We start from the raw sequence: 1,153,433 nt of genomic DNA on the forward strand, positions 1-1,153,433 counted from the left end.
AACTTACACGGTAACAATGACTGAAATCCTTATAGCTTCCAAATAATGCTACTGGGTCTAAACATTTCTACTAAGGAAATAACCATAGTAAAATTGTACTGAGAAAATTAAATTTATGCCCTCCTTTTTTACCTACCTCCAACACTATGTATTTACCACAGTTACACATTTTTGTTAATGCATATATAAGCTTATTATATATGCATTAACAAAAAATTGCAGTACAAATTTTGATATCATTAGTTTTAAACATTAATAGTTAAAAGTTACTAGTTTTATGAGAGACATTTAATTGATGCATATGAAAACATATGTTTTATTACATGAATTGAGCTTTATATTTTGTATTCTTTTCTTAAATTGACTCACTTGAAAGTTATTCTTCTGCAAGTTTCAATAATACATCTCCTGCTAGTACTTCAGTAAGAAACACAGGAGATGGTATGAACTCTGAAGACACACTGAGAATATGAAATGCAATATCACCCAAAAGAAAAACACAAATTCTTCTGCACGCTTTACATCCTTTTAACTTATAATAGTAACACAACTTAATGTATTTCCTGGGGTCTCCCACGGCACAGCCAAAGGCAATCAGCTCCTCCCAGCTAGTCATAAATGTCCTGTGTTTCTTTTGTTGCTTTAATATTACCCTCAGCCTTTTCCTTTTATTTTATGCCTTTGAAATGGAATGAACCTTTTCCCAAAAGACACTTATCAAGAAATTTGACATTTGCAACAATAAGAAGCAGCATGCACTGTGTGTTAATCTGAGGGCCTGAAAGACTTGACAGGTGCCCCTTTCACGATTTGTGAGTCCACTTCTCTGGCAGTGTGTTCATTCATTATTAATGTAAATGAAAATCTTTTAAATGACAGCACTCTTCACACTGCAGAAGTATGGGAAATAAGTTAACACGGAGGACAGGCTATTCGTTATTTTCCTGAGAGGTAGAGATAAACATTATCTTTAAACTTACTTTTTTTCTCAATTGACACATGTACCAATCATGATAAACCACATGCTTTCTACAGAAAATGAACAGAGAAAAAAAATGAAAGGTCAAAAAAAGTAATGAAAAACAAAGACCAACAAAATTAATTTAATCATTCCAAAACATACAACTGGCATGTACAAATATCCATCAACAATCTTAAGTACTTCCAATGATGGCAGAATTAAAAACCTTTGCTTGACCCTCAGATTTGCTGCAAGTTTACATTCACCTACTCCTTTTAATCTACCTACCACTTTCCCAAATAACATTCAGGTTGGCCTTTACTAGTAAATAAAATGGAAAAAACATGTAGATTCTGAGATGCAGGAAGGAAGCACACAATTCTGAAAAGTTTATGTCTTGATAGGCTAAATTTGAACTTTATCTAAGTAAGTTTGTATATTGAGGATCTGGTAACATTTCGATTACCTGAAATGAGGGCTGAAAAATATTCAGAAGTGTGAGAGGAATGTGGACCTGAAAGCAAAATGGCCCATACATAGTAAAGAAGATATTGTATCATAGCACTATTTCACAGCTAAAGAATGTAGCCTTCCTTGGGCCTCAACATACAATGAAACAAATTATATCTATGCCCTCTCATTTGTAAGATCAGTACTAGTTGACCAGCCACTGAAAAAGTTTATAAAACCAGGAATATTAAAAAATGTATTTCCATATGTTAAACATTTTATTTTAACCTAAAACACATGGAGGTCCATTCATTCATCCATATTTTAACAAAGACCATGGCCTTTGGAGTGAAAGTCTTCTATACGTCACTCTCCTTCCTTTTTTTTTTTTTTTTTTTTTTTTTTTGGTTTGTTTTGTTAATCCTCACCTGAGGGTATTTTTCCATTGATTTTTTACACTTGATCTTAGCCAAAAGGCCGAGAAGCGATTCCATTGATTTTTAGAGAGTGGAAGGAATGGGGAGGGACAGAGATAGACACATTGATTGATTGCCTCCCTCACGTGCCTACCAGGGCCAGGGATTGGGCCTGCAACCCGTATGTGCCCTTGACCAGAATCTTACCTGTGACACTTGAGTCTGCAGGGCAAAGCTCTCTTCATTGAACTAAACTAGCTAGGGCTCCTTTCTCTTTCTTTCGAAGTCACACAGTAATGTATCTTCTTCATATTCCAGATTAAGTTACTTTTAAAGTGGCTTTATAGCTTACAGTCCATTGCAAAGCAATCTAAATGTTGATTCTCTATGAACTTGCTCATTCCTCCCTTTTTATTTTTCAGTAAGACTTTCTAAAACATTCTATTTGGTTTTGTTCATTGTTTTCACTTGCATGTTTTATCTGTTATCTAATATTTTACTAATTCACCTAATAATGATATTTACATTATAATAATAATTACATTACAACCAAATTATTATAATAATAATTACAACCAAAATAAACATATTTAGGGGCAAATGACTCATGAAAAAGAAGTGAGCAGACTAATGGGAGAGATGCTTGTCACCAGCATCACAGCTTTCCAGAGGGAATGAGGCCCCTGAGTTAATTTAGTGAGTATGTTAAGTGGGATCCTCCTATGATCCCCAGATGATCAAATAAATATTGAATTAAGTTCAGTAACCATGTTTTAAAGATAGGCAGAAAGTTTGATATGAGTATATACTATCAATAAAATTAATTTCATGACATGGTAATCTTCAGTTATCTGGAAAATTCCCTAACTCACTGTACTTCTGACCCTTGTGAGGGATATATATATATCTTGGTTACATAAACCATTATTTATTCAATTACTTTTCAATTTAATTGTTTGTATATTCAATAACATATTTACTAAATTATTATTTATTTTTACTGAAAAAGCTCTGAGTTAATCACAGTTCCAAAGAATGATTTTAAAGACCACTACCAGATTTTAGAATTTGGTTAATGAACATAGTTATAGGCAAAAGGTAAAAGTCAGTAGCTACTGAAAATTCTACTGAAATCTCTAAGGAAATGTCATTAAGCTATAACAACATTTCCTTCTTATGGTTTCATATGACTAAAATCAGGAAATAAGAGTTCAGATACTATTACCAGTAACTTTGTCTGAAGTCATTTTAGCCAAACTCAGAAAGAAAAATAAATGTAGAGAAAATATTAGAAAAACATAGATTAGCATACATGTGTTCAGATAAATATATTTTCTTTGTAATATTTCATGCTCCTACTGAGGATTGAGCCCACAACCTGGGCATGTGACCAATAATTGAATTGGCAACCTCTTGGTGCATGGGACAATGCTCAAACACTGAGCAACACCAGCCAGGGCTATAAATGCTTTTTATACATAATCCTATATAATAAAAGGCTAATATGCAAATCAACTAAACAGCGGAACTACCAGTCACTATGACTTGCACTGACGACCAGGGGCAGATGCTCAATGCAGAAGTTGCCCCCTGGTGGTCAGTGTGCTCCCACAGGGGGCACACCGCTCAGCCAAAAGCCTGGTGGCAGGGAGCGGGCCTAAGCTGGCAGTTGGACATCCCCCGAGGGCTCCCAGACTGTGAGAGGGTGCAGGCCGGGGTGAGGGACCACCCCCCTGAGTGTATGAATTTCGTGCACTGGGCCTCTAGTATTTTATAATCACTTGAGATCTTCACAATCTTCAAAATAATCCTCCAAGGCAAATACCATTCATCATTTACAATTCCGGAAAATGAAGTTTGTGGAAGAGGTTAAACAGCTGCCTAAAGTCATCCTTGTCTGCCCTCCTCTCAAATCTACTCAGCAGAGTGGCATTCATTCACCTTAGCACTACATTACTCAGGAGTAGGTTCAGTGTATCTTTAGAGCACCAGTAAAATAAAGGTACAAAGAAACATGCTATATACGTAACAAATTGTATACTTGCTGCTTAGTAATTTAAAAAAATCAACATACTTATGAATGGAGGGAAATATTACAATTTAATATTAATATGGTTTCCTTTCTTCTAATTGTGTGGTTTAGTGTTGTTTTGATTTGAATTATAGTATATACGCAGGGGTGAAGTGGTCCATGATAAGACACTACAATTTTCATTGCTCAGAGCTTTGAACAGTCTGACTCTGACTCTGTACATTGTTCTATATTCATAAAAGTTACATGAAGTAGCATTATTTGTGGCTGAGAAAATTCAATTACTTGTTCAAGTTCACAAGACTAGTAAGCAGCAGATAGGTAATGTAAACTAAAAGCATTCTGACTGCAACATCCAAGTTCCTTCTAAGATATCGTACTGACAACTAGTCTGTTTGAAAGAAAGCTATAAGAGAAGAAGTTAAAAGAAATAAATGGGTTATCCTGGAGAAAAGAAAAGTCAAGGGATTACAAAACTGACTTCTGAAGCATTTCCATCTGTAAAACAGATTTAAAACGGTATTATCCCCATGAGACAGGACTAACACCAAAAGATGGAAGGAAGAGTGGAAGATTTTGAATTAATGTAAGAACCGTGTTGACAGTCAAAACTATTATCAGGGATATTTGGATGGAGACCCAGTAACTATATTGGTGTGAATGAAAAGACTGTACAAGCATTAATGGTAGAGAGAAAGGTAGCTAGAATACTTACTCTCAAGCATGACTATATTTTGGAATCATCTGTAAAATTTGATTTAATGTTTAGCAAAAATTTCCCCAGTCCCTATCACTCTTGAGAATCTCTAAGGACAATGCCATAAGATGGCTCAAACCAGGAATCATGAAGTAGGACGTGAAAAACAACAGATTTGAAATTTGGATTTTAGCAAGGAAACTCCTTCCATAGCATAATAATGTGAGCACATATTAGGAATCACAGTAGAGTCTTGCCTCTGCCGACTAACCACTCTAAAGTTCAGTTGCCTCATCTACACAGTAAGATACTATACAGTATATTATAGAGTTAATGTAAGATCTAGCACAAAATCTATACAAATAGTAGTTATTACTTGTATGATTAATTTCAGTGAAGTAGAAAGTACTGTAGAGAACTTTATTTTTCTTTCCTCAGGCTCATGTGTGGGGGAGTGATGGGTAGGGGGACAGTATGTTACGCTGCTGCATAATTATTAACCTCTTTTCATCCACATATTTCTTTTGCATATATTTCATATCCTTGAAGCTTATTCAATGTGCTATTATTTTTAAGGTGAGAGAATAAGCTCAACAAGGTTATTAAAAGAAATAGCTATAGGAACCGAGGTCAGCTGTATATCCACAGCAATTCTAGAAGTTAATCCTGCTGTAAATTCATTTAATTTTGAAGTTTGTACCCACGTGAAACTGAAAAAAAATATACATGAAAGCATAAACATATCTGAACACTCAACTAACCATGCCATTTATTTTATTCATTTTGTGACTGCTTCCTTTCCCTAATGCTTCTACATTGAACAATTTCTCTTTTGTAAGATTACCAAGATCTTGCTCATGTTTGTATGAGGTCATATCCTTTCATGAATATCACAGCCTCTTTGAGGACTAAAAGGAAAATACATGTCAGAAACCTGGATCACATAAATGCTTTGAGAACAAATATATATCCCATTTTATTCCAATACAAAATATTCAATTAAAACAAAACCATAAAACTAATATTTTTGTTTTTAGAGAAAGAAATACAGCAATGAATTTGCCAAATCTCTTGAATATGTATCTTTAAGGTAACATTCACCCAGAGTATTTATTTTCCACTACACTGGTTTTGAATCCTGTTCCCATCTACAGTATTATTTTTATTTGTTTGTTTGTTTAACTTTTCTTTTCCATTTATTTCTAGAGAGTGTGGAAGGGATGGAGAGAGGGGGAGATAAAAAGAGAGAGAAACATCAATGTGAGAGAGACACATCGATTGCGCCCTGACCAGGGCCAGGGATCAAAGCTGCCACCCTTTGGTCTGCAGGCTGATGCTCTAACCACTAAGCAAAATCAACCAGGGCTAGAGTATTCTTAATAATGCTGTTTTATTTATCAATTGTCCTCATTTTAATTTTTTAAAATTTCATTAAAATTTTCCCCAAAAAACCCCAAACCTGATGTAAAATGCATAATTGTTTTTGTTGCAAGCTTAATTTAGATTTGAATTGCATCCTATTATCATAATTTAAAACCATTTGGGAAATAGTTCTCAGGTTCCTATTCTATAGACACATGAAATGGAAGAAACGTCTATATATATAAAAGCCTAAGCAACCGGTTGACTGGTCGCTAAGACGCAGATGCTCAATGCAGGAGCTGCCCCCTGGTGGTCAGTGTGCTCCCACAGCCAACTTCCCATGGCCAGCCAACCTCCCATGGTCCCTCTCCCTGGCCAGCTGGCCCCGATGAGCCCTGATCACCCGTGCACAAATCCGTGTACCAGGCCTCTAGTAATATTATAATTAAAGGCACATGGATTTTCATCCTGGCGCCATCTCTCAATATATTGGTATCCCTAGACAATTTGTCCTCCCTGCCTCATTTTCTCACCTAAAGTTAACTAAAAGAGTTATATTTGTAAAGCACTTAGAATATTTTCTGATATTTAGTAAGGGTATGTAAATAAGTGCCATGAATTTATTTTTTGCATACTAGCATAGGGTCTGATATAATAAGTACTCAATGAGTAAATTTGAGGTCATTTATATCCACAATTAATTGTTTGTGGGATATTAAACACAATATCCTCAAGCTTCAATAGCCTCACCTTAAACACAGAATTGTAGTACCTATTTTTTTAATATATTTTTTAAATATTTTATTGATTTTTTACAGAGAGGAAGGGAAAAGGATAGAGAGTTAGAAACATCGATGAGAGAGAAACATTGATCAGCTGCCTCCTGCACACTCCCTGCTGGGGATGTGCCCGCAACCAAGGTACACGCCCTTGACCGGAATCGAACCTGGGACCCTTCAGTCCACAGGCCAACGTTCTATCCACTGAGCCAAACTGGTCAGGACATGTAGTACCTATTTTTATTTATTGATTGATTTTAGAGAAAGATAGGATCAAAGAGAAAGAGAGAGAGAGAGAGAGAGAGAGACCTATTTGGTGATCCACTGATTCGTGCATTCATTGGTTGTTTTTGTATATGCCCTGACTGGGGATTGAACCCACAACCTTAGCATCTCAGGACAATCCTTTAACCAACTGAACTACCTGGACAGGGCCTGTGATACCTATTTGGTGTCACACATTGCTATGACAATTATTCAAATGCTATAATGTGAGAGATTAGTTAAAAGAAAACTAAAGTGCTTTAGAAATGCAAGTTATTACTAAATATTGATATTAACTCAATTTTCCTGTAATGTATTTTCATGTGTCAGGCAGAGGGAGTTTGTTTAACCCAGGAAGCACAATATTGGGAGACTAAGGGCTTCTCAAAGAGAAGACATTCTGTCCCAAGGATACTGCCTGGAAATATGCCTCACAAAGAAAAACATCCTACTTAATAATAGAGTAATATGCAAATTGACCATACCTTCACTATGCCCACGATTGGCCAGGAGGCGCGGGGGGGGGCGGGACTCGGGGTGGCCGGGGTGGCTGATTGGGCCTGCGGGATGCTGAGCTCACGTCATCAGCGGCTGCGCGAGCTCAGTGTCTGTGCCATGGCTGTGCTGCGGCACAGAAGGGGCCTCTGGGGCAGCGAGCTCACGTCCTGCTGCGGACCATCAAAAGCGGGGAGCTGTGTGTCCACTCCGGCACCAGCGGACCCCCTACCATCAAAAGCAGGGAGCAGGCTGCCAGCAGCGTCCGCGGAGCGTGCTAGGCTTTGCGGGGCAGTGGATATGGCCTGGATGGCAGGTTAGGCCTAGGGGACCCTACACGTGCATGATTTAATCATGCACTGGGCCTCTAGAATTTTAAATAACATTCTATTTCATTTTATTGCACAAAAAGTATTAGTTATCCAAAGATTTTTATGTTAAATTAAGTAGTTCTTAGTGCATTACAATTTTCTGTATCTTACCTCTTTGCCTCTCACATTGTGAGAAATTATATTTGTACTCAACTGACTCTAAATGAACACAAATTCTAAATTACTGACATCTACAGTAGTAAAATTATTGAACAGCCATAGCATTTGTCCAGCATAAAATAGGGTTATAATTGACATTTATATACTTTAAAATAGTAGCTATCATATCTCACTTCACACTGATAATCTTATATATTTATTTCCCCTTTTTATTTTGGAAAATATATTTCTAAAGCAAAATTGTTAATCATAAACAGCCTCCAGTTAAATGCAGAAGTATTAAATCTTTTCTTACCAGAAATATTTCTTAGAGTAAAGTTATAGCTCAATAAGGAAGACATATTTCCATCTTAAACTTAGTATTAAATATTTTGCTCATGGTCTCCTAGCACATTTGCTGCTTATAGGGAAGAAACATTCACATTTTCTGCAGTGGGCATTTCATACTAAGATGAATTATTCTATTCAGAACAAGTTGAGTGTTTTCTTCACAAGTATAGAAACCTATATTTAAGCATGCTGTGAGGTTACAACACACAAAACATTTTTCTTTATTGTGTGTCCTTAGTCTTTTTTTAAATTTTAATATTTTGTGATAAAAACACTTAACCTGAGATTTACTTTAAAAAAAAAAAGTAAGTGTACAATATACCGTTGTTTACCAGAGGTACAGTATTTTACAGCAGATCTCCAGAGGAAAAGTCTTTATTCATTATAAGATACTTTTGGACAAAACATTTGGTGTGTATGTTTATTTTCAGAGACCATTTAACTACTTGGAATAAATAAATACATTAGCTGCCTGCTTTCCATTAGAATATGGTGTTAGATTTGCAGAAATGTGTGTATTTGTGTGAGTGCATGCGTTTTTGTATTCAAGCCTTCTTGAATCCACATAATTCAAACAGACTAGGCAAGCTGAATCATGAATATTAAAATGCATCTTTCATATTGAGCTCAGCTCGATGTTAAAATAGTCTAAGATTAATTACTGCAAGAGTTTTCTTCTTGAAAAATGAAATATTTGGTTATCTTTTCAAACTCCACTGCATCAGTAGGCTACTTTGAGACATGTCAAAATTTATTAGGATAAAACAAAAGCTAACAAGAAGTATTCTCAAACATAATAATCATAAGTATATACCAATACCTCTCTTTTTTTGTTTTATGTTTTTAGTAATAATACTATTCATGGCTTTATCCATAGTATATGGTGTTAGTTTTTGGAGGCTACAATGATAGTTTTATCCATATGAAAACTTAAAATGAAACAAGATTTCTGTCTTAAAATGTATAGACAGACTGAAATATTGAAAAGTCTCCAGAAAGTGACAAAACATTTGTAAGACTTTAGGAGTATATTGTGAGTGACTTATTAACATGCCTAATGAAAAAACAGTGTCACCCAAGAAGAGGTTTGTTTAGCCCAGGAAGCTCAGGCCGGGAGAAGATATGAGGTCCTCCCAGCAAGGGGATGTTTAGTTACAAGAATACTGCCTGGCAGGCTTATTTTTTTCTTAAATCATAAAGTGACTTAGCAAAACAATCAAACAACTTTAATTCCTTCTTTAATTAACATGCTCAGTTAGCTGATTTGATTATATTTTGGCTGCCTCTGTGCCACCCACATGGAGACAAAACTGAATAATTTATCTGCTTCCTTAGTGTAGTTAGCGTTCTTACCGTACAAGGATAAATTAGAATCCTGAGTTTGTACATCAGTCTCATAAACTCATTTTTTTGTGAGTCTGCCTATGAGTGATGGATGCTTTGGGAGTGCTAAAAGGAATTTATCATTCTGTAGGCTGACAATTAGACACTAGAACTTTGAAAAATCACCATCAATGGTGACATTTCCTCAGTAATGATAACAAAGTAAGCAGACATACAGGTCTATGATGTGAGACACTACTGTAATTTCGTCACATATACTAACACATTCTATGTCCATAAGAGGCCTTTGAGTTTTTTATTTTTTATTTTTGTTATATGTCTTTTTTTTTTTAACGAAGAAGCTGAGTCAGAAAAGCAAACTGTAGAGGAAGGTGTCAAACCCAGACCTCTGGTTCCAGAAACTGTTTCCTGACTTGTATGTGCCAGAGTACTTCTAGAATATTTATTAATATGCTCATTAATAGAAGGCTTACTAATGCCAACATTAAATCACTGTCTATTTTATATTTCTTCCTTGAGTTTTTAAAAATATTCCATAAAGCTAAAGTTTTGTAACAAAGTAAATAGGAATAAAAATATTAGTTTTGTATTAATTGGTAATGTATCTAGGTTCTAGAGATCTTATAATATGCTACTTCTAGTGGAATATTAAAATTATTAGAAATTAGAAATACATTTTAAGTATTTTTGGAATAATTGACCTATAACATTTTAAAACCAATGTACAAAATTCAAGAAAGTAAACTATGGTACTTTTAAAAGAGTTTTTAAAATAGAGCGCTCACTTACTCTTACTTTTATAGATTATAATAAGAAACTTGGAGTTTATGAAACTCAAATCACACATCTATTTATTAATCACTGCCATTGCATGAGAGTAGCTATATGTTAACTGGTATTTTCCTTCATATTTAAAATTAGTGACTAAAATGAATGCCTGAAAGGACAAGTCGGTAAATCTCTAATACTGCATAATCTTAAAACAATTCTTTATCACAAATATTTGCTTGTGAAATGTTTATTTAGGAAACACATATGAAAATTCTTACTGTGGGCCTGCTAAATACAATGCACCACGAGAGATACAGAATAAGTTATGAAAATCTTCATTTTTAAACTAGTATAAAAATACTGACAAAAATAACAATAATATAGTTAGGATATGCTAAGTACTATAAAAAAGATTATTTCTGATTGGACTTTTATTTACTGAATGCATATTTACTGTGCTACTTACTCTATTCCAGACTCAGTGTGGAAGAATCAGGGCTACAGCAGCAAATAGATACAAGTCTCATGGATCTTACTGTAGATTCTAGTTTCAGGAGAAAGACTAGAAGATATCAAATATGTAATGAAGAAGGAAGTGATGAGTTTGCTTATTAGGCAGGATGGTCAAGAGAGAGAAATGAACTCAATGACATGAGAAACTTATTCTTGCAGGTACTGGTTGAAGATTAGTTTATTTGGCTGAAGGATGGATAACAGATTAAGAACAGCTATCCTAAATAATAATTCTATATAATAAAAGGGTAATATGCAAATAGACTGAATGGCAGAACAACTGAACAACCAATCAAAGCATAATATGCTAATGATATGCTAAGGCTGCTCAACAGCTCACTACGATGTGCACCGACCACCAGGGGGCAGATGTTCCAATTGGTAGGTTACCTTGCTGCTGGGGTCCTGCTGATTAGGACTGAGTGAGATGGGCCGGACATGCTCTAGAGCAGTGATGGGCAACCTTTTGAGCTTGGTGTGTCAAACTTCGCCAAAAAACTGAGCATAACTCGGGTAGTGTGTCACTTTGAGGAAAAAACATTATTTCGCGATATTTATAGTTTAAATAACATAAATGTTTCATCCTCGGCATGCGGCCGCCTCAGCGGCCGTGTGTCATCAGAAATGGCATTGACACGCGTGTCAGAGGTTCGCCATCACTGCCCTAGAGCCTTCCCTCGGTCCCTCCTCGGCCTGTTCATGCACTGGTAGGGTCCCTCAGCCTGGCCTGTGCCCTCTCACAATCCAGGGGGATGTTGGAGAATTGGTTTCAGCCTGATCCTGCAGGTCACTCCCCTTGGGAGGGCGCCAGACACAGGAATAGCTGGCGAGCACTGCTATAGCAGCGCGAACCTCTCCCGATCGACTGATTGGACATGAGCCTGGGGCAGGCACAGTGGGGCCAGGATGAGCAGGAGCAGCAGGTAGGAACTGCAGGCGGTGTTGGACTGTGGGTTTTGGCCCGAACCCTGCAGGCCACCCAGAGGGACCCCAACCATGCACAAATTCGTGCACCGGGCCTCTAGTAGTTTGTATAAAGCAAAATTCTATTTTTGCATTTTATAAAATGTAATTTAAACAAAATCTTAAAATATAAATACGATTTGAGCAACTAATGATAAGAAAATAAAATTACAAAGAGAAGGTTTGGCATGAACAAATGCAAGATATTGAGAAACAAGGGAATATTTGGGGAATTCGATATCATTCTGTGAAAGTGTAAGGTATTCATGGAAGGAAAGGAAGGGTGAGGCTGAGAAGGAAAGTTGAAATTAGTTGTATATAAGGATATGGAATTTAGTGAAGTAGATTATAATTGCTTCTACGGACAGGTTAGCTAAAATTTGATCTTAAAAACACATTTAGCAGTGCCCATGCTGAAATTTTCTTAGAAAATGGGTCAGTGTAAAGGCGGCGATGTTGTGCCAGTTTAAAACTACATTTATCTTTGACAATGGTCTGGCATTTTACATATTTTCCCCTCTGGCTCTGAAATGTGCCATATTTGAAAAATGACCAAATTAAAAATCACGAGATTTGGAATTAATGCCAAATCTGATAACTGTGTCATTTACACTCAAATCACCCAATTCCCTCACCTATAAGAAACACATTTTGAACTCAATGGTTTATCAGATTAGTCCCCAAATTTTAAAACTTAATGATTTAATGATATTAATGCAGTTCCAGTGTGAGGATGAAACACTACCCTATGTTCAAGTAGGAGATGAGCTATTTGATTGACAAGGGTTTTTTACTTGTCTAGGACAAAAGTAATCACATAGTTTGTTTAAACTTTGAAGCTCTGGCTTCCTTTAAGCCATTCTTATCCGTGCGTAAATGTCATTTAAAAAATTTACTAGCAAGACATCCTTTAGAGGGATATTGACAAATCTCAGACTTCAAGTTGTAAAATCACATATTGTGGATGAAATTAATTATCTACAGAATTTCTTAGGGCAGTATTTTAAAAAAATAATTATACTTAAGTATAGTTGATATAAAATCTTATATTGGTTATATTAGTTTAAGGTGGTCAATATAATGATTCAACATTGTTATACCTTACAATTTCATCACACTACTAATTCTAGTAATCACCTGTCACCATGTAAACTTATCACAATATTATTGAATAAATTCCTCTTTCCCTTTTCCCCACCCATTTGGTCCCTGTTCCTATGAGTCTATTTTTGTTTTATTTGTTTGTTTAGTTTGCTTTCAGATTCCACATAAAGTGAAATAATACAGTATTTGTCTTTCTCTTTCTAACTTATTTCACTTAGCATAATACTCTTTAGATGCATCTAGGTTGTCATAAAGGGAAATATTTCATTTTTTATTACTGCATAATATGCCATTGTATATACATAGCACATCTTCTTTATCCATTCACCTAGTGATGGACACAAAGGCTGTTTCTCTTTCTTGCCTGTTGTAAATAATGCTGCAATAAACATAGGGGTGCATATATCTTTTTGAATTAGTGTTCTCATTTTCTTTGGATAAATACCCAGAAGTGGAATTGCTGGGCCATACGGTATATCTATTTTTAGTGTTTTGATAAGTCTCAGTACTATTTTGCACAGTTGTTGCATCAGTTTGCAGTCCAACCAGTAGTGCAAGAGAATTTCCTTTTCTCCATATTCTCGCCAACACATGTTATTTGTTGACTTTTTGATAATAGTCATTATGACTGGTGTGAGGTGGTATCTCTTAGATTTGCATTTACCTGATGATTAGAGATGTTGAGCATTTTTTATAAGTATATGCATAAGAAAACCCGAGAGAATCCATTACAAATTATAGAATTAATAAAATAATTCAGTAAAGTAGCAGGATACAAAATTAATATACAGAAATCTGTTGTGTTCCTGTACATAAATCACAAACAATCAAAATGAGAAATGAAAACAATCAAATTGGCAATTGCATCAATAAAATAAAGTACCTAGGAATAAACGTAACCACGGAAGTAAAAGACCTGTAGTTTGGAAACTATAAGACATTGAATAAAGACACTAAAGAGGACACAAATAAATTAAATGATATAATGTGTTCATAGTTTAGAAAGATTAATATTGCAAAATAACCATACTACCCAAAACAATTTACAGATTCAATGTAATTCCCATTAAAATACCAATGTCATTCTTACCAAAAGCAGAACAAATATTTACAAAGTTATAATAATCAAAACAGAATGGTACTGGAACACATACACACACACACACACACACACACACACACACACACAGAAAAATAGAGAGAGAGATTGGATATAAACCCTCACTTATATGGTTGACTAACCTATGACAAAGAAGATAAAAGTACACACTGGACTACTGAAGTCTCTTCAGCAAGTTGTGCTGTGAAAACTGGATGGACACATGAAAAAAAATGAAACTGGGACACTCTCTCTTTTTTTAAAAAAAAAATATATTTTTTATTAATTTTTTACAGAGAGGAAGGGAAAGGGATAGAGAGTTAGAAACATCAATGAGAGAGAAACATCGATCAGCTGCCTCCTGCACAAACCCTATTGGGGATGTGCCCCCAGTAGAAGGTACATGCCCCTGACCAGAATCGAACCCAGGACCTTTCAGTCCGCAGGCCAATGCTCTACCCACTGAGCCAAACCGGTTAGGGCTGGGCCACTCTCTTACACCATATATAAGAATAAACTCAAAATTGGTTAAAGACTTAAATATAAGGCCTAAAACCATTAAACTCCTATTAAAAAAGCAGGAAGTAAACTGTCTGACATCAGTCTGAGTAATATCTTTTTGGATACATCCCTTCGAGCAAGGAAAATAAAAGCAAAAAAAAAAAAAAATTAAAAATGGGACTACATCAAACTAACAAGCTTCCGCACAGTGAAGGAAACCTTCGACAAAACAAATAGACAAGCTACTGAATGGGGAAAATATTTGCAAATAATATATCCAATAAGATATTGATATACAAAATATAAGATATTCATTCAAATCAGTAACAAAAAATAAACAATCCTATTGAAAGATGGGCAGAGAACATGAAAAGACATTTCACCAAAGAAGATCCAATTACTTCTTATTGTGACTGAGTTATCACAAAATACACTTTCAGACTTTCCTACAGAGAAGAATGTGCTAACAGAACATGTGAGTACTGTTTTCCTAGCAATTAAATTTTTCTAAGTCAGTCTCTCTTATTTTAGAGTTGCTAGAACTTTTTATTATCATGAATTAATCATCAAAAAAAGCTCTCTGACAATTCTCACAAATTGGAGGATTTCAACTGGGACAATGAGACTCCATTAAGGCAATTTCTCCAAGTGAAACCTTGCTTTTCCTCTGTAATATTAAGGTATGGTGATGATTCAAAGAAAAAGATATATGTCAAATTTAAATCTTCACCAGAGGATATGTTTTCTACTGATTTTGAGAGAGAAAGGAAGGGAGAGAGAAACAAAAATATCAATGTGAGAAATATCGATCAGTTGCCTTCCATGCATGCCCCAACTGGGGATCAAACCCCTACACTTTTGGTGTATGGGATGATGCCCCAACCAACTATACCACCTGGCCAAGGCTGATATATATATATTTTAATATACAGATTTACTCAATCTCTCCAAATTTATTGAAGAACTTCCATATTTCCTCTTACTATTGCCCCACTAAGAGAAAAGCATATGTTTCAGCATTGTTCTTTTATTCCGCAAAAACCTGTAATTATTTCCTCCCATATACATGTAGGGTCAGTTTGTGCACATCTGGTTACTAGTCCTTAAAGTTTGTAAGAAATACAAAGAACTTTTTGGACAAGTTATGTGTCACAGGTTCACATCAGTATTATAATTGCTGGATTTACAACAACTCTCTGACCTTTTAAACACTTGATTTTAGGTCCAGACTTTATTATGATATGCTTATTATTGCCTTTTAAAATACTAGATAAATATAGCCTTAGCACTTTCTTCACTGATGTCCTCTTACCTTCAGCTTATGAGCTCTTTCCTAATTCTCATTCTCAGATGGAAGCATCTTCAGATTCAATCAATATTTCTCAACAAAGAATCCAATGAAAGAATTTGATTACAGGCTGAATTACAAATATTTTAGATTCATTATTGGTTCACCATCAACGGTGATTCATGTCAGCCTCCTAAAAGGCACATTTTAATATGGCCTCTATTGCTTGACTATTCAGGGAAAAGTGTATCTTGAACATGGTTGTGCCAGGAAATGCACTAAGAAACTCGATTAGTGAAAATATTTGGGACTTCACTAGACTCCTCAAGTGGATTTTGCTCTTCAGAAGCTTCATTTTTATATTGTGTATCAAGCCTATTATTATGGGTAAACACTTATGTAATAGTAAGGACAAAAACTTGCATGACCTTATCCCCTTAGATAAGATATAGCTCAGCACTTCCTATGTACAAACAGACTAAGAGTCTATGAGATACGTAGAGTAATTTCTGAGGTTGCAATTACCTCAATATTTCAACTTTCTGACTCAACTGATAAATATTTCTCATCAATAAAGATCCAAGAGTTTAAAGAATTAGAGAGGCACTGCCATCATGCCCAAAAGCCCTGCTCTAGCATAGTCGGTCACCATATTTCCCTCGATGCCATTCTACATGACAGCCAGTGCATCAAGGCAGAGGGGACTAAAGGGCCTGGTTTTCTTAGATCACTTTTCTTTATAGAGGTCCATACTAGCTGTACCGGTTAATAATGCGGATTTTTTTCAATAGATGGAGTAGCACATATGTTGATATATATGCGATTTGATATGTATGCTATTTTGTTGTATTGACAACAAGCTTCGAAACTTCATATGTCAAATTTGCTGAAGGTGTTAACATCATAGATATTTTTACACTTAAAATGTCAAATTTCGTGCCAAAAAAAAGAGCATTTGGGGGAAGTTTTAATTCATTACTTTATTTTGAATAAAAGTGCTGTTGAATACTTCGGGAAGCTTATGGTGAACATGCTCCATCTCAAGATACTTGTGAATGCTGGTTTAAATGCTTTAAAAGTGATGATTTTGATGTGAAAGACAAAGACGTCCAGGTCAACCAAAAAAGTTTGAAGACCAACCACTACAAGCATTATTGGATGAAGATGCGAGTCAAACTCAACAACAACTTGCAGAAAGATTAAACGCTGCTCAGCAAACAATTTCTGATCATTTACAAGCAATGGGAAAGATTTCAAAGGAAGGAAAATGGGTGCCACCTCAACTGAACGAAAGACAAATTGAAAACCAAAAAGTCATCAGTAAAATGTTGCTGCAACGGTACGAAAGAAAGTCTTTTTGCATCAATTGTGACTGGCAATGAAAAGTGGATTTATTTTGAGAATACCAAATGCACAAAATCATGGGTTGATCCAGGTCAACCATCAACATCAACTGCAAGGCCAAATCGCTTCAGAAAGAAGACAATGCTCTGCATTTGGTGGGATCAGGAAGGAGTGGTGTATTATGAGCTTCTAAAATCAGGTGAAACCGTTAATACTGATCACTACTGACAACAAATAATCAATTTGAACCATTCTTTGATCGTGAAACGATTAGAATGTGCCAGATGACACCGCAAAGTAATTTTGCTTCATGATGACGCACCATCACACACTTCAAAACCAGTTAAAGACACGTTAAAAGATCTTGCCTGGGAAGTATTAACCCACCCGCCTATTCACCAGACCTTGCTCCTTCAGATTACCACTTGTTCCGATCCATGGCACAAGCACTTTCTGAGCAGCACTTCAAAATGTACGAAGAAGTGGAAAATTGGGTCTCTGAATGGTTTGTCTCAAAACAGGAAAAGTTCTATTGGGATGGTATCCACAAATTACCTGAGAGATGGGGAAATGTGTAACTAGCGATGGACATTAATTTGAATAAAGCACTTTTGATGTTTCTCTTGAAATTATCTTGCTTTATTTGATTATAAAATTCGCTATTATTAACCGGTACAACTAGTAGATGCCTTTAATAACAATAACTTACAAATCTCATTTAAAATAAAGATGCCAAATCCTCTTAAATTAGTAGAAGCAAATTCACAGGGTAGAATCCATTGTGTCTGCATTATAACCTGCACTCAAAGTGATTTTTATGTACACCACACTGTTTAAAATAAGTCTGGTACTGAATGCCAGCGGCTGACATTTCCATCTTAGATAATTATTTCTCTTTAACTTCCTTGCTGAGAATAATCCATATGTTTATACCATGGTCTACTTCAAGATTTGACAAAGAAAAAGTTTTTCTCTTGAGCAGATTTTATCTTCACATATAAAATACATTTTCTGAAGCAGATTTGATGAAACCATAAATGATAAAATAGGAGAGCAAAAAAGATAGTAAAATAAGTGATAATGGTTAAAGATAGAAATAAATTATAGAGAGTGACATAGGTTAACATTTACCCCAAAGTTACTACATGTGAGTTATATTTTATATGCAGGATGAGGCTGGGATTGATGATGGTAAGCCACTCAGTCAAAGGGAAAATTAGGTGAAATTTGTTAATTTTAAATGTGAGAGATTGTATGCTACCTTGGGAGTACCTGCATCAATTCTCATCACCTTTACTATTACTTAGAGAAAACGCTCAGCCCACTTTAATAATTTTGATTCATGATTTAATATGTCATGCACAATGTGTTTAACTCAAAGATAGTTATTGCCCTGGAAACTAAGAAACCATTCTATTCATAACAATTGTGTTTCACCCATTATAAAACACAATTATATTTTGATCCAACAGCACCTGAACCAATCTCTTTCTGTATTTCTGATCATTCTATTTTTAAAGAAAACATAGTTATGATTATTTCCTATAGTTCAATATTATCATATCACAAATGAGCAAACATGCATGCTGAATTCAAAAGAATGCCTCCTAATATTTGACCTGATTACTCCCAAATAACCTCAGTACAGCTTCTTAAACAGGCCTGTCCTCTATTAAGGAAAAGAATTAGGCTGTCCTACTTAGGAGAAGTCCAGGACATGAACTTTTGATTTAAACTATAAAAAGATAAGTTGATTTTGTTCCAATTTCAATCTAATCCATCTCAAAGCTAGAATGAAAATAGACAAATACAATCAAATAAAGTAAAACTTAGTCTATTCTATAGTTTCCCTAAATTTAAACAATTGATTTATCTGAACAAAAACCCAAACAACACAAAAACTCTGAGAGAATATAGATGGTAAGTTTTTCATTTCTTCGGAGTGCAACAAGAATTGCACACAATTTCCGTGTGTTTTTAAGAACTATTGCATGCATTTGAAGAATAGAATTCACAGATTTTTAATAATTCATGTAAAATATGCTAAGAGTTTTAGATTATTTATTACAAGTCTATCATGTGTCAATATTAATGAGTGCATACCTCTCTTCCAATAGGGGAAAACAATTAGTGTTATTATTTTAGAATAGACTTTAGAGATAAAATAGCTAGGGTAAAATATAATAATATAGGCTTAAGCAGTGGTTGCTATATAGTAGATACCTTCTAAGGACTTAATTTATGTTAACTGATTCTTCAGATTACCCTTATGAGGGAGATACTATTTTTTTGTGTGTGTTTTTCCATTTTGCAAATTAAGAAAACACAGCTAGAACATAATGGAACTGTAAGTCAAAGCCTGTCAGTTTGACTCAAGAGTTTGTGCTCCTAGCCACTCAAAAGGGTTGATTAATTCCATAAAGTTTTGGGCTAATAATACCATAGATGATTATTAAATTTAGTATGAACATTGATTACATGGTAATTTCTAGAGATGCAGAATGACAAATCTGGAAATCATGCCTACAGAGCACCAGATAAACTGGGAACATTATTTTTTTTTTTTTTTTTTTTTTTTTTTTTTTTTAAATTTTATCTTTATTATTGAAAATATTACAGATGTCCCCTATTTTCCTCTCATTGACTCCTTCAACCCCACTCTCATCCCCTCTTCATGCCTTCACCACACTAATTTCTGTGTTAATGGGTTATGCATATACACATAGAAGTCCTTTTCCTGTCCCCCTTTCCTCTGAAATATGTCAGTCTGCTGTATGCTTCAATGTCTCTGGATCTATTTTGTTTTTTTTTTTTTGTTTTTTTTTTAATTTCTTTATTGATTAAGGTGTCATATATTTGTCCTCATCCCCCCATTCCCATCCCACCCCCCTCCCCATGGATGCCCCAACCCTCTGTTGAACTTAAGCATTGGTTAGGCTCATATGCATGCACACAAGACCTTTGGTTGATCTCTCCCCCCTCCCCCCACCCTCCCCTATCCTCCCTCTGAGGCCCGATAGTCCTATCGATGCCTCCTTGTTTCTGGTTCTGTTCTTGTTCATCAGTCTATGTTGTTCATCATTTCCCCTAGATGAGCGAAATCATGTGTCACTAGAGATATACTTATAAGAATTGAATGTGCGACGAGCAATAATAGTTATGCTGACAGGCAAACGAATCAGTCTGTAGTGAGTTTCTTTCTGGTCCAACAGTTCTTTTGAGACCCAATATCAATGTCCACCAGTTCCTTATGAGTACATGTCGGCACTGACCCCTCAGCTCTGGATGGTGGACAAATGGTGGTAATGCAGGTCCGACTCCCTCTGGTTTGGTCTCGGCCGGATCCAGGGGCACGGCTTCACCCGGATCCAGGGGCCCACGGCCTCACCCGGACCCGGGATCCAGTCTCACTCGGATCTAGGGGCACACAGCCTCGCCCAGACCCAGGATTCAGCTTCATCCGGACCCAGGGGCGCATGGCCTCACCCGGACCCAGGGGCGCGTGGCCTCTCCCAGACCCAGGGTCGCGTGGCCTCACCCGGATCCAGGGGCCCACGGCCTCACCCGGACCAGGGACCCAGTCTCACCCGGATCCAGGGGCCCACGGCCTCACCCGGACCCGGGGCCAGGCTCACCCGGATCCAGGGGCCCACGGCCTCACCCGGACCCGGGGCCCAGGCTCACCCGGATCCAGGGGCCCAGGGCCTCACCCGGACCCGGGGCCCAGGCTCACCCGGATCCAGGGGCCCAGGGCCTCGCCTGGACCCGGGACCCAGGCTCACCCGGATCCAGGGGCCCAGGGCCTCGCCCGGACCCAGGGCCAGGCTCACCCGGATCCAGGGGCCCAGGGCCTCGCCCGGACCCGGGACCCAGGCTCACCCGGATCCAGGGGCCCAGGGCCTCGATTAGATTTTAAAAGGAAAGATACCAAGAAAAAAATTTTAAAGTTTTCACATATTTTAAGGAAAAGATAAAAGAGAGATTAGATATACCTTATAGAATAAAAGCCTAATATGTTAAGTGTCTGGTCATCCAGTTGGCCATTCAACCAATCAAAGCGTAATATGCTAATGATATGCTAAGGCCACTCAATCGCTTGCTATGACATGCACTTACCACCAGGGGGCAGACGCTCCAACCGGTAGTTTAACTGGCTGCTGGGGTCTGGCTGATTAGACTGAGAGACTTGGGCCAGACATGCCCTGGAGCCCTCCCAGGATCCCTCCTTGGCTGGCTAATGTCCCGCATCTCCCTCTAGCCCCGATCATGCACCAGTGGGGTCCCTCAGCCAAGCCTGCGCTGTCTTGCAATCTGGGCTGAGGGGATCCCTCCCCGCTGAGTGCACAAATTTCGTACACCGGGCCTCTAGTTCAAAATATAATATATGTTTTCATAATATATGTTTTCAATATAAAATAAATGTTTTCATTTTCTTTCAATAAATTCTCAAATTCCATCTGAACTTATAAATGGCAAAAAGTACAAGTTATGCATACATATCCCGCAACTTATTTTATGGTGTTCAAATTTAGTATATGCTTTCTAATTAGATAAAAGTTCATCATACATACTACAAAATATAACTATTTATGGCTCTTAGGACTTTCCATAATCTTTGTTCTGGTTTTAAGAGTGTTGGTTTTTGTTAGTTAAGCTCTAATTGAGCTATCTGCTCAGACCCCAGGATTCATTTTTAATTGAAACATCTATTAGAGCATTGAAAAAATAAGAAGAAAAAAACACAAATTGATGAGTATCTTCAAAGAATTAAATTAGAATCAGAGTAAATGTTGAATGGTGAGATTGAATTTCAAAGGTTTACAATTCTTGTTTATCAAAGCTAATGGAAGAAGAAGGATGAGGCTGGGTGAACAAAAAGGCCTGACTGGAAAACTAATGTGAAGCTGAAACTCTCCAGGTACCTCTGACAGGTGGATTTTATATAATTGACAATTAAAGGGATTTCCCATTTTCTTCTGAATTTCCATTCTGCTTATTGCCTTCTTATATAATGCCTCAAATGTTTGTACTTTTTGCTTACTGTTGGAAAATATATTTTAGGAATATAAAATGAGAAAATATGTTTGCATTTCTAGAAAAGTTCATTGAATCTTGAGAGAGGAAAATGATATACTAAAAACATAAGTAATTGAAAAGTTTATTCTGAATGTAATTAGTAATACTTTCACTAAAGTTAAAAATTTTTTCAATATGTATGTCTTTTTTTTTTCATTTATAGAGGTCACATACTACATCTATAGAAGAAGGCAAAAAATAACACATTAAAATGTACTTTAAATGATGCATGTTGGCCATTAAAATAAATTTAGAAACTAAAAGACTATTTGTTGACACCAGAAGATATATTTACATTTTCTTTTTCTTAGCTTATGTGCTGGACTTTTATTTTAGTACTTGAGTACACTGATGGGCTTCAAATTATCAACCTTTCTGTAAGACAATATTGTTCAAATTAGTAAAAGGGAAAGTTAGCAAAGAGAAAAACCTTAATAGCATTTTAATGGTATATTCTGATAATGGCCTAATCAGCATTTTACACAAACCTATCCTGTAAAGTGGGCATTAGGTTTTATGCTTGAGAGACTTGAGGAATGCATCCCATTCAGTAATGTAAATACAATCCCTACTCAGAGACTCTTCTTGAATTCCAACAAGATGTTCTTTAGTGAGGACCCTGATCTGGAAGTTATGATGTCATTATGTCTTTCAGTTCACCTTCCAAAGATGTTATCTCTAAGACACTTTCTAATAAAATAAAAATATGTTGTTTTCTTTAATAAAAACAGCTGAGTGACTTTGACCAGCAAGTAAGTACAAATTAGTCACTTCCAAAAGTTTGGTCTCTTGTAAAAGTATACTTTCTCATTGTTTTAGAATAGGATAATTCAGTCTCCCTCCCTCTAATCCTCCCTTTCTCCCATAAAAATAAGACATGCCTTGTATTTTAAAAATATCAAGCAGAATAGGATATAAAGTAAACAACAAATATATTGATCCAATCCCTCAACCCTAAGTAGCTAAGAGTTCCACTCCTCAGAGACTGCCATTATCAATATTTTCTAGAGAACCCTTCATGGAATTTTTGTGCATATATGTCCATGTGTGTGTGTATATATATATACAGCCTTACACAGGATGAAACTATATATACCCTCTGTGTCTTTATTTTTTTACTAGAGGCCCAGTGCACAAAATTCATTCATGGGTGAGGTCCCTACACCTGGCTGGGGATTGAAGTGCAAGCATCTGGCATGGAAGGGCAGGTCCCAGCGGACCTCCATGCCTAGGCAGCACCTGGGCCCCTGGGCCCCCACAGCATCCCCCTCCACTTGAGTCATGGCACCCGAGTCCCCACGTAGAGATGTGGTGAGCGCAGCCAGATGCCGCGGGCCAGGGCACAGCATGGGCCTCTGGGCCGCCCAGCAGTACCTCATAGAAGTCGGGCGGGCAGCACGCTCTCTCCCAGTTGGCCTTGCAGACTGGCTCCTGTGTGAACTCCTGGGGAGCCAGATCGGTCCTTGTGGTCCTGGCAGCTGCGGCCTGGCTCACCCAGAAGATGCCACGCGAGTGTGGGGTGGACTCCTCGTGGGCGCCTGGCACCTGAGTGCAAGGGCTTCCCTGGTGTGTGAGCCCTGGTGTCCCAGGGCAAGGTAGCAGGGGGAGTGAGAGCGAGCTCAGGGGACAGCCCGCATTCTCACTGCACCTCAGTCCCTATCCCCCCACCCCCAGGTAGCCTGCGAGAGGTTCCAGCATGTCGCCGATGCCCGCCATGTTCCACGCTTCCCCCTGGTGGTCAGCGTACATCATAGCGAGTGGTCGAACTCCGGTTAAATGACCGACCGAGGGGACAATTTGCATGTTATGCTTTTATTATATAGAATATCAGGTAATAGAGGTTTGCGTCAATTTTCTAAGAGTTGCATTAAAGTCCACTGTAAAAACAACCCTTTCTTAAAAGGTTCCATTTAGAGAAACACTCAAATATCAAGATACATATAGAGATACATTTTTTAAAATCTTAACAATAAAATTGTCTATTTAAAAATTAAGTTACCTTAGTTATGTTCTGAATAACTTAGTATATGTTCATGACAAAAATACAATAGTTTTAAGATGTAAACTGTGAAAAACAGGTTTCTTTCCTATTCCCATTTCCTAATCACACAGTTTCCCTACCCAGAGAAACTGGCAACAAGCATATTTGTTTTTTTATATATTTGATTTCTGTCAAAATAATAGTATATTAGACACACGATCCTGCACCTTTTCCACTTAGTAGATATCAAGGATAGTTCTTATCAGCACATATGATCCACTAGATCTGGTCCAAGAATGCAGAGCATTCTACAGTATAAGTGTTAACATAATTTATTGAAACATTCATGTCAATGGACATTGAGATAGTTTCCAAACGTTTATTACTGCAGATAAACACCAGACTACACAGTATTATATACACATTATTTCACAGGTGTGAAACTGTTCCTGGAGTATAAATTCCCTGAAGTAAAATCACTGAGTCAATATATAGTACATTTTTAATTTTAAAAGATATTATAAAATGATCCTCTATAGAAGTTATAAAAATTACACTTCTGTTAGTATTTCCCATAATCTTGCCAACAAAATAAATTACCAAATGTTTTTAGCGTACCGTAATTTAGTTAAATGATATTTCTTTCTACATTTGTCATTTATGTTTAATTTAAAATGAGGTTGGCAACTTTTCACATATTTGAGATCCATTCTTAAGATCCCAAGAGCTGTGGGTTTTCTAAATTCAAGGATGTCTGATGGTGAAAAAGAAACCACTGGTTTTTGTTTCTTTCTTTGTCATCATGACTTTTACTATCCACGTAGTGTTATGATTTTAATATTTAAGTGGCAATATAACTACACATATAAACTATATATAATTTCATAAATTGAACTGTATCATGTAAAATGTCCTTGAGAGTCAGTATTTACAATTTTTCCTTCATTGATTTCATGATGTCATCTCTCCTTCTCCCACAACTTTCATCAACAATTCCTTCTCCACCCCTCACCAAGTAACCCTGTGCACCATTTAGATGTATCCTGCATTTTCTTCCATGTTTCTCAAGCATATTCATTCCTTTCCTATTCTCTCTCTACCTTTTCTTTCTCTCATTTTATATCTATCTATCTACACTAATAAAAGAGAAATATGTAAATCGACCATTCCTCCACGACACCCACCAGCCAATCAGGAGGGGATATTCAAATTAGCAGGACAAAGATGGTGGCAGCCCTGCCCCCCAGCCGCTCCAGGCGCAGAACGGCTGAGCGGGACAGGACACCTGCTATGAGGGGGAAGGTGGGGGGCAGAGGGAGCTACAGGAGCAGCACTCCAGCTGGTGCGAAGACTGAAGGCTCCAGCTGAAGCGAAGACAGAAGACGGCAGCCAGAATGAAGGCCTGGGTCCTGGGTGTCAGAGGAAAACCAGTGCCAGCAGCCACGGGAAGGAAGGCCTATTGTACGAATCTTTGTGCAACAGGCCTCTTGTATATATATAAAAGTCTAAACGACCATTTGGCAGGTAGCTATGACATGCACTGACCACCAGGGGACAGACACTCAATGCACAAGCCTTTGGGGATTGGGCTGAAACCGGCAGTCCAACATTCCACGAGGGTTCCTGAATTGCGAGAAGGTGCAGGCTAGGCCGAGGGACCCCACAGGTGCACGAATCCATGCACCGGACCTCTAACACACACACACACACACAAAATAAAATTCAAATATAAATAATAAATATGATTTAAAGAAATGTGGCCACTGTTATGGAGTCATCCTATACTCACAGTTTTCACACCATATCTTATGGAAAACATTGAGTCAACTGACATACCTGTAAATTAAATTTTAAAATATTGTTAAATAATACTCCAATTTGCAGATAAACCATCTTTATTTAGCCATATCCCATTTAATGTCCATTCACTACATTTTTTATCTTTGCCAATATAATGAATTCCACAATAAATATCCTTGCACATAAATCCTTTTAATTCTATGATAAAGATTTCTAGGAACAGAATTGCTAGATCAAATCTTTTATTTTATTAGATGTTGACAGAATTTTTCCAAAATGGCTAAAGCAATTTACATTTTTACTAAAAATATATGAATGTATCACCTTCTGTGCACCCAAGCAATAGATATTTAAGATGCTACTGAATTTTTGCAAACCTGATGGATATTATGAAAAATTTTACTATTTATTTCATTTGTTTTCTCTGAGCACCAGAGTCGGAGCATAATTTTTGTGTCTCACAAACAGTTTATAATTATACTAGAGACCTGATGCACGAAATTCATGCAAGGGCCTCGGTCCTCGCAGCTGCGGTGGCTTGCCTCAGCACTTGCAGCCCCGGCTTCATCTGGAAGGTCGTCCAGAAGGACATCTGAAAGGATGTTCGGAAGGTCGTTTGGCTGTCCGGTCTAATTAGCATATTACCCTTTTATTATTATAGATTTTAATTTGTGCCCCAATAACAATCATCTTCCTTTTATTAATGGTTTTATTCATATATATACATATAAATATACATATATATATACATATATATGTGTGTGTGTGTGTGTGTGTGTGTGTGTGTATATATATATATATATATTTGAAATTTGTTTGATCATAAATTTGTATTAATATTTTATGTTTGTAATGATTGTTAAAATATTTATTATATTTCACCTTATGGGCTATTCTTGCTTTGCCTTGTTTTGTTGGATTTTCTTTTGGCCCCTCAACAACATACAAAAATAGACAGATAAATAGAGTTCATACATCATGTACTAGTATATAATATAATTAATTTGCAACTTCTCAAGAAATAATATTCTAAGCCCTACCTACAATGAGCTATTAGAATATGTCCAATTAGGCTTAGAGTAGTTTCAATTATTTTACCCTGTTTTACCCCATCATCCATTTGGTTTAGCTGAGCATATATTTTTTCTGAGTGTTTACTTTATATCTGTAAACATAGTTATAATTCTAACATTTTATTTACTCAGGCAATTTTTATTGAAAAAAATTAACTATCTCACACTTTCCTTATCCCCTCCTCTCTATTATATAATGTTTTCACTAAAACTCCATATATTTATGAGTATTCTGTAATCAAATATGTATTGTAATTCTTGCACTGCAATTAAATGATTCAATCATTGTATCATTTATTTGGTGTAGTTCTTCGTCAATCACTTATTTGCTGAAATTTATTCTCTAGAAACTTCTTATCAATTCACAGCAAATATTTATGTAAGGTTTTGAATATTTTTATTATTTTGTCGCAATCATTTGCAACAGCATGGATGGACGTGGAGAGTATTATGCTAAGCTAAATAGGCCAGTCAGAGAAAGGTAAGTATCACATGATCTCACGCATATGTGGAATTTAATGAAGAAAAGTAACTGATGACCAAAATAGATCCAGAGACATAGGACCATGCAACAGACTAATGAATTTCAGAGAGAAGGTGGGGGTGGGGGGTTAGATTAACTGGGGAATTTATATGCATACTAGAAGCCTGGTGCATGAATTCATGCATGGGTGGGGTCCCTGGCCTGGCCAGCGATCAGGGCTGATTGGAGCAGCCGGCCAGGGGGAGGGACCACGGGAGGTTGGCTGGCCGCAGAAGGTTGTCTTTGGGAGCTCACTGACCACCAGGGGGCAGCTCCTGCATTGAGTGTCTGCCCCCTGGTGGTCAGTGTGCATCATAGCTACCAGCAGGTCATCCAGTCGTCTGGTAGTCAGGTCATAATGGTCGCTTAGGCTCAGATAGATAGATAGATAGATAGATAGATAGATAGATAGATAGATAGATAGATATGCATAGCTCATGGACACAGACAATGCTGTTGTGAAGTTTTGGGAAGGGTGGGTACAGGGAGGAGGGGGTCAATGGGAGAAAAATAACAAAAAAAACAAAGGAGACATCTGTAATACATTCAACAATAAAGAGAAATTTTTAAAAATTTGTAAGAATCCTCAAAATTCTAACATTGAATGTCATTAGGAAGAAATTGGAAACTAATGGGATTTTTGTCCTCTCAAATAACTGGATAACCATTTATAGATGTCTGAAAGAGTTTTCTACCTGGCCGGGCCTCTATGTTATTTTTGTTCGTTTGTTTTAAATTCTGAAACTTAACCTGTAAATCTAGAAATAATATATTTATATTTATCATTTATGTTCTCTTTTGCAGGTTTTTGTTTTGTTTTGTTTTGTTTTTGATATAGTGCTGGGGTCATTTTGCTCACTAGCAGTAATTCTTCCTATTTTATTTTGAAGTTGCATGCAACACAGGTTTTGGGTGTGACTGGGTTATTTTAGCCTTTACTTATTCTCCGCCATCTGAGACTGGCAGCCACATGCTACTCACAGGGCAGATATCTTATGTTTGCCACACCAATGGTGATTCAACATGATTTATACTATTCTACCAAGCTTCTCTTGCCAAAGCAGTTATAGGAAGCTCCCAGAGCTAGCCTGTTCAGCTTCCTGAGGTTCCAAATAAAGGATTGTTGTCTTTCCTGCTCAAACTTTGTAACAAACTTGAAAGAATTATGCTGGCTGGTTTCACTGAGATCAGCATCCCAGGGCCAGTTTATAGCTGTCCTCAGAAACCCTGTGGTCTTACAGGTATTTCTCAGCTCCTTCTCATTTGTTTCAGTTCATTGATACAGGTGGACCTTGTTTTATAGATAAGATATACTAGTATATATTTTTTCTTGTTATTTTTTGGCAGGCAGGTGAGGAGATAGATTCCATCTTTATTCCATTCCAACCATTTTAACAATGAAAAGGTTTTTATAAGCCATATTGCTAGTTAATAAAATATATCAGTAAGGATGAAAACACTTCTTGTAACAAAAATGTAAAAATTGATCTTATTCTTCCTGCTATGTAATGGATTATATATTTGGTTTATAGTGGGAATATAGCTCCAATAGGATATATTTTTTAAAGAAATTTATTTTTTGAATTATTTTGTCTGTTTTCAGATTATGTTTAATCATCTTATATTATGCTGATATCAGCTGCCTCCTGCACACTCCCCACTGAGTATGTGCCCACAACCAAGGTACATGCCCTTGACCGGAATTGAACCTGGGACCTTTCAGTCCGAAGGCCGACGCTCTATCCACTGAGCCAAACCGGTTAGGGCCTGATATAAAATTTAATGGTATGATTTATGTAAGAAGCTGAAAATAATTTACGTTTTCAGTGTAGATATATGTGTGTGCATGTTTGTGTATGTGTCTATGCATTGTGTTTCATTTGTAAAAATTTTTGAACATATATATTTTTTCCCAAAGAAACGTGTTTTGCTTTTAAAAAATAAAAATGAAAACTTACTCCTTTAGAAAAGAAAAACATGTTTTTTAGTTTTCAAGAATAATGGATTCTATTGAAAATTACATCTGACTTTAAGAAACCAGTAGCAGGATTCTCCAACATGTTTACTCAAATTATGACAATTTTCAAATATTCTTAAAATACTTTTTGTTCCTTTCTCTGTGCAATCTAAGGTATTGTTGTTTTGTTTTAATGGCTGGAGAAGGATCAGAGAAGATCCCTGGGCTGATGAGCAAATTTGGTTGGGGACAGACATGTTTAAAAAATTCATAGAACTGCCTGCACAGAAGAAGTTGCTGACTGGCTAAAATTTATATCCTAAAAATAGAAACCAAATAATTGATAAATCTACATATTATCTTTTTTCCTCTTTGCTCATGGACACAGCCTGCCTATTCACACTGATCCCACTATCAAGTGCATAAACCTTAACTATCAGAGTTAGAGATTTAGAGATTCTTTTTCTCAAATTTGACTAAATATACTGTATGTTTTAAAGAAGTAAACAAACAAGCATAGACATGATTTTTAGAAGTTGCAGTTTAACTAAATATTTTCCATTGTAAAGCAGAAATTTTGTCTTCATACACATTCACAATAGAACTTATTAAAATCAAGATTCCATCTTAAAAATAAATCCTCTCAAGTTCTTTCTGAATTGCTAAGTAGACTCCAATTAAGAGAAACTACTGACAATTTTTACTCTATTTTCTATTTAGTGGTTCCTTTATTTGTTGGTTTTCTTTATTGCTTATTAAATAGTGTCTATTTTTAAAAATGTAGTTATCTTCAACTACTATAAGGTACAAAAAGTGTTTGTGAACTAGTATATAAACCTTAACTATCAGAATCAGAGATTTGGAGATTACATGTTTTAGAAAACTAAAAATAAATTGTAGAAAACTTTCATTAATAATTGTAGAGGTTCCCTATGTAATACCATTCATATTTTCAATGATAAAATATTGGGTAGTTACATAATTTATCACTTACAATATATTAAGTTATAGGGAGTAACTTTGGAACATGCAGGTATTCAGGACATTGCAAAAAGGTTTATATGGGTCATTTCATTTAATACTCATATTTGTGTGCTTGTGTTATGATAATTATGGCCATTTTACAGATGATGCAATTGTGCCTGAAATACATTTGTTCAATTTCCAATGACTAATAACTGTTGAAGCAATATACAGTCTTGACCTACCCTGGGTAATGTTCTAAAATAAACCACTGGGCCACACAATTTGTTGTATTTAAACAGCAAGCCCCAATGTGTAATTCATATGGACCTAGATTATCTAACAGCCTCACATCAAGACAAGAAGGAAGAAAAGCATACAGTGAACTTTGTTCAAATACACCAACAGTAAAGTGTTGAAGTCATATTTGCACAGTCTTCCTGCAAAAGTGCATCCATGCCCTTAATCCCAACACTGCAAAATGACTTATCTCTGATGCCCCAGGTAGGAGCACCCTCTCCATAGTCCAGCCCAGCTGTGCTTAGATCTATTCATTCACATCAGCACCACCAAATAAATAAATAAAAGAAAAAGTAAACCATGTTGAATTAGAATTATGACCTACTTGTGTTTAGGAGTATAATCTTTAATTTAAATCACTGGCACAAAAATTTCTTTAATTTAGAGTCAGATTTTCAAAAGTTTTATAATTTCCTCTTTTGAAAATGTAAAGGGTTTACCATAGCTGTGTCATACAAACAACTGCATCATAAATTAAAACTTGTACATATATATTCTTCCAAATTAACTGATCCATCCCTTGATCCATTTCTGAGTCACCATAACTTCCTCCCTTGTTATTTTTCCTTGACCACTTCTTTTGTGTATCTCTCATTGTTTTCTTTCATTTACTCCTTTTCTCTCTTTATCTATTCATTTTAGGGATTTTGTCCATATTTTTAATCAGTCAATTTACGCATTACTTCCATTTTCCTTATCCAGACCATTCATTATCTTTCTTTTGCTCTGTGCTTACAGTATCAATATCTGAGCTCAGAGGTTAAGTACTCAGATTCTACGCAAAGAATGACCTATATTTCTGGCCCCTCCAATCTCACTCCAAAATATTCACTGAGTATACAATGTAAAACTATTTACCAGCCACACAGATTAAAGGTTGCAGAATTGGGATTTAAACTAAACTCTGACTACAAAACCTGCACGCAGATACACAAGAGATTCAAAACTAATTCTTAGGAGGTGATAGACTCAAAACACACTTGTCAATGGGAAGGATAAATAGAGCATAGATCTGTCTTCTCTGGTCGGCTCTTACCACTTTTTAAAAAGTTATCCATGTCAGAAACTAATTTAAAAAAAGAGTATTTCATCTGCCATTGTGACATCTAGGAATATTTACCTTTCTTTTGTATTCCTAACGAAAATAAAATTATGCAGGTGTATATTGATCATGATTACACCTGAAATTTAACCTGATAGTGTTGAATATTCATATTTCTTTAAGTTAAAATCCCATCACAATACCATTTTACTTCAAGAATTCTATTTTATGGTGACACAAATAATGTCACCAAACTTGTAAAAACATTTTTCAAATAAAATTAAGAAATGTTATGTGTTTTGTAAAATTCTGATTTGACATAATAAATTATTTTCAAGAACGAAGCCATGCAGGGGTACCTAAACAGGAACTCAAGGGATAACTGCAGATAATTGAGGCTGCCTCTTCTAAAATTTATCTATTACACATATTTTCCATCCTTAATCCCTGTGAATCAACATCAAGTCTATTGTCAAATTTGCTTTGATGTTATAGTCTCTTCTTATAGTCTGAAGGAATTAATTTATTGTTAATAAAACATCACAAAGAGAAGTGGATATAGGAGTTTGGAAAGAAAATATGCTCTATATGTAACATCCACATTATTTCAGCATAGATGGAACACATTTAAAAGGGAAGATAGTACTTTACACAGAGAATATGATGCTACCAATTTCAAGGCTTACACTTGACCCTTCTGGTTTCCTAATTATTGATATTTTTGTCCCATGTGATATAAATTGGCTATATACATAAAAAAATTACATAACCTATGTTATTTATATTTAAAGTTAAATAAAATAAAAAATTTAGTCACAGTAGTCACCTTTCAAATGTTCAATAATTACATGTGACTAGTGGCTACTGATGGCCAGTACAGATAGAAAATCTTTCATTATCATGCATAGTTCTGCTGGGCAAGTCTGAGAAGTAGAGAAAATCTGTCCTTTTGCTATTTAATCAGACTTATTCAATAATAAATATTAAAATATGGGCCTTATCTGTCTGCCTCCTACAGTATAGTTACAATTTTATTTTCTCTTCTTTTTGGATTTCTATATGCTTTCGTACAAAATTGCTATTTAATTAAATGTGTGTAAGCAGCATGATAGATAAATGTAGATTGTTGAGAGTGAATTTGAAGCAATGTTAACTCACAATGTTTTTGCTAATTTGTTTTCTGAGGCAGGTAAGTGTTTTGTCTGCTTTTTCTCTCATCTTTGGCGCAAAAATTATTTTTAGTAACAGCTCATTCAAAGCACTGTAACTGACAAAAAGATACAACAAAACTTTGGCCAATTCTAAAGTGGCTGCATTTCAGGATTCCTTCCAGATATAAAAATTGTTTGGAAAGCATTTAAGATAAGTAGCTCACCATTAATTTTTTATACTTGATGAATATTTTATTTTGGAAAGCATCAATTTTGTTATTATTTATAAAACATGATAATTTTGGCTGAGTTGCAGCGAAAATCCTTAGGAAACCTATAAACGTACCAGTCATGGCTGCATCGGTTAAATGGGAAACTATAAATATACTGGTCAATTCTAACACTCTCTGGGACTCACATTGTGTATGCAACAAAGTGTAACTTCCTCAGCGCTCCTCAATAAATCCAGTACGTGTCTACCATATACCTTGTCTAACCTTTTCACCATTGGTACCTACCTATATAGCCCTAAAGATCTTTTCACTATCCATCCTCTACTATGTTTTCTCTTCAAAACAATTTTATTTTTTGCACTTGGCCAATTATCTACGTCCTAGCCAATTATCTAGGTCAGTGGTCGGCAAACTCATTAGTCAACAGAGCCAAATATCAACAGTACAACGATTAAAATTTCTTTTGAGAGCCAAATTTTTTAAACTTAAACTATATAGGTAGGTACATTGTTATTAACTTAATTAGGGTACTCCTAAGCTGGCCTAAGAGCCACACTCAAGGGGCCAAAGAGCCTCATGTGGCTCGCGAGCCGCAGTTTGCCGACCACGGATCTAGGTCATTTAGGATTTTCTTGCACCTTGCAGTGCAGGATCATGTGCTTTTCCACTCACAGGATCTAAACAAGCAGCCTAAAATAGCTGCTATGCTTTCCCTCCCCGCCACTTTCTCTCTCTCCCTTTTTATATATATCTGTATAACTTATATCATATAAAATTGTTTTTCCTACTTCCCTTCCTAACACCTTTACTGTGTGCATTTTCTTCACAATACACTATTAGAATACATCACATTTGATACACCTAGAATATTTATAGTAAAAGGCAATAGTTATTTATTATTTATTTATTTGACAATTTCCCACTGGACAATATATTTTATTCCAAATTTGCATTTATAAATAATGATCTGTAGTGTACTCTAGCACACAGTACTCTGGTTATATATTGATAATTAGTTTCTAGTATTATAGCATATATACAATGAGTTCAAGGACTATATAACTTGCTCATATCTATATCCACATGCTTGGCAGTGAATCTAAACATCTTTTAAACCAAATTTTAAATTTATGCCTGAAATACCTGATAAAAAAGACAGTAACTACTTTAGAGATCCGTTCAAACTAGATGTATTTGACTTAAGGGAAAATTATGGTAATAAGAAAAAATAAAGGTATTATAATTTATAACCTGACAAACATATAACTGAGTTTTCTTTTCCCATTCATGCCTACAGATCTTTCATTTTATTGGCAATACACAAGTATTAATTGAATGAAAAAAAATGTCATAACTTTTCATTTGGAACTCTTAATATTATGTCGGTTCAATAAACATGTGTGGTTTAATTAATACTGTTTGTGTAATCTAGGAATGGAGAAAGGAGAAATTCTGAGTTACAGACTGTAATCAGCCAAACACAGCACTTGCACTTCAATATTTAGACAGTTTTTGGCAAAGAAAAACTCATGAACATTTACTTAAAGGAATTATGTATTTGTACTAAAATAGCAGAAGCTTACTTTTCATAAATAATAAAATGAATTTACTTTATATTAACAATTACTGAGATGTTGGAAAGAATCAATTGTATTACAATATGAAACATTTAAAAAATAGAAATAAAACTTCTGGTAATTATTAAAAGGTTGAGATAAATTTGACAGATTATTTAAGATACTATATAAAATAATGGTATCATTACATACCTTTATTTATTTTTATCTCATAATATTTTAGGAAAATATTTTGATTTATCATAGGGGTAGCTTAATCTATTAGAGATGTTAAATTACTTATCTAATTGCATTTGTTTGAATTGAATATGTCAGTTAATTTTTGGCCACACTGAATTTCTCCTACATGGCTTGTATACTAATTGACCAAGACTGACCACCTGTTTCAGCAGGAGAAGTTTATCCATAAGTACTACCTATTCAATAGTTGTAATTAGGTAACTACATAGATAAATATTTTCTGTAAATATAACTGTCAATGTAAACCAAGATCACCCTTTAAGACCCCGCTTTTGGATACATGTTTGAAGAACAATTCATCGTCAATATTAATTTTACTATCTCTGTGTGTGTATGTGTGTGTGTGTGTTACATTGGTGTGAGGAAAGAGAAGCTTTGTGCTATACTGAGATCTGAACAATAGAGAAATACTGGAAGTTATTTGAGTGACAAAAGTGAGAAATAGAAAGAGTCCCAGAATTAGAAGGTTGAGGACTTTGAAGGGAGAACTGTAGTAACTAGTGAGAAAGTGTGACTAAGTTTTGCTGTGTGGAGTGGAATATGACCCTCTGCATAGTTATCTACATTGCATGCTGATCATTTTAGAGATGGATTGATTTTCAAGTTGATGCCTCGTGGGTGAGAGCAAAAGCCACCTAACCATCCTAGTGATCTTAGAGTATACTTGAATGGATAAAACATATCTGGTCAGGGCTAGAGTGAATAACATGTCAAAACCATTTGAAAGCAAAAAGGCTCACATATTGGACAAGTAAAGGAAGGCAGTCCTTACAGTGGACAATGGATCAGACACACACACACAGAAGTAGAGGCCAAAAGAAAGATGAATCTTTAGAAAGAGCAATATACCTAGCTCTCTTGTGTTTTTTTGTTTTGTTTGTTTGTTTTGTTTTGTTTTGTTTTGTTTTGTTTTCTTTTAAATTTCCCTTTCTGGGTCCTGGTTCCTTGAAGCCTGCCTCATTTTCTGTCCCTAATAGTCCCTGATATATACTAAGGGATCTTTACTGTAAATATTTAAGTTGTGTCAGAGAGAGGGGTTTTGTGATTTTTGCCACTTAAGAGATTTGACAAAACAGCAGCTTCTCCCCCAGTATGGCTCAGTGATTGAGTGTCCACTCATGAACCAGGAGGTCACAGTTAGATTCCTGGTCAGGGCACATGACCGGATTGTGGGCTCAATCCCCAGTAGGGGACATGCAGGAGGCAGCCGATCAATCATCCTCTCTCATCATTGATGTTTCTATCTCTCCCTCTCCCTTCCTCCTGTCTTTTTCTCTCTGAAATCAATAAAAGAAATACCAAAAAAAACACAAACACCTCAGTCAGCAGGGAAATACCTGAGAAAAGAACCTGCGTTTCACACTCTCAGTTTGGCCTCTGTCCATTATACTATGCTCCTGGCTACCTCTTTTTCCCTCTATGACACAAAACAAAGAGTGGTCTATGAAAGATCCATAACTTTGGGATGTCTTACAATCAGTCAGTATCATAAGCTTTATAAAATGTATCCATGAAGAGACTAGCAAAAAATAATCCACATGCATGTATGAAATATGTATACTACTTTAGATAATATATATATATATATATATATATATATATATCCTATCTAATAAAACAGTAATATGCAAATTGACCGCACCTTCGCTACACCTATAAGCCACGCCCACCAGCCACGCCCACCAGCCACGCCCACCAGCCAACCAGGAGCAAATATACACGTTAAACCAGCAAAGATGGCCGGGGAAAGGGCAGCACCCATGCCAGTGAGATCCAAGCCATGATGGTGGACTGGGGCAGGCGGTTAGCTCCGGCTGCCCAGGTCCGCCATCACCTATCCCGGACCCGGGCAGGCGGCTGCAGGGGTTAAGGCCCGCAGCCGGCTGCCCGGGTCGCCATCACCGATCGGGGACGCGGACCCGGGTTAAGGCCCTGCAGGGGTTAAGGCCCTGCAGCCGCCTGCCCGGGTCCGCCATCACCGATCGCGGACGCGGACCCGGGTTAAGGCCCTGCAGGGGGTTAACCCCTGCAGCCGCCTGCCCGGGTCCGCCATCACCGATCGCGGACGCGGACCCGGGTTAAGGCCCTGCAGGGGGTTAACCCCTGCAGCCGCCTGCCCGGGTCCGCCATCACTGATGGGGGACGCGGACCCGGGCAGGCGGCTGCAGGGCCTTAACCCCTGCAGCCGCCTGCCCGGGTCCGCCATCACCGATCGCGGACCTGGGCAGGCGCCATCACCGATCACGGACCTGGGCAGGCGGCGTGGGTTAAGGCCCGCTGCTGGCTGCCCAGGTCCACGATCATAGATCACGGACCAAGACAGCTGCCTGCCCAGGTCCATCACTGATCTCAGAGCTGGGCAGGCGGCGTGGGTTAAGGCCTGCAGCCGCCTGCCCAGGTCCACGATCAGGGATCACGGACCAGGGCAGGCGGCGTGGGTTAACGCCTGCAGCCGGCTGCCCAGGTCCACGATCTCAGATCACGGACCAGGACAGCTGCCTGCCCAGGTCCATCACTGATCTCAGAGATGGGCAGGCTGCGTGGGTTAAGGCCCGCTGCCGGCTGCCCAGGTCCACGATCACCGATCATGGACCAGGGCAGGCGGTGTGGGTTAAGGCCTGCAGCCGCCTGCCCAGGTCCGCCATCACCGATCATGGACCAGCGCTGGCGGTGTGGGTTAAGGCCTGCAGCCACCTGCCCAGGTCCACGATCAGGGATCACGGACCAGGGCAGGCAGCGTGGGTTAACGCCCGCAGCCGGCTGCCCAGGTCCGCCATCACCGATCACGGACCAGGACAGCTGCCTGCCCAGGTCCATCACTGATCTCAGAGCTGGGCGGGCAGTGTGGGTTAACGCCCGCAGCCGGCTGCCCAGGTCCACCATCACCGATCATGGACCAGGGCAGGCGGCGTGGGTTAAGGCCCGCAGCCGGCTGCCCAGGTCCACGATCACCGATCATGGACCAGGGCAGGCGGTGTGGGTTAAGGCCTGCAGCCGGCTGCCCAGGTCCGCCATCACCAATTATGGACCAGGGCAGGCAGTGTGGGTTAAGGCCTGCAGCCGCCTGCCCAGGTCCACGATCAGGGATCACGGACCAGGGAAGGCGGCGTGGGTTAGCGCCCGTAGCTGCCTGCCCAGGTCTACCATCACCGATCTCGGACGAGGGCAGGCAGCATGGGTTAGCGCCCACAGCCGCCTGACCAGGTCCTGGATAAGGGCTTCGAGTCAGCCATTGCCAGTGGCAGCTGACTCAAAGCCCCTATCAGGGATCATGGACCAGGTCAGGCAGCGTGGGTTAAAGCCCACAGCCGGCTGCCCAGGTCCGTGATCATCGATCTCAGAGCAGGGCAGGCGGCGTGGGTTAATGCCTGCAGCAGGCTGCCCAGGTCCACGATCATGGATCACAGACCATGGCAGGCGGCATGGGTTAGCACCCGCAGACGCCTGCCCAGGTCCCGGATCACGGATCCAGGTGGCGTGGGTTAGCACCCACAGCCGCCTGACCAAGTCCCCGATAGGGACTTGGAGTCTAGCATAAGGAAAAGAATAGTCAGCAAAAGCAGGAGACAAGGTTTCATAAGTTCTCCCCCAGGTCACCACTGTTCTCTTATACATTTTAATTATCCCAGACTTTGCCTGATGAGATTTGATTTGAATTATGCCTGATAGAGATTACATGACATGAATTGTAGGCTCATTCTTTCTTTTTGTGGTTGCCTGACTGAGAAAGGCCTTGGAATGAGAGAAGGCACTTTTATTTTCCTTTTTCATTCTTTAGAGGCTGAGGAATTACAGTTATATGAAGAACTTAGTGAGAGAATGAAAGTCTCATGCTGTATTATTCTGTAAGTTTTATCATGTGGACTATCAAAAACTTGGTGGGATCCTTTTCAAGAGGTGTTACAAAAATTATGTTGAAATTAACATTCAAGAGTAAAAGGAGAGAAGTGAGTGGTGGGTAAAGGAAAGAACTTTGTCCTAGAAACCAAATAGAAGCCACATAAACCTTCAGATTCTTACTCATTGTGCTTTGGAGGTATCCTATCTAATAAAAGAGTAATATACAGATTGATCATCACTGCAACACACAATATAGCTGTCCCCATGTGGTCAAAGATCCTGCCCCCATGTGGACACAGATGGCCACCACAAGATGGCCAGCAGGAGAGGGCAGTTGGGAGGCACCCAGCCTGCAAGGGAGGGCAGTTGAGAAGGACTAGGCCTGCAAGGGAGGGCAGTTGGAAGTGATCAACCCTGCAGGAGAGGGCAGTTAGGGGTGACCAGGCCGGCAGAGGAGGGAAGTTGGGGGCAAACAGGCTGGCAGCAGAGTGGTTAGGGGCAATCAGGAAGGCAGGCAGGCAAGCAGTTGGGAGCCAGCAGTCCTGGATTGTGAGAGGGATGTTCGACTTCCCATCGGGCCTAAACGGGCAGTCGGACATCCCTTGAGGGGTCCCATATTGGAGAGGGTACAGGCTGGGCTGAGGGACAACCCCCCTCCGTGCACGAATTTCGTGCACCGGGCCTCTAGTATATATATAATTCAAATTGCCATGCTCTTGCTAGGCTACTAAAAATTCAACTTTGTTTAGAGGTTTTCAGAGTATTATACCAGAGATTAAAATGTGATTCTTATTTGAAAAAGTATTTCATGCTGCTTTAATAAATGAATATTGCTGATAGTTTTTCATTTTACAACAGAGTAGTCCTTATGAAGGAAACACATTAATATGAAGAAACACAAAGGAAAGAGTCAGCATGGCGTGTGAGCACAGGTCACACTGGTGACCTTTGACTGCAGAACTATGGTCACCTGAACCATCTCCTCCCAGACACATGTGTATGCGGAATACATGAATTGTCCATAGAGTGTTTGAGCAAAAGAAGATTTTACAAGGATATATAGTATGCAGGTTATGAGTACTTTAGAAAAGGAACTATTCCTCATACCAATTAAAAAAATATTTTAAACAGTTAAGTCCAAAAAATAATAAGTAAATAAATACCACCCTTAAAAAATAAGTTGAAACAGCAAATATTTATATTTTGTCATTGCTTTTTCAATTTTTTTATGAGGAACTAGAACATCTTATATAATAAAAGCCTAATATGCTAAGTGTCTGGTCATCTGGTTGGCCATTCAACCAGTCAAAGTGTAATATGCTAGTGATATGCTAAGGCTGCTCAACCACTCGCTATGACATGCACTGACCACCTGAGGGCAGACAGTCGACCAGTTGACCAGTAGCTATAATGTGCACTGACCACAATGGGGCAGATGCTCCAACCGGTAGGTTAGCTTGCTGCTGGGGTCTGACCAATCGGGACTGAGTGGGATGTGCTGGACACACCCTGAAGGCCTCCCACAGTCCCTCCACAGCTGGCCAACCTCCCGCGTCCCTCCCCGGCCCCGATCGTGCACCGGTGGGGTCCTTCAGCCTGGCCTGTGCCCTCTTGCAATCCAGGACCCCTCGGGGGATGCTAGAGAGCCAGTTTTGGTCCAATGGCGGAATGTCTGGTCGTTATGATGTGCACTGACCACCAGGGGGCAGACGCTCAATGCAGAAGCTGATCCCTGGTGTTCAGTGAGCTCCCACAATGGGAGTGCCACTCAGCCAGAAGCCAGGCTCATGGCTGGGGAGCGCAGCGGCGGTGCCAGGAGCCTCTCCTGCCTCCAAGACAGCACTAAGGATGTCCATCAGTTGGACATCCCCCGAGGGCTCCCGGACTGCAGGCTAGGATGAAGGACCCCTCCTAGTGCACAAATTTGGTTCACCAGGCCTCTAGTAATTGATAAAGTTGAATTTCCCTTTTATTTGCCTTCCCAGGGTCCGCAATCCCCTCCCCTCCTCAGATAAAAAATCACTATCAAAACTTTAATCTGTATCCTCCTTGTCTCTATATATTTTTAATTCAGTAGTTCTCAAAGCTTTACTCACTTAAAATTATTAAGACACCTTTACTCACTTAAAATTATTAAGGAGTCAAGCATTTTAGTTTATGTTGGTTATTTCTACTTATCATATTAGATGTTAAAATTGAGAAAATATATCTATTTATTGAATTAAAATACATAAAGCAATAAACGCATATGTTACTATAAATAGCATTTTGTTAAAAAACAACAACTAAATTTCCAAAAGAAAAATAAGTAGTGTTAAAAGTCGATTTTTTAAAATACATTTTTAAAGTCTGCGTAAAAAGCAAAAGCAAAACTCTTTCTTTTGTTTCTGCCTTAAATCTATTCTGATGTGAAGTTTTATTTTAAGTATATGAAGAAAATCTGGTCTGGCACAGATAGGTGATAGGTAAAACAAGGATTTCTTAGACCTCCTAAAATATGTTGAGGGTCCCATCGGTTCTCAAACCATACTTTGAGAAACACTGCTTTAATTATTTGTTTGTAAATAATGTGTAATGTTTCTTTGTATCAATTTAAATGTACTTAAGTGGTACTCTGAGATATATATACTAATATATACATGGAGTGGCCAGATTATTATGATCTCTGAACGCATAATAATCTGGCCACTCAGTGTATATCCTATATAATAAAAGGCTAATATGCAAATTGTCCCCTCGACCAGGAGTTCGACCAGCAGGCAGGCCGGCCAACCGCCCATGTCACCTCCCCCTGGCCAGGCTGGCTGGACCCCACCCATGCACAAATTCATGCACTGGGCCTCTAACATAAATATATATTTATACTGAGTGGCCAGATTATTATGCATTCAGAGATCATAATAATCTGGCCACTCAGTGTGTGTGTGTGTGTGTGTGTGTGTGTATATATATATATATATATATATATATATATACCATTGTGCAACTTTTTTAGGTCTTTCAGATTAATACATATTCATATAATTTATTTTAATGGTCTATAATAACTCAAACACTAAGGTATTGTTGGAGGGAGAGACAGAGGGATCGATGGAATAAAACAAGAGAGCCCAGAAAGAAACCTGAGCTTATGTGGGAACTTGGTTTATGATGGGCAAGTGATGGATTATCTAATTAGTAGTTATAATATTAGCGCCCAGGTGCTTAATAAATGTAGGTGCTGATCTTTAAGAAAAATTAGATTATGTAGACCAGTAGAGAAACAAAACTGGATTTGGTGTTAAACAGAAGAATGGAGTAAAGGCGGGCAGACAATGAATCTTCTTGCCAGATTAGCACCTCTTCTGTCACGATCAGGGCCAGGGGAGGACAGATAGCTTCCCATCAGGGAATAGTCTTACCTAAAGTGTAACTTCTTCAATGTCTTTTTATTCCCAGAATAATCTTTAGGAGAATGCTTGTGGGATTAAGTAGGCCAAAAAGAAAAAAGAGAGTTGCTGCTACAGTGGCAGAACTAGTCAATTGCTTACTGAACAGTAGACTACATACCAAAAGGAAATTTCATATGCCAATTCCCATTAATCCGCTTCACTTATTTTAGATGTTTCTGAATTATTACTGTTTTGACACATAAGGCATCTCTTTTAAACTGTCATTGTATTCTAGCTGTCAGCAAACAGTATTTTCCAACATATTGTTCTCGTTAATCACCTAATCATAAGAATCAATTTTTTAATGTTCCATTAACTATGTGATCGCTCAGGCAAAACAAATTCCTTGTCATATCTGTCAAGTCGTTGCCACCTTGTCAGTGAGCAGGAAAGCATGCAAGGAACTAGCATACATTTCCAGAGGCAGTTGTTACTAGAGAAACAAACAGAATAGAACAAACACTTGCTTCTCAATTTGTGACAATGCAGAAGACAATATCTAACAAATTATGTGACTATGATAAAAATATACTACCTAGGTTCTATTCTAACCTACCTATCACCCTTTCACTTTGGTCCACATTTGAAAAAAATCCCAGTGGATTTCCAAGAGCTTCATTCAGCCCTATGTTCTTCCCAAACACAACACAGGAGGGAAGTGATCAGAAAGGTCAAACTGTGGATCTTCCACTTTCACTCTCATCTCAACCAGAACAATTCCAGGCTTACCTGAGATAATAATTGATATTAATAACTCTATGAATAATTTATGAACTTTGGTGTAAGCTTACATGTTACAAAAGGTTATTTTAGATAAAAAAATTAAATTAATACAAAATGAAAATCACTGGTCAAACTATTGCTCTGCATATGAATTTCTACCTATATGAGTTTCTTCCTATAAGACAGATATGAATGACAGATACGCTGGCAAGCATAGGCTTGCTACTAAAATTAATACATTCAGGTTGGTAAAAATGTATATTCTCCATGACTTTTCTAAATATATTATACTATTTTAGGAGAAGCAATCTTCATAAAAATATCATTCTACCAATAGGGATCTCTTGCCCTAAACTGAAATAACTAAGGAAAAATTCCCACAGATCATTTCTTTCTCTCCCTTCTATAAAAGTTTAAAGAAATAAATATTACTATTTGAAGATAACATGTAAACATTTACCATTTACTTTCACCTCCCCCAATTGGCCAGTGTAGAGATCCTCTGTGAAGTAGGATGCATACTAGCTTTGATAACAATTATATTTGAAAGTAGATTTTGAAAGGTGTTTTAAGCAATCATTGAAATACATTTATGAAAATTTATATTGTATATATAACTCAAATTAACTTAAGTCAATGAGATTAATTCATATATGAAAAGGCTAGGAGTATGTAGACTTTATCAGATCCAAAAGTCAGAAGGAGGATACTGGGGCAGTTTTCTCCTTTGCATTCAATATTTTCGCCATCTACATTTGCTAAATTTTTAACAGATTTTTTCCTCCTGGGGGCATAATGGTCATAGTAACTCTAGGCTTACAGGTATTTGTGGTGATATTATGTCAATCACAAAAAAAGTATTCTAATTGACTTTATGTCAATCACTAAGAAAATGAAACACATTCTTGGTGTACCTGTCACTCCTGGCTCACAGTTCCCAAGTATATTTGATAATCTGATGGGCCAGCCTAGGCCATTTATGTTAACACTAGAGGCCCGGTGCACAAAATTTGTGCACGGGGGAGGAGGTGCCCTCAGCCCAGACTGCACCCTCTTCAATCTGGGACCCCTTGGCAGATATTCAACCGGCAGTCAGGCAACCCTCTCATTGTCCGGGACTGCTGGCTCCTAACTGCTCACCTGCCTGCCTGCCTGATTGCCGCTAACTGCCCACCCTGCCAGCCTGATCACCCCTAACTGCCTCTGTCTGCTGGCCTGATCACCTCTAACTGCCCCCCGCCCCTGCCATCCTGGTCACCCCCAACTGCCCCCCCTGCTAGCATGTTTGCCACAAACTGCCCCACCCCCGCTGGCCTGGTCACCCTTAACTGTTCCCCCTGCTGGCCTGGTCACCCCTTATTGCCCCCCCCCCACCAGCCACTTTGTGGCATCTACCTGGAAATAGGAAGCTGCTAAGCGAGACAGCATAACAAGCATGGTGGTAAACAGATAAGGGTTTCTGTGGAGGAATCTGGAGAACCTGTAACAATGTGTCTGGTCCAGAGGACGGAGATGGCATGATATACCAACCTGATGGCAACAAAATGAATTAGTGTAAAGCCCAACATAAGGTTTACAAACTTGAGTTCCTGGCTTCCTTAAAGGACCATATGCTCCCATTGCTGCAATGACGTTGGTATCAAATAAACTGAAGTTGCGAACCCAAGTTGTACATCAGACTGCAAGTTTTCACACTGCCTTGCTTGTGCAGGTTGACTCGTGGATTACATTTACTCACAGGGTCCTCCTCCTTTTCAAAAAGTTTGTGAATCTCTGGAAGCCTGGCTGGAATGCAGTGTTCACTTTTTATAGGGGACCAGCATCCTTCACTTTATATTTGTAATACCTGAAAATGGTTAAGTAATTTACAAAGGTTATATAGGTAGCAAGAATTTCAGCCAGTTTCAACATGGATGTATGAAACCCTAACTCTTTTTAATACACCACAATACAACAACTTGGTATCTTTGAAGCTGGTAGACTTAATATAGTAAAATTGTAGCTGTATTGTATACTTTAGGCTCTATGAGAGTGAGACTGGATGTACAGTATCCCCACCACCCAAACAAATGCATGGCACAAAGGAGGCATTCACAAATAGTGAATAAATGTACAAATATACATATAAAAAGTTGAAATATCAAAAAAAAAACAGTCAAAATATTTAAAATCTCTTTGTGGGTTACCTATAAAGTTCATATCATGTCCACTGTTGTTTTCTTTTTACAGAAAAAGTTGGTGCAGAGTGAAGTATCAGAAGTTGATGATCAGAATTGGAATGTTTCTTTCTACTTAATGCTACATTTTCCCTCTTGCTTCAGTAAAATATTCTATCCTCTTGGTCCCAAATGCTCAGACACAGGTGACATTGCTGCTGCCATATCCATAGTGAGAATACTACTTCAGTCGTTAGAAAATTATATCAGACATATGCTAGAACCACTTAGCAGCTGAAACAATGAAGGGACAGCTTTCTTGGGAAAAGATAAAAAGATTCAGCAGAGGGAGAATGTGGATGCATCCCCATATTCCAAACCGCCAAGGGTCTCAAAAAGCAGCCAGGCAACAGCTTAATGGAGTGCAGTTCCATTTTACAATTATGAGCAACTGTTTTTCATACAGCTTTAGCATAATGATGAGGCACAGTGTATAGAGAATGCAAAATGGAAAGGAAGACACTGAAAGAAGTATGTTCTATTCTAAGCAACAAGGACGTTCATTCACTTGTCTGGAGAGAATATTGTACCAAATTATTATACCTAAGATATTAGAAACACTGATATAATTTAAGGCCATTTTCCTGGACCAATGCAGTAATAAAATCTTTAAATAAATTCCTCATCCTTCAAATATAAGAAATGTGCATAATTTAAGAGATTTGAAAACACAACTATTGTCACAAAATCCAAAGATAATCCTTTATAGCAATTCCTATGTCTTCTATTTTTCTTCCATACATTTTTAAAAAGTAATAATTTCTTCATACCAAAAATAAATGCTATTAAAAGTCTTTGCAGAAAATGTGCAATGCTACTTCTACCACTACTATTACTACTACGAATAGTGACTATAAAAATATTTAGTTTAATGCTAACAACCACTTTACATTATCAATTAATCATTATACTAGTCAGTAGTTATTATTCATCATTTTATACACGAGGATACTGAGTTTCTAGACTTTAGAAATGTGTCCCAAATTATAATTTGCTGAGCTAGACCCTGAAACAATTTCTGTCTAATACCCTAGTATTTATTTACTCCAATCATCCTATATAATAAAGAGGGAATATGCAAATTGACCCTCACAACCTCACAAGATGGCTGCCTATGACCAGGCTGGCAGGGGGGTTAGTGAGGGATGACAAAACAATGGAACAAGCAGGCTGTGTGGGGCAACCAGGCCGGCAGGGGGGGCAGTTGGGGGTGACCAGGCTGGCAGGGGGGCAGTTAGGGGCAACTAGGCTGGCAGAGGTTGGCAGTTGGGAGCAATTCAGCTGGCAGGAGGGGACAGTGAGGGGCGACAAGGCTGGAGGGGGGGCAGTTGGGGGCAACCAGGTTGGTGGGGGAAGGGGGGGCATTTTGGGGCAACCAGGCCAGCAGGGGGGCAGTAAGGGGTGACCAGTCAGGCAGGCAGGTGAACGATTAGGAGCCAGCGGTCCAGGATTGTGAGAGGGATGTCCGACTGCTGGTTTAGGGGATCGGGCCTAATCTGGCAGTCGGACATCCCATAAGGGGTCCCAGATTGGAGAGGGTGCAGGCTGGGCTGAGGAGACCTCCCCATACATGAATTTTGTGCACTGGGTCTCTAGTTATACTATATTGCTCCACACACCCTTGTTGATGGAATATGACAGTAATATCTTTGTTAAGGCTTTTGTAGATGACATAGTTCTATAACTCATGACTAATTTATTTCTTAATATCTGGCTCCCAACTGCTCGCCTGCCTGCCTTCCTGATTGCCCTAACTGCTTCTGCCTGCCAGCCTGATCACCCCCTAACCACTCCCATGCTAGCCTGATTGATGTCTAACTGCTCCCCTGCCAGCCTGTTTGCCCCAACTTCCCTCCTCTGCCTGCTTGGTCACCCCTAACTGCCCTCCCATGCAGGGTTGATCGCCCCCAACTGCCCTCCCTTGCAGGCCTGATCCCTCTCAACTGCCCTCCCTTGCAGGCCTGGTGCCTCCCAACTGCCCTCCCCTTCTGGCCATCTTGTGGTGGCCATCTTGTGTCCACTTGGGGGCAGGATCTTTGACCACATGGGGGCAGCCATCTTGTGTGTTGGAGTGATGGTCAATCTGCATATTACTCTTTTATTAGATAGGATAGAGGCCTGGTGCAGGGGTGGGGGCCAGCTGATTTGTTCTGAAGGGTGTCCCAGATCAGGGTGGGGGTTCCCTTGGGGCATGGGGCAGCCTGGGCGAGGGGCCTGTGGTGGTTTGCAGGCCAGCCACGCCCCCCGGTGACCCAAGTGGAGGCCCTGGTCTCTGAAATTTATTTATCTTCTACAATTGAAACTTTGTAGCCTGGAGTGAAGGCCTGAGCCGGCCAGGGCTGCAGAAGCTTGGCTTCCTCCATCACCCAGTGCAACCCTAGCCTCCTGCTCTTCCAGCTCAGTGACTACTGCCATTTCTGTTGGAATTTATTTACCTTCTATAATTGAAACTTTGTACCCTCGATTGGAGGCCTCGGCCGGCCAGGGTGTGTGGAAAGCTTGGCTTCCTCCATTGCCAGGGAAACCCAAGCCTCCCTCCTGCTCTCTGTGGCTGCAGCCATCTTGGTTGGGGTTAATTTGCATACTCACTCTGATTGGCTGGTGGGCATGGCTGGTGGGCATGGCTCGTGTGTGGTGGAGTGATGGTTAATTTGCATATTACTCTTTTATTAGATAGGATGTTCAATACTAAGAATAATGGTTTTCCTAAATCATTTAAAATAAGTTTCCAACCTGAATACTTTCCACACGAAAAGGCACTCTCCTGTATAACCAGAGTACAATTATCAGTATCAGGAACTTAATTGACATTGGCATTACTACAATCTCCTCAGTCTTCATTTGGTGTCACTAATTGTCCAAATAATGTAAACAATCCAGATCAGAATACCACCCTGCATTTGTCACATCTCTTTTTACCTTCCTGAGATTTTTCCTTGACTGTCATGTCCTCAACACTTTAAAGATTTTGAAGTTATTTTTTAAAATGTCCATTTGGGATGAAATTATGTTTTCTTAGTCAGATTATACTTATTTGCAAGGGATATTGGTTTTAAAAAGTGACAATGTGGTGTCACTGCATCCAACTAGGTGACATACAACTTTGATTTGTTCCATTACCAATAATGTCCCTTTGATGAACTAATTAACTTATTTAAGGAAATTATATATATATAAAACTATTTTATGGAGAGACACATTGAAACTTTAAATATGTCATCACTCATCAAACTTTCAATTTCTTCCTTTGTCCATAGCCATATGGATTGTTTCCTATTTATTCAATGGGTTATGATGTATAAATAGCATTTATTTGGGTACTAAATTTGGCAAGTGGAAGTCCTTTCAAGCATGGTTCTGTACCATTTTGATATGTCACTACCATCCTATGAGCAATTTCTTAGCTTTTTGGCATAAGAAGTTCTGGACTTATTATACTTTCCCTGACCAGCTCTAGGATCAACCATTTCTCCAATGAGTCCTGATTTCTTTTAGTGGAGAATGGTATTTAGAAGCTAAGATCTAGGTGCTAAATATCATTGTTGCTATTGAGGTATTGTTGCTCCCAGGCATTCTGAGTTGACAGAAACAAAAAAATTATGCATAAATATTTTATGTACATATAGTTGTATATATTATACATATATTTATTTATATTTATTAAAACCTTAAAGTCACACCATTATCTCTGATTCCTGTAGACAGAAATCTGATTCTCATTGTTCTTAATATATTTACTTATTTTATCATTCCCCTTCTTTATAAGAAATAACAGGGCTCTCACAGTCCAGGAGCCCTCAAGGGTGGGAGGCGACCTGGCGATCAGGGGAAGGTGAAACCCCATCACATCTCTGCTGCTGCCACTGCTGGCAGCACAAGCCTTGACTGGCCCTGGTTACCTGAGCCTTGGACAGCCCTGGGAGTCTGGGCAGCCTCCATCCAAGGCTTGCCTGTGCCTCGGGCTGTCCCTGGGTGGCTGGGAGGCTGAGGGAACTGGGGGACTCTGGAGGGAGGCGCACGGAGCATCTGGGCCTGCCTGGGGGCAGGCCCGGCCTTGCCACTTGCTTGCAGACCCGGCGGGGCTGAGGGGACTGGGTGCCGCCATCATGTGGCTATGGGTGCTGCAATCTTTGAGGGCAGGGCAGTCAATTAGCATATTCCCTCCTTATTGGCTGTGGGTGCCGCCACCTTTGTGACCACATGAGGGTCAATTAGCATATTCCCTCTTTATTAGATAGGATTATATTATATTAATTATTGGATTTGTTTATTGTCTATTCCCTTGATCTTGTGAACTGGAATGTAAGCTCTATAAGAACAGGAATTTTGTTTTATTTAGTGCCATATTCTCAGTAGGTAGAAGAGATTTGGTACAAAATGTGAGTTCTTCAATACATTGTTTAAATAAATAATAGATGGGACATCTGCTCCTGGCTCGGCCTGTCTTTTCATCTTTGAATTGTGCCTATGTTTATCCATCTCATGTTCTATTAATTTATAGCTGCTAGTTATTTTTGTTCTTCTGCTCAGGCTTGCTTGGCCGATCTTGGTTCCTAGATTTAATACTCCAGATTCTGGAAGCACCTGTATGGTCTACCCTTGAACAGTCTAATCTCATTTTCCTTCCCATGGAGCTAATGAGTTCAGCTACTATAGTTGGCCTAGAACAGATATTGCCAAATCATTTCCATGAATGTATTCTTTCGTTTTCTGTTCAATATTTCATTCATTTATCCCAATGTTTTGTTCAGAAATTTTTCATTTCCTCATTTATGCACACCAATCAAGTATTTGTCAGAAACAGAAAAAAATATCATGTTAAAAATCTTATAATCTACTCAGATTAAGCATGACTTTATTCTCCTCACAGATGGTCACTTTGGGCTCAAATTAACGCCAAAACAATCATTTAACAATTGCTAACGCCTCATTGCTGTCATGAGGAAATGCTTCTTCCCCAATGTCTTCCGATGACTCTTTATAGAAGAGCATTTACTAGTGTGCAGCTCCCAGCCTCCTTCTACCCTTTGCTCTTTCTTCTCAAGAGAAAATGACTGATGTCAAGCGTGGTAAATCTGTGAAAAAGTAAACCAGTTATGCTTGGCTCACCCCTATGCTGCTGCTTCTGTTAGGGGATTTGTTGATTTTCCTGTGAAGGGGAAGTTTTCCCTGCCTCAGGTTTAGGTAAGTTTGGCTAATACTAAGGGCCTGTGTTAGGAAGCCATTTTTTACAAATTAATAAAGGTGATATTCTGGCCCTTTTACATTCTTCCTTCATATATTTCATATCATTTAGATCCAGAGCTGAGAAATTTTGCAACCATAACCCTTTCAAAACTTTTCTTGTTCTAGTAGTATTTTCCTCACCATCGGATCCTTAATAAAAAATGCGAGCTAGGTGAGATGCTCAGATTATAAATTGATTCAAGACTTCTATTACATATGGTAAGTCATTAAAAATAATTAGTTATTTCTTGACACATGCATTTTGAATGTATGTCTCAGGACTTTATTATTTTGGAAGAATTTTTTTTTTGGCATATTAGTTTGGGTTTTGATCTTGCTATGAGGGGTTTGAAAGACTGAGAGGTATTTTTCCTTTCTCAACACTAAAAAGTTGGATAAACCTTGATTTGATGGGAGTGGAAGCCCCAACTTAAAATTATTATTAATAGTGTTTTTTCCTTTTCAGATTAAAGATGGGAGTTACCAGGTACTTCATGATGAGGGGCAAAGAGCTGACACTGTAAAAGGCAACAGCATAAGTGGACACTCTTAGGAGGGAGGAATTAAATTTTACTGCTACCAGGAAGAGGATGAAGGTGCAGAATTTCCATCAAATGGTACATATCTTCCCCCCTCTCCACCTTGAAAACAGAATCAGGGAGGCATGGCTACATGGCATCTTTGATGGCTAATCACTATGATCACTCCTGGCAACAGTGCCCAAAAGAAGATGGAGGACCAGACTTAACAGCAATATACTAATGACATTAAATATTATAAGCCACTCGGTTGTTGGAACAAGGACCCTCTCTCGTTTTATGAATACCTTGTCAATTCCTTGAATACTGATAATCTGCAGGAGCTTCACCAAAAGAACTAAGATGGAGGTTCTGGTTATATTGATTTTTTAAAAAGCCTCAAATTGAATTTGATTTAAAACACAGTACAGTAGCATTTTTTTCACCAAAATATTATATAGCAATTTCACACCATTACTTTAAGTCATTCCTTTTTATATTTATAACTCATTTTTTTTCCCTTTAAGGTAAAATTCACATATAATGAAATACTTAAGTTTCTGGAACCCATACTGCTATCAGAGAACATTAGCTAACAGAACATTATCATCCTAGAAAGTTCCCCCATGCTTCTTCCCTTAGCCCCACCCCCAGAGGCCACTACTATGCTTTTTGTTTTTGCTCACAGTATATTAATTCTACTTGTTCTAGAACCTAATGTAAAGGAAATAATACAGTATGTTAACCTTTTATGTAAAGCTTCCTTCACTCAATAACGTTTTGCAATTCATTTGTGTTGCTGCGTGTATCAAGGATTCACTATTTTTGGTTACTGAGTTGTATTTTATATGAATATGACATAGTTCATTTTCCATGTTCCTATTGATGGATACTCAGTTAGTGTCAAGTGTTTTCTTTTAACTAATATAAATAAACCACTGTAAATATTCTAGGACAGGTTCTTTTTCTTTTAGTGGTAAATATCTAAAAAACACATTTTTTAGTCATCAAGGATGTGTATGCTTTGTTTTACAAAAAAAACTATTCAGACATTTCTCCAAAGAAACTGCCATTTTCACTCCCACCAACAATGCATGAGGGTTCTGTTTCTGGTTGGCCCATATCTCAGCCTCATTGTTGATGTCAGTCTTATTTTTACTAATGTGGTGAATGTTTTAATTCATTTTTGTGTTTCAAATACTTTTAAAATTTGAATTTAATATAAACTAAATTATAAAATAAAAAAATTATAATAAAGTTAAATGAATTTATATGAGATAAGGGAACATATCTGTTTTGCTTATTATTAACAGTAGTGTCTAGAGAATTGCCTGACATAGTGAATGTACCATTATTTGTTGAGTAAAGCAATTATGTAAATATTATCTAAAATGTTTTTATCAATTCTTCTTCTTTGCTCTAAATTTGTTGACAAAATTACCTCCTTTAATTCCTAGCCTCTACATATTTATTGCATTAATTTTTAATTACCAAATATCATTGTGTTAATTTAAATATATATTCAATTCCCAGGGTATTATCAATTTTTGCTTATTGAACTCCATCTAGATTTCCCCCCTTCAGTCATGCTTGAATTCTCAAGATCTCTCTCTCCCCTAATTAGCAGAGTATCTCCAGTTTCAACTCCTTCCATCCAACTATGTATCTATGGTCCTAATACTCCTCATGTCTCCATTAATTTATGTATTTTTTTTCCTTTATGTAAAATGCCCTTTATCACAGTCGTTTTTGTGGATGGCCCTGTAAGTATCTATGCACATATCTAATTTTCCTTTCTGGATAGAAAGAGCTGAAGGAAGAAAATACTACACCTACAAGTCTGGTTGTTTGGAACTTAAAGATGAGTACCAAAAGGTTTAAGAGGAAGTGCAAACCACATTCAAATAGAAAATTCCAGAAGCCCATGTACAGAAGGTACATCAAATTGAGAATGATTCAACAATCAACCAAGGTACATGCAGAGCAAAGTAGAGGTCCTTGAATGCCCACAACCAAACAGGTCAGAGCCCATCTGTCTGCTATCGCCATTGCCAGCATGCATCTTGCCGCATCACTTGTTGCTATTGACTGCTGGAGGTCTACTGTCTGCCATATATGCATGTCTGCATAGGTGGCCCTATTCCTTCAACAGGAGATTAGCTTCTGCAGGGTACTTCTCATTTAATCTGCCATAGTTACTCCTCTTTCTCTCCAGTCCTTGTGGTCCCTTGTATTGTTTTTCCATTAGAATTTCAGTTCCAAGGGAGTAAGGCCTGTATCTATATTGTTGTGACTGCATCAGAGAAATATTTGTTGAAAATAAACAACTCTCTCTATACTGGTTGAGGTCCTAGGAGTGAGTTTTGACCGACCTCAAACTGAAGTTTCTTTGACTCTGCAAGAACGCATCTCTGAGGAACATTTTATTTTCTTCTTTTCATTACCTTTCAGGCATAGGAGACCAACTGCATCTTTCAAATACAAAGACAAATGCATTCACTAAAGGTAGGGGTGTTTTTAAACATACAACACTAATTACTGAACCTAGAAGGTGGATGCAGTTGTAAATATATGAGTATTTTCTTCTCTTGATAAACACGAAAATGTAACATTTAACCTTAAGGGAACATTCTGTTACAAAGCCATAGCACAATTCTTTATTGTTTTCAATGGAAAATGCATTCTCCCTCTTCCATGCTTTCATATATATTCCTTTCTCTAGAACATTCCAGATCCATCTCGCTAAAACTTCAGATTTCAGTTTAAGCATAAATTCTGCAAGGTGTTTTATTTGGATACTTAGAATATACTGGGTATCTTTGCTCTACTTACCCTTAGCTCTCTGTACATTTCAATTATGAGATATTATATTTCTTTATTAAAATACTGTCTTTCTTCATACCATGTTCATGCATTGGTAGAATTAACATCATTAAAATGTCCATACTATCCAAAGCAATCTACAGATTCAGTGCAATCCCCATTAAAATACCAACAGCATATTCCAAAGATCTAGAACAAACACTCCAAAAATTCTTCTGAAATATAAAAAGACCCCGAATAGCAATCCTGAGAAAGAAGAACATATGACATAGTTCATATGCCATAGCAATCCTGAGAAAGAAGAACAAAGTTGTAGGGATCACAATACCAGATATCAAGCTATATTACCAAGCCATGGTTCTCAAAACTGCCTGGTACTGGGCGCTGATTGGCCCCCGCAACGTCCCACATCCCCTCCCCCTCACCAGCCTGGTTCAATCAGCCACCTCGGGGCAGACTAGCCGGATCCCACCCGTGCACAAATTCGGGCACCGGGCCTCTAGTAGAGAAATAAAGATAATCTAGGAGAAATTGTTTGAAAAAAAAAAGAAGAAGAGGGAGGAAGGAAGAAAGAGGGGGAAGAAAGAAGGAAGAAAAAATGTTGGTAAAAAAAGAGTGTCAGTTAAAATGTAGGAGTAAAATTAGATTACCCTCTATTCCCACCATCAATTTATATGGAAATGATGAGAATTCTAGCCACTAGTTGTTTTTAACATCACTAATATAAAATGTACTTGATTTTTGCTTAGCCCAGGTTAAAGAGGCATAAAATATCTATAATTAAAGATAATATTTAAATATTTCTAGCAATATTTAAAATCTATCAAATAAAGAAAGCAATATTAGTAATAATTGAGGTCATGTATATCTTCCTGAAATTATCTGTGTGTACATTCTATAGACAGTAAGCAGCCTAAGTGCTTTTTAATGAGCAAAGCTTCAGCTAAGGATTTTAATTTGAATTTTAATTTAATATTGAAGGGAAATTTAATTACCAAATCATCTTGAGTATATTCAGAATATTTCAATAACTTAAGAGTGCCTTCAAATTTCATTATTAGTAAATATTTCACTGCACATTTAATTTCAAAACCAATGGTCCTATAAATCACAGATAATTTAAAACTATTTTTATATACAATAATGAGTATTGTTTTGACTTATCTGTGTGGAAAACTTAATGGATTAAGAATATTATATTAAGAAATATAAAGAAACATTATGTCTCTATGTAGGAGTTTTAAGGTTCTGCCTTCATTTTTATTTAAAGATCATAAAAATGTTTCACTATATTTGCCAAAAAAGTTATTTTCAAATAAATATTAGTAACTGCCATTTCAATATCTATTTTTGATTTATATAAAAAGCATACTCCATATTAACCTTTTTTATTAAAGAAAATATTTCCAGCAATTAATAATGATGGACGTTTTAGGAGAATGCACATTGTTTATGATGCTTGTGTGTTGAAATAGAAGTACAATCTATAGAAAACATAATGCCTTAATTTTATGAGAACTAACAAAGCAGTATTTATTTTCTTTTTTTAAAACTGATTTTTAGAAAAGGAAAGGAGAGAGGAGAAATATCAATGTAAGAGAGAAACATCAATCTGCTGCCTCCTGCACACCCCTCTCAGGGATCAAGCCCACAACCTAGGCATGTGGCTCTGACCAGGAATTGAACCAGCAACATTTTGGTGGATGGGATGATACTCAACCAACTTAGCCACACTAGCCAGGGCTAAAATAGCAGAATTTTTCAATGAATTTATTTGTAGAAAATCCCCACAAAATTGCAAGAAGTTTTAAGGGTTGTAGACCTTTTATATAGCAACTGAAAAATAAAGACAGTTAAAAGGACATATGTATGGAGGGAGCGGGGAAAGATTTCCTAAAATAATACATCTAAATGAAACCCCGGGATGTTTACAACAAAGCAAGCTGAAGTTAAAGTCTTTATAGTTTTCTATGGTTTAAATCAATCTTATTTGCCATGTATGCAAGCTGGTTACTGAGCTCAGAAGTCAGTTTGAAGGTCTATGATCACTTCCCCCCAGAAAGAATTACATTCTCCACTGTTTGCATCTACACTCTACACTGCACAATGCTTTCTGCACTTATGTTTTTAAGTCACCCCCTTGAGATCAGAGACCATTTTATAAAGGACTAATGATTAAATTATGTCACTTTATAAATGGTGGCAATAATAAACTGGCCTTGACAACCATATTATTTCCTATTTAAATATTTAGTTATTTATTCATAATTATAAAAATTACTAGTAGCCCTGTGCACGAATCCATGCACCAGTAGCTCTCTGTGGGGCCTGGCCGCTCCACGCCCGCTGCCCAGAGGCTCTCCGCAGCCCAGAGGCCCATCCGTGCCCTGGCCTGGCCAGAGGCCCACCCACAGCTGGGAAATGCAAACGACTTCCCTCCTTGTTCTCAGGAACTCCAATAAAGGGCTTCCTTCCTCTTTCTCACCAGCTTTCACCCTGTGCCTCTGCCACCAGCCCCTCCTGTCACACTATCCTCCACCCTCTCCACCCTCTGACTGCCAGGATTTGACCTTGCCCGGGAGTCAGGGGCAACTCAACTCTGCTCAGCTCGCCAGTTCCTTCTCTTCTTATGCAAGCGTTCCACACCTCGGCCTGGCCGGAGGCCCATCCCTAGCCTGGCGCTGAACGCTTGCTTCATTGCCACGGTGACAAGGCAAGCATTCCGCCAGGCTGTGCCGGCTCTCAGCGACCACCCACCCCCAGGACTGGGGGACTCTGGCGGGGCTGAGAGGACTGGGTGCCAACATATTGTGGCTATGGGCGCCGCCATCTTTGTGACGGAGTGATGGTTAATTTCCATATTACTCTTTTATTAGATAGGATGTTTCAGCCCTGGCCGGTGTAGCTCAGTTGGTTGGGCAGAATCCAATGCACCAAAAAGGTTGCTGGTTCAAATCCTAGTCAAGGGAACATGCCTGGGTTGTGGGGTCAGTCCCTGGTGGGGTTTGTGCAGGATGCAGCTGATGGATGTTGCATTCTCACATCAATGTTTCTCTCAAAAATCAATAAATTGTTCTTTAAAAATAATTATATTTCAGTCAATAATTTGACATCTGGAGGCACTCACCATACATTTAAATTATTTTAAATGTTCATAACATTTTCTACCTAGTTTAGAGTTACCAAATTATGTAACTCAAAAATTATTTTTATAATTAGTAATCTTTTACTACAACTCTCAGATCTAATGCACTTTAGATTCAACAGACAGTAATCATCGAGGTCATAAAGTTATAGACTTCATAGAAATAACCAAGGATCAATCTTTCAAAATCTGATCAAATCTACTTGATTCAGAGTTTTTATATTTTCATCAAGTCTCTTCTCAAAAACATCACTTTCCATACAACACAGTTGTTATTCTCCTACATAAGCACTTGGTTTTCTGCTAATCCTGTTTTTCTAACAGAAAACATGCATGTGTTTTAACATAGCATACATATGTATTCACATGTATATGCATAAATAAACATATCTGCAGATATACACATGCATATACAGATATATTTTATCAATATAAATGTTTTATATACACATAAATGTGTGTATGTTTATAGGTGTATGTCTGTATGTGTGTGTGCGCGCATATGCTTATTGACTATCGTAACTTCACAGGGACATTTAATTCATTGCTTTAGCTCCAACGCTGGAATAAAAGAACAGTACTAAGCAATCAGTGTATATTTGTTGAATTAATAAATATCAATAATATTTCTTTTCAAATCAGGGCTTTGTTTCAGAAACACTAAAACACTTATTTGATAAAAATTATCTTCTAGATAAAAGTGAGTAGTCTGTAGTTATAGCAAAGTGTAGCAAATAGAAAGATAAGTATACAAATTTATACTGCTTAATGTATACATCTTTGCTAGTTATCGCTAGGATCAAAAGCTGAAACTATTTCATTTTTAAATTTTTTTACCCTATTATATTTTTTTCATTACCATTCATCCTCCACCCTCCCCGCCCTCACCATATCCTCTTCTTCTAATTAAAACATCAGGTATTTCAGTCAACCCAATTTAAAAGATTATAGAATTGTACACTTGAAATCCACATAATTTTATTAACTATCACTTCAATAAATTCAATAAAATATGAAAAAATGTAAGATGTCTTTAAAAACTAGAATACTAAGAACATCTTCCTTTTAAAAAATATCACTTTATAATTTGCAAAGCATTTGTATTGTCATTATCTTGCTTTTTTACACAGTATACAGTTAAAGCAAGTCCTCTACTTTGTCATTTGCTTTAATTAGCAAAGTCTTCGTTTATAAACCTCCATTGATTTAACTCCTGTGATGTGAAATTCTATATTAGGGATGTCACAGCCATATAAAAACATTGTGTAATAAAAATTGTATAGACAAGAGTGTGGGGGAGATATTTAAACTTAAGAAAAAAATTGTTTTCAAGTACTTCATATGTGGTAACCTGATGACAAACCTGAGAAATGACTTAAAAAAAAAAAACTTATTACAAATTATTATTTAACACAAAATTCCAAAACCTTTACTTTGAAAGGTATTAGTTATCTTTACTTTAGTTGGTAGGAGTCAATCTTCATTAAAAACTCAGTACCATCAAAATAAAATAAAATAAAATAAAATAAAATAAAATAAAATAAAATAAAATAAAATAAAATAAAATATTCTTTAAATGCTAAGATTTGTGATGTATTCATTTGTAAAATACGTGAATGATTATATTCAAGAAGACTTTTAAAACAAAGAATATATTCATAAAAAGAATGTGTTTTTAAAGAAACAAATCTAATTTATGATCCTTAGCTTTTTACCATTGAAACATTGTTGTTTTTTTCATTCTTTCATGTTGAACAAATCAGACTATAATTAAAAATAATATTTCTAAGTTTTTAGTAAATTAACAAATTTAGTGAATTTAGAAATTTGATAGATTCATCTTGCAGCTGCACTAACCATGTTGAGCTAGAAACAAAGGATAAGAGAAATGCCAAATCTTTGGAGGTTCATTTAAAGAACTTGAGGCTCTGTCTCAAGGCAAAAGGAAGCCATTGCAGAGTTGTGAGAGGGATGGTATTAATCACTTCTGAGTGGACAATGACTGCAATAGGAAAGCAGTGAAGTCTGAAGACTGGAAGGCTGTAGCTCCCAGTAATCACACAGATAGATCCAAGAGAGAGACAAAGGGAGAGACAGACAGATAGACTTTGAACATTTTTTTTTCATATCAAATATAAAAATTAATAGTATTATTGTTTTTTATGCCAGTAAAGAATAATGAGAATAAGTAAATGGATGCATTACAAATAATCTTGAGCAGCAGAGCAAATGGGTAAGTCATAGCACATACAAGAATCTGAGGCATCTTCTAATTTCTGAATATAGCTTCTCATGAAATCAATCTCTCCCATCTATTTCTAGTGGAATATATTAATGTTCTCAAGTAGGCCATGAAGAAGATTCTATACTATCACTTGTAACACTGTCCCCAAAAGTTTCCCATGAAATTAATAAAGGTTGATTAGCCTACTAATCCTAGAAGGTCTCTAAAATAGCACTTTGCCTGCTAAAATACCAGTATGTTATGTATTTGACGTCTATGCAAGGTGGAGTTTGAACTGTAACCAAGAGGAGATTTCAAACATTAAATCTAATAATAATATTGGCCATACTGGCTTTGACAGAGTGCATCCAATGATAGACACTTCCCCACAAACTTAAAGAAGAATATGTTTGATCTCTATTTTCACTAATTGGCATGGCAATGTTCTTAATTGCTGAAATATTTGCATCAGGGTCAAGTGTTAATAGCTTCCTCAGCATAGCTAACCTATATATCTATTATTGAAAACTAGAGGCCCAGAGACAAAATTTGTGCACTCGGGGGCGGGGGGTGTTTCTCAGCCCAGCCTGCACCCTCTTCAATCTGGGACCCCTCGGACATCCCTCTCACAATCCGGAACTGCTGGCTCCCAACTACTCACCTGCCTGCCTGATTGCCCCAAACTGCTTCTGCCTGCCAGCCTGATCACCCCCTAACCAAAACCCTGCCAGCCTGATCGACATTTAACTGCTCCCCTACCAGCCTGATTGCCCCAAACTGCCTTCCCCTGCCAGCCTGGTCACCCCTAACTGCCCTCCCCTACAGGCCGAGTCACCCCCAACTGCCCTCCCCTGAAGGCCTGGCCCCCCAACCACCCTCCCCTGCCACCTGGTCACCCCTAACTGCCCTCCCCTGCCGGCCTGGTCACCCCCAACAGCCCTCCCCTGCAGGCCTGTTTTCCTCCAACTGCCCTCCCCTGCAGGCCTGGTTGCCCCCAGCTGCCCTCCCCTGCTGGCCTGGTCACCCCTAACTGCCCTCCTCTGCTGGCCTGGTCACCCTTAACTGCCCCCCCTTGCAGGCCTGCCCCCCCCCAACTTCCCTCTCTCCCCTGCAAGTCCAGTAGCCCCTAACTGCCCTTCCCTGCCAACCTGGCCACCCTCAACTGCCCTCCCCTGCTGGCCTGATCGACCACAACTACCCTCCCCTCCAGGCCATCTTGTGGTGGCCATCTTTGACCACATGGGGGCGGCCCTCCTGTGGGAGGGTATGAGGGTGAATTTGCATATTACCTCTTTATTATATAGGATCACTATATCTACTCACCATTTACTAAGGCTCAAAAATATTAATTTCAACACCTAACAATTTATTTTAAAACATTTCAAGTTTTATGATAAGGAAAATGAAGAAATAAATATCGCAGCTTCACTATCACTTTCTTCCTTTATTTAATGACTAGATGCCCAGTGCACAAAATTCGTGTACAGGTAGGTTCCTTAGGGCTGGCCAGCAATCAGGGCCGATCTGTGGTGTGACCAGCAGGGTGATCGGGGGCCCCTGTTGGCACCCGCCTTGACCAGCCTGGAGCCTCCTGCTCACTGGCCCCACCACCTCTGGTCACCTCCCTCTGCGGGGCAACTGGTGGGGCAATAGGGGGCTGGGGGCAGCTCCTACATTGAGTGTCTGCCCCCTGGTGGTCAGTGAACATGATAGCAACTGGTTGTTCCACCAGTGTTTTCACTGTTTGATTGATTTGCATATTAAGTTTTTATTATATAGGATATTCCAGTGTAAGTTCTCAAATAACTCAATCATTTTTTTTTTTTAAGATGGGGCATGCAAGCAATTTTTTAAGGCATTGAAAGCACTTAGAGATTTTCCTGTGGTAAAGAATCCAATGACTTTCATGGATATGAGTAGGCCATGGCCTACAGTGGATGTGAGTTGCACATTCTGAAAAATATAATGAAACCTCATATTAAGATGCATCATAAATCACTCTGAAACACAGTCCACTTGCAGACAACAATTGTAATAGTTGTCTACAAGTGGACTGTGTGTATTTGTGTGTGTGTGTGTGTGTGTGTGTGTGTGTGTGTGTATGTTTTCCACTACATGCATTTGTTACAATAAAATAAAGGAAACTTGGGATGGTAAAAAGTACTTCTTTTTCATATTTATGCGATGTTATTTGCTGTGCTAAGAATGCTTATGAAAATCAGTAAAATTTATCCAATTTTTGAGATCCATCCCAAAGGTCAGCAAAGACTTTTTAAAAAATATATTTTATTGATTTCAGAGAAGGGAGAGGGAGAGATGAGATTGAAACATCAACGATGAAAGAGAATAATTGATCAGCTGTCTCCTTCATGTCCCCTATTGGGGATGGAGCCTGCAACCCAAGCATGTGCTCCAATGGGGAATCGAACCGTGACCTCCTTGTTCCTAGGTTGATGCTCAACCACTGACCCACACTGGCCAGGTGCAGACTATTTTGACTATTACTATTACCTCAGATTCAATCTCCTTTTATTCTGAATTCTTATAGCATTTTATTTTTACTTCTTATAGGCATTTACTAAATTTTTCTTTGTACTGCAATTATATTTTGGCTTGACTTATCCTTTATTCCTATAAGGAATTATCATCCACTATGCCTTATTAGGATATTTCACATTGTTTATTTTAATATAAATTGGTTTAAATTATTTAGAATTGACATTCATTTAAAATCAGAATAAGAGGGTTGGGGGTGGGGTGGGCGTAAGAGATCAACCAAAAGACTTGTATGCATGCATATAAGAATAACCAGTGGACACAGACACTGGGGGGTGGGAGGGAGGTGAGGGCGTGTGCCGGGGGGTGGGAGAGGCCGGGGGGGGGTCAATGGGGGAAAAAGGTGACATATGTAACTACTATTTGTAATACTTTAAACAATAAAAAAATTAAATTAAAAAAAAGAATCATATATTTTGGATTCTTATCGAATCAATCAAGAATTGCCTCAAACTAAAACAATTATAAAACCTCTATTACCAAAAAGATAGTGACCATAAGGGGCATCAGGCAAGAAATCTCTGAAAAGCACACACAGTAAAATAAGCAGGAAGATAATTCTAAAATGTAAGTGAAAATGTAAAAGCAGTGGGACGTTGTTCCCTTACAGGGGTCAGGATACCCTAGAAGTGGCACTGAGTCAAAATATGGACTTACACAAGAGCACATCAGGAAGCTTTGATTGGGGGCAGTGGCAACAATAATGATCACACTACAGTATTTCATATTCATATAATATTTTTACAGCTTTCCAAGTGCTTTGGCTTACAGTATCTTTTTGGACACTTACAGTAATTCTGTTACATTTGCCCCTATAAATTTATGCTTTATCTGAGGTTAAAACTGAGTGCAGAGACAGAACTATTCTGGGGTTCTTTCCAAGAGAGAGGACCTCTTTTTGGATGGTTTTCCTTTATTAGTTCTTATGATATTCAAAATATTAAACATAGAAATAAAATTAAATTTAATTTCCTATGGATAATGGAACATAAATCTTGCTTCCATTATTTTAAGGAAAATTCAGTTATCTGGAACTAGATAATTGCAGGAGATGTTTGCCATGAACTAAATTTTTTACAGACAGGGCGCTCAGAGAAAAGATATGCTTCTCTAAGAGAGAAATTTACTTACATTCAAATAACCAAATGACACTGACATAAAAGGAAGTATATACTTATTATAGGAAAGATAAGGATAAAATGCAATAGGCTTAAAAAATATACATATTGATGCAAATATGTTCCATGAGAATATAAGAAATAGAAATGGGAATTCTATATAAGGTGTGGAGGTCGCCTAGACACAGTTGGAAGTCAACTAAGGTTATCACTCTAATTAACTCATTTAATTAGACACGTAAAAGGCTCTGAGAGGTTCATATGAGGGAAATGATATTTCAGTTAAAAAAAAAAAAACTACCTTAATCAAAAGATGTTCACTAGAAAGTTCATTTTTAGAGCTATACATTTGACAATATACCAGGGATACTGCCCATAGTAGACACCATTAAAAATATTAAGTTCAGAAATTTAAGAATAAATAATTTAGACATCATTTTATAAAAACTAGATTTTTTTTAACTAGGAAAAAAACATCACCACAGCTGTATTTTAGAAAACAATGCTGCAAAAAAAAAAAAAAAAAAAAAAAAGTGAGAGGCTATTAAAATATAAGGAGAGCCAAACCAAGGTTCTGCCAAGGGGATGGGCATTAAAAAAGTGATGTAACAGATTTCAAGGACAGAAACAAGTTGTGTTGGTAATGAGAAGTAGGGGCCAAAGGAAAGGGGAAGGGAGCATTTGACAACTTTCATTAATTGAGAACAAGACATTAACTAAAAGAGTGAATTTTCTCGGTGGACCAGGTTTAGTGAGATGTTCAAGTTGGGATATATTGAGTCAGAGATGTATATGGGGTAGACAGTTACCCAGCAAATATTGAAATCTAAGCATGATATTACGCATGATATCCAATAAAATAAAAAACAAACAAACAAACAAACAAAACATGACTTGTAATTTGAAGTTGGAAATCTCAAAGAGAAATTGAACCCTTGGAGGTTGAAAATTATCTTAGAGAAATTTTTAGGAATATGGTGAGGAAAGAGCCACATCAGGGACCACAAGCATAATTAAAATGGAATTCCATTCTTAGAAGACAAGGTATAATACTAGAAGGGAGGAGTCAGGGGTAGGAAAGGAATCTGGAGAGGAAGATAATGGCTCACAGAAGAGGAAGAACAAAGTTGTCCTGCACTCCACTGAGTCTCAGCAGGGTTAGGAGTGAGGCTTTTTAATTTGGCAATAGTTAGGTCACTTTGCCCTAAAGGAGATGAAGCAGAACATAAGGAAAGGAGATGAAGCAGCAAAAAATAGGCTACTCTTATTTCCATCAGGGTTCTTGGTTGCAAGCAATCGAAACCAACTCTGGCTGAGTGAAGCAGAAAGGGAATTTATTAAAAGGATACTGAGTAGTTATCAGAAATGGAAGAAGGGCTGATTAACCAAGTTCAGGGCCATGCACACCACACTCAGTATTCAACAAGGACACCGTGCCATCATATATCAGTACCAGATAGTAAAATTCACACTTTCAAAGCAGCTAGCTCTGGACAAAGGACAGTACCATTAACCCCACTGTCACTACTGCCATAGGCCCCCAGTCTCCCTGAAACTGTGAAAACTCCCTTGAAAGTGACTGTCTATGACTGTATCTATCTTTGCAATATGAACATCAGGTTAATGAAACCTGGGTCATATGTTCCCACCCTAGTATGGGAATGAAGCTGGGGAAGTGAGACCCTACTTCTCCAATGAGAGATGCTCTATCTCTCATCAAGAAAGAATCTGATAATAACCAGGCAGGCATTGTTATTGACATTTCAGGTGAAAAAACTGAGGTCTACACATTCATAAGATTGGAATTCAAAGTAAGTTTTATTTAACTCTTTTAAGGATAAATAATAATGCAATACACATTGAGAGAGGATAATCTTCTGAAACCATGAAAAATATAATTTTTACTCTGTAAATCATATTGGCCTATAACTCCCTACCCTGTAACTCAATGATATTCATTTCTGTAGGAAATAAATATGAATACATTCTCAACTAGAAAAGTCATTGCTCAGCTCTGAGTTTCCAATTTAGGTTTTTTTAAGTCCTTAAAAGACATAGTCTTAAAAGTCAGGCTTTGGGGTAATTCCAAAAATTCCCTTTACACATTAAAAGCAAAGCTTAGATATCTGCATTAACAGTTTTGCTATAAAAGAGTATAGAAAGGATAGATGATATCCTATATAATAAAGGCCTAATATGCTAAGTGTCTAGTTGTCTGGTCGTCCATTCAACCAATCAAAGTGTAATATGCTAATGATATGCTAAGGACGCTCAACTGCTTGATATGAGTGCACTGACCACCAGGGAGCAGACAATAAACAGGTCGACCAGTCGCTATGATGTGCACTGACCACCAGGGGGCAGACGCTCTGACTGGTAAGTTAGTTTGCTGCAGAGGTCTGGCCAATCAGACTGAGCAAGACAGGCTGACACACCCTGGGGTCCTCTCAAAGTCCCTCCCCAGCTGGCCAAACTCCTGCATCCCTCCCTGGCCCTGATTGTGCACTGGTGGGGTCCCTTGGCCTGGCCTGCACCCTCTCACAATCCAGGACCCCTCAGGGGGAGTCGGAGAGCTGATTTTGGCTCAATCCCACAGGCCAGGCCGAGGGACCCCACTGGTGCACGAATTCATGCACCAGGCCTCTAGTGATATATAAGAGGACAAGTTCTTGCCACATGGGAAGAGAAAAGGCTACTTTGGTGTTTGAAGAAGTTTGCAGAGATTTGAAAGGGATCAGGGTAGCTAGCAATAAGGTGATACTAAATCTCTCAAAAGAAACTGTACCTAAACACACTTTTTGAAATAGGACATACAGAAGGTTAAGAGGCATATGAAAACATGCTCAAAGTCACTAAGCATCTGAGAGATGCAAATCAGAACAACAATGAGATACCATCTCACACCTGTCAGAATGGCTATCATCAACAAATCAACAAACAACAAGTGCTGGCAAGGATGCGGAGTAAAAGGAACCCTCGTGCACTGCTGGTGGGAATGCAGACTGGTGTAGCCACTGTGGAGAACAGTATGGAGTTTCCTCAAAAAATTAAAAGTAGAACTTCCATTTGACCCAGTAATCCCACTTCTAGGAATATATCCCAAGAAAACAGAAACACCAGTCAGAAAGGATATATGCACCCTTATGTTCCTAGCAGCACAATTTACAATAGCTAAGATTTGGGAACAGCCTAAGTGCCCATCAGCAGATGAGTGGATCAGAAAACTGTGGTACATCTACACAGTAGAATACTGTGTGTCTGCTGTAAAAAAGAAGACACTCTTACCATTTGCAACAACATGGATGGAACTGGAGAACACTATGCTAAGCGAAATAAGTCAGTCAGAGAAAGATAAATATCACATGATCTCACTCATTTGAGGAATATAATAAACAACATAAACTGATGAACAAAAATAGAATCAGAGATATAGAAGCATTGAGCAGACTGTTCAACCTATGGGGGAAGGTGGGGGGTGAAGGGGTAAGAGATCAACCAAAGGGCTTGTATGTATGCATATGAGCATAACCAATGGACACAGATAGTGGGGGGGTGAGGGCATATGCTGGGGGGTGGGAGAGGCCAGGGAGAGGTCAATGGGGGAAAAAGGAGACTCATATAATACTTTAAACAATAAAGAATTTAAATTTAAAAATAGAAACTGAAAATTGAAGGTAAAAACTCAATAAATATATCTAGTATTGCATATGAATAAGTTTCCCTGAGATTGTGACTCTTGTTCACCCTTGCTATCTAGGAGATTTAGTGAAGGAAAGAGATGCCTCACATGAACCAATGGGTTATGGAGAGGTCTTGACTTAGGATAAGGAAACCATGAAGTATAGGTATCCTAATAAAAACCAGATGTCAGGGGCCACAGATTCCAATAGTGGGCACCAAGGAGATGGCCACAAGACTTGACAGGTACTGCATTTCCCAGTGGATATCTGCATGGTCTACCCAGTGACCAGCCACAGGTCAGAAGAGTACTATACTTGCACTTGTTCTTCTGAAGCTATGAGGAGCACTCCCAGAAAATATCTTAAGATAAAGAGAAGGGAGCAGAGGAAAGGAGTTTCAATGTGGGGGTGAGTAATAACAGAAAAACATAATAGCAAAAATTGAGATAATTTATGTTGTATACCCTTAGTTTTCATTTGGTAGTTAACAGCAGGCAGAGAGCTGTGATTGATATGCCAGGATGAGGGAAATAGATATTTAAAATAACCGATAAGTGAATTATTTGGTCATTTATCCCTGAACCAGAAAAAAGAAACTGCTTCTAAAAGGTATTTAAAACCTACAAAACCATCCATCACATAACTAAATGAATTCAATCCTTACAGTTAATTTGAACACGCAACAGATGTTAAATAGTTACATGAAGTTCTCCAAATAATGTCTTCTTGTTCTTAGAAACAAACTATATGGAACACAAATTACTAGCATTTATCACTTTAAACTGAACTTTTATAATTTCAGGTATTTTACATCTAGAATATAACTGCATATAATGACTAAATTATTCCATTTTAATAACCTGTTATTTCTAAATATTGAAAATATTTTAATAATTAAATATTAATTATTTAAAATAAAACATAAACTCATTTAAATCCAAATGTTAATTAACAAAAATTTTAAAAGATCAAATACATGCTCAATTTATGTTCACTTTTTTAAAAAAATCTATAGATCTAAAAAATCATAACATTGCATATATATAATCTTTTGGGAAAGAACAAAGTATAAGTGAAATTAAAAAATAAAACAGAACTAACCAAATGGCATTTATTTCATTTGGAGTCATAGAAATATTTGGCCAAGGACACCAGCATATTTAGACAATTTCCAGAGGAATTTAAAGAGAACTACTATATCAATGACTATAATTTAAATGAGGTCATGTAAAATAACTTTCTCGACTGTTCTCAAATTCAGGTTAAACAATGACTCCAGGCCACAAGAGACCAGATGCTGCAGGAGGACAATTATTAACTTTATCGCTAAGTAAATTTTCGGCATCTCCTGTCCTAATTAAGAATGAATACAGTGACATCAAAATAAGTACATCTACGTGCTCTAAACCTGATTTTAAATCCAGGGCATAATACCTCTTGGAATACATAGATTCTACCTATATTAAATTAAAAATTGGAAACACTTTTAACCATAAATCATTTTTGTTGATAAAGGTAATATTGTAATGACCTGACTATAAAGATAAAGCTATGAAAAGTTTTAGGAGCTACCATTTACAAACTAGTCACCATCATCTACTTTTTAAAAATTATTTGATATTTAAATTACTTTAGATCTAATGTATTCCACGTATATCTAAAATCATCATGTGCACAATTTGGGGTGCTTGCAGAGACCGTCTAGAAAAGCAGAATTCTAACAATTATATTCCTAGATATTCGAACTATAACTCTTTTACACTATTAATCTGGTAACTCCTAGAATTTTTTTGGTCACAGATGATCTCCCTTTCTGGAGCATATATAGATAGGCATATTAGTTCTAACTAGCACAATGTTAAAAACTGTAGGGATATTATGGCTGTTGTGGTAGGCAGTCACACAACCCAGTTAATATTTTGTTGGTTCTAGATTTTCTCACTATGAGTACAATGCTTGAACCACAAACAATTAAGTGTACAATTTATCATTCATTCATCCAAGTGATATTTAGTAGATATATATAGACTACCTAATCAATATTAGGTAATGTTCTAGGATAAATCAGTAAGTAACAAGATTAAGTTTCTGCCCCCATACTTATGCATTTAAAAATATTTATCAGCAATTATAAAATGCATCATAATAGCATTAGCTATTCCTGTAACTATGTAATACTTGAAACAGGTCAACCTCATCATATTTATCCTCAAAACCTCTAATTCTTTCAGTTATCAGAATATTTAGCAAACAAAAATAATTAAAGTGGTAGAAAGGTTTGGACTACTTAGTTTAAAATATAGTCAAGCCCAGCTGGTGTAGCTCAGTGATTGATTGTCGACACATGAACCAGGATGTCTAGGTTCAATTCTCAGTCAGGGCACATGCCCAGGTTGCAGGCTCAATCCCCAGTAGGGGGCATGCAGGAGGCAGCAGATGAATGATTTTCTCATATCTTTTATGTTTCTATCTCTCTCTCCCTCTCCTTTCCTCTCTCTATAATCAATAAAAATATATTTAAAAAAATAAAATACAGTCAAGATACAACTATCTAAGAAAATCAAAACACCATAGTATCAACACTGACAAATGACTACTACTAGGAAACTTGATATAGTATTGTTAGATACAATGTTTTCTAAAAACTGAGAAAAAAAATAAACATTGGCAAGTACTATAATGGTAGTATTAAAATAAGAACGTTCTCAAGCTTTACATAGCCAAGTGGTGAGTTTTTGTTTGTTTGTTTTTGTTGTAGCTTTTTTTGCATTTATACAGGTATAGAAGGGCATATATAATAGCTCTTCTAAAATGACTGTTTCAATAGACTTCTATGGTAAGGGATTATATTTTATGGGTAGTGTTTTGATCTGAGGTTTATCTGATCCACATAATAAACACATGTTTTAAAGTGAGACAGTCATGCTAAATGTCCCCCGGAGTAGAGAGAGCATGACATTTCCAATCAAGAGATCTAAGGGTCACACAATATAAAGTACTAAAGGTACTAAAGTTCTCTAAGACTCAGTTTCTTCATCCTGAAGATGGGACTGTGTGAGACTCCAACAGGACAGTCCATATGCTGAAGTGCTTTGTAAACTGTTCAGTCCTGTACAAACATGTCCACTTTGGTTCCTTCTACCACTTCTGAGGTTCCATAGTCACTGATATATGTAGCACATCAGTATTTTTTTTTATTTTGTCTTAAGGTCACTTTCCTCCAGCTTCTCATAATGTTGTGTTGCTTCTTAGTTCCAATAGTAGAATTTGCTAAATAACCAATGCTACCTCCTCTGAGCACATCACACGTGTCATCTGACTTTCACAACTCTCTGAGAAAGAGGCTTAGAGAGGTCATTCAGCTAATACATGACAGAGCCTGGATTCGAACTCAGACAAGCCCCCTGTGTGCTCCTTATATCATGCCAGTGTACCAACTGGTCACAAGACTCTTCTGAGTACAGGAATGGTGTCTTGTTCACCTGCATGTTCTCAAAGTATCGTGCTCTGTTTTTCAATATGCTTAAGTGAATAACCCATCCATATGTCCAACTGACCTTCCTCTTCCTGCAATCTATGACAATGTCCTATGGTTTTAATATCAAAAGGGATAAAATACTTGGTTAGTTAACAGTTCTATATTAGTCCTCAATGATATCCGTGTAGTAGTATATGCATTTTTACTTTTAACTATTATTTTCTTTGAATTTTATAAGTAGGGTACAAACATATGTCTTCACCTTCTACACTTCAATTGTAACTGTTGCTAATGGAGAAAAATATTAGAGCCCTACAAACTTTCCAGATCCCTATTCCTCCACCCAAAAAAAGAAAAGAAAAATGAAAGAAACAAAAAAATAAACCCAAAATATATTTCACTTATTCATACCCTCCTTGTCTAAAATAAGTTTTAGGTAGCTTCCAAAATAAAATATAGCAAGATAGAAATATTTTTTTTAAATGAAGCACTTAAAGTAAGGATAGGAAAATAAGATGTGGCAGGAATTAAATTAGCATACCCCCTAAAGTTCCTATGCTTGGTTTAAAGTAGGGTCACAGAATATTCTAGAAGATGAAAAAGAGGTCTATTGCAGTGTTCATGAGATAAAACAAACCAGTTGCCCAAATCTAACTATTCCTTACATCAATAGCAGGAAAAGGTTTTTCTGTGGGTCCTCCAAGAAATTACTATTTATTGCAATGAACCCTTTAAACCATCTTACAGTAAACATCGTGATGGATTTTATGGGGCTGCTTCTTGTAATGCACCTCAATAAAGGTTGATGGCTTCTTACCAGAACATAATGTTATAACAGGAATTTCACAGAGCACAGGTAGATGCAGTCCAATGCCCACTATATGGTGGTCTGCCCTAATCCAAGAGGATCTTAGAGTATCTAGGGTAGGAGTTGGGTTATCAGAAAAATCTGTGAACCTTGGTGTGTGGGGTGGGGGCTATGTATGCTGAGGTGTGTCTTTCTGAAGGGAGCAGAGAGCACCATTAGCTTTCATGAGCTTCTGAGAGTGGATCAAGAAATGGAAGAACTGAGCATGTTCCCTCAGGCAAGCTCTGTGAAAGTCTTTGAGCAACAGAGAGTTCAAGATTATGGTTACTGAGAGGAAAAGGATCTGCCAAACCAGTAGAGATGGATTGTCTTTTCTGAAAACTATGCTCTATAAGGACTTCCAATAAGAAGTCCATTTGGCAGGGCAAAACCTTCTTCCAAAAAAAATTAGATGTTCCTTCTAACTTAGAGACAAAATGGGCAATAATACTGGTATAAATTGTATATATTTTTTCTAAAACATATCATAAAGGAATGCCACATTTAAAAATCATAGAGCTGGACTGTGGCGGTCCTATCTTCCAACTGGGAAGCAGCCGCTGCCTCCGGGCGCTCTCAAGATAGCGACTTCTCTGGGTTCCAACACCTACAACAGGCAGAACGGGGAGGACGCGGACTTCCCCATTCTGTGCCAGACGTGTCTTGGAGAAAACCCATATATCCGAATGACCAAAGAAAAGTACGGGGAAGGAATGCAAAATCTGTGCCAGGCCATTCACAGTGTTTCGCTGGTGCCCCAGAGTCCGCATGCGTTTCAAGAAGACTGAAGTGTGCCAGACCTGTAGTAAATTGAAAAATTGAAGAATGTCTGTCAGACCTGCCTCTTGGATCTCGAGTATGGCCTGCCCATCCAGGTTCGTGATGCAGGGCTGTCTTTTAAGGATGACATGCCAAAGTCAGATGTCAACAAAGAGTACTTCACACAGACTATGGAGAGGGAGATGCCTAACTCGGATGGAACACGGCCAGTTGGCATGCTGGGGCAAGCCACAGCCACCAGGGACAGGCTGCTCAAACTGGCCCGGACCACACCCTACTACAACAGGAATCCACCCCACATTTGCTCCTTCTGGGGGAAAGGAGAATGTAAGAGAGGAGAGGAATGGCCATACAGACATGAGAAGCCTACAGATTCAGATGACCCCCTTGTTGATCAGAACATTAAAGACCGATATTGTGGAATCAGGGACCCTGTGGCAGACAAGCTTCTAAAGCGGGCTTCAACGATGCCTCGTTTGGACCCGCCAGAGGACGAGACTCTCACCACACTGTATGTTGGTGGTGTGGGCGATACCATTACGGAGACAGACCTAAGAGATCACATCTATCAGGTTGGAGATATTCGGGCGATCGCCGTGGTGCAGAGACAGCAGTGTGCTTTCATCCAGTGTGCCACAAGGCAGGCTGCCGCGGTGGCTGCGGAGAAGTCCTTTAATAAGCTGATTGTCAATGGCCGTCGACTTAACGTGAAATGGGGAAGGTCCCAAGCCGCCCGAGGAAAAGGAAAAGAGAAAGAAGGAACCACAGACTCCGGCATTCAGCTGGAGCCCGTTCCAGGCCTGCCAGGAGCTCTTCCTCCCCCTCCTGCAGCAGAGGAAGAAGCCTCTGCCAACTACTTCAGCCTGCCCCGCAGTGGCCCTCCAGCTGTGGTGAACATCGCCCTGCCGCCACCGCCTGGAATTGCCCCACCCTCACCTCCAGGTTTGGGGCCACATATGTTCCACCCAATGGGACCACCTCCTCCTTTCCTGAGGGCTCCGGGACCAATCCACTATCCTTCTCAGGACCCTCAGAGAATGGGAGCTCATGCTGGGGAACACAGCAGCCCCTAGCACATTATCACCGTTCTGGGGCTCTACAGAAGACAGGGCGCTTAAAAATCCCAGTAAATGAATCTTGGAATAAATATGTTTTTCCTTCCTTTGTAGTTTCCATAGTAGCTGAAGGTGTTCAGATGTGGGCAGTCAGAAAACAATAGCCATGCTTTGATTGATGGACCTCAAATAAGCTGCCATTGACACATCTGGTTACTACTATAAGGTTACTAATAAAACGTAATGCCTGTTCCCCTTCTATGGGGAGCAAGCAATGGGGTGAATTGGAATATCCAATGGAGTTGCCATCCCAATTATATGTTCATTTTGTATTAATTTTTTGGAGGGGGGGGTGCATTAACCTGCGGAAAGAATCTTTTGACCATTTTTATGTCCATTAGGTATTTTCCTTTTTACCATCTAAAAAAGATTACTAGTACTAATCATTGTAGTGGCATAAGTGTGATTTAACACTTCTGAAGTCACACCCTCAGAAAGACAAGTGGAATCCAGTAGGCAGTTCTGCCCAGGTCTCTTCTTAACCTCTCCTTCCCTCATTGGTTACTAAAGGAATCTGGCTGATAGTTTTACTTCTCTACACTACCAAAAGAGACAAAAATAAAAATTACTTTGCATTCCTTTTGGATGGAAACAAATGTCATGAAGCTGTGTATCATTGAAGAAACCTGGTGTCTGGGATGAAATTATTTTAAAGAACTTCCTGTAAAACACTTTAACAGACTGAAGCGAATAGCTTTGGAGTGTGTTTGAATGGAAGACTTGTGACCTCGGCTGGAACTTTGATCTTCAGCATTCACCTTCGTGTGTCTCATTTTAATTCCCCGCTCTGGGCAGGGAATTCTGTTTGGTCTTAGAATGTTTGGAAATAACTGAATTGTAGATGGTAAAACATAATTTGATGTTGTGTTGTGTTTTTTTGTTTTTAAAAAATTAAAACGGGTCAATTTTCCAGAAAAAAAAATCATAGAGCTTTTGTTTATTTGTTCATTTCTTGCTTTCAGTTTTATATCCCACATATGAGTGAAATCATATGGTTCTTAGCTTTTTCTGTCTGACTTATTTGGCTGAGCTAAATATTCTCAAGATCCATCAATGTTATCACAAATGGCAATATTTCATCTTTACTTGTGGTTGAGTAACATACCATTGTATATATGTACCACAACTTCTTTACCTAATTATCTATCAAAGGATACCTGGGTTGTTTCCATGTCTTGAACCTAACAAGAGATGCTGCAATAAACACAGGGGTGCGTATATCTTTATGGCTAAAAGTTTTCAAGTTTTCTGGGTAGATACTCAGAAGACAGGTTCCTGGGTCATATACTAACTCTATTCTTAATTTTATGAGGAGCCTCCATACCATTTTCCATAGTAATAGACACAGACAACTTTGTGGTGGTTACCAGAAAGAAGGGGGTTAGGGTAGTAAAGGGTAAATGGGGTCAAATAAATGATGATAGAAGAAGATTTGACTTTGGGTGGAGGGCACATAATGCAATATACAGATAATATATCATAGAATTGTATACTTGAAACCTACATAATTTTATTAACCAATGTCATTCCAATAAATTTAATTTTAAAAACCTACATATTTCATAAAATGCTCCTTATCAATTTACCTCTAAATGAAACATAATCAGAAACTAAATATACAACCTAAACGATAGAAGAGATTTGGCTGAATTATGCTCGGTTTTATGCTGCTAGTCTTTCTAGACAATTCTATGTATTCACTGTACATATTGTCTTCTCATTATTCAATTACTAAATAAATATTGTACATTATTTGAACAACAACAAAGTGATAGAGCAAAATTTGAAGACATAAGCATTTGATAACATTGTCCCTAATCCTTATTATTTGCAATTTCAACTAACCTTAAATTTATTTCCAGACCTATGTAGACTTTTATTTTTTTTTACATACACATGTGTTATGTATTATTTTTTAATTATTAATTTTTATTTCTTGGTTAATTCTCACCTGAGGAAATTTTTTCCATTGATTTATAGAGAGAGTGAAAGGGAAGGATGGAAGAAAGAGAGAGAGATTGATTGCCTCCCACACTTTCCCCCATTGGGGGCTGAGGGTCGGACCTACAACCTAGGCACATGCCCTTTACTGGGAATCAAACCTGAGACCATTCAGTGAGCAGGTCCATGCTCTAACCACTGAGAACTCTGGCCAGTACTATTTTTTTTAATGTATCCAACATTTTTAAATCAACCAATCAATCAATAAATAAATCCAAAACAATTTACCCTAGTGATGAGTTTTATGCAAAGCCAACAATAATGAAAGCTACAGATGAATAATTCTTATGGAGTTCTTTATGCATTTTTATAAGTATAATTTGTATTTGTTCTGTTCCTAAGCGTGACTGGACTTATTAAAATATTTTACTCTCTGGAACTAAAATTAAATACTAAATACCTTTCTATTTTTAACTTTACTGTTATTGATATCTATTTTGGATAGCAATATGTTTTATCCACTTGCATAGATAATCAAAATTTGTTATAACAATAAATAAATCTCTAATATTCTGGATTCATTTTACTATTTAAATCACTAAACAGTGAAATCAAATAATAGAATCTAGAGTTCCTATTTCTAAACTCAAATCCATTAATAATATGTGACATGACATTGTGAAGGTCATGATTTTCTTATATTGTTACTACATTTCTTATGACATTTAAAACATATCAATTTATATCATTGAAGCATTATAAAAGTTAGGTAAAAAATGTAAGGTGCTTTGCCATGTAAAATATCTGAGAAAATAGAAATTTTATTTCATTGACTACAAAAAAAAGGTAAGAATATCTTTAGGGGGAAATGTACCAAATGGCAAATGTTCACCCTGAATTTGTCAAGAAAGAGAATACCATAAAAACTTAAATGGATTAAAATGATAAAAAATAATATTAAAATGCATTAAAACTATTCTATCCAAAATTATTATTTTTCATGGTGACAGTTTTATGATTCATAGGTTAACAAAATAATTATGTATATTAGATTACTTTATTACATCCAATTGTCAGGTGAATATCACATTCAAATTTTGCCTAGATATTTTACTCTTTTTTATGAGATGAATAATTTAGGTAATATACAGTACAAAGAAGTGTCATATTCCTTGGAATGAAAAATTGAGCTCAATAGAATTAAATTATTTGAGGCCTGGGGTACTACAACAGTTTAAACAAAACTAAAACAGAAATTCAAGAATACTATACATATATCTATAAGTTGAGTAGGTGGAAAATAAGTTAAGCTGACAATTTGTTAAAAGTCCATTTCAAAAACATTTCCATGACTTTTAATATTTCTGTGCCTTTTAAGTACAATATTTTGCTTATTTGTGACTCAGCCAACTCTCAGCATTAATTCATTAACTTAGACTATTCAAGGGAAACCTCACTAAAATTAAGGAAACAGATGCCTGCTGATATCATCTGCTAAGTATTTATTTATATCAAACAATTAGATGAACTTGTGTAAATAATAACTTAGACTTGTAGATACCTAGGCATAATTTTGTAGCTTAAATATGCAACTATATTTTCTATTAGATGAAAGGGCAAATATATTTAGGAATAAAATGTGTTTACTACATTGTAACTCAATATTCAGTATCTTTTCAGGTGTAAACTTCAGATTCCTCCTTTTGGATTTTGTAATAAGCTATTATACTGATTACTTTGCAAATATGTTTCTATTCTGTCTATTTTGGAGGGGGAAAAAGTCCTAGATTTAGGTAGATTTGAGTCTACTGTTGCAAAGACTACATCGTGTGTGTTTTATATGGCAACTAGAAGGCCAGTGCGCAAAATCATGTGGCCCCGCCCACCCACCTGCAGCCAGCCTTGCTGCGATTGGAGCCTGTGGGCCGTGGGGGAGGGACTGAGAGGTGTTCCATGCACTTCATGGTGACCGGTTGTTTGGTCGTTACGGAATTATGACCACTGGGTTTTTATTATATAGTCTATTAACAGGCATAATATAATTTTATTTTTAATACCAGAGCTTACCTAATTTTGGAAGTTATTTACTATCAAGGTATATAATGACAGCAATCTAGAAGGGGGTAATACAAGGGTCAATATAACACAGAATGAATTAATAAGGTTTCCCATTTTCCTTGGTCAAAAGCTGTTGGCATGGCACTAATTTACTATAGGCATTAAAGAATGTTTGAGATTTTGACAGACTGAGTTATAAGAGGGCATATTCTAATCAGAGAAAATATTATCTCCCAAAGTGGAAAAGTGCGAGTTGCTGAAGCCCAGGAATCCTATGAGACCAAAGACAATTCCAAAGCTAGTCGGGGCAGATTAGTAGCACCTTAACTGCTAAAAACAAGGTAAGTCCTTCACTTAACAGGCGTTGGGAAATCATTGAGAATCTTGAGGAGGGGAGACATATGATCTGCGTTGTACTGTAGGAAGCTGCAATTGCATGAAAGACTAGCTTGAGAGAAGGACAAGGCGATGGCAAAGTTAAAAGCTCTAGTCCTGGCAAGAAGTTTAAAGGAAGAGATATTTTCAAGATAGTGAACCAATGTGTTTTTCCTCCCAGTAATTCCTAGGTCCTAATTGTCTTCTGAGTCTCCCATTAATTGTGTCAGTGGTATTTATTACTTAGTGGGAATTACAGCATCAAGTCAGAAATAGGGGAGTCACTAGAATAAGGTAGTCACTCAAGTCTTAAAAAGTCATGTGTGTGAGAGAGAGATTGATTTCCTAAATTCCCAAATTCTCTCTCTCTCTCTCTCATATCATATATGTATCTATAAGTAGTGTGTGTGTGTGTATGTGTATATATATATATATATATATATATATATATATATATATATATATATTAAAAGGGTAATATGCTAATTAGACTGGATGTCCTTCCAGACAAAGCCGGGGCCAGAGGGAAGCCCCGGACCCGGGTATCTGACGGCAGCCGGAGCAAAACCCAGGTCCCAGGTGCCTAAGGGAGGCTGGAGGGAAGCAAGCCTGGGTCCTGGGTGTCTCCTGGCGGTTCTAGGTGCCAGAGGGAAGTTGGTGCTGGCAGCTGGGGGAAGGAAGGCCTAGTCTTGCACAAATTTTGTGCATCAGGCTTCTAGTATATATATAATACTAGAGGCCTCGGTGCACAAAATTTGTGAATGCGGGGGTCCCTCAGCCCGGCCTGCACCCTCTCGCAATCTGGTACCCCTCAGGAGATGTCCGACTGCCAGTTTAGGCCTGATCCTGCAGTCAGATATCCCTCTCACAATCCAGGACCGCTGACTCCTAACTGCTCTCCTGCCTGCCTGCCTGATCACCCCTAACCACTTGCCTGTCTGTCTAATCACCCCTAACCCCTCTGCCTCAGCCCCTGCCACCACGGCTTTGTCCGGGAGGATGTCCAGAAGGACGTCCGGAAGGTCGTTTGGTTGTCTGGTCTAATTAGCATATGACACTTTTATTATTATAGATATGTATATCAGTATACTGGTATAAAATCTGAGTATGTGCCAGATGGTAGAGATGATGTAGTGTATATATTATAATATTAGAGCAGAATTTTCTCTAATGGTAAAAGGGTGAAAATTTTATGGAGTAGGGAGGAAGTGAGTAAATTTGAAGGTAATAGTTCTAGGGCTAAGATGACTGTTGATTTTGGTGAGGGACTCACCAACACAATCTCTTTCCCTTGAGCTGCAAAAGGTGCTCTGTGCCAACAGTTACCACCATAGAGTAAAAATATTTTCAGGTTAAGGGAGGGTATAAGATGGTGCTCGGTATATTTTAAGTTTCAAATAACATAGTTAATATTAACTAATGGATATTCAAATATCCACTTAGAGGTGCAGAATACTGCTCCTTTGCTGCTTTGAGTGAAAAGCATTCAATAGTGTTGCCCCTGAATTGAACATTGAGATTTCATCTGCTCTAGTACAAATCCTTCTTCTTTTATTTCACAAACACAATAGAGTCAGTGGAATCATGATTACATCTTACCAAATCCAGTTTTCTGAGAAGTGAATTATATTATTTTCAACCCTGTTCTGTAACTTAGTCCACATTTAAGTATAAGTTGAAAATAAGATCCTTCTATTGCCTAAAAGAAATGCTTCTATCTAATAACTTTTGGAGATCTCCTTCACCTTATTCTGTACTAAATATAAGAAGACTTTGAAAAAAAGAACATGGGCAATCAAAAAGATATTGACTGCTTATTATACTATCTGTAAAGAACATCCAGATGCCAGGGAGATAGTGGACCCAGATTTGGGACTCTATCTAGGACATCAGGTTTGACATTTCATTTGCAATGAAAGAGCTGTCCCTAACCGATTTGGCTCAGTGGATAGAGGGTCAGCCTGCAGACTGAAGGATCCCAGGTTTGATACTGGTCAAGGGCATGTACCTTGGTTGTGGACTCGATCCCCAGTAGGGGGTGTGCAGCAGGCAGCTGATCTATGTTTCTTTCTTATTGATGTTTCTAACTCTCTATCCCTCTCCCTTCCTCTCTGTAAAATCAAAAAATATATATTTAAAAAAGTTAAAAATAATGGAGAGACAACACCCAGCCAAGTGAGAATAGGTTCTCTAAGTACTGTCCCTTACATTAACATATAGATGGAGATATAAATATAAATGAAGCATGTTATCACCTGTTGAATCAAAATGTATTTGATGTTCAGAAGGTTTAAGATTTCTGCATATTGGATATTAAAGTGCAAAAAAAGTATCTATTATCATTATACACCAGATAACACATTTAAATCCTAAGAGAAAATCAAAGAAAATCACTGCTGGAAAGATGATAACACTAATAAATATAATACAATAATACATAACTAGAAAAAGAAAAATGCCTTAAAACACAAAGTAACTAGACTCATCTGAAGAGTAAAGTCCAAAGTATTTTATTACTCATTAATTTCAACTTATAATATTACTAGTAAGCATTTTCCTTTTTAATATTTCTTAAAATAACTCTTTATACAAAATAAGTCTGATTATGAACAATGACAAACAAAACTATTGCTGCTCAAGAATATTAAGGAGGATAGATATGAGGCCATTTTGTCTAAAGTAGTTTATTTTTCCATAACGCTAAGTTATATAAGAATTAGAGTGGTGAGGCTGGAAATGAGTGAGGTTTAGGCTGGTGGTAGATGAACTGGGTAACACTCTCCAGCAGAGACTGAACTCTTTATGTAACAGATAAAAACCCTTCAGACAAAGGACCAAGTACATGCTCTCTCTCTTAAACATGCATACTCCTTTTGCCACTCCCTTCTTCACTCAGGCATGCCCTCTCTCTCTTCCTCCCTTTCATTCTTTTTTTAAATGTTATTTTATTGTTTAAAGTATTACAAATAGTAGTACATATGTCTCCTTTTTTCCCCATTGACCGCCCCCTGGCCTCCCCTACCCCCCGGCATATGCCCTCTCTTTCTCTTTTATGCCTGAGCCTATCCTTCCCTTTTTCTTCACTCAAGGCATGTACCCTTGCTTTCTTTCTCCTAAGTTCCAAAGGCTCTGCTTTTGCCTCTGTACCTTGTTTTATTGAGTCCACACAGCTTAGCTGACTCACTTATTCTACCTCTGTGACATTCTAAATACATTTTCTCTTCAGTTAGAGTTCTTGGTTCTGAATTATTTCTCAGCTAAACTCAAGTACCAAGGTGTAACTTTGTCAGTTACACCTGTGTCCATTTAACTTAACAATAACAAAAGTATCATAAGGTATAGCTTCTAAATATTATCATTCTAAATCTGAAAATAAAAGCATATATAGTAATTTTATTATTGAAGCTCTAACAGACCATTATTGAGTAATATCACTTTGTTAAATATTTTAGGTCAAATATATTTGATATTTAAAATACTGCTTTAAAGTTACAAAAATCACTCCATTGTGAATTAATATATTAATTTCCTGCTTCTCTATTGTATTTTCCTAATCATTTATACTATACCAGAGGCCCGGTGCATGAAAATTCATGCACTGGAGTGGGGGGTCCCTCAGCCCAGCCTGTCCCCTCTCACAGTCCAGGAGCCCTCAGGGGCAGGAGGCAACCGGCGATCAGGGGAAGGCAATGCCCCATCACACCTCTGCTGCTGCCACTGTTGGCAGCATAAGCCTCAGCTGGCCCTGGTTACCTGAGCCTCAGGGAGCCCTGGGCGTCTGGGCAGCTGCTATTTGAGGCTTCCCTGTGCCTCGGGCTGGCCCTGGCCAGCTGGACAGCCACTATCCGAGGCTTGACTGCACCTCGGGCCAGCCCTGGGTGGCTGGGGGGCTGAGAGGACTGGGGGACTCCAGAGGCAGGCATGTGGCAAGGCTGGGCCCGCCTGGGGGCAGGCCGGCCTTGCCGCACGCCTGCCACCCTAGTGGGGCTGAGGAGACTGGGTGCCGCCATCTTGTGGCTGTGGGTGTCGCCATCTTTGAGGGCAGGGCAGTCAATTAGTATATTCCCTCCTTATTGGCTGTGGGCACCACTATGTTTGTGACAGTGTGAGGGTCAATTAGCATATTCCTTCTTTATTAGATAGGATATTCAAATATCAAATGGTGTGGTTTAAGGAGTATGATATTGTGATTTATAAGAGATATATATATATGTATATTTGGTCATTCAGATGATCAATATATATTTATTATATATATTTGGTCTTTACTCACAGTTACTGGATCACAGTTCATAAACACTTGGAATTTCCTAAGTAGTAAGATGAGTGGGAATACCTTTTTAAAAAATAATATTTGGACTTTTGACCTCAGGCCCCCAGTTCCTGAAAATGCCAAAGAGCCATAACGGTGAAGTGGATACATTATTACTCATCACAAACCATTTTCATCACAACTGGGTTTATGTTATAAAAGTGACTTTTGCAAAACACCTAAGAATGGGGACTTATGACCAGGGAAACCAACCATGAATAGAGGGTTGAAGCTTTCATTCCCACCCGTGAATCCTAGAGAAGGGGGGGGAGGTTAAAGGTTGAGTCAGTTACTAATGGTCAATGAATTATTCAATGTAATGAAGTTTCCATGAACCCAAAAGAAGGGGGTTTGAGGAGCTTCCACACTGAGGAACTAGAATGCTCCCATGTGCCACCTTGCAGGCCCCCAAGCTCCATGGCAAAGGTTCCTTGGGTCAAGACCTTGCCCTGTATATCTCTCCACTTGGCTGTTGATCTGTATCCTTCAATATTCTTGGTAATATTGATAATCTAGTTAATATATAGGTTTCCTGAGTTTCATGAGCTGCTTTAACAAATTAATTGAATCCTTTGAGAGGGTTGTGGGAACCTCTGATTTATAGCCAGTGGTCAGAAGTATAGGTAACAACCTGGACTAGCAACTAATATCTGTGGTGGAAGGCAGTCTTGTGGGCCTGTCTTTTTTCCTGTGGAATACCATTCTAGCTCCAGGTAGCTAATGTCAAAATTCTTACTGGTTATCCTATATAATAAAGAGGCAATATGCAAATTGACCATCACTCCAACATGCAAGATGGCCGCCCCCATGTGGTCAAAGATGGCCGCCCCCATGTGGACACAAGATGGCCAGCAGGGGAGGGCAGTTGTGGGCGATCAGGCCAGCAGGGGAGGGCAGTTAGGGGTGACCGGGCCAGCAGGGAAGGGCAGTTGGGGGCGTCCAGGCCTGCAGGGGAGGACTGTTTGGCGAGACCAGGCTGGCAGGGGAGGGCAGTTAGGGGCAATCGGGCCAGCATGGGAGCAGTTAGTCGTCAATCAGGCTGGCAGGGGAGTGGTTAGGAGGTGATCAGGCTGGCAGGCAGAAGCAGTTAGGGGCAACCAGGCAGGCAGGCAAGTAGTTGGGAGCCAGCAGTTCTGGATTGTGAGAGGGATGTCCAACTGCCCGTTTAGGCCTGATCCCAAAAGGCGTCCCAGATTGGAGAGGGTGCAGGCTGGGCTGAGGGATACACCCCGCCCCCCATCCATGAATTTCATGCATCGGGCCTTTAATTAAAAATAAAGTACTAGTTTTCATTATTTCTTTGTATCTATAAAGGAACTATTTAATTAAAGAGTGATTCATTTCACAACTTTCAATAATAAGATTTTACTTATTCCCAGGACACATATAATTTCTCCATAACTAACTTTTCCCATGAATACAAACTTTCTTCTTTTTCACAAGAAGGTGTAAAAGCAAACTAGTCTCAGTGGACCAGTTGAAAAACAGAAGCTCACAAATTTATACAAAAGGGTTTCAGGGAATCAATTGTATGGCCCTTAGTTTTAATCACTGTTCTTCTTGCTTACCACAAATCTATATTAAATATTAGATAAGTGTCTAGTTTAACAGCATTTCCTAAATTTAATTGTCTAGGTTGCAATTATAAACTCTGCTCTTAAATGTTACCTCATTGTTTGTGGTATTTTCTATGCATTGTGCTGGAGGTGTTGAAAGATATAATCAGAACCCTCCAGACTTCAATACTCTTCTAAGACCCCCAATATACTAGATACATTTATACCCCATCTCTGAATTCTGCTACCTCTTGTCCTTTTGTTTCTTTCTCTTCAATATATATGCTGAAAGAAATATGCAAATCTTAGAGCACTTAGATATATGGCTTATGTCTTCCATTCTAATTGGCTCCCCCACAAATTGATCAAAATAAATCCTCCTCAAATGGTTGTTCTGAGGAAAGTATGAAGCGCAATACTTAGCATAAATAGACAATAAATAGTGCTTGAATCACTTTTCCTATGTGCTTGTATTTAATCCCAAGGATTAGCATTTTTATTTGCATTTCTGGCCATTTTCCCTAAGGTCTTTTGCACATAACAGGTAGATTTATAAGAGGCCTATAAAGACATTTTTTTACAGTATTTTTTACATCTCCCAATGACTGTCTTTTCCCAAACTACTGCTTTATGGAATATTGCTTTAACATTTTTAATGTAAAAAATAAAAATAGGATCACTTTGGATTTAACATACAGATTTTTAGCGTGAATGAAATTTTATATTTCTATAGTAGAAAGTGTTTCAAATAGTTAACTTAGAATTAATGAGAATACATTTACATTAAAACACATTTGAATAGATTCATAGTACAAGGTAAAAGTACCTATCACCACACCATGACAATTTTTATTTATTTTAACTTATTTAATAAAGTAAAGATTTTTATAACAGATTATTGTAAATTACATAGGAAAAACAAGAAAACATGTAATCAGATATCTGCAACTGAACCTTGGACATGGTGAGTGTTCCTGTGTATCACTTCCATTAATTGAAAATTTATTTTATTATTTTTTTAAATCTTTATTTTTGTAAGTATTATATATGTCCCCTTCCCCCCCTCCTTTAATCCTTTCTAGCCTGCACCTGCACCCAGCCCCAGGCCTTCACCACACTATTTTCTGTTTCCATGGGTTATGCATATATGCATATTAGTTATTTGGTTAATGGGGAAAAAATTTATGAACACATAGAATGCTAATGAGCTTTGCTCTGAAATTTTAAAGGCCTCTTTGAAATCTGGCCTCATGACTACTATAGGGATTATTGAATATTTGGCACTTGTAATTTTCAATATTTTGCTTTCCCAATCTTATTCATTTGTAAAGAACTAATGATTGTTATGTACAATCAAAACAGATGATATTTTATAAATTTAAAGTCATAAATGTAATAAGTAAGAGAACTTTTTGAGAAAGAAGAATTATATTTATTATTTATATTCTAAATTTAGAAACTAAGGTATGGAGAAAATAAGTAACCTCAGTTTCTGTGCATCCCAGGATAGTGATCATATAAGAACATGAACAAACACACACATACATACACACACTTAAGGAAGAAATTAAAAATTGCCAACAACAACAAAAAATGTATTTTAAAGATGGAATTTTAATGTCCTGCCATATGATGCCTACATATTATTACCTCAGCATTTAAGTTAACTTAATTATTTGGACCAATATACTCATGATGTCAAAGGCCATGAAATATAGATTAATTTAGTTAGGGTGTGTGGTGTATTTTTTAATGAACTTACAGAAAATTTGCAAAAATAATTTAAATAACTCCTTTTATCCAGCACCCAGGGTGCCTATTTGTGAATATCTTACCACTTTTGCTTCTCCTTGCCTTCCCTCTCTCTCTTCTCTTTCCCTTCCTGGTTCTTTCTCTTTCTCTGTCTATCTGTCTCTCCCTTGTGTGAATAGGTTTGAGTAATATTTCTTAGTGAATCACTTGAACATAAGTTGCCGATAGTACATCCCATCACCCCTGAACGTTTTAGAGTGAATGTCCTAAGTTAAAAGAATTCTTGCCCCAGCCAGTTTGGCTCAGTGGATAGAGTGTTGGCCTGACAGCTGAAGGATCATGGGTTCAATTCCTGATCAAGGGCACATACCTCCATCCAGGCCCTGGTTGGTGCCTGTAGGAAGCAGCCAATCAATGTGTCTCTCTCACATCATGTTTCTCTCTCTCTGTCTCTCCTCCTCCATTCCACTCTCTAAAAAATCAATGGAAAAAATATCCTCCAGTGAGGATCAACAACAACAAAAAGAATTCTCTATGTAACCCTGGTACAACCATCTAAATCAGAAAATTAAAAACAATACCACCATCTAGACTGCCATTTAATACACAGATCCCATTCAAATTTTAAGAATTCACTTATTAGATCCCATTCAAATTTTAAGAATTCACTTATTAGATATTTTTTAACTTCTGATCTGGAATCCAACCCAAGAATTCATGTTGTCTTTTTTTTTTTTTTTGTCATATCTCTTTAGTCTCCTTCAATCTTGGAACTGTTTCCAAATATTACCTATACTTCTGTGACCTTAATTCATTTTAAGAATGTGGTCAGTTTTTAGAATGCCTTTCAGTTTTAGTTTATTTCATATTTGTTTATAATTAGTTTCTGATTCTTCACTTCTATTAGGTATATTACAAAATGATGTTGATTTTTCCCATTACTAGTGATCATTTGGTTAAGATGATGGCCTTAAGTTAATTGCAAAATTATTATTTTCATCCTTGTAATGAATAAGTATATGTGGGGAGCTATTTTGAGACTGAAAAGATTCTGTTCTCAACATGCTTTCACTGTCTATTAGCACCCATTGATAATCCTATTACATAATTATGATTGAATCCAAATAGTCACTTTCTATTGCATCTTCTCCCCATTTGTTTAATTATTTATTTCTATATGTCAATAGGGTCTCAAGGATTTCTATTTTATTCAGTAGGTAATCTGTTATTATTAATATTTATTTTGATGCTCACATTTTCTAGGTGTGCTCAGTAAAGACTATTCAAGCTGGCTCCTACTTCTTTTCTTTTCTTTTCTTTCCTTTCCTTTTCTTTTCTTTCCTTTCCTTTCCTTTCCTTTCCTTTCCTTTCCTTTCCTTTCCTTTCCTTTCCTTTTCTTTTCTTTTCTTTTCTTTTCTTTTCTTTTCTTTTCGCTAAAAAAAACAAAAGCAAACAAACCAAAAAACAAAGCAACAATAACAAAAAACTACACATATTTTGAGTACTGCCTTGTAAAACAGGAAAGTGCAGACTCATCTCAAACTTCTGCTGCCCTACCACTGTAACCAGTCATGATTGTTATTCAAGAATGCTGGCATCTTGGAGTAGAGACTGGTATTTAAGATCTGAGTGCTTGGTATAATCATTGTTTCTAAATATCCAAAAAAAACAAAGTTAGGAAATATACTATGTTTGCATAAGCACACACATATTGACATTTGTCTGTATCTATGTTTTTTCTTTCTATTAAAAATCAAGAGTTCACAACAATGCCTCCAAGTTTAACTCTATACCACAGATGTCAGTCTGCCTATAATCCTATATAATAAAAGCCTACCATGCTAAGTGTCCAGTCATCCAGTCATCCGTTCAACCAATCAAGGAGTAATCTACTAATGACTAGAGGCCCGGTTCACAAAATCCGTGCAAGGGTGGGGTGTCCCTCAGCCCAGCCTGCACCCTCTCCAATGTGGGACCCCTTGAGGGATGTCCGACCACTCGTTTAGGCCCGATCCCACGGGCGGTCAGACATCCCTTTCACAGTCCAGTACTGCTGGCTCCCAAACGCTTGCCTGCCTGCCTTCCTGATTGCCCCTAACTGCTTCTGCCTGCCAGCATTATCACCCCCTAACCACGCCCCTGCCAGCCTGATAGATGCCTAACTGCTCCCTGGCTGGCCCGATTGCCCCTAACTGCCCTCCCCTGCTTGCATGGTCACCTCTAACTGCCCTCCCCTGCCATTCTGGTTGCCCCTAACTGTCCTCCCTTGCAGGCCTGGTCCCCCCAACTGACCTCCCCTGCAGGCCTGGTCCCCCCCAACTGCCCTCCCCTGCAGGCACGGGTCCTCCCTTGTTGGCCTGGTCTCCCGCAACTGCCCTCCTCTGCTGGCCTGGTCACTCCTAACTGCCCACAACTGCCCTCCCCTGCAGGCCATCTTGTAACGGCCATCTTGTGTTCACATGGGGGCAGCCATCTTTGACCACATGCGGGCAGCCATCTTGTGTCTTGAAGTGGCGGTCAATTTGCATATTACTCTTTTATTAGATAGGTTATGCTAAGGCCACTCAACCACTCACTATGACGTGTACTGACCACCAGGGGGCAGACAGAAGACCAGTTGACCAGTCGCTATGATGTGCACTGACCACTGGGGGACAGACGCTCAACACAGGAGCTGCCCTCTGGTGGTTAGTGTGCTCCCACAGGGGAGCGCTGCTCAGCCAGAAGCCCTGAGACAGGCTCATGGCTGGCGAGCACAGCGGCGGTGGTGGGAGCCTCTCCTGCCTCCACAGCAGCCCTAAGGATGTCCGACTGATGGCTTAGGGCCTAAGCCGTCAGTCAGACATCTCCTGAGGGCTCCTGGACTGCGGGAGGGCACAGGCCAGACTGAGGGACAACCCCCCCACAGAGTGCATGAATTTCGTGCACCAGGCCTCTAGTATTTCTATATTTGTAAATATTTTCTCTAATAGTGAAAAATTGATGTCCATTATCATCATATACTATTTACTTGCTCACTCATTCCCTGTGTAACCAATCTCTGTCTGACTTTGCGAGGGGCTTTCTCACTCCAGTGACTGGCCCACTGATGATCATGGCACCTCCTGAACCCTGAATCCTCTTTATCCTGGTTTATCACACCTTACCACAAAAGAATGGAATGGAGAAGGAAAAAGAAAAAGGAAAAGGAAAAGGGAAGGAATGAGAAAGGAAAGAGAAAAAAACCACAATATTTTTTTAAAAGAAAAGAATAGAAGACAAGGAAGTAGAACAACAACAAAAGGTTTTACTTGAATAACAACATCTAGGACTCTTCAATCTATTAAATAATATTTGAAAATTTGTAGTTATCTTCAATATGCTGGTGGATTTGTTTCATGTACACATAAAGCCCCCAACCATATCAGGCATTCTATCCCCAATAAATACAGACCTAAAGTTTATTACAAAAAAAAATTATTTCACTGTATATTTTCTTATTATTTGTTAACCTAAAACTTATAAAAACTAAGGGTAAAGGAGTCTTAAGTCTCTAATAGGTATATATTTTAAAATCAGAACTAGTTTTTCCCCTTTTATATTTCAGATTATTTGTTCTAGAGTAAAAGTTATATCTCAACTAAATGTTACAACTTTCATAAAACTGTCCCGATACTCCAGGAAATATTTAGATGCTGCTTTGAAATAAGCATCCAAATTCAGTAGTCATTCCAAGGGAGGAAATAATTGTAATTGCCTAAACATATCCATTTCACTTGACTCTGAAGTCCTTTAATATTCATATTATTTGTTTTCATATTGCATCACCAACACAGTTTAAAATTTAAAAGGTGCTCTATTAAGATCTACCCACAGAGTGAATGAATCAATTCTTCAGATCTCATTTAAGTTTCAAGGCAATTGTGAAATCAATCTGAAATTAGAGGGAGTTCTCTAGTGCTATAATACTAGCATTTACCATATATATTGTAGTGTCAACTTCCTAATTTGTATTCAGCACTTCATTATTCACATGTTTACATCATGCCCTCTATAACCTTTTGTGCACTATAAATTCCTTATTCATCTTATATCTTTTTTATTAATTTCCTATATTAATTAACTCTACACTAGTCACCCTTAACCTTCATTTTATTTACAGTCACCAAGGTCATTTGAAGTAAAAAATTCATTTTCTTAATAGACAAAACACTTAAACTCCTGTCATTTTCCAAAATAATGAATATATTCTTTATTCATGTTCCAGGTTTTTCTGTAAGATATTAGAGTACACGGACTGTTTCCAGTTTGAGAAGAATTTGGTTGTTTTGGTATTCTATATCTAGCTATACTGTGTGAAGAGCTCTGGTGTGTTATCTTTTTTAATCTTCAAAACAACATATAAACTAGTATTTTCATCTTCATTTTAAAGTTGAGAAATGTGAGCTCAGATATTTTTAATGATTTATCCAAAAATCATACAGCCAGCAAGCGGCTGAATGACTACTCTACCTCAGTGTATCAATTCCACCCCATGGCTTCCCAACTTTTTATTTTGAAATGTTTCAAACTACTGAAAAGTTGAAAGACTCGTTTCATGATCATCGGTATACTCTTTGCCTATATTCACCAATTGTTAGCACTTACTTTATACAGAGAAAATGCTCTATATCTTATTCTCTCTTTTACTCAGGCTGTCTTTAGATATAGAGGTGTGTGTGTGTGTGTGTGTGTGTGTGTGTGTGTGTGTGTGTGTGTTTTCTTGTAAACCACCTGAAAGCAGCTGCATACATTATGATACTTATCTCTCAAATAACTCAGCATGTATCCCTTATATACAAGGACATTATATGCTGCTTATACACACATTACCTATGTAGTATTCTTACCACAAATATTTAACCTGAATCAAACAATGAGGAAAATATCAGACAAAGCCAGATTGAGAAGTGGTCTATAAAACAAAAGAATTGGAATTTTTAAAAAATATCCATATAAGATGATAAAAAATAGGAGATTACCATTTATTCTACATGAGACTAAACTACCATGAAAACTAAATACAATATATGGATTCTATATTGATAAAATAAATAAAACAGCTATGAATAGCATTTTGAAGACAGTCCAGAAAATGTGAATAGGGTTGGCATATTAGATAATGTTATACCACATTCACACCAGTATTTTTCAGAGTCAAAGTAATAAGTGCCTCCACAAGACTATTTTCTGTAAAATGTATGCATACATATTTAAAGGCACAAGAATTCTGTGTATCCTTTCTCTAATATACATACACATATAGATCTATAATAATTATGTATTTATTATTTTTGTAAATACAGTATGTGAATGTTGATAGTTCTTTTCATGATGCACCAAAGTTTTCTATAGAGATATGAAATGAAAGGCATATAAAATATTTTAACCTAAACAGTATGCCTAATAAAAAATAATTGAGAGCAATTTAATATCCCAAACTTTTTCTTGTGTTCTGATCCTTAGTTATTAACATTAGTAACTTATTAAGAAAATTGACTATTTACTTCCCAATAGTAGGACAATAGAAAACTGCTTCCCATATAATCAACAGAGCTTTTTTGGTCAGTTATTCAGTCATATAACAAGCACCTTTCAAAGGATCAGAGAGGTATGGGTTAACTAAGACTATTAAGCATATCAAATTAATTTAGTGACACCATTTTCAATACATATGAATTAATTATATAAAAGATTTTATGATATAAAGATAAAAGGCTATATGATAGAGATGGCCATGAGGACCAAGAAGGAGACAAACCATAAAAACCAGGGGTGAAAAAAGCAAATCACCATAATAAATCTGTAGGGTTGACAAGGACCTGTTCAAATATAAAGCAGTTTCCTTTATTATCTAGTCACAGGGAGAATACAATGAAATTTGGGTATAAATTGGAGAGTTTATAAGTTCAAGTTGGACGATACCATGAATGTTGGTTAATTATTACACTTATAAATGCTCAGCTGAAACAGTGATTCTTTGTTGCTGATATTAATCTATGTACTTAAAACAATAAACAGAAACAAGCCACTGGGAGTTTGTTCTTTACAAAAACATTTTCTCCAGATCTGCTGGCAGAGGGTCTGATAATTTTTTTTAATCAACTGAAATTGAATTTAAGTATTATGAATATAACTACATCACCTTTTTTTTGGTACTGCTAGCCTACTTGCTTGGTTTTTCTTAAATAATATGAATTCAAAAGTATATGTGAAATAAGCTAGTCAGAGAAAGACAAGTATCATATGATTTCACTCATCTGTGGAATTTAATGAACAAACTGAACTACCAAGCAAAATAGAGACAGACTCATAGAGCGCAGGCAGACAGCTCAAGGGTGAGGGGGGGTGCAGAGGATGGAGGGATTGAACAAAAAATTTAAAAAAGAGAGAGAGAGAACTCATGGACATGGACACCAGTGCAGTGATTGTGTGGGGAGTCGAGGTGGAAGAGGGCATAGAGGGGATAAATGGTGATAAAAAAATTTAAGGAGGTATATGTTAATTATGTAATTGAGAAAATCACAGTTCTGTTTATATGGTCAGTAACCTTTATTAAAATAACTGTTCAAAAACATTTCTTGAACTGAATCTGAAGAGATACTTAAAAGTACAACATATAAATCAAGAATATATTAACTTTGAAGGGAAAACTTCATGTCCAGACTTAAGCATTTTTAATCAGTAGAGTTTTCTAGTTAAATTTCTCCATATAGATGAAATAGAATGGACTCATCATTTATCTTCTCAAGGTAAAGGTCAACACATTACTATGCAAATAGTAACCATTTCTTCCTATTCTACTCTTGTCTTTATCAGCTCAGATAACGGTATTGCTAAGTTTCCCTTTCCAAAACTGGGGATATCTCTGTCTTTTCCCTCACTCTTTATGCCCAAGAGACTACTGGTGATGCCTGTGATTTATTTGAAAATCCTTGTGCTATGCCTCAGTTTACATTTCTCTTACATCATCATGCATTAAAAAATCATGATCACTTTGCTTCTTTCTTTTACATCTTCTAATTTATCCCAATCTCTACTTCCATATTTAAGTGTCTAAAATGCAGACTCATCTTGTTATTTCTTTGTCAGACTTAGGTTCTCTATCTTTTCCCTGACTTCTTCCTTGATAATTCAACCCTCATATTGTTCAGCTATAGACAGGTAGCCACATATGTCAGGGGGATCTTAGAATCACAAAATAATCTAAGATTAGGTAATTCCATTGCCATATCAGTGACCATTTTCCCAATAGGCTTATGGAAGAATTTTGGCCATTGATACAGGGGGAGGAATGTACTGCATAAATTTCTAGGCAAGAAGATGAAGAAAAGAAAAGCTTTATCCCCTACCTTTGGACACTATTGACTGAGACTGTTATGCTTGAAATTAAATACATTTATATATGTATATATATATATATATATATATATATATATATATATATATATATATAAAACCCTGATTTGCAAATAGCCTGAACGGCGGAACAACCAAACAACTGAACAACTGAACAACTGGTTGCTATGACTTGCGCTGACCACCAGGGGGCATGTGTGGAACATAGTGGGCATCAGCAGCAGGTGGCAGAGCACGGAACATGGCGGGCATTGGCCACGGCAGGATGGTGGAGCAAGTGACCGGGGGCCCAAGGCGGGGCACTGGTCGCTGTCTTTGGGGTGATCCTCTGGTGGTTAGTGAAAATTCTTTGCTCCAGTGTGCTGTGGTCCCACCAGGCACTCGCACCTGCTGCCGGCACCTGCACCTGCTGCCGGCACCACCCCCACTCACACCCACTGCTGGCGCCTGGCACTGGCCCTGATCACTGGGTGCTGTCAGCAGGTGCAAGTGGTGGCTGCCAGCCCCAGTCACCCCTGAGGGCTTCTCCACCTCCCCTTGCTCCTGAGGGGAGATCAGGGCAGCAGCCGCCACTGGGCCCCAAACGCTCTGTGCTGTCAGTGGGTACAAGCGGGGCCGCACCATCAGCATGTGGGAGCAGCAGTGGCAGGGGCTGCCAGTGGAGAGGCCGGGCAGGGGTGTGGCAGATGGGCCGAGATCCCCCCTGTGCCCACCACAGCCTCACGGCCCACAGTTCCTTTCAAGGTGCACGAATTCCTTCACTGGGCCCCTAGTATAAACATAATGAGGGGAAAGAATTGCAGAGAAGTGGGGTTAAGCCATGCTTTCACTGCATGACTAGATTCACTCACTTTCCCTGTACCCACCTTATCTCTATACCTTGTTATGTGTGACAATACATGCCCTACTTTTTCTTTCAGCAAGGCCTTCCTCCATTACTTGAAATAAAAAACCTATTATTCTATTCAGAATTCCTGATGATGTTCCTAATTACCCACCAGAGAAAATTCTCAATGTTTGGTATAGAATTCAAAGCATCTTAAATCATCACAGCCTAGCCCTGGTTCTAGTCTAACTCTGTTTTCCCATAACCACTTTGCAGAGAACATTGAGAAATTAGAATTGCATTCCCTTTCATTTCTGTGTCTTTTTTACTATAACCTGAGTGAACAATGCTTGCCACCCCTTTCCCCCCACTTAAAAGAATGTGAAATCTGACTCATTCTTCCATCCTCCATTTAAATACAATGCTAAACCTTATTTGACCCTTAAGATTAGAACCAAACATTTCCTATTAAATTTTAATCTCCAAAACAAGTCACTTATGTTATAACTTAGTAATCATATCATGCTTGCATCTAGTAACCCAATGAGGAGGATCAATTATTTTTGTTAAGTGGGAGGGCCTTCAGTTGAGCCTGAAGAAAATTCAGGAAGTGACTGATGAGGATTAAAATTTACATATTTTTAATCTTTGTTAAATGTGCAAAGTAACTCTATTAAAGTTGAAGGAAAGAATAGAATTAGATATAATAGTCTCACAAAATAAAGAGACCACTACGGATTATAAAAGAATGCAATGCCATTTTTGTTGGTTTGTTTTTGTTTTTGTTGACCCTGCAGAGGGAAGGGGAAGAGTCAAAAGAATGCAATGCCATTTTGTTGGTTTGTTTTTGTTTTTGTTGACCCTGCAGAGGGAAGGGGAAGAGTCAAAAATTAAAGGGACTGATTCGAGAGGAAATATGTAGGACTGGGTCAAAGAAGATTTCAGTAGAAGATGACCTCAAGCAGTATTTTCACAGCAGAGCCCAGATGACATACGTGACAAAGGGCCATGGTTTCATGTGAGAGAGCAGGAACAGGACTTGGACTCATGGTTGAACACTCTGAGGCCCTCTGAGGCCTGCCGGAAATATTTTATGGGGGCCCTCTGCAAAAGCGCTGATGGTTTGGGAATGTGGTTACTGCAATAGGAATTTGAACATTTATGCTAATGTGACTTTTTATGTTCCCAAAAGCAATATGATTTTTGATATCTGAAGTGCATCTATAGTCCATTGCAGCTATAACAATACCTTATACCTAGTAGGCCTGCGATAACTATTATCATGATGGAACCAAACAAATTGGTAATTCTTTGTTTAACCACAGCCAGTCAGTACATCCTTGGTCATCACCCAGGAAACAGAACTACACTGAGGCGGGAAATATTTTACTAACTTCAAAGCAAATTTAAAAACAAATGCAACTGTGAGTAATTCCTAATTAAATAAATGAGGAGAGTCTCCCCCGACCTTTTTTTTTTTCTTCTGGAGCAAAATATATAAAGGTAGTTAAGGTAGTAAAAAACATAGCAAGGGCATTCAAAATCTCCTATTTGTAGAATTTTTAAAAATTACCATACTGCAAATGCAAATTTGTGCCTGCAATGCTTTGCTGTCAAAAGCAATTGATCTCTGTGTGAATGATAATGCTTAAGCTCATGGCCTTTCTGAGGAAAAGCACCTGCAGCAGAATGACAAACGAGAGGAGGCCGAGTAGCTGGCACATGGTCAGTGCGGTTACAGGAACCTCTTTTTGAAATAGAAGGAGCACAGTCTTCTGAGCAGTAGGACTGATTAAATTCATATCTTTCAGGATCTCTCAATTCTATCTCATATATTGGCTGGACTTGTTTATCCCTTGGTAATTTCATAGAGGAATCATGGGCATTTCTAGATTATTTGCAGAATCTAATTTGAAAACATCATAGCTTCTTAGCCAATCATCCCTCTGACTGTACTTTTAATATATATATATATATATATATATATATATATATATATATGTATGTATATGTACATATACATATATATACATATATATGTATACACACATACACACACACACATATACATATATATACATATATATGTATACACACACACACACACACACACACACACACACACACATATATATATATTGATTTCAGAGAGGAGAGAGAGAGAGAGAGAGAGAGAGAGAGAGAGAGAGAGGGAAACATCAATGATGGGAGAGAATCATTGATTGGCTGCCTCCTGTAAGCCCCACATTGGAGATTGAGCCCGCAACCTGGGCATGTGCCCTGACCTGGAATCAAACCATGACCTCTTGGTTCATAGGTCGATGCTCAACCACCTAGCCACACAGGCCAGGATGATTGTACTTTTTATGAGATGACACATGATTCAGCTTATTGTTATCCAGAGGATAATGACAGAAGCAAGGACTGAGTCAATTACAAAGAGCTCTTTCCAAACAGGATAAACGCTTTATGTCATAAGGCATCTTCCTAGACATTCTGGCTTTCATGACTGTATTTTCCTCCTGACTGACAACAAAAATATATCCTGAAAAATCTACCTTGTCCACTTCAAGTTTTTGCACACCATATCTTCAGAAACTATATCTTCAATCTCAGATTTATTTTTAATTTATTACCATCCATATTTGTGTTGAGTACTTTTCTGTGAAGTGCACGGAACTAGTAAATGAGTTAGTACGTAAGTAAAGCATATTTGATAATCCGAACTTGTGACATGATGCTTATTCTTATCTCAATTATTCAGCTATTCTTCAATAAAAGTCAATGTAAATATTCATTCTCATTGCATCTATTCTATAACTGAATATTTGAAACAACTTTTAAAGTACTACCTCATTCTACTTATGACTGCCTCCTAATATATTTCATCTTATTTTATGGACAATATAATTTCATGCTTGCAACCTTCCTAATTTTTTTTATTACTTAAGTTATTTTATGGTAACACACCACAAAAATATTTTTTAAATTTAATTTGGAAACGAAAAAATTTTGGAAATTCTTAACATTTATAAAAATATAAATATCATGAGCCTAGGCTATGCACACACATAGACAAGTGGAGAAATAAAAACATAGGTAGAAGGAAAACCACTGAAAGATGGGCAGTAATTAAATCAGTCTTGGGTGTTGGAGCTAGGGTATGTTTCTTCTAGTATAATTCCTTCTCTAAATTTCTGTGTCAGGAAAATAGAAAATAGCCTCCTACTTGGTGGAGGGCTAAAGGAGGTATCTTTGGATGCTGATTTTGACAAATGTATTTGCTTCATTCATTTTGTTTATACTTATTTCCTAAATTTGTAACAATGAACTTTTTTGGGAAAAAGTAGTTTTAAAACACTATACATGGAAAATTTATATTTAGATAGAAAAATATGCATAGATATTTATCTTTTTGCAAATTTAGCTTTTTTCTCCTAATCAAAATTTAGCATTTTCCTCCTACAATCAAAATAAATGATGGATATCAAGTGCCATTTGAAATATACCTTCAGTTTATTCAATATCTAAAATATCCATAAAAGCAATATTTTTTTAAAGGAAAAGATACATTTAATATATTCTGGGCTTAAACTCAGACTTTCCTTAGGCCTCTTGTGATTTACTGGGTCTCTAAAATGGAAATAAGTTTTTAAAAGAGCTAATTCTCATCCCAGGATTAACTATACTTAAAACACACACACACACACAACAAAACCTATGTACATAGTTTCTTAATTTACAATTATGTACAGTTTTTTTATCTATATTAAAATTAAAATATATAGGCTTTTTATAATTTAAATTTATTAGCAAACTATAAAATAGATTCATTCTGGATGAATTTCCTGGGCTATGTTTAATGATACATATGTGTGATGTAACAGATGCATATCTGAAAATTTTGTGTAAGGCATTCTTCTTAAATCTATGATTTGTAAAGGCACTAGGGAAACCAGATAAAGAAAAAATAAATTCTAAAGTGAAAAAAGAAAACTTCCTTCTTAATTAATCTGCTTTACAAACACAAATGTTCACATACTATGTTTTATTTTCAACACAGGGTATGTATGGAGAGATGCTGCATAAATTATAGGAATTTTTGATATGTAAAGTCTATAACACTAGTAACAATAAAATTGTGAGATATGTTTTTTTAGTAGAAATGTTATTTTTACTGCAAAACAAGCTTCTCTATATACATTACTTTTAATGAGATTTTTCCCAGATATACATTATTACATATGATGTTCCATGCAAATAATATGCAATTAAAATATAGTATATCATATACCACTTACATAAAATTAGTAATTATTTCATAACTCCTGATGCAATGCATTTTTAAACATACTAATTTAAATAATTTAAATGTATGATAAAAATTCTACATTAAAAATATGTCCTAATTTTGTTTAATGATTGAAGAAGTAGAAGCAAGGTTTAATCCCATATAATAGTTGTAAAGTATAGAAGAAAATTATAACTTTAATATAGAGAGAATTTAGTTTAAATTCAATTATTTCTATCTGCATTTGGGATCCAAACAGGACTTCCTTTCCATGAAGTTTTAAAAAAATTGTTAGCCCTGCTTTTTCTTAAAAAGAAGTAGCATGTAGAGAAAAGAAAATGATCAGGGGAGCATAATAGAATTAGGTTAAAGCATAAAAGAAGACTGTTCTTTTGTTCAAGGTAAGTCAGTGAAAAAGTTTAAAGTGGATCAAACTTTTATATCATACAATTTCAATCCACCTAGAAAAAAAGACTTTGACTCTCAGCTCAGGATGCTTAACTTCATGCAACACTGCTCAACTTGGGTTATAGAGACTTAATATACCAACCATGAAAACTCTCTGTTTGCTTATTTGTTTATCCTTTCACACAGATTAAATGAATGTCTACCTCTATGGCAGAGATTGCTCCGGGTGCTGGAATACAAAACTGAGTAAGCCATGGTCCCTGTATTCAAAGAGTTTATTATACTGTTAAAAGATAGTGAGCTAAATCAGCTATTTTAACACATTGTATTATGTACCCTGGTTGAAACAAGGATATAGTAGAGGGGAGTACAGATGAGCAGCAGCAAAGTCCATCTAAATGGAATGAGGAAAGTGTTGATGCTTGAGTCCAAAGTATGCCTAGAAGTTAGCCTGATGGAAAATGTCAATGTGGTGAAGTGGACAAATGGATTACATTTATGTGTAATGGCATATAGGTATTAGAAATTCTATTCAGGTCAATAGCTGAATCTGAGGAAAAAAATGCATTATTGAATTTTTAATCGAGGTTTAGTTTTAAAAATAAACAATGCAGGGCTTCATATGCTGTTATATTTATATTTTGTTTTACAGATGCATCTCCATTATGAATAGAATTAATGACATTATCTGAATTTTTAAGATAGTAATATTCTACTACAGTTTAATAACACTTAGAATTTAAAAATGCATTAACAATTAGTATACTATGTGTGCCTCAGGAAAAGATGCATTAATTTTGCTTTAGGGTAATATAAATATTATATTTTATATTTATATATTTTATAATAATACATTTTAAAATATTATAGCAATGAAATCCATAGGAGTCCTGAAAAGGCAAATGACAGAAATATAAAGCAATTCTATCATTGCAATTAATCTGTATGTGTGTCCTGCTCACAGAGAATAAATAGGAACTCTTTAAAATGGCATATAATTAGATAAACAAAAGAATAGACAGAAGAAAATATTGAGGCAATGCCAACACACTAATTCTGGGTTTAATTAAATTAGGTTGACACTATATCAATGTTAGCTACAAAACCCTGACTTTAATTTCATAAATACATAAATCTGTGTTAGTGGTATACAGCACATTCTAAGGTATTCTACTTTTGTAAATTGTTAAAGTGACAAATTTAAACACCTTCCTTTTTACTCCCTTCAACTAATATGACAATAACTGTAAGAGAAGGTAATTAGGGATATTGTATAATCATTCTAGAAAAAAAGTCTCTATCCTACAAATGCATTTATTGATAAGAAAACTAAGTCACTGAGAGATTAAGCAACTTGTCCAGAGCCAAAGTCAGGATTTACAAAATTAAAAAATATTTAGGGGGTGCCTAGTCTGTGAAACTGCATCAGACTCTAGGCTTCCTGATTCCATGCTATACATGGGACATTTAAATGTCTTATCACTTCATTAAAATATTTAATAAAAACTGCTATTTGAAAGAAAATCAATCCTATATAATAAAAGCTTAATATGCCAAGTTTCCGGTCGTCCACTCGGCCATTCAACCATTCAAAGCGTAATATGCTAATGATATGCTAAGGCTGCTTAACTGCTCGTTATGACATGCACTGACCACCAGGGGGCAGACGCTCTGACCGGTAGGTTAGCTTACTGCTGAGGTCCGGCCAATCGGGACTGGGAGAGATGGGCCGGACATGCCCTGGAGTCCCTCCCTGGCTGGCAAACTCCTGTGTCCCTTCCCAGCCCTGATTGGGCACCGGTGGGGTAACTTGGCCTGGCCTGTGCCCTCTCGCAATCCAGGCTGAGGGACCTCCCCCCAAGTGCACAAATTTCGTGCACTGGGCTTCTACTTTGTTTATAAAATTCATGGGTATATTCACTGGCACAGATGTAGTAAAAGAGGTGAAATAAAATAGACTTGGTTTTAATAAAATGATATAATTCAACAAGCATGACGGCAGCATAATAAAGATCCAACTATCATTTCATCCTATTGTCCTCTGATATTTATTCAATGGAGTAGAAGTCTTCTGGTATGAGAATTTCGCCAGATCCCATGAATTTTCTGCTCACATTTAGATAAGTCATTTAAAGTAATAAAACATCCTTCCTTAATAAAGTAAAATGGTCCATTCTATTATGTCAATCCACATCACAGACTTCAAGGTGAGATCTGTTTTCTCACATGTCCAGACCCGGCCTGTATTTGGTAGCTATTGTGCCTATTGGAGAGGAGGATAGTGTGGTGTGGTCAGATCCTCATCCCTTTTATATATGCTATCTTTCCTAACATGGTAAGTCAGGGACAGGCACACAGAAACAAATTATTATTTGTCTGTGTCGTTCTAGGTAATCCGTTAAATGTACTGTTATCTCTTTGGAATAAGAAGACCAAAAACTCTCCCAAAAGACTATGAGCCATATTTATAGTGATTGGTTGTGGTTATCACTTGCCATAGATTATATTTGATAGGTTTTCTCATTCTCCTTGTTTTGTTTGGTTGTGTAATAAAAAAAAATAGGAATCTTTTAGAATAATTTCTAACTAAGAGAAAAGAGGCTTGCTATTTGCATATTGTTTTCCAAGTTGTACATTACTGAGGCATCAAGATATGTGGAAGAGTAAGAAAAAAACTGTCAGGTCGCTGAAACAGTATGTTATACATCAATAATAAATTACATACCTTTAAAGAAATGTTTCCATTAAGCTCAACAAATAAGTAGCAAGAATCAATTATCTTAAGTTTGGTTAATAATTAGTTTTGTATCTACAAGTCAGCAAAGTTAAGACAGATTAGGTTAAGATTCAGTGAAATTGTCAAGGGACCCATTAGTACTCACTACTGACTTTTGGATCTAAATTTTAACCAATCATGACTCATGTGTTATTACTGTACTTTTAAAAACACACATATATTCCTGAATCAAAATTAGTCCCTCAGAATCCAAATTCAATTCCACATTTCAAAGTGGAATGTGGTTTTAATATGTTACAAAATAACTTCAGAATTTTTCACTAATTTTGGGGGATAACCAAATCACATAAGTGATACCTTCTTCACTATCTCAGAAATAAGATAGAATCTTCTGCCCAAAATGATCTTTTACATGTAAAATGCACTGGAATGATGAATATTATATACATGCTAGGGGCCCAGCGTGCAAAATCACACAAGACCTGGGACTTGCCGGCGCCGCTCGGGACTCCCCTGACTCCCAGAGTCCCACCCTGCAGGGCCAGCGCTGCATGGAACTCCCCTGAGTCCTGCCCCGTGGCACTCCCCCGATGCACCTCCTGGTCAAGACCCTGCTGGTGCTGTGGGAGGCAAGACCCAGAAAGAGTCCTGCCACCACCGCCGCTGCCTCCTCAGCCACCACTGCCACGGAAGGCAGGACCCAGAAACCCGTCCGCCACCCCGGCGGGACCCAGAAACCACCCACACCTCCAGTCAAGTCCTCCAGAGTCAAGTCCCCGCCCACCCGTGCACGTCTTGCTGCGCGCACGCTGCCTCCTGCTGATTGGTCATTACGGCGTGAGGGTGTCACGACCACAGGCTTTTCATATATATAGATACTATATATACTATATATAGTGAATCATAGTAGAACTAGAAATTATTTATTTGTGGATATAAAAACAAAACAAATAGAAATGAATGTAGGTAAGGTAATCTTAATTACTTTCCAAAATGGCTTTCCAATCACTTTGAATAGAAAAGGTAATCCATATTTATATGAGTGACCAAAAAAAAAAAAAAAAAGGAAACAGAAATCCAATTTAAAAGCCAAGAAGAAAAGAGTATTTTTATAATAACTTTAATTAAATATTAAACACAAACAATTATACATATACTTTTGCATTAACTAAAAGTAAGTTTGGGAACATTTTTACATTTCAAATATATCTGCTTTTATCATGTTAAATATAAATAAAATGTATGTTTTAAGTCTGCATTCTATGCAAAAACCAGCTTAAAAAAAAAAAAAGAAAGAAAGAAAGAAACACCTGTGGGTTGTGCTACAATATAAAGTGCAAAAAAATAAAAATAAAAACATGTTTGCTTATTTACTTCATAACTTTTGAAACTCCTGGATGCTACTCTAATGACTACCAATGAACTACACACATAGTTTCTTTTTTGAAAGAACTTACTTTTGCCCGGAAAGAAAGTTAAATAATTTCTTAAGCCCAGCTGACCCATTGGCAGGTGTGGCTCAGTGGTTGAGTGTTGACCTATGAATTTGGAAGTCACGGTTCAATTCCTGGACAGGGCATATGACTGGATTGCAGGCTAGATCCCCAATGCAGGAGGCAGCTGATCAATAATTCTCTCTCTTTATGGATGTTTCTCTCTCTCCCTTCCTCTTTGAAATCAATAAAAACACATTTTTAAAAATATTTTTAAAACATATCTAATTCAAGTGATTGTTTTGTAGAAGAAGGCAGTTAACCTATCTATGAAAAAGTAAATAGGTATAATAACCAAAATTTTCTTAATAATTGAAAGCAATTATATTGCTAGCATAAAGTGACTAGTTTTTAAAGTACTTTCTTTTTTAAAGGATTGTATAAAAATATTTCTTGGTATAAATTCATCTAAAAGTTAGAAAATAAGCATATATATTTTAGCTCATAATCCATATTTATGATTAGATAATAATATTAATATATATAATGAAAACCAAGAAAGATTTCATTTAATTAATGGAGACATAGTACTTAATCCAAGTGAAATATTTTCACTTTATTCATATGCTATGTCACCTGTCTCTAAAATGATAAAACTAATTAATACCCATACTCTTCTATTATAAAAGGGAGAAAATATGGAACATTTCCCTCTTAGCTAACAACTTATTCAGCTGACACAGCAAGTAGAGTCTTAATGGTCGACTCTGTCTACCATTGGAGGTGTCAGAACTTTGACAAACTGTTTGATCTATAGTAGAAGTACTATTAATATTCAGGAATGCAGACTAGGAACAAAAGTCATTTTTCATTATTATTTTGCCATCAAGAAACCAATCATCAAATTGGTGATAGTAAGAAAAAGGTTACAAGAACAATTTGCATTACTTAGTTTGATGATAATATAAATCTCCAATGGAAACCATGGGTAAAAGGGACACTTACAGTCCCCACAGGAGGACAAAAGTGGTTATAAACACTTTCTATAATACTAGTAGCCCATCGCGTGATATCGCGTGCAGTAGGCCGCCTGCCGCTTCCACGGGAGCCGGCGGGAACCGCAGTGCGCCACAGGGAGCCGCGCTGCTTCCATGGGAGGCGGGCCCGCCGTCTCCTCTCCGGGCCTGCGCTCGGCCGCAGAGGCTGTGGGCCAGCTCCCTGTCCCCCAGAGGCCCTCTGCAGCCGGGGCATCCCTCCCCAGCTGCTCTGTGCCCGCTGACCAGAGGCCCTCCATTGCTGCGGCGATGAAGCAAGCATTCTGCCAGGCCCCTCACATTGCCCCCTCTCAGCTGCAGCCCCCAACCCCCCAGGACTGGGGGACTCCAGCGAGGCTGAGGGGACTGGGCACCGCCATCTTGTGGCTATGGGCACCTCCATCTTTGTGACGAGTGATGGTTAATTTGCATATTACCTTTTTATTAGATAGGATAGGATACATGTCAGGGTAGTTAAGAAAGTTCAACTATTAAAACCTCAAAGCACTTTTATTAAATATCCAGTTCTGCATGGCAAAGTAAGAGGATGAGGGAGAGAGAGAAAGAGAGAGAGAGAGAGAGAGAGAGAGAGAGAGAGAGAGACATAGAAAGATTTTTCTATTTAAATGGAAAACAGTATGGAGTTTCCTCAATAAAATAAAAAATGGAATTGTCATTTGACCCAGTGATCCCACTTCTAGGAATATATCTTTAAGAATTCCAAAACACCAATTAGAAAGAATACATGCACCCCTATATTCATAACAGGAATATTTACAATAGCTAAGATTTGGAAATAGCCCAAGTGCCCATCAGAAGATGAGTGGCTAAAAAGCTGTGGTATATTATATAATGACATACTATGCAGCTGTTAAAAAGAAGGATCTCTTACCCTTTTGAGACAGCATGGAAGAACCTGAAAAATATTATGCTAAGTGAAATAAGACAGTCAGAAAAAGACAAGTATCACATAGTCTCACTCATATGTAGACTCTAATGAAAAAAATAATTGGCAAACAAGATAGGTCGGAGACATGGAAGCATGGAACAGACTGACGAATCTTGGAGTGAAGGGGGCAGAGGTAGAAAGAGATTAACCAAAGAATTTATTATATGCTTACTAGAGGCCTGAGGCACAAAGATTCGTGCTAGAATAGGCCTTACTTCCCCTGGCTGCCGGCACTGGCTTCCCTCTAACACCCGGGACCCAGGCCTTCACTCTGGCCACCACTTTCACTCAGGCCAGAGTCTCCTTCTGCCTTTGCTCCAGCCCTGCTGCCCTCTTGTAGCTCCCTCCACCCCCTGGCCACCCTCCTCATAGCAGGCATCTTGTCCCACCCTGGGCACTCAGCGCCTGTGTGCGCACACTGCCCAGAGGCCCAGAGTGGCTGGGGCAGGATGAAATGCCTGCGTTGTCACCATGGTGATGACACAATCGCCTCGGTCCGGCCACCACCATCTTTGTCATGTCAATTTGCATATTCCCTCCTTATTGGCTGTGGATGCCGCCATCTTTGTCATGGAGTGATGGTCAATTTGCATATTCTATCTTTATTAGATAAGATATGTATGCATAATCTATGGATACAGACAATAGTGCAGTAGGCCTGGGAGCGGATGCAGGGGTGAAGGGGGCTAACAGGGGAATAAAAGGGGACATCTATAATACTTAAAACAATAAAGATAAATTTAAAAAAATACAAAAGGGAGAACAGACGTTTGTGAGGTACTCTCTATTTCCTCTTGAAACCTTTCTCCTATTTGCTATACCTTTCTGGTTTTATTTTGTTTGTTTCTGGTTATTTTCCTATTGCCATCTCAGATTTCTCTTCCTGATCATCCCACACATTTAAATATAGTCAAGGCATCATCCATAGTGATCTGGTATTTTTCGCTACACCCTGATGATCTCAATTTCCCTCCTGGATTAAACTACCCCCTGTCTGATGATGACTTTCCTCAAGTTGTTCTGTCTCCTGAAAGATTCCTACCATCAATTAACCAGTGAGAATTTCACAGGTATTCCTTCATCTGGAAGAAAAGTTTAAGACTAAACTATCATCCTACAGTTAAGTTTTCCTCTGAGCTTCCTTTTATTTGTCACACAGTTAGTTCAATCAGACCTAAAACCTTGCATTCATCCTTGTTTCTTTCTTTCAAGTAACAACGGACTAGTCTCTAAGATGGGTCAAATCATCCTTCATGTTAACTCCACCCCCACTGTCTTAATATTTTCATCATCACCATGTTGATATATGATGAAATAGAAAATTACGTAGTGAAACTGTCTCTTTCTGAAGCCTGCCTCATGTAATTACCTCCATGAACAAAATTTTGTTGCAACTATACTTTGTTGTGGTCAACTGTCATGTTCAAAAGTTTATTTAATTCTAACACAGTTCTTTGATTATAGGAAAATTTTAATAATACTGAATTAGTGGATGAAAACTGATAATTGATCCTTCAATATAATATCAAAATGATTTTGCAAATTATTAAATAATGCAAATAACATCCCCTGATTTCAACATATCCTATCTAATAAAAGGGTAATATGCAAATTATCTGTCACTCCGTCACAAAGATGGTGGTGCCCATAGCCACAAGATGGCAGCGCCCAGTCTCCTCAGTCCCGCTGGAGTCCCCCATTCCTGGGGGGCAGCCACTGAGAGCGGGCAGTGTGAGCGGCGTGGAAGAATGTTTGTCTTGTCGCCATGGTTACGAGGCAAGCATTCCACCCAGGCTGCAGAGGGCCTCTAGGCAGTGGAGGGCCTCTGGGTAGCGCGCGCATGAGCAGAGCAGCCGGGGCGGGACACTTGTGTCATCAGAGCAGCCGGGTGGGATGCTTGCATTGTTGCCACAGTGACGAGGCAAGCATCTTGCCCCGGCCGTGGAGGGTCTCTGGGCCGTGAAGAGCCTCTGGGCAGCGGGTGCGGAGCAGCCAGGACCTGCAGAGAGCTACTGGTGCACAGATTTGTGCGCAGGGCTACTAGTAGCTTATAATATCACTTATATTGAAATAAGTTTAAACTATTTTAGTCATCATGTAAATTCAGTTGTGTAGGTCTGTTTTATTATTTCTGAAATTATTTGTGAAACTAGATAATTTACAGAATTCCATGAAGTATGGACATTCTAAACTTTTCTAAATTTCCTCTGTCCCTAGTATATTCTTCTAATATTTTCATTGTATACTAACTAGGAATTCTATTTTAAAACATGCTCTACACACAAATTTATAAATGTAAATTACACAATGGACACATCTATTCATCTACCTACCATATATCAATTAATTTATTTATCTATGTGTCTTTATAAACTTTGAAGCAGTCCTATTAATCTACTGTATACTAGTACACATTTACAAATTTGTTAATTTTCTTATATTTCTACACAGATAATCAATATAAATGACTTATTCGCCAGTATCTAGAGTTACCACCAGGTTGAAAGACTGACATAAACAACCTTTTATTTCATTTTATTTATTTTTAAATAGTTATACTACTTTTATTGATTTTTAGAGAGAGAAAGAAAGAGAGAAAGAGAGAGATCAATGTGAGAGAGAAACATCAATAGGTTGCCTCCTGCATGCGCCTCAACTGGGATTGAACCAGAAACCTGGGTATGTATCCTGACCAGGAATCGAACCCACCACCCTTTGGTGTACTGGTCAACACTCCAACCAACTGAGCCACATCCGCCAGGGCTAAACTTTTATTTTGATTATAGAAAGTATATTTTGAATATGTTAATAAACAATTATTTTATCCTCTTTTATCACATCAAAAATATATGTAGGTGCTATATAAATTCTATAAATATGAATAAAAATGAATGTTAAAAGGTGATCTAGGGGTATTCTCAGGGATGTGATACTGGCCATATATGTTATATTTGTGAGGGTAAATTTGACTGTCTGAAAATACATTAAAATGATAGTTCATTTTAGGCTTGATACTATAAATCAAAGAAAGGTTTTAAGAGGGGAGAGGCTAAGAAAAGGTCGAAAGAACAACAATACATTTTAAATGGCTAATCCTCTCCTTTGTGCACCAATGGAGCTTAAGCAATGTTTTCCTGAGACCTTCTGCCAAGACTTGAAAGTAAGCATATTCATCTCTGAATACAGGGTAAATGTATTATGGAAATGAGTTAGCAGAAAAGAACATCTGCCCCCTTTTATACATGCATATCAAAACTGCAGATTACAACTTCACTAACTCACTTCTCATATCTTTAAATAAGGAAATTTAAGTTATCTTTTAAACACTGGCTGGCGCCTTCACTGAGAACCCTAAAGCATGTTTTCCTTACCTAGACTGCCTGTGGAGGAAATGAGGCTATAGTATCAAGGTTTCTAAATTTGAACAATTTACCTAAATTTCGCTACAGAAAACATCTTCTATAAAAAAACAAGCTATTGGAAAGAGTTGATCCAAGTACTCATCTTCAAAATGATAGTCTATACTTATAGCAACAAGAAAGTTGCAAGTTAGATATTATGCAAAACAGACAAAAAGAACACTGGAGAATAATTGCGAATGAAGCTGTTGTTCGTATAAACAGAAGGCATTCTTTGGGGATGTATGGAAAGGTGTTTATCCATAAAAGTTTATTTTCCATTCAGTGCGTTAGTTTCCTATGAAGTAATCCAGTCTAAAAGGAACTAAGATTAGCACCTATAACTCCAGTTGTTACTACTTCCCTAAACAGATTACTACAAAGGAGAAGAAAAACAGATATCTCACTAATTAGCATTTTCTAAAATGTGAACTTTTATTTTTAGAGTATCGATACATGAAATTGCAAGCATCTCTACCTAGCAGAATATTAATGATTCAAAGAAAATATTGAATCTTGGAGATATCAATAAAAAATCAAATATTTATTAGATATACATAATGCTAATGTTTTGTTATATAATACATAATAAAATTATTTAATATATAAATATATAATACATATAACTATACAACTTTTATAATAGATTTGTGGCTTACATTTTGAAATATCAAAGATGGCAATATTTAATCACTTGGGTCATACAGAAGTTTTTGAATTTTGTTAGAAAGTAAATATGGAGGAAACTAATTACAAATAATCTTTTTCTGTTCTTACTATTGAACTAAAACAAGAAAATAGGTTTAAAATAAAATAAGTAAGTTTACTAAGGCCATATAATTGATGAGTAGCAAAGCCAGGATTTTTTTAAGTGTGGTTAACATCACAAAACTGATCCTTCTATTCTGCCTTATAGTGTTGGTTGACTGGGACTACAAAAAATTCCTCCTTACAAAGTTACCATAGTGAGGTACCTTTCAGAGCTTTGACTTTGCAACACTATATGAAACACCTGATGTCCCACTAATAAATCTTCAAAAGATGGTTTTGGTCTCATTTTATCAACTCCACTGAAATGAATATGCAATGAAGCACTTCTATGTATTTACTTAAGCACTTACATCGCACTTACTCTGCATCAGGTACTATTCTAAGGATCTTATTAATATAAGCTATGTAATCTGCAGTAACCCTGCGGTGGGAACTAGACAAGGAGTCTGACCCAACGAGATATTTACTGGCTTAAGGCCAATTCAACAGCTAAGAAGAGGTTAAGTACGGATTTGAACCCAGGCTAACTGGTTTAGGCGTCACACTATGAAGCCTCTGAAAGCTTTCACATTCAATGATCATATTCACAATTTCCAATTGCTTTTCTAGTGCTGCTAAGGGTCATTTATATGGAACCAAAATTTATATAAATAAATGTATGGTGCAGTAATGAATGCTACCTTATTGTATCAATCTGTCCGCTTAGTACTAAAAGCTTTTTACACGCAATTAGAACATTCTGCCTTCAAGTAGTGCCTTTTTATGGCTCATGATCTGAATGCAGAAGGTTTCTTTTTCTTTTTAATATTCTTACTGAATTTATTTGGGTTACATTGGTTAATAAAATTATATAGGTCTCAAGTGTATAATTCTATAATACATCATCTGTATATTGTATTATGTGTTCACCATTCAAAATCTATTCTCCTTCTGTCACCATTTTTTTTAGGTAGGATTCATTGACAAACTCACAAACAGACTTTGTATTCATATTTTTCTTTAAAACAAATATAAAAAGTTGATTATATTAAAATAGTTAATTATACATAATGAACTATTAAAAATTGCTAATCTAATTCTCATTTATGTTTAGGTAAAATCACTTTCAACTCTTTTTTTTCCCTTTAGAATTATTAAGACAAAACAAACAAATGAATAAACAAAAATGTCTTCTCAAAATTCCCACTGAGTAAATCTAATTTTTTATGCAAATTGAAATAAAATGGAACCCCGTGTTTTGATTATCACTTGAGGAGAAAACCAGGAAACCTATTGGATAGTTTGTTTCTAACTTTAAAACGTTCAATTTTCTTCAACAATAACAAAACATCAGCAGCAATAGCAACAACAGAAACCTCTAAAGCATTTATAAGAAGCTATATATTGTTTTAATGGCCTTACACATTCAAGATCATTTACTCTTCACAATAACCCTAGGAGGTAGATGCCATTATCCTCCATTTTCAAGATGAGAAAACTTAAGCAGTTTCTTAGGCTTTGTTGTTGTTGTTAAAAGAGCTAGTAAGTGACTTAGCTGGGCTTTGTTCCTGGGTCCATAGGCCATGTTCTCTTGTTGCCAAGCTGCCCTGTCCATCTTATACTCAATCAGCGTGTGCGACCTAGCACTATGGGTTCCTGGAGCTTCCACTGTGTTTTCTCAGGGCAAAATGCCAGGGATGCGCAGGGGAGCCGAAGGAAACTGCTAAGTGATCATCAAATCTTCCTCTAATTTTCTTGATTCATGCATTCAACATCCCAATAAATAATTATTTGAGTGGGTACCCTGTGCCAGGCAAAAGTAAAAAGTTAAAGAGGAAAGGCATATATACACAGAGCATTTCTCTAGGGTTTATCCGTGTTTTTAAAGTATAAATTGATGCTGTTTTCTTACTAAGAAAGGAGTAAAAACTGGGGACATTTTTATTTAAGAAACATGTTGTTAATGACTTCAGATAATTTAAAACTCTCTTAATTTAATGCAAATATTGACGAAGGTTGAGGGGCATTTTTGCTTATTTCTAAAGAGATACATCCCTTTGCAGAAATAATAATTTATTGTTAACTTTACATTAAGCTTTTCTTTATGCATTTTAATAGAGGGGGTTGAAATTATCTCTAATTTAGGAAACAAATTGAGTATATATAATCTCTTTATATTTCTAACTTTTAAATCAATAATTAAATTTTACATACCACATATGAAATATTAAGAGAGGCAGATAGTCTGATTCCATTACTACATTCATTCCTTATCTTTAAAAAGTTGTAGAGAACATTATCATGTTGTACGTAAATGTACTATTTTAAATTAGTTGATGGGGTTTAACTCCTTTACATTACTAACAGTAGCAAAAGCAAAATACTAACAACCACCACTGAGTTTGGAAGAAAGTTTAAGTAGTCTGATATGGTATTGAAATCGACTAACACCAAGAGAAGCTATAAACTTTATAGAGATACCTGAGCCCCCTCCCTCCCTTTCATCTTTCTGTCACTTGTATAATGGATGTGCTTTGGAGTCAAGTTCTGCACAGGGTGGGCATGACCATGGATCCCTCAAGTGCATGCATTCAGATGTAAGCATCTCAGCGTGCTTCCTTAGAACTGTTCTCTGACTGGAACTCCCACAAAAATGGGAGTGGGCACAAGTAGATTTACCGTGCCATTGTGACATTCCTGTGAGTTAGTAAAGCTATTCTAATAGTCATAACCTGCATGTCTTTTTCCATATGGAAAACTGTGAACATACTTTGCCCACCCCTGTGCATATTTCATCAAGCTCTGGATCTTACTTGAGACTCTAAAGGCAGAGTTGTATCTAAAAATATAAGGTGCCCTGGCTGGTTTGGCTCAATGGATAGAGCATCAGCCTACGGACTAAAGGGTCCCGGGTTCGATTCCGGTCAAGGACGCATACCTGGGTTGCAGGATCGATCCCCAGAAGGGGGCATGCAGGAAGCAGCCAATCAATGATTCTCTTTCATCATTGATGTTTCTATCTCTCTCTCCCTCTCCCTTTCTCTCTGAAATAAATAATATATATATATTAACGTCTAGAGTAAGCAGTCAGGAAATAGTGAACTTTCAGCTACTTAGAGACGTACTTCTAAGTACCTAAGATCCAAGAATAGATGAAGTCACATTATCAAAGTGATTCGTATCTCTAGGTTCTCATATTAAATACACCCCACGGTAAGAATATAATGATGTTCCTGACTTTGAATCAAGGATACATTATAGGTTTATAAGCTCTTTGAAGGTAGGGACTATATTTTATTCATGTGTGCAGTCCAAATTATTAAATGTATCACCATAAACAGTAGACATAAATTTCCAAATGTCAACTGAAATAAATACTAGTACTTTAGTATAAATCAAACTACTACTGTTCAAAACCCATATTCTTATGCTTAATTAAAAAGATTTTACTGAATGGTAGTTTGTTTTATATTCAGGAAAAGTGTAATAGAGAAACAAAGTCACTGACTTTTAACTCCAAAGGTCTTAAAGAGTGTCTCTGCCAATAATAGCACATTTTGTCAATAAATATTTAATTTGTTTTAAAAAGGTAGCATTTAGCACTTATAATTTAGATTCCAGAGGTTCATCATAAGAAAAGAAATAGAATGTAGCTGCCACTGCAGGAAAACTACAGGTTTGATGGCAAGCACATGTAGATTTAAATCTCACCTCTATATTATACTAGCTGTATGACCTATTCATCAGTCTAAGCATATGTCTTCAAGGTAGACTTGTGGTAATAATACCTATTTTTCAGAATTATTAAAAAGGTACTGGCACACAGTAGGTACTTAGTAAAGATTAGTTTTTGACTCCTAAACTGCTGTTGGAAATGTGGTAGTGACATCTAGTGGTGAATCCTTCAAACCTCAAGAAGGCCACCTTTTTAACACAGAACCTCCCAAAACATCCTGCATTCATTCTATCAGCAAATGTTTTTTAAGTAGCTCCTGTGTTCTAGACACTTGAATCAAGTTCTGAAGGTTGCAAAGCTGTAAAAGGCAAAATCTATGCTAGAGAAGCTCTGGATTTAGCAGACCTGACTCATATTGGCCAATTACTATAAAAATATAATTATTTCTACAATAGTTGTAAGAAAAATTCCAAATATGGGACAAAAAAAGAGAGCATTCACTCCATTGAAGAAAATGCCTTTTGTACTGGGTCTTAAAAAATAAATAAAGTTCCCTCATTATAGTTTCACTGGAGAAAAAAAATGAGGAAATTTGGATATTTCTAAAACGGTAATTTAAGACCTATTTGCTAAAGTCTTGGTTGATGTGCTAAGAAGGTTAGCCCCTATCTTTGTGCGACAGGAAGATAGCAGCATGCTTTATAGAGGGATTCTCATAATTATATTCAGTCAACGGTGTGGAGGACAGAACGGAGAAGCTGGAGAACCAGTTAAGAGGTCATTACAATATTTCTCTTGAGAGGTGATGAACATCCAAATGTACTCATTGGAAATAGGATAGACAGGAGAAATGTAACGGAGAGATAAATCTGAAGTAGAGTGGAGACTGTGGAATGACCTTGAGGGTGTGGAACGTGAGGGAGAAAGAAGAAATGTTGATTCTATGTTTTCTGGAATGAATGACTCATAAGAAGTCATGTCATTAAATGAAATTAAAAAAAAAAAAAACACAAAAACACAGAGCAGAAGGAACTGGTTGATGGGGGAGGAGAAAACAAAGATAATGATAATAAATTCATTGTCTTTGAACATATTTTTAAAAGTTAAAGAATATTTAAGGAGCTGTGTGTGATAAGTGAATAGACACAATGGCCTAGGAGAGACCTGGACTAGAGAGAGAGAGACTCGGGAACCATCAGCATGTAGTCAGTTACAGCCACCGGAGGATGAGAGTACCTAGGAAAAAGAGGAAGGGCTAACGTCCAGGATCAGGTCTTAGGAAACACTGAATAAGGAGACCCCAATTAAGAACTGTACTCACCCTTAATTTGTTCAGAACTGCCCCTTAGTAAATTATAGGCACATGCTTAACCACAAAATGGCTTTGAAAAATAGGTGGATGATAGGAATACCTCAGATATACCCAAGAACATAACTTTTAAAACTACATTTAGGATGAAAAAACAAAGGTATAAAATTATTTCCATGCAGTTTCATGAAATAAGTTATACTTCAATTTCCCTCTTATAACCAAAAACTGTGGTTTATGCTTTATGTGTAGTCCTTCCCAAGTTGGAAGGGCAATTTTATGTGACTGCCTATAAAACACCCAGCTTTTCTACTTATCCCATTAAATTTGGCCATCTAGTTTTCTTCCCTTTTTAAAAAAAATTTTATTTTAGTGTCTTCTTTTTTTTCTCACTTTCTCTTTTCTTTTCTCCTGATGCATGAATTTCTTGCTTCAGTGATTTTCTGGGAAAAGGGCCCAGTTGGTTTAATGGTTTTTATTACAGACTACCTCACGAAGTTAGGACATTAACTCACACTGGCAGCACTGGCAGGTTGAAAAAGAAGAGTTATTCCTGCTATTTTGTCAGTTAAAAATCTACAAATTATGGCCTCCTAAAATATATATAATCTTCATTTTATTATTAAAATTAAAATTCTCCCCTTATTTTTCAGCTTGTATCTTATTAGTGGGAATTAAAAAAAAATACCTGTTTTGTCCATAATTTTATTGCTTCATGACCACTTCCTATATGCTAATTCTAATGAACTTTATGTGTCATTTTAATCTATGCCTAATCATCACAGATTAGTTTAAACATCATTTAACTATGTCATTTCAAAATCTATATGCTACATTTACATGCCCAGGTTAACTATGGGCGATCAGTTAATCTACTCTGCACCTGAATCAGCATTATTTGTTCATAAGAAAATTGCAGTTCAGGAGGGTCATTTTAGATGCCAATGAGTCCTGAAGACCTTGCATAATTTAAACTTGATGAAGGATAATGGGCAATTTAACCAGTGAATAAGCTCCATCATAAAAGTCCATAAACACACTTTAAAATTCACTTGGATCACCAGCTTTGAAATTATAAAACTTGGCAAATTAAAAAAAAATCAACTACATTATATTTTTTCCATAATCGAAGCTTTATAAATATTTATATTTCTCACTATTTCAAATTTTTATCCCTCAAATTCAACTAAAATGTGATTAACCATTATGAGCATCTATCTCTTTAAGTAAGATATACTGGAAATAAATACAATTAATATACTTATTCACTTTACTTCAATATTTAATTATAAACAAAACCAAAATATATTCATTAAATACAAAAAAGACAAAAGGAATGAATTATCAATATAGAAAAAAATTTAGCCTGGCTGGTGTGGCTCAGGGGTTGAGCATCGACCTATGCACCAAGTGGTCACTGGTTCAATTCCAGGTCAGGGCATATGCCTGGGTTGTGGGCTCCATCCCCAACAGGGAACATGCAGGAGGCAGCCAATCCAGGTTGATGTCTCTCTCCCTTGATGTTTCTGTCTCACCCTCCCTATCCCTTCCTCTCTCTCTAAAATCAATAGAAATATATCTTTTTAAAAGAAAAGAACTAGCACAGATGTTCTAACCCTAATTCTACTGATCCTAAAAGGCACAAGATTTTACTCAACAGACATTTATTATTTACTTGGTGCTTACTAGACAGGAATTGTACAAGGTTTTACGGGTGCTTACTGAATAAGACTGTGTTCTCTAGGAACTCAGTCTATATGACAGATGAGTGGAGAAACACACAAAAGGACTCACAGTACAACGTGATAAACAAAATAACATAGTAGAACTATGCATCAAGCACTATTTTTGCAAGAAGGATTCCCCAGGAATTTTTTCCTTGAACTGGCAACATTTAGTCTGAGATATGGTGCTGAGCAAGTGGATTTATACTCAGAGGAGATAGTCCACTGTCTTTTATTAATGTAAGGTCATAGTAACTATAATAAACTAGAGGCCTGGTGCACAAAATTCATTCATGGGCAGGGTTCCTCAGCCTGGCCGGTTGTCAGGGCCGATTGGGGCCTTCCGGCTGCTGGCTGGGGCCTTCCTTCATTTCACACCACCCCCTGGTGGTCAGCACACATCATAGCAAGCAATTGAACTTCGGGTCTCCTGGTTGAACTCCTGAGGGGACACTTTGCATATTAGGCTTTTATATATATGGATAATGACACAATTAAAAACGTCCATATTGGCCCAGCCAGTGTTACTCAGTGGTTGAGTATCGACCTATGAACAAGGAAGTCACAGTTTGATTCCTGGTCAGGGTACATGCCCAGGTTAAGGGCTTGACCTCTAGTGGGGGCATGCAGGAGGCAGCCAATAAGTGATTTTCTCTCATCATTGATGTTTCTATCTCTTCTCTCCCTTTCCCTTCCTCTCTGAAATCAATAAAAATATGTTAAAAATCAAACAAAATAAAAACATCAATATTGGGCAATAAACAACAAATGTTAGCAAGTATGTGGAAAAAAGGGAATCCTTATGCACTACTGGTAGGATTGTAAATTGGTATAGCCACTCTGGAAAACAATATGCAGGTTCATAAAAAAATTGAAAGTGGAACTATACTATATGAACCAACAATTCTATTTTTGGGTAATTTTCTGAAAAAAAAAAACAACCCAAAACACTAATTTGAAAAGACATATGCACCACTATGTTTATTGTAGCATTATTTACAATAGCCAAAATATGAAAGCAATCTAAGTATCCATTGATAGATAATCGATCAGATAAAGAAGAGGTTGTACATATATACAATGGTATATTACTTGGCCATTAAAATTATTGAAATCTTGCTATCTGCAACAACATAAATGGATTTAGAAGGTATTATGCTAAGTGAAATAAGCCAGACAAAGACAAACACCATATGACTTCAATTATATGTGGAATCTAAAAAAAAATTAACAAATAAAACAGAAACAAACTTATACAGAGAACATGTTGATGGGAGGGTCATTGGAAAGATGGGTGAAAAAAAGAGGAAAGATTAAGGTATACAAATTTCCATTTATAAAAACATTTTTAAAAATGGAGATATACCATATTTTTCCGGTGTATAAGATGACTTTTTAACCCAGGCAAATCTTCTCAAAAGTTGGGGGTCATCTTATACGCCGGGTGTCATCTTTTAGGGCGGGTGCTGAAACTTCCGAGCCGGACTGGAGCATCTGCGGTCCCCGCATATGGTGGGGGAGCTCAAAAACGGCCGCACTCCATTCATTTCAATGGAGCCGGACGAGACCGCAAGCGTCTCCCCTCAGCTCCTTTTTGTGCCACATATGGTCTCTGTCCGGCTCCAATGAAATGAATGGAGTGCAGCCGGGTGCTCGCCACATATGGCGGGGATGCGGCCACGCCCGTTTTTTGAGCTCCCCACAACCGTATGCGGCAACCGTATGAAAGCAGCAAGGGCGGCGCTGTACAAGTACGGTAGAAGAAAATCCACTCACCAGGATTCGTGGAAAGAAGTGACTTAATGTGGTCCCCATGACAAGGTGAGGGGGCGCCTCACCGGGAAGGTGTAAGTGAAGGGCAGAGCAAGCTGCAGGCGTCCGGGATGCCCGGGGTATGGAAAAAAGAGATAGAGCGGGGCTGTGCCCAGAAAAACACATTTAAAGTTCGCAATCGAGAACAGTGGAATGAATGGATGGTTAGCGACGAAAAGTCATTCACAAAAGGGGGTAACATGCGTGCTCCACAGTTGGATGTTTTGTGCAAGTTTGTCATAAAAGCCTGGAATTATATTGATGCAGAAACAATAATCAAGTCTTTCAAGAAGTGTGGCATATCAAATTCATTACATGGTATGGAGGACGACTACTTGTGGCAAGATGAAGAGGAAGCCGAAGCTGAGAACACACCATCTGATACGGAATTCGATCCATACGATGACTGCCTTACACATGTATCACAAGATGTCATTGATGTATTTATGATATCAGAATATGAACAGGAGGATTTTGAAGGCTTTTAAAGGGAAACTGTCACGCCAGCAAAACCTGTAAAAATACCGTAGCTTGCAGTTATGATGGGCGTTGCTAACTCGCCAGGGATTTGCCAGGCACTTGCTCTCTCTCTATTGTTTGTTATCTTCCTCCTATCATCATCAGTTCCAGTTTGGTTGACAGCTTAGAAAACAAACAGCATGGCAGCTCCCATGGGTTTATTGTCTTATCCCTCCTTTCAGCTTTAAAGTGAATTAGAAAAAGTTTAATCCACTTGCACTGTTTTATGTTTACATGTTTGATGACAAACAGCCTTATGTTTATAAGTGACAGTTTTCCTGCTAAGTACCTGCATGTCATAAGCATTTGAATTAAAATTACCATATTGAAATAAAATCTGATGTTTTTTTTAATTTTTATTCAGTGTGCATTGGGAGAGGGGTAGTCTTATACGGCAAGTATATCCCAAACTCTATAATTTAACTGGAAAAGTTGGGGGTTGTCTTATACGCCCAGTCATCTTATACGCCAGAAAATACGGTACTAGTAAAGTACAGCATAGGGAATATAGTAAAAAATATACTATATCCCAATAACTATATATGGTGTCAGATGGGTACTAGACTTATCAGGATGATTACTTTTAAGTTACATAAATGTCTAATCACTATGTTGTACACCTAAATATCATATAGCAATTCTAATTGAAAATTAAATAAAACATTATCAAGAAACTGAAAAGACAACTGATGGAATGGGAAAAATACTTATAAATCATATATTCTCTATATATATATGAAGAACTCTTACAACTCAATAACACCACTACAAACAATGCGGTTAAAAATGGCAAAAGGGTAAAAGGAGGTGGTAAAAGGAGTTAATTATATGGTAACAGAAGGAAACTACTTTGGATGGTAAGCACACAATGTTACATTATTTAAATTTCTATGTATAATAGTGTACACCTGAAAATTTAAATAATGTTATTAACCAATGTCGCCTAGTAAATTTAATAAAAAAATAAATTAAGGTATTTTTTAAAAACTTCCATATTGGTTATTTTTATTGGCATCAGACATTGAGATGATTTTCACATATAAAATCTCATTTTCTCTATTGCTAAAAAGCCCATGAAGTAAGGTACCCCTATAAATTTAAATTTTAAAATGAAGAATCTGAGCTACAGATAGGTTATAAAGCTTGCTCAATATCACACTGATGAGCAAAGGGCAGAATTTGTATTAAGAGCTTCAAAATACATGCCATCTAACAAGCTTACTATCTTACACTACTTCTTAATTTAAAGTCATTTCTCATTTAGGAAAAACATAATGAATTGTTATGCCACAGAAGTCTTTGTCTGCAACACATATATAAAATTCTTACAACTAATTTTATGGTCCTATTGAAGCCATTGGCTCTCTTAATACCTACATCATTTACAGTTTTCTCCTATCTCACATCGCATGAATTCTATAAGAATGAATACTGAAGTTACTATGTTTCTCCAGCTTCCTTTTAAATTCCTTTCACTTACCAGCTTCTTAAATATGCTTCTCACAGTCATTTCCTTGTTGCCAGCTCTTGAACTATTTTCAACATGGCTATCACCTCTTTTATTCCGTCAAAAGTCATTCACTAAGATTAGTAATACATTTTTCAAGACAAAACTAGAAGATTATTTGTTTTCCCTGATGCTGTTGACCTCTGTCTACTTTTGACATTTTTGTATTTGGCACTACTTATTTTCAATATTCGTTGTGACCTTTACTTCCAGAAGTAAACTAGAGCTAATGCATTATTAAATGTAACTTGTTAGAGGAGAAATCAACAACATTTTTATAGGCTACAACTGGAAGCAAGAAAGAGACGAACTATTTCTCCATTTTTTGTAAAAGGTGACCAACAAGTTATATACAATGTGCACAAATTTTTCAAATTGATTTCACATTTTTTAACAAATGTGTTTAATTTCTAAAATTCTAGACTTCTAGAATATTAAGTAAATCTACAGTTTAATTAATTTTTATCTAACAACACTCGTGATTTGGTTTGACAATGGTATCAGTTTTAACTAGGCAGATGAGTTAAAATTGCTAAATATCATTAATTTACTCATTTTAAATCTATCATTTTTAAAGTACTTACAAATTATAATACAAATTCAAAGAGGCCTGATATTTTATCTCAACTGTTTTAGAGGATATTCCTCTGGGCCCTATTTGTGATTGTCTACCCCTGATGCTATGTAGAAATGGGAAAACAAGAAGTGTATTGTGAATTTTCCTATGCAGAATATTGTCTGCTTCCTTTTCTCTTAGTTTACAAAATAAGAAATAAAGGCCATGCTAATGTAAGGATTCACATATTGACACTGATTGGGTTTAAGAAATATAGTGGATCAGATAGACATCAAATCAGTGATATCTGCATAGAGAACTATTTTAATTTTCTGTATTGCTGACATTGTCTCCCTTGATAGTATGCTATCTCAATGGGAGAAAGACCCTCTCGACACCCCTACAGATGTAATAGATTAGATGAGAGGCACGGTTGAGAAGTTAACTATGCAATGGTGACCAGGACCTAATTAAGAGGACTAACTCATAGATACAAAGAACAGACTGACAGCTGTCAGAGGGGAGGGAGTTGGGAGGCTGTGAGAAAGATGAAGGGATTAAGCAAAAAACAACTAGTAGACCAACAACAGTATTATGATTGCCAGAGGGAAAAAGTATTGGGGCGAGAGAGAAGAGGTTAAAGAGAGGATAAATGAAGACTTGACTTGGGTGGTGAACAAATAGTATAAGTCACAAGTTTGTTGTGAGAATTAAATGAGTGAATATGAATACAGTGCTTACAATAATAAGCACTCACCAAGTGTTAATTCAAATTTTTTATGGTAAAGAGACAGGATCTTTTTTTTTTCCTTTAAAGCCACTCAACCGCTCACTATGATGTGCACTGACCACCAGGGGCAGACGCTCCAACCAGTAGGTTAGCTTGCTGCTGAGGTCCTGCTGATTGGGACTGAGTGAGACAGGCCAGACATACCCTGAGCCCTCCCATGTCCCCTCCCCAGCTGGCCAACCTCCTGTGTCCCCCCCCCCCCCGCCCTGATCGTGCACCAGTGGGATCCCTCAGCCTGGCCTGCACCTTCTCACAAATCCAGGGCCCCTCAGGGGATATCAGTGAGTTGGTTTTGGCCTGATCTCGCAAACCAGGCCGAGGGACCCCACTGGTGCATGAATTCGTGCACTGGGCTTCTAGTATATAACATATCTTTTGAATATACCAAGAATATGGAGCAGGAGACTGTACAAACACAGTGATATTTCCATAGCAGATCTTATAAATTTTCATGCTAAGTAGGGAAAAAAATGACTATAATTACATTTATATTAGTTCAACTCAGGTATGGGCTACCAAATGAGCCTGTACCTCCCTTTGAGAAGGAAAAAAAATCTGTTTTCAGAGCATTTGAGATATTAAAATTGCAGATAAGGAAATATTTACATGTGTTATTTTAATATTTTATTTACTATCGATTATTGGAATGTAAATGTAACCAAATTTCAAGGTTATTGAAGAGAACAAGATGCAACTGAGTAAATATTTAAGAGCAAAGAGAAAGCTTCTTTTTTGAGGAAAAAGGATGGTGAAATTATATTATTTCTAACTAAAAGCCCAGTGCACAAAATCGCATGGCCTTGCCCACCCACACATGCCTCACCGTGCTCATAGCTCCACACTCCCGCGCGCCACACTGCACCTGCATCACTGTGCCCACCTGCCCGCTGCCCTGCCCGCCCACTGGCCACCAGCCTTGCTGCAATCAGAGCCTGTGGGCTGCGCCACGTGAGCTAAAATCACGCGAGACCCCAGACCCTCCACGTGAGGCGGGACCCCAGACCTCAGACCCATCAATGCACCTCCTGGTGACTGGTTGTTTGGTTGTTACGGAATTACAGCCACGGGCTTTCTATATATATAGATGTTTGTGATGGACAGAATTGTGTCTCCCCAAAATTCATATGTTGAAACCCTAAACTCCAGTACTTCACAATTGGCTGTATTTGGAGATAGGGCCTTTAAAGAGATGATTAAGGTAAAATGAGACCATTGGGGTGGGCCCAAATCAATCTGACTGGTCTCCTTATAAAAGGAAATCTGACAGACAGACACTAGCATATGAGTAACCAAAGGAGAGACCATGTGAGTTCACAGCAAGAAGGCGGCTGTTTGCAAGTCAAGGAGAGAAGCCTCAGAAGAAACCAAACTTGCTGATACCTTTATTGTGAACTTCTAGCTTCAGAAGAGGGAGAAAATAAATTTCTATGGTTAAAGCACCCCAGTCGATGATATTTTCTTATGGCATATACTAGTATAGCAAACAAATATGTATAGTGTGTAACAGCACTATTACATAAAGCTATTATTTTGAGTATAACTATTATTTGTTTGAGTCTGAAATTCTCTTACCTTTACATTGTTAATCAAATTACAATTGTTTACATAATTTTTTTATTGATTTCAGAGAGGAAGGGAGAGGGAAAGAGAGATAGAAACATCAATGATGAGAGAGAATCATTGATCAGCTGCCTCCTGCACACCCCACTACAGGGTTTTGAGCCTGAAACCCAGGCATATGCCCTTGACCGTAATTGAACCCAGGACCCTTCAGTCCACAGGGTGACACTATCCACTGAACCAAACTGGTTAGAATGTGTTTACCTAATATTTTGACAGCACAATAATTCTTAGGAGCTAAGGATAATAAATACATCATTTTTTTCTGTTAATAGGAAATTTGTTTGAAGGTTTTAGATTACATTCTAGGTAGCAATGTGGTGATCACTGATAAAGGACTGAGTAGGTCCTTGATGTAACTGAATGACAGCAATGAAATTAGTCTGGGTTGCTCCTATTTCATTGCATTGACTAAGCATTGATGTCCAGAGAACCATCTCAAAGTAAGTTTGAGGACAGTATGCAAAGAGAAAAAAGACAAAATGTCAAGTAATTGTCCTCAACCGAGGGATGACCAAAGGATGAAAAGAGATTTGAGGATCTATTTCCAACAAAGAGAAGGAGGCCAGTAAGTTCACCAGAAAAGAGAAGCATTGCATTGCTGCTGCTACCTACACGTTTTACAGGATTTTAATGTTAGTGAGAAAAGCCAATATTTGAGCATTTACATGGTGATTTTTATACCACATGAAAATATAAATCCAAACAAAAAGGAAAGTATCTTACTAAATTATGAGTATCAACATAATAAAATGTTTATTTTTGTTTGTACTTTATATTTTTTGATGTGGAAATTGGCTTCTATATGTAATTAACAAAGGAGTCATTAGTGGTCTTCTCACTGATATATGAATAAATACTTCTCTGATGAAAGCAGGCTGAATCAATTCAACCAACTGAAGTAGTATTTTTTAATATTCATTGTCATAGGTTAAGGACAAGAAATAATTGCATACTCAGTTGCATACACAAATAAACAACAATGCAAAAAAATAAAATAAAACACCCTGTAAGCTTTCATATAAAGATATAAGACCATGGAATAAAAATCATAATTGTTCCCTTTTCAAAAAAAAATCACCTTTGAAGGTTAACTGATTATAAAAACAATATATGTTCCTTATGAAAACCAATGTCTATATGTTGATTAGAAAGTCAAAATTCTTCTACTTTAATCTTTTTTAGTCCTCATCGCTTTGTAAAATACACTTTAAAATTAAACATCTTATTTTATATAAAAAATTTTTAGAAAAAAATCATAAACCAGGAAAATGTTGTGTTTCATAACTCAAAATTCAGAATCTTCATTCATTTTACTACTTGTGCATATCAATGCAAAACTATAGTGTTATAAACTCTGCCTAATCTCTACCTATTACCTACCTTACAAGACTTGCCTTTAATTCATCCTGCCTGGACCTTAGCATCCTTTAAATATTTTCCCAATTTAGAGATCTACTAAAACTTTGTCAATGTAGTGTTTGTTTGTTGTTTTTCATTTGTTTGTCTGTTTATATTCTAGTAGGTCTAACAAACTTAGTTTTGCTTGATCAATAGGTTTTCTTCTTTGTGATGTTTTGTGAGGTCAATAGTAAAAAATTATGGAGATATATTAGATTCCATCAAAACCCCTATGCAAAGTGACTTAAGCTATTCTCATTGAAATAAGTCCTTCTTAGGGTATGGAAGTCTCCCATTCAGGAGTCTCTCACACAGCAACACGTAAGCCCTGCATTGGGTCTAAACTTGAAGTTCTTTTTGTTAATCTACCAAATGCAGAGTTTCTGCCTCCTGGGAATGAGAATGCTTTTTTATTAATTCTAATCAAATTTGAAAACACTTACCCTAGGTGAAAAAACACCTGTTCTTTTCTTTGCAACATTACTGTTGGTCTGTTTTCATGACTCCCCCTTGTGAGTCAATAAGAAGAGGTCTAACTTCAAGCACTCATGAGTTCAGATGTTTTTGTCAGCCTGATTCCTTTAGACAATTTTTACCTGAAATCATCTTTAAAAACCTTTATAGGGGCTCTCTGCAATCTTGTTTTTGTTGATTCTACTTAGTTTCATTTTGCTTGGAGTTGGGGGGTTGTAAGACCCCCCCCCCCACCTGGTCTTAGACTAGGTTCTTTTTTAATTAAATTTTTTAATGTTGATGTAATTGCAGGTGACCCCCTTCTTCCCCACCCCCACCCGCTGTCCCCATGCCCTTTCCCACTTCTACCTACCCCTATTTCCCCCTCCCTTATCCTTCACCAGGCTATTGTCAAGGCTCTTAAGATAGGAGGTCACCCAAACAAAATTTTATCATGGTCTTCTTGATCTATTTTATCCTCTAGGAGGTCCACATTACTTTATATTCTTTGTTTGTTTGTTTGTTTTTATTAAATATATTGGAGTGACATTGGTTATTAAGATCATATAGGCTTCAAGCATACATTTTTATGATACATGATCTGTATATTGCATTTTGTGCCCACCATCCAAAGTCTACTCATCTTCCGTCACCATATATTTGTTCACCTGTACCCTTAACTATCCCTGCACTCCTCCTTTCTCCCTGGTAAGCACCATACTGTTGTCTGGGTCTATGAGCTTCAGTTTTATGTCACACATGTGACTAAAATCATATGGTGCTTATTTTTCTGAATGACATATTTTGTTTAGTATAATATTCTCAAGGTCCATCCATGCTTTTGAAAATGGCAGAATTTCATCTTTTCTAATGGCTAAGTAGTATTCCATAGTAATATGTACCACATCTTCTTTATCCAATTTATATTTTAACTCCTGTGTCTATGTCTCTAACAGGCATAATTCCACCCAGTACAATCTAAAACTGCTGAGTTCATTTTGGGGAACTTTGTCATGAACATGACTGTTGAATTGTTGGTTGATGGATTCACTAGGTTTAAAATTATTTTTTAAACTTATTGTAAACATTATTTTGTGTGGCTCTGTGTATGTGTGTGTGTATGGGTGTAATGTATTTCCTATATCTAACACTTCTTTTATCCTCCACAGTGATGATTTCATACATGCTGTAAGCTAGATCCCTGTGACTTCTTTTCTTTCCTCTCTCTTTTTTCTGCTTCTCTTTGGAAATATTGTTCTGTCCCTATGTACATACTCTATAAATATCTAATTTTCATAATCAATCAAACATTTCCAAAAGAAAGAGAAAAAAAATTAACTGGTGTGCACTTCTATTCAAATTTCCCCCTCATTTGAGATACTACTAAGAATGTATTCTTTCTTACTGAAGCAGGTCTAATACACTTAGTTCTGCTTAATCAATTGGTTTCTTTTGGATAGTCGCTTGAAATGCTAATGGTCTAAAAGCATAGAAGAGATATTCAAAATCTAATTTGAAGATCTCCCAGAACATGTGAAAAATAGCTTTAACACCTACAGGCCTTAGGCACAGCTCTCTGTAAACAAAACTTTAAGTAAAAGAAGTAATTTTTTAAATCTCATCTGTAACATAAAATTTGAAATTAAGGAATTTCAAGATTCAATGATGGATTTTAAATAGAATTTTATTGTCCTATTTGAAATTTGTCACCTCAGAACCAATTTAGAATCAGGCTAGGTCTTAAAGAATCAGGATAGGTCTTAGATTCCTAGTCTGTGTAGATAGTAAAATCTCCCAACAACATGACACTCAAACTGTCTCTAAGAGAAGAAAAGACAAAAAGAAGAGCAGATGATATGAAAAACAGAACAGTAATTGCTGCCATTTACTGGGTATTTATTATGTGGCAGGCACCGCTCAAAGAGTTTTATTAATTTTATCCTCTCAACAATCTTATGAAACAGGAATAATTATTATGGTCATGTAATGTGTAATTCTTTCAATTAAATACTGATTCATAAACACAAAAGTCTTTTGCTTTCTTTATTGCCTGTCAATCCTGAGAAGGGGGAAATATAGATATGTTATTTTTTACTGAGCCCTTAAAAGGTCTCTTGATCTCAAAATCAAACTATAAATCAAATGTGTCTTAGTGGAAAACTGTAGGCACTGAACCATTGAATTATTCTAGTGCAAATAGAAGAATTTCAAAAAAGAATATAATGTTAGCCAATACATATTTCCCTAAAAAAACTGTGTTAGCACTGGGGTTATAAAGTATCTTTATCCTACAAAACTTCACAGCAAACAAAAATGGGATAGCTAAATTTGAACAGAAGTAGAAACATTCAGTCTATTCTGAATATTGAACAATAAGTAAAACAAGCAAACGGAAGTAAGTTTGCAGAAAAATTATTAAAGACAAATGAAAATCATATGTTTCCTGGTGAAAATTTTATATTTGATGCAAAAAGCTATAAAAGAAATATAATTATCGTCTATCGTTTCAAAATTATGCAAAATATTAGATTTTAAGAGAACAATGGCAGACCAACACTCTTTGCTAACTCCTATTTCCAAGAACAAGACACTTCCTTCAATTTTCACTCTATTCTTAGAACTCACAAAGTTTTTTTTTTCCAAAAGTAATTCTTTCCAGTAGTTTGTTGGACATAGAAGAAGTAATAAAGAGTTTCTTAGCTTAAGCAATAATCTGGACCTAAAATAATCTGTTAAATAATTCTAATTAAGTTATAAATACAGAAATCAATGGCAATATTTTGTTCCACTAGAAATATGCTTTATGCGAATATTCTAGGAAGACAAATTATTCTGAGACAAAAAATATAATTTAGCATTTTTTGCATTTTCTCTCTTTTGGAGATCAAATTAAAAAATGACTTTTCAACTTAAAAAATATAGATAAATAATTTGTCAAGGAATAAACAATTAAAAATTCTAACTAGACATAACAAAGACATAAAATCCACTATTTATCAGAATAAAAGACATAAAATCCACTATTTATTAGAATAAAATAAATATTCACTTTATGGATATTATATGCTCAAGTGATACTTTACATAAATAAAAATCTTGAATTATTATTTAAATTATTAATGCATTTAATTATAAAGTAGGGTTGGGAAAATAGCATTAAAGTAAACATTTGTTTTTCAGTCTACTTTTGTCAAATGCCTAATTATGTTTCTTTGAGCATTAGAAGTCCATATTATTTATAACTTCCTATTTATTGTATTTGCCAAAGAAAATGGAGGATTGGGGACATTGCAATGCAACAGAGAGGGTTAGTGAAGCATTCTGGACTACAAAACAGACAGATTGCAGGATATTCTCATGATTTTCTTGAGAATGACACATTCATAAATCAGCTATTTTAATAATTTGAAATGCCCACTTTTTAAACTGTGTCTATTAGAATTTATCTATTTGTACTTGCAATCCCCTAATTAAAAGTTGAATTTTTTAAATATCATTGGCATATTAAAAAACAAAACAAAAAACAAAACAAAATTTCCAAACCACAAGGAATTTTTCTAGTAATTGGATGAAGGTATCTATAGTATTTGTTGATCAACTTTCTAAAAAATGCTTCTAGAAATTATCTAAAGTGTTCATTTTCTTCTAGATGTTTGAGAAGCACATCCATAGTGTTCTATAACAGTATAAAACTATTTATTTAAATTGTTCAAATGTACTAATATTAATCCTGCCTTCAGAATTCTAGGTGAAGAATGGCAACATGATTTCTATTTACTTTGCTCATAACTGTGGAAGATCCAAGCTTTATAATTATATAAAAGTGATTCTTGATCATTACACACTTACAATATTTCCACTGCATTTATCATTCTGGCATCTATGTAATTTCCAATGACACAGCCATAATCCAAAAGTTCCATTAACCATTGTCTCTCACATTAACTTAGCACAATCAGTACAATTTCTGAAATTAAATTTTAACACTGATTTATATACCCAACAATACCAATTAGTCTTCTTCACCCATGATGTAAAGTCACACATCATTTGTACTTAGACTGATATAAAATGTCCAGAATATGGGTGGTTGAGTATTATTGAGGCAGGGTGAAAGTAAAGATAATTTTCCATTCAAAATCAGTGTGTATATACACACACACATGTACATATGTACCCATACACACACAGATGAATCTTATTAAATTACCAAAAACTGTGCTTTGGAAAATATAATATTATTTAAAATAAACTATAAAATATTTTCATAAAACTGATAGTAATTTTGGTTTTAATAAAATTAATTATAAAAACACTATGTGGAAAAACAGAAATTCCTTGAGAACAAAATAAAAATTTATCTATGTCTCAGACCCAATGGATTTTCACTGAGGTTTTTCTATGTGCTACAAGATCCCACTATAGGGAGAAAGTTTGCTTATAACCAGATAGTAATATCAGTTAATCATATTTTACACAGCATTCCACTAATTTCCCATTTTAAACAACCTTATTATTAACCACTATGATAGACCCCATCAATTTATACATATATAAATATACAAAAGTATGAATGTAGCTTTTTAAAAATACAATATCTGTTTTTAAATATTTCACAATAATAAAATCAATTTAGGTGTTACCCTTCAGAAAAGTAACATATTTTAATCACGTCTTAATTTATACTTTTATACAGCATACAGTGTTCAAATCTGGCCTTCCTATCCAGCAATTAGCTTTTGAATAGTATTTAAGACCTAGCTAAATAGCATATAATGGCCTGCTTCAATTTTCCATGCATATTCTAGCTGTTGTCATTATCTCAAATAGGTAAATAAAACACTTTAAATAACACTTCTTAAACCTTCTTATAAATATTTGGCAATAGGCCTTTAGTTTTACATTCATCAACACCTGTTGGGAATATCTGTCATTTGCACTAAGACAAATTAATTCATCTTAAGATGTAATGATTGTCATTAAATTGTCATCAATCATAGTAGCAGTAGGATGAGAAATTCTAAGAGAATGTTTTATGTGAGAATTTCTAAATCTGCACATTTCAATTTAACATAATCATAGATATATTATTCATACTTTTAATGCACACATGTAATGCAACACAGCAAATAGCAATCATCAAGATACATGTCACATCTTGTAAGTAAGAGAGATCAGGAGGCTCTTAAGATAGTAATTGGGCTATTTGTTTCCCGATCACGTACCACTAAGATTTGGCAGAACAGTTTTCACAACATATTTCACCCAATTGTCTGATACATCCCTAAATTTCCTACCATAGACCAGATTAGGCTTTATAATCATGAGAAAAAACTAAGGTGAGTGTCAGGTAGAAAAGAAATATGTCCAAGTAACCCAATGTTGCCCAGAGAGGAGGCAAAGTGTCTTTTTTAAATTCTAATAGTTGACATTTACTGTTTATTCCTGAATTTAGGGTATCAAGTGGAAAAGACATTTCTGGGCTATCAGTGATTTGATGATCTTACCTTCGTCACAATTACTTCACTAACCTCAGAGAGAAGGCCCGAATCAAGGTTCTCCTTTCAACGTAGATGAAAACATTAAATTGTAGGTTTATTAAAAATGTGACCTTCATACAAACCATAAAATAGTTTCAAGAAAAAAATATTTTTTAAAAATTAAAATACATTATCAGCATGTCCCTTACCCACAAGCGCAATCAAAATTAAATAAGAGGAAATGAAAAAATAAGCAATAAAATTTAACACTCTTTTCAAATAAAACCAGTCAGTCATTAGGTTTTTAAAAATAACATGAAACATTGAAAAAAATCATCATAAAACAAATAAAGAATATTTCTGTTATTACATAGATACGTGGATGTAAGTTTTCCTTCTTGGGACACACAGTTGCTGCTGGACCAGAATGCAGCAGCCAGAAGCTGGATATCTCTAAATGTGTGTCCTGAAAGGCATTGAATCGGCAGAGATAAATAGTGGCAGGACTGCTGGGCTGTGAACTTTCACTTAGGAGGTGATGAATTAAGTTCTCTAAGTGGATCCATTTTGGTCATGTCTGAGCAAAAGCAGTCACCCTCACAAAACCGTAAGTGGCTCTGAGGTCTTCCTTACAGAGTACATTTCCGCCCCCCCCCCACCCCCCATCCTGCTGCACTGATGACCGCATTCTTATTACCTTGCTCTCCTACAACCTGAAAAGCATCTAAAGATTTATCTTCCTTAGCTCTTCTGCCAACATGAGCCAACTACTATATGTTCCTCAAAAGGAACAGATTCATCTGGATGGAAAATAGCAAATAAATGGGAAGAGGCCCAAAACGACAAGTTTACTAGGAACTAAAATGCCAAATATTAAAATGCACACAACTGCAAGTTATAACAGCAAGGAAAGAAGAGGAAAACACTACATATTTCATACAGAAGAAAACTGTTTTCTACAAAAAGAGAGAGAGGGAGGTAAGACATATTTTCTCATTTTGAAAGACAAAACATCTTCACATTTGCCTTCCCACAAAAAAACAACAACAACCAGTTATATAAATATCACCAAAAAATAAAATTACCTTTTGCACAATAAGAAAATATTGATTTACTGAATTAAATATTCCACCACCACCCCACTTCGAACAACCAAAATCTCAGAGTAAAGTAAATGTATGCACTGACCAAGGAAAGAACTTTTATCGTGATTGTCTGCATATTAGAATTAGAAAATAATGATATATGTCATGATTACAATATGGTCTTATGTTTGGTATTATTAAAAGTTACCCTTCTGTTCAAAGCACCTGGGATAGACAATAATTAAAGTTTTAAAATCACTAGTCTTATCAAAGCAACTTCACACTATCAATAACATATAACAGCCTAGTACCATATACCAATGGCCTTGGGTAGGAGAGTAAAGAATCCAATATGTCATAAAATGTTTGCATTGTTAGAATTTCGCTAACTTCTCTGTAAATTATTTTAAATATTGCATGTAACGTTTTCTTCTGCCCTCGCCCGCGGGCCTGACTGCTGTGAAAGTCCATTTTAACAGAAGAGCCTGCCTAACCAGAGAAAAGGTATTTTTTTCAGTTGCAGAGAAACAAGCACAAATAACACAGCTACATAAGTATGTGTAAAGCGTGGTTTGGCCAGAGCAAATGGAATATATGCACGCTAAATTCTTCTCACCACATCCCCATCTCCATCGTCGTCGTCATCATCATCATCATCATCATCATCATCATCATCATCATCATCCTCATGTCACCTTCACCAACCACATCACTGCAACATTGGAACCATTTTCTCTTCCTCCCTCTCCCTCTCTCTTAGACTTTCTTACCTCTCTCCCTCCTGGTACTGCCTCCAGTCTTTTCAGGTTCAAACCCTGAAAGAAAACAAAATAAAACAGAATATATTATTGTTGGCAAAGAAGTTATATAATAATTAGTACTAGTGCAAAACTTTTGAAGTAAAAAAAATAATTCATTTAACAAAGAAGATCTGAGTATAGACGAGTATCTCACACACATGCCAATATCTGTATCTGCATAAGTCTTCAAAGGTCGTACCAATGTATTTCCTGCTAAATCTTAAGACTATTAGTAAAAACACAATATACTAGTAAGCATTTGTTTTATTAATGATTGCTTGTGCCTTGCGGAAATGACAATCTAAAAGCTGCTGTTTAAACTGAAGTGGTGCGTGTAGGGCATGCTATGATAGTAAGCTCGTACTCTATGCACTGGGTCTGGCATATTTGGCACACAAGTAAGGAAGATAAAAGCAGCAGCATCCCTGGCAGCACTGGTCATCACCTAGGAAACATTCAGGATATTATCTCCTGACGAAGGACCTTTGTCCCTCTTCTGTTATCATAACCATTTCTATGATAAGAGTTCTCAGTGAACATGATGCTTCATTTAAATGGAAGGAGAGTTCATCTTTTTATCAGCAAGCCTATTGTAAACAGTGCTTATGGCACAATAAAGAGTCTCTCTCCCTCTCTCTCTCTCTCTCTCTGAAAATTGCTATTCAAACAAAACTCGCAGGGAAACACCTATACAGATTTCTAGAGCTGCTTCTCTGTGTATTTCCTGCTACGTATTTCTGTGATCTCACCCACAAATTCTAGCTGCCTTGGTCTCTCTAAACTCAGAACTTTGTCTTCTCAACCTCAAATTGAAAGACTCAGATGTTCTGTTTGGACTGTTCCTCTGTGCACCGTGACCCAAAAACTGTCTCCAGGTAGAAACCTAGGTACTGTAAGGCTCTCTTTCTCTTTTCTCAGGTGTTATGTACTTTCTTGTGTGCTTTTTAATGTGTGATAATTGTTTTAGATGTTTTGTCCAGTTTTCTAATCATTACAGCAGATGACAAGTCTTATAGATAGTACTCCTTCATCAATAGAAGCAGAAGTCAAAGTAAGTACTTTACATGTACTTTTTTGAAAAGGAGAAAATTAAAGCTTATAAAATTTAAATTATGTCAGCTGAGTACCAGAACTAGTAAGTACAAATGCAAAATTTAAACAATATCTTAAAAGCCTGGACACCAAGCTCATTCACTCCTCCTTAGCCAGGGTTCTTTAAATTTATAGTAATGGAGATGTTTCATGTGTTTTATACTTATGGACACAAATTAATGATAACATGAAACTTATGAATGAGTCATGATGTTTCTTCAAGGAAACAGTGATCAAGAAGAGCTAGGTGTCAGGACTTTGAGAATAAAAAAAAGCATACCCACTTGGATGAAGAGGGTCTGAAAGGTACGCTTGCCAGGGTAGATATAATATATTGTATGAATTATATAAAGAGCTTGGTCATAATTTGGGCACTAAATTATTGAAAAACCAATCTTTAAGTTGAAGAGCTGAATAAGAGAATCTGATGGAAGGAATTTGGGAGCCATATGCACAAAGAATAATGACCTAAGGGGATTCTCCATATGCTAACAGGGACTCAGGCAAGAATTTATCTCAATGGAGAAGTCAAATGATCTAGGATGTAATGAGATTCACTAAGAAGTATTGAGGTATGACCTGGAAGATGTGAAGCCCTAACCGATGGCAGAAATTACTCTGAGCACTAGAGTAAGACTAAGCCTTCTAGTTGGAAGGTCAGATGGCTTGAGTGGGGAAAGCTGCTGGGGGAAGTACAATCTGTGACTTAGAGCTTCTACTAGGAAAACAAGAGCTCTCATGATTTTTGCTGGCTCTTACAGGTAGTAACTTGGTTAACTTGCTTTGAAAAATGAGACCATCACATCAGCCCAATTAACTAAGCAATAACAGTTAAGACAAGGAGTATTTTCAAAAGAAATATTAATCTCAAAACCCAGTCCTTTCTTTGTGTTAATTTATATATATGCCACACAATTTTCACATTTTTGAAATGAAAAAAAATTAGTGTTTTAACATTTTGTGTAATGTCCACTAAAATAAATATTGCAATAACTCTGAAGAAAATAATTGTATAATTCTATTCAGTGAGACAATCTGATCCTCAGAAAGACTTGATGTCAACAAGAACAGTAAAATTACTTATCCTATATAATAAAAACCAAATATGTAAATCAACCAAACAGGAGAACGACTGGTCACTATGATGCTCAATGACCACCAGGGGGCAGACACTCAGGCAGGAGCTGCCCCCTGGTGGTCAGTGCGCTCCCACAGGGGGAGTGCCACTCAGCCAGAAGCTGGGCTCATGGCTGGCTAGCGCAGCGGCGGTGGCGGGAGCCTCTCCTGCCTCCATGGAAGCACTAAGGATGTCAGACTGCCCCGGGGAGTGGGCCTAAGCCATCAGTCAGACATCCCCTGAGGGCTCCCAGACTGCGGGAGGGCACAGGCCAGGCTTAGGGTCCCCCCTCCCAAGTGCACAAATTTTGTGCACCGGGCCTCTAGTGGATATATAAATATGTATGTATACTGGTTGACTAATAAAATTAATATAAGGTTTACAAAATTTTAACTGATATAAAATCCCACTTCATTGTTCTTGAATATTTAAGAGTACAATATTTATCTAGAAAGTCTTGAGAAAATCATGTTTAAAAATACTCTGGAGGATATGGTTGAGGAAAATGTATTTCCCTTGCTATACATATTTTCTCACTAGAGAATATAAATGGTTTGTGTAGATTGAAATTAAGCACATAGGACCAAACAAAATTGCTATAAATTGTAGGTGAAAAAAAATTACACCAAAGCAAATGTTCTACAGTGTGCTAAATTAAAATAGTTTAGTAAGGCATAAGGGGGAAAAGCTATCAACTGGGGAAAAAAAATTGAATGTTCTGCCATGACTCTCTTGCAGTACAGCATTCAGGCATCCGTGTGAACACCCCTGGTAACTAGGCCAGGGTATGAGATCATGTCTGTGTAAAGTATGTATAGATGTAAAATATTCTCTTTTGTAATGACTACAATCTCATCATGACAAATTGCTATCTATCATACCATAAAGATTTCCCCCGCTTCCTTGTAAACCAAAAATCAGAAACTCAGTATCCAATGTCCCTAGATTTGGTTGATTTACTTGTCCAATATGGAAAACTATAGAATGAATAGCTGGAATAGATATTTCATTTCCAGTTCTGTGGAGATTTCATTGTGATAATTTTTCTCAACTGTAGAAGGTAGTCAAGATTTAACTGGATAAAATCAAAATTTCACTGTGAGATGTTTTACATTCAGCCTTAGCTATGGACGCATAAGAAAGAACTAGAAGGAACTTTAAATAATTTGTAGTTCAACCTCTTACACTGACAGATGTGGGACTTATAGCAGGAATTTAACTTACAAATGGTAGATTTGGGGCTCGAACTCTGATCAGTGGGTCTGCAATCCAAGACTTTTTTTTACCAAATTGTTTTAGTTGTTCTCTTATAAACCATTGTCTTACAAGCTACATAACGTTTGGCATATTCCTTAACCATTTTATGCCCCAGGTTTCTTACCTGTAGAATTGAGATAATCCATTAAGTGAGAGAATCTATATAAAACACAGCTCAGAGCCTAGTTCAAAGTTAATCCAAACATGCACCAAATTTTATTAGTAGCTTAAGATGTTGTTGCTTTTGTGATATTATTCCAAAGAAAGACTAATTATTACAACAGTTATAAAAATAACTAGTATTTTGGGGGTGTTCTCTATGTGTTAAGTACATTCCAAGTGTTTTACCTGGATTAATTCAATTCTTACAATAATCTCATTACATATTAAAATCAAATAGTTCTTCCCACACAAAGCTGAAATGGAAATTATCTTTTAATTGTTCTGCTCTGTTTTTGAACCTACTTCTTTAGGCAAATTAAGACATGCCACCTTATTCTTGCTGTTGTGAGATCATTGTGTAGCTCCGGTATAGGGCCCAAAAGAATGATGAGAGTGTAAAACACTTCTGCTTCTTACTACTACATTTCGTCTTAAACAGGGGCATCGTTTGGAGGAGAAATGATGAGAGCAATGTCCAACACTGGACTTTGGTTTACCTATCAGGAAAATGATGTGTAGGTGGGAGGATATAGAGATAAATATTTAAAATTTAATATCTGTGGTATGTTTTAATTTTAAAACAGACAGACTGGTTCTCTTACTGGTTCTTTCTATCTCAGATGGCATCTCAGGGAGACTGATGAAACTACTCAAGAAGTTCAAAAATTCCAACAAGTTTAAACACAGTTTGATACACCCATTGTCAACCTTAACTCAGTTCCTAAATTCTGATTTATTTAACTGGGATATCTACTTTTACATCTACCATCTTGCTGCATAGACTTTATATTCAGTGTCAAGTTTCAATTACATTTTGCTGATAAAAAAAATGTTTAGCTGTATATATGTATTTCTAACCTCAGCCCTATCAGGATTTTTTTGAGTTAGTATGAGATTTTTGACCAGACACAGGTTTAGAAAATAGACTTAGAAATTCAGAAACTCCACAACTGCTAAACCTACTTTAAAAATGTAAGAATTCACTATTACATATAATTTCTAGTTTTCCTTTAAAGTTAAACATAGTTTAAATATTTTTGAGGGTCCTTTATCTCTTTTGTAGTCACTATATTGGAAAATATTGTATTTTCTTATACTTTGTTGAAATAATGTCACAGAGAGCTCTGTAGTGTACCTGTTGGAAAGTTTTATAGTTCATCAGGATCTAGGCTAAAATCTATCAAAGACAAAAACAAACAAACAAAAAACAGCCAAATGACAAAATTTATTAAACTTTGTTTTCAAAGTTAGTTATTCTAATCATCTTTGAACCTCTATACCATGATATCTGTAATCTATTCACTGGGAGCTTTGAAATGCTCTTCATCTCCCTTTTCAAAAACCAAAATATGTTATTATTTTTAGATACTTCACCATTTTTCATGGTGAAATTTCTAAAAGTTCTTGCATTTTAAAAACGAAAAATCATACCACATGTCCTAAGTAATATCATAACTACACCATAGGATACTTTTTTATCTCTGAACATTGCTTTTATTTGTTTTTTAATTAAATCTTTATTGTTGAAAGTATTGCATATGTCCCCTTTTTTTTCCATTGACCTCTTCTAGCCCACCCCCGTCTCCTACCCCAATCCTTTACCACCCTATTGTCCATGTCCAAGGGTTATGCATATAGCATACAAGTTCTTTGGTTGATCTCTTCCCACCACCCCCCACCCTCCTCCACTTAAATGTACACATATGCATATAATAAAAATAGTGTACAGTTTTTGATTTGTTACTAGATGATAGGCACTATGCTAAGACCTTTACATGGCTAATTTTTTTATCCCTCACAATTATACAATGTTGCAGGTGTTGTATTGATTCCTATTTTTGTCACAGTAATTGAGGCAAAGAGAGGTTAATTAACTTGCTCAAAGAGACACAGCTAGAAGGAGGTAGAGTTGAGTATTGAATCCAGAATATCTGATTACAGAGCTTCTTTTGCAGCTGCTACAAATACTACCTCCAATAGTAACTATTAATTTGTTTCATTTGTATCGAGATGACTATCTAATATGAACTGGATTAATATGTGTCTAATAAATTAATGATTGAGTAACCTATTAGATGAGAAAGCCTAATTCCAGAATTCTATTAAAGTTCACCTAAACCATATCATTTTTACTGAAGAAGTAAATGTGAATTAAATTATTGCTTTTGAATTCAAGATTTGGAAATAAATGTGGGGAAAAATAAATAGGATTGGATTCCAGAGTTCCTGATTTCTTGGGAAAAATATATAATTCAATTGAAATATTTCCTGTGGCATACAAAGATTAAAAGAAAATTAATGTAAGTTTATGGGCGCAAATACATTTCATAGGGTTTGTCTGTGATTATTGTCACTCTAGGCTAAGTAAAGTATTAATCAAGTAGAACACTTCCATGCCTCCAGTTTTCTAGCCGTTCTCATCGTGGTGTACTGTGTAAATTAAACTCCTGTTCCAGGGACTCAGGTTCTCATATTTTATGAGCTTCGATACGATGTAGTTCACCTTAAAACTGGAGTATTTCCCATGTTTCTAAAGTTCATAGCTGGGAGGTCATTTGTGACGATGGTGTCGATCCATTTCAGACGTGAGGAATAATCAATAACACAGCACTTCTATTAAGACTTTATGTAATATTATTTCTGACACCTATACTTGTTAACTTAATTCTTAAATAGAAAGTTATAGACCCAGTTTCAAAAGACAAGTAACCTTAACTATGTCAATAAAAGGTGTATTGCTTTAGAATTCTCTCACGGTGGCAAACATCAGTTCAATGATGAATTTAAACAGACATGACAGGCACAGTACCCACTGTATGGATTGTGGCATCGTGAAATATTTGAAAAAAAAATATTCCTTAGTTATACTAGGCTAATTAAATCATGAATCTGTCTAGTACTGCAGTCTTTTATAGTCTTACCATGAAATCTCAAAATAAAAAAATACACTAGACTAGTTAAAGAGAGAAGATTAATAGCTAGAATATGGTTATCTATCAATCAATCTGTTTGTCTGTCTATAACTTCAACCCCATATCTTTCCATAAACTCCATCCTCAACACTCCGTTACAAAAACCTGGCTCTCTTGCGAGTCCATGGACATGTTAGGCATTCTTCTACCAGAGGCTTTGGATGAGGTGCTAACCCCAGCTACAGCTCTCGTCACCTAGATATACATGACCAACTGCAACAGCTGCTCAAGTTTTTGCCGACTTATCTACTCAGTGAGGTCTACTTCTGTCACCTCTTTAATGTTATAGTCTACCTCACCTCTAGGGATACTTAAGACCTTTTAACATCCTGTAAAAATGTACTATTATTGTGTATTATCTATCTTTCCACATTTGGACTTACATGCCACAAAGACAGGGATCTCTGCTGAATTAGCCCAATTGCCCAAGTACTGCCTGGAGCATGGTAAATGTTAAATCAGTATTTAAATGTTTCTTTGATGAATGGAATATTTCTTTTTCTTTTTTTTTGTATTAATTTTACTCTATTTTCTGTATACCTTTAAGTATATAAAGGTTTATTCCCACAGGCTTCAGGAAATAGTAGTCAAAGGAGAAGCTCTCTTCCCGCCAAAAGAAAATTGCACATTTTGGTATGTGTTTGTCCTAGAGGGAAAACTGAAATTTCCATTAGCAATGCTGTGCAAGATTCTTACATAAGACCTAACACCAGCCTGCAGTGGAGGTTTTAGACCTTTCTTTATGGGTCCAAACAGAAGCCAAAAGCTGTTGAGTAAAACGGGGCAAAGGAGACAGTGAGGATGGGTAACAGGCACCCAGCATGGCGAAGGAATACCAGATTCCTTGGAATGGTGTGGTGGGTGTTTTTCTTCGTTTGTTTTCCTTTTTGAGTCATCTTTGTGGGAAGGTTCTGGACAGGGATCCCAGAGAAAGAAAGTGTCCAAGATTCCCTTAGCTGGCCTGGGTGCAAGGCACTGCTTGAGCAGCTGGTACAGGAGAATCTACTCTGTCAGGTTCAAGTGGAGCCAGGATGGAATGCAGGATTAAAGGAGTACTTAGAGGAAACAGTTTGGCTTGGAATGCTAGATGGCCAAGCGTCAGCCTTTGGTCCAGTGCAACCCTGGCCTCACTTGTCAACAGTGAAAAATTAGTCTGTTTAGAAGAACCAGCTGGAATCACACCAGCTTCTGCTACCTTCATGCATATTTCTTGGAAAAGATTAATTTGTATGAACTTTCTGAGATGTTAATTCCTGGGAGTGCTTTATTCTTCCCAGAAGGCTTTTATTGGTGGAATAATCCCCACAGGATGAAAGCTAGAACACACCAGTCCTGGTCTGCAGATTCTTAGGAATGGGTTGGCATGTGGTTGAGCTCAGAGGAAAAAGCTGCATCTTCCTGTAGATCAGGGGTTCTCAACCTTCCTAATGCCGCGACCCTTTAATACAGTTCCTCATGTTGTGGTGACCCCCAACCACAAAATTATTTTCTTTGCTACTTCATAACTGTAATTTTGCTACTGTTATGAATCGTAATGTAAATATCTGTGTTTTCTGATGGTCTTAGCAACCCTGCTAGCAGTTTGCAACCTGTGGGTAGGTTGAGAAACGCTGCTGTAGAGCCTAAGACCATCAGAAAACACAGATATTTACATTACGATTCATTAACAGTAGCAAAATTACAGTTATGAAGTAGCAAAGAAAATAATTTTGTGGTTGGGGGTCACCACAACATGAGGAACTGTATTGAAGGGTCGCGGCATTAGAAAGGTTGAGAACCACTGCTGTAGATGATGAACTGACCTGCTATCCTACACCAACCCTCAGCCTGAGGTATGCTTCAGCGAAGGCAGGTAGCTGTGTTTCTCAAAGCAGAAAAGCAGTTTTAAGAGCAGAAAGGTAGAGGGAATCTAGAAAAGATCTGCCCAGATAAAGAGTCATCCCTCAGGTGTGAGGGAGAGGGCAAGGAACCCAGTGACACTTCCCTTATCCAGCAATTCTGTCACTGCTGTGACCAGCTTCTTCCCATTCAGTAGGCTCTCGTGCTGCTCAGAGATGCAGGGCTCATTCAAGTCACTGCCTCTGTAGGAATTTGGACATTCATCTCAAGATTTGGCACTGACTATCTCACAAGCTAGGGAATTCATGCTCAGGTAAACGTGACAGCCATCTGTTTTGTTGATGGAAATCGCTGGCACTTTTCCCATTCCCTGAACTCTGTCATCCCTATTATTGATTATCTCCATGATGCCCATCACATCATAGGACACCAGACAGAGTTTCTTACAGTTATATAATTATAATGGAGTTAATTTTCTCTTAATTTGCAATGTCATATTAACACACTTGTATTAGTCCATGTAAGCCACCTGGTTCAGCTCTGTGCCAACAATTACCAGGTTGGAAACGTTCTCCTGATTTTCCACTCTCTGCTTCTTGCCCTCCAGTTCAAGGCAGAGCCGGCTCCTTCTTTGTGGCTGTTTCAGGGGATGGGCTGACTCCTGGTTTGGGTACAGAGAATAGCTTGGGGCCACTTCGTACTGGACCACTCAGAGCCTCCGGGGCAGGGTTCCTATGAATCTCCATGTCATCAGGTATATGTTTCAGCGCATGTGTGCTGCTCCCCCTGATTAATCTGCCCAAACAGTGCTGAGCATGAGGTGGAGACATCTGACCTTGAACTGGTAGGGTAGGCTTTGGTGGGGGAGGTGGGCTTGGCGGGAAGGGGGCTGGGATTTGATCCAGCAGAGGGTCCAGATAGCAAGCCACTCAGTTCTTTCGTCATGGGCCCCATTTTGCTCCAGGCCAGAACCGCCGTATGGAACTCTTTATCTTAAGCCTGCAGCTCTATCCACATACTCAAGTACGTTTTGACCAGTCCACATGCTCTAATCCATATCTTTGTACTCCTTGAGGACTTGGTTTGTAAAAAACATGGCAGCATTGTTCATTTCTTTCACTTAAGGAACAGGCTTGGGAGCCATACCACCCAGCCCAGGGCTTGGATACTTTTGCTGACAGCTTGGCAGGTAATTGAACAACTTGCTGCCTTGGTTCTTCTCCGTAAAAGTTATCACTTCTTGATCTGCTCTGAGATGGGAGCCAACAAATCAGAAAGCTGATTACCTGTTGGCTGCTGACAGTGAGAGACTATAACCAAGAGAACTCACTCCAACTTCAGCCCTGTACGGACCCTCTCCACCTGTTTCTGCACATCTCCTCCAATCTTTCCTGATCTTCAGGTACTCGGCCACAGGACTAGCTGGCAGTGAGTCAAATGTTTCCGCGTAGGGAACATATCCTGCTTTTGGAGCTCGGTCTCCAGACCCACAGTGCATTCCAGAGGCACGAGATAGATACACTGACTCCAGGCAGCGCACAGCCCTCTCCAATCTTTCTACCAGATTTTGCATGTCAGCCATAATGTACCACCTGCTTGGGCCTGCAGAAAGCCACTCTCTTCCATGTATCTAAAGAGTTTTTCCCAATCTGTGCTGCATTAATTTATATTTGTAAACTGTACACGTGGTTCTGGCTTTAGCAATTATCAGATAAAATAAATTCATTTATTCGCATTAAACAAATCATTGAAAATCTAAAATTTCATTTATAACTTTAGGAGTTTCAGCATTTTCTTATCACACTGCTTTTGGACAACTCCAAAGAAAGTGTGCCACGCTTTTTATTAAATGCCTAAGCAATAATCACTCACAAAGCCTTTATAAGGAAAAGATTGTTGATTTCAGAATATCCCTTAGAATATGTTCTCAACTGGGCAGTGTCCTCTTTCTATTAAGATGACAGTAATTATTTCAGGATAAAAAGCAAACTAACATATGCAAGTTTAGAAATAAAAACTGAGTTTAATTAATATAAATAACATGGATTACAGGAATCTAGCACAATACCTAATTATTCAGTTTTATCATAACTTTAACATTTTAAAGAGGTTTGGTTCCAAAAGACTGAATGATAAAGTTACATATGATTATATACCTACAATGGATTCTAAGTGCTATTCAATGGGTTTCTGATACTGACACTGAGCCTTTGATTCCTTCTTGTTAAGTAGGATCTCAATGAAAATTCAAGAGAAGCTAAGCAATGCTTCTATTTAACCTTTCCTTCCTCCCTGAGTGGATCACACTCTGTTTATCCTCTTTCCTGTGTTGCAAACACTTCTCCACTCAAGGTAATCTCCATGTAGATGTATTCTCATTGATCAGGTTTGCTATTGTTTGCAGAAATCTCAACATCTCATTTCCTCAAAGTTCCCTTTAAGTAATGATCCTTTATGAATTATACTAGTGGCCCGGTACATGGATTCGTGCACATTGAAAGGAAATTACTTAGAAGAGATATTTTAATGTTGCTATTTGCCCTTTCTCTATAATAGAAGTGTCAACCAAATTCATGATTGTCAATGAAAGACCAAAACACATGCGTGAGATTGGCACCAGCAAGAGCAATATATGTATGGCGCATGTGCAAGTCAACTTAGCCTTTTATAGCTATAGAATAAACTTGCTTAATTAGACCTGCTTTCTGATGTAGCTAAACTTTTTCCAGACCAGTGAAGCACCCCAACTTCTCTTTCAGGTCATTGTCAGCAACACAGCAGTAAATATAAACACGAAGCAGATTATTATTGTACATCATGCAGGGAGAACAGAGGGTAAAATATTTAACTGTAGCAGTGTTTGACTATATTTTGTGCAGTGAGAAAACCTGAAGTCATTTTCAAGGTCCACCATATCTTACTTTTTTTCAATTGGTTCAAGTTTCTAAGCTTTGTAAATCTCCATTTTCTGGCTAATGAAAATAGGATTCCACCGAGTCTCCTATCTACCTACTCCAGGACTTCTGTGAGGATCAAATGAGATGAGGCATGGGAAAACGCTTCACAAACATTTGGTTAAAGTGTGAAATGTTTGCACCTGGCTATAAAGCAAGAAGGGTTCCTGGGCTGAAGAAACTGCAAGGAGGCTAGTTGTTGCTAGGGAGAGGAAGCTGGGCGTTGCTACATGATGTCATTACCCAGCACCCACAGCCACCATTTCCATTTCCTGGCTGGGCTGAGCTGTGGGCCTGCATTTTGTGCCAGGGGGTCTCAGCAGTGTTGGCTATGATTTGGTGGGCTGTCACTCTGGGGTGGTGGTGGGGCCTGTGTCCCACTTGGGGGAAGCTGAGTGTTGCTTTGCGGGTGCCAGGTCCGTGGTACCATTTCTCTGTAAATGGCTAGTGTGCATCACAGCAACTCCTGCGTTGAGCATCTGCCCCCTAGTGGTCAGTGCATGTCATAGCGACCCGTCGGACGAACACTTAGCATATTAGCCTTTTATATATACAGACTAGAGGCCTGGTGCACGAAATTCATGCATGGGGAGGACGGTCCCCTCAGCCTAGCCTGTACCCTCTCCAATCCGGGACCCCTTGGGGGATATCCAAATGCTGGTTTAGGCCTGATCCTTCTCACAATCCTGGACTACTGGCTCCTAATTGCTCACCTGCCTGCCTGCCTGTTTGCCCCTAACTGTCCCCCACTGCCAGCTTGGTCACCTCTAACTGCATCCCCCCTGCTTGCCTGGTTGCCCTAACTGCCCCCCCCCACTGGCCTGGTCACCTCTTATTGCCCCCCCTGCTGGCCTGGTCACCCCTAACTGCCCCCCCTGCTGGCCTGGTCACCCTTCATAGCTCCCCTAACTGCCCCCCCTGTTCACCCCTAACTGCCCCCCCTTCCAGCCTGGTCACCCTTCATAGCACCCCTGCAAGCCTGGATGCCCCACGCAACCTCCTGTTCAGTTGTTTGGTCATCCCTCACTAACTCCCCTGCCGGCCTGGTTGCCCCATGCAGCCTGCTTGTTCAGTTGTTTGGTCGTCCCTCACTAACCCTCCTGCCAACCTGGTTGTAAGCAGCCATCTTGTGAGTTAATTTGCATATTACCTCTTTATTATATAGGATTGCTAAATGGGCTTAGCACAATACTTACAGTTAGTTACTTATTACCAAGAATGGGTGTCTCACTCTACTTATTAGGTGTATCTCTTAATGCTGCCTTTTTGTGTGTGTCTGCAGGTTCTCTGGCCAAGAGTCTCTGTAAACTGCCTCTGTGTTCTTTGCTTCACTGGAGTGATCAGAAGAATTTATGTGCTTCTTGCTTCTGTAAAATGAAGTTTACTTTTTCGAAAGAAAAGTAAAAAGAAACTGCCAATTTTATCCAATGTTTACCACAATTAAACGTCATTGAGTGTTGCTACAGCTCAAGGGCTTTAACTATTTGTACATTTCACAGTGACTATGTGGGTGACATGTCCATGAACATCATCCTGTGCCAGACTCTCTTTGAGGCTCTGGTGCTAACATATTTGATCACACATATTTGTACACAAGGAGCTTTGGGTAGCTTCTGGTAGTTTAGCTAGTGAAGTTTAAGGAAATCTTAATACATTAAATTTGGGTGATTAGAAGGACTATCATTCTTATAATGAGAAACATTAGTCCATATAGTTAAATGAAACTGCTGAAAGATACAGAATTAAATACTTTGAATGTTTTCCATGTTAAGAGGTGCCTCAAGCACATAACTGATAATATTTTCTAATACAGCGTATTATCTCCCCCAAAGCTTTTATTGAGTCTGTATTGCTAATAATGCCTCTCAGGTGTCACTGAGAGTTGATGCTTATAAAAACTAAGAAAAGTGCTCAAATGCTTGTGGAGCTTCTCGCTACTAATCTAAATTTTATTCAAACTAGTCAGACTCATGGAGATCTTCAATCACTTGAGCCTACTGCTTTCTTATGCAGTTTTCCCAAAATTTCCTTCTGTTTCACCTTAGAGTCCAAGGCTCATGATAATCATCAGGATGATACACAAACCATTCCATTTTCTTCCTCTGTTGTTCTTCCCCAGCAGATCCTAGATTCTGGATATCAAATGCATGAGGCATAGCTGTATCTAGTAACTTACAATTTGTTGCTGCAGAAAAATGAAGAGTTGTGTTTAAACGTATAAATATGAAAGCACTTTTAGAGACAGGACAGGCAGTTTTAGGGAAAAGGGAGGTCCACAGGAGAGGAATGCATATGTGATGTGAAGGAGATAGCTCCAAGGCACCAGAATGCCTATCTTACTTTCACGGAGGATAGAGGTATTTTATAAGAGGAAGGCATACATTCACAGAAGATAGAGAAATGTTGCAAGATGAGGGGGAGAGAAAAATGGGGACACCAGGTGGGCTTTGACCTTTGAAAATGATACTGTGCAGAAGAATGACCAATTAGGAAAGCATGTGGGGTCATAAATTAAGGAAGGGTCCAATCAGAAAGGGTCATGAAGAGAGAAAGAGCTACAGCCTTTATAAACCTGGAGACAAAGAGACTCAACAAGATTTAGGTTTTTCCCATTTTAGAGAGAGAGAACAAGCTTTTCCCATTTGGGGACCCCTGCCCAAGGGATTCCCCTTTGAGGACCATTTCCCAGGAGGAGTTTGTATACGCTTCCAATAAACTACACATTTTTATTTAAAATATTTTAGTCTTCTGACCAGGAGTCTGGCACTGGGACATTCCCCATCCTCCGGACCTAAGCAGCCATTTTTCTCCTGAAGAGCCAGCCCCTTTCAGCAGTCTACAGGCAATTGATACAGCCACACCCAGACTACACCCTGAGCAGTAGAAAGAACACAAAAAATCTGAATAGCCCCAAAGAGCCTTCAATTGGGTTGAAGAGATGCCATTCAGTCCCAGAAAGTGATATAGCACCTCTCCCATCTAATTCCCTGTCAGAAACAGCCACTTGAGAGATTAAGACTGACAGCAGGCAGACAGGCTAAGTGGGCAGATTGGTCCAACCTGCTTGCAGTCAAGGCTGAGGAGATAGACAGAAACAGAGGAGTGGTGGACCGCTTGGAACTTCAATAGAGTGATGACTATCTAATAGAAAACTAAGAAGTGGCAGACAGAACAGAAGAGTAAGTTCTTAAACCAGTCCCCATGTGGCATTAAAACTCAGCTGAAACAAATGACACTTCACTTATTTTATTTTTATCTTTTATTTAAAAAACATTTTTTCTTTATTTTGCTTTATATTTTTTTTCTTTCATTTCTTCTTATCTACTCATTCCCTTTCTATCTCCTTTCTACTGAACCAAGGTCCTCCCCTTATTCATTCAATTCCTTAACCTTACTATCTGTATATAAGTTCTGCCTCTACAGATTTTGTCTCCCCCGCCCCCCTTTTTTTTCTGGGTGTTTGCATTTTTTGGTTTATCTGTTTGTTCTGTGGTGTTTTCTCACCATATATATATATTTTTTCTCTTTCTTTCCTCACTTACCTTTTTTTTCTTTTCTCAATATCATTTTTGCTCTCTTTTTTCTCTCCTAATTTTCTTTTCTCATGTGGCCACTTACATTGGGTTTATCGGTATCATGAGTTCATTTGTGTTTTGTTCTCTTTGTGTCATGTCTTGCCAAATTGTATTTTGTGCTGTTTGGTCAGTGTGAGCCACATAATTAGACACCCTGAAAAGAGACTCTATCCACAAGTCTCAAAATTGAAGATGAAATCAGGAGCTCCACAGATAATAACACTCAAGACCCAACTACCCCTAGAGAACATGGATATACCAAGTAGGGGGCATCCCTAGATTACCCAGCCCAGAAGACCGGAGAGATTGCAACATTGGGTCCCATAAAACATCTTCTATGTAAGACAAACTCAAAAAATGAGGGTGGCATAGCAGTTTGATCTAATACATAGAAACAATCTCAAAGGAACAGCAAAACTGGGGAAACAAAAAACAAACCCCATTTGAAAGAAAAGGAGGATTCACCAGAAAAGCAAATACCTGAAATGGAGGCAAGCAACTTGTCAGAGAAAGAATTCAGAACAATGGTTATAAGGTCACTGAAAAGGATGGAAGATAAATTCAACATGGGTAAGAATAAAAAAGAAATGAAGAAGAATCAAGAGGAAATGAAGAATGACATTGCTGCAATAAAGAACACACGGAAAGTTTCAACAGCAGACTAGAAGAGGCTTGGAATGCATCAGTGAGTTAGAAGACAAGGTAGAAAAACACCTAAGCATAGCAGCAACTGGAAAGAAAATTAAAAACCAGGAGGAGAGCCTAAGGGAGCTTTAGAACAACACGAAACAAAACAACATCTACATAATAGGGGTGCCAGAAGGAGAGGAATTGGAGCAAGGGATTTGAAGAAATAATAACAGAAAACTTCCCTGATGTTGGGAAGAAAAAAGCCACACAAGTACAAAAAGCACACAGAGTCCCAAACAAGATGAACTCAAAAAAACTGACACCAAGACACATCATAATTAAATTGGCAAATATCAACAACAAAGTAAGAATCTTAACCCTTTGCACTCGCTTGCTTTTTTCTCAATTCCTTTATTCTAATGCTAACCGTGTTGAGTCACACTCGACATCCGAGTGCAAAAGGTTAAAGGCTGCTAGAGAGAGACAGAAAGTTACCTACAAGGGATCTCCCATTAGACTATCAACTAATTTCTCTACAGAAACACATCAGGCCAGAAGGGAATTAAATGAAATATACAAAGTGATGCAAAGCAAGGGACTGAATCCAAGAATACTATACCCAGCAAGGCTATCATTTAAAATTGAAGATGAAATCAGGAGCTTCACAGACAAAATAGGGCTGAGGTAGTTTATTACCATCAATCCAGCAATGCAAGAAATGCTAACGGGAATGCTATAAAAAGAATAAATGGAAAGGAAAAAAGGAACACAGGCATAAAGAATAAAAATGGTGACAAACAAGTACCTATCCTAATATATAAAAAGCCAGGGGCCATCACGACTGAAACAAATGAACAGATGACCAAACAGCGGGCTGTGTGGGGCAACCAGGCCGGCAGGGGATTTAGTGAGGGATGACCAAACGACTGAACAGCAGGCTGTGTGGGGTGACCAGGCTGACAGGGGGGAAGTTAGGGGTGACCAGGCTGGCATGGGGGGAAGTTAGGGGTGATCAGGCAGGCAGGAAGGTGAGCAGTTAGGAGCCAGCTGTCCAGATTGGAAAGGGTACAGGCTGGGCTGAGGTGACTGCCTCCCCCCCATGCACAAGTTTTGTGCACTGGGCCTCTAGTCAATAATAACCTTAAACATAAATGGATTAAATGCTCCAATCAAAAGACATAGGGTTGCTGAATGGATAAGAAAACATGACCCTATATTTGCTGTCTACAAGAGACCCACTTCAGAAAAAGGACTCACACAGATTGATAGTGAAGGGATGGAAAAAAAATTTTCAGGCAGAAAGGATATATGCACCCCTATGTTCATAGCAGCACAATTTTCAATAGCTAAGATTTGGAAACAGCCTAAGTGCTCATCAGTAGATGAGTGGATTGAAAACTGTGGTACATTTACACAATGGAATATTATGCTGCTGTAAAAAAGAAAGAACTCTTACCATCTGCAACATCATGGATGGACCTGGAGAGCATCATGCTAAGCGAAATAAGCCAGTTGGAGAAAGATAAATATCACATAGTCTTACTCATTTGTGGAATATAATGAACAACTTAAACTGATGAACAGAAATAGAGCCAGAGTCATAGAAGCATCAAACACACTGTCCAACCTAAGAGGAAAGACAGGGAGGAGGAAGGGAGATTAGAGATCAACCAAAGGACTTGTATGCATGCGTATTAGCATAACCAATGTACATAGACAGTAGGGGGTGAATGCATGTGCTGGGGTGTGGGAGCGGCTGGGGAGAGATAAATGGGGGAAAAGGAAGAAAGTATTTACGTAATACTTTAAACAATAAATAATTTAAATAAAAAATAAAAATATATAAAATATTTTAGTCCGCAAATTTATTCTTCAAACTTTGTAGCACATGAACCCACAAGGGAAAGTCAGCTCAACAAACCCCAAGTCTCAATTCCAATATTGAAAACTGCTCTCATCATGCCCTCAAAGTCTTAATTCTTCCTACTTTAAAAAGTGTATACAGCTGCCTGCTTCTTGTAATTATCTTCCCACCATCTTCATAAGATCAACTTGCTTACTCTTATTTCACCCAATTCTAATGTTCTCCTTAAGACTTACCAGTTAAAACTATTTTTCTCATTTATTTATGATTTTATGTACTGACTATTTCATCTCACTAGAATGTGAAGTCCATGACAACAAATGACATTTCTGTTTTGTAAAATTGTATTTATCCAGTATTTAGAACAGGGTATGGCACTTAGTAGGTGCCAAACAAATATTTGTTGAGTGAATAGAATGAATAAACCTCTATAACTACTATTTGACTGCTTTTTATAAACATGGTATTAATATGATATTTGCAATTCAAATTCATTCAGAAGAAAAATGAATTGAACTAATTGATGCCTTTCTTTCACTGACCTTAGGCAAATAACCTAAACCTCTGAGATCACATTTTATTTTCAGGAAAATCAGAAAATTGAACTAGATAGTGTTTTAGTTTTAAGTTACTGAAATTTTCTTTTCTTTGAGAAAACTATATTTTATCCTTCTCAATTTTAATATTTGAGCTTTGTTTTCTAATCAATTTCAACTCAGGAGTTGTGGCCTTTCCCTAGATTAAATCTGTGTCTCGGTACTTTTCTTTAAAAATTTCCCTCAACTATTTTAAGACCTTTCCAAAAATATTAAGCAAGTATTTTTAATGATTTTTACCTTGTAAATTGGCATAACTTTCAGCATATCTATGCAAAGTGTGTACTTTTAAATATGGTACTCATAATGTACAACTAAATATTGTCTGAACAACTCTATTGAAGGCTCCATTTTAAGCAAATAAATCAGATTGTGTCAAAATCCACTGCTGGAGATCTTACCTTATTAAATACTAGAAGCCCGCTGCACGAAATTCGTGCACGGCAGGGGGTTGTCCCTCAGCCCAGCCTGTACCCTCTCCAATCTGGGACTCATGGAGGGATGTCCAACTGCCCGTTTAGGCCTCATCCTGGTGGGATCGGGCCTAAATGGTCAGTCGGACATCCCTCTCACAATCCAGGACTGCTGGCTCCCAACTGCTTGCCTGCCTGCCTTCCTGATTGCCCCTAACCGCTTCTGCCTGCCAGCCTGATCACCCCCTAACCACTCCGCTGCCAGCCTGTTTTCCCCCAACTTCCCTCCTCTGCCAGCCTGGTCACCCCTAACTGCCCTCTCCTGCAGGGTTGATCACCTCCAAGTGCCCTCCCTTGCAAGCCTAGTCCCTCTCAACTGCCCTCCCTTGCAGGCCGGGTGCCTCCCAACTGCCCTCCCCTGCTGGCCATCTTGTAGTGGCCATCTTGTGTCCACATGGGGGCAGGATCTTTGACCACATGGGGGCAGCTATGTTGTGTGTTGCAGTGATGATCAATCTGTATATTACTCTTTTATTAGATAGGATAGAGGCCTGGTGCATGGGTGGGGGCCAGCTGGTTTACCCTGAAAGGTGTCCCGGATCAGGGTGGGGCGTGGGGCGGCCTGAACGAGGGGCCTGTGGTGGTTTGCAGGCCAGCCACGCCCCCTGGCAACCCAAGGGGAGGCCCTGGTATCTGGAATTTATTTTCCTTCTACAATTGAAACTTTGTAGCCTGGAGCGGAGCCAAGCCTGCTGCTCCCTCTGGGGCGGCAGCCATTTCTGTGGCAGTAAATTCACCTTCTACAATTGAAACTTTGTAGCCTTAAGTGGGTGAGCCCAGCCAGGGTGTGAGGAAAGCTTTGCTTCCCCTGTTGCCGCTGGCAACCCTGGCCTGCTCTCTCAAGCTCCATTCTGCCACCATTTGTTTGAATTTGTTTACCTTCTATAATTGAAACTTTGTAGCTTGAGTGGAGGCTTAGGCCTGCAACGGCTATGGGAAAGCTTGGCTTGCTGTTACCTGGAAAACCTTGCTCTCTGTGGCTGTAGCCATCTTGGATGGGGGTTAATTTGCATACTTGCCCTGATTGGCTGGTGTTCGTGGCTTGGCTGGTGGGTGTGGCTTGTGTAGCGGAGTGATGGTTAATTTGCATATTACCATTTTATTAGAGAGGATGTTTATTTCTGTCATTATTAATTTCTAGTAACAGCAAAACAGAACAGAAAATAAATGTGTAGTCTCAGACTACAAGCCAGAAAACACACCATAGCTTACATTTTCATCTGAGAGATCAATGTTCCATAATGTAGTTTAATGTCCTCTCAAACTCAAAGACCTACCTGAGAATAAAATGACAATTTCCATTTCCCTTTAGTGTCTACTCTAATTTAACTGAATTTTCATCATGAATTTTTGGAAATTGGATCTCTCCTGGAAATGTATGAACATTAGGAAGAGAATGTTACAACTATTTGGATATATTTTTATCTTCCCAATCTGATAATAACATCTTTGAAAAGTCAGGTGATACAGATTTCCATTCAAACTAGTCCAGTGATTTGACATAGTGAGAAGAAATGAATTAAATAAGTTATAAGGCTACATTTGGCAAGGATTAGCCAGGCAGGATGTACCATTTGGGAAAATATATTTTGAAATTAAATACGTGTGTGTTAGTTAACTCTAATGATATTGTCCCCTGATTTATTCAACTTGAATGTGTAGCCATGGAAACGGTAGGCACTGTTCCTCATGAAATAAGCAATCTGACCACAGCTTGAAGGTCTAGGGATATTTGTATGGCAGAGAACCTGTCAGAAATGGTATTCTTTAGTCTTAAAGATTTAAAACCACTTTGTAGCTTTGCTAACCAGGGGCTTGCAAACTGTGAGAAACTTTGAAATTCCCTAGGGACTCTCTTCTTACCCCTCCTGCCTCACCATCATGGAGGGTACAGTTTAAAGTAAAGAGGAAGTAGAGGTGAAGTCTTAATGCAGCAGTGTTTGTGTTAGCACATGTGATTCTTCTGCTGATAGTCATTTAATCAACCCTCCAACCCCTCCCTTTTATTGTCTGGCTTATTCAGTCTTTCAACAAATTTTGCATGCCTACTATGTGCTGGGACAAGACATACAAGGTATAGTTCTTACGGTGGATACAATTTTTTAAAATATGTAATCTACACTAATAAAAGAGAAAGATGCAAACTGACTGTATCTTCGTGACACCCACCAGCCAATCAGGAGTGAGTATGTAAATTAACCTAACAAAGATGGTGGGTTAATTTGCATACATAGGCGCTGAATGGCCGAGGGTGGGGTGGGATGCTTGCATCGTCGACATGGCGATGACGCAGGTGTTTCGCACCACCGCATCCGCTCAGGGCCTCTGGGCAGCGTGGGAAGGCGGGGATGGAGCAGAAAGAGGCAGCTCCAGGGCTGGAGCAGAAAGGTGGTGCCAGAAGCCACGGAAAGGAAGGCCCATTCTTTCATGAATCTTCATGCATCAGGATTCTAGTGTTACATAAATATTTGTAGAATATGACATTAAAAACAGCTTAATAAATCATTTTCCCCATCTTCTTTATTTTAGTTGTGAGGAAATTGAGGTCCAGAGATAGGAAATATTACTTCTCAAGATTACAGTTAGTGAAGATCCATAGTATATAGGGGTAAGCAAATGTAGTTTACAGCTGTGGGTTTATGCTTGTATTACTTATTAATTATTATAGTACTTATTTGTATTATTTCCATACAAATGACTGTAAACCCACTTTTGCAGACCCCTGTATATGAAGCCAGTATTTGTTCTACTTCTTCATATATCCATAAGGATAATTATCTATTCACTTCTGCTTTTTAAATTGTCTCTTTCCTCTTATTCTTTCACTATGTTCTAGTTATTCTTTTTCTGCAATGTGGATGACCTGGTTGAGAGAGTTACACTTTTCAGTTTGCCCTTTTCTGAATCACCTTCAACTTCAGGTTCTTTAATTGTTGTCTGACACCATAGGAACAATCTTGGCTGCAAAGGAGGCCAGGTGAATCCCCAGGGTTTACTGCTCTGTGCTTCATTTCTCTTCTGTTGCTAACTGTGAGACCATTTGGCAATAGTAGACTTAGCGCCTTAAGATAATTAGTTCTTCCTCAGAATGGCATGGTTTTTAAGGAGGAAAGTATGCAACATTTGTTTCAAAACCCAAATCTATCATTTGTAGAACATGACCCATTTTAGTGGCTCTCTGATATTTTTTGAAAATAGATAACATGAATAATATTCTCAATAAAGTTGTCTCCTTATGTTTTACTTCTGAATCATTTTTAATATCGCCCCAAACACATCTTGCCCTAATTGAAGAGAAACTAAAGAAAAACCTCAATGGAAAAACATAACTTACTGCAACTTAAGTATAGAATAAAAAACTTAGTTAAAGTGAATGAAGAATGATTAACACTTTAATTTTATACTTTATATAGAGTAATTTCATTTTTATAGACATGAGTACACTTTGTACCTAGCACTGAGAATAAATTACTACATATTGAACCTCTCGGTATTTTGCTAACATTTTATCTCAATGATACTAATTTAGGAAGCTATATTCAAATATTAATTCTAAGAAGATGAGTAAGAAAATTCATTATGATTGGGTATAAGATCATTTATAATTTCTATACATTTTTGTGCATCAGGTAATTATCTAAGTCCAATAGGTAAAAATATTTGTTAATATATGTGATATAATTCCTCAAGGAAATTTGTTTAAACATACCAGAACAATCAGACCAGGTCTTGCTAAATTTTCTATATTCTTCTTTTTGTAAAGATAGTGAGACAAAAATCAAATCCATAGAGATTATAAAAAAAATAAACAAGATGTAATACTGTGACTATTTTGTCTTCATCCACAGTTCCTGGCACAGAGCAGCTAAAATCCTTCTAATTTCCTAAGTGATAAATATTAACATAGTGTCATCACATGATTTTTTTTCAATTTTGTGAGAAATAATGTGCTACTTAATAGCCAATGGGAGAGTTCTCCTTTCTTTTTTGACATAAAATAAGTAAACCAATTCCTTTGGTATGGAATTCAAAATCCTTGCAAGCTTGGTCCAGTTCACACTCCTGACCTCATTTATAATTAATATAATGATAATGTAAATATAATAATTTCTTACATTATTATATTAATTATATAATAATGTATATTTCTATATAACATTTTAGCACATCTAAGTATATAATGTTGTGCATTCACAGCTCTGTGTTTGTTCCCTATAATGAGAATGTCACTGTACTATCTTTGCCATAGAAATATTTAAGGACAATAGAGCTCAAGTATCACTATCTCCTGGAGGTTTAAAAATTTTTTTCAAAGGGAATTCATATTCCCTTTCCTTACTCTTCCTTAATCCTTTAAACACTTATTAAAGCACTAGAGGCCCGGTGCACAAAATTCATGCACAGGAGTGTGTGACCCTCAGCCTAGCCTGCACTCTCTCCAATCTGCGACCCCTCGAGAGATATCCGACTGCCTGTTTGGGCTCGATCCCAACAGGAAACCCAAGCCTCCTCTGCGCTCTGTGGCTGCAGCCATTTTTGTTGCGATTTATTTATCTTCTATAATTGAAATTTTGTAGCTTGAGCAAAGGCCAGGGCGGGCGGAAAGCTTGGCTTCCTCCATCGCCGGGGAAACCCAAGCCTCCTGCTCGCTCCATGGCCGCAGCCATTTTTGTTGGGATTTATTTATCTTCTATAATTAAAACTTTGTAGCTTTGAGTGAAGTCCAGGGCCTGCCAGAGTGTCCAGTGAAACTTGGCTTCCTCCATTGCGGGGGAAACCCAAGCCTCCTGCTCACTCTATGGCTGCAGCTATCTTGGTTGGGTTAATTTGCATACTCGTTCCTGATTGGCTGGTGGGTGTGGCTTGTGTGTAGCAGAGGTATGGTCAATTTGCATATTACTCTTTTATTAGATAGGATTTGCCATGTCCTACTCTCTATGTGAAATACCTATGTGCATCCCTCTCAACGACTATGGCCTTGGGTTTACCAAAGCACTATACTTTATTTTTTAACAGTGCAGTAGAGAACAGGCAAACAAGCTTTAATAAATGTGTTTTCTTAGTTATATCTAACCATCTTGATTTGTCTTTACAATGAGGGATGAAATTCCGAAGAAAATTTTGAAAAACCAGGCTTAGATCATTAGGATTCTTCCTCTATTGATAACACCATTATTTGGTGTTCTTTCTGACATTAAATTGTGTATTTTTATTCCAAGTTCTGCCACGTTCCACTGTCCTCACATATTGGCACTGTAAACTCTATAGGAGAGAGTTTACATGTAGGTCTAATACTGCTCTTTAGACAAATCTGTGCAGGACTGGACCATGGCCAGTGCCTGAAAACTTGACTTTTGAAGTTTTCTGCACTGATAAGGCTGTTTTGAGTGCCTGGAGCACTGAATTCACTACACCAGCCTGATTTGTGGTGAACATCTGTTTTCCTTCCGGGAATCAGGAACTTCTATGATTGTGGCTGATCACACAGGCAGAGAGGTGCCTGTACGACCAGTTCCCAACAGAGACCTTGAACTGAGAGTCTAGCAGGCTTTTCTGGGCAGAAACACTGCATACATGTTCCTGTATTTAGCTGCTGGAGCCAGGAGCAGGTTCTGTGTGGCATCCTCTGAGAGGGAGGACTTTCCATCCTGAGCCTGGATTCCTCCTCTCACTGCCACTGTGGCTTTCCCCTTGCTGGTCCTGTTGGGCATCCTTTCACTGTAATAAACCATAACTGTGAGGACAACTGCCTCTGAGTTCAGTGAGTCCCTCCAGCAAATTACCAAAATTTCTTGGGAATCATGACAAAGGGAAGAACTAATTATATATTGACTTGTTACTTCTCTTAGTATCCTTCTTCCAGTCACTAGGATATTCTCATTTACGAAAGATGAATAACTCAGTGTTATACAAAAAAATTAATTGTCCCCTATGCCTCCTAATATTTCATTCTTCTATCAGCAATTCCTACTTGTTCATAACACTGGCATTGTTTAAGCATGACTTTGCCTAGTTAAAAGATGAGAGAGTGAAAGAAAACATAATTAAAATGTGTCTTTCTAAAGATGAAGTATTGTCAAAGATACTGGGGAGATAATACAGGAGAAAGAAAACATTACTGGGTTTTATAATCCAGTTACCATCCTGCTATTTCCCAGGCATGAGACCTTAGGGAAATGTAACCTCATTGGAAACCAATTCTGAATATGTAACATGGGATAATAAGACTTCTCTGCCACTCTTATAGAGATGCTGGGAAGATGAAATAAGTTAAAGTGTGTTAAATACAGCTAAACATTATTATACTTCATTAGGATGTATTTTCTCTATAATTCATTATTTTAGGCCTAAACCTGGAAAAAGAATCAGGAAGATGAGGTTCCATTCCATTCTGACCTCCATATACAGAGCTAGAACTACACAGGCCTGTGCCTTCATTTTGAGGAAAGCAAGAAAGACTTAAGAGATTTGAAAAGGAGTTAAGATAAATAGCAGCTGTTCAAGGGTAAAAAAATAAATTCTGAATTTTTCTTAAATGCACCAGCAAGCCTCCAGAACACATCTAGTTAAACAACAAAAAAGTTTGATAAGTACCATGCAAATATCTCTTTAATACACTTTCAAATATTCATTGTGAACCAGGCACTAAACTGTCCATTGCATCACATGTCTGATCTCATGTAATCCTATATTGTGCCTTAGAGATTAGGTATTATTATTATCACAAATTTGCAGATGAAGCATTCAAAACTATGAGCTATTATGACATGTCCATATGGCTGGTGAGAACACAGCAGAGTAGGTGTAGCACACCTACTACGTGTAGGTGTATTGTGTTGTAGCATAATGCCTCTTGAATAATACCATAGCATTTTCCTATTCCTCTGCATTGGCTAGAAACAAAAAACTTCATGAGTTTCTGTTTCATTTGAATGTAACTATTCATGATATAGCTAGATATCAGTTTTTCATTTAAAATAACATATTTTTCATAATATAAATGTTAGTATTATTTGATATATCATTATAGTCTAATAGAGTATTGAACTAGGCCTAATGAAATCATTGGTTATTCCTGGGACTTTGCCTTGCAAGTTTGCCTGGCTAATTTACATAAATCAGGGTGTACCAAAAAACAAAGTCCAACATGAGAGGTACATAATATTGTGGTAAATCCTACCAGAGATTATATTTGTAGATTTTTCTTTTCCTCTTCTTGTGTGAGAGAGATAACAAAAGAATCATCTCAAAGTTACCGAAGATAAAATGTCTTCAAGCGACGAGTCCAGTTTGCACTTGTATGAAATCTTGGAACACAGCTAAACATAGGTTATTTATGTTTTGAGGACTAAAATGATAATAATAACCTGCTTGGCTTTTAGATATGCGGTAGCTCAAGAGAAGGACCAAAGTGCTTTGATGATGTACACTTATGTGTGATCCAAATCAGTACTCCAGGGACCTCCTGGTGCCAGAGAGATGACTGTGTAGGTACTGATATAGTTCAGCACAAAGAGTTGCAACATTAGAGGACAAAGTCTGAGAACCCATTGTCTGAGATGATCCCTGAAGTTGGGTATCCCCTGGAGGGATGGAATAAGCCTGAACAATGAGCCAAATCTCTAAGGCAACATCAAAGATACCCTGGCCTACACGTACCTGGGCGCCACAATTAACACCACACGAAAGCAGGACTCAGTGGAGGAAGTCTAATGATCCTTCTGCCTGGGTAAAGAAATAAAATTTGATCCCTTTGGGGATGTAAATTCTAGGGTAGCCAGAACAAAAAATTATTAGACTTAATAAATGAATTCGGCAATGTAGCAGGATACAAAATTAATGCCAAGAAGTCTATGGCATTTCTATACAACAATAGTGAACTTACAGAAAGAGAGACTAAAAAAGCAATCCCATTTACCACTGCACCAAAAAAATTAAGATACCTAGGAATAAACTTAACTAAGGAGGTAAAAGACCTATACTCAGAAAAGTACAGGACACTGAAAAAAGAGATAGAAGAAGACATAAACAGATGGAAGAACATACCGTGTTCATGGATTGGTACAATCAACATCATTAAAATGTCCATACTACCCAAAGCAATCTATAGATTCAATGCACTCCCCATTAAAATACCATCGGCATATTTCACAGACCTAGAACGAACTCTCCAAAAATTCATCTGGAGTAAAAAAAAGACCCGAATAGCTGTAGCAATCCTTAGAAAGAAGAACAAAGTAGGAGGGATCTCAATACCAGATATCAAGCTGTATTACAAAGCCATTGTTCTCAAAACTGTCTGGTACTGGCACAAGAACAGACACATAGACCAATGGAATAGAATAGAGAACCCAGATATCGACCCAAACCGCTGTTCTCAATTAATATTTGACAAAGGAGGCAAGAACATACAATGGAGTCAAGACAGTCTCTTCAATAAATGGTGCTGGGAAATTTGGTCAGACACATGCAAAAAAAAAAAATGAAACTAGACCACCAACTAATACCATACACAAAAATAAACTCAAAATGGATAAAGGACTTAAACATAAAAATATTAGAGGAATCCACAGGCAGCAAAATCTCAGACATTTGTTGAAGCAATATCTTCACCAATACAGTTCCTAGGGAAATGGAATCTAAAGAGAAAATAAACAAATGGGACTACATTTGTTTATTGATACAAAGCTTCTGCACAGCAATGGAAACCATCAACAAAACAGTAAGAAAGCCCACTGCATGGGAGAACATATTTGCTAATGTTATCACCAATAAGGGTTTAATCTCCAACATTTACAGGGAACTCATACAACTTAACAAAAGGAAGATAAACAACCCAATCAAAAAATGGACAATGGACCTAAATAGATACTTTTTGAAAGAAGACATAAGGAAGGCCAAGAGACATAAGAAAACATTCTCAAAGTCACTAATCATCTGAGAGATGCAAATCAAAACAACAATGAGGTACCATCTCACACCTGTCAGAATGGCTATCATCAACAAATCAACAAATGACAAGTGCTGGTGAGGATTCTGAGAAGAAGGAACCCTCGTGCACTGCTGGTGGGAATGCAGACTGGTGCAGCCACTGTGGAGAACAGTATGGAGTGTCCTCAAAAAACTAAAAATGAAACTTCCATTTGACCCAGTGATCCCACTTCTAGGAATATATCCCAAAAAACTAGAAACACCAATCAGAAAGGATATATGCATCCCTATGTTCATAACAGCACAATTTATCAGAGCTAAGATTTGGAAACAGCCTAAATGCCCATCAGCAGATGAGTGGATTAAAAACTATGTTACATCTAACACAATGGAATACTATGCTGCGATAAAAAAGAAGGAACTTTCTAGGTTGCAACAACATGGATGGAACTGGAGAGCATTATGCTAAACGAAATAAGCCAGTCAGAGAAAGATAAATATCACATGATCTCACTCCTTTATGGAATATAATGAACAACATAAACTGATGAACAAAAACAAATCCAGAGACAGAGAAGCATCAATCAGACCATCAAACCTCAGAGGGAAGGTAGAGGAGGGGGGGGGGAAGGGAGAGATATCAACCAAAGAACTTGTATGCATGCATATAAGCGTAGCCAATGGACACAGACATGAGGGGGGTGAGGGCATGAGTAGGGGGTGGGGGGCAATGCGGGGATAAGGACACATATGTAATACTTTAATTAATAAAGAAAAAAGAAAAAATAATAAATAAATAAATAAATAGAAGGCAAAATTTAACCCAGAGTCATTGACCTTCTGCTATCTGCAGTTAATTTAAGAAAGAGATGTGTGATCATTTTTTTGCAACCTAGTTTTGCTAATGAGTAAATACGGTGTTTGAGATTTGTTATATTTACAGTGAAAGACTAGAAAGAGAGGAAGTATATAAATGTACTAAGATCCTATACAACAAGAATAATAGCTTAAATATTTCCTGTAGTGTATTTTGGCCTGAGAAAGAGTTGATGGACCCCAGTCTCCACTCAACCTAAATAAAATACTAAGTGCCACACAAAAGTAATCACAAAAACTTCCCTCATCTTGTATTAACTTAATAACAACTATTTATCAAATATATACTATATTCAAGGGAGTTGGCTATGTTGTGCTGCAATTAGGAGACACAAACACTCTGCTAAGGAGCTTAAATTCTACCGCAGATGAGAGAAATTAAACAGTTAATTGCACACACAAATATGTTTGCTTACTCTTCTAATTATAATCATTGCTATGAGGGAGAAATAATAAAAACATTACCAGTGAATGACATACCTCTGTCAACATAAATTAGATCATAAGGGAGGATAAAACCAAATTTGGGCCATAGGGTGAAATACAGCTTGTTATACCTTCTGAGAAATTTGAATTTAATTTTAACTTAGCCACAGAAAGAGATTGTCTCTCTCCTTGCTGGACTTCTACTCAGAGAAACATGAGAACAGTATTTCCTCTAGCTATTTCTTTCCCAGCCTAATTATGATACACAAAAAATAGATAAAAGGCAAAAAATAAAAAGTAGATCCTTAGCTGTATCTAGGGGATTGAGTCAGCCTTGAAACTTGCCTCTGTCCTACAATCAATTTCTTTATCATTTATGTGAGTTTGAATTGGGTTTTTGTTATCTGCAGTTGAAAGTGTCTGCACTGATATAGCCTCGCACAATTCATTTAACCTCATAATTTTTTTCATTTACAAGATGAGCCCCAAGGATATGAAGCTTATTATAAATATCTAATGAGATGATGTTTGTCACTGTGTATTTGCAATCTATAAACTCAAATACATTTTAAAATCATTATTATGAGCAAAAAAATAGACTAATCAGATTTATGTTCATTCTCACTAAGAATCATTCCTATACAAACTAAAATAGTAAAAATATTCCTGGATACTGTTCTTCATATAGAAGTTTTCAGGAAAGAACCGATTTTTATTTCTTAATGGCAACTAACAACAATATAACTGAACATTTTATGGAAATTTAGTATTTAAAATCATTTCCACATTTATTTTACAAAAGAAAGAGGAAGTCCCTAAGGGAGAATATGTGAAAAATATTTAAATATGCTCCGTAAATAAAGGTGAACAATTTCCCATTATAATGCATGAGCTGTGAGCAGATATAACTATTTATACCATCATCAACCCCATCTAAATTATTGAACTGGGAAACACGGTGTATTGGGAGAACACAGGGTCTAGCATTGAGGTTGGGTACAGAAAAGCAGACTTGAGAGCAGAGAGCAACTAGCCAGCCTGAAGAGGCACAAGCATAGATGTGAAATGAGAGGCAGGAATAAATGAAGTAGAACAATGGGTTGTGGAAAAAGCTCGAGAGGTTAAGAACTTTATCAATGACATTTTTAAAGAACTTACTTCAGAGAATGTTCCAGTAGATACATAAATTCTAATGTCAAGTTTACATTTTATCTTCATAGCTTTGAAAATGGACACTTCTACTTTTAATGTACATTCTATTTATATTGCTCATTAAATTATCCCAATTTGGCCATGGGTGAAAAATAGAATTAGGTTTTCATAAACAAATAGCCAATTGCTTTTTTATTTATTTATTAAGGTTTATTTATTATAATAAGGTTAACCTTATAAAGAATGTTATTATTTATAAATTAAAATTCTGAATATTTCCCAATAAATACTTTTTGTTTACTTTTACTTATCAATAGTTGATAATGCCCAATGCTCCTCAACCACATTACAGGAAAGAATATTGTTTTTAACATCATAATTTGGGGAGAGGGGAGTAGGATTATTGCTGCTCATATGAAAAATAATACAATCCTCTCTAATAAAATGGTAATATGCAAATTAACCATCACTCCGCTACATAACCCACGCCCACCGGCCAAGCCACGCCCACCAGCCAATCAGGGCAAGTATGCAAATTAACCCAACCCAAGATGGCTACAGCCACAGAGAGCAAGGTTTCCCAGGTAACAGAGCAAGCCAAGCTTTCCATAGCGGTTGCAGGCCTAAGCCTCCACTCAAGCTACAAAGTTTCAATTATAGAAGGTAAACAAATTTAAACAAATGGCGGCAGAAAGGAGCTTGAGAGAGCAGGCCAGGGTTGCCGGCGGCAACAGGGGAAGCAAAGCTTTCCGCACACCCTGGCTGGGCTCACCTGCTTAAGGCTACAAAGTTTCAATTGTAGAAGGTGAATTAACTGCCACAGAAATGGCTGCCACCCTGGAGGGATCAGCAGGAGGCTTGGCTCCGCTCCAGGCTACAAAGTTTCAATTGTAGAAGGAAAATAAATTCCAGATACCAGTGCCTCCGCTTGGGTTGCCAGGGGGCGTGGCCGGCCTGCAAACCACCACAGGCCCCTTGCTCAGGCCACCCCACGCCCCAAGGGAACCCCACCCTGATCCGGGACACCCTTCAGGGCAAACCAGCTGGCCCCCACCCGTGCACCAGGACTCTATCTTATCTAATAAAAGAGTAATATACAGATTGATCATCACTGCAACCCACAATATAGATGCCCCCCTGTGGTCAAAGATCCTGCCCCCATGTGGACACAAGATGGCCACTACAAGATGGCCAGCAGGGGAGGGCAGTTGGGAGGCACCCGGCCTGCAAGGGAGGGCAGTTGAGAGGGACCAGGATTGCAAGGGAGGGCAGTTGGAGGTGATCAACCCTGCAGGAGAGGGCAGTTAGGGGTGACCAGGCCGGCGGAGGAGGGCAGTTGGAGGTGATCAACCCTGCAGGAGAGGGCAGTTAGGGGTGACCAGGCTGGCAGAGGAGGGAAGTTGGGGGCAAACAGGCTGGCAGGGGAGCAGTTAAGCATCAACCAGGCTGGCAGCGGAGTGGTTAGGGGGTGATCAGGCTGGCAGGCAGAAGCGGTTAGGGGCAATCAGGAAGGCAGGCAGGCAGGCAAGCAGTTGGGAGCCAGCAGTCCTGGATTGCGAGAGGGATGTCCTACTGCCCGTTTAGGCCCGATCCTGGTGGGATCGGGCCTAAACGGGCAGTCGGACATCCCTCCATGAGTCCCAGATTGGAGAGGGTACAGGCTGGGCTGAGGGACAACCCCCCGCCGTGCACGAATTTCGTGCACCGGGCTTCTAGTAATTAATAATTAATACTACAAGAATAAGCTCTGTGCTTCATGTACTCACAACTGTAAACATACTTTTGCCCCACCCTGTATAGCTGGCTGAATATTTTCCATTACTATCATAATGGTTCATGAAGAATTTTAAAGATATTAGGTAAAAGGATGAAAAAATAAGAGCTACCAAAATGTTAGTAAATCTTCCTGAATCAAATACTGACCTAAGCCTGGGGGGAAAAGGAGTTTTTTAAAAGACCACAACTAAAAGACTGATTGAATGATTGTTCAGCAGCCTGAACTATGGCAAGGAAATTGATCCCACAGAAAAAAGCAATTACTATTGTTGGGATTTCAGCACCGATAGTGGTGTGTGTGAACCTGTCACTACTCAGGGGAATGAGGAGGTTTTTAGAGGTTTTGTAACACAGGCTTTTTTTTTTTTTTTTTCAAACTCTAATTATCCAAAAGCATATGTTTTAATGTAGGACTTATCAGATTCTTATATAAATGTCTTAAAGAAAAAAATAATTGCCAAATATAGATTGGATTCGTTTTTCTAAAAACCGAAAAGTAGCCTCCTAAAATGACACAATGACTGATGGGCCTCTAGTAAAATTTTGAATTCTTATCTGTTTGTTTCATTATAACTTCTGAGTTTATTTTTCTCTCTTGCTAATAAAATTCCTGTTATGTTGCTTTCATTTTAATAACAAAGAACATGCATCTGATCAATCATATTTTGTACTCAAACATTTTTATTCAAACTACTGAGTTATTATCAAATTATTGCCATAATAGAAAGAGATTCAGTATTCAAAATTAGGATTGCTACTTTGGAGATATATACATATTAGGTAAATAAATGAACACAAATCAAATCATTTATTAAACACATACACACACTCTAACATAAATGTCTTGGTTCAAAAAAAAAAGAACTTTTTTCATTACATACAAGCAAATTCAAGAACTGGTGAGAGTTAGGGAATTTCTATGAATAATGTAGAGAGAAAATAAACCATACTAGGATGTGACAAAAAATACAACTGTTCCCAATGGTGGTTCTTTGGAAATCTTAAAATACTACCCAAGTAATATAGTATTCTTTCAAATTCAACCACATTTTTCTTTCAAAAACCATACATCACTTTGTACCACTAGTAAACATTTCTTATTATTGTATAGGGAATGTATTTGGTATCCTGTATTTGGAGGAAAAATGACTGTGGGAATTATTATAGAGCAGGATGCAGAGTATAATAAATCAATCTGTTAAATTCCTCATTTTGGGGAGGGAATATTGCACATTGCTTAAATAGAAACCTAGTTCAATTCCCAGATCCCCCACTTAAGCTATGTAAGCCTGAGCAAGTTACTTACATTTTATAAGCTTCAGTTTTCTCATCTACAAGATGGAAAAAAATCATACTTAATAGTGTTCCATAAACTAATACATTCAATTTAGGGCTTCTAAGACTTCTCTAAGGCCTCCTAAGGCAAAGCTGACTTCTTGAAAGGAAGAAAAATATGCTTTCTGTACTTGCAGGCAAAAGAAGAGAATAATATGAGGAGTGTAAGACTTCTGGGTAGAAAAGGGGTGATGTAATATTTGAGTAAATAAGAATGAGCACACAAGATTGGAAGGCTGACCTGAAACAAATATCATTATGATTTTTTTTAAAGTAAAAAACTCATCTGGAAATGAGAGATACTTGTCTGAACAACAGACCATGTTAGCTGTATAATAGAAAATAATCCAAGATAGAAGATCCTGGGCTTATAAAGAGAAATAATTTTAAGTTTTCTTTAACATGAAACAGGAAGGGATGGAGATGTTATAATCAGAGAGATTTGGTGTGAATGCTCCTTATATAGGCTGCATGCCACTCAGCTTACCTGCTAAATCATCCACATGAAGTTGTTTTGAAGAGCCAGAAATATATACATTTACACCCATAAATAATTGTGGTCTTATATTGATTGAATGAAACAACAGTCATTGTATAGTCGTTCTCATACTGACAGTCACTCTCAGCCTGATCTATTTCCCCTTGGCATAGCCCTGGGAGATCTCAATCCGGAGAAGAGGTAAATTTGTTCTTCAAGCAGGAGCAAGATTCAAGAATTACATATGCAAACATTAAAGAAGGTGCATAGGAAGAGCAGCCTTTAGACTTTCAATTTCCAATTGCCTTTCAAGGAAGACCAGAAACAACTTTTCCTGCAAGTGTTCGTTGTTGTTAGAACTCTGTAACGGCCCAATTATGTCAGCCTCCTTTCTGTTCTCCTAATATAAAGCAATAAAAGCTCTCTGTTTAAAAAGAGCAGAGGGAAGTTAGGAATACTGTATCCTCTGGAGTATTGTTAGCACAGGATTGCAGCTTGAAAATAGTTGGTGTTTTCCATGAATAGAAAGGCGAAAGACCAAATACTGGGAACATAGGGAAGGAAAGAAAAATATCAATAAGAAGTCAGCCTAGGAACAGCCAGGAATCCCTAGGTTTGGAGAATATCTGTGAATCTGATGTCATTCCCTATTATTATATGTCAAAAATATAAAATCTAACTTTGTGGAATTCTCATTTCAAAGTGGGATAACAAGGCTTAAGAAGATAACTTTTGTAATTGCTTCCCTCTTCCATATGTCTAAACTGACTGACAAAGCAAAATTGGAGAAAGTTGCCCTGTGGCTGATAGTGACAGGAGGTGTGTGGAGAAATCATGCCCACTATAACTTACTAGGGGCCCCATGCATGAAATTTGTGCCTGGGTAGGGTCCATATGCCTGGCCTGCGATCAGGGCCAATCTGTGGGGTGACCGGTGGGGCTGTCAGGGCCCCAGCTCGCACCCACCTTGGCTGGCCTGGCGCTGGCCAGCTCGCCGGCCCTGCCCCCCGCTGGTTGCCAGCCTCTGGGGGGAGACCAGTGGGGCAGTCTGGGGCCCCCCACTAGCACCCACCCTGGCTGGCCTGGTGCCGCCTGCTTGCCAGCTCCACTCCCCCCACCACCAATAGTCGGGGCCTGCATGCTGGGGGCAGCTCCTGTGTTGAGCACCTACCCCCTGGTGGTCAGTGCACATAATAGTGACTGGTCATTCCGCCATTTGGTCGATTTGCATATCAGGGTTTTATTATATAGGATGAGACTTCATAATGCTTAGTCAGATACACATGAAGGGAAAACTTTTTCCAAAGGTTTATGGTTGCTTCAAGGGCATTTTTCTTCCTAAATTTATTCTCAAACTACTTTTAAAACTATTTTAAGTAGTCATTTCCTATTCCATTTGAGCTTGGGCTATTTTCCATTATTTTAATGTTTTTTATATATACTAAACAACCTTGCCAGAGGAGAACACCAACAGAGCTCAACCACCAATTTAATATGTGTTAAATACTTTAAGCTTTATGTAGGGTGTCTCAAAAAATGTATACACACTTTAACAGCTGATAGCTCAATTTTGAAAATAAAATGTACTTTTATAAACACTGCCTTTATAACTATTCAAAGTGTGTGTATACATTTTGGGGGACAACCTATATATAAACAAGCTATTGACATCTTATAAGTTTCATAGATTTTTTAAATCATACGTATTATAGTAAAGATACAATCTCAGGCATTTACAGGAGCTGTGAAGCCTTGACAGTCAAAATTGTTTTTATTTTTATTTATTGATGAGAAAGAGAGAGAGATGGATTTTTTTGTTCCATTTATTTATACACGCATTGATTGATTCTTATATGGACTCTAAGGTAGATTTTTAAATGTGATTATCCAACTGTAATATTAATTTAGAAGATAGCATTTCTACTAAAATATTACAAATGTTAACTGTGTTTTAAATTTATAAAAACTGATCTAATATTTTCACAGAATGAAGCAAAATGTATGACAATGCACAAATCAAAATATTTAATCAAAAGTTATGGCATGCAATCAGTCAAGCAATATTAGCTTGGAACTTTATACAATCCCATTGAAAAAGTCTATTTTTCATAAAACTACCTTCCTTCTTCAATTCTTTCTTCCGTACATTCTCCTTTCTTTCCTTTCCTGCTTTCCTTCCAAGACTGCATTATATCCCACTGTGTGAATGCCCTACAATTTATCCACCTATTTTCATATTGGACCATGAATCCATTTTTAGTATTTTCCCACTGTAAACAGTGCTTCAAATAAATAATTATACATATATTATTAAGTACTTGTCACTCTATGTCTGTGCAATGGATTTCAAGAAGCAGGTTGCTAGGTCAAAAAATACATAAATTATCATTTTAACTGATATTGCCAGAATGTTTTGAAAATGATAGTTGTTCTCACCAAAGTCTTAACTAGTCTCACACACAAAAAATAAAAAAAATAAATACACGTGGTAATGGATGAGTAAGGATGTCCTTTCACAATGCATGCTTATCAAATTACTATGATGTACACTTTAAAGATCTTAGAATTTTATATGGCAATTTCATTTCAATAAAGCTAAAAAAAAGGTTTGGAAAATTCACATTTCCACCAGTATTGCATTTTCCCATTATTGCAAAATTTCACCAGATACATTTTTTCTGCACTCAAGCAAACAATTGCAGTTACAGGTTTTCATTTTTTAATAAGTCTAAGGGATATAAATTGATAACTCACTATAAGTTGCCTTCTGACAACTATTAAGTTTAAATATCTTGTCATATTTATTTTCCATTTGAAAACATTCCCTTTGATTTTTTAAAAATATTATTTGCTTTGGTTGCTTTGTCTTCATTTTGGTATTTGTTAAGAGCTCTTTGCATATTATAGATATTAACCTACCTTCTATCCTTCATGTTTCAAATATTCTTCCAAGTACTTCTATTCTCAGAACAGATAGAAATGTGTAAAATAGCATCTCTAAGTCTTGAGCATTCAACAGTACCCTAAACAGAACACCCCTGTCTGGCATGAAATTCCAAAAACAGGAGACATATAATATCAATTAAGAAAAAGCTCATGCTTTTTATTTCCTTATATTTGAAAATATTATTAAAAGAAAGGAATGAAATGATAACAATGCAGTGGGTATTTCAAATCTCTTATTTGTTTTCAGGAGATTCTGTTAGCCTCCCAAATGGGAGACATAGAACCTTGAATAAAGATGCTAACAATCATCTGTGCTAGGAAACCAAGTGGAAATCAGACAGAAATGCAGAGATTCAGAAGATAAATACAAGCTGTAGTGGTATCTAGCCAACCTTGGCAAGCACTGCAGAATTTCCTGAAATCTCTCAAAGGTCTACAAACCCCAAACAAGCAGTGACTGGCCGCAGAATGCCCATACCTCTTACTAATTGGCCCAATTCTGGCACTAGTAGCATCTGGACTGCTAACTGCATAACCACTACTAGGCATCTATAAGCACAGACAACAACTAACTGCAGATCACCTTGTAACTCATGCCATGTGGCTCCAGACCAGACATAGACAACAGTTGGCCCTGGCCTGCACAGGAGCCCTTCCCAAAAGGCCCCAGAACCAATGTAACTGGTGGCCTACTTCAGACCACCCAATTTGTGCCACAAATGGCATACCCAAAGGGTGGAATCAGCAGACACACAGAGCCCTGATAAAGCAAATTCTACTCTGTAGGGCCAGCCCCTGAACTATATATACAGCTCATCTGCTATGTCATGGCCAATCCTCACAGCCAGTCAGTCTGAGGGCCAATCCCACCCACTGATGTGTCAACAGTAATCATGGCTCAATAAAAACAGAAGGGCACATACAACACACACAAGGGACTCAATTGGAACACCTAGGTCACTGTGCAACTGGGCCCACAGGACAGCTATTACATAAGGCCACTCTGCCAAGACAGGGAGATGTAGCAAATCTACTTAATACATGAAACAAACACAGAGAGGCAATCAAAATGAGGAGACACAGAAATATGTCCCAAATGAAAGAACAGGACAAGACACCATTAAAAAAAAAAAAAAAACTAAACAAAATTGAGGCAAACAATCTATCAGATACAGAGTTCAAAACACTGGTTTTAAGAATGCTTAATGAACTTAGTGGACAATAGATGAACTCAGGGAGTACTTCAACAAAAAGATAGGAAACATAAAAAAAGGAGATAAAAAACATAAAGGAAGAATCAGTCAGAAATGAAGAATACAATAATTGAAATAAAGAATATATCCGATGACATAAACAGCATTTAGATTAAGCAGAGAATTGAATCAGCAATTTGGAAGGCAAGGTAGTGGAAAACACCCAGTAGGAACAAAAAACAGAAAAAAATAATTTAAAAACCGAGGATAGTTTGAGGGACCTCTAGGACAACATCAAGCATAACAATATTCATATCACAGCAATACCAGAAGGAGAAGAAAGAGAGCAGAGGACTGGAAATATATTTCAAAAATTCCCTAACGTAGTAAAGACATCTTAGACCAGGAAGTGCAAAGAGTCCTAATAGGAAGAATCCAAAAAGTTCCACACCAAGACACATCATAATTAAAATGCCAAAAGTTGAAGACAAAGACAATCTTGAAAGCAGCAAGAGAAAAGCAGTTCCCACAAGGAAGCTTCCATAAGACTGTCAGCTAGCTGATTTTACAACAGAAAGTTTATAGGCCAACAGGTAATGGCACAAAATATTCAAAGTGGTGAAAAACAAGGACCTACAACCAAGATCACTCTACTCAGCCTTACTATTATTTAGAATCAAAGGACAATAAAGAGAGTCCCAGACAAGAAAAATATGACTAAGGTCATCAACACCAAACCAGTATTACTAGAAATGTTAAAGGGACTTCTTTAAGAAGAAAAGATAAAAAATATAAATAAGAAGATATAGGAAAGAAAATATTTCTCACTGAAAAAGGTAAACCACATAATTAAAACAGTGGATCAACCAATATTAAAGCTACTTACAAAGGTTAAAAGGCAAAAGTAGGAAAATCATGTGTCATAATAACAGTAAATTAAGGGATACTCACAAGCACTCACCAAAGAAGTAATAAATAATGACAAAAACATAAATATGGAGGGGGACAGTAAAAATGGTAGTGATTTTACAATGTGTTCCATCCTAAATGGCCATCAAATTAAATAGATTTTAGCTGGTATCCATGAGCACATGGTAACCACAAATCAAAAATATACAATAGATGTACAACAAATAAAGAGAAAGGAATAAAAAACAACACTACAGCCCTGACTGGTTTGGCTCAGTGGATAGAGTGTTGGCCTGTGGACTGAAGGGTCCCAGGTTTGATTCCAGTCAAGGGCATGTACCTTGGTTGCAGGCACATCTCCGGGGGGGGGGGGTGCAGGAGGCAGCTGATCGATGTTTCTCTCTCATCGATGTTTCTAACTCTCTATCCCTCTCCCTTTCTCTCTGTAAAGAATCAATAAAATATATTAATAAAAAACAATACAAAAAGTCATTACATAAAGTCATCCTATATAATAAAAACGTAGTATGCAAATTGTCCCCTCTACTGGAGTTCTTCTAAGAGTTCTACCAGGGGGCTGGGTGGCCGGGGAAGGGAGGGAGGCCCCAGCCAGCAGCCTTTAGGGACCCTACCAGTGCAAGAATTTCGTGCACTGGACCTCTAGTCAATATATAAGAGAAGAGAACAAGAGAGTAAGAAAGGAACAGAGAACTACAAACACAATCAGAAAACAATTTATAAAAGAACAATAACTACAAATCCTATCTAATAAAAAGGGAATAGGCAAATTGACCGTCACACTGTCACAAAGATGGCAGCGCCCATAGCCACAAGATGGCGGTGCCCATTCTCCTCAGTCCCGCTAGAGATCCCCAGTCCTTTCAGCCCTGCTGCTGAGAGCAGACAGCAGGGCGTGGGGGCTGTGTTGCCATTGTGGTGGCAAAGCCCCCAGGCTCAGGAGACAGAGAGCAGACAGTGGGGCATGGCGGCTTTGTTTGTGTGGCAGCAGCGAAGCCCCCAGGCCCTGAAGACAGAGAGCAGACAGTGGGGCCTGGCGGCTTTGTCACCGCAGTGGCAGCGAAGCAGCCAGGCACCGCAGAGTGCGGAGAACCTCATGGAGTGGACCTAAGCCATCAGTAGGACATCCCCTGATGGCTCCTGGATTGGAGAGGGTGCAGGTCGGGCTGAGGGACCCCTGCCCCCCCCTGCATGAATTTTGTGCACTGGGCCTCTAGTCTATTAATAATCACTTTAAATGTAAATGAGTTAAATGTTCTAATCAAAAGATGAATGGATAAAGAAGTGGCACATACATACAATGAAATATTACTTGGCCACAAAAAAAGAATGGAATCTTACCATTTTTAACAACATAGATGAAACTAGAGGGAATTATGTTAGTTGAAATACATCAGACAGAAGAATACAAATACTTTATGATTTCACTTATATGTGAAATATAAAAAGCAAAATAAATGAACAAACAAAAAACACTCATAGATACAGAGAGAAAAAAACCTGATGGTTGAGAGGGAGTTTGGGGGGATGGGTAAAAAGGTGAAGGGATAAAAGTACAAATTGGCAATTGCAAAATCATCATGGAGATGTAAAGTACAGCTTAGGGAATATAGTCAATAATATTGTAATAACTTATTATAATAACTTATAGATATTTTTCCATGTATAAGACACTATTTTTTTCTAAAATCATTAGACTGAAAATTGAGGGGCATCTTATACACAGAAGTCAGCCAAGGGTGCATAGCTGCCCATACCTTGTCAAACAGGCTTCCTATAATCATGAGCCTTATTGTTACTAACATCAGCTGATGCAATAATTGGAGGTGGAGGTGGAGAGTGTGTAGATGCAACCGGGATCAGAGCATTCTGAGGCGATAAAGTTTGTGGTGGTGGGGGAGGGGAGATCAACCGTAGGACTTGTATGCATGCATATAAACATAATCAATGGACGCAAGACACTTGGGGGGAGGTGAGGGCATTGAGGGCATGTGCCTGGGGGTAGGGAAGGCTGGGGGAATGTCAATGGGGAAAAAAAGGAGACATATGTACTACTATTAATACTTTAAACAATAAAATAAAAAAAGTGTTAGCCCTAAAATTCCTATCTAATAAAAGAGTAATATGCAAATTAACTGTCACTCCACGACAAAATGCCAGCGCCCATAGACACAAGATGGTGGTGCCCAGTCCTCTCAGGCCCACAGGAGTCCCCCAGTCCCAGGGAAGGCTGCCACTGAGAACAGGCAGTGAGCAGCCCAGCCTGTTGGCCTGGGAGGCGGCTTTGCCCCCCGGCGCGATCCTCTCCTAGCCATGACCCGGGCTGTGGGTCTGGGAGGTGCCCGTGCACAGCCGCCGAGATCAGCTGCCCGCTGCGACCCGGGACCTGGGTCTGGGAGGCGCCCGCGCATGGCCTACTCTATCAGCTGCCTGCCGTGACCCCAGCCATGGGTCTGGGAGGCGCCCGTACTGGGCCGGCGCGATCACCTGCCCGCCGAGGCCCGTGCCGTGGGTCTGGAAGGTGCCCGTGCAGGGCTGCCACGATCAGCTGCCCACCGCGACCCAGGCTGTGGTTCTGGGAGGCGCCCGCGCATGGCCGGCGCGATCAGCTGCCCGCCGTGACCCTAGACATGGGTCTGGGAGGCACCCACGCATGGCCGGCGCAATCTGCTGTCCGCGGAGGCCCGGGCCGTGGGTCTGGGAGGCACCCACACAGGGCCGACGCTATCAGCTGCCCGCCGCAACATTGGACGTGGGTCTGGGAGGCACCTGCGCATGGCTGGCAAGATCAGCTGCCCACAGCGGCCCAGGCCTTGGGCCTATGAGGTGCCCGTGCATGGCTGGTGCCATCTGCTGCCTGTCCCCGCCTGGGCTGTGGTCCTGAGAGACCCAGGAGCTTCCTATACACCTCCCTCCCCCCGCCTCAGAGATCAGCTCCCATCTGCAGCTGGGGGGTGTAGGCCTGGGAGGCAGCCGTGCCCCTCAGAGCTATTCCCTCCCAAAGGCAGCCTGGGGTGTCAGGCTGCACCCCCATGGAGTGATCCCCCCCACACACTATAGCCTTGGAACTTCCCTTGCCGCCAGTGGAGTGATTCGAGATGGGCGGTGATATCTGGGCGATGCTGCCTCGCAAACCTCTCCCATTGGGGAGAAACTTCTGACCAGGTTAGGGAGGTAAATGGGTTTTGTTTAAAATCTTTAGAAACCACAATGGAAATGTCTGAGGTAGGGTTTCACATCAGAAGTAACTTACAACTAATTTCTGAAGGCAAACCTGGACATTGCAGTTACATTACTGGAGAGTACCCCGAGGTCCAGAGGTTGGCTCTTGCAGCGGCGGTGCAGAGTGCTCCCCACCCTGGTTCCTCAGCACCTTGGGCAGGGCTTGAGCCCACCCAGGAAGGCCTTTTCCCCTACAGTTTTCACCAAGGTAGGGAGGTTTTGTAGACATGAATAAGAAGTGCCCACACACAATTCCTGAAGATGCCGGGGTTGGCAGAAATGACAATCAAACCGGGAAAAGAGCAAAATCAGAAACACCACCGATCCCATCATAGATCATCTTTTTCTTCAGATGACTGTGTTTCCCTCTTCTTTGTCTTCTGGAAGCAAGACATATTCAAGTACTGACAATTCTACCAACAGAAAAGTTAAGAGAAAGAGAGGACAGAAAAGGAATAAAAGGAAAAAAGAAAGAAAGGACCAAAGTTGAAACATCAAGAAAAAGAAAGAAGGAAAAAAGGAAGCAACTACCACATCATATCACCTAAGGTTTCATGAAATTCCTGTTTAAGTTTATTTTATGACACTTTTAGTTTGGGTTTACATTTTTACTGGTTTGTGAAGACCACGGCAGGTACACTGTCCAATATGTTAAATAAAAAAAAAACCTATCTACTAAAGAGGGAATATGGAGGGGAGAGCATTTGGGGTGACCGGGCTGTCAGGGGAAGGCAGTTGGGGACAACTGGGCCGGCAGGGGAACAGTTAGGCATTGATCAAGCTGGCAGGAGAGTGGTGAGGGGGTGATCAGGCTGGCAGGCAGAAGTGGTTAGGGGCAATCAGGAAGGCAGGCAGGCGAGCAGTTCGGAGCCAGCAGTCCTGGATTGTGAGAGGGATGTCCGACTGCCCGTTTAGGCCCGATCCTACTATTAGGCAGTCGGACATCCCTTGAGGGGTCCCAGATTGGGGAGGGTGCAGGCTGGGCTGAGCGACACCCCACCCCCATGCATGAATTTCGTGCACCGGGCCTCTAGTAAATAAATAAATAAATAAATAAATAAATAAATAAATAAATAAATAAATAAGTAAAAACGATAAATACTGATAAGTGATTTTCTTACTCTGAAAAATTCAAACGGAATGTAATCAGCTATGCAAAAGAGCATGGAAATAGAGCTGCAGGGAGACAATTTGGACCTCTTCCCACTGAGTGTATGATCAGACAGTGAGAAAATGGAAGAACAACTCCTTAAGATGCCAAAAAAGAAGAAGGCCTTACAGGGAAAACCAGCAAAATGGGCAATCTGGGAGCAGAGGCTGAAGACTTGGGTTATGGAGCAGCACCAGAGTGGCTTGTGTGTGTCAACCAAGCTTATTCAAAGTCAGGCAAGAATGTTTGCAAGGGAAATGAACATAGTTGATTTTACAGAAAAGGCAAAATGGTGCTTCAATTTCATGAGGAGAGAAGGTTTGGCCATGAGAACATGAACAAAGTTAGCTCAGAAAATGCTACCAGTTTATGAGGATGATCTCACATATATAGACAGTGACTCAGAGGACAGCAGTGATACAACAGAAGTTGAAGAAATTGATATATCTGGAACTAATAGTATTGAAGAAGACAGCAGTGATACAACAGAGCCTGAATAAAGTGATATGCTGCGTAATATCATAGTACTGGTATGTAAACATTACCTGCGGTAATTACTAAATAAAAATGTGTTCCATTTTATGTTTAAAATATTGATTTCTTAATTTTGGATTGGAAAAGTGGGGGGTGTCTTATACATGGGGGCATCTTATACATGGAAAAATACAGTATATATGGAGTGAGGTGGGTGATAGACTTATTGGGAGAGATCACTTTGTAAAAAAAAGAGAGAAGAAATACCAGCAAGAAGTTACCATGTCTTTCAAAATAGGAAACCACTTTTCTTTTTGTGTTTCCTCTATTTCCACTAGTCTCAACTAAATTCAGGCTCTGGAATTTGATGGCCAAGACTAAATTCCTGACTTCATCATTTGATTATTATGTGACATTGGGTAAATTATTTAATCCCTCTAATTTTTTGTTTCAGCATTGGCACAAATTCATAAAATATATAAAGGAATCAAATTGGTGCACTGGATATTAGTTGCATTATTAGGTGTATTGGTTAATAATGCGGATTTTGAAATCAAAGAAAACATGATAATTTCAAGAGAAACATCAAAAGTGCTTTACTCAAAGTAATGTCCATCGCTAGCTACATTTCCCCATCTTTCAGGTAATTTGTGGATATTGTCCCAATAGAATTTTTCTTGTTTTGAGGCAAACCATTCAGAGACCCAATTTTCCACTTCTTCATTTGTTTTGAAGTGCTGCTCAGAAAGTGCATGTGCCATCGATCGGAACCAAGTGGTAATCTGAAGGAGCAAGGTCTGGTGAATACGGCGGGTGGGTTAATACTTCCCAGGCAAGATCTTTTAACGTGTCTTTAACTGGTTTTGAAGTGTGTGATGGTGTGTTATCATGAAGCAAAATTACTTTGCCGTGTCTTCTGGCCCATTCTGGTCGCTTTATGATCAAAGCGTGGTTCAAATTGACCTTGACGTTCTTTGTCTTTCACATTGAAGTCATCACTTTTAAAGCGTTTAAACCAGCATTCACAAGTATCTTGAGATGGAGCATGTTCACCATAAGCTTCCTGAAGTATACGATAACTTTCAGCAACACTTTTCTTCAAAATAAAGTAATGAATTAACACTTCCCTCAAATGCTCTTTTTGGCATGAAATTCGACATTTTTAAGCGTAAAAATATCTATGATGTTAACACCTTCAGAAAATTTGACATATGAAGTTTTGAAGCTTGTTGTCAACACAACAAAATAGCATACATATCAAATAGCATAGATATCAACATATGTGTAACTCCATCTATTGAAAAAAATCTGCATTATTAAATGGTACACCTAATATTCTCAGATCCACTTACTGTGACTACCTTTAAATATCATTATTGTTTGTAGAATTTATCATGCTTTCTTCTTGGTTTAACTCTGGAAAGTGGTTAGTTTTATGATGAACAAAATATATCTTCATTCCTTATTGTGATGACCTTCTCTCTCATTTAAAAATTCAATTAAATGAACCAATATGAGTGAGTCACTTTTAAGAAAAGCTATTAAGATGACCATGTCTTTAATCTGGTTGCCATGAGGTCAATTATTAGTCATTAAAAATTATTTTTAAGTATGTTAGGAGACTTAAATATTCTCAACTTTAGAGTTTTATCACCAATAGTTTTTGTTTAAGTTCTTATTATATCAATAACAAATCATTAAACATGGGATAAACCAATGGAGAATTATAAGTAATCCCCTTATTTGATCTTCCTATGAGCATAGTGCAATGCATACTTGAAACTCATTTTAGAAAATTTTGGAATGCATGATTACTATAAAGAATTGCTGCTCCACCAATATAAGCTCATTTCACAGATGATTCTATTTTGAACTGCCAGTAAATTTTAGTAATGCAGAAAGATTTAATCATGAATAGGATTTCTGGAAATCATTTGCTCTTCACAAAAGTGAAGGAGAGTGTATAATCATGCTCTTCAGGGGGCTATTAGATTATTAACTAATTATATACAATTGTACACATGAAGTCATTATAATCTTTCATTCTTACTGTAGTCTACCCATGAGAATAAATATTCACAAGCATCAAATATTAGAAACTATATTTTAATTCCAATTATTACATCCAAGTCCTCGCTTTTGACTCTTTTTAAATGAAAACACATTATTTGGTGGTTTAATATTATATTTTTTTTTCTAAATTAGAAGTTTTTTTTTTTTTGCAAATTATAGCAAATTGAGTAACAAAAAGAAAAAAATACAAATATACTTTTAAATGTCTAAGGAAAAGAAATGGAGGGGGAGGAAGTTCAATGTTTAGTGGTTAGAGATATATACTTTAAAATCTTATATGATGCATATTTAATAACCATAAAATGGTTTAATTATGGTCATCAACCTTTCTAAGTCATTCTGGTAGTTATATTAATTAATTAATAGGAGGTTAAAATTATTGGAAATATAATAATACAACCTCTTTAATAGCTATACAGTAAATATTTGTCATATCATTAGTAAAGTATTATATGAATTCTTTTTCAATCAGAGGTCAATAAACAATAGAATTTTAAATAAATAATATTTTGGATAGGAGCTTGTAAAATAATAAATTTACCCTCAAAGTGCAAAAATGGGGGCTTACTGTTTACTCATTAGTAGAAACTAACACATACATTTTGCTTGCTAAAAGTTGCACTTAGATAAATTGAAGATAAAATATTTGCTATGAATATTACTTTAATATTCATAAGGACTTGAAGTTATTTTGTAGACAACATTCAAGGATGGCTTAAATAAACCTCAGTTACCTACACAGCAGATGCCTAAATACCTCTTTTACTGAGTACCAACATGTGGTCAAAAATGGCCTTTGAAGGATTAGAATTTATAAGTGATTTTACATCCAAAACTGTGGTCTCACATATAATCTCAGTAGTGAACCAACTTCTAGGTCATAGGAGGAATCTGAAGTCTGAATATCAATACTAATTATGGAGGAGCAGGCAGAGGATCATATAAGGAAAACAAAAGGCAAACATTAGAAGCAATCAGAAATGAGCTCTAATTTGGTAGGTTGTCAGAATAAGTGGGACAGGAAATAGGCCATTTGACACAAAGTGGGCCTGTGACTGGGTTTTGTGGGCAAGCTGAGGCAAGATATGTGCCTTGGTTATTCTGGTTTACAGAGCTAAAATATTAGTTTTCAGGGTTCACCTTATTTTTTTTCTTTCTACATATCTAATTAAACAAATAGGTATTAAAATGGGGGAGTTAGCAGCTATATAAAAATAATTTTGAGATGAATATCGATAATATCAAACTGGGAACTTCAACCTAAAAGCTAAACATCAGCTCAATGCAACTCTCACTTTACAGCTCAAATGGACCCCCGATCATTAAGGCTCTGCTTTCCCACTGATCCGATATCCCTTGCAGTTTTCTGGGCCATGTGACTAAGTTCTGGTCACTAGGATTAGGAGAGAAATGATATAAACAAGTTTACCCTTAAAAACATATTTATTCCTCTTCTGTTACTACACCACTTTGAAAGCTAATATCCCACCATCATTGTTACAAAATGGAGGGGAACTGGCTTAAACATCTTGGGTTTAGTGTGAATGAGAAATAGGCTCTTTTAAAAAAAATTAAAGAAACTTTTTATTTTGAGGTAATTAGAGACTCACTTGTGGTTGTTAAGAAGTAATACAGAGATGGCATGTATCCTCTACTCAGTTTCCGCCAATAGTAACATCTTACAAAACGACAGTGTAATATCACACAGCCAGACTATTGACCTGACACAACACAATGCTCTTAGAATTCCTGTTTTACTTATACTCATGAAACATAAAGGCCTTTCCTGTATGACCTCAGGAACATGATTTTTAGATTTGAATGCCACTATCTGGGCAAAGAAACAATAAAAAATAAAATAAAAGGTGCTTCAAAAATATCAATGAAAAGACAAAAAGCAGCTCTGATTAAATACTTAAAGCTGAACATTTAAAATTTTAATTTCTGATAATTATTAAAAAGAAACACTGTTAGTAATAAGAACTTACAAAAATGGAAATAATTCTGTAAAATCAGAAAAATATACATACACAAGAACATTTAATTTTTACTTACAAGAGACTATATCTTACTTATAGCCAATAGAATTTAAATACTTAAAGGGTGAAAAAATTAATTTGGGGCTATAATTAAAAATAAAAGAGTAGATAAACAGAAACGAAAATATATGAGAGTAGTCATTTCCCCACACGTATCTTTTTTATGGTACCCCAAAACTGTATGTTATTTTCTTTAATAACTATAATGGAAACAGCATTTTAAAAGAAAATATATCAAAGAATCCCATTATAACTTCAGATACTCTGTAAGATTCTAAAATAGGAATATTGCCATACTAATGGATTTTTGATTTCACAATGTGTATGAATAAAAATAAGTTAGATATGGTGTTAGAAAGAATTTTGAAAATGTTTTGTATGTAACATCTATACTTTAAAAAGAGGAACTGATAGCCCTAACTTATTTGGCTCAGTGGATAGAGTGTCAGCCTGTGGACTGAAGAGTCCTAGATTCTATTGCGGTCAAGGGCACATGCCTGGGTTGCAGGCTCAATCCCCAGTAGGGGGTGTGCAGGAGGAAGCCAATCAATGATTCTCTCTCATCATTGATGTTTCATTCTCTCTCTCCCTCTTCCTTCTTTTCTGAAATCAATAAAAATATATTTAAAAAAAAGAAGAACTGATACTTAAAATGTATGAAATCTATAAAGGGTGTTAAATCTGTTTTTAAATACCTGAGGCTATAGAAACAGAAAGCATTTTTAATTAGTTTATAAATTATGTAATATATAATTAAGAGCATAAGAACTCTTTACAACTAAATTTTAAATATGTATTTATTTATTTTAATTCAGGGCTTCTGGTGGACAGATTTAGAAGTTCAAAAAGGTTGTCTCAATGACTGCAGAATTTACAAGTTTGTAAAATAATGTCAAGCCTGGCCGGCATGGCTCAGTGATTGAGCATTGACCTATGAACCAGGAGGTCAATGGTTTGAATCCCGGTCAGGGCAAATGCCTGGGTTTTGGCTGGATCCTGAGTGTGGGGTGTGCAGGAGGCAGCCAATCAATGATTCTCTCTCATCATTGATGTTTCCATCTCTCTCCCTCTCCCTTCCTCTCTGAAATCAATAAACATATATTAAAAAAATAAAAAATAAATAAAATAATGTCAAGATGAGTGTGAGTGCCCTTCCTTATAGGCATATTACCAAACTACACTGGGTTTTCTTCTAACTATATGGCACTGCTTTAAGTTTATATACATAAGATCTAGCCCTCTGTTTCCCTGATCACAATTTAGGTATGTCCAGTAGAGAATAATATAGGGTAGCACATGCTTCTAATCCACAGTAGAGTTAGTAAGTTATTTTTCTGAGCAAGATACTAAGGACTGTAAAAAAGATATATTACCTAAGCAAGTATATCTATATATATAAAAGCCAAGCAACCAGAACAACAGAACAACAGGAATGACCAGAATGACCAGTCGCTATGATGCGTACTGCAGTGACCACACGTCCCAATCAGGACCCCGATCAGCCCCCCCCCACCACATCCTGCAGCCCCTCCCCTGGGCCAGCCCAGCCCCATTGGCCCCCATCAGGGAGGGCCGACCTGACCCCATTCATGCATGAATTCATACACCAGGCCTCTAGTACATAATAAAGCCTTTAGCAAAGAGATAAAAAACAGCATTCCAGAGAATTTTATGCAAGAAAAATACCATTTATTCATATGATGAACAAAAATTTCTTGATCACTTATTATATGTCAAGTGCTATGAAGAAGGATAGGTATAGGTAGAACTAACCTGGTGAAGATAATTAGGTCACATTTGCCTGAAAAATCTGCAAGAGGAGATGAAAAAGTTTATTTAAAGGTCCTGAGATAGAGGAGACCTTAGTATGTATGAGAAAGTGATACATCAGCTTCACAAGAAATGAACTGAGATGATGAAGCAGGTTGTATAAGAGGAGGCTTGGATAAAGGGAGCGCCATAACATACAGGAACAGCTAGGCCAAGAGAAACCATAGTTAACCCCTTACCGATATGTCTATAAATTATGAGTTACAAAGAGTATGATCATAAAAATTTTGTTTACTATGAAACCAAAAATTTGCTAGGGTTATATTGCCCACTTTATAGCTACTAGTGTGATCACTATGCCAAAGAACAATATTCCCAAAGAAGAGCTCAAATTATTTCTTCTATTTTCTAATACATTTTTATCTCTTAACAAATATGTCAATACTAGAAGCCCGGTGCACGAAATTTGTGCATGGCGGGGGGTTGTCCCTCAGCCCAGCCTGTACCCTCTCCAATCTGGGACTCCTGGAGGGATGTCCGATTGCCCGTTTAGGCCCGATCCTGGTGGGATCGGGCCTAAACGGGCAGTCGGACATCCCTCTCACAATCCAGGACTGCTGGCTCCCAACTGCTTGCCTGCCTGCCTTCCTGATTGCCCCTAACCGCTTCTGCCTGCCAGCCTGATCACCCCCTAACCACTCCGCTGCCAGCCTCGTTGATGCTTAACTGCTCCCCTGCCAGCCTGTTTGCCCCCAACTTCCCTCCTCTGCCAGCCTGGTCACCCCTAACTGCCCTCTCCTGCAGGGTTGATCACCTCCAACTGCCCTCCCTTGCAAGCCTGGTCCCTCTCAACTGCCCTCCCTTGCAGGCCTGGTCCCTCACAACTGACCTCCCTTGCAGGCCGGGTGCCTCCCAACTACCCTCTCCTGTTGGTCATCTTGTAGTGGCCATCTTGTGTCCACATGGGGGCAGGATCTTTGACCACATGGGGGCAGCTATATTGTGTGTTGCAGTGATGATCAATCTGTATATTACTCTTTTATTAGATAGGATAGATGCCTGGTGCACAGGTGGGGGCCAGCTGGTTTGCCCTGAAGGGTGTCACAGATAAGGGTGGGGGTTCCCTTGGGGTGTGGGGCGGCCTGAGCGAGGGGCCTGTGGTGGTTTGCAGGCCGGCCACGCCCCCTGGCAACCCAAGGGGAGGAGGCCCTGTTATCTGGAATTTAATTTCCCTCTACAATTGAAACTTTGTAGCCTGGGGCGGCAGCCATTTCTGGGGCGGCAGCCATTTCTGTGGCAGTTAATTCACCTTCTACAATTGAAACTTTGTAGCCTTAAGCGGGTGAGCCTGGCCAGGGTGTGCAGAAAGCTTTGCTTCCCCTGTTGCCACCGGCAACCCTGGCCTGCTCTCTCAAGCTCTATTCTGCCGCCATTTGTTTGAATTTGTTTACCTTCTATAATTGAAACTTTGTAGCTTGAGTGGAGGCTTAGGCCTGCAACGGCTATGGAAAGCTTGGCTTGCTCTGTTACCTGGGAAACCTTGCTCTCTGTGGCTGTAGCCATCTTGGATTGGGGTTAATTTGCATACTCGCCCTGATTGGCCGGTGGGCGTGGCTTAGCTGTTGGGCGTAGCTTATGTAGCAGAGTGATGGTTAATTTGCATATTACCATTTTATTAGAGAGGATTGTTTATTTTGTGGATCCCTCCTTTACAGAGGATGCTGTTTGGCTCTATTTTGAATTGAACGGTCCCTAGTCCAGTTGCTGGGATTTCATCTTGGGACAGAATTTCACCACTGAACACTGGTTACACATATATCCTCCTAACTCTTGGTTCTAGCCTTCATTTTACTAGCCATTTTCTTAGGAAAGGTATTTTGGAGGTAAATTTCTGGGCCTTTACATATGTAAAATAATATTTATTTTACCCTCACATTGATAGTTTATCTTGGTATAGAATTCTAGGTTAATTATAATACCCCCTGGGAACTTTGCATATCTTATCCATTATTTTGTATAATCTAGCTTTCCAATGAGGAGTCTGATGCTAGAATCTTCTTTGTTCTTTTTCAGGTGACTAAGCTTTCCCTCATATACAACCTCTTTATGATTTGTTTCTGGTAATTTTACAATCATAAATTTATTTGTTGACTCTATTTGGTTGATCTATGAATCTGAACACTGTATCCTATGCATAAGATACTAAATCTGTTGGGGTATCTTCTTTATTTTGTACTATCTCTCATTGTTTTTTTCCTCCTTTGTTCTATTTTCTAGAAGGACAATTTTTCTTCTTTTAAAGGAATAATGTTGGGTATTTTATTTTTAAGTTTTCAGATGTTTTTCTTTTTCTATGATTGCTTTATTTTCATAGCCATGTGTGTTTTTTCTTTCTTTTTTTTTTAATGAATGACATCTTCTAGGGTTGTAAAAAAATGTAAGTAAAAGCGTTTTAGTTTTTATCTTTACTTTTTTGTTATTTCTTTTGGACCTTTGTTTTCATATTGCTTTCTAACTTCAAACGTTGGGTGATACTTGGTTGTCCATACACATTTAATGATGATACAACAAAAGCCTGCTGGCAAGCTTTGCATAAGATGGGGAGGTAATTTATTGGAAGGGAAAAGGCTTTGATTTTTGGTAGTTGGGAAAGGAACCAGATGTTTTTGTTTTTGTTTTGTTTTTGAGGACCCACAAATGCCAGAATGCAGAGATCTATAAGAATATTTTGCTAGCTATTCCAGATTATTTATTTTCCTTAAAAAAGTAATGTCTCCACCACCTATCACATACTTTTTCCCCCTAGTGTATTAGATTTCTGTTACTGTAGATTCTGTTCTCACAAAGTCAGGTACAACCATTCCAAAAATAGCATTTCAATTAGCATCCTTGTTTATATTTTCATATCTTACTACTGATCTCCTTCAAACCCATACTTCCTAAGTGACATGTTTCTCTGGGTTCTACAGGGCAGGTTATTTCTTTCTCAAGATGCATATTCCTCTGCTTATATAACAAGCTGCCAATGTTCCTCATTGATATTTCCGTTATCACTCTTCCATCCCCTTTCCATCTTCTGGAAGTATTAAACTCCCACAGCTACAAAGGATACTCAATTGCTTTATTGTGGTTTTGGAGCATCCTTTACAAAATTCTTTACTGCCATTTTAAAGGGGTCTTATGAGGTTGAGCACATCTTTAAAAAGTGTCTGATCAAACAAAAATTCCTCTAATTTCAAGTTCCTTGTAGGAAAATTGACTGAATAATGACAATATTTACTAATGTGGGAAAACAGGAAGAGGAGCAGATTTTAGATGAAAGATTACATACACAGAGTTTGTGAAAGATTGAGGTTATATTTCTATCCTCATTAATTCATGCACAAGGCAGGCTTTGACAAACCAAATAAGGAAACACCTAATTAATTTTACCTTTGCAAACACTTTCACAAAAGCAAACAAAAATTCCATGAAAAGTATTGTTTTCTCTTTCTTCTAGTTTAGATTTCACAACTTAGTGAAAAATGTCAAATAACATATGAAAAGGAAGATCAGCAGTAGTGTCAGAATTATATTTTTCAGTAAACAACTAAAAGGTGGACCTTAGGAACGATTATTTCTATCCATCAAACTGTCTGTGTAGCTTCAGGAGCTTGGCAAGAATCACACGGCTTCTCAAGTATCTGAGGGACATGTGAGTGATTTTTGAGGACAAAAGGTTTGGGAATATTGTAATTCATGTGTCCAGAAACAGGTTACTTCATTAAAACTGCTGGAATTTATTTTGTGGAAATGCATGTCAGGCATTTGATGCTGGCAGAACCTGTTCTGCTTCATTTGTGAGACTGCTTGCATTGTTGTTGTTGTTGTTTTACTTTAAAAACAAGTAAATCTGTAACACCTGGCACCTGTCATGTCAAACTGAAGTTCTGCAAGTGATGGCATTGTGCATGTCTGGACAAAGTCATGGAGATTCTTTGCTTCTAATTATCTCTAAGTGATGCATGTACGTTCCAGAGTTAGCACTAGTAGTAAGTATTAGAAATGAAGAAAACATTTTTCCATTTCTATCTCTAATGTAACCCATAAAGCAATGCTAGTAAAAACAAAAACAAAAAAAAGTAATATAGAGGAATATAGAACAAGAGGTTCTCACATACATTTACCATTTCTAAGGCTGCCAAGTTGTCACTGACCAAAATGAATAATGTGTGGGAAAATGAAATACACAAAGGATCAAGCAACTCCTTAAGTAAAATTCAAAAGTTAAGCATGAAGCTGCCCTGTATGCCTCAGAGGTTGAGTGTGGACCATAAACCAGGAGATCTGGTTCAATACCTAGTCAGAATAATCACCAGTAGGGTGTGTGTAGGAGGCAGCTGGTCAATGATTCTCTCTCATCATTGATGTTTCTCTCTCTCTCTCTCTCTCTCTCTCTCTCTCTCTCTCTCTCTCTCTCCCTCTCCCTTTCTCTCTCTGAAATGAATAAAAACATATTTTAAAAAAGAAAAAGATAAGCATGAGGATCTTTTAAGGTAGAGGTGAGAGCCGTGGTCCCATAGCATGGATTATTTATATCATGGAAAAATAAAATTCCTTAAGAAATTCCATTGCTTTCCTGACCTCTCTTCCTAACCCATTGGAGACTCTGAGGCGAGGTGAAATTCCTTCAAGTAATATTTTTCCATGTTTCTTGCCTATTTAAATAGCATTTGGTGCTCTCCACTAGAAAGTACAAAAGTAGCAGTGAAAGATGTCAGGAATCTTGCTCCATCCTGGATTTTCTTTTTTACTGTCTAAAATTTTACTTATGTCCCTTTTCCCCCCAATTGACCCCACCACCCCCCTCCCAGCTATTCCAACCCCAGGCAAGCCCCCACCGCCCCAGTATCTGTGTCCATTGGTTAGGCTTATATGCATGCATACAAGTCCTTTGGTTGCTTTCTAACCCCACCCTCCCCTACCATTTGTCTCTGGATCTATTCTTGTCCATCAAATTATGTTGATCATTATATCCCACATATGAATGAGATCATGTGATATTTATCTTTCTCCAACTGGCTTATTTTGCTTAGCAAAATGCTCTCCAGTTCCATCCATGCTGTTGCAAAAGGTAAAAGTTCCTACTTTTTTATAGCAGCATAATATTCCACTGTGTAAATGTTTCACAGTTTTTAAATCCACTCATCTGCTGATGGGCACTTAGGCTGTTTCCAAATCTTAGCTATTGTAAATTGTGCTGCTGTGAAGACAGGGGTGCATATATCCTTTCTGAATAGGTGTTTCTAATTTCTTGGGATATATTCCTAGAAGTGGGATCACTGGGTCAAATGGGAGTTCCATTTTTAACTTTTTGAGGAAACTCCATACTGTTATCCACAGTGGCTGCTACAGTCTGCACTCCCACCAGCAGTGCATGAGGATTCCTTTTTCTCCACATACTCTCAGGCACTTGTCTTGGTGATTTGTTGATGATAGCCATTCGGCCAGGTGTGATATGGTATCTCATTGTTGTTTTGATTGCATATCTCAGATGATTAGTGACTTTGAGCATGTTTTCATATGTCTCTGGGCTTCTGTACATCTCTTTCAAAATGTATCTATTTAGATCCTTTGCCCATTTTTTGATTGGATCATTTATCTTCCTTTTGTTAAATTGTATGAGTTTTCTGTAAATTTTGGAGATTAAACCTTTATCAGAAATATCATTGGCAAATATGTCCTCCCATGCAGTGGTCTTTCTTGTTGTTTTGTTGATGGTTTCTTTTGCTGTTGCAGAAGCTTTTTATTTTGATATAGCCCCATTTGTTTATTTTCTCCTTAGTCTCTATTGCCCTAGGAACTGTGTCTGTAAAGATATTGCTGCGACATATGTCTGCTATTTTGCTGCCTATGGAGCCTTGTAGGATTTTTATGGTTTCCTGTCTTACTTTTAAGTCCTTTAGCCATTTTGAGTTTGTTTTTGTGTATGGTGTAAGTTGGTGATCTAGTTTCATTTTTTTTTTGCATATATCTGACCAAATTCCCCAGCACCATTTATTAAAGAGGCTGTTTTGACTCCATTGTATGCTCTTGCCTCCTTTGTCAAATATTAATTGAGCATAATGGCTTCGGTAAATTTCTGGATTCTCTGTTTTGTTCCATTGGTCTATATGTCTATTCTAGTGCCAGTACCAGGCAGTTTTGATAACTGTGGCTTGGTAATATAGCTTGATATCTGGTATTGTGATACCTCCAACTTTGTTGTTCTTTCTCAGGATTGCTATGGCTATTCGGGGTCTTTTTAATTCCAGATGAATTTTTGGTTTGTTCTAGATATTTGAAATATGCTATTGGTATTTTAATGGGGATTGCATTTAATCTATAGATTGCTTTGGGTACTATGGACATTTTAATGATGTTGATTCTACCAATCCATGAAACATGGTATGTTCTTCCATTTGTTTAAGTCTTCCTCTATCTCTTTTTTCAATATCCTGTAGTTTTCTGAGTACATGTCTTTTAAGTCTTTAGTTAAGTTTATTCCTAGGTATCTTAATTGTTTTGGTGTAATGGTAAATGGGATTGTTTTTCTCATTTCTCTTTCTGTGAGTTCATTATTGTTGTATAGAAATGCCATAGATTTCTTGGCATTAATTTTGTATCCTGCTACATTGCCAAATACATTTATTAGGTCTAGTAGTTTTTTGATGGAGTCTTTGGGGTTTTCTATGTATAGTATCGTGTCATCTGTGAATAAGGACAGTTTTACTTCTTCTTTTCCAAATTGGATGCATTTTATTTCTTCTTCTTGTCTGATCACTATGGCTAGCACTTCCAGTACTATATTAAACAGAAGTGGTGTAAGTGGGCATACCTGTCTTGTTCCTGTTCTTAGGGGAAATGAGTTTAGTTTTTGCCCATTGAGTATGATGTTGGCTGTAGGTTTGTCACATAAGTCTTTTATTATGTTGAAGTACAATCCCTCTATTCCCACTTTGCTGAGAGCTTTTATCAAGAAATGGTGTTGGATTTTGTCAAATGCTTTTTTCTGCATCGATTGATATGATTACGTGATTTTTGTCTCTCAGTTTGTTTATGCGATGTATCACATTTATTTTTTTGCAGATATTGAACCATCCTTGCATCCCCGGAATAAATCCCACTTGGTCATGGTGTATAATCTTTCTAATGTAATGTTGAATCTGATTTGCTAGAATTTTGTTGAGGATTTTAGCATTTATGTTCATCAAGGAGGTCTGTAGTTCTCTTTTTATGTGGTGTCTTTTTCTGGTTTTGGGATTAGGGTAATGCTGGCTTCATAGAAAGAGCTTGGAAGTGTCCTTACTTTTGAATTTTTTGGAATAGTTTGAGGAGGATAAGTTTTAGTTCTTCTTTGAATGCTTCATAGAAGTCCCCTGTAAAACAGTCCAGACCAGGGCTTTTGTTTGCTGGAAGATTTTTGATCACTGCTTCAATTTTTTTGATAGTTATCAGCCTATTAAGGTTTTTTGATTCTTCTTGATTGAGTTTTGGGAGTTTGTATTTTTCTAAGAATATGTCCATTTCATCTAGGTTGTCCATTTTGTTGAAATAGAGTTGTTCATAGTATTTTTTCATAATCATTTGTATTTCTGTGGGTCAGTTGCTATTTCACCTCTTTCATTTCTGATTTTGTTTATTTGGGTCCTCTCTCTTTGCCTCTTGGTGAGCCTGGCTAGAGATTCATCAATCTTGTTTATCCTTTCAAAGAACCAGCTCTTAGTTTTGTTGATCCATCCTGGATTTTTATGAATTTTCTTTTTCTCCCAAAACATTAAATCAGTTTGTCCCAAATATATGTTTTTGTATTCTGTTTAAAAAACTGTTTTTGTTTTGCTCTATTTGTAAAACCTATTAGTTATTTGCTTCTAAACATCCTACCAACCAAGCTTCTGCCGTGCTTTTTTTTTAAACACTATAACACTCCCTGATCCTTTGGATGCCTTTTTATACTTAGGGTTCTAGACTCTGCTGGTATTTTGGACATGATTTAGGATCATATCCTTCCCCAAACACACAGTATAGAATGAGTGGTGCAGGATATTAACTTTTTCTGGCGTCATGTCATCACAGCCCCAGTATACTAGTATAGGCACAGAGAGGCACCAAATATAAGCTCTCCATGAACCTGGCTAATGCCATGCACCATATCCAGATGATGGCCTGAATCTCTAGTCCCACCCAACTCAGGTGCCTGGGCCCAGCTGCTTCTAGGAGCTTTTCCAAACAAGTGGCTTGCCTCAGCTTGTGATGTCAACTTTCCTAAAATCTCTAAAGGTCATAAAACCCCAAATAAGCATCAGTGGGCCTCAGCATGCCATGTGCCTTTTGCTTAATGGCCCCAGATTCCAGAATAAGCAGCAACTGGTCTCAACATACATTCTAACTCCCATCAGGTGGCTACAAGCCTGGCATAAGTGGCGGCCACCATTGGCTTGGACAATAATTTCAACTAAGTAGCCACAAACCCAAAGCAAGTTGAAGCTGACCTCAGCTCACATGGTGCTCACCATACAGTCCCAAGCCTGGTACTAGTGGCAGCCAGCCTCAGATTACAGCATATCATCTCCCAAGCAACTCCAAGTGCAGCACAAGCGGCAACCAACCACAGATCACTTTATAGTTCCCACCAAGCAGCCCTTAGCTGGGCACAAATAGCGGCTGACTTTGACCTGCACTGGAGCTTCTCCCAAGAGGCTCCAGAACCAACAAATCCAGTAGCTGGCTTCAGAGCACCACCCAACCAGCTCCACAAACAACACACACAACGGGTGAACTCTACTAGCACCAGAGCCCTGCTAAAGCAAGTCCTTCTCCATGAGGTCAACCCCTACAAAACAGCTTATCTGCTGCAGTTACAGCCATTCCTCATTGCCCTTCAGCCTGAGTATCAACCCCACCCACTAAGTGCTAATACCAATGAAGAATCAACTACAACAGGAGGGCACACACAACCCATACAAGGTCACTCCTGAGGCACCAGGCTCAGGTGAACAGGGAGACTATGCCACTGAGCCTCACAGGACACCTACTATATAAAGCCACTCTACCAAGTTCAGTGGAAGGAGGAGATCCATTGAAAACACAGTAAAAAACAGGGATCCAGCCAAAATAAGGAGACAGAGAAATATGGCCCAAATGAAAGAACAGGTAATTTCAGAAGAAGATCTCAACAAAACAGAGGCAAGCAGTCAACCAGATACAGAGTTCAAAACACAGATTATAAAGATGCTCAATAAACTCAGGGGAAGAAAATAAAATATTCTATAGCCCTCTCCGCTCCAACAATCTCACAATATAGAGACAATACTCTTAACAGTTCGATGTTAATTTTCCAGATATTTATATAATTTTTTCTTTACCTGTTTTGAGATCAACCTTCCCACTTGATTTTAAGAGATATGATGGCCTTTACTTCAGGCATCTCGCAGAACCTATCAAGTATAGTCCCTAGTTGACTGACGGAAATGGGAAAAACGGTCCTTGCCATCCCCTTAACCACTCGACAGTAGTAACCAAAGCTCAGTTTAGAGCAACAACACTTAGGGTGGATTTTCTGAAAAATACACAGTCCCTTTTTGTCAAATATTTAAAGTGTCATGATTTAGCCACTCTGAGAAAGTCACCGATCTCAATGACAATGGCCCCCTGTGGTGTGCGCCTATAGAGCTCTGGTTTGGCACCTTGCCCTCTACTTTTATAGAGGGAAATAGCCAACGGAATTGTACATTCACTCTATTCACCACATTAAGATATATCATCTTCTTAAAAGAGGCTAAAGGATGAATTATTTCCTTTGGATTCAGTCCAAAAATAGTGTGCTTCTCCTGACCAATTCACGTTCCCCCCCCCCCCCTCCATATCTGATTCTTATATTTATGGAAAGCTGATTTTATCTTACTTTCTAGCCTTGATTTTACTTTGACCTCAGTGCCTTACCCCTTTTTGTCCTACTATTCTGTTGATACACCTTGATGTTTTTTATTCATTTTTACAAAACATTTTCAAAACATTTTTTGAAACAAGCTTCATATGCATATGTGCATGCATATGTTTTGCTCTGGCTTGTAGTCATGAAGAAAATGTCAAAATATTTTTCCCTCTCTCTTCCTCTATGCACTCAATAGAATTAAGGATTTTAAATTCCAGTATAGTTTTCTGTGAATTTCCAATTTTGTTCCATTTAATACAAACTTTTGGTTTCCTATCATGTAAAAGACAATACAAATAATAAGTAATCGAACTAACATTTATAGTCTAGTATTCCATTTTCTAATCTTAACCATCACTTATTCAACTGGATCTCTACATAAGACCTTGAGGTAAGGTAGACCTTAACCATTTTACAGAGGAGACTGGAGAGATTAAATGACTTGAAATTAAGAAACTTATAGACACTCACACAGCTATTCAGGTAAACTATGTTCAAGGCCCATACAAATATTTCTCTATAACTCACTGCAGTAAGTGGTAAAACTAGCTTCAAAGTGAGGGTATAAAATGTTTAGTAATTTTAAACTATAATATACTGTCGAATAAAAGTGACTTAAAAGTAACACATTGTGCTCTGGTTACTCAAGCTTCAAATTGAAAGAATCACAGAAGGATTCACGAAAAGACAAATATTTAAGTGAAAACTACATATTTTAACAAGCAGACACAGAATAAGAAAAAAGTGGTTTCAGCAGAATAAATCGCATGAGCAAAAATGCAGAGTGAGTTAAACACATGGTATTTTTGGTGAAAAATGGTTTACTTCCTTTGCCTTATACTTAGAAAAGTCATAGGACTTAAGGATAAGATGGCAATGGGCTCTTTCTACCATTTTGAATGTCACATATTATCTTATTGCCATCACCAGGCAATGAATTCTGCCTCAGCTCTTGCTTCAGAAATTTCAGAGAGACTACAGAAAGGGATCTGAAAATAATCGAGACAACAAAGGCCATCTCTTGTCTGTGACTGAGAATTATCAAACAGTGCTGGGGTTTATTATATCGAACTACTTTCACGTACTAAACCATTTCTAAAAGGTGCTTCCTCTTTGATGGTGAGAGAGCTATGTTCCTTTTGCCTTCTTAGTGCTTAAACCAGTCCTGGGAGAGGTACCACGGCCTTAGAGTCCTAGAAGTCAGCTCAGAAGGAAGGAGCAAACGGTCCCTGTGCAGCTTGACTTGGACAATCATTTATCTCGTTATATTCGGAGCAAACAATGGTGTAACAGTATTTTTGAGTGATGAATGGTTATGCTTACGGTTCTGGTGTGGTAGTGATATCGTTGTATTTAACCCAGCTATTCATTAACTGGGAAGGAACGAAGGGAAGGGCAATATTATAGGCGTGCCCAGTAACGGCTGGGTGACATAGGGAAGGAGCTATGTGTCAGTCAAACCTGAAAACAGGTCACCGGCCAGCGTAGGCATGGCCACTGCAAGCACAGGGAGACTTGAGATGCACAAGCTCCTGAAGAAAGGAGTTCTCTCTCTTGCTGCTCCCGCCTGACTGCTGGCTCGAGGGGCTCTCACACTCTACACTCACCCATATGGCCCCCAGCTCCACCATTGAACGAAACTCTGGACACTGGCTCTGCTCTTAGCTCTGCTGAATCCCCAGCTGCACCTCTTCCAGGAATGGATTAAGGGACCCGTCAAACCTCAGAGGGAAGGTAGGGGAGGGTGGGGGTAAGGGAGAGAGATCAACCAAAGCACTTGTATGCATGCATATAAGCCTAACCAATGGACACAGACACCAGGAGGGTGAGGGCATGAGTGGGGCAGGGGGGCAATGGGGCGATAAGGACACATAGGTAATACCTTAATCAATAAAGGAAAAAAAAAGGGAAATTGATTTTTGAGACGCAGGTATGTAATTTCACACAAATAAAGCTTTCTACCACATCTCATCCTCCTTATTCTAGCAGCACCTCAAGAACCCCACTCCCACTAGCAAAGGAGAAGAGCAATCCATGCAATTATCCAGTAACAGCAGGAATATTTGAAATTTTGGCCCATTGATCAAGAGGCTCTGAAACCACTTTGAGTCCCTAGTAAGTCAGCAATTAGACCACTTATCTCCCCTCCATGATACTGTTGCTCTCTAAAGACAACGGCATAAAAGAAAACTGGGAACTGGGCTTAAAATAACACAAGGGAAGGTAGGACCAGGTCCTTGGCTTACAGTCGTCAGACTTTGGGGAACTTATTTGTGCTCCCAGAAACTCATCACACTGGCTGCTTCCCCCGGGGTATACCTTCGCACACGGGCTTCAGGTTGGTTTCAGCCCAAAGGAGGCAGCAACAGACTAGAGTACTAGGGGGCAGATATGCGGGGGTATTTCTATCTACCCCCCCTTTGCTGCTTCAGTACTTCCTTACAGATGCTGCAGCCTTCTAAGAAACCCCACCCCCACCCCCGCCGCCCCTTTCAGGACCAGCCTCTGCCTCGTGGCTGCAGCTCTCCAAGAACCTGGGAACACCACTCCTACTTTCCCTTGACACTTAGGGATGGCACTGGCTTTCAGCCACCTCAGTGCATCCATGCCTATAACTAGCTCTTCGTTAAACACTCTTTATTTAAACCACCTGCATGGATTCTGTTCTTTGCCAGGACTCTAACAACACAGGTAGAATAGTATTATCATTTCCAGTGTTTCTTACTCTAGTTACTATCATTCACTGATTAAATGTATTTGTGTGTTTGTATGTATTTTCTCTAGGGTTTGTCTCTCTCTAGAGAGTTCTCAATATATAAGTTAGCTGTTAATAAAAACTTAGTTTAATATAACTTCCCTCCCTTACAGGAGGCAGGAGGGAACTGCTGAGGGAAAAGTTTTACTCCAGATCAACGGTTCTCCCAGAGTGGTCCCAAGACACCACCTTCCGCAGCATCCGGGAACTCGTTAGAAAAGCAAATTAATTCTCAGGCCCCCGAAGACTTACTGAATCAGAAACACTGAGGTGAGGCCAAGTCATCTTTGTTCCAAACGGTCTTCAGGCAGTTCTGCTATATGCTGACGTTGGAGAGGTAGGCACAATTAAGAAATATAATCTATGTTCCTGTAAATTAAAAATCTTCACTATCTCTTCGTTTCCTGCAATGAAATACATTTAAAACATCTAGACGTTAACTCTAACCTACCCTCTTGGTCTACCTTCCTTATCTATCCATCAAAATTCTACTTGTTATTCCAAGTTGACATGAGTGGCTTTCAAAACCTTTTCTGCTTTTCAAAAGTGAAAAGAATCTTTCTTTTTTTCCGGTATTTGCTTATGCTGCCTTGTAACACTGCAATGTATTTAGTTTTCTTTATCTCCTTTTGTTAGTCTTCACTTTCTTTTCTTCGTGTCTTCTAAATTATTACTGAGAGTAAAAATAATGCCTCAATATTCTTTGAATTCTTTGTTCAAATTATAGAATATAGATGTCAGACATTATTCTAGCATTTCAGACTTATTAAAAATATCGATACTTGAAAGTGCATATTAAAATACTCACTCCCAATATAAAGTTCTTTGAAGAAATTTATAACATGTAATCAATATAGTAGTAAATAAAGGCTAGGGCATTAACAAAATTACAGTATTAAAACAAAATGAGGAGTTAGGCAAAGATAGCACACATATTCTTTTTCTCCAGTGCTTGACAATTACTTTATAAAAAAAACAGTGCCTCAAAATATAATGTATAAATATTGAAGTATAAAGTTATAACTGATTGAAGTGACAAAATTACTTAGCACCTGAAATATTTATGGTTCAGAAATAATCAGTGTTGGTTAGAACACATCATTTATCAAGATTAAATAATATCAAAAAAAGATCTATGTAACACAAGGATGAATTTGTAGTAAGAGATAAATTTTTACAGCACAGATTTGTAAATTTTAATGATTCATCTCATTTACATGATACTATATATTACCAAAATATATCTATGTTGTAATGTAATCACTTAAAAATAATGTTGTAAACAATCTGTGGTATTTTAAATCTGTACAGAATTTATGTAACTCCAAAGCAAGATTTAATTCTCAGAAAAACAAGTAATTTCCTAAAGAAAAAGAAAAATAGGGCTGAGATATCCAAAACAGAGAAGTGGTCAAAAAGATTTTAAAAGTTCTACATTTTTAAAAGCCTAACAGAAAACCATAGTCAAACCGAACAACATAAAACTTAGGTTTGACATTTATTATCTATTTTGCAGGAATTATTTCTAAATTACATAGAGCTTTTATTGAATAACCATTTGCAATTCTTTGTTACAAATCAGTAACCAGGAGGAATAAACACTTTGAAATAAAATCCATTTATTATACGCGAAGATTTATTTTCAAGCACGTGTCTTCCTGGTACTAGAGTAGGCCCAGTACATAAACCGCAGTTTAGGGGTATAGTGCTCATCCATGTAGGACAAAAAGCATATGCTAGGGCACTGTCAGAGAAAGAATTTATTTCAAGATCACCTAATATACTTTACAGCTTAGGTTTGTAAAATCATAAGAAAATTAATTACATATTTTATGATAAAGTCAAGCTCATCCAGGCTAAGTGACATCTGAAATAATCCAACTTTGTATACTCTTTATAGGTGAAGATTACAATAAAGAACCTCAGTGACAGAGATCTGTTCCTTACTTTTCTCAGCAGAAACATATATTTACACTTCTGGTTTTTCCCATAAGCAAGGCAAATATTTATGAGATGCTGGCTAGTCAACAATCTGAAAATAACTAAACTTTCTGAGGACGGAAGGTGTGGCCTTGGAGATAAAAGACAACTGCAATAAACAACTGAGGGAAACCAATAAAATCAAAACAGTGATATGTCTAACAGAAAAATGTGTAATCATAAAGTTGATTTTCAGGGTGAAATTATGTCTTTTCATCCAACTTTTGCATTTTACAGCTGAAGAAAATATGCCTCAGAGAGACATGTTAATTAATTTCTTATATATATTCCTATATGCTTTCAGAGAAGCTTGAACTTAAGGCTTTTATTTAAACTTTCTACCTTTTAACATACCCAAAGACTAACAGTTTGAAACTTCTGCAATTTTTTTCCTACTTTGATTTTTATTTACCCAATCTGCTAGTCCTTTTCTTTCTTCAGTTCAGAGGGTCTCTTCCTTCCCACAGAAATGCCTCCACAGCTCCCAGCTTCCCAGGTGGCATCGCCCCTGCCTTGCTGCCTGCCTAGAGCTGTGACATCTATATGTAGTTATTTGAATTTGAGTTAATGAAATTACAGTAAGATACAAAATGCAGTGCCTCAGTCACAATACCCACATTTCAAGTGCTCAATAGCTGTATATGGCTTTTGGCTCCTGTATTAGATGGGGTAGGTACAGGACATTTCCATTACTGCCACGTAGTCAAGTGGACAATGTTGTTATCTCAACTCTTCAACTAATTTTGATACTTATTTATTTGGAGTCTCTTAACACATTGAAAATGTAATGTGGTTTTCTGGATTTTTAAAAATTCATATACTTCAATTTCCCATTCTGTCATTGTCTGTGTGTTCTCCAGTGTATTTCCTGGAAGGCTTAGTTTATGTGCAGTGTTCAAAAAACCAGGTAGCAATAATAATTATACCACATATAACTTGTGCATTCATCACCTTTTAGTTGATTAAATTAATAGCTAAGAAATATTAATGGCAATAATATATAGCCCATTTTGCAGCAGGCAATCCTACCTAATAATAGACAAATATGCAAATTGACCATACCTCCGACACACCCACAAGCCATGCCCACCACCCAATCAGAGAGAGTATGCAAATTAACCCAACCAAGATGGCTACAGCCACAGAGAGCAAGGTTTCCTAGGTAACAGAGGAAGCCAAGCTTTCCGCCTGCCCTTGCCAGGCCTAAGCCTCCACTCAAGCTACAAAGTTTCAATTATAGAAGGTAAACAAATTCAAAAAGAAATGGCGGCAGAATGGAGCTTGAGAGAGCAGGCCAGGGTTGTCCCCGGCAACAGGGGAAGCAAAGCTTTCCGCACACCCTGGCTGGGCTCACCCGCTTAAGGCTACAAAGTTTCAATTATAACCCCAACAGAAATGGCTGCCTGCCATGGAGGGTGCCCCAGGCTTGGCTCCGCTCCAGGCTACAAAGTTTCAATTGTAGAAGGAGAATCAATTCCAGATACCAGGGCCTCTGCTTGGGTTTCCAGGGGGCGTGCCAGCCTGAAAACCACCACAGGCCCCTCGCTCTGGCCACCCCACGCCCCAAGGGAACCCCACACTGATTAGGGACACCCTTCAGGGCACTCCTGTACCAGGCCTCTATCCTATCTAATAAAAGAGTACTATGCAGATTGATCATCACTGCAACACACAATATAGCTGCCCCCATGTGGTAAAGATCCTGCCCCCATGTGGACACAATATGGCCACCACAAGATGGCCAGCAGGAGAGGGCAGTTGGGAGGCACCCTGCCTGCAAGGGAGGGCAGTTGAGAGGGACCAGACCTGCAAGGGAGGGCAGTTGGAGGTGATCAACCCTGCAGGAGAGGGCAGTTAGGGATGACCAGGCCAGCAGAAGAGGGAAGTTGGGGGCGAACAGGCTGGCAGCAGAGTGGTTAGGGGGTGATCAGGCTGGCAGGAAGAATCAGTTAGGGGCAATCAGGAAGGCAGGCAGGCGAGCAGTTGGGAGCCAGCAGTCCTGGATTGTGAGAGGGATGTCCGACTGCCCGTTTAGGCCCGATCCCACTGGGATCGGGCCTAAACGGGCAGTCGGACATCCCTCCAGGAGTCCCAGATTGGAGAGGGTACAGGCTGGGCTGAGGGACAACCCCCCTCCGTGCACAAATTTCATGCACCGGGCCTCTAGTGTAATATAAATCCATATAAAACAATAATATTTTGTGGTGAAAATATTTGCACATTGTTAGTGTGAATTCAATGTCCACTTTTCTCTGGTGCAGTGAATAAACATGGAGCTAGAGACCAATACACTTAAATAGAATGTATTATTTGCTATAACTATGTTCACAAAAACCATTATGGCAGGTACAATTATCATTTTTATTTATAGAATAGGAAACTGAAGCAAACAGATTTAAAAACTTACCTAAATTTGTAAAACTATTAAGTTACAGGTTGGAGTGTTCTAACCCTGCATTTTATGATTATTACTTTTGTGACTTTGGACAAATCAGGTATTCCCTTTAAGACTACACAGCTTTTATTTATTTATTAAGTTTTTTTTATTATTAATCCTCACCCAGCTGAGGGTACATTTTTTCCACTGCTTTCCCAGAGAGAGAGGAAGGAGAGTGGGAGAGGGTGGGGGAAGAGAGAGAGAGAGAGAAAGAAACATGGATATGAGGGAGCCAAATTGACTGGTTGCCTCCTGCAGATACCCTGACCAGGGGTGGGAAGCCAACCGCAACCCAGGTATATGCCCTTGACCGGGAATCAAACTCTTGACCCTTTCATGTGCAGGCCAACTCTCTAACCACTGAGAAATACTGGCCAGGGCAGGCACACACCTGTTTTTAATTGTATAACATACAACAAGCATATAGAAGTACTCAAAAAATAAAAAAAAAAGTAGAGAACCCTTTACCCTTGCTTCTCAAAGTATCTGGGTGAATTCTCTCTAATATCTAATATTTGCTTGTTTTAAAATAATGGTTGAGTCTCTCAGAGCATAGCTTTACCTTTGGTATTTGATTTCCTTAACAAGTATCTCCAGCAATTTAGACACTGTTATGTTAAAGAAAACCCTATATGATAAATATTCTACTAAAATTTGTGAGATGGATGAAATGAAATTCTAAGCTTATACTTACTTTTTAGAGCACATATATGAATCTATTTAATGAAAAGAAATAGAAAAACTATGACTAGTGGTTTCATGGTCATTCCATTTGCTTTACACTGTGAAGAGTATATTCCTTTTCATGGACTTGTTCTGAATGTATTTCTAGTGTATTTATATAAGATTTTTTCTAGTTTATATACTAAAGTTAATTATGAAATTACCATATAACTATAACTAGTGGAGCTTCTAATACTGAGTAGCTCCATTCTTCTCCTGAATCTTTATTTTTTGTTTGCTAGAGCTTATAATCATCTCAAAGTGAGTATTAATATGTATTAAAGCTTCTAAAAGATGTTTCTGCTACACTGTGATGTGAATACAAAAGCATTCCCTCTGGTTATTGCTGCATCTGTCTCAAACAAACAATTTAATTTTTTCATATCCATGGGGAGCCATGCTCATTATATTCACCAGGTTTAGGGCTTCAAGCATGAATTTTCTCCTGGACACATGAATAATCAGGAAACTATTAACAAGAACCAAAGAAACAAGTAGATTACTTTTGTGCAGTACTGGAGGATTATGTGACCCAATAAGATTGTATCGCTAATATTCATGCTCTCTTTTACTCAAAGTGTTATTTGTTGATAAGATTGGTAATTATTACATATCATTGTATTGAGGTAATAAAAGTACTCTATTTTTTTGTCAACAAATAATGCCTGATGAAATGGCATTAGAACATGCCCTTTGAGTCATTTTTTGTACCCATAGTAAAGTGTATACACACACACACACACACACACACACACACACACACACGCACACATATGTTTCATGGTCATTCCATTTGCTTTATACTGTGAAGAGTATATTCCTTTTCATGGACTTGTTCTGAATGTGTTTCTAGTGTATTTATGTAAGATTTTATATGTGTGTGTGTGTGTGTGTGTGTGTGTGTGTGTGTATTTATATATATGTGTATATATATATGTATGTATATATACATATCTAAATAGACATTCAACCTATACCTTACAATGCATTTGCTGTGTCTGCGTCTTCACAATTTTGGCTTGTATTTGATATATATATATATATTAACTACTCCTGCCAGGACTCAACATAATGTAAACTCTTCTCCCCAAACAAAATTTTCTCTGGCTCATTTTAACCCAATCAGAATTCACAGGGCAATATGCCTCCACTGAAATGAAACATACCCCTTGATCAACCAGCAGTAGCTAAGTGAGAATGGGGTGCTTAGAGGGGAAAGGGAGAAAAATTCTAAATACTATAACTTTATCACGTAAGATTATTCCACCTTTTAAAATAAAGCAGGTTTTTAGCAGGACAGGCAGCTCAAACTATGTATGTTATACCCATAAAAAGACAGTTCATACATTTAGCTACAAATGAGTCTTTTCAAGCAGATATAACATTCCTCCCTCATGCTTCCTTACATGCCCCAACTGAGATCCAACCTGCAACCTAGGTATGTGCCTCTACTGGGAATCAAAACTGCAACCTTTCTGGTGTACCAGAAGACGCTCCAAGTGCTCCAACAAACTGAGCCACCGGCTGGGGCTAAATAATGCATTTTTTTAAATCATAAATATACCTCATGCATATTTGGGACATACTTGAAAACGATACTTGCTGGTTATCTGAAGTTCAAATTTAATGTGGATATTATCTGTTTTATCTGTCAGCTTCCTCTAATCTTAGAACATTTTTACATGTGTGATTTATACTAGCTTTGTTTAAATACTTATGAAATATTACTAAGAGAAAATAATATCTCAATCATAATTCTGTTTTTAAAATTGACAGAGTAATAAAAAGATTATATTTAATTTAAAACTATAATTTATCCACAGGCTTCATGCCAACCTTGGACTTTTCCTGGCAAAGTGGATGCCTCCAGTTTTCATCCTTATTGCCTAATAAGTCATACCTTTTATTAATACCTTTCGGCTAATGGTGTGCAAAAACATGGCTTTTTTCCTTTAAACAAGATTGTTTAAATCTTCTTAATAGCTTTTAAAACTTTACACTAAGCTATTACCTCAGAAAGTACTTCTAGAGTAAGTGCTAAAATGGTACATTGTGAAGTTTAATTGAAGAATAATCAAATTGGCTCAATCTACTATTCTGTATATGTAAAACCAAAGGTTTTATTTTCTTATCAAAAAGGGGGAGGGGGGGAAGTCCTCATGGATTTGGAACATCTCATGATTTAAATTGCAAATCACATATTTCAAAGTTAATTTAGTACCATGACAGACCACAGGACCATGAATATTACTAGGACAGTCAGAAAATCCTATATAATAAAAGCCCAGCGACCGAAACGGTGAAATGACCAGAATGACCAGAGACCAGAATGACCGTGGCCCCTTGCCCTGGTAGTCCCCGCCCCCCAGCAGGGACCCCCACACCAATCAGGGGTGTGGCCAGCCTGTAAACCCCCAGGGCCCCACACCCCTGCCAGCTCTGTGCCCCAGCGGGGACCCCATTCCATTTGGGGCTGAGGCCGGCCTGCAAACTGCCTGGACTCCTCACCTCACCTGGCCCCACCCCCAACAGGAACCCCCACCCCGATTCGTGGCCCCATCAGGACTGGCCAGCCAGCCCCCAGCTGTACACCGGGCCTCTATCCTATGTAATAAAAGGGTAATAGGCAAATTGACCCCAAGAGCAGAACGACCAGAATGACTGCTCAATTAGTCACTAAGAGGCGCATTGACCACCTCTCGGCGCATTGACCACCTTTCCCAAGCCAGCAGGTTCCGATCACCAGATGGTGAACTGGAAAACGGGGGTGGGTGGTGGGGATGTGGGTGGCACCAGGCCAAGGCCCCTGCCCCGCCAGTCGCCCACACACAGAGGGCAAACCACAGTGGGGGTCAAGCCAGTGAATGGGCGGGAACGGCCAACCTCTTGGTCCCTCCCCCCAGCCATCAGGCTCCGATTGCCCGATGGTGAATGGGGAACCGGGGGTGGGTGGCGGCAGGGGACAAAGCAGGCTGCAGGCAGCTGGGGAAGACGGCCCTGATTGCAGGCCAGGCCTAGGGACCATACCCGCCCATGAAATTTTGTGCGCTGAGCCTCTAGTAGTTTCATAAAATGTTGAAAATTCACTGACACTTAGATAAACAGTAAAGGTATTTTCAAAAAATGATTTAAAATATGAATTTCAATTCCTTTTTTTAAATTCATTAAGGTCATTTAATACTTAAGCTTACTTTACCATTCTCGGTAAGGAGAAATTATAGGAGACCTGAAGTGGATAGGGGGAAGACTAGTGTTAAAAAAGTGGAAAACAGTGGATGGGGGAAGATAACAGTAAAAAAAAGAAGAAAAAGAGAGAAATAGCAAAATTTATGATGTCCTATAATTTTATATTTATGTATTGTGAAGCACAAAACAAGCTTAAAGTTTATATACATCCCATTTAGCAAATGATGCTCTAAGAAATGCTTATGTCAGCCCTAACTGGTTTGGGTCAGTGGATAGAGCGTCGGCCTGCAGACTGAAGGGTCCCAGGTTCGATTCCGGTCAAAGGCATGTACCTTGGTTACAGGCACATCCCCAGTAGGGGGTGTGCAGAAGGCAGCTGATCAATGTTTCTCTCTCATCAATGTTTCTAACTCTCTATCCCTCTCCCTTCTTCTCTGTAAAAAATCAAAAAATATATTAAAAAAGAAAAAGAAATGCTTATGTCAGAATTCCACCTTCTGCCTAATCTGTGAACACCCTACAATGCAGAATGTTTGGCCTTCCAGAAACAATTTATGTGAGGATAACAAGTAGACTATATAAAGTTGAAGCACACTCTTGGTGCATGGAAATTGCCTCAGCAAAGGATCCTGTCATGTATATATTGTTCATATCACTTCTCCTGGCATAGTCCTCAATGAACCCATGTGGGCTCCTAGAATGACAAAAGCTGTGAGCTAAAAATAAACACAAAATCAAAATCAAAAACCACACACACGCACACACATATGCACATACACATGCACACGCAAACATTCAACTTAAAAACTGAAAGGAGCTGATCCTATCTAATAAAAGAGTAATATGCAAAGTGAGCGTCACTCCAATACACAAGATGGCTGCCACTATGTGGACACAAGATGGCTGCCCCTATGTGGACACAAGATGGCTGCCACAAGATGGCCAGCAGGGGAGGGCAGTTGTGGATGATCAGGCCAGCAGGGGAGGGCAGTTGTGAGGGACCAGGCCTGCAAGGGAAGACAGCTGGGGGCGATCAGGACAGTAGGGGAGGGCAGTTAGGGGTGACCAGGTGGGCAGAGGAGAGCAGTTGGGGGATACCAGGCCTGCAGGAGAGGGCAGTTGGGGAGGACAAGGCCTGCAGGGGAGGGCAGTTAGGCGTTGATCAGGCTGGCAGGGGAGTGGTTAGGGGGTGATCAGGCTGGCAGGCAGAAGTGGTTAGGGGCAATCAGGCAGGCAGGCAGGTGAGCCATTGGGAGCCAGCAGCCCTGGATTGTGAGATGGATGTCCCAGATTTGAGAGGGTGCAGGCTGGGCTAAGGTACACCCACACCCCATGCACAAATTTTGTGCACCGGGCCTCTAGTTTACTATAAACAGTGAGCTGCCAGGAGCAGAAAGTATGTAGAGATTGGGGTCCGGCAGTAACAGTATAACAGGATGGTCAGAACAAAGAATTGTCCCTTTTGTACCTCAGAGTATTGAGTGTTTCTGGTGTCATAATTATGTTTGCAAAACAACCTTCTGTCTTTGGCACTGTGTGCTAATTCTTGCAGAAGGGAGATTTCAGAGAGGCCACAGAATGCCTTGTACATATTGACAGGAAATTCTACAGGCATCAGTCACAGTGGCAGCAGCAATAGCAGAACAGATATGCACCTTCACAGGGATTCCTGACCTTCCAGGGCTTTTGAAGCCTTGGAAACTTAAATCATCACAAAATGCCAGAGCAGAAACTGAAGAATGAATGACTGGACAGTGGAAAATATATCTACTGTATTTCTCAGTATATAGGAGATTCTCCCTGCAGACGCTCAGAAATAAGAAGGTGGCTCTGAGGAGCTGAAGGCCTCATAAGAGTTGTTGAGGGACAGCTAGAGGAACACTTTTCTTCCACTATTATTCTAAGTTTCTAGTTTTCAAATTCCCCAGTGAGACACTATAGAAAATGCAGATTATATAAAACAAATATATTCTGAAAAACATTTGTGTCTCTTAGCTCAAAGCTATAAAATATTCAGAATGCACATGCTCTTGCAATTTTTTTTTTTTTACTTTATAAAAAGTGTATACAGTTTTAACAGCTAGATTAAGGGTCCTCAAAGTTTTTAAACAGGGGGCAGGTTCACTGTCCCTCAGACCGTTGGAGGGCTGGACTATAGTTTAAAAAAAACTATGAACAAATTCCTATGCTCACTGCACATATCTTATTTTGAAGTAAAAAAACAAAACGGCAAAAACACCCACATGTGGCCCGCGGGCTGTAGTTTGAGGACGCCTGAGCTAGATAGCAACATTTCATCTTTAAAATTTTTGTTCATTCAAATACATGTTAAATATGATTTCTTTGTAAACTATTGCACTGAAGAATAAAATTACACTGGTGTTCTTTTAACATGAACATTCTTATGTTTGTGTAGTAATTTAAACAAGAGAATTACTAATAAATACTGTTTTCAAGTGTCTACAAGTTTGCATTATATCTCTAAATGTAAATAAAAATAAGAAGTACAACTCACATAATCCTATATAATAAAGAGGTAATATGCAAATTGACCCTCACACCCTCGCACAAGATGGCCGCCCCATGTGGTCAAAGATGGGCACCCCCATGTGGTCAAAGATGGCCACCACAAGATGGCCAGCAGGGGAGGGTATTTGAGGGCAATCAGGCCAGCAGGGGAGGGCAGTTTGGGGCAACCAGGCCTGCAGGGGAAGGCAGTTGGGGGCAACCAGGCCTGCAGGGTGGGCAGATGGGGGGGACCAGGCCTGCAGGGGAGGGCAGTTGGGGGCAACTAGGCTAGTAGGGGAGGGCAGTTGAGGGCAATTGGGCCAGCAGGGGAGCAGTTAGGCATTGATCAGGCTGGCAGGGGAGTGGTTAGGGGGTGATCAGGCAGGCAGGCAGGCGAGCGGTTGGGAGCCAGCAGTCCCGGATTGTGAGAGAGATGTCCAACTGCCGATTTAGGGCCAATCCCCGGGATTTGGCCTAAACCGGCAGTCAGACATCCCCTGAGGGGTCCCAAATTGGAAAGGTTGCAGGCTGGGCTGAGGGGCACCCCCCAGTGCCCACATTTTGTGCACTGGGTTTCTAGTTTGAATATATTAGCCTTATTTTGGATAACAGTATTAAAATGTCAGTTATCTCATTTATTTTCTTTCTAGTGTTCATTATATCAATCCACTGAACAATATTTAAGATTAAAGAAACTTCCTTTGTGCAAATTTTTACAGGGGTTAACAAACAAAGAATTTTCATATTTACAGTTTTTAGAGAGTTTGACTAATGAAAGGCAAAGCTTTCTTTATTTTCTTAATAAAATTCTTATCTATAACTTAAATCAGATGATCTATAGTGAAGACCATTTTAAAAAACTTTTCAATCTGTCACAGACCAATGTTTTGGAAAACAGGATATGAATCATATGTAGAAATGAAATTAAATACAAAATATACAAAATGGAAACTCCTTTTTTTTATTAACTTTGACAGACATAAAATTAATCTTCAAATTTCTATAAAAGTTTATACTTTCAGTTTCTAGGCTTATTTTGTAACAGCAGTAAACATTTTGTGGATCACACTTTGAGAAGTATTGGATTAAATGACCAAATTTATATTGATTTTGAGAGTACTCATAATTATAAAATATAGAAAAATGTAACTATTTTAAATATGCCTGTATGTTCTGTTTCTGTCTATATCTGTGTGTTTGCACATATTAACTGAAACCAAATTAATGATTCACATTATTAGATCTTTAAAAACCCAGTCAACTTTGAAGTTTGCCTTATAAAATGTTGTCATTGCTCCCACCACTTGAGATGTCTCATGATGTTGCATTTGTGGTTATTGGCTTAGAGAAGACTTATTGTACATAATATTATCCTGTATCTTTTACAGTTTCCAGGACATAATAGATGATTAATACATAAATTGTGATTAATTGAATCATTTGGCATAAGCTGTATTAAACTAGGAGGAAATGATAAAATGCTTCTAAGAAAAAAATGTGTTTCTGAATAAAAAAGGAAGAATAATGTTTTGATTCATCTTGTTTTTCCCAAAAATATGTACACTGAACAATCAGGTTGCAAATTAAACTTTGTCATTGTAAATTATTTTTATTAGAATTAGCATATTAAATGAGTTTGAAATGTTTATGATTTATATATCAACCTAAGACTAGTGACTGCATTTTCTCAAAGTCTGTCACTTCGAATATTGGCTATATAAAAATAATCTGTTGGAATAGTTTTCACTTTTTATCACATGTACTATTTCATGTAAAATAGCTTTGCAGGCTCTCGCACAATGTATGCCATAATTTCTCCTTTCTTCTAACAGCGACTTGGAAGTCATTCAGGAAGAAAGGAAAAGAGAAAAAGAAAAGAGGCAAAGCTAGAGATTTGAGTAAAAATATGATGAGAAGTTTTTTAAATTGCCTTATGAGTTTAAAAGCAAATCTTGCCAATTCATCCTCATACTCATACAGGCATTCAAATTTAAAACAGTTATTTTCTTTTGGCATATCTCTTAATGGAAAGGTGGTCCCCATAAGAACATTTTTTTAAAGATATTAACTTCAAAGTAGCTCATCTATTTAAAGATATAAAGAAACATAGCAAAATGTTTGGGTTACCTATAATCACAAGTGGGTTAAGCTTTCCATATGATATAATATGTAATGGATCACATTTAAATAAGGATCAAGATCCTGGAGTGTTAGTTTCCAAGTAGAGGGGGAAAAAGAACAAACAGAAACAAGAAAACATAAGTGCCTTAGATACCTTTTCTAATGACAAATTGGAAAACAGACATGATCTACAACCAGATATATTTGGTTATATATACAAACTCCAGACTCCCTGGTATTATTTTTCTTTTGTAAAGTTGTCAATGTATGTGCTTTTAAAGACTGACATGTTTATTAAAGTAATTTATCAGTAATTAGAGAATCATGATCAAAAGCTACATATCCTTTAAGAAATAAATATATGCAACTTTTTAAGGTGTGTGGTTCCATAGCAACAGCCAATGTATCAAAATTATATTACTTCTAGTTATACCTGCAAATTTAAATTTGAACTCCAAATAGAGCTATAACTATTTATCTTAAGTAAGCATTTATTTTTAAAGTGAATCTTCTTTATCTTAACTATCTTAGTTGTTTTTTTCTCCCTAAAGAGATTGTAGGTGCATTATATTTTTCACTCTTGATAAACAGTAACTCTGATGAACTTTTCTTCAATTAAAATTGGTGGTGATTTCTACTCTTAAAAGCTATCATTAGTTGGAAATTATATATATTCTTTCTTCTTTGAAGGCTAGTGGGTAAATATACTTTTTTTCCCCACATCTGCCCATAATTGGAGAGCAAGCTTAAAGAAATAGCACTGTGTGATGACAAAGATTTACTTATTTACTTTTGGGCAAAACCATTATGCTGTCTAAAGCTAGTCTGGCATGTACTGCGCTCTAAGGACCCCATTCATCAATGACTTCTGTGGCATTTCAGGGGGGATTTTCATGTAATTTACTTCTAAAGTCCGTGTAATAAGCCTCTTCTGAGTGAGGTACATAACATGATTATTCATCATTATTGATTATTCTCCCTGGTGGTAAGCAATAGATGCTAATATGCCTATGGAAGAGAAGGAAGGGTGGGTATGTGCATGATTAAACATAACTGAAGGAACAGGTTTGCCTTATTAGTCCTTTAAGTCATCATGTGGACTGTCAAAAACCAGCACAAAGCTGATACTGTTGCCTTCTATGCTCTTGATGTTAAGGATATTTCATAGCCACTAAGGCAAACTCTAAAGAGGAATTCTCTTATTAATAAGCTAAAATCATTTGTGCTTTTAGACTCAATAAGGCATAATTGTGTCTTTTGTACTGAAAAATAAAGTAGTAAAAAAAATTCTAAATGGTTTTACATAAAACCCATGTACATTAAATTTGCAATTGGGAGCTCACCAAAATGAAGCATTTTGAGTGAGAAACTCAGTCTAAAATACATATTTTAAAAATCAATTTATAAAAACATTTATTTATAGTTACAAGCAAATACCTTGTTTTAAAAATGGGAAAAGGATATTGAGAGGAACTATCTTAAAAAATCTCACAGTGAAAGATAAGCACATTTTGAATAGTAAACATGGAAAGATAGATTACGTACCATTTTTGGACTCACAGCATTCTAGTCATTCATTAATAACCATTTATTGAGAGGCTGTGTCAGACACTGTACTACCTACTAGAGATTGAGGAGGTAGACTTGATCTGTGCTCTCACACAGACCAGTATGGGAGGAAAAGTTAGTCACCAGTCATTATCTCAATAATATGGGGTGAGGATAATCATAGGGGAAGGATAGAATGCTTTAAGAACAGAGAATGGGGCATTCAACAATATCTCAGAAATCAAGGAGCTCTGAAGGAAGTAAATGTACAACTGTAGATTAAGTAAGGATTGGCCCAGGCAAAGCTAGGGCTTAGGAGGTAAGGTATGAGACTGAGGAGTGGGCAGCATGAGTCAAGACTCAGAGGCCTGAATTAAGAGCTTAGCATACTATAGAATTGTGGCAAGAAATGAAGCCAAAGAAGTGGGCAGATGCCAGATTATGAAGGACTTGTTAAGGACAAAGATTCTTATCCTAAGAGCAATGGAAAGTGATTAAGGGCTTTAAACTAGGGAATAATCTGATCAAGTATATGTTTTAATAAGATGACTCTATCAGTGGAAGACACTAGAGAATGATATCAAGATTGAAGATAAAGAGATAATTTAGGAAGCCAGTAATTCAAATGAGAGATAAGGATGACTTGTATATCTGAAGATAACATCAATAGGAGTTGATAATTGATATGAAGCAGGGAATGAAGAGGAGGGAGTGAGAGTGTTAACTTGAAGCGCAGGCAGACAGGGCAGGGGCCCGGTGGAAAACAAAGGCAGGGGGAACATAGGCAGGGGCAGGCATGGCAGTTTGAGCCAGCCTAACCACAGGAACCAATCAAGCAGAACTAATACAATGTTCCTGGACACAGAGTGGGAGGCATGGGAAAACAAGGGAGAGCCTGCAGTCACCAGGTGTACGAACATATAGAAACAGAGAAAGTTCAGCATAGGAACAGAGAAAGAACACATAGAAACAGGGAAAGTTCAGGTCCTTTGCTGGGCAAAAACAATGAGGGAATCAATCAGGTGACAACAGAGATAGATATAGAAGCAGGCTTGTAGCAAATATATACCCCTGGACTACAGGCTTTAATGGGCAACCATTCTTTGGGCTCCTCCCCATTGAGGAGTCTGAACCTGATTGTAATAAATTTTCCACACTTTTGCTTAAATCTTCTGGTCTGCAGAGTTCATTCTTCAGCGTCCTGAGACACAACCCCGGGAAAAGACCTCGGCTCACCGTCACGGTTATCAGGAGGACATTGACTTTCTGGCTTTGCTGGTACCATTTATTAAGGAAGAAAATACTATATAAAGTGTAGTTTGTTTGGGGGAAGATACATTTAGTTTAAAATATGCTAGGCATGCGGAAAGCAAGTGTGAAGTCCCTGATAGAGCGCTGAGCTGAAGAAATGGATGGAAACATTGTGAGAAATATCAACTTGTAACTAAAACCATGGTTGTGAATGAGATTGCCCAGGGAAAAAAGAACACAGAGTTTACTTGATAGCTGTATATGTTTTATGTACCAGGGACTATTCTCTAGTATCTAAATAAGACTAATATTTTCATCTCCTTCCCGTCCAAATAACGAGGCATTCCTTTAACTGTAATCATTTCTTTATCTTACAGTAAGAGGCTGCAGTCCTGAGGAGTGCCTCCAGTATTGAACAACCTGAAGGTTCATTCCCATCTCACAGAATTATGAAAATCAATTTTGATAATGCCTGGGTGTAAATTTGCTTTGTGATGTGTAAAACACAACAAAATGGAAAGTTAATATACCGAATGGTAGAACCATACTTTTCACTGAAGACTAAATAGGCACAACAACAATGGAACGCTATCAATATTCCATTCTCTGGCCTGACAGAGAACTGTCCGCAGTGTCAGGCAATCATCTGGGGGGAGGACAACTGGTGCTAACTCTATTGCCACACATTGAGGCTGAGCGGCTTCCAGGGCTGTTTACTTGAAAGGTGGACAAGAAAATTATTCCCGAGGGCAATTCCAGGGTTTAAATAGACCAAGAGGTAGGATGTACAATGTTCAGACTGAGTATAGAAAGAATTCCCAGGATAACACTCTCCCTATTCACTTCATGCTTTTCTCTCAAGGTCCTTCTAGAATAGATGGTGAAAAACAGTGTAAATGCGCTGCCACTCATTCCCACCTGTGCTGATACAGAACACAGGCTGAGACCTGAAACAGCGTCTCTGTAATCTTGTTTCATCAACCAGAATAACGCTGTGAAAAACTTAGAGATAATACCTACTACTGGATGAATAAATCACTCAGAAATACATGACATGTTAATATCAAAGACAAAATCTTTTTATTCACGAGCAAATCATGCAGCGTTTAAACATTAAATCTAGGAATATTAGAGACACCTTCACAAGTAGAGGTTCTGAGTGTTTGAAAGCTACTACAGACATTGTATTTTATTAACATTATATTTGTTTAACACCTGTGAGCTTGGCAGCTCCATGTCAAAAAGGAAATCATAATCTGATGCCTGTTTTGAAAGATTCCTAAGTCTAATACAACTTTGCGTTTAATTTGCCAGGCACAGAGAACTCAAGAAAGTAATAACATAGACCAAAAGATTTTGTATATACACACTTGACTGCATTATGGAAAAGTTGAAATTAGTTCATTATTGTGTATTAGTTTTTTACCTTTATGCTAAAAAGGCTATTTTTAAACAATAGTTTAAAGTCAGTATTGCAACATTATGTTAAAGTTGCAAAATGACATAGAATTGTGCAAAATGACCAGTGTCCATAAAATTAATATTCTATAAGCTAAAACCTTAATAAAAATAGATTAGTGAACATAAGTATTTTAGTAGATATTAAGTTATATAATTAGATTGATTTTTTAGATTAAATTATATTCACAAATTAATATTGCTCCTACTTTTAGAAAAGATTCCTGGCATTTGCTATTGAGAATCACATGTTCAAATACTCTTCAGACATCTTGGCCTCTATCTTTATGGAAAGTGGAATAAATTATTTTTTTAATATGTTTTTACTGACTTTTTTATAGAGAGGAAGGAGATAGAGATATAAAAACATCAATGAGAGAGGAACTTCATAGATCAGTTGCCTTCTGCACACCCCCTCCTACTGGGAATCAAGCCCACAACCTGTGCATGTGTCCTGACCGGGAATCAAACCAGCCACTCCTTGTTCCTGGGTCAATGCTCAATTGCTGAGTCACACTGGCCAGGATGGATTAGAGTTCACCATTATTCTCACTGGGAAGTTTAGGAAACTGAAAAGATGTAAACTCTCATTATTCAGGAAGTACATTAAATAGACAATAAAAGGAAAACCCAACTACATATTACATTTTGCATCTTTAGCACTATTCAAAGGAAATAATCTATTTCTTATACTCCTAAATTTTTAGTAAAAAAATATTACCACTGTATATTTTAAAGCAGCTTTAAAAATGTGACCTCATCTATATACTTCTGATCTATTAGTCACAAAAAAAGTTGCTTAAAAATTTTTCACATCATAGTGGCAACTAAATCAGCCTCACACTAAACTACTGTCAATACCATAACTGATGAAATTTTTGAAATAACTTTATGAGGTTAAGAACATAGTCCTATAAACATAAAAGCTAACAAATCACAAAATTATTGAACCCAGAAACTTGATGCATTTTCTTTAGAAATGTTCCATTGAGCCAGGGACCACTGCCTGCCATTCAGCTGGCTGCATCCTGCACACCTCTGAGGAAATCGTCCTGAAGGTGTGAGCACACCCGTACCAGCAGGTGCAATGAGTGCTGCTAACTCTAACATAGGATAATACATTTATCTACTTTGTGAGAGCTTTCATAATCGTATCTGTATCCAATGCCAAGCATAATATAGATGATTTGTGATTTGAAAAGTCATAAGTAGCTAAAGCCCATGCAAACAGATTAAAGTTTGAAAAAAGAGAATTCCAAGAAATTATTCACTTGTGCTTTTTTTTTAGTCATGATTTGTATTGCCTTAAGAAAACCAGAAGGGATAGTAACTCCTGTATAAACATCCTCAACATCAATACTAATAAAACATCCCTTAAAAATTGAAAAATCTGCCCCACATTACTCTATGCAATAAGGAGCAGAAGCCAATTCTTTGGTTCTATTTTGTATTTAGTCTGGGGAAAAAAGTCAAATATTTCATGTCAATTTCCAGTTCCATATCACCTCCTCTGTGAGGTCTTGGTCCCTCAATAGAGCTTATGTGTCTGTTACAGGATTTATGACTGTGTTAGAGCTATTTGGACAGGTGTTTGTCTCCATGAATGGAATGCTGATTCTTCTAAGTCTCAGACTGGCTTTTATTCATCTTGATATGCCCACTAGCTGCTACAATGTTTTAAGAAAATCTAGGAATAAAATAATACCTGGAGAATGAACATGAAAAGGAATAGTTTATAGATGTGCTTTTGAAGGACTCTTTTTAAAAAGCTTAGTTTATTTGTTATCATATACAATGATATCATAATCATTTTTACTAGAGAGTGAAAATTTTATACATTTATATAATCAACAAATATTTATCGCCAACAAAAAATATATCCATTATGTGCCAGTCCCTGGGTCTAAGCCCTGAGATAGAGAGTACAAGAAGATATATTAGAATTCTGCCATAATACAGCTTAAATTATTAATGCAAAGCAGATATTAAAAACCCAAGTAAAATATAATATTTTTGATTCTTGTAATACTGGTAGTTCGGGTTACTATTAGAGCAAGTGCCATAACAGGTGCTATTTAGCAGGAAGAGCTATTCTAGAGTAGGAAAGTCTCCTGAAGAATTTAGTTTAAAACTGAGATACAGAAGATAAGATATTTTCAAAAAAGGGAGAAGGGAAAGAATATTTTATAAAATACTAAATTTATAAATGCAAATGTCTCACAAGCTTAGATTTTAAAATATAACATATACATAATACTACTTTATAAAAGTGTGTTTATTTTCAGAATTAACAATATATTTTAATGGATTATATCCTGTAATTCCATGAAAAGTTGTCCCGAAAACTTCAACAGCTCTAAGAATTAGCAAGAATAATATACTAAATCAGAAGCCTTATGGCTCACCAAAAGAAGGAACTTCTGCTTCATGAAAGACCGTGTAAAGAGATTAAAACACAAGCTGCTGCAGACTGAAAGGAGAGATTTTCGAACCACATAGCAGGTTAATGGCTACTATTGAGAATATATAAAGAACACTCAAAACTCAATACTAAAAAAAAACAAAACACCCACAAATAATCAAGTTAGAAATGGGCAAAAGATAAACAGACATTTTACCAAAAAAGATATGTCAACTGCAGATAAGCACATGATAAAATGTTTAACATTAGCCATCCAGGAAATGTACATAAAAACCACATTGAGATATTACTAAATACATACCAGAAAGGATAAAATAAAAACTAGTGGCAAAACCAAATGCTAGTAAAAATGCAGAGAACCTGGGCCATTCATATATTGGAAGTGAGAATGTAAAATGGTAATGTCACTCTGAAAAATTTGGCAACTTCTCATAAAGTTAAACATATACTGACCATATGTGGTAGGCAGAATAATGCCAACATGCCTCTTCCCCAATAAAAAATTCATAGGTTCGCCCTAGCTAGTTTGGCTCTGTGGATAGAGCATCAGACTGTGACTGAAGGGTCCCGGGTTCAATTCTGGTCAAGGGCACATGCCCAGGCTGGGCTCAGTCCCCAGTAGGGGGTGTGCAGGAGGCAGCCAATGAATGATTCTCTCTCATCATTGATGTTTCTATTTATCTTTCCCTCTCCCTTCCTCTCTGAAATCAATAAAGATATATTTTTTTAATTCTATTTTAATTCACAGGTTCTGGGTATTAGGTTATAGGTATATGTTACTTGTCAAAAGAGAGTTTGCAGAGCTGATTAAATTTCTGATCTTGAAATGAAAAGATTGAGTTAGATTATCCAGAAGGGTCCATTATATGCACAAAGACCCTTAAAGGAAAGAGGGAAGCAAGACAGTCAAGAGTCAGAAAAACAGATGTGATCACAGAAATGGAGAAATAAAGAGAAAAGAGGGAGAAAGAGACTTGAAGATGCTATGCCGCTGGCTATGAAGATGCAGGTTAGAGGCGAGGGTGGGGGTAATCAAGGAAAATAAACAGCTTCTAGAATTTGGAAAAGCTGGGAAGTTGATTCTTCACTAGATTTTCAGAGGGAGCACTGTCCTGCACTCACCTTGACTTTGGCCAGTAAGATTTTGAACCTCTAGTGTAAAATAACAAATTTTCTATTGTTTAACCCACTAAATTCATTGTAATGTATTATATTAGCAAAAAGAAACTAATATTTAGTACAACCCAGTAATTGTACTGTTGCTTACTAGTATTCCAGAGAAATGAAACAAGTTCACACAGAAACTTGTGCATGATTTTTACATAAACTTTACTAATTTTCAACTAGAGACAGCCAAAATGTCCTTCAATGGATAAATGGTTAAACAAATTGTGGTACTTGACTATCATGGAATACGACTCTACAATGAAAAGGAACAAACTAATGAAAAAATCAATTTGTTTTTTCTTCATAGGATAATACTGAGTAAAAAAAAAAAAAGCTAATTTTAGAAGATTATATAAAGTATAATTTCATTTATATAACATTTTTGAAATGTCAAAATTTTAGAATGGAGAACATAGAGTTTGCCATTGGTCTGGGATGGTAGGGGAGGGGAGGTTAGTATGAAATTTGGTGGTAAGAACTTTGGTAAACCAAAGTAAGAGGAATTCGACTGGTAGAATGGTGTTTTAGGCTAACTGGTGAAAGTGTTTTAATTCTCCCTTGGGTATTCAATTAGAATACAAAATAGTCACATTGATAGTTGTACTGATTTAACCTCTTTTTATTTTCTTCTTCAAGATAAGGTCCTCTGATACATGTAAATGAGTGAAAAGCCTTCAGAAATAAGAAACAAATTGAAATATCATCTACTTGCCGATTAATGAAGCAGCTATTTTAGGAAGTTAATATTTAAATTATGTAACTCAGCAAATTTGTTAAGATACCCTGAAATCATCACAACTAATTTTCTGTAGGAGCTTATGGAAAAAATAAAAAGTTGAAGAGTCCCTGATTAAAAACATTATTCATTACAATGACTTATATCTAATGCCTACCTTTCTAAGATACATCTGCAAAATATATTTGTCATGTTACCAGGAAATATATTAGTGCATATGCTCATCATATGCACTAATTGACATGACATATGCAGATGAAAATAAAATCTTATTTAACCTTAAATAAATCCCCATTTGAATATTATTTTTTCTTGTTGATAGCATTGTTGGAATTTCTAAAAGATCATTTCAATTATAATGATTTTGACCATGTTTATTTTTTAATATATTTTATTGATTTTTTACAGAGAGGAAGGGAGAGGGACAGAAAGTTAGAAACATCAATGAGAGAGAAACATTGATCAGCTGCCTCCTGCACACCTCATACTGGGGATATGCCCGCAACCAAGGTACATGCCCTTGACTGGAATCGAATCTGAGACCCCTCAGTCCACAGGCCGACGCTCTATCCACTGAGCCAAACCAGCTAGGGCCATGCATCTAAATTTAAATTTTGATTCCACAAAGCCCCAAAATCTGAACAAATTAAAAATGATACACAGAGGAAATACACTACATATGAATGTTGTTAAATTGATTTTACATTTTAAATATAAAGAAAAAAGTATCAGAAAAATGCATCATCGTAAGAGCCAGATAATAAGAGGTTACAAATCAACTAAGGATCTTTTATGAGTCTAACAACATGCTACTGGTGAGATGGAGGACATATAGTTTTAATTTGATTATTTGAATGGCTACACAATAACATAGCATTTCTTAATTATGGTATTATGCTATGCATTTTGGTTTGCGTTTATATTCATAAATAGTAATATAACTTTAAACAATTTTATAATAATAACTCTGATTATGTTCTAAATGTTGGCTGTGAGTAGAAAGTAATCTCAGCTTAATTAGCTGCATACTTATATATGCTAAATTAGAGCTACATAACAAGATAAAAACCTTTAAATTATATAGTGGGAAAAACATTTTCCAAACATAATTACCAGACTCTCTACAGGAAGATATAATTACTATGGGCTAAATTCTTTCTTCGGCTTCATTTTTGCATCTCCCACAGAAGCCAAAATATGCAAACTGCATTCATATCTCCAGATTCAATATCAATTTACTGGGAATTCTTCTGGGCAATGTCCAAAAACTAATGGAGGATATACTGAGAAACCTTAAAGTAAACATATTTCAACTATCTATAATAATCTATAATAATAAAAGCATAATATGCTAATTAGACCAGATGTCCTTCCTTCCGGACAAAGCTGCAGCCCTCGGGGACCAGGGCAGAGGCAGCAGAGGCAGCAGAGGTGCCTCCCCGCCCCGGCCTTGGCAGCGGCAGGCGGGGGCCGGGGCCAAGGCCCTTGCACCAATTTCGTGTATCAGGCCTCTAGTGTATAATAAAACCAACTTAAGACACCATTCATTCTTTTTAGAAGCAGTAATCTGGAATGCTCAATGCTGACCGTGATTTCCCAATCAACTCACTGTCTGCTCTTGAAGAACTTATTTAATTAGCTTACATCTAACTTTATGCATCTCTGAAATGGAGATAATAAATATTCATCTCATGGGATGTTTAGGAAATTCATAACTGTAAAATGCAAAGAGATTTATGGGTAAAAGTTATAGATCAAAGTGCAGAATGCGGAGCACTTCAGATGGTATGTTTCTGATCTGTGTCTAGAACAGTGGTTCTCAACCTTCCTAATGCCGTGACCCTTTAATACAGCTCCTCATGTTGTGGTGACCCCTAACCATAAAATTATTTTCGTTGCTACTTCATAACTGTAATTTTGCTACTATTATGAATCGTAATGTAAATATCTGTGTTTTCCGATGGTCTTAGGGGACCCTGCTAGCGGTTCTCAACCTGTGGGTCACAACCCACAGGTTGAGAACCACTGCTGTAGAGCCTAAGACCATCGGAAAACACAGATATTTACATTATGATTCATTAACAGTAGCAAAATTACAGTTATGAAGTAGCTACGAAAATAATTTTATGTTTGGGGGTCACCACAACATGAGAAACTGTATTAAAGGGTCACAGCATTAGGAAGGTTGAGAACCACTGGTCTAGAACATTGTGAGTAAAATGGTATTCATTGCTTGATAATAGCTGCGTTTAGAATAACCATCAGAGTGAGAAAACAGATGATGTAAGGATGTTGAGCAAAATGGAGAAACAACTATATTCTGGTGGAGATAAATTATCTGACCTTTAATCCTACCACAATGGATTAATAAACCACGAATGGAAGAGACTAATCCAAAAAGTAACAGCATACTCAAAACACATAATGATCTGAGCTATGTGCATAGTTGGAAATCAAATGTATAGCATAGTGGTCAAAACCATGAGCTTTGCAGTTATGCAGCCCTGGTTCCCATCTCAGCCCTACTTTACGTGTGGCCTTGTCTAAATTACCTTGCCACATTTATCTAATCCAGCAGTCGCCAACCTTTAGGACCTCACGGATTGGTGACCACTGCTTTTCTAATCCATAAGAGAAAAATAATAGATTTGAAAATAGATTCATAAGAATTTTGTTAAAATTAATAAAATAATGTATATACAGCTCTTACCATAATGCTGATCAATAAGTGATTTAATCTTTCAATAAGTATATTACTTAGTAACTATTATATGCCAAACATCATTGATATATATGTGTGTGTATATATAAATACATATAGATACACATATCCCATATATATATATATATATATATGTATATGCACAATGCACATATATATATTCATATATATATATATATATATATATATATATATATATATATATATATGGGATATAGTGGTAAACAAGCTCTCAAGAAGCTTACATTCTGAGAGACAGAAAAAGAGTAAAGCAATAAAGGAGCATAATAAATTTAGATAGTTATAGCTAGACTATAACATACACTTTTGTTATAGATGTGTCCACCAAAATATATGTTGCAGTTCTAACCCCTGGTAGCTGTGAATGTTACCTTATAGGCATGTGCCACTTAACAGCAGGGATGTGTTCTGAGAAATGCACCATTAAGTGACTATCTTAGAGAGCACTTGCATAAACATAAGTGGGAGAGCCTACTACTGTGATTGTATGTACTCTACATACAAATGCAGCTGCTTCAGGTTTGTTTACACCAGCATCACCACAAACACGTGAGTAATGTGTGATGTTACAATGGCTACAATGTCACTAGGTGATAAGAATTTTTTAGCTCCATTATAATCTTATGGGAACATCATTGTATATGCGGTCCATTGCTGACCGAAATACTATGCTGAGCATAACTATATTTGGAAATAAAATCTTTGCAGATGTAATCAGGTTAGGATGAGGTCATACTACATTAGGGTGGGCCCTAGTCCAAAATGACTGTCCTTAGGAGAAGGAATGGAAACAAAAGGAGAACATGATGTGAAGACACAGAGACATACAGACACAGTAAGTAGACGGCTATGTGAAGATTGAGGCAGATACTGGAGTTATGCTGCTGCAAACTAATGGATGTCTGGGCTACCAGAAGCTGGAATAGGCAAGGAAGGGTCCCTCTCTAGAGGCTTCAGAGGGAGTATGGCTTGCCGATGCCTTGACTTCAGGTATCTTGGCTTCAGACTGTGAGATAATGAATTTCTGTTGTTTTAAGTCACCCAGTTTGTAGGAAATTTATTATAGCAGCACTAGAAAACTAATACAAGTTTTTGAAGGAAATAATCTACACTAATAAAAGAGAAAGATGCAAATTGACCATACCTTCATGACGCCCACCAGCCTATCAGGAGTGAGTATGCAAATTAACCCAACAAAGATGGTGGGTTAATTTGCATACAAGGTGCTGAGCGGCCAGGGGCAGGGCGGGAAGCTTGCATAGTCGCCATGGTGATGTTGCAGGGATTCCGCACCGCCCTAGCCGCTCCAGGCCTCTGGGCAGTGTGGGAAGGTGGAAAGGCGGCTCTGGGCCAGAGCAAAAAGGTGGCTCCGGCTGGAGCGAAGGCAGTGCCAGCAGCCAGGGGAAGGAAGGCCCATTCTTGCATGAATCTTCATGCATTGGGCCTCTAGTCTATATTATAAAAAGCCTGTGGCTGTAACACCGTAACGCCATAATGCTGTAACCAGTCACCAGGAGATGCATTGATGGGTCCTGTGGTGGCAGCGGTGTACCAGGTCTGGGGTCCCACGGCGGTGTCGTGGCGGGGCAGCGGATGGGTGGGTGGGGCATGTGTGGGTGGGTGAGGCAGTGTGATTTTGCGTGCTGGGCTTCTAGTCTTGTGATAATTGTCTTAAATTTATTCATACTCAGGAGAAAAATCCAAGGTGATAGAGAGGTTAAAGGTTCCATTACAAAAGGAAAAGTTGAAAAGAGGACTATGCTGGAAGAGACAAGAGGGCAGGATCAAGAGGAGTGTTCAATGTGTTGATCACTTCCTCACAAAATCACTTGAATGTTTGTTTGAAAGTTATATCCCTGGGCCCCATAAACAATGTCTGAAAATGTAGTCCCTGAGTATAGAGCCTAGGATTTTGCAATTATTGTGATATGATCACACTAAAGTTTAGGAAACATGATCTAATCACTTCTATGTGCAAACCAAACCAAAACAAAAACAAACAAAAAATACACCAAACTTATATAGATAGAGAAAACAAATTGGTGGCTACCAGAGGCAGAGATGGGAGAGTTGGGGAAAGTGGGTAAAATTGGTAAAGGGGTCAAAGGGTACAAATTCCACTTATAAAATAAATGGGCCATGGGATGTAATGTACATATGGTGACTATAGTTAATAATACTGTATTACATAAGAAAGTAGATCTTAAAAATTCTCATCACAAGAAAAAAAAGATCTTCTGGCTATGTACAATGACAGATGTTAACTAGACTTATTATGGTCACTTCACAATATATACAAATATCTAATCATTGTGTTGTACTGAAGCTAATATAATGTTGTATGTCAATTATTCCTCAATTTAAAAAAAATAAATTTAATTGAATTAAAAGGAAACACTGATCTAGAGTGTACGTAGTTAAATCATGAAATTTTGAATTTAATGTTTTAAAATGAGAGCTCTGACATGTGGAAATGGGGACTAATACTAGATTTGTGTTGGAATTGTAAAGTATTAGGAACCAGATGAGATTGGGTCCCATGAATTATTAAAAATAATGAAGTCTTTGATTGTATCTTTTTCTATAGCAGCACAAACAGTTGCAATACAAGTCACCATCTTAAAATATTGCCCTGTTCTTAAATATATATTTTTTACTATCATGTTCTTATTTTTCTTTTGTTTAAGGCATGATAGCTGTCTTATATTTGTTTTCCAAAGTCGATTATTCCTCTGGCTCCAAGTAAATCTCCTCCATTGGTTATTTTTGTTCTTTCTTGCCCCAGCCCTTCCATTACATTGACTCAGACTCAGCTGCTGGTCTGTTTTTGATTAATCTTCTTGTTTTTTTCTCATATACACCAAATTCTCAAGCCTACATATTTATAGAGGTAGTAGCCCCTCCAAATATCCGATGGGACATAAGACCTGTTCTCAAAGTATATTAGAAAGACCTAAGGAGTATACAGAACTTGTATATTCTTGGGCCCTACCCTCAGAGATTCTGATTTAACATTCCTGGGTCTAAGAATCTGGACCTGCAGGTAGCACTTCATCTGATTCTGAATTAGGAGCAACTTGCACATGCTTTCCAGAAACACTCCCCAACGTGAGGAGTATTCTCTCTAAGCCCCAAATGATCACAGAGTCTGATGAAGCAGGCAGTGATGCTAGTGAAATATTTGGCAGCATTAAGAGCTATATAACATTCAGACCAAGAAAGATACGTTTCTTTACTCTGCCATGGCCAAATTGAGATTGAAATATTGTGACTGTTTATACATGCCATATTTTAAGAAGAATGTGTTACTGTGTGATACAACTTGGCCCAGTGAGTGCAATTCATGTCACTGGGGTACAGAGGTCAGATCCTTGTCAAGGTTGTGTCCCTACACCTCCTAGCTGCAGTCGTTGCCCAGGAACTTGGTGGGATACCATACTCTACTTGCCATCTGTAAGCACCTCCTAAACCATATTGTAGAGAGTTGCTTAATTTTTTAAAAAATAATTGATACATTCCATCTGAAATAGGGATAATATGATAACTAAGAATCCATCTCATAATGTCCCACCATTTTTTTTCAGCTACCCAATTCCTAAGCCACTTCCACATTTTTAGGTATTGGTTAACACCAGTCTTCTCAGGCTAATATAACGTTCAGTACAGACCACTCTCCATGTCCAAGAGTGCTAGTCTACTCTTTCTATGGCCAAGACCAATCCAAACTTGATGGCTGACTCCTCAGTTCCTCAGACTTGAGAATGTTTTAGTCCATGTGGTTTGGTGACTAACAAGACTCCACTCTAGGTGTGATGGCCTCACCCAGTGAATAATTTCTTTTTTCGGGAATGGGGTATCAGAATTGTGAAAAATGACAAATGGAGCCATTTCAAAATAATTTGGAGGCATCATCCCAGAGAAATTGCCTTGTACAGCTTACTCCTCAAACCTTTGAAATGTTTGAACAGACAAAATAAACTTTTCACTGGACCAAACCAACACTATATTCCAACCACTGTTTGTAAAGCTAACAGGAAAGATGACATCCTAAAAAGTGAGGACATTCTTTAGAATTAGCACCACCATGTAGAGCTAAAGAATAACTTAGTTTATTCGCACCTATAGAAATTCCTTCCTTGGCTTATTAGCAGCAATAGAAATTCCTTCCTTCTTTTCAGTTAATTATTTCCCTTCTCTTTCTCATAAATACCCTTTTGCCTTCACCTCATAATTGGAACACTGGGTTTCTGCCTGTATCAATGCTTCCCAAAATTATAGTTCTTTTTTATTTCAAATAAACACTTGTTGCCTCTCACCTTTTTTTTTTTTTTCCAGATTAACAGAAGGCAAAAATATTATTCACCCAGAATGGGCTGACTGATTTCCTTAAACTACTACTGAGGATTAAGTGAGATAATGTAAATAAAGCACTTAACAATACTTGGCACACAGCACTTTCTCAATAATACACATCTAAGGATAACCAGCATGTGAATAGCTTAGACAACAAAAAGAGTTTCAATGATTTCCACCAACAGTAATTCTTCTCCAGCATGCATTTAATTCTGATTCAACTCTGCAAGTACTTATTCACTTATTCATTAACTCAACTGATATTAGGGAATTTATTATGAACAAGGCATTGTGCCCAGGACTGTCGGTTATGCTAAGAAGTTTAATAATGGTTATTTTGGTACTGTAACTGATAATGAGAAAAACCAATACTTTAGTGAATTGAATTGCTTATAATCTCCCAAGGAGACAAGGATTTTAAAAACTGTATAAACAGTGTGTGATTATGTGCCAAACTATGTAGTATCTAGGCAAATGAGTACCATATATGATCCACTAAAGGATGGTACATAGTAAAATGAAATATACTCTAGAGAAAAATGCTTGGTATTAAATTTTATTAGATAACATATTAGAGACTGATTCTGTGACAAAAGAATGTCTAATAGCCCAAATAGACAATTTCTATTCCCTTCCCTTTAATGTTTTGTTTTATAATATTTGTTACTAGAGGCCCAGTGCACGAATTTTATGCACAGGCGGTTGAGGTCCCCTCAGCCCAGCCTGCACCCTCTCCACTCTGGGACCCCACAGGGATCGGGCCTAAACTGGCAGTTAGACAGCTCTCTCACAATCCAGGACTGCTGGCTCCTAACCACTCGCCTGCCTGCCTGATTGCCCCTAACCACTCCCCTGCCGGCCTGATTGATGCCTAACTGCTCCCATCGGCATGATTGTCCCCAACTGCCTTCCTCTGCGGGGCTGAGGGGACTGGGGACTCCAGATGGATTAGGCGGGGCTGAGGGGACTGGGGGACTGAGGCTGGATGAGGCAGGGCTGGGGGACTGGGGGACTCCTGCTGGATGAGGCAGGGCTGAGGGGACTGGGTGCCACCATTTTGTGAGGGCATGACAGTCAATTAGCATATTCCCTCTTCATTGGCTGTGGGTGGCACCATCTTGTGAGGGTGTGAGGGTCAATAAGCATATTCCCTCTTTATTAGATAGGATTTCTTTCCTTAAATTCTTTTGGGTTGCTAGTCTTGCATGAATACATCAATGCAATGCTATACTGGGGTTCTTGGGACTCTGTTTTATCAGGAAACAGTGTTAAAATAGAATTCCAAATATTTCTAAAATAAAAACTTCTGGAAAGAGTTCAAGGAAGATTTATGCAGGATCATAGAATTTCTGTGATTGAAGAGACTTTGGGAGTCATATATCCAGTTATCTGGATTATTATTTACAGTGAATTTCACAAAACAACAGGCAGTTATTGAAAACAATTTATTTAGGATGTAGAGAAAAACTAAGATTAGACATTGGAATTAGAGTTATGGGAACATGTTTTGTAGACAGAGATTAATGTGTAAATAATCGTTAAAAATGGCATGAGATGCCACTATACAAAATTGATACCCTAATAACTGATTACTTTTATCCAAGGGCAAAAATGGAATTAAAAAATACCTCTACATTTTCCTTGCCTTTATTTTAAAACACTCCCCAAACATAAAAGGTTATGAAAGTAAGTGATTCATGAAAGAATGTGTTTGGGTCCCCGTGTTGGAGTTGGGGATTGAATAAATATGTATACCATAAGTCCTCCTGCGACTGGTAAATGAGAGGGAATGAGGAGCTGGTGACTGATGGAGGTCACAGAATACCTGAGGAGATTCACTTAGATACACTTCTGTGAGTATGAATTGTGCGCTCAGCCTGAGGGTGGGAGTGAATGCGGGTCTATCGGTCTGCTTCCAAGGATTCTGCCCATCTTTTGATTTTCGTTTTGCTTTGTTTTGGCTCTAGGGTCTCCAGCCTCAGGAACCTATTATAAGAAATCTTATGAGAGGTTTTTTTTCTCGCTCTTTTTAGCCACTTAGGGCTCAAAGAAATGACCTTCTTTTCTCCTTTGTGGGAACACCTGTTAGTTGAATTTTTACTTTCCTTTGCGATAGCACTTGGCCTAATTTGGGTATTTTTATTTAACCATGTTGTAATTTATCATATTGTGCAGGACTTTGTATATGTAGCCATTTACTAGTTCAGACATGGAAGAGGAAGCGCCAGCCTTCCCCCGCCCACTGTCCCATTGGGTCCAGTCTAGCATTCTGTAAAATGTTTCCCCTTCTGGCCCCAGGTTAAGCCGTGGTTAAAATCTCCAATTACACCGGTGAGGTAATAGTGAAAATCCCCTGTAAATTTATGCTAATTGCTATAAACCAAATGATTGTATCCCTCACAGATTCATATGTTGAGATTCTAATCCCCAGTGTAAAGGTATTCGGGAGATAAGTAGCTTTAGATGAGGCCCATTCAGATGAAATTAGTGTCCTTAAAAGACCTCTCTTTTCATCTCAGCTTTCTGCAAACCAGGAGGAGGGACCTTACTAGACACCAAATTTTCCAGAACCAAGATCTTGGGCTTCTCAGCCTCCAGAATTGTAAGAAATAAATGTTTGATGTTTAAGCCATCCAGTTTATAATATTTTATTATAGCAGCTCAAGTTGACTAAGGCACTCATAAAAAAAAAGTCTCTATTTTCAAAAACATGGATTTACACACAGTCCCTCTCAAGCATAACACACTCTAACCTCAGGCCAGTTCTTGAGTTCAAAACTATGCTGAGGTGATGGGAGACAGAAAAAAACCTGAGCTCAAATCTAGTCTCTATTATTTATAAGTTTTGGGACTGTGAATCAATTGTTTTACTTCTCTGAGCCTTAGTTAATGCGCCTGTAATTATAACCTCCACAAAGCGGAGGGGACCTTATATGTGCTGTCTCAGCTAACAATCATTGTGATTGCCTCTGTCTGTCTCTCATAACTCACGTAGATCTCTTGAGTCTGAGTCCCCATTGAAAACAACAGCCTTCCCAGTAGAGGTGGACTATTTTTAGTTTAAGCGTTCTTTAAAATACTCACTGAGTGCCCTGCGTGACAAGGGTTCTTCCAGGTCATTGGGATTCATCAGTAAATAAAAGAGCAGAAGAAAAAAAAAAAGGACCCTTGCCCTTGTCATGTTTCAATCCTATTTAAATAGGTTCTTCCTCTTGTAGCAGCTCCCAACTACAAACCTTATATGATTGCTTTGAGGATTAAATATGATAAGCTTTGTAATACCATACCTATGAACCATAAGTAAATATTGACTCACTTTCACTATGTAAAACCACAGGTTTTATTTTAGAAATTATTCAACTTTAAAAAATTGTTATCTATGTATGAACTGTCTTAATTTGGGTTTCCTTAGAAGCAGATCCTGATAAAAGGATTTGAGTATAATAGTTTATTTGGGGAGGTGATACTAGGAAACATCATCAGGGAGAACAGAGGTGAGCCAGGGAAGAACAGAACACAAATCCAGAGTGAATTATCAGACATGTTACCAATCTGGACAACTGACATTGAATCTCACCAGGAAACTCTAGGTGCCAGCATGGAATGCCCAACTCAGAGCTAGATTATTTACCCACCAGCTTCTGCAAGTAATTGTTTGAGGGCTTCCCACAGAGGGAATTAGCTCTCTGGCACTTTGCATCTACCTGGAGGGCCTCAGGCAGAGGTGCTGGCGGACTGCTTGGACCTACCAGCAGAGGAGTGGCAATTTATCAAGGGGATCTAGGCAGGCTACCAGCAGTGTGCACTACATGAACCTTAGGTAATCTTGTAAGGAAAGGATAACTGTGATAGAGTATTAGCTCCTTAATATAGATCAAGGTCAAATCTGCTCTGGAATTCAGAATGAGATCTGACTCCTCATTCGATTTGTTCCAGGAATTCATTCTGGCATTCTTTCCTTCTGGTTAGTATATGTTTTCTGCTCTTCTCCCTAATATCTCCTTGCATCCCCTGCTCTCGGCTTCTTTCCCCTGTGCTTGCCGCACTCCCTTCATCTTATAACCACAATGGCAGAGCAAACACTGTTGGCTCAATCTCCAAACATTCTTATTTTAACACTTTGTGTCGCCTCTACCCCAACTACCCATGGCGTACTAACTAGTCTCTCTGCTTCCCCTCTTGCCCTTCTTGTTTGTTATTTGCCAAGAAGTCAAAGTTGATCTTTTGAAGTCATAAGTCTAATCACATCATTCCCATATTGAAACCTTTCTTCTCTCACTTATTACCAAGGCTTACTGATCTGTATGTTCGTACAACCTTTAAATGCTTACTTCCTACACGAGAGTCCCCCTTGCTCATGCAGGCACCCGGCCTCGTCTAGGCGGTTCATATGCAGCTCTCCCTTTCCCGTGGTCTCCAAATGTCCTCATTGTTTCTCCACATATTTGCAAGAGTTAGTAACTGGTGGGCTCAGGACTGTGTGCACACAGTTTGTTTTAGAAGCTCTGTGACCATTTGTAGCACAAGGCCCTGAGGGCCCTTGTTCTCCTTTATGCCAGGTCTCTGATCAAGTAACACCTCAGCAGACCTGACTTTCCTCACCATTCTGTCTAAGATAGTATCCACTGCCATTCTTTATCTCCTTACCAACTTTATTTTTATAAGCACTTTACACTATCTGTCTTCACATTCATATCAACTTGTCATTATTATTTTAACGTTTTAGTTTCATTGCTTGAACATAAGCTTCATGTAGGAAGGTACTTTATCTTTTTTGCTCACTATTATATCCTCAGCACCTAGAATGGCGCTATATCAGTCAGCATTTCAAGTTATGCCTCATTTTAACACAAACAAACCCAACATTTCATGGCTTAACACAGCGAAACTATCTTACACCATAGTCTACAAGGCAATGTGAATCTGAAATGAAGCTTTGTTCAACACTGTTACTCAACCCACCCAGGCTAAAAGGATGTCACATCTTTCAGGATCACTTTGACTTTTAAATCTACTCAGAAGTAACAGAAGTCATGATTCCCACTCACATTTTACTGGCCAAAGCAACTCACAGGGCAGAGGAAAGGAAGTATAATCTCAAGTGTCCTTATGATAGTTTTAATAACTACTATAGGTACTCCAACACACAAGATGGCCACCCCCATGTGGACACAAGATGGCTGCCACAAGATGGTCGGCAGGGGAGGGCAGTTGTGGGTGATCAGGTCAGCAGGGGAGGGCAGTTGGGAGGGACCAGGCCTGCAAGGGAGGGCAGTTGGGGGAAACCAGGCCTGCAGGGGAGGACAGTTGGGGGAACTCAGGCCTGCAGGGGAGGGCAGTTGGGGGCAACCAGGCCTGCTGGTGAGGACAGTTAGGGGCGACCAGGCCACCAGGGGAGGGCAGTTAGGGGTGACCAGGCCAGCAGTGGAGGGCAGTTAGGGGCAATTGGGTTGGCAGAGGAGCAGTTAGGTGTCGATCAGGCTGGCAGGGGAATGGTTAGGAGGTGATCAGGCTGGCAGGCAGAAGCAGTTAGGGGCAATCAGGCAGGCAGGTAGGCAAGCGGTTCAGAGCCAGCAGTCCTGGATTGTGAGAGGGATGTCGGGCCTAAATGGATAGTCAGACATCCCTCCAGGGGTCCCAGATTGGGGAGGGTGCAGGCTGGGCTGAGGGACACACATCCAACCCCCGTGCATGAATTCTGTGCACCAGGCCTCCAGTTAAAAATAAGTATTTACAGAAGAAACAAATAAATGAGCAAGTTTAATAAGCTACATACTATACAAACAAATTTGAAGACATTTTTCTTAACATCTGTCTAGGAATATAGAAAATATATTACATTGAAAATATAAAATAGATAGATAAGCTCTACAAGATGTTCTACTCAGATCCCTAACACCTAAATGCTCAATACATGATAAGCCCTCAGTAAATCTTTGATGAATAATTATATAAATAGAGTAATTTAGTGAATGTACAAGTGTCCAATTGACTGTGCTTTCAAAGATACAAATCTTACCTAATAAAAAAGTAATATGCAAATTAACCATCACTCCGCTACACCCACCAACCACGCCCACCAGCCAATCAGAGTGAGTATGCAAATAAACCCAACCAAGATGGCTACAGCCACAGAGAGCAGGAGGGAGGCTTGGGTTTCCCAGGCAATGGAGGAAGCCAAGCTTTCCGCCTGCCTTTGCCAGCCTAAGCTTCCACTCAAGGCTACAAAGTTTCAATTATAGAAGGTAAACAAATTCAAACAGAAATGGTGGCAGCCACAGAGCTGGAAAGAGCGGGAGGTTAGTGTTGCCCCTGGCAATGGAAGAAGCATAGCATTCCGCACACCCTGGCTGGCCCAGGCCTCCACTTAAGGCCACAAAGTTTCAATTATAGAAGATACATAAACCCCTAAAGAAATGGCTGCCAGCCACGAAGCAAGCAGGAGGCTTGGTTTCGCTCCAGGCTACAAAGTTTCAATTGTAGAAGGTAAATAAATTCCAGATACCAAGGCCTCTGCTTGGGTCGCCAGGGGGCATGGCTGGCCTGCGAACCACCACAGGCCCCTCGCTCAGGCCACCCCACACCCCAAGGGAACCCCCACCCTGATCCGGGACACCCTTCAGGGCAAACCAGCTGGCCCCACCCATGCACCAGGACTCTATCCAACTATCTAATAAAAGAGTGATACGCAGATTGACCATCACTTCAACACACAATATGGCTGCCCCATGTGGTCAAAAATCCTGCCCCTATGTGGACACAAGATGGCCACCACAAGTAGGCTGGCAAGGGAGCATACATCAATCAGGCTGGCATGGGAGTGGTTAGGGGGTGATCAGGATGGCAGGCAGAAGTAGTTAGGGGCAATCAGGAAGGCAGGCAGGCAAGCAGTTGGGAGCCAGCAGTCCTGGATTGTGAGATGGATGTCCAACTGCCCATTTAGGCCCAATCCCACCGGGATCGGGTCTTAACAGGGAGTCAGACATCCCTCGAGGGGTCCCAGATTGGAGAGAGTGCAGGCTGGACTGAGGGACACCCACCCCCTGCACGAATTTCGTGCACCGGGCCTCTAGTTTAAAATATTTATGTATATATACGTAATACTTTACTATATATACTAGTGTATATATATATATATATATATATACACACATACACTCACGGAGATATGAAGAAGAAACTAATTTATAAGGAAAGTACAATTTAGGAATATGGAAAGGATTAAGTTTTTGTTAGAATGCTTACAAGCAGTTGCTTGTCCCCTTTATTTCCCCCACTGACCTCTTCTAGCCCACCCCAACCCCTGCCCCAGGCCTTTACCACCCCTTTTTCTGTGTCCATGGGTTATGCATATATGCATACAAGTTCTTTGGTTGATCTCTTAAAGGGGACATATTCAATACTTCTAACAATAAAGATTTTTAAAAAGCAAATAAAATATTTTAAAAGAACCTAATATATCTGCCATTTGGTAATTGCTCAGTAAGTGTGCAATCCTATCTTCTGATAGAAAAACTGCCTCTGTGGAAGTAAACTACAACTGTAGCCTAGAAAACAAAAAGTAGTCACTTGTAGGTTTTTTCTTCCGGAATACATTTATGACTCTTAACATTTAATATGATTATAAAAATAACACTATTTTTGACTTACATGATACTTAAATACATATTTTGTGACAGTGAAAGTTACATTATGAATAGGGAAACTGGATTAAAAGAACTGTTCTTAGAGTGAAATCTTTTAAGAATTGAAATTTATCTCACAAACTGTCTAAAGACTATCATATAAACAATTCCCATCCCTAGCTTCTTTATGAATCATTCATGCAAAATATGTAAACTTCACATTTCCCAGGGAATATTTTTAACCTAACAGCGCCAAAGAGAAAGACTGAATAACAGTGTATAGATCCCTATCGTAAAGCTAATTTGGAGAGCACAATTTCAATCTCACTCAAACTCATTTTTGTTCACTTTTAAGAATTATTATTTTCATATTGAGAAGCTATGTTAGAAAATTCATCACATAATCTAAATCTAAATTAGATTACTCTAACATAAATATATTAATTAACTGAATATTTAATGAAGTACAGAAAAATAAGACAATAGATATTCTGGAAAGATAAACACTTGAGCAGTATTTTCAAAATGGCAGATTAGGTTCTAATTATGCATGTTGACTACAAACTGTTTATAGACAGCATTTATCAAGAACTTCCTAACTGTGCATTGTTGCTCTAGGTGCTTAAATTCTCACCAAATCTGTATATATAAAAATCTAAGCAAATGTTCAACTGTTTGACTGGTAGCTATGACACACACTGACCACCAGGGGGCAGACACGCAATTCACAGGCATGGAAACATGGAACAGACTGATGAATCTCAGAGGAAAGGGGAGAGAGGGAGGATGGGAAGAGATTAACCAAAGAACTTACATGCATACTAGAGGCCTGGTGCATGGATTCATGCACCAGTGGGGTCCCTCAGCCTGGCATGCAGGGATCAGGTCAAAATAAGGACAATGCTATTATTATTGTACTAGGGGCCCAGTGCATGAATTTATGCACCTTGAAAGAAACTGTGGGCTGCAAGGCTGCAGTGGGCACAGGGGCAGGTCTTGGCCCATCCTCCACACCCCCGCCCAATCCCTCCCACTGAGGTCTTCTGTTCCCTCTCTGCTGGCAGCCCTACTCCCACCACCACCACTCCCATGCACTGATGGCGCCAGCCCCACTTGCATCCGCTGAGGGCATGGAGTGATTGGGGCAAGGGCCAGCAGTGGGTGAGAGCAGGGCTGGCACCGTCAGTGGGTGCAAGTGGCTGCTGCCACCCTAATCGCCCCTCAGGAGCGGGGCGGGGGGGAGAGGGGGGTGGAAAAGCACTCAGGGGCGATTAGGGCTACAGCCGCTGCTTGCACCTGCTGATGGTGCCGAGCAATCAGGACCGTTGCCGGGTGCTGGCAGCAGGTGAGAGAGGTGGCTCTGGCGCCAGCTGTGGGTGCAAACAGGGCCAGCGTTGGCAGTGGGAGCAAGTGGCAGCTCTGGCACCAGCAGCAGGTGTGAGAGGTGGCTGCCAGCCCTGATCACTCCTCAGGAGCAGGGGGAGGTAGAGAAGCCCTGAGGGGCAATCAGGACTGGCAGCTCCACTTGCACCTGCTGAGAGCACCAAGTGATCAGGGCCAGCACTGGGTTCCGTCAGCAAGTGCAAATGGTGGCTCCAGTGCTGGCAGCGGGTGTGAGCGGCTGATGGGACCACAGTGCACAGGAGCAAAGAATTTTCAGTAACCACCAGGGCTCACCCCGATGTCAGTGACCGGTGCCCCACATTGGTCTGGCAACCTCACTCACCTGCTCCACCATCCCGCCGTGGCCAATGCCCACCATGTTCTATGTGTGCCACCTGGTGGTCAGCGCATGTCATAGCAACCGGTTGTTCAGTTGTTCGTTTGTTCGGTTGTTCCGCCGTCTGGTCTATTTTCATATTAGGGATATCTAATCCAATAATAGACAAATATGCAAATTGACCGCACCTCCGCTACGCCCAAGCCACGCCCACCAGCCAAGCCATGCCCACCAAACAATCAGGACAAATATGCAAATTATCCCAAGAAAGATGGCGGCTAATTTGCATATCGCGACAGCGTAGAAAGAAGCCAAGAGCTGCAGAAGGGAGCAAAGCTGCAGAGAAGCAAGCAAGCCGGGGGGAGGAGAAGGGAGGAGCGGAGGCGGGGCCGGGGGAGAAGGGAGGAGCAGAGGCGGGGCCAGGGGAGAAGGGAGGAGCGGAGGCGGGGCCAGGGGAGAAGGAAGGAGAGAGGACTGGCGGAGAAGGCGGGGCGGGGGAGAAGGGAGGACAAGAGCTCAGTGTCCCGCCGGCCCAATCGGCTACCCCGGTCACCCCGAGTCCCGCCCCCTGCGCCTCCCGCTGGCCCAATAGTGGGCGTAGCGGAGTGATGGTAATTTAGATATTACCCTTTTATTAGGTAGAAGATATATATATATATATATAAAATTTGAATCTTTCAATAGATAATAAGATGCTGTATGAATTTGCTAGGCCAGCTAAAACACATAGACTGTATGGCTTAAATTACACAAATTCATTTTCTCAGAGTTCTGGAGGCTAGACATCCAAGATCAAGGTGTTAATTATTTTGGTTTCCCCTGAGGCCTCTCCCTTTGGCTTGCTAATGGCCGGGCTGCCTTCTTGCTATGTCCTCACATGACCTTTTCTCTGTGCATGCACATCACTGGTGTTTCTCCCTCTTTTAATAAGAACATCAGTCATATTAGATTAGGGTCCACCCTCATAAAATGACTTTGGTTAGCCTTGATTATCACTTTAAAGGCCCTCCCTTCAAATATCATCCCATTCTAAGGAACTGGGAGTTTGGACTTCAACATATGAATTTTGGAGGTGACACAATTCAGTCCACAACATATACTAAAAAAATTACATCTATGTCTAGCTCTATCATCTTTATATCAATTTCCATAAGTCACAGATTCTAAAAATCCTGGTACCTATGGAATCTAGTTCCAGGGTTCTGTTAAATCACATCCTCTGAGATTCCAGATGCTATTCAACAGATATGCAGGTCAAATGTATGTCATAATTTTAAAATCCAATGTATGTAGGAATATATTGGTAGAGGTTGTCAATACAACTATAAATACCCAATAATGATTACTTATTAAATACTAGAGGCCCAGTTAATGTATTTGTGCACTAGTGGGGTCTCTAGGCTTGGCCTGCACCTTCTTGTAATCCAGGACCCTTGGGGGATGTTGGACTGACAGTTTTGGCCTGATTCCCACAGGCCAGGCTGAGGGACCCCACTGGTGCACAAATCCATACACTGGGCTGGTTTTGGCCCAATCCTCACAGGCCAGACGAAGGGGCCTCTAGTATGCATATAAGATATTTGGTTAATCTCTTCCCACCTTTCCCCCTCCCCCTTCCCTCTAAGATTCATCAGTCTGTTCCATGTTTCCATGCCTGTGCATTGAGTGTCTGCCCCTTGGTGGTCAGTGTGCATCATAGCTACAGGTCGAACGGTCAAACGGTCACTTAGGCTTATATATATATAGATAGATAGATACTTTAAGTAAATATTTTAAATAAAAGTATCTGAACAATTAACAATATATGAAAATCCAACATGATTTATCATTTTCACTAAAAATAATAGCATTCAAATTTAAAAGGTGATTTTGATTGTTCTTTATCTAAAATAAAATAATATGTAATTACCTAAATTCATGTTATAATTTGTTTTTGTCATGCTACTGTGGTTGTATTATCATTAAAGCTTAATAAACTGCCTTCAGTGAGTAGTGGAATTTTTCATTATTTAAAAGCAAATAAATTAATTTTAAGACAGCCCTATATTAAAAAACATGCTCCAGTATAGAATAACAATCCTGTTATTCCTGTAATAATACCTGAAAATTGAAAGACCCTAAAGTATTTTGTCTTTTGCAATTACTTTATATTCTCTCATCTGTAGTGTACATTACTATACATTGCTTGCTTAAACATGACATATTTCAAATGCTCATTACCAATCCCTACATTTATTCCAGATGTAACGTGGTTACATTCAGTTTGAAATATTAGCTATGTGGCCCACTGAGGTACATTCTGAGAACCAAGTGCAAGGGCATTTAACTATTCATAATTTCAAGTACTCCCTTATTTTACTGTCATATTGAATATAAATGAAATATATCCCAATTTAAAAATTAAGCTGCCACAGTCAAAATAATATTCTTTCATTTCTTTGTTTAAATAGTACACTGAGTACAGAATAAGTTCTTATTCATGGATTTGCCTATGATTTGACAATAGCCATCATTTCAACTTCACAACAAAAGAGAAATCAATAATTTTGCCCTTCTACATTTCTTATGCTTACTTATAGCTTACTATTTTAACTTTTTCATGAAAAAGGATTTTCTTTTTTTCACATTGGGCAGCATAATTGAGAGGCTGAGGGGAACATAAATACTGTAGAATGCTCATTAACTTAGCGAGACCTAGGGCATATTCCTGGCCCCACTGCTTACTAGCTGTGTTACTATGGACTAATTTCTGAACCACTCTAGATTCCAACTTCTTCTCAAATGGGGACAAAGCCTTTCTCATAGGGTTCTGAGGACTGAATGAGAATTCTCAGCACAGAAAAATTGCTCAATGATGAGGGGCTTTAAACAATGATTTTTCTGAAAGAAGATTACCTAAGGATTTTGAGGAAAGGCATGCATCGAATTTTGGTCAACTAGGGACCCCATATACCACAGCAGTCCCATAAGGTTATAATGGAGCTAAAAAATTCCTATTGCCCACCAATGTCATAACCATCATAATGTCATAGTACAACACAGTACTCATGTGTTTGTGGTGATGCTGCTGTGTACATACCTACTGTGTTGGAGGTTGTATAAAAGCATAGCAACATACAATTATGTACAGGGCATAATGCTTGATACTTAAGATATTAAACAACTATGTTACTGGGTTATGTATTTACTTTACTATACATTTTATTATTTTTTTCTTATAGAAGAAGTTTGCTGTAAAACAGTACACCATGTTACATCAGTAACTGCCTCATATATCTTGTGTTTACTTTATATTTTATTTGAATTATTTTCTTTTGTGTTTGATTTTAATCTTGTGTTGGTTTGTAACGTAGGAACAATAGGTTATACCATATAACCTTGATGTGCAGTAAGCTATACCATTTAGGTTTGTGTAACTGCACTCTATGATGTTCACATAATGACAAAATTTCCTAATGACACATTCCTCAAAATGTTTCTCTGTCATTAAACGGTGCGTGACTGTATTGAATTTTTTCCGCTGTATTTATTTTTCCTGTTAGTGCCATCAGGCTAAGGAAGAAGAAAATCAATCCAAATTAATTTAAGAAATCAATTGTCAACTTGCAGATCAGTTAAATGAACTGATTAAGATAACTCTATATTATATTAATATTAAAGCCTATTATGCACATTCTAGTTTTGTAATGGCAACATTTTTTTTACTATGCTGAGTAGTAATTCAAGAAATATGCACAAGTCATATTTTATGTTTATAATGCAAACATTTTAGCATACAATTTATTTTATTTTTTTCTTTATTGATTAAGATATTACATATGTATCCTTATCGCCCATTTAAATGGAAACTTAATATTGTTTTGAAGTCAAATTTGCATAATCTGTCAATAATTTATGTCAATCCATTTGTAAGTTGTCAGTACTTAAAGTATAAAACCTTATATTAATATTCTAATATTTCATTTGAAATTTTTTTCCTATTGCCAGATTGTTACATTTTCTGTAAGTTTCATACGTATATACTTATTAGTATATCTAATATAGGTATAGATATGTACCTACAACCCCATTCATAAGGTTAAAAAGCTAAAAGATGGATCAGATAACATAATGGTTGATCTTCTATGGCCATGGTCAGCAAACTGCGGCTTGAGAGCCACATGCAGCTCTTTGGCCACTTGAGTGTGGCTCTTACACAAAATACCACGGCCTGGGCAAGTCTATTTTGAAGAAGTGGCATTAGAAGAAGTTTAAGTTTAAAAAATTTGGCTCTCAAAAGAAATTTCAATCGTTGTACTGTTGATATTTGGCTCTGTTGACTAATGTGTTTGTCAACCACTGTTCTATGGTAACTGAATTGAGCCACAGTTGTTATCTCATGATATGTATGTTTGAGGATATATATATATATATCAAGCTAGAATAGAAGGTCTATACTGGAATTATAATAATTTAACAGGTACTGGATAGGTAGAAGATTAGAATGTAGCTATAAGGAAAGTGAACTTTAAATAGGGAGAGGTGATAGGCAAGCAAGTTGAACTTAGGAGGCCCAGAAATAAAAAAAATAAAATAAAGGATAGAGTAGAACCTACAGACTGGTACTATTGGGAAACTTCAAGTTTGCTAAGGCACTATGGCCAATGGAGCTAATGGCATGGAGGGCTGCAAGTCAACACTGGCTCTATTTCCTATGAGGACATAGGTTCTAGGGACAAGGTTAGAGTTATGAGTGCTGGCAACGAAGGCACAGCTGTAAGTGGAAAATATAATTTGAGAAGCAGGTTGCATTAAGTGTACAGACTGTGAGCCAATTTGCCTGGGTTACTTTTACCTATAAAATGGGGATGATAATACTCCCTCCCCTGTAGTATTTATAAAGTACTTACTAGTATAGCAGTATCTAACTATATTAAGGTGCTAAATAAGTATTTCACAACTTCATAGATATCTCTAGATTCAGTCTAGTCTAAGAGTGAAGAATAGAAGCATAGCTCCAGCTGCTGTAGCAAGGTGTCAAGAATTGAACTTTAGAGGGAAGGCAGGGGAGGATAGGTGGGAAGAGATCAATCAATGAACTTGTATGCATAGATACATAACCTATGGACACAGACAATAGGGTGGTGAAGGCCTAGGGTGGTAGTGGGGGCAGGCTAGAAGAGGTCAAAGTGGCGGGGAGGGGACATATGAAATACAATAAAGATTTTTAAAAAAGAAAGAATCAGAATTCTAAGTACAATGGTTCCATTACTGGGAGTAGAACTCTGGAGGGAAGGTAAGCAGAACTTTGACACTGAATCAAAATAAAAGGCCTCAGTCAGCTGTGAGGCATTTGTTCACAGAAAGATGACAAAGGAGGAAGATGATACTAAACTCATCTAGACTGGAGGTAGACTGAGAAGGGTACAGATCAGACAAATCTGCTCCTCACTTAAGTCCAAATTGGCTTAGGAATTGAAGTGCAATTCAGGTTCCAGATACAGCGTATCACTGAGCCTAAAGATGTGGATGGTAGGGGCAGCAGACAAAGACTGATGAGATACCAGAATGTGGGTAAGGGACCAAATGTCTCTACACTGGGGAAGGAGAGATGCGAAAGTTAGGAACACGGTGTTTTATTTTACTATGTGGTTTCTCTAGTAAGCGTAATTTTCTTAATGGATGAATCCATTTCAGAGTAATGTCTAATTTTCATCTCTCTATTCTTCCATGCTTCTCAGTGTTTTACATATGAAAGCATTAAGTGAAATCTTTTTAAAAAGAATGAATGATTAATGAAAACAATGTGAGCAGATATGATCTGTGAAATATAATTTCAGGTAACTTTCCATTCTAACTCGTAGCATTAAATATCCAATTATTACAAAGGAAAGCTATTTCCTTATCTTCAAAGAATGGCCTTTAGGCCATTTTTGCTGAGCTGTCATTCTGGAGCAAAATTCCTAGACAAGCATAGGAACATCTAATGCTGAAGCAAAAGGTTTGATTAACAGTCTGAACTGGGTTATTAGTCTGAAGCAGACACAGCCAAGTTGAACTGAGGTCCAGAGTGCAAAGGGTCTGTATCAAATGGCAAAGTTGGGGTGAAAAGATTAGAGGTCACAGGCAAAAAGAAAAGAGACTTAAGGTTAAGATATGGATTGATTGAAGTAGATAAACAAGATGGATTGTTGTCAGAGAGGAAATGAAAAAAGCTCCAAGGCAGAATTTAACCAGGAATTTGAGGTCTATTCTTTCATCTGATTAAGGATTAAACAGGATGGAGGGAAAGTAGATTTAAAGTTGTCCCCATGGAAAATAATACAATTAACAAATAATAATACAAGAATAAACTCCGTGCTTCACGTACTCACAGCTGCAGACCTACTTTTGCCCAACTCTATATAATTTATCATTGGCACATTATTTAATCCTAATTAACCTAGTTTTCTCATAAAAAAAAGTGGGGATACTATTGTTATTTTTTATAAATAAGCTAGAGGCCCGGTGCATGAATCCTTGTACCAGTGGGGTCCCTTGGCCTGGCCTGCAGGATCGGGCCAAAACAGGCTCTCCAACATCCCTTAGGGGTCCCAGATTGAGAGAGGGTGCAGGCCAGGCTGAGGGAAACCCACCAGTGCATGATCAGGGCCAGGGAGGGACACAGGGGGTGGGGGGTCCAGGGCGTCTGGCCAGTCTTGCTCAGTCCTGATCCGCTGGACCCCAGCAGCAAGCTAACCTACCAGTTGGAGTGTCTGCTTCCTGGTGGTCAGTGCACGTCATAGTGAGTGAGCGGTTGAGCAGCCTTAGCATATCATTAGCATATTACGCTTTGATTGGTTAAATGGATGACTGGATGACTGGAGACTGGACACTTAGATTTTTGGCTTTTATTATATAGGATGGTGTAAGTAAACACCTATAAGTTATTTAATGCAGTAACTGGTGTAAGTATAAATAAAAGAAAAAGATAAATCAGGTCTGCCACTTACTAATAGTATAAATTCTGGATCACTTACCCTCTCTGAATCTCTGTTTGTTATAATTTACTTGGTGGGTTATTTTTAGCATGAGAGACAATGGGTTCTAATATCTAACCAACTGCCTGGCATGGCATAAGTGCTGAGGAAAAAATCATTACTATTGACCATTGTATATCCTTCTAGATTCTTAAAAGATCACTTTTGTGCAATGTTCACCTCAGGGGATGCTTATCTTAGCTAAGATTCACCTAGAAATTGGTATATTAGAAATATGTCTCATAAATATGTATGTGATAGTTTGGATTTTTATTAGTTAAATATTAACTTTCTTCTACCTCCCACTTTGCAAAGAATATACTTCCTGCTCCATGGAGAACTGGCTGTTCTCTGAAACTAGCTTTGGCTAAGGGGATATAATCAAATGTGAGACAATAATCATGCAGTTTACAAGATTCTGCCCTTTGGGGATCTAACACAAGAATATGCTCTGGATGGCCCCAAGTCCAAGGAAAAATGAAGAAACACGTGGAGCCTCAACGTGAAGCAAACCCAGGAAATCCCAGTAGAACCCAGCACAGCTTTATCCACACCACAGTCCCATGAGCAAAGAAATAAAAGTGTGTTGCCACTGGGCTTGGGGGAAGTTTATTATGCAGCCTTATTGTGACAAGAAGATGAATAAAATGCCTACTAAAAAGACTAATAAAGTGTTCAAACAGGGGCAAATATGGTGCGGTGTAGTCCTCAGAATCTCTCTGAGAGCTCACCGTGTATCTGGTTGAGGCCATCCGGGTTGGCCATTTGGGTCTGAGGTATGTATTTGTCATTGTCAGGATTAGCTCCCAGGATAGTAAGGAGAAAAGAACTAACTCAGGGGATACTACTGGGAAATAAGCAATAGCAACAATAACAGACAAAGAGAATTGCAAGTGTTAAAGGTCAACTCCAAAGAAAGTGCTAAAAAAAGTCCACATCATTTCCCAAAATAATTAGAGGAAACAGTTTGAGTACCTGGCTCCCAAAATTCAATATAGGTAATGGGAACAGGCAAAGCGATTTCTGGGTCTCTGTTCAGTGTAGTGTTCTGTGATAGGATGATGCATTGACTTCCTATTGATAAGGCTACTTTACAATTCTGTAAGAGCAGATGTTACCATATGTAGGGTGTCCTCCAAAAATGTATACACACTTTGAATAATTATTAAATCCAATGGGTTAAATCTGGAAAAAAAGAAATATCAACTTAGCTCTCAGAAAAAAAGTGTGTATACATTTTTTGGGTACCCTGTAGAATATGCAGTAGAAATGTAAATAATTTCTGATGAATGCGTAACTCCATCAATCTTACTCTAACATTCTTCAGTGCCTATAAATATCTAGTTAGTCAAATGTAGTTTGAAAAAAATGTTAACATCTCACTGATAATCTAAGTACTGTGTTGAGTAAAATCTTTGATAGACATTTACTTTACATTTGGACGTTTGAAGAGGTTTCCTTAGCTAAGAGTCATGTTTTTAACTTTTTGAAAATTATACTTTAACCATTTAAACACAAGTTGGGACAAAAAGATGGAGGCTTATCTCTAAAACTGGAAAGTAGGCCAGAGCCAACTAACTGGACTCCAGGACAGCATCGCCTCCCCCAAAACACACACCCTGCCGAGAGCAACAGTTCATGAAAGAAAAAAAAAAAAGAGGTTTCCTATAAACTCTGCATGGGATATAGATAATAGCTACAGCATTTTTAAGCAAGAGAGAGAACTGAGACCTATTGCCCTGATGCATGCATTCTTTCTCTTTCTCTCTTTTCTCTCTTTTTCTTTCTTCCTTCCTTCCTTCCTTCCTTCCTTCCTTCCTTCCTTCCTTCCTTCCTTCCTTCCTTCCTTCCTTCCTTCCTTCCTTCCTTCCTTCCTTTCTTTCTTTCTTTCTTTCTTTCTTTCTTTCTTTCTTTCTTTCTTTCTTTCTTTCTTTTCTTTCTTTCCACCCTCCCTCCCTCCCTTCCTTCTGTCTTCTCTCTCTCTCTCTCTCTCTCTCTCTCTCTCTCTCTCTCTCTCTCTCTCTCTCATTCTTTCTCTTGCAGAAGTTAGAAAAGAGACAAATCAGCAGAGAGCTGGTTATTTATATAGCTGGTTATCAGAACAAACTGGTATGGCAGAGAGTGACATGTAGTTAATTTGCCCATGACCATTTGGACTGTAAGTACTCATAGCTTTCTGGAAAAACAAACAAACAAACAAAAAACCTATTTCTAATTGAGAGACAGGTCAGGGGTCTTAATAATTAACTAAAACTGGATACATACCATAAACACATTTTTTAAACATCCCTAAGAGGATTTCACAAGAATGTCCAAGTGCCCTTAATTAGGTACTGGAGTTTGTGTCCCATGGCTAATTTAGAAGCTCTCTCAAGTTACTCAAAGTGCCTCTTCAAACTGTAAGAAATTATGGTCTATTTTTTTCTTCTAATTGAGTGACTATGATGTTTCAAGGTCCCTGCAGATGCAAGTTTAAATTAATTTATTATTTTTGGGAGCCAAGGCACAGGTCCTATTCTTTGATCATTTTGCATGTAAATATGTAATGATCTATTAGGCTGGGTGTTGCCTAAATATCCAAAGGGACACAAACAACAGTTCTCCACTGGGGACTCTGTCAATCTAAAAGAATTCTAAAAAACCTATTTTAGTCATATTTATAGTGATTCCTCTCGCTGCTCTCCATTTTTGTCATCCCCCATGTTCTCTCCTCTCTCTGTACCATTCCTATTTGATGTGCCTGCCATTAATTCCCTTTTGTTCACCTTGATAACTGCTTTTCTCTTTTTAGATACACACTGAATTAGAAACATCAGATGGAGTTCTGAATCCATGCTGCCTAAGAAATGCTCACATAAACCAACCGCACATCACTTCTTAAAATGTATATTAGTTGCTTATGTACGTGCTTCTCTCCGTAAGAAAAGTAATTGTGACGATTGGTACATGCTCATTTTTTATGGCTCACATATAGCATATTCACGGAAAACAAAGAAGCTCCTCAACTTTTATTGGATAAATCAATAGGCAAATGAATAAAGAAAATAATCAATTATTTTAGAAATCTGTCCTGAATCTTCTTTCCATCACTGGGGACGTTTGAAGAGGTTTCCTTAGCTATTCCTATCACTCACGTAGTATTTCATATACAATATATAATTTTATTCTTAGAAAAATCCTGCGAATTAGATGTTATCCCTTTTTTTAAATATAAGTACATAGAAACTTTGGCATATTAAGTAAGTTGACCTAAACCATAACAAATGGGTCTTTCTTAAGCCAAAATCTGGCATGAAACCACTTACATAATAATGCTTCTGTGAGTTTTTATTTCATTACAGTTATATAAGGAATTCATATTTTAGCTGTGGACAGATGTCTGAATTTATTGGCAATATCATAAATAAATTAATTTTATAATAAATTAATTTTATTCATCTATTCATCTAGACAAATATTTACTAAACAACTATGGTAGTCCAGGCACTGTCCTGGGTGCTGAACATCATGCCATGAATAAGAAAGACTTCTGCTCAGGCCACAAGAGAATGAACAAATTCAGTGATATATGCAGAACAAAATATCAGGTATTGATGAAGCTTATGCATAATATTAAATTTGGTGATCCAAGATTAACTTTGTAGGTTCTTTAAACTGAATGATCAGAAATGGCCTTTCTGAGCAGGTCAGACTTAAGCTGTGATCTGAATTACAAGAGTCAGACAGCAAAAAGGAGGAAAAGCCTGTCAGAGGGAGGAATGCCCTCAGATGGGACTTAATTTTTCCCAGCAATACAAATGAGGCCATTGTATGAGAGCACGAAGCATAAGGACTGCTTTTGAAGGCCATCAGGATCCAGATTATATTAAGCTATAAATCAGATTAAAAAGTTTAGATTTTATATGTATGACTAGAGGCCCAGTGCATGATTTAATCATGCACCTGGTGCACCAGCGGGCTGTCCGCCGGTGCCCCAGGCCTTCCGAAAGCCTCCGGCGCTGCGGAGGCTTTCGAAAGGCCTTGCGCCGGAGCAGACAGGCGGCCAGGTCCCCCGCTTTGGCCTTTGATCGCGGGGGACCTGTCCGGCTGGCTGTCCGCAGGCGCCCCAGGCCTTCCGAAAGCCTCCGGCGCTGCGGAGGCTTTCGAAAGGCCTTGCGCCGGAGCAGACAGGCGGCCAGGTCCCCCGCTTTGGCCTTTGATCGCGGGGGACCTGTCCGGCTGGCTGTCCGCAGGCGCCCCAGGCCTTCCGAAAGCCTCCGGCAGCCATGGCACAGACGCTGAGCTCGTGGCGCCAGAGGCGCCGCGAGCTCAGCGTCCTTCTGGCCCAATCAGCTACCCCGGCCACCCTGAGTCCCGCCCCCTGTGCCTCCTGCTGGCCCAATCGTGGGCGTAGCGGAGTGATGGTAATTTACATATTACCATTTTATTATGTAGGATGACATACCCATGGGAATGAAATGTCTTGGGACAGTAGCTTCTGGGCATGAACATATGTATCGTTTATCCAAATAAGGTATTCAAATATCATTTTCTCTGAGTGCCACAATGCAGGAAGGTTAGGAAGATCTGTGAAGGAGTGTTTACTGTTGGGACTTTGATTTAATGAGACTTGGAGTTGCAAGATGACTATACTTGGCTTAATCTCCTTCAATCAATTTGCCTTATTCTGTGACCTAATGTATACCTGCTGCAATCTCTTAGGAGCGACTTTCCAAATCTTGTAGCAGGAATTAAAACCAATACAAATGTGGCATTTTTGAAAAGTAGCATCAGCCTTGTGCTTTGCAAGCCCCTGGCATCCTTCATTCATTGGACACGTACTGAGTGTTTGCCTGTGGTTAGTTACTCTTCTAAGTGCAGGGGCATAGCAATAAAAAATAATTTCCTTCCTTACTTGTGCTTATATTCAAATGGTGAGACAGAAAATAAAGGCATGAAATACTAACACATTAGATAGTGACAACTGCTAAGAGAAAAATTAAGTGAGAAAGAAAAATGGAAAATGTGAATTGCATGATTATAATATGATTTAGGCCATCACTGCCTTTTTGCATCTTTCAGACAGAGATAATTTCTCCTAACATTATACCTAGTGGAGAGGTATGGTGCGACGTAATGGGTGCGGTCTCTGTTGTCAGACTAACATGGAAGACACTTACTAATTGTGTCATAATTGTGTCAACGCTTAATAATTGTACCATCAGGCCAGTTATTTAGCCTCCCTAAACCTCCATGTTTTCATCTGTAGAGCATGAACAATAACAGGTCCTTGCAACTTACAATTGTTATGGGTAACTATTATGTAGTGAAAGATAGTTCTAGACAGAGGGATCAGAGGAACACAATCCGAGACTGGAGATATGTGCACAAATTAGAAGCAAAGCCAGCGTAATAATAGCAGAGAGGGTATGCCCAGAGAGAGAAAACAAAGAGCTTAGAGAAGTGAATGGGATGGGAATGGTAGGTGGGTCAGACTGTGTAAGGGCTTTAAATTTAACCTGCAGAAAAACTGAGAGTCACTGGAAGGTTCTCAGCAGCAGCCTCTAGCTGTTCTGTTGAGAACAGATCAAAGATGAGTTAGATGTTGGGAGGATGGAGCACCAGCTACATTAGGATTGTCGGGGACACAAAATATTTACCATTTAATGTTTCAAACTTGTTCTCTGTCACATATGATTTTTAAAATAAAATTTATTATTATCAGATATATGCATTTGTTATGGAAAAAATAGTAGCTATAAATAAAAAGAACAGAGAAATCACGTAATCCCAACACAAACACAGTTAAGATGTGTTGGTGTACACCTTTCTAGACATCGCCCTCTCTCTACCCCCATCTCTGTGTGTGCGTGTGCGTGCGTGTGTGTGTGTGTGTGTGTGTGTGCGCGCGCGCTTTGATCACTTTAAAAATCTAAGCATTCATACTAAATCTGCCTTTACAGAAGAGTTTATTCTGAATGATATTGCTACTTCAGTCACTGGTTAAATCTGCAAAATAATAGCTCTGACCAACTTTAATCAGTCATTTTATCCCTTAGTAATAACTCTTCTTCTGTTGCTGCTTGCCATATATACACAAAAACTAATTTCAAAGCCACCACAATAGATTAAAAATGTATTCACATTTCACTAGGTGAAACATGCTTCATTGGGATTTACAAAGAAATATTTACATAAAGATTGAGACTACCTATGCATTATTTGTTTTTCATTAGGTGTATGTTTTTATTCAGTTCCACACTAAGTGGAAGCTGAAAACACCATTTGTGTCAACTAACATGGAACAATAATATTAAACTAATGTTACCAATTTTATAAGATACTTGGGATGAGAACTATCTTAAGAATTCCTTTCACTTCTTGTGATACACTAATGCAATCATCTTTCATAAGATTAACACCCAGTGAAATGCTGAGTATGTATAAGTTAAGTATAAATAAAAATATAACAATAATTAAATTATAAATTAGCTATTTTATTGTTGAAATGCAATAAAAATTTAAAAAATGCTAACTACTGAATGTCTTTACTAGAATAGAATATAGTTCCAAGAGAAAGAACAAATATAAAAGGTGTGACTGCAGAGAATATGATAGGCTAGCTTGAGCTAAAACAGACTCAGTTCTGAGCCAGTGTAAGAAGGGGAATAGAGCAATGAAGTGTCTAAAAATGACATTACAGTGTTTCCCCAGGCAAAGAGTAGCATTAACACTGAGAGTTAGTAAACAAATCCCTTTATTATGTTCCTGAAAAGTGCTATAAAACATCCTAGTGACCAACAAATGTTTCAGCAATGTTTACAACCACCAACTAGAGCAGGGTTTCTCAGCCTTGGCTCTCCGGGCATGTTGGGCTGGATAATTCTTTGCTGTGGGGAACTGTCCTGTGCATTGTGGGATATTAAATAGCATCCTTGGCCTCTACCCACTATATGCCAGTAGCATCCCCCAATTGTGACAACAGAAAATGTCTTCAGACATTACCAAATATTCCCTGGGAGGGTGGGAAAGAGGGGTATTAGAAAAGAATTAACATGGTTCACCTAGATATTTAATTTTCACCTTTCCTCTCTTATAGTTTGACTTAATATTTTCTTTTCATACATTTGCTTTGTCACCTTTTAATATTTTTATACTGAGTCAACAAAAAGGGACTGCTCTTGTCTGTTAATCTATGCTTCCAGGAAAGGCTCCTTTACCAGTGAATTTTCCTGCCATGTGATTTCAATTTTAGTTTTCCTGAATAGTCTAACAAAAATAGACAGGAGTTTTTAATCCATATTCATTATAGTAAATTGAGGGGGGGAGGCATGTGTGTAAAATTAATATTCTGAGAATCCTAATTTAGAGAGTTATCCTACTGTGACTGGAAAAGTTAGCCTGGCCATGAGAACTCACATGTAATAACTACCTCAATATCTACTCCTTTGAAAAATCTGACTTTCTACTTGCAATAATGAAAACTGGAATAAAGACTTCAGAAGCATTCAAAATAAAAATTACAATTATCCATGGCCACTTAAAGTTTTTAAATGTGTCTATAGGAAGCCAGATATCACATTCTATTTCTCTTTAATGGACATGCCAAGAGTTAATAAAACTTGGCTTTGATATCTCTTCATTATTACTTACAAAATATATTTCTTACTTTTTCATTGAACGGGACTTCTAACAAAGCTTGTGAACCTTGTGCAGAATGTTGTTAGTATATGTTATGAAGATTTACATAGAAGAATACTTTCCCGACAATTGCAGTAATCTTCTGTCTCATGAGACATTTTATAAAAGGAAAAGGATAACTGGAAAGTAAACAAACAAACAAACAAACCTTCCCTACATTTGAAAACATTCCCAGATGAAAACAGGTTACGCCCTTCAAAGCATTTTCTTCCCTTTGGCTCAAAGATTTCTCTTCTCCATGGAGTTCCTTGATAAACTATTCATTTCCTCTGTCCTCCCCCACCGCCAAAAAAAACCCACCACAATTAAGTATTATTACCTCTTCTTGGATAAGAATGCTAGACCAAAAGTTATGTTTTAAGAGTACAATGTTATTTTCTTCTACACTTTGCTAAGCAATAAAGTAAACAAATCCAGAAACACTGAGAGATGAGACATTAGGTTCATCAACCCTTGACATGAGGTCATGAGCCATTAGGATTCATGACGTCAATGTTCCTGAGAAATCATACCCCAGAGATTTATTAGAAATATGACATTTATAAGCTTATGTTGTTAATATCTACCAATCCTGAGTGAAATTTTTAGTTTTATATTCCTGATAAGTCTGTTTACAAAACTGCTTATCTAGGGTGCATAGGAGATACTCAATAAGCTATTATTGAAAGAAAGTCAGTGATAATGAGAGATCTCACACTGTTTGTGTGATTAACAATGCTAAACATATCTGTGAAACTTGGAAATGTAACATATGGTTCCCTAAGAGTGTAGCCCAGAAGGGAGCACAAGAGTAGCACGTCAGTTACATTTCAATTGCATGCAGGAAAAACAAATAGGGATTCCGCGGTGCAATCATATTCCTTTCAAGAATACCCTGGCGTCAACTAAAGTAGTTATCTCCATACCCAAGATAATCTGACTATGCAGTCGGCAACCTTGCTGTTTTTAATTACCATGTATGCTTGTTGAAGGGCTATAAATATGCCTCCTGGCTCTACAGTTCTACAAAAGCCTATACAGAAAACAGAGATTAGCTCCACCCTGCCTTCTGAATCAGATGGCTAAAGCCGTGCTAATTCAATGGTTTCCTTTTTTAAAGAATTTCTATATTTGATTAGTAGGTGATGACACTAGAATGCAACAATATAATTAAGTTTTGTTCTTTGTTTATTTGGGTCTTCACCAGCATATGTAGTTGGTAATAAAAATACATATCAGTCTCCATCAAGTTTAGTTAGTCTCTGAGAAAAAAAAATATTAAATTTATAAGATGTCAGTGTGATAATTCAGAAATGTAAAGGCAATAAGATAAAATTCAAACTCATTTACTCTCTAAGGCATTAATCCATAAAATACAAGGATCAAAATGTCAAGACTATTTTTTATCTATTCTACTTTACTTTCTCTTTTTATTAAAATACTAGACGCCCAGTGCACAGAATTCTTGCACGGGTAGGGTCCCTAGTTCTGGCTGGTGATCAGGGCTGATTGGGGCCTTCCGGCTGCCGGCCAGGGCCTTCCTTTGTTCCGCGCCGCTCCCTGGTGGTCAGCACACATCAAAGTGAGTGATCAAACTCCTGGTCTCCCGATCGAACTCCTGAGTGGACAATTTGCATATTAGGCTTTTATATATGTAGATAGCCAAGATCTGAAAACAAGTGCCCATTGGTGGATTAAAAAGCTGTGGTACATTTACAAAGTAGAATACTACATGGCTATAAAAAAAAAAGGGAGTCTTACCATTTGTGAGAGCATGAGTAGACCTTGAGATTATTATGCTAAGTGAAATAAGCCAGTCAGAGAAAGAAAATATCACATGAACTCATTCGTATTTGGAATTTAATTAACAAAATAAACTGATGAACAAAATAGAAAAAGAGGCATGGATACTAAATACATGGAACAGACTGACAGCTATCAGAAGGGAAGGTGTTCGAGTTTCTGGATGAAATAAGGTGAAGGAATTATCAAACATATATATCACACAGAAAAGAGAAGGGGGGTTTGGGGGATGGGTAGGTAGAGATGGGCAAAGGTGGGATAAATGGGGACAGAGACAGACTTTGCTTCAGGTGATAGGCATACAATACAGTGTGTAGATGACGTTTTGTTGAGTGATACACTTGAAATCTGTATGGTTTTTGTGAACTGATTTCATCCCAATAAATTCAATAAAAATAAATGAATATGGAAAAATCAGACTAAAGAAATGGAACCCTAATTTCATGTGTATGATTTATATATGTGGTTAAACACAAACATATGATTATATTTAGACTAAATTTCAAGTAAATAATAGCTTTGGTGATGTTAACTACCATATTAACATTATGAATGTTGACCTAACTATTTATTTTACTTAGAATGAAAATAGTTTTAATTAGCCATAGCTGGTTTGCTCAGTGGATAGAGCATCAGCCTGTAGACTGAAGGGTCCCAGGTTCGATTCAGGTCAAGGGCACATGCCCAGGGTTGTGGGCTCGGTCCCCAGCAAGGAGTATGCAGGAGGCAGCTGATCAATGATTCTCTCTCATCATTGATGTTTCTCTCTCTCCCTCTCCCTTCCTCTATGAAATCAATAAAATATATTTAAAAAATAGTTTTAATTAGTATAGTAATCAGCAAATTAAATATGGATAAAGCCTGGCCACAGTAGCTCAGTGGTTGAGTGTCAACCTATGAACCAGGAGGTCATGGTTCCATTCCTGGTCAGGGCATATGCCCATGTTGTAGGCTTGATCCCCAATCATGCAGGAGTCAGCCAATCAATGATTCTCTCTCATTATTGATGTCTCTATCTCTTTCTCCCTCTCTCTTCCTCTCTGAAATCAACAAAAATATATTTAAAAAATAAATAAATATGGATTAGAAGTAAATAATATTGAATAGGGGGAAAAAGCAAGAAGAAAAATGCACCTTGATTTGCTTACAAACTAAAATATTAATAGGTAATTTTATTATTAAATAAAAATATAAATTGTTACATTGTGGGAATTGAAGATATTCATATTTTTATATCATAAAGGTTGAAAATACTGGTATAATACATGATTTAAGAGAACTTATGAGAAGACTAACATTAAAATAGAGGAAAGAAAAACAACGTGGAACCTATTTGTCAATGCAAATTATCTATTGCTGGATCAAGCATAGCATATAGTTTGGGAATAAGAAAGCCACTTTTGTTCACACATTTAAAATGTTATACCTGTCACTTAAAAGCTCTAGAGATATTTACAGAGGAAAAAATGTGCTTGTAAGGAAGTACATGACTAAAAATTGTTGTTAGAAAAACATTGTCACCTTGAATTCTTCTGACAAGTACAGTATTGATAGTTAGAAAAAAATCATGAAGTAGCTCTGAAAAAAAAAACACAAAAAAACAACCACCTCTCTATTTTACATATGGGCATCATCATTTACTTTATAATAGTTAAAACAAACTTGAATTCAACTGTGGTAACATGAACAAATTCTAGGCTAATCAGTAGATAGTCTATTGATGTTAAACAGAAGTATTTTTTATAAAAATACTTGAGGTCCAGTGCATGGATTCGTGCACTGGTAGGGGGTATGGCCTGCAAGGATCGGCCCACTGTGGGAATACCGCTCAACCTGGTCAGCCGAGTTGCACTCCCACTGTGGGAGCACACTGACCACCAGGGGGCAGCTCCTGTGTTGAGCGCCTGTCCCCTGGTGGTCAGTGTGCATCATAGCGAGTGGGCAACCAGTTGTTCTGGTCGTTCTGCCATTTGGTCGCTGGGCTTTTATCATATAGGATAAATATTTGAAGATCTAGTGGACTTACTGAACTCTATCTGGAGAATATGGTGTAAGTAATATATTTGTCATATGACAAAAATTGAGATAAGTGTTACGTACACATGCCATTTTAAGGAGGGGATATTCACAGGTTTAAAATTTGTGAATTACACCTCCTCCCATGACCACATCAAAATTACAACTAAATTACAGAACAACCATCATTGAGAACAACCTGAACTCTAATGGCAAAAAAATCCTATAACTAAGGATATAAAGAAGAAACCATAAGGAGACTGACAGGAGGGCAGAGACACAGAAAAGGCAGGTCCCACACTGATGGTGTGAAAATTAAGAAGTGGGAGGGATTTCTCCACTGCAGAAGGTTCCCCTGAGGAGTGAGAGGTCCCAGTCCTACACTAGGCCTCCTGGCTCTGGGCACCAGGGCTGGGAAGAGATGTCCCCATAAAATCTGGCTGTAAAACCCAGTGGGGATTGATTCTGAGTGAGATGTAAGGCTGCTGGAGACCTAAACAATTCTCTTAAGGGGTTTGTACACTTACTAACTCACTCACTCTAGCATCCAGTGCAGGGATAGCAGCTCAAAAGCATCAGGAATATGTGGAGAGGAACTAAATTGACTACTACCAGGGTGAGTGCTAAAGGGGCAGGGGTCTGGCAACTCTCTCCAGGGACAGAAGTGTTGGCAGCCTCCATGATTCCTTTGTTGAGAGTTCTTCCCACCCAGCTGGCAGAGTGACAAATCTGTGCTCTCCATTAACCTGGCTAATATTATTCACCCCTCCCAGGTGACTTCCTGAGACCCTGTGACACCCATGTACACACTGGTCCAAGCCTCTTCCAACAGCTCCTTCACACAGGTGGCCTGCCTTGGCTTGTGCTGCAGAATTTTTTTCAAAATCTCTCAAAGATTTACAAACCCCAAACAGGCAGTGGCTTGTCTCAGCATGTATTGTAGCTCTTGTTATGCAGCCCCAAGCCCAGCACAAATGGTGACAGGAAACAATTTGCATTGTTACACCCATCAGGTGGCCCCAACCTTAGCATAAGCTGTGATCAGTTTTGGCATGGAATGCAGCTTCAAATAAGTGACCACAAGTGGTGGCTGGTCTTACCTCACATAATGATGCCCACCAAAATGTCCCAGGCCTGGCACTATTGGCAGCCAGCATAAGTTTGCAGTATAGCATCTCACAAGCTCCTATCAGCCCAGCACAATCAAGAACTGACCACAGATCACTTTGTAGCTACTATCAATATGCCCCAAACCCATCACCAGTGGCAACTAACCTTGGAATACACTGAAGTCTCTCCCATAAGGCTCCAAAATCAACACACCCAGTGTCTGGCTTCAGACCATCAGAGCAGTATCTGACCAGCTTCACAAGTGACACACCCTAAGGGAGGACTCACCAACACCAGAGTCCTAATAAAGTGCCTCCCATTACATGTGGTCAGCCCCCATGCATTAGGTCTTGGCTGTATTTATGGCCTCATGCAGTCAGCCTCACCAAGTGACATGCCAGGAGGAATTGAGGCCCAACTACAACAGCAGGGCACATACAAAACTTTCACAAGGGACAACCCTGAAGCACCCAGCTCAGGTGACTAGGAAGACTGTGCCACTGGTCCTCACAGGATACCTATTATAGGCCACTCTACAAGAACTGAGATGTAGCAAATCTACCGAGCAAATGAGGGGGTGGGGTGGGGAGGTCAGCTAAAGTGAGGAGACAAAGAAACATGTCCCACATGAAAGAGTGAAACAAAACTTAAAAACAAAAGACTAAACAAAATGGAGCGAAACAATCTACCATATATAGAGTTCAATATACTGGTTATAGGATGCTCAATAAACTTAGGGAAAAAATAGATGTACTCAGTGAGAACTTCAACAAAGAGATAGAAAACAAACAAGTACCAGTCAGAAATGAAGAGTACAATAACTGAAAGAAAACACTAGAGAGAATCAAGAGCAATTAGATGAAACAGAAAAGCAAACCAGTGATCCGGAGGACAAGGTAGTAGAAAACATTCAATCAGAACAACAAAAATTAAAAAATAATAATTTTTAAGAAATGAGAATAGCTTATTGTTCTCTGGAAACCAAGTGTACCAACATTTATAGCATAGAGATACCAGAAATGAGAAGAGAGAGAAGACAAGGAATTGAAAACCTGTTTGAAGAAATAATGATGGAAAACTACCCTAACCTGGCAAAGTAAATAGGCATACAATTCTAGGAAGTGAATAGGGTCTCAAACTATATGACTCTAAAGGAGACCACAACAAGACACATCATCATTAAAATGCTAAGGGTTAAAGACAAAGAGAATCTGAAAAGCAACAAAAAGAAAGAAAGAAAACAGTATGTACAAAGGAGCTACTACAAGACCTTCAGCTGATTTCTCAACAAGTGAATTTTATCAAACATTCAAAGATGAATTAATACCTATGCTTCTGAAACTAATAAAAAAATTAAAGGGGAAGGAAGGCTCCCAAGTTCATTTTATAAGGCCAGCATTACACTGATACCAAAACCAGACAAAGACTTTATAAAAAGACTAGAGGCCTGGTGCACAAAATTTGTGCATGGGTAGGGTCCCTATGTTTGGCTGGTGATCAAGGCCAGCCAGGGCCTTCCTTCCCCCAGCTTCCAGCTATTAGCCAGGGCCTTCCTTCATTCTGCACCACCCCCTGGAGGTCAGCACACATCATAGCGAGCGGTCGAACTCCCGGTTGGTTGAACTCCCGGTCCATCAAACTCCTGAGGAGGCAATTTGCATATTAGCCTTTTATTATATAGAACTAGTGGCCTGGTGCACAAAATTCATGCACAGAGGGTTCCCTCAATCTAGGACCCCTTGAGAGAAAGAGAGGCATGGCTGCTGGCCAGACCCCGAGAGAAAGAGAAGGGAAGGGCTGATCAACAGTTGCCACGAAGACTACGGATCAGACCCTGCTTCTCTTTCCAGGCCTCTCTTCGGGCCTGATCCACAGCCCCCTTGGCAGTCAGTGCTGTGTCGCCACTGCAACCCAGCACTGCTTTCTGGTCAGTGGAGCCTTCGGTTGTTTTAGATGTTACGGACACTGAGTTTTTATATATTAGGATAATTATAGCCAATATCCTTGATGAACAGAGTTGCAAAAACCCTCAACAAAATATTACCAAACCAAATTCAGCAATACATTAAATTATTACCAGGATCAAGTGGGATTTATTCCTGGGATTCAATGTTGGTTCAAATCTGTAAAATAATATGATATACTGCCTAAACCAAATGAAGGATAAAAATAATGTTTTTTCTATATAGATACAGAAAAAGCATTTGACAGAATTCAACATCCATTTATTAAATTACTTTCAGCAAAGAGGGAACATACCTCAACAACCAATATTATTCCACAGAACAAGATTCCAATCATTTGGAACTGAAGAAGAGATAAACAGTGTACCAGACAAGCAAAAACAAACAAAGAAAACAATCAACTTTTCCTTGGGGAAAAAAATGTATACCAGACAAGAAAAAGGTGAAGTACTCCATCACCAATAAACTAGTACACAATAAGTATTAAAGCAACTTCTTTAAGAAGAAAAAAATCACAATATGAATATGAAAATATAGGAAAGGAAGCAATTCTTAGTAAAAGCAGTAAATCCTCAAAAAATTAAAAATAGAACCCAACATTTTCACTTCAGGGTACTTATCCAAAAAAATTGAAAACTTCAATTCAAAAAGATATATGTATCCATATGTTCTTTGAAGCATTATTTAGAATAGTAAGCAACATAAGTACCCATTGATAGATGAAATGAAGGTAATGTGGTATATAAATACAATGGAATGTTACTCAGCCATTAAAAAATTGAAATCTTGCCATTTGTGACATCATAGATAAACCTAGAGGGTATTATTCTAAGTAAAAAAAGTCAGGCAGAAAAAGACAAATACCATATGTTTTCACTTACATGAGGTATCTAAAAAAACAAAATCAACTAACAAAACAAACAAACTCATAAACACAGAGAATAAATATAGGATTATCAGGTGAGAGAGGGGTTGAGTTATTGGTGAAAGAGTTGGAAGAGATTAAGAAGTGCAAATTGCCAGTTATAAAAACAGCCCTGGTATGTAAGGTATAGCACAGGGTATGTAGTCAATAATGCTTTAATAACTATGCATGGTGTCAGATGTGTACTAGACTTATTGGGGTGATCACTTCATAAGTTATAAATATGTCATCATCATATTGTACATTTGCAACTAATATAATATTACTAGAGACCCAGTGCATGAAATTTGTGTATGGAGGGTCCCTCAGCGTGGCCTGCACCCTCTCCCATCTGGGACCCCTCGGGGGATGTCCCTCTCGCAATCCATGACTGCTGGCTCCTAACTGCCTGCCTACCTGCCTGCCTGATCACCCCTAACCACTTTGCATGCCTGCCTGATTGCCCCTAACTGCCTCTTCCTTGGCCCCTGCCACCGTAGCTTTGTCCGGAAGACGCCCGGTCTATCCAGTCTAATTAGCATATTACCTTTTTATTAGTATAGATATGTCAACTGTAATTAAAATGTTTTAAATATATAAAAATAAATATAAATTGTGGCTCTGGCATGAAGCAGTGGTTTTACTTTGAGCAATATGCCCATGTAATTTGTCAGGATTAAATTAGAACATACTTCCACAGCTCTTGGAACAGTGTCTGGCATGAAGCAAGTGATCAATACATTTTGCTTCTATTATAAAAAAAAATAACCAGATTTTTTCTGAAAAACTGCAATGGAATTAAAAGAGTTTTATGTCAGCATATTTACCACATAACAATTTTTCACATTTTAGTTAAAACCAGATCAATTTAGAGACAAAAAGTGATACAACTATAGCCATTGGTGCCATTTGCCCATGTTTTTTTGTGGTTTTCCCACTTCTGGGAATATGGTTGGTGGGTTCCTCCCTGGCTCCTTGGCATTCGTTAGCTGTGACCACTTGACTTACTTTATTTAACCAATGAGATGGGAGTAGAAGTGTTATGTACCAGTTCTGGGTGAAAATTGTGCAATCTGTTACTCTCTCTTTGCCTGGAGACACAGGAATATATTAGGGGTGGGCCAGAGAACATCAATTTGGTTTCTTCATATGAACAAGGGGAGAAAGAAGAAATAGCTTTATAAATTAGGGGACTGATGTTAGTACAGACACTGAGACTAGAGGGTAGAAATAGTATGTTTGTGGAAAAGCAAATACTGGGTTCAGTTTTTCTTGTATGTGTTTTATGGAATTTTTCTACTGCACATCTGATACATGCTCAAGTAGAAGAACATGCAATATATAAAAGAAGAGATTTTACATAAATAATCCTACATCCAAAATATCTTATGACTAGGTATTTTATATTCAATAAAATATAAAATAATGTATATAGTAGAATTGAAAGAAGAAAACATAAAGAACATACTCTATTCCAATTAGCCAAATTAATTATTGCTCCAGTAGGAGTAATTTGTACAAATAGCAAACAGAAACAAAAGAAATATTTATAATTTTAAATATTATATAGTTTAAAATATTATGAAGTTCCTTCTTTTAAAAAGATAACATTTAAATAACTAGCTCTTCTCTGGTGTAATATATTATAGTATACATCCAGAAAATCTTTCCCCAATTGACTCACAACATTCTTGGCCTTCAAAAACTCTAATTTCTGAAAGCTTGCCTTATGTGAAAAAAGAAACAAAGAATCTCCAAGAAAAGCAATATTCTATCTCTGGCTTCAAATTGTGTTTTGAAAGATTCAAAACATAGAAGAGAAACAAAAAAATAACTGAAATCTTAGATCAGATAAGCTTTTCCTTATACAGTATATCTCACTGACGATTAAACAAAATGAAAACTCCAGACATTAGGTTTATCATTCCATTCCAATAGACTATCATTCTCTTAATAAACGGTGGAAATGAAGCAGGTGGGTAGGAGTTAAAGTAACTGACTCTCCAGGGCAAAGAAAAGAAGGCAGACAAACCTTGACTAATCATAGCGACAGGAAAACTGATCTACAGGAGAATAAACTAATAATCCTGGCTTAAGGAAGGGTCTAAATCTACAGAAATTTTAATAGCAAGTCCCTGGTAAAGGACTTTGAGTAAATAAACTTATTATCTGTGGACTTCTGAGCATGGCTCCCTGAAAAATGTCATACTGATCAGAGATCCAATGGAAGTGTTTCATGGATGAAACACTCCTCCTCCTGTGTGAGGCACCCCACAGACCCTCACCTGGAGATGTGATTTATTACTCTCGTTCAGAAAGCAGATGTTCAATGAGGATAAAAGAGCAGCCCTCCACACTGCAGACCTGTCCCTCTTCATCTGAGCTTGACCGCCAGAGCGTTGAATAATTAGTAAAGCCTGGTATTAGGATAAAATCTATGATTTGTGTGAGTGATTTAACAATCTGATCCTTTGTGTTAGCTCGCCATGCACTGAATATTCTTTTTTTTTTTTTCATTAAAAAGCAACAATAAATTTCCAATGTATATATGACATTTTTATACTAGGTGCTTTTTTACTTTTTAAATCAAATTAATGCAAAAAGCAGGAGTGTTTTTGTTTGTTTTGTTTCTGAAGATCACATTCTGATAAAACATTAGAAAAATGTTAATATATAGATGTGCTTATGAATATAAAATTTTACTCATATTGTATTTGCATTACTGAAGTGCATAAGGTAGTTTGCAAGAGACTAGTCATTGATTTTCAGCAACCTATTCTTAAAATTCATGTGGTTACACCCCAATGGCAGTTAGATTGACAGAAATCTCCAAAAACATAAATCATAAAACACATTTGTATAAAAATTGTACTAATATAAATTCCAAATCTATTTTAACAGTAACTTCTTAAAACATATACATACCATGATATAAATAAAATTAAAATCTGTGGAGCATATTTATTGCCAAATGAAGTTCTGTTCTTTCAAGTTCACTCTGCTATTCTTAGTGGAAAAAAAAGTACACAAATTTTTTCCACGTTAGAAATTCTGCCGGCCTTATGAAGAAAAAACTTCTATGAAGAGCCTGAGTAGAAAGGTAATACATTTATTCATTCTCCTTGAATATTATATTCAAATGTATTGGTACGTAAGCCTTCCAGATTGTTCATCAAAGTTTAAGATACTGGCTGTTCTTCCTTAAAGGGTGCAGTGACACTTCCTTCATCTCTTGAGTCTCACATTTTTTAAAAATAAAAAAATAAACTAAATCTTAGAGGGAAGTACGGCAACAATGGTTTTACCCTTGCTGCCATACTTGTTTTCCTCCATCACAATTCACTTAGCATCCATTTGTCATTACTCTTCCCAGAAATCAAGAAGCTCTTTCCCTTTCTTCCCTAGGAATGCTCTTGCTACCTATAAACGTCCGCCTCCTCAAGTTCCTTTTTTAAAAACATAACTTTAAAATGAGGGTGGCTTCACTTCATACACATGTATATGAAATTAATGCTGCAATGAATAACTTTCAGATGTTTGGAACAATCACTAAAATTTTTTTTATCATTATTTGAGCCTCTTGCTCATAAACCTCTTATAAGTGCATCAATGAACGGCATTCAAACAGGAAAAGAGAAAAGCAGATTTTTTTTTTTCATAAAGTAGAGGTAAGAGAATACCCAATAGATACACTCAATGTTTGATTTGGGGTAAAAAGTAAGAAAGGTGTTTACATCTCTCCCCCATTTACAGCCTACCTTACTTTTCTGCATTACAATTAATGGTATAAGCATATTGTGTATTCAACAGACATCACTTGAAAGGCATAGGATAATCTAACAGTTCTTAATGCTCACTGATGTCAAGAATACCAATTCTTTTCAATGGAGGATGCATCCATCTATTTATCCTTGACATGTGGACATCTTTCAGCTACATAAATCAAATAAAATTGGTATGTTTAAAAATATATAAAATACTGTTACAATTTTTTAAAAGGTTCCAACACATCATAATGGTGATTACTGTTACCCCCCACAAAAAGACAAACAAAAAAACAAAACAAAAAAACCCACAAAACTACCAAGCCATACAGAGAATTTTTTTAGAAAAAGTGATTATACATAAAAAATTAAGATAGTCTGGAACTATATTTAGAGTCCTAAAAGGAAAAAAAAAGCAAAAAACACAACAACATGAAAAGCATCCCTTTGTTAAATTTGGACATTCCTGCCTATATCATCAGGTTAAATGTGGAATAGGAAGTATATTTTGTTTTCTAAATAAACATTATTTAAAACAATATCAAATCTAGGTAATTATGCAAAATTATAGAATTTTAAACACTTTAGCAAGGAAGTTTTCATGTGGGTCATAATAAAAATCATATGTGCAAAATAACATACTTACTTTATAGTTACTAAAAAATCTTTTAAAACAACTATATGTCATAAATCTAACCAAGAAGGATAAGTTGCCTATAGTTAAAATATAAATAAATAAAAACTAACATGCATTTATTTTAGGGTACTACAAATTAAATTTTCAGAATTATTTAAAATATAAAGTATGTGTTAACTGTTAAAATATCTATTAGAAGTGTCTATGGTTTTTCCTTCTAAGCACTTCTGTATTTAAATAAATAATTCTCACTATCATAATATTATTTCCTTAGCTCATATATTATACATCATAGATGGGCATTAACAAGTACATCTTCATCATCACAATTATTGCTGGTCCACACTGCAGATTTTAGAGAAATTCAACCTTAAAAAAAAAAAATATATATATATATATACATATATATATATATATATATATATATATATATATATATATATGTATGTATAATATTGATTTGAGAGAGAGGAAGGGACAGGGAGAGAGAAACATCGATGAAAGAGAGAAACATCGATCATCTGCCTCCTGCATGACCCCTAGTAGGGATTGAGCCCATAACCCAGGCATGTGCCCTGACAGGGAATCAAAGCCACAGCCTTTTAGTGTATGGGAGGATGCTCAACCAAGTGAGCCACACCAACCAGAATGAGAATTCAATCTTTAATAATATATAACACACACACAGTATACAATTACCTATATATTTGCATATGTAATATATGTATAATTTGTATTGAGTTTTACAATCATGCAATCCACCTGCATTCAAAAATTGGGACAACAAAACAAAATCCTGACTTTTGATCTGGAATACCTAAGCACAATCTATAGCCCTGACACTTGTTAGTAAAGTTACATGAACTTGAGAAAGTCACCCAACCTCTTCAAATTCCACTATTCTTATTTGGAAAATGAATATACTTATGCTTATCCATCTCTTATTTTTAGTTAGTGACTGAGTATTTCAGACAAATATGCAGGCATAATGGTAAAGCATAATGTTTCCTTTCATCAATAAATACTAATGTTGCGCTATTTGCAATAGTCAGATACACTCTGATGCCTCTTTCTTTTTCTTTGGGGAATAATTATAAACCTTATTTTTATTATACTCTGAGGTATAGTACAGTAATTACAATAGTTCTTATACATTTTTCTAAAAACAGTAACAACACTCCCATGTTCACCTTGTTTTTAATTCACTTTTAATATAATCAAATAAATATAAAAATTAAAATTAAATGGACAGATTATATAATAAATATTGTGATAAAATATAAATATATTTTTTCATGAAAGTACCATTAACCAGTAAATTACATGTTCACTGATGTATCTTTGGCCCAATTTCCAGTAAAAAAATAAAATAAAATGAGGGGTGATAAGAGAAGAAAGGGCTTTGGAGCAAGTAGCACTGAAATGTCTTACCGGTATTAAAGAGAAATCATAAAATTGTACCTTTTGAGGTAGAAACCTTTTTTTTTTCCTTTTTTTAAAGCCTGTATTGATTGAGAGCTTCTGCTCATTACTTTTGAGGGAAAAAGTACCTTTCTTTATTGACTTAGTCCAGTTGCTAATACAAAGTCGTTTTTTTCCTTTGCATCCTAGTCAAAATATCTTTAACTGAATTCTTTCTTCTTCTTCTCCTTCAAAATGATATTGACCATTCAGGTTAATAATCTTTACCAAGGAAGTGCTTTATTGTAGGTGATGTAGTTTCATACATTATCTACATTAAAAGGTTTCAAATATAAAATAAGACAATAAAAAGGATGATAATAATAGGATAGAAGAATAAACTCTAGAAAACAGCAACATAAGTTTTTGTATCTTGACATAAAAGGGTGCTTTACGTGACAAAATCAACAAGGAGACATACAGTGTTTTCATGTAAATACATATATTTGTAGTTTTATTTTAATACCGTGATTTAAACCTAGCATTTGACCATGCGTATAATATGTTATATAACAATTCAAATAATTTAAGAAATTTTATAACATATTCTTGAATGTTACCACCATTAACCATGATTATTTCATTGTTTCTCTGCAATACAGAGAACTCAATAAAACCTGCTTTCTTCTCCTTAGCACTATGGCTGTTCTAGTTCCCAGCACCCTGCCCACAAAATCAAGCCACTCTCTGGATCCATCACTTATCCTTGCAATAAACTACAACGTTCATGAGTGCCTTGTTGCTTCCTAGCCATTTGATAATTAAAGTTAACTATCATAGAAAGTCAATACAAAGGACAGACCAAAATCAAGTGGCTATTTCAAGTCTAGGAGGTATACTTTCATTTATGACATATTCAAAACACTTCCCACAATATAAGGTCCATATCCAATAAAACTTCTTCACCTGTTTAGTGATATAGTTTTTTTTTTACTTTTTATAATAAGAATAAGACTCATCATTATTCTATTTGAAGACATACTGCTTTCATCTTTTTATCTCAATGCAAGAAAAAAAATAGAGATAATTTAGTTCTTCAGTAGAAATTGCCCCACTAGGACGGCAGAAGCTAGAAGCATTGTTTTCAAACTTACCCAATGTACATAGAATATGTGGTGAAATTAAATGAAGACTATAACCACAGAGACAAATGATATGGATGAGAAACTTGAACAAAAAATATGTACTGCCAAGTGGAATATTACATTCTAGAATAGTTGAACATAGAGATAATTTTTAAATAAAAGTCTATTTTGTTTTAAAAGTACAATAAAAATAAGGTAGGAATATGTTAGTTGAAACTTTCATCAATATTTTATGCAATTTTGTACAAATGCAAAATATGTGAAATATTTGGAATGGAACCATTTCTGTCTTATATACTTTGAGAAATAGCTAGCATATGGAATAAAGGAAAATTGATTATACTCAACATTTAATAAGTCACCGATTCCTTATGGTCAAGTAATGATTTAACCTAGGTTGAAATATGTACTGGTTTAAATAAACCTTCAGTGCATGTAGGATTCCACAGGGCCTTGAAAAGAAGAAAACAAAAATAAATAAATGAATGACATCAATTTAATAAAACAAAATGAAATGAAGTTAATGAACATATAAAATTCTTAGACACTTTAAGAAAGCACACAGACCAACATAAAACTGTTCTATTTATGATTTTCTAAGTCAATATTGCTATTAAAATTTACTAAAAATATTTATGTTAGTAATCTTTACAGGTTCCTAACTTCCAATTAAATACACTTTAGTATTAAACACAATATTAAAGAGGGAAGACCAATGGACTAAATTTTATTATTTCCTTGGTTTTGTAGAGTCAAAAATAACAGTTTTACTAAATTCTTTCCTCTTAGTATTCTTCAAGTAAAAAACTTCAGGAAAATTAATTAATTAAGTAATAAGTCTCACGTGGTTCTCCTGATATTGTTGTAAATCATATTTAGTTACAATCTAAGGTCCTTAACACAAAGTTCCAACATAATTTTGTCAATCTGTAGCAATCATATTATTATTTTTAAATTTCTATACTTTATTATAGTTTAAGTGGTAGAAAACTAAAACATTTAAAAGTATATACTAAGAAGTATAGAATATGATACCTGCCCCTAAGGAAAGTAGAATTTAGTTGGAGAGATATAGATATAGAAAAAAATGATCTATACTATAAGGTGGTAGGTTATATGTGAATATCTGATATATGTACATATATTGAGAAGTGATATTATATAGAACTGACAACTACAAGATAGTAGGTTATACAGGACTGATAACTGCTGAAGTTCTGACATGAGAGATCACTCCCAGTTTGGGTGGTCAAATCAAGGATATGAAATTGCAGCTTGGCCCAAAAAGAACGATATTACAGGGGAGGGTTAGTCCTGATAAAATGGTTAAGTACAACAAAACAAACAAACCAAAACACTAAAAAACAGAGACAAGATACAGCAATTTATGTTGGAGCAGTTTAAATGGAATAAAAGGTTTAAGTTTAGAAACTGTAGGAGCTGAAATTGCATAAAAAAGGGTATAATTTTAGCTGCTATGGATGCTGGTTTGAGGAAAGTGAATTTTATCATTTACTAGGTGTACCAGTTAATAATGCGGATTTTGTAATCAAAGAAAACACGATAATTTCAAGAGAAGCTTCAAAAGCGCTTTATTCAAAGTAATGTCCATCGCTAGCTACACATCTCCCCATCTTTCAGGAACTTTGTGGATACCATCCCAATAGAACTTTTCTTGTTTTGAGGAAAACCATTCAGAGACCCAATTTTTCACTTCTTCATATGTTTTGAAGTGCTGCTCAGAAAATGCTTGTGCCATCGATCAGAACAAGTGGTAATCTGAAGGAGCAAGGTCTGGTGAATAAAGCGGGTGGGTTAATACTTCCCAGGCAAGATCTTTTAACGTGTCTTTAACTGGTTTTGAAGTGTGTGATGGTGCCTCATCATGAAGCAAAATTACTTTGCTGTGTCTTCTGGCACATACTAGTCTTTTCACGATCAAACCATGATCCAAATTGATTATTTATTGTCGGTAGCGATCAGTATTAATGGTTACACCTGGTTTTAGAAGCTCATAAAACACCACACCTTCCTGATCCCACCAAATGCAGAGCATTGTCTTCTTTCCGACGCGATTTGGCCTTGCAGTCCATGTTGATGGTTGACCTGGATCAACCCATGATTTTGTGCATTTGTAATTCTCAAAATAAATCCACTTTTCATCGCCAGTCACAAATCGATGCAAAAAGTCTTTCTTTCATGCTGTTGAAGCAACATTTTACTGATGACTTTTTGGTTTTCCATTTGTCTTTCGTTCAGTTGATGTGGCACCCATTTTCCTTCCTTTAAAATCTATCCCATTGCTTGTAAATGAGCGGAAATGGTTTGCTGAGCAATATTTAATCTTTCTGCAGGTTGTTTTTGAGTTTGACACGCATCTTCATCCAATAATGCTTGTAATTGTTGGTCTTCAAACTTTTTCGGTTGACCTGGATGTTCTTTATCTTTCACATCGAAATCATCACTTTTAAAGCGTTTAAACCAGTGTCCACAAGTATCTTGAGATAGAGCATGACCACCATAAGTTTCCCGAAGTATTCCGCAGCACGTGTCTTCAAAATAAAGTAATGAATTAAAACTTCCCGCAAATGCTCTTTTTTTGGCACAAAATTCGACATTTTTAAGCGTGAAAATATCTATGATATTAACACCTTCAGAAAATTTGACATATGAAGTTTTGAAGCTTGTTATCAATACAACAAAATAGCATACATATCAAATCGCATATATATCAACATATGTGTAACTCCATCTATTGAAAAAAATCCGCATTATTAACTGGTACACCTAGTAAACCTAGTGAACCAGGGAGTTTTAAATACAACATAATGTAAGCTGTGTGTGGTGTTTTCTTTTATTTCTTTTCTTTTTTGCTTTATTTTTGCATATTTCTTTGTGGTACCATATAGATTAGAATATGTAGAGCCTATAAGTAGGAAGGCAAGACCACAGTCAATGTGAAGAAGTCCTAAAGTAATAAGCAGCATTGAAAAGTAATTATTCTTCATAATATGATTTCCCCTATCAAGATGCTTGCTCCAGTTTTGTTAACAGTCAACACATCACTCAAGTTATAGCTCAAGCACAATATCATTTCTAGGCACACGGTCTCCTTTTCATCTGATTTATATTTTAATTTCATATTTCTGCTTACTAGGTGTACCAGTTAATAATGCGGATTTTTTTCAATAGATGGAGTTACACATATGTTGATATATATGCGATTTGATATGTATGCTATTTTGTTGTATTGATAACAAGCTTCAAAACTTCATATGTCAAATTTTCTGAAGGTGTTAATATCATAGATATTTTCACGCTTAAAAATGTCGAATTTTGTGCCAAAAAAAGAGCATTTGCGGGAAGTTTTAATTCATTACTTTATTTTGAAGACACGTGCTGCGGAATACTTCGGGAAACTTATGGTGGTCATGCTCTATCTCAAGATACTTGTGGACACTGGTTTAAACGCTTTAAAAGTGATGATTTCGATGTGAAAGATAAAGAACATCCAGGTCAACCGAAAAAGTTTGAAGACCAACAATTACAAGCATTATTGGATGAAGATGCGTGTCAAACTCAAAAACAACCTGCAGAAAGATTAAATATTGCTCAGCAAACCATTTCCGCTCATTTACAAGCAATGGGATAGATTTTAAAGGAAGGAAAATGGGTGCCACATCAACTGAACGAAAGACAAATGGAAAACCAAAAAGTCATCAGTAAAATGTTGCTTCAACAGCATGAAAGAAAGACTTTTTGCATCGATTTGTGACTGGCGATGAAAAGTGGATTTATTTTGAGAATTACAAATGCACAAAATCATGGGTTGATCCAGGTCAACCATCAACATGGACTGCAAGGCCAAATCGCGTCGGAAAGAAGACAATGCTCTGCATTTGGTGGGATCAGGAAGGTGTGGTGTTTTATGAGCTTCTAAAACCAGGTGTAACCATTAATACTGATCGCTACCGACAATAAATAATCAATTTGGATCATGGTTTGATCGTGAAAAGACTAGTATGTGCCAGAAGACACAGCAAAGTAATTTTGCTTCATGATGAGGCACCATCACACACTTCAAAACCAGTTAAAGACACGTTAAAAGATCTTGCCTGGGAAGTATTAACCCACCCGCTTTATTCACCAGACCTTGCTCCTTCAGATTACCACTTGTTCTGATCGATGGCACAAGCATTTTCTGAGCAGCACTTCAAAACATATGAAGAAGTGAAAAATTGGGTCTCTGAATGGTTTTCCTCAAAACAAGAAAAGTTCTATTGGGATGGTATCCACAAAGTTCCTGAAAGATGGGGAGATGTGTAGCTAGCGATGGACATTACTTTGAATAAAGCGCTTTTGAAGCTTCTCTTGAAATTATCGTGTTTTCTTTGATTACAAAATCCGCATTATTAACTGGTACACCTAGTATTTCATTCATGGACCTTATCACTGGGAAAATCTCTTATTTAGTTCTATCATTCTAATTTATTGTCTATCATCATCCACTAGAATATGAAGTTTATGAAGAAAGGGAATTTGTCTATCACACATTGCTACAATCTCAGTGCCTGGAATATCCTTATTTTTTTAAATGACTGTATACATGAAAAAGGTGAAATATTTGATGACAAAAATAGTCACAGGGTTACTGAACATTATATATAGGCACAAAATGTATTTGCCAACCAAAAATGTTTATACAAAAAACACACCAACCACACAAAAATCTGTAGAATCATTAAGACTAACAAAGAGTTAAAAGAAACCCTATGTTCAGTACCTGCTCCCCAAATGCTAGTTGAAACAATGTGAACAGAGAAAATATATTTTTATATTTTATGTATTTCAGAAATTTGGAATTCTGCTTTCCACAAAACGGAGGTTAATGCATAGCACAAATGTAAACTTAAGTAAGCCCATGCTTGTGGGAAACGCCTCACTGTTTAGAAAACCTAACATACCCAATCCCAATCCTCCAACTCAGTTTCAGCTAGCTCACCTTCCCCTAGGAAACAGGATCTGACAGTCTTACCAGGCAATCTCTGACCTCAATCATGCTCCACATTGTGTTGCTGCTGCTAAAGCTCTATAAAACTTGCTCTTGCCCAAAATCCATCAGAAGAGTGTTCCACTATTTGTGAGGCACCACACTACATAATCCATGGATTATTTCCCTTTGAATAAAGAACATCAAACTCATTACTCAATTGTATACTTATGTCATTTGACAGATTGGCGCAGGATGGAATCTGAAGAAACCTGCTGAAGATTCCAGGGATGGCTCCCAGCTGCAGGTGAAGGGACCCACAGCGCCCTTTAGGTAAGCTGTCCCTCCAAGATTGCCCCTAAGCTTCTCTCAAATCAAACTCCACTTATTTTGTGTTCTGAGCTCTTCAATGATGTTGTTTGTTCTAATCCTTCATGCTAGAAAATCAGGGTGTGAGAGACTCCAGACTTTTCACAGGATGAAAATGTGAATTTGAAAAACTTCAGATATTTACAGTGTGGAAACTGGGGTGTGAAAGACTCCAGATTTTCACAACGAGACTTACAGGTCTCAGGAATTGTGCACAGGCAGTCAGAAAAAGGAAATCTGCTTGAATTAGAAAAAGATTATTTCAACAAGAAAACATAATGGCTAGTTCTCAATCTACAGAAAGCAGGGACACACTTCCCGGGACTCTGGCCCTTTTTATGATAAAGAAATAAGGTGCAAACAACTGTCTATTTCTAAAACATTGGCAATAAATAACCAAAGACAATTTAGTTGTAGCCATTTTGGGGTTCTCTATGTTTGGGGTTATACATTTATGAAGAGTCTTTAAAGTACAGGTTCAAACACTGAACAAAAAGAATGGCACACTTTCTTTGGTATGCTGATGTGTAAGCTTCTGAATCAAAAATGGTCTCTTAAAGATGCATGGCAAAAAGCTGACACAGTTAAAACAACAGAAATCTAAAAAATCAGAAAAGACATTCCACACATTCGCTCTAATCCCAACTGTCCCCCATCCTCTCACTTCCCTTCTTCCTAACTACGCTGAGATCTCAACTCGTGGTTAGAGTTCCCTTTCCATTCTGAAGATCTCATCACTCAATCCCCTTTTAAAACTCAGCCAAGAGAAAATCCTAATAAAGACACCCCTAAATTTATTCCTCAACCCAAAGCACTTTTACACCATGGTCCAAGGCTGAACTATGAGTCATAGTAAAAGACTTCCCTAAATGAAAGGAGGATCCTCAAAAAATTTACCGAGGAATTTAGAATCCTGGTTAATACTTATGACCCAGGACTCCCTGACCTATGACGATTAATACACCTTCTGGTGGGTCCTGGAAATGGTTAGAGAGGCAGGCTGGATGAAACTGTAAGAGGAACTTAGATGAGAAGCTCAAGCTACTACCAGAGATGCTAGATGAACTTGTAAAATGGCTCACGATTTTTTGAAGGACTATTTCCAGAGTCTTTCCACGAAGAACACATTGGACTATTGTTCAATCTTGTAAACAAACAAAGGATAAATCACTAGCAGATTTTAGAACCAGATTCAAATATTTATTTCTGACACACTCAGGTTTTACTGAAACAACTTGCTCAAATCAATTTGCCCTCGAGTACCTCTTTATGAGTGGCCTCTTCCCAGATCTTTCCAGTAAGATCAAGCATGACAGACCAAAATGGGAAGTCATGAATTTGATGAAGTTTGTATTCCAGCTGAACATTCTGAATGTCCTTCAGAATCATAAAACACATGGCCCTCCAGCTCCAAGGGTCTCAGCCAACAAATAAGCCACCTTATAATTTTAAACTTCAAGGGACCAGGCCCATGCCACATCTCTGAACAGACAGCATATTGGAAAAGAAACTGTCCCCAAAGAAACATATGCTGAACCCATCTTCCATACTTCGAAAATGACCTCAATGGCGAGAAACATACAAAAGTTGCCTTCTGTAGTCCCTCTAATGAACACAGTGAAATTCAAATAAAAATAAATGGAGAAACATGTACAGCTTCAGTAGATATAGGAGTGATCTTACCTATATTGAGCCCCACTTTTTAAAAATAACCACTCCAGCCCTAACCGGTTTGGCTCAATGGATAGAGTGTTGGCTTGCGGACTCAAGGGTCCCAGGTTCGATTCCTGTCAAGGGCATGTACCTTGCTTGCGGGCACATCCCCAGTAGGAGGTGTGCAGGAGGCAGCTGATGGATGTTTCTCTTTCATCAATGTTTCTAACTCTCTATCCCTCTCCTTTCTTCTCTGTAAAAAATCAATAAAATATATTTAAAAAAATAAAATAACCACTCCATCAAGTGAAAAACAATATAAAATAGTGAGGGTTTCAAATAAGACACAAGGAGACTAACCATCAAAACCAGCCCAGATGACTGACCCTAGGACCAGGTTCCTACAATTATACCTTTAGACTTTGTGATTCAACCCCTTTGAATTTAATCAGCCAAGATCTTTTTTTTAAATTACAAGGGCACAAATTTCACTCCCAATGGAAAAATAAGCCTTGAATTACCTGACCAACCTGAAGCAGAATTATTATGTGCCCTACAGTTTGCTATAGATGATATTGAAGATGAGTCACCCTATGAGACTCTAGAGTTATCTGAAGTTCCCTAGACTCTGGAAACTTTATTAACAGAGAGTGGAGAATCAAGAGTGCTGAACTCACAAAAGTCTGAATAAAATATACCAAAACTTTGCCTAAATTGTCTTACTATCCATTAAAATCAAGTTGTGCAAGGGCTCACCCCCATTGTGAAATCTTTAATTTCCCTAAGTTTATTTCTCCCTTGCACCAACCAGCCCTTGTAACACTCCCATTCTCCAAACTTAAAAGCCAAAGGGGCAAGGAGGATGAGTTGGTTATCCAAGATCTAGGGACAATAAATAAAACTGTAATTCCTCATTTTCTGGGGGTACCTAATCCAAACATCTTATTATCACAGGTCACAACAAATCCTAAATGATTCACAGTGGTAAACTTATGTTCAGCTTTTTTTTTTTCTTTTTTGGTTAATCCTCACCCAATGATATTTTTCCATTGCTTTTTAGAGAGAGTGGAAGAGACAGAGAGAAACATGGATGTGAGAGAGACACATTGACTGGTTGCCTCCCCCACACGCCCGGACCAGGGCCTGGGATGGAATTGAGCCTGTAACTGAGGGGCGTGCCCTTGACCAGAATCAAACTGGGACCCTTCAGTCGCAGGCCTACACTCTATCCACTGAGCCAAACCAGCGAGGGCTCAGCTTTCTTTAGTATCCCTGTAGTCCCAAGTAGACAATATTTATTTGCCTTTACATGGAACAATCGACAATGTATTTGGACTGTAATACCTCAGGGATTTACTGAAGCTCACACCTATTTTCCCCAAGCCTTCTATCAAGATCTGAGCACCCTGTAATTTCCACAGGGGTGCTCATTTTTACAGTATGTTATGACCTGTAGCTATGTTCTCCCACTCAGGAAGCCTCTAAATTAGATTTAATATATGGGGGAGAAGGGCAAAAGTAAGTTTACAGTTGCGAGTATACAAAACAGAGTTTATTCTTGTATTATTATTTATTGTATTATATGAACAACTGTAAACCTACTTTTGAACCACCCTGCATTTACTCCAAGAGTTGGCAAAAATAAGTTCATAAGGCCTCAAAGGAAAAACTTCAATTTTGCAAATAGGCTGTTCACGATTTAGGACATGACATAAGCATTCAGGAGGTTTCACTCTTTCCAAAGTGTATGCAATTAATACAAAATTTTAAAAAAATCAACCACAAAACAAAACCTTAGTGGGCTTTTAGGCCAGGCAATATATTGCCAGCTTTGGGTTCTTAACTTTTCCTTTTTATGGACTCACCAAAACCTCCACACCAGAACTCCTACCATGGAGAGATAAGCATTGTGGGAACCATGCCAATGAGAGCACAGAGGCCTTGTTATTCATACATCGGGATGTTCAAGGCCAAGACACGATGAGCAGCTGCAAGGCCACAGCGATCCCAAGGCACGCTGTGCCCTTCTGTGACCCAAAAGATTGATGTCACTGTTCGCCACCAGCCTTCTTTGTCTCTGGAGTAATATACAGGTTACTGACCAGAGAGAGGCTAGAGAGAGAGCACAGCTGGGCAGAGAGCTCAGAGAATGTAGCTCCTATGTGTGCAGGAGAGTGAAGAGCTCAGACGGAGCTGAGAGCTGATACTGCTGATGTAAGGCTAAGAGTTCATAGAGAGCTCAGATATAGCTACCATGTTCACCAGCCAGAGTGCTGGGCAGGGGAGACAGGAGAAGCTGCTGAGCCAGAAAGCTCAGCTGCCACTATGATGTGAGGTGGCGAATCTAGAAGGCAGCATGCGGCTGCTCAGACAATAGCTGTGGGTACAGAGACTAATGCTGCTTTATGGGAAAGATGTATCTGTTCACCAGCCGGTGTCCGGCTGCCTGCCTGTATGGACTTTGCTGTGAAGGACTGTGTTGTCTGACAGCTATGAGGCCACTGGCGTCTGCAGTAAAGACTCGTTCTTATACACCCACAACTTCTCATGGCTTCCCCATCTGCCCTGCCACCGAGAATTGATCTGTGTCTCTGTGAGCAGGGGATAAAGGAGGAACTTGGACTAAGTTCCCAATAATCAGTACAGTGGGCAGGGTTTGAGAAGGACCAGCCCTGGTGTAGTCAAGTGGAAGAATTGAGAAGAATACATGAACTCAAAGCAAATCAGACCAGCAGAGCCGTGCAGAGCTCCAGCTGGCTCTGACAAGCATGAACAAGCATTTAATGACCTTAAAGCAGTCCTCCCAAACCTGCCAGCATTAGGCCTACCCAACTATGACCTTATTCCTCCATGACAGGAATAATCAGGCTTTAGGAATTTTAACTCAAGACCAAGGTGAGAGAATGAGACCTATTGTATATTATAGTGTTACCCGGGGCATTGTCTTCTATGTAAATGTGCCAATGAATCCATGTTTAGCAAACAATAAAAAAAAAGTTAGACTCACTAGCTAGAGTTTACCCAAATTGCTTTAAGGAGGTCGCAGTTGTGGTTACATTAGTACAGCCCTCAGCATATCTGATCTCAGGAAATTATGTTTATCTTCAAACACCTTATACTGTTCAGAGTCTTCTAAACTCAGCCCCAACTCAACATCTTTCCTTAAGTAAACTCTTCTCTTTACTTATGGTCTACTTTTATCTCCATCTAACATACATCTAAAACACAACTTTAATCCTGATACTTTCTTCCCTTTATCAAGTAAGAGAGAAGAATGGGACTATGAGGCAGTTATTTTCCAATTCGTTAACAATGTCTAGATTGAAAGCATATAACCCAGATTTAATTCTATATGTGACAGGTCCTATACCAAAAATAAGCAGGGAAAATATTAAGTTCGTTATGCAGCCACTACTGAATATAAGTTTATTGAACGCAGATCTCTCCTACAATGTGATTCAGCACAACCCGTGCAATTATTTGCCTTGACCAGAGCTTGCATAATCATTCAAGAAAAATCCGTTAATGTTCACAGTTAGCCACTATGCCTTTGGCATGATAGGAAGTTTTAGAATGTTAGGAAAATAAAGAGGTTTTCTAACAGGTAAAAGTAGAACTTCTCTCTGCCATTTTACTTCCATCCAAAATTTAATATAACTAAGATGGGGCTTGCCTTAAAGGAACTAGGTCCAGGTATCAAGGAAATGTACTCACAGATTTTCATGCCAAATCTATTGCATTCCCAGGTTGATGAAATCCACCGCATAGTTCAAAAGCCCATTAATTTTCTAAGTCAGCTTCTCACATTACAGGTCATCATTTCACAACAAACTACTTCTCCTCCAGGGGAACAGCAATAATGGAAAGCAAAGGATTGTAAATGCAATGAGGCCTCCAAGCTCTGGAGAATCAGGAAGACCACCTGGTTATCCCAGAATCCCTCAAGGTGCCTCTACTCCATGCCTTACATTGCATGACACACCAAAGAACAGAAAAAATAATGCAAATTAAGGGATGATATTGGTGGGAAAATTGCCATAAGGCTGAAACTAAAACATTTAATTGGTGTAAGACCTGTCAAACTCATAATCCTGGTAAACCATCCACAATTCAGGGGGAATCACTTCGCCCCTGAAGAAATGATTTAGACATTTGCAAGTGGATGCCATTTAATCACTCTGGTACAAGGTTATCAATATGTACTAGTTACTGTTTGCTCATTTTCTGGATGGGTTGAGATTTCCCCCTATAGAAATACTGATGCTTTTTTTGTTACAAAAAACAAAAAACAAAAAACAAACAAACAAACAAACAAAAAAACTCAAGTAAGAAAAATATTTTAGAACATGTTATCCCAACTTGAGAACCTATTTCACTGGACAAATTGTACAGGCCCTCGATACATTTCTCCATACCAGGTAATATTGCCATTGTCCAAACCATCTTCAACCATCAGAAGAAAGTTGAAAGAACAAAAAGCATGCTCAAACTTGAACTATCAAAGTTTTCAGAATCCACAGAACTCCCTTGGCCTACAAATCTACCGTTACCCCTATTTACTCTCGGGAGCACACCAAATGGAAATTACAAATTAACCCCTTATGAAATTTTCACAGGGACACTCATGTCCCTTCTGGTCAGACCTCATATTGACACTTGTCTCATTTATTCTCAAATGACACAATATTGCAAAATCTCTAATGTATTTCACCACCGTATATTTCCAATAGGTTGAAGAAGCCTTTCCAAACTCATATTCCATTAACTTTCCTTCTTGAAATCTGGACTCAAGTTGGAAGAGACAGAAAAATATATTCTGCCTTTGTACCTCAGGAAGGAACCCTATCAACTGCTCTTCACCACCAGCACAGCAGTCAAGCTGCAGGGCCTGGGACCCTGGCTCCACATCTCAAATGAAGAGGGCCTGGGCTGATTTCTGGACTTGCACTCCCACCACCAGTCTTTAGCTCAAGGAGACTATTTCCACCCATGATGCCAAATCATAATTTCATACTTTCAGCCCAAATTTGAAAACCTTCCTTTTTCTCCTTCTTACCTTTACATTGACACTGGCCTGGAAAGATAGTGCTGTCATCCATACCTCTCCCAGGACGCTGCTAATGCATAATGGATATCCTTTCAGTCTGCAGAATTTGCCCTCAAAAACTCTGATCGGTCCATGATGTTAATTACACCCTGGTCCTCCCGGTGACCAGCTTCTCTTCCATTCCCAGTGTCACCATAAGCTATAATCAACTCCCCTTAGAAGTCACTTACAAAGTCCGAGTTTTACAGTCAGAATAACCTGTGCCGTGCTTTAACCTCTCTCGTCATAACGATGAGTTCAGAGAGACAGGAATACCTTTAAAAACATTCTCACCAACATGTTCTTCTGATTATCTAAATACAAACTGCCCCTGGCCTAGAACTGCATTTTTTTTCCCTACAAGCACCTGCTTCTGTAAAGAGCTTAGTACTTTTACTTTAGAATAGAAAATTATCTTCCCAAAGGCGATGAAACCTAACTGAGCCATGCTCAATTGGGCAAATGAAAAATTCCCAGCCAAGGAAACCCATTAAGTTGTACTGTTTGTCATTTCACAAGTATATTTTAAACTTCCTGGCATTCCTTATTTTTAATAAAACTCTAATCCAGATTCACCTTTAAATATTATAGAAAATATTAGTAAAACGAAGTGAAAAATATAATACCTTGAGTATATTCAGAGACAAATGTCACTAAAACATATAATACTAACACTTCTCTTACCATAAAAGTGCATAATATACTAGGACTTGCCCAAACAGCGAGGACAAACACCCACTATTTCTGTCATTTTAGCTAGAAGAACACAGAGAGGACTACAAAGAAGTATTCAAGCTCAACTAATGAAAATAAATGGTTCCCCATGAAAACTCTGTAGAAATAACAATAATTTGAAAAATACAATTATCTTTTATGATTCATCACTCTGGGAATATTGTAAATTAAGAAAACCAGTTACAATTAGATCATCTTGGGCATTAAAATATAATGCACTCAATGCATTGTTAAATTGGAATAAAACTTCATTATTGAATATTTACTTTTTTTAACACATTTTTATTGATTTGAGAGAGGAAGGGAGAGGAAGAGAGAGATAGAAACATCAATGATGAGAGAGAATCATTGATCAGCTGCTTCCTGCACGCCCCCTACTGGGGATTAAGCCCACAAGCCAGGCATGTACCCCTGACTGGAATTAAACCCAGGACCCTTCCCACCGCAGGCCAATGCTCTTTCCACTGTGCCAAACCAGCTAGGTCGAATATTTACTTTTTAATAATTACATTTTAGAATAAAGAGTCTAACTTTGTTTCCTCAAAATTTTTCAAGTTATTTTATTTTGTATGAAAGTAGTACTTGAAATTAAATACAATATACAAACATAATTTCATATCATTACGGCCGTGTTGGGGAGTTTGCTTTTTTTAAATAATATATTTCTATCCTGAAATTACAAACATTATTATTATAAAGGCACATGTGTTCATTGCAAAATGTGAGAAAAACAGATAAGCAGAAATAAGCAGAAATAAGGATATAAAATGCCATATTCCTAACAAGTAGAGGTGATCCCATCAACTTTTGAGTATTCATTTTCACCTTTTCTTCCTTAACGAAATGAGACCATACACTGCATTCATTTTGTGTGTGTGTGTTTTTTTAAGTTACTATACTTGTTGCCTTTTCTCCCAGGCAATGACTTCTATCTTTCCATGTCAATATATTTTCATGTTATTTAATAACTGTCCTTATTCAAATTTCCTTAAATATCCTTTAAATACATGGGATTACTAAACTGCCCAATCCAAGATTTAGTCCTGTACATGCATTTAAATGCCATATAAATCTTGCTTCTAATTTAAAAAAAAAAAGAAAAAGAAAAAATAGGCTTTCTTTTCACTGGGAAAATTCTAAGCAAGTCAAAAAATAGAAAAACTGGTACCTACACAGGGGTCACTTAAACTCAGTAACTAAGAGTTGCCATAATTGTCTTTTTTTGTTTCTCCACCCCCCACCCCCCGTGCCCATGCACAATTATATATACAGATTGCACTTGTCATTATGTTTTTTTAGTCTCTTTAATAATAACCTCCCAAGTTTTTAATGACACTTTCTTTTTTAAAGGTACATGTCAGTGGTCTTAGAATACTGCTCATTTGGGACTTGTCGGATTGTTGACTGTGGTATTGTTTTACATATCCACCTACCTCCTATGTTTACTGTATACTGAAAGTTAGGACTGTAAGATTGAATTATTTCAGGCTAGATTTTTCTGACTATTGTTTTATACTCTTTCAGTGAGAAGAGCTAAATATATATTCTTTAGTAAATTATTATTTCATATTGATAGTTTCTATTTGAATATATTACGGGGTTTTTTTCCCTTTTTAATTTTCAGACTTTCTTTTCTCTTATCCTGTACTAGTAAAGTTCAATTGAATTATTAGTTGAGTTTTATGCCATAATTATTAATTGAATATTACATCATATATAAATAGCTTCAAAATTATTATTACAGTAGCAATATAATTTTACTTCTGAGTCAAGTTTTAGATTTTTTTTTGCAGTTTTCTTTAACCTTAAATTAGAGCCAACTAAATTGTACAACCAGAGAAAGGGTTCCAAATCACTTTTAAAATGTTTTCCCCCTGTAGTTATGATACCAATTTGATGTACAATTAAGTTTATTTCAAATAGATTTTAACCTTTAGTTTTCTTTTTCTCATAAAAATGATATTAAAATACATACTCAAGAAATTTCAATTTATTGTCATCTCCTCTGCACTATTCTATATTTCTTTCTTGCTTTCTCTATGGGTAAACATTTTTATTATTCTGTTTTTATTCTGTTGTCTGTACATATACAAAGTACTATGAAAATGAAAACAATGTAACTGCTTCACACCCTGATTATTTTACTTACTAATGCAGTCTAGAGATCACTCCATATCTGAGCATTCCCCACCCCCTTTTGGAAAGTTTACATTTTGTGACTAGGAGCCATTATCAAACAGCCTGGACATTTGTGGTGTTTTTCATTTTTAGCTGTTACCAATAATGCCCATTAAGGAAAATCTTTATGGAGAGGCTATTATCTTATATGAATGTGCATGTTCAGGATAGATTTGTAGGGACAGCATTACTTGGTGGAGGGGGAAAAAAACATACAAATCTGTCAGATTTTTCAAAACTCCATTTTAAAGGGGATTGTGCTATATGATAATGCTGTTCTTTAAAAAAAGAATGTAAAAAATGTTTAAATGTTTGAATAATATGCAGTCATTTAAACTATGAAATTAAAATGTTCTTATTAATATATAGTATAATCTACACTAATAAAAGAGAAAGATGCAAATTGACCGTACCTCCGTGACGCCCACTAGCCAATTAGGAGTGAGTATGCAAATTAACCCAACAAAGGTGGCAGGTTAATTTGCACATGCCGGCATGGAGGGAAGACTGAAGGCTCCGCCTGAGTGGAGACTGAATACTGAAGACTGAAGGCTGAATGAATTTAACAAAAATTAGGAGTGAGTATGCAAATTAGGAGTGAGTATGCAAATTAACCCAACAAAGGTGGCAGGTTAATTTGCACATGCTGGCATGGAGGGAAGACTGAAGGCTCCGCCTGAGTGGAGACTGAATACTGAAGACTGAAGGCTCCATCCATGGCTGGAGCCAAAACTGAAGACTGCAGGCTGAAGGTTCCGCCCATGGCTGGAGCCAAGCCTGAAGGCTGCAGACTTGGCTCTGCTGAAGGCTGAAGGCTTGGTTCCACTGCGGCCCACATCACAGGTGCCGGAGGAAAACCGGTGCAGGCAGCCAGGGGAAGGAACACCTATTGCACGAATCTTCATGCAACAGGCCTCTAGTATTCATTATATATGAAATGCCAAAAATATATGTAGATACCTATATGTTTATGTACATCCTATATAATAAAAGCCTAATATGCTAAGTGTCTGGTCGTCTGGTCATCCGTTCAACCAACAAAGCGTAATATGCTAATGATATGCTAAGGCCGCTCAACCGATTGCTATCATGTGCACTGACCACCAGGGGGCAGACACTCTGCCCAGTAGGTTAGCTTGCTGCTGGGGTCTGGCCAATCAGGACTGAGTGAGATAAGCCAGACATGCCCACGGTCCCTCCCTGGCTGGTCAACCTCCCACGTCCCTCTCCAGCCCTGATCGTGCACTGGTGGGGCCCCTCGGCATGGCCTGTACCCTCTCGCAACCCAGGACCCTTCGGGGGATGTCGGAGAGCCAGTTTCGGCCTGATGGCAGAACAACTGGTCTCTATGATACACACTGACCACCAGGGGGAGACAACACAGGAGCAACCCCCTGGTAGTCAGTGCGCTCCCACAGGGGGAGCGCTGCTCAGCCAGAAGCCGGGCTCACGGCTGGCGAGCACATCGGTGGTGGTGGGGAGCGGGCCTAAGCCATTAGTTGGACATCCCCCGAGGGCTCCCAGACTGTGACAGGGAGCAGGCCAGGCTGAGGGACACCCCCCCCCCCGCCACTCCGAGTGCACGAATTTCATGCAGCAAGCCTCTAGTGTAATATAATTATAGATAATGATTCAGTCTTTATGTTTAACATACTAAAAAAAAAAATCAAGATGGAAGAAAAGCTTTTAAAAGAGAAGATAACACATATATTCACAACAGGCAAATTATGTCTATTTGTATGATTTTTGTTAAATTCATTCAGCCTAAGAGTGACTGATTACAGATGTTCCCTCAAAGAAGAAAAGTTAATCCTTTCACATTCAATTAGAATTTGTAACAACTTTCTCATAAATTAAAAAAAAAAACAACACTTTTAAATAACATTTTTGGAACAATATTAAGTGTTTCTTAAAATTTGTAAAGCTAAGAAAACACTATATTTCCAGTTCGACATTAGTCTTTTCTTAGGCTTAAGAAAAAACAAACAAGTCATCAATTATTTGGTTTTATTTTTGCAATGCAAGAAATAATAAACCTGTTTAGAATATTTTTCTTTCTTAAAATAACTCTATATTATACCTTAAACAAATTTCCTTTAATTTGATGGACTAAATCTATAAATTCATTTGTAAGCACAAAACCCTTAAAAATAATGACACATCTAAAGTAATTCTAATATATAAGTAATTCTTAATTTTTATGTATTCTGAATTGCAATTTATACTCTCTTTAGGGTAATTATACTTTAGAAACCTCAAGTACTAATTATCATTTTAATAATGGAGGGCCACCTAGTATCATTTCCAGTTTCTTACTTATAGAGTACAAGGTCAATGTGACCTGTGGTTCTCTTTAGAAACTTTCTGAAATGCAATATTATGCAAATTTCCATTCCATCACCTGTTTATTCTTAGGGTTGCCTAAGAAGGAAAGTATAAGGCCAAAAATGGTAAAGAATTATAAATTTAGTAGATCACTTAGAAACCAGATGAGCTGAGCCCTCAAATGGCGCCAGCACTGAGGGATGGGAAGCCAAAGTTTTAAAGGACTCTGTGAGGGCTTTTTTTTTTTTTGGCAGAGAATTCTCCCAGCAGATCCTGGGCAAGTCCAGAGGGCAAAGATACTGGTCTTAGCAAATGGAATGTGGTCTAAGTGAAAGGGAATGTCAGTTATGAAGGATGGAGAAGGGGATATCGATTTGATTATTTGATCAGACCTAATCTATGGTATGAAGTCTAACATTTATAAAACTTTTTCCCCCTTTAGCGCTTTACACTCACTTATTTGAAAACACTTGATCACTTCATTTTGAAATACTTGTTAGAGAACAAATGGTATCACTTGTGCCCATGATGACTGTGGACGAAAGGAGCCACATGCTAACCTGACAAGCTCAGGGGAGGCCCGTGTGGCAGTCTTGCAAACTCAGAGACCTAAAATAACCACAAAAGATGGTCTGAAAATTAAATATTTAACTACAAACAGGTTATAGTGGGCAGTCATGTCCTAGGCCAGCATTTCCCTGACAAAGATCAACTTAGATCTTTACTGAGCCCATTTGTCTTTTTGCCTCTAAGATAAGGTGACCAGACGTCCCGCTTTTGGCGGTACAGTCCCAATTTTTAACAATTTGTCCCGTGTCCTGCGGCGTTTTAAAAAAGTCCCGATTTTTGGAAAGAATGCACGACAAGCTAGGGAACAGCGGGAGAACGGGAAGGGAATATACGGTTTTCAGCAGCCATGTGGCTATTTAGCCAGGATATGAGTTTTATATTATTTTTGTTAATTTTATAATGTTAAACTTTAATAATAACAAATAATTGTTGAGAACTGATTATGGAGAACTGCTTATCAAAGTTAGAATTGTTGATCAGTTGTTAGAATTCGACCACCATTGTTTGGACTTAATGAACAATGGCATTTTTGGGGATTGGCAACGAGGAAAACATTTTGTAACTGTCTCTCAGACGAGACACATCGTACTGTGTGCTAGTAAGCTAGTTAAACAAGTGATGTCATTACAACTCAGCTATTCAGATAATTTAGGTAAGTAATTTATTTATTTATTTCATAAATTTTCTTGAATTTAGCAGACAGTACTCATATTATTTATATTTTATAGTGGCGGCAAAAAGTCTAGCACTGGCCTTGAAAGTGACACTTACGACTTACGTTACGGCAAATTCAGAGGAAAAATAATACAAGTTAGTATTGTTATTATTTAGAAAGAAATATAGGATTAAAATAATTTTTAAAATATAGTTTTTATAAAAATCAAATTAATTTAATTTATAAGCTAAAAATAAAATATGTTCATGTAATTATGTACCTACTTACTGTGTTTTTAAGCAATATGTATATAATAATTTATAATATTTTTTTTAGATTTTTAACATAATGAGTAAGAAAAGAGGATGCAAATTCAACGATGATCTAAGAAGTGAATTTCCTTTTATTAAAAAAACCAAAAGCCATTACAATATAGACCAAATTTTTAATCAAGAACCCCTCCCCCCCCCAGCCGAAACCGGTTTGGCTCAATGGATAGTGCGTCGGCCTGAGGACTCAAGGGTCCCAGGTTCGATTCCGGTCAAGGGCATGTACCTTGGTTGCAGGCACATCCCCAGTAGGGGGTGTGCAAGAGGCATCTGATCCATGTTTCTCTCTCATCAATGTTTCTAACTCTCTATCCCTCTCTCTTGCTCTCTGTAAAAAATCAATAAAATATATTTTAAAAAAAGAACTCCCCCCCCCCCATCAATGGTGTCCCGCTTTACCAATGTTAAAATATGGTCACCTTACTCTAAAATAACATAACTGTGAGATGTCTGGGTAACTTGTAGCTTCCCTTTTTTCTGGAGTCCCTGGGGCACAACCAGATGTGGTGGGCGCCAGGACAGATACCACAAATTCCTTCATTATCATGTTAATTGTTTCTGCACCCACCTAAGTCTGTGTCCATCATTTTACTTTTTATCCAATCCCAGGGGTTTCCCACCGCTTTGCTTTATCCCACCTCCTAAATCCGTCACCAATGAATTTCATGTAATCCACCTATGTCCCTCCTTTGATTGCAATGTATAAATAGAAATGTAATCCACCATTCTTCGGAGCATTATCTCAATTCATTGAGGTTCTGCTTCCCGGCATATGTCCACAGTTTGGCTCAAATAAACTCACTAAAATTCTTTACAGGTTTCAATGGGTTTTTTTCATTAACATGACCAAACCTCGATTTAATACCTTGCCTAATTTCCGTTTCAACCTCCAGAAACATAATCTTAATCAACCAGTTGGAATTTCCTGGTCAATACCAATGAGTTAACCTGCCATGGGGCCTTCTCCATGCCCCTTAGAAAGAAGAAGCAATCTGCATGATAAGATCCCTTATTGTTCCCTTTCTCCCAAAAGATGGTGCCCTGATCTAAAAGTAATAATTTAAAAACCCTTCCATATGGCCTACCCCTTGGACTGCCTTTCTATTTGTTAGATAGAATGATGCAAGATTCATGAATTGCTTAATAAAGCAATTAGATCTTCAAATTTACTTGGTTGAATTTGTTTATCAACACACTAATAATCTAATATTTTAATGTCTTCCCCTCCTAAAATCATTAATAGTTCTTTTACTCGCAGAAGATATATGCTAGTGAAGAGGAACAGAATTTGCCACCCTAAAATATGCCTCTTTGACATGTAAATTATCTAGAGATGGCTATTTTCAAGAAACTGCAGATAAAGGATAAGCTCTAAAAAAGTAAAAGTTACCTTCTGTAGGAGACATTTACATTCATAAGGGAAAACTCTATTTTTAAGGGTGTTTCCCTTTTAGTACCAGAAAGAGTAGGATAACTAATGTCTAGAAACTCTTATCAATAGAGAAGGCACCCACTTAAATCTGTGTTACAACCATAACCTTGTTTACCATGTGTTTCCTGGAAACCTCCCATACTGGTGTCCTCTCTTCCCCCACAACATCTTTCTTTTGTGTTTAGTTGGAGATGTTATTTAAGGTGGTGGCTTGGGCCATTTGGGGAGTTACTCAGTTTTCCTGAGTATCTCCCATATGTATACATGTTACTAAATTTCTGTTTTTTCCCCCATTAATGTTAATCAGTCACTTATTATGCGGGGAGGGAAGATCTCAGTCAAGAACCTAGAAGGTAGAGATAAAGTTATTTTTCCTTCCCCACATAATTTAAGCTATACAAAATATTTTGTATTTGTTCTTTTATTGTTTCATTTTAATGAATACTTTTTATAATCATAACAGCTTTTATAGTCAATACCTAGCCTTGCTTTCCTCCCCATAAAGATTTTAAACACAAATTCTCTTAACAAAAAAATTATCAGTTACTTAATTGTTTGTAGTCAAAGCTGAATTAGAGACTTGGAGACATTCCAGGAATGATCTGGCTCCTAGATAAAGATTCAGGATTTTACAAAGAAGCATTCAGTGCAATACTGTAAAAGCAACTGAATGTAGATGCTTAGGTTTTAAAATTACTGGCTATATATGCTGATCTGCATTGAATGCTTTGTTCTAAAAGGCACACGGAGTCCTTTCAAAATGTGTTAGATACAATAATATAAAATAAAATGTAGGACAGCAATATGCACTTCCTTAGTTTTTGTTGTAAATACGGTAAAATAATACATAGTAATTTGTCATAGATTTTTAGTATCATAGTAGTAACATTACAGCCTTTTAGTTAATGTATTTATTTTTCACCAAGTAATTATTGAATGCTTTCTATATTCATTTACTGGCACACCTCTGATAAATGGGATGCGCTAATATACAATGAAGTTTAATGTGGATGAAAAGGGACCACATATTAAACCTGACAAGCTCAGGTGAGGCCTGCATGGTGGCCTTACAAACTCAGAGACCTAAAGTAACCACACAGAATGGTCTGAAATTAAAACTTTACAACTAAAAGCAGTCCATGGCCTGTAGTTATGTCCTAGGTGAGTATTTTTCCCTAACAAAGGACATCTTTACCTTAACTGTCATCTTTTTGAATAGAGGATAACATACCTGATAACATGCTTTTGGAATAACAAAATCATTTTCTTTTTTGGACCTCTCAATGCACAAACACCTCACCAGACTGGGGGCCCACAAATCCCTTCATGATCATTGTTAATTGTTGACTGTTAACTCACCTGTACCCACCTATGTAAAAGAAGTTTGTATCTATCGGTTTACTATATATCCAATCCCAGAGATTTCCCCACTTTGCTTTCTCCTACCTTCCAAATCTACCACTAATGTATTTCATGTAACCTGAAACCCACTTATGCCTCCTCATTAGATTGTCATGTATAAAGTAAGATGCAAACCTGCCATTTTCCAGAGCATTTTCTCAATCCACGGAGGTTTTGCTTCCCTGCAACTGTCCTCAGTTTGGCTCAGGTAAACTCATAAAAATCCTTACAAGTTTGGACATTTCTTACATGGACATGAACTTTACATTTGAAGTATATAAATTTGACTCTAGAAGAAGAGTGGCACACAGAGAGAGAAGGGGGTAGAGAGGGTGCATGCAAAAAAGAGGAAAAGCAAATGTAATTGACAAAGCTTGGGTGAGTCTCCCCAGCTCTCTTCTCTGCGTGCTCTGAGAGGCCTGAGCTGGCTGTTCCCTCGCTCAGTCTGTGCTTCCCTGGTGTAAAATCTCTTCATGCACTGGGTCTGAGTGTTTAAGGTCTAATGGTACCAAATGCATTGCTGCCCACACAGCACAGCTTCCAAATGAAGCCAGCTGCTCTTACCTAGGGCTGCAGCAAGTAAAGCAATTTGTTCTTACCGACTGAAGGTGTTCATGAAGCACACATCACAAAAGGATTTCTGACTAACTGTGATTTTCATCTCACCTCCTCCATGTATCACATCTCCCATCTCACTCTTCAACCTGCCTAGATCACCTTGTTTAAAATTTCTGATCATAACCCTCAGCCCCATCCCTACCTTCACAATTACCCCTTCCCTATGCTATTTTTCTTTTCTAAATGCACTTAGCACCTTCTAGCGTACTAAATAATGTAATTATATTTTATATTTATTGTTTGTTATAAGTCTTCCCTCACAAAACGGAAGCTCCATGAGGGCATATTTATTGTTTGATTAAAGGATGTATCCCAAGTACAAAGAAGAAGGCTTGGCTTCCAGGGGTCAGTTAGTAATATTTGTTGAATGAATGCATGCAGAGATTTTAACAATAATGCCCTTAGAACTTCACCACTGGGGAGCTGTGGCTCCTCCACAGAATGTTAATAAGCACCTGCAGCAAGTGATCATGTTTCCTGTAATTGTTTTTAATCAATGTTCTTGTCTGAACTTGTCCTTACTGTAATATTAAAACCTGTAGTCCAAAAGAAAACTTGAAATATAGCATTCGGTTCTTAAGCCTGATTTTTTCAATTTGTAAAAATAAAAAGGAACATGTGAGATAAATAAATATAAATAAAGCATGTGGGGGCCACACTCATCTCCTAAATGCTGGGCATGTTGATGCATGATTGGAAGTATTGAATTAAAGGAGATGGTAGGAACAAATGGATCCCAGATAGAAACTATAGTTTATTAGCAGGATGATGAGAGCTTAATTGAGAGTTATTCAATTCTTAGAATTGGGCTTAAGCCATGGGCTGACACAATACATTAGCATAACAAAAATAGCTTTGTACAATAGTTAATAAAACAATTACAGTAAAAAATAATAACTTTTATTACTTACATGATAAACTATTTTCATATTAGCTAGAACTCCCTGCATATTACCAACTGTGCCAGGAGCTCTCCAAAATTAAATCTAAGAAAAGTAGTATAGATTGAGACTACACAGATAGCATTGAGCAGTTTTTCAAAATGTGTATTCATAATTTTTTTTTCCTAGCACATAGGCAGAAAACTACACTTATAAAGCAAATCCCACCTTTTGAAAAATGTGCTAAAATATTTGAAAAACACTGTATTTTGAGCACACATTTCCAAATTGATGTATGCTTCATTCGTATGTGGCTGAGACAAAATATGTGTGATGTCACAATTCAGTCCATTTTAAATAAGCAAATTAAAACCACTAATGATATTTATACTACAGTGATAAATTACATTTGATGATATATCCAATAACTTCAAAACTCAAAGAAAATATAAATAATTGAAAGTTCAAAACTAGTAAAAACACTTAATAAATATAAGAGCAAAACATTCACTAATGAAAAGAAGAACCCTTTTAAAATGTTGGTACTTTTGCCTAAAAGAACAACTTAGAAACCCTGTGACTGTTCCACGTTCAGGCACTAATTGAAAAGAACATGTGCACTTAGTCAATTAGCCACATTTAAAAAGTCAATCTTCTTAGAACATCAAAAGAAAGTTGAGAAAACAAAGCTACCCACAAATATGTCAAATTAATAAAAGTTCCTGTATTTTATCAGTGTCAGAATATAAAATCTTCACTGAGGATTTTGGATATTCATTCTCAGTTATTTTAACCAAAATGTTATTTGCAGTAGTTCAAACTATGTTTACAGACAGCTTATATGCTATGTTGAAGCATCTATTTATACAGTTGATACAATCAGAAGAATCTTCCCCACCTCTTAATGTAATCTTATCATAGGCAGCATTGCTAACTTGACTACATCTATTCATCTTCTACCCTGTTTTAATAACACAAGTGGCACCTAAGAAATTATTCTTTGATCTTTCAATAAACTAAGCCTGTGCAGACAGAGGAAGGTGAAAGAGGTTAAATTGGCATTGATTATTTAAGACACATTCATCATTTATTTAACAATCTCCTTCATCACATGAACTATTGTGTTTACAGGCTTTGCCAAGGCACTCTGGATTTATTTTTCAATAATTTGTGCCATGTGCATTTCAAATCAGAGCACATTGTACACTAACATTAGTTTTAAGTCTCCTGATGAACCTGGTACAGGATAGACTAGTTTATTGTACAAACCTTTAAACTTATTCACTGTAGTGAAGTTTTAGAAATTTATTTTAATAGTTTTCACTATAATTAAGCTCTAATGGGCATTCTATTACCCATCTTAAGCAAAATGTGTAGCAATAGCTATCTTCCCAAGGAAATTATATTAATGCATACTTGTAATCTCTTATATTCTGACATTCAGATCACTAAAACATGATTTATAATGATCCATAAAGAAAAATTTGTGGCTAGTGTTTGGTAGCTTAAGGAAGGAAGAAGGGAGTATAAGAATCATCAATAACATGCAAGATATTTACAAGATTTTTCATTATTTTTTCTGACAAATAGTATTGCAAATTATAAAGAAGTATATTCTATGTGGGTATCTATATATATAAAAGCGACCATTCAGTGGGCCGATAGGTAGCTTTGGTGTGCACTGACCAACAGGAGGCAGGCGCTCAATGCAGGAGCTGCCAAGCTGCGGTGATTTGGCAGCTGAGGTTCTTGGGTGACACACCCAGAACCAGAGAGGAGGGAGCCCAATTCCAGGGTGCATCACCCAAGAACTGCCCTCTCGAAATCTGGGACCCCTCGGGGGATATGGGAGAGCCAGTTTTGGCCCAATCCCTGCAGGCCAGGCCAAGGGACCCCACTGGTGCACAAATCCATGCACCGGGCCTCTGTTATCTATACTAATAAAAGGGTAATATGCTAATTAGACCAGATAGACCAGACATCTTCCGGAGGTTCTTCTGGACAAAGCCACGGTGGTAGGGGACAAGGCAGAGGCAGTTAGGGGAGAGTTGTTAGGGGAGATCAGGCTGGCAGGCAGAGGGTTTAGGGGCATCAGGCAGGCAGGCAAGTGAGCAGTTATGAGCCAGCGGTCCCAGATTGTGGGGTTGGGCCTAAACCAGCAGTTGGACATCCCCCAAGGGTTCCCGGATTAGAGAGGGTGCAGACCGGGCTGACGGACCCCCCCACCCATGCAGAAATTTCCTGCAGTGGGCCTCTAGTATATCATATTTGTGAAAAAATTATGTCAAACTATATTTCCTGAGAAAAATGCAAACAAAATATTATAAATTAAAAGATTAATTATTCTTATTGCATATAAATTGTGAAAAATTATTTATAAACAAATATTGAAAAGTATAGAAGATATATCCTAGTCATGGAAAAATTACACTACTGATGAATCATATATTCCAAATAGTCACACAAGTAACACTTTTAAAATGCTTTACTTATTTCTAATTTATTTAAATTCCTTCCTCCCCAGGGAGAATGCTCTGAAGTTCATTACAACAGTTATTTCAAAAAAATGAATATATTTGGTAATTAATTTTCTAATTCCGATGTTTATATTCTAGAATATATCACCAAGAATTGTTTACATGAAGCCTTTAAAAAAGATTATTAGTCCATGTTAACAACTACCAAAATAATAACAGACACTTGTACACGGGGATCCTTTAGGGACTCACTACCAAGAAATCATTATTCTTTAACATAACCCAATCCAGTCAAATACATTAAGCTCTCATTGTCAGATATGAAAAAGATAGAAACAATGAGGGTTTGACAATGAGGATTTAATAATAAGGATTAACTATGTTAGTGACTTTAATTTTATTTACATGGTTGGAGAACTAAATAGCTGATATAAAAAATTTATGTAGAAACAAAATAATTATGAGGCATAGATGGGCAAATACATAGCTGCTGCTAGTAGCTTCAGCTTAGGTAGCACTCCACCTAGTCTCTCCCATGTGCCAGTCATTTTTTAGCAACTCTTTCTCACAAGCAGCCCTAAGTGTTACAAATCTCTGACATTCTATAATTTTATTCAGTCATTTAGACACTTAGAATTCAATCTCCCAAATATAATTTCCTTATATTGGGTAAAATGGACTATTTGTCCCAATTCAAAAGTATTCTACTTGTTTTTTTAAGAACACATTACTTTTAATAAAGGACTAAATTTTACCACTACCATGTGGTAGTGAACAAATGACTTCACTTTTTGAAACTCAGTTAACTTATTTGAAAATTCAGGGCTTTGAAATAGGATGATAAGTTAACTTGTTCCTGTGTTGTATGTTTTTGTTATATTGGGATAAGATTTTATGGGAACTCTGGATTCATTGCTTATTGGATAACTCTCTGGCTTGAAGATTTAAAAATATATAGGTTATTATTTGTAAAAATACATACTGGGTTTATATCCTAGGCACAGATATGCAAATACTGTGTATTTAAAATTTTTAAACAGAAAAAAAAACTCCTCCAAAAAAAGATTAATATTGAAATATGTATGGAAAATCCTCTTTGAACTTAATAAAAATATTTTTTTCTTAAAATATGAAGCATTAGCATCATTGAAACAATACATAACACTAGTATTTAAGAAGTATTATAGTCACAATACTAAAATCTAGAAGATTTAGGTTTCTCAAAAAACATTAAAATAAATGTAAGAAAAGTTCAAAATAAAAGCATAACTTCTAGTGTTTTTTTTTTTTAATTAAAAATACTGCATGTAAATATTGAAAACCAATTTGCACTGGAATTAAAAACTTTGGTTTATTTCCTAATAAAGACAAATAGCTTTATATTAAGTGTATTAATATACTTTGTAAGGCAACACAAAAGTAATATCCATATTTATGTTGTTTAATATAATGAGGACATGCAAATAAACATACATTGTATCATTACATATCTTCCTAAAACAACATAAATTATCTCTATTCTATTTATACTTGTCATAAAGTCCTAATAATTCTATAATAAATGTTTTTAACTAGAAGAGAGAGTTCTCACAAATGTTACCTACAAGATAAATCCTATATTTTTTCATCAAAATGAAGTTTAAAGTCATGAACTTAGGCAAAATGAAAATTTCATAGCTGCACTTAAGGAAAAAATAGGTATTTGAATCAAAGTTATCCAAAATCACCTAGTGTTACTAAAAACAATCTTCTATTCAAACACATTTTACAATCTTGTTTTGACAGTTCAACAAGTATTTCATATGAAGAAAAAAGTGCTAACTTTCAATTAATTACTTTCTGTAGCCTACACTAAAGTCCAAGAACTAATTTTTTTTTTATAAATTTCTCTGCTAAGTTATGTTTCTTTTTATGGTCTAGATTATAAAAATGACGTGCTTAGCTTCAGTGACTGCAAACTTTATTAAACTGTTAATAAATAAATTAGTACTTCCTTAAAAATAAATTGTCCTAGTATTCTATTATGTATCATCTACATATCTGCAAATTAACTAATTCAAAGGACTGTATTAGAAATGTTGGTTTAAAACTAATAATAAAATATTGGTATGCTAGTCAGTGCCTGTAATTATGTTTTTCAGTTCCCAGAGGGTATTTGGGAATTATTTAAGAGTAAAAGATGAATAGTGCATCACTAAATTCTCTTAAATCAATGCATGGGCACAGTAGCAGCAGAGGCAAATAAGCTTGTGGAAGTCTGAATACCAATAAAGAAGACAAAAATGGTTTTATATAGCTACTTACATCATAGCCTAGAACTTCAGTCTGTGTGGATTTATCTACTCTTGAAGCAAAAGCCTTCTGTAAATGCTTTACTTTATCCTGCAAAATAAAAACAAACAAAACACATTGTTGGCGAGCCTCTAGTAATTATATATTAACTATAGGGTTATTCTAGTAATTCTAGGCTGTACAAATGCCTTAAGAAAAAACAAAAGAAAGGGAGTAGGAAGAATGCAGAGACAAAAGTGAGGGCATTGCAGAATAGGTACAAATCACATACCTGTCTGATATGATACAGTAACATCAAGTGAGAAATATTTTCATGGATAAATTAGGTGGTTTTTTTTTTTTATAAAAAGCTTATAAAAATTAAAAAGCTATTTATTGCCTGAACATTATACTGTGGGAGAAAAATTGATGAAGTGATTTAGCCAATAAAGTTAATTAGAGGGGGAAATGAATGGAGAAGTGTCTTCCATAGGTAATACGGCCCAAGAGAGTTTTTTGATATCAAGTCCCAAACATTCCCCATTAACAACATCCTGGTCTATAAAACATACTTTCTATTAGATAAGGGGCCCTTCATTCCCCTGGCCCATATTTTCATGAGGAACTTCTGCTAGAAATATACTTTTGGTTTCTTTCCCTACCTCTCACTCACTCCTCTTCTTCTATAAGCTGGTAAGTGACCTAGGGGTAAACACACACGCAATCTGCTTCTTATTGACATGACATGTACATAGCCTGAAATCTCAGCTTGCCCAGGCATAAGTGTACAGGATGCAATTTCCCCCTCTGTCAGCAACCCTAGTGGATCACTTCAGTTCAGTAAAGAAGGTATTAGAAGCTTTTATGGCTGCATTCCAATAGGGTTCGTAGTGTATTATATTATAACTAGGGGCCCGGTGCACGAAATTCATGCATTGGGGGTCGGGGGTCCCTCAGCCCAACCTGCCCCCTCTCACATACTGGGAGCCCTCAGGGGAAGTCTGGCCTCCCTTTGTGGGAGGCAACCGGGCTGGTCAGGGGAAGGCACCAGCCCCATCACCCCACTGCTGCAGCCACTGTAAGTCACCGCAGCCACCAAGGTGTTTTCATCAACACGGACTCCAGTCCCTTCACCAAGAAAAAATGACAACTTTCTTTAGGCATTTTCAAGATGTGTCTTTCATAGCATATGGATTTCTTTATTTAATTTTTATCCTCACCTGAGGGTATGTTTCCATTGACTTTTAGAGAATGTGGAAGAGAAAGGGAAAGACAGAGAGAAACACTTTGATTGGTTGCCTCCTGCATGAGCCCTGATCTGGGCCCCGGCCAGGGAGGAGCCTGCAACCTAGGTACATGCCTTTGATCAGAATCAAACCCAGACCCTGCTGTCTGCAGGCTGAGGCATTATCCACTGAGTCAAACCGGCTAGGGCAGGATATGACATTTCTTAGCCTTCCAGCAGCGGACCTTCATTTTTTTCTCCAGAAGTGTGGTGGAAAAACCCTAGATCACCTTTTTGGATTCTTATTACCCAAGTTACTAAGAATATTACCAGTGGCATACAGGGAGATTAGCCAATGAGTGGTCAGAAAAGGTGTTTCCTCTATAGTTCACACCAATGGAGTGCTGGGCCCTGCCCAGGCCTAAAGCCTCTGGCCGAAGCTTTAGGCCTGGCAGGCCTCTCCAGCTCCCTCTGATCACCGGCTCAGCCCCTGCCCAGGCCTGTCCAGACCGAAAGCCTCTTGGGCAGGAGCAGACCCCCAGCTCCCTGCCCAGGTGATCAATCGCAGTGGGTCCGCTGGTGTACCAGGCCGAAGAAACCCCCAGCTCCCTGCAATTGATGGCAGGGGGTCCACTCGTGCACCAGGTCAAAAGCCTCCGGAGGCTTTGGCCTGGAGCCAGAGTGGACACCCAGCTTCCCGCTTTTGATGGCAGGGTTTCCGCTCGCCTCGCCCACCATCCAATCAGAGCGAGGAGCTGGGTGTCTGCCATGCCCACCATCCATCGAAAGCGGGGAGCTGGGTGTCCGCTCCAGCTACAGGCCAAAAGCCTCAGGTGGAGGCTTTCGGTCTGGTGCCAGAGCAGACCCCAGCTCCCTGCAATCCATCACAGGGGGTCAGCTCAGGGCGCCTATGTATGCAAATTAACCACCATCTTGGTCAGGTTTATTTGCACACTTGCTATGATTGGCTGGTGGGTGTGGCTTGGCTGGTGGGTGTGGCAAAGGTGCGGTCAATTTGCATTTTACTGTTTTATTACGTAGGACTAGTGGCCTGGTGCACGAAATTCGTGCATGGGAGGGGTTCCCTCAGCCCAGCCTGCAGCCTCTTCAATCGGGGACCCCTTGGGCGATGTCCGACTGCCGATTTAGGCCCTTTCCCACAGGCAGTCGGACATCTCTCTCACAATCTGGGACCACTAGCTCCTAACCATTCACCTGCCTGCCTGCCTGATCTCCCCTAACTGCTTCTACCTGCCTACCGGATTGCCCCTAACCCCTCTACCTGCCTGCCTGATTGCCCCTAACCTCTCTGCCTGCCTGATCACCCTTAACTGCCTCTGCTTGCCTGCCTGATCACCCCTAACTGCTCTCCCCTGCCAGCCTGGTTGCCCCCAACTGCCCTCCCCTGCCGCCTGATCTCACCCCCAACTGCCCTCCCCTGCCGGCCAGGTTGCCCCCAACTGCTCTCCCCTGCCGGCCTGATCTTGCCCCCAATTGCCCTCCCCTGATGGCCTGATTTTGCCCCCACTGCCCTCTCTGCCTCGGCCCCCACCACCATCGCTTTGTCCGGAAGGAAGGTGAATGTCCAGAAGATGGCTGCTCAACCCAGTCTAATTAGCATATTACCCTTTTATTAGTATAGATTAAATCTCTCCAAATTTTCCATTTTATAATTTATTCTGAATTTAGAAGGGGGAAAAAAGTACTTCGTTATTGCCCCTTCTAAGCCCCCAAAATACACACACACACACTGAATCAATGTGGAAAAAAAAAGAGTTTAAGTATAGTTATTGACCAATACAATATCCATTGAACCTTAAATTCAACCTTGAAAATAGTTCCTCTAAAAAAAATCTGAATTACTAAAAACAAAAACCTGCCTTCTATATGGAGATTGACACCTTGCAAACATAGCAAAGATTCCTGGAGCTTTTATTGTTTGATATTTTTATTTAAGAAGGTCAGAATGTTATACTCAGCCCACTTTATCATTATGATTAAAAAGGAAATTCCCTTTTTGAAGAAAAGTTTTGCTTTAGGGGATTGCGAGCATTTTCTTTTATTGTAGTGACTTAATTTTAACGTATATAAAAATTCTTACAATGAGCTGTATGACAGTTTATCAAGGCAGTCATTCATAATGGCAATATGCTGATGACAGCATTGCGAAAATACAAGTACTAGTATACGGGAGACGACAGAAAGATCACTACAGACCTGCAAAGTCAGCACAGCATTACAGGTTGACAATCGGCTAGAAAACAACAATGTCATGAATCAAACTTCACGGGACAAATTCTCCACACAGATCAAACTTCACTGTCAAACTCAAGAAATTCTGAATGCCATAAAATGCATTACCCTTCAAATTTCCTTCAGCCCACTCCTAAGCAAAAGTAAAAAATAAAATAAAATCCCATATATCTCTCTGAAGAGCAGAATTTAATAAAACAGAGAAGCTGAAGGGATTATAGGTGACTAGAATTACTTAGTTGTTCTGGATGTCTGTTTATTGATCTTTTAAACAACTGTTAGGTAAAGACATTTAAAGCTGGATTTAATTGATTCCAACAAATATTTAATGGATATCTATAATTTATTCATCCATCTGTCAGTAATTATAGTACATTTAATTATGTAAATTAAACTGATTTCACTTTTTTCTCTGTATAATTAGAAATACAACAACATTTTAGTTTGTTGAATGTGTTGTATATATTTTACATTTACAAATAAAACTATTTCTATAAAATGTTTGGCTAATTGTTCACTGTGAGCCGCTTTAGAGCCCAGCTCCTAAGGAAGACACAACTCAGTTAGCTGCGCAGCTGGCTGAGGTGCAGGCTCTCTCTAGAGAGTGGTCTGTACAGAAGGCTAAACCCAATGCTCTCCTTACATATGAAGTGGTGAACAGATTGTTGTTCTTGCTGTTTCACTACTTACAGTTTATAGGGGAAATAGGCTTCCAATAAGGAAACCAATAGGTGTAAAATTACAAATTTTGGTGATATAAAGGGAAGCAATGAGCACCTATGAAAGAGAATAACATGAAGACACAGTGTGTCTTACTAAGGAAATGGCCCTTAATGTTAAACCTACAGGACAAGGACACAGACAGGCAGTAGGCAGGGGAATGTTTGAAAGAGAGAGATTGAAGAAATCTCAAGGGTGGGTGTGGGATAGGGTTTTTTTTTAGTTTTTTTTATAGGAACTGAAAAAAAGTACAGTGTGACTAGAATTTAGTGAGCAAGAGGGATATTGGCATATGATTATGATAGGTTCTGCTAAGCACTGGTTTTATTTAAGTTCACTGGGAAACCATGAAAATGTTTTAAGTATCTCCCCATTATATTTAGCCAGCATCATTCTGACTGCTATATGGAGAAGAAAATAGAGACAAGGAATAAATAGGTGAAGGGGAATTTGGAATACTCTAGATCAGTGGTCGGCAAACTGCGGCTCGTGAGCCACATGTGGCTCTTTGGCCCCTTGAGTGTGGCTCTTCCACAAAATACCATGTGCGGGCTCGCATGTACAGTGCGATTGAAACTTCGTGGCCCATGCACAGAAGTCAGTTTTCGGCTCTCAAAAGAAATTTCTGAAAGGGCAGAGCAGGACAGCACAAAATGTACTGTATCCTCCATCCCGTGTAACTCTGTATATGACTCCTTTTTCTTAGAAAACCGCGAGAATGTAACAGTTGCATAAACCTGCCAATAGGAATGTAGAGAAGTAGACTCAGTCCAAGTTAGGCAATCTCTGTAACCCACGTCACTTCCCTAAGCCCACCCAAATGACCAACCCTTTATAACCTACCGCTCTCCCAGGGCTCGCTCTCTCTTGGGTCACACTGCTATGCCAGAAAGAGGCCGGGAGCCAAACCCGGGTTTGAATAAAGACTCTTTGCTTTTGCATCGGAGAAAAGGCTCCCTGGTGGTTGATTATTGGGGACCTCGAACTCTGGGCATAACAATTTCAATTGTTGTGCTGTTGATATTTGGCTCTGTTGACTAATGAGTTTGCCGACCACTGCTCTAGATAATGCAGTTTAGAAGAAATGCTTTAGGCAAAAGGAATAGAGTCCTGTATTCTTTTCAGACTCAATATAAGAGCTAGATTTAAGGACTTGTAATTCACTGTACAGGTAGGTTAAGGGAAGGAAAAGTCAAGAATAAATCCCTGGTCTCTGTTCTGAGCAAGGATGGCTGGATGGTGGCAGCACTTCTAATATCGGGAACACTGCAGAAGTAAGTTTAATTGGAAACAGGCGTGGATGGGAGATCAAGAAGCAGGATTAATTTAGAGGGAAGGCAAATGGAACATACTGAGCATATTAAAAAGTGAGATTACTTTGAGATATTCAAGCAGGTATGAGTTGTAAGAGTTGTTTTAAGAGACTGTTAGGTTGCTAAAAGCTATAAATAGTGCTAGTAAGAGGACCAAGAACAGAAAGATTCTCCAAAGGAATGTATTCCTCATTCAGATGATAGCAGCACCCATGTTTTCTACTCAGCACTCCTCATTGCTCCCTTCACACATCCACACTTAACTGGGAACTTCACCGTCCTCCACTTCAGCCACATGGCTGTGGCCAGAGCTGCAGGGAGTGCGATATGATCATGCTGTCACAGTGCCTGGATTGCAGAGTGAGAATGGACCCTATTCCCAAGCTGGGCTAGAGGCCTGTTCTGGCAGTTTTGATACAAAAAGAAAGAAAAGTCAATCTTTCTTGTGGTGGTTGGATCAAAAGTGGTTATGTCTAAGAGCTACTATGGGCCAAGTTTTTGGTGATACAAGACAATGAAAGTTGGTCTGAGAGAGAGAGAGAGAGAGAGAGAGAGAGAGAGAGAGAGATCAAAGAACAGAAGGGATGAGTAGAGAAAATGAGGATTACTATCATCTTAATTGTTAATGAAAGTTGTTCCTGGGCCCCAGCCTCAGTCTTGTCTTTGGTTTCACGAGTCACTGAGGTAGTCTATTTTTTTGTAAATTTCTTTATTGATTAAGGTATTACATATGTGCCCTTATCCTCCCATTCCCCCCACCCCCCATTCCCCCACTCATGCCCTCACCCCCCTGTTGTCTGTGTCCATTGGTTAGGCTTATATGAATGCATACAAGTCCTTTGGTTGATCTCTCCCTCTTACCCCCACCCTCCACTACCTTCCCTCTATTTTAGCTTATGGTAGACCAAATTATTTTCCTGACATTTATGATTAAGACAGACCTAATCAAGGAAAAGAGAAAGCCAAAAGTCAAGGAAAAAGAACTAATTCTAAAGAAATTAAATATTTCTAAAAACAGCGACTAGTGGTAGGATCCTAAGTAGCAGTCTTCAAGTCTAGTTTTGTTCGCAGTTGCTTTTTAAATATGTATTTAAAATTTGCACTTAAATAAATTAGGGACTAAGAACTCAAAACTAAGTTGTATTAATAAAATGCATACAACTATAGTCTGTGTATATTTATATGTACTACATGTTGGCAACTATGCTAACTATGTATTTTCAATCAGTGCTTACATCTTATTTTGTACTCAGCTCTTTTTTCTATTATATAACAAGCTTCTCAATATCAAATAATATTAACAACTATTTTAAAACTAGACAATATTTTATAGATGTAATATTTCTAAATGTTCTCAAACAAAACATAATTATCTATACTAATAAAAGGGTAATATGCAAATTGGTCAGGACACCCTCACAGTAATTACCAAACAGCAGGCTGCGTGGGGTGACAAGGCCAGCAGGGGGTTACTGAGGGTTGACCAAATGACTGAACAGCAGGCTGCGTGGGGTGACCAGGTCGGCAGGGGGGTTAGTGAGGGATGACCAAATGACTGAACAGCAGGTTGTGTGGGGCAACCAGGCTGGCAGGGGGGGCAGTGAGGGGTGACTAGGCTGGTAGGGGGTCCATGAAGGGCGACCAGGCTGGCATGGAGGCAGTTGGGGGTGACCAGGCCAGCATGGGACAATTAGGGGCAACCAGGCTGGCAGGGGGACAGTTAGGGGCGATCAGATTGGCAGGCAGAGGTGGTTAGGGGTGATCAGGCTGGCAGGGGGGGCAGTTAGAGGTGATCAGGTAGGCAGGCAAGTGGTTAGGAGCCAGCAGTGCCCGATTGTGAGAGGGATGTCTGACTGCCAGTTTGGGCCCAATCCCCGGGATCCGGCCTGAACCAGCAGTCGACATCCCCCAAAGGGTCCTGGATTGGAGAAGGTGCAGGCTGGGCTGAGGGGAACCCCCATACACAAATTTTGTGCACCGGGCCTCTAGTTATTAATAGTGTTCATTCCAATAACCACCAATATTTTAAGTGATATACTTAAACCTATTTTCTGACATGTCAAATTTAGATAGGATCTAATAGTCTTTGTTATAAAAGATTACAGCATTAATATGCTTTATTACTGACATTTACATTGTTGGATACAATTAGATTGTTTTAAAATTATAGTAGTTTTCCATTTTCTATATTTTTATTGTAAATATTGGAAATATGTTTATGATTTTGATATGTAAATATCAGTTAGGTTTAAAACAAGTTGTATAATTAATCCCATAAAAAAGGTAATGTAATTTCAATTGAGTAAATGTAATTCCAATAGATTTTTCTGATTAAAAAGAAAAATCCTTTAAGGTTCAAGGTCTAATGGGGCATCTTTTAATTTCACCCTCCAGGCCTTACATATGAATTTGTAATGGGAATATCCTGTTACATTTTGCTGATATTACATTATTTGTTAAATCTTCAGGATATTTAGACAACTTTAGAACCATATTGAATATTTTTGTACATGCACTATTTTTGGTTTTGAATTATATCTTAGGGATAAATTGTGGGGGTAGAATTAATCAAACAATATGAATATCTTTATGACTCATGCTACATATTGCTAAATTGTGTTCCAAAAATTGTAACAAGTAAATGTCACTAGAAATAAATATATGCACCAGTTTTCTAGCAATGCTCCAGCACTGAATTTACATTTAGAAGCTATTGGCTAGATTGGTGGATATAATATGTGATTTCAGGCTTACTTTCGCTTAACCAGAGAAATGGATATTACTAGATGTATGTACACTAACTGTACCTTTTCTGCTTTGTCTACTATATCTATTTTGCTTCATACCAGTTGATAAAATACACATGTAACCTATATGTTCATGTAGACTAATGTCACCCAAATAAAATTTAAAATAAATAAATAAATAAATACTCAGTTTTGAGAATATTACATAAGTCCTACCGATGCCTGAAGTTTGAGAACTAAGTTGATTTGAAATAAAACTATTATTAATATTAAAGCTACAACTCATCACATCAAAATTATAAAAGATAGTTACATCTACCCTTTTCATTCATCCTATATAATAAAAGAGTAACATGCAAATTGACCGTACCTCCGCTACAAATATGGCGGCCCCCATAGCACCAGGGTGGGACGCTAGCATCCCACTCATAGGCCGCAGAGGAGGGAAGAGCTGCAGACAGAATGCTGGGCTGCTGGGCTGGGGTGTGCTCAGAGCTGCCGCCCGCACGGCTTGGGATGCACCCCCGGCCCAGCAGACAGAAGCCCAGCTGACAGAAAGCGGGCGGTGGGCCGGGGGTGAGCTCTGAGCCGCCGCAGCTAGACTTGGGACATGCCAAGCGGACAGATGCTGGGCCGGGCGCTGCTCAGACCCGGGGCTGCTCAGAGCCGGCGCTGCAGGGCTTGGGACATGCCCCCAGCCCAGCAGACAGAAGCCCAGCTGACAGAAAGCAGGGCACTGGGCTGGGGGCGTGCCCCTGGCAGCCCCCCGCAGTGCGGCTTGTGGCATGCCCCCAGCCCAGTGGACAGAAGCCCTACGGACACAATGCAGGGGGTCCTCTGTGCATGAGCTGCAGAGGAAACACCTTTTCTGAAGGCTCATTGGCTAAGCTCCCTGTAAGCTGCCTCTCACAGTGTTCCTGGTAACTTGAGTAATAAGAACCCAAGAAGGCGTTCTAAGGTTTTTCCACCACACTCCTGGAGGAAAAACGAAGGTCTGCTGCTGGAGGGCTAAGAAATGTCATATCCTGCCCTAGCCGGTTTGGCTCAGTGGATAGAGCCTTGGCCTGCCCACCGCAGGGTCCAGGTTCGATTCTGATCAAGGGCATGTACCTAGGTTGCAGGCTCCTCCCTGGCCAGGGCCCAGGTCAGGGCTCATGCAGGAGGTAACCAATCGAAGTGTCCCTCTCACATTGATGTTTCTCTCTGTCTTTCCCTCTCTCTTCCAAGCTCTGTAAAAATCAATGGAAACATATCCTCAGGTGAGGATAAAAAAAGAAAGAAAGAAAAGAAATGTCATATCCTATGAAAGACACATCTTGAAAATGGCTAAAGAAAGCTGTCATTTTTTCATGGTGAAGGGACTGGAGTCCGTGTTGATGAAAACACCTTGGTGGCTGTGACAGTGGCAGCAGCAGTGGGGTGATGGGGCTGGTGCCTTCCCCTGGTCAGCCCAACCACCTCCCGCAGAGGAAGGCCAGACTGAGGCTTAGGCCCGCTCCCCATCAGTAGGACATCTCCTGAGGGCTCCCAGTCTGTCAGAGGGGCAGGCTTGGCTGAAGGACCCCCCCGACCAGTGCACGAATTTTGTGCATCAGGCTTCTAGTTTTATTAATAAAACATATGCGCTTCTTTGAACAATGTCTATCCCATATGTTAAACTGTCTACTAGGCATGTCCATGTAGATACCCCTCATGCATCACAATCTCACCATATTCTAAATAAAACTTGTCATCTTCTAACATTTTTCTTTCTTTTTGGATTCCCTGTATCAGTGAAAGTTATCATTATCAAAGAATCTCTTAATAAATACCCTGGGAGTCGTCCTGGTTGTGTTGCTTCCCACATTCATCTATTCCAAATTCAAGAATTTCTCTTCCGAAATATTCCTTAGATGTGTCCCTTCCCTTCTACTTTAACTGCCAATGTTTATTCCAGGCCCTCATGTTTTTCCAACTAAATCACTGCTAAAACCTTTTTAAGAGCATTTTCTCCTCCAGATTTGTTTCTCTTAATATATGCTCCTTATTGCAGTCAAAGTAAACTTTCCAAAATAAAATCAGATCATGCTTCATTGGTTTTTTACAAATTCAAGATAAGTTTAATACTCTTTAGCATAACCCATCTGGTTCTTCATGATCTGATCTCTGACTCTTTGTCTGACCTACAACTACCCAGGATATTATAAGCTCCTGAAAAAAAAAAAATGTATGACTTTCTGTTCAAGAAATCTGATAAGCTCTTGAAGGTGTCTGTTTTTTGTAATACTTTAACCCAAAGCTTAAAGTATGTTTTCTTCACGTTTTTCTTCTCTTGGCTCAGGATTATTGTGATGTAAAATGTAAATGATTTTATACATTTCATTTCTTTTTAAATCTATAAGGTGAAACTAATTTGATTCTTACAATTACAATGCAAATGGTTTTACATGTTTTTATTCTTTTTGAAAGAGCTGAGCAAAGCAAACCTTGCAACTTGCCTTTATTCTTAGAGATCAACCTAGTTTTTGTTCAGTTTAATGTTAACAACCTCTTGTAAAACAATGTAATACAGAATTTAATAATCCAAAAGGGCAATTTTTAGGCAACCCTAAAATCACTATTGTGTATAATATCTTCTGAGCTTATTATGAAATACTATTTATTTTTTGTTAGTATTCAAATTCAAAGCAAAGAATATGGCTAGAATACTAAAAGAGTAACAATTCATTAAATAAATATATGGGGTATTTAATTTAAGTTTAATGCTATTTTATTTTTCAACTCTCTTTAAATACTTATACCTGAAGGAGTGTATATTTGTTACATTTTTAGTAAAACATCTAAAACAGGAAAAAATAGAGAGAGAGACTATATACTTTATTCCAAAGTTTTAAAATTTACTTTTCCTAATCTAAATTCATTAGTCTGTTAATTTTAATCTAATTTCAAAGTTGCACACACCAAATTCTATTGAATCATAGTCTGTTTGGGCTGTTATAATAAAATGCCATAGATTGGGTGGCTTATAAATAATAGCAATTTACTTCTCACAGTTCTGGACAATGGGAAGTCTAAGATAAAGTCACCAGCAGTTTTGGTGTCTGATGAAAGCCTGCTTTTCATAAATGGTGGCCACAGTTGGTGGAAGGGGTGAGAGGTCCCTCTAAAGTCCCCTTTATAAAGACACACTGCTAAAACCTTTTAAACAGCATTTTCTCCTCCAGATTTGTTTCTCTTAATATATGCTCCTTCATGAGGGCTGCTCTCATGACCTAATTAAGCCCCAAAGGCCCTACCTAACACCATCACGTTGGGGGTTAGGATTCAATATATGAATTTAGAGTAGCATAAACATTCAGACCATATCAAAATCTAAAGCACTACCAACTCTAATTATATGGTAAAAAGCTGAGTACAATGTCCATCACATGGAAAGATTTAAGGAATAATAGATATGGCTATCATTGGTACTTGTAAGAAGGAGAAATGTATCATTACTACTTGATAATGCAAGAAAAAGACAAAGAAACAGAGGCAAAAGTGTGAGAAAGGGGGAGAAAATAAATGGTGGAAGAAATGGCAAAAACAACTAGAAGCAGGTAGAGAAGGAAGAAAAGGAAGAAGAGGAAAACTGGGAAGTGGGGTGGAGAAAGAGGTCATGGAGAGATGGAGCCAATGGGCAGTACAGCCTGTTTTTCTTGGAACAAAGCAAATCACTTTCTTGGGAGAGGGCCAGTGCAGGACACCAATAAAATGAACTGGAATTTAAACAAACATTAGTTGTCTTACAGTATTTGCTGCCTTGGTATTTCCAATATGAGGCCATGTACGCATGCTGATGCTTTTATGTAAGTAAGCGTGTGCAAGGAAACAAACATATCAGTTTTTCCTTTGATTCAATATTTCTTTAGTTTGAAAAATAATAAGGTAGTTTAATCCATTAAAATGAAGTGTGGAGGTTATTTAGTCTATAAAAGTAATATTTAGCAATATTAAATTATATCCATAAAAGAATACAATTTTATATAAGACTAGAGGCCCAGTGCACGAAATTCGTGCACGAGGGGGGTTGTCCCTCAGCTCAGCCTGTACCCTCTCCAATCTGGGACCCCTCGAGGAATGTCCGACTGCCCGTTTAGGCCCGATCCCGGTGATGGGATCGGGCCTAAACGGGCAGTCGGACATCCCTCTCACAATCCAGGACTGCTGGCTCCCAACTGCTTGCCTGCCTGCCTTCCTGATTGCCCCTAACTGCTTCTGCCTGCCAGCCTGATCACCCCCTGACCACTCCGCTGCCAGCCTGTTTGCCCCCAACTTTCCTCCTCTGCCGACCTGGTCACCCCTAACTGCCCTCTCCTGCAGGGTTGATCACCTCCAACTTCCCTCCCTTGCAGGCCTGGTCCTTCTCAACTGCCCTCCCTTTCAGGTCGTGTGCCTCCCAACTGCCCTCTCCTGCTGGTCATCTTGTGGTGGCCATCTTGTGTCCACATGGGGGCAGGATCTTTGACCACATGGGGGCAGCTATATTGTGTGTTGCAGTGATGATCAATCTGCATATTACTCTTTTATTAGATAGGATAGAGGCCTGGTACAGGGGTGGGAGCCAGCTGGTTTTCCCTGAAGGGTGTCCCTGATCAGGGTGGGGTTCCCTTGGGGCATGGAGCAGCCTGAGATAGGGGCCTGTGGTGGTTTGCAGGCCGGCCACACCCCCTGGCAACCCAAGCAGAGGCCGTGGTATCTGGAATTTATTCTCCTTCTATAATTGAAACTTTGTAGCCTGGAGCGGAGCCAAGCCTGGGGGTCCCTCCGAGGCCAGCAGCCATTTCTGTTGGGGTTATAATTGAAACTTTGTAGCCTTAAGCAGGTGGGCCTGGCCAGGGTGTGCGGAAAGCTTTGCTTACCCTGTTGCCAGAGGCAACCCTGGCCTGCTCTCTCAAGCTCCATTCTGCCGCCATTTCTGTTTGAATTTGTTTACCTTCTATAATTGAAACTTTGTAGCTTGAGTGGAGGCTTAGGCCTGGCAAGGGCAGGCGGAAAGCTTGGCTTCCTCTGTTACCTAGGAAACCTTGCTCTCTATGGCTGTAGCCATCTTGGTTGGGTTAATTTGCATACTAGCTCTGATTGGATGGTGGGCATAGCATGTGGGCGTGGCTTGTGGGTATGTCAGAGGTATGGTCAATTTGAATATTTGTCTATTATTAGGTAGGATTGCATAGATCTCATCCCATGTTATCTATTCTATGGTTATACTTCTGAGTAATCAATGTGTTTATAAATTGCATATAAACAGAAAATTTTCACAAAGATTTATTTGCTGATACTTGGCATTTTCATACTTCATTTACATGTCCCTTCATTTTATTAATGGTTTCTTTTGCTGTGCGGAAGCTTTTTAATTTGTTGTAGTCCCAATTGTTCATTTTTTCCTTTGTTTTACCCAGCAATCCCCACTTCTGGGAATATAACCTATGAATCCCAAAACACCAATCAGAAAGAATATATGCATCATATTTTTATAGCAGCATTATTTACAATAGCCCAAGTGCCCATCAGTAAATGAGTGGATAAAAAACTATGGTACATTTACACAATGGAATACTATGCAGCTGCCAAAAGAAGGATCTCTTACCCTTTGAGACAACGTGGATGGATCTGGAGACTATTATCCTAAGCAAAATAAACCAATTATAGAAAGAAAAACATCACATGATCCCACTTATATGTGGAATATAAAGAACAAAATAAACTGACAAATAAGTCCTGAGATATGGATGCATGGAACAGTGGAGGGTGGGAGGGGGCAGGGGACAGGAAGAGATTAACCAAAGAACATATATGCATAGCCCATGGACACAGATAATAGCATGGGGAAGGCCTAGGATAGGACAGGGGTTGGGTGGAAGGAGGCAACAAGGGAGAAAATGAGAGACATCTGTAAGAATGTGAACAATAAAATACAATAAATAAATAAAAACATATAGCCAATAAATATAAATAAAAAGAAAGTTGGAGTAACAATCTTAATTTCTGATGAACAAACAAAATCCTTCTTTGGATGACTTGTAGCCTTATGTGACTCTCATATGCTTTGTATGCACAGTTCTGACCCAATGTTAAAATAGTAATAATAATTCAAAAAGAGGTGGCTAGTAAATAAATAAGTTTAATTCTCATCTTTGGATTATATGAGGCCGATAATGAACTATATCTTTAGATAATTTTATTTAAAATTTAAGACAATGTGTTGAATAAGATGAAAAAAAGAAGTAAATTTTCACTTCAGCTTGCTAAGTGATGTATATTAATTATACAGGTTATTAATTAAACAGGAATCAAACAAAGTGAAGAAGACAGTTTGCCATTATAGCACAAATGAAGTTGGTCTGATAATGAAGCACAGATCTTGGTGATCTTATATTTTTAGGTACCATTTACATTCCTCAACTATCTGTCAAAATGATATATGCTACACTGTGAAACTTTAGAGCAGTATTTGAGATTACTGATCAGCAAAATAAGCTTGAACATACTATTATTATTCACTTTTTTTTCAGACACATGAAAGCTTCATTTTTAGGTTGAATTTAAGGGAAATAATTTGTGAAATAGAGAAAATAAATGCTAAGTTTAGCGATTGTGTTGACTTTTCTTCTAGTTTCACTTACCTGTTGGGAGAAAAAGAAATAAATATTTTGATATATTAATATATATCAAAGAGGTCCTTTTTCCCTCAGAAATATTTTAGTCTTTTTTTAAAATATATTTTATTGATTTTTTACAGAGAGGAAGGGAGAGGGATAGAGAGTTAGAAACATCGATGAGAGAGAAACATCGACCAGCTACCTCCTGCACACCCCTTACTGGGGATGTGCCTGCAACCAAGGTACATGCCCTTGACCGGAATTGAACCTGGGACCTTTCGGTCCACAGGCTGATGCTCTATCTACTGAGCCAAATCCGTTAGGGCAGAAATATTTTAGTCTTAAGAAAAATTTATATCATTCAACTGATCTGATTAAAACCACAATTAGTTTTTATCAAAGGCAATTTAATGGGTGATTAATGCATGTTCCACACATCAACACTTTTAAAGCTTTGTAAATAAATTTCCGATTATATTTGTATATATTATGTATTACCAGAACCATAAAAGTATTATTTTATTTTAAAAATTATTATTTTGATTTTAAAAGTACATTAAAAACAACCCTCTACATTAGTTATCTAACTTCCTTTTTTATAAAAACTATTTTTGTGGAATTATTATTTAACAGTATTTTTCTATACAGTACTTGGAGGCAATCTTGACTTTTCTTTACTTCTAAAAAGATTAGAAGTACGCTATTGAACAAAAAGAAAATATGATAGTAGGTGTCTTCATATTACAGTATTTACTCTTGTGCATCATTAATAAATTTAATTTGTTAACATGTGCTTTTAAGCTAATGTATTTTCATATTTTATTTATGCTGTCTAGACTAAGCATTTCTAATTTCAAATAAGGAAGAGCTAATTTTGAGGGACTTGTTTTTAAAGAAAGCGTTAAAAATATTATACAGATTTCAGCAAAAGTAGGTTTACAGTTAATTTTATGGAGTAAGATAATTAATAATACCAGAACAAACTTTGTGTTTTGCGTACTCACAACTGTAAACCTACTTCCACTCTATGCTATATCTGCACATATATACTTGTATGTCCTATTAAAATATATGACACTGCAATACAATATTAATCACTATTTTATTTTAATATGTCTAATATTTCATGTGCAAAATTACTAATCAAGTAAAAATAAATATTTATAAATTTGATAACTATTGAGTCTGACAAGGAGGACTAAACAATTGCTCAAGTGAAGTTATAAGTGTTTACAAATGCTACAGTAATATCAAGAGACACTGCTGGATAGAAAATTGAGAACAGCTGTCCTGTCTCTCTCTTTACACTTCCATGTCAAAACATTTTTTTCTCATTTGGGATTTTCAAGCTCATCTGTGAATAATTTAACCTGATCTTGAATGAAGGGTTATATAGAAATGTTAAAGCATTCCTCAAAGTTACACATGATTTTTCCAATTTCAGTAGTTAAAATATAAATATTAAACATTTTGTTTTATTCATTTTAAAATAGTATCAGATACTTATTCTTGTGGTAAAGTGACAGAGACCATCAAATGGTAAAAAATGAAATGAAATTCTAAGCCAAGGCTAAGTCTCCATTGTATTTTCAGAAAATAGTAAAAGGATTGTTGCTTTAAACTTTTTGTTTGTTATTGTGTTAATTCTCACCCAAGGATATTTTTCCCACTGATTTTTAGAGAGAGTGGAAAGGAGGGAGGGAGAGAGAGAGGAAGAGAGAGAGATCGATGGGTTGCCTCCTGTACATGCCCTGAACTGGGGGTTGGGAGGGAGGAATGCCCTTGATCAGGAATCAAACCCTTGATCTTTGGGTGCTCAGGTGGCCGCTCTCACAACTGAGCAACACCTACCAGGACTGACTTTCTTTTTATTGCCTTCTTATTCATTATTTTTTCTGGTCTTGCACTCTCAAAGTATATCTAAATCAAGAAAAAGCACTTACTGTAAAAGTATCAAGGGTAGATTAAATCAATCCTACCTAATAATAGACAAATATGCAAATTGACCGTACCTTCGCTATGCCTGCTATTGGCCAGGAGGCGCGGGGGGCGGGACTCAGGGTGGCCGGGGTGGCCGATTAGGCCGGCGGGACGCTGAGCTCGCGACGCCAGTGGTGGCTCGAGCTCAGCGTCTGCGCCATGGCTGTGCCGCGGCACAGAAGGGGCCTCTGGGGCAGCGAGCTCACATCCCACCGCAGACCATCAAAAGCAGGGGAGCTGGGTGCCTGTCCGCTGGTGCACCAGAGGACAGGCACCCAGCTCCCCTGCGATCAAAAGCAAAAGTGTGGGAGCTGGGTGCCTGTCCACTCAGGCACCAGGCCTTTCAGAAGCCTCCAGCAGGGCGGAGGCTTCTGAAAGGCCTGGTGCACCAGCGGACAGGCACCCAGCTCCTTCGTGATCGAAAGTGAAAGCGTGTAGGGGACCCTACACATGCATGATTCAATCATGCACTGGGCCTCTAGTAATAAAATAATGCAATGAATTAGGGATGCAAAATTGTTTTACCCTTTAATTTATTTTATTAAATATCCACATATGATGTATAGGTAGTTGTTTTTCCATTGCCATTACAACTGAACTTTTTGAATTTGATTGTGATAGAAGTATTATATAATGCCCAGTTTAATCAATATTTTTTCAAGAAAACAATAAAGAAAATTATAAATAATAAATAAGGTGATTGTATCTCTACTACCATCAATATAATTATGTGCCCTCCAGGATTTTGTAACTACATGACCTCAAGTTACTCTTAACTTCATTTGCCTTCTACTGTGGTTTTCACATTGGCCCTTTCCAACTTGTTCCCTATCGCCTACATTGTAATCGTACTTTCCTCATCATTGTACAATCCAAATGTCCCTTTAAGGATTGTGTTAATCTCTGTCATTGTTGATTTTTAATTAGTATGTCTTTTCCCACCCTAAAATTAGGCTTGATATCTCTTCTGGATATTCTAGAAATTTGAAATGTTCTAAGAGGTGGCCTGAATATGTGAATTTGTAATTTTCCTCAGAATAGAGAGAAATGGCACAAGAATGGACTGTTATCTGGCCTGATGTCTGCAACAAAATGCCCAAGAATTTAACCTTCAGTTTAACCAGCTACAAGAAAGCACTGGAGACATCTTGCACAACTTCTTGCATGTGGTGTGAAAATGGGCAAGGAACCAGAGTCTCCAGGAAGGTCAGGCAGAGGTGACTCAGAAAAATATAACATCCCTTCCCCCATCTCCCTTCTTACAAATGACAAATGTGACTTGCTGCTTCTTGTAGAACCTTTATTTCCTGCTGATGGTAGCCTTAACCATTATAATTCTTCTCGGTGGTCTGCATTTGGAAGTCCTATCTCAATCTGGGAGTATCTTCACTGTATCCCACATTATGTAAGCATTTCTGTGCATTATATATACTTCATCATTAAGAGGTATTTCTATCGCTGTGTGTAGTCCTCTTCTTTTACTCTCATTTAAATGTTTTGATTTGGTAGGTCTATTGGCCTCATTTATTCACAGTAGTTCCAATATAGGTGATACTTAAAAGCAGAAGCAATAATTCAGCAGGAGGGTGCTTAGAAATGTCTGACCCCATGAGCATTGCAATGAGTTCAGTTACAGCCCTAAATTTCTCTTTTTCAACTAAGTAGACAGAGTTTTAAGGACTAATGTTCATAATGGTAGCTTCAAGAGTAAATAAGAGTGAAAGCTCAGCAACACTATCTTGTTATCTTGTGTCAGGTGACTTTAAAGTTTCTAAGCCTTTGCGTATCAACTTTTTAATCAGTAAAATGAGGATAATCATATTTTGCATAATGGAGTTGCTCTGAGGATTAAATGAGAAGAAAATGTGGACAAGAAAATTTCAATATTTGTTATTACCATTCTTACCAATAATTAGTAATTATTACCAAACTCAAAGATTATAATTTAGGAATAAATATCTTGTAAGTTAACATAGCCAATTGTCTGCATCATTTCAGAAATATCTAAAGGTCTGCCAAACAAAAACTTTCCCCTACTGATGCTTAAATTCGTCAATGAAATTGGCATGCATTTCATGGGGGAGGTAGCTCACTTAGAATGATCACTATTGCACTTGAGAACATGATATGAATGTCTTCCATGACAAGACAGACTGAGGCTAAATTGGAAAACCAATGCCCAAAAGATATAATTCTTACAAAGACTGAAAGCAGAAGATGATAAGAGGATTAAAAAGAGCCCACATCTGCAAGTTGTAAAGTATCATGAGTTGTTTTTGCCATGATTCTCTCAAAGAAACCTCCAGCTTTCTCTAAAGGTGAAGGGCATACCTATCCTTGCAATTTGAATCCCAGTGCTGTTGTAACAGCAGCCAGAACATTTAAGATTCTCATTGTCTGACTAGGATGACTTTCCAGCTCACATATGAGACAATGGCTAGTGCAGAGGGACAGAGGTCACTGGAGAACAGCAATGGAGAGCAGCGGCTGGGAGTCAGGAGGTGAGAGAATATTCAAGGCAACTTGCCCAAGATGGTGAACTGACAAGATGCAGAGGTATCAGTGATCAAATTGAGAAAAGAAAATTAGTAAAAGGATCAGGAAGAGAAAATTGGGAATGAAAAGAATAAAGAACAAGGGCTTTGTGGTAATGGGATTAGTAGTAATGGCTGTTGAATTCTCCCTCATTTGACATTATTTGCCCAACACTTGATGGTGTGATTTAGGCATTCAAAAAATTTGGCATTTCATTAAGAGACTTTCTACTGCCCAGGAGATGGTTGCAATGTCATCTTTTACCACAATCATATTTTTTCTCAAATACTATCTCCTACTATTGTCATCATTTTCTCAATTCCGTTTATTGTTCTAACACAACTAAACAGTGCTTTTATAGCTAAAAGTCCTTCTTAGGAAAATACTCCATATTCTTTAAGGTCCGAATAAAAGGGCATCCAAATGCAAGATGAACTCAGCAAAAATTAAATGGTAATTCCAGCTAAATTGTACAAAATCCTAAAAGAATTTATTACTCACAAAATCACAGTAGGTGCTATTATACAGGGCAGGTCAAAGGCAATTATATTTCATCTGGGATATTAATTATTGAAGTCATTAAGAAAGTCTATCATTTATACAAATTCTCCATTAGCAATCCTGTGACATTTCCATAACTTCAATGATATTCTCTTTTCAACAGTATTCAATATTCAGAAATATAAAATTATATGTTGGCTCCCCTTTCTTTCAGCAAGTGCTCTCTTTTCAGTTTGTTTGGGGATGATACTGTATTAGTGAGAGCCTTGCAACCATGTGATAGCCCTTTAAAATATAAACGCACTGCAATTTGTGAATGACTCTCCTGGTCACTAATTTCCTTTGAGAAAAATAGATTAGGTAACTGCCTCCCTATAATTTCTTGAATGATGTCATCTAAAAAGTATAACATTTTCCCCTTAGTTCTTTATTATAATGCAGAACTAGACAAAATGAGTTTATGCTTTTAATACTCTAAGGCATATATTAAAACTATAAAAGCTCTAACTCTATTGTAATGGAATTTGAAGGACAAACATAGTGGATGACATGAAATTTCTCATTTTTTATTTCATAACTATATTGTTGAGACATCATCTATATTCCAAAAAACTGTCCTCCATCTGTCCTTTTCTTAAATATATAAAATGCTGAAGTCTCTCCTATCTTTGAAAAATAATAAAAATCTCTCCTTGTCTTGAGTCTACTCTAACTCCCTCTCATCATTTTACTTTCAAGTTCAGGTTTTACAAAGTGCAGGTTGAACTTATTGATTCTTCTGCTCAAAATTCTCCAGTTACTCTTTAATGAAAGTTGCCAGGAAATATTCTTGGCATATATAAGTGAGTTTAAAAAATAGCATATACTTATAGACTCAATAAGCATTCTGTCAAATTTTAGCAAGTTTTCCCATTTCTTTGATTTCTTAAATAGAGAGATACTGTTAATGTCCTTTGTACAGTTGTCCAACTTACCTCCCATTCTACCTGAGTTAATCACTGATGCAATTTGATGCATATTTCCCATGGATTTTAAAAATAATTTTACTACATATGTATAGGACCATAGACAATTTATATAAATTACATCAGATTTTATTTAGGTCCTCCCCTACCACATGCTGTGAGTGCTTCATCTTGCCCCTAAATGGTGCTATTTTCCCACCACATTCTTTTCATAACTCATGACATCTTGCTTTATTTAGTTTTTCAATAAACAACTTGGAGAACTTACCAAACGCTATGTCATACAAAATCCTGTTTAATGCTCTTTGCATGTTGCAGTACCACCTGCGAGCTTATAATTCCTCAGTCCATTGTACTGACCTCTCCCCTGAGGTCCAGTTATCTGTGCATCTCTGTATTTGGGTATAGCTACTTGGCGGACACATCAGCCTCCTCCATCTCCTTATTGGTTCTACTTCCTAATTTCTGAATATCATAAATGGCTTCACATGTCACCCAGTTACTTTATATATTAGAGGTCACCTTAATATTCCTCTCTATTTAGTCATCTATCTGATGATTTTAACTCCTACACAATTCCTAAATGCATCTCCTCTCCAATTGTCCTTCTAAGGCACTTGTCAACTTTCTGTATTATTTCAACCTTTTTAGGTTTACTTTCACTCTATCGCCTTCAGATATAACCCACTGAAGGAAGAAATAGCTTTAAATAGTTCTCCTAGCATGGCGTCGGAGTACCTCACCATGACAGCATGACAGAAGGCTCTCTGCTAACTGGCACCTGCCTCTATCCCAGCCCCATCTCTGCCGCTCTCCACCTCACACTGCTCTGCTCTCGATTAACTCGGAAGTATTTTTAGTTCCCATATAGAGCTGGCTATTTTAGAACCAGGTACATTTGCTGTTCATTCTGCCTGAAAACCCCCTCAGACTTTCTTTACTTGTCTATCTTTTACTCATCCTTCAGGGATCCTTTGTTCTTAGGGTAGGCACAGAATTCCATTTCCACCCTCATCTTACCATTTTTTATGTATCCCAAGCACACTACTCCCAGGACATTGTAGAAGCCCAACCAGTCTTAGTGGGAACTGAACTAAATTTAAGTGTCGGCCTTTAGCAAGCATGCCTATTTTGTGGGTTTTTAAATACAAAGTTCATAGATTGTCATTGATGATAACATCATCTTTGCCGACATGTGGAAGCCATTTATATTTGTCTCCTTTAATTTGCTGCTGTCATGAATCATATTGATAGATTCACTAAAAAATGTAACTATCCTTGAATCTTACATCGTCAGCAAAACCGGGTAGTATATTGCTAGGACTGTGAGCTCAGGAGTCAGACTGCAGGGGTTCAGATTCTAGCTTTACTACTTACTACATTTATGTGAAGAGGCTACTATAACTTGCAAGGCCCCAATTTTATTATCAGTCCAATGGGGTTATAATAGAAAGTGCACTGTAGAGTTGTTATAAACAAGAAGTAAGATCATGTAAGCATTGGATAACCTTTGCCTACTACGTGTGTGATTCTTTTTAATTCATGACTAGACCTTATTTGCAAATAGACTTCACTGAGACATTATCTGATTCTTAAGTGAAATTGTTCTATATACATATTTTTTGGGGGGGGCTTTGGTATTTTCAATATTTTTTTGGGGGGGGCTTTGTTATTTTCAATTAAAGTTAGGCTAGAATTTTAGAGTAAATTAGAAAAGGCCATTCAGTGCTTTCGATGGCATAAAATAAATGAGTGAAATAAAAAGCATTCATTCTGTAATGATTAGGCGAGGCTCAATTATAAAACCATTGGCTCTTTTAACTTTAATTCTTTAAAATAATCCTTCCAATTTCTTCTTAACTTCTAGTTTTTAAAAAAATTTTTACACATATCAGCTCACTGATTCTCACAGCAGGTCTGTGATATAGGAAGTTCAGGCTTTATATTATCATTATAAATAAATAAATAAAATTTGAATTCATAAAAAATGCCCAATATAAAATATTTATTAACAGTTTAAACATACCTAGAATTTCCACATTCTGCTAAATAGCAATCTTTCTATTCAAAAATTTAAGCTGTCTGGTTTGATGGCTCTGTGTGTTCTGAGCAGGTTTACATGGACAGATATTAACTTTTGGTAAATATGTGTCAATGACTTTAGCACCTTTTCATGACTAGGGATTATGTCCAATATACTTCCACTCCCATTTTGCTTGCTTGGTTATTATAGAAAAATGAACAAATAAGGACTGTGAACAATTATGATGTGACTAGAGGCCCAGTGCATAAAATTCATGCACTTGGGGGAGGGGAGTCCCTCAGCCTGGCCTGTACCCGCTCCCAATCCGGCACCTCTCGGGTAGGATACCTGGGCCTGGCCGGTGATCAGGGCCTATAGGGCTTTCCTTCCCCCTGCTGCTGGCAGCTGGCTCTGCCCCCGCCACTGCCACTGTTTGCCATCTGTGCAGCATTACCCCCTCCCCCCCGACCAGTCGCCTCCCTCTGGAGGTAACAGGCATGGGGTGCAATCACTTGGCTGGCCTGGGCCTCCCTCTGCACAGCGATCAATCGTGGAGCAATGGCGGGCCCCGCCCCCGACCAATCTCATCGCACCCACCTTGGCTGGCCTGGTGCCAGTGCGTGTCATAGCGTGGTTGTCCAGAAGATCATCTGGACAGTCGTTCTGCTTTTTGGTCATTCAGTCAATTTGATATTATGCTTTTATTATCATAGATTCTAAATGCTTCAAAATTCCTTATTCACTAAATTCTCACAACAACTATTATGTATTACTCTAATTCTTACATTAGAAATCTGAGGTACACACTACTTTAATATCTTATTCAAGGTCAGAGAACAAGTGGCATAGCCAAAATTCAAACACAGAACATTCATCTCCAGAGTACATACTCCTCTCCACTGAGAAAAGATGAGAGAGCCCATAGTTTGTGAAAGCCATTGGACTAAGAGGAATTAAAAAATAACTAAAACAAAAATACAAGGTTAGGAAATATGACCACAGTTGGATTTCTCTGCTATAAATGCCATATTCTTCTCAATTGATTACAATTTCCTCCAGGTAACAAGGCAAGGTGAGGCGAGGTGAGATGAGGTAGATTAGTACTGCTTCTAAAATCAACTCCAGAAATATTGGTATACAGGAGAGTTGGGAAAAGACAAGAGATAAAGAGGTCGGGGCATGTTTTCTGCTAATTACAATGAAAGTTGCATTGAGCAAATCGAAACTGGTACTACCAAACTTTGATTATATCTCTAAGCAAAGCAAGCTTTTCTCCTATATGTCAAGAGGCGCTTATGCATGGTAAGCAAGAAATGGGTTTTTTGATCCTGGAAACAATACTCATTTTGTTTAGAAAACAAGGTCCCTGAATCTCAACTTCCTTCATTATAAAGAAAAAAAGGTGTTTGATTAGAATGATGATGCAATTCACATTGGTGAACATTAATTAGGTACATAAATAATTGGAAGCTGAAGAAGAGATACACGACCCAAAGAAGTTTATTTTTATACTCTAGCTTTTAAAACAACTCTAATATGAGACAAAAGGAATTCCATACACCAGTAAAGGAAGATTTTATTTTGATTGAAAAGCTATAGGATAACTCTAGGAGACAGTGATTGAGTAGTGTTGAAAGGGAGAATGTATTTAAAATATTGGTTGAGAAAACACACACAGAGAATGACTAGATCAGAGTGTGTAATTGAGCATACTTCAGCAAAATATGAATGGGATTGGATTTGGCTCTTAATGTTAAAGTAAGGGCATTATGATTCAGGGATAACAAATAATTCTGAATTGAGAGATGATGATTAGATAGATGCTATCCTGTTGAGAACAAACTCAAAGATCTTTTGGTTCTGACTCAGCTTTAAAATTCTATGATTTTATGATTACAAAGGAAGCAACTCAGTTACAATTTTTTTAACATATTAAAATATCACTGCATTAACCTACTTGACTAATTTCTTTCATGTCTGTTGTGTTGCCAATGCATAATTTGGGAGACTATTTCCTGATCATAAATTATTTTAGTTTATAAATTGCTTTAACAATAATATTTAGGGCTAATTGCTATGAACACCCTTGGAGATACAACCCTTTTAATTTGGGTTTATGTTGTAATGAATGATAATTTAATGGTATTATTATCATTCCTCTTAGCTAAAGACTTTTGGAGTGCAAATAGAATGAGTGAAAAGACAGCTTTTTTGGTCTTTGAACTGCAGAGGAAAAAACTTCATGGGTAGAGAATGATAAGAAAGGGCAATCATTTTGGTCTTTCTTTTCTGCTAACTGCCTTCTTTTGCAGATTTAATGATGTTTTTTAAAGTTTGAAAAGAAGAAGGCAGGATTATCACAATGGAAGAAGTAAACAACATTCTCAAAGCACAATAAGCATGATTTTTTAAATGTGCTATTGTAAACACTGTCATGAAATTAAGAATTTGTGGTATTGCTTTCCACAAGTGAAATGCCATTTCAATAGCCCACTCCATTTTCTTATGTACTGTAGGGTTACATTCCATTAAAGTGTATTCTGCAGAATGTTTTTAAATATGCCCAAAGAAAATGTGCAAATGACGAGGCTTCATGTGCAGTGACCTTCGCTCTTCCTTTGAATCTGCAGTAAGGCTCATTTTAGTCAAGCTGTTCAAACATTTGTGGTATAATGAACAAATTAAAGCCACCAGCTGTGATGTTTAATTTATGTGAAAAGTTTATGATCTACAACTATATAATACCTTAGGTAATAACTGATATTGAGTGTAACTGCACTACAGTGACATGCAAGATATGTTACAAAATACCTATGAAATGTCACATATTTTATCATATTAAGCCATTGGACTTCAGGTCTAAAAAGGATGCCATCATTTATCCAAAAATGTATATCAGAGGATAAATGAATAGACTCAACATTATTCTCTAAGTGTAGATGAGATATGAAGTAATTTATTCTCATGTGTCAGGAGGAGGGTTTTTTGTTCTATCCTGTATTGTTTATAATGAAGTACCTCCATTATTTATAGACATTCTAGAATTTGGAAATGTCATTAACCATGAAGATCAACTCTGTTTATCAAATTTCTCATTGTACAACAGTGAAGGCATTTAATAACCCCCTAAACAAAAGGATATTCATTTATCATGTTCCCTTTTCTTTGTTCGGCATGATGCACAACACAATTGTTCCAGCAGCCCAGCCAATACAGGCTGCTCCATGTCATAGATCATTAGAAAACTCAAGCTCTCAAAAAAGTATTATATATATTTTCCTATATTGGACATTGGGTTTTCAAATCACTAAATAAGATAAGCAAAGAAAAAACAAAGATATATTTCCTTGAAAGAATATCAACCTATGAATACCAAAGTCAGCTATAAACATTTATTGAATTTATTTTTATGGCATTTTTAGATATAGATGGGAATAGATACTGAAGAAAGTTAAGCAACTTTCTGAAGATCCCTGGCAGTTAAGGGGTGGGGACAGGGGTAAACAATAGCAATTGGTGAGATCTAGGTCATTTGATGACCTGGCCAAATGCCTCATCCATGAGACTAATATCAAAATAGAAACTCCATGGCATTATTTCTATATAGAAAGAAAAACTTCTAAGGTTGAAAGATATAAAATATTTTTACAAGAATAAGGGGGAAAAAGAAACATTTCAAATAAGTTTAAACATTTGCTGCATAGCCTGTAGCTTTATTTGCTTATTTTAAAATCTTCAAATGCAAACCCTTGTATGATTTGTGTTTGTAGATAAAGGATTTATGTAATCATATCATAAGAAAATATTTTTATGACTTTTAAAATATAACCTAAAGCTGTGCCTAGAGATAACAAAGTATAAGAGAAAAAATGCTTTGACAGCAATTTTAGGTAGAAGGAAACATTATTCAACACCTCTGACTAGGTACATAGTTAACTTTTAAGTTGAAAACGTAAGGAAAGCTAAATGTGAAGGAACCATTCACTTTTCACTACACCAGCATTCTCTTTAACCTTGAAAACAGATTAAAGACGGAAAGGTTGAAAACTAAATTATTAACATATTTAGTAGTATAGTGCTATATGTAATTGTTTGCTTACAGTTTTGAAAATAGAAATAAAGTCAGTTATTGAATAATACATCTTAATAAATCTAAAATATAGGAACAGTGCACTCAGACTCTGAATGTCATCTGTCCCTACTAGGAGCACAGAGAATAACAGAACCAGTATAGCAAAGTCAAGGCACTCCAACTTTTAGCTTAATATTTGCTGTTTGTCTCTAGATGTCTGCTATAACAAGTCCACTAACATTTGTTTCTTCTAAAAAAAATGTATTTATTTGTATACATTTCAGCTGGTACTGTTCATTTTTCTTAATCTTAGTACTTAGCATAAGCAGTGAGTAAACATGATTATTGGTCAAAAAGTGTAAGTCATGAAAGATCTAACAACTTTTTTAAAAATAGTGATCTGGTAATCAGAATATTAATTGCTCATGATTAGATATCTGAAGGGGATACTGAAGGTAAACATCATTTTAAAGGTTTTGGTTTGGTATTAACATGAATTGAACACCAAAAATAAATATAAAATACATCAATTTGATGGAAGCTTTTAAAGAAATCTGAGTCCTAATTGAAAATACTTAAAATCACAGCAAATATTTAACAATCAATACCTTGTTTTAATATTTGTCAACATTTTTCACATAAATAATTATAGTACATTAAAGAGCTATAGCAATGGTCTGAGTTTACAACCTAAAACAGTTTTTACAGTTAGGAAAATTAAACAGAAATTATTGAACATCTATGTGTAGAGAATATATTTAAGCCCTATGGAAAGAAAAAAAAACACATGAATATATAATATCTGTATTTCAGAGGTGTGAAATCTAGTTAAAGAGGTAAAGAAAACATGTAATACAATAATGATTACTATAACTATACAAGCATAAAATTAGGTGCTAAATTACAAGAGAAAAAGATCAATGAAGGATGCAACAATCACTTAAGGTTTCATAGAGGGAGGATAATACTGATTAAACTTTTCATCCATTAATACAACATTAAACCACACAAATTGATACCTAAAACAGGAATTTGATTATTTTTCTTAATAAAGATAATTCTCAGTATTCTGTCTGAGAGTATATATATATTACACTAATAATAAAAATGTACAATTGAAACAAATGCTCAGTTAAGTGTCTTCAACCTACATCTCTCTAATCTATAATAAGCATAATACGCTAATTAGATCAGATGTCCTTCCAGACAAAGCTGGGGTTGTGAGGGAAGCCCGGGTCCCGGGTGCCAGAGGGAAGCTGGTGCTGGCAACCGGGGGAAGGAAGGCCTACTCTTGCATGAATTTCATGCACCGGGCCTCTAGTATTGACCAAAAAAAAAATCTAAATGTAAATGTTGTTAAATCCAACTTTCTATGCTTTGCTATTAATTCACTAGATGAAGATTCATGCTTTTATTTGCTAGCGAATATTTTATTTATTTTATGTTTTACTGAATTTATTGAGGTGACATTGGTCAGTAAAATATATAGGCTTCAGGTATACAATTCTATAATATATCATCTCTATATTGTATTGTGTATTAACCACTCAAAGTCAAGTCTCCTTCCATCACCATTTTTCTTCCCTTTAGCCTCTACTACATCCCCCAAACCCCTTTCTCTCTGGTAATCACCATTCTGTTGTCTGTGTCTATGAGTTTGTTGTTGTTGTTGTTTTTGTTGTTTGTTTGTTTTTTTTGCTTAATCCCTTCACCACCTATTTCAACCAGTTCCCCAACACCCCACCCCTCTGATAGCTATCAGTCTGGTCCTTATGAGTCTGTTTCTATTTCATGTGTTTATTTTGTTCATTAGATTCCACATATGAGTGAGCTCATATGGTACTTGTTTCTCTCTGACTGGCTTATTTCAATTAGTATAATGCTCTCCAGGTCCCTCCATGCTGTCACAAAGGTAAGATTTCCTTCTTTTTTTGCAGCTGAGTAGTATTCCATTGTATAAATGTACCATGGCTTTTTTCTCCAATCACCTACAGATGGGTACTTGGGCTGCTTCCAAACCTTGGCTATTGTAAATAATGCTGCAATAATAGGGGTGCATATGTTATTTGAATGAGTATTTTAGATTTCTTTGGATATAGTCCCAACCAACTGAGCCACACCAGCCAGGGCTTAATTTAGCTTCTCTGTTGCCTATTGTGGAATTGTAAGAGCACAGTATACACAGAGGTGTGTAGCAGGAAATGACACTACTAAGGTATTGTGAGGCATGGTTATAAATTGCCTGTTAAGTCTCTCACATATTGGTAATAATAAGCCATCAAAAGTATCTTGGCATGGGTACAGTATGCTGAATAGATTAGAGGAGGAGGGGGATAGCATGTAAATTAAAGGAGCCTAGATAATTAAGTATGGAAGATGAGAAAACACTGGGAAGTGAGAGTGGTGTTTATCCTCTGTAAACTCTGATTGGCTACATGGCATCTTAAAAAACACACACAAAAACTGCACATTCTCAGTGTTTCCACTTATTAGGAAATTTCTTATTGTATAGATTTGACTTGTGTCCTAAAATTTAAGCCTAAATTTGATTGTTTATTTGACTCCAAATTGTGGGTGCGGATTTTTGCTAATGCCTGCACAAACAACATCACTGCTCTTCTATGTTAATTTTCTTTCATATGCAGATATCCTATTCTGGGAAGTAACTATAAAGACCTTTTGTAAAATTGTAAAATATGATTAATGCTTCTTTGCCTCTGTAATGTGCCTCATTACTTTAACTACTAACTCATTTAGAACATGCTCAGATTAGTCACATTAGTAAATGATTTCTAATTATCAGTAGCTGTATAAGGTTAGCAGCATTAGCCTTTGGCAAGCAGAAGAGGAAGAGAGGACTAAGGAAGAAAGAATGGGAAGTAAGAATGTAAATATGTGTGTGTGGAGGAAAGATGAGGAAACAAAAGGTAATGAGAAGATAAAGTTTGCTGTTGTTTTTTAAATTGCCCCCTAGATGTTTAATTAAATATATGACTTACAGTGTCTTTCATACTAAATGATTATGGGGGCTGTGTAGAGAGGCAAAAAAAGAAGTGGGTATAATGCTAGAGAGAGGTAATATGAGTCATTCTATTATTGATGTACTGTGTGTCTACTAGCTGCCTAGATTAGTGTCTGAGACACTAAGTTGTACTGATAAATTGCTGGCAAAGGTATCAGATATATCAGAGTCTGGAATTAGGCATTTAAAAAATTCCTCAGATATGTCATGTTTGCTCAGCTGTTGTAGTCACATGACTTCCTAACTTCTAATTAGTATGAATCAATATTTAATTGGAGATGAAATTGTCTTTTCACTGCTCCAAAGGTCAACTCTGACCAAAGAGAACTATGTCATATTGAAATGAAATAACCTTAAAGGAAATTCTAAAGAGACTTCTGGATATTATCTTCCTTATTCTCTACCCTTAATCATAACCATAGCAATAGCTTTTGATTTTTGAGTGAGCATAAGAAGACAAATTCTAGCCATTCCTAGTCAGTATACTTCTATGTCCTTGGGCAACTGACTTGTCTGTACCACAATTACTATGTCTATGAATAATATGTATTTTATATGATTTCAGAAAGAAAAGAATATATTGGATTCATCAAAATGAAACACTGCTGCTGGTAAGGGTATGTGCGGGAACAAAAAACAAAACATAAAACAAACAAACAAAAAAACACCTAAGGGTCTTATAACTTTAAAATGTTTGAAGCATATGAAAAAAAAACCCCAAAACCCTATATCTTAATATTTAAAGGAAAAACCTTTTGAGACTACTTAGCCCAGGTCATAGATATGTCATTAATTACTAGGCATGTGTAACATTGGCTAAGTGAAGATATTGGTGGTGTTTGTAACCTACGAGAATGGTAGCCATACTATCAACAGATATCCCATCTGACCTGCTATAGAGTAGGCCCAAACATTGACTGGTCCAGATATTGTGCCTTGGTTCTGGGAATAACAATGATCAGGAAAGGAATACAGCTGCTCTTATGGATATTCAGGGTATGCTACTGCATCTATAGATCTACTTTTCATTTGGAACCCAACTCCAACTTAATTTATTTGGTTCTGACAAAACTTGCAGAATAAAAGAATCTACCACAAAGACATGTAGAAAGCAAGTACAGGGCACTCAGGTTAGGGAACCGACGGGCAGCATTAAGCAAGCACACTGAAACCAAAGCTGAGGAGTAACTATGTCAAGCCAACAAAAGTTTTTGGGAAGTATGGAAAGAAGCAAGCCTGTAAAAACATTAGTGGGGTGAACTACAAGCAAGTTCACAAGAAGAAAATGAAGACTAAGGCTCTGCTACAAAAAAGTGACATCCCAGCATAGATCATCGAGGTAGGCAAAACTCATTAAATGTGATAAGCAGAGGCAGACAGGGCAAAAGGAAATCCAGCCCAGATGAGATTTTCTTGGTCACCTGAGTAGTAAAGGGGTTTAATGACAAAGTAATGCTATATGGAACTACAATTCTGCTACTCCGAGTAAGCAAAATGTGTTTAACAAATTTCAGGTAATGAAGATTTAACAAAGTGTTTTTCCTTCCTTTCCTCCTTTCCTTTTTTCTATTTCTTTCATTTTTTTTTTTAATCCTCACCCTAGGAATGAGGATATTTTTTCCATTGATTTCTAGAGAGAATGGAAGGGAGGGGGGGCAGAGAGAGAGACAGAGAAACTTTAATGTGAGAGAGACACATGGATTGGTTGCTTCCCACACGTACCCTTCCCAGGGCTGGGGATCAGACCTGCAACCCAGGTACGTACCCTTGACTAGTAATCAAACCCGGATCCTTCAATGCACAGAACAGTGGTCTAACCATTGAGCAACTCCACCAAGGCTTATTTATTCTTTCTATTTCTGATTGTGAATGTTACAGCTTTAAAATGTACAGCATTATTTGGTATAGACACAATAGCTAATATATAACAATACATTACAAATATACTAAATTGCTAAAGATGACTAAGTGAAAAAACGTAGTTTTCTTGAAAAAAAATAATGCAGAGGAAAGTGAGAGATAAGGGAAAGAAAAGAGGTCTATAATAGGAATACATATGATCACATTTATTCTTATACTAGTATTAGCAATTAATGAGATGTGTCTAAAAGTACAATCTGATTGAAAGAGAAAATAGGTATTGAACCAGTGAGGCAGAAGAAAATAATGATTTCTGTGAAGAACATCCATGTAAAATTTCAGAAACTCACTGCTTATACCTCAAAATAATAAAATGTCAATAAAAATAATTTTGAAGGAAAATCAAATAAAGGAATGTGTTACATCCAGGTATTCCCTAAAAGATAAAATTATCCAGTAGTAATAAGGGCTTAGAAGTGCTATATAAAGATTTTTATCTTCGAAATCTATACTTTAATAATAAAAAGGAATGATATGGCCAACAGTGACCTCAGTTCCAAACCAGGCCAGTCTGTTGAGTACTAACTGTGTTTTTCTGGAGCCCAGCGACATATCACAGAATGGAGGATCATTTCTACGCTGCAACTTTAGTGGTGAAACAACAGCTTTTGTGTCACCATGTTACACTGTCTAATTTCTATCTTGAAGTAGGATGAGATCGGGGAAAACTTCAATGTTTGGAGCTACGCAGAAGGGCCATCATGTTATCCTCAGATAGTAAGGGCCGTCTCATGCTTGGTAGAACTAGGGAAGGACACCACTGTGACATTCTATTGTCTTTAAAGGTAGAATGAAAGTTACAGGTACAGAAGGCATGAGAAGGGGCATCCAAAACCAGGGCCACTATTAAATCAGTGGTCATTCCTAAAAAGAAATGACAAATTCTGATTTATTTGGGAAATGGCCAAAAAGCTTCCCTGAAATGCTTCATTAGAGAGTGATGAATTTTGATTGCAGAAGAGGGACCATATGGTATGTTTCTAACTTACATAATTATTTATTCATCTTGGGGACATTGCAGCAGTCCAGACATTTTTAAAGTATGTATCATGTACATATAAGTACACAATCTAATTGATAACATTTTTAAGCTGAGAATCTCTTGAGTCTCCTTTAATGAATAGCTAAATCCTATTTCACAAAATCATATAAAGTAATGTGCTCAGAAATGTGTCTAATAATGACTCAATAAATTGTTTTTATTTTATTATTTTTACTTGTTAAATTCTGAACTACCTGCTCCTACTCTATGCTTTATCAAATAATTATTCTTGACTATTAGTTTCTTATCATCCCAACCTTCTCTCATCCCACTAACACTAGTGCTCAATCCACACTATTCTAATAACAACAACAAAAATTATGGAGCGTTATATTAGGAGATCTATCATATGTAATAAATTACCCAGCTATGCAATATTATATGATCATGTTCTATGTTTCATCATTGGTAAAAATTGAGGAATAATAGCTATATGCCCTATCTCACAGATTTTGTGAGGATCAAATGAGACATGGTATTTACAAGGTGTACTAGAAAGTTCAAAAGCTTTTCATATTTATCATGATTATTATTATAAATTACAAGCTAATTGTGATACCTGTAAAACTGTTTTATGTTCTCACTGACACTTGCTTAACTAAATGGTTTTTTGTATTTTCTCCAACTTCAAACAGAGATACTAACAAATGCATTAAAGTACTAAACTATCATTCTACTACAATGGTGTGTTTTTTAAAATATGAAAATTTCAAAGCTTCCTAATAGTGTGCACTTATAAGATTACTTTATCTCAAAATGTAACCTCTTGGTTACTTGAATGAGTAGAATACGTATAACTGTTGCTGCATGTCTCTAACACTGGGACATTAATCATTATGCATGGTAATATTGCATTATTGCTTTTGAAATCTATTCATTAGAATCATAAGCTATAAGCCCTTCAGGGACTGATTTAGATACACATTACATCCCTCAGTGCTTAGTATTCAGATTTCTTATTCAGTTGATATTTTGTAATTTCTCATATCATTAGCAGACAGCTCTGCATTCAATAATAAATCTGAAAGCACAAAGATTTACATATTTTTCTGCTTCTCAAAAATCTAACCTATTTTTTAAATTTTATTTCCCTGAATTGTTTTCTACCTCTGTTTCCTAAATGGTACATATTCCAATTCAAAAATACTTACGTGTTTCATTTATTATTATTTTAAAACTCTTTTATTAAGTTATAATTCAGATAACCATAAAACTGTACAATTCAGTGGTTTTTAGTATAATTACAGAGTCATGCCACTAGCAGCAATACCTGATTTCTGAACATTTTCTTCACTCTGAATATTCTGAACCCATCAGCTATCATTTTCCGTGCCCCAGTCCCACACCCTCTGGCAAACACTAATCTACTTTCTGTTTTCGTGAATTTGCCTATTCTGCATATTTGTATAAGTGGAATAATCACATATAATAAAAGGCCAGACCATAAGCGGAATGACCAGAATGACCACTTGACTAGTTGCTATGAGGTAGGGGATCAGCAAGGGGAACTGACTGGCTGGCTGGCAGAGGGGCGGGGCGAGACGAGGGCCTGCAAGGGGAACCGGATGGCTAGCGGCAGCGGCCAGGGACTGGCAAGCAGGCAGAAAATGGCCCTGATCGCAGGCTAGGGCTAGGGACCCTAACTGCGCACGATTTCATGTGCTGGGCCTCTAGTACAGTATATGGCCTTTTCTTTCTGTCTCCTTTTACTAAGCTCTTTTCAAGTTTCATCCATGTTGTAGCCTGAATCAGCACTCCATTAATTTTTATGGCTGAGTAACATTCCACTATATGGATTTACCACACTTGTTTATCCACTCATCAGTTGATGGGCACTTGGGTTATTTCCATGTTTTAGCTATAATGAATGCTGCTGCTATGAACACCATGTACAGGTTTCATGGTGGGCATATATTTCCAGTTCTCTTGGGTATCCACCTAAGAGTAGATTACCAACTCACACGTTAACTCTATAACTTAACTTTTGAAGAATTGCCAAACTGCTTCCAAACTGTTGCACCATTTTACATCCCCACCAACAAGCAATGTATGAGAATTCTAATTTCTCCACATCCTTGTAAGAATTAGTTAGTGCCCATCTTTTTTATTATAGCCATTCTAGTGGGTGTCAAGTGGTGTCTTATTTCTTTTGATCTCTTAATTATTTCTCAAGAGCCATATGTATTTATCCTTTTCTCACAATCGATACAACCTCTATTTCTTACAGATCTTCCTCTTCTCCCTTTCCCCATTCCTTCCATAGCAGGAAAGGATGATAAGCAATTGTGTAGGGCAGAATCATTCCCTAAGAGAAATGTATCTGTTTTGTCAGTCTTGAGTAGTATTTGAATAGACTAAATGCCATAACAAAATACATCTAAATTATATAGTGATATCACATTATACTTTCTTGCTATTGTGACTTATATATGCTCAAAGTAAAAAATGCAATCTTTATTATTTTCCTTTACATATGCCACTTTAAACTGGAAAAGTCACTTCAACATATAAATCATATTAGACTATGTTATATAACATGGCATGCTACCTCAAAGTAATGGATAAACTTATTAAACACATAACTCTCCACAAAAGTCATTCTAATTGACACACTCATTTCTAAAATTTCAAAATCATTGTGCATGTTGTTTATGTAAGCCTCTTGATGAATGTAAGCTAAAGATTTTAAAATTTAAACATAATTTAAAATTAATATTTATTTTCTGGATATTAAATTATCTTCTAAAATGGTCTTACAAACTAGTGACTACAGCAATAACATTTCTAAGTAAACCAAATGAATTATAAATGAGAAACAAACATTGGCTTATCCAAACAAAACAACAATGAAGCTACCAAATGTACTGAGGCCAATCAGCAAGGAGCTATATTTTAGAATTAGCATTGAAGAAAGATAAGAAAGAGAATGAGAGGAAATAACCTAATTTAGTTGAATGTGTAGTGAATTAATATTTTGCATATGTTATTTAATTTCATTGGAGAAGTAGCAATACAAGTTGTTAAATATAGTGATCATGTTTTGTTTTGTTTTTCTTTGAATTGGCTGTTGTTTAACACAGTTCCTATATAAATAAGTTGCTAAGAATGTTAAATAAATAAGTATATGAATGTTGTTATGCATGTCCTAGATGAAAAAAGAAAAACATTGAGGCAAAAGTAGATAAATATTTAAAATACCACAGCTCATAAAAGTTGAAGTTTGCCTGATTTCCAAAACATTTCCTTTCCCTTTACATGAACTACTCCCAAATAATTATCTATCATTTCAAGATCTAGAGTAAGTAGACATCTAATTGACAGTGAAGCTACAACATAAAGATATTGATCAGCTAATAAATATCACCCCCCCCCCCCAATATTTTTCTAACATTTTAGGTGTAGAAAGCTGGCAGAAAATTATTTTAGTAAAAATTATTGAACAGAATAGTCTTGGGGATATAAAGTACAGCATATGGAATATAGTCAACAATCTATAATAATAAAAGTGTAATATGCTAATTAGACTGGATATCCTTCCGGATGACCTTCCAGATGAAGCTGGGGCTGCAAGGGAAGCCCGGGTCCCGAGTGCTTGCCGGCAGCCAGAGGGAAGCCTGGGTCCTGGGTGCCAGAGGGAAGCTGGTGCCAGCAGCTGGGTGAAGGAAGGCTTACTCTTGCACAAATTTCATGCATAGGGCCTCCAGTATTTGAATAATTATGCCTGGTGCCAAATGAGTATGAGATTTATCAGGATGATCCCTTAGTAAGTTATATAAGGTCTAATCACTGGGGCATATACCTGAAACTAATATAACATTGCATGTCAACTGTAATTGGAAAAAAATGATTTAAAAATTTATTGACAAACTCTTAATAATAATTTCACTATATAAAAATACCAAAAAAATGTTGATTGCCGAAACCAGTTATAAGAATTACTGTTGGTCAGATGTGTCCTTTGGCCTTCATTCTTGCTGGGGTGGCAGAAACAAAATATGTATGTTTAATAACTTTGCATTCAACCCAGAAGTAGACTTATTCTAATAATTAAATACATAAAATGATTGAGCAGAGAGCAGTGGGATTCTCAAACTATGCTTTGCCCTGTGTCTCCACTAGGGATAGAGTGAATAGTAGGAGAGAAAAGCAAAGTGGTGCTTTGAGATCTCAAGAGAGAGAAAGCAAATGTAATATTCCTAGAAACAAAGGAATAGCCCCTAGTGAATATCAGTGACTTTAAATTATATAAAAACATTCTGAATGCTCTTTTTCGGCCAGCAAGACAAGTATAAGGTAAAAGAGGCTGCATTCACCTGTGCAACTGTGTGAAAGCTGTCATATGTCCAGAGAGAACTCAGGGAAGTGTTCTTAGCTGAAGGATTACATGGTGAACTTTTAAAAAATGTTATTGTAGCTCCCTGGCAGTAGGCAGCACATGCTTTCCTAAAATAAAATAGCAATGTAAACAATGACCTTAGCATAAAGTGAATAATCCTATCTAATAAAAGGGTAATATGCAAATTAACCATCACTCCATCACAAATATGGCGGTGCCCATAGCCACAAGATGGTGGCGCCCAGTCCCCTCAGCCCCGCAGCAGTCCCCCAGTCCTGGGCAGGCGGCCACTGAGAGCAGGCTGTGGAGGAAATGGGCAAGGATGGGGATGCTACATCCAGTCTGGGTGCCACAGCGGGGTGCAGTGTGTGGATGGAGTGCCCAGACCACATAGGAGCGCGGGCAGTGGGGGATGGGGAGCCCCTATTTGGGGAACAGATGCGCAAAGAGGAGCAGCATGACCACATGCAGCTTGCCTGCCTCCTCTGGAGGAATTCCAAGGAGAGAGAGGCAGGGAACGGCAGGTTTCAGCTGTGCCTGCCACCTGCAGGCAGTGCCGCTTTCACTCACTCGCTCATGCGCCTCAGGCTCGCTCCTTCCAGGGCGCGGATTGGCAGCACCAGCGGTGCGTGGCCATCAGTTCTGGGTTAGAGGGCCACTGCCTCCTGCCCCAGGACAGGCGGGACGATTCACGTAGGAAACTAGGTTGACACCCCCTTAAAGGACCCAACTCCCCAAAAACCAGACTCGCCCAAAAAGGATAAGCTCTCTGCTATTGTACTGATCCACCACCTTTAAGCATCATTCACACATTAGACACTTTATCCCTATTGTTAGAACGTTATAAAATAGATGTGTGGTTTTCTTAACTTTATTTTCAAGATAAGGAGAGGTAGACTCAGGGTCTGAATCCACAGTTGTCTGGGTGGAAAGCTTCTGTTCAGCTCTGAAAGCTGGGCGTGTGGCAGTGGACAACCATCCCAAAGTACTAGATGGTGAAAGGAGGAGCTGGAAATGACACAAAATGGTATGTGTGCATCTTCAAAGGAAAGTGGATGCTGCTCCAGTCTAGGCACTTTCTAGGAGACCTTGACAATTATCGGCAAGCTGCCATCTGAAACAAGCAAAGGTGAGGAAGGAGTACAGGTAATGCAGAATGGAAACTGCAGTTTTGGCAGGTCAAGGACTTTGACCTAGCAATGCAATGCCATCAGAGTTGGGACGTTCTCGGATTCTCAGAACTTTGCAATTGATTTCTATTGTTAGCTTCAAGAAATTTCAAGCAAATTCCCTGAGAATTTATCCTATATAATTAAAAGCCAGAGGCATCATGAAAGCAATGACCAGAGACCAGACCACCACGGCCCCTCACAGACTGGCCCTGCCCCCAAGCAAGCGGTTAGGGGCAACCAGGCAGGCAGGCAGGCAGAGTGGTTAGGGGTGATCAGGTAGGCAGTCCAGCAGTTAGGGATGATAAGGCAGGCAGACCAGTGGTTAGGGGTGATCAGGTAGGCAGGCCAGCAGTTAGGGGCAATCAGGTAGGCAGGCCAGTGGTTATGGGAGATCAGGTAGGCAGACGGTCCCTCGCTGGGCTGACCCTGCTCCCAAGCAAGCGGTTAGGGGCAATCAGGCAGGTAGGCAAAGTGGTTAGGGGTGATCAGGTAGGCAGGCCAGTGGTTAGGGGCGATCAGGTAGACAGACCAGTGGTTAGGGGTGATCAGGTAGGCAGGCAAGTGGTTAGGGGCCATCAGGTAGGCAGGCCAGCAGGTAGGGCTCATCAGGTAGGCAGGAGAGCAATCAGGTAGCCCAGTGGTCGGCAAACTCATTAGTCAACAGAGCCAAATATCAACAGTACAACGATTGAAATTTCTTTTGAGAGCCGAAAACCGACTTCTGTGCATGGGCCACGAAGTTTCAATCACATTGTACGTGCGCGCCCGCACGTGGTATTTTGTGGAAGAGCCATACTCAAGGGGCCAAAGAGCCGTATGTGGCTCATGAGCCGCAGTTTGCCGACCACTGAGGTAGCCAGATGGCCCCTCGTAGGGCTGGCCCTGCCCCCCAGCAAAGAGGGAGGCCCAGGTCAGCCAAGCCATCGCCCCCAGCCTGTCACCTGCAGAGGGAGGCCACTGGTGGCAGGGGAGGAGGGGCAGCGCTGCACAGATGGCAAGCAGTGGCAGTGGTGGGGGTGGGGGCAGCTGCCTGCAGCCAGGGGAAGGAAAGCCCCAATAGGCCCTGATCTCAGGCCAGGCCTAGGGACCCTACCCAAGGGGTCCCAGATTGTGAGAGGGTGCAGGCCGGGCTGAGGGACCCCCTTGAGTGCACGAATTTTTGTGCACCGGGCCTCTAGTATATCTATAATAATAAAAGCATAATATGCTAATTAGACCAGATATCCTTCCGGACAAAGCCAGGGCTGCGAAGGGAGTCCCTCCCAGGTGCTAGAGGGAAGCTGGTGTTGGCAGCCAGTGGAAGGCCTACTCTTGCACGAATTTCGTGCACCGGGCCTCTAGTTGCTTATAAGACATTATCTGAGAGATGACAAGCAATGGCCACTGGAGATATCCCTTTTAGAATTTGAATGAAGCAACTACTTTTAACAAATCCACTCTCCTAACTCCAGCATTGAAGATGCACCTTTCTAGCTCACTACCTCTACTTAAACTTTGCACATTCCAGCCAACCCCATTTACTTCAGATTCCTTAAACTCTCTTTTTGAACTATATGCCAGTTTACACTACTAATGCAATACAATCAATCTCCTTCTAATCAGGTAACTAGAGACTATTCTTTCTTCAAGATCCTAATTCAATCCCAACATATCCATGAAGTATTTCCAAACTATCTCATCTGGAAATCAACAAATACTTCTGTAGGAAATTGGATAATCTCTTACTCATTTTTGCACCCCCACTTCCTTGAAGGGTCACTAGAATACATGATGAGCTCATCGCACATTTGTTAAACTGAAGTAATATTTAAAATTCAGTGAGGTTAGGAGCAATACTATATACTCTTCTGGACTCTCCTCTTAGAGATAGTACAGATAGTGGTGCTAAAAAACACCTCATGGATGTATGGGCTTCCTGAGTTGTATAATTGGAATAAGGGGGCTGGTTGCATCCCCTCCTTGCCATTGTTTATTGTTGTACCTTTCCTTGAATTTCATGAGCAAATAGATTTTTCCTAAGCTAATTTGAATTAGTTTTATCATCTCAACAACCATAAATGTCATGCCAATATGGCACTGACCTTTGTGAAATGTGAAATACAAGACAAGAAATTAGAAATCCTACGTGTTATTTCTCAGAACTGTCCAAGCTATAGGCTTTTTCACACACTTTTAGTTTAAACCAATATGTTCATTTCCCAGTTGTTTTTATTTTAATACATAAAAACTTTATTTAATGAAATATGATTTTATAGGTATTGGCTTATATAGCTAAAGGTGTGTTTTTTAATTATAAAGGTTAAAACAAAACCATAGAGAAAACTCAAGGTAGCCATATGAAGTGAATCAATAACTTATCAGAAATAATTTATTCTCAGCTAAAATGTTAAATTGGATTTTTAATTATGACTTTGTTTATACTCACATCTTGTCTGGTTTTCTTGGACTTATTAGTAAAACATGGCAGAACTGCTTTGGTTCACTAACTTTCTTTGTTTTCTAAGATTTTTTATTATTTTCAAGTTCTTGAAAATGAACCTATATTAGAAAAGAATGACCATTTTTGGAAGGTACTGCACTATAGGAAAATCATCTATTCAATGCATACACTTTTATTCTTTGCTCCATCCATTGAAAAAAGTTATCCTTAAATAGAGAAAGCTAGTAAAGAAGTAAGATAGAATCAAAAGCAGGAGAGTGACCTGATGGTTCTATTGTTTTTCTGTTGTCATTACTGTTTTGATTGTTTATATGATGAAACCTTGGATATTTTTATTTCATACTTTCTGTTTGCATTACCTCTTGCTTATGCCCAAAGCCATCCTGAATCACAGGTGTTTGCTCTTGAAAGCAGCTTAGGGTCTCTCTCAAATTACTAGCCTTGGAGCAAATACCTACATTTGCCAGAATCTAGAGAGAACTTTAAACCATCATATCTATGAATTGCTCTACAGTAAGATTATCAGTTTCTTTTCAGTATATAAAGTCTTTGCAGATTATTCTGCAAATCACATACAGCAGGTCCTTGAATGAAGTCATGTGTCATAATGTTGATGAGATACCATAAGAACTTAAGACTTATTTTTATCAATTAGCCTATGGTAAAATTGGTTTCATTATTCTTAGTTTCACTTCAAGTTGCAGAACCTATTAGCAACATTGAGGCCTTACTGTATAGTCAAGTAAAAGCAAAGACACAATTAATTACTAGTTCATTACAAGGATTCTGTGTCAGTTGTCAGTTAATTTGGACTCTCTCAGCTCCAAATTTACCTTCATTGCCTGTTGTGCAAAAAGTGAGTTAGGACAGTAAATATTCTTCCTTTGCCAGCTAGCATGACATTATTCTTTGTCAAGGTGCTACATTGCAGGAGAAAGATGTTTTCTTTCCTGGTTCTAATGGGCTCTTTCAACCGGCTTCTGTAATGTGAAAATCTCGATTGCTAGGCTCCTAGTTGAGGCAGTTTCTGAATCTCCAGCTTCTGCAATGCCAAGGTTTCCCCACTGCCCAGCCCCAAGTGCATGAGAGCCAACAGCACCCAGTGGCCAGAAGTTTCTCCCAGCAACCTGCTTAGGCAGTCTTGTAGAAGAGTGCCCCCTCCAATATAGTCCCCATGAAGAACACTCCTAAGCATTCTGCAGGGTGAAGTTCCGTAAGTACCGGAGGACAGACTTCCAGTAAATTCTGCCAGTGCAGCATCATGGTGACTCCCCTTCCATTCAGCGAGCCATATTTGTGTTCTCTCCAACAAGGAGAAAACCGTGGTCTAGATCTTAACCTAAGGGTGAGAGGACTCTTCGATGGTTGTTTATCTCAGCCTTAGGAATAGTGGCTGTTCTTTATATCTCTTATTCTTTTTGTTTGTTTGTTTGTTTTTCATTAATCCTCACCCGAGGATATTTTTCCATTGATTTTTAGAGAGAGTGGAAGGGAGGGTGAGAGACAGAGAGAGAGACACTGATTAGTTGTCTTCCACATGCGCCATGGGCCGATGCTCTATCCACGGAACCAAAATGGCAAGGACTGCTATTTCCATATTCCTTTGAATTGTCTTTTATATACTAGCTAATGATACATTAACTGGAGCTACAAATACAGTTAATAATTCTTTATATTAACTTCTGTTTAAATTACTCTGTGGTGTCTACCTATTGACAGAATAAAGTCTTAATAAAAATGTTAAAATAGATTTCCATTAAATAAATAATTCTATTCCAAAGACAGCAGAGTTTTAGATTATGTGAGGATGGATGGAATTCCTAAACTTTTCACACCTCTCATGTCTACAATTGATGCCTTTGTTTCTTTAAGATGGAAAAATTTCACTCTTACTCTGAAAGATTTCTACACAAACACAGAGACCCCTATTTAAAATAAGCATACAATTACCTTGAGTTCTTAGGCAATACAGAAGTCTCTGAAGGTATCAGAAATAAAATATCTAATGAATTTCAAAAAATATGTATATATGAGATAATTAATTAGTTCTTCATTTTTGGTCATTGAGTCACCTTTCAGTATGTTGCAGAATAAACTCAGTGTTCTGGGTTTAGACAAAGCTACCCTCCTGCATTTTTTTGTGTTGAGCACTTATGATCTTAGGCTCTATAACACCCATAGATAACACCTTTAAATGGCCTTATAGAGCTAAAGACACTAATTACACCCCATTTTGTGTTGCTGCCTAAAACTGTGCTCCAGAGTGAGGAAATACCAGCTGCAAGTTCACTGCCACAATTTCAGGTTTATATCTAACTCAAGAAATAGGAAAATCTTATTCTCACAGTTGAAATAAGAATATTATACACCAGAGAAATCATGATTTCTTAATATGTTGAAGGAACATTTTTGTTGTAGGGAATTAAATTAAAAAGAACTAACCAAGATACTTAATTTTAATCTTGAATCCAGGGTTTTGCTGTCCTCTGACCTAAGACAGCCATTTACTGCTCATTACCATTCTAGTAATTACTCTATTTACCTCAGTTACTCTATCATATATAAGAATACATTTTAGTTTTAATGAGGAACTCTTTTAAGATGACTAGCAAGGCCAGAGTAAATATTTTATTTGAGAAGAATGACTATCAATTTTAGGGTAAAAGGAGAGGTAAACTTGTTAGGCAATTTATGCTTACATTTTTAATATGATTAGTTTCAATACATGCATTTAATTCAGTCAGTAAATGTTTATCAAGAAGTTACTATGTGCCAAACATTACCAGAAATCCGTAGCCAAGTCCAGCCTACAGTCTGTTTTAGTGAATACCATCTTATTGGAACATAGCCACACCCACTGATGTCAGTGAAATAACCTGGTTATTATTTAAGAGGAAAGAAGGAAATGGAAAACTAGATATAGGCAAGCCATTGATACAGCTTTGCCAAAAAGCTGCATTTAACACTCTCCAGTCTGTTCCCCGCTGATGGATGGGGGAAGGGACTGGACAAAGGCCGTTTAGACACATGCCCAGGAAAGGTCCAAGTGATGAAGAAAGGTGCCTACCTGTCTGCCAGTCACACCGGGGAACCAATTAGTGGCCAGGATGGGCGTGGCCACTGCAAACTTGCTAAACCTGAATATTTAAACTTCCAATCAATGGAAGTTCTCTCCTTTCTTCCCCTCTCACAGGCCTGCCAGGTTCCTGGCTCTCCAGTGGCCACATGGTGCATGGCCATGTTGGACTCCACATATGGACTAATGGCTTTAATCTGGCCTGAGTGCTGAACTGCACCCAGCTGCAACATGGAACAAACACTGGACGCTGGCCCTGCTTCTGGCTCTGCTGGAACCCTCAGCTGCACCTTTTCCAGGACTGGCTTGGGGGAAAAGGGACTTTCGGACCTGAGAAATGTAACTCCACCCACATAAGGCCTGTGTCCACATCCCATCCTTCCATGAGAATCTTAGAAAATTCATTTTCTGAAGATATGGCAAGACGCTCACTCCCACGACCAGGGCGTTTAATATCACCATTACATATTGTCTATAGCTGCTTTCAGGCTGCAGTGACGCAGTTTAGTTGAGGCAGACACTTCAAAGCCTATATATTTATTATTTGGCCTTTTACAGAAAAAGTGAAGTGTGCTGATTCCTTGCCTAGAAACTAATAACATTGGTGAATGAAACAAACATCTCTGCTTCCTGGTACATACCCATTGGCTGGGGTGGGCAGATATCAATAACAAACATATAAAGAGGTCAATGATATTTCATATTAGAAAATAATAAATGATGTGGGGAAAAGAGAGCCGAGTAACAGGAATAGAGCATATGATGTGGGGGCCACGTTGCCATTTTAAATAGAGCAGAGTAGAGGAATTTGAGAAAGTAATGCTTGAATAAAATTTTGAAGGACAGGAGGTAGTAACCATATGAATCGGGGGGGGGGGAGGGGTTCATCTAAGAAGGCAGCTAAAGCAAATAACCCAAAGGAAGGAGCATGACTTGTGTGTTCAAGGAAGAATAGGAGGCTGATTTGGAAGAATAAGTGAGGAAAATGTAGTTTTAATGAGGATTGTTTTCAATGGTACCAATGCTTGTTACTGCCAATAATTGCTGTAAAATATGAGCTTACAGATTTTTTTTTTATCATGCATGGTTAAGCAAGTATAATTTAAGAACTCCAAAGTCTAGTGTTAGTTTAGTAATATCCAGTTGCTACATATATCTCAATATATATTTCATATTACTGGAAAGGAGATTGGAATGGTGACATGATTTATAACAATATCCTGGAGAACATCTAAATGTAATAATATATGAGGTCACAGAGTGCCTGGAAAGTTCAAAGTCTTGAAAGGTTTGGCTAGGGCTCAAGAGTACTGAATACATTAAAGAATACATTTTATATTATTGCCTTTATGCTTCAAGAGACTAAGCAATGTTTTCCTGATGAATTGAATAAATAATTATAGAATGAGAAAATTTGTAAAACAGAGAAATATAATGTGTACTTTCATAACAGATTTGTAGTCAAGAAAATTTCCAAGATTTGTTTTTAAAAGGATTTAGTACCAAGTGACTTTTACCAAGACAAAACAAAAGACATATGGAAAAGACAGCAAAAGATGAAAGGATAAATAAGTATAAAAAATGATTTTATGTTGGGTGAAATAAAATATGAGAAAAGTTTCACATTCCGTCACTAAAGATACATTCCTTTAGAAAACATTTTTATGTTGAAAGAGAAAAAAATATTCTTAAGAATGGATCAAATTTTAAAATAATATTCTAAAGTATTAAATGATATGAAAAACTAAAAATATGAATGCAGGTTAATAACAGTTGACATTGAAAAAATATTTTAGACAGTCTTAGGCAACACTGGTAAAGGCCTGACTCTTAGTTTATTACCAATTTCTCCTGTAGGCAAACTTTAATGCAGAAGATCAAAGAACACCTGGAAATCTATAGGCAACCAATTTCCTGGAGCCAGAGGGGAACCACTTTGGCAGTGAATAGTCACATTGCTATAAGCTAGCCTTTTTTCAATGACTCATTTAATGGGCACCAAAGCTGTATGAAGTAGATACTATTATTACCTCTATATCACAGATGAGAAAACTGAGGAAGTGAGATATTATGTCATTTACCAAAGGTATAAAATAATAAATGGTGGAAAAGTAGGCCTCCAACTGTCCAGTGCAGCTCCAAAAAACCCACACTTAATTTTTAACCTATGCTGACTTAAGAGATGCCATTGTAGGGGTTCAGATTAAGCCCCAAAATAATCTGCATACCATTGAGGCACATCTGCGTTTTCTGCTGATTCTCTTTGATGATCAAACCCTTCAGACCAGTTCCCACCCGTTCTTCTCTGTATACCCATAGCAATGCCCCATTGAGCACCCCAAAGTTCCCCTCCTTCCCTTCAGACTCAATTGCTTACCTAAAATACAATCTGGATGTTAGTTCATCCCTGGGGTCATCCTTTCTCTCCATGTTTCTGCTAGTTCCCCATTTATTCCGCCTCTCCCAGAGAAAACCAGTTGAGTCCAAACAAGCAAAGGGATAAGTAGCTCCACCAAGTCAAGGAATTAGGGATGGTGCATACAAAAACAAACCCCCACATTTCCTGTATAACTTGTCCTAATAGTGTAAAAAGAACAAGTTTTAGTAACATTACTAACTTAACCACTGATAATTTTTAATCAAAATTTATAATTTTGCTTTCATATTACAATGTGTTTTAAATATGTGGTAATTAAGGAACTGGTGAGAAGAAATAAGTTGTATTGACTAACAAATTAGTCCAGTGAAGGATAGGGGGTGGGGTAATTAACATTTACTGAGCACTCATTAATGACAAGCTTTATCTTTTAAAGGGGAAAAAAAGGAGAGAAAACATCAAATAGGCTGACAACAGTAGAGAGGAAATGCAAAAAAGATAGCAGTCATGTAGATTATACAAGAAGTTCCTATTTGTGACTCAGACCTAAATTCACATGCATTGGGCAAGTCATAGGAATGACCTGGCAAGAAAAACCATATTCTTTCTACTTAAAGTTTTGGGTTTTGTGAGGACAAATATACTTCCAGAATACCAGGACAACCCTGGTACAAATAGGGATAATGTAGTTTCTACCTGATTTATAATGTAATAAAATTCAATCCAGCTTTTAACATTTAACAGAGTAGCCAGAAATCTGGGCAAAAGAGAAAATTGAAATCATAAATAGTTCTAATACAAAATACACCCTGACCTAGATTATATCAGGGAATATATGCAGAAATATTTTCTTCTTCATTAAATGTTGATTTTTATGTTTGTTCTCATCCTGGACCCAAAACACATATCTGATTTCTTGTCTTAGAAATGAGTTACCTAAATTACAAATGATTATTTTGATAATGAAGGTTATTATTGAGAAGGCATGCGCCATTTTGTTTCTACATTAGCTATGGAGGATTTTAGACATTGACCTTATCAATGTGAAAAGTTGACATCAGCAGAGCCATTTTAAAACAGAGCTAAGTCACCCATTCCAGAGGAACTGCCTTGCATATCTTACTCCTCAATCCTTTGGGATGGTTGTTCTGGGCAAAATAACTTGGACTGGGCCGCAGCAACATTGTATTTCAAACAACTGTTTGCAAAGCTAACAGGAAAGCAGACATCCTATCACCAGACTAAAAGTTAAAGACATTCTTTGAGTTAGCATCACCCCCTAATCAGAACACTATTTGGGCTCCAGCTGGTGTTGCGCAGTGGTTGAGCATCAACTATGAACCAGGAGGTCATGGTTCCTTTAGATTCCTGGTCAGAATACATGCCCCGGTTGCAGGCTCAATCCAGTAGGGGGCATGCAGGAGGCAGCCAATCAATGATTCTCTCTCATCGTTGATGTTTCTATCGCTCTCTCCCTCTCCCTTCCTCTCTGAAATCAATAAAAAAATATTTTTATTAAAAGGAAGAAAAAAAAAGGACACCATTTGGGCTCTGGCCTGAACCAGTGCTTCTCAAATAGCTATTCCTTTTTTCATCTCAAATAAATGCTTGTTGCCTCTCACTTTGGCCTTTTATTTTTAAGTTAATATCTTCCAAAGGAGAGGAAAAGTATAATTTAGTAACAACTGACTCTAGCTGCTGACTCACTATCTCTAGGTTTCAGGTAAAATCTTAATAGAGATATATGGAATTTTAGAGCTGTAAGGAATCAGGTAATCTGCCTAATTTATGTAATAATTGCACTGGTAGCATACTACTCACTATCTGTCATTTTTAGATTTTTTTAAAAAGAAATTGAAAAAAAATTGGCTTTCTTTATAACCCAAATGTCATTTCACCAATTGAAAAAAAAAAAAATTTACTCTCTGATGAGAAATGCCAAAACTGCCATTTAAAATCAGAGTGACTTGGAGACCATTTCAACTACTTATTTAAAAAAAAATGATGAGTGCCCTGGCTGATTTGATTCAGTGGATAAAGCATCGGCCTGTGGACTGAAGGGTCCTGGGTTTGATTCTGGTCAAGGGCACATGCCCAGGTTGCGGGCTGGATCCCCAGTGTGGGGCCTGCTGGAGGCAGCCAATTGGTGGGTGGTTCTCTCTCATCATTGATGTTTCTATCTCTCCCTCTCTGAAATAAATAAAAATTTATTTTAAAAAATTATGAGTGCCAATTCATAGTTGAGGATGCTTCCCTTTGCAGTATAACAGTGTCCCTTTGTTGATCTGCTTTAAGCCTTATCCATATGCAATGCAGTCAGTGAAGACATAAAATAGATCAACTGTGAAACATTTTGAATATTGACATTTTAAATTATTTTTTAATACTCATAAAACCCTACCCCTGAGTTTGATGAAATTTAGAGCTGTCTGTTTCATTCAGTTCATTAGATACCTAGTAGGAGGACATAATCACAAAGCTAGAAAAATGTGAAACACTCCAGGCTAGACATCTTAGGCTAACCATAATGCAGAAAATTTCTCCAAGAATTTGAGCACACAGCACTTCATAAGTAGCATCGCTACCAACTAATTTTTTAAATGAAGATTATGAATTTCCCATGGTGAAATTAATGTCAGAGAGTCAACCTCATTTACAATAGAAAATGGTTATTTTGTCTTCTTTCTAATTCTAAATTGAATTAGCTTAGAACCTTTCTTCCCATTCTCTTCACCTACACATATTTAATATTAGATATTGGTGGAACTGATTTAAATTTTTCTCTCTCAAGAAAGGATTCTCTCCTCTACTAAACTAATTAATGATGCTCATTTTAATAGCAGATTTAATAAAATAATAAATTTCAGGGTACTAAAGCAGCAGAAACCAAAGGATGCTTTATAGTACATATATTATATATTTTTGTATATGTATTATATATTATATTGTTATCTTATATTTTACAATGTATTATATTGCATATTATACTAATTTATTATAATTAATTTCAATCCAAGCTACCAACTCAAAGGACCAGAGTACTGGCTAATGACAGTAAGGAAAATAGACAATTCATGCATCAGTCTTTTATTTACACTTCCATTTGGTAAAAGCATTTTCTGTCTAGTCTAATGTTCCTATCTTAGTTTTTAAAGTTTGAATTTCTATCTCTTTGGAAGTAGAAGAGAAGGATTTCCAGTCTTTGTTGTATTCTTCTGATTTATGCTTCAACAGCAGAAGAGAAATGGTGAGATTGGGCAAAAGGATGAAATATGGGGAGTTTAGCCTTTCCAACAGTTTCTCTTTTGAGATAATTTGATCTATTGATGCAGGCTTTTTCTTCTTGTTCTTTCTTCCATGTAAACATACCTGGACCAGAGCTTAGCTCCAGCCTTCTAGAGAAGCAAATCATCACCCTTTGTAATCCCATTTTTGGGCCTTGATTGGTGTGATGCAGCAGTGTGCTTGCAGCAAGCTCAGAAAGCATGCACTCTACTGATCTGTTATAAACTGAATGCTTGTGTCCCCACCAAATTCATATATTAAAATCTAATCCTCAAGGTGATAAGTATTTGGAGGTGGGAGCTAATTAGTTAATCAGGGTAGAGCCCTTAGGAATGTGATTTTTAAGAAGAGGCCAGATAACTCACTTGCTCTCTTTCTGCCATGTGAAAATATGACTAGAAGTCAACAGTATGCAACCTAGAAAAGAGAGAGAGCGAGCCCTTACCTGCACCCAGCCATTCAGACACCCTTATCTTAAACTATGAGCCTCCAGAACTGTGAGAAGCGGATGCTTGTTGTTTATAAGCCAACCAGTCCAAACAAGATCTAGGACAATGGAAGCCATTGGTATGTGCTGTCCTGTCCCATGTTTAGATTCCAATTGTTTAAGAACCTATAGTTGGGAACTGTGTGAAAAGTTCACTCACATTTTTTTTATTTAAACATGCTCTGCTTACTTACATCAATGTTCATATATGTGCTTGATAAACTGATATTTTTGGTGTGTTTTAAGCTTTACCAAGACACTTATTTTGTGATATTAATTATTTATATTTGTGTGTGTGTGGTTTTTTGTTTTTTTCATTCCTTATCTAGATTATAGATTCCTTCTTGGATAAAGCAATTAGCAATATAGAAGACACAAAAAACACTTGATAGTTCACAGGTTAAAAATGATTGGGTATTTCAGAAAAATTAAATCCAAATGTATATCTAATGGCAGAATATAGTTCACTTTTACTATATATATTTTATTTTTTATTTTTAAACTAAAGGCCCAATGCATGAAATTCGTGCAAGGGATTTGACCCTAGCAGTGGCAGTGGCGGCCTCAGCCCCCGCCCGCCACAGCTTCCTCCAGAAGGTTGTCAGGAAGGACTTCTGGTCTAATTAGCATATTACATTTTTATTATTATAGATATTTTTATTGATTTCAGAGAGGAAGAGAGAGGGAGAGAAAGATAGAAACATTAATGATGAGAGAGAATCACTGATTGGCTGCCGCCTGCACACCCCCTACTGGGGATCAAGCCTGCAACCTGGGCATGTGCCCTGACCAGAATTGAACTCAGGACCCTTCAGTCTGCAGGCTGATGCTCTATCCACTGAGCAAACCGGCTAGTGTTTACTATATTTTAATCATTTATTTTAGCTATTAGACAACTAACTTAAATGGGGCAACTGAAATATTTTAAATAATTACATAAGAAAATTTATAGTGTCAGTTGTATTATAAAAATGAAAATACTCCACATGACCCTGTTAACTTGAAAAATTATTCATTTTTTAAATTTAAAAAAGATATTAGCTGAAATATTTTCCTATATAGATATATATACTCTATACAATCTATGATAAAATTTAGAAATCTTTATTTAAATGTGGGTACTAAAATGACTAGGTTGTATGCCAGGAACTCTATGAGTAAGTCATAGAAGGCTGAGAAGGAAAAGAGAACCCAAATAATAAGGCTTATGAGTTGAGGAGGCTCAACAGAATATGCATCTGCTCACCCATATTAAGTTATACACAAAAACTTTTCTATAGCTTCTGACATTTGACTAATAATACTTCATTAGGATGATAGATCCAAAGGTCTGCTTGATCTAAATTCTGTTCTGTGCTTGCTGATCATATTTCTGTTCATCAGTATCTGAAGGGTATGGAAATAGGGGCATGGTTGAATATCAATGAAACTATTTGTTAACTCTGTATTTTCTAAAAATGTTCCACCCAATAGTACAATAGTATCATAAATAATTTGAGCATAGAACATCAGAAATCTCATGCCAAGTCAGAACAAAGTTCTATCTCAGAAGGTTGGTAAGGAGTGCTTTTCCCAAATCATGAAATACATTTAAGCCATATATGAAAGCACCAGTTTTCAAAAGGCCAAATTTCTGTCACTGAACTCCAGTTTCATTCAACAAAGTGGAGTCATTTGAAAATTAGGAAGCATGCACCATTATGTCCCAGACCTTGTGTTGCCTCTAATAAGGCAAACATTTCACAATGGCATGTGATTCTCTAGACTGCAGAAAAATTCTCCCAGATGTCTTGCATACAATTAAAACAATCTGGTATAATCTATTTCAATTTGACAAAATGAAAACTATATTCTAGGTGGATATGTCTCTCAGGAAAAGTTCAGTTTTCCTAAACTGTCATCTTTGATGAAAGTTCCAGGGGCTGCTGGAAAATTATTAGATGTTATCAATGATGTATAGAGAAAGAAAAGAAAATGTCTTACGGACAGATTTAAATAAAATATGCTCAGGGGACTAATCCCATGTAGCAACAAACCGTGATTCTAAGCATATCACTGAACTGGATTACCATCTTGCAGGGTGGTCTCAGGGCTCTAAGGTAATAAATACTTCACAACAAAAAGAGGCCTCAAACGTGAAGCAGCAGATTGTTTAATATCATTACATTCAGAAGTTCAAATATGAAGCTGTAATTGGTTGTATTAATTTGAAAGAAATATGGTAGGTGCAAATGAAAAGGGTATTTTAAGAAAATATCAGAAGTCTTGAATAAATGACATATCATGTTCAATATAGATATAATTCTTAATTTCCATTAATAATAAACATCTAAAACTATCCACTAATACCTTCAGAATGGAATTAATTTTTTTTCTGCACTGTAATTAGCCAAGGAATCTTAACAGTAAAATAAGATTGTATTGAAACTATTAATTCAAAAGTAGAATCTAACATCAGCATCGTGTTTAGCATCAATAATTCATTCAGTTTACTGAGGTACTAATATTCCTTACCCTTTGAGAATCATGCATGAGATCCTAATGACTTTAAAAATTTGATAGTTAGCAAGAAATAAATGATTTAATTTAGAGTTTACCCTAATCCTATATAATAAAAGGCTAATATGCAAATTTCCCCCTCAACCAGGAGTTCCACCAGGGGGTGGGGCCAGCCAACTGCCTGCGGCCCCTCCCCCTGCCCAGCCCAATTGGCCCTGAATCCGTGCACTGGGCCTCTAGTCATTAATAATCACTTGGTGAATAACTAGAAAAGGTAAAGAGGCATGTGATTTCCTGAGGACCAATAGACAAGGCTCTTTCTGAGAAAATACAGGAAAATTCATTTAGAGTTTCATATATAACCTGGCCAGTGTTGCTTAGTGGTTGAATGTAGACCTATGAAACAGGATGTCATGATTCAATTCCTGGTCAGGGCACATGCCTGAGTTTCGGGCTCAATCAGTATATTTAGAACAGTATATTCATCTATTCATTAAATAAATATTTGTAAGTGTATGGGACATATATTATTTTATGTCCTGACTAGAGGCCCGGTGCATGAAATTCATGCATGGGGGGGGGTCTCTCAGCCCGACCTGTACCCTCTCCAATCCGAGAGCCCTCAGTGCATGTCCTGCTGACCTTAGGCCCACTCCCTGTGGTTCTCTGCTCTCTGCAGGGCTTGCCTGCTCCACACTGTAGCGATGGGCAAGCAAGCCCTGCTGGGTGCTGCCTGCAGCTGCGCTTGTCTGCTCACGGGTCGCCGCGGCAACAGCCAAGCAGGCCCTGCTGGGTGCTGCCTGCAGGCCCACTTGCCTGTTGTGGGTCCCTGGCAGCTACGGCCAAGCAGGCCCTGCTGTCTGCTGTCAAGCTGCGCCGCTGCACCCACCCCCAGGCCAACCCTGAGGTTGCCTGTCCAGCCCTGCCTGGCTCCCTGGGCCCCACAGCAGCTGCGGCCGCTGGGGTCTGGCCCTGCCTCCCTCTTTGGCCCTTGAAGCAGCCTCGGAAGCTGCTGACCAGGCCCTCCCCCAGTGCAGGTGCATGGAGGCAGGTCTGGGCGTGGGCGTCGCCCCGACCCTCGAACGCTGATGGGGGCGGGTCTGGGCGCCACCGCCCCCGCAGCACGAACGCTGATGGGGACGGGTCTGGGCACCACTGCTGCCGCCCCTTGAACGCTGATGGGGGTGGGTCTGATGGGGGCGGGTCTGATGGGGGCGGTTCTGGGTGCCACCGCTGCCGCCCCTTGAACACTGATGGGGGCGGGTCTGATGGGGGCGGGTCTGGGCGCCACCGCTGCCGCCCCACTAACACTGATGGGGGCGGGTCTGGGCCAATCTGGCCATTGAGAGGCCACCCCGAGTCCCGCCCCCCAGCCTCCCGCCGGCCCAATCGTGGGTGTAGCGGAGTGATACTTATTTGCATATTACTCTATTATTAGATAGGATTTTTCTTTTTTTTTAAATATATTTTATTGATTTTTTACAGAGAGAAAGAGAGAGGGATAGAGAGTTAGAAACATCAATGAGAGAGAAACTTCGATCAGCTGCCTCTTGCACACCCCCCACTGGGGATGTGCCCGCAACCAAGGCACATGCCCTTGACCGGAATCAAACCCGGGACCCTTGAGTCCGCAGGCCGACGCTCTATCCACTGAGCCAAACCGGTTTCGGCTAGATAGGATTCTTAATACCTGGGACTGGGGGGCAGTAAACAAATGGAATGTCTTTATAGTGATACACAAACCCTTTATCATAAGCCTTTTATTGCCAAGAAAAAGTCCCAAGGAATAGGCATAATGAAAGGATTATTAGTACTCTCCATAACTTCAGAGATTATCACACCATCCTTGTTTAAAGCGACAGCACTAGCCCTTTAGATTACTGGAAAAGTGCTAAATAATGAAAGACTATTATGCACTACAACAAGTGTGTAGCATCTTATGTCCTCCAAAAAAGAGTACAAATATGTAAAATGTACTTAGTTTATCAGTAGGTATGGACCTTCTAATTTATATACAGGAAATGTATTCTTACAAAATGTCAATTTAATATTTATCTTTGGATGAACACTATTAAATAAATTGCAATTTCATTGTTCCAAAATATTTTGTTCAAGTGCATACGCTTCGATTCTTGAAGGAAACATACATAGAGCTGGGAGAAATTGTGTTATTTGGTGTGAATTTTTAATAGTTAAATGCTTCTGAGTAGAATAAGAATCTAAAAAATTTTTGTAGATTTTGGAAGTGACAAAAGGAATAATGTTCATTTGCCTAATGACAGGTATGTCATGTTTTCAGAAAGCAGTACTTCTTTTCTTTATACATCTCTAAGATAGTGCACTTTGGTTACCAAACTTCAGTATACATAGTAAGAGAAGAATCATCAAATGGGGGCTGGGGGGTGTCAACTCAAAGCAATTAACATGGTTGTTATAAAGCCCTATAGTTTTCTAAGAATCAGATGAGTTTTGTTTTTTTTTACATATTAATATACACTAAAGCTTCTTTTTTTTTTAACATAGTTTGCCAGTTTGCTATGGCTCAGGAAAAAAAAACCGGCCATAGCTTTTGATATATTATCAAATGTATATCTGTATTTATACCTATTATTCTAATTGAATATATGCAACTAAAATCAAGAATTTTCTATTCATTTGCAGACATTTCCAGTACAGGCAGGAAACTTAAAAAAAAACATTACTAGTAAACACATACTTGTACTACTGAATTTGAATAAAGGTTAAACCCTAGCTAGTTTAGAGCATCGACCTGCGGACTGAAGGGTCCCAGGTTCAATTCCCGTCAAGGGCAGATGCCCAGGTTGTGGGCTCAATCCCTAGTAGGGGGCGTGCTAATCAATGATTCTCTCTCATCATTGATGTTTCTATCTCTCTCTCTCCTTTTCCCTTCCTCTCTGAAATCAATAAAAAAATATATTTGAAAAAACAAAAAAGGTTCAAACAGTTAAATGGTAATACCTAATGCTTGGGAACAAGGATGTCTTGACATTTACTCCAATAATGTTAAATTTGAGAATTTAAGAAAATAATTAGACATGCTAAATTTATTCTGACATATAATTAACACATTGTGGACCAGTAGTTTTATTGCTAGCTTTACCCAGTGGCCAGATAAGTTTCTATTGAACGAGTACAAAAAAAAACGTTTTACATAAATGTTAAAGGCACGCTTTGAAATTAAATACCCATTGCATTTTGAAGTTATTTATTACATGTTCTTATAAGGAGTTCATCACCACCAAACCAGTATTACATGAAATGTTAAAGGGTCTTCTTTAAGAAGAAGAAAAAATATTTAAAATATGAATAACATGACAATAAGTACATATCTGTCAACAATTGAATATAAAAATCAAAATAAATGAACAAGCAGAACAGAAACTAACTCATAGATACAGAGAACATTTTGATAGTTGCCAAAAGAGAGGAGGTAAAAAGGAAGGGTGAAAAAGGTGAAGAAATTTAGAAGTATAAATTAGTAGTTATAGTGTAGTCATGGGAGTATAAACCACAGAATAGGGAATATAATCAATAATATTATAATAACTATGTATAATGTCAGATGGGTTTGAGACTTTCTCAGCATAACCACTTAATAAGTTTTATTTTTTTATTTTTATTTATTTATTTTTTTTATATATATTTTATTGATTTTTTACAGAGAGGAAGAGAGAAGGATAGAGAGTTAGAAACATCGATGAGAGAGAAACATCGATCAGCTGCCTTCTGCACACCCCCTACTGGGGATGTGCCCGCAACCAAGGTACATGCCCCTGACCAGAATCGAACCTGGGACCCTTGAGTCCGCAGGCCGACGCTCTATCCACTGAGCCAAACCGGTTTCGGCTTAATAAGTTTTATAATATCTAATCACTGGGGTGTACACCTGAAACTAGTAATATTGTATGTTAATTATAATTGAAAAAATTAACAAGTTAAAAAATACAAAAATATGGTTTAAAATATATTTTACCAACATTTACTCAATGTTATTGTTTTATGTAAAAAAATACTCTTCATTACAATATACAAATGATAAGATATCTTTAAGAAGCATTATTTTTGTTGTTATAATGACGATTGTGTTCATAAAGTTTCAAGGATGAAATATAGTGCTATTCATTCAACTTTAAGTTCAATTACATCAGACAGATGACATTAAACTTTCCAAGGGTATGTCTTTTCCAATATATTGAAGATATCAAACAAACTTTATAGCCAATCTTGAGTAGTATAACAGGCATAGTGTCATCTTTCTAGCAGCTTGTCTATTTTTACTAAAATATGTCTATTGTGACAAAGTTCAGAGGAGGAAAAAATATAAAGACTCTCAACCATGAGAAAATCATCTATATATAAAAAAGCCTAATATGCTAAGTGTCTGACTGTTCAATCAGTCACTATGACCACCAGGGGGCAGATGCTCCAACAAGTAGGTTAGCTTGTGGCTGGGGTCCAGCCGATCTGGACTGGGTGAGATGGGATGGACATACCCTGGAGCCCTCCCACGGTGCCTCCCCAGCCCCAATCGTGCACTGGTAGGGTCCCTCGGCCTGTCCTGTGCCCTCTCACAATCCGGGACCCCTTGGGGGTATGTTGGAGAGCTGGTTTTGGCCCGATCCCTGGCCCCCCGTGCACCGGGCCTCTAGTATACTAATATTTTTCCTTAGCAACAGATCATAAGATACTCTATGCAGTCCAAGATCTTAGCGTACAAAATGATAGAGAACTATGAATAATACCTATTATTTTTAATTAAAAAGATCAGATTACCTGGGAAGTAAAAATGAGCAAACACATTTCAACTGATTCTATCCTATCTCCTCTCCTTCATAATGCATATCCAGCACAAAGAAGTCAGTTTTAAGCAAAGGCAATGCAGGTAGCAACCCTAACGTATCCCTCAGTCTCTCATCTCCTGCTCATTAACTGATGGGAAGGGTCATTAATTGTGTTGAACCTTAGTTTCCCTATTTGCAACACAGTGAGAATAACAAAACCAACCTAATTTACAGAATAACTGGGGACAGTAATGGAATGCAGGATGTGTAAATGACTAAAAACTAAAATAAGTAAAGAATAATAGGGGGAAGCCCTTACACTGGACAGCTATTATATTGGGGTTAGATGTGTTTTACTCCTCAGCATTTCTTATTAAAAGTCATGTCCTTTTAAAAATAGTAATGTAGTTAAGAGTTGCTACCAAACTAGTTTGCTCACAGATGAAGAATACCTGACAAATGTTGTGCAACTGAAAGGAAAGGAAGTGTGGGACAGCAGCCTCAAACCATGGGAGCCTTGACATACTGAATCAAGTTGATCTTGGCTGGCTGTCAAATAAACCAAGAACTGTGAAATGTACTAGGAATTGGGAAATTAATAAAAGAAAAATTGGCAAATATATCTGGAATGCTGTAAGAATTTTAAGAAACCCTCATTTCAAAGCAACCAAGTTCTATAAACTTCAATAACTCTGAAACCCCTATCTATAACCACTGACTTGACATGGTCTAGTTCCTTTGTTCCTCTCAGCCTGACACTCCACCAGTCTGTGCATGCTACAAACAGTGAGAAATAAATTGATTTAAGGAGCACTACAGTGGAACACTTTTTGCTTCTCCATAGCAAACAGTCAAATTTAATTTACATGTGAATAGATTATTTGAATGACATCGTGTAGTTTCATAACTTGGAGCAATTTATTTAATACCTTCAAGCCTTGACTCCCTTGATTATAGAGACAAAATACTAGTAAAAGTATGATTGAAGGTGATGAGAGGTGCATATGCAAATTGCCTAGCATAATATTGACACATAGTATGGGCCCTAATTTGCCTCATATACTTCTGTTTTTTGTACTTTCACAAATATTGGTTACAAATGTTTGTTGTTTTTTAATTTATTTTTACTCTTCCATTTATACTTAGATTTTACAGCAATTGTTCTTTTTCCTGTGCCATTAGCTTCCCCATAGCTACTTTCAATTACTAATTTCACATTATAGACCATGTCTTCTAAAAAATTTACAACAGTCACATTGTATTATTTCAAATGTTTTTTTCTTGTAAAAAAATGAGAAGCAAACTACATTAGCACTATCTAAATTTTTAAAAAAAATTGTTTGCTAATGCTGTTTCCTTATGTGGTTTTTAAATTTCTAGAATATTTTGGATTCTAATCAATTTTAACTTTGCCCTTTCCTCTTTGCTTCTATAATTTCTTTGGATTCCTAGTCTTCAGATAATTTTATAGTTCTGCTTTCTCCTCTGTTTTGTCATCACTGTTTACTGTGGCACCCATCTTGCATTTAAGACCCCTGTTTCATGTCTCCACCCCTGGTTCATTTGAACTTCCTTCATTAAATTGTACACCGAAAACCACACTCCCTGTTTCTCCTTTTCTTCCAGTCTTGCATCTGCCAAATCATACAATTTAATAATAGGATATTATCTTGCTTTATTTTCTAAAGGTTTATTTAACAAATGTAGGAGCAAGAACTATGATATAAATTATATTCATTCCTTCAAACACTCACTGAATGCCCACCCACTTTGCTGACAAGGCCCTGTCATTAAGGAGCTCATTAATGAGAAAGGAACAGAAGTCAAGGTAAAGCCACATTAGAGTGTGGTAGGGCAGCAAAGAAGCAGAGCATTTAAACCCAAGCTTCTTGGTTGGGAACGAGTCCTGAGTAAACTCTGAATCCTCCACTTTATTCTTTTAAAAATATATATATGTTTTTATTGATTGAGAGAGAGGGATGGAGAGGGGGAGAGAAATAAACATCTTTATTGCAGAAGCCAGTGGCCATTTGGCTATCAGACAAAACAGTTCTTCACAGCAATCCCATACAGGCAGCCGCACACCAGCTGGTAAATACATATCTTTCCCACATAGTAGTTGCAGTCTCTTTACCCACAGTTATTATCTGAGCAGCCGCATGCTGCCCCCTAGACGCACGGCCTCACATAGCAGCGGCACCTGAGTTCTCTGCCTCAGCAGCTTCTCCTCTCTCCCTTGCCCAGCACACTGGCTGGTCTCTGTAGCCTCACATAGTAACGACCTATGAGCTTCTCTCTCAGCACGTTGGCTGGTTAATCACATGTATGATACTCCTGAAACAAAGAAGGCCAGTTGCCAACAATGACATCAATCATTCTGGCTACAGAAGGGCACAGTGACCATGAGATTGCTGTGTTTGCTGAGCACCTGCACATAGTTCTTGGACTTGTGTATGGTATCTTAGCCTTGAACATTCTGATTACGAGTCCCAAGCTCAGAGTGGCCTTGACCATCCAGTGCACTCTAAACAGGTCCCCACAGGTCAACACTCAACCACTGAGCCACACTGGCTGGTGTGAGAAATGGCTCACCTGTCCAAATTTCCAATGACGTACTGGAAAACAGAAACATGGTGAAAATGAGACTTTTAATAACATTCTCCAGAGTGGACATCCATTATACAGGAACACACGTGGGTTAGGGAACATAGCCCTTATATTTAGTTCCTCCCTAGTTCCTCATTGGCTGAGTACTATTTGGTCACCTGTTTCCTAATACATCGCCTAGGTCTTGCTGTCGCCCATTGGGCCATTTAAAATATTGGGCTGAGACCTTTCTAGCTGTCTCCACATCCCCTCTCTAGCTGAGGCAGACCCCTGTGGGGGAGGGTTTCCAACATGTTGGCCCATGTGCGCAGTTTTTGTTCCTACATCCTCTTCCCTCCTCCCCACATTCTGCTTGCCCTGGGAAAATTCATCAAATTCCATCAGAAGCCGGCAATCTGGAGATGGATCACAGAGGTCCATTTCTTATACCGGGCTCAAAGCACTTTTCAAAAATTAAGTTTCATTTAATATCCTTAGATGAAAGGAGTGTCCATGAAAAAAACCTGACATGGTAAGAGATATGACATTAAATGATGTGTGATGTCCATGCCCTTCCTGAGGAAAGCCACCATACTCACCTCTGTGTCTGTGAGAAGGTGCTGAAAGCGACTGCTCTGATGTATCTACCTGTGTTGCCGCACATTGACTCCCAACTTGCTGCCCTGACTCCCAAGTCTGATTGCTGCTACCAGGCTAAACAACCAATAAACAGGAGCTACTGTTTTCATTCTGGTATTGATACTGAGCAAAGGAGCACTGTGGTATCTTAGGTATAGCCCTAACCTCACAGCTTTGGAATTTTGAAATGTTTGATGTAATAGGGGGAAAAATATGTTCATGCAATCAGACAGACTGCTTCAAATCCTAACTCTATCCATTATTATGCAGATGAACAAATCACTTAATCCTTCTGAATTTCAGTTTTATTATAGATGAACTAGAAGTATTAATACATACTTCTCAATTTTATTATAAAAATTAAAGGCAATAATAAACCTCAAGCATTATCAGAGCACTTGTCAAAGAGTAGGAACTCAGTAAATAATGGCTATTGTTATTAAAATTATCTGTTCTCCTCTGTCTCCCTCAGAAAGAGACTGATGAAGCCCTACATCTTGTTAACCCTTGCTATAGTCAAGCTCAGGCTGTGCTTTAAAAATTTCAGATAATTTATTGTGAAAGAGAACACTGGAACATTTTATATGAATTTTTTAATATATAATTTATTTTTATATATGTGTATGTATGCAGATATATATATATATGTAACATCTATAGTGCATATATATATATATATATATATATATATATATATATATATATATATTCTTCACAGTAATTCAGGAACATGATTTGTACTCCCCCCACCCCACCCCCCCATTCTAAGTCTTTGGCTATCTTTGTGTCCTATTTACTACTAAAATAGTTTTATTTGGTAAATTACTCCAAGCACTAGAATCTCGATTGGTAAAATAAAATAATAAAAAATAAAGGGAAAACTACTAAATTATATGGCATACCTTATAGAAGAAAAGAAAATATCCAAAAGCATTAGGTATAAATTAATTTCAGCTACATGCCTAATTTGGCAATAATATGGCTGCATGCTCCTTTTAAAACATATTTGTCTTGAAGGTAAAACACCTTCATACTGGCATTGAAATTATACCACAGTTATTTTCCTATATCTATGCAATACTGCAGTATGACCACACTCTGTGATAAAGACAAACAAATGTCTACGATTGCCAAGGCAAGTGCGGCATAAGAGTAAAGATTATACCTTTTTGGCAGTTCTTCATCAGGGTACTGGACTGTGTAAGGAATGGAGGCTAATCCCTATTATGTATCATGGGATATTGTTACATTCACACTACATCTGTCTCAGTGACTGACAGGAGAGTAATTGCTGCTGAGATAAGCCTTTTCTGGAATATATGCAATTAATTCGCCTGAGAAAAAGAAAGTAGACTGCCACTTTAATAATGTTTAAGTATACCTAATCTATTTCTTTTCTGTTCCTAATGTTTCCTAAATATGAAAAAGAAAGAGGATTTTAAAGTACTTACAGCTGTCTGTTCTTATGTAAATCATGCATGGGCCTGTAATATTCTATCTCAAAATGACTAGCATGAAATAATACCATAAATTATAATAGAATGTAGAGCAAGTGGGGAATTCCTTTTAAGATTAATTCAAGATATGGTTTTCATGCTAAAAGAATGTTTCTCTTATCAAGAAGAAATTATTCTGTTATTAAAGCTTCAAGGGCATACAATTTTATTCAATTTGAATTCTACATGTATTTTTAAACCAAATCAAAATTACTGCTCTCCAGATTCTTGATAAAGTGCTCTTTAGTCATATATATTTCCTAGAGTCTTTTATTTGTAATTCCTCTTTTTTATTATGCACAGTAACCTGACTATACATAATGCTATACTTCCTGTTCTTCAGTGGCCTCCAACTTTTCAAAATTCTACAAGTATCTTTATGCAGCCCCATACTTCACTATCAAAATGTTAACAAATGAGCTGAGAGCTTGGCTTACATTTAAATTAAATACATTTCATTTTAAAAGGATGGGGAGAAACTGTTTATATGCTTACATTCAAATAAGAATATAATTTTCAATATTTGCTTTGAATGAGAATAAAGGTTTAATAACAAACACAATTAAAAAAATTTATATGATGTTTCTCCAGTTAGCCTTCACATTGCAAGAGGAAGTGTTCAACTCAGTGATGTACCTGCTATGTTATATAGCTGGAACAGATTATTTTTAAAACCCTCTTTTATAAAAATAACTTTCTTCAAATAATAATAATGACATCAAATAGATATTAGTAATGGCCAAGAAAAGAAATATAGCTAGTTAAACTTTTATTGTATTGAACTTTGTAAATAGTATGTCAACAGTAATATTTTAATAAACAAAGTTTATTAAGAGTCTACAAAGGATACAATCTTGATAACTACTGAATCATGCTCTGATGTAACATTTTTTATTAGTGCATTAGTTTTAAAACATACAATTTACTGTACAAAAGTTCAGAATTAAAGATATTAAAATGTGCAAACTTAAACTTATAAGTGAGAGGGAACAGGGTTTGTTACAATAAAATATGCCTCTTTGCGATACTTATTATGTTAAACTGGCTATTTTAAGACAAATACTCCAGAAGAACCTCTGACATTTCCCCCTAACTGTGTAAAAGGAATTGAGATAGAGGACCTCCCCACGGAAAGGAGATACCATCAGTTTCCTATGAAGGAGTGTGATAGGGAGGAATATAGCAAGGCCCATTTGTTCCAAGTCCTCTCTGTTAAAGATGGCCCAGCAAACATTTGTTTACCAAACATTTTTTTCATCTCCTCGTGAGTTGCCTTTCTGACCACTGAAGTTCCAGACCATACCACCCCCGCCTTCTCCTTAGCTCTAGATGGATCATAAGCTTCAACTATCAGATTTGGCCTCCAGTCTCATTCTTATGGCATCTCCATGTGCACATATACAATGAATTTGCTAATGTTCTCTTATTGATTTGCCTTATGTCAATTTGATTAGTCCAGTTAGAAGAATACACCAGTATCCCCCCCAACAATATATGCCTCACACTTCTCACTCCATTTGTCTGAGTCTTAAATAAAAATACTCTAAATGTTTACTTCAAATGACTGAACTGAAGTAACTCAAGCTTCATTCTTTCATCTTTACAATAACTATGCTCTCGTTTATTTAGAATTTAGTGTTGAATACATTAATATGTAGTACCACAAGAGTTAGAAAAGAAATTGATCTTAAAGTTTACTAGATAATTCTGAACTGTATGTTTAAACTCTAACTGGAAATCAATTATCTTTTATTTAAAAAGATGATGTTTATTAAGGGATGAGTATTAAAAGTGATAATTAAAATAATTATAAAATATAAAATTCAGTCAAAAGCTGGAGTTACTAAGTTAGAATTTAGGCCCACAAAAAATATTTTCATGAAGGAGTCTCATCACTATCATTTTTAGAATTGTTGACATATGATAATAGTAAATACAGATGACTTTTAGTCATTTGTATTATTGTTTTAAATGCCTTAGAGTCAATGTATCCACTTATTGATTAGCCTATAAACATGTGGTAGTTAAGCTAAACATGTACTAGCTTTCATACCTTCTGACAAGTATAAATGTTGTCATGTTGGTAAACAGAGGAGGATTATGAAAGCAAACATGGGAAGTATTTTTGTTTTGTCTTGTTTTATTTTTTCCTCATTGTTTTAATGAGGATGGTATTAAAATGTATAGTTATTCTTAGATAGAGCTAACAAACTTTTATGCCCAGGAAACTTGATTTTGGGTGAACCATTTAAACTGGCCTGTTAAGTAGAAATATATTGTTTTCATTTTAAAAATATATCTTTTAATTGATTTTAGAGAGGAAGGGAGAGGGAGAGAGAGAAACATCAATGATGAGAGAGAATCATCAATTGGCAGCCTTCTGCACTCCCCACACTGGGGATTGAGCCTGCAACTTGGGCATGTGCCCTGACCAGGAATTGAACTAGGACCTCCTGGTTCATAGGTTGATGCTCAACCACTGAGCCACGCCAGCCAGGTGAAATATATTGTTGTTTTTTTTTTAAATTATACTATAAAAAGCTACAGCTGATACTTTTTACTCAGATCCACTAGAAACTGAATAAAAGTTTCCAAAGGGAAAAGTCTGAAATGGTAGAAATTATAAAAGCTTAGAATTACTGATAACCACTTTTCTAATGTGGTTATTCATATAAATTCACTAAATCTATCTGACATAGTATAAGTAATAGGCATCCACATTGGTATAACAAAACATTCAGTCCATAGTATGGTGTACTGATCCTAATTAGGGTAATTAAATTTCATAGTCTTAGGTCTCACTAAAGTTATTGTTATTTGTAAGTTACCTTCAATTTACTTAAAAATATTTTGAATCAATACATAAATACCAAAGACACTTTCTGACATCATATGGAAAATACTTTTACCCAGAGTATGAAACCATTTATCAGATTAATAATCATTTATAAAAACATATCTTTCTCTCCAAAACACAAGGTAGGAACATTTATGATAAATCTCTTGGATTTTTTTTTAGGCACAAGAAAGTAATATTTCAGTGTTCCTCAGTTTCTTCCTAACAATAAAATTACACTGTATTTTCATTGTGACCTTTACTAAGTCTGAGAAAAAAATCTAAAACTTTCTTATGAGAAAACTATTTTCTGCATTACATCATGAAATTTAATAGTTAAAAGTTAAATATAAGGTTAAATATGTAATTAATTTAAATACTTTTTATTATAATTGATTCTAATTAAGTATTCTTACTTTTAACCATTATGTTTAGACTTTTGATCTAAACCTACACCTTTGCATTAACTGTCTAAACCTACACCTATGCAGTAAAAGTAAATCCATAAAATCCCTAAATCTTTGTGCTATGTGGGAGATTTATCTCCAGTATTAAAGTTGAATATATTCTACAAAATAAACACAAACTTATATTTGAATATATTTAAATATTGTTTATTTGTTTAAAGTTCCTATCACTCCTGACTTCAAATGTTGGTGTATATTCATGCCTTTAAGATCTTGCCTGATCAACATGATGTTGAACAATTTTCAGTAAAGTGTGTGTTATAGCTTTTCATCTCATTTTCTATTCTGAACTAATAATACATAGGTCTTAGCAAACATTTTGTCTAGATTTTTGGTTTGATTAATTTTTATTCTTACATGTGACTGTGTCAATCACAATCTTACAGAGAATTTTAATGTGGAAAATAGTAAAATCATAACTGCTACCATCAAGTAATTGTAAAGAGGCATAATTCCATAATACCTCTCTGATACTCTTATTTCCCTGTTACAAACTAAATGCTTGTGTTCCCCCAAATTGACTTATTTAAGTCCTAAGCCCCAATGTAATAGTGTTTGGAGGGCATTTGGCTTAGATGAGGTCATGAAGGTGAGGGCCTCAGGACAGAATTAGTGTCTTCCTGAGAAGAGGAACAGTCACAAGAGCTCTCTCTCCCTCCCTGTGTGCATGCACCAAGGGAAGGGTTGTGAGGACATATGGAGGAAACAGCTGTCAAAAATCAAAAGGGGGCTCTCACCAGACACTGATTCTGCCAACGTCTTGGACTTTCCGCCTCCAGAACTGCAATAAATGTCTGTTGTTTAAGCCATTCAAGTTATGGTATTTTGTCATAGCAGACCAAGCAGACTAAGGCATTCCCTCAACACACACACACACACACACACACACACACACACTCACTCACACCACAGCATGAAAGCCACTAAAATCAATCTACATTCTTCATTTATTTTCCCAAAAAAGATGTCTGATTTTTTTCTTGTAAAAGGAATATATGTATACTTGTCATTAAAAGTGAAACACTACTAAATTATATAGAACAGAATCTAAACCTTCTCATAGTAAGTAAAGATAATTATTAATTATACTAGACTTTCTCTCCATGTATATTTTATACAATGTTATACTATTTGCAGTTCTCCCATTTCATTTTAAAAATGCAGAGCTATGTAAATATATATTATTGACATATACTATCACTATATATTATAATGTATCAAACTCATTATTGATAAATATTTATTTTTCCATGTTTTAGTATTATCTTATTATTTGACAATGGAAAAAAACTGAGGCCAGAAGAAAGATAACTAAATCTAGTCACATAGGCCCACTCATATTCTGATTTTTTATACCACTATATTCAGTCAGTCTCCTATTCATGTAGAGAAAGATAAGGCCAGGAAGATGAAAATAATTAGTGCCTCCTTTGCTATAGTTTTTATATAATCTTCTAACCTAACACAAAGTTGATCAAACCTGGTGTATACCTTGGGGCTTCATGTAATGTGGCTGCCACTGAATCCTTGATAAAAAAAAATGAATTGTGGAGGGGGAGACTGCATAATACAATTACCATTTTGGATTTGCTCATCAGAGGGTTCATGAACAAAGAGTCTCAAAAGAAGATGGTATCCTGAATACAATTTCCTGACACTACTATCTCCCAAGCTGACACTAACTTCTTATAGGCTGAAGCAGGAAGGCAAGGCTAAGAGGCACATGTGGGACAGTTCGGGTTCTGATGGGTGTTGAGAAGACAGGAATCTCAAGACTGTTCTCCTGGGGGCTTAACTGGAGTCATTGGACAAGTACCAATAAGCCTGGGTTAACAATGAAAAAATCAAGGTTCTGGAGAGAAAACAGCTGATGGAATATATACACCCTTGCAAGAAAGGTGATACTTTCCTAATTTTTCATCCTTGGAGGATCTGCAGAGTATTTTTGGCTGGGAGAACTGCAGAGTAGCCACCTACAATGGTCAGTTGTTTAACATTTGTAACTGAAGAGACCTCATGGTGTCACAAAAGAAAGCCAATGACTAATATCCTTCAAGTTTGTTCATTGTTACCAGCCAACAAAAGCAGGTTCTATTGGGCCTTTGACCATCTCTGGTTTAAATTTTTTATTTTATTTGTTTTACCTGAGTTCTGAGGACAAATAGAGAAATAAACAAGCCAAAGAAAGTAATTGTGGATCTTAAGGGGACCAAATATCCTAGGAATGAAGGACAAGTAAGATATTAAGGACAGGCTACTTACAGTGCAATAGAAATGCTGCCCACACAAATGACAAATTAACAACACCAAATGCTATGCATATTTAACAGTATATAATGAAAACATTAAAATTATTTTCCAGATTTAAAAATAATTTCTGTATTTTAATATTTACTAGACTATAAAAGTATAGTCATTGTTGAGAATCTAATTAGTGGCTTAGAATATTAATGGGAAAAAATTCAGCTAAATATAAAATAGTTCAATACTAAAAGAAAAATATAAGGGACTTGAGAGAGAGATCAATAAGATCAAATACAGACATATGGATTTCAAGAGAAAAAATATTCTATAATTTGAAGGAAGACTTGAATGGACAGAACAGGTTTACTGATACCAGTCATAATTAAGGGGAAAAAAATAGTCACACACCTAGGTAAACCATGGACAAAGGTCATGTGAAACACCCAAATTCAAAAAAACCATGGAATGTTATTTACTAAGGAAAAAGAACCAAGACCTAAAAATACTATGCTTTGACATGGTATCTGTCTTAGTCAGCTCAGGCTGCCATAACAAAATATCACAGACTGGGTGTCTTAAAAAACAAATTAAGATGGGCCGGTGTAGCTTAGTGGTTGGACATCAACCTATGAACCAGGAGGTCACAGTTCAATTCCTCATCAGGGTACATGCCTGGGTTGTGGGCTCCATCCCCAGGATGGGGTATGCAAGAGGCAGCTGATGGACGATTCTCATCATTTATGTTTCTCTCTCTCCCTTCCTCTCTAAAATCAACAAAAAATATATATATTTCTTAAAATGTTAATTTTCTCAGTTTTGGAGGGTAGAGGTCCAAGATCAGGGTTCCCACACATGGTCAGGTCCTACTAATGGCTTGCTTCCTAGCTTGTAGGCAGCTGTCGTTTTTGTTTTCACTTGGCCTTTCCTCTGTGCCTGGCAATGGAGAGAATAGCTTTCTCTCTTTTCATCTTATTACAAGGCCACTAAATCCTATCAATTTAGGACTCCACACTTACCACTTTACTTAATCCTAATTAACTCCTAAAAGCCCTACCCCATATACAGTCACATTGGGGGTAGGGCTTCAACATATGAATTTGGGGCGGTTACAATTCAATCAATAGCATCATCCTTTATCTTTCAAGGTAAAGAGATATTCAAAGATTTAGATACCATATCATCAATGCCCCATCGAAAGGAAGCATTTGGGAAAGGATTCTAATCAAACCATAAATGAATCAGAAGAGTCTATATAATGGAATAAGATGAAAAGGAAAGCAAGGAGTAATGTGTAGTAAATCTTAAACTACTAGTACATATAATCTATCTATCTATCTATCTATCTATCTATCTATCTATCTATCTATCTATCTATGATAGAGGATTATGCAAATTGTCCATTACAGCATCACATCACGACCGGATCAGTAGGCTGCATCCCCACCCTCTGCTCAGGCAGCTGCAAGGCCTGGGGTAGGATAGGATATGATAGGAGGTGATAGAAAGGAGAGGGAGAGGAAGGAAGGCCTGCATGCAGACAGGCCTAGAGGAGAAACAGAAATACAGAAAGGGAACAAGAAAAAGATGCAGGAATGGAAAAGGGAAGGAAACTCTGGACTGCACGCGGGAGGGGGTGGCAACCACGGGGGGGGGGGGGGGGGCGGGGGGAAGGGCGGAGCATGTGCACCCAGTGAGGGGCGGGGAGCCCCACCCAGACGCGGGAGGAGGGCGGTGGCGGCCATTGGCAGGGAGGCTCCCATGGGTCCGGGACAGAGTGGAGGACAGTCCGAGGCCTTCTGGGCGGAGGTGATCCTGCTTCGAGGCAGCAGAGCCTGGGCCATGCGGGCCTTGGCCATCCTCGCTGGGCCAGGTGTCCCAGGCAGAGAATAGGAGCAGGACTGTGGTGGGGAGGCTGGGGAAGGGGGGATGGCAAACACCTGGCTGGGGCTGAGCCCTGGGCTGGGGGTTAAACCCCCCCTCCCAATGGAAGCTTTAAGAGTGGAAGGAGGGAGGGAAGGACTTTATAAAGGAGTCAGTAGAGGGCCGAGTTAAAGAAGGAAAGAGGATGTATGAGTGAACGGTAGGAGCTATAATGAAAATCAAGTATAGTTGTGTACTGGGGACAGATTTTAAAAGTAGGAGTCAGAAAAGAAAAAAGATAAATGATAGTGAATAATTAGGCAGGTAGATAGATATTAAAACAGTGGGAGTAAGTAGAGAAGAATGTATGGGAAAGGTAGGATGAGAGAGAAAGAGGGAGGGAAGAAAAGTTTTAAAGGGGAGCCAGTAGAGCTTAAAAGGAGAATGGGAAGAAGGAAGAAATGGGGGAGGGAGCAAAGCAGGTCTGAGGGAGGAAGTGAAGAAAAAAATTAAGGTGGGCAGGAAGGAAAAGGGGAGGGAGGGAAGAGGTAAAGATAAAGAAAAGAAGGAATGTGGGGATGGAGGGAGGGTAGGAGAAAGATGGGAAGAAGGATGATGGAACAAAAGTAGGAAATAAGGAGGAAAGAAAAGTTTATAAATGATGAGTCAGTAGGAAAAAGTGTTACATAAAGGAGAGAGAAAAATTGTGTGAGAGGGAGAAGCCAATAAGGAAGTCAAATACAATTGTGTGTGAAGGGGATAGGATTTAAAAAAAAAGTTAACAGGGGTGACCAGGCCGGCAGGGGAGGGCAGTTAGGGGGATCAGGCTGGCAGGGCAGGGCAGTTAGGGGGATCAGGCAGGCAGGCAGAGTGGTTAGGGCAGGCAGGCAGGTGAGTGTTAGAAGCCAGGGCTCCCAGATTGAAGAGGGTGCAGGTCAGGCTGAGGGACCACCCCCATGCACAAATTTCATGCAGCAGGCCTCTAGTTTAAATATAGACAATACCATGATTAAGGGTTTGCAAATATAAGCCACACATAAGTTTTCATAAGACAAGAAATACCTTTCAAAGGAAAACCAACTAATAAAAGAACTGATGTCACTAAAAGTCCTCAACAAGCTCAACAAAATTCATGTAAGTTTCTATGGGAGAGAAAAAAGGAAAATAAAAACATTTTAAAGATCTAATTTGATGTGTGAATAGTCTTAAACTTGATAATTTCAAACGTTGTTTGGCTTATTCCATTTTTTTGTGAACACACTTTGTAAGACCAATACAAGATATAATTTACTATCAACATACGAAATACTATTTACATACCCCATTCCACATAGGCACCACTAGCCTATGCCCTTCACATTACCTCATAGCAGGGCAGAGGAGATTTTGTTCTGTTACAAAGCAGTAGGGAATAATCACCCCATGTGTAAACTAGTTCCTTCAGGTTTACCGAACAAAAAAAAATTCCTTCCTGAAAAGAACATTTCTTTTTCTCTCCAATTGTTGCCACGCCACATATACAACCCCAGGACATTCTAATATTCTAATATTTAATAAATATTTGTCCCTCCTTTGTTGAGTAAAATGAGAAAGAAGTTATTACTTCCAGATCCAATGGTACATAGCTATAATTAAATTTAGTACCTCTTCCTCCAAGAAAAGTCCTGTGTTGGCTGACTTAGAAAATGAGGCACAAGTGTATCTTTCTACTTTAAATTTGAATTACCCAAATTGACTACAAGCTGACCCTTGAACAACATGGGTTTGAACTGCTCAAGTTCACTTATATAAGGATTTTAAACATTTCTAAATCAGAAATATTACTATGCTCATGAGATCGATAATCAGCATTGATGCAATCATGAAACAGTCTAATAAAGGTCAAGTCTCAGTAAACATGTTGTCAGTTGCTGAGTCAATAAAATATGCTCTAAAATTGCCTGCCATCTTACAAACATGTTAAACTTTCTCAGAAGCTTAATGGTCTATAAAATCTGTTTTGTCATTTAATTATATTTAATAATTACATTATACATTATTGTTAAGGCAATCAAATCTCTAGTCAAATCTGAAACCATCATAAGTTGAAAACACATACTTCAAAACGTAATGCCCAGTACTTGTTACCTACCAAATGTGTTTTCATGCTATAAAAGTATGATTACCTTTTTATGATATCACATTTAAAAAACACACCCTGAAAATATGAACTCTATACAGTTCATGTTTCTGTATAATATTTTCATCTGGGATTTATATAAAATAATATCTACATTAATAAGGATCATTAGGAATTTATGGTAGTTTTATGAAAATAAAAAGTAAAATCTGGTTTTGTTTGCAGGATGAATGAGTAATTTGCTTTATATTACACGAGGGGCCCACTACATGAATTCTTGCACTTTGAAAGGAACTGTGGGCCAAGAGGCTGTGGTGGGCATAGGGGCGGGTCTCCGCCCATCCTCTGCACCCCTGCCCGGCCCCTCCCCCCAAGCCCCTAGTCCCCTGTCTGCCAGCAGCCCCGCTCCCGCTGCCACTGCTCCCACACGCTTATGGCGCCAGCCCTGCTCACACCCGCTGATGACGTGGAGCCATCAGGACTGGTGTAGGACGCCAATAGCAGGTGCGAGCGGCAGCTCTGGCACCAGCAGCAGGTGTGAGCACCAGGCAGGACCACGACACAAGGGAGCAAAGAATTTTCAGTAACCACCAGAGGCTTGCCTTGATGACAGTGACCGGCACCCTGCCTTGGTCTGGTGCCTCTGCTCACCTGCTCCACCATCCCGCCAGCCAACGCCCGCCATGTTCTGTGCTCTGCCGCCTGCTGCTGGCTACCGCCACGTTCCACACACACTCCCTGGTGGTCAGCGCATGTCATAGTGACCGGTTGTTGGGTTGTTTGGCTGTTCTGCTGTCCGGTCTATTTGCATATTAGGGTTTTATATAGTGTAACTCCAGGTATAATAGAGTTAAATCATACACTTTACAAAGTAAAATGTGGCTGTATCCTTAACATTTTTTCATAGATTTAACTGAAATGTCTAACTTTGGTTCAGTGATCTGTTTCTGAAATTATATCAAGTTTAATACATAATATAAAATGTGCTATTTTTCAGATTGTCAAATCTTTATTACCACAGGATTACAAAATTGACAATCAGATTGAATCACTAACCATGTATAAGTAATATTAGTATTAATAAATAAATTGTCATAGGGCTTATAGCAAATAAGCTTGCAAAGAAAACACACTTGTGGGGCAAATATTGTCACTTACCAGCTCTTCCTGAAGTTGGGAAATGAGTTCATCCTTCTCTTTCAGCTGCAGCTTCAACATTGAGCAGTCATCTTTCATTATATCCTATAAAAACATCAAAGAGACAGCATAATAGGCTTAGCCCTTTCACTTTGCTCTTGATAAGGAAAGTCAGCTTCACACAGAGGGAGATAATTGCATCTGACTAATTAAAGTGAAATTCCCTCTACACTATGATAATTCATAATATTCTAAGTTGCAAAATAAGCTAATTCATCCAAAAATATTATGCTACAAATGATATACACCCCTGTGTTTTTTCCTTATATCAGTCCTTTTCTTTGGATGTCCATTTGTCCATTTTGTTCCCAAAGACATCCTAAGTTCTTCCACCCATTCCTGTGCATACATATCAGTGTAATAAAAATACCTACATTATAAAAGAGAGACTTTACCATTTATTCCCTTGCTGTAATTACATATTAGTTCTCAAACCAATGGTCATGTTATAGTCTTTATCTTTAATGATTCTACTATAACATTTGTCCCTTTCACTAGCCCTCTGTGGACATTTAATCTTTATACTCTACATGTACACTCATCCACATCGATGGCTTATCTTACCTGTCTTCCAAGCTCCAACCCATGAATAAAATTACTTACTGAGCATATATTCAGCTTTGTCCTATATACATTTACACTCAGTCTGTTGTAGGAATCCAGGTCAGGAGGAATAGGGAAACTGATGCAAAAGTTAAAACAAGGCCAAACAATGTGGGCAATTTCCAGCCAGATGGTAACTAACAAACCATTATCTTCCCCAGCCAAGGACACAGAGCAAATGGTTTAAAAAAACCTCCCTAAGGAGAGAATGCAGAAAGGGAGGGGGAAAGGAGAAAGGAAAAATGGGCCATTTTACTTCCTAAGCAGAGAAGCCAGCAATCTCAATGCTTGGCAAGATAAAGTTGCTGGGTGCTTCCCATGATTTCTGGGAAGGCCACCACTAAGTTAAAAAAAGGGACCATAAGACTTAATCTATACCAACTATCCAACAAAAGAATGTTGAGACCTATACACAGGAGGGTGTATGATGCCACAGACCCCAACCAAACTTGCTCTTCAGATTAGCTGAGAGCCCGTCTGTGCTTCATAAGCCAGATGTATAGGTTTGCTTGCTTTGCTTTTGCTTTTTTCCATAAAGATGCATGCCTTAATTGTCTTAATAAATTGGCTTTTCACAATGCAGGCAAGGCCTTTCATATAAACTCGTTTGTATGAGAAGAGAATGACTGAGATTGGGGACAGCCCCCTGCCACTGGCTCAGGGGGCTGCTCAGTGACACCTCTCTGGTGTTAGGGAGAGTTGCCGATAATAAATCTTTATTTCAACAGCCTTTCCCTACATCAAAGCTTTACTTCTACTTATTTCTCCCAATATGTTTTCTAAAATGACCAGGAAGTCATCCTGTGCTCTCAGTTCTTGTTCACTAGAAACCAAATCTGGTACTACACTCTAATTTTTTTTTTATTTTTAATTGAATTGATTGGGATGCCATTGGTTAATAAAATTATATAGGTTTCAGGGGTGAAATTCTATGTCATTTATATATTATATTATGTGTTCACCACCCCAAGTCAAGTCTCCTTCCATTACCATTTATTTCCCCTTTACATTCCTCTACCTCCCACCACCCTCTTTCAGTGCGGTAATCACTATACTGTTGTCTGTGTCTATGAGTTTTGTTTTGTTTTTCTTTGTTAAATCCCCGCACCTTTTTCACACACACCCCAACCTTCCTCCCATCTGATTGGTACCAAACTCTTTAATCTCTATTTCCTTGATGTTGCTTGTACATGAGTTAACTTTCTCTAGGTACTCATTGCTTCTTACCTGACTTACTGCATTAAGTCTCTAAACTGGTTCTCTATCACTTCGCCTATCTACCAGAAACATTTTCCTAAATGGGAATTAATTATATCACTTATTAATTTATCAGCAAATCACTTTCTCTTTCAGAGGAAAAAAAAAGTCAAAACTCTTTAGCATAGCATAGTGCCTTTCCTTGTCTGCTATTGCTTGTATCTGGGGTTTCAAAGTTTTTCAGCTCTAACTTTCTAACCACCTTGGCTCACCCACAAAACGGAAATGTAAAAATGTTGTTTCCTGTCTTCTTGCTTTACACATGCATGTCTCTAGATTACATTGTCATTGTCCCATGCAACCCTTTATCCTCCTCAAATTTCTCATGCTGGGAGAGGCATTTCTGAAAGGGCTAAAGGGAATAAAACGGGGCAGAGAAAAACTTATTGTGCTTAGCAGATATCTTGCAGGAAGCTTGCAGCCTTGAGCACAGCATAGCTCACACAACCAGAAGACACCTGGCATGGGAGGAACCAAGGACGGACCAGACCCTTACTTCAGCAGAGCAGCTTACAGCCAGCAAAAAATTAATAAAAACCTATCTCTTTCTGCTCTCTTCACTGATCCCTTTCTCGGTCTCAGCCCACCTGCACCCAGGTGTTGGGAATAAAATCTCTTTTGATATATTATGGCCTCAAGTCATAGTTGCATGACCCCAGCTCACTCCAAACCTTTCATTTTTAAGCATTACTCCTTATTCCGCTAGGGAGCTTTCCCTAGTTGACTGACTTATGTATCCCTAGAGAGCAAGGACATGCTCCATACCATCTAAATCATACATCATCCTATATAATAAAGAGGTAATATGCACATTGACCCTCATACCCTCACATCACAAGATGGCCACCCCCACATCATCACAAGATGGCCACCACAAGATGGCTGCTCCCACATTGTCTCAAGATGGGTGCCCCCATGTCATCACAAGATGGCCACCACAAGATGGCTGGCAGGGGAGGACAACTGGGGGCAACCAGTCCTGCAGGGGAAGGCAGTAGGGGGGAACCAGGCCTGCAGGGGAGGGCAGTTGGGGGTGACCAGGCTGACAGGGGAGCAGTTAGGTGTCAATCAGGCCAGCAGGGGAGGAGTTAGGGGGCTATCAAGCAGCCAGGCAGGCAAGTGGTTAGGAGCCAGCAGTCCTGGATTGTGAGAGGGATGTCCAACTGCCAGTTTAGACCTGATCCCACAGCGATCCAGCCTAAACCAGCAGTCGGACATCCCCCGAAGTGTCCCAGATTGGAGAGGTTGCAGGCTGGGCTGAGGGAATTTCTTGCACTGGGCCTCTAGTTTCATATAATACTAATACTTCAAATGTTATTTGCTTGCACCACAGCCTCACTGGACTGGTTCTCTCCCACCCCCACCATCTTAGTGGCTAGACTGCAGGCATAATTCCTTTGTTTTATTGAGCACCACTTTATTGAGCTGCACACACAGATGTTATGTTTTTTACTAATTGAAGGCAACACTCTCCACCAGCAAAAATATAATTATGGGTTTCTATATTTCAATATTCACTTTATTGCAGTGGCCTGAAACCTAACCTGCAATATCTCTGAGGTATGCCTTTATTTCATTAGCATATTATTAGCACCAAATATTATAACTGACACACATAATACACTCAAATCCACCTTTCCTTCTCATAAAATTACCAAACAAACAGTATTAACATTAGGAGAATTCTCACTTTAACCTTATCTGAGCTGACAAGTAAGAAAACAGCTAATGGATTAAAGAAAATAGAATACTTGTTTATTCTGGTTCTTGTGTGAATTTCTTCTTCACATGAAGCCATCTAGAACATATGTTTCAAATTTACTAATATCTCCTTCCATGTATTAGAAACCAGCTTGACTGGGAGACACTAATTATCTTTGTCCCTTTTCTTTTGTAATAGTTCTAGTCCTTCCCTAAAATGGAGTTTTATGGATACAATTTATATTCATCATTTTTAATATTTGTATAGATTCTAAATATTACATGTTACACTGTTAATAGCAAAAGGCTTAGCTTGCTCCACAATGCAAAGAAATATTAGCAGGCTTACGAGGCAGGTAAGAAAATGTTGATGTTTCCGAGAATAAAAGGGTCAAATCCTGGGTTCTTCAGTTCAGCAGCCCTGTGGCTCTGAACTTCTTTGAGCCCCATGGACATTTCTGTGGAGGCTAGTGATAACACCAGGCTATAAATTATCTGACATAAGCTAGTTTATATTCCCCAAATTTTTAATAATGAACTCCCTTCATACAATAAAATGCCACCGGTTGGGTTCTCCAGGAAACAAATACATAGGTGGAGTTAAGGGTGCAAAACGTTTATTAGAGAGTAAATACACACGAAAAGAAAAGGGAAAGAATCAGAACTGAGCAGAAGTTTAGTTGGGCCGTGAGTCCTACCTCACAAATCCTCTGCTCATTGAAGGAGAGGCTCCATAGCCAACACTGCCCTTCAGGAGAACCCCGGTTGAGGGAGAGTGGGTGGCTCTTATACCACTTCCCCCTGTTCAGCCATTGGTTAGGCGAAATCTCGAGGGAATGAGATCTCAGCTGCTGTTACTTTACTCATCGTCTCAGATAAACTTGACTTCAGCTGAGGCAGGCCCTACAGGCACGAATAGCTGGAGCAGTCAGCTAACCACAGGACTTGCAGCTGGGCAGTGAGTCCTTCGCTGGAAGGGGATCTGAGCCTCAGCCTGGATGTACTACAATTACTTTTTTTAAATTAGTTATCAACATTTTTTCATATATTAATTTATATTTTGTTGATTAGTTTAAAATGAAATAGTTATCTATATTTTAGCTAATAAAAATTGTAAAGAAACTTGGTCTTCCAAAAAAATTTCACTTCTCACAATTCTGTGACTTCACTCCTGGGGAACTTTTTCAAGAAGTTCAGAATCTCACAGCTTTAAATCAGACAGGTGCTAACATATCGTTTGCATTTAATTATGGGATAACACATTAACTATCATATGTCATTAGAAGCCATTTTTAAAAACCTTATCTATTAATGACTTTGCAAATAAATATTAGTTATATAGAGTTTTGTTTTTAGTCAATATATTGTGGTATGTATCTGTTTAATGCAAAAATGAAAGCCCTTGAGTAATTTTTACTCTGAGATGAAGGCTGGCAGCAATTTCCCTCAATATTCTCACTATATTTTCAAAATTCTAGGACACATTTGGCAGGATAATATATTGAATTAGAAATCATATCGATGTGTAGAATTAACTGGATTTTAATATTCTTGGTTTTCAAAATAAGGGCATTCCATTAACATGAAGGCTAATGTAACCAATGTAACCTTGTATTTATTTCAATGGATATTATTCACAAATAGGGAAACCATAATTTAATAAATATAGCATCCTGTGCTTCAATGAAGGATAATTAATTTTAGGGCTAAAATTCAATTACTTCCTAATTCAATAATTATTCATAAATATGGAACTCATAACATGGTAGATTGAAGATAGCTACAAATCCTTTGATATTATTTCTACTGAAGGATGGAGTTTAATCCTTCTTTTTGGACCTGGGATGGTCTTAACTGACTTGCTTAACCAATAGAATACAATGCAAGTAACTCTGCGTGACTTTCAGGGTTATATCAGAAAAGACCTTTCAGCTTCCACAGTGGGTCTCTGAAGATGCTCACTCTCAGTTTATTCTCTTGCAGAAAGAACCCACCAGTCATGCTTCCATCAACAGCATTGTATGAGCTGCCAAAGGACACCCAGCACTAATTGCCAGCCGAGAGTCATCTTGCACATCCAACTCAGGTGACCAAAGCTCCTGCCAATATCTCGCCATAACTACCTGAGTAGAACCATTTTCAAATTCCTGACTTATAAAAATTATGAAAATAAAAGTATAGTTTTAAGCTTACTAAACTATGGAACGATTGGTTATAGAGATTATCAGAACATATGGACAAACTTCAAATTGTTAGAATTTGTGTAAATTGAGTCATTATAGTTTTATAAAAATGTATGGAGCTAATTTTAAAAATAAAATATGTTGTGATTTACTTATGATTTTGATATTTAAGTTATGTTATATTTAGTGTAAATTTCAAGTAGATAATTTGATGCATAAAAAGAATATTTATGTTCTCATTATATAAACTACTAGAGATTGAGAAATACAAATATAAAAATTCCTTACAAATTATCTGATTTTCATACTTTTATAAATTTGACAAGTTAAGAGCCAGATACCCATATATTTGGGAATTTTGTCCTGGAGCTGACTTCAGTCCCATATATTCTATAATTTATTTGTGCCTGGAATTAGAATCACCTTTTTGTTTAAGACCAGTGTATAAACAGAAAGCAAGTACCATAAAATTATAAATAAGTACAATCTGTAAATCACCTTGAAAGTGATCATATACTGAAATTAGAAATGCATATTTTTTAAAAAATCAAATCATTTATAACTCACAAACCTCCCCATAGTTCCTCGGGTAAAATTATAAATATAACTCTTAGCTACAAGTTAGAAAAGAAAGTTAAAATTGGTATTGAGTCATCATGACTCTCTATTTATAGACTTTTGTTCATCTCTCTGGAGGGCTTTACTTTATGACTTACATACTGTTCCCTTATTCTTATCAATGAAAAGGTCAAAGGATTAAATGGAAACAGGCAACTCTATCTCAGTAAACAATGACATAATGTTATGAACAAGTGGAAAAAAAGGAAAGAAAAAAATAGGAATATGGTAGGAGAGGACAGCAGGGCAGACTTTAGAGCGTACAAAAATGTTAATAAATTGACAATATTCTGCAGCTCTACCTAAATAATGGACCTCATAATTCTTATGTTAACTTAGCTTTTAAGTACCAGGCTATCTGCAACATAAACAGGACTATATGAGGAACTGCTTTTCAAATACTGAAAGCAAGGTCAATAAAAATAGGACCTTCATTTTTTATTATTTAGTATAAAACAATTAAAAATAAAGCATTTCAATATCAATAATTGCTACATGACACTATAACATTGTTTCTTCCCTATTATTTTTTCTCCCTTTATTTTATTATTTTCCATCACCATTTGTCCCCCAAGTACCTGCTTCCGCCTCCATCCATCTTCTCCTCCTGCATTAAATTAAATAAAAAGAGATTCTATATTCTAGATTTGACTATACATTTAAGAGATGTACTAACACTCCATTGATGTACACTGTGCCTTTTTTCCTAAATATCGTTTTCATAGAAATATAAAAATAAAAAAGGCATAATAGATGCTCAAAGTGTTTAAAGTGAGTATCTTAGCAATGTATTTTTTCACTTGTAAATCAAATCAGAAAACATGGCATTATCCCTCCTCACAATATTATATTGGCTATGTTTTTTCAAGCAATTAAATACAAGATTGTTTGGATATCAGCATAATTTTATAGCAAGTATTACTCTTATGAAATCTTAAGACTTACTGATTTCCATCACTCAGAAGATAATGACAACAATGTCATAATTGTATAAGGGCTTTATAATTTATAAAACACTTTCATGTACAAAACTTCTTTTTTGCTATCATACTATTTCTTGACCAAATATTTTAATCAAAATTATATAATTCTAGGCCAAGTAGGGCTTTAGGTATACAAATGAAGCAGAAAAGACAGTTGTAGCAAAAGTCAAGAAAAAGAAAACCATTAATAATACCAGTTGTGTTCATTACTTAATGTATTCCTACATTTTTTTGAATACTTAAAAACATTAGCCTATACTTAGAAATTTGCTAAGATGTTAAAACAGTTCCAGGAGACCTTGAGCTTGTCATTCCAAGTTATTAGAGCCCTCTTAGATACCCTTTCTTGCATTAATAAGAAAAAATGGTGTTGCGTAACTCATCTAATATAATGTACTCCATCTTACTTATCTTTTTCTGTATAGTAAGAAAATAGCATGTTAACCTGTCATGATTATTATAAAAATGTTTATTCAAAGTTTTCACTGTTCTTTTCTTTATTTCATACAGTTTAATTTGTGTAAATTAAAATTTAAAAGCAAACATCGGTATTTCATTTTCTAAAGTTTTTAAGTGATGGTACATAATTTTCAGATATAAGGATATGAAACAAAGGCCTCAAGGTCATAGAATGAGTTAGTAGGTATCACAGATTAGTTTCCTGATTTCTTAAACCCATGGGTTTCATCAAAATCAATTATAAATCACACTGAAAACATAAATGTCTTTATAATCTCTTCACCAATGAGCTTCCCTCCAGAGAAAGTCAAAAGTGATAAAAGTAATATTACTTCATATTGTCCCATTGAGCTTGCTTGATACAAAATTCACAGGGAAAGACGCATCCTTAAGAGGTTCTGAGATTTCCTGATGCCAGCATTATTTTCTCTCACAGAAGATAGGCAAAATTACTACATTATACCTTATTTATTTTTTATACCTTATTTCTTAAGCAAAGCAAGCAATTGTTTAAGTGATCCTTCCCACAATATATACTATATATGAAAAAATAAAATAAACTGGTTAAAAACACCCTCTTAAAAGTTCCTGTTATGAAGGCATGTTTACTTGCTTTTCATGTTTTAAGTAAGAAATAAAGAGAGTACAAACTTAGTTTCTGGGAATAAAATGTAATCAAAAACATCACACATATCTCATTCCCCACCTAGAGGTGTATAATTCAGTTGCTTTATTTTGTTTTGTTTAAAATGCTGTCTTGACCCAGCTGTAAGACCCTGGCAGAGGCCAGTTAGTTCCCCTTCTTGAACAGCTGATTAAGTCCACATCCCAAACACTTCCCTATTGGGCCCTGCCACTCCAGGTCCATTATGTACCACCAGCCCAGGTACTAAGCAACTCAGGACAGACTGTATGCCCCAGAGCTCTTGACATTATTCAAATTAGTCGGTCCTCAGGGAGCCCCAGAGGAACCTATTTAATTACATCTTGCTAGCCATTCATAAACTGCCCTCTATGGTTCTAGTTTGCTGTTATTCTGTCCTGCATGGCCCTGCCTTTCTGCCATCCTTTCTGGGGCAAGAGCTGAACCAGCTCTTGAGCCTGGAACATTTATGCCAATTCAGATGGAGGGAAGGAAAATGTGGGTAATATTGGGCACTGCTTGGCAATACATATGTACATTTTGCATAATAAAGGGATAGTAAAGCCATTTTAGTTTTATGTGTTAATAAAGGAGAGTCAAAAACTCCAGAGGAGAGCATCATAATACTAGCAGATCCTAAAAGTTTTGTAGTATCCTGTTTTATGGGGTGCTGCTGAATTGTGACAATGGCGAATAATGCAGAAATATGGTAAGTAATGCTTTACGGGTGTTTATCAAGGATTCTGGCATAATTGTAGAATTCTGAAGATGGGATAAAGCAGAGAGCTCAACATTATGCTGTACAGGAATAATGGACAATGTGACTTAATTTAAGTAGTGGTTTTAGGCAGTCTGGGAGGTCAGCAAAATAAGTGCAAAAAAGCAAAGAACATTAGCTGAAGCTACATATCACAGCTACAAAACACAAACCAGTGTTAGATATTAAGGAAAAAAGTAAAAGTTATGCTTTGTTCTGTTTAGAGCACCAATGGATAACAATGGCATACACAGTAGTATCTTCAAGTACTCATTATATGTACATTGTTAAGCAGGAGTATTTTAAGATGGCCTATATATGAATTAGGGAAAAATAGATTCTTTAACTTATGAAGTACTAGTAGATATACTTTTGAATGGTTGTTTATATAGTGAATGCCTGCATACTGTGCCTGAATGCATAATTAACTTCCATCAAAAATCAAAATTTTGGCTTAAAGGTTATAGAAATTAAAGTTAAGAGTACGTCAAAGTTTCAGATTATAATTGAATGGCATTAAACTACACTAAAAACTTTCATCTACTGTAGAAAAAAAACTACAAATCTAGCCATGTTTTTCATGTTGCCTCTTTCTGACTCTCAATCTAGGCAGAGAAGACTTTATTGGAATCTTTGTTGTGTCACAACTTATCTGTGTGACCTTGAATAAATAAATTACTAATAGAGAAAATACAATTTACTGAAATAATCCCAAATATTTCACATACACGTCAGTGGATAATCTCCTTTACCAGTTATAAGTATTTCTCTCTTAACCGCATCTAGTTCAGCTGGGGAGCGGACAGGAGTCCTGAGTAGGGGCGATGGAGGATTGAGAAAATGAAAGAGACACAGAGACAATAGAAAAAACTGGGACCGGATGGGGCAGCTGGCCCTCTGATGGAGAGACAGTGACCCAGAGCCGGTGCAGTGCATTTATTTTATACAGTATGATTCCAGGAAGTTTTACTAGAGTTTAAGACAAAGGAATTATGTGAACTCATGGTTAAAGATCAAGCTATAATTCTTCATTCTTGTGGCTTTTATGTAGCTGTCACTCCTGGCTGAGCCTGGATAATTGTGTCCGTACCTTGCGCATGGCTGAACTTAAATAATGAAACCCACCCCTTGGCACCTGAACTAAGGGTCAGGCTGACAACATACCTGCCTCTGGCACAGTATGTTTCCAGGATGTGGCTCTGCCAACAACACTGGTCTCAGCTGACAATAATTAAAGAAATGCTCATGTGCCTTCCGAGGGGCTCTCTACAACCAGGGAGGTGTTACCACATTTTTCGGTGTTTTAAGAATGTTTCTATACTATCAAAATAAAAATAATCATTATTGAATTAAACTCAAGTTTGCATTATTACAAAACCACTGGATCTCAGTTGTAGTTTATACTATTTCCAAGAGTTTCTATTTTCTTCATAAATGGGGATCATGGTACTTTTCTTCCCACAGACTCATTAAAAAACATATAAAGAAAACAACCACAGTTAGGCTATGATAGGTAGAACGTGTAAAACAGCACCACAAAGTTCTCTTGCCCTCATCTCCAGAATGTGTGAATAGGACAAGATATCATTGTTATGGTTATGTTATTTTTTATGGTACAGTTGACCTTAAAATAAGTAAATTATCTGGGTGGGTCTAATCTAGTCAAATGAACCCCCAAGAATCACATAAGAATGAAGTCAGAGATACTCAAAGCATGAGAAGGACTTGACTCAGGAAAGCTGTTTTGAGGATTGAGAGAGTCCCCATGAGAAGAAAGACAAATTTTAAGGAGATATGAGAAGCCTCCAGTTAACAGCCAGCAAGGAAAACAGACCTTAAACCTCTAATGCCAAGGAATTAAATTCTCCCAATAACAGAAATGGGCTTGGAAGAAATCCCAGAATGCAGCTGGCCAACACCTTAATTTCAGCCGTGGGAGACTTACAAAACTTAAGAGTGGGAGGAAAAAAATGAGAGTAGAGTCAAGAATCACACTAAGTTTCTGGCAGATCTTCTGGGTGAATGCAATTACTGCTCACTCCTATTGAGAGCAAATACAATTTGAGGTGAAAGAATCTAAGATAAGGAAAAGACGAGTTGTAACATCCAGCTGAATAAATATAATATGCACTGGTTTTGTAGGTAGGGGCTCAGAAGAGCGAGTTCTGGTCAGCAAATGGAGGTTTGGGAATCACCAGTATATCAATGTAGTGGACAATAAATAATAGGAAAAAGGTGAAGAAAACTGCAACATATCAGTTTGAGAACAAAGAAAGCATGGTGTTAGAATAGCCATAGCAGGAAATACCTTTAAGAAGGAGAACGAGGTTGATGATATAGTTGTAACACAGATAAAGTAAAAATAAGGGCTCCTCAAAAAGTAAGCCACTTTTTGATAAGTGTTAGAAGCAGACTCCAGGTTACAGTGGGCTGAGAACTAAACTAAAGAAGTAAACTAAAGTACAATTGTATACTTATCAAAATGCAAGCCCCTTCCAAGAAATGAAGAATAGTAGCTAATTGGGTTGAGATGGGGGGTCCGTGTGTGCATGCGTGTGTGCGTGAGTGTGTGTGCGCGCGTGTGCCTGTGTGTGTGTGTGTGTGTGTGTTAGATGGAAAAGCCTGAACTGGCATAAAGACTGATGGGAACGATTCAGCAAGGAGGGAGAAGTTAAAAACACAGGAGAAAGAAGAAATAAATAAAGGAGGGAAACTCTTCAAGTGTTAAGAGATGAGATCAATTTTATAGGAGAAAATATTAGCTTTCAGTTGGCAGAGAACTATCCATGAACAGAAAGAAATGAAATAATCTTCTGTTGATGGTGCTTCAATGGAAAATATTCTGTTTCTAAAAAAACAAAAACAAAACTTGAACTATTTAACAGACTGTTAAGACTAGAATGTGTCCCCTCAAAAGTCACATGTTGAAGTACAAATGACCGGTGTCTCAGGATGCAACCTTGTTTGGAAATCAGTCATTGCAGATGTAATTGGTTAAGATAAGAAAATACTGGAATACTGTAGGCCTCTAAACCAGTAGATTGGTGTCTTACTATAAAGAAGAAATTTGATGCAAAGAAATGAGCATGGGGAGAATGCCACCTGAACATTGGAGTTATGCTGTCACAAACCAAGGAACTGCCAGAAGTTGGGAGCGAGACCAGGAGCATAGTTGTACCAGTGGACACCTTTCTCTTGGAATTCTAGCATCTAAAACTCGAAGACAATACTAGTAAATCTCTGGTGATTAAGCTACTTAGTTTGTGATAGTTTGTTACAACAGACCTAGGAATCAAACACATAGACATAACATAAATTCAACTGCTACACCTTCATATAGATCATATATAAACTAGAAGCCCAGTGCATGAAATTTGTGCACTTGAGGGGGTCCTTCATCCCAGCCTGTGCCCTCTCACAGTCTGGGGAGCAGGCCTAAGCCAGCAGTGGGACATCCTTAGCGCTGCAGCCACCGCCACTGGGATTGCCAGCTGTGAGCCCAGCTTCTGGTTGAGTGGCACGCCCCCTACACTAACCACCAGGGGGCAGCTCCTGCGTTGGACTTATCAGCATATCTAACATAACTGTAGTTCTTTATTCTTTGTTATAAACATAGTCTATCCTTATCCTTGCACATTTAGTCACTACTTGATTCTTGAGCAAGTGAAGAGGTGCATGTATCTATGCAAGTCTGTACCTGACGCAGTATTTCTGCCTTTATGTCGCAATCACCTAAGTATTTAAATGAATCCCAAAACTTCCCGTTGTGGACTTTCCTGCAGATACTAGGGCAGCCAGTTAGGAAGCACCACCACATCCTTGCAACTGGAGGTTCATCAAAATGTGTAGACAAGTCAATCACATCCAAGTCCAATTCACCTTGCTAATCAGTATGTGATGAAGTTCATGGAGCAATAGTTCAGATTCATTTTCACATATAATCAAAGTGTAGTTAAGAAAAATATCACCTCCAGACATGGGAGAAAATGTAAATAAATGCCCTGATACCCACACCCATCCTCATCCCATCCCAGTGCTGCTAGTTAAAAGAAGACATTCTTGAAGACTAAAAATTAGCAGCCATACTGTAGATGTCCAGCATGAGAATGTCTAAATGTTGAAAGCAACCTAAGTATACAACAATTAAAGAATTATTATTAAATTATGGTAAATCTATTAAATGAAATATTGTGCAATTTTTAAGAATGATGGTTACAAAATCCATGTGGTTAAATGAAAAAATATATACATTTGTAAATATATAAATAAAATAAATACTTATCACAAATCTGAAAATATACAAAATTATGACAATTATTTTGTTACGGTTGTGGGTTTATGTGTGATTTTAAATTTTTTATTTTCTAAATTTTCAGTAATGTGCTTGCAATATTAAAGGTGTTATATCCTAGAAAAAAAATCTATATATAAAACAAAATATTCATGCAAAGATATTGAGCAATCACGTGACCTAGTGAATCCATGGCACACATGGTATAGTCTCAGAATAATACTGTTTTCAAAAGAAACAATTCCAGGCCCATAAAAGAGTTCCACAATGACCAGAGATCTTCATTTGTGCATTCTGAACAACATGACTAGAACACGAAGTTCCTAAGAATAATTTGTACTATTACTCTCTTCTCTGCCAGTTTCCCTGATACTCCCTGGCTGCTCTCTCCCCCAAGCATCCTTATAGCCCTTGCTTACCTTGCTTAGGATAGGAGCCACAGGTCCTTCTACCTGCCAGCTTCCCTTCTTGATTTTGCATCATAAAAACCCTTAAGAAAATCTCTGATAAGGAAGCAGCCCCCTCAGAGTGTAGGGAGGGGAAAAAATGAAGTAGACAAGACCAAAATTTCCTTTAGTAAACAGGGAAGAGATAAAATCCGGAAATAGTTTTATATACCCGCCCCCATAAATACCCACCATGTACTAGACACCAAAAAAACTTGGGGAAAAAAAGTGGCTAAATTATAAGCACCTGCAGGCAAAGAATGGCATCTTTGAATCTTTTTGCCACTAAGTACTCTTTATACATAGAGAAACAATAAGCGTTTTGCTAATTAAGCTTAAGAAAGTAAACAAGAACTGTCAGTTCTAAAAAGTTACTTAAAATCTACTAGAATGTTACAATTGTAAAATATATAAATGGCAACTTATGAAAGTGTACAACTTTAACTTACAATTTTAAATGGCATTGAACTGAGATTTATATAGAAAGCGACATATTGTAAAGGTGAATGGTGCCTTATTTCTGTCAATAATTGTCAAGTTATTTTTGCTTGAACACAGAAATTATAATTTTAATTCATGACGTCTTTATTCTGAACTTGTCACATTGAGAGATTTGCACTTTAATGGTATTATACTATCTTGAAAGTAATAGACCTTTATGTTCACTTTACTGTGAATTTAAATATGATTGCTGTTCTTCCATCGCTACTTTAAATTTGCCCAGCTGTGCAAGGTCTAACATCATAAGAAGGGAGCCAAGCAAGTCACAGGATTGTAACACAATAAAAAGTAAAGGAAAGAAAACTATATCTTGGAGGAAGCCAATACTGAAGTACATGGTTAGCAAACTAGATAGGCACCTTTCAACAGAGAGTGAAAGGAGGTTTATCTAAATCACCTGACTTACCTAAATCATCTGGGGAGCTTTTCAAAGATTTACAGTCTCCTCCTCCCTGCTTTCCCCATCCAGGACTGAGACCCAACTGGAGTTGTGAATTGGAACCCATCTGTTTTCATTTTTCTAACTTCACTCTTTGGAACATGTTGTTATTGAAAATCAGTTGAAAAAGGAATGATTCCCAGAATATATTAAAAAGCATATGCATTCATGATAAAGAGTATAATTTTGCTTATTGTAGTCACAGTGTGCCATAAATTGTCCTCATGTGGAAAACACTTTCCACTATCCAGGACGATGGAGAAAAGACGGGTTTTCCTGGAATTGTTCAGAGTTGGTTGTACATAAAATCATAAGGTTACACACTTGTTCACTCTATTCAGATTACTCATCTAAGGTGAAAGCCCTCTAAATGAGAGTAACTTAGTTTACATTTTCTCTACTGAGTCTCTTAGTTTTAAAACTAGATTAAGTTTCTCCTACCTTTCCTCAAACAAACATAGCAACAGCAAACAGTCTGCAATTCCTGGCTTCTGTTCCTGACTCTCTCCTCCTATTAATGAGATTCTTGGAAGAGTAACTGCATATAGAATCCACACCCTCATTTGCAATTTAGCTGGCAAATGAATAAATAACTAATAAATGATCAATCTTCCTGCCTCTGAAAGCTGGTTTCCACTCGTTACTTAATTAAAATTGCTCTCATCAGTGTTAAGTAGACTTTTTTTTTTTTCTTTTCAGTCCTCAGCCTGATTTATGCTTTAGGTTTGGCAATACAACATCCTCCTGGACTTCTGCACCAGCATTTTCTGCTATTACATAGTATGATACTTTTTCAAATGCTTTAACATTTTTTTTCTTTCATTTTGTTCTTTAAAAGTTATTATATATATATTTTTCCAGGTTTCCATTTGAAGCTCTCTCCCATCTTCCCTTAAATGTTTCATCTCAACAACTACCTATAAATTAGTACTTCAGTATTTATTATCTATCCCCCTACCCCTCCTCTTATGAAATCTTGAGCCAAATTTCTAATTGCCTCCTGGAGACTTACACTTGTTATATTCCGGGTGTGTCAGACTCAAAGTTTCAAATCAAAGATCCTCACCCCAAGGGGCAACATGTTATTTTTTTCTACACTTCTGGTCTTAATAACGTAATTTCTCCTATAACTTGACCAAGAATCCTGACTCATCCTTGACTTCTTTTAGCACTTTTAAGTATTTTGCCCCATTATCTTCTGGCATGGTTTCTGATGAGAAGTCCATTGTAATTCTTACTTTTTTCCTGTAGGTAAATTATTCTCTTTCTCTGAATTCTTCCAAAATTTTCTCTTGTCTTTTTGTTTGCTTGCTTATTTTTTGCAGTTTCAATATTGTATGTACAGGTGTTGATTTTTTGACTTACATCGTGCTTGGAATTCTGTGAGCTTCCTGGATCTGTGATTTGGTGCTTGTCATTCATTTTGAAAAGGTCTTGGCCTTTATTACTTCAAACATTTCTCCTGCTCCATTCTTTCTTTTTTCTTCTGGTACTCCCATTAGGCACATTTTATATTATTTCAAATTATCTCAGAGTTCCTGGATATTTGGTTATTTTTTAATTCATGTTTTTCTCTTTGTGTTTCAGTAGACATATCTTTAAGCTCACAGATTCTTTCCTCAGCAGAGTCTAGTCTACTGATAAGCCCATCAAAGACATCCTGCATTTAGGTTGCAGTGCTTTTGACTTGTAGCATTTCCTTGTGATTTTTTTCTTACAGTTTCCATCTCTGCTTTACATTGCCCAATTGTTCTTGCATATTGTTTCTTTTTCCACTAGAACCCTTAACATATTAATTGTAATTATTTTAAATTCATTGTCTAACAATTCTAAAATCTATGTCATATATATGTCTTCTTCTGTGGCTTGATTTCTCTCTTCAGATTGTGTTTTATTTCCTGCCTTGATCATGCCCTATAATTTTTTTTTCACCTTGAAAGCAGGAAGTGATATATTAGGTAATAATATCTGGGGTAAATATTGTGAGTTTTTATGTTTATCTTGCAGGAAGTTGGACTGTGTTTAATGTTCGCTGTACCCGTAGGCCCCAGAGTTGCAAGTGAAACCAGAAGTCCTTTTCCTTGACTTCTTATCTTCCCTCACATTCCATAAACAACTGACAATCTCCCTTCTCACTCCAAAATGCCTTTAATTCATTCCCTTTCCTCAATTATCATTGTTACTGACTTCAATCAGGCCTTTGCATCTTGTTAGATTTCTTCATTGATCTCAAAATTGCTCTCCTTGCATTTGTTTCTACACTAAGGAAGAGAACCTTAATAGAGTTATTTGTTTATATATCTTAATTCCTTATTAAATATAACCTCTTTTAGGATAGGTAACATATTTTATCCTTAAACATTACGAATCATTTAGTTCAGTAACTTTTACAGGGGAAGAGCTTAGTAAATATCAATTAAATGAATGGATGGGCAAACCATCTACTGTCCTTTGTGCCTTTATTGCTTTAGTAAAAAAAAAAACAATAATTAAGCTAAAATTTGAAGTTAAAATGATATATATTTACATATATGTATATATATGATTTATATCTGAATACTTAATAAAGGATTTATCAATAAATAATTTTACTATCTTTCACATTATTAAAACCACTTACTCCTAATATATTATTTTATCATAGACATGTTTTTTGTTGTTGTTGTTGTTGCCATATCTGGCATTTAACACACTGTTTTATTTTCACCATTCTTTTCAATGTGATTTTATCTTTTTTGTAAGGTACATTGCAATCCTTTTTCCTATCTTTCATAAGTAAATTGAAATAGAAAATAGAATGGAAAAGATAAGTGACTTGCTCAAGGCAAAAACAAAAGTTATCAAAAAATGCTGAAATAAAAGACTGTCGATATTTCAATAACAAAAACCATGATTTCCTACTGTAGACAATAGCTATAGAAAACAGGAAAATGCAGAAATTTTTATTTTACCTAATATCTAAAGCCAAAATTGCATATTATATGTAAATATAATTTTAAAGAAAACAGAAAAATGTGTACAAAACACCTATTTTCTTCAGCCTCATAAAAGTAAAAAAATTAACTATTATATTCCATACTTTATCCAAAAAATCTTCCAAATTCAACTTCTAGAAAAAAATATGAAAAGATTACCCATTCAGTTCCATGGGATTTATAGCCTTCATTTCATTAGTTTTGATTTTACAGAAATCCCATGAGTTAGGTGGTATCACTAAGATTTTACAGGAGAGTGGAGTGCCTCAGAGAAGCCCCAGTAGCCAAGATTCCACAGTTATATTTGCATTTAAAGAAAATACACACATTGCATGTTTGATGACTGACTAATTTCTGAGTTGAGCTCAGTGTCTGGTTCTATAGAGAATAAGAGCATTATGAGGCATAGTTTTCCTATTCTTAATTCCAAGAGTTCATGGTCTTTTGAAGGTTACAGATTCATAGAAATGTTGATACCTCAGTGAATTTAGGTTACCTTTACAAAGTATGTTAATAAAGTAAAAAAGGTAGTATTCTTGGGCAAGGAGCCTTCCTGACCATGTGTCTGTCTGACTTACAGGGCATACATAGTTATTATTTTAACAAACTCATTTGATGCCCTAACTGGTTTGGCTCAGTGGATAGAGCATCGGCCTGCGGACTGAAAGGTCCCAGGTTCGATTCCGGTCAAGGGCATGTACATTGGTTGTGGGCACATCCCCGGTGGGGGGTGTGCAGGAGGCAGCTGGTCAATGTATCTCTCTCATCGATGTTTCTAACTCTCTATCCCTCTCCCTTTCCTCTCTGTAAAAAATCAATAAAATATATATTTAAAAAAAAACTCATTTGAAAGAATATCAATAATATGTAATAGCCTACTGTCCTATGCCTGCCCCCTTTCTTATAGATGGAGTTAACTGGATGGAAACAGTTCTCCCTCCATTGGATCCCACCTTCAACTTTTGAATAAAATAAAATCATGCTAGATAATCTGAACTTCCTTCACCCTTGCTCTCCATTTGACATCAGTCATGGACAGTTTTCAGATTTCCCTAGTGTTATTGGACAGGGGACGTGGCCTAGTGGGTCTGCCTAGGGCCAGCCAGTAGTATGTGAGTTCTTGACTTTATGCAGGGAAGCTTTCATAGCACGTATTCAGGTAAGTATGAGGGTGTATTTATTAAAGCTGGGGACAGTGGAACTGCTTAGCATAGAAGAAGCAAGAAAAGAGCTCAGGTTGGTCTGCATTGGCTCTCTCTAAAAATGTTATAGGAAGGAAATGAGCTGAGGTGGGGCTGCTTTCGCTCATTGGGAAGTCAGAGAAAAGAGGGCCTTGGAGACAGGTTCAGAGGGTTAGTCTGGGATGAGCTGCCAAGGCCCATTGCTCCCCTGGTTGCAAGTCCCAAGGGGTCCCTTAGAGTTTAGGAGATGCATGCCTGTGGGGGAAGAAGAGGCGGGCAAGGAAAGGCACAGGTGTGCTCCATAGTGGGAGAGTGTGTGCTGGGTCCTTTGTCTTGAGGGTTTTTCTTTCTTGTAGGCTGGACTCTGAGAGGAGGTCTTAGGAGAAGGTTTCAGCAGACAGAATATTCATCAGTTTTCAGGGTCATGGTCTTGACTGATTGGTCAGCTCCAGGGCAGGGGGTCGTTAGCCATTGCAGCTGGTCCTGGTGTTACCCACCTGGTTTTGCTGCTTTTCTGGGCCTGGAGCTGAAATACCACTGAGGCCTAGATGTTTTCTCTAGGGAGGTGACCTTCTGCATCTGGCTGTAAATTGCTGGATCAGTTTGTTCAGCTATTTGTTTCAATTTCCCCATTCTACTTGCCAAGGAATTTTCTGAGCTTCTTACTATCCTGCCTCATTACAGCATTCAGCTTGCATGCACAATAAAAATAAATGACTATATTTGTACTGCTTCTGCTATCTCCGCATTTTCTTTAATTCTTTTGAGGATCATTAATGAACATAAAATATTCTTAGAGATCATTTAGAAGGGAAGTAGAAAATGATACTAATGTCCATGCTTACATTTTTGGGATCCCAGCCCATCTTCCTTTTGAGGAAGGATAACACTCAAATTAGAGAAACAACTTGTCCTCATTGATTAGCAGACAAACCTAGACTTCCTACTCCACCAGATAATAATGACTAACTGTGTAACAGTGACTCAGGGAAAGTCAGTCCAGAGGGCATCTCTATTATAGTTAGGGTGTTTTTGAAAATAAATAAAATGATACATATCTAAAAGTGGCTTAAACAGAAAAGATGTTAATTATCCCATGTAACAAGATGACCAGAAGTAGGTGGTTCCAGGCTCAGTTAATTCAGTAGTATAACATTATCAAAGATCCAGATACTCACTCATCCTCAAAGGGTTGGCGTTGTTTTTAGGTGTGCCCCTTTACAGTTATAGAACCAAACACAGGTCCAAAAAGCAAATTTTCAATCAACTGGATGTAATAATGGGAAGAACACTTTCTCCTCACAAGTATCTTTTTCATCCCATGAAATATTTTCCCTCTAGCCCATTGGCCAAATGTGGGTCACACAATTAAGCCTTAAATCCAAGGGAGTATCAGGCATTTTTCAGCTGGCAGATTCTATATCAAGGAGTGATGTCTGTGTGGGGAGGAGATAAATGAGATAGAATCTGATATTGTAAATTCACGTGCATAATCCTTAAGGAAAGTTTCATATGAATTTGTAACTTTATAACTCTCACTAGAGGCCTGGTGCACGAAATTCATGCATGGGGGGGGAGGGCTGTCCCTCAGCCCAGCCTGCACCCTCTCCAATCTAGGAAACCTCGAGGGATGTCCAACTGCCCGTTTAGGCCCAATCATGGGATCAGGCCTAAATGGGCAGTCGGACATCCTTCTAACAATCCAGGACTGCTGGCTCCCAACCATTCGCCTGCTGGCCTGCCTGATAGTCCCTAACTGCTTCTGCCTGTCAGCCTGATCACACCCTAACCACTCCCCTGCCAGCCTGATCAACACCTAACTGCTCCCCTGCCAGCCTGATTGCCCTAACTGCCCTCCCCTCCAGGCCTGGTCACCCCTAACTGCCCTCCCCTGCAGGCCTTGTCCCCCCACAACTGCCCTCCCCTGCAGGCCTTGTCCCTCCCAACTGCCCTCCCCTGCAGGCCTTGTCCCTCCCAACTGCCCTCCCCTGCCGGCCCAATTGCCCCCAACTGTCCTCCCCTGCAGGCCTGGTCACCCCAAACTGCCCTCCCCTGCAGGCCTGGTCACCCCTAACTGCCCTTCCCTGCTGGCCTGGTTGCCGCCAACTGCCACCCTCCGCTGACCCAGTCACCCCTAACTGCCCTCCCTTGCCAGCCTGGTCGCCCCCGAGTGCGGGGGTCCAGCCCGCAACCTGAGCATGTGCCCTGACCAGGAATCAAGCCAGCAACCTTTTGGTGCACAGGATGATGCCTGACTAACTGAGCCACACTGGTCAGGGCTCAGTCGGGTTCTTTAGAAATAAGTAAATGTTAAATGCTAACCACTGTCCAAGGATTGAGAATATAGCAGTAAATAAGATAGAAAAAGGATGCATATACTCTTTAGTATAAGGGACAGATTTTTACAGTATGATGATGTTATGGAAGAGAACTACTAGGTTTTAGGGAAACATAATCTAGTCTTTTTTGATGAAATAATGTTTAAGCTGAGATATGAAGGATGACTATGGTCTTCCTGTGGGAAAAGAAAACACCAAAACACGCCTGGACTGCTGGACTAAGCTAAATAAATGGGAACACAGAAAGTTCAAGGTAATAAAACATACCTAGTATAGATGACGTAAAGAACAAAAGGGACAAAGTGGCACTTAACAATGCTGTAAAATAAGCCATATCATTTGTGTTTCTTAGATTTTATCTTAAGGACAAGGGGAATGAAGGTTTTTAGACTTGATTTAAGGACACAGGTTTTCAGTAGGAATAGGACATAATCTTTACAGAAAGCTGAAAGACTGATTGGGAGAATAAGAGGAGGGGATAAAGATGTAAGAGAGGAAGTGAGGACCTATAAGAAGGCTATTACAATATTAGAGGCAGGAGATAATAGTATTTTAACTAAGCTAGTAGTAGATGCCTTAAATTGCAAATTTTCTCCAATTTCCTCGAGAAAAATGTTCAACTAGTATCTGAAATAATCTTTACCACAGCATTAACTTCTAAATAAATAATTGCAAATTAATTCAATATGGTCTAATAAAGAGCTTTTAAATGTCAAAAGGACCTCTAACCCTATCTCTAAGGGATCAGGAATCTTGGGAGTGCAGAGTCTCCTCTAGATTAAATGCGGTATCCCACATGAAGTTCATTGTCTTCCTTGCAGAAAACCGTTCCCTTCCCAAATGTGAGACAAAATTAAAAACAAACAAACAAACAAACCCAAAATAAAACGTACATAATTTCTGGGGTATTAGTTTGGGGAATGATAGATTTGGCTTCTTAACTTGTTGGTGTATTGGTTTGGTTTCGTTTTCCAGAAGAATACATTTCCAATAATATACTGTCATTTACTGGAGAATTTGATTACAATAAATTCTGCTTCTCAGATACTTTTACAGCAAGGCTTACTTCCAATCATCCAACAAGAAATGCATCAATCCATGCACTCATGCACATCCTACTTCCAAATTAATCTTCTTCGATATTTTTTCCAATGCTTGAATTGTGGTTCTTTCTACGCACGGACTTATGAATGCAGGGATATAGTATAAATCTTCTTCCTATCATAGTCTCCCAATTGCCAGTGGTCTGTAAAATGCATATTCTAACAAATTAACTTCAGTGAGACCCACATTTTCTACTTCCTAAAGTAGTAACTTTAAGCAGCTTAGTGTTCAAGATAATGTAATTTGAGTCATACGGTTATCAGGCAAAAATGGTGCTTATATTTTAGAGAGAACTACACGAAAATAGTCTAATAAAATTATTCGGTCTTCTTTTCCCCCCAAGATATTAAACCAAAATTATAAAAAAATATATAAAGGAAAGAAGAATTATTACTAAAAGAAGTAGCTCAAATTTATTTGGTTTTAATTGTATGTCAAGCATACTGAACACATTATCTCATTTAACCTATCCAATAACCCTGCATTAGGAACTTATATTTTGTGATTAAGCATTGAAAAACTGTTTTAAATGTATAAAGAATTCACGCAATTTTCCCGAACTACCCAGTAATAGAATTAGGTCTTTTTGGCTCCAATGTTTCAGTATGATGCTACATTGCTTCTTTCATAAAAAGCAAAACAAAACAAAACACACTAAAATATGCCAAGCATTCTTAGGTGATTTAAGCATTAGACAGTAAAATAATCCAGCTGCTTCCTTGGCCGGTGTACTCAGTGGTCAATGTCAGCCTGTGCACCAAAGGATCTGGGGTCCATTCCTGGTCAAGGGCACAGACCTGGATTGCAGGTTCTATCCCCGACTGGGCCAACACTCTAAGCACTGAGGAAACCAATTGATACGTCTCTCTCACCTCTCTCTCTCTCTCTCTCTCTCTCTCTCTCTCTCTCTCTCTCTCTCCCTCTCTCTCTCTCTCTCTTTCTCTGCCACTCCCTCCCTCCTTTCCACTCTATCTAAAAAATCAATGGGAAAAATATCCTCAGGTGAGATTTAATAAAATAATAATAATGATAATCCTGCCAGATAGATATGGTAGTTAATAATATATATATATGTTATGCATTTAAGAAAACAAAACTCAGAGACCTTTGAATACATCTTCCAATGTCACAGTTAAATAGTAGCTAGAAATAAGTAATGGCGTTTTTATTTGAACTTATACATTCTGACAACAGAGCACACTGTTCTAGTTCCAAATGATCCAAGATTAATAACAGAAACGGTGTCAAATTCTTAGGAGAAAACTAAGTAAGACAGAGAGAACAGGAAGTGCTTGGGGTGAGTTCTAAGAGTGCAAGAGGTTATGTGTAGAGGCATTTTTAAAGTTGTATTTTAGAGCAGAAATTTATCGATTAATTAATCTTTCAATACATTTATTCAACAAGTACTTTTTTAGTGCCTACCATGTGCCCAGACACTGGGTGTATAATGTTGAAAGAAATAAGTTTCGCATTGAGAACTGAGAGGACTAAGTTAACTAGGGCTTGCTGGAGGTGAAGGAACAGAGAACAGTAAGGGATAGAAATGCATGGGGTACTTGGATACTGACAGAATCAAAGCATACACACACAGCCCAGCCAGCATGGCTCAGTGGTTGAGCATTGACCAATGAACCAGGAGGTCATGGTTTGATTCCCAGTCAGGGCACATGCCCAGGTTGAGGGTTCAATCCCCAGTGTGGGGCATGCAGGAGGCAGCTGATCAATGATTCTCTCTCATCACTGATGTTTATCACTTCCTCTCCGTCTCCCCTCTTCTCTGAAATCAATACAAATATATTTAAAAACAAAACAAATACACACAAAAAATATTTTAATTTACTTAGCTGTCTGGCCTTTCTCAGATTCCTTAAGATTGGGAGATTTCAGTTTCCTCACATGGAGAATGAGGAAGTTATTAGTGCTTAATGTATATGGTTGTTTTAAACATTAAAATGAATGATGAAGATTAGTATGTTAATACATGTAAATCATTTAGAAGGAGTGACTGACTTCCAGGCACTGAATAAATGTTACTTATTAACCTTACACTTATGTTGGATATTATGATGATGAGTCATGTTTCCTATTAACATGAAAGCACATTACCAAAGTTTATTCAATGTATAGCTAGCTCTTAGTAGATACTGTAAATTAGAGCTACTAATTGGAGCAAGACTATTTAGAACAAGGGTTTCTTTTCAAAACAAGGTCAATTGGAGCTATAAAATTTTTCCTAAAGCTCTCATTTAATTCTATTATCTTGGAGATAACTTTCAACAATTTTACTTCTCTTAATGAGACTTACATGCAAAATGCTTCTGTTTAGAAACGACTTTCTCTTGTCTCTTCTAATCTACAAGGTGATGTAAGTTTTGTAAAAAAAAAAAAAAATCTCAGTGTTAGAGAATTGTATATTATGAACTTACTAGAGGCCTGGTGCATGATGGGGTCCCTTGGCCTGGCCTGCAGGATCTGGCTGAAACCAGCTCTCCAACATCCCCTGAGGGGACCTGGATTGCGAGGGGGTGCAGGCCAGACCAAGGGACCCCACTGGTGCATGATTGGGGCCAGGAGGAACATGGGAGATTTGCCAGCTGGGAGGGATTGCGGGAGGGCTCCAGGGCATGTCCAGCCTGTCTCGTTCACTCCTGATTGGCCGGACCCCAGCAGCAAGCTAACCTACTGGTTGGAGCATCTGCCCACTGGTGGTCAGTGCACGTCATAGCGAGTGGTTGAGTGCCCTTAGCATATCATTAGCATATTACACTTTGATTGGTTGAACGGATGACCGGATGACCAGACACTTAGCATATTAGGCTTTTATTATATAGGATAGAACAAATTGTTTCTCCTTGATTTCAGGAGAATTGTAATGAAATTAAAAGGGAAAATTGTTTTATTTCATACAATACACTCTTTTTCATTGTATTAAAAATTACTTAAACACCAAACTTACTATCAGTTGAACTTTGGGCATTTTGGGATGCACAGCTCTAGCCTACTCCCTACATTTTACACATGAAGATACAGAATGAAATGTATAACCTACTTTCTCAAGACCTCAAAGCTAGTAGAGGAACCTGTACAGACTGGCACCAATAGTCCTCTCCTAAATTGTTGTTCACAACAATGAGACCAACCCATTGTCAGGTACAATGGCAACTGACCACCACAGTTATAGCTGATCCCAGATTGGGAGAAAGTGACAGCATCCACCTACCAAAGCAATCAGACTTTTAAACATCTGCTTTAGAAAAGGAAATGTCACAGAATATCCAACCTCTTCCCCTCTAAAGAACTATAAAACACTAGCTAAAAATTCATGGATGTAAATAACAATTTTGAATGCTAATTTCATAAGTTAAAAAGTGCCTTCCTATTTATATGTAAACTATTACAATTATTCCATATTACTTTTGAAATCTATCTATATATATAAAAAGCCAGCGACCAGAACAACGACTGGAATGACCAGTCGCTATGACGCCCACTGCGGCCAGCAAACCACCGAATCACCCAATTGGCAGTGGGGCTGGTAGCCAACCTCCGGTGGCCCCTCCCCCTGGTCAGCCCCACCCCTGATAGGCCTCCCCCACCCTGATCAAGGGTGGGGAGGCTGGCCAACCTCCCCCATGGCCCTTTTCCCTGGCCAGCCCCCCCCATCTACCTGCAGCCCCTCCCCCTGAGTGGCCCCACCCCTGATCACCCCCATCCCCAATAGGGGGCAGGGCTGGCTGGCCAACCTCCTTCAGCCCCTCCCCCCTCACAGCCCCACCCCAGATCGGCCCCGCCACTTCAATCAGGGGCAGGACTAGCTGGTCAACCATCTATGGCCCCTCCCCCAGGCTGCTGGCCCCTGATCGTCCCACCCACCCTTGATCAGCCCACTGCCCACAGCTCCTCCCCATGAATGGCCCCACCCCCAATCAGCCCACAGCCCCTCCCCATAGCCAGCTTGGCCCTGATTGGGCCCCAATCAGGGCAGGCCGGACCGCCAACCTCACACCATCTTCTCCTCCTGACAGGCGTGGCCCCGATCCACCAATTGGGGTCAGGGTGGCCGGACCCCACCCATGCATGAATTCATGCACTGAGCCTCTAGTATATTTATAATTAACTTCTTAAGGGAAAAATCCATATGTGTGTCATAGTAGTAATAATCTTCAGAACAGAAACTGATATTTTTAAAACATCAAATTATAATGAATGTAGTTAACCTTCGCCCTATCCCTCTAAATATTTTCTTATTATTAACAATTGTAGTTCAGAAATTTTCTCTCCATGTGCCACATTTAAGAACCTTATCATATTCACAGTAAAATCTCCAGTACAAACGTTTATGTTGCAAACTATTTGTAAATGGATGGAATAATATTTCTTATGTTGTTTCACCAGGCACCACACAAATTTGGCGAAGAGTTAACAAAAAAGTAGTTATTATTATGTTTGACATTTGAACAGATACTCTAGCCCTCGAGAGGAAACGGGCTGCATTTTTATCACTTCATCTCAAGTACTCAACTCATCATTTTCCTACGATCTCTCAGAGGAAATGTGGAATGGGCCCATTCAATTTTAGTCTTCAAGGTTCTGAAGAGTTATTATTATACAATGAATCATTTTTCCTTTGTTAAATCAATTACAGAAGGGTTCAAATAGAAAAGGGTCTTGTCAATACGAACTCTGGGCAGAGTTTAGAAACTAAACATTTCATTTAAAAACATCAGTCAGCTGTTTGTGATTTTGTAACTTAAATTCAGAACATCTTCTTTGAATCTGTAATAGCTGTCCATTTTTAAGGCTGAGGATTGTACTCTGACATGCAGGTCCTATCAATAGACTTTTTGGAATAAGAGGGGGTGAGATTAATGAGCTTATTATAATTCATTAGAAAGTGGTATGTGGATGACTGCCTACTTTAATTAGTTTTATTACTGTAGGAAATTGTTTCATATGCCAGGCTCATCACCAAGCATGCCTGGAAAATATTAGAGAAGTAATCAGACTTGGTTTGAGGGACCTTTCATTAGGCAGCATGGCTAAGGACACTTATAATGAACAAGGAGGGTATTAAAAAGATGGACACATGACAGCATTTAGCAAAAAGGATTTTATCAATTCACCTATTTTTGTGAAGCAAAATGCAAAGTATAGCACTTCAAAATATTGTTATGGCATACAGGGTACTAGACACATAATTATGGCAAAAGGTTTAAGTATCTCAGGTTTAACAATAAATCTCAATGAAAATTTTATACGACTCATATATTATCAAGAAATGTTAGTAGACAGATATTTGAAAAAAGTAATCATTGAAATGATATCTGTTAACCATTACTACTCCCAAGGAATAATATACCTATAACTTTGATCAAATAGAAAAAATCAAGTCACAATCTGAAGGAAGCAAGTCCAAATATAAAACATATTTCAGATTAGAAGTAAATAAAAAAATTATAAACATATTCCATAGGAATTGACAGGGCTCTTTTGGCAAGTTCTGATTAATAAAAGCATTCTTTTTAAAAATGTTCTTAATATATTTTTCTTAACCTTAGGTCAAAATCAATCTTACAAACATTTCATAATTAAGAATTTGGCTTCATAAAATATTAAAAGTTAAACCTCATGGAATAATTACAAAGAATAAAATTCTGTACTACTCATATTTATAGTTTACTAAATTTTGTTTTACCATATCTTGTTAAGTAGTGTTTATGAAGCACAATCCTCACTTCACTGACCAAGAAATGAGAGTGATCATTTTTACAGACATTGACAGCTTGTTGAAGTTTCTGACTACCCAATCTAACTTTTACTTCATGAGTACATCCTTTCAATAGTAAGAACTATTCCTTCAAATACATGAGCTATACACTCAAGGCATTCTAATTTCACCTCTGCTATTACAGCAATAATGTTATTATAATTTCAGGTAAAGAACTGCAATTTTAGGCCTCTCTGCTAATGTATACTCTGTGTGTGTGTGTGTGTGTGTGTGTGTGTGTGTGTGTGTGTGTGTTACTGGAAATATTCTAATTATAAAGCATTATAGTTCAGTAATCTATCATTAAGCAACACATTGGAAAAATACCAGCAACTATTTTTTTCATTCACTATAGATGCTATAGATGTCACCCAGGTTGGGTAAAATCCAACTTCAAAAATATTGGGAATAGGATGGAAAGGCATTTCACTATATCCTTTTATTCCTGATTAGTCTTATGAAAACAACAACAAAGAAACTTAACCATCATCACTAATAGTAACAGCCACAACAGAGCACTCCAGTTTCAAACCCAAAAAAAGCATCTGTATTGTCCTAAAGAAAGTTTGTTTCTAGTAGAGTTGAAAACTGCATTGTAAACATTGTGATTTCCTATTCAGCACACAAGTGTGCCCTCTGTTGCTATTATTAAAGGCATAAAGCAACGTAAAATTAAGCAATGCATATGTTTCAAAATAAGATGAGGGCAATCCATAATTTTAGAAATATCTGTCCATTGTATATTCATTTAAAAATACTCTTTTTGGATTATATTTCATCTTGTTAGCAATACAGATTAATAGATTCGTCAATATAAGAGGATAGAAAAACTTGGGAGGAAAAACATTTTTCCCTTTGGGTCATAAAAGAAAAGGGTCTTCACAAGAAAAGACACTTAATAGATAAAATCATTTTTTAACACAATAAGAAAAGCGTACTTTTCCTTCATAGGAAATCAATTTTAACAGACAAGTCACAGTAATTCTACCAGGATGTTCTTGCGATTAGAGAATGATTTGATCTGCTACACCACAACTCAAATGTTTGAACACTACAATAACTTAAATCCAAGCATGGAAACATTTTCAAGTATGAAGGCAGTTGGGTGATTGATTGATTGATCTGCCATAAAAAAAAATTATAATTCCTTGTCAAATTTTCAAATGACATGAAAATATTTGCATTTTGTTCCAGTAGTGAGTGTAAATTATAGCTGACATTTCCTATGAGAAATGTTGCCTATTAACATACATAAAGTAATCATCAATAAAAAATCCTATATAATAAAAGGATAATATGCAAATAGACCAAACAGTGGAATGACCGGTTGCTATGATGTGCACTGACCACCTGGGGGCAGACACTCAACACAGGAGCTGCCCCCCTGGTGGTCATTGCGGTCCCACAGGGGGAGCACTGCTCAGCCAGAAGCCAGGCTCATGGCTGGTGAGCACAGCGGTCGTGGCAAGAGCCTCTCCCACCTCTGCAGCAGTGCAAAGGACCCCCTCAGGGATGTCCGCCTGCCTAAGCTGGCAGGTGAACATCCCCCTAGGGGTCCTGGACTATGAGAGGGTGCAGGCCGGGCTGAGGGACCCCCACCCAGTGCACGAATGTCATGCACTGGGCCTCTAGTAAGCATATAGCATATACACTGAGTGGCCAGATTATTATGATCTCTGAATGCATAATAACCGGGCCACTCAGTTATATATATATATATATATATATATATATATATATATATATATATATCCTCTCTAATAAAAGAGCAATATGCAAATTAACCATCACTCCGCTACATAAGTCATGCCCACCAGCCAAGCCACGCCCACCAGCCAATCAGGGCGTGTATGCAAATTAACCCCAACAAAGATGGCTACCAGAAGGGAGGCTTGGGTTTCCCCGGCAACAGAGGAAGCCAAGCTTTCCACACACTCTAGCGGTCCCAGGCCTCCACTCAAGGATACAAAGTTTCAATTATAGAAGGTAAACAAATCCAAACAGAAATGGCGGCAGCCACGGATTGAGCAGGAGGATTGGCTCTGCTCCAGGCTACAAAGTTTCAATTGTACAAGGTAAATAAATTCCAGATACCAGGGCCTCTGCTTGGGTCACCAGGGGCATGGCTGGCCTGCAAACCACCACAGGCCCCTTGCCCAGGCCTCTCCATGCCCCAAGGGAACCCCACCCTGATCCAGGACACCCTTCAGGGCAAACCAGCTGGTCCCCATCCATGCACCAGGCCTCTATCCTATCTAATGAAAGAGTAATATGCAGATTGACCATCACTCCAACACACAAGATCAAGATAGCTGCCCCTATGTGGTCAAAGATCCTGCCCCCATGTGGACACAAGATGGCCACCACAAGTTGGCCAGCAGAGGAGGGCCGTTGGGAGGGACCATGCCTGCAAGGGAAGGCAGTTGAGAGGGACCAGGCCTGCAAGGGAGGGCAGTTGGAGGCGATCAACCTTGCAGGAGAGGGCAGTTAGGGGTGACCAGGTCGGCAGAGGAGGGAAGTTGGGGGCAAACAGGCTGGCAGGGGAGCAGTTAGACATCAATCAGGATGGCATGGGAGTGGTTAGGGGGTGATCAGGCTGGCAGGCAGAAGCGGTTAGGAGAAATCAGGAAGGCAGGCAGGCGAGCAGTTGGGAGCCAGCAGTCCTGGATTGTCAGAGGGATGTCCGGTGGGATCAGGCCTAAACAGGCAGTTGGACATCCCTCGAGGGGTCCCAGATTGGAGAGGGTGCAAGCTGGGCTGAGGGACACCCCCCCGCCCCCATGCATGAATTTCGTGCACCGGGCCTCTATATATACTAGAGGCCCGGTGCATGAATTTATGCATGGATGGGGGTCTGGCCATCCAGGCCAGGGGGAGGGGACATGGGCAGTTGGCCAGCCTGCCTGCTGGTCGAACTCCTGGTCGAGGGGACAATTTGCATATTAGCCTTTCATTATATAGGATATACACTGAGTGGCCAGATTATTATGCATTCAGAGATCATAATAATCTGGCCACTCAGTGTATTTGGTAAGTCTTCCTCATATCACCTGTAAAAAGTGGTTGTAATTTTGATCATGAATAGTAATTGACATAAAGTACAAGCTCTAATGATAATGACACCCCAAACATGCCTTTTGAGATATTATTTTAAGCTGTTTTATTAAGAACCAAAAGACTCGGGACTTTCAAAAGACTTTGACCTTCTCTCTGCCTAAAAGGAATTTAGATGGAGGACCTGTAGTAGGCAGACAGACATGAACAGAGCAAGGACGATGGGCCAGACACACAAGGTCATCTGGGTGGAAAGCCCCAGGTACCTAGCAATGGGGAAAACTGGGAAAACACGGACCTGGACCACAGAGTGACCTTCCCCCTCACCCCTCTAGAATATCACTGGTCATACGGTTTAGATCCCCTTACCTTTCATATCTCTGGTCTTGCAGTTTGGACCCTCCTCTGACCTTTGCACTCCTGGCAAGTTGCTAGTCATTTGGGTTAGACCCCCTTAAAGGGGAACAAACAAAGGGGCAGAGAATAGCCCTTAAGCATTAAGCCCCCAGGATAATGAGGTTCTGACTCCCATCAAATACATCTAGGCTTCAGTTGTGTTTCAGCTCCAGGACCAGAAAAGCAGCAAAACCAGTCAAGGGGTGCCATGGCGGCCTCAGGACCAGCTGCATTGCATAATGACCCCGCGTGTGACGATGACTAACTAGTGGAGACCCTGCCTCTGAAAGGACACACCTGGGAAGGTGGTGACTGTTCTGCTGAGATCCTCCCCTGGGAAGGGCCCTAAGATTCCCACCCTTGACAGCTCTTAGGAAGGAACACCCAGCTAGGCTCTCTCTATGGAGCATGCCTCACCTTTCCCCACCTCTTCCCCAAGGTGTGTTTTTCCTCACCTCTCTTTTTCCTAAGCTCCAAGGGCCCTTCTGCCTCTGTAACTTGTTCCTGAGCCCATTTCTTCTACACTTACTTCTTCTACCTCTGCAACTTTATACATAAGCATCCTCTTAATTGCTTGAGTCTTGAGTCTGAATTCTTTCTTAGCCATAACTCAGGTAAGGGGTTTGCTGAACCAAGGTCTGGTCTGACTCCATAGGTCTAACACCTGGTGCCGTTTTGCCACTAACAGACCTGCTCCAGGAAGGCAGATATCATCACAGATAACTATAGTTTAATATAAACTAGGTGGGATAGACAGGGAAAACCTAGCAAGGCCTCTTTGCTCAGAGTCCTCTCTGTGCCCCATTGTAAAGATGGCCTAGCAAACACTCATTTACCAAACATTTGCTTTTCCATCTCCATGTGAATTGCCTTCCCGCCCTTTGAATTCCCAAAGCATCCCCAGCCCTCTTTCTCCTCAGCTCCAGAATGGCACATAAGTCTCAATTGCCCAATGTGTCCTCAGATATCATATTCTTATGGTACATCCTGTACATCCATAACACATTTTAGACATTTTCTCCTGTTAATTTGATTATTAGTCGAGCTCAAAGAAATAAGCAAGGTGGAATAAAATGTATTTTTTGTGCCCCACAATGATCCTCACTGTCCCTCCTACAACAATATCTTTGAATAACAATGCCAGGGAAATCTCTAAGAATAATGGAATGTGTTTATAATTTGATAATCTATTTATATGTTATATGCTTTTTGCAGAGTAAACATAAGGTTCTGGATGGATTAAAAACAAACTAATAAACTCTTGTTTCTAGTATTTTTTGAAACAAATGAAAAGTATCAAAACGGCTATTTCCCTAATTTAAGTGATGATTTCATTTGCACTGTTATTCAAATGACTTTTTCAATTAAGACTTTTAGTAAACTACTGAGCAAGAAATTTTGACTCAGTGTTTTAACTATGTCAATAATGATGCTCTTTTCCCCTACTTGCATGTAGTTGTGCTTTTGTGAGTGTATACATATACGAAAGAGAAAAAACAGCTGTGGGAGAAGAAAAAAATAAGCAATTGAAAGAGAGAGAGAGAGAGAGAGAGAGTGAGAGATTTGGAGAACAAGGGCAGTAGAGGAGGAGAGAATGAGTGAAAGAAAAAGGAACACATGTTTGGTATGGTAAATGGTGACCACTGAATACACTCAGGAAAGGATTACAAATAAATCATTATTAATATAAGGAATGTAACTTGCTTTGGGCTTTTTCTCTAATATTTGAGGATAATATTAAGATATCATAACACCTTGTTTGACATATGTTATTCTTGTGATATTGATCTCAATGACCCCATGACCCTGTCTAAAAATGATAATCCTTACATGCCCCAATTTTTTAATTGCAGTTTTTTAAACTTCCACTCACATATTTAATAGAAAACATTTATTAAGTGTTGTATTAAATATATGCCTATAGCTGTGTAACAAAGTCAATGGAGAAAAAATTCATCATTTCACACAGTTTCTGTGAGTCAGAATCTGGATGTGGCTTAGCTGGGTGTGTGACTTAAAGTTTCTTGAGGTTGTATGAAGCCAGGGCTACAGTCTTCTCAACTATAAATCTACTGGAACTGAAGCATCCTTCTCCAAGGTTCCTCATGAAAGCCTTTCCCAGGGCAAGTGACCCCAGGGAGAATGATATGAGTGCCCAAGGAAGGTATCCTAGATATGAATGATATAACATCCTATATAATAAAGAGCTAATATGCTAATTAGACTGAACAGCAGAATGACCATCCAGACGACCTTCTGGACGAAGCTGGAGGACGAAGCCTTCCCCCCTGCCAGCCCGGCCCAATGGGCCCCCATCGGGGCGGGCTAGCCAGATCCCACTCATGCACAAATTTGTGCACCAGGCCTCTAGTATCATATAACTTTGTAAAAACTGTTTTTTTTCTGAATAATTTAGTTAATGACAGAAGCAAAAAGTAGCCTTTTGAATTCACTAAGTTAGGACAATCATTTGGTTTAGTTTAGTATCAGTAAACTGTAATTCAACTGATCTTAAAGGTGAATAGAGGTTCATAGATAATTTTTAAAGTGGCAGAACTGTTTAAACTGACATTACTTAAATCAGAAAATAAATAGGAAAAAGTTCATATACAATCATATTATGATGTGATGCACTAAAAAATAAGTTTTTTTCTATCTAAATTTGCATTTTTTAGAATTGTGAATGGTTGCACTATGTATTGTTAAATTCTTATTAGATTAACTTGTTATACCACAAAGAAAAAACTGTAGGAACACAGAAAAGCACAATACATTTTAATAGTCCTCCAATGAAATTAGTTCAGAAGGCTCTATTGATCTAATATTGTGATGCTAAGATAATGACTATCATATGCATTTTTCCTAATTTGAACAATACACAGAGCATCTGTGAGGTAACTGGCTGTGTACCATTCTCTAGTCAGATAAATGGCATTCAACTGGCTAAGCAGTACAATCACATTTGACAGGTAATTCATCTTAAGTTGAACTGAGTGGTAAGGTAGTGATGAATTGCTTTGGCTTTCCTAAACTAGAGTATAGATCACATCTCATATGAGCTGTAGTACACAGAACTTAAGACTTCTTAGACCTCATAAATGTTTTATATCTTTACACTGTACCTAATTCTGTATCAATGAAGAGAAAATAAATATTACTGTAGAATTTGTGAACACAGAGAAGAAATCCAGAAAAAATAATTATCTAAACTCCTTTAAAATATCTGTGTATGTGTGTATTTAAATATTATTATCAAGTTGCACTTATTACATAATGACAAGGTCATTTGGATTATGATTTGCTTTATTTTCTTTTAATAAAACATATTGCATAGAGATAACATTTAAATAAAATAAAGCATAAGTATATGTACATATACTTAAATAAGTATATTTATTCTAATTAGTTGTAAGTGGTATTACTTAATATGCATGATCCTGAATATCTGAGTTGTAAATAAAAACTTTACATATTATTCTGCTTACCACAGGTATTAATAAAACAGAACTTGTCAATGTCAAAAATATAAAAAACAATATCTCTAGTAACACATGATCTCACTCATCTAGGGGAAATGATGAACAACATAGACTGATGAACAAGAACAGACCCAGAAACAAGGAGGCATCGATCGGACTGTCGGGCCTCAGAGGGAGGGTAGGGGAGGGTGGGGGTAGGGGGGAGAGATCAGCCAAAGGACTTGTATGCATGCATACGAGCCTAACTAATGGTTAAGGACAACAGGGGGGTGGGGGCATCCGTGGGGAGGGTGTGGGATGGGAATGGGGAGATGAGGACAAATATGTAACACCTTAATCAATAAAGAAATTAATATATATATATATATATATATATATATATATATATATAGAATATTTTATAGGAACTGAGGAAATTAGGAGAACAAAACTTTCAGCAATAATTTTCATAAATAAATGATCTGCATTAGATAAAAAAAATCTGCTATGCTCAAATATGGGTAGGATTTTAATGGAGATTGATGGGTTTATTCAGATTTTTGGCATACTACCTGTCCCTAAATTTCTAACAATTTATGTTCTAAAAATTTCCGACTTAGTTTATTAAAATTTTATTTAAGTACTAGAGGCCCAGTGCACAAAATTCGTGCATGGAGTGGGGTTGTCCCTCAGCCCAGCCTGTACCCTCGCCAATATGGGACACCTCAAGGGATGTCCGACTGCCCGTTTAGGCCCGATCTCACTGGGATCGGGCCTAAACGGGCAGTCGGACATCCCTCTCACAATCCAGGACTGCTGGCTCCCAACTGCTTGCCTGCCTGCCTTCCTGATTGCCCCTAACTGCTTCTGCCTGCCAGATTAATCACCCCCTAACCACTCTGCTGCCAGCCTGTTTGCCCCCAACTTCCCTCCTCTGCTGGCCTGGTCACCCCTAACTGCCCTCTCCTGCAGGGTTGATCACCTCCAACTGCCCTCCCTTGCAGGCTTGGTCCCTCTCAACTGCCCTCCCTTGCAGGCCGGATGCCTCCCAACTGCCCTCTCCTGCTGGCCATCTTGTGGTGGCCACCTTGTGTCCACATGGGGGCAGGATCTTTGACCACATGGGGGCAGCGATATTATGTGTTGCAGTGATGATCAATCTGCAGATTACTCTTTTATTAGATAGGATAGAGGCCTGGTACAGGGGTGGGGGCCAGCTGGTTTGCCCTGAAGGGTGTCCCGGATCAGGTGGGGGTTCCCTTGGGGTGTGGAAGTCAGACATGCCTCTCACAATCCCCGCTGAGCGAGGGGCCTGTGGTGGTTTGCAGGCTGGCCACGCCCCCTGGCAACCCAAGCAGAGGCCCTGGTATCTGGAATTTATTTTCCTTCTACAATTGAAACTTTGTAACCTGGAGAGGAGCAAAGCCTGGGGCTCCCTCAGAGGCCGGCAGCCATTTGTGTTGGGGTTATAATTGAAACTTTGTAGCCTTAAGCGGGTGAGCCCGGCCAGGGTGTGCAGAAAGCTTTGCTTCCCCTGTTGCCGGCGGCAACCCTGGCCTGCTCTCTCAAGCTCCATTCTGCCGCCATTTGTTTGAATTTGTTTACCTTCTATAATTGAAACTTTGTAGCTTGAGTGTAGGCTTAGGCCTGGCCAGGGCAGGCGGAAAGCTTGGCTTCCTCTGTTACCTAGGAAACCTTGCTCTCTGTGGCTGTAGCCATCTTGGTTTGGGTTAATTTGCATGCTCGCTCTGATTGGATGGTGGGCGTGGCCTGTGGGCGTGGCTTGCGGGTGTGTCGGAGGTATGGTCAATTTGCATACTCGTCTATTATTAGATAGGATTCCCTTTTCTTCCTTCAGTGCCTTCAATGATCCTATCTACCTGTTTAGCTTTAGCCATCATACCTCAAATAAATCCATATAGGTAATAGTCATGAACTTCTTACATGGCTTCACCTCCTTACTTCTACCATCTTTCTTTCTGCTTAGATAGGCCTTTTTCTATTCTAGCACAATCTGACAAATTCTTAGAAATGCAGAATAAATAAATAAATAAATAAATAGTTGTATGACTGGTAGAAATGGAAAGAGGGGATGTTCCCTTTAAACCTCTGCATCCAAGATCCTAACAAAAAAGAGTGCAGAGCAATCCTAAGCAAGTCATCAGGTGTATTTCTTAATTGCCATGATTCTGGAGTGAGCCTTGAGTAAAATACCTGAATATTAGGTCTTCATAGGTCAAAAATGTTTACAGGAATGGAATATTAGGATGCCCCTTAGGGAGGCAGGAAAGAAATTTCTCTGTTACTCTGCTTACAATCTGCATATAAATGAATTACTAATAAGTGTATTAGGATTTTAAGCAGAGATTCTGAATCCTTTAAGGAGACCAAAGGCTATTGATGAAGCCATTTCTGTTAAAAACTTGTTTCCCAAAACTCTTGTACACATTGTTAAATACTAAACAAATTCAGTTTTGATACAGGGACACCTCTAAGAACATAGGAGATAGTTCATTGAGTTAGTGAATTGCTACGAAACAAGTCCCAATTAAAAGGAAACCTGAATTCTTTCATGAGTGTGTAAAAAACAAGATATCAAATAATATAAAATGTATAGTTATAAATATTAAGGGTGATAGCATACCTTGAACAATGCCTTTATTAGGCACTAATTCTCAATATTTACAAAATGATTGTTTAGTTTACTAGGTAGTGAGAAATATATATTAGTTAACAGTATAATACCATTATTAAAGTGCTTGGAAGTGGCACATGCTCTCTTTTCTTCTTTCTTGGAAAAAAAGAGAGCATAAATTGCTACTAATATCCAAGTTATGACTTTTTAGAAAATCACAGGTTAGGAATTTTGAACTAATTATCTAGTTAAGAAAAATAAAGTTTCCAAAATTTGGCATAATTTACATGAAAAAAATTTCATAATTCTTTTAAATGACTGAATAATAGGTTAAGTTGTAAAAGCTAATATAAGAATTAATATTTTCAAAATTTTGTACGTTGTTTTAATAAATACTTCAATTCTTACAGAAAAAAATATTATGGCATGGATACTCTGCTTTCTGTTTAATAAAGGCTTTCCATTATGCTCCATGCAGCCCATACCTTAGTCACCACCATCATTAGGTGACAATTGATTTTTCTGTAGGCATAAGACACCGGGGAAAAATTAAAATTAATCACTATTTTCAGCATGATCCATAAATACAGCTTTATTAGTTTATACTTAAAGACCAAGTTTTGGTTCTTCTCCATAGAAGATGAATAGTTTATAGTTTATTTATATTCTACTAAAGGCCCAGTGCACGAAATTCATGCAACTTGGAGGTGGGGGTGTCCCTCAGCCCGCGCCCTCTCACAATCCAGGGCTCTTGCAGCCCGGGACTCCTCGCTCCTTACCACCCGCTTGCAGTGGAGGCAGGAGAGACTTCTGCCACTGCCACTGTGCTCACCAGCCAGGGGCGGCTCCTGTGTTGAGCGTCTGCCCCCTGGTGGTCAGTGCTTGTCATAGGGACTGGTCCTTGTGCTGTTCAGTTGATTTGCATAGCAGGGTTTTATTATACACGATTGGTCAAAGTTAATCCTTTTTAAAAACAAAGAAAAAAGACATGCACATTGTTTGATGACATTTTCAATTGAAATGTCTATTAAGTAAATATATAGTAAGTTCAAGCCTGTCCTCATTGATTATTATAATCTACCTGGAAGGTTAGACTTTATACAAGTCCTACATGTATGGTAGGTATTCTGAAAAAAAAAAAGAAAGAACAAGAATCGTGAGTTAAGGGAAGCAAATGATAAGAGAACAGAGAATGTGATCTGGTGAGCCAGGATAATTGTGAGATATTGTAATGTCTGCTTTTCCCCCACATATTTTTTTTTAATCTTACTCTCATTTTAAGCAAGGACCTAGGTTTAATTTAAAGGATAATCAATGCAAGAAAGAAACTTTTTATAAAATTCTATGACTTTATAAGATCTTGAAAGAATAATGCTGAAGATACTGGAAAATAAAAGGAAAGTGAGAAAACCTTTGAGAAATACTTAGGAGGTGAGGGGAGATTCTTCGAAGGAGAGCTATATTAGTCCCATGAACAGGAGAGACTTAGTTGTTCCTGGCATCACTGTGGAGATGGGAAAGGCAGCGGAAGAGGGCTGTCTTATTTACTCTTGACCTTAAGGGCTACATCCTAGGCAGAGGACTTTCTAATCTCTCCCAAGGAGCCTGTACCTCAAGTATGACATGACATGGGCAAAGCCATGGGACTTAAATGGTGCACTGGGAAAAGGCATGTCTGATATGGTGCTGTGTGAACTGATTGGCCTTTCCAACAGCTACAAAATTTGTAAAAATCTTAGGACATTTGCAAAACTTTGCAATGGGACAATTCATAAATAATTAAAGTTATTACTCCTACTATCATTAAAGGATGAGTACTTGGACACAGAGAGAAAAACATCAATGTGAGAGCAGAATTCAATCTAAATAACATTAAAAATAATTGTGGCTCTGGCCAATGTTGCTAAGTTGGTTGGGCATTGTCCTGGGCACCAAAAGTTGTCAGTTCACTTCCCAGTCAGGGCAAATGCCTGGGTTGTGGGTGGGATTCCCCTGGTAGGGGACATGCAGGAGGCAGCCAATCAATGTTCTGCTCTCACTTCATTGTTTCTCTCTGTGTGTCCCTCTCCCTTTCTCTCTCTCTAAAAATCAATACAAATATTTAAAAATAAATAAATAATTGTAATATGGTCCTTGAGTGCATCTGTTGACCTTGCTTGCTTCTATTAATCATGGGGGCTGCACGAAGCATGAGTAACAGATGAGTACTCCCAGCTATGTTGGTTAATATTCTACTGCTTTACCTCTCACTTCCCATTTGACTGCCATGATTTAAAGTACCTAACAACAGGACCTAAGTCCCAGTGAAAGCAACAATGAAACAGGTAACCCACTGCGAGAGAATGGAATTGCAGTGAAACAACCATACCTAGCACATTTTTGTCAAAATAAAATTGCTGGAGAGCAGATGACAATTTGAACAACAACAAGATTTAAGTAGGCTAAGGCTCAGTCTTTGTAGAACTAATTAAATATATTATAAATGAAAAACTTATGTAAGACAATGGAAAAAAATATTTTCTTTAGAGGGTTGATTTAGTGACTGGAATATCAAGAAAAGGTGTTACTGGAGAGTCAAACTCCCCTGTTGCTCCTGGAAGCCAGGTGGAGGTTCTTGGGGTGCTGCAGAAATAAGAATTTTCAGAAGCCCCCATGTGGAAGAAGGCTTTATGTCTGTGACAATTGTTTGGGTTGGGAATAGATGTATAAGAGATGGCACTGGGCAGTCAGGTAGGAGGCTACTGCAGTCCTGGATGAGGAAGGAGAGGGATTCAGATGAGGGAGAAGCCATAAGTGAATTTTTTAGATAACTAAAGGTTACCTTTTAAAACGTTAAACATATGCAGGTATTTTATTTTCAAATTACTCTCTTTATATGTTTTTATATCCCCTAGCCTTTTAGAATAATTATTTAACTATCATTTGACTATTTCTTAAATTTTCCTTGTCATGCAGGAAAGTCTTCTTACGAAATGACTGATGCTTTGATGTCTTCTCTTATTGTGAGCCATCTTGTTTCACTTTGTTTACAACAGTCTATAATTCACATTTCTAAACTGCTATCCTTATAAGGAAATGGAAGAAAAACTCAGTGAGCCCATCTTTTTAATTCAGTTATTAATAACGCCCAAAGTCAAGGTACTATTCTTAAGGAAGTGATGTATCAGGTTCTTTTCCAATTCAATCCCAATTTGGGATGATGTTTATAGATACAGAGTCATAAAAATACCTGTCTTCAGACTCAGTAGACTAAATCAGTGCATTGTTATTGTTATTTTAATTATTTTTAAGACATTGGAACCTGGATAGTTGAGTAATTAGTTGGAAATTAGACATATCCATCAAATAACTAGGAGTTCAAATGGATGAAAAGGGGGTTTGTAATAAAACTGACAAGTCCTGTGATATAAAGTGACCTCACAGGATGATCTGATCCTAAATTCCTAACTGGGCACTTCATGGTAGGGAGTCAAACAGGGACATGTAACTTTCAGTAAAAGGTTCATTTTTGCCTTAGGCAAGCCCTGTCCATTGATCTTGTTCACTTAGGTTAATGCACCTTTGAAATGCCCAAGTAATCCTCTTCATCAGACCCCTTAGATGTGTTACCACCCTCATAAGAGACATAATCTTATTAACTGTCCTTAAATCCAACCCCCCACCTTCATTTAATCTTCCTTACATTCCCTCCTTATTTCCCAATGCATAAAAGAGACTGCAAACTGTCATGTTGGGAGGCATATTTCTCAGTCTGTTGAGATCTTGCTTCTAGGTGTACCCTCTATTTGGCTCAAAGGAACTCAAATCGACTCATAAAAAGTATCTACATTCTTATGTTGACAGCCAGAAGACTGGAAATACAGGGTCATAATTGCATATATTCACTAGATGATACTCTTTTTAGTTATAAAATTTGACTTCCTTATTAATTGCTAAAGGCTGCATTTTCCCCATTCATTCATGTATTTATTTGTTAAAAAATACTTATCAGGAACCTATTAAATCCCAAAGCAGTCTGACCAGATACAGATACAAGTTGAATAAGATAAAATAGCTGGTATTGTTGACTTCATAGTATTATGGCACAGACAGTTATTTATAAAAAGTTAAAGTACAATTAGATAATTACTATCATAGGTGAAATCATAAGTTACTTACTACACAAGTATGTAGGTAGAGAGTATAATTATACTCAGTAACAACAGTAGCACCTACCACTTATTCACTAACTAGAGAGGCTCAATGCAGAAATTTGTGCACTCGGGGGGCTCTGGGGTCCCTCAGCCTGGCCTGCACCCTCTCACAGTCCGGGAGCCCTTGGGAGAAGTCTGACTGATGGAGCGCCGGGCCGGCAGTCAGACAGCCTTAGCACTGCTGCGGAGGCCAGAGAGGCTCCCGCTACCACCCGTTGTGCTCGCCAGCCGTGAGCCCGGCTTCTGGCTAAGCAGCACTCCCACAGGAGGAGCGCACTGACCACCAGGGGGAAGCTCCTGCATTGAGCGTCTGCCCCCTGGTGGTCAGTGTGCATCATAGCGACCAGTCATTCCTCAGTTCGGTTGATTTGCATATTAGCCTTTTATTATATAGGATTCAGCATCTGCTATGTGACAAAGAATGGAGTTAGGAGCTTTACATGTGTCATTTTAATTTAATTTACAAAGCCTTAAAAATTCAGTGTTATTAGTTGTCATTTCATAATTTGGATTCATCCAGCTTAATTTTTCCTTCAAGTGTCAGTTTAAACACCACTTTTTTCAGAATTTTCTGATTTTGAAAATAGTTTAAGATCCTTGAGCCCTTTACTCTTGTAGTTCTCTGTACTATGCTATCATACTATAAGTATTTGTTTACTGTTTGTATTTACCAAAAAAGAAAAAGTTTCATGAGGACAGAGACTTTATCTGCCTTATTTATTTTTATAATCTCAGGCATAGAACTCATCCATAAGTGAGTGAATATACAAACCAACTTTCTATAAGCCCACAGCAAGAAACAAAGCAAGGATTCAACCTAGATTTATTTCTAAAACCTGTATGTTAAATCATTAGAATATTCCATTCTTTAATGGGATTGAACATTTTTATTTGTTTAAACTAATTAATTTTCATAAATTGAAAGTCTGCTAGTTTTTTAAAAATTGGGTATTATCAATAACTGTTAACAACAAATCAGACAAAATATTTGTTCAATGTCTTAAATAAATTAGAAGTAGTATTACCAAGTTTACTTTTGTCAGTTTTCAAATATTAATGGGAAACAATATTTTAATTTTATAACTATGACAGTAAGTGCAGTAAAAGACACAGATAACAAGATAAAAATTCAAATTACGGAAGAAGAGTGCACCTTTTGTATGACAAGAAAATAGAAATGAGCTCATATCTGCTCCTACTAGATGTTTTTCATGTTTTTTCCCTTCTTACTAGATATTAATGGTAAGATATTATTAACAGCAACATTAATTCAAATGTTAAAAAATGTAATTATGTACAGTTAGTATTCATATTATAAGTGAACATGATAATTTTAACCCGAGTATAGTCTAAAAATAATTTATGGGTGGAAATTATAGTCACATTTTAACCCAAAATGGCATCTATTACTTCATATACTCATTTATTCAGGATATAACCTACATGTCTCATTCAAAATAGCCAATAATTATTGCTTAAGAGACTTTTAACTTGGCACATATTCTTCATGATAAAACTAAAAAATATTCATATTCATAAAGCTTCTTAGTAAAATATCCTATCTAATAAAGAGGGAATATGCAAATTGACCATCACACTGTTACAAAGATGGTGGCGCCCAGTTCCCTCAGCCCTGCTGGAGTCCCCCAGTCCTTTCAGCCCTGCCGGGGGAGTGGCAGGCATGTGGTGCAGCCAAACCCACCCTCAGCCCCCCAGCTGTCCAGGGCTGGCCTGAGGCGAAGGCAAGCCTCGGATCACGGCTGCCCAGCCAACACCCAAGGCACAGGTAAGCCTCAGATGGTTGCTTCCCAGCTGCCCAGGGCCACCCAAGGCTCAGGTAACCAGGGCCAGCCGAGGCTTGCGCTGCAGGCAGTGGCAGCAGCAGAGGTGTGATAGGGGTGTCACCTTCCCCTGATCACCGGGTTGCCTCCTGCCCCTGAGGGCTCCCAGACTGTGAGAGGGGGCAGGCTGGGCTGAAGGATGCCCCCCTCCAGTGCATGAATTTTCATGCACCAGGCCTCTAGTTTATTGTAATCTTTAAAAATATTAAAACAATAATTTTAAAGAAAAGTCACATTATGACATTTAAGTAGTTTTATACAGCTATTTTAACCATATGAGAGTACTTTTGTTTAAATAAAACTTCTAATGTTTTGTAAATTTTGTGAAATTAATAAATTTGCTCTTGATGTAATTACCATTGCTTTTTTTACTAATAAACACTTGTGGTGTATGTGTAGTGATGGTGTGGAGAGATTGTTGAAAATAATTAAATTTGTTTTGTCTATATAAATATAGCTTTTCTATTCATATGTGTGTGTGTGTATTCAGAAATTTAATACATGTTTATGTATACATATACATTTAATACATAATATTTCTAAATATATATATTCTAAATATATAAAGCATTTCTAAATGCATATATATATATATATTTATTTTTAGAATATAAATGTATAAAGGCTTATTATTTAATAGCTTTAAAAATACTTATGTAAATATTATAGTTGTGCTTTTTCAAGTTGTTTTAGACATCTATGAATTCAGGTCTTCTACTTGACTTATATCTAAACATAGTATCCGGACAGTTGAAGAAAAAGTAATTGCAACATATAGCCATGAGATCAAGTTTGCAGGAAAATTCTAATTATTTTGTGCAATCAGATATATCAACAGTATTTTTAGTATATGTATGCATATATATGTGTGTGTGTGTGTGTGTATACTATATACACACATATATTTGAATATATATATATATATATATATATATATATATATATATATATTCTGTGATTCTTTGTAATATATATCCTTATATATCAAAATATTATTTTGGTCAAAATACTATCATCAAAGAGTTTTATAAATTGTGGCACATGTTCTTCACTGTCCATGAAAAATATAGCTTACCTAATGGCCCTCTCTCACAGAAAAGGCAATACATCCATAGTATAACATCAGAGAGTTTGCCACTCCCATAGCTGTTTCTAAGAAGTTTCTTATTTACAGGTTTTGTTTTACCAAATCAGGAGATTCTGTGATGCTACAGCTGAGTAATGGGATGGATAGCAATTATTCCTATGCCCTCTCATAGGTAATATAATTGAGCTTATTTTGAGGGGTGCAGAGGACAAGCACAAAAGAAAGATACTGTCTACTACCTGGGAGACAGTGTTGGTGTCTGGTAATATTGCTAAGAGAATTTGAATATGGATCTTTTACTTTAAGGATGACTAAGCTTTGGTCAGACAGATGGTTTGGGAGGAGGCACAAGTTGTTCCAATAGAGGAGACAAAGGATTTAAGAGAAAAGGGACTGAAGGGAGTATGTTAAATGGTACTAAGAAATCATGACAAGTTGGGGGAAATGCAGATACAATGGTCTGAAATATCATTAAGATTCTTTTCCCTCCAGTTTTCCTTTTTCACCATCACCAGGAGACCTGAAATTCTCTCAATTTGCATTCTTAGTCATCATATTGAAGTATTTTTGTGTTGTTTTCATATTGAACACATTGAGTTTAATCTCTTAGCAAACAAGATCTACATCTACATTTTAGCACCTTCACAGGAACTGGTACAACAATATCTTTTTATAAAGGAATTTTTTTAAATAAGAGGGGAAAAAAGGTTATCCTCAAATTACTTAAAGTTTTAATCTTTGTTTAAATGAGTCTTTATAAATTTATTTTTAGTTTAAATAATATATTCATAGCAATGAAAAAATATGCATGTGTCCTCCGTAACTTATTTCATCCTTTTAACCTAATGTTCTGCTATATTTTCAAGAAGTACTTAGTAAAACTTAAGAATTACCTTTATTCAATAATTACTTAATAAAAATGTAAAATATTCAAAGCACATTGCTAGGTATTTCGGAGGATAAAAATAGATATATGTATATAATAACTGTGGTTCTTGTCCCCTAGCAATTCAAAATTTGACATGAGAACTGAGAACATAATTTTCACCTTTTCAAATTACTTTAAGAAACCTTTTGGCACATGACAAAGCTGTCAGTATTTATTAGACATATTACATAATGTCATAAAACAAATCTACAAGTTGCTCAGAAACTTAATACTAAAAGAGACCATACTAATTAACTTCAATTTAAAAACTTAATTACTTTGATGCATGTTATTCTTTAAGAATCATCCCTAAAATGTTGAAAATTTGCTTGTATTTCTCTGTATAGGAGTTGAATATAGAGACAAATATTAGTTAATGAAATCACCACAAAGTTCTACAAATCATTGTGATGATATTTGGCATTTGGACAGAAAGTAAATAATTTCATATTAATACTTTCTTATATACTTTAAAAGCTTGATTTATAGGTAAAATAAAAACATTCTCAGTAAAATGGGAAATATATTTTAAAAATATAAGTTCCATACAGCATGTAATTTAGCCAAAGGAGTAAGTATTGTTGGATATTATTTTTTCTCCAGTGTTTATCTTCATTAAGGGAACTGGTAGCCCTTTGTTCACAAATCACTTTAGGAGATTCAAGATTTTGTTTATTTCATTTAGGACAAATCACAGTTACAGTGTTTGCAACACTAATAGTTCTTTAAATTCTGTTGCAACTTTAGTTGAATTTTCTTTCTAATTTAAGTAGGCAATTTGGCCAGTTATGTAAGAATACAGTACTAAACAGAATGTGTTCATTTTTCTTGTTTTTAAAATATCTACAGAAGTGCTGACAATACAAGAGGCAAGGCTTCTCCAGCTTTTTAGCATCTGCCAGAAAAGGTGCTAATGAAATCAAGCCAATAGGTTTGCCACTTTAATCCAAATTTAAGAAGTATTTAGTGACTAACTATTATGTAAAATACAGTGCTGGATGGGATGGTAAATGACAGAGAGAGCACAATAGTGAAATACAAAGAGGTGGAGTATATGATAAGAAATGGAAAAATGAACATATGCAATAATTATAGCAACTATGATAAGTTATATAAGAAATTCAGATATGTATTTCAAATTGACTGTTACTTTGTTTATGTTAATAGAAATGATGATAATATGCTCTTCTGTGATACTGAATTATCTAGTCAATATATCATTTGAGTGGTCATAAGAGATGCTGTGATCTACTCCCTATCTTCATCCAATTAATGCAGGTGACATTGAATTAGACAGAAAATTGTGTATAGGTCAAAGTACAATCTGTAGTATAGCTTGGTAGTTTAAAGCCTGGGTTTTGAAATCAGTTTTAATTTGCCAATTATTAAAGATACTAGAGGCCTGGTGTATGACATTCATGCACTCAGGGGGTCCCTCAGCCCGGCCTGTGCCCTTTTGCAGTCTAGGAGCCCTCAGGGGCTATCTGACTGCCGGCTTAGGGGAGCTGGCCTAAGCTGTCAGTTGGACATCCCTAGTGCTGCTGTGAGCCCAGCTTTTGGCTGAGTGGTGCTCCCCCTGTGGGAGTGCACTGACCACCAGGGGCAGCTCCTGCGTTGAGTGTCTGCCCCCTGGTGGTCAGTGCATGTCATAGCGACCAGTCATTCCGCTGTTTGGTCAATTTACATATTAGCCTTTTATTATATAGGATATTAGAAATATTAAAGACGCTAGTCTCCATTTTTCTTATGAAAAATGGGATTAAAAATGCTTAGACAAATTAATGGAGATTTTCTTGAGAAAAATATAAGTAAAACACCTTAAAATCTATCTAACCCATAGAAATTAAAGTTATACTATAGTTACTTTTTACATAAATAATGGGTTTAAAGAGGTATTGTGGTTTAGCAGGAGCCACATTCTACACAGATAACTTCTGAGCAAACATTTGGAATATGGTCCATATTAGAATATTAAATGATCTTATAATTTTTAATGTTGCCTATAAACAAATTTTGTCTTATACTTTTGAAATAAAAAATACTGGGTATCTTTATCTTATTATTAAAGGCTAAAATATAAACAAACATAAAATAATGCTTTGTTATTCAGAAAGAGGCACACTTAGCTCAAAATGAATTCTATGATAACAAAAAATATAAGCCGTAACTTAAGAAACAGATTACTCGCCTGGCTGGCTTGGCTCAGTGGTTGAGCTTCCACCTATGGACGAGGAAGTCAAGGTTCAATTCCTGGTCAGGGCACATGCCCAGGTTGCAGGCTCAGTCCCCAGTATGGGGTGTGCAGAAGGCAGCCAATCAATGATTCTCTCTCATCATTAATGTTTCTGTCTCTCTCTACCTCTCCATTCCTCTCTGAAGCTAACAAAAATATATATATATATATATATATATATATATATATATATATATATATATATAAAACAATAACAAAAAACCCAGATTACTCAAATTGAATCCTATATAATAAAAGCCTAATATGCTAAGGGTCTGGTCGTCGGTTCAACCAATCGAGGCGTAATAGGGTAACGGTATGCTAAGACCATTCAACCGCTTGCTATGATGTGCACTGACCACCAGGGGGCAGATGCTCCAAGCAGTAGATTAGCTTGCTGCTGGGGTCCAGCCAATTGAGACTGAGCAAGACAGGCCATGCATGCCCTAGAGCCCTCCCGCGGTCCCTCCCCAGCTGGCCCACCTCCTGCATCCCTCCCTGGCCCTGACTGTGCACCTGTGGGGTCCCTCTGCCTGGCCTGTGCTCTCTTGCAATCTGGGACCTCTTGGGGTATATCAGAGAGCTGTTTTCGGCCCAACGATGGAATGACCATTCGCTATTATGTACGCTAACTGACCACCAGGGGACAGACACTCAATGCAGAAGCTGCCCCCTGGTGGTCAGTGTGCTCTCATAGGGGGAGTGCCACTCAACCAGAAGCGGGGCTCATGGCTGGTGAGCACAGCAGCATTGGCGGGAGCCTCTCTTGCCTCCACAACAGTGCTAAAGATGCCCAACTGACAGCTTAGGCCCACTCCCCCCAGGGAAGAGTTCTAAGCTGTCAGTCAGACATCCCCAGAGGGCTCCAGGACTCTGAAAGGGCTCAGGCTGGGCTGAGGGACACCCCCACAAGTGCACAAATTTTGTGCACTGGGCCTCTAGTATATTACATAAATATGCTAACAATCACAAACAATTGAAAATTCAATCTCATTACTCAATAATCCAATAAGAAAATTTCAATACTTTCACAACTATTTAATATATTGACTACCATTAATTTTTGTAAATATATATATATGTATATATATATATATATATATATATATATATATATATATATATATATATATGAAATGGAATATTATTCAGCCATAAAGAAGGAATTAAATCTTGACACTTGAAACAGCATAAATGGACCATGAGGACCATCAGGGGGTGGAAGAAATAGGTGAAGGAGACCAAAAGTTAATTTTTTAAAATAATGTAATCAAGTCAAAATGAAAAAAGAAAATTGGGGGATGTCTAGATAAATATTATCTTCATAATCTTGTTTCACAATCCTCCTGCAACCTTATTCTCCCTTATTATAAGTACTGTAAACCAACCACCCATGGCTAATTCTCAAATTCTCATCCTATAAATAAATAAATAAATAAATAAATAAATAATGAATGAAACCCCCCAACTACATATTAAACCTTGAAAACCCATATCCCCGTCTCTTTTCCCTCTCCTGCTCTCAGTTTGGCACCATAGCCTATCACTTCTAGACAGGAAAATCTCCTGCATTTGTCTCTATATACCCAAGCATGGGTTTTTCACTTTCCAAGAAATTCTGTATATAACCAAATACTGTATACTAAAATTCCATTTGCTTAAACTAGGGAAAACAAATTATGTTCTCTGCATCTATGAAAACTGTCCAATATTACAAGTGGCTTTCATTCCAGGATTGCAAAGGTGGCTCAATATTATTAGATCTATCACTAAAAAAATGCATAACCTTAGTAGCATTATTATAGCAATAGATGTCAAACCGAAAGAATGGAGGGTTGATTTCTTATATCTTTTCTCTTTTCTTCCCCTTCCCTTTCTCCTCTCGTTTTCTCTCCTCTTCTCTTGATCTTTACCTCTGTTTCAATTTGCATCCCTTTTTAGTTATATAAAATTGGTGAATAGTCAGAATCATGCTTAAAATAAAAAATACTGTAGCCTTCCTAAAGTACAGTACTTAAGTCTTTAGAATTTTTAAAAATCTGAGTTGGAATTCCAGCTGAGCCATTTACCAGCACTGTGACCTCTAGTCAGGTTCTTAATTGTTTTAGTTTCAAATTCCTTATTTGTGAAATGAGACAATAATTGTGTGAATTGAGGATTGATGCTCTAAAGAAGCAGACAGCTTTGTGAATTTCCAATTTGGAAAAATCAGTCTGTATCTAAAACTTCCAGCATTTGGCTATGGGAATCTCAGGAAAAGGTAACATTTATATATCCAAACAGGCAATTGGCAGGAAATGACCTTGTGTCTTAGACACTGTTTATCAAATAAATACCAGCTGAAGCAGACACCAAATTTTGAGAACACAAGATAAGATCATGACAAACAAAGGCTATTGAATACTAAATTTCCTGGCATGAAGTTATTCTCATAACAGATAATTTTTACCTTACCATTGGCCCAGCTATTCTTAGAGTTGTAGGGAAAAAATAGAATAAGCTACAGAAAATTTGGTCGGCTTCCATTATTGCCCATTTCCACTCTGAGGGGCTGACTGCTCACTAAAGCTTAATCCTAAGATTCCTTGTGAATGGGATTCCAACAAAGCCAATTTGAGAAAGACCGTGTGATCAATTTGATCAATTGCTACTCTTGTGTTTATGCAAATAACCAAGCCATACTAAAACTGAACTTAATACAGTCTCTTTGAACATGAGGGTAATCTTAGGGGGGAAAAAAAGTGTGTTTCAATGAAAATCACCATACCAATTGTGGGTATTGACCTCCAGTGCAATTAACTGTCTTCAAAATTTTGTTTTAAGACTGTATCTGTGTGTGTCATACAAACCTCAGCGCCTAACACCACCAGAAATGTTCTAACTGCAGACAATCTGTGGGATTGTCACTGCTTACTTTCATTCCAGCAGAAGACTTGCATATGGAAATCTTCACAATTGGTTTATGATTTGCTGTGTGCATTAACCTTTGTGTTTTCCTGCTTCTGTTTTCATAAAATGTATGCCTATATTCTTGTTTACTTTATCACTTGCTCACACACTATAGGCCTCACTATAGAAGCCATTTGCATCACCTTCCTCTGAAATGAGACTCAACAGTTTGGACTTACGGTTGAGACCATGAAACATGGACAGTCTATCAGCTTCACTGGAAACTGTTTTCCCTTTTCTGGCCAAACAGTTCATACAGAAAAGGCCCACAGTTTCTCATGGGGAAAAATCTTAGAATATCTCTTTTCGCTTAATTTAGATTTATTGGGAAAGGGGCTTCAGATAAGTAGGATACACCTGCCTGCAGGGAAGCCACTCCTCCCATGGGAGACACTATAAGTTTATCTTTCCCTTTATCACATGGGTTTTTACCTCTTACCAGACCTTTAGTTGTTACAAGTCTCCTCACTTTTGAATTATGCCTTTTAACCTTCCTGTCAAGTTTGTCGTTTCTAGAGTACAACAAGGATGCCAGCTTGTCCAGTGTATCATCCTACTGACATCGCCCAGGCCACCTCCCAGGGACCTCAAGAAGAATTATAAACTAAGATCTGGAAACAGTCCAAAAGCCCATCAATAGATCAGTGGATAAGAAAGCTGTGGTACATTTATACAATGGAATAGTACCCGGCCCTAATAAATAAGGTACTCTTACCCTTTGCAACAGCATGGATGGACCTGGAGAGTATTATGCTAAGCTAAAGAAGCCACACAGAGAAAGACAAATACCTTATGACCTCACTAATGTGGAATCTAATGCACAAAATAAACTGACGGGGGGAAATAAAGAAAACAATTATACAATTTTTTTACATTTTGCATCTTATTATTTGCTTAACTTGCTATGGTCTGAATATTTTTGTCCCCACAAACTTCATATGTTGACATCCTAGCACACCAAAGTGATAGAATTAAGAGGTGGGGCCTTTTGGGTGTGATTAGGTCATGAGGCCAGAACCCTCATGAATATGGTTAGTGCCTTTATAAAAGAGGACCCAGAATGCTCCCTGGCCCCTACTACCATATTAGGTTACAGTGAAAAAACAAAGAAACAAACAAAAAAAAGGCTTTCTAGGAAGTGGGTCCTCACCAGACGCTGAATCTGCCAGTGTATTGATCTTGGACTTTCTAGCCTCCAGAACAGTGAGAAATAAACTCCTACCCTTTCCTATATAATAAAAGGCAAGGGATCATAAGCGTAATGACCGGAATGACCACTCAACCAGTCGCCATGAGGTGCATTGACCACCTCTCGATCCCTTCCCTTCCCCACCTCCCCTACCCCCTTCACCCCCGCCCACAGGTGAATGGGGAACCACGGGGAAGTAGGTGGGTGGTGGCGGGGCGGGACTGGGGACTGGCGAGCAGGTGGAATGGCTGACCTCTTGGTCCCTCCCATGGCCCGCAGGCTCCGATGGATCAGCGATGGTAAAAGGGGGGAACCAGGGTGGGTGGCAGGAGAACCAGGCTGGCTGTCAGACCATTGGGATCCCCAGCTCATCCCCAGCTGCTCAGGGACTCAGGCCAGCAGGAAAGCAGGCACCAGTGACTTCACCTCCGTGCGCATGCGTCGGGCTGGCCACTGATGGAATGCACAGCCCACTTGGGGCTACTCATGCGGGCACTGCTGCTGCTGCTGCCGCTGCTGCTGGGGCTTGCGGCGCTGACAGAAGCTGCAGGGCACGCCTGCGACCTACCCAACCCGGTGGTGGAGGCGGCGTTCAGCCTGGGGACTGGTGAACGGGTAGAAGATGGCCCTGATCCTAGGGACCCTACCTGCACAATTTTGTGCGCTGGGCCTCTAGTATATAATAAAAGCCTACTATGCTAAGTGTCAGGTCATCTGGTTGGCCGTTCAACCAATCAAAGCCTAATATGCTAATGATATGCTCAGGCCACTCAACTGCTCACTATGATGTGCACTGACCACCAGTGGGCAGTGTCTTGTGTCCATTTGTTATGAATATATGCATGCATACAAGTTCTTCGGTTGATCTCTTACCTCATCCTCCCAAACCCTCCCCAGCCTTCCTGCTATAATTTGACAGTCTGTTCAATGCTTCTCTGCCTCTGTATCTATCTTTTTTTTCATCAGGTTATAATGTTCTTTATTATCCATAAATGAGTGAGATCATGTATTTTTCTTTCACTGACTGGCTTATTTCACTTAGCATAATGCTCTCCAGTTCCATCCATGCTGCTGCAAATGTTAAGAATTCCTTCCTTTTTATAGCAGCGTAGTATTCCATTGTGTAGATGTACCATAGTTTTCTAATCCACTCATCTGCTGATGGGCATTTAGGCTGTTTCCAAATCTTAGCTATGGTAAATTGTGCTGCTATGAACATAGGGGTGCATATATATACTTTCTGATTGGTGTTTCTAGTTTCTTGGGATATATTCCTAGAAGTGGTATTACTGGGTCAAATGGCAGTTCCATTTTTTAATTTTTGAGGAAATGCCATACTGTTTTCCACAATAGCTGCACCAGTCTGCATTCCCACCAACAGTGAAGGAGGGTTCCTTTTTCTCTGCATCCTCTCCAGCACTTGTCGTTTGTTGATTTGTTAATTGATAGCCATTCTGACAGGTGTGAGGTGGTACCTCATTGTTGTTTTGACTTGCATCTCTCAGATGATTAGTGACTTTGAGCAAGTTTTCATATGTCTCTTGGCTTTCTGAATGTTCTCTTTCAAAAAGTGTCTATTTAGGTCCTTTGCCCATTTTTTGATTTGATTGTTTATCTTCCCTTTTTGTTAAGTTGTACGAGTTCCCTGTAAATTTTGGAGATTAAACCCTTATCAGAAATATCATTGGCAAATATGTTCTCCCATGCAGTGGGCTTTCTTGTTGTTTTGTTGATGGTTTCTTTTGCTGTGCAGAAGCTTTTTATTTTGATGTATTCCCATTTGTTTATTTTCTCCTTAGTCTCTCTTGCCCTAGGATCTGTGTCTGTAAAGATATCGCTACGACATATGTTTGCAATTTTGCTGCCTATGGAGTCTTGTAGGATTTTTATGGTTCCCTGTCTTACATTCAAGTCCTTTAGCCATTTTTAGTTTGTTTTTGTGTATGGTGTAAATTGGTGATCTAGTTTCATTTTTTTGCATGTATCTGACAAAATTTCCCAGCACCATTTATTAAAGTGACTGTTTTCACTCCATTGTATGCTCTTGCCTCCTTTATCAAATATTAATTGAGCATAATAACTTGGGTCAATTTCTGGGTTCTCTATTCTGTTCCATTGTTCTATATGTCTGTTCTTCTGCCAGTACCAGGCAGTTTTGAGAAGTGTGGCTTGGTAATATAAGCTTGATATCTGGTATTGTGATCCCTCCAACTTTGTTCTTCTTTCTCAAGATTGCTGTGGCTATTTGCGGTCTTTTTTTATTCAAGATGAATTTCTGGAGAGTTTGTTCTAGATCTTTCAAATATGCCATTTTTATTTTAATAGGTATTGCACTGAATATATAGATTGCTTTAGGTAGTATGGACATTTTAATGATGTTGATTCTATCAATCCATGAACATGGTATGTTTTTCCATTTGTTTATATCTTCCTCTATCTCTTTTTTCAATGTCCTGTAGTTTTCCGTGTACAGGTCTTTTAAATCCTTGGTTAAGTTTATTCCTAAGTATCTTAATTTTTTTGGTGCAATGGTAAATGGGATTGTTTTTTTCATTTCTCTTTCTGTGAGTTCATTATTGGTGTATAAAAAGGCCATAGATTTCTGGGTGTTAATTTTGTATCCTGCCACATTGCCAAATTCACTTATTAGGTCTAGTAGTTTTTTTTATGGAGTCTTTGGGGTTTTCTATGTATAGTATCATGTCATCTGCGAATAAGGACAGTTTTACTTCTTCTTTTCCAATTTGGATGCCTTTTATTTCTTCTTCTTGTCTGATCACTGTGGCTAGCACTTCCAGTACTATGTCGAACAGGAGTGGTGAAAGCGGGCATCCCTGTCTTGTTCCTGTTCATAGGGGAACAAGACATTGAGTATGATGTTGGTTGTAGATTTGTCATATAAGGATTTTATTATGTTGAGGTATGACCCCTCTATTCCCACTTTGCTGACAGTTTTTATCAAGAAAGGGTGTTGGATTTTGTCAAATGCTTTTTCTGCATCAATTGATCTGATTATGTGATTTTTGTCTCTCAGTTTGTTTATGTGATGTATCACATTTATTGATTTGTGGATATTGTACCATCCTTGCATCCCTAAAATAAATCCCACTTGGTCATGATGTATGATCTTTCTAATGTACTGCTGAGTCTGATTTGCTAGAATTTTGTTGAGGAATTTATTATCTATCAGTGATGGGCAACCTTTTGAGCTTGGTGTGTCAAACTTTGCCAAAAAACTGAGCATAACTCCGGTAGTGTGTCACTTTGAGGAAAAAACATTATTTCACAAATGTTTCATCTTTGGCATGCGGCCGCCTCAGCGGCCACATGTCATCAGAAATGGCTACGCAAGTCAGTGCTGACACGTGTGTCATAGGTTTGCCATCACATGATCTATGTTCATCAAGGATATTGGCCTGTAGTCCTCTTTTCTTGTGGTGTCTTTATCTGGTTTTGGGATTAGGGTAATGCTGGCTTCATAGAAAGAGCTTGGAAGTGTACCTTCCTCTTGAATTTTTTGGAATAGTCTGAGGAGGATAGGTTTCAGTTCTTCTTTGAATGCTTGGTAGAACTCCCCTGTAAAGCCGTCCAGACCAGGGTTTTTGTTTGCTGGAAGATTTTTGATCGCTGTTTCAATTTCTTTGGTAGTTATTGGCCTATTCAGGTTTTTTTTATTCTTCTTGGTTGAGTTTTGGGAGCTTGTATTTTTCTAAGAATATGTCCATTTCATCTAGATTGTCCATTTTGTTTGAATAGAGTTGTTCATATTATTTTTTCATAATCGTTTGTATTACTGTGGGATCAGTTGTTACTTCACCTCTTTCATTTCTGATTTTGTTTATTTGGGTCCTCTCTCTTTGCTTCTTGGTGAGCCTGGCTAGAGGTTCATCAATCTTGCTTATCCTTTCAAAGAACCAGCTCTTGGTTTTTTTATCTTTTGTATTTTTTTTTTGTGTGTGTGTCTCTATGTTGTTTATCTCCACTCTGATCTTTATTATTTCCTTCCTTCTGCTTACACTGGGCTTTTCTTGTTGCTCTCTTTCTAATTCTTTGAGTTGTAGGGTTAGATAATTTATTACCATTGTTTCTTGTTTTTTTGAGATAGGCCTGTAGAGCTATGAACTTCCCTCTCAAGACTGCTTTCACTGTGTCCCATAGATTTTGGGTTGTTGTGTTTTCATTGTTGTATGTTGCCATGATGCTTTTTATTTCTTCTTTGATCTCTCTGGTAACCCAGTCATTATTTGATAGCGTGCTATTTAGCCTCCATGTGTTTGATTTTATTAGCCAACTTTTAATTGGTATCATCAATATGCCAATTTTGCCCAGCAGGACTACTATAAATAACAGAATCTCAGCCCAGTTATTTATATGTAATATGAAAACTTCAGGTATAAAATGCTAAAGGTATGATGCAAAAAATTCAGAACAGAATACTTGCTTATTTTACTCATTTTATTGTATCTGTAACCCTGGCTTTTTAATACCTCCATACTGTATAATTAAAACAATGGATGCCCAATGTATTAGTAAAGCATTTTAGGTCTAATAATCTTTAACTTTATGTTAAAATTTATTTGATTATAAAAGTTATCAAGGATCATATAACCATTTCTAAATTATTTTATGTATGGTACAATTAACAGCACTTAATTGTCATATATATATATATATGTATATATATGTATATATATGTATATATATATATATATATATATATATATATATATAATTTTTATTGAATTTGTTGGGGCAACATTGGTTAATAAAATTATATAGATTTTAAGTGTACAGTTCTATTATGCATCATCTGTATGTTGTATTGTGTTCATTCCCCAAAGTAAAGTCTCCTTCCATCATCATTTCTCCCCCTTTATCCTCTTCTGCCTCCCACCAAGCCCCCTTTCCTCTGGTAATCATCATACTATTGTCTGTCTGAGTTTTTGCTGTTTTTTTTTGCTTAATACCTTAATCCCTTCACCTATTTCACCAGTCTCCCAACACCCTTTCTCTCTGACAGCAGTTAGTCTGTTCTTTGCATTATGAATCTATTTCTATTTTATTTGTTTATTTTGTTCATTGGATTCCATGCACATTATAATTTAAAGTTTCAAGTGTATATTGATATGATTTGAATTCTAAAATAAAATTGTAATTTAAATAGACAATTCCAAGACAAAACAGATGGAAGTCATTATCAGATAAACTAAATTCATGCTGAGTCCACTTTTGACATGTTTCCATCTTCATGGTCATTCTCAAATGAGCATGTTAATAATAAATCCTAATCTTTAGGTTTTATCTTGATTGCTAACATCTTATTTAAAGAAAAATATGTTGCAGTATATTTCACACTTAGTGGTAAACTCTAAAGTAATGCTAGAGATTATATTAAAAACCAAAATATGAATGTAGAGAGTATATGAAATGGTAATACTGAGATAAGAAATAAACACTGTGCTAAATATGAGATAAGTTACCTAAATTATCATTGAGAATCATGTGTTATCTCAAATGTAGTGTCAATCCCAAGCCAATTCCAGTATCTGATGTCAGCATTGGATGTTAAAAGAGATCTTGTTAATATTCATGTGCACAGCAATCTCACATCAAGGTTTTCTAGACACATGGGGCAAGCAGGTGTTGAGGAACAAGGGCACTAGCCAACTCTACACATCTTGACTTCACTGTTTTCAAATAAAATTGCCCTGACACCTTGTTGCCAGATGAAACAAATGTTTCTGTGATGACATTCCACTTTGAAGTGGGTCCCCAAACCAAGGTTGAGGTCATAAAGACTCAGTTTCTGTAAAATCCTACGTGTGTGTGTGTGTGTGTTTTCAAGAAACACATACAGTTATTTTATTTCCCAAATTTTCAAGGCTTTTGTTGGCTTAAGGATTTTTATAGCAGTACTTCAACATCCTGTCTTTTATGTACAAATGTATCCAGGATTATCTTCCTTTGGTCTACACCTGATTTTATCCTCCCATGTTCTATATCTGTTTTCTAAATTCAAGATTTTTCCTACAATAGCCCCACTTTTGTCAATTATGAAATACAATCCATATCTATGCATATTGTTTTCTAGGGTTCTGTTAAACCCAATGATATAGAAAATGGATCTCTGAATTCAATTTTCTGTGTTTTTACAGATGCTTGGTAAATCTTGTCCACTGATTATATCCTAGGGATGCTTTGATTAGAATAAGCAGAGTATAACTCAATACTCTGAAAGCACATTAAAATAAGGCTTTTCACAAAGAAAGTTTTATATCAGTATCACTTGGAGAACTCAAAAAGTTAAGTTCTCCTAAGGCATCAACTTATGCAAAGATAAAAAAAAAAGAAAAGAACTCATCAGATTTAAATTTAAGAAAGAAAATGAATGTGTGAGCTCATGATGATGTGGGAAGGCGTATGCCATTATATTTAGTATGTATTAATGTTGACAAGTTCTATATCTTGTACAGGCATTCCTAAAATCATTTGGACAGTGTGTGAGAATAACTTGGACAGCAATATGAAGCTAGTAGGCAACATACAAATATTTGCCTTTTTTTTTTTTCATTAAAATCTTTTTCCCTGAGGTCTGAGAGATATTGCATATATTTAACCCAAATTAAACAAAATTGGTTTTGGCTTTAATTTATGTAAAATAATTTTATTTGTTTTATCATTACATAAAATTATTATTTTTCTTTCTATGTGAGCATTCATCATACATCAGTAATACTGCAAAAATGAAATAATAGATATAATGTTCATTCAAAATTTATCTTGACAGACCAAAAAAGAAGTTAGCATAAAATAACACTATACAAACATAATACAGAAAGAATTGTGTGATAGTTGTTATTTCAATTTAAATTTAACTCTCAGTGATAATCAAGAATTTGGTAAAATATGTTTAAAGCCATATTCTTTTATACTATCAATCACAAGATTTTCAGGGCTATAAGTTAATTCAAATATGGTGACATATAAGTAAACTTCACAAATTTAATGGAAATTAAAATAACATTGGAAAATGTACTCAAATGTGTATGCTGGTCAATAAATATAAACATTTAAGGAAACCTCTTATTTCCTTATACTTATTCTCACACCTGTCTGAGAACCCAATAACACTGAAAACTGTATTAATAAAGTACTATCATATATCAATATGTTAGATAACAGGTTGCTGCAAATCTTTGTCATTCCCCATCAAAATAAGCAGTTCATTTTACCTTCCTGTGAGTTAAGATGTGCCCTATGTGCAGAAATGACCTAGCAATCTGGAGTCTATCTTTTATGGGCTGAATTGTATCTTCCCAAAATTTATATGTGGCCATATTTGAAGATAAGATCTTTAAAATGTAAGTTAAAATGAGGATATTTGGGTGGGCCCAGATTCCATATGACTGTTGTCCTTATAATAGGAGGAAGAAATACCAGGAATGTGGATGCACAGAGAAAAAGGCATGTAAGAACACAGAAGAATATCTGCAAGCAAAAAAGAGTTTGACCAGAAACCACTTCCAGCACCTTGAATTTGTACTCCTAGCCTTCAGAACTGAGAGAATATATATTCTAGCACAGGACTGCTGTAAGAAAATAACACAATATTGTTTAAGCCACCTTGTTGGTGACATTTCCTAATGGCAGTCCTAGCAAACTAACCTATCCTTAGAAAGGTCTGCTTACAAGGTTGGCTACTGGCTGGCTTCTGAGAACTCCTCTGGCAAACAGTGTCCCACTCTTATACCAAAGTTTTCATAAAGGTTAAGGGTGGATCACTTTGCTTAAAACTATCTATACAAAAAAAAAACATTGCTTATACTGAACATCTGATTTATTTCTAGGAGTTTGGAATTTCTGTATGCACTAGGCTCAGGGTTTCTATATGACCAGTCCCCAATAAAATCTTTGAGTGTTGAATTTTTAATGGGCTTCACTGAGTAGAAACATCACATACATTGCTGGGAGAAGAGTATATGTGTTCTCTATTGCTACAAGCTGAGTTCTGTGAGTCCTTCTAGCAAATATCTGAACATAGGGGTAGTCTTGGGGACCATCAACATACCATATAACTGCTTAATCAACATAGAAGGATGTGGAGCGAAAGCTGTCTATTTCTGTGTCTAGTCTGTAATTGGTGTGGTGGCTTCCACTGTCTCTCCTGTCGGAACATTCACTCTGGGGGATGCCAGAAGCCATGTAACGATTCTAATTACTCTAAAACCACTACACTGTGAGAAAATGGAAGCTAGTCCATGAGAGTTATCTTGGATGTACACCCCTCTTGAAGCCTCAAGTAAGAACTTTCCTGATATGCTCAGTCAACCTAAAGAATCATAAACAAAAATAAGAACTTATTGTGTTAGGCTGTCAAGCTTTAAAATGGTTTATTAGGCAACAACAGATAACTAACACAATAATTCTATTTTGAAGTCATCCAAAATAATTGCTTAAACTATACATTTATAGATCCCTCTTAAAATTTATTCCAATTAGGTCACACATTGATGCCATTTTGTATTTAAAATTATGATTACATCATAAACCAATCTCTTAAATATATAATCATAGTGATTTTATATTAAAAATTCATGGATTTCGCCCCCCTGCTGTTTATTTCTTCCACTAACACTAAGAAGTCATGTTTTAACCGGCTGGTGTTGCTTAGTGGATGAGCATCAACCTATGAACCAAGAGGTCCCAGTTAGATTCCCAGTCAGGGCAAATGCCCGGGTTTCAGGCTCATTCTCCAGTAGGCAGCGTGTAGGAGGCAACTGATCAATGATACACTCTCATCATTGATGTTTCTATCTCTCCTTCTCCCTTTCTATTTGAAATCAATAAAATTATTTAAAAAGGAAATGTTTCTGTCCCATATGTAAATCCACATAAAATTAAAAGTTAATTCTAGTTTTACCTGTGTGTTTTCAGTTATCTAGGAGAGAAACAGATTACCAGAAATTATTTACTTTGTAAAACTGACATTATCTGACATCTCACATTTACAGTAGTCCCTCTGACTCACTACCACTAAAACAATGAAAGCAAACCAACAAAAAATGAGATTTCATTCATCCCTACTAGATCATGGTATCTACTTATTTGAAACATCAGAGAGAAAGCAAAAAAGGTAAAAATAGAAAAATATGGTCAATGTTAGAATTAAGAATAATCTTTGACTTTCTTTTTTTATATCGCACATACAATCCAATAATAAATTCTGTAGACTCACATTCAAAATGTGTACAAAATCCTGCCAATGTTAACCTCTCAACTTTTACTGCCAGTTTAAGTCACCGTCATCTCTTGTTACAGGATCCCTGACTTCCTTCTTCTACCATGTCCCCTTGTGCCTCAATCTACACAGAAGTCAGAGTATTAGTTTTAAAAGAAGGTCTGATTATGTCATTTTTTTCTCTCCAACCACTTGAATGGTTTCCTATCCCTTGTAAAGTAAAATCCCTAGTCGTTACTTTATCCCACAAGGCCCTTCCTGATCTGGTTTCTCTCTGACCTTATCTCTTATTACTTCCTGGCTCATTTACTCTGCTCCAGCCGCAATGGCACGCGTGACAATTCCCCAAAGGCCTAGTGTTCTCCTGCCTCATAGGTTTTGCACTTCTGTTCTCAGGCCTCATCCCATAGATAGAGATAGATGTGGCTTTCTCCCTTTCTTCATCATGGTCTCTCCTAAAATAGCTCCTGATCTGAGTAGCCATCTTTGACCATCCTCTCTGAAGCAGCAGCATACTTCAGTTACATTCTATCATCCAAATCCTGATTCATTTTTTATCATAACATTTATTATCCCTACTTCACATGGTGTGTATTTGTGTATTTACTGCCTATCTTTTTCCATTAGAATCCAAATACCAAGAAAGCAGGAATTTGGTCTGGGTTGTTTACATTGAAGCACCAGTGTCTAGAATATCATCAAATGCATGGTAGGAATTCAATAAATTGGTTCATTAACAAATGAATGAATGAGTAAATAGCTTAGTCAAAAAAATGTTCAGCCTGGCCAATGTGGTTCAGTGGTTGAGTATCGACCTATGAGCCAGGACGTCACCATTTACTTCCCAGTTTGGGCACATGCCTGGGTTGCTGGCTTGATCCAGCCGATGGATGATGTTTCTCTCTTGTCAATGTTTCTATCTCTCTATTCCTTTCCCTTCCTCTCTCTGAAAATAAAAATATATTTAAAAACAGAACAAAACAAAACAAAATGTCCAGAAATGCAAAATATATCCTTTGGGGTTCTTTCTGTGACACAGAAAAAAATATTTTTAATAATAAGAAAGACCATTGAATTCCTGAAAAACAGTAATAATAAACACACAAAATGTCTAAATCTCTGCAGGATATACAATAGATGATGTGTGGATGTCATGCCACTATCTGATTCCTCTTTCCTGGAGACTCCAAATGTGCTCTTTCCATTATGTTGTTGTTAGATAAAATAAAATGGCACTACTTAGTATACTAATGTTTTAACACATACAGAGTGAAATGTCAACATTGCTTTGTTCACAGTGTGGTTTTCCCCAGTATCTAATGTGATTGAACAATGTTCCTTTAGTGGACGTTGCATTTAGGAGGTTATCAGGTTAACTTACAGGGGAAGGTTTGGGAAATTAAAGAAAAATATACTCTGGTATATTCCTGATTTAAAAAAAAATATTTGTCCCTATGGTTACAGAAACGATTATATATTTCTTTTCCCCCAGTAATGATTTACTATGCTTACTAGTTTTCCCTTAAGGAAAATTTATTATATTTACTTCTCCCTCATAATTAATGAACATTTCAATCAATTATATTTTATAAGAGAATTCAGATATATGAGCTCATCTGAATACTTGAGGGTATAAAATAAACAGCATGGCTTCTAGGAATGAACATTAAACACTTTTTTTTCACCAAAGCAAAGGGTATATGTTTCAACTATATTTCTGGTCTCATATTTGCAAATAAAGTATGAGGGGTTGAGTGAAATATTTCTGTGTCATGTTATTTATAACATATAGAACCTTTTTGCCTTAAATTTATAAATATTTCTTCCTAAAAATAATATTTAATACATATACTGCATAGAATATACTATTCTAAGCATGTTCAACTCCTTAACTTGTTTAACCTTACAAGAACCCAGTGAAGAAATGATTGCTGTTGCTCCCTTTCACAGATGGTGAAATCAAGACACAAAGGCTTAAGGTCACCCATATAGAAAGTACTGGACTGGGATTTCTTCCCAGGCAGTCTCCTAACTGGGCTACATTGCTTATAATGTTCCCAACTCTCTTTTCTACTTTCTTAAAAATAAATATGTTATTAAAGTAGCAATAAGTGGCCCTTATAGAAACTATAGGGAAAAATTATGATTCCAATAATTGATGTATATTTTACAGATTGTTTCCTAATATAATATTTATTTCATACAACTGAGAGCAAACTATGTGTGTTACTGCATGTTACTAAGTCCTGAGTTTAGGCTCTTTGGTCAAGTGGAGTCGTCATCATTTCCCCCCTAACATTCCAACATTGCATGACAGGATAAGTTATTTGAGACAGTAACTTATTTCTCTATTTCCACTTTGTTCCTTGATTAAACTGGTGACCCTATGATTCTTAAAGTGATTTTTGTGTGAGGACAGAAGAATCTTCAAACACTTCAGACAATTCCTTTCCTCAATTCTATTTCTAAAAGTACATTGAAAATAGTTTTTTCCAGATCCTGGCTAATTAAAGGAGAGAGGAATAATATCTGAGAAAACTTTGAAGAGAGAGTTTTTCTAGTTTAAACTAAATGATGATTTCTGGGGATGAGGAAAAGGGGTCAAGAGAACTTTGGACTGTGCAAGGAGACCCAGGTACGAGCCCAGCACCACCCTGTGGAAGCTTCTGGGAAGGTAGCTGAACCTCAGATAGGGTGGCTCCATTGAGTATTCCAAGCACTAGATACCAAATCTCATTAGACAGTCTAGGAACCCAAACATCACAGAGAAGCAGCTGTCAATGAATGGGCCAAGAAAGACTATGAGTTATTTTCTTTATTTTTAGACTTTGAAGATTGGTGAATTGAGGGTATACTTCAGTGCCCTTGTGTACTTTTGAAGTAGAGACTAAAGAAAAATAGAGTTGCATTTGTTTCTATCTCATTGAATTTATCACAGGATAAGGATAAAAGGTTAAGGGAGAAAATTCCTTTTTCTAACATATCTAATCAAAGAAAATATGTTTTTTTGGAGGAAAAAGGACCAAATGTAGCAGCCATGCTTTGATGAAGTATAAATAAATTTTAAAATATGTGATGAATGTGGCAAGCAAAAAGAACATAGCCAAAAGAACATATATTACTACCGAGGGGCCGGGAACAATGAACCAGCTTTATCTTCAACAGTGCTAGTTTAGGAATGGTTTAAGACTGTTAATATACAAATAAATTAATAGGGTAATCCTACTACTAGTAAGGAACAGTAGAATTTGGTAGCCCCAAGGCATGTCTGGTGTGGAACATCTGACTGAGCCTAACATAGGGAGAGAGGAGGCCAGTGATTAGACAGTTGAGAGAAATCAGGGAGAATGGCCGAGAGAAAATGTAGAATATAGTAAAATGGGAATATAAAATTTAACAATGCCAACTGGGTTCATTGTTATTCTACAGAAAAACATAAAAAATGTAATTAACAATTAAGCAGTGGACTCTCTCGCTTTTGTTGTTGTTGCTGTTGAGGTTAATCCTCACCCGAGGATATTTTTCCATTGATATTTAGGGAGAGTGGAAGAGAGAGGGAAAGACAGAGGGAAACATTGATGTGAAAAAAATACATCCATTGGTTGCCTCCTGCACTCGCTCTGACCAGGGCCCAGGCCTGGGCCAGGGAGGGACCTGCAACCAATGTATGTGCCCTTGATTGGAATAGAACCTGGGACCCTTTGGTCTGCAGGCAAACACTTTATCCACTGAGCCAAATTGGCTAGCACTCTCTCACTTATTTTTCAAATCAAAGCCTTAGATGAATGATTGTGAACATTTATCATTCTATTATGGTTATTTGACAAAATATTATCCCCACCCTTGCAAAATTAGTTTTCCCTTGGCCCTTTCATAATGATGTAGTGGCATATGACAGACCAGCTGTGTATAGAGTGTATGTAATGCTGACTACTGTATTATAAAAATAGAGGTTATATATTTGCCTTTTGTCTCCAAAAAGTATGTCTATTGCAACAGCATGCACAGATTTATGAACTTGGAATCATAGAAAATTCTCAGCACCAAGAGTCTGACTAGGAAATCTGTGAGTGTATTACTTACAGAAAGTGTAGAGAATCATGCATCTTCTTCTCTGAAAAATATAGTCAAAGTTTCCGTGGCCAGACACGAACACAGTAGGGAATGGTGATGACTGTGGTGAAATGACATTCATGTGCCCTGCCCTATTTATCTGTGGTCAATCAGTTCTATCTGAAAGAAAGGCACAAAGTTTCCTGCCATTGGTTAAGACTGGATGGATATTTGCAGGAAACATCCTCATTTTTGAAAGACCAGGTAAGCAAAACAAAACACTACTTCAATAGGTTTTAAATGGTAATTGCAAGTTCAGGAAGTTTAGTAGGAGATTACCTGCTCAGTGGAGAAAACTGAGAAGGGAGTAAGTACATGGGATTGGATTTTCTTTCAGTGCAGATCTGTTTTTCTTTAAAAATTAAATTGAAGAATGAGATCCAATATTAATAGTGTCACCCTAGTCGGTTTGGCTCAGTGGATACAGTGTTGGCTTGTTGCTTGAAAGATCCTGGGTTTGATTCTGGTCAAGGGCACTTACCTTGATTGCAGGGTCCTCCCTGGGCCAGGCCCTGGTCAGAGCACATGAAGGAGGCAACCAATTGATGTGTATCTCTCATATCAAAGTTTCTCTCTGTCTTTCCCTCTCTCTTCCACTCTCTCTGAAAGATCAATGGAAAAATAGCCTTAGGTGAGGATTAACAACAACAACAACAACAAAAACACCCCACAAAAACACCCCACACAAAACACAAAAATAACACACATACAAAAAAAATAAGTGTTGAAAAATACTGCTATATTGTGGAAAGGAAGCATTTTGTCCCAAACAAGATCTAATTGTCTTGTTTAACCTACCCCTCTTGACTCCTTGAGAAATTCTCTAGGATGCTACCCAGTTTTCTTCCACATTTAACTTAATAGAATAGACCTTACTGTAGTACTATTGGCCTATTGATAGCCAATTTCTCATCTAACATTCAAGTCAAGAATAAAGACAGAGATATTAGTGGAAAGATAATTATTAAGGTACAAATGCAAATAAATAAATAACAAAAGTATATATGTCATACTTGAGATTATATGGTTAAAATCAATTTAATCTGAATGTCATTCTAAAGCTGATAATTAAAGAAAAGCATTCACTTTGATAAATATTTGAGTCAAAACAGGATATTTTCCTCTAATTGTTGCATGAGTAGTTTCAATATAGACCAAGAAAAGAATGGAATGCATTTCTTTCAGTAACTAAACTTCCAGTAGAAAAGATAAAATCAATTCCCTCAATCAGCCATCAAACCTTATCTTTCAGAGACCACATTAGTGCAGTTGCCTATGGAGTTAGATGCTGGAATCACTGTCTAAGAAAAGGAAGCTAAGTGATTAAAGAGGATTAATTTTATATTAACTTGAAAGACCATGCTACATTCATGTCATTTAGTTAAATATAATTTTAAAGGAAGTTTTAGATATAAATATATTATAATTTCAGGATTTTTCAAGACATGTTTATAAGAAAACTCCAATGTCTTTTGTGTGTTAAACAGTTTTCAATTATAATGCACTTTAGTGCTAAGGTGTATCTCAAAAGAGTTTTTATATATTTTGTGTCTACATAGGATAAATAAATATTCTATTACTCATTTACATAGTAACAATTTATAATATAAAAATAAAAAAAGCAAATACAGGAATTTTATTTTGTAATTTCAAATTTTAAATAATTTTAAATACTAATGAGATTTTTATATCTGATAAAAAATTTAAAAAATTATAAATAATATTCCTTTCACAAAAGAAGTAACTTAATAGGTACTATAATTGTATGCATTACCAAAAATCAATATTATATATTATAAGCACTTGGCAGTTTTAATTGTTGATACAATCCCTTACACACATTAACACAGGAATAATATTTGTCTCTTAGAACCAATCAGAACCACTAACTAAAATGATTATATTTATATTAGCTGTATATCATCTGATTTTAGACTATATCTCACCTTTTACTTTACCTCTGAAAAAATACATTAACTTTTAAGGAAGGTAGGCATTGGCAATATATTAAAAAGAGAAAATGGCTTCTAAGAATGCTTTGAAAATCCAACGAAAACCTTGTTAAATATATGTTTCTTCTGTAAATTTTGCCCCATACATCATAAGATGAAAATATCAAGTAACACTAAGCTTTGAAATATTGTATTTTTTTCTCCTTTTGTTGTAGGATAATAAAGAAATATTTCTCAATAAATAACATAACCAGAATACTATTCAGTATTTTGCAATTTTCTGATATAAAATGATTTTTAACAATTATTATTGTCTATCATTAAGCAAGAAAGCATTCATAATTAGAAAACTATGATACACAATGGAATTCATAGCCTTCTATTATTTTCACTTAAACAATACAGTTTACAAAATATTTATAAATATTCACTATATATAAATCCATGCCAGTCAGTACACTAGGTGTAAGCAGTATAAAGTTGAATAAGATATAGTCTTTATATGAAAAATAAAAAATCCCACAATAATTTTATGATGAATACAAAAATTATGAAAGTTTTAATGAACCCCAAAATGTACATTTACCTGTCTTTAAACCAAACAACACTGAAACTATTGCACGTAAGTATATCATCCCAACTCTCCAAGTTTTTCTTTTTATCTCCTGCTCTTAAGGAGTGCCTTTACTTATAATAATCCTAATGAAATCCAAATATCCCTGGCACAAATATAAATTGGCTGATCTACAAGCTTTGGCCTAAAGAGAAAAATCTAATCTTAAATATCAAAACAGAAAGATGACTTCATATTTTTAATGTATAAAGCCTCCCAAATTGAAGAAGTCTACTAATCATAATACTTAAATACTTATTTGCATATTTACTTAAATATTTTAAAATTATAATGTGGAAGAATGGTTCCATAATTCAATTCTTGAATTTGACTATTATTTTGTAAAGATTAGATAATTAATTATGATCTACAGTCATCAATGAAAATTTGACTACTAATGAAAATTTAAACACTTGATGAGGGCTGACCATTCATTCTAAATTTATTGCTTAAATTAATATAGAGTAAAGGTTTGGAACCTCAATTCATGTAACATCAAACTATTACAATGAAAACACTGTCTTTCACATGCCAAGCAAACAACATGTTCCAGAAAGTATTAATTTATATTGCAAACCTTTACCTTTATTTAGCAACTAGAATGACAACAAAATGAAACCAAAAAAAGATTTTAACATTTGATATAGGATTATTACAGATTAAAGCAGTTCATTTTGCCACTTCTGCATTAAATATCTATTTTACTATATTTATGAACTATTTAAAAAAACGTGTTTGTTTGTTTGTTACCTTGAAAGGCAATGGCTCTTCAGTAAGAGGACTAACTGGAAGTGAAGTGGTGCTACTTGCTGGGCTCATATCCGCACTCTGCAGGAAAAACAAAGTAAATTGAAAAGACACTTTTTTTAGCCATTTTTATTATTCCTAATTTAGAATATAATCCTTGTTATTAAAATTAAAAAAAAAATAAAGTAAATATGGGTGTAGGAAAATAAAAAGTATCTATCTATCTCTATATATATACATATATATATGTATGTATGTGTATGTGTATATATATATATATATATATATATATATATATAAATAATAAAAGAGTAACATGTTAATTGACCATATCTTCGTGATGCCCATCAGCTAATCAGAAGTGAGTATGCAAATTAACCCAACAAAGATGGTGGGTTAATTTGCATACACAGGTGCCAAGTGGCTGGGGGTGGGGCGGGATGTTTGTGTCGTCACCATGGCGACAAGGCAGGTGTTCCGCCCCACCCCAGCCACTCCGGGCCACTGGGCAGTGTGGGAAGGTGGAAAGGTGGCTCTGGCCAGAGCAAAGGTGCTGCCGGCAGCCAGAGGAAGGAAGGCCCATTCTTGCACGAATCTTCGTGCATCAGGCCTCTAGTATATATATAAAAGCCTAAGAGACCGAATGACCGAACAACCAAACCACCAAGTGACCGGTTGACCAGTCGCTATGACACACACTGACCACCAGGGGGAAGACGCTCAATGCAGGAGTTGCACCTTGGTGGTCAGTGCACTCCCATAATGGGAGTGCCGCTCAGCTCACCTACCTGCCCCAGCAGCCCACCAGCCCAGTGGCAGCCACTCACTCCCTCAGTAGTCCTGCAGGTCCAATCTCCAGAGAACAGGCCAGGCACCGACGGACCAGTGCCACCAGCACAATCCTGTCAGCACCGCTGGCCTCCTGGAAGTCAGCCTCAGGCATTGCAGCCACTTCCCCTCCCTAGATGCTCCACAAGGAAGAAATTATATAAATGCGGCTGCCAAGTGGCTCTAGACAACCAGCGCGAACATCAGAGGGACAGATCCAGATCCTGAGCTGGCAAGGGTGCCCCACCACCCACCCGGAGGGCCAATCGTGTCCCTTTCCCCTCAAAGACCCCTCGGGACAGGCACCATGGCTGGCGAGTGCTGCTGCTGTGGCACGAGCCTCTCCCGATCAGGACTGAATGGGCGCAAGCCCGTGGCAGGCAGCAGGGGGCTGGGATGAGTGGGAGCAGCAGGCAGGAGCTGCAGGTGGCATTGGACTGCCAGCTTCGGCTCAATCCCTGCAGGCCACTCCAAGGGACCCCCACCTGTGCACGAATTCGTGCACCGGGCCTCTAGTTGTTATATAATGAATTATTTCTTATTTAGAAATAGTTATCTGAGATAGTGAAATTATCACAATGTACATTACAAATGCATTTTATTAAATATAATAATCATTTTTTGTGTTAGAGTAGTATTTAGTATTACATTTGCTTACTTATTTTTTTACCTTTTTTTTAAAGATGATACATATCTGTAATAATTCACTATGTTGCTATTTCTGTCTTTCAAACTGATTTTCAAACATGGATTATTATTTTTTTTGTTTTATGGAGACTAATATAATTATATCAAGTTTTTATAAAAAGCATGTCTGTCATTACTATACCATTGCAAAATGAAGAAATATTATATTTTTAAGATCCCTACATTCATAGACCTTGACATTTTACAAACTTTCTTATATTCTGCTAAACAAAACTTTAAAGGACAAAAGACAGTATAAGAGCATTATTGGAAATTTGCCAATGCTGTCCTTTCAGTTCTTTAAAAATATAATCAATTAAAACTTCTTACATAAGAGATTAACCTAAAAAAGAGTTAGAAACTTGTCATAACTTTTTTCTAAAAGCAAGAAAAGGATATTAACAATAGGTAGCAACAGAATTTATTTTACTATACTAGAGGCCTGGTGCATGAAATTCGTGCATGGAGGAGGGGAGGGGTCCCTCAGCCCCGCCTGCACCCTCTGCAATTTGGGACCCCTAAACCTTTTTCTTATCTAGGTAAACTCTTCACATTTAAAAAAATTAACTGAAATATCACCTACTCTAGGAAATCCTCTTTGAACAAATGTCTTTACAATCTGTATTAAGTATTTTCATAGTATATCATTTCTCTTTCTTTAACAGCTATTTAGCATGGATGCAATGTGGTTTTCATTCTTGCATCTGAATTTTTTCTTCTTGCTCTTGTAATAGCAAAGCTTATCCAATTTACATTTGCCCTTCAAGGGCTTATATTTGGTTCAGTTTCTAGTTGTCTCACTGCTTTTTTTTAAGCAATAAATTTGGGTTGTGATAGTAAGCCTCACTTGTAATCAAGCCTGTAGGTCTCCCTATCTTAATATTTCTATAATACCTATCACTTTAGCATACCAGAGATTGTGTTCATTTATAGAAAATAACAATAAATGTCACCTGATAATTTGATCTTTAGTAATATTTTATAGCAAGATGTATTATTCTAGTAATTTAACTATTACAAAACTGAGGCGCACAGAAATAAATCACATTGAACAATAAAGAATGAGTCAAATATCAAAGCATAGTACATTTAGGACCTCCCTTGTCCTGTGCCTCAGATATCATAGCATAGTACACAGTTCACATGGAACTCAGCTTCCTTTAAAATAGGAAGGGATGCCATACTCATGAAGCAGCTACTTCCACACATATTTTTTTCAATTTAATTCACAGCACATACTCTTTGTACTAATTATTGGAAAAATCATCCTAGCAATTGCCTCTGTTCCTCTCTGTATTGTTGTCTTACATTCTATGTTATTACTGCACTTTTATCATCCACTCACTCTAATAAGATTGTGAATTTTTTAAGGGTAGAGATCATGACTTGAGCTTGTGTTGGTGCCTAGATAAATACTCAAATGCCATCCAGTCCAAATGACTGTGATGAGAGAGGCCCACCGTTGCTGGAGACCTCTGATTTTTATTTAAGGGGCCTCACTTGTTCTGCGTCTTTACAGAGGGGTGAGTAGGGGCTGAGGGAATTTGAGGAAACCCAGACAGAATACTCCTCCTAAAAGATTTTGTTAAGCTGGCACCCAGGACCGCCAGGCATTTGTCCAATTAAAACCCAGACACACAGCAATAACAAAGGCACTGGTCTCCTACTGCTAATGGGTGGGGATCAAACTGCAGCCTGCAGGAACTCACCCCCACAGTCAGGACCAGGCCACTGCGTAGACCTGGGCTGGTGCTCCTAACTCTGGGGAGAGGGAGACTTCCCGTGGCTGCAGGCTAGAGGCCCTGGACTCCACGCCATGTGCCGGATCAGGTTCCTAGTGCAGGTTGGTGGTGAGCAGAGCAGCTTCTTCACCTGGGATTGAGGGGCAGCTTGGCCAGGCTCGGCCTGGCCTGTTCTCCCCGTGATCACAGGGCGGCTACGCCTGGGCTCTTCGCCCAGTGATCGCGGGGCGGCTTGGCCTGGGCTCACTGCTTTCCACCAGCTGCAGCTCGCCAGTCTCCTATGGGCTGGGGGGAGCCGACCAGTGGAGCCCACAGCATGTGGCAGTGGCTGTGAAGGTTGCCACTGGCAACCCAGCACTGACTTCCAGTTGGTCAGCCTTTGGTCCTGATCGGTTGTTACAAGTTACAACCCTGGGCTTTTATTATTAGGATTCTTAGCTTATTCTCTCGGAGGATTTTCCATTTAAGTAGGCAAGCAAATAAAATATTGACAATAATTCACACCTCCATTTTTAATCTCATTTTCCAAATATACATGCACACAAATACATTAAATTTTGCAGTAAAGATTAAAGCATAGCAATGAATTAAGCATGACTGAGATAAGGGAACAAGTAGACAAGTTTGGCTGACTTAAGTTCCAATAAAAGAAGAAATTCAAAGAACAGATACTGCAACTGCTACAAATTCTTAGACTTTCTTTCAATTCAAAGATTATTTTTGCCCTGGCTGGGTTGCTCAGTTGGTTGGAGCATCATCCTATGCACCAAAAGTCTGTGTTTCCATTCCCAGTCAGGGTACATACCTAGGTTGTAAGTTCAATCCCTGGTCGGGGCACATACAAGAGGCAGCTGATTAATGTCTCTCTCTCTCTCTCTCTCTCTCTCTCTCTCTCAAAATAAAAAAAAACACATATCCTTGAGTGAGAATTAAAAATTATTATTTTAAATCCTTTTATTCATGTGTACAATAAACTGGACACATAGCAAGTAATAGAACACAGTTCATATATATTTGAATTATATGATATTATCCTGAAGTAATGATATTCTGCATAGTGCATTAAAATATTTGCCCTTAAAATCATATATTCAGGTGACAGAGATGGCATTCAGTTGTGAAAATATAAAATCCTGGATCATATTCTTACAGATGAAGGCTTTCCAACTTCCAAAAGTGGAGCAGCTCAAAATCAAGTTTCATGGTAAACTTCTCTTAGGGCTGAGGTCTCCCTACATTCCAGAAATAACTGTGCCATCCTAAGACTGTAAAAAGCAGACTCCAAAATTTGCATCATGTAACCTTGATTCTTTGAATGTCATTCTTAGAGAAAACTTTGTTCTACCTTTCAGTTTCAAATCCATCTTATAGTGTGACACTTTAATTCCATTGCTCATGAGAAATCATGAGAAAAATATAAAAAAACAAATCAATCTTATATGACAACATCTTATGAACTGCACTTAATTATTAAGTTGAGAATATATATATTACATATATATATAATTTAAAATCCTCATTTTAGCTTATTGTTTTTTCTATTTGCATTTCAGTGATCTGTAATTTAGCTGCCATTCCAATTTGTTTATCCTTTGAGTTAAAATATTATAGTAAACTCTTCAGATATGTCTTATCTATACATTTTACTATACTTAAATTCATTTACCCTTTCATTCAATGATAGCAATACCAATGCAATTGTATGTTTAAATAAAATTAACAAAATACTTCATAGATGTACTTTGTATAGATATAAGTTGCATAAATGCTTTTAAAAGCTAACAGTGAATGTTCTTCTATAATATCTTCATAAAATATTTTGTTAGCGTTGTGGCTTTATCTGCTTACTAGTGTTCCCGTTGCAGGAAAAATCCTGCAATAGGGTTCCCTGCTGCACTCTACCCTGCCCTGCCTGCTCTCCTCCCTTCTCCCCCGCCCCGCCTTCTCGGCCAGACCCCCTGCTTTTCTCCCTTCTCCCCCGCCCCACCTTCTCCGCCAGCCCACCCGCTTTTCCCTTCTCCCCCGCCCCGCCTTCTCCACCAGCCCGCCCGCTTTTCCCTTCTCCCCCAGCCCCACCTCCGCTCCTCCCTTCTCCCCCGCCCCGCCTTCTCCGCCAGCCCGCCTGCTTTTCCCTTCTCCCCCGGCCCCGCCTCCGCTCCTCCCTTCTCCCCCGCCCCGCCTTCTCCGCCAGCCTGCCTGCTTTTCTCCCTTCTCCCCCGCCCCGCCTTCTCCGCCAGCCCGCCTGCTTTTCTCCCTTCTCCCCCGGCCCTGCCTCCGCTCCTCCCTTCTCCTCCCCCCGGCTTGCTTGCTTCTCCGAAACTTTGCTCCCTTCTGCAGCTCTTGGCTTCTTTCTATACTGTCTTGATATGCAAATTAGCCACCATCTTTGTTGGGGTAATTTCCATACTCATCCTGATTGGTTGGTGGGCGTGGCTTGGGTGTAGCGAAGGTGCAGTCAATTTGCATATTTGTCTATTATTAGGTAGGATGATATATTTCAGAGATTATGGAAATGGTTGGTTTATGATCATGTAAAAGTCAATCCCATGGGAATATAGAATACTTATTCTTTGAAGGAAGCAAATCATCCCAAAATAAGGAATGTCCTTAATTCTCCTGTAATACCCTTGGGTTTTTCACTGATTTGGAGACTGTAATAGATGTTCTCATTATAAGAAGCCTATCCTAATTCTGACAAGAGTCCTAAAACTTGTTTTTCTGCTTCAAATTCCAATAAACATTTTCTTTTCAACACTAGGTTTATAAGTAATATAAACTTAACATTTTTTTTCCCTACACTTAAAATGTTATTTCAGCCAAATTGCTAGATCCCCCCCCTTTTCCATTTCTATATCTATAAATTATTTGGGGTCCAGCTTCTTTCACTCAGCAAAATTATTTTGAAAATCACCATATCCTGAAGCATTTTGTTGTGACAGAAAGTAAGGACATGCTCAAAAATAAAAAGATGGGACATGACAAAGAGACAGAGGAGCAAACTTGAAAGAGCTCTCAATTGCCAAAGATGAAATACTTTGAGCAAGAAAATAAACAACATAGCATTAGAGTACAACTCAAAGTATGAAACAAAAAAAATGAATTCATACATAAATAAATCAGTGACCAAATAAATAAAAACATTGGGAGACGAGACAATCTCTCTTGAAGAGGAATTCCAAAAAAATTTAGGCTCCTACTCCCCTTCTTCAAGAAGTGGGACTTAATATCCCACCCCCAACTCTAGGTTGCGTTTAGTGACTTATTTCCAAAGTGTAATGGATGAAAAGGGGGAAAGGTAACTTTTCAGTGAAGAAACCTGGCAAACACTACCTTAACCAAGTGATCATGAAGGTAGCATGATATAATGTTAAGAGATGGATAATTCAATTCTGTGGTCTTCTTACCAAAAACCAACAATTTCAGTCTAGTTATGGGAAAAATATTGGACAAACCCAACTTGAGGAACTTTTTAGAAAAATCTGACCAAAGTCAAGTTCATCAAGGACAGGGGAAGTCTGAGAACTATTACAGATTATGCTTCTAGGGCAACATGATGACTAAACATAATGTGTCATTTTGGATAAAATCCTGGAATAGCAAAAAGGACATTAGGGGAAACTAATTGCTAAGTTTAGTTAATAAGAATGTACTATTATTGGTTCTTAGTTGTGACAGATGTACTCTGCTAAGGTAAGATGATCACGATAGGGGAAACTGGGTGAGGCTTATTCAGGAGTTCTCTGCACCTTTTCTATTAATCTGAAACTGTTTTAAAATAAAACACTTATTTTAAAATATTCTTTATTAGCAATGTAACTAGGCTTTTCAGTATTATAATACATGACTGTCATTTTACTGATTGCTTCTAAGCTTGCATCAGACCTTTTATAACCTTCACAAAAATAAATTTTTACGGACCATTTTATTCGAATGCATAATATCTCTACCAAAGAATCTTTAATCTTCAATAAAGATCTCACTGAAAAGAAGATGCTAAATATTTTCCATGCATTTATGTTCCATATGAGGATGTTGAAGGAAAGCTTCAGCCATATAAAATGATCTATTTGTTTGGGTACTCTTAAGGTGCTTTGAAAAGTGAGTTTGAATTATTAATATTTACTGAGTGCCATAATTCCATAGTATGGACCCATTAATTATACCTCCCCTGAAAGCATAATTAATGGATCTGTCCTATATGGGATTAAAGTTTATTATTAGGATTTCTTGAAGTCAGACATGATCAATCGGGCTCAAATCTGTTGAGTACCTAAACAGATATGAGTGTAAGTAAAACATTTTAATTTTTTAAACCATTAGGGTAAATTTTATAAAGTAATTATCCAGCTCCATTAAAAAATGGTCATCTAAATGCATTGACTATGATTTGAATATGTATCCTTATAATTCTAAAATTATATTTAAAATATACCACATATTATACTATTAGCTGTTTTAATGATGATATTACTACTAATAAAATACATAGATTTCTGTAGTATAAAAGGGCTACTTTTCTTGAAAGTGCTTTTTTTCAGATGTGTCAATTTTCTGTGAAAATTCAGTCATTTATTCATTCAGCCATTCAATAATTATTGAGTATACATTAGGTTTCTCTGTCCGTAGATTTTAAGTCATGTTTCATCCCACTTTTAAGATGTGGTTGTCCCAAGGACTTACTAAGAAAGGGAAAGCAGAACATCTAATCATGACACAGAAAGACCTATTCCATGCTTACTTGTTTCTTGTTTTGGCAGCAAAGTGAAATGAGAGAGACAGTAAGTTGAGTTCAATATCTACTCAGGACTAGCTCTTTGTATTTTAAACAAACTCAACAACCTTACCAATTTATGTGACATCTTTTATTGAACCTGTTTTCTCCAGATGAAAATGCAAGTGTGTTTTTTTTTTTTTTCTTTACAATACGTTCTTATAGTTAACTAGGGGCCCGGTGCAAGAAATTCATGCACTGGGGGTCGGAGGTCCCTCAGCCCAACCTGCCCCCTCTCACATACTGGGAGCCCTCAGGGGATGTCCTACTGATGGCTTAGGCCCGCGCCCCACAGGGAGCGGGCCTAAGCGGCAGTCTGGCCTCACTTTGTGGGAGGCAACCGGGCTGGTCAGGGGAAGGCACCAGCCCCATCACCCCACTGCTGCAGCCACTGCCAGTCACCGCAGCCACCAAGGTGTTTTCATCAACACGGACTCCAGTCCCTTCACCAAGAAAAAATGACAACTTTCTTTAGGCATTTTCCAGATGTGTCTTTCATAGGATATGGATTTCTTTCTTTATTTTTTATCTTCACCTGAGGGTATGTTTCCATTGACTTTTAGAGAATGTGGAAGAGAAAGGGAAAGACAGAGAGAAACACTTTGATTGGTTGCCTCCTGCATGAGCCCTGATCTGGGCCCCGGCCAGGGAGGAGCCTGCAACCTAGGTACATGCCTTTGATCAGAATCAAACCCAGACCCTGCTGTCTGCAGGTTGAGGCATTATCCACTGAGTCAAACCGGCTAGGGCAGGATATGACATTTCTTAGCCTTCCAGCAGCAGACCTTCATTTTTTTCTCCAGAAGTGTGGTGGAAAAACCCTAGATCACCTTTTTGGATTCTTATTACCCAAGTTACTAAGAATATTACCAGTGGCATACAGGAAGCTTAGCCAATGTGCAGTCAGAAAAGGTGTTTCCTCTATAGTTCACACCAATGGAGGGCTGGGCCCTGCCCAGGCCTAAAGCCTCTGGCCGAAGCTTTAGGCCTGGGCAGGCCTCTCCATCTCCCTCTGATCACCGGCTCAGCCCCTTCCCAGGCCTGCCCAGACCGAAAGCCTCTTGGGCAGGAGCGGACCCCCAGCTCCCTACAATCAATCGCAGGGGGTCTGCTCCTGCCCAGGCCGAAAGCGGACCCCCAGCTCCCTGCCCAGGTGATGAATCGCAGGGGGTCTGCTGGTGTACCAGGCCGAAGAAACCCCCAGCTCCCTGCAATCGATGGCAGGGGGTCCGCTGGTGCACCAGGCCAAAAGCCCCTGGTGGAGGCTTTTGGCCTGGAGCCGGAGCGGACACCCAGCTCCCCTGCCATCGAAAGCCGGGAGCTGGGTGTCCGCTGGTGCACCCGGCCAAAAGCCTCTGGCGCCTCTCAAGGGCCGAATAGGCCTGCCCCGGTACCTCTCAACGGCCGCATAGGCGACCCCGAGTCCACCCCCCAGCCTTCCGCTGGCCCAATCGTGGGTGTAGCAGAGTGATGGTTATTTGAATATTACCCTTTTATTAGGTAGGATATCTTCCACTTTGCCTTTTGAGTATCTAATCCATTTTACTATGTTAACAAAATTTGAATTTTCTTTTGGAGAGTGATTTCTCCTAAAATCTCAATCCATTTGTTTTGAGCAGTGCTGATCCAACACCCTAGAAATACGTGTGAGCATATAGCAAAGTTCTTGCCAATCTTTCCTATTGGGCACAGAACAGAACAGGAGACAAATCATTTAAATGAAGCTCAAATATGGAAACTGTGTTGGAACCTTGAGAAAGAAATGCTCTCATTAAGCTAATGCTGCTAAGGCCGAAGAATGTGTTTCTATCTGATTTTCCAGAGCTACCCAAGTACATGGAATATCTCTAGGAAATAATCCAACACAGAGCCAATCCAAGAAATAGAGAGAAAAAACTTGAGTCCTAAGTACACATCTGATATATTGATAATGGAGCTCTGCATGGTCAAATAATTTTTACAAAACAGTGTGCCTGAGATTTAAGCATCCTCTCTACTCTAGGAATAAACACTATGGTTGGGAAATTGCAAGTTATAGAACCTAGGATTTGGAATTGGCTGGCACAAGTAAAGACCCAGGATACTACTCTATTCTAGGCTATGAAGTTACCAATATTTATGATAGCAAAATAGTTTACAAAATTATTTTCAAAATTTTGGGTGACTTAGTTATATATTTTTTGAATTTGAAGCTTCATGATTTGGTCAAAATATGCCTGGATATAAGAATGTACTTACTTATATTCTTTTAAAATTTAGTATATATTTTAAATTTTTCACTTTAACTAGATAGCACGTTCACATAGTCTTTTTCCAGAAAAACACTTCCCTTCCACTTTTAGTCCCCAGACATTGAGAGGCCTCTAATTCTATCATTTTATTGTATAACCTTCCATAGATGTTATATGTATATAATAAAAACACACACAAATATATATATAATCATGGATTTTTAAAATGTTATACATATACGATAACCTATTATACATACTGTTCCTCAACTTGCATTTTCAAATTAACATGTATGTGTATATAATTAGTTTCTTCATTCTTTTATTTTGCTTTATAGTATCCCATTTTATGCCTATGTCATAATATAGTTAACCAGTGTTGCATTCCCACTCTTTAGCTATTACAAACAGAGCTAAAATAAATAATCTTATATTATTTGCATATTTACCTATAAAATAATTTTTTGGAGGTGGAATTACTGGGCTAAAAGATATATTCAATCGTAATTGTGAATGTTTTTGCCACATCGCTCTGCATGGAGATTCTATCAATTTATACACCCACCTGAGGCTTAAGAGTTAATATTTTCCTACTGTCTCATCATGCATTCTCTACTTCAAAGGGTCTTTGGTACAGATCCACAAGGTAAACAAAAGCTCTGGTTGAAGTTCACCTCCCTAAAATCACAGAGGTTCTAAAAATAATGTCTTTTTAAAATCTCTTTCTGGATGGTATCCACTAAGATAGTTGAGAGAAATAATATCCCACAGATACCTGGCTCAATGTTCAGTTATTTTTGCTCTTTTCTCTATTCTGACCTTATTAACATTTCAAATTACTAATTTCATTTCTTGAATGTTTTGTCACCAAATTAAAGCTAAATCAAAGCTGTGACCAAACCCCACAAGAGCCTGAATTATTGGACTATTGCAACAAAATAAACTGACTCAGCCAGGTGCTCAGTTGGTTGAAGCTTTATCCTATATGCCAAAAGGTTCAATTCCAGGCAGGGCACATATTTAGGTTGTAGGTTCAATCCCCTGTAGGGGCCCATATGGGAGGCAACCTATTGATTTTTCTCTCTCACATCAATGTTTCATTCTTTCTCTCTCTCTTTCCCTCCCTTCCTCCCTCCCTCCTTCCCTTTCTATTTCTCTAAAATCAATAAAAATATGTCCTCGGGTGAGGATTAAAATATCTATATAATGAAGAGCCAGGGTCATAACGACCATTACGACCGAAGACTTGACCAGACCGGAAGTCTGGAGCCGCTGCTGGCACCTTGACCCAGCACTGACTTCCTAGGGGGCTGCAGATCAGGCACGGAGAGAGGCCTGCAGAAAAAGAGGCAGGGTCTGATCTGTAGCCTCTGTGGCAGCCGTTGATCAGAACTTGACTCTCTTTCTTTCTCGTCCTGGCCAACAGCCGTGCCTCCATTTCTCTGCAGGCCTCCACCAGAGCTGCTGATCAGCCGTGCCTTTCTGATCAGGCCCCATTGATAGGCCCAGAGATGCTGACTGGCATAAAAACTGACCAATTCGAACCAAATCTGGGTGAATATAAGGAGCCAATGGCTGCCTAGGAGGCAGAGCTTTTGATGCTGACTAGCATAGAAACTGACCAATCAGAACCAAATTGGCCAGCAGAAGAGGGCAATTGGGGGCAACCTGGCTGGCAGGGGAGGGCAGTTAGGGATGAGATCAGGCCAGCAAGGGAGGGCAGTTAGGGGCGATCAGACAGGCAGGCAGAGTCAGTTAGGGGCAATCAGGCAGGCAGGCAGGTGAGTGGTTAGGAGCCAGCAGTCCCAGATTGTGATAGGGGTGTCCAACTGCCGGTTTAGGCCCGATCCCCTTAGGGGTCCCCGATTGGAGTGGGTGCACACTGGGCTGAGGGAACCCCCCCCCTCCGTGCACAAATTTTGTGCACCAGGCCTCTAGTATAATAATAAAATAAAATGAATTTACTCGTTCCTTCAGGGTAAATCCCACAGAGAAATCAGAAATGATTTCTAAGTTTGAAAGCTTCAGAAATTAAAGTATATCAATTCACATAGGGATTAGCACATTTTGCAGGATAATTCAGAATAACTAAATGAATTACACACTGTACTTTATCAGATGGACCAACATAGTAATCCTATCTAATAAAGAGGGAATATGCTAATTGACCCTCAGGCCATCGCAAAGATGGTGGTGCCCACAGCCAATAAGGAAGGAATATGCTAATTGACTACAACACCCTCAAAGATGGCGGCGCCCACAGCCACAAGATGGCGGCGCCCAGTCCCCTCAGCCCCCCAGCCGCCCAGGGCCGCCCGAGGCTCAGGGAAGCCTTGGATGGTAACCAGGGCCGGCTGAGGCCTGCGCTACCGGCAGTGGCAGCAGCAGAGGTGTGATGGGAGCGTCGCCTTCCCCTGATCGCCGGGTCACCTCCCGCCCCTGAGGGCTCCTGGACTGTGAGAGGGGGCAGGCCGGGCTGAGGGCCACCCCCTCCAGTGCATGAATTTTCATGCACTGGGCCTCTAGTTAATAATAAAAACTAAACTTGGCATTTGAACTCAGGGTGGCAACCTACTTGAGCTCTTCCTTACTGGTAAAAAGAACCACTCAGAAACCACATTACAGAGCAGAGGATTCTTTGTTTAGTATAAAATTAAAACAAGTAACTGGTAATCACAAAGGATGCTTTTGTCAAGCAATGGTTCATGTATATAGAAATACAAATCATTTAGAATCTAAGCACTTTGTTCTTTGAACAGTGCTAGAGCTTCACTACAGTGACACAATTAATGTTATCTCATTCATTTTAAACAAATTTAAAAATCAGTTACCAAAAGCATAATTTCTTCATGCCAGACACAGGACAGCATAATTAAGAAGAGAAATAGCTAATCTTATTAGCAATATGTTTTTAAAACCAGCTTATTTTGTTCATGGTTTTATCGGCCACCTCAACAATGAGTAAGCATATTCATGTTATTTTGCTTTTGGTTTGCTTCAATTTTAGGAAACTGAAGATTCTACTCTTGTATTCAAATTCTGTGAGTGCATGATATTTGAACCTTAAAGTCCCTATATCATTCCTCTCAGTTATACAGATACTATAAGGCGCAGTTCCTTTTTTAACCCATTATTTTTCTGAGGGAGAGAAATTCTATCTCTGATCCCTAATCTCTGAGGTTGGATCCAAACCAAGTGCTGCTGGATCTCCATATGCTTCAGTCTATGATTTGAATCTCCATTATTCCTCTGTCTGTTTATATTTTCTTGAACACTCTTGGTATGTTCTGCTGCTTCAAACAAGTTTAAATTATGATCTCATTTAATAACAACATTTAACAGACAGTATTGAGAACCTACCTCAAACCAGATTCTGTGATGTATGTTTAATAAAAACAGTTTGTCCCTCTAATTATCTTATGCTCAGTAGGGGAGACAAGCCAAGTATGGAAAGTACAAAAAAATATGATAGATGATAGATAGATAGATAGATAGATAGATAGATAGATAGATAGATAGATAGATCTCTAATAATAAAAGCGTAATATGCTAGTTAGACCCGATGTCCTTCCGGACGTCTTTCCGGAATGAAGCCGGGGCTGCAACTGCCATGGCTGTGAGGGAGGGATCCAAGCAGCCACAGCTGCAAAGGCCTACTCTTGCACGAATTTCATGCATCAGGCCTCTAGTAGATAGATAAAAATCCACATAGTAAAAGATAATTACTGCTGAAACATATGTGTATTTTCCAGTCTTCTGTGCAATTGATTGATTGAAATTAATGTACATTATGTATCATAAATTTTGTCTTAAACTATATTCTCAAGGTTTTTGTCATATCAAATTTTTTTTTCAGTGTAACTTATGATGAATGCATACAATTCCATCATATAATTATGGCTTTATTCATCTTGTCAGGTCCCTAATTTTAGATATTTTTTATACTGCCATTTTTTTCTTTATAAGTAATGCTGTGATAATATTTTGAAAACATATCTGTGATTATTTCTTTTAACACATTTATAGAATTATAAGGCGTTACTTATAGAATATGTATATAATTAGCTAACTTCACATATATTAATAAATTTTCCTAAAAGCCTAATGTACTAATTTTTACTCCTGTTTGAGAAGTTTGAGAGTTCTAAATTTACTGTCACTTCAGTAGGCAAAGAGACATATATCAGGTTATTTAAAAGGCTGTGATTTACCAATTGGTTAGTTATTAGAGAAAAAAATATATCTTTAAGTTCCATTCAAATAAATTCTGAGTAAGTGCTAAATACATAAATAACCCAAACCAAGAACTTGAAAATATAGGTAAACATTAGATATAAATTATCATAGAATGGATAGAGGTTTTCTAAACATAAACCTAAATATGCCCGGCCAGCATGGCTCAGTGGTTGAGTGTTGACCTATGAACCAGGAGGTCATGGTTTGATTCCCAGTCAGGGCATATGCCCTGGTTGCGGGCTCCATGCCCAGTGTGGGTCCTGCAGGGGGCAGTCAATCAATGATTCTCTCTCATCATTGATGTTTCTATCTCTCTCTCCCGCTCCCTTCCTCTGAAGTGACAGTAAATTTAGAACTCTCAAACTTCTCAAACAGGAGTAAAAATTAGTACATTAGGCTTTTAGGAAAATTTATTAGTATATGTGAAGTTAGCTAATTATATGCATATTCTATAAGTTAGGCCTTATAATTCTATAAATGTGTTAAAAGAAATAATCACAGATATGTTTTCAAGATATTATCACAGCATTACTTATAAAGAAAAAATGGCAGTATAAAAAATATCTAAAATTAGGGACCTGACAAGATGAATAAAGCCATAATTATACAAAAAATATGTATATATTTTTTAAATAAATAAATAAACCTAAATAAATTACAGAAAGAGTGATATATTTGACTATGTTGAATTTTCTGCATATTTAATAAAACATAAAATTATAAAGCAAATAAAAATTTTGGTAGATTTTGAAGTATGATGGGAACACTTCTTCCTCAGTCCTGGTGTTCCTTTCATGTAGAAGGAGCTCTGCTAGTGTTACACTCTCAGTTCCTCTGTCTACCAGAAAAGAATCATTTTTCTTGCTGATAAATCTGGCATAGATGAATTGGGTACCTGGCTCAGCTCATTCCTCTTCCTTTGCTAGCAAGATCATATACAGAGAACATGTGTTCTCTTCCACAGCTATGCAGTTGGCTTTTTACTGCTGAGGTCTGAGTAAGAGCTTTAAGCTTCAGATCATAAGCGTTTAACTGGAAGGCTGCCTGCTGCTTCTGGAGACTTCTCCCATAGGCAGGAAGCTATTTCTATATTCTTCTTAGGCTGAAGTGATGTTTTGTGGGATGAATGGGCCTCAGTAAAGCCTCTGGGTCCCAACAACCTCATGAAGACAAAGGCCATGTGTAGTCTCAGCCAAAACACAGATGCCAGGGCCTTGGGGGTTGCAAGCTGCTGCTGGTTGACTTTCAGCTGCGCAGAGCAGCTTTTCCCTAGCAGAGCTGGCTGGTGTACTAGTAGTATTGAACTGGAAGGAAAGGGTGTCATTTCATTCTTGGACTTTAAAAGTGTCAGCAGATAGGATAATGTTTGCAGCTTTTAAACTGAATGACAGTTGTTGAATCTTGTGTCTGCTACAGAGGGCTAGTAAGCTCCTAACTTTAAATTCTGAGTGCCATCCTAGTGCTTAGAATTGGATGTTGCCTAAGGTAAGTGGCTTCTACAATGGCCTCAAATGCTTTTTGCTTTTACACTCTTGTGTAATACCCTTCCCTTAAGTGTGGGCTGGACTTGATAATTCACTTATAATGAAAAAAAAAAAGTGTCAAATGCTAGGTGAAAAAGAGACTACAGAAGGGCAAATGTGGAAGCTGAAAGACCACTTCGAGCCAAGAGTAATCAGGGAGAAGGAAAGAGAACAGTCAGAAAACTATGAGGAGGAGCAAGAAGGACCCCTGCTTCTTCTCTAGGCCCCATGACCTGAGGAGACTGGTCATGAAACAGCCACACTTAGCTAGACTACTGGAAATCAAAATGATTTCACCTAATTTTTTTCTTTCACAAACCCTACCAAAGAGGACAGAAGTTTAGCACCTTCCTGTAGCAAATATACTACGTACAACCAACTTGACCGATTTACAATAAAGAAAAAACAAAATGAGGGGATGAAAGAATAAACAGAAAGTATTTACTTCAACTTTACACCAATTTTACCTCTTTTTTCCACACTTCATTTGTCTAAACTCCTAAATTATCAAGAAACCTTATAATCTCCAAAATCTGTCCAGTTCTAGTAGCTAAATCCTGATTGCCAATAGTGTCATCTCTTCTACCATGCCCAGATCATAGCAGTTAAGGAAAACTTTGTTTTGATTTTTTGTTTGTTTGTTTTTAAAGAATTTCACTGCATGAAAAACTCAAATCTGAGGTGGGATACATACTATGCTGGTGTAATGCAGCCACCTTGCCAGGGCTCCCTAGAGTTGATTGTGTTCATCTCTTCCAAAAGGGATTAACAGCTCAACAAAGTGTTGTAAATATTATACTAAACTGAAAACTTCTGAACTATCAGAAACCACAGAAAGAAACATTATCTGAGTTTAAGCAGATCCTCCCAAGAGTACAGCCACCATTGATCCCTTAGCAGGAGTACAATTCCAGGTGCCCAATAGAACCTCCCATACTTCCCCACTGAAGTCCTAAGCTGCTTCCCACTACTCTTTGTTAAATGTGGATGGGACCTTTATCTCTGGCTATCCATTGAGTTACTCACTACTGAGTAGCTCTGCGTGAATAACTTTTCTGCTGTTAATCTGTCTGTTGTCAGTTAATTTCTGAGGGACCCAGAAATGTCAATCCTAAATTAGTAGAGAAGTTTTCCTCCCAAGACTTCCCAAATTCATGTTCAGTTACATCACATTGGTAGTTTAAAATTAGCCAGGGAAAAATTATTTACACCACAGAAATTGGCAAGTTCCAGATCAGGGTCTTTTATTTGGAGAGCTGATTGTTAACCATTTACCTGTACACCACTAGACACATTCAACACACATATATTCACAACATACAATTTCTTATACAAGACCTTGAGTAGAAGCAGATGAAGCTTTAATTGCATTTATTTATTTTTATTTCTTCACTTTCTAGAAAGAAATAATCACAAAATACATGGGGAAGGTCAATTTCTAAATAAGGGCTTGTTTTGCAGACTCATTTTCCAAGTTTCCATTTCTACATTGGACTAAAGATCTGACTCAAAATACTCTAACCCTTGTCTGTACTCAGTCTTCCCCCTCTCCAGTCCTTCCCACACCCTAACATCAGATTGATCTTTCTGATCATCGTTCTTCATGCCTCCTCTTTGCAAGAAGTTTTCATTATTTCATTTAGGGACATGGATGAGTTTCACACTCTACGTAGGCATTCAGGTCTCTCAAGCTGAGAAAACCTTTCCTTTTCATTCCTTCACCTTTACTTACTCAAGTAATTCCAGTTCTCAAAAACAATTATTAGCTGTTTTCCAATAATTCTTTTAACCATAATTCCTCTCATGCAATTTTACTTCCTTTTAGTCCCTTCTTCATCAGAAAATTTGGAAATGCCCTTCATTAATAATCTTAATATCAAAATCTGATCCATCTTTTACAACCAAGCTCAGCTGCCTATGATCCATGAAAACTTGCCTTATGCCTAAAAGCAACATTGCCATTCTCTGAAATCCTATAATACATTGCCTGGACCTCTTTTGGGCTCATAATATTTTCAGTTACTATATTTTTGTACATATCTTATTTCCTTTCTAGATTTCAAGCTCCCTGTGGGTAGTGTACTTATCTTATGCATGCATTCCTCAGAGTACACAGTAAAAATGACTTCATATAACAGACAGCGGAACAAATAACTGTAAAGCAAGTATGTCAAACTCACGGGCCACATGCGGCCCGCAAGGAATATTTTTGTGGCCCAGACAATGTAACAGTATGTAAGAAACATTTTAATAAATATGCTGTAACTTAATTTTTACAATATCCTGTTATACATAATTATTAATAATGAACTACAACATTTGCTAATGACTGATTACTATAATCGTGTTGCATTCATTTCCCTTACGCGACTTACGCGCAGGCGCACCATTTCTCTCCACTAATACCAGCAGCGAATATTTTAGCAGCTGATTGCCACATCATTAGTCTTGTGCTAACTTGTTTGGTGTGCTCAATAGGAAATATTTTGCTTTAGGAGAACAAGAAAAATAGATTTATTTGTGTTACGCTTATTAACTTGTGCAATTAGTCAGTGTCTGGTAAGTTAATGTTCAGGAAAAATATTAATTTTTATTAAAATGTTCTATTATTTTATGTTAACGATTACTCACTTATTTCAGCCCTTTGTATTCAGCATGCCTTTATCGAAATACACCTACGTTTCTATGAAAATTGAAGCTTTTGTGTGTTTTTTGCGACCTACATAAACTTAAACCTTGTTTATTTGGCCTGTGTTAGCCTTTGGGTTTGGCATGCTTGCTGCAAATCAATTGTTCTCCTTTTATAAAAAGTTCATCAAATCACCCTCATTTGCCACCAGGATGGATAATCATTAGGTTAAGTTAATTAATTAATTAATGTTAAACTTGGTCATACCTTTTGAAAGATTTCCTGAATATTTGTGCAAACATAAAATAAATGGAATAGAACGACAGGGGGTGGGGAGGTTGAGATTTGTATCTTAATAAAAGAATAGGTAAGAATGAGTATTTTCTTATGGATTACTTTAGAAGATAAATGAAGTAAGGATATAAAACAAATGATTTTGTTTTATTTCTATCTGTTGAGATATTCATTTTACTCCTGCCTTTTTAACCTTGGTCACCATTTTATGTGTATTTTGAAATACTATTTATTTTTTAAATAAGCTAATCACAAAGAGGACAGTTTTAAAAGCCTTACTCTGAGCTGGACCTTATCTACCCTCTGACACTTCTCATCTTGAACTTTAGAGTCTTTACAGGATCCGAGAAATTATGATGCAGAGCAGTTTGTCACCTGAAATGTTCTAATAAAATGCTCCTTTAGGTTCCCCACAAGGATCCTGGCTCAGTAGAACTATGTCATAGCCTGGGAATCGCTATATTCATCGTATAGCCAAGGGTCTCTTTCTTCAGATGGTCTTTTGCCTCACTTTGAGAAATATGGCTGTGTTAATAAGAACCTATTATCGCTCGCCTCATACAGCCATGGGTCTCCTAACCCTTTGCCCTCAAGAAATCTCTTCTCTTATCCCAGGAAACTCTTTAACTGTTCCCACTCCCCCAGCCCCTCCAATGGTTGCCTTTTCACCACTGTGCAGCACGTTGTTATTTCTCAAGCTGTAATTCAGCATCTGCTCTCCGCTACAATTGTAGCCCCTGTATTACTAGTATACCTCTTCTTCCCCATCAAGATTCAGGCTGCTTGGTTTTAATCTCAGTTTAGCAAATTATGTGTCCTTAGGCAGTTACATATGGTCTCCAGGCAGCATTTTCTTTTCTGTAAAATGGAGATGACCACAGAGCCCACTCTTAAGGGTTAGTGGGAGGAGTAAATGAGGTAAAACGAATACAAGCAGCTGGCATGCATGAAGTTCCAAGTGTTAGTTTTCAGCTATTCTCATACTATATTGAAATTATTTGTTTATATGTCTGTCTGCTAAAAATGTGAGCCACCTTCAGGATGGGTTCATGTGGTATTCATCTTTATATCACAGAAACTACCATCATTATTTAATTGAGGCTTATTATAGTTCATTATTATGAATTTAGATAAATACTTTAAAAATACACCTAGTGGTTAAACTACTTTTGAAAGCTTTTGCTGTGGTAAGTTCAGTGTAATAGGACTTTAGTAGTTTTAGAAAAAAAGAGCAGTTGTTCAATTAATTTTAACCACAATAAAATACCCAACATGCTAGGAGATCCATCTTGTTATCCAAATTGATAAATATATGAAAAAACAAGTCATTTGTATGAATAACTATTGAATGTGGAACTGCTTGGCAGGAGCAAATCAGTTAATATGAATGTAAATAAATTCAGCCAAAAACACGGTGCACATTATCTGTGGACATTATTCACCCTGACTGGTAGGGCACTTATTTTTTAATTAAAATAAAATATAAAATCAGCATGATGCTAACCAGCCTCAATGTTCTCTGCCTATAAATTAAAGTTGATAGTTGGATATAAGATTTTATTAGGGGAAAGTAATCAATGAGTGATTAAAGAGAGTAATTATTTACAGAAAGTGCATCATTTAAATTAATTTAAAAATTCATAGTAATTGAATGAATTTAACAAATATGGAGGAATTCATTTCCTATCCTTGGTTACTTATATATTTTGTCTGGCAATTGTTTCTAAAGAATCAATCTTAATACTACAATCATAGAATACCAAGGCTTGAACTCAGTAAAATATAATAAACATTTTATACAGTAATATAAAGGAAATTCCTTGATACAATATAAATATCAGTATCAGTATATCAAATACAAATATTTGGTTTAATGATATCAATAAATGAAATACAACAAAGTGTATTAATGTAAAGAGAGTATTTGGTTGTCCTCAAGTTCATAAGCTGTAGAGAGATTCATCTAAATGAGCTTATGTGATCATGGATAAATCTCTCAAGAACCCAGACAATCCCAACTTCTTTGCCTTTATACTTTCCTATTCTGTAAAGAAGACATTTAATTCAATTCCTTTTTTCTTTCTGGATCTAACATTGTATAATATTTCAAGCAATATATACCTAAAAGAGTAAACTAATAAAGAGGAAATAACAAATTAATAACAGTAATAATTTCAGCTGCAAGTTTTAGAATTCTCAGTGTCTTATAAATTGTGCAAAAATGAGATGTTATTATCTAACTAGAGGCCTGATGCACAAAATTTGTGCAAGAGTAGGCCTTTCTCCCCCCAGCTGCCGGCACCAGCTTTCCTCTGGCACCTGGGACCTGGGCTTCCCTCTCAACTCCGGCTTCATCTGGAAAGTCATCCTGCAGGACGTCTGGTCTAATTAGAATATTATGCTTTTATTATGATATATAGCTACAGGTGAATGATTTATTTCTCTATAATGCTTTATTTTACTTGTGCATTTTAAAAATTCTTTAGTCTCACAAGTCACAAAATTCCTCATTTATGCTAGATATTTTTATTTTTTTTAAATTCAATGTATTGGGATGATATTGGTCAACATGAACATATAGGTTTCAGGTGTGTGTTTCTATGTTACAAGATCTGTCTATTGCACAACCTTCTCACTACTCAAAGCCAAATCTTCTCCTGTCACCATATATTAGGACCCCCTTCTCCCCCACCCTCTTCCCTCTGGCAACTGCCACACTTATGCTCGATCTTTTATTCATAATTGATGCACTAATCAGGTTCACATTATTGAGGCATTTATTCAAAGCATTGTGTCCTTGAATTTAACATTTTAATTTCTTTTTGAATTATACATGTATGCTTGGCAAGTATATAGAGATCAGAAATTCTAGATTGGCCAAAACAAAACAAAGCACCAAAAATACCCTTTCCCCCCAATTCTGGCCTTCTCTCTACATACCCACTGAAAGCAAAAGGAAGCAACATTAATAATAATTTTTAAAAAGTGCACATTAATGGTAAATTGTAGTCACTGGCATTCAGATTTGATAGTATAGTAAATTATTTAAGTGATTTCCAAACATCTTTCCTTCTCTATAAAACTGAGGTTTGTAGCCAATGCTTTAAGAATTCAGTGCCTAAATTGGTTTCATAAATTAAAACACATACACATCAAGAGGTGAGAAGATATCCAATATACTGGCTAAATGGAGCTTTTTATACTGTAGAGAACATTTGGCAGAGGTTGCCACATTTAATAAGCTCTCTGACTCTTTGTAAGATTGAAAAAAGATTTTGAGTGTTACTCAGCTCTGGAAATTTTCTTGAGGAAACAAAAACCAAACAAACATGAAGCCATTTTCCATGCCCCAAAAGCATAGAACATTTTGAACCATTAGGTTTGTCTATGGCACAAAACATTTCACTGGAACTGAAAGCTAGTATGAACATAAAATAACTACACGGAAACTTTCTTGTCTACTTTCAATTGACCTTTCCTCTCAATTAAGCAGAGAAAGTTACCATCTTACCACAGACTAAATAAATTAGCTGTCTAGCCAGCATTAAATGTCTATTCACTCAACTTCCATTGCTACCTGAGTACAAGGATTCATGAAAGAGTTCGTAATGTATGTAGAATTTTTCTACCAGGGAAAGAAAGAAGTTGTGCACGTTATCACTAAAATGTGCAGGCTCCAACTTTAGTAAATTAGAATTGAGGATTATTAGCATATGGAAAGTAGTTAACAAAGTACCTAATTCAAGATAGATGCTCATAATTACTGTGATTTCCATTAAACAAGAATGATATTGCAAAATTAAGACTTGTTTGAAATTGTCAGACTCCTGGTCCAGTGTTCTTTCCATATAACGATGGCCATTACTCACCTTCAGATGGTTTTCCCTAATTAAAACAATTAGAGCAAACTTCAATTTCTAGGTTGCCATGACACTATCATTGTCATGAAAGAATTTTTCAGTTTTTAGTGTGTGTGTGTGCCTTTGTTTTGACAACTAAATTATTAACTGAAGAATAGGAACTTTCCCTCCCTTCCTCACTCCCTCCCTTCCCTCTTTCATAGCAAAAAAGTATTAACTCCCCATAAAAGCTAGTATTGTAAAAAGTATAAATTGGTTACTTAGGGAATTAATTGGCTTTGGGGTATCTTTGGTAGTATAACTTCAGAGTAATGCAAAAATTAGACAACTTAAAAATAATTTAGATCCCAAGCATTATTTTATAACAAACTGAAATCTGTAGAGTTTTCCAGAAATTAAATGATAATTACTAGTAGTTGCAAAATTTGACAAAAACCAAGTCTTACATCCGCTTGTCATCTGAACAATGAACTATCAATAGGACACTTTCCATAGTCATCAAGAGGACTCCCTTTTTATTTGTTCACAATCTCCTCCCTATCAGTGGGTCCCTTCCTGTTAACAAATTTCCTTTCCTGAATGAAATAAATATTGAGTTTTTCAACTCCTTTTCTTCCTTCATAGTCTAGGAGACCCAACTCCAACTTGTAGCAAGGAAAGAATAAATGGGGACATATGAGTTTTGGGGGAAATTATTATAACCATTACTATAAACTTTTTTTCACATCTCTGAAGTGGAAATAGAAATAATTTTAACATTTGACTTTATCATTTTTATCTCATGAGGTCTGCAAAGATTAAATATGTTTATACATATAAAGCTCTTATCTTAGATCAGTAATCGACGAGTGGTAAGTATGTACTAAATGTCTTGAAAGAGAGAATTTGAAGACTCAGGCCACTGTGAAGTAGAATACCATTTAATGAGCCCAAGCTCATCATTAACCTCACCCCCAGAAGTCCCACTCCACTGTGTTCTACTGACTCTGACATTATAAAGACTGTAGTCATCTTTCTGGGATAGTATTAGTTTCTTTAATTTCTTCACATAAATGAAGAGATAAACATCTTTAGTAAGAATAAAGAATATGCATGTAAGTAAGAAAAAAAAGTGGAGTAACTTTGAGAATATATAGTTAATAGGTCATCTACTACATTTGAATGAGAAATAAGCAAAATAAAATACATCTTTTAATTTTAATCTTACATTGATACTGTTGTATTTGACAATGTTTATATTTTTCAGTGATAAAGGACCACAAAAAAAGAAATAACACATTGTAATTTATGACTGACAGTGTTAAAGTCCAGACATATTTATTGAAGAACCTTCATTAGCTAATTTAATATTTTTAAGGCATTGCACTATCCTAATTATGTTAGCTAATTCAAATGGTTAAATAATATTATAATATTGGTCATTCATAAAGTATAACTCATACTTCAAAATTAACAAATAATTTAACCAACATCATTATGGAATGAGGCATTTTACATTTTTCAAGATAACTGAAGTTTCCATTTCAATGTCAAAATGGCTTTAAAAAATTCTACATTAGATAGACAGTATTGTAAAATCCATTTTATAAACCCTGCCTTATTAATTTGAGTATACTGAACCATGGTACATTCTAATTTATGGTTTAGGAATAGCAACATAAACATCAATTACTCTCTTGTGTTTTGTTATGCAGGTCTGCAGCTTGAATATTGCCACTCAGCCAAGTGTCCCTTCATGTAACTGCAGCCAGTACGCCTCCAGAAATCCCCTTCCTAATTTGTTCCTTTTAGTCCAGGGTTTTCCAAACATATTTGACCATGTAACATTTTCATATTATAATGCATCACTGGAACACAATCAGGAAGTATGATATAAATGTGCTCTGGTATTAAAGTCGATGCCAGAAATTTATTTGAAGTTAGAAATGATCAGCATTTGATTACCATATTTAACAAAAACATTGAGTAACATAACAAAGACAAAATTGTAAGTTAAGACACATGACACAGATGAGCTATTGGACAGGTATTAGCAAAATTGGCAATGGATTCATTGAATCAAAGAACGATGTTCTTTGGAACATGGTTTGAGAAACCCTAGTCTAATATGTGATAGATTTAGGAATAAGATAACCAAGACTCTTTAAATTGTAGGAAGCAAATGTATATATAAGAAACTGAGAGGCATATCTTTGAGTAAAACAGGAGTTTATAAACTACTAGAGGCCCGGTGCACGGCATTCAGGGGATGTCCGCCTGCCACGGAGGCAGGAGAGGCTCCTGCCACTGCCGCTGTACTTGCCAGCTGTGAGCCCTGCTTCTGGCTGAGCAGCGCTCCCCCTGTGGGAGCACACTGACCACCAGGGGGAAGCTCCCGCATCGAGCGTCTGTCCCCTGGTGGTCAGTGCGCATCATAGCAACTGGTCATTCCGCTGTTCGGTCGATTTGCATATTAGCCTTTTATTATATAGGATAGAATACAAAAATTAACAGTAAATTTCTTAAAAGAAGTGTTTCTACTTTACTGATAGTCTTGAAGAAGGCTACCATACTGTTATTTTTATTGTTATTATTAATACTTGCTATCATCTACCATGTCACAGGTATTGCATTAAGCATATATTTAACACTTACAACAACTATATGAGATATGGACAACTATCACCTCTTTTTACCAGATGGAAGAATAGAGAAGTTAAATATATTGTTAAAAGTTACACACTAAGTAAGTGGCAGAACTGGGGTTGTATGTCTGGTTTCAGAGTTTGAGTAAGACTTTTTGAAAAGAAATCAGGAAGCTCCAGAAAAAAAGCATGCAACTTTGTAATTTGGGATCATAATCTATGTGGTATCATTTTATCAGAAACTTGGAATTTCAATCCTAAATAATCATTACAGAGAATTAAATGGCCTAGTTTAGCCTAGCAAGAGAAGAAAATGAAAAGAGCAACAAGGAAAAGGAAAGAATGGTGAAGACAGCAGAATTCATGCTGAGGAGAATATGGTCTCACTGAGAGGGTTAGAAAAACACAATTTAGAAAAAAAGAAAAGGAAATTAGGCTAGAAGAAGCAGAAGACCAAACTGAACTTATATAATTCCAGGAACAGTTGGCATAAAGGACAAGAGGGTTCTCTAACAGGGGATTTTTAATAAGTTTTAAAGGACAATAATTTAGTTCAGTCAGTGGGACAATTTGAGATTTGAGAAGAGGACACACAAAATTAACTAAAAGAAACCTTCCTCTACAGCAGCGGTTCTCAACCTTTCTAATGCCGCGACCCTTTAATGCAGTTCCTCATGTTGTGGTGACCCCCAACTACAAAATTATTTTCGTTGCTACTTCATAACTGTAATTTTGCTACTGTTAATGAATCGTAATGTAAATATCTGTGTTTTCCGATGGTCTTAGGCTCTACAGCAGTGGTTCTCAACCTGTGGGAAACCACTAGCAGGGTCGCCTAAGACCATCGGAAAACACAAATATTCACATTACGATTCATAACAGTAGCAAAATTACAGTTATGAAGTAGCAACGAAAATAATTTTATGGTTGGGGGTCACCACAACATGAGGAACTGTATTAAAGGGTCACAGCATTAGAAAGGTTGAGAACCACTGCTCTACAAGGTAAGAGAAATATTGTTAATTTTCGCATATAACGTCATAATTAAACCAGACTAACACTTTTAATGCTTACTTTATAGTGGCAAACAGATAAACATTTAGGTGTTCTCTTCCTCTTTCTACTCAAGAACCCTTTGATCCTTATTTCCATCACATAGAGATAAACCCAACTCCAGTCCTGAGTTATTACTGTGCTTCAAATGTCAATACGTTACTACATTTATTGCATTAGTAATTTCAATGCTTAGCACCTCTTCCAGAGCATGAGCGTCTGGTAGCAGTAGTAACTGGTGGAGCCCCAGGCACACTGCTTTCCATCCCTTTGGCCAGCTCTATGCACACTTGTCAGGTGTATGTGTGCTTTGCTTCTAATGGCTCCAGCTACATCCTTCGGAGGATTTCCCTGGACACTGAGTCTGTCCACCTGTCAGAATTACTGGAAAGACATGGGAGTTTTCAACACTACCTCACTCCCATGATACCACTTCCTCTTGTCCTGGACAGTAGGACTAGTAAAGCCTTACTCCTTTGCCTAGAGGCAGGACAAATTCTCAAGTGAAATTTAACCTCCAGAGCTTCCCATAGGATCAGGCTGAGCCTGGAGCTTCACCTGAAATTTCTCCATCACATGGCTTCTCTATCTTCCAGTTCCTCTTTTCTCCTCCCTTCACTATTTAACCTGGGGCACTTCCTTGATATTAATCATCTATACCTGAACTTTAAGCCCAGGGTCCACTTAATGGAGCATCTAACCCATAGCCCTCTTGAATCTGGGTAGCATGACTAATTATTGTTGAGGTCCCAACACCAAAGCTGGTCTTGGCATAAAGCAAGTACTGAATAAGTGATAAGTGAATAATATTTAAATTAAATGTTAGGAATCTCCGTTCAACTTAACATATATTAATAGATTATTAAAAATAAATCTAATCACAAAATAATGCATCACAACCAGATATGTTGGGTTTGTAAGAGACAGAGAGAGCTTCCAGCAGTTTGACCTATCATTATTTACTTTGAACTTTGACTTAAACTTTGACCTAATGAACACCAATTAGCATCCAGAATGCCATGTGATTTGTTCAGTCATTTCCAGCTTTTGCGTCCCTTCTTGGGATCTAACAGAGGGTTGTCTGCTTTATTTGAAAGCTATAAGATTGAGAGAAAAAATGTTTTCAAGTTTGAAGTCATATATATTAAGCATTTCAAAAGAGTAAAATATCACAAGATCTTGAAAACAGAATTATGTACTAATATCATGCATTTATACTGAGTCTTGCAGTGCCTCAGAATCTGAAAGTACAATTGATTTATCAAAAGTAATTTTATAAATATTTGCCTGCCCTAAGTAGATATTTTGTGTTAAGTGTTTAACATTTCCACAGATGCATCAGTTAAGTGGGTTTGTCACATATTTTTTCTGCCTCAGTGTATGGGTGAAATAATTCGAATGCTGTGAGAACAGGCTCACAGGAGACATGCAAATGCCACCATCAAACATTGCCCATCATGGGGATACACTTGTTCTTTACCTAAACATTTTACTAGGTCTTACTCTTCTGAGAGGCTACATGTTATTTCCATTTTAAAATTCAGCACAGGTTTATTAGGGTACTTATTTAAAATGTGATGGCAAGTGTATAATACTGTGACAACCATCTAAGGAGTAGCCTCGGTAATAAGCTTTTTAAGAGGATACTTCTAGTATTAGGTGATATGTACCATTAAATTGTTTCACAGTACACCGCACGGTATTTTTTGGTGGTTTGTGGATTTGCAAAGAGACCATACACACATGCATGCACATCCCACACTTTAAAAATGGAAAACTATTTATCAAAGTATACAGAAGATGCAGGACGATGAAAAAGGTACTGGGAGTGGGAGCAGATGCAGCACATCTTGCGGGCTGGCCCTGCCCACTGACTGGTTCCCTAATGAGGTTCACAGATGTCCTTAACTCCTGGCCTGCGGGTGGCCTCCAGAACAGAGGTGAGAACATAGACTAATACTTGCTACACCTCTGCCATTTTACATTTGGGTTTATATTACTATTTCAGAAAAACCCACAGGAACAATCTATGCTTTTTCATTTAACGAGATGTTTGTGACTGTCAAGCTTTCCTGGTTTCGGGACAAAACTCAGTTTCAACCACCTTAACACAGCTGAATGAGGTTGGGGCGCAGATCAGAGTCAGAGCCCAGGTATTCCTGAAAAATATTTCTGTCTCTTGCTTTCCAGAACCCCCGACAAGTATTCCCTTATCTTATGAAGTAATACTTCTTTTGGGTGGTGATCTGTTGATTTTGCAGTATATGTTCTCAAGAATTTTGCATTAGACTTCAAGAGTAGAATTTTGAAGTGCTTCTGTGAAAAATGTACTCAGCTCTAAGAAATCCAGGAAGAAATTATTCCTTTCTCTTCTGGTCATTATCGACATCTTATTGAAAAAGCTGAGGCTATTTAGCTACCAGTCCTGGAGAAAGGCATTGGCAAAGAAAATCACAGTAAAGTTGAACCCTGAGATATGGCACACAGGAACCTCACTGCATCCAGTAACATGACAAAATTTTCTTTACTTAATTGATGTGTGCAGTTATTTGCTGACAGAAGCATCCTGGTACTGAATCTATCACCAGAAATGAGTTGTCACAAGCAACAAACTCTATAATGTTACTCTTGCAAAAAAAGAATGGATAAAGCAGAGAAAGAATGATCCACTCTGCTCCTCAGAGCTTCCTGGTTAATGATCTTTCCTGTGTGGTTTCGAAGCATTTGGCTAAAGGTTTGCTCATTTGGAGAAGTGATAGAAAATTTTCAGGATGCTAGTGTTTTGGTTACATCTTGCAACTCTCAGTAAGTCCTTCAAGAGAGAGTTATGCTTCGGCTACAGTTGATGCATTGAAAATAAAGAAGAAATAAAATGCAATTCTGCTTAAAGAGCTACTTCATGTCTGTGGGCTATAACACAAAGTAATTTAGATTCCAATAATCTGAAAATTTGAGGGGAGGGGGGTTGAAAAGCCAAACTGTGTACTCCAAACTGCAGGCAATACAAACAGAGACAGTGAGAATGGAGTTTGAGCACAATATTTGATCAGATAAAAGAAAATTCTATAACCCCTGACTTCTGCAAACACCTGGAGTTAAACATTATTAACCTGGTAAAGGGGCCAACCTCATCTTTAAAATGCAGGTGGAAAGGACAAGTTATATGTGTGCCTTCCTATATCAGGCTGTTCTGATTTTCCTCATGGCAGAGACCACCACTAAAGAGTGATGATTGTGGGGTTGAAGGAGGGATGGATGAGACTCTGTGGTGAGTGGCTAAGACTGGATTTCCCAGAAGAAAACGACTTGCTGAGACAGTTCCTGGTTAGGAAATAAGGCCATGTACTTGAATGCAAACAAGTTATAAGCCAACTAAATTTTTAAGGGAACTGCATTCCCAAAGTGATTCGAAGACTCATCAAGAATATATTTCTGTAATTAGATCAATCTTCAGCTCACCAAACCCACTCAACAGGAAGGGAATTGTTAAAGCTGTGCAGCCCAGAGATAAGGCATTCTTCCATTTGCCCATCCCCCAAATGCCCATGGTGGATATGGACAAGGAAGTTGCCAACACCACTTTCCACCCTGGAACAGAGAGCCGTCATATTTGCAGAACAAAAGCAATTTGGCCAACTACTAGAACATGTACGAAACATGCTATGAATTGGTGCCATTGTGTTTCCCCCTCTTTTTTTGAAGGAGAGTTTTTATGGTAGTATTATTTCCTATTCTCCACTACCAGAAGGTGACAACCTTGGGCAGAGAGTAAAAAAACTTTCTTTCACTGAACTATTAACAGTTACATTATAACATGATAGAAAGAATTGCACTTTAAACAGATACTGTATTCTGAACTTGAACTTGCTTTAGTAACTGTAGGAGTATGTTGTCTCATTTTTGGTAAGGAATAAATCTATTTCGAAGAGGCATGGACATTTTTGGAAGTGCCTATATGTGGGAAGAACATGTGTTTGCATGGTGGGTAGCTAAAATATTGGCCGATAGTGATACCTTTGATTGATATCGTAATATCCATTGTATTCCTAAATGAGTATTCATTATATTCTGCCTTCCAGTATTTTTCTGTAGGAATTGGATAATTCTGATAAATCTGGAATGTCTGGGGGATAATTTCCTATCTCACTGAATCACAGAAAGATACAGATTAATCTTCTAATTAGGATGTGGCTGTATATGGAATTATGGCCTGAAAATGCTGTTGCCACCTAGAGTTGAAACTATCATCACCAGAAACAAGGGAGAATGTTGGAAAGTACCTAGGCACTGGATGACATAACTACTGATTGCTCTATGCCCAGAGCTCAACCTACTCCACAATATCATTTGTGGATATTGTTTGAGCAGGCTTGAGCTGAGATTTTCTGTGACTTGCAGATCAAACAATCAACATTATACAGTAGATATCAGTGGGTGGACTTTTGTCCAGATTTAAAACATAATCATAACAACTTATTACTCTCTATAAAAGCAATATTAATAAAAAAAACTCTAGCTCAGCCCATTTTATTGTTTTCTATTTTTTCTTAACTTTAAAATTCTAAACCAGAAAACATATATTTACCAAAAATAATAATAAAACATTATTTTTTAAAAAGTTTAAAGAAACCACAGGACTTTAAAAACCCTTTCTGGCTCTAAGAATTTATAAACTTAAACAACCACAGGCTTAAACAGTAAGGACAAAATAATGAGTAGAATGTGTTATTTTTAATTTTTTTTTGTTCCATTGATTTTTTAGAGAGAGTGATTTTTTAGAAAGTGGGGAGGAGAGAGAGAAAGAGAGAGAGACATCAATGTGCTAGAGACACACTGATTGGTTGCCTCCCACAGGCACCCCTGATGGGGGCCTGAGGATAGAACCTGCAACCCAGGCACTGCCCTACGACTGGGAATCAAACCTGAGACCCTTAGGTGTATAGTCCAAGGCTCTAACCACTGGAAACACTGGCCAGGGCAGATGTGTTATTTTTTTAAGTGGGTATAGCATGGAAGGCACTATGCTATTTATATCATTTTACACTCAAAAGAGATGGGTATTTATAGTAATCTGATTTTGGAAACAAGGAAATTAAAGCTCAATGAAGTTAAAGAAATATATTTCAAGCCTTCTTTCCCATATACAACACATTTTCTTGAAGAAATTGATTGCATGCCAAAATAAAGTGAAACAACGTAGATACAGTATATTCCTTTGTTACACAAAAATGTAACTATGATCACTACTTTTCTAATTTTGACAATAAGACTTTATTTTAAATTTTAGAAGATGATGTGAAGCTGTTATTTCGAAACATAATCCCTGAATCAATCAAACTCAGAGCATTATCTAGAGTACAAACAAAACATGACAGGTATGAAGCCTTTGAAAAGCATTTTTTGTATAATTGCTATTAACTCCTGAGGGCTTAGAAATATGTTAGAGGAAAAGACTGAAAGAAGGTAGCAATTAGTTTGTTCCATTTGCTCTTTCAGTGGAAGAAACATGCCTCACAAAACAATTCCAGACCATTATCAAACATATCATCTCTCATTAATTTATTACATGAGACACATTTTTTTTTAAATTTTAGCAAAACCCCAAATTGTATATTTTAGTGATGAACTTCTTTTCTCTGGATTTCAATCTATATGCTATTTTCTTTCCAATAGCTTAAAATTAAAAGCATAATTAAACATTTCAGCAGAAAATATTTGTAAATGCACATATTTGGAAAATAAAAAAAAATATTGGTCCCAAAGCATTTTAATTAGAGCGTGTCTATTATAAAACCATTTCCATGGTGCAAATAATAATTTTTCATAATGATATTATTTAGAAATTAGGAAGATTTTTTTAAAATTATAATTTAAAATGACTTAGAGATTAGTGAAAGCTATCCCATGTTTTGCGATGTATAGGGGAGTGTGAAAAATATGGATTAACTAACAGTAATATGATTGCATCAGGTAATGTAGACATTTATTACTATTAGATGTTCAAAAATACTCTGAAAAATATTACAATTTACTTTCAAACTATAAAAAATAAAAATACTTTCAAAATTTAATAATTAAAATGAATTCTATTTAATAATTAATAAAACAGGATGTGTACAGTAATACTCATGCATTCACCGAGTTCTGAGAATTTACATGATGTTGCACATATTCAAGGCAAAATGATCCCTTGGATGTCAGTAGACAGTATTAGTGCTTACCAGTAACCACCTCGCTGTCTCTACCTATACCCCTTGGTGAGGTGGAGCTTTGGGGCTAGTTCTGGCTACAGGGCTGAAAGCCGAAACAAAGTATGTCTCCTCTGGGATAAAGCCTTGGACAATTGTGAGCCCACCATACACTCCCTTTTGCTGCTGTGGTGACCAAGAAGAGGCAGCTGCAGAATATATGGTGACTTCAATAGTCTGCAACCCTAAGTGATTTTATGGGACAAAGCACTGGCTACATAACCAATATGTAGCAAAAGCAAGAAGTAAACGTCTGTTATGTTAAACAACTGAGGTTTTGTAATAATCTGATATTGATATATAACCTATCCTATCCTAATACATAGCTCTTGGATAAACAATTCCCTATAATGGTAAGATATGAGAAAAGAAGAAGGCATTCACCAATCCACGATATACTCTATCTGGTAAACAGCACTAATTGTCATGCTACATACACACAAAAGGTATTTTTTTAAAGATCTGAGATAATCTAATTAAACTGATGATTAGTTTTAACTTTAATGACTGTCATATTAGGTCTAGGCACAATTTATGATGAAATCAATATAAATAGAATTATTAAAATTTAAAGTGTAAAGTAATTTGTAAACCCATTCTGGGAAGCATTTATTTATATATAGATATGTACATATAAAAACTGGAAATAAAACATAATATAAAAACTGGAAATAAAACATACAAAATATACACATAATTATTATGTATGTTTTATTACATGTATGAAATCATGTAATATGCATATACATGTATGAAATCTCCAAGATAATCTACCCACTCAGAGTAAGGATGTAATTCCTGCGGGCTGACACTTATATTGGTGGGAAAAGATGTGTGAAAAATTTGATTCCACACTTGTTCAACAGCTTTTAACACTGGTATTTCAGTAAGGTATAAATTAATGAATAAATAATTTCTATTCATAGAGTCTAATATTAGCAGTAGTGGACAAGTAGAGGATCGCTTTTGCTTTCTTAAGGCAATACTTGAAAAATAAATATTTTGACATTTCTTCCTTTTCTTTATTACCCAAGACTTTAATACAAAAAAATTTTTCTAAAAAATTATACTCCTGAGTTCTGTGAATTTTGGGCAATTCTCACTTCTTAATTCAGTCTACAAATAAACATGCGCTACCATGTGTGATAGGATATAAACATATGTATTATAATAAAACTAGAGACCCAGTGCATGAAATTTGTGCACAGGGGGGGGGGGCTACCCTCAGCCCAGCCTGTACCCTCTCCAATCGGGGACCCCTTGGGGGATGTCCGACAAACCGGCAGTTGGACATTTCTCTCACAATCCTGAACCACTGGCTCCTAATTGCTCACCTGCCTGCTGGCCTAGTCGCCCCTAACTGCCCCCTGCTGCTGGCCTGGTCACCCCCAACTGCTCCCTCCATGCCAGCCTGGTCACTCCTACCTGCCCCCCTACCAGCCTGGTCACCCCTTACTGCCCCCCCTGCTGGCCTGGTTCCCCCCAACTGTACTCCCTGTCGGCATAGTTGCCCCTCACTGCGCCCCCAACCCCGCTAGCCTAATCGCCCCCAACTGCCCCTCCTGCTGGCCTGGTCACCCCCAACTGCCCCCCCTGCTGGCCTGGTCGCCCCCAACTGCCCCCCACCCCCCGCTGGCCTGATCGCCCCACACAGCCTGCTGTTCAGTCGTTTGGTCGTCCCTCACTAACCCCCCTGCTAGCCTGGTCGTAGGCAGCCATCTTGTGAGGGCGTGAGGGTCAATTTGCATATGACCTCTTTATTATATAGGATGGATTATATATATTAACACAAAAGTCTTTAAATATATCATTAATATCAAATATATTTGTCAGCAAAGGCAAAATAAAAATTTACCTAACTGATATATACTAATATTTGAAATGAAACTATGCTATGAGAGGTTGAAGTAACTTGCTCAAGGTCACATAGAACACAGCAGAGCTGGGATTTGAACCCAGGTAGTCTGGTTTCAGAAACTGTGCATCTATATGTTAAGCATATGCTTCACTTAACTGAATCACCCACTGAAAAATATCCATAATAATGTAAGACAAAAGCATTTATTTTGTTTATACTTGCAATAAAGCAATTGTTCTTTGCTTTCATTCAGGGTCAGGGTTCCTTGATGTTTCCTGAGGGTGACTTACTCACATCCAAAATAATTTGTGCACAAGGCCTAATATTTATTAAACCCAACAATCACTCACAGAAATTGGCACACTTTTTTATGGTCTGTAAGGGAAGGAGCAAAACCTGAAGGAGATGGTTAAAGTGCATGATTCAAGATATCAGGAATGTGACCTCAAAGTAATCTTGAGACTGTCTGTGAATTGAAAGTATTAAACAATTTACTGATCATAGATATATTCTTAAAGGTCAATTATAATTTTGTGTGGTGATAACATGATGCCCTCAGGGGTTCCCAAATGCCAGTACTGGTTCTTCCCACTAGCAAAGGCTTCTAACTTCTTCCTTCTTACTTTTTCCCATCCTCCTTTCTTCCTTTTCACATTTCTCTCTCTGCTTTTTATAAGTATTGTCTCCTCACTCACTGTCACTTGACAGGTGTCCCTTCATAATGCTGTAGTCAGCATGTCTGTCTCCAAGAAGAAGCCTGCAACCCAGATAATATACAATCTGCTGTGGGATTTGAAACTATGTAACCATGTCAGACGTAAGACTAAATGATCCCCCTGGGGCCTAAGGAGCTCCATTATGAGTAGTGTACTGACAAAATAAAAATGAAGAGCAAGAGGCTTAATTCTCACTGTTGAAAGAAATAGATTTCCCTCCCCTCTATTATCTTGGAATATATACTTTAGAAAACATGTAATTACAAGTATAGTCCCCCCTCTTTAAAATATAGAGACATCTTTTGAATGCTAGATAGGTGTTTTTTTGTCAGCTTTTAAGCCAAGGAACATTTTCCTCAAAAATTTGGGAGCCACCAGGCCGGTGTAGCTAAATGGTTAAGCATTGACCTATAAATACGGAGGTCACGGTTCAATTCCCAGTCAGGGCACAGGCCTGGGTTGCAGTGCTCCATCCGCAGTGTGGGATGTGCAGGAAGCAGCCGATCAATGATTCTCTGTCATCATTGATGTTTCTCTCTCTCTCTCTCTCTCTCTCTCTCTCTCTCTCTCTCTCTCTCCCCCCCCCCTCTCTCTGAAATCAATACAAATTTACTTAAAATCAAAACAAGACGTGGGAGCCATCTCTTTGAGATGTAAACATTAAGAGAGACAGGACCCCTATCTCCCTGTTTCTCTGGGAGGGAGTTTCCCAGCTTTCTGAGCATGAGTCGTTGTTGACAGGCACACCTTGGAGATACTTAGTCCCAGACCACCCCAGCAAAGTGATTACTGCAATAAAGCGAGTCATACAAAGTATGTGCTTTCCAAGTGCATATAAAAGTTATGTTTATGCCACGCTGTAGTTTTTTTAAGTATATAATAGCATTATGTCTAAAAACTGTACATACATTAATGAAAAAATATTTTATTGTTAAAAATACTATTATCTGAGCCTCCGTGTGTTGTAAACTTTTGTTGGTGGCAGGTGTAGTTTCAATGCTGATAACTGCTGACTGATCAGGGTGCTGTGTGCTGAAGGCTGGGGTGGCTGTGGCGATTTCTTAAAATAAGGCAACAATAAAATCTGCCACATTGATTGCTTTTGCCTTTCATCAACGATTTTCCTGTAGCTTGCAATGCTGTGTGATAGCGTATTACCCACAGGATATTTCTTTCAAAATTAGTCAGTCCTCTCAAACCCTGCCACTGCGTTATCAACTAAGTTTAGTATTTTAAAGACTTGGTTGTCATTTCAACAGTCCTCAAAGCATCTTTACCAGGAGTAGATTCCATCTCAAGAAACCGCTTTCTTCACCCACCCATAAGAAGAACTCCTCATCTGTTAAAGTTTTAACAAAAGATTGCAGCCGTTCACTCAGAGCTTCAGGCCCCACCTGTAATTTTCCTTCTCTTGCTATCTCCATCACATGTGTAGCTACTTCCTCCATGGAAGTCTTGAACGCTTCCAAGTCATGCATAAGAGTTGATTTGAAAGTCTTAAACCCCTCAAAGTCATGCGTAAGAGTTGGAATAAACTTTTTCCAAATTTCCATTAACTTGATCTCTGCCCACGAATCATGAATGCTTCTTTAATTTTATTGATTGACTAGAGGTCCAGCTAGCGATTGAAATCGCCAGAGGAGGCGTTCCGCCTCCTGCCGTGCGAGGAGGCACCCCGTAGGGGGCCGGGACCCCCTCCTGACTCGCAGCGTCCCCCGGCCCCCCTGCCTGTGTCCCCTTGGGGCCACCCGAGCCTCCACGCCGGCTCCGGCAGGCCCCCCTACCTCTGTCTCCGCTCTGGACCTCACCTGCGCACACAACCTCCTCCTGTCTGGTTGTGACCCATTACAGAATCCCGGCCTAATTTGCATATTACCTCTTTATTAGATAGATTTTAGAGAGAGTGATGAAGGAAGAGAGAGAGAGGAACATTGCTTTATTGTTCCACTTATTCCATTGATTGCTTCATATTTGTGCCCTGATCAAGGACTGAACCTGAATGAAACCTTGATGTATTGGGACAATGCTCTAACAACTAAGCAATAGGCCAGGGCAAGATGAATGTTCTTAACAGCATTTAGAATGTTGAATATTGTCCAAAAGGTTTTAATTTACTACCCCCCCCCCATCTGACAAAGGAATCACTATCTAAGGCAATTATAGCCTTACAAAATGTATTTCTTAAATAATAACACTTGAAAGTCAAAATTACCCCTTAATACATTGTCTACAGAATGGATCTTGTGTTTAGCAGGCATGAAAACTATTTTTAATTTCCTACTTCTCCATTAGAACTCCTGGGTGACCAGGTACATTGTCAATGAGCAATAATGTTTGAAAGAAATATTTTTCTGAGCTGTACTTCTCAACAGTTTAAAATATTCAGTAGAGCATGTTGTAAACAGATGTGCTGTCACCCAAGCTCTGTGTTCTATTTATAGAGCACGGGCAGGATAGATTTAGTAGAATTCTTAAGGGCCCTAGGATTTGGGGAGTGGTAAATGAGCACTGGCTTCAGCTTAAAGTCATCGGCTGAATTAGCCCCTGCCAACCTGTCTTTTGAAACGTTGAAGAAGCCAGGCATTGACTTCGCTCTACCTGTGAAAGTACTTGGCGGAATAGAAGGCTGTTTTGACGCTATTGAAAATCTTTTGTTTAGTGTAGCTACCTTCATTAATCATCTTAGCTAGATCTTCTGGATTACTTGCTGAAGCTTCTAGATCAACACTAGCCACTTCATCTTGTATGCCATGGAGACAGCTTCTTTCCTTAAACCTCTGACCACTCTCTGCTAGCTTCATCTTCTTCCCCTTTCTCTGCAGCTTCATCTTTCTCAGACTCTATAGAACTGAAGAGAGTTAGGGCCTTGCTCACGATTAGGTTTTGGCTTAAGGGCACGTTGTAGCTGGTTTGATCTTTTATCCAGACCACTTAAACATTGTCCATATAGGCAATAAGGCTGTTTTGCTTCCTTATCATTGGTCTGTTCACTGAGTAGCATTTTTATTTTCCTTCAAGAACTTTGCCTTTGTATTCACCACTTGGCTAACCGTTTGACACAAGAGGCCTGACTTTCAGTTTATCATGACTTTTGACATGCCTTCCTCACTAAGCTTAATCATTTCTGTTTTTTTTATTTTTAACACTTAGAGGCCATTGTAGGTTCATTAATTGTCCTAATTTCAATATTGTTGTGTCAGAACACACAACCTTTATCAATAAAGTTCACTCTGTTGTATGAGCACAGTTCCTACCTCCCCGGAAACAATTACAATAATAAGGAATATCAAAGATAACTGATCACAGATCACCGTAACAAAACTGAATGATTTAAAAGTTTGAAATGATGAGAGAACTACCAAAATGTGACAGGGGCATGAAGTGAATGAATGCTGCTGGCAAAACGGCACTGATAGACATCCCTGATGCAGGCTTGCCACCACCCTTCAATTTATAAAAAACACACTATCTGTGAAGTGAAATGAGGGGAAGCCAATAAAGTGAGGTACAGCTACACTTTGAAAACATTCATGGAATGGGCTGTATGTGCTTGGCAACACAAAGGGTGAGATTTCTGCCTTTGCAATTACTTAGTGAATTGCCTGTGATGTGCATCACATTCTGGTTTAGTACTTACCTAATAATGAAAGTGTTTATTTTTCCCTCTTGTTACCTTTGTGGAGAGGATTTCTGGATTGAGAAAATATTCTGTTTTTATTTTCCCAACATTAGGGTGTCTATGTATCAGCCAGCATGGCATTCCAGGCCTTTTTTTGTGACTCTCGGGAGTTCATTTATTGTTTTCAAATACTAATGTTCCACATCAAGTTTTAATTAATTTACATTTGGAGATAATTGACAACTGGATAATGAAGTGTTACTACACATGACATGTCATAGGCATGCGTATGTGAGCATTCACAGTTTAGACAGCATTCCATAGAAGTAAGATATTTCATTAGGTTGGATTTTTCAGTGAAGTGAGGCTTAAAATTTTTAGTTTAAACAATCATATCCATTCTTTATTTTTTTTGCTCAGTCGACTTCAAAAAATGTAAACAGCAGGAACTAATAGTTGAGCCCTTCTCTGTCCTCCTATAATAGTGCAACATTATAGAGTATGGAACATTTCTTTAGCACATAACTCATTATAAAAATACTAGAGGCCCGGTGCACGAAATTCATGCACGGGGGAAGGGGGGTGTCCCTCAGCCCAGCCTACACCCTCTGCAATCTGGGACCCCTCGAGGGATGTCCGATTGCCCGTTTAGGCCCGATCCCAGTGGACATCCCTCTTACAATCTAGGACTGCTGGCTCCCAACTGCTCGCCTGCTTGCCTTCCTGATTGCCCCTAACTGCTTCTGCCTGCCAGCCTGATCACCCCCTAACCATTCCCATGCCAGCCTGATTGATGTCTAACTGCTCTCCTGCCAGCCTGTTTGCCCCAACTTCCCTCCTCTGCCGGCCTGGTTACCCCTAACTGCCCTCCCCTGCAGGGTTGATCACCTCCAACTGCCCTCCCTTGCAGGCCTGGTCCCTCTCAACTGCCTTCCTTTGCAGGCCTAGTGCCTCCCAACTACCCTCCCCTGCTAGCCATCTTGTGCTGGCCATCTTGTGTCCACATGGGGGCAGGATCTTTGACCACATGGGGGCATCCATATTGTGTGTTGGAGTGATGGTCAATCTGCATATTACTCTTTTATTAGATAGGATAGAGGCCTGGTGCACGAGTGGGGACCAGCTGGTTTGCCCTGAAGGGTGTCCTGGATCAGGGTGGGGTTCCCTTTGGGTGTGCAGAGGCCTGGGTGAGGGGTCTGTGGTGGTTTGCAGGCCAGCCATGACCCTGGCAACCCAAGCAGAGGCCCTGGTATCTGGAATTTATTTACCTTCTACAATTGAAACTTTTTAGCCTGGAGCGGAGCCAACCCTCCTGCTAGATCCATGGCTGCCACCATTTCTGTTTGGATTTGTTTGCCTTCTATAATTGAAACTTTGTATCCTTGAGTGGAGGCCTGAGCCCGCCAGAGTGTGTGGAAAGCTTGGCTTCCTCTTTTGCCAGGTAAACCCAAGCCTCCCTTCTGGTAGCCATCTTGGTTGGGGTTAATTTGCATACTCGCCCTGATTGGCTGGTGGGCGTGGCTTGGCTGGTGGGCATGGCTTATGTAGCAGAGTGATGGTTAATTTGCATATTACTCTTTTATTAGGGAGGATTGACATACTTTACTATTGCTGCTGAGACATTGGCATACTCCTGGATAAAAAATAAGATTATATATTTTTTAACCTATAATAATTCACTGTTCATTTTCAGTAATTAAAAGATACCCAATGACTAATGATTAAACAGTGTGTGTATATATAGAATATGTCTATGCATTGATTGTTCAATAATGTATATTGAACATTTTTGGTGCCCTGTCTGCACCCCCTTTATTAGGCCCAACGGTTATGAGTGTTGGCTGCTAAAGATTCATAGTTGTTTCCTTCTTTGGATAATTTCCCTTTGCCTATGGGAAGCTGATTTACCTAGGAGACTACTAGCCCCTTCCCCAAAATCAATAACTGATGCATGAAGATACAAAAGGCCAGCCAGCCTCTTTGCCTCAATGTTGGGCCAACTACATGGTAAAAGTCATTCTACAGAGACTCCTCCTGTTCCCACAGGATCAGAATATAGCTTCTAGCAGACACCACATTCTCAATTAGAGACTCCCCCTGCTCTCTTTTTCTTCCCTCACTCCTTTATCTTCAGATCACATCAGCAAAGAAATACTAGAGGAAAGTGTCTAGGCATTTTCCTCTCATATTTCTATTTACATCTATGCATTTATCAAAATGTGCCTAATTAGAGTTGCAATATTATGATTTTACTATACATTCTGTACCGTATTTTCCACTTAATATTCCTATTATCTATCTGCAATATAAAGAGAGAGTTTTGATTGGAAAATTTCTGGTAGCCTTTCCCTTCTTACACTCTATTCTGCTTTGATTTCCCTATGGTCCTTACTATCTGTACCTCAAACAATAGTCATGTGTACAAATGATCCATCCCCTTAGTTGTACTAGTACCCTAAGTCAGAAACTAAATTGAGTGATTTTTACATCCAATAAAATGGTTAACAAAGTGCTTTGGTAGGTATCAATTAAAAAATCTAGCCCAATCAAAGTATACTTGTGATAGTATTAATTTTATAATTATCAACAGAAAAAAACAGTTGCACTAAAACAAAATCATAATTACCAATTGCTTAATTTAGGAAATCAATATTCTTCAAAAGCTTTTTAATATAGTGAATTTAACTATTTTGATCAAGATGTTCTCTTTAAATATTATTTTAATCCTCAACTGAGGACATGTTTTTATTGATTTTAGAGAGAGAAGAAGGAAGAGAGAGAGAGAATCATCATCAATGTGAGAGAGAAACATCAATTGGTTGCCTCCCATATGCACCCTGATAGGAGATCAAACCCACAACCTTTTGGTGTACTGGACAATGCTCCTACCAACTGAGACATCCAGCCAGGGCTGAAGATATATTTGAAAACACATTTCATCTCACATTTCCTGTAAATGATTTTTTACTTACTCTTCAAATCATTCTTTTAAAAAAAAATCAAATTCAGCATCTAACACTGATGCATTTAGAATATTTTCTTTGAGCCGAGACCGGTTTGGCTCAGTGGATAGAGCGTTGGCCTGAGGACTGAAAGGTCCCAGGTTCGATTCCGGTCAAGGGCATGTACCTTGGTTGCGGGCACATCCCCAGTAGGAGGTGTGCAGGAGGCAGCTGATGGATGTTTCTCTCTCATCGATGTTTCTAACTCTCTATCCCTCTCCCTTCCTCTCTGTGAAAAATCAATAAAATATATATTTTTTTAAAAAGAATATTTTCTTTGTGAAATAATAAGTTAGAATGAATTCTATGACATATTCAACTGATAAAGCATAGAAACAAGCATTTAAGAGGTTTCAAGTTGTCAACTGTATAGCTTGAAATAATCCTAAATAGCAATAGGCTAGCATTTTAGAGGAAGGCTCCTTATCTTGAAAACTTTTTTACTCTTCTGCAAATGGAGTTGTACAAGGGTAATTCCCACTGGGAGTGTGCTTAGAGGATAGAGTTAGAAAAGAGATGGATAGTTTTTCAATAACAGAAGTGGCATTATATTTCTTCTGTCTCCCTATAGGTGACAGTAGGTATTTATTGTGACTACTATACCTAGAGAATCATTTGACAGCCTTTGCTTTTCATGACAAATACATTTCTCAAGAGTATCTCTAAAAAATCTGGCTCTTTTTGTAAAAAAAAAAAAAAAAAAAGTAATCCATCAGACAATTTTACTTTACTGTGATCAGAACCTTTAGATCTACCAAAATCATTTAAACTATAACCTATTTTCCCATCAACTATGTTGATACAGATCCACAGGACACACAATGTACCCCTCTGAGGTTAATATGTGTTTCCTTAGGCAGCACAACTGAACTAACTGGTATATACAAAATTATTAAGTTTTGCACAGATCTCCAATCTGAAAAACTGTGTGCAGTTGTTTTTAGTCGTACATATTCCGTAATCTTTAAATCTTATATAAGTAGGTGAAAAACTGTAGAAGTGACTATCTATACTAATAAGAGAGGAATATGCTAATTGCCCAGGATGCCATCACATAATGACGGACCATTCAGGCTGCACATGCAGCAGGCTCGGGTGGGCGGGAACTTGTGGCAGCAGGGGCAGGGGGCGGCCTGTACTCCCCACATGGCTGTGAGCGCTCCCAATGTCCCACAGGCTCCGCTTGGCACCACTCACAGCCGCCGCCACATGCTGTGGTATAAAACACATTGTATAAGTTAACCGAAGTGCAGGCATCACCTCCATGCCACACCCCCACTTCCCTCAGTCCCACCGGCCCTGAGGCGCCCTCCCTGAGCTGTTTCCGGTGAGGCCTGTGGGAAGATCCCGCCCTCGGAGCACACCTAGCTCCGGAGGAGGCAGGCGGCACCGCAGGCAATATTTGGTGGCCATTATTCTGCCTGCCACAGTATGAATCAGAAAGAATAAAGTGAAAAGGGACAACGGCAACAAACATTTAAATCTGGAAGGCAGATGAATGTGGTCTGTGCCTTAGCAGTCCGAGAACATTGCCCCTGAAGTAAACCCTAAGCCAGGAGTGAGAAAAGTGAAGGGGTACCAGGGGTTACCCCACAACACCCCCAAAGGCGCCCGTGTTAATGAACTAAGAACCCCTGGAAGTGAGAGCAAAGCTGGGGCCAAATCAAGAGGATTGGTCTACAAAGGGCTCTAATCCTCAGATTTCCTTCTCCACTCCGCACAGCTGGGCAGCTGCCATGCCCCCACCATAGCAAAGATAAAAGCTTCATTGTCCTGAGAGGATAAAACAGGGTCTCTGAACCCAGGACACAGCAGGACAACTGGGAGGGGCAGCCCTGTGACCCACCAGCGGCTTATTTGAGTGCTCAGTCCTAAATGCCACAAGCCCGCCTCCTGTCCATCACCTGGGGCCCCCTCCCCTCTGGCTCCCAGACAGTGAAGTCAGGGCTCAACTCTCCAGACAGGACACTCCAGAACTTATTCCCTTCAATCTCTGACTCTATTAACAAGTATTTTGTTATTGCTGTTTCATTTCCTGTTTGTTTTCGTTTTTTTCTCCCTGCATACTGTTTTCTCCAAATTGTTTGTTTTTTTCCTGTTTGTATTAGTTCTCTTTCAGAGTCCAACTCACCAAGAAAAGAATACCTAAATAGGTTGGCATCAGAGATTTCCCAACGAAACAGCCTAACCCCAACTCTCTGTATTGAATCTCTGAATCAACCAGCCCTCTTATTACTGCCTGCCCTCCCCCACCCGCATAGGGCTACTCAGCAGCTTGCTTTCATAAACCATTTTTTTATATTCTTTAAGCAATTATAGATAAATGCAAAGGTCTTAAGTGGTCAGTATAATGGCTCTTGACAATTGTATACACCTGTGCAACTCATACCTCACTCAAGATATAGCACATTTCCATCTCCCCAGAAAGTTTCCTCATGCCCCAGTCAATACCTCCCCTACCACAGAGGCAACCGCTATGCTATTCAATCTCTAGACATGAGCAGATAACCAGGGATCATCAATATTTGAGAAAAACTCTAATATAACAAAAACAAACAGAATTTTGAGGAAACAATATTCAGGAGGGAAAAACTTTTGTATTTGACTCCTGTTTTTCTCTCCACTACAACTCTGTCATCATTTGGCTGACTCCTTTGTGCAAATACATGATCCAAACAACACCTTAGCCACTAAGTTCCTTAACATCTTCATCTGCAATGAAATGTCCCCACAGTGGTTGGCAGAAGTTTGATCTATGCCAATGGTGTCAAACCTGTGCATATGTTACATCATATGGCAAAAGGGACTTTGCCAATGTACTCAAAGTGACTAATTAGTTGATTTTAACATAGATAATACTGAATTATAGGCCCAATGTAATCACATGAGCTCTGAAGAGCTGAGGTTTTTTCCCCACAGGAAAGCGAAAATGGATATTCAGAAGAGATGTGGCAGAAAGAAAAGGCAGAGAGAAACAAGGGGTGAGAAAGACTGCACAACCTGTTGGAAGGAGCACCTTTACTGGAAAGCAGGAGGCTTTATGTTGCTGAAAGACTCCTGGCTGACAGCTAGGGCGGAAATGGAAACCTCAGCCCCACAGCCATAAGGAAATGAATTCTGCCACCAACCTGAATAGACATGGAAATGCATCCCCTCCCCCATCCTTCTCAATCTCAGAACCACCAGATAAGAAAGAGCTCAGGCTGCTGACACCTTGATTTTTGCCTTGTGAGACCTGGACAAGAAAAACTAGACAAACTTTCCACCCCTGACTTTTGAACTAAAAACTGTGAGATAATAAATCTGTATTATTTTAAGCTGCTGAGTTTGTGGTCATTTGTTTCTGCAGCAATAGAAACTAATATACTACTGCTTTCTTAACACTTTGCCACTTTATCTGACCCCTCAAGTACCAGCACTTTCACTCCTGAGACCCCTCATTCCCCTGGGGTTATTGCCATATGTCCCAAAACCCAGAAAATAGACATCTGATACTTGTATTTGTTTTATGTTTTTCTTCCCTTCTATACTGTTAGTAGCCATACTACTGATATAGCCATACTATACCCAACCACCTAACATAGTGGTTGAACTTAGTAGGCATTTGGTAATGTTATATTAGATAATAACAATAAAAAGAGAAGAGAAAAAAATAAGTTCACTGAACATGGATATAAATGTGTCAAGATTCGTTTTTAAAATAATAATCTTGGTAAAGATCTAATTTGCCACAGCACAATAATTTAATAAGAGCATATTACTTTATACCAAAAGTATTTCTTGGGCAACTTTGTAAATAGATACACATCGGTTATCCAAGTATATACATTAATAAAATTATTTTATTGTTATTACAATTATTAATGTTAAGCACTTAGTAGTATATACAAGTACAAAATATGGTGCCATACATTCTATTAATAATAAAATTGCCCCTGACCAGTTTGGCTCAGTGGATAGAGCGTCAGCCTGCAGACTGAAGGGTCCCAGGTTCGATTCCAGTCAAGGGCATGTACCTGTTGCGGACACATCCCCAGTGGGGGGTGTGCAAGAGGCAGCTGGTCAATGTTTCTCTCTCATCGATGTTTCTAGCTCTCTGTCCCTCTCCTTTCCTCTCTGTAAAAAGTCAATAAAATATAAATAATAATAATAAAATGCTATAGTGCTTTTAGGAAAAAAATGCCCTTTTCCACTTGTACATATTATGAATTTATACCATGTTTATGCTATGTGAACACATTTCCAAATTAAATTATAACTTATGATTGAAAGCTTAAAGAAGACACACTAATCACAAAATTATATCATTGCATTAAGCCCCATTTTGAATTGCTTGTCATCTAGCTGGAAATTTGTATTGAAATGAGAAATCATCATGTTATTTCATTAGTAAATAATGAAGTATATAAACAACATTGTCTTCTGTTTATATTTCTATTATAGTCATAGCATTGCTATTTTTAAATCAATCCTTGGACTCTTAAAAGTTAATCTAAAAAATGAATGCACAAAGTAGTTTTGTGCATCAAATAAATCCCTTATAGAGTAAGTAGGTATTTTTTTTTATTATTATCTCTGAACTGGAAAACCAATTCCTATCTTTAAAATGGTAGTAGTATATGGGTAACTTAATATGGTTAGGCTTTTGTTTTGCTTTCAAACAAGTAGAAAATAATATTAAAATTTTGTGTCTGAAATTAGAAGCACTCATCCTTAACATTTAGATGAAAAGTAATAATAATAACATTATTATTTTGTTTGTTCATACAGATATAACTAATAGGCAAACATCTATCCATCAACAATGCATTGTTGTGAGGAATGACATAATTGACAATCTGCAATCTTGTGTTTTAAATTTGACCTATGTATCTTTAAAATATTCTTAAATAAATGTTTTGAAAATGTTAAAGACTAGTATGATTTGGTGATCCTTAACTGGTTCTAAACATTCAAATCATTGATTTTTGTAAAGATCCACCCCCACACCCCATATCGATGTGAAGCCAGAAGAAGCAGAATGGTAAATATATTTTACCTCAGACATGAGCAGGCACATGTTTTAATCCAGGTTCACCACTTATTAACTGGGTACTAAATAAAAATAATGAACATGATTGTACTTCAGTTTCCTTAGTTTTCTATGAAGTGAAGTTAATGTTACCTATTTCATTAGAAAATTAAGAACTAAATTTTTAAAAATATAAAATATTGCCAAGTGTCAATCAAAACAAATTGTTATATTCTTCCCTATAGGTTTCAAATGATAACACATTAATGCATATGAAAAGGCCCAGGGTACCTTTTTTCTGGTACATTTCAAAGTACATTTTAGATATCAGTATACACTATTAAATACTTCAGAATGCATATTATTAACTAAAGCTCAATATGTGTTTAGTATTTTTAGGTAAATTTTACATACTGTGAAACATGTATGTGTTTTAAGTGTACCAATCAAATACTTTTCAACATTTCATTAAAAATCAGGACAGCAAGAATACACAGTTAGACTCATATATTTGGCTTACAAACACATTTGGAAAGACAAATTTTTAAAAGTTCAAATACTATATGAGGTGATAAGAATATAATTACTATAGATTGAAAACCTGTTAGGTAATAAAATTCATTGTACAATATTGGTTAAAATATAGTTAGCTTTATGAAATATACTGACAGTTAAAATAATAAAAAGTTTAAATAATAATAATAATAACTTCAAGCCCACAATAAAGAGTTTGGAAGTACTGAAGTGCTGATGATGGTGATAATAATGATGAAAATAATCACAACTCTTTTTGAATTACTATATTCTAGGCACATGTAATCTCATATAATTTTAATTTTATAAAGTAGGTACATTCTTATTGATAGAAAGGAAGAAAATTCACATGCTCTGGGTTATCCACTTTTTGAGTGGTAGAACTGACATTCATATTCAGAAAGTCTCACCCAGAATTGGAATTTATAACTGAACACAAGGGTGAGTATGTCATTTGCCTTTTGTTGGCACCTTCAGTGGGTTGTGCTAACAAGGTAGCAGCATCAGAGAATACTCCTGCAGAAATTCTTTATGGGAGATCAGTCCCATTATAACATTAATTCAGGAGTAGGTCTTCATTGTCACCCAAAGCTCTGAAAAAAGCCTATTGCCTTCTATGATTTTGAAAGTCAAACTCACAATAAAAAGGTTATACATACAACCTCCTGTTATATTTCTCAAACTACATTCATAGGCAAGAACATAAGAAGGCAAAATCATATATATATATATATATATATATATATATATATATATATATATATATGTGTGTGTGTGTGTGTGTATAAGTAACACATACCCGAAAAACTCTTTAATATGACCATTCGGTCTCAAATTACTTAAGAGTGTATAGCACATTCTAACATTTATAATTCATGAAGTGCTATGAAGGATCAGACTCAGTGGTCCCAGGCTTAAAAAAAAATAACCACTGTAAGTATATTTAAATGTTTACTGACTCTTTAAATGCACAGCTTTAATCTGAGTTGCCTTATTTTCTTTTCAGTTATTCCTGGGGTGGAGTTACAGAGAATTATTCGCATAAATGTGGTTGACAGTAATAATAACCTGCTTCTAATTTAAGAATACTCTACATTTCAGAAAGAGAAACACTAATGGCTTGACAATAATCTATGCACTAGTCAACAGAAGTTTAATCTAAATTCAGATAAATGACAAACTAGCTACACAACTCTGTTCAACAGCTGAAAATTCAGTACACAAATATTTAGTTTTGCTTGGCTTATATAAATAAATAGTATAGTGTCAAGATAGAAGACATGTGTCTACTGGCATGTCTTTCATTTCTGAAGTATTTTCCTAGACCTTAATATTTTAAAATAATTTTCCTAAATAATGCAAAAATAAATTTGGGCTGTAATATAATGGAATTTGGACAATGAAAGGATAAACTGTATTAGACATTTTGTTATCAATGAAAAATATATATGATTGTTTTAAATGTATTTTATAAAAATCTTAATCCAAGACAGTGAGACTGTTCTCCAAATAGGGACAGAAGAAATGATTAGATTATAAATAATTTTTAGTTATTTTTAATTTGATAGTGGTGGATTAGAGCAGAAGTTGGCAATTTTTTAATTTTTAATTTTTTCTAGAAAGAGCAAGATGATGAATGTTAGGCTTTGCAGGCCATACTGTCTGTCACAACTATCCAAATCTGCCCCAAGTCTTCTTTTGTAGTAGGAAAGCAGCCATAGACAATAGTAAGCAAATAGTTGTGTCTGTGTTCAAAGAAAGCTTCATTTATAAAAACAGGCAGCAGAATATATTTGGCACATAAGCCCCAGTTCTTAACTCTTGGATTAACCAATGCTCTACTAAGAAAAACTAGAAAAGTCTAACCAAAACCCAAATTTATTTGGAGACCTCACAAGGCTACTAATACAGCCTTGAAAAGTGAAAGATCTGAAACTTCAAGATTCCAGAAAACAAAACAAACAAACAAACAAAAAACAACAACAACAACAACAACAACAAACAGAAGCCAGAGAAAAAAAATTGACATTTCGTGCCACTTTTATCCCTGGAGTCTGTGAAAATTTTCTATTTGGTTTCTGCCAAGGTTTCCTGGCATCTAGTTCCTAAAAAAACCCTTGGACTCTCCCAAGTGATAAGTGTATGCTAATGAGATGGCTGAGGGCCTGGGGCTCCTAGACAGCTTCAGGAGGAGTGCTGGTGGCAAGTGGATTCAGCCACGCAATTAGAAAGTTGGAACATTCAGCCCAATCCTCTAACCTTTAGAGAGGGGAGAGGGCTAGAGCCTGACTTATTCACCAATGGCCAATGACTTAATCATTAATGTCTACTTAATAAAGTGTCTCTCAAAATCCTATTCCAGGGATTTGGAGAGATTCATGGAGGTGCTGGGAGGATGACCCAACTGGAGAGGACATGGAAATGCCATGTCCCTGACTCCATACTTGCCCTATGCATCCCTTTTGTCTGACTACTCCTGAGTTGTATCCTTTTACAATAAATAAATAATTTAATAAGTAAAATTCTTTTCCTGAGTCCCGTTAGCCATTCTAGTAAATTATCAAACACAAAGAGGGGGTTTTTGAAAACTGTAATTTATAGCCAGTTGGTCAGAAGCATAGGCAACAATTCGTATTTGAGATTAGAATACAGAAATGGAGACAGTCTTGTGGGACTGAGCCCTTAAATTGTGATATCTGATGTTAACTCCAAGTGGGTTATGTCAGAACTGAAGTGGGTTGAAGAATACTCATTTGGTATCTGAATTGGTTGGTCTGGGGAAAACCCCCACTCATCTGGTATCAGACTTTTTGAGTGGTGTTGAGTGTGGTAGTGGTAGAGAGCAGAGGAAGAAGTAGTTTGTCCATTCAGAGTCACTTGGCAATTTGAAAATAAAAACTGAGCACAAAGCAGTGGCTGAGAATGAAATATCTTAAGCAGAGTTATCAGCAGTGAGACTGGGTTCAGAGAACATTGGAATCCAGATTTCCCAAGGAGAGTTTATGGGGACTTCTGGCTTTCCTTCCATTTCTAACCCCACTAAGTTTCCAATGACTCATGTCCATCTTGAAATCACCAGCATACCCATACTAGAACAAATATTAACTAGAACAGTTCTTCAGGCATTAGAACAATTATCTCAAATAGAAGTTCAGAGGTGTAGGAATGTTTAAAGTTCAAAGAAAATAGTAAATATCTGGGGAAAAGTGTTCTAAAATTTAAACATTACACAGAAAATTATATAAATATTCATTTAAATTACATTTTCCTGAGGTCCAAGATATATTGTAATCTTTAGCACAACTACTAAAAGCATAAATTTTAAATATTACATATATAACTAATAGTTTTTAAATATTACATATGTAACTAATAAAAGATAAAATGGGATAATTAAAAAAATAATGAATCCAAGGGGATACAAAAAGAAACATAGAACAAGTGGGACAAACAGAAAAACATTAAGATCATACATTTCAGTTCAAACATTTTAGTAGCTAATTAAAGGCAAACAAAATACAGACTCCAATAAAAAGATAAGGCTTCTTAATCTGGAGTCTAAGAAAAAAGTCAACTATGTCTCATTTACTAGAGACACATGTAAAATATGAGAATACAGAAATAAAAAAAATGAAAGAACGAGCCCAGCTGGTGTGGCTCAGTTGGTTCAGCATCATCCCATGCACCAAGAGGTCACTCATTGGATTACTGGTCAGGGCACATGCACAGGTTGTAGGCTCGAACTCTAGTTGGGGGCATGTAGGAGGCAGCCAATTAATGTTTCTCTTTCATTGATGTTTCACTTTCCCTCTCCCTTCCTCTCTTTCTAGAATCAATAAAAAAAAACACACATAAAAAATTTAAAAATGAAATATACATACCAGGCAAATACTATTCAACAGAACTAGTACAGCTATACAAATATTAGACCAAGTAGACTCAATGCAGATTTAATAGAGATGAAAATAAGCAAATTATAATCATTACTAGTAGCCCGTTTGCACGAAGATTCGTGCAATAGACCTTCATTCACCTGGCTGCCTGCACCAGTTTTCTGCCGGCACCGGGGCACCGGGGACCCAGGCCTTGGCTGTGGCCACCACCTTCTGCCTTCTTTCAGGGTCGGGGCTTGGCCCCGGGCGGTGGCCTTGGGCTCGGCCGCACCCAACATCCCTGCTAAGGATCGCAGGAGCCGACCCCCAGTGGTTTCCTGTGATCCGTGCAGGCTCCCCGCTGGTGCCCAAGGCCGGGAAAGCCTCCGCCCGAGGCTTTCCCCACCTTGGGCTCCGCCACACCCCAACGTCCCTGCAACGGTTTCCTGGTGGGCGTGGTTGGTGGGCGTGGCTTGGGCATAGCGAAGGTGCGGTCAATTTACATATTTGTCTATTATAAGGTAAGATAACCTATCCTACCTAATAAAAGAGTAATATGCAAATTGACCACACCTTGCTACTCCCAAGCCACACCCACAAGCCAATCAGGGCGAGTTTGCAAATTAAACCAACCAAGATGGCAGTTAATTTGCATACATAGGCGCCCGGAGTGGACCCCCTTCGACGGATCACAGGGAGCTGGGGTCCACAGCACACCTGGAGGAGCGGACCCCTGCGATTGATCCCAGGGAGCTGGGTGTCTGCTCCGGCACCAGGCCGAAAGCCTCTGAGGAGCAGACCCCTTGCAATCGATCGCAGGGAGCTGGCAGTTGCTTCAGCCTGGTGCAAGAGCGGACCCCCTGCAATAGATCGCCTGGCCAGGGAGCTGGGGGTCCACTCCTGCCCAAAAGGCTTTCAGTCTGGGCAGGCCTGGGCAGGGGCTGAGCCGGTGATCAGAGGGAGCTGGAGGGGCCTGCCCAGGCCTAAAGCGTCGGCCAGAGGCTTTAGGCCTGGGCAGGGCCCAGCCCTCCATTGGTGTGAACTATAGAGGAAACACCTTTTCTGACTGCACATTGGCTAAGCGTCCTGTATGCCACTGGTAATATTCTTAGTAACTTGGGTAATAAGAATCCAAAAAGGTGATCTAGGGTTTTTCCACCACACTTCTGGAGAGAAAAACGAAGGTCCGCTGCTGGAAGGCTAAGAAATGTCATATCCTGCCCTAGCCGGTTTGACTCAGTGAATAATGCCTCAACCTGCAGTCAGCAGGGTCTGGGTTTGATTCTGATCAAAGGCATGTACCTAGGTTGCAGCCTCCTCCCTGGCCGGGGCCCAGATCAGGGCTCATGCAGGAGGCAACCAATCAAAGTGTTTCTCTCTGTCTTTCCCTTTCTCTTCCACATTCTCTAAAAGTCAATGGAAATATATCCTCAGGTGAGGATAAAAAATAAAGAAATGCATATCCTATGAAAGACACATCTTGAAAATGCCTAAAGAAAGTTGTCATTTTTTCTTGGTGAAGGGACTGGAGTCCGTGTTGATGAAAACACCTTGGTGGCTGCAGTGACTGACAGTGGCTGCAGCAGTGGGGTGATGGGGCTGGTGCCTTCCCCTGATCAGCCCGGTTGCCTCCCACAAAGGGAGGCCAGACTGCCGCTTAGGCCCGCTCTCCATGGGGCACAGGCCTAAGCCGTCAGTAGGACATCCCCTGAGGGCTCCCAGTATGTGAGAGGGGGCAGGTTGGACTGAGGGACCCCCTACCCCCAGTGCACAAATTTTGTGCACTGGGCCCCTAGTATTATAATAATTATAAAAGGGTCAACCCATCCAATAATATTATTTCAAAATACATAAAATAAAAATTGACAGAAATAAAAAATAGAAACTTTCATATTCATAGCTGAAGGTTGCCCCCTCCCCAGTATTTTTAATGAAGTCTTTTTAGATAGAGAAGGAGGAAGAGGGATAAACTCGATGTGATAGTGAGACAGTGACTGGATGCCTCCTGCACACCTCCTACTGGGGATCAAGCCCATACCCCCTGGCATGTGCCCAGGTATCAAACCAGCAACCTTTCATTGCATGGGACGTTGCTCAACCAACTGAACCACACTGGCCAGGTCCACATCGAAGGTTTTGATACATTACCCTCAGAAATATATAGGATATGCAAAATAAAACAAATTTCCAGAGACATAATACTCTCTTATTGGGGGCATTCAGACATTCCAAGGAGCTTTTAAAAACCTCTTTTGATAAACAACAATTTTTAAAACCTTTAAAAATAAAAAGTTTGAATACCAACATTTCAAACAACTGAGTATCTTTTTATCTCATTAGGGAGGTAGATGAAGTCAAGAGGTAGTCTAAACACCTGAAGATAATGGAGAATAAAATAAACTAAAGCAAGCTTTTCTAGACTTGGGGAGGAAGAATATTAATAAAAGAAAAAGGCTAAGTATATTATAATTATGCATAATCACTTAGAATATCTTGTCATGTGCATTCTGTGGATGTTTACTCTTTTATGCCTTTGATTTTCATGGATTTAAGGTATTTTTAAAAAATGTTTAAGGTTGTAGAATAATATAAAATTAATAATGCCTCTGAACTAAGTGTTTAACTCTATCTTTCTATTTATCATTTAAATTCTGAATAACTGCCTACATACATGTTAATTCAAGCTATACTTTGTCAGCCCTCAAAGTTTTATTAAAAGACTAGAGGCCCGGTGCACAATATTAGTGCACTGGGGGGGGGGGGGGGAGGGTTCCTGCAGCTCTGCCTGTGCCCTCTAGCAGTCCGGGACCCCTCGAGGGATGTTTGACTGCCGGCTTAGGATCAGGCCTAAGCCTGCAGTCGGACATCCCCCGAGGGGTCCTTAGGACTGACACAGAGGCAGGAAAGGCTCCCACCACCACTGCTGCACTTGTGAGCCCAGCTTCTGGATGAGTGGCGCTCCCCCTGTGGGAGCGCACTGACCACCAGGGAGCAGCTCCTGCATTGAGCATCTTCCCCCTGGTGGTCAGTACGCATCATAGCAACTGGTCTTTCCATCATAGCAACTGGTAGCCTTTTATTATATAGTATATTGTGGGAACCATGGCGGAGGTGCCTGTTAGTCAAGGCCAATTAAAGCACAGAGGCCTTGTTGTCAATACACCAGACTGTCCAAGGCCACTCTGCACCTAGGCTAAGATACCATAAGCAGGTGCATGGACACACAGTGCACTGTGCCCTTCTGCAGCCAAAATGATTGATGTTACTGTTGGCAACCGGCCTGCTTTGTCTCTGGAGTAATATACAGGTTACTGACCAGCTAGTGTGAGAAGCAGAGGGGGGAGGCACAGAGAAAGTAGCTCCTATATGTGTGCAGGAAAAGGTCAGAGAGCTCAGACAGAGCTGAGACCTGGTACTGCTACGATGTAAGGCTAAGAGCTCATAGAGAGCTCAGATATAGCTACCATGTTAACCAGCCAGTGTGCTGGTCAGGGGAGACAGGACCAGCTGCTGAGCCAGAGAGGCTAGAGAAGCTGCTGAGGCAGAAAGCTTAGGTACAGCTACCACGTGGGGCAGAGAGTCTAGGGGGCAGTGTGCGGCTGCTCAGATAATTACAGAGACTGCTACTACTGTGTAGGAAAGATATGTATTTACCAGCTGGTGTATGGCTGCCTACCTGTATAGAACTGCTGTGAAGAACTGTTTTGTCTGATGGCTACATGGCCACTGGCTTCTGCAATAAAGACTCATTCTTATATACCCACAACCTCTCATGACTTCTTCATCTAAGACCTGGCATCCTACAAGGTCCAGCCCTAGGCAAAGGGACTCGGACCCAACACCTATAACTAGGGAGCAGAGAACAAAGTTCCCAACAGCTAGTACAGAGGGCAGGATTCAAGAAGGAACCTGCCCTGGCATAGCTGGGAAGAATTTAGAAGAATATAAGAACTCAGAGCACCAGAGCCGTGCAGGGCTCTTGCTGACTCTAATAGTTAAATCTTCATACTGCCCAAACTAGAACTCAGGAAAACGCTGAATTAAAAACTATAGAGAAACAGCCTAGATCACCAGGACCAATCTGAGGACGCAGGGAATTTTCAAAGAAAGTTTTAAATCAAACTAGATTAGATCAGAATTTCAAAGGTTTGATCATACTCATCTTCAGAGTTTCACAAATGCACTCCAAATATTAGAAAAAGAGAGGAATGGTTTTTCTTTATAGGACAAACAGAAAAATAAAGTTTTAAAAATAAAATGTTTTATTTTAATGTGAAACAAAAGAGAATAAAAACTTTCCAAATTTCTTTTTTTACCAAACAACAGAAAGCTATCATAAAAGCCATGAAAACACTAGATTGTTATTGTCCTGCCATAAAGCACACCACAAAATATGCTATAGAAATTTGTTCATAAAATGCATCTTTCACCTCATCAAACCATGACTCTAGTAAAGAACAGCTGATATGAGGATACTATTATATAACTCTATTATGATTAACTATCCATAACTAGGATAAACAGAGAACCATTGTATTCTTTTATTGAACCTGCTAGAAATGATATGAGAAACACAAAACTAAAATCCATTGGGTTGCACTGTCTCAAATCACCAGGCAAGAGATCAAACACACTTTCTTTCTACAGTGATAGTAATGCCATCTGTAGGCACAGAACAGAGTCTATAAAATCTAACACATTTTAAAATATAAACAATGGCAGAATAATCCAAATTTAAACATCCAAGCTTACTACTTGATAAATTTTTTTTATAAATGATAGTGCTTTCTTTATCTACTAAAATTAATTAAAATTTCTGAAGATAATCACTCTCAATTTTATTTATCTTCCTCCTCCCCATCCACACCCATAGGTAAAATTCTAGGATCTGGCCAGCCCAATGTCTCTTGTAAATTGCTTTTTCTGGCAGGAGCACCATACTCAATAGTATACTTCCTAATTTGGTGTGATAATGGATCCCCAAAGAAGTTTAAATGGGATGTGACTCTTTCACTTAAAAACTGAGATGTGACTAATGACCTTACCTTTTGTGATAGCATAGAGGGACCTGGAGAGCATTATGCTAAGTGAAATAAGCCAGTCAGAGGAAGACAAGCACCATATGATTTCACGTATATGTGGAATTTATTAATAAAATAAACTAGCAAAGTGGAGACAGACTCATGGATACAGAGAGCAGACTGACAGCTGTCAGAGGAGAGGGGTTGGAGTCTGAGAGAGAAGAGTGAAAGGATTAAGCTCCACTTGCCCACACAACCCTCTAAATCCCATTGGGAAGTATGTGGAGCAACCCAGGTGGAAGAGGACACACCCTCTGTAACAGATAAAAACCCCAAATTTAGGAAATTACAATATTTTAAAGGTGGTGCTAGCAAATTGTTCAAACATTGTCCTGGAGGGGACATTATAACTCTGGTCAAAATAGATTTATCCTCTGCCTTAGAGGGAGATATTATCTCCATATTACAAGTTGAATCAACATGGGTTTGTCACTTAGTATAACACATTTTAGGTTATTTAGCATAAGGGCTTCTTCTATGGATGTTGGCATTGCTTCCAGTTTAATGCCTACACAATTATACAAAATTTAAAATTAACACCCATAAATCTATGGCTTTTTTTTATACACCAATAATGAACTCACCAAAAAAGAAACAAACAAACAAACAAACAACAACAAAAAAGATCCCATTTACCATTGCACCAAAAAAATTAAGAAATCAGCATGGGATATCTAGAGAATAATGAAAAGGGCACACTGACCAGAGCAGAGCAGAGACATTAAATGGGAGATAAGGCTGAATAGGCACACTATGAACAGCTTAGAACAAAGCATGAGCAGTTGGACTTTATCTTCCAGGAAATAGGGGGTTGCTGGAAATTTTGAAGAAAAATAGAATGATGAAATAAGTAAGACTGGGTTAGAAAAGAGAAAAGAGAAAGATCATAGTTATTCTCTCTTATGTTTTTTCATTCTGCATTATTTACTAGTCTTCTCACATCTTCCTCTCGCTTTCTCACTCTCTCTCTCTCTCATCTCCCTCCCTCTCTTTCCTCTCTCTTTTTTTACTACCCAGTACTTATTGGTTTTCTCACATATTATTTAATTCTTCATTTTATAGAGGAAGAAACAAATTCGTAGACATTAAATAACTTCCCCAAAGGCAACTGGTATGCACATGCCAGAGATGGTTTTCTATCCCATGTATGTGTGACTTAATAGCTTCTCCTCCTAAACTCTTTGCAATACTGCTTCCTGGTTATGAGACTACTGTAATATTTCATACATTTAAGGAAATGAAAATTTGAACAACAGCATTGGTTATAAAAATGGAGAGTAGCCTTATCCTGTTTTGCTCAATGGTTAGAGCTTTGGCCCATGGACTGAGGGATCGAGAGTTCCATTCTGGTCAAGGGCACATGCCTCAGTTGCAGGGCAAGTGCGGGAGGCAACCAATCAATGTCTCTCATTGATGTTTCTCTCTCTCTCTTTTTTTCTCTCTCTTGTCTCTTCCCCTCACTCCCTTCCACCATTCTTTCTAAAAATCAATGACAAAAATAGTCTGGGGTGAGGATTAACAAAAAAAACAAAAAAAGGAGAGTAAATGATGAGGTAGGACAAACAGGTTTTAGAATAGGATTTATTGACACACTGGCTAAGAAGAAAGCTGTGTCTAAGTGGGGGTCCAGTATTAAGCTTTGGTGTTTAGAAAAACGGTGGTGGAAATAAATTGTAAATATTTGAGAAAGGGAATATTAATACTAAGAAGCATCAATCATGAACATGCTGTGTGTAAAGAGGGTGATGTATCTAACAAGGGAAATCAGCATGTGAAGAGACTGGACCACAGATGCAGTGCTTTCTTCCATTCACCAATTATCCTCCCTTCTTTCATTTCAAAATCAGATTTTTAAAACATGACTTGTTTATATCTACAAGCTTCCTTTTTCTCATAATTTTCATCCAAAAATTTTATAAGTCTAAAATTAAACTTATCTTCTCATTATCATAACATGTTCTTTTTTTAAAATCAAAGACTTCATTTTTAACATAATCTAGTGAACTATTCTTTACTTCTGTGGAAAATTTGACTATGATGACCCTTTTCTGTTTTGTTTAAGAATATTCTCCTAATTTCCCCACTCTTTGACCCTTTATTTTCACAAAATCTATCCTTTTTTTTTTTTTTTTAGGAGGCAGCATAACATACTGGTTAAGAGTATGAATCTGAAGCTCTTGGCTATTTAAATCCTAACTTCAAGTTACCTAAGCACTGAATCTGAATTACCTATGAAGTAGGGGTGATAATAAGAACACTATTATAGGGGTGTTAGGAAGATTAAATGGGATAATATTTGTAAATGACTTATAACAATATTGGCACATTGTAAGCACTATATAAGTGTTTGTTATTTTTTATAACTGCTTCTTTGCATACCTTACCTTTATTCCCTTCTTCAGACCCACCTGTTTTTACTCTTTTCTTTCAATTTTCCTTATCATTGCCCACTTCATAAATCACAGAGGGGTAATGAATCATATTGCTATTTAAGCATGTCTAAGCAAATAAATTCATAAATATGTAAATTTAGGCATGACCTTTTATTCTAGCATCTTCTGTATTGATGACTTATTCATAAGTCATATGCATTAGCCACTTGGATAAAACACCACTACCTCAAATCTAACATAAATTAAATCAAACTCATGATTTTGTCTCCAGAACTAGAACTTTGAATCTCCTCCCTTGCCATTCCCATCAAGTTTATAATGTGAGGACAATCTTAGATATGTTTTCTCCTCAATCCCTCTACAAAATCAGTCATTAATATCTGCATTTCAATTTTGATACAACTTTCAGTCCCCTCTTTTATCCCCACTCCACACTTATTACCTCAAACCTGGATGACCCTAAGCTTATCTTCACTCCTCCCAGCAATCATTATGCCAGTAAATCCTGCCGACTGAAACCAGATTAATTTCTGGACAGGACTGCCACTTTCACAACATGCTTCTGTACAAAATATCAGCCTAAAATTAACTTAACCTCTTGGTCATTTGGCAGTAAGACCATGAACGGAGCATTGCCCCTTTCTTGCTACCAGTAAAAGCTATCAAGCGTCTTGCCATATGTAGATACAGATGAATGTGTGAGAATACACAGCTACCTTCTGCTTTTTTATCAATATTGTAAGACTATGGCACATATAAGTATATAATCATATACGTTTTTTGGCTAATCTCTTCCCGTACTGCCTCTGCCCCGCCCCACCTCTGAGATTTATCAGTCTGTTCCCTGCCTCTATGCCTCCATGCCGCTGGGCCTATTTTGTTTTGGTCATTAAATTCCACAAATAAGTGACATCATGTGAATGTGTCTGTCTCTGTATGGTTTATTTCACTTAGCATAATAAACTCCAGGTCCATTCATGCTGTCTCAAAGGATAAGATATACATATATATTTTTTTACAGCTGCATAGATTTCCATTGCTATGGCACTTTCTTGATGGTCCTCTACATACTAGTAAAACAGACAAAGCCATTAGGTTCCCTGTATATGATCTGCTTTTAATTTGGTTTCCTCTCTTTAGGATGTTGGCTGATATATATGTTTTCTAGAGTTGCCATAACTAATACCACAGACTGTTTAAAGAACAGAAATGTATTTTCTCATAGTTCTGGAGACTAGAAGTCCAACATTAAGGTGTTGGAAAGTTTGGTTTTTCCTGAGGTTCTCTCTCTGGCTTGCATATGACCATGTCCTTTCTGTGTCTTCACATGTCTTCTCTGTGTTTCTGTCTGTGTCCAAATGTCCTCTGTGTGGTTGCATCCCTAGTGAGTCCCTCTTATAGTATAAGGATACCAGTCATTACCAGTCATTTTGGATTAAGGCCCCATCCTTATAACCTTAATTATTCCTGTAAAGGCCTTATCTCCAAATACAGTCACATTATGGGTTAGGATTTCAATAGTTAAAATACGGGGGATCTATTTATTGTATGATGCCTTACACCCATAGAGACTTCAGGCTTTAAGCTTGACTTGACTTTCTGAAAAACTTTTATTTATTTTATTTATTGTCTAAAGTTTTACATATGCCTCCTTTTCCCCTGATTGACACCCCGCCCCCACTCCCCAACCATTCCCACCCCAGGCAAGCCCCCGCCACCCCAGTGTCTGTGTCCATTGGTTATGCTAATATGGATGCATACAAGTCTTTTGGTTGCTCTCTAACCCTCCCCCTCTCCTGCCATTTGTCTCTGGATCTATTTTTGTTAATCAAATTATGTTGATCATTATATTACAAATGTGAATGAGATCATGTGATATTTATCTTTCTCTGACTGGCTTATTTCGCTTAACATAATCTCTCCAGTTCCACCCATGCTGTTGCAAATGGTAAAAGTTCCTTCTTTTTTATAGCGGCATAGTATTCCATTGTGTAGATGTACAACAGTTTTATAACCATCAACAAAACAACAAGAAAGCCCACTGCATGGGAGAACATATTTGCCAATGCTATTTCAGATAAGTGTTTAATCTCATACAACTTAACAAAAGGAAGATAAACAATCCAATAAAATAATGGGCAAAGGATCTAAATAGACACTTTTCGAAAGAGGACATACATAAGGCCAAGAGACATATGAAAACATGCTCAAAGTCACTAATCATCCAAGAGATGCAAATCAAAACAACAGTGAGACACCATCTCACACCTCTCAGAATGGCTATCATCAACAAATCAACAAACAACAAGTGCTGGCAAGGATGCAGAGAAAAAGGAACCCTGGTGCACTGCTGGTAGGAATGCAAACTGGTGTAGCCACTGTGGAGAACAGTATGGAGTTTCCTCAAAAAACTAAAAATGGAACTCCCATTTGACCCAGTAATCCCACTTCTAGGACTATATCCCAAGAAATCAGAAACACCAATCAGAAAGGATATATGCACCCCTATGTTCATAGCAGCACAATCTACAATAGCTAAGATTTGGAAACAACTTAAGTGCCCATCAGCAGATAAATGGAGAAACTTTGATATATCTTTTCTGAGGGCAACCCTGTCTTTCCTCCTTCCTTCTATTCTTCCTTCCTTTTTTCATTCTTTCTTTTTGTAGCCTCAGAGACTTTTATTCAATGATATTTGTGGAAAAACTAAACAATAGTCTCTGTATACATTGAATTGCATAAAATATAGTAAGGGGCCTATAAAATAAAATGCCATATATAAACCTAATAATGAATCTAAAAAATAAACATAAAGCTTAAGAAATTAGTCAATAAAATAAAAACTTCGCTTCAGAAATGTAGGCACAATTAAAATGTCATATAAAATATTTTATTTAAAAAGTGTTTTATTATTCCTATCTTCTCCACTTAAATTCTGAATACAGGTATCATCATTTCTTTTTACCAAAATTACACCTATCACAAGCCAAATAACATTGGTTATTAGTTATTGATTGCTAATTTTTTTTCCATCCAGATTTTTTACTATCTTGAACTTCCTCTACTTTGCCTCCTGAAGTCCTAGGATGATGATGTAAGTCCATTTGATCTTGTACTATCCAAATATAAAATAAACCATATCTGGATTTTCCTTGTTATTTTCTTCTACAATAAGTATTACTTTTAAAGAAAAAATTTATATACAATTTAGAATATCAATACTATTTTTTAACTTGTCAAAATGTATCTCATTTTTCATAATGATTTATTATTACTAAATATTTACTCCATTGCATTCATATTAATTACCTTACAAACATACAGCATACTTTTTTTGGAGAAAGCTATGTTAGTTTGTGTTCCAATGTTTTATATTTTAATTTTCAGGGCAGAGTGTAAAGAATATTTCAAAATAATCTAAAATAGTATCAGTGGCTAAATTGATCAATAGGTTGATGTCTACAAGGTCCTGTTAAAAATTATTATCATTGTCTCATGTGTCTACCTGGGGGGGGGGGAAGGAAAAGGTACAGAATCAATACAGTTGTTATTACTTAAACACAAACAGGTGTAGAGTTACCAGTCCTGTCACCATCTTACTCAGTAATTACTCCAAATACAGTTCCATGGTGCTGTGGCAGGTTGTCAATTTGACTCACTTTGTACACAGTTAGCAAAAGCCTCAAAGAAGCTTAAAATCAGGAAAATGGATGCTAAACAACCATGATCAGCTACAGGAATGGTGCTGTTAAGGAAAATAACTCTCATTATAATAAGTTATCTTAATTAAAGCTAAATGCTTGCTTATTATCTCACGAACAGGAATTCGATTTCGGAGGTAAACAAGAATAGCTGAGAGACCATGGATATCTGAAACACTGATGAAAACATATCAGAAAGAAAGCACATTTATATTGGGCTGTGATTTAAATAAAAAGGTGTGTGTAGTGGGGTGAGGGAGGAGGTGGAGAGTATTAGGAAACCGATAAGTTCTGTGTGAGGCGGCATTTTATGAGAATAAGGTGGAGTCCAGATCACTCCTACTCTGTGTAGCCAAACAAATCTAGAATTCCCTTAAGGTAATAAAAAAGGGGAGACTTGGTTATTAAAAGGCAATCTATTCCTTGCTTTACTACTATAGGGGAGGAAGATCAATGCATAGGAAACAGAGGTGAAAGAGCCAAAAGCCTACAGGAACAGTAAATTAAGTGGATCTAGTGGAGAAAAGCAGGTAAGACAATAGCTGACAAGTACAGACTGTGAATGCATGCATGCTGCTCTCTAGGAGCATCTCAGCATTTTTGGAAAGGCAGTGTGGATCTTTAATAGGGACAGATCTAATCCAACAGGAAGGAAGCAAACAGATGACCACTATACCTTCAAGGTGTCTGCTTCTTGTACCTATTAAAATTTTTTTTTCATTACTGATTTGAGAGAGAGAAACATTGATTTGTTGCCCCACTTATTTATGTATTTAATGGTTGATTCTTACATGTGCCTTAACTAGGGATCAAAACCGCAACCTTAACACCTTGGCATATTGGGATGATGCCCTAACCAACTGAGCTACCCAGCCATGGTCCCAACCCCAATACATGTGAATGCATATATTCAACAACCCCCAACCCACATTGGCATTTGTGTGTATGTACACATATGCATGAGCACACACACATACGCATATATACCTGGTGTCCTGGTATATTTTCCATTCTCTAATATTGCAATATATCAAATACATATTTGAGTTACTACATTGTGTGACTATCTTTCAATAATAAATTCCTATATTTGCTGTATGCACAGAGATATAGATGTTACCTGTAGGGCTTTTGCTCCCCAAATCAGTGCCAGCAGTTTGGCCTATGGTCCACACAATTATATATATCCTTAAGTGCTTTATTAAGTGCTTTTTTTTTTGTCCGCTATTCATTACCAAAAATTGTTTTCTTTTCCAAAAGTTTCTTGAAGGAAAGAAAATATAACTTTGATAAGTACTAAGCAAATTGCCAGTAAGATGGATAATTTTAGATATCAGTTAAATAAAAATAAATGTCCAGAGAAATAATTCAATAATATTTACAAGTTGCAATTATCTCTGCAGTAGCAATTAAATTTGACATCTCCCCAGTGAAGGAAACTTCTAAAGTTGCTAAATAATTTTTTCAATAATGTGTAGTAAATGAAGAAGCCTTATGATATTAGAAAATCAGCCATAGGTTTCAAACAGCCGTTGGTTTCAAATGCAATAGAGTCATGTTTGAACAGAGAACTTTCAGTAGAAACTGAATTAGACCACACCTTATTTATAACCACATTTTCAAACCATGGTAAATATTCAATAGTTAAATGAAACAAAGCAATATGCTGACTGTGAGCTATTCGCAAAGCCCTAAATAAGAAATAAATATCGTAATATAATTAAGGTAACAGTGAATAATAATTAAATCCATCCTAGATTACATTATTAAAATAATGTTTTAAACAAAGTGCCACCTTGAGGGAAAGCTAAATTGTTTGGGGAAAGATATAGATGCACTAAAATTATTTGTATGTTGGCTGCAAACATAAGCTAAGAAAATCACTTCAGTAATATAGAATTCCCTATAAGGAAATAATTTTAAAATAGACTTCTAACCCTAGCTGGTTTTGCTCAGTGGATAGAGCATTGGCCTGCGGACTGAAGGGTCCCAGGTTTGATTCTGGTCAAGGGTACATGCCCGGGTTGCAGGCTTGATTCCCAGTGGGAGGCATGCAAGAGGCAGTCAATCAATGATTCTCTCTCATCATTGATGTTTCTATGTCTCCCACCCTCTCCCTTCTTCTCTGAAATCAATAAAAAAAAAATTGAAAATATAAAATAGACTTTTATTTAAGTAAACATTAGGGGAGAGAAGGGACCTAACATTTATGTAGAACTTTTCTTTGCCAAACACAACTTATATGTAATCTTCATGATAAAATCTATAAGAATTTTTATCCTCTTAGTATATGTCAGGTAATCTAATATTCATCAAAGACATTGAATAAATGTGAATTAAATCATATTCCTAAATTGTTATAGATTTAAGATTTGAATTCAGGTTTTGAATTCAGTTTTTTGCCTAATGGCTAATCCATGATATTTATTTCACGAGTCGTCCTCAGACTTTGGGTTAATAATAATAACTAATACATAATCTGTATTGCTATGTGTTCAACATGGTTTCATGCCTTTTATTTATTTACTAGAGGCCCAGTGCACAAAGTTTGTGAAGGGGGGGCGGGGTGTCCCTCAGCCCGGCCTGCACCCTCTCACAATCCGGGACCCCTTGGGTAGGGTCCCTAAGCCTGGCTGGTGATCAGGGACTATCGGGGCCTTCCTTCTCCCCCCACCCCCCCCCCACCTCCTGCTGCCTGCAACTGGCCCACCCCTGCCACTGCCACTGTTTGCCATCTGTGCAGCGCTGCCCCTCTCTCCCTGCCACCGGTCACCTCCCTCTGTGGGTGACAGGCATGAGGTGCAATCGCTTGGCTGGCCTGGGCCTCCCTCTGCAGGGTGATCAATTGTGGGGCCTCCAGATGATCACTCCACAGAGGGAGGCCCTGCCCACCCACTGCAGTGCTGCTGGCTGGGTAGCCTGGACCTCCCTCTTTGGGGCAATCGATCTCAGGGCTCTGCAATCCATCACCCAGCAGAGGGAGGTGCCGCCCACCTGGCCAGGGCTCCGAGATTGATCGCCCAGCAGAGGAAGGCCTGCCAACCCAGCCGTGGCTCTGAAATCGATCAACACACAGAGGCAGTGCCCCCACCCCCCACCCCCACAGCGCTGCCGGCCAGATAGCCTGGGCCTCCCTCTTTGGGGCGATCGAGCATGGGGCTCCATGATCGATCGCCCAGCAGAGGGTGGCCCTGCCCACCTGGCCAGGGCTCTGAGATCAATCGCTGCACAGAGGATGGCCTGGGCCTCCCTCTGTGGGGCGATCGTGGGACGATGGCAGGGCCCCCCCGACCAATCGTATTGCACCCGCCTTGGCTGGCCTGGTGCCAGTGCATGTCATAGCGTGGTCATCTGGAAGGTCATCCGGAGGGTCGTTCTGTTGTTCAGTTGTTCAGTCAATTTGCATATTATGCTTTTATTATTATAGATTTATTTTTAATCCTTACCCAAGGATACGCTTAGAGACAGGAAGGGAGAACGAGAGGGAGACATCAATGTGAGAGAGAAACATCGATCGGTTGCCCTCTGTATGTGACCCAACTAGGGACTGAACCCAAAACCCACGCATGTGCCCTGACCGGGAATCAAACCGGCAACCCTTCAGTGCACAGGATGAAGCCCAACCAATTGAGCCACTCCAGCAGGGCTGTTTCATGCATTTTAAGCATATTAACACCTTTAATGTTCTCAACAAACCTAAGTAATATGTTAATATTATTATGTCCTGAGCTTAACTTGCCTAGGGTCATTCAGGTAATACTAGTAAGTAAAGAGATGGGATTTAGACTATATAATTCTAGCTCTCAAAACTAATGCTCCTAACTGCACAGTGCCTTCTCATGATACTTTCATCACCACACCCTAAAGTAGTATGATGACAGGCCAGGCCAAAAACCACATCTGGCCTGCTGCCTGCTTTTTACACAAAGTTTTATGGGAGTCTAGTTATGCTCATTTGTTTATGTCATAAAGCTGCTTTCTTACTACAATTTGGTTGAGTTGTTAATGACTAATATGCAGATTTTTTGCAATAAATACACTGTCAGCCCTCCATATTTCTAGGTTTTGCATCCTCGGATTCAACCAACTTCAGAACAAAAACAGTGTTTTCCACCCATGGTTGAGAGCCTGAGACTGCAGAGGGCAATCCTATATAATAAAGAGGTAATATGCAAATTGACCCTCACGCCATCATAAGATGGCTGCGCCCACAGCGGAGGCGGGGTTCCCATAACGAGCTGTAACAGCGATCAGCAGGGACCTGAGGCTGTGTGGTACCAGGCCAGGGCGGGGTACCTGAGGCTGTGCCCCCAACCCAGTGGGGCTTGACTGCGGACCTCAAAACATGCCCCCTGCCCCAGCATCTGATGGGGACCTCAGGTTGCATACCCTTCCCAGCAGGGCTTGACAGGGGACCTCAAGGTGCTCCCCATGCCCCAGTGCCAGGCCAGGGGAACTCAGGCCGTGACCCTCACCCCGGCGCCAGGCTGAGGGACCTGATGGTGCATCAGGAGACCTGAGGCCGCGCCCCCGCCTGGCGTGCACCTGGGGACCTGAGGCTGTAGCCCTCGCCTGGCAGGGCTTGACGGGGGACCTGATGCTGTGCCCCCCAGCTGGTGGGGCTTTACAGGGGACCTGAGGCTGTGCCCCCGCCCAGTGCCGGGCCAGGGGACCTGAGGCTGTGCCCCCCCGCCTAGTGGGGCTTGACAGGGATGCGGCCGACCGGGTCTGGATCTTGCCCAATGGGCGTGGGGCTGGCCGGATCTGAGTCTCGTGCGATTTCGAGGTGAACGCAGGTGGGCAGGGACTTGACTCTGGGTCCCACAGTGTGCCCCAGACTCTGACAGGAGAAAGATTTTCATATACATTTTACTAATTTTCTTTCATCTCTGACACTTCTATTACAGAGAAAGGGCAAATAGCAATATTAAAATATTTCCTCTAATTAATTCCCTTTTAATGTGTACAAATTTCATGAACCAGGCCACTAGTTTTATATAAGGGACTTGACCACACCCAGATTTTGGTATCTCTTGGGGTCAATCCCCACAGATATTGAGGGATGACTATAGTTTGGGGAAGGGTCAAAAATTATACACGGATTTTAGAATGCACGGTGTCAGGGCCAGTAACCCCAGCCATGTTCAAGGATCAACTAAAGATCTATTTGTTTTCACATGTTTGTTGTAAATATAATTTGAGTCATTTTGTTTTTTTATTAATAATGAATCCTCTCTGTATAGTCCACTTTCACTTTAAAAAACCAATATCAGAAAGTAACCTACTTAAAACTATATTTGAAATAGTAAACATCTTTATTTCTATTAGTAAATGTATGCTAAAATAAAGACTATAGTTCTGTCAAGTTTTCATTTTCATCAAGGTTAAAGCAAAAGAGTTAAGGAATCACTGCCTTCCCTCTAAATGAGTCCCTAGATGCTGAAACACTTCTCCTCATCTGTAAACATGTGAAGACTTTAAAGTTTATATCACTTTGAAGCAACTGCATTATGCTATCTAAATCTGTACCACCATGTTTTATATACCCGGTGATTAAAATAGGCATTTTCACTGTAGCTAAATATTGCTTTGATTCTGATTTTCAAACAGAAACAAAACACATTCCAGTCAAAATGTGTCTCAGAGGAACACAATTGCAGGCTTTCCACAGTACCATTTGCTCAATGGCTCTCTGCTCCCTACCCACCTCCCCTGCCAGAAGTGCCTAACACTCTAAGTATCCCCTGGAGAGCCGGTAGGGTGCCATCTGCTGTATATCCGCTGCGTTGCAGACTGAAATCCTCAATGCCAAATTTAGCTCATATAATTATATAACAGTATGTGAGTCGTATTAAACCGACACATTAACGCCGGATTCATGAAGCAAATTGAAAGTCAGACATGCATAGCAAAACCATTTAGTGGTTATTTGATTAATTATTGAATATGGTTATAACACAAATAACCACAGCATTCAGGTACAATGAGAGTGGCATTTATTGTTAATATTGTGGGTTTCAGTGTTGTTTTTAATAAGCAATAAAATAATACACATAACTAGCAGATAATGTAAGCACACTGACCAGGAAAGATTTTTCTGACTGATAGGCATATACTTCCTCATGGTTACCCCACTCCATTTTTATTTCAACATCAAATAAGCATCAGAAAATACCCTGACAGCAAAGAAGCAGCCAAAATATTTCTACAGCTTTCATAGTCAGAGAGATGCAGGGGAAAACAAAATATTCTTTGTGGGAAGTGGTGATATATGAACATAAGGCATTCTATTAAACTAATACACTATACCCTGCTGGGAGAGTAATTTAGTATACACTTTGGAAAAACCTTGATAATATCTAGTAGTTTTGAACATGCACTCTACCACTTCTGAAAAATACCAGATTTTCTTGAAGAAATTAAGCACCTTGCAACAAAGTCACATGCACCTAGTGAGAGCTGAAATTCAAATTGAGCAGCCTGTTCTAATATAGACTACCATATCCTGATCACTATGCTAGATTGACTTTGCAGTGTAAGTAAAAAACTTAAGTAATATAAATAATATTTTAATGAAAAATATTACCTCAGTGTGGTGGGTGCCCTTATGTAAAATGAACTTTTGGTTATCATTATTAATTAACCCAATAAAGTCTATAGTCTCTTTCCAAAACTAAATGTTTTACTTTAAAAGATATTTTAAAAATTCTTTTGAGACATGTGTTATTCATTTCATATAATTAAAATGCATAGACCAAGGCCTTATAAAGTAATGAATTAATAATATGACAACCTGGAACCACCTACAAATGGTTACTATTTCTATTCTAGGCTTTGGTTTATAAATGAATACTTTGACTAGGTTATCTTATATATTGAAATTCATAAAGCCCAGGCAATATGCTATGGGATTGATTGATATATGACCGTTTATCTTTTCTTATCATGCTTACACCTCAGCACCATGTCTTAACTTGGCTTTTTTAAAGTAATATTTTCTCTTAGCTTCTTGACATTATACCCTTAGTGTTCTTCTCATCTTTTTGGATGCTCTTTTTCCTGCATATCTGATCACTGAACATTGGATTATCCCACCTTGGTTTTAGATATAAGTTATCTCGTTCATAGCTTCAAACAGAATCTATTTAATCATAAATAATCAACCCTGATCTTTCTGGGTTTGCAGAGACATTAATTCAAATTTCTACTTGACACACACACTTGCATGCTAAGTAAGCACCTCAATCTTAACCTGGCCAAAACACAACTCTAGTTTCCTTCCTGCTTCACATAGTTTGTTCCTTTCCTAGTGTTCCTGGTCTCAGAAAATGGCAACAACATCTGCCCATTGCTTAAACTGCAACTCTCAGTTATCTTTTTTTCTTTCTTTCTTTTTCTGTCACCCAATTTCCAATTCACCAGCAAGTACTGTTGACATTACTTCCAAAACATGTCACACACCTTTTCCTTTGTCTCACGTTTAACTGCTACTACCATGGTCACCATCATTTCTCACTTGCAAAACCATTTGTATACTGTAAACAGAAAATTTAATTGACATGTAATAGTTCTTTTGCCAAAGAATATCAGGTCAAACGCGCCTCCACAACTGAAAGTCTAGAAAAGCATGAGTGGTAAAAATACTTCTACTTTTAATTTCGGCTAGTATAGCCTTTATTAACAATTATTAATGCTGAAATAGTCAATAAATTCAAGGTTTTGTCATATTAAAGAACATTTACTGGTATATTTCCAAGTGTTTAAGAATTCTCAAATATCATTCACCAGGTTAAGCACAGTAATAATCACACAAACAAAATCATTGCAGTAGCTCATGTACATGGGTCCTTACCCCACACTCCACTGTGATAACCTGTTATATGCATTTTATTGTTTAACTAGAGGCCCGGTGCATGAAATTCGTGCATGGGGTGTGTGTCACTCAGCCCAGCCTGCACCCTCTCCAATCTAGGACTCACGGGATCGGGCCTAAACGGGCAGTTGGACATCCCTCTCACAATCCAGGACTGCTGGCTCCCAACCACTCACCAGCCTGCCTGCCTGATTGCCCCTAACCGCTTCTGTCTGCCAGCCTAATTGACGCCTAACTGCTCCCTGCCAGCCCGATTGCCCCTAACTACCCTCCCCTGCTGGCCTGATAACCCCTAACTGCCTTCCCTTGCCATCCTGGTTGACCCTAACTGCCCTCCCCTGCCAGCCCGATTGCCCCTAACTGCCCTCCCCTGCTGGCCTGGTAACCCCTAACTGCCTTCCCTTGCCAGCCTGGCTGCCCCCAACTGTCCTCCCCTGCAGGCCTGGTCATCCCCAACTGCCCTCCCTTGCAGGCATGGTCCCTCCCAACTGCCCTCCCCTGCTGGCCTGATCACCCACAACTGCCCTCCCCTGCCAGCCATTTTGTGGCAGCCATCTTGTGACCACATGGGGGCGGCCATCATTGTTTTGTTTTAAATATATTTTTTATTGATTTTTTACAGAGATGAAGGGAGAGAGATAGAGAGTTAGAAACATTGATGAGAGAGAAACATCGACCAGCTGCCTCTTGCACACCCCCTACTGGGGATGTGCCCACAACCAAGGTACATGCTCTTGACCGGAATCGAACCTGGGACCCTTCAGTCCGCAGGCTGACGCTCTATCCACTGAGCCAAATCTGTTTCAGTGGGGTGGCCATCTTTGACCACATGGGGGCGGCCACCTTGTGTGTTGGAGTGATGATCAATTTATATATTACTCTTTTATTAGATATGATTTTCCAAGTAACCCTATGAGATAGTTAGTAATATTGACTATGGTGAAATAGACTCAAAAACCTTAATCAACTTGTGGCAGATAGTAAGTGGTAGAAGTGAGAATAACATCTAAATCTTCATGTTTCTAAACACCTGCAATTTCTGTCACTCTAATATACTTCCTCCCATGGGACTCCATGAGTGAAATGGGGCTGGGTTTAGGAAAGAATTTTCTCTAATTTCTCTCATCTCTCCCAGAGCACTGTTGAACGTTAAGGTTGCTTACATAGCCAAAGAGTCATTGAATTATACTTCCTTCCCTTCATATCTATTCTCAAGATCAGTTTTATCTCCTCACATAGAGCCAGGCTTTATGTAGGCAGAATATTCTTATTCGGAAACCTACTCATTCTCAGTAGATATAAGGCCACAAGTTTCTTCACAGGGTATGCAATGGGATCCATTGATGTGTATGAAGATAGTAGTGCACTGTTAATTTTTTTTAACTTATTCTAAAAATGGGGGGTGGAGCTCTAACAACAATTTGTAAGAATTCACAACACCACCCTAACTTGATCTGCATGATAAATGGTCAGAGATCATTTACAGTCTCCCAGGGGAAGAACAAAAATTCCACAGAAAGACGCCATTAACAGTGATGTTATCAGTTATGTAATGATATCCCACGTGCTGTTATGTAAAGTGTATAATTTGATGAGCTTTATTAAAAATGGAAACCTATGCAACAACACCAATCCAGATATACATATTTTTATGACATTAGAAATTAATTTAGAATATGCAGAACTAGTCTGAAAGGTGAAAAGTGCTGCAGAGTACTAACTTCAGTCAAAAAGTGCCATTAGCTCTAGCTGGTTTGACTCAGTGGATACAGTGTCGACCTGTGGACTGAAGGGTCCCGAGTTTGATTCCAGGCAAGGGCACTGCCTGGGTTGCAGGCTTGAGCCCCAACAGGGGGCGTGCAGGAGGCAGCCAATCAATGATTTTCTCTCATCATTGATGTTTCTATCTCTCTCTCCCTCTCCCTTCTTCTCTGAAATCAATAAATATTTCTTTTTAAAAGTGCCTTTAGTTGAGGTTTAAGGGTATGTCTCACAAATAATCTCAACAGACAATTAAAATTATAAAATCTTAAAGGGTTGTCCCTCAGCTATTTCAAGTTAAAGAAGGACTTATCTTGAAGATATTTGTGGGTATGGCTTTTGTCTGATAGAGTGAATTCCTGTATGGCTTTTGTCTGATAAAGTGAATTCCTATATGGCTTTTGTCTGATAGAATGAATTCCTGATAAGGTTCACAAGAGATCCTAAAATAATTGAAGTGAATTAGATTTACAGAAACACGCTGTACTTTAGACTTAAGTGGAAAAAGAAGGTACAAAGTTAAAAGAGGCCTTTGGATTATGTCTACAAGCACAAATAAGGATGAAAAACTATTCAGCTGTAATCATGTGCTAAGTTTACACAAAAGTAAAGAATGACTAGGAGGGTAGAACTGAGAGTACAGAGGGAGGAATTAAAAGCCATGGAGAATTATTCTTAGACTTTAAGTCCTAATCAAGAAACTGCTAACCTATGCATTAATTCATAGTCTTCAAATGAAGGACTGTACTTGAGTCATTGTACTTAAGCCTCATCTACACCTGCACATGATTTACATGGTCAGATTCTGTACTTTCAGCTGATGCTATAATGCAGAGGTGGGGATTATCTGGCCCATGGGCCATATAAGGCCGGAGAAATCATTTGGTCTGGCCCTGCCAAGGCATTAGGGGTGAGTTAATCAAATGTTTGACCAAATATAGCAGGCTAATTTTTAAGTTGATAATTTTGTATGGCCCACAAATGATTGTACATATATATATCTCCAAATGGCCCTTACAGAAAAGGTTCCCCACCCCTGGGAATGAAATGATTCTTTGGGTGGCCTTAGGAGAAGGTAAGTGTACTTTGCATTGTGAGAGATGCATCACTGGGGGCCAGCGGGTAGAATGTGGAAGCCAGATTCCAGATGTTCTACAATGTTCCCTACCTCCTGAGCCAGATCTCTGTAAAGTGCCTCCCCTGCTGAATCAAGCTTGCTGTTGTCACCAATAAATAAATTTTACAAAAGTGATGTTATGTTACTTCTGAGACTAGGTTATAAAAGAACAGTGCAAACTAAAAGGAAATAAGATAACAGAAACTAGCTCTGTAGATATCCTCTTCTTTTATAGATAACTAGAGGCCCAGTGCATGATTGAATCATGCACATGTAGGGTCCCCTACACACTTTCGCTTTCGATCACGGGGAGCTGGGTGCCTGTCCGCTGGTGCACCAGGCCTTTCAGAAGCCTCCGGCTCAGTGGAGGCTTCTGAAAGGCCTGGTACCGGAGCAGACAGGCACCCAGCTCCCCCGCTTTTGATGGTCCGCGGTGGGACGTGAGCTCGCTGCCCCAGAGGCCCCTTCTGTTCCGCAGCACAGCCATGGCGCAGACGCTGAGCTCACGCCGCCGCTGGTGAGCTCAGCATCCCGCTGGCCCAATCGGCTACCCCGGCCACCCTGAGTCCTGCCCCCTACGCCTCCCGCTGGGCCAATCGTGGGTGTAGCGGAGTGATGGTAATTTACATACTACCATTTTATTAGGTAGGATAGAATCATGTTTAAAAACATTAACAAAAGAAGAAAAAAATTCTCTTCTGCTATAGTCACTTTTTTTTATCATGAACTAGAGGCCCAGTGCACGAAATTCATGCACGGGGGTAGGGGAATCCCTCAGCCCGGCCTGCACCCTCTCCAATCTTGGACCCCTCAGGGGATGTCCAACTGCCGGTTTAGGCCCGATCCCTGGATGGGGCCTAAACTGGTAGTCGGAAACCCCTCTCACAATCTGAGATTGCTGGCTCCTAACCGCTCACCTGCCTGCCTGCCTGATCACCCCTAATCGCCTCTGTTTGCTGGCCTGGTTGGCCCCTAACTGCCCCCCTGCTGGCCTGGTCACCCCCTAATTGGACCCCTGCTGGCCTGGTCACCCCCTAACTTTCCCTCTGCCAGCCTAGTTGCCCCTCAACTGCCCCCTTGCCAGCCTGGTTGCCCCCTAATTACTCCCCTGTCAGACTGATCGCCCCTAACAGTCTCTGCCTCGGCCCCCTGCCATCATGGCTTTATCCAGAAGGAAGTTAGACGTCTGGAAGATGTCCAGTTGACCCGGTCTAATTAGCATATTACCCTTTTATTAGTATAGATAGTAAAGAATAAAATAACAGTAGAATTTCTTTGGGACCAAAGTCAGTTCGTTTTTGTTATTGTTTATTTTTAAATAAAGGAGTTGATCTTTGGGGTTGTTGGGAATACTTATATGCATTTTAATAATAGCAACTGATCTTCAAAGAAGGGGGGAGGGCAAAATTAGGAGTATGAGATTCCATTTAGATTATTCACATTTGACTCACCTTAAAATTAAAATCTCAGATGTCACCTGAGCTCAATTAGGAAAAATTTCAAATAAGAGCATTTTCTAGTGGGATATATTAAACTCATTAATCACTTTTTTTATCTTAAAAATCAAATAACCAAATTCTTCTGCAATTAAAAAATAATCTGTATACAAAAGTCAGACTACTATGGATAATAAAAAATAAGTTCATCGCTCATGGTCACAGACAACACTGTGGTAAAGACCAGGTGAGGGGTGGGTGCAGGGCTGAGAGGAGGCAGGCTAAGAGAGGAGGAAATGAAGACATCTATAATAGTGTCAACAATAAAAATAAATTTAAAAAATAAATTCACAAAATAGGAATAAACATTATTGTTCTATATTAAAAAGTACTGTTAATTTAAAATGAATAGTTGGTATTAAACTCAAATATAGTAATGAAATATGAATTGCCATTTGAAAATTCCTGATTTAATAAAATTTCAATAAACCATTTTCTTTAAAGACATCTATTATGAACATCTTATTACTACAACACTTGACTACACTAACCATAATATTTCTTTTCTTGTTGACCATAAAGAATTTAAGACTCCCTGCTCTCTGAACAGGCTTAATAAATAGATAATTATTGCTCATTGTACATCAGCTTTAAAAATCTATTCTCTTCAGTTTCTTCAAACACTTTTTTATGAAGAAAAATAGACAAGTATAAAATGGATAAAAGTATAAAAACAACCTCAATGTATTCTGAACATTGACTTTATGGTGAATATCACTAAATAGCTTTAAATTATAAAATTAAGTACCCTAAGAAAGCCCCCTGACTCTTCCATATGCCAACTCTTCTACTACCCTTTACTTGTATGAATTTTCTAAATTAAAATATGTAACCAAAGAGAGAAGTCAGAAGATGAATAGTTGAATGTTACTACTTTCAGATTAATATCTTTTAATACAACTGCCATTATTCAGTTTGCCTTGTTCAAAGAGGTTCAGAAGTGGGGACTAACCAGGTCTGTCTGTGTACTAGCACCGAAAGACATTATTCTTAGAGTAAACCATTACCTCTTGAAGAACTCAGACTATATGTTAAGCCAAATGTCAGAGAGATTCCACAAGTGCAGTAAATGCTTATGTTGTCAATACAGAAACAATATTCATTCAGAGAACAGTGTGTCGGTAAATATTTTACAAAATGCTCACCAAAAATTAAAAGCCCTAATTTACAGTGTTTGCCAACTTCTGTGGCATAATGCTCCTACATGGCTGATTTCAAGCTACCAAAATGACCTAAATGAATCTATAATTGGGAAATATGCACCATAGCTATTATATATGATTTCCACAAATAGATCCAATAGATATAAATAAGCTCACAAGTATAGTTAACAGTAAAGTATAGTACAATAACTAGAAAATGAGTTTTGATTATGCTGTTAAAAATATTTCTTTTGTTATACATGTAATTTAATTTTTTATGCCTGTGCTTAACTGCCAGATCTTAAACTTCTTGAAATGCGAACAGCGATGCAGTATCAGCACAGCATTCCTACATACCACTGCATATATTCTAAGACCACCCAGCTACATAGTCACTGGTATGGGATATAGAGATTTCCAGTTTTTGCTTTAATGTCTGAAAAGAACACATGACTGAATGTCCTCAATAATCTGAAAAATCATTTCCATTAAATATCCTTCTCTCTTCCTGATTCCATTCTGGCCTCTAGTGGTAGCTGCTAGCATTCTTATTATTAGCAGTGTTAGAAAAGCAATTATCAGTGATCATCATTGTAAAGTTAACCACAATGTGATTCATTTCTCTTTTCACACTATTTATTAGTATCTCTTATCAATAAAGAGAAACAAGTGATTGATCATGGGATATAACAAAAATCCACTGAATTTGAAGTCAGAAATCTCAGACTGTTGTCTTGAATTTGAATGTATATATTTTTAAAAATTCCTGAAAGAAAATAACTGGGGTAATTATAAAAATAAAACCACAACACACTTGAATCTAAAGAATAGCTAACTCCTGAACAGAAAGGTAAAAGAATGCATTATGCATTTTCCATTATGCAGCTTATCATCTAAATGAGCATAGGATGTGGGAGGGCAGCTATATTCAACAGGAAAAAATCAAAGATTCAGATTACATCTTATTGGATTGATTTTTATTGCAACTAAATGACTAAATTTTTATTGTTATACTAGAGGCCTGGTGCAGGAATTCGTGCATGGGTGGGGGTCCAGCTGGCCCACCCCGATGGGGGCCGATCTGGCCAGGCTGGCAGGAGGGAGGGGCCACAGGTGGTTGGCCACTGGCCCTGCCCCGATCGGGGTGGGGGAGCCAATCAGGTGTCGGGCCAGCTTGGAGAGAGGCCATGGGAGATTGGCCAGCCGGTGCCATCCCTGATCCTGCCGGGGCGGCCAGGGGGAGGGCCGCCCCCTGATTGGACCGGTTGGTGGGCCTCAGTGCATGTCACAGCGACTAGTCATTCTGGCGTTCTGGTCGCTTGGCTTTTATATATATAGATAAATAAAGCCTCAGTATGTTTAAAGTGAAATTAATTTAATGTGCTCATGAGCTTTATCATCCTATATAATAAAGAGCTAATATGCTAATTAAACTAGATGGCAGAACAACCTTCCAGAATGATCAGTGGGTGGGGCTGTGAGGTAGCTGGGGCCACAAGGCAGCCGGGGCTTCGAGGGCTGAGTTCCTTGCACAAATTTTGTGCATCGGGCCTCTAGTAGCATATAAGCATAGCAGCTGATGCCTATTTCTCTTTACTTTGTATCAATTATTTTTTTAAATTCCTTCACAGAATATTATTTAGAGCTGATGATTATGTCTAGATCAGAGCTTCCAACACTTGATCCCTGCCCTGTGTCATGCAGTTAATTCGTGACAGAAGTGGGGACTAACCAGATCTGTCTGTGTACTAGCACCAAAAGACATTATTCTTAGAGTAAACCATTACCTCTTGAAGAACTCTCTTCATCTTTAATAATAGTGTCTTCACGGCTGTGCAGTCCTGTAGCATCAGTCTGAAGGGCAGAGAATCTATGCCTCCATTTTCTTCCACACCTTGCAGGGGCCAATCTGCAGACGGACTGCTGGGCATTCGGCTAATATGTGAACACCTGGCTTCCTGATCAATGTCTTTTGTTAACTTCAGTGAAAGGTTCCTAATAAGAAAAATAATAAACAACAATTACAATGTAGCATATTCACAGCAGTATTTTCCAAGTTGTCCATCAATGTCAACAGTGAGCCAGAAAATATTTCCTTGTGACCCTCATGTGTCCTCCTACTAGTCTTTGAGAATTCTGAGACTTTTTGTGAAAATTATGAAATGAGCCAATTGAATATTTAGTGGTGTCAGACTGAATAAAGGAAATCTCTTTTTTCAATTAAGTTAGGAAGGCCAGAAGGAGGCACTCTCACATACTACCACTCCATGTCAAATGCACACCTCAACAGGAAGAAGCCTTAATTACAGACCCCTACAGGAAGAGAGGTGCATTGCATTCCCATCAAGAAGTGTCTCAACTACTGCAGCAGCAGGAAGGAAGATTTCTCCTGGCCCAGCCACAAGCCCAGGGGGTGGAAAACCTTGCAACTCAGCCAACTGGAAACCATTACCTGCCTGAACTCCCACTTTTTTTCCAGTGGACTTTCATTGAAAGCACCCCCTCCGAGCTTCCTTCTTTTTCTTTATAAAGTGATGTCTCTCTCCTTTTCGGCTGGATTGCCTATAGCTTTTGCAAGAGAATGCTTGTCCCAAATTGCAATTCTCTGTTTTCCTGAATAAGCCCATTTTTTTCCTGGTAAAATAACTGGCTGCTCTATTTTTAGGGCCAACAATGGAAAGATTTAAGGACAACCACCATTATAAGAAGTGATTTTCCCCCAGGTTAATAGGAATGGATCTCTGAACTCCAGAGGTTCACCAGAATTATTCATTTCTTATTAGTTGATACCAAAAACAATATATAACAAATAATATTCTTTCACATGATTTTTTTTAATCTCAAAACATTTTATTTCTACATGAACAAGAGTTGGCAACAAGATCACAGTAATCCAACCCATTCTTATTTAGGCTGAGGCAGTAAACTGGGCTGTTAAACAGGGCTGCTATTGAGCTGCATTGGCCAGCCGGGCCATCCTGTTCTGTGTATGCTCAGTGTTTTTCTGATTGATTAATGCCTGGGGTTTACAGTTGTTAAATATTTTGAACATTGATGCTTTTAAAAATAGATTTTTATTGGGCCAAATTACCCAAGTGTCTCTGAATAAATTCACATAAAAATAAAATCCAGCCCTTTAGTTGACAAGAAAAGGAGAAACCTCTCTCATGTGGAGCCATGGTTTCCTCTAGCAGAGACAACCTTTATAAGCCCAGAGGGTAGAGCTAGGTTCAGGTGCTTTCTTGCTTCTGCTTAGCAGAATTCACCAGATAATACATTTATGCACTTTGGGATATATGGCTCTCTCTGCCAATTCTCTGAATTGTTACAGTTTCAGGAAACTGAACAAATGTTCTTTATATCGAAAAAGAGAGTCGCTTATCTTGGCAAAAAAAAGTAAGATACTGAGGCCTGAAACAGTGATTCATTAATCATCATAACTACTGCAAATAAAAACAATGTAATTGCCACTGAACTCATTTATATATAGTTCACCCACTCTGTTTTAACTCCATGAATCTGCGGTAGAATTGTTCAGTGATATTTACACTTGCTTCCTTGCTTATGATGCTGACCAAGTCTTTAAAATTCTGTAACATTTAGATAACGTCAAATTGAGACTTATGGGTCTTTCTCAGTCCACAAGTACAAAAATGACAAAGGTTTTGAGTAAGATTAAAAGCAAACTCATAAACATTACATTAAATGTATTCTTGAAAGTTTCAACTTGGAGAAACTTGAGAATTTGAGCCATTACTTAAAACATATAACTTACACTCCTATGGTGAATTGGCTCTGTACTTTTGTCACTATCCTTTGTGTGAAGGGAATTTTCTACCAAGCTATTTCAAAAAGTTCTGCTGTAATTCTATTTTTCAGACAAATAAATAATTGTGTATTGAAGTTGAATAAACAGTCAGGTTTACATAGAGTGATTAATAGGAAATGATATAAAAGAGTATTTTCATATATTTCCTTATTTGGTTCTTGCTATCACTATCATTTTAATAGTGAGAAATTTTTCCCATTCACATGTTCTCTTCAAATCACTTGAGAACTTCCCAATACAATGGCCAAAATACAAGATCATGCTAGTTGCAAAGGAGTGATGCTCTTACCTATCATAGGAACTACTCCTTGTTTAGTGCACTGACACCTTTCACTATAGTAAATATCTATGGCCAAAAGGGATCTCAAAGATTTACACCTTATAATGTGGCTATGATTTCTGAACCAGATTTCCAAGGGGTGGAAGGTAAAGGTAATCTTGTTTTGCCCAGCATAAGAAATGAGCATATGCATACACCTGCCTTCAAACATTTCATTAAGTAGATTTTTTTAAAAGGGCCAGGTTAGTTATGGTAAATTAAATCTCAGCTTGAATAATTCTAAGACAAGTGCAAGGTATAAATCGGTATTAATAAACTGGCATCCCATAACCTAATAAAAACTGTTTATTAAAGGAACTACAAAAAGACTATTAGGGAATAAGCTATCTATTTTCCTCATATTTTCTATGAAAAATATGTTGTTTATCTGAAAGCATCATTTTAGGGGGGAAAACCTTGTCCCTTAAATTGTTTTAAAGTTGTATATTTAGCTATATTTCTAGAAGGGAAGGAACCAGCACCCATCCCTCCACAGTAGTACAGTGGCTGTAAAGAACTTGTTAACATCCTACATTTAGGTATGAATTTACATGTAAGAGAATTTCACACTGCCTAAGTGATGGGTAGAGGAAATGGAAGATATGGGGGAAGGCAAAATAAAATCCAAATATCTTAGCATAGCCACAAAGATCCTCCATAATCTAGCAACTGCCTGCCTCACCATATCTCATTTTATCACAACTGTCTCCTTGTGTTTTGAGTCCTAATTTCACTGGCCTTCATTCAGGCCCTGAAATGTGCCACGCTCCATCCTGCCTCAGGAACTTTGCTTCTGCCGTTCTAGCTACATGAAAAAGTGTTGCTTACCCATCTTCAGAGCTCACCTTAAAATATATTTCTTCTTCAGGGAAAACTCCTTTGCATTCCTACCTTTCAAACATACTCAAGTTCCTCTTCTCTATGCTAAGTCTTTCTTTGTAGCTGTTATCACAGATGCAGCTAGAAAAATTAATTTGAGGAGACCTGTGGGAATACATTGGACTGAGCTGACCTACACTCCATCTCCTGTTCCAAATACAGAGAGACACTGGATTACTTATAACCACATTTATTTCTAAACATATTGCAGTGCAGGAGGGGAAGGCAGAAACATTTCCAGGTGCCAAAAGCACAAAATTAAAACAGCAATAATTATATGAGTTGCCACTATGCTGGCTTCAGGGTGTTAAACTTGGTCACAGTCTGTAGTTTTTATGCTTATGCAGATAAAGGGAGTATCTGCCAGTGACACAGAAGTCACATAGTGCTGGGAGACATGAGCTTTCCTAACTTTAAAAAAAGCTTCAAAAAATCAATTTGATCAATTTGTAAATTAGCTGCCTGCTAGAACAACACTCTTTTTTTGTTTCTTTAAAGAAAGACAATATCAAATGCAGACTCTCAAAAATAAGACATTCTCAATGTCTGACAAATATTTAAGGCAATAGAAATGCAAAGAAACAAAAAAAATCATAAACACTATGAGATGATCCATATATTAGAACTGGCAGAAAAAATTTTAAGCAGCTATTATAAATTAGGCAGTCTTAAAAAAAGGAGGGCATAATAAATAAACAGATGGTTAGTTTCATCAGAGAAATGAATACTATGAAAACTCTAGAATCAATTTATATAAATCTGAAACAACAAAAAAAATATTATGGCAGACAATGTTAGCTGCTTGTTCACTATTCATTCATAACTCTTTCCTGACTCTTGAAAACAGCAACAAGACCAAAAACTATATTTATATATTTTTAAATAATTTTATTTCCAATGCTATTTGTTGTCTGTCCTTTTCCTGTCAATATCAGGATAATAAATCACAAAAATACCAATGTCTTATTTCAGAGCCATATGATGTGGGAAAGTTGAATAATCTTTTAAAATCTAACTCCACCATAAAGCCATCCTATTTCATTATTAAATAACTAGAGGCCCGGTGCACAAAATTCATGCACTGGGGACCAGGTGTCCCTCAGCCCAGCCTGCACCCTCTCCAATCTGCGACCCCTCAGGGGATGTCAAACTGCCAGTTTAGGCCTGATCCTGGCAGTTGGACATCCCTCTCACAATCTGGGATTGCTGGCTTCTAAACACTCACCTGCCTGCTTCTGCCTGCCAGCCCAATTGCCCCCAACTGCCCTCCCCTGCCGGCCTGATTGCCCCAGCTGCCCTCCCCTGCAGGCTCGATTACCTCCAACTGCCCTCGCCTGCTGGCCTGGTCTCACCCCCAACTGCCCTCCCCTGCAGGCCTGGTCACCCCTAACTGTCCTCCCCTGCTGGCCTGTTCACCCCTAACTGCCCTCCTCTGCCGGCCTGATCACCCACAACTGCCGGCCATCTTGTGGTGGTCATCTTGTGGCGACCATCTTGTGACAACATGGGGGTGGCCATCTTGTGACATGGGTCAGCCATCTTGTGATGACATGAGGGTGTCGCACGAGGGCATGAGGGTCACCTAGGCTTTTATTAGTATAGATGCTGGGGAGCACAAGAGACTTAGTTGGAAAGTTTGTAAGGAGGACATTCTGATAACAAGGAAGTGTGTGGAAGGCCGCCTGCCCTGTTTATCAGGATTCTGACTTGGGGGAGACTTAGGGTAGTGTTGAAGGTGGTGTCCCTAATTATTCCTTGACTTTTCCAAACAAGTCTGTGCATATGCAGACCCCTGGTGTTTACTGGAATCCTTATGCTTAATCCCTGGATGCCCTTCCCTAGAGGACAATGTAAACACATGTGTCCTCCCAAGATTACTCACCCTACTGATTGTATCTAAAGATAAAAAGTCCAATAAAAGCCTAACGAGGCAGGCAATCGAGGCTGCCTGGTCACTTTGGCCAGGTCATCCCTTAGCCTCTCCCCCACAGTGAAATTGTGATGGAGTAATCCGTTCATCTGTCGTCAGGGGCTGCTGATCAGCCCCAGCAACATTATTTATTTATTTATTTATTTGTTTGTTTGTTTATTTATTTATTTATTTATTTGTTTGTTTGTTTGTTTAAAGTATACTTTTATTGATTTCAGAGGGGAAGGGAGAGGGAAAGAGAGAGATAGAAACATCAATGATGAGAGAGAATCATCTATCAGCTGCCTCCCGCATGCCCCCACTGGGATTGAGCCCACAACCCGGCATGTGCCCCAACCAGAATCAAACCTGGGACCCTTCAGTCCACAGGCCGACGCTCTATCCACTGAGCCAAATCAGCTACGGCTATCACATAATATATTTAGAACTGGATTTTAATTGTTTTAAGAACTTGTATGTAAAATTCTCCTTTTATGACCACTTAAGGATTGCATATATTTTTTGATATAATTTTTAAAAATTATAAAATGTTATTGTCTATTTGCTTCCTATAATTTGCGTTATATCACAACTTCTTAAATAAGAAAACAAAACTATAGAATGTCTTCAATTATCCTCTAAGTAACATTTATAAAATGCAATGTTTTAAAAATATAAGCAGCAAGAGTCAATTACAAAAACATTCTGACATAATATATAACATTGGTGATGTCCTTAACACTATACAACCTACAGACAACCGCACAGTTTTAAATGATAGCTGTGTGGCCTTCACCTGTTTAAATATTCGGGAGCTGGCAATCCCAGTGTGATAAGTGTTAGCTCTGAGTGTATAATTTAGGAAGTGGTGTTTCCAAACAGAAAATCAATACTTGCTCTGTAACTTGGCATAAAGGCAATACCTAAAATTATTGGCATAATACATTGTGGCAAAGAAACTGTAAAAATTCCAATACTTTTCAAAAATGAAAGAGTTGGAGATTATGACTCTGAGTAAATCTTTAGAGTCACGGAACTGTGTCAACTTGGGAAAGGTTAATACAACCTATGTCAATCTTACCAATCAAATTTCCCAGGTTCCATTCTTGAGATGATGGTTTATATTAGATTTTAACTAAAAAAATAAGATTTTTTTTACAGATTACACAAAACGAAGGATTTCCAAATATCCAGAAAGACAAACCCTTTCTCATGCATACAAAAATCACTTGGCTTACTTTTTAATATATGAATTTCAGCCCACTGTGTCAAATCTTGTCTTCTTATCCTTAGCAAGACAAACAAAACATGTAGTACAATAGCACAATAGATTAGACATGTTTTATTGTGTTCACTGGTCATAATTTCCCCCAGAATATATGTGAGTTTTGATATAGTGTGGCTAATTTATACTTATCCTTAAAGCCTGGATTAATGTACCCCCTCCCTCAGGAAGTTCTCTGCAATCCTTCCTACTAATTCAGGCTACACTAATTGTTTCTTCTCTTTAATCCAGTAACACCAAAGTAGATGAAGACCTCTTTTGGTGACCTTTGTATTTACAAATGGCCAGCACCCAGCAGTCCCTCAATAAGTATTTAGTGAATTAATAGGTATTCATAGAAAAATGAATTAATATATGATGATTTCACATACACTAAACATATATGCTAAGAATTTTACCTTAAAAAATCCTAAATAATATGCTTACATATCACAATTTTTCATGGAGCACTTTTAAGACTTATCTTTGGAGCCTTACCAAGGCATAACTATTCAAGGTAGTAAAAATATTATATGCCAGTGCATTAGGTGTAGAAAAAATAAACATCACGTACAATGAAACATCAGGTACAATAAATAGTAACAGAAATAATAATAGTAAAGGAAACTAAAATTGAGTATGAATATAAATATCCAGTAGTGGCAAGAGGGAAAAGTGTAGTAGGGATTTTCATGGCTTCTAGGTTTAAATAAAGCTCCTCTTCTTGTTCTTAGGGAGACCTATTTTAGAATATAAAGTTGTAGTGGAGGCACAGTTATCTATATTTAGTAATATAGGAAACAATGTATAGTTTCTCACTCTATTTGCTAAATAAAAAGTGCATAATTGAGTTATAGCCAATATGCTGTCCAAAACCCTAATTCTAGAAAGTAAGAGTCTGCTGGAATCATGTGTACTGGATGAGTTGAGGGAAGGTAGTAGAGGGTGGCGGTAAGGGAGAGAGATCAACCAAAGGACTTGTATGCATGCATATAAGCATAACCAATGGACACAGACACCAGGGGAATGAGGGCATGAGTTGGGGGGGGTGGGAATGGAGGAGCAAATGGGGGGATAAGGACACATATGTAATACCATAATCAATCAATAAATAAAAAAACACAACTTTATGCCTGAAGTCAGATTCAGAAAATTTTTCTACCACCTTGAGATTAATGAATTGGTAATTCTTAAGTATTATTTTCTTAAATTACCAGTCAGTTATATCCTAAATTATATCACCTTTTAACATATTTTAATACTCTATTATGATATTAGTAATATGCTAACTATAATGCAGTTAGTCAAACCTGCAGATATCTTTCAGTTTGGATCACAAGGCCATGGTCCAGACTGTGGATGGCTGGTTTGAATTGCAGCTACAGGGTCTGATAAGTAAAACAGTTCACCTGGCTAAGCCAATCCTATGATAGGTTGATCCTATGTGATATAAAATGCAGGTTTGGCACTGGGGGCTAAAAATATAATTGCTTTGTACTTGTAAAAAAATAACAATGATCAAATATACTTAAAATATTTAATCTCTAGCAGCTCCTGGTATAGTATTAGCATAATAAAAACTGAACAATCCTGGTAACTTTGTTTAACCCTGTATTTCCTAAACTTATTTGAATATTCATTCATTTTTTTCTTAAAATAAATATTTCTTGAGCACTAATGATACCTATGGATATCCTAAGAAATTATTTTTGTGCAATATTATAGTAAACTAGAGGCCCAGTGCACAAAATTCGTGCATGGAGGGGGGTTCTTAAGCCTGGCCTGAACCCTCTCCAATCTGGGACCCCTCAGGGCATGTCCGACTGGGATCAGGCCTGAACTGGCAGTCAGACATCCCTCTCACAATCCAGGACAACTGGCTCCTAACCACTTGCCTGCCTGCCTGCCTGCCTGCCTGATTGCCCCTAACCTCTCTGCCTGCCTGCCTGATCGCCCCTGACTGCCTCTGCCTGCCTGATCGCCCCTAACTGCCTCTGCCTGCCTGATCGCCCCTAACTGCCCTCCCCTGCTGGCCTGATTTAGCCCCCAAAATCCCTCCCCTGCCAGTCTGATTGCACCTAACTGCCTCTGCCTTGGCCCCCACCACCATGGCTTTATCCGGAAGGAAGTCAGATGTGTGGAAGATGGCCAGTCGACCCGGTATAATCAGCATATTACCCTTTTATTAGTATAGATAGATTATATAGGATAGGATTGCTTAAATGTGTGTAGAGGGGGAAGCCTTTTTCAGCAGGAGGAGATGTGCTTGGCAGATAAAAACACATAATCCCTAAATCTGGACTGATAGCCAGCCATATGCACTATACTGCCAAACTAGTCATTAAAAAATTGATTCACTTTCTTACTCCTTACATCAAACAGCTGTTGCCCTTAAACCCCTCCTCAGCCGCCACCTTAGGTTCTGCCTTCACAGTTCACCCAGAGTAGGTTATGATTGGTCGGTTTCTATGCCAGTCAGCATCAAAAGCTCCGCCTCCTAGGCAGCCATTGACTTCTCGCAGTTCACCCAGATTTGGTTCTGATTGGTTGGTTTCTATGCCAGTCAGCGTCAAAAGCTCCTCCTCCTAGGCAGCCATTGGCTCCTTGCAATTCACCCAGATTTGGATCTGATTGGTCAGTTTTCTTTTTTTAAAAAAACATATATTTTATTGATTTTCCACAGAGAGGAAGGGAGAGGGATAGAGAGTCAGAAACATCGATGAGAGAGAAACATCGATCAGCTGCCTTCTGCACTCCCCCTTCTGGGGATGTGCCCGCAACCAAGGCACATGCCCCTGACCGGAATTGAACCTGGGACCCTTCAGTCCGCAGGCCTACGCTCCATCCACTGAGCCAAACCGGTCAGGGCTGATTGGTCAGTTTTCTATGCCAGTCAGCATCTCTGGGCCTATCTCCGGGCCTGATCATAGAGGTGGGGCTGATCAGCAGTCGCCCCAGGCTGCTGGCGAGTGGGCTGAAGTACTGACGCTGGGAGAGAGAGAGAGAGAGAGAGAGAGAGAGAGGCCTTGCCAGCAGCCGCTGCTGCTGCTGATCAGCCCCACCTTTCTCTCTCTCCGAGAGGTCAGCAGTTCAGCCCGCTCGCCTGCTGTGCACGCAGCCTGGCGTTCAGTCGAGCCTTCGGTCATTTTGGAGGTTATGACCCTGGCTATATATATATATATATATATATATATATATATATATATATAATTTTCCAGGAAGATGGTTGAATAGCTCATTACAAAATTACCTCAGAAGGTATTAAATTTAAAATATCTATGCTAAATGTTATAATAATAAACACTAGGATATGCAAAGCACACTGTCATGGTGTAGAACCATCAAATCATACTGATTCTAAAAATGTGGCTACTTTGTAAACAATAATAAGCTTAACTAGTAATGGACAAGGAAGACAAAGCATGTCTACCTTTTTTATTTAACTCTGAAAAAAAAAATAAAGAACCACTGGACTTTGTATAAACAACAGTCTAGACCATTTGTGTAAATGAAAAGCACAGAATATGGTTCATACATAATTATACATCATAGAACTGCCAATGTATAAATATCTGTAGCAAGTCCTTGAGGCTAGGAAGAGTGTCTGAGGCTAGACCTTGAAAGGGGTGACATAAAGACAGAGTGCCGTAGCTGAGCTGATTTAAATGACTCAGTTTGAAGTAGCTGAATTACCTTTCCATTATTCATCAGGGTGCACCAACATAGATAAATACTGCAATCACATATATAAACATGATATGTGGCTATAAATCACAAGGTTAGATAAGTTAGAAGCTGCAAAATGCTTTAGGTTTCTGTTGACTAATCTTTTACTAACTCCATTCTTGATGACACAGACACTTAGATTGTTGGACTCTATCTTTGGCTCCAATATATTCCTCTTTTAATGTTATCTCCGTTTCTTTCTTTCTATGCTGAAGTGTATTTGACATTTAAAACCAGATAACAGTGCTTGCTGGTGGCATAGGATAGTTTCTCTTTTACAGAAGCAGCAGAAACACAGATTGGTATCAATGTTCAATTGTCTTTGAAACAGAGATGAGGGTGAAAAAAAAAAAAAAAAAGTACCCTACCCTTTTCTTTACACAACCAAAGAAGAGCTGATAAAAAAAAAAACACCAAAAAACCAAAAAAAAAAAAAACACACAAAAAAACCCCTCCACTTTGTTCTTTCCTCTCCAGAGACAACTATCCATTTAGGAAGCATTAACAGGGGGAAAATTCCTCAGAAAGAAATCAAGTTCCATTCGTAAAATAAGTGTCCCAAAATAACAGTATTAGGTTGTTTTATATCTATTTTTGACGACTGAAAATAATAAAATTTGTTTTTTTAATTATCAATCTTAATTATACCCTAAATTGTCACCTTTTAATATATTTTCATAGTCAATTATGATATTAATAACTTACAGATGAGGAATCTAAGGCACAGAAACTGAACGGGATACAAATAGCAAAACTGGGCTTTAAATCTAAAGAATCCTGCTCCAGAGTCTGTGTCCTAACCCCTCTGCTTCCTCCATAGAGGACTGACTGCTTGGCAAACAGAGTCTAAAAGTCATAAACACTGACTGGAAAATATAAGCAAATATTACCTTAGAGTAATTTCTATGATCTTTTTATTTCTTTTTCTATCTCAAACATTTTTTGTATATTATTCTTCAATAGTTTCATAGAAGGTAGGGAATTATAATAATTTATATTGGGAACTTAACAAAAAAAACAATTTGTTTTATTTAAAAAAAAGTCTCCTACAATCATTGAAGTTAACAATTTTGGAATATTTAAAGGCAAGTGTCTATGACCCAGGGAGGTGTTACTGGAGCACTGTTGTAAATAAACTATTCCTGGCCTTAGAGACTATTTTAAGAAGCTGGTCATAATAGTGCTCAAATGGATTCTTATAATTTTAGTCCTATGTAAATCTGTTTTTTCCTGCACAAGAAGAAATCCTCCTGCTTTCTTTCCTAAAAAAGCCTTTACATTCCTTTGAGAAAGTCCCTCCGCTTCTTCATGATTGCATGCAGTCCTCTGGGGACTCCTAAACAAGTTCCCCCATCTCTTCCGTGCTGTCCAATGTCTTGAGCTTAACCTACAGACTTTGGTTCCCCAAAATGTGAACCTTGAGGCTCCCAGCACAGGGACAGAGAACCATAGTTGCTGACTTATTCTAATGGAGCCTGGAAGAGCTTGTCCATTCATTCATGCAATGCAGGGCCAAATTCACGGCCTTGTATCCTGCGCAGTCACATCGGATTTGCTCTTAGAAGGGCCTTGCAATTTGTTTAATATCCTGTGAAAAATCACCTTAAAATTTCAATAATTTTTAACAAGGAACCTTGCATTTTCATTTTTCACTGGGCCCTAAAAATTATGGAGCTTGCCCTGCTATCTCAGTTCTCTGATATTACCATATTTCTGCTCTTTTTGAGGTCTATTTGCTCTATTTTTTAAAATTTCTGTGAACTGTATATCCTTACAATAAATACCTTTAAAAAAATGAAGTGAGCACAAGTAAGTTTCTGGAGCTTGTATCAAAGAACTCTATGTTGTACATTTGGCAGACCCAAGGCTAAAGTGTAAAATGTAATATAATTTTTTTCTGGTGCCCTCACACCCTTCGGTGTATTCCTGTGGTGTCCTTTTCTGTGATCTTCTCCAGGTTTGCTGTGCGGTTTACTGCTCCCTGGATATTCAGAATTCATTATCGAGATGCTTTATTTCATTTTGCACTTTCTAAGTCAGAGGCCATTCAATTCTTGTAACTCCTCTGTCAAAACACACTGATGTTATGTCCTCGCCCTCACCACCCTGACCCCTCTTAGGTAATTAATCCAGCTAATGTGCTGGTGGCTGATAAGGGCCTAGTACAGCATTTTTATTTTAACAAATATTTCTTTTCCAGAAGGAATGACTTCACACCCAAAAAATTTAGGGCATGTTGTCTGCTCAAAACAGACATTTTGTGGCTTTAGGTTTCTCAAACCATAGTAAATGGGAAGCGGTATATTCTGCATAACAGTTTCTCCCGCATTTACAAGGAAAAATATATGTGGTTCTAAGACTAATATTTTCTAACTTCTTTTCACCAGGAAAAATAAAGTGGCTGGAGGTCTGCACTAGAAAATTATATGAGCTTTGTTTAGTGTGGAATTACCCTGCTTTAAAATGGAGCTGCATGTGTTATAAATCTTGTTTTATGTTATACTGCCTAAGTTTCTTTTCATTGGTAGCTCCAATAAATTGACTTTAACTCAGCCTCTCTTTTTGTTCATTAGAAAGGTAAAAATTAATGGTTACTTTCTGTGATTATCTTGTCTTTTAAATGATAGACTATCTACTATTCTCCAAGTATATTGCCCTACTAAATTATCAATAGGACCTTTAGGATACGCTTTACACCATTTGAAAAGAATGGTATTTGGTATATCCCTTTTCCCCCCTCTATAGTCTTTCTAAAAAAATTCTCCATAAACTAAAATTTTACCTTGAGTCAAAATATTTTATTTTCTGTTTTAATGTTATTTTACGATTTAAAGTGTTTTGTCTATAAATGACCTCAGTAATTTTTTTAAAAAAAATATATGTTTTTGTTGATTTTTAGAGAGAGGAAGGGAGAAGGATAGAAAAATAGAAACATCGATGAGAGAGGAAAATCACTGATCGGTTGCCTCCTGTACACATCCCCACCAGGGATCAGGGAATCGAACCAGTAACCTGGCTCAACTGCTGAGTCACGCCAGCCACCAACCCTATTAATTTTAAATTGGACTTTTATAGAGATAGAAATAGAAATATTTGCTGTTTGATTTACCTGTAAGTTAAAATAAAATACAAAAAGAAAAGTAGAAAAAAGTCTATATATATATATACTTTTCTTCATATGAAGTGGTATTATAAAAATATCCCTATGAGATTTTGTTTAGTAATGAAAACATACACAAATGAAATATGCCAAACATATAAGAACTCAACATACATTTTGAAAAAGGTCTGTTTTGGATTTTAAAAACCAAGTAGACTAGTCATGGATGAATGCAAACCTTCTACTCCTGGAATCATTTTGTTCTCTCTGTGCAACCAACTGAGATTTGAATCAATCCCACTGATCTCGTGTTAAGGCATCAAAGGGATAAAGCACTGTGCTTTTGACCTCTGGCTCATGTACTAAAAAAGATCCTCTGAATTTACAGCTCACCTCCCTCACATCACAAGAAAAACTAGAAAGCATTAGTCACCAAAATAATCCAGTCATTAAAGAAAGAGGAAATGTCTTCATTTTTTTCTATAATTTTATTAGTGACTGCCTTTTATTTATTACAAAATTAACCTATAACATTGCTTTGAGATTCTATTTTTTATCTCATAGTTGCTATGAAATGTGATTCACCTCCCACCTGTACTACATACACATCCTAGCTTTATTTGTTCAATTCATATTAGCAAATTTGATATTATGAGTGGTACCTTTTTAAATCAACAACTATCATCTATAATAATAAAAGCCTAATATGCTAATTAGACCGGACAGCTGAACAACCTTCCGAACGTCCTTCTGGATGACCTTCCAGAACGACCGGGGCAGAGGGGTGGGGCCAATGAACCTGCACCAGCCATGACAGTCCTGGCGCCCTCCCTTCCTCAGAGGCAGTGGGAGAGGCGGCAGCGCAGGTCTGGTCCCGGTCCTGGCACTGCCCCTTCCGCAGAGGCCACGGGAGAGGCAGCACTGGACCGGGACCACACTGCTGCCCATCTCAGCACCACCCCTTCTGCAGAGGCAGCGGAGGGGCGACATCAGGACCTGGCTCATGCCGCCACCTGTCCAGGCACTGCCCCTTCTGCAGAGGCAGGGGGAGAGGCCGAGGCATGGCCTGGTCCCAGTGTTGCCCCTTCTGTAGAGGTGGCTGGAAAGGGGGCTTCATGGTCCCAGTCCTGTGCTACACCTTCCAGAGAGGCAGGGGGAGGAGGGGAGGACAAGGGGTGGCACAGTCCAAGAGACTCCACAGAGGCGGTATGGGGCAGGACCACAGAGCCTCAACCTCCCACGGCCCCTCCCCCAGCCTGCCCGGCCCCTGATCGCTCCCCTCCACCAGTGGACGGGGGGTGGGGCCAACGCTAAGGAGCAGTGAGCCTGGCTTCTGGTTGAACAGCACTCCCCCTCCCACCCACCGTTAAGCCAGAAGTGGGGCTCATGGCTGGTGAGCACAGCTGAGGTGGCATGAGTCTCTCCCACCTCCCCAGCAGGCAGGCTATAAGGAGCGAGGGGTCCTGGACTGCGAGAGCCCCAGATTGCAAGAGGGATGTCTGAGTACCAGCTTAGGCCCGATCTCCAGGGGGGTCCTGGACTGCAAGAGGGCACAGGCCAGGCTGAGGGACCTGTTCCCCGCCCCCCAGTGCATTAATTTCATGCACTGGGCCTCTAGTAGTCACAATAATATTGACAGATTTATGTATTGTTGCATAATTTAGATTAATTATTGATTTGATTTCTAAATATTTTTAGAAGCAAACTACTCAAGTGGTACAACAAATAGCATAAAACTTTTCTTTTCTAGCAACTGAAATAGATCAATAGCCTCCCTGTCAAGATGTCAGTCTCAGAAAATAAAATCACTTGAACTATTCATATAATATTAAATTGATTAATTTATCTCTACATGTATGATATGTATAAGCAATGGCTGGCTATAAAGTATTTATTGAGAGTTGTTTGCAAATGTTCTTCCTAAAAGATTAAGATGAAAAGTCTGGGTATGATATCAGAAGAGCAGCAGAATTTTTGACTCAGACAGAATGGCAGATTCTTCAGGAACTTTTGTTATTATTGTTTCCTGAAATGACACATTTAAAGTGATATTATATGAATAAATATAATTTTTTTCTTCTGTTAAAAATATATTTTCTAACCAAAATCACACTAATCAATATGAACCTTATGCAATTCTTATATGAGAAGTAAAATCATATAAAACATGAGTTGAATATTTTAAGACCAATGACACTAATATGCCAGTGGTTACTAAAACACACATCCTATTGGGTTGCATTTATCTAGATTCAGCATTCTCATCCACTTTTACTGATAAATGTTTTCTGAGTGTTCACTTATATAAAGTAACTCTAAGATAGTTAGCTAACTTGCTAGTTAGGTAAATACAGATAGAGATAGCCGATATCTTATAAGTATCCTGATTGGGCAATATAGGACACCAGCCACCATATACTGGTACAATGCTTTATAGGTCCATAGTTCTTCTAAAATAGACATGTCAATTGTTCTCATTGCAATTTGAAGTTTGGGAGAAGGTCTTTACGTAGAATATTTTACTTCTTCCTTCACATGTGTATTCTTGGTATCACAAGGAAAACTAGACTGCTTTTTACTTTCTGACACAGCAGTGCTGGTACTGTCATCATGTGGCAGACTAGAAAGTGTCACATTAGTACTTAAATATGACTGGCATATGATTTTTAAACAATGTGTCATAATCCTCTTAATTCACTTATAAAATAAATATGTAAACCAATCAGTATCAACCATCTTAAAGAGAAATGTGAAACAGTTTAACCTTTATTAATATCTAGAGAAAGATATAAGATCCCTTTCTGGACTGATTTCTACTGTCAATGGTCTCATTATCTAGCAAGGGAAGACACATCTATGTACACACATATGGCAGAATAAAGAAAATTGATCACACCTCTATTATGGCCAAGTGTAGTAAACATCCAAAATGACTTTATTACAGATAACTACAGGAATCCAAGATTCTATCTTGGAAGCAGTAGCATTTGAGGCAGGTATTGGATGTTAATAGAATGCTATCAGAACAAATGGGGCCACGTGGGGAAAGTCTCATACAGAGAGAACAAAATGAACAAAATCATGGGGTGAGGGTATAATATAGAGAGATACGCTAAAAAGCAAATAGTGGAGCGAAATCATGGCAGGTCATATATGGCCAGATAAAACTTTGGTTTTAGAGCTAATGATCTTGAAGTTTTTTGAAGAGAGGAGTTAGGTAGTTTCATTTTTCTTTTAGAAAGATGACTTTAGAAGTGATATGAAGGAAGGCCTAGAGTGATGATGGTTATTTTTGAAAGATAATTTTTCAAACATAACAGACACAAAAGCACTTTGAAATATAGGAAGTGCTTTCTAAATGTAAAGTATTAAGACTCAATAGGGGGATACATACCTGATTTATGTCAGGAATAGCACCATTTCAAATATTAAGGACATTCTCATTTTTGCACCTAGCGCTGATAAACTTGTAGATCAGTGCTTTCTAAACTTACCTGACAATAAGAATCACCATTAAAAACTAGAAGCCCGGTACATGAAATTTGTGCATGGGGGGTGTCCCTCAGCCCAGCCTGCACCCACTCCAATCCGGGACCCCTTGGGGGATGTCCAACTGCCATTTTAGGCCTGATCCCGGGGATCAGGGGATCAGGCCTAAACTGGCAGTCAGGCATGTCTCTCACAATCCAGGACCACTGGCTCCTAACTGCTCACCTGCCTGCCTGCCTGATCGCCCCTAACTGCCCACCCCCCCGCCGACCTGGTTGCCCCACGCAACCTGCTGTTCAATCATTTGATTGTCCCTCACTAACCCCCCTGGCAGCCTGGTTGCCCCACACAGCCTGCTGTTCAGTCGTCAGTCCGGTTGTCTTGGTTGTGATGGCCCCTGGCTTTTTATATATTAGGATCAATGCCTGGCTGGTGTGGCTCAGTTGGTTGAGTGTCTTCCCATGAACCAGGGCATCAAGTTTCAATTCCCAGTCAGGGCACATACCCAGGTTTGGGCTCAATCCCCAGTAGGGGGCATGCAAGGGGCAGCTGATCAATGTTTCTCCCTCATTGATGTTTCTAGCTCTCTCTTCCTCTCCCTCTACCTTCTGTTCTCTGAAATCAATAAAATCATATTTTAAAATCATATTGTCTATTAATGATGTATATTTTATTGAGAGAGTATTTATCAAACTAGGTAGAACTCTAAGATGGTCCCCAAGATTCAGCCCCTGCTGTTCACACTCTGACATTGTTCCCTTTTGAAGATGGATGGAACCTATGAATATGATGGGATATTATGTGATTAGTCTGACAATCAGTTGCTTCCAGTTAATAAAAATAATTTTTAAAAAGCTTATCCTAATGGGCCCAAGACAATCAGTAGAGCCTTTAAAAGAGGAGATATTGCCCTGGTCTGTGTGGCTCAGTTGGTGGGAGCCTCATCGCACACACTGGAAGGTTGTAGATTACTAGCAGGACACATACCTAGATTGTGGGTTCAGTCTTCAGCCGGGGTGAGTATGGGAGGCAATCGATCAATGTATTTCTCTCACACTGATGTGTCTGTTTCTCTCTCTCTCTCTCTCTCATCAATTTTAAATAAAGGGGAAAAAAAGAGAGATGTTTTACTGCTGGCCTTGAAGTCAAAGTCACAATGAATTCTACAGATCCAAAGACATCATTCTGCCAGGAAGCACCTGAGCTTAGATGAGTAGCCTCAGGTGAGACCCAAGCTGGCTGATATTATGATTGTAACCTTGCATGTCCCAGAACAGAAGAACCAGCTAATCCCTGTCCAAACTCCTTACTGCTAGAAACCCAAGATGTCTGTGATCCTTGATCTAACACATTGGAGAAAAAAACACACCAAACCCTGTACTTTATACACTTACTGGTATGTTATTACCATTCTAGTGATTTGAATTTTCTTAATAGTACCTCTGTTTTCAAAATGAAGCAGCATTGCTTTTAAAAAAAATTATTGAAGGAACTAATATAATTATTTTATTTTTATTGCAGTATTTATTGTTTTCTCCTTTTTAAACATGTCTTATAAAAAACATAATGTTGAGTTGATATTTATGTGAAGGAATATATAGTCACTAAAACAGTATGTTTGTAGATAGAAGAGCTTTTTGTAGACACATTCTATGCAGACATTTGACAGCTAATTATATCTAAGTATATTATACGCATTCTGGCTTAATTCATACAAATAGACTTCCATCATTTTGAGATGCCAGGGCAATTTTAAGAATGATAAAACTGTGTCAAGAACTATCTGGGATTTTACTCTACTGGTTAAGTAACAAGTGAACAGGTCATTTCCATGAATTCTGACAGCAGACCCATTTCTGGGGCAGAGACAGGAGACTTTTATTACTCACAACAATAGCAGTAGCTGGAGATTCAGTATTTTCTTGAGGCACTTCCCTACGCCTAATTCCCAAAAGGCGATTCAAAGATGTGTGTAACATCTACAGACAAAGTGGATTATGTTACAGGAGAGGACTGATCTTAGGAAAGCTGTCTTTAATAGTGACAGGTTGGCATCCCTGTCTTTGTTGCAGAGAAAGAAACTATCTTGTTTTCAAGGCTATAAGCCATAAAACAAGATACTGCCTCTTCCAAGGCTGGTCGGTATATAAAAAAGCATTCTTGAAAACATATTAAAAAAGAAAGGCAGTCAGTATGTCTGCTTGCAAAACCTACAGAAATATGTTAGACCCATGGGAAACTGTCTTTCAACAAACTTTTTTTAAGATTCAGTAGTTGTCATTTACTCATATATTCACTGTGAAAGGAAAGAGGACACCCCAAGTTTCCCATTGTTTATGAAATTGGCATTCTCCACGTTCAGTTGTTTGTCTTATAAATTTGTTTCTGGTATTGATTGCATCCTCTAAGTTTTGTTTGTTATTTTTAAAATTATCAGCCAGGGCTTCGTTTCAGCTCTGCTGCCCACCGTTCATTTTGAGATGTCTATGTCAACATTTATTAGCTGGAGCTTTATTTTGATAACTCCCAGCAGGAGCAGCTGTGGTCACTCTGCAGCGGCTCAGGAGCTTTGCAGTTGGTAGATTTTTCAAAGTTTGAAAATTGCAGGGGTCTCTTTATTCATGTTTGGAAGTCAAATGCATGCCATACAAATATGATTTTTTAAAATATATTTTATTGATTTTTTACAGAGAGGAAGAGAGAGGAATAGAGAGTTAGAAACATCGATGAGAGAGAAACATCAATCAGCTGCCTCTTGCACACCCCCTACTGGGGATGTGCCCGCAACCAAGGTACATGCCCTTGACCTGAATCGAACCTGGGACCCTTGAGTCTGCAGGCTGACGCTCTATCCACTGAGCCAAACCGGTTTTGGCCAAATATGATTCTTTATATCAGTAACATTAAATAATGAAGTTTTCTATTCTCCACAAAAACTAAAAGTTTTTTTTTCAGAGTAATTATGTCTTTCTCTTACTAAATTAAAAAAGTCATATGACACTTATGAACAAAAGGGCATAATGAATTTAGTGTGATGATATCAGTATTTGTGAAACATGCCACAAGGCTATCATAGCACTTGTAGTGGATGAAAAAATTGAGGTTTCATTACATGTTCCTCTATTGTCTTAGAAAAAAACCTTAATATAGCCAATAAAACATTTTCAATGTTTTCTCTACCTGTGATAGAGTAGGAATATCCCTACCTGAACCCTTTTTTTTGGACATGGTCAGTTATATGTTGCTTTCTCTCGAGTTTGAAGAGCATGTGACATTGAAGTTAAAGTTGTAAATACTTCAGCCCAAGAAAAATTAGTCAAGCAAAGTGTTTTTACTCTTAATGTAGTATACAGGGAGATATTAAAATAAGTTTAATCAATTTATCAGTCATTGTTTTTAACAATGTTGTTTTTATATCATGTCTTTGTTGTTATATCATAGTATTGTTTATTTATTGATTAATTTATTATTCATAAATGTATATTATTTTCATATACATTTTGCTAATTTTATTTCATCTCTGACACATCTATTATAAAGGGCGAATAGTGATATTAAAGTATTTATTCTAATTAATTTCCTTTCAATGTGCATGAATCCGTGCACTGGGCCACTAGTAAATTACATATACAAAAATATAATTTATTTTTGAGGTATCACATACTTTTGGAAAACAACTTATGTCACTATTACTTATTAAAATGTCAACAACTCTCAAGGTAAAAAATAAAATTTTCATATATGCAAAGTAGTTTATAAATGCAATAATGAAGTAAAAACTGATAGCTATTTAATCACCCCTGTCTGACAGACCCTCTACAATGTCCTTTAAATTAAATATTTCCTTAATGATCTATATGCACTTTACATACCTATGAAAGATCTTAACTCCCTTAAAATCCTTATATTTACCAAAAATAATTATTTTACAAAAAAATAAGTAATAAACACTAAAAGCTTATAACATCAACAGTTCAGTAAATAATAAGAGCCTCAATATTCAAAACACAAAAGACCCAGGAAAGCAATTTAGAGTATAATTACATAAACAAATCTCAGTTTTGTTTTTCCAAACTTATTTGCTCATTTAAAATGAAGAAAACTAAAACTGTAACACCCTTTTTACAATATATTTTATCCAATTGTGTAAAGGCACAATTACAGAATCTACACTAAAGATATAATTTCAATCTCCATATTTATAGTTTAAGAAATAAATATAAAACACATAAAGACTTGCTTTTCCTTTGACATTACGTGTGCATGAGACTTGTGAAGTACAAAACAGAAAAAGAGAGAGACTGTCTTCTGGAAGGAAAATACAAGGGAAAATTATTTATATTTCTCATGTTATATGTATTAGTTCATCAGGATTGTGTATCAAAAGGAAAAGTCATGACAAGAAAAACATTTTAACTTAGATTTAGTAAGAAATATGATGAATAAAAAAAGAGAAGAAATAGATTAAAAATGTTACAGTTAAATTGTAATATTCAATGTTAAACTGTTTTAACAACAACAAAAAATGCAAACGTTCAGATTTGGGCAAGTGTTTATGGCTTTAAATTTAGGGATCAAGTAAATAATAAATTTATCATTAAAAGGTAGATATGTATGGGCTATCTTAATAATTCTGAGTATGCATTCAAGTTAAATACAATCATATTCATCATTCTGTAATTAAATACCAATAAAGAAAAGGAGAAAATGGGATATGTTTTATTTCATACTTCAGCCTTCAAGGAAAAAGGAGAAAGAAAAAGTAGCATTTCCTAAGCAATTAAAAATAAGATATTTTAGCTCCGGTAGGTGTGCTCAGTGGTTAGAGTGCCAGCCTGCACACCAAAGGACTGTGGGTTTGACTCTTACATCAATGGTTCTCTCTCTCTCTCTCTCTCTCTCTCTCTCTCTCTCTCTCTCTCTCTCTCTCTCTCTCCCCCCCCCCCCCCACCTACCTTCTCCATCCATCCCTCCCTCCTTTCCACTATCTCTAAAAATAAATGGGGGAAAAAGCCTCTGGTAAGGATTAAAAAAAAAAAAAAGACATTTATACCTACTTTATTCACATTGATCACCTTTAAATTTGTAGGGAATAATTGGGTCACTAAAAAGAGTCAGGAGAAATGATCATTGGTGATTTTGTAAAGAGAATTTCATAGAATGAGATTAAATATTAATATTAGATTATCATGTTTTTTATTTTATATTTATTGTCTAAAGTTTTACATAAGTCTACTTTTTCCCTGATTGACACCCCTCCAGCCATTCCCACCCAGGGTAAGCCCCCACCACCCCAGTGTCTGTGTCCATTGGTGATGCTAATATGCATGCATACAAGTCCTTTGGTTGCTCTCTAACCTCCCCTGCCATTTGTCTCTGGATCTATTTTTGTTCATCAAATTATGTTGATCATTATATCCCACATATGAGTAAGATCATGTGATATTTCTCTTTCTCCGACTGGCTTATTTCGCTCAGCAAAATGCTCACAGAAAACGAAACTAAAAAAATAATCCAATTTACCATTGCACTAAAAAAAATTAAGATACCTACGAATAAACTTAATTAAGGAGGAAAAAGACCTGTACTAAGAAAACTACAGGACATTCAAAAAAGAGATAGAAGAAGACATAAACAAATGGAAGAAAATACCATGTTCATGGATTGGTAGAATCAACATCATTAAAATGTCCATACTACCCAAAGCAATCTATAGATTCAATGCAATCCCCATTAAAATACCAAGGCATATTTCAAAGATCTAGAACAAACTGTCCAAAAATTCATCTGGAATAAAAAAGTCCCCAAATAGCCACAGAAATCTTGAGAAAGATGAACAAAGTTGGAGGGATCACAATACCAGATATCAAGCTATATTACCAAGCCACGGTTCTCAAAACTGCCTGGTACTGGCACAAGAACAGACATATAGACCAATGGAACAGAACAAAGAACCCAGAAATTGATCCAAGCCATTATGCTCAATTAATATTTGACAAAGGAGGCAAGAGAATATAATGGAGTCAAGACAGTCTCTTCAATAAATGGTTCTGGGAAATTTGGTCAGATACATGCAAAAAAATAAAACTAGGTCACCAACTTACACCATACACAAAAACAAACTCAAAATGGCTAAAGGACTTAAATGTAAGATGGGAAACCATAAAAATCATACAAGACTCCATTGGCAGTAAAATAGCAGACATATGTCGTAGCAGTATCTTTACTGACACAGCTCCTAGGGCAATGGAAACTAAAGAGAAATAAACAAATGGGACAACATCAAAATAAAAAGCTTCTGCACAGCAAAAGAAACCATCAACAAAACAAGAAAGCCCACTGCATGGGAGAACATATTTGCCAATGCTATTTCAGATTAGGGTTTAATCTCCAAAATTTACAGAGAACTCATACAACTTAACAAAAGGAAGATAAATGATCCAATCAAAAAATGGGCAAAAGAGCTAAATAGACACTTCGAAAGAGGACATACAGAAGGCCAAGAGACATATGAAAACATGCTGAAAGTCACTAATCACCGGAGAGATGCAAATCAAAACAACAATGAGATACCATCTCACACCTGTCAGAATGGCTATCATCAACAAATCAACAAAAGACAAGTGGTGGTTAGGATGTGGAGAAAAAGGAACCCTTGTGCACTCCTGGAGGGAATGCAGACTGGTGCAGCCACTGTGGAAGACAGTATGAAGTTTCCTCAAAAAATTAAAAATGGAACTCCCATTTGACCCAGTAACCCCACTTCTAGGACTATATACCAAGAAACCAGAAGCACCAATCAGAAAGGATATATGCACCCCTATGTTCATAGCAGCACAATTTACAATAGCTAAGATCTGGAAACAACTTAAGTGCCCACCAGCAGATGAGTGGATTAAGAAACTGTGGTACGTCTACACAATGGAATACTACACCACTATAAAAAAGAAGGAACTTTTACCGTATCATGGTTGTGTGTGTATTTTTTTTAATGAACTCATCAATTAAGTTTTTTAATATAAATTAAATATTAAATAAATGGCTATTCAGATTGGGAAGAAATTTGACTGGTAAATATTTATGTGTTTTATTTATTTATTTATTTACTGTTTTTTAATGTTTTTTCTTTATTGTTGAAAGTATTAAAGACGTCCCCTTTGTTTGTTTTTCCCATTGATCTACTCCACTCTGCACCTGACCCTCCCAGACCTTCACCACTCTATTGTTTGTATCTAAATAAGTTCTTGGTTAATCACTCCCCCCCAAACCCCTACCCCTGTCTTCCCTCTGAAATTTGTCAGTCTGTTCCATGCTTCTATGTCTCTGGACCTATTTTGTTCATCAGTTTATTTTGTTCATTAGATTCCACATATGCGTGAGATCATGTGATACTTATCTTTCTCTGACTGGTTTATTTAGCTTAGCATAATACTCTCCAGGTCCATGATGGAAATATATTTTATTTATAATATTTAGAACCCGAGAGAAATGTTTGCTTTGTGTGTGTGTGTGTGTGTGCGCGCGCGCGCGCGCGTGCGTGCGCACATCTATGTATGTAAAAGTCATCTATTGTTTTGAATGTTTATCACATTCTGGGTTTAATTCTGAGTTTAGTATTTTTCACAGTTGATGTCCTAGGCGTGGTGCTCATGGTTTGGCAATCATATCTCACGTTATTTCTCTCCCAGAGAATTGGAAAGGTAGAAGCATGGATTATGTTTAATAATGATCATTATTAACACTGTCTTCTTTATTGAGTGTTTTCTATGTAACAGAAACTTTGCCAAGAGCTTTGCATATTTATTATCTTATTTAATTCTTACCATAATTATCATTTCCATTCTATACAATATAAAATTGAGATTACTTATTTATAGTATTCAATGTTTATGGCCTTCAAAACATCAGAGGTACCCATAACTAAATGCATAACTAAAACCGTAGGCAAATCTTCTCTCCCTCCAAGATTGTAATTAACCTGACCCTGTTCCCTCCATTTGTAATGATTATTATGCTTTATTGGAATTGTACATTTCACCAACAAAATAAAAAAGTCATGAAAATATCTTCTCGCCAAAATTTATTTATTTACTTAATTCATTTATTTATTTATTTATTTATAAATATGTTTTTATTAATTTTAGAGAGAGAAGAAGGGAGAGGGATAGAGAGATAGAAACATCGATGAGACAGAAACATTGGTAGGCTGCCTTCTGGACATCCCCTACTACGGATAGAGCTTGCAACTTGGGCATCTGTCCTGACCAGGAATCGAACAGGTAACCTACTGGTTCATGGGTCAATGCTCAGCTTCTGAGCCACACTGTCTAGGCCAAAATTTATTTATACCAATTTCTTGAAAGATAGCTATTTGGTGTATAAATACAAAAGCTCAGCCTGAGTCTGATGCCAATGTTAATATTTATACATTATGACCCAGTTTATCTGAGTATCACATTAACCCTCATAGCTTGAGATGCCCCAGTGTTATTTTGGAGCAGAACAGTACATACATCACTGAACATTATTACCTCTGAGAGACATCATAATTTCAGCAAATGAACCATTAGATTATAAATTTTTTAATTCCCTTTATGCTGCAAACCTATGTCATTGATTTTTCTATGAAATGATGCATAGTACTTTAAGAATAAAAGTTACTTATAAATATATTAAAATACTTTGTTCATAATAATACAGTGAAAAACTGAGATACAAACTCTATTCAATACAAATATAATAACACCGGTAGAACATTAGCTCTGGCAAATAAGTGATTAAAGCATAACTTTTGGATATTGTATTGCAAGTATATACACTTATCTCTTCTATATTGAAAAACTTCAGAAGCATCCTATGCTCATCTGAAAATTATACTTGCTTTCTTTCAGAGACAAATTTCTGAACAAAAATAATGACCATATAATTGTTTGTAAACATATTTAAAAAATAAAAAATATATAGTAATCCTTTTATAAGATTCCTGAGAATCAAGAAAATTATCAAAAGAAAATGGTATTAATGTAATTTAGCATTAAATTTAGGATAACATGCTAATTAAGGTTGCATTCAAATAACCTTAAGTGCTATTAAACAAGAAATATATTGCTAAGATATATTGTAACCAAATTATGTTTACTGTCTCAATATTCTGAAAATACTCAAAACTTGCACCAAAATTTTTGACCAGTTTAAACACAATGGCACTAGTATGTCTAGAAAATTATATACTATAAGTGCATTACATTTTCAACAATCAAGGAATGTACATTTTATTTTAATATGAATACCACTATCACATCACTAAGATTTTAATATGAATACCACTATCACATCACTAAGATTTTCAAGCTATTTTAATATGAATACCACTATCACATCACTAAGATTTTCAAGCTGCCTTTCTATCTCATTGCATTCGGGCAAGGCACAAAAGGACATAGTGATGGAGTGCTACCAGCCAATTTTCCTTATGAAGGAAAAAGTGAAAGTAAAGTAATTACCATTTATTCCCCCCTTGAGACTTGACTTGAGGTGGTGAACACACAATAAAATATTCAGATGATGTATTATAGAATGGTAGACCTTAAATCTATGTAATTTTATTAACCAATCTCACCTCACAAATTCAATAAAAAAGCAAATGAATTACATTTTAGATTGGATTTGTAGTCTGGTATGCACATTCTATTTTATTTTATATTATTTTCAAACATTTTTTTTTATTTTAAGCTTGTTTTGACTTGTGAAGAGATAGACAGATGAGATTTAATACCTGACCTTGAAGAGTTAGAAATATCACTTTAGTTGTCCATATTTATAATACCATACAAATAATTTATAGCAGATTGCACACTTTTACATCTAGTCTCATGATACTTAGCATGTGCTAGTCTTGAACTCTACATTCTTCCCCCTTTACCCTCTTGCCCCATGGTCACAGGTAAACATACATTAATGCTGCAGCAATATGCTAAGCACATTGTATATACATTACCTCTAATTCTCACAACAAACTTTCTAGGTATGTACTATTATATCTGCTTTGTAGATGTTGGAAGTAAAGTTCAGAGAGCTTAATTGAATGACTCAAAAATCACAGGTAGTAAATGATGAAGATGGGAAACAAAGTTTGATTTAAATTAAAATATTTTCACCTCCAAAGTCTGAGTTCTTTCCAATATACATGGACAGCCTTGAAGAGAGTAAAAAAATCAAAGAATAATTCAAAGTTTAAGGGTGTTTATTGAGAAGGAAGATGTCTTTCACAAATATTAAAATGAGCATCCAATCTAATAAAGAGGGAATATGCTAATTGACCATCACTCCCTCACAAAGATGGCAACACCCACAAGCCAATAAGGAGGGGATATGCTAATTGACTGCCATGCCCTCAAAGATGGCAGTGCAGTGCCCACAGCCACAAGATGGTGGCAACCAGTCCCCTCAGCCCCCCAGCCGCCCAGGGCAAGCCCAAGGTGCAGGCAAGCCTTGGATGGTGGCTGCACAATCATCTAGGGCCGGCCCAAGGCACAGTCAAACCTTGGATGGTTAGCTGCCCAGCCGATGCCTGAGGCACAGGCAAGCCTTGGATGTCAGCTGCCCAGCTGCCCAGGGCTGCCCGAGGCTCAGGTAACCAGGGCCAGCCAAGGCTTGTGCTGCCGGCAGTGGCAGCAGCAGAGGTGTGATGGGGGTGTCACCTTCCCCTGAACGCTGATTGCCTCCCGCCCCTGTGGGCTCCCAGACTGTGAGAGGGGGCAGGCCGAGCTGAGAGACTACCCCTCCAGTGCATGAATTTTCATGCGCCGGGCCTCTAGTAGGTTTTATAATCTTCCACAGCTTTCTTTGCATCTTATCCTTCAATGCATGATTTTCAACAAGCTACTTGGCACCTGAGGCTCAAAGACTCACCAGGGACAATCATGAGAATATTATAACTACTCATAGAATTATACTAACAATGAAATTGGAAAATCAATGTGAAAGCTGCTGGCATAATGCCTATCAGAGAAGAGATCTAATCCTTTCCTTCTTTCCTTCTCAGTAGTGAAGGGATTGATATTTGATTAGATATTAGATCACATAATAAAATTTCAAAGCATACTTCTTCCCTCTCATTGCTTCAAGGATTCACTACTCAAAGGCCTGGAGTGAATGTCTAGGAAGGACAGAATGGGTACTCACTTCTCTTCCTACATTATCTGCAAACAGGCTTTTCCTTCCTCCATTCTCATTGGTTACTCCCTGGAAAGCAATTGTTTTTGGAGAGTAATTTGGTACCATCTATCAGAATGTGAGATGGGCACACACTGCAAGCCACTCCATTTCTAGGAACCAATCCAATGGAAATCCTTTCACATATGCCAAAATATAGATGTACAAAGCTATTTACTAGAGTATAGTTTGTGTGAGAGAGAAAAACTATCAGAGATTACATTAATGAAGACTTTGATGAATCATGTGTTGTCAACTCAGCATCCCTTTTCTTCACCCACACTCTGCTAGAATACAGGCAGAGGAAGAGCCTAAGCGCTATCCTGCCCAAGTTTTCAGAGTGCCTGCGAGATTGTGCCAGTGAAAATCACTTGAATGAGATCTGGGATGTGAAACAGTAAGATAAGCCATTATTTTCTGGCACTGCTGAGGATAGGCACAAGGGCATTGGCAGAGAGCAGGATGAAGACTTGGGGTTTGGCCAATAGCTTTCAGGCATCCTCCTGAGAATTAAACACTTTTATACCACAGGCGGCACGGATTTGCAGCATCAGCTCACCTGCTCTGCCTGCACTTCCAGATATCCTGATGGCAATCATGGGGCAACGCTAACATTTGCTGCCCCCACCCTTCCAACCACTGCATAAGCTTCTGATTTTTTTATTTTATTCAGTATCTTCTTACTCTAAATATTTTTATGAAGACACATATACATCGTTTGGGAGATAAATTCCTCAGAAGTCTCCCATTTCTTCATAACATCTAAACAAAGGGTCATTAATAGCTTTGTGCAATGATGTTTACAAAGATACTCCAGGGAAGATATTGGCTTACCTCTCAGGATAATAAAGCTAGAGTCTCCTGTCCTCCCCAGAAACATTTCTGAGTGAGAAAGCCTATGTCTTTTCAGGAGAAAGGGCAGATTTTATTCCTGACCAGGGTAAAAGAGATATTTCCTTGTGAGGCAAAGGTTGGTCAGGTTTGTGAGCAGATCCCTTATAAAATTAGAGGTGTTCTTTCTCTGTGACAGAGAATCCTATGTGGACAGTATCCAACTGGACTCTTTCTATATTGCCTTCATGGGGCTCTGGGGGTCCAGAGGAACCAATGCAAATGTGAATAGCATGCTGTTCGTTGTGCCCTGGGTAATAAACTGTCTCATTGCTTCCTATTAAATCCATAAAATATGGCAAGCTAGCCTAGCAGATGCTGGCTATTTTGAAGTCACTTGGCTACATGGCAATATAATGGAATACCATGTGTTATCTATACTAATAAAAGGGTAATATGCTAATTAGACTGGACATCCTTCTGAATGTCCTTCCGGACAAAGCCACGGTGGCGGGGACCAAGGCAGAGGCGGTTAGGGGTGATCTGGCTGTCAGGGGAGGGCAGTTAGGGGCAACCAGGCTGGCAGGGGAGGGCAGTTAGGGGTGACCCGGCTGGCAGGTGAGGCCAGTTAGGGGTGACCCAGCTGGCAGGGTAGGGCAGTTAGGGCGATCAGGCCAGCAGGGGAGAGTAGTTAGGGGTGACCAGGCAGGCAGGCAGAGTGGTTAGGGGTGATTAGGCAGGAACGCAGGTGAGCAGTTAGAAGCCAGCGGTCCCGGATTGTGAGGGGGTCCCAGATTGGAGAGGGTGCAGGCTGGGCTGAGGGGCCCCCCACCCCATGCATGAATTTCATGCACCGGGCCTCTAATTAAAAATAATATGATTGATATACCAATATGGAAATTGGGCCGCTGAGAGACCTCCAAATAAAATGCAGATATTATCAAATTGTATTAAAGCTGCAATATCTAATGGCATGTTGTCTATAAAAAGCAACTTCAATACAAATGCATAAATAGAGTAAAATAAATTAATGAAAGAATATATATCATGTAAATACTAATCAAAAGAAAGCAGGAGAGACTATATTAATACTAGCCAAAATGACCTTGAGAGCAAATAATATTACCACATATGAAGAAGGTTATTTCATTGATAAAGGAATCATTGATTTAAGAGAGAAAAAAGAATCCTAAATGTTTTGCACATAGTAACATAACTTCAAAATACATGAAGCAGATTCTGACAGAATAAAAATCCATAATTATAGTCAGAGATTTAAATACTGATCTCTCAATCTGATAGAAAGTGTAGACATAAATTCAATAAGAATGTAGAAGATTGGAATAACACAATCAACCAACCTGATTCACTTGAAATTTATAGACCACTCCATCCAATAATAGCACAATACTAATTCTCTTCAAGTTCACATGGAACATTAACCATGAGAGACCACATTCAGCACTATAAAGCAAGTCAATAAATTTAAAAGAATTCAAGTCATGATAAGTATGTTCTCTGGCCAAATATAATTGAAATAGTAATTAGTACAGAAAAATCCCAAAATGTTGGGAAAATAAATAACACACTTTAAAATAACCCAATTAGAAGATATGTTTAACTGAGTGAAAATGAAAACACAATATGTAAAACTTTGTTGGATGTTTCAAAAGCAATACTTAGGGGAAATTTAGAGCATTAAACACATATATTAGAGAAAAAAAGGTCCTAAATAAACACATCTTGCCTCCATCTTATATCTAGAAAAAGAAGAGCAAATGAAATACAATGTAAGTAAAAAAAAAAGTAATGTTGATGAGACTAAGAATAAATGTAATAGATAGCAGGCAATAAGTAGAGAGAGTAAATGCAAGCAAAAGTTGGTTCTTTGACAGAATTAATAAAATTGGTGAACCTTTAGCTGGGATGAGGAGAAAGACAGGAAGAGGGAAAAGAGAGGGAGTGGGAGAGAGGCAGAGGCAAAAAAAAGTATTTCTCATATTCTAACAGCCATTCTTGATAAAACTCTCAGGAAACCAAGAATATGAAGGCACTTCACAACTTGTAAAAGGGTATCTATTAACAATATACAGCAATGCCTCACACTTAATGATAAAAGTGGAATGCTTTTCATTAGGAAAAACTGAGATGTCTGTTCTTACCACTGTCTTTCATTATTATACTGAAGTTTCTTATGCAATAAGGCAAGAATAAGATGCAAAATATATCCATATTGGAAAGGAAGAAGTAAAACTGTCCTTTATATATGACATACTTGTGTGCTAGAAAATCTGAATTTACTAGAATAAGTGAGTTTAATGAGGTTGCAGGATACAAAATTAACATACAAAAATCAATCATGTTACATATATGGGCAACAGAGTTTGAAAAAAATAATATTTATAATAGCATAAAATATTTGCAACACCTAGGAATAAATCTGACAAAAATGTGAAATACCTGCAAACTGAAAACTACAAAACATTGCTTAGATAAAAAGAGACCAAAATCTATATACTATGTTCATAGATAAAAGACAATATTATGAAATAACAATTCTTACCAATCTATATATATAAAAGGCTAATATACAAAGTGTCCACTCAGAGTTCGACCAGGAAACTGGGAGTTCGATTGCTTGCTATGTCATGCGCTGACCACCAGGGAGTGGTGCAGAACAAAGGAAGGCCCCAGCCACAGCCTGCAGCTGGGAAGGAAGGCCCCGGCCAGCAGCTGGAAGGCCCCGATCGGCCCTCATCGCCGGCCTGGCCTAGGGACCCTACCCATGCATAAATTTCGTGCACTGGGCCTCTAGTTGATATATAATTAAATGTAATCTCAATCAAATTCCTAGTTTGCTTTTTAGAGAAAATTGTCTAATTGATTGTAAAATTCAAAAGAAATTTAAGGATATCAAATAGACAAAATGACGTTTTTGAAAAATCACATATTTAAAGGACAAATACTACTTGATTTCAAGACACTATTATGTTACAATAATCAGAATACTGTGCTATTGGCATAGAAATAAACAAATAAATCAATGGGACAGAATACAGAGTCCATAAATAGACCAATAAATATGTGCACAAGTGTTTTCTTTTAAAAGGTGCAAAGAATAGTCTTTTTTCCACAATCTTGAAATATCCATACAGCAAAAAAGGTACTTCATACCATACCTCACACTGTATACAAGTATTAATCTAAAAAAGAATCAAATATATGACTGAAAAGCCTCAAATTATTACACTTTAAAGAGAAACCTTGGTGCCATTGGGCTAAGGGAATATTTCTCAGATATCGCCAAAATCTAAATCAATCTCAATCCATAAAACACACAAATGATTAACTGAAGTTTATATCGTTTATACAAAGTCAAAAGACACTTTTCTTCAAAAGACACAGTTCAAAGAATGAGAAGCTAAGCCATAAAATCTGAAGAAAATCTCTGCAAAGCATATATCTGATAAATTACATGTATGTAAAATACATAAAGAACTTTAACATCTCAATAAAAATATTTTAAATGGGTAAAATATGTAAACAGATACTCCAAAAAGAAGATATAGAGATAACACAATAAGCTCAGAAAAAGATATTCAACAGTAGGAAAATGCAAATTAAAACCAGAAAGAAATATATACCGATGAGAGAGGCTAAAATGAAAAAGGCTTACTGTATCAACTGCTGGCTATGAAATCTCACATACTGCTAGTGGGAATGTAAAATGGTACAATCAGTTTGAAAAAACAATTCGACACTTTCTTAAATATTTAAACCTGCAGCTACCATGATTATGGGCCTAGGTATTTATGCATACAATGGAATACTATTCAACAATTAAAATGAATGAACTATTGATACACACTGTGGCACAGATGAATGTCAGAATAATTATTGTGAAGGAAAGAATCCAGACAGCCTAAAGTATGTACTGCATATTTTCATTTATATAAAATTCAAGAAAATGCAAACTAATGTATCTGACAAAAAGCCTATCAGTGGTTCTCTGGGGCTGTAGAAAAGGGACTAAAAGTGGGAACATTAAAGGGGCACAACAAAATATGGGGAGGAGATGGTTATATTTATTATCTTGATCTTGATGATGCTTTCATGGATGTATATCAATACTGAAACTTAACATACTGTACATTTTAAATATATACAGTTTACTGTATGCCAGTCATATAATAAACTACATAAATAAAAAAGTAACATGTAACCTCCAATAAGTCAAAATGCATAATGAGTGTAATTATAAAATAACACAAGTTCAGCTGAGAAATCATAACACCATTCATTTAAGTTTAGAATGATCAAAGAGGTATGAATCAATAAGAAAAGATAAACATTTGATTCTTTCAAGTTCATCTTTGATTTTCTTATTGTAGGTTATTTTTACAGCTTATTTTAAGTGCTGGGAATCTTAATTTCAACTTTAACCCTTTGCACTCACTTGCTTTTTTCTCGATTCCTTTATTCTAATGCTAACGGTGGCGAGTCACACTCGACATCCAAGTGCAAAAGGTTAAAAAGTCTATGGGTTGCCTGGCCTGCGTGGGTTGGTGGTTGAGCATGGACCTATGAATTAGGAGGTCAAGGTTCTATTCCTGTCAGGGCACATGCCCCGGTTGCGGGTTCTATCCCCAGTGTGAGGCATGCAGGAGACAGCCTATCAATGACTCCCTCTCATCATTGATGTTTCTGTCTCTCTCTCTCTCCCTTCCTTTCTGAAATCAATCTTATCTAATAAAAGAGTAATATGCAGATTGACCATCACTCCAACACACAAGATGGCTGCCCCCATGTGGACACAAGATGGCCACCACAAATGGCCAGCAGGGGAGGGCAGTTGTGAGGGACCAGGCCTGCAAGGGAGGGCAGTTGTGGGTGATCAGGCCAATAGGGGAGGGCAGTTGGGAGGGACCAGGCCTGCAAGGGAGGGCAGTTGGGGGCAATCAAGCCTGTAGGGGAGGGATAGTTAGGGGTGACCAGGCAGGCAGAGGAGGGAAATTGGGGGCGACCAGGCCTGCAGGGGAGGGCAGTTAGGGGCAAACAGGCTGGCAGGGGAGCAGTTAGGCATCAATCAGGCTGGCAGGGGAGTGGTTAGGGGATGATCAGGCTGGCAGGCAGAAGCGGTTAGGGGAAATCAGGAAGGCAGGCAGGCGAGAAGCTGGGAGCCAGCAGTCCTGGATTGTGAGAGGGATGTCCGACTGCCCGTTTAGGCCCGATCCCTGCCTAAACGGGCAGTCGGACATCCCTCAAAGGGTCCCAGATTGGAGAGGGTGCAGGCTGGGCTGAGGGACACCCCCTCCCCATGCACGAATTTTGTGCACTGGGCCTCTAGTATATCCTACCTAATAATAGACAAATATGCAAATTGACCGTACCTTCGCTATGCCCGCAATTGGCCAGGAGGCGTGGGGGGGCGGGACTCGAGGAGGCCGGGGTGGCCGATTGGGCCGGGGGGACGCTGAGCTCGCGTCGCCAGCGGCGTATCGAGCTCAGCGTCTGCGCCATGGCTGTGCTGCGGCACAGAAGGGGCCTCTGGGGCAGCGAGCTCACGTCCCACCGCGAACCATCAAAAGCGGGGAAGCTGGGTGCCTGTCTGCTCAGGCACCAGGCCTTTCAGAAGCCTTCGCCATGCCAGAGGCTTCTGAAAGGCCTGGTGCACCAGCGGACAAGCACCCAGCTCCCCTGCGATCGAAAGCAAAAGCGTGGGAGCTGGGTGCCTGTCCACTCAGGCACCAGGCCTTTCAGAAGCCTCCGCCACGCTGGAGGCTTCTGAAAGGCCTGGTGCACCAGTGACCAAAAGCAAAATTGTGGGAGCTGGTGCCTGTCCGCTGGTGCACCAGGCCTTTCAGAAGCCTCCGCCCTGTGATCGAAAGCAAAAGTGTGGGAGCTGGGTGCCTGTCCGCTGGTGTACCAGGCCTTTCAGAAGCCTCCGGTGATCGAAAGCGAAAGCATGTAGGGGACCCTACACGTGCATGATTCAATCATGCACTGGGCCTCTAGTCTATATATATAAAAAGCCAGTAACCAAAACACCGTAACGACCCGAACGACTGATCGCTATGCCACCCACTGTGGCCAGCAAACTGGACCAATCTGGGGGTGGGGCTTGCCGGGCAACCTCCTGCAGCCCCTCCCCCCAGCTGGCCCTGCCCCTGATAGTCCCCCACAATAGAGGGTGGGGCCAGCTGGCCAACCTCCTGCAGCACCTCCTCCAGGTTGTCCCCACCCCTGATGGGCCCCCACCACCCCGATTGGCCCGTGACCCCTCCCTCAAGCCAGCTGTGCCCCTGATCACCCCCCCACACCAATCAGGGGTGGGGCTGGCCAGCCAACCTCCCATGGCCCATCCCCTGCCGCTGAACCCCGAACAGCCCCCCTCACCCCTTTCGGGGGTGGGGCTGACAGCCCACTGCCCACAGCCCCTCCCCACAGCTGGTCCCATCCCCAATCAGCCCCCCGCCTTGAATCAGGGGGAGGGCCCACCAGCCAATCACCCACAGCCACAGCTGGCCTGGCCCTGATCAGGCCCCGATCATGGCAGGCCAGCTGGCCAACCTCCTGCTGTCATCTCCTCCCAACAGGCCTGGCTCCGATCCGTCCCAATTGGGGCTGGGCCGGCCGGACCCCACCTGAGAACAAATTTGTGCACTGGGCCTCTAGCATATATATAAAGTCCATGGGTTTATTCATTAAGCAAGCCAATCAGAAGATAGAATTTACACTTCTATAGAAACAGACATTATATTTTATAAGCTTCTGTGTTTGAAATTAGTAATTTAGAAGATTAAGCTTTTAGGACCATACTAACCAGTCGTGTGAAGGAGAATTATTGAGAACCCTATATAATAAAAGGCTAATATGCAAATCGACTGAAGCAGAACGACCAGTTGCTATGATGCACCCTGACCACCAGGGGGCAGACGCTCAATTCAGGAGCTGCCCCCCTGGTGGTCAGTGCACTCCCACAGGGGGAGTGCTGCTCAGCCAGAAGCTATGCTCATGCTTGGTGAGCGCAGCGGCGGGGGCGGGAGCCTCTCCCACCTCTGCAGCAGCGCTAAGGATGTCCGACTGATGGCTTAGGCCCGCTCCCCGAGGGCATTCCCCGAAGGCTCCCCGACTGTGAGAGGGCGCAGGGCCAGGCTGAGGGACACCCCTCCCCCACCAAGTGCACCATTTTGTGTACTAGGTCTCTAGTAAGTCATATAAACATGGAAAACATTTTACCCTAAGTTTTTTTTGTTTTGTTTTGTTTTGTTTTTAAATATATTTTATTGATTTTTTACAGAGAGGAAGGGAGAGGGAAAGTTAGAAACATCGATCAGCTGCCTCCTGCACACACCCCACTGGGGATGTGCCCGCAACCAAGGTACATGCCCTTGACCGGAATCGAACCTGGGACCTCTCAGTCCGCAGGCCGACGCTCTATCCACTGAGCCAAAACGGTTTCGGCTACCCTAAGTTTTTTAATGCCCTGGATCAAATTATTTATTATTTCCATTTTCTTTCTTTGATAATATCTGAACTTCACTATTCAATATTTTAGCCTGTTGTTTATTATAAATTCTTACTTCAATATCCTTGAAACTTTTTAAAGTTATGGTCTCTTCTAAATTGGTACTTCCTTTGAAATTATCTTATGACAGATTTTAATCATTTGATATGGCACATAAAGTATTATTTATGCTTTAAAGTCTGTCACTTTCTGTAAAGAAAATTATCTAGTCAACAAATATTTTTTTAGGGGGATATATTCTTGCAGTTATCTGTAACAGGAGCACTGAATCCCTTCTCTTATTTCTTTATATTGATTGTATCTGACTGTCACTAGGAACTTACAGCTGTAAACTCAGTACCTGAGCTAGTTATTGAACTGACACTTTAAACCGTCCTAGGAAAAATCAAGTAGACTCATGATTATGATGTTTTATAGCTATATATTGTCAATATAGAAATAAGGTTAAACACTAAATTTAAAAAATTATATAACAATTGGTGCTTGTCTTAAATTTTAAATTATTATACATAATACAGTACCTATATCCTTTCTATTTCATTCACCTCATAATGAAACTTAGATATGAATAAACTCTGAAAAATATTTAATAATTTTTCAATTGAATAAAGGAAAATTCCCTTATTACGTAAATTAGCCTAAATTATTATTCATGTATGTTAATTTTCTTTTAACTTCATAATTTTAATTTATAAATTTGATTTTATTTTTAATGCGTATATTTTAACTTGCTTTCTTTTAATTCTTTTTTTTTAAATATATTTTATTGATTTTTTACAGAGAGGAAGAGAGAGGGATAGAGAGTTAGAAACATCGATGAGAGAGAAACATCGATCAGCTGCCTCTTGCACACCCCCTACTGGGGATGTGCCCGCAACCAAGGTACATGCCCTTGACCGGAATCGAACCTGGGACCCTTGAGTCCGCAGGCCGACACTCTATCCACTGAGCCAAACCAGTCAGGGCGCTTTCTTTTAATTCTTGTAGTTTGTCAAAATGGGAAATAGTTTTCTTTTATCATTTGAGTCTATATACGTGCTATTCAAAGGGTGATCCACAGACCGTCAGCATCAGCATCACCTGGGGGTCTATCAGAAGTGCACATGCTCACACCCCATGCACTAAAGCAGAACCCTTAGTGGTGGTTCCATGATCAGACCAGTGCTTTACTGAACTCTCCAGATGATCTGCATGGACACTCCATTTGTGAATCCCTGGCTTATGTTAATGACTGTCAGAAGGTCTTCCTATCTTTCATATGAAGTCTGCAATGTACCCCACCTCCGCATGGAAGATATGCTCAGCCGAACATAGTCTAATTAAGTAATATTACCAGGTTCCTTATTATCACTTAACTTTTGTGAAATGAATGTTTCAATTTAAAGAGAAAACACTTAGGTTTGATTTAGGAGCACAAAGAAAAGTTGTAAGAATGCTAAAAACTGAAATATATTACTCTCTCACTTCATAAGATTTTAAACTGCTAATTAAGATCAGAATCAAGAAAGGTTTCGGGTTCACATTGTTAAAGCCAACATATATGTATACTTATTTTATTCCATGGTGAAGTTAATTATTTTCAATTATGTCCAAGAAGCACACGCCAGGAATACAAACTTTCTAAGACAACCTAATTTAAAATATAGCATAAAATTAACCGAGAATGCCTTCTGCTACTTTAAAAAAAGTATAAATATATTCAATCTTGTCTGAGTTTATTTTATATTTCAAGTGTCTACCATTATTTTCAAATACTAAGCATTGCCTATTTCCAGTATACTTTCAATTAAAAGGACACACACACACACACACACACACACACACACACAAAACAGCTGTTAAAATGACTGCTTCAGGTAGCAATATTTTCTTTGTCTTACCATAAAAATGTTTCAATTTCATCTGACACATTCTAACCATGCTTCTAAAGCTTCACTATGAATTAAATGTTATCATATTAAAATTAAATTGTCAGAACTAGTAGATGGGGTCTTGTTTATTTTAAGAATTTATAACAGTAGAATAACATTATGAATAAGATATTTAATACATGTTTCTTGTGATATAATTCTCTGATAAGTGACTAAAAGCTTTTGGGCATAGATAGATGATATTAAATAATTCATCATCAGAATTTGTATCACTTAAGGTATAAAAAACATTACTTTAATGTGGGGTATTAAAATAGGCACATTACCAATAAACTCAGGTTATTTACATTTCTAAATGCTACCCTGAAAAAATTATCTTGTTTCAATGCAGCTAACAACTGAGCTGTATTAGCTAGATATCTACTATAAACCTAAAACAAAGTTTTACCTCTGGCATGATCATTTCTCTCTTGTATTTTTCAAACTTTAGACATAAAAGTCACCTTATTTTGTCAGATATCAAGTTTTAGTTATTAAGCATCATTATTTTGAATTCATTTCTTATATTTCATGTTTTTACCATACATAAAACAAAAATTACTTTTTAAAATACTTTAAAGTTATTTTCAATCACAATGACATTAAATATTATATTAGTTTAAGGAATATAGCATAGTGGTTAGGGGGTGGGGGGTCCCTCAGCCCAGCCTGCACCCTCTCCAATCCAGGCCCGCAGGGATTGGGCCTAAAACGGCAGTCAGACATCCCCTCTCGCAATCTGAGACCTCTGGCTCCTAACCACTCGCCTGCCTGCTTGCCTGAACGCCCCTAACCACCTCTGCCTGCCGGCGTGATCACCCCCTATTTGCTCTCCCCTGCTGGCCTGATCAGCCATAACCACCTCTGCCTAGGCCCCTGCTACCGTGGCTTTGTCTGGATGGACAATTGGAAGATGTCCGGTCTAATTAGTATATTACCCTTTTATTAGTATAGATTATTGACTTTAGTCACTAAACTGTATTTTACATCTTTGTAAGTACTTTGTAATTGTCCATTTGTGTTTCTTAATCATTTCACCTTTTTTTACCCAGCCTCTCTATCTCCCTCTTATCTGGACACCATTAGTTTGTTCTCTGTATCTTGGACTTTGCTCTAGTCCTGTAAGTTCATTTACTTTATTTTTTAGATTCCACATATAAATGAAATCATATGATATTTGTCTTTATCTCATCTTTTTCACTTAGCTCAACACCTTGTAGGTCCATCCATGTTGTTGCAAATGCAAGTCATTTTTTATGTCCGAGTAATATTTCATTGTATATATTTTTGTCTATTCATCCATTTTTTTAAAATCCTCACCAGAGGATAAGTTTTCATTGAGAGAGAGAGAGAGGAGAAAAACATTAATCGGTTGCCTCCCATATGCACCCTGACCAGGGATTGAACCCACAACATGTGCCCTTACTGGGAATTGGACCCACAAACTTTTTGTTGTACAGGACGGTGCTCCAAGCAACTGAACCAACTGGCCAGGGCTCATCCGTTGATTGGAAGCCAAGCACAATATCGGTTTGTTCTGAGGTCCTTAGGAGAGGATCTAGTGCAGGCCACTACCTCTGTCCATCCTGGGGCCACCTAATAGAAGCTACAAAGTGATTTGCAGTTTGTAGCTGATGTGCTGGGCATGGAGGTGCATGGGAGTGGTTATCCTGTGAACCAAGGCTGGCTGCCACTCATGCCAGGTTTGGGGTCCCTTTCCAAGAGGTTTAAGGCACACTGCGGCCAACCCCTCCTTTCTTTGGGGTTTGTGGACCTTTGAGCAATTTTAGGAAAGTCCACAGAACAGGTCAAGATTTGGAAGCTTGTGTGATTTAGCCTCTGAAATTGGCTTGGGCTGGGTGGGGGTCTCAGGGAATCATCAGGATGCATTGAGAATAGTATGTATTAGCCTGGTTAGTGGAGAGCTAGACTTGCCATCTGCCTGTGTCTGAAAGGAACAATTTCCAGGACAGAGCTGCCTCACCAGCCCTCACTCTGAAGCCAGACAATTCATTTCCTCCCTGTACATACCTGATACTTTTTTTAAAAATTTTCTTTATTGATTTCAGAGAGGAAGGGATCAAGCCTGCAATCACCGCGTGTGCCCTGACCAGAAATCAAACTGTGATCTCCTGGTTCATAAGTCCACACTCAACCACTAAGCCAGGCCAGCTGGGCCCTGATGCGTTGTAAACTGCTGCCCTGGTGCTGGTGTGAGTTCGTCAGTAAGTCAGTCCATGGGTGACTCCTTTAAGAGAACATCTTCAGCTGCCTTCCATTTCACCTGCATGGAGTCCTGACTGATTTTCACAGACAGAAGTTGCAGGACTCCTCTTCCTGGCACTGCTGATTTGGACTAGGGAGTCCAGTGAGGGGTTGGGACTTACATAGCCTCACCAAGAAATTTCTCCTGGTTTTCAACTAAGTAGTTTTGGGGCCAGCCCTGTCTGCATCTCTGCTCCTCCCACCGGTCTCGGCTTTGTTTCTTTATATCCGAGGTTACAAAAGTTTTGTTTAGCTAGTCTTTAGGTGGTTCTCAACTGTGGTTTTTCTATTATTCAGTTGAAATTTTTAGGTAAGCACCATGTTTGCCTACTCCGCCATCTTGACCAGATCCACATAAGTTTTTATTAGAATTTTTATTTGTATAATCAAAACAAGATTTCAAAAGAAAGTTTGTAAATGGAAATGCTGGACATTTTTCAGATTCTCTTAATATTTCAATTTATATTTTCATTACCTTTATGCAGATTTCTTAAATGGAAAATTTCACAATTCCACATTTTGTTGTTAAAATTCTACATAGTATTTGACAAGGTAGAATGGCTTAGTTAAAATTTCAATTGAAGCATTTCTATTTTTTTTACTATGAAAAGGCAAAACTAAAGAAACACTTATAGGGAGGAAATGCTTTTTACCTGTCTTGCATGCCTTCCTTCTGAAGATAACTTCTTCCCCGATCTATTCAGTCCTCTGAGACTGCCTACACTAGTGGTAGAATATGATCACAGTGTCTTATTACCCAATCTATACCTTTGGTGCACTGACTGGTCAAAAGATAGGCATTAGAATCAAACTGGTAGTTAAATTCTTCCCTAAGTATTTATGCATATACCATGGAGAAAGGGCCAGACTTCTAAAGAAATTAGGAGTGGCAAGAAGCAAATCTGGCCCTAAGAAAAGCCATAGTTTTATCTAAGTGGAGAGCCAATCTGAAAATCTGAGACAACCCCTAGAGTAAAACAGAGCAGAGCAAGTCAGAGCCATTATCACATCATTCAAGCCATGCCATACCCTTTTCTTGTCAGTTCAGAGTTAATAAAACACCTTTTTTTTTAAAGCTAGCTGGAAGTGCTTCTTTTTTATTTTCTTAAAAAATAAAAGGAATCCTAGCAAATTTACCTTGTGAATGTCAATAGTGATATCCCCAAAGGATAAGTTTCAAAGGTTTTATTTACATTTGGATTGTAAAGATTTTCTTTCTTTCTTTTTTTTTTTTTAGTGTAATTCACCTGTTTTATTTATTTATTTATTTTTTTATTGTTTAAAGTATTACAAATAGTAGTCTCATTTTTTTCCCCAATTGACCTTCCCACAGCCTTCTATGAAAACAGAAAATAGATGCATTATGAGATAATAATAGTGTCAATTCCAGCATTATTTGGTTTTTCTTGGCAGTAATAACAGGACAATCTCTCATTAAAAAAATGCAAATGTTAATAAATTTTCCATTTTATACAACTCAAGCAGAATGAGGTTCATTTAGGTGTTTCAAGGCATCTGAATCAATGATTCCTACGGTAAGTATTGGTAAAGAATAGCTTTTACCAAGCTGAAAAATTACTTAATATTTTACTGGGCAATCTACAATAATAAAAGAGCAAGATGCAAATTGACCGTACCTTTGTGATGCCCACCAGCCAATCAGGAGTGAGTATGCAAATTAACCCAACAAAGATGGTGGGTTAATTTGCATACACAGGTGCTGAGCAGCTGGAGGCAGGGCCATGGCGACGACACAGGCGTTCCGCACCACCCCAGCCGCTCAATCCGGGCCTCTGGGCAGTGTGGGAAGGTGGAAAGGCGGCTCTGGCTGGAGCGAAGGCGGTGTGGGCAGCCAGGGGAAGGAAGGCCCATTCTTGCACGAATCTTCATGCATTGGGTCTCTAGTAAACTATAATGCTTAGGGTTATTCTTTCTACCAGACAGAAATCAATCACATCTATAACAGACAACATTCATTTAGATTGCTATGAACAGGAATAATTTAATTGCTTTTAGACAGGAATCACTTGCATTGCTATTCTTTTTAAAAATTACTTTCACAAGTTATTTATGTGTAAATTTTATGGAACTAAGAATTTATCCAGGAACCTTATTGACCCTGCTAGTACAATGTTGCGGTAGGCAGAATAATGGTCCTTAAAAAATGTCACACCCTAATTTTTGTAATCTGTGACTATGTTATTAAATTAAGTCATCTTGAGATTGGGGTGGTTATCTTTTATCATCTGATTGAGTCTAGTACAATCCCAGCATTCTTAAAAATAGAAAAGGGAGGCAGAAGAAAAGTTAGTGTCTGAATGAAGCAATGTGAGTAAGACTCATCCCTTCATTGCTGTCTTTGAAAATGGAAGAGAGACATGAGCCAAGGAGTGCAGGCAGCTTCCAAAAGCTGGAAAAGCCAAGGAAAGGGATTCATCCCTATAACCACCAGAAAGAATACAGACCCAGCAACACCTTGATTTTAGCACAATAGGCCTATGTTAGACTTCTGACCTACAGAATTGTAAAATAATATTTTCAGTTTGATTGTATAATTTTAAACGACAAAGTTTCAAGTAACCTGTTAACAGCTTCATAAAAAATCTAATGCAAATGCATAACATAGTGCATGAATACATGCTCAATAAGTACCTGCTGATGAATATATTATTAACTGGTTGAATAGGTGTAACATGTGCAAGACATACAACTGGTAAGTGGTAGATCCTGAGTCAAGCCTTTTGTGCTTCTTCCCACAATCCATGTTCTCACCCACTAAGTTCCTCTGTTTCTGATGTTGTCACAATAATATCCTTTAAATTATTTTTTGAGATTTTTTTTCCCCCTGAAGAATAAGATACAAACATATGTAGAAAACCATAAATTCTTAAGCATCCATTTTATCAAGCAAATAGCTTGTAGCCAATATTATTACCAACTAGAGAACCGGTGCATGAAATTTGTGCATGGGGTGTGTATCCCTCAGCCCAGCCTGCACCCTCTCCAATCTGGGACCCCTCGAGGGACCAGGATCGGGCCTAAACGGGCAGTCGGACATCCCTCTCATAATCCAGGACTGCTGGATCCCAACTGCTCACCTGCCTGCCTTCCTGATTGCCCCCAACCTCATCTGCCTGCCAGCCTGATCACCCCCTAACCATTCCCCTGACAGCCTGATTGATGCTTAACTGCTCCCCTGCCAGCCTGATTGCCCCTAACTGCCCTCCCCGGTAGGCCTAGTCCCCCCCAACTGCTTTCCCCTGCAGGCCTGGGTCCCCCTCTAACTGCCCTTCCCTGCAGGTCTGGTCGCCCCCAACTTCCCTCCTCTGCCGGCCTGGTTACCCCTAACTGCCCTCCCTTGCAGGCTTGATCGCCCCCAACTGCCCTCCCTTGCAGGCCTGGTCCCTCCAAACTGCCCTCCCCTGCTGGCCATCTTGTGGCAGCCATCTTGTGTCCACATGGGGGTGGCCATCTTTGACCACATGGGGGCAGCCATGTTGTGTGTTGGAGTGACAGTCAATTTGCAATTACTCTTTTATTAGATAGGATAGAGGCCTGGTTCATGGGTGGGGGCCGGTTGGTTTGCCCTGAAAAGTGTCCTGGATGAGGGTGGGGTTTCCCTTGGGGCGTGGGGCAGCCTGGGCGAGGGGCCTGTGGTGGTTTTCAGGGCGACCACGCTCCCCAGTGACCCAAGCGGAGGCCCTGGTATCTGGGATTTATTTATCTTCTATAATTGAAACTTTGTAGCCTTGAGTGGAGGCCAGGGCAGGCCAGGGTGGGTGGGAAGCTTGGCTTCCTCCATCGCCGGGGGCAACCCAAGCCTCCTGCTTTTCCAGCTCTGTGGCTACCGCCATTTTTGTTGGGATTTATTCATCTTCTATAATTGAAACTTTGTAGCCTTGAGCGGAGGCCAGAGCAGGCGGAAAGCTTGGCTTCCTCCATTGCCGAGGAAATCCAAGCCTCTTGCTTGCTCCGTGGCCGCAGCCATCTTGGTTGGGTTACTAGGCATACTTGCTCCTGATTGGATGATGGGGCATGGCTTGTGGGCGTAGCGGAGTACAGTCAATTTGCATGTTTCTCTTTTATTAGTGTAGATACTTATCTTAGGAATCATTGTTTCAGATGCCTTGAAACACCTAAATGAACCTCATTCTCAATGAGTTTTATATATATATATATACATATATATATATATATTCCTTCATTTATAAAATGGGATAATAAAATAAAATAATAAATCTCATAATATTTTTGTGAGATTTAAATGGGATAATGTATTTAACATACTTTCTAACACAGTGGTTCTAAACCTTTCTAATGCCGCGACCCTTTAATACAGTTCCTCATGTTGTGGTGACCCCCAACCATAAAATTACTTTCGTTGCTACTTCATAATTGTAATTTTGCTACTGTTATGAATCGTAATGTAAATATCTGTGTTTTCTGATGGTCTTAGGTGACCCTGCTAGCGGTTCTCAACCTGTCGCAACCCACAGGTTGAGAACCGCTGCTGTAGAGCCTAAGACCATCAGAAAACACAGATATTTACATTATGATTCATTAACAGTAGCAAAATTACAGTTATGAAGTAGCAACGAAAATAATTTTATGATTGGGGGTCACCACAACATGAGGAACTGTATTAAAGGGTTGCGGCCTTTGAAAGGTTGAGAACCACTGGAGCAAACTCTAAATATATAATAGCTATTTTATTATTAATACCAATAATCAGAATTTCAGTACGAATTATCCTGTGACTGGGAATTATGTAAATATAGAATTAGAATTGACAAACCATTGCTTCACTATTAACATTATTGATCAAACACCTTTATACTACTTTAATGACAATTTTTGAGACATGCCTGTGCTTATTAGTCAGTATTAAATGGAAGAAAAGTCATTCAACAGAGTAACACAATTCTGTGTTGACAATAAAAGTTGAAATATATATTTTAAAATTCAAGCAATAGAGTAATTAATGGTTACTCTTAAGGTAACAGCAATTAGATTAACAAGAATAAGAAAGCACTTTTGAATGTGTTGAGACATTCATTTTCATGTAAGCAATTAAAGAAACAAATATTTTAAAGGGCTTGTCTTTTTTTTGTTTTTACATCAAGGCAGTCATTCTGTGTTTACAAAAGTAATTTATAGTTTAATCAAGGTTTAACTAGGATGTTAAATAAATTATTAGGAGTTTTACAGTACATAAAGGATTTTATCTTAGTTTGAAGAATCTGTTTACAATCTGTTTTACAGTTTACACAAAAATCAACCTAAAATATGGCTAAGTACATACTTCATAGTTTGATATTTTATCCTGGACATAGTTTAAATTTACTGGATCATTTAATATTTTTATATTAAAATCTGTTATTAAGTACCATGTTATATGGCATATTTCCTTAGATAAATCTACAGTAACCTTTTTAGCTCTCTATTGCTATAAGTTTCCACAAATTCAATGCCTTAAAACACCAATTTTTTAGCCAGCAAAAGCTTGGTCCAAAGTCTGTCTCACAATGGTTCGGTTCTGCTCAGAGTTATCAGAAATCAAAGTGACAACTGGCTGTTCTTTTCTGGAGCTTCTGGGGAAAATTTCACTATAAAACACTTGCAATCTCATTTTTCTGGAAGTCTTAAGTTTTTTGAGGTTGAAGTAACTGAAGTCCTTATTTCCTTGCTGGGTCTCAACTGGAAATCAGCAACTAGATGCTCTCCTCATTATCTGCCATAAGGTCCTTCTTCATGCCAGCAAAGGCAGCTCACATACATTTCATGCTTGGAATCTCTGAGTTCATCCTTCCCTGACCTCTAGACCCAGACTTAAAAGTATGCCATGATTAGATCAACCAAACTTGGATAATCACCTTATTTTAAGGTCAATGATTTTCAACATTAATTATATTACAAATTCCCTTTTGCCTTATGCCTTAATCTAATCATGGGAGTGAAAGCCTTTATGGTCCTAGGGGAATTATATAGGGTATATACACCAAAAGGTGGGTTTCTTGGAGACCATCTTAGAATTCTGCATACCACAGTGACATTTGGCTTAATTGGCATAATTATAATCTTAATAGTTTTTTTCTCTCTCTTAAATTACATGTCCTATATTATTGGGTACTAATGATGAATAATATGTTCAAATTAAAAGTAAATTGCTACATATTTCAAAGAGAACATAAATTAAATTTTATTCCTAAAATATTTTTATTTAGCATTTAAAAGACTATCCTTTGATATGTCAAATAAAATCTAATTTTTCCCCTCGAATATTTTTATCTATGGGTGATTTTTAACCTTTTGTATTTAGCTGAAACTAAAAACAGATGTGCTAAAAAATCACATAAAAAGTGTTCTCTTTTGAGAATTGCGACCTTTGAGATAGAGATAAGCTTGGCTGGAAAATCAATACTCAGAATACATCTGCAAAAAAATTAAAGGTTCAGTCATCACTGAAATATGGGTTTACATTTTAGCACATTTGACAGGAAGTGTTTTGCCTTTTCTTAATATTTATAAAAAGTACTTTTTAGCATATTCAGAATTCATAGAAGTATACAACATTTATGAATTTAAACAATGTGAAAGCATGCAATACAATAAATTGATTCAAAGACATTGAGTGAGTGGAATGTGGTGTAGTAGGTAGAGTTAATGTGAAGGGAAAATAAGATCTACTAACTGCAATGAAAAATATATTCAATACACATAAAACAATGTTTTTGAGAACTGAAAAATACTAATAATGATGATTCTTCAGAAGATTACCAATTAGCATATCAACCTAATTTCTCAAGAGTTAAAAGTCGTGTGTTTGTAATATTAGTCAATGTTTCATAGGCTATGCAAAAAGTTGCAATTTTTCTCAAGCATGAATTAATCAGATAATTGCTTCAATTTTCCACTTCATTCTTAATGTCTTATATTGTGAACATTATCATCAACATAATAATACCTGAAAGAGCTTCTTTAAATATGCATGTCTCCTGAAGACGAATGTGAATTACACTGATTTGATATGGTGGTCGATAGCCAAGAGAACAGGATGAGAGAAAATCCTATCATTGAAGTTCATATTACATGTCTGATAAAAAATTATTCTGTGTTGGAACCTGTGTTTGATTACACATTGATGTTACCCAATGGACAAATAATAGTTATTTCAACATTACTTAGCACTTGATGGTTTATAGAGTGTTTTTACAGTCATTATGTACTTTGATTTTTGTACTAATCATGTGGAGTAGCAGTTTTATTCCCATGGAATCAACTCTTGTGCCACCAACTAATATAGAAATCCAGATTCAACAAACTCTTCCTCCCCCAATTTTTAAAGGAAGATCTGGAATTCCCACTTATGAAACAAAATTACTCAGCTCATGAAATTCATCAACCATCCCTCAGATGATAATACTCTCCCTGTCAGATATGACCACAGTTCCACCTCACACAAAGAATTGCTGCCACTTCTACCAACACTTCACAAAGAACCATTAATCTATCCCCCAAATTCCAAGGCTCTGTAGTAATGGGAAAGTTTTTTGTGCCTAAATTTGTCTTCATTTACAAGTTCTCTCACAGAGATCAATTAGTCCCCATGCAAACATACTTCTAGCAGTCCTGCTCTGCCCATTGGTCAGGCAAGGCTGCTACACCAAGGCACTTCCAAATTCCAGATCGTACACTGTAGAGATCCAAGCCATGACATGCCTTCCTCTACTTATACCAAATTCCCTTACCTAAATACAACTCAAATTACAGATGGGGAAACAGGTATAAAATACTTTGGTCAAAAGGAGGTAAATAACTTGTTCAAGGTCACACAGAAAGCCAGAGACACAGGACCCATAATTTCTGTTATCAAAACCTAAGTTATTTAGGAACTTCCCCCAAAATCATTCCTGCCAAATCTTTAGGTGCTACATATATATATATATATTTCTCTCTCTCTCTCACACACACACACACACACACACACACACACACACACACACACACACACTATATGTACTTTTCATTCTTAATAATATCTTTCTTTGATGAAATCTGCATCAAGTATAACCTAACCAAACAGATCTGAACCAGGTCTCTAGTTTATATATATTTATAGATTTTGAAAAATAGTATAATTCCGCCTCCCCATACTTTCCAAAAAAATAGGAAATCCAAGTTAGACATTAAGAAACCTAACTTTATTTGCTGTATAAAAATAGTGTTATTAAAATGCTACTGTGACTTTTTCTTTACTTTTATTTTCTCTTACTTTTGAGTATGAATTTTTTCTGTAACTGTAAAAAGGAAAGAAGAAAGAAAACCTGTGTAATAATACAATTTATAGCGCTATATAAGACTTTGCTAATACATTCTTAAAAATCCTCCTTCCCTATAAATAAAATTACCCTCCAATTCCCATAAAAAGTCTTGATTTTCCAAATTACACAAAATCCCAAGTATGACATGAAGTAAAAAATTAATTATTCTAATATTATCCCTCAATATCTGAGTTTTAGATATAAAATTTAAAGATTTACCTGTAATTTTTCATTTCTGAAAGCTGATAATTCCCCTCAGGTTCTGTATATTAGTATTTCACACCATCTAGTAATTATATATTGCTTTTGAAAATAACCATGAGACTAGAGTGCAAGGAGGTATGAATAGTCTTTCTGAAAAATTATATATGAGCAGATGGATACCACATAAAGTAGATTAATATGTTAATTGTCTAAATGGAAAAGCTTGTCATGCAATTTCAAGCTATTAATGAGATCAAGAATCCCAACTATGAAATAAAGAAGTGATTTTATGCCCTTGGTAACTAGATTTTTTGCCCTTGTCACTTTGTCATTTTGTAGAATAATGGCTCCCACAGGAAAAAAGATTGCTAGATGAGAAAACACTGAGTAGAATGGTTAACCTCTGCATTGCTCAAAATGACTATTGCAAGAATATTAGAAGACCTGCTAGGCCTACAATAGCACAAGCAAACAAAGTCCTTGAAAATACTATTTGAATATCTGTTTTATTGTTAAAAATAATATAATTTGAACAACGGTAAACTTATAATTTTACATGTATAAAATGTAATCTTCTCTGTTACCTAACATTGAAAATAAGCATTAGCAGTACCATTTTTATTTGGTTTTATACTTTAAAAATATAAATCATTTTTCACAACCAGAGTGGCTCGGTTGAGCACTGTCCTGTGCACCTAAAGGTTGTCGCTTCAATTCCGGGTTAGGGCACATATATACCAGGTTGTGGGTTCAGTCTAGGGAAGGCAGCCATTGATGTTTCTTCCTCACATTGATGTCTCTCTCTCTCCTTCTCTATCTCTCTAAGCAATCCTTGGGTAAAGATTAAAAAGAAAAATTGAAAAATATATATAGATATAAATAGATATAAATAATTTTGAATAGTAAAAATGTTATTTTCTTGATTAAAAAAAAAACTTCAGTCAATTAGCTTTCCACTAAGAGTAAATGAACAGTCATAGACAACATAGTATTTAAAACTTTTATAAGCACTCAAAGTATATAGAGATTATTGTATGCATTCCACATCACCAGTATCAGAGTTTTAAATCATATCAAATATTATTAAAGCTAGAGAAATTCCTGCTTTGCCTACCTCCAGGTTACTTGTGAATTAGACAATTGGTGGAAATCTAGATAACATATGTGAAATTAGATGTTAATAAACATTTGGTTCAAGAAATAATAATAGATTCCATTTATTGATCATCTATTTCAAGAATTTTCCTAGATACATGTGGTAGGCAGGACAAAGCCTCCCTCCCCCAAAGATGTCCATATCCTAATACCCAGATCTTGTGAACATGTTACATGGCAAAAAGGAATTAAGGTTGCAGATGGAATTAAAGTTGGCAATCAGCTGGCTTTAAGATGAGAGATTATTCTGGATTATGAAGGTGATCCTATGTAATCACATGAGTTCTACAATGTGGGAAAAGAGGCAAAAGCTAGGGCCAGAGTGATGAACATGACAAGACTCAACCTGCCTTTGCTGGCTTTGAAGATGAAGGAAGGGGAACAGAAGTCAAAATGTGCAGGTGGTTCTAGAAACTGGAAAATACAAGGAAGGGATTCTTGTCTCGATCCCCCAGAGAAGAAAACAGCCTTGCTGACACCTTCATTTTAGCCAAGTGAGACCCGTATGGAAATTCTGAACTATAATAAATCCATCTTTTTAAAACACCAACACAATAATCTACATTTATGTTGACTCTTAATTCTTACAAGTATTCTAAGTAAGCTTTTTTTAAATTCACAAATTGTGATAGGATATTTAGTCTCAGTTATTACGTTACTTTTAAAAAGCAACACAAGTCTAACCCATGTTTGAGAAACTCTAAGTCAGTTCCCTTTTATCATGTTACAGTACTTCCTAGTTGGGCAAATATTAAGTAAAAATGGTTTGAAAATACATAGCTTTGCACAAAGGTAATGAATATCAACATTGTTATTAATATAGAAATATTCAATAGAGAGGCTGATAGCTCAGTATTTACCATAAAAGTATAAGTTACAAACTCTCATATGTACATCATGAAATAAAAGAAAAATTGTTTATTTAATTAAACAGTTAATATTTCTCTTAATAACATCCAAATCATCTCAATCAAATTATCCTCAAGTAGAATATTTTATTTAATTTTTAATGTTTTTATTGATTTGAGATAGAGAGAGACAGAGAAAGAGAGAGAGAGACGTCTATGAGAGAGACATCAATCCTGCAAACCCCCCTACTGAGGATGCAGCCCACAATCTGGGCATCCCAAACCTGGAATCAAATCAGTGACTTCTTGGTATATGGGCAGTGCTCAAGCCACTGAGCAAAGAAACTCCTGGATTTTTCAGTCAAGAAATCCAGGAGAGAGACATTTCTCTTTTTTTTCATTTTGTGAAAATGGATAAATAACAACCTCTTAGAGTTTCAGTTTTTTCATCTTCTAAATTAAAATAATGTCACTTCAACATTCACTTGGAGAAGTTAATGAAACAATAAAGAGTTCTTTCAAAGCAAAAGACATAGATCAGGATATCAATAAATATGTATAGGTTATTGTCATTGTCTCAACATTTTTTATTCAAATTCATCCTATAATATTGGATGACAGAGAAAAGAGTTATTACAATAAAGTATAATAATTAAAAACTAGGCTCTTTCTATTAAACATGATGGATTGACTAAATATATTTATCTCCTGTCTTTCTCCAAACCCCACTGAAACAATTGCAAAAACTATCTGAAAAGGTGTGAGCCTACCAGAATAAAGAGAAAGTGAGGAAACAATACAAGGCAAATAATGGAAAATCCAAAGCAGGTACAGGAGTGGAGACTGACAACATAGTGGAAAAAGTTATAAACCTAAAATCCTGCAGAACAAGACTATCACTAAGAAGAGAGCCAGCTCATCCTGCCCACTTGAAAGGAGGAGACTGGACAATTCTTTCCCAAAACATAATAATTACATATCCTGCTGAACTGTTCATTGAAAGAGAAGGAAGAATGAAAACATTTCTAAACACGCAAGGATTAAAAATTGGAAGGGAAGTAGTGAATAGAGAATATTTATATTATTCTATAAGGTAAAAGAGAGGAAATTTATTAGATAAAAAAGCTTATGTAGCATTGAGAGTACATTTGTAGTTCAGGTCAGGCACTCATTACAATGGTGTAATTTTACATGTTAACAGAATGGCTGGAATATCACAGACAACTGGTGGCTAAATTGAATCACAGATGTACAGATGCAATTTAATAAGGGAGTGGGTCAGAAGTGGAAGGAATGAGCAGAAATTGATGAACCATGGAGAAGTGTGCAGGGAGAAAGTTAAAGGCAGGAAATAAGAGTTTGGGAGAAAATGGTACAATCAAGGATTTGAAATTCTACATATAAACTTATCTCAAAAGACTATACTGAACACTTTCAGCTCCCCTCTATATATTCCTACATGAATACTCAGTAAACATTACAAGTTTATGATATTAAGAGAGGGGCATTACTACATTATATTTTTATTTATGTAAGTATGGTTTGAGCAAAATAATTTAGTTGATATTGAAACATTGTTCAGCTAATATTTCATTTTTGCTTTGTTAAAACAAAACAAGTTTTTTTCTTCATTCACTCCATAGTCTTAAGTGGTATCACCAAAGAGAGGATGCTTATAAAGAATCTTTAGAATAAGACAATTTCCAAGATATACAAAAAGACAAGCAAACATGGAATAGAATTTGGTGTCATTATGAATTATGAGTTGATAAGGTCTAAAATATATTTTGGTGCCCAAAGATTTAAAGCAGGTGCTTTATTTGTCACTTGTTTACTATGGGTAAATTAATAAGTTTTAAGCAATATAACTAGTAATAAAATAAGTGTTAATAATATATATTTTAACACTGCAAAATGACAAAACTAATCAACATTTTTTTAAATGATAAATTTCCAGAGGAAGTTAAAAGGGCATGAAATTCAACATTTGTTTTTACCAAGTTAAGTCAAATACAACCATAACATAAATAATATATGGACTTGTCTTGCATTTGGAATAAATTCCTCAATATCCATTTCAACTTAAAAAAATCTACACTAATAAAAGAGAAAGATGCAAATTGATCATACCTCTGTGACAGCCACCAGCGAATCAGGAGTGAGTATGCAAATTAACCCAACAATGATGGTGGGTTAATTTGCATACACAGGTGCCTAGCAGCCTGGGTCCTGGGACATTCCTCGGGACCCAGGCCACTCCTAGCCTGTAGGCCTGTGCATAGGCCCTGAGCAGCCAGGGTCCCAGAACCCCCCCCAGCCACTCCAGGCCTATGGGCGCAGGTGCCAAGCTACATGCCCTTAACAGGAATCAAACCTGGGGCCCTTCAGTCTGCAGGCCGACACTCTATCTACTGTGCCAAACCAGTTCTAGCATAAACACCTTTCTGACTGCTCATTGGCTAAGCTTCCTGTACACCACCACTTGCAGTGTTCTTGGTAACTTGGGTTATAAGAATCCAAGAAGGTGATCTAGGGTTTTTCCACCACACTGCTGGACGAGCTAAGAAATGTCTTATCCTGCCCTAGTCAGTTTGCCTCAGTGGATAGAGCCTCAGCCTGCCCACCACAGGGTCCAGGTCCGATTCTGATCAAGGTCATGTACCTAGGTTACAAGCTCCTCCCTGGCCAGGGCCCAGGTCAGGGCTCATGCAGGAGGCAACCAATCAAAGTGTCCCTCTCACATTGATGTTTCTCTCTGTCTCTTCCTCTCTCTTCCACATTCTCTAAAAATCAATGGAAACATATCCTCAGGTGAGGATTAAAAAAAAAAGAAAGAAAGAAAGAAAGAAATGTCATATCTTAGGAAAGACACATCTTGAAAATGCTTAAAGAAAGTTGTCATTTTTTCATGGTGAAGGGACTGGAGTCCATGTTGATGAAAACACTTTGGTGGCTGCAGTGGCTGGCAGTGGCTGCAACAGAGGGGTGATGGGGCTGGTGCCTTCCCCTGATCAGCCCGGTCACCTCCTGCAGAGGGAGACCAGATTACGGCTTAGGCCCGCTCCCCATGTCAGTAGTACATCCCCTGATGGCTCCCAGTCTGTGAGAGGGGGCAGGCGGGGCTGAGGGACCCCCCCCCCTCGCAGTGCACGAATTTTGTGCACGGGGCCCCTAGTATTTGTATAAATGTCTAATAATTATATTGTATAAACTATATATATATATTATATATCAACTTTGTTAACAAAATAATTTTTAAAATAAGTAAAAAATAAAAATTATTGTTGGCATGTTTCTTTTAAAAAATATACTTCTGTATTATTTTAACTTTCTTCATTTTCTTTTTGAAATGGGGGGACAAATAACTTTTTAATGAAATTTACAACATCAAAGTATGCTTTATCATTTTTTTCCTTTGATTTTTAATTCTGCTTAACCTATGAAATATTCAGAATGACGTTTTTTTGGAAGGTTGTGAATATTAAAATAATCTGATGAATGACAATCAAAGAGGGAGTGAATCAGTCATTAGTAATGGCAACTAGTACCTTCAGGGAAACCAGAAGAGTAGGCCACATGTGAAACAGTGTGAATTTAATTCATCTTCACAGTCAATTCCCTCCCCATGTTTTGTTGTCATTATCATGTAATGTCATGTTCCAATCTTGAAGTAATAAAGTAAAAATAAAGTGCTATAATGACTGGGAGAAATAGGAAAATATTATTTGTAAAGGTAGACATGTGCTTATAATTAACTCCCTTCCTGCTATTTGTGGTGGCAGAAGGTTGCTTGATGAACTTAATCTCATGGTTTATACCATTGCAAATAGCAGGGTAACCCAGAGAAAGTTTAGATATCTAAGGTAATCTTTGTAATACTAGCACATGGCTGCAAATAAACTGTAGTGGGGGAAAATCAATTCCTTTTTCACATTGTATATTCTGGAAATATAGATACAAAAATAAATTACTAAGCATAAGTTAGGATTGATATCTATTGGAATAATATGCTTTAATCCCAAATTTTTATGTTCAGCCAAGAGGGAGCTATTTGAGCATAGGAGATTTTACACATCCTTCAGCTAAATTAAAGACACAAACATTAAAGTTAACACGAAGACATCATGGAGATTTGTGGTACTATCTAGGGCACCATAGATCCATAAACCAATGAAAGTTTCCATAAATGAGCTATTTCCTTCTCAGACTGAGTCTTGGTGAGTGGCTTTTAAATTAATAATTTCAGAAGGCCACTAAGAGTTGTGTGGAATAGAAATTACCTGGCAGAGGTGAGGTAGGAGATGGAGCAGATCAGAAGATAAACGAGAGATGTCTTGTGTTTCTAGACAGAACTATGAAAGGTGAGCCATAACACATTCATTGTACATTACCTTGTGAAAGGCCATTCCATGGGATTTCTGAAACAGACTTTCTGTATTTAGTATCAATATATAAAATTGTAAATGAGAACAAATACCCAGTAAAAATAGTTTACCACTAATTGAATTAACATATTGGGATTAAAATTAGCAACTAACCCATTCCTGTTTACGCATAAAATCACTTGCCAGATGATCTGAGCTAAGCCTCATTTCATTTTTCTTCAGGATCTTTAAACTACCAGAAATAATGTTAAACAGTCAGACACAAACAAGATGAACAATATTTTCACTCACTGAATAAGTTATAGTAATAAAGAATCACCTTGTAAATATATCAACATTTTAATAAAGTAGCTAGAGATTTAAAATAGTATTGTTATTAATATTATTGTTCAAGATGGTGTTAAGTAACTTAAAATTATATTATAAAGGCATTTCAGATAATAAAGGGAATGAATATGAGGTGAATAATTTCCAATAAATTATGCATTTAATTAAGAGTTTAAAATCCCTACAAAGTGCCATTAGGGGCCCATGAAGATGACATAGGTGTAGATCAAGCACATCATTTTTAGAATGGGCAGTATGATATGGATAACAATGCCTGTAAAACAAAATAAAACTGTTAATGAATTGTGAAGCTAGCCCATCAGAGTCTGTCCTGTCTGGATGGGCAATTTGGATGCACTTGGTCAGGTTGTGAAGACCACATCGAGTATTGATAGGGCAGTTTTGACTCTATCTGGATGGCACTTCTAATACAGAGACTGCAATTCCAGAAATCTCTGATTATTCTCATCCATTTCTTCAGTCTAATCTAGGTTGCTTAGAGCTTTGCAGCTAGCAAATATTTGGATTCAGGGACATACCCTGGCCTCCTGGCTACCTGAGAGAGGATGTCCTATTACTTGCCCTTTGTGCTTCCCCCTCCTTTTTCCCATGGGTGATGCAAAATATAGCCAGTCTCTGTTTGAAAACAGGGATCCAGCAAATCACCAATTATATTATATCCAAAATCTTTTTTTATGCTACGTGTGTTATTTCAGGCTTTTAACATAACAATAGTGAAAGAATGCTGCTGGCAACAAAAATAAAAAAAAAAAATAAAAAAAACACAAAGGAACAAGGAAAACACACACAAACCTTTAGCTGTCAGTCCTTCACAGAATCAGCTGAAGAGAGATCCCCAGGGCAGCCAGATCCAATTACTGGTCAATGCAAGTGTAGTATAAAGGCCAGAACCCTGTACTCCAACTTAGGCCATCCGAGTTTCAGAGCTCCCAGTGGGGTCAGCGGAGGCCTTTGTTGAAACTGAATTGCAGCTCTACGCCCTTTACCCAATTATGCCTCTTCCTCCCCCTAGATGGTGATCTCTAAGTCACTCCTTAATACATACCTAATGAGTTATTCACTATCTAGGGAATCAGAAGTGTGAGTGAAAATATTGTTAAGGTAAGGAGTGATTAATACAAGGGAGGCAGCTAACTTTTGGACAGCATTCATTTTACTTTCATAACTTTACCTAGAAATTTTCAGCTGCCTAGAAATAAAATATATATATAGAGAGAGAAATGAGAAAATGGTGTTTATCCAGGCTGGGAGTTCAGAAGACAGTTCAGCCCTACAGAGTGTGGATTAGAACAAAGCAGTACAGCCGCCAGGTGGCAGCAAGCAGACTGCACCATCTCTTAGGGCAGAACTTGCACTGGAAGCACGGGGGCTCTAGTTGGCTTTGTTTTAATTTGTTAAAAGCATGATTCAATTGCTAACATTGTATACAGGAATATTTCATAAAAATCCGCATATTCAGATTCTCTTCAAAAACCTAAAACTGAGTGATGTTTAGCTCCCGTGAATACACAATAACAATCGTTGTAGCTAAGTGGCAGCTGCCCCCTCTTCACTATGAAGAGTGTTCTTCCACTCTGACACCATTTCATACTGTTTCACACCTATCTCCATCATGTATTATACTTGATGAATTATTTTGCAATGAGGGTCATGTTATCTACCTTTTAGACAAAGATATTGCAAATAAAACTCCCAGCAGGGTTCCAAGTATGTAGACACTTGCTAGGGACTGAATTTGTACGGTGAAGCCCTAACCCCCAATGGTATTTGGACATGGGGCCACTGGGAGATAATTGAGTGTAGAGGAGATCATGAGGGTAATGCTATTACAAGAAGAGACACCAGAAGGTTTAGGTTATATTGGTTAGGTTGGCCTGGTAGGAAGCAGGTGAGTCCAAAAGTGAGGTGATGTCCTGGAATTTATTTACAGTAATTTATATAAAGTATATGTTAATTTTATTTCTACTAAATGTGTCCGGTACAAATTCAAGTTTACATAATAATAATGTTTTCATACAGAATGTTAGGATGGAAAAAGGCTTATTTTTTCCTTGCTTAGCCTTCCACAATTTATGAGAAGCACCTGGTAATTAAACCCCAAGGTTGTTAGCTACTCTGATTCAAACAGTCCCTCTGTTCAAACTGCAAGACAAGTTACTCTCAAGGCTATCTTCTTGCATGCATACCCCTCCCTCCCTTCTGTTTACTTACAACTCAAGAATAATTTAATTAGTAGAAAGTTCCCTTCACCACTCCTCTTCAAACAAGCCTCTTTTGAACCCTTCATAACCTTTGCTCTAACAATGTTTTATAGGCTTTGGAAAAATAAGACACCTCCCTAGAACATCCGCCAGGATTGTCTCCTAAAGAACTAACTAAGACAACCGACCCCCCTGATGTCTGTCCAATTTCACCTAGCAATGGCAACAGCTTGAAAAAGCCCCTCTCTTGCTTGTGCAAAGCTTTAAAACAGGGAATAGCTTTTCATTCTTTGCCTTTGTATTGATTAGCAATACACTGACCCTTTCCCTTGGGGGGAAGTAAACATAAAGTTTCTCTCCTCTTTTCTTTTAGTTGTGAATTCTTTTGCAGCCCACATCATCTGCCAAAAACCCTAACAGAGAATATTTGAGGATGTCTCACTCATCGATTGCAATTTAAACATGCCAGACTCCCATCCATTAGCAAATACTGTGACTTGCTGGCAAATTTTTTCCTGAAATAATCATTAGTTTCCAGAAAACGTTCTCTTTCAATTCAAGCTTATTAAAAAAAGTCATAATCTTCTAGATAAGTCCGTTTGTTATGTAATAGCAAGTAAACTCTATATTACCATTGTTTTAAATAACACAAATGGAATTATGCTTGAAAAAAATTCAGAAAAATAAAAACATCGCAAAATAAAAATCCAACTTTTCCATACTTTTTCACATTATGTAATGCAATAATCTATTAAGATATGGTGCTAAATACTTTCAAAGTATTTCAAATCTCACACTTGAGATTATAATAAACAATGTCATGTGATATTGTATGAAACGTAGCTACATCTGTGAAAGAAACATCTTCAGAGTTTACTAGATCATCCTTCCAAGAAAGGAAACAATGGCAACAAAAAGTGCTGATGTTTTATAGGGTGTTAGTTTCCAAACTTTTCTGCTCTTCATTATTGCTAGTAGAACCCCTACTTTGTCTTCATTTATATTTAGTATCCAGATACTGCATAATGAATGAGTCACAATTGCTCTCCTGAAGTTATGATGATTCTATACCATAAATTTCTAGCCTTGGTAGGATGGTCATATAATCCTATTCTTGTCAATAAAATCTAAGTGTACATCTGCTTAGAGGGTTTCTTGGAAAGCTTTTGCCCTCCTGGCAAAAAATGGTATGCATCCCCTTGCTTTGATTTTGGATATGATATTTGTTGCTGAGGCAGTCTGCTGCCTAATAAAACCTAATTGTTCCACTTTTATTTTAAAATAATAGCTAATGCATATAAAGAGCTTAGTATCTGGCAGACAGTACTCTGGGTAAATTATTTGCATTTTATCTCATGTAATCTCAAAAACCCAGACAGTAGGTATAAATATTATCTACATATATCTATGAGGACACTGAAGCTCATCAAGAAAAATGCACTTGGTGGTGGTCACAGAGCTTGTCAATAAAAAAGCTTGGACTGAACCATAGGATTGTATGTCAATATGATCTTATGTATCATAATGTAATGTTTCCCTGTATTTACATAGAAAATGCCCACTGCTCAGAAGGTGGATAAAGTCACCAAAATATCAAGAAATTGGTAGACTGTATTTCTGCTGACATTTTTCTTTTTTTCTCATATATTTTTATTAATTTCAGAGAAGAAGAGAGAGATAGAAACATCAATGATGAGAGAGAATCATTGATTGGCTGCCTCCTGCACGCCCCACACTGGGGATCTAGTTGTGAACCCAGGCATGTGCCCTGACCAGGAATTGAACCATGACCTCCTGGTTCATAGGTCGATGCTCAACCACTAAGCCATGTAGGCTGGGCTGCTGACATTTCTTTGTAATTTTTCATTCATGGCTAGAATCTCCATTAAGAGTTATTAGTTAACTTATAGTCTTCCTCTAGTTGGAAATCTTTGATATTCATCAGGGCAGCCCATTACCAGAACATGTCCCAGAATCCAGGCTTTATAAACAGCCTTTTCTTGGGGACCACAATGAACTCTATTTTAAGTGTTGTTTTGGAAGAACTGTAAGACCGCATATGACCCTCAAGGGGCTGCCCCATTGAAATGCTGGCTAATAATTCCCTCCTAAGTTAAGGTAACAAAGACAGGGAATGTTTATCCAAAGGCATGAAAAAAAGCACAGAATGTTGACAAAGCATAGAAGTAACCACAGGTACCGTACCAGCTGTTTTCCATTTGCCCCTCCAGATCCATCTGCATACACCATGGCCTATTATCTGCTCTGGCAGATTAACCTGTACAGGTCACATCAGCAAGCTGCCTTACCCACTGGCTTCCTGTTAGGTTAACCAAGAGGGGCATCAATGGAGATCAGAAGGAAAGAAAGGGAAAAGTTTTATCCTCCTGGCTCCTTCCCAGGCATTAAGACCAACTAGATGCATCTAACTCACCAAGATCAAAATGTGCCTTAAGCTTGCTTTCTGTACAAGTCTTTCTTCTGCCTAATGAAGGTAATTTCTTCCTCCACTTGTCTTTTCAGACCTAATAAATATACCAGCCCTAATACGGTCATAAAAAATGTGATTTCCCTACATATCACCCACACTTTTGCAATAATCTATATTAAACCCTTCTTGACGTATCCAATTTGTGTACATTTTTCCCCTACAGAAATCATGATTGACATAGCTATGGACATTATATTAGTTTATTTTTTTAAATAATCAAAGGATGTTTAACAAAAATGATTAGTAAGAATAAATGCTTCCTTGCCAAGAGGTCACCAGTTTGATTCCTGATTCCTGGTCAGGGCAAATGCCTGGTTTGTGGGTTCAATCCCCAGTAGGGGGCTTGTAGGAGGCAGTTGATCAATGTTTTTCTCTATCTCTTTATCCCTCTCTCTTCCCCTCTCTCTAAAAAATCAATAAAAACATTTTAAAAAATAAAAAAAGAATAAATGCCAAAGTGGGAATGTCTACCGTGTCTTTTTCCTATATATCTGTACATAGCAGAAAATGTTTGCACTGGTTTAAACATTTTGATTTACCTTGATGTTGGGAAAATATTTGAATAGAATGTCAGTAAAGAGACTGTTTGCACTGGTTTAAACATTTTGATTTACCTTGATGTTGGAAAAATATTTGAATAGAATGTCAGTAAAGAGACTATATAAAAATACAATAGGATTTCTTTGCTGCACTTGATTTTGTATGATTTATTTAAAGAACATGTTGCTATAACCATTTTATGTTAAGCGAACTCTATTGTTGAAATTGAGCACAATGTCTTGAGAAAATATCTACAAAATCAATAGTGCTATTTGCTACAAAGTAGTTGCCTCTGATCCTACCTTAAACTATATTTGCTAAAATAAATATTCATTTGAAACAAAATGCTTGAAAACATTGTTTTTTTGTTTAGTCAGTACTAGGAGAAAAAAAAAGTGTACCCATCAATCTAATATTCTTAAATAATTAACAAAAGTAAAGAAAAATTAGACTGACTTTTTCCATTAGCAATATAATTGGTAGTAGAACCATAATCATCATTTAATATGATCTATTTAGAATATCAAAATTTCAACTCTATTTTTTGAAGTTTCCTGGTCCTTATAAAAATATTTGCTATAGACCTCAATTATTCAGGTTTCAAGGTAATGGTTGATAGGCAGCTATGGGCAATATATGATATAGAAATTCAAGGTAGGTATTAGTCACTGAGTAATTTTAGTTTACTTTCAAACATCATAGCTGCCAACTCTAGAATACTCTCATAAGCCTGCTATATCTCCTTAAAATCCAAAAATTTTAAATCTAGATTACTGTGGGTAAGGGGGATGTCTTAAACATAACAAGAGAAGAATAGAGCAAATATACACAATGCTTTCTTTTAAAGTGGTAGATAGGTTCATATCTAAAAAACAAGTTCATATTCAATGTTGGTATATATATTGTACTTATATTTGACAATAAATGGGAATGAATGTGATTAGTCACATAATAAAACTTTAAATAAAAGTGTTTAAGCTTGAGAGTTCTTAAAAAATGTCTTCAATTTAAATTTAAATTTTCTATTATAATTCAAACCCCAGTAATAACATCATAAAAATTCATGGACTATTATTTAATTAGCAGACTAGAAATATTAAATATAACTGATATTCTAATTTCTGTTTCCTATATATTCTTCTGGAATATTCCTAGAGGTCCTAGATATAAAATAAGAATTTCACGGGTAAGGACATAAGAAAGTGTATTTATGTCCTCCCTTATTTTAAAACATTATCTTGCCTTAATCCAGTGATTATTCTTATCAATTGAAGTAAAAAAAAAAGGGACATTAGTAAATTTGATGACTATTAATTTTCTTTATGTAACAATATTTAATATTCAGCAATAGTAGACATTTACATATTTATACATATTACTTTTTTTCCTAATGTTCAAATCATTTTGACATTACAAAGGTAAAATTAAATGAGGGTTTATTTGAAACTGGGAAAAATACAATCTCTTATCAAGCACCTTCTCATTGGAAGTAAATCACAAATAGCAAAAACTACTGGTCAAAACAATGAGCTTTAATTATTTAATTGAAGACAATATGGCAAGTGGGTCCCTACCTACTATGTTTAAACAGTCTAAAATATTTAAAAAAATATTTAAAAAGAAACAAAAAAACAAATAGAAGTAGCTGAATAATTTTAATAGGAGATAAGCAAAAGTCATTGGCTTCAAAAACATCCTATATAATAAAAGCTTAGTATGCAAATTGTCCTCTTGACCGGGAGGTCATCTGGGAGTTTGACCAGGGGATGGGGCTGGCCGGCCAGGGGAAGGGAGGAAGGCTCCAGCCATTGGTGGTGGCAGGAGGCCCTGGATGGCCATGGCGGTGGCAGGCAGCTAGGGGGAAGGGAGGGAGTACCTGGCTAGCAGCCAGCTGCTGCTAGGGACCCTACCAGTGCACAAATTTAGTACACTGGGCCTCTAGTATCTGAATAATGTTTTTGAATATGCAAAATACCTACTTTTTTGTTGTTGTTGTTGTTAATCTTCACCCAAGCATATTCATTCCATTGATTTTTAGAGAGGGTGGAAAGGAGGGAGGGAAGAGGGGGAAAGAGAGAGAAAGAGAGAGAAACATTGATGTGAAATACATTAATTGATTGCTTCTGGCACAAGCACTATCAGTGCTGTGGATCAAACCTGCAACCCAGGTATATGCCCTTAACAATATATCAAACCAAGACCCTTTGGTGCACTGACCAAGGCTCTAACCACTGCACACACCATCCATGGCTGCCTACATATATTCGATGCTCTTACTACTGTGTTATCTAAGAAAAAAACTATCAGGATAGGTCTTCTCTTGGAAAGTCAATGGGTTCTATATCTGTCCTATATCAAAAAGTGTTCCTTTATAAGTGCTACTATGCAAAGTTTTTAAGAAATGCTTTACACATTATTTCACTTTTCTGCAAATGAAGAACTCAAAAGGGAGGGGGGACTGTATTTTTTTGTTTTTGTTGTTAGCATATTTTTCAGCAAAAAATACATTTCAGCAAATTTCTACTGGGAAAACAATAATTACTTAAGTTGGCAGCACACATCTGGCATAATAAAGAAGGGAATACAAAGGTCCTTGATGTAACTGAAGTGTTTATCACTTTTTAGAACATTCCTGTTACTGCCAGATTCAAGGAATATTTAATTAGGGACAGGCTCTCTTTTCATCTTCACTAACTCAAGGTGCCGTCCTCTTTACTCTCCTGGGTGCTGAAGAGTTCAGTAACATGCACATCATATTCTGCTTACCAAATATCTCCATTAGTGACCAGACATGATAATAGGCCATATCCTTTAACTTTGGGGCTAAGAACAGTAAAATCTGCATTCCATTATAGAAATATAAGTTCTCCCAAACAACTCACATACTTTGAAGAACTTCCTTGGGAAATTCTCCATTGTACTTTGACCCCTGTCCTTTTGGGAGTGCTGTTAGCAGCTGGCTGGTTGGCAGCAATATAACCTCATTTGTGAGCTCCCCCCATTCACAAAGCCGGCAGAAAAATGCAGGCCTCCAAATAGACCCATACTGTTATGTTACTTTTTAAACTTATTGAATGGTTTATTATTATTTAAAGGTGAGTGAATCCTTAATACAAAAATAATCCATTTTATTATTTAAAAATTACAGAGTGCACACAAGGTAAAACAGAAACTACTCCTGGAAACTATCTCCACTCTCAAGCAAGAGGTAACCGCTAACAGTTTCATATCTAGGCTTCTAATGTTCCAAATGCACTTTTAATTTCACAATATGTCATGGACATCTTTCTATGAACATCTTCCCTCTCTATTTGTTTGAATGGAAACACTTGATCAAATATTTTGAATGTACCATGATTTATTTGAACATTTCTCTATTAATATATTATTCTCTTCAATCTTCTGCTTTTACCTATAGTACAGTTAAACATTATAATATATAGAAGACATAAAACACAAAATTTGGTAAAATGCATGGTTTATATAGAATACAGTAAACGCTCAATTTTGTGGATCCCGATTTAACGGACTTCGGATTTAATGGACAACATTTCTGGTCCATATGTCATATGTGGCCTTGTCACCTTTAGGTTAATAGTTCTAATGTGTAATATTAATAATGCTTATTTAATTATTAAAAATTAGAGCTATAAAATATATTTAATAGGAAATAATAATAAGTAATTCAGTTAACTTTATCTGCATTTACCCTTTCTTCTTAAAGTTAACATTTATTAGTTTCTTTTCATTTTATACAAATGTCTGAAATTTGCAAACACTTTGTGATTAGGAACACAATCAATTAATATTTTATAAAGGGAAGTTCAGCAAACAAACAATGTAATATTTAATTAGAGCTGTATTTGAAAATGGCCATGAAAATGCCCTATGGTTTAATTGAAGGACCACTCATGTGTTATTAATAGTTAATGCTCTGGTTAAGAGATTATACTTTAAGTTAAATATAAACAGACCTCAGGTCAATTATCTTAATGTTAAGGACAAAGAAGCAATCTCACAGTATACTTATGATATTATCAAATCAGAGGTGTTAAATAATTTCTGCATGGCTAGCATGCATAGAGATATAAAAAGGCTAATTATATAGCAAGGCATAAGGCACACTGCTTGCTGAAAATTTAAAATTGTTATTCAAATTAATATCCTAGTTTTATATTCTAATACTATTATTTTTATATTTAATTGTTATGTATTAGAGTACAAATCTACCATTTGCCATGTGAATTAATTATAATAAAGACATAAATTACTTCATGTAACATTCAACAACTAACATGTATGTTCCTGCACTGTGCTTAGATGCTGAGGATATACGGGTGAATAAGGTAGACATAGTCTCTACCCTTAAAATGCTTAGAGTCCTAACCGCTAGAATCTCAAAATGTTACCTTGTTTAGAAAAGAATGGTTATTGCAGAGGTACTTCATGAAGATGAGGTCACACTGGAGTAGAGTAGGCCCCTAATCCAATATGATTGGTATCATTCTAAAATGGCCATGTAAAGGCACAGAAACACATGGAAAATTTCCTATGAAGATGGAGGCAGAGACTGAGTGATGCGTCGAGAAGCCAAGGAATGCCAAGGATTGTGAGCCATCACCAGAGCTAAGAGAGGCATGGGACAGATTCTCCCTGAAAGCCCTCAGAAGAACCCAGGCTGCTGATACCTTGCTTTTGGACTGCTACTCTCCAGAACTGTGCAAGAGTAAATTTCTGTTGTTATAAGCCACCCACTTTGTGGTACTTTGGTACAATGGCACTAGGAAACTAATATACTAAGAAATTATGTCCCATCTACATTTTAACTGCCTTTAAAAAAAAAAAAGATAGAAAGGAAAAGAAAACCTCTGCAATACTAAAATGTCAGCATACACTTGGCTGCCTTTTTATAAATTCTCAAGGGTAAATGTACTCTGTAAGTGCTTATTATAGTACCACACTTTAAATCCACTGACAAACCAGCTCATCACATGTGTTTTATATAACAACTAGAGGCCTGGTGCATGAATTTGTGCACCAGGTGGTGTCCCTCAGGGTGGTCTGCGGGGATCAGGCTGAAACCGGCAGTCCAATACCGTCTGCCCCTCCTGCTCACCCCAGTCCCACTGCGCCTGCCACAGGTTCGCGCCCAGTCAGTCCCGATTGGGAGAGGCTTGCTCTGCAGCATCAGCACTTGCCAGCTGTGAGCCCTGCGTCTGGCCCCTGTCCCAAGAGGGAGGCGGGGCGGGGCCAGGATGCTATTGGCCATTCGGGCGGGCGGTGGGATGCTCTTGCTGGCCCGGGATCCTAATCTGTCCCACTGACATTTGCACAGGTGTCGGGATCCACCTGACAGCCTCTTTTATGTTGTTTCTTCCTTGCGGAGCATCTAGGGAGGGGAAGCGGGGGTGGTGCCTGAGGCACTGTTGGGATCATTGCAGCTGCACCAGTCCATCGGTGCCTGGACGGTTCTCTGGAGATTGGACCTACAGGACTACTGAGGGAGGGAGTGGCTGCCGCCGGGCTGGTGGGACACCTGGACAGGTCAGTCAGCTGAGTGGCACTCCTGCTATGGGAGTGCACTGACCACCAGGGGGCAGCACCTGTGTTGAGCATCTGCCCCTGGTGGTCAGTGCACATCATAGTGACAGGTTGACCAGTCGTTCGGTCACTTAGGCTTTTCTATATATAGATATTCAGATAATATTTCCAACTAGAAAGAGGATAGCATTCACTCTGAAGTGACTTTCAACTACTATAATAGCCACCAACACCCAATCCCCCAAAACCTCACTTATGTTGAGATATTAAATGAACTTCTTTTCAAGTCTTTGGATGTTAGTTCTCTTTCTCTCACTTGCTTCTTTTTTTTAATTTTGATATAAACACATGGAACAATACGCTGTTAAGTTAATTGAAATTCTTCATCCTTTTCAATTTAAACTTGTTTCACAAAAATTTTGGGGGGTTTGAATAATGTAGTTTTCTAGATTAATTTGTGGTAACTTAAAGGAATTGAAATATGTAATTTGGGAGGAAAAAAACGGTAAGTGAATAAAAAGTTTATTTGCCAAAATGTTACTTAGAAATATTTGGGTAAATGAAAGAGGATATTATAGATCCTCAAATAAAACAGGTAATAATGGAATTAGTAAGCAAATTTTAAAAATTAAATTTTATGAAGGATCAAGCACCGTTCCAAATTATTATTCCCATTAGGGAATTCCCATCTTAAGCAAGTATAAAAAATTAGTAAGTAGCATACTTTAAAGGTAAAAATTACTTAATTTTAAGAATACTGTATCGATTCCCATACATATGTAGATATGCATATAGATGGTTAGGGAAATGTATATATTTAGCACATGCCATGCTACAGAAAGACAAATGAAGTATCTCTCTCTTATAAATAAACCTTCCTCTCTTCAACTCCTCACTGGCTACTCCTTGCCTGGTATCCAACTTACATTTTCCTAATTCCAAAATGGTAGGATGATTAAGCACTAAAAAAGCAGAAGCAAAATCTAAATACTTACAAAGAAATGGAATAGAATGTTGTGATGGTGATGCAGTGACTTTTCTTTCTCTTAGTGTCACCACTACTCTTACCCACCTGGTATTGAACTTCTGAAGATAGCTTTGTATCCTTCCTCCCTCCCATGTCCAGTAATTTTCAAGATTATTGAATCTACCTGTGTAAATCTTCCTCAGATTCTTTTTCCTTTATTCTTTATTGAAATTCGGGTACTTCTGACCTCCCACCTAGTATCAATCTCCTCCTTCTTAATCCATTGCACACTCACCTGCAACATCATCCTGAAATATAGCCCCATCACTAACCCTTAGTGGCATTTCTTTATTTATACAATAAGCATTATACTATTTGTTTAGCATTTAAAGAGGTATTTTAGCTCAGTTTTCTAATCTGGTCTCTTGCGTATCTCTTCAATCATATTGATATTCACCTGTTCTATACAGTATCCAAAGTTGTCAGCTATGCACATCTAATATAGGGTTCTGTGTGCATATCTTAAACTTCCCCATCATCTGCCAATGTTTTCTCCTCTTTCCCAGATGTATCAAATTCTATGTTTTATGACCTAACTCACATTCCCGCAGTGCTATGAATGCTTTTCTGAAGGACCCCATTTTACATCTAACCCAAGTTGAAAGCAATCCCCTTCTGAGAAAACCCCTTTATCTTGACTTTTCTCTTGGCACTTATTTCTATGTTTTGCTATGATTAATTCTGTATGTAACAATTCTCCTGATAGTTTGTTGAATGAGAAGCCTCTTTGTATAACTTCCTATATGACAGATATTTAGTAAATATTTAGGAAATAAAATGTTCTCATTTTAAGATGCAGGTAATTGGTGGGTAGATACCATGTCTTATTAAACATCGGCCAACTAATATTTATTGAATGAAGCATTACAGGAAATAAAACAGTGAAGGCAATGCTTGTGTGTGATCTGTGAATAATGTCCACATTATGCTGGGTGTACACTGCATATTAAATAACATACAAAAGATGTTGGTAGGTATCATGCTTCATAAAGTGTGTTCCAAAGGCTGCTGAAATTGGATCCATTGTGGATCTTTATTTGGAAAACAAATTATTGGTTCCTAGACCAGACAATTCAATCTTGATTCAGAATCCAAGAACAAGGCTCAGAAATCTCATATTAAAGAATCTTGACCACTCCTCTCCCCCAATGATTGTTTGTATTCTGAGGTTTGAAACACCTCAGGATGAGCTTTGTTATTGAGGAAGATAATACCAGTGTATACCTTTAAATTATGTTATTAATTGTTAACAAAATGTTACTATAACTTTTTTTTTCTAAATCTATTCCGTTTAGCATGGCACTAATGGGAATTTCCTAGTTCCCATTATTCACAAGTGGACAAGTCACATTAGGTTATTACCCTAAAATCCAAGGGTCTAGAGTCTCAAAACTTCTGGGAACCCTTTGCATTGTTGCTAGCAATTTTGAGAGTTCCAACCTCTAACCAGGTGGCGAGCTTTCTTTTCTACCTGTCCTTTGACATTATTAGTGAGAATATCAGTTCTGTCTGTTTGTACCAGGTGGGAGCCTTATAGTCTTCACTATTGCTTTATAAGCTCACGTGTCACAGACATATCCCAAAAGGTTATATTTGGGGCTGGAGAACGAGTAGTGCACAGATAAGAGATACTTTATTTTTTTCCATTTTTTTAAAAAATATTTGTATTGATTTCAGACAGGAAGGGGGAATGAGAAAGAGATAGAAGCATCAATGACGAGAGAGACTCGTGGATAGGCTGCCCCCTGCATGGCCCTTACTGGGTATCGAGCCCAAAACCCAGGCATATGTCCTGACCAGAAATGGAACCATGACTTCCTGGTTTATAGGTCAACACTCAAGCACCGAGCCACACTGGCTGGGCAATAAGAGGTACTTTAAAGGGTAAACCACTTATTTTTTCTTTAGCTGCATGTGAGAGAGTCAGGTGTACTATCAGGTGTTTCTGGTTTTTTTGGTGTTTTTTTTTTTTTTTTTTTTTTTTTTTTTTTTTTGTCCTAGGAGAGATCCTGACTTGGGCTGTTTAAAAGTCCTCTTTACTACCATTAGCCTGTACTGCAAATTACACTCCACAGTAATTGTCCTTGTCTTTTTCTTACTTCCAGAGATATGAGAATGTACATTAAACGTCAACTTGAGCCTTCTTCTTTAGCTCCTTGACCACAATTTTAGCAAAAACATAAATTATTGGTTTTCTAGCAAATGGCCTTATTTATTTGAAGAATTATTTAACAAAGAACAATTCAGCAAATATATATTTCTAATAACATACCAGCAAAGCATACTTTACCACTACTTTTTATATCAATTGGCATAGAGTGGACTTTTCACAAATCATTTCCCTTTGAATTAAGGTCAATTGGTAAAGCCACAAAAAATTTAGAACCAAATTATCTAATATCTAGCAAGTCATCTTTAATTTGAAATTGTTCTCTAAATTGATATCTATTAAAATATATCTGACAATGGTCAGCAGATATGGACCTTAGAGGAAGAACTGGGATATTTTCTTGGGATTTTCTTATTTTCTAAAACTTTCTCTAATTAAGAGTTCCAACTTCCAAAGTTTCTGAAAGAATAAGACACAAAATATATTTTATTTTTTCTATTCCTCACAAACAATATGTGTGAGTAAAATTAGTTCATATAATAATTATAGGTAAAAGAAATTGGACTATGGGACTAAAAATAAAATGGCAATGTACAAATAAAAGTGGAAAAGTATGAAATGTTCACATAATGTATTTCTCTTTGGCAGTGGCTAATAACAATGTTATAAATTTCCTGGTTATAAATTGTGAAGAAATTGGCATTTTATTATAAAACATAGAATTAAGCATTCCTAGTAGAACACTTTCAAAAGAGCACATTAACAATTAAATAAACTGTATCAAGTATATAACTATCTTTCATCTTTTGCTAATAAAATGTTGTCACATTATAGACCTCTATTGTTATTGCTTAACAAGAGGCACAGAGAAAATATCACCCAAATAAGCCATAAATACCTCAAAATTAATTTCTATAAAATGTATCACATAATAATTTATCTGCAAATATGTTTTATCCCTCTGACCTTTCAAGAATGAAATATAAATCAAATGTTTTATTAATTCTTTCTGCAAATCCATTAAAACTCATGCTCAATCAAATTTTGAAAGCCTTAAGTTGGGAATGTACATATATGAAAAGCCGGATTTACAAATTCAGACTTTAAAAAGCCATTTGAAAGTTAAATGCAGTGTGATCCAGCCAATAAAAAGTAAAAAGGACCTTAAAAAATGAGTAAGAAACAAAATAAATCTAAACAAGAATGACTATAAGTTGACATAATGTATTCTACTCATAAATATACACTCTAAATCTTCTCAGGAATTTCAAGTTCCTCAAGTAAATGATTCTCATAGCTGGAGGATTGCAGCTTCTCAAAGAAAAACCAAAATATTGAGAAGTATTTTGTTTCCACTAAAAATAATCCATATCATTTTTGTGTGTATATATACATAGAATATATATATATATATATATATATATATATATATATATATATATGTGTGTGTGTGTGTGTGTGTGTGTGTGTGTGTGTATAATCTAAAAGGCACTCATTTTCTAACTAAAAATATATAACAAATTTTGTAGAAAATAATGAATTGAAGTAGTTTTCCACTAACTTCTCTTGTTTCAACATTAGTTCTTTTATACCTATAAATATCTAAGCATACTAAATATATCTAAAAAAAAAACAATTGATCCAGCCATTATCCAGGGCAGAAAAGTCCCCTGATACATGAGTTATAGAGAAACGATACCTAAGACATATCAATGAAATGAGAACACTGATGTCTCCAACACCTCAGCCCCACTCTAGTAACTGCATTTTATGTAAGAATTAAGGAAGCTTGTGTTACATTGGATCTGGCGTCCTGCTGGAGTCAGACAGCAAAGCCACAGCCTGAGGTTGGATTTACTGTTCCCTGATAGGCCCAGCCATGCCAGTATCCAGAGGGAACAAAAACTCAGACGGAAAGCACTAGGTAAGCAGGAGGGGAGATAACCTCTTTCTGTGAGCTTCATTTTGCAGGTCTAGATCTTAAGGCGGCAAACTAGTTCAACCAATGCTCCTGGGCATTAAGGCTAAAGCAGAGCTCTGTCACATGAAAGGCAGTCCCTGGAACTCTGTCCCACTGCCATGGGGGCAAACTGTATCTTAGGAGAAAACATGTTAGCTCATGCTGTACTCTGTACTTATTTACAGATTATTATTCCCCTCACTAGATTTTGCTGCAGGCCTTGGTTACAGACTTTTATGCATAATGTATACAGGCATTCTGAATGTCCCTGGAAGAAATTCTGTTCAGGGCACATCCCAAATGTATTTGACGGTCAAATTATATTTTAAGGGAGTTATGTCTTAGTGAAAATAGTTTGGAAAAGCTGCCATAACTGTTTATTTATTTATTTACCACCTCCACCCGGCCCACAGCTTTTAGAAAACTCTTTTTAAATGTTCCAACCTTTACTATGAGACATTAAGGGAAGGTATGAGCTAAATACAGAAAAAGAAGCACCATATGCGTTTCCCTTTTGGATCAGTGCGAGTCCCTAAAGGGAAAATAAATATTGTGGAGCAAAAGCCATAGCTAAAAATGTGTATATTAATAAGACTGGGGTGGAGTTGATGACAAGCAGGGGTATCTGAAGGCAAAGAGGAGTATCTGTCATCTCCTTTCCACTACTGACTGGTGGGGGCAGGGTGGGGACTGTCACTGTCAAAAGTGGGACAGCATTTTAAGGAAGATAGAACAGTAGCACCTTAAATTCTAAGTCATGGGTAGGTTTTGTTAATTTTATATCCACTGGGGCATCACATTGTCTTTTAGGAGAAAAAATAGCAACACATTTCAATAATGCCATCTCATGAAGAGACCTATTGCTATCAGCCGCAGGTAATCTGTGATTTCTCTTCTCACTGAAAGTCTCCCAAAGCTTGCTCAAGCTATGTGTCTACGCCTAAGAGACGCAAGAAGCCTCCCAATGTGGAAAGACTTCCTCTCGTACCAACATAGAGGCCAAATAATTAGTCTGGTCACGTTATGCACATCTAATGGCTTTCACTTGGAGAGAGGGCCGTGGGCCACCTGAAGGGTAAGGCATTGGGGAATGGAAATCTGAAAAGATGAGTTTTATCCATTGCAAAGCCATACCCAGTCCCTGGCAGATGATTTTTCATGAATCTACACATCTTGGCATCAATAGACAATTTGCCCCAGGACCAGTTTGTCTGAAATATTTGTATAACCAGATAGCTCTGGAAAGATGGAGATAAAGATAACGTCCTGCTCTAAACATACACACATTTTTATCTATGGCTTTTGCTCCACAATATTTATTTTCCCTTTAGGTACTCCCACTGATCCAAGGGAGATTTGCTTACTTTTGAAGGTATGTAATAAAGAAAGGAACCCGGCCTAAATATAACTTTACCCTTAGCTTCTACAAGGTAATCTTTAAACCCTGGAATGTCATGGCTGACAGAAGTGTGTCTGTTTGACTCAGGGTCTTGGGTCACTGGGTAGTCTAACAGTAGAAATGTGGGTGGGGTCTTCCCGGACTAGATTTGGTTTGGGATGAGAGCATTGGTCACAGAGGATCAGCTTTCCCTCAGGAGGGGATAGAGAAAAAGACTGGCCATGTGGTTAACCAATTATGCTTAAGTAACAGAATTTCAAAAAACTCTGGACACCAAGGCTCAGGGGTCCCTCCCTGGTTTGGCAATCCTCTGCCAATACTGTCACACAGAGTTGCTGGGAAAAGAGTGCTGTCCATAATTCCACCGGGAAAGGACAACGGAAACTCAGTGCTTGAAACTTTCCTGGACTCTGCCACATGCATCTCTTCTTTTGGCTGATATTAAATTGTATTCTTTCATCACAATAAGTCCTAACCTCGAGTATAACAGCTTTCAGTGGGTTCTGTGAGTTCATACAGCAAGTCATCGAAACTGAAGCTGCTTTTGGTGATGTCTGACTCGTAATTGATGTCAGAAGTGAGAATGGTCTTGTGGGTTTTTCCCTAACCTGGCTCAGGATAATAAAGGTTTTCTCTAGGGCAGAGGATGAGCCGATTTTCCACAAGCTCCTATGAAATACAGAATCTTCTAATTTATTCTGAAATATACCCTGACCACACATATAGGTACCACCCTGCACTCATCACATTGCCCCATGGGAACTGGGGCTCAGGGAACAACACCACAATGTTACTCTGGATGTTGCTTACGCTAAAAGTAATAAATTATTTTGTCTCTGACACCAATAACTCATCTCTTTCTGCCAATATCTATGCAATTATGACAGACTAACTCAATGCTCATGCTTGAGTACAGGTTAAAAATCTCAAACCCTTTTACAATTTCTGACTTGATGTTTAACCCTAGTACTAACCATGACTAACCTTTAGAAAGATTTATTAACTAAGAAAATTCATTCTAAGAGAGAGCTAGTGGCCAGTTTGGAAATGGTTCACTTAGAGGAGATAGTATCTTTAAAATGCAGTGAGAAGTCTACAGGTGGAATTAAAGAAGTGCATGTCAGACATTCTTGTGAGACATAGAAACATTTCACTCCATGGGTTGATAAGCAAACTCATTTTGTGGTGTGCAGGTCTACAGCACTGCGGCCACAGACTCTGCCATGGGGTGACTGGGAGTTTAAGGTGACAGCATGGTTTATCATTGACACCCTGTGCACTGTCTTCAGACTCAAAAGCAAACAAAACCAAAAGCAGCAACCAATCACCAACAAGGTTTTGAAATGCTTATTTCCATTGGTTGCTAAATTTTCCAAATCAAAGTCTCATCTAGAAACATTTATGACTACAATCTAGCCCAGTATGACTGCTTTCCTAACTCGGGTTTTGGTGCTCATCGACATATTGACAATCTCTTCCTATATGGAAAAGTCCCATTTTAACTCGCATCTAGCAGCAAGGAGTGAAAAGATAGATATGTATGGCCAAGATTTTTGTAGTAACTCTGTGTTTTGGGTTGGTATCTATTCTTTCAGTTCCATGGAAAGTCTCTCTATATATAGGCGTTATAATTTCTATTCAACAGCCACTGAGTAAAATGCGCAGAAATGACACAGTTACCCCATAGCAACAACAGGGGAAAAAATGGCAACTGCATTTGAACTCCCAGTATGAAATCCATTTAGTCTCTACTTCTGTTGACAGGCATGCATTACCAGCAGATGTCAGTCAGGTAAATAAAAATGTTTCCATGAATCAAATTTTTAAAAGGAAGAATTTTGAGTTAAATGTGAATATGTGTAAGGGATTAGCATATTTGTCTAAAAAAAAAGTAGCAAATGATTTTAATAAATTACTTTTACTCCTTTTCAGACCAAAACCAATGCCAAATACCAAGGAGGAATAAAGCTATTTTCAGAAACCTGTTCATAATAGTTAGAGTAATATACTCTCCCAAATATGATAACCTGCCTCATAATACTGTTTTAACAAAAACTCCATTAAGACGCTGTGGTATTAAAAACTGACTTTTGAAAAATATAGGGAGTCCCACACACTTTACCAGCTGATTCTATTACATTTTGAAAATAAAAAGTATTTTAATAAACACTGCCTTCATAATTATTCAAACTGTGTATACATTTTTTGACACGCTGTTTTGGCAACAACATTCATACATATTTTACAGTAGATAGTTTAAGTCTTTATACTTATGCAAATAACCACTGAACCTAGTAAAGATAAAAGCCTTTCCCCTCTTTTATCTAGCATATACACTTGCAATTCATTTCTGATTTGATTTATAGAGTTTGTTACCACAGTTTGCCACAACTGAGACACCCTAAGTGACTGCGATTATTTTCATCTAAACAACTTTATTATGGAGCATGCAGCTTAGCTTGATGGCCTTATTATTGATGCAACTGTTAGCCCATAGCAACTACAGGGAAAGATGGCATCTCTGAGCCTGACTAGAATGAGTACACTTCTCACTTTCTTCCCGCTGTGTGAAAACTCTTTTTCCATCTAAACTACAGAATATACTGGTGAACCTAATAGAATCTGACAGTCCATCTTATTGTCATTAGGTAACAATGAAAAATCTAATGTTATATAACCCCTGGTTATTTTGATTATTTCTTTTTCTTTCAATTTGAACAGAAAACTGGAACTCCCAAAAGGCTTTCAGAAACTTTGGCTTTTTAATCTGGGTTTCTCTCTGGATAATTCTTTCATCACAAATCAATGTTTTAAGCAAATGGTTTCAAAATATGGTTAGTGAGATTCTGAAGGAGAATATTACTAATGAAGCACTGTTACCATATTATTATTTATAAGTTTTACAAACTCATAAAATCATACAAAACCAAGATGTAAACTGAGAAGTATCTGGCTTCAAAATTTCCTTTAAATGAATGATATCAAATGAAAAAATAAAATAACAAATTTCTGAGTATGCATGTTAAATAAATAGCATTGCTGTTAAATATATAATATACAACTTACAGGTAACGAATTTGGGTGTTATGGAAACATAAAAATATTAATTTGTAAATGGCAAAGTAAAGGGCAAGGCCAGTTTGGAAAATAATTGGTATTTACATAACACCAGAGCATTTATAAACCAAACATAGGTATAATCCTTTTGAGTTAGGTAGTACTACCAACTATGATAAATTTATGTCCATAGTTTTTAAGTGATTTGTTCCAGATAAGACAATTTATAGAGTTTGACATAGGATTTGAAACCAAAAAATCTAAATCTTAAGCTCATGCTCTCTATAGTCTCTCAGTATCCTTTCAGATAGCAGAGAAAAGCTTACTTTACAGACAAAAAGAAAAAAGAACTTGACCAAAGTTATCATTTTAATAAGTAGTAGAGAAAGAAAGGGCTTTCCTGACCTTCACTCTCATTCTCATTCTCAGACTTTCTTCAAAGTCTTTGCTTCACTCACATTGTTCTCTGGCTTCTCATTTTGACACTCAACAATTTTAAAGTCAGTCTTTTTTTTTTTTTTTCAAATTCATTTTTTTTCACCCTCTCCATTTCCCTCTTTACTTTCCTAACCACACTTTCATATGAGGATATAAGGAGTGAATGTCCCATATCTATAACACTACCATGGCTAAGGTAGCAGAGATTTTTCTAATCCAATGAATCAATAAATCATAGAATTTTAAGAAGTAGACTTAGAAAAAAAATGAAGAATTTTAGTAAAATGAGGGAAGAGTATTTCATAGTTTCCATCTTATCATCCATGATCATAATATCCTAATCATGAAGCAACAAATGTTTACTGATTGTTAACTAAAAAGTTAGTTGTTGTTTTACACATTCACTTGTCAGGTAATTCTACTGCAATCCCATTATTGTTGTTTCTGTTTTATATTATAGAAACTAAGGCTCTTAAAAGTTATCAACCTGTCTGATGTTCAAGAGTTGGGAAGCAGCAGAGTAGGCATTGGAAGCCGTCTGTCTGAAGCCAATAAACTCTGAAAGCTCCCTACAATCTCTGCTATAACGTTATGTAATCTCATCTAGACATACAGCCATACCTATTAATTAATACAAATACACAAATTAAAAAACTGGGGTGGGATAAAGGGGATTATAACCAAATAGTAATGTTTGGAATCAGAAAATATTGATGCTAATATAATTATATTATCCTAGTATATGCTTCTTTATTCATTGCTTTTCACTTTTAAGGAATATTTAAGGAATATTTAAAGACTCCTTATTTCCTCAGTTTTGAGGTTCTGAAATATGCATTTGCCCAAGGATAGTCAGTGTAAAGTTATAGCTTAATTAAAGCCTGTGTTAATGGCTTTCTTTGGTCTTTTCACTATGGAAATCTTCTGCCATATTATCAAGATTTTTACTACATAAAAATGAATTAATTTGCAAGCATGGTCTCAGCTGTTGTGTATTAAGGCTTTTGAAGCAATGCTCTTGAACACACATGTTGATTTTTCTTTGGAAATAAGTTAAGCTTTACTCCTATTATTAATGTGATTTGAGCAACAATGCAGACCTTTCTTCTTAGAGGTATAAATAAATATACATGTACACAAATACATAAATATTAAACAATATGAATGGGCCTTATCTATTTTTCTGTCCCTATAGTCTTATAAAATTTATTTTAGTGATTTTTATAAATGTAAAATATAGTTGTTGAATTTAAGAAATCTTATAAGTCTATAAAACAGGTTTTACACTTATCAGGAAAAGGTATTTCAAAATATTACATTTCTAAGTTATATTTTTCCAATGCTAAGCTTTGAATATTTCACATTTCAGAGGCTGTCAATGGAGCAGCACTGTACCAAATCAACTAAGTCTAAAACCTTTCCTTAGCAGCCATGTTTATTCCAAACCTACCCAAAATCTCTTCACCTACACAAATTCACTCCATCCTTATAAATAACCTTTGCTCAACGTCACATATTGCCCTGGTCTTGTCATCTCCATCCTGTTGCTGTTCTTTTTTCCTCTCCTCAGACTACAAACCTCTATTAATGCCTTGGAAATCCTACCACTTCTTCAAAATTTATATATATGACCACTATTCACATAAACCACACAAAAAGATACACATATATAAATGAAACAGAAGAGTCCAGAATTAAACCCAGGCAAACATGGTCAATTAATTTATGACAATGAGCCAAGAATATACAATGGAGAAAGGACAGTCTCTTCAATAATGGTACTGAGCAAATTGGACAGCCATATGCAAAAGAATGAAGCTGTACCACTGTTTTAAACCATATATAAAAATTAACTGAAAATGGATTCAAGGCTTGAACCTAATACCTGAAACCGTAAAACTCTTAGAAGAAAACCTAGGCAGTAAGCTTTTGACATAGGTCTTTGCCATCATTATTTGAATCTGACACCAAAAGCAAAAGCAACAAAAGCAAAAATAGACAAGTGGTACTGCCTCAAACTAAAAGGCTTCTGCACAGCAAAGGGAACCATCAACAAAATGAAAAGGCAACCTATTATATGGAAGAAAATCATACTTCTGATAAGAACTAAAAGCCAAAATCTATAAAGAACTCATACAACTCAAAACCCTAAAAATATCTGATTTAAAAATAGGCCAAAAATATGAACACACATTTTCCAAAGAAGACATACAGATGGCCAAAAGGTATATGAAAAGATGCTTTATACATCATTAATCATTATGAAAATGCAACTCAAAACCACAATGAAATATTATCTCACACCTATTTATAATGGTTGTTATAAAAAGGATAAGAAAAGACAGTTATTGGTGAAGATGTGGAGAAAAGAGAAACCTTGTGCACTATTGGTTCAGCCACTATGAAAAAAAGAAACAAAAGACAATATGGAGGTTCCTCAAAAATTTTAAAAATAGAATTACCATATGCACCTCTATGTTCATTGCAGCATTACTTACAATAGCTAAGATATGGAAATGACCTAAGTGTCTATTCATGGATGAATGGATAAAGAGACTGTAGTAAACACACAATTCATCCATGAAAAAGAATGTAATCTTGCCATTTACTACAGCATTCATGGGCCTTGAAGGCATTATGCTGAGTGAACTAGGTCAAACAGAGAAAGACAAATAACATGGGATCTTACTTATACATGGAATCTAAAAAAATAAAAAAATCAAGGCTCAAAGATACAGAAAACAGATTGGTGGTTGCCAGAGGCAGGAGATGGGGAATGGGCCAAATAGGGGAAGAAAGTGAAAAGGTACAACCTTCCAATTACAAAATAAATACATCATGGGGATATATTGTACTCGTATAGCATGGTGGCTATAGTTAATAATACTGTATTGCACATTTGAAAGTTGTTGATAGAGTAGATCTTAAAAGTTGTCTTTTTAAGAAAAGCATTCTGTAATTACATATAGTGTTAATTAGATTTATTGTGGTGACCATTTTGCAACATATACAAATATCAGATCATTATGTGTACATATGAAACTAATATAATGTTGTATATCAATTATATCCCAATAAAAATAAAATCAAGGCTCAAATCCAACCCCTTCTTTCTATTCCTGTTACCAATACCCTGGTTCAGAGTCTTGTCTTGTGACTCCTTGCAAACTATTGCCAGTATAAAATATTTTAAATGTTTATTTTGACATAACTTTCATTGACTCCCTTTCTAATTATATAAACATTAAAGATTAAAATGTATATGTTTTAAAAAATATTTAGCAAATTTGTGCAAGAAAATTTTTTCCACTTTAGTAACATTTACAAACATATAAGATGTTGGAGTAATTGACAAAATGCAAAAATAGGAAAAGCTTAAACATTTAAAAATATTTTATACCTGAATGATTCATTCCACAAGGTCTTCTCCATTATATTTCCTTTTTTGCATATAAAGTAGTTTGTTATTCACATAAAAAAGCAAAAGGATTCTCCAGGAAGAATTCAGATTCTATAGGGAGTGAGGAAGGGGATGGTGGCTTGTATTTCTGTGGTGCTTAGGGGTTGGAGCGAGGGTTGGGGTACCTACAGGGCCAGACAAGTCTGGGTTTTGAGGGCACTGGGCTTTTCTTGCTTTTTACCTTCCTTCCTTTCTTTCCTTGTTTTGTTAATTTAAATCAGATTGCACAGGTGTTCAACAAAGAAAAAAGAAGATACATGAGAGTTTGAAATGTGTCAGAGATCAACATCAAAAATGTAGTCTAATAGAATTATAGTTGTGTGATTTTGTAAAAAGGCATCTCTGTGAAATGACATATAAAAGTTAAAATAATTTTTAAAATACTTTTTATCGATTTCAGAGAGGGAGAGGAAGAAAGAGGTAGAAACATCAGTGATGAGAGAATCATTGATTGGCTGCCTCCTGAAGCTCCACAATGAGGCTCAAGCCCACAACCTGCCCTGACCTGGAATTGAACTGTGACCTCCTGGTTCATAGGTCGATGCTCAACCACTGACACACACTGGCCAGGCTAAAATAAAATTTTTACAAAGCATTTCAGGTAAAAGAAAACTATTCTTTTCATTAAAACAAGACAAAACAAAAAAGAAACACACACAAAAACAAACAAACAAACAAAAACAGCTTCCCTGACCTAGATCCAAATTCTGTCCTGCCCAGTGATGAATATAATCACAAGGATCTTACAAAATAAGTTTATCACATACATAAATGCTTGTACCAGGTAAGTGGAAATTATGTTAACTTCTATGCATATGTGCAAGCCTAATTAGATAGAAGGTGTCTAGGCAGTTGGGGATGGGAGCTTGGGAGAGGGAGAAGAATGGATGCAGCTTGCTGATGCTGCCCTGTTCCAAGAGAAACTGCAGAGAGAAACAGCAGAGAGAAACAAAATGACCTAGAGCTGAACCCAACTAGATAGGAGTTACCAGGGCAACCCAGCTGGGCAGGAAGGAAACATGCAGGAGACATGAGCTTTAAAATGTATGGATGTTGCTGAGGCAAAATTATTTGAAAGGACCAATTAGGAGCTGGCAGAACATATAGCTACACCTAGACAAAGAAGCACACTCTCTTCTACCATTGGCACACTGGGCTCCTGGCTCTCCTGTGGCAGGGGATATGCTCCCCTGTGCCCATGTGGCTTATGGCCATATGGGACTCCACACATGGACTAATGGACTTTAATTAATTTGGATGCTGAACTACACCCAGCTACAACACAGAATGGAAGCTCTGGACATTGGCCTGCTTTTGGCTCTCCTGGAACCTCAGCTACACCTTTCCCAGAGCTGGTTAAGGAGCTGGAATCTGAGACAAAGAAGCTTCACCAGTAACCCGCTTTGGGCCCCCTCCCTGCCTGCTGCAGGGAGTCTGTCTATCTCTCAATGAAGCAAAATTTATTGAGAGATAGACAGACTCCCTGCAGCAGGCAGGGAGGGGGCCCAAAGCGGGTTACTAATGAAGTCATTTTTTGATTTTGTGAGACAACAAACTCAGACCTGATCACAGCACTTTGGTTTCACTAACAGCAGATTTTGAAGTTGTATAGTTATATTTTTTATTTTAAATTTATTTTTATTGTTGACACTATTACATATGTCCCCATTTCCCCTCCCTTTGTCCATCTCCAGCCATTATAACTCATGTTATAATTATTAATATCTAATTTCATTATTTTAAAAAGAAATATGAACTACTCTCTGAGACACTCTGGAGGCTTTAAGATAAATATTTCAAATATTTCAATTAGAGAACAAGTGAATAATCCAACTATGGATTAATTTTGCTTCATAATCAGGCTAAAATATGACTTTAAATGAACCAGTGGTGCTGTTATAAAAGTACAGTATATCATGCTGCAAAACAATGCATAATGCTCTAAGGCAAACATTTATAAAGGAAACAAATCTGAGCAAAGGCAAATCAAAGCTGTCAAGTAGTAAAACAACATAACTCCAGTGTTTTAAGTGTTTAAAGAAATAAAAATTGACCTGAGTAAATTTTAAAGCTCTTATTGGCTTTATTTAACAGCTAGAGGCCTGGTGCATGACATTCGTGTATTGGGGGTGTGGGGGTCCCTCAGCCCGACCTGTGCCCTCTTGCAGTTTGGGACCCCTGGGGGGATGTCTGCCTGCTGGCTTAGGCCCACTCTGGGACCCCTCGGGGGATGTCCAACTGCCATCTTAGGCCCGCTCCCCAAGAAGCAGGCCTAAGCCGGCAGGCAGACATCCCCCAAGGGGTCCTTAGCACTGCTGCGGAGGGGGGAGAGGCTCCTGCCACTGTAGCTGTGCTCGCCAACTGTGAGCCTGGCTTCTGGCCACCAGGGGACAGCTCCACCAGGGGACAGCTCCTAGGTTGAGCGTCTGCCCCCTGGTGGTCAGTGAGCATCATAGTAACCAGTCGTTCTCCCAATTGGTCAATTTGCATATTGGCCTTTTATTATATAGGATTCATGCATTGAGTAGCATCCTATCTAGCATATGGAGAGTTGCTCTGAAGAGGTGTACACAATGAGACTTTGAAGGAAGAAAGGGGATGAGACAAGGAAGTTAATGGCATAGAATGGGTTAATTTAGGCAGGGTCACCTTTCTTCAGGGATCAGCAGGGGTCTATCAAGAGATTACCTCATGAGGGCAACCAGGTAATTCCACATTAACTGGTTTAATATATCTCTCCAGGGAGAGAATAACACTGTAATTAAATTATGTCTTGGTTGGTAACATAGACTTAGCACAAGTGACTCTCTTTGGGGTCTGCTGTTTCAATTTTAACATAAATAAAAACTTTTAAAAAGAATTTCAGGTTAGCTGAGGACTACACTGACAATACTGCCAAGTATCTTTTACAATATTCCCCTCAAATAAGAAAAAATGAGAAGAATTATTAAGTTCTACATTTAAAAATCAGTAGAAAAATTAAATTCTATGCAAATTCTTCAAGAATAACTGCAAAATTATCTCTCATGCTTCAACCCTGTGCCTACTCATAAGCAAGCCAATGTAGGCTGTGAGAAACTGTAGAGAAGACAAAAGATAACAATTTACAAGAATCTTTTGAAAGATGAAATCCACCCCATAACTGAAAATAATGAGAAAATGTCTGCAGATCAGAGCAGCATGATTAAAAGAGACAGATGCAATTTAAAGGGGAACATTTTGAAAAGAATAACATATGGGAAAGAGAAAAGGCAAAATATATCCTTTGGTTATTTGGTGATGAAAAAGAAAAGACAAAAGATAAATAATAAAACTAGAGGATCACAACCTCCATCCCCCACCTACCCCATCCCCAGGAATAAAGCAAAACAAGAAGTCCTATTGATGGTAAATTTCAGGTGGGGTACAAGTTCCTTGTTTCATAACATCGAAGAATGAGTTCACGGACAACAATGGTAAGCAGAAGCAAAGTTTAATGAGAGATAGATGAACTCCCTGCAGCAGGCTGCAGCAGGGAGGGGGCCCAAAGTGGTTTCCCCATGGAGCTGCTTTGTCTCAGGTCCCAGAGCTTCTGTTCTATGCTCTAACGGGGTACAGTTCAGTATCTAAGCTAACTAAAGTCAAATAGTCCATCTGTGGAGTCCCATATAGTCATTAGCCACATGGACACAGGGCAATATATCCCTTGCCATAGGAGAGCCAGGAACCCAGTGTACCAGAGAGAGAAGAAGAGAGTGTGCTTCTTTGTCTAGGGGTAATTATATGCTTTGCTAGCTCCTGATTGGTCGTTTCAAAGAATTCTGCCTTAGAAACACCCATACATTTTTAAAGCTCAACTTCCCCCTAACATGTCCTTCTACCCAGCCAGTCAATTGCCTTAGCAACTCCCACCAGCTGGGTTCAGTTCCAGGTCTTTTTGTTTATCACTGCAATTTTGTTTATTTTTGTTTGTTTTTTTTCTCTTGGAATAGGACACAGTCAGTAAACTGCATTCTGTTCAAGTTTACAAGATCCTGGTATTCTTGGACTTCCGGTTCTACTTCCTTCTCCCATGGTCCCACCCCTGACTACCTAGCCCTCTTCTATCTCCTCACTATAAAGTACCTGGGTTTGCTATACTGAGAGAAGAAGAAATTGTTAAACTAGGGATGTTGTATAAAATGCCTTTGGCATAAAGGTGGAGAAGAAAAAAGTGAAGTTTTACAGAGCTATGGCAAAAAATAAAAACAAAATTCTACACATGAACTGAAGAGAATTCTTTACACAAAGCAATTACAAAGCAGAATAAAACTGTAAACACACTAAGGTATTAAATATACTCAAATAAGAAGGTGATGATATTAAAAAAAAAAGCACCTTTACTCAGAAATTAAAAATCTAAAAACAAAGTAGATTAATGAAAAAAAATGTTCATTAACTCCAGGAAAGAAACAGATGAAAAATATAAAATTATCTCTGAAATGGAGAAAGCATTAGAAGAAACCAAGGCAGAGAAAACTCAACTGAAAATTTGTTAGGTTCCTTGAAGGAAGGTAGAAAAATAACTAAAAGAATAAAAATGCTATAAAAATGTAAAAGGGTCAGAGAGAAGGTAGTAAAAACAAAAGACAGGCAAAAAAAAAAAGTAATTACCATTTGAATGATCACATATTAATTTGTTATAAGAATGGCAAAACAATGGAATAGAGCTAATAATTAAAACTATAAACCAAGAAAACTTTCCAAGGAAGAAAAAGACCTGAATCTACACATTAAGAGGGCTCATCTGGGATAACTGACCCAGAATAATATCAAGAATAATAAATCCTCAACACCTCCAGGCAAAGTGGCAAATAAATTCACAAAAGCAAAATAATTAGAGTAACCAAATTTTTCAAAACTATTATACAAAGCAAGGCAACAAACAAGCATAAAACCTTATGAATACCAAGGATAGAGAAAAAGTTTTCAACATACAGGAACTTGGGGAATTCTGCTCTTATCAGTCCTTGAAGAGTAATATTCTACAAATGAATTTTACATAGATTTAATGATAGTAATAGCCATAAAAGGTAGCTAGAAATTCCCCCATTCTATTAAAGAAAAGGAAACAATAATGAGCAAGATTAAATAAGAAGATTAAATTCTAAGCAGCATCAGTAACAGAACTGGAATTAACCCAGATCTTCAATTATCAGGTTAGTGCACTTTCAAGTAAATCACAGTTTCCTCCTCATTCTAGATTAATCAAGGTCAAGCTAGAGATTCTAGACACACATTGCAGTCAATAAATGCCACATATTCAAATATCTCTAATGTGACATGAACCATAAGTATGTTTTTCTCAGTTATAGAACATATATGTAATTTGGCCAGCTATATTTTGTAGGCACAGATATTTCTAATAAATCAAACACTCGCTACTATAAGGGAGGGAACCTAAAGTATTTTTGAAAAATGGAATATTAGTATCAACATATAATACTTCATGTTATAGTTTATTATATTGTTATATTAATTAAGGTGTAATATAGTCAAGGGATATCATAGTCATGAAATTTAACTGTAGCCTTCATCTCTTCATCTGTAAAACTGATTAATTCCACTTCATCAGATTCTTATAAAGAATAAGTTAAATTCTCAACTGAAAGCAAAGTGTCTGAATATTAAACATATAAGTTACTCAAAGCATTTTCCTATAGATTTATTTTTGAAAATGTGTGCTCTATTACTGTATCATCCCGTAATGTCATCTCTGACTCTTCAGCAACATAATTGCTCTCAGCCTTTGACATAGAAAATGGAAATTTAGCTGTTCTGAAGGGTAAATGGAATATTCTGACATGATATCCGGCATACAAAGTAAGCTTTCAATGATACTTATGGAACTCCTACTATTTGCCTGGTACTGCTCTATATAACAATATAAAAGAAAAAAAAAGTGATCCCTGCCCTTATGATTCTTAAATTCTAGCTATGAGTCAAGGTAGATATGTATAACAGTAGGGAAATCCAGAACAGGGTTTAATCAAGTCATCTAACCATAGTCGTTTCTATACTTCTGCTAAAAAAAAGATTAATCAACTTTTTAGTTTTTATAGACTGTTGATGTCAATAAAACTGTGCCCAAATATGTGCTCCTATTCAGGAGAAAAATCAAAATACTGTCAAAAGCAAATATTGCACTTAAATCAGACAAATGATTGTCCTTAAAAACAGATATATAGAATTCACCTTAGTAATTGGCTGAAAATTAGTACCAGCTTAGCTTCTGTTTGTTTGTTAGCCATGGGTAATATCTGTGTATTAGTTTTATGTGAGTTGAAATCTTTTTTAAAATTTGTAGTCTTTCTGTTGTTTTTGTTTGGTTTGTTTCTCCCCCCCCCCCCCCCCTGCACCGGCCCCCCGCTCCAAAGAGCTGTAGTAGAAAATGGAAAACAGTTCTAGAAAGGAAATGACATTTTCTAAATACTTTTTCTCCCTGCATAAAGATATTCATTGTTAGTATGTTAAATTGCTTTGCCTTATAAAGACCCTGAAAATCTTAAAAATGGGTATTTACTTTCCTGGAGATACCTTTATTGAGTTTAATAAAATCCTCGGTGGGATTCACATACAGCAGGTTTTCCTTTCTACTTTTGAAATTACAAGCTCTTACTCACCAGGTGTCTTTGTATTAGTTTTATGGTTCTGACCCTGAATATTTTTTTTACAAGTCCATTCAACAAACTGTTAAACTTTTAAATCAGTAAGAAGAGGGGGAATACTTTCATTGCACCTTTGAATATTACTTATTTAAAGGATAAATTTGATGCTTTATATAATTAATATTTAGAGTCAGAATAATCAGGATAGACTTGCTATTGTGGAACTGAGACTGAGTTACTTAGAAATAGAGAGCTACTTTGTATCCAAAGATACGATTTGTTACCTTGCATAGCTGAAAATTCTAAGAAAAACCAGTCTGGACTCTGTCCACATGGGTACGAATACATACATAATGCATTTTTCCAGTTGAGTCTTTCACAAGTCAGCTCCCTATTTTTCCTATTCAATTTTATTCAAATAGGACTAAAGAAGGATTCTGTCAGCATGCTCAGTATGAAAACATGCTTTCAACTGTTTATATCACATGAAAGAGAAAGCATTACATTGATGTCTAGGTTAGATGGAAAGGGCCTTTACAATGAGGCAATATAAAACTCACTTATTAGAACCTGATTTTAAAAGAATACATATATATTTCTTATAAGAATAACTAAAACATATTCCTATGAGACCTTTTTTGATAGAACTCACAATTTAGAGTAATAGTGTAGGTGAGATAACTTGTAATAACTTTGTAAATCAAAAGTCTGCTTATTCATCATAGCATCATATGTGAAGCTATCCTCTCCTCTCCTTCCCTCCCTTCCCCTCCCCTCCCCTCCCCTTCTCTCTCTCTCTCTCTCTCTCTCTCTCTCTCTCTCTCTCTCTCTCTCACACACACACACACACACTCCCACTCTCTTAAAAAAAAATCAATGGGAAAAATATCATTCTGTAAGGATTAAAAAAAAAATGCCCTAACTGGTTTGGCTCAGTGGATAGAGCATCGGCTTGCGGACTGAAGGGTCCCAGGTTCGATTCCGGTCAAGGGCATGTACCTTGGTTGTGGGCACATCCCCAATAGGGGGTGTGCAAGAGGCAGCTGATCGATGTTTCTCTCTCATCGATGTTTCTTACTCTCTATCTCTCTCCCTTCCTCTCTGTAAAAAATCAATAAAATATATTAAAAAAAAAAAAAGAAAAGTTGGGTCTGGTTACAATTGTCTTCTAGGCCAGGAAAAGGCCCAATTTTACTGTAAATGTCCAAGTAGTAATTATTTTATTAGGCTTTGCAGAACATAAGATTTCTGCTGCAACTATTGGATTTTGCTATTGCAGCAAGAAGGCAGCCATATACAACACATGAATGAACAATGCTATGTTTCTGGATATGTTATTCTGCTTATTTTCTTTTTCATAAAATAATTTCCTATGGGATTCTACCAACATACTTTCCTGTTTCTCATAGTTAAGGCAAATTAGTGTACAGAGGGGACATTTGGATAGGATGGTTTTTCTAACTTTGTAAAGCTAGACCTTTCAATTCTGTATTTTCTCAAAAATATCAAAATGATAAATCTTTACTGCCTCTTCTAAACTTACCCCAAGTATTTATCTTTAGCTTTCCCTGTCTTTGTCTCTCTTGTTTCTGCTCAGGACAGTTTAGGTTACTAGTATACTCCAAGGAATTTCTTATTTTTTTAATTTTTAAATATTTATTTTATTTTATAGTTTATTGAATTTATTGGGGTGATACTGATTTGCAAAACCATACAGGTTTCAAGTGTACTACTTAATAAAACATTACCTGCACACTGTATCGGGACCCATCTCCCCAAAGTCCCTTCCATCTCCACTTTCTCCCCATTTGCCCCACCTTTACCTCCACCCACCCCCTTTCCCTCTGGCTATCACCACACTGTTCTTTGTGTCTATGTGATATATATATATATATATATATATATATATATATATATATATATATACACACACACACACACACACACACTAGAGTAGAGGCCCGGTGCACGAAATTCGTGCATGGGGGGTATCCCTCAGCCCAGCCTGAACCCTCTCCAATCTTGGACCCCTTGAGTGATGTTTGACTGCTCTCTCACAATCTAGGACTGCTGGCTCCCAACCGCTCGCCTGCCTGCCTGATTGCCCCTAACTGCTTCTGCCTGCCAGCCTGATCACCCCCTAACCACTCCCTGTCAACTTGATTGCCACCTAACTGCCCCCCTGCTGGCCCAATTGCCCCTAACTGCCCTCCCCTGCAGGCCTGGTCCCCCCCACTGCCCTCCCCTGCAGGCCTGACTGCCCACAACTGCCCTCCCCTGCTGGCCATCTTGTGGCAGCCATTTTGTGTCCACATGCGGGCAGCCATCTTTGACCACATGAGGGCAGCCATCTTGTGTGTTGGAGTGATGGTCAATTTGCATATTACTCTTTTATTAGATAGGATTGTTTTTTGCTTAATCCCTTCACCTCTTTTCATCCAGTCCCCCCACCTCCCTGACCTCTGACAGCTATCGGTCTGTTCTATGTATCCAGGCCTCTGTTTCTATTTTGTTCCTAGAAAGGAGTTTAGATTTTTTAGTTTTGAGATTTCACATGATCCAGACTACTCCACACACTTTCTTACTTTACTTTGGTCCTTTTGCATTCACCTACAACCTTGAGTCAGCACTATTTTCTCCCAGTTTTGGCTGTGGTTCCCTGATTGACTCACTGTGCTTGCCAGAGTTATCTGTGAATAAGCCGGGCCCTTAAGGTCAAGGATGCCTCACGACTGCTTCATCTTGCACAATGACTGATACCAGGTAGCTTTTGAGGTAATTAGTGGTTTTACTGATTCATATTTTGGAGTTAATAGCATAATTTATAACTGGAATTTGTAGTAGATTTTCAGGAATTTTTGGTTTTACTATCCTGATTTTATGGGAGAATTTGGAAAGATTAGAAAACTGTTCTATTTCTATGTTTTCCAATAATCTACCATAGGAGTCATTTGATGGATTTATTTTTCAAATTAGAGATAAATGTCTTAGGATTCTGGATTTCAGTACTTGAGGGTATTTTTGTCTATCACATTATACATTGATTCTTTTATTTATTCAAAAATTACTTTTATTTATTGAGTTTCTGTGATATTCCGGAACTTGACTAAGTGTTTGTGATCTAGGAGTCAGAATGTTCCAGATATAAGGTCATATGCTTTAACAAATAATAACCACTTACCCTTTAGAACACCCAATTTTCATTTTCTGTGTCAAAGGCTGAGAGCAATTATGTGTCTGAAGGTCACACACAGCTTCAGTGAAGGGTCTTTGCGTTAATTGTACAATTGAATGAAAAATATAGTTTAACAATCATTTATTGTTTATAGTTGCTGCACTCTGGTATTGGGGGTAGGATAATATGCTGGCCTTTTACATAATATTTGCTTATTTTCTATAGTAAAAACTTTACTATTGAAGGGAGTCACTGTTACTTTAGGTAGAAATTTGATCAGATATTGCAAGGCTAAAAGAAACGAGTGAATAACTTTCACACACACATAGGCAGACATACAAAAAGAAAATAGATGAGGTAATGCTCATCTATTTTAACATTAGTCTTTACTTTAAACTCATTCAGGATGGAAATTCAAATCAGGTTTCAATGCAAGGAAGAATTACCTGTTCTATGAACAAGCCATTGTTATTGTATTACTTTATGCTGAGCTTCTCACCTGAGGTATATAATTTCCTGTTATGTCTAGGTCAGATTAACTCGGTAACAATATCATCAGTCCTTTCTTTAGGCATTTCCACATGTTTGTGAACATTAAAAATACCAATTTAAAATGTGCGTTTATGAAAACATATATTATTATTTCTATAGATGATCTTTGGCCATAATTAAATTAATAAATTATTTTGTACATGCCTAGATTTCTTATCCATATCATGTCTGCATTAAGTGTTCTTGAATGCCTTGCTACTCAAAATGTAGTTCAAGGATCAGCAGCATCTGTATCACTTAGAAATTAGAAATGAAGAATCGTCTCATGGACATGACAACAGTGTGGTGATTGGGTGGGCGGGGGAGAGTGGAAGAGGGCATAGAGGGGATAGATGATGATGGGGGGAAAAGAGAAAAGAAATGGAGAATCTGGCCTCTGCTGAACCAGAATCTACATTTTCACAAGATCCCCAAGTTATTCTGATAAATCTTAAATTTTGACAGGTACTTCTCCAATGTTTTTAAACTCATCAAATCTGGGAAGAAAATAAATATTAACTACCAAATTCTAAATAATCTCTTAAGGCATAATTTAAAAAATACATATAATCTAATAATATTTGAACATATTAAACAATTATGTGAAATTTTTATTTAAACACTTTTAAATACTGTGTGACATTTTCTACTTAAGTTCAGTTTTGAGGGAAGAGCTTTGATAGTATATATGTGCATTAAAGATGATTTTATATAACTTTAATAGTTGCAAAGCTCCTATAATTTTATGATAATTTATTTTTAAAACTCTATTGATTATGAATTAGCACAGAGACCTACTAACTAAGGTTTGTGCAGTACTCAGTCAAGGGGACATACGTGAAGTCCTGCCACATGTACATATTCTAGAGATGGCTGCTGAGAGCTCCCTGTTGGTATAAATTCTTGAATGGCTTCAAGGAAAATAATGTTTTCCTTTTCTTGATAGAGCAATGTTCCCTAAAAAAATAGTGAATCATCATATGGTAGTTTTTATAATCTTGCCTACATCTATAAAACTATCTGTTTATTTCTACTGAATTTTAGGGAAGTTGGGGATAACATAAAATACAACTAACATGGATATTATGGGATCCAGACTATTAATTTAGGACCTACAAAATAATTGAATTTATGTTATGGGACAAATTTAACAACATCTATATTTGGCTAAATGTTTCTAATTGTCCCAGATTGCCAGTCATTTAACAACAACAACAACAAAAAAAATGGTTCATATAACATAAAAACCAATTGTGTGCTAGCAAAAATAGCAAAGGTGACTTAATACGCCATTAAATTTTCCCTGCACTCAGTTTAGAATGAATGAGTTCTATTTCACAACATCTAGAATGTGGGCAAAAAGTGGGTTCTATAGAAAGTAACCTCACAAGGGTGATCTGATCATAAATTTCTATATGAACAGATCATGGAGGTTAGTCACGCCCCAAACATATAACTTCTTCAGTAAAAAGGTTCTTTGCCTTAAGCTAGCCATGTCCATTGTTTCTTGTGCATTTCAAAGGATTACACCTTTGAAATACGCATAACCACACTCTTGAGAGCACAGCAACTTGTAAACTATCCTGTAATCCAATCCCAGCCTTGCTTTCTCCCACCTTCATGTATCTTCCTTATGTTCCCTCCTTCATTTAAATGCATAATTGAAACTACAAACTGGCATTCTCAGGAGCATTTTAGATCTTACTTCTTAGAAACTGCCATCAGTTTTGGCTCAATTAAAATCTTATAAAAATTCTCTATAGGTTTAGATGTTTCTTACATCAAGCAAATTTCAAGCAAATTTACTTTCTCAGATGACTAAAAAAAATCACTAGAAAGCATAACATATTTGTGCGCTTGACAGAAGAATTTACTTTTACAGTGGACAGCATATAGCAGAACTAAAAAGCATCTCTTTAAGTAAGCGCAGTGAACATAAATGAAGTGGTATTATGAGATATTCTAGTTTGCGTGGATTAATTAATTCTAACTCAGAACTAGCCATAAGTAATGGAAAAAACAAATTCCTAAAACTGCACCACTAAAGACAAAGTTCTAAATCAAACTGACCCAACCAAGGCAAGGTAACAAAAAATAAAATTTTTTAAAAATCAAGAATTCTCTTTACTAGTTGGGTTTCTAGATTACATTTTTTTGTGTGTGTTTTACGTAAACTTTTGGTAATATAGTGGGTTTTTTTCTGGGTAGAACATACAACAGCAAAGAGAAACTGGTTGGTTTCAATGACTAACTACAACAAGGTAAAATGCTAATTCAATAAGCCAATAATAAAATTACGAACTACATTGTGAGGACAGAAAGAAAAAAAAATAAAACTGAGAAACATGTAACAGAACTATTTCCTTATGTGCATTTCTATAATCATTGTACACCCAAAATGTACATTTTCATATTTCAAATGCTTGCTTAAAAGGGAACCCAATGGACTATGGAAGTCTATTCTACCTAGAATACATGTATAAATCAAATACTGAGCAAATATCACTTTCAATTTAAGTTTTGTTATAAATAACTGTATGTTTTCATCATGTTCCTTCTCTGTCAAACACTGATAAAGATTCACTCTTTAAATCATTACAATTTCCTCTATGCTGTCAACAAAGAGATTTAATATGGTGATAAATAAATAAATGTAGGATAGTATGTGTTTCTTCTAAGTCATGTGCATTTTATGTAGAGCTTTAAAAACTAGTATATATTTTCTTTATTTTTACTTAGACAGTATCATCAATTTATTGAAATACAACAGTAAAACAAAATTTAAATTCAGTAGTTCATATAAAGTATGTAGAATTCAGGATATTTCAGATACAAAGAATATATAAATAGAAGCCAAATTGTTAAATAAGTCTTTTGTGCTTTTGTAGTTTAAATTATATAGTTTTTAGACATTGTTTGCATCCATCATTCCAGTTTTGATTTAATTTTAGCTAATATAAATTCCATTATACCAAAAATCTAATGAGCCCTGATTCTTTTATATACTTTGAAAGTCTTCAGATTTTCCAAATCAATTATAATTTAAGAGTTACAGAATCATGAAAAACATCATTCCAGATGACAAAACTGACTTGCCCAGGGTTAAATTGCTAGCAGTAGTAGAATCAAGTCTGGAACTTAAAGTTCCTGAATCTCAGAACTTGGATAGTCTTTCTAATTTCCCCCTTAACCTTTTGCACTCGGATGTCGAGATTAAAATTACTCTTTGAATGTATCAGTAATTTGAAATATTAAAAAAAAACAAATGAATAAGTTTATATGAAAAGAAACTCCAGTTTTTTATCCTACTGTCGTGCTTTGTAAAGTCTGGGGTATTTAAAAAATTAAATCCCGAGTAGAATAAAGGAATCAAGAAAAAAGCAAGCGAGTGCAAAGGGTTAATAATACCAGGAATGATAAAAGATAAATACATTTTCAAATCTGTTTCTGTTTAATTACTTTTCATGTGAAAGAAGATGTGGAAATACCATATTTTATTTGCCAACTAACCAATTCTAATTATAAGAGGAATACCAAAACTAGAATAAAAACTAGTTACCTGCCCTAACTGGTTTGGCTCAGTGCATAGAGCACCAGCCTGTGGACTGAAGGGTCCCAGGTTCGATTCCGGTCAAGGGCATGTACCTTGGTTGTGGGCACATCCCCAGTAGGGAGTGTGCAGGAGGCAGATGATTGATGTTTCTCTCCCATCGATGTTTCTAACTCTCTATCCCTCTCCCTTATTCTCTGTAAAAAATCAATAAAATATATTTTAAAAAACAACAACCTGGTTACCAGGAAGGAAAGAGCCCACTTAATTTAATTATGTATAGAGTCACAGTAGTACCAGAAACAATCTTAAATCAATGCTGCTGTTGCTGGGATTGCAAATTGGCCCAGCTACTATGGAAAACAGTATAGAGAGTCATCAAAAATTTGAAATTAGAACTACCATATTATCCAGAAATTCCACTCTGTGAACATATCTAAAGTAAACAAAATCACTAGCTCAAAAGATAACTGCAACCCTCGTTTTATAGAACAACTAGAGGCCCAGTGCACAAAATTTGTGCACTCGAGAGGGGGTCCCTCAGCCTCCCCTGTGCCCTCTCACAGTCCAGGGGCCCTTGGGGGATGTCCAACTTAGGGAGCAGGCCTAAGCCAGGAGTCAGACATCCTTAGCGCTGCCGCAGAGGCGGGAGAGGCTCCAGCAACTGCTGCTGTGCTCACCAGCTGTGAGCCCAGCTTCTGGCTGAGTGGCGCTCCCCCTGTGGGAGTGCACTGACCACCAGGGAGCAGCTCTTGCATTGTGCATCTGTCCCCCATCATAGCAACCATTCGGTCCGCCATTCGGTCCATTTGCATATTAGCCTTTTATTATATAGGATTGTTAACAACCAGAGGCCTGGTGCACAGATTTGTGAACAGGTGGGGTCCCTCGGCCTGGCCTGTGCCCTCTCACAATCCGGGACCCCTCGGGGAATGTCAGAGAGTTGATTTCAGCCCGATCCCTGCAGGCCCAATCCTGATACCTGCAGGCCCAACCCAGGCAGGAGTCCAATCCCCACAGGCCCGATCCAGACAGGAGGTAACCCAATCCTCAGCATTGAGCATCTGTCCCCTGGTGGTCAGTGTGCATCATAGCGACCGGTAGACCAGTAGTTCAGTTGTTTGGTCTCTTAGGCTTTTATATAAATACTAGAGGCTCAGTGCAAATGAAATCATGCACGAGTAGCTTGCTTCCACTTGCCTCAGTTGGCCGCCCAGCCCTCCACTGCTCATAGCTCTCCACCACTCGTAGCTCTCTGCCACTAGTAGCTTGCGGCGCGCCACCCGCTGCAAGAGCCACTGCTCATTTGGTCATGACACTGTAATGGCGTCATGACCACAGGCCTTTTATGATATAGAAAGATTAGAGGACTGACACACAAAATTCATGCAAGAGTAGGCCTTCCTTCCCCCAGCTGCCAGTACCAGCTTCCCTCTGGCACCCATGACCTGGGCTTCCCTCCAGCCTCCAGCAGGCACCTGGGACCCGGGCTTCCCTCACAGCCCTGGCTTCGTCCTAAAGGACATCCAGTCTAATTAGCATATTATGCTTTTATTAAAATAGATTGATAGATGATAGATAGATAGATAGATAGATAGATGATAGATGATATATAGATAGATAGATAGATAGATAGATAGATAGATAGATATAGATAGATAGCCAAAACATTGAAACAACCTCAGTTTCCATCTATGGATGAATGGATAAATAAGTTGCAGTATATATGGAATATTACTCAGTCATAAAAAAATGAGGATATCCTACTATTGGGACAACATGAATGGAACTTGAAGACATTACTCTAAGTGAAATAAGTAAAACGGAGAAAGACAAACACTGTATACGCTCACTAATATAGACAATCTAATTAAACTGCTATATAATATATGGAAAGTTAAGAGAGTAGATCCTAAGAGCTCTTACCACAAGAAAATTGTTTTTCTTGTTTTTTTTCCACCTTATCTATATGAGATGATAGATGTTAACTAAACCTATTGTGGTAATCATTCCACAATACATGTAAACAAAATCATCATGCTATACAACTTAAAAGTGATGTATGTCAATTTTTTCTCAATAAAATGAAAAATTAAATAAATTGGTGTTGAATTATCTACAATATCAGCAGCTTTGTTATCAAACTATGTGTCTGATTTGTCAGTTACTAGTATATAAACTCAAATCATTTACTCAACTTCACATCTTCCTTTCTTTAAATATGTTTTGATTAATTTTAAAGAGGGAGAAGAAGAAAGTGTTAGAAACATTAGTGATGAGAGAGAATCTCGATCATCTGCTTCCTACACATGCTGGGCATGTGCCCTGACCAGGAACCAAACCATAACTTCCTGGTCCATGGGTCAAGTCTCAACCACTGAGCTACACCATCTGGGTTCAATCTTCTTAATTTGTAAAATGAGCATATTGGTTATTTCATAGTACTATTATAAGAGTTAATAAGTAGATGCTTAAAATATTAATTAAAAACCTGACTTGTAAACAGTAGTAAATAATAGTTAGTTTTACCCATTTTCAACCCCACACCGAAATATTGTTGATCTTGGCTATAGAGCTTGAAACAGAAATAAAGCTAAAGGTGAGCACTAAATAATACTATAATTTCAAATCAGAATATGTTAAAACAGACAGCCACAAATATAATAGAGATTGTACACTACTCCAAATGACAATTAATGTAAGGCAGTGATAGAACACAATCATTCAATTCATATTTACATAATGCCTACTTTGAAACAGGCATTAGATTATGTATAGGGAATATAATTTCTACCATTAGAAAAAATATTTTCTTGTAAAGTAACATTAATCAACAAATTATGATATGTATGTTTGTTCTCTTACAGAGCCTAAAAAATAAGAGGGGTGTGAGGAAAGTCTTCACATAAAAGTAGTATTTATGCTGTGTCTTGGAGAATGTATGGAAGTCTAACAGGCACTTAAGAAGAAAAAGCATTTCATACAAAAGGAATAGCATGGGCAAAGACTATTTGATGGCAGGCTGAGAAAACGGGGATAAATTCCTATAAAGGAGCTTAGGATATGGCATATTGGACTTATGGAGGTTGGACTTGAGACTAAGGTTAGTAGAGCCATGTGGAGATAGTTTAGCAGAAGGATAACAGAGGTAAACTGGATTTTTCAGTAGATGACTGATACCAAATTCATCACCACATTACTGGTTGAGTAAAGTGGTAAAGAGCTCAGTTAGGAGCTTTTTCAATAATATTGGAAGAAAATGATGAATGTATGACCTAGAGCTGTGAAACATAAAAGCTCTGATTAGAAAATAAATTATGTCATAGAATGTACAGGATTTGATTATTTATAGGCTAAGGTGTTAGAGTAAAAAAGTGACCTGGCCTGGCCTGTTTGGTGCAGTGGTTGAGTGTCAACCTATGAACCAGGAGTTCACGGTTCAATTCCCGGTCAGGGCACATGCCCAGGTTGTAGGTTTAATCCCCAGTTTGGGTGCAAGAGGCAGCCAATCAATGATTCTCTCTGCAGGTTAGAGATAGAAATGCTAGCTCTAGCGTTTTAATCTCTGATGTTTCTCTCTCCCTCTCTCCCTTCCTCTCTGTAATCAATAAAAATATTGATGTGCATTACACCAGGATTTTTTAGCTTGGGAGATGGGTTGGATGATGATATTTTTAAACACAATTAGGAAGACTGAAGCAAGAGGAAACATATGGAAGTGAGCAGAAATCAATTCAGATTTGTACACGTAGAAAACTAGTAAGAAGGTTCTGAAGCTCAATGATAAAAAATAAAAACAGATTTTTGAGTTTTCACAAGAGAGCATTTTAAGTAAATTATTGATTAGGCAATCCAGGAAGAGTGTTTAGAGAGTTGGAAAGAAACAGTTCCTTTATAGATAATTAAAATTTCAAGAATAAAATGAAACAGTGTCGATGAGAAAGATTGTAAAGGAGTGACCAATGAGCTTGGTTTGACATTTTGAATAAGAGAAAATTTCAAGAAATAGGGAGTGATTTCCATTTCAAATGCTATATTGATCAACATTCCCTCAGGTTTAAATTAGTGACCCCTATTTCAGAAAGACCCAAAACTCTTATGTGAAAGAAAAATATTTTTTTGTAAAACAGAACATAAAGAAAATAAGTCAATATTCCCTCCACACACACTATATTCAAAGAGAGAAAAGACTGCTTGGTCTAAAAAATGAATCCTGCGGCGTTCCTATCTCTAACCTGCAGAGAGGAATGAGTTTCCATCTATTTACTTTTCATGACTACAATTTAGTTTTATAGTTACCATTTTATTTCCTTTGCTGCAAGTAGCTGTTCATACATTGTGCTCACCAGTAGACAGTTATGTTTCAGAGGACTTATCCTTTTCAGAGGGGGAAAAGCTTGTGGGTGGTAAACAAGGGTGAAAATTCAGGTAAAATGTGTATTCTTTCTATCACATGAATTGTGACAAATTTCGTTTTCACTACACTTGTTTTGTAAATTGTTTTCAGTACATTTGTTTTGTCAATGCATTATATCCTGCTCTTGATGGCAAACATAGACATTATCATAATCATATTTTTCAAAACTGTTCCTTTTTCATTATTAGTTTATTAGGTCACTGTTACTATTATTATTTCCTTAAGAGTGTATTTTAAGTCTGCTATTGATGTAGGCATACATTTCATATATGTTAAGATATTGATAGCAATAGATTGGTAACTTTAGGGAACAAAAGATTTCTGCTAAAAGCAAAGAGAATCAGAAAGAAAATTGAACTGTAGTTTTCACCTGAGTTAAGTACATTAAATAAAAAGAATCACTTTCTAGAGTGCTTTTCAGATTTAGAAAATTGAAGTTATTGATTTTAAGTAATTATGCAAAATGAGATTTAATGTTTCATATTTCTCCCAGTGCAAGGTAAAAACTTAATCATACATTTTTACTCATATTTCTTTTCATAAACATCACCTTTAGACCATTTGCTTTTCTTTTGTGCCCAAGTGTTCTTTAAATATATAATCTGCCAGTACTCTTCATAGAAGAAGATGCATTTGATCCACCATTAAGGACAAAGGCTTTTTTTATGTTGTTAAAATAAATTTGATGAAATTTATTTTATGTGTGTAAGAGGAAATATACCAAATATTGTGAATTCATAAGATATAGTCCTAAAGGACCTTGGAGTATAGGAAGGAAGCCAGCAAAAAGCTAGAACTATAATGCTCAATCACAATGTCAGTATAAAATGATTTTATATCATAATTATTATTTTAAAAATAAAATACTAAGGTCCTAGCCAGTTTGGCTCAGTGGATAGACTATCAGTCTATGGACCAAAGGGTCCCAGGTTCAACTCCAGTCAAGGGCATGTGCTTTGGTTGCAGGCTCCTCCCCAGCCCAGGCATGGTCAGGGCTCCTGCAGGAGGCAACCAATCAATGTGTTTCTCTCACATTGATGTTTCTCTCTGTCTTTCCCTCTCTCCTCCACTCTGTCTAAAATTCACTGGAAAAATATCGTCAGGTGAGAATTAACAAAAAACAGTATTAAAAAATACTAAGGATATAGGTACCCTTTTTCATTTAGAATCTATATAAACAAATTACATATGCATATAAAACAATCACTGTAGTATACTATAATTATATTATATGTAATATATAGCAATTAAATTTTACATTATATTTAATTAAATATAATAGTTATAATATTAATAATAAAAACCTACAGAAATAACAGCTTGCATTTATTAATGGCTTATTTTGTGCCCAGAACTCTTAGGTTAAAAATGGTTATCTCATATAATATCACCTTAAACTATAACATAGCAGTATTAATATAAGAGAGAAATAGAGTTTTGAGATGTTTAAACAACAATAAATGGGGGTATACAAATTTATATTCAAAACTATATAATTTCAAAGGTCATGCCATAACCATTGCAGCACATATTTTAAAACAAATCAAGTAAAGTCTAGTTTTAAATAGAATAAAAGTTAAGATGATATTCATTTTCCCTAAATTCATCTGTCACTAGTAGAACAACAATGTTCTGAGATAATTAAACATTAACTAAATATAAATTATATTTTCATCCAAAAGCATTAGTCCAATAGTTATAACACCTCAACATCTGCTATGGTTTGATAAAAGTCCTATCAACAGCACCTCACTATCAAAACCAATTTTTTAAGTCTGATTCTGACAAAGACAAAAACTAAAAACATTGAATGATTACGAATTAGCAGGAATTATATTATTTTCCTGTTAATTTGGTAAAATCAACTTTATTTATGAATAAAGAATTTTAATAGATTTGTAATATAATTTATTAAATCTGCTTGGAAAATACTGTATTATTAATTAACTAGAGGCCCGGTGCATGAAATTTGTGCAAGGGGGGGGTTTGTCCCTCAGCCCAGCCTGCACCCTCTCCAATATGGGACCCCTTGAGGGATGTCCAACTGCCCGTTTAGGCCGGATCCCAGTGGGCAGTCGGACATCCCTCTCACAATCCAGGACTGCTGCTCCCAACCCCTTGCCTGCCTGCCTGCCTGATTGCCCCTAACCGCTTCTGCCTGCCAGACTGATCACCCCCTAATCACTCCTCTGCCAGACTGATCAATGCCTAATTGCTCCCCTGCCAGCCCTATTGCCCCTAACTGCCCTCCCCTGCAGGCCTGGTCACACCCAACTGTCCTCCCTAGTAGGCCTGATCTCCCCAACTGCCCTCTGCTGCAGGCCTGGTCGCTCCCAACTGCCCTCCCCTGCAGGCCTGATCACCCACATCTGCCTCCCCTGCCAGCCATCTTGTGGCGGCCATCTTTGACCACATGGGGGCGACCATCTTGTGTGTTGGAGTGATGGTCAATTTGCATATTACCTCTTTATTAGATAGGATTGACACCACTCTGGAAACTTTTTTTTTTAATCCTTGCCTCTGTAAAACTTGTTTTGAGAATTACACAGTAACCATGTCAAGTTTCAACTTTTGTCAATATGATCATATTCTAAAAAGTTCTAAATTATTAGACTGTTTAACTTATAATCAATTGGACTCATCTTAGGCTTTTTCCTGAATAACAATTTTATAACAACATTAGGACAATAAACAGCAACCTGTATTTACTTACTTCTGTTATTTTCCATCCTTGATTCACTATAAGCTTCATGAAAGTGAAAACTTTTATTGTTAAGCTATATCATTAAGAGCTAGAAAAGTGGCTGGCACTTAGTAAGTAGAATTAATAAATAGGCTGGCATTAGTAAGGAGAATGAATAAATAGAGATTGAGAAAGTTATCTCCATATTGTAACTTCAAACCAAAAAACAACAACAGAAAACCTATAAACTTAATGAATAGCTAAAACTGTTTCACCACAAATTTAAAGTATAAATTGTATCCATGACTCCAAGCAAATATATCCAAAAATTATCCTATTGATCATCTTCCTTTAGTACAGAGTAATATGCTATCCAATGGAAATAAATTTCCTCTATTGCAGCTCAAATATTGTCTGCTATGTAAATGTGTTGGACCTAACCACACAAAATGTACAAGTAGAAATACATCCTATGTATATGTCTTAATATAAAAAATTGCCCTTTATACATTTAAAATGTAAATATGATATTAAAAATGTATAAATGCTTTTTACATGGCAAAAAAGTAGTATCTAGAAATGCTATATAAACTATGAAAAGTTTAAGATGAAATTTTCTATCCTAACACCTCAAATCAGGTCAAAGTCACATGTTCATTAATATTTTATACTCAGGACCTATTACAGTCACTATGTTATCACCAATTAAAAGGTACTTCCCTCCTAAGTCTTTAAGGACACCTGAGCAAAAGTATTCACTGATCATTTTGAACACCTATTTGAGTTCATGACAGTTATCTTGTGGTTAATGGGCTGATTATAAAGCTGCAGTCATTACCAAAGATGTTTAAAGCTCTATTTTAATATCCTAATAGAAAATAATGGATTTCATATTTTTATGTGATGATGTTCAAATGTCAAGACTTGTTTTCAACTGTATATTTCAAACATCTTCCATCTAGGCTCTTATTAATAAACTAGAGACCTGGTGCACAAAAATTCGTGCACTGGGGGGTCCCTCAGCCTGGCCTGCCCCCTCACAGTCCAGGAGCCCTCAGGGAATGTACTACTGATGACTCTGCAGGAGGCAACTGGACTGATCAGGGGAAGGTGCTGCTCCCATCATCCCACTGCTGCTGTCACTGCCGGCCCTCGCCACCACCACAGCTGCCGGCCCTCCTCGGCCCTCACAGCCTCTGTGGCTTTGTCCGGAAGGACATCCAGAAGGAAGTCCGGAAGACGTCAGATTTATCTGATCTAATTAGCATATTACCCTTTTATTACTATAGATTGCATGCTCACGTATTAGGGATGAATGGTTAGAAATAAACACCAACACTCTTCATAAATCAAGCTGTGGATTAAATTAATTTTCCACCCATTAAGTAGCAAAATCAAATTTTTGGCAACTCTGGAAAAATCCATTTCAAATGTGTTATAGTTGCTTGACTTAACCCCATTTAAAGGATGGAAAACCTTATTATCAGGGAAAAGAAGAAGGTTAGTTCATTATAATTTGATTTATATGTCAGAAGTGACATATAAACTATGTAAAACTAATTTCCTCATTTATACAGCCCCCTTTTTTGTCTATCACTATTCTAAGAAGACGTTGAGTTCACCTTAACAAGGTTTTACCATTTATGATGCAGAGCCTAGTGTCATGGAAAAGCATTAGTTTTGGAGTGAGGCAGAAACCAAAGCTAACTTATAGCCAGGTTGATTAAGCTGATTTTCAGATCCTATTCATAATGTTATAGCACTTAATTCATAGAATCGTTATAATGTAAATGAGAAAACTAATGTAAAAGTGCCAGCTTAGTGCTAGCATGGATTCCTTTGTTGGCTCCCCTTTAATTTGCCTCCTCTAAATATCTACGTTTTAGAGGGCTTAGTTCTGTCACCTTTCTGGTATCTCAATATGCTCTTCCTTAAAATGATATCATCACTACCTACCTTCAAGTCTACTTGTAGGGGATTGCAGACTGGTTTAAACTTCTATATTCAACTGGTTGGTAATGCCACTTGAATGTTTCATATAAACACTGAATTAGACAACATCTCTACCCCATTTTGTTAACAAAATAGTTTTTCCTATGGTAGTTTGTGGTACCAGCATCTACTCACAAGTCAGATACACAATACCGGAGAGAAGCCGTGATACTTTAATTTGCCCTATTCATGCAAACTATTATCATGTCCTATTAATTATACCTTCAAAAAAGATCTGCACGCAAATAACGGACCCACCAGATGGGTCACCAAATAACTTCGTTTCTCCTGCGCTCATTTATGCTCCTGCCCCTCCAAACCTGCCTCTTGCATGTTTACATGGCCTCCATTCCTAGCCTCCAGCAAGGCACTTCATCACAGAGAATGATATTTTTTTTCCAAATGCAAATCTGATCACAAATGTGATACTATGATTTATAATAAGAAATATATATGTCTTAATCCCTATTTCTGGAAGAGAACTCTAGAGCAGCAGTCCTGAACTGGTGTGCTGCAAGAATTTTTAAAACATGCAATACCTGACTATTTAGTCAGGGGCACTGACCTCTTTTCTCTTAGATTGTATAAATAAAATAAATAAATAAATAAATAAATAAATAAATAAATAAATATACAACAGCTAACAGAACAGCTTTCCATTGTGAATGAATCAAAATTATACCTATTTTTGGTCAGATTGGCAAAAAATATATATGATTAGTTTCTGTGTACCATGGGATGAAAAAGGTTAAAAATTTCTGCTCTAGAGCTAAAGTCCTTGGAATTTTCTAAGAAATAAGAGCCTAAAAGGTGTCTGTTGTCATATTACTGAGGTGACTTTGGGAAAGGCGCTGGGTAACCTAAGGTTGAGTGCTGGTTTCCAGGGGAGCCACCCTGTGATTAGAGGGTTGTAACTTTCAGTTCTACCCACTGACCTCCAGGGAGGGGAGAGAGACTGGAGATTGAGTCCAATCACCAATGGCCAATGATTTAAACAATCCTATATATGCAATGAAACCTCCATAAATCCCCCAAAGGACAAGGTTTGGAGAGCTTCTTGATTGGTGAGCATGTAGAGATTTGGAGAGAGTTGTGTATTCAGAGAAGGCAAGGAAGCTCCATACCCTTCCCACATACATTGCTATAAGCATCTCTTCCATCTGGCAATTTGAGTTCTATCATTTTAAAATAAACTGGTGATATAACAAGTAAAGTGTTTTGTTTTTTTTCTGTTTTTTATGAGCCACTCCAGCAAATTTGTCAACCAAGAAGGGTTGTTGGAACCTCTGATCTACAGCATGTTGGTCAGAAGAACAGGTGATAACCTGGACTCACTATAGGCATCTGAAGTGGTGATGGGAGAGGGGGGCGGGCCAGTCTTGTGTAGAAATGAGCCCTTAACCTGTAAGACCTGATGCTTTCTCCAGGTAGTTAGTGTCTACTCCCCATTCAAAAGGAAAAGTCCCCATTTCAAATGTCCCTCATTTTGTCTAAAATAAAAGATAAACACTACACAATGATCTAAATACATGGTATAATCCTTTAGCTGCTGAAAAATTTAATGGCTATCCAAAACCTCTCTCTACTTTTTTCACTATATTCTCTCCCCCAGGAGGCTGACCTAAATGGATTAATCAATGGACTCCCATGCCCAATCCTTGGATAGCGTGCAGGCAATGAAGAGCCAACTCCATTAGGAGATTGGAGGGCAGGAGGCAAAGTGTGATCAGAAATTTATTTTTGTCTCCATTCTTTTGCGTTTGCTCTACCTGGCGGTAGACTTTGATAAAGGAGGCCGTCTCAAAAGGAGGGACATCCTACATGATCCTCTCCTTTCCAGTTTCAGGAACCTCCGTTAACCATTTTGGTCTTGGGGTAGCACTAGTGATACTGTTGTAATTAGGTAGTTATTAACAACTAGAGGCCCGATGCATGAAGACTCGTGTAAGAATGGGCCTTCCTTCCCCTGGCTGCTGGCACTGCCTTCACTCCAGCCGGAGCCGCCTTTCCACCTTCCCACGCGGAATGCCCCCGGCCGCTCGGCGCCTGCGTATGCAAATTAACCCACTATCTTTGTAGGGTTAATTTGCAAACTCGCTCCTGATTGGCTGGTGGGCTTTGTGAAGGTACGGTCAATTTGCATCTTACTCTTTTATTAGTGTAGATAGGAAAGGAGCAAAGGGGTGGCCAGACATTATAGGTATGTCATTTGAGCAGCTTCACCAGGAAGCTATTTTGCACTCCCCAGGGAACCACCTATTCCCTGTAAAAACTGGAGGAAGGAGTCCAACAAAAGGAAGATGTACCCACGCCCAGTAAAGATGGGTGACACAGGGAAGATATTTGTCTGACAGTCACACCTGGGGACAAAGATCTTTAGCCAGAATGGGCGTGGCCACTGCAAACCTGAAAAAATTTGGGACTACATAATTCCCTAATCAAAGGGATTTTTCTCTCTTGTTACTCTTGGCTCAAAGGGCTCTTTTGCTCCTGTTTCCTTGCATTTGTACTTATGGCCAATGGCCATGTGGACCCCACACACAATGGACAGATGGACTACAGAGGGAAACACAAACTCAATTGGCCTTGGTGAATTGGACTGTCCTAACATGGAAAAGAAACTCTGGATACTGGCTTTGATTTTAATATATTTTATTGATTTTTTACAGAGAGGAAGGGAGAGGGATAGAGAGTTAGAAACATCGATGAGAGAGAAACATCAATCAGCTGCCTCCTGCACACCCCCCACTGGGGATGTGCCCGCAACCAAGGTACATGCCCTTGACTGGAATCGAACCTGGGACCTTTCAGTCCGCAGGCCGACGCTCTATCCACTAAGCCAAACTGGTTTTGGCCTGGCTTTGATTTTAACTCTACTGATGCCCAGCTACATTTTTTTTTTATGGCAGGACAAAGGGAAATGGACTATGGAAACTCAAGGATTTAATTCTATGAAAATAAAGCTTTCTACAATATCTCTTCCTTCCATATGAGTCTCAGAAAATTATTTTTCTTGGCATTTCACAAGAAATCCACCCCCACAAGCTACCAGGTGAGATAAGGACCTTGCTTATCTGATAACAGTAGCTCCACTACCGCTCATCCCAAGTTTTTACATCATTCCATACGTAAGCCCTATATCTAGCCTACATCTTCACAATTAGTCCCTTCATAAATAAACCCCCAATGAAATGGCCTACGTTTTAGAGAGCCATCTGTTTCCTGTTCAGACCTAAGTGATACACAAAGAGTACTCCCTTACAGTTCCAGAAATCCTGGCTTTCTTATACACTGTTCCTTCTACCTGGAATTCTTCCATAACTAATCACCCGGCTGGCTCCTCATCATGATGCAAGTTTCAGCTTCAATATAATTTCTTAAGAAACAGCTTGTCCACACAATCTGAAAAAGGTCCTAGGTTTTATAATATCTTGTAAAGCTTTTCCTTTTTGTTCTTGGCCACAATATTGCAACTGTGTATGCAAGTTATATTTGTATATGTATCACTCTACTCTAGGCTGCCTGAAGGCAGGAGCTGTTTCAGCTTTATTAGCTGGAAAACAGAGTGTTTGGCACTGTAGGCACTTGTTCAATCTTTATGGAGAGAAAGGATAAATTCAGTAAGTGCTCTTTCTGTAACAACTATTGAGTAGATAATCTATATAAGCTATGTATTGCATAGTGTCAGTATAGTATAGTGGTTAAAAGCATGGTTCCTGGAGTTTAACCCCCTGAGTTTAAATTCTAATTCCGCCCTATACTATTTTTGTTTTGCTTTAACCAAATGATTCACTTTCTCTATGCCTCAGTTTTTCTCCCATTTGTTTAAAGGGGATAATAATAGAACCGATCATCTACTCTTGTGAGACTTGAATCAGTTAGCTTCTGAAAGTGCTTAGGTTTATGGGCCTGAAATTGATATGTGCTGTACACGTATTATTATTATTATTATTATTATTATTATTACTAGAGCCCTGATGCATGAAATTAGTGTATGGGGGTCCCTCAGCCCGGCCTGCACCCTCTCACAATCTGGAACCCCTCGGGGGATATCCGACTGTCAGTTTAGGCCAGTGGGACATCCCCCTCACAATCCAGAACCCCTGGCTTCTAACCATCCACTTGCTCGCTCCTTACTGCCCACCTGCTCCTTAACGCTGCCACAGAGGTGAGAGAGGCTCCCGCCACCGCCACTGCACTTGCCAGCTGTGAGCCCGTCTTCTGGCTGAGCTGCACTCCAGCTGTAGGAGAGCACTGACCACCAGGGGGCAGCTTCTGCATTGAGCATCTGCCCCCAGTGGTCAATGTGTGTCATAGTGACCAGTTGTTCTGGTCGTTCTGCCGTAATGGTCGCTGAGCTTTTATATATATAGACTAGAGGCCCGATGCATGAAATTCGTGCAAGGGGCTCGGCCCCTACCATGGCGGCTGCCACCTCTGCCTCTGCCCCCGCTGCTACAGCTTTGCCTGGAAGGTCATCTGGAAGGATGTCCAGAAGGATGTCTGGTCTAATTAGTATGTTATGCTTTTATTTTTATAGACAATTATTCTTGTTATTTTATTATGTAAAAATATATATAAAATAAAGGAAGTACAATGAAAACTGTAAGTCTATAAAAGAGTTCTTGATTGAGTGAGGGAAGAAAAGTATATATAAAAATAAATTCAACATCACTGAATAAGTGGTGGTATAGTAATACATAAAAATAAAGATATAAAGAGCGCTCAAAGTACTCAAATTTATTAAGATAATCTTAATGATTCATTTTATGGACATATAAAAAGTAACAGGGCATCACAAGTCAGGAAAGACAGTATTTATGAGGTAGAACACTAACTATGGTATCACTATTACTATAATCAATAAGAATTTTAAATATCATTTCATAAAACTAATTTTTAAAAGGTTTATTCTTTGTATTTGCTTCTTTTCTTATATTAATAACTGCAGAAAGTAACTATAAATTATATATTTATGTAATATATAACCATATTTATATATGTATATATATGACTACATAGGTTTAAAATGTTTTCAGAACTAACAAAATAGGTCCAGAGACATGGAAGCATTGAACAGATTGACAGGCAGGCAAACCTTAGGGAAGACACCATCAAGAAGAGGGTTTTGAAAGTGACTTTTTTCAAAATGATCAGTAACCACACAGCCACTGGAAAGTTTACATGCCCCTCAGTTCACAGACCCTGTCCTAGGTCACTATTTTCATTTCTTCCTTCTTCTAAAATCTCCAATACTTCTTTGCTCATCTTTCAGCTAATTATCTTGCTTCCTACTTACTGACAAAATAAAATAAGCAAACAACAAAAAACGTTCCACAAACCCCACAACCGCATATTTTCACCTTTGAGCATGAGCATACGTTCCCAGGTACCTGCATTTCTCTTTGTCCTAGGATAATTGTGGGCTCTTCCCTGTTAGAGATCATCCCTTCCCTAGGTGAACCAGATTCCTTCAAGGAATTTTTATCTCAGCAATATTTTCGTTCTCTTTCTCACATCATCATTTTTTCCCCTTTCATTTTGTTACTTGTAGCAGCTTTCAAACATGCTTAGAAAATTCCTTTTATCCCATCTCTCCCTCAAGCTACTGCTCTATTTTCTATTTTGCTTATACAGGTTGAAAGAGTTTTCTGTACTCACAAACTCCAATTCCTTTTGGTTCCTTCTTTCTAAACTCATTCTAATAGCACTCCAGTCTTCATCACTCCACTGAAACTGCTGTTGTTAGTTATCGGTGACGTTCACCTTCATCTCTCACTACGAGCAACGTTTGACACAGGTGATTACTCTCTCATGCTGGAAAGACTTTCCTGCATCCCTTCCAGGATGACACTCCTGGTTAGTAGAGTTCAGGATTTGCATCTCCTACAGTCCCCACTGTTGGAATACTGGTGTTTCATAGGGTGGAAGGGGGCAGAACAAACAAAATAAAACAAAGCAAAACAAACAAACAAAAAACACACTTGATGACAACAGGTAGAGTTTGAAAAGACAACACTGACATCTAGGATTTGTCTTCTTATAATTTCTCATTTATCTGTCTCATGTATGATTATGCCAGCTGAAATATATGTTCAAAAGGTTAAAAAGAAGACAAGATGAATAAAAAGTTAACAGTTGGCATTCTATCATTCATCTATGCGAGGGTAACTTGGAAAGAGTAATATCAATTACTAAATATCAAAAATTTCATTGAAAACTGTTGAAAAACCTCCATTTCATCAGAATACAAAATACTTTAACCTACTTTGACTATTAGAGATGATTTAACACTTCATTCATCTCAATCTCATTTCAGGAAAGGCTAAATAATAATAATACCTAAAAGACTACAGTAAGCATCAAGTTGTAAAATGTAAGACATTATTGGTAATAAAGTATTTTGAGGCTTATCATAGGATATATTTATTCCATTTCATTTATTTTTCCCTGCATTTGTCCTTTAAGAAATCCTTCAATATCACATATTAGTTCCCAATGTGAATGAGCACATCTAAAGGAGAAATGTTTAAATTCTAACATACTGTGAGATTAATAAACCATGGAAATCTGACATTACTACAGATGCAGAGCATTAATTGCCTTTAGATACAGATTTAATCTCTATGTGCCATAAAAATTTAGTTATGATTTTTCAGAGAGTAAGACAATTGCTAAGACAAAATTATTTCTATACTCAATATACATATTAATAGTCATGAGATTAATACTTAGTTCTACAAAGCATATATTTTAAATATTCAAATACAGCAGGTCCTCAATTACAGCAATTTTGTTCAATGTCATTTCATTATAATGTTGATGAGATGTCAAGAGAACTTAACTCTTGTTTATATCACTTAGCCTGGGGCAAATTTGCTTTCATTAAATGTCCTTTCAATTAAAGTTGCAGAACCTATTGAGGTCAGGAGTTATTGTATGTTATCCTATGTTAGGCAAGCCCAACGATCAGTGATGAAAGTATCATCACTGCCCCCATTGCATCTCCAGTCAGCATCCTGCTGTAATTCAGGCTAGAACTAGAACTAGAATAATTGAGAAAACTTGGGAATAAGTACACTCATCAAGAAAGCAGTGACCAGGAAGAAGACAAAACAAAGATTAATCTCTAAAATTGTTCTGAATCAAAGTTTTACTCTTTCAAGTTAAAGCCAGTGCTTGGCTTGAGGCAAATCAAGATACACATAGTTATGATAATTTTTAAAAAATGCTTGTAAATGTAATTAGGGGAAAAGATGATTCAAGCCCTTGTTTTACTCAATAGAGTCCTCTTATGTCTGAGTTATAATTGTACATTATTCTTATTATTATTTGATGTTTATTTTTCCACCCAGCTGCAATAGAGACCTACATTCTTGGAATATTATTATAATAATAGAAGAATCTCTGCCCTTCATATACCTAAATTTTCCAGAAAGACAATGTAGAATAAAGGTCGTCCTTTTGTTTAGATGTTAGCAAGCTGAATGTTGTGACAAAAGCTTACCTCTATTACAGCTTTTTTCACACAGATATACTCACCCATACATTCTTACACATACATATATGCACACATGCAGTGGTAAAAACATATAACTCTCAAACTCTTCTATAATTGGAACTCCTAAGAGATATTAATTCTTTGAATTTATTAAATACACGTATGCACACACATATATAGAGGGGTGGGCAAAAGGAGGTTTACAGTTGTAATACAAATAAATAAGACAATAATGAATAAATAATAACACAACAATAAACTCTGTTTCATGTTCTTACAAATGTAAACTTCCTATTTGCCCACCCTGTATGTATATATACATACATAACAAAAATTTAAAAACTGCGAACTTTCTTTAAAAAGCAATACATTAAATCAAGATATGCTAATAACATTTTAATAAGATTGTTTAGTAAACATCAAGAAATCATATAACTTCAAAATTAGTTGTGATATTTGACAGAAGACATTGAATTGCTAAGATAAAGTTATTTCTACAGTCAATGAGCATAAATATTTAATTTTGTTAAAATCAGCTCTACTTTTTTAAAATATGAGAGTACTAATTATAATAAGACTAAATCACTCAGCTACTAGTAAAAGAAGAGCTAAATTGTCTCCAATACATCTGAAACTGTAGTGGAACTAATTAAGGAGAAAAACATTCAAGAAATAATTGACAACAATACCCAATCACCACCCCATAGATGTCTCACCAATATACTACAGCTCAGAATAAATAATTTTCAGTAGGAGAATGTAAGAAAACATTTAGCATATGCTCCCTTCTTGAGGGAGGGCAAATACAAATGAAATGTTGCAGAGGAAGTTTAGAGATTTCCTGTGCAGAGAAAAAATCTAAATGATTTTCTAAATGTAAGGAGAAAGGAGCTAAAATTAGCAAAATAACATAGTAATTACATCTAGGATCAAAATAAAAAATATGTGAGGTCTAACTAAAAAAAATCCAGAAAAAGAACAACTTCAAATTCAATAAAAAAAATATTTTAAGTAACTTTTTTAAGGTATAGATCCATAAGACGATAGATAATAGATGGTGATAGATAGATAGGTAGATAGATGATTGACAGATAGGTAGATAGATAATAGATAGTTTGACCATATCTTGTTCCTCTTTTAATAGATTTCTCAGTACAAGCTTCTTTGAGAGAGAATTTTAGTGTTCTCCACTATAATTTCCTTAAATCCTAAAAATTATTTTGCATCTATTACTTTTCTAGTAACCGAATCCAAAATATCTATAATAATAAAAGTGTAATATGCTAATTAGACCGGACAGCCTTCCAGACGAAGCCGCAGCAACGGGGGCCTGGGCAGCTGCTGCGGCGGTGGGGGAGGAGCTCCTTACACGAATTTCGTGCATCAGGCCTCTAGTAATAAATATATTAAACACAACATGAAACCAAATTCACACATTAGTTAACATTGAGCTCCAATTTATTTCTATATAGACATTATATTATCTGTTAACATTTATTCCATTCTTTATTTTCAGAGTTCATTTTATATTTATGTAAAAAAGTTACCTTACATCTATGCAAAATAAAATATGCTATCTTGTTTTTCTCAATGGGTTGTCAAACGTTTGATTTAGAAAAGAAAATCTTCTTTTAAAAGCGGGTTTTCAATGGAAACAAAGCTGGCACAACTAAAGATAATCCTAACTAATTGAAAATTAGCCTTTACATTAGTTCCTGGCTTCTACTGTTAGAAGCCCTGAAAGTAAGTGGCCAGATGGGGAAACAGTCAGACCTTCATAAGGAAAAGATGGTAATGGATATACCTAAAAGTCTGTCTTTTACCTTTTTCTCTTTTCTATTTTTGGGAAAGAGAAATATGTAGCAATTTTTCATGCAGAAAAATAATTAACAAAAAATATTAGATATTAACAATCACAATTTGAAATTAGATAGATGGACATTTAAAACTAATAATATTTGGACAATGTAAAACCCTCTATCATTCTTGCTTATTTGCCCTTTTTCTTCATTTATGTCTATTCTTTATTTTCTTTTCCATTTTTAAGGGACAAAGCAGAAGGTAAGGAATAATGGTACAATTTACAATATGTCTATTTTTTTTTAAGTTTGTTCTGAGCCATTATGCTTTTATTGCTTTGGGATACAGGAAAGAGATAATTGCTATTATATTAGCAAATAGCAATCAGTATAAAGAACAAAACTAGTGTGTTCTTTCATGCTTGGATTTTCATTCTATGTACAAATCCACATTCCTTTATGCTTCATTTGATTCTTCAATTTTTTCTTGTTAAATGCCAAAATTGTGCATAAAGTATAGGCAGTCAAATCATGAAATAACTATTTAAAAATTTTTATTTCAGTGACAAGAGAATTGAAAAAGAGAGTGTATCAACCAAAGGTACCCATCTACCTGTTAGGAACAGAACCAAATTATGTGTTGGTATACAAACTACAAAAGAATAGCTAGTGTCCAAAAACAAGAGGCAACTTAAGTGGAATATATAGTACAGAATATAAAGGGAATTTAGCAATATTTGTTATTTTTCAAAGTTCTTATTTAAATACTGAGAAAATGTTCAGTATTTAAATTGACATGAGCTTAAAAAACTGTGAACTGAAATGTAAGCCAAGAGCAATGGTGGTTAATAAAGCTCTAAAATAACAAAAATAAAGTATTCATTTTTATTTACTTAGGCTCTCCACTGGAATTTTATTTATGATATAAAATGTTTTCTAAATTATCCTTTTGCTAACCATAAAATAAATAACTAGAAGAATACTTTGATAATATTTTTGTTGTTGTTGTTGTTCTGTTAATCCTCACCTGAGGATATTCTTTCCATTGCTTTTCAGAGAGAGTGGGAGAAAGGGAGGGAAGAAAAGGGGGGAGGAAGAGTGAGAGCAAGAGCAAGAGCAAGAGAGAGAGTGAGAGAGAGAGAAACAAACAAACAAAGATCCATTTGAGAGAAACACATCAACTGGTTGCCTGCCATACATGTCCTGACTGGGGAGGGAGAGCAAACCACAAACCAGGTACCTACCCATGACAGGGATTAAACCTGCAACCCTTCTGTGTGCAGGCACTGAACAACACTGACCAGGGCAGTCATGTTTTCTAATGATAGCTGACTTGCCTAAGATTGATGCTATGTTTTTAAGAATATTCTCTTTCTATGCATATAGGAAACCCACAGACTCAAAAGAACACCATAAAGTTCAGTACTTGGTTCTATGTACTCATACTCTAATTCAGCACTTACTAAGTACCTACATGTGCTAGGTCTGAGCAAAGCACAGAGGGTGAAACTTGGATAAAACAGGCCCCTGTTCCCAAAGAGACATGGAAGTAGAATTACAAGACAAAGTTATACGTGGTATTCTAGAGCTAAGATCAGTGCTGTGGAAGCAATCCTACCCAGGAGGTGAAGAAAGGCTAAGGAACACTAATCAGAGCTCTCAATTAAAAAAAAAAATGTGAGGGTATAGCCCTTGTGTGAAACTCTCTGTCACCATGTTAGATAACTGAGGCTCAAGTAAGTTAGTTAATATGTGAGGATTTCAATTTACATCAGCATGCCGTAATATGAAAACAGCATCTATACTTGCAGTATTATCATAACAATTTAAAAAGTGCCTTTCATCATGCCTGATGCAAAATTACACTCAGCCAATATTAGTTACTATTATTGTATCTTAATTTAACATTATATTCAATATTGGATGACTGTTGTACAGTTTAAATAAATCACACTATACTATAACAACTATGGAATGCATGTTGCATTTTTGTCCTTTTTCCACTTCTATATTTAAGAGCTATACACCTATCTCTATATCTATCAGCTATAGGCATATATGTACATATATACATATACATATACATATATATATATATATATATATATATATATATATATATATATCCTCTTTTAAATCTATATACATACAAACTACCTCAAATCACCATTGAGCACATTACGTCAAGAGTGAGGGTGAGAGTGCGAGTGAGGTAGTGAGGGAGAGGGCGAATGTGTGGACTTGAAAGTGTGTGTGTGTGTGTGTGTGTGTGAGAGAGAGAGAGAGAGAGAGAGAGAGAGAGAGAGAGAGAGAGACTCAGGTAACATACAGGAGTCTCAGGGTGGGTGGCTCTAGTTTTCTTGGCCTAGGAGCCTCTGCTCCACCAGAGCCACTCCGGGGTGCATCTTTGCCTTGAAGAGCCTGCCATCCTGAAAGGTTTATAGGGTCCTCCTCGGGAGGAGGCTGCAGGGCGCAGCAGCAGCTATGTGCCCAGCCTTGCCACCACTGGGACAAGCTGCAGCCAGGATGAACCCAGGCATACCCTTCCCCCAACCCTGTGCACCAGCCGAGGACACCACCTGGACCCACGTGCCCGCCATGGACACCAGTTGGACCCTGTGCGCCCGCCACTGACTGGACAGGACTCTTGCCCCTGCTGTGGACTCACTCACCACCACTGCTACCGTGCTGCCACCACCGCCCCCAGCTGCTCTACTCCACCTCCAGGGCTCAGCTGCAGGGACTGCGCTAAAGGCCAGGGAGGCGGATGCAGTCTCGCCTGCCCTAGACCTACTAGAACAGAGCACCTGCGGGTACTGAAGAGGCTGCAGATCTGCAGGAACTTGTGCTGGTGAGCAGAAAGGGGACTGGACAGTAGGCCCAGGAAGGAGAATCAGCCTTCTCACCCCCTGGCAAACAGCTGCTTCTGACCCCACCTGCAGTGACCTGAGGTAAGGGGGACAACCCAGGGCAGAAGTCTGTGCCCCTGCAGGTGGCAGCCAGGAGGCGCCAGCAAACCAGGTAGGGCTGAGGCACTGAAAGAAGTGTCCAGTCCCTCAACCACACAAGCTACTGGCATCGCTCCCAGCACTAGTTTGGTCAAATCATCCCTGCCAAGACCAGGGTACCCCTGGAGAACCCAGCTCCATGGGGGAAGGGAGCACAGCTCAGAACAGAGACACTCAAGGCTTGGGACTCAAAGCCCACCCAGCCTCTGGGCCCAGGAGGCCCCGCCTATTGACTACTAAGGGCTTTAATCTATGGGGCCTCAATCAGGTTGCCCAGGGCCAGGAAGGGGCACGACGCACAGAGAAGCTCCCCGGGAGGCACACGGTGGGACCAGATTCAAAAACGTTAGAGTAAAATCCAGTGAACTCCACAAATATTGGACCCAAAGGTCTTTGAGTGTGTGAGTGTGCATGGTTCTGGTGTTGCAGTGGCTATTGTTTTTGTTTTTTGTTGTCTGTTTTATTTTTCCCCCTTTTTTCTTTCTTCTCTTTTTTCTTGCATATCTCTGATTTCTCTCTTTCCTTTGATTCTATTCTCTTGTTGTCTCTTTTTATTGTTATTATTAATTTTTCTTTTTTTCACTTTTCTTTTTCCATTTAACGTTTCCTACCTATATCTTAATATGTCCTTTGTTTAAGTTTTAAATTAATTATTATTTCATTCACTTTCTATTTCCTTTCTTTTCATTCCCATACTAGTTATTTAGCTTCCTTCTTGTTCCCATATTGCCATTTTTTCTTCTTCTTTCTCCCTTTTTGATCTTCTGTCTTTTAGTGTTATTTTTTTTTTTTTGCTTTGTATTACTTTCTCTTCTTTTTCCTTCTTAGTCTTTCCTGTTGTTGCTTTGTGTAGCTTGATTTTCATTGGATTTTTGATTCAGTCCTATTATGTCTTGTTCTGTTCTGTCAGTACCTATATATCAGCTGGCATGACGAGGTTAGGACTGAGCCTCACTGTCAGTAAGTTGGAGGAGAGATCACTCCCACAAACTAGACATAAATAGTCCAGTTCCAATTACAGCAGGGGAGTCCAAATAACACACATAAGGAATAATCCTAGAGCATCCATCTCAGGAAATCAAAGATACTAATCCATTGGATCCCTCAAGACACTTTCTACATAAGGCCATCCCACAAAGGCTGGGAGACATAACAGTTCTATCTAATATATAGAAACAAATACGGTTCTAGCTAAAATGGGGAGACAAAGAAACATTGCCCAACAGAAAGAAAAGAAGGAGTCTCCAGAAAAAGAACTAAATGAAATGGAGGCAAGTGACCTAACAGACATAGAGTTCAAATCAATGGTTATAAAGATACTTAAGGAACTTAATGCAAATTAGCATGAAAAATGAAATAGAAACTATGAACAAGAACCAGACAAAAATGAAGACTAATATACCAGAAATAAAAGAACACTAGAAGGAATTAAAAGTAGAATGGATGAATGCCCTAGCCAGTTTGGCTCAGTGGATAGAGTGTCAGCCTGTGGACTGAAGGGTCCCAGGTTCGATTCCAGTCAAGGGCACATGCCTGGGTTGCAAGCTTGATCCCCAGTGGGGGTCGTGCAGGAGGCAGCCAATCTATGATTCTCTCTCATCATTGATGTTTCTATCTCTCTCTCTCTTCCTTCCTCTCTGAAATCAATAAAAATATATTTTTTAAAAAGTAGAATGGATGAAGCAGAGGATCGAATCAGTGATTTGGAAGACAAGATAGACATAAATACCCAATTAGAACAGTGAATAGAAAAATAATTAAAAAGCAAGAGGACAGCTTAAGGGAGAACTGGGACAACATGAAATGTAAGAACATACACATCATAGGAAAAAGTGAAAAAATATGACAAATAATAAAAAAAATGCTCAAAGTCACTAGTCATCAGAGAAATGCAAATAAAAACCACAATGAGATATCACCTCACACCTGTCAGAATGGCTATCATCAAAAAATCAACACAAAACAAGTGCTTGCGAGGATGCGGGAACACTACTTCACTGCTGGTGGGAATGCAACTTGGTGCAGTAACAATGAAGAACGTTATGGAGTGCCCTCAAAAAAATAAAAATCAAACTGCACTTTAACCCAGGGATCCCACTTCTTGGAATATATCCTAAAAACCCTGAAACACTAATCAGAAAGAATATATATACCCCTATGTTCATAGCAGCCTTATTTACAATAGAAAAGATTTGGAAACAGCCCAAGAGCCCATCAGTTGATGAATGGATAAAAAAGCTGTGTCATTTACACAATGGAATACTGAACAGCTATAAAAAAGAGATCTCTTACCCTTTGGGACAGCATGGATGTACCTGGAGACTATTATTCTAAGTGAAATAAACAAATCTGAGATAGATGAATATCACATGATCTAACTTATTTGTGGAATATAATGAACAAAAGGAATTGATTAATAAAATAAGACTGAAGCATGGAGGCATGGAACAGACTGACATACCTCCATGTGGGGGGGGTGGGGGTGAGGAGAGATAAAACAGAGAATTTATATGCTTGTATGCATAGCCCATGGACACAGACAATAGGGTGGTGAAGACCTGGTGCAGTGGGTAGGGGCTGGAGGAGCAGCGTAAAGGGGGAGAGAATGGGAGACATCTGTAATACTGTCAACAATAAAATAAAATAAAACTTTAAAACTAGAAAGCTCTTTGCACAATCACATGATACATAGCAGAATGCTCATAGCTAAGATATAAAATTTAATTAATAGAAAACTAGACACATTAAATTATGACATCAACACTAATACGGAAACTTTCATAAAGATTTTTCACATTTTTTCTAGTCATTCACACAGAGATCCATGACTCTTATAAGAATGTATCAGATTTTGGGAGGCTTCCTTCAAATAAGCTGTAAAACATTTGCATTAAGAGAAACAAATGTCATTTGAATATGATTATAAGACCAAAAATAGTTTCATAGTAAAGTAGAAAAATTAAATTATTGTTTAATTATCACATATATTTATGTATTTGTTTGTTATCGATGTTAGAGAGAGAGGAAAGGAGAGGTAGAGAGCAAGATAGAGAAATACCAATTTGTTGTTTCACCCATTTATGCATTCATTGGTTGACTCTTGCATATGGCCTGATTGGGGATCCAACCTTCAACCTTCCCATACCAAGACAAAGCTCTAACAAACTGAGCTGCCCAGCCAGAGCTAATTTTGACACCTATTTAGATAAGAGTTGATATAATTCAGAAAACATATTTGTGGAAATCTTGAAAGATATAATTTCCCCCCTTATATCCAAAGTTCTAGGATGAAAAAAAACGGGAGAAAAAGAATGAACACTGATACTTTCACAACACTAATCTCACATTAAACAGGCATTTAAGTACATGCTCTGTAATGTTTAAGCACAAAATAAGATTTCATGTGAGTAATTCTTTTAAATGTATTAGGCCTCATACTAATATTTTAGTGTATTCATACAACAATGGAAGATGATTAATTGTATAAAATAATAAAATCCTAAATAAGGAAAGCTATGTATAGGTTATATTCTATAGGCAATTACCTTCTAATTTAAAAAAGTTATACTCCAGAAAAACATTTTTTTATGAGAATTGATTTTTCCCTTTTATTCTATGAAATTATACTATATACTAGAGGCCAGGTGCACGAAATTCATGCACAGGTGGGGTCCCTAGGCCTGGCCGGTGATCAGGGCCAATCAGGGCCTTCTGGCTGCCGGCCAGGGCCTTCCTTCCCTGGTTGCTGGCCACTGGCCAGAGACTTCCTTCATTCCGTGCTGCTCCCTGGTGGTCAGCACACGTCATAGAGAGCGATTGAACTCCCGGTAGGTCAAACTCCCGAGGGCACACTTTGCATATTAGGCTTTTATATATATATAGGTTGTTCAAGAGTAAAATTCAAATAATTTTAGTAGAGTATTTATTCAGCTCCTCTTATGTGCAAAGTATTGTGGTATTTGAAGGATATAAATTTTTTAAAACTAAAATTATTCATCTTCAGCTTTTAAAATATCATATTTAGTTGTATACTTTTATATGTTGTGAAATATTCTGCTTAACATATATGGTAGATGCTTATGCTTGAGATAGTTCAGACAAACTTAAAATCATTTTTCTAAGATATATATGTTGTTCTTTTATTAGCTACTAGTCAACTGAAAGTTGACAAATTTGGTAAATTTAAATTGATTTCGGTAAAGTTATTTAAATTGAGAGTTTAAAAAAATTAAAATTGGGTAAAATAATGAGGTACTGTTTTCTAAGCATTAATATATAAAAATATAACTGTAGGCTACCCACATCTCATTTGAAAGGGCCAAAAATATATTTAGAAAAAGGAATTTTTAATTTTTTAACCTCAATTTGCTAGGGTATTTTAAAAATAATATTTGCATTGTCTTCCCAAACAGCACATTGTAGCTTAGAAACATATGCCAAGTAGTTATATAGCTTATATTTCTGATATATTTGCATGTTTCACAGTAATATTTAGAGCAATATCTTCCATTATTATTTCCCCATTATGAACATAGAGACTAGTAACTCAACTGTCATAGAAAGCATTAAAATGCACCTAAAAGGCAACCTGGTTGTTATAAACAGTCCAAAGCAAAAATAAAATAAAGTTAAATCAAAAAACACAATCTACTTGCTAAAATATAATCCTATAAATTTAACAATGTCTATGATGCTTGGATTAACACAGTTTCATTTTATATCAACAGACATTAATATCATTATTACCAGTATCAAGGATTTTTATGATGCTTTAAATTAAAGACCAGAAATTTAAGTAGGCAATAACTAGCTATTTAGCCAATATACTATTATTATGAAATCTTTTATCTTTTCCAAGTGAAATTTGCATGAATATCAAATGCACTATCATCAAGAATAAAATGATTTTAAAATGGACTTTTAATGAAGGTCAGAAGTACAAAGGAATAAATTCCTCCCCAATATTTAACATTTTTCCTTTTGCGCTAGTCTCTATGAAGAAATACTATTTTATCTACTAAAATGTTAAAAATAAAAACACTTCATAAAGTTGCACTTGTACTTGTTTGCTCCATATAGTCTTTTGTTTTCAAAATTAACATATAATCCTATATAATAAAAGGGTAATATGCAAATTGACCCTAATGGCTGGGAATGACCAGTCGCTATGATGTGCACAGACCACCAGGGAGCACACACTCAATGCAAGAGCTGCCCCCTGGTGGTCATTTCGCTTCCACAGGGGGAGGGCTGCTCAGCCAGAAGCTGGCTCAGAGCTGGCCACCACAGCGGCAGTGGTGGGAGCCTATCCCGCCTCCACAGCAGTGCTTAGGGGGGCGGGCCTAAGCTGCCAGTTGGACATCCCCTGAGGGGCCTTAAACTGCGAGAGGGCACAGTCTGGGCTGAGGGACCCCCTGAGTGCATGAATTTTCGTGCACCAGGCCTCTAGTTAACATATAATGTTAGTTTCAGGTGTACTACATAATGATTTGATATTTGTTTATTTTGAAATAATCACCGCAAGAAGTCTAGTTAACAGCCATCACCACACATATTTCTTCTATATTTGCCATATTAAACTATTGATATTTTATTTTGCTTGTTTGCTTTTAGGAATAATTTGACATTATTTTCCCTTGTTTCCCAATTATTGTCACTGTATATATTTTACTTATGAATTCATAAAACTCTGAAACAATGCAGGGCTGCTATTAATTTCCTATGATCACTCTGATTTTAGAAATCATTTAACACATCCTCTCCAAAATATGTCTTCACAGTTTATGATTAAAAAAATGTATTTATTACCCTGGCTTGTTTTTCTCAGTGGTTAGAGGTTCGACCTGCACAACAAAGGATCGTGGGTTCAATTTCCATTCAAGGATATATACCTAGATGGCAAGTGCAAGAGGCAACCAGTTAAGATGTCTCTCTCACATCAATGTTTCTCTATCTCTCTCTCTCTCCTACTCCTTCCGTCCCTTTCACTGTCTCAGTAAAGCAATAGAAAAATATCCTCAGGTAAGGATTAACAGAAAACATAAGCACACTAAAAGGACACATGTATTTTATTTATTTACTAGAGGCCCGATGCATGAAGATTTGTGCAAGTATGAGCCTTCCTTCCCCTGGCTGCTGGCACTGCCTTTGCTCTGGCCCAAAACCACCTTTCCGCCTTTCCACACTGTCCAGAGGCCCGGAGTGGCTGGAACGGAGAAGAATGCCACCGGCCACTTGGTGCCTGCGTATGCAAATTAACCTGCCATCTTTGTTGTGTTAGTTTGCATAATCACTCCTGATTGGCTGGTGGGTGTAACAAAGGTATGGTCAATTTGCATCTTTCTCTTTTATTAATGTAGATTTTGTTTGCTTGCTTGTCTGGTGTCTTGATTGCTTTTCTTTCATATGTGCATTTATCTGTACACTAATAATTTCCAGGTGACATCAACATTAATGAAAAAAAGATATGGAGCAAGTACACAGACTTTCATTTACTCTAATTTGCTTTTTTCTTGTTATACAAATCATACACACATGCTCGTTTTAGAACATGGTGGGATAATTCAAACACAGGCCAAGTACCAGTGGCTATAAAGTAATATGAGAGCAGCAATTCAGAATTAATCTACTGCATGATGAATTCATAGAGATGTTCTCTAGTATGAAAACAGGGGAGGATTAATGTGACCTTTAAACACCAGGATCTTTATTGATTACAAACTGAAAAAGGGCCAAAATGTGACTGCAACAGAAGAAATCATTAACAGGAAAGGAGTGTTATATGCAGCAACTTTATATTTTTCTTCTTTTACCTTTGTGCTTTGTGAAATTGCAATTAAAACATCTAAATGTTCTTACAAATGGCTGATTTGGCCCCTCCATGTAAAATAAACCTGTCCTTACTGCTTTCTGAATTAACCCCAGTGGAGGTACAGCTGATGGCTTGGTTGCAGTCAAACAATCCAAATATTCCTTTTAGATAATGCCCTAAAACCTCAAGGTATGATGGAACATGACAAGTCATAGTTTTATTAATCATTTTTCTTGCTTATAGCCATCATTAAGATCTGATAAAAATTCTTCTTCTGCTGGGCTTATGATATTATTTTGACTCACTTGTTAGAAAAAGGATTGGAACAATTTTAGCATGGTCAGCACTGGTTATCAATACAGGGTGAAAAAAATATAGGCAAGACCTTTGTCTAATTTACATATATTACCATGAATCTAGAGCTAAATTCAAACACCAAGAAATAGGCCTGCAGAAAAATAATGAAGAGTTTAATTCAAGCACTATTAACCAGATGTCCCAACTTCAATCACACATGCACAGATTTTGGTAAGCAAAGACATTTAAATAGGTGATAAATGGGAGAAATTTGAGCAGTGGAGGGAGGGGGGCAACATTTTATGTTTAGAGACATAAAATAAGTTTCCAGGATGTTCTTGAGTAGGAACCAGGTGACATTTTACTAGAGAATTTAGAACACATACATTTTAGTATGTCTACACAGGAGACACTTAAAACACAGTTATTATAAATGGAACTTCCATTTGACCCATTAATCCCTCTTCTAGGAATATATCCCAAGAAAACAGAAACACCAATTAGAAAGGATATACTAGTATACACCCCTAAGTTCACAGCAGCACAATTCACCATAGCTAAGATTTGGAAACAGCCTAATAGCCCATTAGCAGATGAATGGATTAGAAAACTGTGGTACATCTACATGATGGAATACTATGCTGCTGTAAAAAAAAAGAAGGAATTCTTACCATTTGTAACAGCATGGATGAAACTGGAGAGCATTATGCTAAGTGAAATAAGCCAGTCAGAGAGAGATAAATATGACATGATCTCACTCATTTATGGAATATTATGAACAACATAAACTGATGAACAAAAATAGAACCAGAGTCAGAGAAGCATCGAAAAGACTGTCAAACTTATGAGGGAAGGCAGGTTGTGAGGGGTAAGAGATCAACCAAAGGATGTGTATGTATTCATATGAGCATAACCAATGGACACAGACCAGCGGGGGTGGGGGTGAGGGCATATGATGGGGAGTGGGGGTGGCCGGGAGAGGTCAATGGGGGAAAAAGGAGACATATGTAATACTTGAAACAATAAAGAATTTAGATTTTTTTTTAAATACACAGTTATGCAATTAACATTGTGAAAGTAGGGCATGGATTCAGCTATAGGCAAATAAGGCCTTAAAGTCTGACATTAATATGTATATTTCATAATTTTATTTTTAGAAACATAGGACTTATGTGTTGATAAAGGATTTCCTAATAATTATGGCATAGTTATTAGATAATCATTGACTTATTACTTGCAGTAGGACCCTTGAAATTTTAGCATTAGATTTAAATAAGATCTAAATTTTAAAAGTATATTCAATAACCTTTTAGAAGTAAATAATGCTTAATTTAGTCTTTGGGTCAATTTCTTCCTCTATTTAAAGACCTACGTTACACTACTATTTATTATGTGCCCTGTAAAACAAAATAAGTCATAAGACTTGTAAATGGTTAAAACATTATAAGGTATTTTTATCTATTTTAATTTTCTTTGTGATGTGAATATGAAGACTTTAAAAAATGAAGCCTGGTGTCACTGTTTTATGGAAGACTTTAACCCTCTGTTACAGAATAGACAAAACATAATTTTTATCATTAAGACTTACTGCAGCTATCTATAATGAAATAATATTAAACAAGACAACTGTTGATAGAATGTCATCAAGTCATTGATTTGAAATGAAGGCAAAAAAGCTTCATAAGTTTTACTTCAATCCTGTATCATACCAGGTTTTATGAGTATGTTCTCAACATCAACTTTATAAAAAATGTTAATATTCTGAATACAATGAGACCTTCAAAAATAATGTTTTTTATTACTTTTAATGTAATCAAATTACTCATTAAGACTTAACTATAGCAAGTACATTGAAACTAATGGATGGCGTGTGTGCTAGACAGAATCTGTTGTTCACAGATACTTCTCCCCTCCCCTACCAGTTATATCTTTCCTATAAGTAGATTATATTTTATGACCAATTTTCAGTTTGGATGTATCCATGTAACCAGTGGAATATAGGAAGAAGTGCCAGAATGCTCGTTTTTAATATTTCCTTTAAGAGATATTTCATGATTCCAACTCACCCTCTTGTACTACTGTACTCCACCACAGATTATTCCCTGAGAAGCTACTGATGGCAGAATGAGGAGACTGGGGTACCAGATCGAAATCCAACTCTTAGCCAAAGCCAAGTTAAGCTGCTTCAGCTGATTTCAAAAAGCAAAGCAAAAGCTCAGTTGATCCAAGACCATTGAGCTCTGAGATGACCAGTTGTTTGTTCTGCAATATTAGTTCAGGAAACCAAACATAGTAATGTGTATCTTCCTCTAGCTCTAAACTGATTTTCTCTTCTCTTTCTAAGTTATCATAACATTACACATATTTGTGTAGTGTTACTTTTAATGTAGCAAGGTTGAAAGAAAATGCTACATTTAAATCAAGCATTATATTTCATGATTAAATAATCCCTTGCCACAAAAAATACTAAAAAAAAAAAGTTCCCAAATATTTTGTTGAAGCAAATTATTCAAGATAACATTAGAAAAAATTCTGTGGCTACGGTAGATAGGTAACTTATTTTCATTCTTAGTTATGAGGAGGATGTAATAAGAAAAAAAACCAATTCTACAACTCTTCATATGCTTAATATATATCAATATTGATTGATGATTCTTGCATGCTTGGTCTTCAGAGTATAGTGTAGCAATTATCTTACAGTTAAATACAAACAGTTCTGTCTGCATGGTACCAATTTAACTGAAACTAAACCATGTTCAGAACCATGGCCTCACTTTTGAATGGTTCAGCAGTAACTGAAATTTAATCAAAGCAAAGACAGAGTTCCAAAATGCATGGGTTTCAGTTAACATGGAACCATGCAAAATAATGACTGCTGATATTGATCAACATATTTCAGTGAGCAAAAATAACTTTGCAATATTACCTTTACTTTTAATATTTCAATATTGTTGCCTTAGACATAATATAAATATTCAATGATTCATATTTGCCTATCATACTATGTGTTTGATAACTTTTACTTTCTTTGGGGTTTCTGTAGTAGGTTTTAATCCATTTCAAGGAACATATTGGTTGAATTAACCATGGTTGCTCAAACTTAGGGGTGTTTGCCTAAAATGACCAATACATTTATTAAAAGCTTAATCAGAGAACCTCCTAAAATTTTGGAAAAATAGAAATTAGTCACACCTCAGTTTATGAGTACAAATCAATTCTAAGAAACAGAATCCACCCATATTTTATAAATAGTGAAATGTAGGAAACATATTGATAAATGAATTGCCTTGAATTCCATTTGAATCTTTCGGTTACCAGTCCATCTCTATTGAAAACGTTTGTTTTAAATTCCAACCACTCAACACACAAATATTACTGAGTGAAATAATTCCAAGTGTGAATTTTCTATTGTACACTTTAAGTAGATCCATCACAGATCATTTTCTGAAAAGAACACAATGATTCTTTGACATTTTTAAGCTGTCGATTCCTCAATAGCTCTGTAAGTATCACCATAGGAACTAAGTACATGCTTTCAAGCTTCTTTAACTGTTGTGTCTTCAAGTGGAATCCATCAGGCTTTCATTGAGTCACTCTGGACCTATGTTACAAAAATTATGTTCCTGCAGTATTGTTCAAGTTACATTATGAAATACGTCTCATTTATTTTTTGAGAGGTTTATATTTATTTTTAAACTCCAAGAATATATTACATTACAACGTTTTTTACAAGAGGTATTATTTGAATGAATCCCCTTCCTGAGGGGAGTAAAAACATACATTGATCTTAATTATTTTTTATGTCAAACTGTCTTTAATCAGTAAAAGCACTCCTCCTCCCATTTTATTTCACTGTTCAGGGGCCTAATAATTATAGAAATATCTATTTACAATCTAGAACCCCAAATTGAATAACTGTGGGGCCTTTTATTTAAAGTCATGGATCCTCAACTTCTATATTGGTAAATAATAATCACTGCCTTATATTTAGAACTGTCATTACAAACTATAACAATATGACATAAGCTATAAATTATTGTTCATTTCTATTATTACTATAATTACATGTTACAAATATTTAATTTTTATGTATCCACATGAAAATTAGTGGGCACCCTTTAGCTCAAGTATAATTTATTCTAAAATGGGGTATTATTTATGTGGGGAAATTATTTATACATTTGTTGACATGAAATACATTTACATCTGTTATTTCAGGCACTCAGGATGAAGTAAAGTAGATGTCAAGACAGCGAAGCTGTAACTACCTGGTGGATGCCTAAATGTCTATTTCTAAAATAAATAGGAAAACACAGTAAGTCTTAATAAGCTAACAGATTTGGGAAATCATCAAGCTGGCCATTAACGATGGTCATGGGGTTAGTCCAACTCAAATTCATAACAATAGCAAGTCTTGAAGTTTCTGTGATTTTTAAAGCATTGTTATCTAATTATGAGAACCGCTGTTAGATTATGGATATTAACCATTTCAATGAAAGGTAACAAGTGCTCAGAAATTTAAGTGATTTGCCAAACATAGAATATAGTTATCAAAAATTGGAGAGAAGTTACACCATATTAAGGTTTATGCAAATATTTACCTCAGGGAACAATTGGACTAAAACCGTGAGAACATAGAAGAATCAAGTCATTTCAATATTTGGTAAATTCACAGACAGGGTAATGTTGATACCAGATTAATATCAGGAACTAGAAATTATGAGCGTACCCGAAAAGAATGCCAACTGAAACAGACTACACAAATCAGGTGCCCGGGCAAGGAGAACCAGGTTCAGATATCAAAGCTAGGAATATAGGCAGCAGCAAAGCCATACTAGCAAGTGGAAAAGAAAATTATTCTGAACCAATGGCTATGTTACCCAGGAAGCCCCTTCCTTCCCACTTCTTATCTATGACAAGAACCATTCGGAAAGTATGCTGGGGTTGGGACATGAGTTTTAAGGTATAGAGAGTTGACCAAATGGTAGACTTTTATTTTAATTGTTATTTGAGAAAAGCAGACAGTCTTCAATAAAAATTCTAGCTATTATTTACTGAGCACCAACTATATCCTTTAAACTTTCAACCATTTAAAAAAATTTCTAAGGGTTTTATAAACTGGGTGTAAACTTCAAAATGTGTAAATCCTTAAGATTCAGCAAGATTATTTAACTTGCTCTATGTCACCAAATATTCAAGAGACAAAACATAAATTTTCCACTTTGCCAAGATTAGTAAAATCTCAATCAATATTACATGAAAGTTGACTCCCAAGACTGAGTTTTTTACCTCTGTCCTGTATATTTTCTAAATCTGTCTTAAAAGTGAAACTCTTGCCGTAACCGGTTTGGCTCAGTGGATAGAGCGTCGGCCTGTGGACTGAAGGGTCCCAGGTTCGATTCCGGTCAAGGGCATGTACCTTGGTTGCAGGCACATCCCCAGTGGGGGGTATGCAGGAGGCAGCTGATTGATGTTTCTCTCTCATCGATGTTTCTAACTCTCTATCCCTCTCACTTCCTCTCTGTAAAAAATCAATAAAATATATCTTTAAAAAAAAAAGTATAACTCTTAAAATAGCATATAGCTTTCACTTGCAGCTCAAAATAAGATGATGTTCCCTTATAAGATTGAACTATAAGACACTGAAATTCATTAACACTGGAGACAATATTCCATTTCTCTATATGGGAATATTTTTTTAATCTTCCCATATACACTGGTGTTAATTACCTTGTATAATGTACTAAAACATGAATCAAGAGAGTATCTGACATAAAATAAATAGATGTTGAAGAATGACATGTATTACCAGAGAAAACTTCATCATGAATTTGGAAAATTATCTACCATGTCATTAATTATTAATCCCAGAATTAATAAAGTATAAGGCATTCTCATTATCCTAGTATTTATTAGTACAGTCCCCATATTTATGATTCTGAACAGAGAAGTAAAAATTTCCATACAATAAAATATTCACAAGTGAAACGACCACTTATAAATTTAATGGTCCCTCAAATACTCTTTCCCCATACATAGTCCCATCCTCAGCACAAAGTGCTTAAAGGGTGATTTTAAATTCATTGATAATTTTAAAGGCTTTTGTGAAAGTCAATGAAATCCTGGTATATTGTTGTGCAAATGATTCTGTTAACATAATAATATACAATTGAAGTAAAGCATGTCATATCTTGAGAGCCATCACTATTTTGTTCAAAATATCCTACCTTCCAAACAGTTATAATTATAATTTAAATGTAAAATATAAGACAAATTATTATCACATTGTTTTAGTTTTCAGCCACTTAAATCTTTTCTCACTATTACAAAGTTTTGGTCATCATATCTACTGGTTCATATTTAGAGGGCTTTTTGTTATACATATTATCTTCAGATATACAGGCAGTCCTCGGGTTACGTGGGACTTGACGTACGTCGTTTCGTGGTTATGTCACCATCTCCCATTTATTTATTAAAAAAAAAGTTTCGTCATTTCAACGTATGTACATATGTGCTTTATATTTTTTATTATTCATTTACCACAAGTAAAGGTCAGGAATTGTTATCTTTCTTTTAATTTTTTTTTTACTGTTTCACTTCATTACTGCTGTGTATGTGCTCCATGTGAGTGACGTAGGTGCTTAGGTTCCGACTTACGGCGAAAATCGCATTACTTCAGTAGGAACAGATCTCCGATGTAACCCGAGGACCTACTGTATGGGGCTTTCTTATATATCTTGGAATACAAAGGATGTTTTTAAGTAACTATGTAGTCCAACAATTCATCCTATATTTCCTCACAAACGGTTCAGAAACAGGGAACATACTATCTCTGCAGACCTGATTTTCTCCATTTTTCTTTGGGACATTCAAAACTATTGAAATATAACTTCTTATGAGAAGCCAGTCTCACTAATATGTGTTAACATCTCTACTACAATCTATATAATCCTAAATAAATATTCATTGTTTCAACCACTTATTCTATACACATTATAGCCTACTATGAATCTGGCACTATGGTAAGGCCTTCAGATGCAATGGTGAATAAGAGAAAGGGTCCCTGCACTCATCAAATCAAAAATAATCACTGTGATATACACTTAACAAACTTTGAAAATCTGGAAGATGGGAATCTGTAACCTACTTAAAGTGACCTTTTTCAAAAAATGAAAAGACCTCTGGGCATGATCTAAGTGGGAGAGTTGAAGAAAAAATGTAGTTGCTCTGTTTAAGAAAATAACAGGAATTCTGGATTCTACATTGCTGTGCAAAGTGGTATGAAATGGAATTCCCTCTAAAGGTGTCATAAAGAATAAGGATATTCATTATTTATCTAACATAAAGTTTTCTAGCTAAAGGTTGAATTGGCATTCTTCTCAGCTTATTTTTTATCTCCTTAAATATTTAAGAATAGTCTTAAAGTCTCAAGATTGGTATTACAGGTTCAAGTGTACTGTCTTCATTGATAAAACCAGAAACAGAAAGGGAGACAAGAGGGAAAAAGTTTTTTAATCTACGTATCAAGAAGAAAATATTTCTCAGAAGCCCTTAGCTGACTTTTCATTATACCTCGTTGTCTATAACTGACTCACGTAACCATCTGAAGACAAAAGCCTAGTAAGTGGGAATGGGATTGTCATGACTAGTGAAGCCTCAGACCAGAAATGATTCATCATCAGTGGCAGGCATATTGCTGATTCCAAAACAGAAGGGATCTATTGTAAGAAAGATGATGAAAACTGATGTGGTGACTCTGGAGCATGTATGAGGTATATGTAGGAAGAGAATAGAAAAGTGGTGAAAGAACTTGATAGAAAAATTACTGAGGAAAGAAAAAAATAGCACAGAAGCAGTATATTGATGGCAGGACACTACAGATAGCAGCCAGAAATAGCTGAGATAAAGCAACAATTTGGGCACATCAGAATGTTGGAGAAAGACATGACCAGGAGGAAAAGAATTACTGATTCTTCTGAAATGTGGGGGTAAAGGTAAGGAACATTGTATTCAACACAGTTCTTGGGAGTAAAGTACAAGACTTTTTATTTGAATATAAAGGAAAAATAGGACTTCAATGACTGATGACTTGGGACCATTCAGTGATTGATTTGGTGCTTTTTCATGTACTTAACTATTTTATGCTAACTAAAGTATAGGAAAACTACAGAATATAGAGCACATATACCTACTTGAAGAAGTGAGGTATAAAACAGGAGATGAATAGAAGTCAGCTAGTATAAAGATCAGAGGAAACTTCTAGGCAAAGGCAACGATATTTAGGGGTGGGCAAAAGTAGGTGGTGAGTATGTGAAACACAGAGTTTATCCTCATACTATTATTTATTAACTAGAAGCTGGGTGCACAAAATTCATGCATGGGAAGGGTCCCCAGGACTGGCCAGTGATCAGGCACAGTCGGGGCCTTCTGGCTGCCAGCCAGGGCCTTCCTTTGTTCCGTGCCATCCCTTGGTGGTCAGCACACATCATAGCAAGTGATTGAACTCCTGGTTTCCCAGTCGAACTCCCAAGGGACACTTTGCATATTAGCCTTTTATAAATGTAGACTAGAGGCCCTGTGCATGAATCCGTGCACCAGTGGGGTCCCTCAGCCAGGCCTGCAGGATCAGGCTGAAACCAGCTCTCTGACTTTCCCCAAAAGGTCCCGGATTGCGATAGGGCTCAGGCCAGGCCAAGGGACCCCACTGGTGCATGATTGGGGCCGGGGAGGGACGCAGGAGGTTGGCCAGCTGGGGAGGGACCATGGGAGGGCTCCAGGGCATGTCTGGCCCATCTCACTCAGTCCTGATTGGCCGGACCCCAGCAGCAAGCTAACCTACCAGTCAGAGTGTCTGCCCCTGGTGGTCAGTGCACGTCATAGCAAGTGGTTGAGTGGCCTTAGCATATCATTAGCATATTATGCTTTGATTGGTTGAATGAACGACTGGATGGCCAGACACTTAGCATATTAGGCTTTTAATATATAGGATTATTATATTATTTTCCTTACACATGACAGTAAACTTACTTTTGCCTACCCCTGTATATCCCAGACATGAATAAAAGGGGGAAGTATGCATTTTGAGAACTGAATTCCAGTGTGAGGGGAGAGAAATAGGGAACTGCCCTGAGATGGGTCAAGGTGAGGTGGAAGGAAGATAGATAATAATTCAAGGTCCAAAAGGACATGATAAAAAGTATCTAACTTGACTAAGAGTGACAGTTTTGAGGAGATTTCATTTTTGAAAGATCTCTGAATTGTGAATACTGAATTAAAGGAGGGTCAAGAAAAAACTGTAGAATTCCACTTTGGAGGCAACTGTGATCAGCTGAGAGGTTTGCAAGGGAGCAGCAATACATGTACAGAGAACCTGCTAGAGAGATGTGATATAAAAACTGTCCATGGTTTCAGGAATGAACAATTAGCAGATGGCAGATAGCTAACTGTTCATTTACTAGATAGCTAACACTTGAGGAGAAACAGGTCTTAGAAAAATGTCTCTGTCTGATTGTTTATTTAAGCTGATGGGATGGTTGGTAGGCAAACAATTCCCTACTGGCCATGCTGAGTTTGTGATGCTATGTGACATCCCAGGAGAGAAGATGAGTGGGATGTTGAGCATATCGAACTAGAAAGGTTGGTTTGGAAATATAAATCTCCTAGGATAGACTCTTTGAATCTGTGTGTTTAACCATTGCTCTAGTGAACAGCATCAGCTTGACACTAGTCTTTGATAGATGAAATTCGGGAACCTCTGTACCAGCATAAAACTATCTTTCTCAGCATTCTTCATAGTGTGTGTGTGTGTGTATGTGTGTGTGTGTGTGTGTGTGTGTGAGTGTGTGTAAATATCAGTAACATAAAATTTACAATTCTAACCATTTTAAAATCTGTAGTTGGATGGCACTACAAAATGAATTGTTGTGCAATCATTACCACTATCCATCTCCGAAACTCTTTCATCTTTCCAAAATGAAACTCCAAACCCATTCAACAATAACCTCCCCATTCCAATTTCCCCCACCCCCTGGAAACCACAGTTTCACTCTGTCTTTATGAATATGACTACACTAAGTACCTCATATATGTAGAATCAAGAAGTATGTATCCTTTGATGACTGGCTTATTCTATTTAGCATAATGCCTTCAAAGTCCATACACTTTGCAGCAATAGTCAGTATTTCTGTAATTTTTAAGGCTGAATAATATTCCATTGTATGAATACACTTCATTTTTTCATCAATTCATATGTTAATGGAAACTTGGGTTGCTTCCACCTACTGTCTATTGTGAATAATGCTGCTATGAACATAGGTGTACAAATATCTGTTAGTGTCCCTATTTGCAATTCTTTTGGGTTTATACACAGAAATGGAACTGCCAGATCATATAGTTATATTTTGTTTATTTTTTTAAAAAACAACCATACTGATTAACACAGCAATTGCATCATTTTTCCACACATTTTTTTGAAAGGGGATTACATAAATCACTTAAAACAATAAAAATGTTGACTGATTTTGGCCTGAGGATGAGTCCTGCAGCTTACCAACAAAACTTCCTTTACATTATAGCAGTGGTCGGCAAACTCATTAGTCAACAGAGCCAAATATCAACAGTAAAAACAGTTTATTATCTACACATCTACCTATAGACAGTTTGGCTGCTTCCAAATATTGGCTATTGTAATTAACCCTATAATGAACATAGGGGTACATATATTTTTTTGAGTTAATGTATTGGCTTTCATCAGATACATTCACAAAAGTGGAATCACTGGGTATAAGGCAGTTCCATTTTTTTTTAATATATTTTATTGATTTTTTACAGAGAGGAAGGGAGAGGGATAGAGAGTTAGAAACATCGATGAGAGAGAAACATCGACCAGCTGCCTCCTGCACATCCCCCACCGGGGATGTGCCCGCAACCAATGTACATGCCCTTGACCGGAATCGAACCTGGGACCTTTCAGTCCACAGGCCGATGCTCTATCCACTGAGCCAAACCGGTTTCGGCAGGCAGTTCCATTTTTAATGTTTTGAGGTAACTCCATATTGCTTTCCACAGTGGCTGCACCAATCTGCATCCTCACCAGTCAACAGGGTTACCTTTACTCCACATCCTTGCCAATACTGTTGTTTGTTGATTTCTGGATAATAGCCATTCTGACAGGATAGAGAAACTAGAAATAAAGTCATGCATTTATAGACAATATTTGACAAAGGAGGTAAAAACATGCAATAGACTAAAGATAGTCTAGTGAATAAACGGTTTTGAGAAAATTGGACAGATACGTGCAAAAAGAAATGAAACTAGACCACCTTCTTACAGGGTACACAAAAATAAACTCAAAATGGATTAAAGACTCAATGTTGGACTCAAAACCATAAAAATCCTAGAAGAAAATTTAGATAGTAAAATCTCAGCTATATCTTGTAGCAAAATTTTTCTGATATCTCCTCAGGGAAACAAAGAAGCAAACAGCAGAAAACCCAAATGGGATTAAATCAAACTAAATAGTTTTTTTCACAGCAAAGGAAACCATCAACAAAATAAAAAGACAACCCACTAAAATGGAAGAACATACTCACCAATGATACATCTGATAAGGGGTCAATATCCAACATTTATAAAGAATTTACAAAACTACACACCAAAAAACAAACAATCCAATTTAAAAATGAGCAAAAGACCTGAATAGACAATTCTCCAAAGAGAACAGACAGAGGGCCAACAGATATATGAAAAGAAGCTCAATGTCACTAATCATCAGAGAAAACACAATAAGATGTCACCTCACACTTGTCATAAAATATTAATTTTAAATGCCTACCTTTAAAGAGAAGATAAGAACACATAAATGAAAATAGGTACTTAAGGTCAGACATTTATATCACAAAAATATCTGGGGCCATGATTCCAGTTTGTATATTTAAATTCATATTCTTTCCAATATATGATATAGCTGCTTCTTTACTTAAAATTCCTTGACATTTTAGAACTTTGTTTTCTAATTTCTTGACAGCTCACATAAAAAGGAGTTACAATTTGATTCAATTTAATAAAGTTTAATGGCTAATAAAGTTTATGTAAAAAGTACCATATACATTTTACAGGGCATGTAGATAAAATGTGGCACCATCCTAATTTTGCAGAAATCCCAAAAGTGTGATGTGATTTTTTTTTTTATATTCAACCATATCAATACAGATTGAAAACAAAAACAAATGGCATACAAAAACTCTTTCCAATAACAATAGGTGGGGAAAACAACTCCATGGCGAAATTATAACTGGTATTGACTATCTAAACACATAGAAAATATAAATAAAAAATATTTGATACCAAAACCCTTTAAAAATCTTTTCTTAAACCATATTTTTGATAAAAAATAAAAATCACAATCTTGTTGTAATTGACAAGTTATGTTATATCTTGTCTTAAGCTAAATATAATACTTTAAATAAAATCTATAATAATAAAAGGGTAATATACTAATTAGACTGGCCGTCTTCTGGACGTCATTTTGGATGTCCTTCCTGAGGAAGCCTGGGAAGCCAGCCCAGGTCCCAGGTGCCTGCGGGAGGCCGGAGGAGGGAAGCAGCCTGGTCCCGGGTGCCAGAGGGAAGCCTGTGCCGGCAGCCGGGGGGAAGGAAGGCCTACTCTTGCACGAATTTTTGTGCATTGGGCCACTAGTATAAGATAATCCAACTTAATAATAATAACCTTTAAAAATGGAGTTGGTCTTATTTGAAACACATTCTCCATCTTCAAAGAAATTTTAAGGATCACTGGGTCCCATTAACCCTATAATGCCTAAATGCACTTACACCATTCATATGAGATAGTCATATAAACATATCAGTGACAAGAAGCTGCTACATCTATTGGCCTTTATAAAATCCATCTTTATACCATAATCTATCTATCTTTGTACTCTTCCTTGTGCAGCTTCATTATGCCTTTTAAAGCCACACAGAAGCATGACCATGACATTATTTCTGATCCCAAATAACAGGGAAAATACTAAGCTGATTTCTATAAAAAAGTAAGTAATCCAATAACTGCCTTTAAAAAATGTATCAAACTATCTAAAGTTTTTATCAATATTTTATTTAATGCACAGATTTATGATATATCTTAAAGCAGCGGTCCTCAAACTTTTTAAACAGGGGGCCAGTTCACTGTCCCTCAGACCGTTGGAGGGCCGGACTATAGTTTAAAAAAAAACTATGAACAAATTCCTATGCACACTGCACATATCTTATTTTGAAGTAAAAAAACAAAACGGCAAAAACACCCGCATGTGGCCCGCGGGCCGTAGTTTGAGGACGCCTGTCTTAAAGCATGTGACATTTTACCTGGATACAGTGGCTGGAGGGAACACCGTGCCATTTTTTTTTCCCCCATATTATACATCTCTCTAAATTTATATGTGCCTTTTTATTCCTTGACAAAATATGTAACTTAACCTGATTGATATTAATTTAATAAAAGTTATTTTCAGAGGAATGTAAAAAAAGAGAAACTAAAACAAGTAATAAAAAGTAGCTAGTAAAATGAATGACATTAACTAGGACAGAAGCATTACAAAACAAAACAAAGACAGTTTTATTTTTTTCCTGGCTCATTTGAGTAGAAATGTATGTACAAATGAAGAGGTACTGATTGGGTGTGACAAACATCAGTGAAGAATTTCGTTGTTTAGTTTTTCTATGTATTCTGTTGATTTGCAAATGCTAATCATTTTTTGTATTATTGGTTTATAAAGACATCCATATTTTTTAGGTCATAAAAGTCTAATAAAATTAGTAAATATGAAAAAAGAATGATTGCCTTGTGTGTCAGTTGTAACATTTAGTAATTAAAGTAATTAAAAGCAAAGTATAATATAATGTTTTTTTAAAGGGTCATCTTGGACAAATTACTTAATCTCTGTGAGACTTGGTTTGCTCTGAAGTAATAACCTGATTATAATAATGCAGCATAACACTGCTGGGAGAATAAATGAGTTAGTATTTATAAAGCTTAGAATAGTACATGACACTTATGAACTATACTAGAGGCTCAGTGCACAAAATTCATGCACAGGGGACCCCTCAGCCCAGCCTGCACCCTCTCCAATCCGGGGCCCCTCAGGGAATGTCCAACTGGGATTGTGTCTAAACCAGCAGTCAGACATCCCGCTCACAATCTGGGACCACTGGCTCCTAACTGCTCACTTGCCTGCCTGCCTGATCACCCCTAACTGCACCCCCTGCCAGCCTGATCACCCCTAACTGCCTCTTCCTGCCGGCCTGATCGCGTCTTACTGCCCCCCCTGCCAGCCTGGTCGCCCCCAACTGCACCCGTCTGCCAGCTTGGTTGCCCCTAACTGCCCTGGTCACCCTTTATGGCCACCTCTGCTGGCCTGGTCGCCCCCAACTGCCTCCCTCTGCCAGCTTGGATGCCCCTAACTGCCCCATCCACTGGCCTGGTCACCCCCAGCTGCCCCCCCACCAGCCTGGTCAACCCCAGCTGCCCTCCCGCCGGCCTGGTTGTCCACAACTGCCCCCTGTTTCGATCAAGACAGCCCATGCCTTTTTAAATATTAGGATAAGTGCTATTAAATAAGTTAATATATTAATTAAAACAATATATGTATAAATTCAACAAATAATAATCCAGTGCCAACAACATAAAAATTTTGTGCTAAGCACCAGAAATTGAAAAACAAAGACAAAAGTTAATAGAAAATATTATTCCTCAAATAATAATTGTCTTCACCCTGGCTAGGTGATTCAATTGGTTGGAGCGTTATTCCATACACCAAAAGGTTGCAGGTTCAGTCCCTAGTTGGGGCTCTTATGAAGGCAACCAATTAAAGTTTCTCTTTCTCTCTCCTTTCCTCTCTCTTTAAAAATATAGAAACATATCCTTAGGTAAGGATTTAAAAAAAAAAGTGTCTTCAATGTCTTGTGAGAGACAGTATAGTATACAAGCAATTATATTTTTATGCATAATTGTCATAATAAAGGTGTTCAAATATTTTAGCAGTGCATGAGACTAAGTCGGTCTACCAGTACCCTGATTTTCCCATCAATTATGAGGATCCTTTAATTTCAGATTTGAGAATCTTCATTATGTATTCCTCTAAAAAGCAACAAAAAGAAAAGTGGGCTCCTTCACAATTTACAGCATGCTTTCCTAGACTTTTTCTACTTAGAATTTCTCTGTGAAGTTTGTGCTGTCAATGTTTGTTTTATAAGCAACTATGGTTTAGAAATACAAATAGCCTGCTCTGTCCCAGATGTGAAAGTCAGGTTTCCAGACACTCAGTTCAGAGATCTTTCTTTTGAATACATGTGATAAAATTACTGTTTGAATTCCATGTGACATATTAACTTTTTAAATATTTAATATTAAAGTATTAATATTGGCTATGCATTAATCAAACCTAACTTTGTTTTCAATTTGATAGTGTAAAACAACTAGCATAGTTGGTTCTACTTTCTAAATCAAAGATAATGTATTTCACTTCCAAAATAATCAAGTCTCCAGTATTTTTAGTACCTACTAATTATTATCCTATATAATAAAAGCCTAATACGCAAATTGTCCCCACGACCAGGAGTTTCACCAGGGGGCAGGGCCAGCCAGCCAACTGCAAGAAGGGAGGCCCCAGCTGGCAGCCGCCAGCCAGCAGCCGGCAGCTGCTAGGGACCCCACCCGTGCACTAATTTTGTGCACTGGGACTCTAGTGTAAGTATTACAAAAGATTTAAAAGGCAACATTTGCTGTGCAATAGATTCAAATCTAACAGAAGAAATATAACACTCCCTTCAGAAATAATAAGCAATCACCCTATGATTAGGTACAGTGAGTAAAATCTAAAGTCATAAATTTATTTTAAATATATTTTATTGATTTTTTATAGAGAGGAAGAGAGAGGGATAGAGAGTCAGAAACATCGATGAGAGAGAAACATCCATCAGCCGCCTCTTGCACACTCCCCACTGGGGATGTGCCCGCAATCAAGGTACATGCCCTTGACCGGAATCGAACCTGGGACCCTTGAGTCCGCAGGCCGACGCTCTACCCACTGAGCCAAACCGGTTTCGGCTGAAGTCATAAATTTAATAGAACAATTTATATTGTTATAGACCTCCTCCCCAACCACTCCCCCAAGTTACTCATAGGAGAGATATTAAGTCAGTTACTTTTTATTGTTTATTTTCCTTGTGCCCAAAATTATTCTACCTGTTTTACATTTAAACACGGAATACTTAAAACAATCTTACAAAGAAAGTGCTATTATCCTTATTTTATCAAGTATACTTGATTTCAATAAAATTACCAATATAGTCTACATTCTTCAGGCTGCTAAGTAGAGATCCATTAAATTTCAAAGCTTTTGATTTCTCTTTCAGCCTATCTTCTGTGGAAAGGGGAAAGCAAAATTTAATGGTGGGGACTATAGCATTTTTTACAGTGTTATTAAATGATTTATGCTATGGAATAAATTCAAGTGAAGTATCTTAATTATCTGAAAACATAAATCTTTCTCAAGATGATGTTAGTAGTGGCAGTTGAAAGTTGACAACATGCCTTTTATCTGTGTGTAAAAGCTACTTTCACAACAATGGTGGTGGCCCTGCAGTCATTTTCAGCGGTCTGACAAATTGTATTTATATTACACTATAAAGCACACAGTGGTACTGTACTGCACTGGTGAGCCGAAACACTTCACTCATCTAATCAAGGCTGTCCCAACTCATCTGAAAAATAGCATAGTGTGTTCAATGCACAAAGAAGGATTGTCAAACCAGATGCAAATATTACAATAGGAATTCTTGACTTGACAGGTTGTCTACACAAGGGATGAGATATTATGCCTCACTAGAGAGCAATAAACAGCAGAGAGATAAAATAACAACACTCAATCAAGGGGAGCAGTTTCTCCAGAGATTTTTATGTATTTATTTTGTATTAAAATCCTCTGGTTCCTGAGTAACACATGAAGTTTGAAAACAATCAATGTTCTGGGTCTTATTTTTTAGTTTCACAAACCAGTGACTGATGAGGTAAATAGATATGATGAACCAGGAAAGGATCCTCTCATAAGTGATATAAATTGATACAGCTTAATTAATTAAACAGGGTCCCCTTTCCTTTGGACCCTGGGCTTCTTCCCGTACAATCTGGCCTCACAGAGTGAGTGCCCCAGCCACCTTTCTAAGCTCTGTCCACCACTACTGTCATCAGCTGTTCCTTGCAGCCTATGGGGCCATAGGCAGAGTACAACACAGCGGGGAGGTCTTAGGGCCATTTGAGCAGGGAAATCCCAGCAAGCTGGCGCAGGAGGCACTGGCTTCTGGTTACTGGGAACCCTTAACTCTGGAACTTTTGCCTTGTTAAGAGAGGCACAGCTAGAGAAAGGATGTAACTCAATCCTCTCATGTGCAGAATCCAAGGCAAGACTCCTGACTGCCTAGATCTAAGGGACTGGTATGAAGAGACAGATTCAGGTTTTGTGAGGTCTGAAGTTTAAAAGCCTGGAGGTGTCATTAAAGAATAGCAACATTAGTAAGCAGTTGGCTGGCCAATCTTCATCCTCTAGATTTTAGTCCATGGTACCCTTCCATTTTCCAGATATAAATCAGCATCTGTCCATGGTGCTTCCAACTGCAGAGAATACATCTGAAACTCTCTGAATGATTTCCCCAAAGACTCTGCATTAGGCTTGAGATTAGAAGATTACTCTTCCCAGCTACAACTCCTCCTCCAAAAGCTGTTCAGTGGACTGACATTTAGGCAACAGCTCTCTGCACAGAAGTCTTTCCACATAATTCTTCTGACAGCTGTTTCTACCCTTAAGTTGACCAAATCATAAAACAGGTACCATTTCTTTAAAAACTTGCATGGGAAGAGGGCTGTTTCATATTCATAGTAGTGTGTATCCAGACATTTATCAAATTCATGCTTCTATTTCTTTTGTTTTAAATAAAAGTTTTTTGATTAAAAGTCACAACTTATTAAGAGATATCCCACCACCTGGAAGGAAGTTTTGCAATGCACATAGCAACTCAAGTTTAGAGATCAGAATATACAAAGAACTTCTCCTAATAAATATTAAAGTCAAATCACCAATAAAGAAATGGAGAAAAAGATATGGATAGGCCGTTTATGGAATAAGAAACACAAATGTCCAACAGACATTTGCAAAGATACAATACATGACTAAAAATAAGTTGATGTAAATCAAAACCACAATGCCAGTTCACACCCCTAAGACTGGTGAAAGTATAGAGCCTTACAAGGCTAACTGTGGGCAACAGCGTGAACCATGAGGAGTTCTGGCGAATGATTTAGCATTGTCTGCTGAATTCAAAGATGTATGTGCCTTACAACCCCACCATCCCACTCCCAGAGAAACTTCACACTGGCTCCAGGAGCCCATGAATGTTCATAGAAGAACTATTTATAAAATAAACATTGCAAACTAATATGCTTATTAACAGGAGATTGAATAAATGCATTTTGATATAGTTATATGATGGAATAGTATACACTAACAAAAATAACTAGCATTGCAAGTCAAACATTTATCAGCACACTGCTGGGTGGTGGATGGGCCTTCTCAATACCTATGGCCTGTGGTGGTGAGGAGGGAGCTTACTGTGCTTGACTGGCCGCAGGTCAAGAACTAGGGCCTTTGTGAAATGGTCTAGGGCAGTGGTCGGCAAACCGCGACTGGCGAGCCACATGCGGCTCTTTGGCCCCTTGAGTTTTTAGCAAAGGCCAGCTTAGGAGTACCCTAATTAAGTTAATAACAATGTACCTATATAGTTTAAGTTTAAAAAATTTGGCTCTCAAAAGAAATTTTAATCATTGTACTGTTTATATTTGGCTCTGTTGACTAATGAATTTGCCGACCACTGGTCTAGGGAGGTTGACATGTGCTGAAAATGAAGAAGAATTTCCTAACAGGACAGGCTGTCCAGGATCAGAAGAAGCTTCCCTCTAAGGGAATAAACTGTCTGTCACTGGAGATGTCAAGCAGGGGTTGGGCATCTTCATGGGCAGTGTACCAAGCACTGGGTACCAGTAGTGTAAGGGCAGGGTTAGATAAAGATGGTCTTTATGACCTCTCTTCCACACCCAAAGGCCCTGTGGATTCAGTGACTTTACAAAGCATGATCCAAAGAGGACAAGACTGAATAAATAACCAATTGGTGACATATCCATGCCATACAACACTGCTCACTAATAAAAGGACATGGTCCCTGGCACATGCAACAACACAAATAAATCTAAAAAAAACATGCTGAGTGAAAGAAGCCTTGTATGAGGGGCCTCAAACTGATTCCATTTATGTCATGCTTCAGTTTCTGACTTTTTTAAATGGGAGAGTTTTAAGGTACTAAGTAATGGAAGATAAATAAAGGCTAAAGACTAAGTGTAGAAGAAAATTTATTAGTATAGAACCTAAATGGAATTTACTGATACTCATGTGGATTTTCAGTGAGAATCAATGGCAATGATTCAGAAAGGAATTTTGTGGCAAGTAGATTTATAGGTTTCACACTTATATAGTTCCATTGATAATATTCAATATAAATTAAAATAATACCAAAGGTCTCCCTTGCCTAGACTATTACTAATTCAAAATAACATGTTAGGATTGTCACAATATTACATTATTTCATCATAATTACAATTAGTAAAATACATATTTCTTCTCCAATCTTAATGCAATTACTTGCTAATATATTGAAAGTTTTATAACCATATTTAATTTGCCTAGGTTCTGAAATGCATATTGACTCAGTTCCCTTTTCACATTGCACCATGTCCAATGTCAGTACCCTAATCAATGCTGCTGTCAGAAATCACCAAAATGGTCTCACTATAGGCACCTAACCCATCCTCCATTTAGTAGTGTGCTGGAAAATGGATAACGACCAGCTCTTTGGGAGAAGGGAAAATCCTGATTTGTAAGATTTGCCCATTGCTATGGTGTAAATACACCCACCATGGCTAATTTCAAGCTTCCAATGGAAGATCACTGAACCTGGAGTTGGGAAGAAATGATAACAAATTGACTCTCTCCAAAAACTGTCTTCACACCACTCCCCTCACCACACCCAATACGTTCTCTATAAGAACACAGGATGAGGTTTTTTTAAAAGATAACACCATCTGGGGCCTGGTTAAAAACAAGTTTTTGGATTCTTTTTACTTCTCCCAATCTTTTTTCAATTTTTTCCTGCTCCTAGTCTTAACAGAGTATTTGGACAAGCTGTTATCTGGAAAATTCTACCTTTACCTTTTCACATAATTTACTGATATCCTTCAGATCTTAGCTCAAGAATTACTTCCTCAGAGAACATTTCCCAGACATCCCTGGTTATGTTAAAACCCCATATTAAAGCCTTTATAACAGGATACTACCTCTACATTATAGCTATTGTTACATCTACAGTCTTGGATTCCTTGATGCAATCAATTAATGTGTGTCTCCCTGACTATACTCTTAAGTTTATGAGACAGCACTTGGTTTTCAACACTAAATCCCCAGCCCTGAGCACAGTACCAAGAACAAAGCAAATACTCAAGAATTAGATGAGTGAGTAAATGTGTACCTAAAATCATAAATGAATATGCTCCCCTGAAATTTGTAGAGTTGAAGATTAGATGATAAGAGGAGTCTTTGATGTGACTTCTGTAGGGCTACAGAATTTGTGTAACAACTTTATAGATGACATTAGAAAGTACTTAAGCTTTTCCAAATTTAATAATACATTATTCATTAAGATAAAATAAAAAGAGCTGACAGAACTTTAAATGTTTGTTCTTAAGAACCTATCCAAGTAAAATAGGTTACTTTTAGCCCTTCTTAAAAATATGACAATCTGTACTAAATGATGGCATTTGTACCCTTTCAGAAGCAGCTCAATAAACTTTCTTTATGTCAACAAATGAAGCACTACAAGGAGGCCTTGAACCTGGAATGCATACAGCATATTTAGCTAATGCATCATTTCAAATATTGAAACAATAAACCAAATGTCTTAGGAAGTTTAGATTTCTCTATATAAAATAAAAACATGAAAATTGACAAAAGTAATAGAATAATTTATCTCTCTTATATTCACCTCTATATTTCTAAATTTACAATGACTATAAAATCCCTTTATTTCAGATGTTGAGTCATGATATGTGTAAACAGAGTACATGCATTTCAACAAACATCTATATATAAAAAGCCAGCGACCATAATGGTCATAATGACCCTAATGACCGGTCACTTTGACGCCCACTGTGGCCAGCGAACTGGCCCGATCAGGGGGTGGGGCCAGCTGACCAACCTCGCGGCCCCTCTCCACTGCCAGCCCACCCCTGATCGGACTATTCCACTATTCCACCCCGTTTAAGAGCAGGCTGCAGGCCAAACGCCCCCTCCCATCCTCCCGGCCAGCCCTGCCCCCAATCAGCCTGCCCCACCATGATAGGCCCACAGGCCATCCCTCCAGCTGGTCCACTCCTGATCGCACCCTCCACCTCAATAGGGGGCGGGGCTGACCAGCCAACCTCCTGAAGCCCCTCCCCCTGGCTGGCCATGCCCCCAATGTGCCCCCACCACCCTGATTGGCCTGCAGCCCCTCCCCTGGCTGGCCCCACCCCTGATCACCCTCCCAACCCCAGTAGGGGGTGGGACCGGCCCACCAACCTCCTGCAGCCCCTCTCCCAAACCAGCTCCACCCCAGATCAGCCCCCCCAACCCAATAGGGGGCGGGGCTGGCCAGCCAACCTCCTACAGCCCCTCCCTCTGGCTGCCCCACCCCTGATCACACCCACCACCCCAATAGGGGGTGGAGCCAGCCAGCCACCTCCCTAACCCCTCCCCAGCTGGCCCTGATTCCTATGGGCCCCCACTACCCTGATTGTCCTACAGCCCCACCCCCATCCAGCCCCCTCCTGATTACTCCTCCAAGCCAATAGGGGGTGGGGCCAGCCCGCCAACCTCTTGCAGCCCCTTCCCCTGGCCACCCCACCCCTGATCATAACCTCCACCCCACTAGGGGGTAGGGCTTGCCGGCCAACCTCCTCCCCTGGCTGGCCATGCCCCCGATGGGCCCCCACCAGCCAATCCCCAGCGGTCCCTTCCCCCAGTCTCTTGGCCCTGATCGGGCCTGACTGGGGCAGGCTGGCTGGCCAACCTCCCACCATCTCCTCCTCCCAACAGGCCCAGCCTGATCAGGCCAGACCCCACCCATGCACGAATTCATGCACTGGGCCTCTAGTATTTCTAATAAAAACACAAAATAAAATTCAAAACTAATCATGATTGTGGTTTCTATTGTTCTCTTCAGAGTTTGAATTTCATGTAGGTTTCATAAGCTGCTCAAAGCACATAATTGTGATTTGAGAAATCTATAAATTTGAGTTACATGAGAGTGTGACTGAATATGTGGACATATTTTTAACATTAGGATTTTATAATTTTATAAGGCTCTGCTTTGATCCCAATACCCCATGCTTATAACAAATAATTGAAAACTGTATACTCTTTTTGATCCCAACACCCCATGCTTATAACAAATAATTGAAAACTGTATACTCTTTTTGGATCACAAAGATTTTTTTTCTAGCAAATTTACCCTTTCTATGGTATTCTGAGCTACCTATCAGGCCAGACTAAAAAGTAAAGTCAAATTCATACCTTTGTTTTTTGAATGAAGATATCCTATCTAATAAAGAGGGGATATGCTAATTGACCATCACTCCATCACAAAGATGGCTGCACCCACAGCTGAGGCCAAGTTCCCATAAGGAGCCTTAACGAGCAATCATCAGGGACCTGAGGCTATGCCCTCCCCTGCCCACATAGGGCTTGACAGGGGACCTCAGGCTGTGCTGCCCACCTGGCGGGGCTTGACAGGGGACTTCAGCCATGCCCCCCACCCCAGCACCAGGCCTGGGGACCTCAGACCACACCCCCCACCCGGTGGGGCTTGAGGGAGGACCTCAGGCCACGCCCCCCACCCCAGCACCAGGCCAGGGGACCTGAGGCTGCGCCCCCCTGCCTGGCTGGGCTTGACAGGGGACCTCAGGCTGTGCCCCCCACCCAGAAGGGCTTAACAGGGGACCTCAAGGTGCACCCCCAGTGCTGTGTTGGGGGAACTCAAGCCACGCCTCCCATCCAGCGGGGCTTGACGGGGGACCTGAGGCTGCACCTCCCTCCCGGTGCTGGGCCGGGGGACCTGAGGCTGCGCCACCCCAACCGGCGGGGCTTGACGGGGGACCTCAAGGCACGCCCCCGACCCCGGTCTGGGCTGGGGGACCTTAGGCCATGCCCCTGTCCTGGCACTGGGCCAGGGGACCTGAGGCTATGCCCCCTGCCCAGCGGGGCTTGACAAGGGTGGGACTGGCCACATCTAGCCCAATGGGTGGGGGGGTGGCCAGGTTGGGTCTCATACGATTTTGAGGTGCATGTGGGTGGGTGGGGACTTGACTCTGAGTCCTGTGGTGCACCCCAGACTCTGACAGGAGGAAGGTTTTCATATACATTTTACTAATTTTCTTTCATCTCTGACACTTCTATTATAGAAAAAGGGCAAATAGCAATATTAAATTATTTCCTCTAATTAATTTCCTTTAATGTGCATGAATTTCGTGCACTGAGCCACTAGTCTTTAGATATATCAACAAGAGAACAAGTCTGCCTTCTCCCACTATAGTGCTCAGAATTAGCTTTCCTTCCCAAAAGATTTAGATATTTTCTCCCAATAACTTGCTCTACTGAAAAATGTATATTTCATTCCTAACAGAAATGCATTATTCTTCCTTCATTCCTTACAGAAAATGTCTAAAAAATTATAAATACATGAGAATATTTAAAAACAATTTGTAAAAATTAGTATATTTCCCTCTAGACTATGACTAAAAGTTGGTAAGGTTATATAAAATATTTCAGTCAAAAATATTTCTGACATTCTAAAATGATATACCAATACAATGGTATAATTAAGACCAATATTCTGAGTTTATTTTCATGAATTTATATCAATATATCAATACATGTGATCTAATGTTAAACAATCATATGTCTAACCCAAATCCATACCTTACATTAGATAAATAGCATCTGTTGCTTTATACTACCATTGATCTCTTAGGTGCATATTTTACCACTTTACCTAGATTATGACATCCTCAAAAATACATTATCTTACATATTTTTTCTTATGTAAACTCTAATGTATTCAGAAAGCCCATATACTGAGATTACTGCAGTTCTTACCAACAGATGTGCTGAGATTCTAATTATATGACTCTTTGAGTCCTATGTTTGAAACACTCAATGGATTGTTTATGCATTTATCATGTAAAGCCTGTACAATTAAAGGGAAAATTTTACATAGAGAAATAATTCCATCATGAATTTAAAGGAAATACTAGTTATTCAAAGATAATGTCTCAACTTACAGCATTCTAATACCTTCCTACACACACAGTTTAAATAATTATAAAGGTAGTGTTTACAAAACTACATTTCATTTTCAAAATTTAGCTATCAGCTCTTAATGTGTGTATACATTTTTGAGGACACTACATATAATACATTTGAGTTTTCAAATATAATTCAATTGGTATATATGAGGTGTAATTTTCCTTCCATTAGACAAAAAAATGGCTTTTGGAACCTAAAAAGTAGACTATATTAAGAGCAGTTAAATTGTTTTCACTTTTAGATTGTATTAAAACTGAATTACAATCATTACTTTCTGAATTGCTTAAGACTTCTTCTCTCTATAATAAGGATATTAACACTATTTTCATTCAATGAAATATATACATTGCTCCATTTGAACTCAGCATTCTTAGATGTAGCATTAAGGGATTTTCTAAATGATTTCACAAAGAGTAGCAGGCATTTTCATTCCAGAGAACTCTGTCTTCAGGAGTTTATTCAGTAGAAAAACATCAAGAAACAAACATTATTAAACAGTGTTATCAACGGGGTAAAATAACAGGTGCTTTAAGGGAACCCTTCCTTACTGATGAAGTGTTCAGCCAGCAATCCTTGGCAACATCATACATCACCTCGTTTCCAACCTTAAAGCAGGTATGGCACTACTTTCACTGGAAAATCATCAGTAGGTTTTCCTTTTTCACTTATTTAATGCATACCCAGAAATAATCCTAGTTTATTTGATATGTCAAGCCCATATTGCTCACATTTGTGACCATGAATTTAGTTGTTTCTTATTATTATAATAAAGAAAAGAACTATCATTTATTCAATATAAGATCAAACTTAAATATAAATTAAATTATAAAAATACAAACCAACTTTAAGCTTGGAAGTTTATATTAAAATCTGTTCATATTTTATTCCATTAAATCCTACAACTACAAAATAAGCAATCCAAGAACAGTGCATCCACATTCCCAGGTAAGGAAAACAAAGTGCTTCAGACTACTTACCCAAGTTCCGAAGATAAAGTAACAACATGACCCCTGGATGGGATATAGTTCAAACACACGAAGTTGGAAGCCACAGAAATTACTCATGAGACAGTAGACTGATTTTTAATGTTGTGCAAAATTTACTTCTGCGCTCTAATATGACAGTATTGATACATTCATTGTAAACCACAACTTCTGAGCAATCTAATTCAGTTATCTACAAGTTTTACAAAGCTCTAAAAATCAAATGAACAACTTACTGTTTGGAAGGTTCAGGGAATTTTAGCTCTTCTCCTTTCCTCATTTCTATTGTTGGCTCCATAGGGGTGAGCACTACGGCAGCACATGAGACTACAGAGTTGTATGATTCCTCCCGGCAAACTGTCGTTATTAAAAGAATTCATTGTAAATGTAAAAGTTATTTATTAACTACTCTCACTTTCCTTTTTTCTTACTTTTTCCCTTTCAGTCAAATTAAAGAGATAGCTAAACTAAAACATTAATTATCATTATATTATCCTTAATTATCATTTTCTAAACTAAGTCATCACTCACTAGGCGTTGCCAACATTTTACACTTTCATTAAAAAAGGCTTTTCATTGAAGAATGAGAAGAACACAAATCATACACAGCTAAATCAATCTTTGCAACATGAGCACATCTGTTTAATCAGCATTAAAATCAATGAGTAGGGCCCTATCTGGTTTGGCTCATTGGATAGAGCATGGGCCTGCGGACTGAAAGGTCCCGGGTTCAATTCCAGTCAAGGGCACATGCCTGGGTTGTGGGCTCGATCCCCAGTGTGGGGCGTGCAGAAGGCAGCCAATCAATGATTCTTTCTCATCATTGATGTTTCTATCTCTCTCTCCCTCTCCCTTCCTCTCTGAAATCAATACAAATATTTTTTTAAAAATCAATGAATAGGGCATAACCAGCACCTTAAAAATCCTGTGGTACCCCTTTCTAATGACTATTATAGCCTCCAAACTTAGCCATTATAATTACTTACATAACCACAGATTAGTTTATCTACTTCTAACCTTTATATAAATTACATCATACTCTTTTGTTGGTGTACTTATTTCAATTTGTTCATCCTTATACTTTCCAATTAATGCTATATATATGATATATGTATATGTATGAATATATATGGTGGGGCAAAAGTATCTAGAAGCATGCAAAACAGAGCTTACTATAGTATTATTATCTTTTTACTATTGTATTATTTTCCATGTGAACAGCTATAGAACTACTTTTGCCTGACCCAATACACACACACACACACACACACACACACACACACACACACACACATTTTATTGGTTATAGACATTTGGATTATTTCTGGTCTGGGGCTTTTTCAAAATGTCTATAAACTTTCTTGTACTGTTTTGGTGCATAAATAAATTTATATTGCAAAAATACTTATGAATTGCTCCTAAGGTATGTTCATATGTTTTATGTTCAGCTTTTCTCAACTGATTGTACTAACTTGCATTCCCCAAAATAGAATAAGAATTTCAGTAGTTCTGCATCTGTTCCAACACTTGGTTTTGTCAGGTTTTTCTTTTTAAAAATTTAATATTGTATTAATTTTATTGCTATATACAAATTTAGCATCTTAAAATAATATGCATTTATTATCATAGATCTTCATGTTAGAAGTCTAGGAAGGCTCAATTGTGTTCTCTGATTAAAGTCCCTCAAGGCCATTGTCAAGATGGTAGCCAAATTTTGCACTTATCTAAAGTGTATGGGTCAAGAATCCATTTCTGAGCTTGTGTATGTTGCTAGCAAAATTTAGTTTCTTGCAGTAGTGGGATACAGGTCTCCTTTGCCTCGCTGGCTAGTGGCCAAGAACCATTCTGAGCTCCCTGCCGCCAGTGACCCACAACCTGTCTATCTCAGCAACGGAGAACGCCCCTCACATTGAGGACTTCTCATGCTTCAAATCTAATTTCTTCTTTTCCTAACAGCTGGGGAAAATATTCCTCTGCTTTTAAAGGACTCATGTGATTAGTCTAGATTATATCCTTTTTTATTACCTCAAAGTCAACTGATTAATAATCTTAATTATAGCTGCAAAATCCCTTTTACCGTGTAACATAACATAATTATAGTAGTGAAGTCCTATAATTTTCCCAGTGGAAGTAATTATACCAGGGCTACAGTCATGTGTCATCTTAAAATTCTGCCTACCATGGCTATTCCTGTAAATGGATAGTGATATCACATTTTACTTTGCATTTTCCTGATAACTAATAAATTGAATACATATACACACACAACATATATATATATATATATATATATATATATATATATATATATACACACACATACACACATATACATACATATGCATATATATATGTACATATATATATATGTATATATATATACATATATATATATATACACACACATATATATATGTATATGTGCACGGGGGTGGGGGGGGGGGTCTCAGTCCAGCCTGCACCCTTCCGGTACCTTTTGGGAGATGTCTGACTGGTGGTTTAGGCCTGATCTCGCAGGGATCCCTGAGGATCAGACCTAAACTGGCAGTCGGGCATCCCTCTTGCAATCTGGGACCCTGGCTTCTAACTACTCACCTGCCTGCCTGATCACCCCTAACCGCCTCTGCCTGCCTGCCTCATAACCCCTAACTGCTTCTGCCTGCCTGCCTCATCGCCCCTAACCACTCGCCTGCCTGCATTCATCGCCCCTAACCACTCGCCTACCTGCGTCATTGTCCTTAACCATCCCATGCCTGCCTCATCACCCCTAACCGCCACTGCCTGCCTGTCTCATTGCCCCTAACTACTCACCTGCCTGCCTCATCACCCCTAACCACTTGCCTACCTGCCTGATCGCCACTGACCACTAGCCTCCCTGCCTGATCGCCCCTAACCGCCTCTGCCTGCCTGCTTCATTGCCTCTAACTGCCTCTGCCTGCCTGCTTCATTGCCCCTAACTGCCTCTGCCTGCCTGCCTCATTGCCCCTAACCACTCGTCTGCCTGCCTGATCTCCCCTAACCGCCTCTGCCTGATCACTCCTAACCACTTGCCTGCCTGCCAGATCGCTCCTAACCACTCTGCCTGCCTGATTTCTCCTAACCACCCCCCTGCCTGCCTGATCTTCCTGGTCTCTGGTTGCTCTGGTTGTTCCACTGGTTCGGTCGCTGGGCTTTTATTATATAGGATATACATACATATATATTTAATCCTCATTTTACATGATTCTGATATGCACAAATTTCAGTTACATGATTTAGTTAAATAACACCAGATACCACCAAAAATATGTTTCAAATTTCAGTTAGCATGGTATATCAGCTATAACTGTATAAAGTATAAATTTCTCTACTAGCTCTTCAGTCCACACATCACTACACAAATAAGAGATGTGCTTCATGTTCAGGTTCACACATACTGCTTCTTTCTAAGTCTTTATGATTGGTCTTTATGCTACTCAGTTTAAGCACAGACCTCAAAGTGTGTAGTTGCATTGCTCCCTTGTCTTCCAGTGATAAGCCCATGTGACATTTTATAAAAATGAATACTCTGAAGAAGGAATTTGCCAGTGGAAATAAAAGAGTAACAAAGAAATGAAAACTGTTAGTGCTGAAAATGATATTTGATTTGATCATAAATAAAAAGCCAATAATCACTGATCTAAGTATTCATTTTAAAACTAAGAGCTAGACAACAAATTAACTTCCTCTCAATGTAGAAAGAGGAAAATACTAAACACAACATCACACATTAATGAACAGGAAGACAAAAATATAATGGTTGGGCCATGATCTGAAAGAGAAAGATGTAAGGAATGATCCCAGGTTCTTCAATTTTCCTATAAAAATATTTGCTGAATTATTATTCTGCTTAGGACTAGAGTCTGAGGTATAAAATAGATGACCAGCCCTAGCCAGTTTGGCTCAGTGGATAGAGTGTCGGCCTGAGGACTGAAGGGTCCCGGGTTCAGTTCTGGTTAAGGGCACATGCCTGGGTTGCGGGCTCGATCCCCAGTAGGGAGCATGCAGGAGGCAGCTAATCAATGATTCTCTCTCATCATTGATACTTCTATATCTCTCTCCCTCTCTTCCTCTCTGAAATCAATAAAAATATAAATATTAAAAATGAATGAATGAATGAATGAATGAATAAAATAGATGACCATTTTTCTAGGCCGAATGGCTCAATTGGTTAGAGTTGACCCTGTACACCAAAAGATTGTAGGTTCCATTCCAGGTCTGGGCACATGCCCACTAGATGATGTGTAGGAGGCGGCTGATCAATGATAAATGATGTTTCCCTCATCAATGTTTCTCTCTCTGTATCCCTCTCCCCTTCTCTCTCTGAAATCAATGGAAACATATTTAAAAATTAAATTAAAAATAATAAAATAAAATAGATGACCATTTTAAGCAGAGCTGAAATTGAAACAAACTTGTGGTGCTCAAGAGATAACATTTAATGTTCAGAGTGTTTCAAGGAGGGGCCCTGGTTTCTTCATTGTCTCTCCAGTGCCATAAAGCAGGTTTTCTTTCTTTGTAGAAAACATTTTAATTTTTTCTACTTATTCTTGGCATGAGCTTTGTATCTCTGATAGACAATTCCATCACAGGTGAGAGCAGAGAACTCTATTACAGTTTAAATTTACATTGTTGCCTAACCACTGCTAGAGAAGAATTAGATTAAGAACATTATTGATTTACTTCTCTGAGATAACACTTGCTTATTCAATAAACATTTAGTGAGCTACTGATATGTTCCAAGAAACACGCTGAATTGATAGGGTTCAACTCTGGGCAAGAGATAAGTGCCCTCACCCCCAAAAATGTGTTTAATGAAGTTTTGATTTATTCTTCTAGAGCACTGATTTTCAACCTTTTTCATCTTGTGGTTCACATAAAATAATTACTAAAATTCTGCAGCACACCAAAAAATATAATTTTGGCCAATTTGACAAAAAAAAAAAGAAGGGTATCATTTTGATTCATTCATACCAGATGGCTATTGTTGTGTTGGTTCTTGTCGTGTGTTTTTGTTTTGTTTTTTGTTTTTGTTTTGTTTTGTTTTGTTGACAATCTAAGGAAAAAGAGATCAGTTCCCCTAACTAAATAGGTATTTCATGTATTAAAAATTCTTACTGCACACCAATTGAAAATCGCTGGGTTAGAGATATTTCTCAAATATTAGGGCAGTCACCCCCTGACCAGATTAGGTAAAAGCATCTACCTAGTTTTCTATAAGAGAAAGTGGGGTTAAGTTATTAAAAAGGAAAAAAAAAAAAGAAATAGAGAAAATGCTGTAAGTAAATGAAAATTTCAAAAATAAGAAACATTTGTTTAGTCAAGGTAATTTGAATATCATTACTTAATTTGTATGGTCTAGAGGCTGGAACAGATGACAATGCACTCCAAGGTCTAAGGCATTAAAAACAATAAATAACTAGGCCTATAAGAAAATAACCCCATTAATCCTCTCTAATAAAATGGTAATATGCAAATTAACCATCACTCCGCTACATAAGCCACGCTCACCAGCCAAGCCACGCCCACCAGCCAATCAGGGCGAGTATGCAAATTAACCCCAATCCAAGATGGCTACAGCCACAGAGAGCAAGGTTTCCCAGGTAACAGAGCAAGCCAAGCTTTCCATAGCCGTTGCAGGCCTAAGCCTCCACTCAAGCTACAAAGTTTCAATTATAGAAGGTAAACAAATTCAAACAAATGGCAGCAGAATGGAGCTTGAGAGAGCAGGCCAGGGTTGCTGGCGGCAACAGGGGAAGCAAAGCTTTCCGCACACCCTGGCCGGGCCCACCCGCTTAAGGCTACAAAGTTTCAATTGTAGAAGGTGAATTAACTGCCACAGAAATGGCTGCCGCCCCAGAAATGGCTGTCGCCCCAGGCTACAAAGTTTCAATTGTAGATGGAAAACAAATTCCAGATACCAGGGCCTCCCCTTGGGTTACCAGGGGGCGTGGCCGGCCTGCAAACTACCACAGGCCCCTCAGGCCACCCCACACCCCAAGGGAACCTCCACCCTTATCTGTGACACCCTTCAGGGCAAACCAGGTGGCCCCCACCCATGCACCAGGCCTCTATGCTATCTAATAAAAGAGTAATATACAGATTGATCATCACTGCAACACACAATATAGCTGCCCCCATGTGGTCAAAGATCCTGCCCCCATGTGGACACAAGATGGCCACTACAAGATGGCCAGCAGGAGAGGGCAGTTGGGAGGCACCTGGCCTGCAAGGGAGGGCAGTTGTGAGGGACCAGGCTTGCAAGGGAGGGCAGTTGGAGGTGATCAACCCTGCAGGAGAGGGCAGTTAGGGGTGACCAGGCTGGCAGAGGGGGAAGTTGGGGGCAAACAGGCTGGCAGGGGAGCAGTTAAGCATCAACCAGGCTGGCAGCAGAGTGGTTAGGGGGTGATCAGGCTGGCAGGCAGAAGCGGTTAGGGGCAATCAGGAAGGCAGGCAGGCAGGCAAGCAGTTGGGAGCCAGCAGTCCTGGATTGTGAGAGGGATGTCCGACTGCCCGTTTAGGCCCGATCCCACGGATCGGGCCTAAATGGGCAGTCGGACATCCCTCCAGGAGTCCCAGATTGGAGAGGGTACAGGCTGGGCTGAGGGACAACCCCCCGCCGTGCACGAATTTCGTGCACCGGGCTTCTAGTTGTTCTATAAAAAAGTGACAATTAATGAACCTGTCTGAAGATAGATGGGGGAGCTCCATTTAAATGATTAAGCTTTTATATTTAGCTGAAATTAAATTACACTCAAGTTTCAATATCTTTAAATTTCATTATAATGAGGTAAACGAATAAGTGTAATAAATGCAAGTAAGGCAATTAAGTAATAGAGAAGTTATGACTTCAAAAAAAGTGAATGGAATAATAAATGGGAAGTACACATTTTCCAAACAAAAAATATTTCTAGGTAGTTATAATTATATGAACACCAAAAATGATCAAACCTTCTGAGAGCCTCTAAGTCAAAAATCTGTAATTATTAGGGCAGAGTAGAAATAATTTCTGGTTTCATTTCATGTATTTATTTTAATTTAAATATTTCTGGTATATACTTATATTAACAATATTAGTTTCCTGTGTATAATAAAATTATTTGGCATTATATACCTTACAATGTGATCACCTCACTAATTCTAGTAATTATCTGTCACCATATAAACTTATCACAATATTCTTGACAACATTCCTCTCCCCTCTTCACCCATCCTTCCACCTCCTTCCTTTTGGTAACCATTCTTTTTGTCTATAAGTCTGTTTTTGTTTTATTTTTACATTCCACATATAAGTGAAACCATATATACATAAAGCACATACACACAGACAACAGTATGGTGACAGCCAGAGAGAAAAGGGGTGGGGTAGATGGAGGTAGGCAAAGTGGTTGTGGTGGGGGGGAAGGAGAGGGATGGGCGGGGGGAAATGGGGACAGAAAGATATTTTACTTTCGGTGATGGGCACAAGATGCAGTGTGTAGATGATGTTTTGTTGTGTAGTACACTTGAAACCAATATGGTTTTGTTAACCAACATCACCCAATAAACAAATAACTAAATAAATAGAAATGGTGACACTTCCATTTCCAACACATACTCACATTTTATATGTACTTGCTTACGTTATTAAATGAAACAAAATTCTCATTATATTACAAAAACAAAATTATAGTGAAAGTTTGGATGGATGAGAAAGAAGAACTGGCAAAAGCAGGAAGCAAAGACCTTCAAATTAATTAAAAAATAATTTAAATAACAATTTAAATTTAAAAAACACATTCTACAACCATATTGTGTAAGAATAATATTATCTTGGGAATCATTTTAAAATATGTGAACAATTGCATAAAATTATTAATATCCTGAACTAATAACTGATTTGAGAAAGAATACAGAAATAGAAATGAAATAACTATATTCTGGAAATTTTAAACAAAACTATAAAATGTAAAAAGTAACATTAAATTTAGTCAAGCTTATCTCACATGTTCCAAATTTTGGTATTTTTGTTGTTGTGTGCCAATAGTAACCTTTCATCTTATTAAACTTTTGGACAGTCATCAGGTTTATTAAATTTTTTTTTTCCTCAAAATCACATGATTTTAACCAACTTTACCTTCTTTGCAACAATTTACTTCTTGTCTCAACTTTTGCATAGTTATTTTCATCAATCTTATATTTTGCAAATATTTTTAGAACAATATTAAAACCTCACTAGTGACAGAGAAACATAGAACATTGTAAAAATGTTCAGTTTGTAAGGTTAGCAAGTTTATTTTTAAATATTTTTAATTGATTTTAGAGAGAGAGGAAGGGAGAGGGTGTTCGAAAAACATCCGTGTGAGGGCAGAATATCAATCGGTTTCGGATCAACCCCAAACCCTGGCACATGTATCAACCCAGGAACCAAACCAGCAATCCTTCAGGGAACAGGACGACACCCAACCAACTGAGCCACACAGGCCCGGGAAATCAATTTAATTTAGTATAACTCAAACGCTATTATGTTTGGGGCATGCAAAAATATATCCTTGGCACGTTAAATGCAAGTAGAAATAATAAATGGCTTTCTAATATCAAACATTAAACAAGTATTTATTAATCTCTCCTGACTGCAGAGTAAGAAACTTATTGATAAAATGGGTTTATTTTTGTTTTCATACATAGAAAAATATTATCTGATGAATATTATTAGTTGAACTGTGCGACCTCCCATTTATATGTTGAGATCCTAAACCCCGATACCTCAGAATGTGACTGTACTTGGAGATATGACATTTAAAGAGGTAATTAAATTAAAATTAGGGTGGGCCCTAATCCAATATGACCACATCAAAGCCCTCAGTTGGCCATCAACAACTGAATGTAAATAAAAGGGCTTTGTATTTTGGCTGAGGCCTTAAACATCATAGAGCAGAAGGAAACCCCCAGCTTCACCCTGTCTGAATTTCTGACACACAAAAATCATGAAAGAGGAATGATGTTCACTGTTTTAAGCCACTAAGTTTTAGGAAAATTTGTTACACAGAAATAGATAAGCAACACACTCCTATAGAACATTTTTCATTAATAACGAAAATAGATTTTTATGCCACAGGAGAGACTGTTTTCATTAAAATTATTACCTAAATGATAGAGGGAAGAACAATTTCTTGCCATGAAGACTTGCCCATATGTGTATGTGTAATTTATGAATGAAAATTATAAAAACGAATAGTTTAAATTCTCCTTCAGCTTTTGTCTATAGCTTAATAGCTTAATACTATGGAAATTATATATATATATATATATATATATATATATATATATATGTGTATATATGTATATATACATATATATGTATATATACATATATACATATATATGTATATGGCTATATAGTCTGGTAAATGTACTGATTTTCCCAGTTATATTTCTAATTTCAAACTTAAAAAGATCCTTGGAGCTATTTTGCTATAGCAAGTACAGACAAATAAGTGTCTGCTCTACCACTCCCATCAATATTTTATGAATCTCCCAAGCACAAGATGAAATCATAGTTGTTATCCATTCTGGGAAAACATTCACTATAAGACCTATATCATTTAAATAATGCTTAACCTAAAATGTCTGTAATCTAATATCATAAATTCTAGAACATAGAAAAATAATAATAATTAAAAGGAGGAAAAGGGTGATTGATATAGTCTATATATATAAAAACCTAAGCGACTGTTACAACCAGTGACCAGAACGGACCAGAATGACTGGCACAACCAGTCGACCGGTTGCTATGACATGCACTGACACCCAGGGGGCAGAAGCTCAATGCAAGAGCTTCCCCCTGGTGGTCAGTGCGCTCTCGCAGCAGGAGCGCTGCTCAGCTGACCAACTCGCCCAGGCAGCCCACCAGCTCGGTGGCAGCCACTCACTCCCTAGGTCCGTGGTATGCAAACTGCGGCTCGCGAGCCACATGCTGCTCTTTGGCCCCTTGAGTGTGGCTCTTCCACAAAATACCACAGCCTGGGCGAGTCTATTTTGAAGAAGTGGTGTTAGAAGAAGTTTAAGTTTAAAAAATTTGGCTCTCAAAAGAAATTTCAATTGTTGTACTGTTGATATTTGGCTCTGTTGACTAATGAGTTTGCCCTGCAGGTCCAATCTCTGGAGAATGAGCCAGGCAATGAGGGACCAGCACTGCCAGCACCATCCCGATCGCACTGCCGGCATCCTGTGCCCGAGGCCCTTCCCTAGATGCTCTGCAAGGAAGAAACTATATAAAAGCAGCCTCCAGGTGGCTTCCGATACCAGCGCAAATGTCAGCTGGACGGATTCGGATCCCAGGCCAGCAAGGGCATCCCACCACCAGCACGAAGGGCCTATCGCGTCCTGGCCACCCCCCCCCACCCTTCTCGGGACCCCACCCATTCACGAATTTGTGCACCGGGCCTCTAGTAGAATATAAAGAATTTGCAGGAAACCAAGATGGCGGCATAAGGTAAACACCTAATTGTTGCCTACCACAACAATTTTGAAACTACAACTGGAAAACAGAGCGTACACCGTCCAGAACCACCGGAAATCTGGCAGAGTGGAAAACCTACAACTAGAGAAAGAAAGAGAGGGGGACGCTGAGCCTCAGGAGCTGTGGAGGTGCGGATCCGTGAGCGCGGAAAGGGCGGGTGGCTGAATACACAGCAGGCTTGCTCGAAGCACGCGGAGAGGGAGGGCAACAGACGCTGCGTGGCTAGCTTTCTCGTTTGGGAGAAAAACAAAACCTCCCGACTGCACTGAAATCCAGCTGCGGTCGGGGAGAAACTGGTCTGTTTGGCAGCAGGCGAGGCTTGAGAGCAGCCTTCTCTCAGAGGCGCGCAGCCATTAATTCAGGCACGGAGAAACCGCCCCTCTTAGGGTGGCGCGGATGGAAACCAAGTTTGTCTGCGTCATTCTGAGACTCCGCCCCATCCAAGCTGAGCACAGCCCTCCCAGTGACTGGATTTCTCGTTCGGGAGAAAAACAAAACCTCGGGTCTGCACTGAAATCCAGCCCGAGCTGGGGAGAAACTGGTCTGTTAGGCAGCGGGAGAGGCTCGAAATCTGCCTTCTCTCAGAGGCGCGCAGCCATTAATTCGGGCACGGAGAACCCGCCCCTCTAAGGGCGGAGCAGACGGGAAACCAAAGCTTGTCTGTGCCACCCTGAGACTCTGCCCCATCCAAGCTGAGCACAGAAGCTCTCCCAGCGGAGACACTGCTGATCCTCACAGCCAACTGGCTTGGAGATCAACTCCCACCAGTGATACCAACAATCCCAACCACTCTGAACTCCAGTTTCTGGGGACACTCGGGGGACCCAGATGCCTACGGGACTCTCGGCCATCGGTCGGAGAGAGTGACTTTTCTGTTGGTGTGGATGACACCAGATTTCAACCACTCTCATAAGGGACACATTCAAGAGGCAGACTCAGTGAGCACCAAAGCCCTACTGTGTCTCCAGCACAGCAATTCTTCCGTTATAGACACAGCAGGCCCTCACAACCAATTGGACCGGAGGTCAATTCCTCCCAACATCAATCAGGGCTTTTAACTACAGCAAGACTTTCCACTCAGCCCACAAAGGGGAGTACCAAGAGCGACCACCTAGGGTGATTGGGGAAACAGCTACCAGCCCCTATAGGTCACTGGCCACACAAAGCCACTCCATCAACACAGGGAGGCAGCCAAAATGTGGAGACATCGAAGTATGTCACAAGTAGGAGAGATAGATGAAAGCAAACTAATGGACGACACAGTGTTCAGAACCATATTTATAAGGTTACTCAAGAATCTTCTAAAAACCGCTGAGAAACTTGAAGAGACCTTCAAGGACCTAAATGAGAATACCAAAAAAATGGAAAAGGACCAGTCAGAAGTTATGCATACACTGTCTGAAATAAAGAATATACAGAGTAGACCACCGCACCCGAAGAGTCAAAACAAAGATCTGGAATATGAGGAAGAAAAAAACACCCAACCAGAGAGGCAGAAAGAAAGAAGAATCCAAAAGTGTGAAGATAGCATAAGGAGCCTCCGGGATGGCTTTAAGCGTACCAATATCCGAATTTTTGGGGTGCCAGAAGAGAGAGAGCAAGATACTGAAAACCTATTTGAAGAAACAATGACAGAAAACTTCCCCCACCTGGTGAAAGAAATAGACTTACAGGTTCAGGAAGCACACAGAACCCCAAACAAGAGGAATCCAAAGAGGACCACACCAAGACACATCATAATTAAAATGCCAAGAGCAAAAGACAAAGAGAGAATCTTACAAGCAGCAAGAGAAAAACAGTTAGTTACCTACAAGGGAGCACCCATACGACTGTCAGCTGATTTCTCAACAGAAACTATGCAGGCCAGACGGGAATGGCAAGAAATATTCAAAGTGATGAATAGCAAGAACCTACAACCAAGACTACTCTACCCAGCAAAGTTATCATTCAGAATTGAAGGGCAGATAAAGAGCTTCACAGATAAGAAAAAGCTAAAGGAGTTCATCACCACCAAACCAGTATTGTATGAAATGCTGAAAGGTATTCTTTAAAAAGAAGAAAAAAGTAAAGATAAAAATTATGAACAACAAATACATATCTATCAACAAGTGATTCTAAAAATCAAGTGAATTAAAAATCTGAGGAACAGAATAAACTAGTGAACATAATAGAATCAGAGGCATAGAATGGGAGTGGATTAATAATTCTCAGGGGGAAAAGGGTGTCTGTGTGGGGGGTATGGGAAGAGACTGGATAAAAATCATACACCTATGGATAAGGACAACGGGGGGGGGAGGGAACCGGGTGATGGGAAGATATAGGGGAAAAAAGGAGAAACAATTGTAATAATCTGAACAATAAAGATTTATTAAATAAAAAAAAAAGAATTTGCAAAGCATTCCTTATAGGCAATAGATAATGTCCTCAGGGGAAGGGTAGCTAAACCAAAATGCATTTTAGTGTCATTCTTTCAAGATAAGTGTGTCAACATTATACACTGTAAAGAAATATAATCTACCTGGATTTGTCAAAGGAACAAGAATAAAACCACTAATAAATTTACATTATAATTTACATTGTAAAATATCTTTTAAAACTTATGGAGAAAATATTCTAATTATATGTTAATAAAACTATGTTGAATATAACTTTCCTAGATGTTTTCCCATTTGTTAGACAAAAGTATATTGAATTTCCTATGTGTCGCCCACATTTCTTCTCCTATCAACCCAAAGTTGTTTTGCCTTGGGTACTTTCTTGGGTGTTTGTTTGCTTGTTTTTAATGCTGATGATTATTACATACAATGCAATATGAACCAAGGCAATAATGCAAGTTTTAGTTTATAATCTTCATGGAAATTATAAACTAACCCAAATGGAAATAGTTATTTAGTAGTCACTTTAACTATATAGTATCCCATGTAATTTAATTAAATAAAAAAGATAACTTATTCAAAAAATATTTGTTATATCTATACCATATTCTAGGTTCAGAAGAATAAATAGTAAACAAAAACAGAAAAATATCCCTGTTCCTTTAGGGAATAATTGCTATTTGATTTCAACAACATTAGAAATGTACTGGTTTTGCCCTTGCCTAGCCAATTTGGCTCAATGGACTGAAGGGTCCTGGGTTTCATTCAGTCAGGGGCAAGTACCTCAGTTGCAGGCGAGATCCCTGACAGGGTTATGTGCAGGAGGAAACCAACTGATGTGTCTCCCTCACATTGATATTTCTCTCTCTTTGTCCCTCCCTTTCCCTTCTACTCTCTCTAAGAATCAATGGAAAAATATTCTCTAGTGAGGATTAACAAAACAAACAAACAAACAAATAAAATGTAGCAGTTTACTACTCAGGTTCTAGTAAGAGGAAATATTATAGGCATTTTTGTTAGTTTTTTTTTTTCTTTTTTCACAAAGATTTCAGTAAATCTTCTGTTACATCTTTTAGTCCCTAATTTTTGTACTAGATTAAATATCATCAACCAATAAGTAGTAAATGAATAAACAAGACTCTTTTTCTGAAGAGTCTTGTCATAGTCAATGTTATGTTATCTCTTCTCCTCCCCTCCCTCTCCTTCTTCCTCCTTCCTTTGCCAGCTCCTCAGCTTCCCCCTTCTTCCCACTCTCCCCTCCCTCTTCTTCCTCTTCTCCCCTTCCTCCTCCTCCTCTCCCTTATCTCTCTCCTTCTTTTTCCTCTGTCCTCTTTTTTGCAGTAACATTTTGGCTGACCAGAACAAAAGAACAAGTATCAAATGAATTATTAATTTTTGTTGAAAAAATTACATCAGCTATATATATGAAGAATCTCTCACAGGTTATGAGACATAATTGATAAGTATTTAGTCCTAGAGTACTGATGAGTTATTTAATAGGCTTCACTTGCAAAGTCTGAGGAGTAATATAATCTACATAATGACCATCTTCACTTTTAAGAAGTTAAATAAATTGTTCAATTATCTCCTTTAGAAAAACCCACTCTTCAGAATTTTACATATGAGTTACAAATCACAAAAATATATAAAATATATAGTTTCAATAGGTGATTTAAATAACAAAATAATTCGAATATGTTGCAGCTAATGGTTTTAGGCTGCTCACCCCTTGCTATCATTAGAAAAGATTCTGAGTTACAAAGAAAAAAAATCATCTTCCCTTTGCCTTCTCTATTCTGTTTCATATGAAGTAATCACCTATTATTTTGGAATCTGTTCAGTCTATAGTTAAATTTCCACTTAGAATAGAAAGTAGCATTATCAACTAATTTGAGTATGATTTGGTTTGATAATAAAGAGGCAGATAGTCCAACTGTCCAACTTAAGTAAAAATATAGAAGCCAGAATAAGGGTGGCCTTTGAGGAATTCCACATAACTACAACCTCTGGTTGAGGCTGGTGAAAGTCAGGAAGTGTAATTGAATAGATAAAATCACATAGGGACCAAGGTATACTGAGCCATAAATATCAAGCCAAGTTGTTGGTATTTTATCCTGTAGGACCCAAGTTCTCAATTCATAAACAAGTGCTCAATTTCACAGGAACTAATCATGAATAATATATACTGTCGGTCCAGGCTCTAGAGGCACCGAATCAAATAAATCAATATATATAGCAACATTCTGCACATTCAACCAAATATAACAAGTCACTGTAACAGCCCAGTATTTCCATAGAAGCACCACACTGTTTAGGAGGGAGGAAAAGGGAACAGCAGCAGCAATATCAAACTTCTCAATTTCCTCTAGGTCTCTCCCTAAGGGATTAGTTATCTGAAAGAACCTCACCTTTCATAGTTTACTAACAAATCTCATAATTCTGGAGAAATATTTTCTTTGTTACAACACTCCCTTTCTTTAAGCCCCGTTAATCTTTCTGAATGATGGAAGTAACAGGTACATTTTATGTCACTAACGTGTCCAGAAATTATGTATATCTAAATAAGCATACTTTAGTTCACATTCCAAAGTAAATTGAAATTTCTCAGTCCACAAGATCTTGATAGATGCAATCACAAATTATCCTTTAGACATTCATTGAACACCTTTTCTGAACGGCTGCTGCTGTCTGCCCAGAGGAAGTATCACTCTTTGAAAAGCTCTTTAATGTGAATGCTATTTTAATAGTCAAATCCTTTGACATGAGAAATAATTTGTATAGGTCCATGAATGATTTTCAACCCTTTTGATAAGGGTATTTTTCAAATATTATATGTATATAAAATATAAAATTATAATATTCAAATTCAAATTCTGAGATATATCAGAATTTTAATATATTTCTTGGATTATCAATATTTTATTTGTGACCAAATAACATAGAACATGGATGCATCAGTATCAGAAAATGTCATTAATACTGTTCCAATTTTCCATCATAGAATATGATGTCATAATAATGAAAGCTTTGTCGTTTACTATAGGAAGTTCAAATATTAGCAAACAGCACCCAAGATTAGTGTCCATATTAAAAATGAATGCTAAACTTGTTAAAAAATTTTAAAGATGTGATTTTTTGATAAGTTGGCAACACATAAAATAGCTATGAGTAAAATGCCAGCTTTGTAAAATTCCTATAGGAGTAGCCCAGGGTCAATGTTTCAAATGGTTACGCTTTACCCTCACTTATCTTCTCCTTTCTTTGTCATCTTGAAAAAGAACAAATGGCAGTTAAACATTATTAAAGTGTAAATAATATCCTCTAGCCACATACTAAACATGTCAGAGATTGATTCTGGCTTTCAGCACCTATCAGAAACTCATGAGAACTTTTCTAGGCTTGTCTTGTTTTGCCTCATATCCAAACATTCATCCACCAGAGATTTCTATAATCTGCTATTAGATACATCCAACTATTCAGAGTATAGATACAAGGTACAAAAGCACCTGAACCAAACATTGCTGACTCTCACAGGTGTCTCGTAATTGCATTTTCATAATAAGTCTAATTTGAGTACTGGTGTTCTAAATTGAATCATTTCAACATAGATAATTGCTATGGACTGAATTATGTCTCCCCAAAATCCATATTTTGAAACCCTAACCTCTAATGTGATGTTATTTGGAGATGGAGCCTTTGGGAGATAATTAAGTTTAGATGAGGTCATGAGGGTGCGGCCCTCATGACGGGACTAGAGCCCTTATAGAAGAAACACCAGAGAGCTTGGTCTCTTTCTCTCCACTGTGAGAGGGTCACTGTAAGAAGGGAGTTGTTTATAAGTCAGAAAGAGCGCTCTCACCAGAAAATGACAATGTTCAACCCTTGACCTTAGAATTCTAGCCTCGAGAACTGGGAGAAAATAAACTTCTTAAACCACTCAGTCTGTGGTAGTTTGTTGTGGCAGCCCTGGACTAAATAAGACAATAACATAGACAAATTTTGATAATTTTGAATATGAATAAAATGGTTTATAAGAAAACAGCCTTAAAACAAAAAGGAAGCAAAATCTCAAATATTCAATTGTCTAGATTTTTCTTGGTTTGAGAAAGTCTCCAAAAGAAACTCAGATCCCAAAATGGTCTTCATAAAGGATTCCTTGACTAAGGTAAAAATTTTTAAACTATCTCTTTAAGACACTTCAAACCATAACTTGAACCTAACCAACTGCTGTTATCTTCTCTCACCTACTACCACTGTCCTCTAGTCACAAGAAAACCCTTGAAGCTAAATTGCCTCTTAAAGCTAAAGCTCCCTGAAAATAAGGCAAATCCCTTGTCTTAAGAGATTTAAATGTTAATTCCAGGTCTCTGTATGACCTTGGAGTAAATATTTAAGAATTTGCAAACCTACACAGAAGACAAACATATTCTAAGATAAATTTTTAAAATAGTCCTGTAAACAGATTGCTGCTGCTGAACTTTGAGGGCCTGCTGGGAACAGGACTTCTATAAGGACAATATGTCTGGAAGGCTGTGGTCAAGGCCATTTTTTGCTGGCTATAAGCTGAGCTCTTGAACCAGAGGGAGCACACAGCTCTTGTTTATGCTTAAGATGAAACTGAATTCTATCTAGGCAAGAGATGTGCTAACGTGTACAAAGCAAAGAACAACACAGTGACTCCTGGTGGCAAACCAAACAAAACCAGAGTAATCTGGGGAAAGGTAACTCGTGCTCATGCAAACAGTGGCATGGTTTGTGCTAAATTCCGAAGCAACCTTCCTGATAAGGCCATTGGACACAGCATCTGTGTAATGCTGTACCCCTCAAGGATTTAAACTTACTGAAAATAAATAAAATAGACTTGAAAAAAAAATTGTCCTGTGAACATATAGTACTCCTAGGTCCATATCAATTGGCACATATGTTAGAAAGTATCTTAAGAAAAAAAGAATGAGAATAACAAATAGAAAAGATTGTGAGACTCACATAAAACAACCCAAATTGAATAGGGAAAAAAAGATATTTAGAAAATCTGTTCTGTGGAACATCTTTTGGAGAATCAAATCATTCCTCTGCACAGAGTACACTCGAATCCAGTCCAGCAAGCTGGAAAAGATGTGTCCATTGAAGACTTCAGGGATAGTCTCTGTCTTTAGACAGTACTTAGAAGTAAATTCGCAAGCCCAAGTTACCCTAGTTCTCCTTACAGTGCGTGTGTGTGTGTATTTGTGTGTGTGTGTGTGTGTGTGTGTGTGTGTGTGTGTGTGTGTGTGTGGCCTTAAGCCAGAATTAGGAGATATAAAAGAAAGGGGATACTTTGGAAGAGTTTTGGAACAGAGACTCAAAATACACTGCTGCCTCACTCAACTCCAATCAATAAGTATTGGGGTAGAGATGTGTTAGAAGTATAGCTTTTTGCAAATAAATTAAAAGAATGTGACAATATTTATCAATTATTAAAAATCAGTACTTTAAAGTATAATCTCTTATAAGTTCTGTTACAATAACAGTAACCAAAATTATATAGGAATGAAATTATAACTGCATAATGTTTTACCACTCAGGTATTTTTTATTATTTTCTAATGGACAATAGCATAACAGTTTAAAAATCACACATAATGTAATTTTTCATATTTCAAATATGCTCATATTGATAAAACCATTATTTTGTTATTTGCATTGCCCCAAATAAAAATTCCTTTTTAATAATTTAGGACCAGAGTGTAATCAACTTGGTCTTTGACAGTAGACAGATAAATGACAGATAGATGGACAGATAGATGACAGAGAGATAGATAGATACATATAGTAGGACCCTGTAGCTGTCTTTTTAAAAGACACTATCAATTTTGATTAAGGTCAGGGATGTTGATTTACCATGAAATACCTTGTTTTCCTTCAATAAATCCAGTGCATTTATTATTGGGTTTATTTGAATTTTTAGATTACATGTTTAAATTATTTTCACAAGTTTATGTTATCTCGGTATGTGAATTAGCGCTTCCTTTTCTTTTCCTACTAACATCATCTTTCATTATTGCTCTATTATAGTGCTAAGCAGTTTTTTGTTTTGTTGTTTATGTTAACAATGTCCTTTATAAGTACATAGTTTTTATAGAATTATATAAAAATTATAGAAATATATCAACCTTTGCCAGTATAAGAATAAGAAAGCTATATAATATTGGGTGAATCAGATTTTAAAGTATCCTAACTAAACAAAACACGATATCTGTTTAAAATAAATGATTCCATTTATTGTCTCCCCATGTTAATTCCAAAGGATCACTGGTTATATATATTTATCCAAAAAGCACTGCAATCTACTCAGTTTCCTATAACTTTCACATTTCTGCAATTGTGCAAAGATTTTTTTAGTTTCTTTTCTTTTTTTTTTCTTTTTTATTATTTAAAGTATTACACATGTCTCCTTTTTCTCCCATAGACCCCTCCCCGGCTACTCCCAACTTAGCTTCTTAAGAGAAATGAAAAGGGCCACTGAATTAGTAATGACGATGATAATGACATATAGTAGTTAACTTTGTTGGATTTTCTGTATCAAGCACTGAGAAAACCTTTTTAAATGTACTATTTCATTTAACCATCACAACAACTTCTTCAATAAAACTGTATTATTTACTTATTTGTTTAATTATTTATTATTTACTAGAGTAACAAAAAATTATTTATTATTATTTATTTATTTATTATTTACTAATTCCTGCACTGGTAGGGTCCCTAGTGGCTGCAGGCTGCCAGCCTGGGCCTCCCTCACTTCCCCCTGCCGGCCCCACCCCTTGGTGGAATTCCGGGAAGAACTCCCGGAGGAACGCCCAGTCAAGGGGACAATTTGCATACTATGCTTTTATTCTATAGGATTCATTTATTTACACAGAAATGTGGAGATGTGATTAAAATGCTCACACAGCTAATTAAGTGGCTAATCCAGGACTTTAAACCAAGTCACTTTGATTGCAAAGTCCATGTTTTTACTTACTGTTGACAAAAAATTCCTATCACAATTAGCCAAGAGTAATAAAGCCTTTTGGACATTAAATCACAACTAGCTATTCAATGACCAAAGATCATTTTCATGCATTCAAACATAATATTTCCAGTTCTAATACTTATGTACCCAAGTAATCAGTAGTATATTTTTCAGATTTAAATCACGTTAGTACATTAGAAATATTATATTGAGACATAAACAGTCTGCTGGCCTCAATGTGCTGATGTGTCATACAAACAGAACAATATAAAATGACTGCAGACCACATTATCTGCATTATCTCTAACCTTTCCTACAACCAGCAAATTTGGTTTCATTATCCCCATTTTACAGGAGAGAAAGCAAATGGATTCAGGGATATTAACCAATTTTCCAAAGACAGCCACCTAGTAAGTAAAAGGGGAAATTTAAAGATTTTTTGCTCACACCTCTGTATTCCTATCTCATCATGCTATCTCTGTCCATTATGATGGATGTCAATTATCACTCAAGTTTCAAAAAGTATGTAGATAGAAGTATATATATTTATATTATTCATTTATATAGAGAGACATATACAAATATAAACATGTCCACATATATTCAATAAATATGTTGAATATAAATTATATCTCTATTACATAATTTTCTAAATATGTATGGCATTATAAGTGAAGATGTATCAGTTTTTATGGTATAAACATACTAGATTTAGGATCAGAAAATTTGATTCTTTTAAATAGATCTGATTTTAACTATTTATATTACTTTAAGTCTCAATATTTTTGGAGGGCTAAAAATTAGGTGATTTCTAACTCTCTTCTAGCTATAAGCTCTTATTCTCAGCTCAGTTTTTGCTTTTCTTTTTGAAATATAAGTGGTATTTAAAAATGTCCCTTGATTCACAACATTCATATCATTGCTAGGCTAAGCATAATTGTATCTTCTAGCTTGAAACATTATCTGCCTTTTATTTTGAATGTTGTTTGTTACATTTTTTAAAAGGTAAGGCAAATTAGCTTCTAGAAAAGGACATTTTCATTTATCCTTGATGAATAATCCCATTAATCAAGGCAGGGCATCTCCCTTAGTATAACTGATTGTGCAGGTATACAAAAGTAAAAACACAATCCTGTTGGTAAGAACTGCTATAGATTTTTTGTTATGAACCTTATCTGAATTTAGTCTTGACCTCTATCAAGTATATTTTACTAGTATATGTAAATGAAAATGTAATTTTCTACTACTCTATGAGATCCTGGATACTGAAATTTTTGTACTTTGACTTAAGTTAGGAACATTGTAATCCATTTAAGTTTTCAAAAGTATTTAAAATTAAACAAATTAACAAAATTAAAATAGCCCTTGTGTTTAACTAGCTTTATAGTTTCTAAAAAAGTTATCTTAAACTATTTTAAAGCAGGCATTAACAAGGAATATTTTTAAATATATAATGAGTCTCTATCATTTACTGCCCAGGAAAAAAAATTAATGATGATTGAAATGTTAAGTATCATTATCAGTGACAGCCATAAATTACACAGCTTAAGTGAAAAACAATTAACTTAACATGTTGTCATATTTATGATACGCACAAATCAGCACAAATAAAACACTACTAATCTGCCATCACTTAATGTTCCCCACCCACTTGCAAAGACTCAAAAATAATTACAAGCCAAAGGAATAAATTGTAGTGGCCTAGTATTAATTTAGAAGAAGAATACAATCTTATTATCCCATTAAGCTTATATTCAAGAGATAAACATTCCACACAACTCATCAACAGAACAAGCACTATACTGGCATTATTTTATTAGTTTCTTCCTCAATAAATAATAATTACAGGATATAAAATTTAAGAGGACAGAATCCTTCAGAAATAAAAACATGGCTTTCGGTTCCTATATTATATATTTTCTTGTTTCTAAGAAGTTAACTAATTTTAAATTGAATGGATCAATATTAAACATTAGGATGTTTTTTTTTAAATCTCCATTATGTTGTTATTATTAACTAAACAAAAGCTTACAAAAGTTGGCAGAAAACTTTGACAAAAATATTAGTAAATTTGAATTTCTTCCTATTATTCACAAATATAAATTTGCTATTTTTCTTGCTTCTTTACAATGATTACCTATTAGTAATGCTGAGTAAGCTATAGTACTATGAGCTATTGAGACATTATTTAAATATATATATTTATTGATTTCAGAGAGGAAGCAAGTGGGAGAGAGAGAGAGAGAAATATCAATGATGAGAGAGACGCACTGATTGGCTGCCTCCTGCAGGCCCCACACTGGAGATGGAGCCTGCAACCCAGGCATGTGTCCTGGCCGGGAATTGAACCTTGACCTCCTGGTTCATAGGTTGATGCTCAACCAGTGAGCAATACTGACCAGGCGCTTAAAATATTTTTAATGATGTTTTCTTATTAGACTCAAAAGTCAAAATTAATCTTCCTTATATTAAAAGAACATAATGAACCCTGGTTGCTGTGCTCAGTGGTTAGAGCACTGGCCTGAGCACCCAAGGGTTGAGGGTTTGATTCCTGGTCAAAGGCATGTACCTTGGTTGCAGGTTTGATCCCCAGCCCCATTTGGGGCATGTATAAAAGGCAACTAATGGATGTGTCTCTCTCACGTGGTTGTTCCTCTCTCGCTCTGGCTCTCGCTCTCACTCTCACTCTCTTGCTCTGGTTCACTCTTGCTTTCCCTCTTGCTCTACTTCTCCCTCTCCCTCTCCCGTCTTCCTCCTCTCCCTTTCTATCTTCCTCTCCCCTCCTTCCTTCCACTCTCTCTAAATATCAATGGAAAAATATCCTTGATTGAGGATTAACAACAACAACAAATAATAATAAAATAAAATAAATCATGAAAATGAAGAAGAGGAAAGAATGAGAAAACTGATGATCCTGACATAAGACTACTAAGGTACTTTTCACAATCATACAGAGGACAACACACCCACATAGATGTCTAATAAGAAAATAAGAAGAATAAAGTAGAGGCAGGAGTCTGGAGTAGGGTTCAATAAGAAAGATAACCTAGCAAACTGCTAAAATTGTATGAACTCTTTCAAACCCCAACTTTGATCATAGTTTTCCCCTGTGTAGAAAAATCTTTACCAAATTTCCAACTACTCAGAAAGTAGAGTCTAAACTCCCTAGTCTGGGGTACAAGCTTCCTCCAACCATGTGCCGCTAGCTTCACAGGCTCATATCTCATCCTCCTCTTGCACCACACCAGACCACCTGCGATACCCTGATTACCCTTGTTTCTGGTCTTTGCCCAAACCATTCGCCTGCCTTTAATGTGCTGCTCCCTTTCCTATTTTCGCCCTGCAAACTCCTCCTTATTATTTAAAACTAAAATCAAGTGTTATTTGTTGAGCTTCCGTTGGGTTTTAGTAGGTGCTGTGATTCCTAAAGCAGCCACAGCACATTCTAAAGACTTGGGAATTTTATGTCATGGTGAGGCTATAAGCCTGAAAAATATGATGACCCCGTTTTCCACTGCATAAGAATATCTAGAGGTAAGAAAGGATTAAAAACTCATTTTCCCAATTAAAAATGGAGAAGAGTAGAATTATTAGAAACTAGTAGTAAATTGTTCTCCTATTGTCTTCTTTAACCACTTGCAACACTGTTTTCATATTAAAATCAAATGTCAAGAACACTTTTGTTTAACTTCCAAGAACAAAATAAAAAGGAACAGAAATGAATGAGAAAGCTTGTCTGTGAACTGACATCACTAATGTAAACCAAGATTCTAATAAGAACAACCTGACAAATAAAAGAGAAAAAATTCTAATGAGAAAACAGAAGACAAATAGACAACTAAAATACTGATTCAACCATAGTTGTGATTGGAAAGTAGCAAATTCAAGTAATATAAACATTTTAAGTATCAAAATAGCAAAAACCAGAAAATGGTATCAATTCTAAAGAGAATATATGGTAAAGTAGTTTCCCATACACAGCTGTTGATTTATAATTTATCTTATCATCTTGACATATAATATGCCAGTATATAGATAGACAATCAAAATTATGAACATTTTTATCCCAAAATTCCATTATCTTCTCTCTCCTATAAAATTAGAGTGCAATTTTTATGTAGAAGAGTACAAATGAAGACCTCATAAGAGAAAAAGATACACAACTATAAAAATTCTGACATCAAGTAAATTTTCCAAAAAATTATTGTACTTTATTTTTGAGACTTCAGTGTTATGGTAAAGAGCCTGGCTCTGGATGCCATGCCATCTAACCTGCTGGCCGGCCCACTGATTTGTTTCAATAACTCCAAAATATTCAATAATATTTTAAGAAATTATTCAGTAGTATTTATTGAGTAAAATGTGTGTGAGACACTATGCTACTAGTGGTACTACTGCCATTATTGTCATGCTATAGATAAGAAAACATTAACAATTTTAATGTCTTGGTATTATTGGAAAAATAGTTTTGACATCATGAATTCCCAGACTAGGTTTGGGGGAACCTTCAAGAGGCTGCTGACCGTACTTTAATAACTATTGGTCTAAGAAGGTCATAATGGTAACTCCACCTCCTTGAAAAATAAGTCAATAATAAGAAATTTCATCAGGATAGACAGAGCCTATGGAATTTTTTAAGAGGTTATGTGTATGCTGTTCATAAAGAAAAAAGAGGAGACAAGGAAGCCCCCAAATTAATAACTCCTAGCAACTGAAAGAATGGACTTAATTGCTGAAATGAATAAGACTCAGAAGAACAAATTTTCAAGGGCTAAAGATTAAAAAGTAGGAATTTGGTTTGGGACATATTTCAGCGGCCTTACTGATATCCAGGGAGATCTCAAGTAGATAGTTAATCTATGTGTTGAGTGCAGAGAGATTTCTGAGCTGGAGATAGAAACTTGAAGCTGTATGCATTAACCAACACAAAGCTAGGAGACTGGATGAAATAATCAAATGTACAGGTGTAAGCAGAATTTTTTAAAGGTGTGGGAACTGAGCCTAAGAATATACCAAATATTTAAGGAGTATGGCGATAAGAAGCACCCAGCACAGGAGATTTTGATGTAGACAGAAAAACAATTAAAGGTAGATTCCTGGAAATCAAATAAAGAATTTATGGAAGATGGAATAATAACTCATATTTACTAAATGTTTAATATTTTCATATTCAGTATTCCTCGTTTACTACAATCATTAGCTATCCTATATAATAAAGAGGTAATTGCAAATCACTCCAACACACAAGATGGCCACCCCCATGTGGTCAAAGATGGTCGCCACAAGATGGCCGGCAAGGGAGGGCAGTTGTGGACGATAAGGCCAGCAGGGGAGGGCAGTTAGGGGTGACCAGGCCAGCAGGGGAGGGCAGTTAGGGGTGACCAGGCCAGCAGGGGAGGGCAGTTGGGGGGGACCAGGCCTTCAGGGGAGGGCAGTTAGGGGCGACCAGGCTGGCAAGGGAGGGCAGTTAGGGGTGATCGGGCCAGCAGGGGAGGGCAGTCAGGGGCAATCAGGCCGGCAGGGGAGCAGTTAGGTGTTGATCAGGCTGGCAGAGGCGTGGTTAGGGGGTGATCAGGCTGGCAAGCAGAAGCAGTTAGGGGCAATCAGGCAGGCAGGCAGCCGAGCGGTTGGGAGACAGCAGTCCTGGATTGTGAGAGGGATCCCAGATTGGAGAGGTTTCAGGCTGGGCTGAGGGACATACACCCCCGTGCACAAATTTCGTGCACCAGGCCTTTAGTATCTTATGATTTAGATATGTATTTTGCTCACTTTACAGTAAAGAAAAAAAAAATTTTAATGTGGTTAAATAGCTAAGTGAACAGAGGTAGTGTCAGAACTGAGGATTAAAAAAAAGTGTGGCTGATTTCAGATTTGAGTGATTAATAACAGAAAACACAATAGGTGATTGTGCAGGAGAAAAGCTAAGCCCCTCCCCCTGTTTTAAATCCAGAAAAGTAAATTCTCTTTATAATTGCCTCTAAGACTTTATTCTTCTAATAAGAAGATTCCTACCATAACTGTTTCAATATTTTAGAAGTTTAATGCCACAAATTTTAACTAATTACTCTGACATGTAATAATTCAAATTGCATTCATTCATTCTTTTTTTATTTAAATTCTTTATTGTTTAAAGTATTACATATGTCTCCTTTTCCCCTCATTTGACCTCTCCCTGGCCGTTCCCACTCCCAAGCACATGCCCTCACCCACTTACTGTCTGTGTCCTTGGGTTATGCTTATATGCACGCATACAAGTCCTTTGGTGGATCTCTTATCCCCCTCCCACACACACACCTCCCCTGCTTTCCCTCTGAGGTTGGACGGTCTGTTCCATGCTTCTATGTCTCTGGATCTATTTTTGTTTATAATTTATGTTGTTCATTATATTCCACAAATGAGTAAGATCATGTGATATTTATCTTTCTCCACGAAATAAGCCAGATGGAGAAAAATAAATATCATTCATTCTTTTAATACACCATTTTAAGTACCTTTGATGTGCCACAATGTGTTTATTCTCCAGTAATATCCATGACTGTCAGGCCCATGGGAAGATCTGGGGGTTCTAGAATGAGAAAGTCGGGTTGGCCTGCAGCAGAGCCACCACAGATGCCAGGGGGACCTCATTAGTGTCTATGGACATGTCCAGAGGATTGCTAAATACCCCTCTCTACCTAAGTATCTCGAAATCGATGGGATCCAAAGACCTTAAACATTGTAACAGTGAGTGGGAAACTGACATGGATGTCATTGCTTTATTATATTTGGAGCTATCAGTAGCAGGAGACTTGCCCCACACTTGGACTCTCCAGAGTTCTATTCCTATCAAAGGCAAGCTCTTGGGCAGTTTTCCTAAAGATTTACAGAATACATCTAAAGATGAATCATGTATGTTCCTTTATTTTATTCTTCTTTCTAACCATACTAATTCCTTTGCAGAGCTAGTCAGACCCATATAACCTTAACTTCACTCACAGCTGAGATGTCAAGTAAATGCCTACTTTTCTTCCCTAACTAAGCTGTTAGCGGTAGACATTTGTTTCTATGTTGTCATGACAGTGTTTTTTGTCACTACCCTTACTTTAAGGTCCCGTCATCAGATTTGTCGGTGTGAATGTACAGCCAGGTTAACTTAAATGATTCCTGAAATGAAGGGTTTTGTTTTTATAAACTATATCAACTGACTCACTACCATCAATTTACGTAACACTTGCTTGATAGTTGCAGTTTGGAGACTTGTTTTCTGTTACTTTTTTTCAGGCACAGAAAGCTTTGCTCATGACTCACTAATGTTATCCATCTAACCATTTAAACATTTCTCAGATTCTTATGATTAGATTCCATTTCTTCCTCTATTTTTACATTTATTTCACTGGAGAGTAGAGTCAGATATTTGAGTGGGTTGAGATAATAAAATGTGTACATTGTAGGAAATCATTACTTCCTTCGGGCTAAAGATGTAAAAAAGAACATAAATCATTCATCTCTGTAAACTGAGCCTCTGTGAAATTAAAAAGAGCCATCAGTTTTACCTTTGAAGAACTTTAGTTGTTTGACCAGAACAAAATCAGCTGCAAGGGTGCTTTCCCTCAATATCACCATTTTTATTCCAGTCCTCCACCCATCACTCCCTCCAAGGAAATTTAAACTATTAAAATGTGAGCTTTTAGTAAACCCTTCTTTCTTTAAGCCAGTGTTACAGTGATAAAGTTAAAAGTCCATAAACATAATTCTTTAAAATGAAAACAAATTCTGTGAGTTCTATTTTTCTATTCATAATCTCTTCTACAAAAGAGATCATCTTCTCCTTAAACAATTTTACTTAGCCTAAATTTAGATTTATGAATGTAATAAAACACGAAAAATATTATTTCCATTTCTAATGTTTTATAATGCATAATGCTCACTTGGATTTCTGCTATTGGTTAAACTTGTTATCACAGAAGTATTGAAATGTCTTCAAATTCTTTGCTAGCTCAGGCAATACTGCAAATGCTTTCCTATTGAAGTTCTCTGAAACCAGTGTGCCAGGTACCAAAGATCACCTTGTTATTCATTAGTCAGGTACCACACACACACACACACACACACACACACACACACACATCACATTTATTATTTATTATAGGCTTTTACGTATTATCTTCTGGATAAAAGATAGTGTTTGACACATAAACATAGGAATCACATACTTTATTGTAAGAAAAAAAAAATCTTAAAAGAAAACTTGCTGTATGGCTTTCACAGGTGGTGAGTTTGCTATGCTTCTAAAGCAGTGCTATTCCTGAAACACTAACCAGTGTGGCTGCTAAAATATTTAAATATTCAACTCCCTGAGAAGCAATGAGAACTGTCAATTAAATAGGACTTAGCTATGTGACATATTTTAATTTACATATGCTTTTAAAGATTACTAAGATAATGTGAATTGATTTTCTTTTTGATGAATTTCAGAGTTTCTACTAGAGATTTAAATGCATATAAACTCTGCACACAAAGGCAAAAATATCCTTGAAAATGGATTTTGACATTGTCACAAATGATTTTTACCTCCTTTTTAAACTTTAAAAATATTTTTTGCATAGTTGGGATCACTTTCTTCCTTAAAGAGAATACATCTGAAATGGAAATTCAAATGTTAGGTATAGCTGAATATGGAAATATTCATTTTCAAAATTTATCAGAAATTCATTTAATGTATAAATAAGTCCAAATGGTAACTGTAATCTTATTAACTTATACAAAGAAAATGCCAATTGCAACCCTCTTTGGAAGTGTACCTGGTAGAACATCCTATCTAATAAAGAGGGAACATGCTAATTAACCCTCACGCCATTGCAAAGATGAAGGCACCTACAGCCAATAAGGAGGAATATGATAATTGACTGCCCTGCCCTCAAAGATGGCGGTGCCCACAGCCAATAAGGAGGGACTAGGCTAATTGACTGTCACGCCCTCAAGATGGCAGCATCCACAGCCATAAGATGGCGGCGCCCAGTCCCCTCAGCCTCTCAGCTGCACACTGCTGGCCTGAGGTGCAGGCATGCCTTGGATAGCAGCTTCCCAGCTGCCCAGGGCCAGCCCAAGGCACAGGCAAGCCTCGGATGGCAGCTGCCCAGCCCAGCCACCCAGGGCCACCCAAGGCTGAGGTAACCAAGGCCAGCTGAGGCTTGCACTGCCAGCAGTGGCAGCAGCAGAGGTGTGATGGGGAGTCGCCTTCCCCTGATCGCTGGGATGCCTCCCACCCCTGAGGGCTCCTGGAAGGTGAGATGGGGCAGGCCGGGCTGAGGGACCCCCCTCCAGTGCATGAATTTTCATGCACCAGGCCTCTAGTATAATTAATAATTAGTACTATACTTTCTACATGACTTTTATTTCTCTTTAGCAATTGAGTAAATGAAAATGAGTGCATTACTTTTCTTCATCCAAAAGCACTTTGACTAAATAAATAATAATCTAGCAAATTTCTGATAAATAGAATTTGCTTTGTAACAAACATGATATGGTTAGAGAAGCATCTGTAGTTACAGATAATTTTTTTTTTATAAAACATATTTGAAATGCCTCCTGATCTATAACTATTCTTAGAGATTTCCAAGCAAATATTGTTATGGATCACTGAATTGTATCTTAATCTTTTTATAAGAATAACTAGTGGCCCGGTGCATGAAATTCGTGCATGGGGGGGGGGAATTCCTCAGCCCGGCCTGCATCGTCTCCAATCTGGGACCACTTGAAGGATGTCCTACTGCCAGTTTACAGGGATGGGGCCTAAACCTGCAGTCGGACATTCCTCTCGCAATCTGGGAATGCTGGCTCCTAACCGCTCACCTGCCTGCCTGCCTGTCTGATTGCCCCTAACCACTCTGCCTGCTGACCTGCTCACCCCCAACTGCCCCCCTGCCAGCCTGATCACCCCCAACTAACCCCCGTGCCAGTGTGCTCGCCCCCAACTGCCTCCCCTGCCAGCCTGCTCACCCCCAACTGCCCCCCCCCATTGGCCTGCTCACCCCCAATTGCCCCCCTGCTGGCCTGCTCACTCCAAACTGCCCCCCCGGCTGTCCTAATCACCTCCAACTGACCCCCACTGATGGCCTGCTTGCCCCCAACTGGCCCCCCTGCTGGTCTGCTTACTCCCAACAGCCCCCCACCAGCCTGATAACCCACAACTGCCGTCCCATCCTGGCCTGATCACCCAAAACTGCCCTCCCCTCTTGGCCTCTAACCGCCTCTACCTTGACCCCACCACCATGGCTTTGTCCAGAAGAATGTCCGGAAGGTCTCCTGGAAGGTCTCCCAGTCTAATTAGCATATTACCCTTTTATTAGTATAGGATAGAGGCCTGGTGCACGGATGGGGTCTGGCTGGTTTGCCCTGAAGGGTGTCCCGGATCAGGGTGAGGGTCCTGCTGGGGTGCCTGGCCAGCCTGGGTGAGGGACTGATGGCTGTTTGCAGGCTTGCCACAGCCCCTTCAGGGTTGGGGGTCCCACTGGGGTGCCTGGTCAGCCTGGGTGAGGGGCTGATAGCTGTTTGCAGGCTGGCCACGGCCCCTGGTGACCCAAGCTCCCAGCCCCTGCTTTTTTTCTTTTTTTTTTTCAACGCCTCCTTGAGCAGAGGCCATGGCCAGCTAGAAGCAGGTATCTGGGATTTATTTATCTTCTATAATTGGAACTTTGTAGCCTTGAGCAGAGGCCAGGGCTGGCCAGGGCAGGCAGGAAGCTTGGCTTCCTCCATCACTGGGGGCAACCCAAGCCTCCTGCTCACTCCAGCTCTGTGGCTGCCGCCATCTTGGTTGCGTTAATTTGCATACATGCTCCTGATTGGCTGGTGGGTGTAGCACAGGTATAGTCAATTTGCATGCTTCTCTTTTATTAGATAGGATATTTTATAACATCTTTTTATTATATTTTATAATGAATTTAGACATTCAGTTATTCATTGCTTAATTCTCTCTAATAGCTCTTCTTTCCCTCCCCTTATATTTCTCTTTCACCTATCTCTAACACACAAACATAGACACACACACACACACACACACACACACACACACACACCTATTTCTGTTCAAAACTAAGAGAGCACAAAGCATGTCTATGAAAACAGGGTATATACCCAGCTTTACTACACTCTGTGAGCATGTTTTAAAATAACTATTTATTGAACTCTATTTCAATGCACAAAATAAAATACTGATTTATAATGAAAGCAAAATAGAGTTCAATTTGATTTGTTTTAGCTATACAAAAGTTTGCTTCTATGTAAATATTCCTAAAAGATATTTACACTGAGGTTTTTGTTTTTCTAATCTTTCATATTCACAAAATTTAAAATGTTCACTTTCTTTTATTAATTTTCAAATCCTCACGAGATAGGTAGTTTCCTGATAGCTTTGATATTAGAATAGAGATTTAAATTATATTTAGTGTCTGTCTAATTTTGCAAATAATAAGCTAATTAACATCTACCAGTGGATGAGTGGCATTCCTATGCAGGCATCAGAAGCTACACTTACTTTTAATAAATGACCAAATATGTGAGAATAAGTTCAAAGGCCTAAAGTAAGACCATTGAGATATTTATAGATAAACCACATAAATACAAAGCATCTCCTAAAGTAAGTACATATACTACATCTCATAAAGTATGTTTCCTAGGAGACGACTTTCTTTGGCTGCAACTGTGATTCACCATTCACAATTATGCTCATTTAAGAAATCAGGTTGACATTCCAGATTGTCATATTGTTTACTTAATGTTTAGTATATTGAAAATAAATATTTGTATTTTATATAATGATGTTACTCACTAAGTATATCAGAGCATTTCTTTTTGGGTTTTTGGAGAGAAAGATAAGGGTCAGTAAGATGGTAATGTAGAAGGTAAAAAATAAAAAGGACAGATTCTGCTGTGAAATTCTGCCTAATAAAGCAACTTCGCATTTTGTATAATAGGCTAAAGCTTTTGTGTTTTTAGTAAATGTATTCATCTCCGGAGGAGTATTGAAAATATAAAATAAAAAAGGAAAAATAAAAAATAAAGTAGTAAATCCATCTGTAACACTTGCTCGATTCAGGACCTCTGAGCTGTCAGGCAGGACCAGTCAGTACAAAAAGATCTGGCTAATATAACCAAACCACAGGTACGCCTCTTACAGAAATGAGTTTCTGTTCCTCGTGGCTATAATAAAAGCTAGATTGAAAATGGGGCTGATTAACATTATGTTCTAATCATTAAGAGTATAGTTTGCTTTATACTAGAATAATAAAAATCTCATCATGCCTCTAAGCTCAAAATTAGCACATATAAATATATATTACTGAATATAATTAAAATCAAATTAAAAATACACTTGGAAGCTCAGATCTACCTATACACTTAGGACCATAGAGTTATTAAAGAAATACCCTAGCTTATATTTTTGTTTGAAATTCTTTCCACTATTGTTGAATAATGTTCATAAATATCATCATTATAGCTTGAATTATATTTGTTACATAAAGTCAACCACTAATTTTTAAACAGTCCCATAGAAGAACCTCAAAGTATGTATATTATTGAGACTCACGGTCACTTAAAGCTTCAACTTAAATTTTAATTTATAATATGCATTAACTTTATTAAACCATATATAACTAAAATTAATTCAGTTTTCCATTCCATATTCTATTTCTTGCAAGTTAGATGACAGTAAGTTATTTTACTCATCTATTTGAATGTCCTTATATATAAATACTAGAAGCCTGGTGCACGAAATTCGTGCACGGCGGGGGGTTGTCCCTCAGCCCCGTCTGTACCCTCTCCAATCTGGGACTCCTGGAGGGATGTCCGACTGCCCGTTTAGGCCCGATCCCAGGACATCACTCTCACAATCCAGGACTGCTGGCTCCCAACTGCTTGCCTGCCTGCCTTCTTGATTGCCCCTAACCGCTTCTGCCTGCCAGCCTGATCACCCCCTAACCACTCCGCTGCCAGCCTGGTTGATGCTTAACTGCTCCACTGCCAGCCTGTTTGCCCCCAACTTCCCTCCTCTGCCAGCCTGGTCACCCCTAACTGCCCTCTCCTGCAGGGTTGATCACCTCCAACTGCCCTCCCTTGCAAGCCTGGTCCCTCTCAACTGCCCTCCCTTGCAGGCCGGGTGCCTCCCAACTGCCCTCTCCTGCTGGCCATCTTGTAGTGGCCATCTTGTGTCCACATGGGGGCAGGATCTTTGACCACATGGGGGCAGCTATCTTGTGTGTTGCAGTGATGATCAATCTGTATATTACTCTTTTATTAGATAAGATAGAGGCCTGGTGCACGGGTCGGGGGCAGCTGGTTTGCCCTGAAGGGTGTCCCGGATCAGGGTGGGGTTCTCTTGGGGCGTGGGGTGGCCTGAGCGAGGGGCCTGTGGTGGTTTGCAGGCCGGCCACGCCCCCTGGCAACCTAAGCGGAGGCCCTGGTATCTGGGATTTATTTTCCTTCTACAATTGAAACTTTGTAGCCTGGAGCAGAGCCAAGCCTGCTGTTCCCTCTGGGGCGGCAGCCATCTCTGTGGCAGTTAATTCACCTTCTACAGTTGAAACTTTGTTGCCTTAAGCGGGTGGGCCCGGCCAGGGTGTGCTTTAAAGCTTTGCTTCCCCTGTTGCCGCCGGCAACCCTGGCCTGCTCTCTCAAGCTCCATTCTGTTGCCATTTGTTTGAATTTGTTTACCTTCTATAATTGAAACTTTGTAGCTTGAGTGGAGGCTTAGGCCTGCAACGGCTAGGGAAAGCTTGGCTTCCTCTGTTACCTGGGAAACCTTGCTCTCTGTGGCTGTAGCTATCTTGGTTTGGGTTAATTTGCATACTCGCCCTGATTGGCTGGTGGGCATGGCTTGGCTGGTGGGTGTGGCTTATGTAGCGGAGTGATGGTTAATTTGCATATTACCATTTTATCAGAGAAGATTGTTAGATTAGAATATATCTAAGTTATCTCCCTTTTCTAAAATAATATGCTCTTTTTAGTGAGGTTAATACTTTTTGTCCTAATTCTCCACTGTTAGAAAAAGAATCCTCAGAGAACTAAGCAGCTGACCTAAGAAAAATATCTATATTGGATCTCACTAGGATAAAAAATATGAACACATATTTGGCTACCAGACACACAAAATGGCTCTTAACATTCACAAGCTGGTTAGAAAAAAAAAGTTGACTTTAATAATTACTTTTATTACTATTTTTCTTTTTTTTTATTGTCCAAAGTTTTACATACATCTCCTTTTTCCCCAGTTGACCCCCTCCCCCATCCCTTCCCAGACCCGGCAAGCCCCCACCACCCCAGTCTCGGTGTCCATTGGTTATGCTAATATGCATGCATATAAGTCCTTTGGTTGCTCTCTAACCCCCTACCATTTGTCTCTAGATTGATCTATTCTTGTTCATTAAATTATGTTGATCATTATATCCCACATATGAGTGAGATCATGTGATATTTATCTTTCTCTGACTGGATTATTTCACTTAGCAAAATGCTCTGTAGTTCCATCCATGCTGTTCCAAATGGTAGTAAAAGTTCCTTATTTTTAATAGCGGCATAGTATTCCATTGTGTAGATGTACTGCAGTTTTTAATCCACTCATCTGCTGATGGGCATTTAGGCTGTTTCCAAATCTTAGCTATTGTAAATTGTGCTGCTATGAACATAGGGGTGCATATATCCTTTCTGATTGCTGTTTCTGTTTTCTTGGGATATAGTCCTATAAGTGGGATTACTGGGTCAAATGGGAGTTCCATTTTTAACTTTTTCAGGAAACTCCATACTGTTCTCCACAGTGGCTGCACCAATCTGCATTCCCACCAGCAGTGCACGAGGGTTCCTTTTTTTCCACATCCTTGCCAGCACTTGTCTTTGTTGATTTGTTGATGATAGCCATTCTGACAGGTGTGAGATGGTACTGCATTGTCATTTTGATTTGCATTTCTCGGATGATTAGTGACTTTGAACATGTTTTCATATGTCTCTGGGCCTTCTGTATGTCCTCTTTCGAAAAGTATCTATTTCGATCCTTTGCCCATTTTTTGATTGGATCGTTTATCTTTCTTTTGTTAAGTTGTATGAATTCTCTGTAAATTTTGGAGATTAAACCCTTATCGGAAATACCATTGGCAAATATGTTCTCCCATGCAGTGGGCTTTCTTGTTGTTTTATTGATGATTTCTTTTGCTGTGCAGAAGCTTTTTATTTTGATGTAGTCCCATTTGTTTATTTTCTCCTTAGTCTCCATTGCCCTAGGGGCTGTGTCTGTAAAAATATTGCTATGACATATGTCTGCTATTTTGCTGCCTATGGAATCTTAGAGTATTTTTATGGTTTCCCGTCTTATATTCAAGTCCTTTAGCCACTTTGAGTTTGTGTTTGTGTATGGTGTAAGTTGGTGGTCTAGTTTCATTTTTTTGCAAGTATCTGTCCAAATTTCCCACCACCATTTATTAAAGAGACTGTTTTGACTCCATTGTATGCATTTGCCTCCTTTGTCAAATATTAATTGAGCATAATGACTTGGGTCGATTTCTGGGTTCTCTGTATAATTACTTTTAAAGGTTACATGTTAATTTTATCTTTTTTTTCTGAAGATATATAACTTTCTTATCTCATAAAAATGCTTTCAAAATATTTTTAAAAGGATTATCTAGATTTTTTCAGCTTATTTCATTGTTCAGAACAACCTGAAAAGAATTCTGCCAGTAATAGAAGTACAAAGTTATTTAGAAAAGTATATTGCCAAGATCCAATACAAAAAGCTTCATTCCCCTGGTTAATACTTTATGACAATTTTTATTCACATATATCAGCATAGTCATATATTAAAAAAGAACAACTATTCCTTTATTCAAATGTTTATACATTAAATATTTTATTTTGTAGGAAAGTCAGAAACAAAGTTTTACTTTGTTTTTGACTATTTAAAAACACTTGACAAAAAATAACAGGATTAATTTTTTAAATGTATAATTCCCAAGTAATATTTGCTTTCACAAGGTTGATGTAACCCTCTATTAATTTTCAGATATACTTAAATATTCATGTCTTTAAACTTTTCTTTATATTGATTCTTGCCCATTGAATGTCTCCCCACACCAGACTTTATTGTAATTTATTTAAATACAAGTACAACCTCTCCTCAAACCTATCCCACCTGCTGCAACCCACAGAAATATCTCTTTCCCTTGAATATATCTTATTTTACTTAGTCCTTATCATCATTGCCTTAGTAGTACACATATTTTTTTCAAGAGCACCTTATTGATGTCAAATAAATCAATGGTTTTCAGACTTCGTTTTAGCAATTGAACACTGATAGTTAATAAGAAAAGAAAGAACATTTCAGAATGACAAAGCAGCACTTCCAACATCAAATTTATTCCCCGCTTCTCCTTTATGTAAAAGCTTAAATGTCACTTTCTCAGGAAGTCTTCCTTCACCACCAAAATTTCCACCTTTTCCAACTCACTGTACACTGCTCTTTTCCTCCTTGATAATTGCTTCAAAATATAATTTTCCATTAGACCATATGCTAAAACCTGTCTCGTGGTTGATACCATACTTTTAGGACCAACAGCACATACACCTTCAATAAATATTTGCTGGAAGTCAATCTTATCATGTAGAAAAAGTGGTAAGAAGCTTGAGAACTTTGTAAACAAAGCTAAGGAATTTGTAATGTACAATAAAGGTAATGTAGAATAATGGGGAAAAAAATTGTAAATCTATCAGTGACCAAGATCAGATTGGTGTGTTAGCACATTTTGAGGGTAATATGCAGAACTGACTAGAGGAGGTCAAACTTAGAGATAAAGCAGGAGACAAGCAAATGTAGCAAGGCAGAGAGTAGATTAACCCTCCAGCAGCAGTTACGAGGATCCAGTTGGGAAGAGCCCTGCTTTTGTTGGGGAAAATGCTCTGTTAAACCATTTTTGAGGGTGGAATCTGTGCCTTTGGGCCTGTGAGCCAACTAACACCTGAGAGCAGCCTGTAGCTGTTCTTTCTGTAAATTAAGAAAGGAAGAAGATAAATGGGCCAGAACTTGGATAACAATGTGGCTGCAGGAGAGAAAGTAAGTCTAGAAGACAGAGCAAAATGAAACTCTTGAATATTCTACATTCTCTCTCGCCTCCTGCATTTTCAACTGCCATGCTCTCACCTGCACTGATTACTGTGCATGTCTCTAAAATCTGAAATTAAGTCAAACATTAAGCATGAACGGTTTTATGTGATAGAAAAACCTTGTGGAGTGGGGTAATGGCAGGAAAACTGAAAGAGATCCTGACCCCTGCATCAACTCTGGCACTAAGTGAAAAAGAAGAAAGAATAAAAAAAAGGATGATGACACTAATGCCCAAGGGAGCCAGGGAAAGGGCCTCCCATACCAACTGGGAAGAGAATTAGAGGAAGAGTGGAGCTGGCCTGAATGAAGGTGGAAACAAGAATTGTAGAGAGAAGCGGGTAGAATCAAGAACAACTACAAAGTAGAATCAATTAAAGCTAGCTAGACCTGGTTTCAAATTTTTTAGCCCGCATGATGTTGCTGTCAGTCACAAGAAAGAAATAAATAGGGCAAGAGCAAATTATTAGGCAGGAAGAATAAGGTTAATCTCTAACGTATTACATCTAAAGCATATAACTAACAATGTTGGGTGAAATTCCTAACAGACTGTTAAATACATATATATGTACATCATGAGAGAGGCTTGAACTGAAGGTAGAGACTTTATGGTCAATATTTCTGATTCGCAATTAAGGTTGACCTCTTATTTTCATGGAGTGATAAAAATGTAGAATATGAGATAAAAATGTAATTTTCACCCTAGCCCAGAGGTTGGCAAACTGCGGCTCTGTTGATTAATGAGTTTACCGACCACTGCCCTAGCCAGTTTGGCTCAATGGATAGAGCATTATCCTGTAGACCTAAGGGTCCTGGGTTCGATTCCAGTCAAGGGCATGTATCTCTGTTGTAGGCTCCTTCCCATCCTGAGCCCTGGTCAGGGCATGTGCAGGAGGCAACCCATGGATGGGTTTCTCTCACATTGATATTTCTCTCCGTCTTTCCCTCTCTCTTCCACTCTCTCTAAAAATCAATGGAAAAATATCCTCGGGTGAGGATTAAATAATAATAATAATTTTAAAAAATGTAATTCTCAGTAACAGAAATCTCTCAAAAAGGTAGTATCCTACCTAATAATAGAGTAATATGCAAATTAACCGCACCTTCGCTACACCTAAGCCATGCCCACCAGCCAAGCCACGCCTACCAGCCAATCAGGAGCAAATATGCAAATAACCCAACCAAGATGGCTACAGCCACTGAGAGCGGGAGGGAGGCTTGGGTTTCCGCGGTAACAAAAGAAGCCATCCTGTTGCCAGCCTAAGCCTCCACTCAAGGCTACAAAGTTTCAATTATAGAAGGTGAATTAATTCCAACAGAAATCGCTGCTGGCCGAAGAGTGAGCAGCAGGCTTGGCTATGCTCCAGGCTACAAAGTTTCAATTGTAGAAGGTAAATAAATTCCAGATACCAGGGCTTCCTCTTGGGTCGCCAGGGGGCGTGGCCAGCCTGCAAACCACCACAGGCCCCTCGCTCAGGCCGCCCCATGCCCCAAGGGAACCCCCACCCTTCAGGGCAAACCAGTCAGCCCCCACCCATGCACCAGGCATCTAGCCTATCTAATAAAAGAGTAATATGCAGATTGACCATTACTGCAACACACAATATAGCTGCCCCCATGTGGTCAAAGATCCTGTCCCCATGTGGACACAAGATGGTCACCACAAGATGGCCAGCAGGGGAGGGCAGTTGGGAGTCACCAGGCCTGCAAGGGAGGGCAGTTGGAGGCGATCAACCCTGCAGGGGAGGGCAGTTAGGGGTGACCAGGCCGGCAGAGGAGGGAAGTTGGGGGCAAACAGGCTGGCTGGGGAGCAGTTAGGCATCAATCAGGCTGGCAGCGGAGTGGTTAGGGGGTGATCAGGCTGGCAAGCAGAAGCGGATAGGGGCAATCAGGAAGGCAGGCAGGCAAGCAGTTGGGAGCCAGCAGTCCTGGATTGTGCGAGTGATGTCCAACTGCCCGTTTAGGCCTGATCCGGGATAGGGCCTAAACGGGCAGTTGGACATCCCTCAAGGGGTCCCAGATTGGAGAGGGTGCAGGCTGGGCTGAGGGACACGCCCCCCCTCCATGCACGAATTTCGTGCACCGGGCCTCTAGTATATAATATATAACAATGATGAAGATCATAGTAGGTAGCACTAGGAAATATATGAACATACAAATGCATGAATATGCACAAAACAATAAAATATACCGATAACCCATGTATACAAGTGGAGAAATGACTATTGAAATTATTACTATACTGAAGATGATGAATATTTTACCTTGGAAAATAATGAGGCAATATAAAGGGACATGAAATTCTGTTAAGAATTGGAGGCTATTCTGGATTATTTAAAAGGAGGAGATCTAAAGTCACAGGTTAATATTATACCCTATGTGTCTCTGAGTTCCTATTTTTCTTACATAATATATATTTTTGGATCTAAGACACCATTGATTGTAAGACATTAATTTTATGTATCTCTTCAAAAGAAAAACAAAATTGCTGTTAATTGAGGACACAATGCTTCGTGCACTCAGGGGGTGGGTGGGCAGCGCTCCCCCTGTTGGAGTGCACTGACCACCAGGGGGCAGCTCCTACATTGAGCGTCTGCCCCCTGGTGGTCAGTGCACATCAAAGCAAGACCGGTCATTCCGCCATTGGCTGAAACTGGCTCTCCAACATCCCCCGAGGGGTTCCGGATTGCAAGAGGGCACAGGCCAGGCAGAGGGATGCCACGGGTGTACAACCAGGGCCGGGGAGGAATGCAGGAGGTTGGCCAGCCAGGGAGGGACTGCAGGAGGGCTCCAGGGCATGTCCGGCCCATCTCGCTCAGTCCTGATTGGCCGGACCCCAGCAGCAAGCTAACCTATGGGTCAGAGCATCTGCCCCCTGGTGATCAGTGCATGTCATAACGACTGGTCGACCGTCTGCCCCCTGGTGGTCAGTTCACATCATAGCTAGCGGTTGAGTGATCTTAGCATATCATTAGCATATTACTGATTGAATGGAAGACCAGACTCTTAGCATATTAGACTTTTATTATACAGGATTATAAACATATCAATATCAGATATTAAAGTGTGAAATAATGTAAATCAATCGTTAAATCACTGAAATATATAATTTAAAAGAACCACCTGGCAAAATGGCAATGACTCTCTTTACATTTTCCTTAGAATATTTTTATCATTATGTTCCCCAAATAATATGTATTTTTAATAATTTTCTAATTATGAGTGTTCTAATTGAGGGAGCAGACCCAAGTTATTATTAGTCCCAAGATATCCAAAGAGAACCCAGATCTTTCAATGCATACGAGTGATGTTTAGTTAGGAGATAGCATCTCACAGCAACAATAAAAGAGACTTTTTAGGTATCTTAATCATCTTGCAATATGGACAAATTTATAATGACAAGCTGGTTTAATCCATCATTCAACTAATGTTCCTACTAGTACATATCTTACCATTGTTAAGATGTTGAGAACCAGTTTAGACAAAGTATTAAAATATTTTAGTCCAGGAGAGATTTCCTCTTTCTACATAAACCTTTTTCAGATATCCATTTGAGGCCTACGCTGGAGATGCTTTTGTCCTCTTACCCCGACATCAGAAAATTTGGTAGTTTGGTTAACAACCTCAGAATGGGGGTAGGATTTATCTCTTGTTTAATCTGTGTACTAAACTTCTGAGTGAGAGTGAACAATAAACCCTAATCAGAACCCTTCTTTTACTGTTTGTGTTGCAGTTCAGATGTATCATCTCCAGGGTCTTAAATAATATCATCTAACTGCTCCTCCATCAATGATCTGGTCTAGAAAAGCCCACTCAGCAGAAGGAAATGAAAAATCTGACTATTATGGTTGATTAGACAACAACTTGGCATGTGATTGTGACAACTCAAACAGTAGTAAAAATATGGATTGATCATGTCTCCAGTTAAAATTTATCTATTCTTCTGCATCCCTTGATGCGGAGATTCAAACCTAAAACCACCAATCCCCAAATAGGTAGATGACTGTCTCTATGAACATCAATTTACGCTTTCATTGCCTTTACTGGAATAAGTTAACTATTCCAATTAACGTTATTGTTCATTAGTAGGATTTCCCCAAAGACCCACCAATTCTTCAATAGGAAACATCATTAGTTAGCTTATGGTCTAAAAAGCATAAAATCCTTCACCTTAAAATCCTTATCTTGCTGCTTCCAATCCTACTATCTTAAACTATAACATCTTCATTTTTACCCAATCTCAGACAGGCTCCCAAAATAAAAGGTCCATCTTCAACCAAATTCAAATTCTTAATAAATCCTAATTTACTCTTCCCTCTCCACAATAACCAGAGCTCAGTGGAGGTAACATTTTCCCCTAACTCAGTAAAGAGTAAACTGAGCCAGGTCTTATCAAAGGTTTGGGGAGGCAGCATTATCATGGTATCACTCAAATCTACTGATTATTCAGACAAATCAAGTCTGTATTTAAGTTATCCTAGCATACTAAGATGTCCTGTTATAGAAAAGGTGATCCACATAAGAATAAGGAACCCCCAATTTCACTGCAGGCTCATCAAGATATAAATAAAAGGGGCAATGCATTAGTAAAACCAGATAAAATGATGCTGTTAATTTTTTATAATCCAAGGAATAGAAACTCTGTAATTGTTTTTAGTGTGTACAATTATAATTTAATTTGTTATAATAGTGTGAAATGTTCATTATTACTTCTCTCTTTTCTGCCTAAGGCACTGTACAAAATTATGTTATACGTCAGTGGTTATTTTTCTTGTTGGTGTACGATTTTAAATACATAAATATTCTACTTCTTCAGAACAAAGACTAGCGTTTGCTTTCTTAATTACTTGTTCATTTTGATAGTGACAGCTGATGTTGTTGGCATTATTCAAGCAATTGTATGGAGATGTCACCACATAATTGTTGGAGGCCATGAAATTTTATATTGAGATGCATATTTTCTTTCTAATTGCTCCAGAAGAACCATGCTGAATGAAGGAAAACTTTCCCTTTGACCCTACCCTCTGAACTGGAGCCACTGACTGACCTTTTTCGCAGCAGAAGAGAGTTTATAATGGTAGAAAATGCTACAATAGCAGGCTACAAGTCAATTCTGTGACTTCATTAAAATTGCTGTCATTTAATATTAAATTAGGTCAGAATGTGTAAACATTTTTCAACTATAGTTGATTAGGTTTTAAAAACTATTCTACCTAAGAGCCCTCTTTGCAGCTAAGCAATCTTCCTGAAGTATAGCAAAGTCTGAGGGGCAAAAGAGCAGAGGCACTTTTAAATCCACAAATACAAATGGTTTACTCTGTGGGCACTAATATGAAAAATAAAATAATTAATTGCAATTTGTACTTACTAAATGAAGCTAGCCAATCTCTTATTAACATGATTGTTTGTACTACAAAATAAAATCATGAACTTGAGCAAGGCCTATAAAACACTGAATATTCACAAGGAGCAGAAGTAGAAGGGTTCAACTTCATACTATCTGGAATTCTCCTCCATTTATGTCCATTCTTCTGTCATTTAAGAGCAGCCATTTAACACAGTAAATTGAATACATAAAATAGTGTGTTTGTCCTATTTCAAACAAGTCAAATATTTTAAATATTGACATGAAAAACTCAATATTAAATTAATGGATTAACCTATTAACCAATTAATGAAGTGGTCAAGTAAAAAATTACAAATAAACAAAAACCATAAAAACCTTGAAATATCTACATTAAAAATAGATTATTACTGACAATTTTTAGTCTTGTTTTTAAGTGATATCATGATTCCTGTACCCTATTGATAAACCATAAATAAATCATTGCTTTTTCAAAGACAACAATTAGTGAACATTTTTACACAATTCCTCTAATGTCCATTAAGTCCTTTACAAGAACTTGGGAGAAGAAATATGGGGAAAATATTAAAAATTATATAAAACTTTTTCAATACACTTTAAAATATATTCACATTTTTGCAATACAGAATTCTTATAAAATGATACTTCTGGATAAAGTTTTTGAAGAATTAGGATTATTTTCTCGTAACATATTAATGAATAAAACTAACAGTTTAGATAGGTACATTTTCAAAGTGAATTATACAGCTTACAATCTTAGAGTAGACAGAATATAACTTTTTTTCTTGATGATTTGGGGCTATAACAATTTTTAAAATGCTATGGAGTAATGTATTGCAATACAGTAATGCTTCATGCCCTGCTCATACAGATGGAGACATGTGTTCCTACATTAAATGACCCCATACTGTTCTATTTTATGACTTTGTCTACTTTTCAAAGCTTTTTGCTTTTTCTTTTCCCTTTAGGCTAGCAGTCCTTATTTCTCACCACATTAAGCATGTCTGCGTGTAGCAAACCTTTTCTCCTCTTCTAAGATGTTGCTATAATTTTCAAGAGCTTTGGAAAATATGTCAACCTAATGTATTAGAATTGTATGTAAAATTAGAGGCATCAAGGTCTAGAAAGATAGTGAAAAGAACCCATCATTGAATGTTAAGATTTGGGTTAATATTAGCCGTGTGAACAGCAATAAATATTTTAATTATATAGTATTTGCTTCCTCCCCTGTACTTGGGATATATTAACACCTATTTCAAAGTGTTATTGTGATGATTTGATGAGAAGATAACATATTTGAAATCCCTTGTAAACTGTAAACTGAATACAAATGTTTATGGGATTACTATCGTCATTTTCAGAACGCTACTGCCATCTAACGGCTACCGAGCAGATAACAGGTACTCTAGCCCTTTGAAAGCAGAAATGAAAAAAGCAAAGGCACCAGCTGATCAAAACCAAAGTAATAACTGACACCACACTTTCATCTTTACTACATCTGCTACCCAAAGAGCGTATTACAGTAGAACATTGTGCACCTTTATTGTAACTGCTCTTTCTAGAAACTAAACATCATGTAAACCCTAGTTCTGCCACTTAACTAGATTGTACTCCTGGACCAACAACAATGCTCTTCTGTGTTTTCATCCCTTCGTCCATGACTGAAAATAGTAATACATGTACTTTCTAGAAGCTTGATGATAGAATTAAATGAGATCATCCCGAGTGCTTATAAATTGTTGCTTAAAAACAACCAGAAACACAACTTAGTGCCTAGACCAGTCCTGGCACAACACAGATGCTTCAGGAAATAAGTATCAGTTAATTTTAGCTTCTTGCATGAAGTCAAAGGCAAACACATATAAGCTATGCCGGTAAGTGAAACGTCAATAGAAAGAAGAGCCAGTTTCAAAAAAAAAAGTTATAGTGTAGCTGTGATTTTTAAATTTTATATAAATTAATTTTATTATTCAAAAGAATCATAAAAATTAAACACAGAGCCTTCAGACTTAGAAAAACTTTGGTCCAGGTGAGACAACTACTTCCTGTAACATTTTATCACCCAAAGCTTCAATTTTCTCAAATCTCAAAGTTATTATGTAACTCATTGAATTGGCACTTAGACTCAAAAAAATGTTATTTGTTATTCTTTTATCATTTCATTTAATGCTACAATTGTATAAATTTTGAAATACATAAGGGTCACAAAATTAATTGCATGTGTTGTGGCATTCTATAGTTAAAATTTGAGAAATACTATTCTTGAAAATGAGGTTGAGATATTCCATTAATAGACAAAGGAATAATCACCAAAATTTGCAAGATCAGATTCCTATTAGTCATCAGGTATGTCATATTTTATCATGCATAATATAATATCTGCTACAGGTCTTAAGAATATTATATGCCATATGAGACAGAGCTTTCTACTGGGTCTTTTAAATATATTATTATTTTTTTAATATATTTTATTGATTTTTTACAGAGAGGAAAGGAGAGGGACAGAGAGCTAGAAACATTGATGAGAGAAACATCGACCAGCTGCCTCTTGCACTCCCCTACAGGGGATGTGCCCGCAACCAATGTACATGCCCTTGACCGGAATTGAACCTGGGACCTTTCAGTCCGCAGACAGACGCTCTATCCACTGAGCCAAACCGGTTTCGGCATAACATATTATTTCTTACAACAAATTTATAAGGTAGATACTTTTGTTGTTCCCATTTTCAAATGAAGAAAGAGAAACTAAGAGAGATTAAATAATTTGCTCAAGTTTTACATAGCCTGGATGTTGTCTGAGATTTGCCCAGAGTCAATATTTCTAGCTACTACCAGTATATTGGAATTCTAAAATTAAGTGTCATTTATTTCTTAGCTTTAAACACTCAAATTGAAGATACCTTACACACACTTTTTCTGACCCAGACATACTAAAGTTGTAAAAATCTGTAGTTTATTTTTATAATTTTCCCTGTGTGAATATTGTGATTTGTATATTATCGTTCATATTAGCAAAGCCACTAGGGTTTCATCTCTGCTCTGCTATGCTATAATCCATTAAAAATTAATAACAAAAATTACCTCCTTAATTAATAGGCACAGGAGGAGTTTCTAACTCACTGCAGAATTTTATGTTTCATGCTCATCAAACTCAAAATAATTTAGCAACTACCTAATTAATTTCTAATTGGGCCATTACTTTCCATTTGCATCCAGACATATACCGAGAGATACTGCCCTAGGTGTTTTTAGATATAATTTCTTAAATAAATAATAAGAACAATATAAAATTTCTTCACTCAACCATGAAAATTGCCATTACATTCTTTTAATCAAAGAATAATATCTAAGTAAAATGTGTTTTCAATTAAGTAACTCAGCTGCAAATTGTTAAGGTCAAATTTAATACAAAGTGACAGCCTGCTTTCCCTCTGAATATTAAAAATTTGAGTTAATAAGCTTCAAAGTATTTCACAGGAATTGGTTATTTCTTTAAAAAATTGTTATTCTAAATATGTTGTAGTATTTTGGACATATGACTAAGATCGCAAAAAAAAATGTTTTGTGCATTTCAATGCATTGGTTTTAACACAAAGAAATGGTAGTACCATTTGTTACAAGCCAAGTGCCTTAATTAATTTTTGAATAATAAGTACTAACAAAACACTTAAAATGTTACACAGAATTTAGATAAAAATTCAAATAATGCATATTTTAAAATAATACATATCAATGATGAATCGTTAAGAAATTAAGGACTATGAAAAATAATCAATAATAGGACAAACTCTTTGGCAAGAAATTAAAACTAAGATTTAAGAGAAGGAACCAACTTGAACTGGCCTCCTGTTTTATTCTAGGCAACTGTGAAAGGCATTTTACACATAAATATGTCATCCATTTATGTAGGATGATATTTTAAGATAATTCCTATTATTTTTATTTTGCAAAAGAGGAAAGTCAGCTCAGAAAGAGTGGATCACCTGCCCAAGGACAGTCTGACAAAGCTGGAATTCTAATTTGGATGTGTCTGTCTCCAAAATAGCCATTCTCTTTTCATGTGAATTTGTAATTTTATTAAAAATTTGAATGGGCCCTGGCCAGGTTGGCTCAGTGGATAGAGCGTTGGCCTGCGGACTGAAAGGTCCCAGGTTTGATTCCGGTCAAGGGCATGTACCTTGGTTGCAGGCACATCCCCAGTGGGAGGTGTGCAGGAGGCAGCTGATTGATGTTACTCTCTCATCGCTGTTTCTGACTCTCTATCCCTCTCCCTTCCTCTCTGTAAAGAATCAATAAAATATATATATATTTTAACATTTGAATGGATCTTGATGATGAAATATTCTCTCTAAGAGTTATTGTGAGGATTAACTTAAGGTAGCTGAGGAAAAGAGCATATCTCATGATAGGGATTCAGTTTTTCTTCCCATCCACTTAGGTCTCCAGCTACTAATTGCTCAGCCTTATACACAACCCACTCCTGGGATTAACACAGGAGCCAACGAAAGAATGGGAGAACAGTATTTTAATGACCATGTTCCAAACAGGTAACAGCAAAATGTGTTTTATCTTTCTTTCCTTTTGGCTTTAAGTCATTTGATGAATTATGATGTGTCACTGTCAAATTAGCCAGGTACCTGTTTCCCATCAGCTCCAGCCACTGTCAGGCTGCTAAGTACCATAACAGCCCACATAGAAATGTCACTGTGTTCTAGTTTATTGAGGAAAAGAATAGCTACAGAGTAGGTGTTCCAGAACCCAAATTCCTATTTCTTTATAGAACAGTGTGTACTGTTTGATATTTAATTGGTGTTTTGATCACATCTATTTGTAGAAGAGTTATCTTATTCAGTTACACAAGGGTTTCATTTTGGAGGACTCGTCATGAAGTAGCAGTGCTGAACACTGGATATTGTTAGGCTCTATGGTATTTACCTTATGGCTGAGGAAAATGCTTGATAACACGTACTTTAAGTATTCTCAACATTACAATTATCCCAGGAATATGAACTATGGACAAGGAACTAAGTTTCAGATTAAGCGAAATCCTCATAAAGTTCCAAGCTTTTGCTAAACTGCTGTGTCACCATTTAGAACTGCTTCTACTGAGCACGATGCTACCAACTTGTACTGAAAGCAGTTGCTGAAGAAATTGTGGTTGAAGGCATGTGAGCAAAATATCTTTCAGATTTTAATAATAAGAATTTCTTCATTAAAAAAAGCATTGATTGCTTGACTGAATGATACTTTATAATTTTAATCATGTAACTGGTTGTGTTTCTTTCTTCACATATGCTAGAACATACCATGTAACCTTTTCCACTCATTGTGGTAATACTAGTATATATTTTGTGTGCCAACATTCCCCATCACTTCATATTATTTTTCTTATCCTTCTTTTATTGTTACTTTATTTTTCTCAAATTATTATTATTGTGCATGATGTTTCAATAAATGGAAAAAAAAACTAAACACAAAAATGTAAAATTACATTAGAATTAAGTAAACATGTATTGCTGGTATTTTTCCTTTGACAGATTACATAGTTTATAACATGTATTTCACTGTAAAGAAATATTTTAGATCCATAATTTGAGTATTATACCTATTAAATTTTGTTACTATGTTTGTGATGTGTGTTTTTTTAAACACTCGAGATATATCTAACCCAGTGGTCGGCAAACTGTGGCTCACCGCAGTTCGCCGCTCTGTTGACGAATGAGTTTGCCGACCACTGATCTAACCAACATCACTGTTAACATCTTCTTCCAAGACTCATTTGTGGCCAAGGCGAAACCATAACAACATGATTCAGAGACTACAAAGAGATGAAAAGTTGGGTAGGGTCAGTAATATATATTTTAATTTATCAAAGTGTAAATGATAACATTTGTTATTTTACAATTAAAAATAACTGGTCATAAATGCATTATAAAAAAATTATAAAAACAATACATTTTACCAAAAGAGAAATGATATGTCTGGTATTAAACAAATTTATAATCCTGTATTTGAAACACAATGTATATTAGTTACTCATAAAATTATCCAGAAGAGTAATTTAAGCACAAATTCAAGAAAATGTAACAAAAGAAATCTGGAACGCTTATCCATATGCTTTTTAATCTAAAAGCTTGGATTTTAGGTTAGAATTTACAAAGATAAAAATCAGATAATGCAAAGATCAAAGTAAATTACTTAGTAAATTTGCTTTTATTTTTCTCCTCAAGGAAATCTCCTTGTGGGACTCACTTTGAATTAATTCATACACTTCCTTTCTCTGAAACTATCTTTTCTTGGTTTCATCAAAAAAAAGAATTATATCTAAAAGGTTGCAGGTTCGATTCTCAGTCAGGGCATATACCTAGGTTGTGAACTCAATACCAAGTTGGAGTGCTTATGGGAGGCAACAGATCAATGTTTTTTTTGTTGTTTTTTTTTTTTCTCTCTCTCTCTAAAAAACAATTAAGAAACATATCCTCAAGTGAGGATTAAAAAGCAAACAAAAAAACAACACATTTTTAAAACCCAAACTGTAAACTTACAATTCCTTTTAGATAAAAATGCAGAGAGCAAAAAATGAAACAAAAAAACATATTAAACATGTCCAGAATTATTATCACTACAATAATAAATAGCCATCTTTACTAAGGTAGGCACAGTCATAAACACAAAATTGAACAGCATGATCAAATATTTAGGTACATATCCAAATGTGTAAATATATGAGTGTTTCTATGACACAGGCCTTGAACCACACAATTCATATAGTATTTTTTCTTTTGTTTTAGTATTCTGATATTTTACTTGGCTTGTTGATATACTTTAGCTCAAGTTGCTCATAGTGCAGGTAGTGCATATATTATGCTATTGTCCTTTAGATTGTCACTTTGCATATTAAATCACTCAATAGAACAGAATCCAATATATGCATTTTTCAAAATGCCAGGGAATTTTTTAATTAAAGGTTTTAAAAAATTATCCGTTTTCTGTGGAGGGAATAAAAGTAAAATTTAGTTTCAAAAAAAAAAAAAGTGCTTTATTCAAAGTAATGTCCATGACTAGCTACGCAATTCCCCCATCTTTCAGGTAATTTATGGATACTGTCCCAATAGAACTTTTCTTGTTTTGAGGCAAACCATTCAGAGACCCAATTTTCTACTTCTTCGTACGTTTGGAAGTGCTGCTCAGAAAGTGTGTGTGCCATCAATTGAAACAAGTGGTAATCTGAAGGAGCAAGGTCTGGTGAATACAGCGGGTGGGTTAATACTTCCCAGGCAAGAACTTTTAACGTGTCTTTAACTGGTTTTGAAGTGTGTGATGGTGCGTCATCATGAAGCAAAATTACTTTGCCGTGTCTTCTGGCACATTCAGGTCTTTTCATGATCAAAGCATGGTTCAAATGGATTATTTGTTGTTGGCAGCGATCAGTATTAACCGTTTCACCTCGTTTTAGAAGCTCATAATACACCACACCTGCCTGATCCCACCAAACGCAGAGCATTGTCTTCTTTCTGAAGCGATTTGGCCTTGCAGTCGATGTTGATGGTTGGCCTGGATCAACCCATGATTTTTGTCTGTTTGGGATTCTCAAAATAAATCCACTTTTCATCGCCATTCACAATTCTATGCAAAAAAGACTTTCTTTGATGCCGTTGAAGCAACATTTTACTGATGACTTTTCGGTTTTCCATTTGTCTTTCATTCAGTTGATGTAGCACCCATTTTCCTTCCTTTAAAATCTTTCCCATTGCTTGTAAATGATCGGAAATTGTTTGCTGAGCAACATTTAATCTTTTTGCAAGTTGTTTTTGAGTTTGACACACATCTTCATCCAATAATGCTTGTAATTGTTGGTCTTCAAACTTTTTCGGTTGACCTGGACATTCTTTGTCTTTCACGTCGAAATCATCACTTTTAAAGCGTTTAACTAGAGTTCTCAAGTATCTTAAAATGGAGCATGTTCACCATAAGCTTCCTGAAGTATACGATAACTTTCAGCAGCACTTTTCTTCAAAATAAAGTAATGAATTAAAACTTCCCGCAAATGCTCTTTTTACGGCACAAAATTCCACATTTTTAAGTGTAAAAATATCTATGATGTAAACACCTTCAGAAAATTTGACATATGAAGTTTTGAAGCCTGCTGTCACTACAACAAAATAGCATACATATCAAATCGCACATATATCAACATATGTGTAACTCCATCTATTGAAAAAAGTCTGCATTAGTAACCGGTACACTTGATATTTGACTTAATAATTTTAAAACAAAAACACTTCCCTGATCTTTCAAAAAACTTATCTTGGCCTTATTATAAACTTCTATGAATCTTTGCTTTAATAAGACTCTATAGCTAAAAGTAGATATTTTTGTCCTAGCAAAGGTATTAAAAACCTTTTAATGATCTATATATATAAAAGGCTAAGTGACCGACCATCACTCCGTCCGACCAACCGCCCGGCCGGTACATATGATGCTCACTGGCAATTTAAAAATAAATGTTGACTTGCGCATGCAAGATACATATAAAGCTCTTGCTGGCACCAATTGCATGCGTGTTTTAATTTTATAATACTATATTATATATACTATTTTGACATGTAATTTTCTGCAGTAATGTAATTACTGCACGAATCTTTCTTCTAATTAATTTCCTTTCAATGTGCACGAGTCCGTGCACTGGGCCACTAGTTTATAATAATGTTAGTAGAATTTATGGTATCATTATTTTAGTTTCAGACTTTTGAAAATCACTTTTATTTAAACCATTATTTCAGAATGTTTAGTATTAGCGTTTATCAATATTGGTTATCAATAATGCTTCTTATATTCTGAAAAGACTTCTAGTTATGTTTCTTAATAAAAAAATAAATTGTGTAAAATTACTAGAAATTCTTATTTCTGAGCTAATGTGCTAAATAAATATTTGGGGCTTTTTCAAATCCTATAATGTGGCATCCAATGTGAAATAGGTTTTCAAGGACAATTTATTAAGCAACATTAAATAAGCCAACTCACTATAAGGAATATCTCATTTACCAGCACTGCATTTCATAATGGTATATGCAATATAACACTATTTGTCTTATGAACAATTTGGTTAAATCAATTGATTCCTAAGCACTTTAGCGGCTTTAACCAAGCTATCTTCATCTTAGTAGACTCAGGAGATTCATAGTATTTACTATATCATTATTTTCTTTACAATAACTTAATGAAGTACAGAGTTATAAAAAAGAAACTAGAGTTTAAAAAATGTTCATTTTTGTTCCCAAACAAATAGTTAAGCCTTTATGTTTTTAAGTAATTTTTTACCCTTTATCATGGTTGCCTACCAAACATAACTGAGATAGCTACACGATCTATAATCATTTTAAATTATTACTTGGTTTTATTTTTGCTGTAAAGTATTTAAAAGTGCATAAAATGAAAAAAATATTATGACTAACGAATAAACCTCTCACCTCAGCAAAGATCGTTTTCAATAATTTTCCAACTTTGTTTCATCTATTATTACCTCCAAATTTGTAGGTAAAATAAATATTAGATATCATATTGTTTTAACCATGCATCCCTTTAGCTTTCCTTAAATACAAACAAAAAAATAAAGATTTTCCACACCCCCAAAAATAAATAACAATTCAATTATTTCTCAAATTTCTCTGGTTAACTCAGAAATATATTTTATGGCAATTTTACGTTCTTCAACATGAATGACTACATTCCATTTGTCACTTTTTATCTACAATACCTATCCCCCCTTTTTATAGTGCCATTTCTTTGTTGAAGAAACCTGTCCAATTATCAGGTAGAATTCCCCACATTCTATATTTGGCTGCTGGATCTAACCCCTATATTTCCCATAAAATCATAGTTCAACCAAGACAATAGAATAGACGTAAGTACTTATGGACAGAAGTGGTGGGACTATGAGCTTCTCTAGGCATTAAAAGGGACAGAATGTTTAGTTATTATACTTTTAGTGACATTAAGATTGATTAGTGGGTTTAGGTATTGCCAGTCTAACCCATTATTGTAACATTCTCCAACAACAATACATCCTTACAATCATTCTACAGAACATAGTGACACTTTCAGTATTCCTTGTAATGACTGCTTCCTATACCACTGTATATTCAACAACTGTCCTATTGCAAATACAAAAATTTGCAATGAGTCATTTGCATACATTATTTTGTATTTCCACTGATTTAGGATTAAATTTCTAGAAGGTGGACAGTTGTATCTAAAGGTAAATGCATGTATAGTCTTGATAGAAATTGACAAATTTGCGAGTTTGACAAATTTCCCTCCATTTTCACCATTTGTAAATCTTTTATGATAAACATGAATGACAAAATTGTATAAGTTATCTGCAAAAAAGTGAGAAAAATCTATATTTTCAAAAAATATCTTTCAAATCAATTGCAGGAAGAATATCTCAAGAAACAGTTATTCTTTTTGTATTCAACTAAATAATTTAACTTTTTTAAAAAAAAAACAACGATGTTTTTATTAATTGTTACAGAGATAGGAATGAAGAAGAATGGAGAGATAGAAACATAGATGAGAGAGAAACATCATCGATTGGCTGCCTCCTGCATGCCCCCTACTGGGGATTGAGCCCAAAACCCAGGCATATGCCCTGACCAGGAATTGAATCAATGACCTCTTGGTTAACAACTGAACCACACTGGCTATGTTTAAGTAACTTCTTATTAATATTAATGTAAAAGCAAGTGCAAAAATTATAAACACTGTTATCACCTTCTTTTGACAACTATTAATATGACATTACTTAAAAATAAAAATAAATACTCCATGAACAAAAATTCATCATAAAATATTAGAGCTGAAAATTATATCTAAATGCTAATATTTAAAATATAGACACTAAAATCCAAGAGGCTGATTTTCTCAAATGCATGTATGTAGTAGGATCCAAGATTTCTTAGCTCCAATTTAATTTTATTTCTAATTTGACTTATAGTGTTAAAGGTGTTATTCATAATAAAAAGTAAGTAAAAGCTTGTCTTTGTAGTCAAATATCTAAATTTGAAGGAATAATTTATTCCTATATCAGTTTCAAAGGGAGTAATTTTGGTATAGGCAACATGACATTTTATGCTTTAATATAAATTTAAAGTATTACTAATATAATGGGCTCCTTTATTAATTCATTCAATAAGAATTTATCTCATACTATAATTCTATTTATGTGTATGTATTTATGAACATGTATTTGTGGTTGCTATTGGTAATTATTAATTTTGAGGTCAACTTTATTGCATCAACATGAATGTTGCAGTTATTATTGAAGTGACAAATTTGAAACAGTAAATCCAGATCCACCAACCTTCCTTTTGGTTATATAAAGTAAATTAAAAATTAAATTTTAATTATTATTTTCCTCCAAAAATATTAAGTATTTCATTAAGCATTTATTGTGGATTTTGGTCTTTTAAACAACTTTTATTTTACAGGATATTTTTAAATTTATAATCCTCTTCCAAAAGGATTTACATTTCATAATATATTTTAAGATCACCAGAACCATGAGTGCATGGCAGAGCAAGTGCCTTGCACAAACTGGGGATTGAAAAGAATGAATGCAGCCTAAAGAATAGATACCTTACAAAGGAAAGAATTGTATAATGGTGTGCATTCATTTCATACTTACCAGGTGGATGAAGAGTCTGTTCCTCTAATAATTCTAGATCAAGCATTAGGTCGTCTTCATCTAGTTCACAAGATCCCAAATTATTCAAAACATCCTGAAGAAAAAGCAAAGTCAATAGTTATAGAGCAGAACACGGAAAAACTGAGAAAATATTCACACACAGATGCCGTGAAGCAAAACAATAACCAACAACCTCTCAAATTAGACGTGAAATATTTTAACTGATACCCAGAAGTGATTTGACTATCTTTAAGATTATCAGCCCAATAAAACTTCCAAGAATTATTACAAAAATCTAACTTTTCCAATTATTTACCTGTTAGCTTTTTAAAGGATATGTAGAATTAAACAGAAATATCTATGTGAGCAGATATCAAATATATTAGAATACAGGAAATTATTTGTTTTAATCAAAAGTTCTTTTATAATGATTGTTGGAAAGGTGACATTTTTACTCATTGAACAAAGATGATACAAGGTTTTTCAAATGTATAAAAGTCTGTGAACTGAAACAGGACTATTTTTCTAATATTTATCTTCCAAATCTATGTAACATTTTTCTGACACATTTGATAAATCGTTTCTCAAACAAATATTGTACACAGTGCCAACTGTGATATTTAGAACACACTTGGAAGTGGGGATCCAGTTATCACTTCTCAAACATTAGCCAGTTTAGAAAAGATGAATGAAATAAATATCAATTAGATTAAAAATTAACTACTGAATTTCATAATGCTATGAACATCAGGGATAGTGTCCTTCCTTCTTTCCTTCCTTCTTTCTTTTTAAGAAGGCAAATAGCTAAGTTAAACCAGTAGGGTATATTGAGAAGTCCTGAAGGAAAACAGTGATATGCTGAGATAAGAATTTTGAAGAAAGGAATGAATGATTGATTTGCATATTTGTGTATACAGACAGATAGTAAATATATTAAGAAAAGCAAGAACTGAAATTTAGAGACTAAGATTGAAATAACAAAGGTACAAAAAAAATAGGGCAAGAAAAAGAACCTAAATACTAACTGATATCACATCTCCAATCACTTTTTCCATTGATTTGAATGTTACCATAATTCATATTTAAAGAAGTAAATATTCATTATGCAAAGACTAATGATATTGTCACATGCTCAGTTTTTCAAAATTAAAGGACACTATAATTTATAAATAAACTACTCTCATTATAAAAAATATAATTAACATTATTAAACTTTAGAAATGTGTCATTCATAAATACAGCATAATAGCTTCAAAGGTGACAGATGTTTAAAAATCTAAGTATTTTTTCTTACAAATGAAAGTTACAAGGAATTCTTTTGTATTGCATCATACTATATTGCATTTTATTGTAGTACCAGAGGCCCAGTACACAAAATTCGTGCACGGGGGGAGGGGTGGGGGGTGTCCCTCAGGCCAGCCTGCACCCTCTCCAATATGGGACCCCTCGAGGGATGTCCGACTGCCCGTTTAGGCCCAATCCTGGTGGGATCGGGCCTAAACGGGCAGTTGGACATCCCTCTCACAATCCAGGACTGCTGGCTCCCAACTGCTCGCCTGCCTGCCTTCCTGATTGCCTCTAACCGCTTCTGCCGGCCAGCCTGATCACTCCCTTACCACTCCCCTGCCAGCCTGATTGATGCCTAACTGCTCCCCTGCCAGCGTGTTTGCCCCTAACTGCCCTCCCCTTTAGGCCTGGTCACCCCTAACTGCCCTCCCCTGCAGGCCTGGTTCCCCTCAACTGCTCTCCCCTCCAGGCCTGGGTCCCACCCAACTGCCCTTCCCTGCAGGCCCAGTCATCCCCAACTTCCCTCCACTGCTGGCCTGGTCACCCCTAACTGCCCTCCCCTGCAGGCTTGATTGCCCCCAACTGCCCTCCCCTGCTGGCCATCTTGTGCCAGCCATCTTGTGTCCACATGGGGGCAGGATCTTTGACCACATGGGGGCAGCCATCTTGTGTGTTGCAGTGATGGTCAAACTGCATATTACTCTTTTATTAGATAGGATAGAGGCCTGGTGCACGGGTGGGGGCCAGCTGGTTTGCCCTGAAGGGTATCCCAGATCAGGGTGGGGGTTCCCTTAGGGTATGGGGCGGCCTGGGTGAAGGGCCTGTGGTGGTTTGCAGGCTGGCCATGCCCCCTGGGGACTCAAGCAGAGGCCCTGGTATCTGGAATTTATTTACCTTCTACAATTGAAACTTTGTAGCCTGGAGCGGAGGCCTAGGCCAGCCAGGGCTGCAGAAGCTTTGCTTCCTCCATTTCCAGGGGAAACCCAAGCCTCCCGCTCTTTCCAGCTCTGTGGCTGCCGCCATTTCTGTTTGGATTTGTTTACCTTCTATAATTGAAACTTTGTAGCCTTGAGTGGAGGCTTAGGCCTGCAAAGGCAGGTGGAAAGCTTGGCTTCCTTTGTTACCAGGGAAACCCAAGCCTCCCTCCTGCTCTCTGTGGCTGTAGCCATCTTGGCTGGATTTATTTGCATATTTGCTCCTGATTGGCTTGTGGGCATGGCTTGTGGGCATGGCTTGTGGGTGTAGTGGAGTTAGGGTCAATTTGCATATTATTCTTTTATTAGGTAGGATATCTGTATTAGTTACAAGGTCACTAATAATTTAAACTATAAATAAATTCACTGTTTATTGTAAACATTTTAATATACTCTGGCAGGGATAGCTTCTTGAGAGTAAGTTGCTTGTTTATATAGCATCAAAAAGATGTTATAAGATATAGGCATCAAAAGATAAGCTGCCAACCTCAATATGTTAAAAAAAAAAATTTGGATTTGAAATGACAAAAGAAACATAATTGAAGTTAAATGTGAAAAAGACAGAGTTTTAAGAAGGGAAATTTTGTAAAGACAATATTATTTAAGTGTTTATTAAGCACTATCCAAATGGGAGAATCTTAATCTGCTAGTCTATACAAGGGTAAAAACAACGTTTTATAATGAACGTGTAACAATTTAACAAGCTTCAAATTGGCCTAAATAATTTTATACTTGGATGTTAGATTTCAATGACCAATGATATGACCTTAATTGTCTCCATCCAAAATTTACATATTAGAGTGTTAATCCCAGTACTAACCCCCCAGAATGATAGAACATGATTGTGTTTAAAAATAATACATGATCTTTTCAGAAGAAATTCCAGTTAAATCAGGTCATATGGATGGACCCTAATCAAATATTACATGTTCTTAGAGAAGAAGAGGATTTTAGGACACAGACAGAAGGATGACGATGTGAGGATACAGCAATAAGGCAGCCTTCTGCAAGCCAAGGAGAGGGGCTCAGGAGAAACCAAACCGCCTGCACTCTGATCTGGCACGTCTCGCCTCCAGAACTCTGCTGCCTAACCCACATGGTCGGTGGTGGTTTGTTCTGGCAGTTCCAGCAAATTAATACAACCAACACCATTTAGAAGACAATGAGGGTTGGGACAGGGAAGAAAGGAAATAAATGAGTGCCTGGGATATGACTGTGGTGTTTTTGTTGTTGTTGTTATGCCAAGTGAGAACATCTTCCTCCTTGTAACCTCCTATGGTTTGCACAGCATTTCTTCTTTTTATTTAAAACCACCCCACCCAAGCCCATCTAGATACAGAAGAAGGTACTAGGTTCTTACAAGGGCCAAATTCTGTTTGTACGTAGTTTATCTGTGGATAGTACAAGATAGGCATCTTAACCAAATTGCTGATCAGAGCCCTTTAATAGAAATGAGAAAAGGGTATTTTGGTGATGGATATTGCAACATGCAAATGCTATTATCTCAGGGACCTTGGATTTCATTGCATGGATGTGATCAGTGTAAGTCTATGCAAAAAAAGAAAAAAAATAACATAATAGTAGGTCATCTGGTTCGTGGTTCTAGCAGCTCCTAAACTCTAGAGGAATATATAATCTCTTTAAGGTTTGAATTTTCAACCTTCTTTTGAATTTTGACAGTTAATAGATCCACCCACAATTCAAAAAAATAAAGTTAACAAGGAAATACTTAAGAACCCTGCCACTGTTATTCCAACATTTAAGAAAATAACACCAGCCTGTCCAGTGTGGTGCAGTAGGTTGAGCATTGTACCATGCACTGAGAGGTCACAGGTTCGATTCCCAGTCAGGACACGTGCCTCAGTTTCGGGCTCATTCCCCAGTAGCGGCATACAGGAGGCAGCCAATCGATGCTTGTCTTTCATCAATGTTTCTATCTCTCTTTCCCTCTCCCTTCCTCTCTCTAAAATAAATAAAGACATATTTTAAAAAAGAAATAAAGAAAATAACACCAACAAAGTGAACAAATTAAATTAGGAGAACTCACTAGATTGTTTCAATTTTATTCTTATTTTGTAAGTAACCCTTGACATTTAGAATAACCGTTGACATTTACTACTGGTCTAGATACACTATTCTTAAACCTACTCATTCTAAATTGCCTGCTTTGAGAACTTGCTTACTAAGCAACTTTCTTATTAATTTGGGTCAGAGTCTTTGAAGCTGGTGAAACCTCATAATAAAGGGAAAACAGATGCAGCAAAATGATATGTTACAGAAGAAAAATCAATGTGAACTCATAAACATATCTCTTGTATAAAAGGCCCGTGGCCGTCGTGCCGTAACTCGGTCACAACCAAACAAGCAGTGGCTCTCACGGCAGGCAGGGCGGGGCACAAGCTACTAGTGGCAGAGAGCTACGAGCGGCAGAGGGCAGGGCAGCGAGCTACGAGTGGCGATGGGCAGGGCGGCCAGCTGAGGCAAGCGGAAGCAAGCTACTCGTGCACTATTTTGTGCGCTCTGGGCTCTAGTATATATATAAATAAAAGCCTAAGCGACTGGTCGACTGGTCTCTATGACGCGCACTGACCACCAGGGGGCAGATGCTCAATGCAGGATCTACCCCTGGTGGTCAGTGTGCTCCATAGTGGGAGTGGCTCTTCCCCACATTCCCTCAGGCCATGCCGAGGGACCCCTCTGGTGCACAAATCCGTGCATCGGGCCTCTAGTGTGTGTGTGTGTGTGTGTTTTTCCCCAGATCTCTCCTTAAAAGAGACCAATAGCAGCAAAAACAGTATTGCTCTCTGCCAGCACTTATGGATAATTCAGATACTTGTTATCCAATATCCACCCACAAAAAAGAACCAGACTCCTTAGTTATTGGGGAAAGAAAAAAAGAAAAAGAAAAAGAAACAAATCAACCAGAATATCTCTGGAATATATTTTTGTTGCCAGAAAGAAAACAAGGGTTATCTAAAATAAAAAGTCACAGGCAGTTTTGAAAGGCTAAGGAAAGTCACCTAAATGGCTGTTACCTGGCTAATTTCTGACATTATGAATGTCAAAAAATACAAACCGTTATGGCTAAATAAAATAATTTGAGTCTCTTGAAGTTTCAGAATTCAGAATACTCAAACAAAAAAGTTAATATGAAGGATATAAATAGGCACTAATAATATATATACATAACTGTAAACAGGGTGGAATATTTCTATTGTTTTTAATAAATACTTAATATCTGGGGTTCTTTTTCTAATTATATATACATTTAAAATATGAAGCATGTATTTTCATCTGTATTAGGAAAGACTTGTAAGTAAAGTAATTGCATCAAATGCACTAGTTCTTTATCAATAATAGAAAAGGCTGATCAGCACTAATGATCACACATAATAACCAAATGGAAAAGGAGTCCAGCATTTAATTAACACTAATAATATAAGTGGGCACAACTGTGTGTTTCAGACATTTGATAAATTAGCAAAATATCCAGACATGGTAATTACACATGTCTGGATATTTTGCTAATTTATCAAATTTCTTGGTAAATAAAAACTTAATAGCTCTTTATAATTTCCTGGTAAATAAAAAATTCATAGCTCTACAAAATTTATAATAATAAAAGCGTAATACGCTAATTTGACCAGACAGCCAAACGACCTCCCAGACATCCTTCCGGATAAAGCTGTGGTGGTGGGGGCCAAGGCAGAGGCAGTTAGGGGTGATCAGGCAGGCAGGCAGAGTGGTTAGGGATGATCAGGCAGGCAGGCAGAGGCGGTTAGAGGCAATCAGGCAGGCAGGTGTGTGGCTAGGGGTGATCAGGCAGGCAGGCAAGTGGTTAGGGGTGATCAGGCAGGCAGGCAGAGGTGGTTGGGGGTGATCAGGCAGGCAGGTGAGCAGTTAGGAGCAATCAGGCAGGCAGGCGAGCGGTTAGGAGCCAGCAGTCTTGGATTGAGAGAGGGTGCAGGCTGGGCTGAGGGACCCCCAACCCATGCACCAATTTCATGCACCGGGCCTCTAGTAAAGATGTAATCATGAAAGACCATCCTACTTAATAATAGGCAAATATGCAAATTGACCATACCTCCGACACACCCACAAACCACGCCCACCATCCAATCAGAGCGAGCATGCAAATTAACCCAAACCAAGATGGCTACAGCCACAGAAAGCAAGGTTTCCTAGGTAACAGAGGAAGCCAAGCTTTCCGCCTGCCCTTGCCAGGCCTAAGCCTCCACTCAAGCTACAAAGTTTCAATTATAGAAGGTAAACAAATTCAAACAAATGGCGGCAGAATGGAGCTTGAGAGAGCAGGCCAGGGTTGCCGCCAGCAACAGGAGAAGCAAAGCTTTCCGCACACCCTGGCTGGGCCCACCCGCTTAAGGCAACAAAGTTTCAATTATAATCCCAACAGAAATGGCTGCCAGCCTCGGAGGGAGCCCCAGGCATGGCTCCACTCCAGGCTACAAAGTTTCAATTGTAGAAGGAAAATAAATTCCAGATACCAGGGCCTCCGCTTGGGTTGCCAGGGGGCGTGGCCGGCCTGCAAACCACCACAGGCCCCTCGCTCAGGCCACCCCACGCCCCAAGGGAACCCCACCCTGATTAGGGACACCCTTCAGGGCAAACCAGCTGGCCCCCACCCTCTACCCTCGTGCACCAGGCCTCTATCCTATCTAATAAAAGAGTAATATGCAGATTGCTCATCACTGCAACACACAATATAGCTTCCCTCATGTGGTCAAAGATCCTGCCCCCATGTGGACACAGGATGGCCACCACAAGATGGCCAGCAGGAGAGGGCAGTTGGGAGGCACCTGAACTGCAAGGGAGGGCAGTTGAGAAGGACCAGGCCTGCAAGGGAGGGCAGTTGGAGGTGATCAACTCTGCAGGAGAGGGCAGTTAGGGGTGACCAGGCCGGCAGAGTAGGAAAGTTGGGGGCAAACAGGCTGGCAGCAGAGTGGTTAGGGGGTGATCAGGCTGGCAGGCAGAAGCGGTTAGGGGCAATCAGGAAGGCAGGCAGGCAAGCAGTTGGGAGCCAGCAGTCCTGGATTGTGAGAGGGATGTCCGACTGCCCGTTTAGACCCAATCCCACCAGGGATCGGTCCTAAACGGGCAGTCGGACATCCCTTGAGGGGTCCCATATTGGAGAGGGTACAGGCTGGGCTGAGGGACAACCCTCCTCCATGCACGAATTTCTTGCACCGGACCTCTAGTGAGTTTAAAATAACATTAATATAACAGGAATATATATAATAATAATAACAGGAATATAGGTATGTAACACAAGCAATTGGAACTCAAGCAAATGATTTTGTGAGGGGCCACTAATGTTGGACAAAATTAAAAGCTGGGGTTGAACTTTTTAAAAAGGCCTAACAGCATATAACAAGTAAAGTTTTATTGAAAAAGTAAAGTCCAACTTGATGGCCAGTATCTTGAGTTTAAATCACTTCTGAATGTGTAACAAATTCCAATGAATGACTAGACAAAAAAAATTAGTTAACAACCTAGGATATACAAATTTAAGAGTCAGCTTTTTTTTTTTTTTCTTTTTTTAAGCAGGGTATGGTTACTAAATCCAAGGGAAGTACAAAAATAGACTCAGGTATTTCTGAAATCTCAGGGAAATATGAAATTTCCAGATTAGCAAGGTGTAAGAAGAAAAAATAGAGTAAATGTAAAGCTCTAGTATGAGCACAGTGATAACCGGTTTTTAGGGAAAGCATATTGATTTGCTTTGGGATCACTGTAATATGCATAACTTTTTTCTCTAAAACTGGCTAAAGAATTTAAGATAAATTGATATTTTAGACTTGGTATTTTAATAAAACATTGGGAAGAATTTGATTATATAAAAGATGAATTTAAACATTCAACTAATGTTTAAATACCATTAAAATGTAATACATATTCCAATTTATTGGCATATAAAATTTATATGAATATTTTCTGAACGTTAATTGTTTTAACTCTAAGAAAATATTAATTATATACTAAATTCATAAGATTAATAAATTGATTGTTAAGTAAATCACAATTATTACTAAGTATTCTCAAAGTACAGATTTTAGAATATGTCAACAATACTGATTACTTATGTAATCTCTTAAATGACTTCAAGGCATTTACAGAAAACTAAATAATTATTAATTAATTAAGAAATTAACTTTCTAAACTCTAGAGGTATAATAATGAACATAACAGGTATGTTTTCTTTCCTCACAGACTTCTCAGATAACTGTATTCTAGTAAATAAATACCAATCCTGCCGAAACCGGTTTGGCTCAGTGGATAGAGCGTCGGCCTGCGGACTGAAGGGTCCCGGGTTCGATTCCGGTCAAGGGCATGTACCTTGGTTGCGGGCACATCCCCAGTAGGGGGTGTGCAAGAGGCAGCTGGTCGATGTTTCTCTCTCATCGATGTTTCTAACTGTCTATCCCTCTCTATCCCTCTCTCTTCCTCACTGTAATAAATCAATAAAATATATTTTAAAAAAAATAAATACCAATCCTACCTAATAATAGAGTAATATGCAAATTGACCACACCTTCGCTACTCCCACAAGCCACGCCCACCAACCACGCCCACTAGGAAACTGTTGCAGTGACGTTGGGGTGTGGCAGAGCCCAAGGCCGGGAAAGCCTCGGGCACCAGCGGGGAGCCTGCATGGATCGCAGGCAACCACCGGGGGTCGGCTCCTATGATCCGTAGCAGGGAGACTGGGGTGCAGCAGAGCCAAGGCCGCCGCCCGGGGCCAAGCCCCGACCCTGAAAGAAGGCAGAAGGCGGTGGCCACAGCCAAGGCCTGGGTCCCCAGTGCTGGCAGAAAACTGGTGCAGGCAGCCAGGTGAATGAAGGTCTATTGCACGAATCTTTGTGCAAACGGGCTGCTAGTTTATTTTATAAACTAGCGTTCCCGTTGCAGGAAAAATCCTGCAATAGGGTTTCCTGCTGCACTCTACCCCACCCTGCCTGCTCTCCTCCCTTGTCCCCTGCCCCGAGTTCTCCGCCAGCCCGCCTGCTTTTCTAACTTCTCCGCCAGCCCGCTCTACTTCCTTCTCCCCCGGCCCCGCCTCCGCTCCTTCCTTCTCCCCTGGCCCCGCCTCCGCTCCTCCCTTCTCCCCTGGCCCCGCCCCTTCTCCCCCGGCCCCGCCTGCTCAACTTCCTTCTCCCCCGGCCCCGCCTCCGCTCCTCCCTTCTCCTCCCCCTGGCTTGCTTGCTTCTCTACAGCTTTGCTCCCTTCTGCAGCTCTTGGCTTCTTTCTATGCTGTCGCGATATGCAAATTAGCCGCCATCTTTGTTGGGATAGTTTGTATATTCGTCCCGATTGGTTGGTGGGCGTGGCTTGGCTGGTGGGCGTGGCTTGGGCATAGCAAAGGTGTGATAACTTTGCATATTTGTCTATTATTAGATTAGATATGTCTATCTCTTGTGTTTAGTTAGTGTGAATCAATTCTCCAGAGCCTGATTGCTATTGGCTGAAATAATAAAATTGAAGCTACAAAGTTGAATGAACAAGCTCTGGTCCCTCCATTCGTATGTAGCCATTCCATAAGGCCCATTCTAAAATGACCCTTTAGACTTAGTTGTCTCTTTATTGTAATAGAAATAAATTATGATCCTGCTAAAAATAAAGGAAGATGGGACATGTTACTATACAAGGAAGTATTGCTTAAAACAGGAAGAATTCCTTCAAAGGAGTTTATTAAATTATTAAAATATTTTAAATTTGTGCCCTGGCTGGTGTGGCTCAGTTGGTTAGGAATCATCCTGTGCACCAAATGTTGCTGGTTTGATTCCTGGTCAGGGTACATGCCTTGGTTGCAGGCTTGATACCCAATAGGAGGCATGCAGGAGGCACCAATGTTTCTCTTTGTCTCTCCCTCTACATTCCTCTCTTTCTAAAAAATCAATAAAAATATTATTTTTTAATTGTGGCATTATAAAATTGCATTTATTTTTATTTTAATTCTCACACAAGAATATGTGTTTATTGAGTTTAGAGAGGAAGGGAGAGAGAGGGAGAGAAATATCACTCAATTGCCTCCTGTACACACTGACCAGAAATAGAACCTGCAACCTAGGTATGTGCCCTGACCTGGAATAAAACCTATAACTTTTTGGTGTATGGGACTATGCTCCAACTAACTGAGCCACTACGCCAGGGCTTAATTGCATTTCCAGAGTGTTATATTTTAATCAAAGAACTTTCCAAACAGGCTTAAAATATCTATGGCATCCTGATCTGGACTTCAATAGTTGTTTATGTAATACTAGAGGCCTGGTGCAAGAAATTCTTGCATGGGTAGGGACCCTAAGCCTGGCCAGCGATAGGGCTGATCGGGGCCTTCCAGCTGCAGGCCAGGGCCTTCCTTCCCCCAGCTGCCAACTGCCGGCCAGGGCCTTCCTTCATTCCACGCTGCCCCCTGGTGGACAGCGTACGTCATAGCAAGTGGTTGAACTCTGGTCGGTCGAACTCCTGAGGGGACAATTTGCATATTAGCCTTTTATTATATAGGATTTAATGACATAACAATACTGTTTTGATCATCATTTTATCAAAAAGTGAGGAGAGAATTATACAAATGAATAAGGGATAGTCAATCTAGTATGCATTCTAATTCTAGTTATTCTACATTACAATCAGGTATTGCTATGGTATACATATATTTATCACTAGTCTAATCATGGGAGTTTCCACAGATTGACTAAAAAGAAAATAGTTTTATTTTTTAAAATGTATGATGCAGCTATTATAGAAGACCTTCAGTCCTGCTTCTCTATGTGAGTCTACAAACACATTCAGAGAGTTGCCTTACATTTAATTATATTTACCGTTTTATTTGGGGGGAAAAAAGATAAATCTAACTAACTTGGTATTTTTAAATAGTTCACAGTACACCAGAAAGATAACTGACATAAATTGTAAAAAATGAGAGACATAAGAGTGGCAAAGTACACTCATCATCCAGAACAGACATTGGAACAATTTGTTAATAGTTGACTGGTATACACCTATACATGCAGTGGAGAAGAGAACATGATACATTAGCACATATATATATTTTTATTGATATGATTTCACTGTTATTTTTTGGAAAAAGAAATTAACATGACAATATTTTATAACTAGAGGCCTGGTGCACAAATTTGTGCACAGGTGGGGTCCAGCAGGCCCGCCCCAATGGTGGTCCATTGGGGATGGGGCCGGCCAGGGGGAGGGGCCACGGGAGGGCTCCAGGGCATGTCCAGCCCGTCTCGCTCAGTCCTGATAGGCCAGACCCCAGCAGCAAGCTAACCTGCGGGTCAGAGTGTCTGCCCCCTGGTGGTCAGTGCAAGTCATAGCAACAGGTTGACTGGTTGACTGTCTACCCCCTGGTGGTCAGTGCACATTCATAGCAAGCAGTTGAGTGGCCTTAGCATATCATTAGCATATTACGTTTTGATTGGTTGAACGGACGATGGGACGACCAGACACTCAGCATATTATGCTTCATTATATAGGATTACTGCTCTAAGAATAGTTATTTGGTTTTGATTTCTGGTTGCATAAAGAAAGCATACTTAATGATTATGATAGTTACCTTTACCATTCAACACAGCAGCAATAAAGCACTTCCAAATACAGCTTGCTCTTTCCCAGTTACCTTACGGATTTGTATAGCTCAAAATATATTTTTAATTAATGTTTTCAAAAATTTTTCTTAATTCTTAATCTACCCTCATTCATAAGGTTTCACACTACAAATACAAAAAATACGTTTTGCAAATAAAAATGGTGTTCTTGTGTTAGTCATTAAAAAAATGCCATTATAAATTTGTACATAGTACAATATTTTGTTTGGTCACTGTGTATTTTTTATACTTGTGAAATATTTAGCAAACAAGATTCACAAAGTTATACCAACTTGCTAATTATTCCCTTTAAACTGATAAAAGATTATTGGTATAAGTTATTCCAAGTCGCACAGCACTAAAATACTAAAACTAAAATATCTGCTATAATATTTCACTTTTTAGGAAAAGTTAACATTTATATAGATTCATAAAACCATAAATTTTACATGGATTTTAAGCCAAATTTGAATTCACACACAATTTAAAATTAAACTCTGAACATTTTCATTTTAAACTATGTAAGGAAATAAAGTTAATTTTTGTTTTTAAAATAAAAATAGAAAACTAGGGATTGTAAATATATTACATATTTGGCAAAATTCATCATTCAAAGTTAAAATTTAATGAATGCTATTAGTTTAAGATTACATAGCTTTTCTTCTCATCATTTAAAACATGGAGAAGAAAAACCTGAAATCTTTTGCATTCTATTTTTATGACAAAATAGAATCATTGTCACAGATATCATCTTCTTGAGTCAAACATGATTACTTCAGATTGTGTCATTGTCAAAAGCATCACAAATAATTTTATAAACATGAGAGATTTTAGAGAGATCATCATTTCTAGCGTTCATTCTTCTTTGTGTACTAGAGTAATTGAGAATTCCAAGTTATAAAGTATATCTCATTTTCTCTTAATTAGTGTCCCTGTTAATATTCTGCCAAAAACCATACGAATTCTTCAACTTTCACTTATAATGCTTTCTGCACAGTACTCTGAGATTGCTGTCACTAAAGGATTCATTTGTATACATGTCCTCATTGTCTTAACATATGTAAAAATGTCAATGGCATGTGTCTACAGAATAAATACTAAAACTCTTAAATTCAAAACTGTATTATATGATCTATCTACCTCTTTAACATTGCTTCCTGCAAATTTATTATAACAAACTCACTTACTGATTGTTTTCTGAAAATCCCATTTGCATTCCTTTCATTGCACTGAGTCTATTTCCTTTCTCTAAATGTCTAAAGAGCAAATACAAGGTAACATATTCAAACTTTATTATATCACTGGCATTTTTTATAACACCACTTACAACAGGTGCTGAAAAGCACTTCTTGATAATGTTAGGAACATTTAAAAGCTTTTCTTAAAAAACTCCTTTTATATGCAATATATGCTGGTTCTCATGGAACATAAGATCACTAATTGTACCCACATGAAGCAGAGTATAATTGTCACTCTAGACAATGATTTGGACTGTTCATTGTACTTCCTGCAAGAGAAGTTCAGAACATATATGACTGTCTCCTTCTTTGTGCTGATTCTAAGCAGAGAGTTCTTGCACTTTCAAATTCTCTAGTATTGTATCATTAGAGCATATGGAAAATATATTTTACCTCATAATAGCTTATGTATGATCTTATAATAATATGTCATTTCATTATCTGAAAATGAGATGTCTTATTGCTAAACTATTTTGATGATCATTAAGGAACATTAGTTTCCTTTTTAGAACATCAATTTTTCAAAATTGTTGTTAGATATTTTGAGTAAAATATATTATCCAGAGAAAGCACACATTTAATACAAAGGACTATTTAAGGGCTCTTAATTGCTAACCCTACACTAATTTAAATTTCTGACATGTGCTTTATTTAAAGCTGTCATTTTAGCCTCACTGAAAATATTTATTTTTCATCGTTATAAGTATATATGATTCTGAAAATTGTATGAGCCTCCCATCACTTTGATATTCTAATATACGCTGAATTGGAATTAGCCAAAGAAAACCTAATATGTAAGTTTGTTAGACCTGTGACAATAGTATTAATCACAAAGTAAATTGATATTTCCCAGATGAAGACAGATGCTCTGAAGAAAACTAGGTATTTTTAGGCATGCATAGTTTTCTTATAATTAAGCCTAAGGTTTTATTCTAAGTTTATCTTTGTATATAGTATAGTATAAAATTAATCAATAGTTTACTAATGTATAAATTAAGAGTTGTGATAACTTTATTTATAAAATAGAACTAAAATATATCCAATAATATTTATTATGTTAATCTTATATTACATAACACAGTTTAATAGGAAACCCAAAAGATTGCGATTGATAATCTTTAACCACCCACCAAACCATCTCTGTGAATTGAAGCAAATCATAACCTGCCTGATGTTCTTCCCCAAAATAAAATATTAGAATAGTTATTCTTTGTAATTCCATCCAAATCTAAAATGTTAAAATTTATAAGACAACTATGAGCTCCTTTTCCACAATAGTATACTACCCAAAGTTAGACAAAATACAAGGTCTAAGGGCACAGTCCCCCAAACTGCTCGTACTTTTGACAAGAGCAAATTTGGAGTGTTCACAAAAGCACAGACACGTGTAATAATTCCCTGGAAGATCTTACAGAACTCATTGAAAGCTGCATTCACCATTATGATTAATTACAGGAAAAGGGTACAGGTCAGAGGAAGAGATGCAGAGATCAGGCCAGCACGCAGAGGCAGTGAAGGGCGATCAGGCCGGCAGAGGGGGGGCAGTTAGGGGGGACCAGGCAGGCAGGCAGGTGAGCATTTAGGAGCCAGCGGTCCAGGATTGTTAGAGGGATGTCCAACTGCCCATCTAGACTGGCAGTCGGACATTCCCCGAGGGGTCCCAGATTGGAGAGGGTGCAGGCCAGGCTGAGGGACAACCCCCCGCCCCCATGCACGAATTTCGTGCACTGGGCCACTAGTTAAGTAATAAAATACTACCTTTTAAAAATTATCAAAATTATTATCTGAAGATTAATTTAACATAGTTATTTTTATAAGAGGAGCGGATTTGATTTTTATCATTTTTCTCACTTCAGCTATATCATACATGTGCCCTATGATGTATCACTTCTTTTTGATTAACCACTCTCTGATACATTCAGAATTCTATCACAATTACCAATGCTTTTATTATAATTCTGAGAATATTTCTCAGATTCTTATATCATGCCCTATATATCCCATTTTCTGTAGAAAGTTAAATTGCTAATCTTTATTCCAAAGGTTCCCATTATACCTACCTAACTTATTTACACAAGTACTCCTCACTGTTTCAAACAAATGGCTCTTCTGTGATATGCCACAATTTCCCTTCCCCTATATTCAAAATGTATGTGAGGGCATTCAATCCCTCATACCCAAAAGACCAGACAAGTCCTTCAGAGTATGCTTCACATGGTTATCAGACATGAAGGAAAACATTTTTTTTGTTTGTTTCATAATCCCATATCTTCAACTTTTTCTTACAGATGTTATTAAACTACATATTACAGACTCCCTTGGAGCTATGTTAGAGCCATGTTAACAGGTGTTGACCCTAAATCCATCCTGTATAACCTCTAAAACTGTCTCTGAGTCATAACACGAAGGAGAGTGGCCCTGGAGAGCCAGGTTCACATTGGATTTTGTGTGAGCAAGAATACATTTTTTTGTGTGTGTTTGAAGCTATTAAGATTTTTCATGGTTTATTTCTCAATAGTACATAGGCAGGTCTATCCTAACAGATTTTCATATTGTTTTTATGCTTATTTCATATGCTCTCTATTCTTCTAATTTTATCTTTAAGTTATGTAATCTATAATAATAAAAGCATAATATGCTAACTAGACTAGACAGCCGAACAACGTTCTGAACATAATTCCGGATGTCCTTCCGGATGAAGCCACAGTGGCGGGGGCCAAGGCAGAGGCTGTTAGGGGCAATCAGGCAGGCAGGCGAGCTGTTAGGGGTGATCAGGCAGGCAGGCAGAGTGGTTAGGGACAATTAAGCAGGCAGTCAGGTGAGCAGTTAGGAGCCAGTGGTCCCGGATTGTGAGAGGGATGTCCGACTGCCGGTTTAGTCCTGATCGGGACTAAACCGGCAGTCGGACATCCCTCAAGGGGTCCCAGATTGTGAGAGGGTGCAGGCCGTGCTGAGGGACCCACCCCTTGCACAAATTTCTTGCACCAAGCCTCTAGTCCATAATGATAAAAGCATAATATGCTAAATAGACCAGACAACCTTCCAGACAAAGCCAGGCCTGTGAGGGAAGCCCAGGTCCGTGGTGCCGGCCTGCAGCCAGAGGGAAGCCCGGGTCCTGGGTGCCTGCTGGTGGCTGGAGGGAAGCCAGGGTCCCAGGTGCTAGAGGAAAGCCAGTGCTGGCAGCTGGGGGAAGGAAGGCCTACTCTTGCATGAATTTTGTACATCGGGCCTCTAGTATCCTAATAATTGTCCCTCTATAATAGACCATAAATGATCTTGTGTTTCTATCTTTACCATGTCTCTACTACTTTTTAAAAAATCATTGGCATTATTGAGTCCCATATTGGCAATATACTTTGTGTATCAAGCTCTCTTAAGAGGATTTTATAATGTGTTTCAAATCTCATAGAATTTTTCTTTTGCTTTGTACATTTTAAATGATGTTCATAAACAATAAACACTGAGATTTGGCAACACTAAGTTACTATATATTTAAGTTATAGGATACATTACTCTTCCTTGTAGAGAGAATTTAATAATATGTATTCACTGGTACAAGAATCCATGTCTATATTGTATTAAAATCAAATGTGTTCTGTAAATTTCTGATTTACTATCCTATATAATAAAAGCCTAATATGCTAAATATCAGGTCGTCTGGTTGGCCGTTTAATTAATCGAAGTGTAATATGCTAATGATATGCTAGGACCGCTCAACTGCTCGCTATGACGTGCACTGACCACCAGGAGCAGACAGTTGACTGGTCAACCAGTCACTATGATGTGCACTGACCACCAGGGGGCAGATGCTCTGAACAGTAGGTTAGCTTGCTACTGGGTTCCGGCTGATTGGGACTGAGTGAGATGGGCCAGACATGCACTGGAGCCTTCTCATGGTCCCTCCTCAGCTGGCCAACCTCCCGTGTCCCTCCCTGGCCCTGAACGTGCACCAGTGGGGTCCCTCAGCCTGGCCTGAACCCTCTTGCAATCCAGGACCTCTAAGAGAACCAGTTTCAGCCCCACAGCAGAATGACTGGTCACTACTACACACACTGACCACCGGATGGCAGACACTCAGTGCAGGAGCTGCCCACTGGTGGTCAGTGCACTCCCACAGGGGGAGTGCCACTCAGCCAGAAGCTGGGCTCAAGGTGGAGTGGGCCTAAGCTGTCAGTCACACATCCCCTGAGGACTCCCGGACTGCAAGAGGGTGCAGGCCAGGCTGAGGGACCCTCCGCCAAGTGCATGGATTTCATGCACCAGGCCTCTAGTTTGTTAATAACAACATAGATAACTATGTCTGAAAGCAGGTCCAAATTTTCAACACTAAAATACTTCTTTTTTTTAACTCTTTTAAAAAATACGTTTTTATTGATTTTTTTACAGAGAGGAAAGGAGAGGGATAGAGAGTTAGAAATATCAATGAGAGAGAAACATCGATCAGCTGCCTCTTGCACACCTCCTACTGGGGATGTGCCCGCAACCAAGGTACATGCCCTTGACTGGAATCGAACCTGGGACCTTTCAGTCTGCAGGCCATCGCTCTAACCACTGAGCCAAACTGGTTAGGGCAATACTAAAATACTTGTTGATTTTTGTTGCAATTCTAAGCTGTAAAATCCAGATTCATTATCTTAGGCATATTTGGGATATTAAAGAATAAAGGGGTAAAAGAGCTTATGTTTCAATGCAGTTTTAGTCAGACCCTTTCTTAAATAGTAATTATCAAAAAATGCTGAAGATATAAAGATTAACTCCAAATTGCAATCAGAAATAGTTTAAGCCTATCATCTGCCAAATATACGCAGATTATAGTGAGAATGTACACAATTTTTTTTTCTTGAAATTCTCACTGTGCAACCTGGCTTTGGATCACTTCCTCCTAAAGACTTAAGTCTTTTTTCTGTAAATGAAAGTCAGACCTGCTTACCAGAAATAATAGTTAAATGGCGAGGAGAAATTAGAGATGAAAAAAAAAAATAGTGACAGAAAATAAGATATTTCTATTATTTTTCCTACTTTCATGAAAAAAATTAGCTTGAAGATATAATTACAAATACTTTCTATGGAGATTTTCCATCCACAGTTACTTTGCCTAATTATTTTTTTTTCAATTATATTTTGTTGCTCTCAATAAAAACACTCATCTCAGTTACTATCAATTTATTAGACACTAGAGGCCCGATGCACAAAATTCATGCAAGGGGCTCAGCCCTCGCAGCCCTGGCTTCATCTGGAAGGTCGTGCAGAAGGTCATCCAGATGGTCATTCTGCTGTTCAGTCTAATTAGCATATTAGCTCTTTATTATATAGGATGTTACATTGGGTTTCCTACACCTTAGTAGAACATGATATTCACAAGTTGATTAATGTAAGTCTTATTAAAATTTTAGCCGTTTCTATTTCTTAATCATTTTCTTGTTATTTTCCTTAATTCCATCTTTCAGATGTAATTTTTTTTCAACAAATTGACAGTTTTTTATGTGCTACTGATATTTTCCTTGGAGACCATAGCTCTAATATGTTGCTATGTACCAATTTTCCTGTAGAATGATTTAGAATCCTGCTACCAAAATTATACACAATTTATCTAGCCCCTTATACCAATTCAGACTTATAGTTTGGTACATGTTCAGATTTTGGATAGCATAGCATGGAGCTAAATTTCAGTAAAAATGAGATTTTTTTACCTAGTCATAAATGTTAGTGGGATATAATCTCCTCTCTGAAAATTAGTTGTGACAACATATTATTATTTTATAATTTCAAGTATAATGTATCTATGAAGAAGTATGTGTGAATTGTCTAAGATTTTGCCCTATCTGCAAGCTAACCTTTAGCCTACCACAGATTTATATTTGCTAGAAGAAAACATAAAAGTCTTGGGCCAGACACAAAGAACTTTATTACTCATACTAAAAGCAATAGATGGAATGTCAGCATTTTTGGGTGATAATTTCCTAAGCACAAATTACCACAAATCAACACAAAGAGAGCCAGGTGATAGCTATGTATACCCCGGGTTCTAAGATGAGAAACAAACCTTGTTTGGGAGGTTCAGGTAGAATGCAAATCTTGGATGATGGTGTGTTAACTTTTTGAAAAAATTTCCCATCACATCCCTCTGTTGTCTAATCTGATTAATTCAATTGACCAAGGTTGCGCCCAAATCCATCCCATTTGTTCCATACAGCATTTAATAAAGGCTACTCACAATAAGACTCCAAGCAACAATATGAGGCTGACTTGCAAAATCAAACTGAAACATGTCCCCCAGGGTCCCAGACCCAGAGAGCTGAATAAATCCTCCAACCGATCAGAAACTGCCATAAAAGCCACGTGGTTTTCTGCATTGACCTTTTCATTTGACCCAAGACATTAACCCAGGTGCAGCAGGAAGTATTAAAGATTGCAGAGTCAGCCTTGGCAGGCAAAGAGGAAGTCTGTGGCAAATCTATCATCCATAACTATCCTTGTCAGTGAGTTGAGAATGACCTGAATGCCTTCAAGAACTAAAGTCATGCCATTAATCACTGCAGCTGAAGGCAGGGGAAATTCTATACTACTTTTCAATTTGGCGATTCCCACTGTAGGGATAACTGCATATGCAGTGCACATTAATAACAAGTCACTTCTTCCTCTTTGAAAATCCCCCAATAATGACAGGCAATCTCTGCAGTTATCTAGGGGCTACATGATCTACTGGTATGTGTTTCCTTAAATACTTGAAAGTCAATTATGACCACCCCTATAATGTACATGTTTTCAGAAAAGAGGCAAGTTAATCACTTGCTTCCAAACAAAACAATAAAGTATCACAGCTACATATGGATGTCCCTGAAACAAGTGTTTTTAACAAGTGTTACTCCTTCAAAAATGGGGGTGGGGGACACAGATTGACTGTGCCTTCAATGTGGCCTCCGAGATAGCTGGGAAGTCTTGTGTACTGAGTTAAGTTCAAATAATTGGATCTAGTCCTTGTTCTAAAGGACTGCCTAAGGGAAATCAATCTAACCTTTCTTGATGTCCATGGTATCAGTCAGGTGGCATTTGTCTAGCCTATAAAAATGACTGAGTGACAACTACGAAAATCTGGGTGTGGAAGATATCAGGAAGTTTGGCAGGTGCTTTCTTTTTGAGGTGCAAAAACTGGAGCCATCCCTGCTGTAACCAACAGACTTCTCAGTAAGGTTATAAAGGGAGATGTAATCAAATTGTAGTTACAGCCATTTGGTGGGACATGGTAGACCCAGCTCTCATTTAAATGTAAGTTTATTGTAATATTATGCTTGAAAGAGCCACACCAGGGTGTATTCCTTCATGTGGAAGGAAACAGGTGTGGTTCTGAAAAAGAAAGACGACTAATGTCCCTCCTTCCCCATATCTCCTAGGTTCTTCTCTCTCCAGGTTCTAGAGTTGTTGCTCTCCTTCTACTACCATAAACTTCTCATGTCCCCTTGTAGTAGTTATTCTTTACCTGTTTTCTGTTCCCAACCCTCTCTTCTGGAAGCAATAAGGTGAAAGATGACAAAGGCATATTCTTAAGTCCTACAGAGACCTACCTACGTGTCACTCACATGCTTCATGTGGGCCTCTCAGAGAATAGTGCACTCAATCAATCTAAGAGCATGTCGATTCAACAAAAGATTCCAGGTAGATGAACAAAAATCACGTTTGAATCCTTTAGGTCCCATTTTGGCTGGGATGCTACCCAGAGGGTGGACCAATCAGGCCAAATTGAGGTTGCCTTTGCAGGAAAGAAAAGACACACCATGACAATAGACAAAACCCAAAATTTTCAAAATATGTCTTTATAACTCCTTCCCCCTTTTGTCAGGCAGTGGTTGAGAGGAAATGATCCCTCTCCAGGGACAACTGAACTCAATGACCAAACTTTCTTATTAAGATTTTTTCACCAGGAAGAGGTGAAGAGAATAAACCTCTGATTTAATTATCGAGCAGGCCATTCCAATACAACAGAGAGCTGTAGATTGATAGGGAGTGTGGAAGTTTCATAATCTTAACTATCAGCCCATTACCTAGTGGCTTTTATAATAAAAGGAGCACTAATGTCAAACTACAAAAGTTTGGAAAGCAGAACGTATGACACAGATTAGTTTCAAAGCACATAAAAGTATGGCTAAACTGGGCTGATTGAACAGAAACAGCTCTGAAATCTGAAAAGGTATCAACATCAGTGAGTTTCTACGGGGTTAAGGGGGTGACAAAGGTCCAAAGTAGTCAATGTGCCAGAAGTGGGCGGGAACAATGTTCTGTTTAATGGGACTATATTCACCATGCAAGAAAAACACATCAACTTTGGAAAGAATCATGTCTTTCAAGCAATGGTAGCCTCTACATAAGGAACCTAGGGTCCTTTATTCTGTGTCTAGTTTGCAATGGTAGGTGTGTTGCCGTGTCCACGACAATGATGGATTCAGTAATGGTGGCAAACTGGGCAGTTCAGGTTGGATCAACAGCTTGATTCCAGTTGGTCTTGCCAGAGAAAAGGCCAGTGCTGTGAATGTCCACATGAGTAAACGTTGATCTGAATCTGCAATTTACCTCTACTTTTCATGGCTCGAAAAGCGTATCTTTTATTTTCTGATCTTTAATTTTCGAAATGGCAGATCAAACAGACCACTTACAACTGCCAAGGGTCAGTAAAAACATAAAAATATTCATCAAAGGGAATACTGGCCAGAGTTATGACAGCAGGTGAGTTCTGCCAAATTAAGAGAAATGGCCATACGCATTTTGGTTTTGCTTAGCCTGTACAGAGTTTCTATAGCTTCAGCAGTCCAGAAGGTATTATTGGGTTTCAATTAAGTCTAATCAGTGTTTCAGGCCCAGGCATTTATGAGAAACTCTGAATGAAGGCTCTATTAAAATTTTTGCTTCAGGCAGTAGAGAGGGGCAGAAAGTTTCCCCCAACAGATTAAGTGCTACTTTTTTTTTTCATTTAAAGATGAGATGCCCCTAGGGCCAGGCCAATGGCATTCTTGAATACTCCATTTGGCAAGCAAGGCTTATTGTGTCCTTCTCATCTAATTGGTTTTTTAGTTGATCCACCCCAAAATGGAAATGTCAGGCCAAAGAGTCACAAGAATCACAAGAGCTCCATAGCAAAATAGTAGCTGCTTTTCACAAGGAGTACCTATTAAAACTCTATCAGGCAGCAATAAGACTAAAACCCCAAGGAGTGCCTATCAGATGGAAGCTGCTTCCCTTTGCCAGATCCTCTAATTGGCAAAATCATCATCAATAGAGATCTCAGCTCAGATGAGTAATTACTTTGTGGGGCCCCAAAGAGATTAACACTTTTCTCATGCATTATTCCTATTGGGAGACTTTTTCCTAGCACTTGTGCAACAGGAAACTACATGCAAATCAATTTTCTACTATGTATTCAGAAGTGACAGTCACAAAAGCAACATACTGAATTTTCCCAAAGGGACTTACTTTAAATAATCACTTTAGCTCTTTGCTCCGTTGTGAACCTTGCCCAAATCTCATCTGTTGAATTTTGGTGCCCCTTCCACATATGACCATAAAAATAAAAATGACTTGAATATCTATATATAACATAACCATAAAATGTGGGATCCCTTTCCTGTTTAAAGTTCCTCAGCATGTTCAGATGGATCATCATGATCTTTGTTTTCCCTTGGGAACAGGGATATTTTGGTCTCATCCATAATCTTTCTCCTTAAAGCTACTTAGATTGGGTCTAGGTTAAGGTGACCAGACATCCCGCTTTTGGCGGGACAGTCCCGATTTTTAACAATTTGTCCCGCGTCCTGCGGCGTTTTAAAAAAGTCCCGATTTTTGGAAAGAATGCACGACAAGCTAGGGAACGGCGGGAGAATGGGAAGGAAATATACAGTTTTCGGCGGCCATGTGGCTATTTAGCCAGGATATGAGTTTTATATTATTTTTGTTAATTTTATAATGTTAAACTTTAATAATAACAAATAATTGTTGAGAACTGATTATCGAGAACTGCTTATCAAAGTTCGCATTGTTGATCAGTTGTTAGAATTCGACCACCATTGTTTGGACTTAATGAACAATGGCATTTTTTGGGATTGGCAATGATGAAAACATTTTGTAACTGTCTCTCAGACGATACACATCGTACTGCGTGCCAGTAAGCTAGTTAAACAAGTGATGTCATTAAAAATCAGCTATTCAGATAATTTAGGTAAGTTATTTATTTATTTCATAAATACATAAATTTTCTTGAATTTAGCAGGCAGTACTCGTATTATTTATATTTTATAGTGGCGGTAAAAAGTCTAGTGCCGGCCTTGAAAGTGACACTTACGACTTACGTTACGGCAAATTCAGAGGAAAAATAATACAAGTTAGTATTGTTATTATTTAGAAAGAAATATAGGATTAAAATAATTTTTAAAATATAGTTACTTTATAACAATCAAATTAATTTAATTTATAAACTAACAATAAAATATGTTCATGTAATTATGTACCTACTTACTGTGTTTTTAAGCAAAATGTATATAATAATTTACAATATAATTTTAAATTATTTTTTTAGATTTTTAACATAATGAGTAAGAAAAGAGGATGCAAATTCAACGATGATCTAAGAAGTGAATTTCCTTTATTAAAAAAACCAAAAGCGATTACAATATAGACCAAATTTTTAATCAAGAACCCCTCCCCCGCCCCCCCGCACGGAAACCAGTTTGGCTCAGTGGATAGAGCGTCGGCCTGCGGACTCAAGGGTCCCAGGTTCAATTCTGGTCAAGGACATGTACCTTGGTTGCGGGCACATCCCCAGTAGGGGGTGTGCAAGAGGCATCTGATCCATGTTTCTCTCTCATCAATGTTTCTAACTCTCTATCCCTCTCTCTTCCTCTCTGTAAAAAATCAATAAAATATATTAAAAAAAAAAAAAAGAACCCCCCCCCCCCCGCCCCCGGTCAATGGTGTCCCGCTTTACCAATGTTAAAATCTGGTCACCTTAGTCTAGGTTCCATGTCATCAAACAAGTCTTCCCACCACTTTCAATTTTTAGTACTGTGGCAGTGGCTCGTGGATCAACTAAACAAACTTCCAAAACCCAATACTGAGTGGCAGTATTATTACTACTGAAACCAAATTTCAGACAAAATGATCCTTAATTTAATATTCATGGAAGGGCCATGGGTCTGATTCTTTGGCAGACTTGGACTTGACTCTCAGAGCAACAAATTTTTTAAGAAGTCTACATTATTGCATAACAGTTGCTGCCCCATTGTCATGGCATCTAAGTCCTTACATGGTTTCATCAGAAAGGCTATGAGAATTACCTTGGGTAGCAGGACTGAGTGCAAGAATTTATCTAGATATTTTTGAGTCAGTGTCTCATTATCCAGTGGGCCACCTTAATTAGCATTGTAAATCTAATCCACAGCAGTATGAGCCTGAATATTAGTCAATGCTTCATCCATGGTTTTCCATGACAGTCCTGCTGAGTCAAAACACCCTTATGGCCTCTAAAACCCATTAAAAAACTCTGATTTATTTATTTTACTGTCATGTTGAAATATATCTAAAGTTGGCAGACTACAAAAGGGATTGAGCCTTAAAATGACCAAGCATTGTCATTCTTAATAAACTTTCATTTCCCAAGTAAACCAGCTAAAGTTGTAATAATTCACCTTTTTTTTCCTTATTGTAGTCATGACTTTCTCTACCTTCATCTTCAGTGTATGTAGAAGATTCTGTAACTGTTTTCTCAAAGTGGGTGGAATTCTGTTAATCTAGGAAACATCTTAGTTCTAATTGTTTTAGTGGGGGTCTTTAGACTGACAGCCAGATTGCAATGAAAAAAATGCTCCTGCCTACATGTGGAGAGGAGAGCTTGTTACACTCCCAGCACTGTTTAAGTCTCTTTATACCTACTCCCCAGTACTTTATCTGGAACCACCTTTCCAATTCCTCCTTACTAAAAAGCAATGAAGTAGAGGATCATTAATTTCCTGGTTGACTATATAATCTAGTCAACATGTTTGCTACCAATTCCAGCAGAATATCTTCAAATCCTGTTTATGGACTCTCACCTATTCTCTTTCAAAACTAAAGACTTTGTCAGCATCTCGTCCTCATACCAAAACTGTCAAGAACTTTGAAAAGTCTAAGATTTTATATTACTTACAAACTAGCAAGTTAGCCTGCCATAGTTTGGTTTATGTTTGCATACGCCATAATAATCCTGGGTCAGAGACAAAGGACTTTATTACTCATAGATATAATCATGTCTAGAATATCAGCATTTCCAATATCACCACTCATCATCCTTCTCAAAATATTGTTTTCTTCTCCCATTACCTACTATCTCATTGCTACTCAAATTTTAAACGTTTTCTTATTGCTCCATTCAAGCTGAGCTATACCACTTTCAAACTTTTATTGACAAAATTACCTAGACTAGAACATAGAATTATATGGATGCATAAGCCTTATGTTGTGCATTTTAATTTTCAGTTTAAACATGCTTTTTTGCCAGGAAGATTTTCAGCTTCCTGATGACAGAAACCAGGTCCTCTAGGGCTCAGAAAATATATGGCAATTGAAGAGTACAAGCATATACAAAGAGTTCAAATTTGAATATTCACCAGTAGTTTAACAGTTGTTAGCCTGCAGAGACCCATTTGTATGGCTTTATATGTGAAGGCATTCTTAAATACTTACTTTGCAATTTATTTTTGTGTTTTCTATTTCAGATGTACAACTTCATGGTGAACAGTTTATTCATTAGTGGTCTAAATTAATTCCAATCACGTTCATTTTTTTCTAAGTCACTCACATTAATTTACTGTAAATTGATACATGCAATCATCACAGGATGGTTTTTCACATGGTTCTCATCAAATAATTACCAGCAAGCAAATTCTTAGTCTCATTTGACCTGTGATATGACCTTCATCCTAACACTGGTTTTAGTTTATAGTACTGTTAAGTTAACCAGGTCTGTTCATCCATAATAAAAACAGATTAAACTAAATGATCTCTAAGACCATTTGTAACTCTAAATTACTCCGAGCATTATAATGATAATAAAAAACAGCATTAAAATGAAGTCATCTCACTACTTCAAGTTAAGTAAAATATGTAAAATACCATGTGCTGTGTTCAAGCATAGCAATTATTTATAAATAAATTTGATTTATATATTCAATTATAGTTGCTAGCAATAATTAAGGAATTGGCCCAAAGGACTAATTCTTAAAGGGCATATTTATCTCTAAACTTCACAAATTTGTTATTTAAAAAAAAAATTCAACGTAAGGATTATTTTCTGGGAGGACAATGGATTTCTTGAAATAGGGATATTTTAAAAAGATTAATTGGGTTCATTTGATCCCAGGAGCTCCCTGAAAAAGTAGACAAGATGATCACACACAATAAAACTATATGCATCTTTACCTTATATGTTGATGGACCTTAAGATTAAAATTAGACAGTTATTTATAGTCAAGGTTTGGGTTTATTTTCTGCAACAGCTGTAGCAGCTAATTCATCAAGCTTTGTACCAGCTAAGAAACTTAGTGTTATGAGCTGCATTAGAAAATCTAAGAAATCAGTAAAGGAAATGTTAAGCCATTTAAACTAATGTCAGTTTTGAAAACCAAATCTGAATAATTCATGGTCAAAATTAAATGTTCCATCTTCTGGAAGTTCACATGATTCCAAGGGAAAAAATGTATATAATAAAAATAACAATAAGAAAAACAGCAGGAGCTTTAAACCTGCAGAATCTTTTGCAACCACGATTAAAATGCTCTGTGCAAAAGGTAAAGCTTTTGAAATCATTTCTACAAGGAAAAATCTGAAAAGCTTTTATCCTCTGAAAAGGATAATTTAAAATGAGCTTTCCTAAAAGAATGTGTGTAATAAGCTGGAAAAGAGAATGCAATGCAGGCTATGTGGTTTTTCAAATTCCCCACAAAAGGTATACAGAGCATGCTGAATTTTGAATAATGTTCGATTTTACTCTTAAAAGCTGAAATGTCAATGTCCAAAAGCATGTGCAATATGTGAAATAATTTATTTTTAATTCAAGATCGCTATCCCCCTTCTTGAAGCTTTGGTTTTACAGTGTGAAAAATTACTATCTATAGTAAATTTTCAGGAAATAAGTGAAAATAAATGTACTTTTTATGGTCTTTGAGATCTGATTTTAGAGGTTCTAAAAAGTTACATTCATATTCCTATAACCTTAATTAAAAACACTCTCTTCTATATTAGAAAAGGTGGCCAATGTGGAAGAACAACTTAGAGTTATGAAGAAAGATGCAGGCACCTACCGGGTCCGGCAGAGCAGCCAAGACACCCTGAAGGCCAATGTTATGGCAGATGTCTATGCCAGATGGCTCATTTCCTTGAATAGATTTTAATTTCTTTATTTTTGAAAATTAAACAAAATAAACAAGAACATAAAACATTTTCTGTTTCTAAGGTTTTATAAATACATTTGTTAGGTAAAGCTTCTAAGATTAGGTAAAAACATTCAACAACAAAAAAGATACTGCTACATTTTTTTAACTTGTATCAAATAAACTAGAAAAAATTTTCATATACCAGATGATCCTCAAGTTTTTAAAGGAGCACAGCCATATTAAGTTTAAAAGTGCTGCACATGTGTCTCTCTTCCTAATATCTCAAAGAAATAGCAAACAAATATGTCTTAATAGTAAGAAATTTATACAGGCACACATACATACATTTTTCAGTAACATACAGGGTAGTTACTATGGTCAGATAAGGATTACAAAATATATTATTTGCCCAACCATCATCTTTCTGTAATTTTATGTAACATTTTAATGGCTCTGATTGTCATGTTCCAAGACTCCTGAGTTCTTTCAAAAAACAGGAATGCCCATATTCCATACAACTCTTTCTCTTAACTTGAATAACAATGAATGCACAAATTATTCAAATTTATCACCAAATATTAAGAGGAAAATTTATAATTATGTTGTAAAATAAGTCATCCTAATAAACATTCTAGATTAAATACATCTGTCATATATATATATATATATATATATATATATATATATATACATATATATATATATATATATATATAGCTTAAAAGTGGTAACTTTGAAATAATACCTGAAGGCAAAGTAGATGATAGCCAAACAGATAAATATTATAAGCACATTGCATATTTTCTCCCATCACCACCCCCTAAGAAATTAACTCTTCCATGGCACAGAGAGCCTGAAATTACATAAACAGAGATGCTGAGTTTCCTGTAGGTAAGGGATAAGCTAAGACTTTCAATGTTGTTAGTTATCAGATATAATTGAAAATAAAAATGTACATATTTAAGGTGTATGACAGGATGTTTTTATATATATACTAGAGGCCTGATGCATGAAATTCATGCAAGGGGCTCGGCCCTCGCAGCCTCCGTGGCTTGCCTTGGCCCTTGCAGCCCCGGCTTCATCCGTAAGGTCATCCAGCTGTCCGGTCTAATTAGCATATTATGCTTTTAGTGTTATAGATACATTGTGAAATAATTACCACTATCAAGCTAATTAACATATCCACCACCTACATTACACTTTGTGTGAGGAGAACACTTAAGACCTAATCTCTTTGAAATTTTCAAGTATACAATGCATACAGTGTTAACTTTAGTCACCATGGAGTCTTTTAAAGTTTTATCATAGAAGAGAAAATTATGGAGGACATTTTTAAAATCGATACTCTATTTAGGTGAGAGACTTATAGAATACACTTAAAAGAATCCAAATCAAATAGCAATAAGGTTAGCTCAGTGGATCTTCAATCTTCTCTCTGAAAATGTCATGTGATTAAGAAACGTACCTCAACATAACAAAAACCAAATATAACCAGCCCAAAGCTACCATTATACTCAATGATGAAAAACTAAAAGCTTTTCCTCTAAGATTAGAGAGAAAAAGTAAGGGTGCTCATTCTCACCACTTCTATAGAAGTCCTAGACAGAACAATTAGACAAGAAAAAACAAATTAAAGACATCTAAATTGAAAAGGGAGAATTAGGGAATTTGGGATTTTCTCACTATTTCTGCACCATACAGTTCTTTCTGGGCTACTCTGTAGAAATTTGAGAGTTTTGAGCCTCACCTTCTGCTGGAACTCTTTGGAGACATAATTTAGCAGGAACTTCAGGCTGTGACTAGACTTCTAATGGACTAGCCAACAAAGCTTAAACAAGCCTGGATCCCGTATCTTCTCAATGCCCCAAGAAGAAGATTCAGCTGGCACTCAAGCTGTCTCAGAAGGACTAGCAAAGAACCTTAGTAACTGGACTCTCTACCCTAGTACCAAATCCCCTTCCCTTCCACCAAAATGTTCACCCCAATAGCAGGACAGAGAAAAACTTAAGAGTCTGGAATGGGGCTGACTCAAGGCATGGTCTACAGGAGGCGAGGTGGAGTGAGGACAATGGCAGGCATTCAGAAAGAAAGGATGTTTAAAGTTATTAGATACCGCACCATTTCTCTACTTTGAAAAAACCCACAGGAGAGGAAACTTGAGATTGAATCAAGAATCAGAAGATTTAGAAGCAGCTGTTGTTATTGTTGATATCCTGGAGATCTTTTTGATAATTTTAGAATGAAGAATTATGACATGGAGTCGATTTAGCTATATACCTTATTCTTGTACTTACTTAAGTAGTAACAAAGATGTAACATAAAATAGAATTACCTGGATATTTTTAAAGATAAAAACTTATTGCACTGGTCTTTACTCTATAAACTCTGTATAATATTTGAGCTGATTTTTGGTAAATATTTTTTTAATTGGCTTAAAATTTTACTCCACAGCTTATATTTTCACTAACTCAAATGTCAGAATTTTTAAACTGCAATTTTCTTTTAAATCCTAAAAACAGAACATCATCTATTTCAGTGGTTCTTGCCCTTTAATTTCATCTGACAATTCATACAGTCTTGTCTTCAATTTTCAAGTTTCAATAGTAAACTTCATCTTTGGTAATAAAGAGAATTGGGGTTTGTGAAAAAAGTATGAGTACAGGCAAATATAGGAATACCTGAGTTTGGAGGAAAGAGACAGATATTTCGAAAAAACTCACATTTTCTACATTCCCCACCACACTTCCATCCCAAGGAATCAATTTTATTGTCTATTAAAAGTTAAAAATGTAGATGTCAAACTGATTATTTTTAGTTTGGCTATAAAACTCTTTCTTCCTAGTATTTTAAAATCAGATTACTCCCAAGAACTCTATATATGTTTTTGAAGCACTTTATAGAAGGTTTATTTAATTATTGAGATTCAGTTTTTAATGGTAAGAGCAGGGACTTTTTTTTTCAGATTAAAATATTTTGAGCATTATTATGTAGAACTTTCAATAAAGCTTTAAAAATTGAGAAGCAGGAAATGCCCTTTTACTCTTTATTGCTAGTGAAGGAGCTGACCTGACAGTTTTGATAGCCTTGCAGAAAGACAAAAGCAGAAACATCTACCCTGCCATTGGTGATTAATAACTTCTGTGACATACACTGTGTTTCCTCTCATTTTAAGCTTATTACTTGACCCATTAATCAATGAATGTGCATTCTTTTTTAATGCAGTTCCCAGTTACCTTTTTCTATAAATTAAAATACTATTAAGAATGATAAAAACTAAAAATCTTTCAGAGCCATGAATTGTAAATCCTGGAAAACAGTAATTCCCTCTTTTCTCAGGAGTACCTCTTCTCTGACATGGTTTTAATATGTTCCAGTTTGGTTCCTCCATAAAACATTTCTGAATTATAACCACTTAGGTATTATAAGAAAATAAGTCTCTCATAATTCATGTTTTAATTGAAAGGCTTACCTACACTATTACATAGGAAACCATGTATAAAAATCACCTAAGACTGACTGTATTAAGTACAATACTGCCATCAAGTGGACACAATAAGATTAACTGTACAGAATACTGAAGGCAAGTACCTTTGATAGGTGGCCTATACCTTATGTGAGGAACTATAAAAATATTACATAAAGTTAATTTTTAAAACTACATAAGAGGTGATTATTAAATAATATGTTACATATTTGTTTTTAATATAGCACTGAAATTCTTCAATTAAATAAATGTATTCTACAATTGAATATAATTTGGACAAAAAGTTTTTAAAAAAGTACAGCCCTACCTGATTTGACTCAGTGGATAAAGCGTTGGCGTGTGGACTGAAAGGTCCCAGGTTTGATTCTGGTGAAGGGCACATGCCCGGGTTGTGGGCACAATCCTCAGTAGGGGGCATGCAGGAGGCAGCCAATCAATGATTCTCTCTCATCATTGATGTTTCTATCACTCCCTCTCCCTTCCTCTTTGAAATCAATAAAAATATATTTTTTAAAAATCTGCTGATCTTAATTATTGATTTAAAAAGGGTAGACATCAACATTTGTATTAGACCCATGAAAGTGCAGGTGTATTTCTATGTCTCTATTTAGACCACAACATTTTTTTCTGTCTTAAATTATCTGAATTTTATAAACCTGTAATGTAAAAAAAAAATCTGTAAGTTATAGTACAAATACCATAGATTAATTTATTTTGTCTGGCAGGATAGATACTATTTCATTTCTTCTCTATAATATTATCAGACATTATTAAAGAAATGTATGGGCTTATATGGTATCTGTATTGGATAAATAGATAAGCTAATAATCTTCAATCAAGCAAAAACAAAGATAGTAGCTAAAATTTGTTTCCCTATGGGTTTTAAATTGATTATTTCATTCAAATCTACGAGGTTGGCAATATCATTCCCATTTAGTAGGCAAACCACTGAGGCTTAGACATTTTAACTTGAGGTTTCAAAGTCACACAGCTAAAAATGTTTAAGGCAAGGCAGACTGAAATCCGAAACACAAGCTGTTAGTCACTGCACTGTAAACTATAGAGCTTAGATTAATTTTTCACATTAAATATTATAGTTTTCCATTTCAGAAAATATTGTAAAGTTATTTCAATATTTTTAAATTTAAAGTAACTGCAAACATTGCAATTGCAATTGCATTAAGAGCATTAGTTCTTAATACTAATAATTAGTGAATGAATATATAATTAGTTCTTAAAAGGAAAATTCAATCCTACGTATAAATTGTGGGATAGAATATTGTAAATCCTAAAAATTTAGAAGTTATAAAATATCATAGCTAAACAAATATTAAAATGTTTAAAAACAGAATGGATATATATGATGTCTTCCATATACTGTAAGTTGTACAAGCTGTCAATTTTATTGACATTTCAAAATATAATGATTTGAATGGACTTGTTATCAATGCCTACCAAATGAACCAGTTCACATTTAACTATTTCTAAGATGAAAGTAATCTCTGCATCCTATAATGTGAATGATTTATATTTATAATAATTCACAACAGTCTTTGGCAGCCATAAGTTGCCCGAAACCTTGTCTTTCCCATTGTTTTAGCAAGAGCAGAAGTTAGTAAATTCTACCTCAAGAGCCATTAAATCAGCATCTGAACAGATGCCAAGAACCAAGGTGATCTTCCTTTAAATATTTTATTTTCAGAACATATAATAACAGAGCAAAAAGAATATTATATCTGTGCGTATTCTCTACTACTCTGTCATGGAGTAGGAGAAAGAAGACAGGCTTTAGAGTCAAATCCTAACTCCCTATCTCAGCTTCCTCATTTAGCAGTGTTTGAGAAATTCAACGTAATTTTTGTCCTTTCTGAAGCTTGACTTTCCTCATCTGAAAATAGGGAAAATAACTCATATTTCATTATGTATAATGCTCACATGCAGATATTAATAGCCTTAACCTACAGGATTTTTGAGAATTGAATAGAATAATTATATAAATTATAGGTACAGAGGGAGACCTGACATAAAGCAAGATAAAATCTGTGCCAGCAATATGATAACAATGTTAATTTAAAAAATAATTTGAATTAGATCTTTATCTGGATGATCTATTTCTTTTGTACTCTATAATTCATCATTAGCTTCTTCCTTATGGGAAATGTATCTATTTAATAAACAGAAATTATGTGTTCCATTGTTCCAAAGAAAAAATGTGTAGGCCTATGCATTCTTTTCAATGATCATTTCTTTATTATAGACACAGCTTAATGTAGTTGATAGAGAATTGGTTCTTGTCCAGAAGTATTCAGTCTGTTTGTCCTGTAATTGTGTGTGTCTTGGTAAAAATGATCTAATTGAGGCCTGGTATTCTTCTTTCAGTAGAGTAAATGAATATAAACATTTACTGACTAGAAATAATAAAATGAGTAATATAGGGTGTTTTGTATTTAGACTTTGTATTTAGAGATATACTTCAGAGTAAGCAACCATCACAGCAAAATGAACTGGGGAGAAGAATGAAGAAACTGAGAAGTGCCAACATTTGCAATATGGCAAAATTTCTAATAGACATGGAATATATTAGAAAAAAAAATACAGAAGTTATCTAAATTTTCTATGAAAAATTCTGAGGGCAACTCAAATTATTATATTTATAACTACTTGGTTGTTATAGTATTTAAAAAGATAGCAAAGTCTGTGAAAATGTCCAGCATAAAAACTTCCAAATAGAAGGCATAAGTAATTTTAATTGGATATGAATTTGAACACATAAAAGTTGGCCTGTGTCTAAACGGCACGCAGAAATGCAAAGTAGGCAAAGATATCACTTAAGAAGGTTGGCTCTGTGAAAATTCATCAAATAGAATTCGTTTTTGTAATTGTAATAATCAATAGAACGTACTAGGATATATTTGAAATATTCTATTTCAGTGAATAATTGAAGAGGAATTATACCTAAGTTATACTTACCTATGTACTAAATTTCTGATTTAATTTCCTTGACATATCCAAAACATGTACTCTACTATTATCATCTATTAATTCCAACAATGGTGTAAAGGTAAAAATGTCTCTCAGCAACTATAATTTGATACTCACTGTTCTGATTTCCTCATAAAATAATTTTAATGCTAATAATTTCCTATCCTAATCTATCATTTTTCTTAATTATATGTGTATAATTTTCACATTTGTAAATTTATATATTCTATAAAATAAAATACCGGAAACCAATCACTGTCTCACTAATAGATGTGGACAGGAAGCCGGGAAGGCTGGTCATCAACCTTAATTGCTCTAAACCACTCACCATTTAGCTGAAGCAGCCTCCACCTCTGTTTGTCTTATGTAAATTTCTGTTATTTCCTGCCTAAGGGCTATGGGTGTTTCCCCATAGCCTCAATAAAAGGGATAGCAGGGCCAGAGCAGTTTGTAGTCCTCCCACTAGAGGTGGGCTCCCGCCTGTCCCCCAATATCGCCAAATTAATACTTTTCTAGTCTCTTATCATTTGTGTGAGGCCTTCTCCAGAACCCGAACCCTGAACTGGAACCCTGAACCACGCGGGACGTGAAAGGGGATCCTACAATAAAAATAATGTCAAAGCCTAAAATACACAAATGAACAAAGAGCTGAAGCTTTTAATGTATTTACTCTTTGATACTCTATTGGCATTTATATTGCTATTGCATTGCACTTATTTTTAGACTTATATTTTAGAGCTGATTTAGGTCCACAGCAACATTGAGAGGAACATACAGAGATTTCCCATATACCTCCAACTTCTACATAATTAATGTCTCCCCAATTATCAATATCTCCCATGAAAGCTATAAAACATAGCAATTGATAGACCTATTAGACATATGTCTTTCAGTTTATCCTCTTTGGGGTTCATTCAACTTCTTGGATGTGTAGGTTTATCTTTCCAAAACTTGAGAAGATTTTAGCCACTATCTCCTGACTCCATGGCTAAATAAGCATTTTCTTCTATATTCCTCCTCCTTACTTTCACAACACCCTCTTCTTTTATCACCAGGAAGTCTGATGACAGTTACTATTTCCTCAGCTCCTAGAATAGGTCTGCATATTGTCAGCTATCAGTAACTGTTGCATAGTCACAGATGGTGCTAGTTAAGGATCAAAAATGGTTCTGTGGGAGTTGTAATCTACACAGAAATGACATTTCAAGTTTTAAAACAACCAACTGAGCCACACCAGCCAGGGCCCTGTATGTTTACTTTTGTGGGTTTTTTTCTCCAACTGACCTGACTAGTTATGCACCCATGACAAACTTTAATTTCTGTAGTTTTGCAATATATTTTAATGTCTAGTAGAGTAGTATTCCTTTTAATTACTGTAGTTTTATATGTTTTAATATCTGACAGGATTAGTACCCTCTTCCTATTCTTGCTTTTCAAAGTGTCCAGCTTATCTTATTTGTTCAGTTTCTCCTAAGTGATATAAATCATCTATATTACTATTATTCTTTTAAAAATGTTATTTATTCAAATGTAATTAATTTATAGATTAACTTGGGAAAACTTGACATCTTTATGAAACTGGTTCTCTTTATCAAGGACTATGGTCTACTATTCCTTTTCTTCAAGATTACTTTTGTGTACCAAAAAAACATTCAAAATTTTCTTTGAAATCATTTTGTATATTTCACATACAGTTTAAGTACTTTATTATTTTTGGTGCTATTTTAAAGGGAATATTTATTTCCATTGTCTCTTCTAAATAGTTTTATTGGAATTAAGAATGTAATTAAATTATTTCTGTGTATTAAGATTTATATTCCCACATTAAATCAATTATTTTCTTTTTGTTTTCCAAATAACTTTCTTCAGTTTTCTATGATAAATAATAATAATTTACTAATTTCTTTATCTTACCTTCAGAAAAACGTTAAATGATAGTCATCATTGAGATTACACTTGCCTTGTTCCTCTTTGTAATGAAAAAAACTTCTCAGTTTTTCCTGATCAATGCCAGGACTCCAAGAATTGGCCCATGTTCCCTTTATTACTCTCCAAGATAATATACGGTGTTTACCTCCCTCTCTTTTGCCCATACACGCATTCAAGCTCAATTTACTCTCATCTTTTCTATAAGACTTTCTTCTCACTCCTTCTACCTGCAATTCACACTGTAGTGACCCCTCTAGCATGTATTATTTGATATACTTACTCAATCCATTACTTCAGTAATGACTGATCATCTACTATATGGCATGCCCCGAATGAGGGAGTTTTGTTTTAAAACTTAAATTTCATAGTCCTTGTCTTTTAAGAACTAAAAATACAAAGGGAGAGCAGAACTATTTATCTGATGTGTATGTATCTTTGGAGACAATATAAAGTCGTGTTTATGATTATGGACTTTGGATTGAGACAGTTTAGGGTTTTTAATCTTTACCATCTATGGAACTTGAACAGATGCCTTAACCTCACTAAACCTCATTTACCTCAACCTGAAGGAAGGATGTACCTCATAAAGGCTTTTATGATTATACATGGGATGCTTGAACAGCTCTGAGCACAGAACCAGAACATAGTGAGAACTCAATGAACATTATTGTTATTACTACAACCATTGTTATAATTAATAGAGCTAAATACTATGAGGTTCACAAAATGTGCCAAGAAGGAGACAGGTGTCTTTCAGAAAGCATAAGAAAATTAGCTGAATAGGAGACAATGAGATTGTCTGGAAGACAAAGGTGAAGAATTTTAAAGGAGGAAATATTATAGAGAAATAAAAAAGTACATACAAGGTCATTGAGCTATATAAATAAGTACATGGTATGCTGAGAAACAAAAGGTGTTTCAGTAAAATTAGAGTCCAGTATCAGAAGAGAAGCTGGAAAGATAGACTCTAGAACCATATACTAGTACTATAGTGTCCATTCTTAAGCAGTTACACAAATATGATCTTGTATAATTACTTAATTATTTCATTATCTCTAGTTCTTGACTGCTAGGAATGTATGAAAAGAAAAACAAAAAGTAGACTTTCTATACCAAATATCTACATCAGTGCTCTGCGTGTTCTAATATCTGCTAAATAAATAAATGCAGGTACAGTATTTGATTTTAAAAAATAGCCTTAGCTGTTTTGGATCAGTAATACAGCATCTGCCTGTGGACTAAAGGGTCCTGGATTTGATTCTGGTCAAGGGCACATACTTCGGTTGCAGGCTCCAGGTTCTGGTTGGGGGCATGCAAAAGGCAACCAATCGATGTGTCTCTCCCTCATTGGTGTTTCTCTCTGTCTCTCCCTCTCCCTCCCACTCTCTCTAAATATCAATGGAAAACTATCCTCGGGTGAGGATTTTTTTTAAAAAATTGTCTCCTAGGTAAGTGATCATTTAAAAGTAAAAATTCAATATACTTACACAATTTAAACTTCACCTTCACTACACCCCAATTCATGTGGACTGGCTTTGTGACTCTTAGATACATAAGAGGTAATTTCTTACAGCTTGTCCTTAATTTTATGTTAGTGGAAAATTATTACAATTTCATGTGAGCTGGAACTTACTTATTCTTTAAAAGGCATGATTGCACATTTACTAATCTGCAAGTACAATACTGACCACATTGTTAAATAAAAAAGATATCTACTTTCTATAAACTCAGATATTATCAGGGGAAAAAGGAGAGAAATTTAAAATATATATATAAGGTCATATTCCAGATAATTAAAATGTTGAGAGCTATGATGAGTATAGTGGTTTAGGAAGACTAGATTGGCTGTGAAATGCACCATGCACCATCGTTTGTTGGGGGTTTGAAAAGGGAAATCTTAAACAGATAGGAAAAGGGGCCAGATAGGAAACTAATGCAATAATCTTAATGTCCACATAAGGGAAATAAAAAGTTCACTCTATTCTACCACAAGGATATTTTTTAAATGTTAATACTTGTCACTGAATATTTTTAATTGTATACCATTCTTTTTCTCAAAATGAAATTAGTTTCTCATAAGTTTGTAGCATGATAAACAAGAAAAAAGTTCTAGACAAATCTTTCTTTTAACCCTAAAACACAGATATTTCTAAATGCTATAGTATTCTGGGAATAATACTATATAATTAGTATTATTATAAATATATAATATTTATATATTCTAAAAAATATATTCTTTTAAGTAAGTGGAGAACAAAATAGCTTAATATCCGTTTTTGTAAGGCATAAAAACATCCCTATAAAATCTGATCTATAGTACAAGACAGAATTTTTACTGTTTCTTCTTTATAAAGTAATGAAATTGTCTACTATAACCCAAATTAGGGGCTATTGAAGAAAAATTTATATGATCTATTCAGAGTTGCTGATCATTTACATTATTACTTGTTAGTAATAAAATGCAATGTTATAAATAATAAATATAAAAATTGCAATGGTTCTTTGTATTTTCATTACCAGGTCAAATTAGATAGGAGACCAATATATTTTTCAATATAACTTATACCTATATGCATGCAAGTATCATAATAGACATCCACCCACACACATATTTCTGAGTAACACTAAATCATAACCATATTGACACTATTTTTTCCAAATAAAATTTTATTGGGTACTTCAAAGCTCTTTACAAATTTAGACAAATTAAAAATAAAACATTACTTGATAATGGCAAACATTCATAGTTAAAAAGCATTCAGGTTTCGTATTCAAATTAAATTTTATCTTAAGTGGAATTATGTTGAGTGTATCTAAGCATTCACTGGTACTTAGCCTAACTATTATTGATATACAGTATCATATAATTATATAAAATGTGTCAAAATAAAATGAATATAAATTTTCATAATTTTGTCATAGTGGATAAAGAGGAGATATCTACATGGTAATAAGAAATATATTATTGACTAGACCATATAAAATTTGGATTAAATTTTAGGTATATGTATACCATTTTAAATATACTTTATGACCACATTGTGTTTATTTATATTTCTGCATAAAATTCCTCTGTTAAGGCATAACATTTCTATAACTTTTACAAAGAATTCTTTATATAACTTTAAATCTCCATTGGTGTTTGTTATATAGATTACTTTTAACTTCATTAATAGTATTTCATACAGAGAACACACCATGTGCAAAGCTCTTATGGCAGGAAAAAAAGCAGAATATTAAAAAAAATGAGGAAGGAAAGAAAGGGGAAGGGTAATGTGGAATGAGACTGCAAAGACAGCTAGAACACAGTCCATCATAGCCTGCAGAGAAACAAAGACATTGTTGTTCTTTATTCTAAGACAATGATCAATCTCTGAAACAGTTTAACCAAAGAGACGATGTGATAAAATCTGTATTTGATAATGATTACTCTCTTTGAAATATGGTTTGGAAAATGGTGAGAGAAACATGGAGAGATCCTATGGGAAACTATGATGATTTAATCCAGGAGAGAAATGGTGCTGCTGGGTTTAGAAAGAGTAAGGGCCATGTCTCTTGTTGATGGTTGGACAATCAGTGCCTTTAGCATAAATTCAGTAAATGTTTTGGTTTATTCACTTGTGCCTTTGTTTATTACACAATTAAAAGTTACTCTCCCAAGCAGAATTAACTGTATCTTCTGTACTATACACTCCTAACTTTAGAGTTTCATACTGCATATTTTCAAACAAAATCACAAAAATTTCTCATCTTCTCCTCTTAAAAATAACTCAAGAAGAACATAAAATTTGTGTTATAAAAGTATCACATTCATAAGGATTAGCAGAAGCATCCAAGTTTTTTGAACCTATTCTTTGCTTGGTACTTGCCACCAAAAATTAATAGATGTTTCTTAAAATTTCAATTCCAAAACATTAAAATTATGAAAGATACATATAGCATCTATACAGTTTAGAAGACAACCTAACCTCTTGTTTATTTTTTTAATATATTTTCATTGATTTTAGAGAGGAAAGGAGAGGGAGAGAGAAAGAAACATCAATGATGAGAGGAAATCATTGATCAGCTGCCTCCTGCATGTCCCCTACTGGGAATTAAGCCTGCAATCCAGACATGTGCCCTTGACTGGATTCGAACCTGTGACCCTTCAGTCTGCAGGCTGATGCTCTATCCACCGAGCCAAACCAGTTAGGACCTGACCTCTAGTTTATTCCATTCAAATACTGTGTGAATAACATGGCAATCAATGACTATAAGTTCTAGGGTTCTGCCATTCATTCCTACACATATATTTCTGTTAACTATTCATTTTAAAGGTCAGCTGCATGCAAACACATTTTTAATGTAACTACCATTGTTAAATCATATTTAATTCTGACAATAAACCATATGATCATGCCGAAGTCTGATTGGAGAGAACATGATTTCATTTCTTCTTCTTTTATTTCCCCCAACTCTCTTCATCTTTGGCAGACTAACAGACTGTTAGAGATGGGAATCATGGATTGTCTGGCTGGAGTTTGTCAAATAAATATTATGTGAAAATTGAATTTGTAAAGATTTAATATTTTATATACACAATAAGAGTGATCTCATTGAATATAAATTCTGCAAAAATAAATCAGCATATCTCATAGACACAAGTTCTCTTGAAGTTCTTATTTGGTTATATCTATTAGAACGTTCACACACACATTCATTCAAAGATTTATTGAGCATCTATTAAGCACAAGTTACTATGTTTGGTATGATGGCAGATGGATCAATAAAATATATTGTTGACATTTATGCTGTACTGAGAAGCCAGTAAAAATGGTTAACATTATACAAATAGATGAAAATAAGCATGATAATAACTATAGAAAGTGTGTATAGAACACAGTACCTTGGGAAAAGGTCCTTCGGTTAAAACTTGAAATGTGACATGAAATGGACTCATTGTTTGTATGTCGAGTACTTTAGGCAGAAGGACAAATGAATGCAAAGACAAATGAAATTAATTTGGCTTCAAATATTTTGGCTGGGTCTGATTTTCACACATGTTGCAAAGGAACAAATATTTAGAGGTGAGGATGAAGTGAAGGCAACTGCAGGTCCTAAATGGGCTAATAAAAATTTGGATTGTATTTTGATTGGTTTTAAATAATAGAAAAGTAATGTAACACCATGTCTTCATGAAAAATCCTTATGACAAAAGTGTGAGAATATATTAGAGCAGATAAAAACCAAAGAATAAAGTCTACTTTGAAGGCTATAGCAGTTACCTAGGTGGTAAATAATAGGTGATGATTACTTATTTCATTATCTGAATTCAGGTAATGATAGTACAGATGGAGAAAAGGTAGTATGACGTATTAACTGAGAATATGTATAAATATTTAAAAGGGAAATGACTTGATTAGTGAACTGATAAGGACCTCAAGAATATAGGAGAAAAGAAAGTTTACAAGATAATAAGGATGGTTCATTTTAAACATATTAACGATGATGTGCCTGTGAGTCAGCCAGTTAAAGAGGCTTATCTGAGGATAGAGCTTTTGTTGTAATCAACTAATAGATTAGTGAACTAAATTATTGAGGGAAAATGCCTTAGGAAAGAAGATAAATGTCCAGAACAAATACCTGGGAAACATCAACACACACACACACACACACACACACACACACACACACACACACACACACCATTAACAAAAGTAATTGGGGGGGAGGGAAGAGCAATAAAAAAAGAATACAATGGTCTGGAAGCCAGTTTGTTTTAAGAATAAGGGAATAGTGCAATGAACATAGGGAGTGCATATATCTTTGCAAATAAATGTTTTCAAAAATGTTCAGGCAGACACACAGCAAGGGGGTTACTGGGTTATATGTTAACTCTATTCTTAATTTGTTGAGGAGCCACCATAATGTTTTTTACAGTGGCTGTACCAGTTTACATTCCCAGCAACAGTGAATGATGGTTCCTTTTTCTTCAGGTGGCCAAGACAGAAACAACCACTGTGTCCTTCGATAGATGACTGGATAAAGAAAATGTGGAACATCTACACAATGGAATAGTACTCAGCCATAAGAAAAGGTGAAATATTGCCATTAGTGACAACACAGATAGATCTTGAAAATAGCATGCTAAGCAAAATAAGTCAGACAGAAAAAGTCAAAAAACATACGATTTCACCCACATGTGGGATATAAAATTCTTATAAGATCTCAATGTTAAGCACTTAATCAAGTAACATTTTCACTGATTTCACTTCAAAATGCAAGGGTAAAGATGTTTTAAAATTTATATGTGAGGACAGAAGTATTTCAACTGATCTTTTAAAGGTAGTGATTTTCAAAAATAACATAAAATTGTCAATCCTACAACGATAGCAATGGTTCTCAAAATCATATACTACTTAGAAATCGGCACAATTTTTCCTGCATTATATTAAAACTCTAAAATGAAAACCGATAATTGATATTCAAATCTTGAGCATTTTTAAAGTCACAAACTAAAATGTGTATTACACAAACAGCGTGGGGCAAAGGTAGATTTACAGTTGTGAGTACACGAAACAACTTATACTTACATTATTATTTATTTATTATTGTATTATTTTCCATATGAACAATTGAAAACTTACTTTGTCCCCAACCTGTATGTTGTAAATTTGTTCAAGACTTCATTGTTATTAAACATGCCCAATCATTTGGTTAAATTTTCAATGTTCTAGCTTGATACCTTATTCCAAGATAAATTGACTGTTCATTTTGAGAAATGTCACTGAGCTCTATTGTCAATACCTCTCTGAAATGAATAACTGCATTTAATAAAGAAATTTCAAGTTAACAGAAAATGTACTCTGAATGATATTAATATTCCCTTGACTTGCATGAATCTTATGGGAATGGTTAGAAATAAAAAAGGGAAAATCTATTAAATCTCTTGAAATTGCCAAGTTGTAAAGTACAGAAAAGTAGGCATGTCAAATTAATTGAATTCTGAGTGTTCAAAATTATAAATTCTGCAGTATTTACAATAGCTGATTCAACAGGTTTTTTTCCCCCGTTGTTTTAACTATAATTGTAATTATAATTTCCTCTGAATCCACAAAGTATACCAAAATGCTTGGTTTCTAAATGACTTAAATATCACAAATTCACAAATGAAATTTAATTTGACAGAAAGATCTTGAGTAATAGTGAGTTTTATCTAAGGCCATTTTTTTTTTAAACAAAACTCTCTTTCCTTACACAGGAAATATGAAAAAAACAGAGGAGTCACACTCCCCTTGCTTTGAGTGCTTGAGGATAAATGTAAGTCAATGTTTCAGAATAAACAAATACACTCAGAGCCTTACAATCATACATTAATATGTATATTTTAATATACAAATGTCCTTGTAGCATTAGCAGTAATTCTCTTTTTCTGTAACAAGAGAGAAACTAATATCTAATTTGGTGACTCAGAAAAAGTCTGTTTTAGCAAATTTTTATTCCAGTGGCATAAAACCATTGAAGTGGGGGGCGGGGGGAGTGGGAAGGGGTTAGTGGGAGTAGATAGATTTTTTAACACATGGAGAAATTACAAAATAACAAAGGGTTACTATGAATTTGTAAATCTTCATATCCTCAATTATTAATTTCTTCTTGCTTTCATTCATATGCATTTCATGTCTTCTTTGCATAAGACCCTGCTCTAAGCCTCTGGAATGTCTCACTGAAGAAAATAAATGACTCATGCACTCAAGGATCTTTTATTCCAATATGGGGTAAGGTCAACAATAAACAAGTAAACAAACATATAATATGTAAAATGGTCATAAGTGATATGAATAAAATATAAAAATCAGCCCTGGCCAGTTTTGCTCATGGGTTAGAGTGTTGGCCTGAGGACAGAAGGGTCTTGGGTTTGATTCCTTGTCAAGGGCAGGTTCTCCAGCCCTGGTAGGGATGCATGCAGAGGCAACCAGTCAATGTGTCTCTCTCACTTTGATGTCTCTCTCTTACCCCCTTCTGCCTTCCTTCCATACTCTAGAAATCAATGGAAAAAATATCCTCCTTCAGTGAAGATTTAAAATAATAACAATAATAATAATAATAAATACAATAAATAAAAAGCAAAGGAGATACTAGAGAATAAGTAAAGTGTTCTATATAGAATGTCAGGGATGAACCAATGATATCTGAGCAGAAACTCAAAGAAAGTGGAGAGAACCATGCACAAAAATTAGGAGGAAAGGTGTTCCAGTCAGCAGGACCTACAAGTGCAAAAAGACTGAGATGAAAACTTGCTTGACAAGCTGGAGAAAAATCAGGGAGGTTAGTGTGGCTAGCAGAGTGAGCCAAAGGTAAGTAGAATATAATTGTAGAGTGGAAGCAAGGAACAGGATCATTTCAAGAAATTAGGCCATTGTAAGCCCTTTGCTTTTTCTTCAGAGAAATAGAAAAACATTGGAAAATACTAAAAATACACAAAACCTAACTTAAATTATATATTAAGGGGTTACTTTAGCAGCTATAAAGAAAATAGGCTATAAATGAGCAAGAAAAGAACAGAAGTAGGAAGAACAGTGGGAGGGTATTACAATACTTCAGCCAAAAAGATGAGCTGGAGACATGGAAGTGGTATAGATACTAAAAGTTCGCCAGGTTCTGAATATGTTATGACAAAACAAACAAAAGAATTTGTGAATGAAAGTTCTCAGGAGAGGAACACGGGCAAGGAAGAGCTCAAGTTTCTTGGCATGAGTAACAAAAGGAAAGTAGGTAATAGGATTCTGTAGTCTGGAGTTCTGTACAAAGAAAAAGATTATTCTCTGCCAAAGGATCATACCACAAACTATGTAAATATATGGTAATTTTTAATGAAAAATTACAACAAATATTTTAAATTTAGAGAAGCACATTTGTGCACATCATGTTATTTACTCCAGACACAGTTTTTAATCAGGACGCCTTTTAGAAACTAAGCTGCCTACCAGATATACATGGTCTACAAACTGGAAACAAACTGCACTACTGTATTTTATTATTTTATTTGGCTAGACCTGCATCATGTTATGATATGAAAACAATAATAAGATATATTCATCACGTGGAATATCTGAACAACAAAGGTCATATGTATAGGAGATCCCTTTTGTTACCATCTCTGCTCACTACAAAAAAAATAGTAATTTTTCTGAAGCAGATAGAGCACCTGATTTAAATTAGTAGTGCATGATTTAAACAACAGAGTCTCAGCACTTCTCAGTATCCTCTATACTAAGAAAAGGGTAATATGCTAATTGGACTGGGAGACCATCTGGGAGACCTTCCGGACATCCTTCTGGACAAAGCCATGGTGGCGGGGCCGAGGCAGAGGCATTTAGGGGTGATAAGGCCAGGAGGGAAGGGCAGTTGGGGGTGATCAGGCTGGCAACAGGGGGCAGTTGGGGGTGAGCAGGTCAGCAGTGGGGGCAGTTGGGGGCGAGCAGGCCGGCGGGGGGGGCAGTAAGGGGCAACCAGGTGGTGGGGGGGGCAGTTAGGGGTGACAAGGCTGGCGGGGGCTGGGTAGTTGGGGGCAACTAGGCCGGAAGTGGGGGAAATTGGGGGTGACCAGGCCAGCAGGGGGGGCAGTTAGGGGCGATCTGGCAGGCAGGCAGGTGAGCAGTTAGGAGCCAGTGGTCCCAGATTTGAGCATTCCCCAAGGGGTTCCAGATTGAAGAGGGTGCAGGCTGGGCTGAGGGGGACCCCCCTCCCGCCCCCCGTGCACAAATTTCATGCACTGGGCCTCTAGTATATAATAAAAGGTTATTATGCAAATTGACTGAACAGCAGAATGACTGGTTGCTATGATGCACACTGACCACCAGGGGGCAGATGCTCAATGCATTCAGTCAGACATCCCCCGAGGGCTCCCAGACTGTGAGAGGGAACAGGCTGGGCTGAGGGACCCTGACCCAAGTGCACAAATTTCATGCACTGGGCCACTGGTTTAAATATATTCTCAGTATTCCTAGTTCAGTAAAATAAAGTACAGAATTAGAAAGTATTCAATCATGTTAAGACAACAAATGTTCCTTGGCTGAATACTATACTTAGGCCCTTCACTGGGGATAAAACAATGAACAAGTCTGAAATCCTCATAGGGTAATCAGGATGAAATATAGGGTGTCCCCCAAAAATGTATACACACACTTGGAATAATTATAAAGTCAGTGTTTATTAAAATACATTTCATTTTCAAAATTGAGCTATAAGCTGTTAAAGTATGTATACATTTTGGGGGATACCCTGTATGTTTATTTCCTTATCAAAGATGGCATATTTTTGCTTTGCTTCTTTTTCCTGTGTAAAGTATAACAGAATGAAAATAGCTAGAAAGTTCTTTCAAAAAGACACTAACATAAATGCAGATTTTTAAAAAGCAGAAAGAAAAATGTATAAATAGATGTAAAGCAATGGAAAAAAATAGAAAACAATCAGAAAATCATTTGATAAAAATAGTTATGATCTTCTTGAATTGATTAGTTTGCATTCCTGATAACTGAGCTCCTTTTGAAAAATAGGAGTATTATCAGGTATTCAATAGTTCAATACTTGACTTCTGCTATGTTCATACTTCACTTCTCAATAAAGGTCTCTCTCTTATATATATATATACTAGAGGCCCAGTGCATGAAGATTCATGCACTCGGGGGCATCCCTCAGCCCAACCACCCTCTCACAATCCGGGACCCCTCGGGTAGGTTCCCTAGGCCTGGCCTGAGATCAGGGCCTATCGGGTCTTTCCTTCCCCGGTCTGCAGGAAGCTGGCCCCACCCCCGCCGCTGCCACTGCTTGCCATCTGTGCAGCACTGCCTCCCCTCCCCTGCCACCAGTGGCCTCCCTCTGCAGGCGACAGGCTGGGGTGCAATGGATTGGCTGGCCTGAGCCTCCCTCTTTCTTTGCTGGGGGGTGGGGCCAGCCATGCAAGGGGCTGTCTGCCTACCTGATTGCCCCTAACCACTGGTCTGCCTACCTGATCACCCCTATCCACTCTGCCTGCCTGCCTGATTGCCCCTAACAGCTTGCTTGGGGGCGGGGCCAGCCCAGTGAGGGTCTGTCTGCCTACCTGATCACCCCTACCACTGGTCTGCCTACCTGATCTCCCCTAACCACTGGTCTGCAAACCTGATCACCCCTATCCACTCTGCCTGCCTGCCTGATTGCCCCTAACTGCTTGCTTGGGGGCAGGGCCAGCCCAGTGAGGGTCTGTCTGCCTACCTGATCTCCCCTAACCACTTGCCTGCCTACCTGATCACCCTTAACCACTGGTCTGCCTACCTGATCACCCCTAACACCTCTGCCTGCCTGCCTGATTGCCCCTAACCGCTTGCTTGGGGGCGGGGCCAGCACTGACTTCCAGTTGGTCAGCCTCTGGTTGTCCCAGGAGCCGACTGCCAGTTGCCTGCCATCCGTCACAGGCTCCCCGCTGCCATCCGTCGAGGCTTTCCCTGCCTTGGGCTCGGCCGCACCCCAGCGTCCCGGCGACGGATCACAGGAGCCAACCGCCAGTTGCCTGCCATCCGTTGCAGGCTCCCTGCTGGTGCCCAAGGCTGGAAAAGCCTCCTGCGGAGGCTTTCCCAGCCTTGGGCTCCACTGCACCCCAGCGTCCCGGCGATGGATCTCCTGGTGCCCAAGGCTGGAAAAGCCTCTGGCAGGATGGTTTCCTGGTGGGCGTGGCTGGTGGGCGTGGCTTGTGGGTGTAGCGAAGATATGGTCAATTTGCATATTACTCTATTATTAGGTAGGATACACAACAGAAACTTAATTTGGCTACTATTGATTTGCATGAAAAATACCCCAATTCTACTTTAAACTCTATTTAATTTTTATAACTACTATATGAAGTAGACAGTAAAAACAAAGGTTTTCAGCTCAAGGATGTAAAAAATACAAGAGACTAAGTGCCTTGCTAAATCCAAACTTTATGATTCTGAGTTCTGTTTTCTTTCTACTTGATTTCATTTTCTGGGTCATATATTATATGTCTTGCATTTTATAACATTATATCAATAAACCATCCATTGTATGTTGACTTGATTCTTAGACTTGGAGCCACCCTAATAGTAGCCCTTAATAATTTTCTGTTATTGCTAATGATGATAAATGCAAAACAGACATTTGTTGTTGAGGGTATTTACAATAAATCTTACACAAAAATCATTAGCTCCAAATTCACTTGTTTTATAAATGTTCTAAAGGCCCAATGCATGAAGATTCATGCAAGAATAGGCCTTCCTTCCCCTGGCTGCCACACCAGCTTCCCTCCAGCACCTGGGACCCGGGCCTTCGCTCTGGCCACCGCCTTCCACCTTGGCTCAGGCCGGAGCTGCCTTGCACCTTCCCACCGGCCCTGCTGCCCTCCTGTAGCTCCCTCCAACCCCTGCCTCCCCCATAGCAGGTGTCCCGCCCCACCCCGGACACTCTGCATCTGCGCATGTGTGCTGCCCAGAGGCCTGCCCGCCACCATCTTTGTTGTGTCAATTTGCATATTCCCTCCTTATTGGCTGTGGGCACCGCCATCTTTGTCGTACAGTGATGATCAATTTGCATATTCTGTCTTTATTAGATAGGATATTTTTACATATTGCATTTTCTTTAGCAAATTGCATACAAACATCCTCATCAGAAACGACTCCTGTACTCAAAGACATAAATCTAGGACACATGTCCTCAAGTGTAGGGACAAGGATAATGATGTAATAGTTCTTGCAAAATGATAATATGCAATCAGAAATTTATAAAAGTTTTTAACAGGGTTTTCCCATTCTTACTTAAAAACCAATCTTCTCAAATTAACTCTAAGAATAACAGAGGTGAAAACTGGTTGAGGTTAAACAATATTCTATGAATAAAAGAACAAACTTGTTAGTTAAATTTGGTCACCAGTGTGTGGGTTTTTTTGTTTTGTTTTTTTTTTTTTTCATTTTACATTTTCTTATATGAAAAATGCAGAATCCTAGGTTTGGAATCTGAAATATCACTCCACACATCAATTAGGCTAAGGAGAAATTTAACAAGATCTATACAACTAACAAATAATTCTGCTATTGTCCCTTTGGTCTTAGCTCAATAAAACATAATTGTCAGTCAAGTTAATCAAGACAATAGACAAAATAATCATTCTGTGGAAATTTCAATAGTCAGAGAAAAATCTCTTGGAGAAAAAAAATGGTAATTTTTAACTTTAAAATGTTCTAGGGTGTAGTGTACAGAAAAAGAGAATTAATGATCTCTCTACTCAATGTGCAAATAAGTGATTTTTGTTATTTGTCAGTGGATATTAAGTGCTTTTAATTTTTTTTTCCTAAAAACCAGACTATAAATAAAATAGATAAAATGGTGAGGGTCCTGACTATTGAATATATAAATAGATAGATAGATAGATAGATAGATAGATAGATAGATAGATAGATGATAGATAGATAGATAGATAGATAGATAGATAGATAGATTTAAGCCTCCTTATTTTTAAAAAATGCCATAAATATTTTTTAAAAGCTTTAAGTATCTGAAGGACTAGAATTTAATGTAGCATCAGAATGAGACACAAGTTAGAGGAAGGGAGAACTCAGTTCAACATGAAAAGAGAATTTTAATAACTACAGCCCGTTCACAAAAGTGTACAGAGCTCTTTAGTGAGATTTTTTCTTCTTAGAAAGGGTTATAAACATGAAATATTTCCCACATGAAAAGTGACCATGTAATCCATGATACCGAATAAACTCCCAATAAATATTAACTTCTTAATTTCCCTACCCCTATGAATATGAACTAATTTATGAAATAAATATTTGCTCTGATAAAGGTTAAAATAAAAGAAATGGAGAAACATTATAAAATCTTTAATTATGACAATTATTGGTAAAATAGTAATAAAAAGCATATGTATTTAGGCATTAGGAAAAAATAAGAGCTGAAATCTCCTGATAATAATATTCAAAATAACAATGACCTGCAAGCTTATATATAATCATGACTTTTTCCTTTGTCTCAGACATGATTGCTCATATTTCCCATTTCTAATCCACCCATATTAATTAATTTATTTGGTGTCTTTAATTTCACACCCTGAAGTTGTTTAGAAAATGGTGGAGAAAGAGAGCATGGTACTTCCTTTTCTATCAATTAAGAAGCCTTGCTGACAGTTAATTTTACTTTCTTAATCATGACACATCATTGTGATTAGAAGAGAGTCTTGTAATCAGCTCAGATAGATTGCATTTCTGGCCCATTGTCCCTTCATGTCCACCACATTTAGTAAAGAAAATGCACTATGAAGAAGACAGCTAATTCCAGAATAAGCACACAGGAAAAAAACAAAAAACAAAAGCATGCTAATTACAGTGCAGAGTATCAATCCCTACACTCACAACTATCACTGTTTATAAATAATATTTTCTATTTCTATGAACTCCTCCTATTACCTTATATTATCTTTCACACAACCCTGGGTGCAAAGTTATATGGACATATTACAGACTGACAGTTGAGTTAGAGACTATGATGAAAATGGCTTGGCTGGAAAATGGGTTGCTCATTAACTAGACTGTGTGACTATAGTAGTTAACAAATTGTGGTACTTTATAACTGAGTATAATTATCCTGTATAATAAAAGGCTAATAAGCAAATCAACAGAACGGCAGAATGACTGGTCACTATGATGCACAATGACCACCATGGGGCAGACGCTCAAAACAGGAACTGCCTCCTGGTGGTCAGTGTGCTCCCACAGGGGGAGCACCGCTCAGCCAGAAGCCAGGCTCCCAGTTGGTGGTGGGAGCACAGCAGTGGTGGTGGGAGCCTCTTCCGCCTCTGTGGCAGCCCTAAGGATGTCCAACTGCCATCTTAGGCCCACTTAAGCTGTCAGTTGGACATCTCCAAGGGCTCCCCGGACTGTGAGAGGGCGCAGGCTGGGCTGAGGTACACCCCCTTGAGTGCACGAATTTCGTGCACCAGGCCTCTAGTACACTTTATAATATGAGAAAGGTAAACAAATTGCCAAGTAAAGAAAAAATAGCCAAAACAGGCATAATTCAGTGCTTTCCTTTTTCTAGAAATATCTTTATTGCTATTCTCCATAGAGGTTTAATTGATAAGTTAGTGATTATTCAGTGTTATGCACTAATTGGAAAGCTTTTAGCTACACAATTTCACAATTTTTAGATATAAGCAAAAGGAAAACTTAACACATAATTGAATAAATAAAATGAAACTTTGATGAAGTGCTGAGGGAATAGTTTTAATTTAGTGACCAAGTGTCCCTACCAAATTTGAATATAAGGTTTACCTCAAATTCCAACACAAAATCAATATGCTATTTTACATTCACATAATAATAAAAAACACTACAGGTTTTTTTCATGTAAGGTATTTATCACTATAACCTACAGTCACCTACTGAATTCACTTAATTCATTTAAATTTAGGTTAATAATAATTCTAAAAGTCATATTTTCATGCCACTCCCCTGCTTAAAACCTAACTTCCTAGATTATTCTCATTATATAATGTATAACTCTCTGACCTATCTCCTTCCCTATTTGGAGAATCCACCTCTATCCTAGCACTCCTGTCTTACAGAACTATTTCATACATTGATGCAATTACTCATGAATTGCTGTTCTCTTGGGTTCACCATGAGGTAATGCCTGTGTTAAGAATCATTATTCAGTATTTCATCTTTTCTCATGCCTGAGTAGTATCCCATTGTATATATGTACCACATCTTCTTTATATATAATCATCTACAGAAGGATACTTCAGTTGTTTTCGTGTCTTAGTCACCATGAATAATGCTGCAATAAACTTTGAGGTGCATATATCTTTGCAAACATATTTTCTAATTTTGGGGGTAGATATCTAGAAGAGGGGTTGCTGGGTCATATGTATTCTTAAATTTTTGAGGAGATGAAATACTGACATTTGTGAAAATATGGATGGATCTTGAGAATATCAGGTTAACCCAGCGATTTTAAACTGGTGTGCCAGGTGAATTTTTTAAATATGTAATACCTGACTATTTGGTAGGACACTGACCTCTTTTACTTTAGACCAGGCGTCCTCAAACTACGGCCCACGGGCCACATGCGGGTGTTTTGGCCGTTTTGTTTTTTTACTTCAAAATAAGATATGTGCAGTGTGCATAGGAATTTGTTCATAGTTTTTTTTAAACTATAGTCCGGCCATCCAATGGTCTGAGGGACAGTGAACTGGTCTCCTGTTTAAAAAGTTTAAGACCCCTGCTTTAGACTATCAGATAAAAATAAAAATGACAATAGCCAATACAATAATGGCCATTCAATCTGAATGAATCAAAACTTTACCTAATGGTTTGTGAAATTGGCAAAAAAAATATGCCAAATTTTTTGGTGTGCTGCAGAATTTAGTAATTGGTGTATGTGTGTTATGAGCTGCAAAAGGTTGAAAATCACTCTACTAAGCAAAAGAAGTCAGACAGGAAAAATTAAGAACAATATGATTTCACTCATATGTAGGGTATAAAACTGAAGTAACAAATGAAATAAGCAAGAAAAACAAACAAAAACTCATACATACAGACAACACTATGGTGGTTACTAGAGGGGAAAAGGGTGGAGATAGTAAAAGGCAAAGGGGGCCAAATACATGTTGACAGAAGATGATTTGACTTTGGGTGGTGGGCACACAATGCAATATACAGATCATATATCATAGAATTGCATAATTGCACACTTGAAACCCATATACTTCTATTAACCAGTGTCACTCCAATAAATTTTTAAAAAGAAAAAGAAAGAACCATTATCCAAAACTTAGGAACAAGTCCAAAAAGATGAAAGCAAATTCAAGGAGTCAATTAAACTGCAATGCCGGAGAAGTCACTTCACTGTCTCAATCCAAACATCTCTTCTTGGATCCCAAAGTGACTTCCAAGGAGCAATACCATTTAAGTGTGCTGACTTTCTGTTTTTCTATGTTTTGTTCTTTCTTCTGATTTTACATGAATTTGATTGTTTTAGTTTTGTTTGTTTTGTTTCTGATAAATTCTGTTCTATCTCTTGTCTAACTCCTGGTTTAGGTCTGTGATCCTTTGCACAATCATGCCTCAAGGCTGTTGAGTCTGTGTCTCACCTCAAATCACTATGTCAGTTATAAATGAAGAGTTGATAAATCAGCCTATGTAAGTGATGACTTCAGCTGTGTTCCTTCTCACAGCCAAGTGAGGGACTAAGCCAGTGGATCTAAGCCAGCTTCAAAAAAGCACCTGTGAGTATGGTTTTACATGACCAGTAAAGCCCCATTTGTGAGGTATCATTTAATAAGCTGATCATTTGATGATCTCCATTACATTAATGATAGATATCAAGTCTCTATCAGGTGTGAGACAAAAGAGAAACTGATTTATTAGGGAGTCTGTTGTTGTTGTCTGTCTCATTGGGAGCACAAATTAATTATAATTTTGTGTCCACTGGAAAGAACAGCAACTCTTGAAATCTGGATAAGCCAGAAATCAGGCTTTCAAAAAATACTGTTTGAGTCTCATGAAAAAAACTGCACTTTAAATGTAGTTACTTCCTGGAAGAACAGGAAACAGCACATTTTTGAGACCTCAGATGAAAGAAATTCACGAAAGTATAGGTCCATCCCACAATCTTCTTCATTGAAGAGATAATTAGATTTCATTTTACTTAAAACGTTTTGCTAACTCACCAATAATTAAAAGACATATATCCTCACATCTATTTTTCAGAGTTGTTATAGGGCTGCTCGCTGCTTGATACATTACTTAGATCTGTAATAGTCAGATTCCAGAACCAGAAATTTCATATCTATTCTAGTAAGGAACCTTACTTTTTAGGATGTAAGAATTCTATGACCTGCACAAGGAAATCTAGATTTTTTTAAAAAATCAAGACTTTATCGTGTTTTAACATTGCATAACTCAACTGTCCTGAGTAGACAGACCTCCACTTCCTGTTTATGATGCCATCCCCATCCCATTCAAAGATTGTCCAACATGCCCTGGACACACATAGCTTGCACTGGGTTCAACTAAGAATTCACTTTGCTTGACCATGAAGTTCATGTAATAAAATATCTTTTGAATTTTTCTTTAATTTGGGCTATTTTACCCTAAGCAATTATGTGATTTCATTATGCAATCTTGTTTTGTTAAAAAAAAAAAGGTATTATTTAATGAAGGTTTTATCTATTGCTTTAGTAAAGTAAGTTTGTTTACTGAACCAGAATAATTTGCTAATTTATGGTAAAATGATTTTTACTTTTAAAATACAGGATCTTTTAGCAAATTCATAGTGTCAAAATTGGGAAATCACTTTATGTTGTTATTTTATAAGCACAAAAACAATTTTTGTAAAAATAATTTGTATGGGTCAATTGTTCTGATTTCTTTAAAATTCCTAATGGACTACTTTTAACAAGTAGGACTAAAACCAGGAAAAGCTGAACATTTTAACATCAGTTATGTTCAACCCACTGCACTGAATCAAAAAGTGGAAAACAAATTTATACACTGGACAGCAGTGGCAATCTTTGAACTTTTTAGTTAACAGACCTTACAGGCTTCCAGCTGAGTGACGGTTGGGTTCCCTTCAAGAAATCATAGTATCACTTCATAAAACATAGTGATGTCCCAACTCCCTTTTGTTATGCAGGACTTCCTAGAGAGATGAATGCTACTGGGGAAAAGCATGCATTAATAGTTCCTTTTTCTTTTTCTAAATGTAAGCCCAGCATCTCTGTTTCAGTTCTCTTTTTCTCAGCATTAGGAACATCCAATGGACTGCTGGGGCAAGTTACTAGTAAATCTTCAGGGTCAGTGTGCTCTGGCACTCTCTTGGAGTGATATTTTCTACATACTGTTGTTATTATTATTATTATTATTATTATTATTATTATTAAAAAATGAAAGAGAGAAGCAGTATGATTTATGAACCATATCAGGTGGCTCATCTTCTTTTCATTGAATATCGCTATTTACATTAATGTATCCACAGTTTTTGGAACATAAATATAATGAAAGCAACAGCATGCTGAGATACACTGTCTCATCCCAACAAGGACCTAATAAATGTATGAATTTTCTAACAGATGGTAACCCCCTTCAAACTGAAGCCCTACTGGTGGATGTATTCTTCAAATAGAATGAAGAAAGAAGGAAGAAAGAAAGAAGCAAAAACTTGAGTCTGTTATAAAAGTGTCTCTCACAAAAGTTTACAATTCTTAAATTATCACAGGGCAGACTATCACTATTACTAAATAAAATAGAGCTCAAAATTGATTTTTAAAGAAAATAAGATACTCTATAAATATTTTCTTCAACATTATTTATTTCCTTGAAGTCATTGCCTGTTCTATTTTGGATAATGTTATCTCATGATTTAGCAGAAGATACTTTTCAAGTGGTAATTTATCAAGTTATTATCAAATTATTTTGTGATTATATAATGTGTAAATAAATATTCACAATGATTAAACTTGCTTTTCATTTAAGAAAACAAAGAATGCAAATTAAATTTCTTTATAAATAGCCAAGGCACTTGTTTTAAGGACAGATGCTATATTCCTAATTTCATAATCAGGAAATAACAAGGTTAAGTGAGCCTTCTAATTAGAGTATAACATAAATGTATTAAAATTTGCAAATCTTAAATTTACTTCCTTCTCAATTTTTTCTAAGCAATATAAATTGATTTTGAAAAATGTATGAATGTCAGAAAAATAACTAAATGAGAAATCATGTAAATAATAGATTATTCTTAGACATCATTAATATGTAAATAAGTTAAACATTTTAATGACTAGTAGTGTGTGTGTGTGTGTGTGTGTGTGTGTGTGTGTGTGTGTAAAGGAGCCAGCTCAACTTAATGTCATGGTAGTACTTTAAATGTGAGTTCGTCCTTTAAAATATTTTTATTTCTAGATGAATACTTTAATAGACAATACTATTTGTATTTCATTTTCTGGCCTTGATCCATGTTATTAATAAAAATAAGTGTCATTTCCATCAGTATTGTTCCTTAAAATTCATAGAGCCTTCTCACACAAAATGTATATATTATTTGATCTTTATAACTCTATGAGGTGGATAGCATTATTATTAAGTGAGAGAAATGAGACTAGATATGGTGTCTGTTTCCAAACCCCCATACTATTTTCATCACACCTTACTTGCTTAAAATAAAAAGTTAAAATCACGTTTAACTGATATAAAATAATTTCTATTTTATAAATGTGCCCATTTTGGTAATGTTTGTGTGTTAGTAGAAATAATTTGCTTTTGATTTTTAAGCAATATACTTTTATTCCAGACAAGTGTTTACAAAGACAAAATAAAAATACATATTCTTATAAGATATTAAAAGTTAGAAAGCACTAAAGGAATTTGGGGGGGGAGTAGTATTAAAAAGTATGAAAATGACATCAAGTTGTTTATTATTTACTACATTTTTATTAAGTTATTACTTTTTTATTTTTAGGAACTAAAGGTATTTTATAGATTTTCTTCCCTTCTGAAATCGTGTTTCATACGCCCCCCTCCCTCTTGCACACACACACTGCACACCACAAGTTCCTCTTGGACCACAGCCAGCCTGAGACACAATCCACAGGAAGCTCTGAAGAGACAAAACAGAACTAGCAGGTGCAGAGACTACAGGGTAGGACAGAGGTGGGCAGTGTGTGGTTCTCTGGTAGTTGCCAAGGTTTCTGGAAGGTCAAATACATACTGCTTGCACAATGCCCATGTCTTTTGCCAGTGTTTGTCCTTCGCTCAACTTAAGCTACTGTCAATTTGAAAACACAAAAATGACACCTGTGGTGGTGGGTGATAGCTGTGAAGGCAGAATTTGTTATTGCAATGTATTTATTCTAACTCTACTGGCAAGGTCCTATTTCAAGTGATATAACTGCTACTTCTCCAATGTGACTTTAGAAACAGAGGAAGGGGGAGTTTAGAATAATTGGAATATCTGAAAAGGAGACTGAAATATACGTGTACGAAAACAGAAATAAGCTAGTAATATAGATGGGGGGAGCGGCGGGGACAGGGGAGGGCAAAGGGATAGAAGTCATTCGCCATTAGGGCAAAAGACAGCTTACTGCCTATTTCTCCATATCCATGCCAAAGTTTTAGTCCTCAGTTTCAGCTAATCTCCTTATGCAAACAAATCTTTCACACATCCTCATTCTATTTCCATAAACCCAATATATTGTGCTTTTCAATGCCTATTGATTTTTTCATATTTCTGATATGAGATTTCTAGTCTTTTCATTAGGAATCTGCATATCACTTTACTTACATCTGACATTTTCAGATAGAACAGGTAAAATATAAAACACAACAGGGTCATGAACAAACACCAAGTAATAGCTGTGATTAAAGTGTGAGTGTGGAGAAGAAGCCTGCTAAGGGGTCATGAAGGAGAAAAGAAGAAGAAGCAGAGGAGAGTTAGCTCTGGAAAAAGGAGAAATGGTAAATATACAAAAAAAGTCTTCAACAGTGTTAGAAGCTGAAGAGAGGTCAAGAAAGATGAAGATTGACAAAAAACATCTGAAAATTGGTAAAGTCACTGATGGCTTTAGAGTAGTTCTCAACTGGGGGGCGATTCTTGCCTACTAGGGCATATTTGGCAATGTCTGGAGATATTTTGGTTGTCTTAAGGGTTCAACTGGCATTTCATAGGTAGGGGTCAGGATGCTATTAAACATCCTATACAATGCATAATACACCCCCCCCCTAAAAAACAAACAAACAAAAACACCAAAGAACTATGCAGGATAAAACATCAATAGTGCTGATATTGAGAAACATACTGTATATTACAGGAGCTAAAATGCGTGAAATTGGGGAGCTTTGTGAGCAGTTAGAAAATAAATATGGCTAGAGAAGGCTATTCTTTCAAAATTTTTTGCCTTGCAAGGAAAAAGGATGAACAGATAGAGAACTCTAGAAGCAGACAGGACATAGAAACAAACATTGCGTGTTTGTTTTCTCTGTGATGGAAAACTTGGTAGTGTTGTAACCTGACAATAATAAAGAGATGGAGAATTGGGGGTGAAAACAGAAGAAACATACTGATGAAATGCCGTTTGAAGGAGGTGAGAGGTTGAAATCAGGAAGACTGGTAGAAATGAGTGTTTTGAAGAACACAGGAAAACATATATCTAAGATCAGAGGAAATGAAGGACTAATGGTAAAGTTAGGAATATTTTTGGAGTGGAAAGAACAAGATAGATAGCTTGAGGAGAGTGTTTAACATTCATATTTAGTGCCTAGATTAAGCAGCTGGTCTGTTACAGAGGGAAATGGAGTATGCTCCCTGGAAAGTAAAAAGGCAGGTGAACCTAGTGTAATCTCCTTGTAAACATACTAATGACCAGACCTCCTAGCAAACAAACAAAGTAGCCAGCTAAACATGTTTCACTAGTAGGAGAGCTTATATATATGGATCTCATTTAATGGAATGTGTCTACCTAGGACTGCATACGAAAAATAAAGCTGGAATATAAAGATGTATGGGCTTTGGCTCCTAGCATAATGTCCATGCATGCTACAAAGATGTTTCAGATGATCACAGGTTAAAACACCCAGTTAATAAGTTCTGGCACATAATGTACAGCATAAAAACTATAGTTTAAAAAAATGGAGATGTTTCGCATCGAGGTGGCTCCTTCTGTGTAAATGTGGAAATTTTACATGTCCAACAATCAAATGCAGGAAGAAAGGACCTGGGTTGCAGGGAAGGTATTCCAGATCTCTTCCTACTTCGCCTGTGCCTCTTGACACCTGATAAAAGCTCTGATTCATGGGAGTCTCTCTTAACAAAATATTCTTTGTGTTTCTCACTGACACAAACAATAGTTACTGGGTAGTGTTGAAGATGACCTAGCTGATATTTTGTAAGGAGTAAGAAATGTAAACAATAAATAGCCGAAAAGAGAGAACTAATAAAATCAGTACTTAGGCTGTTTCAGGTTGGATGTAACAAGATAAGCACAAATAGAAGATGTAAACAAAGGAGGTATTTCTGAGCAAACTTTTAACACTAGTGTAAAACGATCACTGAATTAAATGATAAAACTAATCAAGTGACAGCTACTCTAATTTAGAAATGATTAACTCAGAAACATCGCATTGGGAAATGTGACATGTATGTGCATGATTCATTTCTAAGTCATATCTTTTTATCCTGACATTGCAAATATGATGGCATGGGATATAATTATCAATGTTTGTCTCAATTTAAAAATTATTTCAAAAACAATGTTAATATGTTAAAATATTTATATTTTCTCTAAATTGATCATAATTCTTAATATTTGATATAATTCTACTACTATATTTCTTGACCTTGGAAGTAAAAATAAATATTACTTAACTTACTAAATTATTATATTGTATTTAAATTTCAGAATAATGGATACATTTTGCCTTGTTGTCTAATTTGAATAAGGTAAAAGCTTCAAAATCCAATGACTATTCCCTCAGTAAAGGTAGTTATTTTACTCAAGGCCAATCTGTCTTACAGGTTAGGCAGCTGTTCAAATGGTCAGAGATTTTTCATGAATCCTGAATCAATAAATACTTTCTCTCATTCTATGAAAGCTGTGCCGGCCCACAGGGTTACCTAAATAAGGCATAAAATAGTTTTTATCTCACAGAAAACAGACAACTTGACACAGTTAAAAATGAAATTGTCATTTTTGCATTCTAACCCCAAAAATAAAAGGTAAACAACCTTCATTATCCAATTTATTAATCTTAGAAGGATATAAACAGCATAACAGGTATGTTCAATACAGTATGGTTAAAGAAAAATATTTTCTTCTACAAATGTTCTTAATTATTTCCTTGAAAAACATTATAAATAATAAATTAAAATATATACTTTCAACAATGAAGCTTTTAATAAATATTATTTAATACTGATATTGTTACAACATTGATTGTTTATTGCTATGGTCTAAAATTCACATGTTGAAATTCTAAGCCCCAAAGATGATGGTTTTCGAAGGCAGGGTCTTTGGGAGTTGCTTAGTTCATGAGGGTGGAGGCCTCAGGAATGGGATTAGTGCCTGCATAAAAGAGGTTCCAGAGAGATCCCTCCCCATCCACCATGTAAAACACATGGAGGAGGTGCTAGTTATGAGCCAGGAATGATGCTGGCACCTCAGTCTTGTACTTCCAGTCTCCAGAACTGTGAGAAATAAATTACTGTCATTTAGACGCTAGCCAGTCTATGAAATTTGTTATAGCTGCCTAAGGGACTAAGACACATATTAAGTTTTAAGAAAGTAATTACAGAGGAAAATACTAGTTGCTGTGCACATTCTCATGTGAACTGTATGAAGAGATACTTAGTGATTGTGGTACTGCAACTTTATTTACTCAAACTAATCTTAAGGTTATTTAAGATGAAGTGAGTTAGCTCTATAAATAAGCTATTCATAATTCTGTGCATCAAATATACTAACTATGAAATCTGCTAAATAAAAATGATTCACCCAAAAACTAAAAAAATAAAATAAAAAATGGTATACTTTATTCAATTCTGCCTCTTTAAAAGTAATGCTGAATCTTCAAATTTATAAGAAATGAAGTGAGTTGGACTAGATAAAATATGCACAGGAGTTTTAAAATATCACTTTCAACATACCTGACCAAGAACTTGTATTTTTTAATAAGTTCTCCAATAAATATCATGAGTAATTTACTATTTCTTGTCTCTTTTGTATGGCAAGTCCATAACTATTGTACTGATATGATCTTATATGCCATTCCATAAGGCTAATTTTCTAGGGTTGGGGACTGGATGAAAGAAAGTGAAGGGTTTAACCAAAAACATATACATATAACACATAGACACAACAGTGTGGTGACCGCTACTAGTAGAGGGAAAGGGGTAAGGGAGGCAGGTGAAGGTGGGCAAAGGGGGTTGGGAGTAGGGACGGAAAGAGACTTTACTTGAGGTGATGAACACATGAATCAGTGTATAGATGGGTTGTACACTCAAAAATGTGTGGTTTGGAGAACGAATGTCACCCCAACAAATTTAAAAAAAAATAAGTAAAAATAAAGTAAATATTTTTTTCTACTGGAATAGTGTCATAATTGGTACGGCCTTCATGATCAAGACTTTAGAATAAAAAACCAAAGCTCTATCAAAAAATGCTTCACAAAAGTACCTGCACATTTGTATAATAAATTAAAATGTCAAAAAATGTACATAAGCACACCACACACAAAGATTGTACTAAAAGCATGTATCGTAACCTAGTCAGCAATTTTACCTTTAATTCACCCATATTTTTGTGTACCAGGCACTATATTAAATGCTATAAGAAATGTTAATACATCAAAAATTTCATCCATTTAAAAGATGAATGTCTAACAGGTAAAATGAGACACATTCAAATAACTAAGTGGTGATTGCCATTTATGTCATATAACTGAGAAAGATATTAATAGGAAAAGTATCATTAGTAACTAGTAAAATCAATAAAGGCATTATGGATGAGGACTATTAATCTAAAATTAATATACTGGTTATCAACAAATGTAATTTTATGTTGAATGAGTGATACTTGTGATTCTCCTTCTTAAAGTATAAAAGGATTGAAGAGAATGATTTGTGTGGCTCCATTTCCTTAAAAATATTAAGGATCTCTTTTTCTCATTAGATGTCCCTGTAGCAAGCAATTATATTTGTTTTAATCCCATTGACAATGAGTTAAATCAAAAGCTAAAATTATTATTTTAACCCTCAAAAAGCCATTAATATTTTAAATATTCAAAAGTCTCTCCTAGGATTTCAGAAGAGGAGAAATTTATTCAAACAGATTTTCTAATCATCTTTTCTTTGAAACTATCCTTTGAAACTTAATGTTGTACTTTCTTGTCTCTCAGAGTCCCTGTTCATTCAAAGCCGGGCCTCAATGGTAGAAATTAGCAAAGGACACAAGAATTTACATATATATTCAACAGCATCTATTGAGCATGTGAGATAGACTCCATATAAATTAGAGATACAGTAGTTCTTGTTTAATCCTTTTAATATTTGATATCAAAGGTCACAATCCAAATCAAGCCTCCCCCGCCCCCACATTTAGGATGGTCAAAATGGTTAAATCTGTTGTACTGACAAGATCACATTAATATCTCCCAATATGGAACTTTAAATACCTGAAGGGCTATCTCTTTTATCTTTGCATCTTCAGAGTAGGTCTCAATAAATTTTTATTGAAAGAAACTGTAAATGTATTGATGAATGGATAAATGAATAAAAGATAAATTAATAAAGTAGGACATAGTAGGGCACAGAAGAAAAGCGAATGCATAGCAAAGTGCTTGACTATTTAACATAGGGCTTAATTAGTCTTACATTATTTAACTATTATTAGTAATATCTAAGTTCTAGATTTGACATACCAAATGATTAAAATATGACATGAGATGCTAATGATCTACAAGTAACAACTTTTTGCTTAAATATAAATCTGGTCTGTTCTTCTATTGAAGAAGTCCTCCTACAGCTTATGTTTTCACTGTGCAATTCACAGTTTCTACACAAAGGCAGCAGGATGCCAATCTGCGAATGAAAGAAATTACGCTGTGTCAGAGTAAAACTAGCCATAAATGAATGCTGTCAGAGTCACTCAGCACAAATAGTTCAGGGCAACTTTGTGGATGCATTTGCTGAGTCACTTAAAGATAACACAAATTTCCAAATCAGCGTTTTAATGTAATAAAAAATAAATACTTCCAAATAGAGTAGGGTTCCCAGAAATTGAATTGAGCAGTTTTTAGATCTACATCTTACGGCTTTTAAGTCAGGAAGAAAGCACATGCCAAAAAAATAAAATGTGTGGTTATGAATGAATCCTTCAGTGTCAAAGATGTCCTCTACTTCCTCAATCACAGTGACCAGCGCAGCCTGACAAAAGTCAGGACCCTTTATACGACAAAAGGGAGGGAAAGGCAAGCAGGAAATCACAGTTTATTGAAAGAACTGAGAAACAATAAATTATTTGAGAATATGACAGTCATCAGTGCTGACCAAGCATACCTGGGTCTACTCCTTCCAGAAACAAGGAAAAGACTGCTTCCTGGTGCCTTTTGTGGCTAGTTTGGGCCACAGGATTAGATCAATGAGCTGTGAGCAATGAAGTGAGTCTCATGGGTCGGAGCACTTATTACTGGGATGGGGACTTCCAGAGAGCTCTTTAGCCCTGGTGAAAGGTAAAGTTTGCAAGAGTAGCTGCTTCAACAGCCCGGATACAGAATGAGACCTTGAACAGAACTCCCAGCACCTTCTACAATGACTGAGAAAAACATATTATTAAGTCACTGAGATTTGGGAGCTATTTGCTATCACATAGTTCATCTTATCTTTACTCGCACATTCAGGCACTTTCCTTTCTGTAATGACAGATCCTCAGTATTGATCGTAACACATAATCTATCCTCCCATTAATAATTCTTATAAAGTAGGGTGATACTGTAAATATTTGGAGGTAGACTTCAACTGTGTAAAGCTGTGGGAGAAACATGACAAATCCTTATATTTATTCAATGATATACCACAGTCTGGAAGGGAAGTTCCCAGGAAGAAAGAGCCTATTTCTGGAGAAAAAATGTGTTGTGTTGTTTTTGGTTGTTTATTTTTTAATATTTGCACCCGCCTATGAAAAGTATCAAGAAAGTTATTCATTATAGAAAAATTAAGAAAAGTCTTTAAAGAAGTTTGAGCATATATAGTAAATGTGAATGCTTGTACAATGGTTTCAGACATATTTTGGTTTCTTATAATAAATTTAAGCAAAGTCTAATTTCTTCTGAGCTAAAGATATTCAAAGAATTATACATCCCACCATTTCCCTTTCAGATTGAAATATCCACAATGGTGGTCTATCTAATGTATTAGGGCATATTTTTGGTCATTGAAGAACCCTTAGCATCTTAATAAATAGAGCCATATCCTATTGGTAGAATTAAATCTCCATGAACTATACTAGTACAAAGTACTCCTGTTCTTTCTAAGTATTAGTATCTTCTTTTGTGATTAAGTTCCTTTTTGAATGAGCTATCTCTCAGTAAATACACTAATACCATTCATCAGCATGTCAAGAAATACTACCAAATGTTAAGTCCAGAATAAGTACTAAATTGTATTCCTTTTTTGTATTCCTTATGGAAGGTCTCAGTCTACACTTAGAGCAAGCAGTTTGTCTTAAATGTGTTAACTTCATTACACATAAATAATTCAGAAAAAATAAAAAACTAATTTACATCTATTATACCCCCGCCCCCCAAAACAAGCATAATTTAAAGTTAGACAACTAGGGTCCAAATCTAAATCCTATCTCTGCCACTTACCATCTGTATTTTGGGGCAAGTGCTTATCTTCTTAGTGCCTTATTTTCCTATTTTGCACACTGTGATCAATAACAGTATCCCTTGGTTCATAGTTTTGTAAGGACTTAATGTTTTAATACATGTGAAGCATTAACTATAGTCCCTTGGTTAAAATTAGCCTTAATAATGCATGTTGCTCTTATTATTGCTCTAAAAGAAAAAAATAGCTGAACTATGGGTGTATCTTAAGTATATATATTCACTTGAAATATTTTGGAAAAGAAATATAGAAAATGTGGTTTACTTTTCACACAAAAAGCTATAATTTTCTAAATACGTAAGTCACTTGTTTCACATACAGCTAAAATTACCTAAGGAACTCTAGCATTTCTTCCTCACTCCTATTGCCATGAGATAAAGAATATATTTTATGCATTTTAAATTAACTATTAAACAGTTAATTAAAGGATGAGATAGTATTTGCAAATCCAAAGGAAAACAGTAATGTCATAGAGATTTTTAATAGGTTTCATGTGAAAATTCAAGTGTTTCATTAGTTATTTCAACAAGTTTTACCTGTCAATCCAGTGAAAATGTACAATATTTTAACCAAGTTTCTGTCCCAACATTAATACTTTATAGCAGCGATTTTCAACTGGTGTGTCACAAGAATTTTTAAAACCTGCAATACCTGACTGTTTAGTCAGGTGTACTGACCTCTTTTCCCTTAGATTGTCAAATAAAAAGATGACAACGGCCAACACAACAATAGCTTCCCAGGGTGGATTAATCAAAATTATACCTATTTTTTGTCATATTGAGAAAATATAATATATATTTTTGGTGTGCGCAGAATTTTAGTAATCAATTCATGTGTGTCATGAGATGGGAAACTGAACATCTGCTGCTTAATAACCTTTCCTTCCCCGTGGCAATGGTGTAGTCCTGCCATCTACTGGAAAATCTACATTACTGCAGGGACACATTTTGAAAATTCATAAAAAGCCTTAAATAAAAGCTAAAATTACATTTTTGTGCTTTGATATTTTAAATTTTAAATCTTGAAAGTGTATCTCAAAGGAAAAGTTATTTTGTGACATAACAAGGAAAATATTTAAATGTAGTATAAAAATGAGATAGAATACATAAGAGGCACAACTTTGGGCAAGTGTAATAAATAGTGCACAATTATTAAAGTAAATATGATCTATGAAGGAATAACGGAAATTCTGTGAAGGAATAATGGAAATTATTAGGTTTCATAATAATTCATTAGCCATACCCTATAATTTTACATCAATTGGAAATCTTTCTTAACATTTTCTTAAACTTAGACAAAAAAAAAAATCAATTGCCAAAATAATAAGTTTCAAAGCACCAAAGAACAAGAAAGAAAGATGAAATATAATATAATAGGTTTCTATATATAAATATGTAAATACACACAATCATGTTTTAGTATAATAAAAACAAGAAGCCCATTATCATTTGTTGGTTTGTAATTCTGATTTTCTCAAGATTAAAATCTGGCCAAGCCTGACCTGATGGCTAGAACTTCTAACTTCACGTATGGTGGTCTTGCTATCACTCAGCAGTATCTCAGTAACCTAAGCCTTCTTCACAAAATGATGGTCTGAACTATATAAGCTAACAATTTCATTTAAAAAAGTTATCTAGCATATACAGAGATGTCAAACTTATATCGTTTTATGTATTTTTCACATATATGCATGAATAAATAGGTAGGTAGATCATTTGAAAGAAACACTGCTAAATATTAGGGATCAGAGATGCTACTGAAAAAATGACAAATCTGTGAGAAAGTAAATAAAGTGAACTCCAAAAGACAAGCCCACCCCAATAATTGAGAGACCTGAGGCCTCCTGACCCCTTGGGCTACAGTCCACTGGTCACCTCTTCCCACCCCTGACTCCATCTCACATTACAAAGAAGCTTCATTCACATGCCTCTGAGACACCCCGTCCACAAGTGCAAGCCTAGATGCAGCCCCACCTCCACCCTCATCAGCAGGCACCCACAGTTTGGACCAGGAATTTGGAACCTCTAATACTTAGAACGTGCAAAAGTTGTGGATTTTGCCTTTGACCCTCAGGCACCTCACTTTGTGTGGAAGGGCAACTGTAAAAGGACAGGCAGAGTAGGGTCCATTAAAGGGTCTAAGCGTGGTACTGACATAAGGTTAGTTTACAAACGGACACATTCTATGCTAGCTAGAGAGTGATGACATGGTGTGCAATGATGGTGTCAGGAGTATCCTCAGGATCAGCATTTTCCTTAGCTGTGCATTCCAGGGTTTTGTTCTAGAATGGAGAACATCAAACTTTCCACGGAAGCAAAGAAGACAGGGATTAAGGGCAGCCCTCTCTGTATGCTCCTGTCTGTCATGAGGGTCTTAAATACAAGCCTACACTTCTGACTTGTGACATCAAACTATGGAGATCAATTTTCCCTTCAAATGTAAGGAGTCTAGTCTTCAGTCTGTTTTCATTTAGCATGCAAGAACTTACCAGATACAGAGGGAATTATTTCATCATGTGCAGGCACATGTATTTACTTACCATGCTGTTCATTTTTGAAGACGACGAACCTGCTCTTTGCTTTCTTAGACTATTAACTTCTTCTACATTTCCATCTTTTGGTTTCAAAATCATTCTGCTACTCCCTGCAGTTCCTTCTGATGAAGACCGCAGTCGTCTCTCTATAAATCTTCCTTCGCGATATGGACTGAGGCTGCTGGCAAGAACTATTACAAAAAACAACAACAAATAAATAAAAACGAATATAAATGTTTAAATGTAGTTTTCATAAATGTTCCATTGAAAGTATATGGGAAACACTTAGTAGCATTTAAAAATTCTCTCTCACAGAAAACTTTTAAAATTAACAGTGGTAGTTTAGTTTGCTTAATCATGTAATTACTTTGAAGCCTAAAACTTTTGGAATCAGCCTGGCCGGTGTAGCTCAGTTGTTGAGTGCCAACCTATGAACCAGGAGGTCATGGTAATATTCCTGATCAGGGCACATTCCTGGGTTGTGGGCTCGATCCCCAGTGTGGGGCATGCAGGAGGTAGCTGATTAATGATTATCATCACTGATTTTTCTATCCCTCTCCTACTCTCCTTCCTTTCTCTGAAATCAATTATATCTATGCGTGTGTGTGTGTGTGTGTGTGTGTGTGTGTGTGTGTGTGTGTATGAAACCAACAGTTGTTTCTTTGGAAGATAAACAAGGAAACAAGGTTGACAAACCTTTAACCGGGTTCATCAAGAAAAATGAGAGAGAATCCAAATAAATAAAATCAGAAATTAAAAAAGAGAATTAACAAGTGCCACCATAGCAATACAAAAGATTGTAAGAAAATATTACCAACAACTATATGCCAACAAATTGGACAACTGAGGCGAGATAGATAAATTCCTAAAAACATACAATCTGCCAAAATTGAATCAGCAAATATCAGAAAACCTGAATAACTAATCAAATTTAAGCAGTAGTCAGAAAACTCCCAGCAAATAGAAGTCCTACACCAGATAGCTTGACATGTGAATTTTACCAACCATTAAAAAAGAACTAATATTTATCCTTCTCAAACTATTACAAAAAATTCAAGAGGAGGGTGGACTTCCAAGCTCATTTTACTAGGCTAAATTATTTGAATAATTTGGATTATCCAAATCCAAAGTTAGATAAAGATACTACAAAGAAAAATATATAGGCCAATATCCCTGATGAACACTGATGCTAAATACCTCAACAAAGTATTAGCAAATCAGATTCAGCTATACATTAAAAAGATCATACACCATGTCAAGTAGGTTTTATTCCAGGAATGCAAAGATGGTACAATATTCACAAATTATTAATCATGATATATCACATAAACAAAATGAGGGATAATCACATGACCATATCAAAAAACATTTGATAAAATCCGGCACACATCTATGATAAAAACTCTCAGCAAAGCAGGAATAGAGGAAACATACCTCAATGTAATAAAGGGCATGTATGACAAATCCACAACCAACATTATACTCAATGGACAAAAAATAAATGTGATTCCTTTAAGATCAGGAACAAGACAGGGATGTTTGCTTTCACATTCTTATTCAACAAGGTACTAGAAGTTCTAGCCACAGCAGTCAAACAAGAAGAAATAAAAGGCATCCAAATTGCAAAGGAGGAAGTACAATTGTCATTATTTGCAGATTACATGATACTGTATAGAAAAAACCCTAAAGACTCCACCAAAAACATACTAGAACTGATAAATGAATTTGGCAATGCAGCAGTATACAAAATTAATGCCCAGAAATCTATGGCATTTTTATAAAATAACAATGAATAATCAGAAAAAGAAATTAAGAAAATAATACTATTTACAATTGCAACAACAACAAAAAATAAGGTCCCTAGGAATAAATTTAACCAAGGAGGTAAGAGACCTGTGGTCAGAAAAAGAAGAAATTAAGGAAGATACAAATAATTGGAAGCATATACTGTGTCCAAGGATAGAAAGAAATAACATCATTAAAATGTCCATACTACCCAAAGAAATCTATAGATTCAATACAATTCCTATTAAAATACCAATGGCATATCTCACAGTTTTAGAACAAATATTCCAAAAATTTATATGAAACCACAAAAGACTCCAAAGAGCTTCAGCAATCTTGGAAAGAAAAAGTTGGAGGTGTCATGCTACCTGATATCAAGTTATCCTACAAGGCCAGGTTAATCAAACAGCATGGTACTGGCATAAAAACAGGCACATAGATCAATGGAACATAATAGAGAGCACAGAAATAAACCTATGCCTTTATGGTCAATTAATATTTGAAAAAGGAGACAAGAATATATAATGGGATAAAGACAGTGTATTCAATAAATGCTGTTAGGTATATTGGACAAAATATTGCAAAAATATGAAGCTAGACCACCTCCTCACACCATAACAAAAATAAATTAAAAATGGATTAAAAACTAAATTTGAGTTATGAAACCATAAATATCCTAGAAGATATAGACAGTAAAATCTTGAACATTTCTCATAGCAATATTTTTTCTGATATATCTCCTCGAGTAAGGGAAACATAATAAAAAAAATTTAAATGGGACCACATCAAACTAAAAAGCTTTTGCAAAGCAAAGGAAACCATCAATAAAATGAAAAGGCAACCCACTGAATGGGAGAATATATTTGCCAAAGATATATCTGATAAAGGGTTATTTTACAAAATTTATAAAGAACTTATATAACTCAATACCAAGAAAATAAAGAACCCATTTTAAAAATGGACAAAGAGCCCTAGGTGGTTTGGCTCAGTGGATAGAGTGTCAGACTGCGGACTCAAGGGTCCCAGGTTCGATTCCAGTCAAGGGCATGTACCTTGGTTGTGGGCACATCCCCAGTAGGAGGTGTGCAGGAGGCAGCTGATCAATGTTTCTCTCTCATTGATGTTTCTAATTCTCTATCCCTCTCCCTTCCTCTCTGTAAAAAAATCAATAAAGTATATTTTTTTAAATGGCCAAAGAACCTGAATAGACACTTCACCAGAGAGGACATACAGATGGCCGGTAGATGTATAAAAAGATTCAAATATCATTAATCATAAGAAAAATTAAAACTATAATAAGATATCCCCTCACAACCATCAAGATGGCTATAATCAATAAATCACAATAAATCAACAAACAACAAGTGTTGTGGAGGATGTGGAGAAAAGGGAACCCTCCTGCACTGTTGGTAGGAGTACAGATTGGTGCAGCTTCTGTGAAAAACAGTATGGAGTTTACCCAAAATTAAAAAATGAAACTGTGTTATGACCCATCTATCCCATTTCTGAAAATACATCCTAGAAACCCAAAACACTAATATGAAAGAATATATGCATCTCTATATTTATTGCAGCATTATTTACAAGAGCCAAGATCTGGAAGCATCCCAAGTGTCCATCAGTAGATGAGTGAATAAAAAAGCAGTGGTACATTTACTCAATCGAATACATAAAAAAGAAGGACATCTTACCTTTTGTGACAGCATGGATGGACCTGGAAAGTATTTTGCTAAGGGAAATAAGCCAGTCAGAGAAAGACAAATACCTTATGATCTTACTTATATGTGGAATCTAATGAACAAAATAAACACAATAGAAACAGATTCACAGATACAGAGAACAGACTGACAGCTGTCAGAGGGAAGGTGGTTTGGTGACTGCCAGAAGGAAAAGGGGGGTTGGGGAGGTAGAAGAGAGCAAAGAGAGGACAAATGGTAGTGGTAAGAAACTTTGGGTGGTGGGTGCACGCTTCAGTATACAGATGGTGTCTTATTAATTTGTAGACTTGAAACCTGTATGGTTTTATTAACCAATGTCATCCAGTAAATTCACTTTAAAAAGAAATAATTTCTATAATTTTTTAAATGTAGCTACAGCTAAAAGTCTGGAAGTAAAATGTCAATATGTTATGATTCTGACAGACTAGAAGCAATGTATTTCCTTTGTACTTCACAATGTTCTTTTAATTTTTAAAATGTATTTTAGAGGAAAATATTGAGGACAATTTGTGCACAGCTTCACTGGGTCAAAGAATTTTATTTCATATTATAATTACAAACATGCAGAATGAACAAAATGAATAGAAACAAAACAAAAAAGTAGACAGATACATAAAAATGATCAAATGTGAAAAAACACTAAGCTATATAATTGTATCGCTGAACAATTAATTCATGGATTTAAAAGTTTAAAATTGCCATAATCATGGAGGGACTAGTTAGATACATCATATAATCTTATGATTCCTGACATTATAATATAAATTTGACTTATAAATTTTATTTTATATTTTAGTATTATTATTCTTAATGTTTTGGAAAGAGCCAGGGTCATATTTGTATTATAGGCTGGCCATTAAAAACCCGAGCTTTGAATTGAGTTGGTTGTAATTTGGCTATGCTGCTTATCAGCTATATGGTCTCTTGGTTTCAGTTTTCACGTTTGTTAACTGGGGAATATACTAGTGCCTACCTCATGGGGTTTGTATCCCAAACCATTACATACAACTTTGTAACTTTGGACACATTACTTAAGCTACCTGTGCTTCAACTGTTTTGCCTGTACAATGTGCTATAACAAGAGGAGTGATTTCAATGATTTGAGGATTAAATGAATTAATGTATCTAAAGAGCACAGAACAGTAAGTGGGACAGAAAAATCTTTCAATGTTGGGAGAACTGGTAGTAGTAGTAGTAGTAGTAGTAGTAGTAGTAGTAGTAGTTGTAGTAGTAATAGCAGAATATATTCATTACATTAATTAAGAAATACCAATACTCCACCATAAACTCTAAAAAAGACAACCCTTGCTTTAGATAAAGCCACATGGAAAATAAAATTTGTTTCCTTCCACTTTCCTCTGAGGGTCAGATTATGGATAACACAACTAAGAAAGATGAGTAATATTGCTGAATTACATTTTTAGCAAATTAAGCTTAAGGTCAAATAGTGAACGAATTTCAAATTATAAAAAGAAAAGAATATTCGAATAAAAAATAAGTAAAATGTAGTTTCAATTAATGAGATGGAGTAAGAAAATTGAATAATTATAATAAAAATTGTAATTTATACAAAGAAAATCAGTATACCTTTGGCAGGATTTGCATCATATCCATATGTTTTGTTAAAAATATGACGATCACCAGAAGAAGGTATTATCCTTGAATCTGATATAGGATGAATCCCTTTAACACGTTCAGCTATTGCTTTATGTTGCTCATAAAATCCAAGTTTCCTTGGGGAGCTTGTCGCCAACATTGTATCACCATTTTGTAATACCATATGCTCTTCTCCTTGAGTATCTGCTGGTAGGTGATTCTCTAAGTCACTCCCATTTGTAACAGGGAGTTCAGAGATTTGTAATAACACTTCCTTCTGATTAGCAGCAGAGGTTTCTGGTAAGGAATTCGATTCAGTGCTACATCGACCTTCTAACCTATATTTCCCAGGAGACATAATTGCACAGGGAACAGTTCCTATACGGTCTATTGTTACCATTGTAACAGCAGCAGGATTGGGGGATATCTGAGAGGTAGAATCATTGTGGCCAAAGTTGTCACAGTGGGATGCCATGCTTCCACTTTTGGAAAATACATCTGCCTCAGAAACAGAATCTTCAGTCAAGGCTAAAAACTCTGAAGGTGTCTGAGCTGTGGTAAGATCAGCAGAAAGCAATGGAGATTGTAAAGAGCTTCCTGCCCGTTCTGTTATATCCACAGAGCAAGATGGAGAAGCTCTTACTGATACAGGTTCTCTCTCTTGGAATTGTGTAATTTCCAATGAGAATTCGGACTGCTGTACCAATGAAATGGACTGGCTCTGTGGAACTGGCTTAGAAAATTTATAGTGAGAGGAAAAGGATTTAGTAAGCAGCTTCTTTGTTGACTGCTTAACAGAACGGCGAGTCGGTTCTTCTGTGAATCCAGAATCATCCCCCTCACTTTTGCCAGAACTCAAGCAATTTATGAAGACATTCTTATTAGTTGAGTGCTCCTTTTCCCTTTCAAAATCCTCCGTCAAAGATCTTGTTATCTTCTTACTTCGTGAACTACTAAAACCAACAGAATGTCTTCCCCTGGTTTTAACATGTTCTTCCAAAGTCAGTTTTTGCATACTGCTGTGACCAGCTTGCGCACCATTTGAAATACTAAGGTTCTGGTTGGTAGGTTCTTGCTTAGGGTCACTCCCCTTCTTATGGTGGAAGCTAATGGAAGGAGTGCGGAATATGCTCCTGCGTTTACCTGTACTACCTGAGCTTGAGTTCGTGCTGGAGGGAGAGGAACTGTGGACACCAACTGTATTACTGGAGGAGGGTGAAGAAGGAAGAGAATCATGTCTTCTGCTAATACTTCTTCTGAATATTGGCAACCGGGAGACCAGGGTAGATCGTCTTGATCCAGAGTCCCCCATTGGGACCCCAAAGCTTGCACTGTGATATCCAACTTAGCAGCCTGAGAAATTAAGACAAAAAGAACAAGTCAATAGAATTCAATTATAAATAAGACATTTTAAAATAAATAATTGTTCTTCAAGAAACAGAATATAATTATGTTTATATTAAAACAATAAATACTAAAATTCTGATACTTAAGGATTTTATTAAAAATTTGTAAGTGGCAACATTATAGAATATTTTTCACAGCAACTTTAGTATCCTGCAAAAATTTCACAATTACCTGGAATATTTAAAGTCTATTCAAAAGGGGTTGGGAGACACAGATGGTTATTCAAGAGCCAGCCTTACTACATACTCTGGTTCTATAATTTGGTAAGTCGTTGAACCTTAATTTTTTATGTCTATTTGTTTAGATGGAGTAGGCATGTGGCAGCCATGATTAATGCCCTCTGGGCAAAATGTCCCACCACTGCCTCTGTTAGCCAGCACCAGATAGACCATGGGATTCAACAAGTTATTCACCTGAACTTAATAGAATCACAGACCAACCTAAGGTATGAGCTGGTATTAGAGGCTCCACTCAAAGGATAAACAACAAGGATGTATTCTGCCGCTTGGAGTTTGATTTCGGACATTTAGAGATACTAAGGTCATTGGAAGAGGAAACTAAATCACAAAAGAATATAGTGTAGAGTTATAAGCAAGATAAAGTTATGAAGAAACCACAACGATGAGTTGAAGACAAGACCTGAATGAAAGCTAATTCAACAGGTAAGTACACAGACTGAGAGGAGAAGCATGGAAAATTTTGAATCATATTAATATCAAAGTACTGATGATGGAGAAGAAGAAGGAAGAGGAGAGCGTAGCAGATGTTAATCAACTCTGATGCACTGAGTACTTTTACACAGTTTATCTCTTTTAATGCTTCTGAATGGAGAAGTAGATACTACTACTATGGACATTTTATAGCAGAAAGATAACTCAACTAATGTCACTCAGTTAATAAGTGCTAACGTAGGAATAAGAAGCTAAGCCGTATCTAACCACAGGATCAGCTCATAATCAGCATGGCATGCACTGCTTTCACTAGAGTGAAAAGGCAAGGCCCAGACATGCTCCCATTTCAGGGATTCCTGGTTGTATGGTCAATATTGCTATTCTGGCGACTGCTATTTTTCACTGGTTTTCATAATGTGTCATAACATGGTTCCTGTTTTGTTTTGCTTTGTCTCTAAATTTCACTTAATACCTTAACTATAATGTACACACTCCCTTTGTCAACTCGATTAAGGCTCTATTTCATTTGTTGCTTTTTGCAACCAAAACAAAACAATAACAAATACACATAAAATGACAAGCCCTTCATTTTATCATCTTCACTGATATGAGACTAAGAAAATAAAATGTTTTCATGTCCTTAAAGTACTTTATTCAGTGATCTCTTAACAAATGCTATCATTACCCGTAACAGAATACAACATCATATGTTGGATCTATTCTGAGTAAAATGAGAAGGTAATTTCTTGTTTGGTATGGTTGAGGAAGATATGGATTATAATTTAAGGGATTATATGAACTGCTAATATATTACCTATTTAAAATTAGAGTACAAATAAAATACATTAAAGAAGTTAGAAATACTGAAAAAAGAGAAAGAAAAAAGGCTTCCATGATTCCAAAGGCATTATCCAAAGGCATAAAACAATCTTGCATTGTTTCAGAGATATCATCTTGGAAATGATTATCATATATACAAACAGGTATATCTTTCTGTGCAAGTTAAAGAAGCAAAACAAAACCCCCCTTCAAATTTTCCTTTCCCAACATTTTTCAAACATTTCCTTAGAATTTTGACAAGTCTTATATTTTTCTACTATGAGCCCAAGGTGATAAAGGGTCACCTGATGTTCATTTGGTTTGTTTCTCTCCCCAAACTGATGGTATTTTATGAAAAAAGCAAAACTAAACAAGACATACACATACAATTAGCAAAAATAAATAAATATACACACATGCAATTAGCAAAAATATAATCTACACTAATAAAAGAGAAAGATGCAAATTGACCGTACCTCCGCGATGCCCTCCAGCCAATCAGGAGTATGCAAATTAACCCAACAAAGATGGAAGGTTAATTTGCATACACAGGCGCCAAGCAGCCTGGGTCCTGGGGACGGGCAACAAGCCCACAGCCTCCCAGGACCATTGCTGGCCCTGGGAGGCGAGAGCAGCCATGCCAAGCCACACCCGCAGGCTCCTGGGACCATCACCGGCCCCGGGAGGTGAGGGTGACCACGCAGCTTGACAGCAGACAGCAGGGCCTGCTTGGCCATCGCCGTGGTGTGGAGCAGGCAGGCCCTGCAGAGAGCAGAGAACCATGGGGAGCAGGCCAAAGCCGTCACTAGGACATTCCATGAGGGCTCCTGGATTGGAGAGGGTGCAGGTCAGGCTGAGGGACCCTCCCCCCCATGCACGAATTTCGTGCACTGGGCCTCTAGTAATATAAATAGTTTCAAATCCAAGTTCTGCCACATACTAGTAACATGAACTAGAACATAGGTAACAATTATTTTATAACGATTTCGTGTAAGGATGAGAAGGCACAACATACAAACCTAACACTCTGCCTGGTACAGAGTATATTTTCAATTTCTTCCTTTTTGAGGAAATGCATTCAAACAAAAGTGTCACAGTGGTGCAGCACATACACAGAGTAATTAAGATAATCAGCTACTTTTGAAATCTGTCCCAAACCTTCTAATTTAAAAAATCATTAGAACTATTGGGGGGGGGGGAAGAGGGATATATAAATTGAGATCAGTATTCTATCCCCTTATGATGAACCTGCCCAAAGTATATACTTTTATTGGACTTTAAAAACAGTGATCTATATTTGTGAGAAATGTTACATGAAATAAATACTGTTCCAGTTCTATTCTTTCTCAGACAAGATTTCAGAAAATAACCCAGTAAAGTCTAAATGACCATGCTGAAAAGAAAACCTATGACACATGATAAAATGGAAGAAAGAAAACTCACAGAAACCAAACACTCTCTAGATAACAATTTTTCAACATTAAGAAAATGATAGGAAAAAAAAAAGAAAATGATGGCAGAAAATAAATCATATGTAAATATACCAAAGGGAATTGATCAATTTTTATTAAAATTAAATTGGATAAAAGCTTGAAGAAATTTCCAATACAATCTTATTTAATTATGTCATTTAGCCACAGATGAGGCTCACACCTGTTAGGTGGTTAGTGTTTAGCTGGAAGCCTTCCAGATTCTTTCTATTACAAAAGTCATGCAATTTCACTTCAACATTCTTATACTTTACTAGAGGCCCAGTGCACGAAATTTGGCCTGCACCCTCTCACAATCCAGGACCTTTCAGGGGATGTCTGACTGCTGGTTTAGGCCCAATCCTGCTGTGGATCAGGTCTAAACTGACAGTCAGACATCCCTTGCACAATCTGGGACTGCTGGTTCCTAACCACTTGCCTGCCTACCTGCCTACCGGATTGCTCCCAACCACTCACCTGCCTGCCTGATCACCCCTAACTGCCTCTGCCTGCCTGCCTCATTGCCCCTGCCCACTCGCCTGCCTGCCTGACCGCCACTAAAAGCTGGAGCGGGGCCAGCCAGGGAGAGGGGATGTGGTCATCCTGGTCTCTGGTCTTTTTGGTCGTTCTGCTGCTGGGCTTTTATTATATAGGAGGCTTTTATTATATAGGATGGTATAATATATCCTTATATTTCCAAAATGTTTTATTGTTTTATCTTAAATAAATTGGGAACTAATGAAAGCATTTTTAACAGATAAATCACTTGCACAGCATGAGGAAGGGCCACTTCAGCCAGGAGGGTCAGTGAAGACCATCTGAGACACATTAAAAAGATGACTGATCATGATCAAGTGGGTGATTGGTTACAGGGAAGAGAATGAGATTGTCAGCCTAAGGTAGAAAGAGTGAGAAATCATAGAATTGGCTGGATATGTTTAATTAGCAATTTATTATATTTGCATATAATTTAGCCACATTGAGTATACTATTATTTTTTAAATAAACAAGAAAATAACCCTAATAAATTACTTATTACATCAGAAATGTCTACTTTTATATGACTGCTAAAAATGATTTGACCCTGAAGGTGATATGTAAGCAGAGAAAGATTTCCCCTGATCAGATCTGTATAAATTAATCTCCTAAGTAAAAAGGAAGAGATGCCAAATTAACATGATAATGGGAACTATTACCATAGGAAAGGAGAATACATTTCAAAGAGATTATTCTAGCAGAATTTAGGGAAGCAGATGAGTTCCTTGTCTGAATTAATGGAAGGACACGGGCCATGGTACATATTTAACAAGACATATCATCTTGAGACCCATCCAGATATGATCTTAGTTCTTTAGTGACGAGAAGAGACAACAGAGACTGGATTTTAGCCAGAGATTAGACAGAAGTTAGTAGTGACAGAAGAAAGAAATCTAAACACCATATCTACATGTGACCAGGCTTAGGTAAATAATGAGACATTTATACTTTAGGGATATTATATATTCTGGTATTTTTATACAAATGAATGCATAATTGTTAAGAATGTGGATTCTGATGAAAGAATATCTAGATTTGAACACTTAAGAGTTGGGTGGCTTGGCCCTAACCGGTTTGGCTCAGTGGATAGAGTGTCGACCTGCGGACTGAAGGGTCCCGGGTTCGATTCCGGTCAAGGGCATGTGCCTTGGTTGCGGGCACATCCCCGGTGGGAGGTGTGCAGGAGGCAGCTGATTGATGTTTCTCTCTCATCGATGTTTCTGACTCTCTATCCCCCTCCCTTCCTCTCTGTAAAAATCAATAAAAATAAAAAATAAAAAAATAAAAAAAGAGTTGGGTGGCTTAAAAAGTTACTTAAATTCTGATCCTGAGGATAATAGTTGCACTGTCTTAAAGAGATTTTTTGAAGAACACATAAGTAACTGCAAAAAAGGACTTAGAACAGGGTCTAGCACATGATAAATGCTTAACAACTATGATTTATTTATGAGTAACAATTTACAATTCTTACTGTTTCACAGCATATGTATTTTAATTTAGCTGATAACTTCACCAACCTCTCTCAGCTGGAATTTCTAATTTTGTCTACTGGTAGACTAATACTATAATTTCCTGAGTATGCGTCTTGGACATCTATCTATCCATCTATATGTCTATCTATTATCTATCATCTAATCTATATCACTGAATAAATAGTGATGTAGCCAATATCACAAATATTTCTTAAATTGTCTCTTATAAATAATCTCATTTAACCATGGCTTATTTTGACCCAAAACATTATTGACCACGTTGATATCCTTCCTGACTATAAGTTCAGTCCAATTTTTTATTAAATAGATATTGAGTTTAATTATTCAGTCTTTGTTTTTAATTTTCAATCAGATAATCTACACTTCAGGAAGCAAATAAGTGAAAATACTATGAATATTCAAAGACTGTGTTTCAGACCCTGAACATGATTCCCAAAAGATGATTTTGATAACTTTGTTAAGCAATGTCAATAAAACAAATACACCACTTTCAAGATGGTAGCACATATCTAAAAGCATATATGTTTGTTAATAAAAAATTATATTATTTTTATATACATACTTTCCTTGGGGTAATTTAGTTTGTTATTTTAAATAATATTTTGGGGGAAATTTTTCTAGGTTAGGTTTTCTAGAAGCAGAGCCCGAGCAAAGGATTCCTGTTGAAGCAATTTATTACAGAACTCAGGAGAATGTGAGGAAAGAAGGCATGATAGGATGGGGGAAAAGCTAACCAAAGACATGGTTCCAAATGGAAACCAGCTTCAGACTGATGCCATGGAACTGGAGCACTAATTGAGATCTTGAGAGAGTGGCAGGTCCTTGTATCCCCAGCCAGTCAACCATCTGTAGACTTCTCTAAGAAATGGGGAAAAGTATTTGAAACATAACTAACAGGCAAATAATTGATATATGGAATACATAAAGAATTTTTATGAATCAGTAAGAGAATGACAACCCAAAAGGAAAAATCAATGAGTATAGAATATGAACAAGCAATGTGTAAATGCATAGGGAAAGAAATGGAAGGATGTACTTTGAAGTATGAACAGTGGTTATCCTTGAAGAAGGCCTTTGTATTGGGGATTGTCATCAGTAGGGACAACGGTGCTATATGTAATATAAACTCTTAACAATGAAAATAAATTCATGAATTACTTTAATAATTAAAACTTTTAAAATTTTAAATTAAGGTACTATAAAAATATGTGCCCTCTCAAAAAGTACATAATGTTGAAGGATATAGGCATATAATTGTGTTAAAAGTAATTTGAAGGGTACACAAAAATGTAAAATAGTTGCTGCCTCTGGAAGAAAGAGAATAAGCACCTGGAAAAATGCTATTTCTAAAAATAATTTGACCAACTATGACAAATACAAATATCAGTTCTGAGTGTTTTAATAAAATCTTCATTTTTTATATTTTAATGTAATATGTTTAAATGAGTAAAACTTATGAAAGTGCTAAGAATCCTTACAATAATATAAAGACTATTTTTCATGAACCTACATCTTTAATATTGAAATTCATGTTTATGTGACTGTCAGTCCAAATAGAATCTGTTTAGGAATCGAGATTTATAGCTGGAATGCTATTTAGTTTCACTATTAAAAGCTATTTCCTCCTTTAAAAAAATCTTTCAGTATTTCTTTACTACATAATTCACCTCTACATATTGTCAGTGATAAGTCAGACACAAATATTTTAAGTCAAATTTTTCACAATTTTTTAAATGTTTTAGAATTTCCATAGTACAAACACTAAACCACCATAGATTACTTTATGCAGTTGGCTAGTAAATTTGAGTTATATAATGATTTGGAAGCATGTAGCTCTATGACTTCTTGTCATTAATGATAAATTGATGCCATTTTACCATTCTTTTCAGGGCTAGTAAACTAAACAGACAGGTTGGTTTTATATTTGCTTGATCCAAATGCATGCTTCTTTGAGACATTTATAATACTTTATTTGTTTAATAAATGATAAAATACCTTACAATTTAATAAAGATAAATTTAAAAAAGAAAAGAAAAATAAAGGACCAACTTAATAACAAATACCCTGCAGTTGCGTTTACCTATCAGCAGAGGGTGGAGGAGATCTTCCTCAAAGTCAAATTTTATTTTATTTTTTTAACTTTCAGAGCCAATTTAAGATTTATTGGGTATTTAATAATATAAAATATCACAGATCCTTTATGTATTGAAAAATAAAAGTCTTCAAATACATTTGAAAGTTAAATCTTTCGTTTATTAAAACAATTAGTATCTTAGAAAAATAAATTGCCTTTAGAATTGAAGGAAGACTAATTCTTTACTTGAAAGTTTTAAACAATAATTAGAAAACTAAAAATAAAAGATTTTTGGTATTTAACTTAAAAATATATAGAAAGAGCTTATAGTTTAAAGGTAATTCAGATTCATATATATCAATTCAAATTTATTATTATTTTTTCAATAGTTTCTGCTCATTGGTTTTGGAACAACAGTAGAACATACAAAATGCTTGTAAGAAATATACTAGTATTAGTGGAAAATGTGCAAAGATGGTAGCATATCTTCTTACTATTATATGTTGTAAATATCTGTCACTTAATTTTTAAGTTTTATTTACAACACTAGAGGCCCAGTGCACGGGTTGGGTCCCTTGACCTGGCTGGTGATCAGGGCCGATCAGGGCTGGCCAGCTGGGGGGAGGAACCATGGGAGGTTGGCTGTGGGAGTGCACTGACCACCAGGGGGCAGCTCCTGTGTTGAGCGTCTGCCTCCTGGTGGTCAGTGCATCGTCATAGCGACCAGTCATAACAATCGCTTAGGCTTTTATATAGATTGCATAGAATAGCTCATAGTCACAGACACAAATATAAATAAGAAATGAAAAATGTTATCATATGTCAATATAAAATGATAATAAAACCAAAGGAAAATAAATTTTAAATAAAAGTTAGAATACATATTAGCAGATTACATTTAAAGGTGGCTACACTCAATATTTATAACTATGTGTATGTCTGTATCTGTGTCTATGTCATCAGAAATATGAACACCTGACAATACAAATCAACATTGGTAGTAATATAAAATCCAACATTTTCAATGTATGCTCCAGTTCAATTATAAACTTGATCAATATAAGTATAAACTTAAATCAATATAATGGAATGTCAACATTGGTCTGGTGAGAGGAAAAAAAAGAAATGAGTATGTCCGAAAATCATTCCTGCTTTGCTTCTGTGATAAATACCATTGTAGTTGTATCTTTTAAAATGCTAATGGAAGCATGACAAAGAATATGCTAATTTCTATTCAGTCATATGTGTTGGTATGGAGTACAAATTCTGTCAGAATCATTTTTAAAATGGAATCCTGTATTTGTCATTTCTAACTGTTGTCTTTAAACTCAATATATAATGATGAAATTTATCAATGAGATTGTTTTACAATATAACTGTGGATATAATTTCTCTTGGCCTCTGTTTCCTCAACAATAAAATCAGAGAACTGAATAGATGAATTCTGTGAGTTTCTCAAATCTATATATATAAAACCCAAATATGCAAATAGACTGAATGGCAGAACAACTGAACAACCGAACGACTAGTCGCTATGACATGTGCTGACCATCAGGGGGTGCGCGTGGAACATGGCGGGCATTGGCAGCAGGCGGCGGAGCACGGAACATGGTGGGGTCAGTGGGGTGGGATGGTGGAGCAGGTGAGCAGGGGCACCATACCAAGGCGGGCCACTGGTCACTGTCATCAGGGCGAGCCTCTGGTGGTTACTGAAAATTCTTTGCTCCTGTGCACCAGGGTACTACCAGGCACTCACACCTGTGGCCAGCACCAGTCCCGCTCACTCCTGCTGCTAGCGCCGGAGCCACCACTCACACCGCTGCCGGCACCTGGCACCAGTTCCGATCGCGCCGCACTGTCAGCAGGTGTGAGTGGCGGCTTCTGGCCCCAATGGCCCCTCAGGGCTTCTCATCTCCCTCTGCTCCTGAGGGGAGATCTGGGCCAACAGCTGCCTCTCACACCTGCTACTGGTGACAGCCCCACTTGCACCTGTTGCTGCAGCCAGAGCTGCCGCTCACACCCACTGCCGGTGCCGGCCCCACTTGCACCTGCTGCCAGTGCCCGGCATCTGTCCCAATCACTCAGCACCGTCAACAGGTGTGAGCAGTGGTTGCTGGGCCCTGATTGCCCCTGAAGGCTTCTCCACTTCCCCCTGCACCTGAGGGGCGATCAGGGCAGCAGCTGCCATTTGCACCCACAGATGATGCCGGTCCCGCTTGCACTTGTTGCTGGCGCCAGCCCCAATCGCTCCACACAGTCAGTGGGTGCGAGTGGGGCCCGAGCCATCAGCGCCTGGGAGCAGCAGCAGCAGGAGCGGGGCTGCCAGCAGACAGGGGACTGGGCGCCGTGGCGGGAGGGGCCAGTCAGGGGCGCGGAGGATGGGCCGAGACCCGCCCCTGTGCCCACCACAACCTCATGGCCCACAGTTCTTTCCAAGGTGCACAAATTCATCCACTGGGCCCCTAGTTTATTATAATATTTCCATACAACCTGTATGGAACACACATACACATATCTGATTCAAAAATGTCATTCTGAATATTATTTTTCCAATACAAAGTTAATAACAAACTACGTTCAGTATTATTCCATAGATAAAAAGGTAAAAATAATGTTCTGTAGAGTATTACCACAAACATGTTGGTAGTGTATCTTATGAAAAGAGACTAGAAGTACATCTGGGAATGCAGTCACTGTGTTACATAATAAAATTAGAACTATGATATGTTTCTTCCTCTTACATTATATTTGCTTATGTAATAAAAAATTTGACCAAATCATAAACCAAATCATGGTTTATAATTAATGAAATAGAACAGGGATTTCGTTTTTAGAATCTAGGAGGAAGGCATGGCCTATATTTAACATATTTTGAAAATAAAATCCTCTGATATAATATAGTCTCAGATTAAAGTTATTTTAAATTATATTGAGATAAATTTGAAATTGGTAGAAAAGCCCAATAATAACCCAATGATTAATAGATATACTCTAGATCTATAAAGTATAATTAAAAGTAGATTTTACTAAATATAAAAAGTATATTTTGTTACCAATAGTGTTCTTTGACTTAAAATTTTATTTTTTTAACATATTTTTATTGATTTCAGAGAGGAAGGGAGAGGAAGAGAGAGATAGAAACATCAATGATGAGAGAGAACCATTGATCAACCGTGTCCTGCACACCCCACACTGGGGATCAAGCCCACAACCCAGGCATGTGCCCTGACCAGGAATTGAACTGTGACCTCCTGGTTCATAGGTTGATACTCATCCACTGAGCCATGCCGACCAGGCAAAAATTTTATTTATTTTTAAGAGGAATTACATAACATATATTACAATAAAGTGAACATTATAAATTCAGTGAATTTCTTTCTTTAAAAAAACAAACAAACAAAACCCTTAAACTTTGTTAATAAATTTACTAAATTGTCTTTTTATGAGACTATGGTCCTGCATCAAAGACCACTCTAAGGAATGACTGCCTGTTATTTAGTTTATACTGAGTTGTATACTGTTAATTTGACAGAATAATTATTAAGGATGAAATCATGGGAGAAGAAACTATGTTTAAGCCAAATGCACTGTTTAACTGTACTTGGTAGCAGGGGTAATGTGCCTGACTTGAGTTGCCACTAGAGGGAGATTTTGCATCCTGGAACACTTAAGAATTTCTGCCTTGGTGAACAACTATTGTATAGAATTTTATAATTGAAACGTGGACTTATTATTATTATTATTATTTATTGGTTGTGGGTATACAGCTTAGTGGTTAGACAATCACATAAATTATGCAATATCCCCTCAAAGTGTGGATTCATTTTGAGAATGAAAAAATAAAAATAGAGATAGGTTAAGTACCATATTCAAAGACACACAAATAAGTGGCAGCACTAACATTTATAGAGCTCAGTGTTCCTAATAATGGAATTAACTCTAACCCAATCGAATGACAGCAGAAGCTGTCACTATCAGAAACTTCTTATTTCAAACAAGCAAAAAGACCCTTGCTCTGTAAGCATCTGACATATCTACATCTAAAGCTTTTTCAAAAAATATATTTTATTGATTTTTTACAGAGAGGAAGGGAGAGGGATAGAGAGCCAGAAACATTACTGGGGATGTGCCCACAACCAAGGTACATGCCCTTGACCAGAATCGAACCTGGGTACTTTTAGTCCGCAGGCCGACTTTCTATCCATTGAGCCAAACTGGTTAGAGCTGACATATCTATATCTATATCTATATCTATATCTATATCTATATCTATATCTATATCTATATCTATATCTATATCTAAATCTAAAAGCCTAAGCGACTGGCCAACCCGCTGATAGCTATGATGCACAATGACCACCAGGGAACATACGCTCAATGCACAGGCATGAAAACATGGAACAGACTGATGAATCTCAGAGGGAAGCGGGGAAGAGGAAGGGTGGGAAGAGATTAATCGAAGATCTTATATGTATATTAGAGGCCTGGTGCACGGATTCATGCACCAGTGGGGTCCCTTTGCCTGGCCAGCAGGGATCGAACCAAAACCGGCTCTCCGACATCCCCCAAAAGGTCCTGGATTGCGAGAGGGTGCAGGCCAGGCCGAGGGACCCCACTGATGCAGGAATCCATGCACCGAGCCTCTAGCATTTAAATAATGTTCCCATTTTTGTATAACTTTAATATATAATTTATTTTTCAAGGAACTACATTAACATAATGTTTTCTTTTGTTTCCCCTATTTGTGGGCTTTTTTTTAAAAAAAAAATCTCAGTCACAAATTGACTAGAAAAGGGTGACTTCATATTTAATGAGTATATCAATTATCTCACTTTAATCTTCCTAACAACTTTGATAGATAACTGTAAATAGTATTCTGTTACCAGCCATTGAGTCAGCTCCCACTTTTGGTGATGCTGTGAGTGAGTGATGTCCTGTTCTCAAAAGCCCTGCTCAGCGCTTGTAGACTCATCATGCTCACGGCTTCTTTTATGGAGTCAATCTATCTCATATCTGGTCTTCATCTTTCCTTGCTGCCTTTTGTTTTCCCTAGAACTATTTTTTTTTTTTTTTGCAAAGAACCCTGCTTTCTCATAACGTGCCTGAAGTAGAACAGCTTCAGTGTGACATTTTTCACCTCTAGCAATGTTTCAGGCTTAATTTGCTCTAGGACCCATTTATTCATCATTTTGGTGTTCCAGGGTATCTATAGAGCTCTCCTGAAACACCATATTTCTCATCCTATCATTATAATTATTATATTCTTAACAGATAAATAAACAAATTTGGTGGGTCACAGATGAGATCTGAGATTTGAAACCATGTTTTTCTGATACTAAAGATAAATTTTGAAATTATATCACTCTGTAGGAGTGCACAAGTGGATAATAGTGACAATAATATTATCTGATGGTAAATAACAATATTCGTAATTCTACTGCTACCCTACAAATTTGTAATTGAGAGTGGCTTAGTATTCCAAATCAGTATTCCAATGACAGATCTATTGCCAAGTAATCAAGAGGAGTTTTCAATGAGTCTCCAATCATGATAGGACATAAGGAATATTAATTCTTCAGAACAACAACAATAAAAAATACACCCACCAGCAAAGAATGTGCAGAATGTTGAGTTAAACCGCAAGAGAGAGGAGGGAAGCAAGGAGAGGAAAGAAATGGTTGTGCCACTCCACAGACTTACTTAAGGTAACAGTCACATGTCTAAACTGAGAATTAAATGACTTAAGTGGGATATAAGAACACTATGATTCACAATAAAATCTTCAAAAAAAAACAAAGCAGATAAAAGAAAACATGTCACAACAAAGAGGTTACCAGAACTGGGAAGAACCGGGGTGCCGTGTTAGCTTTCTTTGTGGAGAAACTACATAATGCTATTGGAACACTGTCTATATACTTTATACTATACTAGAGGCCCAGTGCCTGAAATTTGTGCACGGGCGGGGGGGGGGGGGGGGGGGGGGCTCAGCTCAGCCTGCACCCTCTCCAATATGGGACCCCTCAAGGGATGTCCGACTGCCCGTTTAGGCCCGATCTCAGTAGGATTGGGCCTAAACGGGCAGTCGGACATCCCTCTCACAATCCAGGACTGCTGGCTCCCAACTGCTCACCTGCCTGCCTTCCTGATTGCCCCTAACCACTTCTGCCTGACAGCCTGATCACTCCCTAACCACTCCCCTGACAGGCTGATTGATGCCTAACTGCTCCCCTGCCAGCCTGATTGCCCCTAACTGCCCTCCCCTGCAGGCCCTGGGATCTGGGATTTATTTATCTTCTATAATTGAAAATTTTTAGTCTTGAGTGGATGCCTGGGCCAGCCAGGAAGTTTGGCTTCCTCCATCGCTGGGGGCAACCCAAGCCTCCTGCTCTCTCCAGCTCCGTGGCTGCCGCCATTTTGTTGGGATTTATTTATCTTCTATAATTGAAACTTTGTAACCTTAAGTGGAGGCCTGGGCCAGACAGGGTGTGCAGGAAACTTGGCTTCCTCCATTGCCAGGGAAACCCAAGCCTCCTGCTCCTTCTGTGGCTGCAGCCATCTTGGTTGGGTTAATTTGCATGCTTGCTCCTGATTGGCTGGTGGGTGTGGCTTGTGGAGGTACAGTCAATTTGCATATTACTCTTTTATTATATAGGATAGACTACAGGCCTGGTGCATGGATTCATGCACCGGTGGGGTCCCTAGGCCTGGCCTATGGGGATTGGCCAAAAACAGCAGTCATACATCCGCTGAGGGATGTATTAGTGCACAAAGCAGCAGGTGGCCAGGGAGGAGCCCAAGCCCATGCCGGGCACCATGCTGCTCCTGCTCATCCCGGCCACACTGCCCCTGAGGCCTCCACAACTGGATAGGTTTGCTGCCGCTCTGCTGCAGTCTCCGCACACCCGTCCTAGAGTGATACCGGCACGCCCATGACTGAGAAGTTGCCATGGGCTTGTGCAGTCAGTCCCAGTGCTGGACCCAATCCCAGTCCCGGTCCTGGTCCGGATAGGGGAGGGGCATGCAGGGGGAGTGTCTGTGGGAAAGGCTCGTGCTGCTACAGCTTTACTCACCAGCCATGAGCCTAGCCTCTGGCACCCGTTGATCAGCTGAGTGGCACTCCTGAGCGGTTGAGTGGTTGAACGGTTGATTAGGCTTTTATATATATATATAGATGATATATACCACTATATTAATACTTTAATAATATGATAAAATAATTATAGAAGGAGGGACACAACTGTCTCAAAATATGTTTTTACCTTTCTTCTAAACAATTTAACATCTCATTCTGGTGTTGTCCTGTATAATGTGTGAATTAAATTTCTGGATACACATTTTCTGGGTTTGGCTTCTGGCTGCTGCACTCATTAACTTGGGATGAAGTATTTAATCTTCCTCTTAGCCTCAGTTTCACTAAAAATAGCAACCATACTATCTTCTGGGCACAGAAAATTCAAAAGAAAATAAGGGACACTAGCTTTCTTTTCTGGTAGAGTATCTACTTCAGTGAGGGAGACAGAATATAAGAAATCAAAAGAACATGATAATCTCCAACAGTGTCATATAAAAAATAATCACAGTAATGAGATAAAACATAAGGGGAAATGTGGAGGTGGGCATATTGGAGGTGAATGAAGATCAGTGGGAAGAGCATTTCTAGGCAACATCAAGTACAAACTCCCTGGGGCAGGCCTTCATTTGGTCTATGCAGGTGGATTAAGGGAATGAGTGTATGAGATGAGGCAGATCAGGAAGGTAGAGGCCATATCCCGTAGGGCCTCAAAGGCCATTGTAACATGCTTATTCCAATTGCTAGAAAAAGCCATTGGTGACTTAAGTTAAAAGAGATATCCTTTTTGAAGAGGAGGGGTTACAGTAGTAGTTGGCCAGTTAGGAAATTATTCCAATAGTTCAAAGGAAAGATGATGGTGGTCTATCTTGGATAGTCATAGTTCATGGGTAGTACCAACAAGAACTGCTGATGAGTGGGATGTGAGGACAAAAAGAGAGGAACCAGAAAATAATACCAAAGGCTTTGATTTTTATTAATATTGTTGTTGGCTTATTTGTTTTAATTGGCAGAAGAAATACTACTTAAAATAACCATCATAATAATAATGTCAATATGGAGTAGATAAATGAAAAGCAGACACCCAAAGTCTTAAATTATGATTAAACTAGTGTCCTGGTGCATGGATTCATGCACATTGAAAGGAAATTAATAAGAAGAAATATTTTAATATCACTATTTGCCCTTTCTTTATAACTAGACCTGCTTTCTGATTTAGCTAAACTTTTCCAGCCCAGTGAAGCACCCCAATTTCTCTTTCAGGTAATTGTCAGCAACACAGCAGTAAATTTCAACATGAAGCAGATTATTATTGTAGATCACACAGGGAGAACAAAGGGTAAAATATTTAACTGTAGCAGTGTCTGACTATATTCTGTGCAGTGAGAAAACCTGAAGTCATTTTCAAGTTCCATCATTTCTTACTTCTTTTCATTTGGGTCAAGTTTCTAAACTTTTTAAATCAACGTTTTCTGGCTAATAAAAAGAAAGTAAGATTCTACCGAGTCTCCTATCTACCTACTCCAGGATATCTGTGAGGATCAAATGAGATGAGGCATGGGAAAACGCTTCACAAACATTTGGTTGAACTGTAAAATGTTTGCACCTGGCTATAAAGCAAGTCAGGTTCCTGGACTGAAGAATCTCCAAGGAGGCTAGTTGCTAGGGAGAGGAAGCTGGGTGTTGCTATGTGACATCATTACCTGGCGCCCACAGCAACAGTTTCTGGATTGGGCTGAGCTGGGCTGTGGGCTGCATTTTGCACCATGGGGGCTTGGCAGTGTTGGCTACAATTTGGTGTGGTGTTGCTCCAGGGTGGTGGCGGGGCCTGTGTCTCACTTGGGGAAAGCCGAGTGTTGGTTTGTCGGCGCCAGGACCTTGGTGCTGTTTATTTTTAAATGGCCAGTGCGCATGGCAGCTCCTGCGTTGAGAGTCTGACCCCTAGTGGTCAGTGTGCATCGTAGCTATCAGTGGGAGGGGTGGACACAGCCTATTATATATACTGTATAGATGTTGATTCTTAAGTTATTAATAAGGTTTTTTTCATATTGAAAGCAAATTTTTCTTGCAACATAGCCTTTAAATATAAGTTCATTTCTGATCTCAAAGTTAGATAATCTGGAAAATAAAAAAATACAGGAAAATATAAAAAATTAAAAACATCCAATCCCATCAATGGTACTCTCTTAGTTTATTTTTAATTGTAGGGTTCTTCATTTTGCATGGTATTATGTTAAGTGAAAAATGTGCATATAGGAATTAGCTTTGCATAATTCTGTGGTACTTAAATCTCATAAATCTCAGTTAACATAGTAGATAATGCAAATCAGTGAGGAATGACTATTTTTTTCTTAAATTTTACATCTTTGAGATAAAATGCATACATAATGTATCTTTCTTAGCAATTCCTCATATATTATCAATTTTTAAGAAGTTTTAACAATTGGATGGCATTTCTTAAAAGGAATTACCATAAATTACATAAGGTAAAACATGTAGGTAGTTTCAAGTGGTTTCTGCTAAAAAATAGCAATCTTATATTATTATAAAAGTAATTAATCCTTTTTATTCCTAAATAATAATTTGATAGCATTAAATGCCTCTAGTATTGGCTGGCCCAGTTTTGGGAAATTTTATTAATGATATAACTCTAAGTGATGTTTTGGATTTCAGCCCGATGTCTATATTTCTTCTATTATCAGTGTAGTTGGACCGAAGTCCTATGTGTAAATCTCTTCTTGGTAATAAATGAAGCTGTTCTGAAGCCTACAAACTCGTCCAGGCCACTAGGGTACCATTTAGTAAATTACCACAGCAACACACTATGGCTGCAGCCACCAGAGGCAAAAGTGTCTTATCACACCACATTTATTTGTCCTCACAATGTCTTTCTCCTATTCTGCAGTGACTAATTCCCTTGAAGTCGTGTAGACAGAGTAAGAGCACCTCTCTGTAGTACTTTAATTTGAGAAATAAAGTCAAGAAAGCAGACAACAGGGTGAAGAATACTGACATTGAGATAGAACATTCACAAAGAATATAAATCAATTTACAAGTGAGTGATTCAGCACACTTTAATAAAATCTCTTACAAAGTAGGAGATCCGTACTAGGCATAAAGGGTAAATGTAAAATAAATGCAGACTTGCTTCCTGGCCTTCAGAAGTCTAATAATCTGATTAATCTAACATAAAAGGAAACAGAGGCTAAATGTGAATGATACTGTGGTATTGACGATAAATGCAATTATAGTTCTAAGAAGAAAAGGTAATGATGCAGATTGGAGAAGAAAACAATAAAGGAGAAATCTAAGGCATAAAATTTTGAGACAAAATAGTTTTCATTATGTTTTTGAGATTTTAAGGATTTGAGGAGTTAATTTATTTATTAGAAAATCTATTCCATTGAAAGATCTATTCTGTTTCAGGTGGGACACTGAGGATGCTCTGCTTTTTTCTCTCTCTCCTCATCTATTTGTCATTAGGTCATGCAATGCAAGAACTGTAAAGTCCTGGACCTAACTGATGATCATCGGAGCCAGCAAATCTTCATTTAATGTTTTTGATAGGTTCTTGGAAACTGTGACTTTAAGCAAAATAATTTTTAAAAAGTAAGATGATTATTTTCCAACCTGCTTATTCCAGTTGAAGGTCAAGGGTGGCTGAAGCTGCTCCCAGCAGCTCAGGGCACAAGGTGGGAACCCACTCTGGTCAAGACACCCTTCCATCTCAGGGCACACTCACACCTACATCCACACTCAGACTGGGCAATATAGGCATGACAATTCACCTCAAGTATACATCTTTGCGATGTGTGTGTGTGTGTGTGGGGGGGGGGGAACCAGTGTCTCTGGAAGAAACCCATTGAGACATGGAGAGAATGTGCAAATTTCACATAAACAGTGGTTCTGGCCTGGGAATTGAATATTTTGTATTCTTCATCAGTATAATAAAACTAGAGGCCCAGTGCATGATTGAATCATGCACCTGTAGGGTCCCCTACACGCTTTCGCTTTTCGCGGTGGAGCTGGGTGCCTATCCGCTGGTGCACCAGGCCTTTCAGAAGCCTCCAGCTCGGCGGAGGCTTCTGAAAGGCCTGGTGCCGGAGCAGACAGGCACCCAGCTCCCCCACTTTTGATGGTCCGCAGCCGCTGAGGGGGGCTACCCTGCCGTTGAGAGGCACAGCTGGGTGTCCGCGGCAGGCCCCCTCAGCGGCCACGGATCTGGCTGTTGAGAGGCACAGGGGGCGGGAGTCCCGCCCCCTGTGCCTCTCAACAGCAGGGTAGCCCCCCTCAGTAGCAGCGGATCCGTGCCTCTCAATGGCCCGATAGGCCACCCCGAGTCCCGCCCCCCAGCCTCCCGCCGCCCAATTAGGGCGTAGTGGAGTGATGGTAATTTATATGTTACTCTATTATTAGATAGGATAACATTCAACAAAATGACATCATTCCAGGACCTGCTGTATAGTTCCCAGTCCAGCAGCATCAGCATCACCTGGAAAATCATTAAAAATGCAAATTGTTGGTCCACACCCCCAAAATGCTCAATCAGAAACTGTGGGTGTCTCACCAAGCAACCTATGTATTATCAAGACCCCTAGATGGTCCATATGCACTGAGGCGTGCTGGAGAATGAACACCACTGCTCTAAACTAATGAAGTATTTTGAGACTGATATGAGGGATTATTTGTTTGTTAACTGCAGTACAAAAACTAGAAACATGATTTCTAACTCAGGAGAAATCCTCCCACCCCCTTTTTTAAATTACTCTGTAAGATGAATGCAATTGTTTTTCTTGGTTCGAGTAATTTCTTTATTTTTTCCTCCTTGCCAAACATGAGCCTTGGAAAATTTAGCTGCTACTTATAAATGGTGTGCACTTCATAAAAAATTATTTCCTTTTCACTTGTTGATAAACCAAGCAAACAAAGACTCTAGATATAAAACCTCTTTCATGCCCTGGCTGTTGAGGCTCAGTTGGTGTCCCATACACCCAAAAGGTCACTGGTTTGATTCCTAATTAGGGTATATGCCAAGGTTGTAGTCTCCATACCCAGTGGGGTGGGGGGAGGGGAGGGTCTGTGCAGGAGGCAACAGATCCATGTTTCTCTCTCCCTCTACCTCCCTCTCTCTCTAAAATCAATTAAAAAATTAAATCACTTTCATATTTTGTTACTTTAAAAGTAAAATATAATTGTTTAAAAATGCAGTAAAAACCATACAAATAAGGAAAATGTATTTCAAGGTTATTTTTCTTCGGGCATATACTTCATACCTTATTTATTTGTAAGTTCTCTTTATATATTAATAATATAGCTCTTTATCATATTTATTGTGAATACATTCTTATTTCATTGTTTAATATTTTGAATATGTTGTTTTTTATGTAATATGAAACATTCACATTTTTAATTATTTTTCAGTACTTTATGTTTTGAAAAGTTTTATCTTTTCTAAGGGGAGGTGAAAATTCACCTATTATTTCTTCAAATATTTGTGAGTTCATTTTTATGTTTAACTCATTAATTCATTTGTATTTTTTAAGTGTTAGTCTCAAATTTTAGCATTCGTGAGAAGTACTTGAAGGGCTTGTTAACATACAGATTACTGGATCTCATTCTCACAGATTCTGATACAGTAGATCTGACAAAATAGGGTTAGCATTTCTAACAAGTCCCCATATGCTGGCCCTAGATCACACTCTGATAACCACTAGATAAAGAAACCAACCGACAAGCAAAACACTTTCTATGCACAGAGGATTTGAATACTGGCACTGTACTAGTTTAATGGTACAAAGGGGGTAAATAAGAAGGAAATAAAGAACAGATCTGTAACTAGAGTGCAGATATCTTTGAATATTAGGAGTATAAATTTTTCTCTGAGGCAAAATACCCCTGTCCAAGATTGAAGAAATATATCTATAATCAATGCTCACTGAAATTAATTAAGGCTTCAAAATTCACTCTGCCTGAGAAATAATGTTTCTTAATTATAAACTAATTATTTCTCTTTGTTTCGTTAACTTTCATCACTGGAAAAAATTATAAAGGAAGCATCCATCAAGGAATTTGTGTGACACAGGATAGAGAATGTGAAGGGATTAGCTAAAGAACATATATGCATACCCCATGGACACCAACATTAGTTTGGTGAAGGCCAAGAGGGGGGAGCCTGGGGTGGGTGGTGGTGGGCAAAGTGGGGGAGAAAGGGGAACAGTGCAATAATGTCCACATTAAAATTTTTAATAAAAAGAGTAATATATAATTATTTTGAACTAGAGGCCCGGTGCACAAAATTGTGCACTTGGGGAGTGTCTCAGCCAGGCCTGCACCCTTTTGCAGTCTGGGAGCCCTTGGGGGGGGGTCCAACTGACGGCAATAAGACATCCTTAGCATTGCTATGGAGGCGGGAGAGGCTCCAGCCACCACCGCTGCACTCCCCAGCCGTGAGCCCAGCTCAGGGCTTCTGGCTGAGCAGCGCTCCCCCTGTGGGACCACACTGACCACCAGAGAGCAGCTCCTGCATTGAGCATCTTCCCCCTGGTGGTCAGTGTGTGTCATAGCAACCTGTCATTCTGCCATTCGGTCAATTTGCATATTAGCCTTTTATTATATAGGATAAACCAAATTAATTATTCTTTGACTTTATTAAAATTTAATTATCAACTTCACTGAAACCATAAAGCCTGCTTTCATTTCCTTTTCTAAACAATGAAATTACTAAGTATAATAAAGGGGCAAATAAAAAAATAAAATGTATTTAACCTGAACATTATCAATTCTATTTAATAAAGAGTACTTAGTAGTAGGTAATGCAACATAATCCTTCAAAATGTAACATAATCCATAGCACTGATGCAATGAAATCTGACTTTAAAGTCACAGCAATAATGGGATACTTTTAAATCACAAAATACCATGATGTATTAGAATTTCTATGAGAAAGATGCTTCCCTAAAAAGTTTACTTAAAAGATAATGTGAATAGAATAACATGTTATCACTAGACAATGATGTCCCACTGTTACAGACAGTAGATTACAGGGAAGAAATATATGGGAAATAAAAGTCCAGGTAAAGCAAAGTTATTTATTTTCAAAACAGGAGAAAGCTACCCTACAGTAGTAATTCTGCATGACAATCATTTTATTGCCTCATACCAAATGCTTTGATGTAACTTTGATCACTTAGCACTTACCTATCCCTTTTTTTCCTGGATAGAAAACTCTTATCAGCATTAGTAGAATTTTAGAGTGGATTGAATACAGTACTGGACCTTAATCTGACTGTGTGAAGCACAGTGACCCTCAATGAATTATGCAACTCCTTTAAATAGCCATTTCCAAGATCTCAGTATAATGAGGACACAGGATAGAGGTCTGGTGAATTAGATAATATTGTGGGATTTGTAACAGAGCTCTGCTGAGATAGTAATTTGGGTAAATTGAGATGAGCATCTGAAACATCAATTACTTAAATGTGTATAAATCTCAAGTTTCAGTTCTATAGTGTACTTATATTTACTTAACCACTTAAATGCTTTAAAAATACTATTGCCAACAAGTTAAAAGTTCATTCACATTCTAGATCACATTATAGAAATTAACTATTAGCAAAAATAAATACACATAAAATGTGTATACATGTATTATATATTATATATATATGTGTGTGTGTATATATATGTATATATATTAACTTAGTTTACAGAGGGATTGCTTAACTTTTATATCATTTTGGCATTAAAACTACACCCAAAATAGTGCTCTTATTAAGCAAAAAAGAAATAATATAACATATGATATATTAGTATAAAATGATAATCTATTTAATAAACCAAGTATAGTTAGAAATGTTTTAATGAAACTGGAATAAAAGCTTTAGAACAAAATTCAACAACTAAAAGCACTCCAACATATTTATTCAAGTCTAACTGGTATGCAGCTGCAATTAAGCTGATTCAAGAAGTATAAAACCAAGATACCATATGGTTCTTATTTCTCTAAAATTGCAGACATAAATGTGGATTTCATACACTTGTATATGGGCATAGTACTATTGATAACAAAATGCTTTGCTCAGTCATCCTTAGTGTCTTTTAAAAATATGGTTTGGAAAATACAGTGTGTTTATCCCATCAAAACAAGTGAGAGTGAAATGCAGCCAAATAGGCAGTTATACAATTCCGCTTATGTTCAAGTTTAAATGTTCAGGATCATAGAGTAATTGAAAGTGGGGTAAATTTATATATCTATAGGAATATTTTGAATGGGTTGGTTGCTAATTCATAGTTTTCAGATTTTTTAACACCATGAATGAGAGAAGATAGATAAAAATAGACTTGAGAATGTCAGTGATTTATTCTTATATTGCTTTACTAGGCATGATTATGCTATTTTCTGCATTTTCTCATTAAGATATGAATAAGAAACATTATCTGGGTGGGGCAGAGCAAGGGAAGCTATATAAACTCAAATCAGCAAGTCAAAAAAATATATTTAAAAGATGCAGGAAATTCTGAATATCTATACTACCACATAGCTGGATTTGTTTATTAAACAAAAGGAGATCACTGTGTTTTAAATACTTTTCAAGTTCAAAAATAGTACAGATATATGTAAATATCAATGTGATTTCAAGTGTTGTTGGCCTATTTAATTTCAAATAACTTTATATATGAACAAACACTGGGTTGTGTAATGTGAGCATGTGATTTGCAAAGCAACAGGAATGGAACTGTGAAGATAATAATCTATGCTGAAACATAACTCTAGAGCTGTAGCTCTATTTTACTGGAAGTCTTCCAATGGTCCTTCAGCCAGTGTGATAAAATATTTAGATTAATGGGTAAAGACATTCTCAGGTGTCAAGGGAGCCTGGCTTTCTTATTCTAAATTTCTTGGCAAGGAGATACTCTAGTAACTCTCATTGAAGGAGAGAGTAGGATAGTCTGGAAATTTATATCAACATGTAAATGAGGGCTTAGGTTAGGACTGATTTATAGCCTCTAGATTTCTACTTTCTTGGTTATCTGTGAGCCCATAGACCACGACACTTAAACAGAGGATCATTTATTGAGAGTCCAGCAACCACATAAGAAGAAACAGCAGAGTCCCCCCATTCCCTTTCCTCCCTTCTCTGCAAAGCTGTGCCATTGCTTAGTCCTGGGCTCAATTATTCCTTGTAATTTAAAATTGACTTCATTATATGTCCATGAAAATATTTTATGGAGGCCAAAAGACTCATGATTATAATGTGCCCATCAGATCTGGGATAGTGGATTTACTCCTTCAGTCCTCAGTTTCTTGAATCAATCATGGAAAATATTTTAATAAGAATGGTGAGTTTGTAATCCTCCTCTTACCAACTCTTTTGAATTTTTTTTCTTGATGTTGTTCAGAAAATCCCCTTTTACTTTATATTTTATTAATATGGGCTTCTGAAGTATATTTGTTCCCATCTCTGATACAAATTTCTTGGAACAAAATCCCTTAATTCTTCTCATTTTTATGTAGTATGCGAATTTTAGATTCTTTACTTGTATTGTCTTGACAGAGAAAATGTCAAAGATTAATTTCACAATAAGCTCTTAATATCTGACTAACATTCATAAGCCACACAGCCACATTTAAAAACATGATAAAATTTTCATTCACAGCACACATTAATATAAGACAGTTACTTCAAAGAGCTAGTCACATCTAGTGAGTTACTAAAGCATTTCATCCTATAAGAACCAATAGATTACATTAACCCTTGGAAGCAGTAGGTAGGTAGTATGGCCATCTGCATATTAGTTGCATAAGAAACCATTTATCTTTACTGGTGTGCCCTGATATGTTCCAGCTACTTTCACATAATGAAATACATATTTTTCATATATGTGTGTCTGTGTACACACACATATAAACAGTATGGCAAGGAACAGAAGTCTAACAAGATTTTTCTTCATAATGGAAATGCCATATAAAGTTGCTAGATCTTACATTCAATTTCCATTCCATTTCTTTACCTCATCTTGGGGATACCAAAATTTTCCTGGGTAATTTTCTGTTTTTCACTCTGTATCATTGCTATGTGGCTATTTCTTCCAGTATATGATGAATTTTATAAACCCTTAGTTTTAGCTTCCATTCTTTAGCTTCCATAGATTGGCACATGATCCACATTTTTTTATTATATCTGTCTCCAATTCATACCACACTGATAAAAACTATTTATATATGGTTTATTTTTATTCCAGAGAATTTCAGAATACAGAATCCAGGAGAATACAAGCATCTATCTATCTTTATATTCACCTGTTTTATGCATTCCAATAATTACTAGATTACATCAAAAAGGGAAATAGGTTTCATCTGAAGCCCAGTTAAAATTAATTAGTGCAGTGGTTCTCAACCTTCCTAATGCCGCGACCCTTTAATACAGTTCCTCATGTTGTGGTGACCCCCAACCATAAAATTATTTTCGTTGCTACTTCATAACTGTAATTTTGCTACTGTTAATGAATCATAATGTAAATATCTGTGTTTTCTGATGGTCTTAGGCTCTACCCCGCTAGCAGGGTCGCCTAAGACCATCGGAAAACGCCAGCAGGGTCGCCTAAGACCATCGGAAAACACAGATATTTACATTATGATTCATTAACAGTAGCAAAATTACAGTTATGAAATAGCAACGAAAATAATTTTATGGTTGGGGGTCACCACAACATGAGGAACTGTATTAAAGGGTCGCGGCATTAGGAAGGTTGAGAACCACTGAATTAGTGGGCCCACTTTGAGTGAAGTACAGAGGACTGCTGTGAAGTCTATCTAGGCTCAGCAGTAAAAAATGTCATAACAGAATATAATGTGAAACATGGGTAATGGAAGAAAAGTTGGAAACCTATGTGCTGTGTATTTTCAACCATAACTTGGACTTTCCCAGACATAAACCTACTCTTATGGAAAAATCATAGGGTCATTAAAGTTATTAAACACCAATGACTATTTAAGAACATCAAATTTTCACTTTCTTGACCTATGTCCTATTGCCATCCTTTTTAAAATAAAAACTGTTATTTTTTCTTTCTTCTCCTTTCCTCAGTTCTGAATTCATCAAAGAAAATTCCTCAAGTGCAATCTGTATTAGAAAGCACTTTTCAAAACATTTTATGCTAGAGAATCAAAGATTGAAGACACACACACACAAATATCAATAAAAATCAATAAAAATGTTGGGGTGTCCTAACTTGTTGAGCTAGAATATTATAGACTTAATAAAAGTATTGTCTTAAGTGTAAGACTTTATAAAGATTACTTATGGCAGAACAAATTTCCCCCCAAACTTTTAGTGCTGTGTATTCTATGTGTTTGGACAAATGTATAACAATACTAGTACATATCCATCATAATGGTATCACACAATGTTTTCTCATTGCCCTAAATTTCCTCTGTGTTCTGCCTAGTCATTTCTGGCTTCCACCACTAGTTTACTTTTTCATGTCTTAGTTTCCTCAACAGCAAAACTGATGTGATAACAACTGTTCAAGTAAACACAATAACAAAAAGATATACATAGTAAGAAAAAGATTGGTCAATGTGCCTTTACTTAACTACTGTTTTTAGGTCCAGTACTCTACAAGTTCCCGACAGTACCTGATGATATGAATCTACCAAACTGTTAAGAGAAGTCTCATATGCCCTCGCCAATATTCTTTCTTGAAGTTTGGATAAAGTTCTACTCCAAGACAAACTCTCATTCAAAGTCAGATGGGGTGGGAGGTAGGAACAATGGAGAGTCTGGACACAAAATGATGCTGAAGACTTGAATTCATTGGATTCAATATCTCCAAAACATTTGGGTAGTATCCTCCTACAGATTATTTTAATTTGCCTTACTCTTAAAAATGAAGGGAGGCCTACCTTACTCAGGGGCATTTTTTCTGCTCTGATCACACACAGGTGACAAAACCCAACAACCTTAAAGAATGCCAAAATGCAGATGTCTCCTCACTTCTTCCTTCTATGTACTGCTAGTCCCTGGGAGTATTACCGTATTTTCCAGCGTATAAGATGACTTTTTAACCCAAGAAAATCTTCTATACGCCCAGTTGTCTTATACGCCGGAAAATACAGTACTTCTGTTGCTTTGAGTTAGTGCTAAGAGAAAATCATTTCTAGGTTGGATTTTGTAATTATGGAGAATTCCACTCATGTTTGAGCTTAACTACAGAATGGGTTTTTTCAATGAAGAGTCAAAGTTATATATGCCGTATTTTCCGGCATATAAGACGACTGGGCATATAAGATTTTCCTGGGTTAAAAAGTCATCTTATATGCCGGAAAATACGGTACATGTTGCTAATAATATGGTCTCAATACATACATCAAAAGAATTATAAGGTACAGTATTTTACGGCGTATAAGACGACTTTTTAACCCAGGAAAATCTTATATGCCCAGTCGTCTTATACGCCGGAAAATACGGTACTTCAGGAGATAATGTAATATGATGTTTTTGTGATATTAACTACATAAATTCATTATTGTGAGTTACCCTTCAATAATTATTTCTATAAAATCTCTAAAGAAAAATGTTTGATCAGATTAAGAGCCCCAATTTAAAAATCTGTTTTGAAATATATAGATGAAAATATTCCAAATCAACAATGATTTACAAACAATGTAAAGAAATAATTTTATGAGTTTTCTAAGTCATATGATAGTCAATTTTGGTTATATAACAATAATTATTAACATTAAGTTCTCTACAATGATAAAGGAAATAGGGGATGAAAAGAGGGGAAATTGATTATAGAATGTTTTAAAAAATCTGTTCCAACAGTGTTATACTAGAATTTTAAGATGAATGATGGTAGTCCTTGTCTATTCTATTATCATAATAACTAGAGGCCTGGTGCATGAATTGATGCATGGGTGGAGTCCCTCAGTGATCAGGCCAGCTGGCCGGGGTGAGGGACCGCAGGAGGTTGGCCAGCCACGGAAGGTTGGCTGTGGGAGTGCACTGACCACCAGGGGAAAGCTCCTGCATTGAGCATCTGACCCCTGGTGGTCAGTGCACGTCATAGTGACCGATCAACCAGTCATTTGGTCAACCAGTCATAATGGTCGCTTAGGCTTTTATATATATATATATGGACTAGAGGCCCAGTGCACAAAATTTGTGACTGGTAAGGTCCCTAGCAGCTGCCAGCTGGGTACTCCCTCCCTTCCCCCACCTGCCTGTTCCCTGCCATTCCAGCTGGTCATACCTGCAGGGGCCCAATTGATCCACTAATCACGCCACCGCCCTGACACCGCCACCCAGCTCCCAGGCACTGAGGGAGCCTGGTGGAGGCCCCGCCCCACCCACCCCCACTGCCACTGGTTGCCGTACACGAGTCTCAATCACCCACCAATCACCCCCACCGCCACCTGGCTCCCAGGCGCTGAGGGAGCTGAACAGCAGCCCCACCCCCCACCACTGCCTCTGGTCGCCCTGCAATTGGATCGGCAGGGCATTGGGCCCACGCCCGGCTCCCTCACCACCTGGGTGCCCAGCGGTGGTGGGGCAATTGGATCAGCAGGGTGATCAGCCCCCTCCCGGCGACCAGTGGCTTTCACCCACCTTGGCCTGGCACCAACCAATCACCTACTCTACCATTCCGCCCTGGTCTCGCTCTCATTGGGGCCTGCAGTGCCTCCACTGCCACCCGCTGCCAGCGCCACGTTGCCAACAACCGCCAGGTTCCACGCTGCCCCCTGATGGTCAGCGCATGTCATAGCAAGCAGTCAAACTCCAGGCAGAACTCCCGATCGAGGGGACAATTTGCATATTAGGCTTTTATTATATAGGATTATTATATTTTTATTGATCTTTAGAGGGAGAAGAAGAGAGAAATATCTGTGTAAGAATGTAACATCAATTGGCTGTCTCCTGCATGCCCCCTTCTAGGGAACAAGCCCTCAATCCCGACATATACCCTGATTAGCAATGTAAGCAGTGACCTTTTAGTGCAGGGACGATGCCCAACCAACTGAGCAACACAGGCCAGGGCAATAATTATTATATTTATTAGAGCTGTGTTTTATCAGATGCTTGCTGTTTTAAATATTTAGCTACAGTCATAAGTGAAATAATTTAAAGGTAAATATTAACCTTTTGCACTCGGATGTCGAGGGTGACTCGACACGGTTAGCATTAGAATAAAGGAATCAAGAAAAAAGCAAGCAAGTGCAAAGGGTTAAAAGTCTTAGGGTCCTCACACCTAGGGCTACTGAACAAACAATGAGCTTAAGTATGTTGCTGCAAAATAGCTGAAGGTTACAGCAGAACCAGACCTGAATTTGAAAGGCTAAAAACTCTGTAAGGTTATAAAAGAAGTATTTAATCAGAGCCTGAGGATGTGATTGTCAGAAGATAGCAGTGCCTTTTATTCTATGTATCTATTCAATCAAGAAAATGAAATACAATGATGACCAAATTATTTCTCCTACAGAAGTACTGTAAAATAGATTTTTATTCTTAAGATCACGTAATTAATAATTCATAAAGTAAAACAGCTAGATTTAGCATTAAGCATGAAATATCCTCTCCTCACTATACCTAGAAAGATATACTTGATTTTGAACAAACCCTGGATATAACCTTATGGTAGAATGTAAAATATTTTATTTTAATTTCTGACAGCTTCTTTCACTGGCATTCTTTAAAATATAGCAATATGGGCAGAGATGTCTTTAAAATGATTTGATGTAATTACCTAATAATTAACACATTTTAATTTCTGTATCATAATATTCAAGAATAAAATTATTATTAACCAACCTGAAATTTACACTGGTGAAATTTAAACATTTACCACAAATTTACCAGGTTAGTTTTTAAATACCTGATTAATCATGATTGTCATCAAACTTTATATGTATGTATGTTTATATATATATGTATATATATATGTATATATATATATGTATATGCACAAATATGTATTATTGTAAGTGTTAAAATAAACTTTCACTTGTGTATTATTTGGTTATTTATTTTTTAATTTTAGAGAAAGAGGAAAGGAGAGAGAGAGAAAGATGGATGTGAGTGGGAAACATCTATGGGTTGCCTCCCATATGCGCCTTGACCTGGGATCAAACACCCAACCTGGGTATGTGCTCTGGCTCATTCTGGTTATTCAGGTCTTATTTCAAATTTTACCTCCTCATAGAGATTTCAAGATCACTCTTTATGTCAAATTGCTTTGTTCTCCTACCTCCTCACTGTGCAAGCACATCTCCATCCAGTCCCATTTGCCTTCTTTATTTTTTCATTCATCTCTCACCTCTGTTGCTAACCTATTTCTTTCCTTGCCCACTATCTGCTTCTGCAGATATGTAAGAATTACAAGCGGGCAGTTATTTTATCTGTCTTGCTCTCTACTATACTCTATCATCAGATCAATGCCGAGATTATAATAAGGATTAAAAAATATTTGTTTAAAAGATGAATGAATTAAATGGAAAATTATTTAAAATTATCTCTAATGTTTTTATTAGTGGTGCACTGTCAAAGCTTAAACAATTTATGGGCTATATGCATTTTCTTATCCACAGATTAATATTTTGTTTAGTTCATTAGAATCATTTAAGTACCTACCATCAAGTTAAATTCCTAGATACATTAATTCCTTTCTTTATATTGCATAATTTCCAAATTAACATTAAAGAAGTCTTCTGTGCTGTGTTCTATAAAATGTCTAGAACCCAAGAAAACTGTACTATCTTAAAAACCATAAAAACTATTCAAAACAGGGAGATGGAAGGATTCAGAAGAGTAAAAAGTGGGCCCTTAACATTTGATTTCTGCTTAATGTTACCCCAGAATCTCTGACAACAATTTAAAATTATATCATATAAACATTAAAACCAAAGTGAAAAGATCCCAAGCTTAACATTACAGTTTTATTCCATCATCCAATTTTGTGAGGAAATGAAAATATTTTTCTGATATTCTATGACCCATCTTCTGCACAAATATTAAAAAACACTCAAATAAGTAGGAAAAATAAGGGTTTAGGACTTGTTGGTTATTAAAAAGAATAATTTGTAGGTACTAGTCAAAATAGGGATGTTTCTAAATATATTTATATAATTCATTCCATTATTTTGCATTTATCAACATCAACTTTTCCCAAAAGTATTTCTTTATAACTATCTGAATAATTGAAATATCTAGCTATAATGAATTCATATATATAAATCTAAATATGATATATAATTTTTTAAAGTTATAATTTTAAATATTTCAATTTAATGCATTTAGTAACAAGGCTGCTTTGATAATTGAATATTACTTACCATATTTAAATTTTTTATTTCAAAATATCTTATCACAAAGTAAATGTAATTCCATCCAAGCTCAAAGTTTTAGTTTTAGCATATAGTCCACATGATAAATGCTTTTCAGTATAATAAAATGGCCTAATTAAGCTTATTCCAGAGGCAAGAAATTCATATAGAAACATAGAAAAATGAATTTCTAGTTTAGAAATTACTAAGAGTTCACCTTATCCTATAATGTATAACTAAAGACCAAAGGTTCAAATCATACTAAAATTACAAAAATTCTTTAAGCAGAGAATTCTTATATGCAAATCTTTTCAGGAGCTCTCAGTAATTTCTTCTCTTATAATACTGAAGTATTATTTTATTCTTTCATATAAGTGTATCAAGAGTCAGGTTTATTCAGACATTATCTTAAATATGTTAAAGGTGTTCAAAGGATAAAATAAAAATTCTGATCCATTTTTAAAAGCTACCACCCCAATAATTTCTAAACTATTAAATTAAACCTACATAAAAATCACAGTAAAAACATGATGACAGGTTCTTCTTTAAACAAATAGTATACCTGTTTTAGGGAAATAAGATTATGTCCAAGCATATAGGCTAGCCTAGGCATGTCAGATTTTCAGTGTATCCCATAAATTTTAGAAGCACATTGGATGCATATGTCTGAGAATGTTTAATAGCAATATACATAGCTATAGCTATGATTTAAAAGTACCTTATGAATTAAAGATCAAATATCAGTTTACACAGTTAATATAAAACACTTCTCAATTAAGTAATTCAGATATTGGATTGGCTGGGCAAATTGTAATGGAGACACACTATTGAATACTATTCATCATTAAGAAAGAATATGAAAGTATTTCATGACAAATTTTCAAGTGTCAAAAACATATCCTATAAATTTATACTATGATCCCATTGAGTAAAACATGGTATGCATATGAGGGGCAGCCATATAGTTGCTCGGTTCAGATCTTCCTTTAAGGGAACCAGTTGTGGGGAGCATAAGTGAATCACAGCCTCCAGCTGCTGCACCATTAGATCCACCATGGTGTTATCCGGAGGTCACACTCCCCTAGTCTGTTCCCAGTCAATGACTGAGCATGAAGGGACTCCTAGAATCAGGTCATTCCTACCAGACGTGAGATTTCTATTAAGGGCAACTTTCACTTGAGAACTTCTCAATGGACTGGCTGAGACTCTCAAATGATTTTGCTGTCTTATTTTTTTTTCTACCCAATTTTCCCTCCCCTCTCTTTATACAGATGTCAAATCTTCATAGTCTGAAAACTCTCCAAGACTACTTCTGCTCCCTCCCCTTTACCCTCCACAGGTGTCTCCTCCAATAACCTCTTGCACATCTGGTTCTATTTTAATTTCTGCTCCTTGCGGACCCAAAGTAACGGAGCATATGAAAAGGTTATAATAAATATATGAACCATTATAACTATGGCAGTTGGGGGGGGACCAGGTCAGCAAGGGAGAAATGCAACTACAATTTTTTTAATGTTTATATTTTGCTTTTATAAATAGTTTTAAATGAATAAATCATTTTTCTATAATATCTTGTCTGTAGTCATCAAATACAGACTTACATGTTGGTGTCATCCTATATAATAAAGAGATAATATGCAAATTGACCATCATTCCAACACACAAGATGGCCACCCCCATGTGGTCAAAGATGGCCGCCCCTATGTGGACACAAGATGGCCAGCAGGGGAGGGCAGTTAGGGGTGACCAGGCCAGCAGGGGAGGGCAGTTGGGAGGGATCAGGCCTGCAGGGGAGAGCAGTTGTTGGGACCAGGCCTGCAGGGGAGGACAGTGAAGGGTGACCAGGCAGGCAGGGGAGGGCAGTTATGGGCAATTGGGCCAGCAGGGGAGGGCAGTTAGGGGAGACCAGGCTGACAAGGGAGGGAAGTTAGGGGTGACCGGGCCAGCATGGGAGGGTAGTTGGGGTGACCAGGCCTGAGGGGAGGGCAGTTAAGGGTGACCAGGCCAGCAGAGGAGGGCAGTTAGGGGCAATCAGGCTGGCAGAGGAGCAGTTAGGCATTGATCAGGCCAGCAGGGGAGTGGTTAGGGGGTGATCAGGCTGGCAGGCAGAAGCAGTTAGGGGCAATCAGGCAGGCAGGCAGGTGAGCGGTTGGGAGCCAGTAGTCCTGGATTGTGAGAGGGATCCCAGATTGGAGAAGGTGCAGGCTGGGCTGAGGGACCCCCCGTGCATGAATTTCATGCACCGGGCCTCTAGTTATTCTATAAACACCATAATATATTTGCTAGCTACCAACTCTGTGTCATCTTACCATCAGTCTGGAGCTATAACTGCAAGAGAAAATTGAGCAGTAGGATAATTTTGTGTGTCAACTTAATCGGCCCACAGACTGCCCAGATATTTGATGGGCCTGATCAACTCTGATGAAGGCCTGAATAGAAAAAAAGACTGAGTGAGAGAAAATTTGCTCTCTCTCTGCCTATCTGTCTTCAAGCTGGGACATTGGTCTTCTCCTGCCTTTGTACTTGGATTCAGGATGGAACTTACACCAGTGCTTCTCCTGGGTATCCAGCTTGCCAACTGAAGATCTTGGGATTTCTCAGACTCCATAATTCAATGAGCCAATTCCTTATAATTAACTATCTATCTAGCTTCTATCTCTCTATCTTTCCATCTCTCCTATTGGTTCCATTTCTCTGGAGAACCCAGAATAAATAACAATGCTGTGTTATTGAAAGATTACATTTTATGACATGATATTTCATGCTATCTCTTTTCTTACATTAGTTAAAATCATGTTACTGTTGAGTATTATATTTATTAATACTACCACTATTTTCTACAACAATAATTAAATAAAACTATTACTGATTCACTTTTTAATTGTACCACTTATTAATCTTCCATAGCAATCTCAATGTGAATTATGTAAACTTATTTCTTATGACTAGTCTTTTTTGTTTCTTAGTATCTCCTTCTTAATATAGGACTAATAACTAGCTCCATAGAAACATTCTGATGATAACTTACTCAAAAAGCCTGACATGTCAAGCACTCAGAAATCATTTGAGGATATGACAGGGACTGTTGGAAAAGAGCAACATCTTCAGAAAAAAATGGACACAATTTAGATCCAATACTTATAAATTATGCAGCCAAAAGTACCTTAGACAGCCTCACTAAATCTAAGTTCCTTTATCTTTAAAACTAGAGACAACAATGCCCATCACACAACACTTTACCATAGATTAAATGAGATAACATGTAGGTGGCACTAGAATAATGCCTGGAACACTACTTTTCAGCCTGGCTCTTATATCCTTCCCCTTACCTATCCTACAAATCATGTATTTTTGCAAAAGAGAGAATAGGCCAGGTAATAAAGCCTGTGGAAATTTCTATGATTATGAGAAATTTCCTCCAGCATTCTAACTAACCAAGTTAAAAGAACAGAGAGAACTCCAGTTGGATCTGGAAGAGTGTCAATAAACATGTTTTTCAAATCTGTGAAACCTAAGGAAATAAACTAAAGAAGATGAGGAAAAAGTTTTTACATAATTTCAGATGCAATGTGGCAGAGCTGGAGTCAGGCTGCCAAGGTAAATGCCACAGTCCATCATTAACTAGCTGTTAAACTTAGATCAACATAAATTTACATAGACCTCCACAGTTTTGGTTTCCTTTTCCATAAAATGAACACATTCCTACCTATTGTGACAACTAAACAACAATATACATGCAAAGTGGACAGTATCTAAAAAACAGAAAGCAAACATATTATCATATTTATGCAATGGCTACTGGCGATTTATTTTCTAAAGACTTCTCATGATTAAACTGTGCTCTTTTACTCTTGTTTGGGCAATTGGTAACAATTATAATCTCAGTGCCATATATTGCATTTAAAGGCCAAACATCTATTTTGCAATCAATAGATTCTATAAAGCTTATTCTAGGAATAGAGATCTGAAATTGTTAGTTGCAAAATATTTCTGTAAATGTCTAAATTTTGCATTTATCATTTTTATTTATACAGTATATTTTTAGAATTGCTATCTTACATTTAAGTTGCCCTAATTTTATAGCCTGTATTCCTATAAATTGAATAAAATTTATTGACAGTAGAGTGAATAAATGCAAACATAAAGTCAAAACAAAATTGCTTGATACTATGAACCATTCCAATTATCAAAGATTAACTATTGTTCAGATTCCATGGTCACCAAGCAACCTTCTGATTATAATTTTACTTCCCATGTTGATCTCTCTAATGAGAAAAATATATGATGATCATGCAGATTCAAGTAGTTCTTTCTCTGTAATAATTATAATTATATCCGTAAATTAATAAATTAGAATTCTGGTGATATTTTTTAATGAGACTGGGAGGAAGTGTTTATTAAAGTATTGTTACTTGATGATAAAAAGCACTCTAGTAAATTTTCCCTGATGTATGCTTTGAAAAACTCTATCATTTCACTTTAAGAAAAGGATAATTGCTGAAAAAGGCAGAATAAATACAGATAGGAAAATATGTTCATAAAAAGAAATATATGTATCAAAGTACACTTTTTATAAACATATACATATTTTTGTAAAAGAAAGTAAATGTTAAGAATGCTACAGGAGGAATCTACTTGAAAGAACTATTTTGGGATTCTTTATATATTTTAATTATTTTTCCATTACAGTTGACATTCAATATGGGTTCCTTATTTTTAAAATTCATAAAATTTTCATAAATGTGTCTATTCTAAATTTCATTTATGTATTTGCTTTGCTTAAAATGTAGTATGGCTGCAGATATCCACATTTCATCTTTAAGGTACATTTCAAAACTTCATAAGGATACCAGTAATATTCAGTTAAATATTCTCATGTTAGACTCCTGTGGCTATTGATCCTTTAGAAATGGCATTATTCATACTGAAGTATCCAACTTTGTTTCTCAAAAGACAAAGTTGGGCTAGGTCAGTGGTCGGCAAACTCATTAGTCAACAGAGCCAAATATCAACAGTACAACGATTGAAATTTCTTTTGAGAGCCGAAAACCGACTTCTGTGCATGGGCCACGAAGTTTCAGTCGCACTGTACGTGGGCGCCCGCAAGTGGTATTTTGTGGAAGAGCCACACTCAAGAAGCCAAAGAGCCGCATGCGGCTCGTGAGCCGCGGTTTGCCGACCACTGGCCTAGGTTAATCAGAAGATCCCACAATTTACATCAAATTTTCCTTTTCCACACATCTTTGTAAACATTAGCAAGCAACATAGACACTTGATCTCCCTAGAATAAAATGTTTTTACAAATCCAAATAATATATAATCCATATTGAATCTCTGTGAAATTCCTTGGTTGTTCATACTCATCTAAAGTACCACTTGCTTACAGAATATTTCAACTTTACAATGCTCATTTGGAGACAGCACGCTATGCAGAAAAGAATAAATATACTTGAAAGTACTTTTCTGAAATAGGGGTATAAAGAGCTTCCTGGACCCTCTTCCCTGGGGAAACAACCGTACAGCTGAAAATAATGTAAAACAACAACTTAAAATAACAGGAAACTGTCCTAAGGATATGCAACATGAAAAACATTTATTCAAGAAAAGGTAATAAATCTAAAAAAAAAAAAAAAAAAGTGAGCGCCCATGGCATTTGAGGCATGACCCACTTCCTCCTATCTCAGCCTGATGGAAGCTCTATGACAAGCATGTGCAGCCAAGAACACGGGGCTCTCTCTCACCAAAGATTATAATCTACGGCTATGGTTTCTCCCCAAGAGGAGTTCACTAGCATTCTACATCCTTTCCATCTCAGTGTTGCCAAACCTGTATTTCAAGCAAGAACAACCAAATGATCTGGACTCCTTTCATTCATCTCCCTTTCATCAGGTAGAAGACTACCCAAATGTGGCTGGATGGTGGCACTTGGCCCTGATCATCCTTGTGTAACCAAGCTCTCAGGGTGCGGGTACCCTATCCCCAGTTCTGAAGCACTGGTTCAAGGTTTTTTTGCAGAAGAAGGGATAAGCCATAAAAGTAGAATGTTCCAGAGGTCTCTAAGGTGCCTAACTTTATTTGGGTGAGAGCATGGGAAGTACAAGTCTAAGGATGCTTAAAAAGATTGAAGCCAAGCTAGTGTGACTAGGTGGTTGAACATCAACCTATGAACCGGGAGGTCACAGTTCGATTCCCTGTCAGGGCACATGCCCGGGGTGCGGGCTCAATACCCAGTGGGGTGCATGCAGGAGGCAGCCGATCAATGATTCTTTCTCATCATTGATGTTTCTATCTCTCTCTCCCTCTCCCTTCCTCTCTGAAATCAATTAAAAAAATCTTTAAAAAAAAGATTGACAATGTTTATGGTGATAAATGAAGAGAAGACCAGTAGCTCCGTGAGAATAAGAAGAATAACAGCAGACAAGCTATGCATTTTAAGAGAGAAAACCAGAGCAAGATGCAGCTAAAGAGAACACTCCTAGAGTAGGAGTAAGCTTCAAAGTCTTGTTTCAAAGAAAGCCTCTGAAAGCACACTAAAATTTAATTGGATCAAACTGCAGAGCAATCTTTTCCCTAGTTGTTGTTCAAAACAACAGAGTGATCAGAAAGCAATTGGAAGAGGCCAACAGCTGAGAATGAAACCAATGGAGATAGACCAGTTAGAAATTTAACAGGGAATTGCGAGTAAGAGATAGCCAAAAGGAGACTAAAACTACTGTTGTCTCTTAATAAAAACTGATGTCAAGGTGACTGTGCACATGCTCAGAACTGTGCCTCTGAGGAACAACATCACAGGCTATGCACTGTGGAGGAAATGGACTTTATTAAAAGTGGGACAAGATCACTAAACAAATAAATAAATGACAATGAGCACGAGAAAATCTTGAAAACATTAAGAGGAAAACAATTTGGCACATACAAAGGAACCTTCAGAAGATTAATAGTTTTTCAGAGAAAACAAACAATGGAGAACATAAGGCAGTGGGATGATATATTCAAAGTACTGAAAGAAAGAAAAATGTCACTCAAGATTTTCATATTCAACAAAATAACCTTCCAAATATGAACACAAATACAGACATTCTCATCAACAAAAATGAAGATAATTCATTACTTAGCATATCTTTAGTTTCAAAAAATATTAAAGGAAGTTCTTAAGGCTGAAAGCAAGTGACATCCAAACGTAATATGAACTCACTTAAGTAATTTCACTTAATGTGGTTCAAACTAATATTTAACATTAACTTGGTCCTAACAAAATGCTGAATTTCTCACTTCCACCATTAAATCTGTTCAACCTCCTGTTCTTTTTTTCTCAATAAAGTACATCATCTTCCAGCAGCATACACAACAAAGGGGTTATCCAGGATTCCTCTTCTCACTCACCATCCTCATTCAACTCACTGCAAAGGAAGTCACATGGCTTCACCTCCAGCTTGCCAATGGCACACATCTCTTCTCAGGGATCTTTCTTTCCATTCTCGCCAAGTCCACACTCCCACCACCAGAGTACACACACCACAGACCACAAGAGTTACCTTGTCTATCCTCTAATTAACCACTTATTGTGGCTTCTAACTGCACATAAATTATATACCCCTATGTGATCTGACCCTGATCTGCCTTCTAACCTCATCACCCACCACTCTGCAATTACTGCCAGGATCACTTAGGTCCATTGCCCTAGGTAACAATGTACATGAATGAATATGCATGGAGGTACAAATATATGAACTTGTATTTCAGTCAGCAAGGCACTTAAAATTATAAAGAAGTACAGAAACAAAGCCACATGATAGTAGCAAAGATTAGGAAGTGAAATCAGACTACAATGGGTTGAAATTCCATTTGCCAATTTTAAAGTAATGATCCTTAAAAAAAAAAAAGAAGTTTGAATTCTCTAAGCCTTAATTTTCACATGTGCAAAATTAAAAGACAAACACACATTATTTGTAAGCACAAAAAGTGCTGAAAATCAAAATAGCCATGTGTGCAATGTGACTGTAAAATTGCCAATGCTTAATAAAGACTTTTTTCATTCTCTGGTTACCAATCCACAATCAGCCACAAGATGCCAGGTGATCAATTGGTTTACGATCCTAATAAATAACAATGCTTCTTCCCTCCGGTGAGAAGGATAACTATTTCAAGATGACTCAATATTTAGAGAACAATATTAATTACCTTCTCTATACTTTCTGTTTAAACTTATTCCCTAACAAGAAAAAAAAAAAAGAAAGAAAAGCTTCTTATTCTGTTCAATTGTCCTAGGCTACAAGAGTCCTTATGGTTACAAATATTTTATATTGTTTTCTGAGACATTTTAATTAGATAGATAAGCATAGCATTTCAAAATTGAATGTCATCATTGACACTATTTTGCAAAGACCAGAAAGTGAAGGGGAGAGTACATGAAAATGGCCTGAAGGACTCTGTAATATATGGTCAAATCAGTAACACTAAACAACTATTTCAACTGAAAATTATTCACATATAGATCGATATATAGTCATTTGAAAATGAAGCATAAATGTTGCCTTAATATGTAATGCTCATTTTTGTACAATTGCTCTGATTTTTATTATACATATGAATAAAAATTCTACAGTTAATTTTCAGCTAACAATGGGCTCTTATAAGACATGTAATAAACACAACTCACTAACAATGTCTTTTTCCTGAACTCTGACTTATAAGAAGGAAGCAAAAAGGAAACAGATTAAAGAGTCTAACACACCCACTAGTCTAGAGAAAGGGTCAGCCACAGGCAGTTTAACTATTTCAGATGAGGAGACTCATTACACCATGAAAGAACCAAAAAATATCAGGCTAAATTTTCTCAAGAGCTAACAGTCATTGCACATGTTTATCATTACAACAAAATTTAATCTTTAAGTGCTATTCACACTTGTTTATCATTAAAACAGAATTTAATCTTTTAGTGCTATTCACAGATTTGAATAGTCAACCTGTTGTAAAGTTTAAAATCCCATAGATTTTCTCTTCACATTTCTAAGCAATTGTTAGAACTTAGACTTGTTTCTAGATCTTTGGTAAAGCCTTTAACCTTTGTCTGATGATATCACACCATCTCACTGCAAAAAAAAAAAAAAAAAAAAAGATAATTTTTTCTAATGCCAGACCATTTCTCAGGGCTTTTGTTAATGAGAATGCATTTTTTTCTTATTTAAATATGTAAAATATGCATATTAATCATAATGGACTAATCTTGCCAAGAAGGTAGGAAACTCTGAGTTTATCTAGTATCTGGGTACAATTAGCAAAACCCTATTGCATAATTCTCTCTCCACCCAGAATGATCAGGCCTTTAATCTGTAATATTTTTTGTATAAACACCTCTGTGTTCAGCCTCCCTCATTAAGAGAAAATAGTGATACAACCTTTAAGAAAGTTATTTTTCTAATTGGAGAGGTAAGAAATAAACCTGAAAATACTCAAAATATTATTGGTATAATGAGATAATAGAAAAAAAGAGAAATTTGATAACTCACTGTTGTGTTACCTATCATTTTCATTACAATAATACTTAACTCTTTGCACTCGCTTGCTTTTTTCTCAATTCCTTTATTCTACTCGGGATTTAATTTTTTAAATACCCCAGATTTTACAAAGCGCGGCAGTAGAATAAAAAACTGGAGTTTCTTTTCATACAAACTTATTTATTTGGATTTTTTTATATTTCAAATTATTGATACATTCCAAGAGTAATTTTAATCTCGACATCCGAGTGCAAAAGGTTAAGAATTAATGTTAGAAAAATGAAAATCTACAGAAAAGCCACAAAGAGAAACTCAACACACTTAGTTTTTGTTATTTGAGTCAAAAGTGAAACATGAAAATACCAGTGAAAGCCTCAATAGCAAAAAAGAAGATTCCCGGGAATAGAAAAAATATATATTTTTAGAAATTATAATATATTCACCTTGATTGCTCATATCATACTATAGATTTCAGCTATGTTTATACTTCAGTGGAAATAGATGTAAAAGTTTAATACAGATCTAATAAAAATTACCAGCTGAATTTTTAGCCTTTAATTTCAACATAGAAGTTAATAAGGTTATCAAGTACCTAACATCTGAAGAACCAAATGCTTTAATTATTTTTAACTTTTAGAAGCTACGATGTATATTAGAAAAAGCCTGGGCTTTGGGGATGTGCAACCCAGGATTCTATCTTTGTTCATTTACTTTTAGGTGTGTAACCATATGCAACAAGTCTCCTTTTGGGTCTGAACTTCCATTTAAAACTAAGGGGTCCTAAATAATGTGTATCTGAGAGGCTAGATAAGGACTGGTAGAAAACAACCAATTCTTTACATATCAGTTGTCTACTTAGAGTACCTTCAAAAATGCTATCTATAATTACGTGTTACCCTTTTATACAAAAGAAAAAATAAACAATGTTTTCAAGCTTAATTTTCACATAGCCATGGAAATAATGCATTTTTTGAAAGTCTATTAATTTATACCTACCATATCATTTTACTAGCTCTGTTCTTGTCCATCCTTTTATCTCCTTTTTTGTTCTTAAATGAATTATGTCTTTTTTACTCAACTATTTGGTACAATTCTTGGTATTTCAGCAAAAATAAAATGTCTACAAATAAAGAGCTACATTAAATTCATTTAAGTCAGGAATAGTATCTTACTCCTACCTCCACTACAACATGTAATGCTTTGCTATATTCATGAGAGATGAAGAGGACTTCACTTAGAGAACTTATCATATATTAAATTCAGGGTTAGTAGATTTTATCTGAATGTTAGAAGATTTTGGAAAATTATTTCATACCAAAGACATGTTTTATCCTAAATTATTCCATTACTCATTTTATAGATATGGTTTATAATGGTTTTTAGAGGATCACCTATTTTCCACACTGCAAATAAACTACTTGTATGTAAGTATTAGCTTTTGAATACTCATGTTCCTGCAACACCATTTTTAAAAAGGTAATTGCAAACAATGTACCTGTTGGATACTTCATGTTGGAATTTTAAAAACATTTATAATAAAATACCCCCCTTCCCCACTTTCTTTTACCAAAAGGGGAGGAAAAAAGCACCCTAAGGAAAGATTATAAATCCAAAGCAAATTGCCAAAGTAATCCTATATTATAGTATGTCCATCAAAGGCTTTTTCCCCTTTAATATAAGAAAGAATAAAACATGTATGACAAAACTGTTCTATGTCCTGGCTGCTAGAAAAAAAATGTGCTTGCCAATGGTAATTCTTATATTAAAGCAACAATAGACATAAATATTGTGTCTTAGCAACATGGCTGTTACTGTCATTTATGATAAACCAGCTTTATCAAGGAATTATTAGCTTATATCTTTTTAAACACTATATTTAACACCTAGACCCATGTGTATTACATATACTTAATATATAATAGTTGACAACTCATTGACATTTGATTACAACAGTATATAAATATAAATGCAAATGATAGTATCTGTAGAACACAAGGAAGCAGTCACTAATAATAACCTTTTCTCACCTAGGCCACAATAATGGCTATACTAATAGCAGAGGAAAAAAAAATGACTGACTAGTAACACACTGATCCATGCACTTCCATGTTCCTTAATGCCTCAAGATCAATATTGCTCTTTAGCTTTGCCAAATGAACTGTGTGCTCTTTCTAATGCAGATGACAGGGGTAAACAGTGTCTTCACTTGCTTATAAAAGAGATATGAATGGCTCTAATTAGAATAGAGTTTATTGGTATTCCATGGGTTTCTTCCACTAAAATTGCTCAAACACTTAGTCTAAAGAATTTGAACAGACATACAGTGTCATACACAGACAAGCTTCCCATCCCACTGCAAAAATCTAGGTGTACTGTGTTTGAAAGATACGGTGAAAAATAAGCACAGTTCTAAGCTCAGCTACTGAAATCAAGGATAGACAAGTAAAAGGGCTAAAATTAAGGCACCAGTATACAATATGATATTCTTAAGGAAATCAGAATTGTCAGTTTTGCTGTAACATTAGCTATAACTAGCATCTAAATGAGTCAACATGTGCCTCCTATGAATTACAATTCACCCTTGAACAATGCAGGGGAATTAGGGGTGCCAACCCCCAACATGGAAAATCCACATATGAATTTTGACTCCCCAAAAAGTTTACTTGAGTCATCCCCTGGGGATCTGTGGGGGATTGTTCCCAGGACCTCTGCATACCCAATTCCGTGGATGCTCAAGTCACTTATATAAAACTAGAGGCCTGGTGCACAAAATTCATGCATGGGTAGGGTCCTTAGTCCTGGTCGGCGATCAGGGCCGATTGGGGACTTCCAGCTGCTCGCCGGGGCCTTCCTTCATTCTGCACTGCCCCCTGGTGGTCAGCGCCCATCATAGTGAGTGATCAAACTCCCAGTCTCCTGGTTGAACTCCCAAGGGGACACTTTGCCTATTAGCCTTTTACATATATAGAAGATGATGTAGAACAATGTATCCCCAGATTCCCAACCACGTATCAAAAATACTGTTTTCCATCCACAGTTGGTTGAACCTGTGGATGTGAAAAACTGGGGATGTGGAGGGCCAACTAGTACATTTATTGAAAAAAAATCTACATATAAGTGAACCTGAGCAGTTCAAACCCATGTTGTTCAAGAGTCAACTGTAATTGCCTCCCAGCTTCAATTGCACTCTTCAATACATATATGCTTTGTGATCATAGATGGAAGTCCTTTAAGAACTTCTCCTTCACACTGAGCATGATGTTACACTTTCTATATAGAGAAGCTGCAGCTACACTGCAAGACAAAGGGGCGCCCCCACAGTTCCTGTTGACCGGGGTCCAAGCCCTCTAATGGGCAGTCACTGTTGCCCTGGCTGCTCTCAGCCAGCAGCTAGTTCAGAGACTGTGAGCCATCTCTAGAGGCGTGGCCAAAACCCGGAAATTCTCCAACAGTATGAATTACTACACTTTCTTTCCAAAGATCTGAACCCCTTCCAAGTTTATCCTTCCCTAATGCACTCCCTCAGCCCTAGGTATCATATAGGTTTCATACTTTAATAGATTTATATTAAACTCACTTATTTAGCCTAACATGAACTGACTGACACACAATTCTACCAAAACCTGGTATCAAAACAATCTGATTGTGAGTCAATTTTTGAAACAATTATAAGCTACACCTAAGAACAAATAAAAATATAAACTTGATCCTCTTATTTAAAAGGTAGATTAGAAAATAACTGACTACAGTACAAGTAAATGAGTTATTTTGAATATTAGCAACAGAATGACATAAGTTTCAAATATGTAGCAGTAGTCAATTTTTACATTAATGTGCCCATTTTTCTATGTCAAAGATCAATGCATAAAGGGCAGTCCATGTCTCAGTATCACTGAAGTAATCAATATCCCTAGCTGTAGCCTATAAAAATATTTTATTTATGAAGGTTAACTCCTATGGGATGAAGGTGCATTGTTTCCTAATGAATGTCCAAAGTGTGATTTTTACTTATGTGAAACAATTCCCCAAAATGTGTTTTCATTATTAAGTGTTCTAATTTTAGAGGAAAACCCACCAACATAATAAAAATTAACTGTTTGCAGAAGACATCATCCCTCATAGAGCTCCATTAGAGAAAAAACAAAATTCAAATAAAATGTTCTTCAGTATTATAGGGACATGTTTTACAAACAAAATATCCTTGAGGGAGAGGGAAGGGGAGAGGAGCAGAGGGGGAGGGAAGCAGGAAAAGGAGGGGTAGAGGGAGGGGGAGGGGACTACTTCCCTTGTCACAAAAAATCCTATCTAACACTACAGTTCTGCTTCCAGGGCAATATCTCCATACCACCAGGCAATAGAAAATAATTGGAGATTAAAAATAAAAGCAGTGAAAGAAAAATACCACGTGATCTCACTCATTTATGGATAATAAAGAACATTATAAACTGATGAACAAAAAGATAGTTACAGAGACATTAAAGCAACAAACAGACTTTCAAATTACAGGGGGAAAGTTAGGGAGAGGGGGGGTAGATAAGAAATCAAACGAAGGACTTGTATGCATGCATATAAGCATAAACAATGGACGCAAAACTCTGGGGGATGAGGGCATGTGTGGGTGTGGGGTGGGGGGGGGGGTAATGGTAAGATATGTACACATATAATACCTCAATAAAATAAAAAAATAAAAGAAAAAAAATAAAAGCAGTAACAAATCCTGCATCTTAGCCACAGTATTTCATGGAAAATGTTAGCTGTTGCATTATTTTACTTTTGGCAAAGCTTCTTTTCCCCACGTGACCTTTCAATTCCACTTGTAGAATGCCAGACTCAGCTCTCTAGCATTCACCCCCACCCCCAAGCATTACTTCATTAAGAACTCTCTGCAATCTAAAGGAAGCAGGTTGTGAAGAACCGTAATCAGCAGTCCAACAGAAGCAATGATTAATAGACCCCCAGACTACTTGATCACTGGCATACCACTCCTGGAGTCCACAGTATGATATCACCATACCCCTGCCACCCCCTTACTCCACATAAACAATTGAAGTTATATAAAGTACAAGGGCTACAGAGCAAGGTTTGACTTTTTTAGCTGTAGCAATTTTTTTTTATTTATTTTTTTTACAAACAATGTATTTTGACAGCATATCCCAATTCTAATCACCACCCTGGGATAATATAGGTTCTCATTACCAGCACCTCATCCAGAAATATGCTGTTTCTGCTGTTGAAGGAGCTGATAAACCTACAATCACTTTAACAAATATGCTAGGGAGCAGGACATCCAATTTTGATTAAGAAAACTGCTGAATATTAATCATCACTGCTCACTGAGACAATAGCTGAACAACTGTCCTTGAAAAACACCACATTGAACCTACTCTCAGAGAAAAAGGTGGTGGTGTTTGACAGCTGCTACTACTACAAAAACCTAGAATGCATCTAATTATTACAGTAGTCAGCTTTTAATAAAATTACCATAATTAAGGTGCTGTCATTATTTTCCATTTACAAGTTCTCCTTTCACAGGTTAATACATTCATACATTTTAAAAATTTGGCTTGATAGTAAATTCAGTAGCATTTCCATTTCCAGAGACTCCCTGAATACTTTATAGTTTTAATTAATTATTTTCTTCTTTGTTTTAATTTTCTAAGGATTTATGAACTAAAATTTTCTATGGTTGTGTATAGTAAATATAAAAATATTTTAATCTATTTAATGAACTAGCTAATACTTCTTTGAAAAAGCTACCAAGAAAACTTTCCATTAGTCGGCTCAACTATGAACAAACTCCAAACTCAAGTACTTTCCAGTCTCATCTGTGTAAAGAGATTGGAAGCATAAGAAAAAGAAAAAACTATCTAGGAAAGGATCTCAAGCATAGCAAAAACATTTCTTATATATACCATTAAAATAAAATGAAAATAGTAAGTACAGGTGATAGACAGGATACTCAATACTCATAAACATTAATATTTACAAATGCCATTTGTCACTCTACAAACTTTTAAAAGCTCTCCCTCCACAATTTTAACTACATAAGAAGAACATTAGTATCTTCACATACAAGGCATGAATTTCCATAAAAAAATAAAAATAGGGAGGATAAAAAATAAGGCAACTATAATTTATTTCTCTCTTCATTTTTTTTAACCTTCATTTTATCCAGAGTTCTTTATAACATATACTGGAATGTAACTCATAAAATAGTAAAAGAGTATCTAGATAGGATGTTTAAACACAATAGCATTATTAGATCATTTTTTATGCATCATATACTAATCTATTTTTCTTTCATTCCAATTTTAAAATTAAGAAAAACAACTCAAAAAAGAAAACACGCACATTAAATACACACAACCACATCCGCACATGTTTATTTATTTAGGATAAAAACATATTTACATCTGTTAAATAAAATTATATTTTTCATGCAATTTACTGGGGGGGGGGGAGGGGGAAATAGAGTCCCAGATGCAAATTTATTCTGTAACTACATGAGTTTGACATGCATGTGTTTAAGTATTATTTACCAATCCACACTTTCTTAGTTGAAAATCGAACACAAAACTCTCAATCCATTATTGCAGGTGGAATGTAAATATAAACTTGCATTGTACTCAATAAAATTTTTTAAGAAAAAAGAAGTTTTTGACAAGAAGGATCTTGATACAACTATTTTTTTTGTCTTGCTAGCTACTTATAGCAATAAATGAAAAAGAGAAAGTAAAGCTTATGGCATAAAACTTAAAGCTCTTTCAAACTAAAAGCTTTTCAAACTAAGAGCTTTTCACACACCCCCATAGCTTTTCTCAATTAAAAAATTCAAACAAGCTTTTATTTTTAATTAAGATTATCAAGCAATATGACACTCTTTTCCACCAGTTAAAAATTCCTTATTTTGCATGTCCTTAAGGGTCAAGGTTTGTACATTTTCATGCCATTTCCTTATTTTCCAGCTTTGAGACAATATTGGCTTCCTTGTGACTTAGGGTTGGAAACAAAGGTAAAAATAAATCACCCTCATCAATAAAATCACCTTTTCACTGGAAGGCTTTTGATATCAGTTGTATGAATTATTGATAGGACTTCAAAGAAAGATTTGACTTCCTGAGCTCTAGTAGTTACTCCTTTTTACATGCAATGTAAATCACATTACCACCCCTCCTAGGTAGCAAAGTTGCATGTACTTACATAGTAATTGTTTAATAATTAGCATGATTCAATTCTTGCACAGATAAATGTATTTTCATGATTATAAAATTTAAGTGCTTTTTATTATTTTTTTTTCAAATTAAAATATCTAATGTAGCGGGACTTCCATATTAAGACTAAATTATGTTCATTCTAAGGTTCAAGTGTTTATGCTCACGTCTCCAGGACTAGTTGGGCAGTGCATAAAGGAAGAGCCTCTAAGGAAAAGAAATCTCTAGGGAAGAAGAGAACAGAGAAGGGAGGTACACGTTTGGTTCAAGGCCAGTTGCCCCAGATGCTAGGGAAGATAAAACATACCTCCGATCATCATCTATCCCAGGCGCCACAGATTTAAGCCTGAGTCCTAAGGCAAAGGACCTATTGGTAATGAGCAAGTGAAATGTAAAAGCAGCTGCTTGCCTATAGAATCCCCCTGGGACACTCGGAGCCCAAGGCATCAACAGCACTGGCACTGGCAAAAGCAGGGCTGGCAGTGTTGGCAGCAGCAGTGCAGTTAGTGATAACAGCGAGTCTGGCAGCAACAAGAGTTTCTTTAGCCTCCTGCACATCAGCTTCCAGCACCTTGAGCATTCACTGCCTGGTCTCTATGGCAGCAGAACTGGTGGACAACGCAGAGAAGCACAGCAGCAGCAGCAGCATCTTCTGTGCCAACCAGTGGCACTTTTGGTTCTGAGACTGACAGCACAGCAAAGTAAGTAGGGGAATAGACAAGCCTAGGTAACAGAGAGGGTACGACAGCATGGACCTTGCATTCAGCCACAGCTGAGTTCAAACCAAGTCACTGCCTTTTATGAGATTCAGTGACAGTGGTCAAATTATTTAACCTCTCTAACTCAGTGTGTAAAATGGAAATAGCAATAGTACCTACCTAGTATCACTATGGTGATAATTAACGAGATAATTTACCTAAAGCACTTCGCATAGTATCTGGAAGATGATAAAAGCTCAATAAAGGTGGGTTTAAAAGATAAGAGGCAAATCAAAGACTCTATATTCCATGAGGGCTATGTCTTATTACCAAGTCTCACGCAATATACCCACGGATTCCAAAAGTTATCTCGAAAGGACATAAGAGAGGTTGGCGTATGCATGGCCCTGGAGAAATGTTATATTTTGGCTGCAACTTTTACCCTAGTTTTACCACCTGTGAAAACACAGGAGGTCTGGGAATCACAGATTGGATTAATAACCATATTTTCTGAATTTTCTAACTTCAAACCTTCAAAGCAAGCATTTGTTTTCCATTCACATTACAAAAGTACAACATTTAAAAAAAACTTCAAAGAACTTCATTCAACTCAAGATTAACAAGTTTATTTCCATACATTTTAATTTCTTCTCGAATTCTACATATATTCTAAGAAATGCATAATTAAATAGTATCCACATCTCAAACTGATTATTATTACTTGTTCTTTCTTATGTGCAAATTATGCAAGACCTGGGTGCATTGTCCATAGTAATGATACATAGTAATAGGAGAGAAAAATGGAAGATTATTTTCCAAATTATAATAAATAGCACCATGATTGATTGTTTTTCCACTCCTCTTTCTTTAATCATCTTCCATGTTAGTACTATCTGCCCAAAAACCATGTGTGTTGCAAGAAGTTCAGTAGACATCTTTTATTAGACAATGATATATTTCCATCTTTTTATGCTGAGTTTAGCCGATTCAGGTGACTCCAGATGGTTACAAACATTAGTAAATGAATCAAGTTTAAAAACCACAATATACATGCACCTTTACATGTTTTAAGAAAATACAGATTTTCAAAGTATAAAATTTGTGATTTAGAAAGGTATCTCATGCCGTACATCTTAGAATTGTTGCAAAGCAAATATCCAACTCTGCCTAGGAGCAATTAGACTGTACAGCACAATGTAACAGGACTGCAGAGTTAGGAGGGCCTTTACAATTCTTCTAGACTGAGCCACCTGTCAATTTAGTTCCATCAACTGCATCTTGCACAGATCCTAACAGAGGCAGATGCTGAGCCAGAAATAGGAGTACAAGATGTTTATAGGGCAGTAACACCTATGAGAGATAAAGAGGAAGGAAACAGGATTTTGAAGGGGAAGTCTTCAAATCACAGAGCAGATCCTACACTTGTTAAAAATAATAGGGTAGGACGAAGAATTGGACAAGGAGAAATAAATATGGAATAAATGCAGATCTCACACAGTCGTGACCAATCTAATGGGAAGCTCCAGAAAAAATCAGCCTGTCAGAAGGGTCCTGCCTTGGCAGAAATGGCTGGGCCCCTCATACCCTATTATGCCTAGCCATTAGCTGGGGGATGACCTGAAGAGCACTGCTTTAGCTTGAATGCTAAGAAGGACTCTAAGGATTCTGCAACTAAATGCCTGCTAACTGTATTCCTCACAGCTGAAAAACAAGTTTTCTTGAAAGGAAGCCAAGCAGCATGACTCCATGACTGCCTCACATCTCAAAAAGGTAATAAGCCTAAGCCACTTGACTGTCCAGCAGTGGAGAATGTGCTATTTTTGAAAGTACACTACAGATGACATGTCCATATTTAATTTCATTGTGAAGAAAGTTCCATAAATGAATTAAAAAATAAATAAGTAAATGTTGATTTTTTTAAAGTATTAAAATTATATATCAACTAGAGGCCCAGTGCATGAAGATTCATGCACTCGGGGGCATCCCTCAGCCCAACCACCCTCTCACAATCCGGGACCCCTCGGGTAGGGTCCCTAGGCTTGGCCTGAGATCAGGGCCTATCGGGTCTTTCCTTCCCCGGTCTGCAGGAAGCTGGCCCCACCCCCGCCGCTGCCACTGCTTGCCATCTGTGCAGCATTGCCTCCCCTCCCCTGCCACCGGTGGCCTCCCTCTGCAGGCGACAGGCTGGGGTGCAATGGATTGGCTGGCCTGAGCCTCCCTCTTTCTTTGCTGGGGGGTGGGGCCAGCCATGCAAGGGGCTGTCTGCCTACCTGATTGCCCCTAACCACTTGCCTACCTGCCTGATCACCCCTAACCACTGGTCTGCCTACCTGATCACCCCTATCCACTCTGCCTGCCTGCCTGATTGCCCCTAACAGCTTGCTTGGGGGCAGGGCCAGCCCAGTGAGGGTCTGTCTGCCTACCTGATCACCCCTAACCACTGGTCTGCCTACCTGATCTCCCCTAACCACTGGTCTGCCTACCTGATTACCCCTAACTCCTCTGCCTGCCTGCCTGATTGCCCCTAACCGCCTGCTTGGGGGCAGGGCCAGCACTGACTTCCAGTTGGTCAGCCTCTGGTTGTCGCAGGAGCCGACCGCCAGTTGCCTGCCATCTATCACAGGCTCCCCGCTGGTGCCCAAGGCCGGAAAAGCCTCCAGCAGGATGGGTTCCTGGTGGGTGTGGCTGGTGGGCGTGGCTTGTGGGTGTAGCAAAGGTACAGTCAATTTGCTTATTACTCTATTATTAGATAGGATTTCCTTAGAGCAACTTTCCAAACTAATTTCAATGTGAGGAAAGCTTCTAAATTAATCAATCAATGTTGCTTTTAAAAATTACTAAAATTGTATTTCTCTAGAGCAGTGGTCGGCAAACTCATTAGTCAACAGAGCCAAATATCAACAGTACAACGATTGAAATTTCTTTTGAGAGCCAAATTTTTAAACTTAAACTTCTTCTAACGCCCCTTCTTCAAAATAGACTCGCCCAGGCCGTGGTATTTTGTGGAAGAGCCACACTCAAGGGGCCAAAGAGCCGCATGTGGCTCGCAAGCCGCAGTTTGCCGACCACGGCTCTAGAGCAACTTTCCAATCTAAAAAAAACCACAGGTATTCAATTTATTTATTTAAACTTGTTTTACCTAACTAAGCTTCTAAGGTTCAAAGACAAAGAAGACATATAACTTTATCAAGTCATCAATATCTCTCAATAATATTAATTTTGGATTTTTTTTGGGGGGTGCTGTTCTTTTCTTCAAGCTTTATTAAGATAAAACTAACATGTAACATTGTGTAAGTTTAAAGTGTATAATATGATGATTCGATACATGTAAGATAAAATGATTATCATAATAAGGTTAGTTAGCACCTCGATCACCTCACAAAATTAACTTTTTAATTAACTTTTTAACTTTACTTTCAGCAACATTCAAGTATATAATTCAGTATTGTTCATTATAATCACCCTGCTGTGCATTAGATATCTAGAACTTAATCATCTTATACCTAGAACTCTGTTTCCTTTGACAAACATCTCTGCATCTCTCCCCATCCCTACTGCCTCATCCCCATCCCTGGTCCTGACAACTACCATTCTATTCTGTTTCTATGAGTGTGGCTTGAGATTATTCAATATTTTTCTTTGTCTGACTTATTTAACTTAGCATAATGCCCTCAAGGTTCATCATCCATATTATCACAAATGGCAGAATTTTCTCATTTTTATGGCTGATTAATATCCCATTGCATCTTCTTTAGCCATACTCCTTTGATAGGCACTTACAATTGTTTCCATTACTTGGTTATTGTGAATAATGCTGCAATAAACATAGAGGTACAGATATGTCCTTTTTTTAAAAATATATTTTATTGATTTTTTTACAGAGAGGAAGGGAGAGGGATAGACAGTTAGAAACATTGATGGGAGAGAAACATCGATCAGCTGCCTCCTGCACACCTCCTACTGGGGATGTGCCCGCAACCAAGGTACATGCCCTTGATTGGAATCGAACCTGGGACTTTTCAATCTGCAGGCCGACACTCTATCCACTGAGCCAAACCAGTTAGGGCCAGATATGTCCTTTCGATAGTGATTCCATTTCCTTCAGATATATACTCAGAAGTGGGATTGCTGGATCACGTCATAATTCTATTTTTAAATTTTTGCGGGACCCCCATACTGTTTTCTATAGCTGCTGTACCAATTTACATTCTCTCCAACAATACACAAAAGTAGCTTTTTCTCCACGTCCTCATCAACACTTATTTCTTATCTTTTTTATAATAACCAAGGAATATTAATTTTATTTCCCTTCTCATAAGACAAGTAAACTGAGAAACCACATAAAAACATTCTATAATTTGGGGCCTACAACTGAATAAGCTTCTATGTCAGATTCAATGCAATACAGAATTCTTTAGTTATATGGTTCCTTCTAGATCCAAAAGCACGTCACGACAATCATTGGATTAATATTGTTCACATTTAACAAACTCCCTACAGTATGAGTTCTTCAAGGTCATAAAACAAGCTCAAGATAATGTAAATTACTAGATGTTCTGACTCTAAATCCACCTTTTTCTCTCTAATTGTGACACCTCTGATAATACCTGCTCCATATTACACTCCAATGATCCATGTCTGCATGAATCTCCCATGTTGAACAACATCAATGCAATCAGTATTTTTGTGACCCACAGTCACATACTTCTTGTTTACTAGTATAGTCTGTACTATTCTAACCATTTACGTGGCTCTCAGCTTCCTCCATTAATAATGAAGAGTTAGTAATTTCCATCTATGCTAAAATAGAGAAAAATACTACTTATCCTGAACTTCTAATAAATATTGTAAAATAAAAACTATCTTTTATTAAATTCTTCTAAGTCTTATGACAAAAAGTACACCATGAAAAAAGTGCATATTGTTTTAAACACATAGAGACATTCAACCCCCCCCAAAAAAAGTTGCATACTACATTCTTCCACTAATAAATAATTTTGAGACAGAATTTTAGAAATGGAGAATATATTAGTGGTTGCCCAGGGTTAGGAAGCGGGTGGATAGTACAGAAGGGAGATGGATATGATTATGTAAGGGCAACAGGAGGAATCCTTGTGGGGATGAAATCGTTCAGTATCTTGACCGAGAAAATTGTAGAGAACTAACACACGTGCCACAATAAATGAGTACACACAAAACTGGTAAAATATGAGTAAGACTAGTAGACTGATTCAATGAAAATATCCTACATGCAGTACTGTATTATAATTTTGCAAGATGTTAATACTAGGGCAAATTGGGCAAAGGGTTCACAGAATCTCCGTATGTGACAATTACATATGACTCTAGAATTAGCTCATTATAAATTTCAATTTAAAAAAACAACAACACATGCACACACAGAAAGCCCTGGCTAGTGCTGCTCAGTGGTTAGAAGGTCAGCCCAAGCATCAAAGGGTCATGGGTTCAATTCCCAGTCAAGGACATATACCTGGGTTGCAGGTTCAAACTCCGTCCCAGTCGGGGAGAGTGCAGGAGGCAACCAATAGATGTGTCCTTCTCACATCGATGTTTCTCTCTCTCCCCACCCCTCCCTTTCACTCACTCTAAAAATCAATGGAAAAAATATCCTAATGTGAGGATTAAGAAAACAAAAAGAACAAACAAACAAACAAAAAAAAAACAGAGAGCATGTTTTCATAAGGGTCCCAATAAAAAATAACTATGAAAGATAGTTATGTAAATATGAAAAATATAAGGCATAGCAAATTTAATGTTTTTAAAATGTTATAGTGACAAAAATTTAATTTAATATTTTTACTTTGAAATTTAAATACCATGTGAAAGTTTTATGATCTGTTCCCTTGTTCTAATTCTCATATTTTCATTTGAAAACAATATGCTAAGCCAAATTTTCAAAGCAACTCCAAAATCCAGCCAAGCCCAAACTTGTCTTTAAGAAAAGAAACAATGGTATAAAACAATTCATCCTCTGAACTATGTACATAACGTCTACTACCAACAGTGAGGAACATTTAACTGTGGTGCCATGAATTATGAGGTGGGAGAGAAGTAAGGAAAATTTAATTATAGGAGCTCAAAAGATTAGAATGGATCAAAGTATATTTTAAATTCCAACTCTTTTATGCAGGTCACTCCTTTAATATGCTAATTAGAACTAAGACACTCTCTTAGCAAAAGGAGGCCCTAGGGAAAACCCACTTAAATATGTCCCTGTCCAAATATAAGACATTTCTGCCTGACCTTGTATTTTTAAAGCAGTGTTGCTTATTCATTCACCTGACCACTGACTTTTAATAAAATGAAGCCTTAGTCATGTCATCTTGCCTTAGTCTCAATAATTATGTTAATTATATCATTAAGGTAACTGTATGTCCCAGTTCACTTGAAACATTCCTAGTTTCTATATGTAATTCCAGCACTGTTATTAACAACTAGAGGCCTGATGTATGAAATTCATGCATGGGGCTCGGCCCTCCCAGCCCCGGGTGCCTTGACTGGCCCTCACTTCATCCAGAAGGTTGTCCAGACAGTAGTCCGGGTCTGGATGGTTGTTCTGCTGTTCAGTCTAATTAGCATATTAGCTCTTTATTACATAGGATGCCTCCTTTCACTCTCAAAGCATTCCTTTTGGACCATATTTTTTCATGATCACCTCATCTACTATGGATATTATTTATATCCTGTCTGTGGCCCTACTTTTTAAGTCTGACCTCTACTACCCAAGTTTGGCATTGGCCCATTTGGTGAGAATGTGCCCAATAAAGAGAAATCAGACTAGGATAATGAAACAGTAGACCAATCACTTATCAAAATAAACTAAAACTATACTACTGGAAGTAAAATTGTATATAATTTTTAGCATCAACATCTATCCCAGTCCCTAGTCCAGAAACCTAAATAATAAAAGCAGGTGACAAATGCTCAAGAGAATCTTTGGCGAGATTGTTCACACAACTAGGGAAGGATGTTTACTTAATTTGACAGGAAAAGTCATGGTTGAGATTTTATAGATAACTAGAGGCCTGGTGCATGGATTCGTGCACCAGTGAGGTCCCTCGGCCTGGCCTGCACCCTTTCGCAATCCAGGACCCCTCAGGGGATGTCAGATAGCCAGTTTCTGCCCGATCCCCGTAAGCCCAATCCACACAGGAGGGAGCCCGACCCTGTGTGTTGTGTGTCTGTCCCCTGGTGGTCAGTGCATGTCATGGTGACCAGTCAACCAGTCATTCATTTGCTTAGGTTTTTATATATATAGATATTTAGAATGTGCATTGTAAATACAAAGTGCCAGAAACTTATTGAACACACAAAACATCATTTCCTAAGTAGCTAAATCGGTTGTGTTACCTTTCTTTACACAAATAGCAGTTTCCACCTTGCCATAGAGGGCTATGGCAGAAAACATAAAACACACAAAAATAATGCTGAGGATTAGATTTCTCTAATTTAGGGGTTTTTCATGAAGCCATTCACAACTTTCTCTGTTAACTCAGATTTATTTCTCATGGATATCTCCACCTCACTTACTTTGTTACAATAGCCTGAGAAACTCAAACTCACCTGATATTTTGGAGGGCTTGCATTACTGTTATAAAGTGAAAACACATGAGTCATTCTTGAACTATTCCACAGAAAAACCAAAGATTAACTTAGGGTTTGAGTTATGGATTTGATTCATATAATATATCAGCTATGATTTTTCAATTAATCATAGTAAAAGCAGCCAGAATCAGTCCTACTTGATATGTAAGATAGGCAAAACAAGTAAACAACTCTGAATCAGTTGGCCCTTGTTTCTTATGTTCTACCAGCTCAGTTCAAGTAGTCAGGGCCTCTAAAATCTTGTCTACTTCCTCTGTCAAAGCCTACTTGCTGAAGAGGTTATAATCATTTACATGAAAGGGTAGATATTTATGAATACAAAGAATAACTCCTCCCAGTAATGCAAATATATATATACTAGAGACCTGGTGCACGAAATTCATGCATGGGGATGTGTGTCCCTCTGCCCAGCCTGCACCCTCTCCAATCTGGGACCGTTAAGGGATGTCCGACTGCTGGCTCCCAACCGCTCCCCTGCCTGCCAGCCCAATTGCCCCTAACTGCCCTCCCCTGGTGGCCCAGTCACCCCTAACTGCCCTCCCTTGCCTGCCTGGTCGCCCCTAGCTGCCCTCCCCTGCTGGCCTGGTCACCCCCAACTGCTCTCCCCTGCTGGCCTGGTTGGCCCCAACTGCCCTCCCCTGCAGGCCTGGTTCCCCCCAACTGCCCTCCCTTGCAGGCTTGGTCCCTCCCAACTGCCCTTCCCTGCAGGCCTGATCACCCACAACTGCCCTCCCCTGCCAGCCATCTTGTGGCGGCCATCTTGTGTGTTGGAGTGATGGTCAATTTGCATATTGCCTCTTTATTATATAGGATACACACATACATTTTAAGAATGATAAAGTTTTAAGTTTTTCAGTTTAGTCAGTGAATTTCAGATACTAAACATGTGACAATAGGAGGCATTTGGACGATATCAGACCCCACTGTACATTATAATTTTCTGTCTAATGCACTGCTTATATGTGAAAATGACTGGTGAAGCTCTTGGCAGATGCCATATAAATATGCTGAATTTTTAAAATTCTGTAATAGCACCATATAAACATGGACAAAATATCTAGTCCAAATATAGTGGCTCTTAATGCATTCCAAAAAGATATAGCTTGCATGTATGCTAAGCATCAAGAAAATATGACTTCTGCATATTAGATGTAATTAAATTCTCTCTTCACAATTTTCCCAAGATTATCTTTTCTTACGCTACTATTAGGCAGAGGCATGTTGTCACTAAAATTCTATAGTACTTTGAGGGTTCATGCATTCTATTTTCTGTTCCTCACTAAGATCTAAACTATTTAAGTAAAAAATACAACTTACTATCGTCAAAATAATGATTTCTTATTTTAAAACATATAAATCGGCATAAAAATATTTATTTCTAAAAATAAATACCCGATTATGCAAATTTAATTTAAAATTATTCTTAATATTAAAAAGAGCCAATTTATATTAGAATCTACTTTACCACTTACAAATAACTAAATTATCCTATATATTTATATAGGTATCTATTTTTCCATAATAAAGAGAAAGTAATGATAGGAAAATAAAAATCAAGAGTAACTAAAAAATGTATTTCTATATATTTATGGTACAGAATTACATCTAAATTGCTTCTGATCAGTTACATTTTTTGAAGCAATACACATATCTATAACCATCAGGACCAGCTCTAGCTGGTTCTTACAGATAGTCTTGGCAAACTGTCTGTTGCCTGGTAAATTAAAGTGATTCATCAATGTCGATGCTGTCGCAAATACCCAAGATTGGTTTGGGGAGATGGATACAAAGTACAGAAGAGGTGCCAGCTGTGTCAGATGCTTGAATCTTTTTTTCAGACAGGATATACACCTCAAATATGTTGAAGTCTATCACAACTGATTTCTGTTCTGTTATGTTGTCAAAAACCCTTTTCATTAAAATATTCCTAAGAATGATAGTTCCAGTCACTAAAAAACACATAGCACATTAAATATCCTTATAGTTATTTATATTTTCTTCCCAAATCAAAAGTAAATACAGAAAAAATCTAGATAGATATTCATGTTCACGGGGGGAAATGACATAGATGACAAAGTCAAAAAAGGGAGAAGATCAGGGGAAACAAGTACTAGAGTTCAGCTTTACTTTTTTCACAAGTGGTAAAGTAAAATTAGTAACACTTTCCTTATTTATTCATCATTATCATGCCCATTCCTCATACATCCATTTCTTCATTCCTAATTTATAGAAGCAATTTGAAGGCTCATATTTCCAGTGTTTAATGCAATAACTATTCGAGCATAGAGTATTTCTAAGTGTTGTTTTTAGATACAAAAGTGATACTGAAACAAGTTCCATCACGATCCTTGCCCCAAAATAATTATGTTTCTCACAATGTGAAACTGAATAAAGTTCCATATATGTCATATGAAAGTAGCATGATCTGAAACATCCCCACTTCTATTTCCAATGACTATCAAGGCATAATTTTTATTGAGAGCAAATTTAAGCTCACAGTTATATTTGGGATTTGAGTTCCGGTGAGTGATCTGGATTGAGAATGTAGATATGAAGGCATTTACATATACGATAATTTGAATAATGAGAATAAATGATATAGAAAGTATAATTATCTCAAGATAGTTAAATATTTAAGGAATGAATACCAGATGTCTGTTTACCAGGTATCTACATTTGGATGTTCAATATAAAATTAAAAAAAAATAAAAAACAGGAAAACACACACACAAAAAAAAAACCCCACACACAAACAAAAATACTTGATAGAAACAGAATTGATCAATTGCTTCTAAACCTACTTCTCCTACTATATTTCGAATCAAGTTTTTAAGGCCCAAAACATATGAATTAGCCATGACATTCCCCTCCTTCTCACCACCCCCCAGCAATCAGTGAGTGCATCTTATAGATTTCTCCTCCTAAATATTTCATTTCTCCTCATCCCTATTTCTCAATATCTAATTCGTATTACCATCATATTTGCCTGTATTATTAAAATAGGTTCTAGCTTCTGTCTCTGTCTGTGGTCTTACTGACACCCCTTCTTTGCAACTATCCTACATAGTAAAAGGCTAATATGCAAATAGACCAAACATTGAAACAACCGGAACAACCGAACAACTGGTCACTATGATGTGCACTGACCACCAGGGGGCGTGTGCGGAACATTGCGGGCGTTGGCCACAGGAGGATGGTGGATCAGGTGAGTGGGGGCGCCAGACCAAGGCGGGGCACCAGTTGCTGTCATTGGGGTGAGCTTCTGGTGGTTACTGAAAATTCTTTGCTCCCACGCACCATGGTCTCGCCTGGGACTTGCACCTGCTGCCTGCGCCAGCCCCACTTGTACCCACTGCCAGTGCCGGCCCCGCTCACACCCCCAGCTGGTGCTGGAGCCGCCACTCACACCCGCTGCTGGTGTCCAGCGCCAGTCCTGATCACTTGGCACCATAAGCGGGTGCAAGCGGCAGCTGCCCAATCGCCCCTGAGGGCTTTTCCACCACCCCCTGCTCCTGAGGGGCGATCAGGGCAGCAGCCACCACTCACACCCACTGATGACACCTGCCCTGCTTGCACATGCTGCTGGCACCAGTACCAATAGCTATGTGCCATCAGCGGGTGCAAGTGGGGCCTGTGCCATCAGTGCATGGAGCCACAGTGGTGGGAGCAGGGTTGCCGGCAGACAGGGGACTGGGGGCCATGGCAGAAGGGGCTGGCTGGGCGGGGGCAAGGAGGATGGGCTGAGACCTGCCCCTGTGCCTACAGCAGCCTTGCAGCCCACAGTTTCTTTCAGGATGCACGAATTCATGCACTGGGCCCCTAATTAGTCATATAAAATGCCAACTTCATTCCTTTTCCTAAACCCTTCAACAACTTCTCAGCCTTGAGCTAAATTCCAAACACATTCAGAGGGCATAAAAAGCCAACCTCATATCTCACCAATATAACCTCTTTCCCCATCACTAACACCATACAAACACATTTACACACACCTTACACCCCAGGCATACTACTCAATTTTCTTTTATTCAAAAGTGTCAGATTTTCTTTTCAGCCTTACTTTTATTTGCATAATCTATGCCTCTGTTAGGAGTTCCAACCCTTATAAACTACTCCTGAGAAATCAAGACCCTGTGAGGTTAATACTTGTTCTTATTATGTAGCTAATTGCATATAACTACTAAAGCCAGATTTCCTCACAGTAAGTTTAGCATTTTATTTATTCTTTTATTTTTAAAACTCTTTAAAAAAAATTAGCAGCAGGAAACTCTTTTACAAGCATAAAACTCTAATGTGCACATCCTAAGAATAAGGTACTCTGATTTTTTTGCAATTTTGAGGCTGTATTAAATCAAAACACCTCCCTCCCCTGGAATCTCTTAGGCTATTTCAACAGCACTAAAAACTTGAAATAGAAAAGTATGAAATCCAACTGTAAGTAGAAATCCTTCTACTTCCTCCCTATACGATGCCTTGCTCATAGAAGAAGGAATTTATTACAACATTTCTGGCTTCTAGAGAAGTGCTTCTGAAATTGAATGCACTAACAAGTCACTGAAGGTAGAGAGGCGTTCTGGTGAAAAGCACATTGTGATCGACTAGAAGATCATGGATGGAGCCTGAGATTTTGCATTTCTAACAGCCTCCAAGGTGATGCAGCTGCTGCTGATCCAAGAACCACCTCACATTTGAGTAGCAAGGGTCCGAGTTATAAAAAGGTCTCCTTTCTACCAATTTACTCATATTTCTTCAGGGATAAAGGTAACACCTTTTTTACAACAGAGTTTTTCCCAAATGGCTGGATATAATTCACTGAATACTATCCATTCATATCTCCTCTCTCTCTCTCTCTCTCTCTCTCTCTCTCTCTCTCTCTCTCTCTCTCTCTCTCTCTCTCTCTCTCCAGACTTCTGTGTTCTAGGCCTGCAGCACCCTGATCCTGAGAGGGCTCCCATCTCTGGCCCGGCTCTCTCACCTCTTCATGTTCCCAAGTAGTAAAAGGTTTTGGGCAGAGCTCCCCTCATTGGGTGGGAGATCTCAAAGACTGGAGATGGGGCAGGAGTTATAGACTTCCACCTTAGCCTCCATGTTTGCGAACTGCACAACTTGAGCCTGACTGCACATATTTTATATGTGTTTCATAAAAAAGAAGCACTTTTAAAAAGCCATGTTTTCTACTGCATCTTTGCCAGAAAGGTCTATATTTGGAATATTACTGGAAAGTACCTGGCCCATTATTAAAGGAGATACTTTGGTCCCCACTTGACAGCCAGTGACCTGTGTCTATTTTCTCTGTTAAATAGAGCACAGAAGAGTGGAGAACTGTGGAGAACTCCCTAATCATCTTCACTGACCTAGGGCATCTCTCTAAACTTAGTAGTTAGGAAAGTCTGATGTAGTTTACTATATAAATACACTTCTAAAATGTGTTTTTACCATTCAAGGAGACAAAATATTGATTTTGAAAAGTGGGCATGCACAAGTATTGCTGCATATTTTAAAAATGAGATCAGATCAACTGTGTTTTTCCTGAACTTCAGGGCATTCAGCTCATATTGATGTCTGTAGAGTGATAGTTTACTCACCCATCATTAAACTTGCTATTATGCTTCTGGTAGAAGGTAACTATTTATATTTCTTGTAAGTAAGTAGGTCAAGAACATCCTTTTCTCAGTCAGTATGCGTAAGAAATATATACTGTACATTGATGAGAGGCCTTTCATTTAATAAATGCTCACCCAAGTGAAAGACACTTTGAAAATGCTTTAAAAAGAAAACATTTTTATAGCTATCTTTGTAAAGAAGGGCTACAATGTAATCTTGTATTGTTAAGGATAATACTTCACTAGCCAAGTATTACATTCAACCTATTTCTCAGGAACATTGCACATGATTTTTTATATAATGCCTATCTAATAATTTTTAAATAACTTATTTCTTTGATAGAATTCTATTCATCCAGAAGAAGTAGTATAAAAAGAAAACTATAGCACTCAAAACATTAATTGAAAACACATTTCTTTAAAATTAATGAGCTTTTTAAAATAGAATTCCTACTCATTTGTCTCCCCTTAATAATAAAACTGTCAAAAAGAATTTAGATAACTGTGCAAACATAAATTGAAAAGCCATATGGGAATGTTCTATCAGAAGGAATAAAAATAGAATAAAATGTAACATTCCTAGGACTACATACCTACTACAATCTTCTAAATTCTTTTAAGCAGTAAGATTCGCAGAAGATAAGGAATGCCTTTAACCTCTCTGGACCTCAGTTTCTTCACTTATAAAATTAGGAAAATGTTGTAAAGATTTTCTCTGAAGTCTATTATTCAAGTCTATATGATAGTTCACATATCAGAATTTACCTCACCCAAGAATGAATTAGTAAGAACTCCCATGTTGCCTTTGCTACTTATCAAATCCATGGACTTGGCTGGATCTTCCTATGCAATGCTCATCTTTAGAAAATACACTTGCTTTCCACTGCCTTGTAATGACCTAGCAACTATAAGGCTAGATGTTATTAAAAGAATTGAAAAGATATACAATTCCTTTATTTTTGTGAACAAGTATTCATTGATCACTCTGCTGAGTTTAGACTCACAGGATTTAACCTTCAGTGTGCCTCTAGTTGCACTCTAGCCGTCCTGCTTGTCCATCCCTCTCCAACTCACCTAGATAGCCTGTTCATACCTTTTCCTTTGCCCTCAAACCTTCAATACCTTTTTCTACACTCTCACTCTCAGACTTACCTATCACTAAAAGCCGAAGCACTTTGAGAAGGACTTCCCCAGACTGGGAGTCTCAGATATACAACCCACTCAGACTTCCAGTCTCATATTTCCAACCCACTCAACCCTGCGCCCATATAATCTGCTTTCCCTCCCATTACTAAGGATAAACAAAGTGCCTATCCAAGGCCAATTCTTCCCCATGTACACTTCATTCCATGCTCTCTAAGCTACTTAGTGGCGTCACTTCAAAAATAATTGTTTTCTTTTCAAACTGCATGGTTAATTTTCTCTTACCTTCTGGATTATTGCATTTGATTATTCCCTGCAAGTATAATGTCCTCAAGTCTTAAAAACAAACAAACAAAAATCCCTAATTACTTTCTTCAGCTAGCTATTGGCCTGTTTTTTTCTTCTCTTTTTAATAGCAAAACACTCCAAAGAGTTGCTTGTACTTTTAGTCTCCAATTCTACTTCCCACATTTTCTCTTAAACGTAGTCCAAAAAGTTTCTTTTATCATCACCATTTTAATTGAGCAGTTTCTGTGGGGAAAAAAAAGATCTTTATATTGCTAAGACCATGGCTAAATTCATCTCTCCTCTTGTTTAAGACCTATTAGCAGCCTTTGTCAAAGTTGACTAATCCCTTCTTTAGGTAACTTCTGATGTAACACACTTCTAGTTCTCCTGCTCCCTCCTTGGTTTTTCCTTCCTTGTGTACTTGCCTGTTTTTCCTCATCATTTCCACAATCTCCACATGTTCACACTCCTTAGTTCCTGGATCTCTCCTCTTATTTTTTTTTTTTTTACAGTTTATATTCAATATCACTTTGTATTCATTCTAGGCATACTGCCTCCCCAAGAGAACTCAACTAGTTCCACATTCTAAGTGCCAATTACATACTGTGTACTCTCAAATCTATATTTTCAGTGTAGACCTAAGCCTCTGAAATCCAGATTCACATATTCCATGGCCTACTCAACATTTCAACTTCCCTGTCTAATAGACATCTCAACCTGAACTAGTTACGAACTAAACACTGGGTTTTCCTCAAATACCTGCTCATCTCACAAACCTCTCCATATCAGTAGATGGCAATTCCATCTTTGCACCTCAGCCTATGAACTAGTCATCCTGAGGTCCCTTTCTCGCACACTTCACCTAAATTCTTTAGTAAATCAGTATGGCCCCTTTGTGACTGCTATTGTCCTCATTAAAGCCACCATCAGCATTCTCCTGGTTATTTGATAGAATCCTATCTATCAAATAATGTTACCGGGGTAGTTCCACCACTGAAGCCAGAGTATCCCTGTTAAATAGGATCTTCTCACTCCTCTTTGAAAACACTCATAGCATTTCCTATAGCATATAGAATAAAAGCCACATCCCTTACAAAGGCCTTCATAATCTAATTTCCTGCATATACATGTGGCCACTCTGCTACAGACACACTCTCTTCTTCACTGGTCTTCAAAAGGCCAAGTTTTCTTCTGCCAAGAGGATTGTGCATGCGACATTTTCTTTCAGTGAAATATTCTTCCCACAAATTGCCCCCCAAGATATCTACTTAAAGGTTACCTCTCCAGAAATACCTTCCTGAACATCTATATATACAAAAGCCTAAGCAACAGGACGAATGAAAGACTGGTCGACCGGTCGCTATGACATGCACTGACTACCAGGGGGTTAGATGCTCAATGCAGGAGCTGCCTCCTGTTGGTCAGTACGCTCCCACAGCAGGAGCACCGCTCAGCTGACCAAGGGGTGCCAGACTCCAAGCTCAGGGTTGGTGAGCGCAGCTGTGGCAGCCCGAGCCTCTCCCACCTCTGCAGCAGCGCAACCGAGCGGCAAAGGCAGCAGGCACAGCAGGGCAGGGGTGAGTGGGAGCGGTGTAGCGCCTGGCCTGGGCTCATCCTCCTCCCTGGCCGCCTGTCGCTTCACCCACTACTACATCCTTTGGGGGATGTCAGACTGCCGGTTTCAGCCCAATCCCCGCAGGCCAGGCAGTCCGACATCCCCCGAGGGGTCCCGGATTGAGAGAGGATGCAGGCTAAGGGACCCCACCAGTGCACAAATCAGTGCACCGGGCCTCTAGTGTTATATAAAAATGCATCTGCTATTGCATGCCCATTTCCCATCATTCCTCTCTAATTTTCTCCTTAGCACTTGTTACTGTCAGACATACTAGATATTCACTCTTTTGAAGTTAGGAATTCAACTCTCCAACATTATTAAATAAGATATGGAATATTTTTGTAAATAATTGTCTAATATGAATAACTATTTAATATGGTTTATTCGGGGTTTATATTATTTTTCACTTTGTTTTTGTGTCCTTATAAAACTTTATAGTCAATCCTCCAGATGCATTTAACTATTTGAGGTCTTTACCCTTTTTGAGTGACACAACATAAAGGAAGCAAACTTGATGTAAACGAGAGAAAATGTAAAGTGCCTTAACATGGAATTTTCCATTTTTTTAACATTCAGTAGTAATAAAAATATTTCCAAATGAAAATGCTATAAATATTAGACACTCAAATGTATCAGTTCCCATCAATAAATGCAACTAATTTGTATTCTGACATATCTGACGACCCAAACAAATACAGCTTCTTTTTGAGTAATCTTCAAAATTTGGGATCTTTGCAGTGGATATTTAGGATTTCAAAATGACAATTCCTTATGGTAATTTAAAAATCTCTGCACTATATAGGAGATACTTTGATTAGGGTTTATAGGCAAATCAGAGTCTCCAAAGAAGGGGCCTGACTTGACAACTTGAAGTTTTTTACTTAATGAAAGTAGGTATATGATGAGAGTTGTATTCAATGGCCAAGGGGCTGACATCTGCTTGATGCCTGCAGTTGGACCCGCCATTCCACCAAGATAATTTAGGTAAATTACTGGAAGAAGTCTGTCTCATTAAAGAAGTATTCTGTGTTTCCTTCTACCTTTAAGATTATTTGATACTTTCTTCATTTCTATTTCTTTCCATTCTGTCTCTACATATGCTCAAAATACTCTTAAAATCTTAGAAGAAAAAGAAAAAAAAAAACACAATGAACTTTCTTGATTATCTTATTTCCCTCAAAAATTTATCAGTAAACTTGGTAAATGATATGTCTGATTATATTATTATATCTATCTAATTTATTCAATAACTCTCAATCACCTATGGAATGAAAATCAATATTCTTAGGGTAGACTGGCTAGTGTTGCTCAATGGTTGAGCATTAACCTATGAACCAGGAGGTAGGTCATTGTTTGATTCCCAGTCAAGGCACATGCCCAGGTTGTGGACTCGATCCCCAGTAAGGGGTGTGCAGGAGGAAGCTGATGGATGATTCTCTCTCATTGATGTTTCTATCTCTCTCTCCCTCTCCCTTCCTCTCTGAAATCAATAGAAAATATTTTTAAAAAAAGATTCCCAGGGTAACCTATTGTGGCAGATTTCATTTCCAAAGATAGCTGTAAGAACACTCCAGTCCTAACAACTCTTTTCAGTGTGATTTTGCCACTCTCCTCATTTGGAGGCAGAGTCACTTCTTGGATCTGGGCTGAGCTTAGTGACTTTTTTATATCCAATAGAATATAAGAGATTCCCATGGAGATGCCATAAGTCAAAACAGTAGCTCTCTGAGCAATGTGCAAGAATCTCACTTTAAATGTAAGTGTACCAGTTTTGTAAACACTCCCCTTCCCTGGAGCTGCAGTGCAAGCAATGATGCTGGAACGGTGCAGGACTAGCCACAGCTTGGCATCCACAATAGAGACATGACTCTTAGAAATGCTTAAAAATACAGGAGGGGTTTGAGAAACCCACAAATTTCAAGGTTTGCAGCACTGAAGGCAGAATTGAAGGTCTGCTGATTTTGTAGCACATGGAGATCTCAGATGCTCTATTTTTTCTAGGAGTGGTTTAAAAGGATTCCTCAAGAAGTTTACATTGATCCCAGTGATGTACAAGAAAGCTTCTCAACTCCTAGCCATTGTCATATTGTTATGCAAAATAAAATATCTATGAAACTGAACTTTTTTTAAAAACACTTAGTAGACCATTTAAGGAAAATGTAAAATGTTGACTATGAGAGAATACACACAAGACAATTTAATTTTAAAAAGTCTCTCTCCTATAAGACAATATAATTATCATAATGCTAGTTAAGTCATATATAAAAACATACTTGTGAAAAATATAATTATTTTAATAGTAAGCTGTGACATTATTTAAAATTAAAGTATTTCAGCTCTAGAATATAATATTTAAATAATTATGTTTATTTAGCTATTTAATTTATAAAAATAAAGTTTGGAAAACTATGCCATTGTTGATATGTACATGTATATATTTCTCATTATGTATGAAAATCATGAAAGATTCTGTAAGGCTTATTTAAATATCTATAAGAATAAAAGCATAATATGCTAATTAGACCAGACAGCCAAATAACCTTCCAGACAAAGCCGGGGCTGCGAGGGCCAAGGCAAGCCGCAGCGGCTGCAAGGGCAGAGCCCCTTGCACGAATTTCGTGCATCAGGCCTCTAGTTATCTATATAAAATTAAATGTTTATTTCCACAGTGTCAATGGGATTTGAATATCATTTCTTTGCTAAATTCGTAGTAGGCTTCTGAGCTCTACAAACACAACTTTATTAATTTTACATTTTTTTTTACCATTTGACCATTAACTAAAGCTTAATATAAATAATGTAATGTTTTAAATAATAATTTTAAATATTCCAAATTTATCAAAAGTACTACCTAACCAATCAAATAACCATTGAGAGTTTTGCCACATTCTTTAATTGCATTAGAAATGATGGCAGAATAACTACTACCTACAGAAAACAGTTATCAGCAATGCAGATGAAGATAATTGTTTATACCTTACAACTCAATTTTAAGAAACAACATACTATGGAGCAGTCAATTTTATAGCATTAATTTTTCCATTATTTTAATAGATTTTTAAAGGTAAGTTCTCTCAAGCAATAGATTATTTTTTAATATTTTTTAAATTTTTATTGAATTTTTGAGGTGACATTGGTTAATAAAATAATATAGGTTATAGGTTTCAGGTATGTATTTCTAGAATACTTCATCTATACATTGTATTGTGTGTTCACCATCCAAAGTCAAGTCTCCTTCCATTAGGATTTATGGTCTCTTAACCCTCTTCTACCTTCCCCTTCCTCCCTTTCCCTCTGGTAATCACCATACTTTCCTGCGTCTATGAGTTATTTTAAAACAATGTAAACTGAAAAGATCGAAGCACAGACCTCTGGCTTGCAGGTGCAGGTCAAAGAAGGAAAGGGGAAATGGCTGCTCAATTTCCTTCTTTTTAACAAAAGACCTTTCCCCTACATAACTGCTTCTCAGGCTCTGAAAATAGAGTGCAGAGAGCTTGGAAGAGCCACGTAGAGATTCCCCTGGTTAGCAGTAAGCAGGAAGTCTAATGTTTTACAATGTTAAGAACAGGGCATAGAAAGATTGCCAGTTACTGACAGAGAAAGGCTACAGCAATTTTAATACCAAACTGATCAGGAGAAATCACAACTAAGAAAATACAGCACACATACACACACACACACAGGTACATGCACAGAATGAGATGGGTCTACTGGTTTTACTCAATCTGTACAAGGGAAAAATAAAATATTGTAGGCCTTTCACAGCAATTAATACATATTAATTCTTAATGTAATTAAAATAACACTATACCAAACTTTTTGTAAAAAAAAAAAAATTACACAAACACAATGAACTTAATCATTCAGAGAAATTTAATTTGGAGAGGAAGCTCTAAGGATTCAATCTAGCCCAAAGTAAAGTAAAACTGAAATTCAAAGTATAAAGCCATAACTTTTAAATACATTTAGAACGGTCTTAAAATCCCACTGATTAGATCCATGGGAAAACCAGGATTACACTTCCTTTGAGCAAGGTTCATAACTAAAGGCTGTGTTGTGTTTTGTTTTGTGTGTGTGTGTGTGTGTGTGTGTGTGTGTGTGTGTGTGTGTGTTTGCATCATGGTAATCAGTACATATGCAGTTCAAAAGGAAGCATGGCTAGACTTCTGTTCCATGTAAGTGGTCCTGGGTGGTCAGGCTGCTGCAACTCCCGCTTAACCTTAGACCTGATGTCCTTGGAGTCTGCCCCTCCACCATCTGCCCCACTCTCTTGCTCTTTGCTGAACTTTGGTTTCATCTACCCAGATCCCTATCTGTGCCAGTACTGCAAAGAAGGGTGCTCCAAAGGTGAACCCACGCCTTTGTGCTAGGTTTGACTATGGCAGCCCTTCACTCGAGTTTCTATGACCAGAACACTTAGTGTTCATTTCTTTCTGTAACCACCCAGCTGTCTGTTTCCGTGGATCATCCCTTTCAGCTTCTTTATACAGTGAAGGGAAGCAATAAGGAATAGAACACTCTCTCCAAAGGATCACTGTAATGGGCCCATGTCTTAAACACAGGTAGGCCTCTGGGAATCTTCTGGAAGGGCAAAAATAATAAGCCCTGGAACTGATATCAGGCAAATATTTTCATTTATTATCAACACAGTGCCTAACAAAAGCAATGCATACAAAGAAAAATCAACTGCTTTGTAATAAACCATTAAATAAATATTTAAAGCACAGTCATATGGCAAATTATTTTATCTTCTGTGTCTACTCAAGAATATCTATAGAAATCATAGTTGTTTCTGGAGACAAAATATAGGCAAGAATTTGACAATGTTAAACAATTAAACATTTTTTTTAAAAAACTAATGATGAAAAATTTAGAACCCCTATAATTTTTTTTTTTGAAAATCAGTTAAAAACCAGCAGATAATCAAACACACACTGCAAGTATTTTCAGGCCTTTTAACTGCAGAATATTTAATGAGGAACAAAGTGTTGTGCCTATCATTTATCAATTTACATGATTCATTAGAAATCACATAAGCAACTGTGGTTTATGAAAAATGCATTTCCATAGATAAGAAGACAGTAATTTCGGTGAACAAATGAATAAATGTCATCATTTAACTAAATGTGACAGAGTAATGAAGCAATTAGAAAGACAGAATTAAAAACTCTTAAATTCTGGAAGTAGTGAAAAAACACTCTCCATACACATCTGCTGCATACCTGTTAAAATAAAAAATACTCTAACAGGCGTCCTCAAACTACAGTCCGCAGGCCACATGCGGGTGTTTTTGCTGTTTTGTTTACTTCAAAATAAGATATGTGCAGTGTGCATAGGAATTTGTTCATAGTTTTTTTTAAACTATAGTCCGGCCCTCCAATGGTCTGAGGGACAATGAACTGGCCCCCTGTTTAAAAAGTTTGAGGACCCCTGCTCTAGAACAATGCTTCCAAGCATATGTTCCAGTGCACCAGGTCCATGACGGTTACAGTGGTGCTTTGAAAATGAGACTCCTTAATTCAGCAAGTTTGGGAAGACTGAATTAAACAAAATTTAAAAGGTTTATTTACAAGACATTCAAAAAACTTATGCTGGGTTCACTGTGAAACACCAAGTAAGGTTATTTAGGTTTTTGAGGACTATTTAAACCAATATATATATATACACTGAATGGCCAGATTATTATGATCTCTGAACGCATAATAATCTGGCCACTCAGTATATATGTTAGAGGCCCGGTGCATGAATTTGTGCATGGGTGGGGTCCGGCCAGCCTGGCCAGGGGTAGGGGACATGGGCGGTTGGCCGGCCTGCCTGTTGGTTGAACTCCTGGTCGAGGGGACAATTTGCATATTAGCTTTTCATTATATAGGATATACACTGAGTGGCCAGATTATTATGCCTTCAGAGATCATAATAATCTGGCCACTCAGTGTATATACTAGAGGCCCTGTGCACAAAATTCGTGCATGGTGGGGGGGGTCCCTCAGCCCAGCCTGCACCCTCTCACAATCAGGGACCCCTCAGGGGATATCCTACTGCTGGTTTCAGGCCTAAACTGGCAGTCAGACATCCCTCTCACAATCCGGGACTGCTGGCTCCTAATCACTCGCCTGCCTGCCTGATCACACCTAACCACTATGCCTGCCTGCCTGATCGCCCCTAACTGCTGGCATGCCTGCCTGATTGCCCCTAAGTGCTCGCCTGCCTGCCTGATTGCCCCTAACCGCCTCTCTGCCTCAGCTCCCACCACCACAGCTTCATCCAGAAGGATGTCCAGAATGATGTCCAGAAGGCCATTGGGCTGTCTGGTCTAATTAGCATAATATATATATATAATTTCCACATAATAATTTGAGAGGTTACTATTCAACTGAATACCCTTTTGGAATTGTTTTGTCCAATATTCTTAGAAAATAGAAAATATGGTAAGAGTAACAAATTGACTATTACATACTCCTTAAATCAGTGATGGCGAACCTATGACACACGTATCAGCACTGACACGTGTAGCCATTTCTGATGACACGCGGCCGCTGAGGCGGCCGCATGCCGAGGATGAAACATTTGCGAAATAATGTTTTTTCCTCAAAGTGACACACTACCCAAGTTATGCTCAGTTTTTTGGCGAAGTTTGACACACCAAGCTCAAAAGGTTGCCCATCACTGCCTTAAATTGTATACTAATCTTCCTTAATACTAACATGAATTACATTATAAACTGGAAATCCGCTCAACAGCTGGAACAATTATGATCATTTTCAGTAAGTTATGTTTCAAAAGCTAGCATTCCTTCTTATGATTAGATATTCTTTTCTTCTCTCTACATAAATTCCCCTAAACTTTCAACACTCAGAGCAAGTTTTACATATTCTACTAGTATACATTTTTACTTGTTTCATCTAAACTTTCTTTGACCATCAGTAATACTAATCTATCCAACAATGTCCATATATGGCTATTTGTACTGTAATGTGTCTAGCTCAAAGTAAGATGTATAAATATACATTGTAAATACATGTTGATTTCAAAGATTTAGTAAAAAAGATATAAATGTCACATCAATAATATTAATATTGACTATCTGTTGAAATAATGTTTTTGATACAATAGGCTAAATAAATTTATTATTTAAGTTAATTATATCTGTTTCTTTTTACTTTTTAAAATATGGTTACTGGAAAACTTAAAATCACACTAGTGGTTTGCATTATACTTGTGTTGAACAACTTTGGTCTATATCACCCATTTTATTCAACTGTAAAATATTCTGTGCTAATTATATAGTAACTTTTGCTAATTTATTTTCCTAGCTACAGCATGTTTTTTTTTTTTTTATACAGAAGCTAGAGGTCAATACAGAACCTAGAAAAGTTAATTTGAATATAAGTAAATATGCTTTCATTTATTACATCAAGTAGATATTGAATTATTTATTTTCGTTAGTAAACTGATCCTAAAATTAGAGTTTAATTTGCATATATACCTCAAGAAAGGTAAGAGGAGGGCATAGCCAAAGCTGTTCCCAAAACTCTATGAGTATACGTAACACGTACTTTAAGAATTCATATATTGAGATAAATGGAGAGATTTTTGTTGTCACATTCCCAGATAAGGTATGGAGGGAGTTATTGATTCTTATTTTACATTTTTAATTTATATTTATTGTTGAAAGTATTACAGATGTCCCCTTTGATTTTTGTGGTGTTTTTTCCCATTGACCCCCTCTTCCCTGCCCCTCCCAAGCCTTTGACACATTATTGTCTGTGTCCATGGGCTATGCATATATGCATATAAGTTCCCCAGTTAATCTCCCCCCAAGATCCCCACACCAACCTTCCCTCTGAAATTCATCTGTCTGTTAAAAAAACCTTTTGTGAGTGCTTCTTTAAGAAGGAAGTATATGTCACCATAAATGTTAAATCAAAATTGCTGCTGATTTTTCCTATAGGCTGCAAAATTCCTAAGGACAGAAATTATTCCCTTTTCATCTCTACATTTAGAAAGCACCATCATACATGGCACATAGGAGCTACATAAATAGTGAAATAATCCACACACAACAAAAGTTGACTATATTTAAGGATGTTAAACTAGATTAGTAGTTTATTTTATACAGTTTCTTCATAATATAATACATTTAAAAAAAACCTTCCCAAGTCATTACTTTTTATTGATAGACTTATACATATTTAAGCTAATCATAAACTGTGCAACCATATCTGTTCTGTAAGGTGTTAACATAACTTTGTAGAAATAAGTGTTAAAGACTTTAGAATAACCCTTGTTCATAAGCAAATGGGTATTTCTTCTTTTGATATGATTTTCTACTTGCTGATAGAATCCTAAAATTTTTAAAAAGTCCCTAAACAGGTATCAAGATATTTGCATACACAGTTATTATTCTGGGTTAAAGTAATAAAGTCTCCTTTTGAAATAGTAATGCACCATCTAGGGAAAAGCAAACACTAAGCCATTATCATTTATGTAATCCTCTAAAGAATTTAGCGGGCAGTGCCAGAAGGAATTAAATCAGGGGTAAAGAGGTTCTGTTTACTTTGAGAAAATATTTTAGGTGTAGATGGTCCTGAACAGAGACTATGGGAAGGAGATACCACAGATGCCATCATGGCTTCAGCTCCAAGAAGACTGAGTGCTGAGTGCTAGGAATGAGGCTACCAGCAGTCAGAAAGAAAATGTGTGTGTGTGTGTGTGTGTGTGTGAGAGAGAGAGAGATAGAGAGAGAGAGAGAGAGAGAGAGAGAGAGAGAGAGAGAGATAGAGATGGAAGTAAAAGGGCAGAATCCTATATAATAAAGAGGTAATATGCAAATTGGCCATCACTCCAACACACAAGATGGCCGCCCCCATGTGTTCAAAGATGACCACCCCCATATGGACACAAGATGGCCTGCAGGGGAGGGCAGTTAGGGGTGACCAGGCCTGCAGGGGAGGGCAGTTGGGGGCAACCAAGCCGGCAGGGGAAGGCAGTTAGGGGTGAACAGGCTGGCAAGGGAGGGAAGTTAGGGGTGACCAGGCCTGTAGGGGAGGGCAGTTAGGGGTGACCAGGCCAGCAGGGGAGGGACGTTGGAGACAACCAGGCCTGCAGGGGAGGGCAGTTAGGGGCAATTGGGCCAGCAGGGGAGCAGTTAGGCATCAATCAGGCTGGCAGGGGAGTGGTTAGGGGGTGATCAGGCTGGCAGGCAGAAGCAGTTAGGGGCAATCAGGCAGGCAGGCAGGTGAGCAGTTGGGAGCCAGAAGTCCTGAATTATGAGAGGGATGTCCGACTCACAATGGGCAGTCGGACACCCTCAATGGGTCCCAGATTGGAGAGGATGCAGGCTGGGATGAGGGACACACATACCCCCTGTGCACAAATTTCATGCACCAGGCCTCTAATTGATAATATAATAAGGAAAACACTGCATTGCAATCAAACACCATGAATTTGAACCCTAATTCTTCCACTTACTTGCTATGTGATAATGTATAAATTATTTAATTGAATCTACAATTGTTTTTCCTGTAAGACGCAAATACCAAGATTTGTAAGCATTACAAATAATACATGTAAGAAGACTGGCATATCAAGGTTTCCAAGATATGGTAACATAAACAAATATGGAAGAAAAAAAAACCTCAAAAATCAATGGCAACTCAAGTTCACAAATTTTACAATAGGACCTGATGATCGTATCATTCAAACAATGTTGCCTTGCCATTGTTCCTAATTTCTTAAAAATCAAACTCAAAAGGATTAAATCCCAGTATATGATAAAGAGGAAACTTCGGCAACATTGTATGAGCACCCTGCTTTGACTAATACACACATACTAGTACAAACTCACAAAGTGTAGTACTACAAAACTATCATGATTTTTAAAAACAATACATGACCAATTAATTCTAACAGTTTGTAAAAGCAAACCAACACAAGTATGGAAAAATATGAAGAGGTCTTTCATTTTCACAGGAGTTAGAGGATATTCCAAACTAAACTAAACATAGTGTCTTATACAACTCAAACTTCACTAGTAAGCTTTACAAAGAATATGAGTGATTAAGATTCTTGGAAACCAAAGCCTTATCTATTATCAATTAGTATAGCTGAATTTATTTCAGTGTTTAGGACAAAGTATTATATCAGATAATTTAAGCACTGATAACCCCAAATCTTCCTTACAGATTTTTTTTGTTTGTTTGCTCATTTAGTTTTACCTTCCTTGAGCAAAGAAGAAAGGAGAGGACTAGAACAGTCGGTTATATACAGTTCAGTTTGTGTCCATTTTTAATTATAAAGTGATTTAACCTATTATAATAGTTAGAAAAAATGTTTCATTTCAACAAAAATATTACCATGGTAGCAATTATAGAGTGCCTTATTAGGGCAAGGTTAAATAATACTTTAGGTGCAAATGAAAGGGCTAATTAAATGATTAAATTGAATTTTCAGCAATTATTACCATAACTTTTAGGTGTCATTTATTTGAAGAGAGAAATTTAACAAGTAGAAGTCCAATACATCCTTCCAGATGAAGCCGGGGCTGTGAGGGAAGCCCGGGTCCCGGGTGCCTGCTGGTGGCCAGAGGGAAGCCGGTGCCAGCAGCCAGGGGAAGGAAGGCCTACTCTTGCACAAATTTTGTGCCTCGAGCCTCCAATACAACCTATAGATCAATTCTTCTGTTCTAATATTAATAAATTATGGAGTGTAGGGATGGGTGGGGAGAGATTAACTGGGGAATTTATATGCATAGATGCATAGCACATGGTCACAGACAATAGTGTGGTGAAGGCCTGGGAGGGGCAGATGTGGGGTGGAGGGAGTCAATGGAGGAAAAAAGAGGAAAATCAGTAAAAAAATATTTATGGACTTAGCTCATATGTTGATTACATCTTCTGTGTTTCAACATTCTTTTTAAAATATTTTAAGGTTAGAAACCTCATTATTAAACAAAGAAAATATCAAAATTTAAAACCTATTTTGAAATCTATATTTGTAAACCTGAACATTTCAGAAGATACAGCAGAGTTTCTTACAAAAAAATAAATAATTTCTGAATTTCAGTGTAACAGACACTCTTGAAAAACTTAAACCTAGATAAAGAGATTAGTAAAAGACTGACAATTTTTTTCATGAATGAAAGACAAATCTATTGAAAAATGGGCTTAAAGTTATAACCAAAATAAAGGTAATAAAGTGATAGTCACAATACATATAAAAATCAGAATAAGCTAAAAGGTTTCAAGGCATTTACCCTAGCAAAACTATCCTGCTCACACAAAGCCTTGTAACTCTTATTTCTGAAAAGATTCTTTATTGATTCTTCATCAGTTTTTTTCAAAGAAGGAGCTCCTTTTGGACTGATGGGTTTATACATTACCATCAAAAGGCCTCTTACATGATTGATTTGAAATAGTTCTTTTGAAATTTAAAGGTCAATAAGCATCTCTTTTAATGCTAGCTGTAGATGGTGAATTGAAGTTTTCAACAAAAGCTGAATCTTTCTAGAGTTGAAATTAATCAAGATGAAGTTCACTGATATTTTACATTAGACCCAACATAATGTCTCAATTTGTAACAGCAAGGATCAAAAACCATTTTATCTTGGCATAGTGTTTTTTTTGTAATCTGTTTCTATTTCTTTTTTCTTTAAATCCTCACTTTGTGTTTTTTTTTTAAATCAATTTAAAAAATCTCTAACATCAAGAGATTAAGGGAGACAGGGAGGGAAGAGAGAAAAACATCAATGTGAGAAAGATTGATTGGCTACCTCCCATAGGCACCCGAACAGGAATCAAATGCAAAAACTACTAGTAGGTATATGCCCTGACTGGGAATCCAACCTGCAACCTTTTTGGTGTATCGATGAAACTCCTACCAACAGAGCCATCCTTCCAGGTCTAACTGGTTTCTATTTCTATTATGACATAGCATCAAACCAATATGTTATTGTAACTCATATTTCACTGTTGCCTCAGAAAAATATTCAAATGTTTTATACCCTCTTGCTTGAACAATTGAACGTATAAGACAGTGGGATAAGATTACTTAATTTTTTAAAGCTTTACTTTATTAAAGTGTGACAGGCATACCTATTACTTAAATTAAAAGATATATATCAGCCTTCCACATCTGCAGGTTTCATATCTGCATATTCTACCAACCATAGATAGAATGTATTTTTTTTAATCCAGGAAGTTTCACAAAGTAAAACATGAATTTGACACTCATGCCAAGCACTACACTGAATCCACATGAATGAAGTGTTGTGCAGGAATACCCTGCTGTAGCCACCGTACAAATAAGAATTATATGCAAATATTATTCCATTATATATGAAACTTGATCATCCTGGATTTTTATATTTTGCATGTGGGGAGACCAATCTGCCTTCCATAGATACCAAAGAAACCTAAAATCTGGCAGAAAGGTACTTAATTTGGGGTGGTGTCTTGATTACTTTGAGGCAGTCACACAGATAGCACAAAGTTCTCCAATTTCAACCTTTCTTATATTTTATGTGAGAATACTTACTATGTACCTGAAACTCACAGAAGAATTAGTTCATTTTCAAAAAACTATTTCTAATTTTCTTCATAAGAGTAACCAAGTTACTAAGACTATAAGAATTTCTTCCTCCTATGTAATTTAAGTGGTTTTTTTTTTTCTGATCTGTTCCTGGTTTAGCTAGTAAGGTCTGAGCTGCCTTGTTGTTTTCAATTTTTGAAAAACAAAGTGTGTTTTATTTAAACAACCTATTAAACTTTGGCCCTCCAGATATCCAAAGGGAGTGACAGGTCATAAAGTAATAGCACCAATAAAGACCACAAAAATGAGAGCAAATACTCTATAGTTCAATAAATTCCATATTTACAAGTTCAACTCTGTAAACACACCATACAAGTTATTTAACAAAAATCAGACTTTAACAAACCATAGGTTTTTAAACTGGGAAAAAATTCAAAACACCATTGAGGCCCAACCTCTCATCTATAATAATAAAAGGGTAATATGCTAATTAGACCAGACATCTTCCGGACGTCATTCCAGAAGCCGGGACCAGAGGGAAGCCAGCCCGAGTGCCTGGTGCCTGCCAGCAGCCTGAGGAGGGAAGCTCAGGTCCCAGGTGCTGGAGGGAAGCCAGTGGCAGCAGCTGGAGGAAGGAAGGCCTAATCTTGCAAGAATTTTCATGCATCGGGCCTCTAGTTAAAGTATAATAGATGTAGTGAAATAACTGATATTCACATATAGATAACTGCCACTAATAAAGTTCAGAATAACAAATACCTAAATAATAAGTGCTGCCAGCTACTGAGCATGGTTTACATGCTGACCACTGTGCCAACTGCCCTTCAATCATAATTTTATTTAATCTTCATAATAGTTGTATGGCATAGACAACAGTTTGTCCACTTTGTAGATGAGGAAATTGAGGCCTGGGTTAAATACATTGCGTAAAATTAAGTTACTGATAAATAAGTGGGAAGGAGTCCTGATCTAGGCTATTTGTTCCAAACTATAATGTTCTAATCATAACATCTCTGTCCTAGAATAAAAGACAGGGATTTCTTTTATTCCTAAGGCATCCTACTGTGACTACTGATCCATTGGGCCTACAAAGACAACCCAAATTAATACCCAAACATATTCCAAAAGTACTTAATGAATTTATCTGAATGAGTAACTGAATGTTTACTATACAGTTGATATTGTATATTATATGTATAAATATTTAAAATGTATACATCGCCAAAACCGGTTTGGCTCTGTGGATAGAGCATCGGTCTGTGGACTGAAAGGTCCCAGGTTCGATTCCGGTCAAGGGCATGTACATTGGTTGCGGGCACATCCCCGGTAGGGGGCGTGCAGGAGGCAGCTGGTCGATGTTTCTCTCTCATCGATGTTTCTAGCTTTCTATCCCTCTCCCTTCCTCTCTGTAAAAAATCAATAAAATATATTAAAAAATAATAATAAAATAAAATATGTATATCATGACCACCTAATATGCTATATAGAGAATAAAATCAAAGTCCCTGATTTCAGTATGTTTAATTCATATTTTTAACTTAGCTCCCTTCTTCTGGGAACTAGACTTTTATAGAATTTGTTGAGTATATCAATTGGCATTCTCCTCATCCCTTCTTTCCTCTTATTTTGTATACTTTTTATCAGGCGAGGTACATGTTAAAAAAAATACAAATGTCTTCCTGCAGGTAGAAGTGTTCTCAGCTTTTTAATGACCTATATTTAAAACTAACTAGAATATTATTGTTATAGAGCAAAAATAACGAAAGTTAACTGGCTTTCTCAGACTGCATTCAAGGGAATACAGGAAGAAATGAGATTAAAGAACTAGGTAGTAGGTAAAACTATGTAATTAGGTGATCAAATGGAATAATAACTTTCAATTATGTGTTGCAATTTTATAGGTCCCTAAATAATTTTGTCTATATTATCTTGCTTAATCTATAATACAACTTCATGACTAGAAAACTATTTCCAAGATCCCCTAACTCTCTTGTTTTCATACTTAGCTCTTCAATTCTAAATTAAATGTCCTTACCGCTATACTAGGAAATAGCCCTCTAGATCATACAATATATGAAGTATGACCACAGATTGCTCACTAACTCAGCTACTCTATAGGTTTATTGAACGTCTACTATATGTCAGGAACATGTTATATACTTTAGCTTTGTCTCTGAACAAGACAGACCTGCTCCTGCCTTTAGAGTGGCTTTAGGAAACTAGGTCTCTTATGACTTAGTGTTCTGAATTATGCATTCAGATTCCAACACGTTCAGCTTAATATCAGAATTTATTTTTTCACAAAGTAATCATGGACATTAGGAAATAATGATATGCCACTGCCCTCAATACATGGGAATTGTTCCTGATTTTCTTCAACAGGATGCCATCTGTATGCTGAGGTGATAATAGGCATTCTAATAAAATTTATTTTAAGATTTAGCTATTTGTGGTGCACAAGCTGTTCTCTAGAAAGAAAAATTGTTTTATTGTTATTTTTATTTTATAGATGTACTAGAGGCCCAGTGCACGAATTCATGCATGGGTTGGGTCCCCCAGCCTGGCCATCAATCGGTGCTGATAGGGGCCATCTCGCCCAGTTCCGATTGGTGCCGATGGGAGCTGCCGGTTGGGAAGGGCCCGCAGGAGTTTGGCTGGCTGGGTAGGGACCGCAGGAGGACTCCAGGGCATGTCCAGCTCATCTCACCTAGTCCTGATCGGCCGGACCCCAGCAGCAAGCTAACCTACAGGTCAGACCGTCTGCCCTCTGGTGGTCAGTACACACCATAGCGACTGGTTGAGCAGTCAACCAAACATTTGACCAATCAGTCGGACACTTAGCATATATTAGGCATATAGGTAGGTAGGTAGGTAGGTAGGTAGATAGATAGATAGATAGATAGATAGATAGATAGATAGATTATGTCTACATTCTTTCATGACATGAGAGAAAATATTAGGGGTATACTTTATTAAATTCTGCCTACTGCTTTCTATTCAGATGTAATCCTTTGAATTACACACTTTAAATTTTTTTTACTAACTTCCTTATCTAGAAACCACCTCACACTTAAAAGATGGGTTTTATTATTATTTTTATGTTTCATCCAGTATGATACTGGAAATATAAATCATCTTCATTATTAACTGTTATTAGCCAGGAACCATGCATGAGGTGTTTGGCATATTTTCTTGACCACAACTTTAATAGATAAGCTATTAGTATCCCCATTTATCACATAATAAAATAGTCTTAATGAGGTTAAGTGCTTTATCTGAGACCATGCAACAATTGTGTTGCAATTGTAAAATTCAAACCTCATGGCTCCAAAGCTGAAATTCTCAACCTCTACTGGAATACTATTTCTCAAAATGAAAACTAAATAAGTGTTTATTGAATAAATGAAATAGATGTGCTTTTTATTTTTATTTCACAGTCTCTGCATTCTGTTGTTTTGCTCTTTTCTACTGGCTTTGGTAAATATAGAGGAATGATGCCTTATATATAACCTAACTCAGTGCAATGTCTTTAATGTGCAGTAGGAAACAACCACATTGTAAAAATCCCAATTTTGTTCCTTATTCCACATTGGGAAATATTACTTATTGTTGCATTGTTTTTATTTGCCTGAACTCAACAAAGAAACTGTACATTTCTTAAAGGCAGAAAGAAGTCTTGTGATGAATCCCTCTCTCCTCATTTTTTTTTACTTTATAAGAATGGTGGTATTTCCACTTCTCACTAGAGGAGACTGATGGAGGAAATACTATCAGCACCTCTCCCCATTGCTTGACCAGTTTCTTGCCCAGATAGATGTTTCATCATCATGCAGAACCTTAGATGTTGCTGGGAGTCTTCATAAGTGATTGGAGTCACTATGGGTTAAAGGCCAGGGTCCACTCATGGTAACCTTCTATCCTTTCTACCATGTCCTTTATGCATGCTGCTAGTGTGGTAAAATGACTGCCTCTCGCCCTAATCATCCTACTTCCTCTTGCTAACTTGGACTTGACTAGTCCCTTGTCCCTGGATTAAATGATCAAGGCAGACAAAGTACAGGCACTCCAAGCCAGCCTGGCATTAGGCATTGGGGACAAACAATCTCTTTCAAACCACTTATCTCATTCTAGTAGCTAGGCTTCACATCAGACTTTATACCTCACCCACACTCAGACTGTAATAATGCTCTTAGGCAGTTGGCAGAGACACCCGGTGAAAGAGGCCTCACCTAATCTTCGACTTTAAGCAACATCTGGCAATTATTTTATCTTGGAAGCCCTGTATTGGAAGGGTTTGGTCAGCAATGTATTCTACTTTTCCTAGAAAGCCTACAACCTACTATGTTATGAACATAAATAATTGCTCAACCAAACTAGTCCAAAGAGAAATCAGTAATTAGAGGCAAAGCAAAGCTCCTTAAATAGGTGTAAGAAAGGACACTTAATTCTCATTTGGTTCTTTTCGTTATTTTTAAGAATTGTGTGGCTCTTTTTCAATTTTAATAGCTATATAAAGTTGTTTATTTACAGTAATATTTTTATATGTTATACTTAAGAGAGTTTCAAACTTCCTATTTTCAAGTTACTGCTGACAATAACCATTTTGTTCCAAGCACCAGAAAGAAATCCTTGGCTCCCTTAACAGCTGCACTTAGCATCTTGCCCAAAGAAGTGTTCTTTCCTAATCACACAAGAGAGCTGACTAGAGATAACAGAGCAACCAGATGGTGGTTTGGCAAAAGCAACAAATACAGGACAAATCGAGTTTGGGACAAGTGAAATACTATCACTATCATCTGGGAGCAAGTGGCCAAGAATCTCGTGTCACACACACACACACATCTGTGAATAGCTTCTATGGTGTCAATATGTGAGGAGGGATATTTGAGAACTGAGAATGGATGCTTTTTCCTTTAGTGTAAGTAGAAGTAGAAAGCGATTGTCTGCATTCTGATGAAATCTGTCTTCTGACTATGACCAGCTCCTTGTAGCTAATTTCATTATCAAGAAACTGCTACTGAGGTGGTTCTTAACATAACACTAACCAAGGCTTTAAACTTTTCCCATGATGACTGTCACAGGAAATTGCTTTTCATCACGAATGCAAATATAGCTGCAAATGCTCATATTTACTTTTTGGGAGGAGTCCTTTCTATAGCTGGTGTCTGACCCAGAGGTGGGAGATTTTATTCATTTTCTAGATGTGGTTACTAAGTCAAATGGCATTTTTGCACTTTGGCTTCCTTACCAACTGTTGTTATTAAGTATTAAAGGCAAATCACAACGCATTCATGTTCCATTCTTTGTCATCTCATATCAGAAATATTATAAGATCCTTTATTAACAAAATATAAGTTGATGTTGATATTAGCCCACATACTCCTTCCCTAGTGATAACTGCAAATATCAAATATCACAAAGACTATATGTTGTACATTTCTTTCTCTTCATAAATAAAACTCATACTCCATTGAAAATGTGCCTTTCACTCCCTGTCAACAACATTTAAACAGACATACTTCTTTCTGTTAGGAAAATATCAGGGATAAAAGTATAAGAATATTTAATGAGCCCTAACTGGTTTGGCTCAGTGGATAGAGCATCGGCCTGCGGACTCAAGGGTCCCAGGTTTGATTCCGGTCAAGGGCATGTACCTTGGTTGCAGGCACATACCCAGTAAGGAGTGTGCAGGAGGCAGCTGATCCATGTTTCTCTCTCATCCATGTTTCTAACTCTCTATCCCTCTCCCTTCCTCTCTGTAAAAAATCAATAAAATATATTTTAAAAAAGAATATTTAATGAGAAAATTAAACTTCAAGGACCACATATGTTTATCATCCAACTGCAAAAGTAATTATGTATATTTTATATAAAGCAAACACATGAAATATAGAGAGAGAGGAAGGGTGGGAAGGAATGGGAGCGAGAGAGAAAATTTTGCACAGGGTTGTAAGGTAAGAAAAAAATGAGCATAAAAATATTAAACATATATAATTTTACCATAGTATATATGTTTACAGATATAAATATATATACACACATATACATATATACACAAACACATATCTATGTATATACACTAAACATACTTGCACACACTTATATGCTCAGTGCACTTTGTAAGCCAACTATCTCAGACTTGGAATTACAGAGAGGGAAGGGGATTAAGAGGTTACCTGAGGAGATCCTTTCCTTTGACAGGTCAGTGCTTAAATCATACAAAGACCTGGCTATCTATTCTAATCTTAGAGCTCTCTAGGGATGTGGTCATTATAGACTACAAAATTCTGTACTTGTAATAGACTCACAGGTGCCTTTCTTGACAAAAACCACATGTCACAGATCCTTGGTCCAAAATTCTTCCATGGGTACCTTCTAAATGCATTCTTCCTTCCTTGTTGTGATAGCATGGCAGCTAAAGGACTTAGCTTCTCATGAAAATGCTGTCAAATATTTCAAAAGGGACAGATGTGCATGTAAAAATGACGTCAGTCATAGGTTAGCCGTTCATTCCCAATGCCCCTGGGCTCACCCTAGGCAAAAATATAAAGAAGGTAAATTTTGTTTTCTTAATCCACACCTTCTCAAGTCTTTATTTGCTTGTGGCAGCCTTCTCGTGCCATTAGTTATCAGCACTGAATCAGGTTCATCAGGTTTTTCTACTCATTGCATAATAACAGTCCCCTGTCCTGTTTCTTACTCACTCACCCAGGTCATTTCTCTTCGAAGACTGATAATCTGAAAAACACTAATCATGGCTGACATATTCAGAAGGAGCTAAAAGATTATTGCTAATATTTACAGATAGTGGAGTACATAATTTTACATAATGCTTTACATATAAAATATTTCATTAAAAAATGGGTCTTAATATTTTCAAAGTTCACCACTTATTCTGTAACCTACTAAGTGTATGCATATCAGTGTCCCTGCAAAAACCAACACTGCTTTCAAACCTTTGGAAAACTTGTAAATATAAGACTATAATAATAAAAGTTAAATTAAAATCCCATTTCAGCGAAGAATACTGAAAAAATAGGGTAAGAAAAAGGAGCATTGTCCATAGTGAAAATAAGACTGGTAATATATTTTTTAAAGCCCTTAACTCCATAATCCTAATTTTGAACTGAAAAGTTAATAGAATTAAAAGATATTCTAGAGCAGTGGTCAGCAAACCTCGGCTTGCAAGCTACATGCGGCTCTTTGGCCCCTTGAGTGTGGCTCTTCCACAAAATACCACGTGCGGGCGCCCACGTACAGTGCGATTGAAATTTCGTGGCCCATGCGCAGAGGTCGGTTTTTGGCCTGGGCAAGTATTTTGAAGAAGTGCTTCTAACGCCGAGCCACACTCAAGGGGCCAGAGAGCCGCATGTGGCTCGCAAGCCATGGTTTGCCGACGACGGTCCTAGAGGAACATACATTAGTGAACATTCCTCATTGCCTAAGCCAGTATAAGTTGGTGGTGCTGCATGGGCAACAGAGCAGAGTGGGAGGCAAGAAGAAAAAATAAACAGAAATTGCAAAGAATTATTTAAATAAATATTCTTCTTGCCAAGAAATGGTACTACTTAACTGCTTCAAAAGAGTAAGCCAATCTAAAAGGCAGCGATGGATTTGCATGGTGGAAAATTGGAGAGCTTTCTTTCAGCTACAGCTTTCAATCTCAAGAGCACAAAGAGCTGAATTTTAGCCAATTTTCTGACTGATATTTTTTGTTGTTGATGAGATTGCTTTTCATTCTGCAATTGTTTCCAATGTCTTCTAAAAAGAAAGAACGACACAAACTCTTTTATTTGAAACTGTGTATCACATGATTAGTAATTACAGATACAAAGCCTTTTCATCTTAAGAATAGCCAATCCTTCAAGACACTATGTTCATCTGTGGCATTTACTCATATTGATCACTTCTCTCTCAAAACAAAGTGAGACAGAATGAAAGAAATCAAAGGATTATAAATGATATTAAAATAGCAAACAGATATGGTACATACATATTTCCAGTGCAGATTTCTTACAAGTGTTCTTAAAACAATTTGGGGGAGGAGCTTCTTTAATATGGAAAAACCCCTCAAATTTTTAAAGTTTTCATAGCAGCCAGTTAGGAAATACCAATGGTCCAAGCCGGCTAGGACATGTGTTTATTTATGTATTTATGTACATTTAGTGTGTACAGAAGTGTGTGTGTGTGTGTGTGTGTGTGTGTGTGTGAGAGAGAGAGAGAGAGAGAGAGAGAGAGAGAGAGAGAGAGAGAGAGAAGTACTTTAAGGGAGGTAGTTTCTACCTACACCGAGACATGGTTTGAAGGATGGTAAAATATAGCTACTCTATGTCATCAAATCTAGTGTCATTGATTTTAAGACATTATTATTTTATGAATCACTAAGAATGAAAAAAGCATGCTTCCAATTAAACTATGACACAGGGTTTTATTATCACAGTAGTTTTAAGAATATAGCCTTGCCCTGGCTGATGTGACTCAGTTGGATGAGCATTGTCCCATATACCAAAAGGCCATGGGTTCGATTCTGGTCTAGGCACATGCCCAAGTCGCAAGCTGGATCCCCATCAGTGGGCATGCAGGAGGCAGCCCGTTGATGATTCTCTCCCTTTCCCTTCCTCTCTCTCTAAAATCAATAAAAAATTTTTTTAAAAAAATAATGTATCCTCATTCTCAGAGATGGTAAAATGTGGGAAGGGGAAATCTAACATGGTACTTCTCCCTAGTGATTTGTCAACAGGTTTAGATGCTCACATCTTTTTAAATAAGGTTATGATTCTAAAAAGACCTTTTAAAATGCAAATATTTTACCCAAGAAGTGTAGCTGACTAAGCCATTAACAGTCATTAACATGCATTAATCTATTACCAGTCATGAAAATTGTAAGGAATGTTAATTTATCAGATTATCAGAGCCAAGAGAAGAACAGGATACAGAGATACAAAGGGGGGAAAAAAGCATGATCAGTTTATAGACTTAATCTAGGCAGCTACACAAAAGAGACTTCATGCACACTGAGGAGAAAATTAGGGAATCCATGCTGCAAAGTTAGAGGTATAATGATACAAAGCACAAATGATGAGAGAAACAAGCAAATTTTGCAGTCTGCCTATATCCTAAAGTGAAGACAATTAGAGATCCTTAGGATAGAGGAGATACTTATAAATAAACCACATTTCCATTTATGGCAATGCTTCCCGGAATGTTCAAACTTTGGGTTTCCAAATGATAGTCATATGTATATGTGTAATTTTTATATTGTTAAATAATAAATACTTCAACTATTCTCAAGACTAGAAAGCAGTTTATGTGCTTATGTTTTCTATTTCATATTTTATGCTCTGTGACACCTTTTTCTCTCTTTAGCTTCAGGAAGACACTGATTTATACTAAAATGAGTTACAGTGTTTGGTTTTGATACTAAGAGTACAGTTCAAAGTCACATAGGGTGAAATATCTTACATTTTATATATAGCTATGCCACACACTTCCTGCAAGACATGTAGAAATAATTTAATCTTACCACAGAAGTATAACAACCTGAGACATATCCTTTGAGAAAATCAGTAGCATTTTTAGTTTATGTTAGAAAGGGCATATAAAAAGATTAAATGTTCTCTAGGAAACCAGCAAATTCCTTAACCTTTTATCAGCCTCATCTCTAAAGTAGAGATAATAATATTATCTGCCTAAAAACAGCATTCTAAACATCATTTCTTGGTGATCAAGATCCAATATTCATTGACCTGATATGTAAGATAATTGAGAGCTGTAGAATGTAATATATTCCTTGAAAATTTATAATCTGCAACTCAATATGAAAAATGTCTAATAGTGGGGACAGAGATGCCCATCTCACCATTCTTATTCAAATCATACTGGAAGTCCTAGCCAGAGCAATTAAGCAAGAAAAAGAAATAAAAGACATCCACACAGAAATAAAATTCTCTCTGTTTGCAGATGGAATTATATTTTACCTAAAAAATACTAAAGATTCCACTGAAAAGCTGTTAGAAATAATAAATAAATTCCATAAAATAGCAAGATACAAAATCAACATGCAGAAATCAGTGGCATTTCTATCACTAACAATGGTCTACCTAAAAGAAATTAAGAAATCCCATTTACAATAGCATCGTAATCAACAAAATACTTAGGAACAAATTTGACCAAGGAAGTGAAAGATCTGAACAACAAATACTGTAAGATATTGATGGAAGAGGTTAAAGAAGACACAAATAAGTGGAAAGATAACCCATGTTTTTGGATTGGATGGATATTGTGAAAATATCCACCCCATCTAAGAAATCTAAACATTAAATGCAATCCCAATCAAAATACCAATGGCATTTTTCCCCACAGAAATAGAAATAAAAATAAAAAATTCTAAAATGTAATGGAAACCACAAAAGAACCACAGAAGAGCCATAGCAACCCGGAGAGAAAAGAACCAAGCTGGTGCATCACACTACTTGATTTAAAGCTATATTACGAAGCTGTAATGATCAAAACAGTATAGTACTAGCATAAAAACAGGCATGCAGACTAGTATAACAGAATAGAGATCCCAACCCCTTCAAATCAGTCTTTCACTTGATACTGCTGACTGCCAGCCTTGTGCCAGACACCAACAACAGTGCTGCAGACCCAACAGTGATTGACAAGATACTGATCAGCCTCACTCCCACTCCTTGGGTTCAAGTAACTTCAAATTCTCACTCTGGGGAATAAAATCTTTATGGCACAAAGACAGGAATTGCTGCTTTCTTTTGTCCCAAACTATGTGGAAAATCCAGAACTTCAGCAATAATCAAGTATTATTTCAGTCTGGTATGTAAAGCACATCAGTTTAGGATTCTAAGGTCACATTTCCAATGCAATCCTTGTTTCCTCCCTCCCTCAGTTCTCTCATACCCCACCCAGCAGCACTAAAAAGACATTACACCATACTGTAATTCCTTTTCAGTGTTTACACTTCTCATCCCAGGAGTAGAAACTACATCAGGTGTGTCAAAACCCTTGGCAGGCTGAGCAAGAATTTTACCTGCTTAAATTAAGAATAATTTTACAGCTTTGACTTTTCCAGCAGCTAATTAGAGAGGGGTGTTAAAAGCATAGAAAACTTCCACTTTTATTCAATTACTAAAATGTTCCAATAAAATACTCCAATGTCTTAAGTCTATTGCACTACCTCTTCGCAATATTACCTGCAGAAGGTTCTATTGTCAGTTCACTGATTTTCCATGCTTCAGTGATACCTTTTTAAAAACTGACATCTGGGTTCAAAGAGTATTACTAAGTCTAAAGGAAAATTTTAAGAAGTCAAAGCCAGCTCTTGAGCCATCCCCCAGGATCATTTTAGATTTAATTGTAAATGTGTTCCTTGGGGCTAACACTTTTATAAGCTCCCCTCAGGGGTTCCTGATATAGATCAATCAGCTGTAGGATGGACCAATACTGTGTTTTGCTTCAAATGAAAGCTCCAAGTCCCAGGTCTGATTTCCTCAGTATTGTTGTCTACTTTCTAATAAGAAGATCAACTAATGTAATAACTGAATGTGCACAAGTGTGTTGCTTTATTGCCATGACTAAATGTCTTACTGGTTTCAAGAAATATGCTTGCAATTTCACTGAAGCTCCCTCCCCTCTCTGTTATTTCTAGACAAGTGCTGGATATGTCAGGCACACAGCAGCCCCCAGGGAGAGATTTCCATTCAGATGTGCTGTATGATGCTCTTCAAAATACAGTTTTCTTTTTCAATCAACACATAGAGTGTTACAATTTCACAGTATTATTTATTGATTTTCTTGCCTTTGTATGGCAGATTGATCTCATATAAATAAAATCTAAATTAAGTTTTTCAAATTAATAAACGATTACCCTGAAAACAGTCTCAGTGAAATGTTTATGAAAATATCCTTCAATGCAAATATATTATTTGCAGTAAAATGAAATTGTGCTTGACACTGCCCCATCGTGACAATAGAAGAGAATTAATTTACAGTAATTTGAGTGTTGTCCTCATGAAAACATTTAAAACTTGGCAAACTCTGCCTTTGAGGTTTAAGAACCTGGTTACTAAAAAATACACATCAGAGTAGTTGTTTAGCTGGGTGAGTACCTTCTCAGAGGTATTATAATAAAAGTTCATTATTCATTATTCATTCCCCTAGTGCAGTGGTAGGCAAACCGCGGCTCGCAAGCCACATGCGGCTCTTTGGCCCCTTGAGTGTTCTAAAGCCACTTCTTCAAAATAGACTCGCCCAGGCCAAAAACCGACTTCTGTGCATGGGCCACGAAGTTTCAATAGTTTCACTGTATGTGTGCGCCCGCATGTGGTATTCTGTGGAAGAGCCACACTCAAGGCGCCAAAGAGCTGCATGTGGCTCGCGAGGCACGGTTTGCCGACCTCTGCCCGTGTGTGTGTGTGTGTGTGTGTGTGTGTGTGTGTGTGTGTGTGTGTGTGTGTGTGTGTGTTGTGGAAGAAAGGCAAATGGCACTGACAGACCTTGGTAGGGAAAGTGAAAAAATTTTAAATGTTTCCACCCAGAGGTGACTTTACTATGATATTATCATTCCAATCTTTTGTTTTCCAATTTTTCCTTTTATAAATTACAAATAAATTATCACAGGTTTGTACTGACAAAGATGCTTTGCTTAACCAAACTTTAGACAGGCTCCTGAACTTTCTCATGTGACAATCTGTACACTTCCTTATAAAATCCAATTTCAGTAAGAACTCTGCCTAATCATTTAAGGAATCCCCACATTCCATATGGAATCACTCTTGATATCTAATCAGTTTTCTCATCCTCCACAGTCCCACACACCAGTGATATCTGATCTTTCTGACCTGACTGTAGCAAGAATCATGTTGGGCCAGTTTAGCCAGACCTCTTAACCCCTGATGTTTAGTAACCTTCGATCCACCAACCTCCACACTGCTCCTTGGCTATAAATCCCCACTTTGCTGTTTGTGTTTGTAATTGAACCCAGTTCTATAATGACATCTCTTTTTCCATACTGCAATAGTTCTGAATGAATTCTGTTTTTACCACTTTAACTACTGTCCAGCTCTGGTTTTTATTTGGCAGTACCTAAACCATTTTCATTTTACACCTAAAGTAAGAGATTATTTATGATCCCTATTTGATGGTTAAGAGGATACAGGGTAGAGAGGGAGAAAGTGTGTGTGTGTGTGTGTGTGTGTGTGTGTCACAGGGATATAGGAATTATACAAATGGGGAGGAAATCTAGCAAAGGTAATCAAGACAAACCATCTATTTGTAATTTTTCTTATAGAGAATACTGAATATTTGATTCAGCATAATCTTAGATGTCATAATTTAAACATTTCCTCAAGATCCACTGATATGTTTTCAGAAGTTTCCTAATTCAGAATGATAATACATAGGAGAAAACCTATTTTGTGTTTTTTTATATGCCAAATGAGAAAATCAAGGATATAAACTTGGAGAAAGGAGAAAGGAGTACCAAAAAATAAATTCATTTTCTCTTATTTAATTATGAATGGATTTCCTTCATTTTAGCAATAGTTTATTTAATGGCAAATATAATTTGATTAAATATAATTTTTATTAAAACAGACATCAGTAAAAAGAAAGTGAATAATTTATCTTATTAAACCAATTTTTAGAACATATTCTTCCATTCATGTTAGTGATGAATGCAATTTTCTTTCAGGATAAGTGATTAGAAGCCTATTTCACAAGAGTTAAGTGTGTATTTATTTTTGAAAAGCCAATCTTTCTATTACTAAGTGCAACAAGCAAATCTGATAAAGCTACATACTGTATGATTCTAACTATATGACATTCTGGAGAAGGCCAACCTATGAAGACCAAAAAAAAAAATCAGTGGGCAGGGTGGGAGTAGCTCTGGAAGGAGGGGTGAGATAAATTGGCAGAGCACAAAGACTTTTTAGGACAGTGAAAATATTTGCATGCTATTATAATGATGAGTATATATCACTAAACATTTGTCTAAACCAGACATTTTCCACCTGTGTGCTGCAAGATTTTTTAGAACATGCAGTACCTGACTATTTAGTCTTTTCCCTTAGAATGTCAAATTTAAACAATGACAACAGCCAACACAGCAATAGCTGTCTGGTGTGAATGAAACAAAATTATACTTATTTTTTGTCAGATTGGCAATAAATATATTTTTTGGTGTACTGCAGAAATTTAGTAATTTGTTTATGTATAACATGAGATGAAAAAGGTTGAAAATCACTTGTCTAAACCCATTGACTATACAAACCAAGAGAGAACTCTTTGGAAAACTATAGACTTGGGCTAATTATGACATGTCAATATAAAAAGTATACCATTTTTGGTGAGTTATGTTAATGGGGGAGGCTATATATGTGAGGGTCAGAGGGTATATGGGAAATCTCCGTATCTTCCTCTCAATTTTACTGTAAACCTAAATCTGCTCTAAAATATAGTCTTTAAAAATGTTTTTAAAAGCCAATATTTCCTCTAAGCTTATATTGTTTCCTACAATCTTCCTTTTCAAAATAGAGGTGGACAAGTTTTACTAAAACTATCCAATGATACTCAAAAATCTGCAATTGCCTAAATAAAAGAAGCTTAAACCGTCAATTATTTCTCGGAAAAATTAACCTCAGACATTGTGATTTTTACCAAGACTCTCATCATTATCCACAGTAACTCTCTGATCCGTCCTGAAATGCCTTCTTCACCTCTGGGTAAGGAAAATTGACTGTAATATCTGAGAGGGGTCAGTAAGGAATAGCAGAAAGACTAGTTCTACTTCTGGGCTAACAACAATAAAAAAATAATAATTTTTCTGATTAAATCAATTTTGCTTCCTAGAAACTTTCATTCAACTTAATCACAGATAATCTGATTTCTATCTCTTTTAGGTCAAGTAAAGTGAATCAAACCCAAGGCGAATATGTTCTTAGTGTCTTAAAACTATAATCACTGTTCTCTAAAGTATAACAAGACAAATTTTATAATATGTGGACAAAGGCAATTCAATTCCACCCCAAACTTAAACAGAAAAATATAAAACAAAACTATTTATAATAAATAAAACATAAAAAAAAGAAAGAAAACTACTTATTTGTAGCACATAATTAAAATTATCTTTAGGGTGTTTTTTAACATTAATATAAAAAAGGTTTCTTATCTCCAAAATATCTGAGCATCAAATCATCAATCTTTTCTTCTTGGCAAATTAACAGATTTATTTACTGTGCCCACAGATTCTCTATACAAATAATCAGTTATTGTCTTACGACCCCTTATTTTATCTCAAGTCCTGTGACTCAATCAACCATCCTTTTCCAATCCCACCCTTAGATGTTCACTAAATGGCTTATTTTATAGAATGCTCCTTTCTTTTACTTTCAGAGGACTGGGAGAAGTAGAAAAAGACAGATAAAGGCAGGCAGTCAGCTGACTCATTAGCTCTATCTGTTGTACAATCAAGAATCTTCCCTTTGTCAGTAAATCTGAAGCTGTCACAGAGTCTGTCAAGCCATAGATTGGGGAAGATGGATGCTACTGGGAAACTTAATTTTTAAATCAAAAAGTTATATTTTGAAATGTCATTCTAGGAAAATAAAACTGAAGAGTTCATTGGAGCCATGGAAAAGACAGATCAATCCCCTCCCCTGAACCTCTTCCTCTGTCTCACTGTTACCATCGTAACTAGCTAGCTAATATTAATAAGTAGAAGCCTGGTGCAGCAAATTCGTGTAAGAGTAGAACTTCCTTCCCCTGGCTGCCGGCACCGGCTTCCCTGGCAGCCCCGGCTTCATCCTGAAGGTCATCCGGAAGGATGTCCAGTCTAATTAGCATATTATGCTTTTATTATTATAGATATGAAGAAAGCAAAGGGAAGGCCAGACATTATAAGCATGGGCATCTGGAAGCTGCACTTCACACTCCCCACAGGGAACCACTGGTCCATTCCCTGCAAACCACTGGGAAAATGGAAATGAATGCAGGCATAGTGAGGTCAGGGCTACATTAGAAAGCTGCCTTGTCTGTCAGTCTAACCTGGGAACAAAGATCATTGGCTGGGAGAGCGGACACCATTGCAAGCCTGCAAAAATTTGGGAATACATAATGCCTAGACAAAAAAATTCTCTCTCTCGTTACTTTTGCTTCACTCCTGCTTCCTTGAACTTGCCCACATTCCCTCACCCTAGAAGCAGCATGGCCCAGGGCCATGCAGACCCCACACTCAATGGACTGCAGCTGGGAACACAAGCTCACCTAGCCAGATGTTGGACTGGACTGGACTGTGCAAATATGGAGGGGAACCTCTGGATAATATCTTTGATCTTAGCCCTGCTGAAGACAAAATGGGAATGTTTCCGTGGCAGGACAGAGAGAGACGGGACTTTGGAAACTCAGGGGTTTAATTCCACAGAAATAAAGCTTTCTATGTATGATACCTCATTCTCCCATGGGGGCTTCCTGAAATTATTTTCCCTGTGGCACCTCAAGAATCCCACTTTCACCAGTAATAGGTGGGGACAGAGAGAGCACCCCACCAATCACTATTTTGCTTTTTCTTCTTTCTTCTACCTCTTTCTTATACATTCTCCTTATGCCTTTCCTTCTGTTGTTCTCTCCTGAATGGGTTGCAGATGTGGAATAGAAAGCAAAGATGGAAGAAAATAGGTCAAGAGATACTGAGGCCTTTTCTGTCTGGTCATTTTCCTTAGAGCAATGTCTCTAAGTTTCATCCATGTTGTAGCGTGTACCAAAACTTCATCATTTTCGCATTATTTTTCTATCACATTGCTCATATATTTTCCCTTGATGAAAATATAAATTATTAATTAACATTTTGTATGAATTATTACTTCCACCACTAGCTAATTAAGTCTTTACTTTGTACCAGAAATTTTCTAAGTGTTTTGTGTGTATTAATGCCTGTGATCCTCATAATACATAGAGATTATTGTAATACTCATCATGTAGTTATGTAAATTGAGGCACAGAGAGGCTTAATAACTTGCACAAGGATAGTTTGTGTAATGGTAGAGTATTTGAACCCATTTAATCTAGCCCTCAATCTACTGTCTTAGCCACATTTATTTACATGATGTGTTATTTGTGACCAAATCCATGAAATACTTACTGAATAACTATATAATCCCTTTCTCAGTTTCTCAAGCCTTACTGAGAGTGATGCTTGTGCCTCTGACGGTGAGAGAATAGGTAACTGAAAGAGAATATGCTAACTCACCGATTCAAAAGAGGATTTTTATAAAGGTGACTAACTCATACTAATAAGGGTACATAGGGAAAAGTTTTCTAAAAAAGATAAACAATTATCTCTTTACTCTGAATTTTGGCTTAATTTTGAGAGTTAAGTTGTCTTATGTACTTAAAATATGTGTTCCAACTCTAAAAAATATATACAAAATTAAAAGGATTATAAAATGCCTAAGGGTAACAAAAACAAAACCGGATATAATACCAATATATCTCTCATACTAACCTTCCTCTTTTAGAAAATCAAATACATTCATAAAAAAAAACAAATTTAGTAGCCATAACAAAATTTAACTTAATTTTTTTCTTTCTTTCTTATTTCCTACCATATATTAGAGATCCTTCATAATTTCTAACTTGATAGGATATGGTTATTACATATTTAATTTAGACATGCCTTAAAAATAGATATGCCTTATAAAAATGGCAGAGATATAAAACAATGAAGCTTTCAGATACTTTGCGGAGAAACAAAACCAAGAAAGGCTTGCTAGTATGTTTATAATTATACCAGCTAGAAATAATGGAGTTTTACTGGGTAAAGAAAAATTGGGTTAAACATCAGGAAATCATTTCTAATGAAAACAGAAATTAGGCTGAGTAAGAACAATTCAAAGGAAGTTACTGGACATCCATGATTGGAACCACGCATAGGAAATGGTTAAAATGCTTTTAGCTATACCTCAGAACATTTCTTGTACATGTTGCCAACATGGAGTTGGATAACTTCCACTCTTGCCAAATTATCTATTTACTTTATATGCTCTTCTTTGCTTATCTCTGAGCTATGTCTACTTTCTTTTGTTTTAACTGTACTCTTTCCTTTTAAACATACCACATCTAAGGCTTTGACTCAAATATGTTCTTCAAGGAAAGAAAACTGATTCTTTGCTTTGGTTATTCCTAAGGTGTTCCAGGGTACTACTTGCTTCATTACATAAACAATAGCTGTATAAAACAAACAGGAATAACTGCTTACACCATCATCACTAATAATCCTCAGGAACTAAAAAACAATATTCCTGAGGATGGATGTCTATATGTGTGTGTGTGCATGTGTGTGTGTGTGAGAGAGAGAGAGACAGAGACAGAGACAGAGAGAGAGAGAGACAGAGAGACAGAGAGAGACAGAGAGAGAGGGAGAGAGAGAGAAAGTTTCTCTATTAGGATAAATGGTAAGAAAAAGCAACCCTAAGTAGCTATGCTTATTTAGCAAGTTCCAAATATTACTCTTTATATCCATATATCAAAAGATTTTCACATTTTGGAAACATGCCATACAGAATTTCATTGAAAAATACAAGCACTCTTAAAAATCATGCACATAATTAAATCACCCAAAGTTTTCCCCTTAAGAGCAAAATAATCATTCCATAAGACTTGGAAGAATTACAATTGTCTTTTAAGGATGTCCTATTATGTCCATACTATTGTCATTTCATAGTCCAACATATTCATCTGGCATAGTTTATCCTACCCCACCCCAAGCTTTTCTTCTTTAGTGAGTGGGAATAAATTATTCCTTAGAGGCCACCCAGGACACTCATTAGCACTTATTTATATGCAATTTTCCTCAGTAAGAACACACAATACTATAATAAATGTCACATTTCAAACTCATAATTTTCTAGAAAAGCCTTCAGTGCTTCAAAAAAAATTAACATCAAATATTTGATCTTTCAAAAAAGCCACATAAAGTACCCGATTAGAACACTGCCCTAAAATAGGAGGTAGCAGAAATAGAAGAAAATGTTTCTTCATTAGACACAAATTGTTTCCATTCATTAGCTGTCCAATTTTCCTTGCAGTTATTGTATCTTTAGAATAATTTCAATAAGCTTTATTTCAAAGCCAAAAAAAGCAAAAACAAAAATTCCAATTTTGCAAATATCCTTAGAATACGTTTCTATGTATGTTCTAACTTTTACACTAAATTGCTATATTTTATATTCAAATGCACAGCAATTTTTACTGTCAAAATAAAATAATGTGTTCAAAAAATTTTAATAGTTCAACAGTTCCATCTAAGCAATCAGCACTACTCTCCATGCCTACCCTGACTGTGAAAATAAGCATGGTCAGAGTAACCAGACTTGTGTATCCTCCTTGAAATGTAACATATTTTATGACCTGCTATGAGAATCATTATGGTTTCAGCACAATTTATAATGAAAAACTGTACAAAAGGAGCTACTGTTGTGAAGAAAAGTAGGAATAGCTCCCTTGATGCTAGGCTTACAAAGGCAATGATTACTTTAACCTCCATCACCACAATTATTTTTTTTTTCAGGCAGGGAAGAGGGATAATGCTGTGAAGAGATCTGAGGAAGAGATATGAAAATAATAAAAGAGTGGATGAGTCTCAGTGACCTCTTTGGTAAGACCTACAATGTATTCACAGAAGAGCAGTCTACCCCATCAACAGTATTTTCTCCACATTTGAAATGACGATTACTGGGTCATTTGAATCATGGCTCCTGACCCCTGATTAGTGATCTGGAGAGGAAACTGAAAAACCCGTACATTCATCCAAACAGCACTTTTAAAGTCAAAGAAACCTTTCCAATAAAAAGGGAAATTGGCAAGTTTGTTGTGGTTGCTGCTACAGTTGTGTTTACTCTCAGAATGAAAAGATCAGCTGTCAGAGATCAACATCTTCATTATCTTTATACACTATTTTCTCTTCTCTTGCCCTGCAACTACAGGAAAATATGGCTTACTTTAAAATGAACTGCTCTTTGATAGCTGAGCATATATCTATCATGACTTTCATATTCAGAGATGATATTCACAATCTTGCCACACAGTTTACCTGAAAATAACATGGTAAATTTTACCATAGGGCACTGTTAATATGCTGCTGATGAAGTCTGTCACTTGAACTCTGCATCATCGCTTCATGTACCCGTACAACTTTGCAACCCCTTTGCTCATGTTTTGCACATAATGTAATGCTAACTCATTTATCAGCAGTAGGTTTTTCTATTATGAAGTAAGAGAATGTGACTTACAGCAACCTAACTAATTTGTACCCAGAGAATAATACGGTGTCCTAAACAACATTTGATTTATTATACTCTTCAGAATTGCCGGGTTCCCACTGAAACTCAAAAAAGAAAATCTCAGCCTTCCTACCAGGACCCTCCTAATTTTAAGATGTCTCCAAGATGTTCCTTATTCTGAAGTTTAACTATGTCAAAATAGTTCTAAAGCTATCACAATGTTAACAGCACTTGGAATGGTGCTAGGAGTCCTCAGAGTTTGTTGACAACCACAATAAGTCCAAAAGTAAGCCAATTTTTTTAAATATATTTTACTGATATTTTACAGAGAGGAAGGGAGAGGGATAGAGAGTTAGAAACATGGATGAGAGAGAAACATCGATCAGCTGCCTTCTGCACACCCCCCACTGGGGATGTGCCCGCAACCAAGGTACATGCCCTTGACCGGAATTGAACCTGGGACCTTTCAGTCTGCAGGCCGACGCTCTATCCACTGAGCCAAACTGGTTAGGGCAAGCCAATTTTTTATGGAAAAAATTATCCAGCCAAATTTGCCCTCAGGAAATAACCCTTATCAGAAAAAATCACCAACCTCAACAAAGGATACCTTTCTCTCTGTATTCTCATAGAAGAAGACCTCTTAACCGTTGGGTATGTCTGACATAATTTCTCGTAGATGCCCATTCATTGTGCTTACTAAAGAAACTAACACCTTCGCATTGGTAAAGCTATGGCACTTTCATTCTTCCTCTTCGCTAGGACTCCTCCAAAGTTTCAAAAGCTGCATCCTTGTTTCTGAAGCTCTTTTACTAAATCAGCCTCTTCAATACTATAATGACTGTGTGCTCCTCTACATCCATTCCTTTAAAAAAAAAAAAATTTATAACTTTCCAGGCCATTGTTGTTCAGTGGTTGAGGGTCAACCTATGAACCAGGAGGTCAGGGTTGATTCCCAGTCAGGGCACATGTCCGGGTTGCAGGCTCAAACCTCGATAGGGGGATGTGCAGGAGGTGGCCAATCAATGATTCTCTCTCGTCATTGATGTTTCTCTCTCTCTCTCCCTTTCCCTTCCTCTCTGAAATCAATAAAAAAAAATTTTAATTCTTTATAACTTTTTCCTGAATTCACTTAACTCAAGTGCTTCTGAAGAATCAGTTTGGTATCCTCTGCTCTTCTGGCAACAACCTCCTTCCCTCAGTCCTTTCTGATAATTCCAAGCATTCTTACTCTAAAAATTCTTACTCAAAACTCCTTAGCCTATGATTCAAAAGTTCTAACCCATCTCACTACTTTTCTTTACACCAGATGGCATCACCCTAGTTGAGATAACAGCCTATTCAACCCATGAAAATTCCATGAAGATTTCCACTTTAATGATGTGCTTATATTGAACAAATCCCCATTAACTTTCATCCCTATCAAAATGTTTACTTTTCAGTTCTAATGCATAACTCACCATCTTTGTATAGCTTTCCTTACCTGAGAGTGATTTATATTTCTTTTTTTCTACACACTCATAAATAAATACAGTAGGTCCAAGAGTTATTTCGCCATAAGTCTAAACCCACCTACATAAGCACCTATGTCACTCACATGGAGCACATACACAGCAGTAATGAAGTGAAACAGCAAAAAAAAATTTTAAAGAAAGATAATTCCTGACCTTGTGGTAAATAAATAATAAAAAACATAAAGCACATATGTACATATGTCGAAATGACGGAACTTTTTTATTATAAATAAATGGGAGATGGCGACATAACCACAAAACGATGTACGTCGAGTCTGATGTAACCAGAGGACTATCTGTATTGAACTTACTGTATCTACCCTTCATTTGGAAAATATCATTTGTTCATATTATTTTATTATAGCTTTTTGAAAAGATAACTGCTACATAATAAACTGCACCTTTTAAGATGTAATAATCAATAAGTTTTGGCATATGTATGAACTGTGAAACCATGAGCATAATCAAGGAAATGAACAGATCTATCACCTCTAAAAGATTCTTTATTCTTCATATAACCCCTCCTTCCCATTCCTCCTGGCCAGTACACAACCCTACCATTTCACCCAAAAATCAGAACCACTGGACTGATTTTTATCACTATACATTAGTTTAATTTTCTAGAATTTTATGCAAATTGAACCATATACTATACCTTATCTTAGTCTGGTTCCTTCCACTCAGCATAAGTATTTTGACATTCACTCATTAGTATATCAATGGCCCATTTCCTTATATTGCTCAGTAATATTCCACTATATGGATATGTCACCATTTGTTTATCCATTCGCTGGTTGATGGCCATTCAATTCATTCTGTGTTTCTGGGTCTTATAATTAAAACTCTTAAGAACACGTGTGCACAAGTCATTATATGAATATATGCTTTTATTTCTTTTGTGGAAATACAGCAAAGTCATCGGCAAATACATGTTTGATGTTTTATGAAGCTGATGAACTATGTTCCCAAAATGGTTGCACCATTCTACATTGCTACCAGCAGTGTATGAGGGCTCTAGATATGGTCTGTCTTTGTAATTGAAGTCAATCTAATAGGTGTGTGGCTACCGGCAACTGGTACTCTTCCTGGCCTTGTGTGATTATCAGGCACTGTTACCTCTGTATCTCATAAATATTTCTTTTACTGGCCTCAAGTAGTTTCCTCGCACACATGTGCTATTTAGTACTCAGCTAATAAGGAAGATCCTCTGCAGATCTCTGGGGTTCTTCCTTTGTGTGCAGTACTGTCTCTTTTCCAGTACTGTGTCCTACAATCTCTAGCTGCTATTGTCTCCTCGAACTTTCAACTCTGTCTCTGCATTACAGAAAGGCCACCAGGCTCCACCTGAGTTTTGCCCTCCATGCACCAAGACTTGGAAACCCTCAGGGACTAAAACTGAGTAAAAATGTATGGCTCACCTCATTTGTTCTCCAACCTTTATGATTCATTGCTCTTTGTTGGCTGATGCCTAGAGTCTTGAAAACCTGGGTGCTTCATATATTTGTCTGTTTTTTGCTGTTTCAGATGTAAAACCAGGGCCCATCAAATGTCATTTGCTTATATTCTTTATAAAATTTTTTTAAAACCTTATTGTTGGAAGTATTAAAAATGCTCCCCCGTTTTCCCCCATTGACCTCTTCTAGCTCCCACCCCCTCACCCCAGGCCTTCACCACCCTATTGACTGTGTCCATGGGTTATGGATATATGCATACAAGTTCTTCTGCTGATCTCTTCCCACCCATCCACCCTCCCCTGTCTTCCCTCTGAGGTTCGAAAGTCTGTTCCATGCTTATATTCTTTATTGCAGACATTTGGTATGTCTTACATTATAAACTAGTTGCAAACTCTCCACACATGTAGATTATTCTTGTATCTTTTTATTCCTTATACTGTGGAGATTCTGGCTTTCTAGGCATCTCAAACCATTTACTATTAGAAAGCATTCTCTATACCCACTTCTTCTTGCCCCTTGCTCAGAATTACAGATAAAACTTTAGTATTAAACAAACATATCAGCTAGTTTGTCCAAAAGAAATCGTTTAATGATGCATATGTGTTGTTTCTGACTTTGATAAAAGGAATAAAAATCTGGTGCATTTGCTTGCCCTTCCTGTTATCCATATCTGGCTGAAACAGTCCCTCTACCTAGGGTCTGTGCTTTTCTGCAGGCCACAGTACCACTGGGCCCCTTAAGTGGGCATCTTTGTTTGAGACCTTGAGAAATGGCCACTGGACAGAGGCTGACCCAGAAGGAGGGTGTTATCTCAAGACCCCCAAAACTCCCAAGGTTTTCAGAGATAAGAACTTGTTTCCCACCATTCCACCTGGGTAATAAGGACCTAGGAGAGAAAATGTCAATTCCCTTTTGTAGCCTGCTCTGTAACTGCTTTAAATAATGCATGCCCTGCCCCCATCCCACTGCCTGGTGGGCTCACTCAACCCTCCTCACAAAAGCTTATATAAGAGCCTGAGAATTCTTGGGAAGCATAGCAATGGTGCAGGAACAATTAAGAAACATAAAGCAAGTGTTGAGTTGATCAGGATTGACGACTGCCAGATAATAATTGTACAGATGTAATCAATGCTTCTAAAATGTCCATAACTGACCCTAAGCAACCTATACATGAGCTCTGAAAATGACTTCATTGGTTTTCTCAAGCCAAGAGAAAATTATTGTTTTCTTTGCTATTCTTTATTTTTAACCCTTATTTTGGTGCCTAGCCCTTTGGATTGACAACAGAGTGAAATGGTTTGTCTGGATTGACTTTGGTACCATGACAGGATTCTGCCTCTGGAGTGTTCATTTCAATCACATATTACAGAAAAGCAAGATTTTAGGACATTGCACTTCAGGATGATATTGGGGAACCAGGTTCCTACTTCTCAGGTGGGAGTATAGGAAGGGACAAAAGTGAATAAAGCCTACTGCTGGTGGGAATGGTGCAGCCACTGTGGAAAACAGTATGGAGTTTCCTCAAAAATTAAAAGTGGATCTCCCATTTGACTCAGTAATCCCACTTCTAGCAATATATCCTAAGAAACCAGAAACACCAATCAGAAAAGGTATATGCACCCCTATGTTCATATCAGCACAATCTACAATAGCTAAGATATGGAAACAGCCTAAGTGCCCATCAGCAGATGAGTGGATTAGAAAACTGTGTTACATCTACACAATGGAATACTACACTGCTATAAAAAAGAAGGAACTCTTACCATTTGCAACAGCATGGATGGAACTTGAGAGCATTATGCTAAGTGAAATAAGCCAGTCCAAGAAAGATAAATATCACATGATCTCACTCATACATGGAATATAACGAACAACATAAACTGATGAACAAAAATAGATCCAGAGACATAGAAGCATCGAAGAGACTTGTATGCATGCATATAAGCATAACCCATGGACACGGTCAGTAGAGGGGAGGGGATGAGGGTATGTGCTGAGGGGTAGGGATGAGGGGGGAGAGGTAAATGGGGGGAAAGGATTCATATATAATACTTTAAACAATAAAGGATTTTTTTAAAGTGAATTTAATAAAGTTTTATCCTAAAATGCTAGATACTGCCTCAATATGCCTGGGTGACCTTGATATTGACCAATTATTAGAAAGAAAGGATGTAACCTTTCAGAGAAGTGCTTCTCAAAGTATTTTTCATAAAGAACCAAATTAAACGCCAATTGCAGATCAACACTTTTGTAAAGTAAAATAAACATGAATAACTCTTCATTCTTACTGGTAATACTTTGTGGCCCAATATAGATCCATGGAATCCAGTTTGAATGACATACTTTTTAGCAATTTCCTACATTCATAAAAGTGTTAACAGTGCTAGACAACACAACTCCCAAGTTACTTACTACTTTAATATCTTGTCCTCAGTGGATCGTCTGTCCTGGATTCTTGAATATGCCTTCTGGGTATCAATCTCTTAATGTTTTCTAGTTGGCTCAACTCAGACTAGGAAAACTGAACTTTGCTTTCCAAATGTGTCTCACAACCAACCCACCTTTCTGTAACTGATGTCAGCACTGTTCCAATCATTAGAGTCCAAACCCTCATAAAAATTTCAATATTACCTCACCTCCAGTATTTACATCCAATCACAAATTATTTCAGATTGTGCAATCTTACTCTCTGATCTCATAGCACACCACCCACTACTGAACTCCAACCAAACCAGGCAAGCAGGCTGTTTCAGTTCTAGGTCACATTCCATTTTCCTGTTCCAAGTACAGCTGGTATGAATGACTTTCAAGGTTGCATGTAATATTTCATCATGTTCCCAGAGCAATGAATAATATAATGGTTAAGAGTACAGAATCTAGAACCAGAATGCCTGGTTTTGAATTTAGTTCTCCACGTACTAGCTGTATGAACTTGAGAACAACCATATCTATACAACCATATCTTCACCCACAAAATGTTCATTGCAGTACCCCTCTGATATAGTTTTTCTGCACATTAAATGAGTTAATATATTTAAAGTACTTAACTGTACCCATAACTAGTACATTATCAATATAGCTACTATAATAGTGCCCTATTCAATCTTATTCCCAAGTTCTTACTAAAAGAGAATTTAAATTGACAAAATCTATTTACTGGTTTTCACATTTGACTACCACAAAGAACCTATTTCTATTTACAGACCTTTGCATAAATTCTTTCTCTTATATTTTGATTTTCCCTGTGTGTATTTTTATCCTAATCCCCTTCAAAATACAAATCAATTCTCATCTCCTCCACGAAGCCTTGCTAGATTACTTTAACCTGCTGAGTTGTTCTAGAGCAACTATATGCCATACTCACAATGGAAGTCATCATCACATAAGGGCTCAATGTTATTTTATAAACAACCATATTTTTTTAAATCCAGTTGATTTATCATGAAGAAAGAACAAATTTTCAACCAGACAAATTTGAATTCCCACTCTTATCACTTCCCCTTGTACAATTTTTGGCAACTATTTGATTTCTCTGATTTTCAGTTTCTCTCATTTTATTATTAAAATAACACTATTAATAAGATAATTCTATAAAATATCTATATCAGCATGTAAAATCCCTTCCTAAAAACTGATTACAGAATTGAGAATAGAAATCATGTCTCATATTTTTTCTATACTCTCTATCCTGTATAGCAAATGATATATACAGAGTAGTATTCAATATAAATTAGTTGGTTTGATGTTACATTTTAAAGAGGACACTGGAATACAACATGTTTATCCAGAACTCTTCTAATTGTACAACTCAAATATTTTCTGCTCTGTATTCTCATAGTATACCCTCTCTCATGCTGCTAAGTAAAGAAGTTGAGTAATCTCCTTACAATATGCTAATCCCTACAGTCTGTAATAATTATAACAACTTCAAGGGACTTACACAGTGGAATCTGTTTCTAAGTAAAGAAAAACTTCTGAAGTGTTCTTAACTTAAAACATCTTTATAAACAATGAATTTACACTGACATTACCAAAAGAAACCCAAATTAATAGGGGTGTAATTAAAAAGGTTTTTAAGAAAAGAATATACAGTAGACAAGAGAGAGCTGAATGATTAATAATAGTAAACGTTTATTTTACATTATGAATATCCTGTTTTCATGAAGGCAGATTGGCATAATAAGCATTTAGGCTAGGCTTAGTAGGAACTTTTTAACAACAATATTTTTTGAAATTTTTGTTTGAGTAAACAGTTGAAGGGAACTGGGAAATTTCTTAATATAAATATTTTAAACATATTTTAAACTTGTTGAGTTTAGTGCCAGGCAGGTGGTAAAAGAATATTAGCTATTATTAAGTCGGGTGTGTATGGGGCTGGAGAATAGAGAGACATTTCGAGGTTACTTTCACATAGCCATAGCTACATAGCAGTAATTTAGTTTGTAGGGGGAAAGCAATATAAATCTTACCCATTATATAACAGGATGTATTTAATTTGTTTGTGTGCCCAAGTACAAAATTTATATAGAAATCTAATTTCTGCCCGAGCTGGTTTTGCTCAGTGGATAGAGCATCAGTCTGCGGACTGAAGGGTCCCAGGTTCAATTCAAGTCAAGGGCACATGCCTGGGTTGTGGGCTCGATCCCCAATAGGAGATGTGTAGGAGGCAGCCAATCAATGATTCTCTCTCATCATTGACGTTTCTATCTCTCTTTCCCTCTCCCTTCCTCTCTAAAATCAATAAAGATATATTTATGTTTTAAAAAAGCAATCTAATTTCTGATAAAGAAACAGTAGCATATTTGTACATACACTGCCTATCTGTCAAAGGGAAAGGTTTGGCCACCTTTGACTGGAAATAGACAAGTAGAGTGAAATGGGAAGCTGATTAGGTATCAGCAAAGATTCAGGAACTGTGAGGAAATCTGGAAACTTTTAGAGGAACCTGGAAATAAATAAGCCAAAGGAAATCTTAGATTATATGAACCAGAATACAGGTGAGTCATCACTTTAAGGGAGATAAAGACAGAAGAGCAGAGAGAAAAGGAAGGGCAGGGGAGAAGAGGAAAGGGGAGGGGTAAACCAAGTTCAGTGGGTTGTCAGAAGACTCAGCCTGGAAAATAAAAGGGTTTATGCTCAGAATTAAGAATAAAGCATGAGAGGAACACTAGATAAACACACGAGGTAACCTTGTGGTTCACACCCACAAAAACCAACAAGTAAAGAAGCATAGACAAAGGTTAACTAACAGGAAAGGAAAAAATGTTGAGTTTGTACAGAGACTGGAAGAAGCTGTTCTCATACTCCACATTAAAACTCTTGCTGTGGTGTACCAAGACTTAAAAACAATGCATTTCAGCAACATGATGGTTTATGGCAATGCCACAATTTTAAAAATGATATGCTTTTTCTTTCTCAGAGTAATCTGTTTTCTCATATCCATTTCAACTTATCACAAAATGTCTTTGCCATTATATTTTGCATTAATGACTACTAATTATTGTGTGGATAGCTATTGACAAAATGACAACTTACAACCTTAATGAAATATTCTTATACATTTCTTAAATTCATTGTATATTCTTATCTCTGTAATAAAATCTTTAAAATTAACACATTTCTAATGGCTGTGATTTAGGGAGTAACTATATACTTAAAATAAAAGATATTTTTAAATGATTAACTTCATTGATGTTTTAATATTTAGCAACTTTGCACCCTTTCAGTTTGTATTTTTACCATAAAAAATAGAAACTTCAAAATTATATTGGTGAATTTTATTTTACCTGGTTTCATTATGCAAGGTTGAATCATTTTATGACTATTGATTATAATAAAATTATATATAAGATAACATAAAGTTATCTTTGATTAAAGTCTAAGATTTTCATTAAATTGATGTTTCTCAACAAGCAACTGTCTCAGGAATTAAAAATATAACCAAAAAACTAATAAGTTAGATGGCCTCAGTCCAAGAACATCATGATCCCAAATTACTTAAACCCTGGTAAATTAATTAAACTTATCATATAGGCTAATTATATACTATTTAAATCAGGGTAGTGTACAATGATCCTTTAAATAAGTTTTAAAAGCTGATATTTAAAACTCTCTTTAACATTTGCAAGAAAAATAACTCTATTTTGTCTATAGTAATGTAATGAGGTCCTTTTGCCTTAGACCTGTGTTTGTTGCCAAGTGATTAATTTTGTAAAATTATCTTAGAAATCACGAAAGGAAAGCTTTATTGAATTATGTTCTTTAACCTTACATTCTGACTTAACTTATACTAATATTAGCAGGGAGTTAAAATTTAAGGGTTATTTTCACCTTGAATTTTAAAAATGCTAATCTACCTAATAAAAGAGTAATATGCAAATTGACCACACCTTCACTACGCCCAAGCCACGCCCACCAGCCAATCAGGGTGAGTATGCAAATAAACCCAACCAAGATGGCAGTTAATTTGCATATCAAGACAGCATAGAAAGAAGCCAAGTGCTTCAGAAGGGAGTGAAGCTGCAGAGAAGCAAGCAGGCGGGGCTGGGGGAGAAGGGAGGCAAGCAGGCGGGGCCGGGGGAGAAGGGAGGCAAGCAGGCGGGGCCAGGGGAGAAGGGAGGCAAGCAGGCGGGGCCTGGGGAGAAGGGAGGCAAGCAGGCCGGGTGGGCGGAGAAGGGAGGCAAGCAGGTGGGGCCGGCGGAGAAGGGAGGCAAGCCGGCGCTGCCTGACTTAGCCCGCACGGTCCAGACCACCATGGACCCGGCAGGCCTGGTGGGCAGCGCCTGATGTCACCCAGAAGGTCCAGGCCACGATAGTGACTGGGCAGGCTTGGCAGGCAGCACCTGACGCTGTCTGTGAGGTCCAGGCGGTAATCGGGACCGGGCAGGCCCGGCAGACAGCGCCTGACGTCACCCACGGGACCAGGAAGCCATCGGGACCAAGCATGGTGGCATGGACAGCACCTGACACTGCCCACGGAGTCCAGGGAGCAATCGGGATGGGAAAGTGGCATGGACAGTGCCTGACATCACCCGTGGGGTCCAGGGTGCCATCGGGACCAGGCAGGCAATGTCTTATGTCACCCGCAGCATCCAAGAGGCAATCGGGACCAGGCAGGTGGCATGGACAGCGCCTGACATCACCTGTGGGGTCCAGGCGGCGATCGGGACTGGGCTGGCCCGGCAGATAGCACCTGACATTGCCCGGTGGAGTCCAGGCTTCGATCGGGACCGGGCAGTTCCAGCAGGCAGCGCCTGACGCTGCTTAGGGGGACCAGGGGGTGATCGGGACCTGGCAAGTGACATGGATAGCGCCTGACGCTGCCCGTGGGGTCCAGGGGGCAATCGGGACTGGGCAGGCGGCATGGACAGAGCCTGACATCACCCGTGAGGTCCAGGGTGCCATCGGGACCAGGCAGGCAGCATAGACAGCACCTGACGCTACCCGCGGGGTCCCGATCACTGTCACAGGGTATATATTATTGCTACGAATACAGTATTTCCTACTACTTACAACATATACAATGTAATGTATTAGATGCCTTCCTATTGGATGAAGTATGTATTCTCATAGAGTAATACTGGTAGATATGTTATAGTTATGGCAGTATATCATATCCTATCTATATTAATAAAAGGGTAATATGCTAATTAGACCATGAGACCTTCCAGATGTCCTTCTGGACAAAGCCATGGTGGCGGGGCTGAGGCAGAAGCGGTTATGGGTGATCAGGCCAGGAGGGGAGGGCAGTTGGGGTGATCAGGCTGGCGGGGGGGGTGCAGTTGGGGGCAAGCAGGCCAGCAGGCAGAGTGGTTAGGGGAGATCAAGCAGGCAGGCAGGTGAGTGGTTAGGAGCCAGTAGTCCCACATTGCGAGGTGTTTGTCCAACTGCAGGTTTAGGCCCGATCCCACAGGGGTCCCAGATTGGAGAGGATGCAGCCTCAGCCCTTGCAGCCACTGCTGTTTGCCATATATATATGCCACTTTCCCATCCCGATTGCTCCCTGGACTATAACATATATATATATATATATATATATATGGCAAACAGCAGTGGCTGCAAGGGCTGAGGCTTGCAAATTATTCATATATATATGAATAATTTGCAAATCGACCATACAGCAGAATGACCAGATCAACTGCTCGACCAGTCACTATGAGGTGCACTGACCACCTCTCAGTCCCTCCCCCCAAACGTCAGGCTCCAATCATCCGATGGTGAATGAGGAACCGGGGGTGGGTGGCGGTGGGGGGCAGGGTCAGCTGTCGGCAGCAGGGGAAGATGGCCCTGATCACAGGCCAGGCCTGGGGACTATACACCGGGACTCTAGTAACTGAATTATTTCCTCAGTTTCTTACTCCCAGGATAAAGATAAAAATGTTTTAGATCATTAAATTAAGTGGCTCTATAGTGACCTGAAATATTACCACACTTATATATGCCACTGTTCCTGATATACTCTAATCCACCATTTTTTAACAACATGGTTCCTCTTACTTTCATATTCAAATACTGAGTATTGTAAATTCAGTGGATAAAAATCTTAGGAAGCTACCCTTACACATCATGGAAGAACAAAAGGAATTGTTTTTTGTCATAGATCAAAAGGTAGCCACCACATCTTTGCAGCACCCTGCTGTTTCTGAATTAATTTAGCTTATTTATGACTCATTGGACTCTCTTCTTGTCACTGCTTAAGTCACTTTCTACCACTGTTGGGGTTTTGATGTCTAAATTTTTTTCCCTTCATACTACTAGAATACTGTTTAGGGTACTACAGTCTTTAAAATACAGGATAAGTTTTAGAAGTTCTTTTCCAACTGAATATGTAATTGATTTTGTTTACTTTTACAAACAGAAAAAGTAAAAACAAGCATTAGGAACTAATTTTAATTAAATACTTATTTGTCTAAAATGCCATTATCATATGAGAAATGATACAGAAGAACTATATAAGAATTTTGCTATTGCAAAATATGAATGGAACATGAGAATTTATTGTGCCAGAGCACATAAATACATAAAATAATCTTTCATTTTGGAAATAAAAGGAAAGCAAGTTAATGAAGGGAAGGCTTTATTTGCACTGGGTTTGGAGTGGGTTTGTCAACAAATATCCCAATGAGAAGACAACATTCAAAATGAGCTTCCCAAGTCAAAAAGAAGGTGAGGCTCAGAGAACATGCCTTATAATTTCTACCACTACAGCTTTCACCAATTTATCCCTTTCCATTCAACCACACTCTACCTTCCAATACACTTCATTTTTTTTGTTTTGTTTTCTACGTTCTGGTCAGCAGATTCCACCTAATATTAATATATTTTCTATCCAATGCAACATTTTTCTATTTACTAACAAAACTCAATCTTATAAAATGGAGCTCTTTAATTTCACAGTTAAAAGTTTCAAAGTGATTATTATAGTGATTTTATTTGAATTAAATAGAGCAAAATGGAAATAGCTAATCCTTCATAAAGTATGCAAATTCTATATTTCAGTCTTTTTCATTTGCAAAATTTCAATAAAAATATCTAACTCAGAGATGGTGGGAGTAATAAATGATTATGTCCCAGCCATTAGAACACTGCCTGGAATGCAGTAAGTTAAATAAATGTTAACTGTTATTATAAACCAACCATACAATCTGTTCTTATTCTGCATGGAGGAAGGATATAAAGAGAAGTTTTTTCTAAATCTTCACCAATCTCTTATTTCTCTAGTCTTCCTGCAGAGCTCTTGTCCACTAGTGCTTCCATTCCATTACTCCCCATAGCCTCAAATATCAAGCTAAATTACCTATTTTATCTCTCTTGTGATTCTTTTTTTTTCCCATTAATACTTTTTGTGATTTTATTTTTTACTTTATTTTTATTGCTTACATTATTATAGCTGCTCCTTCTCCATATCCTTGTCTCCTCACCCCTCCATTGTGATTCTTGAAGATTCCCTTCTCCAATGGAATCTCTCTTCAACTATAAACAGCCTCTGCACTTATTCAGTAACCTTATTTCCAGTGCCTTCTGTAAGTGCCAGATGATAAAAACTGATGTCCCAAGAGGCCTCCAATGAGCTCCTAGTCATACCACCTTAATGAATTTTTTTCTTGTTTCACTGGAGAATTTTGTCACCTTCTTTGTTTTGAAAATCTCATCTCCATTGCATTCTTTGTCACTGAACATTCTTCTTCTTTTTTTAATCCTCACAAAAGGATATTTTTTCATTGATTTTTAGAGAGAGTAGAAGAGAGGGAAAGACAGAGAAAAAATCCATGTGAGAGAAACATGGATTGGTTGCCTCCTGCAAGCACCCTGGCCAGGGTTGGGGCCGGGGAGGAGCCTGCAACCAAGGTACATGCCCTTGATAAGAACCAAACCCAGGGCTCTTCAGTCCACAGCCAATGCTGTGGTCCACTGAGCCAAACTGGCTAGGGCTGTCACTGAACATTCTTAATGGTCCTCCTAATTGTTTAGTTCCTCTGTGACATTTTTGTCCCCGGATTCTTACTCTAGCCCTCTTTTCTTCTCTTTCTCTAATCTCTCCTTTGTAAATACAACCCAAAATCATAGCTCCAATTACCATTGTAATGTACCTTACTCTTATATCTTACTAGAGGCCTGGTGCATGAAATTTGTGCACTCGGGGGGGAGGTATCCCTCAGCCTGGCCTGCGCCCTGCTGCAGTCCGGGAGCCCTTGGAGGATGTCCGACTGCCAGCTTAGGCCCGCTCCCTAAGCCGTCAGTTGGACATCCTTAGTGATGCTGCAGAGGTGGAGAGGCTCCTGCCACCACCACGGTGCTCACCAGCCATTTGCCTGGCTTCTGGTGAGCGGCACTCCCCCACAGGAGTGCACTGATGACCAGGGGGCAGCTCCTGTGAGGAGCATCTGCCCCCTGGTTGTCAGTCCACGTCAGAGCGACCGGTTGTTCCGCCGTTTGGTCTATTTGCATATTAGCCTTTTATTATATAGGATATCATCAACCCTGTTAGGCCTAATCTCTGGATGAATTTTTAGTCTCAACTTTCTAATTTCCAAATGCAAGTGTCTACAGTCTACTCCCACTCCTCTCCTAAGCTACAATACCATTTTAACCTTTTGCAATCGGATGTCGAGTGTGACTTGACACGGTTAGCATCGGTAGCAGCTCGTATGTCGAATTGTATTGAATGTATCAATAATTTGAAATATAAAAAAATCCAAATAAATAAGTTTGTATGAAAAGAAACTCCAGTTTTTAATTCTATTGCCGCACTTTGTAAAATCTGGGGTATTTAAAAAATTAAATCCCGAGTAGAATAAAGGAATCGAGAAAAAAACAAGCGAGTGAAAAGGGTTAAGGATTTACTTTGATAGCAACAATGTGCACAGGTTTGAGTACAATAATCCACAGAATAAATCCCAATTTCACTGCCAGCTTTCAAGGTGTTCCACCATCTGATCTGAATGCATCCTTTTGCTGTTATTTGCTACAACTTCCCTTCAGGCACACTCTACCCAGCCAAATTAAAATCATCAGTGCTCTCTATTATATACATACTTTCCTTGATGTGTTCACACAATCCACTTTGCCCAAACACCCCTCCTGGTATCTGAAAGTCTTAAATAAGTCACACTTCAGTGAATCTTGCAGGCTTCCTACTAAAGATACACTCTCTCCCATCACCAACAGTACTTATATTCTTACCATATTGCAGTATCCCCGAACTCCCCCCAGGCAGATGAATACTAGAGAAAAGTCAAGCCCCATTTCCAACTCCAGGGATGAGCCTTGGTTCACATATACCAACATGCACATTCCTGCACCCAGCCATAGATTTTTTTCTAAAAGTGAAAATGTATCCTAAGCACACCAATCACCATAGACCTGGGAATGTTTCTTTGAAATACAGAGACTGTGTTTCTTCTTCTAGAGATGGTTAAGTACAAGTTGTGAGTCTCAGAATTCACTCCCACCACCCTCCTACTCAAGGAAAAGAGCGGAGCTGATAACATCAGAAAGAAATAGAGCAGAAGCTCTGAATGAACTATATCTTTTCACTGCTCTCTGTGTGAGGTTTAGTTATATGACCCGATAAAAGTCTATGTTGTTTAAGATACTTCAATTACTTACTGATATACAAAAACATTTCAAATTAATATATACACATACTTCATAACCAGATTAAAATAAAATACAACACACAGGTGAAGATAATCTCTCCGTTTTTATATGCATTTTAATGGCATTTACATTCTACCTACTTAACCTTTTGCACTTGGATGTCTAGTGTGACTCGACACGATTAGCATTAGAATAAAGGAATCAAGAAAAAAGCAAGCGAGTGCAAAGGGTTAATGCATTAGGATATATAGAGTATTTGTCATAACTACTTCCTTTGAATGCCAACTCCATGTCTAATTCATCTCAGTATCTTTCACAATGCCTTATACATTGTAAAAATAGAGTAAATAACTATTTTAATACTGAATAACTGAACAAATGAAAAAAAATCCATCTTTGTAATTATCTTCTAGAATCAATTGTTTTAATAAAGATATAAAGTGATTATATGAGTGTTCTCTTCAGTTTACTCTTTGCATGATGTGTCTTCTTAATCATACAAATATTCTGAAACTCTAACAATATATCCTAGGTTTTTAAGATTTAAAAGCATTAAGAAAAAAGAATAGGTTAAGTATTAAATCACATTTGCTGCTTCAATATCTGTATTCCATTTTAAAAGAGTGATTTAAAATGTAAATTATAAAGAAAAAAATCCCAAATGCTACATTTTTAAAAAATTCTATAGAAACACTTTAAAATTAAACATTTTCAAACAATTAGATATTGAACATATTGTATATAAATAAATAATTCCTAAAGCAAACATTATAAATATACCTTTATGCAGAAACCCTGTATTATCATGTGTTGTGTTTTTTTTATAAACCCAAAATATGAGGATATATTAAAATGCTACCTCAACAACTTTTCATCTTTTGGCTTTTATTATTCCATTTATTTTATATATTATCATTTCTTTTTGCATAAGGACAATTTTCTTAGCTACATTTGAAGTGTTCCAGGCATGAATATATTTTTTTTTAATCCTTACAGAGGATAATTTTTCCATTGATTTCTAGAGAGAGTGGAAGGGAGGGAGGAGAGAGAGATGAAAGAAAGGGAGGAGGGGAGAAGAGAGAAACACAAAGGTGAGAGAGACACATTGATTAGTTGACTCCTAAAAGCGCCCTGACCGAGGCTGGGGAACCTGCAACCGAGGTATATGCCCTTGACCAGAAATGGAACCTAACATTTCAGTGGTGGGCTGACATTTTAATCACTGAGCAAAACCGGGCAAGGCATGGATTTTCATTACTCAGCAATAGGAGGACTTTAGTTCTAATTGCTTTGACAGCTTTGTTTTAAATCTCTCATATTTCCTTTCATCCTAATCAACTGAGAAAGTTTTTATCAATCCAGAGCATGATTGTGGAAGCATTTATTAAATCAAATACTGTACTTTTAGGATAGAAAAACAAACAATAATCCATTCAATAAAATTGTAATGGTGGTATTTTAAGAAAATTCCAACCACAAAACAATAAAATACCAAAATGATGAAAAATAGAGACAGAGAAATATTCATCAGACCATGAAACCTCAGAGGGAAGGTAGGGGAGGCTGGGGGTTAGGGGGAGAGATCAACCAAAGGACTTGTATGCATGCATATAAGCCTAACCAATGGACACAGACAACAGGGGGGTGAGGGTATGAGTGGGGGAGATAGGGGGGTAGTGGGGGAATAAGGACACATATGTAACAACTTAATCAATAAAGAAATTGAAAAAAATGGTGAAGGTATGTCTGTGTATGTGTATGGATGTATCTGTTCACTGAACTAATAACTGTTTGGAATCCTTAAGGAGACAAGTTATTACAACCATCCTATCTAAAGAAGAGTAATATGCAAATTGACCGTACCTCCGCTACGCCCACAAGCCACGCCCAACATCCAATCTGGGGCGAGTATGCAAATTAACCCAACCAAGATGGCTGCGGCCCCAGAGAGAGCAGGAGGGAGGCTTGCATTTCCCCGGCGATGGAGGAAGCCAAGCTTTCCACACACCATGGCCGGCCGAGGCCTCCACTCCAGACTACAAAGTTTCAATTATCCTACATAATAAAATGGTAATATGTAAATTACCATCACTCCGCTACGCCCACGATTGGGCCAGCAGGAGGCGCAGGGGGCGGGACTCAGGGTGGCCGGGGTAGCTGATTGGGCCAACAGGACGCTGAGCTCGCAGCGCCGCGAGCTCAGCGTCTGTGCCATGGCTGCCCCGGAGGCTTTCGGAAGGCCTGGGGCACCGGCGGACAGCCGGCCAGGTCCCCCGCGATCAAAGGCCAAAGCGGGGGACCTGGCCGGCTGTCTGCTCCGGCGCAAGGCCTTTCGAAAGCCTCCACAGTGCCGGAGGCTTTCGGAAGGCCTGGGGCACCGGCGGACAGCCAGCCCGCTGGTGCACCAGGTGCATGATTAAATCATGCACTGGGCCTCTAGTAGAAGATAAATAAATCCCAACAAAAATGGTGGCAGCCATGGAGCTGGAGAGAGCAGGAGGCTAGGGTTGCCCCCCCGCGATGGAGGAAGCCAAGCTTTCCGCACACCCTGGCCTGGCTTGGTCTCCACTTAAGGCTACAAAGTTTCAATTATAGAAGATAAATAAATCCCAACAGAAATGGCTGCCACCACAGAGTGAGCAGAAGGCTTGGCTCCGCTTCAGGCTACCAAGTTTCAATTGTAGAAGATAAATAAACCCCAGATACCAGGGCCTCCACCTGGGTCACTTGGGGGGGGGCATGGCCGGCCTGCAAACCACCACAGGCCCCTCGCCCAGGCTGCTCCACGCCCCAAGGGAACCCCCACCCTGATCCGGGACACCCTCCAGGGCAAACGAGCTGGCCCCCACCCATGCACCAGGCCTCCATCCTATCTAATAAAAGAGTAATATGCAGATTGACCATCACTCCAACACACAAGATGGCTGCCCCCATGTGGTCAAAGATCCTGCCCCCATGTGGACACAAGATGGCTGCCACAAGATGGCTAGCAGGGGAGGGCAGTTGGGAGGGACTAGGCCTGCAAGGGAGGGCAGTTGTGGGAGATCAAGCCTGCAGGGGAGGGCAGTTAGGGGTGACCAGGCCGGCAGAGAAGGGAAGTTGGGGGCAAAAAGGCTGGCAGGGGAGCAATTAGACATCAATCAGGCTGGCAGGGGAGTGGTTAGGGGGTGACCAGGTTGGTAGGCAGAAGTGGTTAGGGGCAATCAGGAAGGCAGGCAGGCGAGCAGTTGGGAGCCAGCAGTCCTAGATTGTGAGAGAAATGTCCGACTGCCCATTTAGGCCCGATCCCAGTGGGGTCCCAGATTGGAGAGGGTGCAGGCTGGGCTGAGGGACACACACCCCCATGCACGAATTTCATGCACCGGGCCTCTAGTCTGTATATAAACACTAAACCTCTGCACTACATAAAATGTGTTTTTTATAAATAGATTTAGATCAAGTAAAGCTGGCTTACTTAGGAAGATATTGGTCTTTCTTTTTAATAATTACAGTGATCTGTATATGATAAAATCATGGTGTTAGGTTTTAACAACATGTTGCTTCTTACATGCAGGACATTGACAAGGGTGATAAAGATGAATGCGGTACAAGGACAAATAAGTGTTTTCATGTTCAGAATGCTTCAAAAGCTAGTAATAATCTTTTTTTTTTTTAAGGTGAGTATGTGACACATACACAATGGGTCATAAGCCATGTATCTCATTTAAAGTGGCAAGAGGCAGGATTGATTACATGTGTCCCTACTAATGAGGAAGCAAGGACTTCACAGAAATGTGTGAAATTCCATTTTCCCCACATCTGCAACTGACATTTATATAGGGTTCTTATAAAAAATAATAAATTTAAAAAGCAGACTAATAAATATTGAATTGTATTCCTTTGGAAAATCGAATATAGCTCAGGAAGTCAGCATAAACATTGGTGACTTAAAATTTTATTATGGTATGTCCTGTCTGTAAAGTTTCTAAATACACTATGTTACACTGAAGAACATAATGTGATTGCTTCTAAGTATAACATAGAAAAATTGAATATTCGTCTATTTAACCCCCTCTATTAAATGTTTTGATTTTCCTGTATCACTAAATATTTTAATCGAAGTTCAAAATAAATTCAAGATCAACAGGGTTGTAAAAATAAAAATTTCAGCTAAGAACAAATATATTTATCATTTGAAATGATCTAAACAAGTTTCATGGTTTAGTTAATTATAAACAGTGCTTCCATAATTGTCATATAGAGAACAAAGTTATTTATTAGTATATTTCTAATTTTGATTAGTTACTTCCCTCTTCCAAAAATTAACACATTTTTTAAGAATCACTAACTGTTGGATTTGATTAAAAGGAACATCAAATATCTAAGATCTAGTCCTACTGCTGTAAATTATTTCCCAGTTGATGCTGAGTCAATAGCATCACTTCCAAGTGAATTATTTAACTACCAATAAAATAGAAATGAACTACTATTTCACCAATATTTGATTTTCATTATTTTTGAAAGGGCCACCAAATGGCTTACCCTTACAACAACAAAATATGCAAACATTTATGAAGAAATCTTTAGTTAAGCTCTATGTTTATCTAGTGAAGTGGATAACAGCATAGATTATGGACTCTGCTCAACTACTTCCTATTGGCCTATTTACCCAATTAACATCTCAAATCTCAAATCCTCAACGTCCTCATCTGTAAAATGAGGAAAATATCACCTACCCCATCAGGTTATTGTGAGGACTAAATGAGTTAATATGTATAAAAATTTTAGAACAGTGACTGGTAAATCTTAAAAGTGATTATAAATGTCACTGGATTTTTAAAATAGATACCATAAGAAGAAAAGGGAAAGTTCTTACAAAATCAAGATACCAGTCACATTCCAAAATGCATTTCGTCACTCATATCTTTTATTAATGATATGATCAAACCAAGTATATTAACAGTGCAAAAGATTTCTTTCTATATATAAAAAGCCAGTGACCAGAACGCCATAATGAACGGCGGCCAGCAAATCAGCCTTATCAGGGAGTGGAGCTGGCTAGCCAACCTCCCAAGGCCCCTCCTCCCAGCTGGCCCAACCCCCAATTGCCCCACCCCACCCCTATTGGCCTGCAGCCCCTCCTCCCAGCCTGCCCCACCCGATTGCCACCCCACCCCAATAGAGGGTGGGGCTAGCCAGCCAACCTCTTACAGACCCTCCCCCCAGCTGGCCTTGCCCCCAATGGGCCCCCACCACCCCAATTGGCCTGCAGCCCCTCCCCCCAGCCATATCCACCCCTGATCACCCCCCTACCCCAATCAGGGGTGAGGCTGGCCGGGCAACCTCCCACGGCCCCACCCCAGGCTGATGAGGCCCAATCAGTCCCCCCCACCCCATTCGGGGGCAGAGCCCAGTGTACGAATTCGTGCATTCCCTCCCCCCAGCCAGCCCAGCCCTGTTTGGGCCCTGATCGGGGCAAGCCGGCCAGCCAACCTCCCACCATAGCCTCCTACCGACAGGCCTGGCCCCAATCTGCTGATTGGGGCCAGGCCAGCCAGACCCCACCTGTGCACGAATTTGTACACTGGGCCTCTAGAATAATTATATTTTAGTGAATATTTTCAAGAGACTACTATTAGGGTTTTCAAAGTAAAGTCATTGACATTCTTAAAGATCTACACACTACTAGAACTCACAAACACTATTTTTTAGTTTATGCACACATGCTTGCTTATTTGGGGGGGTGAGCATTTATTTCCTCAATTCCCAAAAGATGCCTATAAACATAAAATTTTAAATTACTAAATTCACTCTTTAAAATGAACAAGATAAAATAGATTATCTTGTTCAAAATGAATCAAATTCTAACCTACATAAATTTACAATGTTTTCTTTCCTTTATTGAAACCACATTGGTTAGACTAATAGAGTGGCATTCCTGTTTTTCAATATAAATGTGAAAATTATTTTTTAATATATTCTTATTGATTTCAGAGAGAAAGGAAGAGGAAGAGAAACATCAATGATAAGAGATAACATGGATGGGCTGCCTCCTGCACACCCCTTACTAGGGATTGAGCCCGAAACCCAGGCATGTGCCCTGATGGGGAATCAAACCCTGACCTCCTAGTTCATAGGTCGACGCTCAACCACTGAGCAACACCAGCTGGGCTGAAAATTATTTTAAATGTTTATGTTTATTGATGTATTCATCTCATTTTCAAACCTGAAATTATACCATGGAGATTTTCTAGGATTTTAAGCCTCTTGCTTTTAGTACACTTATTTCTTCAAATACTAAAGGTTATGAAGCATGTATTTAATAAAATTATTTTTTCAGAATAATTTATAGTAGCCACTTAAGTGTTTGAACATTGTCCATATTACTTTCATATCTATAAGTAGATGACACATACTTTAATAAACCAGGAATAACTTCTGATTTGTAAAGTCCCTTTTCTAATGTATCACTTTTTTAAATATAATAAAGTTATCTATAATAATAAAAGAGAAACATGCAAATTAACCATCACTCCACTACGCCAAACCACACCCACCAGCCAATCAGGAGTGAATATGCAAATTAACCCAACCAAGATGGCAGCCGGCCACAGAGCTAGAGCAAGCAGGAGGCTTGGGTTGCCCCGACAATGGAGGAAGCCAAGCTTCCTGTCCACCCTGGCCAGCTCTGGCCTCCACTCAGGGCTACAAAGTCTCAATTATAGAAGATAAATAAATCCAAGATACTTGCTTCCAGCCAGCCCTGACTTCCGCTCAAGGAGGCACTGAAAAAAAAAAGAAAGGAAGGAAGGAAGGAAGGAAGGAAGGAAGGAAGGAAGGAAGGAAGGAAGGAAGGAAGGAAGGAAGGAAGGAAGGGGCTGGGACCTTGGGTCTCCGGGGGATGATCAGGCCAGGATGGGACAGCAGTTGTGAATTATTATTTAATTCATACCATTTTTGTGATCTATACCTTGAACTAAGTACAAGCTGGCAGACTAAACTTCCCAGGAATTAGAATGATGGTAACTGGTTTTCCAGGCTAAATCAAAGAGGTACTAAGTACTTTAGGACAGATAATTTAAAAAGGAAAAAAAATTATCTAAAGATCAGACCCTTTACATTTGTTAAATTTAAACATGAGAAAAAGCATAATTTGGGGAAAGTATCACTTTATACTTGATAAATATTTAAAGACACTTTACATATTAAAATATTCCTCTGATCTTGTATTCTTGCACTGTGGATTAAAATTCTACTATTATAGAAATTTGATCCCCACTTTTCAAAGTATGTAAAATATAAGAATGTAAAAACTAAAGAGTTCACAGAATAATATATCAAAAGAAGAACAGTACTTAGCACTTGTTCTTGTTCACTAATTTAGTTAAACATTTTACTTTGAAACATTTTTCCCATTTAAAGTTAATTTGCTATTTTAAGTCTTAGGCATAAGACTGCCACTTCCTAAATACCAAGTAGCAGTTATATTTCAGCAAATGAGAACTACAAAGCTGTATAATAGTGGTTCGCAGATAAATTCAGGAAATTTATCACCTCTTTCATCATTTTTCAATGTCACAGCATTAAAAAAAATGCATCCTAAGAAAATGCCTATGAGTGCATGGATCATCATCATAATATTAATACTCTGGTCTTAATTTCAACTTATATCATCTGTGGAATTGTATTTTATTTTTGTTTTTATTATACATATTAACCAAGGATGCTATGTTTGGGTTCCAGCTTTAAATATTTCCAAAGGTTCTCTATATATAAAAGGCTACGTGACCAAACAACCGAACAACCAAACGACTGGTTGCTATGATGCCCACTGACCACCAGGGTGCAGGTGCTTAATGCAGGAGCTTCCCCTGGTGGTCAGTGAGCTCCCACAGCCAACTTCCCATGGCCGGACAACCTCTCCCAGTCCCTCTCTCCAGCCGGTGCCCCACCCCCCCATTGGCCTCAATCACTCCACCAGTGCACAAATTCGTGCACCAGGCCTCTAGTGAAATAATAATAATAAAGGAAAAACCATATAATTTTTATTATGAGACACTTCACAGATAAAAATATATTAATATACCGTATTTTCCAGCATATAAGATGACTTTTTAACCCAGGAAAATCTTCTCAAAAGCCGGGGTTTTATATGCCAGAAAATACGGTACCTGTATCCCTGACAAGCCACTGTCCCAGTGCTGGAGCTGAGAGTGAGTACCGTATTTTCCGGCATATAAAACCCCGGCTTTTGAGAAGATTTTCCTGGGTTAAAAAGTCATCTTATACGCCAGAAAATACGGTATTCAAAACAATAATAAAACATCTATATGATTATCTTTAAAACAATGACTACATAAAGATCATATTCCTCTAACAGTTTAAACATTTGTAGTCCTATATCCACAGATTATAATTTAAAAAACAAAATCACTTTTAGTTCAATAGATATTGAAAAGCTAAATACATATTCAGCCCAAGTCTATGGACAATGTTAATGCAAGTATGAGTGCAGAGCATAATACTAAAGAGAACATCATTATAGCAATGGAATTTTATTTTAAAGGCAATAATATACAATACAATACAAAGACAGAACTACTGTTATTACTTCTTTTATTCTTCCTACATTTATTTTATAATGTAACTCTTAATTATTTGTTATTTTGATCATATGGCATTCCACATTCACTAACCATATGCATAAAAAATGATGTATTTTGTTTGTTAAATTGGAAAGGTACTCTACCCTCATACTTTGCTTTAAAATTTAATTTGGGCCTTGGATATCAGAGTATTTTAAAGATAGAAGGTAACAAAAGAATATGATTTTCATTTCAAATGTCATCTAGAAAGCAAACAAATAAATTAGTTTATATTTTTATCATATTACTTGATTTCTGGAAGTTTATTGGCCATTCATTAGACATTCCCCTCATAATTATATGTAGCCAGAAAATATATTTTATTTACTAAAATAAACATAATAATGGCCCTAAAACTTTGCAGAAATATTACTCAAAAGGTAATTAATTTAAATAAGTTGATCCTTTAGGCTGATCTTTTAAAATGTTAGATAATAACTTTGATTATTGAATGATACAAAAAAGTATATAACTGAACAAAATGAATAAATGGGACATTTGAATTCTCAAAAGGGGAACTAAGCCTTAGAATAGAATAATTTAAGTAAAATTTTTTTCTGGAGGCATATTACTTAGTGATTGCAATAGTCTGCATATCTAAACTTGGTTTCATGTAATTATGCTATATAGAAAGTATAAAAAGCCTATGTGACCCTACTGTATTCTTTAAGCACTCCAAATCACTAAGGTCACCTAAAAATCCAGCTGACATTCCATGCCTGAAAAGATGAGTAGATATGTTATAATTATATTCCACTACTTCATCATTTATTTTCCCTCAATACTTAACCAAGTTTTCACCCAGCTGGTTCACTAAGTGCAATGACTACTAGTAAATGAGAGTCCACATTCACAAAAAACTTCAACTAACTTATGTCCAAGGCTGCAGCCATGAAGTATCAATACTTGGTGATGGGGTTAATATTACAAGAGGTATATGGTGATCCACATGTCCTTGATTTAATGATGTTCCACTTAAAATAATGTAGTCACCACAGATTATATTAAATAGGAAACAGCAAAGATGTCATACACAAGGTTTGGAATTACAATTAATGGAATGAATAGCAGAGGTTGCCTTCTGCAATAAAGTTCCCCTGACAAGAAGGTGAACATAACCTAGCTATAACTTCACCAGGCAAAGTATGGGAACAAATTCAGGAGAGTGATAGCTATACTAAAATAAAATTTCAAGAAACAAATTCAAACTAAGTTTGGGGAGAAAAGGCTATAGATGGAATAAACTAACAATTAGCTCCTTTCACTCTAAAAAAAAATGATACCTTATAGCTTGGGTGCTGAAGTGGACTAAGAAGCAATGGGTATACACATGCCAGTATTTGGTAGGATGCAATATGAAAAAAATATGTAATTCACATATATTAAACATGTCAGCAAACTGACATCAAACATGGGCCCTGGGGAACAGCTCAGTTTGAGAGACTGTGGTCAATTCACTTCCCTGAGCATCAGTTTATTCCCCTGTAAAATAAACAGATATGATTTTATTCTATATTAAACCTAGCAGCTATAGAACCCATTTCCAATCATTTTTGTTTTCTTTCTCCTTTCCCAGAAGAAACCACTACTGAAAATTTGATAAAACAACATGCACTTTTATACACAGTATGTGTTTAAATACAATGTGTAACTTTGATTTGCAAGTTTAAGACTAAAATAAATAATTTTAAACTCTTACAAATGTATATCTATGAATAGTTTCGTGTACGGGAGGTGGGTCCCTCAGCCCAACCTGCACCCTCTCCTATCTGGGATCCCTCAGGGGAACCCTCTCCAATCCGGGAGTTTCTGTCTGTCTTTGCAATCATATGAGCGAATTGTCTGAGACCCCAACCCAGTTTGGTTTGATGCTCACAGAATAATAGAGCTCTTTTTTTTTTCTTTGCTCCATTGGTTGAGATTTCCTAGAAGTTGCAGGATATCTTCCCTTTAATTTTTCCTCAACACTGTGACTTTACTTATGTCTCTCACCTTTGCTTTTCCTCCATCCCCCACCTGCAACAGTAACTTGCTCCAGGCTCACTTTGCTCTAGTGCAACAGTTCTCAACCTGTGGGTCGCAACCCCTTTGGGGGTCGAACGACCCTTTCACAGGGGTCGCCTAAGACCATCGGAAAACACAGATATTTACATAACGATTCATAACAGTAGCAAAATTACAGTTATGAAGTAGCAACGAAAATAATTTTATGGTTTGGGGTCACCACAATATGAGGAACTGTATTAAAGGGTTGTGGCATTAGGAAGTTGAGAACCACTGCTCTAGTGTCTAGGAGATCCCGCAACACATCTGCCACCAGAACTATGATTCCCAGCATTCCTGGTGCTCCCCGCACTCTGGGCTTCTGCTTCTGGTCCAGGGGCTGCACAAACCAAAAGGACTGTGAACCCCAGCTGCCCCCAGGCCGGGTTGACAGGACCAGACACTCCAGTGGTGACCCCGGGACCCCAGCCGCTCGGCGCCGGTGTGCGCACACGCACTGGCCACAGGCTCAAAGTGGGCGGGGTCCCAAGGACACCCACCCTGCCCCGTCCCCGGCCACTTGTCGCCTGTGTGCATAGGCCCTGAGCGGCCAGGGGGTGGGTGGGCGTCCCACCCTGCCCCCCGGCTGCTTGCACAGCCCACAGGCCCGCTATCTTTGTCAAGCTAATTTGCATACTCACTCCTGATTGGCTGTGGGCATCATGGCAGTATGGTCAATTTACATATTTATCTATTATTAGCATAGAGTAGAGGCCCGGTGCATGAAAATTCATGCACTGGAGCAGGGGTCCCTCAGCCTGGCCTGCCCCCTCTCACAGTCTCGGAGCCCTCAGGGACGGGAGGCAACCCGGCAATCAGGGGAAGGTGACGCCCCTATCACACCTCTGCTGCTGCCACTACCGGCAGTGCAAGCCTTGGCCACCCTGGTTACCTAAGCCTTGGTCGGCCCTGTGTGGCTGGGCAGCCGCCATCTGAAGCTTGCCTGTGTCTCAGGCCAGCCCTAGACAGCTGAGCAGCTGACATCTGAGGCTTGTCTGTGCTTTGGGCTGGCCTTGGGCAGCTGGAAGGATGAGGGGACTGGGGAACTCCTGAAGCAAGCAAGCAACAGGAGGGGACTGGGCGCCGCCATCTTGTGGCTATGGGTGCCTCCATCTTTGAGGTTGTGGCAGTCAATTAGCATATCCCCTCCTTATTGGCTGTGGGTGCCGCCATCTTTGAGGGCGTGGCAGTCAATTAGCATATTCCCTCCTTATTGGCTGTGGGCGCTGCCATCTTTGAGGGCGGGGCACTCAATTAGCATGTTCCCTCCTTATTGGCTGTGGGTGCCGCCATCTTTGCAACAGTGTGAGGGTCAAATAGCATATTCCCTCTTTATTAGATAGAATTACCCCTTAAGTGTTTATAATGACTTACACTTCACAAGAAATGCATACTAATAATACTGTGCATTCCTACAAAAACTAAGTAGTGCCAAAACTTAATTTATGTCATTTGTAAGTGCTATAAAATGACATGCCACTATTTTATTTTTTAACATATTTTCATTGATTTTAGAGAGAGAGGAAGGAAGAGAGAAACATTGATGTAAGAGAGAAACAGCAATTGGCTGCACACATCCCAATCAGGGATTGAGCTCACAATCTGGGCATGTTCCCTGACTGGGAATTGAACAGGCAACCTTTCAGTGCACAGGACTATGCTCAACCAACTGTGCCATACAGACAAGGGCGACATGCCACTAATTTCCATTTCCCTAATTATTAGTAAGATTGAGCGTGTTTACTTTCCAGTGAGTTTCCTCTTTTATAAGCTGTCATTCCTGATTTATTTTTTATTAAATTTATTGAGGTGACATTGCTCGACATGATCATATAGGTTTCAGGTGTGGGTTTCTATGTATAAATTGTTGGCTTTCCTTATATATTCTGGGTATTTAACCAGTGATATTTATTGCAAATATTTACTTCTTGTCTGTGATTTGTCTGATCATTTAATTTATGGTGCCTTTTCATATGTTCTTAAATTTTAATAAAAAATATCAATATTTTCCTTCAAAAATTATCAATTATTTATTTTAAGTTTTTGCTTTTAAGGCCTTGTGAAAGTTACCCTTCTATATTCAAACATAATAAAAGTACTCTTCTATACTTTCTTTTCTAAGCTTTTAGATTTTGTGCACTTTTTTTAAGTTTTCAATTTCTGGAAGATAGAAATATAAGAAATTGGGGCCTATAACATTTTATTTTCTACATTGTATTTAATAAAAAATTTATAAAATAAAAACATAAGCCACAAACTTCCACAAATTCATTCACTATTAGGAAATGTGGTGACAAAAGTGATATGGATAGAAAAAGCAAGACTCATTCTAGGAAGAATATTCCAAGTTTAGTTGTCAAAAAATAAAAAAATAAATTTTATCTATTCATGCAACTGAAATTTATTGAATAACTACCTGCCATATATATGTATACACATATAATATGCATGACATTTATGCTATATATATATATATACATATATATATATATATATATATGAATACCTTCTGTGTGTAGGTATGCAAGCGCACACTCCCTTTCCCTTCCTCTCTGAATTTTTTCAATTTTTTTTAAAAGATGAAAGGTCAATGAAAGGGTATTTCTCTATTGTACTTTGCATTTGCCTAGAGCAGCATACTTTGCAATCAGCTATAATTACTTGGTAAAGCTAAATATTAATATGATGGTGGAAAATCACACATTAACCAACGTACACATTTTACTAACATAATTCTCCCTATTTACCCATCATATAGGAGCTAATTCACATTATAGAAAAATGCACTGTAGCAGAACATACTGTACTTAATTATCTGGGCCAACTAGGTATTGCTCATAACTCAGAATGTAATAAAGGAAACTCCCAGGCAGGTTAAGGCTGTCCTGGAAGGCTCCAAGGAGTTAGAACTGTAATGACAGCTGATATTTGCATAAACAGGAAGAATTAAATGCATATACCACATTTGTGAAGGTGCTCTAAGTTACCTGACCTTAACCAAGTGAAAGGTCTATGGTTGGATTAGCAGGGTGTGGTGAGTTTACAGATGGCCTCAAATGCCAGGCAGACAGTTCATATTCCTTGGATAAGAAAAGAGAAACAAAAAGTAGTTTGGAATGAGGAAGTATTATGAGAAAATACCCATTTAAAGACAGTAAAGAAAATGTTTATTGCTCTATGCAATATGAATAATATGATTATCAATAAAACATGACAGTCCATTTGTCAGACCTGTTTGAGTATATATGAACCATCTTTGCATAGACTGAGTACAAATACAAATCCTTTCAAGTTCTAAAATGAATGTATTCATGGCCAACATTGTATAAATGCAGTGGACAAGCACACTTTTCATAATCCAGTTTTACATGTTATACTTAAATTGCTAAGTAGAGTAACTTAGCCTATTACCAATTGGACGTGAATTTTTTTTTTTTTGGTTGCTCATGGGGAAAATGACATTTAAATGACAAGGTTGAAAAACTGACATTAACTCTACAAATTTATTTATCTCTCTATATAAAAGCTTAATATGCAAATTGTCCCCTCAGGAGTTCAACCAGGAGACTGGGAGTTTGATTGCTCCCTATGATGTGCACTGACCACCAGGGGGCAGCACAGAATGAAGGAAGGCCCCTGCTGGCAGCCGGAAGGCCCTGATCAGCCCTGATTGCCCGCCAGGCCTAGGAACCCTACCCATGCATGAATTTCGTGTACCGGGCCTCTAGTTTAGCATATTTCTGTATCTTCCACTAGAATTAATGTGGCCTCTGTCATTCATTTTCTGTAAATTACTCAATTATCTATTGCACATAATGTGTGCTTAATAAATAAATGATTATAAAAATGAATAAATAATAAATAAATGATGACCTATGCCTACAAATGCCAATAGCTGAACAATATTAAAGTATCTCTGGCCAACGAAAAAATACAAATATACCAACTTATATAAACAATAAAGGGTTTCTTAACATATTTTACTTCATAGCTAGTCCAAATTGTATGTGTCAATTTGGCCTAGCTATGGTACTCAGTGTTTTGGTCAAACATTAGTCTAGATGTTGCTGTGAAAATATTTTGTATTTGTGATTACTATTTACAATTGTACTTTAAGGAAAGCAGATTACCCTCAATAACAGGGTGAAGGCCTGAAGAGCAAAATTAAAGTTTCTTGGATGAGAAATTCTGCCAAAAATTATAACAGAAATCCTTTCTTGAGTTTCCAGCCTATTGGCCTGTCCTACAGATTTCCAGTCTCCACAATCATGTGAACCAAATTCCTTAACATTAACCTTTTTAGGGGTAAACGATATAGACATATACACTACTAGTTCTGTTTTTATGGAGAGCACAGACTGATTCATTCCTCCCCCTCAAAAAACTGAACTAAAAACATCCACATTATTAGAAGAAATGTAGACAAGACAGGCCCCATTATAACACATTGCTATATATATGTGAGTATGTTTGTACAAACACAGGTAAAACAAAGGTTGACTCAAGCTTTTTACTTAATGTCAAATAATATTGTAGCAAAAGCATTTTAATTTGGTAATATTTGAACAGGATTTTAAATTGTTTTTGGCTTCTCCTGTTGAAGAGAAGCGTGTAGTCACAACAGAACCCCATCTTTCCTGACCACACTCTAAATCAGAAGCAGTTATCACTTTTGGACTCCTGGGTTTGCCTAAGTGCTGAGGATTCCTGAGGCTATGCTTATACAACACAAATGATTCACATGATCGCAAAAATTCCTCCCTTCCTCCTACCAGTTTCATCATAAAACACCTAAACCCTGAGTATACATAATTTTCTCTGTTGAAACAGTTTTAAGGCAACTTTTCTTTCAGATAGATTAAACACAGTTTTTTACAGGAGGGTTTCATTTCTAGTATTATTGGAAAATTGGCTGTACTCGTTTTTAGTCCATAAAATTAATGGTGATCATATTATTTGGCATAATTCTAAATATTTAGCAAAGAAATTATTAGTTTTCCTAACAATGAGTTCACTTGAAATGATTACAGAAAACCTTGCTTCACTCATTTTGTCCACTTTAAAAATCCTTTCTTTCACATCTAAGTTATTTTGAATCCATATTATTTCCTCTGAGATATATAACTAGGTCCCAAAGGGAAAATCACTAAGAATTAGAGCTTTTCATTTCTTACTTCATAACTGGAACATTCCTGCTAGCATTGGGTAAAAGAAAAACAACAACAACAGAAAAACACATGACCTACAGGATAAATAATATATACATTTCAAACATGTGAATTACCGGTAGAACTACAAAGTGAAAATATTCCCCAAAGACTTCACAACCATTTCCTATGTCATGCACTTAAAATACATGGAATTTCTGACCAAAAGATAAACTGTGGAATCTAAACTATTCTTGGAATATCCTGATAAGGGGAGATATAAACATGTACACAAACTACGAACATCATGTAAAAGTGATGAATAAGTTAATATCACACCAGTGACAGGATGGATTACATGTAAGTAGAAGTGTTTTTCTACGATGTAGATCGTTGCCATATTGGACATTCAGCTCAAGGATATGTGTGGGGATAGAGTAGTGGAAACAAAAGCACACTTACTCTTTATGGCTGTCCAGAAAGTCCCTAATATGGCTACAAAAAGATAGAGAAAGGAAATTTACCAACTTCTACTCTCTCCAAGGACCGTGGATAATATGGGTACTGCAAGTGGGAGCTAGACTTTATGCTTCAGGAATGAAAGAATTCTGCCAGCCTCACAAGAGCTCAGATTTGCAGACATTTGAAAATGTGGATCTGGAAAATGATAGATGACATATTCTAGAGGCCTTAGAAAGTGAATGTGGAGTGGGTGTTCCAAATTCTAGTTAGAGGAAGTGAAAAATCAGATTCTCCTTGGACCCCATTCTCCACATCAATGTGTAGTACTGCTGCTTCTTGCTTTATTAAACCTTGCAGATCCCCCCATGGCCATGACTTTTAACCATTTTAGGTTACTCAGTTCCAAGTTAAGAAAGAAAAAAAAAATTCAGGCCATAAAAAAGCCATGGAGGGCAATATTCAAAGTGAACCAAAATATGACTCAGGACAGTGGCTGCTAGCACGGGGAGTACCTCACATAAGACGAACAAAATTCAAGTCACTCTTTATTCATTCATTTATCAATTACTGAGGATCCTCACATTGCTAATTTAGACGAGTTGCTTGAAAAAAGAGAATAAAATACAAAGTCCCTGCCCTCACAGAGCTCACGATCTAGTAGGCATGAAGAACAAGCAAGAGTCAATTGTCATAGTTTAAGTGGAGATTTGACAGTGACGTACACAGGCTGTTACTGGAATTCAGAATAGGCATCTTGCATGGGGATTGGGGTAGGCTTCCTTGAATTTACATTTGAGTTGAGCCTTGAAGGACCCACTGGAATAATCCAAATGATAGAAAGTTAGTCACTCCAAGTGAATAATGTAGTCTGCCAACAGCAGTCCCTAGGATTAACCCTACCCTCACCCCCCAAAAGGCAAAAAAAAATGTGTTACACCATTTTGCAAGAGTTCAGCAGGAAGTCTAGTACCCTGGATAGCTCCCTGTCATCGAAGGTGATTGCAGAGACTGAGGTATGGCAGACAGGAAGAGAGAAGAGAGGATCTATAGAACTTCAGTTACCAAACTATTACTACATTCAAATAAAAAACCTAAGGATTTCAAAACACTTCATCCTTTCCTTTACTGCATTAGATCTCCGGGGCTGTGTGTCTTCTCTACCATCAGCCAATGAACCTGGCTCTCCTTAGGAATATCCTGAGCGGCAACTTCTTCCTTCACTAAACAGCAGTGTAGAGCCTTTATAACTTACTGTTTTAAGAAGCACTTACACCGGAGACCCTGAAAATTCCCCCAGAGATGCATCATATTACACTTTACCTCCAATCAACTTAGACCCTCCCTCTGACAGACCCTTTATCATTTCAGAAGCCCCCCAATACCACCACATTTACACCTTGAGGTATCCTCTAGGTGGTACCTACAAGTGTACCCAGGCATGTGCCCTGACAGGGAATCAAATCGTAACTTCCTGGCTCATAGGTTGATGCTCAATCACTGAGCCACACTGGCTGGGCTGAAATAAGTTACTCTTAGTCAAGATCTCTACTATGAGTTTGAGTTTGGTTTAGAAATTGCCTTCTTTACCTAACCTGGGGAAATTTTCAGGGTCTCAGGTTTAAAGAAATTCGTGAAGTAATCGCCTCCTTTACCAAATCTTCTCATCTGATGTTTCTGGGATATGTGCATGCTTTTCTGCCTTCATATCTTTCTTAAGTATCCTAAAGAAGGCTGAATGTTAGAAAGGAGAACTTATTAAACATATTTAATATATTTAGACTTAATGCTCTGGCAGTTTGCATAACTATAAACAAAAAAATAACCAAACAAAGCAAAAATAAAGATAGTTTCTAAAGAAAGAATTGCCTAGAATATTTAAGCCTACATTTGCACGTATTTTTGCCATGTCTTTATTCATGTATACTTGTTTGGTCTTATTTATAAACTTAATATAAGTTTGTGATAAATTGTTTTCTGCTGTTGTCAAAAACAAACAAGAAACAAAGAAACCACACACACAACAATAACAAATCATTAACAGAATCACAGTATATACCTATTTCTGTGAAACAGCTAATTGCAGTGAATAGGCAAATAAATCTGACATACTAGTCTAAATTTGGTTGATAAGAAAGATGTATCACTAAGTCTCCCACAAGAGTTGAATTAGGAGAGTATACCTGGCTTAACAATCACTTTTTGAACACAGGCATACTGTCAGTTTTCATTAATGAATGATAAAAAGTGGAGAAGGCATTATACCTTCTGGAATATGTTTCTTCAGCTGTTCTGCACTCCAAAGATATCATGTACAAAGAAGGTTACGATGGAGAATAGAGAAGAGCCAAATCATCTAGAAATCAACTAAAAAAAAAAAGAGAAACAGACAAATCTTAAAAATATAATGAGCACATTATGCAAATACTAGAGGCCCGGTGCACGACATTCATGCATTGGGGGCGAGGGGGTGTGGGAAGCAGGCCTAAGCTGCAGTCGGACATCCTTAGTGCTGCTGCAGAGGCAGGCTGCTGTGCTTGCCAGCCATCAGCCCAGCACTGACCACCAACCAGGGAGCAGCTCTTGTGTTGAGCATCTGCCCCCCGGTGGTCAGTGCACATCATAGCCACCGGTCATTCTACCGTTTGGTCGATTTGCATATTACTCTTTTTATTATTATGATTTGTATACACATATCACATTTGGGTACTAAACAAGACATGAAAAATGTATATTTCATCTATTGTGGATTATGCTGTTCAGGAACTATAGGAAGTGCATTCTTTTTGAAACAGAATGGCTTATCCTACATAATAAAAGGGTAATATGTAAATTACCATCACTCCGCTACGCCCACAATTGGACCAGTGGGAGGCGAAGGGGGCGGGACTCGGGGTGGCCAGGGTGGCCGATTGGGCCGGCGGAACGCTGAGCTCATGTCACCAGCGGCGGCGCGAGCTCAGTGTCTGCGCCATGGCTGTGCTGCGGCACAGAAGGGGCCTCTGGGGCAGCAAGTCCATGTCCTGCTGCAGACCATCAAAAGCGGGGAGCGAAAGCAGGGGAGCTGGCTGTCTGTCCGCTCCGGCACCAGGCCTTTCAAAAGCCTCCGCCACGCCAGAGGCTTTTGAGAAGCCTGGTGCACCAGCGGACAGACAGCCAGCTCCCCCACGATCGAAAGCAGGGAGCTGTGTGTCCGCTCCAGCACCAGCGGACCCCCTGCCATCAAAAGCAGGGAGCAGGCTGCTAGCAATGTCCGCGGAGCGTGCTAGGCTTTGCAGGGCAGTGGATATGGCTTGGATGGCAGGTTAGGCCTAGTGGACCCTACACGTGCATGATTTAATCATGCACTGGGCCTCTAGTACATAATAAGCATTTACAAATGTTTGTTGTCAGTGATGGTGAATGAGGTAGCTCTATACTGGGGCATTGACATGTAAGGGAAGATTACATGTAGCAAAATGAGACATCTCTGGTGATGGTTGGAACCCAGAATAAGACTTGTACTTAGTGTAGGAAGCACTATAAAAACCTAGCTGTAAATAACTCCAAGAAGTCCAGCCAGCCTGAGTGTCTGGGGTATGGCAATATGCCATAAGCCACTGGCACCACAGAGGTCCAAGAGTGAGTATTGGAAATTTAGCATACCTCTAGGAGCTGGCAATGTTTAAAGATCCAGGAAAGTAGTATTTTGTGGGCAGTGTCCTGCTATATAAAAGAACTCTGGAAATGAGATGGTTCCAGAGGGAAAAGCCTAGTCTTTAAAGAAATAAAGAAGGCCCTGTCAAAAGGGCCTTGCTCAAACACTGGGAGAAATGGTGATACTGGGTAATTTCTCAAGAGGCAGGGGAAAATATTAGGTGAAAAATCAGTTTTAGTTACAAGAAAGAAGCACTACTGTACATATGTTATATTACAGTTGGGCATCAATGGCTTAATGTTAAGTCCCGTGTGGGGCTAGACACAGGTCAATTTTCCCACTACATAGAAGGATTGGTCCTGAATAAGGGGCATGGCTGAGGCTCCAGTTAGTAATTAAATTATTCCAGCAAGAAAACAGATTCTGACAACAGCTACAAAATAGGCCATACTTGAAATACTCAGTTAAAGCAATCATTATTTTTCTTCCTGATATTAGGCATCTACTGTTATTCACATTATTGGCTAATATAAACACACTAGAGGCCTAGTGCACGAAATTCGTGCATGGGGGGCGGGGGGTCCCTCAGCCCGACCTGCATCCTCTCCAATCCGGGAGCCCTCGGAATGCCAGTTGGACATCCCTCTCACAATCTGGGACCTCTGGCTCCTAACCGCTCACCTGACTGCCTGCCCTAACCACTCTGCCTGCCTGCCTGATCCCCCTAACTGCCCTTCCCTGCTGGCCTGATTCCCCTAACTGCCCTCCCCTGCCAGCCTGATCCCCCTAACTGCCCTCCCCTGCTGGCCTGGTCATCCCTAACTGCCCTCCCCTGCCGGCCTGGTCACCCCTATTAACTTTTTTTTTTAATCCTATACCATTCATACACAATTGTATTTGACTTCCTTATTGGCTTCTCCCTCTCACACAATTTTTCTCTCTCCTTTATGTAACACTTTTTCCTACTGACTTATCATTTATAAACTTTTCTTTCCTCCTTATTTCCTACTTCTGATCCATCATCCTTCTTCCCATCTTTCTCCTACCCTCCCTCCCCACATTCCTTCTTTCCTTCATCTTTACCCCTGCCCTCCCTTCTTTTATCCTTCCTCCCCACCTTAATTTTTTTCTTCACTTCCTCCCTCGGACCTGCTTTGCTCCCTCCCCCTTTTCTTCCTTCTTCCCATTCTCCTTTTAAGCTCAACCAGCTCCCCTTTAAAACTTTTCTTCCCTCCCTCTTTCCCTCTCATCCTACCTTTCCCATACATTCTTCTCTACTTACTTCCACTGTTTTAATATCTATCTATCTGCCTAATTATTCACTATCATTTATCTTTTTTCTTTTCTGACTCGTAATTTTAAAATCTGTCCCCAGTACACAACTAGGCTTGATTTTCATTACAGCTCCTACCGTTCACTCATACATCCTCTTTCCTTCTTTAACTCTGCTGTTTACTGACTCCTTTATAAAGTTCTTCCCTCCCTCCTTCCTTTCTCCCCATCCTCCCTCCTCCCTCACTCTTTTACTCTTTTTACAGGCTAATTAAAAATTCTATGCTTTTCATCCTGTCTTAGTACTGACTGCTTTCATCTCTGGGACCTGTAGGTGCGTCTGTTTGGGCACTCAGGCCCCTCTCACACTGGCTTTGAGGGGCCGAGCGACAACACAGCTGTGTCTTGCCTACCGTGGCCGGTGCCTCCCTCCTCCGAGTTGGGGGAGGGTCCAGCCGGCCTGGGCAGAGGTCCATCGCGGGGACTACTGCTTTACATGTACGCACGTGTGCATTCATGCGTACATGAGGTTTCTCTCCTGTTGAGTGCCAAAAGGGGGGGGGGGGGACGCAGAGGCCTTTCCCTCCCCCGCCACCTCGTGTGCCCGCTCCCATGCCTCGAGCGGCTCTCTGTCCACTCCCCTCCAGAATTCACAGGCGATGGGCGTGCTTGTGCAGGCATGGTCGGGGCCGGCTTGTCCTCAGGGGGCGTTCCACCCAGGATGTGAGCCCCCGTCTGGGTCAGACAGGGCAGATGAATGGATGGACGGCTGGAGAAAGCCGGGCGGCTTCCCTGTGGTGTGAGGGTCGCCTGTGGTCTCCACGGTGGTGGGGCCGGGTCCAGGCAGAGGGAGGATCGGGGCCGCCCTGTGTGTCTGTGGCGGTGGGACCCCGCGTTGTTTACCCGGTGGCCCGTCCAGGTCCGGTGCCTTACCTCGACGTCCACTCTCTGTCGTCATGCCCCGGCCCTTCCTTCAGGTTGGGTCCACATCCTCTCGATTTACATGTGTGACCCCTCCTGGGGGGTCACCGCCGACACTCGCACCCCCGGTTGGTGTCTGCCGACCGCGCCCCAAGAACCGGCCTTCTGCCGTGCGGGTGTCGCCCCTGGGCCCCCCCACCTCAGTGGGGGTTGGTGGTGTCCCCGGGCAGAGTGCTCTCAGATGGAGCACGGGGTCACAGGGGTGTTTGTTGGGCACATGCACCCGGGAGAAAAAGAGGACTCCGGCACCAGGAGGGGGACCCAGCCTCACTTCCCCGGCCCGGCGCCAAGGGCAGGGAAGCGAGCCTCATGCAAGTCCCCCTGCTGCGATGCCATAACGGACAATTAGCATATTACCTCTTTATTATATGGATTATAAAATATGTAACTTTGCACATTTAGTCTACTAGAGGGGTTCACAATAATCAACTTTAACTCTCTGATTGTCCCTTGACTTCTACAGGACCAGTCTTTAAATATTTCCTTTTCTGCAAACATTTGAACATTGATTAAACTCACATTTAAATAAATGAGTTGAAGAATAAAAGCCAAAAGAAACTAAACTGATATTACCATATGACAGTCCCTTCGCATCGGAGACAACATGGGTTAATAGATTGTACCTATGATCAACTTTGCTTAAGCAAGGAATTCAAAGCTCTGGTTGAAACTTTCCAGAAGATAAGTTGCATATCTCCAAATATGGAAAATATCTAATGTTTGAACATCCTCTACATAAAAGCACCTATTCTTAAAATTATACTTGCTTACATTTTAAATTTCCATTAATGACTTGGAATATTCTGAACAGATGGGTAAGAAATTTTGCTTGCATGGCACTGAGGGTGCACAATATCAATACTGCAAAGAACAACAAAAAGCTGGAAGCTTCAGCCTTGCAATTCTTTCATCACTTGTTCTGGTTACATGCGAAGCAAGAACATTCTCACTGAATATGGTGGCAACAGGTGAGATAATGCACACATAGTGCTGGACCCTGAGATAAATCAGGAACATAGCCTCAGTTTCCTCATCTCTAAAATATGCACAAAAATATGTTTATAATTTTTGACAAATCACATGGCATAACATATATAAACTGCTTATCATGTAGGAAGTGTTCAGCACATTATGGCCATTACTGTTGTTAATAAAAAATACACTGAGTGGCCAGATTATTATGATCTCTGAACCCATAATAATCTGGCCACTCAGTGTATATCTACACTAATAAAAGAGAAACATGCAAATTAACCATCACTCTGATACACCCACCAGCCAATCAGGAGCGAGTATGCAAATTAACCCAACTAAGATGGTGGTGGCCACAGAGCTGGAGCGAGCAGGAGGCTTGGGTTGCCCCGGCGATGGAGGAAGCCAAGCTTCCCACCTGCCCTGGCTGGCCCTGGCCTCTGCTCAAGGCTACAAAGTTTCAATTATAAAAGATAAATAAATCCCAGGTACCTGCTTCCAGCCAGCCCTGGCCTCTGCTCAAGGCTACAAAGTTTCAATTATAGAAGATAAATAAATCCCAGATATCTGCTTCCTGCCAGCCCTGGCCTCTGCTCAAGGAGGCACTGAAAAAAAAAAAAAAAAAAAAAAGCCCCTTACCCAGGGTCACCACACCCCCACGGGGTAAGGGTCCCTGCTGTGGGGCTTGGCCAGCCTTGAAAACGGCCCTCAGCCCCTCACCCAGGGTGGCTAGGCATCCCAGTGGGACCCCCCACCCTGAAGGGGCTGTGGCCACCTTGAAAACAACCCTCAGCCCCTCACCCAGACTGGCCACACACCCCCAGCGGGGACCCTCACCCCATGGGGGCAAAGCCAGCCTTCTAACCACCACAGGCCCCTTGCCCAGGCCACCCCATGCCCCAAGGAAACCCCTACCCTGATCCGGGACAACCTTCAGGGCAAACCAGCTGGCCCCCACACATGCACCAGGCCTCTATCTATACTAATAAAAGGGTAATATACTAATTAGACTGGGAGACCTTCCAGGAGACCTTCTGGGCATTATTCTGGACAAAGCCATGGTGGCGGGGCCGAGGTAGAGGCTGTTAGAGGCCAATAGGGTAGGGTAGTTGTGGGTGATCAGGCCAGGATGGGACCGCAGTGGTGGGTGATCAGGCCAGTGGGGGGGGGGGGGGGACCATTGGGGATGATCAGGCTGGCAGGGGGGGCACTTGGAGGTGAGCAGACCAGCAGGGGGGTCAGTTGGGGGCAAGGAGGCTGTCAGTGGGGTTCAGTTGGGGGTGATCAGGACAGCGGGGGGGGGGAGGGGAAGTTTGGAGTGAGCAGGCCAGCAGAGGAGCAGTTGGGGGCGAGCAGGCCAGTGGGGAGGGACAGTGGGGGCGAGCAGGCCATGGGGGGGGCATTTGGGGGCAAGCAGGCCTGCAGGGGAGGCAGATGGGGTAGAGCACACTGGCACGGGGGGCAGTTGGGGGTAATCAGGCTGGTGGTGGGGGGGGGCAGTTGGGGTCGAGCAGGCCGGCAGGCAGAGTGGTTAGGGGAAATCAGGCAGGCAGGCAAGCTGGTGAGCAGTTAGGAATTAGCAGTCCCAGATTGCAAGAGGGATGTCCGACTGCCAGTTTAGGCCCGATCCCTGTAAACCAGCAGTAGGACATCCTTTGAGGGGTCCCAGATTGGAGAGGGTGCAGACCGGGCTGAGGGACACCGCCGCCCCCCCCATGCATGAATTTTGTGCACTGGGCCTCTAGTCTATAATAATAAAAGCATAATATGCAAATCGACTGAATGGCCAAATAGCGGAACGAACATCTGGATCACCACTGGCGCCAGGCCAGCCAAGGCAGGTGTGATGCAATTGGTCAGGGCCCCGGCCATCGCCCCATGATTGCCCTACAGAGGGAGGCCCAGGCTACCAAGTGGAGGGCTGCGGCAGGTGGGCGGGGCCTCCCTCTGCAGGGCACGATCGATCGCATGATCGCCCTTCAGAGGGAGGCCCAGGCTACCTGGTTGGCGGCACTGCAGGGGCCTCCATTTGCAGTGCTATCCATTGCGGAGCCCAGGCAGGGTGGGCAGAGCCTACCTCTTTGGGGCGATCCATTGTGGAATCCTGGCTGGGTGGGCGGGGCCTACCTCTTTGGAGGAATCGATTGCGGACTCCCGGACTGTGAGAAGGCACAGGCCAGGCTGAGGGACAACCCGCACCCCCCACCTGAGTGCATGAATTTCATGCACCAAGCCTCTAGTCCTATATAATAAAAGGCTAATATGCAAATTGTCCCCTCGACCAGGAGTTTGACCAGCAGGCAGGCCAGCCAACTGCCCATGTCCCCTCCCCCTGGCCAGGCTGGCTGGACCCCACCCATGCACAAATTCATGCACCACCAAGCCCTATACACACACACACACACACACACACACACACACACATACATACATACACTGAGTGGCCAGATTATTATGCGTTCAGAGATCATAATAATCTAGCCACTCAGTGTACGTCATCACTCTGGCCAGGTGCTCAGTTAGTTGGAGTGTCATCTCATATACCAAAAGGTGGAAGACACAGCCTTCACATTTCACTGTAAATACTCTAGGTCATTGGTTCTCAAACTTAAGAGGGCGTAAGAATCACATAGAGGACCCCACCCCAGAACCCATCCCAGAGTTTCTGATTCAGTCTGTGATTTCTGATTGGCATCTTAACAATTCACTGGTGCTCTGCTCAGGGAACCATATTTTGAGAAATACTACTCTAACTTAAGAATTTACCATTAGATAATAAGATTATTCCTTATAAATTACCTTTCGATTTTTTTTTTTTTTTGGTTTCAGAACAGAGTCATGGTATTCAAAATTTTAATCAGCTAAATTGAAATTTAAAAATTGTTAATACAGTGTAAATAATGCAAAACCAAAAGCTATGTTTTAAAATTAATCGAGGCACAGAGCCACAGTTTGGCCAAACAACAAACTTCATCTGTCAATTATCTAAACAGAAAGTTTTTAAAAATTGTTTAATATATCACAGAACCTAATATGCATTTTTTTGACCACCACTGTTTTTCTGGCATTTTATTTATCCAGAATAAATAATTTAAAAATTGCAATATGATCATTGTAAAATAAAAACTGATAACATCTTGGTATTGTATCCATTGCAATTTAGACTGGTTGGTTTTACATTTTTATATTATATTTAGTTTAAGCTACACATTGAAGTATGTTTCATATGTTATAGTGTTTTTCATTAATCTCCCCATCTTTTTTCACTGCTTATCCCAGCCCAGACTTCATGTTTTATTGTTAACTGACAGTCATGCATAGTGAAGTTAATATTTGTTGATAGAAGTGTATGTTCGCAATATAAAGCCAACAGATTTTGTCACTATTCAATAGGGAAATCATACTGAACTGTCAGTCATACAGTAGGAGAGATTACATTATCAAAGTGATACACTTGTGACAAACCAAACTCAAACTCAAACCAAACTCAAAAGAGACCAATTAACATATAGTCTGGTTTTACTCTAACTTGGAAATCTCTCATTCCTGCACAAATATGAAATTAGTAACTTATAGGTTTTTCACTTTTATAATAACTCTTATCTATTCAGTCAACAACAAATACATGAAATTTTTAATTCAACTAACCTGAAAGTAATTGTGTCGTTATTTATTGATAGTCATATCTAATATTTGTACTATTTCTTCACTATCACCATAACATACTTCTGGGGAGTCATACTGAAAGACAGGCTAAAAGTCAATTCAGATATTTCCCCTTGTATCCTTATAATGAAGAAATGCATCTTAACATTTTTTATGTATTTTGAAACATAAATATATACACAAAGAAAAAATTACTAAGTTCAGAATGCTGAGAGAAGACATGTTTCTATTACTAATACAATCTATTTACCAGAAGATAGTTACAATATCTTTAAAATTATTGCTACAATATTAAAATAGTTTCCTACAAGTCCTTCATGGGAAATAATGTAAGAATAGATTAACTATTATATGGATTCATATTAATATTTAAAATAAAAATATTATAGAAAACATGTTGTTTAATGAGTCATACATTATATATGAAGAATATAATATTAAGCATTCAACGAGTAAGTATTGTCTACAAATACATGTCAAGCATTTTTTTCCATTAAAAGGCCATATATAGTCAAAGATTTGCTTTCTAAGGTTCAAAATATGTACTGACAATTCATTCCAAGAATAGAGTATACAGAATGTTGTACATCAAAACAGACTCACCCTGCACTTGGCACAACAAATTCAAGTGCAATATCTAAATCTATTTCAAAACAAACTTATCTTCACTATCATATCTTTTGTTCTTTTCTATAATTCCAAGAGACTTGTATCTTGTACCTCATATTCTCATCCATAAGCCACTAATCCTTTTTATCCTTTAAGATCAAGACCAGGCAAGTCTGTCTACCCCAGAAGCCTTTTCAAACAAAACCCGGTATGAAATGTTATTATCATGGTCTGAACTCCTGCAGCCCTCATTAGACATGCAATCTCTTACTGTCATGAGTTGTTAATTCTGTCCGAGCATGAGCATCAGATTCCTCCCAAATGGAGAGTAAGCTCCTGAAGGGCAGAGAGCTAGGAAGTCATGTTCTCCACAATCCTTCATTAGTGCCTTGCCCATGACAGGACGTCTATTTTGAGTGCTATGTTGAATAATAAAATGCAATAAAGAGTATTATATATAAAATACAATACATTTTCATTTTCTACTTCATAAGCTTGATGTAAATTTACAACCTATAGTATAAATAATGCATCATTAAAATAAATAGTTGCCCATTCTCTGAGTGTCAAAAAACAAAATATCCATAAATATGACCTTTTAATAATTGTATAATACAGTTTGTAAAGTACATTGTAAAATTCCCCATTTTTTCTTCAACATTGCAATGATTCAGGAAAGTTCATGTAACAACACTCAGTTTGGGTCTAAGTCTACATCCGAAGGTAATATATAAAACCGCACATGCTCCATGTTGAAAATGTATTGCAAGCCAATATGAACATAACCGAATCAAAATAACAAATCCTTAACTCCGCTCTGCCTTCAAAATGAACAGGACTGGTAAGGAACTGGTGAGCTACTTTCACCCTGGGAAAAAGAAAAAGAAAAAACTAAAACAGTTGGCATGTTTTGATCAAAGTAAGACGCTCCCTAATTAATATAAAAGATAGACAAATCACTCTGACAATAGATTGACCAGTTTACTTCTCTTTCTTCTCAATGAAATTATTGAGGGAGTAGTTGCAACTCGGAACTTCAGTGTTACAAAGACTGTGCGTGGCCGGCAGGCCTTTGAGATATACCAATTTAAAATAATAATGACCCTGTCCTACCATCTCAGTCACAACCCAGTCATCGACTCTGCTAACTTTTAGGAACAAACATAAATTTGTTAAAGCATAGTTGGTAGACACTGTCCCAAATCATATCTAAGCTTCAAGTTATGTCTCTGGAGTTTGTACTTATTAAAAAGCAAAAAGAAACAGAAACAGAAACAAACTGTGACATAGCCTAAGTTAGTAGAATCTTAGATCTTCTCTTAAAAGCTGGCTTTTAGTCAGCAGTAATCAACATAAACCCAGCTAGGTGTCTGCTTCTCTTTCCTCCCAACCTTTTTAATAAAAACATCTTTACAGTAAAATGTGTGCACATCATTTTTACTAGCCTTTCTTGGGTGCAGGGGTGGAGGGCATGGGTTACATTTCAGTGGGAAGGTAGTCAACTGGAAAGATACTAGAAATGAAGCTGTTGAAATCAAGCAGGTACTTTGTCTTGTGGTCCTATTGATGGCCTGAAGAGTTCAGAGGAGTAGAGAATAAGTACAAAAAACATCAAAGGGCACGAGATTTTCTAAGCAGCATTTTTTTTCCACCTGTAAAAACAAAACAACAACAACAGAAACCCCAAGTGACTCACTTCCTATTCCAGGTCCCACGAGAGAAGGTGGGAAAGCAAAATTGCTGCTAATTCTGAGAAAGAAAAAAAAAAAATGAGGGAAGAGATGGGAGAGGGGGAGAGAGTAAAGCTCCAGATACACGGAAAGAAACCCCCGAGAAATTTCACAACTCTTTACCATAAAAAGCCTTTCTGCTCACTCGGGATACCTCCTCCCTGACATCAGCCAGGCTCAGCCTCCCCGCGCCGAGAGGCACCATTCACAAATCCCTCCGACAGCTCTCCGCGCACCCCGACCCCGAGGTGGCCCCGCGCCGAGTCCCGGGCAAACAAGCCCCCAAAAATGATCCTAAGAGGGCCCAAGGGGACACCTGCGGTTTCGGCTCAGAACTGGTTTTATTTTCAGATGAAACAACGCACAGATCAGTCAGCAGCGCGAACGAACACGGACACACACACACACACACCCTCCCGAGCCCCGGACGCGCCACCACAAAGCAATGTGTTCCCACTAAGTCGCTGCTGTTCCTGCGCCTGTGGCGAGGGTCTCGCCTCCAACCCAGGAAGCCAGCGCCCGGGGACCAGCAGGCGGGGGGCCAGAGGCGGTCCCGGCCCAGCACTGCGGGGAGCCCCGAGACCCCCGCCCCCGCTCCCCCACTCCCATCCCGGCCGCCGCGCCCGCAGCCCGGCCGCCCTACCTGCGGGACGAGGGCGGGGAGTGAGCGGAGCCTGCGCCAACTCCTGCCTCCTGGGCCGGCCGCGCTCCACGTCGCCCAGGAGCGGGGGCTGCGGCCCGGGGAGCAGAGCGCCGGGGAGCACGAGCGACAGGCCACGCAGCGCCGGGAGTCACGGGCCAGCGGCCGGCGAGCCGTGCGTCTCCCTCCCAGCCCGCCCGCCCGCCCGCCAGGCCAGGTCCCCGCGCCGCGCACGCCGGGCCCGCAGCCGGCGCCCCGGGCCTGGGCGGGGGCTGCTCCGCGGCGGCCGGGCCCCGCGCGGTCACCTGCCGGGCGGTCACCCTGGCGTCCGCCGGGGGCAGCGGCGACCCGACGCGCGCGACCCTCCGGGCGCGGAGGCACCGGGGGCGTTACTACCTGAGGGCTCCGCGTCGCGCGTGAAGGCTCCTCCCGGGCACTCGGGGATTTCTGTCTTCGGGGCACGGGGGGCGTCTTTCCCGGACCCCCTCCTCCGCCCGCCCGCCCTCCCTGCTCGGCTGGCGGGCGCCTCTCTGCTCTCCCAGGTGCGCGGAGTCGGGCTGCGGTCTTTAATAATCCGCCTGCTCCTCCCGCCCGCGCCAGCGGAGCCGCTCCGCCCGGGCCCCCGCTCCCCAGTCAGTCATGGTGCGGAGAGAGAGGAGAGAGCGAGGCGGATTGGCAGCCTGTCGGCGACTGTTCGCAGGGAGAGAGCGAAGAGCCGAGCCCGAGGAGGGCAGGGGAGGGACGTGGGGAGGCGCTTCCAAGTGTGCGAGCGCGCGGAGTGTGGCTGTGCGGGGAGCCCGGGAGCCACCTCCCCAACAGGCGCCCTTCCCACTGTGAGGAGGGCGGCGGCGCGCGCGCCCTTTAAAGGGGTGGAGGGGGGCGGGGGGGCGGGGGGGCGGGGCGGCGCCGGGCCAACTGCGGCCGCGGGCTTCCACGCGCGCATACTCTCACATTGACGCGTGCACACCCACCGCCGGCCCGCTGCTGAGTTTTCATTTCAGGGGGAAGCCGTCTCCGACCGTGCTGACTCGGCTTTCCCCCTTAGCCCATCCTTGGGCTCGAGTGGAATCCCAGTGCATTGGCAGGTCAAGAGAGAATAAGCGGGGGGAGGCTTTAAAGCTCAGCGAAGGGATCCCGAGGATGCTGGAAACGCACTGTTATCTTTTCTCTGCAACCCACCGGACGTTATCTTCTTTCTCTTCCTCGCTCAGGGAGGGGAGGGAAGGGTGAGGCTCTTTTCACTCTCACCCAACCTATTCACACCCTGACAGGTCTCTCTCTTCCCTTCAGGGCTTCTTTCCTCAAAGCAGGTCACGCCTTCCAGGAACCATTTACAGCAATCAATTCTTCGGCGGGCTAATGAAAGCATTGGGACTGTGACCTGGAGTGAAACTTGGGTTACTACACAGAAGGCCCTGGGCAACAAGGGGATTACAAACAGAAGCAGCTACCACGTTCACATCCTTCACATCCGTTTGACTGATGGCCCCCTGGAGAAATTTGCCAGTTTAGAGATGGGGAGGACTTCTGATGCGTGGTGCTGTGGCATTCTTAATTTGTTTTCCCTTGATCCTCTCTCCCATTGCACTGTCTGATTTCCTTTTAGGTTTACACTGGGTCCTGAACTATTTGCCGTCTATCCCCTTCTTTATCTCCACCCCTATATACATTCATTTATGTCTTGAGCAGGCAGTACAGCAGATGGAATGCATTTAAGTGAGACATTTTTTAAAATGTATTTTATTGATTTTTACAGAGAGGAAGGGAGAGGGGTAGAGAGTTAGAAACATCAATGAGAGAGAAACATGGATCAGCTGCCTCCTGCACAACCACCTACTGGGGTTGGAGCCTGCAACCCAGGTACATGCCTTTGTCAGGAATGGAACCCCGGGACCTTTCAGTTCGAGGGCCAATGCTCTATCCATTAAGCCAAACCGGTTAGGGCTGTGGAACATTTTTTAAACCCATTATGTTGGCGTGTAGGACCATATCTAGATAGAAAATACATCCCCAGTGTTAAGTTTGTACACTTGACATCACATCCCTTATACCTTAACTAGCCTCCAGCCCAAATCACAGGATCTTTGTGATCTGGCACATTACTGTATCAGAAAAGTGTACAGGAATCAAGCAATCTGTCACTTTTCCAAGATTGTGTGTGTGTTGGGGGGTGGGTGGCTGTTTTCTAAATAATGTGAGTGGCCATGTGATCTGACTTCAGAAATGTGAATCAATTTGGTGTAAAATCAAGGTGTATTTTTGAATGAGTGTTAGCAGTTATTGTGCATTTAGGCATGGGAACAACCCTGCTTTGGGGAGACAACTGTGGAAAACTCTTTTTATTTTTATTTTTTCACAAATGTGACAAAAGGAACCTCAGAATATTTAGGAGTCTAGTGAGGTGATGGAAAGGTTGACAACTCAGTTATTACATCTTCTCTCATTGTTAGTAGCTCCTGATCATTGCGATGTCTTTGGGTTTTCCACACTGATTTTTCTTTCCCCTGATTCCTTTATGTCTAATATAAAGAGCTTAGAGTCTGTTTAAGTCCATTAAAAGTGGCTTAAGCATATAATCAAGAATGGGCAGCAAGTTGGAACAAGTGGACAAATATATGAATAACATATAAATATAGGATGTTATAGCTTCTTTGATTAAGCATTGGAAAATGGATGCACTAACAAAGGATGTTGGGATTTAAAGTGTGTGCCCACATTTTCAAAAGCTATTATTATTTCTTCAGTTTCACAGATCAGAAATGTCAGGTTTGGGGAGGGTACGTAGTTAACCTTAGATCACACACAGGTCAAGTGATGAGGCTGGAACTCAACCTTGGTCTGTCTTACTCTACTGTTCATACTGCCATTCAGAAATCTTGGCTTAGTTGAAAATCTTAATAGTTTCTTTAGAGCTTTTGGTAATCATGAAAAAGCTGATCTGTGATATTTTGGCATTTTTTCCATTGCAAGAGGGGTTTATAAATGTTCATTTCTAAGATTAGGTGAGGACTTAGGAAGTCCTAGCTAAGACTTATAGATGAAAAAAGTTAGGAAACTTTTTTACAAAGTCCTTATTAAAGAATCTCACTCAATGCAAAATGGATTTTTTAGAAGAAATATTCCTGATCTGAACATTTGCACTGAGCAAATAAATATTTGGTTTATGTAAGAGCTGTAAACAGAAATCTTTTTAAAGTTTTGTCCCCCTTTAAGGGTGGTACTCAATTATATTGGGCAAGTTTTGGGAGCTTTATTGTTCTAGTTCTTTATTTAATTTTCATCAATAATGATAATTTAATAATGACCCTATATTCCATACTTTAAAATTATACATTAGACCAGATATTTCAAGGGCATTTTTGGTAACCACAACTGATTGTAATTTTCACACTCTCAAATTGTATCCATAATTAGTGAGAACCATGACAATCTGTTGATTGCCTTTATTCATTAAGGTATTAAATAAAGCCAACATTTCTCACTTAATTTTCTAACAATTTTGCTTGCCAAATAAAGTCCAGAATTTATATACACTAGAAAAAAATAAAACAAATGAAAATGTCACCTAAAGCACATTCTAAAAAGTTGATTCATTTTAACTATTTTGTATTTCTGTTTTTAAAAAAATCTTTACTAGAAACTCCACTTATAAATTATAATAAACATTTCTGAAGTTATATAAATGAATTATTTTGTTTTAAGACTGCTTAATGTTTCAAGTAGAATTTCTCATGTTGCTACACGTTCAATGATACAATTTTTGTTGTGATAGGAAAACAGAAAGTTAATGACTCTTTCCAATTTGTTCATTTTCATCTCTTATGCTTTCTGCTGTTTGGTTCCCAAGTGCATTTAACTGGCAAGTTCAATGAAGATTTGGCATTGCACCATTTGATGAAAGCAGAAAAATTAGGTTGCCAATTACATATGTGCCCCTTATGTGCACTGAATTCCCACTGAAGTGATGAGCCAAATTAGAAATTCTTCTGTAGTGGCACCAAAAAAAGTAAAATTAGTGCCTAGGGAAGGTGAGGGAGATAATAATTTTTTTCTTTCCAACCCTATTACTATAATAAAATTCATAAGGTGTTTTAGAAAGTGAATTAACTTTAAAACATTAGCAAACAATGTTTGTAGATGAAGAATCAGAAAATAAATTTAAAACTTACATTTCTTGTTTTTTGTCCTAGCTATTTTATAGTTTTCTGATTTACTTCGTATCCTATCCTGATCCTCCAATCATTATGAAGGCCATTTCCGCCCTTTGCTTTAGTCTAATGGTAAAAAAGAAACATTCTGGATTTCTTCCACATTACTACAACATAAATTGTCCTTTTGTAACAACTGTTGTAACATGAAAGCAGCATTATTCATAACTTAGAGTGGCAGGAGCCTTTATTGAAGATGGAGGCTGAAACTTGCACTTGGTTCAAGATCAAGGACTGATGAGAAAGTGTGAGCTAGGAGACAGGAGGATTTCTCAGTTGCAGATCAGGCTCCAGAGAGCATAGGAAAAACTCAATCAACGTGGCATTAATTGGGGCTGTCTACTGGTAGACAGGGCACAGTCGATGAAAATTTAGATAGAATTATTTTTCAGGAATCTGGTGGTGGTGACTGTACTTGGTAAATTGTCTTTTTTGCAGGAGAAACTATGCCAGGTGTCAGAACAGCAAGATCTCTTCATGTTCATGCTCTGTGGAGGAAACCAAAAGGCCAGGCAGGCCAACAAACCAGGATTTCAAACAAGAATCCTTGGCAGAACCTAAACCCAGATGACTGGATCAAAATACTCACTGCATCAGCTGTCTTTGATCTGGGAACTACAGACCCCAAGGATTCATCCCGTGGGAGAAACATGGTAGCAAGACTGTAAAGGTGAATGAATGTATGCCACTGTCCGTGTTACTGGGTTACTAGGCTCCAGGTTTACAAAGTGATCTGGGTCTAAGCCCATTAAATGGGCTGAGAGAAAGGAAAGCAGAGTGCATGGAAAGGCATTGCTTACCCAGCAACTGAGGTAGACATGAATTTCCAGGGGAAACTTTCCAGTTTAGAGAGCTAAAAAAAAAAAAAAAAAAAATTGAAGTGGTAGAAACGGGAACTGACAACAATATTGATGTTCTCTGAATTTACACCTCTCTATTTTTTAGGGGAAGTAAATTGTACTAAAAATAATGTTTGTCAACATAAAACCAAAGGAGTCTTTGTAATTTTATATCACTTCCTTATTTTTGTTTGTTTTCCAAATGTGATTAATGAAGTCTTTGGAGAATAACCTCAGAATTTCTCACCTTTGTATGAGGTAATTTTCATGTCTGAATACTTGTTTTTTCTGATTGCAATATTAAAAATATATCTAACCTGCCCTGGCTGGGTGGCTGGGTTGGTTGATGGTTCAATTCCCAGTCAGGGCACATACCTAGGTTTTGAGTTCAATTCCATTGGCATGTATATGGGAGCAACCTATCGGTCTCTTTCTCTCTCTCTCTCTCTCTCTCTCTCTCTCTCTCTCTCTCTCTCTCTCCCCGCCCCTTCTCCCTCTCTCTCTCTTCCTTCCTCTTTCTAAAATCAATAAACATATCCTCGGGTAAGAATTTAAAAAATTATATATATAAATCCTAATTAATTGGTTCATTTGTTGGAAGTTTATAGGCTACATCTATCAAAGTGATTTTTTAATTGGACTTTTAAGTTGTTCTATTATGATTGTCCTCAGGCATTTATGTGTTTGTAGGCATTTCATTAAAATAAATAGAAATTGACACATCGTTTTAGAGAAATTATAAGTTAAATCATCTCTAAAAGTGGTATATTGATAAATCTGAATCTATAATAATAAATTTATGTATAAATCACATAAATAGGTCTAAATATAGCAACACAAGAATTGTAACATAACAGTAATAGTACTCTATGCTACTTAGATATATAGTAAAAGTAGACAATGCTAGGAAAGTAATCGAAACCATATTAAACCAGTACTTAAGCAGGTTGGAAACTGGTCTTACCATCTGTCAGTTTCTACACTGGCAGTTTCACAAATGAGATCTCTTTTTAACAAAACATCACAGCAGGAGACACAGACATGTGATTTGTAATTAAAATGTAGAAAATGCATTTCCTAGTTTTTGTCATTTGTAAAAAATTTCTCTCATATTGTGAAATTTTAGACTTATGAAGTTACGCAACATGGAAGTCATTTTTATTTTACCAAATCAATACATTGTTTGAATAAATGTTCCAGAAATCAATAATGATGTAATTTGAGCTAAAGGCATATAAATTACAGTTAAAATAAAACAATTACATTTAAACAGATCTTAATTTTTTTTTTACTCCCCTTCTTCAACATCTTGGATATTTTCTAGAAATTTAAGTTAATGTTAAAGTTAGCAAGCATTTTTGATGTTTGTCATTATGGGATTTATTATGTACAGGTAGGTGTATATATCTAAACCATTTACATCCCGAACTTATCATCGAGGTGTAATGATTGTTTTCCTTGCACTGTCCCAATTTCAACTTTTCCTTCAAATATTAACATTTTAGAAACAAAATAGGTATTGAGATAGGAGTGAATCATTAAATCGCCATGTAATTGTATGATTCAAATATCTCACAAAATATCCCATTTCATACTAACTTCTTACAATGAGATGTTGAAACCATTCTGAGTGGTAAGAATTATGTCCCTTCTGCTTGAACCTGTGCAGATCTTTATGACTGACTCCACCAATAGAATATGGTGAAAATTATGTTATGTATTGCCTAGGCTAGGTCATAAAACTGGCACTGACTTTTATCTTTATTCTCTTGGGATGCTTGCTCTTGGAACCCAGCCAGCTGCTATAGGGAAGTCGTGTAGCCTAATTAAGTCCCACATGGAGAGGAACTGATGACTCCAGCCCCCACATGCAACCAGCACCAACTTTTCAGCCATGTAAGAAAGCCATCATGGAAATATATCTTCCAGGTCCAAATCTACCCATCTGCAGCCAGCCATGTGGAGCAGAGAGAGAAGCTGTGTTCGTTTTTTATCGCTGCACAACAAATTACCACAAACACATAGTGGTTAGAATAAACACAAACTTAGTAGATCACAGTTCTGTAGGTCAGAATTGTTGCAAGTTGTGGCTAGTTTTCTGCTCAATTTCATAAGCCTGAAATCAGGTGTTAGCCATGCTGTGTTCTCATCTAGAGTCTCTGAGGCAGAAATCAGCTTCCTGGCTCTTTCTGGTTGTTGGCAGAATTCAGTTCTTGCAGTTGTAGGAAAGAGGTCTCTGTTTCCTTGACACATGGCTTCCTCTTTTTCAAGCCAGCAACAGCAGCTCTGAAACATCCTCATGCTTCAAGTCCTTAAGTGTGTCTTCTTCCCCCAACCAGAGCAAACTCTCCCACCAGACTATAAGCCAAAGGTCACCCCATGACTGAATTACTTCTCATAATATCCCCAGTGCCTTACACAAATTATTCTGTTGAAGCAGAATAATAGGTGAGACAATAGGTGGTGTATATGACTGAAGCTTTACTATTTATCATTTCCTAAAAATTATATGGAATGGAGAAGTCATATTGTTCATCATTCCTTCAAGTGCCTTTATTTTCCTCTAAACTACTGGCCATCTTTGTCTTTAAACATCTTTCATAAGTTATCTTTCTTCTGAACCGACTTTGAAAATGAAAAATTTTACATGATGGAACTCTTCCAAGATCATTTTGCAATGCCAGTATTACCCTGATACCAAAACCAGACAAGGGTGTCACAGGAAAAGAAAATTATAAGCCAACATCCCTGATGAACATAGATGTAAAAATCCTCAACAAAATATTAAGAAACTGAATTCAACAATACATTAAAAGGATCATACACCATCATGAAGTGGGTTTTATTTTAGGGATTCAAAAATAGTTCAACATCTGCAAATCAGTCAATGTGATACACCACATTAACAAAATGAAGAATGAAAATTATATGATCATCTCAATAGATGCCAAAAAGAATTAGACAAAATTCAACATCCATTTATTATAGAAACTCTCAACAAAGCTGGTATAGAGGAAATGTGCCTCAACAAATAAAGGTCAAATATAATAACCACATAGCTAACATTATACTCAATAGTGAGAAGCTGAAAGCTTTTCCTCTAAGATCAGGAACAAAACAAGGATGCCCATTTTAACCACTTTCCTTCAACATAGTATAGGGAATCATAGCTGAGCAGTTAGGCAAGAAAAAAATTAAAGACATTCAAATTGGAATGGAAAATGTAAAATTGTCACTATTGACAGATGACATAACATCATATATAGAAAACTCTAAATAATAAAAAAACTAGTAAATAAACTTTGTAAAGTTCCAGGATACAAAAATCAATGAGTAAAAATTCATTGTATTTCTTTATACAATGAAAACTTAGAAATAAATTTTAAGAAAATAATCCCATTTATAATAGTATCAAAAATACCTAGAAATAAATTTAATCAGAAAGGCAAAAGACTTGTATAATGAAACCACAAGACATTAAAGACAGAAAATACAAAAGACAAATAAATGAAAAGATATTCCTTGCTTGTGGGTTAGAAGAATTAATATTGTTAAAATATCCAGACTAGCCAAAGCTATACACAGAGTCAGCACAAACTCTATCACAATTTCAATGTCATTTTTCACAGAAATAGTACAAACAATCCTAAAATTTGTGTAAAACTATAAAAGACCCCAAATAGCTACAGTAATCTTGAGAAAGAAGGACAAATCTGGAAGCATCATGCTGCATGCCTTCAAACTATATTACTAAGATATAGTAACTAAAACAGTATGGTACTGGCATAAAACCAGACACATAGGTCATTTAAACAAAATAGTGAGCCAAAAAATAAACCCATGTATATATGATCAACTAAGTTATGACAAAGGAGCTAAGAATATACAATGGGGAAATGACAGTCTCTTCAATAAATGGTGTTGGGCAAATTGATCAGCTACATACAAAACAATGGCACTCAACCACTACTTTACACCATACACAAAAATTAACTAAAAATGGATTAAAGATTTGAACCTGAAACTTGAAACCATAAAACTAGAAGACAACATATACAGTCAGCTTTTCTAGTAGGGTCATGGCAATGTTGTTTTTTTTGTTTTGTTTTGTTTTTAAATCTGACACCAAAAGCAAAAGCAACAAAGGCAAAAATAAACAAGTGGAACTACATCAAACTACAATTTTCTGGACAGCAAAAGAAATCAACAAAATGAAAAGGCAATCTGAGTGACGGAAAATATTTTCAAATCATACATCTGATAAGGGATTAATAGCCAAAATATACAGTGATCTCATACAACTCAATAGCTTAAAAATATCTGATTAAAAATGCACAGAAGATCTGAGTAGACATTTTTTCCAAGGAAGATATACAGATGGACAACAGGTACATGAAAAGATGCTCTAATCAAAACCACAATGAGATATTACCTCACATCTGTTAGAATGGCTATTATAAAAAAGACAAGAAATAACAACTATTGGCAAGGATGTGGAGAAAAAAGGAACTGTTGTGCACTGTTGGGAATATAAATTGGTGCAGCACCATAAAAAACAATATCGAGGTTCCTAAAAAAAATTAAAAATAGAACTACCATATAATTCAGCAATTCTTCTTCTGGGTGTTTATTTAAAGAAAACAGAAACTAACTCAGAAAGGTATATACACCCTCATGTTCATTGAAGTATCCTATCTAATGAAGAGGGAATATGCTAATTGACCATCACTCTGTCACAAAGATGGCTGCACCCACAGCTGAGGCCAAGTTCCCTTAAGGAGCCTTAAGAAGCAATAAGCAGGGACCTGAGGCTACGCCCTCCCCCGCCCCCGTGGGGCTTGACGGGACCTCAGGCTGCACCCCCCCCCCCCACCCAGCAGGGCTTGACAAGGGACCTCAAGGTGAGCTTCCTGTCCTGGTGCTGGGCTAGGGGACCTCAGGCCACACCCCCGCCTGGTGGGGCTTGACAGGGGACCTCAGGCCATGCCCTCTGCCCCAGCACTGGGCCAGGGGACCTGAGGCTGTGTCCCCCTGCCTAGATGGGCTTGACAGGAGACCTTAGGCCATGACCCCCACCCAGCGGGGCTTGACAGGGGACCTCAAGGTGCACCCCCAGTGCTGGGTCGGGGGAACTCAGGCTGCACCCCCACCCAGCGGGGCTTGACAGGGGACCTCAGGCTGCACTCCCCTGCCTGGCAGGGCTTGACAGGGGACCTCAGGCCATGCCCCCCACCTAGTGGGGCTTGACAAGTAGTCTTGGATAGAGAGGATTCCTAGATCAATAAAGTACAATTACTTATATAGTTATGCTGTATAATCAATAAAAGTTAAACAAGTGATATATTAATTATTCTTTTTCTAGGAAACTGAGATAGAAGTGACAAACTGACAGTCATTCTAAGCATATTGGAGGAGCATACTTACAAACATGATACATGAGAATTATTTCACGATCTATATTAACAGTTAATTTCTCACCAATATTGTGTTGTTAATATCTAAAAAACATTTTCATTTAAAGTCAGAGAAATGTAGAATATAAAGGTATCCTAGACATTAAAAAAATTGTATTGAAGATGTTAAACAAGCCAAATGTTCTTGAGACCAAAGTGAGGAAAAAATTATTTCCATTGAGATAGTCATGGGTACAAATGACTAGAATACACTGCAATAAAAAAGGTACATAGGCAGCTACTCTCTGCCTTCAAGGAAGTAACAATCCAATAATGGACAAACTGCAATCAGTGATTACCATAGTTAACTCTCAGTCCTCACTTTATTGGATTCTGGATTGGAGTGACTTTGTACTGTGTTGACCTAGCTAAACTGGCACTGTTCTTCCCAGAATTCCCTTCCCGGAATAGTTCTGCATTGGGATTGTCAGAAAAGAGGTCTCCATAGGATCTGGAAGGAAGAAATACAGCATCAGCTTTATTTGTATATGCTGAAGGTTAGTGTAGGGCAGTGGTCGGCAAACTCATTAGTCAACAGAGCCAAATATCAACAGTACAATGATTGCAATTTCTTTTGAGAGCCAAATTTTTTAAGCTTAAACTTCTTCTAACGCCACTTCTTCAAAATAGACTCGCCCAGGCCGTGGTATTTTGCGGAAGAGCCACACTCAAGGGGCCAAAGAGCCGCATGTGGCTCGCGAGCCGCAGTTTGCCAACCACTGGTGTAGGGAACCAGCTGCTGTTGCAGCTCATGCTCCTTGTTGAACTGCTACCTCACCTTGTAGGTTGGAGCAGCAGCTGCATCTGCAGATCCCTCAGTTCCTGCCAGAATCACTCCTTTCTTCTCTCAGAATGTGCCTGTACATGTGTGGGAAGCTCTGTTATAAAGAGTCCTTCTACATATCATTTGTAATGTTAAAGTTGGAGGTGGAGACAGGTGTAGGTTCAGATTGTCTTTGGGGGCTCCAATTTATCCAATATGTCCCAGCTGATGTAGGTAAAGACTGTCTTTTGGAAGTCTAATTTATTCTGAGGATTCCAGTTTGTCCCAGGTGGCCCCAAATCCACATAGCTTGTCTTCCCACTGCCAGTTTATTGATCTCAGTGACTTTAAACCACCAGATGTAGTGGCAATGAAGTTCATAGACTTCTAGCTCCCACAATTGCATAATGTCTAATCCCTTTAATAAATCCCTTAGCCCAATCTCTCATATTAGTTCTGCTTCTCTGATAAAACACACACTTACATGGATATGTTTTGGAGAAAGAACCAAAAAAGTACTGAGGATCAGATGTAGATTGTAAAAAAAAGGAAAGAGTAAAAAGTGATAGTTTCAGTCTTTTTTTTTTTTCATTTTGAAACATGTCTTCCATTTGGTTTATGGGACACTACAGTCCCATTTTTATTCCTCTCTTTCTATGCATGCTCAGTCTATTTTGCTGGATTAAACTCACCTTCATGACCTCAACATTTGGACTGTTCTAGGAATCAAGATTTAAACTTCCGTTTTTTGTTATTACACCCCCCCTCCTTTTTTTTTTTTTTTTTTTGGTGACCTCATTTAGGCTCAGAATTTTAGTGCCATCTTAATACTGATGACATCCAGGTTTGTATCTCCAGCTTTAAGCACCTAACTCTTGTCTACCTGCCCACTTGACATCTCTGCTTGTACGTAGAAGAATCTCAAGCTAAAATACACTAGGCCTTCTAAGCTCCTCTCAAAACCGGTTCTGTGTGTAGTCTTTGCAGTCAATGTCATCTCTATTCTTTCAGCTGTTTGTGTTGAAAACCTCTGGGTCATTCTTAGTTTCTCTTTTCCTTTTATAGTGCACATCTAATGTGTCAGCAAATCCCGTTGGCTTTATCTTTACATAAATAGAGTGTTCAACTACTGTATTTCCACTGCTACGACCTATTTTAACCCACCATCATCATTCACCTAGGTCTATGGTCGGCAAACTGCAGCTCGTGAGCCACATGTGGCTCTTTGGCCCCTTGAGTGTGGCTCTTCCACAAAATACCATGGCTTGGGCGAGTCTATTTTGAAGAAGTGGCGTTAGAAGGAGTTCAAGTTTAAAAAATTTGGCTCTCAAAAGAAATTTCTATCGTTGTACTGTTGATATTTGGCTCTGTTGACTAATGAGTTTGCCGACCACTGGCCTAGGTTATTGTGATAGCCTTCTGATCTCTACAGCTACTTTTGCCCCTCACAGTGTATTATCAACACAGTAGGCAGGGATATTATGTGAAAATCTGAAATCAGATAATCTCACTGTTCTGCTCAAAATCCCTCAGAGGCATCCAATGTCACTGAAAGTAAAAGTGGCTAAGACAGTTTACAAGTCCTTAATTTCAAAACTCCCCTCAGGTACCACCACTACTATTAGTTGTGGCACTTTGTCCATAGATTCTCTTGCTGGATATGCAGGGGATCCTCTTTACATTCTTTCAGACTTTGCTCAAATGTCACTTCAGTGAAGCCTTCTTTGACTGTTGTATTTAAAATACTAATGCCACTCCACACAGTGTCAATTACCTTACCTATTTTATTTTCCTTAGCATTTATCTCTATCTAAAACAATGTATATTGTATGTATTTATTCTTATTACATCTTTTCATCACTAACATAAAATATCCAAAAAAAAGGAATGTTTCTATTCCCTCCCTTCTCTCCATGCCTAGAACAGTGCTTTGTGCTTAGTAACTCTCAATAAATATTTGTTAAATTAATAATAAATCACTAAAAAAAAAAAAAGCACAATACCATCCATTCAATGATAGAAGCAAATGCAAGAAGTACAACAGGGGGACAAAAAGAATTTCAACACTATCTTCACTAACTTTTCTGAAAAACAAATTCTTGACATTTGTATAAACTTTGTAAAGATTTAGTATGGAATTTTTTTCTAATTAATCTCTATATTTATGAGGCAAGTGGTAATTGAGAAATGAATTCTCACAGTGAGTCTAAAAGCAGATGGCATTCATTCATTTATTCATTTAGCTCACAAATATTTACTGAGTATCTACTATGTGCCAGGAGTTAGACACAAAGGTGAATAATGAAATAGTCACAGACTTTAATTAAACATTGGCAATATGCTAGACAGAGTCTTAAGCTATGGAGATGGAGGAATAAAATATATATAGAGAGAGCTGAAAACCTAATATGAAAAATGAATAAATAAATAGGCAATTACTAAACTGTGTGGTAAGGGCAAAAATAAATGCAAAATGGGATGTTTTGTATTATATGTCAGAAGTATAAATTATCCAACCTTAAGGGGTGGGTTGTCAGGGAAAGATTCCTATCAGATACTTTATCTGGCCTGAGTTCTAAAAAGTGTATCTTGCTTGACTATATAAATTTTGTGAGACAAGTGGCATCAAAATAATTATCCATTGTTGAGTTCAATAAATATTTGTTAATTTGTTAATATTCAAATAATTTTGTATTTGAGAGTATTATTTTAATAAACATTGAAATTTAAAAACTTTATACATTTTTAATCTTTATCTTTAATCTACACATTTTATTTTTTATTTTTATAACTAATTTAAAATGAGATTGCTAACTCAGAGGTCTTAAATGTCTTGCTAGATACATATGGAGATAATGGAAAATATGTATGCCATCTATATATTTGAGAATCTCTGTTCATGAATAATAGCACAGTGGGTGCATATTCCTGAGAATAACAAAAATGAAAAATTACAATTCTGTAATTTCTCTTTTTTTCTGGAGATTTAATGGATGAAAAAAAAAAGTCAAAATTTATGAGTCAATTTATAATTTAATTGTTTATTTAGTTGCTGATATCAAAACATTAACTTTTTAGTTTTGAGATTCTATGTTCAATTAAAATGCCTAAATAAAGAAGAGAATGTACTGCTGTACAGAAGCATTATATGTTGGAAAAGTTGTTTAAAACCCTGCAGCTACTGTCTAGGGGAGACACCCATTAGAAATAGACTGGAAAAACAACCGGCAAGTTTAAATTAAATCACCATTCTTCCTGACCCCAAATGGTTATTCACTCAATATTTTTATGTCATACATTTTTGAGGCGGTTCTATTTTTATCCATATCCTGCATAAAATGACAGCCTCAAAATATAGGTCAGGGTGTTACTGGCTGCTTAGAGCAAGTACACACTTGGGAAATTTCTTTCCCTAAAAATCCCTCTAAAGGGAGAGGTGGTTGGAATTTTTGATATTTAGGTATCATTATAAAATCCCTAAAGCTCTATAACTTTTACATATAAACACAAATGAACATTTACTGTAAACAATGAGGGTCTGCTTAAAAGTGATTTATATTTAAATTTTTAAGATAATGCATTAACTTATGTCTTTTAGAAATACCACACTTTGATAAAATCAGATCATACAGCTATAACATTAGATTACCTATAAAAAGCTACTTTTACCTTGTAATTATAATGTCCATATTGATGCTGCATTATTTGCAATAACATAACTCACCTGCTCTTCTAATTTAGGGCATGAGACTGTGATTTTTATGTTACCCATTCGATTTGGTATTTTTCTTCTAACGAGGCACTTCTGTCTGCTTTGTGTTAATGTTTGATGTTCTCCTAGGAAAAGTAGCCTAGAGCCTAGACAATTAATTACCTCGTGAAAAAAAAATTAAGGAAAGCATAAGTGCTGAAGCATATAGACTGTACTATCATATTGAATATGTTTTCATTAACAAAAATAAATGTAAAATGAGAGTGGTTTTCAATCTCCAGGGCAATAGTAAGTTATGCCTCAACAATCTGCATGAATTTATGACCTAAATGTTCTTCCATTCTGTACTCTATAAAATCTATAGAGTCATATTAGTACACTTAATATTTTTGGGAGACAGCTCTCAGTAAAGGTTTTTTTGTTTTCTTAATGGTTAAAAATTTTAAAGTATTTATTTGTATTTAATTTAGGTAACTGCAGGTATTTAATTTTTTCAGAATATATAGCAGTGTATGACTATCTCTATAATACTTACCAGAGGAAAGAATTACTTGACTTAAAAAAAAAATTAGCAAAGGCTTGTAAAAGTAAACAAAATATTTCTCCTTTGTTTTCTATATCTTGCTTTAATACTTTCTTCTCTTTCTTCCTCTTGCTACTCCATGTTCTTTTATTCTCCTTATTATTATAACTCCCACTCCTATCTCTTTCTCTTCTTTATCATAATGACTACCTTCAACTGAGGCCTTACTCACACAGTGAATACTGGTGTTATTTCCTCAAATGTCTTAATCAAAATGAAGACATTTTGAAGTAAAACCAGGTACAAAATGGACTCCACTCTTATTAATTTTTTAATTGAGTTAAGCATGTAACTCCATTTTCAAGAATCAAGTTTCCAGTGATGAGTACATTATTTCCAGCATCTGAAAGCCTACCTCCAAATTCCTAGACCAGTTTCTTATAGGATAATGCATCTGATAGAGCTTTTCAAGGAATGTGTGTGGGTTATGCAGCGTGCTAATGTCATCACAGAAATAGGGTCACTGCTTCTTTCTTCACAGTCTTCTATAGTCACAAACTACTCTAGCCTTGGTTAAGAGAGAAAAAGTGTGAGTAGATAATGCACATGTCTACTTAAACAAAACAATTTAAAAAAAATTTCTGGAAGAAAAATTTTTAAAAACTGACTGTTGCTTAAACAGAAGGCATATTTTGTGGAAAATAATTATATGTCTCTTCTGTGTAAATAATGAGAATAGATGTAAACATAACAGCTGACATAATAAGAGGCCATCCTAAAGAGCTATTTTGCAAATGGTCATCACACCATCATGCTGTCACGCTGTCATGCTGTAAGGGCTCAGACACTCAACACTCGGGAGAGAGGAATGGGGACCAGCCAGGCACAGATGAGCTCATGAGAGAGGAATGGGAACTAGCCAGGCTGCAACCCAGGAAAGGGACAATCCGAACTCTACACAGTCCCCACGGTCTTGGTTGCCAGCACTTGTGGCTGCGCCCCGGGAGAGGGACAAGCCACCTGCCCCGTGGTCCCAGGTGCCTGAGGCTGCGGCCCAGGTGAAGCCACCCACCTACGGTCCCCTGAGGCTGCAGCCAGCCCCAGCAAAACCAGCCTGGGTCCTGGGTGCCTGCAGCTGGCCAGTGGGAGGGAAGCCCGGGTCTCAGGTGCCTGCAACCTGCTGGAAGAGGGAATCCTGGGCCTGGGTGTGGGGTGAGGTAGAGACAGTTAGGGGTGATCTGGCCAGCAGGGGAGCAGTTAGGGGCGATCAAGCTGGTAGGGGAGCAGTTAGGGGCAATCAGGCAGGCAGGCAGAGGGTTTAGGGCGATCAGGCAGTCAGGCAGGCGAGTGGTTAGGAGCCAGCAGTCCAGGATTGTGGTTAGGAGCCAGTAGTCCAGACATTGCCCGAGTGGTTAGTAGCCAGCAGTCCAGACATTGCCCGAGGGGTCCCGGATTGGAGAAGGTGCAGGCTGGGCTGAGGGACCCTCCCCGCCCCCCACCCAGTGCACGAATTTCATGCACCAGGCCTCTAGGAAAATATAATGATTAAGATCACTGGTTTTGCAGGTTCCACAGAACTGGCATCAAAACCTTGTTCTACATTTTATTAGCAGAGCAACTTCAGGCAAGTTATTTAACCTCAGTAGTCCTTAGTTTCCACATATTTAAAGTGACAGTAATAATAATATGTACTATCATTAAGTGTTTGAGGGAATTAAATGAGAGGACATGGAAATATGTAGCACAGTACCTGAACAAGTACTCAGTATATGGTATCTATTGTTATTAATATGCACAAAGCCAAATTACTAAATCAGTGAATATGTATATTTCTTCAACCTACTGTGCAACTGGAGACATATAAAAATAACTCCAAATTAACCTCCCTAATAGAAACAAGTGGTGAAAAACATTAATTATTTTTTGAATTTACCAAAATATAGCTAGTTTTATTTTCTAAATATAATATGTACTAAGTAGTAATAATATCATTGTAATTGGCTAATCCTCCTATATAATAAAGAGCTAATATGCAAATGGTCATCACACCCTCACGCCATCACACTATGAGGGCTCAGACACTCAACATTGGGGAGAGAGGAATGGGGACCAGCCAGGCTGTGGCTCAGGAGAGGGACAAGCCACACACCCCGTGGTCCTGGGCGCCAGAGGCTGCACCTGCACCTGCAGCCTGGCCTGGAAGAGGGACAAGCCGCACACCCCATGGTCCCGGGCACGAGTGGCTGGGCTGCAGCCTGGTAGAGGGACAAGCCACCCGCCCCGTGGTCCCGAGCACCAGCAGCTGGGGTTGCGGCCCAGGCAAGGAATAAGCCACCCCCCTGCAGTCCTGGGCACCAGCGGCTACATCTTCACCTGTGCCTGGGAGAGGAACAAACCACCTGCCCCGTGGTCCCGGGTGCCTGTGGCTGTGGCCCGGGTGAAGCCGGCCCAGGTCTTTGGTGCCTGTGGCCAGCCAGAGGGAGGGAAGCCCAGGTCCTGGCTGCCTGCAACTGGCTGGAGGAGGGAATCCTGGGTCCCAGGTGCGGGGCGAGGTTAGGCCAGCAGGGGAGCAGTTAGGGGAAATCAGGCTGGTAGGGGAGCAGTTAGGGGTGATCAGGCAGGCAGGTAAAGGTGGTTAGGGGCAATTAGGCAGGCAGGCAGAGGGGTTAAGTGCGATCAGGCAGTCAGGCAGGTGAGTGGTTAGGAGCCACAGGTCCCAGATTGCGAGAGGCAGTTGGACATCCCCCAAGGGGTCCCATATTGGAGAGGGTGCAGGCTGGGCTGAGGGACTCCCCCCCCCCCCATGCACAAATTTCGTGGACCGGGCCTCTAGACTATATATATAAAAGGCTAATATGCTAAGTGTCCCTCCGCCCATCCAACCAGTTGCTATGATGCTCACTGATCACCAGGGGGCAGACACTCAATGCAGGAGCTGCCCTGATGTGCACTAGCCATTTACAGAGAAATGGCAGCGCAGACCTGGTACCGACAAAGCAACACTCGGCTTCCCCCAAGTGGGACACAGGCCCCACCACCACCCTGGAGCAACACCCCACCAAATCACAGCCAACACTGCTGAGACCCCATGTTGCAAAATATGGAAATGGTCGCTGTGGATGCTGGGTAATGATGTCATATAGCAACACCCGGCTTCCTTTCCTTAGTGTCTAGCCTCCTTGGAGTTTCTTCAGCCCAGCAACACTACTTGCTTTATAGCCAGGTGCTAACATTTTACAGTTCAACCAAATGTCTGTGAAGCGTTTTCCGTGCCTCATTTCATCTGATCCTCACAGAAGTCCTGGAGTAGGTAGATAGGCGACACGGTGGAATCCTATTTTCATTAGCCGGTAAACTGAGATTTAGAAAGCTTAGAAACTTGACCCGACTGAAAAGAAGTAAGAAATGGTGGGCCTTGAAATGACTTCAGGTTTTCTCACTGCGCAGAATATAGTCAAACACTGCTGCAGTTAAATATTTTACCCTTTGTTCTCCCTGTGTGATCTATAATAATAATCTGGTTCATGTTGATATTTACTGCTGTGTTGTTAACAATTACCTGAAAGAGAAGTTGGGGTGCTTCTCTGGGCTGGAAAAATTTAGCTAAATCAGAAAGCAGGTCTAACTAAGCAAGTTTATTCTATATATATATATATAAAAGGCTAAGTTGACTCGCACATGTGCGATACATATAAAGCGCTCACTGGTGCCAATCACACTCTTGTGTTTCAATCTGTCATTGTAGATCGTGAATTTGGTTGACACTTCTATTATAGAGAAAAGGCGAATAGCAATATTAAAATATTTCCTCTAATTGATTTCCTTTCAATGTACACAAATCTGTGCACTGGGACACTAGCTATTAATAATAGAAAAGGAGCAAAGGAAAGGCCAGACATTTCAGGCATGTTCCCTGCAAAACAGTGGGCGAGGGAACCACATAGGGAAGATAGACACATGCCTAGTAAAGTTGAGATGACATAGGGAAGGTATTTGTCTGTCAATCACACCTGGAGACAGAGGTGGTTGGCCAGAATGGGCATGGCCACTATAAGTTCATGAAAATTTGGGATACTAACCCCCTTAACAAAGAAGTTTGCTCTCTTGGCACATTATACTTGGCTCCTGGATTGCAGGGCTCTTTTGTTCCTGTTTTCCTGCAAATGCCCACCTGGCCCACAGCTATGTGGACCTCCACACACAATGGACTGCTGGACTGCAACTAGTCTAATGCTGTACTGGACGTGTCTCCAACATAGAAAGGAAACTCTGGACACTGGTTTTGCTTCTAGCTTTACTGAAACCCCAACTGCACTTCTTCTATGACTGGACTAAGGGAAATGGGACTTTGGAAACCCAGGCTTGTAACTCTATAGAAATAAAGCTTTCTACCATATCACATCCTCCATGCAAGTCTCAGAACATTTATTTTCTCAAAATACTACAAGAACTCCAACTCCAGTACTCACTGGGGAAGAGAACCCCTACTTTATCCAATATCAGTAATATATTTCCAAGTTTTTAAACAATATTTATTGAACACCTAGGGTTTTTTAGTCATTATTCTATGATGAGACTAAAAATAAGAGTGAACAAGGAAGTTAGGATTCTTGCTTTTCTGGAGTTTACATTCTAGTTGGTGAAAGAATGGAGTAGGGCGAGAAAATAGAAATATAACTAATGGGTAAACAAATACATTAGATAATTTTATGAAATATTAAATGTTATGAGGACTAGAAATCAAAATGATATGCAGTGTGTGATGGGTAACTTCTTTGGTTTAGAATGTCAACAGAGGACTCTCTTTGAATGTACACTTAAAATTAGGTCTAAAAGAGAAGAAAGAGCTATAGCTAGTTCAAAGATTCTAAGGTGGGAACAAGTCTACTATATTCTTAAGTATGAGGAACAGAAACTAGGCCAATGTATCTGGGGCTTAGTGGTCTAGGGCAGCGATTTCAACCTTTTTCATCTCATAGCACACATAAACTAATTACTAAAATTCTGTGACACACCAAAAAATATGTTTTTTGACAATTTGACAAAAAAATAGGTATAATTTTGATTTAGTTGCACTGGACAGCTATTGTTGTGTTGACTATTGTCATTTTCTTAGTTGACAACTAAGAGTCAGTGTCCTTGACTAAATAGTCAGGTATTACAGGTTTTGAAAGTTCTTGTAGTACACTGGTTGAAAATCACCGGTCTAGGGGAAGAGTAATTTTTAAACACTTTGTTTTGTGCTTTTATTTGTTTTTCCTTGTCTGGATCATTGACTACTTTCTATTTAATTGACATATTTATTCTTGATGTTAGGACAAAATCATTTCCTTTTAACCCAAGGTATTTACAATTTCTCAGAAAATGCCTACTGGGTACTCTGACAGCATTAGCAAAATTAAAAACTCAACACAATTTATATGTCAGAGACAGAGAGGTGATTTTTTCCTGGGTTTTTACAAAAGCTAGAAAATATTGTTCCATAGACACTTAAAGAGTTTATGTCAAAACTAATAATTCTCTACCAGTTTTATGTTCCAGTAAGTCTATTTCCGTCTGCAGCAGCAGAAATAGGAAGTGGGGGAAATGAAAAACACAGAGCTGTAGTATACTCACCCCACAAGCATTCAAATCATTTAACATTGCACTGCTCACTGTACTGAAGCTTTTACTGCAAGGGGTCCCTGAGCAAATAATTTCCATTACTAGTCTGTTCTAATAACCCCTTTGCTGATTCAGCTACCTGAATGTAAATATCATAGAAATGACTGGGAAATTAAAGCCAATTTGAAACAGTGAACATGGATCTAAAAGAAAATGCTTCCTACATATGCCTTCATTTTCATAAATCTTTGTTTAAAAATCTGCTTATCATAGATAAAATCTTTTGACTCTATTAGAAGCCAATAGAAGAAAAATAATTCCTTTTTTCGCATATCACTGTTTCTAAATCTTCCTATCTTAAATGACAGCTGTTTCAGCCATACTAACCCAATACATTCAGAAAATATATATTGACTCCAAATGAAATTTCCACAAATATTAAAATAATCACAGTGAATTCCATAGCATAACAATTAGAGTCCTCATTGTTTATTCAATAGAAGTCTTAGTGGTCTTGAGGTACAAATGAGATCGTGCACTGTTTATTTGTTATACACAGAAGGTGTTTTTCTCTCTGCCCTATATTCTCACTACATATCCAACCCTCCCCTAGCTCCCAGCAGCCTTTTAATACTACTAGCTATTGAATTTAAAGACTGGCCTCCAGGGGGGAAAAATCCTTTGTGTGATCTTTATGATTACAATATTAAAGTAAAAAAGTGACAGAGTAATATAGTTTTTTGAAAATCTCTCCAAATAGCATTAACAATGTACTTTGAAAGTTACTGCATTTATATCTAAAATAAAAGATTATCCTATATATGTGATTATTACAAATGACTTTGAAGCTGCCTAATTATATATTTCAAAGCTGCTCTGAGTAGGTTTAAAAGGCTATAAAATGCAGAGAAGTAAGCAGCTGCCTTCAGAAAGAATTTGTAATTAACAAATCATCATAGTATTGAGTTGAAATTCCATCACAATTAAAGCTAAAATATTAAAATACATTTTAAAATATAAAGGCTTAAAAAGAGATGTTCATTATGAAACAGAGTGAATCTGTGGCTATTACAATAAATGAGGAGCACTGAATCATGCCAGAATAAATTGTATCACTGAGAATACAAGTGGAATTTTAAGTGGTTTCTATTATTATTATTTTGCAGTATATGATATCAGTTCATCCTTTTCCACGCTGGTAGAAACATGTGCAGATTCCTAAAAATCAAAGAGTTCCCTTTAATATCAAGATTCTAAACTCTTTTTGCATTAGTGCTAATGGTTTGGTAGAACTTAAATAAGACCTGTTTAACAATCGATGACATCTTGTTTGGTTCCTAGAAGGCATGTGTAAAAGCCAAGGTGGATGTCACCCTGTGAAGACAGCTCAGTATGTGTGCGTGGGTGTGTGTGGGTGTGTGTGAAGAAGGCACCAATTATCTGCATTTGACTCACTTTTTGCCTTCAGCAAAACATAATGAGAACTATTTATAATGGTGGTAATATTAATAGTTTCCATAAATATCTATTTCTGCATTTATTTCTAAATATTATAGTTAAGTGTGGTGTTTTGTTTTTTTGTTTTTACGCCACTTAGAATTTGCTTTACAGAATTTATAAGCTAGCACCAATAAGCATTGTAAAGGAAAACAATCATTTCTCCCAGAAGTTTTTGCCTCTTTTTCCCAGAGAGAGGCTTCGGAAGTTACTAGCGCTAAAAATTGAGAAACCATAGTGGGAGTATACATGTTAGTTAAAACAGGGTACTTGATTCAGAAAAAGATCTAACATAAGCTATTCCATTAAATCTTAACAACAGCCAGGTATAAAATATGTTTGCCTCTGCTTCATAAATAAAAAACTGAGGTTCAAAGAAGTTAAGTAATACAGGGTGAACAAAAGTAGACTTACAATTGTTCATATGGAAAATAATCATTAGTAGATAATAATACAAGAATAAACTCCGTGTTTCATGTAGTCACAACTCTAAACCTATTTTTGCCCCACCCTCTATAGAGAAGCAAGATTCAAATTCAGAAGATATGGCATCTTGCTAAACTTGAATGGGCCTCAAGGAAAGTTAAAGTTAGATCAGTTAAAGAGGTGAAAGGGAAGCATCTCAGGTGAAACAGGTTGGTTCTCAGCATTGTCAATTGATAATATTTATCACTTTGTGGATGAAAAAGGGGCCACATATCAAACCTGACAAGCTCAGGGGAGGCCTGCCTGGCGGGCCTTACAAACTCAAAGTCCAAAAGTTACCACCTAGGAAGATCTGAACATAAAAATGTCTAACTAAGAGTAGGTTGTGGTGGATAGTCATGTCCTAGACCAGTGGTCGGCAAACTCATTAGTCAACAGAGCCAAATATCAACAGTACAATGATTGAAATTTCTTTTGAGAGCCAAATTTTTTAAACTTAAACTATATAGGTAGGTACATTGTTATTAACTTAATTAGGGTACGTGGTATTTTGTGGAAGAGCCACACTGAAGGGGCCAAAGAGCCGCCTGTGGCTCACGAGCCGCGGTTTGCCGACCACTGTCTTAGACTAGTAGCTTACAAGACAAAGGTCAATCTTTACTTTAGTAAGTAAGCCTGTCTCTTGTCTTGTTGCATCCAAGATAACAGTAATGTCAAAGTAATCTCCTTTTCCAGAGCCCTCAGGGCACACCCAATTTACCAGGCCAGGAGCCCACAGAAACACGCAATGTTATCTTGTTCCCTGTATGCCATTTCTATGTGCTGTAAATGTCAATTGTTAACTATCCTGTACCCACCAATGTAAAATTAGTATAAGTCTCTCCATTTTACTTCTTATCCAATCCCAAAGATTTTTCCACTTGCTTACTCCTATCCCCTTAATCTACCACCAATGGATTTCACTGAAACCCTGTTTATATCTCCTCCTTGGATGGCAATGTATAAAATAAGGTGCAAAACTGCCATTCTCTGGAGCATTTTTTCAATTAGTTGAGATTTTGTTTCCCTACAATTGTTGTCACTTTGGCGCAAATAAATTCATAACAGTTCTCTACAGGTTTGGACATTACTTATATTGACAATTTCAATCATGCTGTAGTAAAGTTATATAAAAATACAAAGGCCAAAAAATTTATTAGCAATGTGACTGTTAGCAAACAAGTGTCTTTTAGGAAGAATTTATTAACTCTACTATTTCCAGCTTTCATTTTCTGATTAAATCAAGTGTCACTGTTAAATATATCATGGAGCTCTGTTTTTTTTAGTGTTGTACTTTATGAAAAATGTGTGCATAGCATAAGTATTAAGTAGGAAAGTAATCTAAATATACATTTAAAAAAAACAATAATGGAAACCTGCTTTTCCAGTCAATAGCACAGTCTTCCTTTAAATTAGAAAAGAATAAACTTAAAGATAACCTTTTCTTTCCCCCACTGGTCTCAACCCCAGGAAATGAGGGCTTTGTTAAAAAGAATGGTAACTGTAGAGCCTCGGTCAGTCCTGGAAACTGCTCTACTTCTATTATGACCCGTCCAGCTCTTTTCAGCAGTGAGAACAGAGCATGGGAACAGTGACCTTGAATACTGTATCTGGCTGTCCTTATTTGAAATATTTGCCAAACTTGACAAATTTTACAAAACTGTAAGGTTGAGTATATTGAACGGGGTGGGGGTAGGGGTCTTAGAATAGAGATTTCAGAGCAGGTAATAATGTTTTTCAGATCTCAATCTGTTCCCTTATCTCCCTCTAGCCCCATCTTGAACCGCCAGGCCCATCCACTATCACAATACTTTTCTTTGTTTTCTGTGTCCTCGGCATGTGCTCTCTCTCTTTTAATCACTATCAAGACATCTGCTTTTACATGGCCCTGTAGAACATCATAGTTTCCTCCTATTTTTAACTTCATTAACATTTCCTCTTGCTTTTTCATACGTCCTGTGAAAAAAACAACATTAATGACATCATTCATCTGAACTGAGCACAATACAAAATAGGAATCCTGGTCAAAGGAGCAAGAGAAGTTATAGGTTGCTTTTTTACAGAGGTCCTATAGCCTAATGGTTTCTAGAATGGGTGATACCCCTTCCCCCACTATTGTGCACTGTTGTATTGCATGATGGGAAAGTCACAGACCACCAGCTTTAATGTTAACCCTACCCTTCCTCATCCTCTATTGGTTCCACATTATGCTCCCTCTAACCTAACCTTCTTTCAAATAAGAACACAAAGTTATTACTTCTGCATAAAAAAGTAACCTAGATTTTTGAAGAATAATATTTATTTGCTAGAGTACTTGAACTCTGTTTTAAATGAATACTGAAAATCAGTGTTGACGGTGCCGAGAACTGCACCAGATATTAGACCAATAAAATTAGACCAGACCTTGGTTCAGCAACCTCAGTACAGATAGCTGAGTTCTGACTAAGAAAGAATTCAGAGCCAAGACTCAAACTATAAGAGAAAATTTATTTAGAAAGTCTCAGAGGTAGGAAAAGTTAGTCAGCTAGGTGTGGCTCAGGAAACAACTTACAGAGGCCAAAGAAGGGCCCTTGGAGCTTAGGACAGAGGAAGATATAGATAACATGCCTGAAGTAAAGAGGAGGGGGAGGGAAAAGGCCTGGGCATGCTCCAAGAGGGAGACGAAGAGCACACTGGGTCCTCTGTCCTAAGGGCTTTTAAGGGTGGAGGGGGGTCCCAGAGGGAGTCTATCAATAGAATATTCATCAGCTTTCTAGATGTGTCCTACCAGGGTTGTGGCCTCCATTGATTGGTGGGCACCCTGGCAGGGGCTCATTAGTTAATATAGCTGTTCCTAAGTTCAGCTGTAGTTCACTTGTGTGATTTTGCTGCTTTCTGGGCCTGGAGCTGAAACAACTGAGGCCTAGATGTATTTGATGTGAGTCAGAACCTCATTGTCCTGGGACTTAATTATCCTTGTTCATTCCCCTTTTAGGGGTGTTTAACCAGCAGGACTAACAACATGCCAGGGGAGGATTTGAACCCCATGACTAGCACTATTAAATGACCTCCTATTAAAGGTCAGGAGGTCTAAACCGATAGATCAAAGATATGCTAGGGGGGAGTAAAGGTCAGCCTGGGGTAAGATCCTTGTTTTCCCAGTTTTTCCCATTGCTAGGCACCTGTTGCTAGGTGTCCAGGACTTCCTGCCCTGGTGAGTTTTTGTACCTGGTCCATCTTCCTTCCTCTGTTCATGTCTGTCTAACTGTCTACGATAAGAGCATGTACAGCAATGCCCTCTCTTAAATCCTATAAGAACTCAAAGTTCCATAAGAAAGCACTGGGAGTTTTGAAAAAACATATTATTCCCTTGCTGGCACTAGAGGAATTGTGAGACCTTTGAGAAAACCTAAAGAAAAGAGTTTGTTATCCTGGATATTACATGGACTAGTGGGATTAAGGCATCCAAACCAGTCAGGAAGATCTGTTATATGAACCACGTGGGAGCTTGATGCATTTGGTAAGTGAGTGAATAAAAACAATCCATAGCTTGAGAAATTAAATAAATCCATAGTTTGAGAAATTAAATAAATGACAGTCATAAAATGTTCAGGCTTTTCCTCAGTGAGAAATGATGTTTTATCTTTCTTTATAATCAAACACTAGTGTCCCGGTGCATGGATTCATGCACATTGAAAGGAAATTAATTAGAAGAAATATTTTAATATTGCTATTCGCCCTTTCTCTATAATAGAAGTATCAACCAAATTCATGATCAACAATGATAGATCGAAACACACATGCGTGATAGGCGCCAGCAAGAGCTTTATATGTATTGTGCATGTGTGAGTCCACTTAGCCTTTTATATATATAGAATAAACTTGCTTATTTAGACCTGCTTTCTGATTTAGCTAAACTTTTTCCAGCCCAGTGAAGCACCCCAACTTCTCTTTCACGTACTTGTCAGCAACACAACAGTAAATATCAACATGAAGCAGATTATTGTTATAGATCATGCAGGGAGAACAAAGGGTAAAATACTTAACTGCAGCAGTGTTTGACTATATTCTGCACAGTGAGAAAACCTGAAGTCATTTTCAAGGTCCACCATTTCTTACTTCTTTTCAGTTGGGTCAAGTTTCTAAGCTTTCTAAATCTCCATTTTCTGGCTAATGAAAAGAAAATAGGATTCCACAGAGTCTCCTATCTACCTACTCCAGGACTTCTGTGAGGATCAAATGAGATGAGGCACGGGAAAATGCTTCACAGACAGTTGGTTAAACTGTAAAATGTTTGCCCCTGGCTACTAGGATAAAGCAAGTCATGTCGCTGGACTGAAGAAACTCCAATGAGACTAGTCACTAGGGAGAGGAAACCAGGTATTGCTATATGACATCATTACCCATCGCTCACAGTGACTGTTTCAAGGCTGGGCTGGGCTTTGGGCCGCATTTTGTGTCATGAGGTTTTGGAAGCATTGGCTGTGATTTGGTGGGGTCTTGCTCTGGGGTGGTGGTGGGGCCTGTGTCCCACTTGGGGAACACTGAGTCTTGGTTTGTTGGCGCCAGATCTGTGGTGCCATTTATTTTTAAATGGCCAGTGCACATCATGGTAGTTCCTGCATTGAGCATCTGGCCCCTGGTGGTCAGTGCACCTCATAGCTACCAGTCGGACAGACAGACACTTAGCCTTTTACATATATATATAGACTAGGGGCCTGGTGCATGAAATTCGTGCACTGGGGTTGGGAGTCCCTCAGCCCAACCTGCCCCCTCTCACATACTGGGTGCCCTCAGGGGATGTCCTACTGATGGCTTAGGCCCGCTCCCCATGCTCCTTTGTGGGAGGCAACCGGGCTGATCAGGGGAAGGCACCAGCCCCATCACCCCGCTGCTGCAGCCACTACCAGTCACCACACCCACCAAGGTGTTTTCATCAACACGGACTCCAGTCCCTTCACCAAGAAAAAATGACAACTTTCTTTAGGCATTTTCAAGATGTGTCTTTCATAGGATATGCATTTTTTTTTTAATCCTCACCTGAGGGTATGTTCCCATTGATTTTTAGAGTGTGGAAGAGAGAGGGAGAGACAGAGAGAAACATCAATGTGAGAGGGACACTTTGATTGGTTGCCTCCTGTATGAGCCCTGGCCATGGGCGCCAGGCTGGGGGGCATGCAGGGACCCCTGGGCCGCACACAGTGGTGGCCACCAAGGGTCTCCACACACCCCAGAGGCCAGCAGCCCGCCCCCCATCATGTGCGCCAGGCTGGGGGCATGGACCCAAACTGCCTCTTGGTGCTGGAGCATTCCCAAGCGGCTGGGGGCACTATGGTGACAGGGGATGTTTCCGCCCCGCCCCGCCCCCAGCCCCTTGGCTCCTGCACCTATAGGCTCAAAGTGGCCAGGGGGCGTTCTGGGACCCCTGCCACTCAGGACCTAAGCAAGGGGCCTATAGGCTCGGACTGGCCTGGGTCCTGAGGATGTTTGCGGGACCCAGCCCCTTGGCGCCTGCACCCTTAGGCTCCAAGTGGCCAGGGGGCATTCTGGGACCCTGCTGCTCAGGACCTAAGCACGGGCCTACAGGCTCTGATCGTCCTGGGTCCGGAGGATGTTTATGGGACCCAGGCTGCTCAGGACCTAAGCGTAGGCCTATAGGATCTGAGAGGCTTGGGTCTGAAGGATGTTTCCCAGACCCCAGACTGCTGCAAGTGTTTGGGGGCGGGAATGTTCCCGCCCCGCCAAGGCTCCCAGTGGCCAGGGGGCGTTCTGGGGCCCCTGCCGCTCAGGACCTAAGCGATCCACCTGGGTCCGGAGGATGTTTATGGGACCCAGGCCGCTCAGGACTTAAGCTCAGGCCTACAGGATCTGAGAGGCTAGGGTCTGAAGGATGTTTCCCAGACCCCAGACTGCTGCAACTGTTCCCGCCCCGCCAAGGCTCCCCGTGGCCAGGGGGCGTTCTGGGCCCCTGCCGCTCAGGACCTAAGCGCGGGCCTACAGGCTCTGAGCGGCCTGGGTCCGGAGGATGTTTACGGGACCCAGGCTGCTCAGCGCCCGCATATGCAAATTAACCGCCATCTTGTTTGCTCTGATTGGCTGTGGGCGTAGCGGAGGTGCAGTCAATTTGCATGTTTGTCTATTATTAGGTTAGATGCTTATGTTATTTTGATGAATGGATAGAAAACCACCTGGGTATCTATACGGTACTCCCATTGCAGTACCTCTCTACTCCTTTGATCTGAGCTCTCCAATTCCCATGATTCTCCACATTGAGCTTCTGTTCTCTGCCAAACATCAGTACTTAATAGTCTCCTGTTACAATTTAGGCTCCAATGTGCAGATTCAAGGTATAACTGCCAACATTTGCCCTCCAGTCACCAGAATTACACTGCCACAAAGAGGAATGTCACCTTCCTCACTTCATAGTTTATAATGGAATTGAACAATTGGGCCTGCTGCTCTCCTAGGGATTCCAATCTGAAAATGATCCAGTCAGCCTATACTCTGAAACCAAAACATTTCCAAGTCTAGCCTTTTATAAAAATTTTTGAGACACATTATATCAGGATTAGCAGTCAATATTGGGGTAAACAATATTTTCAAGGATAACATCTATCAGAAAATTTAAAGGACAAGATCTATTTCTACATTTTTATGATTTTTTATCAACAACTATTACGATGATATTTATTATTTTCTTCCTTTAAATTTCAGACCATGAATATAGTTTTTAAAACTACTGAATAGGTATAATTAAATTAATCAAGGTACTTAGTAAACATATTTGATATCATGTTTGCAAAAACCCAAATTTTGAGATACTAAAATGCAGAATATGCCATATTAAATAATATAAAATTTATATTATGAATGTTTTTTATTTCAGTTTAATTGACTTATTTTGGGGAAAATAGCATTACTCACACCAGAGCTTTTAATTTTTCTAGATAACATATTGATTTATGGTTTATTTAAAGTTTATAATGAGAAAGCCATTACATTAATTATATTTCCTCATATACCTTCCAAGTGAAACTAATTTTCCCTTTTACCATTGATTATATCAAATCAATATGATTATTGTTTTATTTGTATATTAAATTTCTGAATTTAGCATAAATTATCTGTACAGTACCTATAACTATGGAGCACTTGCTTTTATAAAAAATAATGTCATTACTAAGAAGACTCCATTTGCATTATCAGGCTGGTGATGTTGAAGGATATTTTAGTTACATTTATTTGATTTCTCAGCAGCATTTGATGTCATTTATAGAGAATCTACCATGGTTCAGGCATTATTCTCTGTGCTTTACCAATATTAACTAAATAAAAGTAAACTATGATTTTATACTAGTAATTGGTTTCCATTATGCCATAATCTGGTTCATATCTACCTCTCAATATAGGCTACCATTCTGCCTTGTCCTGAAATGTTTTACAAGGTGTTTCATTCAGCCTTTTTCTCATATCACTTTTCCTGTTTACGCTGGATAATTTCATTTCATTTTTATAGATTTAATTTCTACCCCACACCATTTCTTCATCCAAGACCCAGATACATAACTTAATATAGGAGGTCGCTATTGTTCCTCAGACATTTCTCACTAAATATAGTTGACACAAAATTTGCCATTCCCTCCTTTCATTCCCCAAATACACCTCTGATTTGATAGGTTGATGTAACCTACTTATTTGCCCAATTCAAAAGACCTGACATCACTCTAATGACTCATTCTTCTTGATATCCTATACCCAACTGATTACCAAGAGCTAATAATTCTCTTTTTAGTGTATTTTCTCTTAATATTATAATTTCTATTTAATCTCTCTTTAATATATTTGTTGCTTTCAGGTTTTATGGCAATTACCTTAGTTTAGTCTACCATTACTGCTAGCATAAATTGCTGACACATTTTCCTAACTAGTCTTCCTCACAGCAGTCTACCTCCCAATCCAACCCATCCTCCATTCTCTAGCTTATTTGATTTTATAAAATACAAATCTAATAATATCATTCCCTGATTCGATTAAAATCCTTTAAAGGCTTCCCATCAAAATACAGTTAAAAGTCCAAACTTCTCAGGATGGCAAAGAAGACCTTTATAGTTGGCCTCTAATTGATACTGTAGCTTCATTGTTCATTGTTCTCCCAATAGTTTCTACTCTCTATCCTCATTCTACCAATTTATAATCCCACCAACTAGTTAATTCTCTTCATTCCAAACCTTTGCACATCTTGCTCTCTCAGCCTTAAAACCTTGTCACCATCTTGTCCCATCCTCTCATTCTACTCTACTACACTTCACTACACACTGCTAAACATACACACACCACTACCACCTCTGGCTAGCTCCAATTTTGCTTTAGATCACCATGTACCATATCCAGAAGCATCTCTCTGACTCTTCTATGTGGGGTTAGATGTTCCTTCTCTATACTCCCAATGTATCCCATGTACTATCCTTAAATATACTCTTGACATTTCCAGTTGTCTCTTTTATCCTCCCCATTAGAAAGTACGCTCCTTGAGAGCAGGAACTGTGCTTTCTCTTCTTTAAATTTTATAATTTGGCTTGTTCTCAGAACACAGTAAATGTTCTATAAATATATGTTAAATAAATACCTGATGTCTGCATGTTCCTGAGATACAGGTTTGGCATGAAGTGGCTAGGATTCTTTTCTGACCCACTTCCATATGTCGATGACCATAGCTTCCCTATGTCTAAGGGTGTAAGGACAAGAGTTTGAGAAGAGTGAAATCTGCCCTAGCTGGTTTGGCTCAGTGGATAGAGCATTGGCCTGTGGACTGAAGGGTCCTAGGTTCGATTCCAGTAAGGGCACATGCCCAGGTTGAGGGCTCAATCACCAGTAAGGGATGTGCAGGAGGCAGCCAATTGATGTCTCTCATCATTGATGTTTCTATCTCTCTCTCCCTCTCCATTCCTCTCTGAAATCAATAAAAATATATTTAAAAAAAGAAGAGTAAAACCTACTCAAAACAATACTCAGAAAATTATCTTGATTTCCTAGACTAAACTATGTATCTTTATTCTGTATATATTTAATCTGTGCTTCAATAATGCCTTGGGCATATCTCTGACACTATGCTTCTAAATTGCATTACACATATCTTTTTATAGTTCTGCTGGCTCATGAGACTGTGAGAATTTTTAAAAAATGACAGTTTGTTATTCATCTTTGTATTTCTAGTGACTATCTTTATGCCTGCTTCATATTTGATGATCAATAAATTTTTGTTGAAAGAACATTTTTCATGAAGCTGGAGGCAATTTTTTTCTGTTTAGTATATAATGAAGTATGATAGAAGTTTCAGGCTTATAGAAAAAAAGTGTAAAACAACTTTGGTCATATTGGGCAATCTGTTAAAGATGACTAAAAGGATGACCATATAGCAGCATAATATTACACGGCTTTGCATTATTTTCTATTCATGTTATGTGTGTAAATCTTATCTTCTAAAAATATATAAGTAATTATTGCAATAATCTCCTATGTTATGTCTCCCTGCTATGTCTTTGAAAGTTTATTCACAACAAAGCATAAAAAGCAAGCATTTTAAAAGGTAGATCAAGTAATATCAATCTTCTCCTCAAGACCCTGCAGTGGGTTCCCAATGATGAACAAGTTCTGCCATATCCCAACCCTCTCACATCTCTGACTTCATCCATCCCAACTCTCTTCCCAGCCTTCCAGCTCCCTCTGCTCCACCACACTGATCCCTCAGGGCATTTGTCCTTGGAGTGTCCTGGTGCCTGGAATGCTACTCCTCTAGAAATCACATGCCTTTCTCACTCACCTCCTCCAGGTCTTTACTCAAAGGACACTTTTTCAATGACCATGTTTGAATTACCACGAGTCCCTGAGACCCTCCTCCATACACATGCACTTTCCATACCCTCTTGCTTCTTTTACTTACCATTTACTACAATCTAACATATTATATTTTACTTTCTTCCTTATTGTTGTCTCATCATGAGAAAATAGATTTCAGGGTTTTGATTTTCCTTTTATTTTACACTGTTATAAATTCCAGACCGAAAACAGTGTCTAGAATTTGATAGACATTAAAAAATTGTCAAAGCAATGAAAAATGAATACTTGAGAGAAGATACATTTTATTTTTATAAAAATAAAATATTCAATACTGACTGAGGGGTATTATACCATCTATATGACAAACTACTAAATGGCCTTTTGAATGAAATAATTTTCTTTTTAGTAGTGTTAATCCTAAAGAGAGCCTCTGTGGAATAAATATGGACATTTCCTCTATAAAGTGGATTTCCAATATAGATCACCAGAGGATCAAGACTGTTCATAGTCAAATATATATTTTTAAAGCTACTTCATAGATTAAAATATGCACCAAAGAACTTTACCTAAAGAGCACCAGTATTGTGAATTTGTTTTTGACCAACAAACAATGTGTCATATTAAACACTAAAATGTAAGTCAATGTAAAGCAATGATGAATGCCTTTGTAAATTTAAACTGTTTCCCAAGACACTAAATGATTTTTCAGTTTATCATAGATTTCATGTGTGACGTGAGAATTAGCTGTGACCACCACATCATTAGATAAAGGGCCACGAACTGACAGGAGACAAACCAATTTGGATGACTTCTAAAGATAGGGAAACGAAAGACTTAACTCACACTCTAGCCCAACTGCCCCTCTGACCAGAAGGTAAAGACAAAAAGATTGTAATTGGGCAAAGCATGATTAGAATTCTTAAAATAGTCAAAATATTTTGTTTTGTTTTGAAAATGAATGGGTAAGGAAAAACATATAGGTGGGGAGGATCTGAGTCAAGCTCACAGGTCTTCATTCCTGTTTAAAGCTTGTATATATATATATATATATATATATATATATATATATATATATATATACAGTCTCAATAATGAAAACAAGATGTGCATTCCTTTCAAATACCTAATCTCACCCTGTGACCTCAACCTGGTCAATAACCAAATCCTCTACCCTCAACCAAATAAATGCAAACCTTTTTAGGACAAATATGCCTTTGAGTCAGGAAGACCTTTAACATTACTATGAAGAGTTATTTGATGCCTGCACAGCTGAATATTAGTCATCATTGCAATAGATTAACCTTTGCCCTGCTCCTTCAGATAATGGCAATGTTGAAGTGATCGGTTCCAACACTTTGATAAACCCCTTGGTTTATCTCAACCCCCCTAGACAATCAGAATATCGCTTGGATCACATATATAGTTGACATTGGTGCTATTTTCTAGGCTCAGAGATACCACAGAACAGAAAAATGCTTATGCTTAGCTGCACAGAACACTTTTTTAGTGTGGTATATGGCACTGATTTTTATATTTTTGTATCAGATATAAGGATATCACTTTGGGAATTGTTATTTTTCTCCTTAAATATTACTATTTTTATTTAAGCTATAATTGTATTTCCTTTATATCTATTTATTTATTTATTTTATTTTTGAGAATCTAAAGTTAGTTTTCTGGAATCTACCTGAATTTCAGAAATACTATAGTAACTAAAATTTGATGAGCCCACATAAAATCATATTTATACAGAGAAAAAAAAACCTTCAAAATATAAAATTACTTTCAGTTAAGAAAGTGTCATTTTTTGAGTACTAGAAAATGTATTTCTTTATTCTGTTCTTTAACGGAGCAGTTATGGATAATCACCATCCTCATATATCATTCATCTACTGCTCTGCCCTGCTATAATCCAGATTATGATTGAGACTAGGTGTCATTTTGAATAAAATAAAATGCATAACTATGGCAGCAGGCCTGGAAAAGTATTCTCCCAATTTAAAACCCTGTACAAGAAATATGCCTGATAATGCTTTCATGAAAATCCTGCTTATTACTTTAGTGAATTTTTGGATTAACTGAAAAAGGCAGCAATAGGCTGCAATTTATTGATTTTCTGGGCTCTTTAAATTGATAGAGAATGAGGGAAATATTTTTGAAGAAATAAAAGGTTAAAGAAAATAGTCTGCTCCTCATCTATGGACCAATTCTCAATGAGGCTGCAGAAATAAACAATAAAGATTTCTGTGGATTTGGTGTTAATCTAATTGTCTTTACTGAGATTACACACCTTTAAGTATTAAAGAGGGAGCACCACAAAACATTTTCTGTGCTATCAAACTATGCATGTAAACTGAAATCGATGCTTTAAAAAAATATATAAAAGTTGCATCTGCTTATCTTGACTTCCAAATCTCTCCTTTCAATTGCTTGTGTCTATTGCTGCATTAGATATTTACCTTTATTATGATGACTAACAGTAACAGCCCAAATTTTCTTTCATGTTGAAACATTAATCCTTGTCATGTGCTCTAATTTTGTTGGTATGAACATATGAATCTATATTGTTTCCCAACATCTCCAATTTGAAATTATCTGCTTTCTTGCTGGTGGCTTCTAGCCCTCTTAATACAAATTCTGGCAAAGAAGGACAGTGTAACACTATCCAGATGGCTTTCTAAGCAGATATTTTTGGGTATGTAAATATGGAGGTCATTCATCTGTAACAGATGGGTGACTTTTTGTTTTCTCACCCGAGGACATTTTCATTGATTTTTAGAGAGAGAGGGAGAGAGGGAGAGAAAGAGAAAGGGGGAGAGAGAGAGAGAGAGAGAGAGAGAGAGAGAGAGAGAGAGAGAAGAAAGAAACATCAATTAGTTGCCTCCCACAAGCACTCCAAGCAGGCCAGGGGTGGAACCTCAATCTAGGTATGTGCCCTGACCAGAAATCAAATCTGTGACCTTCCCATGTACAGAGGACACTCCTACTGACTGAACCACACCAGCCAGGGCTACAGTGGGTGACTTTGGCATTCTGTTTGAGGTTCTTGCTTCAGGAATTTAGAGTACTTTTAGAGCATAAAAGGAAGCTTTAATATTCCTTGAAAGACAGCTTTGGTGAGACTATTCTGCTCATTACAGTGGTATTAAGTAATCTCCATGATTTGTTTCAACGATTCGTTTAAAAACAAGACATATTGGTTTTATGTCAATATTTGCTTCTGTGAAATATTTGCTTCCATTTTGTAGCCTACCTCCTTCAGAATTCCATCCTTAGTATTCATAAAAGGTATGAGATAGTGTTGTCCATTTCCTGACACTCCATGAAACCCATAAATCATTTCTGACAGAAATTTGCCCTCAAATTAATGCCTTTTTTTCTTCATGTGGATTTTGATCAATAGCAATATAGAGAAAACAACTCTCCAATATACTTTGTGTTTGTGATGCACAATTAACCTGTAAATTACACTGAGATCTGGAAAGATAAAATACTTGCTAATTTTCTCCATCAGTAATAAAATCACGCTGTTTCATGTATCACTACAAACAAACCAGGCACTAGCATTTCATCAATGTCATTTAAATATTGTTTTAAAATTTGCAATGGGCAGAGTTTCTTTGTGATTGGGATAGCACAGTGACAATTATTAGGCATATTCTTTATTAGTGCTTTAATGAGTTTTAGTACAATTCTGTATTCAATAAGAAAAACACCGTTAGCTAAGTCTCAGTAATTATTCCCCACACTATTTTCTTATTTTAAGTAATAAAGTAAAGATAAAATTTTAAATAACATCGCTAAAGTTAATTGAGCATTGTTCCAGTATTTTCTCATAAATTAATTCATTTATTTTGCTTTAAAATGTGGGCAATAATTTCCTGGATATGAAACCAAAATCAAAGGCAACAGAAAAAAAAAATATGACATACAGATGGCCTCTTATATTAGACATCCTTTGCTGGAGCCCAGGTTGAGTGTCAGCATGTGATATTTTGTGTGCTGGCCCTTTAAGAAGGGTCTTGGATTTCCAGCAGTCTCCCATCTCTCTGGCAGACAGAATCCCTGCTGATTCTCATAGTCAAATGTTATGTGGGCTCCTCTTCCTGGCACTGTACTCTGGCCTGGGGAGCCAGACCTGGGGTTGAGACCCCTCACTCCTCAGAGGAGACCTCTGGAGCCGAGATATCTCTCTGTTTTCTCAAACACTGCACTGTCTACCAGTCTCAATGTGGCTTCCTCTGTATATACTTAGTTATAAGATTTCTGTTCAGCTAGTCTTCAGATGACTATCCAGTCTATTGTTCTATAATTTAATTGTAATTCCAATGTGGTCCTGGGAGGAGGTGAGTATAACTTCCATTTTCTCTGCTTCCATCTTGGACCCCTGCTTGTGAGTGCACTTAACACCACCAAAGTGTACACTTACAAATGGTTACAAGGGTAAGTTTTATGATATGTAAATTTCCCCCACGATATTAAAAAATGAAAATCAGAACAAAACATAGTCATTAGAAGAACAAAAGTTCAAAGGTAGCCAATTGTTCAGAGATAATATTTTGAACTTGGTTTTCTATTTATTCTCTATTGATGATTTTTAGCACCTGGTATATTTTTAGCACCACCATTTCCCCGCAGCTGGATAATGTGTGATATGGCACACAGGTCCATCCTTAGAGATGAAAATTGTCCTCAGTTGCTGGGAATCCTGTGGGCTGACAGTTCTCAGTTCCCAGCTCTCTCAGAAATTCTCTTCAGCTGGGGAGCTGCCTGTTCAAGGTCACACCCCCTTCTCAAGGAAAGCCTCTGTCTAATGAGCAGTCGCATGAGGAATACAAAGGCCTGTCTCCTTGCCGTAAGTGGGACAACTTGAAAGGGCTACCTTCAGAGCTCCATGTAGGGTCAGCTGTAGTCTTTGCTGAAACTGCAGCCCAACTTCTCCCTCTGATGAATCTTGCCTCACCATCTGCCCTTCCATAGATGTTGATTCTAGCACTCCTTACTAAACTTCTTTCATGCTACTTTCCATCTCAGAGTAACTATTCATCGAGGAAGAGAGAATACCTAAGCATTTCTTAGTCATTGGACACAAAATCTTTGTTGACATCAAATCCTGAGGAACAAAGTGTCGTGAAAGCTCCCCTTGGAAAAGGGGCTCATAGGGGCCAGGTATTAAGTGGAGTCTTGGCCATGATCTGACCCACAGTGGCCTATTAAGTTCATCAGCCCATCCAGTAATGTTCTTATTACATCCTTGTACACTTGAAATGGACATATTTGGTAATCAGCATAGCCTGCACATTATTCTCCTTGCCTGAGTCCTGCCAGAGTGTGGAAAGTTGAGCAGGGCCTCTGGAACTGATATGCCAGTCAAGATTGTATATCAAACAAATATACTGAATGAGGAATGGCAGAGGTTAGTTCCCCTAAAGGAGGGAGGCAAGCTAGTGGTCCTGACCTAAATTTAAATCACAAGTCTGGCACCCACAATAGCAACATGTTTCCTGAAGTATGACAGTCAACTATTGCAAACTCAATTAAGAAGTAGCCCTCATTGAAGTTGCTATGCTAGATATGCTATCTTTGCTGGCAAGATAAATACAGCCTTGGTTCATGGTACAAAGCCTTTGATCCAGAAAAGGTGTTCTTTTTCACCCTTCTCACAAAAGAGAAACTGAAACAATTAGCATTAATTGGAAGTTACAATATTATACATTGCAGTCTTGCCCCAGAGCTATGTTAATGCTTTCTCCTTCTGTCAAAGAAATCTGGATTGGCTGCACATCAGGAGGACCATCCTGATGGCACATTATACTGATGACATCATGCTAATAGAACCAAGTGAACAGGAATGGCATGTGTGGCCCTAACCGGTTTGGCTCAGTGGATAGAGCGTCGGTCTGCGTACTGAAGGGTCCAGGGTTTGATTCCGGTCAAGGGCACATGCCTGCGTTGTGAGCTTGATTCCCAGTGGGGGATGTGCAAGAGGCAACATATCAATGATTCTCTCTCACCATTAATGTTTCCATCTCTGTTTCTCTCTCCCTTCCTCTTTGAAATCAATAAAGATATATTTTAAAAAATAATTATATATTAAAAATATGGCATGTGTGTTGGAGATTTTAGTAAGACAGATGTGCTTTAAGGGATGAAAAATAAACTCAACACAATTTCAGGGGCCTTCTGGAGCCTCAAAATTTTAAAGGTCCTGTTGTCTGAGGAATGCTGGCCCAACCTATTCAAAGAATGGAACAAATTATTGCACCTCACATCTCCCACCACAGAGGAGGAATGACAACACCTGGTAAGGCTTTTTAGGTTTTGGAGGCAGCACATGCCACACCTGGGCATATCGTTACTCTCTGGCTCCTGTACTGGGTGACCGGAGAAGCTGCCAACTGTGATTAGAGCACAGGACAGGAGTCCAGCAGCAGATTCAGGCTGAAGTGCAGGTATCATGGCTGCTTAGGACACATGACCCAGTAGACCCTAAGATAGTGTAGGTGTCTGAGCTGAGAAAAGATGAGCTGTCAGGTTTATGGCAAGCCTACTAGGATAATCACTGTACATTCCAGAACCATATTCAGAGGAGAATGGTTGACCTTTTGAAAAACAGTTCCTGGTGAGTTTTTGGATCTTGGTAAAGATGGAGTGCCTGACTATGAGGGGAAGGAGGACATATGTAATACTTCAATAATGAAGATTTTAAATTAAAAAAAGGGAAAAAATGTTAAATGGTCAAACACATTTTAAGGAAGGGAAATGACATTTAAGTACTGTGATATGCTTAGCAAATTTGCTTATAACTAAAATGCTTTATTTGTGTACTGTGTACATGTAATTCTTGGCGTGCGGGACCATTTGATTTAGTAACATTTATATACCTATTACATACACAGATGATATGATACCAACTTAAATGGTTGTTCATTTTTGAATGTGTGTGATGCATATTAGCATATATCAAGTTCTACCCAGAACTAAGCAAGAATGTCAAAAGTGCTGCAAAATCTATTATAGAAATGAGTGAATGAATGCCAGTTGACAAAAATGTAAGGAATTGCCTATTGCCCGAGGAAAAACCTAGCATATTAAAAACCAAAACCTAAAAAATGTTGCTTCTGTATCAGAACAGAGTATTTGTGTTTAAGGATAAGCTTATATTCTTTGGAACCAGAAGAGTAGTGGAGGAGTAACATTACATATACAACTTGACCACCATTTACTTTCTAACCCCTTCCTTCATTTCAAATCAATTTGCTGCATTTGGTATTTTATCAGCATGGGTGAATTTATAATGCATTTATAATTGCATTTGTGATGTAATGAGTTGGAAGAATTCTGATAACAAAAAAATATCTTATCTAAGGAAGACAATACAATTATAGGTTGGTAATGAGAACGGGATTTTGCTTGTATCATTTTGTTTCCTGCTGCAATCTAGCATCAAGCCCCTTTGAGCTACACATGCAACTCCTATTACCACTAATTGCAGTTTTATAACACAGACACATCAAAGGAAAGACACAGACCGCCTTTATGCTGTGGGTTTTTAATCCTTTTTATATTATATAATGAGATCCAGTTCTACTTTCACATTGTAGCTTTGGTTATTCTTATTCCAATGTTTACCCATTTTCGGTATTCCTTTTTCATTTTTTGGAATTCTTGGGACTTTTCAGATAGATGTATTAGAATTAAAATAGCTAATTATATTTTGGGGCATAGCATTCTTGATTCTAAAATGAAAAGAAAATAACTCATAAGGGTGCATATATTTTTATCTTTAAGATTAGGATAGTTAAAAACACAATCTGGAATTTTACATCTACGTAGGAATTTATTTGCTGACATAAAAATTTTCACAAATTAGTTCCAAAATTGTAGTCATGTGGCTGTAACTAACCTTTTCTAGTTCAAAACACAATAATTATTTAAATAAGCAACATGATGTGCAAGATGACTGAAGTGAAGTCACCTGGATTCTGTTGTGGGCCCTGCCCTAATTGTCTCTGAAAACCCTCAGGCTTTTTAAATAGAAACCACTAGAGGCCCAGTGCATGAAATTCATGCACAGGGGGTAAGGGGGCGGGGTGGGGGGGTTTCTCAGCCTGGCCTCCTGCAATCTGGGACCCCTCAGGGGATATGTGACTGCTGGTTTAGGCCTGACCCCACCTGCGGGATCGGGCCTAAACTGGCAGTTGGACATCCCTCTCGAAATCCGGGACCGCTGGCTCCTAACCACTCACCTGCCTAACCACTCTCCTGCCTGCCTGATCATCCCTAACCACCTCTGCCTCGGTCCCCGCTGCCACAGCTTCGTTCGGATGGTCGTCCGGAAGGACGTCCAGAAGGTCATTCAGCTGTCTGGTCTAATTAGTATATTACACTTTTATTATTATAGACTAGAGGCCCGGTGCACGAAATTCGTGCACGGAGGGGGGTTGTCCCTCAGCCCAGCCTGTACCCTCTCCAATCTGGGACCCCCCGAGGGATGTCCGACTGCCCGTTTAGGCCCGATCCCACCAGTGCATGAATTTCGCAGACTGTCCGACTGCCCGTTTAGGCCCGATCCCACCAGTGCATGAATTTCGCAGACTGAATAATTTTTCCTTGTAAGGAGCTCATGATTTCAATAACGTTTCTTCTCATTACTATCATCCAACTCCTTTGGCCTTATTTCTAAGTGGAAATCGGGCCAGTGGGATCGGGCCTAAACGGGCAGTCGGACATCCCTCTCACAATCCAGAACTGCTGGCTCCCAACTGCTTGCCTGCCTGCCTTCCTGATTGCCCCTAACCGATTTTGCCTGCCAGCCTGATCACCCCCTAACCACTCCACTGCCAGCCTGTTTGCCCCCAACTTCCCTCCTCTGTCAGCCTGGTCACCCTTAACTGCCCTCTCCTGCAGGGTTGATCACCTCCAACTGCCCTCCCTTGCAGGCCGGGTGCCTCCCAACTGCCCTCTCCTGCTGGCCATCTTGTGGTGGCCATCTTGTGTCCACATGGGGGCAGGATCTTTGACCACATGGGGGCAGCTATATTGTGTGTTGCAGTGATGATCAATCTGCATATTACTCTTTTATTAGATAGGATAGAGGCCTGGTACAGGGGTGGGGGCCAGCTGGTTTGCCCTGAAGGGTGTCCCTGATCAGGGTGGGGTTGGACACCCCCAAGGGTGTCCCTGATCACCTTGGGGGTGGGGCGGCGGCAGCAAGGGGCCTGTGGTGGTTTGCAGGCCGGCCACACCCCCTGGCAACTCAAACGGAGGCCCTGGTATCTGGAATTTATTTTCCTTCTACAATTGAAACTTTGTAGCCTGGAACGGAGCCAAGCCTGGGGGTCCCTCCACAGCCAGCAGCCATTTCTGTTGGGGTTATAATTGAAACTTTTTTGCCTTAAGCGAGTGGGCCCGGCCAGGGTGTGCAGAAAGCTTTGCTTCCCCTATTGCCGGGGGCAACCCTGGCCTGCTCTCTCAAGCTCCATTCTGCCACCATTTTTGTTTGAATTTGTTTACCTTCTATAATTGAAAATTTGTAGCTTGAGTGGAGGCTTAGGCCTGGCAAGGGCAGGCAGAAAGCTTGGCTTCCTCTGTTACCTAGGAAACCTTGCTCTCTGTGGCTGTAGCCATCTTGGTTGGGTTAATTTGCATACTAGCTCTGATTGCATGGTGGGCGTGGCTTGTGGGTGTGTCGGAGGTATGGTCAATTTGCATATTTGTCTATTATTAGGTAGGATTATGCTCCACTAAACCTTTCAAGACCAGGAGATACACCATGTAAAGGGGAGGCAGAGGTTCATGCCACCCCTCCCCCTGCTCCTCTGCCATGCTCCCTATCAGAGTTGGTACCCCATGTGGTCAGATCCCTGGTACATGCCTTCCATTCCATCTCCTCTGCCCTTTATTTCCTCTATCGCAGACTGAATAATTTTTCCTTGTAAGGAGCTCATGATTTCAATAACGTTTCTTCTCATTACTATCATCCAACTCCTTTGGCCTTATTTCTAGACTATTGCAGAAACTCCAAATTAGGATCTCTTCACCCACTCTGTCACTTTTCTCTCTTCAATCCACATTAAAACAGGGATATTGCTAAAAATGCAAACATGTTATACTTTACTCCTGGTTAAAATACTTCAATGGCTCCTCATTGCTCTTCAGATTGAGTCCTAAGTTTGATTTCTGTAGTGTTAGAGACTTTAAATTTTATCTTATTTTACTATTAAAAAGTTTTCAGAATACATAAGCAGAAAGACACTATATAAGTTTACAGAATTATTATCAGACAGTTTTTTAAAAATGATTTTTCTGTGAAAAGAATTGATATGTATATGTATAGATAAGTATAAGTTCTATATACATATATGTTTGTGTACTTTCTGAGACAGTATTATACAAAACTAACATTTACATAGATTATTGTTTACAAAACATTCCTGTGACTATTCTCTTGTTAGATTCTCAGTAACAAACCCGCGAGGCAGGTATTACAAGTTACAAGAAACCCTCACGTGAAAGAGCTAACAAGCAGCGGCCAAGCTCTTGGGTTACATGCCTTATCTTCTTACTAACAGTGAGCAGTGCCCTGATTTGTGAGCAGGTGCTGGTACAGAGGGCTCCAACTCTTAGCTGCTGGAGCGACAGAGAGAAGGAAAGGTAACCTCGTCGCTACTTCCAGAGTATGGCACTGGGAACACGATCAGTTGGTGATGGAAGGTAGATTATTCTGCCCTCACGTTCTCTGTCTTTTGCAGTTCACTGCCTAAGCCTGCTTGGAACTCTACATTTATTTAATTCTTCCAGCAGAGAACAATCACAGTGAGTTTCCCCACTGACATACTTTTATTTGCTGACAGCTCATTCTTTGCAGGTTGAGCAAAGAGACACTCCTAAAACGTATGTAAATAACTCCCCCCACCCCATGGCAAAATGTAGCACCCCACAGTAAGAATAGAGTAAAAGTATTCCCAGGAAATACATTCTACTTAATATATGAACACTTCAAAAAATAAAATAAACCAGGAAAAGAGCTAACCTTGCATTTTCACAAATCAAAATGTTGATTCAAATAGTATTTGCAGAAACATAGCTGAGTGTCTACAACCCAAATGATGCCACATTTAGCATGTTCTCCTCAGATCTTGAAAAAAGAGGGTTGTGATATGAGTAAAATTGTTTAGTTGACCTGATTTTGTTTGTTTCTTTATTGAACTTCATGTCAATAAAACAAAATGAATCACTAGTTTCAAATAATTGTAAATATTTCCATTCAATACAGAATGCTTATATTTCTGAAAAATTTATTTAAACAATGGAAAACAAATCGTAGATGAAAGAAATTGGATTCATGAATTTTTCTACTTTCTAATGTTTAAATGATTCTATGATACCAGGTTATGTGACTAAAATTTGCAAATGTTTTATGTTTTTTATCTCAATTTAGATAAAAGATTAGAAATGACAATAATATTGTAGTATTTTCTACAAGTTGACATCAGAGAGAAACTCTGGACAATTGATTTTTCCTTGGTCCAGGCTGAATTCCAAAATGCCATGAAGAGAATATGGCAAAGGTGAAAAGATTTTGCAGATGTAATTAAGTTCTCAAATTAATTAATTTTGAGTTAATCAAAAGGCAGATTAGCATGGGTGGCCATGACTAAATCAGAAAAAAGCCTTGAAAAATGATCCAGACAGCCTTGAAGAAATAAGCTGCCAGGTTATGAAAGGGCCTGAGGCAGCCTCTAGGTCGGAGATGAGGGGGTCCCCAACTGACAGGAACAGCGAAAGGAGGACCTCAGTCCTACATCTGCAAGGAACTGAATTCTGCCAGCAGCCACCTGAGCTTGGAAGAAGAAGACCCCTCGTTCCCGACAGCAATTCATCTATGAGACCCAGAGGGCCCATACACCATGCCTGACTCTGATGACAGAAACGGTGAGATAATAAATGTGTGTTGTTTTAATCTCCTTTAAAAAACTATCAGTAAACGGTGACTGTGACTCCTCCATTAATTATTATTACCAGATATTTACCAAGTGGCCACTGGGTTTCAGGCAGTGTGTGAGGATCAGACAGCGTGATAAACACTGAAGACTACATTTCTGAGTGTAAGGGAAACTATGAAAAAAAAAAAAAGATAATTTCTTCTTGTTTCACTCAAACACAGTGTAAGCATAGTCTTGGGACATAAGAAACATATATTTGGTTTCTGTCCTGATTCTTGGCACAGAACTCATAAAGCCCTTGTAATAGCCTGAGCCAGTGGTCGGCAAACAGCGGCTCGCGAGCCACATGTGACCAACACCCTCACTTCTTCTAACGCCACTTCTTCAAAATAGACTCGCCCAGGCCGAAAACCGACTTCTGCACATGGGCCACGAAGTTTCAATCGCACTGTACGTGCGCGCCCGCACGTGGTATTTTGTGGAAGAGCCACACTCAAGGGGCCAAAGAGCCGCATGTGGCTCGCGAGCCGCGGTTTGCCAACCACTGTCCTGAGCCATAGGGATGCTAGGAGCATCCTTTGTCCTAGTATTTGATTTTTGGCCCTGATTCCTGACACAGAGCTTCTAAATCTTGGAATTTCCTGGCTGATAGGGGTGTATTTTGTTCCAATGAGGGGACTCTTGGTGGGCTCCTGAATGGGGGCTGGTTACCAGAGAGACCAAGCCATGGTTAGAAGGTTGGAACTTTCAGCCCCACCCCCTACCATCCTTTAGGAAGGGGAAAGAGACAGGAGACTGAGTTAATAATCTGTCATGCCTAAATAATGAAGTCTATAAAAATCCCTAAATAACAGGATTTCAAAGAGCTTCCAGGTTGGTGAACATATCCATATGCCTGGAGAGTTTCACATTCCAACTCAGAAGCCCCTGAGCTCAGCACCCTTCTGGACCTTACCCTGTGGACCTCTTCATCTAGTTGTTCCTCTATGTCCTTTATAATATCCTTTGCAACAAACCAATAAATGTAAGTAAAGTTTTCCTTGAGTTTTGTGTGTTATTTAATAAGCAAATTATTGAACCTATGGAGGAGGTCTTGGCAACGCCCCATTTGTACCCAAGTCAAACACAAATGTGGGTAATCTGGAGATCTGTTACTTGCAACTCTCTAAAACAGGGGTGGGGGGGAAGCAGTCTTGTGAGACTGAGCCCTTAACATGGGGAGTCTTTGCTAACTCTAGGTAGTCAGTGTCAGAAAGAATTAAATTGTATGACACCCAGTTGCAGTCTGCAGAGAATTGGAGAATTGTTGGATGTGGAAAACCCACGCGTTTGGTGTCGGAAGCGCTGTGAGTAGAGAAACAGTGTCCCTTGAATTAGCCTATCTCACACCTTTGTTCTTCCACCCCAATTTCACCACAAACACATCTGAGTTCTCTGCCCTGGCACGATGAATGCCAACTTCTAGGGATCTCTTACCTTGACTCAACTACACAAAGTTATGGGGATGGTTTAATTAAGGGGCAGAGGTTGTTTCCTGAATCCCAACACGAACTTTTTACTATCTCCTTATATTATTTTACTGAATTCTTAAAGCTCCACATGTTACAAATTGTTCACCTGGACCTAGGATACTTATTTTTATCCTAATGTAATTCAATTCCCTGACTTAAAGACTTGCTTCTTGCACTAATAGCCTCAGATTTCCCTGTGACGTTCAATCTGTTGCCTTAAACTGCAAGCCATACTGGCTGAATCCCCCTGATGCCCACTCGCCAGTCCTGGGGATTCCTTGTTAAACCTGTCCTGTTTGCCACTTATGCTGCCCCATGATTGAAGGCTATTAATATTATTAATTCATTCCTCAATCCTTTGTTCCTTATCATTACAAATGACTCTTAAGGTCTCTAGGAGATGGGAACTAGATGCATCTTAGTAACATCAGTCATTTCTGGTGCTGATACTAATATTGAAATAGGTTTTGGAAATTTGAGTTGGTTATTTCTATGATAAGACAGGATTTTGAGATATGGCCCTAATTTTGTTTTTATTTTCTTCCTATATTTCCCTTTCTTCCTTTGCCTGAACCTACCCCAAACATGGTCATCCTTGAACTTCTTTGTCTTAGAGGGCATTTGAAATAGGCTGAGTGGTGTGTGTGTGTGTGGGGGGGGAAAGACATTTACTTCCCTTTTTAGTTGTAGTTGTTATTGTTTTCCTGAAAGCATAAGCTCGTGTTGCAATTCCCAAGCAAATAATATGAAGTGAAAAGACTTTGTCTAAACTAGGAAGAGATGTTCCAGGACTGAAGTCAGGAGATCTGAGAAGACGAAGACTGAGTGTTGGGAGCCGAGGGGAGAGGTCTTGCTGCCCTGCAGTGTCACCAAGAAATTGGCAAATTCCCAGTGAGGAAGGTGGGCAAACACATTTGGTCCATGGGACTAACAAACTGCCTGTGCTTCCTGAACAGCATAGAGACCCAACATGCAAATTCCGCCTTCACAGAGCCTCGGCCCACTTCTTCCACCTGCCTTGAATGCCCTTCCTTCTATTAGGCTGCCCATCGCCCACTCCTGTTCAAGTCCCTCCTACTCCACTCAGCCTTCCTTTTGACCTCATGCCCTTGTGTATGACCGCTCCACCGAACATTCCCCACTTTTATTTGTCACTCAGTTAGCACTTAATCCTACTACTTTCTAGCCTCCCATATGATGTCTTGTATTATTTAACACTTCATCCATTCACTTAATTTGAATTAAATTACAAATTCTTTGAGTTCAGGACAAGTCTTGAAATCTTGTTTTGTTGTAGTATAACCACAAAAAATTATAAAAATGATGTATAATGAAAGAGTATCAAAGATTTTCTAAGGAGAAAAATCACAATATTTTAGCTCCTAAAGTAATCTTGAAATGCCCATAAAATATACAATCACATTAGGTCAAAATACAATCACATTAGGGTTTCCTACATAAAAATACAATATTACAGAATCTTTTCTAGAGACACATGGTGAAATACAGGGGATTTTCAGGGCAGTGGAAGTGTTCTGTATGATACTATAATGGCAGGTACCTGACATTATGCATTTATCAAAGCAATTGACTCATACCACACAAAGAGTGAGCCCTGATGTAAACTATAGACTTTAGTTTATAATAGTGTGTCAGTATCGGTTCATCAATTGTAACAACTGTACTCACTAATGCAAGAAGCTGGGTGGGGAGGGAGATGGAGTATTTGAAAACTATACTTTCTGCTTACATTTTCTGTAAACTGATGTCTTCCCCAGATAATAAAGTTTATTATAAAAACCAAAAAATACAATATTATAGAAGCAATCTTTTCTAGAGGCATGCCATTCCAAGAATATACAAAATCCCACTGAATGCTTTAAAAAAAAAAAAGACAGCAAAATTTGAAAATGTCATATCCTGATTTTTTCCATATTTTGATAACCCTTTTGCTCTGTATATTGAAATGGATCTTTTATTATACCAACAAGATAGCAGCAGTTGTTCACTGGTGGCTAGCCAGATGTGTACTATAGCGAGATCATCATATCTTATTTCTACTTAAAAATCATGCCTATTACCTGCTAATTGCCATGTATTGATTTACTTAAGCATCCATGGTTTCTGTATGAGAAAGATAACACTTGGATCTCAGGGGCCTGGAAATTCTTTGCACTGTCAGTGACCTTGACTGAAAAGGGTAATTAATCTGAACCTCCGGATGGAATTGAGAGACTTAGACCTTTCATTCTTTATGAAAAGCTTCATCTTTAGTGATGTGAGCACACAGTTCTATTTACTGAGAAAACATCTTATATTAACTTATCTCCTCTTTTATGATCAGCTACCAGAATTGCAGAGCTATTTTCAAGGAAAAGAAAGGAGACAAAAAGGACTTAGTATATAGCAAGGAGTTTGATTTTCCTATGAGGCTATGCCCACTCATCCACTGCCTAGCCCCTTGTTGATGGCCAAACCACTTTGTTTTCCTGCTTAGTTTGTTTTTCATTTGCACAATGAAATAATAAAAGTTTGTATTCTATGAGATTAAAAATAAAAATGTAAACATTTTAAAACTATCTTATAAATCCAGGGTGTTTTTTTTTTTTTTGCTTGTTTGTTTTTGCTGGTACATAGCCACCTAAACATTAAAGTATTGAATTAAATTACAAATTCTTTGAGTTCAGGACAAGTCTTAAAATCTTGTTTTGTTGTAGTATAACCACAAAAAATTATAAAAATGATGTATAATGAAAGAGTATCAAAGAATTTCTAAGGAGAAAAATCACAATATTTTAGCTCCTAAAGTAATCTTGAAATGCCCATAAAATATACAATCACATTAGGCCTTATTTTTTTCATTCTTCACTTGTTTCTTGGCTTCTGACAAGAATCAACGTACAAGAGATGCCAGGCCCTGTGATATAAATGTGAAAAAATCCAAGATGATGACAAATCAAATAACATGTATACATTTTGTAAAAGGTAGAAATGTTTTGAGATATAAGTGTTCTTGAATATATTCTAGCAATTGTATGTTGATGCAAAATAGGAAAATGCAAAAACTATTTTTCTTTTGATAAATATTTCACAAATGCCTTCAGTTTGACTAATACTTATAAACTGCCAAATGACTTTTTTTTTTCAATTCAGAATTACTGGTTACCATTGATTCAAGCCAGGAAAAGGAAGTACAGGGGACATTGTGTTGTACTACCTTGCAGGATACTTCTTGACTTCCAGATCTCTCTGGCAATCTGCTTTAGTCTACCTCAAGTGCATTTCTAGTTATTTTCTTTACTGATCAGCAAGCCGACAAGCTAATTGAAGATTCCATGGCTTTAAGACTTATGAAATAATTCACCTTCCTCCCTATTGAGCATTTTATTTTGTAGAGCTGACACTTCTGTTTCTTTATCAAGTGCCACTTCTAGAAATACTTTCACATCTCTTCCTCTTTTTATTTTCTCTCAGACGTTTTACAAGGGTGCACTTTTTGCATGTGTATATATGTGTGCATGACTTTTCTCTTTAGTAAAATAGCTACCAATAGATACCGGAGCTAATTTACTGTGGAAAAGCATAACACATTCTGCACCTGTAGGAACCCACTGACATTTATGTAGAGTTGCCTGACTGAACACTGAGTAACATATAAAGAATAAGGTTATGGGTAATGGGAGAAGAAGCAGTAGGCTACCACCAGTGACAGTAGTTTTTAAATTAAACACATTGTTAGCAGGGTAGAACTAAGGTTCTCTTTGAATGTGTCATACATGAGCTAGTGACTACAGAGCATCAGTGAGCCATGCCTTTTCCATCTGTGGTTCATGTGAGAGAATGAAATGTTGAAGAAACAGAGGGGTGTCAGAGGCTGGCTGGAGGAGGCAGCTTCAAAACAAAAATGAAAGATAGAAAAAATCAAAAATAGAAATAATAAAATAGCAATAAAATGTAAATCTATCAAGAATTGAATCTAAAAAAACAAAATAAACAAGCAGAGCAGAAACAGAATCATAAATATAGAGATCATTTTAATAGTTGCCAGAGGGGAGGGGAGTTGGGGGCTTGGGTGAAATAGGTGAAGGGATTAAGAAGTACAAATTGGTTTTAACAGAATAGTCAAGGGGTTGTAAAGTATAGCATTGGGAATATAGTCAATAATATTCTAATATTATGGGAATTATCACTTAGTAAGTTATTTAATGTCTAATCACTGGGGAGTACGCTGGAAACTATTATAATATTTTATGTCAACTGTAATTGAAAAATAAAAACATGATTTTTAAAAATGTACAGTCCCTTAGGAAGCACTTAAAGACCTCTGCTCTCAGACCAGCCCCTTAGGTTTCAGTTTGCATAGCCTTTGATTAGCTTTCTCTACAGAGCTTGCTGGTGCAGGAAGAAGAGTAAATGCCAGTGTGGAGAAGCACAAGCAGAGTCCTGCTTCTCCATTACATCATTCAAAGATAGCGGTTCCCAAGCTTATTTCTTTACCATACCATATTAGAGGGGCGTAATTATGAAAATTAACAAAATCCTAAAGTGAGTCCATAAATCACAAATTCATTGCTTACTTTTTAAGTTCTGCATTGCCCTATACAAGCATTCTGGTTAGAATTTAGAAATATATATGTATTTCTAAATTATATGTACATTTTATACACACACACACACACACACACACACACAAAGTTTTGCAGAATTTTTTTTCCTAGTTGATACATTCCTCGGGTGGATGAGAGGAAAGGATGGTAAGAGGAAATATCTTAGAATAAATGGATAACTTGGGTCAGAGTAAAGTGCCTAAAATTTGTTAGCAGGAAACTTCTACTCATTCTTTTGGTACCCATATATACTTATCAAGACATGTACAAGTTATAAAAGTCTGAAACAATGTGAAAAAGTAGGTGAAAGGAGGGTGATGTGGAGATAAGTGCCTGGTTATTGGGGAAGTTCCCAGGAACTGGCCATGACCTTGGTCTCCTCACCATATTCTGGGATTGATCTGCATATCCAGAAAGAACTCCCTTTCTCTCATTTGCAGAAATAGACCCATATTAACCAGCATACAGAGGTTGACAATGTAAACCAGAATATTCGTTTACGACCATTAAGCTGACCAGAATACTTAAATTGTCCAACCACAGTAGTGAGCGTGGCATCGGACCTAGATAAGTCCGTTTATCTTAAGTGATTTTTAGCTAATGGAGTCTGAGATGTTTCACCTACTAGAGGGGTGTACTTGCCAAGAAACCTTCATACTTGGATCTACTTTGCAAAGATTCATTCCATCCAGAGCAGAGAGTGAAGGCTCTGCCACTATTTGCTTCTGAGGCTTTCCTTTCCTCATGCTTCCATGGCTCAGCCCCCCTTTTCTGATCTCACAGGTTTTTTTTGTGTGTTTTTTTTTCTCCAAATAGGTTTAACCAGTTCCATTTCTATGAGGGAGTTTATACATACTAACAATACTATCTCTGAAGTGACTCTCAGATCTCTTAGGTTCTGAACATTAACTTGCAGTTTAGGAACAGTATCTTGATTTCTAATTCAGATGGCTAATCAGAGCAGTTTGATTTGGATTTGATGAATTGAATTTTCTTGAGGGCAACCTCATTTATAAAGGCTGGGAGTGTCTCACCAAAACCTCTATTATCCTGACAGCAATATAAGTTGACAGCAAGTCATTTTTTAATTTGCAAATGTCAACATAAATGTAGGAATAAGTGAACATGTATGTATGATATTAAAATTTATATCCAACCCTTAGAAAGAAGGTTGGCACTGTGAGAGGAGTATTGGCTTTAGCATCTGATGGAGTTTTTTATCCTAACTCAAGCACTTATTAACTCTGTGACCTTTGGCAGGCTATTTAAACTATCTCCATTTCCTCCTTTCTAAAGTTGGGCATAGTGGTAATAATAGTTGCCTCATAGAGGTGTTATTAGGATAAAATAAAGCTAATCTATCCTACCTAATAAAATAGTAATATGCAAATTGACCACACCTTCGCTACGCCCAAGCCATGCCCTCCAGCCAAAGCCACGCCCGCCAGCCAATCAGGGCGAGTATTCAAATTACCCAACAAAGATGGCAGTTAATTTGCATACACTGAGGGAGGGAGGAGTGAAGACTGAAGACAACTTAGAAGGAAGAGGGAGGAAAAGCAGAAAGCAAGGTGGCTGCCAGAGGGAAAGCCCGGGCGGGACAGAGCAGGGCGGAACGAGGCGGGCGGCAGTGGCGAGCGGCCGCAAAGGCAGCGGCCGCTGCCGCAAAGGCTGCTTGCAGGATTCTTCCTGCAAATGGGCTACTAGTATATATATAAAAGCCAAGCGACCGGAACAATCAGAAGGACCGGAACAACTGGTTGCTATGATGCACATTGTGGCTAACCAACTGGCTGGATGTGGGGGGAGCTGGCCAACCATCCGCTGCCCCTCCCCCAGCTGGCCAACCTCCTGTGGCCCAGCCCCCAATTGGCAACCCCCACCCTGATTGGGGGCATGGCCAGTCAGCCAACCTCCTTCAGCCCCTCCCCCTGGCCAGCCCAGTCCCAGAAGGGCCCCCTCTTCCCTGATTGGGGCAGGCCGACTGGATCCTACCCATGCAACAATTCGTGCACCAGGCTTCCAGTGTTTCCTTATAAAAATAAATGCTAGATAGTAGTTCTTATTAATTGTAAGTAAACTGATTACAATGCAAACTGATCAATGTTTATATGCATCAACAAAAAGCTGCTTGTTAAAAAGAAAATAAAAGTATTTTTATGGTCTAGCCATAAATTCTGGCGTTTATTTCCATTCCTCATTCTCGACATTTTCTTGATCTCAAGATGTTTTTCAAAGATGAGATAATATAAAAAAAGATGCTAGGACCCATTTCTCTCTCATATGAAAATAGGTTTTATCCAGAAGTAGCAAGTGTTCTAGAATATTGTAACTGTCTAGCATTCTCCCAACCTTTAAATCCAAATTATACCTTCGTTTCCTTGACGCTTTGAACCAGATGGGATTATTGCGAAGGGAAGATAGCAGGGAAGGTACACATTATCAACACACTCCCAACACTTTGCATAGAATAGTTCTTGTCCTCCTACCATCAAACAAGAAGGCTGTCTATTTAGTATTTCTTTCTCAGGCAATGTGGCTTCTGAGCTCATATTTGTAAGATTATAAGAATTCTATGATTCAACCCTAAAATGAAACCAATTGGTAAATGGTGGACAAAGAGAACTTTGTGTTCCTCATCTGATTCTAAATTCTGAATTACTTCCCAGGAGGAAGAGTTGTATCTATATTAAGGTGAACTTAAGTAGTACTGCATAATATGCTTCACGTTCCCTCAGTGCACTGGTCATTAAAATTCTGGAAGATGCTAATTTGCTATGCACCTGGGTCTCAGATACCTAAAATTTTTATGATTTGTTTCAAAAATTTATTCCGAAACTTTATTAACAGAGCTAGGCTTACATTCTAAATAAGTAAAGAAATAAAGGACAGACGGTTTTTAGTCCCATTCCTTCATCCACCTGGAACATAACACACCTCTAATGTTATTTTCTTAAGGATGCCTCTCATTAACCTTCCAGATTTTTCCCTCTCCATTTATGAGAGCCCATAACCCCCTGTCATTTCTTTTCCATGGCATACATTATAATATTCATAATGATTTGCTTTAGTATTTTAGTTCTATGCATAGTCTGTTAAAGTTCAAGTTTTTCAGTTGAAAGTAGAAAAAAGGAAATTACTGATAAAATATTAGTATTTTTCCAAGAATGAGGAGAAGAGCTGATGAAGTAATGCTCAGTGTAGATGTAATCCAGGACAGTTAGAGAGATCACATCAGCCAGAGCTGGCCTGCTTTCCTATAGGCACTCGTATAAAGTGATTTCACTTCAAATAACCTCTAAAAATCCTCAAAAAGGAAATCACTGGTCCATTGCTTCCCCTACCCCCCATTAGACTAATGATAATGGCTAGAATGCAAATAACTATGATTGGCCTACCCTGAGTAACACATATAGGTAAATGGTGAAGAGAAAGTACTGGCAGGCAAAAGCAATTACTACTCTCACTATGAGGTCCACAAGAATAGGAATTGATGTGCGTGCGTGCGTGTGTGTGTGTGTGTGTGTGTGTGTGTGTGTGTGTGATGGATGTCTCCAGATGTAAAGCAGATGCCTGTTGCCTAAAACATGTTCAATAAAAGTTTGTAGAATGAATTAAAGAAGCAATTATGGAGGAACAGTCAGGTCATTATTCATAAGCAAAGTAGAGACTCCTACATATTTTTCTCCCCAAAACAGCTACTCCCTGAATGCCTGCGAGTTCACTATCAATGAGATATTCATTATGTTATGCATTGCCTTCTCCATTTGCTTGCTAAAATCCACATTCATATTTATGTGTATTTTAGCCAATCCTCTGATACCTTATTGTAAATGTATCCACCAGAACTTTTTCTCTGGCAATGGATATTTGAGGCACCAGAGTCTCAGAAAAAAAAAAAAAATGAGAGCATGCTAAAATATTGGAGCTGGATAAAGTAGGAAAAAAACACACCAAAGGAACACAAAAGGCATGTGCAAATATTGAATATTTGTGGTTCGTACACTCACAATTAAGGGAAAAGTTCTTAAATAATCAATAAGGAGGAGTGATTTTACCAGAACCCAACCATGCTGACACTCTTATCTTAGACTTTCAGGCTCCAGAACTGTGAAAAAAATAAATTCTGTTGTTTAAGCCAATAATAATAACAATTTTTCTCTCAAACCTAAAACAGAATCACTCTGGATTTAATGGTATTCCCTGATATAATTCCTTTTCCCTGATATAATTATTCCTAATAAGCATAATTAATACTGACATTAATAGGGTGTCCCAAAAATGTATACACACTTTAACAACTGATAACTTACTTACTTTTCATGTTTAACTGATTTGAAATAATGGTGAAGCCAGACTAAGCCTTGAACAAAGAAAGTGTATCCTAAAGTGCCACTAGACTTTTTGTTATGGGGATACATAAAAGATAAAGTTTACAGTACAAAATCGGCAACAGTTGGTGAATTGAAGGTGCACAAATACCAAACAAAGTGATTATTGATGTTTGCAATTTCATTGCTTTGCTTTATCAGCAGTGCCTGCACTAGAGTGGTCATCAGTTTGAAATATTGATAAAAATGTATTCATTTCTGGAGATTCTTTTAAATTTTGAAATAAACTGTATGTTAATAAACACTGATTTTATAATTATTCAAAGTGTGTGTACATTTTTGGGGACACTCTGTATTTTTACAATTTATGATCCAGTTTTGGTTATTGGTGAATCTCAGCAGCTGTTCCTTTCACCAGGCTTAATCAAGGTCAGGATTGCTTCTCTTTGGCAGTAATATCTGGAAGGAGGTCCTTCCCCAGATCAGACCTCTGATACCTGCCCCTAAGAATCCTAGCTATGAAGCATACCAGCATTTAATATAACACAAGTTCTGTGAGAGCAAGAAATTTCTTGTTATATACAGTCTATGTAAAATAGTGTCTCACCAGTAATTATTACTCAATAAATATTTGTAGAATGCTAGTTAAATAGATGAATGAATAAATTTACTCTTGAGTATTTCTTAGAATCAGCTCCCATAGATTTAGGTATTGATCTAAGTTTATTGTATACAGTGAATGAGTGATGGGAATGCTAATGAAGGGTCTGGAAGATTTCAATTAATAGTTATTTCCCCCCTCAATCCAAGTGATATTCTGCCAAATGAATCAAATAAAAGGCTTTTTGCCAGGCTGGCATGGCTCAGTGGTTGATTGTCAATCTATGATTCCCAGTTAGGGCACACGCTCAGGTTGCGGGGCTTGATCTCCGAAAGCAGCCAATCGATGATTCTCTCTCATCATTGTTTCTCTCTCTCTCTCTCTCTCTCTCTCTCTCCCCTTTCCTCTCTGAAATCAATTAAAAATATTTTTAAAAAGGCTGTTCAATCTTAATGACCTTTACTCTGATGAGTAAGGTTACATCAGATAGCTCTACAATACCCCTTAGCACTCACCGTGCATAGAACCAGCAAAGACCTTAGTTCTAACACTATGGACAAGGAGCCTGAGTCTGAATTTCCCCAAGGTCCCACATATAGTATAAGTGGCAAAGAAGAACTGAAACCCAGATCTTCATATTACTTATACAGAGCTCTTTGCTTCCCTTATGACGGAGATACCATCTTGTCTAGATGGATTGATTATATATAAATTTCATTTTCTGGGCATGTGTTCTTGTTCACTGATATGGGAAATTGAATGATCAATTTTTTATTAAGACATAGTTTATGGTAGCTTTGGCCATTGATGACCACAGTAATATTTTGGACATTGATGGTATTTTATTGTTTCTAATAACTTTGTCAACAAAGCAAAACAAAACCCATATCTATTGTGAAAAGAAGGGAAAAAAGAATTTGTGCATTTTATTACTGTGCTATCACTACATTATAAATTCAAGAAACTGGTTGCCATTTCAAATTCAATCTCTGAATATCTGTGAAATCTAACAACTCCTGATACTGTTGGTCAGTTTTTTAAGTTACAAATGCCAAACCCATTTGTAAACAATGAAAATTTCTTATAATTATTAGATTAAACAAATAAAAATATTTGCATTACAAGTGCTCCTCTCTTTACAGGGTGGTTATATCTTGCTAAACCCATCATAAGTTGAAAATATTGTAAGTCAAAATTCATTTACTACAGCCAACCAGTGTCTAACCCAACATCACAGCTTAGTCTGCCTACCTTACACTTCTGCTCAGAACACTTATATTAGCCTACAACTGGGTAACCAAATCTTGAATTTCATTTCAGGAGTAATTGCCTCTTCTCACCAGAAGCAGAAAACACAGATGGGTGTTTCGTACACACGATGGGAAGTGAAAACACAATATCCCCCAAATGCTGGCAACACTGTAGAGTATCAGATGCTTACCCTCATGCTGGCTGCTCAGCATCACAAGAGAGTATGGTACTGCATATCGCTAGCCCAGGAAAAGATCAGAATTTGAAGTTCAAAGAATGGTATATCACTTTCGTAAAGTCAACAAATTATAAGTCAAACCATGGTAAGTCAGAGACTGCCTCCATGAATCATGCAGGTCTTTGTAATTTGTGAAAACACGTTCTCCTTACTCAGGGTTCTTATTCACACATCCGTCCTCTGGGTCCCAGGCCACAGCCTCCGTCCCAGTCTTCAACTGCTGACACTATGGGAAGTAAACTAGAAATCCTACTGGGACATCTATGCACTTAAACTCAATTCTTTAAACATACTACTTGTATGGCCTACTCTCCATCCTCACTAGTGTTCACCAATTATGCTCTTAGGATAGAATAAAAATTCTATGCAGGCTGACTGAAGCTTTATTCAGAGCAAAGCTTTCAGCTATTTTGTCTTTTATAATCACACCCTAGTAGTCTCTGGCCCTTATTGATAAGTTGTACTCCAGAACTCATTCCCCTTAATGGAACATTTCTATGATCCATCAGCATTATTAAAAAGAGCAACTGCAACAGATTATGGAGTTGTTCCCTTCTCCTCCTGCCCAACCCTCAAGGATCTCTAACATCCTGAGGATTTCAGACCCATCGGCCTCAAGAGATGTATGATATCACAGGTATAAATTGCCTGACTTAACAAGTCTAATTAATCAGCTGTACTGAAGGAGACCTTAATAGCTGGGAAATGAAACATATGGCTAATATCAGAGTTACGTATTTTGACAGCTTGTTCCTGCCCAGTTAGAGAAAATCCTATTCTTTACCCCCTAAAACCTGAAAGTATCATCTATTCTTTTTCTGATTATTTAAGATATGGGTGCAGGTACAGGGCTTTCCTTAGTTCCTAGCATATAGTTCTCTAGTATTAGAAAAATTTTCTTCTTTAATCCCTTCAGATAAAAAAGCATCTTAATCTGTATACACATATATACAGGTAATTCATGGCCTGGAACAATTAAATTGAAGAGGCTTTTGAGTGACTTTTTTGTTGCTAGCCTTGTGAATAATTCATATTTACTAGGAAAGATGGTGAACAAGATACTAGTTTATCTTGAATATTACATTGATATTCAAACTGAGGTATTCTATAGAAGTTCCACTTTTAAAAATAAGCTTGTTTTTAAGAAGAATGTTAAAATGGTTTATTCAGGAGAGTTTCCATTTAACATCCTCTATTTATTTCTTCTTTCCACTGTGATGGAAGTTGCACATGCAGGCTTTGCAATTCACACCTGGCTGGATGTGAAGACAGTGGGAGATTTGCTTCCAGAAGTGCCACTATATTTCTACAAACATTTAACACATTCCCTCTTAGGGCAAAAGATAAAATATTTTTCTCCAAATCCTGGAAGCATTTCCTGTGAACATCATGTCTTAAACAATCCTTTAGGCAAAATTTATACAATATCGATAGCATGATAAATGTGAAGGAAATGCCCAGGATTCCTTGTATTTGTGGTTTTGTCTCTTTTTCCTTCTTGATAATAAATACATTATGCTTTTTTTTTTATTTCTCCTACTGCTCCCTTCTTCCCACCCCCATTCTAATCAGAAATTATTTACTAGTTTTCAAAAATTATCTCAGGATTCACAGAAATACAGAGTTTCTGTGAATATTGGCTGTTCCAACGACTCCCAATAAAAATGATAAAAATAGCTTCCTCAATTTTACTGCAATAGACTGATTTTCATAGTCTTAATTCCAAGAAAAATACATAGTTCTACCTCTGCAGGACTATTTAACCAACACTTTAGTAATTTTCCAATAAAGAAATATGCATAATTTGTACTAGTTTCCTCTTGCACAAAATCAATGATTATGCATCTTAACTGCATATACAGATCCTGGCTCTGTAATTAATGTCCTCAATGATCATGAATTTCATCCTAATGGAAGATCTGGTCTATTAACTTTCTGACTGCACATAACTTATATGTTTGGGATTTTTACAATGCTTAGAAAGATTTTGTGAAGAGCGAGTGGTGGAGGGAGAAAAAATAACAAACCATGACATATCCAAGTATTTAAGTCTTGGCTCTAGCAGTAAATAGCAAAGTGTTTAACCATTCTTAGCCTCAATTATTTAATTCATAAACAGTGGTAATAATAATAATAATACTTGCTCATGTTTTCTAATGTGATTGTTTTATAAAAACAGTGAGATACATGTGAAAATATTTTTAAAATTATTGAAGGATATATAAATATTAAGTGGCTTCATTATTCCATATTTCCATATGAAATAAAGTACATATTATTTGACTAAACTTTCATGTCATATAGAAGTCAGGCTTTCAACAAAATTGTGAAATTATTGAAGTTGTTAGATATAAATTAATCAGGTTGGACTACATTATGGTTCATAATAAAATCACAGTGGCCAGGGAAGAGATTAACCAAAGAACTTATAAGCATATATGCATTGCCCCTGGACACGGACGATAGACAGATGAAGGCCTGGGGGTGGGTGGGAGATGAGTAGAGGGGGGAACAGGGGAGAACATAGGGGATATCTATAATACTCACAACAATAAAATAAATTTTAAAAATTACAGTGGCTGAAAACAAAGGTTTCTTTTTCTTTCAAAGTACATGTGCTTTGAGAAATGTCTGGGAAATCCAGAGCAGAGTCAGAGTAGGCACCTTCTGGAACATTACATAACCATGTCAAAGGGAAACTGGGCAACAGTGGGCCTTTTGTGCTCTGACATAAAATTGGCACACATTATTTTAATTCCCATTCTTCAGCCAGAACTAGTCATATGATTCACCCAACTACTAGGGCCACAGGAAATGAAAACCTACAAGGAAATTGGAAGGTGAAAAGCAGGAAAATTTTCCTTTAATGACAATCTTAGTTCCCCAATTTACAAAAACTAATCCACCTCTTTCTTCCTGGTGCTCTCCCCTTTAGATATTTAATCTCTATATAATTTGTGTAGGGATATAAAGACTTGTTAATAGGATTTAGCATTGTAATAATGTACACACAGATATGCACACACACACACAAACACACACAAGATGATAGAAAATTAAGGCATTTTATTTTCTAAAAGACATCTCTATTTTAACAAACATCCCTAAAACAACAACAAAACACTAACAACAAATCTTCAGAAATCCATTAATGAATCCTTACTTTCTATTTTTCAGAATCTTAGAATTTTGTCTGCCTTCTCCTGAAAGAGATATTTTTAACAAAGTGAGTCTCCCCTGGACAGGACAATTCCGATCACAACAAATAGTTTGTCCACTTCCACGAAACAGGAAGCAAGGATAGATGTGTTCAAGTCTCATCATCCTTTAGGGGGTTGAACACAACCCCATTCCATGAATTCGTGAAATGCTCTTGGGGTACCATTTCTCAGACTGGAAGCTGAAAAGTCAGTATTTCAGGGAGCCCACTGGAGTACCGACTTAAATTAATAGAATGAGTAGGAAGAAACGGAACAAAGTTATTGCTTTTATTTTCTTGCTATTGTCCCAGCTATTGTTTAAGCAGATGGTTCATACAAAGTGTTGTTTTTTTCTGGCTTAAAATAGAATTTCTTTATTCTTTTGTTAATTTTTAAAAAAATACTGCCTTTTCAAAAAAGACAAGCATATAACAACAATTTGTTGCATAATAAGAACCCAATTTTATATTTTTTAAACTTTTGTGATTTTTCAAAACAAACCAAGCTAAGCAAAAATAGTATTTGTGGAAAATTGTTTGGGATGGATTTTTACTATTGTTTTTATCCCAAGGAATAATAATATGGCAAGGGTCTCCCTACTTCTACGAAAACAACGACTGTTGATTAGTATCGAGGACAGTGGTCTCACTCCTCTACTAGCCTGTCAGATACCAAGGTGAGAGTCTACATAGTTTTACATGGCCTTAGTCCAAGTGAAGGCAAATGTCAACATGTTAAATAACGATATGTAATATGTACACAATTAAATTTTGAGGGTGTAAGATAAATATTATGGCTCGCCCAGCCAGTGTGGCTCAGAGGTTGAGCTTCGATCTGTGAACCAGGATGTCTAGGTTTGATTCCTGGTCAGGGCACATGCCCAGGTTGTGGACTTGATCCCCAGTGTGGGGTGTGCAGGATGTAACCAATCATTGATTTTCTCCCATCACTGATGTTTCTCTCTCTCCCTTTCCCTTCCTGTCTAAAATCAATAAAAAATATTTTTAAAAATATTATGGCTGAATGAACACATGGAAAGACATAATAATAGCAAACTAAACAAGTTTCCACTTCTAGCTGCTTCTTCAAAGTCTAGCTTCACCTCTGGTCAAAAGTTTGGCTAGCTCAATATGTATATATTTGCATTAACAAAACATATGTGAAGATATTGTGTTTTAAAATGCATAAAATTGTTCTTTTAATCAAGCTATATCAGTGTTTATTTATATATAAATTTCAAATCTCTTAATTGACTTCCTAAGTTTAGCATAATACCAAAAAGTTTTTAAAAAGAAAAACTCTCATTTTTACAATATTTATTTTATTAATGTTACTATTGAATATTGCATTACTCAAACTGAAGTTTACAGATCCCTAGAAGCTATATAGAAACTTCAAATGTTGTGGGTTTGTTTTTTTATACCTTTGTTTGCTTTTTGATGAATAGCTAAACATTAATATAAGCATACTCCACATAGGGAAAGACACCTAATGACAAAGTCCAGGTTTATTTTCTTCTTGAGAAGTTGAATTTAAATTTTCAACTAACATAGACATGATCAACTTTTTATAAATAATTAGACAGGCAGAGATGAATCCTTGGGGAAAAAAAAGAGTAGTGAAAAGAGGTGGACAACATGCCCAGTTTCTCATTCCAAACTCCCATCAAATTTGCCCTAGCTGGTTTGGCTCAGTGGATAGAGCACCAGCTTGCAGACTGAAGGGTCCCGGGTTCAATTCCGGTTCAGGGGCACATGCCAGGGTTACAGGTCTCAGTCCCTAGTGTGGGGCATGCAGGAGGCAGCTGATCAATGATTCTCTCTCATCATTGATGTTTCTATCTCTCTCTCCCTCTGCCTTCCTCTCTGAAATCAATAAAAATTAAAAAAGAAATTTAAATCTGTACTTCTCCCAGGAGAAGGGTTAATGTGTAGGTAAAGAAAAAAAAATGCATGGAAAAGGTATTAACCACCACCACACACAGCCTTAATGTAACAAAGCAAAACAATATAATGTGGGGCGCGGCTACAGTGTTTGGACAGGTTCAAGCCTTGGACTGATGAGAGGGCACAGTCCTCTCGTGGCCACGTGCAAGTCCCAGCTTGGAGGGCAGAGCCTCCCCGCACAATTATAGCCAACAGCTATAGTTGTAAGCTTGAACCTATGGTCTGAACATGTGGCCCCACGTGCCTAAGTGATATAGGCTGCAAGTAAACAAAGCTTGATCATGTGCATGTAGTTGAGTAGGATCGAAACCCACAAGAATGTTGTAAACATCTTGACCACACCCTTACTTTGCCTCCTGGCATCTGCTGTAAAATAAAGACACGGCTTGTATCTGTGGCGCTGCTGGGTCCCCATCAGGGAAGCAGCGTCCCACCAAGTCCCACCTTTCCTTCTCTTGTCTGTCTTTTCTAATCCTTCACCGCCCCCACCCAGGGTCACCGAACCTGGCTGAGCTGGTGTGGCACATAAGGCGCCCTGGAGCTGAGTATGCCTTGGCAGTGCTGGCTCCCCACAATATAAAACATCAGTTTGAACAGCTTTCTGTGCATTACAATACCTTCACAAGAGCTATAATTCCAGATGAGGGATTTCAGCACCTGGGTGGAAAAGACTCATTGATGAGGGTGGGAAAAACAGATTCAGATTACTGCCATCACCCCTCCTCCCACTCTGGGCAGCCCAGTGGGGGGGGGGGGGAAGAGAGAGAGAGGTAGAGAGAGAAAGAGAGAGAGAGAGGCAGCCGCCTGGTGGGAGGAGAGTGAAGTGAACACACCCAGCTTCAGCCCAGACCCAGCTTTGACCCACTCCAGCACCAAGATGACTCCTGTGGAAAACAGTACAGAGATTCTTCAAAAAAATTAAAAATAGAATTATATGATCCAGCAACCCCACTACTGAGTATATATCTGAAGGAATTAAATCACTATCTTGAAGAGATATCTGTACTAAATCTTCATTAATAGATAAATATATAAAAAATGAAATATTATTCAGCCATAAAAATGAAGAATATTCTTCATTTTATGAAAATGTGAATGAACTTCAGGACATTATACTAAATGAAATATGTCAGACAGAGAAAGACAAATACTGTATGGTCTCATTTAAATGTGAAATCTAAAGAATTCAAATTCACAGAAATACAGAGTGGAATGGTACTTGCCAGGAATTGGGGGTGAGATGGATGGGGAGATGTTAGTCAAAAGGTACAAACTTCCAGTTATAAAATGAATACATTCTGGGTATCTAATGCACACCATGTGACTATAAGTAAAACTAATAATACTGTATTTTATACTTGTTGCTAAGAGAGTAGACCTGAAGTGTTATCACTATTAAAAATGGTAATTGTGTGAGGTGATGCAGGTGTTAACTTACCTTATTGCAATAATCATTCTGCAATATAGAAGTGCATCAAATCATCACATGGTACACCTTAAAGTTAAGTAAGTTCTATGTCAATTATATCTCAACTAGAGGCCCGGTGCATGAAATTTGTGCACTTGGGGGGTGTCCCACAGCCCAGCCTGTGCCTTCTTGCAGTCCAGGAGCCCTCAGGGGATGTCCGACTGATGGCTTAGGCCTGTGGTGAGCAGACCTAAGCTGGCAGTCAGACATTCTTAGCGCTGCAGCAGAGGTGGGAGAGACTCCTGCCACTGCCACTGTGCTCACTACCATGAGCCCGGCTTCTGGTGTACTGACCACCAGGGGACAGCTCCTGCATTGAGCGTCTGCTCCCTGGTGGTCAGTGTGAATCATAGCAACCTGTTGTTCTGCCTTTTGGTCAATTTGCATGTTAGCCCTTTATTATATAGGATAAAGCCAGAGAGGTGGGTGGAGAATTTCCTGCCTTCTCTGATTACAATCTGGTGTGGAATATATTTTTCTAGTGACTAAAATATTTGTGTGTTATGTCCAGAGCCTTTCCTTCATAGTGTAAAGCTACCAGGAATTTTAAGTTGGTAATCAAAATATTGTTTTGTGACTATGATCAGAAATAAAGAGAGATGAATGGTATTAAGGTTTGTTTTATTTAAGCCACAGGTAAAAGAAATTATTTGTGTTCTAGAACAAGTGAACTATTTAATGACTAGTTTAATGATGTCCTTTGGATTTAAGAATCTCTATTTTGAACATTTGCTGCGTGGAAAGACATGGCCAAGTTTTGGCAAATTCCTTTTTCTGCCTTCCATGTTTACTGTTTCAATGCTAACACATTCTTTCAGGCAAATGGTAATACAAAGTATATAAATTCGGTTTGCCTCCTTCATTTTTACCATACAGGTACGGGCAAAAATAGGCTTATAGTTGTCTGTATGAAAAACAATACAATAATTAATAAATAATAATACAATAATAAACTGTTTCATATACTCACAACTGTAAATCTACTTTTGCCAACCCTTATATATGATCAAATAACTTCAACTAAAAGAAAAAGAATGAAACCATGTTCACATATCATAGTGCATCATGATAAAAATCATAAAAATCAAAATAATAAAATGTGGAACATTAAAAAAGCAAATACGTATTTCAATTATTAAATCCAACAGTTTAAATATAACAAAATAATATTACAAATATATTAAATTTATATTCTTATATTTAATTTTATAGTAATTATAGTTTTATTTCTACTTAATGTATTAATTATTTTCACTCTTATAATGTATAACATTTACACACAAAAGAAGTTATGACCCATATTTTTGTTTACAATGTTTAATTATAATAAAATAATTTAAATATATGGTCAGGATCCATGAAAATACTCTTCCTTTTTTTGAGGATAAATCTATTTTTTAGTTACATTTATTGGGGTGACATTAGTCAAGATAATAATTTGTATTTTACATTTTCTTAATTCAAAAGCACTTCCCAGAGTCATAGAAATTTAGTGGTGGAAGAGAAGCTCACTTTGACTCCTTTCCTTAACAAAAATGCTAATTGGAGCTAGACAAGTTATACAATTTGACAATGAATATACAGAAATTTGTTGACAGGAAGAGTACTAAACAATTCTAATTTGTCTTTGTTATTGATTCCCCTATATTAATTTAAAAAATATTTTAATAAGAATGCTAGAATTCCAAATTAAGCACCACATTATTCTTTAAATACATATATCATCCATATGGATAGATATCTACTTATATATAGACATATTAATAGGAGAGACAGACAGATATATAGATAGATAAATAAATAAATATAAACTTACTAGAGGCCCAGTGCATGACTGAATCATGCACATGTAGGGTCCCCTACACGCTTTTGCTTTCGATCGCGGGGGAGCTGGGTGCCTGTCCGCTGGTGCACCAGGCACCCAGCTCCCCCACTTTTGATGGTCCGCGGCGGGACGTGAGCTCACTGCCCCAGAGGCCCCTTCTGTTCCGCAGCACAGCCATGGCGCAGACGCTGAGCTCAGCGTCCTGCCAGCCCAATCGGCTACCCCGGCCACCCCGAGTCCCGCCCCCTGCGCCTTCCTCTGGCCCAATCGTGGGCGTAGCGGAGTGATGGTAATTTACATAGTACCATTTTATTAGGTAGGATACTGAATTGATATATGTCACCATAAGAATAAATATTTGCCTATGTGTTCAGGAGTTAAAATTAATTTGGGGCCCAAGGAGACTCAGGCCCCAAATTGACCTATAAATTATCTTCCATGTTTGGTTAAAGGTCTGTGTAGATGACGGGAAAATGGAAGAACAGAGCAAGGTAACTTCACAGGGGACTTGTTCTTACCATGGCTTTCAGATAAGAGCGGGTATCCCTTTATCACTGTATTTGGACAGCTTTTATTTTATGGTGTATAAATCCATTCTCAACTAAACAAAACTATGCAAAACGAAAAACATTAAAAGTGCATAAGAGGCAGTCATGTGGCGAGAAGCTGGAATTTTACCGTAAATTTAACAGAAAACTTCTTAGGTGTGTTAATCAAGGAAGTGAAATGACCTAGCCAGCTGTGTGAACAACAGCTGACAGAAGGATAAGACAAGGAAAAGGAAAGACCAAGTAGTAGCACAGGCAGGAGAGTTTAGGGTTAGAATTAGAACTAGGGCAGTGGTCGGCAAACTCATTAGTTAACAGAGCCAAATATCAACAGTACAATGATTGAAATTTCTTTTGAGAGCCAAATTTTTTAAACTTAAACTTCTCCTAACACCACTTCTTCAAAATAGACTCGCCCAGGCCGTGGTATTTTGTGGAAGAGCCACACTCAAGGGGCCAAAGAGCTGCATGTGGCTCATGAACTGCAGTTTGCCGACCACGGAACTAGGGCAAAGTTTAGGAACAATGAAGGTATATGGACAGAGAGAAAAGAGGTAGCAGTTAAGGGTGGTGTGAAGCATCACTATAGAGTTGGATGAACGGACAAGATCACTGCAAAATATTCCTAGAACCCATCCCACCTACTCTACCAAACATTTCCCTGCCATTTGTCTCTTTATTTATTCCTTTATACCATTATAACAAATGTTATTAATTTGTGTTGTAAATTATGTAGTATTCAGCTCTTCCATTTAACTCTATGTACAATGAGGATGAGGACTGTATCTGTTATGAATTGCATACTAAGCACCTCTCTCAAGAGAGTGTCTGGCAAAGAATGGGCTTTCATTAAATCTTGATTAAAACAATGAATGAATGGCCCTGGCTGGTGTGGCTTAGTTGGTTGGAGGGTCCTCCCCTACACTGAAAGGTCGTGGGTTTGATCCCCAGTCAGAACACATATCCATGTTGCGGGTTTGATCCCTGGTCAGGGTGTATACAAAAAGCAATTGATCAATGTTTCTCTCTCTCTCCCTTTCCCTTTAAAATCAATAAAAAGCATATCCTCGGCTGAGAATTAAAAAAAAAAAAAGCAATGAATGAATGAATGAATGCATTTCTCACCCAAGTCTTAGGGAGAAATACAGGTGAGCAGTGGCTTCCTTATGTCAACCTCAAAACTCTAAAAAGAGATTATTAAAAAAACCCAAAACCCATGTACCTCAGAAGTGTTAAGTTAGATGTCATTGATATATTCTAGGCAACATTTAGATTAACCACAGTAACTTTTGTAGGACTTGACCAGAAATTGAACACATTATCTGAGTTAAAGCTTTTACCTGTATCTAGGAAATGCCTTGTAAGCTCCTGTCTTCAGTTATCAGAACACTTCTTTTATTCCTAGGGAAGCAGGAACAATATGTTCTCATTTATGCTGTTAGAAGGAGCTAGTTTTGAGGGTGCAATTTAAAAAGTCTATTTTTCTTCCCTTGGAACTTATTTCTAACCTTAGTAATACAGCTAGCTTATAAAAAATAAGCCTTGATAATAGTGTTTGTAAAGAGGGCATCAAAATCATTTAGGAGAATAAAGTTTAAAGATAATATTAATAATTAATAAACATTGATAAATGAAAATTTGTATTTTCATTTTTATCTATTAGTTTTCTTAGGACATCAATTTGATAGCATTTGTTAATCTATTTTTGCTACCTTTATGAATATCATAAAATTTATAATTTTAAAAAATATTTATTGTGATTCAGAATTCTATCAATTTATTACTGTTCCTTTTTCATCAGTGTAAATTAATGAGATTTTACAGTGTGTACTATTAAAGCTGAAGCAATAATGATCATTTGAGTACTATATTTATTAGATCATGTCATTATTAAAGAAAATAATAACTATTAATAAGAAAAATTATTTTACTTTCCATGATCATATTAACAAGAAATTTTTATATTTAAACATAGGGTTGATAAAGGATTTTCTATAAAGACACTTTTATTGAAAAATAAAATTCAAGCCCTAGACAGTTTTGCTCAGCAGATAGAGCATCGGCCTGTGGACTGAAGGGTCCCAAGTTCAATTCCAGTCAAAGGTATGAACCTTGGTTGCGGGCTCCTCACAGGGCCTCAGCTCTGGTAGGGGCTCATGCAGGGGGCAACCAATCGATGTGTTTCTCTCACATGTCTTTCCCTATCTACCACTCTCCCTAGAAATCAGTGGAAAAATATCCTCAGATGAGGATTAACAAAAAAGAGAAAAAGAAAATTCAACAAACCACATATATTTAGCTTTTAGAAATAAATTCTATAGATTATAATTAATAAACTGGTTCTTATATTTTTAATATATTTTATTGATTTTTTTACAGAGAGGAAGGGAGAGGGATAGAGAGTTAAAAACATAGATGAGAGAGAAACATCGATCAGCTGCCTCTTGCACACCCTCTACTGGAGATGTGCCCAGAACAAAGGTACATGCTCTTGACTGGAATCGAACCTGTGACCCTTCAGTCCACAGGCCAAACCGGTTAGGACTGGTTCTTATTTTTATAGCATCTGCTATTAGCTGGCATTCTATTTTAACATATATGTGATAGAGGCCCAGTGCATGAAATCCATGCGCGGGTACAGTCCCTAGGCCTGGCCTGTCATCAGGGCTATCTTCACTGGCTGCCCGCAGCTGGCCCCGCCCCCTGCTGCAACCCACCCCGGGTTCCCCATTCGCCATTGGGTGATGGGAGCCTACTGGCCAGGGAAAGGGACTGAGAGGTGGTCAGTGTGCCTCATAATGACTGATTGAGCAGTCGTTCTGGTCGTTCTGCCATTAGGGTCAATTTGCATAATACCCTTTTTATTATATAGGATATGTAATATGCATATGTATTATATATAAACTTAACATTAATTAAAATGTCAATGGGTTATATGTCACATTAAAAATTCCCTAGTAATACTTTCCTTTCTATGTTGGCTAATTTAAAAAGACATTTTCAATTTTTCATGACTATATTAAATGGATGAGGTTCACACTAATTTGTTCCATGTAGTCAATTAGCCTAGTTAATAACTTGAGATACATTGCAATAATTTGAGATTCATTGCAATATTCTAAAAAATGCAGATAGAGTTGCACATATATGAGAACATTCTTATTCTTATTTTTTTGCCTCCTACAACCACGCCAATGACAGCACAGCTTGGAGCTAGGGCTTTACGGCAAAAAACAACAAGATTATAATGTAGTTGAAATAGTAAAATTGCTACTTTCCTCTGATTAAAAAATTATAAGCTTGCCTCAGCTATGGGGAGGTAAATGCTGCTCAACTCACAAATAGCAATGCTTGTTCTTTTCATTGTTTCTATTTATTATTTCATTTAGTAATGACTATTACAGTCAATTTGCAAAGTAATGAACAGTTTTATACTAATTTAAAGCATACAGGCACAATTATTTTTAAATGTAGTTTTGTATGGTATCCTTAGAAATAAGAAGTAAATTTTCAGTTCTAGAATTTATCACCAAAATCTTTAGAAATTTTGCCCTTTTCCACCTTTTTAAAATATATATATATACAAGATCCTGCATTTTGTTGAATATTACAGTATTAAAACAGTTGCAATATTTGCAAGGCACCATTGTCTCTTGGTAAAACATTAATACTAAGTAAATACACGGGAGAAACAAAGCACTGAGTCATTCATTGAATTATGGTTGTAAACTTGACCTTAATGAGGGAAGTATGGTCAAGAAAGCTGCTTGGATTGAGTATATTCTTGTCACATCTATTTGGAATAAAAAAATAACTAGTATGATTGTGTTAGCTTGGCCTGTGTCTTAGTTCTTTGGGGCTACTATAACAAAATACCATGGCCTGGGTGGCTTGTAAACAACAAACTTCTATTTCTTACTGTTCTGGAGGCTGGAAATTTAAGATGGGGCTACCAGCATGGTCTGGTTCTGTTGAGAGCTCTCTTCCTGGCTTGCATTCTGCTGTCTTCTCCCTTTCCTCCCCTGGGAGAGAGGCGGGGGTGGGGGGGGGGTAGAGAACAAGGTCTCTGGTGTCTCTTCTTACACTCACGACCTTACCTAACACTAATTCCTCCCCAAAGGTCCTATCCCCAAAATACCAGCACATTGGGGTTTAGGGCTTTGACATATACATTGAGAAGCACATACATTCAGAACATAACAATGGTATATTTCAAAGAAATTGGTTAAGCAAAGACACATGTCATTTAAGAGAGTCAGATAAAGAAAGAAAGATTGAGAGATGAATCCTTGTCTTTTATAAGGAAGAATGATTATATTGGCAAACATCTAATACCTCTCATTAGTAAAAACGCAATGGTAGGTAATTGTATATGCTCTATGGGAAAGGTAGTGAGAAGATTTAGTAAATAAGAGATTCACAAACTTGTATCAGCTGCACCATGTAAAGGACAGTCATTATTAATATTTTGAAATATCTAAACTTGCTTTCAAATTTTTTACACAATATTTATAAATGGATTATTGGCAGCAATAGTCATTAACAAGGTCTTATGGCCTTTCTATTCCAGCCTTCAAATTAAGTAGAAGTAAACATAACAGTTTTATTTATAGAACTTTGAAATACAATGCCTTTGTTATTGAACAGGAAGCTAAGACTTATATTCACTTGAAAATGTTAATTGTTCTTTCTGGGAACCTTTCTTGTTAAGAAGTAAAATAATAGGACAATAAAAGAATGGCCCACAGAAGAAGAGAGATCAAGTGGAAATAAAGAAGAAAACAGACAAATGACAAGAAAAAGAACTTTTCCATAAATTACTTTCCCCTGTTTGAAAGTTAAATAAAGTCAACTGGTTTGTCTGGATTCTTTCCTCAGAGAATAGAATTCTGGATAGGTCTCTGATCAGGTGTATTTGGTAAAAATTATTATAAATCAGGTTATTATTTAATGAAATGGTTTAATTAATTTAGTATTTCTATGTGTAATTTTCTTATGTCAAAAAGTAGCAGTTATCTAGTGTTTTATTAAATGTGCTTGTCTTATAATTTTCACAGACCTTTTTTTGTTTGTTTATAAGATTCTGAGCAAATTCTATTCAGATATGGCTTTGCTATACTGAAGACAATATGGTAATGTAAAGCTTTTCTTTGCCAACATTATTTATTATATTCTGTTTTATTAAATGGTGGTCTGAATATGACTTGAGATTGACTAAGCAGATTAAATAAATTTAAAAGACAGAATTCCCATAATTTACATAGTTTTTACTTAACATTTTAGAAAATAATTAGAAAATATTGGACAGTTTTCCTACAGAATTAATAGCATTGTATTTCCAGACTTGAGCACTATATTTTAATATAAAATATTTAGAATTAGACAAACAAGAGCAGCATTCCAGCTGTGATTTTATGCCTCATGCAGCTTTGGCCCACCTGCCCTATGCAACAGTGGTTTAGACACTGGGCATTCTTGGCTCAGTAATATACTTGTTGAAAATGTTAAAGCAATGAGCAGAGGCAATCTCAAATGAGAAAACCCTAGAAAATAATATCCGTGAGGTTGTTGAATAAAACATATCATCTTAAAATCTTTGTTTATTTCTTCAGTATAATATTAGCACAATTAAAAGAACATACTTGATTTTGCCTGGAGTGAGCTATTTTTAGTCCTTCAATTAAACTATTTTCCTATCCTATATAATAAAAGCATAATATGCAAATCGACCAAATGGCAGATGGGTCGGTTGGGGGGGGGGGACTGGCAAGCAGGTAGCGCCAGGCCATCTAAGGCATATGCCAGTGGGCAGAGGGAGGGGATGGTGATTGGGGAGGGCAGTGAGCAGTGGCAGTGGAGGGGTGATCAGGGGGGCGGGAGGGAGGGGGGGGCCAGCCAATTTCTGGCCAGCACCATCACCTGATCGGCCCGCCAGTCGCCTCCCACTAGGGAGGCCAGACTGTGGAGCCATCAGTTGGACATACCCTGAGGGCTCACAGACTGCAAGAGGGCACAGACTGGGCTGAGGGACCCCCCTCCCCGAGTGCATGAATTTTTGTGCACCGGGCCTCTAGTAGTTACTATAATTAATTAGCATTTCCATAACAATATGCACTTTTTATAGCACAAGTGCTTTGTAACAATATTAAGAAGTTTCTGTTCTTTGTGGTCTTATGATGTAAAAGTTAATATACATAAGATTCACAGGGAAGTGCTGATTCCATTGTAATAACCTGGTTATTATTTAACAGGAAAGGGAAGGCTAGATAATAGAGTCATGCCATTTATACAGTTTTGCATTTAACATTTTCTAAGTCTATTCCCCGCTGATCAATGGGGGAAGGACTGGACAAAGGCAATTTAGATGCATGCCCAGTGAGATCTGAGTGACTTGGGAAGGTGCCTGCCTGCTTGCCCGTCATTCACACCTGGAAGCCAGTCGGTGGCCAGAATGGTTTTTACTCCTTTCTCTCTGGCGTGCTGAGTTCCTGGCTCTCCTGTGGCAGGGGGCACGCTCCCCTGCGTCCATGGGGCTCATGGCCATTGTGAGATCATGGCCTTGCTTTTGGGTCTATTGGAACCCCAGATGCACCTCTTTCAGGACTGGTTTAAGGGGCAGGGGACATTGAAACCAGAGGAATGTAACTTCATGCAAATAAAGCTTTTTTTCCATATCTCATTCTCCAGTGCAAATCTCAGAAAATTCATCTTCTAAAAATATTGCAAGAACCTCTACCTCGCTCCCATGAGTGATGGGGAAGTTTGAGTCTCTGGTAACAGTATAACACATTATATGGATCCTACATCTCACACTGAAACCACTTGTAGTTTGCTTTGCCACAAGCCAACATAGATTGCGGTTCTTGCTACATCAAAGGACAAGTAACTAATTTATGCAGTCACATCTGGAGTGAGCCAAAAATCTAGGCATCGACCTCTGTCCCCATTATCCATTGTCTTGTGCCTCCCAATACAAGGAGTCAGAATCCAAATGGCAATAAAACCATAATGTGAATCTATACAGTTAAATACAGCATTAAAAGAGCCAGATATTACTAGCCTTGCATAATGTATGGTAGCCATGAATACAATCGGAAGTGAGATTCAATCCCCAAAGGCCATTGGAAACCAGACCCTTAGCTCTAGGGTTGGATAATGCGCTGCTGAGGGTTGACTTTTTTCAGTCACTTGAGTCAGGGTAGATTGTTACAAGCTCCACACTGCTGCCCTGGTGGGATTTGTAATATAAACTTGAAATAGAAGCAATAATCAATATATATACATGCCAATGCCTCTTTAAAAGTCAAACTCATTCATTAGAAAAAAAAAAAAGCCTCACAATTCCAAAAAAAAGTGACTTTCAAACATCATAAAGGCAAGTCATGCCCACACTTAGAACTTTTTGGTCTCCCCTGTCAACTCATCATTTACTTTTACTTCTCAGAAAGTTCCTGGGTGCTAAACGTTTCCTGAATCAGAGAAGCTCTCCCAAAAGGCTTGCTTAGGCTCTCTGCTTCCTCTCACTTTATTTCATTGTAAAAATTTGCCTATATAAATATGATATATCTTTTATATATTTCCTCTGTGTTTTGACTTTAATGAGAGAAGATTGGAAGACTAGGAATTATACAGTAACAGTCTGTTATTTTCTCACTGAAAAAAAATCTTTTGAAAATTGCTTAATTTCTATTTGTTTTTATAGTAAACTAGAGGCCCGGTGCACAAAATTCATGCATGGGGGGGGGGTGTCCCTCAGCCCAGCCTGCACCCTCTCCAATCTGGGACCCCTTGAGGGATGTCCGACTGCCCCCAAGTAGGATCGGGTCTAAACCAGCAGTCAGACAACCCTCTCACAATCCAGGACTGCTGGCTCCCAACTGCTTGCCTGCCTGCCTCCCTGATTGCCCCTAACCGCTTCTGCCTGCCAGCCTGATCACCCCCTAACCACTCTCCTGCCAGCCTAATTGATGCCTAACTGCTCTCCTGCCAGCCTGTTTGCCCCTAACTACCCTCCCCTGCAGGCCTGGGTCCCCCCCAACTGCCCTTCCATGCAGTCCTGGTCCCCCACAACTTCCCTCCTCTGCCGGCCTGGTCATCCATAACTGCACTCCCCTGCAGGCTTGATCACCCCCAACTGCCCTCCCTTTCAGGGCTGGTCCCTCCCAACTGCTCTCCCCTGCTGGCCATCTTATGGCAGCCATCTGTGTCCACATGGGGGCAGCCATCTTGTGTGTTGGAGTGATGGTCAATTTGCATATTACTCTTTTATTAGATAGGATAGAGGCCTGGTGTATGGGTGGGGGCCAGCTGGTTTGCCCTGAATGGTGTCCTGGATCAGGGGGAGGTTCCCTTGGGGCGTGGAGCGGCCTGGGCGAGAGGTCTGTGGTGGTTTGCAGGCCCGCCATGTCCCCCGGTGACCCAAGCGGAGGCCCTGGTATCTGGCATTTATTGATCTTCTATAATTGAAACTTTGTAGTCTTGACCGGAGCCAAGCCTCCTGCTTGCTTCGTGGCCACCACCATTTTTGTTGGGATTTATTTATCTTCTATAATTGAAACTTTGTAGCCATGAGAGGATGCCAAGGCAGGCCGGGGCTGTGGAAGCTTGGCTTCCTCCATCGCCGGGGAAACCCAAGCCTCCTGCTTGCTCCGTGGCTGCAGCCATCTTGGTTAGGTTAATTTGCATACTTGCTCCTGATTGGCTGGTGGGCGTGGCTTGTGGGTGTAGGGGAGTGATGGTTAATTTGCATATTACTCTTTTATTAGATAGGATTCCCCATTGGGGGGGAGAAATTAATATCCTCTACAGAATTAAGAAGCAAAATGTGCTGAATAGGGCAAAAAGTAAGGTATCTAGGTTTGGCATACTCTAACATCACCCTCTGTTCAATTCACTAAATATTAAAAACATTCAAAAATACAAACTACTCATACTTTTTCTCCAATGGAGTATTATAAAAATCTTAAAATCATCCATATTAAAATGCTTTAGAAAGAAAGGGAGAAAGGAAGAAAGGAAGGAAGGAAGGAAGGGAGGGAGGGAGGGAGGGAGGGAGGGAGGGAGGGAGGGAGGAAAAAGAAAGAAAGGAAGGAAGGAAGAAGAAAGGAAGGAAGGAAAGAAAATACAGAAGTTGGCAAAGTAGGTTTAGAGTTGGAATACGCAAAACAGTTCATTATTTTATTATTGTTTATTAATTATTGTATTATTTACTGTTATTACCCTACTTTTGCCCATGCCTGTATAATATATTCAATTCCATAGCATCTTAAGAAAACAGAATTCAGTAAATTGTTATTTTCCCAGGTAACATGAGTCTGTTTTCAAAAATATCTTCTATGTTCCATACCTCAAATTCTCAGCTTCCACTATCATCTAGCATATTGTTTTACCCATCTCTATACCTTTTATCTAAAATACAGAGAAAAACTTCCATTTTGACAGAGAATCGCCAAATTCACATAGAAAATAATCAAGGACTATTAAGTTCTGTGAGTTTATGACCTTCTGATGCAATCTCAAGATCAGTGTTTTCCTGCTCTAGAGCCCTGAGGCAGGTGTTTGCACATGAGTTTCTGTTGCTCCTAAACACACAGGATTTATGGTGGCCCTGTGATTACCACTGTTCTCCTGAATTGCTTCCCCAGATCTCCTTGGTACCAGTCATACCCAACCCTTGGGATCACCCTATATATGTGCAGGGCCCTGCTATATGGTTGAGTTCTACTACTATGTTTTCACTTTGGTCTTGATTTCTAAGTTCTTCCTAGTTTTACTCGTGGTGCCTCAGTCCCCTTGAGGGACTGGAAATCTGTTTTGGTTTAATGATTGAGAGTCACTGTCACCTGTACTTTGCGAGGTCTGAAGACTTAGCTACTACCAAGCTCCCTACCTGGGACTTTGATAAGTGCATGGATTTTCTAAAAGGAAACTACCTGCCACTGAAGTTCTGCTGCCTGAGATTCTTGTTATTATTTGTCACTATTAGATAAATGTTATAGACTACCTAGGAATTACTGTTATGGGTAAATTGTGTCATTGGTAAGATACAGTTCCTCTCTCTGACTCCCTCATCTGCTTCTACATAGTCTAGATTGTAAAATTGTTGGAATAGGGAACTATGGCATTTATTTACCTTTATACTCCAGAGCCAGACACAGTTAATGCTGTGGCTGATGGTATAAATGAATTAATTCCCCTATGTGATACACTGACTCACGGCTCTTCAACGATGTCCATGCCCTAATCCCTGGAACCTGTGAATACATTATGTTACATGACAAAGAGTACTTTGCAGGTGTATTTAAGGGTTATAGACCTTAAAATAACAATAACAATTAACCTATATTATCCAGGGGGGTACAAACTAATTATATAATCCCTTAAAAGCAGAGAATTTTCTCTGGCTGGAGTCAGATATAGAGGAAGAGTAAGGCAGAATAGAAACAGCAATAGGGGAAGTCAGAAAGCACAAGAATGAGAAGGATTTTATGTAGGTGGCGATATGCATGGGTTAGACAGATGTCTAGGAACCAAAAGTGGCCTATTGCTGACAGCTAGCAAGGAAATGAGTATCCCTGTCCTACAATCTCAAGGAACTGAATTCGGCCAACCACATGAATGAGCTTATAATTATATTGTTACCAAAATCATTTTCTGTTTTCTAATCACACAGCTTCAAAATACGTCATTTCTTTTTCACTTCCTCACTCCAACTGCATTTGGAATTCTCACAGTTAATAAACATGAACCTAATAGACAAGCTCCTGAACTCTGGTAATGAGAAGGAAAAATTACACTATCTCATTCATGAGTTGAAATTATTAACTGTGAATTTTCTCATTTGTCTCATTTAATGAGGTAATTCATGTGCCAGCACATTCAAAACTAAACAGTAAATGTTGGTTATTATTTATAGTAATAATAATGATGATAATAATAACACTTTCTCTTCCTTATTATCATACCTTTCCAAAGATGATTCAAATAATAAATGTTATGAATTGTGATTTCATCCACTAAAGGCTGGGTAGGAGAAAGCCTAATAAAAGCCTAGTGTTGATAGGAAAATGTAGTAGAAAAGGCATCTGTGGTTGATAGTCATTAACAAGGATTTTTCTAGATCAAGGAAAGACTTATTATCCTATCTAATAAACAGGGAATATTCTAATTAACCCTCACGCCGTTGGAAAGATAGCAGCACCCACAGCCAATAAGGAGGGAATATGCTAATTGACTACCCCGCCCTCAAAGATGGCGGCACCCACAGCCAATAAGGAGGGAATATGCTAATTGGCTGCCACGCCCTCAAAGATGGCGGCGCCCACAGCCACAAGATGGCGGCGCTCAGTCCCCTCAGCCCCGCCGACGCAACAGGCACACGGCAAGGCCGGTCTTGTCATGCGCCTGCCTCAGGAGTCCCCCAGTCTCCTTAGCCCCCAGCCGCTCAGAGCCAGCCTGAGGTGAAGGCAAGCCTCAGATGGTGGCTGCCCAGCCATCCAGGGCTGGCCCGAGGCACAGGTAAACAGGGCCATCCGAGGCTTGCACTGCTGGCAGTGGCAGCAGCAGAGGTGTGATCGGGTATCGCCTTTCCCTGCTTGCCAAGTCGCCTCCCACCCCTTAGGGTGCCCAGACTGTGAGAGGGGGCAGGCGGGCTGAGGGACACCCCCATCCAATGCATGAATTTTCATGCACCTGGCCTCCAGTACCTACACTAATAAAAGAGAAATATGCAAATTGACTGTCACTTTGTGACGCCCACCAGCCAATTAGGAGTAAGTATGCAAATTAACCAGACAAAGATGGTGGCAGCCCCCCAGCCGCTCCGGGTCTCTGGGCAGCACGTGTGCAGACATGGAGTGGCCTGGCAGGGCGGGGCGCCTCCTATGATGGGGAGGGCAGGGTGCAGAGGAAGCTACAGCAGCAGTGCTCCAGCTGGAGCGAAGGCTGAAGGTGGCAGTCAGAGCGAAGGCCTGGGTCCTGGGTCCCAGTTGCCAGAGGAAAACTGGTGCCAGCAGCCAGCGGAAGGAAGGTCTATTGCACGAATCTTCGTGCAATGGACCTCTAGTAAAGATATAAACATAAGTCATATAATGGCTATTCAAACAATGAGAGGGTTTATTTCAGATTTATATTAAAGAATTAGCTTCCCTAATTCATTTAAACCCACTTATTTCACAGAATTCCCAGTGCCAGACTTTTATTACATTCAAAGAAAAAAAAAAACAAAAAAAAAAACAAGCCTGTAAAATTTGTAAAATAAAGCAGGGGAAAATAAATGGGTGTGAAAAGCAAGCATTTATCCCAAAACCTTTTAATTTGCCCTCAAACCTAGAGATAACTATTTGGTAGGGTCATTGGCAACAGATAGGAAGGACCGAAGCTTTGGGAGTGGAAATTTGCAAAGAAATTTACAAGTGTCAGAAAGAAGAGGTGTCACTATACACCATCATCTTCCATCTACTGGGAATCCACAAAAGTCAAGGTATTTGGTTAAGTGTGGTGAAACAGTCCTAAGGACCCATCTCAGTAATTGTTTATTTTTCTAAAATAAACAAACAAGCAAGCAAGTCATCAGTAATTATTTTGTTGGGTTTTTTGTTTTTTGTTTTTGCACCAAAGAGTAGTTAATGTCTGTAAAATAACTTAATGTGTTAACTATGTTCTGTCTTATTCCTAATGTATCAGTTCTCTAGGCAGGGCTTTCTCTTTATTTTAGGTTTGTATAAAAATAGTGCCAAGTCCTATAGACAATGCAAAAACAACAACAACAAATCTGTTTGAAAGGAAAATATCTTGCCAATATTCTATATCTAAGGTATTCATGTCTCTAAACAGGTAGTTTATTGATGGGTTTTTTTTTCCCCCTCTCTTGATTTTTCTCTCTGCTGTTTGCTCAACACGTTAGTTCAGTTTTGATCTGAGTATTAGGTATATGCATGTCCTGAAATCTTCCTTTTTACTCCCCCAGTCCTTAAATCCCCTTTGTAGTTTTGTGGATGCTATTTACTATTATTATTCTTGATCTAAACATCTTCAGCATATCAGTTTTTTTCTGATCTGTTCAGGTAAAGAGATGACCAGGTCCTTTTTAAAATAAATCTATTACAGTTACATAAAAATTATAAAATAAAAATATGAAGGAAATAAGATAAATATAACTAGATTGTGGAGAAATCAAGAAAAGGGAGTTTCATAGATAAAGGTATAAAGTAATCAGAGTAACAATGATTTTTGTAATGGCATAATTAATAAACTTCAATTTTACAGTATTCTCCCACAAAAAGAAGGGTAATTATGCATTAATGAGAACTTTGATAATAGAGTAGCAACATTGGAGATTAGTACTGGAATTTTGTAAAAGAAAATTCCAGAAAGACAAGCTGATAAAACCACATAATGATATCAGCTAGTCAATTGTTCTAAGGAAATTGCACCTGCTAACTTCTTAACAATAATACAATTTTAATTTTACTTATAAAAATAAAAAGAGAGTATTATCCTATATAATAAAAGGCCAGGAACCATAAACGCAATGACTGGAACAACCGCTTGACCAGTCGCCATGAAGTGCATTGACCACCTCTCGGTCCCTCCCCTCCCCCACCTTCTGTACCTCCCCACCCCTGCCCGCAGGTGAATGAGAACCACGGGGAAGCGGGTGGGTGGCAGCGGGACGGGACTGGGGACTGACAAGCGGGCAGAATAGCTGACCTCTTGGTTCCTCCCCCCCTGGCCTGCACGCTCTGATGGATCAGCGATGGTGAACAGTGGAACAGGGGTGGGTGGCGGGAGGACCATGCTGGCTGTCAGGCTATTGGGATCCCCAGCTCATCACCGGCTGCTCGGGGGCTCAGGCCAGCGTGAAAGCAGGTGCCAGTGACTTCATCTCCATGCGCGTGCGCTGGGCCAGCCACTGATGGAACACGCTGCCTGCTTGGGGCCACTCACACGGGCACGGGCACCGCTGCCGCTGCTGCTGAGGCTTGTGGCACTGACGGGAGCTGCAGGGCATGCCCACAACCTACCTGCCCCTGCAGCGTTCGGCCTGAGGACTGGCAATGGGCAGAAGATGGCCCTGATGACAGGCTAGGCCTAGGGACCCTACCAGCATGATTTTGTGCGCGGGGCCTCTAGTGATATAAATAGTCATGTTTGTTACTATAGGTGTTATAATTTTCAAGACTTTACTTTTACTTTTTAAATATAAGTATTTATCCCAAAACAACTCTGATAGAGGTTTACAGATGCTGAATCTAGATCATAGCATTTAAATAATTTTCCAAAGGTACGTACATCTATTAGAGCCAGAGCCACAATCTTACCTTGAGTCTTCCCCCTTCTGATGCTAACCATATCTCTTATATGATCACCTAACCACAACCTTTTTGTGTTAACCTGGAACAATTTCTTTCAATGTACATTATCTGTCCAATTTTATCTAAGATTTATTCCAGCATTTTCAGACTTTCTAATGTTATGCCATGTTGAAAAAAATACACTTTTAAATCCAATTTATGAATTATTAGAAATGAAGTCAATAAAATACTTTAGCATGTCTCTTGGCATGTATCCTTTTCTATATCTAGAAGATGGTGTCATCATTTTTTGAAAGAGGTAAATTGTACCTAGAAGGAGGTCAGTCAGTGATATATAATTTGTTCTTTCAGAAATATAATACTCACTCTTCACTTATAACAGTAAAACTATTTATGCTTTTGTGGATATAGTTTCTCTTTACGGATAAGAAGTATAATATGAAATTTGTTGGCTTTTTAGGGATCTTGAATAAAATGTGGTAGGCAGTTAGTTAGACAGACATGAGCAGAGCAAGGACCAGGGGCAGGTACAGAAGGCCACCAGGGTGGCAAGCACTGGTACCTAGCAACTGGGGAAGAAAGGACCTTGTCCCCAGGGTAATCTTTCTGCCACTGTCATGTAGCTGGTCATGCAGTTCAGACCCCCTGCTCTTTCATGTCAATAGTAATACAGTTTGGACCCTTCCCTGACTGTCCTCCCTGGCATGTTGCTAATCATGAGGGTTAGACCTCCTTAGAGGAGGAACAAACCAGGGGGCCAGAGAATAGCCCTTAAGCAGTAAGCCCCCAGGACAATGAGGTTCTAATCAGCATCAAATTCATCTAAACCTCAGTTGTGTTTCAATTCTAGGCCCAGAAAAGCAGAAAAACCAGAAAAGCCACTTGGCTGACCTCAGGATCAGCTGCATTGACTAAGGACCCTCTACTCTGATGCTGACCAGTTAGTGGAGACCACAACCCTGAAAGGACACACCTGGAAAGCTGCTGAATATTCTATTGAGATCCTCCCCTGGGACCTCCCCTAAAATTCCCACCCTTAAAAGCCCTTCAGACAGAGGACACAGCCCACTCTCCCTCCTGGGAGCAAACCCATACCTTTCCCTCCCCCCCTATGCTCCCCACAGTTGAGTTACCTTCACCCTTCTCTCTCCTAAACTTCAAGGGCCTTTCTTTTGCCTCTATACCTTGTTTCCTGGGCCCATTTCTTCTGCCAGTCACTTCTTCTAGCGCTGTGACTTTCTAAATAAACTTTCTTTCATAGTTTGAGTCTTGGCTCTGAATTCTTTCCTAGCCAGAACTCAAGTACCAAGGTTGCTGAACCAAGGCCCAGTCTGACTCCACCAATCTAACACCAGGTGCCATCCTTGAGGCTGCCAATGAGAACATACTTTGGTAAAATCACTAATAAAAGTATAAAGTACAGAAAATCAGATGAGGCCACTTGTTTTATTATCAATATCTTCCAAATTAAAATTGCATTTTATTTTTTTTATTTTATCTTATTTTTAAAATAAGCTAATGATACAACTTTTATGTACATTTGTTTCCTTGATTAAGATTTCATACTAAGTAAAAAAATGAGAAAATTCAAGAATATAATATATTTTTATTGAAACATATAGATATTATAATTTGGTGTGAGTCTTTAATAAGTGATTAAGTATCTCTCATCACACAGATGCCAGGAAGTGAATAGTTTATATTCTAAACTAAAAAGGTAATGAAAAAGAAAAGCCATTGTTTTCCTCACATAATGCATTTTACATCAAATAGAAATGAAATTTAACAATATAGACTTTACTCTTGGCTGCTTACAATAAAAGACCTTGACTGTCAAATTTTATTGTCATTGAATGAATGACATTGTCAAATGAAACAATATTTCAGAAAGTTATTCACTTTCCTCTTACCTACCTCTGTAAGCATTTTGATATTTTTGTGAGATTTTGAATTTGCTTTTTTTCCAAAAAATTTAAGACAACATATGTAAAAGTAAGTAAACTTCAACCATTTAAAAATTTTAAATATTGAAACAAAACAAAAAAAAGGAAAGGGGGAAGGGAATGAAGAAAAGCATCAAATACTGGACACAGTATTTAAGAATTCTACTAACTGGATAATTATGAGTAAATAAAGCAATATTATCTATTTCATAAGTAAATACGTTTTATGTGCATATTGCTTCTTCTCAGGCAAAAGACTGAGTGAGAGACCCAAATTGAACATTATGTGAGAATTGATTGCTGACTGCCTTTTTAAGTCCCTTTGAAAATGAATTGGTCAATAAAAGTCCCTTTGTTTATTAGGAAGTAGGGAGGAAGGCAGGCCTTCCAGCAGAAACGATAATAGATGGTAAGGAGTAAATGATCCCCCAACATCTTGCCCCTAAGGAAGACTTAAATTGAAAAGGTAAGAAAAACATGAGTTTTCTTGATTTCAATAGTTTTATACCAAGAGAATCTGGTGTTAAAGTCCCTTCCAAACATTACATGTGTTTGCATACAGTATCACAGATGCTGGCTGCCTCTGGAGAGAAGTCATCCTCAGAGGTAATGTGTCACAGATCTTTCCAAAATCCCCAAGCCGAACATCAGCTGTGGCTAAACTTTTATATTTTCTTCCTGGATATGAAGCTCTCTCAGCTCATGTCCATGATTATCACTTTGTTACTTAAACCAATTTAAAGTAAAACTGAAAAAAAAAATGAAGGTCATAAGAAATTATATTGATATCAGATATTTTGGACTGTAACACACGGTGTTCCCCTGGGCAGGATGGTTCCCAGGCTCTTTGTCCGTTGGAGTCGAAGAATGAATCCATGGACGGAAGATGGTATAGCAAAGGTGGAAATTTATTGAAGAACAAGTACAGACTCCCACGTGGGGAAGGGGAAAGAATCTCACAGCTAAGACTCCCACATGGGGAGGGAGAAAGAGACCCACTGAGTTCCTTTCTCCCCCCAGGTTTATAAAGCCTGTAGTTTTTGTGCCTCCATAATCCCCTCTGATTGGCCACTATAGCAACCCCTGAGCTCAAAGGTCAGACCTCACAAGGGACAGGTGGGGCCCTCCTTCTTTATTTTGTAAATATAGACCTTTTGCTACTCCCAGTTTCCTTATCTTATGGAAATGTAACTGCTGCTGCTCCCTTGTCATATGGAAATGTACCTTCTTCTAGCTCCCTTGTCTTGTGGAAATGTACCCTTTTGCAACTCTGTAGCCTGTGCTTTTTCCATGGACCCCCTTAATTTCTAAATTTTTTCTAAACCTGCCTATTTCCTCATAAAAATTCCTAGTTTACCTTCAAAACTCTTTTCAGTATTATAGTGGATAGTGCTTGTCCTACTGGATATGAGGTCACCAGTGCCCTATCAGGCCTATTTCCACTAGCTTAATCTCCTCAGAATTTGGGGCCTCCAAGTCCACTAAACAGTCTTCCCAAGGGCAACCTAAGGGAAGCCCTGTATTTGCCTGAATCCAGACAATTTTTATGTTAAGTGTTTCTTCAACAAGAACACAGTATGGAATAGACTATTAATGCTCAGCTCTTGATGATCCCAGAATAGAAAGCCAAGCGCTCTCTGACTCCTTGCATCTTCCTCTGGATTGTTCTTATATCATTTATTTCTTGGGTCTCTGCTCCAAGAAAATATTTATTTGAGATATATAAAATACCCATCAGTACATCTTGAATTCCATGTTGAAATATTTAAGTAGGAGAGGGACTGACACATACATACTTATTAATTCTAATAACAACTAGGTGGTGATTCATTATTTTTAGACTGGAACACGCTGTGTTCCCCTGGGCAGGATGGTTCCTGGATTCTTTGTCCGCTGGAGTCAAAGAATGAATCCACAGACAGAAGATGGTATAGCAAAGGTGGAGATTTATTGAAGAACAAGTACAAACTCCCCTGTGGGGAGGGGAAAGAGGCACATCAACTTCCTGTTTCCATGGTTTATAAAGGCTGCAGTTCCTGTGTCCTGATATCCCCTCTGATTGGTCAATATTCCCTTTTGAATTGGTTATTATAGTAACTCCTGAGGCCCTCCTCCCTCATTGTCTTCCTGTTCCCTCTGGGCTTTCTTCCTTCTTCTTTATTTTGTAAATATAAACCCTTTGCTACTCCTAGTTCCCTTGTCTTATGTAAATGTAACTGTTGCCTCTCCTTTGTGTTATGGAAATGTACCTGTGGCTGCTTCCTTGTGTTATGGAAATGTACCTTCTCCCAGTTCCCCTTGTCTTATGAAGATGTAACTTCTCCCAGTCTGTAGCCCTGTGTTTTTTCCATGGACCCCAATTCTAAAAATTCCCTAAACCTGCCTATATTCCCTTAAAATTCCTGTTTCAGTGGGGGTACCTATTTTAGATGAGTTATTTTACCTACTTCAGGTTGCAGGGCTAGAAAATGAGGAAGCCAAGTTTGAGACTACATGTTTGTCTGCAAAGTCATGCTGTTTTTTATAATTAGGTTACTGTACAGAAATTTGGGCCAAAGTTTCCATAAGGATAAAGAAACTAATAAATGGATAGATACTGGGAACTTGACTTCATTAAAGAGATATGATATGATTGTGTTCATGCATTTAAATTTAATGTAGTTGTCTGGATTATATGTATACAATGACACCCTTCCACAAACAAAATTGTGCACATTTGATATTTCATAGCATCTACTGATAAAAAGGGCACTTTAACAAATCCTGTATAATAAAAGGCTAATATGCAAATCGACCCAACAGTGGAACGGCCAGTTGCTATGACATGCACTGACCACCAGGGGGTAGGCGCTTGACGCAGGAGCTGCCCCCTGGTGGTCAGTGTGCTCCCACAGGACGAGTTCCACTCAGCCAGAAGCCCTGAGCTGGGCTCACAGCTGGCAAGTGCAGTGGCAGTGGTGGGAGCCTCTCCTGCCTCCATGGCAGTGCTAAGGATGTCCGACTGATGGCTTAGTCAGACATCCCCCGAGGACTCCCAGACTGAGAGAGGGTGCAGGCCAGGCTGAGGGCCCACCCCCCGCCCCAACTGAGTGCACGAATTTTGTGCACCAGACCTCTAGTGTGTATTATAATGGCATGAGCTTAATATTTTAATTGTATGACTAATATGGTAGGTGCCACTTATGTCTGTCTCATTTCTTCCATTTTCAGACATGTGTCTGCCCACATTCACCACTATATCCCAATTCAGGAATTCATCTCTGGTCCTTCATATTTTCATCCCCATGTAGGTCTATCCCTTGCCAAGTGATTGTCTTCTAGCTCTCTGACACAGCTGAAAAACAGAATTTCTATGACAATCTAAAACTTGCTAGAAACCGATCATAAAGCATTGGCTGGCCTCTTGCAGTTTCTAGTCAGAGTAGCTTCCCAATACACATTTGTGGGATGGTTTATGGGCTAGAGGTACACCACCCTAACTAGACTACTAGGCAAGGGAAGATGAGTTAACTCCATTCTTAAATGTCATTTCCCCCCCTACCATTCAGGTAATTGAATTACAGAAAAATTATTTGGGTGCACTATTCTTATTTCACCACAGTGAACAAAGAAAAGAAAAAATATGGACAAAAGAGGAGATATAATAAAGCTACCACATAAAAATTGAGATGTTAAATTTTATAAAAATTGATGAATACAAGTTGGTAATAGAGGCAATTCAAAATCAGTTTGTCAGAATAACAAAGCAACATTTGTAATTTTAAGGAAAATATTTTTGTATATTCTTATAATTACTATATAATTGTTACTTGATTTTTCTATAATATAGATTTATAACTTATAATGTATTACATAGTATTTATAAATTTTAAAATAATTTAATCTAAAATTGGGTTTCAAATTGTTCCCCAGAGTCCTAGCATCCAGAAGAAGAGAATACATACAAGAGGGCTATTTGGAAGAGGAACATCAAGCTCTATGTAGTTTTCAAATGTTTCCTATGTAGAATCCTATCCAATAAAGGTTTTTAAAAAAAGATTTTGCTGCTAGCACTTTCATCCAATTATGAAGTAATTTTTCCATAGAAATATTATTTAAACCTTCTTAAACATTTAGTAATTGTAATTCTCTTACAGATGTAAAGATCTTTTGAATTATTCAGTTTGTGAATACACAATAAAATATTTAATAACATTTTAAAAATATTTAATGAAGATCAAACTGAGCCTATTTCTGAAAATGTTATATAGTTCATGAATTATAAATATTTCTAAATTTGCATATCCAACATTTGCTAAATCTTAGAATTTGAAAGATTACATTAAGATGTTGCATCAAACTATCTGTTGTATTTGGCAAGGATAATCAAACATGATGGTTAAAAATCCAGACTCTACACAGAGAACCTGGGTTCAAATCTTAGCTCTGCCAGTTACTCAGGGGAACTTGGTTGTGATGATCAATTTTATGTGTCAACATGATGGGCCATGGAGCACCCAGATTAACCTTTTGCACTCGGATGTCGAGTGTGACTCAACACAGTTAGCATCGGTAGCAGGAATCGAGAAAAAAGCAAGCGAGTGCAAAGGGTTAAACGTTATTTCTGGGTGTGTCCGTGAGAGTTTCTGGATGAGATTAGTTAGCATTTGAATCAATGGGCCCTAAAATAGATTGACCTCCTCAATATCTTCTCCAATCTTTTGAGGGCCAGAATAGAACAAAAGGTGGAGGGAAAAGGAATCTGTTCCTTGTTTTTCTGCCTCACTGTATGAAGGGGGTCAATTCCTCTTATCTTCTCCTGGTCCTCAGGCCTTCAGACTCAGACTGAATTATATTACCAACTTTCTCAGCTCTCTAGTTTGCAGACCTCAGATTGTTGGACTTCTCAACTTCCAGTTATCTAAGTCCATTTCTCATAATAAATCTCCATATATGTATCTCTCCTATTGATTTTGTTTCTCTGGACAACCCTGACTAATACTTTGGTCAAATTATTGGACCTCTCTATTTCTTAGTTTACTCATCTATGCAATCTATAATAATAAAAGCATAATATGCAAATTGACTGAACAGCAGAACAGCCATCTGGATGACCTTCCAGACGACTGCGTTATGACACGCACTGGCGCCAGGCCAGCCAAGGTGGATGCAATGTGATTGGTTGGGGCCCCTGCCATCACCCTATGATCGCCCCGCAGAGGGAGGCCCAGGCCATTGGCTGGCAGGGCAATCGATGGGGGAGGGCTCCATGATCGCCCTAAATAAGGAGGCCCAGGCCACCCTCTGTGCAGCGATCCATCACAGAGCCCCAGTCAGGTGGGCGGGGCCTCCCTCTGCTGGGCAATTGATCATGGAGCCCCGCTATCAATCGCCCCACAGAGGGAGGCCCAGGCCAGCTAAGCAATGGCACCCCACGCATGTTGCCTGCAGAGGGAGCCAACCAGTGTTGGGAGGGGGGGCAGCGCTGCACAGATGGCAAGCAGTGGCAGCAGCGGGGGTGGGGTCAGCTGCCAGCAGCTGGGGGAAGGAAAGCCCTGATAGGCCCTGATCACCAGCCAGGCCTAGGGACCCTACTCAAGGGGTCCCAGTTTGCCAGGCTGAGGTACACTCCCCCCTACCCCCGTGCAAGAATTTCATGCACCAGGCCTCTAGTGGTAATAATAAAAAACTTCCCATATAGGGCTATTGGAAGATTCAACAAGTTAATATATGTAAATCTGTCTCAGAATTTAATGGGTTACTTAGATTAGTGTTTTGTAAGTATAATAGCCATCACTTGGAGTGGGCTTGCTATGTGCCAGGCAGGTAAGTGTTAGCTGTTTTATCATTATGGATTTACTTAGTCAAAAGAAAATGATGACACTGTGGTCATTTAGTTGTCACTAAGCACTGGCAGTAGCATATTAAACCGTGTTAGAGCAATCAGTTGCACATGAGAATGCAAGTAATAATGTAATAATGTCTTTTTGTGATAAGGAATGCCTATTGAAGGTTTTTGGTTATTACTCACTAAATAGCTTTGCATGTGCTTTGGTTCTAATTTACTTTATCTTTTGAGAATATGAAATAAATTATACAGGGAATTTTTCTTAAAAATAACAATTCCACCATGAACAAGAGTGAGGGAAATCTTTAGGTGATAGGTCAATTGTCTTGTATTTAATGGAGCAAAGGCAATTTTGTTTCCTTTATAGGACCAGCATTTTGCTCCTCATTATAGTGAGTAATGTGGCATTTTTCTGACATCTGTCTCAACCTTAGAATCAAGATTATTATCTCATTAATTTTCACAGTCTCTGCAAGAAAGTTGATGTTATCAGCTTTCATAATGGAGAAACTGTATGGCAAAAACTCTTAGTAATCTTTCCATTGTTTCAAATCAAAGAGAGAAGCAGTGACTTTAATTCTAGTAAGGTGGTTACATTATTAATATTGTCACTTAATTAGTATTACAAAGTGTTACTTTTCTTCTTGGAAACCTAATATGGATGTCCATGTAGGTCATCAATAAGAAATGTTATGTTGTTTAGATACCAATCCCTATTTATCCTTTTTTCATTGCAGGATATTTGGCTATGATTGACCATGCCATCCATCTGCCTGTCTATTTATCTATCTACTAGAGGCCTGGTGCACAAAATTCATGCACAAGGTGTGTGTGTGTGTGTGTGTGTGTGTGTCTGTGTGTGTGTGTCTGTGTGTGTGTGTCTGTGTGTGTCTGTGTGTGTGTCCCACAGCCCAGCCTGTACCCTCTCCAATCCAGGACTGCTGGCTCCCAACCACTTACCTGCCTGCCTGCCTGATTGCCCCTAACTGCTTCTGCCTGCCAGCCTGATCACCCCCTAACCACTCCCCTGCCAGCCTGATTGCCCCTAACTGCCCTCCCCTGCAGGCCTGGTCCCCCTCAACTGCCCTTCCCTACAGGCCTGGTCCCTCCCCCCAACTGCCCTCCCCTGCAGGCCTGGTTATCCCTAACTGCCCTCCCCTGCAGGCCTGATCGCCCACAACTGCCCTCCCCTGCTAGCCATCTTGTGGCAGCCATCTTTGACCACATGAGGGCGGACATCTTATGTGTTGGAGTGATGGTCAATTTGCATATTACCTCTTTATTATATAGGCTAGATAAATCTATTCATTTATCTCATCTATCTTTCTAACCTTCTATTAGTAATATACTCATTTTTTCCTTACTTAAAATTATAAATCTGAATATGTTAAAAACTTGATTTTTTAATTTACATTTGTTCACAAAATTTATGTTGTTTCTTTGCTTTTTTTAAAAACAAACTGGTCCATTTTTCTTTACCTACTTCCATTGTTCAACTCATCCTGAAATCATCCCATGTAGCAATTTTCTAAATCATTCAAACTGTCTCAGCTTTTCTGCCTTAGTATACCTTGTATAAAACTTTCTTCTGTCAATAGATAGAGTTTTCAACTTTCCTTTTATAAACCAAATTTCTCTTTTCATATACAGAAATATTTTATTAGGTAAAATTTTCATTTGCAATCTTATCAACAGAGGCTTCATTTGGCTGGATGTTAAGAGGGGGATTATTTTTGAAGAGCCCCTAATTAAGATTACCAGGAAGACTTAGAGCTTCAGTGGATAGATATGAATCCCAGGACAAATATATAAGTGCATTATCATGAACATCCTGAAGGATTAGTAAGATGTGGACAAAGAGACCAATGTATTTTTATCCTTCTTTTGCCATCCTACTTTACAAAAGCTAAAAATGATTGAGTAAAGCATAAAGCACAACACAGTGTTCTATTTAATTTAAACAGATTTTTTTTCTTTTTAAAAAAATATTTTTATTGATTTCAGAGAGGAAGGAAGAGGGAGAGAGAGACAGAAACATTAATGGTGAGAGAGAATCACTGATCAGCTGCCTCCTGCAAGCCCCCTACTGGGGATCAAGCCTGCAACCCAGGCATGTGCCCTTGACTGGAATCAAACCTGGGACCCTTCAGTCTGGAGGTGGATGCTCTCTCCACTGAGCCAAACCAGCTAGGGCTTTTTTCTCATTTTTAAGAGCTATCAGACACACTTGAATTTATATTAAGAATTTCAGATCATCTATCAAGAATTTGTCTAAAGCACAACCTCTGTTATTTACAGCAATGTTACTGGAGAATAGAAACTACATTGCTCATATTTCATAGACACATCACTGCCCTTCAAAGAGCTTTATCATAATGGTGATGACATATATTCTGTCCTTTATGTATTTTGTGCTTGTACTAGCAGTCATATGCATTCCTCCCCTTCAAAGAATTGTCTGGTGTTGAAAACTATTACTGAAAATACTTAGACCTACTTGACCCATTCCTCTTAACTTTAAAGATTGTGTTTCAGTGAAGATCAATTGTTTAATAATAAATAAATATAAAAAACAGAAAACACTGCTACGGCTTTACTGCCCATATGTGCATAACAAAGGAGAAAAGGTCCTTTCCTTTTCTGCCTCCCACAAGCACTGGTTCCTGGCTCAATAAACGGGGTCAAGGGAGAGGGAAACAGTGCAGCCACCCTCTCTGTGCACCAGTTACTTTCATTGTTCAAGTTTTATTTTATGTGTCAGAAGGTTCTATTCTTTAAGTGGAATATATATTTATCACATAAATTACAGTCTATTTTAGTGTATAGTTAAGAAATGTATCTCAATAAGTGTTTATTAATGTTGTTGTAGGTGTTTTAAATTTTTTCATTAATATCTACCTCGTATATACTGTCCCATGTTGTTTAGCACATTTAATTGGAATCTGAGCATGAAGTAAAAATGTTTGTTAAATTGTTGGGAAAAGAAACCTTAGAAATTAGAGTCATCTAGTCTTTTAATAAAATTATTAAAAGTCATTTAACCAGTGTTCTCTAGAATCAATCAGACACATATATTTGATTATTTGGTTTAAAAAAATCAGTCTAAATAAATCACTAGGAGAAAACATTTTAGACTTCCTCCTTGGTATATAGTATATATATTGATTAATACAATAAACATGATACAGAGCAAATTAGAAAATACATGTGACATTCGCTGAAAATAAAGTCTTAAGACTTTGAGGTTGACATTGAGCCATTTGATTTTGAAAATTTGTTTTCAGACTTCTTTTAACATACATATTTGTCTTAATAAATCTGATTTTTGAGTTAAAACTACTTTTAGGCTTCTGGTTCCATTCTCTCATGTAAAGGCCTTAGGTTGTCACTCTGTCCTAACAATAATTAAAAAGCTAAACAAACTGAAAAGTCAACATCTTTTCTTAGATGTGTCGGGGAATTAATATCACAGGGCAGCAAGTAAACACTTCTGTAGGAACCAATGCAGGAGTAGGTAAATCTAAATTGCAATTGATGAATTGTTGGAGGCTCAGAGTGAACAAGTGTGTGAGTTAAAAACTCCAGGGAGACCCAGTCAGATTAAGGTCTTCATGCTCTTGTGAGTTTTAGCTCCAGGAACTTTCCTGGGTTCTCACAGTAAAGATCAGAGGACAACACTCTCATGCTTCTGGCAGGGGGAAGGGAAAAGAAACAATTTTTAAATATACCAGAGCTTGCCCACAACAAACTGTTTTACCAGAGCCTAACCTATTGGGGCTTTTTCAGACAACTCTAGCCCTCTCTAGCCTTCCATATGGAGGGAAAAAAAAAATACCCAACTGCAGACACTTCTAGTTATTCTGTCCAACCTAAGTGGATGAAAAAATACTGAGAAGCATTTGTGAGGTTGTACAGATCAGAGATGCAGGCTAACTAAAAGACCACAAACTAACTATAGGAGTAGAGAATGCTTTTTCTCCCCCACACCTGACCACCACATCACTAAAGGCCTACTTACTGCAATTCCCTTTACACAGTCTATAATTTGTAGCCACTAGGGAAAAATTACAAGGCAAAAAACACAGTTTGAATCAACTAAGCAAGCATCAGAACCAAAGTTAGCTATGGCAGAAATGTTGGGATTATCAGAGTAGTAATTTTAAAAATCTATAATTAATATGCTAAAGGTTCTCATAAACAGAGTAGACAGCATTCAAGAACAGATAGGTGATATAAGAAAGGTAAAAATTATAAGAGTCAGAATGAATTGCTTAAGATAAAAACATGGTAACAAAAATGAAGAATGTCTAACGGGCTCATTATTACATTGAACATGGGAAGAGTCTCTGAGGTTGAGAACATATCAACAGAAACTTCCAAAACTTAAAAGCAAAGACTGAAAAAAGGAACAGAATATTCAAGGACTAGGAATCACTACAAAAAATATAAAATGTGTTTAATGTGAATACAGGAAGGAGAAAATGAACAATAGGAAAAGAAGAAATATTTGAAGCAATAATAAATGAGAGTCTCTCTAAATTATTCTCAGACACCAAATCACAGATGCTGGATGTACAGACAATGCCAAGTAGGATAAATGCCAAATAAGCCACACCTAGGTATATCATATTCAACTGTAAAAAACCTAGGATAAGTAAAAAATCTTCAAAAAAAAAAAAAAGCCACACACATAGAACAAACTGTACCTATAGAAGAGCAAAGATAAGAAAACATCTGACTTCTCTGCAGAAACAATGCAAGCAAGAAGAGAATGGAGTGAAATATTTAATGTGTTAAAAATTCTGAAAAAATTCTCAATGTCGCTAATCATCAGAGAGATTCAAATTAAAACCACAATAAAATATTACCTCACACCTGCCAGAATGGCTACCATCAATAAATTAACTTATGACAAGTGCTGGCAAGGATGTGGAGAAAAGAAAACCCTAGTACACTGGTCAGAATGCAGACTGGTGCAGCCACTGTGGAAAACAGTTTAGAATTTCCTCAAAAAATTAAAAAAAGGAACTGCTTTTTGACCCAATGATCCACTTCTGGGATTATATCTTAAGAATTCTGTAACACCAATCAGAAAGAATATATGCACCCCTATGTTCATAGCAGCATTATTTACAATAGCCAAGATCTGGAAACAGCCCAAGTGACCATCAGTAGATAAATGGATAAAAAGCTGTGGGACATTTACACAATGGAATACTACTCAGATGTAAAAAGGAAGGAACACTTACCTTTTGCGACAGCATAGATGACTTTGGAGATTATTATGCTAAGCAAAATAAGCCAGTCAGAGAAAAATAAATACTATATGATCTCACATATGTGGAATCTAATGAGCAAAGATGAACAAAATAGAACCAGAGACATGGTTATATGGTACAGACTGGCAGATGTCAGAGGGAAGTTGGATGGGGCAGACAGGATGAAAGAAAGTGAAGAGAATAGCCAAAGGACATATATGCCTAACCCATGGACACAGACGACAATGTGGTCAGGGCCAGAGGGAAGGGAGGGCAGGTTCTGGCTGCATGGGCACAAAGCAGGTGAAAATGGGGGCCATCTGTAATAATGTCAACATTAAAAATGAAATGCAATTTAAAAAAATTCTGTATCCTGCAAAATTATCCTTCAAAAGTGAAAGAGAAATAAAGACTTTCTTGGTCAAATAAAAATTGGTAGAATTTGTTGCCAGTAGAACTATATTGCAAGAAATATTGAAAGAAGTTCATCAGAGAGAATGAAATAATATAGGTTGAAAACTCAGATCTACCTAAGTAAATGAAGAACATGGGAGAAGGAATAAAGGTAAAATATTTTTCCTATTCATAATTGATCTAAAGTTAACTTTAAAATAATAGCAAGAATGTATTTGATTATTTGTGCATATATATATATATATCTTATGTATAATAAGTGTTTATGTATACTTATGTATACTTACTTATTATAAGTGAAATGAGTGGTAACAATGACAAAGAATGGGAATGAGGAATTAGTATTATTTTGTTTTTATAAGGTATGCATACTTCCCATGAAGTGGTATAGTGTTACTTGAAAGTGAATGTTGCCCTTGCCAGTTTGGCTCAGTGGATAGAGCATCAGCCTGCAGACCTAAGGATCTGGGGTTTGATTCTGGTCAAGGGCATGTACCTTGGTTGCAGGCTCCTCCCCTGCCTGGACCCTGGTCAGGGCATGTGCAGGAGGCCACCAATGGATGTGTTTCTATCACTTTGATATTTCTCTCTGTCTTTCCCTTTCTCTTCCACTCTAAAAAAATCAATGGAAAAATATCTTCAGGTGAGGATTAAAAAAAATAAAATAAAATAAAATAAAATAAAATGTTTTTTAAAAAAGAAAGCGAATGTGGATTAGTTGTAAATGCATATTGCAAATCTAGAGCAATCACTAACAAAAGGTAAGAAAATAACTGTAGCCCAGCATGTGTGCTTCAGTGGTTGAGCATCGACCTATGAACCAGGAGGTCATGGTTCGATTCCTGGTGAGGGCACATGCCCAGGTTGTGGGCTCAATCCCTGGTGGGGACATGCAGGAGGCAGCTGATCAATGATTCTCTCTCATCATTGATGTTTCTCTCTCCCTCTCTCTTCCTCTTTGAGATATTTATATGTATGTATAAAAAGAAAATAGAGGAAATGGAATAATATAAGATGCTCAGTTAAAACTATAACAGGCAGAAAAAGTGTGGAAGATGAAAACTGGAACAAAGAACAAGGGTATTGGATAGAAAACAGTAGCAAATATGGTGGATAGTAATCAAACTGTATTAATAATTACATTAAATGTTCTAAATATACCAATTAAAAGGAAGATTGTCAGAGATGATAAAAAAAAATAAGACCCAACTACATGTTGTTTACAAGAAACCAACTTTAAATATAAAGACACATATAGATTAAAAGTGAAGGGATGGAGGACATACCCTTGACAACACTAATCAAAAGAAAGCTAAGTAGCTATATTAATTTCAGAAAAAGTAGACCTCAAGTCAAGAAAAATTATCAGGGCTACAGAGGCAACATATAAGAATAGAAGGGTCAATTCTCTAAGAAGACACAATAGTCCTCAATGTGTATGTGCCTAACAACACAGCATAAAAATATGTGAGGGAAAAACGCATAGAATTGCAAGAAGATAATAGATAAATCCATTATTGTAGTTGGAGACTTCAATATCCCTCTATTACTGGTAGAAATGGACAGATCCAGAGGGCAGAAAATCAATAAAGACATAGTCAAACTAAACAATGCCATCAGTAACTGGATATAATTGATATCTGTAGACTGCTTCATTCAACAACAGAAGACACAGTCTTCTTAAACTCACATGGAACATTCACCAAGATAGACTACATTCTGAGATACAAAACATACCTTCACTAATTTGAAAGTATAGCAATTATTTAATGTCTGCTTTTAGACCACAATGGAATTAAAATAGAAATCAACTGCATAAAGATAGCTGGAAAATCCTAAAATACTTAGAGTCTAAAAATTACATTTCTAAATAACACATAGGTCAAAGAAGAACTTCTAAGAGAAGTTAAAATTATTTTGAGCTAAATGAAAATGAAAACACAAGTTATCAAAATGTGGGGGGTGCTGCAAAACAGTGTTTAGAAGGAAATTTATAGCATTAAATGCATATATTAGAAAAAAGAAATGTCTAAAATCGAAACTAGAGGAGGAGCAAATTAAATCCAAGATAAGCAGGAGAATATAAATGTTAAAAATTAGAGCAGAAATTAATGAAATTGAAAACGGAAAATCAATAGAGAAAATCAACAAAACTAAAAGCTGGTTCTATAAAAATATCAATAAACCTCTAGCTTTGCTAAGCAAAAAAGAAAGAGGACACACATTACTAATATCAGAACTGAAAGAGAGGACATTACTACCACTCCCCTGGGCATTGAAAGGATAATAAAGGAATAGTATAAATAACTCTATGCCCCAAAATTTGATAACCTAGATTAAATGAACCAATTTCTTTTTTTATTATTTAAATTCTTTATTGTTTAAAGTATTACATAAATCTCCTCTTGCCCCCATTGACCTCTCCCAGCTGTCCCCCCACCCCCCCCACAGCACATGCCCTCACCACCCCCCATCTGTGTCCACTGGCCATGCTCATATGCATGCATACAAGTCCTTTGGTTGATCTCTTACCCTCTCCCCCCTCCCCCCCCCCCCCCACCTTCCCTCATAGGTTGGACAGTCTGTTTGATGCTTCTGTGATTCTGGTTCTATTTTTGTTCATCAGTTTATGCTGTTCATAATATTCCACAAATGAGTGAGATCATGTGATATTTATCTTTCTCTGACTGGCTTATTTTCCTTAGCATAATGCTCCCCAGTTCCATTCATGCTGTTGCAAATGGTAAGAATTCCTTCATATATATATATATATATATATATGACTTTTTTAAAAGTCATATATATATGACTTTTTTACAGAGAGTAAGGGAGAGGGATAGAAACATCCACGAGAGAGAAATATCAATCAGCTGCCTCCTGCATGCCCCCTGCTGGGGATTGAGCCTGCAACCAAGGTACATGCCCTCGACTGGAATCAAACCTGGGACCTTTCAGTCCATGGCCGAAGTTCTATCCACTGAGCCAAACCGGTCAGGGCAAGAATTCCTTCTTTTTTACAGTAGCTTAGTATTCCATTGTGTAGAGGTACCACAGTTTTTTAATCCACTCATCTGCTGATGGGCACTTAGGATCTTTCCAAATCTTAGCTATTGTAAATTGTGCTGCTATGAACATAGGGGTGCATATATCCTTTCTGATTGGTGTTTCTGTTTTCTTGGGATATATTCCTAGAAGTGGGATTACTGGGTCAAATGGGAGTTCCATTTTTAATTTTTTGAAGAAACGCCATACTGTTTTCCACAGTGGCTGCACAAGTCTGCATTCCCACCAGCAGTGCATGAGGGTTCCTTTTTCTCCACATCTTCTCCAGCACTTGTCATTTGTTGATTTGTTGATGATAGCCATTCGGAAATGGACCAATTTTTTGAAAGACACAATCTGTTAAAACTCTGACAAGAAGAAACAAATAGTCTGAATAATTCTATATTTGATAAAGAAATTGAATCAATAATGAATAACCTTCTAAGACAAAAAGCACCAGTCCCAGATGGGTTCACTAGTGAATTATATTAAATATTTTAGGAAGAAATTATACTAGTTTTCTATCATCTTTACTAAAGATAGAGATAAGGGAATATTTATTAACTCAAAACAGACAAAGACATTGCTATAAAAAAGAAACAAAACACAGACCAATATCATTCATGAACATAAATGCAAAAACCCTCAACAAAATATTAGCTAATGGATTTCAACAATGTATGAAAAAATTTATAGTCCTAAACCAAGTGAGATTTAGGCTGGTTCAACATTTGAAAATCAATAAATGTAATGCATCTCATCAACAGGCTAAAGAAGAATAATCACATGATCATGTCAATAGAGGCAGAAAGCACTTAATAAAATTCAATACCCATCGATAATAAAATAAAGCTGGAGGGGAACTTCCTCAACTTGATAAAGAATATCTACAAAAAAAATGCAGCTTACATTATACTTAATTGTGAGAAACTCAAGCTTTTCCTACTAAGATTAGAAAAAAAGGCAGTTATAGCCTCTCTCACCAGTTTGTTGAAATGAAATAACATTATTTATTCTCTTTAAGTAATTTACATCATTTATAAATTTTAAGCAAATCAGGAGGATATAAAAATAACCAATAATCTTGACCAGTGTTATTTTTAGATATCACATTTATAAGACTGACTCGGATATATAATTAAAAATTGAAATTTGTTTGTATGTAGCCTACATCTACTCTGTAAATAATATAAGCAATTAAGACCACGCATTGCTAAGAAGTATTAAAGAGTTTCCTTGGGATTCGCTTGATAAGGCTGCTAGAGAACTGGTGGTGATCAGTGGAAGTGGACCTTCCTACGGGGGTATGAGATTTGCTACAAAGGTTTTGGAAGCACAAAGCCTGCAAGGCAAATGAGAATGATAATCATAGTCCCAATCATAAACCTAATAACGCAGGGGTGATTACATGTCATTCTCTGGGGGAGAAATAGATTGATTCTGTTTCATAAAGGGGAGAAAAACCCACATCTACCTCAGATATGGCATTTAATTTATGGCTAAAGTTGGGTTTTGAGTGGAGGCTGGTAAATTGGAAAGAGATAATTAACTACTTCTCTGAGGTATAAGCACTTACCACATGCAGAGGTGGTTATATTGACTAAGCATCTAATGTGGTATTAGCACATTTTAGCTGCCGAATAGATATGATCTTCCTTTTCTTTTCAACCTGCTAGCAACCACCTAATTAGATTCTCCCATCACCACTACTAACAACGGCCTCTGTCAACCCAAAACATACTCCCCATCTTATAAATATCTGACATCTATGAACCTGCAACCTTCTGGTGGCCATCAGAAAGTCGCCAGTACCTGCGGACCTCCACTTTGCCTCTCTCTGCCTTCAGTCAGCTTCATTGCTTTAACTCTCATAAATGAGTTTTTTAAAAAGATTTCTTGCCAACTAATGCAGCACTTCTTTTTTGCTCTTTAATGTGCATGCTCTGTACCCTGGAAATTCAGTATTTATTTATTTAATTAATATATATATTTTTTATTTCAGAGAGGAAGGGAGAGGGAGAGGGAGATAGAAACATCAATGATGAGAGAGAATCATTGATCAGCTGCCTTCTGCATGCCCCACACTGGGGATCGAGCCCACAACCCTGGGCCCTGACAGGGAATCAAACCGTGACCTCCTGGGTCATAGGTCAATGTTCAACCACAGCCACACTGGCAGGGGAAGGAAATCAGTATTTATATACTTATCACAAACCCATTTCCACCAACATTTTTCTCATTTGGTCATTGTTTAGAAGGAAAGTAGAAAGCTGATCTCATTTATTCATTTTATCTCTTGTAAAGATTTTTATCACATTGTAATCATAACATATTTATTGGACTGTTTAATCATTAACACAAAATTATTACCATAGATGCAACCAAAGAACCACTTCAATATAACAGATTTAGTCTGCACCAAGGCAGATTAGTAATAGGTCAGAAATAAATATATGTCCTCATTATCCACTCTCTTCAAAGATGAGCAAAACCTCAAAATAAGGTGAATAATAGAAAAGCTACCTAGGTAACTAAAGAAAGTGTTCTTTATTTCAGCTCTTTTAGCTGAAGGTACTAATTGATTTAATTTATCCATTTCAGGTTCCTGGGTCATATGACCTGAGAAGTCAAATAGAACACATGGACAATAATAATTTTAAAAAATACATGTAATGGTAAAAATAATAAACGCATTCATTTAGTTGGTGCAATAATCAATGTTTATTTTCTTTTTTTTTTTTATTTCAGGATGAATCAGACGGTGGAAAACCCCAGTAAGTACATACCTTAAGGAACCACAAGTTTCTTTCTACTTCCTTATTCCCAAAGGGGACGTCAACTGTTGCACATTTGAAAATGTCTGTATAAGCCAGAGTCGGATAAATTTTAAAAAAATTATATTACACTACCAATTTAAACTAGACCATGGAAATATGAACCTGGTTTTGCTATTGTTTTGTTCCTTTGTTTTAGGAAATGAAGTAAACAGAGATATTACAAAGGGTGATTGTTTTGGGCAGTTTCATAATGTAAATTTTAAAAAGTTAGAAGCCCTGAGTCCTAATCCTATGCCTCCTCCTTTAGGACTTGTTGCTCACTACATGCCATAGACTTATCTTACTAATTTTCAATGATACTGGTAAGGTTTTAGCATTACTAGTAAGTAAAATACACCTAAGGTATTAACTGTAAGTTCAGCAAACTACGATACTATAATCCTATTTAGCAAATGAAGAAAGAAAAAAAAGAAAAAGAGGAGGACAAAGAGAGAAAAATCTAGCTATGGTACCAGAGAAGCATTGTGTTTGAGCCTGATGTTTGTCAGCAAAGTAGGAAAAAATGCATGACATGTGTACTTACAGTGTGTACAACCTGCTCCTTTGTGAGGTACTCAACCTTCCTGGTTATTCTGTGTTCTTACACTTTCTCTCTCCACTTTGTTCTCAACTCAACATTCCAGTTCCTAGAGGTCATACAGATTCAGTGTTTTAAGACTTTACAGGTTCTCTATTTTATTTTAAACAGAGAGAGATATATACATATGAAGAGAGAGAGGGAGAGAGAGAGAGAGGGAGAAAGAGAGGGAAAGAGAGAGAGAGTCATTAAAATATTATGGGCTGCAGAGAACTTGGTTCTTAAAAACATCAATAATTAATAATTATTACTTATAAAGATATACAAGATAAAGATAACATTACATATAAAAATGTTAATTTTAGAACTGTCAAAAACTTTAATTGCTTAGCATTTTTACACCTGACAAATGTTTGTTGCCATTAATAGAAATCCCAGTGGCCTTGCAGTTGGGGTTTGCAGCGGGATTGGCCTTTATCAGAAAAGACTTTATTTGGGAAAAAGAAAAAAAAAACTACTTATGAATGGAAATAGTCTCATATTCTCAGAGTGCTTTTGCTTCTTTTGTCTAGAACCTTGTGTATCCTTCTACTATTAATTATCTTTTGCTAGTGTATTTTTACTAAGCCTCAAACCAAACTCTTTACTTACACTATTATAACTATTTTTCTGTAGTTAAACATTTGAATAACATGTTTTAAGTCCAAAGTGTCCCAATTCATGGTGGCTTTTGTGCCACCTGTGCTAAAATGTGAAATAACCTATAAAGATTGTTAATCATCTTGACCTAATGCATTAGGATGTTTTAAAAGCTGACGTAGCACTTGTGCTTACATTTGTGAGTTCTTTGGGTTGATTTTTGTATAAGACTGTACAATGCCTTATACAAAATAGAGATAGGTATCAGCATGAGAGCCTATGAACTCTGCTTTTCAACATTCCATTTTAAAAGCACAAACGTTGTATGTGCACAGGCACAACATATCTCAGCTATATAATTACATGATGCATATCCATAATGTTGAAATTATGGATATGCTCCTCTCTGTTCATTTAGCTGAGAGTATAAAAAAATGCTACCATTCTATCAGTTCATTTGAAGTATGAAGAAAATTAAAATGTTTCTGTCTGTTATTAAGCCATTAACCAAAATGCTCAACAGACTAATTATTATGGCTTCACTCCAAATTATTTTCTTTAAAAATGTTCTTCTCTCAGAAACATTTAAATAACTCTCTAAATTCAATATTCTGCATATGTACTTATATTCACTTTAGGCTAAAATAGAGACCATTAGTTGTTTGAATTTTTGCTAATTCTACAAATACATAAACATGTAAATAAGTAACTATTTGACCACTTTTTTTTTGTTAATTTGATGTCCAGAATTGAATATCAAAAGCAGAAAGCCCAGACCAAAATATAACAAGGACAAAATGATTGGTAAAATTCCCAAACAAATTTTGCAGAACAAAAAAAGACAGATAGATTACTCCAATGTTCTGGTTCAGTGGCAATAGCATCAAAGCATCTTTCGCGTTTCATTCAGGCATTAGATTTTTAAGAGAAAATATTAAAGCGTTGTTTTCTTCTTTTAATTAGATATAGTGCAAATAAGGTGGCATATTATAAAACCTCAAATGTGGCTTTTTTTTTTTTCTTTCCTTTTTGTAGATTAGAAGACACAAAGAAGAAGAATACGTGGATGTGCCCTCTGCTGGCAAAGTTAAGATCATAGTCTCTTCTAGAGACAATAGAAACCAAATCCTGAAAGCAGAACAACACCTGATATTCAAAGACATTTTACGTAAGAAGCAAAACAGACTTGATTTAATTAAGGAAATGTCTTGAAAGGACTGCAGACAAGTTTGGTGCTGCAGTTCCTAGCAAGGCTAAACGAAATTATTGGAAAATAGTGTTATATTTTACTCTTCAAAATTTTATAATAATTTGTTTAAAAAATAATGAAGCTTAAACATCTCATTTGGCTAATTCCATTAAGGTTCTAGGAGACAAAATAAAGTTAAATGAGGCTTTGTAAATCTCTGACAATAATTATAGTCCATTGTCTTTCAGCCTTAAGTACTCGATAAATTTGGTATTCCTAAAATTAATAGAATATTAATGTGAATTAAACTGATATCACATTTCCATCTTCTTAAAGTCTTGGAAAATAATATATAAAATGAATTTAAAGAGATTCAATTAGAAGAAGCAAGATTTTTAAAAATAAAAATCCAAAATTAAAATAAATTTACCCTGGGAATTTAGTAAAACATCAACAAATATTCCCCAAACTAAAAATCCTTGCAGAGAAAATAAATGGGTGACAAGGATGTGATCAATGCATTAGTGTCAACTAAGGAGAATGTGACTAATGATGCCCGGGAAGAGTGCATTTGGGGCCTGGTGTTGCTGTATCTTCTCCTCAAGTGTCCAGGTGATAAAATACAAACATATTCTTTAAATCTGAAAGTGGCATTAAAGAGCCAAAGACTGATTTAGTGACAACTTAGAAAATGATTTTTTTTTTCCTTTTGGAGGTAAAAAGTGCCTCAGGAGTTAGTCTACCCAAAAATCACTTACTTTGCAAATGAGGAAACTGAGTCCCAGAATGATAAAATAAGGTCAAAAAGATTGGAAGAAATCATATTGAATAATGAAATAATCAGATACAAAATGTAGTTCAATAAAGACAATTCTGGAGCTGAACATCAGGGAGAAAAAACAAAAACATCCCATAAATCTGGTAGGAAATGGCTTCTGATCATCTATACTAATAAAATGGTAATATGCTAATTAGATCAGATAGATCGGACTTCTTCCAGACGTCATTCCAGATGTCCTTCCTGACAAAGCCGGGAGCCGGGGACATGGCCAGCCTGCAAACCCCCAGTGGCCCCTCATTCAGGCCGGCCTCACCCCTCAGTGGGGACCTCTTACCCTGATTGGGGGCATGGATGGCCTGCAAACACCTGGCAGCCCCTCGCCCTGGCCAGTCCCACCCCCAGCAGGGGCCCCCATCCTGATTGGGGGCGTGGCCAGCCTGCAAACTGCTCACAGTCCCTTGCCCCGGCTGGCCCAGCCCCCCAGCAGGGTCTCCCCACCCCAATCCAGGGCCCCCTTCAGGTCAGGCCAGCCGGCCCCCACCCATGTACCAGGCCTCTATCCCATATAATAAAAGGGTAATATGAAAATTGACTCTAGCAGAACAACCAGAATGACCGCTGGACCAGTCACTATGAGGCGCACTGCCCACCTCTTGGTCCCTTTCCACGGACAGCAGGCTCCGATCGCCTGATGGCTACCCATGGTGGGGGTGGGGCCAGGGCCAGTAAGTAGGCGGGAACAGTTGACCTCTCAGTCCCTTCCCCCGGCCATCAGGCACCAATCACCCAATGGCAAGTGGGGAAGCGGGGGTGGGTGGCGGCGGGGTGCAGAAGCAGGGCCGTCTGCGGGCAGCTGGGGAAGATGGCCCTGATCGAAGGCCAGGCCTAGGGACTATACCTGTGCATGAATTTCATGCATCGGGCCTCTAGTAGTTCATAATGAGATGACAATTAGACTGAGAATAGAGTACACATTTAAAACAAACAAACATGCCAAAGCCGGTTTGGCTCAGTGGATAGAGCTTCAGCCTGCGGACTGAAAGGTCCCAGGTTCGATTCCGGTCAAGGGCACATACGTTGGTTGCGGGCACATCCCCAGTAGGGGGCGTGCAGGAGGCAGCTGATCGATGATTCTCTCTCATCGATGTTTCTTACTCTCTATCTCTCTCCCTTCCGCTCTGTAAAAAATCAATAAAATATATTTAAAAAAAACCAAACACACCTAACAACATTAAAAGATTGAAAGAAATTTTTTAAAGGAGGAAAAATATATAGCAAATGTATATATATAAAAAGCCAGCGACCAGAACACCGCAATGAACGTAATGACGGTTCACTATGACACCCACTGCAGCCAGCAAACCGGCCCAATGGGGGGGTTGGGTCAGCCGGCCAACCTCCCATGGCACCTCTCCCCAGTTGGCCCTGCCCCTGATGGGCCTCCACCACACCGATCAGCCCGTGGCCCCTTCCCCAGTCAGCTCCATCCCCAATCGGCCCCCTCACTCTAATCAGGGGCAGGGCTGGCCAGCCAACCACCCATGGTCCCTCCCCCAGGCCGCTGGCTCCCTATTGCCCCCCCCCCACCCCATTCAGGGGCAGAGCCAGCAGGCCCACCACCCACAGCCCCTAACCACAGCCACCCCTGCCCCCAATTGGCCCCCCATCCCAATCAGGGGTAGACCCCACTGGCCAATCTCCCACAGCCCCTCCCCCCAGCCAGCCCAGCCCTGATCGGGCCCCAATCCGGGCGGGCCAGCTGGCCAACCTCCCGCTGTCTCTTCCCCCCGACAGGCCAGGCCCTGATCCACCGATTGGGGCCAGGCCAGCCGGACACCACCCATGCACGAATTCATGCACTGGGCCTGTAGTAATGTATATAATGGGCCAGGGAACCTATTCCTATGCTTCTATCAACTAGTGAAAACTTTTGATCAGTTAATCAATCTGACCCAAATGTTCTAAGTATGTAAATGAGCAGGTCAATTAGGAGACCATCTCCTATTATTAACTTATGAACTATGCTGCAATCACTGGCACACCTACTGAAAATGGGTTGCCTCTACACATGAGGGTACACACAGTGATATTTTTATTTTAAAATCATAAAAGCTTATAATTTGAAGAATAGTCACAAAGCTAATTAATAGGTTAGAAAGAAAATGGAGATATTAAAAGAATTGGGGGTCAGGGGAAAGAAATAGAAAAGGAGAACTGTGGTGATGCCATCACAGAATTTTAGAACTAGAATAGCAAATGCTCCAATTCTTTCCTTTTAAAATGAAGAAACAGGGAATGAAAAAGTTAAATGATAGGATTAAAGTTAAAAGTTAGCAAATGGCAGAGTGGAACTCCATCTGTTATTCACATTGGCCTTAATAAGATAACAAGAACTTCGGCATTCCTGTGGCTAGAACAATAAAATCGAACCGAGAACTTAATTCCAAAGCATTCTCTCTGCTCCCTTTTAAGGGGGAAAACTACAACAACTTAATGTCTAGCATCTAGCAACAAGGATAATCAATGGGAATTATTTGACAATTCATTTTTAATTCCTTTTTTTCATTTTCACTTCACTTGCACATTTTCTTGGTGGTGAATAATTATCCTTGTTAGTTTCTGCTGTAGTTAGCTTTTGAACATTAGATGATTTTTTAAAAGAGAGTAATGGAGTCTATCTTACAAAAACACGTTGAGTTTATTTTATAGCCACATTGGTAGTCAATGAGTCAGAGTGTAGCAGACAGTAACACTGATGTTTATCAGCAGGTTTATTTCTTACTGGCCTAGCACCAACCTATTCAGCTTTCATGTTTCTATTTCCTTAAAAAAAAACATAAGCCAAAAATTAATTTTGAAAAGATATTGCAATGATTTTAATATATGTGGAAAGTACACATATATTAAATAAAATATTCAGACCAATGGAGCATACCCTTTTGATAAATGAAAAATCATAAAGAACCATTTTGCGAAATGGAAAGGTAGCGCTGCAAGATGTACAAGTGTCTTGAGATGAGGAAACACAGCACAGGGCATGTCACGAAAGTGGGATCACAAAAATGACCATTCAGAAGGAGTTGAAGATCTGATGAATAGAGCAAAGTATAGTAGATATTTGTAACATAGAGAGGGACTAGGAACTCAAGGGGTGACAACTTAGTATTAGATGTAAAGGCATAAAAAAGAAAACTGCAGATATAACTATTGATATTCACATTCTTCTTGAAGATGTTGGAAAGGCTGAAAGCCTAAATTGAAATAATGTGTAAAACCTTTAGCAGCAAAGGATGCATATCCAAGAATGATCAGGTCACACTTACAGGCTATCCGTACCATTTGCAATCAACCATAAATTGTGGTAAAGTCTAAAAAAACACTGAGTAGCAGGAAGTAATGGCTACTATGTAGGATTGAAAAACACAAACACAGTTGTAAGCCTTCTACTTAGTAATCTATACAGAGTTGAAGTTTCTAGAATAGAGTTGGGCTTCCTCTCGGGATAGTCATTTCTCTAAGAGGATTGCCCTATAGGACTCTATTTTTAGAAAGGACTAAACAATTCTTACAGACAGTGAAAAACTTGCTAATCTCCAACATTACAAGGTCTTGTCCACTTTGCTCTGCAAAACAATGTGACTGAAAATAAATTACTATATGATATTCAAGTAAGGTAAGCTTCTATAATCATAGGTGACTTTTAATTTTTAATTAAATTAATTTGACCCAAAAGTCATATGTAGTGGGAAAAAAATCATGACTTTGTTGCATACTTCTTCTTGGTATAAAAATACCCAAGGTATTGGTGAACTTCAGAACCAAAGTTCTACCGATTTTGATTAACAGCACCAATGGTTTCTGAAAGCTTCCGATTTATTCCTGCATTGTTCCCTACTGTGTTTCATTGACAGTTTTCAAACAGCCACTTGATCACACCCTCCCTCTAGTCTAGCTCTATCTTTCTCCATATGTCCACCATTCTGACCCCTAAAAGTTGAGCATTTCTTCACTCACATGTACAGAGAGCAAGACAGATGGGCTCAGGATGATATAACTAACACTGGTGGCACAGTGCCAGAGGTGCTCCCAAACTTTTAGCTCTTAATTTGAAGCTCCATTTTCTGGCAATTAAAAAAAAATTTTTTTTCAAAAAAAAATTTTTATACCCTTGAGAAGAAACAAAATTAAGTTCGTATTGCACCACACTCTTACTCATAAAATTCTAACTCGGTATTTAATGATTTATAAAATTGCAATTAATCCACCCGCTTTAATCTGTTCAGACTACCAAAACAAACAAACAAAAAATACATCAGATGGGGTGGCTTAACAGCAAACACTTATTTCTCACAGATTTGGAGACCTGGGAGTCCAAGATCAGGATGCCAACAGATGCAATGTCTAGTGAGGACTCGCTTTCTGGTTCAGATGTGACCATCTTCTTGCTGTGTCCTCACAGGGCAGAAGGGGCAAGGGATCTCTCTGGGGTCTCTTCTAGAAGAGCACTAATCCCATTCATGAAGGCTCCACCCTTAGGATCTAATCACCTCCCAAAGGCCCCACTTCCTAATACCATCACACTGGGGACTAGGTTTTAGGTTTTAATATATGAATTGGGGGGGGGGGGGCACACAAAATTCAGTCCATGGTACTACTACTACTGCTCAGGGCACCTAGATTACAGATTATGTTTTCCTATCTGTTCTTGAGGTTTTCCTCTCAACACTTAATGGCTGGAGAAATTCAACAAAGAGAGTCTGGTTCATCTATTTGTGTTACATAGTCACGGTTTGGCTTGACTTGAAACCTTGGAAAGACCATCTTCTATACTAATAAAAGAGTAATATGCTAATTAGACTGGGACACTTTCCGGACGTCCTTCCAGACAAAGCCATGGTGGCGGGGCTGAGGCAGAGGAGGTTAGGGGCAATCAGGCCAGCAGGAGGGGGCAGTTGGGGATGATCAGGGTGGCCAGGGGGCAGTTGGGGGTGAGCAGGCTGGCGGGGGGGGGGGGGGGGGGAGGAGCCAGTTGGGGGCAATCAGGCTGGTGGGGGTGGCGAGCAGGCTGGCAGTGGGGGCCATTTGGGGTGATCAGGATGGAAGGGGGGGCAGTTAGGGGCGAGATCAGGCCCGCAGACAGTGGTTAAGATCAATCAGGCAGGCAGGCAGGTTAGCGGTTAGGAGCCAGTGGTCCCGGATTGCGAGAGGGATGTCCGACTGCCAGTAGTCAGACATCTCCCGAGGGGTCCCAGATTGGAGAGGTTGCAGGCTGGGCTGAGCATACTATCCAAGCACACTAGCCAACCTCCCCCCCCTTCCCCCATGCACAGATTTCATGCACTGGGCCACTAGTAAAGCTAGTAAAGCTCATAAAACAATACAGTTGTGCCAATTCCCTAATGAATTTTGGTTGCACATAGTAAAACAAGAGAGAAAAGATGTTGAGAAGGCCTACAAAACATAAATGTGTTCACCTTCAACCTCTGGCTGCTAAATTTGAGTCTACCCATTCATTTTCTTCCTTATCACTTAGATGGTTGAAAATGCTCCCCTTCTGTAGCACACACACTTCATTCTTTTCTAGTTGGTAAACTGTAAATTTATCATTTTCTCTCTGTAGCAAAGGGACTTGGCCACAAAGTGTCTCCAGAGGGAAGGGGGCAGGAGGGCAGGAAGAGATTAACCAAAGAACTTATATGACATATGCATAACCCATGGACACAGACATTAGTGTGGTGAAGGCCTGGGTGGGGAGGTGGAGGGGTCAATGGAGGGAAAAAGGGGGACATTTATAATACTTTCAACATAAAGATAAATTTTTAAAAAAGAGTAAATGTATCCCAAAATAAATCAGTATAAAATATTCTTCCCTCAGTATCAATATGCAACCTGGGAAGTCATCATATTTGAGTTAAGTGAATACAAATTTTTTTCGCTAAAGAGACAGTAATCTGCAACAAATATAGCAGTAACACATGTAATTGGCTAATAAAATTAATCTTCCATATGTGTTATTTTAAGTAATGTCACTATTAAACATAAGACAGATTAGAAATACTTTAACTTTCAAGGATACCCTTAGAAAGATAACAGTGAGAATAAAATACATTTATGTATATTTTAAACAGTGGGAACTGCATTTTCAATAAGTAAGAGTTGAATGGCAAAAAAATTAATTTTTCATTGTTAATAAACCTGAAGAGTGATCTGGACATTGTCAGTTTACACACTAACCAGGCATTATTCTAAAGGCTAATAATGATAAACAACATGCTTATGAAATCTATAATCAGATATAGGTATTTCCTTTTAAATAGAAGCTATTATTAATATGCTAACAATTAGTGATATAGGTAAATCTAATAAATTGAGCACTATATGTTTTATTTTCATGCCTAATCAGGAGTTGTATATTAAATAGAAAAAAAGGATTTTCTTAAACTTGTGTTTCTAAAACAAAGAATGATTTCTACTCACATTTAATGCCAATAAAATCCTTGGTTTATTCATAATAATCTGTGTACAAAGTGTAGCTCAAAAAAACCCCTCATTTTTAGGGCTGAAAATAGCTCATACAATCTAATAATTTCAGATAAAAATTTAAAAAGCACAAAAAACAATTGGGTTTATTATTTTAACACATTTAAATGCTGGCTACAAAAATATTTCCAACTATAAGAGAAATTTAAAACCGAATTTAAAAGAAAAGGGATTGCTACAGAATGCAATTGGGAGCCTACTGCTATCTATAATAATAAAAGGGAAATATGCTAATTAGACTGGACATCTTCTGGACATCATTCCAGACATCCTTCCTTAAAAAACCCGTGGCTGGAGGGAAACCAGCCTGGGTCTCAGGTGCCTGCAGGTGGCCAGAGGAAAGCCAGCCCAAGTCCTGGGTGCCTGCGGGTGGCTGGAGGAGGGAAGCAGCCCGGGTCCCGGGTGCCAGAGGGAAGCCAGTGTCAGCAGCCAGGGGAAGGAAGGCCCACTCTTGCATGAGTTTTCATGCATCAGGCCTCTAGTATTTATAGAGAATGGAATCCTACCTTTGAGTTTCCTCACACTGAGGATAGTAAAAATATAAAATGATTTTAGGTGCATTTGAATTCATCTTCATAACTCATAAATTACTTGTAAAGAATGTACTTATAAAGCACTAAGGACCTGTGGACTCACTCTGCCAAAGAATGTCCCTTATGATCATGGTTTTGAAAGTTCCCCAGATCAGTAGTAATGCATACAGAAATCTGACTGGCTGAAGAATCTTAGAAAAACCATTCCACTTTGCTGGTCTTATATCACTCACTGGTAGAGTGCTGTGTTCTTTAAAAGGTTTCTTTTGCCTGAGACCTATGAGAGGGAGATGATTGGAGCATGGCAAATGAATATCAGGTGTCACTGTAAATCACCGGTGGGGACTGATTAAACTTGGGCAATTTTTAAGTGTGTTAATATTAGTTTGGGTGGCCATTAAGTGTGTTAATATTAGTTGGGTGGCCATAAAAGAATACCATAGATTGGGTGACTTAAACAAGTAACTTAATCTTTGTTATCCTCAAATTATCTAAAATAATAAAAGCATAATATGCTAATTAGACTGGACAGCCGAACGATCTTCCGGACGTCCTTCTGGACGAAACCCCAGAGGCGGGCAATCAGGCAGGCAGGCGAGTGGTTAGGGGCAATCAGGCAGGCGGGCAGAGGTGGTTAGGGGCGATCAGGCAGGCAGGTGAGCAGTTACAGAAAATCAGGCAGGCAGGTGAGTGGTTAGGGGTGATCAGGCAGGCAGGCAGACAGGTGAGTGGTTAGGAGCCAGCAGTTCCAGATTGTGAGAGGGTGCTGGCCTAGCTGAGGGACTGTCCCCCCTTCCTGTGCATGAATTTTGTGCACCAGGCCTCTAGTTCTCTATATAAAAGATGTAATAATTGCTACCTGGCAGATATTTTCTGAATAGTAAATTATAAATGTATTCCAAGCACCTGATGGTTAACCAATAGAAGCTATTCTTAGTAACTTGTTTCTCTAAAGAATAACTTTCTTTAAAACAAAAAAAGATTTTTATTAGGTTTGATTTGCATTTTGGCTTTTCTTCAAAATGCCATTAATATGTGTTGCAATATTAAATGCCTTGCTGCTATTACTGTAAGCAAGAGAATCTACTATAATTGCCAACTTCAACAGCGCATACTGTTAGGGTAGACTATTGCAGTCATGTCCCTGGACTTGTCCCTGCCTTCTCATATGCTCTCCCTTATATAGACCTACACTGACACTGGGCTTGGCCATATAACTTACTTTAATCAATCTAATAACGTGTGCCTTTAGCAGAGCCTTGAAAAGCACTGGCATCGTGGGATTTTCCCTCTTTGCTGCTCCTGGGATCACTGTGACTGCCCCCTGTAAAGAAGTCCAGGCTAGCCTCTTGGATGAAGAGTGGCCACATAGAGCTGAGAGGAGCCATCTCAGAGGCGGTCCTGAAGGCCAAGCACACTTCCAGGACCAGGCATGTTTATAAGGTCATCCCAGTCCAAACAGCACCTGCTGAGACACTCCCTGGTCCCAGAGATCACCTAAGCTGATTCAGACCAAAAGAATTGCACAATGGATCCTCAAAATCATAAGAATAAAGTTTTATGTTAGGCCACTAAAGTTTTTGAGTTGTTTATTATGCACCAAATGATATGTCTAATTGACACATCATTGTATTTCCAGTCCCTACCAAGATTCCTAGAACAGAGAAGATAATCAATAAATAATTGAAAAAAATCTGCAATCTTTATTTAATGGCTTTAGCATACAATGTAGTTGGATAAATTGTTAAAAAGAAATGTTTTGAATAAAAAACAAATTTTCTTCAGTAATTACTATAACATAAGTTATATGATGTGATATCTTTCTGTCTTGGAAACAGTGTGACAAATATTTTCTTAAACTTGTGTGAAATGTTTTCATGCACAAATATCACTTTCATACTGTGCTAATTTTGAAATTTTAGTTTTCATGGTTGATTTACTAATTATGAATATCAGGAAAATATTTTTGTATATATATACATATTCACTTAAATCTATATGTATATATGTATACATATGCAAACAGTTAAATTTTACATTATAAGGATTAAATAAGAATAGTCATTTACATTATAAGGATTTGAAGAATAGTCACAGTTAAGACAAAACATTGTTTAAAACCGGACAGTGGAGAGATTTGAATATACCTGGTGGGCTGACATCTCACGCTGAGTACACACAGCAGTGCTTACTATGACTCCTAAGGTCCTGCATATCAGGTTGTATGTTACTCTCTGACTTCTAAATAGCACCTCCTCATTCTCTCCACTGCTACTCCAATGGCCTCCTTTTATTCTTCAAACCTGCCAAACATGCTCACCTCAGGGTCTTTGCCCTTACTAATGCCAGTGCCTGGATACTATTCCCAAATAGGCTAGTTCAGTCACTCCCTTCAGGTATTTGTTCAAAAACTGTTTCTCAACGTAGGCTTCCCTGGTTGGTCAATTTAATTTCATATCCAACTTCTCTGATTTCTTTTTTCTCCTTGGCACCCACCACTGTCTCACGTACAATATATTTTATTTATTTCTCTTCTTTATTGTCTAGCTCCCCACACTCGAATATAAGCCAAATAAGGGTAGAAATTTTTATCTGTATTCTTTATTACGTTATCCGCAGCACCTAAAACAGTAACTGACTTATATAGTAAAAGCCGGTTAATATTCGATGAATGAATTAGAGAGAGGGGTGTTTATTCCTTGGTGTTTCAGGTGAATTAGCTGGACGTTTAATAGAACTTTGGTGTAAAAGTAAACCTAATTGCAGTTTTATTAGGAGAGGGTTCATAACTTTCAGCAGATTAACAGATTTTTTGGTGCAAGAACCAAAAATGCTACAAATAATTGGCCTAAAATTTTTAAAATATCTTTTGAAATAGGTAAGAGTTATTGAGGCTTTTTTTGAGAAAGGTAGTGGCGAGAGTAGAATGGTACCAAAGGAAGATTAATCAGGCAGAATGATGGATTCAAGTCGCAAGAGATTAAAGGCAAAGAGACCAGTCAGGAGGTTATTGTCTGAAGTAAGACAGGAATTAATGAGGTCCTGAACTGGACGCATGGTTTGGGGAATGAAAAGAAGCCTTACATCTCATTATGGGCAAATACTGTCAGGAGTGTTACTGTGTTCCACTGTGATAGCATTGCTGAAACGGAAATCAAGTACCATGATAAGAAAAACATATTTTTAGTTTAAACTAAATAAAACTCTAAACAGTGGGATGTTGTTGGCTGAGATAACCTTGATACCATTGTAATTAGTTAGTTATTAATAACAGGAAAGGAGCAAAGGGGGAAGTCAGACATTATAGGCCTGTTAACTCGGGCAGCTTTGCCAGGAAGCTGCAATTTCACACTCCCCAGGGAACCACATAGGGAACACAGACGCATGCCCAGTAAAGTGGGGGAGACTAGGGAAGATGCCAGTCAATCACACGTGGAGGCAGAGATGGTTGGCCCGAGAGGGCAGGGCCACTGCAAGCGTGCCAAACTTTGGGAATGCGTAATCCCCTAAACAGAGGCGTTCGCTCTCTTGTTGTGGTTGCGCCTGTGCTCTTGGCTTCCCTGCATTCACCCGCGTTTCCTCCATAGGCACGTGGCCCTGCGGACCCCACCTGCACTGGACTGATGGACTGCAGCGGGGTCACAGCTCAGCCAGCCTGCTGCTGGCCTGGGCCCGGCTCCCACGTGGAAAGGACACTCTGGACACTGGCTCTGATTTGAGCTCTACTGAAGCCCCAGCTACACTTCTACGACTGGGCTGAGGGAAATGGCATTTGGAAAGCCAGAGGTGGAATTTCATGGAAATAAAGCTTCTTCCTACCATATCTCCCCCTCCCATGGTGGCCTCCAGAAATGCTTGTTCCAGTGGCACCCCAAAAGCTCCACCCCCAGCAGCAGCTGGGGGAGACGAGCCCCACTCCCCTTTGATAACAACCTCACTGCATTGAAGGGGAAAATGCTTTTACTATAATGCACCAACCATCTTGACTTTTATCCGAAAGTTATCTTTTCTCTCTCCCCACAAATGCTACCATAAGCACATTTGGTTATGAGAAAGGTGGTGGGGAACTGTTTGTTCAGTCCCATTAGCGATACTGGAATAAGACAAAATGACACCATTATTTACCAGTTTCACTCTTGATTTGATTAGCCATGAATATATTTAAATATTTTCACTTTCAACTTGAAACCTAACGTAACATTACTTGGTAAATATCTTCGTGGAAATTATTTGAAATGTGTTCCTGAAGGGTTCTCGGTGGGAGAGAGGAATAAACATGTAAGCTTGAGAAGTGACCTCTCACATTACATTGATTCCAAGCCCTATGCTTTATGTGCATTTTTCATTCTCATCAATGATTTATCTGTGTAATTTTGAGAGAAAATAATAATTAAAATTATTCATTTATTAAATTCTCATGGAAAATGGTCTTAAGAACATTGCTGCTGTGTTTAGAAACCTTCCCCAACCCACCCCCGAGCCCCGAACCATGCTGTATATTCACTTACGATAAGAATTATTTTTATTTTCTCATTTTGTTGCAAAAGGACTATAGTAAGGTGAATCATGAGCTGAAAGAATTCAAATGCACCCTGGCCGGTTGGGTTGGAGCATCATCCCGTACATATGGTTCGATCCCCAGTCAGGGCACATATGGGAGGAAACCAACAAATCTCTCTCTCTCTCTCTCTCTCTCTCTCTCTCTCTCTCTCTCTAATCAATAAACATCCTCATTTAAGAATTAAAAATAATAACAGTAATAGCAATGTCAGCTGCTATTATCAGAGGAATTCTTAGCATGGCAATGCAATTGAGCGATTGGAGAGCAGATATTCTTCACACTTGGGTTTCTCTGCACTTTGCAGAGTTCTCTTCACACTGAATTTGATGCTCTTAAGACTCTGTCCCTGCAGGCTCAAGTCAGGTGTCCTTTCTCTTCCTTGAGCAAGTCCAAGATCCCTATTCTGCCCCTTTCCTATCCAGGTGCTGTATTTCTTCAATTTCTGGAATTTGACAGGTAACCCTCACACTATGGTCACCGGTGCTCTTCAAAAGGAAATGCCCTAAACAGAAGTGTTCGCCCCTAACCACATGTGTATTCCTCCCTAAAACCTCTCAGTTGTGGTTCTTCCCCACTCTCCTGGGCATTTCTCCATCACAGCCAGCTCTTTGCATCAATGTCCTACCTGCCTTTCCAGCCCTCAAATATACCTGCCATGTTGCTGGAAACCTGATCACACTATTTGCTTATGTAAAATCAATCGGCAATTTCTCAAAATCATTGGGTATAAAGGAAATTATTTATGTAATCATGCACACCCCTCGGATTCTGGTTTTGCCTTCCATCCTTGTCTTGTTTCCCCCTATTGTACTTTACATTCTCTTTTTCCCTGGAACACCATGCTGCTCTCTCCACCGGCCAAATACACCCAGTCCTCAAGTGTTAGATTCACCAACTCCCTTCCCTTGCCTGGGCATATTCATTCTCTTCCACTTCTCAGTTCTTTATGTATTTCTGCTGAAGCATTATCTCATTGTATAGTAATACTTGGGCAATTCCTTAGTCATCTTTTATATCCAGTAGCCAGCATAGTGATGGCTGCATACTTTGTTTTAGCAGAGATAATACCTTTAAACCAAGAATGATTCTAACGGTAAAACTTCCAGGTTCCATATGTGAGAAGGGGAAATATGTGTTTTTCAAACTGTGCCACATGCATGTTTAAGTCGGGCTTCGTCACTGCTATTCAATAAATGCATTCGGGAACCCTCCATCTCCCTTTGGCTGACTCATTTTCTGGGTGCTGGCTCCAATCCTGAGGCCATGTGGACATCTAGGAAAGAAGGAGGACAGAAGGAGAAGCTTTCAGGAATGAATCGAGGAAACTGGGACTTGGCTCCTATAGCCTCGCGCATAATGGCCCCTGGAACTGCAGACAGCTGGGCAGGGAAAGCCCTGGCTCCCACAGGAGATAACGGATGCCAGCCATTTTAAATCCTTACAGGTGAAAAAACTGAGGCCACAGGACAACACAAACCCAGCCTCTCAACAAAGAAGAGCGGTCGCCCGCTGTGCAAGGACATTTCAGCAGCCCTGACAGCTGCCTTTATTCAGCTATTACTTTTTTTTTTAAACAAAAATATTGGACTATCCCAGGAATTCTTGGCTGCGTGACAAGAGAGGCATATAATCTCACTGTCTGCTCAAGCTAACCATCTGCACATGGAGCCTGCGTGCTGCGCTGAGACACCTTGTGTTGGTGAGATTCAGATTGGCACGGTGGCCCTGACTTAAACCTGGAAGCTGAATAGCAGGTCCCACTGCTAGGGTTTCAGAAAGTGCTCTAAGCTTCTGGACCCCTAATACTTACAAATTAATATCAGACTGAGTTTCATTTGTTAAAGGGTCAACTTTTATTTAAAAATGAAACAACGGTTGTTATTTAAAAATAACAACATTCAAATATTTTTACAACATTCAAATATTAATGAGTGTATAAATTATAGATGCTTCAAATGTTTAAACACATTCTGTTTTTTGCATAAAATCAAACTTAACATGTATTATCCATGACAAATTTACTTTTTAAAAACTTATTCCACTTTACTAGTTCTTCTTTTATTACTATTTTTATCTAGTGATATACTAGTAATATCACCAATATTTTTATATTTTATAGTAGAGAAGCAATGAAGCCATTTCAATAACAGCTCTATTGAAAAACCTGTTAATATTTGTGCTTACAATCCCATAAATATTCAAAGGGACAATGTGAAAAAACAAAGCATGTACTAGATTCAGTGATGTCCTCTCTCCTTTCTCTTCCAGTAGTCCAATCAGTAACATCTAAATCATGCTTCATACAGTTTGAGAAAAGTAAGAACACTAATATAATTCATATACATAGACATAACAGTGTATCATTTGATCTTTAAGTTTTGCCTAACATGTATTTTATTATGCTATCACATGCTTATAAGACTCAAAAATGGGTCTGTGTAGTTCTAAGAAATAGATTCTAGAATAGTATTACCAGAGCATCACCCAACAAAAATAGAACCAATTAAGGAATCTGTTTATCCAAACACTAACTAGCTGCTCCACTAGGAAGGAAAAGATCCATTCTTGGCTCTTATCCATAACGTTTTATAGACCCTGCTTTCTTCTGAGTGCTCTGTATTTTTAAAAGCTTGGGACCATGTTACACAACTCCATGGTAACTATATTTCTGTTCTATGTAAATACCTTAGAATCTATACATATTAGTTGAGCAATACTTTTCTTTTTTAAATATATTTTTATTGATTTCAGAGAGAAGAAAGGAGAGGCAGAGAGGGGTAGAAACATCAGTGATGAGAATCACTGAATGGCTGCCTCCTGCATGCCCCCTGCCAGGGTCGAGTCCACAACCCAGGCATATGCCTTGACGGGGAATAGAACCTTGACCTCCTTGTTCATGGGTGGGCACTCAACCACTGAGCCACTTTGGCTGGGCAAGCAACACTTTTCTTGTTTAAAAATAAAAGCAGGGGGGAGTACAGAGGGAAGGAGAAAGAAAAGCTAAATCTGAAACTAGAAGAGGATTTTTGCCATTGTGCTCCGATGCCCAGACCACACCCTCTTCAGTAGGTAACAGCATAAGTGCTCTTTTTGGGAGGTCTGTGCTGGCATTTGTGGTGTTTGTTGCATTAGCCAGGTCAGCAGCAGTAGGAAGCAGTGGTGATAGAGGTGACAGTAGAGGTGGCGGTGGGGAGTGGTGCTGGTAGAACTGAGGAGACGCTTCATGTGGGTTCCTGGGCAATGGAGGTCTCGGAATGGAAGACTTACCCAAGTGCATGCATGGAGGTTTCTTTGGCACTCTGCCTAATATTGAAAAAATCTTTGACAAAGCTGAAAATACTACATTATGTTTTCAAAGAAACAGTTTTCAAAGAAATAGTCTTACTTATTCTGAACATGACACCATTTTTATACCTGGACCCAGTAGCTGGAAGAAATGAAAGTAACATGTGTAAATTTTTTTTCTAATGAAAATTAGGCTAATAAAAATGAGACATAATTCTAAAAGTGATTCCTTAAAAAATATTTACATGCAAAGAGGCTATAAAGTCCAATACTAAAACAACCAATGTTTAATATTAAGATCTCATTCATGAGCAATCAATGTAAGATATTTGTGAGAGATACAAAGGCTCTTTAAGTATTCCAAAAATCAGTCTGATTTTCTCTGCACTAACCCTTATAATTAATAAATATGAGTCACATGAAATCTATTAGAATTGACATGGCCTTTCCTGTTGATAGTTTGTTGTAGACATTTTTCTTGTAGAACTTGTATGCATTCTGCTTCTTTAAAAGTTTATTTCATAGTTATGAGTTTATTGGAAGAAAATAGCATCCTTTCTTGAGAGATCTAATGACTTCTGATTAGAACTAAATTTCACTCTTAAAGGGGGAGAAAGGGCTGTCAAGAGCAGATGGAAACATTTTATCCTTTGCTTACTCATTTCAATTCAGGTGAGTTGTATAGTAACTAAAAGCAATTTTATTTGAACTTCTCAGCGACCTTTATGTGAGTTTGGCAGTTTGCGGCTACCTCCTCGAGGACCTGGCCCCATTTCAAAAGCACCCGTGTAATTGGCACTCCTTCCAATAACCTTTTCAGAGTCACAAGGTTAAGTGGAAACAGAGGCCAAAGCAAACCTTCACGAGGGTCTATTTTTTTTGGACAAGGTTCAAGGCTTTTATTGTTCATGTTTTATGTTTTATTTTGTGGTTGTTTTTCATATCAGGGAGCTTTGCCCATCATTCTGTCAATCTAGAACCTTTTATGAATATGAAGATGGAACAAACTCAATCAAGCATTATGTTTATTTCCTGTGCTATTTACAGTCACTGCAAGAGACACACACAGAAAAATAGTAATCAAAACCTGCACACAAAAATGCCTATTTATTAAGATTCTTCATGGCCCAAATAGTATGAACGATGTGGTGAGTGCTGAGTATGAGAAAAATCAGGGGCACTTTTTCTTTTTTTCTTTTTCCATGCTGGTAAATTGTACACATGGTATGAAAAGTCATACGGCTGACAGTGTAGCACACTGTTCCTCCACGATTTGGTAATTAGTGGAATATACCAGAATAAATTAACTGGAGGTATTTTTTTTTTTAAGCGTAGGCCTGGGGAGAGTTGAATCGCTCCTGCTTCTGGCCCAATGTGCTTTGCCATCTGGACTGCCACGGCGTGCTGGAAGTGCCCCTTCCTCCCACAGAAAAAAATACAAGATAAATGCTTTTGAACGCTACCTGATGCCCGTCTCACATCAGTTTCTGACTAGACACAGCCGTCTGTCCCCTCCCCCTCATTCTTTTCATTTCCCTCCCTCCAACTAGCCCGGCAAGGAGAAAGAACGGAGATCTCACATGTACCACATTCCCATTATGGTCCCCAGTGTGGTGCCACTAAATAGTACCCTTCCTGAGTGGGTCTAATTGGCCAATATATGGTGCTTTCTATTGATGCTTTTTAGTCACCACAGAGTTCGATAAACTTACATGTATATAATTCATCACGTGGAGGCCACTTTCTTCACCCCTATTGTTCTGCCCTTGAAATTGTTATCCTAGGTGAATTTCCATGTAATTAACTGGTTTGGTGGCAATTTCAAGCACTTCAGAGGGACAAAAGGAAGAGTGAAAAAAGGCACATTTGTGAATTGGTTTACATCCAGAAGCATTTCTTGTCGTTTTCCTGGACCACCAGATGTCAGCCTAAATTGAAGAATGGAAAAGAAACTGTGTATCATCATGTTCGTGTCTAGTAGGCCAGATGGAGTTTTACACGACCCTGCAGGAGGAGGGAGCCAGCAGTTGTTAAAATACAGTGTTAGAAATAGCCCAAGTGACACTGCATGCACTGTAGCTTTTTTTTTTTTATTATGGAACTTAATTGTATCATAGATCACTGATAGCTTAATTTATGGGGATTGATTTTGTTAATTCAAGCAGTTCAAAAGTCACTGTTAAAGCTTTAGTACATTTAATTGTATCTGACTTAAGCTTTACTTGTGCCATCAGAAGACAAATGACTGTATAGAGGTTATACATTTTTATTTTTTCTGCTGTTTGTCCATTTATTTACACATGTTTCATTTACTATGAATTACATCTCAATGAGCAGTGTTAAATATGTAAGGCAGATTTTTTCTTTGAGCTTTCAGTTGAGGTAAAAAATGCAAACGTTAATCTATGTTTAAAAAATGTGACACTTTTATTTCACTATGAGAGGACAACAACCATAGAATGTTAAGATTTTTCCTCTCAATGCTACCATCCATTTCAGATTATAGATACGACTTCTTAGGGCCAAATAGCTGTGTTTTGAGCTAAACTAATGAAAGTGGTCTGCTATATTTTTTCATTAATATGCAACATTTAACATGTAGGGAAATTCCATTAATACATGCATTAAGCAAAGCAGTCAGGCCTGGCTGGAGTGGCTCAGTTGGTTTAGCGTCATCTTGTGTACCAAAAGGTTGCTGGCCTGATTCCAGGTTGGGGCACATACCTGGGTTGTGACTGCGATCTCATACAGAAGGCAACCCATTGATGTCTCTTTCCCTCTCCCTTTCTCTAAGCATGTCCTCAGATGAGGATTAAAAAACAAAAAAGAATAAGAAGAAAAGAAAAGTAGTTAGGAATACATTTAGAGTGATTTTACTTACCTTTTGATTTAACACATAGGATGAGTAAAAAACAGAGGAGTAAATTTAAAAGATTGAGCTGGTGCATGTGTGTGAGAGGGAGAGAGAGCGAGAGAGAGAGAATGTATGTTTTGCCCTGGTAGTTTATTTAGAATTATTTATCTATTTATTCTTGCTTGAACTGCTTATCATTACTGATGGATTAATAAAATTATGTGGGGTTTTTTTTTTCCTATTTGAACACCAGCAGCCAGGTTCTTATCTTTTTTACCCTACTGAGCTATGAAAGTCAAATTCCCTTTGGAGGCAATTATAATGATAATAAAACCTCATATTTGCTTATAATTTTGAAGAACACTGACTTTGTGCAATTGTCTACTTTAACTCACAAACCTCCTTTTCCAATGCACTCATTTATCACAACCCCTATTTTACACGTACTAAGTGTTAGATTCCAGGTGCTATGTGCATCTCAAATACCTGAACATTATAATTCAATGTTCTTATATTCTTTTATTAAAATAGTTTTATTTTTATTGCTTTCAGAGAGGAAGGGAGAGAGAGGGAGAAACATCAATGATAGGAGAGAACCATTGATCGGCTGACTCCTGCACGCCCCACATTGGGGAGCGAGCCCGCAACCTAGGCATGTGCCCTTTGACCAGAATCGAGCTTAAAATAGTCTTCAGATGTGATCTTATTAACCTTGTAATAATTAACCTTGTAACCTTTTTTACATAGTGAATGAAAATTTCAAAAAGGTTAAAGGTTTACTCTATGGTTGAATAGTGTATGGATGTCAGAATCAAATCAAACTCTTTATTCTATCTCAACAGTGGCTTTGACATCTGAACTTCCTTTTAAAATCAGATCAACAGGAAAGAGAAACAAAAATAAGCCCTTTATTCAGTTTTACACAATCCTTAATGGAAGATCTTTTATAATAACTTTGTAGAAAATGAAATCTGGCCCGGCCGATTGTGGAGCAGTGGTTGAGTGTCAACCTATGAACCAGGAGGTCAGGGTTCGATTCCTGGTCAGGGCACACGCTCTGGTTGTGGGCTTGATCCCCAGGGGGGCGTGCAGGAGGCAGCCAATCAATGATTCTCTCTCATCATTAATGTTTCTAACTCCCTCTCCCTTCATCTCTGAAATTAATAAAAAACAAAGAAAATGAAATCTGAAGACCTAGGTGTGATTATATCCTACATATTATCTTTTTATATTTTAAATCTCATACATCTGATCTACATGTATGTCTTCCATTTTTTAGCAAATATTGTAATAGTTCATAGGCTTATTAATTTCTAGTACATTAGAAACAACCTAGGATACAGTTTTTGTTTTGTTTTAAGAAGTTTATTTATTTATTTATTTATTTATTTATTTATTTATTTATGAGAGAGAGAGAGAGAGAGAGAGAGAGAGAGAGAGAGAGAGAAAGAAAGGGAAAAGGTGAGACAGAAACATCAATGTGAGAAAATAACATCCATCAGCTGCCTCCTGCATACCCCCTCCTGGGGATCAAGCTGAAAACTGGGCATGTGCCCTGACAACGAATTGGCAACCTTTCGATGCATGGGATAAGGCTCCAACCAACTGAGCCACACTGGCCAGAGCTAGGGTAAAATTTTATATTATTTCCAATATGAATAATATTCAAAGAGTAGTGGTGCTGATGTCCTAATGAGGATAGAATAATCTAATTTTCCCCCCACCCATATAACCACTACTTTAGTTAACGAAGAGTAAAGAATAGATTTGGTTTGACAATTGTCGTTCAAGAAATAAATGACGAAGAAAATCAAAGGCAGAATGCCTAATACAAGCCTGTCAAACTATCCTCAGCAAAAGGTCTGGATGTGACATAATGTGTCCAATTACAAGCATGTAGTTAGCGATTAGGTCTGAACATACACTTTTATGCACATAAAGGTAAAGTTATACATACAGTGGCTTGGGTTTTGCTCTTCTTTGTGTTTTGTTTTTCCTGCCCAAAGTAGTACAGGATTTTGTTTCAGTGTTCCTTTGCCTCCCTGTGCTTCCAAAAGTCCCAGATAAATAAATAAATAAATAAATAAATAAATAAATAAATAAATAAATAAATTTTACTTCCTTTTCTTACTCTTTAGAAGCCACAAAATCATTGATAGTAGTAGTTAAACTAGTCCAGTTCCACCAAGTAATTGTTTAGATCACACACAGCTTTGAGAACTTCCCTGAGGACCTGTTCACTCACATACTTTCCACAGTCTTCATGCAAATGAAAACCAAGGTTGTGGGACCTTGTCTATCCTTTCCCACTTAATCCAGCGGCAGATAGAGATATGCGGCGATTTCCCTCCCTGTCAATACTGCAGAACAGTGTTCTCTTTCTTCTGACTCTAGTTCTGACTATTCTCTCAGGCAAAATACTTCTCAGAATGACTTCCAACCCCTCTGCTCTCTGCTCATCCACCTTTCCAATTACGCATCTTAAAATATATAACCCACAACAGTCTTTTTCCTATTCCTATACTTAACGCTATCCAACAATTTGCTATTATGCACCCCAGGGCGATCTGAGGTGAGTTACTCTTCGTGGAGTGCACAGTCCAGCAAAGACCTCAGAGGCAGTGCAGTTAGTGCTTTATGGAAGTAATAAAATGTGCTGGGGGAGGGTCCTAGTGACAGGAGCAATTCATTCTGTCCTGGACACAGAGGTGATGTTGGGAAAGCAGCCTTGAAGCACAGGTAGAATGTTTCCATTTATATATATATATATATATATATATATATATATATATATATATATATATATATATATTATTGATTTTTTACAGAGAGGAAGGGAGAGGGATAGAGAGTTAGAAACATCGATGGGAGAGAAACACTGATCAGCTGCCTCCTGCACACCTCCTACTGGGGCTGTGCCCACAACCAAGGTACATGCCCTTGACCAGAATCGAACCTGGGACCCTTCAGTCTGCAGGCCGATGCTCTATCCACTGAGCCAAACCAGTTAGGGCTAGAATGTTTCTATTTGATAGTTTGGGAGACATTATTCTAGATAGCAAAGGCACAGATATGTGTGTTTGAAGAACAGTGTGCATATAGTGTCCTGGGAGAATGATAGCCCAAACGCTGAATTTGTCCAATTGTCTACTTTAACTCACAAACCTCCTTTTCCAATGCACTCATTTATCACAACCCCTATCTTACATGTGCTAAGCATTAGACTCCAGGTGCTAAGTACATCTCAAATACCGGGACATTATAATTCAATTTTCTTCTACTCTTTATAAACCTCGAATATTCTCTTTGATTCATTGCCTTCCATGACTTAGAGAAAGGAACAGCTTCAACTTTACTGCCCATTCAAATCACCTAAGGAGCTTTTAAAAAATAATCATACCCAGAGACCTCCTCTTAGCAATTAAAGCAGATACTCAGGTGATTCGCATGTGAGAATCTCTGCTGTAGACTGTTGAGGGAGGTCTGCTCTCCTGTGCTGTTTGTAACCAGGGTCACTGAAAGAATTAGCAGTTCGATCCCTATGCCCCAGGGCCGTAAGTATGGAACAGATTAACCTCCATCAATCACTTAGAGCTCTAGCCACTTATATTTTCCTGAGGAAAATTCTTGGAATATCTTCATTGAGACTCCATGGACTTCAGGATAAAGTTTAAAAATTTTAAAACAGCCATGCAGGAACCTTCATTTATTTCTTACTAGATGCATATTCAGCCTCATCTGCACACACGCGCGCGCGCACACACACACACACACACACACACACACACACACACACACCTTTTTATCTAGTGATGTAGACACACTTGTCATTCTCATGCCAGGATCCCTCACAACTTTCAGCTTTAAATGTGTTCTTTTTTCTTCCTGTTCAGGTCTTGTTCCCTCATTAAACTTCACACCTGTGCACAAGGAACTCATTCTTCTAGGCTCAATAGGCAAGTGTTCCTTGATTTATAGTCCTCAGGATAAATTAGGTCTTTCCTACTCTCTATACTCTGTGTGTAGGTCTGTTAGAGTACTTTTTCCCTATAACGTAATTGCTAACTTCTCATTGGTGTCCTCACTAGAAGGTGAACTGCTGAGTAGGTAGGAAGTGGTGCTTACTTCAGAAATCCTTTGTACACAATGCTTGGCATATAAAAGAGGCTCAAATGTATACTGAAAAAATGTATATGACTTTATGGAGTCATGTTACTATTCAAAAATGTAATAATATATTCCTTTATACCTGCATAGACCAGTTGTCACTGAATGATTCTTACATTCTTGGCACATTGAAGAGCCATATTTGTATGTAAAACTCCTCAAAATTAGAATATCTTATTTGAAAAGAATCTCTTTTTTTTATTCTACATATTTTAAAAACTTAAAATATAGATCCAGGAAATGCTAAATAGAGTAGTGATTTATTCTTTATATTAATAGCAATTAACTGGATAATGTTTCTTTATTTGGAAGGAAATTCCATGCTTAGAAGTAAAGATATTTTCTTTGCACTTAATTCACTGTTTCTATTTCAGGATATGGAAAAGGAAAAGGAGAAAAATGAATTGATTTAAACTGGATACGCAATCTGTAAATCTGTGCAAAAGAACCTAACTATCCTTTGAAGATCCCTTTCTTCAGGTTTTCCTCCATTAAAAGGGTAAAAGAGCATTGAAATTGCATAAATAGTGCTAATTAATATTTGATGAGTGATTGACCAAATGCCAGATGTGAACCTACCATGACCAAAACCAAAGAAATATGTTTTAATGGTTTTCACAGCTAATGTCCTTTGGGAATCATTTTTTAAATAGATTGTTAAACCATTTATCCTCTGCTTCTATTTTTGGAAGTGAGAAATAAGAATCTTTGGATGTGTAATCAATGAGCCAAAAATCATGGAAATACAACATTGTGTACTTCAAAACTGCTGGAAGCACAAAGGTAATTTAAATCCTGCTATGCCATTTGACTACTATGAAGAAATATTCCTATAGTGTAATGAAACTTTTCTATCTGGATCATTTCCTTTCTTACTATTTTATCTCCATCAATTTCTGCTTCCTCTCTTGTTACCATACTGATACTGCCAAGATGATGCAACTAAAATTTTCATTCTAAGTGTTTAAAATCAGTTATTTCTCTTTACACTTCTTTTACCTTTAATTCGTTTCTTCACACTCATATTTTCTCCATTTATCTCAAATTTCTTTATCTTATTACATATCTTTAATTAATAAGGGACTGTTGCAGGTTGGGTTAGCTGAGGAGACTTTGAGATGAAGGTTTCATTCAGAAAGTTTATTAGAGAGTGATCTCTGGGTTCACAGCTGTGGCAAGGAAAGGTAGAAAGCCAGACTGAGCAGATGGAGAGGTTGAGCCAGAACATAGTCAACGCAAAGAATTCAGCTCCGTCAGCCAATCCCACAAAGAGCACAGGCCTGCCATTTTCCTGAGTGTAAGTGAGGGGCCAAGGCCTTTATACCTGCATAGACCAGTCTCTACCTCTGAGCTGCCATAGAATGGGAGCATGACCCTGGTCAAGGAGACTTTCTTCCCCTAAGCCAACTCTGAGGCCCAGAGAGAGAGCATTACCAACAGCTGGGGAAGAAGTCCTTTCGTCCTGAAGGGCGGTCCTCGTGGCACACCAGAGTGCCCTCTAAAAACCAAACTGGTTGGACTGTGCCTTGTACCAAAGAAGGCTAAACCAACATTTTCTAAGGGAATTTAATTACTTTTGCTAATGAGGGCTTTAGATAAGGCATGAAAGGTCTCCTTTAAAAAACAATTTGAAGGCCCAAATTAAGAAAAAAGAAAAAAAAAAAAAAACACAGAGCAAATGTCACGGGAAATAGGAATGAGTGAGGTAGTTTAAGTATGGTCACTCTATGGAATAAAGAGCCAATGAGAAACCTCCAAGTTGCACAGTAGCCAGAAGGATTGTAAAGAACATGGTTGTTGCCCTAACCGGTTTGGCTCAGTGGATAGCGTGTCGGCCTGTGGACTCAAGAGTCCCAGGTTTGATTCCGGTCAAGGGCATGTACCTTGGTTGCAGGCATATCCCCAGTAGGAGGTGTGCAAGAGGCAACTGATCGATGTTTCTAACTCTCTCTCACTCTCCCTTCCTCTCTGTAAAAAATCAATAAAACATATTAAAAAAAAAAGAGCATAGTTGTTAATGCTTGGTAAGAAGTTGTTGGTATTGCTTCATTGTAAAACTCCCTCCACTCCACCACTCCCACCAAAGTCTTTAAGTATACTTCAGGCATGTGACCTGCGTGAGAGATGTGATTTTAGTCATTAAAATAAAAGCTTGAAGTTCATGAGTGGGTTAACATAGCCTGCCTATAAATAGAGGCCCAGAACCAGAATTGACCATTTAAATTTTCTTAAATCTTATCAAATATTGTTAAATAAATCTTCCATAAATCCTAACAGATATGAAATGGGGTTCAAATTTACCTTAATAGATTTCAAGGGATGATGACACTCCAGGTGACACATGGGATATACTTGTGAAAATATATATAGTAGTTTTTAAATAGTTAAACAATGAAATATTGATAATTCAGGATGTAGTAGAGGAACAGGTTTTTTATAGCATCTTCCTCTGATAGAGTATTTAGTAAAGGGTATTTTTATTAATGAGTATGTTCAAGCCCTACTCATCCTAGAAGATATTCTTTCTCACATTAGCTAGGAGTACTGGTGAAACCCCTGCTGAGATATAGTACAGGACATTTTGTAGAAGAAATGGATACACAGGACATACCAATTGTGTGTACACTCCTCAGAGACCCTTACTAACAGAATTCCATTTTCTTGCATGGATATTTGCATCAAGAATTTATTAAAGAAATAGAGCAATAAAATTAGATTGTAAAATCTGTTTGAGAAAGAAAATCATTGCAGTTCTGAGGTTAAACCTAGAATAATTGGAAGGAGAAAAAACAAACAAACAAAAATCTGCCATTTATCAAGTACCTACTCTGCACCAGGGCCTGAGCAAAGTGTTTCAAATCCTCGTGTGACAATGAATGTTAGACTGTCCCATTTTGCTCTGAGGAGTCTAAGGCCACAGAGCTAAGGTTCAAACCCAGGTTGGTCTGGCTAACAGTCCATGCTTTTCCATTGCTGAGAAGGTTTGACATTTCATCCTCAATTATGATAAAAGGAAATGATTAGTCTGCTATGTTTCAGCAAAGTCTTATGTAGAATATAAATTTTCATGAAATAAGCAGAAGATGAAGAACAAGTGGATCCTTATAGAACTGTTAGTCAATTGTGTTCTCAATGGCTAAGGGAGAAGGTACTGGTGATTTGTAAGAACTTCATTGTAATTCTACCTGCATAGTATTTGAAATTGTTTTTCAAAACTTAATCTGTCTAATAAACTATAACCCGCTCATTCCACAGTGTTCCATCAATGATTATCAACATTACTAGAGGCCCGGTGCATGAAATTTGTGCACGGGAGTGGGGGGTGTCCCTCAGCCCAGCCTGCACCCTCTCCAATCTGGAACCCCCTGAGGGATATCCTACTGCCCTCTCACAATCCAGGATTGCTGGCTCCCAACTGCTCCCCTGCCAGCCTATTTGCCCTTAACTGCCCTCCCCTGGAGGCCTGGTCACCCCTAACTACCCTCCCCTGCAGGCCTGGTCACCCCCAACTGCTCTCCCCTGCAGGCCTGGGTCCCCCCCCGCAACTGCCCTTCCATGCAGGCCTGGTTGCCCCCAACTTCCCTCCCTTGCAGGCCTGGTCCCTCCCAACTGCCCTCCCCTGCTGACCTGATCGCCCAAAACTGCCCTCCCTTGTAGGCCTGGACCCTCCCAACTGCCCTCCCCTGCTGGCCTGATCACCCACAACTGCCCTCCCTTGCAGGCCTGGTCCCTCCCAACTGCCCTCTCCTGCTGGCCATCTTGTGGTGGCCATCTTGTGTCCACCTGGGGGCAGGATCTTTGACCACATGGGGGCAGCCATCTTGTGTGTTGGAGTGATGGTCAATCTGCATATTACTCTTTTATTAGATAGGATAGAGGCCTGGTGCATGAGTGGAGGCCAGCTGGTTTGCCCTGAAGGGTGTCCTGGATCAGGGTGAGGGTTCCCTTGGGGCATGGGGCAGCCTGGGCAAGGGGCCTGTGGTGATTTGCAGGCCAGCCATGCCCCCCAGTGACCCAAGTGGAGGCCCTGGTATCTGGGGTTTATTTATCTTCTACAATGGAAACTTTGTAGCCTGGAGCGGAGCCAAGCCTTCCGCTCGCTCAGTGGCCACAGCCATTTCTGTTGGGATTTATTTACCTTCTATAATTGAAACTTTGTAGCCTTAAGCAGAGGCCTGGGGTGGCCAGGGTGTGCGGAAATCTTGGCTTCCTCCATCGCAGGGGAAACCCAAGCCTCCCTCCTGCTCTCCGTGGCCTCAGTCATCTTGGTTGGGTTTATTTGCATATTCGCTCCTGATTGTTTGGTAGGCGTGGCTTGTGGGTGTGGCTTGTGGGTGTAGTGGAGGTATGGTCAATTTGCATATTACTCTTTTATTAGATAGGATTCTGTTGGTCTTAAGAGATATATCTGAGCTCATGAGCCAAACTTATATTCATAAGCCCCAAAATTGATATGCTGTGGGCTGTCCAGGCAAGCAGCATCCTTTACCTAATGAGAATCTGAATCTGATCTGTCTATGTTAGTTCACTATAGCTTACATTTAAGATGTCATGAATACCTTATTTTGAAGGTACCTATTAATAGCTATATTAGGTTGAAATTTACTTTGTGTGAATCACACTACATCTCTATAACTGCTAGACAAATTTGTTGTGACATTGAAGGCAGGTGTTTTTTTTTTTTTAACTGGTTCATAAAAAATGAACCCTTGTAATATGTAAATATAAGTTTATATTTAAATACTAAATAATTAACGGTGGCATTTTTAGAATGAGAGGCTGGATATACTCATTAAAATGTTCCCCCAAAGAAGTGTTTTAATATCTAGTCGGTGTTCCTTATGCAAACTCCTTTTGATTCTCATGCATTAACTACCACCCTCACTTTTGTACAACTCTCCAATATTTATCACCCTCTCTTCAAAGAACTACTCAGTCATTTTTTTTTCCTGTGTGAACTTTGTGTTTGCGACTTTATCTTGTCCTATTCTGCAACTCATAAAAACCAGGCAAACAAATGTAACACTAGAATAATTTTCTCCCACAAAGCCAGTTTTAGAGTGTTCACCAAAATAATTTATTACTGTACAGTTTAGCGAGAGCAGATATTTACCTGTCAAATCAGGGTTGTTCCCTGTAGGTTGTGGCATCACAAAAGCTTCCCTCTCCAATTACCCAGAGTCTGGTTTCAAATATGCTTTCCTTCTAGGCAGGTTTTCTGTAACAGATCCTGTGCCCAAACACTCTCCCTTGGGCAAAGCAAGCACAAAGGTGCCTTTGTCTTCCTCTTGAACAGGATCCAAGCCAACAGCCCTGGCTTCTTTGCTTGTGGGTTTGCCAAACTCTTCAGCGTGACAGGAGGAAACAGTGTGTCTGTGGTCCTCCCACCTGCCACACCAGACAGTCAAGTGGTAGCAAACCTTGGGCGCACACATCAGGCTTCTGAAGTCCAGTGTACACCCCTTAACAGGAGGTTCAAAGAATCAATTTTCCATTGGTTCTATTTCTATGGTTTATCTGGTGTTACTTTCTGGTAAGTACATCATACAATGAAGGCTCATTACATCTCAGAGGAAGGCTACATTTAGGAAATATCAGTAAATACAAAATAACATGTTTCCACAGGCCAGGAGAAGAAAAAATAAATATTTTTCTCTAGGTTTTACATCTGTACATGTCCTATGTGGCATGCCTTTCTTTCTTACAGAACCAACAAATATTGATTGAGCTCTCATAAGTGCACCTAAACGGATTGTGATAGGACATAAATCCCAGGCTTCATACGGGGAAGGCATGTGTTCTTTCAATGAACTACAGCCTTTAGCAAGTATTGCTTTGTTTGTGTGCAACTTGTGTTTACTTGGTTATTTCTGCAACATTGGGCTTTATGTTGTCCATCCCTCCAACATATTTGGCAAAAATTGCTAAGTGCTGCGTGTTTTCTCCTTTGTGATTTTCTGAATTTCTGTTGTTGTCTATTTAATTTACACTGTTCCTCACGCTATGTGCCTTTTTATTTTCTCTTTCTAATTCTGAGGCTAAACACTTTATAGTTTTTCTCTCTGGTGCTCATGTTTTTATAATCTTTCAGCAATTATTTCTAATTTTTAAATATTTTATCTTGTGTTTAGTCACTTTCATCCTTTATTCATTCTTGCTTTTGGGTTTACATTCCTAGACTGTGATCCTGCCGGTGACCTCCTGTTACAAAACACAGCCCAGGAATCTCCTGGGAACAGCCTGTCAAAATTGTCTACTTGGCGATCGGTTACAATGCTTGGCAGGTGGCGTGTGACTGATCATTGCTAGGACAGAAATATATTAAAGTGATATGTGGCCACATTAGAGTCACTTAAACAACTGGTTCTAGGTGATAAAGTAGCCGTGGAGCATAAAAATAAAATTATATGAACAAAAAGCAAAATTACCACTGAAATCATATAAAATAATGGTAAAATGTCATAAGATGGGCCAAAATACTCATGTTTCTCTTGTTCTGAGAATTACATTTTCTTGTGCTATGAAATAATGTTGTGTTCATGTGTGAAACAGCATACTAGTATAGTATGGATATAACGGTTTAAACTGTGAGTTTTCAAAATATTTTCTAATTCACAACATTGTGTTTCTCTTCCATATTATCTCCTAATGATTACTATAACTGACCTGGATAATCTATCTCAAAAGTGTTTAGTAAAAAATAAAACATATAGCATTATATGAGTAGAGTGGGAAGTGATAGGAACAACTAGGAATGTTACCTGAGCTCCTAATATATCCAGGTATTCCATTTTAAAAAAAACAAGTCCCCATAGTATAATAACATGGTGTTCAACATTTATGCCTTAATAAAGCCAGAAACTATTCTTTTATATGGAGTGAATGAAGAGGAGTAAGGGAATCAATTTTGGAAAAAGAGCAAACCAAGAGTATGAAAAAGGAAATCCTTTTTTGAACAATGATTCCTATAAAACCAATAATTATATTTAATCACAGAAATGTTGGAATAAAAGAGAGCCAAAGGGAAAACAATGGGTGTTGGTGAGCATATGGAGAAACCAGAACCTTCATACTTTTCGAGGAGTAATGTAAAATGGTACAGCCACTATGATAAATAGTTTGACAATTCCTCAAAAAATTAAAGATATAACTTCCATATGACGCAGCAATTCCATTTTAGGCATACAACCTAGAAAACTGAAAACAGGTACTCAAGAAAATACTTGTATATAAATATTCAGAGCCTCACTATTCATAGAGCCAAAGGTGAAAACAATCCCACTGGCCACCAACAGATGAATGAATAAACACACTAGGCATATACACACAATGGAATATTTTTAGTAATAGGAATCAAGTCCTGATACATGGTACAGCATGGATGAACCTAGAAAACATTATGCTAAATGAAATAAGTCAGAAAAAAAAGAGTCACATACTAAATGATTCTATTTATATGGAATATCCAGAATCTGTAAATCCATGAAGTCAGAAGCTAATTGATGGTTGCCAGGGCTGAGGAGAGAGGAGAGTTGGGAGTGACTGCTTAAGAGGTGAGGGGTTTTCTTTTGAGATGATGAAAATGTTTTGGAATTGGATATTGGTAGGGGTTACACAGCTTTGTGAATGTACCAAGTCCTACTTGTTTTCCTTCTTCCCTCTCATTTTTCTTTTTTACTTAAAAATTACTAAATTAGATATATGAGAATATTTTCAAAATGATAGCTACAGAAATTTAAAATACAATGCTTATGATGTTGTATATTATCTGAACATAGCTGCATGATATATTTTAAAGATGTTCCTTTTTTCTATCCTAAGAAGACCTTTTTTCTATCCTAATGTATTTTAGCACAGAAACGTGCTTTTACATTTAATCTCACATGGAAGCCCAATATATAAAGTAGATAACAATGGAACTGATCTATTTGAAGCTGACTTTCTGCAAGTGGCCTCTCACCTCAGAACACAGTTTGAAAACCACCACTCAACCAGTTCAATATTTTTAATGACATTTCTTGTTTCTCTATTTCTATATAACTTGTTGGGACTATTACTACAAGAAAGGAACAAATTGCTCATTTTTAGTGATACATGGACTCAGGGATTCCTCCAGAATAAATTTAGGAAATTACTTCTTGGGAAGTAAATTGTACTTTAGTGGCCTGAAAAAGATGATGAAATTCTGAAGAACAAAAAACAATCTCTGTCTTATTCAATTCTTTCTGTTAGGTTTTGGACATTCTGAACAGTTTACTCCTTTTAAGTTTTTATTTTTTTATTTCCATCAGGATAGGTCAGGGACCCCCTCTTTGTCCCTCTCTCTATTTTTTTCACTAATAACCTCACTAATCATCTGTCAGCTATATCTCCAACTAAGCACATATGACTTCAAAACACATTCTTGGGAAATTAGCAGATAAAACAGAGTTAATTACATCAGGAAAAGGCAGGGACTGCATTCACTGATCTAATTGGAGCCACCAGGAAGAACTCATTCTAACAAAATGAATCTCCATAGGGCCTGGAGGAAGACAAAAATAGACTTTATTATGGCTGTTTGCATGAAAATACATTAAGGTGCCCTTCCAAGACACCTATGTACTAACTAGAAATTCAGAAGCTGACCAATGTTTACTCCTATGAAGTCCCAAGGCATCTGTCTTCTGCAACCATCAGAGACTGCTATTCTTTCCAAAATTTAGTAGTGGCCAGGAAATCACAAATGACATTACTTGCTGTCTACCTATGTTATAGTTTAGCCATAAATAAAATTATTCGATATAGAATTTATAACTTTGGAGAGGTCTCAGTCCTTCTGTCTTCCCACTTTCTTCCCACCCCCACCCCCAGCAGAACACTGCTTTAGTGAATAATTCTGGAAAGCTTATATCCACACCATCCTCCATGCTGTGCATTTTCCTCTCTGCCCAGCTTCTTTCTTGTCAATATTCACAATATCCTTATCCATTTATCTTTTTAGTGCATCCATTTGGCAAAATGACAGCCCAAATCAACATAACTCCACCTATTTTTTCCCATACAGAAGATACTGAATTCTTCCCATATAAATTGGTGCTATGGCAAACTCATGGTGTCCAGTCTTGATAGAACAGACTCCCATTGCTGACTTTCAGTCACTCATGAGCCATTCTCTAAATATTTATTAAATCTGTATCAAGTGCCAGGAGCTATTCCATGCTTTGGGGGAAAAAGGGGGTCCCTTCCCTCATGACACTGACTTTCCAATTGAGGGCACAGAGTTTAAACAAGTAAACCTATATTAAGAGGTAATTTCAGTTACTGTTGAGTGCAAACAATGAAGTCACCAGAATGATATGCTAAAGATGTGGCGAGTGCCACTTTTTCTCGTGGTCAGGAAAGGCCTCTCTCGTAGAGGAGTTGGCATTTGAGTTCAGCTAGCAAAGCCAAGAACACAGGGAAGGCAGCTGTAGAGCAAATAACTAGAGTCCCATTTTCTTATTTAGGGATAAGAATAAACTTGCCTTATATGGACACTATCCTGTTCTCCACAATAGAACTGAAAAACTTCCCCAAAATTTGTGTGAGCCTCCGTAGAAGACCTTAATTTATTAGAAAAATAAATCTACCAGAAATGATCTCGATTTTGCCAACTCAAATACAAATATACCTACCTGCTCCTACTTTCATTCTTCCCTTCCTTTCAAGGAGTGCCCAAGTTAAAAGGTACAAGTAGATTCATACAGAGACACATACTGAATATTCAGAAGACTGAGAACAAAGAGAAACTTTTCTAAGCTTGCAGACAAAAAAAAAGAAAACACAAAAAGGAGAGACTACGAAGGACTAAGGGTCAAAGCGACTGAAATTCTCCATAGTCACATTGAAAGCTAACAGGTTATTGGATAATTGGCTAAGAAAGAAAATTATTTTAAATTGAGAATTTTAAATCAATCTACATTTAATCAAGGGTGAGGACAGCATGAAGATATTTTAGTCATATGGGATAGCAAAGAATGATGTCCCTTGTACTCTTTCTAAGAGAGCTGGAGAAAGTGGCCCATTAAAACAAAGGACTTAAACAAGAAAGAGGAAAACATGGAATAGATTGTTTAGAAAGACATGAAGGGAATCCCAAATATGAGGGGGAAAAAGGGTCCCTGGAGGACAGCTGTGATTGTGGCCCAAAGGGAAAGGAAACTAGATTGGAAGGGAAAGAAACTAAAATTGACAGAATGATTCATGAATCTGATTAATTTAGAGAAAGATTTATACAATGGAAAAGGGTTTGGGATTGAACTGATGAAAATAGAGAAAACTAAGCAAACAACCAAAGATGATTTTTAACTCAAGAGAAAACTCATCTGTGACTAGCATTTGCATAATCATTATAATGTAAAAAAATAAAATATTAATCTCATCAAACACATGACATAGCGATTACTGGGAGGTTTGATAGAGGATGGGTATGTGTGTGTCTGTGTTGGGGGGGGGGGCGGTGGTAGGTATAGCAGAAGAAAGTTTAATGCTCATCTCCCACAGTAACAAAGTGAGCAAATAAGTCCTAAAACTGAAATAGCAAGAAGCAGGAATACTGACATGTTCTGGAGAACCATGGAGTTAAGTACCACAGCAATCAATTTTAACTAATTAAAATACCCCTGGGAAAAAAGAAATGTGGCAGAGGGGCCAGGGAACTGCTTTTTCATGGGTAACAAGCTTATGCATTTATTTGTCTTTTAAATTTTTCTGTGCATGTAAACCTTTAATGGAAATGGAAAGCAAAATATAATAAAAACAAAATATTACCAATGACTTATGAGGTTTTACCCTCATAACACTTACAGGTAGTAAGGGAAACAGGCAAGTAATAAACATAAATAACATTAGGAAACAATTTCTGAAAAGTGCTATAAAGGAAGCCGTGTACCCTGATAAAGACTAACTGGGGAGACTTAAAAATATTTTTTTGTATAGGGTGGTCAGGGACGATTTCTCTATTTCTTTAAAGAGGTTACATGTTAAACTGGAATAAAAATGTATGCCTGGGGAAATAGCTGGGGGTTGGGCTGGAGGAATGTTCCATGCAGAAAGAAATGTCAATTAAAGACTTTGAAACAGGAAAAAAACGTGATGTTTTAGAGAAATTGAAGGAAGGCCTGAGTATTCATAGTGGCTGTGATGGAAAGTTTGAGATGAGTTAGGATAAACATAAAGAGGTTAGATAAGGCATGGATTTTATTTATATAAAATATTTAGTAGATTAAATTAGAATGTTTAAGCAAATAAATTGATGTAAAAATCAACCTGGTGGCCATATGGAAAATGAATTGAACATAGGCAAGACTGAGATCCAGAAGACCACATAGGAGGCAGTCTAGGCTAAAGATAGCAGTAGCCACAGAAATGAAGAGGCATTATAAAATGTATTTGAGCCATAATGTACAACATCAGATAGTGCAGTGGTCGGCAAACTGCGGCTCGCGAGCCACATGCGGCTCTTTGGCCCCTTGAGTGTGAATCTTCCACAAAATACCATGGCCTGGGCAAGTCTATTTTGAAGAAGTGGCATTAGAAGTTTAAGTTTAAAAAATTTGGCTCTCAAAAGAAATTTCAGTCGTTGTACTGTTGATATTTGGCTCTGTTAACTAATGAGTTTGCCGACCACTGAAGTGGATCCAATCTGGTGTCTGCAGAAAAGGAAGTATTGAAGACAGCCCTCAGATTTGTAGTTGGAGCAACTTGGTAGATGGTGGCACCATTTACTCAGAAAGGGAATGCTAGAGAAAGAACAGCTGGAAAAGGGAGTGTGCAAGAAGAAAAGTAGAGTCCTTTCTGAACAATTTCAATTTTAGATGCCATTAGGCACTCAATAGGATCTATTAATCTAGCGATTGAATTTGTGAATCTAAAGTTCAGATAAATCAGTCAGGGAGCCATCAGAAGTCAGACGGCATATGAAGCCATGAGAATGGATAGGTCAGTGAGGCTGAGTGTGTAAAGACAGAAAGGAGGAAGATTATGTTTGAGTTCCTAGTAATTCTAAAAATTAGAGTTCAGAAGTAAAAGAGGATCAGAAGAAGTCTGACAAGAGAGCATGATAACGTGGGAGTCAAAAGAGGAAACCAGTTATGTCCAATGCTGCTGGGGGTAAAATTAAGAAAAGAAAAGAAATGGGTCCTTTGAATTTGGCAGTGTGGAAGATATTAGTGGCCTTGAGAAAAATAGTTTCATCACAATGCTAGAGGCAATAGCCAGACCTACACAGATTGGAGAGAGAAGGAGGTAAAGAATTATAGACAATAATGGAAAACAGAGAAAGAATGAGTTCCTAAGAAATACTTATTGAACGAACTGTATATCTGAACAGCCAACAGGTCCCTCAGTAAATGGGAAATGTTGAGAAAGCCACAGGATGAGCTGTGAGGTAGGAAATGACAAAGTCCAGAAGGGCCCGTGTCATAGGGGACTTTAGTGTAAGTATCGTAAGTTAGATATTAGGTCAGTTGCATATTAATAACAAATGGCTGGCTTAATTTTTCAAGTAAAAAACATCTATATAAAGTAAAAAATTCAGAGCCCATGTCGTCAGTAGGGTCAGAGATGTCAAGGAGCCCGGAGCTGTTAGCACCTCGTTAAACTTTAGAAATTTAGTTCATAAAAGCAAGTTAAGATTCCGAATGCCTATTGAATTTCACATCTTCATTTGTTTTTGTCGGTCATACAGTTTTAAACCTAGAAGGGTCCTCTATTTATTTCTTAGACTGCTGTAATGAATTATCACAAACCTGGTGGCTTTAGAAAACAAATCAATTTTCTCCGGAGATCAGAAGTCTGAAATCAGTATCACTGTCACAGGGCCATGCTCCCTGCAGAGGCGGTAAGGAAGAACCTGCTCCTTGCCTCCTCTAGCTTCTTGTGACGTTGGCGTTCCTTGGCTTGTGGCTGCATCAATCCATGGTCCTTTTCCTTTTCTATATAAAACATTCCTCTGTCTCCCTCTTCTAAAGACATTGTGATTGCATTTAAGGCCCTTCAGATCATCCAGGGTAATCTCCCCACCTCAGGATCTTTACCTTAATCACAATTGCCATAGTAGGTAACTGTCACAGGTTTATGTCTGGGGAAGAAGGGCATCATTTGGCCTAAACAAGTCCAAAGAGATCACCTAACGTGCCTCTCATTTGTGATGAGGGGAAAAGATGTGGAATTAAAGTAACCTGCTCAGGCACATACCACATAACAGACGAGGCTGAATTCAGATGCCAACTTTTTTGCTGCAAAAAATCTCACATAAAATTAGAAGCAGGGTGGTGCTTTTTCTGTTTTCTAAAACTGGTTTTGCGTAGGCAAACTGAAGATTTATGAATCACAGAGACTGAGGATCAAAATTTCAAAAAAAAAATTGTGTAGTTTTATTTCAGAGAAAACCCTAAATTATTTTTTTTTAAGTTAAATGGACGAAACTTCTCATTTATAGTGCTAATTCATAATTTAAAATGTTTTATTAGGTTAAGAGTTTAGTGTCTTCAATAAGTGTTTACCAACTGGGATTTGCAGACAATTTTCCTGAGGGTTCTGGAATATTTTCTTCTTTTAATGAAACAATGTTTGAAAACAGTGGTGTAGATCAGTGTTTCAGTGTGTTAGTAATTCAGATAATTAAATATTATTTCCCTGCAATCACCTGGAGAGATAGAATTAAGCAATGTGTCACCAAGATCCTTCCTGTTGAGGGAGCTGGGATGGCTACCAGGGTTTTCATGTTTCCCAAACCATTTTACAACTAGATCAGCACATTCTCTTTCATCTTATGTGTTTACACTCCACGCAGAAGTTTCCCAGCCAAAGGGAGAAAAAAGTTAAGGACACTGTCTTAGATTATAAAATCATGCCCCAGAGAGTGTTGCTATGGTAAAATTGCTGTTGTCAGTCATTATTGCAAATTTTCTAAGTGTCATATCAACATCTTTAGGTAAAAAAAAAAAAGTATAGGAGAAAAACTCCTTCAAATTAAAGTTGATTTTCCCACAGTCACTCAAAGGAATAATATTGGCATATCTTGAAAATAATTAGGTCAGACTTAATGCTATTTAGAACTCTAATATGTGAGTATTTATTGAGGAAGCTTTTCCAAATATTAACATGTTCAGCCCCACCATGCCTTGTTTGAAAGATGAGTTTTGACAAGTACCATGCTAGATTCTTATTTCCTGATTTTATACTCAGAAAAAAAATTAATTTTATTCCTACACATCCTAACCTTGTTACTTTCAATCATTTTATTTTTAGTAATCCAGTGGAGTGCACACTTACTTTATTGTGATTCTATTTTGCATTTGTGATTCTATTTTGCACATTTTAAAATGTTCATTGTCTATTTGAATATCCTAATTTTTCAAGTTTCTATAGAAGACTTATGCCCATTTCTCTTTAAAGCTGTATTTTCCTTTTTTTATTTGCAGGAGTTTTTTATATGTTCTAAATATGTCTTTTATTGGATACTAGAGGCCCGGTGCACAAAATCTGTGCACAGGGGTGAGGGGGGTCCCCTCAGCTCAGCCTGCACTCTCTCCAATCCAGGACCCCTCGGGGGATGTCCAACTGCCGGTTTCGACCACGCAGCCTGCTGGTCAGTCGTTTGGTCGTCCCTCGCTAACCCTCCTGCCAGCCTTGTCACCCCATGCAGCCTGCTGTTCGGTTGTTACTGTAAGGGCGTCATGACCAATTTGCATATTACCCTTTTATTAGTATAGATATTCAATAATAATATCTCTTCCATTCTATTGGTTCTCTTTTCACTTTCTTAATGTTATTTTTATACATGGACCAATGATTAATTTTAATATCAAGCATAATATCTAATCTTTTATTATAATAGCGCTTACCCAACCATTCTTAATGCTTGATTTTAATCACAAGATCAATCAGCTGTATGAATTTACATAACTATTTTAAAACACCTGGTTTATTGAATAACATCCATCTTAAAATAATAAATCTTCAGGTGTGGAACCCAGTTAGGTTCATTCACAACTATTTTAGTGAGAGTTACGTGTTAATGTAGCATAGTATGTAAGAGAGTGGTTTTCACATCAGACATGGTTCACAGCCCTCACTCTGACATCTAGTTCAGATTAAAGGATTATCTAACATTTATCAGTCTCTCAGTAATTTTTTATGTACTATATGGTAACTATGTCTACCTCATAAATTCATTTTGAGTTTTAAATTGTTATTATCTATCTATATATATAAAAGGCTAAGTGACTGACCGTTCATCCATCTGATTGTCTGACTGACTGACTATCTGGTACATATGACACACAATGGCAATTTAAAAATAAATGTTGACTCTCGCATGCGCTATACATATAAAGCTCTTGCTGGCGCCAATCGCATGCGTGTGTTTTGATCTGTCATTGTCAATCGTGAATTTGGTTGTTTCTGTTGACATTCTGAAGCTGAAAGAAAGCAGTGTCATCGACAGAATATGTCTGAAGACCAACTATTGGCACAACTGTCCCTGTCTGACACTGGCCTCCCATTTAAATTAATTTGAAGACAGTTTCCCATGATACCAGCATTTGCAATGACTATTAATAAATCACAAGGACAAACTCTAGACAGATTAGGAATATTCCTACCTGAAACCATTTTTGGACATGGTCAGTTATATGTTGATTTCTCTTGAGTTCAAAGAGCGTGTGACATTAAAGTTGTAAATACTTCATCACAAGAGAAATTAGTCAAGCACTCTGAAAGTGTTTTTACTCTTAATGTGGTACACAGGGAGATCTATATATATATGTAAAAGCCTAAGCGACCATCCAACCGATAGCTATGATGCACAATGACCACCAGGGGGCAGATGCTCAATGCAGGAGCTGCCGAGCTGCAGTGACTTGGCAGCTGTGGTTCTCGGGTGATGCACCCAGAACCAGAGAAGAGGGAGCCCAATTCTAGGGTGTATCACCTTAGAACCATGCTCTCACGATCTAGGACACCTTGGGGAATGTCGGAGAGCCAGTTTTGGCCCAATCCCCACAAGCCAGGCTGAGGGACCCCACTGTGCACAAATCTGCACCGGGCGTCTAGTATATCATAAGATGCCTTAATATAATGTTATTTTAATATGTCACTTTGGTAAGCATTTATAAGAAGTAAAGTACCAAAATGTTTTCCACCTAAACTGTAATAGGATCAAGTGAAGTTTCCTGCTGTCACTAAATATATGACTCAAAATGTCCTTATAGCTGTGAAATAAACACAATTCATTTGAAAGTGAGAATTATAAGGTACCATTCAGGTGATGGATGGATATTCACAATTTCACTTTCCAAATGACACTCAGGCATTTAATTTTTAAATTGCTTTTTGAGAGATGAAAAATAAACTCATACATCATCAACATAATGTCAACTAAAATATACCTTAGATTCAACAAATCTGAAGCCACCTTTATTCAAGAATTAAATTATATGGTATATTTAAAACAAATATGGAAAATGTTGGCAATATTAATAACAAGGTACTATATATATTGCATGAGCAAAGAAAAGCCTAAATTAAGGCAATAATATATGCTATATAGGAATGTGAGGGCCCATGATCAATTATGTCAAATACAATAGACAGGTCCAACAATGTGGCAGTTAATAGCAGGCTGTTATCAGCACACATGAGCAAATGGTTGGTACAGTACTCTGAAAGAGTCAGCCAACATATAGTGGAAAGATCAAAAACAAATTTTTCATTAAGTTTGTTAGGTTGGAGGCAATTGTGTAAGTGTGTTCTCAGCACTTTTAAAAATGCTCTTGGCTAGAGAAGGTAAATTGCTTGGTAGGAAAATAGAATTGTACATTCCCCACAAGCTATCCACAAGGAATGATCTCTGCATGCTATTCTTTTAAGTCCATAGTTAGTGTTTTCTAATATAGACAAGTATAAAAATTTGCTTACTGATATAAAAAGTTATATTGACCTTGACATCATCTCTTCCAAGGGAATTCACACTATTGAAACATTTACAGATATAGATAATATAGACATAGTTATAATGTTACCAATTTATATTAACACTAGTGGCCCAGTGCACAAAATTTGTGCAAGGAGGGTGGTGTGTTCCTCAGCCCTGCCTGCACCCTCTCCAATCTGGGACCCTTCTAATGCCGGTTTACAGGGATCGGGCCTAAACCAGCAGTCGGACATCCCTCTCACAATCCGGGACTGCTGGCTCCAGACACTCACCTGCCTGCCTGCCTGCCTGATTGCCCCTAACCACTCTGCCTGCTGGCCTGATAACCCCCAAATGCCCCCCCCCCACCAGCCTGCTCACCCCCTACTGCCCCCTCTGCTGGCCTGCTCACTCCCACCTTCCCTCCCCACTGGCCTGCTCCCCTCCAAGTGCCCCCCTTCTGGCCTGCTCACTCCAAACTGCCCCTCCTCTGTCCTGATCACCTCCACTGACCCCCACTGATGGCCTGCTCACCCCCAACTGGCCCCCCTGCTGGTCTGTTTACCCCCAATGCCCCCCCTCCCCACCAGCCTGATCACCCACAACTGCCATCCCATCCTGGCCTGATCACCCCCCAGCAACCCAAGCTCCCAGCCCCTCCATTTTTTTTTTCAGCGCCTCCTTGAGTGGAGGCCAGGGCTGGCTGGAAGCAGGTATATGGGATTTATTTATCGTCAATAATTGAAACTTTGTAGCCTGGAGCAGAGGCCAGGGCCGGCCAGAGCAGGCAGGAAGCTTGGCTTCCTCCATCACCGGGGCAACCCAAACCTCCTGCTCACTCCAGCTCCGTGGCCACCGCCATCTTGGTTGGGTTAATTTGCATACTCACTCCTGATTGGCTGGTGGGTGTGGCTTGTAGGCATAGTGGAGGTATGGTCAATTTGCATGTTTCTCTTTTATTAGTGTAGATATAAATTAATATAAACTATATTTGATATACTATATTAAGATATTGCATACTAGGGGCCCAGTGCATGAAATTCATGCACGGGGGGGGGGGGGGGGAGTCCCCTCAGCCCAGCCTGCACCCTCTCCAATCTGCAACCCCTCGGGGGATGTCCAATTGCCGGTTTAAGCCCGAGCCCTGGGATTGGGCCTAAACCAACAGTCAGACATCCCTCTCACAATCCTGGACTGCTGGCTCCTAATCGCTCACCTGCCTGCCTGCCTGGTTACCCCTAACTGCCCCCTCTGTTGGCCTGGTCACCTCTAACAGCTCCCCACTGCTGGCCAGGTCACCCCTTACTGCCCCCTGTTGGCCTAGTTGCCCCCAACTGCCCCCCACTGGCCTAGTCGCCCCTCACTGTCCCCCTGCCAGCCTAATCATCCCCAACTGCCCCCCCCCCCGCTAACCTAGTCACCCCTCACAGCTCCCCACCCCCACCAGCCTGGTCACCCCACGCAGCCTGCTTGTTCAGTCATTTGGTCGTCCCTCACTAACCCCCCTGCCAGCCTAGTCATCCCACGCAGCCTGCTTGTTCGGTCATTTGGTCATCCCTCACTAACCGCCCCCTGCTGGCCTTGTCTCCCCATGCAGCCTGCTTATTCAGTCGTTTGGTTGTCCCTCACTAACCCCCCTGCTGGCCTGGTCGTAGGCAGCCATCTTGTAAGGGTGTGAGGGTTAATTTGCATATTACCTCTTTATTATATAGGAGGATAATTGACACACATATGTATATATATATATATATATATATGTATATATATATATATATATATATATACATATGAATACATAGACATATAAATAATTATTTATAATATATATGTATTAGTTTGCTAGGGTGGCCATAAGAAAATTCTATAGGCTGAGTGGCTTAAACCACAGAAATTTATTTTATCTGGAGGCAAGAAGTCAAAGTTCAAGATGTTGGCCTCTCCCTTTGGCTTACCGGTGACCACCTTTTTGCTGTGTCCTCACATGATCTTTCCTCTGTGACTGTGTGCTCCTCTTATCACACGGATACCAGTTAGTAGATTAAGGCCCACTCTAAAAACCTTCATGTTAACTTAATCACCTTTAAGTATCTGCTCTCCAAATACCATCACATTCTGAGCTACTGGCGGTTAGGATTTCAGCATATGAATTTGTTGGGGGGCACAATTCAACCTATAACAATACATTTTATATTAATCATGTGTGTAATCACAATTAATAAAGTTTGATTATATTTGCTAAGTTTTATCATTGATTAACTTTGGTGTTTCATTTTGATTTATAGAATGTCTTAAATAATGTGAAACAGCTTTAGATTCATCTTATTTCTCAGTTGCTACAATTGTGGGGAAAGGTGCCTACCGTCCTATCTTAAATGATCCTTGAGTGATACTTCCAGGGAAACTGGAAGTGTTGAGGGGTAGGCATGGCAACCTCAGTTCCAAAAGCCTGACACTCTTGACAATTCTTGTTAGGGGCAGCTTCTCAGCATCTTCCCACATGACATTTGAACTGGTCCTTAGATCACAGTATACCTCTCTGGATGCCACACTAAAGGAAGCATTGACAAGCAGCAGCAAGTCCTTAGATATTATTTTCTGTATGACTCTACACGACAGAACTAAACTCACTTCTGAAAATACCAGGGAAATGTATTTTACCTCAATATCAAGAATAACCTATGTGCCTTAGAGTGAGCTTCTTATTATATAATGCCACGTCCATCCAATAAAGTATCCACTGGCAGAATACCTAGATCACCCTCCAGGAAATACTCTTCTCTTTCTGTTTCTGCTGTTAATATAACTGGATGATTTGCGTATTATCTAAAATCATCATATAATTACTGATTTGTTTTCCTCCCAGAGAACAGAAACCTTTGGCTAAGTAAAAAGTTGAGTGCTGCCCTAACCGGTTTGGCTCAGTGGATAGAGCGTCGGCCTGCGGACTGAAAGGTCCCAGGTTCGATTCCAGTCAAAGGCATGCACCTTGGTTGTGGGCACATCCCAGTCGGGGGTGTGCAGGAGGCAGCTGATCAATGTTTCTCTCTCATCGATGTTTCTAACTCTCTATCCTCTCTCTTCCTCTCTGTAAAAACATCAATAATAAAAAAAAATGTTGAGTTCCTTTTTAATATCTTATGATGGCATGCAGGGTTTCTGGAAGGTTTAAGACTATGAAATACAGTGAAATAGCATTTTATTCTTCTTCAGCTTTTTAATGTCTTAACATTTAATTATAAAATTAATCATTTAAAATATTAACATAAGAACTTGTTTTAGTGATTTTTTTTTAATAAAGCACTTATGTTCTCCTCAATATAAAAGCGACTGTGCACTGATACATCCTTTCTTTTTCCCAGAGAATTAACTGTGTTGTCCATTGTGTGGCTTAAGAGCTATGATAGCTTATCATAATATGCAAATGGATGTTTTGGAATAATTTCAAAACTGTGGACCTGCTCTGATATATCTCCTCTTTGTATTGTCTCTTAATTCATGACAAATCAAATGACTAGACCAAATTAAGTGAGACATTTTTATCCCCAATGATTTCGAAAGGCCTCTGCTTGGGGGCGCTGCTGTACGAGAGGGAAAAAAAGAAGCTGGCCTATAAGGGAAGAAGATGGGGAAAGAGGGCTGAGTGAAGTGACAGAATTACACTTCCCAAGGTATTGTGAACCCTGTATAGAATCTTGAATTTAGGAGTTAGTTTTCACATGGGGGAAGGAGGGGGAGCATTACTAAGAGAAAGGGAAATGGTTGGGCACCTGCATTTGTGGCCTAGATTCATGCTGCTACATCTAACAAGTAACCTGGTGCTTCCCTCACATAGGATGTTAAGTTGAATTTCTCCCAATATTTTGTTATAGTCAAAGGACCAAATAGCATATCATAAAATAATAAAAAAAATAACCATTGTGATTTTTCTCAAAATCTGGTATTTTTATATACTGAAAATAGTTTTAATCTAGAAATATTCATTTATAATGCATGTCAATGTTATGATTTTAACTCTAAATGGAACAAAATATTTACTTATTTTACACAACAACATAAATATAAGTGGAATTCTGAGTTTCCGAAAACAATTTCCTGTTATATTTCTCTTTATTTATGCTCTCATTTTAAATGTCCAGCTTTTTCTCCAAACATAGCCTAACTGTTCTACTCGAGGTTAATGACACATTTGCATTTCAGAAGTAGATGGGAAAACCAGACTTCCAAACCATCTTCTCCCAGTGTTTTTTTTTAACACTTCAATTTTTCATATATATATAAAACGATATTGTCTTTTGTTAATTTTTGTCAATTCTCCCTATGTTGTTTTTCTCTCTTTGCCAAATCACTAATCTGATAACACAACTGAGTCAGTGTCAACCTAGTTCTTTCTCCATCTTAGACTATCTAAGTGCATTTGTTGTCAATGGGTATTGGGTTGTTTTAATATGCTTATTCTTTCCATACTTCTTTACTCAGAATACCTCTTCATAGTCTACTGCTATGATCTGTTTCTTACCTATATAGAACACATCTAACATCCAGTGTGTGGGTTTTCCACACCAAGCAAGTTTCCAATGCTCTGTGGACACAAACTGGGTGTCTTACAATTTAATTCAGTTCTGACATTAGCTACCCAGAGCTAGTGTTAGATAGCACAAGGGTCTTCAAGTCTGGCAGTTCTAAATGTTATTTCTTGTTAAATGTTAAAATATTCATTTATCTGCAGATTCAGCAACAAATAGGATGAGTAACAGGAACTCAACCAGATGAAAGTAGCCTATCACAAAGAAGAAGTCAACATGTAATTGAAAAAATTTTGTATAAAATAAAGACTAATCCTTCCCTGAGAAGGCAGAGCTTTGGATATAAATCTCATCTCCTTTACTTGCTGCAAGTAAATAAAATTGCCCTTAAACAACCAGGTCTTATTGAATAGAGTGCCCAAGCATCAAACCCATTGAGTTTGGTAACATTAGGGAAGACCCTCAGGTAAAGAGCTCAGTGCCACAAGACACCCCCCTCTACATCTCCCCACCACACACACACACACACAATTTAGATGTCAATCACAAGTAGTAGGTCCACAGGATATGAACACTCTGTCCAACTTGGCTACAAACTGGGGATTTCCATGACATCTCCTCAGGTTTGATGATTGGTTCACAGAACTCAGGGGGGAAAAACCCTCTAGTTACTATTAGCATTTAATTACAAAGGATACAGATAAAAGCCCAATGAAGAGGTACATAGGGTGAGAGGAATAGAGTCCCAAGCACAGGGGTTTTCGGGTCCATAAAGTTTGGCGTATACCACCCTCCTGCACAGGAATGTGTTCCACAACCCAGCAGCTCTTCAAATTCCTTCACTAAAGGTTTTTATGGAGGTTCCATTTTTCTAGGCATGATTGTTTTATCTTTGGCCATTAGAGATTAGCTTAATTCTCAACACCTCCCCTTCCTTCCCTGGATGTCCAGCAGGTGGCGCTGAGAGTTTCAACCCTCTAATCACATGGCTGGTTCCTCTGGCAGCTAGCCCAGATCCTGGAGCTCTGTAGGGGCTCCAGCCAGCAGTCATGTAATTAACATAAACTCGGGCAGGACTGAAAGGGGTTTATAAATAACAAAAGGCACTCCTCCCACCTTTACCATTTATGAACTTATAAGAGTTTTTTTGTTTTGTTTTTAAATATATTTTATTGATTTTTCACAGAGAGTAAGGGAGAGAGATGTTAGAAACATTGATCAGCTGCCTCCTGCACATCCCCCACTGGGGACGTGCCCGCAACCAAGGTTCACGCCCTTGACCAGAACCGAACCCAGGACCCTTCAGTCCACAGGCTGACGCTCTATCCACTGAGCCAAACCGGTTTTGACACTTATAAGAGTTTTAAGAGCTCTTTTTCAGAAACGGAAGATAAAGACCAAATATATATCATGACATTACAAGTGGACTTAACCACTCTAAAATCAGATATTTTCTTTGTGCTTGAAAGATACTTAAATTAAGCATGCAGAAATCCATAGGATTGCGTTTGAAATCCGTGATTCACCTGTACCACAAAGAGAGCTTCATGTATGAAAAAGCTTCAGAAAGGAAGCAGAGATAGATGAAAATCATGATTGGGAAATGCATTTTAGTTTCTGAATGCTTCTGTTCTACATTGGCTTACTAAAGAGATTTTTTAAGAAAACGATCCCAGTAGCTTTGGCTTTGTATTTGTTTCAAGGGAGATTTTGTAAGAATCTCAAAACCTTTGTTTCAAGCAAAATCTTTGAGATTAGGAACAAATATTTTGTTAGATAATATATTGAAGTATACAGTTCTGAGCAACATTGTACTGACACCCTAAAAGTTTGTAGCATTTTTTTAACCTTTAGATTGTCAAATATTTGTTGCCATAATCTTGAAGTTAAGAATGCCAGAAATACCAATAGTGAATACTTCAAGAGTATTGATGTACCAACTACTATTCTAAATTATCTATGTCTATTAATTAATGTAATCCCTGCAACAAACCGCTGAGGTAGATATTAATAGTATTACTCATTTTACAGAAAATAAAACTGAGGCTCAGAGTCAGGTTTTGAGCAAAACAGTCTTGCTTATAACCACTATGCATTTCAACTCTTAAGTAAAACCTTTTAGTAACTCTGCTTTCTCTTTAGTGTCTTTTCCCGTGTGCCGGGGTGGAGGAAGAATATGTTTAATCTACTATTTGAATGTTCTTATTTTAAAGAGATCAATCAAGTTTTAGGAAGCATCTTACTGCTACTGAATCAAACATTTTTAGCAATATAAAATGATTTACTTCATTTTCATGAAATTTTGATGCATTAGAACAGCTTCTGAAGTTCTATAAGTTTAACTTCTACCTATTCTATGTGACATGTTATTTTGACATGGATGGCTAATATAATACCTGAAGACTCTATGAATACTACAGTAAAAGTGATTTTTAAAAGGCAATAATCAGGCTAAAATAGATTTTAAAAATTTATTTATGTGAGAAATTATTTTTCACCCTGGTGATTTTTTTTTTCAAATCCTTCTTTACACCCTGGCAAGTTTTGTGTCAATAAATATAGAGAAAAGTGAATAATTAATATATCATCTGAAGTTCAACAAATAGTTTCTTGTTGCATTTTCTTCTTTATATGCCCTCATTTCCTATGTCTTTTCCCCAAACATGAATGTGTTACCTCAGGCTAAAGATATGTTTCATTTGAGAAGTATGCATTCCAGTGTGCAAGACTATCTTTTTATCTACATTTTTCTCTCAGTTTTTTTTTATCTGTCTGATGGTGCTGTGCAGGTTTATTATGACAATATGATATCTTTTGTCCTATTGTTTCTAAACCCCAATGTTAGAGTATCAACCAATGTCTGTCTGTGTGCAATGGCTAAAAGTAAATAAGCAGGAGTTTTCAGAATAGAAGGGTTTATTAGAGAATTGGCCAATCCAGAATACAGGCAAGCTCCTGCCTTCTTGACTCCCAGATGGCATATAGGCTACAGACTGTACTGGGCAATATCACAAGACACCACCGGTTACGGTTTCAGAGCTGTGTTGGGAGCTGATTGGTAAGGGTAATTAATCATTTCTTCAGGTCTTGGGTATATCTCTGAGGTCTGCTCCTGCACCCCTCTGTCTGGTCTCAGGGGAAGGTAGCCAGGAGGTAGATTCACTTTATACTCAGGAGCCCAAACATAACTTAGGTCAAGATGTTATCTTTAACCTGCCAGCGGTCCAGACCTTGAGACCACTGGTCAGGTCCCAGCTATTGTCTTCTGCTACCTCGGGGTTGCTGATTACTCAAGGGAAAGACTGTATATATCTGAGGGGTGGAGAGAGAGAGAGAGAGAGAGAGAGAGAGAGAGAGAGAGAGAGATGATTCATAGGGCTAGGATTTAAAGAACCCTTGGTTTCACTATCAATTTCATAAACTTTCTTGCTCTACTAATTCAGTTCATTTTATTCCCCCTTTTTTTCTTTGTTAAAACTCACATCCAACAATAAGTAGTTACTGAGAGTTTGTTAATTGTCTCCTCTTCTTTTCTGTGTGTTCCCCTTTACAATCTTCTTTCTAGCGTAATAGCGCTAGCCAATCATTGAATAATTGATAAGTCCTAAACATTGCATTTAATGTTTTACATGCATTGTCATATTGAATCCAATAAGAATCCTAATACTAAGTAGGAACAATTTTTATGCCTATTTACAGATCAAGAAAATGAAGCACAGAAAAGTTCAAGTCAAATAATTTGTGATGGAATATGAACTCAGTCGATTCATGCCCCTAATGATACCAAACTCAGGTTTGTCCGCCTGCTGCTTCAAAAGCCAATACTTAAGAGACAGGTGCTGATGTAAGAAAAGATGGTTTATTTGGGTGCTGGCAGCCCAAGGAGATGGCCATCTCTGTCCTAAATCCCATCTTAACATCTCAGTGCAGGCAGGGGTTTTTATTAGGAGGTAGAGGGAAAGCAGAACAAAGAAATCAGGGGAGGAGGTTTGAAGGTCTTTATGTGTAAGTCAGTACAGTCTACTCTATTCCAATGATTATTTTGAAACTGGTCAAGCAGAGGTCTTGTTTTTATGTTTGAAAGCCATCAAGTCTCCTGGAGCTGGAATGTCCGGTTGTTAGACCCTGTTTATATTACATATTTGTTAACAATTCATCTTTCTCAAAAACACTTTTACCAGAAACAATATTAAAAGACTGGATAGGTGATTTGCTATAAGATCATTTACCCTTCATAGACTACCTATCATTGTCAAATGCTTGTGAACACCAACTGACAACTGATGTCAGCCTTGTTAACAAGTCCTTTAAAACATTGTTATCGTGGCACCTAAATCTCTGATTAATTTTGGTTAGAGAAATAGATTTAAGGTAAATAAATAATGGTATCAGAATTTTTAGCAACATGCACATGGTCAAAGTATACTTTACACATGATCCCGGTAGCTTTCTACTTGATGTTGATCAGGCCCATGGATTTAATTTAAGGGTTTCACTGAATAGACAGATGGTTACAGGGAACCCAGTAATACGAGGGAGATTGTTTTTACAAACGAATATTACCCTTGCTATTTCACACACCTGTGTGTATAGATAGTGCAGTAATTTATGGCATCATTCCGTTTGATGCAATTTTAGTTACTTTCACAGGCAAAATGGTATATCTGTGCACAGTTAAAACATGTCCTTATGAACACTTCACTCATACATCAGGTCAAGCATTAGTAAACAAATACTAAATAAAGTTTACTATATTCTGTCCATTTGGCTGGACCTTGAGATTACTGAAAATAACAAAGATAATGTTAAATCCTTGTGAAATAGCTTTAATAAATATGTCAACTAAGTGGTACTGTAGGTTTCTGAGTCTAAGATTTATTTTCTTTTTTATTTTTTCACTGCAGTAGCAATACCTGAATGTAGATACTGAATGCCAATGTTTCATTATAATAAAACGCAATATATAGGGTTTCAGAAATCTTTTATTTTTTAAAATTTTAGTCATTTGCAAAAATAGGTTTGATTATTTAAAGGTCTATAAATTATTCTTTATTCAAAATTTCTATAATTTTAATCATGTTGCTTTAATTGCAATAGATTGTAAATTTGCAATAAAATAACAAGAGGGGAGGCTGTAACAGATGTTCTGTCTGCACATGTGATTGCGCCTGAGACAATCAAGAATTCATCATACTTAATCTTCATCAATTGAAATATACTGAACTTCAGTAATGCAAGGTCTGCACATTCAAAAGATTCTGACACTTAGGATAAAAATTTTTTTACTGGGACATTTTCTTTCTAAAGTGGCTAATTTACCCCAAGTATTTCTTCATTCTTTACTACAAGTAATTTTATTTAGTTGTGTATTATTTTCATATTATTTGATTATAAGGATGGCTATTATTTTTTATAGATGCAGTCATTTTAAAATGTATTTTTTGATCATTTGATATTTCTTTGTACATGACAAGTATTTCACCTAAATAAGTAAAATGTCATCTATGCTTAAACTGGATGCAATTTGTAAATAATTATGTTAAATTACTTCTTTGAAATGTATTACTCAGTTGGCAGTTTAATTTAATTGATTCAGGTAATTAGAAAATCCTACTGAACAGCACATTAGCAATAATATTTTCATTAAAAATACAATTTAGGCCTGAATCAGTATTATATACAATGGAAATTATTGAAAATATGGTACATTCTAGGCAGTGTTTTTCATTATTATTTTATCTTAGAAAATATGAGGTAAAAAATAAAAGAGGAAAAAGGAGCCATAGGATTTTATATTTGGAACATGCTTCAAGTGATAGTTTGTGGAAACGTGTAAGAAATGGAGGGCGGGAAGGAGAAAGGATAAGAGAGCAAAAGAGACAAAGTAAAGGTGAAGGAAGAGGAGTGCAGAAATAAGGAGAGAAAATGCAGGCAGTCAGAAACTAAAAGAATAAAAAGAAGAAGAGGAAAAAGAGGAGGAGAAGGAGAAGGAAGAAGTGGGAGAGGGGGTGGGCAAGGGAAAGGGAAAGAGAAGAAGGGAAACACGGAAAGAGAAGCAGGAAATTAAAAGTTAAAAGACCAAGGCTTTTCCTTCCACTTGCAAGGCCAGACGTTCTCCTGCTGACACTCTGAGGCTCCTGTAAAGAATCAAGCTGTTGGGTAATGAGAAGGTGAATCCTGCCTTGAGGTTTGCTCTCAAAGAAAAGGAGTGGGTGTGGGGGGAGAAATAGAGCTTCCTGCCAATGGGACCCGGGGAGAAGCAATTAGGTCTTGGCTAGTTCGCAGGCACTGCAGATGCCATTTGTCTGCACAGGGAATGGTCTTGATTTCTGGGTAAATGACAGCAGTTTGAGAGGCTCCTGAGGAAATGTGGGGAGTTGTGGAGGAGCACAGGGAAGGTGAACCTAGAGGTCAATGTAAAATGTAAAGTGAATGGGTGTGTGTGGGGGGGTGGGGGTGAGGGGAGCCAAAACACAGAATTGCCCTTGATGTATACCTTCCAGAATATCTTTCTATTCACTCTGAAATTTTTCCATTTTAATCTTGTATGATAGGAAGTGAAAACCAAAAGAATGTGCCTCTGACATGTATTCTGAAATTTTATAAAGACCCACGTGGGGAGAGAGAAGCCAAAATGAAACAGAAGTGCCGTGACGGTCTTTGTTTACTGTTTTCATTCATGGTATGCGGTCGAGTTCCTCGTTTGCTGTTAACATAGATCTCTGTGACAGGCTAAAACCCACTGGTGACCCGTCAGTGTGCCCACCATTTAAACAAAATAGAATCAGAGCTTATGAAACAGAATCATGATTCAAAAAATGTCATGACAGGATTCGGAAAGGGCAATGAAAGTCACATTCAAAAGACACGCAATCTCTGGAGGGCCTTTTAAATTTCATCTACAGAATAATTTCCATAATATTTAGCTGCCTTCTCAGCAGGATTAAAAAGATCTAAACAAGTTCTTTAAATAGAAAATCTACAATGGTACCATAAGAAACAAAGTACAGTGGGGCATTGAAAGGGGGGTTGAGACTATGGGTGGCCTCTCTGTAGGTTATTCTTTGTCACCAGCACATTACTTTGTGACAGATCATGAAAATTAGTGCACATAAATACATATGTGAAATTAGGATAAAAAAGAGCGCATGTTCTTGGCATACATTTGGTGTATAAGTAGCAGCTGTCTTTGTCAAAGTTTAATATTCTTTTTATATATTAAACTAGGGGCCCAGTGCACGAATTCATGCACCTTGAAAGGAACTGTGGGCCGTGAGGCTGTGGTGGGCACAGGGGCGGGTCTCGGCCTATCCCCGGTCTCCTGTCTGCTGGCAGCCCCGCTCCCACTGCCGCCGCTCCCACCCACTGAAGGCACAGAGCAATTGGGGCCAGCTCAGGCAGCGGGTGTGAGCGGCAGCTGCTGTCCCCATTACCCCTCAGGAGCAGGGGGAGGTGGAGAAGCCCTCAGGGGTGATCAGGGCCGGCAGCTGCCACTTGCATCAGCTGATGGTGCCAAGCGATCGGGACCGGTGCAGGCACCAGCAGCAGGTGCACGCTGCGGCTCTGGTGCTGGCTGTGGGTGCAAGTGGGGCCGGCGCTGGCAACAGGTGCAAGCACTGGGCAGGACCACGGCACACGGGAGCAAATAATTTTCAGTAACCACCAGAGGCTTGCCTCGATGACAGCAACCGGCACCCCGCCTTGGTCTGGTGCCCCCCGCTCATCTGCTCCACCATCCCACTGCGGCCAACACCCACCATGTTCCGCGCACACCCCCTGGTGGTCAGCGCACATCATAGCAATCAGCTGTTTGGTTGTTTGGTTGTTCCCCCATTCGGTCTATTTGCATATTAGCCTTTTATTATATAGGATTAACCATCTCACCACATCAAATCATTTTTGGAAATGGTTAGGTAATGCAAATAAATGAATTTTTCCTACATATGTTTTTTAGCAAATTGCTGTCATTCTTAATTCACAAATTTCATGTAGATTATGAAATAGACATGTGGTCCTCTTTATACATATTCTGCACAATTAATGCCTTTGTGGTAATGACGACAGCAAGGTAAATGAGGGGAAGTAAATGACAAAAAAATTTGGAAACTACCTGTAATTGTCTGTATTCTGGAAAAAGAATCTAGGGAGTTAATTTCTTCTTAGTTGCTAAAGTAAGCAAAGCAGAATAGCATTTATAAGAACATGAACTCCTTGGTTGTGTCTGTCATATAGTACTTTCACTCTTAAGTGGACTTAATACAATATTTGTTTTAATCAAAGACAGAAAATTCAAATAAGTGAATCCAATTTTTTTTAAATTTAGATTCAAATACAATGAAAATATACTGAAACACACACACACACTGACTTCTAGGTTGTGCCTTGTAGCATTTTCACTGTGATCTTCAATGGGGTTGATATAAATAGCTATTTGAATCTAACTACTAATAGAAAATCACGTTACAACCAGGATCAATTCTAGACTGGTATTCTTATGACTATGGATATAACATTTTTAAAAATTCTAAATATTACTTTATTAAACATTTGGTATCTGGAAAATGTTTGACTAAAGCCTGGCTTTGATAATTTATGAAGCAATCCATGAATAAATGTAATAAAAACTTCAAAATTTGGACTTTTTCCAGAGTTTTGAGGTTGTTTAATTAGGATGCCAGTGCAGAGAGATGAACATGACTTTATGATTGTTTTCTCTAAACACAAATGCAGTATAGCTTATTGAAGATCCTCACTGAGCTGTGGTAAAAGCTCTCAGGGGAAGGTGCTTTATAACACTCCTCAGCTCATTGACGAAACCCTGGGTTTGAAATCACTGGGGCAGCACACATCTCTACCTTTAACAGGGGAAATCAACCCAACATTCTGAGAAGAGTGGGCCTATCATTTCTGCTTTAATGTGTCCCACAGGTGCGCAGCAAGGATAGAGGATAGGCAAACAGCTTTGACTATTAAGATAAATTGTTACATTAAAAATTGCCTTTGATAAAGACAAACAATATTACTCAATTAGTTTCTAATGTGAAAAAGTTGACAAAAAGAAACTATAACATTTTTTTAAAAAAGGTACCAAGTTGTCTATTCATTTTCTTCATACTTGAATTAAAAGTGCATAAAAAAACCTTGTTTATATCATCCTATATAATAAAAGGATAATATGCAAATCAACCAAATGGCAGAACGACCAGTCACTATGATGCACACTGACCACCAGGGGGCAGAGGCTCAATGCAGGAGCTTCCCTCTGATGGTCAGTGTGCTCCCACAGGGGGAGCGCCGCTCAGCCACAAGCCAGGCTGACAGCTGGTGAGTGCAGCAGCAGTGGCGGGAGCCTCTCTTGCCTCCGGGGCAGCGCTAAGGATGTCTGACTGACAGACATCCCCCGAGGGCTCCTGGACTGCTAAAGGGTGCAGGCCAGACTGAGGAACACACCACCCCCCGCAGTGTACGAATGTCATGCACCGTGCCTCTAGTATAATATATAATACTGTATATTCCATACATTATATATCTATAATAATAAAAGCATAATATGCAAATCGGCTGAATGGCCAAACAATGGAACGACCATTCATACAAACTTCCGGACGACCTTCTGGACAAAGCCGGGGCTGCGAGGGCCGAGCCCCTTGCACGAATTTTGTGCATCGGACCTATAGTATTATGTACACTGAGTGGCCATATTATTATGATCTCTGAACACATAATAATCTGGCCACTCAGTGTATATCCTATATAATAAAAGGCTAATATGCAAATTGTCCCTTCGACCAGGAGTTCGACCAGCAGGCAGGCCAGCCAACTGCCCATGTCCCCGCCCCCTGGCCAGGCTGGCTGGACCCCACCCATGCAAGAATTCAGGCACCGGGCCTCATATATATATATGCTGAGTGGCCAGATTATTATGACCACCCCATCAGTACTTTGTTGGGCCACCTTTTGCCTTCAATACTGCAGTGATTATTCTTGGCATTGACTCCACGAGATGTTGAAAGGTGATGCGGGGAATCTGACACCATGCCTGATGAATAGCACTGTCCAGTTCTGTGAGATTTGATGGTTGTGGAACCAGCTGCCTGATGGCTCTTTTAACTTCGTCCCACAAATGCTCAATCGGATTGAGATCTGGTGATTGTGGGAGCAACCTAAGCAAGGTAAAGTCTTCCTCATGTTCTTGAAACCACTCCTGCACAATACAAGCACCGTGCTACTGAAGGGTACTGGGTTTGATTTCTGGATACATATGGGAGACAAATGATGGATATTTCTTTCACACATCAATGTTCCTCTCTTTTTCTCTCTCTTTTCCTTTCTCCCTCTGTCTCTCTATTCAATTGAAAAAAAAAATGCCTCTTGCCTCTTAGTTATTAGAGTCAATTTGTCATTTGTGTATTTTTACAAATACTTATAAAATAATATTAATAATTACAATTTCAAATACCAAAGCATCATTTAATGCTAAATGTTTATATCTAATTACAAAATCAATTAACTAAATTGTGCATGGCAATGACAAATATTGTCAAATCATTTACTTCCTTCTGTTATGCTAATATTAAAGAAAAAGCAGTACATTGAAATCACTGGAATCTATGTTGAAACGTATATTTGTAAGACAAAAATTCTATTTATTCTATGAGTCTTTGAAGAAATAAAATGAAAAACATTTTTAATTGTGATCAATTTTAAGCAGGGACTACAGAAACTATCAAAACTTGCCAAATATTTTGAAAATAGCACATTTGCCGAAACCAGTTTGGCTCAGTGGATAGAGCGTCGGCCTGTGGACTAGAGGCCCAGTGCATGATTGAATCATGCACGTGTAGGGTCCCCTACACGCTTTCGCTTTCGATCACGGGGGAGCTGGGTGCCTGTCCGCTGGTGCACCAGGCCTTTCAGAAGCCTCCAGTACGGCAAAGGCTTCTGAAAGGCCTGGTGCCTGAGCGGACAGGCACCCAGCTCCCCCGCTTTTGATGGTCTGCGGTGGGACGTGAGCTCGCTGCCCCAGAGGCCCCTTCTGTGCTGCAGCACAGCCATGGAGCAGATGCTGAGCTCCAGCCGCCGCTGGCACGCGACCTCAGTGTCCTGCCAGCCCAATCGGCCACCCCGGCCACCCCGAGTGTCCCCCCCCCCACGCCTCCTGGCCAATCGCGGGCATAGCGAAGGTACAGTCAATTTGCATATTTGTCTATTATTAGGTAGGATTATTACTTTACTAGTGCCCCGGTGCATGAAATTCATGCACGGGGGTGGGGGTTGTCCCTCAGCCTGGCCTGTACCCTCTCCAATCTGGGACCCTTTGGGGGATGTCCGAGTGCCATTTTAGGCCTGATCCCTAAACCAGTAGTTGGATATCCCTCTCACAATCCAGGACTGCTGGCTCCTAAACACTCGCCTGCCTGCCAGCCTGATCACCCCCTAACTGCTCCCGTGCCAGCCTGATTGATGCCTAATTGCTCCCCTGCCAGCCTGATCACCCCCAACTGCCCTCCCCTGCTGGCCTGGTCACCCCCAACTGCCCTCCCCTGCTGGCCTGATCTGGCCTCCGACTGCCCTCCCCTGCTGGTCTGGTTGCCTCCAACTGCCCTCTCCTGCTGGCCTGATCGCCCACAACTGCCCTCCCCTGCTGGCCTGTTTGCCCCCAACTGCCCTCCCCTGCCAGCCATCTTGTGGTGGCCATCTTGTGACGACGTGAGGGTGGCCATCTTGTGATGGTGTTGCGTGTGATGCCACTTAGGCTTTTATTATGTAGGATACTCTAATTATAGAAAGAGATCATAGTTAAGCATATTTCAAGGGTCAAATTCAACTTGCTTAATTTTGATTACAAATGAAAATTTTAATATATAAGACTGATCAACTCAACAGTAAATAGTAAATATCAAAATTAAAAAGAAACACTTCTCAATCTTAGAGTAATTTATTTGAATTTATATATGCAGAGAATAACACAGTTAATGTTTTTGGGTTTTTTATTTGGAAGACTTCTGTGACAAACAATATTGAGTGATTACCATCTTATATTACTTGACATTGAAATAATTTCACATGAGAAAAAAAATAGTTAAGCTAATACATGCACTTTATTTTCTGTTATACTAAATCTCTTTAGGAGCAAGAACCCCTTCGTATTCAGGTTATCTAAAAAATATTCAAAAAATTTTGTGAAATAAACAAACTCAGTCTTACTCAGATTAAAAAAGAAGCTGATTTTCATGTTGAATGGAAAAACTAGGAACAGCAGATGTGTATGCAAAGGTAAATAAAAACACTGGCTGCTTCTCAGTAGGGGTGAGAGTCTGCCTTTCACGCCAATTTATGTACGGTATAACAAGTAACCACTAAATGTAGTAGCGGGAGGAAATTTGGCTGGAATTGTTCCTTTTACAAGTCGCAGCCACACTTCCTGCCCATAATTTAATTCCAACAAGGCATCCCCAGTCAAAACCCTATCACAATGTATTTCACTGTTAGTATTTTCAGATTCAAATGTAAGCTTGTCTCTCCCATCAACCACCAAAAATCCAGAGAGATGAGCACTAAATGACTCAATGGTATACTTAAAAACATATACCCCTAGATACGGAATTCTGAATTTTCCAGTTCTTGGAGTATATGAAGATCCGTAATTGACCTCCAAATTATTAAACAGAATAGGACCAGGTGTAGTCATTCCATATGTATGAGATGCAAAAAATGCCACCATCGGTGCGTATCTGTAAGAACCTTTGGAAAAATCTGTAAAAGGAAATAAATGGAAAGAGTTAATTTTTATGTTTTTACCTTGTTTTGCCTTTCCTCGTATCTTTATCATTTGTCTCAGTTACACAAAGGATTAGCAGAAGTAAAAGGTCATTCATTGTATTTAACAAGGGCAGGTGTGTCTGGATGCCTGCCTCTTCTCTTGGCTGAGTTACCAGAAAGCAGTTTCTCTGAGCCTCAGTTTCCCCGTTTAGATCAGGACAGAACTAGAACGATAATAACATTCTACCTCCCTCATAAAAATGCCTCAAAGATTAATTTGCATATTGCTTTGATCTCTCCAGGGATAAAGGAATTCAAAGCACTCGATGATTATTATGGTATGCCGGAATGTTTTAAGGCCCCTTGAAGGCACTGAAGCTGACATGATGCAGAAACAATTTTTCCAGCACCTTGTCAAACAGTTTCTAGAGGCTAAACGAAAACCAAATGAAGTCATTTCACTATAGAGAAGTAGACAAAAGGAATTTTCTATGTAATTAATGCCAAATGTACTAACAAAGGCTGAGATTTAAAAATAGACTAAAAAAATGTACTCTTCACTATGCAGCATATTAAAAGCCTGCTTTGAAGTGTTTTTTTGCTCTCATTAAAGAGAATGCATTTTAAATGTAAAAAGAAATCAGAAATGGCACACGCTTCAAGTAAATTTATAGCAACCAATAATTACAAAGGTAAATGGACAGAAAAGGCACCTTATTCTACTCAATACATTTGAGCATGTGCTATCAGTCCTTACCTAATCAAAAGGCCCTATTAGCTCAACCTTCATGGAAGATATGCTGTAGTGATACACGCTTATGAAAGTTTCATTTAAATGGCCATGTCTGATAGGAGTCAAAGGTGTACTGTTTAACAACTTGTTTAAGGAGATTTTCTTTTAGGATGCACAAGGGGGGGGGGGGTGGGAGTTGCCTCTATTATGCCAATATCGAAAATTTCAACAAGTGTACATCAATATGAATCCATCTGACAAAAAGAGACATTTCCACTTGTAAATCATGTGCAGTATCCAGTAAGTTTCCGAAGTAAAAGGAATGAATCCGCAAAGGAGGCCAGATTAAGCAGGCTAAAGTGTTCCTTCGTAAACATTTCTAAAAATGTTTTTGCACGAGACACTGAATGAACCCACCGGTGCGGGCACTGTCTTACCTGGAGCTAACGCGTTTTCCTCCACCAGCTTGACCGTGCAGTTGTGACCAGTGAACGGGTGCCGGCAGGCGCAGACGAAGCTAGTCCTCCCGTTTATGCACGTGCCCCCGTTCTGGCATGGGGACCCACTGCACGCTTCTTCTGCTACTGAAAAAGAGTCCACATAAAAGAGGGTAACGGTAACCTACTTCCTGTTGGTTTCAAGTCATCATTTGCAGCAGAATCAGAAAAAAACATTGATGACAAAGAAATAAGAAAAATGAGTTCTCAGGTCCAGCCGCCACCAGTACAGTCACGGGACTTCATGCAAATCCCTGAACTCTTCGAGGAGCTCTCTTTCCTGCTTCTTGGAAGTGGGAGTAATTCTGTGACCCATTGAATTTACTGGTGTGGAAATACGAATATTTGGTCAGCTGTAGAACAGTATAGGATCTGGTCACAGAATCATGTGTGTTTGGAATTGGTACATGATAAAGGTAATATTTCAAGTCATTGGAGAAGCAAAATGTCTACTCAACACATTGTGTGCAGATATTTGGATATCCATAAAAACATGAATTCCACATGTACAAAAATACTACATGTTTAAAAAAACTCATATAATGGCATTACTGTTAAATAAAAGAAATATCTCTGTAGAGATTTTAAATTTTGGAAAACTCTTTCAAAGCCAAACAAAACAAAAACCAGAAGCTATATACGAAAAAATGTTTTAAGTTTGACCACAACAGTATTAAAACTCATTTGCAATAAAAGCCACCATTATCAAAATTCAAAGATAAGTGACAGATTGAGAGAAAACAAAATAATAGACACAACAATCTAATGACTAATATCCATAACATATGAAAAGTTCTGACCAATTAAAAAAAAATGTAACCCCTTACAAAAAGGGAAAAAAAAATGGGCAAATGATATGAATAAATCACTGAACAAAAACATGAAAGCTCACGAAAAATTCTAAAAGCTATTCAACCTTACTATTAATGAAGGAATGATACCACCACCATCATTTTTATAACAGGTGGCAATATTTAAAAAGATAGAAAACATTCCATCATGGTGAAATGAGAGAAATTGAGCATTTTTACAGAATGCTGGCTAGAGCTTAAGTTGTTAGAACCTTTGAACAGGACAATTGGGGCCATATTTATTAGAATTTAAAAGGATAATTTGCTTTGAATCAGAAATTTCTTCTGGTAAAATGTATACTCTAGACACACTTCCTAAGTATACAAAGATAACGGGTCAAGAATGTTCTTTATGCCATCATTTGCATTAGAGAACAATTGTAACACACCTAAATGACCATTGATGTGGGACTTGTTAAATGAATTACAATATATTTTCACTAAGAAATATTAGACAGCAGTTAAAGAATGAGGCAGATTCCTCAACACATTTGATTTACTGAAGACAACCAGTTCACTCATTAGAGTTTCACTTATTTAGAAAGCCTCAAATTCTGAATATGGTTATAAACATGATACATAATTATGTAAATGCAGAGAAAACATGGGAAGAACACATACTACTGGCCACAGTTATCACTAGGGCACCACCTTGTGGCAATAGTGTAAACACTTTACAATCTACTCATTTCAACAATTTTTAAATTTAGGGTTATTTGTCTTGTTTAACATTTTTCTCAAGAAGTGCGATCTATAAATACTTTATATAGATTCTGCTTCATATTTAAATAATTAAATTTCACATAAAATGTGACTTGCATGATTAGAAGTTTTGGCAAAGAAAATATATATTACTTATGCAATTAGAAATTGATTTAAATTATTTTGGTATATTCTCTGAAATACCCTGTAAACTATTTTTCCGACAAAGATACATATAAAAAATATTACATGTGTAATGTATTTTAACAAATGTTTTAAACCAGCCTACATTTCTGCAACCATGTGAATAGGTTATTAAACCCTTCCATTTGCTGTTAGTTATCATTCTAAAACCAAGCCCATTATTTGCTGGCTTTAAAAATCTTTAATGACTCTCCATTACCTAGAGAAATGTGAATTCTTTATGTCAAAGCACGGGCTTTGTCTGTTTTCACATTCTCTAAATCTAGCACAGTGATCAACTCACAGGATAGTATTCAATTAATGTATTTCACTGGAAATGAATCAACTGTGAGGTGGAGTTGATGGAATACTGAATTATTTATGTGACCTGATTAGCTCTGTAATTCTTATTTTCCCAGATGGGAAAATGCCACTGTCACCTGTAGACTTGACCCTGCCCATGAATCAGGGATCAATGACAGAAACCAAGAAATCTGCATTGCTATGGATTCTACTGTGATTCTCCAGGACCAGGGCCATTGCCTTTTCTTTAATGTTCAGGCTGCACATTTCATTTTTCTTGCCCTTGTGTTCCATTACCCCTAAAAACAGGATCTTGCCTTGTTCTCCTTCCTTGAGTCATTTCAGAGGGTGCCATTTTGCCATTTATTTCAATTCCTTTGTAGGGTCGTTCATCTAGAGTAAAAATCCACTTGATCCAATTGGGACCTGCACTTTCTCCTATTGCCGTGGTAGCTCAAACTTGCTGAGACCACACCTGGTTTGCCTTCTAGGATATCTGTCATTGTGCCTATAGATTATCTGCTGGGGTACCTCACCCACTGGTCTGCACCCGCCTGCTGCTTGTGTTTTAAGTTGCTTTTCTTGCCTTCCTTGATGTTTTAGGTACCTCTGGTCTCTGAGTCCAATATGACCCACATTACAACACATAAAAGTATTCCTATGCTTCCCAGAACTGAACATACTGTGAATTGAGTCTAAATCAGAGCAAGCTAAGGTAACAATTATCATAAAGAAATGACCTTACACTTCTGTTAATGTTCCATAAGAATTAAATGTTCATTATCTATTTTTGTACTTGAATCACATTGTGTCATAACAAAATGTCTATGTTCTGATGTCACAGATAGTCTTTCAAAAATTCCATATTTATTTAATTCATTTTAACAAGAATTCACAATTATTATTGATAACTAAATGTATCTTATTACATTTGACTTATCCTCTCTAGTCTTTGTTTTAATTCTATATGCAATGTTTTAACCACCCCTCCCAGCTTTTTTATATTTCCCAAAGTTATGTTTAATGTGTTCATCCAAGTCATCAATACAAATACTTTATGAATCAGTGTCAAGTGCACAGCTTTATAACACACAACTAAAGATTGGTTGGCACTGATTTGTCAACTGAAACTATTTGTACTTTGTTATACAAGCTACAAATCTACTTTTGTGAATCACCTGACTTGCATTTTTCTACTTGATTTCTAAGATACTTAAAAATGGTTAGGTACCTTTATAAATTTCTGTGCATATCTGTGCTCAACAGGCAGTTTGTCCTTGAGTTAACAACAAAAATAAGACTTAAATACAGCATCATTTTCTTTTTGACAACTTCCCTATCCCAGTCAAAAGGCTTAATTATATATAATTCTCTTATCATCTGACCTCGGCAATTTGGTTATTAAATTTGCCACACTATAGTGTAATTACTCCCATGTCCTTCTTACTTCCAACTCGAGTGCAAGCATTTGTGAGGTCAGGGCTCAGGTCTTTTATTTCTTAAACTTTGTGTCCCTACTGAATAGCACAGCGCCTGACATACAAAAGTGTTAAATGTCTTCCTGAAGTTGAATAAACAAAGTAATGAAAGATTAACTAGATAATCACATCAGTCTTATCCAATACTTTATCCCTTCTTCACAGTTTCTCAAAAATTACAAGGTTTTTTTAAAATCACCAATCAATATTTATTGTGCAATTTCAATAGTTATTTGTGGAATCTTGGTTTAGAATGAGTTTTCATAGCCATTTCAACTGCCTAGTTTAAGCAAAAAGTAACAATTTATTTAGCTATCTATAAATTTCATGATGTTTCTTCAAACATCGAAACACTAAAAGTGTTGATGATTCATATAATTTTACAAGTATTCTAAACTTACACATATTTTATATATTATGCATTTTATAAAATAATCAAAATTATTAGATTATCTGGAGGAAAATGATTGAAACAAAGTTCTTTCAATATACCTATGATGGCTGTAAAACTAGAAACTAAAGGCAAAATAATGATAAAGGATTTCTCAGTCGCCAGGATTGTGTGAACTTTAAGAGGAGACATGAGTTAGTGTTTTTGACACTGACTGGGTTTTCGTAGCTTACAGGAGGCATGATGTCACTGGCATGGTTTTCTAGAGACCTGACTCATTTCAAGCACACTTTCCACAACTTCTCCACCTCGGGCTTCAACCCTCTTCAACTCTTCCCAGTCCATTTATTTTCCGTAATGCAGATCAGTGCAACTTGTAGAACAGTTCTGCCAACTCAACATTCTACTATTTTGTGCAAGTAGTGTAACTAATCTTTCAAAATGTATTCCCCTGATCTGAACATGACTAAAATTACATTGCCATTGTCTTGGAATGTTTCATAAGTCTCCATTTGTTCTGGCTTTTGCTTTCTGAACCCTGATATGTGCTCAAATTATACTTTTCTATTAATCCTACTTCCATATTTCATAAATGTTCATGTTAAATTTGAAATGATTGGAGAGCTCCCTACATTTTCAAATCACTCTGCCTTTGCTAACATTTGCCATTCTTATTATAATTACTTGCTTAATGTATGAGCTCCATTGAGAGGAGAGACTGTGTTGAATTTACCACTCTATCCACTCAGTATTACTCAGTACTCATTCAGAATTTCCTCATTAGGTTTCTGATAAATAAAATGAAGGGGCACATTGTATTGATATCTTCTACTTCATTCTTATTTTTATTTATATTGTACACAATATTAGAGGCCCAATGCACGAAGATTCGTGCAAGAATGGGCTTTCCTTCCCCTGGCTGCCAGCACTGCCTTCGCTCTGGCTGGAGCCGCCTTTCCGCCTTCCCACACTGCCCAGGGGCCTGGAGCGGCTGGGGCGGCTGGGGCAATGCATCCCGCCCCTCCTCCAGCAGCTTGGTGCCTGCGTATGCAAATTAACCCAACATCTTTGTTGGGTTAATTTGCATACTCACTCCTGATTGGTTCATTGGCGTCACAAAGGTATGGCCAATTTGCATCTTACTCTTTTATTAGTGTAGATGTCATATATAACATTTTTATATATTATTTTACTTTTATTTTATTATTTATTTTAATTAACACTTAATTTATATTTTATTGCTTAGTTCCACTTTAGCATCAAGATCATAATTCTTTAAAAATATTTTTATTGCCGTGACCGGTTTGGCTCAGTGGATAGAGCGTCGGCCTCCAGAAGGGTCCTGGGTTCGATTCCAGTCAAGGGCATGTACCTTGGTTGTGGGCACACCCCCAGTAGGGGGTGTGCACAAGGCAGCTGATCAATGTTTCTCTCTCATCATTGATGTTTCTAACTCTCTATCTCTTTCCCTTCCGCTTTGTAAAAAAAATCAATAAAATATATATATTTAAAAATATTTTTATTGATTTTAGAGAGGAAGGGAGAGGGTGAGGGAGAGAGAGATAGATACATGAATGATGAGAGTGAATCATTGATTGGCTGCCTATTGCATGCCCTCCCCCACCAGGGATTGAGCCCACAACCTGGGCATGTGACCTTGACCAGAATCGAACCCATGACCCTTCAGTCCACAGACCGACGGCTATCCACTGAGTCAAACCGGCTAGGGCAAGATCATAATTTTTATTTCTTCATTTTAACAATAATTTTGTAGAAGGCAGATAACTGATCCCTACTTAGAGCAGAGCAGAGTTTCCAACAGATTAGTGAGGGAGGCTATCATTATTTATTACAAATAAATATGTTGCCAGGCAGGACTTGAACTTAGGTTTCCTGGTTCCAAAATCAGTGCTCTTTAGTCATCCCAACTGCCTTTATGCAGAGTCACAGAAATTAGAAATGGTTTCAAAGTCATATAAAACAGTTAAATATTCACTAGGCTCTTATTTTTCTCTCTCAAACTGCTTATATTCACAGCAATTATAATTTTAAAAGTTACATTTGGTATATGACCAAATCTTTTATCAAATGTAATCTTTCTTAGAAGAGAAGGGATTATTGTGAATAAAAGAGGTTTATTAAGGAGTGCCAATACATTTGATATATCTTGGGGGAAATGGTTAAAATAAAAAGTCAATGGTCTCCCAGCAGGAGCCTGGTATCCTCAGCAATGACGCTGCTGACTTTATATTACAGCAGGATTCAGCTCCTCTTGGAAGGCAAGCAGCCAAACTCTCTGCAGGGACAGGTCTGCCAATTGCTATACAAACAAATCTTCAAAGATGAATTAAAACCCTCTTGATGTCTATTGGAATATTGTTTAGAAAAAAATCAAATATTTAGAGAACCAACCAGGAACAGCTTATCATCATTGGCCTAGGAAGATCATAATTAGCATATCTGAACATAGGAATGGCTCAAATGGAAGTGGTAGGGATGAATACTCTAAATTTTGCCCTTCTGTGAATAATTGGTGGTGACTTGCAATGACAACTGCCTAATGATCAAACCATAGAAAAGTCAAACTGAGAAGTAGTACCTTTATTTCTGCCTGGTCAATGCAGAAACAAGGGGCCATATTTGGATCCCCTAGAGAAGAAATTCCCTGGGAATATCAACTCTTGCTGTATGGAATATTCAGATGTGGTCTGACTCTTGAACACATATGATATGATGCGTCCAACAGAAGCAAAAGGAAGAGAAAGGCAGGTGAATATACTCCACAATCTCTTTGAGTACAGAGGTTGAGGACTGAGCCCTGAGTCCAACAGAACAGGAGTCAGGCTCAATCACTTACTAGCTGCATGACCTGAGATAACTTTAATTCACCCATCGGAGGGTGAGTTTACTCATCTTCAAATAAAAATAATGATAGTTAGCTCATAGGTATTATTAAATGAAGTAATGTGTAGAGTATAATTTATACAGTGCCTGGGATATACAAAGTACTAAATAGTATCAAATATTATGTTATTATACTATTACTAGGCTTCAAAATAAATTAGGTATTAAAATTAAGAGTAAACATGTTTTATCTTTTAAAAACATGTTTATATGATTTTTCTTCCTACAAATTGCACATACTCTGCAAATGATAGTGGCTATAATCTGAATAATATTATTGTGAAATTTGTAAGATGATAATTATCTTGTGGTGTTAGTTATGTAGGGGAGCAATGTGGCTGCATGGTATTTATAATATAACTAGAGGCCCGGTACACAAAATTCATGCCCGGGGGTGTGTGTCCCTCAGCCTAGCCTGCACCCTCTCTAATCTTGGACCTCAAGGGAGGTCCAACTGCCCGTTTGGGCGACCCCAGTAGGATTGGGCCTAAATGGGCAGTCGGACATCCCTTTCACAATCCAGGACTGCTGGCTCCCAACTGCTCACTGCCTGCCTTCCTGATTGCCCCTAGCCGCTTCTGCCTGCCAGCCTGATCACCCCTAACCACTCCCCTGCCAGTCTGATTTCCCCTAACTTCCCTCCCCTGCAGGCCTGGTCACCCCTAACTGCCCTCCCCTGCAGGGCTGGTCACCCTTAACTGCCCTCCCCTTCAGGCCTGGTCCCCCCAAACTGCCCTTCCCTGCCGGCCTGGTCCCTCCCAACTGCCGTCCCCTGCTGGCCTAATCCCTCCTAACTGCCCTCCCCTGCTGGCCATCTTGTGGTGGCCATCTTGTGTCCACATGGGGTCAGCCATCTTTGACCACATGGGGGCAGCCATCTTGTGTGTTGGAATGATGGTCAATTTGCATATTACTCTTTTATTAGATAGGATAGAGGCCTGGTGCACAGGTGGGAGCTGGCTTGTTTGCCCTGAAGGGTGTCCTGGATCAGGGTGGGGGTTCCCTTGGGGTGTGGGGCAGCCTGGGCGAGGGGCCTGTGGTGGTTTTCAAGCTGGCCACGATCCCCGGCAACCCAAGCGGAGGCCCTGGTATCTAGGATTTATTTATTTCCTATAATTGAAACTTTGTAGTCTTCAGCAGAGGCCAGGGCAGGCCAGGAACTTGGCTTCCTCCATCACCAGGGAAACCCAAGCCTCCTTCTCTCTCCGTGGCCACAGCCATTTTTGTTAGGATTTATTTATCTTATATAATTAAAACTTTGTTGCCTTCAGTGGAGGCCTGGGCCGGCCAGGGTGTGCAGGAAGCTTGGCTTCCTCCATTGCTAGGGAAACCCAAGCCTCTTGCTTGCTTGGAGGTATAGCAGATGTATGGTCAATTTGCATATTACTCTTTTATTAGAAAGGATACCAAAAGTCAAAGAAAATACAGCCAAATTTATCCAGAGTATCAGTGTGTTCCACCCTGGTATTAAATAGGGTATCAAAGGAAGTAGTTGGTTTTGCAATTTATTTATTCTTGTAGAAGAACTTAGCCTGAGTTCGCTGGTTTAATTAATGTGAATAGACTTTACCTGCTCAGCTGCCTAATGAATGCCACCAGTGTTATAGCCCATAGAAACAGGGCTGGCTTAATGAGCATGAATATCTATGAACCCACTTAAAATTATGTTGCTGGTCCTACAAAAAGTGAATATCTACCCAAAACATTAAAGTAGGTCAATATATCTTTATTGCCCTAACATTGTTTTCTGTTATCTTTGCTGAAATAAAAATAAAGAACTGTTAATTAATTATAAGCCAAGATCAGGAAGTAATTTAACCAGGGCATCATTGCAAAAAAGAATCAGAGCTAAGCTAATTATTAGCCCATTAGGCCCCAACATTATAAGCGCCTAAGATGTATTCTTTACATTATAAAAGCCTACAGGTTCTTATGCTCTATTAAACTTTTTAACTCCATTAATTTTGAATTAATATTCAAAATTTTATACATACTGCATAGATCCAGGTATTTTTTAGTTTAGGGGGAAAAATGACGCAGTTTGCCTGGTATATGATTGTATATCCTATAGAGCTTAAATGAAACTCATTTGCAGTAATCACAGGAAGAGCAAGGATTAAAATAGTATAGAAAAAGAACAACTCATTACTTTTCCTAAAAGCATTATTATAGAACACCTGAATATTGAAGCACTACCTTTCTCCTAGAAGCATATGCATCTAAATCATTTGTTCTGATTCCACTGCACAAGGTTAGTTCTCCTGGGTCAGATTAATTTAAAGGGAACATAAATAAATACAATAATTTAAACAGTCAAGAGACAATTCAACTTTGTATATTTTGTGATTTTAAATATTATTATAAAAGCTTTCAGAGATTAAATGAGCCATGTTAGGATAAAGATCACCCTTTGTAATTAAAAGGCAACAAAATTTACCCAACTGAGTATATAATTTAACAACAGATATACACGGTGGAGGCAAAAGTTGTTCATATGGAAAATAATACAATAATAAATAGTAATACAAGAATGAATTCTGCATTTTCGCATACTCACAACTATAAACCTACTTTTGCCCCACCCTGTTTATGAGGGGAACACTGCCATTTTCTTTAGTAGGAATCAGTAGCTCTACTTTTCACTGTGGAAAGATTATTTAATATTACTCACATGCCAAACATATTCCTAAAACACTTCTTTCATCAGCGAGACTATTAGTTTATAGGCATTGCACTGAATTTCTCTTTCTTCCCAAAATTAGGCCCCCTCTTCAGTGTTTATAAACATCTGTTAATGGTACTGCTACTCTCTCATTTCCCAAGTTCAAAACCGTAAAATATTCTAGGTCTCTCCTTCCCCAAGTGCCCAGCATTCAAGCTGTGAACAGTTCACACGTTTTTGCAGTGATGCAGTCTGCAACATATTTCTACCAATAAGCTCAATAAAACATCTTCTGCACTCTCATCACTTGAAAGGAAGAAACACAGTTTCTTCGGAGAGATGAACTGACTTAAGGATCTACAGAAACTTACAGAAACAACGAGGACCAGAATCATAATTGGTTGAGCCATCAGAACATTAATGTTTCTACTGTCCCTCTTCTGTTTCTGTTGATTTTACTTTCACAACATTCCTCACCACTGTTCAGCTACCTCTTCCTTTGATCTGTCTCTTATTGCTCTTGCCAGGAATGTGCTAGCTGGTATTTCTAACTTCCTGTTTTGCAGTCAGGCTACACACTACTACTGCTAGCTTCATGCTTCTGAGACCGTTCTTATCGCATCCAAGCCTCTGCGCCATATTTTCAAAGACCACTTTGTACAAAATTATGTCTAAATGCCTTGTGAGTGCTATGATCTGAGTGTCCTGCCCAAAAAAATTAATATGTTGAAATCTTAAACCTCGAAGTTGATATTTGGAGCTGAGGCCTTTGGGAGATGCTCATGTATCCATGCCTCTGTTAGGTCATTAGGGTGAAGCCCTCATGAATGGGATTAAATTTTTGTTTTTGTTTTGTTTTAATAGCCCTTTTTACTATTTACTATTGTTGCTTATTTTTATTTATTTACTTATTTTTAATATGGACACTATTATATATGTCCCATTTCCCCCTTTTTGTAAACCTCTACCCAGCTCCTGCCCCTTATTCCCTCTGGCCATCACTATAGTGTTGTCTGTGTCTATGGGTTTTGCATATATGTTCTTTGATTAATCCCTTCTTTCTTCTTTCATCCAGTCCTCCCACCCTCCTCCCCTCTGGGAGCTGTCAGTCTGCTTCATGTATCCATGCCTCTGTTTCTATTTTGCTCATCAGTTTGTTCTGTTCATTAGATTCCACATGTAAGTGAGATTATATGGCATTTGTCTTTCTCTGACTGGCTTATTTCACTTAGCGTAATAATCTCCTAGTACAGGTCCATCCATGTTGTTGCAAAAGGGAAGATTTCCTTCTTTTGTAATGCTGTGTAGTATTCCATTGTATAAATGTACCACAGCTTTTACCCCACTCCTCTACTGATGGGCACTTGGGCTGTTTCCAGATCTTGGCTATTGTAAATAATGCTGCTATGAACACAGGGGTGCGTATTCTTTTGAATTGGTGTTTTTGGATTAGAGTTCTTATAAAAGAGACTCCACAGACATCCCTCACTGCTTTTACCATGTAAGAACACAGTGAGAAGTCACCAGCTGTGAACCAAAAAGAAGGCCCTCTCTAGAATGCAACCAGGCTGGCATTTTGGTCTTGGACTTCATAGGCTCCAAAACTGTGAGAAATAAATATATTTTGTTTATAAATCACCCAGTCTATGGTATTTTCTCATGGCAGCCTGAATAAACTAAAGATACTTAGTGGGACATTCATGGCCTTCTGTGATCTACAGAAATGGAATTCCTGCTTACTTATACATTCATTCATTCATTCATTCATTCAATCAACAAAGTTCCTATTGTATAACAGACATTTTGCCAGGTAATGCCAAAATGAATAAGACATATTCTTATCCTACTCATCAAGGAGCTCATGGTTAATACATCTTCAAAGAAAAATGTTCTGCAGGAGCAAATTTGATTGTTTTACAGTTTTGTCAGAAAAAAAGTTATGAAACATGTAGACAATATATATATACTGTGAGCACTTATTTTGAAATGATGCCTAATTTACATAGGATAGGATCAGATTCAAATAATACTTCAATGATCTTAGAATTACATAACTGTTTACCCAAGTTCTAGCAACTTCCTTTTTTTTTTCTTCTTTTGCAACCGCCTTTTCTATCTTATGGTGTTGCTAAACCATACAGATCTACTAAGTAACATTTGAATAGAAAGAGAGATTGAAAGTGATTTTTCAATGATAACTTACCAGGAGATAGAACGTTGTCTGTGTTTCTTTGGGTTCGGCCGATCAGGACAGTGCTAACATTCACTGCAGGTTTCTTAAGCGCATTGTTTTTTTTCAGCAATGATTTTACTTGCTTCTGAGACTTGAAAACATTTGCAAGACTACTAGACAATGATTGGTTTATATGCCAAGTTAAATTTGATAGAGCAATTTGAGTTTTTATTTCAATTATTGACTCTACAAATTCTCTAAGACCTTTCTGAAGAAGTTGAATATCTGGTAGGGAATCATTTATCCAGTGAGGTATGGTAGCATTCAGTTTTGATATACGTGTAGAAGCATTATGACACATTGTTAAAGCTTCATAGAGAGTTTTGTTAAGTAAAGAGAAGTTAATTGAAAGATGAATGGATTTTGCTTCCAGTGCCTTAAATCTAGAGTTTAATATTTGCTGTTGAAGAGCCTGGTCTCTCTCATTTGTGGCCACATTGCCTTTTTTTTGTAAAACATAATAAGGTATGAGCAACTTGGTTACTTTAGACTCAATGTCTTGCAACCGAGTTTCAAAATTTATGGAAATCTTTGTGGCTGAGAGTACTTTTTCCTCCAAATGATTCATATTTTCCTGGTATTCTATCAGTTGGGAAGTGGTTTTATTGACCATTTGATAAATCTTTTGGAAGTTGAACTGACTTAATTTTTCATCTTTAGGAATATCTGCAAGGGCCTTGGCAACTTGCAAAACAAAGTTATATCTCTCATTGTCATTGACCAAAATCTGAATAGAATCATTCAAATGTTGGAATTGAGGAATGAATGCCAAAATAGTTTCTATATTTTGGCTACATTTATCATGGAACTTGGGATTGCACTTTATTGTACTCACGGTCTCTTTTAACATATAGTTATCTTGAATGAAATCAATGGCATTATTTATAATAGTCATTGTCTTATTTAGGCCATCTTCCATTTCTAAGGCATGTTCATTGATACGTCTGTCTAAGGTATCACTACGACTCTGTACTTCATTTCTGAGTAAGTTGTGTCGTTTTGTAAGTTCTTTGATTAGAATATTTAGACTATTGACAGCACTAATCAGATTTTCCACTTTCTTTCTTGTAGCTTTTGCTTCTTTTGGTTGTTCAAATGTTAGTGTCTCTCCAAGTGATGCTCCCTGCTCAAGCAAGGGTTGAAGGATCTGCATATCAAAAGTCAAATCATTTAGCTGCTCATTCATTTTATCCATTTTATTGTCCATGGGAAAGATGACCTCAGCCAATGTTTGGTTTAAAACTTGTAAATTCTCTTCTGCATCCTTAATTTGAAATTTAAAATCATTTCTGCACTTGGATAACACGTCTTCCCATTCACTCTTGACAAATTCTTTCTCCATTTCCAAAGTGATGGTGAGATTGTTAATCTTGCTGTCTTGGGTGTGCAAATCATCAAACATTTGCAGCATCATCAAACCTTGCTTCTTTATATTCTCATGTAGAGTGGACAGGTACTCAGTGACATTATTGCTAACTGATTCTGCAGCTGGAACATTCTTCTCATGTGATACTTGTTCCATTGACAGAAGATGTTCGTGTACTACCTTCATTTTAGAAAGGGTCTTATTGAAGGATTCATAATACAGAATGTTCCTTGAGTGTTCCTGTTCTAGAGCACCTTCTAAATGAGTCTGCCTTGCTTCTAGTTCTTTAATAGGCTTGTCATATGTAAAAGTCATTTCTTGCCTCATATTCACAATGCGATTTTTCAGATCTAGTATATCAGTCAAAGTGGGTCTATTTTCCTGCATTAGAACAGACTTTTGCTGGACTTCTATTGAAACCACGGATTCATTAACTTGTTGAATTACGTGTTTGGTGTCTACAAGGTCCTTTGAGAGTTTTGATACAGTCTTAAAGAGCTGTGCTATAGTCTCTTCCATGTCATTTTGGAAAATTTTAAGTTGTTCTTTAACTATATCCTTTACCAGATCGTTAATGCTTTTAGATTTTAGACCTAGAGAAAAAAAGCAACAAACAATAATAAATGATACATGATTTTAACAATGTAAACTTTAGATATCTCTAAAAAAGATAAAAAGGCCGAAACCGGTTTAGCTCAGTGGATAGAGCATCGGTCTGCGGATTGGAAGGTCCCAGGTTCGATTCCGGTCAAGGGCATGTACGTTGGTTGCGGGCACATCCCCCGGTGGGGGGTGTGCAGGAGGCAGCTGGTCGATGTCTCTCTCTCATCGATGTTTCTAGCTCTCTGTCCCTCTCCCTTCCTCTCTGTGAAAAATCAATAAAATATATTAAAAACAAATAAAAAAAAAACACACTAATATAAAAAAGATAAAAAGTTTGAGGCCAAACACTAATAACATGTAGTAATAAAAATACCTCTTGACTACACTTATGTAATTTTAAAAATGTCTATAGTTTATAGATGGTGATCACTTCCTTAATTCATAAGTTTGAAGGGAGAAATCAATTGTGGTGTAGAACACACCAGAACCATGAATCTAACTTCCTCTGGACAAAACACATGAGGGAACTACTACTGTTTCCAGTTAACAGACTCTTGTATGCAATGATGCTAGGTCTAGTTTTAATCTTGTATGAAAATAAATGATTTGGGGCTTTCTGCCTTAGTAAATAATACCTAATTGTAGGTCATGATTTTTACTAGGTTTCTAGTAATTAAACTTCAGAGTCTGTGTTTTGAGCTTATAAAAACTAATAAATTGACTACAGAGAAATAATTTTATGAGACTCTTAAATGAGGAACAATATGAAATCATAGCTACAACATTCAACAATAGTTTATAATAACAATAAAATAATAATAAGAGGTTTGGAGCTCACTAAGGCAAATGAAAATAGGAATTCAAGATATACCTTAATTATTATACTATGACTCTAATTTTCAACAAAAAGAGAAGAGGTCACTTCCCACTAATGAAGCACATAATAATATATCCTGTATTAGAAAGCATGGGCTGATCATAAACCAAGAATTGTAAACAGTTCTAAAAATAGCATTAAAAAAGGAAGGATAGAAAAAGGGCCCTGCGCACTATTCAGAATTGTTTAGAATATAAAGTGAATATTTTAAAATTTAAAAATTCACAACAAAATGAAACAAAAACTTTGTTATAAAAACAAAAAATGAGAAAAAATAAAACATATTTTTAAGGCATATTTATAATACATATGAAGCACTTAAAATGGAAGGTATGTCCATTCCAAAACATAAGCAATGACTACAATGTAAAATACAGGTAACACAATTCAAAGAATTTTAAACAACAAGGTTTGAACAATGGTATATTAAGAAATGAGTAATAGCTACTATGAAGCCTATACAAGAAAGATGATTATAGGGCTAAAATGTAGAGTCTCTACATGTATATATTTTGTTAGCAAGTTTATAAAAGTATTTATGATGCATGAAAGACTTACAGAAAAAATATTATGAAAGAGCAATTATACTAAATAGAATGATGGATTGCTTGAGCATCTTGATATTATTTAATCTGGTTCTAAGACAAAGCTGTAAATGTTGTTTACATGAATAAATATTTTCCTGGAAATCCTAGACCCTAAAGATCAATGAGCAATATTGATATTTAGGTTCTAGAATTTCCAAAACACATACAAAAATTATTGTATGTTTCTAAACCTACTGAACACTGCAATAAATTTAAAAGGCAAAAAAAATATGTGAAAATCAATTTGTATGTAACAGAAAAACACACATATGAAGTATGGAATAGTAATCAATTACACATAGCAGCAAAGTACTAAGGAAAGGCTAAATTAATTAGAAAATATTACATAGCCACAATTAAGAGAAATTATACTGAAATAGTCCTAGCTTTTGTATTTAATAACATAAATAATTACACCAGAAAAGTTTCAAAGTATTTTTATTCTCCAAATTTTACACATTTAACCAGTCACCGATTTATAAAACAAATCTTCATTGAGTACATCCTATAAGCTACACAGAAAATAAAACTTGAAAAATTAAATTTCTGATATTAAAAATAAAATGTTAGCTTTACTGTGTGTAGGTGCTTCTCAACAGCAGTTATTTTCATTGAACTTTCTATAGGATTATTTAGTTATTTCCTGTTTGTTAAAATTGTCTTTAGCCCTGGCTGGGTTGCTCAGTTGGTTGGAGCTTTGTCCCATGCATCAAAAGGTGGTGGGTTCAATTCCCAGTCAGGTCACAAACCTATGTTCTGGGTTGGATCACTGGTTGAGGTGTGTATGGGAGGCAACCAATCAATGTTTCTCTCTCACATCAATGTTTCTCTTTCTCTGCCTTCCTCTCTGTCTAAAATCAATAAAACATTTTAAAAATTGTCTTTAATTCTCATGACAACAACTTGATGAAATACAATAAAATACATAAGGTTAGAAATCAGACTTTCCTGAAAATTATAATCTTATAATTTTGGCTTTAAAATGTTTTTTCAAGAAATGTTTTTCAAGATTGCACAAGTAAAACTTAAGCGTGCTTGAATTAATGAATGAATTGTGGACAATAAAAACAGGTGTTTAATTTCAGGAAGTGAAAAACAACATGATCTGAAAGTCCAAATAAGAATAATAATCAGTAAAAACATTGTAAATAGGTAAAGTTCAGTGTAGAATCTTGATCAAAGTAAGTTTTAAAAAGTAAACTGTGGCCGAAACCAGTTTGGCTCAGTGGATAGAGCGTTGGCCTGCGGACTGAAGGGTCCCAGGTTCGATTCCGGTCAAGGGCATGTACCTTGGTTGCAGGCACATCTGTGCAGGAGGCAGCTGATCAATGTTTCTCTCACATCGATGTTTCTGACTCTCTATCTCTCTCCCTTCCTCTCTGTAAAAAAAAAAGTAAACTATGGGAATGAAAATTTAGAAGGTCCTGTAGCTGTTATTTATTGAAAAAATTTATTGCAGTGACGGAAAAGAAGTCAGATTATTAGCTCAAAAACTTGTTTTAAGATCAGAAGCTTTTCAGGTATTCTATATAAAAAAAACCTAATATGCAAATCGACCGAATGGCAGAACGACCGGTCGCTATGATGCGCGATGACCACCAGGGGGCAGACACTCAACGCAGGAGCTGTCCCCTAGTGGTCAGTGCGCTGTCCCAGGGGGAGTGCCACTCAGCCAGAAGCTGGGCTTACAGCTGGCTGGCGAGTGCAACAGCGGTGGTGGGAGCCTCTTTCACCTCCGTGGCAGCACTAAGAACCAACCCCTTGGGGGATGTCTGACTGCCACCTTAGGCCCACTCCCCAGCAGTCAGACATCCCCTGAGAGGTCTCAGACTGCAAGAGGGAGCAGGTCGGGCTAAGGGACCCCCTCCCTTAGTACACGAATGTCATGCACTGGGCCTCTAGTATTTCTTTAATTTCTTACCAAAGAAATATCTATACAAGAATTTGATTTTGCAAAAAATACATAAAAGCGCTTTATGTTAACATCTGAGTAGGCACATCATTTTAACCCTATTTGATTCTGTTTCATATGATTCATGTGCTTCTACTTTCTAAAAAAAGATGATATTGTATTTGGTGACTTGACAGATATAGTTGATATTGGACACCTTGACATGTTCTTTCCATGGTTGTGAATGTATGCCCTATTCATAACGTTCAAATACCTCTTAAGGAGTTGGGGCATTTGATTTTGAACATTTTCTATGGCTGTTAGCAGTTAAGCAGTGTTTCTCACCAGAGAACTGGAGTAAACAAGAGAGGTTGTGGTTTTGCTAGGCAAGCACAGTACCTGAGAGAGTTTAGTTTTTGTTGCCTGTAGCAACATTCATTAACTATAAGCCTTTGATTCTCATAAATGATTGTGCTCAGTTCACAGTTAATGCCTCTCAATGAGGAGGGAATTGTGTTGTTGTTATTTTTGTTGTTATGAGTATATGTTTCCTGTGTCGCTGCCAGAATTTTTGTTAGTAGCTTTACAAGAAGCAGGTGACAAGCTTAATTCTCTCAGGTTATGATAACCAAATTTTGCTAAACAAATTTTATTATGGTGTTATAGTCAATTATATACGGTTTCTATCTGACTTCTTGTTCCTGCTATTACTTTGGGGAAAATGTTTTCCTCGAAGTAATAGCAGGAGACATGCCAGAAATGTAGAACAGGGTCTTTCTTTCAGTGACTTACTAGCATAAATTATTTACTGGTAGATGATATGGCAATAGAAACTTCCACTTTCTAAAAAATATCTTTTACCTGTAAACCACCGGTGAAAATTAGGAAAAAAACAACAACAATGTGCAAGTGATAGAAATGGACTTGTACAGTGAGTATTCTTTTATATGAACAAAATGAAAGGGACCAATAATCCTGAAACTTGGAAACAAACAATAAATCCAGTGAATTGAGATGTTCCTAGTAACCAAAATACTTTCCTAGAATATCCATGCCCTACCAGGGGCCTACCTGAAAATCCTTTGGCTAATTAACTCCTCCTGATCCATCATTTTATTAGTTGAGATGGTTTCTCTTCATAGAAGCCTTCCCAAGTCTCCTTCTACTGGATTTGTTGAAACTATCAATCAGACCCATTGTACCACATGCTTAACACTATCATAGCAATTACTTGCTATTGATAAATCTCTGTGGAAGGCAGAATAATCCTGCCTTGTCCAAGATGTCCACACCCTAATTCACTGAACCTGCGAATATGTTATCTGACATGGCAAAGGGACTTACCAGATGTGATTAAGGTTAAGAACCTGCAGATGAGATTAGTCTGTGTTATCCAGGTGAGCCCAATGCAATCATATGGGTCCTTAAAAGAGGCAGAGAAAGGCAGAAGAGTGGGTCTGAGAGATGTCAGGAGGATTCAACAGTTGTTGCGAGATTTCGAAGATGGAAAAAAGACATGAGGCAAGAAATGCAGTGGACTCTAGAAGCTGGGAACAAGCCTCAGCTTATAGCCACCAAGACAATGAGCCCTCAGTCTTACAACTGCAAGAAAATGAATTCTGACAACTTGAATGAGCAGGAAATAGATTATCCTATAGAACCTCCAGGAAGGAACACAGCCTGCTGTTTTAAAAGCACAAAATTCAGACAAAGCTGATTCACATTTGTAAAAAAATTATTCCTCTGACCTGAGATATTTTAGGATATAATTTATGGATTATACTCCAGAAGCTAGATAATTTCTGGGATAATAAAGCACTTCAGATTTATCCTCAATACCTTCAGCAATATTATCGAGACAACCATGTATCTAGCTACGTTGTTAATCATTCCTTAACCTCATCTTTATCCTGAACTAAAAATCAGAATGAAAATAAATATGACTCATAGTTAAATTTCTTTTAACTATAAAGAAATACCAGTTAGGCCATAACTAAGCACATATCAATAAATCAGATGAAACATTCAAAGATTTGACTACATAGTGAAAAATAGTTAGATATTCCAAAATATTTCAGAAATTAAGTGACTTAAAAACAGCTTATTAAAAATATGTATTAGACTAACAGACCACCCAATCTAAAGCAAAGATACCAAAGTGATATGAGAAAAGATAAATGAGTGATTTGCCTTTTGTCTTAACTGAAAGAATAATTTATTTTGTTTTACTTTTACCTTTTAGAAAAGATTGAAATTCCCTGCCTTTATCTTCATTGATTTTCCCTTCTAGGGAGGAGAACGTGCTCCTTACGTCAGTCACAGCCAGAGAAATGTTGTCAATCTTCCTCTGTAGAAGGGTCAGTTTCATTGCCTGCTGGTTCAGCTGGTCCGTCATTTTTTGTGTCACTGCTGTATGGAGAAGAGAGAACATTGGAAACATTGAAAAATACATATTTAAAACCTTTCCAATTTTATGATAGGTGTAAAGATAATTCAAACAAATCATGTTTGCACTGTATATTTAAAAGGTATAGGCTACATGCATTTAGCAAATGGCAAGCTGTAGTTTACACTATTTAGGGGTAAAAATTTGTCAAAGTATTATATCAGCTTAGATTTCTAAAATCTTTTCACTATGCCCAGAATTTTTAGTCTTTTTTTTTTTTTTTAACCACAAAGAGTTTTTGCTATAGTCTCAATAGATGAAGTAACTTGGTTAAGGTTACAGAGCTAATGCCTCATCTTCTACTTTCAAATCCAAGGCTCCAGCATGAAATATGTGTAGCTGTATACATATATGTATGTAGATGCATTTATATTCTGAGAAGGATTCTCTACTGAGGTATTTTTTAATGAGAGATAGATTTTAGCTTAAATCACTTTATATAGCAGTGCTACTTTTCATGCCTTTCAAAGGCACTTCAATAATTCAAGAAGGATTTTATGATATTTTATGAAGATACTGAATTCCAATGCCTTAAAAAATTAGAGTACAGTTTCTAAGATATATTCACCTGCATTCTTAAAGAGACCACCTTAATGTGAGTGCCCGATTTTGTATGACTACGCCAGATACAGCGAAGAGATGTTTTTATCAGTAATCAACCTATGTTTCTAACAGATAAAGTTGAGCCTAAAATAAATGGTAAAGTATTTACGATTAGGAAGATGAGAAAATACGTAATAGGACAACTTTGGATTAACAGGAGATTCTTGTTAGCTCTTAGGCACAATACTTTTCCCTAGTCAGTGATCAACACCCCTTCTTGATCTCTATCACCCATGAAAGAAAGCCTTCTTAGCTCCCTCAAAGGAATCAAGCCAATCCCTCCATGTCAAGATTCTTCCATGATTGCACTCTTTGGAGGACAAAAGTTTGATTTTATTTTGGAAACATGTGGCAGCATTTTTATTCTCCTTCTGTGTTTGCACACGGAGTGATTACACCTGGTCACCTTCAGGCAGGGAACCTGCACGTCAGCCAAAGATTCGCCCAACATACAGCACCAAGAGAAAAGGGTTCCGAGGTATGTTAACGTGTCATCAACAGACATTTGACAGCCAAGTGATGTCCCGTTTGGAAGTTGTCCTAAATAGCGTTGACAATAATGGGGTTAGGGATGATAGTGATTACAATCTGTGACCTGGATCCTGCTGCTGCTGTTGCCGCTGCTGCTCGGCTGTTTCTCCGCCAAGAGCTGCGTGACTCTCAGCCTGGTTGGTGTGTATCAACTGCTGCTGTTCCTGGGCTAGACAGAAGCAAAAAAGGAGAGGAGAGAGAGTTAAACATTGGGGCCGCCTCATTTTCTTTTTCCAGTCCCGAGCAATAATGTGGCTGACATTCATTTTCCTGTCTACTGAAGCATGCCTGGGCGATTGCAGAGTAAGCTGCTCCGCCCCCACCCACAGGGCAGGGTGCGACCTCGCTGATCTTGGAAGTGCAGGGCCCTAATTGTGCTCTGAAAAAAACATTCAGGTCTCCTTTCAGACGAACGTGGTTGGTAGTCTGGAGAAGCTGTAAACTGGCAGGCATAAACTGCCTACATAACTGAGGAGACTTTAAAATCAGCTGTGCTAAAAGCCATAGCAGTTTCATAATTTTCTGCCACAGGCTGCATGTTTAACAATGCGATTTCCAACGGGTGTCTACTTGGAAATAAGGGAGAGCTACGATTCCTTACCGAAAGAATATCTGCTTAATGTAGGAGGCCACTTAACTGCGTTTCCCCAGATTTTTAAGAAAGACATAGGCTCAGAACATAAGAACTGCAAGTAAAAGTAAACTATTACAGAACACGTCTCAAGGGGGTCAACCTGCAAAATCAGTACAATTTCAGAAAATTGAAAGTCTTATAACATAAATCTCTCTGTTAAAAAATCACTTATATTTCCCATAAAGCAAATAATATTTTGAATGACAATACAAATTTTTCATTGGGGAAAACAATTTAAAGGAAGACATTAAAATATTGACCATGTTAAGTAATGCCTGTCTGTAATTTTCAGACTTCTAATGAACTGATTTATTCATTGAAGTCTGCATATCCGACATGAGAAAACAAGTGTTTGGTGTCTGTACTTCTTCCCATGTGAAATTATGTACTAATGAAACTTCACCTCTGACACATGGTAATTATGCTCTCTAGGCCTACGACAATAATACTAAAGCATCTTCACTCCATAGAAAGTATAATATATTTGGTGTTAATTTTAATTAGTCTCTTATGTTAGATGGAATTTTGCATTGTTTTTTTCTCTTCAGAGCATTGAGCTAAATCAATGAATTTCCATTCATGTCCAAGGTTTATGTTTTTATTTTGTCCACCCCCTCACCCTGCTGTATTATAGAAAGTCCTATATAATCGTTGATATATTTGGTTGAAGAAGGCAATCTATGGCTTGGGAAAAAGTGGACTTACTTGAGGGCTATGGTATGTGGTGGAAAGTATTAATTTTCACCCAGACGGAGTGGCTCAGTTGGTTGAGTGTCGTCCTGTGCATTGAAAGGTTGCTGGTTCTATTCCTGGTCAGGGCACCTACCTGGGTTGTGGGTTCTATCCCCTGTCGGGGCATGTACAGAAGGTAACCGATTGATGCTTCTCTCTCACATAGAAGTTTCTCTCTCTCTCTCTCTCTCTCTCTCTCTCTCTCTCTCTCTCTCTCTCTCTCTCAGCATGTCTTGTAGAACACATGATGAATGGAATTCCTATTGTAACAACATCTGAGAAATATTCCCAGAGCTAACAGCTTGCTGGTCCATGTTGTGCACCACATAGTCTTTATGAAACCTTCAGTGTTTTAGCAGAATCAGCAAGCTGTTTGATTCTTACCTTAGTTTACCTATTAGTACATAATATTTCCATAAATATTATTCAAGAATTTATAATAAATTATTAATATTTGTTAGTCTGGAACATCTTTTAATATACAAAATAACAACTGGATTGGTTATTAAGTGTTTGAATATGGCCCCTGACCCCTCCCACCCTATCCTCATAATCAAGAGGCAGATTGGTTTAGGTGTTAGTGACCCTTACTGAAGTGGAGTGACCTCAACAAAATCACAAGAATTTTACATCGGGTTTATTTCTACAGCCTCAAAATACTTTGCTAAAGCTTTATTACAAATAGTAAGGTATTGTTTTATATTGCATTACTTTCTAATGAAATCAGGTCTCTTTATCTCACTCTTTACAAAGTATTGCGTTTTGTCCTTTGATTGTGGAGATTACAACACTGCACATCATGTAGTTTCCTTCTGCATTAGAGAAGGACTGGAAAAGCAGGGAATCACACAAACACACACACACACACACACTCACACACACACACACACACACACACACACACACACACAAGACCACGTGAGCATTTTAAGTCTTCTAGGGTCATAGTTGAGTGGGGGCAGTTTGTCCTCATAATTCTCTCTATGCCATGCAGTCCAGACAAGATCCTGAATATGCAAGACGTGGAAACAAACCTGGGTATAAGGTCAAGTGTCAAGAATAGAAAGGAGGTAAAAAAAAGAGTTAAAGTCTAATTTTCTATTGACCTTAGGGTCAAAAGAATTTCAAATAATTTTACTTCATGTGATCTGGAAAAATGCTATTGCATTGCAAACAAGACAATAGAATGTGACATAGTGGAGTGAATCAGCAGATTAGAAATAACAGCTAAAAAGATTAGAAAAAATAAATCAATGACAAGTAACTTTCTTTAGAAAGAAATTGAAAGGGATAAAGAATAATATATAGAAGTATCAAGTGGAAGTCTTTAGTTTTTCTTGAACACTGATCTTTGGTGATTCACTCCTCATTATGTGGAAACATAATATACATGAAATAAGAAAAATTTTCTCCATAATTTTGTGAAATTTTAAAAAGATGAATTTAAAAGAAAATGTAATTAGAAAAATACTTTAAATATTGCATGACTAAAAAAACTAGTGTGATTGTGTGTGTGCACTAAAATTTCCATTTACTCTTAGCTATAGTAATTTTTAAATTTATTGTGATAGGAGGAAATAGCTAAGAAAATTATACCGTATTTTCCGGCGTATAAGATGACTTTTTAACCCAGGAAAATCTTCTATACGCCCACTTGTCTTATACGCCGGAAAATACGGTACTCCTCAGGTAAAAAAAAAAAATGATTAGTAAGCACCACACAAAGATCTTTGGATACAATTGTCATATGAACCTCTTTTCTCTGGAATTCATCGGATGGGGTCCCTGCCAATGCTGTTAAAAACTTTAAATGCCTGTTTAACAAATTCAATCCTTTACGTTATCTTTTTCTTGCTCTGTTTGTTGACTGGAGTTCAATACTTGCATTCATCCCAACTTATTGCATGGGATTTAGCTGGTGGAGACGCGCTGATAGAATCTCTGGCAGTGGAGTCAGTTACTGTGCTGTGATAAAGTTCCCATTTGATCGATGCACTTTATTTTTTTCATTTAGCAATCTTTCTGTCTTCCCATATGTATTCTCCACCACAAGAACTGCCACAGATTCTAGGTTTTCCAGGCAATCTATCTTATCTTGCACTTAAGCACAGACCTTTGCTTTGTCCCATAGGGCATCGATTTTTGTCTTTATTTTTCTTGATCTTTTCTAAGAGATAGAAACTGAGAAAAAAAAAAGCATTTATTTATGCACTTTAGATTTTTTAAAAATTCAATATATTTTTTAAAAGGTTTCCTTTTTTTTTCCTCTTCTCCCAATACAATTACTCTTTTTTTCCTTGCACTGTAAACTCTGACCTTGGTGGATTAATGACTTAGAGAAGCGAGCAAGGTCAGCAAGTGTCAAGAGCAACAGCTTCCTTATTAGATCAATTTTATTTTCTTTCTTTTTAAAATTACACAAGTGTTATTTGTGGATGTTTTTCCCCAGGCCTTTGAGACATATGGAGGAAGTCATTATGCCAACTTAGTAATGAGAAAGCTTGTTCTCTCTTCCTTAGGAACCTTCCTGTGTGGCTTGACAAGACCAGTGTCCAGCTGAGCCTGCAAATGCTTGCATGGTGGAGTTCGGTGCATATATAAAGATTTACTGAGATTTAGTAGTTAAATTGATTAAGGCAATTTGGAGGAACAAAGACTTTTTTGACAAAGTGCATCATAATTTTATTGAGCAATATGTTTGTAGGAGGCAATCTTCTTCCTCAAAGAGGAAAGTATTAGTCACTACTTGCAAGAATTAGATATGCAAAAATATAAGCAATATGAGGTTTTTTTTTGTTTTAAATATTATAACTCATTTCATATTAGTTGAAGTGATATTTTAAAATAATCTTGTTGGAGAAGCCCCATTTAAAAAATGTTAATTACAATAGCTCTTACATAATTTATTGAATTATTTCACAGCATTTGTGAAATAAAACATTTTCATATATTCATAACATGTGGTAGGGATCAGTTTATTCCAATAACTGCATGACATTTTTTAGAATATCTGTGATAGATTTTACCCATATATATATAAAAGCCTAAGCGACTGTTACGACCAGACAGGATGACTGGCCAGTAGCTATGATGCACACTGACCACCAGGGGGAAGATGCTCAGTGCAGAGCTGCCCCCTGGTGGTCAGTGTGCTCCCACAGCCAACCTCCCACAGCCAATCTCCCATGGCTGACGAACCTCTCACACTCCCTCTCCCCAGCCAGCTGGCCCTGATCAGCCCTGATCGGCCTCATCAGGACTGGATGAGATGGCCACAATCAGCCCCGATAGCCGGCCAGGCCGAAGGACCCCACCCATGCACGAATTTGTGCACAGGGCCTCTAGTATAAGCATAATTTTATTAAAAGGCTAATATGCAAAGTGTCCCCTCAGGAGTTCAACTGGGAGACCCAGAGTTCGATCGCTTGCTATGACATGCGCTGACCACCGGGGGAAGCACAGAACATGGCAGGCGACCAGTGGTGGTGGCGGCGGAGCACTGAGGGAGTGAGGGAAGGAGGAGGCGGGGATGCGGGAGGTGGGGAACATGATCAGCCCTGATCCTGGCCAGGCCTAGGGACCTTACCCATGCACTAATTTCGTGCACCAGGCTGCTAGTAATTTTATAAAAGACCTTTTTCCCCTTTTTACCTTTTTCCTGTGTAGAGGATCTGACTAAAGCTGACTGGATTATTTTTAACAGATTTGCAATGAAGTTTTTCTTTTCTCCTCTCTAATCTAACATTATTTGAACTTACGTTTCTGTTCTTTGTGTCATTAGAGAAAGCCACAATGTCCTTATTCTACTTCAGAACATTTTAGAGACATCTACTGGAAAAGTACATTATTGCAAATTTTATAAAACTGGTTTAAAAAGTATGTTGTTAATGACATCTCAAAAACACATCTCAGGTATCATATTATAAAATTAGGTCCCTTTCTGACAAACTATTTGACCCTCAAAAAGGTATAACAAATGTAAAATATATTAAAACTATTTCATTGCCATTGGATTTGTTGCTCCTTTTTTAAACAAAGTTCTATTCACTTAGACTTTTTTTAAAAAAATTGGTTTTCTCTTGAAAGTATGATTAATATTTTTAATAAGCTAATCTAGAACTTGTTACCAGAATTTTGACATCTGAGTTACTTCAAAAAGAGCATGTGTGGAGTTCAGTAATATTATAAACAGCATGTTGCAGGGTAAGACACAGTAAGAGTTGCTCCCTTATTTTGAATCCCGACATTCCTTCCTAACAGATGGATCTATAGGGATAGAGGGGAAAAGAAAAAGACAGAGGGGAGGAGGAGAGGTAAAAGAGTATAGTTGCTAGCAGCTCTAATTTATTCCTGACCAATTAATCTCTTTTATATCATTTAAGAGATCTTCCTTCTAGGATATAAACTTAAAGTTTTTATTTTTGTTTTATAAAATTTATTTTGCTTGTGAGGAGGAAACTTGTTGGGGGAAGCAGGGATTTGTCTAATGTATGCAGTATTTCACACATTTTCTCTGAATATTATTTCTAAAATAATCTCCTGATGTGAAGGACTAGCACTGAGGTAATTATCATGGTAGTTACACAACCAAGTTATTCCAAACACTTCAGGGCTCTGAAGAGGTTTAAAGAATGAATCAGTCACACTGGTTATTCTTGCCATATTGGGGCAGCTTGTCATATAGACAGCATGGAGAGTGTTGTCAAAGGGAACCTGACAATTGTTTCTCCCATATAAGAATACAAGACTGTTGGCACATATATAAAGTGTGATAAAAAGGGAAGGGGGGACTTGACATGTAATTGGGTAGGAATCAGAAGGGGGGCAAAAACACACCCCAGGATAGATGAGATAATAAAGAATGGTTGAAGGGACAAAGGGACACAGTAGTTCTTGATACTACCTGTGCATCAATTGCACTAATAAAAAATTCAATAGCTTGTACTGCAATAAAACTGAAGAGTAGGATGGTCAGAATATTGTAGGGAGCAACCGTAGGTTCTTTTAGAATTGCAGTGATATTAGAATTAATTGTATGACAATCTCACACGAGGGGCCTATCAGCCATCAGAAAATTATTCCTATTCTAGATTTCAATAGAAAGAAGACCTCTTTACAGCAGCTTATCAGCAGCAGATACCTGAATTGTAAGTAATTCTAATTATAATATTGTGACAGAAGGTCACAGTCAAAATGGTTCTGGGATATTTTGGTTAATGGGGATTCAAGGTAACAATTTATAAATCTAGTATTAAAGAAATCTATAGGCTGCTTCCACTTAGAACACAAGGTGTTATTAAACATTTAAAACTACTATTTGAATTTAATTTATATATTTCATATAATACTTTGAGAAAAGGGGAATAAGAGTGCATAGTAGATATTCAAAATTGTCAACTAGTCTTATTTCTTGTGTGTACATTTATAATGACGAAATTCTATGTGTGTGTTTTTTTTCCTCTTGGGTGTATTATTAATTTATATGAGTTAACCCTTGCAAAAACATGTACTTGAACTGTGTAGGCCCGCTCATAAGTGGATTTTTTTCAATAAATATACAGCCAGCCCTCCATATCCCAGGGTTTTGTATATGCAGATTCAACCAACCCAGATGGAAAACAGTTTTTTTGTGGGGGGTTTTCAGCCTAGTTATGGAGGGCTGAGTCATGTCCCGAAGAACGGAGCCCCGTCATCGGTGGTTTGGAATCCACAGATGCTGAAGGCCCACAGTATACATTGCAATACTTTATTTTATAAAAGGGAGTTGAGCATCTGCGGATTTGGGTATCTCTGTGTGAGTCCTGTGACCAATCCCCCATGGAACTCAAAAGTTACATGTGGATTTTTTACTGTGCAAGGTGCTAGCACCCCTAACTCCTGCATTGTTCGAAGGTCAGCTGTAGTAATAAAAAAACAAAGCCTGAAGCAACAGCAGTCCTTATCAGCTTAGGGGAACAGACTTTGCTTCCTGCCATATATCTACATCCAGCCCCTCTGTACAATGGGATGTGTAATGACATTCTAAATTTCCAGGAACGTATACTGTGAACAAACACTTGAATCTTTAAGAAATAATAATGGAATTAATATTCCTAACAAATCCTTCTTTATATAAGAGAAATACAAAAATAATCTTAGACTTTAGAAATATAATTCTAAATACTGTCCAGAACTTTCAGCCATCTGCCAAATCTACCTAATAAAAGAGTAACATGCTAATTGACCATACCTTCGTGACCCCCACCAGCCAATCAGGAGTGAGTATGCAAATTAACCCAACAAAGATCGTGGGTTAATTTGCATACATAGGCGCTGAGTGGCCGGGGGTGGGGCGGAATGCTTGCGTCATTGCCATGGTGATGACGCAGGTGTTCTGAACAACCCAGCCACTCCGGGCCTCTGGGCAGTGTGGGAAGGCAGAAAGGCAGCTCCGAGCGGGAGCGAAGGCAGTGCTAGCAGCCAGGGTCAGGAAGGCCCAATCTTGCATGAATCTTTGTGCATCGGGCCTCTAGTATAGACTATAAACAAATACGTTTTACCACTGTGAGCACATCTATGCACTCATGAAGTCCAAAGTCCTTTGAAGGCAGTATCATGCTTCATGCTTGGATTTTTAAAGAATATCCTAAATTATCTTGTTCCAAACTATTTTGGTGCAGATATTTTGCTTAAAAGTTTATTTTACCTGATTATAAATGAAATACATATACATGTTATACTCTGAAAATGTATTAAATTTTTTTAACATCTCTGAAAGTCAGTCTAGACCCAGAACAAATAGCATTACAATGAAATTTCTCTTTAGATTCTCATTGAACTGGGCTAGAAGAACCATATGTAAGTAATATCTCTTACTAAACTGCAGGCTTCCTATAGCTTCTGTATAACAATTTTCTTTTTTTAAATATGAATCATAATGGTTTTTCCACACTTACATTAATTTTTAATCACAGTCTCCTACACGGCTGATTGAATTCCCCACCACTGCTAATGGGTTTTCTTGTAATATTCATTCATTTAAAATATGTATGCTGATACCATATCTTCTTTTTCAAAGGAAACCTGTTTAAAGCCATAAGCAAAATAATAGTCGCATGGATGTTAGGCCACAGCAGGCTACCATGTGTTTGATCAGCCTTGCTACCAGAAAACCCTTATAATCTCAGTTGAAAAAAATGGCTCCATTAAGATTTTTAAAAAGCAGAATAATTCATGCCATATTTGTATATATTCTTTAAAACTGATTTTCATTTATAAAGACAATATTATTTAAAATAAATAAACTGGAAAAATAGAGGGTAGTGTTTTTCTTTTTATTTTACATAGGGTCATGTCTAATGGTAATTTTTTTAAGAATTGGGATTTCTGGTATTTTAATAAGGCATGTTTTTACAGCATATAGCTAAGAAAAAAAGCAAGATATTTAATGAGATCTCCATTCACCCATTATGTAAACCCAACATAAAAGTGAGGGGAGAATTTAAAAGACAGATTATGAGATTTTAGGGTACTATAATAGCTACCAAGTTAGGGGGCACTGAAAAGGTAAGTTCTAATCCTTTGGTGAGATGTTAATCCACTGATTCAAAAGGGAAAATGCAACTCTTTTCTTCACTAGAATCGGTTGCTTATTCTTCAGAAGTTTATGCTTCTAATTGTTACTACAAAACTAACATTAGATGATACCTTTTAGCTGACATTTTGCTCCACTGAATCCAGGACAGCACTTCCATTCCAATGAGGTAACAATTTTATGTTGCATCCTGTAGACAGGATTTGATATCCTCTGAGATCTAGAGAGGAGAGCAATTGCAGGAAATGGGTTATTTGCCTCACGTTAAATTATCAGTTGGAATAATTAATGTAAAGCATTTGGGATGATTTCTGAAATATAATAAGCATTCAGTAAGCATTATCTGTTGTTATTATTATCATTACTATTATTAGTATATTTATCATTAATGTCATTGTCAAACTTAGATTTCTTTAAACACATTAAAAATGTATTAAAGGTCATACTATTTGATATTTTAAATTTATGCCTATCATTACATTTCTAAAGATACTATAGCTTTTCCTTTTATAATGTGTTTCACTAAACCAATGTTAAAAGTTATTTTAATTCCAAATTTTAAATAGTTTATAGGGGCAATTTAGTTTTATTTCAATTCTCATTATTCCTTATATTGTTATAGTTAAAAAGATCCTTTTTACTCCTGATCAATAACAAACAACTTACAACAAATTGGATATTAGTAATCTAATTGAAATTATGATAACCACTATGATTTTCAGCCTGAAATTTATCATTTCTCACATTTTTAAATCACACTATATATTATTTTGTTCATATAGTATTTCTCTCTGAGAGGGGGTGGGGAGAGAGGAAAAGATCTAACATGATAAAATATTTCTGAGAAGGAAGCATGAAAGGGAATTCTCGAAACTATAACATTTCTAGAATCAATATAAATAGTGAATAATACACAACTGTAGGCTCAATGTATGTAAATGCAAGTCATAAAAAAATTTGGCCATATTATTTTTATCCCCATGACTTCAATATTTAGTTAATATTTATCAAATGGGTCTATGAAATGGACCTTATTATTTTATTTAATTCTCATATAAGTTCTATAAGGAAAGTATTATTTTCCCATTTGCTAATGAAGAAGCTGAGGAACAGAGATGAAATAATTTGCTCCAAGTCCCATATCTAAAAGTAATCAAACTAGGGTTTTCACCCATGCTGTGTGGGTTAGCCTCCCTGGTATGATCTAGTGTTTGTCATATACAACTAGTTGGAAATACTGTAGTCACTTTCATAAATAAACCCTTTATTTATTATGTGGAGGAAATAACAGACTGGGCTTTGCTTTGGGAGACTTGGATTTTAGTTTCTGCTGCAACAATGGTAATTCAAAATGTGTAAGGTTATTCCTCAATTTTCAGATGACCTCTAAGACTCCTTTTATCTCCAAAAGCAGGCTAATCGTTTATTTCTGCTTATTTCAGTAAATTATATTCAGTAAATAACTTTGTCCAGTGAAATATCATCTCCAGTCCAGAAGCTAAAGCTAAATAGGAAGTAAGGCAGGTGGGAAAAGGACTCCTTTGAGTTTATAAGGATGAACTCAAGCAGTTAGCTGCATTACTGTCAGAGTCAATGTTTCCTGCTTTGGCAAACTGGATTTCTGCTGAATGCTGCTCAGATGGAATGAACAAGAAAGTGACAAACATTGCATTGGTACAGAAATAGTGAATAAATGGAGAGATCCATTCAAAGGTAGAGAAAGGTAAGAGATGAAAATAAAGATACATATTTCTGGTTCATTTAAAGAGATTTAAAAAGCTCACCTTGAACTCAGAAGGGCAGTATGATACATGTTTCTGTGGTAATATTTTCATTACTAAAGAATTAACCAGGCATTCTTTGTATCTCATGTCGACAAGGAAAGTGTCACAAAGGGAGTAGATGCTGAAAGCAGAACTGCAGCTCAGCTCTCCCAAATCCCTAAGATGTGCTTAGCTCTCTGGACCATGAACTGTAGCTATTCCTCAGGGACTAAGAAACACCTTGATTTTATGTATTCTTATTGCACACTGTTCCAGATTGCCAATGTGTCAGATTCATTGCCTGAGTTATTCGTATAACAATTTGCATAGCATTAGCCATCATGACCTGAATAACAATGTTAGTTTTTATTGCACATTCTTCTGAAATATCCCCAGCTAAGCTACTTGTGACTGTATGAATTCAGGAAATTTATCAGTTACTCAGCCCCAGATATTAGAACAATTACATGTGTTTTTTAAAAAAATGAAAACTAAATAACATGTGTCATTAAAATAGACACAAAAAGAAAGGCCCCACGGAGCTGCTTTACTATGCGTAATTGCAATTGGTGGCCTGCCACAGTGTGGACTTCTCTCTAATCTATAATGAAAGGGAAATTATCAATAAACCTTTAAAGCTGTGTGTGAATTTCATAAGGAAATAAAGGCTAGGATTGTTGATAAGGTTACAGAATAAAGGTAATAGTAGTAAAAATAGAAACAAGCATGAGAGTTAACATTTATTGAAGACTAGAGGCCCAGTGCACAAAATTCATGCCCGGAGGGGGGTCCTCAGCCTGCCTGCACCCTCTCCAATCTGGGACCCCTTGGAGGATGTCTGACTGCCGGTTTAGGCCCGATCCCATCGGGCCTAAACCGGCAGTCAGACATCCCGCTCGCAATCCAGGACGACTGGATCCTAAACCCTCACTTTCCTGCCTGCCTGATCGCCCCTAACCCCTCTGCCTTCCTGCCTGATCACCCCTAACCCCTCTAACTGCCAGCCTGATCGCCCCTACCTTGCCCCCCCTGCTGGCCTGATCGCCCCTACCTTGGCCCCTGCCTGCCAGATCTCCCCTAACCTCTCTGTCTGCCTGCCTGATAGCCCCTAACTGCCTCTGCCTGCCTGCCTGATCGCCCCCAACTGCCCTCTTCTGCCAGCCTGATCTTGCCCCCAACTGCCCTCCCCTGCAGGCCTGATATCACCCCCCAATTGCCCTCCCCTGCCAGACTGATTGCCCCTAACTGCCTCTGCCTCGGCCCCCACCACCATGGCTTTGTCCGGAAGGAAGTCGGACATCTGGAAGACGGCTGGTTGACCTAGTCTAATTAGCATATTATCCTTTTATTAGTATAGATAGATTATACAGGAAAGGATTGCTTAAATGGTGGGGGGGGTGGGAAACCTTTTTCAGCAGGAGGAGATGCTCTTTGCAGACAAAAATACATAATCCCTATATCTGGAATGATAGCCAGCCATATGCACTATACTGCCAAACCAGTCATTAAAAAATTGAATCACTTTCTTACACCTTACACCAAACAGCTGTTGCCCTTAAAACACCTCCTCAGCCCCCACCTTAGGTTTTGCCTTCGCACTTCACCCACATTTGGCTCTGATTGTTCGGTTTCTATGCCAGTCAGCATCAAAAGCCCTGCCTCCTAGGCAGCCATTGGCTCCTCACAATTCACCCAGATTTGGTTCTGATTGGTCAGTTTCTATGCCAGTCAGCATCTCCGGGACTATCTCTGGGCCTGATCATAGAGGCGGGGCTGATCAGCAGCCGCCCCAGGCTGCTGGCAAGTGGGCTGAACTGCTGACCTCTGGGAGAGATAGATAGGCTTGGCTGCTGGAGAGGACCGGAGAGAGAAGCAGGGTCTAATCACCCTGCTTCTCTCTCTGGGCCTCGCCAACAGCCATTGCCACTGCTGATCAGCCCCGCCTCTCTCTCTCTCCCAGAGGTCAGCAGTTCAGTCTGCTTGCCTGCTACGTGCAAAGCCTGGTGTTCGGTCCAGGCTGCTGGCAAGTGGGCTGAACTGCTGACCTCTTGGAGAGAGAGAGAGAGGTGGGGCTGATCAGCAGTGGCAATGGCTGTTGGCGAGGCCTGGAGAGAGAAGCAGGGTGATTAGACCCTGCTTCTCTCTCCAGGCCTTGCCAGCAACGAAGCCTATCTATCTCTCCCAGAGGTCAACAGTTCAGCCTGCTTGCCAGCAGCCGCTGCCGCTGCTGATCAGCCCTGCCTCTCTCTCTCTCCGAGTGGTCAGCAGTTCAGCCCGCTCGCCTGCTGTGTGCGCAGCCTGGCGTTTGGTCGAGCCTCCAGTCATTGTGGATGTTACAACACTGGTTCTTTATATACTATATAGATACTAGTATAAGTATATCCCTGCATTATCTCACATACTATACTAGTAAAAACACACCCATATAGGCAAGTATTAGCAGTATCTGCATTTCATTTATCCATGATCATACATATACTAGTAATTTAATGTGATTATATATATGATGATTAACTTTCTCCATATATTCCAAGCCATACACAATTTTGATGCAAGAACCATTACATACCTCTGGGGACAGAACCCACTGCTCCAGCCACAAGGCCCTTTCCCACTTGGAATGTGAGTGACTTGGTTGTCCAGTATCACTGTGGGAGATAATCTGGTATGTACATAAGCACACCAATTCCTAAGGAAGAGATAATTTTTGTTAGGAAAAAATCATTGTCAAAGAATTCCTTTTATCAAAATTATTTTCATAGAACTATATCTATTTCTGTGCTAGTACAGAAGATCAGATACCTTAAAATATTGATGTCTAGCTTTAAAATATCTGGAGAGGATAGAAAACGCATTTGTTACTGCATTGCTGTACTCATGGAAAGTAAAGAACACTGTAAGATCAAAGTAAATTAAGAGTAAATCAGAAGTAAATCCAAAACCTGTGTTGTTTGGCTGTAAGCTAAGTCAAAATCCAAGATTGCTCTTATGGCAAGTACCAATATTAAGACCAAGATTGGAGATTCAGACCTAAGTTCATTACCTCTATATCGTAATGTGTAGTAAGACAGAAGTAAAGAAATAAATGGTGTAAGGATCAAAAAGAGGAAAAAAAATAATTCTTTTTGCAGATGATATGACTATGAATAAAGAAAAAATGAAATAGTCTAGATGCAAATGATTACAATTAATAAAAGAGTTCAGCAATGTGGGTAAGATCAACATAAACATTGTTATAATTAATGAAAAGTTTAGCCACATCTTTAAGATCAGTTACAGGTCAATGTACCAATAACAAAATTTTAAAAAATACTGTTTACAGTAGCAAAAATAATAACATTACCGTGTTACATCCAACAAAAAATGTGAGATTTAATATACAAATATCGTAAGCTTTATTGAAAAGCCTGAAAAAAATCCAGTACCTTATGTTCATTGACTGGAAGAGCCAATGTAAAGATATCAATTCTCATCAATTTACTCTATAGAATCAATTCATTTTTAAGCAAACCTTAGTTCAATACAAGTAAATAAGCTTATTATATAATTTCTTATGAAATAAACTAAAACATAAATTCCAGAAATTTCTGACTGTGACCACAACAAAAGCACCAGATTTACCTTCCCTTGGTAAAAACTATAATGCTGGACAAGGTATATCTATATATATAAAAGCCTAAGCGACCGGCCAACCAGCCAACCGTACGACTGGTAACTATGACACACACTGAAACCAGAGGGCAGATGCTCAATGCACAGGCATGGAAACATGGAACAGACTGATGAATCTCAGAGGGAAGGGGTAGGAGGGAGGGCGGGAAGAGATTAACCAAAGATCTTATATGCATACTAGAGGCCCGTGGTGGGGTCCCTCAGCCTGGCCTGCGGGGATCAGGCTGAAACCGGCAGTCCGACATCCCTGGAGGGGTCCCATATTGCGAGAGGGCACAGGCAGGGCCTCTAGTATAACAATATTTTTCAGGTGTTGGACAAAGACAACACAGTGATAGGATTCTTGAGAGAAAGGGACACACATGCATGATTTGAACTCCATATTCAATCTAATTTCCTGCCTGGGAACAGTTTTCAAATTGCAACTTTGGGTAAACACTAAAAGAAAGATAATACAGGGTGAAGAAAACAGAGCTCTGAGTGTGGGGCTGCTGAGGTGGTTAGAATATGTGGGAAAAGTTGAATGAAACAAGGGGACAGGTCATTTTAAAAGTCAACCTTGGGGTCCTCTTGCATCTTGGGCTGAATACCAAGCTGTGCTTGAAAAGAGTAGGAAAAGAGGGAGCAGCCTCATTCCTGGTTGCAATACCAGTTATTTTATCATAAAAATATCCTATAGCAAACTAGAGAAAGTCCTCAATAATTATAGGTTGAATGAATCATTGGATATATCTGTTTTTTCTTCTCCTTTTCCATTTCGAGTATTTTTCCATTGTAAATATGTGTCTTGTTACATTTAATTTATATTTTTCCCTCTCATCTAAGACTTTGGTTTGTTTCCCCCCCCCTGGAGAGCAGAGCTGATTTACAAAACATAGTACTGAAGGAAATGTTATATGACTGTGAAATCAAACCACTACAAGTGCAAATCAGTATGAGATGAGATGTATGTCTCTAAATCAGTATTAAAAAATCTATTCTGCTTAAAAATAAAAATAATGAAAAGAATGCAGAAATCAACCTGAATGTTAAAGAGGGAACCCAATTTTCCCAGGTAAAGCAACTAAAGTTAGTAATCATCTGCTTTGGAATATTTAGGCTTCTTAGGACCAAATGGTCTTCTACAAATAAAGCTGACTCAGTCATTCATCTTTCTAAGACAGATAAATTAAGCACCATATATCTTATTGTGCAAGGTTGCTTTGAATGAAAAGTTTAAAAACTCAGTTCTATGAAGACATAAAAAGACACTGGCACATTTTGTTAAAGTATGGCAGTACTTTCAAAAATAATGTGAAACAAAGAACTGGCAAAAGCAAGATATAAAAAGGAGAAAGATTTAAAATTAAGAGAAACACATAAAGGCATATTTTAAAAACTTAGATTCCTCATGCAAATCCACTTATCCTAATTACAGCAAACGATGAACTTCAACAGATGCACAGTTGTATGTCATATGAACATTAGCTGAATGACTACTGAGAATGGAATATGAGGCAGGAAAATTACAAGTACCACTAATTGTACATATTCTGGGTTTTGAAAATGATAGATAGATGATAGATGATAGATAGATAGATAGATAGATAGATAGATAGATAGATAGATAGATCATTTATGAGAATAAATAACAGGGTCACCAGCTATTAAAATTCAAAGTAGTAAAACAATCTCAAGACTACTAGTAAAATAGCTGAGTAGGCAGAAAGCATAGTAGCAGATTGCTCATGGCCCGACAATCTCTGGTCCGGTGTAAAATGGAAGAATTATCCATAGAACCCCTGGTGTGACTTGTAATTAGGTTTATGCTATGATGTTAAAAATGGAAATACAATTTTAAAATCAAATTATCAAAAAATATGTTTAAAAATAGAAAATTAAGCATGGTAAAGTAGTGACAGACAGAATAAGATAAATGTAATGGTCCTAGACAAGCATTTTGCTTAAATCTAGAAATCCTTTGTCCTTTTCCAATCGGATTATGTGCATGGAGAGCAGGTACTTTGAAGTGGTTAGCTTCCCATGGGGTCGTAACCCTCCAAGCAGCAGACTGCATCTGGGATTCTCTTTATGGGTAATAACACCATTGCTTTTGTGCAGCAACATGTACTGAAAAAAAGCTTTTATTGATTCTTTGATTTTTCCAAGTTAATAGGTAAAAGGTCTTTTTTTTTTTCCTAGGGAAAAGCAGACATCTTTGGTTATTTACGAACATGAGCCTACTTTGCAGAAATACAAAATAGGGGCCAGAAAAAGGAGTCAAATCTGACTTATCCAATGTGAAGTCTTGTGGATAATGAACTAAGAGAAGCATTATAAATACACAATCTACTATATTTTTGATTGACATATTTTAGAAACCCAAAAATATGTTACCTGTATAAGTAACCACTTTAAAATTATTCAGTACAATCTTTTTCACAAATTTGTTTTATTTTTACCTAATTTTCTTTTTCTGTTTCTTTCCCCCAAATTGTGAATTCAACATATTCAGGGACACTGCAAGCTGCTTCTATTCCAGGAGGTGGCAGGCTTTCCCAGTATCAGACCACGAAGCCTGGGGAAAGGCTGGCTAAGAGGCTGTGATGCTTAATCCTATGCATAATCCTGTTGTTTCTGAAAATTGACTCTTTTACCAGTTTCCCTTAAATAACACATTTTAAAATAGTATTTTCATATTAAAAAACAGGTGTGGAAATACAAAAAAAAATTCTCTTTTAATTACCTGCACTAAATACTTGTTAAATTCTAGCACGTTTACTTATATATTCAGTAGCAATTTACTGAGTAGAAATGTCAAGGGAATAAAATAAAAGGAAACAATGAGAAAAATTAAGATACAGCTTATACTCTGTTTAGTATTAGTTTTCACTGTTGATAATACAGTGTAGGCATTTATTATTCAAGGAAATAAAAAATAATATTTAATATAATGGTATGTTTCTCTTTTTACAGCATGTGAGAATAATTCCCTTTGGATGCTAATAGGCTTGACAATACATGCTATAAATTGAATATTGTGTCCCTCCTCATATGTTGAAATTCATAAGTGCCCAATATGATAGACTTAGAAGTGGGGGTTTGGGAGATGATTAGGTCATGAGGCCACTCCCTCATGACGGGATCAATCCCCTTATAAAAGAGGCCCTAGAGATGCCCCTCACTCTTCCACCATAGAGGTTACAATGAAAAGTTTGGAACCTGGAAAAGGCTCTCACCCAACAATGCTAGCAACCTGACCTCAGACTTGCAGCTTCCGGAACCGTGAGAAATAAATGTCTGTTGTTTGTAAGCCACTCAGTGTGTTATTTTGTTACAGCAGCCTGAATGGACTAAGACAACAGATAAATTTTATTGATCAGACTAGAGGCCCAGTGCACAAAATCCGTGCATGGGTGGGGGGGGCGGGGAGGTGTATCCCTCAGCCCAGCCTGCACCCTCTCCAAACTGGGACCCCTCAAGGGATGTCCGACTACCTGTTTAGGCCCGATTCCACTGGGATCGGGCCTAAACAGGCAGTCGAACATCCCTCTCACAATCCAGGACTCCCGACTCCCAACCGCTCGCCTGCCTGCCAGCCGGATCACCCCCTAACCACTCCCCTGCCAGCCTGATTGCCCCCAACTGCCCTCCCCTGTAGGCCTGGTCACTCCCAACTGCCTTCCCCTGCTGGCCTGGTCACCCCCAACTGACCTCCCCTGCCATCCTGTCCCCCCCAACTGCCCTCCCCTGCTGGCCTGGTCCCCCCCCCCAACTGCCCTCCCCTGCAGGCCTTGTCCCTCCCAACTGCCCTCCCCTGCAGGCCTGGTCCCTCCCAACTGCCTTCCCCTGCTGGCCATCTTGTGGCGGCCATCTTGTGTCCACATGGGGGCGGCCATCTTGTGTGTTGGAGTTATGATCAATTTGCATATTACCTCTTTATTATATAGGCTTTTTCATATCTACATGTAGTCTAATAAAAGACTTGTAGAACTTATAATTTTACATATTATACTAGAAGTCATAATTCATTTAACTTAAGCCACTTGTACATACAGCAAAATATGTAGCTTGTATTAAAAAGAATAAATAAATGAAATTCTAAAAGAACCCAAGTTATTAAACTCAGCAAATAAAATATTTATGTTGTTTCATATTCAACTTTTATTTTCCTTCTGGCCCTTTCATTAACTTTTTACCATATTTACAACCATTCTGTATATAAAATAAAACAACCAATAAAAAAGTAGAAAACTCTCTGGGCTAGCCCTGGTTTTTGCCCCCTCTCTCTTGTCCTATTTATTAAAAAAAAAAAAAAAAGAAAGAAAGAAAAAGAAAAAAATACACACAATAAAACCTTCACAATTGAGTGTGCATATTTCTATATTTCCCAAATTCATATCTCTACTTGACATCTCTTCTAAACTCCAAGTCCATCCACAATCCATAGAATTCTGTTGAGTTCTTTCTAAGTGCCTGGCTCTGAAGTAAGCAGTGAATAGAATAGTAAATAAGAAAGGCAAGGTTCCTATTTTTATGGGATGCATGTTCTACTGTTAAAAGACATAAAATATACAACTGTTTACATACATAGACCCAATAATTTTAAATAGTGCTATGAAAAAAATAAGGGTGATAAAATAAGGATGGCAACTTTACACTGAGTAGTCAGCAAGGTCTCTGATGTGGGACATTAAAGTTGCAGTTTCGTGAGGAAAAGAAGTCCTTCATTCTAAATACTGAAAGAAGAGCATTCTAGCAAGAGTGAACAGAAAGTTTCCTCGAGATGCATGTTAATTTGACATGCTCAGCAACCAGAAAGAAGGCCAGCATGGCTGGAGGAAGTGGAGTGGAGTGACCATGGATCCTAATGGAAGATCTATATATATAAAAGCCTAAGTGACTGTTACGACCGAATGACTGGAATGACCAGTTGACCAGTCGCTATGATGTGCACTGACCACCAGGAGGCAGACACTCAATACAGAAGCTGCCCCCTGGTGGTCAATGGACTCCTACAGCCAACCTCCCACAGCCAGCCCCCATTGGCCCCTGGTGCTAAACCCGCTTCTGGGTGGGAGTTTTGTACATAGCAGAGCACCTTTCTCACTGAGATCTATTGAAAGTCAGCCCTTGACACAAGGGTTTGTCTCCCTCCAATCCTCTCCCTTCCCTGGGGGCTGCCGGCCGTGGTGGCGGTGCAGTGGCGAGGAAAGGAGGGGGGGGGGAGGCAGGGAACTGCATGGTGGTAGAGCACCAACAGTGGCATCAGTGTCTGGCATCCATTTCTTCTGCGCCCAGCCTGGTGACCATTGCCTCCTCTCCTGTCCCTGCCTGGGCCTTCAGGCCTGGGCTGGGACAGGAACTGGGGGGTGGGTGGTGGCGGACGCAGCTCTTTCCCAGGGGGGCTAAGGGCTGGCTCCCTCCTTGGGGCCGGTGGCCAACCTCCCGTGGTCCCTCCCCAACCATGTATGAATTCTTGCACCAGGCCTCTAGTGAGATCATAAAGATAGGCAGGCTCATGTCAAGTAAGACCTGTGATCTCTGATGAGAATTCAGCATTTTATTCTAAATGTAATGGGAAACTACTGAGTAATTTTGAGCATGTGAGCAAAATATAAAATTCACAGATTTTAAGACACACATCTCTGCAATCAAAAATATATTTTGAAATGAATAATATCTTTCAGTCAGTATTGGTTGGACAGTTTCATTGATATTTTCATTTTAAATATGCAAAAAATTGATATATAGTAAAAAATATCCCTACGTCTAAGAGATAAGTAAAGCTAAAAATTCTAAGAAATAATGCTGTCATGCTTTCCTTTCTTGTTAGTATATCATGTAATAGGCCACAATAGATGAAGTCATATGTCCAATGAAATCCTATCTAATAAAAGAGAAACATGCAAATTGACCGTACCTCCACTATGCCCACAAGCCACGCCTACTAGCCAATCAGGAGAAAGTTTGCAAATTAACCCAACAAATATATGGCAGTGGCCACAGAGCTGGAGAGAGAAGGAGGCTTGGGTTGCCCCTGGCAATGGAGGAAGCCAAGCTTTCCGCCCACCCTGGCCTGCCCTGGCCTCCGCTCAAGGCTACAAAGTTTCAATTATAGAAGATAAATAAATCCCAACAAAAATGGCAGCAGTCACAGAGCTGGAGCCAGCCAAAGACTTGGGTTGCCCCTAGCGATGGAGGAAGCCAAGCTTCCTGCTTGCCCTGGCTGGCCCTGGCCTCCACTCAAGGCTACAAAGTTTCAATTATAGACAATAACTAAATCCCAGATACCAGGGCCTCTGTTTGGGTCCCCGGGGGTGTGGCTGGCCTGCAAACTACCACAGACCCCTCGCCCAGGCCTCCCCATGTCCCAAGGGAACCCCCACCCTGATCCAGGACACCCTTCAGGGCAAACCAGCCAGCCCTCACCCATTCACCAGGCCTCTATCCTATCTAATAAAAGAGTAATATGCAAATTGACCATCACTCCAACACATAAGATGGCCGCCACAAGATGGCCAGAAGGGGAGGGCAGTTTGGAGGGACCAGGCCTGCAGGGGAGGGCAGTTAGGGGTGACCAGGCTGGCAGGGGAGGGCAGTTAGAGGCAATCAGGCTGGCAGGGGAGCTGTTAGGCATCAATCAGGCTGGCAGGGGAGTGGTTAGGGGGTGATCAGGCTGGCAGGCAGAAGTGGTTAGGGGGAATCAGGAAGGCAGGCAGGCGAGCAGTTGGGAACCAGCAGTCCTGGATTGTGAGAGGGATGTCCGACTGCCTGTATAGGCCTGATCCTATTGAGATTGGGACTAAACGGGCAGTAGGACATCCCTCGAGCATTCCCAGATTGGAAAGGGTGCAGGCTGGGCTGAGGGACACCCCCCCCCCATGCACGAATTTCGTGTACTGGGCCTCTAGTACATTAATAAAATGATTTAAAAGTTTAAACACCTTAAATTTAAACAATGTCATATGTCAAATCTATTCAATAAAAAGTTTTTTTAAAATATCTTACTTGTGTGGAACATGCATCACAGAACACAAGAGTGGAAATATGGGCAAGTTAAATAATAGAGACTAGGAATAGGATAGTGTAGTGAAGGTGGAGAAAAGCTGAGGAGCCCTAACTGGTTTGGCTCAGTGGATAGAGCGTCGGCCTGCAGACTCAAGGGACCCAGGTTGGATTCCAGTCAAGGGCATGTACCTTGGTTGCGGGCACATCCCAAGTAGGTAGTGTGCAGGAGGCAGGTGATTGATGTTTCTCTCTCTCATCGATGTTTCTAACTCTCTCTCCCTCTCCCTTCTCTGTAAAAAATCAATAAAATATATATATTTTTTTAAAAAAGAAAAAGAAAAGCTGAGGAATCGGGAATATATTGGAGGAGGTACTAAGAAGATTATTCTTTTCTTTGTTAAAGGCTAGAGGGAAAGAGAATGTCAAGAATATATCCAAGAGCCCAGCTGGCATGGCTCAGTGGTTGAGCATTGGCCTATGAATCAGGAAGTCATGGTTCAATTCCCAGTTAGGGCACGTGCCTGGGTTGTGGACTTAATTCCCAGTGTGGGTGGGGTGTTCAGGAAGCAGCCGATCAATGATACTCTCTCATCATTGATGCTTCTCTCTCTCTCTCTCTCTCTCTCTCTCTCTCTCTCTCTCTCTCTCTCTCTCTCTCTCTTTCTTCCTCTCTGAAGTCAATAAAAATATATTAAAAAATAATATATCCAAGGTTTCTAATTATGAAACTAGCCATCACTGAGAGATCGTGAAGATTTAAATTCAAGTATGTGTGTGCAGGGGCTGTAGTTGTGGGAGAAGTTAAGTAAGCAGTTGCTGTGTTCCAGTACCTCATTTCACCTATTATCCTCTCAGGGAAGGCTTGCTCACCTCCCTTGTAGGCCATGCACCCTCCTATATATTCTCATAAGCTTCATTCAGAATGCTTATCACTGTTTTATGGCAACATCAGCATTTGTGATACAGTTTTTCCTCCTCATACCCTTCCCACTGGTCTGTAGAATCCATGAGAGCAGGACAACGGGAGTTTTTGTTCATTCTTTTACATTCAGCACAAGCACCATGCTGTGGACAGATCATGTCCCCAGCAAATACTTACTCAACGCATAAACGCATTAATCCTAATTTCTTCTTTTTATCCTGCCTATTTCAAAGTGCTTGGTCACTGACAAACATCCACTCTACTAGACAGGAAACCACACACAGCTCTGATGTAGCCAGGAGTGACTAACTGCAGTGCTAAGATGAGAGAGAGTGAACAATGTGACAAAATATGCCAGAAAAATAAAAAATCCTATAGACATACATATTCCTTTTATTTAGAATCACTATAACATTCCAAAAGCAGTAGGAAAAAATGTTATTTTTTTAAATCCCAAATTATCTCAAATTAGTTACCCCAAATCAACCAGGTTTTATTTGTACTTCTTCCACAACATCTGTATCTCACTTATGAAGAAACTGAGGTTCAGGGAGATCAACTGACTTGCTCAAAGTTTTGAATCTAGATAGTATGGGAGCCAGGATTCCAACCTAGGACTACTTGGTTTGATCTTGATAACTGTATGCGTTCCACAGCACCAGGCTGTTTCAATCTTTAAATCTGTTCACATCCCAACTATATTGACTTTCCCCCCCCCCCCCCTTTCATGTTGTGGGTGTAATTCTGAGCACAGCCAACATACCCTTGAGTTGAATGAACTGAACGAACAGTCACTGTGGTGTTACATTCTTTGAGTAACTATCCCAAGGAAAAATACCTCTGTAAGTGACTTTGACAACTCCAATGAAAAGAGAATTGTTGCATTTTGTTCGCTCATCTTTTCTCCATTAGATAAGGTAACACTTAATTGCATCGTCCTAACTGAAATATGGTTCACTTTCACCTCAAATACAAAATTATTTTCTGGGAGTGAGATAGTTGAACGGTTAGCTTGCAATCTTACAGACCTTATAGTTAGGGGGCGGGGGGGGGGGGGGGGGGAGGAGAAAAGAATGTTTCTTACTTCCCTCTCGTTGTCTCAAAGCTTGACTTTTGATAGCTGGCTCTCTGGCTTTCTCTGGCGTCACCTCTGCTGAGAGATGTTTCCCGTGGGGATCGATTGCCCACGCCGCCCGCTGAGTTCAGAGAAGTCACTTGGTTCGACTTGCCGGCAAAGCTCTGAAGAAATTTCAGCGTGGAGTTGGAGAGGACCACGGACTGGGCTCTGGGACCGAACTCGATGCTTGATCTGGTCAGAGGGGCAAGAGTTTGCAGCTTCAGCACCCGCTCTTCGGTCTCCGCTGTGGACGTGAGGGCTGGGCGTCCCACACCCGCAGGAGCAGCGCTGGTCTCCCCGGGAAGCGAGGCTGACGGCAGGAGCCCTTCTGCTGAGGTCCTGGTCCCAGTGACCATCTCCGCGGACAGGATCTGAGGGGTGGGCAGCGTTCGGTGACGTGGTAGTTTATTGAGAGGAACCGAAGCAGAGGCCATCTCCTGGGAGTTCTCATCCTCAGACGTGGTCCAGGTCTGCGTGGTGTCCTTAAGCCCAAAGCCCCCGCTCCATACACTGGAAAGCAGGACAAACAGCCTTGCTCCCTGCATCTCAGTGGTTGGAAGCCAGAAAGCTCATGTGCAACTGGGGAGGGAGTCCTTCTAGCCTCTTCGACGGCTGCTTCCACACTGGCTCCGCTGAGACAGAGCTTTGCCAGCGGGAGATGTGCAGAAGGAAACAGGTTTCTGTGTTTTGAAGCGGACTCAGGAAGTCTGCTTTCCTGTTTCTGTAGGTTCGGTGTGATCTATGACCTCTGGTCGGATGGGTCTATGGAAGCGAGAAGGGTTTCTGACGAGGCTGAGGGCAAATGGGAAAACAGAGGCAATGGTTACCAGGAAAACTCAGGAGAAAAAAATATGAAGTAACTTTGCTTCCCGTAGGCACACCTCTGCTTCACATGTTGCTCATTTGGAAGAGGAACTTCATGCTGACAATGGGGAGCATGGAGCTGGTTTGGATGGACTGAATGAAAGAGGTTGCCGTTTTGTTCTCCTACACAAGGACATGGAGAAAAAAATGTGTCACCCTTCTTTTCCACTGTGCCCCATCCAAAGAGCCACCTTTTATTCAAGCGCTTATACACATGCACGCATAGAAACAAAAACTCCTTTGTGGTGTCTCTGCCCTTTCACACATCACAGGCTGAATAAATGGGGGGGAAAATTAAACCCATTTTTACAAATACACTTCAGCTGTAGCATTACGTGAAGTTAATCTGAATTATAAGTAATAAAAAAGCATAAATAATTGAATTATACAGGTATGTAAGGAGTTCACTTTAAATTTTGCTCTCAGAACATTTACCAGAACTAATTAATGAAATGAATAATCAGAATTTTACTTACTCTATTTTCTAATTCTGATCTTCTAGTGGTTGGGGGTAATTAGTATTTTACCACTAAGGAATGTATGAAGAAAAAGTGAAGTCACATGAGAATACAATAAAATGGGATCATATATAATGCTTTGGCACTTTTTCTGTGGTACAAAAGTATATTAACTGTAAGAAATAGAGAACTAAATTGATCAAATGCTTTTCTATGACTATTTTTTCTAGTAGATATGCTTTATGGGATTTGTGATCTCACCACTCTATCAAATCTCTGATTCTCAGACTTCAATTAAGCTCTCTCATCCATAAAATGTTCCACAGGAGACTCAGTATATATAAATAACAAGTTCATTCATTCATTCATTCATTCATTCAATAATTACTCAAACCCTAAGTTGGCTTCATCAGAGCACTTTCTTAGGTACTGAGATTATAAAGGAAAATACCAATATTCTTGGCTTTTATTTGCTTATGTTCTATTATGTGTTATCTGAAAACTAGATCCATATGTAATTAATATTCCTGTCAACCTCTGTGCCAAGCATTAGGCACTTGCTAAATATTTAGTCATGTAATGTTTTCTTTCAGAATTGGAAAATGTGAAACCTAGTAACCTGTTTGGTTATGTATTATTATAGACATACTTTTGTTCCTAATCCTGGATACAGGTCACCAGAATTAGCAACAAGGCCTTATTTTTTTCAATGAATTACTAACTACTTGGTCTTAGTACTTTTTCTCTTCCTTAGTCTTCACCATTCATTTCTGATCTTCTAGTGGTTGGGGGTAATTTCTATGAGTACATTTTTAACATATTAGAAAATATGTAATATAAGGTTATTTAAACTAAAACACATTAATCAGCAGCACCTCCAATTGAATTTGATAGGGAATACAAAATATCTAAGTCTCAGACATACCCCAGAAAAATCCCACAAACCAAAAATGTCCAGCACAGACAAGCCAGGCAGTAATTAGTTACTAAAAAACAGCAAAGAAACTCCACAATTTTCAAAGCACAAACACGGTTTTTAGTCCTAAGAAAAAGGCATTATAGCTTCTTTATCTAAAAAAGTTATAGGCAACTAACAGCCCTTAGCTTTGAGCAGAATAGTAATTGGGAAAAACCCAAGTAAATTTTTTCTACTTAATAGCATACAATTTTAAATCCATTTCCATAGTTAAATAGACTATTCTGAAAGTGTAAGAAGCAACTGGAATAATGGTGCACATGTTTTGAAGAAAAAAAATCTTGATCCTGCTCAGGACAAATGAACTTTAGTGGTAAAGGGTCACTCATTGGATTTACAATTGATAACAAATAAATAGCTCTCAATGGTAATAAAAACTGAACTGATATATGCATAAACCATGGACACAGACAATGGGGTGGTGAAGACCTGGGGAGGGGGGCAGGGCAGGCTAGAAGGGGTCAATGGGGGGGAAGGAGGACATTATGTATTACTTTCAACAATAAAGATTAAAAAAAAAAAAACACTGAACTGAGCTAAGTAATTATTTTGCCTCTTGTAAGGTATTGACCAATAATGACTTTTAGTTATCCTTAATCCAGCTTACAAGGACCTTGTGATCAAAAGGTACCAGATCTCATGATCAATTCACTCAGCTCTCTTAGCTGTAACTCCCCAGAGAATCCCCAGCTCATATGATGGTTTTAGATGTATGGGTTATCCCTTAATTGAATAGACAAACTATTAGTACTTCAGATACTGTCAGAGGCCTAATCTTAAATTCTGTTTTCTGAAACTCACTAATGCTCATCAAATAACAATTAAGAAAAACCATATTCCTGGGATTACAGCCTGAAGAATGAATACTCAATCCATTCTTCTAGCTATTCTAAATACCACCCTTGGATTGAACTATAGCATCAGAGTTTTGTATACTTGCACCCTATCATTCTGCTGTACACCCATTGCCCACTAGATGGTTTATATCCAATTATGTTTTAATCTATTGCCATTTATTCATCTCTAGTAATTTTATAAAAAGGAAATGATGAAACTCATTATATTATATGCTATCAGAAGGTTTTTGTCATTTTTCATTGTATCATAAACACAGGATGGAATATATATTGCAAAATGAGTTATAAGTGATGAGATAAAAGTTTTATTTTCTTCCCTTATAATACATATGAATTAAATTTCTAATCACAAGAAAAAACAAAAATGTTTATTAAGCAGAAACTGAGCCTGGTCCCCTTGATAAGGAAGATTCTTTGGCTAGGGGACCTTATCCACTGGAGCAGAGTGGGGAGGGGAACTTGCGGTTAAGGCCATCTGAGGCTCTCTTATTTCACATGTCAAGGCAGTACATAATATTGCATCTTAATTTTAGTCCTTATACCACACAAAGGTTAGAAAGCTCTATTGTAAAGGATAAAGAACTCTCTGGAGCATTGCATTGCTCAGATATCAAATTTAATTAAAAGGTAAATCCTGATCATATTCTCAAAGTATTTAAAGACTGTGGTGAGTTAAAACTAATTAAGGCTGCAATAACCTGAGTTTCAATTAGACCTAGCTCAACTACAAATTGGGGTGGTTCAGCTCCTGCAGTGGAGACCTGACAGGAAAAGGGGTATTCCCCTCTCTGAGGTAAATATTATTTACTAAAGTTCTTTTACTCATAATGCCTCTCATATAATAAAATAATTATGAGGCAAATGAATAATTTTTTTCTTTGTTAATCCTCACCCAACGATATTTTTCCACTAACTTTTAGGGAGAGTGGAAGGGACTGGGAGAGAAACAGAGAGAGAAACATTGATGTGAGAGAGACACATCCATTGATTGCCTCCTGCACTTGCCCCACTGGGACCCGGAATAGAGCCTGCAACCGAGGTATGTGCCCTTGGCCAGGAATCAAACCCCTGACCCTTCAGTCCAAGGGCCAACGCTCTATCCAGCCAAAACAAATAAAATTTTAACCCATAGTCAAGAAGACATCAATTGAAAATATCCAGAAAAGGCCCCAATATTAGAAATATCAGAAAGGCAATTTAAAATAAGTATAATAGAATGGGGTGGAGAATGTGAGCTACATGTCTTGAATGCAAACGGAATTTCAGTAAAGATGAAAACTATAATAAAATATCATATAGAACTACTAGAAATAAAACAATATCAGAAATAAAAATATATTTGTTAAGCTTACTAGCACATAAGTAATATTTAAGAAAACACTATCAGTTAATATGAATTCAGGTCAAAAAGAGATTATCCAAATTGAAACAGAGAAAATAAATATATAGACTAAAAGGAAAGTGTCTGAGATTTGTGGGACACTTTCATATGGTTTAATATACATATAATTGGAGTAAACTAAGGAAAAAAATAAAGTAGAAAAGAAAGAGATTAGGAAAAATAATAAAATTTAAAGATAATAGGTAAAATTTCCCCCAAATTGATGGAACAATAAGTTCAGAAAACTCCAAGAATAAAATTATACTTGGGTATATTGTAAGTGAAATCTTAAAACACAAAGAATAAAAAGAAATATTGAAACAACCCAAAAAAAGAATCCATATTACATAAAGGGTATAACAATTATTTTATTTATTGTATTTAATCTTATTAAATACAATAAATAAAATAAAATAGTACAATGATATCTTTGAAATACTCAAAAAAAATAAGCTATTAATTTATAATGCTATATCTAGTAAAAATATCCTTCAAAGTAAAGGGAAAATAAAGACATCTTAAGGGGAAAAACCTGAAAGAATTTGTCTCCAGAAAACTCACATGCCAATATATTTGACAATTTAAATAAACTTGATATATTCTTTTTTTTAAAAACTAACTAAAACTGACAGAAAAATACATAAGAACATAAAACCCCATTCATAATAAAACTTTCTAACAAAGAAAGCTCTTGACCCAAGTGACTTTACTAGTAAATTTTATAAAGCATTTAAGGAAGAAATATCACAAGTCTTCATGAACTCTTTTCAAAAATAGAAGAGATAATATATCCTGACTCAATTTTTGAGGCCAGAAAAATACTAATAAAAAATATTACAAAACCAAATACTTTCACAAAAACAAAACTGCAGCCTAATATCCATCATGGACACGGCAACTAAATAACAGCCCTATGTAAAAGGCTACTATATTATGACCACATGGGATTATTTCAAGAATTCAAGGTTGGTTTCCGTTCAGAAATCAAGCTATGTAATCCTAATATATAAAAACCCTGGGTCATAATGACCAGTAATGACCGAGGCTCAACCAACCAGAAGTCAGCTGGGCTGCCATGGCAACCCAGCGCCTTCCACTGCAGGTGGGTGCCCCAGCACTGACTGCCGAGGGGGCTGCAAATCAGGGCCAGAGAGAGGCCTGAAGAGAGAAGCAGGGACTGATCCGTTGCCTCTGAGGCAGCTTTTGATCAGCACTTGCCTCCCTCTTTCTCTCCCAGTCTGGCCAGCAGCCGTGCCTCCATTTCTCTCCAGGCCTCCACCGGGGCTGCTGATCAGCTCTGCCTTTCTGATCAGGCCCCACTGATAGGCCCAGGGATGCTGAGTGGCATAGGAACCGACCAATCAGAACCAAATGTGGGTGCTGTGGGGAGCCGATGGCTGCCTAGGAGGCGGAGCTTCTGACGCTGACTGGCATAGACACTGACCAATCAGAACCAAATATGGGTGCTGTGGGGAGCCAATGGTTGCCTAGAAAGCAGAGCTTTTGACACTGACTGGCATAGAAACCAACCAATCAGAACCAAATTGGCCAGCAGAGGAGGGCAGTTGGGGGTGAGATCAGGCCTGCAGGGGAGGGCAATTGGGGGCAACCAGGCCAGGAGGGGAAGGCCGTTGGGGGCGAGATCAGGCCGGAAGGAGAGGGCAGTTGGAGGCAACCAGGCTGGCAGGGGAGGGCATTTCGGGGGGGGGGGGGGGGCGGCGGACCAGGCCTGCAGGGGAGGGCAGTTGGAGGGGACCAGGCCTTCAGGGGAGAGCAGTTGGGGGTGACCAGGCCTGCAAGGGAGGACAGTTAGGGGTGACCAGGCTGGCAGGGGAGCAGTTAGGGGCAATTGGGCCAGCAGGGGAGCGGTTAGGTGTCGATCAGGCTGGCAGGGCAATGGTTAGGGGGTGATCAGGCTGGCAGGCATAAGTGGTTAGGGGCAATCAGGCCAGCAGGCAGGTAAGCAGTTGGGAGCCAGCAGTCCTGGATTGTGAGAGGGATGTCTGACTGCCCGTTTCATGGTGGGATCAGGCCTAAATGGGTAGTCAGACATCCCTCAAGGGGTCCCAGATTAGAAAGTGTGCAGGCTGGGCTGAGGACACCCCTCCCCCCCCGCCCCGTGTATGAATTTTGTGCACTGGGCCTCTAGTTAAGGAAATGAACAGCAAGTCCCCTTTTGAAGAAATATAAATTTGCAAAAAGATAGAAATGACAAAAGCTAATAATAAATCATTGAACAGCAATTCAAAATTTGTTGGTTTTTTTGTTTGTTTGTTTACTTGTTTGTTTTACCATAGTAAAGCCACTTAAGGTAGAAAAACGAAGAGCCAATAATATCCCCCATCTTCTAGAAACTAAATTAAAGAAGTGTGGTCATTCACCAAAATACAAAGTAATCTTTCTGAGAAGGTTACTTTTCTTAAGCAGCAGGAAATTGGTTAATATAATACCCTAATTTAAGTAAAAAGATTAAATTTAGAGATATCCTGGCTATTAACAAACCATCAATAGTAATAAATTTAGGAAATGATCAGATGTTGTAAGCAAGTGTTATAATCAAAACAAAAAATAGCTCACAAAGCACATTATATCCATCTGGAGTGTTCTCAGTAATTGTGATGTATAACTTATACTCAAAGCCTTCATTAGTTTTATTATTACTGTTCAGTTCTCAAAAGCTAAATTATACGTTGAAAGGTAGCCCTATAGAAATGGAGTCAGTATACAATTTGCAACAATATAAACTGAGTAAAAATATGAGTTGTAACAACAGTGCTGATTAGAATAAGACATCTTACATTCATCATGGGCAACTTTGACAAACACAAAACATCTGTAATTGATATTCCTGTCTTGGCACTTCATTAAACAAAGGCATGTAATTCATTCATACACATGTTAACATTCACACAAAAATGAGAATACTTGCTTTTTCAGTTAGGAGAAACAATTTTAGCAACATAGTACAGTCAACATTCTCAAATTGTGTGAAGATTTCATGTCATGTCTAGGAAACAGGCACATTCCCGGTGAAGTCCTATAATACCTTAGAATAAGCAGTTCCTAAATTTAAAAATGTGTTTGCTTCTAATTTAAAAAATGAAATTTTAGTTTTGAAGAATGTATTTGGCAGATTGGAGTTTTAACTTAACTAGATACTAGCATCCATTCAAATAGTGTTAAAAAATGGCCTCCATTGGCAGTTACAGTTTGTTGCTTATTTTACTGTATGCAAATCTATGTATCACTGGTTAAATTAAAGAAACAGTAAAGGAAATTATCCACTCAAAGCATTACTATGAGGATAGGCAGAGGAATTCTCGGGTTTGCATTTCTTCAGAGCAGCCACACATGCCTTTCCCTCAGTTTACCAGTGCTTCTGCTCCCAAATCCCAATAGATAATGCTCTCTCTCCTCAGTACACCTACCCTTCTCCAATAAATCGCAGAGTTTTTCACATATTCTTATGGGCCCCCTTCCCTCCTAACCCTTTATTCCTTTGGAAACTAGTCAGCACAGTGTAGAAATAAGGCAGCGTAGCAAATAGTACAGGTTGGAACCCTGCACCTGAGATCTTTGTTCTCATTCCTCTTCTGTCATGTACTACTGGTCTGACCTTGGACATATCCCTTGATCTCACCAAGCTTTAGTTATCTCTTCTGTATTCTTCTTCTGATGATGATTATATGAGTTGGTGCATATGAGACTGTCATATTGTAAAACAGTATATTGGTAAAAGCTGAGATATTATTATATCAACAAGCCAGAACTATACTTTATCTGTTCTATGCTTATCATTTGCTTTATATTTTCTCTCCTCTTGGCAAAAGCCTGGACCCACCTATCTTTGAATTTCTTTTTACTATAAAACAGAATTATTTTTATGCTAAGCATTAGAAAGCCTTTTTGTGTGTGTCTCACCTATTATAAAAAAATGTTATTGACAGATTATCAATTTAATGAGTTCCCCTTTCTTATACCAATAGAAGGATAGAATAAAACAGATTTACCTTGTCTTAATAATTATAATTGTTAGCTCATCATGCATTAATTTTGTGCTAAGCATGTGTTAACTGGCATATAAAACTGTATTATTTTATGTAATTTCTCTAACAACTCGTAATATTGTGACTCATAATCCCCATTTTACCAAGAAATCTAGGGACTACCCAAAGTATGGCAACGGAAAAGTGATCAAACTGCTGCCATTTGAACCCAGATCTGCTACCTCTGGGACATAAAATAAACCCTGGTCAACCTGATCTCATGTTTTAATTTATATGTTTAGTTTTTGTTGACACATGAAGATAATTTCTGTTACATTATAAAACTGACAAACACATACATAGCAAATGCATTGACTAGTTTCAAATGAAAAGAAGTCCTATTTGCAAATGCATCAATTATCTCCCCTTCCCCCCACCATGGTTTCTATACCCAGAGCAATCAGAATTTCTGTAAAATTGAAGCAGCAACATACTACAACCAAAAGGTTAACAGTTTCACAGTATGATACAGTAGTGACTTAGCCTATCAAGTAAAGGAAAAGCTGAATAATTGACTGTTCTATAAGTAGTAATAACATTATAACAGTTTTCAACATAAATGCTTTTCTTCAGGCTATTTTCATATATATTGTTAAATTCTGCCAAATTTTCTGTACACATTTTTTAAATGGATTATGCCAAGTGCCACACATTTTAAAGGAAAATTAATGCTTTAAAAAATGCATTGTATGTTCCACCAAGTACTAACACTGCTAGTACTCAAAATAGAGCTGTAGTCTCATTAGAAGCAACAATAACAAACTTCTATTAAAAAAGTATTTCAAGCAGAATGTTAATTTAAAAATATTCATAACTCTTACCTTAATATTCTTTGCGCATAGATATAAACTAGATGATAACATGTGGAAACCTCTGTGGGCCTCTCTTTAAACTGTCTCCAAACATCCACTTATTTTCAGAACCGGAGAAACAGGAGCTTAAGAGGGGCATGGGGGGAGGACCTTTTATTCTCTGCCATTATTCTCTCAGTGAATGCCTAGCAACAAAATCCCAGACTAAGAAACTAAGATGCCCGAGGGCGCTGACCCTCAGTGCCTTGTGTCCTTTTAGTGTTGCATGTGATCCTAGAGCTCTTACTAAAAAGTGTTATCCAATCTGAAGGTTTCGTTGCCTCTGTGATTAGTGTTCTGAATAATGTGAGGCTAAGAGTTTTCTCAAAAACCTTATGGCATTACATTTTGTTCATTAATAATATTTAAGCTAGTATTGAAAAAAGACATATTACACATCTTACATATAAGATTTTGCCTTAATCCTACCCGATTTAGAAACAAGGGAGAAAAAAGGAGCAAGCTAGGATAATCTGCTCTAGCTTTTAGATTAACACCATTCTTCAGCATTGGGTTGCTTTCCTGAGAGCATTTCATAGTCAGCCACACCTCATTGATAAAATCTACTCTAAATCTTGGCTGAGGCATTCTACAGTTTCTCATACAGCTCCTACAAGTGGATGCAAAATGAATTCTGGAGATTCTGCAGAACTTTTCTGGAGCATGGAGAAATGTTAGTCAGCTCACTGCCTTTACACATGGCTTCTGCCTCTGGTTCAGCATGTGCCACATTTCTCCTGTTGAGTAAGTAGATCTTCCTCGGCAGCCCTTTGCTCTGTTGACTTTTTAATACCCAGGCCAACTCTTGCGCTTGATCGGTGGTCAATAAATAATATGTGGTATTTCTTCTGTAGTGGAAGCTTGGACATAAATTTGAGTTCTTCCCCACAAATATTTTGTTCCCTGAGAACTTCTTCTCTCTCTGGTCAGCTGAGACTGCCCAAGGAAGTACACTGCTCATTTTTAAAAAGCCGTCTCCAGATGTTATCACATTCAGATCTCTGTCTGAAACCCTTTTGAAAGTTTAGAGGCATATGGGTGGAAGAGTTCTAGTATCTAAATTTCAGTGAGTTTTCAATGTTCTGTTTTTGAGAGATGATAAAAAAATTATTTAAGAAAAAAACCTCAAACACAGGAAAGAAATGTACTTGCATCTTTCATTGCTCTTCCTCCTTCCTCCTGAACGGAATATCTGGAGCTCTGACAATCACCTTGATTCATGACAATAACTTAGAATCGAAATCTGTGCAGAACAAAGCACTAGTATGGATTAGCATGGGTCCTGGACATTGTGATATATTGCACCAAAGCTGGCTGCCCTGACCATGTCCAGCCTTCTTGAATAAGAGAAAGAACTAAACTTCTATCCATCACAAACCACAGTTAGTGGGGATTTCCAGTGATTGTCATTCAACTCAAATGCTGACTAACATAGTAACTGATACAGAACGTCAAACATTGTACACTATCTTTGAAAATAATTTTGAAAGTTGAATCAATCAATAAACAATTATAGAAAAGTTAACAATTTTTAGGCAAGTTTTTACTATGAGTATGACTTAAGAGATAATGGAAGAACAGAGAAAGGCAAAGATATTTCAACAAGAGGACTACTTCTTGAATGACATCTTAACAATTTGTATTTGAAGGCAGGAAAAAAGTAATTGCAAATGTTATGCTTTGGTTTAAATGACCTTGAGCAGGACTAAAAAATATGTATCCTCCTTCTAATGTTCTGATTTTCCTCATTGTTTTTATCTTTATCATAAATATAATTTTATGCCTTCTTAGATATATTTTATATGGTCTAAAAATTAGGATGTTAAAGTGATTCAAATTCAAAAGGAATAAATCATGCTAAAAAGTTGACATTCCTCTCTGCATTTGGTGAGAATCAATTGGTTCTGGTGTGCTAATGAAATATAACTCAAATTTAACTTTTCATCTGACAATGTAAGAAAAGTAAAATTTGGTACTATAAAAGTGATTTTATTTATATTAGAAATTTCATCATGATAAAATACATCATTATTCAAGGGAAGAAAGAACAGTCCTGGTTGTTAACTCTGGAGTTAGTAAAATCTGGATTCAAATCCTGATTCTATAGTTTATTTTCTGTATTATCTTAGGAAAGATTCTTCAGGCAGCTAGATCTCAGTTTCTTTATATCTTAAATAGAAATGCACATAGTAGTGCTTTTTTTACATATCACAGCCTAAAATAAATGAACTAGGACCTTTCAGTTTTTCCTAATTCTTGACATCATGCTACTTATCCTATATAATAAAAGGCTAATATGCAAATTGACCAAAAGGCAGAATGACCAGCCGCTATGAGACTCACTGACCACCAGGGGGCAGATGCTCAATGCAGAAAATGCCCCCTGGTGGTCAGTGCGCTCCCACAGGGGAGTGCTGCTCAGCCAGAAGCTGGGCTCACGGCTGGCAAGCACAGCAGCATGGCAGGAGCCTCTCTGGCCTCCTTGGCAGCACATGTCCGACTGTGAGCTTAAGCCATCAGTTGGATATCTCCCGAGGGCTCCCGGACTGTGAGAGGGCACAGGCCAGGCTGAGGGACCCCCCTGAGTGCCCGAATTTTGTGCACCAGGCCTCTAGTTTTTAAAATAATACAGTTGGCATAACCCATCTTTATAACTTCATTTATGTCCTGAGGAGCTCAAACTCTCCTCTCCAGTAAGCCTACTCTACCCAGTATCATCCCATCTTTCACAGATACTTCTGCTCCTACATGACTCCAAAGCACACAAAGACATGAAGGATGTATTTTTTTATTGTTGTTTATTAATTTGAAATATCTCTCACTCTTATAAAATTGAGATAGAATTTATGTGTTAGAAAATTTATCCCTTTAAAGTCTACAATTCAGTGATTTTTAGTATATTCACAAGATTGTATAACTATCACCACTATCCAATTCCAGAATATTTTCATCATCCCAAAAGAAACCCCATATCTATTATCAGTAAGTTACTATTCTCCCCTCCCTTGAACCTGTAGCAACCACTAGTCTACCTTCGGTCACTATGTATTGGTGATATCTGAAAATTTCCCTAAATGGAATCACACAATATGTGGTCTTTTGTAACAGGCTTCTTTCACTTAGCATAATGTTTTCCAGGTTCATTTTCATTGTAGCATTCACTAGCACTTCATTCTTTTTTATGGCTGAATAATATTTGATTGGATGTGTATATCATGTTTTGTTTACTCATTCATCAGTTGATAGACAATTGGTTGTTTCATCATTTTGCTATAATTCATAATGCTACTAAGAGCACTTGTGTGTGAGTTTTTGTGTAGACATATGTCACAATTTACTTGGGAGTTGAATTGCTAGGTCATAAAGTAACTCTACATTTACCTTTTTGAGGAATTCTCACACTTTTTCAAAATGGTTACACTATTTTACATTCCTGCCAGCAAAGCACAATGGTTCCGTTTTCTTCACATCCTCACCAATACCTTTTATTGTATGCCTTTATGACTTTAGTCATTCTAGTGGGTGAGGAGCTTCATTGTTATTGTTTTTTACCTGCTCTTAAACTTATAACAGAACAGGAGTCAAGGAAAATATTTTTAATTGAATTGTTACTATATTACTCCAAAATTTTCTCTCTTCTGGGAATTTTCTTTCCCATCTTACTTGCCTTTACAGATTCTAGGAATTCTCCTCATTTCCTGTTTTTATAAAAGATAACTAATGATTATAGTTCACCATTATATTTTCTGCCCTAATCTTTATGGCACATATTGTCTACACTGCATATTTATTTACTATTTTGCTTTATTATCTCTTAATATATACTTCTTATCTTTCCAACTCTATCTGTATGTTGTTTGATCTATAGAACCATGTCTTACACTCATAAGCAACCCCCATAGCATTTAGCATGTTCCTGAATATGTATACTAGGGCCAAAGTAAAAGCCTTTGGACATTGCTTTATATTACTTTACATTGCATTATTAATTTGGGAATATCACATTTCCTTGATCTTCTCTTGGCTTTTTTTCTTTCTTTCTACCTTATTTTCTAAACATTGTAAGCATTACTTTTAGTATTTAAAATTATTCACGTTTTTTATTCTATAGCCTCTTAGTATGTGAAAACAAAAGGTTTTTAATAAGATAAAGTGAAATATTTCAAGTAAATTGTTGAGCACTTTAAAATTGTCTATTCTAAACCCAATCTTACCTAATAATAGAGAAACATGTAAATTGACTGTACCTCCGCTACGCCCACAGCTAATCAGAATGAGTATGCAAATTAACCCAACAAAGATGGCAGTTAATTTGCATACATACCTGGGTCCTGGGAACCTCCTCGGCACCCAGGTCACTCCCAGCCGGCCATTGGGCAGAGGCTTTAGGCTTGGGAAGGGGCTGAGCCTGGAACCAGAGAAAAAGGGAAAAATATCAATGGAAATATATCCTCAAGTGAGGATAAAAAGAAAAATAAGGAAAGAAATGTTATATCCTATGAAAGGCACATCTTGAAAATGCCTAAAGAAAGTTGTCATTTTTTCATGGTGAAGGGACTGGAATCCGTGTTGATGAAAATACTTTGGCAGCTGGGGTGACTGGCAGTGGCTGCAGCAGCAGAGTGATGGGGCTGGCGCTTTCCCCTGATCAGCCCAGTCACATCCCACAAAAGGAGGCCAGACTGTGGCTTAGGCCCACTCCCAACAGGGAGCGGGCCTAAGCCATCAGTAGGACATCCCCTGAGGGCTCCTAGTATGTGAGAGGGGGCAGGCTGGGCTGAGGGACCCCTTCCCAGTGCACGAATTTCATGTACCGGGCCCCTAGTCTATAATAATAAAAGGATAATATGCTAATTAGACCAGATGTCCTTCTGGACGACCTTCCAGATGAAGCCAGGGCTGCGAGGGAAGCCCTGGTCCTGGGTGCTAGAGAGAAGCCGGTGCTGGCAGCCGGGTAAAGAAAGGCCTACTCTTAAATCTCTAGTTTTTAATAACCTTGGTAGTTTACTACTAAACATCTGCCATTTGCTTTGTGTTCCAGTGAGCCACTGGGTAATTATAGCTAAAACAAATAACATAAAATTTTAAAAGTTGGCAAAGTCACATTTTTAATTGATTTGTGTGTCAATGTGAATATGGTAGAAAAATAACAAATTTTCCCTAAAATCCATGTTTTCAAGTATAACCCCATTTCTGTGCTCTTCTTTACAGAAAACCAGTGGACTATATACTTCCCTTGACCACTTCCTCAACCCCTCGGATCTCCATACCCCGTACCTTTAAGTAAGATTTTCATTGCTTCTTATTCCACTTGAATCAATCATTCTCAAGATCTCCTGGCCTAGATCCATAGTTACTGGTACCTCTTTCTTGCCAAATACTAATGATCAAATTCTCAGGCCTCATCTTATTCCAGTTATCAGTAGCATTTGACATATCGATGACCCTGCCTTTGTAGAAATACTTTCTTCACTCAGAATGTGGGTAGCAGGGTTTCCCTGCATTTTTACCTCATCTCATTGGCCATTCCCTCTATTCATCTGAACCTATAAAGTGAGAATGTCCCATAACTTAGCATGTGGCGCTCTTGCATTCCCTATCTCCTTTTAGTACCCAGAGGGTCATCTCGTATTTGAAGATTTTTAAATACCATTATGTATATATGACTCCAGAATTTATATTGCTAACTCAATATTCTCTCTTGTTATTTTAGAGCCATAGGTGTCTAATGTGTAAGTTCAAAACTGAGTTTATGATTTCCTATCACCATATTAAAACAAACAAGCCACAACAAAAACCACCTCTCCTGTAGCTGTCTCACCCATGTAAACCACCACAATTCAACCAATTGCTTTCTCTCACAATGCACATCCACTGCACAAACAAATGGGACACCTCTGTGTACAAGATATATCTGGAGTCTAACCTATTTCTATGACCTCCATTTTTTTCCAAATTAGTTTAATCCACTATCTTCTGTCTCCAGACTCTTGTGATTTTCACCTATGCATTGGTTGCTCTACAATCAGCACTGCACAGCAGTCAGAGTAAATTTTTGAAATGTAAGTCATATTGTAAAGCTGCTTCTTAAAACTACCCAATGACTTCTCATTACACTCACTATAAAATCCAATTCTTTTTAATAATCTTTAAGGTTCCCCCATGACTCTCTGCCTGATCTCATTGTCTATTTTTGTCTACCTGGCTTAATCCTCTCAGCCATACAGATGTTCTTCCCACTCCAAAAATTCATCAAGCTAATTCCCACTTCAGGACTTTCTGTTTACTGTTTTCATTGCTGTTATTTTGGTCTCTTACATTTATGTCTTTTCTGACATATCACCTTTACCAAGTGTCCTTTTATGACAAACTTATTACATGTGTTCCTGTGTATCAGTCATAGTTCTTAGTTGCAAACAATAGAACTCACAATGGGTAGTTTAAGAAAAAAGAAATTACAAAAAATATTAAGTAACACATCATACCAACACCACCACTCATACCAATGAATCCGGGGCCCCCTTTATATCAATATTTCTGGGGACTGAATACCAGAATTGGCCAGTACTGTTCCTGAAAACCTAGACTGCTCTACCACCACATTGGTCAAGACACTCAATGTCCTGAATGAAACAAATGCCATGATGTTCAATTCCATATTGAGATCTTATGCTAGTGTATGTGTTTTGTAGAAACCAATATATTGTCTGTATCCCAGATGAAAGGTGGCTGGGAAAGTAAGCTTTCTATTTCCCAGTTTTGGAAAGGTCAAAAATCATAATGTAGAAAATTATCAAAACATAATGTGAGTGGCCAAAAAATTGGTCAGCCTTAAATGACATGTTCATTAGACACTATTTTTATTTTTTCTTGCACTATCATTCTCTATTGTTGTAGGATAATCTTATTTATTAACAGGTTATCTCCCCATTAAATATACTAGTAAGCTCCCTGAGAGCAAAACTTTTCTGTACTTGTAGCACTGTGCATTCAAGCCTTAATATGACATTCTATTCTTCTGTTGGCACATAGACAGACATACTAATACCTTTCAACTTGGAGTTGACCATCATAAAGACTATCTTTCATTTAAGACACCGAGTTTCTTGGAAAATAGAGGTGTCTGTGTCTTTAGGAGCAATAAGAGCCAAGTATCTGACATCCAAGTTAATCTAATTTTTTAATCTTCCATTGCCTCATCTGTAAAATGCAGATTGCAATAGTACCTGCTACACAGGACCATTGTAAAGTGTAAATGAAATAACCTAGGATTAGCAAAAGGTTTTCCATCTAGAAAATGTTAGATAAAAATAAAAGTTATTATCAACAATATCTGGTTTATCTCTTGTATATAACTAAACAAAGTATCCATTTGGGGGGAGGGGGGCAGGATTTAACTGTCTTTTGAAATATAAATCCTTGAGAGAATACAATAAATTATTTTTATATTTAACACATAAGTTAGTTGAAAGCAAAATTTTTTTCTATGAAATAATCCATAGAACATTTTTACCAGAAATAATTCACAGACTATACTCTGCTGCTGAAAGAAAAATATTATGAAACTACCAAAAATAATTAAGATACAAAACATACATATAATTAAAGTTTATCCATGAAAGTGGAAAATCATACATTATTTCACATGTAAAGCATAAGTGTGAAGGTGGAAAAACAATTCTAGCTGTGGGAAGTTATTGTTATAATATCCAATGTCTATAATAGATCAATCAACCTACAGGATGGAAATTTTACATGTGACTTGAAAATCTTAAAATTTTTAAATCCCTTCTCCCTCAAACTTGAAGGACATAGATAAATTTACCATCATTCAGCATACAATTGTTGGAAAAGGAAGCAAGGATGATTAATTAAGGTTGAGTCTCTGTTCAGTTCAGGTTCAGTAACATGCACTGGAAAATGACACAAAATTATATTTTTCTGATATTTGATAAATGGGGTCATCAGCATCAAATAATTTTCTTCACTCTCTGCACCTTGTGGTTTGCTATTGAAGAGAATTTAATAAAGGAAGGCCAATCTCAGCACATACATGAAGATAAAAACATATGCTATCATTGATTTTGAGGTAAAATAAAAGGAGAGAAAATTTAATTTTTATAAAAACTCATGTATAACCTTTAGGAAAATATATGAGGGGAAAATTGAAGGCTATGTACAAATCCTAAGAGATTTTATCGCTAAGTCTTCATATGTCCTAAATCAAATAGCTGCTTTGTAAATGTGTGACAATAATGTTGGAACTAAAATCTAATGATTTTAATATGTGAACTAAATGGGTATTTTAAAGAATGCTGGGCCTCCGCTTATCCCTGCTGGGACCATTTTCTTTGTTATCACCCGGGCTGATTTTCCTCTTTTCTTTTCTCTAGTTATTTCATGTAAAATATAAAGGTATATAATCTTTATGTATGCAAGTTAAACCCTCTCTGATTAAAAAAAATAATAATAAAACAACAGACCTATGATTTAGGTGATAGTATAACAAGTAGTTGTATTAGTAATAACAATAATAAAAATAGTACCAATGTATTATTTTTTTAGCCTCTTCACTTGAAATCACATATAGTGTGGAATTTAGGATGCTTAGAATTATAATTAACTGTTTGATTCCCTCTAATTCAGGTCTCAAGAATATTAACATATTTTAAATTAAGATAGATTCAAGGCAAGACTATATGAACAGTAAAATTGTCATTACTCTTTAAGAAGGCTGTTGGGTTTGGATATTGATTCAAACAAACAAATTGCAAAATATTTTGAAAAATCAGGAAATTTTGGTTATGGATTGGGTGTCAGATAAACAGGAATAATCTGATATGGGTTTCATGTGATAATGGTTTTGTAGCTACATAAAAATATGGCTTTATTTGTAGAGATACAGACTAAAGCATAGGGGTGCATGAGTAGGTCTGGGATTTTGCTTGAAAATGTTTCAGCAAAGGAAAAAAATATACATAAACAACTTTGTCAAAATTTAATACTTGAGTGTAGGTTAAGTGGAAGTTAATTTTATTATTTTCCTTTTCCTAATGTAGTTTTTAAAGGAGGATTGAGTTCAAAAACAGTGAAAAACCCATTGCTTATGAATGCCTTACAATATACAGATCATGTATCATAGAAATGTACACTTGAAACCTATATGACACTGGTAACCATGTCATCCCAATGAATTTAATAAAAATAAAATAAATGCATCAAAAAGAAATAAGCCCCAACCACATGTGATCACATCTCTCTCCCTTGCTCACTGTGGGTGCTACACGCGCCTTGGATGCTATGCTCTCAAGGCCTCTCTCTGCACAGACTGTTTCTTCTGCCAGGACCACTGTTCCCCAGGTGCCCACACAGCTTGCTCCTTCAGGTCTTTCCTTAATTGTCACATCACTGAGGCATCCCCTGACCATTTTATTTTAATTAGTTAGTTTTGTTATTATTTTTCAAATTGAAGTATCATTGCAACTAACATTGTAAGGTATTTAAAATGTACAATATGATATATATATATATATATATGTATATATATGTATATATATATACACACATTGTGAAAGGATTAACCCCACTGAGTTAATTAACACATCCATCACCTCACATATTTACCTTTTGTGTTGTGTTGAATTATACAATACAGTATTATCCACTATAGTCAGCATGCTATACATTAAATATGATTATTTTATTTAAAATAGCAACATCCACCACCCCTGCCCCAATATTCTGTATCTGTTTCCCTGCTTTACTTTTCCTGTAAAACTTATTATCTCATAAACTATACAACATACTTATATTTTATATGTTATCTGCCCCTCCTGACAAGGATGTAAACTCTATGAAGGCAGAATGTTGTTACTGCTCTATTCACTACAATATTTCCAGTATTGCTGAATAAATTGACAGGGCAGAGAAGTAGAAATACAGGAATTGTTATATTTTTCACCTGTGGTTATTAGGCAAGAATTTAGAGAGTGGGAGAGGCTATTAAAGGAAGAAGGGCAATGGTGGCAAAGTGGATCATCCCAGATAGGGCAGAAAGCACAGAAACATTCTCCTTGTTCGAAAATATCTCCCAGCTTTTCATACCATAAGATTCCATTTGAATATTTTGGCTGGGTGAAGAATTCTAAGGTAATAGATTTTATTTCAGTACTAAAAAAAAGTTACTCCAATGTCTCCTAGTTTACACTGTTTCTGACCAAAACCAAAACAAAATATGCAAACAAAAAACACTGATATCCTTGGCTTTGCTCCCTTCAGCGATTTGATAATGGATATGCCCTGGTATGTTTTTAATGTTTCCTGTGCTTATTGTTCTTGGAATGTTGGTTTCAAGTTTTCATTAAATTTAGGTGGAGCAGGGGGGAGATGGGGGGGGGGGCGGATCACCATTATTTTTTAATATGCATATATATTTATCTTCTTCCATTTGGGGGATTCTAATTATGCATATATTTGGCCACTGGAAATTATCCCACAGTTTGTTGATGCTTTGTCGAATTTCTTAAATTGTTTTTCACCCTGCCTTTTATGGTGGATAATTTCTATTGCTATGTCTTCAAGTAGAATAATTTTTTGCACTTTTATCTGTTATTAATCCCATCTAATGTATTCACCATCTTAAATATTGTTCACTTTGGTGTGTGTTTTTTTATATCGTCTGTGTTTATGCTTATCTCATTTAATCTTACCTCTATTTTATTGATCATATGGAATACAGTTAAAAGTGTGCAATATCTTTGTCTACTAAACCTAACTTCGGTGTCATTTCAGGGTCACTTTTAGCTGATTAATTTTTCCCCTCATTATGGGTTGAATTTTTCTTCTATGTTTTCATGCTTAGTAAATTTCAATAGAATGCCATACATTGTGAATCTTTCTTTGTTGAGTGCTGGATATTTTTGTATTCCTTTAAACATTCTTAAGTGTTGTTCTGGGATACATTTAAGTTCCTGGGAAACAGTGTGGTCATCTCAGTTCTTGCCTCTGATCTTTGTTAGGCAGAACCAGCGAAGCATTTAGTTCAGGACTAATTTGTGTTGCCTGCTGAGGCAAGACAATTCCTAGTGCTCTTATGTGACGTGAAATGTGTGGTTTTCCATTCTGGGTCTGAAGAGTAAGCACTAACCCTGGCCTGATGTGATCTTAGGAGTTTGCTCCCTCTAAGCCTTCTGCATGGTTCTTTCCCACCCCTCAGATTGTTTCCTCATCTGCATACGCTCAGCAGTACTCAACTGCAGACTGGGGATGGCCCTCTGCAGAACTGGGGGTTTTCTCTCTGTGCAGCTCTCTCCTGTCTAGTCTCTGCCCTGCAAGTTCTAGCTACCTTTGCTTCCCCAGTTCTCCAATTCCGTTTTGTAATTCAAAGAGAACCCTCTGCTCCCTATGCTATGGCCTGGACACTTTCTCTATGTAGTAACCTGGAGCAGCCATAGAGCCCACCTCATTTATTTCTCGTGTATATAATCACTGTTGCCTGGTATCCAACACTCATATATTTTTCTCTGTGTGTGTGTGTGTGTGTGTGTGTGTGTGTGTGTGTGTGTGTGTTTGTTTTTGTTATATCAAGCAAAAGGATAAAGCTAGTCATCTTGGATGGAAGCAGAAGTCTGCTAATTCAGTTTCCTTTGGGGTTTATATCTGCTTGAGAGATGTAAGATGAAAATTTGTTTAAACATTTGGATTCCTATAGACTGATTTTTCAGGTTGCACTTACAATACTATGGAATCAATTCATTCTTGTATGTTATTACTAATGAGTCTCATATAGAGTTGAACCTAAGACAAGATAATCATCATGAAATTTTTCCTTGTGTAAACTATCAGTAGGGTCAAGGAGATGAATGTATTTCTTCATTATGAAAAAAGAGGGGAATCTTTTAATTTTTATCACTTAAGAGTACTCTTAGAATAACTATAGAGAAGACTCTAGTTCTAAAAAGTAGTTTTAGAATTCCACTTGCAATTTTAATAACATTAGAAAAGACTGACTCATGCTATGTTGAAATGACCTACTGTGGAGTGTTAAACTATTTCTGTGAACAGCAGCATAAAGTGATTTGAAATGTAGCCCAGACTAATTATGTTTTTGTAACATCACAAACCTAAATTATTCAGAACTTTCCTATATTTCCTTTTATCTGTCAGTATATTAACAAATTTATTATACCAACAAATCTTTTGACAAACTGGGGAGAAGAAGGTGACAGAGATGAAGCAATAAATAATTTATATATAATTATGAAGTGGAGGGTTTACTATATTACTTTGGAATTTTGCTTTTCTTTAACCAAGAAATAAAGCCTATTCTAGAATTGTTTTATTTTTTAACATACTGAAATGAACTCAGGATTTTTAGTAATAAATAATTGCAGACAACACTCGTTTATTATGTGATTTTTTTCCCTCTTAAATAGCAACATTTTATTAAATAAAAGTTATTTTTGCTATTATCAATACTTAAGATCTTTTGGCAAATTAAAAAAAAACTATAGCAAATAAACAGATAATCTAATAAAGATATCCAAATAACTAAGAATATATATATATTTATAAAAAATTATTTTACATAAAAAGCTCCAAAAAATACTTTTAGTGAATCAATAGAGGTATACATTTATACCTTTCGACTGCATTTATAAAATTAATTACATAGAGTGTTTCTTGAAAGGGGACCTGGCCTTGGAGGACCTGCCTAGGGTCAGCTGGTAGTGTGTGGGTTCTTGACTTGGTGCAGGAAAAATTTCAGAGTCTAGATGACTATGAGGGAACATTTATTAAATCTGGGCACATAAAACAAGAAAGGGCTTAGCACAGGGGAAGTAACAGGAACGCCTAGGCTGGGCTGGCCTAGCTCTCTGGGAAGCCAGAGAAAAGGGGACCTTGGGGTCAGGTTCAGGGGGTTAACCTGGGACGAGCTGCTGCTGCCCATTACTCTCCAGGTTGCAAGTCTCGTGAGGTCCTTGAGGGTTTAGCAGATCCATGCCTGTGGGGGAAGAAAAGGGAAAAGGGAATGGTGGAGGCTGCCCCCTGGGTCCTTTGTCTTGAAGCTTTATCTCTTTCTCTCCGGCAGGAATCTTAGGGGAGGTCTCCGAGGACAGTTTTAGCAGAATATTCATCAGTTTTTAGGTGTGCACCTCCAGGGCCATGGTCTCCACCACTTGGTCAGTGTCAGGGCAACGTGGTTATTAATCATTGTAGCTGGTCCTGGTGCCACCCACCTGGTTTTGCTGCTTTTCTGGGTCTGGAGCTGAAATTCAGCTGAGGCCTCGATGTTATTTCTAGGGAGGTGACCTTCTGTATCTGCTGTAAATTTATCTGCCAGTTTGTTCGGCTCTCTGACTCAGTTTCCCTATTCCACTTGTCCTGGCTTACTGGCCTGTTTCAGGAGTATTTTTAAAGTTCTAAGTTGTTTATTTAAACAAAGAGGAAATGACATAATTCTCATTGTTAAATAATTTGAATATTTTATTAAAATGTTAATTTTATTCTTCCAAGTCTAAGGTATGTATTTATTGTGTTGCCAGAGTTGCATGTTGGTTCATAGATGATAATCTTCATTGTTCAGAAGGAAAAAGCCATTCTCATCTTTAACATTTTTTATACAAAGTAAGGTCTATTATCTTTGGAATCTGAAAGTATCCATATTGTCTCCTATAGCTGCTATTTTACTGTTCATTTTTAAACATTATCTGAACTAATCTCTTTTTTTTAGTAGTTGCTAACTTAAGTAGGTACATAATATTTAAATTTATAACAACTTTAAAACTATACACATTATGCAATATAAAAGAAATGACACATGTGCTGATCCAAACTCAGAAATATAGAATGAATAAAGCACCATATCTTTCTCTCTTTTTAATGTGTTGATAATATGGGCTGACATGATCCTATGTTATTTTTTATTGAAAATTAGAGAAAATGTAGCTTTAAAGCTCATGCAATTTTATTTCTGAACAACAGATGGCAGTATCAAATTCTAGATTTACTACAGTTTTTTTTCTATTTGTATTTCTTTCTTTTTTTTTTTCTTTAAAAAAAATCATGACTGTCTTACCCTCAGAAACACAATTAGTGTTAATTCAGGAAATACAGTTTTATTGGCATTTGGTCTTGAAGAAAAAGGTTTGCAGTGTCCTGTTCAAATACTGTTTTTTTCAGAATATCTGACCGTATTTGAAAAGCTGATAGATCACATTTAGAGGCATTAACATCAAAACAAATAATATCAAGCTCCCAATCTAACTGATTACACTAATAGGACTGAAACTTCCTCTTTAGAAGCAGGATATTCTACTCTGAGCATCAGTAGAGATTAGGATGGCCTGTGAGAGAAGAGGAAAACTAGAACTAAGTAGCCACGGGGAAGCCCAATGCCTGACAGGCACATGAATCACAAAATCCTATCTTCCCTAATCAAGGACACTTAAGAGTAAGTGGTTTTCACTTCTCCCCAACCAGAGGGTAAATAACTTAAATGGCCCTACTCAGGAAGATAGATGGTAGAAATCCAATTAGTGCCCTTTATGCCAACTACACCCAAGAACAGATGAAGTTAAGGGAGTAAATCTCATTTTGGCTCATCAGCATAAAGTTGATGAATATTCTATTGAGATCCTCCCCTATGACTCCATTAAAACCTTAGCTTCTAAAACCTTTAAGCCGAAGGACCCAGGGTGTGCTCTCCCTCTCCAGAATATGCCCACACTTTTTTTTTTTTTTTTGCCTCTCAGTCGTACATCTCCTAACTCTAAAGGTCCCCATGAGACTTGCAAGCAGGAGAGCAATGGGCAGTGGCAGCTCGTTCCAGGCTAAACCCCTGAACCTTCCCCAAGGCCCCTTTTCTCTGACTTTCCAGTCAGCTGACAGTGACCCCAACGAGGCTC

The 1,153,433-nt window shown here is 37.8% G+C and overlaps 3 protein-coding genes and 2 pseudogenes across 9 annotated transcripts; 2 read left to right on the forward strand and 3 right to left on the reverse strand.

Moving 5' to 3' along the window:
- The first annotated feature begins 71,436 nt into the window (after positions 1-71,436).
- On the forward strand, positions 71,437-73,826 carry LOC307102571 (pre-mRNA-splicing factor RBM22-like). Its single transcript, XM_079776175.1, is given in 3 exon segments — positions 71,437-71,649; positions 71,651-71,752; positions 71,755-73,826. Coding segments are annotated over 3 exon segments (1,164 nt in total). The 5' UTR covers positions 71,437-71,631; the 3' UTR covers positions 72,799-73,826.
- A 65,479-nt stretch (positions 73,827-139,305) lies between these two features.
- On the reverse strand, positions 139,306-140,790 carry LOC307116542 (adenylyl cyclase-associated protein 1-like; annotated as a pseudogene). The gene has a single exon. The product of its transcript is annotated as an adenylyl cyclase-associated protein 1-like (transcript).
- A 117,816-nt stretch (positions 140,791-258,606) lies between these two features.
- CCSER1 (coiled-coil serine rich protein 1) lies at positions 258,607-925,390 on the reverse strand. 5 transcript variants are annotated; one of them, XM_079769292.1, is made up of 10 exons: positions 924,967-925,390; positions 781,361-782,722; positions 776,277-776,461; positions 709,427-709,520; positions 655,609-655,729; positions 507,543-507,750; positions 429,857-429,934; positions 360,942-361,025; positions 288,158-288,235; positions 258,607-260,606 (listed from the first exon to the last, which is right to left on the reverse strand). In XM_079769292.1, exons 2-10 carry the CDS (start codon positions 782,679-782,681, stop codon positions 260,547-260,549), a joined length of 2,229 nt encoding a protein of 742 aa, XP_079625418.1. In that variant the 5' UTR covers positions 782,682-782,722; positions 924,967-925,390; the 3' UTR covers positions 258,607-260,546. The 5 variants fall into 5 exon arrangements, with proteins under 5 accessions (XP_079625418.1, XP_079625416.1, XP_079625415.1 ...); XM_079769290.1 differs by lacking the exons at positions 258,607-260,606; positions 924,967-925,390 and adding an exon at positions 913,329-913,511 and having other exon boundaries at positions 287,709-288,235; XM_079769289.1 differs by lacking the exons at positions 258,607-260,606; positions 924,967-925,390 and adding an exon at positions 908,450-909,381 and having other exon boundaries at positions 287,709-288,235.
- On the forward strand, positions 672,785-673,101 carry LOC307103263 (large ribosomal subunit protein eL33-like; annotated as a pseudogene). The gene has a single exon. The product of its transcript is annotated as a large ribosomal subunit protein eL33-like (transcript).
- Positions 925,391-1,083,422: 158,032 nt separating the features above from the next.
- On the reverse strand, positions 1,083,423-1,129,639 carry MMRN1 (multimerin 1; the record flags this gene model as incomplete). Its single annotated transcript, XM_079773102.1, has 8 exons — positions 1,083,423-1,083,844; positions 1,085,021-1,085,167; positions 1,096,758-1,098,746; positions 1,104,347-1,104,520; positions 1,105,756-1,105,860; positions 1,114,744-1,114,850; positions 1,118,963-1,119,082; positions 1,129,062-1,129,639. The coding sequence occupies 8 exons, from the start codon at positions 1,129,637-1,129,639 to the stop codon at positions 1,083,423-1,083,425; spliced, it is 3,642 nt and encodes a 1,213-aa protein (XP_079629228.1).
- Positions 1,129,640-1,153,433: the final 23,794 nt, after the last annotated feature.

The sequence above is a fragment of the Cnephaeus nilssonii genome, assembly GCF_951640355.1.
Source record: "Cnephaeus nilssonii genome assembly, chromosome: 1".
In the NCBI taxonomy this organism is placed as follows: Eukaryota; Metazoa; Chordata; class Mammalia; order Chiroptera; family Vespertilionidae; genus Cnephaeus; species Cnephaeus nilssonii.

Coding starts and splice junctions, on each gene's coding strand:
- CCSER1 (XM_079769290.1), bottom strand. CDS start 782,681: ATGGGGGACTCTGGATCAAGACGATCTACCCTGGTCTCCCGGTTGCCA. Junction 507,751..655,608: donor TTCCCTGAACCTTCCAAACA/GTAAGTTGTTCA, acceptor TTTTCTTATTAG/GAACCTTTCACTGAAGTTAA. Junction 361,026..429,856: donor AAGAGCCATTGCCTTTCAAG/GTAACAAACAAA, acceptor ATGTTTTTATAG/GATATAATGAAAGATGACTG.